This window comes from Pelodiscus sinensis, chromosome 10 (genome assembly GCF_052426305.1).
Source record: "Pelodiscus sinensis isolate ZL-2025 chromosome 10, ASM5242630v1, whole genome shotgun sequence".
Classification (NCBI taxonomy): Eukaryota; Metazoa; Chordata; order Testudines; family Trionychidae; genus Pelodiscus; species Pelodiscus sinensis.
The window spans coordinates 43,512,310-44,616,380 of record NC_143061.1 but is presented as its reverse complement, the minus strand read 5'-3'; the positions used below and the strand labels follow the sequence as shown (position 1 = coordinate 44,616,380).

General features: G+C 44.0%; 1 protein-coding gene, 1 long non-coding RNA gene and 1 other non-coding gene across 4 annotated transcripts; 2 read left to right on the top strand and 1 right to left on the bottom strand.

The window, feature by feature from the left end:
* The first annotated feature begins 233,661 nt into the window (after positions 1-233,661).
* LOC112543821 (U2 spliceosomal RNA) lies at positions 233,662-233,857 on the top strand. The gene has a single exon (XR_003087068.1). It is a non-coding gene; the product is annotated as a U2 spliceosomal RNA (small nuclear RNA).
* A 6,250-nt stretch (positions 233,858-240,107) lies between these two features.
* CLSTN2 (calsyntenin 2) lies at positions 240,108-1,064,547 on the top strand. Its single transcript, XM_075937529.2, has 17 exons — positions 240,108-240,813; positions 595,058-595,180; positions 871,449-871,644; positions 875,395-875,603; positions 889,906-890,055; positions 913,783-913,968; positions 929,887-930,135; positions 930,710-930,831; positions 995,793-995,955; positions 1,029,546-1,029,712; positions 1,042,885-1,043,033; positions 1,045,894-1,046,108; positions 1,051,002-1,051,172; positions 1,051,767-1,051,912; positions 1,058,994-1,059,117; positions 1,059,715-1,059,899; positions 1,060,972-1,064,547. Exons 1-17 carry the CDS (start codon positions 240,747-240,749, stop codon positions 1,061,182-1,061,184), a joined length of 2,835 nt encoding a protein of 944 aa, XP_075793644.2. The 5' UTR covers positions 240,108-240,746; the 3' UTR covers positions 1,061,185-1,064,547.
* Positions 412,212-434,398, bottom strand: LOC142830845 (uncharacterized). Of its 2 annotated transcripts, none has more exons than XR_012906368.2 (3): positions 434,336-434,398; positions 428,456-428,553; positions 412,212-412,423 (listed from the first exon to the last, which is right to left on the bottom strand). It is a non-coding gene; the product is annotated as an uncharacterized LOC142830845 (long non-coding RNA). The 2 variants fall into 2 exon arrangements; XR_012906369.2 differs by lacking the exon at positions 434,336-434,398 and adding an exon at positions 430,464-430,636.
* Positions 1,064,548-1,104,071: the final 39,524 nt, after the last annotated feature.

Sequence of the window (1,104,071 nt, the reverse complement as noted above, 5' to 3'; positions counted from 1 at the left end):
CCAACGTCCTCAGCCGTGAAGACTGAAGCAAAGAAACCATTTAGTTTCTCCGCAATGGCTTTATCATCCTTTATTACTCCTTTTATAGCTCGATCATCTAGGGGACCCACAGGTTTTTTAGCAGGCTTCCTGCTTCTAATGTACTTAAAAAACATTTTGTTATTTCTTTTTGAGTTTTTGGCTAGCTGTTCCTCAAAATCTTTTTTTGCTTTTCTTATTACATTTTTACACTTGATTTGACAGTGTTTATGTTCCTTTCTATTTATCTCACTAGGATTGGACTTCCACTTCTTAAAAGATACCTTTTTGTCCCTCACTGCTTCTTTTACATGGTGGTTAAGCCACGGAGACTCTCTTTTAGGTCTCTCGCTATGTTTTTTAATTTGGGGTATACATTTAAGTTGGGCCTCTATTATGGTGTCTTTAAAAAGTTTCCATGCTGCTTTCAGGGATTTGGCTCTAGTCACTGTGCCTTTTAATTTCTGTTTAACTAACCTCCTCATTTTTGTGTAATTCCCCTTTTTGAAATTAGATGCCAGGGTGCTGGACTGCTGAGGTGTTCTTCCCACCACAGGAATGTTGAATGTTATTATATTATGGTCACTATTCCCAAGCGGTCCTGTAAAGGTTATATCCTGAACCTGATCCTGCACTCCACTCAGGACTAAATCGAGTATTGCCTCTCCCCTTGTGGGTTCCTGCACCAGCTGCTCCAAGAAGCAGTCATTTAAGCCATTGAGAAATTTGATCTCCACTTCTCTTCCTGAGGTGACATGTATCCAGTCAATATAGGGGTAATTAAAATCCCCCATTATTATAGAGTTCTTTATTTTGGTAGCCTCTCTAATCTCCCTCAGCATTTCAATGTCAGTATCGCTGTCCTGGTCAGGTGGTCGGTAATATATCCCTACTGCTAATTTCTTATTATTGGAGCATGGAATTACTATCCATAGCGATTCTATTGAACATGTTGATTCACTTAATATTTTTATTTCGTTTGATTCTACATTATCTTTCACATACAGTGCCACTCCGCCACCCACCCGGCCTGCTCTATCCTTTCTATATATTTTATATCCCGGTATGATTGTCCCCCACAGATTTTCCTCATTCCACCAGGTTTCAGTGATGCCTATTATGTCAATCTCCTCATTTAATATGAGGTACTCTAGTTCACCCATCTTATTAGTCAGACTCCTAGCATTTGTGTACAAGCACTTTAAAAATTTACCACTGCTTATTTGTCTGCCCTTCCCTGATGCATTGGATTCCTTTGTATGCAGTTGTTTGTCTGCTCTGGCATTTCCTTCCCCTTCAGAGGTATCCTCAGTGCGAGAGGATACCGCAACATCCTCTGGGAGTGGGGTCCCAACTACGGGATGGTTTCCCTCTGCTCCCATTGAATGCTCTGTTCCCTTGAGACTCTCATCCTCCTTAAGAGCACTGGGGCTCTCAGACTGGAGGTGGGACAGTACTACAGTGTCCCAGAAAGTCTCATCAACATAGCTCTCTACTTCCCTTAGCTCCTCCAGTTCAGCCACCCTGGCCTCCAAAGCCCGAACTGGGTCTCTGAGGGTCCGGAGCTCCTTGCAATGGGTGCACACATACGCCACCCGCCCACAGGGCAGGTAATCATACATGTTACACTCGATGTAATAAACAGGATAGCCCCCACTCTGCTGCTGGGCTTCTGTCTCCATTTTTCTAATGAATAAGTTTAAGTATAAACTGGGATTCTTTTTAAACCTCTGGAATATAGATTATTCTAAGAGTTATATTTTAAAGAAGGTCAGAAGTCACTAGTGCCCTCTAACCTCCCTCTCCAAACTCCCTGTTAGCTGTTCCTGTTCGCAAGCTTCCTGGTCGCTGAGTCACAGGCTTATATAGCTCTGGTAGCCCCTCCCCCTGACTGAGGCTCAGCCAATTAACAGAGGCTTCTAGATTTCAAACCTTTTAGAAGCTCCTTCAAACAAACAAACCAACCAACCAAACAAACCAAACAGACAAACACAAGCTCAGCACACTGCAAATAACTCCCCCACACACAAACACACACTGCAGACAGCCACTTACCACAAGGGTCCCGTTTTTACTCTTTTACCTGGAGAACTCCCTCTCCAAACTCTCCTGTTAGCTGTTCTGTTCGCGCCTGCCACAGTGTTCTTCTCTATTTTGTGACTGATTCCAAGTTTCCTTGTGAATCTAACCCTTCATTTGTATTGTTTCTATTTCTCTTCAACAGATTATACCTTTGGAGAGCCCTCTGTCACTGGGTGAATTTCACTCCTAAGGAATGCTCTTTTATTTTAGACTTCAGTCACAGTCTATAATTTAAGTATAAGTATTTCATATGAATTTTAAATAAGAGGTTTTTATGTAGCTTTTAATATAATTGCTGTTCATTTATTTTCTTGTCAAAGAAAAGTAATGTATATCTCCACAAAATATTACGGGATACCTATTTTCCTAAAAAGGAAATCACTGGTTATCTTAAAGAGGCAGTGCTCATCTTCCTAAGCACAATGTTAGTAATTCTTGATAGGAATATGTCATTTACAAATAAGTTGTAACCAGCACACAAACATTCTATAATTTTCTGTAGAAGGATTTGGGATTTCTGTTTTCTAAATGCAATTCTCAGACAAGTCCACTCGCAGGTTCAAAAATGCCAAGTCAGAAAAATAAAAGACCAGGTTGGCCTTACAAAGGTGTGCATTCTATAAGAAGCTTCAGGGGATAGCTGAGTTAGTCTGTATGGGATAAACTTTAAAAAAAAAACAATAAATAGTTTGGTAGCACTTTAAAGATTAACAAAACATGTAGATGGTATGAGCTTTCATGGACACAATTTGTTTATCCTATTACATTCCAGCTTGGCTTTCCCCTTTATATTTTTTTTTACCCACTGCCTCTTCTTGTCCCCCCCTCCCATTTTTTCCTCCCCTCCTCCCCCGTCCTGCTCCCTTCTCTCCTATTTATTTTGGTCCTGGACATCCAACACTCTGGTTATCTGAAGAAGTGGGCTGTGCCCACAAAAGCTACCATCTACATGTTTTGTTAGTCTGTGCTGTGCTCATATGCAGTGTGAAGCTTCAGTAAAAGGGCACTGAAAGTCTATTCAAACAGTTTGGGATCCCCTTAATTTGGGGGTAGGGAACCTTTTTTGGGTCAGAGGCCACTGATCCACAGAGAATCAATCAGGGACGACACACAAGTGAGGGAACCCCCCCCCCCCAAACCAAACAACAAAAACAAAAACAAACATCAACAAAACAGAACAACCCCACACCCACCAAAAAAGACTCCAAACAAACAACTAACCCCCCCCCACTGACATGGCCCCCAACTGAGAAGCAGAAAGATACTCCCTACAAACCCCTCCCACATGAGAGCCTAGGTGGTCCCAAGCTAGTAGATTTTGTTTGCTCTAGCCCCATGGTGGGGCAGCAGGGAGAGAGGGGGAAGGAGTGCCAGATCAGGCTCCACAGTGCTGGAGATGCCCTCAGCCTTGGGGGAGGAGGGTGGATCCAGGAAAGCTGGGGCCACATTCAGCCTTTGGCCTGAGATTTCCCACCCCTGCCATAAATGTACTTATTCCAACTCCATCTAAGATGGTCCCACTGTATATTAGCAAGGTTAGTGTTCTTTTTTTACCTACTTGAAATGTTACCTACATCAAACTCTTGGGCTTGTCTAGGCTATCACAAGGTCATTTATTCTTAGCAACTTCCAGCAGTTCACAGACAAATGCTGTCCTGAGCTTATGGAAATTTTCCAGTTTTCACATTGTGAATGGTTTATAAGGAAATGCATTTCCCCATATAGCATAGGACTTGTCTATACCTCTGTGTGAAAAAGTGAGTGTCGTTTTACATTAGTGCAGAATTACGGGGTTTTTTCTTTTAAACCACTTTAGCATAGATCTTGTTCTGCTACTATGGAAGAAAACCAAGGTCACATTTCCAAAACCAAGAGCGCTTTGGAGGAGTTTTGTTTAGCGCTGACTGAAAATGCTTGGGGGGCGGGAGAGGAGAAATAGAAATATGAAAAGTGAATGCTCTTCAAGTTATATTAAATAGGTCTCTGAGAATGTTTCCATCAGGTGAGACAGAAAAGGGATTTGGGGAGTAAAATGCCTTCTCAATAAGTGCACATAGAGGTGAAACAAAATGTTACAAAACAGGTGTCAGTGATTTTAAATCTTTCACACACTTTCTGTAATTCCCATGTCATCAATAAGATGATTCCATGGGGCAAATTTAGGGATGGCGAGTATAAATTGCAGGGCAGTTTTCATGAAAATATGGAGTCTACTTCACCATTGAATTACCCCTTATTTATGCTCCTGTAACTTCATTGATTTCATGGTATTGGAGTACTTAATGTACTAAAGATGAGAGCTATTCAAGGCAGAGTGACAAATTATTGTTCCACAACAGACTGTGAAATTCTCCTGACAAAGATGAAAACTTTATATGTTCTTGTCAAAGTGAGATAATAACTGTAGACAGTTTATCTAGACAGTACCTCTTTGAATACTTTGAGCTCAGTAGTTCACGTTTAAGAGTTGCAATCCCATTTTGTAGAGCCACACTGACATCAGAGAGTGGGCCTTATTTGAGTGCAATGTTCAGAGGCCCAAGTCCACAATCGGGCCCTTGCCTACAAATGCTATAAACATGGCTCCAGCTCTAATGGAATGTCTTGGATAGAAGTAGGAGGATTAGTGTGGTGATAGCATAACTGGATACAGTCCAAATTCCAGTAAGAAAGCCTGCAAGGATGTGGCTTTACCTCTGTTATTATCTACTATGGATAGGAATAATTTGGGAGAGGATCTAAAGGACTTTGTTCTATGGATATAAAATGATAATGCTCTGTGTATGTCAAGCCTGTGCCTTGTGGATACAAATGAGTTGATGCATTGCTTTGGGAAGAAAGTGGGAAGATGAGTGATTTGCCCCATTTGTGTTTAGGCTGCTGTTATTACCTGTCCTAGCTGGATTCAAACATGCTCTGGTAGGCTTTTGGCTGTGTGGAAATACCCTTAGAGGAATCCCACCATAGAGTATTTCATTGTCCATGCTTATTCTTTCCTTGGCCTCTGTGCTGAGACTGCTAGCAAGGGAAACAGTAGAGCCAGGTGTGACAGTGGTTTTGTGGAAACACATCCGTGGGGAATGGAAATCATTAACTCTCCTTTATCTCATTTAATAAAGGGCCTTTAGAACCATCAGACAGTAATAGATTTTGTTCATTCACAACCTAATGTGTTGGGTTGTCTCAGAGGCAACATGCTACAGACATTTAAAGCATATTTGGATTCTAAAGCCTGTGCAGTTAGGAAAATGTCAGTGCCTGTAATACAGTATCTATGTTGTTTGCACCCCAAGCACTCTGTAAATGTCATCCCAGTAAGAAATTGAGATCAGCCACTTATAAATGATGGGAGCAGCAAGAAGGGGATTGTTTATTTACTCTTGTGGTTTTTTTTAAATATGGAATCAATACTAGGCATGAAACTCTTCTCCAGAATATAGTTAATAAGAAAACTTAAGGTAAATGAGAAGTCTCTCTTTTTTTAGAATACACTGCAGCTGGGCAGTAGTGGGTTTACATACCATAGTCCCTGTGGTTATCCCAGCATAATGCTCTACTGTCTGTAGCAGCCTTACCTCATAGGATCATAGAATACTAGGACCGGAAGAAATGTCAGGAGGTAATTGAGTCCAACCCCCTGTCCAAAGCAAGACAAACCCCAACTAAATCATCTCAGCCAGGGCTTTGTCAAGCCGAGATTTAAAAACCTATAGGGATGAAGATTCCACCAGCTCCCTAGGTAACTCATTCCAGTGCTTCTCCACCCTCCTAGTGAAATAGTTTTTCTTAATATCCAATGTAGACTTCTCCCACTATAACTTGAGACCATTGCTCCTTGTTCTGCCATCCGTCACTACTGAGAAGAGTCTCTCTCTATCCTCTTTGGAGCCTCCCTTCAGGAAGTTGAAGGCTGTTATCAAATCCCCCCTCAGTCTTCTCTTCTACAGACTAAATAAGCCCAGTCCCTCAGTCTCTCCTTGTAGGTCATGCCTCCTAATCCTCCGCTGGACCCTCTCCAATGTGTCCTCATCCTTTCTGTAGTTGGGGCCCCAGAGCTGGATACAATACTTCAGATTTGGCCTTATCAATACCAAATAAAGTGAAATAATTACTTCTCTAGATCTGCTGGCAATGCCCCTCCTAATGCATCCTAATATGCAGTTAGCCTTCTTGGCTACAAGGGCACACTGTTGACTCATATCCAGCTTCTCATCCACTATAATCACCAGACCCTTGTCTGCTGAACTGCTGCTTAGCCAGTCAGACCCCAACCTGTATCAGTGCTTGGGATTCTTCTTTCCCAAGTGCAAGACTCTGCACTTGTTCTTGTTGAATCTCATCAGATATTTTTAGGCCCAATCCTCCAATTTGTCTAGGTCACTCTGGACCCTAACCCTACCCTCCAATGTATCTATCTCTCCCCTAGCTTAGTGTAATCTGCAAACTTGCTAAGGGTGCAATCCATCCCCTCATCCAGGTCATAAATAAAAATGTTGAACAAACTGGCCGCAGAACCGGTCCTTTCGGCATCCCACTTGAAATTGACATCAAGCTGTTGATCACTATCCATTGAATCCGACAATCTAGCAAGCTTCCTAACCACTAGAGAGTCCATTTATCCAATCCATACTTCCTTAACTTGCTGGCAGAACTATGTGGGAGACTGTATCAAAAGCTTTCCTAAAGTTAAGACATATCACATCCTCTGACTTCCCCATGTTGACCTCATCATAGAAAGCCAGTTACCTCATCATAGAAAGCAATCAGATTGGTCAGGCATTACTTGCTCTTGGTGAATCCATGTTGACTATTCCTGATCATTTTCCTCTCTTCCAAATTCACATCCTTACACCTTCCAAGATTCAATGAATCTGACCGAATGAAATCCCCATAGTGATGCCATAGGATAGACTTTTCCCATTTTACAGATGGATCAACTGCAGCACACATGAGTGAAATGACTTAGATGAGATCACACACAGGAAATATTTGGTAGGCCCTTTAATGGAAACCAGGAGTTCTGAGTCTCAAGCATGTGCCTCAGTCACAAGATGTCCCTTCCCTCTCTCTTACCACATCTCACTCTGAGTTCATAACACTGACTAATCCAAATAGGGAAGCATTCATTGTTCTGAAGCTAAAATGCTAACTTTAGCTGGATATGTTATTTCTGTGCTGCAACACATCTCTTGTGATTATCAACACCATTTAAAAAACTTGGCTCAGTCACTGAAATTTATCTCTGCCTTTGTGATAAAAAGCTTGAAAACCAAAATGATTGGAGATCATGATTTTTTCTACCAAAATCTAATTCAGGATGTTCACTGAAGCTATAAAAACTATTCATCTGAGGGTGTTAATTTCTTGAACATCATGGATGATGTAGAATGAATGTATGAACTGAACCACATGGTGAATCAATCACAAATTCATTGTTTCTCAGATCTTAACATTCACAATATTCCTTTGAATAGCATAGAAATAACTAATGCCAGGATGACTTGGACTGTTTGTTATATTTGAAAGATATCTGGGAAGCCCATTATCTATAACCTATTAAAAGCTTTCAGCTAATATTCACTGTGAAGCTTTGCATTCTGTTACGGTGTTTATTCTGTGCTTAAAGGAAACTCAATCATATTTGGCTAATTTTGATTCTCCCAGAGACTGACCCAGTCTAAGCTGAATTCTAAGTGACCAATCAGTGTTCTGTTACAAATCTTTGCAGACTTTGTGAATTGTTTCTGTAGGATCAAGGCATGTATTTGGGAACACAATGTCCTTCCATGCTTTCTTTATAAAAATCCTACTGTATTCTACAATGACATCTAAACTGTATTAAAAGAACAAAGTTTGTGAAGTCAAGCATTTCCAATTTCAGAAATGCCATATTTAAGGTTACCAAAAATCTAACAAGTTTCTACTGAGCATGTATGAAGTGAGGGGTTTTATTAAGGCTCATTATGTCACACTTTTAAAATAGAACTAGCAGAATCTTATTTGGGGGATAAGTCAACATGCCATATTTATTGTGACGGCAGAACTCAGTTACTGTCCCTAGCTACTAAAATTATTCACCACACATACACGCACTCATACACACAGTTCTACAGATGGGATGTAATTAACAGCCTCAGTAGAATCGTAGGGTTAGAATAGATCTAGTAGCTTATGCTAGTCCATTGGCCAGGTAGTCTAGATGTCCTGAGGGGAGCAGGGTCATGTCAGTTCACACTGATGCTCCTGGAGGATGATTGTAGAACCAAAAGACTTAATTGTATAGTTTTGCATCCATCTTTTTATGTTTTAGTCCATAGCTCTTGTCCTGTCCCACAGACCCAGGACACTGTGGGTATGTCTACACAGCAGTGTTATTTCAGAATAACTGACATTATTCCAAAATAACATAGCCCACATCTACATTACAAGCAGTTATTTCGACATAATGTCAAAATAATGTCAAGCTGGAAGACTTCTCATTTCCAACTCTCTGTAACCCTCATTTTACGAGGAATAAGAGAAATTGGAGGAAAAGTGCTCTTTCTTGGACTTCCTGCTGTGTAGACAGCACCAAAAAGCTGAATTAAGCTATTTCGACTTAAGCTATGCACTTGACATAGCTCAAGTTGCGTAGTTTACTTTAGGCTTTTGCCCTGCTGGGTCGATGTGCCCTGTATGACCAGGAGTCATCAGTTCATGGCAGTTGGGACTTTGATCTTCTTTTCTTGATGCGGCCTTTTTCTCTCTTTTTATTGGTGGGTTCTTTTGCAGGGCTCACTTGCATTGTTCTTCAGCCATCAAGGTGGTGCTGGCAGACTGGCCAGCTTTGGGGACTGATCCCTTTGCTTACACACACACACACACACACACACACACACACACACACACACACACACTTTTAAATGGGATTACACACCTAACTTTAAAAGGAGTCAAGGCAGTGCAGAGTTTAAAATGGGGCTTCCGTTACAATGTGGAATTATTTTTAGTTAAAATGTATTAATTTAAAATGGGGGTTTAGTTACAATATAAAAATGTTACTAAAGCAGATTCTTACAAGCTAATTTTTAACAGGCTACGAATTCATCCCAAAGTGGTTACAATTCAGGAAGATACATAAAGTCATGTCAATTAAAAGGGTGATTTAATTCTTAATCCCTACAATTACTTGACAGTTGTACAGAATATTTGTAGACTTGAGTTTGAAGGAAGCAGAGTATGAGAATAGCTATTACTGAGGTTGGAAAATGCAATAGTGATGGACTTAAGGATACTAAATCCTTCCATACAGACTCTTACCTAAAGAAACAAAATGACAAAGGACCTTTAAAGATGGAGATCCATTATATGTGCCACTGTGCCTACAAAAAAGCCACGTGAACCTGCTGTTGTATAACTTGAGCAAATTAAGGCAATTTTTCCTGGGAACAGTGGCAGCAGGGTAACCCCATTCCCAAATTTTAAGTCTTTCCTCCAAAGCATGAGGTGTAAGAGCTTCTTGAAACAAGCAAATAACCCTCCCACCTCCAAATCTTGCTAGCCTTTTAAGATGAATAAAACACAGTTTTTCTTATTTATGTTCTCAGAAATGGCTGGACAATTTTTGCTGAAAATTTTCAAGCAGAAAACAACGGTGCACCAGGCAAGCATGACATAATTGGACTCTGACAGTTGTGAAGTAGATTCTGGGTTTGGGTTTTCTATCTGTTTACATAGAAGCACAGATGGGGATTGACCATTCTATTTCACAGTAGCACCCACCAGCTTTTTACTAATGAGAATGCTATTTCCAGCGAAAAGGGATGACCAACCTGACAGTTGTTAAGGAAGCATCAGAAAATCTGCTCTCATATAGCAACTCAAAATGTGCTATATCACAGCCTGATGCTTTGCAGCTAAAGCTGAAAGGGATCCTTTAGTATAAGTCTGCCTGAAATAGTTTGGGATCGGAAAATATTTGTCAGTCCCTAACATAAAAATACTTTGAAGGATTTTCAGCAACAGGGGTAGTTTACTGCCAAGCTCTCTCTTTGTGCAACTGCCAAATCATTACTCTTTCCCACCTAATCTAAGGATAGAGAAGCAGCAACAGCAAATCAGGACTTACAGAGGAAATTCATGACCACTGTTCCAATATTCAGCTAACTATTGAAATCTTAATCATCCCTGGGAGTTACAAAGTGGCACGATGTTAATATGCACACAATACACATCCACTGGATTTTCATTTATATGTGTTTTTGTATACCATAAATGAAGGTCTGAAACATTTGTAGGAGTCAGGATTTACTGGTGGTGTGTCCTGACCGGTCTCCTGCTCTATAGATGATGATAACCATTTGGCTGCATGCATGTGTGCTCAGTCATGTATGTCATGTTGACTTGCTCAAGTAGTCAACACAGCAGACTCAGAGAGAACTCCCAAAGACCACAAAATCAGATAAGGATGGAAGGCACCCAGCCAGGCTTATTATCAAATCAAGTATAGTAATAGTTGTCAGTAAACTACTGAATCACTATGCATATGTACCACTTGATAATGGCCAGCTCAGTCAGTCGGAGGTCCCACTGCTCCCTCAGCCAGACAAAGATTGCCCCTCAGAGACTCCACTTTATATATAGGTACAAATTACACATCACTCCTGATGCTGTCAGGTTACCAACCTCTGACATTGTCTGTTTGCCACCCACTGATGTGATTTAGATACCACCACTTGTCCTGCACCTTGTGGTTCAATTAGACCTTCTCTATCCATCATGCCCTTTCCTAAACCTGAATTGATATCTGTGGGGAATGTGGGTACCAACGTTCTTTTTTAACAAGCTGATGGTACCATCCTTTTGGAATGTGCTTTCAACTTATGACCAGTATCAATTACTGTTTAACAGTTGGTACCTAGTACCAGATACTGTTCTATACCTGGGTCTATTACCAATTAGTGTTCTGTAGTCTCAGTCCTGTTTATGCCAAACTCTGTGAGCAGGAGCCTTAGCTTCGCTTTACATTAGCAAAATCAAATCAGGCCCGTGCAACATGGAATTTTGTTTCAGGTCCTCATCTTACTACATCATTTGCTATTTGTAATTTCTATTCTATAGCCATCACACTCCTGGATTACTACATGGTAAGAGATATCACCACTGAGCATCGAAGTGAGACTGATATTTTGAAGGAGGAAGTAGACAGAGCAGTTAAATGACTAAAGAACAATAAGAGCCCTAGAAATGATAAGATCATGGGAGAGATGATCAAATATGGTGAAGAAAGTATGATTCAGGAAATACACCGACTATGTATTATAGTGTGGAAAGAAGGGAAGGCACCTAAGGATTGGACAAGATCTGTGCTAGTGACAATACACAAGAAAGAAAGTACATTGGAGTGCAAGAACTACAGAACGATTGCCTTAATGAGTCATCTAGGCAAGGTGCTGCTGATGATACTGACAGAGAGATTGAGATCGCAGATAGAAGAACTTCTAGTGGATAAGCAAGAGGGATTCAGGAAAGATAGATATAGCAGATATTGGCACTAAGTTTGATAGTGGAGAAAGCTCGGTGGAAGAACAAGAACATCTGCTTCCTCGATTTTCAGAAGGCATTTGACAGAATAGATAAGAAAGTGACTTGGGCAGTGTTGGAGTCATACGGAATGGATAGCAGTCTGATCCGGTGGTTGAAGGATATCAGTGATAATGCAGAGGCAGCGGTGAGAATGTGCAGAGAGTTGGGAAGTTGGTTTGGAATGAGTAGAGGTACGAGACAAGGCGATCCGATATCACTGAGTATCTTTATCATGCATATATAGAGAGAGAGATGGACAAGATCAAGGAAGAGGTAGAAGGGATATTGGTGCATGGGATGAGAATTAACAACTTGAGGTTCGTGGATGATATAGTTATCATCAAGGAAGATGAAGAGAAGCTAGCGAGAATGGTGCAGGGGCTAAATGAAGAAGGGAAGCAGTATGAACTGATTATGAATATCAATAAAATGAAGACAATGGTGTCTGAAGATAAGGAAATAGGAAGTAAGATCAGTGTAGATAGGATCAAACTAGAGAACATAGAGAAGTTCACGTATTTGGGAAGCAACATGGCGTATGATCTAGACTGTAAGAATGAAATAGCAACTAGAATAGTGAAAGCAAGAGTGAGTTTGAAGGCGATGGATAAGATCTGGAAAAGAAATGCAATTAGTTTAGGAATGAAGCTGCGCATCTTGAAAACGTGTATATTTAGCAGCATGTTGTATGGATGTGAGAAATGGGTGCTAACGAAAGATTCGAAGAGAAGGATATTGGCGTGTGAGAGGAATTGTTATAAAAAGATCCTGAGAATAGGATAGATGCAGAAAGTCACTGTGACAGGGCGTTCGCCCTGCACTGGCCCTTTAAGAGCAAACCCTGGCCCGAAGCAGGGTGCGGGAGTTTGGACCCAGCTGAGGCCATGTTAGCTGATTGGGGCCCAGCTGGGAACCATATATGACGATGGGCTGCTGCTCCTAGGGGGAGAGCAGTGAGAGCCTGGCTGCTGGGGGAGTAGGAGGCTCCCTGGAGCTAGGGCAGGGCAGGGCAGGGCAGGGCTGGGCTGGGAGGCAAGGCAAGGCAAGGCAGGGCTAGGGTAGCTCTGGCCAAGGAAACCCCCAGACTGCAGGGCCTGAAGAGAGGCCCGTTGAAGAAACAGCCCCCAGAAGAGGGGGCTCAGAGACTGACGGGGACACTGCCGGAGGGTAGTGTAGTGTAATGTTAAGGGGCTAGGACTATAAAAGGTCTGGCGGAGAGCTCAGTCAGGGCCCAGCCTCTGAAGGAGACAGAGGCCTGTCCGGAGCTCCCTGACCTGGAAGCTGAGGCCTGGCTGGGGCCGCCCACGCTTGAGGACCTGCCTGAGATGGAGGTCCTGCTTAAGCCCCGAGGCCTCTGGGCACCCGGAGAGCCTAAGGTCCTACCCGAGCTAGAGGACCTACGGAGGGACGGGGACCTCGAGGACAGGCCTGAGCCGGTGGGCCGGCTGGGACCCCAATGGTTGCCAGAACCCCGGAGCCGGCCGAGCCCGCGGGACGCTGCAGAGCACCAACCCTTTAGCCCCTGGATTGGGCCGGCTGGACCCTGCTGGGATGACACCGCCCTCGACTCCCTGAGGACCTGCTGGAGGTACAGGTACCGGAGAAGGGGGAGATGAGAAGTGGCCCAGGGGGTAGCACGGGCTGAGAGCAGCCCTTGGCTGGCAAGTTGCGGGCCGGAGCCCTGCTGAACCAGTCACGGCCGAACTGTTGTATTCAGGGCCCCTGGGCCAGGCACAGGGTGGTGGCTGGGCCTGCACCCCCTCCCCATACTCCCCTGCCACCCTCTAGGCGGGTGGCAGTCTCCCCCTCACCGCTGCTGCCGGTGCCCTACTGGGCCTGCTCCTGATTGAGGACCTTTTACATCCCTGTGTTTGTTGCTCCTGAATGAGGAGCTTTTATAACCGGGTGTTTGTTGGCAGCCAGGCCTTGCCTCAGGGCTTGGCCTCCATTGGCTGTCCCGCCCGGAGTTAGGGTCGGGATTGGGCAGAAGGGGTTTGTTGCCCTGCCCTGCTCGAGGGCCGGGCCTTACAGACAGTATGGGTTGCCCGCCCTGCTCGAGGGCTTGGGCTTCCGTATGGTGTTTTTGGTACCCGGCCAGGATCCGGACCAGACCTTTTAAAGGGACAGGACTAGGACAGTTGTCCTGCTCAGAACTGGGTGAGAATAGACTTGTAAAGGGTGAACTTATTCCTCTGCGGCCCGGTCCTGAAGCAAGGCCAGGCACGCAAACAGTTACCTCTTGGCCCGACCTGAAGCAAGGCCGGGAATAGACTCGCCCGCCTGGACTATTATAAGGCACGGGAGCACAGTGGGGCAGCCGCCTCCCGAAGGCCTATCAGCCTATCACGGACCCCCAGAACGGGGAGGAGCTCAGGCTCTTGTGGGCACTGCCAGAGGGCAGTGTCCTGAAAAGGGATCCCGCCACCTGCCGGCAGATCTAATTCCCCGAGTCAACAGCAGGTGGCGCTGTGGCAGGGTGGGTAGCCCGCTACAGTCACCAATGAGGAATTATATAGGAAGATACAGCCGAAAAAAACCTACTGCAGAAGGTTATACAATGGAAGTTACAGCTATTTGGGCATATCTGCAGAATGAACGATGAGTGAAAAGTTAAGACCCTGGTATTCAGCATAATGAATGGTCCAAATAGGAGAGGCAGACCCCACAAAGAATGGGTAGATGATATAGTAGATTGGTGTGGAGCTAGTCTACAGATACTAAGCCACTATGCACTGGACAAGGAAAGCTGGAAGGAAATAGTGAGGGATGCATCGGACACCAATGGGCACTGAGCCCATGATTGTTGATAATCAGGGCTCGACAAAGAATGCAATCTACTGCACAGATCGCCGGACAGTGTGGCTGGCGAGCAGGGTTTGCCACGGTTCGGTGAGCCGTGTTGATGATGATGATAATGATAAAGTGAGAACATAGATGACCATTCAGAAATAGACTAGTTTATTATTGTCAAGGCTGTTTCCCACACTGTCACTTCAAGTGCAGAAAGTGGGGGCCCACAAGAGACCTTACAAATACCTTGCCTCTAGAGACTTCTGTTTTTCAAAACTGCCCAAGGTCACAGATTTCCTGGCCTTAGGAAGTATGCTGCCAGCACCCAAGTGAAAAAAAAATCTCTTTCTTCTTGATCCCAGAAAGAAATCACTTGGGAACTTCTTCCAGAGGCATACTCTAAGCTCTTTTACCAACAGGGAGCTTGTAAAAGAAAAGAAAAGAAAAGAAAAGAAAAGAAAAGAAAAGAAAAGAAAAGAAAAGAAAAGAAAAACTGTAATCTCTGAGCTGATCTCTCAATCTAAGGCATGCATACACTGACCTTCCATTATCTTCCAGGACACAGAAATAAGATCATAGTCTTAACATGATTTTATTAACAAAACAAAAAATTATACTTGGTAAAGCATATTTGGTTACTAGGTGTTATAGAGCAAGTGACAAAAAATAATTAAAGCATTCCCTGGGATTCAGCTTCAAGTACAGTGTATGGGAGTGGACACATGGATTCAGCATAGATGAATTTAACCAAACAACACAGCAAAGAAAATACCTAATTGCATCTAAATAAACATTCCCTATCGCTTACATATTCATATCTTCAAGGTACAGTCCATTTCTAGGCATCTTGTCCCCCAGCTGCTGGTTTAAAACTCCCACAAGAGAAAAGCAGCAAATCTTTTAGTTCTAATCTCAATATTTTCTTCCCATTGGTTCTCCCGGCTCCCTGCCAATTTTTCCTAGCTACCTGGGTTTAACCCAAGGGTGGGCAAAAGCCTCTCAGTGGGCTGGATGTGGCCCACCTAAGGCTTTGATCTGGCCCATGTGGCAGTTCCAGGCCCTGCCCCCTAGCATGTTGCCTAGGAGCTAGAGATGCACGAGCCCTTTTAACTGTTTCTATTTAAAGGGCTTGCACCTGTCCTGTGCCTGTCAGACAACACGTTGCATGTCCCGGCTCCCTGGCAATGCACCAGCCATGCCAGGAGCTGCAAGCCCTTTTAACTGCTTCTATTTAAAGGGCTCACACCTACTGGGTGGCTGCGTTGCCTGGCAGCCATCTGTCAGGTGCAAGCTTCTTAAATAGAAGCAATTGAAAGGGCTTGCAGCTCCTGGCCCCACACTAGCCTGTTATCCGGGAGCCAGGAACTTGTGAGTTCTCAGGCAATAGCCTCGGAGAAGGCGCAAGCCCTTTAAATAGAAGCAGTGGAAAGGACTCTAGTGTCCCTGGCAGCCAGGCAACATGCTAGCAGCGAGGCCAGGAGCAACAAGCCCTTTAAATAGCAGGAATTGAAAGGGCTCGCAGTTCCCATTCCCTGCTAATGTAATGCCCCTCCCTCCTCTAGCTCCCATTGCCCCTGCCTCTCCCACTCCTTCCCTTATTTTTCCCCCTTCCCTCAACTTCTACCTTCCAGTTTGCGGTGCTGGAGTCTGTGATCGGGCCCCAGAAGTCCCCACAGTCCGGGCCCCAGTTGCTTCCTGGCCTGGAGCTGGGTTGCGCGGTGTAACGCTGGGCTGCGTGGTTTTAAAGTCCCAGGCAGTGACTTCACGCCACACCTGGGCATCTCCCCACTCAGCTGTTGTGCAGTGTTTGAGCACGCCGTGCATGCACTCCCTCAGCCCCACTGTGCCCCGTACATGGCCAGGACCAGGGAATTTAAAGTGAGGAACAGCGGTGCCCCATCACAATCCCCCTCCTCTTCCAGTAGCTGCCAGCTGGTCCTTCAGCCCTTTGGCTGGCCCTTCAGAGGACAGGCTACTGGGAAATTCCCGGTGTCCTGCCAGATAAGACTGCCCCTGGCGTAGAGGGGGATCTGTTGAGAAAGAAAACCTTTTTTGACAGATCCCTTATGCCTCCTGCAAGGAGGTTTACAGGATCTGTTGAAAAAAGCTTTCTTTCTCGATAGATCCCCCTCTAGACTGCCACTTTTTGCCGACAAAGTGCTGAGTCAGCAAAATATGACAGACATTTCTATGCAAATTATGCACAGAATATTTAAATCCCTGCCTCATTTGCAATGTTGACCTGCCTAATCTGCCAACAGAGGGATGCAGTCTAGACATACCCTAGGAGTCATAGTGGACCACAAGCTAAATGTGAGTCAGCAGTTTGCAAAAAAAGCAAACATAATTCAGGGATGAATTAATAGGTTTGTTGTGATAAAGAAGTAATCCTTCCGTTCTACTCTGTGCTCATTAGACATCAGTTGGAGTATCGTGTCCAGTTCTGGGCACCTCATTTGGAGAAATTATAGAGGGTACAGAGAAGAGCAACAGAAATTATTAATGGTCTAGAAAACATGACCTATGAAGGAATGATGAAAGAATAGTTTTTGTTTAGTTTGCAAAAGAAGACATGATAAAAGGGAACATGATAGCAGCTTTTAAGTACCTAAAAGAGTGATACAAGGAGGAAGGAGAAAAATTATTCTCCTTAACCCCTGATGATAAGACAAGAAGAAACAGGCTTCAACTGCAGCAAGGGAGGTTTAGGTTAGACATTAGGAAAAACTTCTTAACTGTCAGGGTGGTTAAACACTGGAATAAATTGCCTCGGAGGTTGTGGAATATACATCATTGGCAATATTTAAGAGCAGGTAAGATAATCCATCTATTAGGAATGATCTAAATGGTTCTTGGTCCTGCCGCGAGGGCAGGGGACTGGACTTGATTACCTCTCAAGGTCTCTTCCAGTTCTAGTGTTCTATGATTATTCAACTTAACCAGTTGTATTTCCTCTTGATTAAGTAAAATAATGTCCACATTTCTACAAACCTGAAGGATCAGCACTTTCAATATGTTTACCTTATGAATGCATGCACCCAACACATCCTGAGTTTGTTAAATTGAAAGCACTATCCATAGGAATAAGACTGTACATCTGGAATATGCAGACAGAGACACATTCTAATCTGGTGATTCTCAGTCAGTTAACTAATTAAAATATTGGGATTAGCAACCTGCTCCCCTGTCTCCATGAAATCTCTCATGCCTCTTCTTCTCTAATCAGTAAGGGTATGTCTACACTACAATGTTAGTTCGAACTAACGGACGTTAGTTCGAACTAACATTCATAGCCGCTACACTAGCGCTCCGCTAGTTCGAATTTGAATCGAACTAGCGGAGCGCTTAGTTCAAACTAGGAAAACCTCATTTTACGAGGATTAAGCCTAGTTCGAACTTACTAGTCCGAATTAAGGGGTGTGTAGCCCCTTAATTCGAACTAGTGGGAGGCTAGCCCTCCCCAGCTTTCCCTGGTGGCCACTCTGGCCAACACCAGGGAAACTCTATGCCCCCCTCCTGGCCCCGGACCCCTTAAAGGGGCACGGGCTGGCTACGGTGCAAGCCTGCCAGCACCCAGCCAGCAGACCCTGCACCTGGCACGGCACAGAGCCACCCACCCGATGTCCCCCAGCCCACCCCCTCTTCCCGGGACCAGGCTGGCGGCTCCCAGGAGCTTGCCCTGGACCGCAAGAGGCGGGCACCTTCCTGGGCTACTGCGGACATCGTGGACCTCGTCCACGATCTGTGCACTAGGCACAGGAAAGTGGCCGTCTAGGGCAGGAGAGCTGCTAGCCTGGCCACCCAGGAGCAGGTTTGCATGAAAATCAAGGGGGTCCACTGAGACCCCCGACCCTGAGCTCTGAGCTTACAATGGCCGTCCTGGGTCAGACCAAAGGTCCATCTAGCCCAGTAGCCTGTCTGCCGACAGCGGCCAAACCTAGGGACCCTGGAGGGGATGGACCAAAGACAGTGACCAAGCCATTTGTCTCGTGCCATCCCTCTCCAGCCTTCCACAAACTTTGGGCAGGGACACCACTCCTACCCCCTGGCTAAGACTACTCCATGGACCCAACCTCCATGACTTGATCTCACTTCCCTTTAAACTCTGTTCTAGTTGTAGCCTTCACAGCCTCCTGCAGCAAGGAGTTCCACCGGTTAACTATTTGCTTTGTGAAGAACAACTTTCTCTTACTAGTTTGAAGCCTGCTACCCATTCCTTTCCTTTGGTGTCCTCTAGTCCTTCTTTATGGGAACTCAGGAAGAACTTTTCTGAATGCACCCTCTCCACCCAACCCCTGCTTTTAGAGACCTCTATCCTGTCCCCACTCCATCTCCTCTTTTCTAAGCTGAACAGTCCCAGTCTCTGTAGCCTCTCTTCATCTGGGACCTGTTCCCAACCCCTGATCATGTTAGTTGCCCTCCCCTCTCCCAGCCTTTCTCTTCCCCTCTCCCACCTCTTTTTCCCAGTCTCCCCCAGTTTTGTTCAATAAAGACAGAGTCAATGTTGGAAGAAACGTTATCTTTATTTTGTACATCAATAAGAAGGGGGGCTAGGGAAGGGTAAGTGGAAGGAGGTGAGGGAGGAATGGGGTACGAGCCCCCGATGGGGAGGACTAGGCTGGCTCTGCGGGCTTCTGGGGGTGGAAGCTCTCCTGCAGCCCCTCGATTGCCCCCTCTCCCCAGATGGCAGCCTGTGGCAAGTGCAGCCGGGCTGATGGCCGAGTGGTGTGATGTGCCCAGTGTGGGTACTCCGGGCAATCCAAGCCAGGACTGCTTTGCAAGTGGGGCACCGCTGAGAACTGTCTGTCCGGGGTGGGGGTCGGGACCCTTTAAGCGCAGCCCTCAGCTAGCCTGAGACAGCATCTCCACGCTCTAAGTCCTCCTCTGATGCCCTGCCGGCACTGCTTCCGGCCATCCTTAAGCCCTGTTCAGGGTCCACTCAATGTGGACTTGCTAGTTCGAATTCGAACTAGTTTTTAGTTCTAGACGCGTTAGTTCGAATTAGCTTAGTTCGAATTAACTAATTCGAACTAAGTTAGTTCGAACTAGCGCTGTAGTGTAGACGTACCCTAATTCTCCTGAGTCCTACTTTAATGATGAATTCAATCCTATCTTGGCTGATCTCTGGTACTGTTTGTTCATTTATTTGTCATGCAACCATCATTGTAGTGTCTACACTGCTTTCTGTTTCAAAGTCAAATGTGTGTGCTCCAGTGTGCAACAGACTTTGTACTGTGTTCTAAGTCCAATTATCTGCCATACTAGTAAGGAGAAGGCTATTGGTTTAATGGAAGAAATGAAGAGGGCAAGGGAATATGCTACTATGATTATATTGAGGTTAAAAGAAACAATGGGTCCAGAAATTGTATATTCTAAAGAACATAACTCTAGGAACAATAATAAGAAGTAACCCAGAAATAGTGTGTATAGTTCCATTTTAACTAATTGGATGAAATTTAAGATAAGAAGCATTAATTGTGTGTGCGCGTGCACGTGCATATACCCCCAGCATATGTAGTAGTCATGTGGCGATAAATTACATTTATCACCTCATTTGCACTGTACTGATAAAGAGCTTAGTCTTGCATGATTCTTAACATTCTCACCATAATCCACCACAGAACTTAAAGATGTGTTTAAGTATGTGAGCAGTCGCATTGACATCACTTGGACTATTCCTATGATACTTGCTTGCCATCTTTCGTAAAAGCACAATGAGATCTATGGATGAAAAGTGCTATATGAAAGCTGGGTATTAATATTTGGCAGAATGAATGCTGGAAGCTGCAACATCAGAATTCCATTTTTTGCAGTCAGTGACAGTGAGGGAAGAGGCTGTTTGGAGGCTGCATGATAAGATCTGAAAAATGCTGATTCTATTGCATCTGATTCCTGGAAATGGCCTTCTAATTGTTTTATTATGCTAAAGAAATAACTTGCCATCTCATGCTGGGTTATTTCTAATCTTTAAGAATAATTTAAAAAGTTTGCAAAATAACATCAAACTTCTATAAAGGTTAGAAAAAAATTACACATTTTGAAAAAGCCAATGTGCGCACTCAATTTATATCTCTGTCCCACACTCAAACCTTGAAATTCATCTGAGGCTTGAGTGCATTGACGCTGCCCATTACCATGAAACGTTTATACCGACTGCTATGGATTATTGAAAATCCTTTTCCATAGGCACAGAGAAAAGAGATGTGATACATCAATCAGTCAAAGGAAAGAAAGACATGTTTTTTGTTGAACAATAAATATGTAATTTCCATATATAGGTAAACTAGAAGACTTACTTGATGTTGTCTGTGTCCTTCAGGGTGGGAAGCTGGTGGGGTGTGTGTGTGCAGGAGTCAGGGCAGGGCCTTGAGGATGTGGGCAGGGGGCTGTGCAGGAGGCTGGCGGTGAGGGAGTATGCAAGAGTGAGGGTTGGGAGTAAGGAGGGCTCAGGGCAGGGAGCCATTCAGCACAGTTCCCCCCCCCCCACACACACACAGCCCCTCCCCAGCTGCCAGAAGCCATTTCTCTACCCCCACCCCCCCAGTACGCCTCATCACCAGGGGCTTTTCTCCCCTACCCCCAGTGCTGCAGCCAAAGGGGCAGGGGACTATTTACCTGGTGTGCTAGCAGACAAGAAGGTGGAGTCCCAGCCCTGCTGGGTACTCCCTTGGTGGTACAGCTGTCCCCAGTGGACACTCTGTAGGATAGCTCTGCCCTACAGGCTCATTGCAACCAGTGGCCACTCTCAGTAACGCATCTCTCCAAACAGCCCCTCCCTTTCCATGTTATGGAAAACAGTCCTCTTCCTGGTGCTTCTAATTATCCTGGCAAAACCAAACCCTGATCTTGCTTTAAGTTAGGATAAGAGGAAGCTGCCTACCAAATGTGGTTGTCCTTGGTCTTACCATTTAAGAGGAGTTCTTGAACAAACAGACTAGCAGACAGACAGACAGCTGCATAAATCTCAGATAGAATCTTCTTGCGTAAGAAACAGAATTTAGATAACAGGTTAGAGCTTCAGCTAGTGTAATTTGGCATAGTTCCAACAAATTCAACACATTTCCTAAGAAGAAATATGAAGGAAATATGTCCCAAAGGATAGATGGGCAATGTTTTACTTTTGAAAAATGTTGGTTTGAAATGGAATGGTGTCCCAAGCAATATTGCTTTTCTGGGGGTCTAAAACCTAGTGCCCATCACACAAATCAGCCTAGCTGTTAACTTCTGATTGAGAGACTGGTGCACCTGCTGAGTATCAGCAAGGAGTTCTAGGTCAAATAGAGTGATGCTTCTATAGCCTCTGTGTGGGCTATGACTTGCTCTCCTTGTTACTGGTCTATGTCTTATCTGGACAAACATTCAAAACACTGTTTAAAAATAGAAATCCTTCTTGTCATTAAAAGGTGGAAAATTGAATCTTTTTTCCATCCCCGCTTCCCCCAAGTGTAGCACATTATAACTATACAGTTACACAAATGAATGGCCTATGAGGACTCTAATTGATGGTATACTAATGATGTAACAGCCCCATTATGTATGGTAGTATTTAAAGTGCTATTGCATGGCTTGTGCTCAGCCATCCACTGTGAATATTCACTGTCATGAGTTCACACCATATACAGGGAAGCTGTAGATCTTGTTTCTAGTCCTAGCTCTGCAACTAATGTCTGGTATAATATCGGTTAAGCCGCTTGAGCCCTTAGTTTCCCCATCATTTGTAACATGTAGAATTAATACTTATCTAGCTTTGTACAGGGCTTTAAGCTGCATGGCTCAGCAGTGCTCTGTAAGCACAAAGAGCAAGCACTGGCATATTAAAGGGGCACTTTCACTGAGAGTAAGGTTTTACTTTTCATTAAAGTAAAAAATACTTCCATGGAGTAAACTCACAGCTCAGTATATGAGAGGCACATGTAAATCACTGCTCAAGTTAAGCGCATACGTTTTAGGCCTATATTTAGTTTTCTAGTTCACAGCTTGTGATAGATGCCAGATTAACAGTGGAGACAGACATTTTATTTATGCTTCAAGCAAGAACAGCCCAAGCAATGGCAATATAACAACCCCATACTGCCAATATGCCTTCATCCTGACTCAGAGGGATGATCTCTAATTCATTTTCCATGCCCAGTTAATGCTTGGCTTCCCTAATGAGACTAACAACACAGGAGCCCTCTGTGGTAATGATTTTTGTAATATGGACACCTGTCTGCTGTGAACTGACCTAGACACCAACTCATTTCACATAGACAATCAAATGGCAAAACATGACTATTAGTCTTTCCTGTGTTGGCCCTCTTTTGCATCAGTCACCTAGATTCATTCTTTTAATGAGGCATAGAACCATGCAAATGCACTGGTCACTCCCTTGGGCATCATATTCCTTCCTGTTCCTGCTGGTGGTGATACCGTAGAACTTATCCCAGCATTTTTTAAAAAAAGTTCTGATTTAAAATGAACAAACTGAGCTTTTTGTTTTTAAAGATTAAGCCTTTAACAGGACATTCTAAGTCAAACTGGGATGCAATATGCAAAATCCAAGCAGTCAGATATTGCATGAAACAAAATCTGTTCAGTAAAAACTAACATTTGCAAACATTTCAAGATCTGAAAGCCTGTAATGTCATATTTTATCCAGTAAGAACTTGAAAGTTTACATATAATGGAAACTTCTTTCAACACTAATAACATAATAACAAATAGGACCTTGATCACATATGAAACAGAATAGGTAATACCCTGGGAATGTGATATCTAAGGGTATGTCTACACTACCCTCCTAGTTCGAACTAGGAGGGTAATGTATGCATACCGCACTTGCTAATGAAGCCCGGGATTTGAATTTCCCGGGCTTCATTAGCATAACGGGGGAGCCGCCATTTTTAAATCCCCGCTGCTTCGAACCCCGTGTAGCGCGGCTACACGGGGCTCGAACTAGGTAGTTCGGACTAGGGTGCCTATTCCGAACTACCGGTACTCCTCGTTTCACGAGGAGTAACGGTAGTTCGGAATAGGACCCTAGTCCGAACTACCTAGTTCGAGCCCCGTGTAGCCGCGCTACACGGGGTTCGAAGCAGCGGGGATTTAAAAATGGCGGCTCCCCGCTTATGCTAATGAAGCCCGGGAAATTCAAATCCCGGGCTTCATTAGCAAGTGCGGTATGCATACATTACCCCGCTAGTTCGAACTAGCGGGGTAGTGTAGACATACCCTAACAGATTGTAAAAGGTGTTACTGATTTCCAAAGAAATCCCATTTTGGAGGTGACAGATGCAGCCTCTGTGGGGAAGCTGCTATCTTCTCAGTCAAATGCCAGCTCTCTGGTTACTAAAGAGGATTAGACTGAAACAGAACAATCCCATGTTTAAGATGAAACACAAAAAACAACAAATGGTCCTGCAGCACCTTAGAGACTAACAAAAAAAGTAGATAGTATCATGAGCACAGCCCACTTCCTTGGATGAATGGAGTTTAAGGGGTCCAAGTTCCAAATAAATAGCAGAGAAAGAGAGGGGATGAGGAGGGAAGAGACAGGGAAGGAGAAAAAATGGGAAAAGAATAGTCAGAGTTTTCATGCTAAATGAAGTTGATAGAGAGGGTTCCAAGTGCTCTTAAGTACCCGGTGTTTGGCCTAAGTGCCCGGGCAAGTTAAAATGTTCAAATATTTGATTTGTGTCCATTAATCCTTTGTCGTAGAGACCGTCCAGTCTGGCCAATATACATGGCAGGGGCATTGCTGGCACTTGTATTATATTGTATCGGCAGAAGTATTTGTTACTTTTTCTATTACATACTATCATGGCTACCCCTCGGAATGTTTAAGGTGCTTAGAAATGTTAGACCTTGGCTAGTATTGGAGATTTAGTTCCTTTTGCAGTATTTGTTAATTCACTTTTAGTTTTACCAAATACGCTCAATCTTTTTTATCATTTAAAATGACATTTGGAATAATGTCTTCCATATTGTTACAGGGAAGTCTGCATGCATTTTATTTCTCATTTATCAAATTTTTATGAAGTAGCAATTAAGTATATGCTTCATGCAGAGGGCACACTCTGAAAAAATTGCTGGGGTGTAAATTTTCCAAATACTATTTCACTTTTTGTAAGAATGACAGACTAGGAAACTGACAATGTAGGCATAGCTAAACTTTGAAAGGAAATTAGAGAACACCTCACTAGAAAGGTGGGTTTTTTCCTCCCCAGAAGATTAAATTTTCATTGAGGTTATTTTCTAGGTGAGGAGAACCTAAAATGTGGAATTCATAAACCCTAAGGCAGGGGTCTCCAAACTTTTCAGCCCGAGGGCCGCATTAACTATCAAACAGCAGTTCGGGGGCCGACTACACACTTGAGGTCCAAATAAAAAACAATCAAAACATGGATGTTGTTTTTAATTATTTATTTAATATTATTTTATTCAGTTATTATTTAATAACACATTGATACACTACACATGAACACCTGTATTAATGTGAATGGTGAAATTGTTTCCTGGATGCCAAAATAGCAGACATTTCTGGCTTTAGATTTGTTGTCCCTAACATCAACAGTTACCTGAGATTATCATCGGACAAGTTTGTTCTCAAATTGTTCTTCACGTATTTCATTCTTGAAAATGTTTGTTCACACAGGTATGTTGTTCCAAAGATTGAAAGGTACCTTGATGCAAAAGTTTTGACATTAGGAAAGTCTTCCTTGGGCAAAAACTGGTAAAAACCCACCAGTCCTATTTTGAACTTGTCCCTAAGGAGGTCATTTGCTTGCAACTCAATGACTTCCAGCTGCAGTTCATCTGGGCAACTGGCCACATCTGCTTCAAATGGGTTTTGAAACAATCTCACTTCTTCTGCCTTTGAATCCAAGTGCCTCTATTTTAATTCGGTAAAAACATAACGTCCACGTAAGCGGCGTCTGATCTTGGCAGGATACACGTAAATTTCCGTAATTTTTTTTCCGTAGACAAAAAGGTCTCCACGGGCCGGATGAGAGGGCCTCGCGGGCCGCATCCGGCCCGCGGGCCGTAGTTTGGAGACCCCTGCCCTAAGGGATGACCTGCTTCATTTGTAGAGCCACTCCATTTAAAATGATTAAATGCCTACCAAAGCACTAGTGGCTTCAGCATTACATTTCCCAGCTTGCTCTTACAGACTTCATTTTTTTTTCTCCATCTTTAATAATTAGCATGAGATTTTATAGGCCTCTTAATAGAAATATATTTGGGTTACGATGATGGGAATGTGACATTCCTGCTGCTGAAGACTACCGAATGTACTATGCCATATCAATAACACATAAATCCTCTTTTCTCCCTGTCTAAGTAGGTGCCTGATTGGAAAAGCATGTTGGACTATAGAAGTTTGCTGAGCCACTTGCAGATAATATGTGAGCTTAACTCTGACATATATTTGGTTTGGATACAGAGAAAGGTAAATTTTCATAAAATTGTTAGAAAGGAACAGGAAGAACCAGAGGCGAATGGAGTAGATGGGCTTTTTTATTGGAGATACTTGTTCCACCATGGACCCCAAAAACCCTGTCCACGTGAGCAACAGATTAACCATAGGTATACCCTTTTATCCGAGTTAGCATGTAAATACACACATCTATTATAACTCCCCGTAAGCCCTTATTTAGTAATGTGAATACCCATATAATGAAAAGTAATAACCTTGTGATGAATATAATTATATCTGCCCTTGTTTACTATTTATAGCACTTTTAGCTGAAGCATGCAGTTCACACACCACAAACTCCCCAAGTCAGCAGTTTACTGAGGAGGGAGGAAGGAGATGTGACCCCGAGTGTATATTTCTGAGCAAACGAGGAAGAACGGGGGGAAGGAAGATAAAATGTTGTTCTACACACAGGACATTTGCTAGAAGTTACATTCTTGGTGCAGCTACACAGTTATCTATCCTAGGCAAGCAGGAAAGGAGGAAAAGGGGCATCAAAACACATCTGTAAACCAATCAGGACAGTGCCTGGCCATGCCATACTCCCACCACCATGGTAGCAATTATCTAGGCCCCTTACTTATTCCTTACATACCCCAACAAAAATTAGCTCCCAAAACAATTGCAACTTGCTACTAATTAATAATTATTAGTACAAGCCAACAAGTTTTAGTCCACTGTTAGAAAAAAATATGCAGTTATATTGTATATTGTCAGGTCATCTCCATTGCCATGTATGATGAAAAGTCTATGATCCACTGGATATATGAGAGGGTGATCACCTGTATATTTTACTGTGTTTGAAAGGGGGGAGAAGGTTCTAGGAAACGAATAGATTATGGGAAAAGAATCAAGATTCAGTAGGCTGATCTGAATGTCAAAGGCGACACAAGATGGGTGAGGTGATACCTTTTATTGACCTAGCTTCTCTTGGTGGAAGAGACAAGCTTGTGAGCTCCACAGAGCTCTTATTCAGATCTGGAAAAGGTAACCAGTGTGTCATAATTAAATACAAGATGGGACAGATTAAGCATAAGAGGCAAACGTAGCAGGAGACTACTTCAAATGAAGTGGGCAATTGCTGCTGTCATAGGACAAAGGAGGATTCATATGTTATAAATTGTTGTAAAGGTCCATATTATTGTCTGAGTGGGTGATTTGAAGTGTCTAGAAAAGTTATGAATTCAACTTTCCAGGCTCATCTCTCAAAAATGTTGTGTGTAGGTTTTCTTTGAGATTGAGGACTGAGAGGTTCAATAAGGAGCAATTGCATGAGGGAAGTGTTCACTCTCAGAGGATAGGCTGTTTTGTGACTTTGTTCAAGAGTAGTGCTTGTCTAGCTTCACCATTTGATGCAGTGGATGCAATACACTGTACGTTGTGATTGGCAGGCCCACTGATGGAAATGGGAGGGACTCACAAGGGCCCAGTGACTCACAAGGGCCTGGGGCTCCCAGCTACCACTACCACAGGAGCAGTGGCAGACAGAGGCCAGAGCCCTTTAAATCACTCCTGGAGCACCAACCAGAGCACTCTGGGTAGCTCTCAGGGTTGCCCAAGGGGTGGGAAGGCAAGTGCAGCATGCTCCAGGCGGTGTGTTCCAGCCTTCTGCCTGAGGCCGCGCCCCTATCAAGAGCAGAGAGTGGCCCTCCAACCTTCCAAAGGCGCCCAGCAATTCTTTTGCCTCCCGGTGATAAGCATATGTAGGGGCAGGGTGCTGGTGGAGTGCTGGGGTAGGGCGCTGATGGTGGCTGAGGCAGAGTGCTGATGGGGTTTGGGGCAGAGTGCTAAGGCAGTGTGCTGGTGGGGGCTGGAGCAGAGTGCTAAGGCAGCATGCTGGTGGGGGCTGGGGCAGGGTACTCTTGGGGGGCTTGGCAGGGGGAGAGGACAGGGACAGTTTGGGCTGGTATCTGGGGATCCTGCAGCTGTGTGCCAGGTTCAGAAAGTGCGTGGGCTGCTCTTCCCCCCTCCCCAAACAGCCGGCACGGTACCTGAAATGCAGGTCCATCACACGCTGGGGACGTCCTTCCCCCTGCTGCCTTCCTATGTGGGGGGATGGGGAAATAGGAGTCCCAGACTGCGCCAGCTTGAACTGCTCAGGCAGCGCACGCTTGGGGACTTCCTTCCTGCTGCTGCCTTCCTGCACAGGGGAGAGGGGGGCAGGAATAGGAGTCCGGGGACTGCGCCAGCTCCAACTGCTCATGCAGCGTACTGTCATAGGGAGTGGAGAAGCAGGGCATGTGCTGCCTGAGCAGTTGGAGCTGGTGCAGTCCCAGGACTCCCACTACCCCTCCTCCTCCATCCCTGCACAGGAAGGCAGCAGGGGGAAGGAAGTCCCTGGCATGCATGAACCCGGTGTTTCGGGTACCACACCAGCTGTTTGGGGAGGAGCCTGTGCACTTGCTGGACCTGGTGTGCAGCTGTAGAACTCCTCCCCACCCCTCAGGAATCCCGCACTATCTCCATTATCACTGGAGGTAGTGTCAGTGCGGGGTTCTTCTTGGGGGTGGGAAGGGAGTGAAGGGGAAGTAAGGAGGGCCCCTGAAAGCCTTGCAATCGATGGATTGGTGATCATGGACCTAGACAATTCACATACAAATAGTAAGACCTGGCCTGAGGAGCTGACTATCTAAAAAGACAATCCAAACAATGGAGGAAACAGTATTTCTATGGGGAACTGAGTGATTAAGGGCCAGATTTGTAAAGGTAGTTAGGCACTGGTTTTAATGAAAGTTAAGCATCTTAATACTTTTAAAAATCTGGTTCTAAATGCCCTGCTGTACACAAAACAGGGTGTTTATGGGAGATGTAGGAATTTAATTTAACCCATCTCTCTTGCTTGCCAGTGTAGTGTTTCAACCACACATCTCTCCAGCCAATTGTAATAATCAGGGAGGCAAGGGAAGGAAGGGGGAGGAGAAGTTCAGGGCTTAGGGTTGGGGGGTCTCGCTGGTCCAACTGTCTCCCAGCACTGTGGGTGAAGGTGCCTCGGCTTCCCCCAGAGGGGTGGGGGGGGGGGTGGAGGGAGAAGCGGGACAGGGAGAAGGAGTGAGAGGAGAAGTGGTAGCTGGGGAGACAGCAGGGGCTGGAGCGGCAGGAGGCAGCAATCTTTGCATCAGGGTCTGCAGGTGCTTGCAGATGGCACGGCTCTGGACAAGCTGCTTCCACCAAATCTGCAGGTCTTTTAGCACCCAGTGCTCCAGGGTGCGGTGCAGGGCTCACAGTGCCCCCAGGAGCTGCCGCTCTTGTGCACGGGTCAGCCTGCAGAGTGCTTCGGTGCAGGAGCATGTCCTGGGCAGGGTGGTGCGTCCTCCACTCGCAGCTGGTGCAGCCGTGGAGAAACAAGAGAAGTGGTCAGTTATCCCTAGGGACACAGTGGGTGAAGCCCAGCCTGCCCTCTGCAAGCGAGGATGACAGTTCTCCGCACCATCAGAGCTGATGTGCTTGCACACAGGCCATGTTCGGAATGTCTTGCTATCCCCAGGAGTAGGAACTACCCCGAGACTGCACCCTTGCCCGTGTGCCGCATCAGTATGGGGGGAGATGTCCCCTGTGTCTGTGTAGAGGGGGCTTGTGTAGGGAGGGTGTCCTGCTGTGTCCCACCCCGGGTTCAGGAGCATGTCATGTCTCTTCACACAGCATGTGGCTAACAGGCCAAAGCCCCTGTGTGACAGCCAGCTGTGGCCACATGCCCAGGGGCGGCATGGCGCATGCTCACACGTGCACAGGTTGCTGCATGATCCGTGATCAGCAAGGTCCACATGCACAGTCCCTGGTCTCCCTCCCCTCCCGCCCCTGCATAAGGGGGCAGTGATGGCACTCACATGTTGTTGCCTCGGACAACATCAGTGACAGGTCCGCTGGGACGGCTTGGGGGTCCTGGCTGCACAGCACGCTCCCTCCGAGCTCCTCAGCTCCTGGCCCTCCTCTTCCTCCTTCTCCGTGCCCTAGTCAGGGCCCTCTGCCCCAGGGTTGATGACCACCTGGGGGGGCACAGACCATCCCACCCCTCAGGATGTGGTCTAGAGCATCCAAATAGGGGCAGCTATCTGGGTCTGCCCCTGTTTGGGAGCTGCCTCCTGTGGCCCTGGCATATGCCTGCCGCAGCTCCTTAATTTTCATCTGAACCTGCTCCAGGGTTCGGATGTGGCCTTTGGTGGCCAGGCTGGCAGCTATCTGCCTGTAGACAGCTGTGTTCCTCCATCTAGTGTGGTGATCATGGATGTTGGTGGCATCCCTTCAAACCTCAGTCAGGTCCATGATCTCCGCACTGGACCAGGCAGGCACCTGCCTTCTCTGGCCCCTGGCAGGCTCCTGGGGGTATGTCTACACCCAGGCATACCGCAGGTAATGTAGGCATACTGCACTTGCAAATGAAGCCTGGGATTTGAATTTCCCGGGCTTCGTTTGCATAAGCGGGGAGCCGCCATTTTTAAAACCCCGCTGGTTCGACCCCGTGCAGCGCGGCTACACGGGGCACGAACTAGGTAGTTCGGACTAGGCTTCCTACTCCGAACTACTGGTACACCTCGTCCGGTACTACCTAGTTCGTGCCCCGTGTAGCCGCGCTGCACGGGGTCGAACCAGCGGGGTTTTAAAAATGGCGGCTCCCCGCTTATGCAAATGAAGCCCGGGAAATTCAAATCCCGGGCTTCATTTGCAAGTGCGGTATGCCTACATTACCCTCCTAGTTCGAACTAGCGGGGTAGTGTAGACATACCCTGGGAGCTGGGGGGCTGGTCCTGGGGCGCGGTGGAGGGCTGGCTGACAGTGGCTTGCTGGCTCATGCTGTGGCCTGGGTCAGGGGCAGCAGCAGAGTGGCTCTGGGCTGGCAGGCCTGGTGCTAGCCACAAAAAACTGTGACCAGACTCTACCCCTTTAAGGGCTCTGGGAGGGGAAGGGTGGAGAGGAGTTTTCCTGTTTGTGCCTGGAGTGGCCACCAGGGCATCCTGGGAAGGGCTGGAGGCCCCCTATTTCAAAATAGCCTCTATTCCCTGTCTACACAGCACCTATTTTGAAATCGATGTTTTGAAATAGGTGCTATTACTCATAGAATGAGGTTTACCAATTTCAAAATAAGCCCTCCACTATTTCAAAATAATTTTGAAATAGCGGTTGGCTTGTGTAGACACTAGGAAATTATTTTGAAATAACTTTGCTGTATAGACATACCGAGTGTTTTGGTTTCATGTTCCTTAAATGAAAGAGGTACAATTCATTATGTAGCTCTTTAAGGGCTTTTATGAAATGTGTCTGTTGTCAAGTCTTCCTGAATCTGAAGAAGTTTTGCAACACTTCAGAAATTTTCATTGATAATTTTAGTGATTTTTTTTTTCATGATCTGCATGTTAGAGGGGTGGGGAGAGTTGAAAACCTACCTTTCACTCAAAATCTCACTTCAGATTTTGCCTATAGCTCCCAAAACAGGGCTTGTTGGTGTCACCTAAAACCCAGTCTAAGGGCAAGGATGAGACAAGAGATCCTTACTTTGATTCTAATTTTAGCCAGAGAGTGACCTTAAAACTGCTTTTCAATTATGTGGTATTAAATATTTAGGAGTCAGGTAGGTAATAATTCCGTAGCTGGGGAAACTGAGGGTCAGGGCTAAATATTTGCCTAAGGTCAAAACACCTACTAAAGCCAAGTTCAGGAGGAACCCATCTGTCCTATTGTTAGGCCTGCACATAATCGACTTCACTGCAATGCCTCCTATGTAAGACACTTAATCTTTGAGCATTAGGGTTGTTATTTATCTATCTTATATCCTCTATATTTGCACATTTTCTTTCAAATAAATTTAATCATTCCAATCTTACAAAAAGACAGAGAAACTGAGACACAGAAAGGTTAATTGACTTGCCTAGAAAGCACTTCATTTCACAATCTATTAAATAGAATAATAATAAACTTCTTAATCATGACCAGATAAGGGCCCTTTGTGAAGGGTTTTCTGTTCCATTAAGGGACATTCTGGACATAATCATCTGGGTGTAACTGAGGATCCCTGCTATGCTCTGTGGCGGGGCTATATAAACAAGAAAAGGAAATTGAGCAATACATATTTCTTGCTTAGGCATCAGGACAAGAGCCACATAACCCAGTTCAAAAGGCTCTTACCTCAGCCTTGAGAACAACCAACCTGATAGCGATATCATTCTATCTGTCATCTGTCTATTTTAAAGTGTGTCTGTCTGTCTGCTTGCGAGTCCATTTGTTTACTAACTTCTCCTAAACAGTAAACACCACCGAATTTGGTATTCAGCTTCCTCTTATCCTAACTTAAAGAAAGGTTAGGGTTTGGTTGTATCAGGAAAATGGGAAGTCCCTGGAATGGGAGTGTTTTCCATAGTATGGAAAGGGAGTGGACAGAGAGGAGGGACAAGATACTCACAGTGGACACTGGGGGCAGCGAGCACGAGGGAGAGCTGTACTGCAGAGTGACCACTAGGACCAGCTACACCAGCAAGAGAGTGGCCAGCTGGGCCTCACCATCTTGCCTGCCACCAGATGTGTAAGAGGCCCTCATGTCCCAAACCCCTCTCACAGGTTCTTGGCTACAGTGCTAGGGGAGAGAAAATGCCCCTGCCAACCGTGCAGCTGAGGGGGAGAGAAGACTCCATTAGATGGGAGTCCCCTGCCTTGAGCTCCTCCTCACTCCTCCCAAACCTCACTCTAGCACAGGGGTGGGCATTAATTTTCACAGGAATGTTGGTGTGTGGTCTTGGGTCAGCACCACCCCTGGAATGGGAGAGGCCTGGGATGGAAGAGGTGGGACTGGAGATTAGCCTCCCCACAGTGTGTGTGGGTCAGAGGCTTTCAATTAAAAACATAGCAAAAGGCTCATGGCTCTGCTGCTACTCTGTTGTCTGGCAGCCGCCCAGGATTGCTGTGGTGTAGTGCCATGACTGGGGGACGTGAGCCATTTAACTAGGATCCTGCTGCCTGAGCTTCTGCCTGGAAATTTGGTGACAAGGCAGATGCAGTCCATAGGTCAGATCAAAGTGTTAACTGAGCTGGATCTGGCGCCTGGGCTGCATCTTGCCTAGCCCTGTTCTAGCAACCCCCATATCCTCAGCTCTCTGCCCAGGGCAGAGGGAGGGGGTATCCTGAACTTGGAGGGGGATCAGGACTGGAAGGGGAGGATCAGGACTGGGAGGAGTAGTGGGGCAGCTCGATGTACCATCTCGGGTGCGGGAACCTCTTTGGGGTTGTGTGGGTCTGGGGGCCACAAAGAGGTGGGTAGGATGAGGGGCTAAAGTGATGTCAGGGTTGGCAGAGGGTCAGTAGGAGGAGCCATAGGCATCACTTGGGGAGGAGGCATGGGCATTGCTATGGGATGGAGCAGAGGCAAGACATGGGGGCTACGTTTAGACTGCATCCCTCTGTTGACACGGGGATGCAAATCAAACACGTTGAAATTGAGGTTTACAGGATCTGTCAAATATGCTGGTTTTTTCAAAAAAGCTCCATTTTGGAAAAAGCAACGGCCAAGTTTATGCTAATGAAGCACGGGATATTTAAATCCCTGCTTCATTAGCAATTTCAACATGCTCTAATCCACATTTCTCTGTCAGCAGAGAGTAGTCTAGACACAGCCGAAGAGGGATCAGAGGCATAGCAGGGTGGGCAGGCGGATGGGCAAGGACCATAGGAGCTGGGGCAGGAGGGTGGAAGGTGGGAGCAGCAGCATCAGGGAGGTGTTCCCCCATGCGAGACATGATGTCACACATCATTTTCTCCCAGGCACCCTCCCGCCATTCCAGGTCCACGTTGACCCTGCACGATAGGGTGTCATGGATGTTGCGGAGGACGCTGATGTGTTGCCACATCAGGTCCTCCTGCACCCTGGCTCGTCTGTGGGTCCCCTGGACTCTGGCAGGTGGCTGCAGTGGTGTGGCTGGGCCCTCTGTCCCAGCTGGTCCGGCTGTAAGAACACAGAAAAGGGAGAGGCCATCAATCCTCCCTGGACACACATTCCCTGAGTCTGTGCCCTCCTTTATGAGTAGCAACCGCAACAGTCCTCTGCCCACATGACGGGGATGTCCCAGGTGTCAGGCACAAAAACTCTGTAGTGTAGGCGTAGCCCCACACCCCAGCCTCCTGCCCTGAAGGACCTGGACAATGCCGGGTAAGTCTTCTAGTATAGATACAAATTCCATACACACAATTAATTAGGTGGGAGGGGAAAGTGTGGAAATCATTAAATCAATTAGTGGAAACATTTAAGTAAATTCTCAGTCTTCTCCCACCAGTTTCACCTAGCTCTGCTCAAATACTATTTTTAAAACTACATTGATATATATATAAACGTTTATTGTGAGCTTTATTGCTTTGACTCAAGGCTGCTGTAAGGGTCTCTTGAACAGTGTTAAATGGCTCTTGGCCTGATGCTTAAGGGAAAGTGAGAAAGTCAGCCAGCCTGCAAACCTGCTTCATAGAATATTAAGGGAACTAGGAGTTTTGATTAGTGCTGCAGTCCTTAAGGGAGGGCATGTGGTGGTTTTGTTTGTTTTTTTGGCACTTGTTCACCTTCGTTCTGGAACTGCAGCTGTACACATACACCTTTATTCTTCCATGGAGTTTCATTGAAGCTAGCTAAGATCAGAGCTAGCATGTGTATAAATGAAAAGTATTTTGAGACAAGAGAAGGGATAGAGTTCAGGACCTTCTCTATCACTGTGTCTTTGCCGAGTATCTCTTTCAGCAGCTTTCATAATTCACAAGAGCAACTTCCCATTTAAAGGAGGCTTTCCTAGATTTTTACTCACTGTTCTGAATCACACTTGAAATTTCCCAAACACATAAATACGGGGTGGAGGAGAAGAGTATGAAAATGCATGAAAACGTTTTAATAATGTCTCACAATCTTTCTCCATGAAGTGTATAGGGCCTTACTCAAAATAACTATTTCATAAATTAAATTGATTTCTATTAATTTGATTGCATTTGCTGCTGGGTTCAACCCCTTTCCCCAAGTTTCTCCCCAATATGAAAATAAAAATATTTTGCTTTTGAATTACTTTAATAAATTGGTCCAGCTTTGCTACAACAGCATGCTCAGGAAGAACAAGCAGGGAAAAAAGAAGGAGGTGTTACCTTATATGTTAAAAACAAATACACTTGGACTGAAGTTGAAATGGACGTAAGAGACAGACTTGTTGCGGGTGTCTGGGTAAGGGTAAAAAACCAAGGGTGATATCATGGTACGGATCTATGGCAGATCATCTAACCATGAGTACAGGACTTCATGGTGATGGAAAACTTTAACTATCTGGACATCTGTTCAGGAAAATAACACCACAGGGAACAAGGAGTTCCAATGAGTGTTTGGAATGTATTAGACACCATTTGTTATTTCAGAAGATGGAGAAAGATACCAGGGAAGAGGCTGTTTTAGATTTAATTTTGATAAATAGGGGAGAACTGGTTGAGAATTTGAAAGTGGAAGGCGGCTTGGGTATAAGTGATCATGAAATGGTAGAGTTTGTGATTCTAAAGCATAGAAGGAGAAAATAAAGCAAAATAGACAATAGATTTAAAGAAGGCAGACTTTAGCAAACCCAGAGGGTTGGTAGATAAAATCCACCCATAGAAAGCAAATGTAAGAAGAAAAACTATTTAACACAGTTGTCATTTTTTCAAAGAGGCATTGTTAAGAGCACAATAGCAAACTAATCCACTGCATAGGAAAGATAGGAAGTATGGCAAGAGAGATCTTCAATTATCTAAAAATCAAAGAATAGTCCTAAAAAAAGTGGAAACAGGGTCAAATGACAGAAAATGTGGAAATGGTATTTAATGACTTCTTTTTTTCAGTTTTCACCAGGAAGGTTGATAGTGATTGGACATCTAACCCAATAAATGCCAGTGAAAATGAGCTAGGATTAGAGGCAAAAATAGGAAAAGAACTAGTTAAAAATTACTTAGACAAATTAGATGCCTTCAGATCACCAGGGCCCAAGAAAATGCATCCTAGAATACTCAAGGAGATGACTGAGGAGATACCTGAGATATAGGGCTAATTTTTTTCTTTTTAAAGGTGGTGGGGGAGAAGATTCGGACAATCCAGAGAATTACAGATCAGTCATCTTAACTCCATTATCCAGAAAAAATAATGGAGCAAATAAGTCAGCAACCAATTTGCAAACATCCAGAAGATAATGAAGTGATAAGCAACAGTCATCATGGATTTGTCAAGAACAAATCATGTCAAACCAATCTTTCTTTGACAGGGTAACACCCCTTGTGGATAAGGAGGAAGCGGTACCTTATACCTAGAGTTAGTAAAGAATTTGGTATAGTCTTGCATGACCCTGTTATGAAGAAATTAAGGAAATGCAACTTAGATGAAACTCCTGTCATGTGGGTGCATAACTGGTGGGATAACCATTCCCAGAAAGTAGTTAACAATGTCTCACATTCATGCTGGAAGAGCATATCAAGTGGGGTCCTGCCAGGATCAGTTATGGGTCTGGTTCTAGAAAGTTTGCAGATGATACCAAGCTGGGAGGGGTTGCAAATGCGTTGAAGGTTAGGGTTAAAATTCAGAATGATATGGATAAGTGGTGTGAAGTAAACAGGATGAAATTCAATAAGAACAAATGCAAAGTATTCCACTTAGGAGGGAACAATCAGTTCACATACAAAATAGGAAAACACCACCTAGGAAGGAGTACTGAGGGAAAGGATCTGGAGGTCACAGTGCATCAGCAGTTACATGAGAGTCATCAGTATGACAGCATTGTAAGCAAGACACAGGAAGTAATTCTGCTCTACTTGGCACTGATTAGGCCTCAACTTGAGCACTGTGTCCAGTTTTGGGTGCTATGTTTCAGGAAAGATGTGGATCAGTTGGAGAAAGTCCAGAGAAAAGCAACAAATATGATTGAAGGTCAGAAAAAAACCCCATGACCTACATGGAAAGATTTGAAACATTTTGGTTTCTTGAGTCTGGAGAAGAGAAGAATGTGAGAGGGGGAAATAACAGTTTTCAAGTACCTAAAAGATTGTTACCAGAAGGAGGAAGAAAAATGTTTGCCTAAACTTGGAGGATAGGACAAGAAGCAATGGTCTTAAATTGCAGCGAGGGTGGTTTAAATTGGACATTAGAAAAAACTTCCTGATGGTGGTTAAGCACGGGAATAAATCGCCTAGAAAGGTTGTGGAATTTCCATAATTGAAGATTTATAAGAGCAAGTTAGACTAGATGACCTCTCAAGGTCCCTTCCAGTCCTATGATTTTACTGTGCTAGGTTGGAAGGGCTAGGGAAGGTAGGGTTAGTATAAGAGCATAAGATCGGCCATACTGGGTCAAACTAAAGGTCCATCTATCCCAGTATTCTGTCTTCTAACAGTGGCCAATATCAGATACCCCAGAGGGAGTGAACAGAACAGGGAATCTTTAAGCAATCTCTCCCCTATCACCCATTCCCAACTTCTGACAATGTCTAGGGTCACTATGCCTACCCATCCTGGCTAATAGCCATTGATGGACCTATCCTCCATGAACTTATTTAGTTCTTTCTTGAACCCTGTTGAAGTCCTGGTCTTCACAGCCTCCTCTGGTAAGGAGTTCCACAGGCCAATCATGTGCTGTGTGGGAAAAAAAACACCCTTTTGTTTGTTTTAAAATGCTACCCATTAATTTCATTTGGTGATCCCTAGTTCTTACGTTATGGGAACAAGTAAATAACTTGTTCTTATTCACTTTTTCCACACCAGTAATGATTTTATAGATCCCTATCATGCCCCCCCTTCATCTCCTCATTTCTAAGATGAAAAGTCCAAGTCTTTTTAATCTCTCTTCATATGGGATACGTTCCAAACCCCTAATAATTTTTATTGCCCTTTTCTGAACCCTTTCCAATGCCAATATGACTTTTTTGAGAAGAGATGACCACATCTGTACACAGTATTCAAGAAGTGGGTGTACCATGGTTTTTATAGAAGCAATAATAATATTTTCTGTCTTATTTCCTATCCGCTTTAAAATGATTCCTAACATTCTATTTGCTTTTTTGACTGCCACTGCACACTGAGTGGATGTTTCCAGAGAACTATCCACAGTGACTCCAAGATCCCTCTCTTGAGTAGTTGTAGCTAAATTAGTCCCCAGTATATTGTATGTAGAGAGTGAGAAAAATATCTTATGGCCACCAGGCTAGAGCTGCTCAGATGGTAGCTATGTGTACACTGAAAATGCTAGCTACTGCCATTAGAGCACTTCGGTGCAATTGCTTACTATAGCAATAGAAGGAGAGGAAATACTTACAGAGAAAACACTTTCAACCCAAAATTGTTTATAAAAACCATTTTTTGACATTTGACTTCATTTGTTAGTGAGAAATCATTTTAAAATGGATTTTCCTCACTTTGTGCTTAATTTTAAAGTCATTTTTGTTAAGTTTTTCAACCCTCTGACTGGAAATACCACAGCCCTTGCTTCCTGCTGTTATGCTCTGGTGGGAGCTCCTTCAGTGTTTGGCCTGTCAGACATGCAAGCTGCCATGCTTTGCATCACAGAGTGTCTGAAAATATGCCCGTAATACATAATAGTAAAATGCTACTCTCAAACACAGGAGGCAATAGATCAGTGTTTCTCAACCTTAGTGGTACTTGAGTGAAGTCTGGCGGTTATGTCAACACAACTGAAATCTGGAGAAAACTGAAGTTTTGTTTTAAGTTTTACAAAGCTTTATTATTTTTGTAATTTTTACACCCAAAAATGTCATCGCCCACTCGGCTAAGATTAAGTTGTTTAAACAAATATGTTGCAGTGGTAGAAAAAAAATGTGTGTCTAAAAACTGTAGGTACTGTTGGTTTTTTTTAAAAGGGGTACTTTCTAAAAAAAAAGGTTGAGAAACTGCAATAGACAACAGTTGGGGTCAATCCTTACTACCAGCTGACTCACTTCCCTATGAATCTTTGCTGAAGTCATCTCCAGTAGCTTTCTGGCCTCCTGGTGATTCTGTTGGTCTTAATTCTTTCAGCCCTTGGGCTGTAGCCACACTGGAAAATCGACAGCAGCACTGCAGCAGTGTACACATGAACGACAGTGACAGAAGTATTACTGTAATAAATCTACTCTCGTAGAAGCAAGAGGTTGGTCGATGGAAGACCTAGTGGTTTCTACATTGGAGCTTGGGTTTATTTTTCAGTATATTTCACAAGTTGTGAAATTTTTAGTTAAGCCACCTTCATGTTGTAGACCAAACTGGTTTCAATTATCAGTAGAATATGTGCTTAACTGGCCACTATCTAGTGATATCTATAGTGCCTTTACCTCTGGGATTCTCTAAGGAAGTTTTTCTCAAACTCAAGCTTGCACTTGAAATTGAGACAAAATTCACACTAAAAGTAAGTAAAACTTCTCAAGTCTTTGGATCAACCTGTGCTGAGTTTCAAGTTCTTAGGAAAAAAATGAATCTAGGCTATTTTTTATGCAACAACAGCTTTTACATCTGAATTAATTTTAAAACTACCCATCTGAAGCATGATTTTCTAGTAGAAAATCTTAGGGATCTTTTAACGCTTGAACCTACCACTCCATCACATAATGGAATAATGTCCTACTTATTTTACTCATAGAAGTAATCTCACAGAATCCTTTGGAATCATTCATGTGAGTAAGATAAGTAATATCTAGCCCATTATGTTTCTTTATGAGCCTGAGCAATTGTAAATTGGACAAGAGCTAGACAAAACTTTTTCCAATTTTGAAATTTTTGTTGTTTCAAGTTTTGGAAATTTGCAAAAAAAAAAATAGATGAAATGTATTTTTTTTTTTAAAAAAAGCTGTTTTTTTCTTTATACTTAGAAAATGGTGAGTGTGATAACAACACATGTAGGTTGGATTTTTGTGCTTTATTCAATTTTATCAGCAACTTTAAGGCTTTAAGTATTGTCTGTTTTGATACAATCTATATAAAAAAGCATTTGTGCTGAAAAAGATGTCTCCTAGGTCAATCTTACTTTGTGTGGTTCTGCGCCAACTGAGACCTGCATATGCTCTGATGTATACTTATAACTCACTGACTGTTTAATTATGCATAGAATACAAGGTCATACTGCATGTAAAGAAAATCAGCAGAAAGGTGACCCAATTTTGAACATTATTCATTCATGAGTAGGGCCCTATAAAGTACACATGAGAAGTTCATTGGATATCAATCGTATTAAAGTAAAGCAACAGTGACAGTGTGGCCTCAACATTACTTCTAAAGCCCTGTTTCAGCCAGGCTTAGACTATTTTCTATGTTATGTTTGAGAGTGACTTACAACACATCTTCATTATTGCTGAGAGTGAATCTTCTGGCCTCCATGAACTGATTTCCATGAGCAAGGATGGAGCTAGTGCATGGATGGCTTGGGTGGCAGATCAGTTTCTTACATCCCTGAAAACATTGGGTCTGATTCTGGATGGCTAACCAGAGTCTTCTGCAGAACCACAGTGTCCACACTGCTAGTTTTAGTGTGCTAGATCCAAGTCTAACTAGCATGTATCTGTCTAGCCAGTCTGGAAGCCTCATTCTTAGCTGCCTGTAGATATACCCTTTAGTATCTCTCTGTCTTCTTCATAGGAGTAAGCAGGTACATTTTGTGTGTGTACTGCAGCATTTGAAACAGGAATTTTTGCACTAAATCTTGTGTCCATAGGATTCAGTTCTAGAATTCTAATGCTAAATCCTGCTCCCATCTCTAGCCTAAGGCAAGATTGCAGGTTTAGGTAGCCTATTTCTTTGCACATGCCTTGGAGTGGAATCTCTCCCTGACACTAAGGGTGTGTCTAGACTACATGCCTCCTTCGACGGAGGCATGTAGATTAGCCAGATCGGAAGAGGGAAATGAAGCCGCGATTAAAATAATCGCGGCTTCATTTAAATTTAAATGGCTGCCCCGATCTGCCGATCAGCTGTTTGTCGGCAGATCGGGGGAGTCTGGACGCGATGCCCCGACAAAGAAGCCTTTCTTCATCGACACAGGTAAACCTGGTTTCACGAGGCTTGCCTGTGTCGATGAAGAAAGGCTTCTTTGTCGGGGCATCGCGTCCAGACTCCCCCGATCTGCCGACAAACAGCTGATCGGCAGATCGGGGCAGCCATTTAAGTTTAAATGAAGCCGCGATTATTTTAATCGCGGCTTCATTTCCCTCTTCCGATCTCGCTAATCTACATGCCTCCGTCGAAGGAGGCATGTAGTCTAGACACACCCTAAAAGAGTGCTAGGACCTGAATCCAATGAATGGGGCAGCCCATAAATTACAGCCCCAGGAAGATTCCTATTGCAGGGCCAGGGAATTGCCCAGTCCTGAAACTGGCTAGTCTATATGTATAGTCAATGCAATACATCTCTACTACCTGCTGAGATCATCAGGAACTCTGTTCCTCATGTTGATCAGGAAAAGACTAGGGACTTCATCCCACAAGGTGTCGAGCACCATGGCCAAAATCCAGCAGAGACAGTCCTAGAAACCAATCTATATCACTGTGAGTGTGGAGGGTCCCTTGCCTAAGAACACCTCTGGGTGCTTAGCCATCTCTGTGACAACATCTACAGACACAAAAGAGTGTTTCCCATGGGTCTGGAAATCTGCAGAGAGGTTGTGGAAAATGGTCAGATCACAGGTGAGGCATTGGGATACAGTGTATTAGTTGTCCATGACATCACTTCTCCACTGTGATCTTTAAACAGGCCCTTGGGGCAGCTACAGTCAGAATGGACTTGGTAGAAAGACTGAAAAGGATAAGTGCCAGAGCTAGAGGGAGTGAATACTGAGGCATAGATACTGAGCATGTAGATGGGAATCCTATCCCAGAATATCCATAGGATTTGGAGGCAAGCCCAGCCATTTCTTCCATGGAGGATTGATGGGGAAGACATGTGACAACTGAATACTTTGAGAACAATCTCTGGGAAAAGACCTGAAACCAATTTTTCCTCCTTTTAAGCCATAGATCTTTAAAGCAATGGGCTGTCATTGTGTCACAGAAATGACTTTCAGTCTCCAAGGAAGTGGGAGTGAGGAATTATGTATCTCTCTTTAGTATCAAGTAATGTCAAGTTCAGTCATGGCACTGCACATTTAGAAATGGTCCTGGCTACACCAGTGAGAAAAAATTCTTACAAACTTGCAAAAATTCCCCAAAATAATTTTTCTACATCATCTGTTTTGCATGCTAGAAGTGGAACATCAGACACCCATAAAGAAAACTGCCACTGAATTGCAGAAAGTTGTTTTTGCTTGGAAAAGGGCAACATTCTCTGTGAAAATTAAAAATTTTAACCTAGAGAAAAACTTTAAGAATGAGTCTTGTTCAAATTCTTGTTCAAATTGAGACTTCACTTTCTGGTGATGACTTGCAATGGAAATGCCATATTCTTTCCTATCTGAATAACAGAAGGGATTTCCTGTGAATGAAGTGCAAATTAATAATTGTGGTACAGGGAAAAATTTTGCATTGAAAGGGCAAGTTGAGACACTACAAAGAGAAAAAAGGGGAGGAGTTCCTAGAGAACAGGTTCAGGAAACACCAGTGCCCCATCTTCAAGGCCGAAGAGGGCTTCCCACAAAGAAATCCTAACAGGAAGTCAGAGAATAGGCTTGGCAGTTTGAAACCACCAAAGGCAAGAGGTCATAGCAGCATTCCATATAGTTGGAAACAAAAGAGGATACGTAGACTTGCTACCAGAGAACAGAAGCAGGAAGAATTCAACAGCCAGAAGTTTCAGGTCCTCAGCATAGAAACTATAGAAGATACAATGAAAGGAAGAAATGTATGGGACATGCATGGATGGCAACTTGGCCCAACATGGCAGAAAATCAAGCTTAACCAAGAGTTCTCCAACTATCTAAGTTACACAAACTATCCTTGTTGAATATTCAATTAGAAGAATTAAAAGAACGTTCTGCAAGAAACATGTGGACAGCAGGACAGAATGCTGCCTCTCCAGAGCCAAGACAAGAGATTGAATAGGCTTTTGAAACTTACAGGCAGGGGTCCATTGGTGATGATTCATATTGGCACTGACACTACATCACGGCATCTCTCACAAAAAGTAGATGACTTCTGGGAACTCAGAAGAAGGCTGAAGAATATCCAGGCAGTCTTCTGAGGTCCTTTCTACCTCATGATCAAAAGAAGGCAGAAAACAGAAGACACTAGAAGTGAATCATTGTCTAGGTTAATGGTGAGGGATTTAGTTTTGTGAAAAATTGGTCCACCTTCTTTGGGGAGAAAGGTTTCTGTAGGTTGGATCACCTTCATCTCAGTGGAAGATGGGAGAAAATCTCCATGGGAATAGGCTGGCTAGAGTAGTCAGGAGCGCGTTAAAGTAATAGGAAAAAAAGGGTGCAAAAAGAGGGAAGATATGAGTACTCAATTAATGCAAAACAGAAATGCTGAGAAGCCAAAGGATATGGAAGAGAAATGTCTTTAATTGCCTATACGCTAATATTAGGAACTTAGATAACAAACAAAAGGAACTGTAGTTATTCAAATCATATGCATAAATTCAATCTCATTGGTATTACCAAAAGTTGGTGGAATGATCTGTACAACTTGAAAGTTTAAAAAAAATCAAACATTGCAAACTATTTATGAAGGATTGAGTGGGCAAAAAGGGAGGGGGAATGCCATTCTGTCAAAAATGGCATTACCTGGTTTTGAGTCACTGGTAACTCAGGGTATGTCTACACAGCAACATTATTTTGACTAGTGTTATTTCAAAATAACTTAGTCCATGTCTACACAGCAGGCAGTTATTTCAACAGAATGTCAAAATACTGTCAAGTTGGAGGACTTCTTACTCAGACACCTGTATGAATAAGGAAAGTCGGAGGAAGAGTGCTCTATTTTAAAATAAGCTATGCAATTGACATAGCTCAATTTGCGTAGCTTATTTCTAGTTAAGTTAAGCCCTGCTGTATAGACACACCATTAGAGAAAAATTATCTTGAACGATTGATTCATAATCTCTTAGCAGATAAAGCACAAGATCGCGTATTAGCTGTTGCCTGCTACAAGTCACCAAAACATACTGGGCAACAGAGCGACTGCTTCCATACACATTTATCTACAATGTATAAGGGAAAAAATGCAATGGTTATGGGGAGGTTTCAGTCTGAGTGACACATGTTTGGCCAGTGACCTAAATGATCTCAAGCTATAGCACTAAAATGTTGTTCTAATTTTTAAACATTACAGTTGACAGGTTTTTTTGGAATTCCCCCAAGTGTAGCTAACATGGGGGAATTCCATATGGGACTTTGTTCTAACTGACAAAGAGGAACCCATTGCACAACTAAAAATTAATTATACCTTAGATTGAAGTGATCACGATTTGATCATATTTATAATGTGTAAACAGCATGAAGTCCTACCCCCTACTATATAAACTTGATGCTTTAACAGGAGCAATTTCACAAAACCGAAAACAGTTGAGGCAAATCAGTTGGGATGAAGAATTTTATCAGAATTTATCATAATATAAGAACATCTTACTAGAGGCCCAAAAATCACATTGAGAATGAAGGCTCTGCTAGTTAAACTGATGTGATGAAGTATCCATTAAATAAAACAAAAATAAACAAAAATGGAAAAAGGGGAAATTGATAGTCATGAATAGAAATAATTAGAAATCAGAGAACCAAAATGACACATGGATAAATCTATGGCCAATAGAGTTAGGCCTATAACAGGGGTGGGAGACCTTTTTTGGGTCACAGTAAAAGCAGTTGGGGGCCATGCACAAGTGAGAAGCAAAATAAATAAATTAAATAAATTAAATCCTCACAAGCCTGGGTCCCAACTGAAAAGCAAAAACCCTTCACCCCCCCAAAGACACTTACCTCCCTCATGTAACTCAGGGGGCCAGGATTTCTCTCATGCTTCAGCCCCACGTGGATAGGGGAGAGCACTGTAGCTCAAGTCTTCCCATCAAGTCTGGATTAACTCTTCTGGGGGCCTGGAGCTAGTAAATTTTGTGGGCCCACAGGCTTTGTGGGACCACAGGCTTCAATGTGCAGGAGGGGGCTGCTGGAGTGTGGGTGAGGGGTGGGGATGAGGGGTGTGGGCGGGAAGTAGGATGCAGCAGGACAGTGGAGGGGTGGGGTCTGAGAGGGAGAAAGGATGTGGGAGAGGGCAGGGGATTGGGACAATACATGGCAAAGCTCCTGGAGGATCACAGATACCTGTGTGTTAGGGATGTAAGTGACTTGTAAGCTTATCAGATAGTAGACTAATTCCTTGACTAGTCACTCCCTCTCACCCCCGTTGCCTCTGTCAGAGGAAGCGAGGAGAAGAGCAGGAATCGATGCTGGAGGAAGCCAGCTTAAAAGCCAGTTCCCCCCAGCATCATCTCCGCAGTGGGCAGGGGAGGCAGGGGGTAGCGGGGACTGGGTGCAAGCTCTTTATATGTTTAAAAGGCAGAGCCACAGCGGGGTCAGCTTTAGAAGCCTGGAACTAACCCTGCTGCAGCTCCCCTGCTTATCAACTAATTAACTAGAATCGATTAGTTGATTAAACTAAATTTAACATCCCTACTCTGTGCCACCCTGCACTTACAACTACTGCCCTCCACTGTGCCTATTGGCTGTGATTCCCAGCCAATGGGAAAAGCAGGTGAAAAGTCAAGCAGGCAAATGTTTCCCTGTGCTGCTATTCCTTGAGCTGGGGGGGGGGGGGGGGGAGAGAATGGCAGTGCACAGAGTCACTTCCTCCCATCACCAGGCACAGCTGGTCATGCAGGGGCTTTAGGGACTGGCTTCTCGCTTGTGGGGTGGTGGGGGGGAACCCTTAAAGCTTCATAGGTCAGAGCAAGGGAAGCCAGAGGCCAGATCCAGTCTACGGTTCATAGGTTCCCCATCTCTGGCTTAGAATCATAGAGCTGGCAGGGACCTCAGGAGGTTGAGTCCAGCCCCCTGCCCAAAGCAGGACTAATCCTAACTAAGAAGGCTTTATAAAAAGGAATTTAAAAAAATATATATTGAGAACAAAAAGAATCCTGATAAGCTAATATGTCACTTTTAAAAAAAAGGAAAATAAGATGATCCTGATAATTATAGACTTGTCAGCTTGACATTAATCCTTGGCAAGATCATGGAGTAGCTGATACAGAATTTCGTTGCATTACATTGCTCTAGTTCATTATTAATTAATACAAATCAGCATGTGTTTACGGAAAATACATCTTGTCAAACCAATTGTGACGGGGCGGACAGGCCCCGCACTGATGAGCAGGGGATAGCCCAGGCCCAGCTGGCAGAGAAGGCCCCGCCCCTCCGACCCTGCTGGGCATGCTCCCAACAGCGGCCGGGTATAAAGGCCGAAGGAGCCCGGCAGTCAAGGAGGCCCCTGGGCGAAGGAAGAGCCGAGGCCGGAGCAGTATTCTTGCAGCCGCTGGGTCCAGAATCGCCGCCCACGCCGGGCCCTGACACGGAGGACGCAGCTGCCGACCCAGGGCGGTAGGAGCGCGCCCACAACCCCGACAGGTCCTGCCTGAGAGGCGAAGGGGCCCGGAGGGAACCAGGGCGCGGTAGGAAGCAGCCCAGACAAGGGAAACAAGATTTGGCTCGGCGTGTATCGGCCGGATCCCCCGCCGAGCCGGCAGGAGCCATAGACCCTGCCTAAAGGGCCCTGGGCTGGGACCCGGTGGAGAGGGAGGGCCCGGGTCCCCCTACCACCCGTTTCCCCTACCCTGGACAAACAAACCCCGGGCCAGGAGAGGCTTCTCAGAGCGGCTAGGCCTCTCCTACCGTATTGGCCCTGATAGGACGGCCTGGACTTTTGCATTGAGACTGTAGTATCGTATATGCCCTGATAGAAGGGCCGGGACTTTTGCATTGAGACCGTAGTACCGTATATGCCCTGATAGAAGGGCCGGGACCTTTGCGTTGGGACTTTAGGGGCTGTACAGGCCCAGTAGGAGGGGGCCGAGCCCCTTGACGGGTGCGTACCCCCTGACAACATGGTGGAGAATGTGGGCAGTGCACCCCTGAACCTAGGGGAACAAGGGGGGCGTGAACGCCCCAACAGAGAGAGAACCATCGGGAGTAGAGAGAGCGAAATGGAGGTGGAGAGATTGTTAGAAGAGGTGGCCAAGAGGCAGAGGGAGCAGCTCCTGCAGCTGAGCCGGAGTCTGCAGCAGTGGACAGCACTACAACTGGAGCAACAAGGGCAGCTGTTCCAGAAGCTGACGGAAGGGTTACTCGCCCAACAAGGGCGGAGACTGCAACCCAAGGCGACCGCAGACAGTGGATATGCCCAGGTACCGAGCATGGGGCACAGGGCTCGGGGGAGTGGGCCAGCAAAGGCCGTGGCGGAGGTACGGGTAGAAGGGACCCTGGTCAGGGCCCTAAGGGTACGTCTACACTACAGCGCTAGTTCGAACTAACTTAGTTCGAATTAGTTAATTCGAACTAAGCTAGTTCGAACTAACGCGTCTAGAACTAAAAACTAGTTCGAACTAGCGTTTTGCTAGTTCGAACTAGTAAGTCCACATTGAGTGGACTCTGAACAGGGCTTAAGGATGGCTGGAAGCAGTGCCGGCAGGGCATAAAAGGAGGACTTAGAGCATGGAGATGCTGTCTCAGGCTAGCCGAGGGCTGCGCTTAAAGGGTCCCGACCCCCACCCCGGACACACAGTTCTAAGGGGTGCCCCGCTTGCAAAGAAGTTCTGGCTTGGAGTGCCCTGAGTGCCCACACTGGGCACATCACACCACTCGGCCATCAGCCCGGCTGCACTTGCCGCAGGCTGCCATCTGGGGAGAGGGAGTAATTGGGGGGCTGCAGGAGAGCTTCCACCCCCAGAAGCCCGCAGAGCCAGCCCAGTCCTCCCCATCGGGGGCTCGTACCCCATTCCTCCCTCACCTCCTTCCACTTACCCTTCCCTAGCCCCTCTTCTTATTGATGTACAAAATAAAGATAACGTTTCTTCCAACATTGACTCTGTCTTTATTGAAAAAAACTGGGGGACACTGGGAAAAGGAGGTGGGAGAGGGGAAGAGAAAGGCTGGGAGAGGGGAGGGCAACTAACATGATCAGGGGTTGGGAACAGGTCCCAGATGAAGAAAGGCTACAGAGACTGGGACTGTTCAGCTTAGAAAAGAGGAGACGGAGGGGGGACAGGATAGAGGTCTCTAAAAGCAGGGGTTGGGTGGAGAGGGTGCATTCAGAAAAGTTCTTCCTGAGTTCCCATAAAGAAGGACTAGAGGACACCAAAGGAAAGGAATGGGTAGCAGGCTTGAAACTAGTAAGAGAAAGTTGTTGTTGTTGTTGACAAAGCAAATAGTTAACCTGTGGAACTCCTTGCTGCAGGAGGCTGTGAAGGCTACAACTAGAACAGAGTTTAAAGGGAAGTGAGATAAAGTGATGGAGGTTGGGTCCATGGAGTCCTATTAGCCAGAGGGTAGGAGTGGTGTCCCTGCCCAAAGTTTGTGGAAGGCTGGAGAGGGATGGCACGAGACAAATGGCTTGGTCATTGTCTTCGGTCCATCCCCTCCAGGGTCCCTAGGGTTGGCCGCTGTTGGCAGACAGGCTACTGGGCTAGATGGACCTTTGGTCTGACCCAGTACGGCCATTGTAAGCTCAGGGCTCAGTGTCGGGGGTCTCAGTGGACCCCCTTGATTTTCATGCACACCTGGTCCTGGGTGGCCAGGCTGGCAGCTCTCCTGCCCTAGACAGCCACTTTCCTGTGCCTAGTGCGGAGATCGTGGACGAGGTCCACGATGTCCGCACTAGCCCAGGAAGGTGCCCGCCTCTTGCGGTCCAGGGCAAGCTCCCGGGAGCCGCCAGCCTGGTCCCGGCAAGAGGGGGTGGGCTGGGGGGCATCGGGTGGGTGGCTCTGTGCCGTGCCAGGTGCAGGGTCTGCTAGCTGGGTGCTGGCAGGCTTGCACCTGGCACGGGCACCGTAGCCAGCCCGTGCCCCGCTAAGGGGTCCGGGGCCGGGAGGGGGGCATAGAGTTTCCCTGGTGTTGGCCAGAGTGGCCACCAGGGAAACCTGGGGAGGGCTAGCCTCCCACTAGTTCGAACTAAAGGGCTACACAGCCCTTAGTTCGAACTAGCTAGTTCGAACTAGGCGTTAGTCCTCGTAAAATGAGGTTTACCTAGTTCGAACTAAGCGCTCCGCTAGTTCGATTCAAATTCGAACTAGCGGAGCGCTAGTGTAGCACCTATTAAAGTTAGTTCGAACTAACGTCCGTTAGTTCGAACTAACTTTGTAGTGTAGACATACCCTAATAGACTCCGGGTGTAGTCAGACCCTGGTACAGGAGAACCTGGTAAAGAACCCCGAACCCGCAGGGGGGCCAGTCATGCTACAATGTGTGCATGGGGACATAAAGGCATACCCGACGGCCTGGGTGTGGGTCGCAGACTCCTGCGAAGAGAGGATTTGTCGGGTAGGGTTAGCCCCCCAACTGGCGTACCCGGTAATACTGGGGCGAGATTGGCCCGGTCTCCGCAGGTTGGTCCAAGAGTGGGCCCAGCAGGAACCTCCCGAAGTAGGAAGACGGCCCCGAGGAGGGACGGTGGCCGCCCAGGGTGACAACCCTGAACCCGGTGACGAATCGAGAGTTGAAGCGGGGACATCGGGCACAGCAGGACCCCCGCCCCTGCCCATAGAGGAGGGAGAGACGGAGTGGCCGGGTGCCGGAGGGGACTTTATGCGGGACCAGAGGGAGGACCCGACGCTAAGCCGAGCCTGGGAGCAAGTCCAGGAGGCGGAGGATAAGTGGCCCGGGGGCGAAAGGGGACCGCAAGGCCCGAGGTTTGAGGTCCGGAACGACAGGCTCTACCGAGTGGTTCAGGACCCGCAGACTGAAGAGGAATTCGCGCAGCTCCTAGTCCCTTCCAGGTACCGAAAGGGGGTACTGCGGTTGGGCCACGCCAGCCCCTGGGCCGGACACTTGGGCCGTGAGAAAACACTACAGCGGGTGGCCCAGAGGTTTTTTTGGCCAGGGATCCATCGGGAGGTACGGGAATTCTGCGAATCCTGCCCCGAATGCCAGCGCACCAACCCAAAGGGGGTACCCAAGGCTCCCCTGGTGGCTCTACCAGTGGTGGGGGTTCCCTTTGAGCGGATCGGGTTGGACTTGGTGGGCCCTCTCGAGAAGGCTAGCTCAGGGTGCCAATATATTCTAGTCATAGTGGATTATGCCACTAGGTACCCTGAGGCTGTGCCTTTACGTAATTCAACCGCAGCTACCATAGCAGCGGAACTCCTTGAGGTATTCTCCAGAGTGGGGATACCGAAAGAGATACTGACCGATCAGGGCACCAATGTATCATCCAAATTAATGGCTGAGCTGTGCCGGTTGTTAAACATTCGAGCCCTGCGAACGATTGTCTACCATCCACAAACAGACGGATTGGTGGAACGATTTAATCGGACATTGAAATCAATGCTCCGCAAATTCGTAGAAGGGGGCCCCCGAGGGTGGGACAAAATGTTGCCGGCCTTGCTTTTTGCAGTACGGGAGGTACCACAAGCGTCCACGGGCTTCTCCCCTTTTGAGCTCCTATACGGGCGGCAGCCCCGGGGGATCCTCGATCTCCTGAGAGAGGACTGGGAGGGGCAGGAGTCCCGTGTGATGGGGACGGTCCCCTATGTGTTACAATTGAGAGAGCGCTTGCAGAAGCTAGGGGAGTTCGCCCGAACCAACCTCTTGCAGGCCCAGGAGACCCAAGCCAGGTACTACGACCGAGGGGCAAAACTACGAACGTTCGAGCCAGGCGACCGGGTGCTCCTACTCTTACCCTTGCAAGAATCAAAGTTACTAGCCAAGTGGCAGGGCCCATTTGAGGTGGTGCGCAGAGTGGGACCTGTCGATTACGAGGTGAGGGTGACGGGGAGGAAAAGAGGAGTACAGATATATCATGTAAACTTGCTAAAAAAATGGAAGGTGCAGGAAGGACTCCTGATCGATCCCCGCCCACCGGACGAAGACTTGGGGCCGTTGGTTGTCGACCCCCCCACGAACCAACCAGCCACTCTGGGGGAAGAACTGAGCCCTGGCCAAAAAGATGAGCTGTTCCGCCTAATCCAGAAATACGCCCACATCTTATCTACCCAGCCAGGCCGGACCAGGGTGACACCCTACCTGGCCACACCTAAACACCCTACCTGGCCACAAGGTTCGGGACCAACACCGTCCACTACCCCGGAAGATGTGGGGGCTGGTGCAAAGAGAAATCCAGGCGATGCTAGAAATGGGTGTGATTGAGGAATCACACAGCGAGTGGCGCAGCCCCATCGTGCTTGTCCCGAAGCCCGACGGAACGATGCGATTTTGTATCGACTTCCGGAAAGTCAACGCTATCTCAAGATTTGACGCCTACCCCATGCCTCGCGTGGACGAGTTACTCGAGAGGCTGGGAAAAGCCCGGTACCTCTCCACGCTAGACTTAACGAAAGGGTACTGGCAAATTCCGCTGACCCCGACCTCCAAGGAAAAGACTGCCTTCCCCACCCCGTTCGGGCTGTACCAATTCGTCACGATGCCCTTCGGCCTCCATGGCGCAGCTGCCACCTTCCAGCACTTAGTAGACCAGCTATTACGCCCTCATCAGCTGTACGCCACCGCATACATAGACGATATAGTCATCTATAGCCACACATGGCCGGAACATCTCCAACACCTTGAAGCAGTACTAAAAGCCCTCGAAGAAGCGAACCTCACGGCAAACCCCGCAAAATGTCACTTGGGACGAAGGGAGGTGACTTATCTGGGGTACACGGTGGGGAGAGGGACGTTGAGACCCTTAGTTGACAAAGTACAAGCCCTGCAGGAGTGGAAGACGCCAACAACGAAGAAGCAGATTCACCAATTCCTGGGACTGGCAGGCAACTACCGTCGATTCATACCCGAGTTTTCAGCACTGGCGGCACCCCTGTCGGACCTGACCCGGAATTCCATGCCGACAAAGGTACGATGGACACAAGAACGTGAAGAGGCTTTCCAAGCATTGAAAAAACGTCTGGTGAAAGAACCAGTGTTGGTCCCCCCAGACTTTGAGAAGGACTTTATCCTCCAGACAGATGCTTCTGAGAGGGGACTAGGAGCCGTACTAGCCCAAGAAGGGGACGGTGGAGAGCACCCGGTGCTCTATATGAGCCGGAAACTCTTTCCCCGGGAGCAGAGGTACTCCACAATTGAAAAAGAGGCCCTAGCTGTAAAGTGGGCTATAGACGCACTCCGATATTACCTGTTAGGTAGCCACTTCCAATTGGTAACCGACCACGCCCCGCTGAGATGGCTACACAGTATGAAAGACACCAACCCTCGGATAATGCGATGGTACTTATCACTGCAACCATATGATTTTGAAGTGGCCCACCGCCCGGGTAAGACTCATATAAATGCTGATTCCTTTTCCCGAGTAGGAGAAGAAGAAACCGGGGCCAAGCAGACTGTAACTACCCATTTAAGGGGGAAGGTGTGTGACGGGGCAGACAGGCCCCGTACTGATGAGCAGGGGATAGCCCAGGCCCAGCTGGCAGAGAAGGCCCCGCCCCTCCGACCCTGCTGGGCATGCTCCCAACAGCGGCCGGGTATAAAGGCCGAAGGAGCCCGGCAGTCAAGGAGGCCCCTGGGCGAAGGAAGAGCCGAGGCCGGAGCAGTATTCTTGCAGCCGCTGGGTCCAGAATCGCCGCCCGCGCCGGGCCCTGACACGGAGGACGCAGCTGCCGACCCAGGGCGGTAGGAGCGCGCCCACAACCCCGACAGGTACTGCCTGAGAGGCGAAGGGGCCCGGAGGGAACCAGGGCGCGGTAGGAAGCAGCCCAGACAAGGGAAACAAGATTTGGCTCGGCGTGTATCGGCCGGATCCCCCGCCGAGCCGGCAGGAGCCATAGACCCTGCCTAAAGGGCCCTGGGCTGGGACCCGGTGGAGAGGGAGGGCCCGGGTCCCCCTACCACCCGTTTCCCCTACCCTGGACAAACAAACCCCGGGCCAGGAGAGGCTTCTCAGAGCGGCTAGGCCTCTCCTACCGTATTGGCCCTGATAGGACGGCCTGGACTTTTGCATTGGGACTGTAGTACCGTATAGGCCCTGATAGAAGGGCCGGGACTTTTGCATTGAGACTGTAGTACCGTATATGCCCTGATAGAAGGGCCGGGACTTTTGCATTGAGACCGTAGTACCGTATATGCCCTGATGGAAGGGCCGGGACCTTTGCGTTGGGACTTTAGGGGCTGTACAGGCCCGGTAGGAGGCGCCCGAGCCCCTTGACAGGGGCGTACCCCCTGACACCAGTTTTTATGAGATTTCAGATTTGGTTGATAAAGATAATAGTGTTGATATAAGTTTCTGTGAGGTATTTAATTGGTGCAGCACTTCATGTTGATTAATTTTATATCAGTCTAGTGCTTTTAATGAGCACACATTAAATAGATTAAAAACAGACAGGCCTCAAAAAGTAATTGTCAATGTGGGATCATGGGTCTAGAAGTATATACACAAGCAACAAATATTTAACAATGGGCTTTTCAGTCTAACAGAGAAAGATACAACAATCCAATGGCTGGAAACTGAAGCTATACAAAATCAGACTGGAAATCAAGTGTAAATGCTTAATCATTGGAACAACATACCACGGAGGTTTTGGATTCTCCTTTAGCTGACAATTTTAAAATCAAGATTAGATTTTTTTTCCTCTGGCAAAGATCTCTGGTACATGTTTAACAGGAGGTCTGTCTGACTAGTCGATCAGGATGCTCCCTTCTGATCTTAAAATAAGAGGTTTTGCTGTAAAAGGATTATTCACTTTCGCTGTGTCAAGTGCTGAAAAGATGACACTTCTTTCTGGATCAGATTTAGAGAGTGGGGGAGTGGCATGTTCTGAATACATATAGACAAAATGAAATGTGGTTTGCAGAGCCCAAAGCATTTATAATTGGAAGAAGAAGGGATTGCAATGAATGATATTGATAATCTTGGCTGCCACAAGAGGTTTGGGAACAGCTAAAAATCTAGTGGCTTTGGCTTGTCAACACTTCTTGGTGTGGTCTTCATAAGGGTCCCAGCTTCTCCTCTTCAGTTCATTTTCAATCAGATCAGTTCATGAACACTCACCCTAAACTGAAGCTGTGTGCCCTTCAACTCCAGGGCTTTCAGCCTCTGTCTGTCTCCAGGTTGCTTTCCCAGAGGCAGCCTGGAGCAGGGCTATTACTCCTTTGCTATCTCAAGCAATTTTGCTTCCCCCCTCTTGGTTGTCTCCCCCTTATAGCAGGACTTGTTTTCTCTATTGATCACAGTTGTGGGTGTCTGTCTCCATGACTGGCAGTTCTGGCAACTGCACAAGGGTGGGATCATGGTGCTTGCTTGCAAAACAAGGAAGATTCTTCTCCTGGGCTCATTATGGAGTTTGTAAACTGTTATGTGGCTAATTAGAGCAACTATTGCTGGGCAGGATTTGGGGAGCAATACAAAGCCAACATTTTCAAACTTGGAGCTAGGCATCTAAATCCAGAATTGGGTAATTTAATATAGGGGTGGTATTACAGGTTTTGATCACCTCCATCTCCTGGTGATGTCAGTTGGAACCCGGACTACTGAGCACTTCTGAAAAAATCACCCCACTTTCTTTATTTAGGTCTCTTGCTTTATTCACCTAACTCTGAAAATGTCGACCTGTGTTTCAATGGATATGGACTTTCATTGTAATCAATGGAAAATAAATGTTAGCAGTGATTATCTACCTGCAAAATTAGAGTAACTGGCTGTTTTCAAATGTGTCTCTTCCACTTTCCTCTTTCCTAAATGCCCTGAGTAGTACTTTGTTCCAAATGAAAAGAAATGTTCCCTCCCCTTAAAACTGCTTTGGACTGATGGTAATTTACATACACTGAATCACTTCATGATGTAACTTAAGACAGAACATCATATGCTGAGAAAATGACAGCTTTTAAGTAGGGCACAAAGAGCATTACTGCCAACGTTTATTTAGTCCTGAACTAGCAAATGCTGCCATTTAGTGCTGCCAAGTCTCTTGCTTCTGGAAGGACAAATCTACATTTTGGAACTGTCTCCTACTGGTAATTAATTTTTGAAACTAGAGACATACTAGCCAATCAGTGGGAGAAATTCAGATGCTTCTGACTATGGAGAATGAAATGCCAAGAAATAGAATCAGCAGGAATTAACTTCCCTGTTCTGTGATTAACTTCAAGAAAGAGTTTGATCCCCCAAAAATGCAAACAGAGGGAATTTAAAATGGAAAATGCACCATGTGCTTGGATAGAATTGAATTGCACATTTTCCTCTCTGCTCTTTTAAAATATATTCTAGTCCTCAGACAATATATTGATTTTCAGAAAAAATATTTTATAATGAGGACAGATGGCAATGCACCTACTGATTTTAGAAAAAGAGATCTGTTCATTTTCATTATTGCCTGCTCCAAGGAGAGGGCGCTGCACACTTCTGTTTCCCTCTTGTAGGCATTACCATGTTCCCCCTCCTACCTAATGATGCTTAGAACTCAAGTCCCAGATGGATACTCACTGGGGCAGGTTTCCTGGGGATGTACAAAATGTTTGCTAGCTGGAGGAAGGCAAGCCAAAGCATCACAAGCAGATGGCAAATAATAGACCATCATTTATCACAGTAGGTTTCCAGCTACTGTTTACTCAAGAACCTGTTGAAGCCCCTGGGAGAACATGGGGCAGCTGCACTTCTCCATCATGCTGAGCCTCCAGTATGACAAAGCTTTAAAGAAAGAGGAGGATTTCAAGGAGAGTGGTGCAATTTTCTGGACTAACAGAAAACTGAAGTCTAGGGTCAGATTCTGATCTCACTTACACTGTACAAACCATCGAACCAGCAGTGTTGCCTGGGGGCAATCCGGGTTGAGCTCTAAGGTAGAATCAGAATTTCCAGACCGTCTGCCTTTGTCAGATACCTTTGTTCAGCCATTGAGGGGAGAGAAACAGGCCCTGCTATTAAGCAGTAATCACAATTACTACTACTTTGCTACAGAGGAGTTAGTTCTCTCAAATGCTGGGCTATTACGCATGGCTGTTTGGCCTTCTCCCTGTACTTGCAGCATTGAAAGCGCAGCATGTAGCCACTGAGCAGTGTAACACCATTAAAGTCAACCAAGGGTGACTATAGCAGGTAGTCTACTACATATTTCAGAGAATTCATGGGTGTGTCTGTCTGTGCGTCGGTTTGTACCTCCTACATGGCAAGAGCTAGGACCACCAAATTTGCTATGCAGCTTCCACTTAAAGCAAGATAAGGGATTGGTTTTGCCAGGACAATGGGATGTGCATGGAAGCAGATTGATGAGAAACAAATGGAAAGGGAGGGCTTTGATAGCAGGGATAGTTATATTCCAGACCAGAGGGTGGCAGCATATGTCCCAGCCCCAAGGCGTACCCTTCGGCTAGCTATCTTGGCTCCTACCACTCTGTGCTGGACACAGGCAGCAGCTGCTGGCTCTGCTGCCCCAGATAGGGTCCAGGGAGCAGCCACCAACTGGACAGCATGGCTCCTGCAACTCCAGGCCACCCTGGGGAGCAGCCATCAGCCTGACAGTGCCACCCTGAGCTAGATCTGGTGAGCAGCCACCAGCAGCCCCCATCTACCTGCCCTGAGCCCCCAATCCTGCCCTGATCCCTGTATCCCTCATGCCCTGCCCTGAGCACTCCCATAACTCCCAAACCTCTGCCCTGATTCCAGCACCCTGACTCCCTGCCCTGAGACCCCACTCCCTTCCCTGAGACACCGCAACACCCAACCTCCAGTCCTGATTCCAACATCCCCTATATTTCTGGCCTGAGTTCCCACCCCTGCCCTGACTGTGCACCCACACACCCAGCCCTGAGCACCCCATAACCCCAAACCCTTGTTCTGACTCCTGCATTTCCCTCATCCCCATTGCCTGCCCCGAGTCCCCCACCCCACCCAATCTCCTTCCCTGACTCTGCACCACTGTGTGGCAGCACAGCCCTGCAGTGGTTTAATTAGCCCCAGCCAGCCAGGGGCTCAGGACTTACGCACAGAACTGCCTGGCTGGTGAGTGGCGCTTCTCCCTCAGCAACAGCAGCAGCTCCCTGCTAAGTACAGAGCAACCAGTCTCTCCCAGCCAGTAGAGACACGTCCTCTCCCTACTGGCTGGGAGAGACTCTCTGTGTGTGAGTCTTGAGCCCATGGCTGGGTGGGGCTCATTAAGCAGCTGTGGGGCTGTGTTGCCATGCAGCTTAGAGGGAACACTGCTCTGCACCTCCACATTTCTGCCATGAACCCTTCCTCACCCCTGAAACCCTGCCTCCTGAACCCCTTTTACACCTCCATGTCCTCCCCGAGCCCTCCCAACCCAGCGTCCTGACTCCTGAGACCCCACCCCACCCCTGCTCTGAGCCCCTGCTCATCCCCAACCCTGATTCCTGCACCTCCCACACCCTGCACCTGAGCCCCCACATCCTGAAGCCCTGGCTCTGAAGGACCCAACTGCACTGTCCTGACTCCTGCACCCCCCCCCCCCACACACACTCCTGGCTGCCTGCCCTGAAGGACCCAAGCAATGCCAGGAAATCTCCAAGGGTAAGTCTACACTACCACATTATTTCAAAATATCTTATTTTGAATTAACTATTTTGAAATAAGTTATTTTGAAATAATGTATCTAAACACAAACTGCATTTTGAAATAACGTTTTGCTATTTCGAAATAGCACGTCCACACTGAGTGGACACTGAATCGCATTTAAGGCCAGCCAGAACCAGGTCCGGCAGGACATCAGGGCTGTGTCTAGACTACATGCCTCTGTCGGCAGAGGCATGTAGATTAGACAGATCAGCAAAGGCAAATGAAGCCGCGATTTAAATGATCGCGGCTTCATTTACGTTTACATGGCTGCCGCGCTGAGCCGACAAACAGCTGATCAGCTGATCATTCCTCGGGGAATGAGGTTTACCGGGGCTGCCGACAAACGGCTTTGATGTTGACAGGGGGAACGTCCAGACTAGCGGCGAGCCGACAAACAGCTGATCAGCTGTTTGTCGGCTCAGCACGGCAGCCATGTAAATGTAAATGAAGCCGCGATCATTTAAATCGCGGCTTCATTTACCTTTGCTGAACAAACAAATCTACATGCCTCTGCCGACAGAGGCATGTAGTTTAGACGTACCCCAGGTCAGGAGTTACTTTGTGTGGCTGCTGCCTGAGGCTATCTGAGGCCTGTGCTTAAAGGAAAAACCCCTGGACATCTGGTTCTCAGCTTTCCCTGCTTGCTTGTCTACCTCGATGAGGGACAGCAAAGCATTTTGTCTCTGTGTGCTCTGGTTGCCCTCACTTGGGACTCCATAGCACTCTGCAACATGGAGCCAGAGCTGCCCCAGGCACTCTGGTGCTTCTCGTGGACGTGTTGCTGCAAGCTTGGCTTCACTTTCTTCAGGCTGCCATCTGGGAGGTCCATCGGGGGGCTGTAAGTATCAGGAAGCCCTGTGGGAAAGCTTCCACCCAGAGGAGCACTAAGAGCCTCCCTGGTCTGCCCCACTAGGGGCTTGTGCCTCACATCCTTTGACTTACCCCTCCCTAAGACACCTTCCTGACGTCAAATAAAATACATGTATTTTCATGAAAACAAACTCTCTTTATTTAACAAAACTTGGGGGTGGGGGAGATGAAACTCTAGTGAGACTGGGGAAAGGAGGTGAGAGATGGGAGAAGAGAGGGTGGGAGAGGGGAGGGGGAAACCTGGGAGGAGGGAGCTGGAAGGGGGAAGCAAGGGGAATAAGTGGGAGGGGAAGCTCAGGGCTCAGGGTTGGGGGGGTCTCGCTGGATCAACTTGATTTTCATGCAAACCTGCTCCTGGGTTCTTACGTGTCCTTTGGTGGCCAGGCTGGCAGCTATCCTCCCATAGACAGCCGTGTTCCTCCATTTAGTGCAGAGATCATGGACATTGGAGGCATTCCCCCCCAAACCTGAATAAGGTCCATGATCTCCACCCTGGACCAGGAAGGCGCCTGCCTTCTCCAGGCCTTGGCAGGCTTCTGGGAGCTGGCAGACTGCTCCTGGGAAGCGATGGAGGGCTGACTGCCAGTGGCTTGCTGGCTCATGTTTTGGGGCCATTGGGTCAGGGGCAGTGACTGCTGGCTCTGGGTGGAAGGCTTGGAGCTGGCACAGGCACTGTGGCCAGAGTCAACCCCTTTAAGTGCTCTGGGAAGGAGGGAGGGAGAGGAGTGTTCTTGGTTGAGGCTGGAGTGGCCACCAGGACACCCTGGGAAGGGCTGGAGGCCCCCTATATCGATATAAGTGTCTACACAGCACTTATTTTAAAATAGCTATTTCGAATTTGGCATTATTCCTCGTAGAATGAGGTTTACCAAATTCAAAATAAGCACTACGCTAATTCGAATTAATTTCAAAATAGTAGTTTGGCTGTGTAGACGCTAGGAAAGTTATTTCAAAATAACGGCTGTTATTTCGAAATAACTTTGCTGTGTAGACATACCCCTAGAGATTAATATTACAGAGCCTGAAAAGGTCTACAGATGGGCAGAGAAAATGGTTTAAGTCACAGGAAGTTACACATATGAAGAGAAACTATGAAAACTGTGTCTTTAAGGCCTAACAAATAAAAAGGTGATAAACAACTCACTGAAATTTCCCATTTCATGGTAAAAAAGACACTCAAAATTGCAAAGCTGTGAATGGTAAAGGGATGAAAGGAACTATCAGTATACATTATACAGTCAGTTTGGGTTATTCATTGCAACAGTGTAAAGGACACGCTGGCTGCATGTATGCAAAAAGAAATATTTCCTTTCATGACAAATAATGAAGCTGGATGTTGGACAGGATTTAAGAATCCCATGGACAGTGAAACATTTGTAGTCACACACGATTAAACAGTAAAAATCAAGCCTCACTGTTCAGGGCAGCAACTGATCTTCTGCTGGGGCCTGGGGAGAGATGCTAAAGAGATGCAGTTTACTAGGTGGATTAAGTAGGAGAGGTTTATCTCTGTCTGAAAAACTTGGTCCTGCCTGCTCTAGAGAAATGACTGGACCAGTGAGAATAATGTCCTGGTTAGGTATAGCTATAGCTCACTAGCAGATAGGCTAGTTTGCTAGTCTGGCTTTGAATGTATGGAGCAATCTTGGCTGGATGCCAGAATTTGAAGCTATTGGTTCTCCTACATCATCTGGAATAGCTTCAGCTAGACGATAATGAAGCAGGATTTCATTTTTAGCGTCTGGAGAGGTGGAAAAATCCCTCCTGCTCAATAAGTGCTAGTTCTTCTCTTTGGTGATGTCTTCTTTCAGGTAGACACTCCTACTGTATAATGCAAATATTTCCACCAGTCACCCTCAAGTAATGACAGTTGCCTCAAGGCCTCTCTGGGGAGAAGGCTTAATATGGCTTTGTGCTCATTTACCCTTTGTGCTTGTTTTAGGGAGCTAGGAAGTAGCTGGTAATTGCTCTGCTGTACCTACTAGTAGAGAGAAAGCAAAAATTGCTCAAGAATACCTATAACTAAAGAATACAACATGTAAACTATTATTTGTTCCCTGTGGAACAATATCAGTTTGAGGTGTCTGAAAATTGAATAGTTCATGCTTCTGCAGCAGCCACTTGGATTTAGTGCTGAGGTTTGACTGGGTGAAATATGGAGTTTTTGGGGCTTGGGGATGAAGAGTCATTGCTGCCTTTCTGGAGGAGCTAAGGGTTTGCACAGACTGTGATGCTGGCGAACATTTTTCACATTTCACAACAGCTTTCATCCGCAAGATTTCTAAGTGCTTTACCAAGGAGATGAGCTTCACTATCTCCACTGTACATCTAGAACACAACCCCTCTTTCCTGAGTCCCTTTCAGAGCTCTCAGGCAATGACTAACCCCATCTTTCACCTTTTGTGAGCTAATCACACCCCAACCCTACTGAAAATAATTCAAAAGTGCAGCTAACTAGAAAAATCCCTTCTGCTCCAGAACAGTTCCATCTTGTCAGCCCACTTCTCTGCTTCTTGTACAGTCACCTCTTTGCATTTTCCCAAGCACCCTACAAGCTGGCTTGAAGCGACCTGAGCTCATCTGAAAGACCACTGCCCTGACCACATGAATCCTTCACTCACGCATTTCTGCCATGTTGCTTACAGTGACTTGTATATACATTGACTATTGTGTTCCCTTCTCTCTAAATCATGTCTATGACCCCCTAGGAACAGCCATGATCTCTTCTGGAACAGCGCGCACCGCACCATGAGTGCTACTATCAACAAACACCAGGGTGACCAGATTTTAAAGGGACACTCCCGTATTTAAGCCCTCCTGCAGATGTTCCAATTTTTTTAAAAAATGGGTAAATTGTCCCATATTTTCTGTCTCTTCTCCTGCCCACATAGAGTACTATTGCGGAGTGCCAGCTGGATTCTTACTTGCCAGCTGCACCCCACACCCCAGCAATGAGTGGGGAGGTGCTCCACTGGCTGACAATGGGGAGTGAGTGTGCAAAGCTCTACACCCTCTCTACCCACCTGCCCACCCCATTTACAGCCAGGACTGGCTGTTTGCTCTGGTGGCTGGTTAGTGCAGGCAGGTGGTAGCTGGTTATATGTCCTCTGTTCTCCTTACATGCTCCCCCTCTCACTGTGCTTTCCCTGTTTTGCCAGTTCATTCCCCTCCAGCTCACTTCCCTCCACTGCTCCAGCATCCCACTCCCAGTGCTGCACAGAGAGCCATCCCCAGTGCATGGGACCATCTCAGCTCACCAACAGCCTGGCCTGCAAATTCATTCCTTCACCCACTGTTTCAGGTTGGGCTGGTGCCCAGGGAAAGCTCAAAAGCCTCTGGCCTGAGGTGCTGGCCAGGAGGAGCCAAGCCCTGCACGTGATAAAGCTCCACATAGCACTGAATGGGGAAGCTTCTCTGTCCCTCAGCTAAGGTCCTGAGTAGCAAAGAGGAAGCTATTTCTAGCCTGTTTGAACCACAACCTACAGGGACATGCTGCCCCCCACCCTGGTCCTGCCACCAGGGAGTGCAGGGCTGTGATGTCCCCTAGGCATCCTTCCCTGCTGAGCCACCGCTCTGGATTGGTTTGCTGAAGCCCCTGCAGTTTGGTTCAGTGAGCCTTGGTGCTCAATGCATCGTTAGGGCTTAAACCCTTCCTGCCTTTACTTTAACCAGGAGAAAGGAGGCGTCTGGGTTATGTTGGTCTAGAAGGCTGATGCTTGCACATTCTGTTGTGAATCTTGACAGAAAGTTGGGGATAAGTAACCCTGTGTGTCACAAATGTTGCCTTGAGAACATGTGGCACCAGGTACCAGGAGAGGTGGATCTGTCCCGGAGCCCAACCAAGCATGGAGGATGAGCGTAGTGGCTGGGGAGGGCTGAGTCATTTCAGCCAGTCATTTGCATCCCCATGGAAAAGAGAGAATGGGAATATGGGTATGTCTACACTACAGAAAAAACAGCCTTTTTTCCTAAAAAACTTCAATTACATTCACACTGCAATTGTGTTTTTTTGAAAGAAAATCGAAAGAACAGAGGGGTTTTTCTGGCATTGATAATCCTCTTTCTATGAGGAAGAAGCCTTTTCTGAAAGAGCTCTTTCAGAAAAAGGCATGTGTGGATGGGGAAGAGGGAGTTCTTTCCAAAGAAGAGGAAAGAGGAAAAAGCACAGGTGCCCTGGTGGCCATTCCATCAATAGTAATCACAGCTTAAATGCGAGATAGCGTCCAGTATGGCTATGTCTAGACTGCAAGCCTCTTTCGAAAGAGGCTCTTTCGAAAGATACTTTCGAAAGAGCCTCTTTCGAAAGAGAGCGTCTAGACTGCACGTTGAACTTTCGAAAAAGCGGCTTGCTTTTTCGAAAGAAAGCATCCAGTGAGTCTGGATGCTCTCTTTCGAAGAAGCCCTATTTACATTGAAGAACGCCTTCTTTCAAAAGAGGAACTTTCGAAAGAAGGCGTTCTTCCTCGTGAAATGAGGTTTACCGCCATCGAAAGAAAAGCCGCGTTCTTTCAATTTAATTTCGAAAGAACGCGGCTTGAGTCTGGACGCAGGTGAGGTTTTTTCGAAAAAAGGCTACTTTTTTCAAAAAACCCCTGGGTCTGGACACAGCCTAAGTGTGGACACTATAATTCGAAAAAGCAGATTGCTTTTTCGATGTGCTTTGGCAGTTGGGACATGCTCTTTTTAAAAAAGTTTTTTTGGAAGATCTCTTCTGGAAAAGTTTCTTCTGAAAAAAGCCTGCAGTCAAGATGTAGCCACTAGGGCTATGTCTAGACTGCAAGCCTCTTTCTAAAGAGGCTCTTTCGAAAGATACTTTCGAAAGAGCCTCTTTCAAAAGAGAGCATCTAGACTGCACGCGGAACTTTCGAAAAAGCAAGCCGCTTTTTCGAAAGAAAGCATCCAGTGAGTCTGGATGCTCTCTTTCGAAGAAGCCCTATTTACATTCAAGAATGCCTTCTTTCGAAAGAGCACTTTCAAAAGAAGGCGTTCTTCCTCGTGAAATGAGGTTTACCGCCGTCGAAAGAAAAGCCGCGTTCTTTCAATTTAATTTCGAAAGAACGCGGCTGCAGTCTAGACGCAGGTGAAGTTTTTTCGGAAAAAGGCTACTTTTTCTGAAAAAACCCCTGAGTCTGGACACAGCCTATGTGTGTATCATCTCTCCCTGTGCAAACCTTAAATATAAGACGGTAAATAAAAAGTCTCCAGCTACGCAGTATTTCTTTTTCATAGGGGCTCCATCAACTTGATATTAATTTGAACATTTGTACTAACTAGTTCTGATTGATTGCCATTGAACTTGCTTGAATACAAGTAATTGTCCCATATTCAGCACAGGGAAATATGGTTACCCTAAAGAAACAAAAAATACCTGACATACAGGTTACTACATAAATCTGAGCTAACAATTATGAAACAGTTTGCTGTGCAAATTTTGCCTTTCTGCCCACACAAAGTCCAAGAGAAGATAGTGTTTATTTAAACTTCTTAGATATTTGAATAATTTAACATTTTGGGAAGGTGTCTTTGAGTTTATTATTTACTATATGAACTGATCACGATCAGTTTTTTATGAGTCTTCAGTACTCAACATTTGAACTACAAATTGTGTTGGCTAATCGTCATTGGTCTCACAAATTGCATGGTAGCTTTTGAGTGAAGGTAATTGTTATAATTAGGAAGCAAGCTTTAAAAATGTTACATAGGCTTTCACTCTTCAGGAGATATACCAGGTAAACAGGCTTTAGAAAGTTTTAGAACATTTTAACCTTTTTAATTTTTCAGTCTCTGAGGCATTGCCAGAAGCCTATTGGCTAAACACAGTTTAAATATTTGCACACAGTAAATACCTATATTCAGGGACCAATTTGGTAAGGATGGAATGGGTGGTGACTGACAGAGCAATAGCTAGAAATATAAGGAATCATTAAACTAAGACGGTTTGCACTTTTGACGAGTTTACTTTTAAGTTGTTGGCTACATTGGATTATCTGTCTTGCCTTAGACTGTGAACTCTTTAGGACAGAGACTGCCTTAGATCTTGTGTCTGTGCAATGCCTAGTACACCAAGGACACAACCTTGTCTGGAACTTTTAGGCACTATCAGAATACAAACAACAATAAAAACCTTCATATAGTTCACATAAGCAGAGGGCAATCATTAAAGGAGGTGCAATAAAATGGCAGCACATAAAGTATGAAGAAAAGTAGGTGTAATAATTCACATAGATAGCATCTATTTATACTCTATTATCAGATTATCCTATGGACAACACATGGCCAATAGCAAAATTACTTAAATAGCAATGGGTATGTCGACACTACAGCACTAATTCAAACTAACATAATTCAAATTAGTTAATTCGAACTAAGCTAATTCAAACTAGTGCATCTAGACCTAAAAACTAGTTCAAATTAGCATTTTGCTAATTTGAACTAGCATGTCCACATTGAGTGGACCCTGAACCGGGGTTAAGGATGGCCGGAAGCAGTGCCGGCAGGGCATCAGATGAGGACTTAGAGTGTGGAGCTGCTGTCTCAGGCTAGCCGAGGGCTGTGCTTAAAGGGACCCGACCCCCACCCCGGACAGACAGTTCTCAGGGGTTCCCCGCTCGCTTGTCTAACTCGATGAGGGACAGCAAAGCAGTCCTGGCTTGGAGTGCCCTGAATGCTCACACTTGGCACATCACAGCACTCGGCCATCGGCCCGGCTGCACTTGCTGCAGGCTGCCATCCGGGGGTGGGTCAATCGGGGGACTGCAGGAGAGCTTCCACCCCGAGGAGCCTGCAGAGCCACCCCAGTCCTCCCCATTGGGGGCTCGTACCCCATTCCTCCCTCACCTCCTTCCACTTACCCCTCCCTAGCCCCCCTTTCTGATGTACAAAATAAAGGACACATGTGTTCAAAATTAGAAACTCTCTTTATTGAACAAAACTCGGGGAAAATGGGAAAAGGAGGTGGGAGAGGGGAAGAGAGAGGGTGGGAGAGGGGAGGAGGAAACCTGGAAGGAGGGAGCTAGAAGGGGGAAGCCAGGGGAAGAAGGAGGAGCGGAAGTATCAAACTATGGTACGCCATATCTTCAGTACTGTGTACAGATGTGATCTCCTCACCCCAGAAAAGATATTTTGGCCTTAGAAAAGGTTCAGAAAAGGGAGACTAAAATGATCAGGGGTTTGGAACAGGTCCCATATGAAGAGAGGCTAAAGAAACTGGGACTTTTCAGCTTACAAAAGAGGAGACTGAGGGAGGATATGATAGAGGTCTATACAATCATGAGTGGTGTGAAGAGGGTGCATAAAGAAAAGTTCTTCATTAGTTCCCATAATAGAAGGACTAGAGGACACCAAATGAAATGAATGGGTAGCAGGCTTCAAACTAATAACAGAAAGTTCTTCGTCACAAAGCAAATAGTCAACCTGTGGAACTCCTTGCTGCAGGAGGATGTGAAGGCTAGAACTAGAACAGAGTTTAAAGAGAAGTTAGATAAATTCATGGAGGTTGGGTTCATGGAGTGGTATTAGCCAGGGGGTAGAAATGGTGTCTCTGGCCTCTGTTTGTGGAAGGCTGGAGAGGGATGGCACGAGACAAATGGCTTGGTCATTGTCTTCAGTCCATCCCCTCCTGGGTACCTAGTGTTGGCCACTGTCAGCAGACAGGCTACTGGGCTAGATGGACCTTTGGTCTGACCCAGTAGGGAGATTCTTATGTTTTTATGTTCTAAGCTCAGGGTCAGGGTCTCACTCGACCACCTTGATTTTCATGCAAATCTGCTCCTGGGTGGCCAGGCTGGCAGCTATCCTGCCCTAGACGGCCACTTTCCTGTGCCTAGTGCGGAGGTCGTGGACGTTGGAGGCTTCTCCCCAAACCTTGATGAGATCCATGATGTCCGCACAAGACCAGGCGGGCGCTCACCTCTTGTGGCCCCTGGTAGCCGCCAGCCTGGTCCCGGGAAGAGGCGGAGGGCTGGGGGGCATCAGGTGGCTGGCTCGTGCCATGCCAGGTGCAGGGTCTGCTGGCTGGGTGCTGGCAGGCTTGCACCTGGCACGGGCACCGTAGCCATGCTGTGCCCCGTTAAGGGCTCCGAATCCGGGAGGGGGGCAGATGAGTTTACCTGGTGGTGCCCAGAGTGACCACCAGGGCAAGCTGGGGAGGGCTAGCCTCCCACTAGTTCGAATTAAGTGGCTACACAGCTCTTAATTCGAACTACTTAATTCCAAGTAGGCGTTAGTCCTCGTAGAATGAGGTTTACCTAGTTCGAATTAAGCGCTCCGCTAATTCGAATTAAGTTCGAACTAGCGGTTTGTATGTGTAGCGCCTATGAAAGTTAATTCAAACTAACGGCTGTTAGTTCGAATTAACTTTGTAGTGTAGACATACCCAATCTATTTAGGGCAGAGATCCTTTTGTTACATAATCAGAGGTCCTTTCGTTTCTGTGTTTGTACAGTGTTTAATACAATGTGGACCTGGTCTGTGACTGAAGTTCCTAGTTGCTATCATAAAACAAATAAATAGATACACAATAAGGACCATTTTAGGGTGGTGTGATTACATGGTAGCCAGCAACTGAGAATTCTATTTTGGAAGTTGTAAAAAGAACGTTAAGGATGGGGAAAGTCAGAAGCCCACTGAATAGGATTAAATTATTTTTATCACATTTTGCTAGTCCTGTCACACTCCAGCAAAGCAATCTCTTCACTTCCCTCTGATGTCCCCTAGTTATGGAGAAGATTAAAATATGGTTACGGTTCAGTGGCAGAGGCAGAGAGAAGGAGGGATGAATGGCTGAAGCAATGAGCCTGTGAAGGGGAAATAGATCACTCATCATTTCAGTGGCCTTTCTTTCTGTCTTTATAAATATCAATAGTTGGGCAATTCTCAACACCATGAATCCAGTTAGGGTATGTCTACACTACAAAGTTAGTTCGAACTAACGGACATTAGTTCGAACTAACTTTCATAGACGCTACACTAGCGCTCCGTTAGTTCGAATTTAATTCGAACTAACGGAGCGCTTAGTTCGAACTAGGTAATCCTCATTCCACGAGGATTAAGCCTAGTTCGAACTGTGTAAACCCTTAATTCGAACTAGTGGGAGGCTAGCCCTTCCCAGCTTGCCCTGATGGCCACTCTGGCCAACACCAGGCAAACTCTAGTGCCCCCCTTAAAGGGCCCCGGAGCCCTTAAAGGGCCATTGGATGGCTACACAGTTTGTGCCAGTTGCGAGGCTGCCAGCACCCGTGCCAGCACACCCAGCAGCTGACACCCATGAGCCAGCCACCCGATGACACCCAGCCCTCCCCCTCTTCCCAGGACCAGCCTGGCGGCTCCCAGGAGCCTGCCCGGGGACGCAAGAGGAGGGCGCCCGCCTAGTCGAGTGCGGAGTTTGTGGACCTCATCGAAGTTTGGGGGGAAGCCTCCAGTGTCCACGATCTCCACACTAGCCACAGGAACGTGGCAGTCTACGGCCGCATGGCTGCCAGCCTGGCCGCCAGAGGCCACCAGTGCAGCTGGGAGCAGGTGCGCTGTAAAATAAAGGACCTGCAGCAGTCCTACTCCTGGGCCTGCCCCCACTTCCAGGCTCTGGACCGCCTCCAGGGGGCTCATGCCGTCCCTGTCCCCCGGGACGTGATAGACCCCGGGGCAGAGGGACTGTTCCAAGAGATGGAGGAGGAGGAGGAGAAGGAGGGCTCCGAGAGCCAGGAGCCTGCCGGCAGCCTGCCCAGGACCCGGGACCCCCGAGGCACCCCACAGAGCCGCTCGCCTGTGTCGTCCGAGGCCGGGGAGGCGTCCACCTGTGAGTACCATCATGCTCCCCTTAGGTGTACGGGGGCTGGGGTGAGAGGGAGCCCCGGGACCGTGCGCCTGGGCCTTGTCCACCACGGAGCAGCAGCTGGGGATCCTGCAGGGGCCCTGGCCTTGCAGAGGGGAGCTGGGTTTCGCACACCTGGGCCCCTGGGGTAATTGGCCGCTGTTCTTGTTGCACCACAGCCGCAGCACCTGGGCCTGCAGGGCGCACCACCCTGCCTGCAGCAGCCGCCCGCACCCGGGCAAGCAGGAGAACCAGGAACCAGGAGGACTACCAGAGGCGGCATCTCCGGTTCCTGGAGCAACAGCTCCATCTCCAGGACCACTGGGTCCAGGAGGACCTGAGTCTGCGCCGGAGGAGCTTGGAGGCACTGGAGGAGCAGGGCCGTGCCCTGCGAGGCCACCTCCAGAGCCTGCTCGACCGCTTCCCAATTCCTCCTGCTCTCCCTGCTCCCCTTTCTGCTCCCACTTCTGCTCCCCCTGCTCCCCCTGCTCCTGCTCCTCCTCCTCCTCCTCCTCCTCTTCCCCCTGCTCCCCCTGCTCCCCCTCCTGCTCCCACTCCTGCTTCCTCCACACCCTCCGTCCCTCCTGCCCCACCCTCCACAACCATTCCCCACCAACGCCCCGGACCCGCAGTGTTGCGAGACAGGAGAGGCAGCCGGACCCCCACCCCTGAGCTTTCCTTTCCCTTCCTCCCTTCCCTCCCCTTCCAGCTCCCTCATCCCAGGTTTCTCTCTCCCCTCTTCCACCCTCCTCCTTCCCTCCCTCCCCCCAGCCCAGTTATGTAAAATAAAAAGACGTTTTTGTTTGAAAAACAGGTGTCTTTATTTTACAGTAGGTAGGGAGGGGAAAGGGGAAGGGGGGTAGGGTGGAAGAAGGCCCCAGTGGGGCATGCAAGGGAGAGGTCAGTCCTCCTCCTCCACCAGGAAGCTCTCCCGCAGGGCTTCCCGGATCCGGACGGCCCCCCGCTGGGCTTCCCGGACGGCGGCGGTGCGGGGCTGACCGTAGTGGCCAGCCATGCGGTCAGCCTCAGCCATCCAGGCTGGCAGGAAAGCCTCCCCCTTTCTCTCACATAAATTGTGGAGCACACAACATGCTGCCACCACGGGAGGGATGTTGTGCTCAGCCAGGTCCAGACGGGTGAGGAGGCATCGAAAGCGGGCTTTCAGTTGCCCGAAGGCCCCCTCCACCATGATGCGGGCCCTGGTCAGCCTGGCATTGAAGGGAGGGATTGAGGTGCCCCGTGTAGGGCTTCATCAGCCACGGCTGCAGTGGGTAGGCGGCATCCCCCACCAGGCACACGGGCATGTCCACGTCCCCGACCCTGATGTGGCAGTCGGGGAAGAAGGTCCCGTCCTGCAGCCGCTGGCACACGGAGGAGTTGCGGTACACCCGGGAGTTGTGTGCTTTGCCGGACCAGCCCACATTAATATCCGTGAACTGTCCCCGGTGGTCACACACGGCCTGCAGGAGGATGGAGAAGTATCCCTTGCGGTTCACGTAATGGGATGCCTGGTGTTCCGGGGCACGGATGGGGATGTGCGTCCCGTCGATGGCCCCCCCGCAGTTGGGGAAGCCAAGGGCGCCGAATCCCCGGATGACGGCGTCTGGGTTGGCGAGGCGGACCACCCTGCGGAGCAGCACCCGGTTGATGGCCTTGACCACCTGCGGAGAGACACAGCAAAGCGCCAATCAGTGGGGCACCCGGGTGGCTGGGAGCATTCATGCCCTGGCAGTGCCCCGCGCCCCACTCCCAGAAGCAACCCCCCTGGCGGCGTGTAGTACGGCCGGGACAGACCGACCCCTCCGGTGCGGGGCGCTTTCGCCTCCTCCCGCCCCCCCTTTGTCCCTGGGGCAGCCCATCCCTTCCTTGCAGCCCTCCTCCCCCCGCCCCCGGCGCAGTGGCCGACGAATGCCATACCTGCATGAGCACCGCTCCGACAGTGGATCTCCCCACGCCGAACTGGTTCCCGATGGATCGGTAGCTGTCCGGCGCAGAGCGCTTCCACAGGGCGATGGCCACCCGCTTCTGGAGGGGGATGGCGGGCCTCATGCGAGTGTCCCTTCTGCGCAGAACAGGGGCGAGCCACTCGCAGAGCTCCAGGAAGGTGTCCCTCCTCATCCTGAAGTTTTGGGTCCACTGTCAGTCTTCCCAGCGCTCCATGACGATGCAGTCCCACCAGTCGCTGCTGGTGTCCAGACGCCGGATGCGGCGGGGCACGCCGGTGCCAGGGCACTGCCACGGCTCCTCCACGGTCCCCAGGGTGACCAGGTGGAGAGGCAGGGGGCTGACATGCACCAGGTGGTGCCAGGCAGCCTCGATCCATTGCTGGCAGGCTTGCAGCAGCAAGTCCAGAAAGTGCACCAGAAGGTGCAGGGCGAGCTCTGGCTCCATGTTGCCACCTGCGGCGGCATCCCCGAAGGGAAGCACCGACACAGACGGGTGCAGAGAAAAACGCTTTGCTGTCCCTCGGTGAGGTTGGGAAGCAAGCAGGAAAAGCTGAGAACCGGCTGTCTAGGGGGTCCCTTTAAGCACGAGCCTCAGATAGCCTCAGACAGCAGCCTCACAACGCAACTACTGACCTGATGCCCTGCCAGAACCAGTTTCAGCCGCCCTTAAATGCGCCCCTGCGTCCAATCATGTGGACGCGCTAGTTCGAATTAGCAAAATGCTAATTCGAACTAGTTTTTAGTTCTAGATGCCTTAGTTCGAATTAGCTTAGTTCGAATTAACTAATTCAAACTAAGTTAGTTCGAATTAGCGCTGTAGTGTAAACGTACCCTCAGTTCTTAACTGCTAAATAAATAAATAAGGGTATGTCTACACTACCCCGCTAGTTCGAAGTAGCGGGGTAATGTAGGCATACCGCACTTGCAAATGAAGCCCGGGATTTGAATTTCCCGGGCTTCATTTGCATAAGCCGGGCTCCGCCATTTTTAAATCCCCGCTCGTTCGAACCCTGTGCCACGCGGCTACACACGGCACGAACTAGGTAGTTCGAACTAGGTTTCCTAGTTCGAACTACCGTTACTCCTCATTCCACAAGGAGTAACGGTAGTTCGAACTAGGAAGCCTAGTTCGAGCTACCTAGTTCATGCCGCATGTAGCCGCGCGGCGCAGGGTTCGTACTAGCGGGGATTTAAAAATGGCGGAGCCCCGCTTATGCAAATGTAGCCCGGGAAATTCAAATCCCGGGCTTCATTTGCAAGTGCGGTATGCCTACATTACCCTCCTAGTTCGAACTAGCGGGGTAGTGTAGATGTACCCTAAGACAGGAAGAGCCAGTTTGGGGCATGCTGGGCATTTCAGTAACATTAAGTGGTGATGCACAAGTGAACTGTTCCCCCCTTTTTTTCAACTGTGAAAGTGGAGGTGATGGGTCTGTCTTGTTATTGCCTAGGTGCCTCATTGCTGGCTGGCATTCCCTCTGCTTGTCAACATGCAGTGGCTGGCTGGAAGCCTAACTGACCTAGAGGGTTTTTTTTCATTATTGATGCCCTATATTTTTCTTGACTTTGAAATCCTCTATTTACTCTAATTATTTGAATCTGTGTTCACAAGTCTGGTGACCTTTTAACTGGCTTGGCAAGCTTCCTGACAGTGTTGCTCTGATGGACTGCAAAGAATAAAACATAGCTCATGTGGAACACAGGTTCTTTGGATAAGCCTTTCTGATCCTGACTGTCTAATGAATAAAACCTTGGGAAAAAGTGTCTGCTGAGTATCCCAACGAGAAATCCAGGGTGGGATTTTCATAAGTGCTCGATGTTGTCCTAATTGAACTCCTATTGACTTAAGTGGGACTAGAGTTATGCCATTGCTAAGAGCTTTTGAAAATCCCTCCAGTGAGGAATTTTACTGTGATCACAAATGTGTGTTAATATTATATGTTTCCTCCACCCTGCTCATTTGCTCCAGGCTTCTGTGCACAGATAGTGTAGTGAACTACCCAATCATCCTGCTCTTTGTGGTGCTTGGTGATCACACGGCTTGGATTTTATATATTCATAGTTCTGTCTCTTCATAACCAGGGCAGAGGAAAAGCGATGTGGGGAAAATCCTGCTCTGCAAAGTGCAGCTAGTACCAAAGATCTGATTTTAGGCCCATCCACCAGAGTCCTATTAATTGCCAGGTGGGGTTTTCCAAGTTTGAACACTTTAAATGACACCGTACATGAAAGGTCTTTTTTTTTTTTTAAACAAAGCAAAACCCCAAACACCCTGTGAGCCTTGAATTTTTGCCTGTAGTGTAGAAAGTCTAGATTAAATTAACACACTGAAATCTCCTAGTACTTTAACACTTACAATCAAGTTTCAAATCTCTTGAGCCATTGTGGAAATATGGGGTCTCAAGCTAGACACAAATAAAAGCTTGTGATCAAAAGCCCAGAGTAATTACTGTTAAATTTAAGATATTAAAGATTTACTTAATGAATATTTACATATATTGAAGCCTTTGGTATAGAAGAAATGGCAAAAGTTATTCCAATGTTGGCATCTGAATTCAGGTCCTAGTCTGACTTGAGACTTGGCTAATTTGTACTCTGGGCATCTGCAACATTTATATCTTGCTTCTGTTCTATTCCCTAGTGACAGCAACACTTCAGAGCCAGCTCCTGAACGACTTGATTCTGTTTGGCTAGCTCAGTTGCTGACTTGTTCAGATATTAATGATATAAAATAGTCATAATGAAAAAGGCAGCTGATTACCAGCAAAAGATCCAGCTGAGTGAGTGTAAGATGCAGAGATTCTCAGCTGAGACCAACTTAACGCAGCGCCTACTGACTAGGCTAGAGGCAGATGCCCTTTTGGTACACTTGGTTGAGAAGTTTCCAATAATGAGTCACCAGTGCATATCAGATCTGATAACGTGGGTAACAGTTTAATATCATAACTAAGGATTCCTAGTATTCTTTGATTCGGCCTGGTTTGGATAAAGTATGACAGTATGTTCCCACACAGTATTCCCTCCAGCCTCTGCTGAACCTCTGCCGAAAGAACCTAACCCTTAGGCTACATTGAGGCTGCCCTAAGAATGGGCAGGCTGTAAATTGAATGTGCTAACTCCAGGTATGTAGAATAAGAAACAGTAGAAATTAAATATCTGGGAGAATTGTAATAGCATGTTTAGTTTAATGATGATAAGTGGCGGCAGTATAATTTTGTATGTGTTTTACTCTGCCAGCCACCCTCCCTCATTAGCAGGAAGGAATGGGTAAGCTGTCAGGTCCTACCCAATGTTGAGTCTGGAAAAGGTTAGAAATGTCTGATTTATTATGGTCTCTGTTATCTTAGATTAATGCTTTACTTTGTAATAACTATCTGATTCATATAAAGAAATGTATTTCTACTCCATTGTGTGTTTGCTGTTCTGTGTGCAAGTAAGGAAGACATGGTATGCTAATTCATAAGTGACAGAGGACACCAGTACTAGATGGTCCAAATGGCCAAAGAGGAGGAAAAGGTCAAGAGGTGTTAGTCAGCCTATCAGGACACAACAATGATGGCTGATGAAGAGCAGACTGATGACCCTAAAGCATAGGCATATACCCCTAAATGCAAGATAACAGACAAAGGCAGGACCAGCTATGGCCACCCCCAGTCACAACCATCAAAATGCTCATAAAGAATTATGATGGAAACAACGTTGGGCTAAATGCCATTTAAGGATTAATGAGCACAGAATGGCATTGCAAAATCAGTAGACTTGAATGAGAACTTGCAAACATAAAAATAAGATGTATAGCCATGGTTTTGTGGGTTCAGCTCTGCAAAGCCTTGGAGTATTAGATTGCAACTGACAGAACCTAGCTCCCCGCTCATGTTCAATTTAACTGGCCATTAGCTTGACTCGAGTCATGATAGACTAGTAACTGTAAGACCATCTGTAGGACCTGTGTTTGTCCATATGTGAATTGATACATAGGCTGACTTTTAAAGCTGTATTTTCTACAAACATGGTGTATTGTCTTTTCCCCTGAAAAGATCCCTTGTGCTTCTTATCAGCATAACATTTTAGCTCGGGTGGTAGAAGCTCATGCACTAAGCTTCAGAAGTTCCAGGTTTGATGCTCCCTGCAGACAATTGCAGTCCATTAGGCTGTGTGTAGACTGGCAAGTTTTTCCGCAAAAGCAGCTGTGGAAAAACTTGCCAGCTGTCTACACTGGCCGCTTGAATTTCCGCAAGAACACTGACGATCTCATGTAAGAAATCAGTGCTTCTTGCGGAAATACTATGCTACTCCTGTTCGGTCAAAAGTCCTGTTGCGCAAAAGCTTTTGCGCATAAGGGCCAGTGTAGACAGCTCAGATTTGTTTTGAGCAAAAAAGCCCTGATTGCGAAAATGGCGATTGGGGCTTTTTTATGCAAAAGTGCATCTAGATTGGCACGGATGCTTTTCCGCAAAAAGTGCTTTTGCGGAAAAGCATCCATGCCAATCTAGATGCTCTTTTCCGCAAATGCTTTTAACGAAAAACAGATCTCATGAGCCTCCACTGTAACAGGGGCAATAAATGGAAAGAATGGCTATTCTTGCGCAAAAACTTTCGGAGTGTCTACACTACACGTGTGTTCTTGCACAAGTAAATTTACAGTAAAGCGTCAGAACAGAGGGCTTCTTGTGCAGGCGTTATTCCTCTTGCAAGAGCTCTTCTGCAAGAAGGCAGTGTGGATGGGCAACAGGGATTTCTTGTTCAATAAACCCCTATGGCTAAAATGGCCATCAGAGCTTTCTTGCACAAGAGAGCGTCCACACTGCCATGGATGCTCTTGCGCAAAAGCACAGCGTGCACATGGCTCTTGCTCAAGACCTTTTGTGCAAGAACTATTGCACAAAACAGCTCTTGCTCAAGAAGCCTGCAGTGTAGACATAACCTAAGGGTTTATTCCATAGAATCCTGAGCCTATGGACCATGTTCTACCTTGACTTACATCTCTGGTAACTTGTTTTTGAAGTTAATGGGTATAAGAAAGAGCAGAATAGTGGGATATGGTCCAATGGGTGCTATGTGTTAAACAGCATTTTCAATTCTCAACTCTTGTCCAGAGCAGAAATTAAAAATGGGATCTAATGCCCTGGTTCTTGCCTGGTAGATGCACTCCATAACTGTTACCATGGCAACCGGTGTCTGACATCTGAAAACAGAGCAAAGGAAAGTTGGGAAAGAATGATTATTTTAAAGCACTTAGTTTTGTAGGTCTGACAACTGATCCTGTATCCAGTGTTTGTAGCCAAGTTAGCCCCAGGATATTACAGTGACAAAGTGGGTGAGGAAATATCTTTTATTGAACTGACTTCTATTGGTGAGATAGACAGGTTTTTGAGTGGGAGGAGTTTGGAGTCTCCTTTTTCATGTTTATTGCTGGCTCCTAAGAGACAGCTGAACCTCCTATTTCCCAAACAGCACCTCCAAGCTTTGGGTATGTCTAGACTACAGGGTTTTGTCGACAGAAGTTTTGTCGAAAGATACTGTCGACAAAGCTTCTGTTGACAAAGAGCGTCTAGACTACAGCCAGTTCTGTCGACAAAGCAAGCCGCTTTGTTGACATAACAGTGTGGACACAAAGGACAGTGTAGATACAATAATGCCTTCTATCGACAGAACTCTGTCGACAAAAGGCGTTATTCCTTGTAGAATGAGGTTTACATACATCGACAAAACTGCTGAGTTTTGTCAATGTTATGTCGACATAACTCAAAGGCAGTGTGGATGCAGGTATAGTTTTGTCAACAAAAGTCCACTTTTGTCGACAAAACCCTGTAGTCTACACATACCCTTTATGGCCTAAAACACTGAAAGTAAATGTTTAAATTTCTTAATAAAGGTGAAGTTAAATTCCCATTTATTTCTGGACGAAATGGGAATATTTGTATAGGTGAATTTTACATTGTCAATTTCAAACTTCCATTTTAACAAATTAAAACACACATTTTCACATTTTTAGAAACCTAAGTCTGAAAGTGAAGTCTTTCTTACTGCACAGTTAAATGCCAAATAGGAGCCAAATATTTTCAATGCTGCAGACTATGGTTTATTTTGGTAATGCACTGAGCAGCAAGAGAGGTAACAAGACTTGGCAGCTTCCTTTGCTTTTAATCAGAGCCTGGTGGATAGTAGTAAAGCATCATGTCACTTTCACTTTTTTGCTGCTGGGCAAAGACTTGAACAGCAGCTAGGGTTTGCATGGAAGCTATGCCTTGGAGAAAAGGCCACAAAAACTAGAATTGGTGTAAGGGTATTAGTGGCCCTGTCATACACATTCATAGCAGCCAAGAGGATACTGGAAGGTATAGCAGTAGCTTTCCCCAGTACTCAGGAAGCTTCTACAATGGTTATAAGGTGAGCTGGGAAAGGGAGAGACCAATAAAGCTACTTCCCCTTTACAGCAACCAGACAACAGGAAGGAAAGGTGGCTTCCCATTTGAGACACCTACTAACTACAGACCAATAAAAAGATGGAAGAGCTGGATCCAAGGACTGTATTCTGCCCCTTGTAAGTTGCTATGGCTGTGAGACAGACCTAGCTGATCTTTTCACACACAGATTTTGAATCAATGTCTGGCACAATTGATTTGATCCTCTTGCTACATTTTGATCCTGTCGGCTACATTTTTTAAATCCGGAAGAAAATGATGGCGGAAGTTTTATACCCTTTTGTTATGATTGATTATATTATGATAAACACTAAATTAATGACAACAACCCACTTAGTTCATGTTTATCTTAATAATCAATTGTCACAAAATACAATATATACAAACTAAAGCATTAATTCTAGAATTTGGAGTTTTATCATTACAACCTTGAATGGTGCAAAAACAGACATTGGTATTTAGAAATTGAAATATGCTTTTAAAAACAGAGGTGTCAGTATTGCTTAAAAATAATACTGGGTAACTTCCCACTAAGCTTACTGTAGTTTGGAAGTTAAATTCCAATGAAAACCCATGAGAATTCAGTTCTGAAGTTATGTAAGTGCTACAAGATCAATGTTTTTTGTTTTGTTTTTTTAAATGACTAGCTCTCACCTGCCAAATCTACTTTCTAATCTTTTCCCTTCAGTCTCTTTTGTCATTTCTTTAGCTTCTTCTCTCATCTTTTCAACCCAAGAGACAAATAATGTTCAGTGACTGCAATCTGTTCTCTCCAAAGATAAGCAGTGATGTTTTTGTGGGCCCCTGCAGGCCTCATAGTATGCCTGCTAATTTCACTCAGGAAGTACCATGCCTTAGTTTTTTTGCTAATCATAGGATTCCTCTCCATTTTAGGATCTTTGTCCATCACACTCCATATGATAAAGTCTATAGAGATGCAAACTGCATGGAAACTTTTCAATGACACCTTAATAGAGGCCCAATTTAAACGTATGCCCCAATTTAAAAAACACAGTAAGAGAACCAAAAAAGTGCCACCGTGGCTTAACAAACAAGTAAAAGAAGCAGTAAAAGATAAAAAGACATCTTTTAAAAAGTGGAAGTCAAATCCTAGTGAGGAAAACAGAAAGGAGCATTAACCCTGTCAAATTAAGTGTAAAAATTCAAAAAAGTAACAGCAAAATGTTTTTAAAATACATCAGAAGTGGGAAGGCTGCTAAACAACCAGAGGAACCCTTGGACAATTGAGATGCTAAAGGAGCACTCAAAGACAATCAAGTCATTGTAGAGAAACTACATGAATTCTTTGTTTCAATCTTCATGACTGAGGATGTTTGGGTATGTCTACACTGCCACCCTAGTTCGAACTAGGGCGGCTAATGTAGGCATTCAAACGAGGTGTACCGGTAGTTCAAATTAGAGAGCCTAATTCGAACTACCTATTCCATGCCGCGTGTAGCTGCAGGCACGGAGTCCACACTAACGGGGATTTAAAAATGGTGGCACCCGGCAAGATGCTCAGAGTTCTGAAAACTCAAATGTGAAATTGTGGAACTATTAACTGTTGTTTGTAACTGACCATTTAAATCAGCTTCTGTACCTAATGACTGAAGATAGCTAACGTGACGCCAATATTTAAAAAGGGGTCTAGACGTGATCCTGGCAATTACAGACTGGAAAGTCTAAGATCAGTTCTGGCAAATTAGTTGAAACTACAGTAAAGAATAAAATTGTCAGACACATAGATGAACATAATTTGTTGGGGGAAAGTCAGCATGGTTTCTGTAAAATTAAATCATGCCTTACTAATCTATTAGGGTATGGCTACACATGAAAGTTATTTCAAAATAACTTCCCTTGAGTCTATACAAGCCAACTGCTATTTTGAAATCAATTCGAAATAGCGGAGGGCTTATTTCAAAATTGGTGAATCTCATTCCATGAGGAATAGCGCTAATTTTGAAATAGCTATTTTGAAATAAGCTCTGTGTAGATACTTATTTTGAAATAGGGGGCCTCCAGCTGCTGGCCGCTCTGGCCACAAGGTAACTTCTGACCTGATGCCCTGCTGGAACCAGTTCCAGCTGGCCTTAAATGCTATTCAGCATCCAATCAGTGTGGACACGCTATTTCGAAATAGCAAAAAAAAAAAAGCTATTTCGAAATGCATTTTGTGTGCAGACGTGTTTTTTCAAAATAAGATATTTCAAAATAACTATTTCAAAATCAGATATTTCGAAATAACACTGTAGTGTAGATATACCCCAAGAGTTCTTTGAGAGGGTCAACAAGCATGTGGATAAGGGGATCCAGTGGATATAGTGTACTTAGATTTCCAGAAAGCCTTTGACAAGGTCCCTCATAAAAGTCTCTTCAGTAAAGTAAGTTATCATGGGATAAGACGGATGGTCCTTTCATGGAGTAGTAACTGATAAAAAGACAGAAAACAAAGGGTAGGAATAAATGGTAAGTTTTCAGAATGGAGAGAGGTAACTAGTGGTGTTCCCAAGGCTCTGTCCTGGTATCAATGTTATTCATTTTATTTATAATCGATCTAGAGCAAGGAGTAAACAGTGAGGTTGCAAAATTTGCATACGATACTAAACTGCTTAAGACCAAAGCAGACTGCAAAGAGCTTCAAAAAGATTTCACCAAACTATGTGACTGGGCAACAAAATGGCAAATTAAATTTAATGTTGACAAATGTAAAGTAATGAACGTTGGAGGAAATAATCCCAACTATATATACAGTATGATGGGGACTAATTTAACTACAACTACTCAAGAGAGAGATCTTGGAGTCATTGTGGATAGTTCTCTTAAAAAATCCACTCAGTGTGCTGCAGCAGTTAAAAAAGCAAACAGAATGTTAGGAATCATTAAAAAAGGGATAGAGAATAAGACCGAGAATATCTTATTGCCTCTATGTAAAATCATGGTACAGCCACATCTTAAATACTGCATACAAATGTGGTCACCTCATCTCAAAAAAAAGATATATTGGCATTGGAAAAGAAGAGGGCAACAAAAATTATTAGGGGCTTAGAACAGGTCCTATATCATAGAATCATAGAACCATAGAGCTGGAAGAGACCTCAGAAGGTCATCAAGTCCAGCCCCCTGCTCTAGACAGGACCAATCCCAACCAATATGAAGAGAGATTAAAAAGACTTGGACTTTTCAGCTTAGAAAAGAGAAGACTAAGGAGGGATATGATAGAGGTCTATAAAATCATGACTGGTGTGGAAAAAGTGAATAAGGAAAAGTAATTTGCTTGTTCCCGTAATATAAAACTAGGAGTCAATCTAGATGTGCTTTTGCGCAAAAAAGTCCCGATCGCCATTTTCGTGATCGGGGCTTTTTTGCGCAAAACAAATCTGAGCTGTCTACACTGACCCTTTTGCACAAAAGCTTTTGTGCAAAAGGACTTTTGCCTGAACGGGAGCAGCATAGTGTTTCTGCAAGAAGCACTGATTTCCTACATGAGATCGTCAGTGTTCTTGCGGAAATTCAAGCGGCCAGTGTAGACAGCTGGCAAGTTTTTCCGCAAAAGCAGCTGCTTGCCAGTCTAGACACAGCCCAAGGCACTCAAGCACTTTATACATTTGTTTAGAAGTTTAAAAATAAATGTTGCTGTAGGCCTAAGTTATAGCTGATATGGATGCTGCTAAGCCATCAAACAAATTTGGATGTGCACACAAAGCATTGCCAAACCTCAAGTCCTTTGTTACAAGAGGCCTGGTTCTTTTCCTCCCCACATAATTACTAGCAGCATTGGCAAATAATACTGCATCTGCAGTCTTGCAATAGAGCAAACTGCTCCATTGCACTTGGAAACACCAGGCTTAATTCAAAGATCTGTTAATGGCACTAATACCCCTTGACTGAATTTTGTGTAAAGTGATAATGAGAAGACAAGAAAAATGGAACCCAAATGCAGAGTGCACACTTCAGAGTTGACTTCTTCCTTTGTCCACTTGCCCTTATTTCAGAACAGGGGGCTTGGCCAATCTGACTTTTGGAAAATAGATTTTGGAAAAGCCACGCAATTTGCTGGTTAAGGTCCATTTTAGATCGTTCTGCAGCATGTAAGTGCTGCTGTTATATTTTGGTATTAACCACCTAGGGTTGGAAATGCCAGACATAGTACTTCATCTTGGGACATGTCTCAATATTAGCCGACTGGTTTGCTCTGATTTTGTGGTCCACAGTTCCTTACTTCCTCCTGGTCACAACAAGAAAGGAGGGAAACTGTTTTAACAGTGAGGAGGGAGAAATACATAGACACAAAATGGTTGGGGGGGGGGAGGGACAAGAATGAAGGGATGAAGAGGTAGAGGAGGGCTCATTGCATAAAACCAATGAAGAATAGAGCTAAGGGACTATAAAACTGGTCTCCATCTCTACGGCTTCTCCTGTTCCCACAATATTACCATATTTCATGGGAACAAGGAAAGATCCCAGCAAGGGTAGCAAGCAGAGCGGCCAGACCCTAGGATGCTCAGGCTACTCGAGCAGTGGCTGTAGGAGAAGAGGGACATCAAGTATGGCACTTGCCAGGAGATCATTTGCAGAGCTGCCCCAATGGTAGGTAGTGGCAGAAGTGGGCGTGAGGCAGCTGGTCCTGGGTCAGAACTGTATGGTGTGATGCTGCCCTCTTTTCTGCCCCCACTCCTCCACTATCCGAGTTCTGGCATTAGGGATGGCCTATCATCCGTCTGTGTTCCATGAAGTCAGTGGACATTAGGCTTTAGATTCATCCATTCTTGTTGTCAGGAGCATGAAGAGCTTGCTTCAGGGCTCCATAGCCTCTTGCACCCATCCATTTGGAAGAAAAATAGAAGGAAGGAAGTGTTTGGTAGTGGAGCAGTAAGGCTGAAGAGAAGAATTTCATGCCTGTAAATTAGAAGGGACACACTCTTATTTACATCTGAACTAGCACTGTATCCTAAGTTAATTTTGGCTGCAGTTTGTTACATGTCCCTTGGGAAGGTGAGGTGAGTTTGCTCTATTTGGATGTAGGTTGCTTGTATCTTTAGGGAAGGAGAAATCATGTAGCCCGACAGAAATTAACATGAGTTAATATTCTAGAATATTGCCGTGAGTCTGAGTTAGCATGCCAGTGATGTGATGTCACTGCTCCCCCAAGAGAGTGACTGCACAAGGATCAGGAATCCAATAATGTTTGAATGTAGGATAGATCTCTATTTTCTTCATTTACACACTGCAGGATATAAAGTACACACAGAGCACCTCTAATCTGCAGCCTGATTAATGGAAAATCCTCATTTTAAATGCTTATTGTAAATTCATCTGTATGGCTGAGCATAACATACCATCCAGAGGCCACAAAATCCAAAGATACGTTAGGACTGCAGGACCAAGCATCTATTGCACTTTCTGTAATTGCACAAGTAACAGGGAACACAATCTGAATACAAGGTGCAGTTGTGTACAAACTCGTGAATCTCTTATACACTGGTGTCCAGTACGGTATATAACCAGACAACTGCATACACAGTTATTGTGACTGTGTATAATCACAGCAAATGAATGCACAAAAATTAGATTTTGTCAAACAATAATCTTTCTACCGCAGTATGGGGAGGGGGAGGAATTGCATCTGTATTTCTTAGTGGTTCAGCAAGGGCACCCACTGCCAGGGTTTTGGCTTTCTAGTTGTTGTCTTTCTTGGATGAAGACCTCATCCCTCTTCTTCCTGGGTGATGTATATCTAGACACCACAAATCCTTGGCTTTTTTGGTGTCATTGCAGCCAAATAATGTCTGCCTAAACAGCCCCGCTTCTCTCTCTCTTCAGAGATGGTAATGTAATTGCTACCGGTACAAATTACATAGTACTTCTTAAGCAAGCATTATATCTATTTGTATAAGGTTACAATTACAAAAAAATTAATAACAACAAATAAATGAGCATGCACACTAATAAGCTTATCAGAGATCTCTATCCTCTGCAGCAGTCTCTAACATGGGTTCCGACAATTTAGTGCTTGAACCCACCCAAAAAGGTCCATTTTGTGTCACAACTTTATAACAGTCTCATCTTAGAACTGGAACATATGAAAAGTTTAGTTCTTATTTTATACAGTTGCAAGATCTTTGAATGGGAATTTTCAAGAGCAGGTAATCAATAGAAATTTGGCTTCTACACCTAGGCTGTGTCTAGACTGCACCCCTTTTGCGGAAAAGGGATGCAGATTAGACACAGCGCAATTGCAAATGAAGCGGGGATTTAAATCTTCCCTGCTTCATTTGCATAAACATGGCTGCCGCTTTTTTCCGGCTCGGGGCTTTTCCGGAGAAAAGCGCCAGTCTAGACGGGGATCTTTCGGAAAATAAAGCCTTTTCTGAAAGATCCCTTATTCCTGATTTTAAGAGGAATAAGTGATCTTTTGGAAAAGGCTTTATTTTCCGAAAGATCCTCGTCTAGACTGGCGCTTTTCTCCGGCAAAGCCCCGAGCCGGAAAAAAGCGGCAGCCATGTTCATGCAAATGAAGCAGGGAAGATTTAAATCCCTGCTTCATTTGCAATTGCGCTGTGGCTAATCTGCATCCCTTTTCCGGAAAAGGGGTGCAGTCTAGACACAGCCTTAGGGTGTGGCTTCAAAATAATGGAATTGAAATGGGTCATTTGCATTCTCCTTACTCCCCAAATATTTCCTAGGAAATTCACTTCATTGTATTTTTTCAAAAAGTCCTTTGAAATGTCTCTCAAAGATTGTATTAATCCTGCTAAAGAAGTTCCATGCAATCCCACATAATACACATCCATTTGCATGTTTAATGCAAAGGGCTTCACAGATGATAGATACACTTAATTGAGTAAGGTTCAGTTTAAGTCAGTGAGGCTTGCCCAGGATATTGTTTATCTGTTACACCTTCATCTAATATTTACTCTTCCAAATTATGTATTTATTCTTTGTTTCAGCAGTAAAATCAAGTGTTAGGTGCCTCAAGTTTTTGATGCCCAACTTGAGACTCCTTACACGGGCTAGCTTTTCTTATAGTTCTGAGCTCCTGCCCTGTAAAAAACAAAAATAAAACAAATAAAAAAACCCAGGGCCCTTTAAGATGTCACATTTGGCCATCAAAATCAATAGCTCTTTCTGCAAACTTAACCATGGGTTCTACAATATGGAAACAACAGTATGATCTATAGGAAAAATCCTACCTTTCCTGTCCAGTCTTTCACTGGGGGTTGAAGGGAAGCTCTTATATCACCATACACAGTGCATACATATAGGAGCAGGCCATGAGCTGGAACAGCAATACTGAACAATTTCAATGTTGTAATCAGCCAGCATCAAGGAATCTATCAACTAGGGCTACTCCCAGAATAGGCAGAATCCAGAACATGAACCATATATCAGTATCAATGGGACAGACACCATATACAGTATCATATTGGAAGCGTAAACACAACAACGGCCACATCAGGTCAGACCAATGGTTCATCTAGCCAGGGATCTGTCATCTGACAATGGCCAATGCCAGGTGCTCCAGGGTGGATAAACAGAACAGAATACTGGCTAATAGCCATTGATGGACCTATCCTCCATGAGCTTATCTAGTTCTTTTTTGAACCCTCTTATAATCTTAACCTTCACAACATCCTCTGGAAAAGAGTTCCACAGGTTGACTAATCACTGTGGATGCATCTACACAGCACCCTTACCTTGAAATAAGCTATGCAATTTGCATAGCGCATATTGCATAGTTTATTTCAACGTTATTTCAAAATAAGGCACTATTCCGAAACATCTCTTATCCCTTGTGCAATGAGATTTACAGGGACATTGGAATAGTGAGCCTGTTATATTTTGATATAATGGGCTTGCTCTTAAGATGTGGAGTAGCTATTTTGGGATACCAGAGGTATCCCGAAATAGCTCCACTGTGTAGACATAGCCTATGTGAAGAAATACTTCCTTAGTTTGTTTTAAACATGCTGCCTATTAATTTCATTTTTTTACCCTTAGTTCTTGTTTTATTAGGATGAGTAAATAACACTTTCATATTTACTTTCTTCACACCAGTTATGACTTTATAGACCTCTAACATATCTCCCCTTAGCCATCTCTTTTCCAAGCTGAAAAGTCTTATTAATCTCTCCTCAGATGGAAGTTGTTTCATTCCCCTAATAATTTTTGTTGCCCTTTTTCGTACATTTTCCAATTCCAATATACCTTTTTTTTAGATGGGGTGACCACATCTGCAAGCAGAATTCAAGATGTGGATGTACTGTGGATTTACATAGAGGAAAATATGTTATTTTTTTGTCTTGCTATTTATTCCTTTCCTAACGATTTCCAATATTCTGTTCACTTTTTGATTGCCACTGCACATTGAGTGAATATTTTCAGAGAATTACCCACAATAACACCAAGACCCTTTTTGAGGGGTCTAATTTTTTTATATGTATAGTTGAGATTATGTTTTCCACTGTGAATTGCTTTGTGTTTATCAATGTTGAATTTCATTGCCATTTTATTGCCCATTCACCCAGTTTTGTGAGATCCGTTTGTAAGTCTTTGCAGTCTGCTTTGGACTTAGCTGTCTTGAGTAGTTTTGTATCATCTGCAGATTTTGCCACCTCACTGTTTACTTCTTTTTCCAACATTAGTATGTTGAACAGTACTGGCCCCAGAACAGACCACTGGTGTCTTCTACTATTTACCGCTCTCCATTCTGAAAACTGATCCTTTATTCCTACCCTTTGTGTCCTATTATTTAACCAGTTATCAGTTCAGGTAACCAGTTCCACTCATCCCATGACATCTGACTTTGCTTAAGAGTCTTTGGTGAAGGACCTTGTTAAAGGCTTTTGGAAAATCTAAGTATACTATGGCGCAATGCCATTACGCTAATTATTTTCAGGAATAACGGCATTGCGCAAGAGGGTTTTTCTTGTGCAAGAAGGGGGAGTGTAGACGCTCCTTCTTGCGCAAGAGCCTCTTCCGCAAAAATAGATATTCATTAGATATTCAAATGAGGCTCGGCGATATTCCACGCTTTGCCTCATTTGCATATTTCTGGCACAAGATCGTGACAGTATAGACATAGCTTAAATGTAATAGATACTTCCTGCCCGCATGCTTGTTGACCCCCCTCAAAAATTCTAGTAGATTTATGAGATATGGTTTCCGTTTACCAAAAGCACGTTGATTCCTTCCCCAACATATCATGTTCATCTGTGTGTCTGATAACTGTGTTCTTTACTATTGTTTCAACCAATTTGACTGGAAATGGAGTTTGGCTTTATAATAGCCTATAATAGCCAAAATTGCCTCCATTGCCTTTTTTAAAAAAAATGGTGTCACAGAAGCTATCATCCATTCATTTGGTACAGACGCTGATTTAAATGATAAGTTACAAGCTGCACTTACTAGTTCTGCAATTTTGCATTCAAGTTCCTGTGGAGGTCTTGGGTAAATATTATCTGACCTTGGTGACTTATTCCTGTTTAGTTTATCAATATGTTCCAAAATCTCCTCTGACACTTCTGTATGAGGTAATTGCTCAGATCAGGTAAATAAAAGGAACAGCTCAAATTTGGGAATCTCCTTCACATCCTAAGCTGTAAAAGCAGATGAAGGGCATTTATTTAGTTTCTCTCCAAGGCCTTGCCTTCCATGAGTACTGCTCTAGCATCTCAATCATCCAGTGGCCCCATTGGTTGTTTAACAGACTTCCTGCTTCTGATATACTGACAATGTTTTTGGTGTCACTTTTTGAGTCTTTTGCTTGCTGTTCTTCAGATACCTTTTTGGCCTTCCTAATTATATTTTTATATTTTACCCTTAACTTGCCAGAGTTTACACTCACTTTTTATTTTTCTCAATAGTATTTAACTTCCACTGTTTAAATGCTACCTTTTGCACCTCTAACTGCTTGTTTTACTTTGTTGTTTAGCCCTGGTGGCACTTTTATGGTCCTTTTATTAGGTTTTTTGTCATAAAGCAGAGGCACAAATCAAAGTCAAAAATTGGCAACTTAAATGGATGAGGCACTGGAAGCAGGCTAGAGCAGAGCTGGGACAAGGGCAAATGTAGCTACAGACATGGTACACATTGAGTGGGACTAGGTTTATAAACAAGGCTTCTGAACCAGTAGGCAATTAAGAGGTGTGGCCACTTTGTCAGTTCCAAGAAAATAGAGCTGGACACATTGGTTGCCTAGCAGCAAAGTTAGTGAGAGAGCAAGCAAGCCAGTAACTGGTCTGGTGTCTGATAGCAGATATGTAATTGCATGCATAAGTTGTCATGGAGAACAAGACTTTGTCCTATTGTAGTTTAGAGTTTAGGTTTGTTCAGGGGTGGGAGGGGGGGGGAGGGCGCGTGGGGGTAAGGGCCAGTTACATCTTATCTTTTAAGTGGCTGTGTTCTGGTTTAATCCAGGCCTTGATCACAGATTAACAGTCAGTGACTTGAACTCGTCTAGTGATCATAACCCACCTCGTGGAGTTGCCTTGTCACTCATATAAAGCAACTTTGTGCCATAAAAAATGTATTTTTGTGCTGAAAGGAGATGAGTCTGGCAGTTTAGATTGCTGAACAGATGGCAGTTTAGAAACCTGGTCTGCAAATTCAGCTGTGCTTTGGGGTTTATTCAGATCAGGAGACCCCTTTGGAATGTTGAAGAGCCAATCAGGGCACTTTTACAATCGCTGGTGTTGCACCCTCATTGAACCATGAAAATAGCAGTTGTTGTTTTAATTTTTACACAATCAGTGCCATATAAACTGCTGGATCTACTTTCTCAATGTGAACCTAAGTAATCAGATGCTACCTAACAGCTGTGCTTCTGTGGGATGTTACTGTAAATATCTCAAATAATTAAGTATTCTTTTGGTCTTTAAAAAGTAGTGTTTATAGGATAATGCTAAAAAAATATTATTGCCTCATGTTAAACTGGGAAAGAGCACTCTCATGCTTTATTCATTAATTAAATGCAAAAAACAACTGTTAATACAGCATTATGCTGGTATTAAATGAATTAATATATTTAGGTTCTGTGCACCTAATGTAGGGCCTCAGCACTTATACAACTTAAAATCATAGAATCATAGTTCTGGAAGAGACCGCAGGAGGTGATCAAGTCCAACCCCCTACTAAAGGCAGGACCAATCCCAACTTAATCAACTCAGCCAGAGTTTTGTCAAGCCAGGACTTAAAAATCTCTAGGGATGGAGATTCCACCACTTCCCTAGATAACCCATTCCAGTGCTTCACCACCCTCCTAGTGAAATAGTTTTTCCTAATATACAATCTAGACCTTCCCCTCTGCAACTTGAGACCATTGCTCCTTGTTCTGCCATCTGTGTCTACTGTGAACAATTCCTCTCCATCCTCTCTGGAATCCTCCCTTCAGGTACTTGAAGGTTGCCACCAAATCCCTCCTCACTCTTCACTTCTGTAGACTAAATGAGCTCAGTTTCCTCAGCCTCTCCTCATAAGTCATGTGCTCCAGTCTCCTAATCATTTTTGTTGCCCTCTGCTGGATTCTCTCCAATCCTTTCTGTAATGGGAGGCCCAGAAATGCAATATTTGAGATGTGGCCTCACCAGTGCCAAATAAAGGGGAATAACCATTTCACTGCTGACAAAGCTCCTCCTAATGCACCCTAATATACAGTTGGTCTTCTTGGCTACAAGGACACACTGATAACTCATATCCAGCTTCTCATTCACTTTAATCCCCTGGTCTTTTTGTGCTGAACTGCTGCTTAGACAGTCGGTCCCCAGCCTGTAACAATGCTTGGGATTCTTCCATCCCACGTGAAGGACTCCGCACTTTCCTTATTGCCCCTCATCAGATTTCTTTTTGGCCCAATCCTCCAATTTGTTTAGGTTACGCTGGACCCTATCTCTACCCTCAAATCTATCTACCTCTCCCCCTAGCTTAGTATCATCTGCAAACTTGCTGAGGGTGCATCCATCCCCCACATCCAGGTCATTAAAAAGGATGTTGAACAAAACTGGACACACAACCAACTCTTGAGGCACTCTGCTTGATATCAACTGTGAACCCCTTGAGCCTAATTATTTAGCCAACTTTCTAGCCACCATACAGTCCATACAATCCATTAAGTATAATAACAAACAGCTACACCTATCCAAGTTGCTCAGAGATTCATGGAGTTTATAGCTAGAAGGAAGCACCAGATCATCCAGTCTGACCACTTATCTATCACAACCATCCAGCAGGCACACATTAAACCCCAAATTTGAACCAAAGTGACACAGCTCACATGAGACCATGGGTTCTCAGACTTCATTGCATCGCAACCCCAATCTGACAACACTACATGATCCTAGGAGGGGGACCAAAGCCTGAGCCTGCCTGACCCACAGTTCGAAAACCAACAGTGTTCAAGCTTTGGTAATCACAGGGAATGGATTGAGACATGCCCAGATAATCCCAGCAAATGACCATGTTCCCCATGTTGCAGAGTAATGTGAAACTCCAAAAGATTATTAAAAACTGAGCTAGGGGAAGATCCCTTCTTCCCCACCCCATGGTAGTGAGACCTTGAGCTTAGGTAAAACAACCATTACATAAGAACATAAGAACGGCCGTACTGGGTCAGACCAAAGGCCCATCTAGCCCAGTAGCCTGTCTGCCGACAGGGGCCAACACCAGGTGCCCCAGAGAGGGTGGACCGAAGACAATGATCAAGCGATTTGTCTCCTGCCATCCCTCTCCAGCCTCTGACAAACAGAGGCCAGGGACACCATTTCTATCATTCAGCCAAGCATCCTTCTGTGCAATGTATCATCTCCAGCCATGATCATCCCTGATGCTTCTGAGGGAACAACCCTCCTCCCTGCATCTATATGGAGCACATTGCAGGATGGAATCTCTTCCTGGCATAGATACTAATTTCCCCATCAGCCAGGGAGTGCTTGACCCCTCCTCTTTGCCCCAGGCTCTGCCTTGATTCTATCCCTTCCCACAAGACCATACCCTGTCTCTTCCTGCCCCAGCTTGGCCCCACCCCCATTCCACACCTTCCCCAAGACCATATCTCGTCTCTTCCCCTGAGTATGCCCTGTCCCTGCTCTTCCTGCAGCTTTTTGAAAGCAGCAAATCAGCTGTTTTTGGCACTCTGGAAGAGCTGGGAGAGTGGGGGAGGAGTAGGGCAGTGGGGTCACAGTTCCATTGCTATTACCCTTATGATTGTCAGACAGGAGGTCGCAGCCTCTTTGTTTTCCCATGCACAGAGTCATCCACAATGCACTGGGTGATAGGAACTGGTTCACTTTCTTCTCACAGAGAGTAAGGTAGTGAGGACACATTACCCAATCCCTCCCTCTGATTAGGTTTTCTACCCCTATATTTATACTCGACTTGGTCATTCTAATATCTACCAATCAACTGCATATTATGTATGTAAGATACCTATTATGCCAATATTTAGGATATATTTTGCTATGCCAAAATATTGCAAAAGCATTTAATTTAATAGTTTTTCAGCTGTCTCTGGATCAAAAATGGGATGTACTAGTACCAGGTTGTTACTGGTCATCTTGGCCTGTCCTCACTGTACTTTACAAGTTATTCATGATTGTGCAAGCATTCCTGACTCTCAAAACTCCCGCCCACACTTTTTGGCCTGCCCTGCATGCGTACGTGCACAAGACTTGAGACAGACCTAGAGACCCGTACTTTGGAAAAAGCCAAGATGAGGCCTAGCAACAACAACATTATTGTTCTGGTCATGGGAGGGCTGTCCAGGCTTCCCTACATATTCCAAATTAGGTCTTACTAGTGCCATTTACAATGACAATAATACTTCTCTACCTCTACTGGAAATACCTAGCCTATAACATTTTAGGAATGTATTTGCTATGCCCCCGTGCCTCCTTGCTTGGGCCAAAACCTTGAAAGTTCTCAATTCTGCCTTCTTCCTGTTCCTGTTCTACTCCTCTCATAGTACTGCTCTGCTTCCTACATATGCACCAGCAGCAGACCCAATTTTCTACACTCTGGGTCCTAGTGGTGCGCCCCCCTCCCACCACACACACAGTCTGGCACCTGAGGCGGCCAGCCCTGCCTGGAAGGTTGGGTTTAAAGTATACAACTCCAGTAAAATGCGTAGCTTGGCACAGTCTTCACAGAGGAATGCCGATGGGAGCAAATCAGCTTCCCTTACTCCTCACAACTGTCAGCAGTACCAGTGCCAGCGGGAGCCACCATCAGCATTCAATTTAGCGGGTCTTAACTAGACCTGCTAAATCAAACACCAGAAGATCGATCTCTAGCGTGGTAATTATAGACATGGCCTTAAATACAGAGCTGGGCCTCAATAAATGAGCTGTTGCATTCCATGCTACCTCCAATTCCTGACTCACCCTGGTGAAATGTATATTGGCAGTTCTAAAAAATGAAGCTGGCAATCTAAAGGTAGGGGTCTCCCAGCACTGGTGTTTCCACCTCCACTTCATGTTTTGAGCAGCACTTTGCTTGCCAGGGCAGGCATTTCCTGGCAATTCCTGACTTCCTGGGGAAGTGGAGGGCCCATGTTTTTGCCTTTAATCTAGTCAGTCATTAAACATGAGGAAATCCCTGATCTGGAAAACACTATTACTATTATAAGCTTTTAAAGTATTTTAAAGGGAAAGAAAGAATATGTGAAATTATTATTTTATTTTAGGTGTTGAAAACTTCAAGGATGAAATGTATGTTGCCATGGATATAGGTTTCTGTTTATATATTGTTCTTTCTCTAGCAGCTAGAGAGCAGCACAGGAACTAATTGGAGTGGGAGTACTTGATCTAGATTATGTTAAGCACATAATACTATATGGCTGTGTCTAGACTGGCCAGTTTTTCCAGAAAATCAGCAGCTTTTCCGGAAAAACTTGCCAGCTGTCAACACTGGCCGCTTGAATTTCCGCAAAAGCACTGACTTCCTACTGTAAGAAATCAGTGCTTTTTGTGGAAATACTATGCTGCTCCTGTTCGGGCAAAAGTCTTTTTCCGAAAGACTTTTGCGCAAAAGGGCCAGTGTAGACAGCAGAGATTTCTTTTCCGCAAAAAAGCCCCGATCGCAAAAATGGCGATCGGGGCTTTTTTGCAGAAAAGCGCGTCTAGATTGGCCACGGACGGTTTTCCGCAAAAAGTGCTTTTGCGGAAAAGCGCCCGTGCCAATCTAGACGTTCTTTTCTGAAAATCATGCCAGTGTAGACATAGCCTAAATGTTAACTTTTTAATGCCCCATGGTTTAGTTATAGTCAGAACATGACTATCTGAAAATAACTGCTTTCTCAATAGACCTCTTTTCTGTGAATATAGTCACCAGAGTTTTATCTTTTAAATATAACAGCCGTACTGGGTCCTATCAATGATTCATCTAGCCCAGTACCCTGTCTTCCAACAATGGCCAAAGCCAGATGGTTCAGAGGGAATGAACAGAACAGAACAATGATTGGGTGATCCATCCCCTGTCATCTGCTCCCAGCTTCTGGCAGTTAGAAGCTTTAGGATCTCTAGAGCCTTCCTGGCCATCTTTGTTAATAGCCATTGATGTACTTATCTTCCATTAATTTATCTAGTCCTTTTTGGAACCCAATTATAGTTTTGGCTTTCATAACATCCCTGGGCAATAAGCTCCACAAGTAGACTGTGATGACAAATATTTCCTTTTGGTACTTTTTTACTCCTTTTGGAACTATAAGACCAAAACTTCTAAGGGAGCATGTAATAAGTTCTGTTGTGATAAGGAATAATTAATAGACGATTCCACAGCTAGAACTCAGTTAATCTTTATTACTAGTGGTGACTTTTGAGCCAAAAAAACCCAACATTGCTTGAGTTTTGAGTTTACTGGGTCAACAGGTAGGAAAAAATCTGAATAACTTGTAAAAAAGGCAAATTTAATTAGGAATCATTACTCCAAAGAATATGGAATACTCCAACAGTATTATTAGTCATTTTTCTAAAGTAGAACTGCACTTTTAATCGTAAGTCTAATATAAAATAATAAAACATCTCAGCCCTTAACACTGCTGAGTTGTGGGACAGGGATCAGGATCCAAGTTTTGCAGTTTGGATTTTTATTTCTAAGTGTTTCCCCTGAATGCTATGGCCTTTAGATCAATGTCTATGTGAGTAATGTAGACAATTTGCAGCTGGAATGTCAAAATCAAATTTCCTGTATTTTGTGGGTTCAGATACTGTGTGTGTGTAGCAGTTAACAAGACTGACTTTATGGGGATTTTATCTGGAGCTAGCTAGCTCAGGTGAGGAAGTAGAACACACATTTTTTCTTAGTAAAGACGAGGCCAAGAATGAAAGGCCAAGAGAGAGCTGTAATTGATCAGACATTCAAATAGATGTCATATATGCTTCCAATAAATATATAAGGGCACATTTCAAAGAGCAGAGACTTATTGTTGCTTGCAAAAACTGTGCATGTTTAAATTGTCTGTAACAGAGCATCCTTTGCAGGGTGTGGGGCCCTGCATCACTTTGGGGAGCGAAGCACTCTTCTGTGTCAATTTCCTTTCCACGACTCCCACTAAGGCAGTGAGTGCAGGGGGGCCTGACCCTTGCTGACAGCCCCAGACTCCCAGGTAATCCTCCAGGTCACCCCCCACTGGCTCACTTAAATATGGAGCTCCATAGGACACTTGGGGTGGATGTCATGGAGTCCGCCAATGTGTGGCACCCAGGGTAGTCATCTCCAAACCATCCTATGGAAGGGATGCCTCTGGTCTGTACTGTAGATGTGTGGCACTGGCAGCCTCACATGACCACCATCACGCTGGAGCTGGTACCCCACAGATTGCATGTGTCCTAGGTATACTCTGAGGGTATGTCTACACTACAAAGTTAATTCGAACTAACGGACGTTAGTTCGAATTAACTTTGATAGGCGCTACACTAGCGCTCCGTTAGTTCGAACTTAATTTGAACTAGCGAAGGGCTTAGTTCGAACTAGGTAAACCTCATTCCACAAGGACTAACGCCTAGTTTGAACTTACTAGTTCGAACTAAGGGCTGTGTAGCCCGTTAGTTCGAACTAGTGGGAGGCCAGCCCTTCCCAGCTTGCCCTGCTAGCCACTCTGGCCAACACCAGGCAAACTCTACTGCCTCCCTCCCGGCCCCGGAGCCCTTAAAGGGGCACGGGCTGGCTACAGTGTTATGTGCCAGTTGAAAGCCTGCTAGCACCGTGCCAGCAGACCCTGCACCTGACACCCCATGAATCAGCCACCCGATGCCCCCCAGCCCTCCCCCTCTTCCTGGGACTAGCCTGGCGGCTCCCAGAAGCCTGCCCGGGGCCGCAAGAGGAGGGTGCCCACGTGGTCTAGTGCGGAGATCGTGGACCTCATCCAGGCTTGGGAGGAAGCCTCCAATGTCCATGATCTCCACACTAGCCAGAGGAACGCGTCCGTCTACGGCCAGGTGGCTGCCAGCCTGACCACCAGAGGCCACCACCGCAGCTGGGAGCAGGTGCTCTGGAAAATAAAGGACCTGCGGCAGTCCTACTCCCGGGCCTGCCTGTCAGGGGCCGACCCGGAGGCCTGCCCCCACTTTCTGGCTCTGGACCGCATCCTGGGGGCTCACGTCATCGACCCCGGGGCGGAGGGACCACTCCATGACACGGAGGAGGAGGAGGAGGATGCTGAGAGCCAGGAGCCTGCCGGCAGCCTGCCCAGGACCCAGGACCTCCAAGGAACCCCACAGAGCCTGTGTCATCAGAGGCCGGGGAGGCCTCCACATGTTAGTACCATCATGCTCCCCTTAGGTGTATGGGGGACTGAGGGGAAAGGGAGCCCAGGGACCATGCGCCTGGCCCTTGCCCACCATGGAGCAGCAGCTGGGTGTCATGCAGGGGCCCTGGCCTTGCAGAGGGGGGCTGTGTTTCACCCACCTGGGCCCCAGGGATAATTGACCGCTGCTCTTGTTTCACCACAGCTGCAGTACCTGGGCCTGCAGGGCGCACCACCCCGCCTGCAACAGCTGCCCGCACCCTGGCCAGCAGGAGACCCAGGAACCAGGAGGAGTACCAGCGGCGGCACCTCCAGTTCATGGACCACCAGATCCACACCCAGGACCACTGGGTCCAGGAGGACCTGCGGCTGCGCCCTGCTACCCCTGCTCCCCATCCCTCCTGCCCCACCCTCCACGCTCAATCCCCCCGAGACCCCCGCACCCGCAGTGCTGCAAGACGGGAGAGGCACGCTAATCCCCACCCCTGAGCTTTCCATTCCCTTCCCTCCCCTTCCAGCTCTCTTGTCCCAGGTTTCCCCCTCCCCTCTCCCACCCTCACACCTCCCTCCCTCCACTCCACTTATGATAAATAAAAAGAGATTTTTGTTGGAAAAACAGGTGTCTTTATTTGACATTAGGAAGAGGGGTTAGGGAGGGGAAAGAGGAAAGGGGAAGGGGGGGAGGGTGGAAGAAGGCCCCATTGAGGCTTGCAGGGAGAGTTCAGTCTTCCTCCTCCTCCACCAGGAAGCTCTCCTGCAGGGCTTCCCGGATCCGGACGGCCCCCTGCTGGGCTTCCCGGACGGCGGCGGTGCGGGGCTGACCGTAGTGGCCAGCCATGCGGTCAGCCTCAGCCATCCAGGCTTGCAGGAAAGCCTCCCCCTTTCTCTCACACAAATTATGAAGCACACAACATGCTGCCACCACAGGAGGGATGTTGTGCTCGGCCAGGTCCAGACGGGTGAGGAGGCATCGAAAGCGGGCTTTCAGTCGCCGGAAGGCCCCCTCCACCACGATGCGGGCCCTGGTCAGCCTGGCATTGAAGGGAGGGATTGAGGTGCCCCGTGTAGGGCTTCATGAGCCAGGGCTGTAGGGGGTAGGCTGCATCCCCCACCAGGCACACGGGCATGTCCACGTCCCTGACCCTGATGTGGCGGTCGGGGAAGAAGGTCTCGGCCTGCAGCCTCTGGCACACGGAGGAGTTCCGGTACACCCGTGCGTTGTGTGCCTTGCCGGACCAGCCCACATTAATGTCCGTGAACTGTCCCCGGAGGTCACACACGGCCTGCAGGATCACGGAGAAGTACCACTTGCGGTTGACATACCGGGAGGCCTGGTATTCCGGGGCACGGATGGGAATGTGCATCCCATCGATGGCCCCCCCACAGTTGGGGAAGCCCAGGGCGCCGAAGCCCCGGATGAGGGCGTCCGGGTCAGCGAGGCGGACCACCCTGCGGAGCAGCACCCGGTTGATGGCCTTGACCACCTGCACAGAGACACAGCAAAGCGCGAATCAGTGGGGCGCCCAAGTGGCTGGGAGTGTTCGTGCCCTGGCAGTGCCCCGTACCCCACTCCCGGAAGGAACCCCCCCGGGGGGCGTGTAGTATGGCCGGGAGGGACCAGCCCCTCCGGTGCGGGGAACTTTTGCCTCCTTCTCCCTCTCCCCCCGTTTTCCCTGGGGCGGCCCATCCCCTCCTTGCAGCCCTCCTACCCCCCGGTCCAGTGGCCGATGAGTTCCGTACCTCCATGAGCACCACTCCGACGGTGGATCTCCCTACGCCGAACTGGTTCCCGATGGATCGGTAGCTGTCCGGCGTGGAGAGCTTCCAGAGGGCGATGTCCACACGCTTCTGGAGGGGGATGGCAGGCCTCATGCGAGTATCCCTTCTGCGCAGGGCAGGGGCGAGCTACTCGCACAGCTCCAGGAAGGTGTCCCTCTTCATCCTGAAATTCTGGGTCCACTGTCGGTCTTCCCAGCGCTCCAGTACGATGCGGTCCCACCAGTCGCTGCTGGTGTCCAGACGCCAGATGCAGCGGGGCACGCCAGCGTCCAGGCACCGCCACGGCTCCTCCATGGCCCCCAGGGCGGCCAGGCGGAGAGACAGGGGGCTGACGTGCACCAGGTGGTGCCAGGCAGCCTCGAGCCATTGCAGGCAGGCTTGCAGCAGCAAGTCCACAAAGTGCACCAGAAGGTGCAGGGCGAGCTCTGGCTCCATGTTGCCACCTGTGGCGGCGTCCCCGAAGGGAAGCACCGACACAGACGGGACAGAGACCAACGCTTTGCTGTCTCTCGACGAGGTAGGCAAGCAAGCAGGAAAAGCTGAGAACCAGCTGTCCAGGGGAGTCCCTTTAAGCATGAGCCTGAGATAGCCTCAGACAGCAGCCACAGAAAGCAACTATTGGCCTGATGCCCTGCCAGAACCAGTTTCAGGTGCCCTTAAATGCGCCCCTGCGTCCAATCAGTGTGGACGCGCTAGTTAGAATTAGCAAAACGCTAATTCGAACTAGTTTTTGTTCTAGATGCGTTAGTTCGAATTAGCTTAGTTCGAATTAACTAAGTTAGTTCGAATTAGCGCTGTAGTGTAGACGTACCCTGAGGCTGGGGAGGGATTATCAGGTGAGTGCTCTTAGTTTTTCACACACACGGGGTGGTGCAGAGGGCACTGAAGGGCTGTGTTGCAATCATTGCTTGGCCTTGTGTTGCAATCATTTGCATCTTGCCGGGCACCACCATTTTTAAATCCCCGTTAGTGCGGATGGAGTGTGGAACGAGGTGTAACGGTAGTTCAAATTAGAAAGCCTAATTCGAACTACCTAGTCCGTGCCGCGTATAGCCGCGGGCACGGAGTCCGAACTACTGCGGATTTAAAAATGGCGGTGCCCGGCAAGATGCAAATTAAGCCCGAGATATTTAAATCCCAGGCATCATTTGCAACTTCGGTTGACTACATTAACCACCCTAGTTCGAACTAGGGTGGTAGTGTAGACATACCCTGAGAGCTGTTGTGCTTATACAGAGGCCATGGTCAGGATGTCTGGCTCTCCCTGGGACTGGGAGCTGCCCCAAGACCGCACCCATGTCCCTGTGCCATGTATAGTGTGGCCGGGGCGGCGGGGGGGGGGGGGGGGGAGATGTCCCCTGCCTTTGTGTAGAGGGGACATGTGAAGGGAATGCATCCTGCTAGGTCCTGCCCTGGGGTCGGGAGCATGTCAGGTCTCTTCACACACGCATGTGCCTATTGAGCCACAGCCCCTGGATGTCACGCAGCTGGAGCCACCTGCCCAAGAGTGGCATGGCATGTGCTCGCACATGCACAGGTGTCTGCATGATCCGTGGGAGGCATGGCCTATGGGCGCGGTCCCTGGTCTCCCTCCCCGCCTCTCCCCCTGAACTACTTAATTCGAACTACTTACCTGGTACGGTCTCCCTGGATGACCCTGCCAACTCCAGTGCTGGAACTCCTTTTGGTGGCCCCTCCAGTCCTGACTCACTGCCTCCCAGACCGCCCCGCCCCCCAAGAGTCGGTCGAGGGTGGGGAAGTAGGGGCAGGTGGCAGCCCCTGCTGCAGCCCTGCCCCTGGTGGCCCTGGTGTACATCTGCCGCAGCTGTTTTACATTCAGGCGCACCTGCTCCTGGGTGCGCCTGTGTCCCTTTCGAGCCATGGCGGCCGCATTGTGGCTGTAGATGGCCGCGTTCCTCCACCTAATGCAGAGATCATGGAGGTTGGGGATCTGACCCCAAACCTCAATGAGGTCCATGTTCTCCACACTAGACCAGGAGGGTGCGCACTGTCTACGGCTCCTAGATGGCCCCTGGGTGCTGGGGGGCTGAGCGGAGGACGGCTCGCTGGCACTGGCTGCCTGGCTCATCCTGCGGCCACTGGTTCGGGGCAGCGACTGCTGGCAGGGCTGGCTGTGGCAAGTGCCGTCTGGCCAGAGTCTGCCCTTTTAAGGGCCCGGGGCTGGGGGAGAGGAGAGGAGTTTTCCTGGTTTGGCCCAGAGTGGCCACCAGGGGGAACCTGGGAAGGACTAGTCGCCAGCTAGTTCGAATTAAGTGGCTACACAGCCCTTAATTAGAACTACTTAATTCGAACTAGGCGTTAGTCCTCGTACAATGAGGTTTACCTAGTTCGAATTAAGCGCTCCGCTAGTTCGAATTAAGTTCGAACTAGCTGTTTGTATGTATAGATGTTATGAAAGTTAATTCGAACTAACGGCTGCTAGTTTGAATTAACTTTGTAGTGTAGACATACCCTTGGAGTGCCCTGAGTGCCCGCACTCAGCACATCACAGCACTCGGCCATCAACTAGTTCGAACTATCTAGCCCGTGCCACGTGTAGCCGCGCGGCACGGGGTTCGAACAAGCCGGCATTTAAAAATGGCGCCGGCCGGCTTATGCAAATGAAGCCCGGGAAATTCAAATCCCGGGCTTCATTTGCAAGTGCGGTATGCCTACATTACCACCCTAGTTCGAACTAGGGTGGTAGTGTAGACATACCCTTTGTCTCATGCCATCCATCTCCAGCCTTCCACAAACAGAGGCCAGGGACACCGTTCCTACCCCCTGGCTATAGCACTCCATGGACCCGACTTCCATGACTTTATCTAACTTCTCTTTAAACTCTGTTATAGTTCTAGCCTTCACAGCCTCCAGTCTCAAGGAGTTCCAGATTGACTATTTGCTTTGTGAAGAAGAACTTTCTGTTATTAGTTTGAAGCCTGCTACCCATTCATTTCATTTGGTGTCCTCTAGTCCTTCTATTATGGAAACTAATGAACTTTTCTTTATGCACCCTCTCCACACCACTCATGATTTTATAGACCTCTATCATATCCCCCTACAGTCTCCTCTTTTCTTGGCTGAGAAGTCCCAGTCTCTTTAGCCTCTCTTCATATGGGACCTGTTCCAAACCCCTAATCATTGTAGTTGCCCTTTTCTGAATCCTTTCCAAGGCCAAAATATCTCTTTTGAGATGAGGAGACCACATCTGTACACAGTACTGAAGATATGGTGTACCATAGTTTTATACTTCCCCTCCTCCTTCTTCCTGGCTTCCCCCTTCCAGCTCCCTCCTCCCAGGTTTCCCCCTCCCCTCTCCCACCCTTTCTCTTCCCCTCTCCCACCTCCTTTTCCCAGTCTCCCCAGAGGTTAATCCCCCCCCCAGTTTTGTTCAATAAAGAGTGTTTCTATTTTTGAACACATGTGTCCTTTATTTTTTACATCAGGAAGGGGGTCTAGAGAGGTGTAAGTGGAAGGAAATGAGGGAGGAATGGGGCACGAGCCCCCAGTGGGGAGGACTGGGGTGGCTCTGCTGGCTTCTCAGGGTGGAAGCTCTCCTGCAGGGTCTCCTGGATCCTGATAGCCCCCCAATTGACCCCTCCTGGATGGCAGCCTGCAGCAAGTGCAGCTGATGGCCGAGTGCTGTGATGTGCTGAGTGCGGGCACTCAGGGCACTCCAAGGGTATGTCTACACTACAAAGTTAATTCAAACTAGCAGCCGTTAGTTCGAATTAACTTTCATAACGTCTATACATACAAACAGCTAGTTCGAACTCACGATCTCCGCACTAGACCAGGTCAGCGCCCACCTCTTGCGGCCCCGGACAGGCTCCTGGGAGCCACCAGCCTGATCCCAGGAAGAGGCGGAGGGTTGGGTGGCAGTGGGTGGCTGGCTCATGCCGTGTCAGGTGCAGGGTCTGCTGGCTGGGTGCTGGCTTGCACCTGACACAAGCACCGTAGCCAGACCGTGCCCTTTTAAGAGCTCCGGGGCCGGGAGGAGGGCAGAAGAGTTTCCCTGGTTTGGCCCAGAGTGGCCACCATAGCAACCTGGGGAGGGCTAGCCTCCAACAAGTTCGAATTAAGTGGCTACACAGCCCTTAATTCGAACTAGTTAATTTGAACTAGGTGTTAGTCCTCGTAGAATGAGGTTTACCTAGTTCGAATTAAGCGCTCCGCTAGTTCGAATTAAGTTCGAACTAGTGGTTTGTATGTGTAGCGCCTATGAACGTTAATTCGAACTAACGGCTGTTAGTTCAAATTAACTTTGTAGTGTAGACATACCCAAACAGACCTTTCAGGGTACAAGAATCAAATCATCACCTTAAAAAAAGTGATTTTTATTACAAAACAAAAGATGAACTTCATAAAGCACACTTGGTTGCTAGATGTTATAGAACAACTAAGGAAAATAAATTATAACACAGAGAAAAGTCTCTGGGCATCATGCAATGTGCACGATGCAATGGGGAGAGGAGGCCAAACCACAAGCAGTTCACACCAAACCACAAGCAGTTCAAACCAAACCACAAAATAAAGAAAAATTACCCTGAAAGCATCTGGATTCACTTTTCCCTCTCCTTACTTCCAATTCTATCTTTATTCAGTCCACTCCTATGTCCCAGATTCCTTGGAGACATAATAGTCCTGCCTGAGTGTAAATTATTTTGTCTCTCAACTCCTAGTTTATCTCTTCCACATAAAGAAAGCAGGCAAGGAATATACATCCAATTCAAATTTCAACCTTCTATCTTGATTGGTTCTCCTGACCCCCGGGCCAACATTTTTGCTAGCTAACTAAGTTTAACCCCTTGGACATCGGGTGCTGGTCAGGACTCTTCCTGTTTATTACAGGCTACGTCTAGACTGCTGCTTTTTTTCGGAAAAAGGTACGGAAATTGTGCTCTGCAATTTGCATACCTTTTCCTAATTGTTTTTTTTGGAAAAACACTGCGTCAAATTTCAGAAAAACCTCCTCTCTCGGAAGAGCCCTTATTCCTCATAAAATGAGGAATATAGGGCTTCTTAAAGAGAGTGTCTGCTCTTCCTCAAAAAATGTTGGAAGAGCAGACATGTTCTCTGGATGTAGCGGAATTTTTCCAGGAAAAACTCCATAGTCTAGACATAGCCACAGTGACTAAGACCCCAGTCCAACAAAATAGCGAGCACCCTTTACTCTCATTAACCCAATGGGAGTTCTGAGTACTTTGCAGGATTACTTTTTGTCCATGGCAGATTTGATATTGTAAGCAATTATCTAGTTACCCCAGTGCAAAAAATAATTAGAGCACTCATGGTTAACGAAAAGTACCATTATTTCATATTGTAGCTTAATAAGTCTTCTGCTGTCATAGCACCATTAAACTATCTGAATTTGTTACTGAAGCATGCTATTTGATCCAGGACAGTGATTCTTGTCAGCACCACGCTGAGGTTTATTGCTTCGCTATGAAAAGAGGAAGTAGAGAAGGGGAACAATATGGACATCACATTTTAATCATGCATTTTTTAATAATACAGATGATCATATATTGAAAACATTTGATAACTTCATATATTTATAGTAAGATAAATGTAGTTTCTGCTGGAACATTATGTCTGATGAAGTTACTGCACACCTGGTGACTGAGCTTTCTGATTTTGTCCTCACCTACAACTATTTCCAATTTGGGGACAATTTAGATCTTCAAGTCAGTGGCACAGTTGTGGGCATCCCCATGACCCCACAATATACCAACATCTTTATGTCTGATCTCAAACAATGTTTCTTCAGATCTCACCCCCTAGTACCCTTACTCTATTTACGCTATATTGATGACATCTTCATCATATGGCACCATGGGAAGGAGACCCTTGGAGACTTTCACAAGGATTTCAACAACTCCCACCCCACCATCAATCTTAACCTGGACCAGTCCACACAAGAGATCCTCTTCCTTGACACTACAGTACAATTAAATGATGGCCACATTTCCACCACCTTATACCAGAAATCTACTGACCATTACACTTACCTACATGCCTCTAGCTTCCATCCTGGACACATCATCTGATCAATTGTCTACAGCCAGGCCCTAAGATACAACTGGATTTGCTCCAATGCCATAGAAACAAACATACAGGATCTTTATCAGGCATTTAAAAAACTTAAATACGAGGAAGCGAAAAAAATGATTGACAGAGCCAGATGAGTATCCAAGCATCGGCTTCTTGAAGATGGGCTCAACAAACAAAATAACAGAACACCAGTAGTCATCATCTGCTGCCCATAACTTAAACTCCTGTAGTGCATCATTAACAATCTACAATCTATCCTGGAAAAGGATCCCTCACTCTCACAGGCCTTGGGAGACAGACCAGTCCTTCCCTACAGACAAACCCCTAACCTTAAACAAATTCTTTCCAGCAACCACACATCATAACTCAAACATACTCACCAAGGAACCTGCCCCTTCAATGAACTCTGTTGCCAACTCTGTCCACACATCTGTACAAGTGACATCATCACAGGACCTAACCACATAACCCCCACATCAGAGGCTCATACAACTGCACATCCCCTAATGTAATATACTCTGTCAAGTGTCAGCAATGCTCCTTTGCTATTATGCTGGCCAAATTAGACAATCTCTATGACAAAGGATTAATGGACACATTTCAAATATCTGATTTGGTTACACACAGAAACTTGTTGGGGAACATTTTAACTTGCCCAGACACTCACTAATGGATCTAAAAGTGGTCATTCTTTTACAGAATAATTTCAGGACCCATCTAGAGAGAGAAACTGGCCTTCCTATGCAAATTTGACACATTTAGCCCAGGACTGAACAAGGTCATTTCTTGGATGGGCCATTATATTCAACACCCAAATGACATCAAAAGTTGAGTATCAGACACTTACAGTCCACTCTATTAGCCTCATTTATCATGGATACTTTAATTGGGAGGTTTTTTTCCTCTCAGTGTTCTGTGCCGTTATTTAGCTCTAATTTACCCCTAAAGGTCTTCTAAGAACCCAGTAAGTGTTGGTAATGCTGCTAGACAATATTGACCTCCCATGGGTCAGCAAATTCTCTGGCTTCTCACTGATTAGGTCCTGAGGGTGCCAGAGAGAGTTCAACCTGCATTATATCCTTGTCAAGAGCCTCATTTGACTCACATACCCTGAAGTTACACCATGCATAAAAACTCCTTGTTTATGAAATCAGACAAAAAATACAAGTGTCACAGCAACTATTACTGAAAATTGCTTACTTTCTCATTTTTATTGTACTTATATTTCAATGTATAGTATTTGGAGCAGTATATACATGTTGTCTATATGAACCTTTAGTTTGTATTGACTTTGCTAGTGATTTGTAAGACTAGGCAAATATCCAGCTGAATTGATGTAACTCCTTGAAGACCTTTGTGTATTGTGGGAGTACAGTGGTTTGAGAACCACTGATACATATGATATAAGAATGCATATAAAATTGAATAGAATCCTAGATGAGTAAAATTACTAAGATCTCAGTAAACTTGTGCAACTTCAAGGGAGATTTGATTATTTACACCAAGTGATGCTCCAATCTTCTATATAGTTTTGAGAGTTTGTTTGATCAAGAACTCCTCCAAAATGCCACCAAATTTGGTATGACCACTACATTTTGTATGCAGTTTCCTCTTATAACTTTAAGCAACATATGAGTTTGGTTATGCCAGGAAAATGGTATGTGCCTGGAATGAGATTGCTTCTCTTAAAACTACACAGTAAAACGACAGATTCACAAATCAAGTACGGTCCTCAAAACTGACATAACTGAGCCAATGTTGGAAGAGACTGAACCAGGATGAGCCAGAAAAATAGGATGAACTTGGAAAAGGACTGTTTCTCAATAAACCTCACAGAAAAGAGATAAAATGGAGAAATTTGGAATAGTGTTCTGTTTTGGCACAGCTAAATCAATGCTTAATTTTTGAAAACTAGAAAACAATGTTATTGGAAACTAAATTGATGATAGCCCTTTTTTGCTAAAACATAGCATATGATAAGAGATAGGGTTGAAGAAACAAAACATACCTTGATGGAATTCCCATTTCAAAAAATTAAATGACAAATTTTAACAATGCTTTTTTTAAAAAATTGTAAATAAAAATAAACTTAAAAAATAGCACTGTATTTTTTTAAAATGCAACCATTTAAATAAAGTATGTATATTTTCCTTTTATTTAAAAAAAAGCCAACAAAAAACACCAACTTCATTGAGTTAAGGAGTCGAGCAACACCAGGTAAATCTGCTTGTATATACATTTAAATTATTAATATTTTTCTATTACTGCAAATGTCTTGGTTTTTTATTTCATGATGATTTTTTTTAAAAGTATAATCATATTTTGTTCAAGTTTTTATACTCTTGGTGACTAGTATTACATCTATTTGTCCCTGCATACTGCATATTTAGAGGAGCATATAATCTGATTTAGAGCCAAACATAGTTGCTTGTCAAATAGTTAAAAAGAAATCTCATATTACACACAGAGATGTAAAATTTGCATATGTGCTGACATTTTTCCCTTCATTTGTTGGCAGTCGATGAAACTTGCAACTGATCTTTTACACAAGCGGATGTTTCTGCTTGCTATTAGCAGAAGTAAAAGGGCTAGCAAACATAACATCATGCTGTTCATTTTTGTAACCCACAGATAGAACTCACTGTTTGAGTGAATTATAGATGGAGAAAATGGAGCCAGTTCTGAAATTGCTTGCCTTAACATAGATAAATTAATCTCAGAAGACTACAGGGAGTTGCATTACATTAAACACAAGAGAGAATGAAAAGGGATGATGAAAACATAGCTTAAATATGCCACATTATTACAGGGGCCCTTCATAATGAGTTATTTGTGTGGCCAGGAGCCAGTGCAAGGCTTTTTATATATGAAGTGACAAGACTAACTCCAGAGTTAGGTGCTTTTATTTTGGGGGTGAGAAGGCTCAGCCTAAGGTAAGTGGGCAAATTCACAATCCTTTCTGTAAACTTAATATTGTTCTCAAGAAGCAGGATTTCACCACTTTTACGTCCCTAGTTACAATGCTAGAAGAGGCTTACTCTTTCTCTCTTACTTTGAGTCTTCCAAATAGAATAGTTTTATTTCATTTAGTATAAATGGAAAGAGCATTGGCCTTCTGCAATGTTCCACAAATAAACCCATCTGACTCTAAACAGAGCCTGTGGTATTCTAGACTTTTTCCAAAGCATTTTATAATAATGAAATTTGACAGGGATTACTTACAAAAGCAAAGCAGTCTAAATAGGAAAGACTAAGAACAATTTTTCTTGTCTTAATTCGTTCACAGAAATATTTTGATGTTATTATTATAACTAAACAGGTGTTGTTGCTTTGACAGCATCACAATCTAAATATGTCAATACCCGACACTGCAAATGTCTAATTATACTGTGGAGTATAAAAATACTTAGAGATGGATCCTGATGCCTCCCAGGATGTACTTAGTGTCCACAACTTTCAATTAATTTGAAGCTGCTCAGCACCTGACAGTTGTTGGCTCCATACTTTGTATTGTAGATTCAAATATAGTACACTGCACAGGGAAGTATTCTACTCAGCACTAACAAGAGCCCTGCTTAAGAAGCATAAATACATGTCTGAATGGGTCTATTTTTAATGTTCTCCCTTTCTCCGATATCATGGTCTAACAAATATTTTAGCTATCCAACATAAATGCTTTATAGACAGAAGGGTCCAAATTAATCCTCGATATAATTCCATTGAAATCCAAAGGTAATTTTAGCTTGGCATCAGTACCAAGTACTAAACATTAAACCTGGCAACAATAACAACAAAAATTACCCAGACTGAATTTTTTGATGAAAAACTGTTTCATTTCTTGAAGTCTAAGGGTATGTCTACACTACAGTGTTATTTCAAAATATCTTATTTCAAATTAGTTATTTCAAAATAGCTTATTTCGAAATAATGCATCTACATACAAAATGCATTTTGAAATACCATTTTGCTATTTTGAAATAGCATGTTCACACTGAATGGACTCTGAAATGCATTTAAGGCTGGCCAGAAACAGTTCCAGCAGGGCACCATGTCAGGACTTACTGTGTGGGGCTGCTGCCTGAGGCTATCTGAGGTCTGTTCTTAAAGGGCCCCCCCGCTCCTCCCCCTCTCCTCTCACCCCCAGACAGTCAGTTCTCAGGTTTCCCTGCTTGCTTGCTTGCCTACCTCGATGAGGGACAGCAAAGCATTTTGTCTCTGCGTGCTCTGGTTGCCCTCACTCAGGACACCACAGCACTCTGCAAAATGGAGCCAGAACTGACCCTGGGTACTCTGGTGCTTCTCTTGGACACGTTGCTGCAAGCCTGGTTGCACTTTCTGCAGGTGCCATCAGGGAGGTTCATCGGGGGGCTGTCAGTATCCAGGAGGTCCTGTGGGAGAGCTTCCACCCTGAGGAACGCTAAGAGACTCCCTGGTCTGCCCCACTGGGGGCTAGTGCCTCATTCCTCCCTCACATCCTTCCAGTTACCCCTCCCTAGCCCCTCTTCCTGATGTCAAATAAAATATATGTATTTTCATGAACACAAACTCTCTTTAACAAAACTGGGGAGGGGGAAATGAAGCTCTGGTGAGACTGGGGAAAGGAGACGGGAGAGGGGAGAAGAAAGGGTGGGAGAGGGGAGGGGGAAACCTGGGAGAAGGGAGCTGGAAGGGGGAAGCAAGGGGAAAAAAGGGGAGGGGAAGCTCAGGGTTCGGGGTCTCACCAGACCAACTTGATTGTCATGCAAACCTGATCCTAGGTTCACATGTGGCCTTTGGTGGCCAGGCTGGCAGCTGTCCTGCCATAGAAGGCCGCGTTCCTCCATCTAGTACATAGATCATGGATGTTGGGGGCATCCCTTTCAAACCTGAATAAGATCTATGATCTCCACCCTAGACCAGGAAGGCGCCTGCCTTCTCCAGGTCCTGGCAGGCTCCTGGGAGCTGGCAGAGTGCTCCTGGGGAGTGGTGGAAGGATGACTACCAGTGGCTTGCTGGCTCATGTTTTGGGGCCACTGGCTCAGGGGCAGTGACTGCTGGTTCTGGGCTGGCAGGCTTGGAGCTGGCACAGGCACTGTGGCCATTGTCTACCCCTTTAAGGCCTCCGGGGAGGAAGAGAGGGAGAGAAATGTTCTTAGTTGAGGCTGAAGTGGTTTCCAGGGCACCCTGGGAAGGCTGGAGGCCCCCTATTTTGAAATAAGTGTCTACACAACACTTATTTCAAAATAGCTATTTCAAATTTGGCATTATTCCTTGTAGAATGAGGTTTACCAAATTTGAAATAAGCACTCCATTTCAAATTTATTTTGAAATAGTGCTTTGCTGTGTAGATACTAGTAAAGTTATTTCGAAATAAGGGCTGTTATTTCAAAATAACTTTGCTTTGTAGACATACTCTAAGGCTAAGTCTACTCCGGCATGATTTTCCGGAAATGCTTTTAACAGAAAAGTTTTCCATTAAAAGCATTTTTGGAAAAGCATGTCTAAATTGGCAGGACCCTTTACCGGAAAAGCACTTTTTCCAGAAAAGCGTCCGTGGCCAATCTAGATGCGCTTTTCCAGCAAAAAAGCCCTGATCGTCATTTTCGCGATCGGGGCTTTTTTGCGGAAAACACTACTATGCTCCCTCCACTGGCCCTTTTCCAGAACAATTTTCAGGAAAAAGACTTTTGCCCAAATGGGAGCAGCATAGTTTTTCCGGAAAAACACTGATGATTTTACATTAGATCGTCAGTGCTTTTCCGGAAATTCAAGTGGCCAGTGTAGACAGCTGGCAAGTTTTTCCAGAAAAGCGGCTGATTTTCCGGAATAACTTGCCAGTGTAGACACAGCCTAAGGGTGCATCTTGACTGGCAGGATTTTGTGCAAAAGAGGCCGCTTTTACACAAAATCTTGCCGCCTGTCTACACTGGCCGCGAGTACTTGCGCAAGAACTCTGACTTTGTACTGTACAGAATCAGTGGTTCTTCCGCAAATTCTCCGACGCTCCCGGTCAGGGATAAGCTCTCTTGCGCAAGTATTCTTGCGCAAGAGGGCCAGAGTAGACAGCCAAGTTAATTTCTTGTGCAAGAAAGCCCGATGGCTAAAATGGCTATCAGAGCTTTCTTGCGCAAGAGAGCATCTACACTGGCACGGATGCTTTTGCGCAAAAGATTTGCATAAAACAGTATAGATGCTCTCTTGCTCAAATACTTTTAATGGAAAAACATTTCCGTTAAAAGTATTTGCGCAAAATCATGCCAGTCTAGACGCAGCCTAATGTTTTGATAGCAAATGCCAATTTTGATTTTGTCTATGGGAAACATGTAAAGTCTTTATTGTCATTTCTGTTCATTTTAACCTTTTATGTTAAAATTAATATAAATATACATGAAAACTCATGGCGATTGGGAGAGATCCCGGGTGACGGGAAAAAGGCAAATGTAGTGCTCATCTTTTTAAAAAGGGAAGAAGGACAATCCAGGGAATTATAGACCAGTGAGCCTTACCTCAGTCCCCAGAAAAATAATAGAGGAGATCCTCAAGGAATCCATTTTGAAGCACTTGGAATAGGGGAAAGTGATCAGGAGTACTCAACATGTATTCACAAAGGGCAAGTCATGCCTGACCAATCTGATTAGCTTCCATGATGAGGTAACTGGCTCTGTGGATACTGGAAAGTCAGTGGAGGTGATATACCTTAACTTAGGAAAGCTTTTGATATGGTCTCCCACAACATTCTTGCTAACAAGTTCAGGGGACATGGATTGGATAAAGGGACTGTAAGATGAATAGAAAAGTGGCTAGACTGTTGGGACCACTGGGTAGTGATCAACGGCTCGATGTCAGGTTGGTTTCTAGCAGAGTGCCCCAAGGATCTGTTCTAGGACCGATTTTGTTCAACATCTTTATTAATGACCTGGAAGAGGGGATGAATTGCACCCTCAACAAGTTCACAGATGACACTAAGCTAGGGGGAAGAGGTAGATACGCTGGAGGGCAGGATAGGGTTCAGAGTGACTGGGACAGATTAGAGGACTGGGCCAAAAGAAATCTGATGAGGTTCAACAAGGACAAGTGTAGAGTCCTACACTTGGGATGGCAGAATCCCAAGCATTGTTACAGACTGGGGACTGAATGGATAAGTAGCAGTTCAGCAGAAAAGAACCTGGGGATTACCGAGGATGAGAAGCTGGATATGAGTCAACAGTGTGTCCTTGTAGCCAAGAAGGCTAATGGCATATTAGGGTGCATTAGGAGGAGCATTGCCAGCAGATCCAGAGAAATGATTATTCCCTTTTATTCGGCTCTGGTGAGGCCACATCTGGAGTATTGTGTCCATTCTGAGCCCCCCCACTATACAAAGGATGTGGACACATTGGAGAGGGTCCAGCCAAAGGTGACCAAAATGATTAGGAGGCTGGAGCACATGACCTATGAGGAGAGACTAAGGGTACATCTACACTATCCCCCTAGTTCGAACTAGGGAGGCTAATGCGGGCGACCAACATTGCAAATGAAGTGTGGGATTTAAATATCCCGCGCTTCATTAGCATGTTCCTGGCCAGTCGCCATTTTGGAAACTGACTAGCCCAGATTAACTGCCTGCATCTACACGCGGCAGAGAAGCGCAATTCCGAGATAAACCTCTTTGTTCGAATTAACAGTTAAACCTCATTCCATGAAGGAATATAGATTGGATAAAGTAACCGAGGTTTAACTATTCCGTGAGGTTTAACTGTTAATTCGAACGAAAGGGTTTATCTCGGAATTGCGCTTCTCTGCCGCATGTAGATGCAGGTAGTTATTCCGGGCTAGTCAGTTTCCAAAATGGCGACTGGCCTGGAACATGCTAATGTAGCATGGGATATTTAAATTTCATGCTTCATTTGCAATTTCTGTCACCCTCATTAGCCTCCCTAGTTCAAACTAGGGGGCTAGTGGAGACATACCCTATCGGATTTGGGTTTGTTTATTACGCAGAAGAGAAGAGTGAGGGGGGATTTGATAGCAGCCTTCAACTTCCTGAAGGGAGGTTCCAAAGAGGATGGAGAGAGGCTGTTCACAGAAGTGATGGATGGCAGAACAAGGAGCAATGGTCTCAAGTTACAGTGAGGGAGGTCTAGGTTAGATATTAGGAAAAACTATTTCACTAAAAGTGTAGTGAAGCACTGGAATGGGTTACCTAGGAAGGTGGTGGAATGTCCATCCCTAGAGGTTTTTAAGTCTCAGCTTGACAAAGCTCTGGCTGGGTTGATTTAATTGGGATTGGTCCTGCCTTGGGCAGGGGGCTGGACTTGATGACCTCCTGAGGTCTCTTCCAGCTCTATGATTCTATGATATATGAATTTTATATATATATATTTCAAAATGTTTTGTTGTAATAGTGTCAAAACATTTCACGTCATATTGACATTTATGTCAATAATATATACAATATACATTTCAATAGGACGTAAAATGTTTTGGAATTTTTGTCATGGGGAAACTGAAATATCAAAATTTTGGCTTTGTTTCAATTCATAACATTATTTTATTTTCAAAATGTTGGAATGCCCCACATATCCCATGAAAAGTCCTTCAGGAGATTTTGATTTTAATGGGAATTGTTCTGCTAAGTCACTGAACCAGGCTCCTAACATCTATGGAAATCAATGCTAATTAGAAACTTAAATACCTTTAGGGAATTGGGTCTGATGTGCTTTTGAAAATCCCATCTTCAATTTCTGTCTGATTGATTTGATCAGGGCTCAGTCCCACCATCCTCATTCATGTTAAGGGGGCTACTCACAAGAGTGAGGGACTCACATGAGTAAAGACTATAGAATCAGCCTCTAAGTCAGGGGTGGGCAAGAATTTTTTGCAGGGAGCAAGTTTAGAAATTTTTGAAGTTGCCCCGGGCTGCACTGGAAGGAGCAGGGCCTTAAGTAGAAGGGGTGGGGCCAGGATACTTCCCTGCTTCCCCACCCAAAGACCATGACTGGTCTGGGAGTGGAGAAGCACCTTTGCCCCCGCCCCTCCTGATGTTCCTCCTAGGAGCCCATGCCCCTGGAGATCGGAAGAGACTTCTGCTTCTGCCCCCAGGCCAATCAGGGCTTGGGGGAGCGGGGATGGGGTGAAGTCTTCTCCTATCCTGCAGGAGTGCATGGCGCTTCTAAGTGCAGTGCAGTCCTTGCAAGGCTGGGCTGGGCAGAGGAAACTTCATGCGCTTCCCCCGCTCCCAGGCCCTGATTGATTTGGGGGTGGGGAGTGGCAGGGCCTCTGTGGGCTTGATCAACCTGCTTGGCAGGCCAGATCTGGCCCACAGAGGCCCTTTTGTCCACTCCTGCTCTAGGTTTATGCCCCTGTCTCAGGGCTAGATGCTGCCTGGCCCTTACACAGTATGGCATAAATGTTCCACTTTCTGTAAGAGCGACATGAGGGCATGCCAGAATTCCAGACCTGCCAGTCTGGAGTCTGCATCATCCCCATTTCTCTGGTGGTTCATTCATTTTATGTGACTGGCGGCTCCAGGAGGCATTTTGCCTTGCTCAGGATTGCTGCTGCTGAGCACTGAACCCCCATTGTACCTCTTTGTCCTTAACACTGAGCACACACCTTTTGCTCTCCTTGTACACCTCTAGCGTGAAGCTGTGGTGGTATCATAACAAAATGGGATAAAAACAGCCATCAATTTAAATTCCTGCATTATTTTCTTGGGGGCCTGAGGAGGGGCAGCTTCCCCAAACTGTCCAGAAGGGGTTAAAGCAGGCTGGAAGGAGCCAACCAGAGGTCAGCTTGCTAGGGCAGCCCTGTGAATAAGCAGCAGAGAGAGGCAATGAGGTCCTCCCTAGGGAGGATGCAGGACCAGTTTCTGGAGAAGCACTTTAGAGCATTTTTGGGCAGGATCAGATCGGGGAGCAAATTTGGTATCCTCTCCCCCTCTGTAAGGGGGTACGCCCCTAACGGGGGTTGCGGCCCCCTTCTCCTGGCCCGGGTCTCGGTCCAGACCCTTCGCTCAGGGCATTTACCGTACCCAAAGTCCCAAAAGTCTCAGCCCCTCTCTCAGGGCAAATATGGTACCTGCAGCCTAGTTCTGGAAAAAGCCTCTCCTGGCCGGCATGTTTGCCCCACTTGCGGCAAGCAGTGGTAGGGGGACCCAGGCCCTCCCTCTCCACCGGGTCCCAGCCCAGGGCCCTGTAGGCAGGGGTTCTTACTCCTGCCTGCTCGGTGGGGAATCCAGCCGATACACACCGAGCAGATTTTGCAAGTCCTTGCCCTTGGCTGCTTCCTATCACTCTGGCTTGGACTTCAGCTGCCACAGGAACACCGGGGCTGCAGCCTGGGCCCTCCTACTCTCAGGCTGCCTCCTCCCTTGCTGTGCTCCCTCAGCCTTTACATACTGGCTCTGCTGGGAGCATGCCCAGCAGGGCCGGAAGGGCAGGGCCCTCTCAGCCAGCTGGGCCTGGGCTACTCCCAGCCCTGCAGTGCGGGGCCTGCTCGCCCCGTCACACCCTCCTTGGCCCTTAATGGGCTCGTGGGTTTAGGAGTAACGACATGCTCCAACCCCGTATTTCAGGATCATTTCCATATCCCCCTGTTCAAGACATGATGGCATCACAAGACACTAACTCAGTACCTCTACACAAACCCTGACTAATGAAGCCCACCATGGCCCATCCTATTGGGCACTCAGGAGACCCTCTTTGTGTCTCTTTAAGAAGACACTCTTTGTGACACCCAAGATCAGTACTGGTGTTTTATGTGTCACGGCTTGGCGTAATGGTCCAGGAACTGCCCATACATGGAATGCAACTTTGGGAAGCTCTGGGCCCTGCAAGCTCAAGCATACCATCAGGGCCCAGCAGAGCTGACCATCACAATGTGGATAAATGGGATAGAAGCAGTTGGGCTAATTGATTCAGGCTGTGCTCAGACTGTAGTATGGCACGCTGTGGGACCTAACCCTGGCCCTTCTCATAGCACCATTATGCTGCAGTGTATCCATGGAGATGTAAAGGCCTACCCCTGCACACAAGTGACTTTAAGGATGGGGAAGCATAACGAGCCCTGATAATTAAGGGTTGGGGCAAGTTTGACTAAGGAATTAATCAGCAAACATCTGGAAGAAAATAAGGTGATAGGTAACAGCCAGCATGGATTTGTAAAGAACAAAGCATGTCAAACCAATCTGGTAGCTTTCTTTGATGGGATAACGAGTCTTGTGAATAAGGGAGAAGCAGTGGACATGGTATACCTAGACTTTAGTAAGGCATTTAATGTGGTTTCACATAAACTTCTCATCAATAAACTAGGCAAATACAACTTAGATAAGGCTACTATAAGGTGGATGCATAACTGGCTGGATAACTGCTCTCATAGAGTAGTTAGTAACGGTTCACAGTCATGCTGGAAGGGCATAACAAGTGGAGTTCCACAGGGGTCTGTTTTGGGACCAGTTCTATTCAATATCTTCATCAGTGATTTACACAATGGCACAGAGAGTATGCTTATTAGGTTTGCAGATGATACCAGGCTGGGAGGGGTTGCAACTGCTTTGGAGGATAGGGTCATCATTCAAAATGATCTGGACAAACTGGAGAAACTGTCTGAGGTAAGCAGGATGAAGCTTTCAGGAAGAACAGCATTGCGCAAGAGGGTTTTTCTTGCACAAGAAGGGGCAGTGTAGATGCTCCTTCTTGCGCAAGAGCCTCTTCTGAAAAAAATGGTGGCTTATTAAGTATGCAAATGAGGCTTGGTGATATGCCATGCTTTGCCTCATTTGCATATTACTCACACAAGAAGCCACGAGTGTAGACACAGCCCTGGAGTCATGGGATTACTTAGGAGTCTTAGCTTTTTCTTTTAAAATAGTAGTTTTTTAGGCTTCCTGGTGGCAGAGAAAAGCCAGAAAACATAAATCTCGTCTAACCCCCTTCCCCTCCATGCATGAAAACCAGTTGTCAAATGAAAAAAACTACCTCTTTTAAAAATGTTATTACTTGGGATAGTGTGAAGGGGGCTGGCTCTTTCTTTCTTTCTTTCTTTCTTTCTTTCTTTCTTTCTTTCTTTCTTTCGTGGGGTTTTTTGAATGCTTGAAGCTGGTAACTGCCATAATTGCTCTTTGATCACTCAAATTGCTCTTGTGCACACCCATTACACACAACATTACCTTGGTCACATTTTGTTTTCTATACAAAACTCTTCATGTTCTACTTTACTATGTCCTTTTATTCTCCAGGAAACAACTCCATTTCTCTCCTGTTGACCCCTTACTAGCCTTTCTCATTGACAGAGACTAGCCCTGCAAAGTGCTGTCACCATTCTAAGCAATGAGTCAGAAAATGGGTCACTTGCTTTTTATGAAGCTGGGGATATTTCCCTGCATATTTTTCCCACTTATTGCTCCTGCATTAAAAAAAAACAAAAACAAAAACCCATGATAGCTTTCTGCCTTTTCTCCCTGAAGCAGGCTGGCATTGCAATTTCACCGGTCAGCTGGGAGAACACAGCAGGCTTTCCCCAGAAGTCTGTCAATGCAAATAATTTAATTAGGCCAGATGGAGATCACTCTAGCAGAAGTGTAAAGCTCTTTCTCCTCTTGGAACTGTAACACTGTCTTCCAAAAGTTCAGTCCTGTAGCTCATGGAGTGATGCATCCTTTTGTAGCTGATGCATCCTTTTGTAGCTCATTGAAAAGATGCATCCTCTCTCCTGGCTGCACATATGTTCTTTTTGTCTTTTTTGTTAAATCTAAAATATTAATCTTCAATTTTTTGTTTCCTCACTTGTTCTCTTTCACTTACTCATTGGTACTAATTGTTCTCCTTGACTTATTCATGATACTAGAATGCTGCTGCAATTCAGCAAATTTCAATATTTATCTCCTATGCTAGATTAATACAGAGTTATGGCTGAATCAGTAAGGGTAAATGTTAGGGTAAATGTTAAAGGGATATTGTAATTATCCCCAAACTAAACCTTATACTTAAAAAAGAACCCACATTTCTTGAGGTAAGGAATAGAAAGTTAGGACACTCTTCACTCTGCCCTGTAGTGACACCAGGCAATAATCAGAGCATGTAATTTGTAATATCTGCGGTCCTAGATTAGATTAAGCTGATTCTTAATGACATCAAGGACATAATTTTTCCTGTTGTCACTTCACGGCAGAGTTAATGTTGTTTGGGTGCCTACTCAGTGCATTTTTACCTTCAGTTAATATGAGACCAAGAAAGGGCTGCCACAGATACTGAATTTCTTAAAGGTAACAGTTTTCTAATAAATTTAAACTCATAAACTAACTGATTTACTTCTAAATTCCTATACATTCATTCTCTATTTAAAGTGTTAGTGCTATAAGTTTCAGGAGGACACACTGTATTTTTCATACAAAGCCAAAGTTGAATCTCTGCTGCAGGTGTAATTGTAACTGAACTCTAACTATGGAGTCCCTGAACTTTTTATTTGTTGTCTTGAGAATTATCTTTCACTCCCAAAACTCGTAGGCCAAACATGGTCAGCACAAGAGTCGGGCTAATGCCTTTCTTCTGGAATCGCTATGCAGGTGTCACCATTAGAATTTAAAATAAAGTGACTTTTAAGTCTTTGTGGAAGCTGCCAGGCTAACAGTGTGATAAACCAAGGACTTTTTCGGCCACCTGTACAATTTCTATGAGAGGAAGGTACTATTAATGTAATCAAGAGTGGTAGAGTCAAGCTCTCAAGTGTTTTCACTGTATCATGGGCAGTAGCAATATATGAGTGCATCTACACAGCAGGGCTTGACTCAAAATAAGCTACTCATATTGAGCTACATCAGTTGCATAGCTACACAGCATTTTTTTCCCAAATAAAACACTTTTCCTCCAACTTCCCTTACTCCTTGCACAATGAGGGTAACAGGAGTTGGAGTAAGAAGTCCTCTAGCTCAACATTATTTCAAAATAACTGCCTGCTATGTAGATGTTATTTTGAATAACGCTAGTTACTTTGAAATAATGTTTCTGTATAGACGTACGCTAAGTCTCTCCACTCTATTGCACTAATGTGCTTAAACCTTGATAAGGAATAGCCACTCCTACTAGCGAGGTTGAATGTCTATATCCAAGCAGTCTCTGTAGATACTGTTAAGCGCATGGTTTAACACAAGTTGTGATGCTGAGGCTGGTCATATGGACACAAATTTTCTAAAGTCAAAGACAAAGGCCACCAGTAAATGTAACCAAGCTGCCAAAAAATCCTGACATGAGCTGGATGCAGTTCAGTGACCCAGAGCTAAAAGGCTATGTACCATATTCCACTACCAGTCCCCTGAGCTAGCCAGTTCTTTGTAGTGGAAACTGATTCAGTTGCTTCCTGGGCAGCATTAACTTTCTTTTTTTAACCTTAGAAGAGGATCAGATGAAATTCAGTCACTGACTGTAAAGCCTTAAACATATCAAAGGAGGACAGCTTCTGCATTTTCCCAGTTGAATACCACCTGTGAGTCCACTAAGGTAAATTAAATAGTTTCTTGATATATACCCATGCAATTTTGTTCTTCCCCTTGTTGCTTTCTGGGTGTAGCAGTGATAGGAAAAAAGGAAAGCTCATGTTTAGGAAGCAGGCTAGTTAGAAGATACTCTCATGGTTACATACCTACCTTGAGATACAAGAGGCCAGCATTCCATCCCAGAGGCTTCTGGTATGAGCATCTAGTCCTTTAATCTGCATCACAGTTTCGCTGGCTATAAAATGGTCTGTGTTTTGTAAAATGGTCATTTCCTTACCTCACAAGGGCATGTGAGGATAAACAAAGATTGTGAAGTACTCTAATACGGCTGTGATTCGGAGGAGATTATCACATATGTAATTTTACATAGACATCTCTGAAAAAGGTGGAACAAAGGTGGAAAAAAGTGTAGATTATAAAATGTATGCTGCTGATTGTACACGACTCTGTGATCTTGAGGCTGAAAGAAAGTCTAGTGTTCTGTTGCATGCCATTAGTGGTTGTTGTTGCTCTTTAGTGTTTTTTGGGCCAAATGATGTCAGAACAAGGTTTGAATGTTTTCTGCCTTCCCAGAATGTGCTATCTTAATACCTCTTTGTCTTAAACTTATTCAACTCAATAGTAAGAATTTCTCATACTTTTCATTGTGGGACAGAGGCACTTTAGTCTGGTCTATGTAGACATCTAGCCAGAGAGGATGTATATTTGCCATCTTATATTTATCATCTGAAGAAGCGGGCTCTGCCCACAAAAACTCATGATACTATCTATATATATTTTTGGTTAGTCTCTAAGGTGCTACAGGACCATTGTTTTTTAAGGGTTTTTTTTTTAATCTGGACTACACACTTCTTTCGAAAGAAGCTTTTTCAGAAGAATCTTTCGAAAAAGTTTCTTTCGAAAGAGATCGTCTAGACAGCCACAACTTTTTTTGAGAAAGTGATCCGCTTTTTCAATGTAGATGTTCTCTTTCAAAAAAGCCCTGTTTGCATTCAAGAATGCCTTTTTTCAAAAAAGAGCTCTTTTGAAAAAAGGCATTCTTCCTCATAAAATGAGGTTTACCACTTTTGAAAAAAACACCACATTCTTTCAATCTAATTTTGAAAGAATGCAGCAGCCGTCTAGATGCAGGTGAAGTTTTTTCTAAAAGAGGCTACTTTTTTTCAAAAAACCCTATAGTCTAGACATAGCCTGAGACAGAGAGGATGTAATGTTCGGAAAAACTGCCAATTCTGTAATTTGGTGTCTACAGACTCCAAAATGTAATGGAACAGGGCTGTTGTGAGCTTAGCTCCCACATCTACAAACAAAAACGGCAAAGACTATCGCTATTTGTTTTTCATCACTCCTGAGTTGAATTCATTGAATTTAGCCTCTTTATCTGCTTGCAAAATGTCTGGGGAACAAGCTACAATTTCTGTTTAAATACTGAATAAATTATGCTTCCCTTACTTCTGGTAGAATTCTAAGACTTTAGATTGGTTTAATCATTCCCTCAAAGTTGTTCAAATGTGGCATTCACCTGTGCTATCTTAATTCCATTTCATCACAAATCACAGGGCAGCATTTCAGTTTCTCGAGGGGTGACAATGACTAAAAGTCAAGGGAAGAGTTTGATTGAAAAACAGTGGAGACTTAGAAGGGTCTCAGGAAAAGAGCAGACAAAGCAGGATTAGAGAATGTTAATACACTTTAATTTTTTTCTTTCTAGGCCATGCAGCCTTGCTGTAGGCATAATTCTTACAAAAGTAGGCCAAGTAAGCTGAATATACTATGTTCTCTCCACAAATTGACATGAATCTTGAAGGATTCACTCAACGGGGCATCTCAAAGGACCTAACTCTCCACAGTGCAGTGTGCTGCTTGCATATATCTATCTCCCTCTGACTGAAATCAGTGGGAATTAAGGGAGTGCTAGCACCTCAAGAGCCTCTGCCAAAATTGTCTTTCAATCAATTGTTTTAATCTGAAGAAGAAGGTCATATCACCACTTTGGCCATTATGAACATAGCAATGAAAAGGTGCAACTTTTGGGGCAAGAAACACTGACAATCATAATGGAAGCTCTGGTACTTTGGAAGGTGCATCTGAGACAAGGGTGAGAAATAATTCTTGATGGGGCGGCCACACCAAGAATTTGGTAAGTGGTCAAGAGCCACAGTCTTCCATTATATTAATGGAGAAAGTGTGGGGTCTGGGTGCAGGTGGGATGCAGAAGGGAGCTTGCAGTAGGCACTGGGGTACAGGAGGTGCTGTGGGATCTGGGAGGAAGTTTGGATGAAGGAGGAAGTGGTAATTGGGGCAAGAGATTGGGGTGCATGTTCTGGGAGGAGGTATAGGTGCAGGAGGGGATTCTGACTTATAGGAGGGGTGCATGGTCTGGAAGAGGGTTGTGACCTGCAGCAAGGGTGCAGGGGTTTGTGCTATGACTTGGGGCAGAGAATTGGGGTACAGGATCTGAGTGAAGGTATGGGTGCAGGAGCAGGGGTGCAATGGGCTTGGGTTATATGGGGTAGGGTTGTAGGCAAGGGCAGAGGTTTTGGGTTGTGACCTGGGGCAGTGGATTGGAGTGCAGGGTCTGGGAGAGGGTAGGGGAGCAGAACTGGGTATATAAAGAGTTAGCAGAAGGTGAGCTAAGGGAGGGGCAGGGGTGCCAAAGATAAGCTCTGGCTGGGAGGTGCTTACCTAGGCTACTCCTTCAGGCAGGCTCTCTGCCTTCCATGCCCCTTCAAAGTTGCCAGCTACTGGGGCCGTGTGCTGCTCTGAGTACATGAAGCCTAGGGCATACTTCGCGTCTTGTTTGCACTGTAAACAGGCAGCTCCTTTTGGCTGGTTTGCAGCCAATGGGAGCTGAGAGATTGTAATGGAGGCAGGACAAAGATTCTCACCCCTTCCCTGGGTTCACAGCAGCACTCAGAAACATAGCCCTCACAGCTGGCCACTCTGAGCAGCGTGTGGGAGTGGGGCAGTTCGGAAGCCTGCCTAAGGCTCCCACTGGACCGCAGGCCAGATCTGTGACTTGGCAGGCCAGTTCTGGCCCTTGGTCCATATTTTCCCCAGGTCTAGATGGTGCTTGGTCCTGCCATGCATGCAGGGGACTGTACCTGAGTACCCCTTGAGGTTCCTTCCAGTTCTATGTATCTATCCTCCTCCTTCTCCCTGCTTGAAGACCTCTAGAAAGGAACAATTGCCCTCCCTCCCCCCAAAAGAGACAAACAACATTTATATGGCCATTTTGCTTTTCCTTCTACCAGCCAAGCCCTATTCCCTACAGTGGCTAAGAGCTAGTCCATTCAAACCTGCCACCAATATGAGCTCTTCTTTTTTTACATGGAAATATGAGGTACAAACCTTTCCTGCAATGGAATTTTATTCAACTCTGCAGTAAAGAGATCATGTGGTGAAAGTGATGGAGTGTCCCACCTTTCAAGGGCCTGGCCAGAGTTTGCAGTCAGAACCTCCGGCATATCATCAGGGAGACTCCCCATTCTACTGAAGGGCTTCCCTATTTAAAACTGCAAAAGAAAGTTGAGTGGGTGGGGCCCAGAACAGTTCTTGTGATCTCTGGCTGAGCTAGCTGAGGATTGGAGTCATGCTTATGTTAATTAACGGGGTGGTTAATAGCTGGCGCTGAGGCAGACCCTATCAGAACCATACTTGGCCAGAAGGTGGTGCAATAAGGCAGGCCACTCTTTTACAGTGAGGGAATATGGATCTATGATTTGAGGACTATTTATTCTGCTATGCATATGGCCACTGCATGTGATCCCTAGATTTTAATGATTAGGGCCCTACCAAATTCACAACTATGAAAAAAGGGTCACAGACCATGAAATTTGGTCTCTCCCCATGAAATCTGATCTTTTTTGTGGTTTTACCCTATTCTAGAGCATGGGGAAAGAGCAGAGTTTCTCATTGGGGGCAACTGCAGGGCAGCGGATCTAAAAGTTATTTCAGAAAGTTGTGGTATTACCAGACTTCCTTCTGTGCTGCCTTCAGAGCTGGGTGGCTGGAGAGAAGCTGTTGACTAGATGTAATGCCATGTCAGCAGCAGCACAGTAGTCTAAGTGGCAATATAAGACTGTGCAAAACTTCTGCATTGCTATTGATGGTAGCTTGTCTTCAGCTGGAGAACAACAGCTTTTGGCTGGGAACCCAGCTCAGCAGGCAGTGCCGTTGCTAGCAGCAGCCCAGAAGTAAGGGTATCACAACCCTTCTTACAATAAACTTGTAATCCCCTCTCCAATTCCTTCTTGATCAGAACCCCCTACAATTACAGCACCATGACATTTCCTATTTAAGTATCTGATAAAATGATATTTTCCATTTTTTAAATCCTATGACTATGAAATTGACCAAAATGGATCATGAATTTGGTAGGGCCCTATTAGGGCAACTAAATTTAGAAAAGGGCAACTAAAATTTAATGTGGATAAGTGTAAAGTAATGCACATTGGAAAAAATAACCCCGACTATACGTATAGTATGATGGGGGCTAATTTGGCTACAACAAATCAGGAAAGAGATCTTGGAGTTATCATGGATAGTTCTCTGAAAACTTCCACACAGTGTGCAGCGGCGGACAAAAAGGCAAATAGGATGCTAGGAATTATTAAGGAAGGGATAGCGAATAAGATACAGAATATCTTACTGCCCCTGTATAAAACTATGGTACGCCCACATCTTGAATACTGTGTACAGATGTGGTCTTCTCACCTTGGAAAGGGTTCAGAAAAGGGCAACTAAAATGATTAGGGGTTTGGAACGGGTCCCATATGAAGAGAGGCTAAAGCGACTGGGACTTCTCAGCTTAGAAAAGAGGAGACTGAGAGGGGATATTATAGAGGTATATAAAAGCATGAGTGGTGTGGAGAGGGTGAATAAAGAAAAGTTATTTATTAGTTCCCATAATAGACAAACTAGAGGACACCAAATGAAATGAATAGGTAGCAGGTTTAAAACTAATAAAAGAAAGTTCTTCTTCACACAGCGCATAGTCAACCTGTGGAACTCCTTGCCAGAGGAGGCTGTGAAGGCTAGGACTATAATAGAGTTTAAAGAGAAGCTAGATAATTTCATGGTGGTTAGGTCCATAAAAGGGTATTAGCCAGGGGATAGAAATGGTGTCTCTGGCCTCTGTTTGTCAGACGCTGGAGATGGATGGCACGAGACAAATCGCTTGATCATTGTCTTCGGTCCACCTCCTCTGGGGCACCTGGTGCTGGCCACTGTTGGCAGACAGGCTACTGGGATAGATGGACCTTTGGTCTGACCCAGTGCAGCCATTCTTATGTAATGATATTTTATATGACACTCAAGTCAGCTATACAGCTCTTACTTAAATTGCTTTATTTTGTTAACATATAAAATACGTACAGTTCTGGCTCTTCGCTGTAATATTGGACTGTGTGCCTAATCTTTCATTCAATGGATTAGTTATTTAAGATGAGAGTTGAATAATATGAGTGCAGTGGAAATGCCAAGAGTTGGATTTGATGTCTCTATTTAAGAAGAATCAGTTATTTCAATTTCCTGAAACATGTGTTCATTCTGTTTTGAATAAATAATTTCCAAGATGACTCTGGCTGCCCTACATAAAAAGTTTTGAATTCCTTGGACAAAATACTTTTTTATAATTGGAGTTTGAGAAGTTGTATTGACTCCAGTATGTACAAAATTTGATTACAAAAGATGGACCAAGCACATATGTACAGAATAGGGAATAACCTTAACTACCACTATTTTAAACAGGTAGATATGGATAATTTGAGACATTTTTCTGACTCTGTCAAAGTGCCATAAGAATAACAAAGCATGTTTAAGATTTGTCTAATGGCTTCCACGATAAAGAGAATTCTGCAGTACAAATATTCAAATTAACATCAAGTTGACTGAGCCCCTGTTAAAAAGAAAACTTGCCTCGCTGAAGTCTTTTTATTTACCTTCTTATCTTTGAGGCTTGCTCAGGGAGAGATAGGACACGCACATTCCCATCCATCTTTCTCATACAGAGGTGTGGGTGACTGACCAACCTGACCCAATCCAATTCATTGCTCTGCCCCCTCCATGCCTGGCTGGGCCCCTGGGACACACCTCCCTCCCCTGGTACTGGATCTGTTCAAGGCAACATTTGGGGGTATGGAGGGTCACAGGCCCTCCTCTCCAGATTTCTGTCAGGGTACGCACCAGAAGGTGGAAAGCAGCAATTTTTCAGCAGTGTGTGAGGGAAAGGATGGGAGCTGCTTCCAACCAAAGGAGGATGGAGGTAGGATGACTTGGCTTGTTATTCCAAAGCTCATCTCTTCCTTCCCACCCACCCCTTGCTCCTCTGACCTACAAGCAACTTGTCCCTTCCTGCCTGCATACTGTAGAAAGGCAGTTAACACCTCCACTTAGCAACCTCCTGGCCTCTAGCTACAGTGTGAGCAGGAAGAGCTTAAACCCCAAAGATGCATTGAATACCAGGGCCCAGGAAACCTGTGTGCAGGGGCTTCAGAAAACCCATCCAGAGAGGTGGTTCAGCAGCGGAGGGGGCCTAGGGGTCACCACAGACCTGCACTCCCTGGGGGCAGGACCTGGGGTGGGAGGGGGCAACATGTGAAGAGGGAGCTAAGTGCCTGTGCCTGCAAGGTTGTGGTGCAAAGAGGCTGGAAACAACTTCCTCCCAGCCACTCCAGAGCTTAGCTGAGAGACAGAGAATCTTCTCCAGGCCAGCACTGTGTGGGGCTTTGGCACATGCAGGGCTCAGCCCCTCTTGGGTGTCAGCCCAGTCTGAGACAGTGGGAGAAGGAAGGAGCCTGCCAGCCAGGCTGTTGGTGAGCTAAATGATCTGACAGGTGGCTGGTCTCCGCACAGTGCCAGGAGGAGAACTCTGAAGCAGGACTGGGGAGGGAGGGGGTGAACTGGCACAGCAGGGGGAGAATGGTAAGAGGGGAAGCAAGGAAATGGACAATGTGTGGGCAGCAGAGAACACATAACCAGCCACCACCTGCCTGCACTAATCAGACACCACAACAAGCAGCCAGTGCCGGCTGGAAATGGGGTGGGCGGGGTGGGTGTGTGGAGCCTTCTGGACAGGAACTGGCACACAGCAGGGACTACACTGACAGAGCAAGATGGGGAGCAGCTGTTCCTGCATGCTGCTGCTTACTCCAGTTACCAGCCTTACACTCTCATCCTCACTGTTAGCAACTGGACCCCCTCACTCTCCACTGGTTGGCTGGCACCTGGTGAGCAAGGATCCGGACAGCAGTAGAACTCACCAGTATTGACAGTAGAGGAGAGACAGAAAATATGGGACAATTTGCCCCTTAAAAAAAAAAAAAAAAGTAGACACCCACAGAAAGGCTTAAATACAGGACTTTAAAAATGGGACATCTGATCATCTTATATAAAGTTGAATTTCTAAATAGGCCTCTAAAACATACTGGCAAATCTTCCTTGTATGCCACTTTGCACGAGCAGGTGCACACTTGCAAATTTCAGATAACTACTCTTGTTTGTGTTTTCATGTGCAAACACACCATTATGTTAACAAATGTGGGGTTTGTCATCACAATTGGGAGCACATGGAAAATGCTTAGAAGTGGTTTTAAAGGGTTATTGAGAGAAAAATACTGGGAAAATGTCAAGGGAGCTGCCTCTGAAAACATGAACTAAAATTATTATAAAAGACTTTGACTATTAACAGTGCCTTACTGTTGCATTTTCTATCTGAATTTTTTCTCCCGGGCTGATTTTTCTGTTGTGTATCTGTAACTCTTCATTCATCTAAGAACAGCATTTCAAAGAGCAAATCATGCTGGTTCTCTTCTGTGTTGCTAACTCTTACTAGCCACAAATAACAGAAGTTGACCATTTTGGCGGTTCTATGAGCAGAAATTCTTATGAAGATGTATAGACAGAACAAAATCTGGTCCCAAAATACTATGATAGATCTTCATTCCAAAAAGGGTCACTTACAAACAGACATATGTAGCCTCTGGGCCAATAGGGTGAAGTTTACTGGTTTTTGGAACTACACCTGTCCAATAAAAAAGGAAGCTGGAATAGCGATGAAGATACAGATTACCTCCTACATCCTAATATATTGCAGGCTATCAGGATGTGCCACAATCCCAGCTCAGCACAATGCTGTGTAATATGCATGTGAGAGAACTCCCAAGTTTGCTTGGATGGTATGCCTGGCATCCAACAGTCTTGTTCCAAAATAGTCATTCAAATTAAATCAGATTCCAGAATACTTTTAACTACTCTGAGCAAAACATTACTGACATGGGCAAAAATAGACTATAACATCCTTCAATCAGTTCCTTACTGGATGTTTTAAATGCTAGGAACAGTTCCAGAAGGGAGGGCTTTAGTTATGTGTGAATAAAATGCCTGAGCTGTAAATAACAGCATAGATCAGAGCCTGAAGTTCATGCTTTCTGAATAACATTTGACAAGACTTTAAAAACCCATTTAAACTAAGTTGTTAAAAATGGGCTTCCTTATCTCCTCTTGCATGAAGGGAAACTGTCAGACAGGATGCTTAATCAAAATCAGTTTGCTAGCTGTGCATCCTATCTTTAATTGTGCACTATAATTTGTAGATCGCTCTGTGATTTACTGACATGGAACTGCCTGTCCCTGGCTTTCTCCATGATTTGCACATGTAGCACCAGGAAACTGAACCTACTCCAAACAGACCTATCTGGCCTCTGATCTATAACCAGCATTTATGGTTATGTTCTTGCCAAGACTGCAAGATGTTAGCAGTAACAATCCAACAATCTGTAAACTAGGCTAGCTATTGTTTGAGATGGGAGGAAACAACTTTATTTTCCAAGTTAAAAAATCACACTGGCCTAAGGAACCAGTGTGGGGGGAAGGACTTTCACATGTCTGTTCAGGTGGCCTTTAGGAGCCCACCTCTTTCCAAAAGGAATATGGTGCCTCTCTACTATTGAAAATCCTTCCCTTCCCCCACCTCCCTAAAGACAGGTTTCTAAGATTTCCTAGAAGAGGATACAGACTGTTCAGAATGTGGACACCGACTGTTATAACTCATCTTAAGAAATCCAATCTTGAACATTTCATTTATTTTCAGGCTCTAAGAACTAGATTTAAGCAAATCAATTAGGATGCCATGTATTTCATGTAAATGACACTATGCACAAACTTGAAGAATTATGGCAGCATTTCATTGACCTGGATTTGAAGGGAACTCAGTAGGTAGAAGAAATAATCTGGGCTGGCGGGTGAGCAGATAAGCACCTGTACCCACTCCATCTGCTATTAGATGTTACAATTATTTTAAAAGCCCTGAATTGTCCGTGCCCCTGCTGAAAGGCTACCTCTTGACCTCTGCCTCGTTCTTCTTGTTGTTGTTCATCTTTCAAGTAGTGATGCTAAGAGAGTTAAAGGAGCAACTGGTTTTTCCATTCACTGCCAATTCCAAACATTAAAAATCTGTTTGGGTCAAACCAAAATCCAAACTTCTGGAAAACGTTGGTAAATCAAAGCATTGACAGATCTATTTAGAAGTGTTTTTCTTGACCTGAAATGTTTAGTTTCCAGGGAATTTTTAAAATAAAAGCAAAGGAAATAAAGGGCTATATTTCCTAATGTCTAGAAAAGAGGTGCTGCCATCTATCTTTTCAATCTATATCCCAGTGTTTAGGATGCTTACTGGGCTTGTGGGAGCCCCAGCTCAACTATTTGCCCAAAAAACTTCCTGGCTCTAGTTGCCAAAGAATATGGCACACTTCAAAATGTAAAATAAGAAATATTTCCTACCCTAAAGAGTTTGCAGTCTAAGTTGAGACTAACTTAGACCCTGGACAACTAGGGACAAGAGAGTATAGGAACATTACTGGTAGGAAACAAAAAAATCGAAGATGCTTGCTGGAAGAATCTGTTTCTAATGTGGGATTCAGAGACTAATAGTTTGGTAGAAAAGAACAGTGAATCTGTTAAGAGTTGAGGACAATATGGAGAATCAAGAGGAAAATGTGGGTGGGACAAGCAGGCAATAATTTACAAAAGAAAAAGGAGTGAGAGGATGTGACTGAGAGCAGAGATATGTTGGGTCTTAAATCTGAGGATAAAGAATCTGAATTTCATCTGGCAATATAGGAAGGGAAGAGATATAGAGAGGATGGACCAAATGCCAGGAAGCAGATGGATTGCAGTAATCAAGGAAAATGGTTGTTTAGGGTATGTCTACACTACAGAGTTTTGTTGGAAAAACGACCATTTTTCGGACGAAACATGAGTTACGGCCATGCTGCAATTGCATTCTTCCAAATGTAAATTGAAAGAGCAGAGGGGTTTTTCCGGCATTGGTAATCCTCTTTCTACAAGGAAAAAGTCTTTTTCTGAAAGAGGAGGAAAGCGAAAGAAGAGGAAAGAGGAAAAAACACAGGTGCCCAGGTGGCCACTCTGTCCATAGTAATCACAGCTTAGATGTGAGATAGTGTCCGTTCAATGAGCTTTTGTGTGTGGACACTCCCTTTCAGAAGAAGTATTTTCGGAAGATCTCTTCTGAAAAAAGATTCTTCCAAAAGAAGATTGCAGTGTAGACATAGCCTTAGGGTGGAAGAAGATCTTTAGTAGTGTGTACAAAAGAGAAAAGGGCAGATCTGGGTCTCTTCTTCATGAAGAAGCAAAACAGTAAGGGTACGTCTAGACTACAGGGTTTTGTCGACGGAAGTTTTGTCGACAGATACTGTCGATAAAACTTCTGTCGACATAGAGCGTCTAGACACATTGGGTACATCTAGACTACAGGCTTTTGTCGACAGAAGTTTTGTCGACAGATAGTCGACAAAGCTTCTGTCGACAAAGAGCGTCTAGACTACATTCAGTTCTGTCAACAAAGCAAGCTGCTTTGTCGACATGGCAGTGTGGACGCAAAGGACAGTTTAGATGCAATAATGTCTTCTGTCGACAGAACTCTGTCGACAAAAGGCGTTATTCCTCGTAAAATGAGGTTTACCAGCATCGACAAAACTGCTGAGTTCTGTCAACGTTATGTCGACTTTTGTCGACAAAACCCTGTAGTCTAGACACACCCATTCAGTTTTGTCGACAAAGCAAACTGCTTTGTCGACAAAACCCTGTAGTCTAGACACAACCCTACAGGCAATAACACCTTCTGTCGACAGAACTCTGTCAACAAAAGGTGTTATGCCTCGTAAAATGAGGTTTACCAGCGTCGACAAAACTGCTGAGTTCTGTCGACATTATGTCGACAGAACTCAGCGGTAGTGTAGACGCAGGTATAGTTTTGTTGACAAAAGTCCACTTTTGTCGACAAAACTCTGTAGTCTAGACACACCCTAGGATTTCATGAAGGTCAGGGGAGTAAGGGGCTGAGTGTGGCACTGAAGCAGAGACTGGAAAGATAGTGGAAGTATCAATGGTTATTTTGGCAGCAGGGGGTACAGAGGAGTTGGGGGAATGAGGAACAGGTCTGGTTTGAGATGGTGACGGCACAGTGTGGAAGATGACAGAGACAGCTGCAGGTGGAAGATTGGACTGAGAAAGATTCCACCCTGAACAAAAGATTGTGGCAGAAATGATAGAATGGCTATTTTTGGATGACATGCTGTACAGATCTGGAAACTCAGGGCAAAATCTTAAGGAATTCCAACAATGAAGCTATAAGTGGAGCTAATTCAGGTAAAATATTGTTGCTGGTTACTGGAACTGAACAAGCAGAACAAGAGAACTGTCTCAATGGAGGGCTTCCACCACTGGTATTTACTTCGCCTCTCAGCCCTGGTCTACACGAGGGAGTTATTTTGGCATAACCCCCCCTTATTTTGAAATAACCAGGAGAGCACCCACACTACCAAGCCTGAAAATAACGATTTCAAAATCAGCGTTATTCCTCATGAAAAGCAGGAGTTTACCTTTTGAAATAAGAAGCCTGTTATTTTGCAACACTAACGCCTGCTTTCCATGAGGAATAACGCTGAGTTTGAAATTGTTATTTTGAAATAGCGGTGGTGTAAATTCTTAGCTGCTGCTATTTTTAATTAATTGGCCTCCAGAGGCCTCTCACAGCTGCACTTGTGGCCATTCAGACCACACCCCTGACAACTCCAATGCTCCCCTTCTCCTGCAGCGCTTAAAGCTGAGGCAGAAGGGAAAGTGCTTGTGGCACAAGAAGAGTTTTGCCAGCCCCATGCCACACAACACTCATGAGCCATAGCCAATCCCAGCGCTCCCTCTGCACCCGCACGGCTGCCAGCACTCCCTCAGCACCCTCTGAAGCCCATGGTCAGGGACAAGAGAAGGCACCAGCCTAGACTGTCCCATGGTCCCATGGTCAGGGACAAGAGAAGGCACCAGCCTGGACTGGCAAGGAGATCCTGGTCTGGGAGAAGGAGATCAACATCTAGGATCTCTGCACCAAGATGAGGAATACAGATGTCCAGTCTGGCCAAGAAGAGACATATGCAGACCTTCGATGAGGTCTGCATGAAAATAAAGGAATTGCAGCAGGTCTACAGTAAGGCCAGGGAGCAAGTTGTGAGGGGCTGTGTGCTCCTCGCTCAGCTTTCTTGGCCTGGGAGTTGCACATGTCTGCACATGGAGCACCAGTGTGGAGCACTCAGACCCACGTCATTCTTACACAGGAACCTCTTGCTCCTTCTCACGAGGTTCCTCAACAGTCTGCCTTACTCCGGCCTCCGTGGTGGGACACTCTCCTATGACAAGCCACCACTAAGGAGGCTGGGGTCATGGAAACACACAGCAGTGCCGCACATGGCATAGGCTCATGCCCACACTCTCAGGCAGCATCTGCTCCTGGTCAAGTGTGTTGATGAGAGGAGACCGATTCCCTGCCCAAAAGGTTTTTTTATTTGGTCTGAAAGGGAGAGGGGAAGGTGGGAAGAGTGGGCAGGGGAATGGAGGGGTGGGGGAGGACAGGCATACAGGGGCAATGGATAGACCCCTTATGGAGAGGCCTGGGAAACAGTTTCACAGGTGGCCTTGGCTGAAACTCTCCCTCAAGGCCTCCTGGATGAACTCAGCTTGCTGATGAGCTCTCCAGATGGCACTGGTGTCCAGCTACTTGTAAGACCTGGGCAGACGATCAGTCTTTGCCCCCCACCCTGGTAGGAAAGTCTTCACTTTCCCTCACATAAGTTGTGGAACACACAGCAGGCCACCATCATGTAGGGGATGTTGCGCCCGGTGAGGTCCAGGCAGGTGAGAAGACACTGGAACCTCCCCTTTGGGCAGCTAAAGGCACCCTCCACCACCATGCAGCACCATCTGAGACTGGCATTGAAGTGCTCCGTGGTGGGGTCCAGGCTGCCAGTGTAGGGCTTCATCAACAAGGGGAGCAAGGGGTAGGCTGTGCTGCCCAGGCTACACATGGGCATGTCTACCTCCCCTGTTGGGGGAAAAAGTGCCATCAAGCATATGTCTCAGCTAACCTCAGCAAGCAGCCACAGGAAGCGCCCACTCTCCTGAGGCCCTCCCCTGAGTGCATCTAGGAGTTTTAAATCTGATGCAGGCTCCAATTAGCTGGTTTTACATAATTCTGCACTATTTCAATGCTGCCTTGTAGTGTGGATGCACTATTTCGATTTTGTTATTTCTGGAGTTATTATTTTGAAATAATTTCCTAGTGTGGACATGCCCTCCGAGTTTAGTGATCTTCCGAGAATGATGCAAGATGTGGTTTTTTGGGTTGGTCTTTGTGTAGATTTCCTTTTCCTCTGATGATTTCTGATATGCTTCTGGTGGCAGCCGGCAGTGACAGTTGTTTGACAGAGCAGTAGGTCTTTAAACTGCACACTGGGTAGCTGTGAATAATTTCTGATGTAACTTTTGCAAACTGTTATGGTATTAAGCACTTTTTGAAAGGACACTAAATAAGCTTGTACAATTCCCTTGTACAGCATATGCCAACCTTTCTGCTTCTGAACACTTGACCTGGGACTAAAAATATCTAATTTATAGATGACAGTGTGGAAAAAGTCTGAATATTGAAATGACTACATATAATACATAGAAACAATTTAAATAAAAATAAAACATGGCAACCTGAAACCTTCTTTATGAGGCAGTAGTCTGGGAGTTGATTCTATACTCCCTGTACTGCAGAGGAAAACTACCAATATTTTAGTCAAGCAACATCATTTTCACTGCCTCCTGAAATGAAACTGGGATGCCCTTTGTTACATAACTAGTTTGGAGGTATATGCTCATTTTGAATAAACCTACTCTCTCACCCAGACTTGTACTAGATATCTTAGTCTTTTGTTACCCTTCTAAAGGTAGCATATAGAGTAATATTAGGAATCATAAAATTACCGGAAAGATAAATCATAGTGATTTTGGCACATGAAGGCTATGTCTAGACTGGCATGATTTTCCGGAAATGCTTTTAAAGGAAAAGTTTTCTGATAAAAGCATTTTCGGAAAAGCGCGTCTAGATTGGCAGGACGCTTTTCCACAAAAGCACTTTTTGTGGAAAAGCGTCAGTGGCCAATCTAGATGCGCTTTTCCTCAAAAAAGCCCCGATCGCCATTTTTGCGATCGGGGCTTTTTTGCGGAAAACAAATCTCTGCTGTCTACACTGGCCCTTTTGCGCAAAAGTTTTTTGGAAAAAGACTTTTGCCCGAATGGGAGCAGCATAGTATTTCCGGAAAAGCACTGACAATCTTACATGAGATCGTCAGTGCTTTTGCGGAAATTCAAGCAGCCAGTGTAGACAGCTGGCAAGTTTTTCCGGAAAAGCGGCTGCTTTTCCGGAAAAAGTGGCCAGTCTAGAAACAGCTGAACTGTTGTGAATTAGAGTAGGGGGCAGGATCTTTATTTATTTTTAAATAATGTAGCAGGAGTCTGCTTGCTGCTAGTTAGTGCCAAACTGTTACCCCGGCCTTAAGGTGGGACTGCATCTTCTTCTCACAATGAACTTTAGAGGTGTGATTTTCAGCTCATATTTGTGCTAACACTTAAAATAGTAACTGCAGTACTATGGGCAGCATCAGCAGCACTTTGCTAAGAGCATTGAGAACAAACCGAGCTGAATCCTCTGGGTACATAGTCAGGGCTAGTAGCATGTGCTGTGCCACTGTTGTCCATGCGGCCATGGCTATGCTACTGTCTTTAGTGTGCTAGCTCAGGTGAGAGCTAGCCCAGGTATGTCTATCCCAGCTGGGAATCACACCCCTCAATTGTAGTGTAGACATAGCCAAAGGAGCAGCCAAACAGTGCTTGTAGTCCCCAACATCACCCCCTCAACCACTGGTCTGGGGTCTCCTTCCCTCTGGATTCTTGCTGCCTCGTACATGAAGTGCAAGTTCTTATTTAGCCATGCATATGGGCTCCTCCTTCACTTCAGACTCCCATTACCTGCCTCTTTAGCAGCTCATGTATTTCTTTTTCAAATGGCCATCCCATCAGAAGAGAGCTAGCAACAGCAAGCAGGGCTGATGAGACTTTCTCCTAGCTTTCTAGTCAACCAGAGCTCAGGGAGAGGGTAAGATGAGAGATCAGCGTATTCTGTTTCACCTGCTGTGGCCAATCTGGGCTCCAGTTTCATGGCCAGCCTTCCACTGCTAATGTGTACACATGCTCCATAATGGTTTGTTCAGCTGAGAGTTTCAAGTTATGTAACCACTACAGCAGCTTACCAGTATAATATCAAGACCACTGGCTCCTGGAGCAATTGTAATTAATATACCTTTCATTCATGATAAAGGAGGTTAATTCTGGGTATTTTGGTATAGACTTGAATAGGAAATGGTGAATGTCCTTTGGCCTTTAAAACATAGATCGTAGCAGATGTAATCCATCAACTTTATTTGTCCTCCCCATCCTCTGAAATACTGAAGCATTAAATAGCAACAGTATTGTAAATAAATGACCAATGGCACACTGACCAATATGTACAGCAAGAGTGGTAAAAGTTTAGCAAGCAGAGGTATCCTAGTGTTGCATGAAATCATGGTTGGGGATGCCAGTCTTTCTAGAGTGGAATAGAACCAACAAGCTTTATTATTTAATTTCTTCCTCCCTGACTGAATTTCTCTCAGATTATGAAACTTGAGCCAATATTTTCACATTTATATTTAGTGCAGAAATAAACTCTTAGGCTGTGTCTAGACTGGCAAGTTTTTCCGCAAAAGCGGCTGCTTTTGGGAAAAACTTGCCAGCTGTCTACACTGGCCGCTTTAAATTTGCGCAAGAACACTGATGATTTAATGTAAGATTGTCAGTGTTCTTCCGCAAATAGACTCATAGACTCATAGGGTATATCTAGACTACAGGCTTTTGTCGACAGAAGTTTTGTCGACAGATACTGTCGACAAAGCTTCTGTCAACAAAGAGCGTCTAGACTATATTCAGTTCTGTTGACAAAGCAAGCCGCTTTGTCGACATAATAGTGTACATCCAAAGGACAGATTAGATGAAATAACACCTTCTATTGACAGAACTCTGTCGACAAAATGTGTTATTCCTCGTTATGTCAACAGAACTCAGCGGCAGTATAGTTTTGTTGACAAAATTCCACTTTTGTTGACAGAACCCTGTAGTCTAGACACACCCATATACAGAATGGGAAGCAACTGTCCAGAAGGAGTACTGAAGGAAGGGATCTAGAGGTCATAGTAGACCACAAGCTAAATATGGCTATGTCTACACTACAGAGTTTTTGTGCAAAAACGCCTCTTTTTGCGCAAAAATCCACGGAGTGTCCATGCCCTAAGCCCATTTTTGTGCAAATAAATTTACAGTAAATCAAAAGAACAGAGGGTTTTTTACGGTGCAGGTATTTCTCTTTCTGTGAAAAATAACTCCTTTTTGCACAAGAGTTCTTGCACAAAAAGTTGTGTGTGGACAGGTTTTTTGCACAAAAAGAGCCAATTGAAAAAAGCACAGGTGCTCTCGTGGCCATTCTGTGAATAGCAATCAGAGCTTTCTTTCAAGAGAGAAAGAGAGCATTCATGCAGTCTGGATGCTCTCTTGCGCAAAAGTGCATCGCTTTTGCAATGTGCTTTTGTAGTGTGGACACACTCTTCCGCAGAAAGCTTCTTGCACAACAAGCCTGCAGTGTAGTCGAAGCCTATGAGTCAACATGTTGCAAAAAAAGCAAACATGATTATGGGATGCATTAACAGGAGTGTTGTGAGGAAGACACAAGAAGTGATTCTTCCACTTTACTCTGCTCTGATTAGGCCTCAATTGGAATATTGTGTCCAGTTCTGGACACCACATTTCAAGAAAGATGTGGAGAAATTTGAGAAGGTCCAGAGAAGCAGCGGGGGATTTGGGGCAGGGCGAGCGGAGCGGCTGTCCCGGGCCCCGCGCTTGCAGAAGCCCCGCGCATGCACCGTGGTGCCACGGCACATGTGCCGTGTCAAAGGGGGGGGGAGCAAAATAGTGTTGCCCGGGGCAAAATTGTGTTGCCCAGGGCCCCGAGGCACTGCCCGGGGCCCCACGGCACTCTCATCTGCCCCTGCAGAGAAGAGTAACAAAAATGGTTAAAAGTCTAGAAAACATGACCTATGAAGGAAGACTGAAAGAATTGTGTTTCTTTAGTTTGGAAAAGAGAAGACCGAGAGGGGACATGATAGTGGTTTTCAGGTATCTAAAAGGGTGTCACAGGGAGGAGGGGGGAAAATTGTTCTCCTTAGCTTTTGAGGATAGGACAAGAAGCAACGGGCTTAAACTGCAGCAAGGGAGGTTTAGGTTGGACATTAGGGAAAACTTCCTAACTGACAGGGTGGTTAAACAGTGGAATAAATTTCCTTGGGAGGTTATGGAATCTCCATCACTGGAGATATTTAAGAGCAGGTTAGACAGACATCTATTAGGGATGATATAAACTGTTCTTGATCCTGCCATGAGGGCAGGGGAATGAACTTGATGATATCTCAATGTCACTTCCAGTTCTAGTATTCTATTATTCCATGAAGTCAGAGGAATCCTTCTACACAAAGAACAGTTAAGAGGGAATGGATTTCTTCACAGAAAGAGATTGGTGTGGTCTGGGACAGGACTAGGACTTCTTTTGCCAGCTCTGATACTGAGATATCCTGTCTTTGATTAAATTGCTTAACCTCTCACTTCAATTTCTCCACTATAGTTCCTGTCTCCTGCCAGCTCTTAAAGCTGCAAGAACTTGCAGCTCCTGCAGGAGAGCTCCAGTGGGAGGGGAAATTGACAGCAGGGAGAGAATTCAGCTCCATATGAGAGCACAAATAAGCACAAGCAGCACACTGATAGAATTGTTAACCTCCCCCCACTAGCACTAGCGAACATTTAAAAATGGCGGCGCCCGGCTTTATGCAAATGAAGCCCGGGAAATTCAAATCCCAGGCTTCATTTGCAACTCCGGTTGCCTACATTACCACCCTAGTTCAAACTAGGGTGGTAGTGTAGACATACCCTGAGGCTCCTGACATGACTGAAATATAAATATTAAATGTGTATTCCCTCTTGTCCTCTGCACATACTCAGCTCCACCCTGGCCTAGTAAGCACCCGGAGCAGGGTATTAACTTTAAACTTTGTCAACTTATGTGTACAGTACAGAATTCAGTGGCCTAAAAATCCTAGGGATACTCTGGCAGTGCTGGAATTTACCAATAGTCCTTGCAAATGCTCTTCAGGGCCAGAGGAGTGAAGGATTCATGGAACTCTAAGGATCTACTGGGGCGGGGAGAGGGGTTAGGGTTAGGGTTAGGGAGGGTGGTTTAAGATGTTGCAGAAAGCCCTGATGTCCAGCAGACAGCTCCTGACAAATTAAAAACCTTGTCATTGGGATGCAGGGAGAGCCTGTTTTGCTGGATAATGGTGATAAAATGAACTAAGCATAATCTCTTGTTTTAGGCTAGGGCTGTCCTACATGTTGATACACCAAGGCTATGTCTACATTACATGCTTCTTCTGCAAGAAGACTTTTGCACAAGAGGTTTTGTGCAAAAACTTCTTGCGCAAGAGCTCGTCCACACCTCAAAGCACATCGCAAAAGCCGTGTGCTTTGGTGCAAAAGAGCGTCCACACTGCATGGATGCTCTTGCACAAGAAAGCTCTGATGGCCATTCACAGAATGGCCATCAGGGCACCTTTGCTTTTTCTGATTGGAGCATCCACACTTGACTTCTTGAGCAATAGCTGTAGCGCTAAAAGCAGTTATGCCTCAGAAAAGGAGGCTTACCTATGGCGGAAAAAGCCCTCTATTTTGCCATTTAACTGCCCATTTAATTGTGCAAGAGTTCATTTGAGGTGTTAATTGTGTAAGAACTCATTTGAGGTGTTCTTTGCACAAGAGCTCAACCAGCTGTTTTTGCACAAAAACCTTGTAGTGTAGACATAGCCCTAGGGATATCCCTGCTCCCTAAAATTCTCTTAATCTTGGCTCCATTTTGCAGCTGGAGACACTGAGCCTAATGCTGCTCCTGTTTGCAATGGGAATTCAGCTGAAGATTTGACATCTGATTGGGCCCACTGTGGCACTTAAAATAGTGAAATGCAGATAGATTATCAGTCCACAAAGCAAGATGAACTGGGAATATGCACATGCAGAATACTGGATGTTAGCGCCTTCTAACAGAATAGAGATGGAAAAGTCGATTTTCTATGGCTGTCTAGGAAGTCAGGCTTGATAGTGGCACCATCACTGAATTTTTACCTGGTGCCTCTTACTGTGAAATGATGGGTAAGTCCATTTGGAGAGCCAGAATTTCACAAGAGCTCAGTGTCAAGCTTTTGCGGTCTCACTACTCGACATGCACCCATTGAGCCAAGCAATTTTGGAAATGTGGTTCCAGTTGTGGATTCTGAGCCCTCTTCAAAATAATTGCCAATGGTTAGAGATGTTCACATGCTACAACAGTGGGAGCCGCAGAAATATATTGATGGAATACAAAATCTATGGAAAACTTTAAACAGTACATGTGTATTCCCCTCAGTGCAGTCAATGCACAAATATATTGGAATGTTTTTACAAACCAGGACACATTCAGCTAGTAGAACCATGGCTCATGTCTGCACCATCAGCTGGAGCTCCTTCTTCTTGGCCCTGATATCACTCAAAAAATACAGTATTTGCTGGAAGAAGACAGCCCAGCTATTTAAAAAACAAATATTTGGCACCTGCAGTCTCAGTATTGCTCATCTACAACCATGCTGGCTTTTAACTCTCTCTTTTTATTAAACTATCAAATGGGAGTTTTTATTGCTCCCAATAGGGCTTTTCTAATAAAAAGTTGATGTTAAAAGCCACTGTGGGTATTGAAAATTGCAGCTGTGCTTGCTCTTGGATTGAATGGGAAAAAACTTCAGCATTCAGAACCCACATCTGCAGTTTCAGATCAGAAGGAGATGAGAGAAGAAGCCGGGAGAAAATTGCAATAGCAAACGAGAATGGTGAGAACAGGAAGAAGTGGGAGAGAAATATTTGTGGAGTGCTAATTACAAAATGAAAACCCTTCCAGATGTACAAGCTGTCACAAAACACATGAGCCTTAACCTTGTGATTATCAATTTTAAAATTACTGCAATAATTAGGAAGGCTGGTTACAAACTCCTTCCCATAGCTGCTACGTCTACACTGGCATTATTTTCTGAAAATGCTTTTAATGGAAAAGTTTTCCGTTAAAAGCATTTTCAGAAAAGCACGTCTAGATTGCCAGGATGCTTTTCCGCAAAAGCACTTTTTGCGGAAAAGCGTCCGTGGCCAATCTAGACGCACTTTTCCGCAAAAAAGCCCCAATCACCATTTTCGCAATCGGGGCTTTTTTGCGGAAAACACTACTGTGTTGTTTACACTGGCCCTTTTGCGCAAAAGTCTTTCGGAAAAAGACTTTTGCCCAGACGGGAGCAGCATAGTATTTCCAGGAAAGCACTGACGATCTTACATGAGATTGTCAGTGCTTTTCCGGAAATTCAAGCGGCCAGTGTAGACAGCTGGCAAGTTTTTCCGTAAAATCATCTGATTTTACGGAAAAACTTGCCAGTCTAGACACAGCCAAGCTGTTTTTTTGTCTATTACTGTAAAACCTGGTACTGTATAATTCTCTGGGCCTCCGTGACTCAAGAAGCTTCAGTTTTCCCATTATTAATCTGGTGGGTAAATTATCTTTTTCCCATTACAATTCCTACAGAAACTTTTTTCAAAAGATTTTAGAAACCTTTCTTTTCAGATTTTTCAAAATGTTTTTCTTTGTTTTTTGCAGAGCCGTGGGAATCTATAGAATCCTTGCTCTTTTACTGCTAGTAGCTTCTGCAGCTTCCTGGGAAATAAAGGCTGCGAGCCTGGGATGGAGGGGGAATCTCTCCCTCTTTCTCTGGCTCAGCCTGGGCTAATAGGGGCCCTCTCCCTCCCTGCTGGCCTGGCTTGGGGCAGGAGGGACTCTTTCCCTCCTTGCTAGCCCCTCCCAGGGTGGGGGACTCTCTCCCTCCTTCCTGGCCCTCCTGGGGCAAGAGAGCTCTCGCTTTCCCTCTCCCCTCCTGGGTCAGGAGGGGCTGGCAGGGGCTCTCTCTCCCTCCTCCAGTCCCTTTTGGGGGCAGGATGAGCTGGCAGGGGCTGTCTGCTGGGCAAGGAGGACCCACTTACCTGGTCTGCTGGTAGGCAGGACAGAAGAGCCATTGTTCTGATCTACACTAGGGAGTTATTTTGAAATAACTGGCCAGCAGACCAGGTAAGTGGGTCCTCCTTGCCCTTCTTTCAAAATAACAAGTGGAGCGTCCACACTAACAAGCCCATTATTTCAAAATACTTTCTAGTGCAGACATGCCCTTAGCAGCCTCCAGTGGACACTCAGTGGGATAGCTCTCCTCTGCAGGCTCACTGGCCCCAGCGGCTACTCTCAGTATCACATCCCTCCAAACAGCACCCCGGCCTCCTGACACAACCAAACCCTGACCTTGCTTTATGTTGGGAGACAAGGACCCTGCCTACCAAATATGGTGGTCCTAGCTCTTTCTGTTTAGGAGGAGTTCTTGAACAGACAGACTTGCAGACAGACAGGCAGACAGATGCACTCTAAAATAGGGTATGTCTACACTAACCACCCTAGTTCAAACTAGGGTGGCTAATGCAGTCATTTGAACTTGCAAATGAAGCCCAGGATTTAAATATCCTGGGCTTTATATGTATGTTCCTGGGCGCCGCCATTTTTAAATGCCACGTAGTTCAAATTACCTGCTACACGCGACATGGGCTAGGTAGTTTGAATTAAAGCTCCTAATTCAAACTACCGTTACTCTTCTTGCAATGAGGAATAATGGTAGTTTGAATTAGGAGCTTTAATTCGAACTACCTAGCCCGTGTCGCATGTAGCCACGGGCAGGTAGTTCGAACTACGGGGCATTTAAAAATGGCGGCGCCCAGGAACATGCAAATAAAACCCGGGATATTTAAATCCCGGGCTTCATTTGCAAGTTTGAATGACTACATTAGCCAACCTAGTTTGAACTAGGGTGGCTAGTGTAGACATACCCTATATATAGACAGACAGACAGATAGATAGATTCAGGTTTCTCCATTTATAGTTAGACTGTGATCTGTTGTGGCAGACTTTCTTTTGAAGTAGGCTAGTTGTGTGAGTGTAGACTTTGTGTGTGTAAACTTCATCAGGTATTATTCAGTGTGAATGGAAATTCCGCACTGTCTATTTGCACAGTGCCTAACAAAATGGGATCTGGCCAATACCATAATAAAAATAAATCTCTCAGGGTATGTCTACACTACCCCGCTAGTTCGAACTAGCGGGGGTAATGTAGTCATCCACAATTGCAAATGAAGCCCGGGATTTGAATTTCCCGGGCTTCATTTGCATGAAGCCGGCCGGCGCCATTTTTAAATGCCGGCTAGTTCGTAGAATGAGTACAGCTAGTTCAGATTAGGAAGCCTAATCTGAACTAGCTACTCCGTGCCGCGTGTAGCCGCGCGGCACGGGGTTCGAACTAGCCGGCATTTAAAAATGGCGCTGGCCGGCTTCATGGAAATGAAGCCCGGGAAATTCAAATTCCGGGCTTCATTTGCAATTGCGGATGACTACATTACCCCCGCTAGTTCGAACTAGCGGGGTAGTGTAGACATACCCTCATATGTGGAAGTTACAGTGATACATTCCAGAGCCATGTAATAAACATAGTATCCACCTAAACTGTTCTCTGTCTACTAATAGGGGTGGCAGGTTTGTATAATTTTTGGTGGTGCCCCATTAGCCACACCCCCTGAACTCTGTTAACCTCTCCCTGACCCCTATTAGCCACACCCTTGTCCCCCATTAACCAGTCCTCTGGAGGTAAAACGCTCGGGGCAAGATGGACACATGACCAGAAGTAAAAGGTGTCATGTCACCCCTCTCAAAGGACTTTTCCCACCATCTTCCTACCAACAGGGATTAGTATGGTTCCCAACAAACCCCCCTCATGCAACTATCCTCCAATTGCATTAACCCAATGTGTGCGACATTAACTCAGGGGCAGAGAGGCTGGGGGAAGTGTTCCCTCTAAGGCTATGTCTACACTTGTGGTTTCTTGCGCAAGTACAGCCATTCTTGCACAAGAACCCACAGAGCAGTCAGACTGCCCGCCTGCTCTTGCGCAAGGAAATTTACAGTACGGCATGGTAAGAGAGGGTGTCTTGCACAAGAGCTATGCTCTTTTCTAACAGGTGTAAGTTCTCTTGCGCAAGAGGGCAGTGTGGATGCTCAGCAGGGATTTCTTGCGCAAGAAACCCCTATGGCTAAAATGGCCATCAGAGCTTTCTTGCACAAGAGAGCGTCCACACTGCCATGGATGCTCTTGTGCAAAAGCACAGCTCGCACATGGCACTGTGGACGTGTTCTTGCACAAGACTTCTTGCACAAGAAACCTTGCACAAGATGTTCTTGTGCAAGAAGCAGCCAGTGTAGACATAGCATAAGAGTTTCCTCCCATGAGCAGAATGAATTTTGTGTTGTGCACCTGTTCTGAGTTCATGTGGCTTGTTTGGATGTGCCACTGTGGCACCCAAGTTATTAATAAATATTTTATAAACCTTTACTTTTTCTCTCTGCTGCCATGTCTCCTCCATTTGCTCCATCAACTCCCCTGCTGCCTACTGCCCCCCAACTCCTCACCCTCCTCTGCTGTCCTGACTCCTGCCCTTCTCATTGCCCTCAGCCCTCCTGAGACCTGCCCCCCTCCACCAGCCCTTCTCTCCTCCCTGTGCTCACTCCTCCAGTAGCCCCATTCTGATCATGAGCTACCCCTCCTCGTCCCCTCTCCTAACACCTCCCTCTACACACATGCCCTGCCTGTCTCCTCCGGTGCTGGTCCCTTCCCTGCAGGAGTCTGCCCTTCTGCTTCACCCCCAGAATCCCCTGGCACCTGCACCTTCCCTTACACCTGCACCCTCCTGGTGCCTCCCCCTTCCCATGCTGCCCCTGCCCCCTTTTCCCTCTTTTTCCCTGATGCCCACCCCCTCACCATTCTCTGTCCCCATTCCCCTCCTGCCCCTCTGTGCCCTCACACACGACTTGCTCCATCCCCACCTTTCTCATGCCCACCCCTTTTTTCCATCCTTCTCCCAGAACTTCCTCCTCCCCCCTCTAGCCCCCAATGCCCTTCCCCTCTCCTCTCCTCTCCCAGCATCACCCTGTCCCCCCTCCCACTGACACTTCCTCTCCTGCCCTTTTCCCCTTGGCATTTGTCTCTCTTCCATGCTGTCCCTTTGTGCCTTCCCCTTTCTTCCCCCTCCCCCTCCGCACAAGCCCCTTCCTCTACCCGTTTCCCCATATTTCCTCCTCCCCCTCCGCACAAGCCCCTTCCTCTCCCACCCCTTCCCCCTAGTTTTCCCCCTCCCCTACCTTCTGCCTTCCATTTTGCAGGGCTGGAGTCTGCGCTCCAAACCTGGAGCTACGTTAAGCAGCACAACGGGGTGCTGAGCAGTTTTAAAGTCCCAGGCCGTGACATCACGTCATGTTCAGGTGTCTCCCTGCTCACCTGGGAATGCTGCACATGGCAGCAGCAGCAGCTGGCAGTGAGGCCAGTGAGGGGGAGCTGCAGTGAAAGCTGTGCATGGCAGGGATGTTTCGGGGCTGGGGGAGGGGACGCTGTGGGGCTGGGGTGGGGAAACATGCAGGGGGGCTGGCAGGTGGGGTCTGGAGACTGCTCCAGGCAGAGCCGGGGGAGAGACCCAGCTCCAAATATTGCTGGAGCAGGGCCCCCGACTCTGAATACTGCTGGAGCATGGGCACCACGAGCCCATATAACTTGCCAACCATGTCTACTAATCCATCTCCCTGGAACTTGTTCAAACCTCTGAGCAATTTGAAAGAGATGACTCTTCTAAGAGGTAATGAATTCTTTTTTGATCACCTGTATTTATTGTTGTTTATACTGAGGTAGTGGCTGGAAAACCCAGTCTGTGATCAGGGTCCATTGTGCTAAAATCTTCAATGTGAAAACTACATTCTTGAGGCCCCACCCTTTCCCTGATGCCCCACCCTCCTCACTCCATCTCCCCCCTCTCTCTCTCTGACCTACTCTTTCCCACCTTCATTCACTTTCACCAGGCTGGGGCAGGTGGTTGGGGGTCAACCGGTGGTTGGGGGCCAGGGCCAAGAGTTTTGCAGTGTGGAAGGGGACCAAGGGGTTGCGGTGTAGGAGGGGGTTCAGATGAAAGCTCTGGGAGGGAATTGGGTGTAGAAGGGGACTCTGGGCTGGGTCAGAGTCTTGGGTGCAGGAGGGGGTAAAGGGAGCTGATTGGGGGGTTATGGCTGGTACAGGAGGTATAAGACGTAGGAAGGGATACAGGAGGGGGCATGGGATCCTGGCTCTGGGAAGGGGTTCAGGGTCAGGGAAGGAGCTTGGGGTGCAGGAGGGGTAAGGGTGCTGACTCCAGGAGGGGGCATAGGGTGCAGAAGTGCGCATCACTTACTTTGGGTGGCCCCAGCTCCCAGAAGGGGCCAACATGCCCCTATGGCTCCTGAGAAGGTACATGGCTCTGTGCACTGCCCCCTGTAACTCCCATTGGCCACAGTTTCCCGTTCTTGGCCAATGGGAGCTACAGGAGGCAGGGCTTGCAGGCAGGGGTGGTATGCAGAGATATCTGCTCCTCCCCTACCTGGGGGGAGGGGGGGGTTGGGGCAGCAGGGAGAACCTAGAGCCTGCCTTAGTGACAGCACCGCTAAATTACTGGAGATCGCAATAACCAGGAGCCGCACTTTGGGCCAAGGGATCCGCCATTGGCTTGCAGGCCTTCCAGGGAAGTACAGTATGCTAGGGGCTGGATGGAGGTTACTGAGTCTCCACAAGTGTCCTCGAGTTTTCAGGAAGTAAAGATGCATCTTTAATTAAAGATTATGTCATGTGATGAAACCTCTGGCAATACATCCAACCAAAATTGGCAGTTGTAGGCTGGACACATTTAATAAAATGACTTTCCTTGCTCCGATCCATACAAGGATCTATAAACCTGTTCACATACATTTAAAGATTTCTGCAACCTCAGTCCTGGCAATGGAACCATTTTTATGTCCAAACTGAAGTCTACTGCCTAAAAAAACCCCAGACAAACCCCCAATCAATCAGAATATTGCTGAGAAGACTGTCAAGGGGGCACAGCATTTCATCCCCTAGTTGCTGTCAAAGACTGCCAGAGGCCCCAAGTAACCAAGGGTATGTCTAGACTACATGGCTCCATCAACGGAGCCATATAGATGAGTTTACTAGACATAGGAAAATGAAGTGGTGATTTAAATAATCGCCACTTCATTTACATCAAAATGGCCGGTGAGCTGTGCCGATCAGCTGTTTGGCAGCACAGCGCGGTAATCTAGATGCTCCGTGGTCGACAATGGAAGCCTTTGTCGACCGCTCCGGTAAACCTCATTCCACAAGGCATAATGGAGCGGTCAACAAAGGCTTCCGTTGTTGACCGTTGGGCATCCATACTAATGCACTGTGCCGCCAAACAGCTGATTGGCATAGCGCGGCAGCAATTTTGATATAAATGAAGCGGTGATTAAGGGTATGTCTACACTACCACCCTAGTTCGAACTAGGGTGGTAATGTAGGCAACCGGAGCTGCAAATGAAGCCTGGTATTTGAATTTCCCGGGCTTCATTTGCATAAAGCCAGGCGCCGCCATATTTAAATGTCCGCTAGTGTGGACTCCGTGCCGCGCCGGTACATGCGGCACAGACTAGGTAGTTCGGACGGCACGGAGTCCACACTAGCGGACATTTAAATATGGCGGCGCCCGGCTTTATGCAAATGAAGCCCGGGAAATTCAAATCCTGGGCTTCATTTGCAACTCCAGTTGCCTACATTACCACTCTAGTTTGAACTAGGGTGGTAGTGTAGACATACTCTATTTAAATCGCCGCTTCATTTTCCTTTGTCTAGTAAACTCATCTACATGGCTCTGTCGACGGAGCCAAGTAGTCTAGACATACCCCAAAAGTCCTATTTTATCAGATAATGGCTGCTCAGTAGCTTTTTTAAAGGGTTGGTCTTGGCTTTGTTCCTAAAGAACTGATATCCACACAAAACGCCCGCCTCCCCACCCTTGCAGTGCAATAATTCAATTCTAATTATTACTGGTGTCCTTCTTGGCAACCTTTCTAAAGGAGTTCCAGTCATGAACGAAGACCAGAGACCAGTTCTTGACAAATACTGTAAGGAAAACACACTATTGCTGCCCATGCTGGTGTTATCTAGTGGGCATATAGGCCTGATTTTCCTCTCATTAAGTGCTGTGTAGACGCTCCCTATTTTGAAATAAGCTCTTTCAAAATAAAGATACGCAACTGACATAGCTCAATTTGCATAGCTTATTTCGAGTTAAGCCCTGCAGTGTAGATGCACCCTTAGTTATTTTGAAATACTGCTAGTTATTTTAAAAATAACGCTGGTATGGAGATGTGCCCTGATTGATTCCCAGTAATACTATACTAAAACTTACATATTGTAAGAGTCATCTGGAGAACTGATCTCAGATCCTTCTCTGGACATAAGTGAAAATGACAATACTTAAATATTTTATTATTAGATTGCTAGTTGTTTTACCAAGATGGTCAGTATCACTACTTCCATTTTACAGATGGGGAAATTGAGGCACAGGGAGGTGAATTGACTTGCCCAAGTTTACTCAGCAGAACAAACTGGAGAAGAGATCCCCAGGTTTCTTGAATCACAGACTAATGCTCTAGCCACTAGACAACACTTCCTTCTAGAGACAGAAAAAAGAGTTTCACAAAAATGAGGTGTGTTCTATCCTAGGCTCCAGCAGATGGCTGTAAAGTTGAAATAATTTGGCACAACTGACAGACTTTACTGAGTACAAGGAATTTGATTTTTTTGTTAGCATTTGGTGACGTTCCTTATTGAACAGATATCACAAATGCATATTTCAATTTCACATTATACATTTTTTCATCCATTTTGAACACACATCCATACCAGTTGAAGATTAGGGAGCATTTACCATACTAGGTACTGTGAATACTCCATTAATTGCTACAACTAACACTACAAAACAATTTTTCAGAAAGAAGCAGACTTTTATATTGATAGGATAGTATTTAGACCCTAAGGGTATGTCTACACTTGCCCCCTAGTTCAAACTAGGGAGGCAAACGAAGCATACCGAAGTTGCTAATGAAGTGCGGGATTTAAGTATCCCATGCTTCATTAGCAAATTCGTGGCCGGTCGCCATTTTAAAATGCCGGTCGCCCAATTTAATTTGCCACGTGTAGACGCGGTAGTTCAATCGGAAACCCTTCCCTCGATTTAACTGTTACTCCTCGTGTAATTTTAAAATGGCGTCCGGCTGCGAATATGCTAATGAAGCGCGAGATATTTAAATCCCGCACTTCATTAGCAACTTTGGTATGCTTCATTTGCCTCCCTAGTTCGAACTAGGGGGCAAGTGTACACATACTCTGACATACGACAGCTTACACAACTCAATGACTACAGAACAATGAATTAAATACTAAAAACATAGCATAATAATGACCAAATATTTTGGTTTGATCCTCTGAACATTTGAAATAATTGTTTGCTGCTCATGGAAATGCATGTATGATTACACTGAATCAACCTTACTGACTATTGTTTTATATTTCCCCAGAGTTAGAGACATGGGGGGAAATTATCCTTGTTTCTATATATTATGGTCAAATCAACTCATGAATTAAGGAAAGTTGCACTGAACAGACGAGGTATTAGACTCTGGAGTGAAGACAAGCATTTAAATTAAGAAAACAGCATGAAAAGGTTGCACAACTTGAGACCAAGAACCCTTGATCTAGAGATTTAATGAATGCAAGAGAAGACAAGGAGGAATACATAAAAAGGCACCATTAGTGCCCTGGGGTTAAATGAAGGAAAGGGACTTTTCAATGTGAAAATTCCATTTGAAAATGTTTATATTCTCTGCAAAGTGTTCATGATGGAACCCTATGGCAAAGTGCTGAAAGAACAGGACACGTAAATCATGGTATAGTCTCTATTTTTTTCTTGAACAGTTCTATCCAGGATTGCATTCTGCTTCTGTGGGGGGGAATCAAAGCCAATGGGAAAGTAAAATCTAATGAGAAGCTTCTGGGCTTTAGGATAAAAGGAGGGAGTGTATGAAAGACTATGACAAGTATGTCACCGTCCCTTCACTTCAAATCTGACATAGAGAAACAAGAATACAGCCTGTGACAATCCACCCATCTTGTGCCATCAAAAAGCGAAAAGCTGTAGGCGTATGTGTATACACACAAATATCATGTTACCCTCACAGGTAAATAAAAATAGTGCTAATGCTGCATTGTTGATAGAAAATGGCCACAAAGTTTAATGCTTAAGCTATTGGAAAAATGACAAGTATTGGAATTTGGCTGCTGAGGAACTGGAACAGAGTCATCCCTACCTATATACAAAGTTCACAGCCATGTAGGGCACTGTTGAGGGGTGCCTTGCCCATCCCCTTGTGGGGACAGTGATGGCCAAAGAGTCAATACATTTCCCCTGAGGTCAGGGTATTTGGCCAAGTAGCCAGGGACAGATAAAACAGGCAAAGCTCCCCAGGGTTAGGAGGGAGTAGGGCGATCCAGGCCCTCCCTCTCCACCAGATCCCAGCCCAGGTCCTGTCAGCAGTGGGGCAGTCCACTGCTAGTTTGGCGGGAAATTCCATGGCAACATGCCAAGCTCCTGGGGAACAATTACCCACTCTGGGCTACTCCCTACTAGTCTCTAGAGGGCAGTCTGCTTCATCCCTTCACTCCATTCTGGGGCTTCCCCTACAGTCCCTCTTGGCCTGGTCACCGTGGCTCCGTCCTGCTTCCTTCCTGGAAGGTCCTGCAGCACCTCCTTCCTCTGCAGTCAGCCCTGACTGAGCAGCTCCACGGGCCTTCATAGCCAGCCTCCAGTTGGAGCATGCCCGGCAGGGCTGGGCAGGGGGGCTCCTCAGCCAGGGGAGCCAGGATAACCCCTTTGGGCCCAGTGCAGGGTTGATACGCCCAATCACAGGCACCATGAAATTCGGGTACCCAATTGCCCCAAGTTCTGTGGTGCCCTAGGCTCTGCGGCTGCGCATGGGATGGCACCAGCTCCAGTGGCCAGCCCCAGCCCCTGGCTGAGTCCCCCCATGGGCTGCACCCTGCAGAGCCATCCCTAAGGGGATGCGGGGCCAAGACGAACCTACCTGCTCTGCCCCTGCCTTGCCTCCATCCCTCCACACCCTGCTCCCATTTTAGCCGCCCCCTCCCCCGAAGAGAGGTGGGAAGTGGGGAAGCTGGGCTGGCTGCAGGGGCTGGGCCCACACTCACAACCTGGCCTCAGCCCGCTCCACTCTCCCAGTTCCCAGCTGAGTTGCTCTGCTTCCCGCTTCTGCCGGTGAGCACAGGAGGAGGGGCAGAGAGTGTTCCTTCCACCCCTTTCCCTGAGCCCGCTCCCCTGAGCAATGCAGCTAGGGACTGGGGAAGCTGAGTAGGCTGAGCAGGGTCACTTAGCTTCCCACCACCACCAGTGAATACAGAGGAGCCTGAGCCCTTCAGCCTCCCAGCCCTGCTCCTGCTCCCCTGGCCCTGAGCACACCTCCTCTGCTCGCAGAGGGGTTGTCCCTAGTGGAGGGAGGGGCTGTCTCCTTCATGGGATGACCCTGAATTGGAAGAAGCTAAACTTTTGTGACTTGTGTAACATAGATTTTGAGGATTAATATGGATTTTCAAGGTTCCCCAATCAGAATTTGTGGGATTGGGCAGAGGCCACAGTTTGCTGATCCGATAATGAAAGGCCATTTTTCTGGGTCATTTCTTCTGTAGTGAGTTTTAATGTAGTCCCACTGATTTTAATGGGAATGGGCCACCAAATGTTGAGACTACAGAAGTCCGGGAACATTAATTTGACTCCACACCAGAAACTCCAGTAGCATGCACTATAGGGGTAACCACTGCAGGTCCGGTCACTGCTCCATCTGGTCCAACATTCTGCCTTTGACTGTGGCCAGCCCTATTTGCTTCAGAAGGGAAAGATTCTGGGAAAGATTCTTCCTTTACATTAGATGAGACAAACTCTTTCTGGCTGTGATTGATCTGGTGAGTCATATAAAAGTCTAAAGCATTTTTTGAAATCATAGTCTCAAAGATATCTTCTGGCAGTGAGTTCCACAGGCTAATTAGGCATCAGAGGAAAACACTTTTTGCATTTCAATGAAACTTCCTAACCCATACTTGACATCCTAATACTAGTGTTAATTTTAATTACTGGTGTACAGTGAGTATATTCTCATTTCATTGTCTGCAGTAGCTGCATTTCCTGAGTGGTTATACTGTAACTTAGAACTCATCAATGAGCAGCTTGAGGTATTCCTTATTTCACCTTTTAATTACTAACATTTCATCTGCCATTGTATTGCCAAGTTTCCTGGCAACTTTGCTAACCAAAACACATTTACATTGTCTGTAAACTTTGCCAACTTACCATTTACCCCCTTTGACAGCTCATTAATAAGTTTTGTAAATATTTAATATGCTGGACGAACGCACTGAGCTTTCAGCCCTTGGCCAGTACAGCCTTAAGAGTTTGCCATTGTTCAAATTGGTTCTCTGTTCTTTGCTTTTTCGTACACTGGCCTTAAACCAACCTAGGATTCCTAGCTGGTGCAGTGATAACACTGGCAGCATCTCAGGCTCTTACACCAGCAGCTCCGGGGAATATGGAGGAGAACCAATGTTAAGTGTGGCTTGGGGGTGTTGATAATGGGAGGGGATGTAACAGAGCTGAGCTTTGCTCTGCTTATTCCTCTGCTAGCTTAAGGGACCTTGAATTGCTTCAGTGTACTCTTGAATCAGCCAATAAATTCACATTGACTGTGTCATGCTCTTTTTATGTTTGCTTTCCACAAATATTCTAGGGAACAAGTTTAGTGGGATGTTTGCTGAGATTTATGACAAAATTTTCAAAAGCAAATATTCTGAATCCATAATCATGAGTATTCATACTGGCAAACTATTACTGAGAAGTAAGCCCAACAGATTTTTAAAAGGAAACTAGATATATTACCTGTTTGTCCAAGCCATTTTCAAATACTGAACACTTGCAATACTGCAAGTTGGGCATCTCTTGTCCAGCACCCTCAGGACCTGACCAGTCCCGGATGAGAGAATTTGCTGGACAAGGGGAGGTCCTCTGATACCAGCCCCTGAGCCCACTGCCTCTCCCCACTGCTGGCTCCTTCAGTGCAGCTGGGCTGTCTGCAGGTCAGCTCCAGCCCCGGCTCCGCTGCTGGCCGGCCGGGCAGCTCCAGCCTCACTGCTGAACATCTGGTTGTCTGACTGGGCTGCTGCAACCTCAGCTCTGCTGTGGTGCGGCATGTAACTCTGGCCACGCTGATTCTACTGGGCTGCTCCGTCCGGCTTCTCCTCTTGGGCTGCTGTGGTGACAACCTTGGCCCTGATGTTGGGCGGCAGGCAGCTCTAATCATGTTTCCACTACTGCTGCTGCCACTGCACAGGCTGCTGCAGCCCTGTCACCTCCCAGGGTGACGCAGCTCAGCCAGACTTCCCCTCTTTGGCTGCTGTGGTCTGGGCCACACTGCCAGGTGGCAGACAGCCCTGATCGTTCTCCTCCCAGGCTGCTGAGGCTTCAGTGCTAGTAGATTGACAGGGTTGCACCAGGCTTCCAAATGCTGCCCTCCTGCCCCAGGGCTCTCTCATCCAGCAACATCCATGGTCATGCTGGACCACAGATGTTGCCAGACGAGAGAATCCTGGATTTAGGAGATGCAACCTGTGGTAAGTGAACTACAGATGAAGAAATTACTTGGCAAATGATGACTAGCAAACACATGTGAGGGAAATTTGTTCACAGACCATTTTCAAACAGAAAGCAATGGCTTTCAGTGAACAATTTTAATGAAATAATTACACAAACATCTCCCTGGGAATCTTGTCTGGGCAAACAGCACAAAGTCTCATGCCCTTCTAATACATGACTAGGCTTGTACGTGAAAGAATTGCAAGACATGACATTAAAGACAACACTTAACTTTTCTTATGGACATATTGCTGTTTTAGGTTTCTGTTCTTGTGCAGCTCTCTCAAGACTAATTAGAGAGGATGGGCCAGTTGGACTTTAAAGACTAGACTGCAAGGTCTTTTGCACTAAAGGCAAGAAATGCCCCTTAGAGATGTGGGGTTGAACAGTGTCTCCATTCATAATGGTGGAGCAGTCAAGTGGATTGCTCCTCTTAGGGCATCGAGCCTGGTAGGCATTCAATGAGATTAGTAGTTAGATTAAAATGTTTAGTTTTGACTAAGTAATTTGAACTCTAGGGTTTGAACTCTACACTGCAGGGCTTAACGCAAAATAAGCTATGCAAATTGAGCTATGTCAATTGCATATCTGATTTAAAAATAGGGAGCATCTACAGAGCACTTATTTCGAAATAGAGAATTCTTCCTCTGACTTCCCTTACTCCTTGTACAATGAGGGTTACAGGAGTCAGAGTAAGAATTCCTTCAGCTTGATGGTATTTTGACACTATTTCGAAAAAACTGCCTGCTGTGTAGATGTAGACTAAGTTATTTCGGAATGGCTCTACTTATTGTGTTACAGTATAGACGATGTTGCAGTGTAGATGTACCCTAAGAAAATATTAATTTGTAAATAATGCTTTAATTGTTTCAGCATTATTGAAACTGTTTTTGAATAAACCTTTATTTCAGAACTTCCTTTCAGTGAAAAATTGTAAAATTTTAACACGTTTTAAATTTTATTTTGTTTTGGATTGGCCTGAAAAGGTGCAGTTTCCCATGGAACAGAAATTCCATCTTCTGACCAACTCTATGCAGGGTAATAGGAAAAAACAGTCGCTGTATTACTCAGAGCACAGGGGGAGTGCGATTGTGAGACGCTCTAGTACACGTAGACAAGCACAGGGAGAATACTCCATCACCCCTCTCTAGCCAGCCAAGGACCTCTTAAAACCTGGCTCTAAAGACCATATGTAGTCTATTCTTAACACTCTGTATGCAGTAGGAATGCACTAGCTCACAGCTTAGCCCATACAGTTTTATTTGGGTAGCATTTGCATAAAAGCATCTGTATTCACCGCAGAATATACTAGAAGCAATACACATGGATTCAGCACTTGAGCATTGTCCAGTTGTTAGAGAAACAATCCCAATGTAACAGAGACACAAAATTCTTTCCTCAGATGTTTTTATCAGAATTATAGAAGAAGACAGAAGATTAGGGTTGGAAAAGACCTCAGGAGGCCATTTAGGTAACCCGCTGCTCATATCCAGCTTCTCTTCTACTGTAATTCCTGGGTCCTTTTCTCTATAACTTCTGCTTAGCCTATAGCAGTGCATGGATTCTTCCACCCTAAGTGCAGGACTGCACGTGTCCTTTTTGAACCTCATCAGATTTCTTTTGACCCAGTCCACCAATTTTTCTAGGTCATGCTAGACCCTATCCCTCCCTATCAGTATATTTACCTCTCTCCCTAGCTTAGTGCCTATACAGATCATGTTTACAAATTTTAAGCATGTGATACTGTTTTTGCCATTGTGGATTAACTCTTGTACAACTCAATCGTTTTACTGTCCATTCACAATAACGAATCTATTACTAAACTATGTCCGTTTTCTGTTGCACATTTATTTTGCTTTCTCATCTCTCCTTCAGTGTAATCTCTGTCTAGCACCTGTTCTCCGGGAATGGAAACCCTTCCTTTTACTGCCTTCACATTTTTCTATTTGTCCTGTACTTCATAACATTGCTTTTCTCATTGTGATTGTAAAAGAGAAGATCTGTTGCTAAGAAGCTGTTTCAAAACCAACTCGGCTATTCTGGTCTGAAAGATAGCTTGGTAAGGCAACAGTGACAAATCTGCTACATAGTTCCTGAGGAAATATTCTATTCTTACATGCACCAGCACAAAGCCTATTCTAAACTGTCTGTGCACAGAAAACTCAGTAGTTAGAGGGATTGCAGGGAATGTATAATTAAATTCAGACCAGGTCCACAGGATCTTTACAGTGGCACAGCATTGGTACTGCAGGTTATACAGCTGAAGTGCTATAAAGTAGATGCTTCCTAAATCCACAGAAGGGTTTTTTTCATTGATGTTAATCCTGCTCTTCAAGTGGTGGCAGCTAGATCAATGGAAGAATTCTTCTGCCAATATAACCATATCTACCTGGCGGGTTAGGCTGACCTAACTGGAATTTTTCAGAACCCTCGCATGGTGACATTTCCAGAGAGCTACTGAACCCACCTGTTCAAGGCTGCTGAAGGCAGCTCTGAATAGAGATTGGCAGGGACAACTTTGCAGAAAGAGAGACAGTGGGCAGTAGAAAAGGTTTGTGCGGTCTATCCTCTGAGGCTATGTCTAGACTGCAAGCCTCTTTTGAAAGAGGCTTTTTCAAAAGATACTTTCAAAAAAGCCTCTTTCGAAAAAGAGCGTCTAGACTGCAAGCGGAACTTTCAAGCCGCTTTTTCGAAAGAAAGCAGCGAGTGAGTCTGGATGCTCTCTTTCTAAAAAGCCCTGTTGGCATTCAAGAATGCCTTTTTTCGAAAGAGCACTTTCGAAAAAAGGCATTCTTCCTCATGAAATAAGGTTTACCGCCATCGAAAGAAAAGCCGCATTCTTTTGATTTAATTTCGAAAGAACGTGGCTGCAGTCTAGACGCAGGTGAAGTTTTTTCGAAAAAAGGATACTTTTTTCGAAAAAACCCCTGAGTCTGGACACAGCCTGAGAGGTTTAGCTGAATTTCCCACTGAAAAATTGTTAACTTCTTTCTAAACAGAAAACTTTCATGGACTGAAAACTTGTTTATTTTTCAAAATTTTCCATGGCTTTTTCTTCAAAAAAAAATTTTACTATAACTTTTTTTCTCCACTTTTCTTCCTTTTGTTACCACTGGATGCAATAGACAAAATAACTACACATCTTGGCTTCGTCTAGACTGTTTTCCGTTAAAAGCATTTTCGGAAAAGAGCGTCTAGATTGGCAGGATGCTTTTCTGCAAAAGCACTTTTTGCGGAAAAGCGTCCATGGCCAATCTAGACGCGCTTTTCCGCAAAAAAGCCCCGATCGTCATTTTCGCGATCACGGCTTTTTTGCGGAAAACAAATCTCAGCTGTCTACACTGGACTTTTGCCTGAATGGGAGCAGCATAGTATTTCTGCAAAAAGCACTGATTTCTTACAGTAGGAAGTCAGTGCTTTTGTGGAAATTCAAACGGCCAGTGTAGACAGCTGGCAAGTTTTTCCGGAAAAGCGGCTGATTTTCCGGAAAAACTGGCCAGTCTAGACACAGCCCTTCAGTTTTCTTCTTTTTCTACATAACTTTTTGAAACATCTTCAACTTTTTAAGAATTAAAGTGGCAAAAGGAAAAGAAGAAAACTGTAAACGTGTGGGTGGATAGGAGATTTGTAAATATCATTAATTTAGTAGAATGCAGTGTAAGGGGTGCCCCATCAAGTTTTGAACTAGGGAAGAAATGCTGCATTTTGTTCCCTCATAATGGAAACAACTTCAGTATTTTGAAATGGTTTTTCTCCGAGTTTATAAACAGCTTTCAGACTGATGAGAACTTGGCCCACTGACATTCTTTTTTCCATCCACCTTATGAGAGATGATCAAGAGTATTAGAAACACCATTGCTAGACTGAGTAAGATTATTTTATTTAAAAAGGAAAATATAAATTATTCCTTCTGACATATATTGGAGCATATTCTCAGCTGGGGTAAATTGTCCCATGAGTTCTGAGAATTCAGTTCAGAAACATGGAACTAGGACAATTTACATCAACCGAAGGTCCGCCTCATACTGTATTGTAAGCACCTGTAGTTTATGTATCCTTGGATGCTGAAATAGGGTACATGCTCATGGGGACATATACTCCCATTGGGTATGTCTACACTACAAAGTTAATTCGAACTAACAGACGTTAGTTCGAATTAACTTTGATAGGCACTACACACGCGAACCGCTAGTTCAAACTTAATTCAAACTAGCGGAGTGCTTAATTCGAACTAGGTAAACCTCATTCCACGAGGACTAACGCCTAGTTCGAATTCACTAGTTCGAATTAAGGGCTGTGTAGCTTGCCCTGGTGGCCACTCTGGGCACCACCAGGGAAACTCTTTTGCCCCCCTCCCGTCCCCGGAGCCCTTAAAGGGGCACGGGCTGGCTACGGTGCCCGTGCCAGGTGCAAGCCTGCCAGCACCCAGCCAGCAGACCCCGCACCTGGCACGGCTCGAGCCAGCCATCTGCTGCCACCCAGCCCTCCGCCTCTTCCCGGGACCAGGCTGGTGGCTCCCGGGAGCTTGCCCAGGTCCGCAAGAGGCGGGAGCCCGCCTGGTCTAGTGCAGACATCGTGGACCTCATCCACGACCTCCGCACTAGGCACAGGAAAGTGGCCGTCTAGGGCAGGATAGCTGCCAGCCTGGCCACCCAGGAGGAGGTTTGCATGAAAACCAAGGTGGTACAGTGAGACCCCCGACCCTGAGCCCTGAGCTTAGAATGGCTGTACTGGGTCAGACCAAAGGTCCATCCAGCCCAGTAGCCTATCTGCCAACAGTGGCCAACACAAGGTACCCCGGAGGGGATGGACCAAGCTATTTGTCTCGTGCCATCCATCTCCAGCCTTCTACAAACAGAGGCCAGGGACACCATTTCTACCCCCTGGCTAATACCACTCCATGGACCCAACATCCATGAATTTATCTCACGTCTCTTTAAACTCTGTTCTAGTTCTAGCCTTCACAGCCTTCTGCAGCAAGGAGTTCCACAGGTTGACTATTTGCTTTGTGAAGAAGAACTTTCTGTTATTAGTTTGAAGCCTGCTACCCATTCATTTCATTTGGTGTCCTCTAGTCCTTCTATTATGGGAACTAATGAAGAACTTTTCTTTATGCACCCTCTCCACATCACTCGTGCTTTTATAGACCTCTATCATATCCCCCTACAGTCTCCTCTTTTCTAAGCTGAAAAGTCCCAGTCTCTTTAACCTCTCTTCATATGGGACCTGTTCCAAACCCCTGATCATTTTAGTTGCCCTCCCCTCTCCCAGCCTCTCTCTTCCCCTCTCCCACCTCCTTTTCCCAGTCTCCCCGAGTTTTGTTCAATAAAAAGAGTTTCTATTTTTGAACACACGTGTCCTTTATTTTGTACATCAGGAAGGGGGGCTAGGGATGGGTAAGTGGATGGAGGTGAGGGAGGAATGGCGCACGAGCCCCCGATGGGAAGGACTGGGGTGGCTCTGCGGGCTCCTCGGGGTGGAAGCTCTCCTGAAGCCCATCGATTGACCCCCCCCTCCGGATGGCAGTCTGCGACAAGTGCAGCCGGGCTGATGGCCGAGTGCTGTGATGTGCCGAGTGTGGGCATTCAGGCCACTCCAAGCCAGGACTGCTTTGCTGTCCCTCATTAAGTTAGACAAGTGAGCGGGGAACCCCTGAGAACTGTCTGTCCGGAGTGGGGGTCGGGTCCCTTTAAGCACAGCCCTCGGCTAGCCTGAGACAGCAGCTCCACGCTCTAAGTCCTAACCTGATGCCCTGCCAGCATCCTTAACCCCGGTTCAGGGTCCACTCAATGTGGACATGCTAGTTCGAATTAGCAAAACGCTAATTCAAACTAGTTTTTAGGTCTAGATGCACTAGTTCGAATTAGCTTAGTTCGAATTAACTAATTCGAATTAAGTTAGTTCGAATTAGCACTGTAGTGCAGACATACCCATTTATACACGAGCAAGTCTATGTAACTTAGTGGTGTTGTATTATTGTTAATTGGAGAAGAATTTGGCCCATAGTCTAGAAAATAACTTTTGTTCTGTGATAATATGTTTATGCCTGCAATGCTAGGAGGGTTTATCTTGCAGGTTAATGTTTCATTAGAGCTTTCATGAATGAGCTTCTAAAGAAAATTTTAATAAGGAAGGTAGAATCTGAAGACCAAACTTTACCTGGATTTATCCCTTGTTTTAATGAGGTGAGTCAACAAGTACATTGAAGTAGAATATGCCTGTGAAAGTTTATAGCTCACAAGTCAAATTTTCACCTCCTTTATCCTGGCATAAAACTGGAAGAATGCAATAGTGGATCAGGGTCTCTGAAAAATACTTTATTAATAAATAACATTTGCCTGGAATCCTCCTGTGCCGGTGTCTCTTGAATCTGGATTCTTTTAGTACGGGGCAGACTGAAGATAACACTCAGTTTCCAAATTGTAGTTTGGCTCTATAACAGCTGCACTGAAATGTCCTGATCAACTGGCTCAGGTGAACATTTTTTTATGTGAGAGAAAAATGGCTGATAGTGATGCATAATGGCAGGGTGCTTCAACTGAAAAGGAAAATAATTTAGCATATTCAACTGACCCACTAACGAGGTTACCAGGGTAACATTTCCACTTTTATGCATGGTAGCAGTCAAGACATGACATTTTATAATAAAATTCAATTTGTTGTTACATAGCATCTTCCAGATGGAAAGAAAGATCTAAAATAAGCCAGATGTTAATAAATCAAATCAAGTATTGCTTTCTACACGTCACATGGGCCCTGCTCCTGTCATACAAAGGAATCTTTTTAATTAGAATGTTGACTCTGGTTTGTAGTGATGTTTGTCACATAGAGGTTATTGGTTAGTCTCAGATGTTGACACTGACCATTATACTCTCCCTGTGCAAAATCTACTCAGACAAATCCAGTTGCCTCCTGGATATAGCATAGTTTCTCTGATTGATGTATGGTCCCACTAGAAACAGGATGTTGCGTAGCTGCCTACTTTGCTATATTACAGTATTGTTAAACTTTGTCTCATACTCCATCAATGGTCCCAAAGACTGATTGCTTTAAGAAGCCAGGGTAGATGGATTAATTTAAGTCACCCATATTAGTTCTGAGTTAAAACTGCAAGCAGGAAACCTTGATTAAAATTGATTATTTAAATCATGTTTTGCATTTGTATTTTTTTGGTATTTTCCTAAAGATAAATTGATTCTAACTGGCTGGTGACCATTAAAACATATCAAATTGGAACTAAATATAGATTTTACACTAGTTTTGTGCTAATTTTTACCACTTAGAAGGAGATACTAAAAAATATACACATTTATTTAAACAATTATATAACTTAACATATCCTAGTTGTCTTAGCTTACGGGCTTGTGGTTATCCTGATGGTTATATTAATTGAGGAGTACATTCCCATCCAATCTCAAAGAGGTTTGTGATCAGTCACCAATACCTCTCAGTGTAGCATAGCTACAGACACAGCCAATGTCTATTTTTATAATATTTCAGTCTGATGTACTATTCTTTCTCTCTCTTTGATTTTTGTTGGTATAAAATTAGGAGCATAATTTAAATTGAAAATTTTGAGGAAAAACAAACTAAAAAAGACAAAAACATAACAAAAGCAGATTGTGATGCAGCAAAGGTTTGATTTTATGCAATACTATTTAGCTAAAGCCCATTCCAGGAGAAACTCCAGCAGATTGCCAGGGGCAATCTCCATAAGATGTGATCGCTGTAAGTGTCTGCTGTAAATGTTCTGCTATTTTGCAACTGGCAATGGTTAAATTTGGCAAACACCTATAAAATACTTATGTGTAAAATAAATATTTTTTTTCTTCCCCTTCAGAGATAACCATATTAGCATGATAAATATCAAGTCGAACAAACAAACATCTAAATGGTTGGAATTTTTTAGTAAATATTATTATCTCATTCATTTCATTCATAAACTGTGCCAACTGAGCTTGATAACTGGTAAGTATACAATTTTGAACAGCAATTCACTTTCCTAAACTGCAGTGGGTCCATTGTTTTGGCACAATTTTGTCTACATCAAATGAAATTAACATGTTTTCCTTGTCACTTTGAGCAGAAGGGTTTGGTTCTAAAGCCCTACTGAGAAGTACACTTGTAATTCTTTGAGTATAGAATTTGCGTAAGGTGAATTTGTAAATAAAATATGTATGCAGCAGACTATCAATGCTGGTGCCAGATTTTTTGAACAATATCTGAAGGATGTTTACATCTTGAAATGTTCAGCAAATATTTGTACATAACCATAAAACTCTCTGCTCTTACAAATATTTATGACTAATGAGTTTATTACTGGAATGAAATATTTTTAATATGTTGCCAAATTATTAAATTAAAATGTTTTTAAAACAATAAATAGGCAGGAATTTGTTTTGGAAGGATCAGATGCTGCTACCTCACTAAATAAGACTAGTCAAGGGATATGGTAGTGTTCAAAGAGATAAAATGGAGTAGAGCCTGGTCCTTGCCTTTTGTCTGTACCCTTTGGCACATGCTTATGCTCATGTAATTCCAGGACAGTAGTAGCAGCCCTGGACTACTTCTTTATTTGTAGTAAAAATGGTATTGGGTCAGTACTGTTGAAAAAGAGTCTTCAAGATCATCCATCCATCCATCTAGTTCTTAAAACTGTGTCTGTGTAACAGCTTTCAGGGGTCGAAACTACAAGTCATTCTGTTCTGTCTGGTACATGAATATCTGAATGTGAGTGTCCTGACATATCACTGTGACTCCTAGCCCCTTGGCCCATTCTCTATCTTTCTCTGCAGTATCTGTTATGCTCCCTGAGCTGCAGGGGTGGGCAATAATTTTTTGCCAGGAGGTCACTTCAGAAATTTTTGAAGTGGCTCCAGGCCGCATAGGAAGGGGCGGGACGTCAAGCAGAAGGGGTGGGGCATGAAGCGGAAAGGGAGAGGGGCAAGCTACTTCCAGGTCCCGCAGCCCCAGCCAATGCTTGGTTTGGGGGTGAGGGAGTGCTTTTGCCCCCACCACGTTCCCCCTAGGTGCCCATGCCCCTGGCGTGGGAGGAGACTTCCTGTGCTCCCCTGCCCCTAGGCCAAATAGGACCTGGGGGTGGGGGAGCACGCAAAGTCTCCTTCGCTCTCCCCCTGCCCTGCAAGTAGCGCCTGGTGCTTGAAAACACCATGTGCATCTGGCAGGGAAAAGGAGGCTTCGCGTGCTCCCCTACCCCCAGGCCCTAATTGGCCCGGGGCGCAGGGGAGCAGCAGGGCCTCTGTGGGCTGGATCCACCCACTTAGCAAGCCAAATCCGGCCCCGGAGGCCCTTTTGCCCACCCCTGCTCTATAGAGCTGTTTACTTTCCCACCGTATTTCTGTCTCTCTTGTCTGTTTAAATCATCCTTGTACCAAATGACTCAGAAGGGGCTATTTGACTGGACTGGCTGTTCCTGGATGAGGCATGGGCTGGATATACAGCCCTAACTGGTCAGGAAGAGGCTGGATTTCAGTGCAGTTATACTGTTTACATCAGTCTTGATTTTTTCTGTGGCTCTGTAACATTACAAAAAGGACCTCCTGGTATTCAGAATCAGTTCAGTACTTTTGGCACTTCTAAGACCTAAGTCAGGTGGCTGCAAAGCAATGTAAAGCAAGAGGGCTTGAACCCTGGATCCCAGCTTGACTCAGGCTAGGACCCTTCCTCTCTGCTGGAGTCTGAAAGATTTGCCTGAAGACATAAGGAGGGCTTGACTTGAGTCTGAGCCTGGGCCTATAAGGCAGCACAGATGTACCCCTTTGGGCTAGAATCCTTTTTTAAAGACTGTGGAAAAGTGCTAAGGTTCTCACATGACTCTAGGATGCTTTAGACTTATCCAATGTATTGAGAGATTAGGTAACACTGCACAGATTAACATAATTGTTCCCTTTGGACTTGTAGAGTGCCAGAGTCCATCCATCACAGCTCCTGGATGGCCCTGTCTGTTTGTCCCACTAGTTGCCTTTCTGTTCTAAGTTGAAGCTACACTTGTGATTCTCTGAAGGCTCATCCTCCAGGGTTGGCAGAATGCTTTCCTCTGCAGAATGGCCAATGCATCCATGTCTGCAAATTTCTTCACTGACTCTTCACACACAGCTCCTTCTTAATTATGTCTATTAGTTTCCTGACTGTCCAGGTCTCTGCTTTGAACCAAAATCACTGCATTCATCAGTCACCAAGCAAAGGTATGCGTCCACATTCTCAGGAATTGGGATTACCTGTAACCTCTGATGATACTTTACCTTAGACTCCAAGCAGTCCAAAAATCACAGCCTGCACTTCCTAGTCTGTTTTACCATTGGTCTCTGCCTCTCCCTAGCATAGACTCATAGGACTGAAGGGACCTCAAGACATATTCAAGCTGCTCCCTGGCACTCAGTCACTATAAATATTATTTAGACTCACCCTGGCAGATGTTTATCTAAATTGCTCTTAAAAATCTCCAATAATAAGGATTCCACAACCTTCCAAGGCAATTTATTCCAGTGCTTAACTACCCTGACAAGAAGGTTTTCCTAATGGCCAACCTAACCCACCCTTGCATCAATTTAAGCCTCTTGTTTTATCTTCAGAGATTAAGAAGAACAATTTTTCTCTCTCTTCTTTGTAACAACCTTTTATGTTGTGTTTGAAAACTAAATTGTCCAGACTAAATACACCCTATTCTTTCAATCTTCCCTTTAATCATTTTTTCTGCTCTTCCCTGGACAATTTCCAATTTGTGCACATGTTTCCTGAAATGTGGGGCACAGAACTGGACAAAATATTCCAGGTGAGGTTTAATCAGCACAGAGTAGAGCAGAAAGATTACTTCTCCTGCCCTGCTTATAATATTTCTGCAGCTACATCTCAAAATGATGTTTGCATGAGGTTGGGTTTTTTGGAGGGGAGGGTGTTGTAACTGTGTCACACTGTTGACTCATATTTAGCTTGTGATCCACTATGACTTGCAGATCTCTTTCCATAGTACTCCTTCCTAGGCTGTCATTTCCCATTTTGTATATGTGCAACTGGTTGATTCTTCCTTAGTGGAGTATTTAGCATTTGTCCTTATTGAATTCTATCCTATTTACCTCAGACTATTGTTCCAGTTTTTCTATATCATTTTGAATTATAATCATATCCTCTAAAACAGTTGCAACATCTCCCAGCTTGGTATCATCCACAAACTTTATAAGTGTACTACTTTCTATGTCATTATATAAATCACTGATGAAGATATTGAACAAAACTGAAACCAAAACAGATCCCTGTGGAAACCCACTTGATATACCCTTCCAGCTTGATTGTGAAACACTGATTCCTGTTTTCTGGGAATGGTTTTCCAACCAGTTATGCACACACCTTATAGTAGCTCCCTCTATGTTGTACTTCCCTTGTTTGTTTATGAGATGATCATGTGAGACAGTATCAAAAGTCTTACAAAATTCAAGCTATGCCACTTCTACTGCTATCCCTCTATTCACAAAGCTTGTTACTTGTCAAACAAATCTATGCTAACTGTTACTTATCACCTTTATTATCTTCTAGATATTTGAAAATTGATTGCTTAACTATTTGCTGTATTATCATTCTATGCATGGAAGTTAAGTTGGCTGGTCTGTAATTCCCCAGATTGTTCTTCTTCCCCTTTTTATAGATGGGCACTATGTTTGTTCTTTCTCAGTCCTCTGGAATCTCTCCATCTTCCATGATTTTTAGAAGATAATCACTAATGGCTCAGGTATCACCTTAGTCAGCTCCTAGAGTATTCTAGGATGTATTTAATCAGATGCTAGTGACTTGAATTCATGTAACTTTAAAGTGTGACCAGATAAGTAGCCCAGGGTTGCATTTCCCACTGAGGCTTTGTCTAGACTACAATGATCTATTGGAAAAAGACTTTTTCTGAAGACACTTTTCCAAAATTTGTCCAGTCTACACTGCGCCAAATTTCAGAAAAGCTTCCTCTTTCGGAAGAGCCCTTCTTCCTCATGGAAGGAGGAAGACAGGGCTTCCAAAAGAGAATGTCTGCTCTTCCACAAAGAAAAGTGGAAGAGCAGATGCATTCCCTGGACGCGGCAGAGTTATCCTAGAAAAACCCAATTGTTTAGATGTAGCATGAGCTGCAGTCCTGGGATAACTACTCAATAGTGAACAATTAAGATTGGGGCATTTTCTAGTCTTATTTTCTGGCTCTTACTGTGACGACGCGTCAGGATTTTCCCATCTCCTGCACCCCGAAATGGCATGAACAGACTTCACCAGCCAGTAGAATGGAGGTTGTTTATTGTTCCTCCAGCACAGTGCAGCACAGATGTAATCTGGTTACAGGAACTGGGGCTAAGAGGCCTCAGTGCCCCCCTTGAGATAGGGGAGTCCCAGCCCCCCTCCCCAGCTCCTTCTTCCCTGCCTTCCAGCCAGGAACTAACTTCCCCTCTTCCAGCCCTGCCCACAGCCAGGGCAGCATTCCACCTCCCTTTGTTTCTCCCCATGGGGGGCCGCAGGTCAGACATGTTTTTTGAGTCACCTTTGCATAATGAGATTTTCCCTGCTGGGTCTTGCTCCAGACAGCAGAGGTCACCACAGCCCAGCAAGTACCCCCTCTACGTCACACTTACCAGTAGCTTGGTGAACAAAGCATGTAGCTGTTGTGCTGTGCAGTCTCTTCCATCATCCATTTAAAGGATTCTTCCATTTTTCCTATTTTTGGAGCGGGTGTTCAGTCCACATACTTAGTTTCCAGGAGTTTCCAGAAGTTTCCACCTGGCTCCAAATAGAATATATACACATATCAAACCCAAACATTCTTCTTCTCAGGAGCCTGTCTTCCTTGCCACTCATATGATTCTGTATCTACCTGCCAGTAACAGTTATTCTGCTTCATTAGAATTGTTTTAACCTATAAGCTTTGGATGTCTCATCAGAATTGCTTTTATTTCCATGTACAATCATATAATAGCCACTTTCTTACTGAAACAAAACAATCCCTATGTTTGCTAATTAAACCTGGTTAAAAAATTTCTGGTCACACTGTTTTCCTCACAGTATATTGGGTGTTTGATGAAAATTTTATTTTAGTTAGATAATCAAAAATGAAAAATATTGTATCTGAAAAAGTTGTTAGACATAGTGCACAATTGATCCCAGACTCCCATAGCAACTGATAGGAATTTTGAATCAGGGAGATTTTGCAAGATCAGGCTCTACTGTAGAGGCTTTCTCTATATTGTGTTTTCATCCTCCAAGGATGTTTGCCATGGCATGCACGCAGTCTCTCCTCCTACATCCCTAGCCCTCATAACTCCTTTTGTCACGCATTTATGGTTTATCTGAGATATTTGTGCATTTTACCTAGTTTCTACTGAAGAAATGCTGTAAAATTGCCATTTTTCTGTTATTCTTAATTAATATTTCCAAGCTTTGTGCCATGGAACATTTGATTGAAAACTTTATGAAGCAACATAAAATGGAATTTACAGAGATTGCTGACACTACACATGGCCATTATGACCCCCCTCCACAGTTGTAAGTAGGTATGTATATGATGATATAGTCATTTCATACAGAAATAAACTTTCCATTTTCAAGCTCTATGATTTTTCATTCAATATCTCAAAACCATTCATAAGAAACATGCTTGTAAGCATCATTACTATAAACATTGTTGAACTGGGTGTAAGCCTTTTAAAAGCCACATGTTTAGATTTTTTTTAACTGAAACATTATTTCACACCTGTCTGCATACTGGGTCATCAGTTAATAATGTCTCTGCTTAGGAATAAAATTGTACTGTTATTAGCAGTTAGTACTGTGGATTTTCCATCTCGTATGATTGCATCTATAAATGCTGTATTATCATTATGATTATTTCTCTGCACCTTATCTTGCATCATCCAGTATATTCAAAACACTGTCTGTCTCCGTTTTCTTAGGGAGACTGAAGATATCTCATTTACAAATCTTGATAAAATACACAGTAAATCTTATAACAGTCTGAAACTTTCATGAAAAATGATAGAATTCATAAGTATCAATTAAATATCATAGTGTGTCTTGAAAGGGAGATATCTTTCAAAAAGAAGGAGCAAAATTCTTAAGCTAATTTCTGGCCTGACTAGCACTTCCTGGAATCCCACTGGAATCAATCGGAAACATAACAACATATGGTCTTGATAATGTTTTAAAGAAAATTGCAATGGGATCATCACACTATTCTGCAGACTCAGGCTGTGTCTACAATACAGGGTTTTTGCTCAAAACCAGCAATTTTTGTGCAAAAACCCGTGGACCGTCTACAACTCAACCGTATATTTGTGCAAGAAAATCTACAGCCAATCAACAGAACAGAGGGCCTTTTTCAGTGTAGGTATACCTCCTTCTACGAGGCATAACTCCTTTTTGTGCAAGAGTTCTTGCATAAAAAGGCATGTATGAAGCTCCGCAGGGGCTTCTTGTGCAAAAAGAGCCTATCAAAAAAAGCACAGGTGCTCCGATGGCCATTCTGTTAATGGCAATCAGAGCTTTCTTGTGCAAGATCATCCATGCAGTGTAGACGCTCTCTTGAGCAAAACCACATAGCTTTTGCAATGTGCTCTGGAGGTGTGGACACACTTTTGCACAAGAAGATTTTGTGGAAGATCTCTTCTGCAAAAAGCTTCTTGTGCAAAAACCCTGCAGTGTAGACAAAGCCTCAATGTTTTCAGAGACTTAAGGACCCCAATTAGGGTATGTCTACACTACAAAGTTAGTTCGAACTAACGGACGTTAGTTCGAACTAACTTTCATAGGCGCTTCACTAGAGCTCCGTTAGTTCAAATTTAATTCGAACTAACGGAGCGCTTAGTTCGAACTAGGTAATCCTCATTCCACGAGGATTAAGCCTAGTTCGAATTTACTAGTTCGAATTAAGGGCTGTGTAGACCCTTAATTCGAACTAGTGGGAGGCTAGCCCTCCCCAGGTTTCCCTGGTGGCCACTCTGGCCAACACCAGGGAAACTCGTCTGCCCCCCTCCCGGCCCCGGACCCCTTAAAGGGGCATGGGCTGGCTATGGTGCCCGTGCCAGGTGCAAGCCTGCCAGCACACAGCCAGCAGACCCTGCACCTGGCATGGATTGAGCCAGCCACCCGCTGTCACCCAACCCTCCGTCTCTTCCCGGGACCAGGCTGGCGGCTCCCAGGAGCCTGCCCAGGTCCGCAAGAGGCGGACACCTGCCTGGGCTAGTGTGGAGATCGTGGACCTTGTCCACGATCTCCGCACTAGGCACAGGAAAGTGGCCATCTAGGGCAGGATAGCTGCCAGCCTGGCCACCCAGGAGCAGGTTTGCATGAAAATCAAGGGGGTCCACTGAGACCCCCGACCCTGAGCCCTGAGCTTACAATGGCTGTCCTGGGTCAGACCAAAGGTCCATCTAACCCAGTAGCCTGTCTGCTGACAGCGGCCAACCCTAGGGACCCTGGAGGGGATGGACCGAAGACAGTGACCAAGCCATTTGTCTCGTGCCATCCCTCTCCACCCTTCCACAAACCTTGGGCAGGGACACCACTCCTACCCCCTGGCTAATAGCACTCCATGGACCCAACCTCCATCACTTAATCTCACTTCTCTTTAAACTCTGTTCTAGTTCTAGCCTTCACAGCCTCCTGCAGCAAGGAGTTCCACAGGTTGACTCTGCTTTGTGAAGAACAACTTTCTGTTACTACTTTGAAGCCTGCTACCCTTTCCTTTCCTTTGGTGTCCTCTAGTCCTTCTTTATGGGAACTAATGAAGAACTTTTCTGTATGTACCCTCTCCACCCAACTCCTGCTTTTGGAGACCTCTATCCTGTTCCCCCTCCATCTCCTCTTTTCTAAGCTGAGAAGTTCCAGTCTCTTTAGCCTCTCTTCATATGGGACCTGTTCCCAACCCCTGATCATTGTAGTTGCCCTCCCCTCTCCCAGCCTCTCTCTTCACCTCTCCCACCTCCTTTTCCCAGTCTCCCCCAGTTTTGTTCAATTCAGGGCATGAATGCTCCCAGCCACCCGGGCGCCCCACTGATTGGCGCTTTGCTGTGTCTCTCCACAGGTGGTCAAGGCCATCAACCAGGTTCTGCTCCTCAGGGTGGTCCGCCTCGCCGACCCGGACGCCATCATCCGGGGATTCGGCACCCTCGGCTTCCCCAACTGCGGGGGGGCCATCGACGGGACGCACATCCCCATCCGTTCCCAGGAACACCAGGCGTCCCGTTACGTGAACCGCAAGGGGTACTTCTCCATCCTCCTGCAGGCCGTGTGTGCCCACCGGGGACAGTTCACGGACATTAATGTGGGCTGGTCCGGCAAAGCACACGATGCCCGGGTGTACCGCAACTCCTCCGTGTGCCAGCGGCTGCAGGACGGGAACTTCTTCCCCGACCGCCACATCAGGGTTGGGGACGTGGACATGCCTGTGTGCCTGGTGGGGGATGCTGCCTACCCACTGCAGCCGTGGCTGATGAAGCCCTACATGGGGCACCTCAATCCCTCCCGCCAGGCCTTCAATGCCAGGCTGACCAGGGCCTGCCTTGTGGTGGAGGGGGCCTTTGGGCGACTGAAAGCCCGCTTTCGATGCCTCCTCACCTGTCTGGACCTGGCCGAGCACAACATCCCTCCTGTGGTGGCAGCATGTTGTGTGCTCCACAATTTATGTGCGAGAAAGGGGGAGGCTTTCCTGCCAGCCTGGATGGCTGAGGCTGACCGCATGGCTGGCCACTACGGTCATCCCCGCACCGCCGCCGTCTGGGAAGCCCAGCAGGGGGCCGTCCGGATCTGGGAAGCCCTGCGGGAGAGCTTCCTGGTGGAGGAGGAGGACTGACCTCTCCCTTACATGCCCCACTGGGGCCTTCTTTCACCCTACTCCCCTTCCCCTTTCCCCTCCCTACCTACTGTCAAATAAAGACACCTGTTTTTCAAACAAAAACGTCTTTTTATTTAACTGGGGTGGGGGGAGGGAGGGAAGAAGGAGGGTGGGAGAGGGGAGGGGGAAACCTGGGACGAGGGAGCTGGAAGGGGAGGGAAGGGAGGAAGGGAAAGGAAAGCTCAGGGGTGGGGGTCCGGCTGCCTCTCCTGTCTCGCAATACTGCGGGTCCGGGGGCGTCGGTGGGGAATGGTTGTGAAGGGTGGGGCAGGAGGGACGGGGGGTGTGGAGGAAGCAGGAGCGGGAGCAGGAGGAGCAGGAGCAGGAGCAAGGGGAGCAGGAGCCGGAGCAGGAGGAATTGGGAAGCGGTCGAGCAGGCTCTGGAGGTGATCTTGCAGGGCACAGCCCTGCTCCTCCAGAGCCTCCAAACTCCTCCGGCGCAGCCTCAGGTCCTCCTGGACCCAGTGCTCCTAGATGCGGAGCTGGTGCTCCAGGAACCGGAGATGCCACCTCTGGTAGTCCTCTGGGTTCCTGGCTCTCCTACTGGCCCGGGTGCGGGCGGCTGCTGTAGGCGGGGTGGTGCGCCCTGCAGGCCTAGGTGCTGCGGCTGTGGTGAAACAAGAACAGCGGTCAATTACCCCAGGGGCCCAGGTGTGTGAAACCCAGCCCCCCTCTGCAAGGCCAGGGCCCCTGCAGGATCCCCAGCTGCTGCTCTGTGGTGGGCAAGGCCCAGGCGCACGGTCCCTGGGCTCCCTCTCGCCCCAGCCCCCCGTACACATAAGGGGAGCATGATGGTACTCACATGTGGACGCCTCCCCGGCCTCGGACGACACAGGCGAGCGGCTCTGTGGGGTGCCTCGGGGGTCCTGGGTCCTGGGCAGGATGCCTGCAGGCTCCTGGCTCTCGGAGCCCTCCTCCTCCTCCTCGGTGTCTGGGAGCGGTCCCTCTGCCCCGGGGCCTATCACCTCCCGGGGGGCAGGGACGGCATGAGCCCCCAGGAGGCGGTCTAGAGCCTGGAAGTGGGGGCAGGCCTCCGGGTCGGCCCCTGGCAGGCAGGCCCGGGAGTAGGACTGCCGCAGGTCCTTAATTTTACAGCGCACCTGCTCCCGGCTGCGCTGGTAGCCTCTGGCGGTCAGGCTGGCAGCCATGCGGCCATACACTGCCACGTTCCTGTGGCTAGTGCGGAGATCGTGGACATTGGAGGCTTCCCCCCAAACCTCGATGAGGTCCACGATCTCCGCACTAGACCACGCAGGTGCCCGCCTCTTGTGGCCCCGGGCAGGCTCCTGGGAGCCGCCAGCCTGGTCCCGGGAAGAGGGGGAGGGGTGGGTGTCATCGGGTGGCTGGCTCATGGGGTGTCAGCTGCTGGGTGTGCTGGAACGGATGCTGGCAGCCTTGCAACTGGCACAAACCCCGTAGCCAGCCCGTGCCCCTTTAAGGGCTTCGGGGCCGGGAGGGGGGCAGTAGAGTTTCCCTGGTGGTGCCCAGAGTGGCCACCAGGGAAAGCTGGGGAGGGCTAGCCTCCCACTAGTTCGAATTAAGGGGTGTGTAGTTCGAACTAGGCTTAATCCTCATGGAATGAGGTTTACCCATTTCGAACTAAGCGGAGCACTAGTTTAGCGCCTATGAAAGTTAGTTCGAACTAACGTCTGTTAGTTCGAACTAACTTTGTAGTGTAGACATACCCTAGGAGAGCAGAGTGAATTTTTTTCAGTGAATAGTTTTAGAAGATCCAAAGCTATTCATGAACGGTGTCAAGTCCGCAAAATAATTTTAACTGAACCAAAAATGGTTTGGAAATTAATGTTTTGCTTTGACCTTTGTGATAGGGTTCTCACTCCATGCTTGCCCAGAAAGGATTAGTTCAGAGCGAGAAGGGAATAATTAATCTGACAGGCCACAGCTGAGGGGAATCAGGTAGCTAAGTAATTCCTTGATTGAATGAGGGAGGCCAGCTGAGGAGGAACCAGCTGGACTAGACTCATAAAGGCAGGAAATTGGCAGTGGAGAGGTTTGCTGGGAAAATCTGCAGTCATTCCCCAGTACAAAGAAAGGGAGTTTGGACCTGACCAAGACAAGTACCTTACAGTTACTTCCTGAAGAGGAGCAAGGCAAACGCAGATGAAGAGGAATTGGTAAGAAAAGGGCATAGGGAAAGGCAATAAAGTCTAAAAGGTAACCGACTTTGGCTTCTGACTAAAGGTTCTTGAACTGGAACCCAGAGAAGAGGGTTTCCCTACCAGCTGCTGAGGGAGTGGCAATGAGACAATGAATCAACAGATTCACATAAGATGCTGCTTAAGATTCCTCCAGAAAGTCTTTGATACCAGGGACAGGGAAAAGGTACCTAGCAACCTGGCTGGAAGGCTAAGTTGCAAAATGACAGTCAGCACTTTTGGAGTGGGTGGATGTGGAGGAGGAGGGGATGCAGACCCAAAGAGAGGCAGACAGATGGCATGCAACCATGTGAATGAGTGGCATTCTCCTGAGGCTAGTCCTTAGAACAGCCAAGAGAAAACTGTCTGAGAGGTCAGTAGAGCACCTTGTCAAAACCTTGCTTGAAATATTTTAAGCTTCTTGATTCTCTGATACTATTTTTTAAAAGCAGCTTTAAATTCTAACTAAAATGAAACCTATTTGGTTATTTTAAAGCTTATGTATTTTTGAGTTGTCAGTGAACCAAAGAATATATTAATCACTCTACTCAACTCGATGGCTTTGGTCCTCCTGTAGCAGCTCTCTGCATGGACTCCTAGCTATGTGATACCAGACTCCTATTGCTGTACACAGTGTCTATCAGATCTGCCCTCTTGCTATGACACAGGCTGTCTATACACTACAAAGAAAAGTAGGAAAAAGATACGCAAATTGTGAATCGCAATTTGCGTATCTTTTTCAGCTTTTCTTCTGAAAAAGGCTTTTCCAACAAAAACCCTCTTTTGGAACATCCCTTCTTCCTTGTAAAATGAGGTTTACAGAGATGCCAAAAAATGTGCCTGCTTTTCTGAAATTTTTTTCCTCGGACGCAACAGAGCTTTTCTGGGATACCTGCAGTATCCTGAAAAAACTCTGTACTCTAGACGTACCCACAGACAGTAAACTATATCTGGAAATAGCAATGGCTGATGGGTTGTTTTAGTGCTAATAGTACTTGGCATTAATAGGGTGTTTCCCATTGTGACTCCCTCAGGGCAGTTTACAAACAATAATTTGAGCCTCACAATGTCCCTATGGAGCCGGTGAATAATATTATTCCCATTGTATAGACAGAGAAACTGAAATTTTTAGTTCACCTCGGGGATTAAAGATTTGACTGCCATACACTGACTAAATTTGTCACCCTGTTGGAGTGAAATGCTAGTGTGATGCTTATTGCTTGAGCTCCACTAACATGAGAGTACGAAGTATAAGATGCTCTTTGCTGACTAGATGTTCCACAGTGGGCCAGAGGATTGAGACCTTTCCCCTTTTGTCTCGTCTCTGGATGAGGCAGGCTGCAGGATTTCCCATCCTCCTTTTTTAACAAAACACCTCAGTTTACTGTTCCCTTAACATCTCTCAAAATGCACAGCAATTTGGATCCTTTTTCCATAACCATTCTGGAGCTGAAATCCTTGAACCAAACTGGCCTGGCGTACGAGGATGGAGAAGACTGAAATTTGTTTTTTCCAGCAATGGGGAAATGGGTGGGTGGGTTACCTGTATTTGAACTAATCCTGAGGTGAGGCACATAAATGTTATATTATCTGTCTGAACATAGCAAACAAGCATACGGGACAATGCATAAAACTGCACAGAATTTTGAGGAAGAAACATATGATAGGATGTTCACCTCAAAAGGATTAATGGAGGTAAAATGGGTTAATTAACCTATTCAGCTGCACACTGGGAAAATTAAAGCTGAGAGGGAAATCCTAATTAGGGGACGTTCACCTGTGCAGGAACAGGCAGGATTTCTTTAAAAGCAGGGTTGGTTTTTCCTGGAAATTGGTTGAGGAAGTGAAGGAACTGCTCTATTCGGTTGTGTTGAAGGAGCCCCTTTCCCATAGAGAAACAAGGTGGGGTAAGGAATCGCAGATTGTAAAAAAGGAAACCAGAGGGGAGTGAAAATAATTTGTTGATACAGAGAGGTTTTGTGATCCTGGATGGGGAGAGAGGAATATATAGTAACCTGGACAAAGGGCCAAGTCGTGAAGAAGGAGCACAAGAACAGGGCATGTAGAGAGCAGCAGAAGAGGCTTCAGACTTGGAAAGAGTTATTCCCCAGTGTAGTCATGAGTGGTGTCCCCTGTGGTGAGTGGATCTCATGATGGGATTCTTGTAAATATATTCCTTTGTGTCACTCACACTTGAGGTATCCAGCCACTCAAAGTTCTGTTAAATACCTGCCGAGTTAATTTTGATGGAGCTCTACTGATTTACACCTGGATCTGGCACAATAGCTGGATCAGATCCAGCAATTCTTTTCTAAATTTTGACTTAGGAAAACTTCCGCTGACATTAGTCGGCTTTCGGACCATGTTCTTTTTCTTATTGTAAACTTCAGATTACAGAACATTACTAGTTGGCATGTTCCATTTCTGAGTGTTTTTACTAGACAATTTGAGGGCATTGTAAATATCACAGAGAAGCAATTACCCTTGAACTCAATGTTCTTTTTGCTTAGCTGCCCCCTGCCTTACTATATCACAGCTTTAGATCCAAACTATTTAAACAGCTAGTGTTGGTGGGAAGATAAATACGGTTGTTAGGCCTGTAAGCCATGCATTTAATACTGATTGGCAAAAGAAGGTATATCCATAATTTGATAGTTATTCAAAAATAATCAGTGGACTTCTAATGGAAGAAATGGTCTATTCTGTTTGAAGAAAAAGCTAAAGGCTAACTTTTGTTTAATTGAAAAAAGGTCCTAATAATGAGGCTGACATTTGCCAGTTGTTAGCCTTTATTTTATATGCAGAAAGAATTCAACTAGCCTGATGGCTATACTTATGGTAAGGTCACTCTAATTTTTCTCTTTTGGTTAATTGCTACCTGCTGGCACTGACATGCAGTCTTTGTTTTAACAATTGCTACTTGCTCTAGATAGAGATGGATTTATCTGCCTAGGAAACAGAAGGGTTATTTTAATCAAAGCAAACGAAACTGTTTTTGGAAGGAAATGTGGGAAGGTGGAAAAAACTGAGTTTATATGGGATGAGCTATGTTTTGATAGGGCCAAATTGGGATACCATTACCCATAGCAAATAGTGACTTACTCCACCAAAAGTCATATACTTTTCAGATTGAGTATGGGTGTCCCAATCTGGCCATAATTTGGTTCCCAATGTATATAAACCAATACATCATCTGACACTGCGGGAAGGTGAGCCTGAAGTTGATGGGGTAAGAGGTTGCTTAGCACTTCAAGGAAGAGACCTCAAGATCCTACAGTATTTTGAATGCAGAACTATCATTTACCATACTGGAGTGTGTGTGCAACTTAATCTGTGGCACTGTGAGTGATAACTACTAAGTGGGATCAACACCTATGCATCAGGGCTGATACTGAACACTCGGCATTCTCCTGTCTCTGGCCTGGACACTTGCAGGATACCTCTGCTCAGCACCAATAGCAGCCATCTCACCTTCCTGAGGATCTTATCCCCCTCTGTTGGCTAGGTCTTCAAAGGGAATGAGAGCTAATTGTCTGAGAGAATTACAAGGAAGATTGATGAAGCAACGCTCATGGTTGCTCTGGGCAGTGAACATAGGGGCAGGCATCAGGGAGGCTGAGAGAGTGTTGTTTAAAAGTAATGAGAAAATAGAACAAGGAGAGAGAACATTGGGTGAGAACATATTAGCTGAAAACTGGGGACAGCTGTAGATGGCACAGTTCAAGGGACATTTTAATCCCATGCCTGATTCCGGGGGAAGCAGAAATAAGCCCCACTTACGTGTTTTTAATTTGCACAAAATAACCCAAATCACATGGCATGTTTGTATTTTGCCACCCCAAACAGGAAGCCAACACAACCAACACCATTTTCTAAGGATTAGTTTATGCTCCTTGTGGTTAATTTAGCTAAGCAGCTGAATAAGTATTCTTTATTGGTTCATTCTTCTGAGTACAATGGAAAAGATATTTGTATAGTCAGAGATTTTCCTCTAGTTCTTCCACTTTCCAAAGTTTAATGTACTATGCACTGCACTAAGCAACAGTGGGTTTAGTAATCTGTTGTGTGTGAATAAAATATGATTGGAAGTGTTTAATTATATATGTGATCATGTGTATGAAAGAACAGTAGACATCCAAAGGAAGTATGACACACACAGGGGATATGAAATAAAAAGAAGTTGCTTAGCGAGAAAAGCCATAAACTGTTGGGCATTTTGTGATTTGTCACCTCTGCATTAACCACTAACTCAATGTATTAATGATGATAGCAGATAATGGCATTCTCTAACAAAGGAGCCATTATAGTTGGGTAAATAATAGACCCTCTAACATTTTTTAAAATTTGTGTTTGCACAACAGATAGAATTTGATCTCATGTGCTCTCTGTATGTCTGTGAATGGGGAATTTTTTCCATCTGTTTGTATTTTTTTCCATCTGTTTGTATTTTATGCTATCATAACACAGAAAGAAAGGAAACCAAACTCAAGAGCAGCTATATTTTAAAGGGTCTCATGTAGCCTCAAGAAAAGCAAAAGCTAACTCATGGGATTGATGCAAACCTCTTCCATCCCAGATCACTAATTCAGATCCAGACTAGCTGAGCCAAAAGCAAAGCTGCAGGGGAGCTGACAGCCTCACCTGGCTCCTGAGCAAGGTTGGGGGGGCAGCTCTGCATTGCTGGAAGGGTTGGGGCCTCAGGCAGAAGGGGCAAGGCCCGAGCAGCTGGCCCTCAGCACCACCCAGACCATGGTGTGTTACCCACCGTGCTGCCTGGAGTGTACCCTGCTTCCCAGGCAGCCCTAAGCCAACCAGAGCCCGTAGCACTGTGCTCTGGCAGCAATTCAAAGGGCCCAGGGCTCAAAGGCTGTAGCAGCAACAGCGGGTCTTTAGAACCACTGGACCTTGGGCAGTTGCCTCCTTTGTCCTCCACCCCACCCGGGTGGGCTTGCAAAGATATGATGCTTGCGGCTTGTATCATAGTCTTAATGTGTTCATTGTGATTGCTGAACAATGTACTGATCTCTACTCAATGTACAAAGACAAGTCCTACTATAAGAGACCTTCCCTGAGGATAAGCATCTGTGTCATAAGACCATCACTCTAGTCTGTCTTGTCAGTGAGCCCAAGAGACAAATAGCTATGAAGACTCGCTGACTTCTCCCTATAAAATTGTCCCAATCGGAGAGGATTGGGGCCTACTGGTGAGGGAACTTATGCTGTTGCTGTCTTTCTGCATTCCTGAATCCAGGACTTAGGGTTGAAGGCTCCTGAGTATTTTCCAGTAGTATGATATTATTAAAACAAAACCACAGATACCTAGACTCTATGCAGAACCCTGAGCACAGGGTGCTGTGGGCACTGACCAGTCCAAAATTAACCGGTGCATCAGAGACACTTCTACAATTCTTTCATTAAAGAGAAAATAACTTGCTGCTGTCTTAGGATATGTCTACACTACAGAATTTTGTCGGAAAAACGACTGGTTTTCCAACAAAATCTGAGTTACGTCCATGCTGCAATTGCGTTCTTTCAAAAGTAAATTGAAAGAACAGAGGGGTTTTTCCGGCATTGGTACTCGTCTTTCTATGAGGAAGAAGCCTTTTTCCCTTGCCTGCTTGTCTGTGGGCTGGGCAGGAGGGGAGGCACGAAGAGGGAAGCGGACAGCATGGTTCCCTGGGCACATCAGGGCCCCGTGAGGGGCCTTGCTCCCGGAACATCCCCCTGCCCTGCCCTAAGGGCTGTCGGACGCTGCTCACAGAGGTGGACACTGCTTCAGGGACAGTGTCTGCAGGGATGACTGATCGCCTCTCCCTCTTTGTGTTCTCCACAACTGGGACTGAGGGGCGAGCCACAGCACCTGAGCCAACCTCCAGAGTCCGGCGGACCTGAAAGCATGCCATGGTCAAGGAAGACCTTATGCGCCAGTGTGACGTAGTGGGGGGGTAATCTGCTAACTCTCTGGCTGCTGTCTGTAGTTTCACGGAGCAGACAAGATGAGTCACTATGCAAAGAGGGTATCCCAACTGGTTTGGCCAGCTGACCCCCATGGAGAGGAACAAAGGAAGGTGGAATGCTGCCCTGGCTGGGGGGCAGGTCTGGAGGAGAGTGAGTTAGTTCCTGTCTGGAAAGCAGGGAAGAAGGAACTGGGGAGGGGGCTGGGATCCCCCCATCTCAAGGGGGCACTGAGGCCTCTTAGCCCCCAGTTCCTGTAACCAGATTACATCTGTGCTATACTGTATCGTGGAGAAGCAATAAACCACCCTCAATTCCACTGGCTGGTGGAGTCTGTTTGTGCCATTTCGGGGTGCAGGAGACGGGGGACCCCCAACGCGCCGTCACTGCCAGCATGTCAGAGTCCTGCATGACATACAGCAGTCCCTGGCACAGAACATCTGTGCGGATGCTGAGTGGCGGAACCATGCCTGCGACCAGCTCATGCAGCAGTGTGATGGCATGTTGCTCCTCCTGCCTACCACCCTCCTGTCCCCGCTCCTATGCCCATTCCTCCTCCACCTGCCCCCCATGCAATACCTCTGCTCCTTCCCCAAGCAATGCTCGTGCTCCCTCCCTATGTGATGCCTATGTCCCCTCCTCCTTCCCCCCTGCCATCCCTGACCCTGCTCCAGCCCCCCCGTCCTGCCCATGCTCCTGTGGTCCCCGGACCCACCCAACCCTACTCCGACAAGGTCCCCACACCTGAGGTGGCACATTTAGCCACCCCCTCCTCCTCCAGGTTATGAGCCCTGCTCGTGCGCCCACCTTTTTAAATGGAAGATAAATACAGACTTCATTTTGTTGGAAAGCAAACAGGTGTGTTTATTGAGAGGTCAGAGAAGGGGTGAAGGGAGGGGTTGTGGTGGGAAAGGAATAGAGCCGCAAGCCAGAGGCCCCTGCTGGAGAGGCCCTGGGGAGACTTACTGGGGTCCCTGAGAGAACATCTCCTTCAGGACCTCCCAGATGCGCACCCTGGCCTGATAGGCCTGCTGGATGGCAGCTGTCCTCCACCCTGGTAGGAAGGCCTTCCTCTTCCTCTCCACAATGTTGTGGAGGATACAACATGACGTGACCACCTAGGGGATGTTGTGCTCCCCCACATCCATGCGAGTCAGTAGGCACCTGAACTGTGCCTTGAAGGTGCACTCCACCTGGATCCTGGCCCGGTTCAGGTGGGCATTAAATTGGTCCCTGCTGGGATCCGGGTGTACGGTGGACAGCTTAATAAGCCATGGCATCGGGGGGTAAGCCGCATTCCCCCATGATGCGCAATGGCACCTGCATGTCCTCAACTGCTAGTTCACAGTGCAGGAAGAATGTGCCCATCTCCAGCTTTCTGTACAGGCTAGAGTTCTGAAATACGTGGGCATCGAGTACCCTACCTGACCACCTGACAAAAATGTGCGTGAACTGTCCATGGTGATTGACCCGGGCCTACTGAACCATAGAAAAGTAGCCTTTCTTATTAATGTACTGGACCGCTCTATGTTTTGGTGCTCGCATTGGGATGTGGGTGCATCTATGGTTCCAGCGCAGTTCGGGAACCCCAGGGCAGCAAATCCAGCCATGATTGGGTCCAGGTCTCCCAGGTGGGTGACCCTCCACAACAGTATCAAGTTGTTGGTCTTCACAACCTGAAGAAGGAGACAAACACACAAAACAGAGAGGGTATGTCTACACTACCCCCCTAGTTCGAACTAGGGGGGTAATGTATGCATACCGAACTTGCTAATGAAGCCCGGGATTTGAATTTCCCGGGCTTCATTAGCATAAAGCCGGCGCCGCCATTTTTAAAAGCCGGCTAGTGCGAACCCCGTGCCGCGCGGCTACACGCGGCACGGACTAGATAGTTCGGATTAGGAAGCCTAATCTAGTCCGTGCCGCGTGTAGCCGCGCGGCACGGGGTTCGCACTAGCTGGCTTTTAAAAATGGCGGCGCTGGCTTTATGCTAATGAAGCCCGGGAAATTCAAATCCCGGGCTTCATTTGCAAGTTCGGTATGCATACATTACCCCCCTCGTTCGAACTAGGGGGGTAGTGTAGACATACCCAGAATGAGAGAGGGAGTGCCTGAGCCCTTGGCAGGTGTTCACCTCCCTCTCCTCCCCCTTCTCTCGCCTGCTCTTCCCCAAACACTCCAAGAGCCACCATCAGTAAGGCCATCCTCCCACCAGCAGGACTGTGTGAGCATGGGATGACACAACCCCACAGGGATGGGGCTTCATTCCCACTATTCCAGCCCCCACAGCCCCCTTTCCCTAGGGTACCCCTTTTCCAGGACTTCCTCCCCCCACCCCTGCAGGGACTGCAGCCCCAGAGTGCCTTACCTCCAAGACAAGGGCCCTGATGGTGGACTTCCCCATGCCAAACTGGTTGCCCACCAACCAGTAGCTGTGTGGGGTGGTAAGCTTCCAGGGGGCAATGGCGACCTGCTTCTCCGGGGAGATGGCAGGCCGCAGGTGGGTGTCGCGTCTCCAGAGGGTAGGGGCCAGCCAGGCACACAGCTCCAAAAAGGTGGCCTTCTGCAAGTGGAAGTTTTGGAGCCACTGCTGGTCATCTCATCACTCCTTGACCAGCCAGTCCCACCACTCTGAACTGGTGTGAAGCCTTCAAAAATACCTTTTCACTGTAGGGTGCGGTTGCCAAAGTGGAGCTCTTGCACCCAGGGAGAGGGTTCCCAGAATGAGCTCGGGGTCTAACTCGATCAGGACCAGGAAGGCAGCTGGCACAAAGTGCTGCAAAAACTGCAACATGGCCGTGTGGGGCCATCACATGCTCAGCAGCAGCTCGGGCTCCATGGCACCAAGAGAAAAGCTGTGGCATCCAAAAAAGGTGGCAACCACAGCAGGCACTGCAAGAGCTTTGCTGTCCCTCGAAGAGGCAGCAAGCACACAGCAGAAGCAGAGGAACGGCTGTCCAAGGGATCCTTTTAAGCGTGTGTCTCAGCAAGGCTCCGGCACCAGCACTTGAAAGCAACTGGAGACCGAAAGCCCTTGCTGAAGTGGTTCCAGGTGGCCTTTTATGCAAGAGAGCATCCAATCAGTCTGGACTCTCTCTTTCAAAAAAGCAGATCGCTTTTTCGATCTGGACTCGCTCTTTCTGAATAAGTTTTTTTGGAAGATCTCTTCTGAAAAAAGCGTCTTCCGAAAGAAGCCTGCAGTCTAGACATAGCCTCGTACCAATAATATGACACCCGTCTGCCAGCACTCCTCTTTTCTCACCAGAAAAAAGGGTGGTGTCAGAGGTCCCTACACCTTTCACCCATCTGCTCTGCTTGTGTATGTTCTACCCAGAACCTGTAGTGCTCGGGACTCTTACGTACATGAGCAGGGCCAGGCATAATTTTGACCTCAGAGTTCTTGTAGAGGAAATTCTGGGCTTTGCTCACCTTGAAAGTAGGAATAAGGGATCTCCCGGAAAAGGGCTTATTTTCCGGAAAATCGCATCTACGCTGGCGCTTTTCTCCGGCAAAAACCCCGAGCCGGAAAAAAGCGGCAGCCATGTAAATGCAAATGCCATGGGGGATATTTAAATCCCCCGCAGATTTGCAATTCCAAAGTGTCTCATTAGCATCCCTTTTCCAGAAAGGGATGCCAATGTAGACAGAGCCGTAGAGTAGCATAAGGGACAGTCAGGCTGCATACATTTATGCTAAAGACAATATAAGATTTTAGTGTACACACCATGTGTCTCAGTTGACATGTGACTAGAATTCATCACTGATTTTGGTCTGTTTCCAAATCATGAGCTTCCTTGGCTGCAGCCAGGAACTGATGGGGAGTACAACATGAACTCAGATCCATGCCACCCAACACAAAATAAAGACCTCACTCTTATATTGTTCTTTTCAAGCCTTTACTTAACCTATGTTTAACGTTATATAAATGTAATATTTTAATTGCCTTCTGGAGATGAGTTCCAGAAACATATTTTTTTTCTCTTGTCATTTTAGTTTGAATAATTGATCCTTTCTTCTCTGCTCATCTTATTTCTGACCTTCCATTGTCCACACTACTTATCCTTCCCTATGCTGCCAATATGGGCAGCAGGGAGGCAAAGAGGGACCATCAATTCAAAAGGACCCAGGGCTCCTGGCCATTACAGCTGCTACTGCAGCAGCAGCTGGAGTCCCAGGCCCCTAGAAAGAGCTGCTGGAGCTTCACGTGGTGCACTCCAGACAACACTGAGGGCTGCCTGGGTAGGTGCAGCATGCTCTGGGAAGCACTGAGGGCTGCCTGTGGGAGGCTAGCAGCCTCCCTGCCTCTTCTGCCCAAGCCCCCACGCCTTCCAGAGGTACAGAGATGCTCTCAGCCTTGCCCAGGGGCATGGTGAGTCTGTCAGCCATACTGCCCTTCCCTTCTTTGCTACCATTTCTTCAATCCTCTCTACTTTCTCCTGGTGATATTACTGTGTATCTCTTTTTCTGCTGTGCTGATTCCATTTCCTTTCCTTGTGCTCACTGGCCTTTCCTGCATTAACCGCAACACATGTAATTTCTTTGACATATGTGGGATGAGATATGGCAATACATTATTTCACTGAAAACTTACCTCGGGAATGTATCCCTCCTGGGTGAAATGATTGCATTTTCCCCGTTTCAGATTAACCACCACAGGAAGGAAATATTTCATGTTTCATTATTACCATTAATCCTCCAAGGTGCTGCTTTGAATGAAAATCCATTGTTTAGCTTAACAGAACAGGACGCCAATACATATGTCTAATCGAAATATTCTCATAACAAATGCATATATCATGTTTAGTGTTACTTTGCTAGCAGAACATCACTGAATGTTGCATTACACTAAAGAATACACTTTCAACATATTACATGGACATGCACCTTTCCTACTAATCTGACAAAACATAACAATACTTACTCAGGCTGTTGTGCCCAAGAAGGCATATTTATCCTTGCAAATCTGAGACGACATCACATTGCAGCAAAATTTAACGTGGACAAGGAATGACAAAAAGTGCAATCCTGTACACATTGAACTCAAATGTGAAATTCCCACTTGACATCAGTGTACATAGAATCAGGCTCATATATTAGTTCCAGTTTTGATGTTTTATCTCCCCTTACATATTGTAGGTACTGTTGATCTGAATACATCAAAACACCGAGGTGCCTTTCCATGTGAGGGTAGCCTAGAAGACAATTTTCTGCATGTTCTGTATGTTGCGCTGTCATTCCTGAAAGGCAGCACTTTTGGTTACACAGGAGAGCAAAGAAAATATTAATTTTCAGAGGCTGCAAGTTCATTTCTTTGGGTATCACCTTTTGGAAGTAGTTCCCTAAGAGCTGTATGTGAATTAACATAAAATGTCATATATCTCCATCTATGACTTGGAGCCTCAGCTTTATTTTTCTTTAATCTAACACTGGTGGAAAGGAGGATATGCAAAATTAGGGTATGTCTACACTACAGAGGTTTTTTTTTAAACGTCCGTTTTTCTGAAAAACTTCACTTAAATCCACACTGAAAATCATGTTCTTTCAAAAAAAATTGAAAGAACAACATTTTTCTAACATTAGTAAACCTATTTCTATAAGGAAGAAGGCTTTTTCCAAAAGCGGAACATCACAGCACTCGGCCATCACCCCGCCTGCACTTCCCACAGGCTGCCATCTGGGGGGAGGTGGCAATCGGGGGACTGCAGGAGAGCTTCAACCCCGAGAAGCCCGCAGAGCCAGCCCAGTCCTCCCCATCGGGGGCTCGTGCCCCATTCCTCCCTCACCTCCTTCCACTTACCCTTCCCTAGCCCCCCTTCCTGATGTACAAAATAAAGAAAACGTGTGTTCAAAAATAGAATCTTTCTTTATTGAACAAAACTGGGGGAGACTGGGTAAAAGAGGTGGGAGAGGGGAAGAGAGAGGCTGGGAGAGGGGAGAGCAACTAAAATGATCAGGGGTTTGGAACAGGTCCCATATGAAGAGAGGCTAAAGAGACTGGGACTTTTCAGCTTAGAGAAGAGGAGACAGAGGGGGGATATGATAGAGGTCTATAAAAGGAAGAGTGGTGTGGAGAGGATGCATAAAGAAAAGTTCTTCATTAGTTCCCATAATAGAAGGACTAGAGGACACCAAAGGAAAGGAATGGGTAGCAGGCTTCAAACTAGTAACAGAAAGTTGTTCTTCACAAAGCAAAGAGTCAACCTGTGGAACTTCTTGCTGCAGGAGGCTGTGAAGGCTAGAACTAGAACAGAGTTTAAAGAGAAGTTAGATCAAGTCATGGAGATTGGGTCCATGGAGTGGTATTAGCCAGGGGGTAGAAATGGTGTCCCTGCCCAAAGTTTGAGGAAGCCCGGAGAGGGATGGCACGAGACAAATGGCTTGGTCACTGTCTTTGGTCCATCCCCTCCAGGGTACCTAGGATTGGCCGCTGTCGGCAGACAGGCTACTGGACTAGATGGACCTTTGGTCTGACCCAGTACGGCCATTCTAAGCTCAGGACTCAGGGTCGGGGGATCTCAGTGGACCACCCTGATTTTCATGCAGACCTGCTCCTGGGTGGCCAGGCTGGCAGCTCTCCTGCCCTAGACAGCCACTTTCTTGTGCCTAATGCGGAGTTCGTGGACTAGGTCCACGATGTCTGCACTGGACCAGGCGGGTGCTCGCCTCTTGCGGTCCTGGTTAGGTTCCCGAAGGCCACCAGCCTGGTCCTGGGAAGAGGCGGAGGGCTGGGGGGCATCAGGTGGCTGGCTCATGGCGTGCCAGGTGCAGGGTCTGCTGGCTGGATGCTGGCAGGCTTGCACCTGGCACAGGCACCGTAGCCAGCCCGTGCCCCTTTAAGGGCTCCGGGGCCAGAGGGGGGCATACGAGTTTCCCTGGTGGCCCTTTTCCGGAGGATCTCTTATTACTTCAAAGTAGGAATAAGAGATCCTCCGGAAAAGGGCTTTTTTCCGGAGGATCGGGGCCAGTGTAGACGCTCTTTTCCGGCTTTTCTAAAAGCCGGAAAAAGCGGCGGACATTTTTATTTAAATGCCGCGGGGGATATTTAAATCCCCCACAGATTTCCCTATTACGACCTGTAAAATTAGCATGCCCCTTTCGGAAAAGGAGCCAGTGTAGATGTCGCCTAAGTGTTTGTGAACAGGTTTGTGTAGTGCTTAGTACCATGGAGCTACAATAATTGTTCAGCAAAGTTACAAGCAACTGAAACCAGTATCTTGTAGCAGATAATTAAGGTTGCCTGACACTGAGGTTGCCTGAGAATGTACTGCCTATAATTAGAACAAAGGAATGTTTGGGTTCATATTCTGTTATACTAAATATGTACAAAAAATCTTCAGTTTTACTCTTTCAAGAATCCATCATTTATTTCTTTGCCATTTAATCTAAATGTCTGCGCTCAGCTATGATATGAATCATGAGAGGAAAAACCTCTAACATTGGTCTTATGGTAGTTGTGACAGGGTGTGGCAACCCTGCACTGAACCACAGGGAGTTGCCACTGGGCCCCAGCTGGGCATGTTTGCAAGGGTGGCCAGGTATAAAAGCCCAGGGAGTCAGTCTGGCCTGACTGCCATAGGAGAAGGAGCTCAGGTCGGATCTCCTGATCAGCCCCTGCAGCAGTAGCAGTAGCAGTAGCAGTAGTTGCTGCCACCGCTGCCGCCACCACCGCCAGTGCCGCCGCCCCAGGAGTAGCGACCCCAGCAGCCATAGCCACAGCCTCAGTGACAGCCCCGGCCAGGGATGCCGTCCAGGAGGGTCCAACCTGCCGAGCGATGCCCCGAGAGCGGAGCAGCGCGCTGGGATGGCAGGAAGTGGCCTAGGGCAGAGGATTGTCCTCTGGGAGCTCGGCGTGTTTCTGCCTGAGCAGGCAGCGGAATCCTCCCCAGCCGACAGGGCCCTGGGCTGGGACCTGGTGGAGTGGGAGGACCCGGGTCCCCCTACCCCTCACCCCACAACAATCCAGCTCCCTAGCAGGCTGGGAGGCTTCCCTTTGGATTAGGCCTCTAGGCCATAGTGACCCTGAGAGAGGGGAGTATGTCTCTGACTAGGCCTTTGGGGCTGTATTTACCCTGTTAGAGGGAACTGTACTTCGGGACTGTGTTTGGAATGAGGCCAGAAGGCCATAGGTACCCTGGTAGAGGGACATTTGAGGGGAACTGGGTCTCCGGGCTGTATTTGCCATGCGGAAAGCTGGCACAGACCCTGACTTTGAGGCTTCCCGACTGTAGAGGGGTCCTGCCCCTCGACATTTGTGAAATTGACTGGACTACTGCTTCATATGTGTTCTACACCCAGAATAATCAGTGCTGGTATTCAGGAATGCTTGCTTTTATAAACTTCTCTAATAGAGGGTTAATGAATCCCTAGATTCTTAGGGAAGCATAACAACTGCACTTTAATATTAAATCTCCATGGGAATCTGTAAAGCATATTAGTCATTTCCACGACCTCAGGAGTTGAAGACTCATTAAAAAGATCTTTATTATCATAGACAGGTCTGTTTCCTTTCCCTTATTTTAAAATCTATTCCTATTTCCAAATCTTCCCAGACAATGCCCAAAGTGATAGGGTGTCCAGGATTTCCAGGTTTATGAAACTTGGGTAGCGGATGGAATACTCTTGATTGGGGCTCTAGGGATATGTCTGTGTAGATTCGATCTCATGCTATAGCAGAGAGCGTTCTGAGCAGTTTCTTTTGGTATTCCTCAGTGGGATCAGTGGAAAGTGGCCTGTAAATGTGGTGTTAGAGAGTTGCCTGGTAGCCCTCTATTCATAACTTGACTTATTAATGATGACAATAGTACCTCCTTTGTCAACCTCTTTGACTCTAATGACTGTTTTTGGAGGCTGTGTTGTGTTCTGTACAGCTGAGGTTGTGACATGTGATATCATTTGTTCACGTCTGTGGAAGCACTCAAAGTAGATGTCTCCAGTGCATCATTGACAATCTACAACCTGGAAAATGATCTCTCACTCTCACAGACCTTGGGAAACAGGCGTACAGGCAACCCCCTATCTCCCCCAAACCTGAAGCAAATACTTACCAGCAGCCACACAATGCACCACAGAAATACTTAATTCAATAACCTATCCCTGCAACAAATCCAGTTGCCTACTCTGTCCACACAGCTATATAAGCAACTGTCACATTACCGAATTGGAGAGAAGCAGCCAGATCGCTGCTGCACCCCTAGGTGGGGGTGTTGGCCCCAGAAATTGGTATAAAAGGGATCCATGTGGGGATTGAATGGAAGCTTATTGTTTGCTGATCTTATGTACGCTATATATGTGTGTGTATAATGTCTGTGTGTGTAGGTAGGAATCTGTAATCTGTGTGGAAGCTGAATATTTCTCTGTGGTTAAGCATTGCTATGGACAGGCTGATTAGCCAGGCCCTGTGGGACAATGGCACTTGATGGGCCAAAGACACACCCAAAGAATGGGGGCTGTCACCTGAGAGCAGCCAGCAGGAAACACAGGGATTGGCCTCTGACCAAGTGACCTGCTGCATACAAGAAGAGGCCAGGAAGGAGGTATAAAGAGGCCATGTGGTCGATGCCATTTTGTTCTCAGCTCAGCACTTCATCCCAGAGGCAGAACTGCAGGGATCGAAGAGCCTGGAAGACCTGTGAACCCATCCTGATGATAGGATGTGCAACAAGAACTCTTAAACCAGCAGCTGTAACATCTCTGCTAGAGCCTGCATCGAGGACTGGGAAATTCCGTGCATGTAACGTACTATTCTTTAACAACCTGACTCTCAGGCTTTTCTTTCTTGTGATAATAAACCTTTAGATATAGATTCTAAAGGATTGGCCCAGCGTGATTTGTGGGTAAGGTCCAGAGGGTAAATTGACCAGGGATCTGTGGCTGGTTTCTTGGAACTGGACAGAACTTGTTCAGGGTAGGTGGGATTGGGTGCTGTTTATGAGGCCCATGGCCATCTGGGGCACGGATATTGCTGGGGTGCCGGAGGGGTTTTGCTCGTGAGGCTTCAGGCAGGCTGCTGAAGCGCTCTGTGGGACTGGTTTGTGGCCTGTTTGGAGAGGTCACCAGTCTGGGGGTTGTAAGGAGCCCCGGATTTGAGCAATTCGCCCTGAGCGGGCGCCCTCAACTGTGCCCAGACACGGCCCGGTCCATCACAGCAACACCCTCACAGGACCTAACCACATGAACCACACCATCAGGAGCCCTTCCACCTGTATGTCCACTAATTGAAGTGCCAACAATGCCCCTGTGCCATGTACATTGTCCAAACTAGAAAGTCTCTGCACCAAAGGATAAATGGACACAAATCAGACACCAGGAATGGTAGCACATAAATGTGTGCGGGAACATTTTAACCTCCCTGGACATTCAGCAATGAATTTGAAAGTAGCCATCTTTCTACAAAAGAATTTTAAAAACCAGTTACAAAGAAAGACAGCTGAACTGGAATTCATTTGCAAATTCAACATCATCAACTTTGGATTGAATAAGGATCTCAAATGGTTAATACATTACAATCGTAATTTCCCCCTCTCTAGATATTTAAATCTCCATACCAAATGCTGTGAATGAGCCACATCCACCCTGATGTAATTAGCTTAATTAACACAAGTAACTCTTCCTTATATATACTCCTGCTTCTGTAACGTCCACACCAATTCATCTGAAGTGGGCTTTATTCACAAAAGCTTAGGCGCTAATAAACCTATTAGCCTCCAAGGTGTGTCAGGACTCCTGGGCTGTGTCTACATTGGCATCCCTTTCCGGAAAAGGGATGCTAATGAGACACTTCGGAATTGCAAATTCCGCGGGGGATTTAAATATCCCCCACAGCATTTGCATGAACATGGCTGACGCTTTTTTCTGGCTCGGGGTTTTGCTGGAGAAAAGCGCCAGTCTAGACGGGATCTTGCGGAAAATAAGCCCTTTTCCGGAAGATCCCTTATTCCTACTTTCAAGTAGGAATAAGGGATCTTCCAGAAAAGGGCTTATTTTCTGAAGAATCGTGTCTACACTGGCGCTTTTCTCCGGCAAAAACCCTGAGCCGGAAAAAAGCGGCAGCCATGTAAATGTAAATGCCATAGGGGATATTTAAATCCCCCATGGATTTGCAATTCCGAAGTGTCTCATTAGCATCCCTTTTCCGGAAAGGGATGCCAATGTAGACACAGCCCTGTTGTTTTGTTAGATACATACTAACATGGCTACCCTTCTGAATCCGGCATTAGTTAGTGTGAGAAGGAAAAAGTCTGACAACTTAGTTTTATTTTTCAGTATGTATAACTATTACTCCCAACAGGGTTTCATATTGGTAATGCAGAAGATGATTTCTAATAATCACCACCAGAGTGAAGGTGTCAGTTGGGGGTTTTAATAGGGGCCAATGAAATTACAAGACAGGTTGCAAATGAAGGTGGGATAGGAAGTAAATCTGTATGTTTATAGAATGACTTTTGGGGAAAGGGTGAATTCTGTAATATCAGTTCAACAGACAGCATTGACATGCCCACATAAGGTTATATCATCTTAATATCTTTGGGGACAGGTCTCTTGCCCCTTACGGTAAGAAAAGAATGGAATGATGGACTATTACACATGAGATTTTTTGGATGCTTAGTGTTTAGGTGTGGAGCTCCCAAGATGTAGTGGAAATGGGTCCAACATTCAGAGCAAAGGAGAGGAGTGTGGGTACAGCTCATTGTCAACCTCTCCAGGGCTCAGTGAAAACTACAAGGCAGAGCACTTCACTGGGTGAACTGGACTGCCACACTGCACTGGGGATAGCACTGGGAGACATTTTGCCTGTTGGAGGCAGGTACTGGATCACCTGGGAGGTATAGAAATAGTTCACTAGCTGCTACAACCTAATTCTATTCCATGCAGCCAATGAGCTCTGCAGAGATGTGCATGGGTTGGTGGAGCAATGGCCTTGCCTCCTTGCCAAGTGCTCCCAAGGGAGTGGGTAGAAAAAGGTCCTTGCACTCCCATGAGCAAAGGAATTCTAATTGTGACTGACCTTTGTACATGCTGTTTGTTTGTTTTCCCTCCTGACTAAAGACTGGGTCCAGGATGGTCCAGGATGATCAGCTCATTTGTGCAAGATCTATGTGTTCTGCGACTGTGCTTAAAAGATAATAAATGATGGTCATTGACATGCTCTATGATGAGGCTAATTTCAGTCTCATTTAGTGTCTCCTAATATTATTTTCCGAACAGATGCACTATAGTGGTGTTTAAAAATAGGTGGGTGCAACATTGTACCTACAGTGTGCTAGACACTCACAGAGCTTATACAGACAGACATGTTCTATACCATGTCAAGCTTCCAGTCCACTGGAACCTGAGTTGCTCCTGCATTGACCATCCAAACTGAACCGCACTTTGATGTTTGAAAGAGCTATGGAAGGGAATAAGTAAGGAAGTAAAAATTAAACTCAGCTTTACAAAAAAGAGAAGTCTTTGGGTCATCTTGTTCCAATTCTAGAAAACTTTGCCTGAGGGTGTCTATAAAGAGGAAAGTCCCAGTACCCTTGCAAAGCCTAATATGATAAGTCATCACTTTTGGTGTAGCACACTGTTGTGTATTGCAGAAATACTTCAAACATAACACTTTTTGTTTTAATTTATTTATTTGAGATGAATGTGCTTCTAAATTAAAAGTTAATTTGAACTATGACTATAAGAAAATAAAGGCCTTAGGGTACGCCTACACAGCAGCATTATTTTGGAATACCTGATGTTTTTCTCAAATAACATAGTGCACATCTACACTACAACCCTTTATTTCAAAATAATGTTGAGCTGGAGGATTTCTTACTCTGATTCATGTAACCCTTAGTTCATGAGGAGTAAGAGAAGTGGAAGGAAAAGTGTTCTTCCTTTGACTTCCTGCTGTGTAGACAGTGCCAAAAGCCGAGGTAAGGCACTTAAACTTAAGATACACAACTAACGAAGATGAAGTTGTGTAGCTTAACTTGACTTCAGCTGGCAGTGTAAACATACCCTTAAGTTTCTAGACTTAGTTTGATTGGCATTTTCTGTAGAGGGTCTCTTTTGCTATCAAAATGCAGGACAATGTAGCACTTTAAAGACTAACAAGATGGTTTATTAGATGATGAGCTTTCGTGAGCCAGACCCACTTCCTCAGATCAAATAGTGGAAGAAAGTAGTCACAACCCAGACTAACACGGCTACATTTCTATCACTATTCTTTTGCTATCCTTCTCTTCCCCATCATTTGACCAAAACACTGAGGGTATGTCTACACTACCACCCTAGTTTGAACTAAGGTGGTTAATGTAGGCAACCGGAGTTGCAAATGAAGCCCGGGATTTGAATTTCCTGGGCTTCATTTGCATGTTGCCGGGCGCCGCCATTTTTAAATGTCCGCTAGTTCGGACTCCGTGCCTGCGCTACACGTGGCACGAAGTAGGTAGTTCAGATTGGGCTTCCTATTCCGAACTACCGTTTCTCCTCGTGGAACGAGGTGTACCGGTAGTTCGGAATAGGAAGCCTAATCCGAACTACCTAGTTCATGCCGCGTGGAGCCGCAAGCACGGAGTCCGAACTAGTGGACATTTAAAAATGGCGGCACCCGGCAACATGCAAATGAAGCCCGGGACATTCAAATCCCGGGCTTCATTTGCAACTCCGGTTGCCTACATTAACCACCCTAGTTCGAACTAGGGTGGTAGTGCAGACATACCCTGAGTGCTAAGCAGTGGGTGCTGACACATGATAACACACATGTGGTGGACACTGAGGCCATAAGTCATTTGGGATGAAATTCTTCCCTGCACAGAGGGGCAACCTAAACTTGTGCACCACCTAAACCCCGTGTTGAATGTTTATGTGGTGCACATAGGCTTTGTTCTGGCCTCCTGAGCATTGGTGAATTTCACCCATAGGGAACCACTCACCTTACAAAAACTGAAGTATTTTGGCATTTTTCTTCACCAACAAATGCAGCATACCATTTATATATAAAGGCTTCCTATATGACATCTGTATTGATTACAGTTCATACGATGGCCTTATGGCAATACATCACTTCAACTTGGCTGCTTTGTTTTTCCTTTTTAAGTACTGAAAAATGGGTGAATGAACTTTTCCTGCCTCTCTTACACTTTGCCTACATGGGGGAAGAGAGCTGCCAAGAGATGGTGGCAGTGACCGAAGGTGACAGAGACTGGCCTTGTTTCTGCCTCATCCCACTGATACCTGTCCCTCTTGCTGCCTCCCAATGAAGGAGCTTGCTCTTCTTTCTTATGTTCAAAACACTTATGCAGAGCAGATGAACTCAGTTCTGAGGGCTTTACTGAGGAATGATATATAGGGCAAGAGTAACTTAAGCTGTGGTACTGTTGTGTTGCCCTCTCCCTCTGGGCTTCAGAATAAGTAGGAGCTCAGGGCACAGGGTGTAGGAATCAGGGTCAAGGAATGTGGAGGGTTCAGGAGCCCAGTGCAGGAGGCAGGGAGAAAGGCACCATTTTGGAATGGTGAGGGGGGGCTCTACAGCCTCACATACCAGGTTGCTGCTGGTCTTCTATGGCTGCTCTTGCAGACTCCACAGCACTCCTGCCGTGGAGCCAAACCTGACTCCAAGCAGCCAACAGCTCTTGTGTATCATGCTGCATCTCCTGGTGACGTTTCTGCAGGCTGCCCTTAAGGCTCTGCAGGAGGATGACTCCGTTTATTGCAGGACACATCCTTTCTTCTCTCCAGGCACTGCCCACGCAGCTCACCCCATCCCCATCCCCTGCACACTGTGCACCGCTGCTTCTTGCATCTGGACACCAGTTCCGACTGGTGGGACCGGATCATCATGAAGCAGTGGGATGACCAGCTGTGATTCCAGAATTTCTGCATACAGAAGGACACCTTTCTGGAGCTGTGTGAGTGGACTGTCACTGCTCTCAGTGACTGAACACCCGTATGCAACCCACCATCCCCCTCCTAAAGCAGGTAGCCATCACCCTCTGGAAGCTTGCCATGTTGGACAGCTACCAATCCACTGGGAACCAGTTCGGTGTGGGGAGATTGACCATCAGAGCTGTGCTCATGGAGGTATGGCGCACTCATACTATGTTATTGGGAGGACAGTGAACTGCTGGAATAGGGTTCCCCAAGAAAGAGGGGGTTGTGGTAGTGGTGGTGGAAGCCCCCTCCCCAGGAGGTTTTTCAGTCCCACCTTCACAAAGCCCTGATGGGGGATGGGATAAGTAGGGGTTGCTCCTGGTATGGGGGGAGGTGAAGGGGTTTGGGCTTGGGGAATTTCTAAGGGCTCTAGCAACCCTGTGATTCTGTGTGTGTCTTCTACAGGTGATGAGGGCCATCAACACCGTCCGGCTGCACAGGGTCATTAACCTGGGTGATGTGGACCCCATCATCACCAGATTTGCTGCCATGGGCTTCCCCAACTGCAAGGGGGTAATGACAGCACCCATATCCCCACCTGGGCCCCCGACCACCAGGCATCCAAATCCACCAACCACAAGGGTTGCTTTCTATGGTCCTGCAGGCTCTCGTGGACCATTGTGGCTAGTTCATGGACATCTATGTCAGGTGGTTGGGGAAGGTACACGACACCTACATCTTCAGAAACTCCTGCCTGTTCCAGAAGCTGCCCAGTATTTTCCTCGACTGCACCATCAGGGCTGGGCAAGGCCACCCTCTCCTCTCCTGGCTAATGAAGCTCTACACCAGATACCTTGACCCCACCAAGGAACATTTTAATGCCTGGCTCAGCAGGGCCCACATTGTTGTGGAAGGTGCCTTTGGTCATCTGAAAGGGAGATTCCATTGCTACCGCACCCGGCTGGACCTCGGCAACCAGAAAATCCCCCAAGTGGGGGCTGCATGCGGTGTCCTCCACAACCTTTGTGAACATAAGGGGGACATGTTCCTGCTGCGGGGGGAGGGGGGAAAGAGGAAGGAGGCAGAGGCCGAGGGGATCATCAGGACCTATGAGCTGTCACACACAGCTACCATCTGGCAGGCCCATTGGGGCCTGTGCACATCTGGGAAGCCCTGAGGGAGAGTTTCAGCCAGTGCCAGCCATGAGACTCTCCGCTGGGCCTCCTCACAAGGGGCCTTTGCAGTGCCCTAGTGTGCTTTTCCTCCCCCACACCACCTTTCCCCTTCTCCTCCTCCCACCTCCTTCCCTGCAGAGACAATAAACCACACTTCTTGTTTTGAAAGAATAAACTGGTTGGCTACATCTAGACTGGCATGATTGTCCGCAAATGCTTTTAACGGAATTTTTTTTCCATTAAAAGCATTTGCGGAAAAGAGCTAAAGCTTTTTGTGGAAAAGCGTCCATGCCAATCTAGACATGGTTTTTCACAAGAAACCCCCAATCGTCATTTTCGCCATCGGGGTTTTTTGCGCAAAACACTTTTTAGCTGTCTACACTGGCCCTCTTGCGCAAATACATTTGTGCAAGAGGGCTTTTTCCTGAACGGGAGCAGCATAGTATTTACGGAAGAACACTGACAATATTACATGAGATCGTCAGTATTCTTGCGCAAATTCAAGTGGCCTGTGTAGACAGCTGGCAAGTTTTTCCGCAAAAGCACTTGCTTTTGCGGAAAAACTTGCCAGTCTAGATGCAGCCATTGTGTTTAATTGGGATAAATGTAATCAGGGAGGGACTGGAGAAAGAACCTGGGAGGGGGAAGGTGGAGGTGGTGGAGAGGAGAGGCTCAGGTACGGGGCTGGGACTGGTGCCTGCCTTGGGTGATCCCACCACCCTCAGCGGCCAGGGGGTGCTAGGAGGAGAAGGTGAGGGGGCAGGAGCAGCTACTAGGCAGTCGAGGTTGGTGGTGAAAGCTGTGCAATGGTCTGGCCCTGCTGCAGCAGCTCCTGTCAGGTGTTTCAGGGCAGCTCCACATGTCTGCCTCCAGTCTGTGATCCTGCTGGTCCTGGGAGTTCTGCAGGGCACACAGGCAGGTGAGGTGTTCCCGCTGCAGATCTTCCTGGGCTCTCCTTTGCCTGTGGCTCACATGGGGTCAGGAGGATGGCACAGGAGATGTGGCTTGCTCCCCTCTCACAGCTGGTCCATCTGTGGAGAACAAAGAGAAGGTCAGTCATCCCTGGAGACACTGTACATGAAGCCCAGCCCTCATCTCTGAGCCGACCCCAGAAAGTCTTAGGTGAGACAAAGGGGATGGTGCTTCCAGCAAGGCCACCAGAGTCCTGGACAGTGAGCCCTTTCCTGCAGGGACACAGACGTCCCGGAGGGAGCCTCGCTACCCTCACACCCTGGGGACAAGCAGGCATGGGAATGCGCTGGCCAGGCCAGGAGCCTGCAGACAGGTGGAAGGGGGTGGCAGCATGGCTTAGCTTCCCTCTGGGCCATGCACACACGTGGTCTGGCAGTGGTGGTGTCCCGCACAGAGAGAGGACTTGTATCCCTGCCCACTGGAGGAGAGGGGTGCTCAGTGTTGAGGGCAGGTGTGTGTGAGTGGTAGACACTGCTTGATGGGGAGGGTCCTCCTATAGTCCCCTCCACTTCCTTCTCCTCTCAGCAGGCTCCTCGGCAGGGATTTGGTTCCTCTGCCTTGCCACACTGTCTCCAAGAGTGTGGGCATGCCTGTGTACTGTGTGTGGCAGTGCTGTGTGTGTGTGTGTCCATGTCCTCAGCATCTTTCTAGTGGTGAAAGGGTGTCAGAGGGTGTCCCACCCCAGTGTCAGGAGTGAGGCAGGCCTCTGCATACACCCTGTGAGCCAGCGCACAAGGGTCTTCTGTTGTAGCCTCCTGGGGCTGTGTGCCCCAGATTGGTGCTCCACGTGCACCAGGGCCGGCCTGAGCCATTTGTGCGCCCCGGGCTCCGGGAGCGTGCCGCCGCCCATGGGAGTGCGACGTATATGTGGCTCTGCCCCCCAGTGAGCAGCGCCTCCTGCCCCTGGGCGCCTAGCGCATGTGTGGCCTTGCCCCTGAGCACACGGCACATGTGTGGCCCCACCCCCAGGTGCTCGGCGCATGCGTGGCACCATCCCGGTGCTGCTCCCGCCTAGCCTGGCAGCCCTGCGCAGCATCCCCTAAAATGGGGCGCCCTGAGTGGTAGCCCAGTCAGTCCATACCTTGGGCTGGCTCTGACGTGCACCCACATGCACAGGTTGCTGCATGATCTCCAGGCTGAGCGAGGAACACACAGCAGCCCCTAACCACCCGCCGCCTCCACCTGTGTGTGTCTAGGGAAGGTAATGGCACTCACCTGGTGGGCCTTCCCTGGCTTTGGACAAAGCCTGGGAGAAATCCTGGGAGATGGGTACTGACTCCAGTGCAAGCATGACCTCCTGGCTTGGGGCATCAAGATGGTGCTGGCTTTTTCTGGCTTCTCCTCTGCACAGGCTCTGCTTCCCGGGATAGTGATGATGGACATCTCCCACCCAGAGTCCACAACAAGGTGGGGGAAGGGGCTGACGCCCTCCTTCCAGGATGCGGTGGAGCTGATCATAATATGGGCAGGAGTGGGGTGCAATCCCAGAGCGGGAGCTGCCCTCCCTAGCCTTGGCATAGGCCCGCCTAAGCTCCTTGATCTTCATGCATACCTGCTCCTGTGTGTGCATGTGGCCTTTCTGGCCCAGGATGTCAGCCATCTAGCCATAGATGTTGGTGTTCCTGTGTCTGGTGCAGAGACCCTGGAGGTTTAACTCCTCTTCCCAGACCTCAGTGAGGTCCAGGATCTCCTCACTTAGACCAGGAAGGCACATACCTCTTTTGCCCCTTGGCAGGGTCTTGTAAGCTGGCTGCCTGCTCGGCTGCAGTCATGGGGGGCTTGGACAGAGCATGGGGGTTGGTCACAGTGGCAGCAAAAGCTGTGAAGTCTGATACAATGTGGCACAGGGCTGGCAGGGCCTGCATTATGCCACAAGCCCTTTACCCAGTGGCTGCAGCTTTAAGGGCTTCCAGGGAAGGGGAACTATAGAGTTCCAATGAGTGTGGCCAGAGTGGCCAGAAGGGCACCTGTGGGATTTCCTGGAGGCCTGTTGTTTTGACATAAGTCCAGCTACCCTGTCTATACAGGACCTATTTCGATACAGATGTTATTCTTCATAAAATAAGGGTTACAGATTTCAGAATAAGGTGCCTGTTATTTCAAAATTACAATAACAATTACATGTGCGCCATGTATAGTTATTTTGCAAGTTATTATTTCAAAATAAGTTATTTCATAATAACCTGGTAGTGTAGACATAGCCTAAGGTGCTACAGTACTACTCATTGTTTGTTTGTTTTTTAAGTTACAGACTAACATGTCTACCCCTCTGAGACCAATAATGAGCTTAACTCTTGAATCCACCTAGAATCCATTTTTGCATTTTGCAGCTTTGTTTGCCTCTGCCTTATCCTGAATAAAGCTTATACCACTTTTTTAAGTTCAGAAAAACAAAACAACCCTTCTAATTGTGCTCTTAAGGACAATGGTATTTGTATCATAAGCAAAAGTCCATAAAGATTCAAGGTGAAATCTTCAATTATGGTTGGAAACAGAAAAGTCCTCAACACTTCATTATCTGGCAGTGCCACCTGTACACTGTGTATTTGTCCTAAATACAAAAGAATTGGAATAACAACTGTTCCTGTTTCCCAAAAATATTTCTAAATAGATTAGTTCAACAATTGGAAACAGAAAAAGAACTGTTGATTATTTTACATAGCAGTGATTTGGGATTTCATCCAGTAATCATATTAACTTTGTAATATCAATATTTTATTATAAAGAAAATTGACTTGTGGATTATGTTAACTAAAATTAAAGAACAGCAAGTAAAAATGAGTGAATTACTAATGCGTATTCATGACAGCCCTGAAGTATGAAAGTCAGATATTGTCACATGAACAAGATGATGTGAAATAGCATATGAAGAGAGATTAAGCAGACTGGGACTTTTCATCTTACACAACAGGAGACTAAGTGGAGATATGATAGAGGTCTATAAAATCATGACAGATGTGGAGAAAGTGAATAAGGAAAAGTTATTTACTTTTTCCCATAACATAAGAACTAGGGGTCACCAAATGAAATTAATAGGTAGCAGGTTTTAAACAAATAAAAGGAAGTATTTCTTCATGCAATGCAAAGTCAGTCTGTGGAACTCCTTTCCAGAGGAATTTCTGAAGCCTACTACTTTAACAGGGTTCAAAAAAGAACTAGATACATTTATGGAGGATAGATCCATCAATGCTTATTTGCTAGGATGAGTAGGAATGATGTCCCTAGCCTCTGTTTGTCAGAGGCTGGGAATGGATGACAGTGGAAGAATCATATGATGATTACCTGTTCTGTTCACCTGGCATTGGTCACTGTCAGAAGACAAGATACTGGGCTAAATGGACCTTTGATCTGACCCAGTATTGCCATTCTCATGTTCTTAAACACTTCCTTCATAGCAGATGTAGAGATTTCAAAATAGAGCAAATTTAAAACCAGTTTTGTTAAATAATCTTTGTGCTATTTTTTATCATTTTTCCATGGTCAGATCTTTTAGTGAGGAAGTCTGTGATGTCACAAATACTAGAAAGTGTTACTCTCCCAGTGTCTTCAATCTGTCCCCCTCTTTATTTTCAACTCTCAATTACATTTCTTGATTAATACAGTCTTTGTGGGGACCACTCAGTACTTCACCAGGTACTCAGGAGAGTTCTTAGTACACACATAAGTTTCACTTGCTATAGACTTTGGAGACTACTAGGAATATAGTGTTTAGACGTTTAGGAGAAATTTTACTAGAAATGAACATAAATATAGAGACGTGTTGTTAGGTATCATTTCTGTTTTGTCATCTTCCACTGAAATCAATGGCAAGATGTTGGCATTAGCAGGAGCTGGATCAGTCTCCACAGAATGAAAACTGATCAAACTTTGCAGTAAATTAAAGAAAGAGGCAATAATAATAATAAATAATAATAAATAAAAACTCAGAATCCTTTGAGGCCATCTTTTCTACTTCTCAGTGAAACACTCTTTAGTGTTCATATTTGATGCAGTTCTATAACAGCAACCTCGATCCCCACAACAAATCCCAAAACACATGAGTTAGAATGTGGACCCCTTGCTTGGTAAATAGTTACACACCCAAGCAGTTCTGCTCAGGGGAAGTTCTCATGTGATAATGACTCACAGTGGGATTAAAAGGGTCTCAATCTCACCCTCAGGCTACATCTACTTTCTGTTAAAAGCATTTGCGGAAAAGAGCGTCTAGATTGGCACAGATGCTTTTCTGCAAAAGCACTTTTTGCAGAAAAGCATCCGTACCAATCTAGACGTAGTTTTGCGCAAGAAAGCCGCTATCGCCATTTTTACCATTGGGGCTTTTTTGCGCAAAACAGTTTTTAGCTGTCTACACTGGCCTTCTTGCACAAAAACATTTCCGGAAAAGGGCTTTTGCATGAACGGGAACATCAAAGCATTTGCACAAGAAGCACTGATTTTGGACAGTAGAACGTCAATGCTTTTGCGCAAAATCAAGTGGCCAGTGTAGAGAGCTGGCAAGTTTTTGCGCAAAAGCATTTGCTTTTGTGAAAAAACTTGCCAGTCTAGATACAGCCTACGAGTTTTGTCGGAAGAGGCAATGAAAATGAAGTGCAGATTAGCATATTCTCATGCTTCATTTGCATAATATCTTCCGATCCGTTTTTGCGCAAGGGGTTTTTGCACAAAATTAAGCAGTGTGGACGTTTCCTTTTTGTGCAGAAACTTCTTTTTGTACAAGATCCTTATGCCTCAAAAAAAGGGGGTATAAGGATTTTGCGCAAAAAGAAAACATCCACACTGCTTGGTTTTGTGCAAAGACCCCTTGCGCAAAAACGGATCAGAAGAGATTATGCAAATGAAGTGCGAGAAAATACTAATCTGTGCTTCGTTTGCATTGCCTCTTCCGGCAAAACTCGTAGTGCAGATGTAGCCTTAGTGTGCAAGGATTCTGGAATGCTATGAGGAAAGAAACAAGACGAGAAACTGCATTTGGTCCCTGCTAATGAAATTTGAGTGGAGATGGATTAGGTTTTGAAAAAGCAGGATATTTTGTCTCAGGTAATCAGGGTCCAAAGAGATCTGCATGGGCTTGAGTCACCTACACAGATGTTTTGTGCTCCATCCTGCATCGCAGATTTTTTTTTAAAGCCCAGAGGGATTACTGTGATCATCCTAATCCATCCTCTTGTGTAGCATAGGCCATAGAATTTCATCCCGGAATTTCTGGCTAGCGGCTTGCGGTTGAACTAGAGTACATCTCTTTGAAACAGCCAGTCTTGATGTAAAAACTTTAAGTAAGGAATTTGTCACTTTCCTTGGAAATCTGTTCCACTGGCTAATTAACCTCACTTAAAAAACGTCTTGTTTCCAATTCAAATATTTCTAGCTTAAGTTTCTAGCTCTTAGGTCTTAATGATTAAAGGGCTTCGGAAATCTTTTTCCTGCTTATGTGCTTTCAGACCTACCACTTAACCTTCTGACTGATAAATAAATAGAATCCGTTCTTTAAGTCTCTTAGTTTAAGGCATATTTTTAAGACCTCTAATTCTTATAGCTCTTCTCTGAATCCTTCTACTTTGAACTCCAGGAGTGGTCTCACTAATGCCATGCACAGAGGTAATATTTCCTTTACCCCTATTTGACCATCATATGTTTATACAGCCACTGATCATGTTAGCCCTTTTGGCCACACCATCACGTGAGGTGCTGATGTTCAGATGCTTACAGTACATTTCTTGTAAGCTGTCATCCCCCCACTTTCTTTTCTCCTACATGTACAGTGTATGGGCTAAATTGTGCTCTAACCTTTTATTGCCTGAAGAATAGCTTATATAATGGGGCTAATCATACGTCAGGTTGTTCTGAGACTTAATCTTTACAAAGTGCTTCAAGATCCTCCAATGAAAGATGCTATAGAAAAGCAACGAATTATTGAACAGTGAGGTCCCCTGACAACCGACTTCTGTAAATTTTCAACTGAGGGAAAATTGGTGAGGGTCTCTTCATAAAATTCCTTTTACTTACTGGAAGGGGGATGTCCCAACATTACTTGGCACTCTGTAGTAATTCTACATCAAAATTCTGTGGCTGGGTCCTTGCAATACTGTTCCATCAGGCCTCCCCTCCATGCAGCTGCCATGAGTGCCCTCTTTAAGGAGGCTCCATGGACATTTTTGGGCTGTGCTAATGTGTGTAAGCTCTGCAGGACACAGGAAGGATGATGCATGTCTCCCCTAAGTCCCAATTTGACTTACAGTAAAACCTGTAATCTGGCATGCTTGGGCTATGTCTACACTGTAGTCTTCTTGCAGAAAAGCATATGCAAGTGAAGCACAGTGTGGAATATTGCTTCACTTCATTTGCATAAGTAATGAGCAGCTGCTTTTGTGCAAGAGGCTTTTGTGCAAAAACAAGCAGTGTATACTGAATCTGAGGGAAACCATTTGTCCCAAAATTAATTCTTCACAGAGGTTATGGGCATGAAAGAAAGAGAAGTTAATCCTAGAAATTGCTATCTCCATACATTTCCCTATTTATGTAAAAAAAATCACTCTTACTCCATAACATCTCTGCAGGATTTCAACAATTATTAGGAGAAAGAGAAAATCAGATAAAAAATATATATATATGATCAACTTATCACCATGAAAACTTTAAAAATAATTTTCCTTACCCCACACCCACCCTTTCTAGTTTTCTTTTCATGCTTGCTTTCTTTGGGAAGCCACCTAGGATACCACATCAAAGGGGGTACCCAGCAGGAGCTAGCTGCAGGAAGAAACTAGCAGCCAAGTCATCACCATATCCTGTGGCACAGAACGTGTATAAAGATGGAAACAGACTAGCTAGGAGCCCAGACAGTTCCAAATCCCTCCTCTCACTGTCACTGCTGCTGAAACTACACAGGGAAAGATTAGAAGGAACAGAAAAGTGGGGGGGAGGGGAAGGGGAAAGGCACAAAACACTCTTTCCTGGGAGCTGCAAAGCACTTTTTCTGAAGCCCAATGCTACAAGATACTGATTACCTCCTGGGAAGTGCTGAGTATCTTCCTTTCCTCTCCACCCTGGTCTTTGGAGGCACACAGGATGCACAATGCTGCACTTTGTAGCAAAATGGGGCAAGTAACCTATTCTTCAAGTACCTTTAATCCCCCAAATGTGTATGTTCTATTTGTGTTCTTTCTTGTATGTGAAGTTAGAAATATTAACTGGAGACCTGTTTTACTAATCTAGGCCTTTAATGAAAGCCATTAGTGGTACTCAAGGAACTTACTGGCCCAGTGTTCAGGACAATAATCTGTAAATGATTTTGTTTCTCCTGTAAACCTAAACTGTGGTTGCTCCTACAAAGACAGGTGGCCATGCTGGATTCCATCTTTAATTTAGTATTTTTCCATTGGGATAGGGAGAATTTTACAAAGGATTCCTGGCCTGGGGAAATTATATTTAAGGGATGGATAGCAAAGAATAAGCTGGTCTTCAGGTGGTGTTATAGAGTGCTTCCCTTTACAGGATGAGATGAAGAGATCTGAAAACAAAGAAAACTGATGAGGAGAGAAGCTGTTAGACATGGGCCAGAGAAAAAAATTGGCTCTAACGTGAAGAATTTTATCTGAAACAAAGACTAAGGTGAGAAGTTATGTTTAATAATATTTTCTCTTAGGCTATGTCTACACTGCGTTCTTTTTCTGGAAAAGGATACACAAATTGCGCACTGCAATTTGCATACCTTTTTCCGCTTTTTTTTCGGAAGAGGCTTTTCTGACATTTGGCCTATCTACACAGGGCCAAATGTGGGGAAAAACTGCTCTTTAGGAAGATCCCTTATTCCTCATAAAATGAGGAATACAGGGCATCTGAAAGAATGCACCTGCTTTTTCAGAAACTGTTCCAAAAAAGCGGACGTGTTCCTTGGACACAGCAGAGTTTTTCTGACATACCTTCAGTATTCCAGAAAAACTCTGTAGTGTAGACATAGCCTGAGCATAGCTGTCATGTTTTGTTTATTTTAGCTTAGTAACTTTGATCTGTCTGTTACCACTTGCAACCACTTAAACCCCACCTTTTTTACTCTTGTTTCTTTTCAAACTCTGTGTAAACAATTGGGAAGCGCCTAATTTGCATAATAATGCTCGCCACGTTTTGCTGACTCAGAACTTTGTCAGCAAAAAGTGGCAGTCTAGAAGGGGATCTGTCGAGAAAGAAAGCCTTTTTTGACAGATCCCTTACACCTCCTGCAAGGAGGTTTACAGGATTTGTTGAAAAAGGCTTTCTTTCTTGACAGATCCCCCTCTACACTGCCACTTTTTGCCGACAAAGTGCTGAGTTGGCAAAACGCAGTGGCCATTTTAATGCAAATTAGGCACGGGATATTTAAATCCCTGCCGCATTTGCAATGTCGACCTGCCTAATCTGCATCCCTCTGCCGACAGTGGGATGCAGTCTAGGCATACCCCAACTGTAGTATTTTGTACAGTTCTGGGTACCACATTTCAGAAAAGATGTGAACAAATTGGAGAAGGTCCAGAGAAGAGCAACAAATATGATTAAAGCTCTAGAAAACATGACCTGAGAGGGAATAATGAAAGAAATGGATTACTTAAGTCTGGAAAACACTGATGTTATGTCTAGACTACAAAGTTTTTTTCAGAAAAACGTCTGTTTTTCCCAAAAAACGTGCGCAGCATCCATACCTCAAGTGCACTTTTGCACAAAAAAATCAAAAGAGCAGAGGGTTTTTTCCGGCATAGGTATGCTTCATTCCATGAGGAAGAACAATGTTTTGCAAAAGAGCTCTTTTGCAAAAGGTGTGTATGGATGGGGAAGAGGGGTTTTTTGTGCAAAAAGAGAAAAGGAGAAAAAGCACAGGTGCCCTGGTGGCCATTCTGTGCATAGCAATCAGAGCTCACTTTTGAGAAAGCATCCATGCAGTTTGGATGCTCTCTTTCACAAAAGTGCATTGCTTTTTCAATGCGCTTTTGCTCCTGTGCAAGAAGTTTTTGCGGAAGATCTTTTCCAATAAAAACTTCTTGTGCAAGAAGCCTGCAGTCTAGACATTGCCTGAGAAGGAACGTGATCAGTGTTCCCTCTAAGCTGCAGGGAAGCACATCTTCACAGGTGATTAATCAGGCCTGCCCAGTCAGTCAGCTCTGTGCAAAGAGCCCTGAGCCTCTGATTGGATGGGGCTGATTTATGACCTGTAAATCTGTGCTGCTGCACAGCTTAGAGGGAGCACTGGACATGCTAACCATTTACAAGTACCTGAAAGGTTGTTTCAGGGAGGAGTGTGAAAAATTATTCTTCTAAACCTTAGATGATAGGACAAAAAAGCAATGGGTTCAAATTTCAACAAGGGAGGCTTAGGATGGACACGAGGAAAAACTTCCCTAACTTTTCGGGGCAATTAAGCACTGGAATAAATTGCCTAGGAATGTTATGAAATCTCCTTCATTGGAAATGTTTAAGAGCAAACGCCTGTCAGGGATGGCCTAGATGGTGCTTGATCCTGCCTTGAGTGCGGGGGCTGGACTCAATGACCTCTAGAAGTCCCTTCCAGTTCTGTGATTCTATGACACAGCTACTTTTGCACCAGAAAAAGCCAATGTCACTTCTTGCACCAACTGTGCTGCCAGTGGAGACAACCCCAAGTGGTGATTGGGAAGTACTCCAAATTTTTTGTCTGCACCTTTGTCTGATGCTTTGAGCTTCACTTTAATCTAATTTTACCTTAAAATACATTATTTACGGTCTCCAGCTGCCAAACTTACTTATTTGTCCTATGGCTGATTTCTAACCTTTCTCTCCTCATACCCCAGCCCAGCTACCTCATATTATAATTAATTCCTAGTGGAGTTTGAAATCTTATCTTTTATTCAACTTATTGGCCTTAAAAATTAGTCTTTTATAGAAGTAATAAAATATGGGCCAAATTCTCCTCTGCTGTCACTGGGAATTGCTTCTTGAATGTAGGTGTAGACAGTGTGGCACCACAAACTGTTCGGTAAACCATCACCACCCTAAATTTTCCCAGTTTGGCTTTTCCTCTATACTTTTCTTTTCCCTCTCATTCCTCTTTTTTTTCTATTTTTCTATGAACTGAGGATCAGATTTTGGTTTTATTTACAGCAGTGTAAATCAGGAGTAACTCAACTGAATCAATGCAGTTACTCACTGATTATGATGATAAGCACAGCCATCGGTTCAGACCATGGTCCATCTAGGCCGGTATGCTGTCTCAGAGAATGGCCAGTACCAGGGCTTCAAGAGGAGTATATAGAACAGGATAGTTGGAGTGATCTATTCCTATGTTTCTCTCCTGGCTTCTGGTTGCATCAGTATAACAAGCAGAATCTGGCCTAAATAAACCTGCACATCTGCAAGATTTGGCCTGATTTTCCTCTCGCCTTGGAGTAAAGTAGCAGTCACTTCACTGACACAGCTGGGTGTAGATGACAGGGGTGTTTGTAACCCCCAGGTCCTAAATCCAGCTAGAGGTTGATTCAGCCCTGGTATACTGCAACTTAGCCCTGGGATTTCTCTGTATTATGCATGGCCGACTGTAACCCCCAAGTGATGTCTGCTATCTACAACTTGCTGGAGCACCAAACACTCCTGATTTCCCCTTGACTAACTATTTCCCTACGCTCACAATGCCCCCAGATGTACGTATTGAAGTAGGAATTAGTTACCCTTGTTCTACACCTGCTGGAAAATGTTTCGTGTAAGGGGAATTCCCGAAGGGGGAGATTTGGCTGCCACAGGATTCCTTTGCATCAAGGGATTGATGTGGGGCTCAGGATTTAGCTCAAAGGATTTAAATCAGTGTAAAAAATGATGCAAATGAGGAGAAAGCATTTGATTCTAATATGATGTTCCATTTTTAGCACATGCTATTACTATATTTTATTAGTTAGCAGTCTACATGCTGGTACACCACCTGTTTTGCCTCAAAAGAATGAAATAGCACAACGAAGTTTTCCTATATTTTCTTTCTTTCTTTCTATCTTTCTTTCTGCATCCCTCATTATGTAGTGTAAAATAATTAACTTATTCCACATAGCATAATTAATCTTCTAAACATGGATATTTAGTGATTGCTCATTGGTGAATTGCATTTTTTTAAAAAAGAAAATATAATCTTCCATACAAGGAAAAAAGAGGATTATGAAAAACTGGTGAAAGGAAAACAGACATGGTTTTATTTTAGTTGCAACAGAAGTAGCAGCCAGGAAGTATTCTAGGTGAGGTTTATTTCTTCAAATTCAGAGGCGCTCATAGCTAAGATAGAACTTAGATGAGGCCCCAAACCTGATATATGCAGCCATGGGAAGAGATGTGAATAATACTATCTCTCGTTATATAAAAGCATCCAACCAAGAAATCCAGTGATGGGAGAAGATATAATTATTACTGAAATCTCTACTCAGCTTCCTTAGTGAGTTTTATTTTTGATAGCACAGAGCATACATTCAGACATATTTTAAATCATCAAATTTTATGAGAAATGGGCCAATAGCATTTGCCATGATAAACTACACATATTGTAGAATTCACTAGATGTAATATGATTAATATTGATACATATTCGGACATGCAACCTTACTATATATTTTAGAAATGTGCATCTGTCTGTCTGTCCATCCATCCATGAGTATGTTTGTTCAAGAACTCCTCCTAAACTCTAAGGCTATGTCTACACTGGCCCCTTTTCCGGAAGGGGCATGTAAATTTCACCAGTCGTCGTAGGGAAATCCGCGGGGGATTTAAATATCCCCCGCGGCATTTAAATAAAAATGTCCGCCGCTTTTTTCCGGCTTTTAAAAAAGCCGGAAAAGAGCGTCTACACTGGCCCCGATCCTCCGGAAAAAGTGCCCTTTTCCGGAGGGTCTTATTCCTACTTTAAAGGGCACTTTTTCCGGAGGATCGGGGCCAGTGTAGACGCTCTTTTCCGGCTTTTTTAAAAGCCGGAAAAAAGCGGCGGACATTTTTATTTAAATGCCGCGGGGGATATTTAAATCCCCCGCGGATTTCCCTACGACGACTGGTGAAATTTACATGCCCCTTCCGGAAAAGGGGCCAGTGTAGACGAGCCCTAAGAGCTAGGACCACCATATTTGGTGCTTCTAAGAGCTAGGATCACTTCCTCTTATCAAAACTTAAAGCAAAGTAAGTGTTTGGTTGTGCCAGGACGATGGGATGTGCATGAAATTAGATTGTTTCTCATAAAATGGAAAGGGAGAGTTCTGGCAGGAGGGAGTTCTACTGCAGAATGACCACAGGGAAGCAGCCAGGGGCCAGAGATAGACAGCTATAACTCTATTGGGCCAGCAGGGGACAGGGGTGGAGAAAGAGACAGCTATCTACAATATATTTCAAAGAGTTTGTGAATCTGTCTGTCCCCTAGTCAGAGAACATGCAGTCCCTCCCCTGGCTGTGCCTGCTGGAGCTGCAGTGGCCATGGACAGGTGCTTCTCACTTGGCCTCAAGCTGCTGTGGAGAGAGAGGGCCAGGTAGTCCTCTCTCCATTGGGCAGCTTGCATTCTGAACCTCTTAACTCAATCCCCACCTCATAGCAATGATTTAACTGAAGAAAAATAAAAATATTCGGTTAGGCTATGTTTAGGCTGACATTATTCTGAAATAACAAAGGGCATGTCTATACAGCAAGCCATTATTTCGAAATAGTATTGAGCTGGAAAACTTCTTACTACAACTCCTGCAACCCTCATTTCACAAGGAGCAAGAGAAATTGAAGGAAGAGTCTTCTTCATTTGACTTCCTGATGTGTAGACAGCACCAAAAGCTGAATTAAGCTATTTCGACTTTCAGCTACACAGTTGACATAGCTGAAGTCACGTAACTTAATTCAACTTTTGCCCTACTGTATAGACATGCCTTTAAGGACCTGAGGAACATTGGTGGAATTTTGATTTATACCTCTATTCTTATGGTACATATTTCCTCAAAAGTGACTCCCTGAAAGCTGTCATGTAATTATTAGTCAAACCAATCAATTGTGTAATTGCTTGACCTACTCAAAGCTAGCTTTCCATCTAACATCTGTTCTTACCTCTTTTGAGATCTCCCCAATCAACTTTTGAAACTCAAAATGTGCTTGATTTTTTTAGCTATGGGTATGTCTACACTTGCAGCCTAATTCAAACTAAGGCTGCAAATGTAGGCATTTGGAATTGCAAATCAAGCCCAGGATTTAAATATCCCGTGCTTGATTTGCATGTTCCCGGCCAGTCGCCATTTTTGAAACTTACAAGCCCGAACTAACTGCCTGCATCTACACGCGGCAGAGAAATGGGCATTCAAACTACCCGTTGAAACTCATTGCAGGAGGAATAACAGGTAATTCGGAATAAGGCTTTATTTCCAACGCCCGTTTCCCTGCCACGTGTAAACACGGACAGTTAGTTCGGGCTTGTAAGTTTCAAAAATGGCGACCGGCTGGGAACATGCAAATCAAGCGCGGGATATTTAAATATCGGGCTTGATTTGCAATTCCGAATGCCTACATTTGCAGCCTTAGTTTGAATTAGGCTGCAAGTATAGACATACCCTTAGATTTGTATAGATATTTCTTTGAAATTACATTATAATTTTATATCTTTAGCCAACTAGACAGCAATATTATTTCCAAACAAAAAATGTATTAAGAGAGCTAAGAGGGGAAGTGAAATTTAAAGGAGTCTAGCTAACCACGTGCAGCACACTCTCCATACTCCCTCTTTCACACCCTCTTTAAAAAATTTGCAAAGAGCCAAATACTAAAAGGCTTGCAAATGAACAATTAAGAGATACAGGTAGTTCTCTCTGTCATGTAATCCTTCCTCCCACACATTAAATTCCCACACATGCCCTTGCTTTAGATATTACCACTAGGGAAAAAAACATATTGCAAGATTTACTGGATGGATTCAGAGTTTACATTTATTTTTCTGCCATCAGATATGCACAAAATAGTTGTGTTTATTCACGGCGATGGCTGTAACTCGTACAGTCCAATCTTCACTTGATTTGATTAATTACTGTTGTTCCAGAGCTTTCCCTTGCAAAAAGGGTTAGTGGTCTTGTCTCCTTGCTCTGTCAAGCATTATCCCATCCATTCCATAGCATATAAACTGTTCAGGAAGAACAGTCAGGGTATGTCTACACTGCCACCCTAGTTCGAACTAGGGTGGCTAATGTAGGCATTCGAACTTGCAAATGAAGCCCGGGATTTAAATATCTTGGGCTTCATTTGCATGTTCCCGGGTGGGCGTCATTTTTAAATCCCCCGTAGTTCAAACTACCTGCCCATGGCTACATGTGGCATGGTCTAGGTAGTTCGAATTAAAGCTCCTAATTTACACTTCCGTTATTCCTCCTGCCCTACTTGGACAATACTGCTGACACAGAGTCCTAGAAGTGTACCTTACAGGACAGAGTACACCTAAAAAGCTTTGGTGAACTGGCACAGAAACTGAATTGGTTTATCAGTTTGGGAAGGACAAAATGGATAAAGGTTCAGGAATATAAGAGAGAAAATTAAAAAGCTAAATGAGGAAATATCAAAGGTCAAGAGTTTGCAGATGTTCAGTGTTTCACTGAGATCACGGGGAGTTTTGCATAAGGGATATCTGCTCTTCAGAAAGTAAATTATACAATATGTTAGAAAAGAAAAGACTAAGATGTAATGTTGAACGTGGCTAAGTTGTCAAATTGCATTTCATCTTTTTAGGCCAAAGCAGTTGTCTTTCTTTTGTTCAACTGAGCTCTAATGCAAGTAGCTCTTTTATGACAACCCTGAGAACTAGTCACCAGGAAAACTACTTGAAAAAACTTAGATTCTGATGCAAAATTATCAATTATAGATTCAGATATTCTCAGTAGACCATAATAATAGTTTTATGGGGAACCTAACACTAAGGAGATCTTGGCTGATCTCAGAATGATGAGGATTTATTGCTGAAAAGGCATGCAAATTTCAGCCACCATGAAATCCTGCATTTGTCCATGGCATTGCTGGAAAGCACAATTTCACAAAGCATTACAGCATCTGCAATAATTAAACTCAGAGATGGCTGAGAATAGGGAGGGCTTTAGCACTAAGTAAGATCAAAGCAAAGCTAGACAGATATGTATAATAGGTTTTGTGTTTATGTAAGATATAGTGTGTATAATTAAATACCAATTATTTAAGGTTTCTGAGAGGAAACTATTACCCAGGTTGTTTTTATTGAGAGAATGGCATCAACATTTTAGATTTCGCTTTCCCATGACACCTTATAATAGCAGGAACAAAAGAAAAGTTAAATAGTGCCATCCCACAGAAAAGACCTGTTCCAGTTAAAATTCTGCTTTGTCATCCAGCAGTTACTATACTTGTGAACGTCAACATTTAATCCTAGATTGTTGGCTAATTTGCAGTCCCGATCAAATACATTTTTTGCCACAATTCTTATTTAATCTGAAGAAAAAATTACTGTGGGCTGTGAAGAAAGCAACAAGAGAGAGCTGATTCAAAAGACAGTAGGAAAAGACCTATTATTGACCTAATTGGAGTTTGCTTTAGGTCCTTTAGGGTATATCTATACTACAGCATTATTTTGAAATAACAATAATAAATAATAATAAGAGCGTTATTTCAAAATTATTTTGAAATAATGGTCTTCTTTTCTTATTCTGAAATAATAAACCCTCATTTCACAAGGAATAGCACCTATTTCGAAATTGCTATTTTGAAATAGGGTGAATGTGGATGGTGCAGCTGTGCTTATTTCAAAATAATTGGCCTCTAGGGCTTCTCACAGCTGCCCTGGTGACCACTCTGTCCACACCCCTCAACAGTCTATAGATTCCCTTCACCTACAGCCTTTAAATGTGCAGCCAGAGGGGAAACAGCTTGTGGCAGAATGCAGGCCCTGACAGCTCTGTGTCAAACGGCAGAACTGGTTTGTACAGCAATGGATGACCTCAGCACTCCCATTTAGTCCCCTAGGGCTGCTAGCGAGCCAGCAGCCAGCTTCCAAGCCCCTGGCCAGGGGCAGAAGAAGAGTCTTTCTGGTCTGGTGCAGAGATTCCTGGATTTCATTGAGGTCTGGGGAGAGGAGGATAACTTCCAGGATCTTGGCACCAGGTACAGGAACAGCCTGTGCCAGAAGGGCCACATGTGCACCCAGGAGCAGGTGCACATGAAAATCAAAGAACTCAGGCAGGTTTACATAAAGCCAGGAAACAGAGTTCCCAATCAGAGTGGCACCCCAGTCATTCCGCTACTTTGACCAGCTGCACCATACCCAGGGTGGGGGGAAGGAGGTTGGGTCAGTCCCTTCCCCGTCACTAGTTGTTGACTCCAGCCTGAAGGTGACCATTGTAAGCCTCCTGGATGGTGGGAGGACAAGGCTGAGGAGGAGGTGGAGGAGGATGAGGAGGCCAGCCAGGAAACAATGCCCGTCAGCCAGTAGGTCATTATCTCCTTGGACCTGGTACCTCCCTCCCAGGATGTCTCCCAGGGTTCGGACAAAGCCGAGGAAGGCCCATCAGGTGAGTTCCATTACTTTTTTTACACATGTGCGGGGGAGGCAGTGGGGGACAAAGGATCTTCTCAGAACTGGGGATCACACAGTAGCCTGTGCACATGGGTACACATGGAGCGCCAGTCCAGAGCAGACGCCACATCAGGAACCTTTCGCTCCTTTTCACAAGGTTGCTGGAGAGGCCTGCCTGACTCTCTGTGGTGAGACACCTTTTCGTGACAAGTCACCAAAGGAGGCCGGGGTCATGGACATGCACAGCAGTGCCACACACAGTCATGTACACACTCTCAGGACAGTATCCACTCCCGGGCAAGTGCAGAGAGGTGGAGGTCACCAAGCCACTTCAGTAGAACCTACTGGAGGAAGGAAGTGGAGGGGACCCCAGTAGTACCCTCGCCAGCAAATGGTGTCTGCTGCTCACACACATCTCTCCCAACACCCCCCCCCTCTCGGGATAAAAGTTCTCTCTCTGCAGGACACTGCCACCATCAGACATGGCATGTGCATGGCATGGAGGGAAGTCAAGTTGTCCCATTGACTCCCTCATGCCTGTAGGCCCCTGGCTTGGCTGGCACCTTCCCATGCCTCCTTGTCCCCAGGATGTGGGAGTAGCAAGGCTCCCCTGGTACATCTATGCCCGTGAAGGACAGTGCCTGCTATCTAGGCCACAGATGGCCTTGCTCAAAGCACATTACCATTTATAACTTGAGACCTTTTGGTGTCGGCTCAGAGATGAGGGCTAGGCTTCAGGCACAGTGTCTCCGGGGATGACTCCTCTTGTCACTTTTCTTTGCAGCTGGACCAGCTGTGTTTACTGTGCATCTCCCACCTTGGCTGAAACTCTCCCTCAGGGGCTCCCAGATGTGCACATCCCCTTGATGGACTTTCCAGATGGCAGCTGTGTGTGTCTGCTCAAAGGACTGGCCAACCACTCGGACTCTGCCCCTCATACTGGCAGGAATGTCTCCCCCTTGTTCTCACACAGGCTGTGCAGGACACAGCAGGCCACGACCACCTGGGGGATGCTCCCCTCGCAGGTGGTTCATGAGGGCCTGCAGCACCACTGAAAAGTACCCATTCCTGTTGATATAATCAGAAGCCATTATATCCACTGAACATTGAGAAGAATAACAATGTACGTATTACAAAAGAATTTTGAAAATCAATCATTTTCAGAGATTAACTAGCAACTTTGACCCAGTCAAGGTACAGGATTCTTGCTCATTGATTTATGAACACCTGAAATATCTTCAAACTGCTTCATCACTTTAGCCTTTTAATTTTGTCTTTTGCTTTATCACGGTTGGACTGAAATCTAGAAGCATATGCATGGCAAGAATTTCTTCTGAATTATCAAAGCAAAATAGCTGCCTTTTAAAACTTTAAATTGAGGAAACACACAAGCAGCATGATGATTGACAGTGTGGCTAAGGCTACACTACGGAGCTATTTCGGGATACTGAAAGTATCCCAAAATAGCTATTCCACATCTTTAAAGCAGTCTGGTATTTCGAAATAACAGGCATGCTATTCTGGCATCCCTGTAATCCTCATTCCACGGGGGTTAAGGAATGTTTCGGAATAGCGCGCTATTTTGAAATTTGGTGCTGTGTAGACAAATTGCATGGCTTATTTCAAGGTAAGGGTGCAGTGTAGGCTCACCCTGAGAGCTGAAATAAATGAAACAGCCATGATGGTGGACTATAGAGCTATGCAGTGCTTACCCACTATTTACTAGAGGTGAGAAACCACAAAGAAAAATTAGCAGCCCCCAAATCAAGAAATCTTAAAAAGGGAGATAGCAGATAGAGCTCTCTGAACAATGCTGTACTTCTTTGACTTTTTTTTTCTGGTCTGTTGACTCTAATCCTTCAATCACTGACAGGTTAATATGCTCATTCTGAATTCAGCATACACCAGGGCTACGTCTACACTGGCCCCTTTTTTGGAAGGGGCATGCTAATTTTGAAAGTGGGAATAGGGAAATCCGCGGGGGATTTCCCTATTCCCACTTTCAAAATTAGCATGCCCCTTCCAAAAAAGGGGCCAGTGTAGACGTAGCCCCGAGTTCAGTAGAAGTTTAAAATCCTCAAAACAGGAAATGTTCAATAATCCACAAAACCAACCAATGCTGAAAAAAACTTCAGCAAAATTTCATTTTCCAATCCAGAGCGCTTTTAGTAGTTGATGCTGTATAGGGAAAATAAAAAGTATAAAGTCCAATACCCTACCTTGTGATGCCAAGGTGTGTGAAGGAGAAAAGGACATAAGGTACGTCTACACATCAGTGTTATTTTGGAATAACTCATGTTATTCTGAAATAACATAGTGCACATCTACACAGAAAGCCATTATTTTGAAATAATTTCAAGCTGGAGGACTTCTTATTCCAACTCATGGTAACCCTAATTCCACGAGGAAAAAGGGAAGTGAAAGGAAGAGTGTTCTTCCATCAACTTTCTTCTGTGTAGACAGCGCCAAACCCCGAGTTAAGATATTTCAACTTCAGCTGCACAATTGACATAGCTCAGGGGTTCCCAAACTTTTTGACACGGGGACTAGTAAATCCATTCCCGAGCTTTAGGAGGACCAGTAACATTCGTTTGCATATTTGCATATTCATTAAGCAAATGATGAATATTAAAATAAGTTGTTTCTGGTCCTCCCAAAGCCTCCAGTGCCAGCATTAGAAAAGCTTTTGAAACAGTCACCCACAATATTCTTGCCAGCAAGTTAAGGGAATATGGATTGGATAAATAGACTGCAAGATGGATAGAAAGCTGGTTAGATCAGGGGTTCCCAAACTTTTTACTTTAGCTGGAACCCGGTTTTTTTAGTACAGTTTTTTGCAGCCCAAAAATATAAACACATATAAAAAAAAGAATGAAAATTAATACATTTTCAGTTTTCACCCAGTTGCATCCTACACCCAGCCTGGGCCAGGGCTTGGGGGACCTGGCGCTGCATAGGCACTCCAAGAGGTGGGAGCAGGAGCAGACTGGGTGTAGGGTAGCTGTCTAGGAGGGAGGATGCAAGGTAGGGTAGGGTTGACAGGTGTCCGGTTTTGTATCGGACAATCTGGTATTAGAGGGTTTTGTCTGAGAAACAAGTTGAGAAAATTACCAGACATATACATTGTCTGGTATTTTCTAATTAAGTAAGTTTTATTATAATTAGATATATCAGTCCTTAGCTGCGAACTGCCTGGCTGGTAGATGTGCTCACGCTGCCTGAGTGTGTCTACCTGCCAGGCAGTTCACAACTACTCAAGGGAGGGTATGTGGAGGGGGGGCAAAATGGAACCCCCAGGCAGACTCACTCCTCTGCCAGGGTCTGTAGGGTCTGCATGTGCCCAGGTCAGTCCCACTCCCCCTGCCCCCTTCTCCTACCGATCTCCCAGTCAAACCCTGCTGCCCCCGTCCAGCTCTGCTTCCAGCGGCCAGTTCCCCCCACCTCCCACCAATCTCCCCCATCAGCCCTGCTCCCCCAATGACCCCTTCCCCCAACCAGCCCAGCTGCCCCCGTCCAGCCCTGCTTCCTGCAGCTGGTTCTCCCGTCCTCTTCCTCCTGTTCTCCCCTGGCTAGTCCCCCCACCCCCTGTCCAGCCCTGGTTCCTCTGCCTGCCCTCCCCGATTTCTGCTGGACAGCCCCACTGCCTCCAACCCTGCTTCCATCACCTGCATGCCTGCACCCCCCATCTCTGCGGGACAGCCCCACTCCCCCAACCTTGCTTCCATCCCTGCCAACCCTCCCCCCCATCTCTGCAGGACAGCCCCGTTGCCTCCAACCCTGCTTCTACCACCTGCTCGCCCCCTATTCCCCAATCTCTGCGGGACAGTCCCGTTGCCACCAACCCTGCTTCTGCTGCCCACTTGCCTGGATCTCCGCGGGACAGCGCCACTGCCTCCAACCCTGCTTCTACCACCTGCTCGCCCCCTATTCCCCAATCTCTGCGGGACAGTCCCGTTGCCACCAACCCTGCTTCTGCTGCCCACCCACTTGGATCTCCACGGGACAGCCCTGCTACCCCTAACCCTGCTTCCACCGGCCTGCCCTGATCTTCGCGGGGCAGCCCTGCTGCCCCCAACCCTTCTTCCCAGCGGCCGGTTCTCCCTTTCCCCTGCTGCCACCTCCTCCCAGCCTGCCCCGCTCTGCTCCCCTACTGGCAGCCATGCTGAGGTCCAGTATTTTTTTCCCATGGCCCAGTACCGGGCCGCGGCCCATAGTTTGGGAAACGCTGACATAGCTGAAGTGGCGTGGCTTAATTCAACTTTTGCCCTGCTGTGTAGACGTTCCCGTAGTGAGCTATTTAACCTCATTCAAGCAACAAGACACATTCTTAGAACAGTAGGAAATGGAACTGATGAGCTTTCAAAAACACTACATCCCAGAATTGCATGATCCACATTAAAGAACTGTTATGAGCCTCTTGTCAACAGTATAAAGTGGCTTGAGATGAGTTCTACCAATACACCTTAGGGTATGTCTACACTTGCACCCTAGTCCGAACTAGGGATGCAAATGTAGCATACCGAAGTTGCTAATGAAGCGCAGGATTTAAATATCCCACGTTTGATTAGCATATTTGCTTCCAGTTGCCATTTTAAAAATCCACTAGTCTGAATTAACTCGCCACATGTAGACATGGTATTCCAAAAGAAACCCCTTCCCTCAGATTAACTGTTACTCCTCGTGCAAGACAAGACTTTAGAACAACGTTAGGATATTTTTCAAACACTACAATTTCTATATTAGTACTATAACTTGGGGAATGTTACAGTAATTACAGTAATTGTGACTTGAAATTATTAGTACCTGGGCAGCTTTGGTCACAGTCCAGAGATGATGCCAGGAAGTGTAATATGACAACAGTATTCATGCTAAAGCAAAAATATAAGCAATGTGTGTGAAAGATTACCCTTTGACCCTTGCAGCACGATTACCCTTTGACCCTTGAGCAAGTTTGTCTTTGTGTTGTCTCATTTGAAAGTGTCCTAGGTTACTACTTTAGCTAAACCGATGAGTATAATATCATACTGAAATTTCCACTGTTTAGTGTTTTTATTTTCTTTAGTGCAGAAAACCGGATGAAGAATATTTTATTGAGGCCACATCTTGCCACCCTAAGTGTAAAATCCACCACCTTTGCCATATTTGTGATCCCTCTCTAATGTGTGTTCCTCTGAGCCTACCAAACATTTCTTCTAGGAACCTGATTTGTTCAGTTTATTTTGATTGTTATTAAAGTTGACAATTCACAGATGCATCCACATAGCTGAGCACTTGCAGAACCAAAGTCCATTTATCTGTGATGTAATTTTTCCAGTATTTCTAATCTTTCAATATGCAAATGTTTTAGTATGAGCTTTCCTAGCTATGTTTTGTTATTGGTCCTCTTGCTAGTTCACTCAATGGAGTTGCAGTGTCTACAGCTACCAAAATCACTCTAATTTTCAATATATGCACAAGGCTGCAACTACCACTAAAGCAACCAATGCAATTAGAACAGTGGAACACATAAAGTACACAATTCTAGTTACTGTTGGAAAACAAAACTGCACAAAAATTAATTATTTTGTTCCTCAGCAACAGACACACACTCAGGGTACGTCTACACTTGCTCCCTATCCTGAGATAGGGATGCAAATGTAGTGTACTGAAATTGTTAATGAAGTGTGGGATTTAAATAACCCACGCTTAATTAGCATAATTGTATCTGGCAGCCATTTTGAAATCACATTAGTGCGAAATAAAATGTCCCGTGTAGCAGCGTTATTTCATGAGAAAACCCTTTTCTCAAAATAACTGTTAAACCGCATTGTATGAGGAGTAACGGTTATTTCAAGAGAAGAGTTTTCTCACAAAATAACGCTGCAACATACGGCATTTTATTTCACAATAATGAGGTTTCAGAATGGTGGCTGGACGCGATTATGCTAATAAAGAGTGGTATATTTAAATCCCGTGCTTCATTAGCTATTTCGGTACACTATATTTGCATCCCTATCTCAAGATAGGGAGCAAGTGTAGACGTACCCTTAGTTACCTTTTTAAAATACACACATCTTCCAAGCTGTTCCACTCCCATCCTTAAAGGTTTTCCATGTTGCAGAAAAAAATCCACAATTGCTAGTAATCATAACACCAATGATCTTCTCCATTTTGACTATGCTTAGAAGTCCTTATAACTCTGATGGAATTCTTTATCCAAATACTTACTAAACCGATTATCAGCTTCTGCAACTTTCAGGAGTTGCTACCTTATCAACCAAAGTAAAATCTCAGAATCTTAACATCAAGAAACTTGCTCAAGGAAAAAACAACTAAATAACAAAAATATAAGATAAAATATTCAGGAGGAATTCAGCACAGAGAAAAAAAGAGGCTTATTAAAAATGAAATTAAAAAGAGGAATTATGGGAAACCAGTTGGTTTAGAAGATTTCTAATATGATATAATTTGCAATCTGTCATATTCAGGTTTCTGGTTCAAATTTGCATCAGATACTATAGTTATGTTGCTAGTGAGCAAAAGTCATTTTCCTGTGATAGTTATTTGATTGCCCAATGGCCTCACTACATTTCCAATGGAACAGATATCTGTTATAGAAATGTGGCAATTACAACTCTTATTGGGTGTCTGTACAGATTCAAAAATTTGACTAAACTTGTGGATTAAACTCTTCCACAAAACTATTCCCTTCCTTCTTGTCAGAGTAGAATTGCATTCGTGAAGTGGTGAACAGAAGCTGTCACTGCTATGTTCAGGTTTGATGAAAAAGTGGATGACTTATGTTTGCACAGATGTGAGTCTAACAATTTTTATAAATGCTATAAATTCAGTGCCAGATTCTCAGGTGGTATAAATCTGTATAGCTCCATTTACTTCAATGGTACCAGATGAAAATCTGGTACTCTTGTTCTAAAACTGCAGTAGGTTATTGTGACTGGGTGTGCATACCCTGCACTGAACCAGGAGGGGCACAGCAGAAGTCCCACCCCTCTACCCAGACTGGGCATCCTCCAAATGCTGGAGCAGCATAAAAGGGAGTAGCTCAGCTCAATCTGGGCTGGCCAACAGAGGAGAAGGACCTCTAGCAGGAGCTCCAAAGATGCTCGAGCCAGAGGCCTGGGGGATCACCTTGAGCTACCAGCGCTGGAGGAGTCCCAGGGAGAGGCAGCTGCAGTGGAACTGGAAGACCCAGAGACCACATGGAATGTCCCCACACCAACTCTGGTACGAAATGACCCAGGGAGGGTGTGGGAGTGGTATCTCCACCTCAGTAAGTTCGGCCTGTTGCAGTTGTATTTCCCACTGAGCAAGTGGTGGAGCACTCTGCCACTCACTGGGCCCCCCTACTGGGGCTGTTGCCCCAAGTCCTCATGAACTCTAGCCACTAGGCTGTGTTGCCCTGAACTGAGGGCTATCATCAATGACTCTAGCTATTAGGCTGTGCTACCCTGAACTGATGACTATGGCCATTGACTTCTTTTGCTCTTGACTTTAGCCTACTTCCCTGGACTAAGGGCCCTCTGTACTGACTGACAGAGGTTGCCAACAACCTGGCAGCTAACTAGGCAGCATCCACACCCCTCAGTACCCACACCTCAAGGGGCGGGGTATGCATACGCCTCAACAGTTATAATTAGGAAAAGACTGAAATGAGAAAAGAAGAGGATAAATATAATGAGTATTGAAGATGGAAAGTTTTGAGATTCAAAGAAAGATAAAATAGAAAAATAAATCTTAAACAGAGCATTTAAAAGTTAAGAAAGTGTTTTTAAATAGGTTTTTAAATAGGCTCACTGGAAGAAGTAAAAGAAATGGTGAACCAGGTTTACAGTTCAGATAAGAGTAAAAGAGTGGCACAGTGCACAATTTGATGTTCATAAGAGTGTAATACACTGGGACTCTATACTCTGCATTGGCTGTCAATTCCCTGACTGATCCAATTAGAGGGTTTAGTGCTGACATACACCCTTTTAAAGAGGTAGGACCACAATATATCAAGGACTGACTCATGCCGGAGTCTCCGCTATCACAGTTCTACAGGCACCCACCACTCTACAACTAAGCTAAGTGTAAAGAGGCATACCACTACTGAGGCCCAGCTGTAAACACAAGGTAGCTGGAAAAAGAGCCTTCTTCTAGAGTCATACTTTCTGTGAACATACTCCCACATGAAGTCAGGAAGAATCTCACTCTTGCCTTGTTTGTATTAAACTCATGTTTTCAGTGAAGCATTCCCTAAAGGGGAAAAAATAAAACCAGAAGAAAATCCAGCAACATGCTCCAAATCAGAAGCCAACTGTTAAACCAAAGAGCAAGGAGAATTGCTTGTTCCTTCCAAACATCTGTCATTGTTTTTGTTTTGTTTTGTCAACCTATGTACAGTGCCTAGATGTCATAACAAGCATTGTAGAAATGCTGATGGATTTTATAACCTGGAAAATAGTTATTATTCTTGGTTCAAATTTTTGAAAACTTAGAGGCTGCGTCTAGACTGGCAAGTTTTTCCGCAAAAGTGGCCGCTTTTACACAAAAACTTGCCAGCTGTCTATACAGGCCGCTTGATTTTGTGCAAAAGCACTGACGTTCTACTGTCCAAAATCATGCTTTGATATTCCCGTTCGGGCAAAAGCCCTTTTCCGGAAATGTTTTTGTGCAAAAGGGCCGGTGTAGACAGGCAGCTAAGACGTTTTGCGCAAAAGCAGGCTAAATGGAAAAAAGCCCTATGGGCGCTCTGAGGCTCCGTAGCCAGGATCAGCTCTCGGACGTCCTGGTAACCCGAGCATCCTTAAAGCAGATGCAGGCTGCTGAGGTCACCAGGCAGGACCCTTCCTCGGACCTCTGGGCTGAGGTCTGCCACGTGGCCCCTGCTGTCCTCAGCAGCCACCCGGCAGCAGGATGGCAGCTCCAGGGGGGGATCAGCCACCCGCACCCCCAGCGCAGGAGGCCCCCAGGGGCCGCAAATGAAGGGCCCCATCCTGGTTGCGGGGGAGCTGGACAGCCTGCTCGACCTCTGGCAGGAGGAGGATGCCCTCCACAAGACCCGCTCCCGGTGCCAGAATGCGGACATCTTCGCCCGCATGGCCCAGGCGCTCGCCTAGCAGGGCCATCCAGCCTGGACCCTCGAGCAAGTCCGGGCTAAAGTCAAGGAGCTGCACCTGGGCTATGTGTGGGCCAGTGAGAGCCAGGGGGCAGGGGGCAAGCCCCGGAGGTTCCTGTCAGCAGCATGAGCCATCCCAGTCACCAGGAGCACCGAGGCGGGGGAAGGAGACAGCAGTGTGTCGGAGGATGAGGCCAGCACTGCCACCCAGCAGGCCCCCTCCGGCAGCCCTGACATCTCCCGTGCATCCTCGGAGGCCGTGGAAGGATCCACCGTTGAGTGTTGCATTTTGCACTCACAAGGTTGGGGGGGGAGGGGAGCCAGGCGCCCGGAGCGGGGAGGGGGACAGCATGTCATTCAGGCCACGTGAGCTGCACGCTGTGTAGCATTAGGCAGGAAGCAGCACGTGCAACCACGTGCAGTCTGGTGACTGAGCGGGATGTCGCTGCGGCAGGCATCTCCAGTGCACGCCTGGGACCGTGCCGCTCACACACATGTGGCAGGACCAGGGGGAAGGATGGATGCCGGCTGGAACCAGCCAGGGCCCCAGGGACTCAGCCCAGAGCCCGCACCCCGCAAGGGTGCAGCACACAGAACGGCACACTGTCCCATGCCTGGCTGTGAGGCACGGCCAGCTGCTCCTGGGTAAACCACAGCGTCACAGCCCTGTGAGCGTGGCCCCCACTGAGCCCCTCGCCTGCTCCCAGTGCCTTGGCTGGCCCCCCGAGGGAAGTCCCCACTGCGGCCACACATGCCTCTGGGCTACGTGTGTGAGGGATAGTGGGAGGGAGAAGGGGGGGGAAGTGCTTGGGCCACCCCTAGGGCCGCCTGAGTTTTGCTGCAAGGATGGGACACTCCCCAGTCACTTTCCTGGTTCTGTCCAGGAGCTATCCCACGTGATGGGGATCTGAGAGCCCAGACCATGTCTGCCAGATGTGCTCCCAGGCACTGTGTGGGGAGTCATCTCGCTCCCTGTCAAACACCAGTGATTAGCCTAAAGCCTCACAGCCTCCACTGGCAGGGAGTTCCACAGGTTAACGCAACACCAGCACCCTCCCGCCCTCCACGGGGCCAGGACACAGACCGGTGGTTACAAGACATGGAGGAGGACCCTACTCCAGGGGCGGTCCTCCTTGCAAACATACGACATGGGGGACGGGGGGAACCGAGTGGGCCCAAGCCACACTACTGTGGAGTCACCTGCACTCAGGGATGGAGGGCATGAAGTGTGGGGACAGTGGCCAGCCTGCCTGACCGACCCATCCTTTCTTCTCTTCCCTGCAGCGGGACCAAGCACAAGCCGGGGACCCTGCAGTCTGGCAGCAGCAGCACCCCCAGCCACCCAACCACCAGAGTGGCTCTGCCACTGGGACCAGCTCCTTCGGCGCCACGTGCAGGCCGTCGAGCGTGTCGAGGCTGCCATCACTCGGTGCGTGGAGGCGGACCTGCAGTGGCTCCAGGAGGCCTGGGCCGCCTTCCAGGCCCAGTGCGTGAGGATGGCCGACTCCATCGCCACCCTCACCACCCACATTGGCCATGCCATACATTACTGCATGGACTTGCCCCACATCCCTGCCATCCCTCCACCAACACTGCCCCTGCCCCCTCCAGCAATGGCCCCTCCTGCAATGGCCCCTCCTGCCCCTCCCGCTCCTGCCCCTCTTGCTCCTGCCCCTCCTGCTCCTGCCCCTAATGCAATGGTCCCTACTGCCCCTCCTGCTCCTACCCCTCCTGCCCACCTCCCCGTGCAGCCTTCCCCAATGTGGCCTGACCCCCCATGTCCAGGTCTGCCCCCACAGGAGCGGTCGCAGGGGCCACCCCTCCCAGGAGTAGCCCCTCCCCCTCCTAGTTGAAGGTCTCCTCCCCCTCCCAATTGAAGGTCTCTTCCCCCTTCCCCTCCCAATTTAAGGTCTCCTCCCTCTTCCCCTCCCAGTTCAAGGTCTCCTCCCCCTCTCCCCCTTGTAAATAAAAACATACAAGTTTTTCTGTTGAAAACAAAACTGTGTTGTTTATTGTGTTACTCGAGGTAACTTAAATAATTTTGATGCCAGTTAGCCAACTAAATTTAAGAAGATTACAAAATCTTCAACCTCAATCCTTTGGTCCTTCCGGGCCTCAGGAGAGGAACAGCCAGAAAATCCCTTGAAGATGACTGGAATCAGGTACACTGACTCGAGCCTTCCGCATGAACCACGAATCCTCTTCTTGTTCTTCGGGACAGCTCGGACAGGTGATGGTGGCCTAAAACCTAGCCTAAACTAAAAGAAAAACCCTAGGTATGTCCAACACACCCAACGAACATGCACAATGACGACCGATGTGCTTGGAACTGACACTGCCTGACGAACAGTCACGACGACGATAGCTAATTTAACTAAACCTAACTCTGGACCCAATTTAAATTGGTAGGTGCAAGCCTTCCACTTGACCTGACCTGACAGACAAGACTACCAGGAGTCTTCATACCCAAACAAGCATAACCAAGGTTGGTTTGTTCAATGCAGTAAATTTACAATTGTGAGGTGAGGTAAGGGGAGGGGAGGGCGAAGGGTAGGGGATGGGAGAGAGTTGTATGGGGAGACCGAGGAGACCCTACTATGGGGCCTGTGTGAACATGCCCGTCAGGGCCTCTCGGATGCGCACCCCATTCTGGTGCGCCTGGCGGATGGCAGCTGTGTGGGGCTGTTCATAAGTCTGTGCCTTGGCTGCCATCCATGCGGGGAGGAAGGCCTCCCCACTCCGCTCCACAACATTGTGGAGCACGCAGCATGCGGCCACTACCTCCGTTGCATTCCGCTCACCCATCTCGAGACGGGTGAGCAAACAAAGCGCTGAAAGCGCACTCCACTTGATTCCGGGCCCTGTTGAGCTGGTTGTTGAACCAGGCCCACTTCTGGTCCGGCCACCCCGTGTAGTGCCGCATTAGCCAGAGCAGCAGGGGATAGGCCGCATCCCCGATGATGCAGAGGGGCCTAGGCACATCCCCGACAGTCAACTCTCGCTGGGGGAAGTAGGTGCCTGCCTCCAGCCTGAGAAACAGTCCGGAGTTGTGGAGGATGCGGGCGTCGTGTGCCCTTCCGGACCAGCCCGCATAGATGTTCAGAAAGCAGCCCTGGTGGTCCACAAGGGCCTGGAGAACAATTGAGCAGTATCCCTTCCTGTTTGTGAAATGGGCTGCTCGATGCTTGGGGGCCCGGATGGGGATGTGGGTTGCATGCAGGGCTCCCCTGCAGTTGGGGAACCCGAGGGCAGCAAAGCTGGCCAGCGTAGCATCCATGTTGCGCAGGCGGATCACTCTCGGGAGCAGGACATCATTGATGGCGTGGACGACCTGCAGAAGGGTGCAGAGAAACACAGGGGAACACATCACATAAGGCACTCCCTTGCCTCCCCCCCCCATGATTCCCTTTGTCCTCATGCACACACACACACACACACACACACCAGAGCCCCCTCGCCCCACGCCCCCCCCCCCAACCAGCAGGCCTGTGCAAGGGAGGGACGGCCCAAACTCCTGGGTGACCCAGCCTGGAGTCTTGGCTTCCCCTGGGCATGGAGTGCAGCACCCTACCCTCACCCCACTCCCCCTGGGACTTACTTCCATAATGATGACACCGACGGTGGATCTTCCCACCCCAAACTGGTGTGCCACCGATCGGTAGCTGTCCGGGGTGGCCAGCTTCCAAAGTGCGATGGCGACCCTCTTCTCGATGGGGATGGGTGCCCGTAGCCGTGTGGTGACTCTCTGGAGCTCAGGGGCAAGCCAGGCACACAGCTCCAGGAATGTCCGCTTTCGCATGCAGAAGTTCTGGAGCCATTGCTGGTCGCCCCATTGCCCCAGGACCAGCGGGTCCCACCAGTCAGTGCTGGTGTCCAGTCTCCACAGTGGCCTCTCCACCCTGGTGAGGGAGTCCAAAGTGATCTGCGCCTCCTGGTCCTGGAACAGGAGGGCACCAGCCTGGAGCAGCAGCTGCAGGCTCTCCAAAATGGCCGGCAGTGGCCAGAGCAGGCACATGGCCACCCCGGCTCCCTGGCAGACAAAACAAGGCAAAAGAAAAAAATACCAGGCAAAAGCGATAGGTGGCAAAAGGCAGTGGTGTCCAAAAGGCAGAGGGCAACCACCAAAACTGCTACGGCTGACAGTCCCTACAAGAGGTCCTAAAGCACAGAGCAGGAGAGAAACGGCTGTCCAGGGAGATCCCTTTAAACATGTGTCAGAAAGGAGCTCCAGCCCCCGCCCCCAGAAAGGGCTGGTGCCCTTTTGCCCTCTGCAAAATGGTTCCGGGCTTCTGCTTTTGCGCAAAAGCGCGCCGCCAATGTATAACAATAACTCTGTGCCAGTCTAGACGCACTTTTGCGCAAATACTTTTAACGGAAAAACTTTTCCGTTAAAAGCATTTGCGGAAAATCATGCCAGTCTAGACGTAGCCAGACATTGGGACACAGTCAAAAAAAGATTAGTAAGTGTTCCGTATGTTTATCCCTATTCTTTTATACTGAGCCCATCAACTTTAGATCCATCATCAAAGTGAAAATACTATACTTTGTTCATTAAAAATTAGAGGACTATTTGCCAGATTTCTTGGGTTAGATTGACAAACTTATCAATGTAATAAAAATATAAACTGCACCTCCATTTTCTAATTAAATTATGTGAAAATTATAATGAAAGACCCAGTACAGATGACAGCTTACAAAGCTCTTTGTCATTTTCAAGACATCTCTCTCTCTCTCTCTCTCTCTCTCTCTCTCTCTCTCACACACACACACACACACACACACACACAATGATAGGGCCAATAATGTAACAGGTGATATTTCATTGATAAACACTGAAATCCATTTTTTTTATTTGTTAATCTAATATATAAAGGAGAATGTTTGTAAATGTGTGTGCTAATAACTTGGACACTATAAGAGCTACAGCAACCAAACTTTGCATGGGACAACCTTTTATCCAGGCTAAGGTTTTAAGGGACTGTGGGAGGGAAGAGATGAGAGACGGATGCCTCTCCCCAGGGCTGCACGGAGTTTGGCAGTGCGGGGAGAAGTGGCTTCCTGGGGGAAGCGGCGGGGACACTAAGGCCAGTGGAGGGACAAGGAAGCAGAGGGCAGGCTCAAGTGCCAGCAGCAGGCACGTGGCTCCCTTCCCCCTCCCTCTTCTCAGGCTCCTCACCTCAGTTATGTCAACTTTCAACTTATATTTCAACAGTGTACACTGACTCTATTTTACGGTAACTCACTTTAATTATTGAATGGATTGTATTCTTTTTTCTAAAAAACTTTATCAATATACAACAAATTGCATTTTTAGCCCATTTTATAAAAATATTATGGGTATGTCTACACTACAGCGCTAATTCGAACTAACTTAGTTCAAATTAGTTAATTCGAACTAAGCTAATTCGAACTAACGCATCCAGACTAAAAAACTAGTTTGAATTAGCGTTTTGCTAATTCGAACTAGCATGTCCACACAGAGTGGACCCTGAACCGGGGTTAAGGATGGCCGGAAGCAGTGCCGGCAGGGCATCAGATGAGGACTTAGAGCGTGGAGCTGCTGTCTCAGGCCCCTCCTTTGTTCGGGAAGTTTTCTCTCCAGCTATTGAAGGGGACAGGATGTCTCCCTCTAAAAAAATACTCTTCACAGTCTGTAAGTGGGATAAAGTTTAGATAAATCCATTAGGTTTTATTGTTTTATGGTTTGGGAAATGGGATCTGATGTCTGCGCATTTAAAAATGGGGTTTGCTCTCCTTTGTTACTAAGTTCCTGGCCCATGGTAAATTTCTCCTCCACGAGTATATTATTTTGTTACTTTTCCTTCTAGTCATTATGCTTGCAACAGGAATATTGTGGTGATAATAAAAGTTCTTTCTCTTTCCTTTTTATTAACCTGGTATTGGTTAATGGTTGTGTCTTGGTTTGTACTTTAGGGGTGAGATTTCCCAAGTGATCTTTCCCCTGATTTTTGCATCAATACTTGGGTGGTGGCAGCGGAGATTTTATTCCCAAAATCTAGGTTGTTAAGATTTTGGGGAGAGGTTTTATACCAAAGCCTGGTAGATAAGGTTTTGGGGTACTTTTACTGGCCCCCACTTCTGCATTTATTGTGCCAGAATAGGGAAGGAGCCATGACAGTGGCGATAAGGACAAGCATCCAAGCTCCACTCTCAAGACATGACCCAACCTGGAAGTTGATAGAAATAGAAACAAGTACCTGTATCCTCTGGAAATCCCTGCAACAACTTAAACTAGAAGTATGTATTAGGGAAAAGTCCCTTCATCTACCTTCTCCCTCTCTCTCTATTCCCCTAAAACATACCCAGTCTGGTGTATAGAGGAGAAATAACTCTGTTTGTGCACTCACATTCATCACAGCTTGATGAACAGGTTACTTTCTAAAAAGATACACTGAGGAGGAATGGTGGGGGGAAGGAGAATCACAGAAAAAAATCACTGCTCAATCATCATTAAGAGGTCTGGAAATGGGAGTTAGCTTCAAGAAGGGATAAGCAGCAGATAACAGTTTAAAAGTTCCTGAAAAAGTTCTCTTTCCTATTAGATCCCCCTGATGCTATGGGAGTACAGAGCAGTGTTTATTAAGGGTATGTCTACACTACAGCATTATTTCAAATTAACTTATTTTGAATTAGTTAATTCAAAATCAGCTAATTCGAAATAACGCATCTACATCCAAAAACTAATTCGAAATAGCATTTTTCTAATTCGAAATAGCCCATCCACATTGAGTAGACCCTGAATCGAAGGTAAGGCTGGCCAGAACCAGTGCCAAAAGGGCATCAGGGTCGGACTTAGTGTGTGGGTCTGCTGCCTCAGGCTAGCCGAGGTCTGTGCTTAAAGAGACCCAACCCTCCATCCCGGACAGACAGTTCTCAGGTTTCTCTGCTTTCTGGTCCACCTTGCTGAGGGACAGCAAAGCATTTGTGTCTCAGAGTGCTCTGCTTGCCCTCACTCGGGGCACCACGGCACTCTGCAACATGGAACCAGACCTCGGGGACTCTGCTGCGTCTCATGGACACGTTGTCATCAGCCTGGCTGCACTGTCTGCTGGCTGCCATCCAGGAGGACCATCGAGGGGCTGTCAGGATCCAGGAGGCCCTGCAGGAGAGCGTCCACTCCCCAGAGCCCTCAGAGCCACACTGGTCCTCCCCACCAGGGGCTCGTGCACCATTCCTCCCTCTCCTCCTTCCACCTACCCTTCCTTAGCCCCCCCTTCCTGATGTCGAATAAAAGACACGTATTTTCAAAAATAACAACTCTCTTTATTCAGCACAACTGGGGAGGGGAAATGAAACTCTGGGGAGATGGGGGAAAGGAGGTGGGAGAGGGCAGGAGAGAGAGTGGGAGAGGGGAGGGGGAAAACTGGGAGAAGGGAGCTCGAAGGGGGAAGCAAGCGGAAGGAGGGAGAGGGGAAGCTCAGGGCTCAGGGATGGAGTCTCGCCGGGACAACCGCCTCCCATCATGGCGGGGGAGGGGGCCTCGGTGTCCCCAGGGGGATGGCGAGGAGGGTGCGGAGGATGAGGTGGGGGGTGTGGAGATTCAGGAGGAGGGTGTGGAGGTTGAGGAGGAAGCAGTGGGAGGGGGGGCAGGAGTGGGAGGAGGGACAGTAGTTGGGGGGGCAGCAGGCGCAGGACCGGCACGGGGCACCATGCTCTGCAGCAGGGCCTGCAGGTTCGAGTTCAGTGTCAGTGCTCGGTCCTGAGCAAGCTGCTCCCGGCAAAGCTGCAGGTCCTCCAGCATCCAGGCCTGGATGGTGCGGTGCAGGGCTCGCATGGCCTCCAGGTGCTGGTCCCAGTACCCCTGCCGCGTGGTGGTGGTCTGGAGCAGGCCATGGGTGTGGGAGCATGTCCCGGGCGGGGTGGTGCACCCTGCACAAGCAGCTGGTGTAGCTGTAGAGAAAGAAGAGAAGTGGTCAGTTCTCCCTGGGGATGCAGTGGATGATGCCCAGCTCCCCCCCACCCTGCGATGTGAGGGCGACCGTACCCTGCACCGTCAGAGCTGCTGTGCTTGCACAGAGGCCATGGTCAAGATGTCTGGCTCTCCCCGGGACTGGGAGCTGCCCCAAGACCACACCCATGTCCCTGTACCGTGTATAGTGTGGCCAGGGCGGGGGGAAGATGTCCCCGCCTCTGTAAAGAGGGGGCGTGTGAAGGGAGAGCATCCTGCTGGGTCCCGCCCCGGGGTCAGGAGCATGTCAGGTCTCTTCACACACACATGTGCCTATTGGGCCACGACCCCTGGGTGTCACACAGCTGGAGCCACCTGCCTAAGGGTTGCATTGCACATGCTCGCACGTGCACAGGTGGCTGCGTGATCCGTGGGAGGCATGGCACACACACACGGTCCCTAGTCTCCCTCCCTGCCATCCCCCAGGGCAGGGGACATGTTGGCACTTACCTGGTATGGCCTCCTGGACGACCTTGTCGACTCCAGTGCCAGAACAGCTGGTGGTGGCCCCTCTGGTGCACCTGGGTCAGGGCCCTCCGGTCCCAGTTCGCTGCCTCCTGGGCTGGCATGGACCGCCCCACCCCCCAGGAATTGGTCAAGGGTGGAGAAGTAGGGGCAGGTGGCAGCCTCTGCTGCGGGGCCACCCCTGGTGGCCCTGGTGTACGTCTGCCGCAGCTCTTTGACTTTCAGGTGCACCTGCTCCTGGGTGTGCCTGTGTATCTTTCTAGCAATGGTGGCCGCTATACAGCCGTAGATGGCCATGTTCCTCCGCATAGTGTGGAGATCATGGACGTTGGGGAACTCCCCCAAAACCTCAATGAGGTCCACGATCTCTGCAATAGTCCACGAAGGTGTGCGCTGTCTACGGCCCCTGGCTGGCCCCTGGGTACTGGGGGACTGTGCGGGGGAGAGCTGGCTGGCACTGGCTGCCTGACTCATTCTGGGGCCACTGAGTCAGGAGCAGAGACTGCTGGCAGGGCTGGCTGTGGCAAGTGCCATCTGGCCAGAGTCTGCCCCTTTAAGGGCCCTGGGGCTGGAGGAGAGCAGAGGAGTTTTCCTGGTTGACCAAGAGTGGCCACCAAGGGGAACTGGGAAGGGCTGGAGGCCCCCTAATTTGAAATAAGTGTCTACACAGCACTTATTTCAAATTAGCTATTTCGAATTAGGGGTTATTCCTTGCAGAATGAGGTTTACCTAATTCGAAATAAGGGCTCCGCTATTTCGAATTTATTTCAAAATAGCAGTTTGTATGTGTAGACAGCTATTACAGTTGATTCAAAATAACGCCTGTTATTTCGAATTAACTCTGTAGTGTAGACATACCCAAACTGTGTTCCATGGCACACCGGTGTGCTGCGAGGCAGTCGGAAGTGTTCCGCAGAGAACAACAGAATTCAAAATGGCCACCGTTAAAGGGGCAGGCAACTTTTTTTTCCTCAATAACTTTCCCCTGACCCTTCCTCCTCTCCTCTCCCCCCCGACCTTTCTTTTTTTTCCCTTTTTTCCCTTTTTTCTTTTTTTTCCCTGTTTTGCTCTCAACAAAAGTCCTTGATGTTCCTCATAAAAAAATATTGTTTGGTGTTCCTCAGTCTTAAAAAGTTTAAGAAACACTGTATAGAGGAAACAGTGCTAGATTTGACACTCAGGAACTGGGATCTCTTTCTGAGCAGTGTACCTTTTTCAGCAAATAGGAAGTTTGGAGGGGTATAACGTGCCTGTCCCTTGATCTCCCAAGTGCCTAGCCCAAGAGTTTGAGCAGCTGGATGCCAGTGCCATAAGGAGAGCACAGAAAGGGGTGATGCAAATCAGAGATGCCTTAAAGGACAGTTTTCTGCAAGGCCTCTTTTGAGACTCTTCCCTACGGCTCTCCACAAGGTGCCTCTGCATTCCCTTTTATCCCCCGCCTCACCTCTGCAGTCCAACTAATGAAGAGTCCCCTTTTCAATGAACATGAGTGTTTATTAGGGAAAGGACAGGACTCTGGGGGTAGAAGCCACAGGTCAGGAGAGACCAGGGGTGTCATCAAGGAGGCAGGGTTCTAGGTGGTGGCCCATTCAAGGCATGTTGCCACGCATTCCATGACACTGATCAGGGTGGAAAACATTGTCTTATGCTGTCTCACAAGCTGCTCCTGGTGGTTTTCCTCTCCTGCCGCTTGGTGAGCCGGTCCTGCCACTCTGCTTGGATCTCCTCCTGGCTGGTGTCTGAATTCAATAACCATGCTGGGGCAACATCCATCTGGTTCTAGTAGTGGTATGTGTGAGGTGCTGCTCCAGAGCATTCGCTCTCCTCCTTCACCTTGTGGTATGACTGCCCGTGCTCTTTGATTTTTACCCTTCACTGTTGTGAGTTCCTGGAATATCCTTTAGACACCAGGTACCTTGCAATCCTGCTGTAGATGTCAGCGTTCCTCCTGCTGGTTCTAAGCTCATGCAGGATGGCTTCATCTCCCCATACCTCGATGAGGTCCAAGATTTCCTAGACACTGCAGGTTGGTGCTCTTCTGTGCCTCTGGGAACTGGAACTTGTAGGAGCAGTTATTGCAGAGCATGGAGGATTGTTGGCAGAACACATTTCCTTGTGTACCATGGTGTGCTGCTCACTTGCAATGCTGACCACGAGACAGGCCATTCTACTCTTCCCGGGGCTTTTTAAGCTCCCCAGGAGAACAGTAGAGGCAGAAGTCCTGGCCAGAGCAGTAAGAGCGGACAGCTGCAGGAAGCCTCCCACTGGCAAATGGCGTAAAATTTCTGGTCAACTCTGCGTCTACACTGGTGTAACTTCAACTGTGCGAGGTCAGGAATAGTGTTACTCTTGGTGAAAAGCAGGAGTACAGAAATTGATTTCAGTGGCCTCTAAGGGTGACACAACAAACTTGGTAGTGACGGCATATTACTTAGAAAATTAACCATAGAGGGTCAATGTAAAGTCCTAGTGAAGACCAGGCCCCAGAGTCTAAAGTAGCTGCAGCCTGTTAGAATAATTGAAAAAGTGCTTTTTGTTTGGAGGAGGGCCTTCTTTCTACAGCCAGGAAGAAAAAAAGAAATGGATTGGGGAGGATACAAAATGAGGGCACAAAAATAAAATTAATAACCTAAATAATGGCTGTTCTTCATCACCAAGATTAATCGTGAAGTGGGTCACAAGGTGTGATCAACAATACCTGTTAAAATCAATGAGACCATTAAAAGCAAATAAACTCAAAGATAAGGCTGTGTTTGAAAATTTCAAAGTCTTAGCCATCTTTCATTAATTTTAACGAAGAGGTGCAGTGTGATTAAGTCTATTGGTACACCTTCAGAAATTTCAGTGTGTCCTTAACTCACCATAAAATAAAGAGCAAGTTCATGAAATATTGGCAGCCTTTGCTTAAACTGTTTTAGCTATTTTGGTGTAAATTAGAGGCTTGTAACTCTTTAAGCAGATACAGATTCTCCCTACCTTCCCACTGGAGCTTCATCTTTTGTTTTAAAAATGTGTCTGGAAGATTATAAAATGTACATTTATTCAGTTAGTTCATTAATAATTGATCCAAAATAAAACATACGTTTTTTGTTATATTTAATAACAGAATATATAGGAAGAAATGTTTATATTTATACTCATTGCGCCAAGCCAGTATCTGTCAGATCTTATTCAAAAAGCATGTTATTTATTTATTAAAAGCTATTGACCCACATAAATCTCTTGAGTCTTTTATGCTCTACTACATGTGGTCGTGTCCCTGGTGGTAGCATTGGCAGAGCACTACATCATTCTGTTCAGTTCCTATAACATTCAGGGCATATTTAGAAGTATGGAGCATAAAAGAAAAAAATTTGGAAGATATTGGGCCTAAAACAGACTGGTTAGAAGTAAGCGTAACCAAAGTCAGTGCCATTGTATCCGCTTATAGCAGAGGCGAATTGGGCTCACAGATACAAAACAAATGATTACATATGGCTAGCAGTTGCACTTTCTACTGTATTACTTAGGAGCGTGGAGAAAGAGAGAAAATGACATTTTATTGTCTTCTAGAGATGAATGATTGTTGCTATAATACAATTATTATATTAGATGTCAAATATTAAAATGAATATATTATAATGCTATATTTTAAGTCTGTTTTCTTCCTTCTAGGAATACCTACACTACTCTACTTACATACATACCTACAATAGTCTACTTTTTGTAGGCTCTTATACTGCCCTCATCAATCTGAGCACCTTCCCATAGTGCATTAAGCAGTGCAGACTAACATCTCTGTGTGTGGATCAGTCTTTCTTGTCTTCTACTGAAGGGAAAACATTTTGCCATATATGCTTCGATAATAAATGAACAATAAACATGAGATACAAACTTCCCATGAAGATAGTTACATTTAGCTTGTGACATTGCTTTTTTATTTTAAAATATGTGTTATTTGGTATGTACCGTAAATTAGCATATATAATCCGCGGGCAGGAGCGGCATGAGGCCGGCTGCGGCAGCTGGCGCCCCAGGCAGGCGGTGCAATTGGCACCCCTCCCCCCACATGGCCGTCAATGGCCATGACTTCATCATCAGGCGTCCAGGCCAGCGGCACTCTAGGCAACTGCTTAGTTCGCCTAGGCTCATGGGCCACCTCTGCCCGCGGGTTATAGACGTTTTTACAAACCCTGCCCCCCCCCCCCCCGTCCCACGGGGTATACATGTCTGAGGGGTATATAAGTTTATTTTTATCTATTAGAATTGGATCGGGTCAGCTCCGCTGCGCTGCAGGGAGGTACGAGCTTCCAGCACACCTGCTCTGTGCTCTCCGTTGCCCCGCCCAGAGGTGGGTGGGTTGCACCTGGCTGTGGCTGCATAGGGCCTGAGCGCGAGTGCAGCTCCCCTCCTGTAGGCCAGCCAGCTTGCCTGCACTGCACTCTCCGTTCCCCTCTGGTATGTACAATTACCGTGAATTAGCCTATAGAACCCGCAGGTTATACATGTCCACGGGTAATCTAAGGTTTTTTTTACACAGCAAAGAAAAACCGCAGGTTATATATGAGTGCGGGTTACACTAGAGTGCGGGTTATATACACTAAAACATGGTATTTGCATTGTGCCTACACGCACCAGTCAGATTATGGTCCCCTTGAGCTATGTCCTGTATAAACACACATCAATAGTCAGTCCCCACAAAAAAAAAAGCAAGCAAAGTACCAGATTCTGCCATGAGCACTACTTGTATGCATCTCCATGGAGCTCATTGCAGGATCAGGGTCTCACCTGAGAAAGAGGCATACAATATTTTTACTGAAATATTATATATTGAGGATGAAGTGTTATTGACTGTTGAGTTAAGGTTCTTTCTCGTTGTTCCTTGTATTTTTAATGTTTGCCTTTTTTATTAACAGAGTTCAGCATACCTAGGTCTGTGCTAACATTTTGTGATAGAATATATATGAATATATAAAGCCTGTTTCAATTATCACTTATGGATCTCTATTATTGACTTTATGTAGGAGAAATTATAATCATGACATCACAAACCTATAAGTATATAAGAGGATGTAATAAAGTAGAGTTGACCTTGGAGTCACCTAAATCTATACAGCAGATTCTCTATCTCTAAAGGCATATCCCTTCCTCCAACATCTATCCTGAATCCACTACACGGGAAATTATGATAAAAATGAGTTTTAGATCTTCTGACACAAATAGAGCTTTCTGGCTGCTTGTCACTGGTGCCAGACCCATGTAAATAATTCCCAATAAATACAAGACTACGACCTTCCCCCCTCCCTTATTATAATTTCCATTTCACCAGATAAATAATACGTTAGGCCAAAAATTATTCCTTTGTACTTCTCTGTTTGGGGATTATTTCTTTTTTCAAGTGGTAGAAGGTATGTTGACTGCAAGAGCCTGAAATGGAAAATAATTCCTCAGAAATGATCTGAGAGCAAACCTTACACTTACGTATGGTGATTGTGACACAAACCAAGATAAGGAAATAATTCATTTCTAGCAGATATCCCTTAAATCGTGCCATGATTACATATAAGAGTGCAAGTGAGAGTAAAAGACTTGTGGCACAATTCTTTGCTGACTTACACCTTTGGAAAAGCTGTGGAAATTAGTCAGGATGCCATGCTGCTGATCAGCACAAAATCTTATTCCTAATGACAGTTTTAACTTTCAATTTCCATATTGGTGACACCTCATTAACATTATTTAGATTCATTTTTTCCAACAGGGAATATCCTTGGCTAGCTATGCATGGAAGTAATGTCTATGGGCACGTATACACTACATGTATACGTACATACATTAGTTCGAACTAACTTTGATAGGCACTACACTAACGCTCCGTTAGTTCGAATTTAATTAGAACTAACGGAGCGCTTAGTTCGAACTAGGAAAACCTCATTTTACGAGGATTAAGCCTAGTTCGAACTAGCTAGTTCGAATTAAGGGGTGCTAGCCCTCCCCAGGTTTCCCTGGTGGCCACTCTGGCCAACAGCAGGGAAACTCTTCTGACCCCCTCCCGGCCCCGGACCCATTAAAGGGGCACGAGCTGGCTAAGGTGCCTGTGCCAGGTGCAAGCCTGCCAGCACCCAGCCAGCAGACCCTGCACCTGGCACGGATTGAGCCAGCCACACGATGCCCCCCAGCCCTCCCCCTCTTCTCGGGACCAGGCTGGCAGCTCCCGGGAGCTTGCCCGGGACCGCAAGAGGCAGGCACCCGCCTGGGCTAGTGCAGACATCGTGGACCTCGTCCACGATCTCCGCACTAGGCACAGGAAAGTGGCCAGCTAGGGCAGGAGAGCTGCCAGCCTGGCCACCCAGGAGCAGGTGTGCAAGAGAATCAAGGGGGTCCAGTGAGACCCCCGACCCTGAGCCCTGAGCTTACAATGGCCGTCCTGGGTCAGACCAAAGGTCCATCTAGCCCAGTAGCCTGTCTGCCGACAGCGGCCAACCCTAGCAACCCTGGAGGGGATGGACTGAAGACAGTGACCAAGCCATTTGTCTCGTGCCATCCCTCTCCAGCCTTCCACAAACCTTGGGCAGGGACACCACTCCTACCCCCTGGCTAATACCACTCCATGGACCCAGCCTCCATGACTTGATCTCACTTCCCTTTAAACTCTGTTCTAGTTGTAGCCTTCACAGCCTCCTGCAGCAAGGAGTTCCACAGGTTGACTATTTGCTTTGTGAAGAACAACTTTCTGTTACTAGTTTGAAGCCTGATACCCATTCCTTTCCTTTGGTGTCCTCTAATCCTTCTTTATGGGAACTAATGAAGAACTTTTCTGTATGCACCCTCTCCACCCAACTCATGCTTTTAGAGACCTCTATCCTGTCCCCCCTCCGTCTCCTCTTTTCTAAGCTGAAAAGTCCCAGTCTGTTTAGCCTCTCTTCATATGGGACCTGTTCCCAACCCCTGATCATTTTAGTTGCCTTCCCCTCTCCCAGCCTCTCTCTTCCCCTCTCCCACCTCCTTTTCCCAGTCTCCCCCAGTTTTATTCAATAAAGACAGATTCCGTTTTGGAAGACACGTTATCTTTATTTTGTACATCAAGAAGAGGGGCTAGGGAAGGGTAAGTGGAAGGAGGTGAGGGAGGAATGGGGCACGAGCCCCCGATGGGGAGGACTGGGCTGGCTCTGCGGGCTTCTGGGGGTGGAAGCTCTCCTGCAGCCCCCCAATTGCCCCCTCTCCCCAGATGGCAGCCTGCGGCAAGTGCAGCCGGGCTGATGGCCGAGAGCTGTGATGTGCCCAGTGTGGGTACTCTGGGCAATCCAAGCCAGGACTGCTTTGCCAGCGGGGAACCCCTGAGAACTGTCTGTCCGGGGTGGGGGTCGGGACTCTTTAAGCACAGCCCTCGGCTAGCCTGAGACAGCATCTCCACGCTCTAAGTCCTCCTCTGATGCCCTGCCAGCACTGCTTTCGGCCATCCTTAAGCCCGGTTCAGGGTCCACTTAATGTGGACATGCTAGTTTGAATTAGCAAAACGCTAATTCGAACTAGTTTTTTAGTCTGGATCCGTTAGTTCGAATTAGTTTAGTTCGAATTAGCTTAGTTCGAATTAACTAATTCGAACTAAGTTAGTTCGAATTAACGTTGTAGTGTAGACATACCCCCCGAGAGCTGTTGCAAGAGATCATCGTCTTTCATGTAAGTAGATCATTAACATCAAGTAAATGGGAAAAATAGTTTTGGGGCTAAGGCACCAGTAGCCTTGAGCAAGTCACTTAATCTGTACTTCTGATCCCCATTAAGGATGTTAAATATTAGTTAATTGACTAGTTGAGTAGTCGATGGAATGTTCATCCCTTCTCAGCCTCTTGAAGGCCAAGTTCAAGTGTAGTGTATGTTCTTATCAGTTTAACCACTGGTAGGTTCTCTATGTGAGAACTGAGTGTAAAATGGATTTTTTTGCGACAGGGGCTGGGAAAGGGAGCTTGCTCCCTCCACTCTGCACATTGGCCTGGTATCGCAGTACCTCCAGGGGCAGTGCAAAAAATTTGGGGGGAAGTGAAGGAGGGAGATCTAGGTTGGATATCAGGAAAAACTATTTCACTAGGAGGGTGGTGATGCACTGGAGTGGTTTACCTAGGGAGGTGGTGGAATCTCCATCTCTAAAGTTTTTTAAATCTTGGCTTAAAATCTTGGGTTGATTTAGTTGGGATTGGTCCTGCTTTCAAAGGATAAGGTAGATTAATCTTGATGATGAAGAACAGCCATTATTTTGGTTAGTTTTATTAAAAAAGGAGGAATGCAGAACTCCATGTGCAGCCCGGGGCCAGAGGGAAGTCCCGCTGATTCTGGGCTGCACAGTGGGGACTCTTGTGCATTTCAAAGCCACAGCTCAGCATGGAGCCCAGGGTCAGTAGGGGACCCAGATTTGAAATGCTGCGCGGAGCCAGTATCAGCTGGGGACTCCCCAACTGACCCTGGGTTCCGCAGAAATGCTGCAGAGCCCAGGATCAGCTGGAGAGTCCTCTGCTGAGCTCAGGCTCCACAGTGCCACTTTGAAATGATGCCTCGGAGCTTCAAAGGAGCAGCACCACACAGCTGAGCTGCCGCGTATCAGTTGTGTGGTGCTGCCCTTTGAACGCCGCCTTTGCAGCGGGATTGACTAGCTGACTGACTATCCAATAAGCTTTTGCTTATCGGATAGTTCCCCAGTCGACTAGTTCTTAACATCCTTAATCCCCATAAAAAAGAGATAGTAGTATTTCCTTTTTCCTATCTTTTGTCTGTCTTGCCTATTTTGATATTAAGATCATTTGAGTAGGGGCTGTGTCTTACCATGTATTTGTGCAATGCTTAGTACAATGGGGCATTCCAGGACATTCCAGGATTTGCCGGTGAGCTGGTGAGGTTCAGGATCAACCCCACCAGCCGGACAGAACACTGCGAGAGCCTATCCTTAGGGCTCTGGGCTGGGACCCATGAGAGAGGGTGGGCCCAGGCCCCCCTGCCCTGCATCCCCTGGCTGAGGAAAGGAGGAGAATTGTTGTTTGGAACTCTTCCCGCATGCAGGACAAGGGGGCGTGGTGGGCATTGGACCTGTGTGCGCAGCCCGCGCCGCTGAACTAAGAAGCAGACTCGGGGGGTGAATGGGCACATTTCTACAATAACAAACAAAGGTAAATAAATACACATTAAGGCTCTTTTTTTTTTCAAAACATGATTTTTTCAATTATAATTTCCTCACTTCTCTGATTCATCACGTGAAACAAAACAAAGAGTATTCTGATATATATTCATTTTGTGTCATACTTATCAAAAATCATAATCATATTTTTGGAAGAAAGTGGAATGTTTATTACATTGCCGACTCTTTTGATGCTCCTGGAGGTATAAATGTTTTTTTAAGTTTGTAGATTACTGACACTGTAAATTTTAACTGTTCCTTCTGTGCCTTTGTAGTCTGAGTCAGTTTGACTATTGAAAATGAACTTATGGGGCACATTTTGAGGAAGGTACACTGGGATGTGCATTGTGGTTCCCATTAATGTTAATAGGCATTACACAAGTAAACCTCCTTGCATTACATTTATATTTACTTCTAAGGCAGGGAGGGATGAGTTGTAAGCACTACAGTGTACCTTTTAAAAATCAGTGGCAGTGTATATGGCTGATTTTACAAGTCATGGATTGATGCGCTCCCAGTTGGATATCAGAAAGCATGACCAAGTCACATAGCATATACTAAAAGCCCTTATGACGTGTTTGTAGGAAAACCTTACTGAATAAAGAACAGTCTATTTTGATAAAGTTAACACTTTAGGTACATCTACACAGCAATATTATTTTGAAATAACTAGCATTATTTCAAAATAACGTAGTCTGCGTCTACACAGCAGGCAGTTATTTTGAAATACTGACAAAATACTGTCAAGCTGGAGGACTTCTTACTCCAACTCCTGTAACCTTCATTGTACGAGGAGTAAGGGAGGTTGGAGGAAGAGTGCTCTATTTCAAAATAAGTAATATGCAGTGTAACGGACCGGGCCGTCTCTGGGCACAACTGAGGGCGTCCGCTCAGGGCGAATTGCTCAACTTCGGGGCTCCTTACAGTCCCCAGACTGGTGACCTCTCCAAACAGGCCACAAACCAGTCCCACAGAGAGCTTCAGCTGCCTGCCTGAAGCCTCACGAGCAAAACCCCTCCGACACCCCAGCAATATCCGTGCCCCAGATGGCCCCGGGCCTATACACAGGTGGGGGGGGGGTCCTAGCACCCAATCCCACCTACCCCGAACAAGTTCTGTCCGGTTCCAAGAAACCAGCCACAGATCCCTGGTCAATTTACCCTCTGGATCTTACCCACAAATCACGCTGGGCCAATCTTTTAGAATCTATATCTAAAGGTTTATTATCACAAGAAAGAAAAGCCTGAGAGTAAGGTTGTTAAAGAATAGTACGTTACATGCACTGAATCTCCCAGTCTTCAATGCAGCTCTAGCAGAGATGTTACAGCTGCTGGTTTAAAAGTTCTTGTTGCACATCCTAGCATCAGGATGGGTTCACAGGTCTTCCGGGCTCTTCGATCCCTGCAATGCTGCCTCTGGGATGAAGTGCTGAGCTGAGAACCAAAATGGCATCGACCACATGGCCTCTTTCTACCTCCTTCCTGGCCTCTTCTAGTATGTAGCAAGTCACCTGGTCAGAAGCCAATCTCTGTGTTCCCTGCTGGCTGCTCTCAGGTGTCAGCCCCCATTCTTTAGGTGTGTCCTTGGCCCATTGAGAGCCATTGTCCCACAGGGCCTCGGTAATTAGCATGTCCACGGGCCCGGCCCTGCCCAATGCTTAACCACATGCAGGGAAATCTTCAGTGTCCATACAAGTACATGCTAATAATTCCACACACAGACATTATACAAACACATGAACAGCTTACATAGGATTATCAGATAATAAGCTTCTATTCAATACCTCACATGGCCCCCTTGTATACCATTTTTGGGGCCAACACCTCCACCTATGGGTGCATCAGTGATCTGGCTGCTCCCCTCAAGATCTAGCAACGTGACATGCAGATGCTCCCAATTTTGAAATAGGCTATTTTGAAATAAGCTATGCAATTGATGTAGCTCAACATGTGTATCTTATTTCCAATTAAACCCTGCTGTGTAGCTGCACCTTCAGGGACTAAGGGGTTTCCTCTAACCTAATAGTAGCAGAGTGGCTTAACCCTAACCCTAACCCTATCATATTTCATGTTTTTCAATAAAAGATGAGAGACAAATAAATATGGATAAAAACAAATGTTCCCTGGATTCAGGTCTTTCCTGCCAAATGACTTTACTGATGAGTTTTTTTCTTTACTCATCTCTCTCCTTTTTCTACCCCCACAATGAAGATTACAAAGGAACAGCTGCTCTAACTCTCACAAGATATAGTACCAAGGGGAGCCATAGAATATCAATTTATCCCAAATCTGTATAAATAGTTTAGGAATGGTTTGTGTGTGATGGAATGGAATGCTAAAGTATGTGGTTCTATCTTCCTCTGACAAGCAGTATGTTCTGTAGTGCAAGGTTTCAACCAAGGATGTAGAACCCTACTATACTCCATGTTCCATGTCCCTCCTTGGATGTGCAGAAATAGGAAGGGGAAAGGGTTTGGATGGAATCCTGTATTCTAGCTAGTGAAGGAATCAATCAATTAGAGGGTTCATGATTTTTTTTTGAGAGGGAAAAGGGAGGGGCAGAAGAAGGGACAACAAACACAATAGTACGAGCTTCCACTCTCCTGTGATCTCTTCTATGCAAAGTGATCAGAGGGCCCAGCACAATGGAGCACAGTCTTGATTGGTTGCTGGGTACCAAATGCAACAATACTATTAAAATGAGGCTGCCAGCAGTATGGATGTGCTTACCTGTGTTTCCCCTAATCTAAGAACATAAGAATGGCCATAATGAATCAGACTAATGGTCCATCTGACTCAGCATCTTGTTTTTCAGCATAAGCCAGTGCCAGATGCTTCAGAGGGAATGAACAGAACATGATGATTATCAAGTGATCAGTATCTTGTCATCTAGTCCCAACTTCTGGTAATCAGAGTTTTAGGGACACCCAGAGCATGGAGTTGCATCCATGACCATTTTGGCTAATAGCAATTGATGAACCTATCCTCCATGAATGTATCTAGCTCTTCTTTAATCCAGTTATCCCTTTGGCATTCACAACAACCCCTAGTCTTCAGTCGAGCTCTCCATGCTGCTCCTGTCTTTGGCTGGTGCTTTTAGTACCTAAGTTTTCTCCATTTCCTCCTTTCATGTAAATTTCCCTTTCTACCAAAATCTTGTCACACTGCACTTCCTTCTCCCCCAAATCACCTTACTCTCCTTCATCTCAAGACATTCTCCTGCCTCCTTTTCTCCTCAAACATCTCCTCTTCTTCCTCTGTACTCACTATCTATTCCTCTGCCTCACATCTCCTCACCCTCCCCAGTCTTTTCTTCCTGACCCAAAGTCCCATTACTTTTTTGTGCCTAATCTTTATTCTCTTTTGTGTTTTCCCCAACTCCTCTTAAGCTATCCTCTCTCTTTCCAAATCTCCTTCTCCCAGTCCCTTTTTTCTCCCTATCAACATTCCTAGCCCTTCCCTCCAACACAGCTGTTCTACTCTGTTGTCATCTCACCTAGTTCTTCACAAACAACTCTCAAGCATGTTACAGTCTCTTCCATTTTCTAAGCTCCCATCCCTTCCATATTTCCAGTCTTTCCACCTCCAGCAAGCCCTCCCCATTCTCCTGTCTTTCACCATTCTTTCCTCTTGTTCTCCCCAAATCCTTTGTATTGCCCCCCAGACCGTCCTCTTTTGGCCCCATATTTTTCCCATCTTCTTCCTATAAATCACCCTCTTCTCCCAATCCCCAGCTTCTTCCCACCTCTAAGCCATCTCTCCCTACTTTCCAGTCCCTGACTCTCCTTTCCCTCAATTTCCTCCCACACACGCCTCTTTTTGACCAGGTCCATTTCCATATCATCTCATTCTTTCCTCCTTGGTATCTCCATTCTCCCTCCCTTTTCTGAAAGCAACCCAGGCTGATGCTACAACCAACGGGTTATGATGCTCAGCTTCTATGCTACTCTCCCCCATTCCAGCAGTGTGCCTTGGCTATCCTGCAGCATGTCTCATTCTCTGAAAGCAGTCCAGTTATCTCACCCCCAAATCTAAGTTCCCTCTAAGCTGCATGGCCAGGTGGCCAACACAGCTGCCTACCAAGCCCCATGCATGGGATCAGGCTGGGTGTGCAGAGCGCCACCTCTGTCCACCTATCTCCATACAGAGCTGGGGCAATTCTGTTCTAGGTCAACATGGAGGGGGCACCTCTCCTCAGCCACAACTGCTCCAGGCTGAGGGTGGGGTGTCCCCCCCCCTCACTGCAGTTGTTCTGGGCTGGGCTGGTTTGGAGGGCATATCTCCTCCTTCACAAACATGGCAGCTCCATGCTTGGACCTGGAGCACTGCTGCCCCCTAGCTATAGCAAGTCCTAGGAATGACAGAGGTCTGAGGGTAGTCCTTTCTTCGCAGGAAAGCCTGCATTTTGAACCTCTTGTTTGCAGTTCCATCCCAGATCTTGCATCCCAGCCTGAGCCCTGGCACTACAACCCTCTGTCCCAGCTCTGAACTCCTTATCTATGCCTTCACCCCAGAGCCCACATCCCAGCCTGAGTCCTCACACTACTCCACTGCAACCTTCTGTCCCAGGCCTGAGCCCCCTCCCTTACTCAGAACCCCTTTTCCTCACACCTGCCACATGAATTTTGTTAGATGCACCCATATGAAGGTGATGTATTGCGCATCATCTCTGTGTCACACATCACCTCCATATGGGTGCACATAACAAATTTCATTCCACTCAGAGGTGGGAAAAGTTAGAGGGAACACTCTCATTTCCATACCCATCTCTAGTTACTTACTTCTCCGGGATCCCCTGCCTCTCTTATACTGCAGTAGCCTCAAGGTCGCCCTGAATTCTTCATCCAGGATGGTGCGTTCCTCCTCTGTGCCATGAAATCCCACTTTTCCCCTCAGTCCCCCTTTGGTCCCCATTCCTTTCTCTTACCCCTGCCTGACAGAGCTCCTTGTCTCCACTCCTCTCGTCCTTGTTTCTGCAGCTCCCTTTCCACAAGGTCCCCAAGGCTCTGCCTCCCCCATTCTTCCCCCGTAGGTGAGTGGGGTAGTAAGGGAGGGGCTGGAAATGCTTCGACAGTCTGCCGGCGGGGTGGGGGTAAAGCAGGGTCTCCCGCTCTCTGTTCGATCCTCTCTCCCATCCCCGTGTGGGTGGGGAGAGGTCTGGCCCAGTGTCCTGATCTCTCCGTTTTACCTCCCGTGCGTGCGGGAAGGGGTCTGGCGCGCAGGGCTGGCTGCACCGGGCGTGTCTGCCTTTGGGACCCTGCCGCTCTCCGCTGCCGCAAGGGGCTGAGGGGGAAGTAGCAGGGGGAGTCTGGGACTCTAACCCCTCTCACCCTGCCCCAGGCCGCTGCTCGAGGGAGGGGGGAAGAGCTTGGGGCTCTGCTGCGCGCTGCGGGCTGACCCCCGGCCGGCTCCCCGCTCCTCCTGGCTGCGCGCGTGCAGGGCTCCGGGCTGGAACGCGGCCCCCTCACCCAGTGCCGCTCTCGCTGGCTCGCTCCCTCTCTGCTCATGAATATTCATGACTCTCCACCCTGTGACGTTGCAGCAGTCCCGGGGTGAAAGCGGGAGCTGCTCGGGTCCTTCCAGCGACGCGGTGAATGACTGAGCCGCAGCGAGCGAGCAGCCGCCGCCGCCGCCCAGCGCTCCCTGCTCCAGCCCCGCTCCCTGCCCCTGCAGGCGGCCCGCGGGAGAGGCGGGCGGACCGAGCCCAGCGCTTGGCAGCCGCCGAGAGTCCGCACCTGCCCGAGCCGCCCGGAGATGCTGAGGCTGCGCTGGGAGGCGGCGCTGCTCCTGCTGGGGGTCGGGAGCCTCCTGGCAGCTAAAGGTGGGTAGGCGGGGAAGTTTCCCGGCAGCTGCCGGGGCTGGGCTGGGGGAGCCCGCTCGGCCGCGCGGGGGCCGGTGACACTTGGCGGAGCCGGGCAGGAGCAGGAGCAAGTTGGGGGCTGGCGGTGCGCCGGGAGGGGAGCTGCCTGGAGGAGCTCGCAGGGCCGGGCTGGTGGTGCCGCGCACATGACTTCGCTTCCCCTCGCCCGGCCAAGCCCGCGCGTGGCTCCCGCAGGGGCCGGAGTCCGGGCGGCGCGGGGAGCGGGCGGCGGAGAGTTGGAGGCGCCGTGGGGCGCTTGGTTTGGCTCTCCAGCGCTGGGCGGCGGCGGGAGGCTAGCCTAGGGTCGGGGGAGCAAGGTGCACCGCGCCCAGCATCTGGGGTTGAGCCTGGAGCTCTGAGCTCCAGGAAGAGCTGGCGGCCTCGGGCCCTTTGCTCCAAGGGGAGCGCTGGGAGACCAAGCCCCCAGCCCGGGAGCCGAAGCGGAGCAAAATGCTTACTCATGGGACCGACACACCTCGCAGCCTGCCTTGCAACGCAGCCCAAGGGCGCGGGTGGGCAGCGCCCGGCTCCTAGGGCTGTTGCGCAGCCCCGGGGAGAGCAGATTGCTGGTACCCGGGCGGCAGAGCCGAGACGATGCGTGGAGAACTTGGAGACTCCAACTTTGTTTTAAACACAAGATCAACATTCAGTAGTGGGGGTGGGGAGGAAGGAGGTGGCAAAGGAGAGGGTGTCAGGCTGAGGTCTACTGAGACATGCCGTGACTTTCCCATTACAGTCCTGGTTTGGAGATCGCCTTTGAGTGTTGTAGCTAAAGCGACAAAGTCGTATTTAGGCATTTCAGTACGTTGTGGCGTCTCCTGCTTCAAAGTAAACAAATTGTCAAGGCTGTCTGGGACCCGGCAAGAAAAGTGTGTGCTGGGTGGGGGAGGGAGGCCTGGAGATGGTAGTAACAATTACTTTTTCTAGGAGGCTGTTTAGCATCAAATGGCTGGAATCATCCTAAATTATCTGGATTTACTTCCTTCTTTATTGTACTGTTATAATTAAATATAGATTGTTGGAGGCTTGTTTAGAAATATCTTTCATTCGGGAACCTCAGCTTTTATGTAGGTCTTGCTATTGTTTGCTGCTGCTCATTTTGGCACTTATGGCTCGTTTTGGCCCATAAGAATAATCTGATTTTTTCTTTTCTGACATGGTTCTTTTGCAGTGCTGTTCTGAATCTCTTTTGGAACATGAAAATAAGCCCAAGTTTTGAGCTCTTGCGCTTTAGTTTTCTTTCAGATACCTTAAAAGTGATTTAATTTCATGTAAGAACTCCTGTTGTTTCTATTATTTTTGTAGGGGGACTTCCAGAGACTAAGTTACATCTGGACTCATGTATTTTCCAAGAATATTATATTCAATATGAAATCAATTCTTTCTGGAAAAAGATCCAGATAGTTTACATGTTTTTTTTCAAGAAATTTCTTCAATACAGTACTCAGAAATAGAGGAGCCTGGGGGGACTTAGTATATATAAAGGGACTTACTACTTCTGTTTTATATTCAATATATGTCTTTTGGTCACTATAATGTGCAATATTTTCAGGACAAATATACTATGAAGTATGATAACCAACAAGGGGATGTATTTTAATGCAAGGATGCCCATTCTTTTCTTTGCTTACTTAGCATAAACACTGATAGTTGTCTTTTGTTGTAGATCTTTTCTTCTGGCAAATATGCCAAATTTTATTTCTTATTTAACATCTTTTACAATGTTGTAGTTACTTCAATATACTGGCAAATCTGAATCCTATATTTCTGTCAAGATTTCTACTTTCCATTTAACCACTGGAGGGCTGCAAAGAGCACTTTTCAACTGCAGTGATTCAAAAAATAAATGTTTAATACTTGATTAAACATACTTTTGATGACATTTTGCTGGTTTACGTGGCCTGCATTGTCCTATATTACTTTGCATCCATATTTATATTTGAAATCTGATATAATCTGTGGGAAAAATATCAAATAGTGAAGTGCCATAAAATAACATGTAATACATCTAGTTTCTGATATATTTGTCTCTTTGGACTATGGGTTTCATTTCCATCAATAAAGAGGGGGGAATAAAGGTTGCATAGATAAGAAATTTATGGTGCTTTTTTCTCAATATATTTCTATACATGAGGAGGATTTGGAGTCCAAAAGCAATTATATGCACATAGTTAAAAGCTGTTAGTGCTTCAAACTTAAAACTATTTGTTAGCTTGAAACTGAATGCTTTCTTGTTTGAGGCACTAGTAAGATGTCATGTACTTTGTATGCCTTTTGTGGTCTGTGAATCTTGCTGTAGGGGGGTAGCACAGATAATCTATGACAATTATTCAGTGTCTCCATAGCTCAATTATTCTAGTGGCACAGTACCCATGTTCTTAGATTAAAATGTAGAAGATTTTGGGTAAGAGATTAAATCATTGATACTAGCAGTCTCTCGTCTGTTCGTTCAGTAGGACTAAGGGTATGTTTACACTACAGTGTTAATTCGAATTAACTATTTTGAATTAAGCTAATTCGAATTAATGCATATACACACAAAACCTACTTCAAAATAACACGCCCACACTGAGTGGACCCTGAACCAAAGTTAAGGCTGGCCGGAACCAGTGCCGGCAGGGCATCAGGTTAGGACTTAGTGTGTGGGGCTGCTGCCTGAGGCTAACTGAGCTCTGTGCTTAAAGGGACCTTATCTCCACCCCGGACAGACAGTCCTTAGGGTTCCCTGCTTGCTTGTCTACCTCAATGAGGGACAGCAAAGCAGTCCTGTCTTGGAGTGCCCTGAGTGCCCGCACTTGGGACACCACAGCACTCGGCCACATGGCGCCAGAGCTGCCCCTGGGCATGCCAGTACGTCTCGTGGGGTCGTTGCCATCATCCCAGCTGCACCTGCTGCAGGCTGCCATCTGGGGGGTCCATGCGGGGAGCTGTCAGGATCCAGGAGGCCCTACGGGAGAGCGTCCACCCCAAGGAGCCCTAAGAGCCATCCCGGTCCTCCCCACCCGGGGCTCATGCCCCATTCCTCCCTCACATCCTTCCACTTACCCCTCCCTAGCCCCCTTTCCTGATGTCAAACAAAAGACACGTATGTTCAAAAATAGAAACTGGGTTTATTGAACAAAACTGGGGGGATGAACATCTTAGGAGACTGGGAAAAGGAGGTGGGAGAGGGGAAGAGAGAGGGTGGGAGAGGGGAGGGGGAAACCTGGGAGGAGGGAGCTGGAAGGGGGAAGCAAGGGGAAGAAGGGGGAGGGGAAGCTCAGGGCCCAGGGTTGGGGAGTCTTGCTGGACCAACTTGATTTTCATGCAAACCTGCTCCTGGGTTCGCATGTGGCCTTTGGGTGGCCAGGCTGGCAGCTATCCTGCCATAGATGGCTGCGTTCCTCCATCTAGTGCGGAGATCATGGACATTGGGGGCATCCCCCCCAAACCTGTCAGGCTCCTGGGAGCTGGCAGACTGCTCCTAGGGAGCAGTGGAGGGCTGGCTGCCAGTGGCTTGCTGGCTCATGTTTTTGGGCTACTGAGTCAGGGGCAGTGACTGCTGGCTCTGGGCTGGCAGGCTTGGAGCTGGAACAGACACTGCAGCCAGGGTCTACCCCTATAATTGCTCTGCGGCGGGGGAGAGGAGAGTAAGTTTTTCTGGTTGTGCCCAGAGTGGCCACCAGGGCTCTCTGGGAAGGGCTGGAGGCTCCCTATTTTGAATTAAGTGTCTACACAGCACTTAATTTGAAATAGCTATTTCGAACGTGGCGTTACTCCTCGTAGAATGAGGTTTACGAAATTTGAAATAAGCGCAACGCTATTTTGAATTAATCTTGAAATAGCGGTTTGCATGTATATTTGCTATTAAAGTTAATTCAAAATAACGGCTGTTATTTCGAATTAACTTTGCAATGTAGACACACCCTAATAGATGCTACTTTTTGGATTACATGGAGTTGCATGTCTAAGTGAGTTGTTGCTAACTTCTCCACAATGCATGAATGATGCGTGAACTGTTCATTTTGCACTTAAGAAGGGATTTTCAGTACATGTTAATATACAGGCACACATGGCCACAAGTAGGAACAGAAAAAAAATCTAATGCCATTGATTTCCTCCCTCTGGTTCCCACAAATCTGTGCATAAGGCAGATCATTAAAATTATTTATCTCATTTTAATATTTGGTTATTTAAATGCTCAATCAAGCTCAATTAAAGATCCAAAATGTCTTGTGGGACCTCACTAGTTGCTCTACTGGATTCTTATTTGGAATCTGTCAGCAACATAAACAAAACTTCAATCCTATTTTTAAGTACAGCAGCAAGCATCTCATTAACCTGAATAACTAGGGGAACATTTGATATAAAATTAATATGTGCAAAACTTGTAGCCTTAGTCATATTTCCAAATCAATGGATCATCAAGTCCCATTTGGCAAATATATTATCTGGGTGCAACTGATATAATTACCATCAACATGAAAACAACAAACCCAATGGGACAGAGGTTTCATATTTTGCTTATAAAAAAGACTGCCTCCCCATCTCCCTCAGCAAAAATCCTTGGAAATTTCATAGGAAAATAGATAAATGAACTTGTGTTCCTGGTATTAGATAAGGATATTCATGTAATAGGCACCACAGAAACTTGATGGAATGATGATGATAATAAATGTCACATGGTACAAAATGCCAGAGTATGCTCATGCTGGATTGGGGAGTAGCACAAAATGTGAAAGAAAGCATAAAGTCAAGTATTGTAAAAATCTTAAATGCATCAGTCTGTACACTATGGATAGATTACCCATGCTTGAGTATAACACCAGGAATATATTACGTACGACCTTATCAATCACCACCTGTGTAATGTTTTGGGATATTAGCGAGGTTACAAAACAGACAGCCCAATAATGGAGATTTCAACTGGGAACATATCACCTCAGGACAGGATGCAGAGTTAAAATATCTAGACATTATAAATGACATCATCATGGATTAGTTAGTCCTTAAACTCACCAGGGAAGAGGCAGATCTTGACTTAATCCTGTCAGTCCCTGTAATACACGAGGTTCGAAGGGATGCCGGAAAGGATGAGACCACAACTGGGGGTTTTAAAAAGCACAAACTGATTTTATTTTGATGGCGCCAGACAATCATCAGAACAAAAATTAAACAAATTGCCAGACAACACAAAAAAATTCCCTGAGGCTTTTCTAAATCACAATAATTCCCAATAACTGCCCAGGAGTTAGGAACAGTTGAATTAACACTGGTATTCATAGTGCTGATTATTTACACAACTTTATACAAGGAAACAGTAAAAAACCTATAGTTCCCAGGGGCAGGGCTGGTAGCCAGTGCAATCCAGCTCCACTCCTGAGGAGCCCCTGCCACTCCATGCTGCTGCCTCTGTATCAGAACTCAGACATCCCCATGAGGGGAACCAGTTTAAATACCAACTCCCCTCATGGTCTGGCTGCCTGTCATCCCATGCTGCTGTCTCTGACACAGGGGTGGCAGCAGCCCCTATCCCAGGGAGGCGGGAGGGGGTTCTGAGCTCCTGGACCCAGCATGAGCTGGAACTGAGCCGGGCTGCCTGCCTGCCTATCTCCTAATAACACTTCAAATACAGAGCTGCAGTGGGGGCAGGTACCAGACCTGTGGCAAGCCAGAACTGAGCTGGGCTGCTGGCCAGCCTGCTAAAAAATGTACTGGCCGGGGGCGGAGGGGAGCAGGGTGGGGGGAGGAGGAGAAATGGGTGTAGTCTATAGCATTAACGTGTAAGCTTTTGCTTATCAGTTAATCTACTACATTCTTACATCGCTAATCCTAAATAGAGCACAGGATCTGGTCCAAGGGATGAATATAGTTGAACTGCTCAATAATAGTGACAATAACATAATTAAATTTAAACATCCTTTTGGGGAATAAAATGCCAAAGAAACCCATCACAATAGCATTAACTTAAAAAAAAAAGAGTACTACACTAAAGTGAGGAAGCTAGTTATCTGAAATGTAAAAAGAAGAGTGAAATGCTTGCAAGCTGTATGGAAACTAAACTCCATAATACAGGCTCAAACTTAAATGTATACTCCAATTATAAAAGAAAACAAAATAGTAAAGGAACCAGAAACCACCACCTGAGCCATTCTTTTTACATGACAAGTGTTCCAGGTTGAGATGTCAGTGGAGGAGGTTTTGGAACAAATTTATAAATTTTAACAGTAATGTGTTACCAGGACCAGAAAAGTCACCCAAAAATTCTGAATGAACTCCTCAATATGAAATTGCAGAACTACTAATTATGTGTATAACTATTGCTTAAGTCAGCCGCTGTACCTGATGACAGGACGATAGCTAATGTGACATCACCTTTTTTAGATAGCTCCATAGGCGATCTTGGCAATTACAGGCCAGAAAGCCTAACTTCAATACCAGATAAATTGGTTGAAATGACAGGAAAGAGCAGAATTATCAGATATATAGATGAACAAAGAAGTGGATTTTGCCCACGAAAGCTCATGATATTATATATGTGTTAGTCTGTAAGGGTATGTCTAGACTACATGGTTCCGTTGACAGAGCCATGTAAACTAGTTTACCTGGAATAGGCAAAGAAGCGGGGATTTAAATTATCCCCGCTTCATTAAAATAAACATGGCCGCCGTGCTGTGCCAACGATCTAATCAAGTAGTTGACAGAATATTTATAGACTAGTCAATAGGCAGCCTGGCTCAGCTTTAGCTTGTGCTGGTCCGGGACCAGACCCTGCTGTGGCGCTGCAATTTAAAAGGCAGTAGAAGCTCGGGGGAGAGGTCAGGGACCCCTCCCCCTTCTCCCATGGACAGGTGCTGGTGCCACGAATCATAGAATCATAGAACCATAGAGCTGGAAGAGACATCAGAAGGTCATCAAGTCCAGCCCCCTGCTCTAGAAAGGACCAATCCCAACTAAATCAACCCAGCCAGGGCTTTGTCAAGCCAAGACTTAAACACCTCTAGGGATGGAGACTTCTAGGTAACCCATTCCAGTGCTTCACTATCCTCTGAGTGAAATAGTTTTTCCTAATATCCAACTGGACCTCTCCCACCACAACTTGAGTCCATTGCTCCTTGTTCTGCCATGTGTCACTACTGAGAACAGCCTTTCTCCATCCTCTTTGGAACCTCCCTTCAGGAAGCTGAAGGCTGCTATCAAATCCCCCCTCACTCTTCGCTTCTGCAGACTAACAGTCCCAACTCCCTCAGCCTCTCCTCATAAGTCATATGCTCCAGCCCCCTAATCATTTTGGTTGCCCTCCGCTGGACCCTCTCCAATGCGTCCACATCCTTTTTTTAGTGGTGGGCCCAGAAATAAGTGGTGGGCCCAGAACTGGACACAATACTCCAGATGTGGCCTCACTAAAGGGAATAATGACATCTCTGGATCTGCTGGCAATGCTCCTCTTAATGAAACTAATATGCCATTAGCCTTCTTGGCAACAAGGGCACACTGTTGACTCATATCCAGCTTCTCATCCACTGTAACCCCCAGGTCCTTTTCTGCAGAACTACTACCTAACTGGTTGGTCCCCAGCTTGTAACTATGCTTGGGATTCTTCCGTCCCAAGTGCAGGACTCTGTACTTGTCCTTGTTGAACCTCATCAGATTTCTTGTGGCCCAATCCTCCAATTTGTCTAAGTCACTCTGCACTCTATCTCTGCCCTCAAGCATATCTATCTCTCCCCCTAGTTTAGTGTCATCCGCTAACTTGCTGAGGGTGCAATCCATCCCCTCATCCACGTCATTAATAAAGATGTTGAACAAAACCAGTCCCAGAATCAAACCTTGGGGCACTCCGCTAGAAACCGACCGCCATCCTGACATCGAGCTGTTGATCACTACCTGCTGGGCCTGGCCTTCTAGCCATCTTTCTATCTATCTTACTGTCCATTTATCCAATCCATATTCCCTTAACTTGCTGGCAAGAATATTGTAGGAGACCGTATCAGAAGCAGCCCTTGTCCACAGCCAGGCTGCTGCATTGTTGGAAGCATCTAGCACTGGCCACTGCTGGTAGATAAGATCGGAACCAGTATGGCTATCCTTTGTTCTTATCCCAATTTCTGAATTAGTCATTAATTTTACAGTGCTTTGTTGAAGCGATTATTCAAAATCTGTGGGTTTTAAACAATGGTATGTATTGTTGTCCTAGGTAATGGTGAAACTTTCTCTTACCATACAAGTCAAATGTATATGCAAAACAAAAACATCTGTTCTTTTCCTCCATCCAAAAGCATTAGAAACAGCATTGATACAGCAATTAACTCAGAGGTCTAGGAATCAACCAGGCTTAGTCTTATACCTGATGCTGCCATTTACTGACTGCTGCATGACCTAGGGCAAGTCACATAATTGCTTCATGCCTCAGTTTTCCCATCAGTAAAATGGGGATAAGAATATTTCATAAAGCACATTGATATCTCAGGAGGAAAAGTGGGTATTAAAGCAAATTTGTATGCCACATGTTAAAAGATGTAATATAATTACAGAGGAGTAGTTGTGTTAGTCTGTAACTGAAAAAATGTAATGTCCTGTAGCACATTAGAGGCTAACAAAAATGCAGATCTTATCTTTTATGGGCACAACCTACTTCTTCAGATGAAACTTATACTATACTATAAGCCAACTCCCGGTGTGCACTAGCTCCTAGCTGCTGGCCCTGCTCCCAAGGAGCCAGCTGCTCTGCAGGCTCTGCAGGATAAGCTTTATACTGCAGAGTCTGCAGCGCGTGTAACTGCTAGCATTTTAACAGTTACACAGTTACTTTCTAAAGCATTTTTCACATGCTTAATTTCTGTATATTCATCATTATGTATGTTGGAAGATAATCCAACCAGCCAGGAACTAGCACTTCATTCTTTTGTTCAAGCCTTTCAAAGCACTTTACAAATACATACTAGGAATTCACTGTGTCCATCTGCTATGTACATTGGACAAACATTTCAGACACTTCCCCAAAGGATCAATGCCCACAAAACAGATATTAGACAGGATCACAAAGAAAAAACAGTTTCTTGCCATTTCAACCAGAAAGGACATTGTCTCAACGACTTAATTACCTGCATCCTGTTTCAAAAGCCTTTTAAGACTGCACTTGAAAGAGAATCCTCTGAACTGTTATTCATGCTGAAATTTGACTCGTTACACCTGAGTCTGAATAAACAATCTAATTATCTTACCCATTACAAAGATAGCTTCCCCAGTTATCACCTCTAATATTATTAGCTCACAGACATTTACCTTCCCCCCCCATCCCTCTTCTGTTCTGAAATTTGATTTGTCCTTTTCATATGTGTTCATTTGTTTAATTGTATCCTTTGGTATATATGGTTGTGACAATTTTCTTCCACTATTTGATCTGAGGAAGTGGGTCTGGCCCACGAAAGTTCATCACCTAATAAACCATCTTGTTAGTCTTTAAAGTGCTACATAGTCCTGTATTTTGTTTTAGCTACACCAGACTAACACGGCTACATTTCTATCACTATACTACTGCTTTACGCAGTCATAGGTGTTTTGCCTCCGGTCACATTTTGTTGGTTGGTGTTAGGTGCAGTGTGGGATCACAGCCTGGCTTCTCTTGTAATGGTGTCCCTCATGGGAGTAGAAGGAAAATATAGCCTAGAGGACAGCTCCTTGTCTTCTCTCTCTAAATTATATGCTTGGACATTAGTAGACTGATTTCAGTCTTACTTTCATCACTTTTTAAAGATCAGCTACTTGACCCTCTGAAGAAAAGTATGGAAGTAGTTTAGCAGTTGTGAGAGACAATGTCACCTTGTTTTGGTTGGTTACTATCAGAGAAATACTTATCTGGGAAAAAGTATCAATGGTTCAATCCTCCCTCATAACCATTAGACAGTAGAATCAAAGCAGAGCAAGGTAATTAGTTCTGTGCACTTATATCTGGTAAAGAGTAAAAACACTTTGCTCTAGGTGGGGAATATATTTAATTGCCTGCTTCATAGCTCTGCAAAAGATTCATAGTTGGTGTTACTGAACACCAGAGAAAATATCCAATAAGAAATATTAGAGAAATATGTCTTTAAGGCAGCTGACAAATTTATCTCATAGGTTTTTTTCCCCATGTCCCAATGGTGAAGACATTTTTGGAATGATGCTTTAAAAAATTCTGGTTCTAGCTTTCAAAAGCCGTTCCTTTGCCCATTTCATTATTCTGTGTATTCTTTGTCTCCTGGATTCTAACCTCCGTCTCACCTTATTTGTCTCAAAGTGGTTCTGTACTGCTTTAACTATATCCAAGAGGGTTATGCTGAGAATGGTGAAGTATAGCTTGCCCAGTTCATGCAAAGTGGCTCTGTGGAACAGCTAACACTTCATTAAATGGAAACATTTCCTACTGTGGTACAAAGACAGAAAAATAGAGATTAAAATGTTTTGTTTCTACAGTAAACTATCATCTCACCCCAGCATGTATAGCTAATAACTGATGGCAAAATATTGTAATGCAATTTTAAAACTGAACAATTACAACTTAAAAAGACTAATCCTAAAGTCTAAAGCAGGGGTGGGCAAAAGGGCCTCTGTGGGCCAGATTTGTTTTACTTTTTTATTTGAAAAATAGTTTAAATCTGATTTGAGAACATTCAATCGAGTGTTGGCCTAGGTAGCTTCACTATAGTATAAAGTGTAGTCATCATTAGAAGCATGTTTACAAGTTAACACAGCTTTCCTGCTGTAGCTAGTTTTGCAGCTGTTATTTCTGTTGCTAATTGAATGTTCTAAGAATGGTTATAAAAAAAGCAAGTGTCATTTAATGAGATTTCATTTGTAAGTATATTGTCCAACTGACATTTTTTAACAGACTACTGACCTGATGTCATTAATTGTTAGAATACACTTGTTTATACAACACAGTGTTTTTTGATTTTTTGAATAATCAGTGTGAATGACATTTCATATGTGTAAATGTTGCCATTGTAGAGTTAACATTATACATCTTTGTATAGTTTGGGGATAATTCAAATAAAGCAGAATGCCTCTATTTCATTTTAAATAAATTGCTTTCTTTTATCAGCATCCCACCTCTCATCCCTGACAAGTCAATAACTTAATTTATAAAATTAAGTTCTCCTCAGTTTAGGCTTGATTTGGTGCCTTTCTATAGTCAATGATAATCTTTCCACTGACTTGGGCTTTAGATCTGACCTATATGTGCAAATATACTCTCCAATGACCAAATCTGTAATTGCTGCAAATGCCTGTGCAAGGGACATAATAAACTTAAAAGGGATTGCAAGATCGTTAATAGAAAAAAAGTGCTGTCTTCTGTTGAACTGTATTTGTTGCAGGATATTGCCAGAGCTAAATGTAGGACAGAATGCACTAGAGCCATGGGCAGTGATATTTATGAGGCAGCTGTATGGCAATCTTATTTAGAATAGGTTTTTAAAGGACAAAGTTAAAATATCCCAGCAACTGAAGTTGAATAGCAACATACCTTCTACTGTTTCCAATATCAGGAAGAAAAAATCAATTTTTAAGATCATGGTTAATACAGCCTAGGTCTCTTATGTTGTGAACTGAAGTCTAGAGTCTCTAAAACTAACATGATTTATCCTGAGCTGGTTTAGGAAGTCTGCATTACCCAAGTATAACATAAATCCTGGCTAGGATAGAAGACCCTCATGTTGGTCAGGAATAGAAAAGACACATGGTAATGTAGTTAGGCTTTTTCAGTGTTTTTCTTCTTTAAAACCAATTTAAACAGAACAGCTGTGAATAAAAAAAATACAAAGGTCACAGTGTATCTGTTCCATTGTTGTACTACTTTTAAAGACATAGGCAGTTGTAGGCAGACAAATTTGTTTCTAGGACTGTAAATAGTCAGGAGGGTAACAGTTCAAGGCTTATTCTGGACAACATCACAGTTGTGAAAAATTTTCTTCTTAAGTTTAATAGACTTTAATAGACCTTTTGGGGTTAGTCTATTTCTGCAGGAAGATTTCAGATGCTGACTTTTTACCAACTGAATATACTGCTTCAAATATTGAAAAGTTATATCCTGGTGCAGAGAACATATATTTTGTCACAATTAAAAAATAAACTTTAGCTTTGGATATAAAGAGTTCTTAGGGTGTGCAACAGGACAGTCTGTGTATACAATATACAGTTATACCAATAGGCTACGTCTACACTGGCATGATTTTCCGAAAATGCTTTTAACGGAAAAGTTTTTTGTTAAAAGTATTTTCAGAAAAGCACGTCTAGATTCGCAGGACGCTTTTCCGGAAAAGCACTTTTTTTCGGAAAAGCGTCCGTGGCCAATCGAGACGCGCTTTTCCGCAAAAAAGCCCCGATCGTGAAAATGGCGATCGGGGCTTTTTTGCGGAAAACACTACCATGCTGTCTACACTGGCCCTTTCAGGCAAATGTCTTTTGGAAAAAGACTTTTGCCCAAACGGAAGCAGCATAGTTTTTCTGGAAGAGCACTGATGATTTTACATTAGATCGTCAGTGCTTTTCCGGAAATTCAAGCGGCCAGTGTAGACAGCTGGCAAATTTTCCCGGAAAATCAGATGATTTTCTGGAAAAACCTTGCCAGTGTAGACACAGCCATAGTGTTTACTAGTTTTGAATTCCCACATTAGTTGTGGCCCTTCTGCAGAGGTTTGTAAATGCTTCTATTTGGTTCTGCTTCTGAGAAGTTGTTGGGTTTTTTTTAATAAAAAAACAGATATGAAATGTGTATTTTAAACAATGGGTTAGATCATCAATTGCATAAATTGGCTTCACTCCATGGATTTCACTGGAGCTATGCCAGTTCATACCAGCTGAAACTCTGGCCTTGTATTCAGGGCACTGCTGATCAGAGAGATAAAGCAGACTTGTCAGAAGCTTTCAAGAATGGTTCCTCATGCTTTCACCCACAATATAACTGCCTCACAGATCTGGTTCCTAGGTAACTCTGTGGTTTGATTTGTGTGTGTTTGTTTGTCTGCTAACCTTACGGCAGGGGAGACTGATTAAAATATCAGTCTTTATTCCTTTCTTTAGAAGTCTGACCTTGATTCAAAAAATGTAAGTCACCTTAAACTCCAATTGTGAGTTGAATGAGTGGTGACAAGTCCCTTTAAGCAATAGGCACAGGAAGCACCACTGCCGTTTTCCGAGTTATAAACACACTTTAACACACATGGTGGATGCACACGCTTGGCTGTTTACATTTGTGCTTGCTCAGAAGGCAGCATGCAAAATTCATTAGGACACAAGTGATTACTAAATATGGCTTGACGTAGGGTTGCCAGGTGTCCGGTATTCACCTGGAAAGTCTGGTATTTTCATCTCCTGTCCAGTAAAACAATTCAATGAATACCGGACACTGAGATGTCCGGTATTTTCTGAATTTTTCTCCAGCCAGGAGGTGAAAATACAGGGCACCTGGCAACCCTAAAACACTCAGCACCCAGCCTCCGCCCCCTTCCCCTGAGCCTTCCCCTGGCCCCCAATACCTCCAGCCCCCATGTTTACCTCTTTCCCCTTGGCTGCTGGCACAAAATGGCTGCTGGCCAAAAGCAATGCTTCCCCTGGGTCTTAGTGCTCAACCTTTCCCCTATTCCCATTCCTGATTCTTAAGAGGACATGCTGTTTTAATGGTGTTTTATTTTATTCTATTTTATTTGGCTTAATGAGTCCTTGGAGGCCCCCCTTTTTTTCTCAACTTTGGTCTCCCCTCCCTTTTTTTCCCCCCTTCAACAGAATTTTTTTTCTGGTGGGGTTTTTTTTTTGAGGGGAGGGAGGGAGAGAAGTGGGGTGTTTGATATATTTTTTTAACCATCTGGCAACCCTAGGCTTGAGATGGTCATTCTTCATTAGATTGCAATGCCAAGGACAACTTCCCTTTTTTCCCAGTGCAGCTTTTTTTTCCCCTGGCAATAGTGTCATATTGATGCCACTTTCCCTTTCATTGTGGAGCATATCTGATAACCCCAAAATATAGTGTTTGAATAGGAAAGCAGCAATACTTGGAGACCCCTTTGTGTCTGGAGAACTTTTTAACAATCAATGAAGTGTCAGAAACATATAATACGCCCACAAGCACTCTGTGAGAATGCATTTGTGTGGCAGACATAATTGGGGACAAAGTGAGTCAGAGAAAGCCCAAAGCACAAATTGTGCATGATCCTGATACATAAACTAACAGCTAAAAACACCCAGCAAGGATCAGCCCTTTTGCATGGGATGAAAACCCTATGGACACCACTGTTACCTTTTTAATGCCAAGGTTGTCTACTGTACAAAATGGAAGATTGGGAGTAGTTATTAGTATTTCAGAAAATGCATAATCAAAGAGTATCTGTGTTATGGAGATAAAATGATTAGGCACTTCATTCACAATCCCATATTTCTATAATATCTCAAAATAGCAGGATAATTCTGCTATACTGATCATGAGGGAAGTAGTTATCAATATTTATATTTAAATTGTCATCACTGGACTTCATAGTCAGTACTCCTTTGCTTAAAAAAAAAGGGTAAGTTCTCGGCTTTTTCAGAGCTAATAACCTGACTCTGATGTCATTTGCAAATATCGAGTAGGACTGTCAAAACCAGTGCAGTTACCACAATGTGAAACTGGTGAGAATGAGATCAGAATCAGATCTTATTTGTACTTGGTGATTCAGAGCTGTCTGTCACTAGATTGCTTCACATTCAGAATCTCCCTTAATGTGGACATGTTACCTTGACTTGGAACCCTAGGAAGCACTGGGGAGTAATTACTTTGAATGTAAACTACTCTGGGGAGTAGTTATTTCAGAATAGCAGCAGTGGCACGTCCATACACTACCACTAATTTGAAATAAATTTTTTGAAATAATTGTTATTCCTTGTGGAAAGCAAGAGTTATTATTTAGAAATAACCATCCCTTTGTTTCAAAATAATGGGCTTGGTAGTGTGAATGCTCCACTTATTTTAAAATAAAATGTAGACCAGGGCCTAAAGACAGAGGGTATGTCTACACTAGCCCCCTAGTTCGAACGAGGGAGGCTAATGTAGGCATATGAAGTTGCAAATGAAGCCCGGGATATTTAAATATCCCGGGCTTTATTTGCATCTTCCCATCCGGGCACCATTTTTAAATCCCCTTAGTCCAAACTAACTGCCCGCGGCTACACACAGCAGACAAATGTTAACTTGAACTAAGTCCTTAGTTTGAATTAACTGTTACATCTCATGGGATACTAGCTGTAGCATCATTGTGAATGGCTTCTGAGACTCATTATATAAATTCCTTTTCAGAAGTTTCTAAGAATGTCTTTTCAAGATCTGATTCTTATAGCCTTCCTCCAGATTAATCAATTTTTCACATGTTCCCATACAAAGATTAACCTTACTGCAAATACCAGCCTTCATAGAATATATTTTCTGAATTTCTATTTTCATGTGTTAGAGAACAAAATGTTTATACTCAGCAAAGGAGGAGGCCAATGCCCAAATGTTGTATGGTACCAAGGGAAGCTAAATTTAGGGGGATTAACAGAAAATAGGTTAGGAGCTAAATGTCGAAGAGTGGGAGCTGTGTGGTAGCTTTTCTTCCTCCTAATGTATAGCTGTGTTTATTCCATCAACAGCTACTCATGTAATAGAGAGATGTGCCCATATGGAAGGAGGATGTTTCAAGGAAACACCTACTGAGTTTGCATGTCCTCTCAGGACAATGCACTAGGCATTATATGTTATTGTGCACTGGTCTGATAAGCAATAACTACAGTTACTTCTCAGATAATTTACCTACAATAGAATTCAGTAAGTGAAGGCCTACCCACTGGCAGCAAGGCACCACCTGTACTTGCTGTGTTGCTATATCTAGGATGCAGCTCAGGACTAACATAAAGAAAACAGAGGATTCCACTTGAGTATGTATACTGTACAAATATTTCCAGTAGTCTCCAGCCAACAAGCTAAATTGTTGGCTCTACTGTTTTCTCTCCTGGTCTTAAGACTGATATCAAGTCACCTAAGTAGTCTTTTCTCAAAACTAAACCTACCCAGTTTTAGACTTTTCCTCATAGGTCAGGTTTTCTAAACCTTTTTACATAGAACACTCCTTTTGATAAATTCCAGAATGATATTGGGCATTTTTTGCAATAGTATCATGTTTTTTACTTTAGTTACGTTGGAAGAATTACCACATAGTCCTTGTAAAATGAGTTGGCATAATTCCATTAGAGCGCTACGATGAGATATTGCAAGTAGAATTTTCTCCTAAAAATGTGTGTGAAGTAGAGTGAAAATGATTGCTGAGTTATAGAAAGGCAGAAGAGATGTCAGTGTCGGCCTACATATCCAAATGATACCTATGAAAGGTGACTCTGAAAATTTGCTCCTCTGTTGATTGCTGTTATTTAACATAAGACACGTTCCTTTCAGTGAAATTTCAAGGCAGTATTTATTTTCAACATTAATGAAAAAATAGGTTTTTGTTTTTTTTGTAGAAGAGTAAAATATTACATGAATGATACATTGACTCTGATCCAACTCCCATTGAAGTCAACTGGAGTCTCTACATTGACTTTAATAAAGCTAGATCAGTCCTAAATACAAAAATCTATTAATCTCATATCCACATAGCTAAAACCATAATTTCAATTAAAATGAAAAGTGAATTTCTAGCAGTGGACTTAATTTTGCTTTGTTAGCATTAACAATTGGCCTATTTTCTTACAACACAAAACAGTGATATGGTAAACTATGCATTTAGCCAGAAAAACAGAAATGGAGAATACTGCATATGTTCAATATGGTTACATTGATGAACACTGTTTTACATTCATGACCTGATCAGGTACTAACCTCAGGGCCTCTTTAATACCCAATTAGGCAAAAATGCTTCCCCCTGTACAAACACTTTCCTTAGAACATTGAGAACGTGAAGAATTTCTTTGAAGTCTTTAACTGTATGTGGGGGACAACAGATGAATGGGGACTTTGCTTTCAGTAGAAAAGACAGCATGTCTCTGGGTTTTCTGGGTTCTACTAGCCAGGGGCTCTTTACTGCTTCCCAACTATTCTGGGTTCCCCTTGCCTCTGTGTACCCAGCTCTTGGCAGCTTCTTCTGTGGAAAACCCTGAAGCTGGCACTCCTCCAGTCAGGGTCTGCAGGCTCAGAGTTCCCTGTCTCTTCAGAAGCAGAGGGAAGCATTTGGACCAACGGTACCATACTTGCAATGTACTGTACTTCTAGTTGTGTATGTAACTTTACACAACCATTAAAACAGCTGACCTGTATTATCACTTCTCCTTTACCACTGAATCTGAATGACATTTAACACCATTACCTTCACTCCAGCAGCAACAGCAACAGCAACAGCAACAACAAAATTGTGTAGGCATTACATTAGTTTAAAATGGAGATATATTTATATATGATGCTAAAATTAAGCTGTTACTGAGATTTTGTTGTCAGTGTAGTCTATGAACTGCCACTTGTACTGTATTTAGTAAATCTATATATAACTTGAGTTCTGTCTTCATGAGCTAGTAAGAGTTGCAGACACATATTCAAAGGCACAAGTTGGCCTTTTACCATGTATCTGCTTATATGGGATTTAAAGCAATGCTGGGCAGTCCTGCTGTGAATCCTACATTACGTGATCATGTAAGGTGCAGGCTGAAAATGAATATTCTCTATGCATAGAACAAGTTGGCTATGGCTATAAGTTCACATTTCGCACATTGTTTTACCATAGATATTGGCAGGAGTAGAGGAGAACTGCTCATTCTGTCTTTGACTTCTGCATTCTGATTGGTCTCCAACAAATGTCATTTATACAGGGGATTTTAAAATGTTGACACCTGTCTTCTTGGAAGTGTATTGAGACAACCAACTCGTTCCACATAGTCTGCCAAATAGATTTGTGTTTGTGATTCTGAGACACATTCATACCAGTATCCTATAGGTTAAGGATTCTATAGAAGATTGGCATATCCCTGTGATACCCTAGTCCTCAATTGGCATTTTTAAGAGCTATGAAACATGCTTGCATTTTATGAACTAAGTAATAAGATTGGATAAGAGACGTATTTTGTATTTGGTATATTTCTGTTCCTTGTACCTGTTCTTCCTTTGGTAATGATAAACTGATGTTTTTCAAACCTCTGAAAAATATTAAGTTTGCTTGGAGAGGATAAAATTGTTGAAGAAATGCTTTATTTGCATAACAAATAACCTGAGCACAATATTCATTGTTATTCATGAGTGATAATATTCACTGAAAAGATAGGAATGCTATTTCTTTAAAAAATACATAATTGATTTTCCCTTGTTAATTTTTCCCCTTTCTCTGCCAAATTGCAGAATAAGATCTTGTTTTGAGGTTTTAAAATAACAAATCTTCTGTGCTTCCAACAAAATTCTACAAGCTGTACTTGCTTATCTGGAGACTCAGTATAGGTGAACTAGGAAACCCAAAGGGCTTTTGTTCATGTGCTCTTTGTAATTAAGGTAAGCAGAGAAACCTCTCAAGATTACAGAATAAAATTTGGTTTGATAGTATAAAAGAATTAAATTGGATTTAAATACTGAAAATGCAGGATGGCATAACCCAACAAAGTCTCAGTTCTAGAAGAACTCGTAAAGGCCCCATGAAACTCTGTAATTTGTAGCTTGTATCTAGGCTGTAGATCACATTGTAGCAAGTAAGAAAACTGGATGGGAGAAATGATGGTTATAATTGCCTCCCCAAACAAGCTACAGGAATGGTGTGGAGACCCTGAACAGCACCTTGCCCCCCTTCCTAGTCAGCTTACTATCATTCTTAATTCTTCATGTATTATGGTAAATTAAATCAGGCGTTATGGCATTTTGCACAGCTCCATAGGCCACTACTCCCACTTCTTGAAATACCTGGTGGGCAAGGTAAATTTTCGGTACACATAAAAAGCCCACACAAATATTATTTTAAAGTAATATGTTGCAACACATTATGTATATATTCAACCCTCCGCAGATGGAGCTTCATGAAATATTACAAATTTGTGCAAATAGACTATGTATGATGAATGACATGCAGTAGCATGAAATCAAATTATTTAAGAATTGGAGCGCCTGCTTTTATAAGGCTCTATTTGCACATGTGTTTATCTGTTTTCATCTGATAATATGAAAGAACATGAGTACTAATATAGACCTGGGTGGCCAAACTGCAGTTAAAGTGTAGCTTGTGGAGCCTCCCATGTCAGCTCCACCTACCAGACTGGTGAGGATATCTCAGCTTCAGCTCTACAAAACTGGTGCCTATTCACAGAGTGCTTGCTACAGTTTAAAGCAGAGCCTGAGACAGCCCTGGGACTTATAAGGAACAGACTGTGAACTGTCCTTACACTCTGCAAACTGCTGTTTGTGATGTCCCCATGCGACAGAGCAGGACTATGTGTTCTCATTTAACCTTTCTCATTTTTTCCTTATTCTTTTCTTTTTAATCAGTTGCTGTTTAATAAATTGTATTTGCTTTGAATAGTATGAAATGATCAATGGGTCAAGAAAGCATCCAGTGTGAAGAGAGCATCCCGGAGTGGGGACACCCTAGCCCCTGCCCCATGTGACTACAAGGTCGGGGATTAAGCCCCAGGGATTTCGAGGATTTCCTGCTACTCAGGAGAGTGGAAGGGGAGCCGTCAGGATCAGGGAGGCTTTTGGGTGAAAGAAGTGGGAGCGGGGACTCAGATCCTTTCACTGGTCAATTTCACCGGGGTAGTATAGAAGCCAGGAAAGTTTCCCACAATACCAGGACCATTCCCCTGCTTACACAAGCATCATTCTATAGTATGTGTGGATTATTTACTTTCTGTATTTTTGGGAAGATGCAAGACAATAGATTTTAATTTAGTGACCCTAAACACAGAGTAATCAGTGTTTCAAACAGTCAGACTTAGTATATGTGTGTAGCACCAGATTGATATGCCTGACTGGCATATCTCCCAGATCTCACTAGTTAAACAGAATTGTGTGGACTTTCACAGTCTGTATTAATTTTGAATGTGAAAATCTTGTAGGCAAAACGTGTGATTATGCACACATTTAAAATAGTGAATATTCCAAATATGGCAGGCATGAAATTTTACAATTTAGTCAGAAAGTAGGATCTTCAAGCACACATAATATGCATCTATTTTATTTTTTTAAGTTTGTTTTTTAATCAACTGGGCTTTATAATTTAATATGTGCTAGATTTTATGACCTTGATCATTTTTTGCAGTAAAGTGCTACTAAAGTGGAGTGAAGGCATTTATATTTAGCCTTAGAGTTGTTAAGTAACAACACTGTGTGTGTATTGGGCCTAAGATTCTAGAAGACAGTATGTTTCAGTTTGGGACAAATTTTGTCTAGGAGGAAATAAGGCATATATAAGCCTCACGCTACCATGGAAACTAACTGCACTGGGGTCAACTGATCCTCAGCATGTCAGATCTGGTGAAGATAGGGACTTGACACAGCTTTATCATTCCCTGGATGAGAGCTTAGGAAATGATCATAAAGGAGAGAGGTCACCCTCTCACCCCCACATCCAAGTGGTCTCAGCACATCGTGCTCTTCAGTCTTGCCAACATACAGTAACTGCTGCAAATTGCCATAGGTAAAAGAGAGGAGCATGAGACAAGACCCAGTATTGATTCTAGCCAGATTCAATCTCAGACATTTATGTTTCAGTGACCTGGTTTAAATTTGTTACACTTATTTTATACTTCCACTCCTGATAGTCCTGCACCCGGTGGTTCTGATCCCTTTGTTCCACCTATTGCTCACACTTTCTCTTCCCACATTTCATGCATTCTGGGATGTTCCACTCTAGCAGGATAACCAATCAAACTCTTCTGTAGTTTTGTTTGCTCCCAGGTTTTCTTTCTGAAAGATATGCCACTGTTTTTCTTTGCACAGAAATTCCTTCACTTCATAAAGAGGAGAAACCACATTCTCTGAATATTTACTTATGAGATGTTATATGCCATTTCTGTGGATGCTTTTACTTTGTGTGTCCTATTGAAAATCAACTAGTTAAGACACACACTTGCTGATATTGAGCTACATCATGTAATAAGTCTAACTCCCTTAGCTCTTGTGAATGGCCAGAGTAATGTTTTAAAATCTCCTGCACCACTATGTGACTGGAACTATTCAAGTGAATATATTTATATTTACAATAACTGTTCTTGATCCCAGGGCTTTATTGTTTATCAAACATGATGGACATGACTTAATGTACAGACTAGTGTGAGGCACATTTGTTTATCCTGAACTATCTTCTGTAAGGGAAGTAGCATCCCCAACCTAACTGCTTGTCCCAAAGGGTTTAGTTATGGTTTTCAGGGACTCCATCTGGTAGATAATTCTCTGTTTTGTTTTTATTTCTCCCCTTACGCTCTCTTATTGGCTGGAGGATTCTTCCTTAAAGTAATTCCTTGGAGTGTTTCACTGTAACAGAAACAAAGTAGCATTTTCTGAACAGTGATATGGATAAGTGGGTCTGGCCCACGAAAGCTCATCATCTAATAAACCATCTTGTTAGTCTTTAAAGTGCTACATTGTCCTGCATTTTGCTCCATGGATAGTGTAATGCAACTTCTGGCAGATGTACTGGTGCTGTGGTTTTATTATCATTTACCTGCAGTTTGTAGACTTCTACATAAGATTTTTTTTCTTTTTCCCCCCCAGACTTTTTTTTCATTTAAGTTATTTTAATTGAAATTGTGTGCTTGACTACAACTCTTGGATATCTTGGAAGTGCTCATTTTCTGGGAATGTAACAAAACCATAAATGCTTTCTTTCTATGCCACTTAAGAAATATGATAGTAGAAGACCCTGTTAGACAAAACTTGCTTTCTGACTGGCATGTGGGTTCATATGCTAGCATATAGATTACGACCAGATTCTGTACAATTACTGCAAGAAAAGACAAATGTATAAAAAGCTTTTTCCCAGCACTTGACCCCTAGGCAGGATACAGACACAAAATATGCTTGAGTCTATTAACTTTAATTCTAGCTGGTCGAAAAGGATCTTCATCTTGTCCCCTCCACTGCAGCATCTAGCAAAACTGGGTCATTTCAGTGTGTGGACATGCATGTGCTGCACCTGTAACAGGATTTAACACAGAGGTGAGCAGTACTTTTTGTAGGGCGGGGGGGCACTCAATGAGTCTTGCTATGTGGTCATGGGTGGGCTGCAGCTGCTAGAATGGACGGGTCCTGGGGAGGAAAGGGGCAGAGCTGGAAACTAGCCTCTCCCCAGAGTTCGAAATGATATTTTGAAATAGCAGAGTGTGTGTCGACACAGCAAGCCTGTTATTTCTAAATAACCGGTTTCTTATTCCGACAATCTGTAACCCTCATTTTATGAGAAGTAAGGGAAGTCAAAGGAAGAGTGTTCTTCCTTCAACTTCCTACTGTGCAGACCACACCAAAAGTCGAGTTAAGCTATTTCAACTTCAGTTACACAATTAACATAGCTGAAGTTTTGTGTCTTAACTCGGCTTTGTCCAAGAAATACTTACTTTTGTTTGTTGTAAACCTTCTGTCCTAGGTCACATATGATATGACAGGGATAACTAATACCCCATTAAAAAGTATTCTTTTTCTAAGTAAAATGTATATGATATAGAAGGCATATTTTCAAAGAAAAAACAGGGTAACAAGTGCATTATTAAAATTAACTAAGATTGACTTAATTTTGTGGCTATAAAAATTTAAAAAATAAAATAAAAGCTCTCTCCTATGCTGCATGACAGCACTTATAACAGGAAACCTATCCTTTGACTCATGACTATATTTCTCTTTTTATGATTTTCTTAAATTCAAATAAATTATTTTTAAACAGCTCACATACCAGCTGTATACCTTTCTTTCTTGCTGTTATATTACCTACAATGCTTCCTTTCACAGAGGGGCATATTCATAGGGTTAAAAAGGATAGAGAGATCATTTCGGCATGTACTGTATTAAATTATGTTTATGTTTTCCCCCACCAATGTACCCCTGAGAAAGCAGTGTCTTCTGCTTACTTATTGCTTTTTCTGCATTATCATTTTATTATGTTTAAAAAAATCAAAGACAAGAACAAAGTCAGCAATATTTTTTGTGTTAAAAAAAAAAAAAAAAAAAAAAAGTCCAAAAGAATCATTTTATGCCTTATTCTCTATTCATGGTGTGTATTTTAACAAATAACCTGTATGTTTGATTTGATTTGATTAAATTACTCATGTGGAATCTCAAGGGAACAGCTAAGAAGAGAAAGAGAGGAATATCCATTCCATTAGTGAGAAAAATCAATAATAATAGATAAAAGCTGAGATTTATAGAACAGCATGTCTGTTAATTTAGTCATACTCCAAAATTAATGGAGTAGACCAAACTCAAACAAAAAAATCTTGCTAAAAATTTCAAAAACATAAAATCTCTCTTAATGTCAGTTCTTATGTTCCATTTGCAATCAGGCCCAAATTCCACATGAATTACTTGATATGCTCAGTATGCATGAGCACATGACCTATACATAGAAATGCCATGTGGTTCAATTTTATTTTTAAATTTTTATGACTAAGCCTATGGCTATTAGACATAATATGCTTTACCTTATCTATACTAATCAGAAAGTCTAAGTTAAGAAAAAACAAGCAAAAAAAGAAAGAGGGGACATGAGCCAATCAGTCTATTCTGATTTTTTTTTAAATGTCCTGTTTCCTTTTCCTTTCCATTTTCTTTTACCCATTTGCTTCTGTTGTACGAGTGGCTGCCTCTGGGCCTTTTGTATAGCACTCAAATGGTTTAATGAGTGTGATGGGGAAAATTCATGAATGGTTTCAATAATCACACACAGAACCTTACTGCAGAGTTATATGCTGCACTTCTGCTAGGCAAGGGAAAAGTCATGCAGGGGAAATAATTTATTATTGAACATTTTTATTGCAGTAGCATCTAAAGGACATAAGTATGTTGAGGCCAGCTGTGAAAGGCATTGTACACACCTGTGATGCCCCAAGAGCTTATGACATAAACTGTCCCCTTTACATGGAGCATTGCAAGAGGGGGAGAGAAAAACGTGAGTGGGCCATCTCTGGCTAGCAAATATCTCCATAAAATGGATCCCATGGGAGAAGCAGCATTCATCCACTACACATCCCTTACACTGCTAAGCCAATAATCTCAGCCACACACTGGAAGTGGCAGGACAGTGGACCAAAAACCCCACTGTAGCTAAGTTCTTTGCAAAGCTCCCCATCCCATTTTCCAACTGAAAGGTGTAACTGAATAGTTCATCCCCCAGCTCCACGATGTTTCTGAACTTTGTCATGAGCATAAAGTCTGTTTACTCACACTATGTGCTCTTTCTTATAGCCTATTCTATGTAAATAAAAACATTTATTAAAAGATTTTGGATGGCAGTGCTTGACTTGTTGCCATGGCTCCTTCTTGAGACATCTAAAATTCTCCTTAACTCCAAGCACTAATCCACTTGACGTTTCCCCCTTGCGTTGGCTCTTGTTGCTTTCCACCTCCAAGCAGGGGAGGTCATGGGTGACAACCTTTCCAAATTCAATAAAAATTACAGCTAGTCTCCCACTTTGGTACTTTGAACACCATCTGATAGGGCCTAGGGAAGAGTCTGTATGCAAACACCTCTCAGAGCAGCCTACTTTGCAATATAATCATGCTAGTATATGAGACAGGAAGTGGAAGTGTCAGTTAACCAGCTAGTTTAACTAGATATAGACAAATAGTTATTGAATATACACAATAAACCTGGAAAAACAGAGTAAAAAATCCTCATTCTTTTCTCTCAACTATTGTAACTTTTGGTACTACTTGTAAAAATACAAGGTGAAAAAAATGTCATACAAATGTGATTTTTTTTTTTTTTAGTTGACAGTGTCCCTTTAAGAAAATGCCCTGGAAAGCTGAAGTTCTCCAAGAGAATTAATGTAACTGTAAAGCTTTCAGCCTTAAGAAATATGATCCATTAAGCTTAACATACAATATAAAATGGGCTTATTTTGTTCTATTATTCTTTACGAATGGAACAACAATTCAATTAGCTAGATCTGATATAAAGTGTCAGTGCTCAATGGAGAGAAATTCAAGGTTTTTAAGCTGAATTCAAGAATACTAATAAAAATCATAGTTGCAATTTTATATATTTGAATTACAGTAGTGACTAATGGCCTCAATCACTGATTAGTGCCAAGTTGACTCTGTAGCCTATTGTACTATGCCAAATTGTAAAGCCATAATATAAAACAGAAATGAAAGAAACTGTACCTATGTACGTGAACAAGAAAAAGACACAAGTGCTTAACAGCAGTTTGTATCATAGCATTTGTTTTAAAGTTCACTTGCAATGTGCACTAATAATGCAATTTAGTCAAATATTACATCAGAAGAGCCTTGTATGGATACAGAATTTGTATTGGCATCTTCATGTGCAAAAATGAGCTGCAGATATCCGCACTGACATCTGTAGATGTAGACACCTGTGAATATAAAGTGGATATCCACAAATTTGCTGGGTTCTAGATACAAAATTTGAATTCACATCCACATCCATATCTGTAAAAATGAGCTGAGGATAACCACATCCTCCTCCACAGATGCAAATACCCATGGATATAAAGTGAATTTGCATGTATAAAGTGAGTTTGAAAAAAGTGTGCAGTGTAGACATAGCTTCTAGATGATCTGTCTCTTATCCTTTTTTTGTCTGCCCTATCCTCCTTTACTCTCTTTCCATTCAATGTCTCTTTTCTTCTTTACCCCCTCCTCGTCCCTACACCCCCAGACTTGGAACCAACCATTATGTTTGTTGACATCATATGGTTTGAGTTGCTTGTAAGTTTTATTTCTTCCCCTCATGCTGTGTTTGTCTGGTCTATTTAGACTATAAACTCGTCAAGACAGGGACAGTCTCTATTCTCTTTGTATAACACGTGGCACAATGAAGCCCAGTCTTCATTGGTTCCTACGAACTATTTTAATAAAATTATTAATAATATTCCCTTTTTGTTCTCTTCACAATTCATTTTATAGTTGTGTACAGAAGCAGTGTGGTAAGTTATGTGCAGCATGGAAACATAGGATACAATCAATAAATAATATCCTTTTACTGCAAAGACTTAAGGCCTTATCTATCTTGGAAAGGTGTTTTTCTCCCCTTGCCACCTCCTGAGGAATCTCTTAAGTCCAGGTTTACACCAGCTGAGCATAGTTATTGTGCTCAGGCATGTGAAAAATTCATACCACTGACCATGTAGCTATGAAAACCTAACATCTGGTCTAGAAATGGCTAGGCTGTTGGAAGAAGCTACTAGGGGAATATGGATGAATTACAGTGCTGGAAGAGAGACTTTTCAGAAAATCAAAAGTGTCTGTGATACGATGTTACAGTGGTGTAACTATGGCATCTTATAAAAAAAATGTGGAAATAGCAAAACATTAAAGTAGTGGTCCTCAAAGTTTTTTATGGTCTTTCCTCTCTTGTCCGTGTCTGTGCCCCATCCCGGGTCCAGAGTGAGGCTGTGGCTCTGTGGGTAAGGATGCAGACTGGAGCCCAGATCATAGCCATGCCCCCCAAACTATTGCTTCATGCTCCTTGGGGAGTGCACCCCACAGTTTGGGGACCTCTGCACTAAAATAATCAAAATTGAACATGGAAATGAATAGAAATAGAAATTAGCATCTCTACTTATAATAACCTTCCCACTGGCCTCTCTTATCAAAAGGCCAGATAGATAAAACTTTTTTTGAATAATTGTTTCATTCTGGTGTTTAAAGACATTTTTACCATTGCCTGGTTCACACTGTTCATTGCATGTGACTGAAAACAGAACATTCAGTCAGTGAAGATCTTTAGATTGAACATTTGACTGGAATTGATTCATTCTGTGATCTTGTCTACACTACAACTTCAGTAAAATGTATATCACCTGTGAATAATCCACACCTTTGAGCGATGTAAGTTTATACCAACCTAACTCCCTGTGTAGACAGGACTAGATAGATGGAAGAATTGTTCCATTGACCTAGCTACTGCCTCTGTGAGAGTTAGGTGAGTTGTGCCAGTAGGAGAACTGTGTCTGTTGACCTAAGTCATATCTACACTGAAGTGCAATAACTGCAGCTTTTCAAGTGTAGAAGAGTCCTTATTTTAAGTGTCTAATGTTGTGTTGTGTATTAAGTATGTATGCCAGCAATAATTTTGCAAAAAGTCATATAATGAGATATACAAATATGTCTCTGTACTGTGTAGGATTTGAAGCTAGGAATAAAATCATATGGGGTGTTATCTCTTAAAACACATTATCAGTCTATGTTTAGACTTTAAAAATAAAAATAAAAAATCCTGCTACTCATTGTAAAATCCCAGCGTAATACTTCAGATCCTTTTTCAAAGAAGCTGTGCATTTTCAGTGTTTCCTTCCTGTCCTACACATGCAGTTTTGACACTGTCAAAAGCCTTGTTCAGTATCACGGTGCTTCACAGCCATTTTAAAAAACTTGGATAAGTGCAGTCTAAAATACAGGCAGTCCCCGGGTTACGTACAAGATAGGGACTGTAGGTTTGTTCTTAAGTTGAATCTGTATGTAAGTCGGAACTGGCGTCCAGATTCAGCCGCTGCTGAAACTGATCAGTTTCAACAGTGGCTGAATCTGGACGCCAGTTCTGACTTACATACAGATTCAACTTAAGAACCCCAGGCATCCCCAAGTCAGCTGCTGCTGAAACTGATCAGCGGCTGATTCCAGGAAGCCCGGGGCAGGGGCTTCCTGTAGTCAGCCACTGGTCATTTTCAGCAGCTGCTGACTAGGGGACACCTGGGGCAGAGCAGCTGGGGTGCTGCTGGGTTGGTCCAGTGGCACCCAGAGCGGCGCTACGGGACCAACCGGCAGCGCCCCAGCTGCTGTACCACAGGCGTCCGGAGCAAAGCCGCGGAGCACGGGGGCAGCGGGACAGCCCAGACGCGCCGTGGCTATCCTGCTGCCCTCGGGCTCCGTGGCTTTGCTCTGCTTTGCTTGCCGTCCCCCAGGTCTGCAGACCAGGGGGAGGGGGAGCAGAGTAGAGCAGAGCGGCAGAACGCGCGGCCAGCTGACAGCCCAGACGCATCTGGGCTGTCAGCTGGCCGCGTGCTCCGCTCTGCTCCCCCCCCCTGCAGATCAGGGGGAGGGAGAGCAGAGCGGAGCACAGCAGAGCGGCGGAACGCGCGGCCAGCTGACAGCCCAGAAGCGTCTGGGCTGTCAGCTGGCCGCGCGTTCCGCCGCCGCTTTGCTTCCTCTCCCTGGTCTCGAGCAGACCAGGGAGAGGAAGTGCCCCGTCCGTAACTGCGGATCCGACGTAAGTCGGATCCGCGTAACTCGGGGACTGCCTGTACCACGGGTTACAGACATAACAGAAGCTAGTAAAAGCTAAGGCTCCAGTTTGGATTTTTCAGGATTTCTCATTCTAATTCATTTTTCTCCTCTTCTTTTCAGTGATCTGATGGAGCTCACTCTCCTCCCATCTCCCAGCCCTTTCCTCCCTCCCCCTAATTTGCAAATCTGGCTATTAGCATTTCTCCCTGAAATGAGATCATGAAGCAATCAAGAAGGACTTTAAATTTTATCACTGCCAAATGAAATGTTCATAAAAATAAATAGTATTTCTAATCATGTGAAATAGAGTAGACCATCAGTGGTCAACCGGGGTACGAGAAAAATAACTGGTAGGCAGCATAAAGGAACTGTATTAAGGACAAACTGATATATTTTTAAATTTTGAACTGGATAATGCAGTATTCTCTCTGCTGTGATATCCAGTAGCACAGCAAGCTTCTTTTATTGCTCCCAAAGGATTATTAATACAATCTGTGTGCCCAAATAACCCTGTGCTTTGAATTCTTTTGACCTCTTGGATGAGGTATTGATCAAAGAATGACTTTTCATGACATGATCAAAGGAAGCGGAAGAGCACAACACAAGAAGTGAAAATTTTACCAGCATATCTCTATTGCTTGTAAAGACAGCAAAACTTCAATCACTTTTTAAGACACACACAAAGAAACATATTTTTCCTGTCAGGGTAGTAAGGACTGCCAAGTTTAGACTGACACGAAGATGTTAGATAATATTCATGCACAAGCGGTTCACTTTAATAACACCATGACAACTACAGAAGAGCAAGGGAAGACATACCTTCAGCAAAACATAATAAAGCAAGCTTTTAAAGTGGAGATTTCTTATGGCCAGAGTTTGATTGGGTTTCTGGTTTGTTCATGCATCTACACTATTATGTGTATTGAACTTGAGTAACTGCTCAAATACAAACAATGAAGAGCTAGGGCTAGCTGCCATCCTCCCAGGATTCTAACTAGTCTTGCACTTTAATTATACCTATCCTGAAGTGGGTGCAGTGAATTAGAGATGGGATGGAGTGCTCTGTGCTCTTCCCTTTCTCAGCCTTGCTGTGTTGTCATAAGCTGGCCCTACTGTCAATTTCTCAGTCAAGTCCTGTAAAATATCAAAAGCAGTCCAAAATATAGACAAACCTACTAACAAGTGTGTGTGGGTGGGTGGGTGCGATTTAAAGAAATATTTATTTTCATTTTTGTGGAGAACTGAGGGGAAAATATCTGAACATACTAAATGCTTTAATTCTCTCATCTCAGAATGTAGACATTTGTCATGAAGGGCACGTCTACACTAGAAAATTATTCTGAAATAACGAAATTTGAAATAACTCCCAAAATAACAAAATTGAAATAGCATGTCCCCGTTACACAGGAGCTTCGAAATTAGCCCAAGGCAGGCTCTGGTATTGTGGACCTGCTACTCAACTTAGAGCCCCAAAAATCTTCAAATTACTCTGGGGAGTAGTTATTTCAAAATAGCAGCAGCAGAGCATGCACATTAATGCTGTTTCGAAATAACTATTTCAAAATAGGCATTATTTCCAGAGGAAAGCAGGAATACAAATTTAGAAATAACCAGACCATTATTTTGAAATAACCGTCTTGGTGGTTGTGGCAAGATTCGGGCCCCCCGGCCCCTTTTGCCTCTACCCCCCCCCCGCAGTCTCGGCACCCCGAGTCTGGTGCCCTTTGCTCGGGCCCTGGGTCGTTGGCTGCCCCGCCCGGGCTTCCGCTCAGCCTGGGACTGCGGGCTGACCCTCGGCTCCCGACCCCGCTCACGGCTCTGTGACGGGGACGGGGACGGGTCCTCCGTCGGGCTCGGCCGTCCCTTCGCTGGGCGTGCGGCCGCCCGCTGGCCGCTCCGGTCCTCAGTGCCCCCGGCCGGGGGGTCCCGATGCCCCGGGCAAGGGCTGCGCGGGTCCCGCTCCCCGCCTCCGTCCCGCTGGCTCCTCCGGCGTCTCTCTCCTGGCTGCCTGCCAAGAGAAGGTAAGTGCCGGCCGCCTCTGGCCCTTCCGGCCCCTCCCCCTTTTGAGCCGGCACGCACGGGGCGTGCCGCCCCCCCTGGCGTCTCGGCCCCTCCTCCTCCTGGGTCCTGCTGCCTGCCTCGCCCGCCGCGCCTGCGTCTGTGCGCCCCCTCTCCCCTCCCTGGGGGCTTTCCCCTGGGCTCCGCTCCCCCGCGCCGCTCGGCGCTTCTCCAGGGGAGGGGCTGTCAGCGTGGGGGGTTTCTTCCCCGACGCTGCTCTGCTCCGCTGCGCCGCTCAGCGCTCCTCCGGGGGGGGGGAGCTGCCAGTGCGGGGAGTTTCCTCCCCGTCACAGTGGTGTTAACACTCCCTTATTTTGAAATAATAAACGGGGGTACAGGCAGTCCCCGGGTTACGTACAAGATAGGGACTGTAGGTTTGTTCTTAAGTTGAATTTGTATGTAAGTCGGAACTGGTACATATTGTAGGGGAAACTCTAGACAAACATTTCTCCAGAGCTCAGTTTTATTCTCCCACACCTCACTTCCCTCAGTCCTTTATTCTCAAGCTGAAGTGTCTGCTGAGAAAAGCCGCTCCGCGTCTCCCTGGTCTGCTGGGGGAGGGGGCGCTAGCTTCGCGTCTGCCTGGTCTGCTGGGGGGAAGCAACTAGTGCGGGGTTGCCTCACCCTGTTTGTAAGTAGGGATCCGATGTAAGTCGGATCCATGTAACCCGGGGACTGCCTGTATTTTGAAAGAACTCCCTAGTGCAGACAGGGATGAAAGAATCTAAATCTATTGAGGTTCACAGAGACTTAGAATCCTCAGATACTTACATGTTTTTGAAACTGCTATCCAGTATCTTTAATCAGTGTTGACACAAAAGCCCTATCCGTGCTGAAACATTTCAACCTGGAACAGTTCTCTTTCCAGAGGTAAAAACATCTGAATGTATTTTATATAATAGATGCACTGGGACAATTTACCATATAACATCATAAACACAATGTGGTAATCAAAGTTGTGAAGTTCAATCTCCTTAAACACAAATTGATCTTATTTATCTGGCCTGTTTTGAGATTACTTAATCACACATAGATGGGCACAGCAGAAGTATCAGATAAATGTCTCCAATCAAAAAAGTTTTTTTTCCCTGCAGAAGCTAAATATAAATTATTGCTAACAGTTTGATAGTGTGTATAACATTAAGTAAATTGAAATTGGACAGAAAGCTTTTTAACCACTTCATCAGTGGAAGTAACTTATTTTTAAGAGCTAGAAATGAAGTTTTTGCAGTGATAATAGCTGTAGTAGGAGAAAAAGTGCAATCATTTGCTTCCAAATTATATATAAAATTAGATACTGGCTTTCTTCTATTGAATCTAATGTATTCTGCTGTAATTTACACTACATGGTCAAGTCAGTGTTATTGGCAATCTTTTTCCCTTCAACGCAATTTATTATGTATGGGTCCCAGGAAAGCGGGTTTGATTTTTAAAGTATGTAGTGTCTTGCTTACAAAATTAGAGTCTACGTTGTCTGGCCCTGACCTTCATAAGCAGAGCCCTGAGCCTGTGTGGAGCTACACACAGTTCAGTGGATTTCTGAAAAGGGATAAGGTCCTGTCTCTGCTGATCTGATTGTAGAATCTGGTGTGTCTACATAGCAGACTTGAATCTACATTTTCTTCAGAAACAGCTTTTAGTATATATTCCCTTGAATTCAGAACTAGGGAGACCATGTTGTGAATAGCAAGGATCATTTATTTCCAGTGCTTGTTCATTTTAAAAGTTCTTAAATGTATGGTCTATTAAGTGTGTCAAATGCTGGAAGTTTGTAATAGAGTGGAACCCAGTCAACATCAACAAATCCAGGTTATTTTACAGCTTGTAAAGTAATTCAGCTTGAATTTGAAACATAAGAATAACAGCTGAATGACTAACTGACTGATATCCCAAGCCCTTAAACCAAATCTGTAGTCCTCTCTTCCAAAAGGTTGTGGTGGTTATTGCTTGTTCCGCTGGTGTTATGGTAATTCCTTGTTTTCCTTATGTAATGTGCTTATACAGTTTGTGGAATGCATAAGTTTGCATTGTCGAATACTATAGTGCTTCATCATGGTGTTATCTACAGCCTTTGTTAGCTAACTTGAACTAAGCATGTATTTCAGCTGTGGACCTGTAGATCAATTTTCCTCTTCTCTTTCTTGGTTTTCCTTTTGGGTGTAAATTTCAAGCTTATTTTATGTAAGCAATGAAACACAATATGGTTTGTTGTAATTAAATTTAGAATATCCTGTGTCTCATAGAATTAAGTTTGAGATAGAGATGTGAATGGTTAACCCATAAACCTCACCCTTTCTGGGTGAGGCTTACCAGTTCCAGTTAACCGGTCAGGACTGGAGCAGCTTCAGCCCACTGCAAGAAGGGACTACACCAACCAGCTGGACTAGCTCCTGCCTGCTGAGGAAGGAGGGCGCTCCAGCCTAATGCGCTTTGGATGCTCTTTCGGAAGAAGTTTTTTTGGAAGATCTCTTCCGGAAAAGCTTCTTCTGAAAAAAGCCTGCAGTCTAGACGTAGCCTGGCCAGATAACCCATTCTGAAACATTGCACTGATGTTTGCTTATTGTTTCAAGGACTAGTTACTGAATAATGTTGTGTAATTAAGCATGCTCAGCATTGTTTAGCTTAGTAAGTATCTTAGATTGTGTTGTCAATCTGTTTGCAGCCTTGGTAGCAAAACAGTCAGTCATTGGTCAGGTTATGACACTCCCCCAGCAGAGTCTGCCAAATTGAATGACTTCCAGTGCTATCATAAAAACAGTATCTTTCTGAATGAATAAAATCTTACTATGATTAAATCACTATCCGCTGGAATGAACTGGGTGCGGGAAAAGCCCAACTCTTTATCTTGTACTGTATATCTCATATACATACTGTCTGATCAAATAAAATACCAAAAGCTTTTTAGACTTCATTACTTAGGTAGAAAACAAATAATGAATTTGAGCTCCTGACTTTTAAAAAAAAAATTAGCTAGATATGGTTGACATTTGGACAACGAAGGAGAGCATTACTTTTTTTCCTCCTGTGGTTTAGCAACTTCATGGATGACTGTTGAATTGGTCATAAAAACTACTTTGCCAGCAGAAATACTGTAGTAAGACTCAATGTACAGAGCTCCTAATTCTGGTATTCATCATTATACTGTAGCTAATTGTGTCCTTATATATGGAGAATATGCATGGCTATGTTTACAGAGTTTTTTCGGAAACACGGCTGTTTTTCTGAAAAGCTTCAATCATGTCCACACTGCAATCGCATTCTTTTGAAAAAAAAATCGAAAGAACAGAGGGGTTCTTCCGACAGCAGTAATCCTCTTTCTATGAGGAAGAATGACTTTTCCAAAAGAGCTCTTTCAGAAAAAGGCATGTGTGGATGGGGAAAAGGGTTTTCTTTCAAAAGAAGAGGCCTCCAGGAAAAAGCACACGTGCCCTGGTGGCCACTCCATCCATAGTAATCACAACTTAAATGCGAGATAGCATCCATTCAGTGTAGGTGCTATCTTTCGAAAAAGGAGATCACTTTTTCGGTGCACTTTGGCAGTGTGGACATTCTCTTTTGGAAGTAGTTTTTTCAGAAGATCTCTTCCAGAAAAGCTTCTTCTGAAAGAGGCCTGCAGTCTAGATGTAGCCCCTGTCTCTGTTAACTTACTAATGACATAAAAGCAAGACCTAAATTAGCTTCTTTAATACCATTAACTAAGTGCTCCTACTTTGTCTCTTATAGTTAGTTATCACTAAAATCCTATAGGGCATGTTTACATTACAAAATAATTTTGAAATAAATAAAATCAAAATAATAACTCCCAAAATAACAAAATTGAAATAGCACACCCACACTACAAGGCAGCATCAAAATAACTCAGAATTATTTCAAAATAGCGAGTCCACATTGCGCTATTGGATTTAAATCCCGCATTGGCTTTAAAGTCTCTGGAAGCACTCCGGGGAGGGCACCGGAAGGGAGGACACTTCCTGCCGCTGCTTGCTGAGGCCAGCTGAAAAACATGCTTATAGGGACTCCTCTCTGCAGCCGTATCTCACCCGCCTTTCTCCATTGCATACCCCCCCATGGGATGTCAAATCCATGCTGTGTGCTCTGGGTGACCTTGTGGATGCCACAGCACTGACATCATGGAGCTGGAGCTGCTACAAAGCCTGGCTCACAGACTTTGTGCTATACCACATGGTGTATTTCATCCAAACTTCCCACGTGTTGCTTCAGCGTGATGAAGACCAGCCCAAACTGGAGGACCTCTTTGCCCAGGACCTGGTGCTCCTACTGCAGCAAATGACCTGCAATCCTCTGGACATCATGGAACACTGCTTCTGACAGAGGAAGACCAGTTTGAACTGGTGGGACTGCATTGTTCTGCAGCAATGGGACAACCAGCAGTGGCTCCAGAACTTCTGCATGTGGAAGGCCACCTTCCTGGAGCTCTGCAGTTGGCTTGCCCCTTCCCTTAGGCAACAGGACATCTGACTGTGGCCTGCCTTCCACCTTCAGAAGTGTGTCACCATCACCCTCTGAAAGCTCACCATGCCAAACAGTTCCTGTTCTGTCGGGAGCCAACTTGGGGAAATCCACAGTCGGGGCCGTGCTCATGCAGGTAGAGGGTCATCTTGCTGTAGAGGGTCATCATTCTGGGGGAACATCAACCCGATCATGGATGACTTTGCCACCATGGGCTTCCCCAAGTGCAGGGGGACCATTGATGGCACTCTTATCCCCATCCTGACACCCAACCACCATGCTTCAGACAATATAAACACAAAGGGGTACTTCTCTATGGTGCTGTAGGCCTTGGTAGACCACAAGGGATGGTTAAAGGATACTAATGTCGGCTTGTCAGGGAAGGCGCACAGTGCCCTCAATTCACGGAACTCCTGCCTGTTCCAGAAGGTACATGCCAGCACTTTTTCCCCTGATTGCATCATCAGGGTTAGAGACATGGACATGTCTATCTGCATCCAGCCTACCCTTTGCTGCTCTGACTCATGAAGCCCTACACGGGTAGCCGGCAGCCCACCAAGGAGAACTTTAGGTGTGGTCAAGTGTGTGTTTGGCCACCTAAAAGGGAGATTTAAGAGTCTCCTAACCCACCTGGACATGAGCGAGACATCTCCTACATGGTGTTGGCCTGTTTTGTGCTCCACAACATATGTGAGAGAAGTGGGAGACATTCCTGCCAGGGTTGGGGGCAGAGACTGATCAGCTGCCCAGGGCTTACAAGCAGGCTGGTCACCAGTGCCATAAAGAGAGTACCTCAGGGGGCCGTGCTCATCTGGAAGGCCTTGAGGGAGTGTTTCAGCCAAGGCCATCTGTGAAACTCTCCCCAGGGAAGATGGCATGGGAGATGGTGGACGCAGCATGCTCACAGCTGACCCAGCTGTGACGAAAAGTTACAAAGGCAGTCATCTCAGGACACACTGTGTATGAAGCGTAGCCCTAATCTCTGTGCCGACACTGAAAGTCTCGGTTCAGACAATGGTGATGTGCTTCAAGCAAGGCCATCTGTTGCCTAGACAGCAGGCACTTTCCTACACCCACAGCCCAGGGAGAAGCAGGCATGGGAAGGTGTCAGTCAGATCAGCAGCTTGCATGTGGGAAGGAGCAACAGGGTGGCTCAGCTGCCTTCTGTGTTCCACATATGCTGGGTCTGGCATTGGTGGTGTCCTGCAGAAAGAGAACTTCTATCCCTGCCCACTGGAGGACGGGGTGCACATTTCTTTGAGTTGTGTGTGAGCAGCAGAGGCCACTTGCTGGAGAGTGCTACTGGGGTCCCCTCTTCTTCCTTCCCCTGGCAGGTTCATGGATGACACCAGTCTCCTTTGCATCACTGCACTTGACTGGGAGCGGATGCTGCCCAATTGTGGGCATGACCCTGTACTGTGTGCAGTACTGCTGTGTATTTCCATGACCCCAGCCTCCTTAGTGGTGGGTTGTTGTGGGAAGGTGTCCCACCACGAAGTCTGGAGTAAGGCAGGCCTCTCCAAGAACCTTGTGAGAAGGAGTGAGGGGTTCCTTTGTGAGTTTCATGGAGCTAAATGCTCTGGACTGGTGATCCACATGCACAAGCTGTTGTGCAACTCCCCTCCCCCCAGGCTGAGAAGGCTGAGTGTGGAGTACACAGCCCCTTGCTACCTGCTGCCTGCCCCCGTGTGTATAGGGAAAGTTATAGAACTCACCTGATTTGTCCGAGGCCTGGGAGACATCCTGGGAAGGGAGATCTGGCTTCAAGGGTGAGGAACAGCTCCTGGCTGGCATGGTGGCATGACTGGCTGCCTTCTCTTCCTCCTGCTCCTCATTGTCCTCTGTAACTCTGCCCTCATGGAGGCTGACACCAGGAGTGTCCTGGCCAGACTTAATGATGGGGAGCTGACCAGCTCCTCTCTCAGGATGGAATCGAACCTCTCGTAAAAGCAGCAGGTCTGAGGAACCAACCCCAGAGCATTCACTCTGCTTCCTGGCCTTGTTCTAGGCCTGCCAGAGATCTTTTCTTTTCATGAGGACCTAGTCAAGGATTCGCGTTTGTCCTTTTTCTGCCAGGCTGGCAGCCATCCAGCCTTAGACATTGGCATTTCTCCTCCCACTGAGGAGATACTGGAGTTTGGTTTCCTTGTCTCAGACCTAGATGAGGTCCAGGATTTCCACCACAGTTCAGGCCGGTGCCCTCTCTTGTCCCTAGCCAAAGGCAGATGAGGGTGCTGCGGGAGTGCTGGCTCCTGTGGGGGGTTCAGAGGAAGTGCAGGGGTCCAACATGGCTCCCGGGATGGGTGCTGTGCGGCACTGGAGTATGAAAGGTCCACACGTCATAATCCCTTTTCCTTCCGCCTGCTGCTTTAATCTCTGCAGGAGAAGGGGTGCGTTGCAGATGTCAGGTGTGGCCAGAGCAGCCATAAGGGCAGCTGTGAGAGGCCTCTGGAGGCCAAATATTTTGAAATGGCAGCAGCTGAGAATCCATGCTCATGCTATTTTGTAATAGCAGTTTTGAAATAAGCGTTATTCCTCATAGAAAGCAGGAGTTATTATTTCAAAATAACCAGCTCGTTATTCTGAAACAACGGGCTTGGTAGTGTGGAAGCTCTGCATATTATTTCAAAATAAAGAGAGTTGTTTTGAAATAACTCCCTAGTGTAGACCATGGCTTAGTTTAAAAGATAGTTTTTACGAACTATTAAAGTGAAACCTACTTGATTATAATTCAGTGGCAATGGTAATGCCAAAAATAATTGAATTCCTATCTCACTATAGAACAATAGATGTCCTAAAAGAGGACAAGTTGGTAATTCATTTTAGTGGCTTTTCTGTGTTCTTATATTTCATATACAGCAGCACAGCCTAGCCAGGGAAATCATCCTTGTATTTACTTAAGGGACCATATATTTTTACAGGACATATTTTTAACTTGAACCTTTCCACTTTTTAAATTGAAAACTGTTACTATGGAAGGGGAACTTTAAAACTGTTACTTTTAAACTAATGGTAATTTAACTTTCTTTTCTTTCAAATATGTCAAGATAAGGATATGTTGCTCCTCAGATTGACGTCAGTGAAAGAACACCACCAGTTCATTGTCTGCAGCAGTAACATAAAGAGAAATAAAACCAAAAGCAATTTTTTTTTCATGGTGAATTCAATTCTCAGGAAAGGTGGTAGATTAATGGTGCTAGATATTGAACTCTGTTTAGCCATATAAAAAAATGCAGTGGCAGCAGTGCAAACTACCTCATTTCCTTGTCATTGTGTTTCATATTTCTTCTGTAGAGTCCATCTTCAGATGCTGATTCAGTTCTTAGCCTCTCTGCCAAAACTGCTAACTAGGTAACAAAAGAACAAATGGCCACCTGTCATTGGCAAGATTATTAACTCATTTCACAGAGGTTGCTGAACAGCCCTCAGCTGATAATGAGTTTCTGCCACCATTGAGTGGTTCCAGACTTGAACCATTTACCTAGAGGTGAAGGTCATTTGTCCTATTACCTGCATCTTGAGCGTCTCTTAAAAACTGGTCAGTACTATTTTTATGTACAACTACCATGTTATTATAATAGTTCACCTTGATTGTAACTATGCTACTGTTGAATGTTTATATTTCTAATACAAGAAATCTAATACGTTTGTGGTACATATTGCAGTGCTGAATAGGAAACATGCAGTCATTAGACATCCAAAAGAAAGAGGTTAGGATTCTTGTTGTCTCAGGAAAGGATTAGAAAACACGCCTTCTAGTGACAGACTCGAAAAGCTCAATCCATTTAGTTTAACAAAGAGAAGCCTAAAGGCAGGGGTGCCAGAACATTTTGCATAGTGGGGATTCTGAGAGCCATTGAACGGGTTGGCAACCTTTTCAAACCAAAGAGCCAAAGTATTTCAAAATTCAGAACAAGTGGTCAACAAAGAGCCGTATAGGAATGCTCATTTGTATGACTGAAAATATACAACATAATATTATTGATAATTGACATAATGATTCATAATAGCATAAATGAAACGTACTCACAGGGTATGTCTACACTACAGCGCTAATTCGAACTAACTTAGTTCGAATTAGCTAATTCGAACTAAGCTAATTCGAACTAACGCATCCAGACTAAAAATTAGCATTTTGGTGATTCGAACTAGCATGTCCACACAGAGTGGACCCTGAACCGGGGTTAAGGATGGCTGGAAGCAGTGCCAGCAGGGCATCAGATGAGGACTTAGAGCGTGGAGCTGCTGTCTCAGGCTAGCGGAGGGTTGTGCTTAAAGAGACCGGACCCCCACCCCTGACAGACAATTCTCAGGGGTGCCCTGCTTGAAAGCAGTCCTGGCTTGGATTGCCCGGAGTACCCACACTGGGCACATCACAGCACTCGGCCATCGGCCCGGCTGCACTTGCCGCAGGCTGCCTTCTGGGGAGAGGGGGCAATTGGGAGGCTGCAGGAGAGCTTCCACCCCCAGAAGCCTGCAGAGCCAGCCCAGTCCTCCCCATCGGGGGCTCGTACCCCATTCCTCCCTCACCTCCTTCCACTTACCCTTCCCTAGCCCCCCTTCCTGATGTACAAAATAAAGGACAATTGTGTTCAAAAATAGAATCTCTCTTTATTGAACAAAACTGGGGGAGACTGGGAAAAGGAGGTGGGAGAGGGGAGGGCAACTACAATGATGAGGGGTTTGGAACAGGTCCCATATGAAGAGAGGTTAAACAGACTGGGACTTTTCAGCTTAGAAAAAAGGAGATGGAGGGGGGATATAAACGCATGAGTGGGGTGGAGAGGGTGCATACAGAAAAGTTCTTTATTAGTTCCCATAATAGAAGGACTAGAGGACACCAAAGGAAAGGAATGGGTAGCAGGCTTCAAACTAGTAACAGAAAGTTGTTCTTCACAAAGCAAAGAGTCAACCTGTGGAACTCCTTGCTGCAGGAGGCTGTGAAGGCTACAACTAGAACAGAGTTTAAAGAGAAGTGAGATAAAGTGATGGAGGTTGGGTCCATGGAGTGGTATTAGCTAGGGGGTAGGAGAGGTGTCCCTGCCCAAAGTTTGTGGAAGGCTGGAGAGGGATGGCACGAGACAAATGGCTTGGTCACTGTCTTTGGTCCATCTCCTCCAGGGTCCCTAGGGTTGGCCGCTGTCGGCAGAGAGGCTACTGGGCTAGATGGACCTTTGGTCTGACCCAGGCTGTGTCCAGACTCCATGCCTCCGTCGACGGAGGCATGTAGATTAGCCAGCTCGGAAGAGGGAAATGAAGCCGCGATTAAAATAATCGCGGCTTCATTTAAATTTAAATGGCTGCCCCGATCTGCCGATCAGCTGTTTGTCGGCAGATCGGGAGAGTCTGGACGCGATGCCCCGACAAAGAAGCCTTTCTTCATCGACACAGGTAAGCCTCGTGAAACCAGGCTTACCTGTTTCGATGAAGAAAGGCTTCTTTGTCGGGGCATCGCGTCCAGACTCTCCCGATCTGCCGACAAACAGCTGATCGGCAGATCGGGGCAGCCATTTAAATTTAAATGAAGCCGCGATTATTTTAATCGCGGCTTCATTTCCCTCTTCCGAGCTGGCTAATCTACATGCCTCCGTCGACGGAGGCATGGAGTCTGGACACAGCCCCAGTATGGCCATTGTAAGCTCAGGGCTCAGGGTCGGGGGTCTCAGTGGACCACCTTGATTTTCATGCACACCTGCTCCTGGGTGGCCAGGCTGGCAGCTCTCCTGCCGTAGACGGCCACTTTCCTGTGCCTAGTGCGGAGATCGTGGACGAGATCCACGATGTCCGCACTAGACCAGGCGGGTGCCCGCCTCTTGCGGTCCCGGGCAAGCTCCCGGGAGCCGCCAGCTTGGTCCCGGGAAGAGGGGGAGGGCTGGGGGGCATTGGGTGGCTGGCTCGAGCTGTGCCAGGTGCAGGGTCTGCTGGCTGGGTGCTGGCAGGCTTGCACTGGCACGGGCATCGTAGCTAGTCCGTGCCCCTTTAAGAAGTCCGGGGCCGGCAGAGGGGCATATGAGTTTCCCTGGTGTTGGCCAGAGTGGCCACCAGGGAAAGCTGGGGAGGGCTAGCCTCCCACTAGTTCGAATTAAGGGGCTACGCACCCCTTAATTCGAACTAGTAAATTCGAACTAGGCTTAGTCCTCGTAGAATGAGGTTTACCTAGTTCGAACTAAGCGCTCTGCTAGTTCGAATTAAGTTCGAACTAGCAGAGCGCTTGTGTAGCACCTATCAAAGTTCATTCGAACTAACGTCCATTAATACCCACAGACTGTATTTAATGGGACTTCTGCTACTGCATCTTTTTGCATATTCCTTTGAAGTTTACCTCATAACTGGTCAAATCCAGCTTCATACACAAATTCAGTCTGTCTTCTGCCAATCTTATGTCAGGGGGCTGGTGATGTGGGGGGGGGGGAGTGCAGGAGACTGATTTGGAGTGTACAAGGAGGTCAGGGCAGGGGATTTGTGTGTATGATGGACTCAGGGCACAAGGTTGGGGAGTGTGGGGGTGCATGAGTTTGGGGATGTGAGATATGAGGGGCTCAGGGAAGAAGGTTCAGGTGTATGATGGGCTCAGGGTTGGTGTGTGTGGGGGGGTGCAGGAGTGTTATGACAGTGCAGCCAGATGGGGGCTGGTCCCTAATTGGGGGGTTATTGGCCAGGCTTCATTTTTAAATAAAATAAAATATTATGTCCAGCACAAAAAGATTTCAACATTGTCTTTATTTATAGCAGGCATGGAGCAGTGCATGTTACTCTGCTTGTTCCCTGCATGCCGGACCTGGCAGGGAGGCTTGAGGCTTTCTCTCTCTGCTGCGGGCACAGCTGGGGGATTGAGTTGGGGCTCCAGAAGAGCCATATCTGGCTCCTTAGTGAGCCATATTTGGCTCACAAACTATAGGTTGCCGACCACTGCTGCATAAGATGTAAACCACTTCCAGCCAGGAGGGGCAACAGCACCCCTAATTCCAGCACCTGTGAGTAAGAGTCTGCAGTATCGACACGGGGAAATATTTGTTAATGGGTTCTTCAGGCTAGCCAAAAAAGGTGTAATACAATCCAATGGCTGAAATTTGAAGCTAGACAATTCAGACTGGAAATAAGACAGAAATGTTTAATGGTGAGGATCATTCACCATTGGAACAAATTACCAAGGGATGTGGTGGATTCTCCATCACTGGGAATTTTTAAATCAAAATTGGATGTTTTTCTCCAAAAGATCTGATCTAAGAGTTTCTTTAGGGAAGTTTCATGGCCTGAGTTATACAGGAAGTCAGACCAGATGATCACTGTAGTCCATTCTGCCCATGGAAGCGAGGAGCATCTCCTGCCTCATGATCCATTAAATAGTAGAGGAAGTAACAGCTGGTCTTGATATACTTCCTTCTTGGTCTTCATCTGATTCTGCATGTGCAGCTCTTATCAAACTCCTTGGGAGATTCTCATGTGGATCAAGAACAGTCTATGGCTCTTAAGATACCACATGCTACTAGTGCTCTAGGGGAAGGATACAGAATATTGGGTATATGAAAGGAATGCTCTTGGCATGGCTGCCAGATCAATATTGCAAGATCAGCACATACTGCAAAGAATCACTTGTAGAACAAAAGAAAATAGTTAGTTCAAAAGGAGGAACATGGTTTGGGTTTTTTAAGAGCATTTTTTGTGTTTGTATTAGTTCTGCTACTGGGATTTCAGATTTACAACAGAATCCATCTTGAGAAAATTTTTACTTAAGTTTATAATGTTTTGTAGTCCTATAGCACTTTGCATCTGAACATCTTAAAGCTCTTTTCAAATATCTGTGGGAAGAAATATTGCTATTAACTTTTTTACATCCAGGAAAGCAGAGTCAGAAGGAATTCAGTTAGGGGTTGGTTTTTACAAGTATTCAGCACCCAGACTGAATTCATGCCAGGCTTTAACCTGACTGATTTAGTACATATTAAAGGCAGTGAACCTTGTCTATACTATTCTATTAAAATGTCTTAGCCAAGATGTGATGACATTACATCTTTAAATCTTAAGATAGACAAGGTCCAACTGAAGTAAGTGGCAGCTTTGGGTGCTCAGTCGTGTGTTGTTGTATTTTAATTAGTCCCATAGTAACATGCTCAAGGCTCCACAGAGGGTTTGTTTAGATTAGGGAGAATTGATTAACCCTACATAAGCCAGTATCTGTTTTCCTAATTTAGACAGGTTAATACCTTTTTTGCTTTGATTTAGCTAATTGGTAGAACCAATTGGAGACTAAGGTCAAGCTTGAATAGCTAAATTGAAATACTAAGTGTTCAGCTGCATCTACATTAGGAAAAAGCTTCTGATGTGGTTTGAACTCTTTTCTTGATATAGACAAACCTAGAAAATGCTCTCTTCGCCTCCTTTGCAACAGACAGAGCAAACTATACTCTCTTGCACCACCGGGATAAAAATAACACACTCCTAGGTGTTGGAGTAAAGAGGAGGGTTTTATACTGCTGCCCTTGCTAGGGGTTTTACTGTACATTGCCATATAGATGAGTTTACTAGACATAGGAAAATGAAGTGGCGATTTAAATAATCGCTGCTTCATTTACATCAAAATGACTGCCGCTCTGTGCCGATCAGCTGTTTGGCGGCACAGCGGGGCAGTCTGGATGTGCCGCGGTCAACAAGGGAAGCCTTTGTCGATCGCTCTGGTATGCCTTGTGAAATGAGATTTACCGGAGCAGTCAACAACGGCTTCCCTTGTCGACTGCAGCATGTCCAGACTGCCCCACTGTGCCGCCAAACAGCTGATTGGCACAGCACAGCAGCCATTTTGATGCAAATGAAGCAGCGATTATTTAAATCGCCGCTTCATTTTCCTATGTCTAGTAAACTCATCAACATGGCTCCGTCAACGGAGCTATGTAGACTAGACATACCCCCAATGTGGGAATACCAGTCATAGGATCTATATTTATAGATAAAAAATTGCTTTTTTTAAAACATTTCAGATGAGTGGTATTTAACACTGTTATCAGAGTGTAGAGAGTCTCTGTTAATTTTAAAATTAAAGAAAAGATAATCTCTTAAATGTTACTGGTGATTGTGATGCTTCATTAATCAGTTCTGCCTACCTAAAATGATTTTTTAAAAGAAAATTCTATGCATTTTGCTTTAGCACATGAAGGTTTTCAATGTCTAGGACTTATCACTTATATAAGACTTAACAGAGGTGAAAAGATTAATGTTCCCTGAAAATTTGTTTTATTAACAATCGTATGATGGAAAAAATGTCTTTTCATAATGTTATCTATTCCTAAGGAGTTTAGTTAATGTTGAGTGTCTATTCATTATGCATTATTTTAAAATTTGTTATGAAAGTGGGTATTAAATATAATCAGTTGATATTCCTGTGAATGTACTGTGTAGAACCATAATGCTTCTATCATAATTTACAGTTGAACATGCATTGGACACTGAGAGCCCTATTCATGAAGGACTTACTACATGCTCTTTGTGCTCTGAAGATGATCATATTTCTTGCATTCAAATAATTCATTAGTCCTCCTGTAAAACTCTTTCTAGCCTGGGATTCTTTTCCATCAGAATGAAAATGGATGTAAGATAAGAGAAATATAAAAACTAGAAAGTAGGGTGAATAACAGGTCATAGTACAACAATAAAAATCTTAGCACCAAATCCAGATGCCTAAGAAGCCTTCTTACTCTGTCCTTCACACCAGCCTATTGAATACTGAGCCTTGTGGCATCACTACTGCAAGGCTCTCAATGGTTCTTCAGTTGACCTATAGCCTGGGGTTTGTATCCTAGACCTCAAGGAAGATGCCTTATCCACTGGGCCACTGGAGGAGCTCCCAAGCTGACCTACATTCTGGACTCTCCCTTATCTGTCCTATGGAGGATAACTCATTTCTTTTCCCTGCTGAAGAGTTGCAGGGTCTCATGCCTGAACAAACCTCCCATGGGACAGAGAAATGGGATGTTGTGATATAGGGAACTTATTAAGAGTGTAACAATCTGTTGCAAATTCAGATTCTACATTGACATTTCCCAACATGACTTCTGTGTGCCACCGATTATTTGGATCACTTATCCATGATCACCTTCTACTTAGATGTTAAAACTGTTTTTGGTGTGTGCGCGCGTGCATGCATGCAGACCATCTAGAGTGTACCCTTTATTACTTTCCAAATTCCAGTAGCCTTACCCCCATTGGATAGCTCCTTGTACAGGGAGTAGCCTAACTGTAATCATTGGGGTAAATTAAGGAATAAAGGAACTTCACATTGTAAGCAAGAATATCAGAATCAAGCCCTAAATAATCAGTGTGTGCAGTGTTATCAATAGCAATGGTTAAGAGGAAAACAACAATGGGGAGTCAGTGCCAAATGTATATAATATTCAGATCTCATGGCCAATGAGCCAATCCTATTTCCATGGAATTCAATGGGAATCTTTCCACTGACTTCAGTAGGAGATTAGGCCTTGCAAGCTGATGGATAGTATATCTGTACTGATGTGCTATCTCCACTCTTTCTAGTCTTTGTTTTAGGTGTGTTCTGTTGTTAAAAAAACTCAGAAGATAGGGGAACGATTGTGGACCCAAAATCTTTCAAATCTTTACAAAAGCAAATTAAACAATGACATTGGCGATATAATGCTATATATTTGGGATGAGTTAATTGTTTATAAAGCAGCCAATACAGTTTTGCCATGTGGATAAATGCAAGCTGCTAAATGGAGTACTTGTGAATAGAGCTGATTCGCGTTTTTTGAAATTTTATCTACAGATTTGCCATACTTTGAAAAGTCTTTTAAACATTTTATAGTTAGTTTTAAATGCATAAAGGAATGTATAGCCTATGTTCCCATTACTTTGTCTTCCTTCTTCTGCTAATGGAATACCAGACATTAATGAAATGTCAATGACCGTTCTTGCCAGTTCAGTTCTCTGGTTCAATCTAATTAGAATTAAATGGTTAGAGTGGTTAGAGACACTAAACAAAAGGGACAAAAAGAGTTCATTCTTCCAAACTATGTTCTTGCATTTGTCAAATCAATTTTAATTAGCTTCATAAAGATGTCCTGGGTCTTCTCTGAAGTACAGTTTTGAGTCTTTTGCAGCACAGCAAGGAGCTATGCAATTCTGCTAGGCTTTATTTCAGCAATACACAGGAATAGCTAAATGATACCTACTTCTGTAATTAACTGCCTTAGACTTTTTCAAATACAAAAATAACCTCTCTATGGATAATTCTATGGGCAGAAATATGCAGATTTGTTGTGCTGTAAAATGTTTAGATTTTTTGATAGTCCCATAGATTATAATTAACTGGTTACTTTCAGATTGTTCACCTTTTCTCTAGGTCTGGCTGACCTAGAATTAACTAATTCTAAAACATTAACGTTTAAAATGTTTGAAAGTTACTAAAGGTAACTGCTATCTTAATTAAAAACCCTGCCATTAAAAAGCTATTTCTTGTTGTCAGTGAATTGGACCAGTTAAATGATTAATAGAAAAAGTAAGGAAGATATAAATGGGTAGGTTTGTAACAAGCCTGTGATGGAGTTTGCATGCAACCATAGAATCTTCTAATCAATATGTTATTCCTAAAAGCTGGAGTGGCCAAGGGGATAGGGCATTTGCCTTAGGAGTGCAGGGTTGGGGGTTCAAATCCCTTCTCCCCCTCTCCATCTCCCCCCCCCCCCCATCCGGAGCAGCTGCACAGCCACCATAGGTTGCACCAGGGATGGAGCTGGCTCCTGTATTAGGAAAGCAGGACACGGGAACTGCTGGAGATAGAGAGGTGGGGTGGGTTGTAGAGTAAACTAGGGAATAGAGCACTTGCCCGGGAAGCACAAGATGGTGGGTGCCAGTCCCATCCTTCCTAGGAGCAGCCAGACAGGCTGCCCTAGGTATGGACCTGGCTCCTGCATTAGGAAAGCAGGAAAAGGGACCCCCTGGAAGTGGGCTGTGTTCTGGAGTGGACTCAAGCACAGGGCATTCACTCTCCCATCAGCAGCTCAAGTCCCCACCCCTCCTCCTCCATCCACCCTGGGAGCAATCAGATAGCCAACAAAGGCTGCCCCAGAGATGGAGCTGGCTCCCATATTAGGAAGGCAGCAAAGGGACCCTCTAAAAGTAGGGAGGTGGGGTGGGTCCAAGAGTGGTCTAGGGCAGCGGTCCCCAACCTTTTGGGGCTGCAGAGCACCCGGGGGCGGGGCCACGCACGCACCGCGCACCCAGGGGCAGCACCGCGCATGCGCCGCACGCCTGAGGTGGGGGCTGCGCATGCGCTGGGCACCTAGGGCCCAGGGTGCAAGAATGGCTCGGGCCGGCCCTGGTCACTAGGTGGGCACACATAAATGCCCCGGCGGGTGCCATGGCGCCAGTGGGCACCGTGTTGGGGACCACTGGTATAAGGGATAGACCCCTCATTAGAGGAGTGCAGGGAGGTGAATTCAAGTCCTGCCTCCCCCGACCCATCCTGCAAGCAGCAGCAAGACAGCTGCCCCAGGGATGGAGCAGCAGAGTTAATGCAGGCTTACTCCAGCCCTGGCCCTGCAGCACTCCTGAAAGCAGCTGACTTGTACAACACTGGCTTCATGTTCTGCCCCTTATTCACAGACACTGGCCATGGTTCTCCATTATCCATCAATGGGAGCTGCAGGAGTGGTGTCAGCAGGCAAAGACAGAATGTGGGAGAGCTCACGCTCTGACTTTCTCAGGGGCTGCAGGGACATGCCGGCCACCTCCAGGAGCACAATTACCAGAGAGATAATTACTCCAGACATAACAGGTTAGGCCTTTTAGAATTCACTACTCAAAGGATTAAATTTAAGCATAAGAGAGAAATGAAAGTTATGAAATGCACAGACAAGTCAAAAACCAAAAATAACCCACTTTGTAAGCAGTAAGGCCATGTCTATACTGCGCTCTCTTGTGCAAGAAACTATGCAAATGAGGCAAAGAAGTGAATATCACCACGCCTTATTTGCATATTTAATGAGCCGCCATTTTTGCACATGGCATTTTTGCACAAAAAGGAGCTGTCTACACAGCTCCTTTTTGCGCAAAAACCCCTTCTTGCACAAAAGCCGTTCTGTCACTTTTTTTCAGGCAGAATGGCTCTTGCACCAGAGGGGGGGAGAGGTTGCGCAAAAAGGAGCTGTGTAGACTGCTTCTTTTTGCGCAAAAGCCCCTTTTGAAAAATGGCGGCTCATTAAGTATGCAAATGAGGCACAGCAATATCCACCGCTTCGCCTCATTTACATATTTTCTTGCACGAGAGAGCGCAGTATAGACGTAGCCTAAAAGTAGTAACAACCCCCCCTTTTACGTGTTGAGTCAGGAGATGAGAGGGAAGGACAGTGTGTGTTTGCAAGTATGACAGACACACACAGTGTGTGAGAGTGACAGAGAAGTTCCCTCCATCCCCTTCTCTCTATGTGGAGATGGAGTGCAGGAGTGGGAGAGGAGGAACACCCTGACATCAGTGCTCCCCTCTTCTCCTTCCCATATCCTACATAGCAAGCAGGAGGCTCCCAAGGCAGAGGGCAGGAGCAGCATGACAGTGGGTAGAGGGGACACTGAAGTGCCAGCACGTGATAGCTTCTGGCCAAACCAGTCAGGATCACCTGTCAGAGGCTCCAAGATCTACTGGTAGATTCTGTTCTACTGGTTGGTGACCACTGGTCTAGATCATCCCTGATAGATGTTTGTCTAACCTCTTCTTAAATATCTCCAATGATGGAAATTCCACAACTTCCCTAGGCAATTTATTCCAATGTTTAACCACCTCGACAGGAAGTTTTTCCTAATGTCCAACCTAAACCTCCCTTGCTGCAATTTAAGCCATTGCTTCTTGTCCTATCCTCAGAAGCTAAGGAGAAAATTTCCCCCCTTCTCTCTGTGACACCCTTTTAGATACCTGAAAACCGCTATCATGTCCCCATTCAGTCTAATCTTTTCCAAACTAAAGAAGCACAGTTCCTTCAGACTTCCCTCATAGCTTTAGAGAGGGAGTTCTCCAGGTAGAGGAGAAGCAGATACAGGAGTCTTGGGGGAAGTGGGTGTTGTGTTTGGGGCTTTCTTGCTGTGTGCTGAACTTGTGTTTGTGAGTGAGGGTTGGTGTGTGTTCTTTTTTGTTTTTTTGGTTTATTTATTTATTTATTTATTTATTTAATTTCCCCTGTGTTTGAGAGTGAGACTTTTTTTTTCCCACCTCCCCTCTGTCCTCCCCCTCCCCTTGATGGAGTTTGTGCTGTGATTGGCTGTGATTGGCAGGTGGAAACTGTTGGCTTCTAATTAAAGTTTGAATTCTAGAAGCCTCTGCTGATTGGCTGAGCCTTGGTAGGGGGAGGGGCTTTATAAGGCAGTGGGCAAGCGACCAAGGAGTTTGTGAACAGGTGAGTGCTAACAGGGAGTTTTGAGAGGGAGTTTGGAAGGGGAGAGGGAAGGGTGGGCGGTTCTCTTGCCTTTCTTTTTAAATCCCTTTTCCAGGACAGCAGCGATGGTTGGTGATGGGTCTGCTGTTGTTACCTGCACAGCGTGTGCCATGTTTGTCTTCCTCCCGGAAGAAAGAACAGATTTCATCTGCACCAAGTGCAAGTTGGTCGACATTTTGGAAGAAAAAATTAGAGGACTGGAGGTCCAAGTGTTGACCCTACGCTTGATCAGAGAGGATGAAGACTTCCTCGATAGAAGTCAGCATTTAATCCTTCAAGCACGGCAGGCAGAAGAGCCAGAGAGGGCAGTACGTGACCAAGAAGAGAACTGGCAGCATGTAACTTCTAGAAGGGGAAAAAGGCCAGCACGGGAATCCCCCAATGCTATAGAGGTAAGCAATTGCTTTCAAGCTCTCTCCACAGGCTCTGCAGTGCTGAAAGCTCTGGAAGGGACCTCACAAGGAAGAAACCAGAAGGGAACACCATCTACTGGAAGGCATGGGATGCATAGTCCTACGGATGGGGGTTCCACGGCTACCACCCCCAAAAGGAAACTATGGGTGGTGGTGGTCGGGGACTCCCTCCTAAGAGGGACTGAGCCATCCCTCTGCCGTCCAGACCTGGAATCTTGAGAGGTGTGCTGCTTACCGGGAGCTCGCATTCAGGATGTCATTGAGAGGCTTACCAAGCTGATCAAACCTTCGGATCGCTACCCCTTCCTGCTTCTCCACATGGGAACTAACGATACAGCCAAGAATGATCTTGAGCGTGTTACTGCAGATTATGTAGCGCTAGGAAGAAGGATCCAAGAATTTGGAGCGCAAGTGGTATTCTCCTCCATCCTCCCTGTTGAAGGGAAAGGACTGGGCAGGAATCGTCGAATTGAGGACGTAAATGCGTGGTTGCGCAGATGGTGTCGCAGAGAGGGCTTTGGTTTCTTCAACCATGGGACTCTGTTCCGGGCGCAAGGATTGTTAGGAAGAGATGGGATCCACCTAATGAAGAGAGGAAGGATCATCTTCGCGGGCAGGCTTGCAAACCTAGTGAGGAGGGCTTTAAACTAGGTTCGTCGGGGGACGGGGTCCAAAACCCTGAGGGGAGTGGGAAAGTCGGATACCGGGAAGAAATGCAGAGAGGAAGGGGCAAGAAAGGAGGACCCATGTTTCGAATGGAGAAGATAGGACGATCAACTGGTTACCTGAAGTGTTTGTACACTAATGCGAGAAGCCTGGGCAACAAACAGGAAGAACTGGAGGCCCTGGCCCAGACCAAGAAATATGATTTAATTGGGATAACAGAGACTTGGTGGGATGACTCGCATGACTGGAGCGCTGTCATGGAAGGGTATAGACTGTTCAGGAACAACAGGCAGGGGAGAAAAGGAGGAGGAGTTGCACTATATGTAAGAGAGCACTACGATTGCTCTGAACTCCAGTATAAAGAGGGAGAAAAACCTGTTGAGAGTCTATGGGTTAAGTTTAAAGGAGCAAACAACAGCAGTGATGTTGTGGTTGGTGTTTGCTACAGGCCACCGAATCAGGTGGATGAGGTAGATGAGGCTTTCTTCGGACAACTGAGCGAAGCTTCCAGATCGCAGGCCCTGGTTCTCGTGGGGGACTTCAATCACCCTGACATCTGCTGGGAAACCTATACGGCAGTAAACAGACAATCCAGGAAATTTTTGGAGAATGTTGGGGATAACTTCTTGACACAGGTGCTGAAGGATCCGACCAGGGGCCGTGTGCAGCTTGACCTTCTGCTCACAAACAGGGAGGAACTAATAGGGGAAGTGGAGGTGGGTGACAACCTAGGAAGCAGTGATCATGAGATGGTAGATTTCAGGATCCTGACCAAAGGAAGAAAAGAGAGTAGTAAAAGACACACCTTGGACTTCAAAAAAGCAGATTTTGACTCCCTCCGAGATCTAATGGGCAGAATCCCCTGGGATGTTAACATGAAGGGGAAAGGAGTCCAAGACAGCTGGCAGTATTTTAAAGAAGCCTTATTGAAGGCACGGAAAAAACCTTCCTGACACGTAGCAAGAGAGGCAAACATGGTAGGAGACCGGGCTGGCTTACAGGGGAAATCCTTGGTGAACTTAAGCACAAAAAGGAAGCTTACAAAGAGTGGAAACTTGGACAAATGACCAGGGAGGAGTTTAAAGGTATAGCTCGAGAATGCCGGGGGGTTATCAGGAAGGCGAAAGCGCAAATGGAATTGCGACTGGCTAAGGATGTGAAGGATAACAAGAAAGGTTTCTACAGGCATGTTAACAAGAAGAAGGTGATCAGAGAGGGTGTGCGGCCCCTAATGGATGAAGGAGGTAACCTAGTGACAGATGATGTGGGGAAAGCTGAAGTACTCAATGCTTTCTTTGCCTCTGTATTCACGGACAAGGTCGGCTCCTGGACTTCTGTGCCAAGTGACACAAGATGGGATGAAGATGGACAGCCCGTGGTAGGTAACACAAATCCATGGGTCCGGACTTAGTGCATCCGAGGGTACTGAGGGAGTTGGCAAATGTCATTGTGGAGCCTTTGGCTATTATCTTTGAAAAGTCGTGGAGATCGGGAGAAATCCCGGATGACTGGAAAAAGGCAAATGTAGTGCCCATCTTCAAAAAAGGGAAGAAGGATGATCCAGGAAACTATAGGCCGGTCAGTCTTACCTCGGTTCCTGGAAAAATCATGGAAGGGATCCTTGAGGAATCCATGTTGAGGCACTTGGATGAGAGGAAAGTGATTAGGAATAGTCAGGATGGATTCACAAAGGGCAAGTCGTGCCTGACCAATCTTATTAGCTTCTATGATGAGGTAACTGGTTTGGTGGATATGGGGAAGTCAGTGGATGTGATATACCTTGACTTTAGCAAGGCTTTTGATATGGTCTCCCACAATATTCTTGCCAGGAAGTTAAGGGATTGTGGATTGGATAAATGGACGGTAAGATGAATAGAAAGATGGCTAGAAGGCCAGGCCCAGCAGGTAGTGATCAATGGCTCGATGTCAGGATGGCAGTCGGTTTCTAGCGGAGTGCCCCAAGGTTCGGTTCTAGGACCGGTTTTGTTCAATATCTTTATTAATGAGCTGGATGAGGGGATGGATTGCACCCTCAGCAAGTTTGCAGATGACACTAAGCTGGGGGGAGAGGTAGATACGCTTATGGGCAGAGATAGGGTACAGAATGACTTAGACAAATTGGAGGATTGGGCCACAAGAAATCTGATGAGGTTCAACAAGGACAAGTGTAGAGTCCTGCACTTGGGACGGAAGAATCCCAAGCATAGTTACAAGCTGGGGACCAACCGGTTAAGTAGTAGTTCTGCAGAAAAGGACCTGGGGGTTACAGTGGATGAGAAGCTGGATATGAGTCAAGAGTGTGCCCTTGTAGCCAAGAAGGCTAATGGCATATTAGGTTGCATTAAGAGGAGCATTGCCAGCAGATCCAGAGATGTCATCATTCCCCTTTATTCGGCTTTGGTGAGGTCGCATCTGGAGTATTGTGTCCAGTTCTGGGCCCCCCACTACAAAAAGGATGTGGACGCACTGGACAGGGTCCAGCGGAGGGCAACCAAAATGATTATGGGGCTAGAGCATAGACTTATGAGTAGAGGCTGAGGGACTTGGCTCTGTTTAGTCTGCAGAAGTGAAGATTGAGGGGGGATTTGATAGCAGCCTTCAACTTCCTGAAGGGAGGTTCCAAAGAGGATAGAGAGAGGCTGTTCTCAGTAGTGACAGATGGCAGAACAAGGAGCAATGGTCTCAAGTTGTGGTGGAAGAGGTCCAGGTTGGATATTAGGAAAAAACTATTTCACTAGGAGGGTGGTGAAGCACTGGAATGGGTTATCTAGGGAAGTAGTGAAGTCTCCATCCCTAGAGGTGTTTAAGTCTCGGCTTGACAAAGCCCTGGCCAGGTTGATTTAGTTGGAATTGGTCCTGTCTAGAGCAGGGGGCTGGACTTGATGACCTTCTGAGGTCTTTTCCAGTTCTATTATTCTATGATTCTATGATTCATGTTTTCTAGACCTTTAATCATTTTTGTTTTTCTTCTCTGGACCTTCTTCAATTTCTCCTAATCTTTCTTTAAATATGGGGCCCAGAACTGGACACAAACCTCTATTCAAGGCTTAATCAGTGCAGAGTAGAAAGGAATTACTTCTCATGTCTTGCTCACAACACTCCTGTTAATGCATCCCTGAATCGTGTGATACTGTTGACTAATATTTAGCTTGTGGTCCACTATGACCCCTAGATCACTTTCTACAGTAATGCTTCCTAGACAATCGCTTCCTATTCTGTATGTGTGAAATGGATTGTTCCTTCCTTATTATCAGAGGGGTAGCTGTGTTAATCTGAATCTGCAAGAACAATGAGAAGTCCTGTGGCACCTTAGGGTATGTCTACACTAGCTCATTAATTTGAGCTAGGTAGGCAAATCAGGCAACCAGAGTTGCAAATTAAGTCTGGGATTTAAATATCCCAGGCTTTAGTTGCATGTTCCCATCCAGCCACCATTTTTAAATCCCCCTTAGTTCAAACGAACTGCCCACGGATACACATGGCAGTTTAAAGTTAATCCAAACTAAGGACTTAAGGCAATTAACTTTAAACTGCCATGTGTAGCCGTTCCTGCAATGAGGTTTACACTCTAATTTGATTTAGGAGCTTTACATCAGAATCCTGTTTCATTGCTGCGTGTAGATGCGGGCAGTTACTTCGGGCTAGTCAATTTCTAAAATGGCGACCGGCTGGGAACATGCAAATCAAGCGCAGGATATTTAAATCCCGGGCTTGATTTGCAATTTCAGTCACCCTCATTAGCCTCCCTAGATTGATCTAGGGGGCTAGTGTAGATGTACACTAACAGATTTATTGGAGTATAAGCTTTCCTGGTCAAAGACCCACTTTGTCAGATGCATGCATCTGTCAGTCTATAAGGTGCCACAGGGCTTCTCATTGTTCCTTCCTAAGTAGAGTACTTTGCATTTGTCTGTATTAAACTTCATCCTGTTTGCCTGAGACCATTTCTCCAGTTTGTTCAGATCATTTTGAATTATGACCCTAACTTCCAAAGCAGTTACAACCCCTCCCAGCTTGGTACTACAGGCAGTCCCCGGGTTACGTACAAGATAGGGACTGTAGGTTTGTTCTTAAGTTGAATCTGTATGTAAGTCGGAACTGGCATCAGCTGCTGCTGAAACTGATCAGTTTTAACAGCCGCTGAATCTGGACACCAGTTCCACTTACATACAGATTCAAGGTAAGAACACCAGGCGTCCCCAAGTCAGCTGCTGCTGAAACTGATCAGCAGCTGATTCCAGGAAGCCCAGGGCAGAGCAACTCTGCCTCAGGCTTCCTGTAGTCAGCCGCTGGTCAGTTTCAGCAGCGGCTGACTTTGGGATGCCTGGGGCAGAGCAGCTCGGGTGCTGCTGGCTTGGTCCAGTAGCATGGCTGCTCCTCGGAGCTACTGGACCAACCCAGCAGCACCCCAGCTGCTCTGCCCCAGGCATCCTGATTCAGCCACTGCTGAAACTGATCAGCAGCTGAATCAGGACGCCTGGGGCAGAGCAGCTGGGGTGCTGCCGGGTTGGTCCAGTAGCGCCAAGGAGCGGTGCTGCGGGACCAACCGGCAGTGCCCCACCTGCTCTACCACAGGCCCCCTGCTTTGCTCCACGTCTCCCTGGTCTGCTGGGGGGGCACTAGCTGCATCCCCCCCCACCAGCAGACCAGGGAGACGCTGAGCAAAGCCACGAAGGACCCAGGCGGACCCGCGGCTTCCAGATCAGCTGAAAGTGCTGCGGGTCCGGCCCGGGTCCTCCGCCGCTCTGCTCAGCGTCTCCCTGGTCTCCCTGGTCCCAGCATCTCCCTGGGGCCGGACCCGCGCTGCTTCCAGCTGATCTGGAAGCGGCGCGAGTCCAGCCGGGTGCTCCGCCGCTTTGTTCAGCGTCTCCCTGGACGGCAGATCAGCTTCCAGCATGACTGTGAACCATTAATAACTACTCTCTGAGAATGGTTATGCAGCCAGTTATGCACTCACCTTATAGTGTAGCTTCATCTAAGTTGTATTTGCCTAGTTTATTGATAAGGTTATGCAAGACCATATCAAATGCTTTACTAAAGTCTAGGTATACCACGTCCACCTCTTCTCTCTTATCCACAAGACTTGTTATCCTATCAAAGAAAGCTATCAGATTGGTTTGACATGATTTGACATGATTACAAATCCATACCAGCTGTTACCTATCACCTTATTTTCTTCCAAATGTTTTAAGATTAATTCATTAGTTACCCATTCCATTATCTTTCCTGGCACAGAAGTTAAACTGACTGGCTGTAGGGGTACATCTACCCAGTACCCTTTGCTTGAAATAAGCTACACAATTTGTAGAATGCTTATTTTGAATGTATTTCAAAATAGCTAATTTTGTAAATTTTGAAATAACTAGCTATTCCAAAATGCCCTTTAACCCTCGTAGAACAAGGGTTACCAGGATGTCAGAATAAGCTATCCGTTGTTTCAAAATCTATTTCGAAATAACGGGCTGCTTCAATAGTTGTGCAATAACTCTTACAGTGTGGACATACTCTAGTTTTCTGGGTTGTTCTTATTTCCCATTTTATTGATGAGCACTATATTTGCCCTTTTCGAGTATTCTGGAATCTCTCCTGACTTCCATGATTTTTTCAAAGATGATAGCGAAAGGCTCAAATACCACCTCTACCCTCTCCTTGAGTATTCTAGGATTAATTTCATCAGGTTCTGGTGACTTGAAGACATCTAACTTTTCTAGGTAATTTTTAACTTGTTCATTTTTATTTTATCTTCTAAAACTACCCCATTTCACTAGCATTCTCTATGTTAGGCATTCCTTCATCGTCAAATTTCTTGGTGAAGAACAAAATAAAGAAGTCATTAAGCCATTTCCAAGTTTCCTGTTATTGTTTCTCCCTCTTCACTGAGCAATGGGCTTACCCTGTCCTTGGTCTTCCTCTTTCTTCTAATATATGTATAGAATATTTTCTTGTTACCCTTTATGTCCCTAGTTAGATTGAGCTAGTTTTGTGTCTTTGCCTTTCTGATCTTGCCCGTGCATACTTGTGTTGTTTGTTCATATTCATCCTTTGTAATTTGACCTAGTTTCCACTTTTTATGATTCCATTTTTATTTTTGGATCATGCAAGATCTCCAGGTTAAGTCAAAGCAGTCTTTTGCCATACTTTCTATCTTTCCTATGTACTGGAATAGTTTTCTTTTGGGCCCTTGTCACGCACCGACCCGTCTAACCACGTTCTCTAACCCACGTTCTCTAACCCGTCTAACCCTTAGTTCTCTGTTGCAGTAGCCCAACTGGCCCTTACGGGGGCCTTCCAAGACGGAGGGGGACATGGGCCCTCCCCTTCTCCAGATCTCAGCCCAGGACCCTAAGGGTAGGCGTCGTAGATGCGCTGCCCGACCGGGGGGGCGGGCTACGGTCGCAACTCCCCAGTCCCCGGGGTATCCTGACCCCGTCTTGAGCTACTTCCTCCGTCTCGTCTGGTCCCCATTGGTCCTGCTCCGTCCGGCGCGCGGGGGGGGGGGGGGGTGTCACCTCTTCCTGCTGGGCTTGTCCTCCGTCGGTGCCTTCGGTATCCTGTCGGGTCTAGCACGGTCCCAGCGGGTCCCCCCCCCCAGCGCTCTCTGGATCCCCTGTGCCCTCCTCCTCCTCCTCGCTCCCAGTTGGGAGCCATCTTTTGAAGCCGGCGCCCCTTGCCGGGGACTCCGGTGCCTGCGCGCTTGGCCATTGGCTCCACCATCCGGCACTCTGGCGCGGGGCGCGGGATTAGCCTCAGCGGTCCCTGCAGCCCCGTCACAGCCCTTTCATAATGTCCCTTTGAAAAACTGCCAACTCTCTTCAGTTGTTTTCCCTTGTAGTCTTGCTTCCCATGGGATCTCACCTACCAGCTCTCTGAGTTTACTAAAATATGTTTTCCTGAAATCCATTGTCTCTATTTTGCTGCTCTCCCTTCTACCATTCCTTAGAATCATGCACTCTATGATTTCATGTTCGCTTTCACCCAAGCTGCCTTCCACTTTCAAATTCTCAACCAGTTCCTCCCTATTTGTTAACATCAAATCTAGAACAGCTTCCCCTTAGTATCTTTCTCAACCTTCTGAAATAAAAAAAATATCTCCAATGCAGTCCAAGAACTTATTGGACCATTTGCCCTTCTGTGTTAGTTTCTCAGCATATGGCTAAATAGTTGAAGTCTCCCATCACCACCAAATCCTGCGCTTTGGATGATTTTGTGAGTTGTTTAAAAAAAAGCCTCATCCACTTCTTCTGCCAGGGTAGGTGGTCTGTAGTGCACCCCTAGCGTGACATCACCCTTGTTTTTTACTCTTTTAACCTAACCCAGAGACACTCAACAAGTCTGTCTCCTACATCCATCCCCCCTCAGTCCAGTGTAAACATTTTTTATATATAAGGCAACATCTCCTCCCTTTTTTCATGATTCTCCTGCAGAAGTTCTTTGTTTTTCACTTTCTTTTAATATCTTTCCTTTTTCTCAGCTAACTGTTAGTTTTGTGTGTTTATACTGTAAATACTCATCTGTGCAGTAGACATTATTACAATTACCCTAATAAATTTGCCTGTTTTATGGATAAATTCAGTTACTGAGCGAAATGCACTCATGCACAATGCCAAACACTTACCCTTGATCATTTCAAAATATAGCATTAAATTCGCCCCTGTTGTAAGATACTTCTCCTTCCTCCTTTTTTCCCTTTGAATGGACCCAAACAGTACTAGCCAAAAATAAGCCTCAAGTCAGGGTATGTCTACACTACAAAGTTAGTTCGAACTAACGGACGTTAGTTCGAACTAACTTTAATAGGTTCTACACTAGCGCTCCGCTAGTTCGAATTTGAATCGAACTAGCGGAGCGCTTAGTTCGAACTAGGAAAACCTCATTTTACGAGGACTAACGCCTAGTTCGAACTAGCTAGTTCGAACTAAGGGCTGTGTAGCCCTTTAGTTCGAACTAGTGGGAGGCTAGCCCTCCCCAGGTTTCCCTGGTGGCCACTCTGGCCAACACCAGGGAAACTCTATGCCCCCCTCCCGGCCCCGGACCCCTTAAAGGGGCACGGGCTGGCTACGGTGCCCGTGCCAGGTGCAAGCCTGCCAGCACCCAGCTAGCAGACCCTGCACCTGGCACGGCACAGAGCCACCCACCCGATGCCCCCCAGCCCACCCCCTCTTGCCGGGACCAGGCTGGCGGCTCCCGGGAGCTTGCCCTGGACCGCAAGAGGCGGGCACCTTCCTGGGCTAGTGCGGACATCGTGGACCTCGTCCACGATCTCTGCACTAGACACAGGAAAGTGGCCGTCTAGGGCAGGAGAGCTGCCAGCCTGGACACCCAGGACCAGGTGTGCATGAAAATCAAGGGGGTCCACTGAGACCCCCGACACTGAGCCCTGAGCTTAGAATGGCCGTCCTGGGTCAGACCAAAGGTCCATCTAGCCCAGTAGCCTGTCTGCCGACAGCGGCCAACCCTAGGAACCCTGGAGGGGATGGACCGAAGACAGTGACCAAGCCATTTGTCTCGTGCCATCCCTCTCCAGCCTTCCACAAACTTTGGGCAGGGACACCACTCCTACCCTCTGGCTAATAGGACTCCATGGACCCAACCTCCATGACTTGATCTCACTTCCCTTTAAACTCTGTTCTAGTTGTAGCCTTCACAGCCTCCTGCAGCAAGGAGTTCCACAGGTTAACTATTTGCTTTGTCAAGAACAACAACTTTCTCTTACTAGTTTCAAGCCTGCTACCCATTCCTTTCCTTTGGTGTCCTCTAGTCCTTCTTTATGGGAACTCATGAACAACTTTTCTGAATGCACCCTCTCCACCCAACCCCTGCTTTTAGAGACCTCTATCCTGTCCCCCCTCTGTCTCCTCTTTTCTAAGCTGAACAGTCCCAGTCTCTGTAGCCTCTCTTCATCTGGGACCTGTTCCCAACCCCTGATCATTGTAGTTGCCCTCCCCTCTCCCAGCCTTTCTCTTCTCCTCTCCCACCTCCTTTTCCCAGTCTCCCCCAGTTTTGTTCAATAAAGACAGAGTCAATGTTGGAAGAAACGTTATCTTTATTTTGTACATCAGGAAGGGGGGCTAGGGAAGGGTAAGTGGAAGGAGGTGAGGGAGGAATGGGGCACGAGCCCCCGATGGGGAGGACTGGGCTGGCTCTGCGGGCTCCTCACGGTGGAAGCTCTCCTGCAGCCCCCCAATTGCCTCCTCTCCCCAGATGGCAGCCTGCGGCAAGTGCAGCCGGGCTGATGGCCGAGTGGTGTGATGTGCCCAGTGTGGGCACTCAGGGCACTCCAAGCCAGAACTTCTTTGCAAGCGGGGCACCCCTTAGAACTGTGTGTCCGGGGTGGGGGTCGGGACCCTTTAAGCGCAGCCCTCGGCTAGCCTGAGACAGCATCTCCATGCTCTAAGTCCTCCTTTTATGCCCTGCCGGCACTGCTTCCGGCCATCCTTAAGCCCTGTTCAGAGTCCACTCAATGTGGACTTACTAGTTCGAACTAGCAAAACGCTAGTTCGAACTAGTTTTTAGTTCTAGATGCGTTAGTTCGAACTAGCTTAGTTCGAATTAACTAATTCGAACTAAGTTAGTTCGAACTAGCGCTGTAGTGTAGACGTACCCTCATATATTTCCTGCCAGTTGTTTCTATAGCTGCCATGTTTTCATGTCCTCTAAGATTTACTGTTTCCAACTGTAGGACATAAAACTTCATGAACTGAAATCAAGACATCATCATTAGGGTTTCCTTAAGATATATTTTACCTGAACACCAGGGTTACCATAGTAATACTTCATTTGGATTTAGCAGACTGCTTGTTGGCTCCCATGCTATTTTTTCACATGAACAGATAAAGGTATTTCTTTATTTTTTCATAGATTTAAAGGCCAGAAGGACCATTATGATCATCTTGTTTGACTTCCGATATAACACAAGCCATAGAACTCCTCTTCATCCCCAAAATTCCTAATGTACATTTGATAGTAAAACCTCCCATCTTAATTTTAAAAGAGTAAGTGCTGGAGAATGCACTATGACCCTGGATAAATTGCTTCAATAGATAATTATTCTCATCATTAAATCATATGCCGCCTTCATCAAGCCTATCTTTTAATGTAGTCCAGTGGTGCCATCATCCAGGGAAAATCTCCATTTGCTTTGTCCTTAACCCATCCTGCCTGGAACCCCAGTAAAAGGCTGTGTTTGGCAGACTCCTTTGAAAACACACTTCTTTGCTCAAATTCCCTGCTATTTTAGAAACTAGCTGAGAACTGGGCATATAAGTGCTTCATTGGAAATCCATTAATATGATCGAAGAGGCCTCTCAAATCCAGTTGCATTTCACTTGTGACCATAACATAATAATGTGGTTATTTTATTTTAGCTGTGGTTCTTGCCAATCTCTTACTGAATATGCTCTCTTGGGACACTCAGAAAACCAAATTTGATTATTTCTATGGTGGCTTCAGCTTCTGTATTATTTGTCCTGGTAGTTTAACTCCCCTGCAAGTAAATTAAAGGTAACCCAATACAATAGCTATTTTCTGTCCTCTCTCTCAATATTTCAACAAATATCTTTAAAATAAACAATACTTTTCTTATCCTATCACACTCACAGTTTTCCCCCATCTGATCAATAAATTGAGGGAAGGACTCCCAAATTCCTTTGTATTTCCTATTGAGTCAAATTGCAAAAAACTTCCAACTAGCATTCCTGTCAGAGAGCAATCTACACTTTAAATGGTCAGCCCTCGTGTCCTGAATACAAATGAGGTGCTGGTCTATTGATTTATAAATCACTGGAGTGAAAGAATGAAAAATGAACATCTTGCCCTCATGAACTCACCTAGTTGTGGACGGATAAAGAACGCATGCCAGCCATGCTGATTATTTTGTACTCACTGAATGAGGCTGTTACACATTTTTATGCTGTCTTCATAAAATTGCTCCCCAAACCAAGATTAAGTGTATCAGTAACGTGTGTTGCTCTATCCATGGAATAAATGCTTATTAGCAACCCAAATAAGAACCCTTTCAGGCCCTCCTCTTCCTTCCCTTTCTTGGCTAGGAAACTATTGTTACAACACAGAAAAAGGCAATGCAAATACCACAGAGAGATCATGGCCCAGAGAAAACAAGGTAATGAAAGTTAATGGAACTCTACCTATCCTTTCCAAATCTGATGAATGGTAAAACTGCCATTCATTTCAGCAAGGGCTGAATCAGGCTTATCTAGCTTGCTAACAGAAGCCTGGTGCATATACCAAGTTAATGTGGAAAATTTCCCTTGGAAATAATACCTTGGTACTGTGAGAATCAAAGTAAAAGGGGTCTGTTAAAAATGCAGTTATTGAGAAAGAATAAATTAGTGCTAGTAGTAAAACAAATCAAAGCATTCCTAAAGGCTGTGACATCTTAAAAATCTTTTTTATGATCTGGTCTCTATTAACTCTGTTATGCACAAAGCAGATATATTATGAATTAAGCAACTTGTCAGATTGCTAATTCAGTGAGGACTTGAATGCCAATTGCCTGTGTATCAAGTATCACAATGGAATTTGCTTACAAAAGAAAGGCAGGCACCGGAAAGAATGAGAAATCAAGTGTTTTTGGTAAGACATATGGGATTCATGCTTTACTGAGCCACCCCTGTTAAACTGTGTGTCCATCTAGCCATCTGTGAGTCTGTTTTGTTTGTTCAAGAAATCCTCCTAAATGGTAAGAGGTAGGACCACCAAATTTGGTACGCAGCTTTCTTTTATCATAACTTAAAGCAAGGGCGGGGATCCTCAGGCCCAGGGACTAGATGCAGCCCTCAGCTTGTCTGGATCTGGCCCCCGAGTCTCAAGGCTCCCTTGCAGCATTGGGGAGCCCCTACTGGTGGATCAGCCCCCCCTCTCCCCACTGCTCCATCATAGTGCTCCCCCAGGCTCTGGTGTGTGAGGAGAATGTGGGGAGTGTCTTTCTCCTTCTCAGTCAGGGGTCACATCAGTGAGGGTTTTTTGGTTTGTTTTATTCTCGCTTATGTGTGGCCCCCGGCTGATTGTTCTGTGGGTCAGCAGCCCCTGACCAAAAAAAGGTTCCCCACTCTTGACTTAAATCAAGGTAAGGTTTTGGTTGTGCCAGGAAAATGGGATATGCTTGGAATTTGATTGTTTCTGGGGTCTGGTAGGAGGGAAATTTATACTGTAGAATGACCACATGGGGGCAGCAAGGGGTCAGAGATAGGGACCAGAACAATCTATAACCCCATTGGGACAGCAGGGGGTAGCAATGAAGAAAGGAACAGCTATCTCCTGTATATTTCAGAGAGATTGTTTGTGTGTCTGTTCTCTGTGTGTCTATCTACCCCTCAGCTGGGAGATATATACCCCTACCTTGTCTGTGCCCTCAGCAGTGGCCATGGACAGGTGCTTCTCCCCTGGCCCAAGCTACTGCAATGAGAGACGACTAGAAAAGTCCTTTCTCCCAGGGGCACTCTCCATACTGAACCACTCATTCCCCAGTCCCAACCCAGAACAACCTAAGAACACAAAACTTATTTGATTAAAAGACCTAGCAATGCTGTGTAAATCTTCTAGTTATTTATATTGCAACCCCCACTAACAGGATTAGTCATATATAAAGACCCACAGGAAATTTATTTTAAAAACTGTTTAACTTAACCAGTACACCATAAACATTTATAATAATAATCTGTGCCAAATGAATTCCCTTTCACAAAGTGGGAACTTTATTTTTCTACAGTTCCATTACTTTATGGCATTAAACCACATATATGTGAAGGACATCATGTCTTGAAAGCCATACCATTATGGAATATGTATAGTCTATCCTGATTGGGATTTAGATTGAAGATTCTTAAGGAATATGTTAGATGCCCGTGACAGACCCAGACAAGCTGGCTGCAACACTAATGGGGGAAAGACATGCTGGGGCTTGGGTAAACAGCTTTCTCTTCCCTGAGTAATAAAAAGGCCTAACCTAAGTGCAGCATAATCAGGCAGGCACCTGGGATTGATTAGAGCTTGCTAGATGCTATAGGCTAATTAGACACCTGCAGCCAATTATGCCTGTGGAGCTGCTTTAAAAGGTCCCTCCTCCAAGGCAAGGAAGGTGGTAAGCCAAAAGAGAGGACTGGAAGGAGGAAGTGCAGTGCAGAAGAGCTGTGTGGATGTGAGCTGAGGACTAACGAACAGGTACCAAAGAAAAAGTGCTGGGAGGGATCATTTGGAGAAGTAGCCCAAGGAAAAGTTGCCAGATTGAGAGTGGCAGTAACCATGTCTGTTGCTGCTGCTTTAGCGTCCCTGGGCTGGAATCTAGAGTAGTAGGCAGGCCCTGGTTTCCCCCGAACCTCCCCACGATATCACAAAAATCTGTCTCCGAGAAGGGAGATCAGGACTCCAGAGGGGATTTTACCCCAAAGTTATGAACTAGCCTGTGATGAGTATGGCTCTGTAGTCTGTGGCTCCTGCCTCCAGTAAAGAGAAAGAGGCCATGTGCAGGGCCACAGTGAGCCTCTGAGGATAACACTATTTGCCATTAGCTTGAGACTTGCAGGAAACAGCTGGAGCTTTGCCACATGCCACAGGAAGTCGTATTGGAAATTCAGTGGATGTACCCTTATGTCTGGGTCTGTACAGTGCTGCTAAAAATAGTATCCTTTACATGAGACCAGCAATTATTATCTGATTACAAAATTCACAGCCACTTGCACAAGAGTAGAGGAGTTAAACTGACCGTTATGAACAAATTCAAGTGCGGTTTATTGAATTTTGCCTACCTGGAAAATCCTCCTCTAGGCTTCAGTAGCGAAGTTGTTCTTCATTCTCAAAACCTGTTAAATACTGTAATTAATGTGGACTATTATAATCACCTGTAAGGTTGAACCAAGCATGAGAATGACAGGTGAGAGACTGCTGTACTAGTGATGAGATTTGTGTATTCTTTTTAAAGCATTTACTGCCACAGTTGAGATCAGCATTGGCTTTCAAACTAGAGACCTGTCGATTCAAATAAGAGGGGCTCCCGACTGAATACTGTTTGTGACGGAGCCCTGATCTATGCTAGAGAGTTATTTTGAAATATCTCCCCTTATTTCAAAATAACAAGGCAAGCGTCTACACTACCAAGCCCGTTATTTCAAAATAATGGGCTTGTTATTTCACAATACTAACTCCTGCTTGTAAAGAGGAATAGTGCTTATTTCAGGATTGTTATTTTGATATAGCATTAGTGTAGACGCTCAGCTGCTGTTATTTTGAAATAATTGGCCTTCAGAGGCCTCTCACAGCTACCCTTGTGGTCACTCTTGTCACACACCTGACAATTCCTGTGTTCCCCTTCTCCTGCTGATTAAAGCGGAGAAGGGGACAGGGACAGATGTTTTCTCTGTGTGGGATGCTGCCAGTTCTGGACCCAGTGTATGCGGGACATGGAAGAAAACCAAACCGCCCTGTCCCCCTGTCTCATCTGCAGGCTCCTGGCCTGGCTGGCACCTTCCCATGCCTGCTTGTCCCCAGGACATACAGATAGCAAGGCTCCCCAAGAATGTCTTCAGAAAAGTTCCCACTGTCTAGGCAACAGATGGCTTACTCAAAGTGCATCACCATCATCTAAACTGAAACCCTGTTGTCAGCTCAGAGATTCGGAGTAGGCTTCATGAATAGTGTCTCCTAGGACGACTGCCATTCTCATTTTTTATTTAAAGCTGGGCTAGCTGTGAGTGTGACGTGTCCATCACCTCCCGTGCCATCTTCCCAACCCTGCAAGATGCACAGGCGGAGGAGAACCTGTGAGGACCTGATTTGGGAACACATGGACTGCCTCTGTTCTCTCAGACAGAGCTTCAGCAAGGAGCACCAGGCTGACCGCAAGCTGAGGAGGACCATGTGGTTAGGTCTAAACTACACCACTCTGTCAGCAGAGGGATGTAAATTAGACATATCAGAAGTGCAAATGAAGCCGGGATTTAAATATCCCATGCTTCATTTGCATAATGGCAGCTGCCGCTTTTTTTTTAAACGGGGATTTTCAAAAAAATCCGGCAGTTTAGATGGGGCATTTTCGACAGAAATGTCCTGTTTTGAAAGATCTTGTACTCCTGAGTACACCGGAATATTCAGGAGTACAGGATCTTTTGAAACAGGGCATTTCTGTCGAAAATGCCCCATCTAAACTGCCGTTTTTTTCGAAAAGTCCCATTTAAAAAAAAAGCAGCGGCCGCCATTATTCAAACGAAGCACAGGATATTTAAGTCCCGGCTACATTTTCACTTCCGATATGTCTAATTTACATCCCTCTGCTGACAGAGGGGTGTAGTTTAGACGTAGCCTGTGGGAGCAGCAGCCATGCCAGCATGAGGTCATGTGCTCCTCAGTAACATCAGTCATGGAGTGCATGGTTGCGAGTATGGAGCAGTCCACCTCCCCACACCTGTCACCCCTCCAATTCCCTGCACTTGCCCCTGCACCTTCTCTCGCCCCCCTCCCCCGGTTTCTCCTCCTAGCCACCCTCCAGGGGCTGCCAGGGACCATAAACATGTAGAAGTGGGATGTCCTGGGCAGCTGAAGCCTCCTGAAGTACCTGAGCCAGGCACCAGTCCCAGCCCCATCCCTGAGCCCTTTTACCACTTCCTCCCCCCTTTTCTCTCCTCCCCCATTCTAGGTTCTTTCCCTGTCCCTCCCCTGTTGTATATTCCCTGAATAAAACATGGGTACGTCTACACTACAACGTTAATTCGAACTAACTTAGTTCGAATTAGTTAATTTGAACTAAGCTAATTCGAACTAACGCGTCTAGAACTAAAAACTAGTTCGAATTAGTGTTTTGCTAATTCGAACTAGCAAGTCCACATTGAGTGGACCCTGAACAGGGCTTAAGGATGGCCGGAAGCAGTGCCGGCAGGGCATCAGAGGAGGACTTAGAGCATGGAGATGCTGTCTCAGGCTAGCCGAGGGCTGCGCTTAAAGGTTCCCGACCCCCACCCCGGACAGACAGTTCTCAGGGGTGCCCCGCTTGCAAAGCAGTCCTGGCTTGGATTGCCCGGAGTACCCACACTGGGCACATCACACCACTCGGCCATCAGCCTGGCTGCACTTGCCGCAGGCTGCCATCTGGGGAGAGAGGGCAATCGGGGGGCTGCAGGAGAGCTTCCACCCCCAGAAGCCCGCAGAGCCAGCCCAGTCCTCCCCATCGGGGGCTCGTACCCCATTCCTCCCTCACCTCCTTCCACTTACCCGTCCCTAGCCCCCCTTCTTATTGATGTACAAAATAAAGATAACGTTTCTTCCAACATTGACTCTGTCTTTATTGAACAAAACTGGGGGAGACTGGGAAAAGGAGGTGGGAGAGGGGAAGAGAAAGGCTGGGAGAGGGGAGGGCAACTAACATGATCAGGGGTTGGGAACAGATCCCAGATGAAGAGAGGTTACAGAGACTGGGACTGTTCAGCTTAGAAAAGAGGAGATGGAGCGGGGACAGGATAGAGGTCTCTAAAAGCAGGGGTTGGGTAGAGAGGGTGCATTCAGAAAAGTTCTTCATGAGTTCCCATAAAGAAGGACTAGAGGACACCAAAGGAAAGGAATGGGTAGCAGGCTTCAAACTAGTAACAGAAAGTTGTTCTTCACAAAGCAAATAGTTAACCTGTGGAACTTCTTGCTGCAGGAGGCTGTGAAGGCTACAACTAGAACAGAGTTTAAAGGGAAGTGAGATCAAGTCATGGAGGTTGGGTCCATGGAGTAGTCTTAGCCAGGGGGTAGGAGTGGTGTCCCTGCCCAAAGTTTGTGGAAGGCTGGAGTGGGATGGCATGAGACAAATGGCTTGGTCACTGTCTTCGGTCCATCCCCTCCAGGGTCCCTAGGGTTGGCCGCTGTCAGCAGACAGGCTACTGGGCTAGATGGACCATTGGTCTGACCCAGGACGGCCATTGTAAGCTCAGGGCTCAGGGTCGGGGGTCTCAGTGGACCCCCTTGATTTTCATGCACACCTGCTCCTGGGTGGCCAGGCTGGCAGCTCTCCTGCCGTAGACGGCCACTTTCCTGTGCCTAGTGCGGAGATCGTGGACGAGGTTCAAATTCGAACTAGCGGAGTGCTAGTGTAGCGGCTATGAATGTTAGTTCGAACTAACGTCCGTTAGTTCGAACTAACATTGTAGTGTAGACATACCCCATGAGAGTTGCTTTTTCCAAACAAAAAAGGCTTTTGTATTTGTACTGCGGGGGAATGAGAAGGGAGCAGGGAACAGGAGGGCAATGCAGGGATCCCTCGTGAGGAAGCTCGGGAGAGAGTCTCTCACAGCTGGTGTTGGCTGAAACTCTCCCTCAAGGCCTCCAGGATGAGCACAGCTCCTGATGTGCTCACAGAATGGCACATTCTCCAGCTGCTCAGCATCTGTCCCGCATCCTGGCAGTAAAGTCTCCTGCTTGCTCTCGCATATGTTGCAGAGCACACAGCAGGCTGCCAGCACCTGGGGGGATGTTTCATTTGCAGAGGTGCAGGCTGATGAAGAGACTCTGGAACCTCCCGTTGAGGAGGCCAATGCATACTTGACCACCATGCAGCACCTGCTGAGCTTGGCATTGAAGGTTTCTTTGGTGGGGTCCAGTTTGTCTATGTAGAGCTTCATCAGCCAGGAAATCAAGGGATATGCTGCATCACCCACAATGCACATGGATGTGTTGACAATCCTGTGTGCATTGTGCATCCTGTGGAAGAGACTTCAGTGCTGATGTACATCTATGGGAGAGGCTTGAGTTCCAGGATACACGGAACTCTGACTCCCTGATGTAAATGTTTGTGAACCAGCCCTTGTGCTTCACAAAAGACTGCAACACCATCAAAAAGTACCCCTTTCTATTGATGTGTTTGGATGTACAGTGGCTGCAGGCCAAGATGGGCATGTAGATGCTGTCAATGGCCCTCCCACAGTTGGGGAAGCCCATGGTGGCAAAGGCAGCGATGATGGGGTCTACGTTGCCCAGGGTGATGAGCCTCTGCAACAGGATGGTGTTGATGACCTCAACCACCTATAGAGTCATAGAAATTTAGAATCATAGGGTTGGAAGAGACCTCGGGAGGACACCAAGTTCAACCCCCTACCCAAAGCAGGACCAACTCTAGCTAAACTATCCCAGCCAGGGCTTTGTCAAGCTGGGACTGAAAAACCTCTAGGGATGGAGTTTCCACCACCTCCCTAGGGAACCCACTCTAGTGCTTCACCACCCTCCTAGGGAAATAGTCAAATCTGCATGAGCACAGCCCAACCATGGATTTCCCCATGCCAAACTGGTTCCCAACAGAGTAGTATCTGTCCGGTGTGGTGAGCTTCCAGAGTATAATGGCAACATGCTTCTGCAGGGGGATGGCGGGTCTCAGGTGGGTGTCCCATTGCCTGAGGGCAGGGATGAGCCACTTACAGAGCTCCAGGAAGATGGCCTTCCACATGCAAAAGTGCTGGTCATCCCACCAGTGCAGGACAATGCAGTCCCACAGTCAGAACTAGTATCCCTCCACCAAAAGTAGCATTCCACGGTGTGCAGAGGATGGAAGGGAATTCGGTGCATCAGGAGTGCCAGGGCCTGGGTAAAGAGGTTCTCTGGTCCATCCTGGTCATTGTGGTCCTGAAGCGCCATATGGGCAGTCTGCATTAACTGAGCCATGAGTCTCAGCACAAGGCCCAAGAACCTGGCACTGCTTTTCAGCAGCTCTGGCTCCATGATGAGAGTTTTGTGGTGTTCCCAAGGGCAACCAGAGCACATGGCATAAGTTTGGTGTTCCACAAGAGGGTAGTCAGTGGAGAAGTGGTGTGTGAGATGCAGCTGTAGAGAGCATGGGTCTTAGCTAACTTGAGGAAGCAGCCACAGGAAGTGACTGTGCTCTTGATGCTCTCCCTGGAGTGCTTCTAGGGGCTTGAAATGTGATTCAGCCTCCAATCAGCATGGACACACTATTTCGATATAATTCTGCCCTATTTTGATGGTGCCTCATAGCGTGGATGCACTATTTTGAAGTAGTTATTTCAGGAGGTATTAGTTTGAAATAAATAGTTTCCCAGTATAGACATGTCCTGAGAGACCTATGGCTCAAGTCGAATGATCATCAGATTCCCTGCCATCCATGTTATTTCCAAATTTTGGAAAGAGCTAAGTGTGGTAAATTATTCAAGTGAAAGGGGGATTTGGGACAGAAAATTTGAAATTGTTGCACTTGTTTAGTTACTTCATTTGGGACTTCCATGGGTAACCATCAGTACGAGAAACTGAATTGCAGTCCTTGATAGCAATAGGTTGCATTTTCTATTCTCTAGAAAGTTCAATCACTGAGCTGGCTTTAGCTGAAATAATGCAAATTTGGCTGCTTTTGATTTGTCCCTGTAAAGTTATCATCATCTTTACTACATTTGCAAAATATTTCCAGTAAAGTGTTCCAGCTATACATAAGGGCTGTGTCTACATTGGCAAGATTTTGCGCAAAACCGGCTGCTTTTGCACAAAATCTTGCCGCCTGTCTACACTGGCCATGAGTATTTGCGCAAGAACACTGATGTTCTACTGTATGAAATCAGTGCTTCTTGCACAAATACTCGGACGCTCCCGCTCAGGGATAAGTCCTCTTGTGCAAGTGTTCTTGCACAAGTGGCCAGTGTAGACAGGTAACGTCAATTTCTTGTTCAAGAAAACCTGATGGCTAAAATGGCCATCGGAGTTTTCTTGCGCAAGAGAGCGTCTACACTGGCACGGATGCTTTTGCGCAAAAGCAAATCTTTTGCGCAAAGGCACATGCCAGTATAGACGCTCTCTTGCGCAAATACTTTTAACGGAAAAACTTTTCCGTTAAAAGTATTTGCGCAAAATCATGCCAGTGTAGATGCAGCCAAGAAGAAGATTGTTGCAGAGGATAAGAAATGTTCATTTGGATTTCTAAAGACAATGTACCTTTATTTAATGTGTGCTAATGCAGTATTTTTCTGCTTAATTAACTTTGTTAATAATATTAAAGAGAAGCTACAAAACTGGCACTTCCTTAATTCAGGGGATCTGAACTCCAGCATCTTCTCTTGAGGGCCACAGGAAATGTGCATTATCGTGAGTGTTCTGGCCTAAGTGAGGCAAGGGAGCTGATGTACTGTATTTTTCTCCTCCACAGTGACTCTTAAGAAAAATGAAACAATCTGATCGAAACCACAAACCAGACACAAAAGGAAAATATGACCTTAGATCTGTTTCTTGTACAAAGGAAATGACTAGACAAGAGGGGGAAAAGCTGCATTTAGCTCTGTCTACTTTTTCCTTTGGTCCTGTGTGTCATTCCTCCTGAGGACGCTGATGGCTAAGCAAGGCAGCTGCACTCTTTCCCAAAGGCTCTACTGACCCTCTTTCTGATCTCAAAGGCTCAAGGGGAAGTTGATGCCATTTTACTAACTCATAGAAGATATTCTTCTTTAAAGTAGCATCTGGCTCACTCCATTGGCAGCTGTGTTGCCTCTGGGATTACTTACTGGTTAGACTTGCAGTCTTGTGCAGCAGAATACTGTTTGTATAAATACCTCTTTTAAATTAGTTAGAATTCACATACTGAGCAGCGCCTTGTCCCAGGCATTTCAGAGGACCCAGGGTTTCATTGCTATCAATATCCTGGCTAACAAGACTAAAACTAGATTACATGTGCCTGCATCTTCTACAATCACATCCTGTGACTGTGGTGTAGACAGAAGATGAAATAAAGATCCAATAGAGAGATATGTTACTTTATATCTGTCTTACATGGCATCTCGTAGAATTTTTGACCATATAGAACCCAAATCCATTGTGTACCCATTGTTTTTCTGACTCTGAAAGATTTGTACCCAATAGTTCACACTGATTAACTTTGCACTCTAATGCAATGCCAAAACTGTTAAGTTACTTCCTTACAGGAATTTTGGAATTTAGATAAGATCAAAATAATAGAGAATAGAGTCTGGATTCACTTGGCTATCTGCTGCACTAATTCCTTTAGCATTCTTAGTGCAGTGGATTCTTTGGGTGAATGGTTCCATATCCAAAAAGCTCCAAGGACAGAGGGCATCCTTGCCATATGCCTTTTGACTGAATGAAAACAGAGTGTATCCATGAAGCCTCATTTCCTGTTATGAAAATGATTGTATCTATCTACGACTGCTGCACACCACTTCTCTATATTCTTAGACTGCCATTACATAATTCTACTCTACTTGAACAAAGGGTTTCTCCATTTCTAATGGTAATAACATACATGGGTCTTTGTCTGATCAGGCAGAATGGATAATCCCCCAACATTCATTGTGTTTTCACTGTCACACAAAAAACCCTGTCTCATCTTAAGAGGGCAGTATTTTTTTAACCTGTTTGCCAAAACTTTTTGCTAATATTTATATCCTGGGATTTAATAGGCAAAATGGGTTAGTAGGAGGGGCATATTATCTTTCTCTGATTTAGAAAGCCCATCAATGTAACACTGAAAATCTCTCTCAATGGGAACATTCTTGAGATGACTGATGAAATTTTGCAGGATGCTTATGTAAGCCGTGGCTTTCACTTGTATGTTTAAGTCTGAAATAGTGGCCCCTACCTTTTATGCCATTATGATTTCTTTAAAGACTTTCTAATTGAAGTTTCCAAAGTGCTCTGTGGTTATCAAACTGTGTTCCTATTGCAGCCAATTGCCATTGACGCCAATGGGAGCAGAATCCTGTCAATGTTAACACTTGAAAATTCCACCTTTTGGCTACTTATGGATGGCCAGACTTATACACATTATCATAGTACTACAAATATATAGTACTTGCTGCTTTGAAGTGTATGATATCTGAATCTGGTCATTTGCTATGTGGGAGGAGTATTTTTTCCCTCGGGAAACATTTAATTTCTGAGCCAGATGTTTGTCTTGTTTATTTCTTTTCTCATAATATTCCTGCTCCCTTTCCAGTTTGATTTTTTTGAGCTATTTCATTTTCCTCTTGCATTTTGCAATTGTTGAAAAATATTATTTGATTCTATTTATAGAATGTTTTAGCCTATTTGTTGCCTTTTTAAGAGCTATTCAGTTTTTCTTTCTTTCTGTTTCTATCTTCTTTTTTTTTAATTTGGGAAGCTCTGCAAACCAGCCTCATTTAATGTTGGCTTAATAATTACGTTAAAGTATGTAAGGTTGTTACTTTTTTGACTAGCATCTTCTCTTTAAAGATTCTGCAAAAGGGTATGAAGTATGATTAAAATAGATCAATGATGGGTGATAGAAGCTAGTTTGTTAGGAAACATGGGAATGGGATGAGATACTACAATTTGGTATTTCCAGAGATGTTGTTATTCCCAACAAATGGAAAGAGAAAGTAGCTGATGAAAACATGTCATTGAACATTTATTTATTTGCAAGCAGGAGAAAAGTGTATTTTTTATCATTAAGACTCTAGCCATCTTTCTCAGACTGTTGATTAAGACTTTTGACTGAAATAACACTTACTGCATTGCCCTCAGAAATGTTATCAAACCTATGACATTTTTGTTTCAGTGTAGAAGTATAACAAGTTCATCTCATCTAGAAGAACCTGTAGGAGAATTTTTTCTATCATGGGTTGCGAGCATGTATGAATAATATGGCAAACATTTTTGCCACTAACGTTCCTTTTAAAAACATACAGGGGCCTTCCTCATCTTTTCATTGCTCTTTTATTTAAACTCTCATATGTGAGGGGTGAAAGTGTTCAACACCTCTTTTCTCTACATTTCTTACAAGAGGATAATATGTCACTGTATTTTCTTAATTGCATGTAAGGCCTTCTGTCATTTTATATTATTAACTGTAATTGAATGAATCATTAATATTTTATATTTTGCTATTATTTTGTATAAACAATCAATACATTTGCCATATAATATCTGGGAATGGGAGATGTTGTCTTATTTTCGTGAGTCACTGAACATAAGAAATTTTACAGGCTATGATTTGTTTTCTTGACATAACTATTTTTTATATTGCTTTTTTAAATTCTGGTGTACTGCTCAATATCAAGCTTGTTTTAAATTTTGATTCATCTTTTAAGCCAATACAACAACATGAAAAAAATAAACACCCTTTCTTTTTCCTCCCATCTTCCCAGCCTGTGTTTTTATCAGGGGGTATACTTACTCAAATCCAGTCAATCAGTCTCAGTGCATGGAAGGCATTAACCACTGCTAGGGACACTGCACCCACAGCCATTAAAGACAAGTCTGTTATCTTTCTGTGGAGTGGTGGTGAAGGATTTTACTGTTTCCCATAGGTACCCTATCCTACTAGATTGGTTAACGGCACCTCCTGCTTCCCTTTTCAGGAGAGTTCTCTCCTATATTTTTTTCTATCCTCCCTTTGCCCAACAACACTTTATTAGCTAATATTTAGTTTACAATAGATAATCTATTGTCCTTTGTATTAATATTTTTATTGTCCCTTGATTTGAGCAACTGAGGTTCATGTGATTTATGTTCCCATTCCTGAATTTTACAACTTATTACAGCCAAGCCATTCGAATCCTCATTTGTTTGAGTGTTCTAAAGTGACACTAAAGACCTTTGTGCTTCTTTTTCTTGGCAGCCTTCCATGCATTTTTCTTTTGCTTCTCCTTGGTATTGTCCCACTGACACTCAATTTGTCTTTCCAGAAGCAGCCCCAAGCATTTTATTTTAAGAACTTTTTCTTTTTCTTTCTTTCTTTCTTTCTTTCTTTCTTTCTTTCTTTCTTTCTTTCTTTCTTTCTTTCTTTCTTTCTTTCTTTCTTTCTCACAAAAGTTTGAGGTAGAAATATATACATTTAAATGGAGAAGTCAAATCTGCATCATTTTGCTTTTTCTTAGTCCTTAGGTTACCTCTCCTATTTTTCTGCACAACCTCAGGGTTGTAGTTTTTAAATTGAGAAATATCTGCATGTTGTGTCCTTTACAGCAGATCTTTTGCTCCCTAGCATTTTTTAAATCAGGTGATAATAATGTGATTTAATTATATCCCTGGAGTGATTCTTTTACACCTGTGTGAGTGTAGTGAGAGGTGGGGAAAGGGAAATTAGGGCTCTGAGATTTCTATCTATAATTACCTTATCTGCTCTTCTCATATATAAAACTGCCTTAATGATATTCTGCACTAATAGATTATTTTTCACCAAGTTCTCAGAGTATCATGTTATTCTCACTTTTGTTCCTGCTTTCACTGTTCTCCATTTTATCAACTTTAGAAATCCTGACTTGGTTCTGTTTCTTCAGAAGAGATTCTGGCCTGCAGATTCAATACCTCATCTGCATTCTGTCCTACTCCAGTTTCAATTATGCTGACCCTCTCATCTAGGTTAGCCATGTTCATTTGTTATAATTAGCAGCTGGGAACAGAGATCTATTCTGAGTGCCTTAGGGCTCTTGTGTGTCAGCTTTGGATCAGGAAGAAGGAAACCTAGTCCTTTTCTTGGCTTTATGTGCCTGGCTACCATCTTGTCCACTTCAAGGAGGTGGCACAAATCCCTAAGAGCAGTCAGAATGCCATTTTTCTGTATTTCCTTTTGGAAATAGGTCCTGATTATGACTCTTTTAAAAACATTGTTTTTCTATTGCAGTAATATATCAATTCATACATATTCAAATAAAATAACAAAACAAAGCAGGAATATGGCTTAACGATTACTTTGTATAATAAATTCATCTTTATATACTCCTATGTCTTATAAGATAAATAATTCCTTAACAACCCACTTGGATTCAGTTTGCAATGCCCACAGGAAAGACCCACTAACTTCATAATTGGAACTTGTGGACAGATTAACATCAGTTTTTCCATGAAGGCAGCATGAGTTAATTCAGTTAAAGCTTTGTCCAGACTGCAGGATTCTTTTGGAAGAAGCTTTTCCGGAAGAGATCTTCTGAAAAAACTTCTTCCGAAAGAGAGCGGCCACACTGCCAAAGCACATTGAAAAAGCGATCTGCTTTTTTGAAAGATAGCGTCCACACATCTCATATTTTAGCTGTGATTACTATGGACAGAGCGGCCACCAGGACATCTGTGCTTTTTCCTCTTTCCTCTTCTTTTGAAGAGCTCACTCTTCCCCATCCACAAATGCCTTTTTCCGAAAGAGCTCTTTGAGAAAAAGGCTTCTTCCTTGTAGAAAGAGGGTTACCAATGTTGGAAAACCCCTCTGCTCTTTCAATTTTTTTCCAATAGAATGTGATTGCAGTATGGACATGAGTGCAGTTTTTTCGGAAAAATGTTAATTTTTCTGAAAAAAACTCTGCAGTATAGACATACCCTTAGCTACTCAAAGATGTTTGGGGGAATAGTAGATTTCATTCTTATAAAATTACTATTTTGGTGTCCATTTCTTGGCATCAGGAGTGACAAGTGACAGAATGAGGAGCAATGGTCTCAGTTTACAGCAGGAGAAGTGTAGGTTGGCTAATAGGAAGAATTATTTCACTATACGGGTTGTGAAGCACTGGAATGGGCTACCTAGGGAGGTGGCAGAATCTCCATCCCTAGATGTTTGTAAATCTCGGCTTGACAAAGTCCTGGCTGGGATGATTTAGTTGGGATTGATCCTGCTTTGAGAAGGGGGTTGGACTCGATGACCTCATGAAATCTCTTCCAACCCTATGATCACTCAAACAGAATAGATCTTCTAAAATGCACAACACAGAGAGACTTAACGTAGGGGTAACTACTATCCATGACAGACATCATCTTTCTATCCAAGAGCAAAAAGATGGACATCATACCCAAAGGACTGAAAGTGAACAACCCATTAAGATCAACATACTGTACTGACTACCGTGAGAGACTCTGCTTCACACTATCCCAAAAATTAAGGAACCACCTGATTACCATTTTATACAAGAAACAGAAAAACATCAAGAATGACATCTCTAACCTAGATAATCTCATCTCAAGACAAACCTCCACACCGACTAACACAAGACTTTTGTTCCACCAGACGAGAAATCTACTATACACATTTCTATTCCCTACTAAAAAGAAAAGACAACAAACTTTCTAAACTGTTCCACAGCACAGGCTACAACAGCAACTACTTCAACCCACCGGATAATATCGTTAACCTCTCTAGCTACAAACTCAACCCAGCAGAAGAGTCTGTCTTATCCCGAGGGCTTTCTTTCTGCCCCACCTCCCCCACTAACTGGATTCAATTTTGTGGTGACCTTGAGGCTTTCTTTCGCTGCCTCCACCTACGAGAATATTTCCAAACTACTACTGAACATCAAGCTGACCAACCAGATCCCCCCTATCAACACCAAAAGAAAAACAATTCTATATGGACTCCCCCTGATGGTCGGAATTACAATCTGGATTTCTATATACAATGCTTCCGCAACAATGCACAGACTGACATTATTCACAAACAACAAGCGACATCTAATCTCAGCTGCGCTGAACACAATGCCATCCAGAGTCTCAAAAACAACCTGGACATTATAATCAAACCAGCTGACAAAGGGGGTGCTGTGGTCATTATGAATAAATCCGACTATGACCAGGAGGCAACTAGACAACCCCCCTACACCACATTTTACAAACCTCTCTCCTCTAATCCCACTTCAGAATACCAAAAGAAACTACACTGTCTCCTTAAAAAAACTCCCCACCTCTACTCAGGACCAAATCCACACAGACACACCTTCCGAACCTTGACCAGGATTGTTCTATCTGCTTCCCAAAATCCATAAACCTGGACACCCCGGACGCCCCATCATCTCAGGTATCGGCACGCTCACTACTGGATTATCCAGCTATGTAGACTCTCTTCTTAAACCCTACGCAACCAACAATCCCACCTATTTCCGAGATACTACTGACTTCCTGAGAAAACTACAAAACATCGATAACCTCCCTGATAATGCCATCCTTGCTACCATGTATGTAGAAACTCTCTACACCAATATTCCACATGAAGACGGATTACAAGCAATTAGAAACACTATCCCAGAGGATACCACTGCCAATCTGGTAGCAGACCTGTGTAACTTTGTTCTCACCCACAATTATTTCCAATTTGGTGACAATTTATACCTCCAGATCAGCGGCTCAGCCATGAGTACACGCATGGCCCCACAGTACGCTAACATCTTTGTGGCTGATTTAGAACAACATTTCCTCGGATCCCGTCCCCTTTTAGCCCTTCTCTACTTACGCTACATCGATGACATCTTTATGATCTGGACCCATGGCGAAGTAACACTGGATAAATTCCACAGAGACTTTAACAACCTACACTCCACCATCAATCTCAGCCTGAACCGTTCTACATGAGAGATCCATTTCCTGGACACCACAGTACAAATCACCAATGGCAAATTAGACACCACTCTCTACAGAAAACCCACTGACTCCTACAGTTACCTCCATGCCTCCAGCTCCCATCCATAACACATCATATGATCCATCCTCTATAGCCAAGCCCTTAGTTACAATTGCATCTGCTCTAATCCCACTGACAGAGACCAGAAACTTCACGATCTCTACCAAGCATTTATAAACCTCAATTACCCACACGGAGAAATAAAAAAAACAAATTGAAAGAGCCAAACAAATACCCAGAAACCATCTACTTCAAGACAGACCCAGGAAAACCAACAATAGAACACCACTTGTCATCACCTATAGCCCCCAACTTAAACTCGTCCAATGCATTATCAATAAACTACATCCTATACTGGAACAGGATACTACACTCCGAGAGGCTCTGGGAGACAGACCCATAGTCTCCTATAGACAACCGCCTAATCTCAGGATGATTCTTACCAACAACCACAGGACATAACACACTAATACCAACCCTAGAACTTTCCCTTGCAACAAACCCCGGTGCCAGCTCAGTAGGAATAAGAAATCCTCCGGAAAAGGCTTTATTTTCCGGAGAATCACGTCTAGACTGGCGCTTTTCTCTGGCTTATCCCCAATCCGGAAAAAAGCGGCAGCCATGTAAATGCAAATGCCGTGGGAGATATTTAAATCCCCCGTGGATTTGCAATTGCGATGTGTCTCATTAGCATCCCTTTTCCGGAAAGGGATGCCAATGTAGACACAGCCATCTTGTGCTCATTATTCCAGACAATAATTTCTTCAGTGCAAGATTTCTGTCTGAAATATGATGCTAGCCGTTCCATGTATATAACAAATAGTAGATGGGATATGAGATACCCCGATGAATTCCACAATTTTATCTGAAAAATAGGGAGAGATAATACCAGTGGTCAGAATAGAAGCAAGAGGTAATTTGAAAATAGTATACAGACTAGAAATATAGGTCCAAATTATAATTTTCCCAGGATTACATGAAGCCATTCCATTCAACTGAAAGCTTTTTTAGCATCTAATGATAGGCCAACAGCTAGAACATCAGTTATTTGTGCCTCATGGATAAGTAGGAACCTTCAAAATTCACAATTCATTTTGGCTGATTTCATGGTCGTAGAATTTTTTAAATTGTAAATTTCATGATTTCATCTATTTAAATCTGAAATGTCAGAGCTATGTATCCATCCACCAGCCACCACTCTCCAGCTACCCAGCTTTCAAGGCAGCAAAGTAGTGAGCGTAGCAATACTGTGTCTGCCCTCAAATTGGGACACCCTTACTTCCCTCCTAAAATAACATTTCAAATTCCTGCAACTTTTTTTGGTCAGGACTCCAAATTTGAGAAATGCTGCTCTTCCCCCATGAAAGAGTGTATAGTATACGGTAAAGTACACAAAAGAGCAGATTTCACAGAAACCAGATGTCACTGTCCATGGCACATTTTTCATGGTGAAGAATTTGGAAGGACTCTATAAACTAGGAAGAATATTTTCTGAGTATTGTCCACTGCTATGGATAATCACTTCAAATTAAACTTACCTGGCTTATGACTGGTGGAGCAATATTGTTTAACCATGAAGTGAGAAGCTTTGTCTGTAATATGTATTGTAAAGACATGCAGACAGTAATCCTGCAGTGAAGATCATACTTGCCTTTTTCAAGAATAAGGTTAATCATCATTTTCCTCAAGTACCATGAATTATTTCTCTTGTAAATATTTCATAGACTTCAGACAGTATCAGTGTTAATGGACTGATCAATGTCTTATAACATTCTGCTGGGATGTTATATCACATCCAAGTGATTCACCAGACCTGAGCAAGTCATTCCCCTGCTTAATATCTAGTAGAAATAAGTCTTCCTGCATATAATCTCTTTGAAGTATCAACAATGTATTTAGAGTAGCCCTCCAGGAATTGGTCAAATAGATTGGAATTGAACTCATCCTCTGATGTGCAAAGGGATTCATAAAAGTCTTTAAATTGCCTGTTAATGTTATCATGTTAGTGTACAAAATGACCATTGTCCCGCAGTAAAAAGATTAATGTTATTGGATGAAGCCATTTTAATTTTCTTCACTATGTGTTTGCCCACTTGATCCCTCTATTCATGGTGCCTTTGTTAAATTGTGTAAGCTGCAACAGCTCATTATTTTGAGGGTCTTTATGTTTGCCCCCAAATTTAGCAGAGTCCCCTGCCAAAAAGTTATGTACTTTGTTCTTTTCTTTCTGCAAATTGTATACATTCTCTGCTTAGGGTAGCCTTCACTAAGTCCCATATAGTTGTATTAGAGGAGACAGTATTTCCATTTTTCTTCAAGAACTTGGATGTTTCAGTCATCTGAAGAAATTCAGAATCTTTAAGTAGAAGTATATTTAGCTTTGATCTTGCAGTACTATGGCAAATATATATGTGAAGAGAAATTGGAGCATAAACAGAGATGATAATATTACTCTGAGTGCCTCTTCATACAAAATCAAGCAATTCCCTGCCTGTTAAGCAAACAACTCCCCATACATCACCCAGTTTATATCACCAGTTTGGGTATGTTCTGATCCCGGATGATATGTGCCTTCATCCTATTCCTTCCCCCTTCCCATATGAATTAATGAGGAATCTGCCAGAAATATACCTTATGTACCAAAATACTTACATGTGCTTCAGGGATATGAATACATAAATATATAACCTATCTATATATTGTGACAGGGTCAGGTCAGATGGCTATGGAAGAGCCTGTCCTGATGACCTATTCTGCTTGAATCAGATGCCTTTTATCCGCAAGGAAATTTTCAGCTCTGGTGGCCCCACTTCATCTCACTTTAAATTACATATTCAAATTTTCCAAAATAATTTTTAAAACTTTGTGGAATAAAATGACATTTTAGAGTGACAGAATGCTTGCAGTTACCACTGAGAGAATAAAAGCATCAGCAGATTTAAAGTGCAATATCACTCTTGAAATGACTCTAAAACAGGGTATATGTGGTTCTGAAGTCTTATGTTGTTCTATTGTGTCCATGAAAGATTGGCAAGACACTGTCTCATACAAAGTCCATAAAATCTTGATGTATGCTTAACAAGTAGTAACATTCTCACTAACAAATAGTGTGTCTATGCCCCAATTAATATAAGCAAATTTTATGATCTGCTAGGGTATATCTATACATCAAAGGTTTTTTTGGATACCAGAGGTATCCTGAAATACCTACCCTGTGTCTTTTGAATATGTCCACTATTCCGAAATATACAGACGTGCTATTTCACCATTCTTGTAAACCTCATTGTACGAGGAGTAAGGGATAGCTCAAAATTGCACTTTATTTCGAAATTTAGTGCTGTGTAGACAGCACCAAATTTTGAAATAGCCTATTGTGTATCTTATTTTGAGTTTATGGTGCTGTGTAGATACCCAGTTTTTTCTATCCACTACGTTATGGCTACTTGGTTTTTCTGATATGCTGTAACTGCTTTTTCATCCACAATATTTTTTTTCTGAATATCATTAACATTTATGCAAAGAGAAATAAGTGATCAGCATAGATTCTAGTTTTCCATGATGAACTAAAATTCTCAGATAAAAATCTTCAGTTTTTCTGAAATTAAAATACTGAACTTTAGTTTCTCTAGCCACAATGTGTATAGGTATTACTTGAACACAGTGTTTTATAGGCATGCAGCCTGTGAGCCTCCATTATCTGATGCTTCATATTAACTGAATATACAGCTGCCTGGGGGATTGACTGCCTGAACTCCAGCCTGTCAGCCACAGGTGCCTGGTGAGTCTGTGTGTGTTTTTATTTTTTTCACACCTAAAGCAGTTTAGATTTCTGCAAGGTCTTTGGAGCAGGGAACTATCTTCTGTTCTGCATTTGAACATTGCTTTCCACAATGGGGTCCATGACCAGGCATTACAGTATTTTTACTTTAAACTTAAGTCATATTACTGTAAAGCCTGGTAAAACTTAAAAAAACAACAAATAGTCTAGTAGCATCTTAAAGACTAACAAAACTTGTAGATGGTATCATGATCTTTTGTAGGCAAAACCCATTTCTTCAAACGTCCATAGTATAATAAGTCCAGATACAAGAATAAATAAGGGAAGGTGGGAGGGTGGGGGGAAAGAAGGAAAAGGGGGAGGAGAGGAAGGAAAAGAGATACGATATGTCTACACTTGCAGCCTAATTCGAACTAGGGCTGCAAATGTAGGCATTTGGAATTGCAAATCAAGCCCGGGATTTAAATATCCCACGCTTGATTTGCATCTTCCTGACCAGGCACCATTTTTGAAATTTACAAGCCCGAAGTAACTGCCCGCGTCTACACGCGGCAGTGAAACGGGCGTTCGAAATAAAGGCCTAGTTCGAACTACCTGTTATTCCTCCTGCAATGAGGCATTTGATGGCATAGATCACATGAGTGGATGTGCAGTAAAATGAGCCTTTGATTTGGTGGCTGATGTCATTGGGTCCAGTGATGAAATCGCTGGTATAGATGTGTGGGCAGAGTTGGCACTGGGGCAGATTGAAGGGATGAGTACCTGGATGATTATGATGGAGGTGTGTTGTGTAGTTATTGGAAAGAATTTGTTTGAGGTTATGGGGTTATCTGTAAGTGAGAATTGGCCTTTCCCCAAAGGCCTCTGAGAGTGAGGGGTCATTTTCCAAGCTAGGTTGTAGACTGTTGATAATGTGTTGGAGAGGGTTAAGTTGTGGGCTGTAGGTGATGACAAGTGGAATTCTCCTCTGGGCCTGACTTGAAGTAGTTCATGTCTGGGTACTTTTTTGGCTCTGTCGATAATGTTTTTTCACTTCTCCGGGTGGGTATTTCAATTTAAAAAATGTTCTATATAGATCCTGTAGGTTTTTGTCTCTGTCTGTGGGATTGGAGCAAATATGGTTGTATCTTAGGGCTTGGCCATATACAATAGATTGGGAAATGTGTCTGGGATGGAACCTAGAGGCATGAAGGTAAATGTAGTGGTCGGTAGGTTTCCGTTATAGGGTGGTGGAAATTTGGCCATCATTTAATAGTACTATAGTGTCAAGGAAGTGGATTTCTCATGTGGACTGATCCAGGCTGAGGTTGATGGTGGAGTGAAAGTTGTTGAAATCCCTGTGAAGTTCTTCAAGGGTTTCTTTCCTGAGGGTCCATATGATGAAGATGTCATTGATGTAGCATAAGTAGAGTAAAGGTGTTAGGGGGCAAAGGTTAGGAAACGTTATTCAAGATCAGCCATAAAGATGTTGGTATATTGTAGTGCCACACGGGTGCCCATGTCTGTGCTGCTGACTTGAAGATACAAATCATCTCCAAATTGGAAGTAGTTGTGGGTGAGAACAAAGTTACAGAGCTCTGTAACCAGGTGTGCAGTGCTGTCATTGGGGATGGTATTCCTGATAGCTTGTAATCGGTCTTCATGTGGAATGTTGGTATAAAGAGCTTCTACATTCATGGTGTCCAGGATGGTATTTTCAGGTAGATTACTGATGTTTTGTAGTTTCCTCAGGAAGTTGGTGGTGTCTCAAAGGTAGCTAAGAGTGCTGGTAGCATAGGGTCTGAGGAGAGAGTCAATATAGCCAGATAATCCTGTTGTAAATGTGCCAGTCTTGAGATGATGGGTCATCCGGGATTTCAGGGTTGTGTATCTTTAGTACCAGATAGAAAACTCCTGATTGGGGATTAGAGGTGCGTGTTAGTGTAAATTTAGTCCTAGGCAGCATCAGGGAGCCTCATATGCAGCTGTTTCAGGTTTTTTTGGTATTCTTTAGCAGAAACACAGGAGAGAGGCTTGTAGAATTTGGTGTTGGTGAGTTGTGTGGTCGCCTCCTGTTCATAATCTGTTCTGTTCCTGATTACTACAGTGCCCCCTTCGTTAGCCTCTTTTATTATGATATTGGAATTGTTTTTGAGGTTGTGTGTATTATTGCATTCTGCATGACTGAGGTTATATGTTATATGCTGTTGTTTGCTCACTATGTCAACTCAAGGATGTTTACGGAATAAGTTGATGTAGAAGTGAAGACTCTTCTTACGACCGTTAATACGGGTCCACATAGAAGCCTTCCTCTTGTGGGATTTGTGGGAGGGAAGAGGGGGAACAACAAGGTCAGTATGTAGTACATCGGTTTGTTGGAAATATTCCTTTAAGTGGAGGTGGAGAAAATAGGTTTCCAGATCTTTACAGAACTGAATCACATTTGTGGTGGTGGTGGGGCAGAAGGAAAGTCCTCACAATAGGAAAAGCAAAATGCAGGACAATGTAGCACTTTAAAGACTAACAAGATGGTTTATTAGATGATGAGCTTTCGTGGGCCAGACCCACCTCCTCAGATCAAATAATGGAAGAAAACAGTCACAACCATATATACCAAAGGATACAATTTAAAAAAAATGAACACACATGAAAAGGACAAATCACATTACAGAACAGAAGGGGGATGGGGGGGGGGAAGGAAGGTGAATGCCAGTGAGTTAATGATATTAGAGGTGGGGAAGGGGAAATGTCTGTGAGTTAATAGTATTAGAGGTGATAATTGGGGAAGCTATCTTTGTAATGTGTAAGATAGTTGGGGTCTTTATTAAGACCGGTGCGGAGGGTGTCGAATTTTAGCATGAATCCCACTGACAGAGACCAGAAGCTTCAGGATCTCTACCAAGCATTTATAAACCTCAACTACCCACCCAGAGAAATAAAAAAGCAAATTGAAAGAGCCAGACGAATACCTAGAAACCATCTACTTCAAGACAGACCCAAGAAAACCAACAACAGAACACCACTTGTCATCACCTACAACCCCCAACTTAAACCTGTCCAACACATTATCAATAAACTACAGCCTATATTGGAACAGGATACCATACTCAAAGAGGCTCTGGGAGACAGACCCATAATCTCCTATAGACAACCACCTAACCTCAAGATGATTCTTACCAACCACCACAGGACATACCACACTAATACCAAGCCTGGTACCTTCCCTTGCAACAAACCCCGTTGCCAGCTTTGTCCACATATTCATTCTGCTGATACCATTATTGGGCCTAACCAAGTGAGTTATAAGATCAAGAACACATATTCCTGCGCATCCAGAAATATAATCTATGCTATCATGTGCCGAAAGTGTCCGTCTGCTATGTACATTGGACAAACATCTCAGACACTTCGCCAAAGGATTAATGCCCACAAAACAGATATCAGACAAGATCACAAAGAGAAAACAGTTTCTTGTCATTTCAACCAGAAAGGACACAGTCTTAATGACCTGCTAACCTGCATCCTACTTCAGAAGACATTCAAATCTGCACTTGAAAGGGAATCCTCTGAACTGGCATTCATGCTAAAATTCGACACCCTCCGCACCGGACTTAATAAAGACCCCAACTATCTTACACATTACAAAGATAGCTTCCCCAATTATCACCTCTAATACTATTAACTCACAGACATTTCCCCTTCCCCACCTCTAATATCATTAACTCACTGGCATTCACCTTCCTTCCCCCCCCCCCCCCACATCCCCCTTCTGTTCTGTAATGTGATTTGTCCTTTTCATATTTGTTCATTTTTTTAATTGTATCCTTTGGTATATATGGTTGTGACTACTTTCTTCCATTATTTGATCTGAGGAAGTGGGTCTGGCCCACGAAAGCTCATCATCTAATAAACCATCTTGTTAGTCTTTAAAGTGCTACATTGTCCTGCATTTTGCTTCAGCTACCCCAGACTAACACGGCTACATCTCTACCACTACTCACAATAGGACAGATTCCTCTGCTGGAATAAGATTGTGGTTGGATAGGTTGACAATGTTGCTAGGTGAGTTGAAAGTATTGGGAATGAGAGATCCTGAGGCATGTAGGAGTTTGGATAGTTTATTGTCCTTTTTCTTCTGAAGGGAGATGAAGTGATCCGTGTAGGTGGTTTGCTGAATTTTAGTAAAGTCTGGACAAGGGTATATAGGCATCTGGATAAGTGTCTGCATTTCCAGAACTGCTCATCACCACCTGGATCTTCCATTTACCTGCTAATGATGTATAGACCTATTTACCTGTGGATTAATTTTGTCTGATTTAATATATGCCTCATTGTATCTAGTGCAGTTGTTGGGGCTTTTCTGATACTTTTCTTATTTTCTCCTTTGCTCATATGTTTAATTTATTATACTCAAAGTATACTGAAAAGACCACTTATGTTATAGGAATGATGGAAACGTGTGATGTTTTGTTTTTTTTCTTTTACTGAAGTAAATGCCAATAAGATTTTCAAGGATTTCAGCAGATATTTTTGAATTGTGCTTTTCAAGTAAGAAAAAAAAATTCTAACATTGGCAGATATTGTTTAATGAACTATTTATTCAGCTCACATATGAAATGAAAAAGGATTTATTAGCCCAAACGGAGTTAGAAAGCAATAATACTCTTTAAAGATTATGTTCTTTTTTGTGTGGGTGCTCCTGTGACCACAACATTCAACCTCCATCCAGATGGAGATTTTACAACTGAGTATTGCAACCTGAGGAGTGCAAAAGCTTAAATGAACAGGCGACCATATAATTTAGTATAAAATATGAATTTATTGCGGAAAAGCCTAATTTTGAGTTGTGCATTAAAGGTATGTGCTTTTACTACTAATAAAAATAGCGCTGGCAGACATATGCAGAATATGTATATTTCTGGTTTTACTTCAATTCACGATATGCTGAGATGTTGTAAAATAGTATTTATAATCTTTACTACTTTTTGAAAAACAAAGAGGTACTTCACAAATAGCAGGCCACACACTCAAGACATTGGATTTCTTCATATGCAAAACAAACAAAAATATGGAAAGAGTAATATAATCTACTAATTGTTTTATTTCTTAGCATAGTTAGATCTTGAAAAAAGGTGGCTGGCTGACTGCTTTAGAGAAAGCATCTTCTATTTCTCCATGTGTAGCATGATTAGGGGCTATGCAATCTTCCCCAAATTCTCCAATGAAAGGAGTTTCTGAGAACTCAAGGAAACATATCCTCCTTGGGTAGAACACAGGGGAGGGAAGCATGTTTATGACTTGTATGAAGAGAAAGGAAAGGAAGAAATTGGGGGGAGAAATTAGCTAGATGTCTAGTGTGGGGGAAGCACACTGGAGAGGTTCATGCAGGACGATGGGCAAGGAGCTGTGTATAAGAGGATTTTGGCAGTTGTTGGAGAACAGCAAAAAGGGTACCCATGCCTCTCTTTCATTCTGCTCCCTATATATTCAGTCCTTCTCCATAGTATCTGCTATCAGTTCCTGGTCTGAATTTATATACTGCACTCAGAATATGACATCTAAGTACCTTTACTCTCTTTTGTTTACACCAATCCAGCAGGGCTGACAGACATCGCAGGTCCCAGGACAAAGTGTGTGTGTGTGTGGGGGGGGCAACTGTCTGCCCCTAGAAGGGGCAGGGACTTTGGGTGGAATGGGCATAGCCGAGGGCAGTCAGTTCTTAGCACAGTCTAGGCTGTGTCGTGGGTCCCCTCCCCACCTCTTGGAACTTTGTGAGGCGACACTCTGGCAGCAATTCAAAGAGGCCTGGAGCTCCCAGACAATGTTGCCACTGCTTTGTCCCCTCTCCCTCTATTGGCAGGCCTGCCCCAATGCCAGGCCTTGCTAGAATCCAGTGCCTGCCTGTGGTGCAGGAAAGACTAAGCAGAGATAAAGGCACCTGCTGGGTTAAGGCAGTAGCTGCTTGCATATGGCAGTAGTGTAGCGAAGCAGTGCTATATTTGAGGCAAGGCTGCTCTGTTTCCAGGTCCATAAAAGGCTGATAGCAAATATCTCTGTGACGTCCAGGGATGGGATGGGATGGGCTACAGAGAATCCTTTCCCTGGTGTCTGGCTACTAGGTTTTGTTCACATGCTCAGGGGCTAACTGATTTGGGGTGGGGAAAGAATTTTCCCTTGGGTCACATTAGCAGAGACATTGGCAGTTTTTTACCTTTGTCTGCAACATGGGGCATGGGTCACTTGCAGATTTAAACTAGCATAAAGGTGGATTCTGTAACCTGAAGTCTTTAAACCATGATTTGAGGACCCCAGTATCCCAGTCTTTGGTTAGGGGTCTGTTCCAGGAGTGGGTGGATCAGGTTCTGTGGACTTCAATGTGCAGGAGGTCAGACTAGATGACCACAATGGCTCCTTCTGATTTTGAAGTCTGAGAGGAGAAAAAAGGGAAAATATTGGATGACTTAGATGTTGGATGACTTAACAGAGGAAAGTGAAAGGAAGGCAATGGTATTAATGGCAGAAACAAGTGCCTGACATGGGAGTAAAAAACGAAGCTGGGCTGAACCTAATTCATAATGAAGGGGCTAGAAACTGAGATGCACTGAACACCTTAGGGTGCTTTTGACTTCAGTGGGGGCTAAATGAGCTCAGAGCCTTTCTGGGTTGTACCCTAAGGCTATGTCTACACAGCTGTATTATTTCGGAATAACTTACGTTATTCAGAAATAACATAGTCCGCATCTATGTAGCAAGCAGTTATTTCCGCATAATGTTGAAACAATGTTGAGCTGGAGGACTTCTTACTCTGACTCCTTTACCCCTTATTTTACGAGGAGTACAGGAAGTTGAAGGAAGAGTGCTCTAACTCAGACTTCCTGCTGTGTAGACAGCTCCAAAAGATGAAATAAGGTATTTCAATTTAAGCTACACACTTGACATAGCTGAAATTACGTAGCTTATTTCGGCTTTAGCCCTGCTGTGTAGACATGCACCAAGGTAACTCTGATATGTTCATATCATCAACTAGATTTGACATGTTTTGTAATGGTTTCAGGTATAATATAGATGTCTGCACATACACTGAAACTATAGCCCTGTAAAGGGCCTGACTTTTCAGAAGTTTTTAAGCCCCCACAAATCCCACTGAGGTGCATGGAAGCTATACATACTCAGCAGCACTAAAGAGAATGACTATATGCAAATATTTCTGAAAGCATGAATGTAACAAGATGCTGTTAAAGTGGTTAATTTTTAAAGATTATCTTAAATATAGCTAGGTTTTGAAATAGTTTTATTTAAATATAGTAATTATAAATTCTTTTCTGCTAATTAAATTCAATAAAGTAGTATTGTTTAATCTTTTAAGAACAAAATAATATTTTCTGGTTTGCATTAACACAATGCAAAACTCACTATGCAAAATTGTAGCAGACAATTATATGATGTCTTTGTCTCTTGTTTGCTGTGGAGAAAATATCATGAATAAATGCAACTTCATAACTTTATCGTAATGTGAACAAAAGATACAGGGAAGTAATTAAAAGACATCTGTAAGGCCCAGAATCACAGTGTTTTTCCAACATATAATTATTTTTTGAGCCACAACAAGAAACCAAAAGAATCTTACCACAACATTTATTTTCTAGAGTTCTAAATTTCAGTACAAAAATAATATATATAAAAGGGGGAATGTTACTTATCTTTTATTCTGTTTGCCTGAAGATATCATCTTGCAGGATTCTTACTGTTGGCTGCAAGCTATTTAGTTTAAAACTGTTATAAAGTATTTTGACCTTTGAGGCCAGTGGCAATGGTCTTGTGGGTGAGTATGGCTGCTGGCTGACTACCAAGAGGTTTCTTTGTCTGTATCGATGTGAATAGTTAAGGTGCCAGTAGATGGCACTCAAGCATATCGAGCATAATCCTTGGGGTTTGTCAGATCAACATAATGTGGTGTTGCACACTGCAGATGACTTCTGTGGGCACTTCTTTACATGGGTTTTCTACTGTTGTCCACTGTCTCCTGTTGCATTCCAGCATTCTAGTCAGTAACTGTGTGAAATGCAAAGCTCCCAGAAACAAAAGCCAATTTAAGATGATAAAGGTATGATTTTTTTAAGTGCCTCAGAGGGGAAAAAATGAAAAACTACATGCAGGAGAGACAGCTAAGAAAAGGTAGCCTGTAGACTCAGTGGCTATGTCTATACTACAAGCCTCTTGCGGAAGAGCAAATGCAAATGAAGCACTCATTTGCATAGGTCATGCTCTCATTTGCATTTCCTCTTCCTTTCCCTTTTGCACAAGAGCCGTTCTTCCTCATTTTTCCTCTTCCAAAAATGAGAATCAACAAATTCAATGCCAAGTGTGCATAGGGACTGTCAAGATCAAACAAAAATTCTGAGATTAAAAGGCATCTAGCTACCTAACAAATGTTAGTGCCAGATCATCTAGATTGTCCTTAGCACAGCAGTACCCAAATGTTGAAAGAACGCTGAAGTGCTAGCCAAAAGACAAAGGGGGTGGAGTACCTGCGCACAGAACTGCATATGAAAACACCAAGAAGAAACAAGTGCAAAGACACTGTAACAGTGTGCTAAAGTGACTGAGACAGAGGGCTCAATTATTTAAAACAATTAGACTGGAAGACAGTGTGTAGAAACAGATTCCCATAGTGCAGGCATCAAGGGAAACTCCAAGGCTGTGTCTATATTGGCAAGATTTTGCGCAAAAGCAACAGCTTTTGCACAAAATCTTGCCACCTGTCTATATTGGCCGCGAGTGTTTGCGCAAGAACACAGACTTTGTAATGTACAAGATCAGTGGTTCTTGTGCAAATACTCTGACACTCCCGCTCAGGGATAAGCCCTCTTACGCAAGTATTCTTGCGCAAGAGGGCCAGTGTAGACAGCAATGTTAATTTCTTGCGCAAGAAAGCCTGATGGCTAAAATGGCCTTCGGAGCTTTCTTGCGCAAGAGAGCATCTACACTGGCATGGATGCTTTTGCATAAAAGCAACTCTTTTGCGCAAAGGCAGATGCCAGTATAGACGCTCTCTTGCGCAAATACTTTTAACGGAAAAACTTTTCCATTAAAAGTATTTGCGCAAAATCATGCCAGTGTAGACGCAGCCCAAGTGTGCAGCAATAGTCAGTGTGTGTGTGATCTAGAGGCAAGAAGAAACTGACAGATTGGAATGTTCAGTCAGTGGCATTTATGTTTGGTGGGGAGTAGCACAGAGTGGTACAATGGGAGTCCTGGCTCATGCACTTCCCCTGGTCTGGAAACCTAGAGCAAAGGGAATGTGCAAATGTTAAGCCCCAGAGATACTTTTCTGCACAGGCAATACTTTTAGAGGAAAAAAAATACTTTAAAATACGAGAATAAATGCAATGCAACACAATACAAGATGTGATGCATTATAAAATATTTATTAATATGCTTTAAGGCAAACTAAATGGAGTCTGTCACTGATGGAAACATATAACATTAAAAAACATGTAGTTACCTCTAACTTTAAGTTCAATCACTGGATTTTTATGTGCCATTTTTTCATGCAAGTTTTTTCACACTTTTCTTTTCTCATCCTCCCATATTTGGTACTAGTTCCATTGATGGCAGGGTCAGAGCAGTAACATTCTGTGCTTCACATTAGTATCAGGCTTATGCTTATGATGACTTGCAAGTCCAGACTCAGTCTGATGTTACGGAGAGGATGTAGAGTGAACTTTTATTAAACTTGCACACTAGTTTTATAAACTGTCACATGAGCGCTCATAATTCTAAACTTCATTTAGCAGACTGACTTCCCTGTTCTGACATTCATGGCTCTCCTCGCTATCAACAAATACATCAACTTCCACTGCTGAGTTTAAGTCTTGCCCAAAATTGTAGACCTGCTTTACAAGTTGCTTCTATTTCACTCAGAGAACATTGACATAACCTGCTAGGGTTGCATATTACAGTTGTGATGTGTCCAATAAATACTTCTGGAAATGCAGTTCTTGACCAGATCATCAAATGACAAATGCAGCTTTCTGAAAGCTGTATTGTATATTTGATAATAATCAAATAGAAGATTCCTGAAAAACAAATGCTTTAAATTTTAGTCCTCACTTAATTTTTGTTCAGAATAATACTGAGGATAAACATGAGCAAACAGCAAATCTTTCATTCTTCATTGTATACATAGAATAGATAGAGAATAATGAAGAATAATTTGGGGTGTATGAAATTTAAATCACCTATCTGGAACTGGTGGAGATGGAAATTTAGAGCAAGGTAGCAGAGTTCAAACCCAGTCAGAGTAACAGGCAGTAGATATTTGACCCCAGAAGCAGCATTTGCAGCTGGTTGATTTATATATGGTAGGCAGATTCTTGCCACATGCTCAATCTGACATGTAAAGTATTAGAGAAAATCAGTCATGGAAAGCTCCAGCATTTATGCTATTCAGAGTGCTTCAGACCCTGCACCTCCATAGATGGTGGTGGAAAGTTTTCATACTTAGAGGTCAATAGATCAAGGTCACTTTATTTTTCTCAGCTTCTATATGTAGAAATTCCTTGAAAATTTTAACTAGGAAGCTACATAATATTTTATTTCTAGTTGACATTTTGTACGTGGAAATACATAGTGTCCAGTAGAGTGCTAAAACTGTAGGCCAAATTCATCTTTAGCGAAATCTTTGGAGCTACACCAGGATGAATGTGGTTCAGTTTGTCCACCACTTAGCTTTGTGTTTTGCAAGGAAGTAAACCTTATAGTGTTACCCCAAAGGTTATTAATGGGTTGACAGAACTGTAGCCTGTTTGTACATGTAGCATTGTACATGTCCAAAAGCAGATGAGTAGTTCTCCTTGTATCTGATGTGAAATAGTACACCTGACGCCAATTAAAGTAATTGAACATGTACCTTAATTAACTCATGGTCCTCCTGTTTATTCACAGAAAAAGGTAATTAATCAGCAGGAATTTGGATCTCTTAATTTAAACAGATGTCTGGTAAGGCCCTTGGTGTCAATGCATGACAGTTGCCATCCAAGAAACGTACTGCTGTTAGCAGTACAGACAGTGATTGTAGTGGGCTGTGCTTATTGAGAATGTCACTGAATCATAACAAATTGGTCCCTCTAACCATCTGGACCCTTACAGAAAAATGGGAAGAAATCATATGCAGAAATCAAGAATATCAGATAAAGCTAGCTTGACAGAACAGTTGCTGCAAAGAAGTTCTGAATATCCTTCATTAATGATAACTTTGTTGTACAAGACTAATTATTAAGCAGTGATAGAAGAAAATTATAGGTAATTATTTCTTGACAGACTCTTTTAACTGTTGTTTATGTTCTATTTTTTTCCAGAACAGAATTAGAATGATATTGTTCTATGCAGGTCTCTTTAGCTCCACATTAAAATGACTTTTCTAAAGGTGCTAATAAAAGAAGTCTTGTGAAACTATTTTAAAAATTGAATGTGCAGAAGTACAGTATAGGTTTGTGATCCTAGCAGAATCCTTATCAAAATGGTACCCACATGTCATTTTACTTCTTTCGTATTATCCTGTTTTTTTTCCCTCTCCAGATAAATTGCAACTTCATTTTTCCTTTCTCTGAGTGTGTGAGAGAGGAGGAGAAAATCATGTTGAAGGTGCTATGCTGTAATTATTATTCAACATAATTTACCGAGTCACAACAATTAGGTTTTCTTCTGATTGCTTCTCCATCTGTGGCACACACACACACCTCTTAATTATGGGCAGATTTGATCATTTTGTTCATGTCCTCTAGAAGTACTAATAGGTGAAACAGATGCTTTCTTCAGAATTCTATTTGGAATAAGGAATTTGGACCTGTTGGTTGTCTTGATACTGCTGTATTCACTGTCGGCTACATTGTGATTCTGTTTAGTTTAGTCTCAAAGGGTATGTCTAGACTACATGGCTCCGTTGACAGAGCCATGTAGATGAGTTTACTAGACATAGCAAAATGAAGCGGCAATTTAAATAATCGCCGCTTCATTTACATCAAAATGGCCGCCGCGCTGTGCCGACGACCAGCTGATCAGCAAAGCTTTTGGCGTTGTCTACACAGAAGGAAGTCCAGGGAAGAGCACTCTTCCTCTGACTTCCCTTAATCCTCGTAAAATGAGGGTTATAGGAGTCTGAGTAAGAAGTCCTCCAGTTCATTATTTTGATATTATGTCAAAAAAACTGCTTGTAGTGTAGACGCAGACTAGCCTGCACAGAACAATTAATGGCCAGTATGTTATTGCACTTTAGAAATCACACTTCTGTACAGGTCAATAGACTGGTGCTAAGTCTTATGGAGGCTTAGGCTCCATCATTTTGAAAATAGGGACTTAAGTTCCTAAGGGTATGTCTACACTACCCCGCTAGTTCGAACTAGTGGGGTAATGTAGGCATACCGCACTTGCAAATGAAGCCCGGGATTTGAATTTCCCGGGCTTCATTTGCATAAGCGGGGAGCCGCCATTTTTAAAACCCCACTGGTTCGAACCCCGTGCTGCGCGGCTACACGGGGCTCGAACTAGGTAGTTCGGACTAGGATTCCACGAGGTGTACCGGTAGTTCGGAATAGGAACCTAGTCCGAACTACCTAGTTCGAGCCCCGTGTAGCCGCGGTACACGGGGTTCGAACAAGCGGGGATTTAAAAATGGCGGCTCCCCGCTTATGCAAATGAAGCCCGGGAAATTCAAATCCCGGGCTTCATTTGCACGTGCGGTATGCCTACATTACCCCGCTAGTTCAAACTAGCGGGGTAGTGTAGACATACTCTAAGATACTTTGGTAAATTTCACTCAAACTTAAAAAAAAACAGAGCTCTTTTAGGCTCTGTGGGAAAATAAGGAATCTAGGATGCTTATGTAAGAGTGGGAGTTGCCCAGATGACCTTAGCAAAAATTACTCCTTGCTTCCAAATATTGTGCTATGTACCTTTATATAATTGATTGTTGTCCTTCAAAGAACTGTATTTCAGTAGTGTTGTGTGTGTATATTTTTTCTAAACCACCTTAGGGTCCTTTTAGGATGAAAAGATGTTATCTATTAACAGGTGTGTTGTGAGCAAAACACGAGAAGTCATTCTTCTGCTCTACTCTGTACTAGTTGGAGGCCTCCGTTGGAGTATTGTGTCCAGTTCGGGGTACCACATTTCAAGAAGGATGTAGAGAAATTGGAGAGGGTCCAGAGAAGAGCAACAAGAATGATTAAAGGTCTAGAGAACATGACCTATGAAGAAAGGCTGAAGAATTGGGTTTGTTTAGTTTAGAAAAGAGAAGATTGAGGGGGGACATGATAGTTTTCAGGTATATAAAAGGGTGTCATAAGGAGGAGGGAGAAAACTTGTTCATCTTGGCCTCTGAGGAGAGAACAAGAAGCAATGGGCTTAAACTGCAGTAAGGGAAGTTTAGGTTGGACATTAGGAAAAAGTCCCTAGCTTCAGGGTAGTCAAACACTGGAATAAATTGCCCAGGGAGGTTGTGGAATCTCCATCTCTAGAGATATTTAAGAGTAGGTTAGATAAATGTCTATCAGGGATGGTCTATACAGTATTTGGTCCTGCCATGAGGGCAGGGGACTGGACTCGATGACCTCTCCAGGTCCCTTCCAGTCCTAGTATTCTATGATTCTATGATTCTATATGTTAATATACTTCTCATATATATATATTTAGTTTTATTCTCTGTATATTGTACTATTTCATTGTACTTGTACTTTTAGGATATTCATTTCTAGTAAACAGTGTATGTGAAACTAGAGGTATAAATAAAGAATTCTTGCAAAAATGTATAGTTTCTTATCAGAAACTTGGCTGCTGAAAAATACTTGCTATAAATCTGTTCCAACTTTGTTAGGCCCTCTTCAGAATCTTCAATAATAAGAACAAAGATTTTTGCTATATACTGGAATGATATCAGTTGGAAGTGACAGTGGAGGAGAAAAACCTGGCTGTACTTGTCAATCACAAGATGACGGAATCATCATTGTGTGGCAGTTGAGAAGAACGCTAATTGCAGTCCTAGGATGTAACAGAGGAGATGTTTTCAGTAGAGATAGGGAAGTGTAATTGTCATCATACCAGGCACTGATGAGACCCAGTTCAGAATGCTGTGTGTGATTTTAGTCTCCCATGTTTTTATCGAGGATGAATTCAGACTGGAACAGGTATAAAAGAGGGCTACTTGGATGATCAGAAGAATGGAGTCCCTACCTTATGAGAGGAACATATTTGATTTAATCTAACAAAATGAAGGCAGAGGGAGAGATATATTTGCTCTTTATAACTACATCACTGAGGTAAACACCAGGGAAGGAAAGGAGTTAATTATGGTAGCAGCGCAATATTGGTACAAGAACAAATAGATGTAAACTAAATTAATAATTTTAGGCTTAAAGTTAGACAAAAGTTTCTAACAATCAGAGGAGAGACGTTCTGGGCTAACTTTCCAAGACAAGTACAGGTTGAACCTATGTGGTTCAGGACTCTCTGGTCCAGCATAGTTGGGCTAGGAAGAAATTTTTACAGAGGGCCAAGTGGCAGCCTCCTCCCCCCTCTTTTTTATAGTCTTCTATAATGTGGGGTATTGATTGCTTGCTGTAAATTGTGGGTTTTTGGATCTTGAAGTCTTTTAAAATCAAGATTTCAGGGTTTCCATAATTCAATAGTGGTTAGGATCTATTTCAGAAGTGAGTGGATGAAATTCTGTGACCTGCAATGTGCAGGAGGTTGGGCTAGGTAATCATGATGGTCCTTTTTGGCCTTACGGCCAAAGTTAAAATCCTGAGATGTAAGGTGCATGGTATCTGATAATATCATGCCTGCAGTGAAAAGACTGGAAAAATGTCCCGAGTCAAGTGGGCTGATGGAGAAAATATTTCTGGAAACATAAGGTAAGAAACTGCTTCTTTTCATGATTCTGTCAGTTATTAAAAACATTTTTCAATCAATTGCCTTTATTTATTCTCTCTCACTTTCTCTGCCATTCAAGCTAACATTTCCCTAGATCCTAAAATGGCACTTCAGAGAGTTGTCAGCCTCTTGACTGAGAACTATTATTCAGCTGGATCATTATTTGAAAGCAGTTTTGCAGTAGAATGGGCTATCGGGATGATTCCTCCTATATGACTGCAGGATCATTAGTGTGAAACCAGAGAAAATCCAGATGTACATCAGGCATGAAGATTTAAAACTTGGCCAAAAGTGCTGATTTGAGTTTTAAAAAGTGGTAAGCGGCCAGGAAATGGCATATAAATATGACTTGAGTTTTAAAACTTGGGGATGAACCAAATCCAAAACTGAGATCCAGAAAAATTACATTTGCAGTAGCATTGTAAATATATGTGAGTGGGGAAATATGTGTTTATCAAGGCCATAGGAAAGGATTTTGCAGTATTAATTGAGATTTGTGAAAATGGGAGCCTGGAGTAGAGTTTTTGCTGTGTGGATAGGTGGGAAAGGGTGTGTCTTAGCCCTGGTCTACACTACAGAGTTATTTCAAAACAACGTCCCTTATTTTGAAATAACAAGCAAAACGTCCACACTACCAAGCCTGTTATATTGAGATAAGAGACTGGTTATTTCGAAAAAATAACTCCTGCTTGTCATGAGGAATAACGCTTATTTTGAAATTGTTAATTCAAAATAGCTTTAGTGTGGAGTCTCAGTTGCTATTATTTTGAAATAATTGACCTGCAGAGGCCTCTCACAGCTGCTCTGGCCACACAGCTGAAAAATCCTATGCTCTCCTTCTCCTGCAGAGTTTAAACCTGCCGGCAGAAGGGAAAGGGCATGTGGCACCAGGACAGCCTTGCAAGCCCCACGCTACACAGCACCTTTCATTGGAGCCATGGCTGACCCTAGAACTCCCTCTGCACCCCTCATGGCTGCCAGCAGTCCCTCAGCACTCTCTGATGCCCCTGGCCAGAGAAAAAAAGAGGACACTGGACTGGACTGGCAAGGAGATCCCGGACCTCATTAAGGTCTGGGGAAGAAGATCAACCTCCAGGATCTCTGCATCAGAAGGAGGAATGCATGTGTGTACAGCCAGAGGGCTGCCAGCCTGGCGGATACGGTTGCCAGGTATCCGGTTTTCTACTGGACAGTCCGGTATTTGCTCCCTCTCTCCAGTAGAAAAATTCTGAAAATACCGGACATATACAATGTCCGGTATTTTCTGAATTTCCAGCTGGGCGCCGGACGGAAGCCTGGCGGGGGCGGGGGAGCGACTGGGAGGTGGGGCCACGATTGGCACTGGGAGCCCTGTGGTCGCATGCAAAAGCCGGGCAGGGTGAGGTGGGGAGGGAGGGGGCAGTGGCTGGGACTCCCAGCCACTTCTCCCACCGGCTTCTGCACACAACCAGAGCCTCCCAGCGCCAATCGCAGCCCTGCCTCCCAGCTGGGAGCCTCTGGTTGTGTGCAGAAGCCAGGTGGGGGGAGTGGCTCTGAGCCACTCCCCCTGTTCCCCCCCCCCGGCTTCTACTAGAAGCTAGAGGGAGTACCTGCCGGGGGCATGGTCTGTTGGACTCTGGCTGCAGCCTTCCCCCCGCCAGCTCTGCTTCCCACTCCCTCTTCCTCCCGTCCAGCCCCGCGGCTCCTGCCCCCCACCAACCCTGCCTCCCTCCCCTTCTACCCACTATCAAATGTGTCCGGTATTTTGGGGGGATCTACCACAGTGAAGGGACAAAAGCTGCAAGCAGTGGACCAATTTACATATCTTGGCAGCACCCTCTCCCGCTCAGTGACAATTGACATCGAGATCAACTGCAGAGTCGCCAAGGCAAGCTCTGCATTCGGCAGACTGTTGACCAAAGTGTGGGACCACCGTGGAATAAGTCTTGCTACAAAGCTTAAAGTCTATCGAGCAGTAGTGTTAACTACCCTGATGTACGCCAGTGAGACTTGGACTGTATACAGGAGGCACGCTAGGCAACTGAACCACTTCCACACGATTTGCCTCCGCAGACTTCTGAGGATCCGGTGGCAGGATAAGGTGCCAGACACAGAAGTCCTTTCTAGAGCAGGTTTGCCGTCAGTTTACCCCCTGCTGATGAAAGCTCAGACACGCTGGGCAGGCCATGTTGCAAGGATGCCAGATCATCGCATCCCTAAACAGCTCTTCTATGGTGAGCTGTTTCAAGGGAAGCGATCGCACAGGGGACAAAAGAAGCGATACAAAGATACGCTTAAAGCCTCTCTCAAGTCCCTGGATATTGACACGACCTCCTGGGAGACCCTGGCACAAGACCGATCAACATGGCACACGCTGATCTACCAAGGCTGTCAAACATCTGAAGCCAGAAGGACAACCATAGCACAAGAGAAGTGAGCACTCCGTAAAGCCAGAGTTGCAAAAGCTGCAACAGTGGTGCCCACACATGTCTGCCCGACATGTGGTAGAACATTCCGTGCCCGTATCGGCCTTATCAGCCATTTGCGGACACACCATGAACAGTCCATAACCTGTTAGATGTCAAGGTCCTCTTCGAATACGATGGACGAACAACAACAACCTTGTAACTCTACTGGCAGAGAAAGGACATATGCAGACCCTCAACCAGGTCCTCATAAAAATCAAAGAACTCTGGCAGGTCTACACTAAGGCCAGGATGCAAAGTTCCTCCTCTAAATTCTCAGCTGATATAAATCAGTGTGTTTATATAGCAGTTGAACCTTGATAGATGATCTGGCTGATAATTGTTAGATAGATAAACATGTTCATGATATCACTGGGGACTTCCTCAGCTACTCACGGAGCAGCACAGCCTAGCCTGGTTTTCTGGTGTCTCAGGGTATGTCTACACTACCCCCCTAGTTTGAACTAGGGGGGGTAATGTAGTCATACAGAGTTGCAAATAAAGCCCAGGATTTGAATTTCCCGGGCTTCATTTGCATGAAGCCAGCCGGCGCCATTTTTAAATGCCGGCTAGTTCGGACTGCGTGCCGCGCGGCTACACGCGGCATGAACTAGCTAGTTCGGATTAGGCTTCCTAATCCAAACTAGCTGTACACCTCGTTCCATGAGGCATACAGCTAGTTCGGATAGGAAGCCTAATCTGAACTAGCTAGTTCGTGCCACGTGTAGCCGCGCGGCATGCAGTCCGAACTAGCCTGCATTTAAAAATGGCGCCAGCCGGCTTCATGCAAATGAAGCCCGGGAAATTCAAATCCCGGGCTTCATTTGCAACTCCGTATGACTACATTACCCCCCCTAGTTCGAACTAGGGGTAGTGTAGACATACCCTCGCACCACTGTAGACACAGCCTCCAGGATGTACTTTTAATCCTCAGTTTCCAAACAGGACAGGGCAGAGTGCAGGCACACAGCTTCTTTTCCATACTCAGCTCATGTTCTGAACTTTTCCCTGCTTCCTGTTCCTTCAAAATATGTGTCTTCCCAGTGTGGCAGGGTGTTGCTCTGCACTGGCCTTTAAGGGGCTGGGAGCTGGAGTGAGGGAAGCCCAGCTGAGGCAGATAAGGACGGCCCAGCTGGGGACTATAAGAGCAGCTCCTGGGAGGAAGAGAGAGACCTGCCTGCCTGCAGTGAGAGAGGCGTTGGCCTAGCAAACCCAAGCTACCAGGCCTGAGGCCCTAGAGGCTGCAAGGAGGCAGTCATGGAGGGCGAGGCTCGCATGGAGGCAGCCCTAAAAGGCCGGGCTGCAAGGAGGCAGCCATGGCTTGCAAGGAGGCAGCTACAGTAGGCTGGAGGAGTTTGAGCCAGGGAAGCCCCAGGCCATAAGTCCACAAGACAGGGTTGCAGGAGGCAACCGGGCAGGCAGAGTGGGAGAAGAACAGGGGGTTCTAGGGAGTAGGAAGGACCCTGGAGGAGAAGTGGAGGAAGAACAATGACCTCCCCTCTCCTCCCACCCCCCGGAAGGGGGTGCGGACCAAGAACGGAGTGGTCACTGCTAGAGGGCAGTGACCCGAAGAGAACACCTCACCCAAAAGGGGCGCGTCGGCATTTCCACAAGCCACCCTGAGGGAAGAGATGTGCGAAAAGTGAGTCCAACCTGCTACACCAGATACTGAGCCAGTAACCTCATTAGCCCAGTAATTGACATCATGTGTCAGCAATCCCCACTACAAACAGGCTAACTGGCTCCAATTAAGTCTGCAGCCTTCTATGGACTTCAGTGACTTCAGTGACCCAGGTGCTGCAGCTAATACTCAGTCACATGCTTCCATCCCCACCCCCTTACTTCATTTGAGGCCTTCTTTGGCCTCCTGGGGAAGTCTTCTTCCCAGTCTGAGCTCTGCCTTCTTTATGGGTGTGACGGACCGGGCCGTGTCTGGGCACAACTAAGGGCGTCCGCTCAGGGCGAGTTGCTCAAATCCGGGGCTCCTTACAGTCCCCCTGACTGGCGACCTCTCCAAACAGGCCACAAACCAGTCCCACAGAGCGCTTCAGCTGCCTGCCTGAAGCCTCCCGAGCAAAACCCCTCCGACACCCCAGCAATATCCGTGCCCCAGATGGCCCCAGGCCTCATACACAGGTGGGGGTCCTAGCACCCAATCCCACCTACCCCGAACAAGTTCTGTCCGGTTCCAAGAAACCAGCCACAGATCCCTGGTCAATTTACCCTCTGGATCTTACCCACAAATCACGCTGGGCCAATCCTTTAGAATCTAAAACTAAAGGTTTATTAACACAAGAAAGAAAAGCATGAGAGTAAGGTTATTAAAGTACAGTACGTTACATGCACCGAATCTCCCAGTTCTCGATGCAGGCTCTAGCAGAGGTGTTGCAGCTGCTGGTTTTAAAGTTCTTATTGCACATCCTACGATCAGGAAGGGTTCACAGGTCTTCCGGGCTCTTCAATCCCTGCAGTGCTGCCTCTGGGATGAAGTGCTGAGCTGAGAACAAAATGGCCTCGACCACATGGCCCCTTTTATTCCCTTCCTGGCCTCTTCTTGTATGCAGCAAGTCACCTGGTCAGAGGCCAAACTCTATGTTTCCTGCTGGCTGCCCTCAGGTGACAAATCCCATTCTTTGGGTGTGTCCATAGCCTATTGAGAGTCATTGTTCCACAGGGCTTTGCTACTCAGCCTGTCCATAGCCATGCTTAACCACATTCAGAGAAATATTCAGCTTCCACACAGATTACAGATTCCTACCTACACACACAGACATTATATACTCACATAAATAGTGTACATAAGATTAACAAACAACAATCTCCCATTCAATACCCCACATGGCTCCCCCCATACCAATTTCTGGGGCCAACACCCCCCCCTAGGGGTGCAGCAGCGATCTGGCTGCTTCCCTCCAATTCAGCAACGTGACACCCCCAACGCAAAATTGATGCAGGAAGTGATGCCAGTAACATCACTGAGGGCATCACAGGCCTCCCCCAACAAAATGGTGGTGTGCCTCAGTTTCCCTTCTTACACAGGACCTTCTGGCTGGAACCCTTTTTGTACTGTAAGAAGTTCCAAGACCAGTTACAAGTGTTAACCACGAAATATCAATATCACAAGGTCCCCTTACATACCGTCTGTCATTTGGTACATCTCCAGACAGATTACATGGTATTTTCATAGGATCATGCACATTGTATACCGTTACAATTCTCTGCAACAATAGTACATTGGTTACAAGAATTAACATCAGTAACAAGAACAATCCTATCTCAGGTGTATACTGAAATTCTCCGTCAGGCCCCTTCTCTGGCCCCACACCATTGCAGTTTTGGCCCTTCAGGTTTAAACTGCAAACCTTCTTGGCCAAAACAAGTCCTGTCCCTCCCCCTTGTCCTCTGGGCTCCAGGCCTGAAACCTCTGGCCTGACCAAGACAATGGGCTGGCTGGGTGTGACTCCCTGGCTCACAATGGCCCTGGAATTTTCCCCCTTCCCCCACTCAGTGGGGTAACAGCAGTAAGCTGTAGACTCCCAAGTCTCTCCTCTGTCCCTCTCTAACCTCTGTTTCCACATGGAACCAGATATCAACCTCCCTGATTGAGTATGAGTGTCCACAGTGTCCAGAGATGGGAGCATAACTGCCATCTCCTGCATCCTAGAGAGAGTGACCACACAGCTGTTCTGCTCTGCATACTTAGCTACCCAGCCCTTCTCCTGAATCTGAGACACTAACTTCCCACTCTCCTCCTTCACCTGGGAACAATCCTGTCCCACACACACTGACTTCCCAGCAAGCTGGTCACCCACAGTCACTGGGTTAGCAGCCTGCTCCAGTTCTCTGGCTGTTCCTGCCTCATCTGGAACAACCCTCAGTCCCTCTGAGACTTCTCCACCACCATCCACACTGGGTTTCCCTAAACCCAAGTCAGTGGAGTCACTGCCAACAGACAAGTTCTGTCTGCCAGGCACTGCAACAAGTGCCTCACACAACAAGCTGCTGCCTTTTACAGGCAGAGCTTTCTCCTGAATGCCTTCTCCAAGCCAGGCATCGTCACCTCTCTCAGTTACTGCAAACTGCTTGCTACAAGCACTGCCAGGACTCTCCTCCCTATGAGCCTCCTTAAGCAGCAGTTCACCCTTCCCTGGCTCTGCAGTAGCATTGCCCTGCTGAGCCCCAACCAATTCCTCCTGCACTTCCCTTACTCCCTGAGTTATCTCTGGCCCCTCAGGTGGATTCACAGATAATCCCCTCTCAGGCACATAGACAGACCCACAAGAGACAGGGTCAGAGGCATCTTCACTCCCTGTGCAGCTCTCTAGATGGCTGTAAACGTCCGCACCATCATTAGGCACCAGAGTTAACACACCCTCATTCTCTCCTTGTGCCTGGGCTAAGGGGTCTCCCTGCTCCCACAGAGTAGCTCCCCCCTCTGCCAGCAACACAGCAGCATCAGGCACAATATCAGGGTCACCACTGTCTGGTCTCTGGGGTTCTGGTAAAACACTGACTGACTCTACCTGAGTCACCTCATCCCTCTCCCCAGCAGACACAAACCTTGGGCCACCCCCTTCCTGGGCCTTAGCCATATCCAGACCCAACTCTGGGACAACAACACTGCTCTCAGCCTTCACAGGCTGTGGGGCATCTTCCTCAGACAAAGGAAGAAACTCTTCCCCACACACAGACAGACAACCAGAGACAGTTTCTCCCTTGTCCCCACACTCCTGGCTAATTTCAGGCATACAGCTAGCCACTGGGACAGATTCCTTTACTGCCCCACTGCTACTTCCACCAGCCAAATTGCCAGCTTGCACACACTGTGCTTCACATGACTCAATTTCAGCTTGTGCAGGTTCAATTCCACAAACCTCACCAGCCACCAACACCTCAACTAAAACTTCACTCTGGCCAGCCACTCCAGGCTGCCCCAGAGAAACATTTCCCTGACTTCTGGGCTCTTCCTGCCCTGGTTCTGATTCCAGCCTCACCTCTGAGGCATCAGACGGGCCCTCACCCACAGGCTCACTGCCCCCCTGCACAGACACACAGCCGTCTGCCACAGGCACCCATGTAGAGACACTTTCCCCTTGGTTACAGGGAGACTGACCAGCTCCAGGAAACTTTCCATACCCACATGCACCCCCTTCCCAAACCTCCCTGTTAGCTACAGGTAACACAAAAGGTTTGCATTCACACATGCTTTGGGGTTGGGTTCTCACATCAGCTGGGTAAAATACGTCTGCCATATCATAAGCATACCCCATACCCACAGAGTTATACATTGAACCTTCAGGAGAATACAGTCTCTCTTGTTCTTTTAGTCTCTTAAGCTGGAGGTCAAGTCTAGCGTTTTCCTCCTTGGCTAGGGCCATCTTCTTTGCATGCTCTGCCATTTCCTTAAGCTGACGTCTGGCCCTTTCTGCCCTTCTCTCTGCATACTCTGCCATTCTCTCTGCATGTTCTGCTTTTCTCATCTCAAGTTCCCGATCCATCTCCTTCTGTCTCTTCGCAATTTCTTCATCTGCCTTCTGCCTTCTTTCAGCAGCTTCCCTGGCTCGCTTCTGATCCCTTTCATTCACATCTCTGGTTAGTAACAACACTACCAGATCTAGTTTAGAGGCCCTTTTCCTAAAGGCAATGCCTCTCCCCAAGCACAAATCCTTCAGAGCACTTTTGCTCAGACTCTCATATAGTTCCGGGATCATCGCAGCGGCTCTTTAATCAACCAAACTCTCAACACCAAAAATCAAATTTAGACAGCGTGGGGTCTTGATCCCAAAGCTCAATTGACCAAGATCTGTGGATCCTGCCGACTACGCCACTGTGACGGACCGGGCCGTGTCTGGGCACAACTAAGGGCGTCCGCTCAGGGCGAGTTGCTCAAATCCGGGGCTCCTTACAGTCCCCCTGACTGGCGACCTCTCCAAACAGGCCACAAACCAGTCCCACAGAGCGCTTCAGCTGCCTGCCTGAAGCCTCCCGAGCAAAACCCCTCCGACACCCCAGCAATATCCGTGCCCCAGATGGCCCCAGGCCTCATACACAGGTGGGGGTCCTAGCACCCAATCCCACCTACCCCGAACAAGTTCTGTCCGGTTCCAAGAAACCAGCCACAGATCCCTGGTCAATTTACCCTCTGGATCTTACCCACAAATCACGCTGGGCCAATCCTTTAGAATCTAAAACTAAAGGTTTATTAACACAAGAAAGAAAAGCATGAGAGTAAGGTTATTAAAGTACAGTACGTTACATGCACCGAATCTCCCAGTTCTCGATGCAGGCTCTAGCAGAGGTGTTGCAGCTGCTGGTTTTAAAGTTCTTATTGCACATCCTACGATCAGGAAGGGTTCACAGGTCTTCCGGGCTCTTCAATCCCTGCAGTGCTGCCTCTGGGATGAAGTGCTGAGCTGAGAACAAAATGGCCTCGACCACATGGCCCCTTTTATTCCCTTCCTGGCCTCTTCTTGTATGCAGCAAGTCACCTGGTCAGAGGCCAAACTCTATGTTTCCTGCTGGCTGCCCTCAGGTGACAAATCCCATTCTTTGGGTGTGTCCATAGCCTATTGAGAGTCATTGTTCCACAGGGCTTTGCTACTCAGCCTGTCCATAGCCATGCTTAACCACATTCAGAGAAATATTCAGCTTCCACACAGATTACAGATTCCTACCTACACACACAGACATTATATACTCACATAAATAGTGTACATAAGATTAACAAACAACAATCTCCCATTCAATACCCCACATGGCTCCCCCCATACCAATTTCTGGGGCCAACACCCCCCCCTAGGGGTGCAGCAGCGATCTGGCTGCTTCCCTCCAATTCAGCAACGTGACAATGGGGTTGGAGTCCTATTGGGATTTCCTGGGCCCTTTCAGGCTTGCCTTGCATAGGCCACTGATGAGGGTATCCTGCCTCCAATGACAAAAAGTCACTCAGGATGTGGAGGTTTCCCCACAGTTCTTTGTCATGACATCACTCTTATCCCCTGGATCATTCCTCCGTGTAGCTGCGGGCACGGAGTCCGAACTAGCGGACATTTAAAAATGGCGGCGCCCGGCAAGATGCAAATGAAGCCCGGGAAATTCAAATCCTGGGCTTCATTTGCAACTTCGGTTGCCTACATTAACCACCCTCGTTCGAACTAGGGTGGTAGTGTAGATAAACCTGTCCAGATAACTTCACCAACCTCAGCCTCCTTATTGGGACCATTCTCTTCTCTCTCCTCAGTATATCTTTCATCCCAGGCTTTGCTCAGAGTTTGCTTCTCCTGGGAGTTGATGGAGCTTCTGCCTCTCTTCTCTTATAGGTGTCTCTGATCTATCATTCCCACAACCATTACTCCCTTCTTGAATTTTACTTTCCCTCCCAATTCCTTTAGCATGCCAGTTCTTTCCAAACCTGTTATGGCATTTCTAGAGTTATTATACCCTGCCCCAGACAGCTACCTGGAGCACATACCCCTGAGATATCATTACGTGGATCTCACCATTGTGGACTCTATCCTTTACACTTTTAAGCATAAAGGGAATGGAATCCAGTCAGCTCCTGTCGTCACTACATAGGGCAGAGACTTTACCACACCCACCCTTTGCCACTTAATTCCTCCTACTTCCGATAGGACAATGACCACATGGTACATATTCTTTTCCCCATGTAAACAGTTGTTTGTTATCACCCTCCCCCCCCCCCTTTTTTTGGCCACTGTGGTGTAAGCATGGTGCTCCATACAGGGGAATATAAGGCTGCTGAATCTACCATGTCCCTTGTCTCCTAGGGTATGTCTACACTACCACCCTAGTTCGAACTAGGGTGGTAATGTAGGCAACCGGAGTTGCAAATGAAGCCCGGGATTTGAATTTCCCGGGCTTCATTTGCATAAAGCCGGGCGCCGCCATTTTTAAATGTCCGCTACATTTGAGGAGTAACGGTAGTTCGGAATAGGAAGCCTAATCTGAACTACCTAGTCCATGCCGCGTGTAGCCGCGCGGCACGGAGTCCGCACTAGCGGACATTTAAAAATGGTGGCGCCCGGCTTTATGCAAATGAAGCCCAGGAAATTCAAATCCTGGGCTTCATTTGCAACTCCAGTTGCCTACATTACCTACCACTCTAGTTCGAACTAGGGCGGTACTGTAGACATACCTCAACTTACTTTGACAGGAACTGTCTTTATCCCATTTCCTCTTTTCATGCCTGCCCAATCACAGAACTCTGTGAGCCTGCAGGCTGTGCATGGTTAGTCTTTTATTATATGTCCTTTGCTACTGCACTGACAACAAACCACTGAACTGGTGCTGGGAACCCTTCTGGGCCTCTTGCATCCCTTCCAATAGCCTAAGAATTCTGGTGGCCCTTTCTTTGCCTTCCAGGTTAACTCTTGTTGTAACCCAGACCCTGAGCTCTTGTGAAGTGTCCCTCTGTGGCATGTAAAACAAAAGGTATAACATGTTTCTTGCAATTTAAACTTAATTATAGTAGGTTATAATCCTTGTGTAAAGTAGCATCTTCCCTACAGCTTTTTTTTTGGTGTCTCCTACCAACATGGCTGGGATCCAATGTCCGGAGATGCAAGAATACTATCCTGTTTTCCCTCTTCGTGATGGACACTGGGGTACTGTCTCTGTCTCCTAGTATGGGTTGAATAACCCTTTCCAATACATTCCCAGACAAGGCTCTTTCCTCCATCTTGTTCTTCTCTGTCTCTTCAGTCTTGCATTCTCCATCTATGTTTAGCTGAGACTGCTGATTTGCAAAATTGACAATACTCAACTTACATTTCAACAGATAAATATCTTTGATCTGGCAGAAAGCTGGTTTTTCACATCTGCTCATGAACAACACCTTGCTACAAACTACACAAACAGATTTTCAGTATAAAGACATTACTTAAAATAACATCAGTACATACGCTTCACAGCAATATTAATGACCAGCATGATCCTGGCTTTCATGTAGGATCTCACAAAATGTTCTTTATAGATAAATACTATGACAGCAATGTGCTAGGTGTAATGCATTTGTCAGGCCCAGTAGGAGTTGCTGATGCAAAGGAGTGAACCTTTGCCAGCTGGCACCAATGGGCTCCTGTGTCACATTAACATAAAAAGTGAAAGCATCTGTCATATTAGTAACAAGCGCTTCCACAGTAGCTTAAGAAAGGAAAGAAAAATTGGTTTTCCACTATTTCCTTTGTGCGAGACGGTCTTCTAGGGATATCTTTCAAGTCAGCTGCTGGAGCAAAGTGTAAAAATGTGGGGTATGATACAAAGCCTATTAAGTCAATGGATGTGTCTGGTTTACAAATGCCAGATATATAAAGGTATTTAAGTACCCACAGATGCAGATGGCACCTACTGGGATTTTCAAATCTGCCTAACTCCCATTGAAAGTCAGTGGCAATAGGCACTTAACTCACGTCAATTTTTGAAACTCCCAATAGGCATGTATGTACATCTTTGTAAGTCTTGCTCTCAAAACTTGAGCATAGGTCAATTTCTGACACCTTTTGGTCGGAAAGCTTTTCTGTATAGAAAATGGATTCAAATGTTAGGCAGAATATTAATACTCACTCTCACCAATTGTCCATCATCATCATCTAACATTTATATTGCAATGTACATGAAGACCTTAGTCAGATTGGAGGATATTGTTCTAGGCACTATACAAAAAAATTATAATTGGTGCATCAAAGAACTTATGGAATGTGCTTAAGTCAGAAAATTCCCTGTCCCTCTCCCCCCTTTTTTTGTAGAGTTCTCTGCACTTGAAGTGGCTAAAGGTTAGTTTAGGACTGGACTGGAGCCCAAGCTCTGGGACTCCACAAAGCTCCAGCCCAAGCCCAAATGTCAAAACAGCAATTTTAGGGTAAGTCTATATAGCAACATTATTTCAAAATAATGTCAAAATACTGTCAAGCTGGAGGATTTCTTACTCTGACTCCTGTAACCCTCATTGTATGAGGAATAAGGGAAGTCAGAGGAAAAGTGCTCTATTTCAAAATAAGTGTTGTATACTTCCCAATTTCGAAATAAGCTATTTTGAAATAAACTACACAATCGACATAGCTCAATGTGCATAGCTTATTTTGAGTTAAGCCCTGCTTACAGACCTGCAATCCAAGTCCCATGTACCGAAGTCTGCTGATATGGGCCTGTTGTGGGTGTTGAATTCCTGCGGAGATATACCCTTGGAGTCAGAGAGGTATTGGTTTGTTTAATACCACGCAAACACCATTAGAATTAAAAAAAAAAAATTAAAGATGCAGAAAAAAGGGGGGGGACAAATAATCTGAAATGGAAAGTATTAAATAAGACTTTCATTGTAACAGCATCCCTTGTTTCTTTTCCTCTCAGCTGGAAAGAGGCCTTAAAGTTTAGGAGAAGCCCCTGGTCTGACAGTCTCTTGGATAGTATCAAAGATGGTAATAACTGTGTTTTTTGTAGAAAAGAGAATAAATTAGTAGAGCTGGGCTGAAGCTGTCATTGTTGCTATTGTTAGAAGTCCAATACTGTAAGAAGATCGGAAAAGATAAATACACCCAGTAGTGGAGCAAAAAGGATTAGAAAGACAGAAAATGCAGCCTGTCTCTGGTATTGACTCTCACTTGCACCTCACCATTGCTGACAAAGGCACAACATAGTGTCATTATAGCCACTTCAACACCTAGCAAACTCACGCCATCATCAGGCTGTTTAGGGCATTGCTTTTATGTGTTCTCTGTGGTCCCTGGCTTACAGCAGGATTGCAAAATGTGCAGCCTTGACTGTCTAAGCCTAACTCCTTTATTAAAAACAAGGCAAAAGGAAAGAAACAAGGTGGGGGACAGAGAGGGAAGGAGATTAAGTATTACATCCCAGGTGTTATTTAGGATTTAGCTGGAGGTGGAGATGACATCTGAGTTCCTCTCTGTGGCCCAGTCTGTTCAGGACATTATTCAGGATTGATACAAAAAAGGACCAGAACCCCTGGAGAAGACATAGGTGTCAGCCATGATGGTGACGCTTGTTCCAGTGGCCAATTCTTCTCTCAAAGTCTCTTTCTTTCAGAACCCCCAAATAAACTAATAAGTGGAATAGTGTATCTGTTCATTATTTTGTTCAACAGTTAGGCCTAGTATCTGATATATCCATTTTGATTCATATATTTCTGGTGCCACATTTTTTTGTTTACCAAATATGATCTTAAACAGTCTTGGGGGCACACCAGTAGGCCTTTTTGTTTCAGCTAATTCAGTCTATCTTGCTTGCTTTTTCCTCATAAACATGTATTCTGATAGATTATTGTGACACTTTGTAATTTTTTATCCACTTTCACACACTTTGCTCACAATTATGGTAAATTTGTAGGCCCATTTATTATAGCAGAGCTTTAACTACACTCCTGCCTCCTCTTAAATCCCTGCTAGTAGAGCTGAGCCTGTGTGATGGGAGAAGAAAACTGCACGGCTACGTCTACACTGGCACCCTTTTCTGGAAATGCTTAAAACGGAACAGTTTTCTGTTATAAGTATTTCCAGAAAAAGCGTGTCTACATTGGCAGGATGCTTTTCCGGAAAAGCACTTTTTCCGGAAAAGCGTCCGTGGCCAATGTAGACGCGCTTTTCCGGAAAAAAGCCCCTATCATCATTTTCGCGATCGGGGCTTTTTTGCGGAAAAGACTACTGTGCTGTCTACACTGGCCCTTTTCCGGAATAGTTTTTCCGGAAAAGGACTTTTGCCCAAACGGGAGCAGCATAGTTTCCAGAAAAACACTGACAATTTTACAGTAGATCGTCATTGCTTTTCCGGAAAAGCAAGCGGCCAGTGTAGACAGCTGGCAAGTTATTCCGGAAAAGCGGCTGCTTTTCCGGAATAAGTGGCCCAGTTTAGACACAGCCCACTTGTAAGGGCTGCAGTTACTTTGCCCTTTACTCTTCCACCCTAACTCTCGAGCAGGAATGTCGTAGGGAAGGAACTGTGGCAATATCTGATCATCTAAATCAGTGGTCTCCAACCTTTTTATGCTTGTGATCACTTTTTTAATTTAAATGCAATCCAAGGTCTTCCTGAATCTCAGATACCTTTGCCCCGCCTCCTCTGTGCCCCTTCTCTGAGGCTCCGCCCCTGCCCACTCCATCCTCCCTCCCTCTAGGTTGGGGCAGCGGGTTGGGGGGTAGGCTCTGGTCTTAGATTAAGGGATTTGGAATGTAAGAGGGGCTCTGAGCTGCAGACAATTCAGGTGCAAGAGAGGGGTTCTAGGTGCAGGCTCTGGGAGGGCATTTGGATGCAGAGATGCTCCGGGCTAGGGATGCAGGACTAGGGGTAGGGTTTTGGGATGTGGGCTCCAGCTGGTTTACCTCAGGTGCCTCCTGTGTGGTGGTGCAGTGGGGCTAAGGCAGGCTCACCCCTGCCCTGGCCCTGCACCACTCCCAAAAGCAGCCAGCAAACTCCCTCCCAAGTCCTGTTGTGCCCCCTCTCTGCTCTGTGGAGATAGGATACAGAGTGGGAGAGGAGGTACCTTGACATCAGCACCCCCCCCCCCTTTTCTCCTGTGCCCTGTACAGCAAGCAGGCATCTCCTGAGGGGCAGCTCCAAGGCAGAGAATAGAAGATGCACAGCAGTGGGGTGAGTAGCAGCTGAAGTGCCTGCACTTGATAGCTCCTTGGCTAAATCTCTCAGGATCACCTGTCAGAGGCTCCAGGATCTACCAGTAGATCTCAATCTACTGGTTGGTGACCACTGATCTAAATGATTGTGCCTCAATCATTTGTTTGATCACACATTTTATTAAGGTTCAACTTATAAATAGCTTATAAAGAGCTAGCAGGTGTTAACTGAATAATTAATTATTATAGAATCCAGCAGGTAAATAGATTAATTACACCTATTATTGTCTAGGAAGGAGTACTACAGAAAGAGCTCTTGGGGTCATAGTGAACCACAAGCTAAATGCGAGTGAGCAGTGCACCACTATTGGAGGGGGAAGCAGATTCCACTCTGGGATGTAACAACAGCACTGATGTACCTATAATCACTCACAATATGTAGTACTTATAACTGTAAAATGTTTATAACATCTATTAATCATAAACATAACAAAGTGTGTCCATATTTTAGAGTGGAAATCCGCATTTTAAAAGTGTGGCATTCCAAATATGAATATGTGAAGCCTTTTTCTCCACCCACCGAGAAACAACCACCAGGGGTGCAATAATGAATAACATGAGTCACAGACTCTTCAATATTACAGTCCTTTTCTGCTGTCCCTAAGTTGGAGAGATCCCTTATATTAATAAAAGCGACAAGGAGTCCTGGAGTACCTTAGGGTATGTCTACACTACCCTCCTAGTTCGAACTAGGAGGGTAATGTATGCATACCGCACTTGCTAATGAAGCCCGGGATTTGAATTTCCCAGGCTTCATTAGCATAAGCGGGGAGCCGCCATTTTTAAATCCCCGCTGCTTCGAACCCCGTGCAGCGCGGCTACACGGGGCTCGAACTAGGTAGTTCGGACTAGGTTCCTATTCCGAACTACCGTTACTCCTCGTGAAACGAGGTGTACCGGTAGTTCGGAATAGGCACCCTAGTCCGAACTACCTAGTTCGAGCCCCGTGTAGCCGCGCTGCATGGGGTTCGAAGCAGCGGGGATTTAAAAATGGCGGCTCCCCGCTTATGCTAATGAAGCCCGGGAAATTCAAATCCCGGGCTTCATTAGCAAGTGCGGTATGCATACATTACCCCGCTAGTTCGAACTAGGAGGGTAGTGTAGACATACCCTTATAGACTAACAGACGTATTGGAGCATAAGCTTTCGTGGGCAAAGACCCACTTCGTCAGATGCATCACCTTAATTTGGTGTTTATAGGTCAAAGCTACCAAACTACAATGTATTAAACAGTGTTCATTGTTTTTGCCTGGGCAATCTTTTTTTCCAGAAATGATTAAGTTGTTTAGTGTTGCAAAAAAGGTGAATATCAATCTTTTGCAACTGACAAACATGAAATGTTTTCACATTATATATTCTTAATTATCAAAGCATCTTGCAAGTAATTAAAATAGTTTTCTGTATTTTCAGTTGAAATTAGCTTGTCAGATCTGTTTCCCAGGGAAGACTGAGCACCCGTAGCAGTAGATTGTGTGTCCATGATTCATACTGCCTATAGGGTAGCAATAACTCAGCCCCATCATAATTGCCCTGTATCCCACCCGGAGCTCCCCCACTTCCAGAACTCCAACCATCACAGATCAACCCCACCCCCACTGCCCAGGGCCCTGCCCTGTAGCCCCACCACAACTACAACTGAACAGATCCCCCTCCCCCCATACCAAATAAACACACCTTCCCCATTGCCAACCACCTCTTCCTACCCCAGCATCCTCCCCAGACCATCCCCAGCCCAGCCCTGGGGAGCCAGCATAGAGAAGGATCCTTCCTCCCAGCACAGTATGAGGGGGCAGGACAGCAGAAGCTCGGGAGCACAGAGCATCCCTGTCCCCCAAGGCTGCATCCATCCCTACCTGTTTGGTGCTGGGGGCGCTTGTGGCAGACAGGCGGCACATTGAATGAAGCTTCCAACTTCATTAGCCTGCTGCTTCTGAAGAGCAGCTGGGAGAGGGGGGCATGACCCCAAGAGTCCGAAATGGATGGTCACCAGCTTGGAGCAGCATCATCTAAGGGCTCATCTGTGCCCCTCAGCTCTGCCAGTGGCAGAGAGGGGCTCTCAGCAAGCAGTGGGGAGTGGTCAGGGGATGGGGAAGACCTGTCAGGGCCCAAGGTAGAAGCCCTGGCCATCTGTCTGGGAGGAGTGAATGGGGGCAAGGGCAGGGAAGAAGCTGGGGGGAAAGGAGCCTGCTGCTCTGGACTAGGTTCTTTTTGCACATGGCCTAGTGCCATGGCACCAGTGTAAACCCACTACTGGTATGTGGGAGCTGACCCACTCAACTGCCGCCCCAGTAGTGCCCCGAATTTCCTAGGGCCATACACAGCCGAGTGTGCAGCATATGCCTAAGAATGGCCCTGTTTGTATTATGAATATGCAAAAGATATGCGAGAACAAAGTGTGTGCCAAGCAGTAGTGAAGAAGTCCACAAACAAATCTTTGCAGCTAACTCTGGACCCCAGATGGATTGATCTACAGATGATAAATATTGAACGCTGCTCACAGTATCGCTAGGCACACACTGAGCAACAGACAAATCAAACAGCAGGCTTGAAATGCAAATCACTTGTTTCCATATTCCATGAAGCCAGTATAAGGACATGGGGAGACGCGCCTCATTTAAATACGCAGATACCTAGACTTGCCAGCCTGAATAAGCCCCTTGACTTTGACGCTACAAATGATGATATAATCTGGATGCTTAGCTGAACCGTTATCATTATTTTTGACAATAGTGTGCCTGTTTTGTCTTAGTAATATTTATAAACCTCCGTAAGTACTGCCTAACGGGTTATCACTCTGTCCCAACCATAGCTAAAGCAAACGTCAATTGTGGCCTGATTACCATTGTGGATGAGTCCGAAAGGAAAGCTAACCTGCATGTGGGAAAGGAGTGGGGCAGGCAGACAAGGCCAATTTTCTTCAGCTCAAATCAGCGGTTCTCAAAGTGTGGCCCCTGCAAGTGAGCTGCAGCTTGAGGCTCAGCCCCACCCTCCCTTCACCTGTTTGGAGTGTCAGCTTCTCCCTGCGGAGGGGGGAGCCCCGAGCCTTGCCAGGACGCTTTCCCTGCTGCTCCAATTGGCCGGAATCGGAGCAGCAAGAGGTAGTACCTGGGATGTGGTACCTGGGAGCAGCAGGGGTGCAAAGCTGGGTAAATGCTCCCCTAACACCTTCATGGCCAGACCTCGCTCCCTTATACCTTTCACGATTCCCTTACCTCCACCCTGCTCCTGCACCGTCTCTTGCTCCTGCATTCTCCCTCCTGACCAGACACCCCACCCCCAGCCCGCTCCCGTGACCTACCTCCTAGCCAGATCCCCCATCCTCAGTCCCCTTCTGTGCTTTACTTCCCATGCATACCCCCACTCTCAGCCCACTCCTGTACTTTACTTCCCATGCATACCCCCACCCGCAGCCCACTCCTGTACTTTACTTCCCATGCATACCCCCACCCGCAGCCCACTCCTGTACTTTACTTCCCATGCATACCCGCACCCTCAGCCCACTCCTGCACTTTTCTTCCCATCCATGCTCCCACCCTCAGCCCACTCCTGCACTTTACTTCCCATCCATGCTCCCACCCTGAGCCCACTCCTGTACTTTACTTCCCATCCATGCTCCCACCCTGAGCCCACTCCTGCACTTTACTTCCCATCCATGCCTCCACCCTCACCCCACTCCTGTACTTTACTTCCCATCCATGCCCCCACCCTCAGCCCACTCCTGTACTTTACATCAGGAAGGGAGGCTAGGGAGGGGTAAGTGAAAGGGGGTGAGGGAGGAATGGGGTACGAGCCCCCGATGGGGAGGACTGGGCTGGCTCTGCAGGCTCCTCGGGTTGGAAGCTCTCCTGCAGCCCCCGGATTGCCCCCCCCCCCGGATGGCAGCCTGCAGCAAGTGTAGCCGGGCTGATGGCCGAGTGCTGTGATGTGCCGAGTGTGGGCACTCAGGGCACTCCAAGCCAGGACTGCTTTGCAAGTGGGAAACCCCTGAGAACTGTCTGTCTGGGGATGGGGGTCAGGTCCCTTTAAGCACAGCCCTCGGCTAGCCTGAGGCAGCAGCTCCATGCTCTAAGTCCTACTCTGATGCCCTGCCGGCACTGCTTCCGGCCATCCTTAAGCCCTCTTCAGGGTCCACTCAGTGTGGACATGCTAGTTCGAATTAGCAAAATGCTAATTCAAACTAGTTTTTAAGTCTGGATGTGTTAATTCGAATTAGCTTAGTTCGAATTAACTAATTCGAACTAAGTTAGTTCGAATTAGTGCTGTAGTGTAGACATACCCCTGGTTATTTCGAAATAACTCGCCAGTGTTCACATGCCCTAACAGACTGTGTAGTAGATGTGACATTCCAAAGCAGTGTGGGACTGTGTCCCGTTCCTCCCGCCCCAGCATGACGCATGTACTGTGGGAATTCTCATCGTGGCAGTTTTGGCTGAAATCTTTCTCCTTTACACTGTTCAGGAAACATAAAGGAATTGATGCTGCTGCACCCCTGGTTGGAAGTGACTTCCATTATGTACAGACATTACAGTTTGGTGCAATGGCTCCCACCATCTCCACTATAAAAATTGTTCCTGCTCCTCTGTATAAAGGGGCTGGAACATGTGAGGATATGGCTTGCTCTGTGGGCCACTGTGGTTTTAAAGTAGGGCCCGCTTTAGAAATAGGTGGAAAAGGTGCAGAGGGGCTGCCTAGTGAAAGGAATTCCTTACCATGCTCTAGGGCAGCATCTTTGAGAGTGTCCAATGTGCTGACTGTGTGGCACTGCCATTTTAGTTGAAAAAAGCTCTATTTAAAATTTTTGAAAGGAGACGGAAATTATATTGCAACTCAAAGCATTTCTTTTGGATCCTGCTTTCAGCTACAGTACACTTTGAGGCTACGTTTACACTGTCTTTTTTTGTGGCTGAAGATATGAAAATCACAATCTAATTTGCATATCTTCTGCCAATCCTTTTTGTGGAAGAGGTTTTGCCACTAAAAAGACCCATGTAGACGGGACTATTTGTTGGGGGGGAGGGGAAAGCCCTTTTGCGCAAGATCCTTTATTCCTCAAAAAATGAGGTTTACAGGATCTTGTGGAAAAGGATTTTTTTCCAACAAATGGGACTTTTTAGCAGCAAAACTTCTTCCACAAAAAGGATCAGCAGAAGATATGCAAATGAGAGCATGATTTGCATATCATCTGCCACAAAAAATGGCAGTGTAGATGTAGCTATAGTCTAGAAAGTTGGTTGCAACCAAAACAACCATTGCGGCATTGACAATAGTCAGAATTAGTTCAGTTCTAACTAGTAGTTATGTAAGTGGGAGACCTGGACTTGAGAGTACAAACAACAAAAATCTATAAACAGTAATAGGCAAAATCATGAGTATTTTTGCTGCTGAAACATAGAGAGAGGAACAGCCATGTATTTATACTTTATGGGTCTAAATTTTTATCCCAGTTTTCACCAGTTGGCAAAAAGTTAAGTGCATAGTAGTGACATAATGAAGGTGACACTGACCACATATTTTTAAATTAATAGAAAAGACTTAAAAACTATCTTACATGGCTTTAAAAAAAGATTGTGGCATTAAAAGTATGAATTCTCAGCCCTCTAATGAAAAATTCTGAGGCTGAATTAGAGCTAATGGAAGCTTCATTAAAACAGGTAAGGAAAAACAAAGTCCCTTTTAATAAATTAAACTACAGTACAACTTATGAAAGAAACATACAGTACAGTTTTCTTCTTTGTACAAGCAATGAATAAAAATCCTCTTTCTGACCAGAGCTTTTAATAAAGTTTTTAGACTAGGAACCAATATCTTCCACTAATTTGTTCAGTGGCTTCGACAAATATCACTGGAATATTGAAAATGCAAAATATGTCCTGGTGAAAAACTGGTAAATAAAACTACTGCCTAATTTACATGTTTTGATGTTGAAAGTTCTGTCTTACAGCTACAGCAGAACCTTCAAAAGTACATGGAAAACATTAGGGACTTTGTTTTTCCTTTTAATGTAATTTATTTATAAATATCTATCAGTGTTCACAATGTCCATGTAAATCCTCCACGCAGCAAGAGAAAAATGGGCCACCACCACTTAACATTTCATTTTTAAGATACATTAAAAATCATACCTCCATGATGAGGGCTGCAATTCATAATCTGAGCTGCAATGATTAAGAAAGAATCCTCAACCCACGCATTATTCCTGCAGCTACCTTGTGTTGTGAGTAGCAGGAATTTTAAAGAGTTTACTTGCTTGCTAGAAAAAGTACACATAATAGGTAACCATTATTAGAGTCTGGCAAATCTGTACCTATCTGCTTTATAGCCATGGCTCATTTTGGCAGATATGGATGCAGATACAAATTTTATATCTAAAACATAGTTCCCTGTAAAGTGTGCAGCTGAGTGGGGCATGGGAAGAAATTAAAACCTGCCCACTTCATTAGTGGAGCCGTGCAGTGCCTGCACTAACTAGCTGTCTCCTCCTGAGACCTGACCCTGTTGTAGAGGGAGAAGGTGAGAACAGACACACTAGTGGGCTTGGTGGGAGGAATAGTGTGTGTGTCTGTGTGTGGGGGAGGAATCCCAGCGGGGGGGTCGGAAGGCACAGCTGCCATCACTGTGCCTGTAGAAGTGGCATCTCCTCCTCAGCCAGCCCAGCAGATGGTTCATCTATACAGCAGCATTATCTTCGAATAACAAAATGTGTGTCTACACAGAAAGCCATGATTTCAAAAGAATGTTGAGCTGGAGGACTTCTTATTCCGACTCCTGTAACACTCATTTCATGAGGAGTAAGGGAAGTCAAAGTGTAGATGCGCCAAAAGCCAAATTTATTTAGACTTCAGCTACGCTATTGATGTAGCTCAAGTTACTGTAACTTAATTCGACTTTTACCCTGCATTGTAGACGTGCCATGATTGTCCTGCAAATAGAAGCAGAATCCCTCCTCCACTCCCACTCCCAGGCAGCCCCATGTGCTGGGCTGCTTGTGAATAAAAGCCAGCAACAGCTCCCGGACCCTCTGCCCTCTCTCCCTCCCCAGCAACCCCATGGGCTGGGCTGCTTTGGGTCCCCTCCACCTGCTCCCCAGTTCCTGGCAACATTATGTAAAAGCAGCAGCAGCTCCTTGTGCCCCTCTGCTCTCCTCCTCCCAGGCAGCTCCACGCTGGGCTGTTTTCAATAAAAGCAGGAGAAGCTCCCTGTTCCCTTCATCACCCCCTCAGGCAGCCCTCCCAGGTGCTAGGCTGCTTTGGGTAATGCCACACCTCCCTGTCCCCTTCTTTCCTTCACCTTCCCCCCAGTTAACACAAGCTGCTTGGCTGCTGTTCAGAATATAAGGCAGGAAGCACCCAAAAAATAGAGCAATTCAGATCTGAGAATAAGGGTGCATCTACACCAGTGGTCCCCAACACGGTGCCTGTGGGCGCCATGGCACCCGCGGGGGAATTTGTGTGTGCCCACCAAGTGCTCGGGGCTGGCCTGGCCCTGGGCACGTGGTGCACAGTGAGCGCCGGCCCCGGGAGTGCCGCGGATTGGCCGCCTGCGCTCTGGGCGCGCGGTGCTTGGGGGGGGAGAGCACCGGCCCCGGGCGCGTGGCGCTTGGGGGGGGGAACGCTGACCCCGGGCGCGCAGCATTTGGGGGGCCCCACCCCTGGGCACGTGGCTATGGGGGGGCCCCGCCCTCTGGCGCCCGGTGGGTGAACGGCCACGCCCCCTGGCGCCCGGCAACCTTAAATGGTTGGGAACCACTGATCTACACTGTGGGGCTTAACTTGGAATAAGCTACGTAAATTGAGCTACATCAATTACATAGTTTATTTCGAAATTGGGAGCATCTACAAATCACTTATTTCAATATAGATCACTCTTCCTGTGACTTCCCTTATTCCTAGTACAATGAGGTTTACAGGAGTTGGAGTAAGAAGTCCTCCAGCTTGACAGAATTTTGACACTATTTCAAAATAACTGTATTTCAAAATTGTGTAGACAGGGACTAAGTTATTTTGGAATAGTACTAGTTATTTCAAAATAGTGTTGCAGTGTAGACGTACCCTAAGATTGCACTAACTTGGTGCTAAAATGCTGGAGTTTGCTGTCCAACAATGTTATTCAGACATTGCTTAGGTGCAGAAATAAAAATAATTGAATAAAATATGCAGAAGGATTTCAATCCTAAATCTTTCCCGAGAGCTGAATCAAACCAGCTTTGATGAATGGCAAAGCAAATTGTCTGAAAATGTAAACAGAACTGAAATATTAAAAAATCCTTTTCCTGGGTAATAGGGAGCAATATGTGCATAAACAGTGTTCAGAAGTGAGCCCATTAAATAACATTTAGGCAGTAGCTATAAACAATGTATTGCCTTCACTTCTACTTTCCTGGCAAAGTCAACAAGAGCAGACACCTTTTTAATAAGATACTAAATGGCTACTGAAAATTTTGCACTATTAATTTCTTTTTAGTTGATTTCCTATTAAATAAACATTATCCCTTTTTCAGAGTTCTTTCTTCTTTTATAACATTTTAAAAAATATATCTAGGATTTTTTTAGTAACTGGCAGGAGCTGTGGTGATACAAATCCACACAAGGACACATGACCTCGATATTGGTGCATATGACAAAACTTACTCTGCTCATAGATAGAAAAACTTAGAGAGAACACTGATCTAGAACCCTGCAAATTTGTGGATATCCACTGTATATCCATGGGTATCCGCATCTGTGGATGTAGATGAGGATATCCATGGGCTGTTTTTGCAGCTGTGGATGTGAATACCAGTTTTGTATCCATGCAGGGCTCTAGGCATTATGATGTATATGGATCTTCTTGGTTTTTTTGCAAATGGGTTGTACAAGTGAGGAATTGGGATTTTTTTAAGCTGTGGCCCTTGTTTCTGTGGGCTAAAAGCTTGGCTTGGCCATATACAAACTGTCCTTTCATGGCTGCGTAAATTGAAGAATAAATATGGATTATTTTTAAATTGCCACTTGATTATGCTTCAGAAATTCAGAGTTCATTACAGGCCTGCCAACAGCAATTTTGGACCCCAGGACACAACAGTCAATGGGCTTCCACAGATGCATGAGCTGCACCCACACAGATGCATGTCCAAAGCTTTTATATGTCTGCCCACTACGGTTGCCAACTACTGTAACTGCACACACCCAAAGATCCTTGTTCTGCCCCTTGTCCTGTCCCCTCCTTTTGGCCATGACTCTCACTCCATCCCCTCTCCCTCTGTTGCCTACTCTCTCCCACCCTCACTCACTTTCACCAGACTGGGACAGGAGGCTTGGACTGTGGGAGGAGGTGTGGGGTGCAGAGTCTGGTAGGGAGTTTGGGCATGGAGACCAGCATACCCTTCAGGCAGCAGCTTCTAGGTGGGAAGGGGAAGGGAGACTCCATGTGCTGTTTGTCCACAGACACCAACTCCACAGCTCCCATTGGCCACAGCTGCAGAGATGGTGCTTGGGGCAAGGGCAGCAGCAGCATGTGGAGACCCCCTCTTCCCTTCCCCCAGGTCACAGGGAGGTGCTGGGTATTTCTGAGAGGATGGGCAGGAAGCCTGCCTTAGCCCCACTGCATTGCCATGGCAGCCAAGAGCCCCCAGGCCCTTTTAAATTGCAGGCTACAGCACATTTACTGTGGCAAACTGTAGTTGAAGCTGTCTTTGAAAGATACTCTGGAACTTCATCTAGTGCAGAATGTGCTGACCCACGTACTCTACAGTGGCCTTTATATGGAGCATGTAACACCAGTGTTCCAGCGGTTGTGCCAGCCAACTGTTTTGGGGTGCAATTTAATTAGTTGTTTTTAATCTATGAACCCCTATATGTTTTAGACCAGTGTTTCTCAACCTTTTTTTTATAAAGTACCCCCTTTTAAAAAAATTATAAGTACCCCCAGTACGTACAGTTTTCAGACACACACATTTTTTTCTACCATTGCAACACATTTGTTTAAACAACTTAATTGTAGCCGGGTAGACGATGACATTTTTGGGTGTAAAAAGTACAAAAATAATAAAGCGCTGTAAAATTTAAAACAAAAATTCAGTTCATGTATCCCTCGGGGTACTCATACTACTGGTTGGGAAACACTGTTTTAGACTGTGGTTACTACACAGATTTCCTGTCTGTGCACCCTGGCATATGAGCTCAGTAGGGACATTCATTATCATTCACCACACTTGAAACTTAAAGGATGGGAGAGGGAAGTAGTGTGTGTCAGTGTGAGTAAGAGATAGGCTTTGGCTCAAAATCACTTTCCCCTTAATACTACAAAGTTAGATAGTATTGAGTGTCAGCACATGTTTATTTACTTTGGTATTTCCTGAGTAAATAATGAGGGGAGTGAATTTATTGTATGCTGCGGGAGATTTGCTTTAGAGGTCAACATTTCTTAGCTTTTATTATTTATTTTTATGCTTTCAAATGACTGCATATGCCCCAGAGAGTATTGATTGACATATATTTTGTACCTGGTTAAAACCAAGCAAGCATTTTAATAGATCTGCTTAATTTAATAACATAACTTTTTCAACACTGATAGCTTTATGAGGCTCTAGGACACCAGTCATTTCCTTACACTTTCCTTTCATGAGATAGAAGGGAAGGTAACATAAAGACCTAGTAATAATCCTACTACTATTAATGGGGGAAAACAGTTCAGTATCTCTCAATAGTGATTTCCAGCAGTAGACATAAAATATGTCTATTTCCAGATGAGGTGAATTGCCATTTAAAAAAGTGAATTGGCATTTTTTCAGTTGTCACCTAGAATCCATCAAATGAAGGTCTATAGTGAAAGTGCAGTTAGGAACAAAAGAGATACAAACATTGTTATACAAAATTACTAGTTAACAAAAGATGACTATTTGAAACCCATTGAAATGACAAAATGATACTGCAAATATCTTTTCTGCAAGCTCAACTTCTATGTAATTAGGAAGTAATTTAAACTGAAGAGCATGGCATTTACAGCCAGGGATATCTTTGAAAAAAAGTTCATGTTTTGGTTTCTCAAAACAAAAACAGATTAATCTTTACAGATTTGGGACCCCTGTGTCATTATGTAACAAAAGGACCTTGATACAGCTATGAATGACACTTGTCTCAAGGGAGGTATTATGGAACACTTTCAAAATTATAACTCTCTCAAATCTTGTACTTTGCCAGTGGAAACTGCATTGACTGGGTTCTCAGCAAGCATCAGCATATGTGCTTTTATCTCTGGGTAATTCAGTTCCATGCTACTCTCAGTGTCTGGCAAATGTGTTCTAGATACTGCATTTGCTACAGTTAAGGTCTCACCTGACACATGCCTGAGGCTACTCTGGTGCCTTTGTGATATCTTCAGCTATCTCTGGGCCCAATTGTGCCATCTTCAGTCATGTTGACTGGTATCTTACTACACAATTAGCCCCAGTGTCAGTAAAGATGACAGAATGTGACCTGTTGTATTCTCTGACCAGTTTAACAAAATACTGTTTAACAATAGCTTCTAAAGATATTCTGTTTACTGGAAACATGCTGGTAGAGGTTGTTATGCCCAATGACTACAGCAAGGATCTTTTTCTGGTTTGGGCTTAGTATTGTCCATTGTGGCTGATATCTCTTATAACAAAACAGCACAGAATCCCCTTGTGAGGTATTAATATTTAGCTTAACAATCATGTTACAACTTTCTTCAGTTGCAGAATTGTAGTGGATATGATGTATAGGATTTTTTTTAAAAGCATTTTACAATGTCATGTCTGGGGATCTCTATAATTCCTGTTTATTATGAGGTGCTAGTATTTTCAGAATACAATTATTTTAATACTACAGGATCTATTGGCTTTTTCAAACAATGTTTTCTGAAACTATTAGCACTGATGGTATTCAGCATTTGCAATTGTCAGATTTCAGGCCCTCTTGCCAAACAACTCTCACAACTGTTCTCATGCTGTTTTGACAATGGAAAGATTTGGTGATGAAAGTACTGTCAACATTAATAAGTCACCAAAAAGAAAGTTGCCAAATCATGTTCACACTGCCACATTCTGTCGATATATCATGGCCATATTGTTAGCTTCCCCCTATCAAGATAAACAGGAAAATAATGTGGGAATGCACAAAGTAGCACTAGGCATTTTGGGAATGTGAAAAACATCCCATCAGCTACCTCTTTGCTTCCCAGCCCTCCTGGGACTTCTGGCTTAGTTTCACACCACTTGAATGACAGTCCTTGCTGTGAATGCAAAAATCTGCTGTGAGAAATCCTGGATCCTAGAATTCTCTCCCATGGTGTGTTCAATGTGCTTAGGACATCACAAATTGCAGCAGAGCTACTTATGCACTTAATAGCAAAGGAAGAAGACTCGGATGTGGATGACAATGTAAATGACAGGGACAGCAGCAAAGTGGCATTGTATTTGGGATGTCACAGAGCAGCTGTGCACAGAAGACAATTACTTTGGGCTAAGGAAACCAGCACTGAGTGGTGTGCAGATGTGGGATGAATATCAGTGGCTACAGAACTTTGAAATGTACAAAGCAACCTTCCTGGAACTGTGTGCTGAGGGATGCCCTGAAGAGATAAGGGACACCCTGAAGGTGTAGAGGTGGGGTCAGTTCCACTGTATAAGGAGACCCAAGTGAGAGCTGTTCTCTTGGTAGGGAAGCATGTTGCCATTGCTTTGTGGAAGCTGGCACCTTCTGATTACTACCATTCAGTTGCAAATCAGTTTGGAGCAGGGATGTCTACCATTGGTGCTGTACCGTTGCAAGTGTGCAGGGCACATTTTGCTGCATATGTCTGTGACGCTGGGAAATGTGGATGACATAGTGGCTGGCTTTGCAGAAATGGGCTTTCCAAATTGTGGTGGAGTAATTGATGGCACACATACTCCTATTATAGCGCCACCCCACCTTGCCACAGAGTGCATCAGTCAGAAGGGGTACTTCCTCCTGGTGCTTCAGGTGCTTGTGGATCTCTGTTGGTGTTTCACAGATGTAAATACAGGCTGGTCTGAAAGGTGTGTGATGCACACATCTTCAGGAACACTGGCCTGTACAGAAAGCTGCAGGCAGGAACTTTCTTTCCAGATCAGAAAATAACAGAGGGAGATATGGAAATGCCCATAGTGATTCTGGGTGATGCGGCTTACCTCTTACATGTTCATGAAGCCTTAAACAGGGCGCCTGGACAGTACTAAACAGCAGTTCAACATCAAGATAAGCCGATGCTGCATTGTTGTTGAATATGCCTTTGGCAGATTGAAAGGGAGCCGGAGGTGTCTCCACGGCAGGGGGGACATTCTGGAGAATCATATCCGCAAGGTGGTGGCCATGTGCTATTGTTCACATAATTTGTGTGAAAGTAAGAGTTTGGCAATGGGTGGAACAATGAAACTCAGAACCTGGGGACACAGTTTGAACAGCCAGCCAGCCAGTCCTGTTGTGAGTGGAGCCCATAGGGTGTACATCAGTATCAGGGAATATCTGGCTCTTTGACAATGAGGGGCACTGACAACTCTTTGTCTTGTGATTGCATCCCTGCCTCATCCCACTCAGTGAGACTTCCCATGAAACCAAGGGACATTACAGGCTTTCACAGGGGACACAGTAATTGGTGTGGGTTGTGTGACACAAAATAAACTCAAGGAAGCCTGCATCACCTTTATCTTTATTGATACCTTTCAATCACAGTCACACATGAAGAGTGGTTGGTTGGTGGTAAAAGATGGTAAAGAAAACCTTATTGGAAAACTTCACAGTGCTGTTAACATCCAGTTGTCAGTCACAGCTGCTTTCATGGGGATTGGTGTGTGCTAGAAAAAACAACATTACCTGACTGTGAAAATGAGTGTGTGGCCACAGTGGTTTCTGGATAAAGGTTTTTTGCTTGTGTGGCCATGGAGGCTGCTGTGTGGGAGTACAAGGATGGTTGCTGTGGAAAGAGTTCTGCATGTGCTGAGAGGGAGGCCTTTGGTTCTGTTTGCTCTGCATCTCGATCAGCACCTCATTTTGTTCTTCCATGAGTTTTAGCATGCGCTCAGAGGTTTCTGTTTTGACTTCCATCTCCCTAGCCCTCCTTTGTTCTCTTTCTCTGTCTGAAGCATTGAATCCTGCAACGCATTCTTGAGCAGATCCTCTCTTTTCCCCTAAGGTTTTTTCCTTAGTTGACGGAGACTATCTGCTTGTGAAAGTGCCTGACTTCTCAAGGGCAGGTCTGGAAAAGTAACCATTAATAATAGAGTGACTGCACTGTTCCTGATAAAGATGTAACATTTTACTAACATGCGCATCTCTGAACAAAACTGGCCACTTCTCGTTACGCTAAAGGCAAACACAGATCTTGCCAGACACTGATCACAGTGAGTTTTAAAGGTGAAAGAGGGGGAAGGGAGATCTGCTAATCGGAAAGAGGAAGAAAAGAGAGCTCCACCTGCCTAGCTAGTACACATACTGCTTCTCCAGTCTTCATGTTAACCCCCTGGTATCTCTCTTCAGAGACACCAGCAAAGATTCTCTGGACAGCTAACCCCCCTGAGTGGCAAAGTTGATGTACAGTATGCCTATGTGGCAAAGATGGTTTGGGGCTGGACTAAACTGAGTGTACTGTTCCTTGCATAGAAGAGAAGCTACCTTTCCCTTCTTCTGCACCAGTGAATGTGTCATCATGGGGGGTATGTCTACACTAGAAAGTTAGTTCGAACTAACGGACGTTAGTTCGAACTAACTTTAATAGGTGCTACACTAGCGCTCCGCTAGTTCGAATTTGAATCGAACTAGCGGAGCGCTTAGTTCGAACTAGGTAAACCTCATTTTACGAGGACTAACGCCTAGTTCGAACTAGCTAGTTCGAACTAAGGGCTGTGTAGCCCTTTAGTTCGAACTAGTGGGAGGCTAGCCCTCCCCAGGTTTCCCTGGTGGCCACTCTGGCCAACACCAGGGAAACTCTATGCCCCCCTCCCGGCCCCGGACCCCTTAAAGGGGCACGGGCTGGCTACGGTGCCTGTGCCAGGTGCAAGCCTGCCAGCACCCAGCTAGCAGACCCTGCACCTGGCACGGCACAGAGCCACCCACCCGATGCCCCCCAGCCCACCCCCTCTTGCCGGGACCAGGCTGGCGGCTCCCGGGAGCTTGCCCTGGACCGCAAGAGGCGGGCACCTTCCTGGGCTAGTGCGGACATCGTGGACCTCGTCCACGATCTCCGCACTAGGCACAGGAAAGTGGCCGTCTAGGGCAGGAGAGCTGCCAGCCTGGCCACCCAGGAGCAGGTGTGCATGAAAATCAAGGGGGTCCACTGAGACCCCCGACACTGAGCCCTGAGCTTACAATGGCCGTCCTGGGTCAGACCAAAGGTCCATCTAGCCCAGTAGCCTGTCTGCCAACAGCGGCCAACCCTAGGGACCCTGGAGGGGATGGACCGAAGACAATGACCAAGCCATTTGTCTCGTGCCATCCCTCTTCAGCCTTCCACAAACTTTGGGCAGGGACACCACTCCTACCCTCTGGCTAATAGGACTCCATGGACCCAACCTCCATCACTTTATCTCACTTCCCTTTAAACTCTGTTCTAGTTGTAGCCTTCACAGCCTCCTGCAGCAAGGAGTTCCACAGGTTAACTATTTGCTTTGTCAAGAACAACAACTTTCTCTTACTAGTTTCAAGCCTGCTACCCATTCCTTTCCTTTGGTGTCCTCTAGTCCTTCTTTATGGGAACTCAGGAAGAACTTTTCTGAATGCACCCTCTCCACCCAACCCCTGCTTTTAGAGACCTCTATCCTGTCCCCCCTCCGTCTCCTCTTTTCTAAGCTGAACAGTCCCAGTCTCTGTAGCCTCTCTTCATCTGGGACCTGTTCCCAACCCCTGATCATGTTAGTTGCCCTCCCCTCTCCCAGCCTTTCTCTTCCCCTCTCCCACCTCCTTTTCCCAGTCTCCCCCAGTTTTTTTTCAATAAAGACAGAGTCAATGTTGGAAGAAACGTTATCTTTATTTTGTACATCAATAAGAAGGGGGGCTAAGGAAGGGTAAGCGGAAGGAGGTGAGGGAGGAATGGGGTACGAGCCCCCGATGGGGAGGACTGGGCTGGCTCTGCGGGCTTCTGGGGGTGGAAGCTCTCCTGCAGCCCCCCAATTACTCCCTCTCCCCAGATGGCAGCCTGCGGCAAGTGCAACTGGGCTGATGGCCGAGTGGTGTGATGTGCCCAGTGTGGGCACTCAGGGCACTCCAAGCCAGAACTTCTTTGCAAGCGGGGCACCCCTTAGAACTGTGTGTCCGGGGTGGTGGTCGGGACCCTTTAAGCGCAGCCCTCGGCTAGCCTGAGACAGCATCTCCATGCTCTAAGTCCTCCTTTTATGCCCTGCCGGCACTGCTTCCGGCCATCCTTAAGCCCTGTTCAGAGTCCACTCAATGTGGACTTGCTAGTTCGAACTAGCAAAACGCTAGTTCGAACTAGTTTTTAGTTCTAGACGCGTTAGTTCGAACTAGCTTAGTTCGAATTAACTAATTCGAACTAAGTTAGTTCGAACTAGCGCTGTAGTGTAGACGTACCCGGGGAGATTACAAATGGATAAACCAACACTTTTGGTTTAAAGGCCCTATTTTTAAAAGTCCCCTAAAGATTCAAGCAGATGCATAAAGGGATTTTCTAAAGTTCCTGGACACATAATTCCCGGTGGTATGGCACAGGCACCTGTTTGCATCATTTATGCACCTAAATTCTTGTGAACATCTAGACCTGACTTATTTTCTTTAGAACGTGTAGGTTCACTGTGTTTATTCTCTTTGGGTATGTCTACACTTGCCCCAGTTTGGACTAGGGATGCAAATGTTCAGTACCACATCTCTTGTTGCCTACTTTCCCAGTTAGCTCAATTGGTTCAACTAATATTTAATAAATATTTGTGCCTTTTTGGGAGCTGCCCTCCCCATCTTCCACAACTGCTGCTCAGTTTTGTTTCTGTGTTGTCAGGGATTTTATTTATTTATTTATTTATTTATTTCAATGGATGACTATAGATAGAGTAGAGAAATCTGGCAATCTAAACTATTGCTGAATCGTCAAACTAAAAACTTTTAATTGAACAAAGTTTCTGTCCTTTGTTATGCAAACTGCTATTTTACATTTTTTTTATAAACTCTGTCACTTCTGATTTATTAGTTGCTGGACACAACTGAGGGCTTGATGCTTTTGATCTGATGGTTATTTTAATGTCAGTACTGTCTAGGGGGACCCATCAGGGTCCTTTGTGTTAGGTGCTGTATATAAAGCTAGTAAGAGATAGTTGCTAACATGAAGCATGTACCTTAAGCATGTACCCTGAAGCATGGACAGGATAGACAAAGCAAGTGTATTAAATTACATTTTTCAGATGGAGATCTGAGGCAGATCTGACTAGACCTAGGTCACACAAATCAGTTGTGACACGGCTTGGACCTGAATCTAGGCTCTCATGCTAACTGGTCTTAAATTTGAAACTGTGACCTAACGCTTGGATGGTTTGATTCCTACCTACTTCAAAGACAGCTTTTTTCTTCTCTTTACTGCAATTCTTGTGATCACCAGAGGTGCTCATAGGAGCAGCCTCCTAAATGAATTGGAAAGAGACTGGATGTTTTCAGAAATGGTTTGCAACTCTGCAACTCACGTGAGCCACCAGAACCCAAATTTGTTGAATTTCATATCATGCTACAGAGCTCACCTTTTCTGTAGTTTTTGCTGGGAAAGTAGCCTGAGTGGGTTATAGTGGGTGGCAGGAGAATCTTAGCTGCGCATATAGGGTATGTCTACACTACCACGAGGTGTACCGGTAGTTCGGAATAGGAAGCCTAGTCCGAACTACCTAGTTCGAGCCCCGTGTAGCCGCGCTGCACGGGGTTCGAACCAGCGGGGTTTTAAAAATGGCGGCTCCCTGCTTATGCAAATGAAGCCCGGGAAATTCAAATCCCGGGTTTCATTTGCAAGTGCGGTATGCCTACATTACCCTCCTAGTTCGAACTAGGAGGGTAGTGTAGACATACCTATATAGAGTTGCCAGATAGTTTCAACAAAAATACCAGACACACTTGATATTACCTCACAATCTACATTACATCTTATTTAGAACATACCAAACATTTATATTTTCTTATTTATATTTTCTCAATTTATTTCCCGAACAGAAAGCTCAAATACTGGACAGTCCGGTTCAAAACCAGACACCTGGCAATCCTACGCTTATATGTGTTATTTGTGCTCATGAGGGGTAGGGACAACTGACAAGCAGTGTAGGCCCAGCCTTTGCATGAGGGCATTTATTAAAATTATCTGCACTAGTAAATGCTCAGATCTCTGTATTAGTACAAACTGTGGAGTTAACTATGGGGTTAACATGGATACGAAAGCAATATGTTCAGATTGCACCATTACACAGTTTTCATGAAAAATGAAAGTAAAAATACAAAATGTATTAAACTACAACAAATAATGCCCTGCTTCTGCAACCATGGGCCACTTAAGCTTACACACTAGTCAAGCTATGGGGCATAACATTATCTTGCATTGAACACTACAGAAATTGACAATTTACAAACAACAGAGAGTATTCCATGTACATGAATTAGGGGCAAGTTAAAAAAAAGCTTCTCAAAAAAGTGAGGCACTGAGATACAGATCCTGTTAAACAGAAAATTCTGAAATAACTGCAACTATGGTCAGACTAGCCTGAGGAAATACTGCATTGATAAGGTGTCATGATGCCAAGTCTGGTTTGTCATACTAATAGTCCATGTTAGCAGTGTTGTGCATTCAATTCCTGGGAACCCACAAGCAGTTACAGATAGAGATACAACTAGATAATTTAGAAGGATGAGTTGGTTTAAGGGTAGGGAAAGAGGAACCCCATTTTCAGTGAAAAAGACAAACACATTTGGTGCTAGGTAAATTTTGTGTGTTTATGTACCTTTAGGGAGAGACCACATCTAAATATTCTCCATACACCCCTTTTTATCAGTTCACATGTATAGCTTTACAACCAGCCTTTTATTTTTCTCCATATCAATTTCTCACTTAATTTTTTTCTATATGTAAGGCTAGCTATTGAAAACTGATTAATTAATGTGTAACCCCCTTTTTCCTCCCTGGCTTACTTGGGAGCAGGCCACGCTCACCTGTGTGCCTGGGCACCTGACATTTTTAACATTAAAGGAGATCCTGAGCACCCCAGTAATGATGTTGGATTGTTGGGGATTCTCTACCCACTCTGTTGCTGCAGGCCCTTGGTCCTAAAGTAATGTTCAATGGTGGTGCCTCTACCTGGCTGGCCTTGGGAGCCTCAAGGAATAAAATTATTCCAGTAATAATCTGGATCTAACTTCAAAACAGCAATTATAAATAATATACATTGAATTGATTAAATTAGAAATAACACAGCTTTACTTAACTCAAAGAAACAGTGTGTAACCGATTAAAAGGAAGGTGAAAAACTTTTGGGCTACATTGGCCCCTGTTCTGTAATAGGGATGCAAATGTAGCACTTTGGAATAGGCAAATCCGCGGGGGATTTAAATATCCCCCGCGGCATTTGCATTAACATGGCTGCCGCTTTTTTCCGGCTTGTAGATAAGCCGGAGAAAAGCGCCAGTCTGGACGCGATCCTCCGGAAAATAAGCTCTTTTCCGGAGGATCTCTTATTTCAAATAGGAATAAGAGATCCTCCAGAAAAGAGCTTATTTTCCGGAGGATCGCGTCCAGACTGGCGCTTTTCTCTGGCTTATCTACAAGCCGGAAAAAAGCGGCAGCCATGTTAATGCAAATGCCGCGGGGGATATTTAAATCCCCCGTGGATTTGCCTATTCCAAAGTGCTACATTTGCATCCCTATTACGGAATAGGGGCCAATGTAGACACAGCCTTGCTCTCTTCCAGGCAGACAGACCAACTCTCTCTCTCTCTCTTGCTCTGTCTGCCTGGAAGAGAGCAAGAGTTTTTCACCTTCCTTTTTCCCCCAAGGGCTCATGGCAGCACAAAGGATCCTCTCAATAAAAGTCAGAGGTTCCTAAAGGGAGCCTACAAATGGCACCTGCCAAATTTTCATGGGCAATTCTTGCATACACATATTTTCTTAACCTGCATGGTGGCACTTCTCACCAAGTCATTAAATACTTCAGAGGGGTAGCTGAGTTAGTCTGTAACTAGAAAAACTTTAAAAAAAACAATGACTAGCCTAGTAGCACCTTAAAGACTAACAAAACATGAAGATGGTATCATGAGCTTTGTGGGCACAACCCATTTCCAGTCATCTGAAGAAGTGGGTTTTGCCCATGAAAGTTCATGATACTATCTGCATGTTTTGTTAATTTTTAAGGTGCTACTAGACTATTTGTTGTTTTTTAAGTTTTTCAAGCCATTAAAGTGAAGGGAAAGGTATATATTTATCTAAGGTACATATATGGCCCTATTGCCATAATATCTGAGCACCTCACAGTGTTTAACACATTTATACTCACTTGGGGCTGCGCCCCCTGCTCTCTATGCCTGGCAACCCCCTGTTGCTGGCCACTTTTGCAGCCAGTGAGCCTGGTAATCTTGCACTGAGACCAGCTGCACTCTCTGTGAACCCAAGTCACTCGTACCCTTCTCCATTCCTGCCCCACCACACCCCTGGACAGACCCCTCTATCCAAACGCTCTTAGCCCATTCCACCTGCTTGTGCTCTTCAATCGCCAGCCATTCTCCTCCCACCCCCACTGAACCCTTCCTGCTCCTGCCCCACCTGCCAATAAAATCGTTTGCGTGCAGAGTTCAGAGCCTCTTCTGGCAGCTAGGATGAGTCTCTAGAGAAGTGACCTGTTAGGCAGGGTTGTGCTCTGCAGGCTTGTGGGCCTCACGGGTAAACAAAAACCAAATGCAATCAGTAAAACGGGGCCCAACTTCTAACAAATCTCCTTCATTCTGGCTGGAGGGGCTGAGTTACATGCGAGCAGCCAAGTAGGGAGAGAATTCCCTGCTCTCCATGCCCAGTTACTGCCCATTTTCACAGGGTGGCAGTGCTCCAGATGTGCCCTTCCAGCTGGCAAGCGAACTCCAGCTGTGGGCTGAGACATGCTCCATGCAGACAGGGTGCAATGGAGAGACATAGAATCATGGGGAGCTCCGAACTTTATGTGCCTGCACTCCACTGAAAACTAGATTTGGGTCACAAGGGAAGAGAGCCTGGTGGAGTAATCTGGGTCACCAGTCCTTATCCCAGAGGTCTGTGGACTACAGTCCACCCCCCTTCTTCCATCCCTACCCCCACCTCCATCCTCTATTCCTACACCCACCACTCTCCCTAGCTTCTCCCTCCCCCAATCCCTCACTGCCCATTCCCCTCCTTCCATCCCTACATAAGAATGGCCATACTGGGTCAGAAGAAAGGTCCATCTAGCACACTATTCTGCCTGCTGACAGTGGCCAATACCAGATGCCACAGAGGGAGGGAACACAACAATTAATCTCACGTGATCCCTCTCTTGTTATCCATTTCCAGACAAACAGGCTAGGGACACTATTCCCATCCATCCTGACTAATAGCCATTGATGGACCTAACCTCCGTGAATCTATCTAGCTCTTCTTTGAGCCCCGCTAAAGTCCTAATTTTTAGGACAACATCCTCTGGCAAGGAGTTCCACAGGTTGCCTGTGCACTGAGTGAAGAAAAACTTCCTTTTGTTTGTTTTAAACCTGACTATTAATTTCATTTGGTGGCCCCTAGTCCTTATATTGTGGGAATAAGTAAATAACTTTTCCTTATTCACTTTTTCCACACTAGTCGTGATTTTATAGAGCTCTATGATATCCCTCCTTAGTCTCCTCTTGTCTAAGCTGAAAAGTTCAAGTCTTTTTTCTCTCTCTTCATATTGGACCTGTTCCAAACACCTAATCATTTTTGTTGCCCTATTCTAAACCTTTTCCAATGCCAATATATCTTTTATGAGACGAAGTGACCACATCTGTACACAGTATTCTAGATGTGGGCATACCATGGTTTTATATAGAGACATTAAGATATTCTCCATCCCTTTTTTAATGATTGCTAATATTCTATTTGCTTTTTTGACTGCCGCTGCACACTGGGTGGATGTTTTCAGAGAACTATGACTCCAAGATCTCTCTCTTGAGTAGTTGTAGCTAAATTAGTCCCCATCATATTGTAAGTAAAGTTGGGATTATTTTTTTCCGGTGTGTATTACTTTGCATGTATCAACATTAAATTTCATTTGCCATTTTATTGCCCAGTCACTTTGTTTGGTGAGATCTTTTTGAAGCTCTTCAGTCTGCATCTCCATCCCCCATTTCTACATCCATCATCCTTCCTAATCCCTCCCTTTCCCTACCCCACACTGCCTGTCCCTAACCCCACCTCCTTCCTCTATTCCTACATCCCCATCCTTGTGTAACCTCTCCCCCTTCACAGCCCCACGCTGCCTATCCCCATATACACACTAACCCCCCTCCTCTCTCCCTCCCTACATACACCCTGCCTCTCCCACGAATTCATCAAGCTGTGTACTCCACTTCCCTAAGAGCACCACCGGGCCGGACAGCACAGTCCCAGCCACTGCAGCAGGAGCCAGCGCCCGTCCCCCAGCCCAGCCTTTATGAATGGGCCTGTTGGGGCAGCTTTGCTCCATGGCGAGCCCAGGGAACCTGGAGCACAGAGCTACTGCTCCAGAGAGCCAGGGAAGCAGCTGGGGTGCAGGGTAACCACACCATCCCCAAAGGGCTGGGTGTACGGTGTTGCCAAGACCTGCACCACTTAGATCAGACCCGGGAGCACACGCCTGAGCGAAGGGCCTGGCTCTGGCTCACTAACACACACTGGAGTTGCTTGCTCGGGGGGAGACCTTCAGCACTGCCCCCAAGTGCTGTGGCCGGACTCAGGCTTCACAGAGCAAAGCCGCGCAGCAGATGCATAGGCCAGACAGGCCGGGGGGCAGGGCCCAGAGGCAGGTGGACACTGCCCTAGGGGGAATGTGGGGATGGAGTCACCGCCCTCCCAATACATTTTACAGAGCAGTCACATGGTCAGGGCTCCTGGGATGGGGCCACCGGGGAGGGGAGAGGCTGTGTGGCTGAAGGCGGAGGCAGGCGGCAGGACGTAGAATGATGTGATGTTGTCAATCTGTCGCCCTACAAGAAAAAAATTCTTATATACATAGAGAAATAATACCCTGGGAGCAGTATTCCCTGTAAGCTGGGCACTTCTGTGGCTGCTCCAGAGAGATTCCAATGCTGCCCAGCTGATTAGCAGAGCACCCACAGCTAGATTTTTTATTTCTATTGGAGGGGCACATTTGCACATAGAAAAATTTTTATACATGGATCGAAAAAATCTGCACACGAATGGAAAAGATTAGAGGGAAATAAAGAAGAGCTATTATACCTGGGCTGTGTCTACACTGGCACCCTTTTCCGTAAAAGGGATGCTAATGAGACACTTCGGAATTGCAAATGCCGCGGGGGATTTAAATATCCCCTGCGGCATTTGCATGAACATGGCTGCCGCTTTTTTCCGGCTCGGGGTTTTGCCTACTTTCAAGTAGGAATAAGGGATCTTCCAGAAAAGGGCTTATTTTCTGCAAGATCCCGTCTTGACTGGCGCTTTTCTCCGGCAAAACCCCGAGCCGGAAAAAAGTGGCAGCCATGTTCATGCAAATGCCGCGGGGGATATTTAAATCCCCCGCGGCATTTGCAATTCTGAAGTGTCTCATTAGCATCCCTTTTACGGAAAAGGGTGCCAGTGTAGACACAGCCTTCGTGAGTGGCAGTAGCTATGCTGACAGGAGAAGCTCTCCCACCTATGCTGTGTTGTCCACACAGGACATAATTTATGTTGACTTAAATCTATTATAATTGACAGGAGGAGTCATGACCAGCATCCGGTGACTAAGGGGTTAAACTCAGGTAGCTAGCAAAGGTGTTGGGAGGACCAATATAGATAGAGTGTTGAAATTTGAATTGGTATAGGTCCCCTGACTGCTTTCTTTGTGTGGGAGAAAAAAAACAGGAGTTGAGAGACACCGAATGATTTAAACCTAGACAGGACTACCATGTCTCCAAGGAATTTCGGGTATGGGAGTGGACTGAACAAAGATAAAATTGGAAGTAAGTATAGGGAAAAGTGAATCTAGTCACATTCAGGGTAATTTTTCTGGATTTTTTCTTTTGCTTTGAATTGCTCTATGTCAATCTATGCCTTTCTTCCCACCTTACTATCTAAGCATTGGTTCTGGAGATTTTTCTCTGTTTTAATTTGTTTTCCTTAGTTGCTCTGTAACATCTAGCAACCAAGTATGCTTTATCAAGTATATCTTTTGTTTTGCAATACACCTCTGAATTACTAGATCTTTAATGCAGTCATAGAGGCTGGCTCAGCAAAACTTAAACCCTTAAGCCTCTGTAGTATGTTGAAATATCATTTAGCCAGGATCCATTCGTCACACAGCATTTCAAAATTTCCTGGAAACAAAGCTGTGAATTTAGAAGAGCAAGGCAAAATAAATCTGATCATGCCATTGGTGTCTAGTGTATTTCTTTGGGAAATCCTTTGACTTTTTAAAAACCATGTGCCAAAGAAATTTGAGCTTTTAAAAATATCTTTATTTTGCCTTTTTTAAAATGAATTGTTAGCAATGTTAGGAATGTAGCTGTATATTGAGAAGGAGTACATTGATCACAAGGTATCCAGGTGTCTTGTTTACAACCAGAAACTCTGGTTGAAAAGGGGACCTGAGATGTAATGACCAGACACCCAAAGTCTGGTTACTGCATGCAAGAAAGACAGAGAGACACGAGTTACCACATTTATACGCCCCTACTCAGCCAGGACCACCTCCTACTTGCATCAGGCAGCTGCAGCTCCCAGCTCTGACTCTGCAGATGAGTTTCTCTTGAGAGAGGGGAAAAGCAGTGAATGATGGATGGAGGGAGAAAGAGGAACAACTGTGCGGGTGGGAGCTCAGGTGAAAGGGGTAGGGTAGAAGTAGGACCTCAGGGGAAGAGGCAGGGCAGGGCAGAAGTGAGGCCCGGGAGAAAGGGGAGGTTCTAGCATTCCTGCTGGAGTGTCCCATTTTAAAACATTCCAAAGCTGGCAGTCCTAAGCGTATAAAGTTAGCTCTCAAAGTGCTACATCCAGTTGGCATGACTAGATTACCCATTTCAAGACTATGCAGAAATAATCTGAAACAAGAAGTTCATTTCCTTGTACAGGTACTCTGATATTAGTGGCCATTGTTTTCTAAGATTTTTTCAGTTACAGACTAACACAGCTACCCCTCTAAGGCTATCGTTAAGTTACCTCAGCAAGGCTGACTGGGGAGATAACACAAATGGAATCATTATTGGTACTGTTCCGTATGTGTGACTGGTAGTTCCCCTGAAAGGCAAAATATCCCAAATTTATGGCATTTGTTGCAGCTTCTAGCAAATGACTCATTAAAAGCCAAATCCCGTCAGATTCTGAGTGCCATCAACTGCCATTGAAGTAATTGTGCTCATGCTGGCTCTCAGCTGAGATGGGGGATGGGAGAGAATTCCAGAGGTCCTTTGCTCAAACCTCATTACACAGGCTATGTATAAGAGATGTGATTTTTCACCCTAATGGAACTGCTGAAAAATGTAACTGGGAAAACTCTTTTGCTGTAGTTGATTAAAAAATTATTTGCGCCGCATGAGACTAGAAAACATAGTTTTAAATAGAGAAGAATAATCGACAAAATGTGGTAGGCAATATTTGATGATGGCATATTAACTAGAAAATTAGAAACTGCTTCATTAGAAAATGCGAATTATTTATCATGATGTTAATTCTGCTCTTTTTAATGCGGGGCAAGAGAGTGGTGATTTTTAGTGCTTAACTGTTTAAAATACCAGGGAACCAAAGCTCAGAATTAATACAAATGCTGCTAATGCTGTGGATACCACACAAATTAGGTCTAGCAGCTGTGGTAATGAGCAGGAATTTTTCTAAACTCCAGTACAAGTAGCAGCAGGTGGGTTTGAGAAGGTATTTTGAGGAAAATGGAAAAATCAGAAAGCACAGTGTTTAAACTCTCCTGTTTTACTGAGCCCAGCAAGTTGAGTCATATACATTGAAAGATACTTGCTAAGGAGTAGGGTTGCCAGATGGTTTAACAAAAAATACTGAACATCCCCACCCACCAAAACAAACACCGGGAAAAAATTCTGTTGAGAAAAAAAAAGGGGGAGACCAAAGTTGTTAAGTACTCCCCAACCTCCACCATTTGTGGCAGGGGAAAATTGTCCCCAGCGGGCTTCCCGTGCTCCTCATTTCCCTGCTTCTGCCAGACGTGGCAGGGGAAAATTGTCCCCACCAGGCTTCCCTCACTCCTCACTCTCCTGCCCCTGCCAGACACGGCAGGGGAAAATTGTCCTGCTGGGCTTCTGTCTGAGGGAAACAGGAAATACTGGACATTTTACATGTCCGGTATTTTCTGTTTTTTTGTTAACAGACGGAAGACCCAAATAATGGTTAGTCTGGGTGAAAACCGGACACCTGGCAACCCTACTAGGGAGAGAAAATAAATAAAAATAATTAAAAAAAACAACCCTCTGTGGGTATCAGAGATCATGATACCGCTAAACACAGCTACTGACTAGCTGACAAAAGAAAGGAAGTTTGAGGAAATTAGATGATGGAGAAAAGGGAATAGATTTTAAGCAACAAAAATGCAAAAATCACATTTCATCTTTAATGGGTAATACGTTTCTGAATAAATTTTGCTTCCACAATATATTACATTTGACTTGCTTAACATTTCTGCAAAGACTGACTGATAAAGTAACCATGATAAGTTTTCCCTTTAGTCCAATATCAAGCTTTGATTTTATTTTGTTATCCCTGAGAGATTGTATTTTTAGCTATGAAAAATTTCTACCAGCAGTTATAGTCTTGCTTGATAGGTACGTTTTTACATTACTACATTAGAAAGCAATGGTAAATTAGTCACTACAGACAATTAAAACTATAAAATTGGTTCTTACGGTGATTTGCCATTTAGAAAGGAAGACAGATTACAGTAATTTTCTGTGCGACCTGGATACAGAGCAAGCAGGGGATTCCAAGACAAGTTTAAGATATATGATATAAAACATGGTTCCCAAATGAAAACTTCCTTTCTGAATCTTTGGTCTTCACTTTGCATTTTAAGATTTATTTAATATAAAATGTTACTGATGGGAATATAAAATTGACAAATGGGGAAAATTATGAGAGCCAGAATGTTCATTCAGGGTTTAAGTGTAAATTCTTTGGGACTTCATAATGCTATGAGCCAACATCTGCTTACCAAGACTGATTTTATCAAAATAACTATTGGAGAACAAAATTATGAGAATTACGTCCACCTTTGTTTGATTTAAATGTTGTGATCACCTTTATTGCTGTGTCTCAAACCCAATGTGGCTCCAACATATGATACATTTTTGTTGTTATAAAAAATTCCTGTTGTGTGTGTTTTGCATGTTTTGTCCTGGGACATACAAGAGAAAAATAACTATTAATTCAATTGTTCTATGTTAGAGTGCCACTTAACTAAATCAAGTAGAAATAGATGAGCACTCCTCTACCTGCAAACTTGTCCCCAGGTGAGCCTGATTAACAAGCTTAGTCACATTTACTCAGGTTTGAAAGATTGCTTCAAATGACAGATCCGCTTTAGTGTTCCCCAAATGATTTGGTCTAACTTATGGTTTACCTCATGCTGTGTCTCTCCATAAATAGCATTTTTTAAACAATACTTAATTGTTTAAAAAATTATCTAATGTGATTGTGACAGTCCCCCTTCATGCTTTATGAAAATTGGCTTATGAGATAAGTCTCGTTAAGCCATGGCGCCCCCCGCTCGCCAGCCATGTGGTTCAGCACACTGCGCATGTGCAGACCACGCTGCGCATGTGCTGATCGCACTGTGGTGCCATGCCGGGCTATAATCTACTCACCCGTGGCGAGTAGATTACCTAAATTGTCAAGCACTGAATATAAATATGCACAACTTAGAGATGCTTTGGACAAAACACCTCATGTAATCTATCAATTTTAATGTTACAATCTGCTGGATCACAATATCCTATTTTGGTGCATGGATCATGTTCATGTAAGAAGTTAGGAATACAAAGTATGAGACTGTTTATAGTTTTGGCTATGCTAATGAGAGCCATTACTGGTGCCACTCCCTCCTGGAAGCCTTAACAACTTGATGATCAACTTAATGCCTTATTTGTTCTGTATGCTACCAGGTACTGGGGTTCCATTTTGACCCTGGTATTTTTCCATGGAAGGGGTGGGATGTAAAATAAAAGTTCCCACCATGGGGAAAATCTATTTTAAGCAATGGGAAGCTATCAGCCCTTTGTCTTCAGCTGGCCTTGAAAGGATACAAAGGGCTGGAGACCCAGGGGTGGGTAAAAGAGCTTGTGTCTGATCTGAAGTTTATGTCCAAAATAAGAACAGCTCTTTAGGGTAAGACTCTGCTTGCAATAGGTTTTATTAGTGAATTAGAACTCACTTTGCATTTTTTTTTCTCATTGTAATTTAGTAATTTGCTTTGATCTGTCTGTTTTAACTTGCAACCACTTAAATCCTATTGTTTGTATTTAGAAAATAAAAGTGTTTTTATTATCAGGCCCAATGTAAATTGGGGAGGGAGAACACGACCAGTGTGCATATCTCTCTTTCATTGATAAAGAGGGCGAACATCCTCATGAGTTTTTCCTGTGCAAAATTTTTACATAGAGAAAGATGGATTTATTTGGGAGTTTGATCTTTTTGGGGGGTTAGTTCCTTGGTTACTGTGCCCCAGAACTGCATCCTTCCACAGCTGAAGTGGTTCATTGTCTGCTCTGCTCTTCAGGGGAATGTTAACCCCAACTCTGTGCCTTGTATGGGGGAGACCAGAGGGTGTAGCCCATCAGGACAGGATGGTGGGGAGCCCCGGAGAGCAAGAAATTAGGTGTTAGTGGCATGAGCAGTGCACTGGGGAATAATCCCAAGGGGTCTTCTGTGACTGCACCTGTCACAGTGATTGTGGGCATCTTTTCACCACATTATAATGGCCTTTATCAGACGGGTAGCCATGTTAGTCTGAATCTGCAAAAACAACAAGAAGTCCTGTGGCACCTTATAGACTAACAGAATTATTGGAGCATAAGCTTTCGTGGGCAAAGACCCACATCACATGCATCTGACGAAGTGGGTCTTTGCCTATGAAAGCTTATGCTCCAATAAATCTGTTAATCTGTAAGGTACCACAGGACTTCTCATTATTATAATGGCCTTTGTTTCTCTCCATCTAACTCTATACTGTTTCCTTCTTTCTATAATAGACTTCTGAGCCATGGAACACAGTCATCAAATATAGATCTTAATCTTTAGCAAGTGTGAATGGGTATAGTTCTGTCGTCATTAATTGAGGATCTGACCCATAAGCTCTAGTTTTCCTGCTTGAAATTAGCAAATGGAGTGGGGTAGAGGAGCTATATAAAATACTCACAAAAAAAGTTTTTCTGGAATGAAGTTAAAGAAGTTGTTATATATCAGAGGTTTGAGTGTTTATTACCTTTCAAGAATAATACAAAGTTAAAAAAAACAGAAACCAAGGAAATTCAGACTTCAGGCTTGATTTACAAACAATCTAAACATTTGAAAATATGGAAATAAGCAGCTAAGTGATCCAAACTATCCTAGCAGGAGGAGAGGAGTACTGGGGAAAGGAGAGAGGGAGAAGGAGCCAGTCTCCAGGAAGTATTTTACAAACTTATTGGTTCATAGGAGCAGAAAGAAACTGGTGCACAGTAAATCATCCAAAATTCCTTATTGCTCCACTGTGATGCTAGAGCTCGTTAGGCCATATGCTATGGAATAGCCGTCATAATGTAAAATTTTAGTCCCCTTCTCTTGAAAGGAAAATAATTGTCACTGGCTGAAATAAGATTTATGTAAGTATATGGAACAGATTTTAACAAGGAATGAGCACATCTGGTGGATTAACTACAATATAGCTACAATATATTTTGATCAGAAAAAGTCATCGGGGAAGAGGAGAATAATGGAGGGACTGCACTGTCCTCATGAATGGAGACAAAATATTTATTTAGAACCTAAACAGAGGAATGCACAATTATAGTCAGAATTAGAAGTATTACTCTAATTTCTTACATACCAGAAAATAAAGGCCCTTTTAGACACATGAACCATTTTCTTCTGTTAGTATTTGGCTGATGCCTGAAATAAATTAGACTCTATATGGATGAGATGAAGGCTTACATCTTTGGTATATTTGATGTTAGAATATGGTGTTGTAGGGTTGCCATATGGTTTCAACAAAAATACCGGACACACCTGACATTACATCACAATCTACATTACATTTTATTTAAAAAATATCGGACATTTATATTTTCTCAGTTATAGTTTCTCAATTTGTTTCCCGAATAGAAAGCTCAAATACTGGATTGTCCGGTTCAAAATTGGACACCTGGCAACCGTATGCTGTTGATATTATGAAATATGATAATACAAAGTTTTCAAAAGTTAGGCAGTGGGATTCAGAGTTATAGTAAAGGGTATTGTTGGGCAAAAGCACTGGAAGTGTAAAACCAAACTGTATCCAATGTCTTTCTGCTACCAACCCCAGGCCCCTGTCCTCCATCCCTAGGCCAGGTCCAGGGAGTGCCTGTGGGAGGCCCTTCCACTCTCCCCGCCCCCATGCATGCTCCAGGACAGCACTGTATCATATATTTTGGCAAATGAACTAATTTGCCAAGTGGTGTCTATCCTGAGAAGGTTTGCCAACACAGTTATTTTGGCAAACCCTCCTAATGTAATCAAGGCCTAAGCTATGCCCCAATCCTTCAATAAAATCCTACTACATATAATAACTGCAAGTGGAAGAAAGTGGGAATAGAATTGTGAGAGTAAGCAATATTGCACTCAGCAGTGAGGCCAAATTCAGGAAAGTACTTAAGCAAATAACTAAGTAAGTGTCATATCTCAAAAACAATGGGCCTATGCTCTTGGTTAAAGGTTGGCATGTGCTTTCATATGCGAATTGGGGCCCTAGTGTGTCCTTAAGCATACCAGCGAGCTTTATAACAGATTGAATCTATTTTTTTTTACTAATGTACATTATTTCAACAATTGTAAATATTTTTATAATGATCAAAACATGTGCTTTCAATCTTCTGGAAAGCATTTATCTTTATACGCACCCCCCAAAGACTTGGGTTCAGATTCCACCACCAGATTCATGTTAAATGTTCAAGCAGAAAAATGCAACATTCAGGCTTCTAAATATGTTGTTCCCTCTCTCTTTAAGCACTTAAAATAGATATAATGTCCTTTCCCCCGACACACACACACACACACACACACCCTTTAAGCTTTTTATCATGACACATTTTCTTGACAACAAAATCTGAGTTAAATCTGCTTGCAGATTTCCTGTTTACTTTAATGGAGGGTCTTTATGCAAATCTGAGGGAAGAATTTGGCCTTTTTAAAAAAATGATTTTGAATAGCAAATGGGAATTTCCCTTTTTTTTTTAATATTGTAATACAGGCAGTCCCCGGGTTACGTACAAGATAGGGACTGTAGGTTTGTACTTAAGTTGAATTTGTACTTAAGTTGGAACTAGTGTCCAGATTCAGCCGCTGCTGAAACTGACCAGCGGCTGACTACAGGAAGCCCGAGGCAGCACCCCAGCTGCTCTACCCCAGGTGTCCCCAAGTCAGCTGCTGCTGAAACTGATCAGCGGCTGATTCCAGGAAGCCCAGAGCAGAGCAACTCTGCCTCGGGCTTCCTGTAGTCAGCCACTGGTCAGTTTCAGCAGCGGCTGACTTGGGGACACCTGGGGCAGAGCAGCTGGGGTGCTGCTGGGTTGGTCCAGTAGCGCCGAGGAGCAGCGCTGTGGGACCAACCGGCAGCGCCCCAGCTGCTCTACCACAGGCGTCAGCGAGAAAAGCCTGGTCTGCTGGGTGGGGGAGGGGGTGCACTAGCTGTGCCCCCCCCCCAGCAGACCATGGAGACGTGGGCGGCAGGACCGAGACGCGCCGTGGTGCCGCCTCCCGAGTCCTCTGCAGCTTTGCTCCGCGTCTCCCTGGTCAGCAGACCAGGGAGACGTGGAGCAGCTTTTCTCGCCCTGGAGGACACGGGCGGCGGGACCGCGGCGCATCTGGGCAGTCCCGCCGGCCGCATCCTCAGGGGCGAGAAAAGTCCCGTTCGTAGGTACGGACCCGACATAAGTCGGATCTGCGTAACTCGGGGACTGCCTGTAATATTATATAAGACAAGACACACACAAACAAGAAAAAAGAAAGAAAAAGAATAAGTACCTGATCATTGCTATACTTATCTGGTAAGATACCAGCAGTGTTTGTCTTAAATTTAAAATTTTGACTTGAATACAGCATATATTTATTTAACCCATCTTTCAGAAGAATAAGAGAGAGATTGGGAAAATAGAAGAAGTCATGTGCAGAAGTTCAGAAATATGATCCCATTTAGGAGATCTTCATTCGAATACCCAGTCTACTGCAGATCTTCTGTGTGATCCTAGGCAGATCCCGCAGTGTCTCTGTGCTGCAAATCCCTGCTGGGAAGGGGTATTGTGAAGATAAATACATTAAAGATGGTGAGGTGCTCAGAGACTATGATCGCAAAGGCTGGAAGTACTTTAGATGTATAAAAACATATTTAGGGGGCAGATGGAGTCTTGCTGTGCTTATGTCTACATCTTGGTTATTCATTTTTTTTAATAGAGGAAAATATATGCAAGTACATAGCATGATATTTATAGCCAAACACCATGTATAGGAAAGAAGAATGCTCTGCGCTAGGGGCCGAGATGGGGTCAGTATTCTATACAGAGCTTTCTTCCCCTTCCCTGTTCACACAGAGGATAGACACCAGGGCTGTCCTTGAAGACTGGGTCTTCTCTAAAGTAGCGCCCTTTCCAGTGCTAGTCTCCTCAGATCATGTGGGGAATGGCTCATCAAAATTCATAGTGGTATTGTGCCTCAGGCAAACAATAGCTCCTCACTGACACTTTCCTCCCTACAGTGGGATGTGGCACAACCAAGTCTTTCCTGTCTCTCTGTAAAAGAGGAATAATACACAGTAAGTCCATCCCAGTGGGTTAGTGAGGTTTAGTTCATTAATGCCTGAAAAATGCATTGAGAGTTTCTGATGAGAAGGACTATAGAAGAATAAAGTACACCATTATTATTCTGAATAAAGGCAGTTATGATCAAATCTACCAAACAGTACAATAATAGTGAGAGAGAGAGTTATTTTTTGGATGAACAGGTAAGTTCTACTGATAGAGAGGAAATCAGAAAAATATGATAGGCCACAAGCTTTGTTATAGAAAATCCAGTGTATTTCAAATGGTTTAATGCAACTCCTCTGTGAGGCTTTTTGAACCACATTAAAAAAGCCATTGATTTTGAATGATGGACAGATCATTTGAGAGCTACAGGGTTAAATATTAGATGATAGCTAGAGATTCCCCTGTTAGACTGTGTTGATGCTTTCAATTCAAGTATACATCGAAAAATAATAGCTATTGCCCTTTTGATGCAAAAAGATCACAAGGAGCCGCTTATTTGAATGTACAGCATGTCTGGATGGAAGGAAACAATATTGGTCACTAAGAAACCCTTGTTGAGAGATGTCAAGAATTATTAAAACAAGTGGGATCTTGCATGTCACTCCTAGGATATTGTGGATGCTATTAGTCCTAGTGGTTTGTCAGCCAGGGTATTGTTGACAGCTTTCCGTCAACAGGTTGCAAAGGATACTTGTTGAGCTGAAAGCAATTGTTGAGCTGAGAGCTTCTGTTGTATGAAGATTTTTTTTTCTAGAAAGCTTCAAAAATAAAAGACACTAAGGCTGTGTCTACACTGGCACCTTTTTCCGGAAATGCTTAAAACGGAACAGTTTTCCGTTATAAGTATTTCCGGAAAAAGAGCGTCTACATTGGCAGGATGCTTTTCCGGAAAAACACTTTTTCCGGAAAAGCATCCGTGGCCAATGTAGATGCGCTTTTCCGGAAAAAAGCCCTGATCGTCATTTTCACGATTGGGGCTTTTTTTGCGGAAAAGACTACTGTGCTGTCTACACTGGCCCTTTTCCGGAACAGTTTTCCGGAAAAAGGACTTTTGCCCGAGTGGGAGCAGCATAGTTTTTCCGGAAAAGCAGCTGATTTCTTACAGTAAATCATCAGTGCTTTTCTGGAAATTCAAGGGGCCAGTGTAGACAGCTCGCAGCTTATGCCGAAAAAGCGTCTGCTTTTCCGGAATAAGTGGCCCAGTGTAGACACAGCCTAAATGGATTCAAGAGACTGAGGAAGGTGTTTATCCTGGGTTGTGTTTTTCTAGAACCTGAGACCTCAGCCATACTGGAACACAAACCAATGCCTGTTCAGAAAACGATTAGTTATTTTCAGAAACTGGATTTTATCTGCCACTGTTAAACTACTGCTTGGAAGCAACATATGTGAGCCCTGCAAATTGGATAATAAATCTCTTGGATTGCATTTCAAAATGCTCCATTGATTTATGTGGTTTAAAGTGTAAGACCTTGGTTCCCTATCCAGGCAGAATGTTAGAATTGAACCTATGTGCATTGCTGCATAATTCCAGAATGCCTTTCCTTCAGGCCAGTGAGTGACCTCTTGGGGGTTGTGACAGGCAGTGGTGACCAAAATCATCTGAAGAATTAAATTATAATGAGTGGCACCACTATCTAAGGTTGTGTGACTGTGAAAAAATCAAGGCCTGAAATCAGGGGAGGGGCAGACAGAATTGCTGGGCCCCTGGGCAACGGACGGGGCCTCAGTACAAGGAGCGGGGCTGGGCTAGTCAGCCCTCAGCACTGCCCACTGCATGCCACCACCCACAGCTTGACCTTAGTACCGCCTGGGGCTCCAGTGGCAATTTAAAAGGGCTCGGAGCTTCGACTGCCAGTGCTGCTGCAATAGCAGCAGCTGGGAGCCCCAAGCACTTTTGAATCACCAGAGCCCAGGGCAGTTGCCCTCCCATCCTCCGCCACCATCAGCTCACCTGCCTGAAATAAATTGGAAGACTTCTAATATTTAGAAATGCAATTACATAATTCACTAAACAGCTGAGCTCCATTCCAAATGCTAGTATCCAAGACATTTGTGTCTTGGCAGATATAAGTGTGATTATTGTGGTTTAGAGTCCAGCAAGTTGACATAAGACAATAATAACGTGGGGTGCAAAAAATTGAGCAAAATCATGTCTTCCTTAGGTGATGGAGGTCAGGGAAGAGGTGATGAGGTGTTTTATGTTGTGAGGGCAAGTTTAGAAGTATGGGATGATTGATGTAGCTCCTGAAACGTACGTCAGTTGCTCATGTAAAGCCAGACAATGGTTTATCTTAAAGCCCTGCCAAATCAGACAGTGGTTTATCGCTGATGCTCATTGAATTATTTGGGACAACTGCTTGGGTGCAGGAATCCCCAAGTGCTAGTTATTGTTTTGATACTGTATTCCTGTCACATCAAAGGAGAACACCTTATGTACCTCATATACCTCTGTGTATGTCTACACTAGAGAGCTTTGTCAGAAAAACGGCTGTTTCTCCAACAAAACTTGTGGAATGTCCACACTGCAATTGCATTCTTCCGCAAGAAAAACGAAAGAACAGAGGGTTTTTTCCAGCACTGGTAATCCTCATTCTATGAGGAAGAAGCCTTTTTGCAAAAGAGCTCTTTCACAAAAAGGCATATGTGGACAGGGAAGAGGGAGTTCTTTCAGAAGAAGAGGAAAAAGAAAAAGCACAGGTGCCCTGGTGGCCATTCCATCCATAGCAATCACAGCTTACATGTGAAAGAGCATTCATTTAGTCTGGACGCTCTCTTTTGAAAAAGCAGATCGCTTTTTTGATGCACTTTTGCAGTGTGGATGCTCTCTTTTGGAAGATCTCTTCTGAAAAAAGCTTCTTTTGAAAGAAGCCTGCAGTCTAGATGTAGCCTCTAGTTTTGCTTCTGTGTTAAGGGGAAAATGGAGCTACGCTGTTGTATCTTATCTGAATGGTATGAGGCTTTGCACATTTCAGAATTCAAATGGATGAGATTTATTTTTTAAAAACCTGAACATTATAATGAGGAAGCTTTAATTATTTTATTGAATCAGCAAAATCTGTCATTAGAGAGAGAAATGTTGCAAATACTGCAAGATTTAGTGTGCATATATTTTGAAAATGTAGAACCTGCAGGTGTGTCCACAGGTGTTAGAAATGAAACATGAGATTCTGGTTCTTTGGAAGGCTGCAAACTCTTATCTAAAATAAGCACCAGGGGTTGGGGCTTAAGAGTACTGTTCGAATCACTGCAGCAATTTATAAAATCCTGCTCCAGTGCAGCCCCTAATCAAAGCCCTGTCAAACCAGATGTTGAGACAATGCCATAGTGATTTGGGATTAAATCCCAGATGTGGTCTGAACTGGGATTTTAGCATTACATATGTGAGTGTCTCTTGTAGCTCTCAGTAACAAGGGAAAACTTGCCAGTCTAGATGCAGCCTCGTTGTCTAGTCACTTCCCCACCCTTGCTGCCTCTATCAGAAATAGACAGCAAGATGGGGAGGAAGAGGAGAAGATGCTTGGAAGAGCCGGCTCAAAAGCCAATTCCCCCCATCTCCATGGGAGGGGGCAAGGGCGCAGTGGCAGCATTCAACCTTTGAAATGTACAAGAGTCCCCCCTGGAGCTCAGAATTTAAGCATCTGGTGACTCGCCCAGGGCTATTTACTTGTGTGGCTACAGATGCAGCCACTTGCAGCTCCCATTGGCCATCGTTTGCCATTCCTTATCAATGGAAGCTGTGAGAAGCAATGGCCTGGTCTGCACCACTACCTACAGCTCCCATTGACTGGGAACAGTGAACTGTGGCCACTGGGGGCATGTCTACACTATAACAAGATGAGCGTCCATACCAGCAAGCCTGCAATTTTGAAATAATGGACTTGTTATTTTGAAATAATAACTCCTGCTTGTGAAGAGGAATAAGCTCATTTCTAAATAGTTGTTTGGGGAGTTATTATTTCAAAATAACTTATTTTGAAATAACCTGGGAGTGTAGACATATCCTGGGAGATGCGAGTGGCCATAGCTGCAGATGTCCAGGAGTAACCCTGGTGAACTGAGTGTAGCCTGCAGGTTGGTTATTGCCCACCCTGGTCTAAATTGAAGTGCTACAGTGGCACTCAGCTGTAATGTTTCAAGTGTAAACAAGCCTTAAGTTTGCTCTTAGAGCACACTGAGGCTACGTCCATACTGTAGCCTTCTTGCAGAAAAGGATATGCAAATGAGCACGGCATGGAATATCGCCGTGCTTCATTTGCATAAGTAATGAGGAAGAATGTCTCTTGTGCAAGAGGGTTTTTTTTGCGCAAAAAGGAGCTGTCTACATGGCTCATTTTCGCGCAAAAGCCTCTTGTGTGAAAACAGCTGCTCATTACTTATGCAAATGAAGTGCAGCGATATTCCACGCTGTGCGTCATTTGCATATGCTTTTCCACAAGAAGGCTACAGTATAGATGTAGCCTGAGAGACTGTGTGTGTATGAGAGAGAGACACACACACACATACACACCTCGTTGCATGGGGGCCAACAGACTTGCTGGGTCCTTGGGCATGGCGGGAGGACCAGACTCTGCACTCCCCAAAAGGGTTGGGTTTCAGATAGAAAGGGTGGGGAAGGAGCAGCAGCCCTCAAAGCTGCCAGGAGTGTACCACACGGCACTCTGGCAGCAATTTACAGGACCCAGAGTTCTGGCTGCCACCATTGCGGCAGTAGTGGCAGTAGCAGCTAGGCACCCTGAGCCATTTTGAATCTCCATGCCCTGGGGCAGTTTTCCCCTTTGTCTTCCCACTCCATCCCTGCCTAGCTGGATCAGGCTGAATAGGCCATTCAAAAGGACTGCTCGAGGCCAATGTTCTATTAATGGAAAATCTGAGGAGATCATGAAAAACCCAGTCAACAGGACACTGACATCTAGCAACCAGTCACCCAGAGGGAGATATGTGCTGGGAAATTTGAGCACAGAAGGTAAGCAGAGACACCAGCTTGAGGTTAAAGGACTAGCATTGTGGGGCGGAAAAGTGTTGGCTTGTGGAGAAAGCCATGGGGTCTTTTACCTGGGAACTAACTAAGGAGGTGAGGCTGAGGGAGACAGGGCCTGTTAACCTAAGGACTATAAGATTCTGTGTGCCAGGTGACTAATAAATGGTTACCTTGTTTTGAAAAGGCTGCTTGTGTCACTGTAAATACTCTCTGAGAGCATAGTGCCCAGAAGTGGCACAATATAAGCATCCCCCTGGAGTCTGCCTTGATTGCATTTGCTGCATACAGAATTATTGTTGCCGAAGGCCCGCTCATGGAGGCCATAAGCCTGCCTCTGTGGTACAGTGAGTCCTTGGAGTCCCAGAACAGTAAAGGGATCCCTCCAAAAAGACTGGTTACAGGCTGTTTATATAGTACCAGCCCCTGTAAATCCATGCAGGTAAATTGCATCTTGCAATGTGAAAACTAGGCTACTAAACTCTTTCTCAACTTCTGATGCCATTGGAAACTTCTCCTCTTCTTACACTTCTTATAATGATCACCCATGAACAGAGATGAGCATGAATGAAAGGCATCTCAGAAGCAGCACAGAGTAATGCTTGCTATGAGGAATTTCACTTTGAGAAGATGCTGTTGCTGGCTGTGGGTTCACGCCTTTGTATTCTGTTTTAAAAGTGGGATTGTTTAGACATGAAGGGAAGCACATTTCATCACACAAACTTTCCAAATGATGTGCTGAGCTACAGAGAGGCCACTTTCTCTTAAACAAATGAATTCTGGCATGTAATATGGCAGAAGAGCAATGTAATCAAAACACACTTTCCATGGTTACAATTGGATTTATCAACCATGGAGATCTAATGCCTCAAACCACAATAAAAACTTTCCCCCTTTTTAATATATTGTGTCTTGAAGCACACAAAATAAACAAACTGACGGATGCATTCAATTTTCCTGTTTAATTATCTTTTACTGCAAAGGCTTTTTTTATTCACATTGACTGTCTTACTAAAATAAAAATTTTTTCCTTAGCCTCCCGTTTCCAAATTCCACTATCTGCATAGGAAGCTTAAAATCAATCATCTCTCCAGTTCCAGTGTTGCTTGTCCTGTCTCTTTTGACTCTAGCATCCACTGAACAGTTTTTCTTGAGACAGGGTTCAGGCCACAGAAACTTCTTAATAGCAGCTGCCCATATTGCTGTTTAGCCAGAGGGCAGGTGAAGCTCATGAAGTAGCAAGCTCCTTCTACTCCATACATTTCTTGACACATTCAGACCATTTTACCATATAGCTTGAAACCTCAGTTGTATATTCTCATCCAGTATAGGAGTTAAGAAACCTTTTAAACCAAGCTTTTGAGGTTCAAGATCTCACTCTCATCCATAGCATCCAATAAATCACAGCAAACTAAGATCACAACTGACAACATATGTGGTCTGAATTTTGTCTTCTGAAAGCAAGCCGGCTGTAAAATGTTGTGTGTATTGTCTGGTGGAACTTCTCAACACCTTTTAAATTACTTTTTAAATGTTTACAGATTCAAATGCAATGGGTAAATCTATCTGTGGGGTTACTGCCTGGAGGAAATTGGCCTGATTTGTTTAACTAGCACTGAAAGTACAGCATACACTTGTGAAATTCCAAATTGGCAGCTGTAAATACCTTCTTTGAATTTAGTCTTTGTTCCTTTTTCCTGCTATGTATCAGGCTCTTACTCTCATTATTTTAAAACTAGACAATTAACCCGTCGTAAAATGGGATTTTCAGGTCTTCTCTCCTGAGCGCTCTCACTCTGTCTCTCTCTCTTCCTACTGCCTCCCCCCTCTCTCTCAGCTCTCTTCCACCTCCTGCCTCTCTCTCCCCCTCTTCTCCCCCTCTCCCTGCCCCCCTTCCTCTTCCCTTTCCCCTTCCCTCCCCCCCCCCCCCCCCCCCGCCGTGGCGCTTGGCTGAGTGCTCCCTGCTCAGCCGGGCTGCTGCGAGGGAGAGGGGCGGGGCAGTGATGTACACGGCTGGGGCCGGGGACATGTACATCACCGCCCTCCCTTCCCCTTCCACCCCGGGGGAGCCCAAACAGCCCCTTGAGCTGCTGGCTCCCCCGGAGGCCTGGCTGAGGGGCGCAGCACTCAGCTGAGTGCCATAGCGGGAGGGGAAGGGGGATGGTGACGTACACGGCCCCACCCCCTGACTGTAAACATCACTGCCCTGCCCCGCCCCCTTCCCTTCCCTCCGAGTGTTGCACGCTCAGCCGGGCTGCCGCGTGGGAGGAGAGGTGGGGCAGTGACGTACACGGCCAGGAGGCGGGGCTGTCTATGTCACCGCCCCCCTCCCGCAGTGGACCGGCTGAGGGGCGCACCACTCAGCACCACGGCGGGAGGAGGAAGGGGGGGGCGGTGACGTACACGGCTCCGTCCCCTGGCTGTGTACATCACCGCCACACCCCCCTTCCTGTCCCACCGGGCCCACCTGAGTGGTGCTCAGCTGGGCCCTGGAGGGGGAGCAAGCAGTGGCAAGCAGTCCGTGGCTGCACCCCCCCCCCCCACCAGATCTGTTTCCTGCCCCCTCCTCCCATCCAGCCCCACAGCCCCCGATCCTCCCCCAGCTCTGCTTCCCACCCCCCTTCTGGCCAGCCCTGCCCCCTTCCCCTCCCTGTGTGGCGCCTAGCCCCACCCCGCCCCCTTCCTATCCCACCCCCTCTGTGGTGCACTGCGCTGCTCCCAGCTGAGCGGTGCTCCTGCCGGGCCCCAGCGGGGGAGCAAGTGGTGGCAAGCGGCCCCAGCCCACTGAGCAGCGCTCCCGCTGGGGGCCAGCTGAGCGGTGCTGGCGCTTGCCGTCTCTTGCTCCCCCGTCGGGACCCAGCTGAGCGTCGCTCAGAGGGCTGGGGCCGTAAGCGGCCATTTGGGGTCTGTGCTCCCCAAAGGGCTGCTTAGCACCGCTTGCTCCCCCGCAGGGACACAGCTGAGCAGCGCAGCGCTTGGCTGAACCGCCAGGGAGGGAGGGGAAGAGGGGTGGGGTGCTGACGTACACGGCCAGGAGGCGAAGCCATTTACGTCAGCATCAGCATCAGTGTTACAGACGCACAGACACTGGGATACTATATATATGATACTTTGTGGAATGAGGAGTAACGGTAGTTCGAACTAGGAAGCCTAGTTCAAACTACCTAGTTCGTGCCGCGTGTAGCCGCGCAGCACGGGGTTCGAACGAGCGGGGATTTAAAAATGGCGGCGCCCCGCTTATGCAAATGAAGCCTGGGAAATTCAAATCCCGGGCTTCATTTGCAATTGCGGTATGCCTACATTACCCCGCTAGTTCGAACTAGTGGGGTAGTATAGACATACCCAGGTAGAGTTGGACCTTGCAAAGGGAATTAAAACCAATAGTAAAAGGTTTTATAGCTATATGAATAGGAAAAAAACAAAAAAAAGAAGAAGTAGGACCGCTAATTACTAAGGATGGAATGGAGGTTAAGGATAATCTAGGAATGGCCCAATATCTAAACAAATACTTTGCTTCAGTCTTTAATGAGGCTAATGAAGAACTTAGGGATAATGATAACATAAGAAATGGGACTAAGGATATGGAGGTAGATATTACCATATCCGAGGTAAAAGCCAAATTTGAACAGCTTAATGGGAGTAAATTGGGGGGCCCAGATAATCTTCATCCAAGAAGATTAAAGGAACTGGCACATGAAATTGCAAGTCCATTAGCAAACATTTTTAATAAATCTCTAAACTCAGGGGTTGTACCATTTGACTGGAGAATTGCTAATATAGTTCCTATTTTTAAGAAAGGGAAAAAAAGTGACCCGGGTAACTATAGGCCTGTTAGTTTGACATCTGTAGCATGCAAGATCTTAGAAAAATTTTTGAAGGAGAAAGTAGTTAGAGACATTGAGGCTAATGACAATTGGGACAAATTACAACATGGTTTTACAAAAGATAGATCGAGCCAAACCAACCTGACCTCCTTTTTTGAGAAAGTAACAGATTTTTTAGATAAAGGAAATGCAGTGGATCTAATCTACCTCGACTTTAGTAAGGCAGTTGATATAGTACCACATGGAGAATTATTGGTTAAACTGGAAAAGATAGGGATTAATATGAAAGTTGAGAGGTGGATAAGCAACTGGTTAAAGGGGAGACTACAGCGGGTCATACTGAAAGGTGAACTGTCAGGTTGGAGGGAGGTTACTAACTGAGTTCCTCAGGGATCAGTTTTGGGGCCACTTTTATTTAATCTTTTTATCGCTGACCTTGGCACCAAAAGTGGAAGTGTCTTGATAAAATTTGCGGATGACACAAAGTTGGGAGGTATTGACAATTCAGAAAAGGATCGGGATATCATACAGGAAGATGACCTTGTAAATTGGAGTGATAGCAATAGGATGAAATTTAATAGTGAGAAGTGTAAGGTTATGCATTTAGGGATTAATAACAAGAATTTTAGTTATAAGCTGGGGACACATCAGTTGGAAGTAACGGAGGAGGAGAAGGACCTTGGAGTCCTGGTTGATTATAGGATGTCTATGTCTATGTTCATTGTGACATGGCCATGAAAAAGGTTAATATGGTCTTGGGATGTATTAGGCGAGGCATTTCCAGTAGGGATAAAGAGGTGTTAGTGCCATTATACAAGGCATTGGTGAGACCCCAGTTGGAATACTGTGTGCAGTTCTGGTCTCCCATGTTTAAGAAGGATGAATTCAAACTGGAACAGGTACAAAGAAGGGCCACTAGGATGATCTGAGGAATGGAAAACCTGTCTTATGAAAGGAGACTCAAGGAACTTGGCTTGTCTACCTTAACCAAAAGAAGGCTGAGGTGGGACATGATTGCACTCTTTAAATATATTAGAGGGATAAATACCAGGGAGGGAGAGGAATTATTTAAGCTTAATATCAATGTGGACACAACAACAAATGGATATAAGCTGGCTAGTAGGAAGTTTAGACCTGAGATTAGATGAAGGTTTCTAACCATTAGAGGAGTGAGGTTCTGGAACGGCCTTCCAAGAGAAGTAGTGGGGGCAAAAGATCTATCTGGCTTCAAGATTAAACTAGATGGGTTCATGAAGGGGATGGTTTGATGAGATAACATGATCTTGGTAACTAATTGACCATTCACTAGCAGTGGAAAATAGGTCAATAGAGGGATGATAGGAGTTACTATAGAGAACTTTCTGGGTGTCTGGCTGGTGAGTCTTGCCCACATGCTCAGGGTTTAGCTGATCGCCATATTTGGGGTCGGGAAGGAATTTTCCTCCAGGGTAGATTGGCAGAGGCCCTGGAGGTTTTTCGCCTTCCTTTGTAGCATGGGGCATCGATCACAGCTGGAGGATTCTCTGCATCGTGGGGTCTTCAAACTATTTGAAGGCTTCACTATCTGAGATATAGGTGAGAGGATTATTCTGGGAGCAAGTGGGTGAGATTCTGAGGCCTGCATTGTGCAGAGGGTCAGACTAGATGATCATAATGGTCCGTTCTGACCTTAAAGTGTATGAGTCTATGCTTTCAACTCTTTGCAGATAATTTCAGAACTACTTTGGGAAATTGTTCATTTAGATGGCCTGTCTCCCATGTGCTAAAGTTTTCTATATTCAGAGTAAACATTTGGGACCCTGTTCTTGAATGCTACATATGCACCATTGTGTGATCTTGCATGTAGCCCATCTAAGTTATTGGAAGAGAGTTCTTCTGTCAATATAATTAAACCACCTTCAACGAGCAGTGGTGCTATCCTGCCGACACTGAACTGTCCACATTGGCACTTCTGCCAATGTAGCTTTCATCAGTCAGGGATGGGGTTTTTTCACACTACTGAGCAAGAAGTTTTACCAACAAAAGTGCTAGTGTAGATATCACCTTAGTTATAGTATGAAACAACACTGAAGCAGTGTTCCACAGCTACTTTATTACTAATGCTAGCCTCCTCCAAATTAAAAAAGTTGTCTATGCCCTTGGAAGAGGTGTGTTCCTTTGCAGCTATAAGTACCAGCTGACCCACAGAAACTGGAATACCTCTTTGAGTCAACTGGCAATGTTAAGCAATGTCTACACTAGAAAATCCATGTTGTTCATATGTGTTGGCGGAGGAATTGAAATCTTAGTGTTCACAAAGCAAGGGGAAGTAAGTTAGCAGGTCAAGGAAAACCTTTTTTCCTAGAGAAGAAAAGGTCATAGTGCTCTCATTATACCCTTTTCTGACTCTATGGAAAGTTCTTGAGAAGCAGATAGGTGGCTTTCCATGATGCATTATAAAAGGAAGCCCCAATAAGAGTGTTAGGTATTCAGAGGAAAGGGGTGCAGTATGTGTAGAATACTGTATGGATAAAAATTCTGCACTGCAAAAATGAGCCGTGGATATCTGCATGGATATCGACAGCTATGAAGTAGATACCTGCAGATTTGCTCTAAGTGTGGCTTTAAGGGCTCTAAGTGTGGGGGTTAAAAGTATAAGGTTAACTGGGGTGCAGTAGAGGAAAGGAAGACTCCAGGATTTAAATGAGAGGCAAACTGAGATTAGGCAGAAAAATGAGCTGTTTGGACAAAAGAAAGGGGGTAGAATAGCAAAGGGCAAAGTCAAAATAAAATCACAGAAAGAAAAAATGGAGAGTGAAACAATGACAAGGGACAGTAAGACAGTAAGAGTGGGGAAGAGAATCTAAAAAGTGGGAAGGCTGGAGTAAAAAATAACAAATTTTAGAAATTCTCAAGAGAAAATGATAGAAAACAGTTTTTTAAATTAAAAATAATTGATAAAGATGGGTAGTGAGTGTAACTATAAAAGAATGATTAAATATAGGCACTTGTGCCTGTTGTTTAAAGGGACTAAAAATCTGTCAAATACAGGAAACTTAACCTGCCAACCCAAGGGAAGAAGCCTCTAGCCCATGCCTTCCTACACACCCAACTTTTCTTTTTAATAGTTGTCCGTATGCACCAGTTACATTCTTGGGTAACAGCCTATGTATATTTTGCAGAATTCTATCTATGCTGGGTTCTTCTATTACTTCAAAAAATTGTCTTCTTCTAATTACTTATTCATGGGGTGATGCTGCACCCCCATATTTTTCATGGAAATATTTTTTAATCTGAATACACATAACTTTAATATGTTTTATGCAAAACAGGACAAACCAATTAGTCCGCAGCTTGTAATCCCCTTAATGAGTATTTTGTGCATGTATCATTCTTGTATGTGAAGTTAGAAATGTGAAAAGTAAACCTGCTTATTAATCCAAATCTTGCAGTGAAAGCCCTTTGTGGCACTTAGAGGCCTGGTGCTCAAGACAATGATCTGTAAATTTATTTTTGTTTTCCTTTAATCCCAAGGTTGGTCCTACACAGACATCTGACTGGGCCACATGGTGCTAGAATACATCCTGGATTCTGTACTTTTCTAGGTGTGTTTGTATGTGGTGGGGGGGGGGAGGAGACGGGAACTGAACAAACAATTCATGTCCTGTGGAAATTCTATTTAAGGGATGGGATGCAAACAATGATAGTCATCAGCTAGCTTTTGAAACTGCGTCCCCACCCTAAGAGGATATACAAGTACACCTGGGGAAAAAATTAGAAGCTGTTCAACCCAGGTCAAAGAAAAGATCATCTCTGACATGAAGATTTTTACCTGAAATAAGGACTTGAGTGAAGAGAAATGTTTTGTAACAATTTCTTTTAGTGTATTAGTTTTATTGGTGTGTTTTGTTTATTTTTACATAGTACCTTTCCTTGATTAGTCTGTCACCATTTGCACTCACTTAATTCCTACTTCTTTATATTGGTAAAATTACTTTTATTTATTAATAAACCCAGTGTAAATAATTGTTGCCTGGGAGGAACAACAGTTTCACTGATAAAGAGAGAGAACTCCATGAGGTTTGTCTGTGTAAAAATGTCTAATGTAGTAAGATGTATTTATTTGGGGATTTGGTCCCTTTTGAGGGCTGTACTACTCCTGGTTGCTATCAAGTCCCTGTAGCTGAGACGTCCCAGAACTGTTATCACCATCTGTAACACTCTTCTGGTTGCTGTTATCCTAATTTTGTGCCTTTGCTGTGGGAGACTAGAGCTTCTGGCTCCACAGGACCAGGTGGTGGGGTGCCCCAGAAGGCAGGTAGGCAGGCTAAGTGGTATGATCAGTATAGCAGGTGACTATCTTGAGGGGATGTCTATGCTCCAACCCATCACACATGGCATTATTTCATCTTTTAACTTTGGTATTAAATTGTTCAAACCCAGAACTATGCTTTAAAGCATACAGTATCTAAAAGAGCATGACAGAGAATTTTTCTTATGTGGTTTGAACAAATCTGTAAAATACATACATATTTTATTTAATGGAATGGCTGTGTATAAAAACCTAATTGTTATTAAATACATTGGGAGAGTGCACTCTTCTGTATTTCATCTTTTATTCATGTTTGTTCTACTTTGCCAAAAGAGACTCTAGATTATTGAACTAAAAAAACATATATTGTCAGATTTCAGTTTTATTGTAAGCTCTGAATTTAAATCTTGAGGCATTTTCTAGGTCAGATTTCTACATATCTATCCTAGCCTGCAAGGGCTGAGGTGCCTGGTCTGGGAAACCTGAATTCTGTTATGTACTGGTACATACTTCTCAACAGCAGTGTTTTGGTGCCACTGCTGATACTATGCAGTGAGGGGGAAATCTCGCTCCCCTGGGGTACAGAGACCCCAGAAGGGTCCGAGGCCGGAGGTCAAATCAGTGAGGCAGGAGAGAAACTTAGAAGAGAAAACTTTATGATGCATGCATGCAGGCTGTCACTTCCAAGAGTGAAGCAGCAGCCCTGACAGACAGATTCAGGTATCCTTTATACAGAATGCTTAGACAGCTCAGTTGTGGATTGTTCTTCTTTAACATATCAAAGTCTCAGCAGAAGTACTTTGAGACTTCTGTTCACCCCAGGAGTGCTAGAAGTAAGTTTTTACAGTACACAAAGCCACATGAGAACTTGAGTGGAGGAGTCTACAAGGCAAACTGTGACAAAGATAAGGGTTTACATGACAAATTGTGACAGACTAGGAGTATCCATGAATTTGAGATAGTCATTTGTAAGGGTCTTTGATTAGAGCTAATTTGATTTCTCTCTGTTACAGGGAGAGAGGCCTGGAAAACTTTTTAACCCTTACAGCAGTTTTCTTTTAGAAAGTTATGATTTCTGCACAGTCCCCCTTAGACACAATTGGAGTTATTTGATTTTTCTCCCACAATTCCCCCCTTTAATACTCCTATTGGAGTATTACTCAAAGTTATTTTAGACATTCTTAGGTATTCTTCTTTTGCTAGGATGAATTCTTATCTTAGAGGGAGGTTTTCTTTATCAGTTGGGTAAATGATCCACTGCCCATTCACCCCCAGATCTTTACCAGTGCCAATATTGCTTTTAAAACATAAGGGAAACATAAGGGAAGCATTCCCTGATGGATGTTATGCTTGAGTAAGGGGAATCTCTGAGGCAATCAGATTTTTATGCCAAATCTGCCTGTTCCCCCCCATGACTATGTACTTCTGGCACAGTGTTATCATTCTGGGCATCTACCCACTCCCGCTCTCCTGTAGAGTACTGACTACCAGTAGATCTGAATTTTAGGGGTCTGGTCCATAGGGAGGCAGGAGTTGGGATAAACTGTAATGGTAAAAGACCTTCAGAGCCTTTTATAAGCTGTTCACATATCCAACAGTCACTTGTATTGGTGAGGGACATAACCTTTTGCAGGGCTTCCCAAAAAGGGTGGGGAATGTTATATACTAAGGCTATTCTGACTACTAAAAGAAGGAAAACAATCCTCATCCTAGTATAGTATCTTAAATTTCTAAAGTAGAAAGGATAATAATAATATAGTAATTATCTAGCAACTAGCAAAGCAGTCTTTTAACTAAACTTAATCAGTTAGTATTGTTTGGCTTGCCTCTGCAGGCACTCTTCGAGATTTCGTAGTCTCTTAGTTCACTCAATACTGGAATGGATTTCCCTTTGTGAGAGCTACAGGGCTCCAGGCTCACCTGTAGGTCTTTGCTGGTACAGTCCTACCTCTCAGGTTGTACCTCGAAGCTCCTGGTGGAGGCCGGTTTGGTAACAGTCTGGTTTGAGAGTCTGCCGCCTCGGTCCGCTGAACCTCGTCCTCAGGTGATTCCTCCAGGGAGGGGTCCTGGGTGACGGGGTCAATCAGCTCTGTTGGATCTGCAGTTTGGCGTATATGACTTGCGTGGATCCACGAGCGGCGCTCCTTCACCTTTACTGCTGTGTGGGTGATGAGCAGCAATTGGAACGGTCCTTCCCACCGGGCTGTCAGGGAATTCTTTTTGCGATGTTCCTTCACGAACACGTAGTCGCCTGGTTGGATGTTGTGGCACGGCACATCAGTAGGTACTGGGAGGGCTTCCTTTACCTGCAGGTGCAAGCTCTCCTAACTGCATTTTGTGTCTAGGTTTCTTCTTTCTGTGTGGCTGCTAGCCTGTGGGCCTCCTGCAACATTAAACTGCTTACAAATCAAACATGAATTAGATATTCTTGAGACAGCTTCTAGGTGCACGCCTGGGGCGTACCATTGTTTTGGGATTTGTGAGGCCACCCCCCTTTTGCTCATGTGTGTCATTTGATGAGACACCTGAGCAAGCTGCCGTGTGAGAGATTTTTGGGGCAACTGGGCAGCCATCAGGTGCACCCATTATCCCAGCTGGGGATAAGGAGCAGCCTGCTTTCTCCCAAAGGTTTTTCTCTGCAGGTTGAGTAGCTTGCTGTAGTTCTATCAGGGCCTGCAAAGAAACAGGGAGAGAAAGAGAGACCAGAATCTGAAAGGGAGTCAGAGGTCCATGTGCTGCTGCATGTCTGGCCGCTGCATCAGCATTCCCATTACCCAGAGAAACAGGATCAGTGGCACCTGTGTGGGCCGGGCAATGGGTAATAGAAAGGGATGTGGGTAGCTGAATAGCATCAAGGAGTTGGGAGATAAGGGGACCATGAGAGATAGCAGAGCCAGAAGAGGTAAGGAAACCTCGTTGTTTCCAAATTTGTCCTGTGGCATGACAGACAGAGAAAGCATACTTTGAATCAGTATAAATGGCAGCAGACTGTCCGGACGCTAAAAGGCAAGCACGAATTAAAGCGATGAGCTCAGCAGCCTGAGCTGATTTTGATTCCTGGAAGAGAAAAGAACCTCTAAAACATTATTATCTGAGACCACTGCATATCCAGCCTTTAGTTTACCAACTGAATTTCTTTTACATGAGCCATCAGTATACAATACAAGATCTGCATTTTCCAGCAGTTGATCAGACAAATTTTTGGGGAGGCTTTACACAGTGCTCAAGCAATTCTTCACAGTTATGGGTATGTGCTTTACCAGTAGAGGGTAAAGGAGAAAAAGTAGCTGGGTTAAGTACATTACATCTTTGAATTACCACATTTGGGGAAGAGAGGATAACATTCTCATACAGGGTTTGTCTCTGAACAGATATGTGCTGGGTGCGGTGTCGCTGTAAGAGAGCAGAGACAGCATGAGGGACCTGTAAGATAATGCTGTGGCCTAATGTGACAGGTTGGGCCTTTTTAAAGTAATTCAGCAGTAGCTGCAACTGCCCTCAGACAAAGTGGGAACCCACGGGCTACTGAGTCCAGTGTTGCAGAAAAATAAGCTACTGGACGAGGTGTGTGTCCAAGGGGTTGACAGAGAGCTCCAGCTGCAATTCCATCCTGTTCATGACAAAACAGAGTAAAAGGCTAGCTATATTTAGGTAAGCCTAGAACAGGTGGCTGTGAGAGAAGAGTTTTAAGGGAAAGGAAAGCAGATTCACATTCTGGGGACCAGGTCACTGGGTCAGGAGCTAAGATTAAGAGTAGAATAGTAAGGGGCCTGGTGAGTCCAGAAAAGTTAGGAATCCATTGTCTGCAATATCCTGCAGTACCCAGAAATTTGTGTACCTGACTTTGGTGAAAGGGTGAGGAATGAAAAAACTTGTGAGATTAGCTCAGGTGTTAACTGGCGGCCATCTCCTGAAAGTAAATGTTCTAAGTACTGAACTCTTTGTTTTACAAATTGCAATTTGGCTTTGGAAGCCTTGTGACCCTTATTAGCAAGACACTTTAACACATAGGAGGTATCAGTTTTACATCTTTCCTCAGTTTCACTAGCAATTAACACATCATCAACATACTGAACTGCAGGGAAGAGAGAGAGAGTTAAGGTCAGCTTTTTAAAAACTGAGAAAACAGAGTAGGGCTTTTACAATAACTTTACAAAAACATGTCCAGGTTAATTGATGACCCTGAAAGGAAAAGGCAAAGAGAAATTGGGAATTCTTATGCACTGGAATAGAAAAGAAGGCAGAACATAAATCTATTACAGAAAACCAGGTGAGGTACTACTGGAAATCTAGGGATTACAAATTTATTAATAGCTCTTAGGTTTTCTTCAAATCTATAGATTTGCTTTTTCACAGGTAGTATAGGTGTATTACATGGTGAAGTTGTATAAACAAGTATCCCTTGTTTAAGGAGGGAAGAGATTACAGGCTTAATGCCCTCTTGTGCCTCCTAGCCAATAGATACAGGGCTACCCTTGGGAAAGGCTTGTTGTGTCTGTATGTTATTTGCACGGGTGTTGCAGAGGCTAGCAACCCCACTTCATTCACATGGGCTGCCCACAATGTCTCTGGGACATCTGAGAGGTCCAGGAGGGGTGTATGTCCTGAGGTCTCATCAGATTCCTCAGAGTAGTAATGCCATCAAATTTGGAGCCTGATAGGGGGAAAGGTCAACAAATATCCCTTCCTCACTACAGAGAAGGTTTGCACCCAATTTACACAACAAGTCACGTCCCATAAGGTTTACAAGAGAACAGGGAGATAACAGGAAAGAATGTTCAGCTGACAAGGGTCCAAAGCGGGTTGGGGGTGCAGATGGCACATCTGGGGAATCAAGCTGTTTCTTTAGAGTAGCCAATTCTTGCTGCAGCTTTTCAATAGAATCTTTTTTTCTAGCCATAATGCTCTGATTTTTTTTTTACTGCCACATCCTCCCAGAGGCACCAATATTCCATCTGGTTAGGATGTTTTTCCTCGAGGAAAACTCTAAGATAAGCAAGCTTTTGTAAGTCAAAGCTCTAGTTGCCATTTATTCTGGGAATTCCCCTGAGTATAGCCATTCCAAATGCTCAATAATTCCTTAAGTCTCCTTAGTTTCAAACCTGCAGGCAATTCCTAGCTGACTGATCATCTGAGACAAGGGAGTCCCAGGCTGTGAGAAACCTTTTCTCTCAGTAGGAGACAGACTTGAGGGAGCAATCTTATCCATGTTAGCACTGTCTTGTCCAAGGACAGCGCAGGAGCCCAACAGTACTACCCTCTCCAAGGATAGCACAGGCGTCCAGCAACACTACCCTCTCCAAGGATAGTGTGGGAGTCCACACAAACTGTCAGCTTCACTTACACTCCTTATGTGCCGGGGGAAACCGCCCTTGCTTTCAGTAGCTGTGCAGTGACACTGACAGCACTGGTGCGGCTGCAGTCCCACTCCGGACTTCACTCACTCAAAACCATGCGCTTGGACTCGCCACCAATCAGTCAGCAACAACAACAACAACAACAAAATCCAACCCCTATTTGGCTATACCCAGTGTTTTCGTTTTAAATTTCCCTCAAGCCTCTTAACCAAAAAAAATTTTAAGTAAAAGATGACTCTTACCGCCAGCCGGTCCAGCTGGTGACGAGAACAGGGAGGCGGACCGGGGGATTTTAAATGGATCCCTTACCCTCCAGATGCGCGCTGTAGTCCGTTCCCATTCCCCGTCATCAGCCTTTCCAACTGGAGTTCCAAGCCATCCCACTTCTGACACCAAATTGAGGGGGAAATCTCGCTCCCCTGGGGTACAGAGACCCCAGAAGGGTCCGAGGCCGGAGGTCAAATCAGTGAGGCAGGAGAGAAACTTAGAAGAGAAAACTTTATGATGCATGCATGCAGGCTGTCACTTCCAAGAGTGAAGCAGCAGCCCTGACAGACAGATTCAGGTATCCTTTATACAGAATGCTTAGACAGCTCAGTTGTGGATTGTTCTTCTTTAACATATCAAAGTCTCAGCAGAAGTACTTTGAGACTTCTGTTCACCCCAGGAGTGCTAGAAGTAAGTTTTTACAGTACACAAAGCCACATGAGAACTTGAGTGGAGGAGTCTACAAGGCAAACTGTGACAAAGATAAGGGTTTACATGACAAATTGTGACAGACTAGGAGTATCCATGAATTTGAGATAGTCATTTGTAAGGGTCTTTGATTAGAGCTAATTTGATTTCTCTCTGTTACAGGGAGAGAGGCCTGGAAAACTTTTTAACCCTTACAGCAGTTTTCTTTTAGAAAGTTATGATTTCTGCACAGTCCCCCTTAGACACAATTGGAGTTATTTGATTTTTCTCCCACAATTGCAGCTTCCCAGTTTGAGCCTACAAGTACAAAGTTACATACTTCACTCACCTTGATTCATTCTCTGTGGGTCCTGGGAATGATGATGAAGAGTCTTAGTATGCCTCAAATTCTATCACACTGAAATAGTTCCATCTTGTTGGAGAATAATTTTTCAGCAAAAAAATATTAAGGGGCCCATTTGGTTAAAATTTTCACTTAGGCTTCAATCTGATGGATCCTTTCTTCTCCCAGTCTGAATTTCATTCTCTGGGATGCTGCTTCCTCTACAGACTATCCGAAGGAAAGATTTGCTTTTTCTATAGGTCCCGGTGTGGTGAGAGGTGTTCCAAAAACAGGAAACTTTTTTTTTCAGTTAACATTACCGGTCCCTCTCTCCGGCTACATCTATACTACAGGGTTTTTGTGCAAAAACCTGCAGAGTGGCCACAGCTCAAGCGCATTTTTGCACAAGAAAATTGACAGTAGAATGACAGAACAGAGGGCATTTTGCAGTGTAGGTATACCTCTTTCTACAAGGAATAACTCCTTTTTGAGCAAGAACTCTTGCACAAAAAGGTGCGTGTGGATGCTCAACAGGGGTTTCTTGCACAGAAAAAACACAGGTGCTCTGATGACCATTCTGTTAATGGCAATCAGAGCTTTTTTGTGCAAGAGTATCCATGCAGTGTGGACACTCTCTTGTGCAAAAGTGCATTGCTTTTGCGATGTGCTTTTGCAGTGTGGACGCGCTTTTGCACAAGATCTCTTCCACAAAAAATTTCTTGCACAAAAAGCCTGCAGTATAGACGTAGCCTCCATGGAAAGGCTTAGAACAGGCCTGAGGAAGTAGTAGCTTCAGTAGCCTCCATGGTCCAAGCAAAGGAATATGGGAATTGCCAGACTGGATCAGACCGGTGATTCATGTTGTCCAGTATCCTGACCATAGTCTCTGAATGTACTAGGTGTAAAAAGACAATGAAAAGTTGGCTGTCAAGCAGAAATGAAAGGCCAAAACAGTATAGCTGGTGTACAAAATCAATTGGTTGCTGGGAGCATGTATAATAGGACAAGGAAATATGTGAGCTGAAAAACAAGTTTATTAATGCAGTGAAAGTAACCAACTAATGATCATTTTCATTCTGCAAGGTAAATGGCACATTTCAAAAGATTTGTACCTCTTCAATGATTATTACCAGGCATATTTATTATTTCTAAGAAGCAGTTTTCACATTGTAATTCATGGCTACAAAACGTAGAATGAATCTAGTGTACTATGTGGTCTTTGAATGATGACTCTTTTCTTTACTAGAATGCAATTTCAATTGTGTAATTAATTTTCTATACTTCATACATTTTATTATGCAGAATGTATCTTTATACTTCTTTTGGTAGCTGTTTTTGAGCATTATAAATCAAGGAAAGTAGCTTTTGAGGATGCAATCACTTGGTTAGGGTTCATTCCCTCTTCCCCTGCTTGCCAGATTTTCAGTGAGTGCTATAAAATACATAGTGCATGCACATGCTATTTTTCCTTTGCGATAACTCCTTTTGAGCTAGACCATGGTCTGGAAAGCAAGGCAGAGCAATGCACTACTCACTAATGAGGGAAAATGCCAGAGCCAGAATGTAACACTCTTAAGTGCATAGTTCAGTATGTATCAGATTTGTTTTTCACTCTTAGGGTGTGTCTAAACTGCATGGCTCCATCGATGGAGCCATGTAGATTAGGCTGATCAGCAAAGGGAAATGAAGCCGCGATTTAAATAATCACGGCTTCATTTAAATTTAAATGGCTGCCGCACTGAGCCAACAACCAGCTGATCAGAGACGGGGGCTGAAGTCCATCTTTTTAATAATAATAATTTACTAAAATTGGGGCATAAGAGAAATCATTTACAGAGTGCCTACAGATTCCATGTCATGGTTCATACTGATTGGTATTTCCCAAATAGCCTAGGGCAATGCGTTATAACATAAAAGATTGCTAAAGGAGGAAATTCTAATACTACATATGCATGTGTGTTAAAAATAAAGAATATTAAGTACACATTAATAGGAAAGATTCTGGACATAAGAAAATGCAGAATCCATAGAGCCTGTTTTGAATCTAGGCCTTAATTTTGTAAATTGGGCAGAGTAATACTTTATATGTACAAATAATCCTATTTTCATCAATGATGGGTGATTAGGATCAGATTTATATAACTTGCAGTTGGATTTATACTCCAGATGTGTGTTGGGCTAGCTGCCATGGTTGGACAGACCAGTAAATGGTGAATGACAGCCTCTTTTATTTTACTTAGGCTTGGTCTGGAATTAAAAATTTAGATCAAACTAGCTACAGTGAAAAACTCTCACCCCTGAGTGCCATAGTTAAGCCGACCTATCAACTGGTTTGGATGGGGCTTGATTGGCAGAAGAATTCTTCCTTTGCTCTAGCTATTGCTGGTTGGAGAAATGGATAATTCTGTAAGAACCTGTCTCTGTAACTCCCATTTCAGTTTCCCTGAAGCCCAAACGATTGGTCACTGCCACCACCAAGTGTAAATAAAAATATAAAATAAGTCCTTTTCCAGGGAAGAGATCACTTGTAATCCCTCCCTGAGGCAAAGCTCTTCTCCCTGCACCAACCTCCATTTTGCTTGGAGTTGGGAAAACAAACAGAGATAATCAGCAGAGAATAATGAGGCTCTGCTCCTTCCGGGTAACTTAGGCATGTAGGTTTAAGGACACAAAAATCAACCAATACTGGTTGGCCAAAACAAAAAGAAAACACTTTTATAATTAAAACAAGACTACTGTTGCAAGCTTAGTAAATGACTGGGTGTGAAAAGCCATGGAGTGAAATAGACTCAAGGAGAATCCTTAGTTACAAAAGAGAAAAACAATTAACCAGCTCAGACATGATTTCCAAACCCCCAAACAAGGAAAACAATAAAACCTAATGGACTGTCTAAATTTTCCCTACTTAACACATTTCAATTAATTCACGGAGTCTATTCTCGGGAGAGTGTGGAGATGCTGCCTCAGGCTAGCCGAGGGCTGTGCTTAAAGGGACCCGACCCCCACTCCAGACAAACAGTTCTCAGGGGTTCCCCGCTTGCAAATCAGTCCTGGCTTGGAGTGCCCTGAGTGCCCACACTCGGCACATCACAGCACTCAGCCATCAGCCCGGCTGCACTTGCCGCAGGCTGCAATCCAGAGGGGGGGTCAATCAAGGGACTTCAGGAGAGTTTCCATCCCGAGGAGCCCGCAGAGCCAGCCCAGTCCTCCCCATTGGGGGATTGTACCCCATTCCTCGCTCACCTCCTTCCACTTATCCCTCCCTAGCCCCCCTTCCTGATGTACAAAATAAAGAACAATTGTGTTCAAAAATAGAATCTCTCTTTATTGAACAAAACTCGGGGAGACTGGGAAAAGAAGGTGGAAGAGGGGAAGAGAGAAGGTGGAAGAGGGGAGGGCAACTAAAATGATCAGGGGTTTGGAACAGGTCCCATATGAAGAGAGGCTAAAGAGATTGGGACTTCTCAGCTTAGAAAAGAGGAGACTAAGGGGGGATATAATAGAGGTCTATAAAAGCATGAGTGGTATGGAGAGGGTGCATAAAGAATAGTTCTTCATTAGTTCCCATAATAGAAGGACTAAAGGACACCAAATGAAATGAATGGGTAGCAGGCTTCAAACTAACAACAGAAAGTTCTTCTTCACAAAGCAAATAGTCAACCTGTGGAACTCCTTGCTGCAGGAGGCTGTGAAGGCTAGAACTAGAACAGAGTTTAAAGAGAATTGAGATAAAGTCATAGAGGTTGGATCCATGGAGTGGTATTAGCCAGGGGGTAGGAATGGTGTTCCTGGCCTCTGTTTGTAGAAGGCTGGCGATGGATGGCACGAGACAAATGGCTTGGTAATTGTCTTCAGTCCATCCCCTCCAGGGTACCTAGTGTTGGCCGCTGTCAGCAGACAGGCTACTGGGCTAGATGGACCTTTGGTCTGACCCAGCACAGCCATTCTAAGCTCAGGGCTCAGGGTCGGGGGTCTCAGTGGACCACCTTGATTTTCATGCCAACCTGCTCCTAGGTGGCCACGCTGGCAGCTATCCTTCCCTAGACAGCCACTTTCCTGTGCCTAGTGCGTAGGTCGTGGATGAAGTCCACGATGTCTGCACTAGACCAGGCGGGCACCCGCCTCTTGTGGACCTAGGCAGGCTCCTGGGAGCCGCCAGCCTGGGCCTGGGAAGAGGCGTAGGGCTGGGTGGCAGCGGGTGGCTGGCTCGAGCCGTGCCAGGTACAGGGTCTACTAGCTGGGTGGATTATACAGAAGTGGATTATACAGGCACCGTAGCCAGCCCGTGCCCCTTTAAGGGCTCTGGGGCCGGGAGGGGGACAGAAGAGTTTCCCTGGTGGTGCCCAGAGTGGCCACCAGGGAAAGCTGGGGAGCGCTAGCCTCCCACTAGTTCGAATTAAGTGCCTACACAGCCCTTAATTTGAACTAGTTAATTCGAACTAGGTGTTAGTCCTCGTAGAATGAGGTTTACCTAGTTCGAATGAAGCGCTCTGCTAGTTCAAATTAAGTTCGAACTAGCGGGTTGCCTGTGTAGCGTCTATCAAAGTTAATTTGAACTAACGTCCGTTAGTTCGAATTAACTTTGTAGTGTAGACATACCCTGTGTTATTTATCTAACCATGCCATAGCACCAAGCAATAACAGTTATAGCCTTATTTAAAATGTGTTGCCACATTCATAGTCAAACCAAAAAGGCAAAAACTCAATAAAGAGGGCCATTAAAGTGGCTATCAATAATACCGTAGTAGGACCCACTTGGTTTAGGGAAATAAAGTAATTGTATGACACGACACCGACTGCTAAAATAGTAAAAATAATTATAACTGTGAAGAACTTAAAATGCTGAAATTAGGGTAAAATAAGCAAGGTATAGGTATTAATATAAATATATCGGTAGGTCAATACTTACTTATGTTATTATTTTATATATTGTGTACTTATTTCTTCTATGTAGTAATTGTTTATGTCTGTATTTTCTTATAATACTTATACGTATATTGCGTACCTGGTATTATAATAAAAACATTAGTATTAATGTAGTTATATGGTTATGTATACTTACTTAGTATAATGACCAAAGCCTTTGTTCACAGACACTAGACCTTGTTTCACAAGGCTTACAGGAGCAGTCGACAAAGGCTTCCCTTGTCGACCGATCCACGTCTAGACTGCCGTGCTGTGCCGGATCGGCTGATTGTCGACACAACGCAGCGGCCATTTTTATTTTAATGAAGTGGGGATTATTTAAATCCCCACTTCATTGACTATGTCAGGTAAACTACTTTACATGGCTCCGTCGACAGAGCCATGTAGTCTAGACACACCCCTAGTGTGGTTACCATGCAGTGGCACTTAGACCACAGCAGCAGCTAAGACCTCTACAGCATAGGCTGGGAGTCGGGTGGCTTTTAGCTCAGATGGTAGAAGCTCCTATATTTTACTTCAGAGGTTCTAGGTTCAAATCTGCGCAGTGGTGGTTGCACCAGCACTGATAAAAGCACATGAAGTATGTAAATATATTCCAGGACAGTACAGGAACACCCAGCTGAGTACATAATACAATAGTTGGAAACAACAAGGCTGTGTCTAGACTGCACCCCTTTTGCGGAAAAGGGATGCAGATTAGACAGCGCAATTGCAAATGAAGCGGGGATTTAAATCTTCCCCGCTTCATTTGCATAAACATGGTTGCCGCTTTTTTCCGGCTCGGGGCTTTGCCGGCAAAAAGCGCCAGTCTAGACGGGGATCTTTCGGAAAATAAAGCCTTTTCCGAAAGATCCCTTATTCCTGATTTTAAGAGGAATAAGGGATCTTTCGGAAAAGGCTTTATTTTCCAAAAGATCCCCGTCTAGACTGGCGCTTTTTGCCGGCAAAGCCCCGAGCCGGAAAAAAGCGGCAGCCATGTTTATGCAAATGAAGCGGGGAAGATTAAATCCCCGCTTCATTTGCAATTGCACTGTGTCTAATCTGCATCCCTTTTCCGCAAAAGGGGTGCAGTCTAGACACAGCCCAAGAGTAAAAGCATAACAATGGGTAGTGAATGCTTTGGAAGAAAGTACAAGGAAAGGTACCAAATGTGTCATTAGAGCATAAACTGATATGTACGGTGTATATCATAGATTGTTCATTTATGTCTATAAATATTGGGGTACCTCGACTTAATTCTTTGGCCAGTCTAGGGGGCAATAGGGGGCAAGATATACTGAAGGGGTGTACAAAAATGCACTCGGCCAAATGTTTATCATCACTGATGGAGCAGGAGACCTGTCAGGATGTCACACCAATGAATCCTGAATTTACCATATAGCTGTCCTGAACTACTACAGCGGTCAAGTTAAAATGTGCCCCAACGGGTTTTTATGTGTTGCCATTTCAAATATCTGATTTGAGTCCTTTAATCCTTTGTTGTGGAGACTGTCCAGTTTGACCAGTATACGTGGCAGAGGGGCATTGCTGGCACCTGATGACACAGATCACATTAGTGGATGTGCCATTGTATGAGCCTCAGATGTGGTGACTGATGTGGTTAGGTCCTGTGGTGATGTCTCTGGAAGGACACCACTGGTCAGAACCTAAAGCCCCTGATGTAGATCCCTCCAGTGCATTATTAACAATATACACCCAATCCTGGAAAATGACCCCTCACTCTCACAGGACTTGGGGGACAATCTAATCCTCATTTACAGATAACCCCCTAATCGCAAACAATTTTTTTCCAGCAACCATGCAGCAAACATCCATCATGCTCATCCAGAAACCCACTCCTGCAATAAACTCTGGTACTAACTCTGTCCACACATATATGTTTTCCCTGTTTTTTTCCTTCTCTTTCCCTCCTCATCCTCCCTACTCTATTTTCTGCTATTTGTACCCTGGATGCCTTTAACTCCATTCATCTGAAGAAGTGGATTATACCCATGAAAACTCATGATACCATCTACATTTTTGTTAGTCTCTAAGGAGCTGCAGGACTATTCATTTTTTACAGTTTTTTCAATTAGTTTAGTTTCTCACTGAACAATTATAGGAAAAAAATCTCCATTATCTCTGTTTCTCTTTATTGGATAGTCTCTTATTGTGACACCTACCCAGTCCACTCTGATGATGGTGACAAATGCTTCATTTTGTCCATTTCTTCCATAACCATCTTCATGCCCTATTCTATGCCTAGAGCATCCTTCCTAAACTGTTCTGCTCTTAAAATCCACTTCTGTCACAGAGCCAAGACTTGTTCATTCTATTCCACATGTTTTCTGAACTTGTTTGTGTAGTACTCTAGCCTTAAACATATTGGCGATGCCTCTCGTTCCTTCTTTTCTTCCCTCTGCTGGCTTGCTACCATCTGTGATGCTGGCAGATTAGTTGCCAGCTCGTGCCAGGGCCCAAGGCTTCTGTGAGCACTGACAAATGCATAGCTGGAAACCTGCCTGGCTTACCTGTGGGAAAGTACAGTTAAAATGTACATTAGTGTTTATAAAAATATTTTCCATGTTTAGGCTTTGTGGAATGCTTATAAGATGCTGCCTGAATAATCCTATTAATATTATTTGTATCTCATGATATAAAGTTATATTGAGTGAGGGCACTCTAACCCTCTGTAATTGTGTAACTTCTCCAAAGAGAAGGGAAAAAAGCCATAATTAAGGTGAAGAGCTTGACCTGAGCCCCTCAACAGTCCAAACATATTAAGGAGACCTCAGGGTATGTCTACACTACCCTCCTAATTTGAACTAGGAGGGTAATGTAGGCATACCGCACTTGCAAATGAAGCCCGGGATTTGAATTTCCCGGGCTTCATTTGCAGAAAGCCGGCCGGTGCCATTTTTAAATGCCGGCAGTTCGAACCCCGTGCCGCGCGGCTACACGTGGAATGAGGAGTAACGGTAGTTTGAACTAGGAAGCCTAGTTCGAACTACCTAGTTCGTGCCGCGTGTAGCCGCGCGGCACAGGGTTTGAACAAGCGGGGATTTAAAAATGGCGGAGCCCCGCTTATGCAAATGAAGCCCGGGAAATTCAAATCCCGGGTTTCATTTGCAAGTGCGGTATGCCTACATTACCCCGCTAGTTCGAACTAGCGGGGTAGTGTAGACATACCCCTACTTACATAAATATTCAATGTTATATTAATTCCAACACTCCTTTGGGATTCTAATGGCAGAGTGGTGTTTGTCTGTTCCCCACATTTTTGTCAGTATACATTAAACCTACAACACACAACAACATTTCCATCTGCTCTCAAGATACCATCCTCTACCCTAACCTATTGCAGTTGACCAGATACCAACACAGTGTATACAATAATAATACAAAGATTAGGGGGTCCCACAACTCTATTCCAAGGTATTGGAAGACACTTCAAAATCATCTCAACTCTGATCTGAATCACGTGGACTGTTCCTCCCACTCCCAAGTCATGTAATAACCCTGTCATGTGGGCATGATTTACTGTGCAAAAGTCTCTGTGGATATAAACTGGCACACCTTGACTTTAGTAGATTCTAGGGATATGCATGGTCAGCCAGTTAACTGATAGAAGCTGGAGCAGCTCCCCATCCACCACGGGCAGAGAGCTGCTCCAGCCCCATGGGGCCCACCACAAACAAGGGCTGCTCCAGTTGGCTAGAGCAGCCCTAGTCTGTGGCAAGGGGGCTGGCTGCTTCAGCCCATCCATGGCAGGCAGGGGACTGCTCCACCTCAGTGGGGTAGCTTCCTACCTGCTCTCCTTTTATCAGTTTAACTAACCAATTAAATAGGAGGTTAACCATAATGTTTAACTAGTTAACTAATTAAATGGGATTTTACATCCCTAGTAAATCTCTAAGCCAGCTAGAGATCTGCTATTTCACGCTAGGTCATATAGCAGTGAGGGTTCAGATTATTATATTGTATAGTGCTTTCAAGAGTTTGCTTTGCCTTGTAAACCCCAAAGTTTCTCCTCACTTAAAAACCTGCAATATCAGATATAAAAGTACAATTGTCACAGCACACTATTACTGAAAAATTGCTCATTTCCCATTTTACCATACAATAAAATACATCAATAGAAATATAAATATTGTACTTGTATTCAGTGTATATAAAGAGCAGCATGATCAAGTCATCATCTCTGGCAGTGTTTCTTAAACTATGTTCCGTGGAACACTGATGTTCCATGAACAACTCGCAGGTGTACCATAACTGCTTTTTTGTTTTTGTCATAGGTGTTCCACGTAAAAAATATTATTGTTTGGTGTTCCGTGGTCTCAAAAAGTTTAAGGAACATTGATCTATGGGATTTTAGTTTGTACTGACTTCACAAGAGCTTTTTCTATAGCCTGTTGTAAAACTAGTCAAATATCTAGATGAGTTGAAGTGCCTCGGAAGACCTCTGGATACCCACAAGGTACACATGCCCATGGCTGAGGACCCCTAGTATAGTATGTCTGTGACACTGTGTGCCTCTTTGATTTAATTTCTGAATGTCCTGCCTGTGTGAATGAAGGATGGCGCACTAGTGCTCTGAGCTGCTGTGAGCTGTGCATGGGGAACAAGCAAATTTAATGATGGCTTTCTTCTTTAAATAAGTCAGTGTGTGGTTCTTTGTATGGAAAATCATAAAACTTGAAATATAAAGAAGGCAGTCTTGCTTGCTGGCTAGGGCACCAGGCTGAGAGCCAAGAGACCAGAGCTATAGTTCTAGCTCTGCTGCTGATCTGCTATGTGAAGTTGGATAAGTCACTTTGTACCATTACTTCCCCTCTATCACTCATCTGTTTCAAGTGTGGGCTATGGTGCTTAATGAAGTAGGGAAAAATGATGTGTTATTGCAGTGAAAATAATAATTAAAAATACAAAAAGCTGGACTAAAATTAGTAACACTTCATGGCATTTCTGTTAATTTTTCATATTTTCTGTGTTGATTTAGAAAATAAATTGAGGCCTTGAAAAATGTTAGTCAGCTCTGTATACAGAAAGAGGAAAGTGTGAGTGTTAAATGATTTTTTTGCTAAATGTATTACTTAAATTAAGAAACTATTTTGTAGATAAGATGCTAATTGACATCCAATGCTTTATAATAATTATGCAGTGTAATCTAATATAATGATGTTTTATTCCCTCAGCACTTACACAGAATACAACTGTTTGCCCTGCAGCATTTGTTTTAATTATTCTGCTATTATGTACAACTTGCCAATTAGCCCGTCATAAGACGGGATTTTCGGGTCTTCTCTCCTGAGCTCTCTCGCTCTGTCTCTCTCTCTTCCTACTGCCTCACCCACACGCTCAGCAATCCTCCGCCTCCTGCCTCTCTTTCAATCTCTTTCTCTTCTCCCCCTCTCTCTTCTCCTCCTCCTCCTGCCCCCTTCCCCTTCCCCCCCACAATGGCACTTGGCTGAATGTTGCCTGCTCAGCCGGGCTGCTGTGAGGGAGGGGGCGGGGCGGTGATGTACTCGGCTGGGGCCAGGGCCGTGTACATCACTGCCCTCCCTTCTCCTTACACCTCGGGGGAGCCCAAACAGCCCCTTGCGCTGCTGGCTCCCCCGACGGCCTGGCTGAGGGGCGCAGCACTCAGCTGAGTGCCAGAGCGGGAGGGGAAGGGGGGCGGTGACATACATCGCCCCGTCCCCTGGCCGTGTATGTAACTACCCCCCTTCCCCTCATTCCATGGTGGCTCGGCTGAGTGTTGCGTGCTCAGCCAGGCCGCCATGGGGAAGGAGAGGAGGGGCGGGGCAGTGACGTACATGGCCAGGGGGAGAGGCTGTCTATGTCACTGCCCCCCCACCCCTCTCCCGCGGCGGCCTGGCTGAGGGGCGCATCACTCAGTGCCACGGCAGGAGGAAAAAGAGGGGGCCGTGTACATCACTGCCCCGCCTCCCTTCCTGTCCCAGTGGGGGTGCAAGCTGCAGCAAGCAGCCTGTGGCTGCACCCGCCCCCCCCCACCAGGTCTGTTTCCCGCCTCCCTCTTCCCGTCCAGCCCTGCGGCCCCCGATCCCCCCCCAGCTCTGCTTCCCACCCCCTCTTCCTGCTGGCCAGCCCCACGGCCCCCTGGACATCCCCCTGCCAGCGCTGCTTCCCTCCCTCTTCCTCCGTGCCCCCCCATCCTCCCCTACATCCCCCGATTCCCCTCCCAGCTCTGCTTCCCACCCCCCTTCCGGCCAGCCCCGCTCCCTTCCCCTCCCTGCCTGGTGCCCCACCCCTTCCCCCCCTCCGTGGCACGCTGCGCTGCTCCCAGCTGAGCGGCGCTCCCGCCGGACTCCGGCGGGGGAGCAAGCGACAGCAAGCGGCCCTTTGGCTTGCCGCCCCAGGCCCAGCTGACCGCTGCTCCTGCCGAGCCCACCTGAGTGGCGCAGCGCGCCATGGAGGGAGGGGAAGGGGGCGGGGCGGGGCTGGCCAGAAGGGGGGTGGTAAGCAGAGCTGGGGGGGGGTTGGGAGCTGTGGGGCTGGAGGGGAGGATGGGAGAGGCCCGGAGGAAGGGGAGAGGGAAGCAGAGCTGGTGGGTGGGGGATATCCGGCGGGGCCGTGGGGCCCGAACCGCCAGGGAGCGAGGTGAAGGGGGGCGGGGCACTGACGTACACGGCCGGGGGCGTGGCCGTGTACATCAGCGTTACAGACGCACAGACACTGGGCTATTATATATATGATGCCACAATATGGTGCTAATAAAATAATGAGGTTTTCAAGGGTAACTGGCTGTGCTCCACATGACAGAGATCACTTAAGAAAATATTAATTATAGTGATATGGAGGCTTTTCCTTACTAGAGGACCTATTGCCTTCCATTTAGACTAAACAGGTTACCAAATGATGCCTTTTACTTAAATTTCTTTTGTATCCAAAGCCCATGGTACAAACTTCCCTATAATAAAAATTATACGTTTTAATGTTATATTTCACACATAATATTTTTATAAATCCTAATGGTCATATTAATCATATTTACACATCTTTTTATCCTTTTTCATTCCTCCTATTATAGTGCTCACTCTTACAAGAAGCATGCTCTTGATCAGAACCTGTTGATGGTAACCTGTTTTCTTAAAAATGTGCTGTCCTGCAATAATGAAGTGTTAATTACCACTGAAGTTACAAGTTAATTATTAAATACAAAATATAGATTACATTAGTATTGGTATCAAACTGTATTGGTTTAAATCATGAATCTCCTTGAATTAAAATATCTTGTAACTATTTGAGCAATGAAAGACGTAAATCCACATTTTTCTTGGCTTCAATACAAATTGTTACTCCTTTCGTAAATTGGCTAAAGTTATTGACCAGCCTGAAAACCTAGCTTCTGGAGGTCTGTCTTTGTAGTGAAGTGTTAGAGATGTTCCTACTCTCGCCCCCACAACCAATAGGAATATGTTAAGTGGAAGAAAAAAACCACAAAGACCTCTTCTCAATGTTTTTTCCTTATCTGTCTTTGGGTGAATTATTTAACTTTGTCTCCCTCCCACTGTAGAAAGAGTCAAGGCCCTACCTCTAAACTTGGCTAGGCAGCTGAACACTAGGAATTATGTCTAGTTATAATATTTTTTAAAATTATAATGAAAATGTGGGCTTAAACCTGTTACTTATATTGATTTCAAACATGATGGGGCCAGAAGGGATATTGGGCTCTTACGGTGTATCTTAAATATATTTGTGGCACCCATCATCATATTGTGAGTAAGGATGTAATAGTGTAGTTGATTAACTGATTAATAGATAAGCAAAAGCTTACAGGTTAATGCTGTAGACACATGCATTTGTTCCCACCTCCCCCGCCAGTAAATTTTTAGCAGGCTGGCCAGCAGCCCGGTTTAGTCCTGGCTTGCAAATGGTCCGGGACCTACCCCCGCTTGGCTCTGAATTTATAGAGTTATTATGAGGTAGGCGAGGAGGCAGCCTGACTAAGTTACAGCCCATACTGGGTTCAGGAGCTCAGACCCTCCCATACAGGGGCTGATGCCACCCCTGTATCAGAGGCAGCAGCACGGTACGACAGGCAGCTGGTCTGCGAGGGGAGCTGGTTTTTAAACTGGCTCCCCTCACAGACCATCTCTTGCCTGGCAACTCATGCTGCTGCCTCTGATACAGAGGCAGCAGCACGAAGTGGAAGGAAGGATGGTCCTCTGGAGTGGGGCCAGATTGCACTGGCTACCAGCCCCGCCCATGGGAACTATAGAATAGTCAAGTAACCAATAAGAATTCATGAAGTTATGCAACTATTCAATTAACTGATATTTAACATCTCTAACTGTGAGCACTTCACAGTCTCATATATTTATCATCACACTATGTCTGGGAGTTTAGAGACAGGCAGCTATCCCATCCATATAATGGAGCTCTGAGGTACGAAGATTAAGGGGTAGATTTTAGAATGCTATTTAGGCACTGAAAGATGCAGATTGGGAAAAATATAATAGATTTCTAAATTCCTTAAAAAAATCTGGCCCTAAATGACTTTCCCGGAGTTACTCTGAGCACCTCTGCTGGAGAAGAAATTGAACCTTTGTGTCTAAAGCTCCATCCTAGAGCACTAATCACTAGTGAGTTTGTTTTCTTTGCTGCTAGTCATATACATTGCCTTATGGTGGCCTAAGAAACCACTGATCTGTGGGTTTGTAGTATATTGACTTTCCTTCATGTATTCAGATATAATAGGAAAAACTTGTAGCACCTTAAAGACTAAAACAACATGTAGATAGTATCATGATGGTATCATGAGCTTTTGTGGGTACCACCCACAAAAGAAGATCTGCAGAAGTGGGTTGTGCCCATGAAAGCTCCTGATACCATCTATATGTTTTGTTAGTCTTTAAGATGCTACTAGACTATTTGTTGTTTTTTAAGTTTTTCTTGTTGCAGACTAACTCAGCTATCTCTCTGAAGCAACAGATATAATAGTCAGTTCATAAGTAGTTCCAGAACCTCCTTGCTGTTTAGAGTATATTTCCCCTAAGGATTATAATGGTGTCATCCTTAAGGGGAAAACATCTCTGCCTGTTTGTTCTCTGTCAAAATAACCATTATTAAAAATATGCAAAAGTCATATTAAATTGCAGATATAAATTCTAGAGAGCTATGATTGTACTCCCAGCTTTATTTTTATGAAGTTTGCAATAATAATGTTTTAATAGAAAATATTTTATGAAATATGCATTATGTGCCAAGCAAGAAGAAAGCAAATTGTTCTCAAATATAAAAATACTCTTATTAATCTACAGAGAATCCAGTTAATTTTTCATTAAAGCAAAATTTCAACTACCTCAATAACTTTAAAATGCAGACAATCAAAGATTGGCATGTGGGAGGAAGGTGGATGAAGTTCATTATCTATCTATAGTAGTATTTTCATGGAAATAATTGAATTAATAAGACAGCAAAGTTCTGTGGCATTTTAAAAAGACACTGTTTGGAAGTTAGCTAATGTTTAAAAAGTGTAGTGCAATATCTCTTAGTTGCTATACCAACTCGTGTGCTGTTTTTACAAATTGGCTGCGTCTAGACTGGCATGATTTTCCGCAAATGCTTTTAATGAAAAAATTTTTCTGTTAAAAGCATTTGCGGAAAAGGGCGTCTAGATTGGCACGGATGCTTTTGTGCAAAACTTGCCAGTCTAGACGCAGCCATTGAGTTTAAACTCATTTGCTTGAGTATCTGAGCTGTTTACCTCAAACATCTGGGGTAACTTTCAGTCTATTCCTCCTTCAGGAAGCCACCAGCATGATCATCTCTCTTCAGGTCTGCCAACAGGGGAGGAAGGGCACCCAGGTTCCGGCTGCCCCGGAGCTCAGGGGTTGAAATGGGCCTGGAGCTCCTGGCCACCACTGACTGTCAAGAGGAGGGAAGGTACAGTGTGCTAGCCCCTAGCACCCCCCCCCCCCTTTTGCCAGAAGCCCCACCCATTCCAGGAGACCAGAGCCAGCCTCCCCCTCCTTGCGTAGAGGCTGGAAATTCTGTTGCCCCCTGCCTCACTGATACCTATATCAGCCTCATTTAAAGTGGACAGCCAATATGAAATCAGATGTGGCTCAAAGGGAAATGGTTGAACCATGAGGAATAGTCAGGAGATCACAACATCTGCCTGAGAATGCTGACAGGATTTGGCTGTCCACCATTATGTCTGTCAGATTGTGCAGCAAATCACAAGTATAAGGACATTGTTCAGAAAGTCCTAGCTCAGGAGCTAACCAAATGAGAGCTTCCCAGGGTTGTGCATGCAGGGTGGGGGAGCAAGCAGGGGCACAAGACTGCAATCATCCTTGGGGACACAGAATTCCTCCAGCCCCATGGCTGCAGTGGCGAGTAGTGGAGAGAGAACAAGGTCCTGCTGGGCCACAGTGGGGGGAGGGAACAGTAAGTTCTGCGGGTTGGGGAGGAGAGGAAGGAAGAGCAATCTCAGGCTGGGGCTGTGGAGGGAAAAAGTGAGCTCCTCCTGGGGCCACAGACGGAGGGTACAAAATGTGTCTGTCCCCCCCCCCCCCCAGTCAAATTTTTATACACAGCCCTGGTCAAATTGCCAAGCTGCCTTCTGAATAACAACAGGTCAAGTCTTTGTGTATCTATCAATATCGGGAACGATAGCACAGCTGGACATATGGACTTCTCCATTTAACTTGACTGAAAAGCGTATATGTTTTAAATAGCTAGCTTAAATAATCAGAACTCAATTCTAAAACCCTTGCGTCTGATTTGTTTGGAGGAAGGGGGAGTGAGGAAATGAGGGTGATTTTAACTGTAACTGTAAACCAGTCCTTACTCCACCCACCTTGTCTTTCCTTAGAAGTAATTTCCAGCTCAGCTGACTTAAGCCCACTTATAATGTATTTTCTGTCACTTTTCTCTCATTTTAGAAAGTGTTCTATCCTAATTTATCTGAAATCTGACATCCAGTGACTAATTCCTTCAACTAGGGGAAAGTGTTCTTTGCTTTCAGTGAAAAAACCTCTCTTTCAAGCTGTTCCCCTGTTACAATTATAGTAATTTATTGTTCTGGTGCCTAAAGGCCCCAGACTTGTTGTGATGGGCTCTGTCAAACACATAAGCAAATTCTTTGGAGCAGGCACTGGCTCTTACAAGTGTAATAGCAATGTAGCCGTGTTAGTCTGGTCTAGCTGAAACAAAAAACAGAACTATGTAGCACTTTAAAGACTAACCAGATGATTTATTAGGTGATGAGCTTTCGTGGGCCAGACCCACTTCCTCAGGTCAAATAGTGAAAGAAAATTGGCATGACCATATATACCAAAGGATATAATAAAAAAATGAACACATATGAAAAGGACAAATCAAATTTCAGAACAGAGGGGGGATGAGGGGCAAAAAGGGGGGATGCGACAGACAGGGTGATGGGAGAACAAGGTAACAAAGTGATGCCAGCTGCCTAACCATGCTCAAACTATCCTGCCAGACGGGGATGCTTGAATGGTCTTCTATAGGAAGTCTTTGAGCTCAATATTATCTAAGATCATTTTTTAACTTTTAAAGTGAAAGACTACTCACTGTTATTACTATCCCTATACAAGTCTTTAAGATTAATTTTAAAGCTGAGGTATGAAGTTACTACTGCATCAATTAAAAGTAAGTTACACAAACAGCTCAGTTTTAAATGGAATTTTTAAATAAAAATCTTCAGTTAATGTAGTACTTATGAGAGGTGCTAGATTAATAGTACTGAGTCCTTTATTTAGTTCCAGGAAATGTAGTACAGCGCATATGGCAGAAGTCTAAACTTCCCTGTGCTGCCCCATCAACATATTTCTACCTTCATAGTTTTGTCTTTATTCTTTACACCCTGTCAAGTCTTTCTTTTTTTTAAAGTATTGCTGAATGCAGCTCTTGCACATTACAGGCTGCCCTGTAATTTTTATGAACACTTGTATCTTGGACTGATTATTGGTACGGTGTTCACTATGGCTTCATCTAGACTTCATCCCTCTGTTGACAGAGGGATGCAAATCAAGCACATCGAAATTGCTAATGAAGCAGGGATTTAAATATCCCACACTTCATTAGCATAAACATGGCCACCGCTTTTTTTGAAACAGTGTTTTCGAAAAAACCCAGCAATCTAGACATGGATCTGTTGACAATAAAGCCTTTTTTGACAGATCCTGTGTTCCTCACAAAATGAGGTTTACAGGATGTGTCGAAAAAGGCTTTATTTTCGACAGATTCGTGTCTAGACTTCTGGGTTTTTTCAAAAAAACTCTCTTTAAAAAAAAGTGGTGGCCATGTTTATGCTAATGAAGCATGAGATATTTAAATCCCTGCTTCATTAGCAATTTCAATGTCCCTAATCTACATCTCTCTGTTGACAGAGAGGTGTAGTCTAGACACTGATTTAGCTTGATGTGGGCCTTCCTGAAATACAGGTGGAAAGAAGACTGGTCCCAGAAAGATGACCATTAACGGGTATCAAAGATGAGCTAAGGCAGCGGTTTTCAAACTTGGGTCGTGACCCAGTACTGGGTTGTGGAATGTAAGGCACCGGATCACCTTGCTCACCCTCCCAGGGTCCCTGGTGGCTCTGGTCAGCACTGCAGACAGGTCATTAAAAGTCCGATCAGCATTGCTGCCTGGCTAAGGCTGGGTTGTGACCCGCCCTTTGGAAAGCACTGGTCTAGTCCCAGTATGTTCTCACACCGCACTGCACCCTGGAAGTGACCAGAAGCAGGTCCAGCTCCTCGGCAAGGGGGCCACAAGGTTCTGCACACTGCTCCTGCCCCGTCACCAACTCCACACTTGCATTGAGCAGTGCCTGTGGGCGAGAGCCACATGGAGCTGCCTGTGCGCCTCCACCCATGAGTTAGACCTGCTGCTGGCCACTTCTGGGGAGCAAAGTGGTCCATGTTGCCAGGAGAGGAAGCCTGCATTAGCTCTCCTGATGTGCCACTGACTGGGAGCTGCTAGTGGTAAGCCCACACCCTAGCCTCCAGTCTTGAACCCCCCCCAACCCAGAGCCCCCCTTCTGCACCCCAAGCCCCTCATCCCTGACCCCGCCACAGAATCTGAATGCCCATCCTAGAGTCCTGACGCCTCCCACACCTCAACACACCCGCTCTAGCCCAGAGACCCCTTCCAAACCTTGAGCCCCTCATTCCAGCCCTCAGCCCTGCAACGCCAGCCCTCTGCTTTCTCCCCTCCCCAGCTCCCACACCCCAAACCCCTCATCCCCAGCTCCACTGGGTCACAGGAATCAACAATTTCTTCAACGGGTTCTCCAGAAAAAAACGTTTGAAAACCACAGAGCTAAGGCACAATGTGAGAACTATTAGCTTTGCTGCCACACGCTGGCTGGAAACCAGAGCCAGAACTCTTGAGAATGAGAATGGAGAAATGATCAAAGCACAGTAAACACAAGGACTGTGTCTAGACTGCATCCCTTTAACGTAAAAGGGATGCAAATTAGACACATCGCAATTGCAAATGAAGCGGGGATTTAAATCCCCCCGCTTCATTTGCATAAACATGGCTGCCGCTTTTTTCCGGCTCGGAGCTTTGCCAGGAAAAAGCACCAATCTAGATGGGGATCTTTCGGAAAATAAAGCCTTTTCCGAAAGAACCCTTATTCCTGATTTTAAGAGGAATAAAGGATCTTTCGGAAAAGGCTTTATTTTCCGAAAGATCCCCATCTAGACTGGCGCTTTTTTCCGGCAAAGCTCCGAGCCGGAAAAAAGCGGCAGCCATGTTTATGCAAATGAAGCGGGGGGGATTTAAATCCCCGCTTCATTTGCAATTGCAATGTGTCTAATTTTATCCCTTTTACGGAAAAGGGATGCAGTCTAGACACAGACAAGAGGAAAAGGGGTCTGGATGCGATTTAAAGGCCATGGTCACTAAAGTGGAGGAATAATATACAGAAGCCCATTGGGGACATCAGGAGAAACTGGGCCTGCATGGGATGCATCACCAGTGTGATGCCTGAAGGGAAGAACTGCAGGTGTCTGATTTTGGTCAGACAGGAACAGGTATGGATATACAAGATACTACAGACCTGGTTTAAAAGTGGTAGAGTTGCATGGTTCTATCCTAAGACAAGTAAGGTATGAAGTGTAAGATCTGAACTGGGTACACGTGAGAGACAGAGAAGTACAGCTTCCCTTGTATCCACTGAACAGTGAGGGCTAAAATAATTTCATATAAGCCACAGAAGAACAATCTGATAGTGATTTTCAGCTACAATTCATCTGAACTGTACTAATCAGTGACATAGATCAAAGGCTGTGTTCCAATACCAGTCCAAAATCATTTCTCTCCAAAGGAAAAGGTTATCTATATTCTACCTCATTTTACTTACAATGTAGTTCTGGTTATATAAATCAGGCTGCTTCCATATGCATGTGAAAACAGAATTAGCTCTCCAAACTGTGCTTTTTTGATTATATGTCTTTCATGCTATTTATACCAATTTGTACAAGGGATGATTTAGACGACCTTCTCTTGCTTCATATAGAACTGTGGTACCAACCAGTCAATCGTGATCAACTGGTTAATCGGGGTGACACTGCTAGTCAATTGTGAGGCAGTGTTCCCAGCCCCCCATTGCTGGTGCTACAGCCTTCTGCAAATATAGAGTTAGCTCCGGCTTCCTGCAGCATGGGGGGAAGTCCCGCACCTCTGCACCAGATCCAGAGTTGGATCTGGCGCGGAGCCTCCAGACTTCCCCCCACGCCACAGGAAGGAAGGCAGGCAGCACAGGGAAGAAAAGGAAGACAAGAAAGTGCACACTCCTCCCCTGCCCACAACAGCACACCCACTTTCTTGTCTTCCGTTCCTTCCCTCTGCTCTGTGGAGGCGGAGAAGGGGATAGTTAAGATGGCAGCACAGGATCTGGAATAGTTGGATTTTTTAAAGGAGCTGCATGTGTGCTTCTTCCAGTGCCACCTGAAGCAGGGCCGGCCTTAGGCCGATTCAGCCGATTCCCCAGCGTAGAGCCCCGTGCCTAGGGAAATGACACGATGCTTGTATGGGGCCCCCAGGCACACGGCGCATGCACCGTGCGTCCAGGGGGCAACGCTTGCGTTATACTCCCGGGACACTGCGCATGTGTCATGACATTCGGGACGCATGGCACATGCATCCTCACCTCCACAAGCCTGCAGCTTGCTCCAGCTCCCCAATTCTTCACCTGACCCCAACACTCTCCAGCCTGGAGTCCCTTCACTGAGCCAGAATCCCCCTTCTCCACCTCCTGAAACCAGATTCCTTCCCAGAGCTTGTACCTCTCACCCCTTCCCACACCCAAATCCCTCCTTCCCACCCCAGAGCCCGCACCTCCTGTCTCAACCTAGTGAGAATGAGTAAGAGCTAAGGACAGCAAATAGTGGAGAGGAGGGTAATGGAGAGCACGGGGCCTCAAGGAAGGGGTAGGGACTTAGGAAAGGGATGGGGTAGATCTTCGCTTGTCCTGACATTTAAAAATTGATCTTGAGTGTAAAAAGTTTGGAGACCGCTGATATAGAAAATTGCTATTTTCCAAACTTCACTGTAAACAGACTGACTCAGCTGCCCCTCTGAAGCTTTTGTAAAATGTAAGTAGAGGCAGTCCCCGGGTTACGCGGATCCGACTTATGTCGGATCTGTACTTACGAACGGGGCTTTTCTCGCCCCGGAGGATGAGGGCGGCAGGACCGTCCAGGTCCTCCAGGGTGAGAAAAGCTGCTCTGCGTCTCCCTGGTCTGCTGGGGGGGGACCCCCAGCAGACCAGGGAGACGTGGAGCAAAGCCGCGGAGGACACGGGTGGCGGGACCGCGGCGTGTTTCGGTCCCGCCGCCCACGTCTCCCTGGTCTGCTGGGGGGGGGCAGGGCGCAGCTAGTGTGCCCCCCCCCCAGCAGACCAGGCTTTTCTCGCGGACGCCTGGGACAGAGCAGCTGGGGCGCTGCCGGTTGGTCCCGCAGCGCCGCTCCTCGGCGCTACTGGACCAACCCGGCAGCACCCCAGCTGCTCTGCCCCAGGCGTCCTGATTCAGTCACTGCTGGTCAGTTTCAGCAGCGGCTGAATCAGGACGCCTGGGGCAGAACACCCCAGCTGCTCTGCCCCAGGCGTCCCCAAGTCAGCTGCTGCTGAAACTGACCAGCGGCTGACTACAGGAAGCCCGAGGCAGAGTTGCTCTTCCCCGGGCTTCCTGGAATCAGCCGCTGGTCAGTTTCAGCAGCAGCTGACTTGGGGACACCTGGGGTAGAGCAGTTGGGGTGCTGCTGGGTTGGTCCCTGCAGTGCCAAGGTGCAGCGCTGTGGGGACCCACCCTGCAGCGCCCCAGCTGCTCTGTCCCAGGCGTCCAGATTCAGCTGCTGTTGAAACTGATCAGCAGCTGATTCCAGGAAGCCCGGGGCAGAGAAACTCTGCCTCGGGCTTCCTGTAGTCAGCCGCTGGTCAGTTTCAGCAGCGGCTGAATCTGGACGCCAGTTCCGACTTACGTACAAATTCAACTTAAGAACAAACCTACAGTCCCTATCTTGTATGTAACCCGGGGACTGCCTGTACATCTTCTCTTTGTTGAACCTTAACCAAGCAAGAGATGAGGAAGAAAGATTGCCTAGTAATTGTTTACCTTTTGACCTTAGTTCAGGACAGAAGAAAACATTTTGGAAAACTGTCACTGTGGAAGTAACTGATTCCCGAGACTGCAACAGAGGAGCTTTTTAGACCTTCCTGTTGCATGAGTGGATGGAATTATAAGCTTCTTTCATGAGTTTATTTAATTCTCCTCCTGCTAACAGTACTTAACTCCCACATACTATTTACAACCTATTCGTATTTGAATGTAACAATGTTGTGACTTGGAAACTAAGCTGTTTAGCCTTTCAAGAGGCTTTCAGAAATCCTGCATGTCAACAAAGTTCAGATTTTAAAAAAGTAATCTTTTTATAATTTAGATTACTGTAAGCTGTGAAAATCTCCCCCATGTTATTAGTATGAGGATTTAACAAAATATTATACACAAGAGCTGTGAGAGCAATCTTTCAGATACTGCTCTGATAAAGACTAGTCTAAGCATGTTGACATTTCATAATTAAAACCATATCCAATTTCTACATCTATAACAGAAAAAAATGTTGAAGAAAAAGGCCATTGAAGCAAAATGGTATAATCCAATGTTTCCCATAGTGGAGACTGCTCCCCTACAGGGAATGAAGGACCTGAACTGTTAACTAGAGATTGACTTCTTACTTCATTATTTTTAATTGAAAGTGGTGACTCTGGAAGTTATAGTTGAGAAGGAATATGGGAGAGGAGGGGGAGTGACCAAAGTGGTGGTGTCATCTGAGTTTGCAGTGAACTTGAAAAAATAGCTCTGAAGTGATCTTTCGCTTCATTTCACCTGCTAATTCAGGTGTCAGTTATTCTTCAAATATTAGCATCGTTAATTATTTCATTGCTCACCGAAGAGTATTTTTTTAAAGAGAGAAAGTATCATATTATGGATATCAACCCAATATACTCTGAGTGATAGCTGATTTTACACCTGGCAGAATCAATAGGGCTTTGAGCTGTTTCGTTTTCCTAAGGAGGGATTCAGTTTCCAAAAGATGGAGAAATGGTGGCAGACTCCTTCCAGAAACTTCAGATCCTACCACAAGGGAATAAAATACACTTACAATGCACTGACTTAGAAGTCACACACAGTGGACTCACTGATACCACAAACCAGTCTACATAGGGTGCTGCTACACTAGAAAACTTACTGGCTATTTTTAATGCCAACAGTGAAAGCACTAGCCTAGATTAAGCTAAAGCATATTTTACTACTCTCATGGAAATGTTTGTGGCCAGTGGACATCTGTTCTCCGCGTCTATGTATATATGAAAACTTCCTCAGGTTGGTAAGTAAGATAGGAACTTAGTCAGCTTTAAGGAAATCTGAGGTGCTGTCACATCTGGCACTAAAGACACCAGCACCAACAAAAGACACAGAAGCACCACTGCAACCATCAGAATCTCGGCACGCAGTGGCACCCAATCACATCTCGGCACTGCAAGTGCCAAAGGTGAGACCACATGAACCAGAGCCCTGGCATCGAGCATCACAATCGCTAGTGCCAATGGTCAGAATGCCTCTGCATTCACCTCAGATTCAGGTACCTAATCCACACCAGCATTCCTCTGAAAATATTTCATTCTTCCCTACGTTATCATCTCCAGGTACTGGTCCTGGCACTGGACATGAGAGCAGTTTTTCCTCCTAGCAGTCGTCACCAACTGGTTCAGTGAGTTCCTGGTGCTCAAACATACACAAATCACCATACCACCAAACTCAATATCCTTGGTTCAGTCACCCAGGGCCATAGCTCAACAATACCAACATCAGTGACCACCCTCGGAATCATGGGGTCAATATCACTCTCAACCACCACATCAGCACTGATCTCATCAGTCAACTGTGGCTACCCCAATATGCATGTCGGCGAGGTCTCCTCCGCAGACTGCTCAATTGTCTTCAACCCATCCTCCTCCCTCTCCATGACTCAGACAGGTTCTGTTGAGGAAAATGTTGATTTACCTCTGTCAGATTTGGATAGCTCGTCTTCACTACAGCAGTCCTCATTGTCCCCTGATGAAGCAGTGTTTCCGTTCTCCTCTTCTCCTCCAGCTGACAACCTGAAACAAATTCAGGAATTATTCGAAAGGGTAGCACAGTCACAAGACATAGCCCTACAGGAGGTGCAAGAAAAGCAGCACAACTGCTAAAAATTCTTCAAGATACCACTACCCATAAATGAAGCCATCATGGAGCCATCAAAAACCATATGGTAAATACCAGCCTCTCTGCCACTCACCAACCATAGGGTCGGTACAAAATACTTTGTCCCGGCTAAAGGGATGGATTTTCTTTTCTCTCACCCCCAGCCAAACTCATTGGTTGGAGATTCCATTCACCACCTCTTGAGACAACTACAGTTCTAATCAATGCCCCAGAATAAGAATCACAAAAGGCTCAACATTTTTGGGAGAAAAGTCTATTCACCAGCTACACTCCAGTTTAAAATGTCTAATTATACAGCCCTCCTGGCTAATTTATGATTACTTTAATAATACCAGGCTACAAGAGCTGCTAAATGACATTCCAGAACAAAAGAGGCCTCAACTGCAGTCCATCATGAAAGAGGGACAATCCATTGCCCACATGGCACTTCAAGCATCAATGAACATAGCAGATATGGCAGCCCAATCAACCACAACTGCGATCGTTATTCACCACACTTCTTGGTTGTGGTCATCTGGTGTTTCCAAGGTTCTGAAAACTAAAGTGGAGGACTTAGAATCATAGAACTGGAAGAGACTTCAGAAGGTCATCAAGTCCAGCCCCCTGCTCTAGGCAGGACCAATTCCAACTAAATCAACCCGGCCAGGGCTTTGTCAAGCCGAGACTTAAACACCTCTAGGGATGGAGACTCCACTACTTCCCTAGGTAACCCATTCCAGTGCTTCACCACCCTCCTAGTGAAATAGTTTTTCCTAATATCCAACCTGGACCTCTCCCACCACAACTTGAGACCATTGCTCCTTGTTCTGCCATGTGTCACTACTGAGAACAGCCTCTCTCAATCCTCTTTGGAACCTCCCTTCAGGAAGTTGAAGGCTGCTATCAAATCCCCCATCACTCTTCGCTTCTGCAGACTAAACAGACCCAAGTCCCTCAGCCTCTACTCATAAGTCTATGCTCCAGCCCCATAATCATTTTGGTTGCCCTCCGCTGGACCCTGTCCAGTGCGTCCACATCCTTTTTGTAGTGGGGGGCCCAGAACTGGACACAATACTCCAGATGCGGCCTCACCAAAGCCGAATAAAGGGGAATGATGACATCTCTGGATCTGCTGGCAATGCTCCTCTTAATGCAACCTAATATGCCATTAGCCTTCTTGGCTACAAGGGCACACTGTTGACTCTAGCTTCTCATCCACTGTAACCCCAAGGTCTTTTTCTGCAGAACTACTACTTAACCGGTTGGTCCCCAGCTTGTAACTATGCTTGGGATTCTTCCATCCCAAGTGCAGGACTCTACACTTGTCCTTGTTGAACCTCATCAGATTTCTTGTGGCCCAATCCTCCAATTTGTCTAAGTCATTCTGTACCCTATCTCTGCCCTTAAGCGTATCTACCTCTCCCCCCAGCTTAGTGTCATCTGCAAACTTGCTGAGGGTGCAATCCATCCCCTCATCCAGCTCATTAATAAAGATATTGAACAAAACCGGTCCTAGAACCGAACCTTGGGGCACACCGCTAGAAACCGACCGCCATCCTGACATAGAGCCATTGATCACTACCCGCTGGGCCCGGCCTTCTAGCCATCTTTCTATTCATCTTACCGTCCATTTATCCAATCCACAATCCCTTAACTTGCTGGCAAGAATATTGTGGGAGACTGTCAGGGGTTCTGTCAGGGGTCCGCACCCCAGTGTGCCTCAGTGCCCCCTGACTGTCCTCATCTAGCCCCTCACAGGGCAAGTTACAGTCTGTATGGGATGCTCATCATAGGCATTTGGGATTATCTCCGCGGCCCCGCTTACCTAAGCCAGGCTGTGATCTGCCTCCAAGCCCGGTCCTTGCCTCCGGCCCCTCGTCAGGGTAGCCTTAGCTGGCCTTCTTCCAGCCCTTGCTGGCTATCCCCAGCGGAGTTCCCTCCTGGGAGCTCCTGCTTCCTCCACAGTCAGCCCCTCCCTGGCCTCTCTCTCTCCCTGAGCAACCTGGGCTTCTCTATATATACGTGCCAGCTGTGCTCATACTCGCCCTAATGGGTTCAGCTGGCTTCTACCAGCCACTCGTGCAGTCCTGGATCTTTGCCAGCTGGGCTCTCTCTAGTCCTAACTAGCTCCCGCTGGTCTCCTTTCTGCTAGCCCCGGCTCCGGGCCGGAGTCCTGGTGTTAAAGGGCCAGTGCAGGGCAGGCGCCCTGTCACACAGACCATATCAAAAGCCTTGCTAAAGTCAAGGTATATCACATCCACTGACTTCCCCATGTCCACCGAACCAGTTACCTCATCATAGAAGCTAGTAAGATTGGTCAGGCACGACTTGCCCTTTGTGAATCCATGCTGACTATTCCTAATCACTTTCCTCTCATCCAAGTGCCTCAATATGGATTCCTTAAGGATCCCTTCCATGATTTTTCCAGGAACCGAGGTAAGACTGACCGGCCTATAGTTTCCTGGATCATCCTTCTTCCCTTTTTTGAAGATGGGCACTACATTTGCCTTTTTCCAGTCATCCGGGATTTCTCCCGATCTCCACGACTTTTCAAAGATAATAGCCAAAGGCTCCACAATGACATTTGCCAACTCCCTCAGTACCCTCGGATGCACTAAGTCCGGACCCATGGATTTATGTACATTTAGCTTTTCTAAATAGTTCCTAACCTGTTCTTTACCCACCACGGGCTGTCCATCTTCATCCCATCTTGTGTCACTCGGTGCAGAAGTCCAGGAGCCGACCTTGTCCGTGAATACAGAGGCAAAGAAAGCATTGAGTACTTCAGCTTTCCCCACATCATCTGTCACTAGGTTACCTCCTTCATCCATTAGGGGCCGCACACCCTCTCTGATCACCTTCTTCTTGTTAACATGCCTGTAGAAACCTTTCTTGTTATCCTTCACATCCTTAGCCAGTCGCAATTCCATTCGCGCTTTCGCCTTCCTGATAACCCCCCGGCATTCTCGAGCTATACCTTTAAACTCCTCCCTGGTCATTTGTCCAAGTTTCCACTCTTTGTAAGCTTCCTTTTTCTGCTTAAGTTCACCAAGGATTTCCCCTGTGCCCTTTGACAAAGCTCAGTTTTTGGCAGCAAAGACCGATGAAGTACTCCACTCAATGAAAGATTTGCACACAACCCTCCAGACATGTGGAATGTATATACCATGCAATAAGAGGAGCAGATACACCCCATGCCAAAGATCAAGGGACAACTCCTACCAGAGACAACATTAGAGGCCATTTGACCACAGGTAGAAACAACTGACCAATGGTAGAAAGGCACAACATACCCAAACATCCGTGCCCCAATCTGCTGCACCCAAGTAGCAAATTAGAAGTTGTGGTTGAGGGCATGAGCAATCACCCTCTAGTTCTGGTTCATACCATCTGCATGTTCCACCATAGGTTGAGACCCTTTTACCACCAATGGGCTTTTATAACTATGGACCTCAAAATTATAAGAACTGGGTACATCATCTCCTTTACATCTATACCCCCTACCCACCTTCCTTTCCTGTCCCTCTTCAGGGACCCTTCTCATGAGCCCCATTCTACAAGCAGAAGCTCAAAAACTACTCAGCCTAGGGGACATAGGGCAAGTTTCCCCAGAGTTCCATCGAAGACAGTTCTATTCTAACTATTTCTTCACTTCCAAAAAGTCGGGGGGATGGAGATCAATCTTAGATATCGGGAAACTCAATAAGTTTGTATGCAACAAGAAGTTCAGGCTGGTAACTTTGGGAATCATCATTCTGGCACTGGACGAGTGGGGCTGATTCTCATCCCTCAACCTCCAAGATGTGTATTTTCATATAACAATACACCTGGCTTTCAGGAGGCTCTTCCAGTTTGTGGTGGGTAAAGAACATTACCAATATTGTGTCCTCTTGTTCAAACTATTGACAGCACCACATGTGTTTTCCAAGACCTTGGCAGCAGTCACAGTCTTCTCCAGAAAATGAGGAGTTATTATATTCCCATACCTCAATGATTGCTTGATCCAGGGGTCCTCTTGACAACACACACAATGATCGTAACAGATCTTACCCAAGACATTTTTATTTAATAAATGGATAGAAATCTATTCTGGATTCCACCCAGAGAATAGCAGTCATTGAAGCACTACTGGATTCTATGGTGGCCAGAGCGTTTCTCCTGTTGAGCTGTTTCCAGACCCTGTGCATTCTACAGGAGCCGATGACAATCATCCGCACATGTTTATAGGCCCTAGGGCACATGGCAGCCATGACCTTCATGGTATCCCTTGCGAGACTGCACATGAGATGCCTACAGACCTGGCTGACATCCGTGTACATTCCCAAACAACACAGCCTTGCCAAGTGGGTTACCCCCACAGTGTTAGTGCTGACATCGCTGCAATGGTGGACCTGCCCACACAATCTTCTCTCCATAGTTTCCTTCCATAGTGCCCAGACCCCTCACAGACAATCACCACAGATGCTTCCCTTCTAGACTGGGGTGCTCACTACGGATACCACATGGTACAGTACAGATGTCACACCTAGAGACAAGACTGCACATAAATATTTTGGAATTCCGGGTGGTTTGCAACATTTGTCTCCATTTCCTACCAGTCCTCCAGGGCCATAGCATATGTGTCATCATGCACAACACTTCATGTATGTATGTATTACATCAGTAGAGGGTGGGGGGGTGTGCCCAATCACACTCACCATGTGCTGAGGCAAAGAGGTTCTGGAACTGGTGAGTGAAGAACAACATTACACTGACCACTATGTACATATCAGGTCAAAAGAATACTAGGGTATGTCTACACTACCCTCCTAGTTCGAACTAGGAGGGTAATGTAGGCATACCGCACTTGCAAATGAAGCCCGGGATTTGAATTTCCCAGGTTTCATTTGCATAAGCGGGGAGCTGCCATTTTTAAAACCCCGCTGGTTCGAACCCCGTGCAGCGCAGCTACACGGGGCTCGAACTAGGTAGTTCGGACTAGGCTCGTTCCACGAGGTGTACTGGTAGTTCGGAGTAGGAAGCCTAGTCCGAACTACCTAGTTCGAGCCCCGTGTAGCCGTGCTGCACGGGGTTCGAACCAGCGGGGTTTTAAAAATGGCGGCTCCCCGCTTATGCAAATGAAGCCCGGGAAATTCAAATCCCGGGCTTCATTTGCAAGTGCGGTATGCCTACATTACCCCGCTAGTTCGAACTAGCGGGGTAGTGTAGACATACCCCTAGAGTACACAAACTGAGCAGAAAATTTTCCCAACAGCACAATTGGGAGCTCAGCCTCAAAATCATCCTACCTATTTCTCGATAGTGGGGGTTTCCAGTCATAGACCTCATCACCACAACAATCAACAGCAAATGTCACCACTTCTGCTCCCAAGGAGGCCAAGGCAAACATTTAGCAGGAGATACTTTCACCATACCATGGATGTCTCCTCTCTTATATGTATTCTCCCCCAATTCCCCTGATCTCCAGGGTAATCCTCAAGATCCAAACAGACGGAGTGAAGGTCACCTTAATAGTGTCATATCGGCCAAGACAGCATTGGTTTCCTTGTCTCCATTACCTGTCAGTCACCAAGCCCATTCCACTTCCTATCACTTCGCAATTGCTAACTCAACCCAGTGGACAAACCTACCGTCTGAACCGTCAGACTCTGAAACTCTCAGCCTCGCTTCTCCATGGTTCCAGAATGATGAACTTACTTGCTCCCAGAGAGTGAAACAGATCCTCCTCAGCAGTTGTCACCCTTCTGCAAGGTATACCTATCAAAACACATGGAAAACATTTCAGGAATGGTATAGTTCACACCATCTACGAGCACACTTCTCCTCAATACCTACCATACTCAAATTTTTAATGGATCTCAGTGATGCAGGGCTCTCCATCAGCTCCATAAGAGTCCATCTCTCTGCCATCATGGTCTTCCATGAGCCAGTAAACAATGTCTCGGTGTTTGCTCACCAGATCACCAAGCAGTTCCTAGCTGGCCTATCAAAAGCACGCCTACGCTTACACCCACTTATTCCACAATAAGATCTAAAACTGTGTTGGACTCCATTAACAAGACCACCTTTTGAATCATTAGTGACAGCCTCACTGCAACATATGTCCATGAAGGCGTCCTTCCTTATTTCTGTCACATCCGTATGATGGGTAGGTGAGATTGCAGCCCTTGTGATGGGTCCACTTATTCACTCTTCACCAATAACAAGATTATCCTCAGACCCCATCCTAAGTTTTTACCAAAGGCCATTTCTGTTTTCCATATCAACAAGCCCATTTACTTACCCACTTACCATCCAAAGACCTATAACTCCCCGATGGAGGCCCCATTACACATCCTCAATACAAGAAGGGCACTCGTTTCTTACATAGATAGGACTAAGCCTTTCAGAAAATCTAAGAGGCTTTTTATATCCATGTCCAGTCCTACCAAAGGAACAGCTGTCTCCGCACAAAGCATATCCAGATAGATATAAACTTGCATAAATACCTGCTACAGACTCTGAAACAAAGAGCCACTGCAGCCGGTCACTGCACATTCCACCAGAGTGATGGCTGTATCAATTGCCTTTTTACTACTAACTGATCTCTGCAGGGCAGCTACGAAGTCTTCATCACATACTTTTGCACAACATTATCAAGGACCAGAACCTACCCTGTCCATGGGTGACACTGGCTTTGTTTCTCCTAGCAGATGACTCCAAAGACCCACTGCCACAACTGTGGCTACTGTTTTTTAGTCACCTGAGTGGAACACCCACAGTGATACCAGTCGAAGAAGGAGAAAAAGAAGTTACTCACCTTGTTCAGTAATGATAGTTCTTCGAGATGTGTGTCCCTTTGGGTGCTCCACCACCCTGCCTTCCTTTGCTTTACTTTGGAGTCCATTATAGGATTTCCAGTAGAAAAAGAACTCACGCCGTGCACGTATCTAACAGACTAAAACAGTGAGAGACAGCTGCTGTGCATGTGTGGCATGAGAAGGCATTGCTGAGCTAAAAATCTCTGATCACCAGCACGAGGATGGAATGACACCTGAGTAGAGCACCCACAGAGACACACATCTCAAAGAACCATTGTTTATTGCACAAGGTGAGTAACTTCTTCCTTTATATGAGAAGATGTATACTAAAATAGCTATACAAACTACCCAATGCTCTTCTTGCTCGTGCTGAACCCAATACTTGTCTGTAGAAAGCTTGGGTGAGAAGTGCAGCCAAATTATGCAGACACATATCGGTAATGAAAGGAACATCTATATTGCTCCTCTTCCTTAATAATAGTCAGTATATTTTTGGTTTGGTAATGGGATGAAATGAATTGACATAGATCCATCTTGCATTATGTATTTAAATAGGAAAACAGTTTATTACATTAACCAGGGGTTCAATCTGCACTCCACTTGTGGTGTCCACTGATTTGGAGGTTTATCACCAAAAATAAATTTCAGAGCATTTTAACATTTTAGTATGTTTCAGCAAAAACAATGAGGAATCTTGTGGCACCTTAAAGACTAACAAATTTATGCAGTCTGACCACAAAAGCTTATGCTGAAATAAATTTGTTAGTCTTTGAGCTGCAGGACTCCTCATTCTTTTCACCAAATGTAGTTGTCCTTTTTACAGAGGACAAGAGTGGCAAGTATTGTGAGACAACTTAGATTGCTGCTACAAGTTCCTCCTCCTCCTGCTTCCTTGTAACCAATTGTTGTGTTGTAACTCATTCTGTTTGGTTTTGGTTACCACATGCTGCTGAGACTAAATCCAAACCAAGTTTTCATATAATCCGTCAATGTGTATTAAAAATGAGTAGTTCTGTGGCACCCTAGAAGTTGGAGTGGAAACTCATCCGATGAAGTGGGTTTTCCCATGAAAGCTCATGCTCTAACGTATTTGTTAGTCACTAAGGTGTCACAGGGCTATATGTTGTTTTTAAAGATACAGACTAACTCAGATTCCCCTCTGAGACATTTTATCATGTGTATTAAAAATGGCATTTCTAAAATCAAAGGGAGAATGTGTGTGGTCCTTGTTCAAATCCAGATGAGGAACAAGTAAGATGCAAGTAAGAAGTGAGTGCTTTTTGAAGCATGTAATTTCAAGTTTTCAGTAGATCCAAAATGTTTTTTATACTGTGCTCTGTATGGTAATCAATGGCTTATAAATTATTCCCTGATTCAAACAGCAGGAGAGATTTATCAAAAATGTTTTGGCCTTAGTGTACACAGCTGGAAATGATCAGAGAGGAAATGAGTAAGAGGGTGCTGCTTAAGTCATTCATTCTTTGCATGGTCTCACAGGAGTGTTTGACAAAGATCACTGTGGGTTGTTTAGCAATCAGCAGCAGCAGATATTTTATCTTTGTACATTATAGAACACTACTACAAGTCTTACCTGGTGTTGCCCGGGTCCAGCCCAGGGGGAACAGATGGGGGTCATGTAGGCCTCCTGCTGGCTCTTCCTGGGCCCAGCCCAGGGCTGGAGGGGGCAACCAGGGACAGGGGGAAGAGGGAGTGGGCAGTGGGATGGCTATGCAGGCAGCCTGGCAGTACAGATGGGCTGGGCTATGGCTTCTGCAGCAGGGAAAAGGGCTGCACTGCCCAGCCTCAGCAGTGCTCCTGGGGGGGGGGGGAGGGAGGATAGCATGGCCGTGGGGCTCCCAGGATACAGCTGGCTGCTCCCTTGGTGGTGTGGCTGCCCCAAGTGGTCACTCTGCTGTATAGCTTTTCCCTTTGCTTGCAGCCCGTCAAGCAAAAGTATAGTGTCCCTCTGCTCAGCCCTCTTCCTTTCTATGTTATGGAAAACAATCAAGTTCCAGGCACAACCCATTTTCCTTGCACAACCAAACCCTGACCTTGCTTTAAATTAGGAGAAAAGGTAGTTGCATACCAAATGTGGTGATCCTGGCTCTTACCATTTAGGACAGGGGTGGGCAATAATTTTAAATGGGGGGTCACTCCAAGATTTTGGCAAGTGGTCAGGGGCTACATTTCTACCAAGGGGGCTTGGGGTCTGGGACAGAGGTTGGGTGCAAAAGGGAGCTTGGGGTAGGAAACTGAGTTGCAGGAGGGGATGTGGAGTCTGAGAGGGAGTTTGTGTGAAGGAGGGGGTTGTGATCTGGGGCAGAGGCTTGGGGGGCAAAGTCCAGGAGAGAGTATGGGTGCAGGAGAGGATTCTGGCCTGGGGGAAGGCGGAAGGTGCAGGGTCTGGGAGGGATTTGTGACCTAGGGAAAGGGGTACAGCGAGTTTGGGTGGTGGCCTGGGGCAGGTAGTTGGGAGAAAGGGTGGGGGTGCCAGAGGCAGGCTCTGGCTGGGAGACACTTACCTAGGCAGCTTCCAGTCAGCAGCCCTGCAGGAACCCAAAGGCTTCAGTTGCAAGCTGCTGCCCCCTGCCACCAGCAAAATATCTCAGCTGTTATTGGTCTGAAACTGCCCAATGGGAGCTGAGATATTTTGCTGGGAGGGACAGAGCACAAAGCCTCCCTCCTCACTCCTAGAATAGAGCAGCCACATTTAAACCAGCTGCCTCTGTTTTTGCTTAAGAGTCCCAGCGAGGCAACTGCAGGCTGGATCCTGCTGGCAGCCTCTTGTCCACCCTTGATTTAGGAGGAGTTCTTGAATAAATGGATTTGCAGACAGACAGACTGATCAACTCGCAGACAAACAAGCACACAAATCTCTAAAACCTCTTAACAATTTTTCCCCATTTTTTTTTTCAGAATTCTGGTTTGTATATATATATATATAGAGAGAGAGGAGGATAAAATGAGGAAGGGATTAGTTTTTAAGAAGTTGTGTTGGCAGATCTTTAACTTTTCATTTCTTTTTTTTTTTTTTGGACCATGGGCTTCCATTTTGGATACTTAAAATGTGGTCCCCGCTGCATCAGATATTGATTATTATAGAAGTTGTAACTTTACCACCCACATAATGATCTTATCTAAATAATCCTCCTTTGAGGAAAAGCCACCTCAGAGTGGGACATTTGGAAAAATGTATTTTACAAAAAGTTACACTTGAGAGTAGACACTTTGTGTGGCATATGCAGAATGCTGGAAGCAGAAATAGTAAAATATGATTGACTGGACATTTTCTGTTTCAATATGCAATTTCACCTCAAAGTGTTTTGTGGGGACGAATCAATTTTGATGAAAAAAAGTTAAAACAAATTGTTTCTTCTTTTATATAAGTATTTTTTAAATATGTAACTTATGTGAACCTGGTTTAAAAAAAAAGTGCAAGCAGTGGCCAAGGCTGCAGGCATTAGATAAGAACTTACAAACTCATAGCTGGAAATGAAACCAGTTCATCGGTATGTTTTTTTTTTTGTTCAAAATAGGCATTTGTTTTATAAGATTGTATTTAGCGATTAGACTTCGTGCAATCCTTTTAAATTGCTTCATGCATTAATCTCATGTGTACTGGCTGTATTCTACAACTATAAGGAAACTAGCCAATTAGCCAGTCATAAGACGAGAGAGGCGAAGGGGGGAGGGGTTAGTGACATTCACGGCCAGGGGGCAGGGCCCGGAGCCACTGTCATGCCGCATGTCACCGCCCCGCCCCTCTTCGCCTTCTTCTGTGGTGCTCAGCTGACTTCTGTGCTTCTCAGCCGGGCCACCGCGAGGGAGCAAGCGGCACAAGCGGCCGTTTGGGCCCCGCACTCTCCGTGCAGCACGGGCCACCCAGAGAGAACAGCCAGCATTTCAGCGTTACAGACTCAGACACTGAGCTACTATATCCGTGGGCCCCAACACGGTGCCCGCGGGCACCATGGCGCCCGCGGGGGCATTTCCATGCGCCCGCCAGGTGCTCGGGGCTGGCCTGGCACCGGGCGCATGGCGGGGGGAGCGCCGGCCCCGGGCGCGTGGCGCTTGGCAGGGGGAGCGCCGGCCCCAGGTATGCAGCTATGGGGGGGGCGCCCCCTGGCGCCCGACAACCTTGAAAGGTTGGGGACCACTGTACTATATATATGATAAGTATGTTCTTTACTTGAAAAAAGTTTGCTCTAACCTTGTGAATGCAGACACTGGAGAGCTTGAGCTTTCGTATTTCACAGTAAACTGTTTTAGTGATCGAGGGCAGTAGTTCTTAAAGAACTGCGGTTTGAGGCTCAGTTCTCCTCCCCCACCCCCACCTCCCTCACAGCTGCAGCAGGGAGCTTGCGCTGGCACTCCAGCCCTGCAGCCTCACCCCCCACACTGTCCACAATGTTGGAGCATCCAGCATTGGCTTCCTGCTGTGTAAGGAGGGAGCCCCAAGCCTTGAGGGCTGGATCCATCATGCATGGGGAGCAAGCGCCTCTGGGCACTGCTGCTCCCTCTCCTTCTGACTATGCTCCAGTAGTCTCATATGAGTGAAGGCATTTTGTCATCATGGGTGGTTGACCAATGATCCACGGAAAGTTTGTGTTGAGCAAGGTGGGCCACAGGCCAAAAAATTTGAGAGCCACTGAGCTAAACCTTCCTTGACAGGTGTTTGTCTAACCTGCTCTTTAAAAATATCCAATAATGAAGATTCCACAACCTCCTTAGGCAATTTATTCCATTGGTCAACCACCCTGACAATCAGGAAGTTATTCCTAATGTCCAACCTAAACCTCCCTTGCTACAATTTAAACCCATTGTTTTGTGTCCTGTTCTCAGAAGTTAATGAGAAAAAGTTAACTCCCTCCTCCTTATAGCAACCGTTTTATGTACTTCAAAACTACTATCACATCCCACCTTAATCCTCTCTTCTCTGGAATAAGCAAACCCATTTTTTTTCAATCTTCCCTTATAAGTCATGTTTGTAGACCTTTAATCATTGTTGTTGCTCTCCTGTGACTTTCTCCAATTTGTCCACATCTTTCCTAAAATGTCATACCCAGAATTGGAGACAATACTCCAGCTGAGGCCTAATCAGCATGTACTAGAGCAAAAAAATTACTTCTTGTGTCATTCTTACAGAACTCCTGCTAATATATCTCAGAATGATATTTTGCTTTTTTGCAACAGCATTACTCTGTTGACTGTCATTTAACTTGTGATGCCTGATGATGATGATGATTTTATCCTTTGTAGCGAAGAAAACTAAACTTTGCACGTCAGAATTCAAACACTTTACATATCACTTACACTAATAATTACAAATGTGCTTTTGTTGACTTCAATTAGTCATAGGTAAGAAGGGCTAACTAACCTGAATAAGGGCTATATGATCAAATCCTCAGTTTCATTCAGAGTCAGCAGTCAAAAGCTTGGATAAATATCTACTAAAGCGGTTGGCCTGGAAGTTTCATTTAATGGGTTTGGTGCACAATTGATAATGCTTCCACTTGACTCAGAAATATTTCAATAGTTTTCTGTGATCCCTGTCATGATCAGGTCACAACCAGAACCTAAAAGTGCCATAGCGTGTCAGGATAGAAACACAAGAGGTGCAAACTCTTCTTAGATTAAGATGCCAGGTGAGTTCCATTTGAGTTTTAGGTGAAAATTCAGGGACAAGATTGACCCTTCATTTCTGCCACAAGAGGTTTGCCATCCGTAAGCTATTGTATCTTGGGTAAAGTAGTGTTTTGAAAAATTATATACATCTAATATATTGGATGTAGTTACAAAATAAAAATATAAACAGTTAAAACTAATATATGCCATGTGTGAAAATAATGGTTTATCAACATAATTGTACAGCTCCAGTTTGCTGAAATATTTGCTAAAAGGAACAATTACACTGGAAAACATAATTATGTAATGCAGCGCTGATTGTGCAGATTGCTCTGAAACCATTGTAAATTCTATAGTGCCATATGTGCACATTTGGCATACTACAGTCAGGCTACGTCTACACTGGCCCCTTTTTCGGAAGGGGCATGCTAATTTTGAAAGTGGGAATAGGGAAATCCGTGGGGATTTAAATATCCCCCGCGGATTTAAATAAACATGTCCGCCGCTTTTTTTCCGGCTTGGGGAAAAGCCGGAAAAAAAGCGTCTAGACTGGCCCGATCCTCCGGAATAAAGCCCTATTCTGGAGGATCTCGAAGTAGGAATAAGAGATCCTCCGGAATAGGGCTTTATTCCGGAGGATCGGGCCAGTCTAGATGCTTTTTTTCCAGCTTTTCCCCAAGCCGGAAAAAAAGCAGCGGTGACTGTACTGCACTCTACTGAGCTTTGTTGCCATAAAGGCTACATCTACACAGCTTCCCTCTTCCGCATAAGCCTATGCAAATGAAGCATAGATTAGCATATTGCCATGCTTCATTTGCATAATTAATTAGGAGCCGTTTTTGCACAAGATGTTTTTGCTCAAAAAGGTGCCGTCTACACAGCACCTTTTTGTGCAAAAAACCCCTCTTGCACAAGAGCTGTTCTTCCTCATTTTGTGCAAGAGGGGGTTTTTGCTCAAAAAGATGTTGTGTAGATGGTGCCTTTTTGTGCAAAAACCTCCTGTGCAAAAACAGCTCCTAATTAATTATGAAAATGAAGTGCGGCAATATGCTAATCCACACTTCATTTTCATAGGCTTTTGCAGAAGAGGGAAGCTGTGTAGACGTAGCCAAAGTGTTCCAACTCTTAGTCTACCACCTATATTTTTTAAAACGTGGATTTATCCTACCCATTCTTTTTTCTTATCTCTTCACTCAGTTAGACTTTCTAAAGGAATACTATCCAATAGAATTTTATTACTGCATTGCACTGACTGTGGACCAGCAGCTAGTGGCCTTAGATGCCTGCAGGAACTGTGGTTTTAAAAAGTTAAAAAGGGGATAAACACAAACTTAGTTGGTGTTAGCCTTATGTGACAGGGTCAGGCCAGGGAGCTGTTGCAGAGAGGCGAAAAGGCAGCCCAAAAGGGAAAAACTCCTGTTAGAAAAGCAGAGAACTGCAGCACAATTAGGTGCAGCTGGGAGGGAGCTGGCTCAGGCAAATTGGGGCCAGCTGACTTCTCTGCTGACTCTCTGAGGGCCTTTAAAAGCCTCATCAGTTGGAGGCTAGGGAGAGGAGTGAGAGGACGAAAGGAAGGTGGTGGAGAGGCAGAGAGGAAGAAAAGGAGAGAACAAGTTGGACCAGCATTAGGTAAAGGCAGCAGGGGAGGGAGCCTGTGGGCCCCTGGCTTGGGCTCCCTACCACTGAGACCCGCTGCAAAACCCCAGTAGTGGCTTGGAGAAGAGGGGCCCTTGCCACACGTGGTGCCAGGAGTGGGATCTTTGGCTGTGAGGTCTCACAGCAACCCAAATCTAGCTAAGTTGGCCCCTCGCAAAGCAAAGTACCCATGGAGGACCTGGTAAAAGCACTGGTGCAGGCCACGGCGGCTCAACAAGAGGCTACTCGGGTGCAAGCAGCTGCCCAGCAGGAGTCGGTGCGGCTCCAACAAGAAACCAACCAGTTGTTGATGAGTCAAGTAGCCCAGGACAGGGCCACCCTGCAGGAGGTGGTGACCCAGCTGAAAGCCCTGACAGTCCAGGTACGTGATCAAGATGGGGTTCGACCCTTGCGGGCCAATTTCTACTTACAGAAAATGACAAAAGACGATGAGGTTGAGGCCTACCTCTTGGCCTTCGAAAGGACAGCTTTGCGGGAGGCCTGGCCTCAAGCTCAGTGGGCCAGCATTCTAGCCCCTTTTCTGAGCGGGGAAGCCCAGAAGGCATACCTTGACATGGCAGAGGAAGCTGCATCCGACTACCCCCAGCTGAAAGCAGAGATCCTGGCACGGGCTGGGGTCACGGTCGCAGTGAGAGCCCAGAGATTTCACAATTGGCGATATCGAGATGACCAGGGCCCCAGAACTCAGTTGTTTGATCTGGTTCATCTGGCCCGGAAGTGGCTGCGGCCCGACATCCACAACCCCGACAAGATTATCGAGGTGATCGTTCTTGATCGGTACATGAGGGGTTTACCCCCAGACCTTCGGGAATGGGTGGGCCAGAATGACCCCACGACATTTGATGAACTGGTGGCTCTCGTTGAGAGGCGATTGACAGCTAAGGGACTTTCCCGCAGCCCCAGAGTCGAGGTGCAGCAGAGCAGAAGGTCCACCTTCCTCCCAAGGACCCGTGCCCCTGAAGTTTCCGACCGAGTCCAGACAGGAAGAAAAGAGGCGGAAGAGAGGCCGGGACGGGCAAGAGACCTTGGGGTCTGGACAGGAGAGGGCCAGGGATCAAGACCCAACAGCCCAAAACGAAAGGGGCTGTCCCGCCCAGGTTATAGGTGTTATGCCTGTGGGGAGATAGGGCATATTGCGGTTCAGTGCCCTAACATAGACGAACCTATGCAATGTGACCTGGGGAACCTACAAAGTGTTCTAGTTAACCTCGTAGGGGTAGCAGTGGGCCCCCATCAGTATACCCAGCCCGTGAAAATGAATGGGGTAGAAACCACTGCCTTAGTAGATTCCGGGAGTGCGGTTACATTGGTCTCAGGGAAGCTAGTGGGGCAAAATCAGCTGACTCGAGCCAAGTACACTGGAGTATCTTGTGTACATGGGGATACTAGTTATTACCCCACCATCCCTGTGGAAATAGAAGTACAAGGGCGGGTTACAGAGGTAACCGTGGGGGTGGTCCCAAGGCTCCCCTACCCGGTGGTCATTGGGCGAGACTTCCCCAGGTTTAGTGACCTACTACCACGGGACTGGGAGGAGGAGGATAGCTCCCTCCCAGCCTTCCATGAGTTCTCCCAGGACCTGTTCTCGGTGCCTGGGGAGCCCCGGAAAACCCGACGGGAGAGGAGGGCCTCAAAGAAATTGGGGACCATGATCTTGACCCAAGGTCGGAAACAGACACGGGTAGAAGGGGAGGCCTACCCAACTACTAGAGCCGAAGCCCCAGGACAGGATGAGCCTGAAGCAGGGCCCAGCTCATCAAGGGAGGAAAGGGGGCTAGGTTCCCTGGAGCCTGAGCAGGTGAAATCCCCAAGGGAGACCTTTGGGCAGGACCAAGCCAATGATCCACTGTATCAGAATATCCGTAAGGAGGTGGTTGAAGTTAATGGGGTCCCAGTGGAGGGGAGGAACAAGGGCACGGGGCCCTTCTATATAATCAAGGGGGATCTTCTTTATAGGGTAGTTCATATACAGGGCCAAGAGGTGGAGCAACTCTTGGTACCCCGGAAGCACCAGAGGGCAATACTGGAATTGGCACACAGTCATCTATTTGGAGGACATCTAGGGGTGGATAAGACCCTGGACCGCATTCTTCGGAGGTTCTTTTGGCCTGGGATCTATGTAGAAGTCCAGAGGTATTGTGCTTCCTGCCCGGAGTGCCAACTACATGGGCCCCGACCACACCTGAGGGCCCCATTAGTACCCCTACCAATAATTGAAATCCCCTTTGAACGGATCGCTATGGACATAGTTGGCCCACTAGAGAAGTCTGCCCGGGGCCATCAGAGCATACTAGTTGTAGTGGACTATGCTACTCGATACCCAGAGGCAGTGCCCCTACGCAACACCCTATCCAAGACCATCGCTAAGGAACTAATTCAAATATTTTCTAGGGTAGGGATTCCTAAAGAAATCCTAACGGACCAAGGGACCCCCTTTGTGTCCAAGCTTATGAAAGACTTGTGTACCTTGCTCCGCATACGGGCCCTGCGGACCTCGGTATACCATCCTCAAACCGATGGTCTAGTTGAACGGTTTAACAGGACACTAAAAAGTATGCTCAAGAAAGTGGTAAGCCGGGATGGCAAAGATTGGGATATGCTACTACCCTACCTCATGTTTGCAGTAAGGGAGGTTCCCCAAGCGTCGACTGGCTTCTCCCCGTTTGAACTTTTGTATGGGCGTAACCCACGGGGCATACTAGACCTTGCTAAGGAAGCCTGGGAGGAACAGCCTAACCTGGGGAGAAATATAGTTGATCATGTGCTCCAAATGAGGGACAGGATAGCCAGAGTCACCCCCATAGTGCGGGAGCACCTAGAAAAGGCACAGGAAGCCCAACAGGTCTATTACAACCGGCGAGCAACCGCCCGGAAGTTCCAGGTGGGAGACCGGGTGATGGTGCTAGTGCCGACAGCGGAGAGTAAGCTCCTAGCCCAATGGCAGGGGCCATATGAAATAATAGAAGCAGTGGGAGAGGTAAACTATAAGGTTCGCCAGCCTGGCCGGCGAAAGCCTGAGCAGGTATATCATGTCAACCTGCTAAAACCCTGGCGAGACAGAGAAGTGGCCTTGGTTGTGCTGGGGCCACCACCCCAAGGGGAAAACCCACCAAGGCAGGTGGGAATATCTCCCGAACTGACCCCAGACCAACAGGCTGAAGCAGCCGACATGATTGAGAGGAATCAGGATGTGTTTTCGACAGAACCGGGTAGAACTACGGAGGTTTACCATGACATCATCACAGACCCCGGGGTGAAGGTGCACGTTAAGCCATACCGGATACCTGAGGCAAAACGAAAAGAGGTCCAAGCTGAAGTGGAGAAAATGCTGAAGCTCGGAGTCATTGAAGAGTCCCATAGCCAGTGGTCTAGCCCTATTGTTATGGTGCCCAAGCCAGATGGAAGCCGGCGCTTTTGCAATGACTTTCGAAAATTAAACGAAGTATCCAAATTTGATGCCTATCCCATGCCAAGGGTGGATGAACTCATTGACCAACTGGGCAAGGCCCGATTTCTATCCACCCTCGATTTGACTAAGGGTTACTGGCAGATCCCCTTAGCACCAGGGGCCAAAGAAAAGACAGCCTTTTCAACTCCGGAGGGTCTCTTTCAGTACACGGTCCTCCCTTTTGGTTTGCATGGGGCTCCTGCAACGTTTCAAAGGCTCATGGACAAGCTGTTGCGGCCTCATGCCAAGTACGCAGCTGCCTATTTGGACGATGTTGTGGTCCACAGTCCTAACTGGGACACACACATTGAAAAAGTAGAGGCAGTATTGGAGACATTAAGAAGAGCAGGACTTACGGCGAATCCCGCAAAGTGTACAATTGGACTGGCCGAGGCCAAATATCTTGGGTATATTGTGGGAAGGGGGGTAGTGAGGCCCCAGCTCAACAAAGTGGATGCAATACAGAATTGGCCCCGACCAACCCGGAAAAAGCAGGTCAGGGCGTTCTTAGGGTTGGTGGGGTATTACCGCAGGTTCATCCCCAACTTTGCCTCCAGGGCCTGCCCTCTGACCAACCTGACTAGAGCACGTGGTCCCGACATTGTAAAGTGGACCATGGAAACGGAAGAAGCTTTTAAAGATCTCAAGAATGCCCTCTGTGGCAATCCAGTTCTCATAGCCCCTGATTTTAAGAAGGAGTTTATCTTGCAGACGGATGCCTCCGAAGTAGGACTGGGAGCTGTATTGTCTCAAATGGTGGGAGAAGAGGAGCACCCAATCCTGTACCTCAGCAGGAAGCTTCTGCCGAGGGAACAAAATTATGCCGTGGTAGAAAGAGAATGTCTTGCAGTAAAGTGGGCCATGGAAAGCCTTCGCTACTACCTTCTCGGGCGGAAGTTTACCCTGGTCACCGATCATGCGCCTCTGCAGTGGATGCACCGAAACAAGGACAGAAATGCGAGGGTTACCCGATGGTTCCTGTCCCTGCAGCCCTTCCACTTCCGTGTGCAACACAGATCAGGGACCCAGCATGGGAATGCAGACGGGTTGTCAAGGGTGCATTGTTGTCCGACCCAAGTAACCCAACCCCATGGGGTTGAGCAGAGGGGGGGGATGTGTGACAGGGTCAGGCCAGGGAGCTGTTGCAGAGAGGCGAAAAGGCAGCCCAAAAGGGAAAAACTCCTGTTAGAAAAGCAGAGAACTGCAGCACAATTAGGTGCAGCTGGGAGGGAGCTGGCTCAGGCAAATTGGGGCCAGCTGACTTCTCTGCTGACTCTCTGAGGGCCTTTAAAAGCCTCATCAGTTGGAGGCTAGGGAGAGGAGTGAGAGGACGAAAGGAAGGTGGTGGAGAGGCAGAGAGGAAGAAAAGGAGAGAACAAGTTGGACCAGCATTAGGTAAAGGCAGCAGGGGAGGGAGCCTGTGGGCCCCTGGCTTGGGCTCCCTACCACTGAGACCCGCTGCAAAACCCCAGTAGTGGCTTGGAGAAGAGGGGCCCTTGCCACACGTACTTCCTTTTGCTTGTCAGCTACAATTTTCATCATCAGCAACAAATTACACCATGGTTCACAAAACACAAATATGAGCCAGATTTTATTGACGCTAACAGTTTGAAAGGATCCACACACATTTATATGTGGCAAGAGCATGTCTGAGACATTCAAAGAAATTCCTTTAGGCTTTGAACTTAAGGTTAGTTTGCTATGTCCTGCTGTCATCCTGTACTTAGAGTCAGTAATAAACATTGAGTATTGAATGTTTGGCTATGTTAAGTGTGCTACTGTAGCACCTAACTTTACAGTCAGACTTGGCACATTGATTTGATTTGATCAGGAGCAATATGGAGGCGTGAGAGGGCATGTGCTCCCTCAAACACCAAGGATGAGAGAGGTAAGGGGCTGGCCAGGAGCTGGGGGCACTAATGGTGGTCGTCCTCCTCCCGCCTCCCTCATGCATTCACCATCTGTGGTGTGGAAAGCAGAGCAACATGATCTGCTCCTCTGGCCGCATCTCTTGGGGGAAGGGCAAGACCACCCCTGCACCCAGTGGAGGGAAGCAGAATGATGCGTGTGAGGAAGCAGAGAGCTACGGCCTCATTTCTCCACTTTTCCCACCATGGCCGGTGAATGTGGGGAGGAGGCAGAGCCCTGCTGCTGACACTGGAACCCTGGCCTCACTAGTTCCCTGGTCTGTACCACTTGGGGGAGCGTGGTGGGGAAAAAAGTGGGATGGAGCAAGGGTGTGGAAGAGGGGAGGAAGCAGGGCAGGGGAGGGGTGGGACTTGAGGCAGAGGGGGGTTGTCCCTGGTCTACCAGGACAGGGTCATGTGGCCAGTGGCCTCCCATGTGCCAGTCACCCCTTGATTTGGTGCTAGCTAAGAGGGAAGGTTGATACCAATTCATCCACTGACATCATTCTGTGGCAGATTGTTGCAATATTAAGACCTCACATCTATAGGCATGATCTGGCAAATTTGTCCAACTGTGTGGACCTTTACATCCCCCACAGAGTCTTCCTGAAGCAGAACTGAGGGAACACAGCAGAGGGCTGCACTTACAAGGGATGATAGAGTTCTTGGTTCAGATGACTTAACTGTTTATTATACCTTATTATAATGACAGGAGAGATATCAATCCTAGGTAAATTCTACATTTCCTCCCAGTGAAAAGGATACCAAAGGATAGTTGTTTTCATGACTATTTTAGATACAGGCAATGATGAAATAATCATAGCAAGGCAAACTTATATTGTCAATGTGACTTCTAATAGTGTGCGTGGCCTGTAGCTGGAATATGGAATTTTCTAGCCCCGAGACAGATAAGTTAGGGAATACAGAGCAGAGCAAATGATATTTCCTCAATTAATCATCCATTTAATCATCTAAACTGGAAAATTTGTATAACTTTACAAACCATTGACTAACAGTGGATGGGGTGTGTCAGAGGAATATAGCCGTCTACAAATATGTAAAGAGGTAAGTATGAGGAAGAAAAGGAGGTTATTTAGACTGGCTTGTCAGAATATAACTAGAAATAACTGAATGAATTAAGACAGGGGTTAGTCTGAATCTGCAAAAGCAATGATGAATCCTGTGGTACCTTATAGACTAATAGATTTATTGGAGCATAAGCTTTTGTGAGCAAGACCCACTTCGTCAGATGCATGTAGTGGAAATTCCAGAGGCAGGTATAAATATACAGGCATAAGAAAAGAGTACCAATCAAGAGTAAGGCTAGAGATAACAAGGTAAATTTATTCAGGGAGCATGAGGCCCACTTCTAGCAGCTGATGTGGAGGTGTGAACACCAAGGGAGGAGAAACTGCTTTTGTAGTTGGCTAGCCATTCACAGTCTTTGTTTAATCCTAAACTGATGGTGTCAAATCTGCAGATGAACTGGAGCTCAGCTGTTTCTCTTTGAAGTCTGTTCTTGAAGGTTTTTTTGGTTGCAGGATGGCTACCTTTAAATCTGCTACTGTGTGTCCAGGGAGATTGAAGTGTTCTCCTACAGGTTTCTGTATATTACCATTCCTGATATCTGATTTGTATCCGTTTATTCTTTTACGTAGGGACTGTCCAGCAGAGGGGCATTGCTGGCACATGATGGCATATCGGTAGATGTGCAGGTGATGGTGTGGTTGATCTGATTAGGTCCTGTGATGGTGTTGCTGGTGTAGACATGAGGGCAGAGTTGGCACAGGGATTGTTGCAGGGATTGGTTCCTGAGTTAGAGTTACTTTGATGCGGTGTATAGTTGCTGGTGAGAATTTGCTTCAGATTGGCGGGTTGTCTGTGGGTGAGGATATTCAGATTATATCCCTCTCTTGCTCCCAGTATAGTAAAAGCTTTATCTGGAATGTTGGGTGAATGGGAGATGGCGGTTAGTCAAACATTCCACTTAACTAGAGCTATATTTACCAGTGGAGGGAGGAAGTTTGGGAGCAAAGGGGAGCTCAGGCTTGAGGTTGGGACATGGAAGGGGGTGCAGAGCATGGGATGTGAGAGGGGATACAGGGCAGGTGGTTGGACTAGAGCTTGAGAACTGTAACTGTAGGATAAACTTTTATCTTTTCCGTAAGTACATTCCATGTAACATTTTATTCTTTTCTAACATTTCTCTTTGCTGATACTTTGCAATGTGTAAATTATACTATGGCTAGTTCAGAATAACTCCTGAAATGACTATTTTGAGATATAGTGTCCACATTACAAATCCCCATTGAAATAGCATAGATTTATATCAAAATAGTGCATCCACACTGATTGGAGCCTGAATCGCATTTAAAGCCCCTGGAAGCATCAAGACAGCAGTCACTTCCTGTAGCTTCCTGTGGCATCCTGAGGCTATCTGAGGCTTGTGCTTAAAGGGGCTTCCCTCTACAGCCTTCTGTTTCAGACTCTTGAGGGACAGCAAACTCCTTGAGGGACAGCAAACTCATTCCACATGCTCTGGTTGCCCTAGCAGGTGCCACAACACTTCCACCCTGGAGATGAACCTGCTGCAAAGCAGTGCCAGGCTCTTAGACCTCCTGCTGCAACTCCTGGTGCTGCAGGAGCATGATAACCAGCCTGGAATGGGGGACCTCCTTAGTCAGGCCTGGGTGCTCCTCATGCACCACATACCCATCATAGAATCATAGAGCTGGAAGAAACCTCAGGAGGTCATCAAATCCAGCCCCATCCATCCTCCCCTGCACACTGTGCACTGCCACTTCTGGCACCGCGAGACCAATTCCAGTTGGTGGGCCCCCATTGTCATGGAGCTGTGGGACGACAAGCACTGGCTTCAGAACTACCATATGCGGAAAGACACCTTCTTGGAGCTCTGTGAATGGCTCGCTCCTGCTCATCGGCAATGGGACATCTGTATTCGACCCGCCACCCCCCTCCAGAAGCAGGTCGCCACAGCACTATAGAAGCTTGCCACACTGGACAGTGACCACTCTGTGGGGAACCAGTTCAACCTGGAGGGGCTATGCACATGGAGGTTTGACTCTCTTACTATTGTCCTGAGAGAGTGGTAAAAAACTGCAATAGGGTTCTCTAGGGAAGGGGGTGGAATCTCTGTCCCTAGAGATTTTTCACAAAGTCTTGCTGGGGATGGAGACTTAGGGATGATCCTGGTTTGAGAAGGGAGTTGGACTCAGGGAACTCTTGAGGATCCCGTCAACCCTGTGATTTTATGTTTCTATACGTGGTAAAGGCGATCAGTGCCATCCTGCTGTGTAGGGTCATGACCCTGGGCGATGTGGACCCCATCACCATTGGCTTTGCTGCCATCGGCTTCCCCAACAGGGGGTGGGGCTGACATTGATTGCACTCACATCCCCATCCTGGCTCCCGACCACTGTGCCTTGGACTTCATCAATAGGAAGAGATAGTTTTTCCATGTTCCTGCAGGCCCTCGTGGATCACCAGGGCTGGTTTATGGATGTGTAGGTCAGGTGATTGGGGAAGGCTTACACTGCCTGTGTGTTCAGGAACTCTAGCCTCTTCCAGAGGTTATGTAACTGCCACTGGGCGGATATGAACCTGGAACCTCTGAAGCTTAGTATAGGAGCCTCTACCCTTTGAGCTAAAAGCCAGCTGATGCTCAGACTTGTAGAGGTCTCTTATTCTTATCTGTTGCTGTGGTTTAGGTGGCACTGCATGGGACAGTGAACCACATTAGATGTGTGGGTTACAGTTTCACACTGGCACATTTTTTCCCTGACCACACCATCAGGATCAGGTAGGTGGATATGTCTATGGGCATCGTGGGTGCCTTGCTCCCATGGCTGATGAAGCCCTGCACAGTACACTTGGACCCAATGAAGAAGACCTTCAACACCAGACTCAGCAGGTGCTGCATAATTGTAGAGGGTGCCTTCGGCCACTTGAAAGGGAGATTCCAGAGCCTCCTCATCCACCTGGACCTCAGTGACTGGAATATCCCCCAGGGGGTGGCGGCCTACTGTGTGCTCCACAGCCTTTGTGAGAAAAAGGGGGAGACTTTCCTGCCAGGGTGGGGGACAGAGGCTGAGCAGCTCACTAGGGCTTTTGAGTAGTCGCATACCGCTGCCATCTGGCAACCCATCATAGGGCTGTGCTCGACTGGGAGGCCTTGAGAGAGAGTTTCAGTCAAGGCCAGCTGTGAGACTCTTCCCTAGGCCTCCCCACAAGGGGACTTTGCATTATCCCATGTACCTTTTCTACCCACCCTTCTTTTCCCTTCCTCTCTCTCCCACCTTCCCTTGCACCTCCACCTACAGATACAATAAACCTGACTTATTGTTTTGAAACAATAAACACAGTCACTTTTATTTGTGGATTATATAACTGGGGAGGGACTGGTGAAAGAACCTGGGAAGGTGGAGGAGGGGCACAGGGATGGGATTATATAACTCAGGCTGGGACTGGCACCTGATTCACGTGCATCAAATGCCTCCGCTGCCCGAGAGGTGCCACAGCCTCATGTGCATGGCCGTCGGCTGCACTAGTGGGAGATCCTGGGGAAGGGGCAGAGGTGGGAAGGTGATGGAGGGACTTGGTGGGGAGCGGGTTCTGGAGGGACTTGTGGGGGAGTGGGTGCTGGGGGTTGGGAGATGGACAGTGGACTAACTGATAGCTATGACCAGGCTCGCCACGGTGGTGGTGATTGAGAAGCACATGTCCTTGTGCTGGCGGGGCAGCTGCTCCCAGATTGTCTGGCTCAGCTCCCAGTCAGCCTGATGCTCCTCCTTGAAGTTCCTGTTCAAGGAACGAAGGCACTCGAGGTGTTCTCACACCAGGTCGTCACAGGATTTCCAGTGCCTGCAGGTCTTGCAGGGTTGGGAGGATGGTGTAGGAAGTGTTGCAAGTTCCTCAATTGTAGCTGGGCCAGCTGTGAAGAAAAGTGAGAAGGGCAGTCATCCCAGGAGACAGTGTGAATGAAGCCCATCCCTCATCTCTGAGCTGACACCAACGGTCTCGGTTCAAATGATGGCGACATGCTGCAAACAAGGCCATCTGTTGCCTAGATAGTCCGCACTGTCCTGCAGGAGCATAGACATTCCAGGGGAACCCTGCTACGCCCACGTCCCAGGGACAAGCAGGCATGGGAAGGTGCCGGCCAGGCCAGGAGGCTGCGAGTGGGAGAGGGAGGTGGGGAGGCTTGGCTTCCTTCCATGTCCTGCACACACCGGGTCCAGCAGTGGTGGCATCCCACAGAGGGAGAACTTCTATCCCTGCCTGCCAGAGGAGGGGGGGAGGATGGTGGGGGCGGTATGTGTGAGTGGCAGATGCCACTTCCTGGAGAGAGTGCTACTGGGGTCCCCTCTTCTTCCTTCCCCCGTCAGGTTTCTATGCAGAGGATTGGTGTCCTCCGCCTTGCCATGCTTGACTGGAAGCTGATCCTGCCCCATAGTGCAGGCATGACCGCGTGCCGTGTGTGGCACTACTGTGTGTCTCCGTGATACCAACCTCCTGGGTGGTGGCTTGTCATGGGAAGGTGTCCCACCCTGGAGAGTGGAGTAAGGCAGGCAAATTTGAAATAGGCGTTATTCCTCGTACAGGGAGGGGTTATTTATTTCGCTATTGCAAGCCTGTTATTTAGAAATAATTTTGAAATAACACGATTGCTACATGGACGCTCGTCTTATTATTTCAGAATAACTCTATAGTGTAGACATGCCCTATATGTTTGCTTTCATAGTCGGAGTCCTCCCTGGACAATGACAGTTTTATCAATTACAAATTATGTAACCTTCATTTGGTGATAGGACTGGGGGTAAGGACAGGACGAGGTGATGGCAGGTGCAATTATTTCATGCATGTGACTGGAATGGTAATACACTGCTGGGTTAGCTTGTAATTGGAGGTGACTTTTTATTCAGAGAGGGTATGTCTATACTACAGCACTAATTCGAACTAACTTAATTCGAATTAGTTAATTTGAAATAAGCTAATTCGAATTAGTGCATCTAGACCTAAAAACTAATTCGAATTAGCATTTTGCTAATTTGAAATAGCATGTCCACTCTGAGTGGACCCTGAACCAAAGTTAAGGCTGGCCGGAACCAGTGCCGGCAGAGAATCAGGTTAAGACTTAGAGTGTGGAGCTGCTACCGAGGGCTAGCCGAGGGCTGTGTTTAAAGGGATCCAACCCCCACCCCGGACAGACAGTTCTCAGGGTTCCCCGCTTGCTTGTCTAACTCGATGAGGGACAGCAAAGCAGTCCTGTCTTGGAGTGCCCTGAGTGCCCTCACTCGGCACATCACAGAACTCAGCCATCAGTCCAGCTGCACTTGCCGCAGGCTGCCATCCGGGGGGGTCAATCGGGGGGCTGTCAGGATCCAGGAGGCCCTGCAGGAGAGCTTCCACCCCAAGGAGCCCACAGAGCCACCCCAGTACTCCCCATTGGGGCCTCGTGCCCCATTCCTCCCTCACATCCTTCCACTTACCCTTCCCTAGCCCTCCTTCCTGAAGGAAAAAATAGAGGACACGTGTGTTCAAAAATAGAAACTCTCTTTATTTAACAAAACTGGGGAGGGGAGGAAGTTAACCTTTGCGGAGACTGGGTAAAGGAGGTGGTAGAGGAGAAGACAGAGGGTGGGAGAGAGGAGGGGGAAACCTGGGAGGAAGGAGCTGGAAGGGGGAAGCCAGGAGAAGAAGGAGGAGGGGAAGTATCAAACTATGGTACGCCATATCTTCAGTACTGGGTACAGATATGGTCTCCTCACCTCAAAAAAGATATTTTGGCCTTGGAAAGGGTTCAGAAAAGGGCAACTAAGATGATTAGGGGATTGGAACAGGTCCCATATGAAGAGAGGCTAAAGAGACTGGGACTTTTCAGTTTAGAAAAGAGGAGACTGAGGGGGGATATGATAGAAAATCATGAGTGGTGTGGAGAGGGTGAATAAAGAAAAGTTCTTCATTAGTTCCCATAATAGAAGGACTAGAGGACACCAAATGAAATTAATGGGCAGCAGGTTTAAAACTAACAAGCGAAAGTTCTTCTTCACACAGGACATAGTCAACCTGTGGAACTCCTTGCCACAGGAGGCTGTGAAGGCTAGAACTATAACAGAGTTTAAAAAGAAGTTAGATAAATTCATGGAGATTGGGTCCATGGAGTGCTATTAGCCAGGGGGTAGAAATGGTGTCCCTGGCCTCTGTTTGTGGAAGGCTGGAGATGGATGGCACAAGACAAATGGCTTGGTCATTGTCTTCGGTCCATCCCCTCCAGGGTACCTAGTGTTGGCCGCTGTCGGCAGACAGGCTACTGGGCTAGATGGACCTTTGGTCTGACCCAGTATGGCCATTCTTATGTTCTAAGCTCAGGGCTCAGGGTCGGGGATCTCACTGGACCAACTTGATTTTCATGCAAACTTGCTCCTGGGTTATCATGTGGCGTTTGGTGGCCAGGCTGGCAGCTATCCTGCTCTAGACAGCCACATTCCTGTGTCGTTATTCCTCATAGAATTAAGTTTACCTAGTTCGAATTAAGCGCTCCGCTAGTTCGATTTAAATTCAAACTAGCGGTTTGTATGTGTAGCGCCTATTAAAGTTAATTCGAACTAACGGCTGTTAGTTCGAATTAACTTTGTAGTGTTGACATACCCAGAGTGCATTACCACACTAATATGTACCAAAAACAACAACAACAAATGGTCTGGTAGCACTTTATAGGCTTAGAAAACATGTAGATGGTATCATGAGCTTTCATGGGCACAGCCCACTTCTTCAGACGACCAGAGTTTTGAGTTTAGGATGTGCAGACACAGAATAAATAGGAGAGAAGGGAGGGAGGGGGGAGGAAAAAAAACCAGGGGGTGGGAGACAGGGAGCAGTGGGTATAGAAAATTCAGGAAGGTAGAGGGAATCAGTATGTATCTGAACATTGGGTAGTTAAAATGAAGCAGATAAAAATCAAAGTAAATTGATAGTATCCTTCCTGACATAGGAATCTACACAAAGAGCTGTTTGCACCTAATATGAACCAATAAGTCAGTTGAATGAGTGTCTTCTCAGTTAGGCGGTCTAGTGACTGATGGAGAATCTCAGTCTCTTGCCTGACTCCTCTATCACGCCCAGAAAAAAAATTAAAGGCATATGGGTGACAATGGTGATCTTTTATTAGTGGTGTCAGTCATGGTTGACTGATTAGGTTTTAGGCAGCTGCTGTACTGAGAGTTTACTTTTTTTTTGTAAGTGAGAGAAATCAATGTTATAAATCAAGTCACCATAAGGAGGCACTCAGAAGATGTTTGTCACCTGAGGCCACTGTATGAGCTAATTATAACATTTGCCTTTTAGCATTCAAAATGTTGAACATGGGCTTTGTCCAGTATAAACACTTTTTTAGGTATGTTGCTTGCTACTGTGAATTGATCTAATGCCCTACAAAGATGTATAAATCTCCTTTGAAATAGCAGCCCCAGCGAGCTTCTGTGCCTAAAGTTGGGCACCAAATTCATTGTCTGAATTGCAATGCTCTCATAGCTCCCATTAAAAAAAATACTGGCATGAACACATACACATTATATGGTCTCCAGTGTCACCCATGAGAGGGGACAAACTAGGTAAGGTCATATCTTTTATAGACCAACTTCCATTGGTAACAGAGACAAGCTTTTCAGCTACACAAAACTCTTCTCCAACTCTGTAGCTCAAAAGCTTGTGCCTTTCACCAACTGAAGTTAATATATTTTATTAGACTATCTCATTCACCTTGTTTTTCTCATATCCTGTGTTCAACACGGCTACAGCAATATTGCAAATAGCTTACAAGAGCAACCATCCTAATCTTTTTAGGGTTTCAATTTTCCATATTATGATAGAGAGCATTGGCATTTAAATATTGGCTTTCCATTCCCCTCCCATGTATCAGTTATATGGAATGCCAACTGGGTCATCTTTTCTGTCTTATGTCCCCAATTGCTTTTCTATATTAACATTGAATTGATGTGGTCAAAACAACTTATAATGTCAATTAGTCTCTTAAACCTTTTCTCAGGTTTAGCTGTTTAATTTAACTGAATATATGATCAGTTTCCTGCCAATACAAGAATTGTTAATGCTAGATACCTTGATTTGCTCTCTGTGGAAGATGGCCTGTGTGCTAGGTGGTATTATTCTAATTAGCACTTATTACTCAAGGTTGTCCCTAATGGTTTGGATACTTCTGTCGCCTATTATTCTTTTCCCCTGAAGAAAACCAGACACAAATACAATTGCTTTGTTAAAACAAGAATGAAAAGAGTTTTATCTCTGAAGAAATGGTGTTATCATAAAAGAGTGTATCCCAGAGGCAACATTTTCCATTAAGAGTAGAAGATTTAACAGATGTCCATTACAAAAGAATGGGATTTGTTCTGATAATAGCTAGACAATGAGTTCCAGACACTTTTTTATATTTGAAAGTCTTTTGTAGCACAAATATATCAAGGTTGACTTTTATGTGACACCTGTATAAGGTCTGACATGTCCTCTATGGTATTTCTCTAAAAATATTGTACTTCTAATTTAGAAATCTGCTTGAATCAATCCCATATTTCTTTATACTGCATGAGAGTTTTTTAGCATAACATCTCTCAGGAGATCATATTTCATGGTTGTTCATAACTGCCCCAAACCAAGCATACTTTCAGAAATAAATGGTAAATGTCAAAGTGCTGTTGTGGTCTGTAGTATTGTTGGAGAAGTATGTTGTGATATACGTTTGTTTTGTAAATAGAAACCATTTGAGCAATGAAGTGGGAAAATGTTTCAGGTTGATGGACTTGAACTTCAATCTCTACTTTCTGATTTTATAACTATTGCTCTACCACTTCCTCCAAAATGAATTTAGCTGTTTCTTACATGTACAGGTTGTACCTCCCTCGTCCGTCACCCTGGGGACCTGACTGGTCCCAAACAAGGGGATTTCCTGAACAAGGGGAGGCCCCTCCCAACATGGCCTGTGCTGCCCCCGGCTAGGACTCTAGCCAAGCCCCGGTACTGCCTGCATGGCTGTGGCTCCCCAGGTTGGAGCTCCATGGCATCTGGGGCTCTGTAGCTTCTGGGGCTGCTTGGTCTCCAAGGCTGCTGTATCTGCCAGGACCAAGGCTCTGCGGATGCTGGGACTCTGTGGCTGCTGCCACCCTCCCTCTACTTCCCAGCAGCAGGGGCCACAACTCCCTGCTGTGTCCCCCTCTCTCAGCATGGGGCACCTGGCTGAGACAAGCCCCTCCTCTCCTGCTCTTGCCCTGTGGCCCACCTTCTTATACCTGGACTCATTAGTCCAGGAACATCCGTGGTCCTGCTGGACAATGGATATTGTCGTACCACAGAGCCCCGGTTAAGGGAGTACAACCTGTATATTAGAATCATTGCCTGAGGCATTTGTTCCATTATTTACAATATTTTGTTTAATTCATTTAATTTAAATTACTATATTGAAAAGTGCCAAATTGTTGATTTAAAAAAAAGTCAAATTCCTCCTTCACCACTTTTTTCTTTTTAATCACAATCTTCCCCACACTACCCAGCCAGTATGAATCACTATCTCTGGGAAGGAGAGAATAATTCATTTTTTCCTTGGCAATTTAGTCACTAAAATCTCTGCGATTACTATCTGGTACCACTTAAGGCACCAGTCATAGTTGTTTATATGTTAGTACCCAATTAAGGAACTGAAACTGTCAGGCTCACATCGCATAGGCCACTTACAGAATCAACTATGTCCATTAGTTGTAGGGAGAAGGCTGTGGCAGCACTCTCTAAATTATGGTCACCTGACACTTTTTCTGTTGCTTATAAACTTTTTTTTGCCAAAGTTTATCTGTTTTGAATTAAAAAATTCCATGCTGAATGTTTAGCTCAGGATGAAGTTTTAACATATATATGTATAAATAGATTCAGCTGAAATGGTTCAGCCATTTTTGAGAATAAAAATAGGGGAAATGCATTGTCCTCCACATAATCATCACTGATGCCCTTTTCTTTGAGAAACTCTAGTGCATTTGTGCTTTGGAGCAAGAGATTTGAAATTTGGCAGCAGGTCCCTTTGTGACACGCCTTTTGTTGTCCCTGTGAACGTTCCAAGTGTCAGTACAGTATAAGCCTTGGAAAACAGCTTAGTTCACACAAGCTCTCTAGAGTCCTCTGAGAGATTTGCAGGCTAAATCCTCCAAGGATTGTCTGCATTAAGCATGCTTCAGCTGGGGGCTGCAGGCAGGTGACTAAGCAAGATTTCCTCTGCATTTGCAGTTCCTGGTTCTTTCGTGCCATGTTGGGTCTAGACTTAGGCCCTGGAATGGCAGCAGGAATCTTGCCTCTCTTGTGATTTCAGTGCCATCCCAGGCCATTTGCCAAATCTGTGTTTTGTGAAGGAAGATGGGACTTGAATGCATGAGGATAAAAGCTGGACCTCAGGCAAGGGATGGGGGAGAGAAGGAAACTGGGAGAAGGAACTTAAAGGCTAAGGCCGGTGTTATAGGAAGCACACTGGGTCTTTTTCAGGGGATAAGGTAATTTTGTTTACTGAATATACAATATATGTTTTCATTCATGCAACACACATATACCCCAGCACTGCCAACACTGACATTGGGTACGTCTAGACTACATGCCTCTGTCATCAGAGGCATGTAGATTAGGCTACCAGACATAAGAAAATGAAGCGGCGATTTAAATAATCGCCGCTTCATTTAAATTTACATGGCTGCCGCGCTGAGCCGACAAACAGCTGATTAGCTGTTTGTCGGCTCAGCGCGATAGTCTGGACGCGCGGGTGTCGACATCAAAGATATTTGTCTACCACCCAGGTAAACCTCATCCCAGGAGGCATACCTGATCAGCTGTTTGTCGGCTCAGCGTGGCAGCCATGTAAATTTAAATGAAGCGGCGATTATTTAAATCGCCGCTTCATTTTCCTATGTCTGGTAGCCTAATCTACATGCCTCTGGTGACAGAGGCATGTAGTCTAGATGTACCCATAGTTATCAGTCTGTAGCTCAGACCAATCCAATAGCCATTTTGATTGGGCCTGAGAGCAAGAGTCGGGTTCTGTCAGTTGTAGTCTGATGTTCTGATGCTATCTGGGATGGAACCCAAAGTTCCATAGTAAAATATCCCATCCTTTATAGCAATTATTCCTCATTCAAGTGGATGAATTTTGCACCATCATGTTGCAATCAGTTACTCCTTAACATGTGTTTATCTTGAGAGTGTTTTCATTGTCGTTCATCAGTGGAGTTGCCACATTCTGGTTTCGGTAGGATCTGTTATCCTTTCCTTGAGGGATGCTTGCCTTAGCATCAGGGTTGTCAGTCTGCCCTGCAGCAGGTATAAAGGGAATGTTTGACAGTCTTGTGGTGCCTTTACATTATCCTAAAAGTAAAGGCTGATCATACTAAGTCAAAAAGAGTCTTCTAGTCTTTTCCTGCCTCAACATCAGAACAGGCACTGACAACTTACCCAATGCATATCTACCAGTGGAACTAGGCTGTTCCTTCCTGTTAATCTGGAAGGATGGCTGACAGGGTATAGCATGTAAAACTAAACAGCATATTATTCTCAACATTCTATTACTTTCTTAAACAGGTATTATAATAAACGACCTCACCAATACCTATCAAACTATTCTAGTATAAGTGTTACTACACAGGTCGGGAGGCTGGCAAGGGCCCTATCTAATGCATCCAAGGGTGCTGAGGTAGTTGGCTGATATGATTGCAGAGCCATTGGCCATTATCTTTGAAAACTCATGGCGATCGGGAGAGGTCCTGGATTATTGGAAAAAAGCATGTGCAGTGCCCATCTTTTAAAAAGGGAAGAAGGACAAGCCAAGGAACTACAGACTGGTCAGCCTTGCCTCAGTCCCCAGAAAAATCATGAAGAGGATTCTTAAGAAATTCATTCTGAAGCACTTGGAAGAGAGGAAAGTGATCAGGAATAGTCAAAATGAATTCACTAAGGGCAAGTCATGCCTGAACAATCTGATTGCCCTTCTATGACAAGGTAACTGGCTCTGTGGACATGGGGAAGGTGATGGACATGATATACTTTGACTTTAGCAAAGCTTTTGATATGATCTCCCACAGTATTCTTGCCAGCAAGTTAAGGAAGTATGGATTGGATAAAAGGACTGTAAGGTGGATAGAAAGCTGAATAGATTGTTGGATTCAATGGATAGTTATCAACAGCTTGATGTCTGGATGGCAGTTGGTTTCTAGTGGAGTGCCCCAAGGATCGGTTCTAGGGCTGATTTTGTTCAAGATGTTATTAAGGACCTGGATGGGGTGATTGCACCCACAACAAGTCTGTGGATGATACTGAACTAAGGGGAGAGGTAGATATGTTGGAGGGTAGGGAAAGGCTCCAGAGTGACCTCAACAAATTGGAGGATTGGGCCAAAAGAAATTTGATGAGGTTCAACAAGAACATGTGTAGAGTACTGTACCTGCATTGGAAGAATCTCAAGCACTGTTACAAGCTGGGGACTAAGCAGCAGTGCGGCAGCAGTGCCGCAGAAAAGGGCTTGGGGATTACAGTAGGTGAGAAGCTGGATATGAGTCAACAGTGTGCCCTTGTAGTCAAGAAGGCCAATGGTATATTGGGCTGCATTAGGAGGAGCTTTGCCAGCAGATCTAGAGAAGAGATTATTCCCCTTTCTTTGGCACTAGTGAGGCCACATCAGGGCTATGTCTAGACTGGCCAGTTTTTCCGGAAAATCAGCCGCTTTTCCAGAAAAACTTGCCAGCTGTCTACACTGGCCGCTTGAATTTCCGCAAAAGCACTGACTTCCTACTGTAAGAAATCAGTGCTTTTTGCAGAAATACTATGCTGCTCCCGTTCGGGCAAAAGTCCCTTTTGCGCAAAACTTTTGTGCAAAAGGGCCAGTGTATACAGCGGAGATTTGTTTTCCGCAAAAAAAGCCCCGATCGCGAAAATGGCGATCGGGGCTTTTTTGCGGAAAAGCGCCAGTGCCAATCTAGACGCTCTGTTCTGAAAATGCTTTTAACAGAAAACTCTTCCGTTAAAAGCATTTCCGGAAAATCATGCCAGTCTAGAAGTAGCCCTGGAGTATTGTGTCCAATTCTGGATCTCCTTTACAGAAAGGATGTGGATGCATTGGAGAAAGTCCAGCGGAAATCAACCAAAATGATTAAGGGGATGGAGCACATGACTTATGAGGTAAGGTTGAGGGATTTGGGCTGATTTAGTCAGTAGAAGAGAAGAGTGAGGGGGGATTTGATAGCAGCCTTCAACTTCCTGAAGGGAGATTCCGAAGAGGATGGAGAGAGGCTGTTCTCAGTAGTGACAGATGGCAGAACAAGGAGCAATGGTCTCAAGTTGTGGTGGGGAAGGTCTAGGAAAAGGTATTTCACTGGGAGGGTGGTGAAGCACTGGAATGGGTTACCTAGGGAGGTGGTGGAATCTCCATCCCTAGAGGTTTTTAAGTCCTGACTTGACAAAGACCTGCCTGGAATGATTTAGTTGGGGTTTATCCTGCTTTGGGCAGAGGGTTTGCCTTGATGTCCTCCTGAGGTCTCTTTCAACCCTATTCTATGATTCTAGGAGTTGCCCTGTTAACCTGCTTCCTTGCTTAGTCAGCTGTCCGTGGTGCAGGTACACCTCTGCAAACCCTCCACAGCAGCAACTCTAATCTCTCAAGAAAGGTTAAAGGAATCTGCTGCCTCTCCTCTGTCCAATTCCACTTCGCTGTGGGAATGAGGGGCACTGTTCTTGTCTGTGACCATTTCCATGACCCTCAAGATTGTTGAGAAGAACTGGGGCACAGAACTTCTTTCATGGCTCATAGATCCCAGACATCAGCCAGTTCTCCTGTGAGATGGGTCAAATGCACCACAAAAACTGCACTTTGCTCTGAGAAGCCCATCTGCACTGTGTGAGGACTCATTGCTTCCTGTTTGTATGCACATTGTTGTGGTCATGATCCATATGACAAGGAGAACCTGCTGAAGCTGAAGCCTGGTGCTTAAAGTGAGTAGGCATGGAGGAAAAAGAGAAGGCAGAGTGAAATTAGGGTTAGTAATGCTAGTGTCCAGGTCATCCCCTTGGTCAACTGATGAAAGAAAAGCCAATCCAGATGGGCATGTATCCTAAAGAAGGCAATCTCAAAGTCCAGTCACAAGCATGTAAGCAAAACTTGCTATATGCTTTTTCCCAAACTCAACATAACTCAAAGGCAGTGTGGACGCAGGTATAGTTTTGTCGACAAAAGTCCACTTTTGTCGACAAAACCCTGTAGTCTAGACACACCCTGAATGTGTGTGATTCTAGTGTAGTAACTATCTCAAGCATTTCAATTAGCACCAACACCATAAGCACAAGTAAATGACCTGCCATATAACATAAGGGGAAATCCCCATTCTGAAGGCAGGAGCTAAATGTTACATGGAAAATGGGGATTGCGGCACACAGTCCTGATAGGAATTAGCAATGTCAAACTATAGCATCCAGTAACAAGCCCCTTAATGGAGGCAGCATTGAAATGTTAATAACTGACTGTACTGTAGGAACTTCTAGAGTGTCCTAAAGATGTAGTCACTTCTGAAACAACAAATCAATTTTTAGTTGTGGGTTGAATCACAGGACTGAAAGTCTGATTCTCGTTTTTGGGGTTTGATGTGGAATTTTGATCTCAGTCACTTCTTAAGGTTTTTCTCTTGCCCATCTTACTAGGTGACAAACTCAATGTAGATTTGACATTTCAGTCAAAAGGCAATCATACTGATAAAGCAAGTAGATAGATCCACTTTGTGTTTTAGAGATTGTGTTGTTTTCTCTAGTGGACTATGGTGAATGTGAGCGAGCATGTCTTCAGAATGCTAAATGCTGTTTCATTAAAAACTGATTTGTTAGGATTTAGTGTACATGGACACAAATGCATGGGATGCTTGGGATTTGGCAGCAATCTGTAACAAATGTCCATGCATCTTTAAAGGTACTTCAGAGTAAACAAAAACATTTCAGACATTATAAATTAGCTTTAGAAACGGAGATTAATATGTTTTCAGATTGGCAGCTAAAATATCTTTTAATATTTCAGTTCTTATTGTAGCTGACTGTGTTCCATGATACAGTGTGTCAAGATGTTCTTTTAATAGACTGAATATAACAGATGTCCATTGGTTTCAAATAATGGAACAAAATAGGTTAGGGTCAGTTTCTCAAAAACATGTTTCTATTTCTTTTCTGAAAAGCTGTTCAGGCCACAATTAAATGAAATATTTTATTTTAAGTTGTTTCACCTGATACAGATTTCCCTATCCCATTAATCCATGTCACCCTTCTGCATTAACAGGAGCAGAGCAGGAGAGTGGGACAGGGAGAGAGAGAGGGAGAGAGAGAGAGAGAGTGTGTGTGTATGGGACATCAGCATGCTGTCTTGTAAGTTCAGATAGCAGCAGTAAACAATCCATCCTGAGGCAGGGGAATAGGGAAACCCCAATCTCACCTCTCCCATCTCTCTGCCCAGTTCTTTTCATGGCAATTTCTCTCTTAGTCATACACACAGACATCTACGTCTGTGTTCAACAGCCCAGGCATTCCACATGACTAGTTTTCCCCTGTCCTGGAGATGACCAGCACAGCATGCAGTCTGTCAGAAATGGAGCTCTGAAAGGAGATATGTGCAGGGCATTCAGTGGAGTTCAAAACAATGACCAGAGTGGCCACTAAAGGGTTAGCTGGCCATTTCCAGAGACCAGGCACAATGCAGCAAACATCTGAAGTATCCACACTGGTACCCCAGTACTATAGCCACCGAGTCTTGTCGAGGCAACAACTGCAAAGTGCAAAAACAGGTGTCTTGCCAGTGTGGATACCTCAGGAGTTCCAGTGTGGATACCTCTGGGAACTGATTCAGTGACCTGTAACTTGGTCTTAGTTTGTCATTAAAATACTTTTTTGTGTGTCTATTAGATGACATCCAAATAAATGGTTTTGTCTATGACCAATCAGCCACTGTAGATATGGAGAAAGAATAAGTCTTTACATATTGAGATTTTGACTTTTCAAGAAGTTATTTGGATATCTTTGCTTGGAATAATTGAATAATTGCAGTAAGAAGAATCAGCAAAAAAAGGTGACACGAGTATAAGTAACTTCAAAAAAACACTGGAAATTGTTTACTTATTACTTATTGAAGTATTATAGAAAAAAAACATGAGAGAAGAATTATGGTTGGATCATGGACAAAGCTGCTGTTTTGAAGATCAAATGTCAGGAATTCTATGGCGGGGTTATTTATTTATTTATTTATTTGCTGAATTATGTATTGCACACTTACCACAAAGTTCTTTTCCGAATGTTTGCCCTTTTATCATTTGCATGTTAGAGTACTGTCCTCCTTGTGGCCCTGGCAGTCTTACAGACTATTTTCAGCTTCCTGTTGCTGATACATCTCAGAAAGCTGTTACTTCTGTACTCCCTAAGACAAACTGTGCCCTAAAACACTAACATTGACTTCAGTGGGAACTGAATGAGCACTGCTGAGGAGACCATTTGGCTTACTGTGATTGAAAGGAGCAAATTCTTCTAGGATATGCTACTGCTGCTTCAAGTGGGTAGAGACAGAAAATAAATAGATCTGAACAACAGGAAAAATATACCTAATATTGGTGTAAACTCCGTTCTGGCACAAACTGGCCTTTCTTGAGTCCATGTGCAATGATAATGCACAGTATTGACAATATGGCTCACTCTTCCTACAGCTAGGAGAGGCAAAAGTTGACCTGCATGTACTTATAAATACTGCTAGCTCTTTCCAAATAATAAGTAGGAAGGAAGAGCAGGAATGTTATATGTTGTGAGTATTTGTAGATTGTAATAATGCAAAACGATACTTTAAAACTCCTAAATTAAGAAGGGGATATTGTCTTGGGCTTTGCACAGGTGTGTGTGTAAAGTTGGTTAGGATACTCACTGTGCTTTCCTTTTACACTCTTTAGCTTTTGGGCTCAGGGATGTGCAAAAAGATATTTCTAGCCAAAGGCTGTGGGAGGAAGCCAGGCTTTCCAGAGAGATCAGATGTATCAGCAGGACATATCTAGGGCTGCCAGGTGTCCAGTATTCAACCAGACAGTCTGTTTTTTGAGCCCTCTGTCCAGTAAAAAAATTCAGAAAATACTGGACATGTACAATTTTTTGCTTTTGCGGCTGGGCGCCCAATGGAAGCCTTGCGGGGGGGGGGGAGAGTGGCTGGGGAGGCGGGGCCATGGTCAGCACTGGAAGGTTCATATAGTCAAAATATATGATGTAGACTGTTGATTGTTTATAATAAAGTTCCCATTCAGTGTTAAGCATAGTTGTGGTGGGGTTTTTTGTTGTTGTTTTACTTGACAGGTTTTTAGCACGTGTGTTTGGTATTTATGGTTTTTTGGTTTTTTTACTCGACAAATTTTTAGCACGTGTTCGGTATTTTTTGGGAAACCATCTGGGAACCCTAGATGTATCATCCCTCATATAGTGGAATCTGCATGTCCCTTGTGTGTATTGGTGATATCAGGAAGACATGATCCCCTTTCTGCCCCCTCTCCCATTTGTGTGCATGGTGAAATTGACATTTACTGCCACTTACTGATAATGTATTCCGTTGAAGCTTAATTATGACTCAAAATTCTAAAAAGAGATAGCAGGAATTTAAAAGAACTGGGAAAGAGACAAATACTATTTTATAATGGGAAGGCCAATTTTTATATAACTTCAAAGCTGCCTAGTAAACACCTTAAATCACTCTGCCTGACTTTTTTTCCCCCTCATTAACACTTTTTAACTACTCGAACTACTGCCCAATTCAAAAACTTTGGCAAGGATGTTAAAATTTGCAAAGTTAGAATAAGTCTTTTCCACATCATTAAATTTTAACATTTCACATTTTCAAGTCTTTGGCTACTAACACAGCATTACTTTTAATGAGAAAACTCAAAGCTGATTTCTTGCCAGCTGTCACAGTTAAATAGCTTGACATTAAAAGCTATCAGAGGAAGAGGAAAACTGTGAAGTGACAGTAATGGCTAAATAAAATACGTTTGTTTGAAAATATATAGATATTACATGTTTATGATTTCAAAGGCAATATACTAGTTCTAATGACTGTTTCTTTTTAATGTTAAATATTTCAAAATACTTGATGTAATCACAGTAAAGGGATGATATTTCTATATTTGTAATTTTTTAAATAACTATTCCTGGTTCTTTTTCCTCTTGCTGAAAGCCTCCAAAATATACTGTGCTTTAGTTATTAACCTCCTAAGATTTTAGGAAGGTTAGAAATTAAAAATAATAGAATTTCAAGATGAGCATGACATGCTATTTTATCAGTATAACTCAGTGCTAAAAATGCTGTTTCTACTCTGACAGTTTAACGAAACATCCAGCCAAATACATTTTAAAAAGAATCCAAAAGAACTTTCTTTCCTTCCTGTGTTGAGAAATTGAAAACACTGCACTGCCTTTCTCTCTAGTTTTCTAGTGAGATCACGTTGCAGGCATGCACAGTCTAATCTTCCATCCAGGTGTCTTCAGAGCTGCCTCCACTATACACCTAACCTTCTAGAGTGGGCAGTGTTGCTTCCAAGTCTTTGAGTTTTATTATGATAAAAACACTTTTGGCTTTGACTCAGCAGTATAATTATGCATGTGCTTAAATCCCATTAAAATCAATGTGACTTAAATATGTACTTAAATGTTCTGGGGATCAATGCCTTGTTGAACATAAAAAATACCAATTAGACCTTTTATGCGACACTTATATTTCAGATTGCATAAGGAACTTTTTGTTGAATGTTAACATCTAGTGTAATCTGCCATCTATTTTATCAGAGAAAAAATGTTAATACTGCAAAGCAGATAAGCATCCTAAGGCATTACCTTGTTATATCTGGCATATACATTTTAGTTATAATTCATCATTCAACATTAATAAAAAGACAGATTTCTAAAACTGTTTCTCGATAGACTGATGTTACAATGTAGCTGTTGTCTGTGTGGTTTAGCTTGGAGCATGATTTGCCCTCTATTATGACTTCTATAGAAATTTTTATTTATCTTGGTATTTAAGTTGCCATGCTATGCTGCACAGTATTTCAACCCTGTACTTCTAGTTACAGCTGATGATAAACATCCTTTGTTCATCTTTATGTGAAAATGTACATTGCTCTGAAGTAGAAATCTTAGTAAAATCTTTGTAATCTCTCCCTCGTCTTCCCTTTGTGCTTTTTAGAATAGTGTATCTGGGCACATGGACAACTGCTAGCTCATTCTCATTGCTGTAGCAATGTTCCCTTTTATTCATTATATGTCTAAAGAGTGATGATCAAGCACTACCAACCTACCCTCTTCAGGCCCTTTGTGTCCCTGTCTGTCCAATGAGCATCATTTGCCATTAAATCTTTTAATCAGCTGTGCTTAAGGAATTTAACTACTAGGGCAACGATTCCAATGGAGCAAGTCTGCTCAGGGTTTCCTTTTGGAGCCACAAATGTAAAAACCTTCTCTATCCTGTCATCATGATCTACATTTGAAAGAAAACATGATTTCAGAGTGTAAGTTTTTTGGGATTGGGGATGTGTTTGTACAGTGGCCAGCACAATGGATTCTGACAATTATTTATGAGCAGATCAAATATTAAAAATACTCTTCGTGATACATTCTGAAACATGTACTGGGACTTTGTTTTCTATCCATTGATCCAGCCTGCTCTAACTGCATTGATGGGGGAGTGCCCATCCCTTTCCCTCATCGCCACCTCTTGTCAGACCAGAGAGGTACTTAAACTGGTCTATCTTGAAGCATGGAGCTTTTATTGACCATTAATTCTTACTTCAGTCGAAGGTCTGCATTTAAGTAGACTATGAGCACAGCACTCTGATCTATTTCAGGAGATTTTGAAGCTGTGTGCCGACATGGCGCTTCAATGGAGGAAGGAACACATTTTTTAATGAAGTACTAAAATTAATGCAGATGGGGAGTGACATTTTCGTTAACAAAGCTATTGCCAATGTCTTTCCCCCCTCCCAAAAGAAAAAGAAAAAAAGAAACTTCCAGGATGTATACTTTGTTGTTGTATTTTAATTGAAAGATATAACAGAGTTAAATCTAATTATGAACTAGATAGCACTCTTAGGCTCAGCACTGAGAATCCAGCAGTATCTGCTTAGTAGCTCCCTTTTTTCCAGTGGAATGCTGTGCTGTGTCACTGAATTAGGGCAAGCTTGCAGGGTGGCACATAACAGAATGGAACCATGGCTCAACCTATTCTCCTTTCCTTCCTCCCCACTTACGGCTGGACTACACTATTGAGGAAGATCGATCTAATAGTCCTATAGTCTCCCCTTGAGGTGGAGCACCAGAGTCAAAGTGAGAGCAATCATCAGCCAATTTTTCATATTGACCCTTACTGGATCAATCTGCCTCTCTGACTGCCTCCCCCAGTGTGTATCAGAAGCATATCCCATTCTTTCCTTCTTGGCCATGGCCCAAGTTCTATAAAGGTTCTGAGCCTTCATATAAGAGGAAAGTTGAGAATTTCTCTCCCTCACTAGACATGAGCAGGAAAAGGTTTCCTGTCACAGGAAAGTTTTCAAGATTTCAAACTATGGCTTGTTCTGCATCAGTATAAAATCAAGAATTTTTTGGCGGGGGTGGGGAGGCAGTCAGAGAGGCAGAAATACACATTCCAGAGTACCTACTAGCCTTGTGGATATGGGGCATACCTAGGATATGAGATGCCTAGATTCAGTTCTTAGCCACCTTTACGTCTTACAAGTCTGCGCAGCTGCTTACGACCAGGGCACTACCTAACCCATCAATAACACACCATTTTTAATGGTCTCATTCAATCTCAGCTCACTTAGATATTCTTTCTAAGTTATTGCCACAAAATGCTTTAAAGCATCTTTCTCAATCCTTTTCTTTGTTATTTTTCAAGTACCTTTATCCTGTCACTTCTGTGACTAAAAACCTCTCTTTCCCACTCATTTCAGAAAATGTAGAATCGCAATAGGAGCTCTTCAGTGGCTACCAAGGAGTTACTTTTTTAGCAGAAATATTTTCCCATGCAATTGCTGAGTAGCTTTGAATTATGGTCCAAGAGGTTTACAAAGAAAGGCTTGGAGTTTGGAATGCTGAACAGTCACACTAGAATCAATTCCACTGACATCAGTGGAATTATTCTGTATTTAATCCAGTGTAACTAAAAGCAGAATTGAGCTGCTTGCATTCTGAAAGCTTTCATGTTTGTAGTGTCAGTTTGAGAAATAAAAATTTGCCCAGAAAAATATTGGCCAGTTGGGAATTCCCAGCTACAAATGATGAAGCAAATGTTCTGTGTGAAAAATGAATGTCTTAAATAATTCTTCTCCAACTGAAAACAGAGCACTTCTTTATGTTCCATTTGTGCTTTGATATTTTATATGCCTCTACACCACTAGACTGCAGCATTTCTTTGAAACCTTCTAGTTATGTTTCTTATTGATCAGTGTGCGGAAGACAGGTCTAGGTACAATCAATGATCTATGAACCTCCAAAGGTCTCTAGTGTGCTAATTCAAAGCTCTTGGATAGTTCAAGAACAATAGTGAAAGCTTGGGTAGGTTTAGAATGTTTGCAATAGAATTAATGAACTTGACAGTTGAAATAAAAGGCTTTGAAAACCTAATGTCAGCTTAATTTTGTGTAATTTTTTCTTTAGTATGCCACCAGAAAGCTGCAATATTACAATTTGGCTAATTTTAAAATAAAAACTTGTAGTTATCTAATACTATAGACAAAGCCATGGAGCAGAGCTGTTTTCATACTCAAAATCAGGAAATTGTAAACATCCCCAGTTTCTTTAGATGTTTTTGTTTTGATTTCTAGCCTATTCTAAATGAAATCCTAGATTCCTTAAAGTTGCAGACCCACTATTGCTCCTGGATCCCATTCTGAGTAGACTCCCATTTACCGCTGTGCTATTTATCACTATGTAGCATGTTTGAAATCAATTTGAAGAGTGGTGTATCATATCCTGTAAGTCAGTATTATACCTCTTTGCTTCCTCAAAGAAAGTTTCTGAAGGATGGCTACAAGCAGTATTCAGTTTTGGAGTCCTGGCTTTCTCAAATCCCTCGACTGTGATACCTACAATACTGGTACAGGTTTTTTATTCTAAGAGACATGTTTGGGTTCACTTCTAAAGTCAGGCCATGTTTACACTTCCACTTACGTCAGCAAAATGTATGTTGCTCAGGGGTATGATTTTTTTTCACATCCCTAATACACACCCCTGAGTGACATAAATTTTGCTGGCACAAGTACTCACATGCACCGTGCTATATTGTCAAGAGATGCTCTTCTCCCAATGTAGCTACCCAACATGGGGATAGGTGGCTTTATTATTTTAATGTTGTCGCTGATTGGCATAGAGCACCCACACGTGCAATTGTACAGAAGCACAGCTGTAAACTTGCTAGTGTAGACATGGTCTCAATGATATCCTTAGTTACCACACCACAGCACTTGTGAGATTGCAGTGCTCCACTTTACTGTAATGCACAACAGTTATGGTTAGTGAGATGCAATGGAATCGGTATCAATCTCTAAATGTTGATGCTGAATTCCTATCTGTACTTTTTGAAGTATAGATGTGTTTGGAATAGCTAAAAACACTAGACTTTCTACTACTGGTGCCTATGAATTCATATGGTAGCTGGCTACCATCTTTTAGGCATTTTTCTAAACTGATTCTATTGAATCTCTCTCTTCAGATAACTATAATCTGTCAGACCAAGAGTGAACGAAGTAGGAAATTTATGAAGAGCAGAAACAGTTTCCACCCAATGACATGTTCCTGGGTCAAGCGAAACACTGTCCAATACACACCCTTCCCTTCTAGCAAAACCTGACAACAGTTACAAAGACAAACAGGGCAATTGCCCTGGGGCGTGGTGATTCAAAGGGGACTGGGGCCTCTGGTCACTGTTTCTGTTACTGTGGCAGTGAGGGCAGCCTGAGCCTGAGCCCTTTGAATTGCCACCTGAGCGTACCATGCTCTGGGCAGCTCTTAGGGCTGGGAGGCCACTACCCTCCAGGCAGCACAGAGGGCTGGCTGCCCCCAGCCCACCTCTGCTGCCTGATGATTGCAGTTGAATGAAGTGTCCTTGGTTAAAGATTCTACAAACTGAATGATGTATATCTAGCTGTTTGAAGTACTACGTGGTACATCCTCTTCAACTTAAAAGTGTATGGGATGGAGAAAGAGAAGATGCTTGACAAGAGAGAATTATTTACTGATGATTAGGTTTAGTCAAGGTCTCCTTTTCTGTTCTTGCCTTTCCACCTTCCTCCCCTTTGTGGTTGAGTTGATTTGTTGCTTAATTAGTTAGCTAGGAAATTTTATGAGGACAGAGGAAGTGGAAAGGCTGAAATATTTAACTATCCTAGTTCTTCTTTATCCTTGGTGGCTGGAGTTTCTACATCCTGAATGGAACAAGAGGGTGAGGATACTATCTTGTCATTTAGGCAATGTTTTTGTAAAAGTAATTTTTAAATGATATTGCCCTCCATTTACTAGGCCTTTTAATGCCCCTGTAACTCATTGTGTTGTATACAACTTTTTCCTCTCTGAACACTTTTGAGGTCTCCTCATAGTATTCATACATGACCTGTGTATTTCCAAGTAATAAACGTAATTTTTTATCAAACTATTTAGTTGATTCTACTTTGGAGGATCCTGGCTAATAAGGAAAGCTCTCGATAGCTGCAAAGTGTAATTGCTGGAAAAATGTACTTTTTTATACAAACTCATTAATCCCAAATCATCAGTAAAATTGATGGGTGTGTCTAGACTTCAGGGTTTTTTTCGAAAAAAAGTAGCCTTTTTTCAGAAAAACTTCCCCTGCATCTAGACTGCTGCTGCATTCTTTCAAAATTAAATCGAAAGAATGGAGCAGTTTTTTCAACCATGGTAAACCTCATTTTAAGAGGAAGAATGCCTTTTTTTGAAAGTGTTATTTTGAAAAAAGGCATTCTTGAATGCAAACAGGACTTTTTTGAACAAGAGCATCGCATCCAGACTGCTCTCTTTTATATGCTCTTTTTTGAAAAAGCAAATCGCTTTTTTGAAAGAAATGGTTGCAGTCTAGACGCTCTCTTTTGAAAGAGGCTTTTTCTTTCGAAAAAAGCCTAGAAAGTGGCCTGTAGTCTAGACATACCTTATGACTGATAAACCTGTCAGGTCCCCTACATTATGTACTAGATTTTTTTCTACAGAAACCTCCTTTTCTGTATTCACTTGTATTTTTCAGTTTTTGCCATTTTTATTTCCCTTTGTCCCTTGTCCCACAAAATTGGGACTTCCCCAATTTAAATGCAAAGCAGTATTACTTCTGTATTTCTGATACATCAGAAACTATCCAAGTAGTCAGTCCCTATGCTTCAGAATGTAGTATTATATCTAGGGTATTGTATAATAGCTAGTGTATTATTCTTAGTGCTATATTGTATCACTGATATATGAACTATTTCCCTGATAGAATGTTTGCTTGAATCTTCTGTAAATTCTGGTGCCTCTGCTGTTGACACTTCACTCCTCAAAAGATGTTCTGACACTTGAATGGTAATCTCTTAATTCTGATCTAGCAATGTGCAATTATTTAAAATGTTAGTTTCATTCTTCAGTTCAAAATACTGGGAATATGAATTTAACACTCCCACCCTGCCAAACACCTCTGAGATTTAAATCCTTAAATATCTTTTAAAAAATCACTTGTGAATTTCAAAAGCTGCCAGACAAAAGAAAGATTCAGCAGGGGATTGCTCAGAAATATGATCTTGTGACTATAATGGTAATATGTATCTATAGTATGTAATTCCCTCCTTTCCTCCCTCCCACTGCTTATCAAGTATCTTTCATGTCTATTACTGATAGCCTGCTAGATTATCCTGGATTGTGTGCTTAATAATGAGCTGTACAGTGACCTTTTACAAGTTCACATGGGCAGGTAAAGTCTAATTTCACACACTGCAAGCCCACCACTATTTAGCAAAAACAGAAACCCGCTTCCTATCCCTCCAGAAAGAATGTATGCCCAGCAGTGAAAAACTCACATCCACTACAAAGGCTTTTACGATAATTTTCTGAAACAAAATCTAAAAATATCACTATTGTTATGGAATACATACTTATAGGAATCCTGCTTGCCACAAAACTCAAGTTTTGGTAAATAGCTTTGTGGAGCCAATAAACCAAAGATGGATAAAGGGAAAATATATAATACAGAAATCCTTTCTCTACATTTTGTAATAGAGTAAATAGTTCTCCTATTAACAGGCTAGCTGTTCTGGTTTTATCAGCTAAGTTTCTGCAAAAATGACTTGCAAGAATGCATTTATTTCCAAGATGTATGATAGGAGTTACAGTGCATAAAATAGTTTTCACTTTTGTACCTTTATTTGCCTCTAGGTACCTTTCCAGACCCTCAGCTGGTATAAATTAGCATAGCTTCATTGCATTTAATAGAGCCATGTAGATTTTAAACCAGCTGTGGTTCTGGCCCATAAATATTATGCATTATAGAGATAGAGTAGAGACATATGGTGGCTACTAGATCTTGAAGTTAAGATCAGTATCGACATGAGAATTGCATTTTGATTAAAACATCATATCATTAATCTTAACTATCTTGATTTGGACCCAAACATGAAGTCAGTGGATGTTTCTTGCTGCTTTGTATCCGTACATTGCTTTGTTGGCTAGAAATCACACAGCAAATGGCAGTTGCAGAATAATGGCATGATACATGAGAAATGTTTGATGCTTAGAGTTGAATCAGTGAAGTTAATTTAACTGCCAATTTTTCTAAAATTACTTTTCTGGGTTTTTATTTCATATTTGGTGATATTTGGTGATTTAACATATTCTTTATGCTACATGATGCACGTATATTTTAGATATTTTAAGACCTTTTTAGGTTATTTATGTTGACAAAAAAATCCTAAAATTTTATACTGTGGTATTGTATAGCCCAGCACTTGTTAGAGGTGGAAAAATATAGTTGAGCAAAGTTGGCTGTAGGCTAACAGGTAACTTAAGTACCTCTCTTCGCATCCTCTGTCTACTGTTATCACTGGAAGGTTGAGTAGATTGAACTTCTAGTCCAACTTGGCCATGAAAACTTTCTTACTGATTACAATCACCAGTCAAAATAAATCTCTTACAGATGAGCAGCATCAATTCCATTGCATTCATGATGCCCTTTATGCAGCCTGACCCTGGGGTGGTGCAGGGCAGGGGACCTGAGACTCGAACCTGCCACTCCACCCTCCCCAGCAAAACATCCTACCCTAGGCCACACCGGAACCCATGATTTTTTTATTTGAAAAAAATCAAACAAGCTTATAGGTAAGAAAGTTTGCTCGTTATTAATTTAAGTGACGTGGAAAACTAGATAAAATATTTTTTATTAAAAATGAATAGTAGGTACAGGTTGAACCTCTCTCGTTTGGCACCTTCCTGACCTGACCAGTGATGAACCAGAGAGTTTGCTAGACAATGGTAGGTCAATATTGTCTAGCAGCATCACCAACAATTCCTCTGCTTACTAGGCTATTAGACGATGTTTAAGGGTAAATTAGAGCTAAATAACAGCACAGAACATTGTGCTGAGCTGGTGGTTGTAAACCCATTTTATGGGACCGAGATAAAGTTGGCCACACCCATGGTAAGTGGACATCTGGCCAACTAAATGCCAAACCATGTATTTTGCAGGACCAGACAGTGCCAAACTAGAGAGGTTCAACCTGTAGTGTTGTTTGGTTGGAAGAAGTGGAAGTTTGCACAATTGAGTTCTAGCTATGGAGTTTTTATAGAAAAGTGGTACATAGATCTAAATATTATAATTTATTAAGGAAAGTATGTAAAGTGTGTGTATTTATAGTAAGAGACACAAATCAATCTATTGAGTTTATCCAAGAGAAGGCTGAGAGGTGACTTGACTGTTGTCTACAGCTATCAACATTGATTTATGGTGATAGCACTTGAATCTAGCTGAAAAGGTTAGATGGGATCCAGTAGTTAGAAGCTGAAGATAGACAAAATCAGATTAGAAGGCAGGCATGTTTTTAACAAAGAGGGCAGTTAATAGAAAATGTGATAATATTTTGTGTTGGTGAATGTTCATTCTGTTAAAATTGCAAGTTCCATGCAGATGTATTGATTTAGGCTAATTTTGACCCCATCATGGCTACTTCTTCATTAATCCATCTAGTGGACTACTTAGCTTCCAGCCTCTTAGCTCCTAATGGGCTTGGGAGTATGGGGGAGAGGGCGCATGAGAATGCTGTCTCCCAAGCTCTGATGTTCTGGCTGAGTTGGTGCTCCCTGGTTCCTTGTCAGCCTAACACACAGAATTTCCCTTTGAAACTTATCTACTCATTGACTCTTTTTATCCTCCCCCCCTCCAATTTTTTTTCTTCTCCACCCGACTCCCTCCTTCTCCCATTTATTCTTGGTTCAGGACATCCAACCCTCTGGTCATTTGAAGAAGTGGGCTGTGCCCACAAAAGCTCATGATACCATCTACATGTTAGTCTTTAAAGTGCTAGCAGACTATTTGTTGTTTTTTAAGTTTTTACATTTGTGGATGTTAGAGGACCTTATGCTTAGAACACTTATGTGTGAGAGGAACTTTACTTCTGTGTATAGTTCTGCAGGAATTAAGATGTTAGTAAAATTATTCATATACATAATTATATATAGGATTGGGTTCTTTAATTTGCTTTAAGTGCTGGTATTAAATACATTCATATTTGCAAAGGTAAATTTTTCTGTTGGTTTCCACAATGTGGATTATTGGCTGTCTGTATGGTAGAACAAAGCCCTATCTGTAATCTCTTCCTGAGAGACTTGACTGTATATCAGTGCTTTTTTCCATGCAAAGTAATACATATAGAAGCTAAAAATCTAAACTATTTATACATTAATGGTCTTTTAAATTCGGTGATTTTGAAAGCTTTATCATTATTATGGTGAGCGCATCTGGAATCTGGTATCCAGTTTTTATTTTGATTTTAAAAATAAATATGAGATTTACCTGACCCAGGCAAGAGCAACAAAGATAGTGAGAAAGTTGTGGTATGTCATCAACATGAGAATTACAAAGACTTGGATTCTCTGTTCTGGAAGGAAGAGTAAAAAATGCACAGTGAAATCTGACCAGTCTTCTGCTCCTTCTCCTCCTCCTTTTTTACTTGGTTCCATATTATAATTTGGGAATCATAAGTCAAGAGGGTAGCAAGCTTAATACTAACAAAAGTAAATATTTATTCATCAAAGTGTGTATTGAAATGTTGTCTCTAAAGAGCATTGATTCAAACCTTGTAACTGGACTTTACAAAAGGCTGAAAAAATGTTCATCCGTTAATTCACATCTGTAGTGGTGCAAACTGAGAATGTGTAAGTGGTGAAAAATCTCATGTTTCCACCTTTGATATGGCTTCCTTCAGGAAACACTTCCCCTCCCCTGCCACCTTTGGTGTGGCATATCAGTACATAAATGACTACAGGTATTATGAGTTTTTTGTATACAGTTGTTATTAGCGTTCTTATGTTCATTTTATTCCATTATACTATTATGTCAGGATTTGCTAATGATTTTCAAGCCAAAGAAGGAGAGCCTTGTGCTTGCGAATCATTTCAACATTCTTTAATGACTTTGTTCTTTATCACTGAAGTGAATTTGAGTGTTGCCATGAGAATAGGATTGAGTTTCAGGTGAGTAGGGTGGTTGATCCTGAAGAACTGGAATGACACTTGTTCCAAAGTTATAACTCCATAGGCAGAACTGTAAGATTCTGGTTTTAAACATAAAAATCCCCGCAGCTATTTCGAAGTGTGCTCTTCCTATGAGACATTATGGTAGACTGTTTTATGCTCATATAAATTAATGTAAAAACCCCTGGTTTTAATAGTTTTGTGTGTACAAGTTTACAATTCACAAAGCTCAGCACAGGGTATAGTTGGTATAAATATACTGATACATTAATAAATGTTTAATATTAATATTGTAATATCTTTTATTATTAGTCACTTTGTAAAAGATCTTTATTCTAAATATCAAAACATCCTGGTCTCAGGGAAGCATTTTCTTCTCCTTCTTGAGCTGCAGTAACAGAAAGGAAAATAGCTAATGCTAATAGTGCTTTTTCTGTATTTGGTATTGGTGAATTGTCTGCTGCAACCAAGGTTTATCTGTACATGACACTAATGTTAAAAGGTCTGCACATCTCTTGTTGCCATTAAGGTAACATAATGTAGAACAAATAACTCTCCAGATTCCTTGCTTCCAAGTTTCTAGGCTGATTTTTTAATTTGATTTTTAACATCGTCTTTTTTTGTTGGTGTTAATGGAAGCCTGCCATTAGTGTAACAAGAAGAACAGAAGGCCATACTTTTGTGTTTGAAGAAGAAAAAAATGTTCAATTCAGACAAAGTTAAAAAAATCTCCTATTGGATGTAAGAAGACAGCCTCTTCTGAGCACTGTCCTATGAACTAATAATAAATGGGAATCTGGCACATGACGGACACATTTTCACCACCTTATACCAGAAACCTACCAAATGCTTCTAGCTTCCATCCAGACACATTTCTCAATCTATTGTTTACAGTCAAGCCCTAAGATACAATCGAATTTGCTCCAATCCCACAGACAGACACAAATACCTACCGGATCTATATAGAGCATTCTTAAAACTGAAACTCACCTGGAAAAGTAAAAAAACAGATTGACAGAGCCAAAAGAGTACCAGATATGGATTACTTGAAGACATGTAATGAAGAAAATTAGAAGGAGCCAGGCAGATGTATAGGCCCCTGTCGATATTATTTTGCACCCCATGAAGATTAGTGTCAGTCCAGACTCCGAGTGTGCTTGCTGTGCTGAAAGCATGCCTCTTAATTGGCCTCCTTCATAGACCTAAACTGACCTCCATCTTCCCACAAACCGTGTGTTATCTTGCTAGAATTGTTGGAAATCACTTATCAGAATGCCAAATTATGAAACTGAAGTTCATAGAATTTGTTGATAGCTCCATCCTTGTAGCTTCCTTTTATGGATTCTTTGCAGTGGTGAAACATATTGATGTCCTTTGAAGAGTGCCAACACATAAAGGCTTTACCAGCAGTATTCATTCTAATTTTTTGTGTCCATGTGTGGAATAAAACAACATATGGTCTGGTAGCACTTAAACCTAAGCAGATAAAAATAGGGAAGGACTAGAATCACAGTTCATCCACAAATTCAATTCACATACTAATGGACTCAGTCGTGATATGGGCTGGCTAGGACACTACCAAATTAATAACCACTGAAGGTGCTAACAGCTCTCTGAGTGGTATCCTTCCTGTCTTAGCAATCTATCTATTGACTTTGATTTTTATCTGCTTAGGTTTAAGTACCCATTCTCCAGATATTTAATGATGCTCTGTCTCACACCCCTCTTCCTTGTTTCTTTTTCTCCCCCTTTCCTTCCCCTCTCCTATTTATTTCAAGTTTTCATATCCCCTACTCATAACTCCGGTCATCTGAAGAAGTGGGCTGTGCCCACGAAAGCTCATGATACCATCTGCACATTTTGATAGTCTATAAAGTGCTACCAGACCATTTATTGTTTTTTTCTGTAACAGACTAACTTAGCTACCCCCTGAAGCTCGTGTGTGCAATGAATTGTGTTATGTGTATCAATATGGAGATTATGTGAAATACATGCCCTACATATTGGTGCACATAACAAAATTCATTCTGTACATGGACAATCTCTGATGGAAGTGGGACCAAGAGGTTTGGAGTATGGAAGGGGTTCATGATCGGGGGGGATGAGAGCTCTGGCTGGGAATGCAGCCTCTGGGGTGGGGCTGGGGATGAGGAGTTTGGGGTACACAAGGGGGTTCCAGGCTGGGACCAATGGGTTTAGAGCATAGAGGGTGTGCAGGTGGGGTCTGGATGGAGTTAGGTTGCAGGAGGGCAGCTCAGGGTTGGGGTGTGAGGTTTGGGAGGGAGCTAGGGTCATGGAGGGGACTTGGGGCTGAGGCAGGGGATTGGGGTTCAAGGTGCTTACCTGGGGCAACTCCCATTTGGTATGTGGGGGAGGAGGACAGGTGGCTTTATGCCTCCCTGTGCTCACCTGCAAGTACTGCCCTCCACAACTCCCATTAGCTGTGATTCTTGGCCAATGGGAGCTGTGAGGACAGAGCTTCCCGGAGATCACAGCAAAGTGGTTCCAGCCAGGAGGAAGGAACAGCTGGCTGCTTGAGGAGCCATTTCTCCCCAACCCTTGCAAGGAAGGGCTAGCCCAGAGCACCTAATGCTCCTTTCTTAATCTGACCTGGAGCCTGGGCCACAGCCATCCCACTTTCCCCATCGCAGCAGCTCCAACTAGGGTTGTAGAAGCATGCCTCTTCCCCCAGCCATGGCAACTCCCTAATAACTGGGGATTATGAGGCAGCTGCACAGCTGCACACCTTAGAGGGAACCTTGTTTACCATCTGTATTTTGCCTCCAATATTTTCTACTCACTGTTGGGGTGGGGAGAGAAATTCAAAACTGCATGAGGTTACGTTTTCTGCAGTGCGAGTTTTCCTGACATTCCTAATTTGAGATATTTGTCTCATATTCTGCATATGACAGGTTTAGAGAGAGATACTCTGGCAAAAGTATCTTCCTGGGGAATTTTTCTCTGCAACTTCAATCTATGAAATTTGTGGACACCTACTGCTCAGATAAATGAACATGTCACCTGGTTTCAGGAGTCCATATGTTTTGATACTGCTTTCTCCTTTCAACCCGAATGCCTAGTGGACCGCATTCTCCCAGCCTGAATCCATGTGCAAAACAGAAATTGCATTGCTTGTGGTTTGAATTCATGGCTGAACGTGGCCCCTTGTTTTATAGCAGAAGTAGGCTTTCCATTTGAAAGGCTTGAATAAGACATAGGTACTTACTAACTGTTTTGGCATATCTGTTGTACGAGGGCGTAAAGAAGGGGAAGCTGGAAGACATGTATTTAATGCACACCATGATTGTGGCCAACTTTCTGCTTCTTTGTACCTTTCCCTGCTTTTATCAGTGCTTATGGCTGTGTATGCTGAACCTTGAAGGGTTCATCACCCTGTGCAAGATATAGTCTCAATCCATTTTAGGGAAATCCAAAACCTCTTCACACATCCGCTGTCTCAGCTTTAGGGTGCATGGTCTTCTTTTTGATGACTTGAAATAGACTGGCATTGTGTCCAAGGTAGATCAGGAGACTGTCTCTGGAGAATAGCCCAGGGTGTTTGGGGATTTTTGTTCCCACCCTCCTCCATGCCGAGGATTTCATTGAATTTTTAGGACTCCCTTCAGAAAGGGGAAATGTTCCTAAACTGTCTGAAGAGAAGAGAGCTACAACAGAGTGCTTCCCTTCCTCATGTGTTCATGCATGCCTTCCCATAAGAACAATGTTTGTTGGGGCTCTGCATCAGGGATGGAGCAATCCAGAGATTTCCAACTAAAAATATGTATGCAAGGTTAATATTTCTAAATGTGACATTGCCTCCACCACCTGAAATGTTAACAGTTCTGAGAGGTCAGTGGTATGGAACCACCAGTGAGGAAGCCAATCCTAGCATACCAGGCCAATGGCAGGAAAGTTATGCTGGCAAGAAGCAAAAGGCAGCTGATCTGCACAGAAGTTTCATGGCTGAAGAGAATGGTTTCTGGTCTTTAAGCCCACTTCTCCTGACACATCCATGCACATTTTCAATTTCCTGGGTTGTCAGACTTCCCCCACCCCACAGAATAACCTGTAGGAAAGAAATTATAGGCCTAACTCAAGTAGTCCCCTGAAAAGTGGGCAAATCCTCTTCGAAGGGTAAAGTTAAACAAGGTTTGAGTTAATTACAAACTCCATTGCTTTGTGAATATTGCTTCTCCATGGTTTGCCCCATATATATTCTACAAAGCCCTAATAAAAGTAAGCATACGTTAGAAAAGATATGAGTACGCATATCACTGTGACTAAATATTTTGCTGTATAGAGAATCAAGTAATAAAAAGGTATGTCTACACTACAGAGTTTTGTCATAAAACCTGCCATTTTTCTGGCAAAACTTGAGGAACGTCCAGACTGCAATTACATTCTTCTGCAAGAAAATCAAAAGAACGGAGGTTTTTTTTCTGGCGGTGATAATCCTCATTCTGCGAGGAAGAAGCCTTTTTCCAAAAGAGCTCTTTTGCAAAAAGGCATGTGTGGACGGGGAGGAAGGAGTTCTTTCAGAAGAACAGGAAAGAGGAAAAAGCACAAGTGCCCTGATGGCCATTCCATCCATAGCAATCACAGCTTACATGTGAGAGAGTGTCCATTCAGTCTGGATGCTCTCTTTCGAAAAAGCAGATCGCTTTTTCGATGCAATTTTACAATGTGGATGCTCTCTTTCGGAAGACATTTTTGGAAGATCTCTTACAAAAAAAGCTTCTTCTGAAAGAAGCTTGTAGTCTAGACGTAGCCAAAGACACATATTCTGAGATTAGATACCACATTCATTGTGATATCTGTAGTTTTCCATTTGAACAGCTAGATGGGAACAAAGACCCAACTGCTGAAGTCTATTAGGAAAAAAATCTTTCCTTATATCTCTAGCAACAAATTCAAAAGAGGAATATCTGATTGTACATTAAAGAACAAGCAATAAACATCTTGTAAATCATGGAAGAACAGCTTCATGGGCAAATCTAAATTATTATGTGGTAGAGATGAAAATTGCTGTGTTTTACTGTATATTTAAAAAAGCTGCAATCATTTTATTTGCCAACTCAGCAAATATATAAACATTGTTTATACCACCGTCATATTTGGACTGAACAACAATATGGCTATCTTGGATACTCCACTTTTTATCCATATGGTTGGCTTTCACAAGATGTATTGTTAATATCTCTACAACATAGCTATGTGTAAATTCTCTCCTGTTATTGTTTGCCTAGTATTATCCAGAGGGCTTTATTCTGAGTTTTGCATGTATTCATAAAAGGGTGAGAAACTGTGGAAAGAATATTAAAAGCTTCCTAATTAGTGTGTTATCAAAAGACATTTGCTTGACACTATACAAAGATGAATTAAGCATCTTACTTTGTTCTCAGAAAACACTCTGCTGAACAAAGACAAAATTGATGATGAACAAAATTGGCTTCCATTTGTGGCTGATTTTTTCTTCCAGCTGATCCTAAAAGAAAACAGCCCCATCATATCTTCCCAACAGCCTCTTCATCTCCTTGAGGTTCTGGGAGCAACTACATTAAAATAGTCTGTAAGGGTATGTCTACACTACCCTCCTAATTCGAATTAGGAGGGTAATGTAGGCATACCGCACTTGCAAATGAAGCCCGGGATTTGAATTACCCGGGCTTCATTTGCATAAGCCGGGCGCCGCAATTTTTAAATCCCCGCTCGTTCGAACCCCGTGCAGCGCGGCTACACGGGGCATGAACTAGGTAGTTTGAACTAGGCTTCCTAGTTCGAACTACCGTTACTCCTCGTGGAATGAGGAGTAACGGTAGTTCGAACTAGGAAGCCTAGTTCAAACTACCTAGTTCGTACCCCGTGTAGCCGCGCTGCACGGGGTTCGAACGAGCGGGGATTTAAAAATTGCGGCGCCCGGCTTATGCAAATGAAGCCCGGGAAATTCAAATCCCAGGTTTCATTTGCAAGTGCGGTATGCCTACATTACCCTCCTAATTCGAATTAGGAGGGTAGTGTAGACATACCCTAAGTGATGGGGCTTTCATCTTCACACCCTAAAGGTACATTACATGTGGTTCCCTTAAAGAAATGAGTTTTTAAGTATATATTTCCCTTATATAAACCTTAGAACACAGCGTAAACCTCAATCTTAATTGCCCACCTGCCAGCATCACTTACAGTATATTGTTTAAATATAGTATCAGAGGGGTAGCCGTGTTAGTCTGAATCTGCAAAAGCGACGAGGAGTCCTGTGGCACCTTATAGACTAACTGAAGTGTAGGAGCATAAGCTTTCGTGGGCAAAGACCCACTTCGTCAGATGCATGTAGTGGAAATTTCCAGAGGCAGGAATAAATATGCAGGCCAGGATCAGGCTGGAGATGATGAGGTGATCCAATCAAGGAGGATGAGGCCCACTTCTAGCAGCTGATCTGGAGGTGTGAATTCCAAGGGAACAGAAGCTGCTTTTGTAGTTAGCAAGCCATTCACAGTCTTTGTTTAATCCAGAGTTGATTGTGTCAAACTTGTGTTTAAATATACTGACAATAGCAAATAACAAATACTTGTAAAGTAGACTGCCAGCTTGTAATTAAAAATTGAAGTTTTGACTAATCTATACTAATAGTGAGCATAATCAGATTAGCTCATACATTGGATTTTCCATAAGGAAAACAGACAAGATTTTCAGAAATGGCTAGTAATTTAGGGGCTCTGGTTTTGCAGGCCCTGACTTGCTGAATACGTCCCCTTGTGGAAGTGGGGCTCCTTTTAAAAAGGTGTCTCAAGTTGGGCTCTCAGCAATGTATGTATGCAGCCAAAATCACTGGTCACTCTTAATTCTTGTCCCATGCATCTGAACGTGATGATGTAGTTTGAGAAAAATCTATGACATTCTAAGTCTATGATGCACCCTGAACCCAGAGTGCTGGATGAAAGCCTGATTGCAGCACATTGAGGAGTTCTCGTAAGTGATTTCTCTACTTAAGAAGGTGGTGCTCTTAACATTAGTTCAGTGGCTGGCTAGACTTGTTTGTGCATTTATCATACGGCGTTGCAGATGTGCCTTTCCTAAGCCAAGAAAGATGGAGTCTCTTCCTTGACACTTCTGCAGTCTAAGTTAGACAAACACAACCAGAAGCGACAAATGTAGAGGAAGGGTCTAGGGAGGACAAGGGTGTGTTGGGACAGAGAACAATGGTCATGTCTGCATATGGTCCTGATATGGCACAGCTATACTGATGTAGCTGTGCTACTGTACAGTCTTCTGTGTAACTCTCCTGCCAGCACAATTAAACCACTATGAATGAGCAGAGGCAACTATGTTGGCAGGCAATGCTTTAGCATTTCACTGTCTACATCGATGTTTTTGTCAGTGAAGCATCCCTCAGTCAGGGAGGTGTTTTTTCACACCCCTGATCAACAAAAGCTTTGCTGACAAAAGTGCTAGTGTGTGTGTGTGTGTGTGTGTGTGTGTGTGTGTGTGTGTGTGTTGGAAAGCACAGGGAGAAATTGGGAGAGAGGCCAATGTTTCCTCCTTGCAGCAATTAGAGTTGGGGTGGGTTAGTGGGAGAGTATTCTATAGTGGTTGTATTAACTGGTCAGTAATAGCAGCAACCTTCCCAACTTACCCGTTTACTACTCCATGAATCTGCTGTCCCAGATCGACTTTCTCTGTTGAACGATTATAGAACTACTATAAATAAGTCATTGGTAGTGGTGTTAATGTAATTGCAAACAGCATTCCAGAGAAAAAGGTGAATATTAAAAATAGTTTTAAAAAGAATCTATTATTCATTTTTATTAAAATGCTCACAGCACAAATGTTTTATTGCTGATTACTTTACAACACTTTCCTCAAAAAACATTATAATGCCAGACAATTTTATATTTTATGCTTCAGTAACTGAATTCAGTTACTCCAATTATGTAGCTTTGCCAGAAGAAAAGGAAATACTAGAAATCTAAAACAAAGCAAAACAGAAACATTGTTACATTTTGTTATTTTACATTAATCAATTTAAACTAGTTATTTAGACTAAATTACTGAAAATAAACAACTACTGTATCTAACTATCTACTGTGTCCATCTGTCCTGTGTAACAAAATGCTGAAAATTGCACTATATATGATTCATCCATAGGAATGGGTGAAAATTAATTCCACATACCACTGAATGTAGAAAAAAAGTCTAAGTTTGCAATTCTGCAAACACATAAGTGTATTTTTAACTGTAAACATGTGAGTAGTCTCATAAGTTAATGAGACGGGCTGTATGAGGAAGTTAAACACATATAAATGTTTATTGAATTGGGACCTTAGACTATTTCAAAAGCAAGAACACTAGCCTGCAGATCAGCAACCTAAAATCTTGTTTTGTCCTTACAAAGCACATGGTCTAGAAGATGATATGCTTTCATCCCACAGTTTTAAGGTAGATAACACCAAAATCTCAATAGCAATGATGCTTGCGGTTTTATTGCAGCTTCATAGCAGAAGTGCTCTGAAATTTCACTTAAACATTTTCAGCAGTTCTCAGCTGGGCCACTGAGTATTTGAAGAAAATAATGGATCTACTTGTTGGTTTACTGCTTCCTTTGGCGACTGGTCCTTCAATAGAGAGCAGGCTAGGAACTCAGATGTGTCCTTATCTTAGCTGCATAATGTTGTCTGGGTTTCTACTCCACTACTTAAGTTATATCTATGCTACAGCCCTTACAATGGCACTGCTGTAAGGTCTTCTATGTAGCTGCTCCATGCTGAGCAGTGGTAGCTATGTTTGCAGGAAAGCATCTCCCTTCACTGTTGTGAGTGAAACTTAAGTTGCTCAGGGTGTGGGTTTTCCCAGATAACGGACTAACAAAAGTTTCACTGACAGAATTGCTAGGGTACACAAAGCCTAAAATATATCTGGAGGCAAGGACAATGAACACTTTGAAATTGTATAATTCTAACATGCATCAAGTGATGTGTCAATATCACTGTCCACAGCATCAGGGCCTATATGCATGGAATAGATTGGATGGGGATTAACATCAGCTCCCAAAACATTGTTATGTAACAAAGTTTCTGTTATTAACATATCTTTTCTGGCCATGAAGAATGAATTATTTAAATGAGCCAAAACATTCTACTAAAGGGGTAGGGCTAAGAACTTTGGATCAAATTTGAAAGCATGACAGCTGGGGTTTTTGTCACATTATGTTCTTGTTTCATATTAGTCAGGTGTGGGGAGCAGCCTTGCTTCACTGGCTGTGATGGTGCTTTAATTCTTATAATTGTGGAAAAGATAAAGATTATCTATCAATAAGTTCCACTTTTCCACCATGGTCACTTGCAGGCTCTTTTCCATTTGAATGTATTTAACAGAGGTTGTACCTTTACAGTCTTTCTAGTGAAATCCCTTAGCCTTTAGTGGGTGCAAATTGTTTTTAATTATTTTAATTTCTGGGTTAATTGAGGCTAAGACTCCTACTCTAATAGCTTCAAACACTGAGTATATATGGAGGCTTACCAAACTATTGTAGTAAACAATCATGCAATGTTATAGAATAAGATGAAATAATAAAGTCATTTGTTTTTCCTTATTTAAAAAATCATAATATGTGTCTATGAATGGTTAACTTTACTGTGACTGAAAAAAACAACAAATGGTCTGGTAGCACTTTATAGACTAAGAAAACATGTAGATGGTATCATGAGCTTTCATGGGCACAGACCACTTCTTCAGTGCCCATGAAAGCTCATGATACCATCTACATATTTTGTTAGTCTATAAACTGCTACTAGAACATTTGTTGTTTTTCTCAGTAACAGACTAACTCGGCTACCTCCTGAAGCTCCTTTACTGTGACGGGTTCAGTAACAGAGTTCCTTTTGGGTCTGTCACTTGATTATACCGCTGAGTCCTCCTTCCAGCCCTCTGGGGCTGAGCCAGGACCTGTGATCTCTCCCAATCGAAGCACAGAGTTGGGTCACAGCTCACAGCAGAGCAACACAGATTCTGAGTTCTACTCAGCTCTGGGAAGACTCAGTCAAATGGACTTCATACAGCACCACTCCCCCAATGAGACCAGAACTCCAGTTAAATCTGTTTTATGCTGCAGAGAAATTGTATATAGAGCAAGCTCATAAGCTGTTTGCTTCCTTTATCAATGAAAGAGAAAGATGTGCACATCTCTTGTCCCCTCCCCCCAGCTAACAGTTATTTACAGTTTAATAATAAACAAAAATGATTTTATTAAATATAAAAAGTACTATTTAAGTGGTTGCAAGAGATAACAAACAGAATAAAGCAAGTTACTAACCAAAATAAAACAAAATACACCAACTTAGCTTAATACTTTAAGAAACTTGTTACATCAATTTTGTAGACTAATAGTAGTTTTAATTCTTTTCTCACAAGCTAGGCAGCCTCCTAGTTTTGGCTTGATCCTTCCCCCTGTTCACTCTTAGATATTTCCAGCAGCCATCTTGGTGGTAAGCAGGGAGTGTATGGTATCTACCCATTCCTCTATTGTTTGGTTTCCTTCCTATAAATAGATTTTGCCCAACATGTCAATCCTTTGTGTTCAGCTTTTCCGTCCTCCATGGAAAGTACCACATACAAAATGTGTTCCAGCATCAAGTGATCTGGCTGATGGCTTGGCACAACCAATCATCGTCTATGCTTACAGGAAAGAAAAGGACTATTCACAGATCATTATGTTGAGTACTAGACCATTAAGTTCCTTGAATACTGCTAACGGCCTTCACGGGCATATTTAGATTTATAAACAGATTTTTACTTCAGATTTCTAACTCCAAATACTGGAATGATATGTGCACACAAATAGAGTAGACACATTCAGAGGATTACAAGCTCTCCAATTATAGATTATATGCCACATTTTGCGTAAAGCATATTTGAGGTAGGCATAGTCACATTCAAATCATATTTCCATAAACATATGTGGATGTAATACCACATTTACAAATTAAAGTGAATAATTCTAGTTTAAAACTGTTTATAGTTATATAAAACTCCTTTGTGTATGAAATTGGAAACCACAGTAAATAAAATACAGGTTGGACCTCGCTGGTCCGGCATCCTCAGGACCTGAGTGGTCCTGAATGAGGGGATTTGCTGGACCTGGGAAGGTCCCTCCTCTCATGGCCTGTGTTGACACTGGACTAGGGCTTCAACCTACCCTCACTGCTGCCCCATCCCCGGGGCTCTCTGGATGCTGCCGGTTCCACTGCTACTGTGCACCATGTGCACCATGGCCAGAACTGCACAATCGAGGCTGAGCTCTGCTGCTGCCTAGCTCCGTGTCTGGAGCCAGAGCTCTGAAGCTGGGACTGCGGCCAGAGCTGCCTGGCAGCTGCTGGGCTAAGACTCCCTGGCCACTGGAACCAGAATGGGGCCAGAGCTCTGCAGCTGAGGCCAGGGCCAGAGATCCCTGGAGGACACTGGGGTTGGAGTTTCCTGGCAGCAGTTTAAGTTCCATGGCCACTGCCAGGCTAGAGCTCCTCAGCCACTGGGGCCAGGAAGATCTGCTGGGGCCAGGCCTCCTCACCACCCTGTCCATCCTCCCCTCTCTCGCCTCCACACACTGGGCTCCCAGCTAAATGGCCAGTGCCCTTTACAGTGCTCCTGCCCCACCACCAGACCTCCCTGTTCCTGGGCTTTGTGGTGCAGAAACATTCCTGGTCCATGATGGACCACAAATAGATTGCCGGACCAGGAAGTCCCAGAGGTACAACTTGTATTACATATAATCCAATAGATAGTTTTCCTGAAAAATACATTATTAGAGTGACTATAACTTTCCTTATAGAGAACAAGGAGAAAATGGGGCCATAACTGTAACAGGAGAAAAGGTAAGTCTAAATTGATAGAAGCCACTCTTCATTTATCTGGTAGTAAAGCATATTTTTCCAGCAATTCATAAACATTCAAAATAATCTTTGAAAGGAAGAATAGCAATTTTAAACAGAAGTTGCCCATTAAAGCCTAGTCTCCATCATTTTCAGGACTTAAAAGAGAAAGAATTCACATCTGATGCAACAAATTTAGGAATGCAGGTCGAACCTCTCTAGTTTGGCACTCTCTGGTCTGGCAACATCTATGGTCCAGTATGATTTTAGTTAGCCAGATGTCCACTTATCATGGGTTTGGCCAAGTTTCCCATGGTTGCATAAAGTTTATTTACTGCCACCAGTCCTGGCTCTCGGTGTTCTGGGCTGTTATTTAGTTCTAATTTACCACTAAATGTCTTCTAAGAGCCAAGTAAGCAGTGGAAGTCTTGGTAATACTGCTACTCAATATTGACCTCCCATGGTTTGGCAAATCCTCTTCTTCCACACTGGTCTGGTCCCAAGGGTGTTAGACCAGAGAGGTTCAACCTTTAATAACTATATGTTCATATTTAGTTCTTTTTTCTTTCTTCTCCATCAATTTTCTTCTAAATTTATTTAATTTCTATGCAGAGATTCTATCTAAAGTACTAAATTAGAGATACCAATCCATACTGATGGACTGCTACCAGTTTGTCCTAAGATAACTAATGGTCAGCCGGTAGTCACAAATAATGAGAAATTTCAGATGCATTTGAAATCCTTAGAATGGCTCCCAGCATTCTTCCTTCACTGATCAATTTCTGTTCAATTACCAGAGGCTTCCGTTCTCTAAAAGCTAGCTTCAAGAGCACAAATAAAGAGCAAGATTTGTTTACACTTCATAACTTTATCACCAAAAAACTGCCTTTTGGCGACAAAATAGTGAGAGCGTACACTTTGCAATATGACTTTTATTGGTAAATATACCTATTTTTGGCAACAAATTTCATGGTCCTACAAAAGATTTTTTATCCCCTTCACGCTTTTATTGTTGACAAAAAAAAAGTAGTGTAGTAGACATTGCTGTTTGTTTTGTTGAAAGAACTGGCTTCCACCAGTATTCCACGACGCCTGCCCTGATGTCTTGGCTCAGTATTTCGATCTCTGCTGCCCTCCTTTGGGAAGTATCTGAAATTTGAGTGCACTGCCCCATTTGGGGAACTAACAAAGAACAATCATTGGACTGCTCCTGTTCTGCCCTGCACTAGGAACACAGTGGCAGGCAGGCTGCTGCTGCAGGAGGAAGGGGACAGGCTGCCGTGCTGCTTTGACTTCCTGCTCTATTCCTGCTTCCTCCTGTCCTGGCTGCATTAAAAGAACTTTTTACCCCATGCTGCCATGGTCTCTCTTCCCCCTCGCAACTTTCCACCCCACATGGGCACCGCCACTTCTCTCACCCGCCCTTATCTGCACAGCAACTTACGCTGCATCTCTTCCCTTACTTCAGTGTTTCCCAATTGTATTTGGCCATGGAACCCTTTTAAACTTGAAAGTATTTTGCAGAACTCCTAATAACTGTCTAATATATGGAGCTGAAAGAGTAGACCACAAATAAGTAAGGATAATAATAAACAAATGCTAAACAAGGTCATGAGATCAACATTTAGTTTAATTGCACATATTTAAAAACAAAAATCACATATTATTTTTTTAATCATAAAATATTATTGTAATGGAACCCTTATTTTCACTTCACAGAACCCCGGGGCTCTGCGGAACACCATTTGGGAAACATTGCCTTACTTCATGCTCCACGTACAGTTGCTGAGAGTCCTCACAATCTTAGGCACCTGAGAACAGTTCCTTGCTGCCTGGTGTATGGGTGGTCACTAGATTGAGCCTAACCTCCTTGGATATGTTTCCCAGACCTCAAGAAGAGCCTGTATAAGTTTGAAAGCTGGTCTCTTGTTCTTAGGCAGTTGAGAATCAGAGCCCGCAGTACCACTCGCATTTCCCTGCTTTTGCTCCTATTGGGAGGGCACACACTTTTACCTTCCATCAGTGCTGCTGCCAGCGAGGGAATGATCTGATGCCAGAATGGTTACTTAGGTGGATCTGGAAAGGCTACTCAGACTGGAGAGAGATTACCTCAGGAACTTTTGGTAGTAGGATCAGATTTCCTAGCAAAATACTTTTCAGAGCAATGCCAGAAGGACCAATTGAGTGGAACTGGCCAGAATTAGTGATTTCCAGATCAGGGAAGTTTGTGCTATATTGACATTTGGTTTTGTTCTGATTGTAAATGAAACCAAATTTGTGTTAATTTCTCATGAACTGGAAATCTTAAAACCAATGCTTCCCTCCCCCAAACCCAGCACAAGAAACCACCACACACATCCCTTTGTTTCACAAACACCATTAAATGGGGTTTCTGAAACATAACAGGCATCTCGGGGCCCCAGCCATTTCAGACTGAAATTGACATTCTTGACAGGTTCCCTAACACTGTTTGGAGACATCCGCTTCCATCAGAGCTGCCAAGACTTCCAGGATTTGCCACTTGGGGACAGCCCTACAACATGCACTGCCCTGGGGCCAGAGACCCCAGCAATTCCAGACTCTGAGCCAGCTGGCATCCAGAGCTGTCCACAAGTTAGCCATCACGGGGAGACAGCTGGCCAGAGAGCCTGGCAGCATTGAGGTCCCCAGTCCTGGAGCAATCCACACAAACCTGGAATCCTGGGCTGCCCACAGCTTGCCAAGGAACCCATCAAATTCCTGATGGAATCCTGTCTAGCAGACAAGAATCTATCAAATCCTGCTTGCAATTCACTCAGCACTGATCAAACCCAAACTATCTGCAAAACATCTTGGGATTGATTCTATGCATTGTCTGACCCTCTGTTTTGTTGGAAAATTTCTGGCCAGCTCTAATCGTGGCATCTGCTTATGGCACCTTCTAACAGAGCCATATGGCTGAGAATTGGTAGGTTCTCTGTTGCTGTCTTTTGCAATGTTTCAAACAATTCCAGAGCATTAAAAAAACTGAACACTTTTTGTATCTTTCTGATAGATGCAGTCTTTGTTTGAAGTTGTGTGTTGATCATGGTAAGAATGGCAATTGGATGAGTTGGAAATGGCTATGTTGCTGGATTACTTGAAAGTTTTGATTAGCATTTCATGTAGGAGATGGGAGGTTATGTATATAAATAGTAAATTCTTGACAAATTTAAATGCTTGTCTTTTTTATGTGTAGGATCAAAACCCAGTGAACATTACATAGAACAGCTTACACGCTTGAGAAAAGCTTGTTAGGAAATTGTGTAAGCACCACTGAGTTGATGTAATTAGTGGAACAGTGAAATATTCCTGGTAGATATCTTAAAGAATATTTGAAATTCAAGCAGAAACAGTGTGTCTCGTTAAGCATATTGAAATAACAGCATTTTGGTGCAGGTAGCACATAATAGAAATAATTGTAAATTCCATGGAACCAGAATTTTCCCCTAAATTTGGAAGTGATGAGTTTCATATTGGATATTTCATTGGGCAGCAAAACTGTCATGTAAACAGCCATGTCTGTCTATTATAGTGCCAATAGTGAAACTAAAGCATCCTGAACAGAAACAAACCTGCTCCTTATGAACAACTTCTAAACAAAAGTAAGTAAAAAAGCTATTGAGTTATCACTACTATTGAGTCATCATTAGAAACCACATGAACAGCTGAATCTTAGTAAAAATAACACGCAAAAAATAAAGGGGAGGGCTTCTGTCTTTTTTTCCTCAAGAATACTTTGAAAGGGCAGTGGGAAAAATTGGAATACAACACCAAACAAAGCTGATGAAGTAATATGATGGGTAAGCAGCTTGAAGGGACTGGAGGTAAAGGCTGCAGCAGTTTCAGCACTGGTGATACTCTTAGGGTGTGTCTAGACTACAGAGTTTTGTCGACAAATATGGACTTTTGTCAACAAAACTATAGCTGCATCAACACTACCACTGAGTTCTGTCGACATAACGTCGACAGAACTCAGCAGTTTTGTCAACGCTGATAAACCTCATTTTACGAGGCATAATGCCTTCTGTCGACAGAGTTCTGTCGACAGAAGGTGTTATTGCATGTAAACTGTCCTTGCGTCTACACTGCCATGTCGACAAAGCAGCTTGCTTTGTCGACAGAACTGAATGTAGTGTAGACGCTCATTGTCGACAGAAGTTTTGTCGACAGTATCTGTCGACAAAACTTCTGTCGACAAAACTCTGTAGTCTAGACGTACCCTTAGACAGGAGGACAGATCATTTGTCTACAGGGATAACACTGCAGTGATTGTTAAAGCCATATACACTGAAATGAGACATTAGAGAAGCTGGCTTTGGTAACACTATTAATTTGTTAGGACTGCTAGAGTAGGCAGTTGTAGGAATATTCAAGCCTTCTTGGAGACATGAATCCCATGGGCTGTCAATCTGGATGCAGCTAAAGTGCCATTATAGTCAAAAGAGGGTCTATCATACCATAAGAATGTCTGCGTCAAAACTAATGATCCTGGACCTTTCAGAACCATTATTTTAACTATTATAGACTTTTAAGTTAAGGAGCTCATACAGATTAATAGCAACCAGGTCACTGAAGCCATTCTGTATGAGAAAGTGCTAGTTTTTCTTCCTTTCCTGGGCACCCTGGTGAAGTATCATTCATTAGTATTAATAAAAAAAAAGGCTTTATCAAGGAAGGAGTTGAGGCCACCATCCTTCTTCCAGCCAAGCTCAGGCTGTAATTTGAAAGTATTTGGATTTCATTGAAGCCAGGCTCCTAGGAGAACTTGAAGCTGTATCAGATCTGGAGGCTGACTCTGAGCACTAGGAAACATCATGCTCTCCTATTTGCTATGATTTCCCTGGTTATGAATACATTTATGCTCTCAAATGGAAGCTCAGACAGTTGTACGTCCTTTGTTTTTTCACCTCCCTGTTTGGCAAATGATTCATTTTAACCCACTGCCTCCAAACTCTCTTGAAGCCTGCTTCCAAGCTTTGCAATATCTAGAGCTGAGATATTTTAAGACTTCAGTACATTGCTAATGTAAATTCAATTCAATTAAATATGTTAATACAATGCTAAGTCTGCACAGTTAACATCACAAAAATCCCAGGAAATAAAAAAAATGTTCCAACTGTAAAAATAATTTGACTTGCATTAACAAATCCTCTATACCTTGATGCACATTTGAAGATCTAACCATGATCCCAATATTTTTCCTGCATGTTTCACTGGTAAAACATTTACACCTTATTATGGGAATTTTTTTTCAAAAGGACATAGTCCATTCAGGGGGTGCAAAGTACTCCTGTAAAACTTGTGCCCACAAAATGCATTAAAAGTGCTAATCTGTTGGGAGAACTCACTCCTGAAATTTAACTCACAATCAACTCCTGAAGGCAAAAGTCCTCGATTACATCATTAGTGGAAAATGGCTCCAAAGAGAAGGATGGTTTGAGTGCTAGTCTGAAATTGCAGACGTGTCTTCAATTTCTGCTCCTTCAGACTTTGTGTGTGATCATGAGCAAGTCACTTAGGCCATATCTACACTAGGAAATTATTTTGAAATAATAATAACTCGCAAAATAATAATTTTGAAATAGTGTGTTTTACACTTGAAATTAGTCCAAGGCAGGCTCTGTTAGGGTACGTCTAGACTACAGGCTTTTGTTGACAGAAGTTTTGTCGACAGATACTGTCGACAAAGCTTCTGTCGACAATGAGCGTCTACACTACATTCAGTTCTGTCGACAAAGCAAGCTGCTTTGTCGACATGGTAGTGTAGACACAAAGGACAGTTTACATGCACTAACACCTTCTGTCGACAGTGCTCTGTCGACAGAAGGCGTTATGCCTCGTAAAATGAGGTTTACCAGTGTCGACAAAACTTCTGAGGTCTGTCGACGTTATGTCAACAGAAATCAGCGGTAGTGTAGACGCAGGTATAGTTTTGTCGACAAAAGTGGACTTTTGTTGACAAAACCCTGTAGTCTAGACACACCCTTAATGTGGATGCACTACCTCAAATTAGAGCCTCAGGAAATAATGGGGAGTAATTAGTTTGAATTACCCTGGGGAGTAGTTATTTCAAAATAGCATCCATGGAGCATCCACACTATCGCTATTTCAAAATAGCTATTTTGGAATTAGCATTACTCCTCATGGAAAACAGGAGATATTATTTTAAAATTACCAGACTGTTTTTTCAAAATAACAGGCTTGGTAGTGTAGATGCTCCAATTGTGATTTCAAAATAAGGGGAATTATTTCAAAACAACTCTCTAATGTAGACAAGGGCTAAGTATGACAAAGTGGAATTTTCTGTAATTTTTATAATGCCTTTGCAAAACATGATGGCTGCGTCTAGACTGGCAAGTTTTTCTGCAAAATCAACTGCTTTTGCAGAAAAACTTGCCAGCTGTCTACATTGGCCGCTTGAATTTGGACAAGAACACTGGCGATCTAATGGAAGATTGTCAGTGTTCTTCCACAAATACCGTGCTGCTCCCATTCAGGAAAAAGCCCTCCTGTGCAAATGTTTTTGCGCAAGAGGGCCAGTGTACACAGCTAAAAAGTGTTTTGCGCAAAAAAGCCCCGATGGCAAAAATGGCGATCGGGGCTTTCTTTCACAAAACCGCGTCTAGATTGGCATGGATGCTTTTCCACAAAAAGTGCTTTTGCGCAAAACATCTGTGCCAATCTAGACACTCTTTTCCGCAAATGCTTTTAACGGAAAAACTTTTCCATTAAAAGCATTTGCGGAAAATCATGCCAGTCTACATGTAGCCGATGTGTTGTGTCATGTTACTATATGGGTTTGGATGAATGGATTATTAAATGGACTAGCTGAAACCAACCCAACAACTGGCATTTCTCCAGGGGATTCTATGGCACACAGAACACATGAACCCAGCATGGATTTGAATACCTAAAGGTGGCTAGGGTAGGCATTAGCTTTGGGGAGAGATGCAGCAGCTCTCACCCAGGATTGACAGAAAGTCTAGAAGAAATCCAGAAATGGCAACTTGGCGGGATGGAATGATGGCTAGGCCAGGATGGATTATGCCCCAATTTCTGTGTCTCTGTGCTAACCCCATGACTTCCTGACGAATAGTTGCAGGTGACTAATAAACCCTCCTCTGTTTTGAAAAATGCATCTGGTGTCACTGAAAAATACTTGGTGTGGTGCTCATGTCCCTGAACCAAGTAGAAAATCTCTGCCCAGGAGATTTGGATTCACTGAGCAGAACTCATAGTGTTAACTAGGAGTGCTAGAGCCGAGAGACTTGGACTTGTGGCTTACCCTTGAGGAAGAGTGGGATTCCCTGGGGTTCTGGCCTGTTGGAGAGGTTACCCAAAGGGATTGTAAATGGGGGGCATAGCCGCAGTGCTTTGGTGTAGACTACTGTTTTTCAAAGAGGTCTGCAGACCCAATTTGAGAAAGCTGCTAACTGGCTGTTCCTGTTTGTTTATTTACCAGCTCAGCAGCCATGGCACCTTGAGGCTCCTATTGGCTGTGGTTCACCTTTTGCAGCCAAGGGGAGCCACAAGAAGTGGCGTGGACCAGGCAACTGCTCCTCATCACTCCTCTTGGCTGCAAACCAATGGGAGCTGCGAGGCTCTGTGGATGCGGAGCCGATAAACAAACAAATGGGAGTGGCCAGTTAGCAGCTCTTTCAGAGTGGTTCTGTAGACCACTTTGAGAAACACTGCTGTAGACTAGGATTGTTAAATATTGGTTAATTGAATAGTCAAGTAACCTCATGACATTATATCAGTTAGTTGACTAGTCTATAGTCCCTGAGGGTATGTCTATACTACAACACTAATTCGAACTAACTTATTTCAAATTAGTTAATTCAAAATAAACTAATTCGAAATACCACATTTAGACCCAAAAACTCATTTGAATTAGCATTTTGCTAATTTGAAATCGTGCGTCCACACTGATTGGATGCTGGATCGCATTTAAGGGCAGCTGAAACCGGTTCCAGCAGGGCATCAACTCAGTAGTTGCTTTGTGTGGCTGCTGTCTGAGGCTATCTGAGGTTCGTGCTTAAAGGGACCCCCCTTGACAGCTTGTTCTCAGCTTTTCCGCTTGCTTGCCTACCTCACCGAGGGACAGCAAAGCATTTTCCTCTCTGCCTGTCTGTGTCGGTCATTCTCATTGGGGACACCGCCACAGTTGGCACCATGGAGCCAGAGCTCGCCCTGGGCATTCTAGTCCAGTTTTTGAACATGCTGTTGCAAGCCTGCCAGCAATGGCTGGAGGCTGCCTGGCACCATCTGGTGCACGTCAGCCCCCTCCCCCTCCTCCTGGCCTCCCTGGGGGCCATGGAAGGGCCACAGCAGTGCCCGGATGCAAGTGTGCCCCGCTGCATCTGGCGTCTGGGTACCAGCAGCGACTGGTGGGACTGCATCATCCTGGAGCGCTGTGGAGACCAACAGTAGACCCAGAACTTCAGGATGAAGAAGGACACCTTCCTGGAGCTTTGTGAGTGGCTCGCTCCTGCTCTGCGGCAATGGGACACTCGCATGAGGCCCGCTATCCCCCTCCAGAAGTGTGTGTCCATCGCCCTCTGGAAGCTCTCCATGCCAGACAGCTACCGATCCATCGGGAACCAGTTGGTGTTGAGGGTGGGGCAGGAGGGACGGGGGGCGCGGAGGAAGCAGGAAGTGGACTAGGGGTGGGAGGAGGAGCGAGAGCTGGGACGGCCGCAGGGGCTGGAGCAGGAGGAAGCAGGAACCTGTCCACCAAGGTCTGGAGGTGGCCGTGGGGGGCCACGGTCCTGCTCCTCCAGTGCCTCCAAGCTCCGCTGCCACAGCCGCAGGTCCTTCCAGACAGAGGCGTAGCGAGGATGTTTCGCACCGGGGGCAAAGGTCAAATTTGTGCGCCCCCCAATCATTTGTTACTGAGCAAATAATTTTACACATCAAATTATTAGATTATATTAAAACAAGACCTGAAACATATGATAAAATATACTTAAAACATAATGTATAATAATAAATAATTACAACTGTCCTATAGAAGTACATTCTCTTTGGTGTCCCTGAAAGCTATCTGTTTTCATTTGTGTGGCCCTCCGAGGGCTTCAAGTTGGACATGCCTGATCTACATGTTTGTTAGTCTGTAAAGTGCTGCCTGATCATTGTTTAATTTTTTCCTTTTGTTATAAAGTATCTTTTATATAAAAAAATAAGTAACCCCAATACACTCACCCATGCCCCAAAGCCAGGCACCCCCCATTCCAATACAACATCCCTTCCCCTGAGCAGGCACTTCAGCCCCCTCCATACCAATGCAACTCTAGGTAAATCTCATTAATCTCTGTATTAATCATTTTCTCAATAATGTTTTTATTTTAACTTTGTATCAAGTCCTTTTAGTTTTGTAGTAAGACTCTAGTTTGTCCTTTTATAGAAACGTATACTTTTACAGAACAGAGAAACTTTGTAGTAAGCCTTTTTACATAGAAACCTTGTATCTTGTAGACTTTTTAGCCCTCCTCTCCCCTTTGCTAAACTGATTATCTTGTTGAGTGAATGAGGTGTGAATGGATAAGGCATGAAAGAAAAGCATCTCTTGCAATGGTTGGAGAAAGGTGGAAGCCAGATTCAAGAACAATAAGAACAATGGGACCTGTGAGTGAAGTCGGTTCATTCAAAGAAGTCTGGACCTATGGATGCCCTAGGCCAGGGGTTCCCAAACTTTTTTGGCACAGGGACCAGTAAAGCCATTCACAAGCTTTTGGAGGACCGGTAACATTCATTTGCATATGTGCATATTCATTAAGCAAATGATGAATATTGAAATAAGTTGTTTCTGGTCCTCCCAAAGCCCCCAGTGCCAGCTTTAGCAAAGCTTTTGATATAGTCACCCACAATATTCTTGCCAGCAAGTTAAGGGAATATGGATTGGATAAATGGGCTGTAAGATGGACAGAAAGCTGGCTAGAACAGGGTTTCTCAAACGTTTTACTTTAGTTGGAACCCATTTTTTTCCAGTACTGTTTTTTGCAGCCCAAAAATATAAATGAATATTAAAAAAAAGAATTAAAAATGAATAATTGTTCAGTGTTTCACCCAGCTTCATCCTCCTCCCAGCCTGGGCCAGAGCTTGGGGGACCCTCTAGGAGGCGTGAGCAGGAGCAGATTGGGGGTATGGTATCTGGCTAGGAGGGAGGGTGCAAGGAGGGGTAGGGTTGCCAGGTGTCCAGTTTTGTACCGGACAGTCAGGTGATTGAGGGTTCTGTCCAGGAAACAAATTGAGAAAATACTGGACATATAAAATGTCCGGTATTTTCTAATTAGGTAAGTTTTATTATTATTAGGTGTATCAGCCCATAACTGCGAACTGCCTAGCTGGTGTATGTGCTCATGCCCACCCCACTTTTCCTGATCTCCTCCATCCAGCCCTGCTTCCAGCAGCCAGTTTACCCTCCCCTGTCCCCCACCGATCTTCCCCGGTTAGCCCTGCTCCCCTCGACAACCTCCCTGACCAGCCCCGCTCCCCCCACTCCCCTCCCAGCCGGCCAGTTCTGCCCCGCTTCTCCTCCTGATCTCCCTTGGCCAGCCCTGCTGTCCCCATGCAGCCCTGCTTCTGGCGGCTGGTTCTCCAGTCCTCCTCCTCCTGATCTCCCCCGGCCAGCCCTGCTTCCGCTGCCCACGCACCTCAATCTCTGTCGGACAGCCCCACTGCCCCCCAACCCTGCTTCCCAGTGGCTGGTTTCCCCCTCCCACACACCTCCTCCCAGCCCGACCTGCCCTCCTCCCGCCAGCCACACTGAGGCCCGGTATTTTTTTCCTGCGGCCCGGTACTGGCCTATAGTTTGGGAAACGCTGCCCTAGGCCCTATGGAGTAAGCACCAAGCACCTACTTTTGGAAGGTCCCTCTTTGAAGGTGAATGGGGGAGCATCAAAAAAACCACCCAGAAGTAGGTGCCATAGATGAATAACTGCATATGCACATGATGACTCTGCATGAGAGGGAAGATACTATACATCTCTAAGGCATCTTGCAGTCAAAACATGGGAGCATTGATCTGGCTCCAACCCTCCCCCACCTAACTAATCTGGCCAGCAGTTAGGTGGAACAGCTATTGGTAAAAACAAGACAGACTGTCTGTCTGTTGTATTATATGCATATAACTATTGACTATGTGTATTACCAATAAATGTCGCATTTTTCCTTTTCCCCAAAAAAGATCCCATGCAGTACTTTTAAGCACAACACAACCATCACTGCCCCAGAGACAGCCCCCCAATACCTCCCATCCCAAAGGCACTCACCCCCTTCCTCTGAGCCAGCCACCCCACAGCATTCCCCATGCCATTCCAATACACTCACCTCACCCCTGCCCCAAAGCCAGCCCCCCCATGCACTTCTCCCTCCCCCCCCAGAGCAAGGCACCCCCAGTGCAGGAGGGAGCACTCCCCCAAATCCACCCTCCCCCCCAGCCAGGCAGGGAGGAAGGTACTCTTCTTCAGAGCACTGCTCCTCCCACTCATCAGCTGGCTGCTTTGGAGAGAGCCGCCGGTAGCAGCCCTTAGCCGGCAGCTTGCAAGAAGAGCAGACTCAGAGTGGCTTGGTCGATCCCACCCCACCCAGCCCAGCACCCACTGGGGAGGGGGCAGAAGGGGAGTACTCCCACAATCAAATTCACACCCCCTCCCAGCCAGACATGGAGGAACTTACCCAGTCTTACTCTTCAGAGCACTTCTCCCAGGGTACGTCTAAACTACATGGCTCCGTCGACGGAGCCATGTAGATCTGTTGTTTTGGCAAAGGCAAATGAAGCCGCGATTTAAATGATCGCGGCTTCATTTAAATTTACATGGCTGCCGCGCTGAGCCGACAAACATCTGATCAGCTGTTTGTCCGCTCAGCGCGCTAGTCTGGACGCTCCCCTGCCGACATCAAAGCCCTTTGTCGGCAGCCCCGGTAAACCTCATCCCACGAGGAATAACGGGGCTGCCGACAAAAGGCTTTGATTTCGGCAGGGGAGCGTCCAGACTAGCAGTGAGCCGACAAACAGCTGATCAGCTGTTTGTCGGCTCAGCGCGGCAGCCATGTAAATTTAAATGAAGCCGCGATCATTTAAATCGCGGCTTCATTTGCCTTTGCCTATGTGTCTAATCTACATGCCTCTGATGACAGAGGCATGTAGTCTAGACACAGCCCCACTCAGCTGGCTGCTTTAGCTTTCACTTTGCAGAGAGCTAGTGCCAGCAACCAGAGCAGCACTAAGCTGGCAGCTTGAAAGAGCAGCGTGCGTGACGCTTGGTCCCACACCAATTTGATGCCCCCGTTAGCGTGGTGCCTGGGGGCAATTGCCCTCACTGCCCCCCCTTCCCTACGCCTCTGCTCCCGGATCCAGTGGTCCTGGGTGCGGTGCTGCTGCTCCAGTAGCCGCAGGTGCTGCCACTGGTACTCCTCCCGGTTGCTGGCCCGGGTGCGGGTGGCTGTTGCAGGTGAGGTGGTGCGCCTTGCAGTCCCAGGTGCTGTGGCTGTGGTGAAACAAGAGCAGTGGTCAGTTCTCTGTGGAACACAGTGGGGGAAACCCAGCCTCCTTCTGCAAGGCGAGGTTGGCGTGTGGGGAACGGGCCAGGACCCCTGCAAGACACCCAGCTGCTGCTCCATGGTGGGCAAGGCCGAGGCGCACGGTCCCTGGGCTCCCTCTCCACCCCTTTCCCCCATACACATAAAGGGAGCATGATGGTACTCACATGTGGAGCCCTCCCCAGCCTCAGACGATACTGCCTTTGTGGGATGCCTTGGGGGTCCTGGGTCCTGGGCAGGCTCCCTGCAGGCTCCTGGCTCTCAGTGTCTTCCTCCTCCTCCATGTCAGGGATGGGGCCCTCTGCCCCGGGGTCGATCACAACCCGGGGGGCATAGACTGTGTGAGCCCCCAGGATGCGGTCCAGGGCCTCATAATGAGGGCATGCCTCCAGGTTGGCCCCTGGCTGGGAGGCTCTGGAGTAGGCCTTTATTTTGCAGCGGACCTACTCCTGGGTCCGCATGTGGCGTCTGGTGGCTGTAGACGGCCACGTTCCTGTGCCTAGTGTGGAGATCATGGACATTGGAGGCCTCCCCACAAACCTCGATGAGGTCCACGATCCCTGCACTAGACCAAGTGGGCGCCCGTCTCTTGCGGCCCTGGGCAGGCCCCTGTGAGCCGCCAGCCTGGTCCTGGGAAGAGGTGGAGGGCTGGGTGGTAGCGGTTGGCTGGTTCATGCCGTGCCAGGTGCAGGGTCTGCTAGCTGGGTGCTGGCAGGCTTGCAACTGGCACGAGCACTGTAGCCAGACCGTGGCCCTTTAAGGGTTCCGGGGCCGGGAGGGGGGCAGAAGAGTTTCCCTGGTTTGGCCCAGTGTTGGAAAGAAACCTGGGAAGGGCTAGCCTCCAGCTAGTTCGAATTAAGTGGCTACACAGCCCTTAATTCGAACTAGTTAATTCGAACTAGGGATTAGTCCTCATAGAATGAGGTTTACCTAGTTCAAATTAAGTGCTCCGCTTTCTAATTAAATTCAAAATAGCAGTTTGCATGTATAGCCGCTATCAAAGTTAATTCGAACTAACGGCTGTTTGTTCGAATTAACTTTGTAGTGTAGACGTACCCTGAGAGTGGGGCCAACAGCCAGTGTAGTAGAAGCAGAAGCATGGGGTGCTGGTCACAAGGGGAACCAGCTCTCCTCGTGGACCGGCTGCTTGTTGCCCTGTGCTGCTGCTTCTGAGAAGGTGTCTAGGATGCAATCTGAGCTCCTGGACCTAGCATGAGCCAGAACTGAGCTGAGCTGCCTGCCCGCCTGGCTCCTAATACACTTTAAATACAGAGCTGTAGGAAGGGTAGGTCCTGAATCCATTGCAAGCCAGGATTGAGCCAGGCTGCTGGCCACCCTGCTAAAAAAAGTACTGGAATGAAGAGAGGGAGAAAGGAGTGCATGTAGTCTATAGCATTAACCTATAAGCTTTTGCTTATTACTTAAGCGGTTAATTTATTATACTATTACATCTCTAGGGTAGACAGTAGCAGGCCAATCATTTTTGCTAGGGAGGGGGACACTCCATCAATTTTGCTAAGTCGTCACGGGTCACACATTTCTACTGAATTAATGGAGGGGATGCAGGGGTCTGGGAGTAATACAGAGGGGATTCTGACTTGGGACAGAAGGTTGGAGTGTGTGAGGGGTGCCAGGTGCGGGTTCTGGCTGGGAGAAACTTACCATCGGTGGCTAGGACTTCCTAGAGGTAAGTTTCCTGCTTACTGCCATCTTCCCACAAGCATCTTACTACTGCAGGAATGTCTCTGTGCACCTCTTGGAATGAGCGGGGAGAGCGTGTTTCAGTGCGCTGTCTGTGCCTGAAAGCACTGCCCCCACAGCTCCTATTGGATTGAAGTTTAAGGACAGTGCTGGAGGACTTTTAGCAGCCTGGCAAGTCATGGAGGGTCAGACAGAAATGTTAGTGGGGGTGGATCTAGACTATGGGCCATATTTTTCCCACCCCTAGAGTAGACACTAACTACACCAATAGGGGAGTTCTCCAGTCAGTGTGCGTAATCCACTTCACTGAGTGATGGTGGCTAAGTCAATGGAAGAATTATTCTGTGGACTTAGGGGTAGTTCAATTTAATTCTGCTGCTCAGGTGTGTGGATTTTTCACGTCCCTGAACAACATAGTTAAGCTGACCTAATTTTCCTAATGTAGACCAGGCCTTAGTCTCTTTGGGTATGTCTACACTACCACCCTAGTTCGAACTAGGGTGGTTAATGTAGGCAACCGAAGTTCCATGAGGAGTATCGGTAGTTCGGAATACGAAGCCTAATCCGAACTACCTAGTCCGTGTAGCCGTGGGCACGGAGTCCGAACTAGCGGACATTTAAAAATGGCGGTGCCCGGCAAGATGCAAATGAAGCCCGGGAAATTCAAATCCCAGGCTTCATTTGCAACTTCGGTTGCCTACATTAACCACCCTAGTTTCCCATCTGTATAATGGGAAATACTATTATCCTACCTCAGTGGGGTGTATTTTGTGGATACATTTATTAGAATTTCAGTGCTCCAATACAGTGGAACATCAGAGTTATGAACTGACCACTAAACCACATGCCTGAATTGGAATCAGAAGTATTAGGCAGCAGCAGAGACTAAAAATAAAACAAATAAAACAAATACAGTACTGTGTTAAACATAAACCTCTCTCTCTCTCTCACAAACACACACACAAAGAACATTTAACAAAAATGATTTGACAAGGTAAGTAAACTGCTTCTGTGCTTGTTTCATTTAAATTAAGATGGCTGAAACTAGCATTTTACTTCATATAAACTTTCAAAGTTATAATACTGTAGCGGCTTCCCACTCGCCACAGAGCCACCTGCCGCCGAGTTGGGGAATTAGTACTGCTGGCAGGTGGCTGGATCCCTTTCAGGACACTGCCCTCCGGCAATGTCCACAACAGCCTGAGCTTTTCCCCCCCCTTCCTCCTTCCGGGGGAGATTGGGTTTATTGGCTCCTCTGCCTCCTGCACAGTGGTAGACGTGCCTGCCTCCCTGTGTTACCACGCCTTACAGATAGTCCAGGCGGGCGAGTCTCTTCCAGGCCTTCCTTCACATCTGGGCGCAGAGGTAATAGTTCGCGCGCCCGGCCTTGCTTCAGGTCCGGGCCGTAGAGGAATAAGTCCACCCCTTTCTCAGTCTCTTATTCTACAGTTCTGGGCAGGGCAACGGTTCTAGTCCCGCCCCTTTAAGAGTCCCTGCCCGATGCACGGACAGTCCCAAACGCCCCTAGGGAAGCCCCGCGCTCGTGAGCAGGGCAGGCAACAAATACAGTCTACAAGGCCCGGCTCCCGAGCCGGGCAGGCCCACCGATATCCAGCTAAACCCAGGCCCTAGCTCCGGGTGGGCAGCAAGCGGTGGCCAGGCCCTAAGGCAAGGTGAGGTTTCAGACAAACACCAGTCTGTAGACGCTCCTCACCCAGGAATGAGGCTGGTATGGCACCTGCAGCAGCAGTGAGGGGGAGACTGCCACCCGGTAAGGGGGTGGCGGGGGGGGCGCAGGCCCTCCCGCCTCACTGCGCCCCAGACCAGGGGCCCTGAATGCAGCCGTGCAGCTGCGACTGGCTCAGCAGGGCTCCGGCCCGTAACTTGCTGGCCGCGGGCCGCTCTCGGCCCGGGCTACTCCTGGGCCACTTCTCGTCTCCCCCTTCCCAGGTACCTGTAGCTCCAGCAGGTCCGTCAGGGAGTCGAGGCGCTGTTGTCCCCGCAGTGTCTGGCCAGCCCGATCCAGGGTCAAGGGGTTGGCACTCGGCAGAGTCCCACACGCTCGTCCGGCCCGGCGTTCCAGTACCCATCGGGGGTCCAGCTGGTCCACCAGGTCGTGCCCGTCCTCCAGGTCCACGGGAGGTTCTGCTGGCAGGCTTGGCCAGGCCTCAGTAGCCCAGGCCGGGAAGCCCTGGCCGGCCTCCGGGGAAGCTGCTGAGGGCGGCCTAGCCCAGGTCTTAGCCTCCCCAGGCAGGAGCTCCAGACAAGCCTCCAGCTCCTTCAGAGGCTGGGCCCTGACTGAGCTCTCTGGCAGCCTTCTTATAGTCCTAGCCCCGCCCTTTGACTTCTGGTCAGGTGAGGGGGCGGGGCTAGGCTGGGGCCAAAATGGCTCCCGGAGGGGTTCCTCCAGCTCAGTGGGGGACCACTCTACCCCCCTACACCCCCTACAAATACGTTCAGTTGTAAACTTTTTCAAATAACAACCATATCATTTCATTCAGAGTTACGAAAAACCTCCATTCTAGTGAGTTCATAATTCTGAGGTTATATTTTTCTACAATTATAGGAGCCACATAAATAGCATGGATAAATAACTGAATGGCAAGTGTGCTTAAGGAGTAAGGGTTATTTCAAAAGAAGTGGTTTCTTTTAAAATAATTGCATCTACATGGCATTTTTTATTTCCAAATAGGGTATTTCGAAATAGCAGCCGAACATGATTATGCAAATGAAGCGCAGGAAATTCAAATCCGCATTTCATTTGCAATTTCGCTTGGCTGCATTTGCATTCTTCTCTCGAAAGAGGAATGCAGTGTAGACATACCCATAAAGACTAGATCTAAGCCCAGATGAATATATATACCTCTTTAAGTGCAATGCATCAACTTAAATAATTATTTTAAATTAAGGTAATAACAAATTGGCAATGTCCTTTGAAATTCAGTGGAATCTATAGTTTGTGTTGCAGCTTGTTGGATCTCAGATTGCTAGTATTAGAAAAATCAGTTACAAAATGTACTTATAAAAGGGTCTGGAAAAACTATCCCTTTGACCTTGCTTTTAATTAACGGGAGCTGACTTTGACATGCTGTCTGATGCCCTGGGATACTTATATAAAGGACATTATGGGAGAGCTGCTTATGCTTTATTGCATTGCGTAGCAGATTTTGCAGCTGATCAGATATTTTTCCGTAAGGCAACATTGATCTGATCTGTACAAATGTTATTCAGTGTAGCTTAGCTTGCCTATGTCATGAAGGTATATGTAAAAGACAGTTAAAGACAGAGCAATATGTTTTCCAAGGCATACATTTTCTATGCCTTGCCTTAATAATTTATGTCCTGAGAAACATTTCAGAAATGTAATAAAGAAAACAAAAAGCTCTAACCGTTTCCAAAACCAAGTCCCTACACTGACACTTTGTCTGCACTGGCAATTGAGCTTCAAAGCTTTTGTCCTTCACAGGTGCTTAACCCTTTCCTCCCAGCCCCAAATAATAAATCTTTGCCAGGGCAAGAAAACATTAGTCATAAGGGCTACGTCTACACTGGCCCCTTTTCCGGAAGGGGCATGTAAATTTCACGAGTCGTCGTAGGGAAATGCGCGGGGGATTTAAATATCCCCCGCGGCATTTAAATAAAAATGTCCGCCGCTTTTTTCCGGCTTTTAAAAAAGCCGGAAAAGAGCGTCTAGACTGGCCCCGATCCTCTGGAAAAAGTGCCCTTTGAAGTAGGAATAAGACCCTCCGGAAAAGGGCACTTTTTCCGGAGGATCGGGGCCAGTCTAGACGCTCTTTTCCGGCTTTTTTAAAAGCCGGAAAAAAGCGGCGGACATTTTTATTTAAATGCCGTGGGGGATATTTAAATCCCCCGCGCATTTCCCTACGACGACTCGTGAAATTTACATGCCCCTTCCGGAAAAGGGGCCAGTGTAGACGAGCCCAAGGAGTGGAAGTTGTTTGTCAGCAAAAGTGCCAGCTTGTTTACAAGCTGCCTGACCAACCCTGTCACCAAAGGCTGATTAGTGTAGACTAGGGATAGGCAAAATACAGGCCAGGGTTCAAACCCAGCCTGCCAAACTACCGGATCCAGCCTGCGGATCACCCTGCCAGGACCCTCAGGCACACAGCTGCTGCAGTCCATGCAGTCCATGTGGCTTTCTGCTCTGCAGGGTAGGCGAGGCTTTGTGTGATAAGCTCCAACTGGCTGGAAACAACTGGGCAATAGGAACTGACTCAAGACAAACTCTCAGCATCTATTGGCTGGAAACAACCAGTCAATAGTAGCAGAGAGATTGTCCTGGGGGTGGGGGCAGTACAAGCTTCTTCCCCTTCCCAGAGCTGAGAGCCACATGGAGGGAACAGTGTGCAGTTTGAAATGGTCTGGGTTTGCAGGCAAGGAGCCCAGCCTACCTTGGGGGTGCTGCAGGGCTGCTGGCTGGAAGATGTTTAGGTAATCCCTCTGGCACCTGACCCTCCTGCATCCCAACTCCCTCCGCCAGGTCACCATCCAAACCCTCTGCACCCCTCTGCCCCAGGCCACAACTCCCTCCCCCCAGAACCTATATCCCCTGCTATACCTCTCCCCCAGACCAGAATCCTCTCCTGCACCCATACCGCCTCCCAGACACTGCACCCCATTCCCCTGCCCCAGGTCACCAGCCAATTCTTCTGCATTCTGCAACTTCTTTTCCTCTTCTCCCAGGTCACAATTCACTCCCACACTTTGCACCCCCTACTAAAATCCCCCCCCCCAAGCCAGAATCATCTCCTGCACCCATACTCCCTTCCTGGCCATACACTCCAGTCCATTGATCTAGGTCACAACCCCCTTCTTCACCCAAACTCCCTTCAGACCTCACACCATCTCCTGCACACCAGTCCCTTTACCCCTTGTGCCCTTCTGCACCCAATCTCCCTGCCAGACCTTACAGCCCCTCCACAGAAAAGTACAGCCCTTGTCCACTTTCCAAAATCTTGGAGTGCCCTGCTCCAAAAAAATTATTGCCCACCCAGAGAGGGGACTTGTTTCTGACTTTAGGAACCCTTAGACTTAGAGTCTGTCCCTTAAATAATGATTCGTTATGGAATCAATATGGTGGGAGTGAGTGCTTGTATGGTTTGGGAGGGGGGCAATCAACAAAATCATTTTTCTGCTCTTCTTCCACAATGGCTTGTCTTGTGTCTATGGGCCTACTTTTGTTGGAGAGAAGATGGCATCTCTTGTGGTAACTAGCATTTCACATGGTCATGTTTCTCTTCTGACTGACTACGTCTAGACTGGCATGATTTTCCGCAAATGCTTTAAAAGGAAAAGTTTTTCCGTTAAAAGCATTTGTGGAACAGAGCATCTAGATTGGCACGGACGCTTTTGCGCAAAAGCACCTTTTGTGGAAAAGCGTCCGTGCCAATCTAGATGCGGTTTTGCGCAAGAAAGCCCCAATCGCCATTTTCGCCATCAGGGCTTTTTTGCACAAAACAGTTCTCAGCTGTCTACACTGGCTCTCTTGCGCAAAAGCATTTGCGCAAGAGGGCTTTTTCCCGAATGGGAGAGTCATTGTATTTGCGGAAGAACACTGACAATCTTACATTAGTTCGTCAGAGTTCTTGCACAAATTCAAAGCGGCCAGTGTAGACAGCTGGCAAGTTTTTCCGCAAAAGCAATTGCTTTTGCGGAAAAACTTGTCAGTCTAGACACAGCCACTGGGTTTTACATGATACACTGATACCATAAATGAAATTAAAGGTACATCTGCACTACCAAGTTTAGTCAAGGAAACTAATGTCAACATGCAGAAGTTGCCAAAAATAGTTACCAAAGCATGTTCACATTTGCTCTCTCTGTGGACAGATTACGTTCACATATTTAGTACCCCCCACTGAGAGCAGAGCTATGGGTAGAGATTCCACAGTGCCTGGCAACGCCATCTGCAACCTGTGATCCCTGAAGCCAGGTCCTCAGGAGATGGAGTGCCATGAATGAAAGAGGGTGGGGAAGTGGCAGGAAGAGACAATGCAAGGGGATGATAACAGGCAGCCAGGACTCCTGGGGTGGATTGTGCAATTTGTCTGGATGGGGATGGTTTGAAGGCTGAAAGTTTGGGAGACTCCTATTCTACAGGCTTGTGGCTTCACCTTGCTTCATATGCAGCCCACCTGTGTTCCACTTTGGTTTCTGCAAAAGTGATTGATGAATGGTGTGGGCCAGTGTCCTGCAAAGTGGGAGGGCAGTATCATGGAATATGTGGCAGAAAATTATTTGCAAAAGCTTTACTAATCTCTTTCTCTAGGGTTCCACTGATAACCAGGGCAAACATCAGCACCCTGCTACGTCATATCGATTAGCTATACAGAGCTACATGCAGCTTCCAGGAACACAGCCAGCCTCCCACTTTTCCATGCCCTCAGCCCTGCACTCCACAAGCCCCAGCCACTAAGGATGCTAAGAGGTGGGCAATTCATTAATCATGTAGTCGATAGAATTTTATTCAACTACACAATTAGGCGATAAGGAAAGAAGTGCTCAGTTCCAGCTTGGGACAGGTCCAGGAGCTACCCCCACTGTGGCTCTGCAGTTTAAATGTAGTAAGAGCCAGGCAGGCAGGCTCCTTCTACATTTAAACTAGAGCACGAGCCACGACCAAGCCAGGCTGCCTGCCCAGCCAGAGCCACCCCTGTCTGCAGTGGCCTGGGCTGGCCACAGGCAGAGACTGCTCCAACAGCAGCCCCTGTCCTCAGGAGGTCCCAGCAGGTGCGGTGACCAGGCATGGGCACCTGGGAAGATGCTGTGAAACCACTGAGCCAGTTCACAGGGGGGTGGGGACCAGATGATCAGGTAGCAGGAAATGGGATTTAAATTTCATGGGTCTTGCAGTTAGCTGGTTGGCTGGCTACAGAGCAGCAGAGTTCAAAGTACTAATCCAACCTGCTGATTGGGAATTGTGGGCCACTTCCTGGAGGCAGAATCAAGGACAAAATGCCTCACGTTGTCTACAGTGCACGTTTGTCAACAACACAGGGAGGGGGAAAGTCAAAGTCAAAAGTGGAGCTTGAAGATTTTGTCAATGAAAATGAGTTTTTCACAACAATTCATGTTGCACTGTGAATACTCAAGTAGTTTTGTCAACAAAAGGCACTTTTCTTCTACAAAACTTGCCAGCGTAGGCAAACCCTACACATGGAGAAATTTACAAGCATTTTATAAAGTCTAAGCACATTTTTATAAGGCTGGTACCTATTTTAACAGTATTACCATGCAGTTGAACCAGACGTGTTTCTCTCTCTGTGTTTGTCAGAATACAGTGAGACATGGCTGGGGTCTTGGCCTTGAACTGGCACCAAGTCTGTCAGCATCACACTTTTAAATTTATATTTGAGAGAGACTGTATTGTCTCCTGGTTAAACTGCAAGGAGTCAGAAAACACCACATTGATTTAAGAGCATAAATCACATTTTTGAATGACTCATTGACTTTCAACTGGAAGTTAGTGCCTGCCAGACATTTTTGTGCTTTGAAAAATCTACATAAATCACCTCAGAAAGGAGGTGTATTCTCTTAAATCAGTTTGGTACTTTTGAACATTTTACCCATTGCATCATTGCATCATTTAGTTTAAAATACATGTCTCAGTTTCTATAATTGTCACTTCTCTCCCCTTTCACATTTTGTAAGTGCTGAGTATCTTAATACATTCTTTTGATACTTTTCACACAATAAACTAGATTTCAAGAGACATAATGTATCAGGGTATGTCTACACTACAAAGTTAATTCGAACTAACAGCCGTTAATTCGAATTAACTTTCATAGCGTCTATACAGGCAAACCGCTAGTTCGAACTTAATTCGAACTAGCTGAGCGCTTAATTCGAACTAGGTAAACCTAATTCTACAAAGACTAACGCCTAGTTCAAATTAAGTGGTTCAAATTAAGGGCTGTGTAGCCACTTAATTCAAACTAGTTGGAGGCTAGCCCTTCCCAGCTTGCCCTGGTGGCCACTCTGAGCACAACCAGGGACACTCTTCTGCCCCCCTCCCAGCCCTGGAGCCCTTAAAGGGCCATGGTCTGGCTCCGGTGCTTGTGCCAGTTGCAAGCCTGCCAGCACCCAGCCAGCAGACCCTGCACCTAGCACAGGATGAGCCAGCCACCTGCTGCCACCCAGCCCTCCACCTTTTCCCAGGACCAGGGTGGCGGCTCATAGGAGCCTGCCTGGGGCTGCCTGGGGCTGCTCATAGGAGCCTGCCTGCGGGCACCTGCCTGGTTTAGTGCGGAGATTGTGGACCTCATCGAGGTTTGGGGGGAGTCCTACAACGTCCACGATCTCTGCACTAGCCACAGGAAGGTGGCCGACTAGAGCCGTATGGCTGACGGCTTGGCCACCAGAGGCCACATGCGGACCCAGGAGCAGGTCTTCTGCAAGATCAAGGACCTGCGGCAGGCCTACTCCAGGGCCTCCCAGCCAGGGGGCGACCCGGAGGCGTGCCCTCACTTCGAGTCCCTGGACTGCATCTTGGGGGCTCACGCAGTGCATGCCCCCTGGTTGGTGATCGACCCCGGGACAGAGGGACTTGTCCTGGACATGGAGGAGGAGGACGCCGAGAGCCAGGAGGCTGCAGGGAGCCTGCCCAGGACCCAGGACTCCCGAGGCACCCCACAGAGCACATCGGCTGTGTCGTCCGAGGCCGGGGAGGGCTCCACATGTGAGTGCCATCATGCTCCCCTTATGTGTATGGAGAGTGTGGGGGGAGAGGGAGCCCAGAGACCATGCGCCTGGGTCTTGCCCAGCATGGAGCAGCAGCTGGGTGTCCTGCAGGGGCTCTGGCCCATTCCCCACACACCAACCTCGCCTTGCAGAGGGGGGCTGGGTTTCACCCACTGTGTCCCCAGGGAAAACTGACCAATGCTCTTGTTTCACCACAGCGGCAGCACCTGAGACTGCAGGGTGCACCACCCGCCCTCAGCCACCCGCACATGGGCCAGCAGGTGCACCAGGAACCTGGAGGACTACTACCGGTGACACCTGTGGCTACTGGAGCACCAGATCCTCATCCAGGAGCACTGGGTCTGGGAGGACCTGTGGCTATGGCAGCGGAGCTTGGAGGTGCTGGAGGAGCAGAGCCGTGCCCTCAGAGGCCACCTCCAGACCCTGGTGGACAGGTTCCTGCCTCCTCCTGCTCTAGCCCCTGAAGCTGCCCCAGCTCTCGCTCCTCCTCCCACCCCTGTTCCCCCTCCCACTTTCTCTGCAACCCCCGTCCCTCCTGCCCCACCCTCCACACCCACTCCCCTCTGATGCCCCCGCACATGCAGTGCTGCGAGATGAGAGAGCCAGCAGGACCCCCAACCCTGAGCTTTCCCTTTCCTTCCTCCCATTCCACCCTCTTCCAGCTCCCTCCTCCCAGGTTTCCCCCTCCCCTCTTCCACTCTCACTCCTCCCTCCCCCCACTCCAGTTATGTAAAATAAAAAGAGATTTTTGTTGGAAAAACAGGTGTGTTTACTTGACATTAGGAAGGGGGGTTAGGGAGGAGAAAGGGGAAGGAGGTGAGGGTGGAAGAAGGCCCCAGTGGGGCATGCAGGGAGAGTTCAGTCCTCCTCCTCCACCTGGTCACCATGCGGTCAGCCTCAGCCATCCAGGCTGACAGGAAAGCTTCCCCCTTCCGTTCGCATAAATTGTGCAGCACACAACATGCTGCCACCACAGGAGGGATATTGTGCTCGGCGAGTTCAAGGCGGGTGAGGAGGCACCTAAATCATGCTTTAAGTCAGCCAAAGGCCCCCTTGACCACGATGCGGACCCAGGTGAGCCTGGCATTGAAGGCTTGCCGGGAGGGGTTGAGGTGCCCCATGTAGAGTTGTAGGGGGCAGGGTGCAGGCCGCATCCCCTACCAGGCAGATGGGCATGTCCACATCCCCGACCCTGATGTGGCGGTCAGGGAAGAAGGTGCCGGCCTGCAGCCTCTGGCACACAGAGGAGTGCGGAACACCTTGGCATCGTGTGCCTTGCCGGACCAGCCCACATTAATGTCTGTGAACTGGCCCTGGTGGTCACACATGGCCTGCAGGAGGACGGAGAAGTACCTCTTGCGGTTAATATACTGGGAGGTCTGGTGTTCTGGGGCACGGATGGGGATGTGCATCCCGTTGATGCCCCCCCCCCCCGAAGTTGGGGAAGCCGAGGGCGCCAAACCCCCGGATAACTGCGTCCAGGTCGGCGAGGTGGACCACCCTGTGGAGCAGCACCCGGTTGATGGCCTTGACCACCTACAGAGAGACACAGCAAACCGTGAATCACTGGGGCACCCGGGTGGTGGGGAGTGTTCATTTCCTGGCACTGCCCTGTGCCCCACTCCCGGAAGCAACCCCCGCGGGCGGCACTTAGTACGGCTGGGACAGACCGAACCCTCCCATGTGGGGCACTTTCGCCTTCCCCCCCACCTTTTTCCTGGGGCAGCCCATCCCCTCCTTGCAGTCCCCCTCCCCCCAGCCCAGTGGCCGGTGGGTGCGGTACCTGCATAAACACAGCTCCGATGGTGGCTCTCCCCATGCCAAACTTGTTTCCGACAGATCGGTAGCTGTCCGGCATTGACAGCTTCCACAGGGCGATGGCCACACACTTCTGGAGGGAGATGGCAGGCCTCATGCGAGTGTCCTGTCGCCGCAGAGCAGGGGCGAGCCACTTGCAGAGCTCCAGGAAGGTGTCCCTCTTCATTCTGAAGTTCTGGGTCCACTGTTGGTCTCCCCAGTGCTCCAGGATGATGCGATCCCACCTGTCTCTACTGGTGTCCAGATGCCAGATGCGGCGGGGCATGCTGGCATCCGGGTGCAGCTGCTGCTCCTCCACGACCCCCGGGGAGGCCAGGGGGAGAGGCAGGGGGCTGACTTGCACCAGATGGTGCAAGGCAGCCTCCACCCATTGCTGGCAGGCTTGCAGCAGCAAGTCCAAAAACTGGAGCAGCATGCCCAGGGTGAGAGAAAAACGCTTTGCTGTCCCTCGGCGAGGTAGGCAAGCAAGCGGAAAGCTGAGAACCGGCTGTCTAGGGGGGTCCCTTTAAGCACGAGCCTCAGATAGCCTCAGACAGCAGCGACACAAAGCAACTAATGACCTGATGCCCTGCCAGAACTGGTTTCAGCTGCCCTTAAATGCGATCCACCGTCCAATCAGTGTGAACGTCCTAGTTTGAATTAGCAAAACGCTAATTCAAATTAGTTTTTTGGTCTAGATGCACTAATTCGAAATACCGTAGTTCGAATTAACTAATTCGAAGTAAGTTAGTTCGAATTAGTGCTGTAGTGTAGACATACTCCCTATACATACTTTTTGAATGAGAACTGACTTGCAAAGAAGTTTTGGCTAAAAAACCAGTTATGTTGTGCTCCTATTGAGCCTTCCATCTGAAGCTTTCACAATGCTTAGCAAATGCCAGTGAATTTATCTGCACAATCCTTTCTTCCCTATCCTCTCTGCTGGTGGAACAAGGGAAACTAGTCTGCATAGCAGGGCTAATGTTGGAATAAGCTATGCAACGTCAGCTATGTCAATAGCATAGCTGAAGTAGAAATAGCTTAATCTGGCTTTTGGCGCTGTCTACACAGCAGGAAGTCAAAGGAAGAACATTCTTCCTTTGATTTCCCTTACTCCTCCTCATAAACTGAGGGTTATCATGAGTCAGAAACAAAAAACAGGACTATGTAGCACTTTAAAGACTAACAAGATGGTTTATTAGGTGACAAGCTTTTGTGGGCCAGACCCACTTCCTCAGATCAAATACAGGCAGTCCCCGACTTACGTCGGATCCGCACTTACGAACGGGGCTTTTCTCGCTCATGGGTAGAGCTCATGGGCGGCGGGTCGCCACCTGTGTCCTCCGGGGCGAGAAAAGCTTCTCCCCGTCTCCCTGGTCTGCTGGGGGCATCCAGCAAAGCCGCTGGACCCCCCCAGCAGACCAGAGACACCCGAGCAAAGCCGCCGCCTGGGCGGCTTTGCTCATTTGCCCGGGAGCAAAGCCGCCCAGGCGGTGTGACCCCCGCCACCTGGGCGGCTTTGCTTCTGTCCCCCTGGTCTGCTGGGGGGGGGGGTCCAGCAAAGCCGCTGGACCCCCCAGCACACCAGGGACACCAGAGCAAAGCCGCCGCCTGGGAGGCTTTGCTTGTTTGCCTGGGAGCAAAGCCGCCCAGGTGGCGGCTTTGCTCCCGGGAAAACGAGCAAAGCCACCCAGGCAGTGGCTTTGCTCCCGGGCAAACGAGCAAAGCCGCCCAGGCAGCGGCTTTGCTCTGGTGTCCCTGGTGTGCTGGGGGGGGGGGGGTCCAGCGGCTTTGCTGGACCCCCCCCCAGCAGACCAGGGGGACAGGAGCAAAGCTGCGGAGCACGCCCGCAGCGGGACAGCCCGGGCGCGCCTGGGCTGTCCCGCTGCGGGCGTGCTCCGCGGCTTTGCTGCCCGTCTCCCTGGTCTGACCAGCATACCAGGGAAATGGGGAGCAAAGCCTCGGAGCACGCCAGCAGTGGGACAGCCACGGCGCGCCTGGACTGTCCCGCTGCCCGCGTGCTCTGGGGCTTTGCTCCGCGTCTCCCAGTTCAGCAGACCAGGGAGACAGAGCAAAGCTATGGAGGACTTGGGCAGTCCCGCCACTCCCGTCTCCCTGGTCTGCTGAGGGGGTACAGGTAGTGCCCCCCCCCCCCAGCAGACCAGGCTTTTCTTGCCTACCCCCGGGGTAGAGCAGCGAGGGGCTGCCGGGTTGGTCCTGATCCAGCAGTGCCTGGTCAGTTTCAGCAGTGGCTGAATCAGGACGCCTGGGGCAGAGCAGCTGGGGTGCTGCTGGGTTGCTCCAGTAGCGCCGAGGAGCCGCACTACTGGAGCAACCCAGCAGCACCCTTGCTGCTCTGCCCCAGGCGTCCCCAAGTCAGCCGCTGCTGAAACTGACCAGCGGCTGACTACAGGAAGCCCGAGGCAGAGTTGCTCTGCCCCAGGCTTCCTGGAATCAGCCGCTGATCAGTTTCAGCAGCAGCTGACTTGGGGACGCCTGGGTTTCTTTCGTGGGCTTCCCATAAAAGCTCATGATACCATCTACATGTTTTGTTAGTCTATAAAGTGCTACCAGACCATTTGTTGTTTTTTAAATTTATCTTAAATAGATATTATTCATCCTACTTTCACAGAGAGATCAAATAAGGCACAAAAGAGGACTTGCTCAAGGCTAAGTAGCCACTCAAATGCAGGGCAGGGAGCAGAATTCAGATTTGCCTCACTGCAGTTTAACCAGGAGACCACCCCTTCTCTTCAACACAGATTTCTAACTGGAGAAAACTTTCAAGTTAAATGTAAACGAGATGGAGAAATGGCCTCCATCAAATGTAAAGAGTCCGTGAGAGCGGTACATACCAGCTACAATGATAGTTGTCATCTGAAGAAGTGGGTTGTGCCCATGACAGCTCATGATACTATTTATATATATTTTGTAAGTCTTTAAGATGCTACAGGACCATTGTTGTTTTTTAAGTACATACAAAATGTAATTTTAAAGAGGTTCACAAAACCCGCCACACACATGTATTCGCATGCTTACAGTTGTGGAAATGTCTGCAAATGTGGTGGTGAGTAAGGATGTTTAAATACCCAATTGCACATACAGTTGTATGAATTGCACTGAAAGTGCAACTGTGTGATTTTTCTTTTTATGAACAAATGGGCCATTGCCTATTCAAACATGCATATAATGTCACCATCGGAGCAGTGTTCCCTCTATGTTTCCCCATCCCTGAATGGAATGAATCATGTCATGTGCACTAATTTGGAGGTGCTGTGGCACATATTAGTGCACATAACACAATTCATGTGGCAGGGTTGGTGCCAAAGAGTTCTGGGTGTGGGATCAGGCCTGGGGCAGAAGGTAGGGCTGCATGGGTTTGATGGCTCTGTCTGCCGGTGTTGATTCTGGGGTGGGGCTTGGGATGAAGGGCTCAGGGCTGAGACATAGGGTTAGGGAGCAAGGCTCTGTCAGGTTGTGCTGGGTCTGGGGTGGGGCTCTGGCTGAGGGTGGAGTACAGGGGTGTGAGTGAGGGAAGGCATGGGGCCAAACTGAAGCAGGGGGTTCCCGGGCCACGCCACTCTGGTCATGATGGAGGTGGTATGCAGGGTTGCCCCAGATGCAGGAAGGTCTGGAACTGGCCACTGTGGCCGCAGTGAGGGAGAGAGGGAAGAGGACCTGGACCACAGTTACCTTTTGGCTCCGGAGAGGTGCCAGCTTCAGGCCGTCCTTTCCCTGGCATCAGGCCGGAGGCTAGTTTAGGCGCGAGGTAGCTCTTCTGGTATGTGTGCCAACAAGGCAGCTGCACGGTTGCACAGTTTGCAGGAACTTAGCATCTGAGCTTATTCTTTCTTCTACTTACTTGTTGCCTTGTGGCTTATGTACAGATAGAATTGAAGTTTGATAGTTTATGGCAGACTTTCAAGGGTTTCATTATTTTGTGAATGTTTTAAAGAACAGAGAAGTTGTTCCTTTTGTTTGTCTTCAGTATGATGATGTGTGGATGAGGTTATTGAAAGAAACTTCAAAAATACATGTCCAAAGAATGAGAGGTTGCTGGTTAAGTGAGTACTAAGAATCAGAATAGACAGTACTTCTTACTTGCTTCAAAGATCACAGCATGAAATAGCTTTTTATAATAAAAAACATTTGGTAAAGAGAAGAAGCTAAATGGCGAACAGTGGGGATAACAACAAATGGAACTGTGGGCTGAATCATTGGCTTCCCATTTCCTACCTACCTATTTTATTACCTGGTGAAGAATGTTTTACTCCAAGCAAGTGGATTTCTTTTTTTGGAAAGTGCCATTGTAGAACCAACCCACAGCAATCAGTTGGACACTGCTATTCCTGCTTCACCAGGCTTCAGTTAAAAATGTAGGTTTTTTTCTAGACTTATCCATTGTAGGACAGGAATACCCAAATTGCTCTGAGTGCTTACAATAATAGTTATGTACTAAATTATGTTTTTCTATGCAGTGGTCACACTTAATGTGTCTGCAGACTGAAAGCTTTTCCCGGTCTGAAAGAATGTTCCTGATCATAAAGTTTTGATCTGATACCACTCTGTGAAGTCAGTGACAAAGCTCTCATTGCCTTCAGTGGGGCTGGGGCTGGCCCTCAGAGGAGAATATTGGTAGCATTGGTAAACTAGAAGGAACTTCTTAAGTGTGACCATTGTGTCTAGCTCAATGGTTCTCACATTCTGGGGCAGAATACCACTTAATGGAGTCACCAGAGCTGGCTTAGATTTATTGGGGTCTGGGACCAAGCCTGAGCCCCAATGACCAGGGCCAAAGCTGAAGCTTCATCCCTGGGGGGGAGGGACAAAACTCAGGTTACAGGCCCCTTGCCTGGAGCTGAAGCCCACCTGGTTCAGAAGGGTGTGGGCAAGCTCAGTCCCCCCTCTGGTGTCCTGTAGTAATTTTTGTTGTTAGAAGGGGGTTGAGGTGCAATGAAGTATGATAAATCTTGGTCTAGCTTTATCCCAGCATGTCCCCAGAACTGCTGGCTTGGGATGTCTTATATGTGCAGTCACTTATTGGACACTGCTAAATAAGTGTCCAATAAGTACTAAATAGTGGGGGTTGGGGATGGGAAGGAGCTGTAAGAAGCAAAGGGTCTTTAGATGCCCAATTCCTATTAAAAACCAATAGGAGTTGGGCTCCTAACGTACATCTCTGCCCTTGACACTCTTGGCGGGATCTCTTACAGACACAGAGAGATATGAAATATTCCTTAGATTGGCTTTTCCACTTCCATTGTATTTCTTTATGCCAGTGGTCCTTAACCAGTAGATCGGGATCTATGGTAGATCCTGGAGCCTCTGGCAGGTGATCCTGACTGGTTTGGCTGGGAGGCTATCAAGTGCTGGCACTTCAGCTGCCCCTCCCTCCACTATTGTGCATCTCCTGACTTATGCCTTGGAGCTGCCCCTCCCTGTGAGCCTCTTGCTTTCTGTGCAGGGTGGGGGAGGCAAAGAAGGGGACACTGATGTTAGGGTGTCTGCCTGCTCCCATCCTGTACCCCATCTCCACAGAGAGGGGGTATATGACAGGGCACAAGATGGACTGAGCTTGCTGACAGCTGTTCCTATGTCTAATCATTCTCAGCACACTTAAAGGGGCATTGAACATCTGTCACTCTCACACACTTTGTGTCTGTCACGTACACAGACACACTTTCTCAGGCTTTCACACTTATCTCTTGACTCAACACATTCATGGGGTGTTGGGACATTTGCTCCTTTCAAAATGTGTTATTTTAGGCTTTGATTGGACTGTGTGTCTCATAATTTTTATTGCTCTCTCATGCTTAAATTTAATTATTTTGACTAGTGAGTTTGAAAACAGCTGGCCTGTCATAGCTGGACTAATTATTCCTGTGGCAATTAAAAAAAAAAGTATATCTAGGTTTTTGGTTTCTCTTGGTGGTGCACATCTGCACACTACCTTGATATTGGTGCACAAGGCAAAATTAATTCCCTCTAATTTTTCCATCCATGTGCAGAACACTGGCTGGGAGTCCCCTGGAATTGGGCTTGATCACCTGGAGGCTCCTGCAGACAAATCAGGAGACCAACTACTAACAATCAAGTAGCCCCCCTACCCTGGCCTTGCATAGCTCCTGGAAGCAGCTGGCATGTCCCTTCAGCCCCTGGGGGAAGCAGGACAGGGGATCTCCACATGCTACCCTTGCCTGCAGGCACCACCCCCACATCTTCCATTGGCTGGGAATGGGGAAACATGGCTAATGGGAGATGTGAAGGCAGTGCCTGCTGATGGGCCGCAGCACAGAGATACACCTGCCCCTCACCTCAGGAGTCGCTGATGGATGTGCTGGCTGCTTTCAGGAGTGGCACCGTTCCAGAGCTGGGGTGAACGGGCCTTAGCCCCAGTGTACCACCTCCTGGGACTGCCTAAGGTAACTGGTGCCGTGCCAGAGCCTGCATCCTGAAACCCTACCCCAGCCCCAATCCCCCACTAGCACCCCAACCCCCCGTCCCAGGCTCAGCCCGGAGCCCCTCCAACACTCCAAATCCTTTGGCCCAAGAACAGAGCCTGCACCCCACCCCTGTGCTGCAGCTCCCTGGTGAAAGTGAGTGAGGATGGTGGAAGGGAGGGGAGGTGGAGTGAGCAGGGTAGGGCCCTGGAAAATGGATGAGGCAGGAAGCAGGGCAAGTGTATTTGGGATTGCCATAGATCCTGGATTGTACTTACATTCAAAAAGGGATCTTGGGCTTAAAAAGGTTGGCGACCATTGCTTTAGGCTGAGCTAGGATGACATTTGTATCATAAGACAACCAATACAGTCTGCCTTAAATGAGATAGATCCATGTCAATCAAATAACCTCGCCTTTTAAAGATTTTCCTGCTGTTTGTTTAATTCAGTTTAAGTAGCTGAATCTAGACCCATATCTTGTGGAGACATAAGCATATTATTAAATGCATGAAAAGTCCGACTATAATTGTGTGCTTTAAAGTTAAGCATGTGCATAACCCTTTGCAGGATTGTATTAATAGCTTTATCTTCAGTGAGAATGAATGTAAAGGATAGGGACCATCTGTTCTGTGTTAGTACAATGCCTAGCTTAGTGTGATCTTGATCCATGACTGGAACGCCAATGAATTACCATAATACAAATAAGTCATAGAAAGCCAAAGTTCATGTGGAAGTTATGTGTGTATGGGGTCAAGTGCATATATCTATAAATGACAATTGTACATAATAGAATATAACTGGTAAATTAAAATGTGTTGTTATATGACTCGCATGAGCTGCTGAATTTTAAACAGATGTTTTATCGTCTTGAAAATATCTCTTTGCTCTAAGTAAATGGATCTTTTTCAAAAAGATTATTTTTTCAAAACCTGCTGAATTTAGGATTAAAAAGAATGCTGGCAAATAGTTCTGTCTATAGTTTGTTTTGTAAAATCTCAAGGATGCATAAGTTGATTTTTAAATTTCAATGGCAATCTATTTTGTTTGTACTGCAGGCCAGAAATTCCAAATGTTAATACAATTCACACTGTCAATAAAAAGAGCAACTGACTGGGAACATCCTATAGATGCGATTTTGGGTGTTCAATTTTGAGGCATCTAGGTCCTGACTTGCAGAGCATCCATCCATGGCTCTCCTTGACTTCTACTGGAATTATAAGCACACATGCTACCTCTGAAAATCAAATCCTACTTATTTCAGCTGGGACAGACAAAAACAAGGAACCTAGAATTAGTGGCTATTTTTCAAAATGTGGCCAACATTTTAAACAATTTTGATTATATTTTTAAATTTTTAAACTAATTTTGTTACAAAGTGTGAAATTCTTCTGAGCACTGATACCATGTCAGAGATTTTATTATCTATTTTATCTATCCAAATCTTTTTTTAAGTTAGAATAATAATTGAGGAGGAAGAACAAATTCAATAGGAAGAACACAGAGTACAACAATTTCCTCTTTCAATTGATCAGATAAATAATTATCCATTCTAATGTTTCTAGGATAATATAAAGGCCACATTTTGAAAAGTGCTCAGCCAATTTTTCAGCATTCACATATGGAGTGAGATTTTTTCAGAAGTGCTTAACTTCCAGAAGCTTTCATGGGGAAAAATAGGAACTATTGAGTGATAGATGCACAAGAAAATCAGGCTGTTGGTTAGGTGCATAAATAGGAACTGAGATCTTTTAAAAGCCTGATCCTAGTTGTGAGTGTTAAGCTTTTCTGAAAACTCTGACCAAGTCATCTCAGACTTATAAATTCAAGTAGTCAATAAAAATGGTCCTCACTAGATTATCACTGCTGTTTAGAGTTACCAGGTAGCTTCAGGAAAAATACTGGACACACTTGATGGGGAAGGGACCAGCCGGCAGGGGAGCAGGGCTAGACGGGAGGAGGGGGGGGACGGGACGCAGGGCTGGCGGGGGGAGGGGTGTTGGGGGCAGCGGGGTTGGCCAGGAGATCAGGTCGGGTTGTCGGGAGGAGATCGGGAGGAGAAGAACTAGACAGCAGGAAGCAGGGCTGGCCAGGAGGGGATCAGGGGGAGAAGGGCTGCCTGAGAAGGGGGAGTTGTGGGGAAGAGAATTGGCCGGCGGGGAGCGAGACTGACCCGGGCACATGCACATCCCAGGGTGTTGCCTGTCCCGTGCACGGTCCCGGCGAAGCACGAGGAGTCCAGCTACAGCTCCACAACGTGCTTGAACAGTGTTCAGGAGCGCAGACAAGGCTTCTCCTCCTCCCCAAAGCGTCACTCCTACGTCAGACGCAACTAGAGGCTCCTAGTGCCAATCGCGCCCCGCCTCCCAGCCATTCCCTCCGCCACTGCCAGGCTTCCGTAGGGTGCTCAGCCAGAAAACCAGAAAATACCGGACACTGCAAAAGTCCAGTATTTTCTGAATTTTTTTACCGGACAGAGGGCCCAAAAACCAAACTGTGCGGTTGAATACCGAACACCTGTTAGAATTAAAGGGAAAAAAAAGAAAACTCTTCAAGTTGGGTGTATTGTCATTAATTTCCCCTGAACCATCAAAAAAAGTTCCTTATGTGTACTAGATACATATGGGGACATATCACTGCCCCCCAGCTCTTCTCACTTTTCTCCCTTCTCCTGCCTCCCCCACTTTGTGTGAGAAAATCTGGCCTTCTCTCAGCACACACCAGAAAACTTGAATAAATAAGACATGAGCGGCACAAAAGGACTTGTTCCATCCCCATGGATGGCTTTAAACCAGTGGTTCTCAAACTGTGAGCTACAGGATTGGTGCTCCCACCCCCAAGCACTGAGCCCACATTGGCACTCCTGCAGCCCCTTCCCAGCAAGGTTGGAGCACCAGTGCCGGCAACTCTCTGGGTACGTCTAGACTACATGCCCCTGGCGACAGAGGCATGTAGATTAGGCTACTGGACATAGTAAAATGAAGCGGCGATTTAAATAATCGCTGCTTCATTTAAATTTACATGGCTGCCGCACTGAGCCGATCAGCTGTTTGTCGGCTCAGCACGGAAGCCATGTAAATTTAAATGAAGCAGCGATTATTTAAATTGCCGCTTCATTTTACTATGTCCGGTAGCCTAATCTACATGCCTCTGTCGCCAGAGGCATGTAGTCTAGACGTACCCTCTGTGGGGAGTGTGGGGGTGGGAGGTGAAGGAGGCAAGCCTTGTGGGCTGGATCTGGTTTGCAGCAGAAGGAAGCGTCTCTGTACATTGCCACTCTCCCTCCTCCTGGGCAGGGGAATGGAAGTGCAGGAAATCACTTGTCTGGAGGCTTTCCCCACTGCTCCCATTGGTCAGAATCACTGCCAATGGGAGCAGTGTGTGTGTGTGTGAGGAGCAATGCCTGGGAATGGCAGGAGGCATGGAGCGCCTCCCCATCCCCCTCATACCCGGGTCTTGTACTCCCATCCCTCTCATACAACTGCCTCCTCCTGAGATCCTGCACTCCCCCATACTCCTCCTACACCCTCTTTTCCTCCCAGCCCCTCCACCCCCAGCTCTGCACCCAACTTTCTGGGCAGACCCTCCAACCCCAGCCCTGCACCCAAACTCTTGGCCAGACCACCCCTAGCCTGCTCCTACACCCAACCTCCTGGCTAGATCCTGCACCTCTACCCCCTCCTGGACACTTTTTATAACCATAGGTGGTTGGCTGGTGGTCCATAGAAAGGTCTAAATTGAGCAGGTTGGGCCATGAGCCAAAAAGTTGGAGAACCACTGTTTTAAACCTATGTGCTTCATGATTTCCTCATCAGAATTGTATGCATTTGGATTTTTCTAAGGGGAACTCCAAATAAACCATATTGTGCCATCCAGCTCTGAGGGTATGCAAGAACACCATGTTCCCATGTGTCAGTGTCCGGGTCCCAATGAAAAGAAAGACAATGGCAGTGTAAGTGAGGAAAAGAGAGAATGGGAAAGATTAGATTTGGGGCAGGTTCCCTAATTCCTTTTCCTTTCCCTATTTCAGGCACTAAGGGCTTGATTCTCTCTGGGATGGACAATCACTATATAAAATGGTGTAGCGGCCAAGAGCCCTAAACCCTCCTATCATCCTCATCTTGTTTCAGACTAGGAGGGGAGACAAACCTAACTGGTTCTGCTGGCAGATGCTACCTTCTTCTATTGTATGGAGAGACAGGGGTTTACATATGTCTTCCTTCTGCCCTTGATACCAACTGTCATCTAGACAGAGTGGATTGAGTAGAGGTGTGAATAAGTAATTTTGCTTCCCACCCTATATCACTACAACCCTACAGTTCTAATCTGTATTCTTTGGGGGGTTTACTAATTCAAGTGTTTGGATTGATAGGAGAGGGTGAAGAAGGTCTTCTCTGAAACAGGGATATTTGATGGGCTTAACATTTTGCTCCCTAGTATGCTGACACCCATAACATGATAAAATGGATGACACAAACAGGACTGCTAGTGAGTAACTACTGGGAGCTTGTGTTGACTTTTGTGCATTTTCACTTAAAAAAATTCCGATTTTACCCTAAATTGATTTTAATTCTGTGCCTGACCATTATGTTGCAATATGACACTGTAAGTGGACTAGACACTTTGGAAATATTCTGGAAAGTTACCACCTGGCTGCTTGCCTGATGGGTACCTTGATTGCTGATCTTTTGATTAATATGATGTTCCTATACTGATTAGTGGAGTGACAGCTCATGCATCTTATGTGCTGTGTAAATGTTGCTCACTCGGCCCCTGCCTGTGAGCAGTAGGATGTGATCTGTGCAATTTATTGCCTGGTATAGCCTGTGCTGACTCTGGAGAAAACTATAATGAAGCAGCTCACCAAGTGTCAGGTTATCTGTTGCAGTAGTTGATGCCAACTGGTAACTGTCTGAACCAGAAAGCTGATTAAAAACTCTGACTTTCGCTGTTTTTGTGCAGGTCATGTTTCTATGGAAACTCTCTGATTTTAAGGAAAATGTTTAACTCAGATGTTTGGACCATTCAATATTTTTGGGTTATTTTAAATCAGGCAAAGGTTTCTAAGCATCAGAAGAGTGAAGTTCTGGAACAGCCTTCCAACTGGAGCAGTGAGGGCAAAACCCTAACTGGCTTCAAGACTGAGCTTGCTATGTTTATGGAGGGAATGGTATGAGACTCTCTACAGTGGTATGTAGCTGGTCTCCAACTGCTAGCAGCCAATATCCTCAACAGGTGGCGAGGGGACAGCAAGACGGGAAGGGCTCTCAGTTACCTCCAGAAAAATCTTTACTAGATAACTGCCGGGCAGGTCTTGCCCACATACTCGGGGTCAGACTGACTGCCATATTTTGGGTTGGGAAGGATTTTTCCCCCAGGTTGGATTGTCAGAGACTTTAGAGGAGGGTTTACCTTCTTCTGAAGCACAGGTCACTTGAAAGTTTAAATTAGTGTAAATGGTGGAAACTTTATATAGCAAGGTAATAGGATTTTTATTAAATACAGATGGCTGCAAGAAAAGTGACTTTTTATGGAACTTCTTAGTTACAGTGTAAAAAGGTATTACTATAGTCAGACCTCTTTCAAGTTTTACCTTCTCTTTGAATTTGCTCCCTCTGTCGACAATACAGAAAATCACAAAAAAGTGAAGCAAAATATTAAGTTATTTTTAATCTTGATTCTTCTCCTTCCAACAAGATTTTGAAGTTTTGCGGGAGTCTTGAATTTAGACACATGTTTTTATATTGTGTAACTTGCAAAGAGAAAAATGAGGTATACTGATATGAAATTAATTTTTCTTTAGAGCAATCCACTTTATGAAAAGTGAAGCAATATAAGGTGTCATCTTTACTGCACTGGAAATAGAAGAAATATTCCTTTTCTGTTTGTTGCAGCATACCACTTTACTTTACAATCTCTTTTCCAGATAGTCTCTTAAAGAAACAAAGGAAATTTCGATATTAAGTGATGAGAGTCAAAATAACAACACTGTATATCATCTGTGTAATTTGGCATTGCATAAGTTGGAATGAAGATCTATCTTGCTAAATCTTTAATGTTCTTGTACACTCCCTCTCTTTAATTTTCCAGGGGAGAGGTGCACAGGCAGGAGAAGAGATGGGATTGTTCCTTTCCTTTCCTTTCCTTTCCTTTCCTTTCCTTTCCTGGTCCTTTCCTTTCCTTTCCTTTCCTTTCCTTTCCTTTCCTTTCCTTTCCTTTCCTTTCCTTTCCTTTCCTTTCCTTTCCTTTCCTTTCCTTTCTTTTTTTTTTGTCCACCTCCCTGCTAGGTGGAAGACCATATAATAAAGTGGCCACTGATCTCTCAGAAGCTATCAGGCTATTTTTTCAAACCACTGGAAAATATGTTGCTTAAAGAATAAAAAAATGGAAAAGAGACTTGAAACAAGTAGTAAAGAACAAAAGAGAAATATAAATAAATAAATAAAAATTTTGCATATTTTGGGTTTTGTTTCACATCTGTCCTCCTACATTGCAGTTAAAGAAATTTTAGACTTAATATTTTGTATTCTCTATTATTTCGTTTGTTCCAATCTATAATAGAATATTCTTTAGAGATGTGATTTAACACGGTAAATAATACCTGCATTTCTTTAAAAGTGACAAGATTGTCCTTGGCTTTTGGTCATCTGTAGTCCTGTGTAGATTTTGTTATAGTTAGATACAGGACAAAAGAGAGCGCCTGGGTTATTAATAAGTCATTCAGTCCCCTGTAGTTGTGCATGGTAATTTATATCACCATGGTGCTAAAAGGCTGCTAGGCAGACTTTCCATTAGTAAAAGTTTTTTAAGATCCAACAGTCTCTTTGATCAGTGTGTTGGATTTCAGCTTTGAATATCTAGAAGATGAAGATTAAAGTCAATGTTTTGATATGTTTTGTTTTCAGAGATAAAAAAGCAAAATCCAAAGTTCTCACAGGCAACCCTTCAAAGGATTTTTTGCACTTGTTGGGGATAACAAGAGTATGAATCAGCTAACACATTGTATCATTACCAATCTCCTAGGGAAATGAAGGCTGTTCTAATCAATGGAAAACATTACTCTTGGAACCCCTGAAAAATACTTCTGTATGTTTCATATCAACTTGGCAAAAGGCTACATTTAATTTTCGGTATAGATGGTATACACACTGTTAATATAGATCTACAGTGGAAAGTTTAAAAAAAAAACTTGTATCAACATTAGAAAGCATAAAGAAAATTATGAAAGCATTATGTCTTCTATGGCAGCTTTATTTATATAGCTGGCACTGAGTTGCTTGCTCATTGAATTTTCTATTGAAAGGGTTTTCCCGCAAAATATTGTGTCTTTCACTAAACAGGAGTTCTCCCAAAGTATCTGATTTCCATGGAAAGCTACTTTTTCTTGATGCACTGCCTCTCCTTACCGAGAAATAGACTGTGGTTTTCCATGGGAGATATAGTGTGATCAGATAGCTTGCCCTTTAGAGAATAGGACCATAAGGCACCTGAACTAAAATTTCTATGAGGTAGTATTCAAAAATCAAAATTCCTTACTGGGGTGGTGGTGAGTTGTGGATGGGTGGATGGACACCTTTTTAAAATCAGCCCTATTAAACAAGCATCAGTTAGTAGACATTTTCAAAAAGATATTTCATCAGCTTAAGGCCAGGTATTGAAAATCAGTGGGCGTTAGGCACCTGGGCACTCTTGTAAATCCCACTTGGCACGAATCAGCATTTTTAGGTGCCTAAAGAAGTGCTTTTAAAAATTCTAACCTGTATATGATTGCCAATGTTTGTTGAATGTATTCCTGGGACTTTCATCACATGACATAATCTTTATTCCTGGACTTCAGAACAACTCTGTGCCCATAGGAGCCGAAGTCTCACTGAAAGTCACTGATTTGGAAATGGGACTTGGACTGGTACATTCATTTGGTACTTTATGAAAAGAAAGCCACATGTGTGCCTCATTAACTGTAGCCTGGCACATGTGGAGGCACACACTCGTGTAAAGCGGGTATAAACACCAAATACCAGAGCAGTAGCATCTAATATTCACCTTACATCTTGCTTTATATCTCTGCCAGACAGTGGACAATCAACCTTCTAGTTTTTTATGCCCTCTCCAAAATACCATTATTGATCTTGATGCATGGAACGTACATTGGAAATATTAGTTTTAGTCCCAGTGCTGAAAAGTAGGTCACAAACAAACTGTGAAATGTGAGTAGAAGCATTTTAATACAATCTTGTTTTGTTCCAGGGAAGTAAAAACATATCCTAAGTGACTCCAAAAAAGCAAATACTGAATATAGAATAGATATGTACACAGACAAAATGCACTTACATCACTTTAATATGGTGCCATTCAAATATAATGTTATTTTTTCCTTGAATATTACCCTATTTGCTTCAAAAAGGCCTTACCTTGTAGCTTGGAATCCTGTTCTACAAACTTTGAAATTAGATTTGATATTCTTGAAAGTAGAAAATGATTATTTCAGTACTATATCATTTTTGTTCACATTCATCTTTTGATCTATATCTCATCCATAAAAATGTACAGAAAAAGTGATGTAAAATTATCAGGTTGATAATGGCATTGTAATGTAAAATGTCTATATTTGCATAGTGTCAGAAGTAAACATTTTATCCATTGGAGGATCACATCTTTTGGAAAGTGCTCTCTTAATGTTGTTCAGTATTCTGTGGAGAACACTGATATTTGTTGTGCCTTAGGCTGTTTAGTTTAGCAGAAGAGGACAGTGTTGCTTCTTGATAAATGAGGCTCAGGATACATTTACATGAGGGACTGAAATCGTGTATTTCAAAGTATGATAAAGGAAATATCTATATATCACTCTGTATACTCTAGTCGTGAGTGTTCTGTTGACATGGTCTGCAGACCCTTCTACTGTATGTGAACTGGGGGCTCCACTTATCTACAATTTCATTACTGGCATAAAGCAGGTGCCAAATAAAATAATAGAAAATCAGCGTGAACCCCACTTACAGAAATTCCTGAACAATTAAGTGTCTTTTCTCTTTCTCTGCTCACCTACAGATGTGCAGATGTTGTTTTCTTTAAAGGCTAGTGCTCTTGTTAGGTAACAAGGTATAGGATTGGAATCAAAAGGCTTAGAACTTGACCTTCAACTTATGTAGGTTTTCCATCAAAGTCAATGGAGCAATGACAGTATATGCCTCTTGAGAATATGGCCTTCAGCTTAGGTGGATGTAGATTCTATTCTTGGTTATTCTGTTGACAATCTGTGGGACATTGGGCAAGTTACTTTTCCTCTCTGTGCACCATTTGCAAAATGGGGTAATAATGCTTACTCCCCTTTGCAAAGTGTTTTGAGATCTGCAGGTAGAAAACACCAGACTTTATGGATATTATTGTAATTACACATGATACTAGCATTTTCCACAGAGAAGTACCAAGAATGTGAGACTGTATTGAATTTCTATGCTTTATCCTGCCTCTATTTCAGCAGTGACCTGATTACTGGGCAACCTTCTTGCTGCTGCAGGGTATGGACAATGAATCATGAAATCTAACTGTGTTTCACAGCTTTGCAGAAAAAGATGTATTGTACTTCATTATATGGTTCCTTCAGTTTAAACACATGAATTTACAAAATGCTATTTGGAAATTGCAAGGAATTTATTTGCTGCATATCTCACTCAATTCACTTTTCTGTGCAAGAAATGGTGTCTGATCTGTAAATTACCTTTTGTTGTGATGATTTTAAATATCAGAGTAGTTTTTCCACATCTGAATAGTTTTGGGGAGCATGTATTTAAGCATAAGGATCAAAAAGCTTACGGGAGATTTTCAGACACGACAAGAGGTTAGGAGCACATTGACTTTCTTGCATTCTTGTACATTTTCCCTTTGAAGGTTTGGGATGAAACTGGTATTCTGCTGCAGTCTAGCAGAAACACAAGCATAGGGGCGCAGAATGGAAAGTCTACCAGTATGAAACTTCAGTGATGCAATAATCACTTCTGGTGCAAAGCCCTTCAGAAAGCTAGAAAAGTCTGCGCCTGTAGCAGGGGGACTGGGTAATGCACAGATTGTGGCTGTGTCTAGACTACACAGTTATTCTGGAAAAAGTAGTTTCTTCCACTTCTTTTTCGGAACAGGCTTTTCTGACCTTTGGCCCATCTACACTGGGCCAAATGTTGGGAAAAAACCTTTTTCAGAACATCCCTTCTTCCTCATAAAAGGAGGTTTACAGGGATGCCAAAAAAACGTGTCTGCTCTTTCAAAAAAAATTTCCTTGGATGCAGTAGAGTTTTTCCAAGATACAGTCTAGAGACGTACCCTGTGAGTGTCCCACATGGGGAAATCACCTGCTTTCCCTCAGTTTCCTTTGTGGTGAGTCCCCTCACAGTGCAAGGTAATCAGATGATGTATCAAAGTATATCACTGTGTTCGATGTAGGGAATGTGTCCTAGGGAATTTAAGAAGTTACAATCTTAAAAAAATGACTTTGTTGAGCAAAAGTTCTTTGTTGAGGGCTACTTAGTTCTACTCAGAAAAGGAAACGGAGAATTAGCCAAGGAAACTGAATGGGAGTTACAGTGCTTTTGGCTGATGAAAACCTTGTTGCAAACCTAACAATCCTGGCTCTGATAGCTGCTTAGTTTCTCTTGTAACAGGAATAAATGTCTTCTCAGGTCCAAGGCCACCAAATGCCATTTTAAATACCATGACCTGCAATAGAGATGTAAAATCCCAGCTAATAAGTTACCCAGTTAAACTTTAGGCTTAACAGGTTGGTTAACCGATTAACGGTGGGATCGTACTCCCTTCCCACGAGCATGCTTGGTCCCCTGTGCTTTGGACTCCTAGCAGCCTCTGCTGTTAGCTGCCTTGTGCTTCGGGCTGCCGGCAACCACTGCCACCCCACCCTGCAGCAGAACCCCGCAGCCGCAAGCATGGGGGGACTGATTTCTGCTCATATCCTTCCCCCCCCCCCCCAATATGTGGGAGCTGGCTCCTGACCCCTGCATTCATGTGGGCCAGTGGCAGGGGGATTAATCATTCATATCCTTAGCCTGCGGTGTGTCATTTCATATACATTAAAAAAGTAAGAAGAGATTTTCAAAAGCACAGAGAACAGTTAAGCACTTTATTTCCAGTGAAAGTTAACAAAAGTTTGGTGCCTTGGTGCTACATGTGACTTTTAAAATCTCTCTTAAAATAAATAACTGCTGAGCACCATGTCTATGGCCTTCAGCACAGGTGGGCAAGACAGCCTCTGTGGGCCGAATGCAGCCTGCCAAGACGGTGAATCCAGCCCATGGCTGCCCTGCTACTCCCCCACGCCCAGGCCAATCAAGACCTAGGGATAGGGGAGCATGCAAAGTCTCCTCCCTAACTGGCAGTTCTCTCTAGCTACCGTGCACCCCTGGCAGGCTGGGGGTAGGGGGCGAGGGACTTTGTGCACTCCATCCACTCCCAGGCCTGATTGGGCTGGGCGCGGGGGAGTGCATGAAGTCTTCTCCCACTGCGGTGCCTAGAGGGAACCACCAGCTGTTTTAAAACAGCTGGAAATTCTCTCTAGGTGCTGGGAGTGAGGGGCAAAGACTTAATGTGTTCCTCCACCACCAGGCCAATCAGAGTCTGTGGGCAGGGTAGCCTGAGAAGTCTCCTGGCCTTGCCCCTTTTACCTAATGCCCCACCCCTTCTGGGACGGACCAGGGTCACTTCAGAAATTTGTGAAGTGGCCCCCTTTTAAAAATTAGTGCCCACCCCTGGCCTTCAGGCTACATAATACTATACAGGTGGTGACACTTTTAAAAGTACCTTTGGTTCCCTGTCCTTACTCACCCCAACATGCTCTGCCACTAGGATTGCCAGATGGTTTAACCAAAAATACGAAACATCTCCCCCCCCCCAAAAAAAAACACTGGGGAAAAGTTTAGTTGAGAAAAAAAGGAGGAGACCAAAGTTGTTGAGCAAAAAACAGGTGGCGGAAATATTGGATTGTCTGGATCAATACCAATACTGGACACCTAGCAACCCTATCTGCCACAGTTATTAAAAATAACTGTAAAAAGACCCTGCCTGTGTCTATGCTTCAGGTCTTGTCCTGTAGCACTGCTGTGCAGACACTTCCATCAGCGGAAGAGTTTTTTCCCTCTGTTTTGTTAATCTGTCTCTCCAAGAATCCTTCCACCAGCCTACCTGTGTCTACACGAGGGACTAGGTTGACTTACCTTCACTGCTCAGGGCACACAATTTTTCACAGCTCTGAGATATATAGATAGGTTGAGCTAAGATTTGTAGGTGTACATCAGGCCTCAGTTAAGGTTTTCATGCAGGAGGGCTTTAGATCAGTCTCTAAGAGGATGAAATAATTACACGGTAACCTGGTTCCTACTTACTTTTCAGAGCTGGAGAATTTAGCAATCTTGCTGCACTCAGGATTAGCTGTATGTTTTCACACCCGAGAGCCAGGAAGCTACAATGCTGCAAAAGTGGGTGTAGACTTGGCCAAAGACTTGTTCTTAAATTATTAAATTCTTGCTACTTTAATGGCCGGTGTGAATTTCAGCAGTAGCACATTACTTATTCTGCCTCAAATACACAGTACTTGGAAGCCTGCAGAATGGTTTGCAAATCTACTACTGTTTCAGCATTACCTTATTTCTGTAGGATGACTTTGAGAACTACTTAGAATTCTAAGCTGTTCCATTTTTCCTATTAATTCCTTGAGAAGGTACTGTATATCTGAAATTGATATGACACAAAGCGATTTTTGTCCTTAGGGTCTGCAGTAGTTAGTAACATTTACTAGATCCTGGACTGCAGCTAGAATTGATTTGACAGCGAAGAGGATGAGGACATGGAAACAATCTTTGAGTAGTTTTAGTTAAGTACTATAGCATGTATAACAAATAACATCCTGGGGGAGCTCTCTGTCTTGTGAGCAATAATTGAGAGTGAGAGGCATATATGTATGTAAAACTACATTCCCTAAATGGTTAACAATCCTCAATAATGTATATTTGTTACTACAGGCAGTCCCCGGGTTACGTGCAAGATCAGTTTCAAGAGCGGCTGAATCTGGATGCCAGTTCTGACTTACATACAGATTCAACTTAAGAACCCCAGGCGTCCCCAAGTCAGCTGCTGCTGAAACTGATCAGCAGCTGATTCCAGGAAGCCCGGGCAGAGCAGCTCTGCCTCGGGCTTCCTGTAGTCAGCCGCTGGTCAGTTTCAGCAGCGGCTGACTTGGGGACGCCTGGGGCAGAGCAGCTGGGGTGCTGCTGGGTTGGTCCAGTAGCGCAGCCACTCCTCGGTGCTACTGGACCAACCCAGCAGCACCCCAGCTGCTCTGCCCCAGGCGTCCTGATTCAGCCACTCCCGCCAAGGAGCAGTGCTGCGGGACCAACCGGCAGCGCCCCACCTGCTCTACCACAGTCCCCGGGCTTTGCTCCACGTCTCCCTGGTCTGCTGGGGAGGCACTAGCTGCGTCCCCCCCTCAGCAGACCAGGGAGACGCTGAGCAAAGCGGCAGAGGACCCAGGCCGGAGCCGCGGCTCTTCCAGATCAGCTGGAAGCGCCGCGGGTCCGGCCCGGGTCCTCCACCGCTTTGCTCCGCGTCTCCCTGGTCTGCTGGCTCCCCCAGCAGATCAGGGAGACGGGGAGCAGCTTTTCTCGCCCCGGAGGAGGCGGGCTGCAGGACCAGGCGTCCCGCCGCTCCAGTCCTCCGGGGTGAGAAAATCCCCGTTCGTAACTGCAGATCCGACATAAGTCGGATCCGCGTAACTCGGGGACTGCCTGTAATATAAATATCTAAATCCATACATGGTGGAGCGAGCAGAAAATTAGCTATCACTATGTAATCTCTAGTACTCTAATAACCCTGTTTTGTAAAGTGATTCATTTTACTCTGTGTTCTAATATTCATTTATCACTGCTCATCCCTGACTGTATAATCATCAGTGGTCATCATACATATCTTGATTGAAAGGTGAATTATTTTAATGTATCACTGTGTTTTTGGCTTTAAAAATAACATTAGCAAGAGCCATTCCTACTGCAGATGGATGCAATGCAAGATTTTCCACATAGTTGCTTCCGTACTCTTTGATCCTAACCTGAAACTTCCTTGGTTTACCAGTCATGAGCTGACTCGTCTATTTAACATTTATAAAGGGAGTGTCGCAGGGCCAGGGGAAGGAAGCTGCCCATCAAAAGCAGTTTTGTGTTAGGGGCAAATGAAGAAAGAGGGTAGATTGCTAAACTATCCAGCTCTGACAAGTGAGTAGGGACCAGTTGTGCCACTCTCACCTTTGAAATTGATCCATCCTGTCAAAATGGTACAATAAACTAATTCACTATCAAATATAATTTGAAACCCGAAATTAAAAGAAGGTTGCAGAGTGAAGTAACTGGAAGTCAGGAAATGACTTAATTAAGTATGCCTGCATGAATTATGATGCAGTTTTGTATTACACAGTCAACTTTTTTTAATAGGACCTTACCTCATTAGGGGTCTGAGTGTGGCAGTGTTCACCAGATGAGGCAGCTATTGAGTATTTCATTTGAACAATGTCATGCAGTGTATCGCCCATGATTCGTTTACTGTTCCCTCCGCAAACCCTGCAATGAACACAAAATGTTTCTGTGTAAACCTTTCAGTGACCTTAGTATCTGAGCACCTCACAAACTTTCGGTCGAGTCAGACTTGATTCTCTTGAACAGCTTTGTGATAGTAGCGAGTATTAATAGCCCAATCTGCAGATGGGCACAGAGTTGATTAGGTGAGTTGATCAAGGTGATATAGGAAAGCTGTAGTAGAGACAAAACCTAGATCTCTTGCATCCGATAACAATTTATATCTTCTAGACCATTATTCCTTTTCCAAAGGCCCGCCACAACATTCACTATAGACTATAAAACCTCTGAATCATAGAGTCATAGGGCTGGTAGAGATGTCAGGAGTCATTGAGTTTAGACCACTGCCCAGGTAAGACCAACCTCAATTAAATCATCCCAGCCAGGGTTTCGACAATCCAAGATCTAAAAACCTCTAGGGATTCTATCACCTCCCTAGGTAACCCATTTCAGTGCTTCACGCCCCCTCCTAGTAAAATAGTTTTTCCTAATATCCAACCAAGACCTCCCCACTGTAACTTGAAATCATTGCTTCTTGTTCTGCCATCCGTCTCCAAGTGCTTCAAAATGGATTCCTTGAGGATCCCCTCCATGATTTTTCCGGGGACTGAGGTAAGGCTGACCAGTCTATACTTCCCTGGATTGTCCTTCTTCTCTTTTTTAAAGATGGGCACTACATTTGCCTTTTTCCAATCCTCTGGGACCTTCCCTGATCCCCATGAGTTTTCAAAGATTATGGCCAAAGTCTCTGCAATGACATCTGCCAGCTCCCTCAGTACCCTTGAATGCATTAAATCCAGACCCTTGGATTTGTGTATGTCTAGCTTTTCCAAATAGTTCTTAATATGTTTTTTCTCCACCGAGGGCTGCCTACCTCCTTCCCATATTGTGTTGCCTAGTGTAGTAGTCTGGGAGCTGACCTTGTCTGTGAAGACAGAGGCAAAGAAATCATTGAGTACTTCAGCTTTTCCCACATCATCTGTCACTATGTCACCTCCCTCATCCAGTAAGGGCCTCAAGTCTTCCCTGATCACCCCCCTATTGCTAACATGCTTGTAGAAACCTTTCTTGTTACCCTTCACATCCCTTGCTAGCTGCAATTCCAGTTGTGCTTTTGCCTTCCTGATTACTCCCCTGCATTCCCGAGCAATATAGTCAGGGCTGCATTATGACTTTCGTGGCCCTAGGAACTTTTGTCTTCGTGGGCCCTTCCCACCATAATAATATCCAGGGCTCGACAAATAATGCAATCTACTTGCCTGTGGCGAGTAGATTGCAACCCGGAAGAGTTGGGTTCGGGCGATCTGCGCATGTGCAGAATGATCTGCGCATGCGCAGATCGCCGGACAGTGTGGCTGGCAAGCGGAGCTCACCGCGGTTCGGCGAGCCCTGATAATATCAATATTAAAAATTATTTTTGATATAACTTTAAATACTTCAACATTTTTTTTCTGTTTTAGGCAAAATGTAATAGATTTTCATGGGCCCTAAAAGTTTCATATTTTTTCTGATGTGAGAAAAAAATTAAAACATTTTCTTCGACCCTAAAAGTTCCTTTTTTTTCTTCTGATTTTAAAAGAAATTAAAACATTTTCGTGGGCCCCTAAAAGTATTGTGGGCCCTAGGCACTGTGCCTAATGGATAAGTCGGCCCTGAATATAGTTATACTCCTCCCTGGTCATCTGTCTTGTAATCTTCCCTTTTGGGTTTAAGCTCACCAAGGATTTCACTGCTAAGCCAAGCTAGTAGCCTACCACATTTGCATTTGCTACTGCGCATAGGGATGGCTTGCTCCTGTGCCTTCAATAAGGCTACTTTAAAATACTGCTAGCTGTCCTGGATTCCTTCTCCCTTCATATTAACATCCCAGGAGATCCTGCCCTCTGAGGATGTCAAAATCTGCTTTTCTGAAGTCCAGGGTGTGTATTTTGCTGTTCTCCTTTCTTCCTTTTGTCAGAATCCTGAAATCAAACATCTCATGATCACTGCTGCTCAGGTTGCCACCTACATTTACTTCCCCTACTTGTTCCTCCCTGTGTGTGAGCAGCAGGTCAAGCTGAGCATGGTCCCTGATTGGTTCCCTGAGGAATAGTACCAGGAAGTTGTCCCCAGCAGTCTCCAAAAACTTCCTGGGTTGTCTGTGTACTGCTGTATTGGTTTCCCAGTAAGACAGCAGTAAGAAAGTCAGAGTGTTTTGAATCCTTAGACTACACAATCTTCTATGCAATCCTGCTCAGCTCTCTGCCAATACTCAATGAGGCACTCTCAATGAGGCACAGTTACTCTGATTGCTTCCCTTTGGAGGCTTACTATTCTTTTAGGGGGATTTGTCTGGACTGATTTTCTATGATTTTTTTTAAAATGCGGAAACAGATAAATTAAAAATGTCCAACTATTCACTATGCAGAAGCAGAGTGATCTCTACTGTGCTATATGTGTAATCAGAATGCAGGTTGCCTCATTCCATGTGTACTTTTCTGTATCCTGCATAAGAAACCAGGGCTCCCTAAGGGCTGTTCACTCCCTATAAACAATTACAGCAAAATTCCACCCCACCTAATACATTGATGCATTGAGCAGAATGTTGAGACGTTGCCTATTCCATCCACTCGGTTTATGCAGAAATATGTATTGGCAGTTAATTTCATTGTTTAATATATTTTTGTGCACATACATGAAGCACTTTTAAAAAAACCTTTTATAGTTCAGTAAAATCTAATTTTCATCACAACATCTCACTGATCATCTGATCAGTGAAAGATGCCTCTATGAGCTAGGGACTTTGTCTCTGGATAATACATTACTCTTACCTTAGAAGAAAGTTGCATCCCTCTGCCCCTTCACACACATCTCCAACTATACTTGAAAAATGTCTCAATTGATCTCAATGAAGCGTTCAGAAAAAATACGCTTCCTGACTCAAAGCTAGCATATGAAATTGCGGACAAAAATGTAGAATGTGTTAGTTAGATATAAACAACAAATGACCCTTGATAAAGATATAGGGGCCTATACTCTAATTATCACTTTGCTTGTCACCTGTAGTATTAACCTGTCGGTATTGGACATTCAACTGGAAATTTAGTGTGTGACTCTAATCAGATATATCTAAAAGTATTGTTAATTTTAACAACTTCAGATACTTTGCAAATAGTTTATTTCTGTTCCTGATACGCAGTAATTATGGATGCTTTGGCTGACTATCAATCAATCAAAACTAACCAGATCTCTTTCAACCTTTCCCCCCAATGACTGCATGCCAGCAAAAGCTTTCAGAGTCTGTTGTAGCCTCGGCTGCAAGAGAGCACTTGTGAGAACCACTGTGTTCCTTAGGGTCTTCTGTCCCATTCTGTGGGGACTAATGGTGGACAGATGGCCAAATACTGGAAAGAAAATCACAGAATATAAAGAACTTGCTCCCTCTGTCAAATACATCTGCAGTCAGGGGAAAGTCATGTTATCCTTATCCCTCATATTGGAAAGGAACTGGGCCAGATTGTGTGTTTTAGGATACATTCTTTAACTAGTAAAAGATTAGGGTATTCTTCCCTGTCAGGGCTGTTCACCACTTTGGCACTCTGAGTGCCAAAGATGGGGGCCTGTAAGAGACCTTAAATACCTCACCTCTATTAGCTCTGCTCACAAAAACTCCCCAAAGTTAAAGATGTACTGACTCTGAGAAAAAACAAAAGCTGCCACCATCAAGTGATTTAACCTTGAAAAAAAAACAGGAGGGAACACCTAAATTTCTCCCCATGAGGTACCCCCAAGCTCCTTTGCCCCAAGAGAGCTTGAAAAAAGAAAAGAGAAAAAACAAGCTTCAGTCTTTGGTACCACTCAGTCTTAGGCAGGCAAACACAAACACAGATCCCCTGTTACTTTCCAGGACACAAGAATCAAATCATTGCCTTAAAAAGGTTATTTTTATTAACAAAACAGAACATATACTTAATAAAGCATACTTGGTTGCTAGGTGTGGTTGAGCAACTGAGTAAAACAAATTAAAACACAGAGAATATCTCTGGGAACAACTATGAGAAAGTGAATGTGGGAAAGAAGGCAAAGATTCACACAGAGAAGTTTAACCCAAACAACCAAAGTAAAGAACAATATCCCAATCGTGACTAGATACGCTTTTCCCTCTACTCATGATCCATGCTGATCCGTACTTCAAGGCCCAGTTCACTCTCATGTCCAGTATTTCTTATAGGCATGGTAATTCTGAGTACTGCATGTGCTCCCTCCAGCCCCTAACTTGGAATCACACAAAGAGAGAACAGGCAAGGTATCTAAATACAATGCAAATGTCAGCACTGTATCCCCATTGGTTCTCTGGCCCTCTGCCAACACCCTTGTTAGTTACCTGAGTTTAATCCCTTCATTTAAATCCCGGGCTTCATTTGCATGTTCCCGGGCGGGCGTCATTTTTAAATCCCCTTAGTTCGAACTGACTGCCTGTGGCTACATGCAGCAGTCAGAAGTTAATCCGAACTAAGTCCTTAGTTCGGATTAACTGTTACTCCTCCTGCAATGAGGTGTAACAGTTAATCCGAACTAAAGACTTAGTTTGGATTAACTTCTGACTGCCGTGTGTAGCCGCGTGCAGTCAGTTCGAACTAAGGGGATTTAAAAATAGTGCGCGCCCGGGAACATGCAAATGAAGCCCGGGATATTTAAATCCCGGGCTTCATTTGCAAGTTCGAATGCCTACATTAGCCACCCTAGTTCGAACTAGGGGGCTAGTGAAGACATACCCTTAGTCCTGCCAGCACTCCTCCTTTCCATTACATTGCGTTTCACTCTTTGTTTTTAATGGTTTAACAAGGAGTTTGAATAAAGGGTTGACCTGGACATCCTTTGGGTCCATGTTATAGTTATGCGATGAAAAGTAGTAACGCATGGATGAGGTCCATTTGCCTGTGATGACATTCCTAAAAGCAATGTTCATAGACATACTGGGTGAGATTTCAGAAGCACCCATGGGATGTAGTTCCACAGTGACTTGTGCTGCTAAATAGAGTGTGTGAATAACTTGGGTTTTGTTGGTTGGATTGTTTAATGACAGCTTTCATTTAAAAAAAATCAGCAAAACAAAAAGGGGAAAAATTATTTTGGGTCAATCCAAATGTTTGTATTTCTTTTTTGATTTAAAGTGTCTTTTAGGGTTTGTTTGTTTCTTAAATAAAATTGAAGGCGGCTAATTAGAAACAGTCATTTCAAATGGAAAAATCAAAGTGCTTCATTTTGAAATTATCAAGGCAAAACGTACATTTTCACATACACAAAATGCCTACCCATTCACCCCCCCCCCCCACACCTACAAATTTGGTGAAATCAACATGGATTTGTTAAGTATTTCAGTGTTGCTGAATCTTTTTATGCCCTTCCCACTCATGCCTCCCAAAAAATTTCAGATGGAAATGTTTACCTATCTCTACTTTTACATCTAACTCAATTAGAAGCCTCTGAAAATCTCTCTCAATATTTCTTGTAGATGCTGAATTTCTTTTTTCTCCCTTCTCATTTCTATTTCTGAAAGCAACTTCATTGGTGACAGGTCCTTTAGATAGGACAATGAAGAAGCTGTTGATGAATTATATACACCACCCTTTGGTTCAGTATGAAATATATTCAAGAGACCAAATACAGGCAGTCCCCGAGTTACGCGGATCCGACTTATGTCGGATCCGCAGTTACGAACGGGGCACTTCCTCTCCCTGGTCTCGAGCAGACCAGGGAGAGGAAGCAAAGCGGCGGCGGAACGCGCGGCCAGCTGACAGCCCAGACGCGTCTGGGCTGTCAGCTGGCCGCGCGCTCCGCTCTGCTCCCCCACCCCTCTGCAGACCAGGGGGAGGGGGAGCAGAGCGGAGCAGAGCAGAGCGGCGGAACGCGCAGCCAGCTGACAGCCCAGAAGCTTCTGGGCTGTCAGCTGGCCGCGCGTTCTGCCGCTCTGCTCTGCTCCGCTCCGCTCTGCTCTGCTCCCCCTCCCCCTGGTCTGCAGACCAGGGGGAGGGGGAGCAGAGCGGAGCACGCGGCCAGCTGACAGCCCAGACGCGTCTGGGCTGTCAGCTGGCCGCGCGTTCCGCCGCTCTGCTGTGCTCCGCTCTGCTCCCCCTCCCCCTGATCTGCAGAGTGGGGGGGGAGCAGAGCGGAGCACGCGACCAGCTGACAGCCCAGACGCGTCTGGGCTGTCAGCTGGCCGCGCATTCCGCCGCTCTGCTCTACTCCGCTCCCCCTCCCCCTGGTCTGCAGACCTGGGGGGGGGGGGAAGCAAAGCCGCGGAGCCCGCGGGCAGCTGACAGCCCAGGCGCGTCTGGGCTGTCCCGCTGGCCGCGGGTTCCGCCGCTTTGCTCCCCCTCCCCCTGGTCTGCAGACCAGGGGGACGGGGAGCAAAGCAGAGCAAAGCCACGGAGCCCGAGGGCAGCAGGATAGCCACGGCGCGTCTGGGCTGTCCCGCTGCCCCCGTGCTCCGCGGCTTTGCTCCGGATGCCTGTGGTACAGCAGCTGGGGCGCTGCCGGTTGGTCCCGTAGCGCCGCTCTGGGTGCCACTGGACCAACCCAGCAGCACCCCAGCTGCTCTGCCCCAGGTGTCCCCTAGTCAGCAGCTGCTGAAAATGACCAGTGGCTGACTACAGGAAGCCCCTGCCCCGGGCTTCCTGGAATCAGCCGCTGATCAGTTTCAGCAGCAGCTGACTTGGGGATGCCTGGGGTTCTTAAGTTGAATCTGTATGTAAGTCAGAACTGGCGTCCAGATTCAGCCACTGTTGAAACTGATCAGTTTCAGCAGCGGCTGAATCTGGACGCCAGTTCCGACTTACATACAGATTCAACTTAAGAACAAACCTACAGTCCCTATCTTGTACGTTACCCGGGGACTGCCTGTAACCAAAGTCAGTCAGATGTATTGTTAGGAGTCAACTACGAGACTGCGCCCCCTTGCTATGCTTGCCAACCTTCCTCTCAGCTGGGGAGATCCTGGTTCCGAGGCTGCCCCAGCTCTCCCCACACTGGCCCTTGGGTCCCCACCCTCCTGGCCACTTACCACACTCCCAACCCTGGCTCTTTGCTCCCTGGCTGCCAGAGGGGGAAAGGGGCAAATGGGCTGAGGGTGCACTGGGCCCGGCTCTGCACCCAGACACTTAGAGGGGCCAGGCCAAAGCCACATGGGCCCTGGTTCCTCCCCCGCCTCACCACCTGGCCCCAAGGATGCCCTGACTCTTGCCCCCCCACCAAACAGCCCCCGCTCTTGGGCCCCCCTGGCACTGGCTCTTCGCCTCCTCCCCCGACCATTGGGAGGGGCTGGGACGAGGATCTTCCCTACCTTCCCCACTACTGGGGAAGGTCTGAGGCTGCCCTGGCCCCGGCTTCTCACCCTGGTTACCAAGGAGGGTTCAGCCCGAAGGACACCCCGAAAATCCCCCCAGATTCGAGGCCGCCCTGGCTCTTGGCCCTCCTCCTTGGCCCCAGCCCCAGCCCCAGCTCTCCCCACCAACTGCTGGTGAGGGGACCAGGGTGAGGTCATGCCTGGTGCTCCCCCTGGCTTCCAGGAGGCACAGACTGAAGCCAGGCCGGGCCCAGCTTTCTCCTGGCCACTGAAGGGCGAGGCTGAAGCTGTGCTGGGCTCAGCTTTCTCCCCAGCTGCTGAGGAAGGATGGACCAAGGCCACCACGGTCTCTGGCCACTGGGAAGGAAAGGGGAGGGCCAGGGCCAGGGCCAGGGCCAGGTCCGCAGGCATCCTTAGCTCTCTATGTGGGCCCCGGGGAGGGCCAGGCTGGGAGTGGGTGGGACGTGGAACCACTTTGTGGATGCAGAGTGACATGATGACATCATTGCATTGTTAATTTCACCTTTCCCAAAAGGTCGGCTCTCAAAGCTACACCTCTAAAACTATTGTTTTTATACTCAGCCTCTTTATAAGCAAAAAGTTATGATACATGTCATCTGAATTTAGATCTAATCAATCATCTTTCTGTCTTGGTTTTTCTGGTACTATGATGTAGTCCTTATCTCTGTGCAGAAATGAGATACTTGACTTGAGTGAACAGAATTGTGAGGAGAGTATAATACATGCAGTATAACACATAATTTCCAAAAGCTTAGCCAGTACACACATTATTTACTATTAATACCAACGTAACTGACATCCTTCCTGTAGGGTGGCATGTCCCCTGTGTAGTCTGTTGCCAGGAAAAAATGATGATGAAGAGAGTGACAGAGAATTTCTAAGGGACTATATTTTGCAACAAGGAGCTTTCCATATGGTTTTCCTACCCTAATTTTCAAAGCACAGGCTTTCACTGAGGGTGGTGTGAATCTGCACTACCCCAGGGAAGAACATCTGAGGAGACTTTTGCTTCCTGATTTCCTTCTGGGCCATGGTACTGCTGCTTCTTCTCCCTTGCAGACAGTGGGGTAGGGAAGAAAGCTGAAGCCTGCATGCTAGCCAATGAGCAAGAAAGCAAGAAACGAGGAAAACATTTAGTTCACATGCACAGTGATCTGTCCTTGCATACTTGTGCCAGAAACAGGAATCATTTACCCCTTAGTCTGACAAGAGACACAATGGCATCCTTCTATGTTTATTGACCAAAACTAAGTATATATCATGATCAATTCTTGATTTCAAGTCCACAATAGATGCTGAAGGGTTTTCTAAAGGTGCAGTTCAGAATAGATAATGAATTCAAGAAGTCAGTTTATCAAGGGCCTGATGCCCTTTAACCATGCTTATTGAGAGATGATGCTTCATTTGATGGCATGTCTTATGCAGGTACCTGAAAAAGATCTCAGAAAACAAGAATCTGCAAGGAAGCCAGCTGGCGGGAGAGTGGGGGGTGGGGGGAAAGGGGGAGGTCTGGATACTCTGCTGAGAGCTCTGAAAAGTTCATTGTGCAGTTAGCACTTCACTGTAGCTTGAGAGGAGTTGTTTTCTGAGGTCACATGGAATGGAGAGGCTTGACCTGAAACCCTGCAACACCTAAAGCTTTCTGGGTCAAACAAAGCTACATCCTGACAGATCACAGGACAGAAGTGCGAAGAGCCAAACCTTCCACAGTGGTTCTCTGGGCTGTCCGCTTTCTAACTTCCTAACTCCCTTAGCAGAAATGGTGTCATTGATTCCAAACACATGTGCCTTATTGTAGACTGGCTGTAGCAGCAGTAACTTCTGTATGGATTTCCTATTGGAAATCTGTCAGGCTTGCTGGAAGACCTGCTGCAGAAGAAACTGCTCATGTGAGCAGCTTTCATCCAGTCAAAGTGGCTCTGGAGAAACATGTAGTAATGTTGCTCCTCCATTGACCTTGTCCCTTGCCTGGTTTTACTTCTATCTCCATGTATAATCTCCAGACTTTAATAATTAGTAACCTGATGTGCTATTTTTTCATATTCTTTGGAATAAGATTTAAATGATTTTGCATCCTGTGGCTTATAATATTACTAGCTTGATCTCAGCTGGAGGAGACCTAAGAACAGAAGGCCTCATTTCTCACCTGGCAACTCCATTTCTCTGACTCGCATGAACTTTCCTAGGATCCCTGTTGTGCCACTTAGTTTTAAATTTTGTCATTTATCTTTGTAGATGAAATTAACAGAAGATGAATCACTTGTGACTTGGTAAAGGGCCACATGAACCAGTTGTAAGCATAAAACTGAGAAAATATATTCAAGCTTGAGTCATAGCTATGTAGGGTACTGGAGGACAGTCAAAGAAACCCTAATTTCCGGGAAGAAATCCTCCTTGAAGTCTTCATTTTTCAATTTAATACTAAATATGATGTCTGTTGGCATCATGCTACTCTGTAATTAGTCACAGCTCCGTATACATATATATATATATATCAGTTGTTGTTTTTTAAGACATAGCTTATATTTTAATATATTCCTTCAGGAGGATTAGAGAGTTACTTAATATATAATTTTCATATAATAAAATCTCTACCTTCTTCTTTGCTCCTCCAACATTTACTGAAGTGTATTTTGAGTAATCAGCCTCCCAGTGGACTGTAGTATAAAAGCAAACCTCACTTTAATACACTTAGGTTTACAAAGCAGTGTGAGGAAATTCAATTACCTGTTCGCAAACACAGCCTTCTCCTCCAGTAACATTTTTAATATCATTCTCAATTTTAATATAACTCTATTGTCAGTTTTTAACCATCGTGGTTGGGCCATTAATCAAGAGCACAGGCAGGTGGGCAACGATAGGATTTACTGCTTAGGATTTTGAGCAAATAGTGTTCTTGCGGGGGCTCCTCTAGGCTGGGAGGTCAGTGGGGTTTGATGCTGAACTGTAGCTCACTCAACCATGAGGCAAATCTAATTGAGTGCAGTAGTTAGAGTGAGGGAAATATCAAGCTTCATTTATTTTTTCAGCTGCGGGGCTGAAAAACCAAGCTATCTATATATCTGGCTTTGACGCGACCCAGGACGACTTCTGCAACCCATGAGCCATGTGCCCTTCTGTGTTTTGTTTGGTTTAGGTCTGTGCTAAAATTGGGTTCCTGGCAGTCCCCATAGAAAACCAGCTTTCTAGTGAATTACACATGTTCTCATAGCAGACTCTTCTCTGTAATCCTAGTTAGTACGCTTCTTAGGAGACGGCAATGATATAGGCTGCTGGGTGTAGAGCCGCCCTTTTTATTGCTTCTATAGACATGATGGCTGTGTCTACACTGGGCCACTTATTCCGGAAACTCAGCCGCTTTTCCGGAATAAGCTGCGAGCTGTCTACACGGGCCCTTGAATTTCTGGAAAAGTAACGATGCTCTACTGTACAAAATCAGCTGCTATTCCGGAAAAACTATTCTGCTCCCGCTCGGGCATAAGTCCTTATTCCGGAACACAGTTCCGGAAAAGGGCCAGTGTAGACAGCCCAGTAGTCTTTTCCGGAAAAAAGCCCCGATCGCGAAAATGACACTCGGGGCTCTTTTCCAGAAAAGCACGTCTACATTGGCCATGGATGCTTTTCTGGAAAAAGGGCTTTTCCAGAAAAACAGCCTGCCAATGTAGACGCTCTTTTTCTGGAAATACTTATAACGAAAACTATTCCGTTTTAAGCATTTCCGGAAATTCATGCCAGTGTAGACACAGCCAGCCTGATTGTCCTTGGCCCTCATGCAGCTGTGCAGGGGATTAAAGGCTTCTCTTGCTTCTCTGCCTGGCATAGTAAAGATGGCTCAGATTGAAGTTCTGGTGCAGGGGAGGAAGGAGTTGCTCATTTGGGACTCCACACTCTATGCTATGGGAGAAGAAGGTCAGAACCAAAGTAGTTGTCCAGACACATAAGCTACGTCTAGACTACAAGTCTCTTTCGAAAAAGAGCGTCTAGACTGCAACCAGTACTTTCGAAAAAACAAGCCATATTTTCGAAAGAGTGCACCCAGGCAGTCTGGATGTTCCCTTTCGAAAAAGCACAGTTTGCATTACATAGCACTTTTTTTTTGAAAGAACACTTTCGAAAAAAGGCGTTCTTCCTCGTAAAACGAGGTTTTCCGCGGTTGAAAAAACTGCTGCATTCTTTCTATTTACTTTCGAAAGAATGCGGCAGCAGTCTAGATGCAGGGGAAGTTTTTTCAAAAAAACCCTGTCATCTAGACACACCCATATAGTTAAAGCACTGGTTAAAATAGGGATGTGGGCAAATATTGAGGCTCCACGGCTATATTTAACTGTGCCTCTTCAGGTATCTAATACTGCAACTCCCGTTGGCTGTGGATAGCCATTCCCAGCCAATGCGAACTGCAGGAGGTGGTGTCCCAGTCTGTGCTGCTTCCCACAGCTCCGATTGGCCAGGAACAACAATGCATAGCCACTGGCAGCTGTAGTCATTATTACCTGCAGAGGCACAGGTAAATATAGAGGCAGTGGCCCACCAGGGCTAACCCCGGTGAACTGCCACTGTTTTATTGCCCACCCCCAGGTTAAAGTCACTATTTATAGTTAGACTTCACACCGATAGTAAAGATTTGCATCAGTGGTGCAAATAAGAGATGTAACTAACACTTGGACTGGAGTGACATACATGCAATAATTAACTGCTGGCATTCAGATGTTTGCAACTGGGCAGCTAGCAAATACAAAATCAGATGTGCTATGTTTATTTACCCTAGAAAACCAGATGAAGAATAACAGTTGCTAATCCTTCTTCCAGAGGAAACCTCTTTCAGTGTGATATATCTGCTCACCCTGTACTTTCTTTCTTTCCTTATGTCACCTTTATTCCCTTCAACAAGTTACCCCATGATCTGTGTGAATGAAGTTTTTGATTCCTAAAAGAAGCTAGATAAAGAGATAATGGTGAGAAAAGAATTATTTGGTACAAATGGTACTTTTGTATTTGACAGAGAAAAAGTCAGGTGAGGTAATATCTTTCATTGGACTAACTTCTGTTGGTGGAAGATACAAGCTTTATGGACACAGAGAATTCTTCTTCATGTGTATTATTTATGCAGCTAGTGCTGCCTATGGCAACTTTATCTCTCGCACTTGGTGGTTTAGATTTACATAGCAGATAATCCAGATGGACACTGATCCAACAAATTCATCTGTTTTAATGAGTGTGCATGATCTGTGTGAAAAATAAATCAGTTAGCTTACATGGAAGCATTAAGATTGGCAGACTCAGAAAAACTGAACCTATTCTTTTTCCTCCTCCTCTTCCTCTTCCTTACTAAGTATGTCTAGACTCGGGTACATCCAAGGAACACATCTGCTCTTTGTAAATTTTTTTTTGAAAAGCGGATGCATTTTTTCTGAATCTCTGTAAACGTCATTCTATAAGGAAGAAGGGATGGTCCAAAAGAGGGTTTTTTTCTGAAATTTGGACCCACGTAGATGGCTGAAATGTCGGAAAAGCCTCTTTTGGAAGAAAAACTGTAAAAGATACACAGTGCAGACATAGCCTCTGAGTAGCTCTGTGAGCTCTCTGTGCTGAGGAATATCAACGCCTGTCCCCCCTTCCATTGAAGCAGCAGTCTGCCTGCCACTATAATTCTTGTGCAGGGCAGAACAGGAGCACTCCAATGATTTGCTCTTTGTTTGTTTCACAAACAGAGCAGCCCACTCAGCTGCCAGATAGTTCCTGGAACTTTGAAAGGGGAGGGGCATATGCCCGCAGGGCAGTAAATATGGAAACACTGATCAGAGCCATCAAGGCAGGTATTGTAGGATGATGATGGAAACCAGCCACTGTCTGGAAGCAGTTAAAAGGGCTTGTGCCACCCTGGCTCTCAGGCAATGTGTTAGAAGCGAGGCCAAGAGCCCTTTAAATAGCAGGGTTGAAAGGGCTCACAGCTCCTGCCCCCTGTTAATGTGATGCCTGGGACTGCAGAGGAGGCATGAGCCCTTTCAATTCCTGCTATTTAAAGGCCCTGCCCTTTCTGCCCAAAGCCCCACCCTTCTAGGGCAGCCCACGACCATTTAAAACAAACAAAAGGAAGTTTTTCTTCAGTCAGCAGACAGTTAACATCTGGAGCTCCTTGAGAGATGATGTGGTAAAGGCTAGGACTTTAATAGGGTTCAAAAAACAGCTAGATAAATTCATGGAGGTTAGGTCCATCAGTGGCTATTAGCCAGGATGGGTAGGAATTGTGTCCCTACTACTGTTTGTCTGGAAATGAGTGACGGGGGGGGGGGGGGGGGGGGGGCTCACATGAGGATTACCGGTTGTGTTCCTTCCCTCTGGGGCATCTGGTATTGGCCACTGTCGGCAGACAGAATACTGGGCTAGATGGATTGTTGGTCTGACCTACTACGGCTGTTCTTATGTCCATTTAAAATTTTTTTGAAGTGGCCTCCTCTTCAAAAATTATTGCCCACCCCTGCTTTAAGGGCAGGGTCCTAGTTCCACAGATACTCACTTACATGTATAGCCTCTCTCTCCTTATTTCAGTGTCTCATCAGATTCCTTCATACCATGCTAATTAATGTTCTGTTTTTCGCTTTTTTAAATGCTTCAGTGTTGTCTGTTAGTTTTGAGATAGCAGTTACTACACACTGTTAGGCAAATTATATCATGACTGACAACTTAATAGATGTTTTCCTCAGAAATGACATAGCTCTTCCACATCCAGATTGATAAAATTAAAAAAAGTGGACTTGACTGTTCTTCTAATTTTTAATCTTATACAGCTGAAAAAAGTCATCACTTCTGTATCAAATAAGAACAAAAGCTGCTTATCTACAAATAGCTGCCTGCATGTAAGCTTTGTATCTAACAAGTAGACATCTCTTGAAGAGACCTATTGGAGGGGATTAGGAGTGAGTTGTGTATGGGTTATTGTTGCTAGACAGAGTTAGCATATGGAATGGGGTGTGGTCTGCTCCAGTGGGTTCTGTCTCTGTTGCTGGGGTCAGACTCCATGATCAAGCAGGCAGGGAAGCTGCTCTTCTAAGGCCATGTGTCCCACGTGAGCTGGGAGAAGTTGAGCAGAGGAGCAGCTGGCAGGCTGTTGTCCCTCACTCTGTAGCACTTTGCAGCAGGTAGTGATGATGTTAACCCTTTAACAGGGAACATGGTCAATGTTAATTATAGAAAAGGGAAACTAGGAGGGAAAATAATGTCTTCTGTTTTGATTTTGGCCAAACTGTTCTAGTTAACTTTCCCATATAGTGTGATTCATCATCTGTTCATTAAATGCAGCAATGGGGAAAGAGTCATTTCTATTTTTGTTATTCTCAGTTTTGGTGTTTTCTTGTAACAGGGTTTCCTTTAAATCTATATACCTGTGACTTATCTGAGTGACTGATTAATCAGTTAGTTGGCTGGTTAGAAGAAAGCTGCATAGATTCCAACAGAGGTTAGGCCCTGCAAGCAAGTTAAGGGAATCCTCATATTTTCAGGAAGAATGGCTCTTGTGCATGAGGGGTTTTTTTGCACAGAAAAGAGTCATCTACACAGCTCCTTTTTGCGCAAAAGCATCTTGTGCAAAAACGGCCCCTAATTAATTATGCAAATGAAGCACAGTGATATGCTAATCAATGCTTCATTTGCATAGGCTTTTGTGCAAGAGAGATGCAGTGTTGAAGTAGCTTCAGTTTCTTCTTACTGTGTTTTGTGTGGACTGAAGTGTTCAGATTTTACCTTTGATTTTCTTTTTAATGTGGTTTACTGTAATTGTGAAGATAATTTCTGGGTTATAAGAAAACTACATTATGTTGTAAAAATTAGATTATTATTTGTTTCTTCATAAGATTTGTGTAAAGTTTATTTAATTTGTGTAAAGTTTATAAAAGTTTCTTTAGTTCTTTGTGGGATTTGAATGTGGGGAGGTTGGCCTTGCTGAAAATCCTTAGGGTACATCATTTACACAACAGAGCTGAAATCAAATTAAGGTATGCAACTTCAGATATGTCATTTGCATAGCTTAAGTCAAAATAGCTTAACTCGGCTTTAGACGCTGTCTACACAGCAGGCAGTCAAAGGAAGAACATTTTACCTTTGACTTCCCTTATTCTTCATAAAATGAGGGTTTGAGAAAAAAGTCTTCCAGATCGAAATTATTTCAAAATAAAGGCTTGTAGTATAGGTGCACCCTTTGAGACTGAACTCTGGGTCTTCAGCTACTTTTCTATGGAAGTTGGGTTTTTTTAAGGCACTAGAGAAGGGCACTGAAGTCTATCACTCGCGAGGTTACATTTACATTAGAGCTCAAGCTACTATAACTATTATAGCAACATTAACCACCCACTTTAATCAATGACTTGCTCCTTTAAAAATTATTTTTCTCTGTGCTCTCATTTTTCTTCCTCCGAGGCTAATTTTACAGAAGCTTGTAACTAAAGCTGGACAAATATTTCGTGTGGAAACGTTTCTTGCTGTAAAAAGGAAAATTTAGGTAGACTTTAGATTGTTTCAGTTGGGGGAAAAAAGAAAAAAGTTGGAAATGTCAGAGGAGCTAATTTTGGGATTTCCAAATAAATATTTTTGACTTTGTGTTTTGGATAATTTTGCTTCAGAATTTTCCTCAGTTTTATTTTGGAAACAATTTAAAAACTTTCACAACCAAGATTTTTTTTTCCTTCAGTGACTTGGGGGAGAGGAAGAAGGTTGTCACTGCTAGTAACAGTAGTGGATGACCACTCTGGAATAGTCTACATGACTGAGGTCATTCTAAACTAGGAGTGGGCAAGACTGTCTCTTTGGGCCAGATCTGGCCTGTCAAGTCAGTTGATCCAGCCTGTGGCTGCCCTGATTCTCCCCTGCCCCCAGGCCAATCAAGACCTGGTGACAGAAGCATATATGAAGTCTCCTTCCCCCACCAGGGGCACCCACCCACACACACACTCTCAGCCCACTCCTGCACTCTCTTTCTCTCCCAACCTTTCCTATTCCCACCCTGCTCCTGCACCCTTTTTGTCATCATGGGTGGTTGCCAGGTGGTCCACAGAATGGTGTGTGTTGAATGGGGTGGGCTGTTGGCCAAAAAGTTTGAGAACCACGGCACGTAACCATTTCCCCAGCATTGTGGGTTCTTGAGTATGTCACATCTCAGTTCCCCCATTCTCTGCCTGTGACATACAATAGTTTAGTCTTCTGAAGGCTGCAATAATATGGTCTAATTTAAGTTGGTTGGAAGAGTAGGTGGTGAACAGGGCTGGTGACCTTTGGTGTATGGGAAATCAGACTAGATGTTCTAGTCTGATTTCATATGTTATGATCTTCTGACCTGGGGTCAGAGTCAATGAGGCTGTGTCCAGACTCAGGGTTTTTTTCGAAAAAAGTAGCCTTTTTTCGAAAAAACTTCACCTGCGTCTAGACTGCAGCCGCGTTCTTTCGAAATTAAATCGAAAGAATGCGGCTTTTCTTTCGACGGCGGTAAACCTCATTCCACGAGGAAGAACGCCTTTTTCGACGGAGATCCGTCGAAAATAAGTGAGTGTGGACGGGGGGAGGCCATTTTTTCGAAAATATTGGCCTCCAGGAAGAAGCCCTGGTGGACAATCTAGGGCATGAGTTGCATGTCTGTGGTTCCTGTCTGCAGCCATTTCTTAAAGGGACAGGCACCCTCACAGCCACTTGTTGCAGCAAAGGAGCCAGAGCACACGGCTACTTTGGTGCAGCATGTCCCAGCCCCAAGACCCTCCTGGCCCTTCCAGAGAGCCTTCTGGGGACCCAGCCAGGGGCTCCAAACGCCGGGCACCATCCTGGTCTGGGCCAGAGCTCAAGACCCTTCTGGAGCTCTGGGGAGAGGAGGAGGCCTTACAAGCCCTCAAAAGCCGGCGGCGAAATGCCGACATTTATGGCTGCATGGCAGAGGCCCTGGCCCAGAAGGGACACTACCCCCGCACCCAGGACCAGGTGCGCTCCAAAGTGAAGGAGCTGCGGCAAGGGTACGTCAAGACCAGGGAGGAGAGCTCCCGTTCTGGTGCAGCCCCCTACTACTGCCCTTATTACAGCGAGCTGGACCAGATCCTGGGTGGCAGTGGTGAAGCACGCACACCACGGCGTTTTGTCCAGTCAGGATTGGCAGACCCTGTGGTGGACGCTCCCGAGCAGGACCCAGAGCAGTCTGGAGACGGGGACATGGTGCCAGAGGAGGAGGACAGTGAGGAGACGGTGACCCTCACCCTGGAGCCAGTCACCCAGATCCCAGAGGCCTCCCAGGTGTCATCTGGCGCAGGAGAGGAAGCAGCAGGTGAGTGCAGTGAGGTTGTGTAACACCCGGGGGGGGGGGAGGAGGTAGGTGGGTGCACAGTGGGTGATGCACAAGGGAAACCTGTCATGCTCAGGCTGATGCCCAGGTCACACACAGTGTTACCTTCAGAATGTCTGATTCCCCTGTCTCAAGGAGAGGGCATGCCCTTTTGGACAGCTGTTGCACACATGACTGATAGTGATAGAAATGTAGCCGTGTTACTCTGATCTGAGGAAGTGGGTCTGGCCCACGAAAGCTCATCCCCTAATAAACCATCCTGTTAGTATTTTAAGTGCTACAGAGTCCAGTTTTTTAGGACTGATTGTGTCTTCTTCTTTTCCTCCACAGCCGGACCAGCCGTGCAAGAGGGCCGCAGCACCCCAGCCCCACCTTCATCTCCATCTCAGGGACATGGGAGCCGCAGACACAGGCGTGTCTATGCGGACATCCTGAGGCAGCACGTGGAGGCTGTGCAGGAGCTCAACTCCATCCTGAGAGAGAAGGCGGAGGCAGAGGATCGGTGGCGTGACCGGCTGATGGAGGAGCTGGTCCAGCAGCGCACGTCCCTGACTGCCACTCTCAGGGAGGTCTGCGGCTTGCCTGCTCCTGTGCCTGGTCCTGCTCCTCCAGCACCCCATGACCCCGCCCCACCAAACCCCCCTTCCACAACAGCAGCCTTTTCCCCCCTTGGACCTCCCTCCCCCCCAGCCCCCCCAGTTCCCCAGCCCCTCTCTCCCCCTGGCCCTCCTCTCCCCCAGGCCTCCACGTCCCAAGAGCACCCCAGCCAGCCAACCGACAGGTGCACCACCCGATCCCGTGGCCATGGTGCACCCCGAACACGAGGCCCAGGCAGGAGAGGGAAATCAGGCAAGCACCGTGCAACCTGATCCCCTTCCCCCCTCCAGGTTTCAAGTCCCATTCCCCCCTCCAGGTTTCAAGCAACCCCATCACCCCAGTTAAATCACAAAGAAAGTGTTCAAAAAATGTTTATTGTACATAGTTTTGTCAACATCAAAAATGAACAAAAGCTTTTTTATGTTTGCAACAGTTATACTATTTTTTGAGAGATATTTAAAAAAATTAAACAGAACATATTATTTTGAGACAAACCCTGGTGTTAATGATTTGTCCAAACAGAGTCAGGAGATGGGTTGTGGAGAGAAGCTTCTATTGGGCCAGGGCCCAGTCCCCAGGCAGAAGCCCCTCAGTAGAGTCAGTGGCCTCCACTTGAGAATTGCTCCCGTAGGGCCTCCCATATGCCAACAGCAGACCAGTGAGCCTGGCGGATGGCAGCTGTCCGGGGCTGGGCAAAGTGCCTCTCCTGGCCATCAGCACCTCTACCCCACCCTGGTAGGAAGGCTTCCCCTTTCCTCTCCACCAGGTTATGGAGAACGCAACACGCAGCCACCACCTCAGGGATGTTGCTCTCCCCCATGTCTAGGCGTGTGAGCAAGCACCGGAATCTGCCTTTTAAACGTCCGAACGCACATTCCACCTGGTTGCGAGCCTGGTTAAGGTGAGCATTAAACTGCTCCTTGCTCGCATCCAGGTAGGGCTTCATCAGCCACGGCATCAGGGGGTAGGCAGCATCAGCCACTATGCACACCAGCATGTGCACATCCCCAACCGCAAAGTCATGATGCGGGAAAAATGTTCCTGCCTGAAGCCTCCGGTAGAGGTACGAGTTCCTGAAGATGCGGGCATCATGTGCCCGCCCTGACCACCCAACACAAATGTCAGAAAACTGGCCACGATGGTTGACCAGGGCCTGGAGGACCATAGAAAAGTAGCCCTTTCTGTAAATGAATTGGGCTGCTCGATGGGGCGGTGCACGGATTGGAATGTGTGTCCCATCGAGCGCTCCTCCACAATTCGGGAAGCCAAGGGCAGCAAAGCCGGCCATGACATTGTCCAGATCTTGTAGACAGATGAGCCTGTTGAGCAGCTCCGAATTGATGGCCCTCACCACCTGCAGAACGAGACAGACAACAAAATGTTAGAAGGGGTGCCTTATCTCTTAGGAGGAGAACCCACCGCCCACCTTCCCTCTCAAACACCCCGGGAATCCCCTCCTCAGAACCCCCCCCCCCACAATTCAGGGTGAGTGGAGGAGCTCCCTCCCACTCCCACTTCACTTGGCCCTTCCTGACAGTCTCCCTTCCCCTCACCCCAAACTGTGACTGTCCCCAGACAATGACTTACCTCCATCAGGATGTATCCAACAGTAGACCTGCCCACTCCAAATTGGTGTCCCACGGAGCGGTAGCTGTCGGGGGTTGCCAGCTTCCAGAGGGCAATAGCGATCCTCTTTTCCAGGGGGATGGCGGGCCGCAGGTGGGTGTCTTGCCGTTGCAGAGCAGGGGCGAGCCAGGTACACAGCTCCTGGAAAGTGGTCTTTCGCATCCGGAAGTTGCGTAGCCAGTCTTGGTCATCCCAGATCTCCATCACGAGCCGGTCCCACCAGTCAGAGCTGGTGTCAGGCCTCCAAACACGCCTGTCCACAAAGAAGTTTGGAGGCAAGGGCAGTGCGGCTGCTTGACGGAGGAGCCCTTCGTACCTCTGGTCTGGGTCCAGATGGGGAAGTAGCATCATGACTGTGTCATGCAGATGCAGCAACAGTTGCAGTATGATGGTGTGGGGCCATCACCTGCCCAGGGGCAGCTCTGGCTCCATGCCAAAAAAATGGGTCTCAAACAGAAAAACCTCCACAGAAAAAAGCTGCTGGGGTGTCCCAGGAAGCTGAGCACTCCAAACAAGCACTGCAATGCCTTGCTTACCTCCTAGAGGGACAGCAAAGGCAGCTGCAGGAGCAGAGCAACGGGTGTTCAGGAGTGTCCCTTTAACCACGCCGCGTCTCTGCAAAGGGCAGGCAGGCAGCAGCACCCGGAAGGAAATGCTGCCCCCATGCCCTGGCAGAAGCGGTTCCGGGTGGCTTTGAATTTCGAAAGAGCATCCAGCAGTCAGGACGCTCTTTTTCGAAAAAGCGGATCGATTTTCCGATCCGCGTATTGTAGTCTAGACGCGCTCTTTCGAAAGAGGCTTGCAGTCTCGACATAGCCTGAGAGATTGTGACTCCAGGACACAGAACATTGCTGATTTTTCATCCAGTGTGGTCTATCTAAGAGACTCTGTTATCTGCGTGAGATCTTTCACCTCATACTGCTCCTTTTTTCTGTCTCCTTTGGTTTGCTAGCAGTGTAACTCCAAATCAGCTCACTACCACACTGCCTTTTTCCCGCAGCTGCTCGCTTAATAGGTATCCTCTGCTGGGGGGAAGCCCTGCAAAATTGTCCACGACTGAATTGCCTTTCTGAGTACAGGCTGGTTGCAGAACATTTGCCCACTTTACTCTGCTCCCTCCTGTCTCAGACACACTCATTCTCCAAATTTCTGTGTAAATCCTGAAACCGAGTATGCCACAGAGAGTGGGGGGATAATACAGTACCATTGAGGCAGCTGACTGCAACTCATTCCCACTTTTTTAAGCAAGAGATCTCATGTGTAGATCCTGTGGGCACTTTTTGTGTCACTGTTTGTATCATGTAAAACAAACTCTTTTCCTCAATGTTGTGCTTATTTGTAAATATTCCATGGTGTAGCACTGTTGTTTGTGTAATATCTGATAACCTGGCTATTGTCAGCATCTAGCATCTTGAAAACTAGAAATTAATGTCTGGGGGCATTTCAAACAAGGTTGGTTGTTATCAGATAAAAATGTCTAAGGATGTCATGAGAATTGCAATGGGGGTTTTAAAATCCTATTTCCTCTAACTTGTCATTTGCCCAGGAAAGTGAGACAGTTCAGATACCAATTATCAAGAGCTTATACAAGTGTCATTTGGGAACCTGGCTATAGTCTTGCAGTGCTGTCATTTCATAAACATGTAACTGCAGGTTGTTTCTTGGAGGACACAGTTTTGAATGTGTCACAAAACAAAGCTGGAAACTTGGAAGTGAAGACTTTCTGCTGCTGTTTAAATATGCAAGTGGAAGAAAAGAAAATTAAATATGAGGAAATATAACTTTGGCATCACTAGAACCAACACTCAGTGCTATGTAGCGGTATGTCATATAGTAATTTTTTTGTTTTTAAAGAACTGGACAGATTTTTTTAAGAAGTTTGTGATAGGAACATAAGCTTTGGAGAAGCTGAAAGAAATTACATTGGTATAAAATAGGGATATAAGCAACTAGTCAACTATCCAATAAGTATATGGGGGAGTAGGAGCTAGTGCTGGTGGGAGCTGACTTAAAAACCGGTCCCCCTCCCAGCACCATTTCATGGGGGGAATCATTCGCACCCGATCCCCCCCACTGCACTTCAGCCTTTTACATGTATTAAGAGCTTGGTAAGCTAATGGTTCTTAATACTTTTAAAAGGCAGATCCTCAGCGGGCCTCTGAAATTTCCCCTCCTTATCAAATAATTGACCAGATGGAAATTCCATTAACTCGTCGATTAGCTGATTAAATGCCATTTAACATCCCTAGTATAAAACCTATCCAAGAACAGAACTGTATGCACCATATTTACTATCACAAATGTTGCTAAATATATTGTATATGGGAAATTATTTTACCATAGTACATAGAAATCCTGATGCCACATTTCTGGCTGTATTAATCTAAAAAAAAAGTTGCAAAAGGCAATAAAAATGATACTGGGAGATGATCCAAAAGTGTTAAAATTCGTGTGAGAAGTATGAGTAGGGGTGTCTAGGGCAGCCCTTTACTGGAAATTCCAAGGTAGAGGACAGGCTGCAAAAGAGAGAGCAGATACTCCCAACACTGGTAGGTAACACCAAAGCTAATATTCCCAACCAGCCACAAAGTGTGCTTCTGATCCATAGTGATTATCAAAAGCAAATCACACAGTCCCTTTATAGCATTCCAGTTCTGGTTCCCGATCAGCATCTAGGTCCAATACAGTGAGAAGTTTTCTCAACAAAGATTCTGCTCAGATGTGTTAAAAGTTCTTCTGACCCCAAAGGGCCAGCTACATTACCAGCCAATCTTTTAATGTGTAAAACTAAAAATGTATTATAAAGAAAGAAGATGAAGAGAAATATTAAATGGTCAGTCACCTACATTAAAAAGCTTCAAAGTCCATCAGGTTCCTAGCATTACTGGTGAGGTGTCTGGCTTGAAATTCCCTCTGGAATACATCCACACCTTGATGGATCATTCAGTCCTTTGTTCAGAGCTTCTTTTGTAGAATGTTTCAGAGGGGTAGCCATGCTAGTCTGTATCTGCACAAAAAATGAGGAGTCCTGTGGCACCTTAGGGTATGTCTACACTGCAGAGTTTTTTCAGAAAAACGGCTGTTTTTCCGAAAAAAACTTGACTTACGTCCACACTGCAATTGCGTTCTTTCAAAAAAAATTTGAAAGAACTGAGGGGTTTTTCCAACACTAGTAAACCTCTTTCTATGAGGAAGAAGCCTTTTTCTGAAAGAGCTCTTTTGGAAAAAAGGTGTGTGGGGACGGGGAAGAGGGAGTTATTTCGAAAGAAGAGGAAAGAGGAAAAAGCACAGATGCCCTGGTGACCATGCCGTCCATAGTAATCACAGCTTACATGAAAGATTGCATCCATTCAGAGTGGATGCTATCTTTTGAAAAAGCAGATAGCTTTTTCAATGCACTTTCGCTGTGTAAATGCTCTCTTTTGGAAGAAGTTTTTTTGGAAGATCTCTTCCAGAAAAGCTTCTTACAAAAGAAGACTGTTGTCTAGACATAGCCTTAAAGACTAACAGATGTATTAGGGCATAAACGTTCATGGGTGCATCTAGACTGGCAAGATTTTGCGCAAAAGCATTTGCTTTTGTGAAAAAACTTGCCAGCTGTGTACACTGGCCGATTGAATTTGTGCAAGAGTACTGACTTTGTAATGTACAATATGGCTACGTCTACACTGGCCCCTTTTCCGGAAGGGGCATGTAAATTTCACCAGTCGTCGTAGGGAAATCCGCGGGGGATTTAAATATCCCCCGCGGCATTTACATAAAAATGTCCGCCGCTTTTTTCCGGCTTTTAAAAAAGCCGGAAAAGAGTGTCTACACTGGCCCCGATCCTCCGGAAAAAGCGCCCTTTTCCGGAGGCTCTTATTCCTACTTCAAAGCGCCCTTTTTCCGGAGGATCGGGGCCAGTGTAGACGCTCTTTTCCGGCTTTTTTAAAAGCCGGAAAAAAGCAGCGGACATTTTTATTTAAATGCCGCGGGGGATATTTAAATCCCCCGCGGATTTCCCTACTACGATAGGTGAAATTAACATGCCCCTTCCGGAAAAGGGGCCAGTGTAGACGTAGCCAATCAGTGCTTCTTGAGCAAATACTTTCACGCTCCTGCTTGGGAAAAAGCCCTGTTGCACAAGAATACTTGCAGAAGAGGGCCAGTGTAGAAAGGGAAGAACTGTTTTGCGCAAAAAAGCCCTGATGGCTAAAATGGTGATCGGGGCTTTCTTGTGCAAAATCGCGTCTAGACTGGCCATGGATACTTTTGCGCAAAAGCACTTTTTGCACAAAAGGATCCATGCCAATCTAGACGCGCTTTTGCGGAAATACTTTTAACTGAAAAACTTTTCCGTTAAAAGTATTTCCACAAAATCATGCCAGTCTAGACGCAGCCTCATGGGTAAAACCCACTTCAGATGAATCGGAGTGAAAATTATAGAAGCAGGGGTATATATAGGGAAGAAGTTGCTTGTGTAAATGAAACTAGTCAAGTCAGGGTGGAAATGGGTCATTCATAGCAATTGGTGTAGAGATGGGAATATCTGGAGAGGGGAAATTGCCTTCGTAATGCGTTAACCATTAGAGATCCTTATTTAATCCTAAAATGATAGTGTTGAATTTGCAAATTAATTCCTGTTCAGCTGTCTGTCTCCCTTTGTAAGCAGGCTTTGAAATTCCTTTGTATTCAATAAAAGCTGGTTCCTGTTAGCACTGGCTCTGCAGTGAGGCCTGCCCCACTCCCTGCACTGATAGAGGCAGCAGTGCGGGGAGGAAGCAGAGGAGGCTGCACGAAGGAGCCTATGCCCGCAGTGGGCCCTAGCTCTCTGTGAACAGAGGCTGGTACGTGGCAGCAGCCCCTGTCCATGGGGGGGTCTCAGCTCCCCAGAGACAGAAGCTGGAGCAGTCTCCGTCCACTGGGAGCTTGGAACTCCTGCGGAGAGAGGCTGCTGCCAGAACAGCATCTGTCCACAGCCCATCTGAGCTGTCATGGATAAAGGCTGCTTTGTGGCAGCTTCCCCCGCCTCCTTCACCTCCCCCAGCAGCCTCTATCTTTGGGGAGCTCAGACACCCACAGACGGGTTGCTGCCACCTTGTGCTGCTGCCTCTGTATCAGAGGCATCAGCATGGGGCTGCACACAGCCCCGTCCGCAAGGGGAGCTATTTTTTAAACTGGTTCCCCTCATGGACCGGCTCAAGCCTAGCACCCGAGGTAGCAGGGAGCTCTCTGGGAGTGCGGCCTGATTACACTGGATGCTAGCCCTACCCCTGGGGACTACAGACTAACCACTAAGAATTCATGTAGTTAGTTGACTATTCGGTTACCCGCTATCTAACATCCCTTGTTGCATGTGAGGTTATCTTAAAAATATAGCTTTGAGTGTATCATATTAATTATCAGAAAATCTAATATTTTTGGGTATGTCTACACTACCCCGCTAATTCGAACTAGCGGGGTAATGTAGGCATACCGCACTTGCAAATGAAGCCCGGGATTTGAATTTCCCGGGCTTCATTTGCATAAACCGGGCACCGCCATTTTTAAATCCCGGCTGGTTTGAACCCCGTGCCGCGCGGCTACGCGCGGCACGAACTAGGTAGTTCGAACTAGGCTTCCTAGTTCGAACTACCGTTACTCCTCATTCCACGAGGAGTAACGGTAGTTCGAACTAGGAAGCCTAGTCCGAACTACCTAGTTCTTGCCGCCCGTAGCCGCGCGGCACGGGGTTCGAACCAGATGGGATTTAAAAATGGCGGCGCCCGGCTTATGCAAATGAAGCCCGGTAAATGCAAATCCCGGGCTTCATTTACAATTGTGGTATGCCTACATTACCCTCCTATTTCGAAATAGGAGGGTAGTGTAGACATACCCTATGAGGAGTTTGTGGGTTGTACTTGGCAATGCATGGAGCCAACATAGAACTAGGTGCTTTGCTGCTTGCTACTTGAATGTGAAACACTGAAAGTGTTGCTTTTTAGTAAAAACAGGATCATGGACTAGAAGGCAGTTAGGGAAAAAATTGTAATAGTTTTTAAGAACCTACATCTTTACCTTTTTCTAAATACCTTTAAAAATCTGGTCCTTGGTAACTAATGCACGCTGCAGTAGCAACTGCACACAGCAAAGGACTTCTAGGTCTCTAGGGCTATTTCTTCTGGCTGTTGGACTACTGGATGTATGGTTCCAATTACTGTACTAGGTACAGAACAACTGTAGTCTGAAAAATGGCTTGGCCCTGATTTAGGAGGATATGACATGAAAAAAGCATAGTATTCTATCTCCATTCACTTTTTAGAGCTAGGTATGGCTGCAAGCGCCCAGACTGATATAGTTGCGTTAAAAGAACCTAAAATTACAATGAATGATGCCATCCCCTATAATACTATTTTTATTATGTCTCTTGAGACATTTCTAGCCAAGTTCCTCTGAATGTGAAACATCCACTGTGGATGAGAAACTCTGGGTTATGGTGGCTGTTATGTGATATTAATCTAATATTGTGCCATCCCTGATATAAATATTAATGGAAATATTGATCTAAAAAGAGCAACAAAAGAAGTAAGTACACAGTTTCACAATGATAGATCAATGTTATATAAAGATTGGTCCAAAATAATTACGTGTATGCATAATACATAAAACCGCCATATTCAGAAGTTACACAGCTTCACCATAAAGTTATATTCAAACAAAAAATGCCAAACTACTGCTGAATTACTGCTGCTGAATTACTACATCATATAAATGTTGACTTATGGTTAATGCATTGTAGGCACATGCCATGTTCTGTGAGAAATATCTCAGGAAAATGATATTTCAGATGCAGTAACATCTTGAGTTGTTGGGAGGGTTATTCCATTTGGAGTGGGAGATAAAATTTCTGTTGAGTGCACCTCTTCTTAACTTGTCTCTGTACAATCCAAATGCTACACTTATTGACAATGATGCTTCTTTTGAGGTCCCTGGATACTGCCCCATTCATGTGCCATCATCCAGTATCTTGGTTCTTTTAATGAATCTTTATTTTAACCTTGTTTGAGTCAAAATCTCTTATTCATTCTGATTAGTCTTAGTGTTTTGGATATTCTAATGGTTCCATACCACTGTACTTTGTAAATGTTCGTGCTTATTAGAACTTTTATTTTTCATAATGATACAGTAATGTAATGATAATGCAATTAATAGCCCATACCTAATGATTTCTTGTCCAAGGACTGAAAGAATTAGTGCAATATATTTAGTGTGATGCTCTGAGAGAATTGTTAAGCTACTTGTGCTTTTTTATTACCTATGTGGTAATACAAGTGAACAGTTTCTGTCTACTTGTCAAAGAAAAGCTCTGTTTAAAAAAAAAAGTAGGGAGAGGAAGTAAGAGACCTGATTTTTAGATTAGTTGTTTGGCATGTTGTGCTGTAGCTTCTGATGTAATAATGTCATTAGATTCAGGAAATGTATTGGGAGTGAGGGAACAAAAAACCTGCAACATATGTCTAAATGCGTAGCAAAGCTCAGCCTATAGATGAAGAATCTTCTCTATTGTCTTTTCCAGAGATGTGACCTACAGACAGGAATGGAAGAAAAAACTAGAGAGAGAAAAATGTAGGAACCAAATGGGCTCCTGAAATGAGAAATACCACACTGTATTCTTACAAGGGATGATGCAACAAAGACATAACACTGCTAGTTCTCTCTCCACAAAACTATATGAACCAAATTTATGAATATGAAAAATATAATGTTTTATATTCTATAATTATATGTAATATTGTATATTCTAGTGTCTTGATGTTACCCAGATTTAATGTTTCATTTAAGTCATATCATTATTTCCAATCTGAAATATTTCAGATATTACATTCCACAAAATACTTTTTGGACTGATGGTGAAGTTTTTTTCTCCAAAATATCATATTTTCATACAGTACTGAAACTGAATTTTCCAGCCAACTTTACTTAGCTTTTTATCAAAAATAGGGGTGTAAGCGACTAATCGCTTTCTCCCCCTTTCTGCCGCTATCACAAAGAAACAGCAAGGGAATGAAAGAGGAGGAGGTGCTGGAGGGAGCTCAGGTTTCGTGGGAGTGAGCAGGGGCACAGTGGCGGCTAACTTTGAAATGTACTTGGGCTCTTGTACGGCATTGAAGATGCACTAGTTTACGCTTTTCATAGATGGTTGTTAAATCACTGAATCAGTCTGGTTATATCCCTGTGTACATGATGTAATGTAATTTCTGCCTTTGGATAGCTGAAAACAGATTCCTGGATTCTCAGCTTGAGAGAAACATTCTGTTAGCCCTGCAATTTCTAGCTTTATCTTTACAGGTAGCAATCTTCTTGTTTTAGATGTGGCGTTGTCAGATTAATGTGATTAAATGGTTTCTAGTAATCAAAAACATGGAGATTGGCTTCACCAGGCAGTGTGTTTCAGATTCAAAGGTTTAATATGCAGCTCTTGTACTTTTTAGGCTTTAGAAACTCTGTTAGATTATTTTCAGCAGGTATTGTCTTTTATGTTTGCACAGCAATTTGTGCCATTAGGATTGGGGCCTTTGGGTGGTATGTAATATAAATATTTAATAACTAGCACACTTATTTGGCATTGCTTGCGTCCTTAAAGAGGGGTTCAGAGCAGGAGCCTGGGGATGTGAGAGGTGCAGACTCCATGGTCTGTGAGTGAGGAGGGGCTCTGGGCATTGGACTGTGTGTGTTTGCGTGGAGGAGAGAAAGGGAGGGAGGCAGCAAAGAGTTTTCTACACAAGCTGCTTGCTCTTCCTTCTCCTGTCCCTGTCAGGGAGTGAGAGCAAAGTGCACAGCTTATCTGCCCTGTGCTGCCCCAGGGAGAGAGGACTACCCCAGCCCTCTCTTACTGCCGCAGTTTGGAGCCAGGTGAGAAGCGCCCCTCCATAGCTGCTGCAGCTCCAGTGGGTACAGCCAGGGGAGGGATACATGACTCTTGGCTGGGGCAGGTCCAGGTTTTCCCTTGTACTCCCCAGCCAAAGTGAGGAATTTAGCAAACTGTGCACTTTCACCTTTTCTCCCTGATGCACATTGCCGGTTGTTCCCCATCCACCCTCCCTAAAGGGCATATGGGGATGGCAGGCTCAGGGCTGGAGCAATCCCAGATTAGAGGGAAGAGGTGCATCCAGCCAGCCCCTTTCACCTTCCTGGTGATTCTGTTTCTTTTCTGTATGGTTTTGTGAGAAGCGATCCCATTCCAGGCACATCCCACTGTCCTGGCACAACCAAACCCTGACCTCACTTTAAGATATGAAAAAGGAAGCTCTATACTGAATTTAGTGGTCCTAATTCTTACTGTTTAGGAGGAGTTTTTGAACAAACAGGCATATATGCAGACAAATTCTCTCTCATAAATGTAACATGGAGTGATTGCATCCTGAGCCCCATATCTTTATAAGGAAACTGGCCTGTGGATATTGTAGAAAAAGGAATTGGTAATGTTAGAGACATGGCGCAAAAATATTCGAACCACTTCTTTTATGAATACTTGGAACCATCGTGGCTTCAGCAATGTTGCTCATAGTTCATTAAGGAAGGGGAATGCATGCCCTTTTCATATACCAACAGAATTAATAATAGGAGTTGCAATGGTGATCTATGGGCTAAATTCCATTTTATTCTTACCATAGACATACCAAGTGAATAAGCAGAGGTGCTTTTCTGAGGAACTCACATATTAACAGGTTTTTTTTAATCATTCCCCTTTTTAAATTTTGCGGTAATGTGATCCCTTTTGCACAGTGTTAAGTGGTTGATACTGTTCATCCCTGACTTGGCTCAGTTGTATCTTTGACACTAATGACTACCTTTTCCTGCCATTATCTTGCCCTTGAATAGTGGACTTATGGATTGTGTGCTCTTATACTACATATTCTTTAGTATTGTAAATGGTCCTATTTTATCCAAATTGGGCAAGTTCTTTGCCTTATCTTGTTCTTTTTGGGAAAAGTGCCATTGACTTCAAAGGGAATGGGATCAAGCTTTCTTTTTTATGAGAGCAAAGTGTCCTCTTGAATACATTAACAAGAGTTCTAGCTAGTGACAGTGATCATCAGATATTATTACTGTGAGCAACAGACCCAGAATAGAATAGCCAAGAAGCTCTTCTTTGAACTTAGCCAATCTGTGGTTAGAGATGCTTTCTTAGACGACCAGATATACCCTTAATTCCCTTAATGCTTACCTATCTTTTAGAGTACTTATCAGATATGCAATAGGGTGACCTCTTGAAATACCAGAAATTATTTTTGTGTTGTGATAGCTACCAGATCAGAAATATTGTGAAGAAAAAGGAGTCAAAGTTGATTTATATAAAATACATCAAGATGGTTTTAACCTCTCCTGACTTTTCTAGGAGTGATTTATATAGTGTATCTCTGTTATGACTGCATTTCTGAACCATGTTACAAGAGAGATGAGAAGTTTGATAATAGTCAATTATTCTTCTGACAGTAGTCACTAAAATTAATAGAACAGAATATACTAGCATCTTCATCTTCTTTGCTTTTACTAAAGGAAACTTAGTAAAAATCAGAATAAATAATAAAGTACATAAGTGAGAAGATAGTTTGTGTTTTTACTGAGTAATGAAAACCAAATGATTAATTTGCAGTGAATGAACTATAAATTGGTATAATTACCATTCATTGCTGAAAACATTTTGTAACAAAAAAAGCATGAAAAGAAATTTTCAATAAAATGTATCCACTTACAACACTCAAGGACAAAAGCTGATATGCTGTGGGTCAAAATGAATCTTATTTATTAGCTGTTAGAGCAATAGTCAATAATTGAGAGAGAATTTAGTGATATAGTCTGAAAAAATACTATCTAATTGTCAGACATCAAATCTAACAAATTAGCTGAAATAATTAGACATGTATTACTACTAGATCCAATTTAATTCTTCCTTAATCACTTTGTCACACATTGGGCATGAGCAAGTTCTTGGCCTTATATTGACCAAAAACCTCAATTCTTAGCCCTTACTGCTGTGGCTAATTAAAAAGAAATGACTGTGCTTGGGGAGGAATCTTAGGCCCCGTCTACACTAGGAGTTTACATCAAATTTAGCCTCATAATGTTGATTTTCTAAATGATCTGTCCGCATAACCAAGCTTGTCTTGTCGACTTTAAAGGCCACTGAAGTTGATGTCAGGTACCCTGATTTCACAAGGAGTATTGCAATTACAGACTTTGCCTGGTCAAGTTTATGGTAGTGTAGGCGCAGCATTGGTGAAAGTCAAGGTCCATGGCCTCCAGGAGGTATCCTGTTCTGGCCAGAATGTGCATCTCTACTGCTCTGCAGGTGAACAAAAAAAGCCCTGGAAAAATTTGAATTTAATTTCCCTTGTGGCAAGCAATGTGAACACACCTCAGTGAGAGCAGCACACCTGAGCAGCACACGTGGCTATGATTTCCAACACTTCCATGACTTCAGGTCCTATGAGTTCCTGTTCTGAAGGTACAGAAGAGAGCCAGTTTGGAGTGTCCAGTAGATCTTGAACCTCACCAAGGCATAGGGAAAGGAATCCGTTCTATCTGAGCTCTGAACAAGCAAAAAATACGACATTTATGTGAAGATTTCACACTGCTAAGTGGCCAAAGGATACCCCAGTGACAACCAGCAATGCAGAATCAAAATAAAGGAGCTGAAGCAGTCATACCACAAGACATGGGAGGCGAATGGATGGTCTGATGTATCACCCAAACATGCCGGTTCTACAATCAGCTGCATGTGATTTTACGGAGGGACCTGACCAGATTCCCAAGTCTGTCTGTGAGTCTAGCCAAGACTCTCTTGGCATCAGTGTGGAAGACAGTGAGGTGGCAGAGGGGGAGGAGGAGGAGGAGGAGAATGGCCAGCTGGCAATCGGTGAGAGCCAAGAACTTTTTATCATGTTAGAGCCAGTCCCCTCTTCGCAGCACATCTCCCAGACAAACACTGATTGCCGAGAGGGCATTTCTGATGAATTCACAATTTTTTTAAACTACAAATAGGGTGATAAGTTTCTTACCACAAACAGCATTTGGGTGTGATGTGTGGTGGGTGGTGTGTGCTGTGCCTACACAGAGCCAGGGGCCTGGAATCACTTGTTAACATGTACAGAGATGGAGATGGAGTCCTCCTTGTACATCTCCATGAAGCTCTCAGATAGGAACTCTTTCATCCTTCTCACAAGGTTTCTGGGGAGGTCGCCTTATTCCATTTTCCATGGTGGGACACCTTCTCATGCCAAGCCATCAGTAAGTGTTCTGGTGTTATTGAACCACAAAACATTGCAGCATAAGGCCGGTTATTCTGGTGGGGCAAGGTAGTATCTGGGAGAATCTGCTTTCCCAGCCGGCAGGAGCCTTCATGCAGAAGAAGGGGGACAGAGTGCAAGGTTCTGTGCAAGGCCAAAATTTTGCTTTAACATGGCCAGTGTACAGCAGGTAAACAGCAGAGTTCTCAAGGGAAGATCTGGAATCACATGGAGACAGGCAAGGTAAGGGGCCTGCTACAGCATGATCTTGTGGGCGGGAGGGAGACATTCATGTAGGAGGAACACAGAAGTGTCTGGCACACATGGCTTCCAAGGACAATATACTTTCCCAGCCCACAGGAGCCTGATTTTCTGGTCTGGGGAAAAAAGTTCCAGCATGCATCTTTCTGAAGAGGCAGGAGTTCCTAAAGATATGCATGTTATGAATCTTTCCCGACCACCCCACACTGATGTCAGTGAAAAGGCCCTTGTGATCCACCAATGCCTTCAACACCATGAAGAAATATCCCTTGTGGTTTACGTATTCCTTGGCAAGGTGGGCGGGGGCAGGTGGGGTTGTGTGTTCTGTCTATTACTTCACCGCAGGTAGGGAACCCCATTGCAGTAAAGCCATCCACTATGGTATCCACTTTTCCCAGAGTCACAACCTTCCATGGCAGAATGGTATTTATCACCTTGGCTACTCTTATAACAACAGCCACCACTGTAGATTTCCCCACTCCAAACAGATAGTGACAGGTAGCTGTCTGATGTTGCTTCCTCAGGGCTATTGCCATGTGCTTCTCCACAGTCAGAGTGGGTCTCATCCTGGTAGACTTGTGCTTCAGGGTGAGGGAAAAGTTCCAAGAAAGTGGCCCTGAATATTCAGAAGTTTTGTAGCTGCTGCTGAACGTCCCACAGCTGCATCACAATGAGGTCCCACCAGTCTGTGCTTGTCTCATAGCACAGACATTCCACTGTGTCCAGGTTTGACTGACAGCTGCGTTTGCATCAGTGCAAAGGCTTGCATGAACAGTGAGTCTGTGTGATCCCAAGATTTGTCCTCTTCCTCTTCCTGGCTGAGTGACATGCATACACTCTCAAAATACTGTGCCATTAGGCGTACCAAAGCAGACAACAACATCACAATGGTTTGAGGTGAAATGGGATCCCTGATCAAGCTACTACGGCATCTGTGCAGGCAACTGGGGCCAAAAAGGCATGAAAAGATTATTTCCCATGGATCTCAAGCAAGGGAGGAATGCATTGGGGATACTGACATCATAAACCTATAAACCACTCGCAGCACAGTTTTAGTCCTGGCATGCACTGAGAGCATAACCCAGAATGCAAAGCCGTGCATGCACTGTGGGATAGTTATCACCAAAATAGGGTGATCAGACAGCAACCATAATAGATCTGGCCTTATCTTGTAGTGTAGACGTAGTCATAGCAAAGAGAATTGAGAAGCACTGAAATTCCAGATTCACAAAGACTGGAGTAAAAGAAACGTGGCAAAAAGGAAATGCACTCCAAAATATAAAAACTATTAACATTTCTGTGGAAATACTGATATCAACCAACTCTGATCCCATTCGTTTAGCTGTTACAGAATGTGCTCTTTTTCCGAGAAAAATATTATTTCCCAAGAATGAATGGAGGTTCAGCCTGTGTTCCAGTCTCTTTGAAGCAGAGATGTTAAAAAGCATTTTGGGGGGTAAACATCTAACTGCTGAGATTTTCAGTGGTTACACATTTACAGGTGGGGCAGAGGCAGCTTTGTGGGAGCTGGTGCATGTGGCAAGCCATGCCATGGAACTGCCTGTCTCTCCCCCTGGTACTGCTGTCACAGAAGCAGCAATGCAGGAATGGGGGAAGGTGGCTTCGTAGGAGCCAGTGCTTTAGGGAAGCTGGATTAACAGCTGGCTGCTCATGAGCACCGTCTCCTGTCTGCTGCACTATACAGAGGTAACAGAAAGGGAGAGGGTGCTTGCATGTAACCAGGCTCATCCGTTAATTGTTTAAACAAACGCTATCACATCCCTACTTTGTAGCAGAAAAAAGAGGCTGACTTACGATTGTCTCTAGCAGTCTGTTGTCTGTTTGCACTACAGGCAGTCCCCGGGTTACGTACAAGATAGGAACTGTAGGTTTGTTCTTAAGTTGAATCTGTATGTAAGTCAGAACTGGCATCCAGATTCAGCCGCTGCTGAAACTGACCAGCGGCTGACTACAGGAAGCCCGAGGCATAGTTGATCAGTTTCAACAGGCTGATTCTGGACGCCAGTTCCGACTTACATACAGATTCAACTTAAGAACCCCAGGCGTCCCCAAGTCAGCTGCTGCTGAAACTGATCAGCGGCTGATTCCAGGAAGCCCTGGGCAGAGCAACTCTGCCTCGGGCTTCCTGTAGTTAGCGCTGGTCAGTTTCAGCAGCGGCTGACTTGGGGACGCCAGGGGCAGAGCAGCTGGGGTGCTGCTGGCTTGCTCCAATAGCGCCGCTCCTCAGCACTACTGGACCAACGCACCAGCACCCAAGCAGCTCTGCCCCAGGCGTCCTTATTCAGCCGCTGCTGAAACTGACCAGCAGAGGCTGAATCAGGACACCTGGGGCAGAGCAGCTGGGGTGCTGCCGGGTTGGTCCAGTAGCGCCCAGAGCGGCGCTGCGGGACCAACCGGAAGTGCCCCAGCTGCTCTACCACAGGCATCCGGAGAAAAGCCTGATCTGCTGGGGGGGGGGGGGGCGCACTACTTCGAAGTAGGAATAAGAGATCCTCCGGAAAAGGGCTTTATTCCAGAGGATCGCGCCAGTCTAGATGCTTTTTCTCTGGCTTTTCCCCAAGCCAGAAAAAAAGCGGCGGACATGTTTATTTAAATCCACGGGGGATATTTAAATCCCACGCGGATTTCCCTATCCTGACTTACCTGATTTGCATCCCTTTTCCGGAAATTGTGGCCAGTGTAGACGTAGCCAAAGTGTCCAGTGTGGGGTCTGATTCCTGCCAAAACTTTCCTTCAAGGCATCTGCTGTCTTTGAAAACAATCTTATATCATTTTAATATTGTCACTGTTGTGCAATTGTCACCCTTTGTGTCTTGCACTGCAGTTAGAAAATTTTAATGTTGCACTCTGATTAAATCTATGTATTTCCCAAGAGGACCATCATAGAATCATAGAATCATAGGGCTGGACCCAACCTCGGGCCTGATTGTACCCACCCTTGCTCTTGGTGGTGCAGCTGCTCCCATTGGCCGCTCTGCATATAGCTCTCCTCTGTGGGTGCGCTGCCCCCAGTGGTTATGCTCAGTATCACCTCCCTCTTCTCTGTGCCCCCTCCCTTTTTCATTATTTTCATTGCACATCTACAGTATTCCAGTTACATTATGGATTAAATAGGGGTTTGTGAGCTTCTCTGGGAACCTAGCTACCAGATAGATATGTCTTTATAAGAGCTCCTGTGTGAACTTATGAATGCACATGACTTCTGTCTTTGCCATTCAGGCACTTTCTAAGTAACAAACATCTGCACATACAAACCAAAGCTCACCTGCAGCTTTAGAGGAGGAGGCAAGAGGTGCAAGAGATGACAAGCAGTGCAAGTGCTGACTGGAGGACCCCGGAGGAGTCCTTTTTGCAGAGTAGTCCTTTTGTTACAGCAAACTCTTCTTCAGGGACTGTATTTCTGAATCTAGAAGCATGTATCTTTACTGCATGGTCTGATATTAGCTTGCAGGCTACAACCAGAACCTGTTGATGTGATCCAACACCTAAAGGTGACAAATATCCACACTGTGCTGTGTGAATTACAAATGCAAATAATTGTTCTTTCAAAAATATATGTGCTACTTTAAAGTTGACTTTCTGCAAGTACAGGTGCCACTGAAACATATTCACATTAATATCCTGGAATCTGAACGTAAGAGGAATGTGATTATGGCCAAGGCGAATTTACTTATAAACGGTGAATGAGTGGAATGCTCTTGGATTTCTTGTTTCAGTAGTTAATTGGCAGATGCAATCTATAGAAACTTTTCCCATTGGCAGCTCCAAAATTTAGCTACCAACCAAAGAGAGGACAATATTTAACTGAGATGAAGAAGTAAACGTCTCATCTGAGTAATTAGGAGGGGGAAAAGAAACAGCCATCAACACTGAAACCTCAAAAGGTATCCATCCTACTGACATAAAAAACCAAACAATGGGTACTTAAGAAAAATATGCACCTTCTCTATCAGCTTCATGTAGCATTGACATTCTAATTCATTATTTCTTTTTCCTTTTTTTTCCTTCTCTCCTTCCCCCATTTCCTGTTTATTTAAAAATTGGACCTTTAATAACTCCATTCATCTGAAGAAGTGGGTTGTGCCCACAAAAGCTCATGATACCAGCTACATGTTTTGTTAGTTGTTAAGGTTATGTCTAGACTATGTAGAATTTTCCAAAGAGGATATGCAAATTCCAATCTCACTTTCGAAAGAGGATCTTTCGAAAGTGAAAGTAGTCTGGACACGATTTTTTCTGGGAAAAAAAAACCTTTTTTGAAAAAATCGCTCTTCCTTAATAAAAGGAGGTTTACGTGGTTTTTTCGAAAAAGGGTTTTTTCCACGAAAAAACCTGCATCCAGAATACTTTCACTTTCAGAAGATCCTCTTTCAAAAGTGAGATCAGAAGAAGATATGCAAATTCCCGCAGAAGGTGCATATCCTCTTTAGAAAAAAACCTTAGTTTAAACGTGCCCGAAGACTGCAAGACTATTTGTTATTTTTTAAATTTTTACAGAAAAGATTGTGGGCTGTCTGGTTAAGGAAACATGAGAATTTAATATAGAACATCTCAGATGGGTAGCCATGTTAATCTGTAACTTTAAAAACAACAAGTAGTCCTGTAACACCCTAGGGCATATCTACCTAGAGCATATCTATCCTTATTTCAAAATAGCAAGGTGCACATCCACACTACCAGGCCTGTTATATCAAAATAATGGGCTTGTTATTTTGAAATAATAATTCCTGCTTATGAAAATGAATGAGATTATTTTGAAATAGTTATTTTGGGAATTATTATTTTAAAATAATAATAGAAATGTAGCCATGTTAGTCTGGTGTAGCTGAAGCAAAATGCAGGACTATGTAGCACTTTAAAGACTAACAAGATGGTTTATTAGATGATGAGCTTTCGTGGGCCAGACCCACTTCCTCAGATCAAATAACTTATTTCAAAATTACCTGGTAGTGTAGACATAGCGTTGGAGACTAACACAAATATATAGAAAGCTCATGATACCATATATATTTTTGTTCGTCTTTAAGAGTGCATCTCCACAGTGCCTTAAACTCGAAATAAGATAAGATGCAAGTTGTATATCTTATTTCAAATCTGTTTCGACATAGCTTATTTTGAAATTTGGTGCATCTACACAACATCACATTTCGAAATAACATGCTGTTTCGAGCCATCCTTATCCCTCGGGCAATGACGTTTACCAGGATGGTGAAATAACATGCCCGTTATTTCGAAAAATATTTCAAAATAATGGGAGGCTTGTGTAGATGTGGGGAGCTATTTTAGGATACCAAAGGTATCCCGAAATAGCGATGTAGTGTAGATGTCCTCTAAGGTGCTGCAGGACTACTAGTTTTTAATATACATTGATTAATAAGAGTTTAATATTTACTAACAGTAATATATGGAAAAGGTTCACACCTCTCTGAGTATCATTTAGATGAAAGAAAAGAATAGTGCAACTTACGGGAGCGCTGGATAATATAACATGATGCAGTACTAAAGTTTAACTTAAAGAATAGTCTTCAGTCTTTGCAAGGTTGAAATGTTACTTCTATATCATTGTCTGATTAGGAAAACTCACTGTTTCATGTATCTGGTAAACCTTTGAATATTCTGTAAAGATTAAAATGTAAGTTGTCCAAGATATTCTTATAGTAAGGTTCTACTCCTTTTTCGCAGCCACAATCCACTTAACTGTATCAATGTGAAAGTTTGCATGAAACTTCATTATAGCTCAGTGAACTGTATAACACATGATAGCTAGCATGCTGTGAGAGTCTGTGACCAGCAGAATGAAATTGTTTCTGTTCACTTTGCCACTGTATATAAAAAACATGTGTGTGTGATAAGCCTTTTCTAGAATTCAGGAAATTGCACCGCTCTGTCTTGACGATGTTAATTTAGTCACAGATTATTGTTTTCCTCATATTGAAAGAGGCATATGTTTTTGAAACACCAATAATGTAATCTAATTTTCTCTCAATCTAAAATCCATAAACGGTTAGTGAAGTAATATGACAACAGACAAAATACCGAGTTATGCTGAATTTGTCAAATTGCCATTTTTTCAGATGGTTTTCTTCTCCTTTTTTTGCATTTGGTTTTATTTGCCTTGTATCTAATTTAAATGTAATTTTAATGTATTTGAAAAATACTAACAGGAAAGTTTTTGCAGGCTATTATAGGTACCCCATTATATTTCCATTATGTATTGGACTCCTTTCCTTTCTCTGTCACAGATATATTTATATTACTTTGTTTGAAGCTCTTCCTTGTTCCCCCAAAGAGATCTCTCTTCCAGAAAACTTCAAGAAAGAGTTAAAGGCTCTGTCAGAGGAGAGTTCCTCATGTCCATGGCACCACTGCAAGCCACTTCAGATGCAGCAGAATTGGTGGCTTGCTCCATGGTATTAGCCATCTTGATGCAGCAAGTGGCTTGGCTCCTTTCCGGCCTCTCACCAGAAACACAGAACTCCATCCAGGATCTCCTCTTTGACATTGGTGCCCTGTTTGCAGATCAAACAGACACAAAGCTGCACAGGCTTAAGGACTCTTGAAGTACTCTAAAGACCCTGGGTCTATATATCCCTGAGATAGACAGGAAGAAGTTTAAGTCTCAGTCCTCTCAGACAAAGGGACCTTATTCTTGGCTGGATACTACTCTAATATGCCCTAAGCCCTTCAAAAAGAAGCAGGGTCGTCATTCTCAATCTGGCTAGCTGTCAATCTAGCCAGTCTAAGCCCCAAGCCAAGCATACCCTTTGAGGATGCACCCAAGGACAGCATACTGGAGCCATACTCATTGGATTTTCCCCGTTTGTTTTCTTCCCTTTCCTCCCAGCCTGGAAGGGTATTACCTCGAACCGCTGGGTCCTAGCCACAATCCAGCATGGCTATACCTTCCAGCATTGCTCCACATTCCCTCTCTCCTTTCAGGGACCCTTCTCATGAGGGACCCTCCTAGAATAGGAAGTAACTCTGGGTATGTCTACACTGCAACACCATTTCAAAATAATTAGTGCTATTCTGAAATAGCTTGGTCCACATCTACACAGCAGGCAGTTATTTTGAAATAGTGTCAAAATGCCATCAAGCTGGAGGACTTCTTAATATGACTCCTGTAACCTTCATTGTATGAGGAAGAAGGAAAGTCAGAAGAAGAGTGCTCTACTTTGAAATAAGTGGTGTCTAGATGCTCCCTATTTTGAAATAAGATATGCAATTGATGTAGCTCAATTTGTGTAGCTTATTTTGAGTTAAGCCCTGCAGTGTAGACACACCCTCAGTTGCTCCGGGTGGAAGCGATGGAATGGGGGCTTCTAATTCTCAAGGCAAAAGGGGGCCTATGGCCCATACTGAATTTTTGTAGTCTAAACAAGTACCTGGTCTGCCTAGGCTCCATCTTCTCTGGAGACTCATATGCCACCCTTGACCTCAAGAACATATAAGAATGTAAGAATGGCCATGCTGAGTCAGATAAAAGGTCCATTTAGCCCACTATCCTGTCTTCTGATAGTGTCCAATGTCAGATGTCCCAGCGGGAGTGAACAGAAACAGATACTCAAGTGATCCCTCTCCTGTTGTTCATTTCTAGCCCCTGACAAACAGAGGCTAGGGACACCATTCCTACCCATTCTGTTTAATAAGTATTGATCGACCTAACCTCCATGAATTTATCTAGGTTTTTTTTTAACCCTGTTAAAGTCCCGGTCTTCACAACATCCTCTGGCAAGGAGTTCCACAGGTTGACTGTGAGCTTCATGGAGAAAAAAACTTCCTTTTGTTTGTTTTAAACCTCCTGCCTATTAATTTAGTTTAGTGACTCCTAGTTCTTCTGTTATGGGAACAAGTAAATAACTTTTCCTTATTTACTTTGTCCATACCTGTCATGATTGTATAGACCTCTATCATAGCTCCCCGTAGTCTCCTCTTTTTCAATCTGAAAAGTCCCAGTCTTTTTAATCTCTCTTCATATGGGACCCATTCCAAACCCCTAATCATTTTTCTTGCTCTTTTCTGAACCTTTTCCAATGCCAATATATCTTTTTTGAGACTAGGCATCTGTTGTATGCAGTACTCAAGTTGTAGCCATAGCATGAATTTATATAGGGGCAATAAGATATTCTCTGTCTTATTCGCTATTCCTTTTTTAATGACTTCTAACATTCTGTTTGCTTTTTTGACTGCCACTGCACATTGAGTAGATGTTTTCAGAAAACTATCCACAATGACTCTAAGATATCTCTCTGAAGTAGTTGTAGCCTAATTAGTCCCCATCATTTTATATGTGTAGCTGGGATTTTTTCCCAGTGTACATTACTTTACATGTATCAACATTAAAATTCATTTGCTATTTTGTTGCCTAATCACCTAGTTTTGTGAGATCCTTTTGAAGCTTATCACAGTCTGCTTTGATTTTTACTATCTTGAACAGTTTAGTATCATCTGCAAAATTTGCCACCTTACTGTTTACCCCTTTTTCCAGATCATTTATAAATAGGTTACATAGAATTGATCCAAGTATGGTTCCTTGGGGGACACCTCTCTCCATTTTGAAAACTAACCATTTATTCCTACCATTTATTTCCTGTCTTTTAACCAGTTATCAATCCATACGAGGACTTTCCCTTTTACCCCATGACAACTAACTTTACTTAAGAGCCTTTGGTGAGGGACCTTGTCAAAGTTTTCTGGAAACCTAAGTATACTATATCCACTGGATCCCCTTTGTTCACATGCTTGTTGACCCTCTCAAAGAACTCTAGTATATTAATAAGGCATGACTTCCCTTTATAGAAACCATGTTACTTTTTCCCCAACAAATTATGTTCATCTATGTGTCTGACAATTCTGTTCTTAAATTTAGTTTCAACTAATTTGCCCAGTACTGATGTTAGACTTATTGGTCTGTAATTGCCAGGATCATCTCTAGAGCCCTTTTTAAATATTGGCATCACATTAGCTATCTCCAGTCATTAAGTACAGAAGCTGATTTAAATGATAGGTTACAAACAACAGTTAATAGTTCTGCAATTTCACATTTGAGTTCTTTCAGAACTCTTGGGTGAATGCCATCTGGTTTTGGTGACTTATTGCTGTTAAATTTATTAATTTGTTCCAAACCCTCTTCTAATGACACCTCAGTCTGGAACAGTTCCTTGAATTTGTCACCTATAAAGAATGGCTCAGGTTTGGGAATCTCCCTAACATCCTCAGCTGTGAGGACCGAAGCAAATAATTAATTTAGTTTCTCCTCAATGCCCTTATCATCTTTGAGTGCTCCTGTAGCATCTTGATTGTCCAGTGGCCCCACTGGTTGTTTAGCAGGCTTCCTGATTCTGATGTACTTAAAAACATTTTGCTATTACTTTTTGAGTTTTTGTCTAGCTTTTCTTCAAACTCCTTTTTGGCTTTCTTTAATATATTTTGACACTTAATTTGACAGATTTTATACTCATTACTATTTTCCTCACTAGTATTTAACTTCCACTTTTAAACAATGTTTTTCTATGTCTCATTGGGTTTTTTACATGATTGTTAAGCAATAGTGGCACTTTTTTGGATCTCTTACTGTGTTTTTAAATTTGGGGCATACATTTAAGTTGGGCCTCTATAATGTGTCTTTGAAAAGTCTCCATGCAGCTTGCAGGGATTTTACTTTTGGCACTGTACCTTTTAATTTCTGTTTAACTAACCACCCCATTTTTGTGTAGTTAACCTTTCTGAAATTTAATGCCACACTTTTGGGCTGCTAAGGTGTTTTTCCCACAACCAGGATGTTAAATTTCATTACATTATGATCACTATTTCCAAGCAATCCAGTTACATTTACCTCTTGCACGAAATCCTGTGCTCCACTTAGGACTAAATCAAGAAGTGCCTCTCCCCTTGTGGATTCCAGAATCATCTGCTCCAAGCAGTGGTCATTTTTAAGGTGTCAAGAAACTTTATCTCTGAATCCTGTCCTGAGGTGACATGTATCTAGTAAACATGAGGATAGTGCTATATTCTTTTTATTAGAGCATGAAATTCATATTCATAGAGATTCTATAGTACATTTTGGTTCATTTAAGATTTTTACTTCATTTGATTCTACATTTTCTTTCATGTGTAGTGCCACTCCCCCACTAGCACAATCTGTTCTGTCCTTCCAATATATTTTGTACCCTGGTGTGTCATTGGTATCTTCATGTTCCACAACCACTGGCTCCTCCACTGCACTACACATAAGTCTATCTAGATGTCACGAGAGATCCACAACCTTTGCACCAAGCAGAAAAGTCACCATAACTGTTCTCTCAGTCATTGACAACCCAGCTATCTGCTTCTAATGTTTGAATCACCCATTAATAACACCTGCATTTTCCCAATGATTGGAATTCCTTTCCCTGAAAAGGTATCCTCAGTGCAAGAGGATACCACAACACCGTCTGGAAGGAGGATCCTAACTATGGGATCATTTCCCTCTGTTCCAGTTGAATGTTCTCCTTCCCTGAGTTTTCACCCTCCTCAACAGCACAGGGGCTGTCTGACCAAAAGCCTCATCTATATACCTCTTTTCTTCCCTTAGCTCTTCCAATTCAGCCACTCTCGCCTCCAAAGTCCGTTCGTGGTTTCTGAGGGCCAGAAGTTCTTTGCACCAAATGCACAAATATGCCACCTGTTCATAGAGAAAGTAATCATATATGCTACATTGGGTGCAATAAACAGGATAACCCCTACTCTGCTGCTGGGCTTTTGCCTGCATTCTCTCCTACAAATAATTAGGTTTCTGAATGGGGTTTTTATTTAAATCAGGCAGTTTGGATTTAGTTCATTTTAAATGAAGTTTTAAAGAATGCTAAGTGTATCTTGCTCCCTCTAAACTCCATCACAAAACTTCCTGTTAGCTGCTCCTGTTCTCTACACTCTGTGGCCACTTTCTAGCAGAATTTATACTGCTCTGGCCTTCCTGATAGCCCCAAATCTTGGTTAAGGCTTGACCAATGAACAAAGGGTTATAGATTTCAAATCCTCATTAAGAAACTCACATCTCCCAACTGCCAACCTCAGCACATGGTCCTTCAAACAAACAGGCAAACACAAGATGAGTACACATTATCAGAGAACAGCTAAGCAGAGAATTCTCCTCTCACCATGCGTGGACTCGTCACCCTGATTTAGCCTCCTCTCTTTTCTGAGAGTGGGGCTGACTCCTAGTAGACTTCTTCATGATGAAGGAGAGCATGAGAAGCAGCAAATTCTGCTCCTGGTTCAGTCTTGAGTGGGGCTCCATGCCCGATTCCTTCCTGTTCCGGGGGTCAGAGGGCCTTCTCTCCTCCTTCCCGCCATTTCCCCTCCTCAGCAGAGTACTGAAGAAAATCAAATGGGACAAGGTGAATGTGATTTTCATCTCACTAGTGTGGCCCCATCAACACTGGTTCGACACGCTTATGAGCCTAGTGTCCCATCTGTCCTGGCCAATGCCCTCCAGCTGAACCTCCTGTGCCAGGACTACAGGTGCCTGCTGCACCCAGATCTCTGGCTGCTTCATCTTACCACGTGGTTCCCCCATGGCTGAAGCTCTAGGAGCATGCCTGTTCAGATCAAGTTTACAGGGTGTTCCTTGAAAGCCAAAAACCCTCGCATTTTCCATTTACATGACAAAGTGGATGCGTTTCTCAGCATGGGCACAACAGAAGCAGATCTTCACATCTAAAGCTTCCCTTCAGGAAATTCTTAACTACCTGCTTCACCTAAAGCAGCAAAGCCTGATCCTAGCATCAGTCAAGGGTTACCTAGCTGCCATTTTCGCCTTTCATCCACCCATTCAAGGCCGTTAAGTTTTTTTCACACATCGGATCCCGGTTTCTGAAGGGTCTAGAAAGACTCTTCCCACAAACCCAAAATCCTCTTCTGCTGTGGAACCTAAATCTCGTCTTGGCACGAGTCATGGAACTGCCATTTGAGCCACTCACCATGTGTCCCCTTTCATTGCTCTCCTTTATGCCGGCCTTCCTGGTGGCGAATACATTGACTACAAGAGTGGCCGAACTCCTTGCATTAATCTCTGAGCCTCCATAAACCTGTTTCTTCAAGGATAAGGTTCAACTTCAGCCTCATCCAGCCTTCCTTCCTAAGGTAGTCTCCACCTTCCATCTAGATCAAGACCTATTCCTACCCTTCCTTTAGCCCAAGCCTCACACAAACAACAAAGAAAGGAGAACACTGGTGTTCTGCTTAGGAAGAACAAGGCTCTTCCACAAGTCCATGCAGCTCTTTGTGGCTTATGCAGGGTTCCCCAATATCTTCCCAGAGGCTCTCCAAATGGATCACCTTTTGTATTTGCATGTGCTACGAATTGACAGGGGCCCAGCTGCCCGCATTAATCAGAACTCATCCCAGTAGGGCTAACGCTTCTTTGTAAGCTTTTCTCATTTATGTCCCAATCTAAGACATCTGCAAAACAGTGACATGGTTGCCAGTCCACATTTTCATATCCCATCATGCAGCAGGCATGGGAGGATGCTGCATTCAGCAGAGCTGTGCTGCAGTCTGCATGATCTTAACTCCTACCTGCCTCTGCAGACACTGCTTGCAGTCATCTATGTTGAATGGACATGAGCAAGCACTTGAAGAAGAAAAGACAGTTAGTTACCTGTTCCGTAACTGGTGTTCTTCGAGATGTGTTGCTCGTGTCCATTCAACTTCCCACCCTCCCTTCCTCTGTCAGAGTTCTGGCAAGAAAGGACTGAGGAAGGAGGGGTCTGAGAGCACCCTATATAGTGTGGCATGTGTGCGCCATTCCAGGGAGATGGATCTGACCAAGTGGGTCTTTGCCATGAAAGCTTATGCTCCAATAAATCTGTTAGTCTACAAGGTGCCACAGGACTCCTTGTCGCTTTTGCATATTCTTTAAGGCATTGTATCTGTTGGTATTAAATAGATGAGTAAATCTGTCTCCGAATTTTGTGCTTAAGGTCAGAGTTAAATTGGTTAGTGTTTCATTTTCTTTTAATAGTTCAAAATATTTTTATTTTTAAGTTTTTAATGTCTACTCTTAATTTCCCAGGATTTTATAGCTTTTGCTCCTTTTCTCTTTTAGGGGGATATTCTTTTTAAATTTTTAAAAAATTCTTAGTGGATATATAATTAAATCCATTTTAAGAAAGAGATTTTGCCTGAGAATTTCCCACTTTCTGACATGTATTAGGAGGATACCACGTGAAGCTGCCAAGCACCATATGACACACAGACTGTAGGAAATATGGGACAGGCAGCTCTGCAGAAATCCCTTTGTAGCATGTAGGAGCCTGACGTGATTTCTGTCTTTCAAGGCATCTCTCAAACCCACCTCCCATTCTTCCTGTGCTTTCCTGATTACACACATTAATTCTCCAAACTGACCTTAAAGTCCATGGATCCTTTTGTGGACCTCTGAAGGAAAGTGGAAAGTATAAGACTGCTGCATAATCTATTGGTGCTCACAACTGTTTTTCCAGATTTTTGAAGAGTGAATGCTCTTGCTTTTACTCTGATGTTTGGCATGTTGAATACACTTTCCATGGACAACAAAGGGTGAAATATTTTTGGAGGAGGGTTTAATGGAATTCAAAGGCTTGTAATTATGAACATTGCAGGTAGAGAGTATGAGAATGCAGTGTTAATGGCGCATACAATTTTTAATGAATCAGCCCCTAAGTATAATTAACGGAAAAGATTAATGGTCTTATACTATGTGCTGCAAACTATTTGCATTACGTTTTTATGTTGATTGCTAATAAAGTAATAGAAGGGAGGGCAAGAAAAACATTGTGTGTGGCTATAATTCTTCTGTGGCTTATAATTGAATACAGGTATGAATTCAGAAATTCTAGTATGGATTTCATTGCTGCCCAGTTATTCATTTAATAGGAAAATCTAATCTTCATGGCTGTGAATGCAATTGTATTATAAATGTTTTCATAAGAGGCCTTCTATAAAGAAAGGACTGAAAATACAAACTGCTTTGTTTAGATTTTTAAAGTTATTATAATCAATGCATGGTAGAACCTAGCATATTTAATGTTGAAAAATGGTATTTTCCCCTCTTACCCTTTGTTTTTACCTGTTGATACATTTTCATCTAGCGTCACACCATTTTTACTGAAATTCTCCATGCAATGAATATTTTTGAAAGTTTGAACAAAATTCTATCAGCTGTTTTTGGACACTCTCCCCATCTTATAGACTCATAGACTCATAGACTTTAAGGTCAGAAGGGACCATTATGATCATCTAGTCTGACCCCCTGCACAGTGCAGGCCACAAAATCTCACCCACCCCTCCTAGAATAATCCTCTCACCTATATCTCAGATAATGAAGCCTTCAAATACTTTGAAGACCCCAAGATGCAGAGAATCCTCTAGCTGTGATCTGTACCCAATGCTACAGAGGAAGGCGAAAAACCTCCAGGGCCTCTGCCAATCTACCCTGGGGTGTGTCTAGACTACATGCCTCCTTCGACGGAGGCATGTAGATTAGCCAGATCGGAAGAGGGAAATGAAGCCGCGATTAAAATAATCGCGGCTTCATTTAAATTTAAATGGCTGCCCCGATCTGCCGATCAGCTGTTTGTCGGCAGATCGGGGCAGTCTGGACGCGATGCGCCGACAAAGAAGCCTTTCTTCATCGGCACAGGTAAACCTGGTTTCACGAGGCTTACCTGTGCTGATGAAGAAAGGCTTCTTTATCGGCGCATCGCGTCCAGACTGCCCCGATCTGCCGACAAACAGCTGATCGGCAGATCGGGGCAGCCATTTAAATTTAAATGAAGCCGCGATTATTTTAATCGCGGCTTCATTTCCCTCTTCCGATCTGGCTAATCTACATGCCTCCGTCGAAGGAGGCATGTAGTCTAGACACACCCTTGGAGGAAAATTCCTTCCCGACCCCAAATATGGCGATCAGCTAAACCCTGAGCATGTGGGCAAGACTCATCAGGCAGACACCCAGAAAGTTCTCTATAGTAACTCCTATCATCCCTCCATTGACCTATTACCCACTGATAATGAATGGTCAATTAGTTACCAAGATCATGTTATCTCATCAAACCATCCCCTTCATAAACCCATCTAGTTTAACCTTGAAACCAGATAGATCTTTTTCCCCCACTACTTCCCTTGGAAGGCCATTCCAAAACTTCACTCCTCTAATGGTTAGAAACCTTCGTCTAATCTCAAGTCTAAACTTCTTACTAGCCAGCTTATATCCATTTGTTCTTGTGTCCACATTGGTATTAAATTTAAATAATTCCTCTCCCTCCCTGGTGTTTATCCCTCTAATATATTTTAAAAGGGCTTTAAACTAGGTTTGTCGGGGGCAGGTGAGCAAAGCCCACAGGTAAGTGCTGAATGTGCGGGACTGGGAGATGGGTTGGAAATGGGGGGGACTACGGCCTATAATGGCAAGGAGAAAGGAGGGTCAGGGCACAACAGGGAGGCAAGATCAAATCAGTATCTTAGATGCCTATATACAAATGCGAGAAGTATGGGTAATAAGCAGGAAGAACTGGAATTGCTAACCAATAAATACAACTATGATATCATTGGTATTACAGAAACCTGGTGGGATGGGACGCATGATTGGAATATTGGTATGGAAGGGTACGGCTTGCTCAGGAAGGACAGACAGGGAAAAAAGGGAGGAGGGGTTGCCTTGTATATTAAAAATGTACACACTTGGACTGAAGTGGAGATGAACGTAGGAGATAGCTGTGTAGAGAGTCTCTGGGTTAAGCTAAAAGGGGTAAAAAACGAGGGTGATATCATGCTAGGAGTCTACTACAGGCCACCTAGCCAGGTGGAAGAGGTGGATGAGGCCTTTTTTAAACAATTAACAAAACTATCCAAAGCCCAAGATTTGGTGGTGATGGGGGACTTCAACTATCCAGACATATGTTGGGAAACTAACACAGCGAGGCACAGGCTATCCAATAAGTTTCTGGACTTCATTGGAGACAACTTTCTGTTTCAGAAGGTTGAAAAAGCTACAAGAGGAGAAGCTGTTCTGGATTTGGTTTTAACAAATAGGGAGGAACTAGTTGAGAACTTGAAAGTGGAAGACAGTTTAGGGGACAGTGACCACGAAATAATAGAGTTCATGATCTTAAGGAAAGGTAGAAGGGAGACCAGCACAATTGAGGTAATGGATTTCAGGAAGGCAGATTTTGATAAGCTCAGAGAACTTGTAGGTAAGGTCCCATGGGAAGCAAGACTGAAGGGAAAAACAACTGAGGAGAGTTGGAAGTATTTCAAAGGGACGTTGTTAAGGGCCCAAAAGCAAACAATTCCGCTGTGTAGGAAAGATAGAAAATATGGCAAAAGACCAGCTTGGCTTAACAAGGAGATCTTGCATAATCTCAAAATAAAAAAGGAGTCATATAAAAAATGGAAACTAGGACAACTAACAAAGGATGAATATAGGCAAGCAACACGGGAATGCAGGGGCAAGATTAGAAAGGCAAAGGCACAAAATGAGATCAAACTAGCTACAGGCATAACGGGAAACAAGAAGACCTTTTATAAATACATTAAAAGCAAGAGGAAGACCAAGGACAGGGTAGGCCCACTGCTTAGTGAGGAGGGAGAAGCAGTAACAGGGAACTTGGAAATGGCGGAGATGCTCAATGACTTCTTTGTTTCGGTCTTCACCGAGAAGTCTGGAGGTGTGCCTAACGTAGTGAATACAAGCAGAGAGAGGGTAAGTTTAGAAGATAGGATACACAAAGAACAAGTTAAAAATCACTTAGGAAAGTTAGATGTTAGCAAGTCACCAGGTCCTGATGAAATGCATCCCAGGATACTCAAGGAGCTGATAGAGGAGGTATCTGAGCCTTTAGCTATGATCTTTGAAAAATCATGGCAGACAGGGGAGATTCCAGAAGACTGGAAAAGGGCAAATATTGTGCCCATCTATAAAAAGGGGAATAAGAACAACCCAGGAAACTACAGACCGGTCAGTTTAACGTCTGTCCCAGGGAAGATAATGGAGCAGGTAATTAAGGAAATCATATGCAAACACTTGGAAGGTAATAAAGTGATAGGGAATAGCCAGCATAGGTTTGTGAAGAACAAGTAATGCCAAACTAATCTGATAGCTTTCTTTGATAGGATAACGAGCCTTGTGGATAAGGGAGAAGCGGTGGATGTCATATACCTAGACTTTAGTAAGGCATTTGATACGGTCTCGCATGATATTCTTATTGATAAACTAGGCAAATATAACTTAGATAGGGCCACGATAAGGTGGGTGCATAATTGGCTGGATAACCGTAGTCAGAGAGTTGTTGTTAACGGTTCTAAATCCTGCTGGAAAGGGATAACAAGTGGAGTTCCTCAAGGGTCTGTTTTGGGACCCGTACTGTTCAATATCTTCATCAATGATGTAGATATTGGGATAGAGAGTACGCTTATTAAGTTTGCAGATGATACCAAACTGGGTGGGGTTGCAACTTCTTTGGAGGATAGGGACATAATTCAAAATGACCTTAGCAAGTTAGAGAAATGGTCAGAGGTAAACAGGATGAGGTTTAATAAAGAGAAATGCAAAGTGCTCCACTTAGGAAGGAACAATCAGTTCCATACATGCAAGATGGGAAGCGACTGTCTAGGAAGGAGCATGGCGGAAAGGTATCTAGGGGTCATAGTGGACCACAAGTTGAATATGAGTCAACAGTGTGATGCTGTTGCAAAAAAAGCAAATATGATTCTAGGTTGTATCAACAGGTGTGTTGTAAGCAAAACTCGTGAAGTCATTCTGCCGCTCTACTCTGCACTAGTTAGGCCTCAGCTGGAGTACTGTGTCCAGTTCTGGGCGCCACATTTCAAGAAAGATGTGAAGAAATTGGAAAGGGTACAGAGAAGAGCGACAAGAATGATTAAAGGTTTAGAGAACATGACCTATGAAGCCAGGCTTCATGAACTGGGCTTGTTTAGTTTGGAAAAAAGAAGATTAAGGGGGGACATGATAGCGGTTTTCAAATATCTAAAAGGGTGTCACAAGGAGGAAGGAGAAAATTTGTTCCTCTTGGTTTCTGAGGACAGGACAAGGAGTAATGGGCTTAAAGTGCAGCAGGGGAGGTTTAGATTGGACATTAGGAAAAAAATTCCTAACTGTCAGGGTGGTCAAATATTGGAATAAATTGCCAAGGGAGGTGGTGGAATCTCCCTCTCTGGAGATATTTAAGAACAGGTTAGATAGACATCTGTCAGGGATGGTGTAGACGGAGCTTGATCCTGCCTTGAGGGCGGGGGGCTGGACTCGATGACCTCTCGAGGTCCCTTCCAGTCCTATTATTCTATGATTCTACGATTCTATGAAAGTGCAATCATGTCCCCCCTCAGCCTTCTTTTGGATAAAGTAAACAAGCCAAGCTCCTTGAATCTCCTTTCATGAGACAGGTTTTCCATTCCTCGGATCATCCTAGTGGCCCTTCTTTGTACCTGTTCCAGTTTGAATTCATCCTTCTTAAACATGGGAGACCAGAACTGCACCCAGTATTCCAAATGGGATCTCACCAATGCCTTGTATAATGGCACTAACACCTCTTTATCCCTACTGGAAATATCTCGCCTAATACATCCCAAGATCGTATTAGCCTTTTTCACGGCCATGTCACAATGGCGGCTCATAGTCATCCTATAATCAACCAGGACTCCGAGGTCCTTCTCCTCCTCTGTTACTTCCAACTGATGTGTCCCCAGCTTATAACTAAAATTCATGTTATTAATCCCTAAATGCATAACCTTACACTTCTCACTATTAAATTTCATCCTATTGCTATCACTCCAATTTACAAGATCATCCAGATCTTCCTGTATGATATCCCGATCCTTTTCTGAATTGGCAATAGCTCCCAACTTTGTGTCATCTGCAAATTTTATTAGGACACTTCCACTTTTGGTGCCAAGATCAGCAATAAAAAGATTAGATAAAATTGGCCCAAAACTGAATCCTGAGGAACTTCGCTAGTAACCTTCCTCCAACCTGACAGTTCACCTTTCAGTATGACCCGCTGTAGTCTCCCCTTTAACCAGTTGCTTATCTACCTCTCAACTTTCATATTAATCCCTGTCTTTTCCAATTTAACCAATAATTCCCCATGTGATACTGTATCAAACGCCTTACTAAAGTCGAGGTAGATTAGATCCACTGCATTTCCTTTATCTAAAAAATCTGTTACTTTCTCAAAAAAGGAAATCAGGTTGGTTTGGCACGATCTACCTTTTGTAAAACCATGTTGTAATTTGTCCCAATTGCCATTAGCCTCAATGTCTCTAACTACTTTCTCCTTCAAAATTTTTTCCAGGATCTTACATACTACAGATATCAAACTAACAGGCGTATAGTTACCCGGGTCGCTTTTTTTCCCTTTCTTAAAAATCGGAACTGTATTAGCAATTCTCCAGTCAAATGGTACAACCCCTGAGTTTAGAGATTTATTAAAAAACTTTGCTAATGGACTTGCAAGTTCATGTGCCAGTTCCTTTAACATTCTTGGATGAAGACCATCTGGGCCCCCCGATTTACTCCCATTAAGCTGTTCAAGTTTGGCTTTCACCTCGGATATGGTAATTTCTACCTCCTTATCCTCAGTCCCATTTCTTAACTTACCATTATCCTTAAGGTCTTCATTAGCCTCATTAAAGACTGAAGCAAAGTATTTGTTCAAATATTGGGCCATTCCTAGATTATCCTTAACCTCCACTCCATCCTTAGTAATTAGTGGTCCTACTTCTTTTTTTTGTTTTTTTCCTATTTATATGGCTATAAAACCTTTTACTATTGGTTTTAATTCCCTTTGCAAGGTCCAACTCTACCTGACTTTTAGCCTTTCTCACTTTATCTCTACATGCTCTATCCTCAATAAGGTAGCTTTCTTTACTGATCCCTCCCATTTTCCACTCCTTATATGCTTTCTGCTTTTTCTTAATCACCTCTCTGATGCTTGCTCATCCAGCTTGGTCTAACACACCTGCCTATAATTTTTTTCCCTTTTCTAGGGAGACAGGCTTCTGACAGCTTCTGCAACTTTAACTTAAAATAATTCCAGGCCTCCTCCACTTTAAGATCCATAATTTCTTTAGTCCAATCAACGTCCCTAACGAATTTCCTTAATTTACTAAAGTTAGCCCTTTTGAAATCAAAAACCCTAGTCTCAGATTTATTTTTGTTTATCCTTCCATTTAATTTAAACTGAATTAGCTCATGATTACTCGAGCCAAGGTTGTCTCCTACAACCATTTCATCTATGAGGTCCTCGCTACTCACCAAAACCAAATCTAAAATAGCATCCCCCCTTGTTGGTTCAGCAACTACTTGATGAAGGGATTCATCAGCTATCACATCACATCTAGGAAAATCTGAGCCCTATTACTATTACTAGCACTTGTTCTCCAGTCTATATCTGGAAAGTTGAAATCTCTCATGATTACACAGTTTCCATGAGTATTTACTTCATTAAAAACATTAAAGAGGTCTCTATCCATATCCAAATTGGATCCTGGTGGTCTATAACACACCCCAAGCACTATCCCAGGGGAGGATCTGATAGTTTTCTTCCCCAATGTGATTTTTGCCCAAACGGACTCTGTCTTCTCCATTCCATCACTTTTTATTTCTTTACAATCTACCTCATCTTTGATATACAATGCGACTCCACCACCTTTACCCTTATTTCTGTCTTTCCTAAACAGCACATACCCTTCAATACCTGTACTCCAGTCGTGCCTAGTATTCCACCATGTTTCTGTTATTCCTATAATATCTGGTTTCACTTCCTGGTTTCACCAATAGCTCTAGTTCCTCCTTTTTGTTACCTAGGCTCCTCTCATTGGTGTAAAAACATCTTAATTTTTGCTGTTTGGCCTCATTCACATTCTTTACCCAATTTGGCACAGATGTTATACCTCCAATATGACCTATTAGACTAATATCCACCCCACCCTTCCTCATGTTCATTCTCCTACCCCCAGCTATATCCTTTCTTACTTTGTTTTCCTCCCTCTCAGTGTTAAAATCTGGCGTAGAGATTACCTGGACATCTCCCAACCGTCTCCCCCAAATTCCTAGTTTAATAATCTTCTTCACTGCAGTATTACTTTTTAGTGCTAAGTGAGACCATGGAAACATGAATGTTTCTAAACACAGGCACTTGCTCCTTTTCTCTCTTTAATTAAAAACAGACAATATCAATGTTAAATTCTCAAGTATGCTGAAAATTCAAATGTTAAGATTCTATTGGCAACAGCTCAGACTGCAGATCTCTATTATTAATTTCCAGTGTTTCCCTGTTTAAATGTGTATGTCAGTATATTGCTGTAAGTCAGAAAGTATATAGCACACAGTATAAAAGGTATGCAATTAAGCTACATTAAAACTGCTTTTGAACACATTTTTAGTTTGAATTTGTGATTTCAACTCCGCAGTCCTAATCACAGCAATGCAACCATAAGGGGTGGTGGATGGAATTTGGCTGACTTCCTGAATGAAGAAAATAGTGAAAGAGTCAAACTGCCGCAAAAAGGGAAAACGTCCAACACTGACTGCTTCCCTGGAATTTACATGGGCAGGAAGTTTTAAAAGGATCAGCCCTGGGCATGATGTCCTCTTTCACACAGAGCAGGCTGAGGCAGCACCTCTCCTCCCTCCCCTCAGAATGGTCCTTAACTATATGCAGAATACACAGTTGTGTAGGGCACCTGACAATTTGGGGCACTACTGGCTTTTAATATCCAGTCACCTGCCTCTTCCTATCCCTGTTCTGTGGTTCAGCTTCCTTTTTCTTAAAAGTAAAAAAGCCTGACAAACCTATTAGCAGAACATCAAACCTGTGAAAGAGCCATTCACGTGTTTATGAAGCCACGTAAAGGCATTTGCCAAGCCCAGGTATATGCTGTCAGTTTACTATGCTACTTGACAGAACCTTAGTTAAAATTTGTTTTAAAATATTTCATTAATGTGATGCTGAAGAATATAAAATCATATCTCTAAAAAATTGTTGTCTCTCCCGGCTGCCATTGGGAATAGAGGCTCCAGTTTAATAGTACTGCATTGGGCCCCAACCATCCTAAGGGTGGCCCTGCCTCCCATTTAAGTGTTGACATACCAGGTTTGGTTAAGACCACTGTTCCCTCTAAGCTGTACCTCTGACTGAGCGGTGCTGATTAATCACATGTGAAGCTGTGCTGCCGCTCAGCTTAGAGGGAACACTGGTCAAGCCCTGCTGTGGACATAGCTCTGGCCACCTCTTTTTCAGGGGGCTAGGAAGGAATTTTTCCCTTCCCACCAGAGTGGCTTAAGTAGAGATGGGGTTTTTACACCTTCTTCAAGGCAGGTTCAGGGAGGGCTTTGTTAATGCATGGAATGAAGGGAGGTAGGCGGTATGTCACAACTCATTATATAAGTGGGGCAGATGTCCATAGGAACACTATCCTGTGATTGGATAAATGACTTGTTAAAGAACCTAAAAAAGAGATGTTGATTAAAGGAAAGGAACAGAGGGGTAGGAGGATTGGGGACTCCTATGATTGGTAGGTAAGAGAGCCAACCTCTTTTTATAGCCCACTTTAATCCTCCTACAAGGGAAGTGGATGGTAATGTTCCAGCAGTGGGTTGGCTGCAATACCTGGATGGAAAAAGATGGGGGGCTCGTGTAAGAGTCCCCCCCCCCCGAAGATATTGAATGAGCATGCGATTACCATCATTATATACTTTATCTGCTGAGTAGCCCCAGATATCTAATAATAAAGTTATGGCCTGACTAAAACAAGATCTGTCCTACTTTTGGTATAGCTGGACAATATTACATCGAGATAATGCATTCATAACCAGACATAGGCGAATATCAGAGTTTCTGGTCTGAGAGCTTATATTCAAACTCCAGTTCTGAATTCTCCTGTAGAACGTAGGATCTGGATTGGATTAAAGACACCGAAGGGGCATGCTTTTAGCATGGGTTTTGCATGTGTGCCAGAATGTTAGTATTCACATACCATCAACTTGTAGGAAGATCAACTGGATCCACAGGATCCACAAGATCAACCCACAGGATTTCTGTCACTTTCTGCCCAAATCTCCTGGGACCAGCTCAAGAAACTTCAATGAAATCAAACCTGCTTCATCTCAAACACAAATTCTGCACTCAAAGCCTAAAGATAATCTGGTTCTGAAATGCCTTATGATCTGACTATCTCCGGTTTAAACAATGAATTGTAGTATCTACAGCTATAAATAAATATTTTAATAAATACAGTAAGGATGTAATAGTATAGTTGATTAACCAAAAAGCTTACAGGTTAATGCTATAGGTTACACACATTTCCCACCTTCCCGACAGTAAAATTTGTAGCAGGCTTCCCAGCAACGTGGCTCAGTCCTGGCTTGCACTGGTTCCACTACCTATCCTGCTGCAGCTTTGCATTTAAAGTGTATTGAGAGCCAGACAGGCAGGCATCTCGGCTCAGTTCTGGCTTGCACCAGGTCCAGAAGCTCAGCCTCTCCACCCCGACCCCAACAGGGGCAGCTTCAGCAACAAGCATCCAGTCTGCGAGGGGAGCTGGTTTTTAAACTGGACCTCGTAGACCAGCTCTACCTAGCACCCCACACTTCTGCCTCTGATACAGGAGTTTGCAGGGGGATCTTCTGGAGTTTGCTCTCTATTTGTAGCTCCTCCTGACTTGCATTATTCTTTACAGCTCCTTCTAGTATTTCCTATGATAATAGGTACATAACCACGGTGCCAGTAGGTGATTTGTGCTCTTTTGTTATGTAGAGAATTTCCTTCTTCTCAAACATCTGAAGTCCTGGATGGAGTACAACAAGAAAATGGCTTTTCTTCAAATTTTACTGCTGTCTTTGGAATAATGCACTGCTGGAGTTTTGACTCCTTATTGTAGTTATTTGAAAAATGATAGTCAGTGACCTCAAATGTGTGCTTTGGGTAGCCTCTATTAAAAACCCTCTTTCTAAATCTTATTAGGAGTATAATTTCATTTTAGAGGAAGTACCTTCCATGTGTGTTTCACAAAGATACCAGTCACAGGCACATAACCTCAAAACTGTGTCTCAAATGTTCTTCAGTACGGCTCTACCAAGAGAATACTTAATACCACCAAGATATTATCTACTTGACCAATCACCCATTCATATTCCTGTATAGTTTATAATATCCTTGATTAATAGGGTTAGCTACACAGTGCAAGGCTGGAGGAAAATGTAACTTAATTTCTTGTTAGAGTAGATACATAAAAATAGACTGTGCATGCAGTATTATAATGTACACTAAGCTTTAAATTTGCAGATTCCAACTTGAAAACACACTATAAAGTTAACTCAAAGGGAGATAAGACATGGCAGCTGTGTTTTTGAAAGTGTTTCTTGCTTGTTTACTTTCCATTTCCCCCCATGATGCTGTAATTAACTTGATCAGTAAATATTTCAGAATGAGTACAAAAACACATTACAGATATGACATGAATGAACTAGAAAAGTTGGTTCAAGCTATTTTATAAATAAAGGTTCCCAATCTCATAACACATGAACACTTACTAAAATTAGCTGTTGAATAGTATATCATGCTAATTTTTTATTTGGTGGATTGATTTTTTATCTTGTAATACTAGCAGACTCTTTCAGGCATATGTTTTTCTTGGAAATTAACTAGTAGCATTAATTAAGATTACATATTATTCCTGCACCATATTGGATTCTTCCGCTGTTTCAGCTTGTAAGACTTTTTAATAGAATTTAATTTAATAATAAAAAAATCACACAAATAGGAAGACTTTGAAAGCCCTGTGCTTTTTGCTGTTGCAGAACTGTATATATTGTAGTAAATCTGCAAATTGGGTCAGACATATATTGGAAAAAAATCTTCGTTTGTTTGTAATCTAAACTAACATTATGTATCAAACATTGGTCAGAAGAATCCAGTCTAGAAAATGAGAGACAGGGAAACTAGAGGATAAAAAGAATTGTTGTTTAAAGTACATGTAATAAATCATGATTTAGAACACATGCTGTAATCCCTGAGAGGGAATTGTAGGCGGATGACTTATTTTAGAGAGTTTTGTTTAAAATATACAAATATTATTAAAGTAAAAGAAAACGTAGCATGGAATGAAGATGGGGAAATGTGTGCTTGGAAGATAAAGGCAACGGGAAGAGAAGAAAATGTTATAATTAAATATATACATTTCTCAAGGCTTGAAATGAAAATCTGTTCATTGTTCCACCTCCCCCCTCCCCCCAAACACCTATTTATCTTAAAATGTTATATATGAATGACACACTCCCAGAGGTGTCTGAAATGTGTACATTACTTTTGGGCTAATATTATTCCGGTATCCTGAAACTGATTTTTCCATACTGGAGAATAAATCTATTCACTGATCACAAATTTAGAAAAATGACATTCTTTAAATGCCACGTATTATGAAGGTGTATTGGAGTATATATTCACTTTTCTAGGCAAAGATGATGAGACATCTTTGCCTAGAAAAGAGAAAAAGCTAGTAGCTAGAATAATAAAAGGCATATTATCGGAAGCTCTTAGAGCTCTTTTTAAAAGCTGTACCCTTTTAAACTGCCTTGAGATAATTTTGAAGTACTGTACTGTTTTTATTTTGTCTCTTGGCTTCTCCTCTCTCTCCACCTACTCAATACCGGCTCTTGGGTTAAGTTGTACTAATTGTTCCTGATGGAAGTCAGGATGATAGAGAAGTTATATGAAGTACAAAACACTTTGTTTTGGGAGAGGTGGGCAAAAAGACCAAAGTCATCCATTGACCATTGTCAATACTGGCAGATACAAGAGGAAAAGTAGAATGCCATAGATTACCAATCACCTCAGTAATGCAACTGATTCTGGGGCAGTTTGTTAAATACTCCCATCAAGAATATGTGCCAGAGATTATGGCTACAGGAGCTGAAAGAGATTTATTTTATGGAAATTCAGACACACTTTAACAAAGATATTATGGCTTCAGTACACACCTTTAGGGATGTGAACGACTATGCTTATCAGATATCCAAATGCTTATCAGATAGCCAACACACTAGTCAATTAGTTGCTCCCGTCCCCTTGCTGCCTCTATCAGAAAGACTCAGCAACAGGGGGCAGAAGGGAAAGAAGAGGGTGCTTTTAAGTGGCAGTGCTGCGTGGAGCCCGGGCTCAGCTGGGAACTCCCAGCTTTCCTGGGCTGTATGCTCCATTTCAAAGTGGCAGCATCACATGGAACTGGCCTGGGCTGCACAAGACATTTCAAAGTGGCAGCACCATGTGTAGCCTGGGATCAGCTCGGGATTCTTCACTGACCCCAGGCTCCATGCAGCGACCACTTTGAAACACTGTAGGGAGCACAGGGCCAATGGAGGACTGCTTCGGTGTGTCTAAGCTACATGGCTCCGTCGATGGAGCCATGTAGATTAGGCTGATCGGCAGAGGGAAATGAAGCCGTGATTTAAATAATCGCGGCTTCATTTAAATTTAAATGGCTGCCATGCTCTGCCGACCAGCTGATGATCAGCTGTTTGTCGGCAGATCGGGGCAGTCTGGACGCGCCACTGTCGACAAGGAAGCCTTTGTCGACCAGCGCAGGTAAACCTCATTTCACCAGGGATCATCAGCTGGTCGGCAGAGCGCAGCAACCATTTAAATTTAAATGAAGCCGCAATTATTTAAATCATGGCTTCATTTCCCTCTGCCAATCAGCCTAATCTACGTGGCTCCATCAATGGTGCCATGTAGTTTAGACACACCCCTTGAGTCCCCCGCTGGCCCTGTGCTCCCCACAGTGCTTTCACCTTTGAAGTGTAGCAACAACCCTGGGTCTGTTGCTACACTTCAAAGGCAGAGGTAGCTTTATCAACTAATCAACTAGTTGATGCAAATTGCATTGACTATTTGATTAGCCAATTCATCTAAATTAACAGTAATAATATTATAATGTGTGACGTATTACAGTACTGTTTCCTTTTGAAAAAATGAGTAGGTTGTTGGCATAAAATTGCATAAAATAAATATGGCATTTATTTTGTTTTATAGTGAACAAACACAAGCCATGGATAGAAACTTCCTATCATGGAGTCGTTACTGAAAACAACGATACTGTTATTTTGGATCCTCCTCTTGTTGCTTTGGATAAGGATGCTCCTGTACCCTTTGCAGGTAGGAAAATACACTAACAATGTAATTTGTGTTTACTGAATTAACGATAACCTACTAGAGAACAGCTGTAAGCAATTTGTGTGCAACTAGTATCATCTAAGAAGTGATACTAGAACCATTAAAGTTTCTATTGTTGGTGTATCGTATTTGGATATTGGCCCCACAGACCTTAAAATGCAATATGTTCCAGAATTATTATGTCTGATTTGTTGTGGAGGCAGGAGAGATTGATTATACATGGTGCACTATAGCAAGCTTATGCTGGCTACATTTATTTTAAAAAAATGAAAACATGGAGAATATGCAAGGAAACACAATATTAATTGTCATTCTGTTTGCCTAAACTAATCCTCTATAACCTAAGCTATTTTACTAGTGGGTAGTTAAAAGCTAGCTGTAAAGAAACTATGTAAGTAGTCTTCAGAGATACTTGCATACTATGCACTGATGCTAGTATTTCATAAAAGTCAGCACCAAGAGAGGAAATGTAATGGAGATTTCTGATAAGATTGCTTTATGATAGATGTCTGTGATATTGAGGGTTTTCCCATATAAAGTCTTTTTCCCTGTACACTTAGTCTGCCACATTATGAGCTACTTGAGCAGAAAAATAACAGATAAGCTCTTTGAAGTGTAAAAGAGCTAAAGTGGTGGTTGCATTTAAACAATAAAAAACTTGCAGAAAAGATGGAAGAATAATAAGAAATAATGATGGTATAGAGGCCATGAAATGATGTGCTCATTGAAAATGCATGCACTAAATATGAGATTGAGCTCTTTTCCAGTGTTTCAGCCTCGGTGCACTTGAGCAAGCTTTATCCTGAAGTAACCGGTCCATCTTTACTTATACAGTAACTCTGAATCCTTGATCTCTGATATGACAGACGTAGTCATAATAAACTATCTCCCCCTCCCCCGAGATTGTTCTATTATGTCACTTTCTGCTCTGCTTCTGCAAAATGAGAATTCTCAAATACTTTCATAGTGTGAACCCCATTTTAATGGAAGGAGTGTATTATGGACTAGCACCCCTCTCATCCACAATTGCACATATTACCTCTTGTCCCCTTATACAGCCAAATAGCAGTTGGCAATGACAGGAACAGAAGTATAAAAATGTAATCCATCTCAGCTGTTATCATTTTCAGTTGATACATCATATTAGAACCAGTACCACCTGTCCAGCCAGACCTCCACAGACTGCCAACATGCGATCCTTGGGCCACTGATTGAGAACCAGTGCTTGCAAAGTGATTTGTGTGATGGACTCTTATACTAACATGGATCGCTTTGCAGAATTAGGAAACTGGCTAGGTTCTTTACATGTTCTTTTTGAGGCTGCCTCTCCTTGAGAGGGAGATACTATAATAAGACTCAGGCAATTGGTCTCATAAAGATGCTTTTAGGACTAATTGCCTATGATTGAAGTACCAATTTTTTGATCACAAGAATGTTTTGTTCTAAACAGGCATCTCATATTTTTAAGTATTTATCAATGACCCCTTAAAATCCAGAAAAATATACTCTAGGGCTGTGTCTAGACTGGCAAGTTTTTCCACAAAATCATCTGCTTTTGCAGAAAAACTTGCCAGTTGTCTACACTGGCCACTTGAATTTCTGGAAAAGCACTGACGATCTCATGTAAGATCGTCAGTGCTTTTCCGGAAATACTATGCTGCTCCCGTTTGGGCAAAAGTCTTTTTCCAAAAGACTTTTGTGCAAAAGGGCCAGTGTAGACAGCACAGTTCTGTTTTCCACAAAAAAGCTCCGATTGCGAAAATGGCGATCGGGGCTTTTTTGCGGAAAAGCGCGTCTAGATTGGCCACAGACGCTTTTCTGCAAAAAGTGCTTTTGCAGAAAAGCATCCTGCCAATCTAGATGTGCTTTTCCGAAAATGCTTTTAACGGAAAACTTTTCCGTTAAAAGCATTTTCGGAAAATCATGCCAGTGTAGACGTAGCCTAGATGATTAACAGTTACTTCTGTGTGATGTATTTGAGCATCACTCATTTTGCTTGGCTGTACCTTCCTATGCAAAATTAGATATCTTTTCACAGGTGAATGCAATTAATTCTTCCAGGCATATATTAAAAGTGACAGTACACTCCAATATGCAGTTGCATTCATTGATAAAACATATCTTTCACGATCTACTTGTACAGTTGTTTAGGGATAAAAGATGTTTTAGAATGGAAAGAACCCAAGATATTCCTTAAGTTGGTTCTGATTTTTTCTCTTGGCATTTCACCCAGCTTTATGTTTTTTCACTTGCTAATTCCTCTTTGAAACAAAGTAGAAATATTAGTTACTGTTCCCATTTATTATTAACTCCTTACTGACTGATCTTTAGTTTAATTCCTTAATGCTTATGTTTCATGTGGTTTTTAAAGGGAGGTTGTAATATTTTTCCCTTGTCCTTTATGATAGTTTTCTCAAAGATTGGATTTAAAATCTTTCTCCATCACATAGATTTATTTGTTTTGATAGTTTCTCATGAATCCTGGTTTAGAAATATTTAATGTATTAATTAATTTAATTTATGTCTTGTTTCATTTTTTATCTCTTGCATAAAGTATATTTGATTTGAGGTGAACATGAGCAAAACAATATGCAGGTTTTGGGGCATTACCTTGCTGGTTTCACTTTAAAGTTCATGCCCAGTTAATATTTATAATATTTGGCACTAATTCAAATAGCCTTGTGACAGGTATACTTTCTAGTTTATCCAAATCTCTACATTCATTATTGAGCTGTACACTTAAATTTTATTTTATTTTAAAAGAATAAAATCCTTAATTCCCTAGAAGATTGACTAAGATTGGTTGCTTAGCACTCACTTTGTCATCAATGCCAAAGTATTAACAAAACAACAAGCGAAAATCGAACCCAAATAAGTAATTTTATGTATTTTTTGAATTCAGTTTCACTGGTTCTGTGTGTAATGGTCTGTGACTGTGATGAGAGAAAGATGAATGGGGAATGTGACATTGTGTGATCTTGAATTTTATTTTATAATTTGCATTTTGTACAAAAATCTAGTGCGTTTTTAAAAGTTGCAACTTGAAAGTAGACTGTAATGAAACACTACTGATCATTGTACCAAAGTTTGTAGAGTATTATCCACAATTATCTCTGTTCTCTTCTAGCCAATATTTTGAAATGTACACATGTTAATACTAAATTCTTATTTTGTATAATTGTTTTTGCACCTGCCTTTTTCAACAGTTCTTTGCAGAAGTTACTTACCTACAATTGCCATGCCTCATATTTATTTTCAGTTGCATCACCTTCCTCCTTTTTTATTGATTTAGTGGTATGCCATGATTTGAGTGCAATATATGTCTAATTCTTCCAATGATATAAATAAATGAGTCAAATCTATCCTGTTATTGATCCTTGTGGCAGTCCACTGCTCATTTACCAGCAAACTGTTGCCATTCACAAATCAGTCCTTGTATCCACCTAAATAGCTGATCTCATTTCTCCCAATTACCTTTATAGATTTATTGTATTTATGTGGGTTTATCAAAAGATTTTCCAAAGTCCAGTTAAATTATATGTATAGCTTTTTAAAAAGATGTTAGGTATGGAATTTCCCATTTGTAAATATACCTTCTGTTTTCTCTTTTTGAGATCCTATATTCCATTCCTGTATCTTTATTGCTACAGTTCAGTTGTAGAGTTTGTTGTTTTTCTGGAGTCTTTTCTTCAAAAATTCTTAGGTAATATAGTTAGGTTCAAGGAAGCATCTATATTCAGAATATTGGCTCTCTGTTGCTCTTAGGTATACTTGAAGCAGTGCCATAGCTGGGGCCATAGCTGTTATACTTACTAGAATGAACTATGAGAAAGATTGTATTCAAATAGCTTGTAAGAGCTAAGCATTTATTCTTTGAAAAGATTGTGTGCAGCTATGTATTTATATATTAATATATGTGTATATATAATGTACATGTATGGATCTTAGTTACTAGTACATCTTTTTTGCTTTTCAGAATTACGGCATACATCTCTAGTTACTTTTATACTTACCAATCAAACCACCTCCTCTCTCAAACATTTTGTTTTAACAAACTAGTAAATGTATCTAAGAGACAATAGTTTAGCTGCCTGTTAGTAAGTGTTATGGTATCCCTCACTATTCACTTTTTTGCTTTTAAGTATATGCAGTTTCCTAAGAGAGTTTCATACTTATCCCATCAAAATGGTTTAGGAAGCAAAGTCCTTTTAACTTTGGAATTTTCCCACTTTCGATTTCTACAATTTTCAGTTTTGTCCCTGTGTATAAATAGACCCTATTCTCACTCTTTTCTTGAATCTTTGCATTCCCCACCTGAGATTTTTCGGGAGTTGGGAGGGAGGAGCTCTGAGTTTACATCCGGTTTGTGAAGCCAGCTCCTATGCCAGTCCCTTAGTTCTGATGCCCCCCAACAGTGGGGAGACATGGTAAGATGGGGTGAGCACAGATTTGCTCTGTCGGTTTTCAGTAAAGAGTGCTCCTTTGGGAAACCAACACTATCAGTGTATGTTAGAGCAACTTTTATGATCTCATGTTATGGCCTCGGTGAGAGCAGCTTTGGAGGCTAAAGTGAGTCCAGTCATGGTTAGTGGATGTAATTATGTCACGCTCAGCTGAGACAGAAGTTTTCAGTGCAAGTGCAGTGTCAGGCTATGGCACAGCCCCTAGTGTGTGTGTGTGTGTGTGTGTGTGTGTGTTTGTGTGGGGGGGATGGGGTAGGGTGGGCATGGCTTTTGGCTGGTGTATGAAATACTACAGTAACCACACGTTAGTGTATGAAATACCACAGTTTACTACTATAGCTGTCTGCTGAGAAGTGTTGACATTTAAATGGTGGCCTGTAAGGACCTGTCTCTATATATGAATAGCTAGATAGCTAGAGCAAACTCTTAACATACCTATGCCTGCAAGCCTCTAGAACAACTGTGTGTGTCTGAGACACATTCAAGCTCTTGAAAATTAACTTCTGCAGTAACCAGTCATGTTGTGGATCTTTGGTTACCACCTGGTGTGATTTCTTTCCCTCCACACCATGCATTGTGGTAATGTTGTCACACCATCTTTGTATCTATATGAGGGCTTGAACTGCCATAGGATATTGTCTCCCTTATCCTCCCACTTGGTTATTTTTTCTTTGTTTACAATTTTACGTTAAAAAAAAGATTATAATGACATGTTTCTGACTGATTTTACCATGTTACCTGGACCACTACTAAGAAAAGCTAGACAGTGAAATAAAAATATGTGGCAGTTAGATAATCCACCTACGCTTTCATCCTCAATGATTTTTGCCAGTCATTAACATTTTCACAGTTAATAGGAGAATTGTTATTCCCAAGTGTTCCCTTACCAACTCAGCTATCTTCAGTCCTCTTGAGCCAGATATCGAACATAAAAACCCATTTTTCTGTTGGATACTCCAAAACTATCTTCAAAAAAGTGTAGTGTTCCCAGTGGCAGTGGTCCGTTTTCAAGTGATTGGCTTCTGTTTAAAGGGCTTGCATCTGCCAGGTGCCTGCCAGGCAATGCAACTGCCCAGCAAGCATGAACCCTTTAAATAGAAGCAGCTCAAAGGGCTCTCACAGCTCCCAGGGAATGCGCTAGGGCAAGGGTCAGCAACCTTTCAGAGGTGCAGTGCGAAGATATGACTTATTCACCTCCGTGTATGGGTCCGAGTGCTGGTGATACTTTTTAAAGTCCTACTTATAGTAGTTTCATCAATAAATAAATTAAGATGCAGATCTTACCTTTTAGTGCAGCAGTCAGCAACCTTTCAGAAGTGGCATATTGAGATTTAACTTATTCACAGAATGAGGAGGGAGGGGAGGCAAGAGCAGCTGGGTACAGTGACCTTATTTTCTGAACCAGCTGCAGCTAGGGAGAATGGTATTATTTAACTTATGAAACAGATTAAGCGTTTTAACTTTGGTCACCAACCAGTAGATTGGGATCTACTGGTACATCTTGGAGCTCTGACAGGTGATCCTGACTGGTTTGGCCAGGAAGCTATCAAGGGCTGGCACTTTAGTTGCCCCTCCATCCACTGTCATGCTGCTCCTGCCCTCTGCCTCAGAGTTGCCCATTGGGAGCCTCCTGCTTGCTGTGCAGAGTAGGGAAGGAAGAAGAGGGGGCACTGATGTCAGGGTGTTCCCCATCCTCCCACTTCTATACCCTATCTCCACACAAAGAGAATGGGATGGAGGGAACTCACACATTGTGTGTGTCTCTGTCATTCTCACAAACACACTGTCCTTCCCTCTCATCTCCTGACCAAACACATATATGGGGAATTGTTACTACTTTTAGTGTTTGCAAAGTGGGTTGTTTTGGGTTTTTGACTTTTCTGTGCATTTCAAAACTTTCATTTCTCTCCTATGCTTAAATTTCATTCTTTGAGTAGTGAGTTCTAAAATGCTGAACCTGAACCTGTCATGTCTGAAGTCATTATCCCTGTGGTAATTGTGCTCCTGGAAGTGGTTGGCCCCTGAGAAAGTCTTGCCTGCAGACATCACTCCTGCAGCTCCCATTATCAATAATGGAGAACTGTGGCCACTAGAAGCTGTGGGGTCAGGGTCTGTAGATGAGGGACTGTGGCCACTAGAAGCTGTGGGGTCAGGGTCTGTAGATGAGGGACTGTGGCCACTAGAAGCTGTGGGGTCAGGGTCTGTAGATGAGGGGCAGCACATGGAGCCACTGCTGTACATGCCAGCTGTGGTGAAGTGCCAGGGCAAGAGTAAGGCTGCTATGACTCTGCTGCTCCATCCCAGAGGCAGCTGTCTGGCTGCTCCCAGGGTGGGTGGGGTGGACTCAAGCCCCCAATCCTGTGCTCCTCAGGCAAATGCTGAATCCCCTAGGCCACTCCAGAACCCACTCCACCTTCATAGGGTCCTTCATCCTGCTTTCCTAGTGCAGAAGCCAGGTCCCCAGGTGAATCCCTGAGTTCACTGGAGATCCCACTCTACCTCCCTATCTTCAGTGGGGCCCTTATCCTACCTTCATAATGTGGGAGCCAGCTCCATCCCTTGGGGGTCTGTTACCTATCTGGTTACTCCCAGGGTGGGTGGGGGGACTTGAGCCCACCCTCCTTTACTCCCCAGGTGAATACCCTATCCCCTAAGGGTATGTCTACACTACCCTCCTAGTTCGAACCAGCGGGGTAATGTAGGCATACCGCACTTGCAAATGAAGCCCGGGATTTGAATTTCCCGGGCTTCATTTGCATAAGCGGGGAGCCGCCATTTTTAAAACCTCGCAGGTTCGAACCCCGTGCAGCGCGGCTTCCTATTAGGGGCTTCCTATTCCGAACTATCGGTACACCTCGTTCCACGAGGCTTCATTTGCAAGTGCGGTATGCCTACATTACCCCGCTAGTTCGAACTAGCGGGGTAGTGTAGACATACCCTATGCCACTCTGGATCCCACTGCACTGCCCTACTTTCAGCAAGTCCATTATCCTGCTTTCCTAATGCAAAACAAAAGGTGTCAGTGTTTTCTATATTTATGGCAGGGTGGGGAACCCTTTTTTGGTTGGGGGTCACTGACCCACAGAAAAATCAATTGGGAACCACACAAGTAAAAAGAAAAAAAACTCCTCTGAAAACTGCCACTGTGGCCCCAACTGAGACACCTCACTCCTCTGGTGCCCCCTCCTCACGAGATGAAGGGAATTGGGGGAATGAGGTTCAAGGATTCCCGTAGACCAGATTTATTTTTCTGGGGTTCCAGAGTGAATGGATTTTATGGACCTCCTTAGGTTCTGGCGTAGCTGCAAAAATGAGGGGTATAGTGTATGAGACAGGGCTGCCAGCAAGTAGAGTAGGTATAGGGTGCAGGATCTGGGAGGGAGGAAGGGTTCAGGAGCAGGCTGGGAATAGGGTGTCTGGCCAGATGGAGGGAGCAGGACCATGGTGCAGTCCATGGCCAGGAGAGAGGGTGCGGAATAACATGGATTAAGGAGCAGGGTGGGGTGTCTGGCCAGAAAGTAGGGTGCAGGAACAAGGGGGGGTGTCAGAGCAAGCTGGGGATGCTGGATCTTGGGGGGGAAGTGAGAAGATAGAGGTGTGCGAGGTCTGGGCATGAAGGGAGCCCTTACCTAGCTTCGTGCCTCCTTGCAACAATGGCCACAGCCATGCTGTTCTGGATGCCCTGGAAGGAGGTCCGGAGGGAGGCCCCCCTACTAGGGTCCATGTGGTTTGGGCCTGCCACCACTGTTGACACAGTCTGGGGCTGCCCCAGAGGCCCCAATGCCACTCTGGTCTGGGGTTGGCCTGTGCATCCGGGACGCCATGTGCACCTCCCCCACACTCGATCCCCCTCCTTTCCCCTTCCCTCCCCTTCTCCGGAGTCAGGCATCTCCCCCTGCTCTAGCCCATTTCCCCACCCCCACTAACCTTATGCCCAGGTCCCAGAGCCACCGCTGGTGCCGCTGCTACACCCGGAGCCCTCGCCGTTGCCGCTACCTGCACTCAGCAGCCAGCTGCTTGCACATACAGGCTGGGATACTGTGTGAGACCCGGCTTGCACATGAAGGATATGATGCAGTGCGCTGGGGGCCTTGATCAGAACGGTGCGGGCCATGAGCATGCATGCAGCTCACAGCAGCCCGGCTGTGAAAGCGGCTGATCTGAGCAGTTCCAGGTTCTGTCCCAGTTCCATCAGGAGCAGCAATTTTTTTTCATGGGAGGGTCTGTGGGGGAGGAGTTTGGGGGGGCATGCCACTGACCTAGTGGCTTTCTTCACTTTCCACCTGCTCTCATGGGGCAAGACACTTTTTGTGGACCCCATGGTACACAGGTTTTCAAAGGAGCTGGGCAGGCTTTATCTGCATGTCCATCAGCCTGTCCCTCCATGGGACCTCAGCCTGGTCTTGTCCAAGCTCACAGGTCCTCCCTGTGCACTTCTGGTGACATGTTTGCTGCTGCACCTTTCCTGGAAGGTGTCTTGGTGGCTATCACATTGGCCAGACACATGTCCAAAGTGAGGGCTCTCACCTTGGACCCCCCCCTTATACAGTTTTCTTCAAGGATAAGGTTAGATTATGACCCCATCCCGCCTTCCTTCTGAAGGTGTTGTCTCATTTCCATGTTTCTCAGGACATTTTCCTCCCAGTTTTTTACCCCAGGTCCCACGCTTCTGCTAAGGATCAGGCTCTACACAACCTGGATGCTAAAAGAGCTTTAGCCTTTTATTTGGAAAGAACAAAGCCCTTCCGTAAGTCCTCACAGGTGTTTGTGGCAATCGTGGAATGGCTGAAGGGACAGCCAATCTCCGAGCAGAAGATCACCTCATGGATGATGTGCTGTATCAAGGAGTGCTATGGTCTGGCCAGGGAGCCAGCCCCTTCCATTAAAGACCACTCTAGTAGGAAACAGGCCTCCTCTGCAGCCTTCATGGCCTATACTGCCTATACTGCCTATACTGGACTTCTGTCAGGCCACAACTTTGCCATCCATTACAGACTGACTCACCGGGCTAGGGAGGATGCAGCTCTGGATAGGGCTATCCTCCTCTCTGAGGAAGGTTAGAACTCCAACCCCGCTACCTACGATTTCTGCTTTGGAGTCACCTACATAGAATGAACATGAGCAATCGCTCGAAGAAGAAAAAATGGTTACTTACCTTCATAACTGTTGTTCTTCAAGATATGTTGCTCATTCCATTCTAATTCACACCCTCCTCCCCTTCTTCAGAATAGTCCTGTAAGAAGGAACCAAGGGGGTAGAGGGCTAGCAGGGGTATATATTAGCCCAATGGGTACTGCCAAGGGAAAAAACTTCTAATGATGTGTGCATGAGGTACGCGCACACCTACATGGAATGGTCATGAGCAACACATCTCGAACCACAACAATTACAAAGGTAAGTAACCGTTTTTTTCTCAAATGGCAAACAGAGCTCACTAGCAACAGGACCTTTTTTTTATGTAACAGAATATTATTCTTCAAATAGAGACTCTGAATAATCTCTTTTTACCTTTCTCTGGCAGTAAAGCAGAAAGAATTCACTCAGGTTTATGGTGCTCAGAATATATTAGTTTTAAAATATTTTACCTTTATAGTAAAGCATGACCAAAAGTTTGAACTTCAAATTAAGTCATGAAGTCTTGAAGGTGTTTGTAAAAAATCACTTGAATAGCTTTTATTTTACAAGTTTTTCATTCAGCATAATTGGTTTAGTATAGCCCTTAAAAACCCCAAACGATGTTCTGGACAGAGAATATAGCCCACAGAGAAAAGAAGTGCCCTGAAGATTTGGCAGTAATGCAATCAGCTACAGAAAATACAGGATTAGAAATGACCTTAAGGCTGCTGTTTTCTATGCACTAAGAGGTTAGGCATGACAGGAGATGCTTAGGCTTGAGCTAGAAAGCAATCCAGCAATATTTCTCTTATAGTGACCTCTGTTGGCTAGTTCATGAAACTCAGACAAGTCTCTCCTTTCCTGCTGAGTATAACTATCTTTTAGTTGCTATGGCAGTAGTCAAAAATAGGTTTTTAAATGACTTTGCTTTAAGTTTGAAAGGCTCAACCACTCAGATTGTTCTCATAAACATTTACGTTGTTGCCCAGTGGACTGTGTCTAGTGTAGGACTTGAGTGGTCATGAACGAGTTTAGGTCCTGTGCTGTGAAATTAAGTGCGCTATGCTTCTTGTATCTAAAAGGTAACACTAAGCAATGACAATGGTTGAATACCGTTTATTTTAGCTAAAAATGCCATATTATTTGAAGAAAAAAGGACATTAGTAGGCTGATGATTGATTTAAAGGCTCTAGTCTGCCATATAAAGGAACTTTTTGGATGTTATACAATCAGCCTTGTCCATTAACTTTCACTCAAAGGAAAAATAGCATGTTAGAAATTGTATTTATGAAGACACAAATGGCTTGATGTTGTTGGTAATAGCGCAGATGATTTGAAAGTACTAATATGTATTTTTTTACATCCAAGTTAGTCACTTTCTGGTTGTTGTGCACTAACCTAATGCTTCAGTTTTAGATTTGCAAAAAATGATGGAATTAAACATGACCCCCAAAAACCTTTTACATTTAAAATATAACGTACCATATCATGTTTTAATATTATGTTTCATAAAAACTTGTTTTAGCAGAACCCAAATGTTGGGTCTAAACTGTGTGACAGTGTGTCCCTTTAATTTAATCTGTAATAATCATGCCCATATAGAAAATTCTACTAAAATTGCTTATATAATTCAGTGCAACGAATAGGATTATAATGTGCATGCGCTTTCAGTATCTAAGAAAAAAGAAATCAGTAAATTAATGTGTGAGGCTCTGCTGTGTGCATAATTAGTTAAAATACTCGGTGAGTTGTACAAGAATTACCTTAAAAATAAGTCTTGTAAAATATTGTTTCAGGTATCTACTGCATCTATATTATTCTTTTACAGTTTTAAAAACAGTGTTACTATGTGACAGAACTGTAGCTGAAATGGTTCTATTTCATTTAGTGTTTTTTTAAAAAATGTTTTTTTAATGGGAAACTAATCTAGAATAGTGCTTGCAAGTAGTAAGCCACAAACTAAGACAGAAACAGGATTTGGGAGTCTAATTTACAATGTGTTTTCTCCTGTGACCTATGGAAATGGTGGTCTTGTCAACATAGATTCTCTGGGCAAACTTTGAGAGTTTTTCGGAAGCCATGGGACAATAAGATGGGAATTGACCCAGACATGGACAATAGCCATACATTTCTGTTGGCAACACACTTAGGAATTGCTATGATGCCTCATTTGTGGCTCAGGATTCTGCATTATGTTGAAAATGGGAAGTCCTTGCCATATGGAAGTTACCGAATTTGCTCAAAAATCTAAATTTCTTCAACAAAGGTAAATGGAATGCTAGGAATCAGCAATGGAGTATTATAGTAATTAAAACAGAAGAATCCTGTAACAATCATGCATTTGTACAACCAATATTGACAGGAGATGGGGATATGAACCTAAAAGAATTAGGAGTCATTTACCTGTTGATTTTTTTTTCTTTAAGGTTCTATGCTTCTTCATTCAGAATAAGGTTTACATTATTAATTTCACTGTGTTTTCATTTTTGTAGAGATTTGATATTACCTTTGTTATTCACGTTCCCTTTAGTGCTTATTGAGAGTGAAGGTGAATTTGATTTTGACTAGCTGGGAATCAGTCCAGTAATATGCTATTTCTGCTAAATGAGTGAACACTTAAGCTGCAGACTTTTGAAGGTCAGTTTTGGATCATAACTATTTGTTCTGAGTACATAAGTATTTATAGAATTTTTTAAAGAAAATAAAGATAAAACCATCAACAAATGGATATTTTCAGATAACACAAACCTTGTGCAGTAACACACAAAACATATTTAGGGGCAGTTTGCAATTAGGCAATTTTAAAAGATTTTAAATCCTGAATCAAGTATGTTAAACTCTGGGATAATGGAATTGAAGTAATTTCCACACATTGTGCATGTTATGTCCTTTTGAAAGGAGATAGGTTAAAAAATGACACAACAGGACTAGCCAATTAGGATATCATGTTTGAAAAATAATGTTCTCATTATGAGTAGAATCTGAATTTTTACTTGAAAATAACATACCTAATTGAGGTGTACTTGACCAACAAAATTACTCTGGACAGCAAGGAGGCATTTTAAAGTGATTAAGAGAGGGTGTGGCCTATTGGAAGGTACTCTTTGTACAAAGTTTCTGATACTGATTCTATAAGCAGAGAGAGCCAAAAATAAAAATGATAATTAGTAGGAATACTTGGCTCATTTTATTCCAGCGCTGCAAAATTTGAGTGGGTTGTAGTTTGAATAAATAAGAGATATTCCCATTGATTATGAAAGGGGCCTGCATCTCACTCATCATTCTGATTATATTGTATTGTTAAGATTATCTAAATACTGAGGGTTTGGCAGAGGGATGTCAGAAGCTTCCTTAATCTTTCAATTATGCTGATTTTTGTTTTACAATTCAAGAAATAACTGTGACTGGGATCTTGGCGTTCAGTCACAAATACAAGGAAACAGACATGCTGTGGCTTTCTTGTTAGAAATATACCACAGAGGCATAGGTAACATCACCATTGATTTAAGGCTGTGATGGTTCATGGTCATTGTGGATTTACTCTGAGAAGGCAAATTTATTGATTTTAGGGAAAACAGCATAACTCTTTGGGGAAAAAAGTTCAGAATTTCCACCAGTTTTTTTTGTTCATTGCACAATTTGCAAGGAAAGATGTTGTACTGATGTGCATGTTATTTATGTCATTAAGGTACGGGGAAGAAAAGAGGTTACAAGGGTATATCTGGGAGTGGAGTATTACAGCAGTAGGTCTGACTCTGAAGCTCATACCATTGAGAAAAGTAGAGGTAAAAGAGAAGAGAAAACAGGAATTTACAACACTGAATTGCTGTTTGCTGTGTGTGTATGTTCTTTTCCTTTTTCGTTTGATGAAGCTTGATTTTAGTCTTCATGGCAGGTTCCTTGTTTTCACTGTTTGAGGGGGAACCCAATCTTTCAGATACAGTGAAGGACACAAACCCGCTCAATATCTTGGAAGAAAGGGGAAGTTCAGATTCCTTTCTCCCCCTAATATATTGGGTTCCGATTTTCTGTTACCTGGCATCTTTGCATTTCACTGCCTAGTGAATGCACAAGTGGGTATACAGTGTTCCCTCACAGCTTCACAGGTGATTAATCAGCCCCACCCAGTCAGTGAGCTCCCTGCACAGAGCCTTGAGCTTCTGACAAGGTGGAGCTGATTAATCAGCTGTGAATCTGTGCTGCAGCACAACTTGGAGGGAACACTGGCTACCATTTGATATACTGGTATCATATACTGGTTATACTCACTGTGTGCTCATTTTATGGATTTTATAGGTACGAGGTACAGAGCCATGGAAAATTAGGCTGTTGGGTTATATTCACCTCTCCCTTTTTGAATGACCTTATCCCCACAGTGCAGGCAGTTCTGGTTACTTCGCTTGTCCCAGACTGAAGGTGCTTTTGTGATCAAACCTGACATAATTATTTACTACTTTGTGGAATATCTCAGCTCAGGCAGAAGCAGAATCTCTGTGTCAAAACGGGAATTTAACACAATGCAGCTATTTGGATAAGTAAGGATGATTACAGATTGTCCTTATATTGGATATTATCTTCCCCACATGTTGGAGGGTTTCCCCCATAGAAATTAATAGCACTACTTCGGTATAAAACAATGCCTTTAGATGGTTGTTACATCAGTGAATTTTGGAATTTGCTAATTAGGCTACTGAGGAAAACTGAGCTGTGTGGGTGATTTAGTTGATTCACCAGAAAAGGCAAATAGCTTGATATACAAGGACCTGGAAAGGAAACTGTAAAAATAAGTTGGTCACATGGAAATACCAGAAAACAACTGGGAACAGTACAGGAATATTTGGGAATGATCATGGGATGGACGATTAGTAAATAGAACAACTTCTATTTTTTTTAAATAGTCTAAATTCTATTTATTTATTTATTACACAACAAAGAAACGGGAGGGGGGAAGGATAGAATAGGTCCAATATTGAGTTAGTATATTGCTTTTTGAATTGGCTTAGAGAAACCATATTCTTTCACGATTAATGCTGTTTAAAATAACTTACAATTTTTATGCAAACTATTCTTTTCTGTTTTCCTGCAGTACCCATATTGAATATACATGGAAATAAAGATTTTACCACAAGTATTAATTATGAATATCAGTTCCGAAGGTCAATTACTTTACTTTATGTGGCTGCAGAGACTTCAAATGAGGGTCTTGTGCTCATTTGAAATTCAGAGAAAAGTGCAATCTGGACAGTTAAGAGCAACTAGCTCTTTTAGTTGGCAAGATGTCCAAATTTGTGTTGAATGAATACCTTGGCAATAGTTCAGAGGCAGATTTTTATTATCTTGTATTGCTACTCTGTGGTGACTGTAATCACAAAATAGTCATCAAAAGCCAGATGTCCCTGGTGAACCTTGACAATGCGTGCGCGCGCGCGCGCACACACACACACACACACACACACACACACACACTTGCAGGTCTTTCAGTAATTTTGCAAGAATGTACAGGCAGTCCCCGAGTTAGGCTTTTCTCGCCCCGGAGAATGGGAGCGGCAGGACGCCCAGATGTGCCGCGGTCCGCCGCCCCCGTCCTCCGGGGCGAGAAAAGCTGCTCCCCGTCTCCCTGATCTGCAGGGAGACGGGGAGCAAAGCCTTGGAGCACGCCCCCAGCGGGACAGCCCGGGTGCGCTTGAGCTGTCCCCCTGCAGGCGTGCTCCAAGGCTTTGCTCCCCATCTCCCTGGTCTGACCAGCAGACCAGGGAGATGGGGAGCAAAGCCTCGGAGCACGCCAGCAGTAGGACAGCCGCGGCGCGCCTGGACTGTCCCGCTGCCCGTGTGCTCTGCGGCTTTGCTCCGCGTCTCCAAGGTCAGCAGACCAGGGAGACGGAGCAAAGCCGTGGAGGATTTGGGCGGTCCTGCCACCCCTGTCTCCCTGGTCTGCTGGGGGAGGGGGGAGTGCAGCTAGTGCCCCCCCCACCAGGCCAGGCTTTTCTTGCCTACCCCTGGGGTAGAGCAGCTGGGGGCTGCCGGGTTGGTCCTGCCGCGCTGCTCCGGACCAACCCGGCAGCACCCCAGCTGCTCTGACCCAGGCATCCTGATTCAGCCGCTGCTGGTCAGTTTCAGCAGCGGCTGAATCAGGACGCCTGGGGCAGAGCAGCTGGGGTGCTGCTGGGTTGCTCCAGTAGCGCCGAGGAGCCGGAAACTGAAACTGACCGGCGGCTGACTACAGGAAGCCCCTGCCCCGGGCTTCCTGGAATCAGCCACTGATCAGTTTCAGCAGCAGCTGACTTGGGGACGCCTGGGTTTCTTAAGTTGAATCTGTATGTAAGTCAGAACTGGCGTCCAGATTCAGCCGCGGTTGAAACTGATCAGTTTCAGCAGCGGCTGACGCCAGTTCCGACTTACATACAGATTCAACTTAAGAACAAACCTACAGTCCCTATCTTGTACGTAACCCGGGGACTGCCTGTATTGAACAATTGTATGACATTAGTTTAGTTTTGTTTACAAAACTCCAGTTCTGTGTCTTCAAAGAATATCTACAGTTTTTGCACTGCTAGCCATTACATTAATTCAAGTGCAATATTTCTAAATGAACAGTTTAATTCTGCTGTATCAAAAAGCTTTTTATTCTTTGTAACTTATTTTCCTTTTTAATTTTGCTGCTTTGGAAAAAAAGTCTTTGAAGGAAATTGATTTGGATTTCAATCTTGCTATATTGTTTGGAAGTATGCATGTGTGTATTTCAGGTTAATTGCTATTTGTCCACATTTACCGTTAGTTCTTAGTGATCTCTTTAAAACGTAAAATATTCACTGGAAAATAAAATGAGATTGGTGCTTTGATCTCTGTACTACAATATGCTGTTTCTAGCTTTTTGTTTTCATTCATTTGATCTGCAGACATGACAGGGAAATAGAGACAAATGTAAAAAATACCTTGGCAATCTCCTTTCTAGAGATCTGACTATGGATTTGCTGCCTTTTCTCTCTTATAATTAAATAAACATGCTCTTTAATTTAAATAATAGGAACTCAACATTATTTATATCAGCAGTATTACTGCTCTTTTTTAAAGAAAAATTAATGAGTTATTTGATCCTTATTTTATCAGCTTTTAAAAAAAATCTTAATCTCATTTTATATAATTTACCTAAAAGGAAAATAACAATAACAATTCTGATTTGGAAAACTGAAAGACCATAAATTAAAATATAGTGCTACAGGTAGTACAACTTGCATTCAGCAGTGTTAAAGCCTGAAATCGTTTGCCAAGGTTAGAATGAAAATTAACAGAAACAGAAACTGGACCATCGCTCTCTCCAGTTCTCCATATTTTTTTATTCATGGTTTAGGTATTTCTTTTAAAGATTTGCTAAACTTTGCTCATTCCCATTAGCCTCTGTCATGAAGCCAATACATTGGCATATCACACTGTGTGACCTATAAGAAAAAATATCTTTTTTTATCACTTTGTATATAAATAAAATGAAGAATTTCATATTGTTATACATTACTTGCTTGAGTACTGCCATAAATACTCTAACAACAAAAATTAGGTTTTACTGTTCATTTGCCATAACTTGTAATATATGAAGACCTAATTTTCTGAATTAGTTCTAATAATAGATGTGGTTGGATTAGCTGAGATACAGGAGATGAAATATAATAACTGAATGTTACTGTACTGTTATATAGTGCCTGTATATAAAACCATACTGGCAATTATAACGAAAATTATAAACTTTGTTTTCCCAAATAGTAATTACAACTTCACTGCATTTTAAGACTGTTGAAAGATTCCCCTTTTTCTTGCTTTCACGACAAAATAGTACTGTGTACACTTTTAGAAAAGAATTATATTCATTATCATTTTAATGATAACAATTACATTGCAATATCACCCAAACACCTCAGTCAGGACAAGGACCTTATTGGCTACTTTATCCATTCAGAAATGCCTTCTAAAATTTCACTTGCAATGTTATACTAATGTTCATTTAGCGCACTCAGTAATTTCTGTGGGTGTACCAACATGATTAGGGGGTGGGAGCACATGACCTATGATGAGGTTCCAAAGAGGATAGAGAAAGGCTGTTCACAGTAGTGAGGGATGGCAGAACAAGGAGCAATGGTCTCAAGTTACAGTGGGGGAGGTCTAGGTTGGATATTAGGAAAAACTATTTCACTAGGAGGGTGGTGAAACACTGGAATGGGTTACCTAGGGAGGTGGTGGAATCTCCATCCCTAGAGGTTTTTAAGTTTCGGCTTGGCAAAGCCCTGGCTGGGTTGATGTAGTTGGTATTGTTCCTGCATTGAGTAGGGAGCTGGACTTGATTCTATGATCAGGTATATAAGCTTTGCAAGCAGATATTGAGAATGAAACCTTGCAAGTGGATATGCAAAACAGAAGGCCTGAGTTGTACATCTTTAATGATTGCAAAGTCTAGTATTTTTCCATATCGATACGTCATATTAGCAGGTGTGTGGGCCCTGCCAAGAGCTAACTCACTGAATTTCCTTAGACTCCATCCTGTGTATATGGAAAATTTAAAGATAGAGCTCGAGCAGATGGAGCTTGAGTCTGCAAATTCCAAGGCCTGAAGAAAAAAACCCAAGGACTAACCAAGCCTTGGCAGAAGGTTACACTGGGTTTGACTGAATCTAGCTTTTAAATGGTAGTTTATCTGGTTAAAACCAGACTGCAGAAGTAGCCATTTTTTTGATATTGCAATATATGGTTTGGAGCTAAGTAGGGATTCCACCAGCTATAGGTATTTGTATCACCTCTTATCCTGAAATAGCCCAAGACTTTTACATATAAAGAACAAATCAGAAAAGTATTGTAATTATCTACCATTAAACTGCAGTCACTTCCAGTCCACAACTGCATTTGTCCATATACTTGTCACTCACTGTCTCATAGTCTGATCCAAAGTTCGACCGTTGTGGAATGCTCTTGTGAACTCCCGGTAAGTATACAGATGCTCTAAGAGTGCACAGAATCCTAATACCAGCAATGGGCTTTCTGAGACATGTAACTTACCTGTGTCTTTTAGTAGCAATCCTGAAAATTTACAGTATAGGAACTATTATTCAGTTAGTATTTGTGATATTTAGAAATAAATATAAGGCAGTAGGCTGTATCAATTATCTGTTTATGCCATCAGAAAGATCTGTATCATTCCAGACTCTTTGAAAATGAACTCGATCATTCTTAATAATAATACTTCATCATCAAATAGACCTTCTAAAGTTAGCATTCATGGGACATTTAATTAGACTTCAGTGAGATTTTTATAAAAGTCAAATGGAGTTTTAGAAATTGCACTGGTCTTCGTAAGTGGTGATAGACACAAATATTAAACAGAAATAGGGCTCTGTTTCTACCCATATTGCAAAATTTAGGACTTGATTTGAGCCACTATTTATGTTCAAAAACATTTTTTTTGTTTAGTTGAAGGTTCTTGATTCAAAAAAGAGGTAGTAATTGTGTTACTCATTCTGGTAGACATGTTTTTCAGATAATACATTGCCACAAAGGTGTACACTAATGGCAAGCTTTTCAAAAATACTCAGTGTATGCCTGACTCTCCTCCTGCTGTAGGTAGTGAGAGTATTATCACTGATGAAACTGGGGGCAGACGTAGGGCAGTTATGAGGACTTCAAAATCTCTTCTAGTGTTCCCCCACTCCCTTCATCCAGTGATGGGAGGTTGGTTAATTAGGAGAAAATTAGCTGACTCATTATTTGGGAACAAAAATCATTAGCTCATCCACAGGTGTCCTGTTTTGAGTAACCAAGAAATGTGATTGAAGGGGTTTGTGTGGCAAAACTGAAACCCCTGACAGTAGTAAGGCCACTGCAGGTTCCTCCACACAGCTACCACCCTTTGGAGCACTCTGGTGGCTAAGATTGAGGTATTCCTATATTCTCATCCTCGTTTGGATTCTGACATAGGGGGTAAGGGAGAAATCACATTTTTCAGACGATGTCTCTGATTTTGGGTGCTTCAGTCTTTGAGTGCTCATCTGCAGCCTATTCAAGATTCTGTTTACAGAGGTACTTAGCACAACTGCAATTAAAATAAATGAACACATTTATTTTGTTGGTTTATTTTCACTACTCTTCTCTGTGTAAAATTAGAGATGATTATATTTATTTCACAAGGTATTGTGACAGATATTAAATGTTAGTAATCTCAGTTTAAATGCTGCTGTGCACCAGGCTGGACACCTGACTGTACCAGCTGACCTCCATCTTATTTGGGCTTTTGTTAATTGCAAAACTTTTTCAGTAGTGTTGGCTTCTGTACTTGTGCTCCATCTCATGCTGCTTAGTTCCATTTCTCTTGCTAAGGCTTCAGGGATGTGCCAAAGAATCCTTTCCCCCCTTTCTCCTCAGATTACAAGGGCAGCCTTCTTTTTTCATAGCCATGAGTTGGTTATTAATTAGAGTGGGAAATGCCCAAGTTAACTTTCAAGTAATGTTCACTTTCAAGATCTTTCCCACGTCTCCCATCCTATACTGGAATCACTTGCAGTAGTGTGCGAGGCGCCACTCAGCTCTACCATTTCAAAAAGATTTTTCAAACCCTCCTCAACATCCACTTCTCCTGTGATGTTAACTAGAAAGCATCCAACTAAAGATGACTAGATGAAGCTTTGGCTGGAGAGAGCAGAGACCTATGCATTTATAAGTGACAAGATTTTTTGGAATGATCTGAAACTTTCAGATTGGAAGAGAGGAAGGTGATCAGAAACTGTCAACATGGATTCACCATGGGCAAGTTGTGCCTCACCAATCTGATTAGCTTCTATGATGAGGTAACTGGCTCTGTGGACATGGGGAAGTTGGTGGATGTGATATACCTTGACTTTAGCAAAGCTTTTGTTAAGGTCTCCCACAGTATTCTTGCCAGCAAGTTAAGGAAGTATGGATTGGATAAATGGACTATAAGGTGGATAGAAAGCCGGCTAGATTGTCGGGCTCAGTGGGTAGTGATCAACAGCTCGATGTCTGGTTGGTGGTCAGTTTCTAGCAGAGTGCCCCAAGGATCAGTTCTAGGCCTGGTTTTTTCAAACATCTTTCTTAATGGCCTGGATGAGGGGATGGACTGCATCCTCAGCAAGTTTGCGGATGACACTAAACTAGGAGGAGAAGTAGATATTTTAGAGGGTAGGAATAGGGTCCGGATTGACCTAGACAGATTAGAGGATTAGGCCAAAAGAAATCTGATGTGGTTCGACAAGGATAAGTGCAGAGTCCACAGTCTAAATTGTGACAGAAGAAGCCCAAGCATTGTTACAGTCTGGGGACCAACTAGCTAAACAACAGTTCAGCAAAAAAACACCTGGGGATTACAGTGGATGAGAAGCTGGATATGAGTCAACAGTGTGCCCTGGTAGCCAGGACGGTGCATTAGAAGAGGGGTTGTCAGCAAATATAGAGAAGTGATTATTCCCCTTTATTCTGCACTTTATTGAGGCCTAAGGATGTATTTGAGTAGTCAAGTCCGGGATTGCTCAGTCCCGGCTCATGCCCAGTCCAGGACCTGCCCCAGCTGTGCCTCTATAGTTTCAGTGTAGTACTAATCAGGCTGCCTGCATGCCTGGCTCTTACTACATTTAAACTACAGCGCCACAGTGAGGATAGTTCCTGGACATGGGCATGAGCCAGGACTGAGGAAGTCTTTCCTTACTGACTAATCGTGCTGTCAATAAAAATTTATCAGCTACACAATTAGTGGATTATCTTCCTCTTAACATCCTTAGTAAGGCCACATCTGGAGTATTGCATCCAGTTCTGGGCCTTGCATTTCAGAAAGGATGTGGACGCATTGGAAAAAGTCCAGCATAGGGAAAAAAAGATTAGGGACCTGGAGCAAATGACTTACGAAAAGAGACTGAGGGATTTGGGTTTATTTAGTCTGCAGACGAGAAGAATGAGGGGGAATTTGACTACCTGAAGGGGGAGTTCCAAAGACGATGGAGAGAAGCTGTTGTCAGTGGTGAAAGATGACAGAACGAGGAGCAATAGTCTCAAGTTGCAGTGGGGGAGGTTTAGGTTGGGTATTAGGAAAAACTATTTTCGAGGAGGTTGGTGAAGCACTGGACTGGATTACCTAGGAAGGTGGTGGAATCTCCATACGTAGAGGTTTTTAAGTGCTGGCTTGCCAAAGCCCTGTCTGGGATGATTTAGTTGGGGTTGGTCCTGCTTTGGGCATGGGGTTAGACTCAATGATCTCCTGAGGTCTCTTCCAGCCCTCTGACTCTCTGATTCTCTGAATCCATGTAAATATGATCATGTTATTGCCACCTTCATCCTCCATGTCCCATTCCTTATTGTTTTAGAGTGTTTGTTTCAAACTAAATTGCAAGCTCTTTAAAGCAGGGATTTGTGGCTTTCCATGCATTTGGACAAAACCCAGAATGATGGGGTCTGTGTCTGTCCATTGTGACTTTTGAGGGCAATCACAATATAATTTTCCCTGCAAGTTGTTTGTAGTTATAAATTGATGTATGGTTGTTTGTGTGCTGTGCATGGTATAAACAACTGAAAGAAATACAAAAAAATATTTGCTACAAGCTGAAGATAATAAATATCATTGACACTAAAAACTATTTTGTATGGTGAAATACAAGGTGAAATAGAGATTATGAATTAGTGCTAATACCGAGGAAAATTATTTCCTATTTTAAGTATTATAAAGTAATGCATATTGCTAGCTAGCATTACTTTAGTCGTATACTGAGTAATGAATATTTTAATGTCAACTGCTGTAGCCTTCCAAATTGAACCTCACTGTAGTAATTTTGTTGGCATCCAGATAGCCTGGTCATATTAAAGGGATTTAATATTAGCCACAAAAAGCAGAGTAAGCTAAATACTCAATTTCAATTTTAACTCATTGATTTTTGTCAATTTAAAACAGTTGTTTTTTAATTTACTTCATTTTTAATATCAGATTTTAAAACAAGATAAAAGTCTTGAGAAAATAAATGAGTGATTATCAGTGTATTATGGAATAGCCATAAAATTAATGTGTGTAGTGTATACCTACCAGATTAAAATAAACTCGACTGATTGATGACTCTGCTATAATGTTTATAGGTAAATAGACTTAATATTTCAACCCTATATGTTTTTGTAGCAAATTCGCAATGGATTATTTTTTATCCAAGCGCTAATAAAATGTTTGAAAGGCCCCCTGGTACATGATTGATTTGTTAGTATGCTTGACAGACCTAATGGACTTTTCTGACAAGATTTCAGGTCCTTACTAAGATTCTTGCCCCGGAGAGGTTCCAGGTGTGCTAATGAAGAAAGCTATAAGCAAAACCTGAAAAGGCTAACATTTTATTTGATGTGGATCTGGGGTATAGAAATTAAATGAAGTATTACATGGTGGTTAATTGTCAAACTACAATAGAAAATATGACAGTAAATTAACACGGCACTACTGGGGGCTCTGGGAACTGAGGAGACTGAGGGCATGTCTACTCTAAAGAGTTACTTTGAAATAACTCCCTTTCTTTTGAAATAACAAGGCAAACGTCAACGCAACAAAAATATTATTTCGGAATTATTTTGAAATAATGGGCTTGTTATTTTGAAACAATAATTCCTGCTTGTGAAGAGGAATAAAGCTTATTTCAAAATTGTTATTGGAAATAACGATAGCGTGGATGCTCAGCTGTTGTTATTTAAAAATAATTGGCCTCCAGATGCCTCTCACAGCTTCTCTTGTGGCCACTCTGGCAACACCCCTGACAACTCCACTGCTGCCCTTCTCCTGCAGACTTTAAAGTTGCAGGCAGAAGGGAAAGGGCTTGTGGCACCAAGGCGGGCCTGCCATCCCTGTGCCACACAGCAATCTTCAGAGGAACCATGGCAGTCCCAGCCTTCCCTCTGTACCCCCCCCCACCTCCCTCCCATGGCTGCCAGCACTCCTGCTGCCATCTTGGAAGCCCCTGGCCAGGGTTGAAAGAGGGCACTGGCCTGTTCTGGTGTGGATATCCTGGATCTTGTTGAGGTCTGGGGTGAGGAGACAAACATCCAGGATCTTAGCACTAGGAAGCAAAATGCCGAGGTCTGTGGCCAAATGGCCACCAGCTTGGTCCAGAAGAGGCAAAGTGCACCTCTGAAAATGAAGGAGCTCCAACAGTCCGACACAAAGGCCAGGGAGCAAAGCTCTTGCTCTGAGACATCACCACAGACCTGCTGCTACTACATGCCTGCTGGTCACCTTCCCCTCTACCCCCCGTCATCAACTCTGGCCAGGACACACCTGTTATCAGCCTCCATGAGGGTGGGGTTGTGGAGGAGGAAGATGATGATGAAGAGAAGTAGGAGGAGGAGCAGGCCAGCCTGGAGGTCATCATCTGCCTGGAGCCAGTTGTCCCTTCCCAGGATGTCTCCTATGCCTCGGACAAGGTTGAGGAAAGCATTTCAGGTGTGTTCCATAATCTACACATGGGGGCAGGCAGAGGACAGCCAGGGGTTGCACGCTCCTTGCTTGTCCTTTTCAGCCTGGGACTTGCACAACAGCTTGTGCGTGTGGATGTACTTGGAGCACCAGTCTGGACCACTCAGATGCATGACGCTCTCACAAAGGAACCCCTCACTCCTTCTCACAAGGTTCTTGAACAGCCCTGCCTTACTTTGAACTCCATAGTGGGACACCTTCCCACGACAAGCTACCACTAATGGGGCTGGGGTCATGGAAATGCACAGCAGCATTGCTCCAGGTTAAGTATGGTGATGAAGAGGACACCGATCCCTTGCATGGGAACCTGCTGGGGGGAGGAAAAGAGGGGGACCCCAGGTGCACTCTTTCCAGAAAGCAATGTCTGCTACTCACACACACCTCCCCCAATACCTTCCCTCCCCCCACTCCAGTGAGCAGGGACAGAAGTTCTTTCTCTCCGGGACACCACTGGTGCCAGACCTGGTATGTGTGGGACACAAAAGGAAGCCAAGCCACCCCGTCCCCACCTCCCGCCTGCAGGCTCCTGGCCTGGCCAGAACAATCCCATGCCTGCTTGACCTTGGGACATAGAGGTAGCGAGGCTCCCTTGGGATGTCTGTGCCCTTTCAGGAAAGTGCCTGCTGTCTAGGCCACAGATAGTCTTGCTTGAAGCACATTGCCATTTTCTAAACCGAGACCTTCGATGTCAGCTCAGAAATTAGGGCTAGGCTTCATACACAGTGTCTCCTGGAATGATGGCCCTTGTCACTTATCTTCACTGCTGAGCCAGTCTTGGGCCTGACATATGTGTGACAGGGTGCGCAACCAGAAGGGGTCGTCTATGACCACACCCCGTCACAGGGGTAGAGTGAGCAGGATGCTAACAGGGCCTCAGCCACTCTCCTTCCCACTCCCTGGGGCTCCTCACTGCCCGGTCCGGCTGGGCCAGCTCTGCTGGTCTCCCCCAGCCAAGGCCCCAAGCTGAGGTCCCTGCCCCCACCGAGAAGCAGTACAGACACTGAACCACTCCAGGTCCAAGGAGAGTGCAGTTTAGGGCCCAGCCTCCTGAGAGAGTACTCCCCAGATGGGATCAAACCCCACACAAGCCTACTTTATCAATGAAAGGAGGAATATGCACACTGGTTGCCCTCCCCCCTCCCCCCCCAGGTAACAATCACTATGATAGAAGATAGAAATGGTTTTATTAAGTTGAAGCAGTAGGATTTAAGTAGTAATAAGAGAAAGTAGACAGAGCAAAGTAGGTTACAAAGAATCAAAAGAAACAAAACTGGTTGGCTAATTCTCCACTGAAACCTCAGTGTAAACTTAAACTCACCCTAAAATCTCTTTTCCAGCTGCCACTCTAAACCAGGGCTGTCTTCCACACCCTGGGGTCTCAGGCTTCTTCCTTCAGGTGCAGCCCAGCCAAAGGACCCAGGCCTCTGCTTTCCTATTCCTTTTGTGAAGGAGTTGAGGCCACTCCTACCAGCCACTGCTCAGACTTATAAGGACAAAAGATTGTTTAACAGTGGATCATCTAGAAGTTGCAGGTAACACCCTCCATGTCTCCCATTCACATATTTGAAACTCACCAAGTATTCCCCACTCCATGTGTCTAATTTTCTAGATACAAATGATACATACAACAGAGTAAGATAAACAGAACCAGCAGATCATGACATGAAGCTCGATGGGTTACATGAAATAATTCGCTCAAACTACCTTTCAGTTATGTATATGCATGTCCATGAGTCCACTTCATAAAGCATGGGAGAGGGGGGCGGTCCGTCACAATGTGTACCACCTCTCACACCATCTTCATGACCCTGTGAGAGCCACGGACAAAGGGGACCCCACAAGGACCTGGTACAAGAACACCTTGACTGTCTCTGTTCCCTTAGCTGAAACTTCAAGGAGGAGTGCCAGGAGCGCTGGGCTGACTGGGAGCTTACACCTCGTTCCACTAGGAAGCCTAATCTGAACTAGCTAGTCCGTGCTGTGTGTAGCTGCGCGGCACGGGGTCCGAACTAGCCGGCATTTAAAAATGGCGCCGGACAGCTTTATGCAAATGAAGCCCGGGAAATTCAAATCCTGGGCTTCATTTGCAACTCTGTATGACTACATTACCCCCTCTAGTTCGAACTAGGGGGGTAGTGTAGACATACCCGGGGAGAGTCTCACAGCTGACCTTGGATGAAACTCTCCCTCAAGGTCTCCTGGATGGGCACAACCCCCTGATGTGTTCTCTGAATGGCAGAGGTGTCCGGCTGCTCAAAAGCCTGGGCTAACCACTCAGCCACTGCCGCCCCCTCCACCCGGCAGGAAAGCCTCCCCTTTGCTTTCACATATGTTGTGGAGCACACAGCAGCCCGCCACCACCTGGGGGATGTTCTGGTCACTGAGGACCTGGCAAGTGAGGAGACCCTGGAGACCCCTTGAGCACCTGCTGAGCATGGTGTTGAAGTGTTCTTTAGCGGGATTCAGGCTGCCTGTGTTGGGCTTCATCAGTTAGGATACAGATGGGCAGGATACAGATGGGCATGTTGATGTCTTCATCCCTGATGGTGTGGTCGGGGATAAAAGTGACAGCATGTATCCTGTGGAAGAGGCTAGAGTTCTAGAAGACATGGGCATCATGTGCATTCCCCAACCATTTGATGCAAATGTCTATGAACCAGCCCTTGTGATACTTGAGGGCCTGCAGCACCATTGGAAAGTACCCCTTCCTATTGATATAGTCAGAGACCTGGTGGTCAGGGGCCAGGATGGGGGTGTGGGTGCCATCAATGCCTCCTCCTCCCCTCAGCTGAGAGAGCCTATGGCATCAAAGCCAGTGATGATGAGGTCAGCATTGCCCAAGGTGATGACCCTCCATAGTTGGATGGTGTTGATGACCTTGACTCGTAGAAATGTAGAATCATAGGGTTGCAAGAGACCTCAGTGGGTCACCAAGTCCAACCCTCTGCCCAAAGTATATATGCCTCTATTTAAAACCATGTGAATACTGTGTCAAAACATTAGCATTGGAAAAGGTTCAGAAAAGGGCAACAAAATGATTAGAGGTTTGGCAACAAAATGATTTAGAGGTCCTATATGAAGAGTGATTTAAAAAAAGTGTACTTTTCAGCTTAGAAAAGAGGAGACTAAGGGGGGATATGATAGTGGTCTATAAAATCATGACAGGTGTGGAAAAAGTAAATATGAAAAAGATATTTACTTATTCCCACAATATAAGGACTAGAGGTCACCAAATGAAATTAATGGTCAGAGGGTTTAAAACAAAAAAAGGAAGTTTTTCTTTCACTCAGCCTGTGGAACTCCTTGTCAGAGGATGTTGTGAAGACTAGGACTTGAACAGGGTTCAAAAAAGATCTAGATAGATTCATGGAGGTTAGGTCCATCAATGGCTATTGGCCAGGATGGGTAGGAATGCTGTCCCTACCACCCCCAAGCCTCTGTTTGTCTAGAAATAGAGGATAAGAGAGGGCTCTTGTGATCTTACCTGTTGTATTCCCTCCCTTTGGGGCATCTGGTATTAGGCACTGTTGGCAGACAGGATACTGGGCTAGTGTATGGACCTTTGGTCTGACCCAGGATGGCCATTCTTAGGTTCTTTTGTAAAGCAGGACCAACTCCAACTAAATCATCCTAGCCAGGGCTTTATCAAGCCAGAATTTAAAAACCTCTGGAGATGGAGATTTCACCACCTCCCTAGGTAACCCATTCCAGAGCTTCACCACCCACCTAGTAAAATAGTAAAAGCGTAAAGCCTGCATGAGCATGGCCCCAACCATGGATTTCCCCATGCTGAACTGTTTCCCAATAGAGCAGTAGCTGTCCAGCATGCTGAGCTTTTATAGTGCTATGGTGATGCACTTCTGGAGTGAGATGCTAGTTTTCATCACTAGATAGCAGGAGCAAGCCACCCACACAGCTCCAGGAAGGTGGCTTTCCGCATGCAGAAGTTCTGGAGCCTCTGCTGGTTTTCCCACTGCTGCATAATGATGTGTTCCCAAGAGTCGGAACTGTGTCCTTCTGCCAGAAATGGCATTGCATGGTATGCAGGGGAGGATGGAAGGGAATTTGGTGCACCCAGGCTTGGGTCAGGAGGTCACCCACTCTGGGCTGACCCATGAGGCTCAGCAAGAGGCCTAAGAGCCGGTCACTGATTTACAGCAGCTCCGGCTCCATAATGAGAGTGCTATGGCATCTGCAAGGGCAACCAGAGTACACAGCATGAGTTTGCTGTCCCTTGAAGGGGTAGGCCATGGAGAAGAGGCGTGTGAGAGGTGGCTGTAGAGAGGAGCCCTTTTAAGCACAAGTCTCAGCTAGCCTCAGGAAGCAGCTACAGGAAGTGTCCTGATGCCCTGCCCAAAGTCCATCCAGGGGCTTTAAATTCTATACAGGCTCCAATGAGTGTGGAAGCACTATATCAAAACAATTCTGTGCTGTTTTGACGGTGCCTTGTGGTGTGGATGCGCTATTGTAGACATAGCCTGAAGGACCTACTGTGCACCTCTCAACTCCTTTGGATCTGCTCTTGCAGCTTCTTTAATTGATGATCTGGTCCTATGTGTTGTATAGAGGCCAAAAAGTCAAATTCATTGTTCCTTCATTGACTAAAGAATTGATCTTAGTGGCACTTTGCCCACTTATGTCAGTGCAGAATTGGCTGAATGTATTTAAAGCTGAACATTTTATAGAAATTCTTTTAAGTGTCATGAACCTCATTTTCTTCTCTCGCTTTTGCTGATGTAAATCAAGAGTAACTTCACTAATGTTAATGCAAATTCAGTGCAAGAGAGAGCAAACCAGATCTCACAGCTTTTGTATAAAACCTTGGATTAGCAAGGAGTGTTTTTCAAATCTTGTCAGCTGTTCTGTGGCCATTGAGAAATGAGTTGGTGCCCTTGATCCAATTCCTTTAGGACGTATAGCCAGACCACATGCCATAGTAACTGTAACTTCAGGCAAAGATTGAATGGACATGGAGACTGAACTATAACGTCATCTCTGCAGATGATCACTTCCACATGGCGGTTGAGGTACTTTGCTGGCACATAACATGGTTATTGGCACTTTTTGCAATCTGTGCTCGGGTTCCTTGGGGACAAAGAGAGAGTCCAAAGATGACAAAATTGAATGTCAGTGGCTTGTATTTTAAAAGGGCATAAGGGAGCTAAGGCAGTAAGCCCCATAAGCCCCTATAAAAATCTTACCCTGAATCCACTTAGCATGGTGGTTCAGAAATCTCTTTTCAGGCTTTACTCAAGCAAAAGAATAATGATGAAATTGTCAAATATACTTACACCTATTTTCAAAAGCGACAGCACATGAAGGGAGCATGGGGGACCCTTTGAATCTAAGCATGGCTACTTCATTTGGCATCACTGGACCAAAGGCAAAAGAAACATGGAATTGATGTTAAAACACCATGGAGCTGAAGACAACCTTTCAGCTACTCTACTGAAGTCCACCAGGACTTCTTGCTAGTGAAGCATTATTTCTGTGACACTCTGTGAAGTATCATTCTAAAAGGCTTGATTTGTTTAAACACTAGTATCTCATTAGATTGTACATGCTGCCATTCTATGTGAAGTTATGATATCTTTGCAATATATGCATTACTGAGGCCAAGTCTATACTGGCACTTCACAACACTGTAACTTTTTGGCTAAGGGGTGTGAAAAAAACTCCTCTCTGAGCACAGCAAGTTATAGCACTGTAAAGCATCAGTGTGTGAACCAGGCTATGACACTGAGAGTCATGCTCCCAGCTCTGTTGTCTTCACTCCCACACAACTCAGCACTTGAAAGAACCTCTGGAAGACAAAAGGCTTGGAATGGGGGAGGGGGACCCAAGCTGCAAGGCCTGTCCCTCAAGAATCTGCAAGCCTACTTGTATCATAAGTCAGGATGATTCAAATCCTATCTAGTCTGTGTAAGTTTTCCATTGAAGTTTTAATTGCCTAGATAACCTTCTTTGATCTGTTTGCTATCACTTATCACTTAAAATCTATCTTTCTATAGTTAATAAAGAAATTTTATATTATTTAGCTAAAACAAAGTGGTTTGGGTGAATTGATTGAGAAAAATCTCAGCTCAGTTAAGAAAGCATTTTGTGCATATTCTTCTCTACTTCAAGGAATGAGTGGACTGTGTAATAAATTCCTTCTGGTTGGGAAAAATCTCTGGAATCCTAGGCTGAGCAGCTGGGGTTACTTTCGAGCCTTTTTCCTGTTGGTTCATGCAGTGGCTGACAGAGCATTTATGAACAGGATCTGGAAGGCTTTGGATGCTGGAAGGCTTTGCCGCTCTTCACAATGTTACAGTGCAAGAGGTAAACGAGATTGGTAAAACAGCGCTGCACCCCAGTTCTAGGTGGCACCTGTCACAATTCTCTAAAGTTTATTTTGCAGTTCTTTGTCCCTCCATGTGAAATATCTCAGTCCTTGAGACTTCCTTCGTTGACTTACACAGCCTAAAGCAGGGGTGGGGAACCTCAGGTCCATGCAGCCCTTGTCTCACCTGTATCCAGCCCCTGAGGCTTACCATGGGGCTAGAGCACACATTAGGCTGAGCTACCCTAGGCTCCCGTGTATGAGGGGAATGTGAGGAGTACCTTTCTGCTTCTCAGTGAGGGTTTTTTGTTTGTGGACCCGACTGATTTTTCTGTGGGTCAGTAGCCCCTGACCCCTCAAAAGTTCCCCTCCTTTCCTAAAGGATCACATACCAAATGTGACAGTTGCTTTGATGAGTGTTGCTTGTAGTAATCCACGAGGAGTAACGGTAGTTACTAGGAAGCCTAGTTCGAACTACCTAGTTCATGCCCCATGTAGCCGCGCTGCACGGGGTTCGAACGAGCGGGGTTTTAAAAATGGCGGCGCCCCGCTTATGCAAATGAAGCCCAGGAAATTCAAATCCCGGGCTTCATTTGCAAGTGCGGTATGCCTACATTACCCTCCTAGTTCGAACTAACAGGGTAGTGTAGACATACCCTAAGTGATTAGTTGACTAGTTGACTATCTGATAAGCAAAAGCCGTATTACAGTGAAAGAGGTATGGACTGCCTTTCTTTCTTGGGGTTCGTCTAGACTACATGCCTCTGGCGACAGAGGCATGTAGATTAGGCTACCCGACAGAGTAAAATGAAGCGGCGATTTAAATAATCGCCGCTTCATTTAAATTTACATGGCTGCCGCGCTGAGCCGACAAACAGCTGATCAGCTGTTTGTCGGCTCAGCGCGATAGTCTGGACGCTCCCCTGCCGACATCAAAGGGAGCTGTCGACAACCCAGGTATGCCTCATCCCAGGAGGCATACCTGGGTTGTCGACAGCTCCCTTTGATGTCGGCAGGGGAGCGTCCAGACTATCGCGCTGAGCCGACAAACAGCTGATCAGCTGTTTGTCGGCTCAGCGCGGCAGCCATGTAAATTTAAATGAAGCGGCGATTATTTAAATCGCCGCTTCATTTTACTCTGTCGGGTAGCCTAATCTACATGCCTCTGTCGCCAGAGGCATGTAGTCTAGACGTACCCTTGGTGAAAGCAAGCTTGCAGTGATATGCAAAAGCTTATCAGATAGTCAACTAATCCCTTAACTAGTTGCTTCAGCCCCCCTTGCTGCCACTATCAGAGGCAGCAAAGGGGGGTGAGCAGGAGCCAGAACTGGGGAAAGCTGGCTTGAAAGCTCGTTCCCCCCAGCACCATCTCTGCAGGAGACAGGGGAGGTGGGGGGTAGCAGGGACTGGGCTTGAGCTAGGAACCAGCTGAGTCCCAGCTTGTATCCAGTCCCAGACGCTGCGCCTCTGCTTTTTAAATGTATTAAGAGTCTGCCAAATCTTAATACATTTAAAAGTCAGATGTACAGTGATGGGGGAATCTGGTGCGAGCCGGGTCAGCTGATTCCTGGCTCGAGCCCGGACCATCCCCCTGCTGTACTCCAGTCTTTTTACATTTAAGGCTTGTGTGCTGTGGGGGAGGACCTGGCGCGAGCTAGGAGTCAGCTGACCTTGCTTGCGCAGCATCCCCTTGCTGCGATTCAACCTTTAAAATGTAATAAGAGCCTTCCAGCTCTTAATACATTTAAAAGGCCGGTCTGCAGCAGGGCGGGACTGGCATGAACCAGGAATCAGCTGTCCCAGCTCGTATCGGGTTCTACCCGCTGTGCTTCTGACTTTTTAATGTATTAAGAGGCTCTGTATATGTATTAAGGGGCCAGCCTAGTCAATTAGTTGATTAAATTAAATTTAATATCCCTAGTTAAAAGATTACTGGGCTATTAGATGATGTCTCAACATTTTATATTACAGATTGCAGACAGCAAACATGAAATGGTTAATGATGTGTTTTGCTAAGCCACTTTAATTCTTTAAACAAACATACAAACAAATAAACTGCTATAGCTTGTACAACAGCAAGACAGGAAATTAGTCAATTTGTGGGTCTGTTAATTCGATAAGAATTCTGAATAAGGCTATGTCTAGACTACAAAGAAAAGTCGGAAAAAGATATGCAAATTGCGAACTGGAATTTGCGTATCTTTTTCCACTTTTTATTTGAAAGAGGCTTTTCTGAAATTTGGCATGTCTTCATGGTGCCAAATTCAGAAAAAAACTTCTCTTTCAAGCCATCCCTGCTTCCTCATAAAATGAGGTTTACAGGAATGGTGAAAAATGCATCTGCTTTTTTGAAAATGTTTCAAAAATGTTTGGAATTTTTTCCAAAAAAAATGTTCCTTTGATCCGGCATTGCTTTTCCAGGATACCTTCATTATCCTGGAAAAGTGCTTCAGTTTATATGAAGTCTAAGAGAAGTTTCACTATTGCTGTTTTTCTACTTTGATTAAGTATGCATAAGCTTATAAGTTCTGTCTGGGATCAGAAATCTGTGTAAACTGACCCCCTAAATCTACCATTTTGGAACTTCCTGGTTTAAATAGTCATTAGATAAATAGTGTCTAGTATATTTGATGCAAAAAAGGCAGAAATACCCCAGGTATGAGATGATGTCAGCCTGCAGCTGCAGCCACAGGTAGTATCTGGAGGTGGAAGGGGTGGCTGGTGAGATGAGTGAAGACTTAGCAAAACACCCTGCTGAGCTGTCTGGGGGGAATGCTGATTCTGACTCGCAGAATCTAGTCCCTACCTTGAGGGTATCTTTTATCCTGCCTTCCTAGTGCCTGACCCATCCCTGGTGTGGCTGGTGCTGGGGGGAGGTTGTGGGATTCAGGCTTACTATCTTATACCTCCTAGGCAGTTGCCTTATTCCCTAGGCCACTCCAGACCCCACTTTCTTATCATTGGGATGTCCCTTATCCTGCCTTCCTAGTGCCTGAGCCAGGTCCATTCAGGGGCCAACCAGTGCTGGCGAGGGATGCAGCATTCCAACCCAACAGGCTGATTTCCCCAGCCAGGTGCCCTAGTCCCTAGGCCACAGCAGACCCCACCCCACCTCCCTATCTTGAGGATATCCCTACTTCCTGTGGTGTCTCAGTGATACAGCATTTAACGCACACTTGATGTGTCCAGTAATAAATCGATACCAACTAAAAATTGAGGTTAACTGCACACAACCCATTTTCAAATTAGTAGTTTTTGCCATTTTGAATGTTGGTAGTTTTGGACATTCTCCCTTTTTCTCCAGGTAGTTTATCCTGTTCCAGTGTGAGTCAATGTATGCTACTTCTCTTTGGCTACGTCTACACTGGCCCCTTTTCCGAAAGGGACATGCTAATTTTAAACTTCTTAATAGGGAAATCCGCGGGGGATTTAAATATCCCCCGCGGGATTTAAATAAAGATGTCCGCCGCTTTCTTCCGGCTTGTAGAAAAGCTGGAAAAGAGCGTCTAGACTGGCCCGATCCTCCGGAATAAAGCCCTATTCCGGAGGATCTCTTATTCCTACTTTGAAGTAGGATCGGGCCAGTCTAGACGCTCTTTTCCGGCTTTTCTACAAGCCGGAAGAAAGCGGAGGACATCTTTATTTAAATCCCGCGGGGGATATTTAAATCCCCCACGGATTTCCCTATTACAAAGTTTAAAATTAGCATGCCCCTTTCAGAAAAGGGGCCAGTGTAGACGTAGCCTTTGGGTACATCTAGACTACACCTCTCCGTCGACAGAGAGATGTAGATTAGGCACGTCAAAATTGCTAATGAAGCGGGGATTTAAATATCCCGCACTTCATTAGCATAAACTTGACTACCACTTTTTTTGAAAAGGAGCTTTTTCAAAAAAAACCAGCAATCTAGATGCAGATCTTTTGAAAAATAAAGCCTTTTTTGAAAGATCCTGTAAACCTCATTTTGTTGACAGAGAGGTGTTGTTATGGCTCCTTCCCCACTCTGGCATGATAAATACAGAAGTGGGGCCAGCAAAAGTACCCCAAAACCTTATCTTCCAGGTTTTGGTATAAAACTTCCCCCCAAAATCTTAACAACCTTAGATTTTGGGGATCAAACGCCACTGCCACCACCCAAATATTAATAAAGACATCAGGGGAAAGATCATTTGGGAAATCTCACCCCTAAAGTAAAAATCAGGACACACCTGGTATTAACCAATACCAGGTTAATAAAAAGAAAAGAAAAATAACTTTTATTATCACAACACTACTCCTGTTGCAAGCATAATGACCATGTAAAAAAGTGACAAGGTAATACTCATGGAGAAATTCTACCATGGGTTCAGAACTTAGTTACAAAGAAAAGTCAAAACATTGTTTAAAAGTGCACTGACATCAGATCCCATTTCCCAAACTATAAAACAATAAAACCTAACAGATTTATCTAAACTTTACCCTACTTACAGAAAGTGAAGTATTGTTTCTTGGACAGGGAGACATGTCTGTCTGTCTCCCTCCATAGCTACAGAGCAACTCTCAGAGACAAAAGGAGGGAAAAACCAAACATTCCTTTGTCCTAAGCTGAAATTCCTACCTACATTCCTCTTGGCTACTCCTCCTGGCTAGATGTAGTCCCCAGGCTGCTGGCTAACCCTTATAATCATAACAGGTGTAGTCTAGACACAGCCTTTGAGATCCCTAACTCTACGCTTGAGTAAGCTTTTGCTTCTCTTGCCCCTCTGAAGTTGGATGGGAAGTTTTCTCAAAATGTCTTCATTTGGGGATTTTCATTTGTGCAGCTCAGTAAAGCTGTTTAACGCATGCTAATTTTTATTTCTTTGAGTCTGCTAATTTTGCGTGTGCCTTTGTTAATAGGAAAGTAAGTAATACTTTCACAGAGCAACCGATCATGGCTATTGCAGAGCCTGATTTTTTAATGTCTACACAGGATGCTGCAAAAGCTGAGGTTTCTGAGGAGCAAGGTTATTTACAAGAAATTCATTAATCAAATATATTGCTTTATTATGCTGTGTGGGGAGATGGCTGTGTGTATGTATATCCTCCCCCACTGGCTCATCTCTCCCTGAGTGCCTGTCTCAGGGCTGAAGTAAATTAGGAGCATATGTGGGAGGTCACATTGCTATCAGGAAAATGAGCTGGGGTAAGGAGGCAGCTCTTGTCTATAGCCCCAGGCTAGGACTGGAGAGGAAGCTGCCCAGCCATCTATTGGCTGCCTCTCACAGGTTTTGTTCACTCCTTTTTGTCCTTACACACTGCTGCTTGCTTTTCCTTGTGTCCCACAACCCTCCACTCTCCTTCTGCTCCTTCTTCACTATACCTTAACAGAAGCAAGCAACAAGCTGCTGCAGATTGGTGGACACTCCCCCTCTCTCTTATAAGTGTTCTCTCCTAACCTAGCCTGGACATTGTCTAGGCTACATACCTCGTTCGAAAGAGAGATGTAAATTAGACATATTGAAATTGCAAATGAAGCCAGGATTTGAATTTCCCGTGCTTCATCTGCATAATCGTGTTTCGGCATTCTTTTGAAAAATGCTATTTTGAAAGTGAAACTGTGGTCTAGATGCAGTTCTTTTGAAAAGAAAAGCCTTTTTCGAAAGATCCTGTAAATCTCATTTTTTGAGCCAATGTTTAAGAGAAAAGAGAGTAACGTGGAATGCGTTGGGTGGGGTAATTGATAACTGTAGGTCAGATTCTGCTACCCTTTCTCACACAAAGGTATTACTTTGCTCACTCAAGCAGTCATATTAAAAATGCATAGATCTACTCAAAGGCTGTGTCTAGACTTGCAAGTTTTTCCGCAAAAGCAACTGCTTTTGTGGAAGAACTTGTCAGCTGTCTACACTGTCCGCTTGAATTTCCGCAAGAACATTGATGATCTCATGTAAGAAATCAGTGCTTCTTGCGGAAATACTATGCTGCTCCCATTCGGGCAAAAGTCCTTTTGCGTAAAAGGGCCAGTGTAGACAGCTCAGATTTGTTTTGTGCAAAAAAGCCCTGATCGCGAAAATGGCGATCGGGGCTTTTTTGAGCAAATGCGCGTCTAGATCGGCACAGACGCTTTTCTGCAAAAAGTGCTTTTGCGGAAAAGCGTCCGTGCCAATATAGATGCTCTTTTCTGCAAATGCTTTTAACAGAAAACTTTTCCGTTAAAAGCATTTGCGGAAAATCATGCCAGTCTAAACGTAGCCAAGGAGTAAGCCAGTACTCCACATGAGAAATAGTGAGACAATCTGGTTCTGTATATTCAAAATTAAATATTAAGAATTAAATAGGACATTATTTGTTGATTATAGAAAACTGTGTTTTTATGTTTTGTGTAAAAATAAATAAATTAAAAAGGGCAAAACAAAAATAAATAAAACTGTCATTTTGTCAGTTATTATGGGCATGTCTGGACTGCCCACGGCTTTTGAAAGAAGATATGCAAATTCGTATCTTCCGATCCCATTTTCAGAAGAGATTTTTGAAAATAAAATAAAATAAAAGCAGCCTAGGCATGAGGTTTTTTTTGAAAAAAACAACAACCTTTTTTCAAAAAAACCCTTCTTCCTAAAAAATTGAGGTATACTGGCTTCTTTTGAAAAAGGGTCCTTCCTGGAAAAATCCCACAGTGTAGATGTACCCTAAGTTGCCACAGGACTACTTGTTATTTTTAAAGTTATAGACTAACATTGCTACTCCTCTGAGACTTATGTGATCTCTGGTGATTTTCTGTGACCTGGTCTACAGTTAAAACTATTACCAGCATAATTTCTTGACTGGAGTAGTGTTGAGGGAGGTAAATGAAATGATTGTACTAATAAAATCCTAATACTCAGGTGAAAAGATGACCTGATTTTGTAGGGAGAGGCTCAATATTTGAGGATTTTCTTATATATGAGCTTGTTATCCCCTCCAAATGCACACGGTCCTGATTTTCCATACTTGCTATCTCATCACTCTTCCTAGCGCGGAAGCAGTTATATTATTATAAAGGTCACTTATATTGGTATATCTGTTTTTTGATGGATGGCAATTAGTTGTACAGATGTAAACACTTCTATACTACCATACTCCGTCTATATTATGGGGTTGTAGCATTTTAACTCTGTTGGTATTGTTAAAATGGTACAACTTTTATGTTTACACAAGCCCTTTGAACTTTTAAGCAAAACTACCCAGATTTCCCAAAAAATCTAAAAGTCATTTTGTAACAACAAAATTAAGCAATAACTTTGAATCCTCTTTTCCTGAATATTTGGAGAAAATTCTTAAAAGCACATCATGCCTCTGGGTAAAACCAAGTCCTCCCTGCCCCCTTCCAAAAAACCCCCAAACCAAACAAAATAAAAAACAGCAACAATGCCTGCAATGCCTTTTAAAATGAATGTGATGTATTGCTTCTTTTTATATGTTTTAAACAGACTCACACTGTGCAAGTTCCCTAGACTGTGAAATAATGCTAAGTGAACCTGGAATCAAGTAACTAACTTAAAGATGTAAAATATTTTAAGTCACAGAGTAGTTACATTTTAGAGTTTTTAACAATAGCCTTAACTGATAGCAATGACAGTGATGGGCACGGGTAAAGGGGGAAATTTTTCCTTAATATTTTATCCATGTTGCCATTACTGCAAGAGTTAAGAGGGATCCATATTAAATAACTGTATTTTGCCTCTGTTATTTTGCTTAACGAGCATTTAACATTTCCACACCCATTCCTTGAATTCATTGCACTCAAGAAAAGGCTGAGCATAAAAATCAACTTTGAAAATGACTCTTCCTCATAGAGTATCTAGTTGCCCACACTTTCTCTGAGGGTAAGTCTATACTACGGAGTTTTGTCGGAAAAACAGCCGTTTTTCTGACAAAACTTGAGGAACGTCCACACTGCAATTGCATTCTTCTCCGAGAAAATCAAAAGAACAGAGGGATTTTTCTGACGTTGGTAATCTTAATTCTACAAGGAAGAAGCCTTTTTGCTAAAGAGCTCTTTTGGAAAAAGGCGTGTGGACAGAGAAGAGGGAATTATTTCGGAAGAAGAGGAAAGAGGAAAAAGGATAGGTGCCCTGGTGGCCATTCCATCCATAGGAATCACAGCTTACATGCGAGATAGTGTCCATTCAGCCTGGACACTCTTTCGAAAAATTGCTTTTTCGATTTGTTTTGGCAGTGTGAACGCTTTCTTTCGGAAAAAGATATTTTTGGAAGATCTCTTCCGCATAAACCTTCTTCCGAAAGAAGCCTGCAGTCTAGACATAGCCTGAGTGATAAGCAAAGCTGAATGAGAGTGAAATAAAATAGAAAATACAATAAAAGTCTTATCAAACTCTTGTTAGGATCATTTCTGTTTAAGATAAAAACGTGACATGCGTTTTGAGGTCTGTCTGGTCTATTATGAATAAAGGAATAGGAAAAATCCAAACATCACAAGTGAAAACATATTTTAAGGAACAGGTTAAACTATGAATGTGACATCAAGGCCAAATAAAATACTGGGAAGTAATTTAAAATTCAGGATTAAGCTTTATTGATTTTAACTTTGTAATTAATTTTTTGAAGTTCATAATTCAGTAGGCAAACTTAATGAAACAGAAGCTTAAGCAGACAAAAGGAAATGTTACATATTTCAGATAATATCTTAGAACAGAAAATTCACTGACTAGCTATAATATTCCCAGTCCTCAATTGGCATGCCATTATCAAAATTGTTAATACTTTTTATTTTAAAAAATGAACCGGCACGGGTATATTTTAATGAATATTTTATTTCTTTTCCGCAATTGCACTTAATAGCGCTATTGTGCTTTTTGAACATGGAAGTCTGCTTTGTTGTGGGTTTTTTTACACTTTAGTAAAAATAGACCTTAAAATTTAGCAGCTGATCAGAACTGATCAATTTTTTATCAAGCAACCATGAGAAGAAACTACTCTCAGTTATGGGTATTGCACAAGAATGTGAAACTAGGGCACAGGAATTAATATTTTAGTATTCTGCACTTAAGCAATTAAACATTGCTTTGCCGGTGACAGTGAAACACAACTTTGAAGAGAAAAGAGGGGAGAGATTTTTGTTTCTTCCAATACTCAAACTTTCAACAATTTAATCTGTCTAAAGTAGATGTTCTGATAACTGTTCTCTCAACTTCCCATTAGCCAGTTGTATGGAACACTCATTTTATTTTATGTAGTAGACTCATCTTAGAGTGGTTTGCATTAACATTCACTTTTGTCACAGAAGAATGTCCTTTATGTATATGTGTCCAGTTTTCTAAATGTACTTGAAAGGAAGAATATTCCACTGGCTAAGGCAAGAGTTTGGGGCGCAGGGAAACTGAGGTACAATTCCCTGCTCTAACACTGGGTTCCAAGGTGAATTCAAGCAGTCACTTGAGGATAGTAGCATTTATCTACCTCACAGGGGTGTTGTGACGATCAACATACTACAGATTGTGAGGTTCTGAGATGCAGAAATAATGTTTCTGTTGGGAGCACACCAACATTATTATTCCTATACCTGTCTTCTCTCACTTCCAGGTGGGCGAACAGACTTGCTCGTCCCCTGCTGAAGGTTGGAAGAGCAACTCCGTGCTTCTGGAAGGGAAGGGGCAGGCTGGGGTCAGCCAGCTCTAACTGTTGCTGGGAGCATGCCTCTTCAGCCGGCCCTCACAGCTGGCCGAAGTGCTCAGACCAATCTGATGGTGATTTAAAGGACCTGCAGCTCCTGCCCAGCTGCTCCTGTGGTATTGGTGGATCGGAGCCCATAGCCCCTTTGAATTACCAGGCCCCGGGGCAGCTGCCCCCTTTGCCTCCCCTGTCGGCGGGCCTGCTCACACTGCCTGCCTATGGCAATTTATTTTAGAATAAGATACCTCATCTTCATAATCCCTTCCTCTATTTGCAATTTGTTACCTCTCCCCAATGTGCTCATCATCTCTGGAAGGTGGTTCCACCTCTTTCTCAGGAAATGCATCATCACCACTTTACTCTTGGAGCATTCCTGAAATGGTCAGCTGGGAGCCAGGCCAGAACAGCTGTGAGCTCTTGCCTAGGAAGCCACAAGTGATTGTCTAGGATGCCACACTACATTAAACAGTGAATTGAAGAGATGGGTGATCTTTGACACCTTGACACTAGCCAGGAAGCCTTGTTCAGTTATTTGGAAAGCCTCTTGCAGAATGGGAGTTGTGGCCTATGAAAGCAAAAGCAGATCATTTGCTGAATGCAAACTGGAGTGTCCTTAGCAAAGATTTTAATTCCACTCTGCGTTTAAAGAAATCCAGGTTATCTGAGAGCTTGCATGCATGCTTCCTTTCCACACACATGACTTGCATGGTGTGTTGGCAAGACTAATAAGTAGCACACATCTCTATTGACACATGTTATGATAAATGTGATCATGAAGAAGACTACAATCTGTCTAGTTACTTTGATTAAGCAACTGTGAATTATGAATTAGCTCTTCAGGAAAACTGTGATCCAGAGGATGTGGAAAGTGCAAGTCAAAAATACAACAAAAATAATAAATATAAAAAGATGGACCCCCTTCCCAAACCTAAGACCAAGACTAACATCAAATAGGAAAAAGCTACGCCTGCTTAAAAAAAAAAAAAGACAAGGGGACTTACTGTTTTGTTGTAGGTATTTCTTCAGAGTAGTCTCTTATTGAATGTATGACATTCTATGCATTTTTTTTTCAGTATTGCTTAGTTAAAAAAAAGACTTATGAGGGAAGATTGAAAGAACTGGGTTTGTTTAAGACTGAGAAGTGTTGTTACAAGTGGCGGGGGGGAACGAGGGAGAAAAATTATTCTCCTTAACTCCTGATATCAGGACAAGAAGCAGTGAGCTTACATTGCAGCAAGGTAGGTTTAGGTTGGACATTAGGAGGAACTTCCTAAATATTAGGGTGGTAAAGCACTGGAATAAATTGCCTAGGGAGGTTGTAGAATTTCCTTTACTGCAGATTTTTAAGAGTAAGTTACACAAACACGGTCAGATAGTCTAGATTGAAGGATGGTGCTTGGTCCTTTCTTGAGTGAGGGGAACTGGACTTGACCTCTCAAGATTCCTTCCAGTTCTATGATTCTGTGAAAACACACACACATACACAACCTGCTAAAACTATTTAAATAATTGAAAACTATTATGCCTCCAGTGACAGATTACAGGCTGGGTAGGAGTAGGGCTGTCGAGTTTCTAATGGAAGATATTTCTTGAATCAGAAGGACAAATTCTTAGCTGCTATAACTCCATTAATGTGACCTTGCCTATTTATACTCTTGAGGCCTTTGTCTATGACTTAATGCTCATAGATAATCATTGTCTCCACCCACTCCCATTTCTTCAGTGGAACTGCAGTTGCTATAATATCTTTTCTTTCACTGCTTACTTGATTTTCAGAGACCTAAGTGGGTGTTAAACAGTCATTAAAATCTTGCCCTGTCTGTTGACCTTCACAGTGAAAAATATCCAGATAAACAGAACTTGTAAAATTCCATTGGGCCCTCATTATTGAATCACAATGAAAAGAAAATGAAATGCTCTCAACATTATAGCACTATGGCAGAGACACTAATGTTATAGTCTGAAATCCAGAAAAACAAACGGACATTTTACGAGTTAGCCTTAAGGAGAGTGTGAAACCTGAAGTCAGCTCTCCAGACCCTACTACTTTTCACTTCCTTTTTTGACCTTTTTCTTCTTCAGAGCACTCTGCTGTGGCTTTAGTCTCAATCCCTTTCACCATCAGTATATCTTTTCTTCATGGCTACGTCTACACTGGCATGATTTTCCGGAAATGCTTTTAGAAATGGACGTCCGTGGCCAATTTAGACGCGCTTTTCCGCAAAAAAGCCCCGATCGCCATTTTCACGTTCGGGGCTTTTTTGCGGAAAAGAAATCTCTGTTGTCTACACTGGCCCTTTTGTGCATGCGCAAAAGTCTTTCGGAAAAAGACTTTTGCCCAAACGGGAGCAGCATAGTATTTCCGCAAAAGCACTGACAATCTTACATGAGATCGTCAGTGCTTTTGCGCAAATTCAAGTGGCCAGTGTAGACAGCTGGCAAGTTTTTCCGCAAAAGCAGATGATTTTGCGGAAAAACTTGCCAATCAAGTCACAGCCCATTTGTTGATGCACGTGCTTTGTTCTGACCTCTCAGTTAATATGATGAAAGTTTTTACTTGCTTCTGTTTGACTGGAAATTCATTGATTTTGCATGAATATCAAATCAACCCTTATCAAGCAACCTCCAGCCTTGAGGGATGACCTCAAATGTACTGAATATAATTTCTAATAAAGTATCTTTAATCAAACGTTAAATATTTAGTGGTCATATCAAATAGGTTTTGGGGTCAGCGCTACAGATTAAATCTTCCTTTTGGGTTGTGCATCATCATCCAATTATAACTTTATTTTTGTTTTGTTTTCAAGATTCAGTATTGGAAAGCTAGAAGTTCTTGATTTTGTCCAAATAGGGGAAAACTTAGCAATAAAATGAAGATGAGAGCAGGGATGTTAATGGTTAACTAGTTAACTGTTGGCCTGGCTGGGCTAGAGCAGCTCCCCAACTGTCCTGTTTAAATGGTTAACCAGTTAAACATAATATTTAACCAGTTAACTGACTAAACAGGATTTTATATCCCTAGGTAAGCGTTAGGGTTGCCAGATGGTTTTAATAAAAATACCGGACTCACTTGACATTACATCACAATCTACATTACATCCTATCTAGAAAATACCGGACATTTATATTTTCTCATTTATATTTTCTCTATTTGTTTCTCAAATTGAAAGCTCAAATACTGGACTGTCTGGTTCAAAACTGGACATCTGGCAACCCTAATGAGAATCTCTAAAACAGAGGAGGAGACTGTGCCTTTCTACCTTCCCCACCCCTCCTTAAACTCAATAGCCTAATGGTAAGAGCATTCACAAGGATGTGTTGACTTAGTTTCACATACCAGCTCTGGAGTAAATGCTTGAACCCAGGTTGTCTTCCACTGGGCTACTGGATGCGAGTAGAATACCACTTCCTCCTCCTCCTCCTCCTCCTCTGTGAATGGCGTATAAACCCTCTTAGGAATCTATGCAGAAAAATCAGAATGTTTCATAAAGTCCATTTTGATACTTCTTGTTTTCTTTTTACGTTAAAGCTGAATTTGACAGTTTGTGAAATGTTTCAGTCAACTGAAATTTGCATTTTTTGTTTTAAAAAGTATTGATTTCTTTAGAAACAAACTGCACCCTATTCTGTTTCCCAACATTTCTTTTTAAGGCTCTTCAACACCTACCCTCTGTCCCCTGAATATTAACTTCTGAGAAAGATGAGGAAGGTTTTTTTAAATAAACTTTCCTTCTTAACATACAAGTAATCCCTAGAACATAGACTCTGCTAACAGAGTCAGCATGTTCAATTAAAGCACCAAAATAGTTTTGTGCTCAGTGTCAATAAAATACAAATAGAACAGCCAAGTAAAAAAAGCCCTTTTGTATCAACTCACTCCTCCAAGCTTTTCCGGTTAGTTTTTACATTTTAGAAGGCATATAAGCTTCGAAAGTACTCAGAAACTTAGGTACACCAGAGATAGCTTACATCGACCTAACTCTGTTAGGGTATGTCTACACTACAGAGTTAGTTCGAACTAACTTAGTTCGAATTAGTTAATTCGAACTAAGCTAATTCAAACTAACGGATCTAGACTAAAAAACTAGTTCGAATTAGCGTTTTGCTAATTCGAACTAGCATGTCCACACAGAGTGGACCCTGAACCGAGGTTAAGGATGGCTGGAAGCAGTGCCGGCAGGGCATCAGAGGAGGACTTAGAGCGTGGAGATGCTGTCTCAGGCTAGCCCAGGGCTGCGCTTAAAGGGACCCGACTCCCACCCCGGACAGACAGTTCTCAGGGGTGCCCCGCTTGCAAAGCAGTCCTGGCTTGGAGTGCCCGGACTACCCACACTGGGCACATCACACCACTCGGCCATCAGCCCGGCTGCACTTGCCGCAGGCTGCCATCTGGGGAGAGGGGGCAATTGGGGGGCTGCAGGAGAGCTTCCACCCCCAGAAGCCCGCAGAGCCAGCCCAGTCCGCCCCATCGGGGGCTCGTGCCCCAGTCCTCCCTCACCTCCTTCCACTTACCCTTCCCTAGCCCCTCTTCTTGATGTTCAAAATAAAGGACACGTGTTCAAAAATAGAAACTCTGTTTATTTAACAAAACTCGGGGAAACTGGGAAAAGGAGGTGGGAGAGGGGAAGAGAGAGGCTGGGAGAGGGGAGGGGGAAAACTGGGAGGAGGGAGCTGAAAGGGGGAAGCACGGGAAAGGAGGGGGTGGGGAAACTGAAGGATCAGGGGTGGGGGTCTCGCCGGGCCAACCGCCTCCCAATACGGCGAGGGAGGGGGCCTCGGCGTCCCCGGGGGGATGGGGTGGAGGGTGCGGAGGTTGAGGTGGGGGGTGTGGACATTGAGGAAGAGGTTGTGGGGGTTGAGGAGGGAGAAGTGGGAGGGGGGCAGGAGTGGGAGGAGGGACAGCAGTTGGGGGGGCAGCAGGTGCAGGACCAGCACGGGGCACCATGCTCTGCAGGAGGAACTGCAGGTTGGTGCTCAGCCCTCGGAGCTCAGCCAACAGCTCGTGGCGGACCTCCAGGTCTTCCCTCATCCACGCCTGTAGTGTGCGGTGCACGGCTCGCAGGGCCCCAAGGTGCTGGTCCCTGTACTCCTGCTCCGTGCTGGCGGTCTGGAGCAGGCCGCGGGTGCGGGAGCATGTCCCGGGTGGGGTGGTGCGCCCTGCACGAGCAGCTGGTGCAGCTGTAGAGAAAGAAGAGAAGGGGTCAGTTCTCCCTGGGGACGCAGAGGATGATGCCCAGCCCCCTCCCCAACTCCGCAACGTGAGGGTGACCATGTCCTGCACCGTCACAGCCGCTGTGCTTGTACAGAGGCCATGGTCAGGATGTCTGGCTCTCCCCGGGACTGGGAGCTGCCCCAAGACCGCACCCATGTCCCTGTGCCATGTATAGTGTGGCCGGGGCGGTGGGGGGGAAGGGGAGATGTCCCCTGCCTCTGTGTAGAGGGGACATGTGAAGGGAAATCATCCTGCTGGGTCCTGCCCCGGGGTCGGGAGCATGTCACGTCTCTTTGCACAAGCATGTGCCTATTGGGCAATGGCCCCTGGGTGTCACGCAGCTGGAGCCACCTGCCCAAGGGTGGCATGGCACGTGCTCGCACGTGCAGAGATGTCTGCGTGATCCGTGGAAGGCATGGCCCATGCGCGCGGTCTCTGGTCTCCCTCCCACCTCCCCCCCCCCGAACTACTTAATTCAAACTACTTACCCGGTACGGTCTCCCTGGACGACACTGCTGGCGGTGACCCTTCTGGTGCGCCCAGGTCAGGGCCCTCTGGTCCCGGCTCGATGTCCCCCGGGCTGGCACGGACCGCCCTGCCCCCCAATAGTTGGTGGAGGGCAGTGAAGTAGGGGCAGGTGGCAGCCCCTGCAGCGGCGCCGCCCCTTGTGGCCCTGGCATACGCCTGCCGCAGCTGTTTAATTTTAATGCGCACCTGCTCCTGGGTGCGCCTGTGTCCCTTGCTGGCCATGGCGGCCGCTATGCGCCCATAGACGGCCGCATTCCTCCTCCTAGTGCGGAGATCATGGACGTTGGGGGCCTGCCCCCAAACCTCAATGAGGTCCATGACCTCCGCACTAGACCAGGAGGCCGCGCGCCGTCTACGGCCCCTGGCTGGCCCCTGGGTGCTGGGGGACTGGGCAGGGGACGTCTCACTGGCACTGGCTGCCTGGCTCATCCTGCAGCCACTGGTTCGGGGCAGAGACTCCTGGCAGGGCTGGCTGACTCTAGTGCCGTCTGGCCAGAGTCTACCCCTTCAAGGGCCCGGGGCTGGGGGAGAGGAGAAGAGTTTTCCTGGTTGTGCCCAGAGAGGCCACCAGGGGGAACCTGGGAAGGGCTAGCCTCCCACTAGTTCGAACTAAAGGGCTACACAGCCCTTAATTCGAACTAGCTAGTTCGAACTAGGCTTAATCCTCGTAAAATGAGGTTTACCTAGTTCGAACTAAGCGCTCCGTTAGTTCGAATTAAGTTCGAACTAACGGAGCGCTAGTGTAGCGCCTAGGAAAGTTAGTTCGAACTAACTTTGTAGTGTAGACATACCCCAAGTGTCTTCAACAATGGTGCTCTCGCCAATGTAAATTGCCCACTTTATTGACTTAGGGTTTAGGGCAATATAATTAGGGCAACACAGTGTCAGTGTATACACTGCTTTACTTACATGGCCTGTTGACCGTCAGTCCTGTATGGGACAGGCAGCTCCCACTCTGCTCCCATCATGTCAGCCTGGCTGTCAGTTTGGTGTGGGACTCAGTGGAAGTCTCCCTTCCCTACTCAATCCCTGCCCAAGGGTACAGGGATCACTCTCACAGTAAGGAACCTACCAGCTTTGAAAGGGATGTTTTTGTCATTTTGTAGCTGCTATTTTTCACATTTCATCTTGGGCTGGGACTGTCAGCTGTGTGCCCCTCGTGGTTGTCAGTGTTCACATCCATCAGTGCAAGCACCACTGGTGAGAACATGCCCTATGATACCGACAGCTGATTTTAATTGATGAAATACCTGTAGGTCAACCTAACGTAAATCAACTTAATTTAGTAGTGTAAAGAAGCCCTTAGACTGAGCAATTTTTCCCACTTTTGATTCTCCATGCTAAGAAATGTATTAAGAGCTTGTTAAAAGCCTTGAGTTTTTAGTTTTCCAGCAAAGGAGGGTCAGATCTTGCAAAGTACTGAGTACTCCCTGGGTTCTCAGCTTCCATTCTCAGCTTCTCTAGGCAAGGTGAAGTGTAGCTCCACACTATCAGAAAGGGTGGGGCCTCAGGCAGACGGGTGTGCCTGGGGTCAGCCGGCCCTCAGTGCCACTCAGACTGCAGCGTGTCCTCCCACCCAGCCCTCAGTGTTACCTTGACCATGCCCTGCCATGCCCCTGCCTCTTCAGGCAGCCCCAAGAGCCACCCGGAGCATGCTGCATGGCCCGGAAGTTCCATGTGCTCCAGGCATTAGCCTGTTTTTTAATTTTCTCTTCTCATCTGCTTTTGGCAGAAATGCTTGACTTTTTGAAAGGTTGGATGTTTCTTAGTGGTTTCAAAAAGTCAAGCATTTCTGCCAAAAGCATCTGAGAAGAGAAAAAAAACACAAGCTAATGACTGTACCTAATGGAGCTTCAGTGCCGCTGACAAAGGGAGGGCAAACTCAAGAAATTCAAAAGGGCCCGGGGGCTCCTGGCTGCTACCACCAGAGTGCCATGCAGCAGGCTCTGGGTGGTTTTATTTGTTGTGTTAAATATTCCTATTGTTCCCTAATGTAGCAATGGCTGGATACTGGATTTGCCAAGACTTTATTGCTCTCTAAACAGAATCTGGGGTGAGACATCCAGATGGTACCTCATATGGGTCTGATGACATAGCTGTGTGCATAAATGGACATAACGTCTGGTGTAATTTCTTTTTGTGCATGACACCAGGGGTTTTGATGGGCACTAGTCAGAATTTGGTGAAATAACCAGATGGTGCCTCATATGGGTCTGATGATGTAGCTGTGTGCATAAATGGACATAACATTTGTGCGTAATTTCTGTTTTGTGCATGAAAATTGAGGTTTGGACATGAACTAGTCAGAATTTGGACTTCAGAAATGGATATCAGTGCCTATATATTACATCAACATGAAGTTCCATAATAAACAGAAACTTTAACTTCACAAGATTACTTATATGTGTAACACTGCTCTACAGCCAAAATGCTTCTGAAATAAATGTAAGTCAAACTTTACTAATTCTGGGTCACTGAGAATTAAAATGATGCTTAAAATTGTTGATTGGCTCTAGTTTTTAAGATATGCTATTGGGTCAGTATATACGACCCTTGACTTGCAAATGGCAGAGGATAAGTGAGTTATAAAGGGAAGGGATCCCAATTTAAACTAGAAATGACTAAAATACATCTTTGACTGGATCTATGAATAAATCTGTGACTGGGTTTGGACAGTACTTGCTTTTTAGGCAAAACAATGAATGATGCAATCTGAAGCTGGTATTGTGTCATACATGATATGCATTGCATCATGTTATTCCTAGAAGTCATGGATGATGCAATAATAACAAAGCTTACATCACTCTGCTGAACAAATTGCCCTATATCAGCTCTAGAAATCATACAGTATCATGCTCTCATATATGTCAGTGTCTGATTTTGCAAAGGGACACATTTCTGTTTAGCCAAAGTGAGCAGAGATGCCTCGTACTTGTGTGAACAGTGCAGATAACTTCTGCTATGTTTGTGGTGGAGTGACTTTTGCATCACAAAAGCACAGTATAACCACTATGGTTAAGAAAGCCTATCACCTTTATTTTGGCTGCAAAATTGGAGATCAGGACAAGAGGTGGGCCCCACACATATGCTGCAACACTTTGTGCAACAAATCTTCACCAGTGGTTGAACAGGAAAAGGAAATCTATGCCTTTTGCAGTGCCAATGATTTGGAGAGAGCCAACAGATCATACCAGCAATTGTTACTTCTGTATGGTGCCTCCAGTTGGGAAAGGTGTGTCAAAGAAGAAAAAGTGGACTGTGCATTATCCAAATATTCCATCAGCTATACGCCCTGTACCCCACGGAGAAGGACTGCCAGTTCCTGATGTACCAGAATCATTTTCACTTGAGTCAGACGAGGAAGAGGATGAAACTTCTGGTCCTGAACCATCAATGTCACAGGACCCATATTTTCTCCCATCCTCTTCCTCTGAACCACACCTCATAACACAAGGTGAACTGAATGACCTTGTTAGGGATTTGGAACTACCCAAGAGTAAGGCAGAGCTGTTGGGCTCCAGACTACAGCAGTGGAATCTCCTGGCAGGTGATGTTAGGGTTTCCATGTTCCGTGACCGTCAAAAGGATCTCGTCCCATTGTTCTTCATGGAAGGTGATCTTGTAGCCTGCAACAACATAGATGGTGTGATGGCAGCCCTCAACATCGTTCACGATACAGATGAGTGGAGACTGTTCATTGATTCATCAAAGACAAGTCTTAAAGCTGTTTTGCTGCATAATGGCAATGTTTTGCCATCAATTCCAGTTGGTCATGCAGTCCATATGAAGGAAAGCTATGACAACATGGAACAACTTTTGAGGTGCATAAACTATGACCAACATCAGTGGCAGCTTGGTGGTGATTTGAAGGTTGTTGCTCTCTTGCTTGGTCTGCAGACTGGATAGACAAAGTACTGCTGTTTTCTCTGCAAATGGGATAGTCGTGCAAGAGATTTCCACTACATCAAGATAGATTGGCCACTCTGACAGTCATTGGAGCCTGGGAGGAAAAGTGTTCAGCATCCGCCACTTGTTGAATCAAGGAAGAGTTTGTTACCACCCTTACACATCAAGCTGGGTCTGATGAAGAACTTTGTCAAGGCCATAAACAAAACACAAGCAGCTTTCAAGTACCTCCTTGGAAAATTTCCAAGGTTAAGTGAAGCTAAGATAAAGAAAGGTGTCTTTGTTGGTCCTCAGATTCGTGAACTTCTTTGAGATGATGCATTTGACCATGCACTGCGTGGCAAGGAAAAGACGACATGGAAAGCCTTCTAGTTAGTGGCAATAAATTTTCTTGGCAACAACAAGGCAGACAACTACAGGTTGTTGGTGGAAAACCTCCTCAAGGCATACAAAAGCCTTGGTTGCAACATGTCACTAAAGATACATTTTTTGCACTCTCATCTAGATTTTTTTCCACAGAACTGCGGAGCAGTGAGCGACGAGCACGGCAAGCGATTTCACCAGGACAATGCAACAATGGAGAAACGCTATCAGGGCAAATGGAGCCCATCAATGCTTGCAGACTATTGCTGGACAGTGACGAGAGATACTCCATTTAATGAATACAGGAGACAAGCCAAGAAGCGCAGAGTAGACACTGCATAGGACTAAACTATGTACATAATAGTTTTTTGCCTTTTGTTTCATAATACATTTTATTTATATAACCCTTTTGCTGATTTTTAAAGTGTTACATAAACAGGACAGGTGAAATATTATCATGTAAAGCAACCATAAACACATGAAAAGACCTAGGTTTACAATTTATGATTAAAACTCTACTATCTACACAATATACATAGACCTAAAATGTAAAAACTTAAATATCTTGGAAACAGTAGCCAATCAGTTGTTTTAATTGTCATATTTGAATTCAGCACATCAAAATACATAATAAATAGCACATTTTATCTCTGAAGCAGACGACTTTTAAAAAATTGTAGACCAGTATAATAGGGAAATAAGTGACTAGTTGATTATCGGATAGACTAGACTTTCAGAGGCAGCAAGGGAGGGGGAGTAGGAGCCGGTGCTAGAGGGAGCTGGATTAAAAGCCAGTTCCCCCCAACACCATCTTCTTAGAGGGCAGTGGAAGCGGGGGAGGGGAAGGCGGGTCAGAGCCCGAATGTAAGCCAGGAATCAGCTGTCCCTTCTCACGTTGGGTATTCCCCCCGCAGCATTTCAGCCTGTAGGCTTTTAATACAGTAGAGAGGCAGAGCCTCTCTATGGTTAGCTCTTAGGTCTGGGAGCTATTGCCACTGCGGGTCCCCCGCTTATCGACTAGTCAATGGAAAATTCATGATGAAATGTAACCTCCCTAATGTGTAATGTACTATTTTCTTTCATAACGGGCTATCTCAAACTTAATGGGACTGTATTGTATACAGCATATCTAAATACCATTGTAATTGAATACTCATTTGCATCTATTGACATTGCATTACAAGATTTCTTTTTTAGTTTGTTCATAACTACTATCACTAAAATCATAATGCTATCTCCTCTACATATGTAATGTATACCAACAGCATTTTCATTATCTGGGCTCACCGAGCTGCGGTGAGCCCCGCTCGCCAGCTGTGCTGTTCGGCGTTCTGTGCATGCACAGATTGCCCGAACCCGGCTCTTCCGGGATGTACTCTACGCGCCATGGGCGAGTAGAGTACATATATTGTCAAGTCCTGTTCATTACACATTGCTGTTTTAGCCAACCAGCTTCTACTTCCTCAGTTAACCATTGTAAATTAACTTGTTTTTATGATATGCCATTATTGGTGTCCTTTCTTACAAATACAATAACACAGTATTCATAGAATTTCTGTCCCTTCTTTTATAATAGAGTGAAACTTATGATGTTATTGCAAGACCCATTCACTTCTACTGACATACCTGAAGCATGCTCACTCATATCAAAGCAGTGACTATTGATTGCTGCTGATATCCCAATACACTGTACAGTAATAGCTGGTGCTATGAGAAAAGTGGAAGTAAACAGAAATAGTCTGAAGACAGAGAAGTCTCAGCACAGTTGCATTGCAGCACAGGTAGGCAGGAAAACAGTCCAGAGTTAGCCCTAAAATTTCTCTTCTATGAAAGCTAGAAGCTCCCTTTTATATAAAGTGTTGCTTCCCGAAAGAGGCATAAATGGTGAGTAGAAAAAAATGGACCAGATCTTCAGCTGGTGTAAATTATCACATCTCCATGGAGGTAGTGGAGGCTGCCTTACACCAGCTAAGGATCTGGCACAGTAATTTTTTTATATTCATTTTCCCTTTTCATCTGGAAAACAGATAGATTTGAGAAAGCCCCATAGAAGATATTACTAATTACAAAAATTGTATTTTATTTCACAACGCTACATTTGCCATATAATTTGCTGGAGAAGAATAACCTGGTCACTTTGGATTTCAGTGAACCTCTGCTTCAGACAAAACTGTCAAGGAGTTTATGTGGATTTTCTTTTTAATCCATTTGGTTGTTTAAAATGCCAGACCGCTTCTCTCACCTGTTTAAATGATCTACCTCCAGCTTTCCTGAGAGAATTAATTGTCTCAGTGGTACATAAAGCAGACTCGAATGTTTTATAGTAAAAATAAATATGAATGTTTACTGCAGGCATTTCTAGAAAGTATGACGTGAAGTAAAATGATGTACAGTTTGCTGAAGTGTGTAGCTTCCTGAGAAGAGACCCTAAATGTTCAGAGACCTTGGTCTTACTCTAAGAGCAGTGTGGCTCTCAATGTGTGGTCAGGGTAATATTTGGCAGCACATAAATAACCAGAGCCGGCCCAAGGTACGCCCAGGGCTGCCGGGCTAGGCGGAGCTGGCACCGCACATACTCCATGTGCCTGGGGCGGTGCTACACATGCACCGGGCACCCGGGGTGGAGCTGCGCTTGCGGTGGGGCCGCGCATGCGTTGCACTCCCTGGGGCGGTGCCGCACTCCCAGGGCCCGGAGCGCACGAATGGCTTGGGCCGGCCCTGTAAATAACTGTTAGTTTTGTAGATAGAGAAAATTTAATTTCTATAAAAATACACATGCAATTAGAAGTTACATCTCTCTTATTTTATCTAATCTATCTGGAGAAAGAGACATCCTCAATACCTACATTTATGTATTGCTAGTAAGCTATAGAGCAGGTAGTACCAGATTGCCCATTGCCCTTATTCCATCCCCAAATATAGATTGGTCCTAATGGACACTCCTGTCTGTATACTCATAGGAAGGAGATCCATCCTTCCACTCCTTCTGCTGACCCAGGAGGAAGGATACTATCCTAACTGATCTCGTTGACACACAGCACTCAGAGAGTCTAGTAGGACTGGACAGGATAAGAGAGAGAGAATGTGTGTACACAATGGCCTACAGAGAACATTGAACTAATCTGCTGCTGTAGAAAGGCTAATCTTTATCTCCAGTAGCACAGCAGTGTCTGCCTACTGATGCAAATAAGAACAACCCAATGGAGAGATCAAGGGGGAGCAATGCAGCTCTTGGCCTGCTACTCTGATACCAACTTCTGTGTTAATATCATAGCATCTGTTTCTGGTGTGCAGGGTTCCACTGAAACCAGCGATCAGCCCTACTGTAACACGAACTCCTGCAGAAGAATTTCTCCTGAACAAACATTCTACCGTGTACTTGAGTTCTGGAGAGAGACATTGTATTTATTATACACGTGGAAACAGTCTGTAATTGGCCACCTCTCCTTTGCGCTAAGACATGTGAAACAAGTGCTACTTTGTCCCTTCTTAGGCTAAGGAATTCCCTTCCTTAGGCAGGCAATGGAAACACTGACATTGTCTTTTCGCCTCAGGGACCTATGTGAATATCCAGGTTAATTCAAATGAATGAGTGTGCTTAAAGCAACAGAAGTGAGTAGAGCTCTGCAAACTGCTGTTCCAGGTGGGGTAGGGACTGTGTTCATTATATGTACATATAGAAGTTAGATTAACAAACCATAACATTTTCTGGCTGAAAAGTTCCATTATAACACTACTTTTTCTTAAAAGTCAAAACAATAACATTCAAGAATCCACAAAAAAGACAAATCAGACTACTCCCTAAATTGAGAGACACGCTACTTGCCCATGCATTGTTGTGAGCTGCCTTTTCCCAGACTGACTTCTCCCTGATGGCACTCTTCCCTAAAGAGTTCCCTGGCTAGAAAGCTAGACCAGGCAATGTTCCCACTCAAAAAGTAATTGCTTGCAGATCCAACGAATTTGTGACACCTAGGCTACGTATCCCAGAAAAGCTATGCCATGTCTAAGGAATGCGTCTGCTTTTTCGGAACAGTTTCCAATAAAGCGGACGCATTCTTTTGGCATCCCTGTATTCCTCATTGTATGAGGAAGATGGGAGGTCCTGAAAGAGGAGGTTTTTCTGAAATTTTGCCCCATGTAGATAGGCCAAATTTTGGAAAAGCCTCTTTTTTAAAAAAAGCAGAAAAAGATACGCAAATTGTGGTTTGCAGTTTGCGTATCTTTTTCCGACTTTTCTTTGCAGTCTAGACATAGCCTTTTTGAATCAGAGGGATGACATTCACCTAACAGGAAAACCCAGCAAGCTTCATATCTTAAATAAATCGTCCATCTTCCTGGACTTCAGGAAGGCAGTCTTTGAGTTTGCTACAAAGTTGGTAGATAAAGTTCCATGGAAAACAAGACTAAGGGCATGTCTAAACTACACCCCTCTTTTGAAAGAGTGATGTAAATTAGGCAGATTGAAATTGCAAATGAAGCCGGGATTTGAATTTCCCGTGCTTCATTTTCATAATGGCGGCAGCATGTTCTTTCAAAAATGGGTAATTCAAAAGTGAAACCACTGTCTAGACTCCCTTTTTTTTGAAAGGTCCGTAATACCTGAAAAAATGAAGTTTACCAGTTATTTTGAGAGAGGTTTTTTTTAAAAGAACTGCGTCTAGACGGCAGTTTTACTTTCAAAATACCATTTTTCAAAAGAACATGCAGCCATCATTATGCAAATGAATAATAGGAAATTCAAATCCTGGCTTCATTTGCAATTTTGATCTGCCTAATTTACATACCTCTTTCAAAAGAGGGATGTAGTCTAGACATAGCCTAAGAGGAAAAACAATTGAAGACAGTTGGCAGTTTGTCAAAGGGATATTATTAAGGGCCCAAGAGCAAACTATTCTACTGTGTAGGAAAAATAAGAGGTATGGCAACAGATCACGTTGGCTTAACCAGGAGATCTTAAATGATCAAAAAATAAAAACGGAGTTGTATAAAAAGTGGAAACTTAAGTCAAATTACAAAGGATGAATATAAGCAAATAACACAAGTATGTAGGGGTAAGAAAGGGGAAGGCACAAAACAAGCTCAATATAGCTGGAGACATAAAAGGTAACAAGAAAACATTCTACAAATATAGTAAAAGCAAGAGGAAGACCAAGGACTGGGTAGGCCCATTGCTCAATAAAGAGGGAAAAACAATAACAGAAAACTTGGAAATGACAGAGGGGTTTAACTACTTCTTTTTTTAGCTTTCACCAAGAGGGTTGGTGGTGACTTGATGCCTAACAGTGAATAATAGCTTTAGCAGTTAAAATGGGAAAAGAACAAGTTAAAATTAATTAGAGAAGTTAGATGTCTTCAAGTCACCACGGCCTGGTGAAATGCATCATAGAATACTCAAGGAGCTGATAGAGGAAGTATCTGAGCCAGTAGCTATCATCTTTGAAAACTCATGAAAGTTGGGAGAGATTCCAGAAAATTGGAAAAGAGCAAACATAGTGCCCATCTATAAAAAAGGAAATATGGACAATCCAAGAAACTACAGACTAGTCAGCTTAACCTCTGTTTCAGGAAAGATAATGGAGCAAATAATTAAGGAATTCATCTGCAAATATCTGGAAGAAAATAAGATGATAGGTAACAGCCAGCATAGATTTGTAAAGAACAAATCATGTCAAACCAATATGATAGCTTTCTTTGATAAAGATAGCAATCCTTGTGAATGAGGGGGGAAGTGGTAGACATGGTATGCCTAGACTTTAGTAAAGCATTTGATTTGGTTGCAACTGCTTTGGAGACTCAGGTAATAAATCAGAGTGATCTGGAGAAATGATCTTAGCAAAATAAGATCTAGGGATCATAGTGGACCACTGTCATGGCTCCTTCCCCACTCTGGCATAATAAATGCAGAAGTGGGGGTCAGCAAGTGTACCCCAAAGCCTTATCTACCAGACTTTGGTATAAAACTTCCCCCAAAATCTTAAAAACCTAGATCTTGGGAATAAAACTTCCGCTGCCACCACCCAAATGTTGATAAAGAAATCAGGGGAAAGATCATTTGGGAAATCTCCCCCCTAAAATAAAAATCAAGGCACACAATTAACCACTGCCAGGTTAATAAAAAGAAAAGAAAGAACTTTTATTATTACTACAATATTCCTGTTGCAGGTATAATGACTAGATAGGAAGGTAACAAAATATACTCATGGAGAAACTCCATGGGCCTAGAACTTAGTTACAAAGAAAAGCCAAAACATCTTTTAAACAGTGCCAGATCTCAGATCCCATACCCCATCCTTAAAACAATAAAACCTAACGAAACTACCTAAACTTTACCCTACTTACAGAAAATGAAGAATGGTGTCTTGGAGAGAGAGAAACATGCTTGTCCCTCTCTGTAGCCGCAGAGAACTCCTGCAGAGAAACAAAAGGAGAAAGGAAAAAACCCAAATTCCTTGGTCCCAGGTTGAAAGTCCCACCTACATTCCTACTGGTCACTCCACCTGGCTAGGTGTAGTTAACCCCTTAATCCCCAGGCTGCTAGCTAACCCTCATAATCATGACAACCACAAGCTAAATATTCTACAACAGTGTGACACTTTGGCAAAAAACCAACCAAACAAAAACCAACCAAACAAAAAAAACCACAGATGTGATTCTGGGATGCATTAACAGGAATGTGAGCAAGACACAAGAAGTAACTCTTCTGCTCTACTCTACATTAATTAGGCTTCAGTTGGAGTATTGTGTGCAGTTCTAAGCAACACATTTCAAGAAAGATATGGAGAAATTGGAGTAGATCCAGAGAAGAGCAACAAAAATTATTAAAGGTCTAGAAAACATGAGAATTGGTTTGCTTAGTTTGGAAAAGAGAAGACTGAAAGGGGACGTAATAGCAGTTTTCAAGTACTTAAATGGGTGTTACAAGGAGTGGGGAGAAAATCCTTGATCTCTGATGATAGGACAAGAAGCAATGGGCTTAAATTGCAGAAAGGGAGGTTTAGGCTGGACATTATGAAAAGCTTCATAATTGTCAGGGTGGTTAAACAAGTCTGGACATTATGAAAACTTCCTAATTGTCAGGGTGGTTAAACACTGGAATAAATTGCTTAGGGAGGTTGTGGAATTTCCATCATAGGAGATATTTAAGAGCAGATTAGATAGATACCTATCTAGATGGTGTGTGGTCCTGCCATGAGGGGCAGGAGACTGGACTTGATGTCCTCTCAAGGTCCCTTCCAGTTCTAGTATTCTATGATTGCTCTGTAGCTGCCTACTCTTCATCCTCACCAACAGCTACCAGCCCAGAACCCTCCTCCTTAGCACTGTTGTCTTCAGGCTAGGAATTGGTTGAAGTTGTGGCTCGTGCTATCAGCTCGCCCTCCAAAGAGAGAATGTGAAGGAATAGTCAGGTGGCACAACACAGAATCCATAGAGCGTAGCACCATACTGCCCCAAGGAAGGGAAGAGGAATGGATGCTAAGCCCATTGAAGATTCCAGTGGTACTCAGAGGGTATCATAGCATGCTGGGAGCATTCACACAGGTGTTACAGGTTTAAGTTAGCGCCTTTGGATCAGAAGGGTCCAGACTTTATACAATCTAGGGAAGCCTAGGAAAAAGACAGTTGCTTTTCAATAGAAACATTACATGACACAGTTGTTAAAAGCATGGTAGATAGCCATCTTGTTTGTAAGCACAATAATGTGTTGCATATACCAACATCCTGTTTCAGTTACGTAGCCCTTTGTAAGGCATGGGCTTTTAAGGAAGCTGAGCTTGAGATTTCTTCTAAGCAATACAGTCTGATGTTAGGATTTCCAGTTTATCTAACCAGCTCATTTGTTCTATGGTGAGTCTGAGTTTGTGTGATGGAGAGAGAAGAGTCTCTCTGTTTTTGACATGTAAAAGTGCTCCTCTGGGTACTGAGATACTTGTGCCTAACCTTCCTCACAAGGGAACTGATGATAAAAATCATCAGACAAATATGTACACTTGGCATAGACCTTTGAGAAATTGCTGCATCACTATCTAATAGGAAGGCTTCTCAAAGTATAATAGACTCAACATCCTTTTTGGCTTAAAAGATGTTTATTCTCCTCCATCCTTGCCACATAGTTTCATACACCAGTACAGGAATAAAAAAGTCTGCCAGACATGAACCATATTGTAATACAATTAATTGCACTGAGCAGTATCTTAGTCCAGAAGATGTATCATGGATCACGGAGCCATTCATGTATGAATAAGAGTATCCTAAATTGCATTGCTTTTAATCAATGTTATACAGGCAGTCCCCGAGTTACGCGGATCCGACTTATGTTGGATCCGCACTTACGAATGGGGCTTTCTCTCCCCGGAGCTCGCAGGCAGCGGGACCGCCCAGAGCGCAGCGATCCTGCCACCTCGACCTCCGGGGCGAGAAAAGCTGCTCGGAGTGCCCCTGGCCTGCTGGGGACTGTCTCCAGAAGACCAGGGACACCTGGAGCAAAGCTGGGGAGGCGGAGGGGTCCCGCGCCTCTGAGGCTTTGCCAGAGCAAAGCCGGGGAGGCGCGGCACCCTGCCGCCACTGCGGCTTTGCTCCCCGTGTCCCTGGTCTGCTGGGGGGGCGGGGGCGCAGCTAGTGCGCCCCCTCCTCCCCCAGCAGACCAGGCTTTTTTTGTGGACCCTGGGGTAGAGCAGCTGGGGTGCTGCTGGGTTGGTCCTGCAGGGACCTACCTGGCAGCCCAGCTGTTCTGTCCCAGGCTCGAGATTCAGCTGCTGTTGAAACTGATCAGTGGCTGATTCCAGGAAGCTGGGGGCAGAGCAATTCTGCCTCCAGCTTCCTGTAGTCAGCCCCTGGTCAGTTTCAGCAGCAGTGGCTGAATCTGGAGCCAGTTCCGACTTACATACAAATTCAACTTAAGAACAAACCTATAGTCCCTATCTTGTACGTAACCCGGGGACTGCCTGTAGTACTTTAGAATAAAAAAGAAAAAAGTGTGTGGAAAGGAAACTCTTATAACATCTCTAAGGAAATGCCCACTCATGCCATTGTACATGTGGGCTGTCAATACAGTAGACTTCTGATAATCCGGCACCCTTGGGACCCAGGTGGTACCGGATTATCAGAAATGCCGGACTATCAGGAGGTACTCTGGCAGGGGCAGGTCTCATCGGAGGGGAAGCGGGGGAGGGGGCGGGGGTGTGCCAAACCCTCCCTCCTGCTGCAGGGAGGCAGAGCTTGTGAGCGGTGGAAGAGGAGAGGCGGTGACAGGCAGGCAGCCGCATTCAGGACATTCTGGTCAGTTACAGTTACTCCAGCTGGATCCACAGCCAACATGCAGTTAATGTAACTTTCCTCTCTACTGCCGGGAAGAGGAGGGGCAGGGGAAGGTAGGGGTCGGTGGGGTGGGGGTGTGCGGATATATACACTGCTGATATATATACAGCCTGTTAATTATTCACTTAAACACTAAAAAATGCAAACTTTAACAAACCCCTGAAACTTAAATCTGTAACTTTATTTTGCCATGCTGCACAATTACTCATCATCCGATGAAACCAGTTCTGCTTCATCCCTGTTATCATCCCCCTCTTCAATATCCTCCTCTGCTTCTATGGGAGTGTCAACAACAGTAGGCTCTGGTGGTGGTGGTGAAGAAAAAGGCTGAACTATCTTCTGTGCCCTTGCAAACATATCCCTGAGACAGCTTGCTTAGAGGACTGTGACTTCTTAGCATAAAAGTTATTCAGAATAATATGAAGGTTCATCACTTCAGCTGCATTATATTGGCTGCAAGACTCTGCAAATTCTACGAATTTGGAAATAAATTTAGTTGCCTCTCGCCAGGTATATTTTGCTCTCTCCATCACTTCCTTTTCTTCTTCTTGAGGTTTTTGTGGATTCAAAACACTTTCAATGATCGTATCATAGTGATAGAAATGTAGCCGTGTTAGTCTGGGGTAGTTGAAGCAAAATGCAGGACATGTAGCACTTTAAAGACTAACAAGATGGTTTATTAGATGATGAGCTTTCGTGGGCCAAACCCACTTCCTCAGATCAAAATTTTGATCTGAGGAAGTGGGTCTGGCCCACGAAAGCTCATCATCTAATAAACCATCTTGTTAGTCTTTAAAGTGCTACATTGTCCTGCATTTTGCTTCAATGATCGTAGCATCACTCAACATTTCTACAACTAGTTCATCTTTGTCCATGGCAAGCCATTGTTCAATGTCATTTTCTGAGAGCTTTGCAACAGCATTCTTCTCAGAGACATTTTCAATTATTTCTTGTATGTTACTAATGTGCTTAGGCCTAACATTAAATCCACAAAATTCCTCTTCATCAGAAGAATCATCACAAAACATGATGCTAGGCCAAAGTTTCCTCCAACATTTTCATACAGTAACCTTCCTTACGTCTTTCCAAGCCAATGCAGCCGCATACACAGCGTCCTTAAGGTTGAAATCAGATTGAAATTCAGAAACACTGCAGTCTGAGTTTACCAACTTTTGGACAAAAGTCCCCCTGTAGAAACACTTAAAGTTCTGTATCACACCTTGATCCATCGGTTGGATCAAAGACGTCACGTTTGGTGGCAAATATGTAGCGAAGATATTTCCACTTACAAGCTCTGAAGCGGGCGGATGTGCTCGACAGTTATTGAGCAAAAGAACAGCTTTACTATCCTCCGGTAGACCCTCCTTTCTAAAATTCTCCTTAACTGCAAGCACAAAATGATTAAAAAACCAGTCCTTAAAGATTTCTGATGTCATCCAAGCATTCCCCTGTGCCTCATAAATCACTGGCAAACTCGTAAGAGTTTTAAATGCCCTTGGTTTTTTGTACTTCCCTATGAGAAGAAGCTTAAGTTTATGCGTGCCAGATACATTTGCGCATACCAGAACTGTAATGCAGTCTTTGTTCATTTTGAAGCCATGAGCAGCCTTTTCACCACCGCCAACTAGAGTAGAGTTTGGCAAACAACGCCGTAAGAGCCTAGTTTCATCAGCATTGTACATTTGACAAGGTGACAACCTGTGTTCCTCCACCAACTGCTCAAAAACAGCATTATACTCCTCAGCAGACTTTTGCTCACCACTGATATCTAATTTACGGATCCCATGCCGATCCTTAAAATTACGCAACCAACCTTCTGAAAACACACATGATTCGCTAATGTTCATTTGACTGTGAAACTGTTTTGCTTTTTCTATGAGCACTAGCCCAGTAATGGGCTTACCTTCAGAACGCTTTGCATTAAACCACTTAAACAAAGCTACATCCAACTGTGCCATCTTAGGCATTTTCAGAGTTTGCCATAGCTCAGTACGTTTAGTAGGTGCTTCACTTTCAGCAACAAATGCTCGCAATTTATCCTTCTGTTTCTTTATGTCATAGATTGTCGAGATCCAACGTTAAATTTACTCATGATAACCTTCCGATTTATGCCTCTTTCTAGCATCTTTATAATTTCTAATTTCTGGTTCAGTGTCAGGGTTATATGCTTCCTTTTTAAAGTTTTCTTACCACTACTACTAGCACCTTCATTCACTTTTGACTCCATCACTATGTACACTCTGATGGGCAAAAATATTCAAAAGTCAAAACAGCACTCTCCAGTGGGTCACAATGCTAATGGCAGACTGACTCAATGCCTTCCGGTTCACTGGGTTCAACTGCTGCCTCTGGTTTTTTGCGCAAGCTCACTCACTTGATCTTTTGATCCTGGACTATCGGTCTACTAGTAAAAGCAGCAGGGACAGGGAGGGGAGATGATCTCTTGTGAGTTTCAGCAGCAGCCTGTCACCTGCGGATCTACCTGTTCCCACCGCCCCCCCCCCCCCCCTCCCGGCAGTAGAGAGGAAAGTTACATTAACTGCGTGTCGGCTGTGGATCCAGCCACAGTTAATCAATAACTCTAACAACTTGAAGCAGCTGCCGGAGCACTTCCGGGTTGCAGTTGGTGCCAGACCATCAGGCGTACCGGACCACTGGATGCCAGACCACCGGAGTTTTACTGTAATTACTTTGGTTGATTGGTTTCTTTTCCTGGTTTTTCACATTGACTGTAATGATGGTTTTTATCATTATTATTTTTTTTATTTTATGATCTTTGACCCTTCTATATGTGTAGCAGACAACATATTTAATTTATTCTTCTTTGTGGCTTTCAAATTCCAGCTATCTTTGTTATCGGGAAAAAACTGAGGGGAAAAAGGTTGTTTCAGTACAAAATGTAGGTCACATCAGTCACTGGCAACAATTGAAAATGAGGTGGGGAAATTGGCCTCTTAAAGGAGCATTCAAAGGCAACTTGCAACAACAAAAATATATAATGTGTTTGATTCTAAGAACAAGGTAGGAAGAACTTGGAAGCCTTTACTGATGGGTCTGTTACCTAACAGCTCTTCCTCCTCGGAAATTCTAAAAGGTCTTCCAATCCTTTTTATGATGAGACAAATCTCATGGGTACTCACCACAAATATTTCCACAAAGGCTTTTTCTGTCCATCCTTAAATATGATGTCTTCCTTTCACTCTGCAACAGTGATGACCAACCACATATAGTGAGTGAACCAGAGTAGTGTGCCTCCTTCATCTCAATGGGCCACAGCAGCCCACAGTCCACTGGGGTTCCTCCTATGGCCCACTGAACCTCTCTTTGCCCCTTACCCCATGCATCTCTCGTGCACTGGGACACTGGAGCCCTATACTTACCTGTTCCATCTCCGCCCTCCCAGCACTTTTGGAACACTGCGAATCCACTGATTTGCATTCTGTCCCTTCCTCTCCCTCTCTCTTCCAGAGCTTGAACAGCTGTGGATAGCTGATGCATGGCACCCTAAAAGTGCTGACAGTGAGGAGAGGCATAGGAAGTGTCGGGCTCTAATTCCCCAGTGCCCAAGAGGAGTGTAGGAGACGGGGGAAGACAGGCAGTCTGCAGACTGCAGGTGGAGCCCCAGAGGGCCACATGTAGTGTGTGGGCTGCAGATTGCTTACTACTGCTCTGCAATATTTGATATCTACTTGCCAACTTCTATCAAGTGCAGATTCACCTATAATACTGTACCTGTCTGAGAATCAAAGTAATACATCTGTTTCTTAATACTCCATGAAAAGTCCCTTAGCTTTTACAAACATGAAACATTTTCCGAAACAGTTTAAAATGAGGAAAATTCAATATGAATCCCAAATTCTATATACGTTTCCCTTTCATAATTCTCTATTTTCTTCTCTCTGAAACTTTTTATCACAAGGAGAAAATATCTATATCCTCAAAGAAATTCTGCATAGATATTTCCTTTTATTAGATAAAACAGTTTACAGCCAGTCTGTTTTACTAAGGTATCATAATATTTTATTTACTATTCCTACTTTCTGATTTTTTCTATAGCTAAGACTTTCAGGTGAAAACATAAACATAATTACTTGAGAAAATGAGTAAAATGGATGTAATTTTGTTTAAAAATATAAATCATTAGGCTATGCAAAGCACCAAAATATAAAAATAATAATCAGATCCCAGGTTCAAAAACGTTAATCAGATTTCAAGGTGATTAAGAACTCTCCCTTTACAATAAATTACAATTTGAGTGCAGTTTAGCTATTTGGTGTTGATGAAAATGTGACCCCAAATTTCACTGGAGACCACCCCAGAGTTACACTTATATGGATTTATTAAATGAGGAATTAACAATCCAGGGTTAAACTCAAGGGGATTGAGCTGTCATTTAATGCCATTATAGAGTTAAAAAGAAGGGGCTTGAGCTATCTCTCTCACCCATCCAAACACACACATTCATTAGTCCAGTCACACACATTCATTCATGCCCTCAGGCATTCACACACTTACAAAGGTAAAGGGTTGCCAAGCAAGCAACTCCAGAGGTTTGCCTCTAGGGATGGATCCGGTCCAGTGAGCTGTTCAGAAAGTGGGCTTCTGCCATGTGCTCTCTCCTTTTATTGGAATTGGGTGGGTCCTGTCACTCACTCAGGGGTCCTTCCTCCAAGTTCCTCACTGAGGAGCATACCCAGACCTCCCTCAGTCCAGGTCCTTTGTTTGCTTAGGACAGGGCTGTGTCTTTAATTAGTCACCTCCTGGCTCCATGTGGTTAGCCTTGCTGTAGCTTAGAACAAGTTACAATCAAAGTGGCTGAGAGTTACAATGATTACAAAGTTGCAAGGCTCAACCATCACCAGGTTTACAGTAGGTTTTTGAGCTTATAAAGCAAAGTGGCTGAGAGTTTATAAGTTTATAAGCTTACAACAAGGTGCAGAATGTAGCTGAAAGTTACAATGAAACAAGTACAAAGCTTCAAAGCTCAATAGTTACAAAGATACCTTCCAGAGCAGGGTATCTTACTGAGACTGAGAAGACAACTCCCCCCCTTAAACAGTGGTCACAGCAATGCAGTCAAGCATCAGGTTTTGTCATTCTCTAAATCGTATGTTGGCAGGACCATACAGTTTAATGCATTTCCAGAAAATGTGTGCGTAAATCAAGTAATAGCTCAGGTTGAGGCTTTATGCAACAAAAATAAGTTGAGATGTTCTGAAATAGCTGAAAGTACAACTTCTCTCTCTAAAATTAATTGTGAAGAATAGAATCCATATATGGGCCAACAGCATTATCAATTCCAAATACATATATAAGCATGGTGCAGTAAAGCATGTCTCCTGTGGGAATTTCATACATCTATATTTTTGGAAAATAGTTGCAATGTGTTATTGCTTAAATGTATATATTCATTTTATTATAAATTTGACATTGTAGTATCAATAGCCTGATTAATCCATCTTTTTTGTGTTCTTTGTTGAGAAAATACTCTTGAGCCTCCGTTCTTCATCTGGTTTAGATAGCTAGTGAAAATTCTCAGAAAGTCTTCATTAAATAATCAAGTTCAGTTGCCTATTTGTTGAAAATGTCTATGGCTTTATTAGAACAGAAACACAAATGCTAAAGACTCGATTCTTACTCACACTGAGTAGTGGGAATAAGAATTGTGAGCAATCTCATTGCTAATCAGAAGAGTAAATACAACTCAATATGAATTAATGTCCAATTCAGCAGCCTTAAACCAAGACCACTTACAATAACACGGAATAAACCAGAAGTAACTTTGCAATGGCCACATGTAAACTCTCCATGAAAAATTCTGTTCTCAATAATAATTCATGAATAATTCAGTGGAATTAAAATTGGACTAGTGCTGCTGAAAGTAGAATTATTCCTGAAGTATGCAGATTTGACTGAAAACAGAATTTGGAGTCATTACTCTGTGGATCCCCACTGATGTTTTTGAGTCAGTACAAAATGTGGCCAGTAAAATTTTTGACTTTGCATTGAATTATCTACCTTCTTTCTCCAAACAGTTCCTCCTTTCCTGAAATAACGTGCCTGGGGAAATACTGTTAAAAACTTAAGTGATGATTGCTTTAGATAATGAAACCTTTACTCACATTCATAGGTATTCCTCTCTTTGATTTTAGCAGATATGTGTAAATGCTCACTAGGATCAATGAAAGCTCACTTATAATAGTGCATCTCATCATAACTATATGCCCAAAGCACCAGGATGCAGCCCAAAATCAATAAGATTTCACTGCCCAGCTCCAATTAATTCAGATGAATAGTTGTGTGTGTGCTTTAAAAAATACCTACCATTTAAATGCAGCCAACCACAGTATTTCCTCGTTTTTACCAATCCTACTTTCATTACATACCAATACTTTAATTAGGTGAAAAAAATATAGGCCCTGCATCCTGTTCTCCATGTAAAATGCCTTTCAAATTAAAGAACAAAACAAAACAAAAAAATCCATTGTTTTATATCACAATCTATTGAAATCTGCTTTTGAAGCAGATCATGAAGATATTGCTTCTGCTATCTGTCATACCAATATTATCCAACCCAACTGAACAATCAAATCCAATTCCAAGATGATAAATTACCTAACCTCTGTTTTCTATCTCATGTAAGCCTACAATTCTTCCAGTATTAGGTCTTCTTGATTGCTTGAACTTTAGTTGCACCCAGCCATACCCATTGTTAGATGATCTTTGGCAAAAATCAATTTGCTACCTTTCAAAGGGTCTTTAAAAGTATTAAATGTCATTTGGCTTGTATAATCAAATGATCACAGTTTTGACCTTCACCCATTAATTTTTCCAAGGAAGGTAAAGTATAAAAAGGTCAAATCTGGCTTATAGAGCTATTGTAAGATACCTTGTGTGTAAATATGTGAGTACCTGGCATAGTATAAACAAAAGGCTGTTGAATTATTTGACATGCACTTCATCATATAATTGCAGATAAAACATGCTCATGACTCAAAAGGCATGTTGTATCAATTTTAGTTATTTAGGAGTGTATTATAAAGAGTATAAGAGATTAGAAACCAATTTTAAAAGAAGCATATTTGAGGATTTAAAAGCCTACGTTTTAAAAAACACTTAATAATAGGAGGTTGAAATTATAGTTAAAAAAAAGGCTATGCAATGTTTTTTTCTCCTCCCCAGGGGAAAGTTGTCTGTGTTTCCTTTTTTTTAAACTGCTTTTAAAATATTTTGTTTTTAAAAGGCGGTTTTCCTATTAGATTATTAGATTATTATGCAGGATGGAAAAAATAATCCCATAAAATAATCATAGACCTTTGAGTAGGTTCCAATTATTAGAACAGACCAGGAATGAGGAACAAAGCTTTTTCAATAAGGATCTCGGGGACCTAATTTTAGGTGCACAGATTTGAAAATTTGGGCCCTATATAAATTAGGAAAATACAAAAAAGATTATATATAGCAGTAGGAGATAATGCAAGAGAAATTGTGAAAATTGCTTTCCTGTTGTGACTCTTTTTCATCTTCCTTTTCAGAATATGATCTGAGTGGTAGAAAGGCCTGTCAACCTCATGTCACATCCATGAATCTTTTAAAATTCAGGCCTTAGCCCAGATTAGAATCCTAGTTCTGCTGAAGTCAGTAGAGACCCCAAACCAAAGTATTTGGTTTGTACTAGCAGATACTGTTTGTTGCAGGATTAGGATGGGATATTAGTTTATTTTTCTTCCTACTGTGATGTAGGATTTTATGTTTCTTTCCATGAAAATCCTAATAAGAGATGTAGGTGTATAATTCAATAAATGCAAAATTGATAAATGTATTTTATCAGTGCATTTGAATATTTTATCAGTGCATTTGAATATTAATAATTTAAGATTATATCCATTAATCGATATTTGTAACTTTCACTATCTAGACAGATAATGTAGATTAGTTTGCTTTACTAAAATAAAGCAATTTATTTGTTCACTCAGCAAGATGACCAAATAATTTAAACCTTTGTGCAACATACTAAGATTACACATTATGGGTATGTCTAGACTGCATCCCTCTGTCGGCAGTGTGGGAATCAGCCAAGGGCCCGGGCTTCACGTGGCACTGCCACCTTGAAACGCCACCTTGGCATTTCAAAGGGGCAGCTCCACACAGCTGATCCTGGGTTCAGCTGTGCGGCACTGCCACTTTGAAGTAGCCCTTGTACCCCACCCCCCCCCACACACACACTTTGGTGCCTCTATCTGATAGAGGCAGCAAGGGAGGGGTGATCGACTCATCAACTAGTGGACTGACTACCTTATAAGCATTTGCTTATCAGATAGTCGACTAGTCTTTAACACCCTTAATTTAAATGTGTGCCTGCATCAGGAATAGTGGAAGAAAAATATTTTAAATGATTCACTTTCAGGGTATATATTTCCTTCTTGTACAAAGGTGAAGACTGCCACCTACCAATAAAATTATTGTGTTCTTTGTATATTATGTGAATACAGGATTTCATGAATCTGTAGAAAAAATGTGAACCACTGGTAATATAGGAACATCTGCTTTTCTGGAGATGTTGGGCCCAAGATATTAGAAAAGCAAGATGGGTGAGGTAATGTCTTTTATTGGACCAATTTTGGTTGGTCAGAGAGACAAGCTTTTGAGCTATATGGAGCTGTTCTTTAGGTGTAGGAATCATGAAATCACAGACTACTAGAACTGGAAGGAACCTTGAGTGGTCATCAAGTCCAGTCCCCTGCACTCACAGCAGGATCAGACACCATCTAGACCATCCATGACAAGTATTTGTTTAGCCTACTCTTAAAAATCTGAAGTGACGGGTATTCCACCAGTCCTTTCATCACACTGATAGGCAAGAAGTTTTTCCTAATGTCCAACCTAAACCTCTCTTGCTGCAAATTAAACCTATTGCTTCTTGTCTTATCATCAGAGCTTAAGGAGAAAAATTGTTCTCCCTTCTCCTTTTCAACAGCATTTCAGATACAGGTTGGATGTCCCTGGTCCAGCACCCTCAGGACCTGACTAGTCCCGGATGAGGGATTTTGCCCACCCAGAGGAGGTCATTTCTGGTCCCTCTGCCATCAGCTCCCTCTAGCTCTGGCCTGACTGCCGGCCTCCTAGCTGGCTCCCTGCTCCTGCTGCCTCTGTTCACCAGGCTCCAGCTGCTGCTCCCAGATCCTGCTGTCTCTGCTCACGGGGCTCCCCCTGCTGCATCAGGCTAGCCCACAGATGTTGCCAGCCTAGAGAGTCCTGGTTAAGAGAGTGTCAACCTGTACTTGAAAGCTGTTATGTCCCCGCTCAGTCTTTGCTTTTCTGGATTAAACTAGCCCAGTTCTTTCAATCTTCCCTCATAGGTCGTATTTTCTAGATGTTTCATCATTTTTGTTACTCTTCTCTGGACTTTTTCCAATTTGCCCACATCTTTCCTGATACGTGGTGCCCAAAACAGCACACAATATTCCACTTGAGGTCTAATCAAAGTGGAGTAGAATGGAAGACTTAAACACTCCTACTAATACTCTTCCTTTTTTTTCCTCAACAGTGCCACAATGTTGAACCATATTTAGCTTGTGGTTTACTATGACTCCTAGATTCCTTTCTGCAATACTCCTTCTGTATGTGTGTAATCTCTGTTGTTCCTTCCTAAGTGGAATATTTTTCATTTGTTCTTGTTCAATTTAATTTTATTTACCAAAGATAATTTATTCAATTTGTCCAGATAATTTTGAATTATAATTCTATCCCCCAAAGCACATGCAATCCCTCCCATCTTGGAATCATCTGCATACTTTACAAGCGTACTCTTTATGCCATCATCTAAATAGTTGATGAAGATATTGAACAGAGCTGGACCCAAACCTAAACCCTGCAGAAGCCCACTAGTTATGCCCTTCCAGCATAACTGCGATCTATTGATATCTACTCTCTGGAAAGGTTATCCAGCCAGTTATGCACCCACTTTATTGTGTTGTATTTCTGCAGCGTTTAATAAGAAGGTCATGTGAGACTGTATGAAATGCTTTACTAAAATCTAGGTATACCATATCTACCACTTCCCTCTTATCCACAAGACTTGTTATCCTGCATGGGAAGAGATCAGGTTAGTTTGACATGATTTGTTATTTGCAAATCCATGCTGACTGTTACTTATCACCTTATTATCTTCTAGATGTTTGCAAATGGATTCCTTGATTATTTGATCCATTATTTTTTCTGGTACAGAGGTTAAGCTAACTGGTCTGTAGTTTCCTGGATTGTTCCTATTTCACTTCTTACAACTGGGCACCATATTTGCCCTTTTCTGTTAGCAGACCTGCTGGTACTCCTTTGTATGGCTCCTGTTTAGTATGGGAATGACTTTTTCCTGAGAAGTAGTCTGGTAATTCTTTAAAGTAGAAGATGTCAGGTTCTGGAACAGAGTAGTGGCATTGCAGATTACTAAGAAAATTCATAGTCAGGAATAGTTCCATGAGGTATGACTGAGCTTCTGCTTCCTGCACAACCACAGCATAAGCCAAAAATAATTCTTTGTGCTTGACCCTGTCTTTTCCAGGCCCTTTTGCACCATTGACAGTCATATTATCTTCCTTCCTGCTATCTCTTTTAGAGATATGGAGAAATAGAAAGGAGAAAGTACAGTTTCATGTTAGTGTCAATAGTTGGAGTATTCATAGTGACTTATTCCACTGTGGTCTGGTGGAATTGCTTGCAAGCACATTTTGAAATTTGACTAGGTCCTTTGTCTTCTGGGAGTGTCCCAGTATGTTTTCTGCTTGTCTCTGGGAGACTGGACTGATTCTGATTTTGGGACTGTAGTTAGTCCAGCACTGGATAGTATTTGTGAGCCCTAAATTCATGACCAGTTGACAATCTGGAAATTAATATTTCAGAAAATAAGGGTGGAAAGCGTGGAGAAGATGTCGGTAATCAGCATCTCAGCCACCTCCTTTAGGAAAACTTTAGTTTTGGGAAAACTACAGTTTCGTAAGATGCACATGTTGTGATTCTTGGAAGATTTCCAGAGAAACTGGATGTCCTTGAGGATTTTGCCTCAGAGTGGTCCCTGCTGTTTGAAATTGGACTGAAATGAGGTGGCTGTTTCTGTTACATCCTTGCCTTCTATGAGTCTAGGTTTTTGGTGAAATGTGGGGGACAAGATGTACAAGCACTGCTGTATTACCTCTCAGGTTTTTATGATATAGGCTAGAGTAAGGACCATTTTTGAGATGGGGATGTAGATGATGATGTTTTGTGATCACTCACCTTAAATTGGTCTGTGGGAGCCTAAGTTACTGGTGTTTGTCTTCATCTTTTGTATGATTGTGGGTAGTAGCTGTTGCGTGATTGCATTTGATTGTCCATAACAAACAGATTGCTAGACTTCCATTATGGTTTACATTTTATTTAATGTAGGTATATCTTGGATCAGGGAGGTGAAGAGTCTGAGAGTTGGATGGTGGCTGAGGGAGTTCTGGGGATGCATCTGATTTTCAGGGCAACCTAGCTAGGCTCAACATTGTGCTGTGCAATTTCAAGGGCAAAACAGATGAAGCACCACTCCAGTGTGGTGGTAGGCTTGCCTGCATTTCAAAAATGCCATGCAACTGTCTGGAAGCCATTCTGTAATGCAGAATCTTTTTCGTTACTTTCTCTGGGATGATGTTGCTCTCCACCATCTTTTGTTATTGAAACCACAGTCTAGCCCTTTCCTGCACAGGCTTATTTTGTTTACATGTAACATTTCCTTTTCATTGCAACTGCCTGACTGAATTTCCTATGAATTAACTGTTAAGTTTTATACAGCATCCTATCACTGTTAGTGTTCTTATGAACTTCTATAACATACTTTTAGCAACCAGTTCAGAGATTTTAGCTCTTCCATTTCTGCTATTAACTGATGTAAGTTGGAGAGTTGATTAGAATTTGATTGCTGTGATGGCACTCTCCAACTACTGGTACGTGCCAGCTGGCACAATTGCTCACAGATGATAAAACATTAGAAACACCTGACTCACAAGCCACTTACTATTTAGAGGAAAAAAGAGACCATTTCTTCATGATAGCATAAATGGTGTGGGTTTGTTTCCCGGGAGGCTTGCACTTATGTGATTGTGGTTCACTAAATGTTTGTATCTGATTTAGTAAATTGTGGGATAATAGTAATCAGGAGTCTGATGGGTTGAATAATGAGATTCTGATAACTACTTGCCTCCTGATCAGTGCTTCCAAGGCATTAAATGCTGGAAGATTCACAACATGTTAAGAAAAAGCTTGAATGAAGAGCCCCTTGGCTTAAAAATTGCAGTAATTGTGGTTTATAGCTATTCATATGATGAGGTGAGGTTCTGAGTTTGTCTTTTAGACGGTAAGCTCCTGAGAACAGAGATTGTGTTTTTATTTGTGTCCTTATTGCTGATGATTAACAAATAAATAATGGCAGGAGTGGAGTCTAAGGTATAATGATGTTCTGTCCTGTCAAGACATTGTAGCAAAGGAAAATACATCCCTTAGTTACACAACCAACCTAGATACTGTTATTGGGACAGTCTCTCGCATATTGGTTGCTCTAAGATTTTACTGATGTCCTGCCAGTCCTATATAGCCAATTGATGCTTTAATACAAACATTTCATTTTTGGCATGTACTTATTAGAGTATCAGAATATTTATTTGATTAGAATGACATTTGAACTACATTTAAAATACCTTATTTTAAATTATTTTAACATTATATATAAACCCCTCAGCTTTAGTTGAGCCACTATCCTTTCTCCGAACTGAATGAATCACTAATACATTATACAAATTATACTCTTTATTTTATTCCTCAGACTACAATATCCATTCTGATTTTATATCCTGAGTTTCCATAATTTGCCTTGTCACTAAACTTCCAGATTGTGAGGAGGCTATTAAGAGCTAATTTCCTGTTCAGTAATCTTTTTTAAGGACAACTGCCTTTATATGATTTTTAATGTTTCTATCTTCATTCGTTTCAAAGCTGCACATCTTCATATTGCACATTTCATGTAAGCACCACACAGCACTGTGATTAAACAAACAGGCAATGGGAAGTGAGACACAAACTAGACTAGAGAGAATTACTGATGGAAAAGCTGGTGTTATAATTGAGCTCAAACTTTAACCTTTGTCATTAAAGTGATTTCAGGCTTCCTAATTCAGTGGGAGGGAGTGCTTAATGCAGTCCAATTATGAACCACCATTGTTTACAAGGAATTCTATGTCAGCTGTTTTATGAACTCTGGAAGCCTTGCTGATACGGCAGCAGATGAGTTTAGTAGAGCTTAATTAACTTGAAAAAATTACATTCTGTTTTATGAGATTATTAAATTAATATAATTATTATTTAGCTCACTTTAAATTCACAAACTAAGAATAGTAAAAGCAAGCAGACTGATTATTACTGCTTTACTCATTGAATTGATGTTATTTTAAGTAAATTGGTGAATATTGAATGAAGGGGTATTAGCACTAGGAATTATTGTTGCAAAAAAGGATATATGCTATAAGCTAATGGACAATGAAGTATATAAATTTATTTGTTCAATAGAGGCATTTTAAAATTTGATAAATATATTGAATAACTTTTTTGGAGGTATATATTTTTCAACTTTGTACTGTCAGATTTTTATTACTGTTGTTGTTTAGAATCATGGAAAATCAAATAAACTATGAAATAAGTTTTCCCTCTCTATTCTGACTTCCCATCTCCATTTATCACAATATTCTTATTTAAAAACAAAACCAAATGTAGGGATAACATTAATTTTTGTAAGCAACATAAGCACATAGACCAGATTTTTAAGGCTATTCAGGCATTTTTGCATTCACTGTTGCAACTCCTAACCAATTCCAGCCTAAATCTCACTTCTAGAAGCAATTTAGGAACCTAACTCTCATTTCCAAAAGTGATCTAGACACTTAGGAATATAAATCCATTGATAATTGAGGCGACTAAGGCTTTTACTCCATACCTTAATTTTTTTTATAGAAAATGAGCTTGTAAATCAGGTACGTGTTACAGCACTAAAACTACAATGGGTGGAAACCTTTGACAACCTGGAATGTACAAGCCTAAGTTTTAATAAAAGTCAGCAAGACCTAGGCCTCTAGGTGTCACTTTTCAAAATGGAACCTAGATACTTATATTTTACTTGTGTATTGAAAGGAGGAGAGAGAGTTAACCCCTAATATACAAACAGACAATACTCAAAACCAAGGAGACAGGCTACTTTTTTACGATATGACATATGGATTCTTGTTTGGTCAGAAAGGATTGTTTTACAATGGTTACTCACAGCTAAATCTGAGCATCTTTCTATTGTTTGTGAATGTGAAGCTCATCCTAGACCAGGGCAAAGCCTGTTATCTGTTAACTGATATCTGTTCCTCTACTGAATATAAACTATAAGGGCCTAAATCTTTTTCTTCAGCCATAGCACTCTTCATTTTATCATGCTAACAAAAGATGGGTTTTGGACACGTTTCATGAACAGGTTCCTCCAATATATGGAAACATGAATGATTCTCCAGATGTGTTTCTAGATGGTATCTATGGATATGAAGGACACAGCTTTCAAAAGTTCTCAGCAATGGCTTAATTCAGTTCCTACTGAAGTCAAAGTATGTTTTATCATAGACGTGACTTGGAGCGTTTAGGCAAATGAGATCACTTCTGAAAATCCCACCTTTAAAATGTAAATGTACTAATGCAAATACACTGAAAATTAGTTGTTTCTCTCCTCTGCAGCCTGCTTCTGCTCTGTTTTCCCCAAAGAATTTTTTAAATACTTACTTTACAGGATTTCAGTAATTTGGTTCATTAAATTATGCCTTAGTGCTGGCATTATCTTACATGATTGTTCTGATACTACATCAGGAGCTCCCCAAAAGCATTACACACCCATCACATTTAATAGTTTGTTACTGATGTTGACTTGGACTATCAGTCTATCATTTTCATGCTGTATCATATTCCTACCACCGTAATTATATTTCTACCCTTTTTACTGTGACTATTAATACTGCACCTGCCAAAAGAGAACAGAGAGATATAAAATTACTGCTACTGGAATCAAAGAATGTAAATTATAGATTTATAGAGAGATAAAACAGATAAAAGAAACTTAAGCAGAGAAAAATCAAATGGAAAATAGAAAGACACAAGACAATAACAAAGTGAAAATTATAGAGGAAAAAGATAAAACATTGTTACCATTTCAATTAAAGTTGTGAAAAGCATCAAGATATATTTATTTCATGGCACAAAACCTGGATATATCCTCTTTTAAATTCAGCCAGATAGATCTGCGGCACTGTGTTCATGCAGATCAAATTGGCATATTCAGAAAAGGAAATTATTCAAAGGAAAGAGGAATAAAGAAAATGTTCTCTAAACTGTGGTACTGAGGTCTCTTCACAGGTATTCATGCCCTTCCTCTGTGTGTGTGTAGGACTGTAGAATTTCTTCAAGTAGGGCTATAAATTAGAAAATGTGGTTAGTCTAATCTTCTCTTTGTTTTTATGTATTGTCAGGTTTCACATTGACAATAATTGCTGGAGAAGTTAGTTCATTTTGAGTTCACCAAACAACCATTCTTGAAGCTGTGTCATTTAATCACCTATTTGAAACAGATGGAGTTGCATTTGGTGTCTACAACTGGTTTTGAGACTTTTGTAAAAAATATGGCACTGCAGAAGCACTAGAAAGCTTTAAAATGCTTAATTGTTAAACTGCATAAGGAGGATGTAATGGTAATTTGAGGTAGGAGAAGAAACAATATCATGTTATCCTTATTTAGCCAACACAGCCTGAACAGAATAATGGGAAGATGCTGCGATCAGTAGGCTTGCAAGGTTTGATAAATACTGTGGCCCTCCATGTATATGCATACAGAACATAATAATTCTTCTTTGAGTGATGTCCCTGTGGGTTCTCCACTGTTGGTGTCCGTTCATCCTGGAGCTGCAGACCTGAGTTTTTCACAGAAGTAGCTGGTTGGGCTGTGCATGCGTGATAGGCACCTTGTGGCATTTGCACCTTTTCTCTTCGTGTACATGGCCTGACTCTCCTCAGTTCCTTTGTTACCACCCACATTTGCAGATGGAGCTCAGTCTTTCTCTTCAGCATTACCTAGATAGAGGTGTAGTTAGTTGGTGTTAGTGTTTTTTGCTCATTCATATTACCATTGTTAAAAAAATTACTATAAAATATATATATATTGTGACAAAGCTCCCGCAAAAACTTAGTGAGTCCTGCACTTCCTGGTGGATTTGCTTGCCTTAGAGGGTCACAGCAGTCCACAGTTTTTAGGCACGACGTCCAGGGCTTTAATTTGCTTTTTCTTGAGGTCTTTTCAACATTGGCTAACATATGGTAAAATGGAGAATAAATTCCACAGCCCTTTTCCCCAAGTGGAAATGGGAAGGTGGGGGTTGTGGGGAACCCAGGCCAACCCTCTACTCTGGGCTCCAGCCCAGAGTCCTATGAAAGTAGCTGCTTGTGTGATTCTCTGACACCTGCTATAATACAGCTCCAAGACCCCTGGGCTCCTCCCCTGCACCTTCCTCAGCACCTTCCTTCTCTCCAGCTGTTCTCCTAGTTGTGATCTCCTTTCTTCCTCCTCCCAGTGGCATTCTCTTCCTTCCCCCCAGCTGCACCCACCCTACAACTGCAGACAAGCTTCTTTTTATAGCCAGTCTGAACTGGTTTTCTTAATTACCCCCAGGTGTCCTAATTGGCCTTGAGGAATAAGGGCTCCTGCGAAAGAGGAGGCTTTTCCTCCATTTGGCCTCCATCTAGACGTCATGCAGGTCATTTGGCACCCCTGTACACAGTATTCACAATTAACAAAGTGATACTGAGTCCACATCCTTCCTTCTTGCTTAGATCTGCACAGATTTCCACATCAATTAACCCATCATCCTCCCTCACCCTAAGCCTCATGCCTAGTGAGAGGAGGCTACCTAGCACACCCTTCATGTCTGCAGAGCCCTCTCTTTTTACATAGGTAGGACTCAGACCTTCCACAACTTGCAACGCTTTTTTGTTTCCATCTCTAAGCATTCCAGAAGCACACCAGTATCTTCCCAACACATAATGAAACTGATAGCGTCTTGCATCAATCACTGTTACTTACTATAGAACAGAACACTTCCTGCTCTGCCCAGGGCACATTCCACCTGAGCTTTCTCCACATCTACAGCTTTTTTCAGGAGTGTACCACTTCAGGCTCTGTGCCGCACAGCCACATGGTTGTCGAACCACACTTTCATGAGACAATATGCAATTGCTCCCCAAACATCTGCGAGCTGTTCATTAGCCACCAAGATTCTCTTGACCGCTGATAAATGGTGATGAAAAGCCCATCTACCATCTTTCTTGATTACCACTTTACAGATATCAACCATGGAGCATCCGCAAGGACATCACTCAAAGAAGAAAAGGAAGTTACTCACCTGGTGCAGTAACAACGGTTTTTCAAGACATATGTCCCTGTGGGTGCTGTGTGACCCACTCTCCTTCCCTCTCCTTTGGAGTATTTATCTTTAGGTACTCGCATGTAGATGAGGAACTGAGGAGGATCGGGCCATGCACAGATACAAAATGTATATCCACGAATATAAAGCAGATATCCATGGAGCTGCATGGCTCTGTTGGGAACTTCAGTGGTGAAAGCAGCATGGCTAGCTCTTCTGGTGTAGCTATGCTGCCCTGAGCCCTGCCAAATAGGGATGGGTACCAGACTTTCAGGCATCTGTCCCCAGTCAGGCTCGACTATGCAAGTAGCTTGCACATTCCCAGACAGGATTCCCTTCCACACTGCAGCCTGCAACTCATGTATAGCAGTATTTCTTGCAGTAGGGGTAACAGAGATGGAAATAATCTAATGGCAAAGCTGCTAATATGTCTGACCAAGATCTATAGGTCTGGCCAATTCTTACCTGCAAATTCCTAGTCTATAAAAGCATTCCAAGTCATGTCCCTGTCTAACTCTTCAGTAAGCAGAATGAAATTCAAAAAGAACAAATGTGAAGTACTACACTTTGAAAGGAATAGTCAGTTATTGAAATGGCTGTATAGGAAGGATCAGAAGGTTAAAGTGGATTACAAACTAATATGAGTCAACAATATTATACTGTTGAAAAAAATTAGAGTGAACATAATTCAGGGATGGATTAGTAGGAGTGTTATGAGCAAGACACAGGAAGTACTATTTCCAATCCATTCAGCACTGACAAGGCTTCAGTTGCAGTATTGTGTCCAGTTCTGGGCATCGCATTTTGGGCAAGTTGAAGTCCAGAGGCGAGAAAAAAAATAAAGTCAAGAAAATATAATCTCTGAGGAAAAATTGGAAAAAAAAAACCGGATAAGGAAAGATTGAGTGAGGACATAGCAGTTTTCAAGTATACAAAAGCTTATTACAAGGAGAAGGGAGAAAAATTGTTTTCCTCTTCCACTGAGGATAGATCAAGAAGTAATGGATCTACATTACAGCAAGATGGGCCTAAAATTACAGCAAGTACTCTTTGGTTGTCTAAAGAAGTGGGCTGTGCCCACAGAAGCTCATGATACCATCTACATGTTTTGTTAGTCTTTAAAGTACTACTAAACTATTTGTTGTTTTTTAAATTTTTCCTGTTACAGACTAACTTGGCTACTCCTCTGAAACAGCAAGATTTAGGTTAGATATCAGAGGAAACTTTCAACTGTAAAGAGAGTTAAGCATGGGGAAGAGAATATGTTGGGAGGCTTGTGATTTCTGAGGGTAAGTCTACACTGCACCCATAGCTCGAAATAAGCTATGCATTTTGAGCTACGCAAATTTCGTAGCTTATTTCTAGTTAATTTTGAAAAGCTTATTTCAAAATTTGGTGCTGTCTATACAGCACTTATTTTGAGATAAATCACTGTTCTGAAATGTCCCTTATGACGTAGAATGAGGTTTACTGGGATGTCGGAATAGTGAGCTTGTTATATTTGAAAATAATGGTGCACTCAAAACATGCAGAATACCTATTTTGGGATACCTCAGTATAGATGTAGCCTAAGACTGGAGGTTTTTAAGAAATGTTTAGACAAACACCTGACAGGGATGGTATAGAAAATACTATGTCTTGCCTCAGAACAGGGGACTAGTTTAGATGACCTGAGTCCTTTCCACTCCTACATTTCTGTGATTTAGATTTGTTTAATGCAGGTCAGCTTGAGAGACTAAAAACATGGTTCACAGATATTTCCAAGTTTTTTATACTACAGAGGAACATTTTGTCCTGCAACTGCAAAGTACCTAACACTTGCTGGATGATGAAAGGAAAATAGAAAGAATAAAATCAATTATTTAGTTCTCTAAAGAATTGGAGCATATTAAATTTTGTGACTCCTAAAATGTGTTGAAATAATGGCTTAGACAAAGGACTATATCATTCTAAATAGTGGAGTGCTGGGAGCTCGCTGGTGACTCAGCATTCTGACCACATAGGCATCAGTCACCTCCTTTGGAGAAGGCTGACTGGGCATGTGTAAGTTAATTGGCTGATCAGGCTGGAGGATGAATGTACCAGTTAGTCCTTCAGCTGAGGGGTATAAGAAAGACACAGGAAGGAAGTACTGGGGAGAGGGAGTGGGAGTAAGAATATCCAGGGCTAGCTGAGCCTAGAGCATGCAGAGTTCACAAGGAACTGAGTTCACATCTATCCCAGTGGCCAAAGGGTTAAAGGTAGAAAAGCACTCTAAATAATATTGCTTCATGGAACTGTATTGATGTAGTTGATTGAAGTGTAAATACATCCCATGAAATTGCCACTCAATGGACAGAGTATGAGAGGATACTGTGGCATCTAAGGCTGGGGATGGACTAGGCCTGTTACAGGTAGCAAGGTGAAATAGCAAAAGATAATTTAATTTTATGAGTTAGTTTTGAATGTGCATCTTATAGAAAGGATAGGATAGCCGTTAAAACTTGAAATAGCGTTAACTTTGCAAAAATCTATACAAAATCGTAGAGATCCATCCGGTTTCGGCACTAATACGATAGGGCTTCTCCATTTGCTATGGGATTCCCTGATTACCCCCCACTCTAGCATTGACTGAAGCTCTCCTTTCACCGTATCCCATAACTTCCTGGGGAGGAGGCGTACATTGTCTTTTACCGTCTTCCCCGGTTCGGTCTTTATCTCATGATGGATCAGGTTGGTCTGGCCAGGCCAGCTTGTCAGCACCTGTTGAAACTGCTTAAGAGCCCGGTATAATTGTTCTTGCTGTATGCCTGAGAGTCCTCCCCAACTCGTATCTCCTCGAATCTCACCTCGGGTTCCCCCCATGGTCTGAATTCTATGTCGGCGGCCTGGGGTTCAATTAAAAGGGCTTCCCACTGGTTCCACTTTTTTAATAGATTTACGTGGTAAATTTGGGTTTCTCGCTGGTTCCCATTTACCCGCACCTCATAATCTACCGGTCCTACTTTCCTCACTATTCGAAAGGGTCCCTGCCAATGAGCTAATAATTTGGAATCACCCACTGGGAGCAATAGGAATACCTGGTCACCCAGTTCAAATTCCCTTGCCTGGGCCTTCCTATCATAATACATTTTCTGGTCTCCCTGGGCTTTCCGTAAATTTCCCTGGGCCCAGTCCCCCAGGGCGTGCAGATTCTTTCGCAATTTTTCATTGTAAAAACAAAATCGGCCACTTGTACACCTGTCTTCGTCTCGGGCTCCAGCCACCTCATCCCTGCTTCCTACACGCGTTGGGCCACTGCGCGTGGTCGTTCTTATAGGTTGTACCGGGCTTCCCGGAATCTGCGGCAATGTGTCTCTGGGGTGACCCCTAGCTGGTCTAGGATAGCTTCCTTGACTTTGTAATAACACAATGCATCGCGGGTGGACATGCCCCGATATGCGAGCTGAGCCGGTCCAAACAGGTAGGGGGGACAGGAGCATCGCCCAGTGTTCTTGTGGCCACTTGGCTGCGATCACCACTCTTTCGAAAGTAACCAGGAACGCCTCTGGGTCATACTCCGGTCCTAACTTCGTCAGGCGTATAGGCAACTGCGACCCCACACCGCCGGCTCCTTCTCCTCCCAGCGAATTTCCTATTCCCTCGGTCGCTAAACCGGTAGGAGTCCCTCTCAGTTCCCGCAACATCTGGTCCTGTCAGTCTTGGAACTGAGTGAGGAGTTGTTGTAGCTCCTGCGTCTGTTGTTGCTGCTGCTGCTTTTGGTTCTCCATTAGCCATTCCAGAATCTTATTCACTTCCATTTTTTTCCTCTTTTTTTTCCCCTACCAATAAGGATATTGTTAATTCCACCCTCCTCCCTCTAGACCCCTGTTCCGGGGTCAGAATCTGCCCACATTCTCCACCAGGTGTAAGAGAGTTTCCTCGTACCCGAGTACTCCCCTCCTGTTTCCCTCAACAAACCCACTTAGTCTGGTTAGTGTCTATAAGTTTATTACCATACGGTCCCACTATAGATACGCCAAGGCTAACTATTCCCCGGCCGATTTAACATCGACTGGTATGACGACCTGCTGGGGGAAGGGGGTTCGGGCCCACCCTCGCTCCGAACCCCGACCCAGAGCCCTAAGGTCCGGATCTACGTCCGACCTAGCGGAGGTCGAAAAACCCCTTAACTCCCCCGCTTTCAGGGTCCACTCCCCCGCCCTGGGCTGCTTCTTCCCCCGCGTTGGTTACCGCGTGGTCCGAGGACCCCTGGGTTATGCCTCACCCCAAGGCCTCCAAAATCCGACGAACTCCGCTGGCTGCTCGCCCCGTGCCCCGCACCCCAGGGAATTCCCCCCATCTGCCGATCTGGCCTCTTCTTTTAAACTTCCCTCCCTGATAGCATCCCCCCTGACATTATTTCCCTGCGCCACTTCCGGGTCATGGGGGGGGGTGACATCACTAGTGACGCCACGCCGGCCGTCTCCCGACCGGCCCGTCATTGTCTCTCCGCCCGGCCATCTGTTGCGGGCCCTGTCGCTGTCCGCCCGGGGCTTTTCGTGGCGTTCCGCCCCCATGCTGCTATGTCGCCATCCTCCAGGCTCAGCTTCTGGAGGGGGCGGGTCCGACCCACCACAGTCATAAAAGAAAGGAGAGGTCGACGGCCTGGCACATGCATGCAGTATGGAAGATGGGAAGATGTACTAAGCACATACTGAGCTTAGCACATCTGAGAAGGTACCTGCCAGAAGAAGGAGAAAAATAGGAAGGTCAAGAAAGAATTGGCAGAAGACAGTAAAGAAGGATGGTACAATGGGGAAGTAGCACAACTAGAGCATAAGCACAGTCAATAGAACAAGTGCGCTACCTGGTTTGTCAGCGGCACAGGAACAGCTATGATGGAGGATAAGCAGCAAAAAGATGTTAAGCCTTTGCATTGATGTTGTTCTTTAGGAGGAAAGGTGTGTCCTAAACTATTAGGTATCATTTCTTAGGAATATTTTTAGAAAATACATGTCGTTATGTGCATCCCAAAAACTCTTATTCCTAACTTTCAGTCTTTTGAGCAAGGATATGGTCTCTCACATCATCTTATAAGCTATACTTATTCTGTGAGCAATTGACAGAACATGTCTCCTGTATTGTTTGCCCCATATCTGAAGGAGGAGGAGATTCTGCATTTGAGAAGTCTATTCTTTACTCTTTTCTCAGGCCCAATTTCTATTACATTTAACAGAAGTACAAAGTATCTCTAATTTCCCAGAAAAGGTGACGGATGGCATGCGGTAATGAGGAGCAGACATCTTCAGGGCTGATTGTTGTATGTGAAACCTCACTGTGCATTAGTAACAAAAGTGGATAAAGACGTGAGTCATAAAAAAGACAAAAGGAACAGGAAACAAACAAAGGTGTTTTCAAGACTTGCTGATTTTTATCCTGAGTTAAACTGGAAATATCCCCAAAGGGAAAAAAATCCTAGAAAGTGAAAGAATTGTTTCTGACCAATGCAAAGATCAAACAGTTCCTTTATGGAGGGTCCATAGTGGGAAAAAAAAAAGCTGGCCGAGTTTGGTAGGATAATATGTTCAGCCTTCTCTTAGAGACATGTTAGCAACCTTGTCCCAAATAGCGTGAGCTGGCTAACGGTCTAAGATATATTTTTTGTGGAAATCAGTTATTTCAGAATGAATACTGTGCCATAACCATAGGTAACAAAACAGGACTTTGAGTGTGCTAAAAGGACAGTGGCGTTCTATTCAAATCAAATAATGAGCCACTTTGCTACATGTATGATCATGTAGCAAGCTAGTCAACCTCCAACCCACGTTACAAGACCCAGATTATACACCTGCTTCAATTAGATACAGCAAAATATTGCATTCTGGCTGGGATTCTGCTGCTTGCCTGTGCAAGTGCCACTGGTTAGAGTGAATAAAACATATGCCCAGAATTCTAAGGCTGAGATTATTCAAGAAGATTAAGGGAGTTAGAAGCCTCCCTGCCAAGAACTGAGAATTGAGTGCCCAAAGCCCTTCATCTCAGGCTAAATCATTTAGTGGAAGCTGTTAAATATCCTTGGCTCTTTCCAGACTATGGCTGCATAGGATGTTGTTCAGCACAGGTACATCAGCAGTAAAAGTTGGAGCTATGTAATGTTAGGCTTGAAACTTTCAGATGGTGAGCATCTTTTCCAGATTGCAGGTGAGACTAAACTCCTAGGCTGTGTCTAGACTGGCAAGTTTTTCCGCAAAATCAGATGATTTTGCGGAAAAACTTGCCAGCTATCTACACTGGCCATTTGAATTTCTGCAAAAGCACTGGCGATCTCATGTAAGATGGTCAGTGCTTTTCCGGAAATACTATGCTGCTCCTGTTTGGGCAAAAGTCTTTTTCCGAAAGTCTTTTGCGCAAAAGGGCCAGTGTAAACAGCATAGTAGTGTTTTCTGCAAAAAAGCCCCGATCGCAAAAATGGCAATCGGGGCTTTTTTTGCAGAAAACCGCGTCTAGATTGGCCATTGACGCTTTTCCGCAAAAAGTGCTTTTGCAGAAAAGCATCCTGCCAATCTAGACGTGCTTTTCCGAAAATGCTTTTAACAGAAATCTTTTCCGTTAAAAGCATTTTCGGAAAATCATGCTAGTGTAGAAGTAGCCCTATAGATTTAGACGAAAAGTCAAGGAAAGTGAGTGCTTGCAAGAGGTGCTGGTCCAGGAAGTGCAGCTCAAGAGCTAGAAAGAGGTTATGGTTCTTGAAAATACTTTTCTTGAAAAAAATATTTTGTCTTCTCCCAAAGAACTCTAGGGTTCTCTAGGAGCTGCAGCGCATCCCTCACCCCGATCACAGCATAGAGAAGAGCAGGCTCAGGGGAACTCTAGCTTATGGCAACTTCCCAAAGTCTGAATACGAGCTGCTCTAAGTTCAGTGCAAGTCAAAAGCTCCCTATTCTGTAGGGACTCCCCTCATGCCCCAATGTGCTGCGTGAAAGGGGGCACATTGGGTCACTTAGGGTGGCCTCATGCTGATCAAGTTCTCACTCCAGCCCCATATGACAGCAGAATGGCACATGGGATCAGAATAAAAAAAACGAGGAATGTAGCCCACTGTATCCTGTATCATGAATTCTAGATTACACATTTACAAAATGATACCTGAATCGGGAACCTGGGGATGTTTCCAAGTGGGAGAAGGGCTGATAATTGCTGTTCTTCATTTTCCTCTCCCTTAGTTTACTAGTGGTATGACACCCAAATCCCAAAGAAGGGGATGCCAAAGTCCTAGGTGAACAAACTGCATTAAGTTCAACCACCTTACATCAGCACTCAAAAGCATGTTGCTTTATTGTCTCTGGTCTCCTCCCTGCTTCCTCCTCTCCCAGCAAACAATAAAGAAATATTTGTCACTGGCAACTTTATTGCAAACTATTATCGTACCAAATGAACCAAGCAAAGCATTTATGTTAATTAGATTCACAATAAACTAGGGGCTTCTCTAATGTTTCATTTCACCTTTCCTCTGGGACTGACTAAAATCAAGTATTTGGCACAGAGACATACTTAAGCTGAAATGAGTAGGTACCATAGAAAATTAATGTTTGTTGTTGAGAGAGAATTTAGAACTCTATTAATTAGAGGCCATTAAGATAAAAAATACATATGGGAAAATGTTTGCTCTTGTTTTATTTCAGAGGAGATGAAGTGGGCAGTATAAGTAGTTCAGTCACATTTGGCGGTAGCATACACATTTTCTATGTCTTTTGATTCATGGGCCTTTGGGACCATAATGTCCTGTCATTACTTTTAACAGGAAAGACATTCCAATGTCACACTTTTTACATACAAAGGGATATAATAGATGTCAATCATGTTGCTATTAGCTTCAGTGGGAGCAGAATCAAGTCCCATAGTGGTCACTTTTATTCAAGACCAAGATGAGAAGAGGTGGACGAGATGAGAGCCAAGGACAGTGCTAATCAACAATGGTGTTGTTTCACCAGTAGAACCTTGTTCTTCCTCTTCCAGTTATGGGTATCCAATGTCAGTCAGAAATGTGATGGTTTACAGGAAGAATGGAGACATGGAAGAATTCTGGACTCCCTTATTCATCCTGTTAACAGTTACTCAGCTGTCACACAGGTGCCATGGAACTGACCCACCTTGGAGAATACCTCAGGAATAAGAATTCCATAATTCCAGTGTGGACAGCCATGCACTTTACTTCTTTTAGCTCAGTTACCCACAGTAGGGTAGGTGAAGAGTGGGGCAAATTGTATGGCAGAGCAGCCCTGGCATTTCTTTAACTTTGCAGACTGCCTTCTTCCCAATTGTGCCATCCAGGCCACTCTTTCTACAAGTTGCAGCACAGTATCAGACTCACTAATAATGAATGGAGAAGTGGTCCCTTCATTCAGGAGCACTGAAACAATTTGTACAGTGGGGGGTGCTGAGAGTCATTGAAACAAACTGCAAATCCTGTATGCAATGGAAACCACTGCAAGCCATGGGGTGCTGTCGTTCTATCACGTATGCCTGCCTTTCAGAGTTGGCTTTTTGTTTTATGATTGGCTGGGTTTTTTAAAATAGATTTGAGAACATGAGCAGGTCAATCTCTTCACTGTGGGAGAAGGAAGGGGATAAGTAATATGCTAAACAGAAATCAAATGAAAGAGTAGAGCAGAAATATAGAGGAATTCATGGGATTACGCATTAATTTCATGTATGTGTCAGTTTTGAAAAATAATCCCCATAGTTTGATTATTCAAACTAGTGAGAAATGGCAGCTATTGTGGCAGAATTTTTAAGTTATAAAGAAGTTTAATTTAAATGTCTTTCTTATTTGTGAGTCACTTTCCCTCCAATTTCCTAAAAGCTGTTACTAAAGTGCATGAAATGTTGTATCTGGAACTTTGAATTGCTTTAAAGATAAATGTGGCATTGCTTTGCACTTTCTGTAAGTCTCTCTACATGTTGAAAACCTTAGGTTACAGTGAAACACACTTTAAGGAGAAGAGTTGGTGTGTTTAAATGTTTTTATGTCTAATTGTAGGAGAAGGGAAAATAGCTTAAAATGGTCATACATTTTTTAAAATTTAATTTTAGTGGATTTAGCTCCTTTGTAAATTCAGGTATGTATGGCACTCAGTAACTAAACTTTGCATATTGACAATCTGAGCAGAAATCAGTTACTGAGGCTGTAATATTTGACTTCAGGTAAGAACACTCCCTTTATGTTTGTACAGGCTCCCAATCCTGAATGGGACTTCAGAGTGCTCCTGTAATACTACTGCTAATAATAGAAGTAAAATAATTACCTTTCAATAGATCAAAAGATACTGTAGAACATCATTGAATATAATGGGATGTCTCTGTATGCTATTCCTGTATGGTGCAATGAATTTAATTCACAATGTAATTTGAATACCGTATATTGTATATTCTCCATCCAGGAGATGCCACCTCCCAAAATTATACTAGTGGTATGTTACTTTCTTATCACTGCAGTTAAAGATGGGTGAATTGTTCTCAGTAAAAGAAGAAACCTCCCCAAAACCTTGCCCAAATCTCAACCAAATCCATGGAATATATTTGTCTGAAGGTCTGGTGCACAATTTTCCGAACCCCCAGGCTGTGTCTAGACAGACCAGTTTTTCCGGAAAATAGGCCGCTTTTCTGGAAAAACTTGCCAGCTGTCTACACTGGCTGCTTGAATTTCCGCAAAAGCACTGACTTCTTACTGTAAGAAATCAGTGCTTCTTGCGGAAATACTATTCTGCTCCTGTTCAGGCAAAAGTCCCTTTTGCACAAAGCATTTGCGCAAAAGGGCCAGTGTAGACAGCTCAGATTTGTTTTCCGCAAAAATCCCCGATCGCAAAAATGGTGATCGGGGCTTTTTTGTGGAAAAGCACGTCTAGATTGGCATGGACGCTTTTCCGCAAAAAGTACTTTTGCGGAATACTGTCTGTGCCAATCTAGACGCTCTGTTCCGAAAATGCTTTTAACGGAAAACTTTTCAGTTGAAATCATTTACGGAAAATCATGCCAATCTAGATGCAGCCCCACAGTTTTCCTTTGTTTGCACCTGTTCCTGGCCAAGACAAGCATTAGAAACCCCCAAATCACAGGGAGGATGCTTTGTTTGCAGTATTTTATGCTTGGTATTTCATAAGAGGTATAGAAAGACAGGGCTGTGTCTAAACTGCATCCCTTTTCCGTAAAAGGGATGCAAATTAGACACATCACAATTGCAAATGAAGCGGGGATTTAAATCCCTCCCGCTTCATTTGCATAAACATGGCTGCCGCTTTTTTCCGGCTCGGAGCTTTGCCGGAAAAAAGCGCCAGTCTAGACGCAGATCTTTTGGAAAATAAAGCCTTTTCCGAAAGATCCCTTATTCCTTATTTTAAGAGGAATAAGGGATCTTTTGGAAAAGGCTTTATTTTCCGAAAGATCCGCGTCTAGACTGGCGCTTTTTTCCGGCAAAGCTCCGAGCTGGAAAAAAGCGGCAGCCATGTTTATGCAAATGAAGCGGGAGGGATTTACATGCCCGCTTCATATGCAATTGCTATGTGTCTAATTTCAATCCCTTTTACGGAAAAGGGAAGCAGTTTAGACATAGCCCTACATTTTTTGGAGTGTTTATCCCAAAGTAACTGAACTGCTTCGTCCAAACTTATTTGAACTGACAAAATTTTTGAGGTTTTCCAGTTGTTAACTAATAAATACATTCTAAAAATTACCACTTGTTGTGCTCTGCATTCTTATTTTGGCTTTCATGACTGTAGCTGGTGCTTTCTGATTAGACACCTCAGTACTGCACTGTGATAATGGCAACATTGGAAGACCATCATTGATATTATGCAGCTTTCCTTTCCTTCTAAAACATTAGTTTCAGCCTACTTAATAATGGAATATTTTTTCTGACATATGTAAGCAGGTTTATACTAAGAATGTAATAGTATAGTCGATTAACTGATTAACCAATAAGCAAAAGCCTATAGGTTAAAGCTATAGACTACATGCATTTCCCCCTCCTCCCCGCCAGTAAATTTTTTTAGCAGGCTGGTCAGTAACCCAGCTCTGTCCCCGCTTGTGCCGGGTCCAGGACCTATGTCTTCTGAGGCTTTGCATTTAAAGTGTATTAGGAGCCAGACTGGCAGGCAAACCGGTTCAGTTTCGGCTCATATCATGTCCAGGAGCTCAGATCACTCCTCCCCTTGGACAGGGCTGCTTCCACCCCATGCTGCTGCCTCTGTATCAGAGGGACCTGTGTGAGGTGGCAGGTAGCCAGACCATGAGGGGAGCTGGTTTTTAAACTGGTTTCTCTTGAGGAACAAGTCCGACCTGACACCACGCGCTGCTGCCTCTGATAGAGAGGAGCAGCAGGACATGGCAGGGGACTCCCCAGGAGTGGGGTCGGAATGTACTGGCTGTCAGTTCCACTCCCAGTTGACTAACCAATAAGAATTCATGAGGTTAATCGACTATTCAATTAACTGATATTTAACATCCCTAGTTTATACATTGGGATTTGTGGAAGGTAAGTAGAAAACTTTTGAGGAGAGTATAAATCATGTATACAGAATCCAAGGATCACAATCTTTGCTGATGTAAATTCACATAATCTAGTATTAAGATATAATCTTGTTTAGATTAAATTACTAGCCTTTTATTCTTGAGCAGATAAACTTCATACTGTGAACTGAGTATCATCAGCAGTATCTTCTTGAGCACCTGTGGATAGTCAGCCCCCTGACATCTGTCGCTGCTCATAGCTTTCCCACAGCGCAGAAAAATTAAAAAATCCTTGTAGTTTTGTCGGTTTTCATTACTGCTCTCTAGAAGCTTGTGAACAGAAGTGAATCTGACAAGAATTAGGTGAGTTTCATTCTGCAATTGCTTGAAAAATCCAGGAACAGAAACTATGCTGGACACTAGGGCTGTGTCTACACTGGGCCACTTATTCTGGAAAATCAGCCGCTTTTCCGGAATAAGCTGAGAGCTATCTACACTGGCCCTTGAATTTCCGGAAAAGCAACGACGCTCTACTGTACAAAATCAGCCGCTATTCCGGAAAAACTATTCTGCTCCCGCTCGGGCATAATTCCTTATTCCGGAACACTGTTCCGGAAAAGGGCCAGTGTAGACAGCCCAGTAGTCTTTTCCGGAAAAACGCATCTACATTGGCCACGGATGCTTTTCCAGAAAAAGGCCTTTTCTTGAAAAGCAGCCTGCCAATGTAGATGCTCCTTTTCCGGAAAAACTGAAAACGGAATAGTATTCCGTTTTAAGCAGTTCCGGAAATTCATGCCAGTGTAGACACAGCCTAGTGGTATTTATTGGGAAAAAGGATGCAAACACAGATCCTGAAAGACAGTGGTGGAGACTCCCCTCATAACAGCTGGGAGGTTCTGGGGATGGACAGGGAAAGAACATGTTTTCTAGTTCCTTACTGCAACCAAAGGGAGTTGAGCAGCAGATTTATCAGTCATCTTCAATACTAGGAAGGACTGGTATGAAAGCTGGGACTGGAACAAGGTTCCTGAGAAAAATATCCATGAGGACTGTCTCTACATTGGTGCGATCTTGCTCAAAAGCATCCGTTTTTGCACTAAATTAGCTGCCTGTCTACACTGGCTGTGAGTTCTAGTGCAAGAAAACTGACGTTGAAATGTATGAAATCAGTGATTTTTGTGCAAGAACTATGACGCTCCTGCTCAGGAATAAGCCCTCTTGCGCAACTGTTCTTGCGCAAGAGGCCAGTGTAGACAGGCAACATCAATTTCTTGCGCAAGAAAGCCCTATGGCTAAAATGGCCATCAGAGCTTTCTTGCACAAGAGAGAGTCGACACTAGCATGGATGCTCTTGTGCAAAAGCACATCTCTTGCACAAAGGCACTTGCCAGTGTGGTCGCTCTCTTGTGAAAGACTTTTTGCACAAGACCTCTTCCGCAAAAGAGTTCTTGAGCAAAATCATGCCAGTGTAGACGTAGCCATATAGGGTGCATCTAGACTGGCAAGTTTTAGTGCAAAAGCAGGCGCTTTTGTGCAAAAACTTGCCAGCTGTCTACACTGGCCACTTGAATTTGCGCAAGAGCACTGACTTTGTAATGTACAAAATCAGTGCTTCTTGCGCAAATACTTTCACGCTCCCACTCGGGAAAAAGCCCTCTTGCACAAGAATACTTGCACAAGAGGCCAGTGTAGATAGGGAAGAACTGTTTTGCGCAAAAAAGCCCCGATGGCTAAAATGGTGATCGGGGCTTTCTTGTGCAAAATTGCATCTAGACTGGCCATGGATGCTTTTGCGCAAAAGCACTTTTTGCGCAAAAGCATCCGTGCCAATCTAGATGCGCTTTTGCGGAAATACTTTTAATGGAAAAACTTTTCTGTTAAAAGTATTTCCGCAAAATCATGCCAGTCTAGACGTAGCCATAGTGTTGGTGGAGAAGCTGAGAGCCACACTCCTATTTGGCTAGTGGTTAAGTTGTTTGACTATATCCGGTTTAAACACCAATCTCTACTTGTGAATGGATACATTTGGGTGGGCAAGAGAGATGAATGAGATAAGTTAGAAGAGAAAGAGAAATGTTCAGAAGTGGGAGAAGAAAGAGAAGGTGAAAATATAGAGGAAGAGCACAATGTAACGAAAACGACAGGCAGACTGGGTAAGTACAGGCAGTCCCCGGGTTACGTACAAGATAGGAACTGTAGGTTTGTTCTTAAGTTGAATCTGTATGTAAGTCGGAACTGGCGTCCAGATTCAGCCGCTGCTGAAACTGACCGCCAGTTCTGACTTACATACAGAATCAACTTAAGAACCCCAGGCATCCCCAAGTCAGCTGCTGCTGAAACTGATCAGCAGCTGATATTCCAGGAAGCCCGGGGCAGAGCAACTCTGCCTGGGGCTTCCTGTAGTCAGCGCTGGTCAGTTTCAGCAGAAGCTGACTTGGGGACGCCTGGGGCAGAGCAGCTGGGGTGCTGCTGGGTTGGTCCAGTAGTGCCCAGAGCGGGCGCTGCAGGACCAATCGGCAGCGCCCCAGCTGCTCTGCCCCAGAGTCCAAAACAAAAGCCTGGTCTGCTGGGGGGTGGGGAGTACACTAGCTGCGCCTCCCCCCCAGCAGACCAGGGACACGGGGAGCAGAGCCGCAGCGGCAGCGGGGTGCTGCGCCTCTGAGGCTTTGCTCTGGCAAAGCCTCAGAGGCGAGGGACCCCGCCGCGGCTGCGGCTTCAGTCTGGGTGCCTGTGGTCTGCTATGGCTGGGTGCCTGCCCCTGCTATGGCTGACCAGGGGCACCGGAGCAGCTTACGAACGGGGCTTTCTCGCCCCGACCTCCGGGGCGAGAAAGCCCCGTTTGTAAGTGCGGATCCGACATAAGTCAGATCCGCGTAAGTCGGGGACTGCCTGTATGTGGGTAAGAGTGAAAAAAAAGAGATGACATGAGCATTGAAGACAGTACAATAAAATACACACCAGAGTGTATGATTATAGGGCAGAGAACACAGAAAGTGGAGTGAAGCCAGGCAGGTAGAATAAAATAAAAAGAAGGTAGAACAAAAGCAAGTGGAGTTTTATAGAGGTTACAAAAAGCTTCTAAAACCATTTTCTGTTCAATATTATGTATCCCTTCCGAGTTACAAGAGCTGGGGTTCAATATCTAGGGATAGTCAAATAGGTTTGAGTTTCTACCCAATAATCTGGGGGGGATTGAACACTATCAATCGATGCCTCTAAGGGTCAATACTCCCCCACTAGCAAGCACTGAGTCTGTGCATAATAAAAAAACCTTTTATTAAAGGGAACCAACCATTAATTTGGGAAAACCCCTTATCCCAAAGCTTGTGACCAAAATCAAAGCATACTGTGTCCTTTTTTTCAGTTATATAGCAAACAAATGTCCATTTAAAACATCACTTCCCTCTCCCTCCTCTGCACCCCACCCAGTATTGACTGCCTTTGGTTAGTGAAGACCTAGGCTGTGTCTACATTGGCGTGATCTTGTACAAAAGCGGCCGCTCTTGTGCAAAAACTTGCTGCTTGTCTACACTAGCCGCTTGTTCTTGCGCAAGGAAACTGACATTCTAATGCATTAAATCAGTGCTTCTTGCGCCAGAACTCTGCTCCCACTCAGGAATGTGCAAGAGGCCAGTGTAGACAGGAAACATGAATTTCTTGCACAAGATAGCCCTATGGTTAAAATGGCCATCAGAGCTTTCTTGTGCTAGAGAGCATCTACACTGGCATGGATGCTCTTGCACAAAAGCACATCTCTTGTGCAAAAGCACATGCCAGTGTAGACGCTCTCTTGTGGAAGAGTTTTTGCAGAAGAACTCTTCCGCAAAAGAGTTTTTGCGTGAGAATGCGCCAATGTAGACGTAGCCCCAGGCTGTGTCTACACTGGCAAGTTTTTCCGCAAAATCATCTGTTTTTGCGGAAAAACTTGCCAGCTGTCTACATTGGCTGCTTGAATTTCCGCAAAAGCACTGGTGATCTCATGTAAGATTGTTAGTGTTTTTGCGGAAATACTATGCAGCTCCCGTTCGGGCAAAAGTCTTTTTCCGAAAAACATTTGCGCAAAAGGACCAGTGTAGACAGCAGAGATTTGTTTTCCGCAAAAAAGCCCCGAACGCGAAAATGGCCATCAGAGCTTTTTTGCGGAAAAGTGCATCTAGATTGGCCACGGACGCTTTTCCACAAAAAGTGCTTTTGCGGAAAAGCGTCCTGCCAATTTAGACGCTCTCTTGCCCAAATACTTTTAATGGAAAAACTTTTCAGTTAAAAGCATTTGCGGAAAATCATGCCAGTCTAGACGTAGCCACAGAGTTCAGAGGTGTTTCTCAGGGACATTTACCTCCCACCTGGCTCTGCAGCTGGCTCACGGCTGTCACTTGTTTTCCGCTGGTGCTGGCAAGTGCTCCATTCTGTTTGCTGTCCCTCTTCTGCCACAAGCCATCATGGTTTGTTGCTCCGATGTCATCACATTCTGAAATTCCTCCACTTAACCAATCCCTTACTGAGTTCAGCAGGCAGTGGGGAACTTCACAGCCAGGGCTGTTTCTGTGTTGCTTTTCACTATCCCCACAACCAGATGTAAGGTTTTTCCCATCTAATGAGTTGATGTCAAAGACTCACCAGCCATAAACACAGACTCTCAATTAAATCTAATCAGCTCTGTCATTACACATAGGAGAGAAAGAGATCAAATAGTATACAAGACTCTTTGGGTAAAGTCCAATTCATCAGGTAGGAACACCTATCCATATCCACTCCTATCTTCCCTAGGCCTTCGAGTCCCTAGCCCTTGCTTAGCAAGTGAGTTTCAGTTTAGGGTGACACATCACCCCCCAATCAGGGCATGCTAAGCACTGTCCTATAGTCTTATACATAAAGGTAACCTTTTATTAACCCTGCATTCGTAGAATGATTTGTAACCCCAAATCAGCCAGAATTGGTTATTTTGGTAAAGCAGCTCTGACTGCTAAGCTCTTATGCAAAATAGGGGTCTCTATTCAAAACTGGTCTGCTCCTGAAATCTTTTTTCCCCTGGTTATCACTAGATGTCAAGGCAGAACTCATTCAGCCCATGATTACAAACATAATCAGAGCATATAATAAACCTGAATCATTGTTTTACTCCTGAAACTGTGAGGAGGGGAGTACATATTGTATTCACTTAGGCATCTTATTGTGAGGTAAATTTTCCAAACCCTGCTATAAGTATCTGAAGTACCCTGGAACTTATTTAACTATAGCTCACCTTGACGAACAGGAAGGTTAACACATGAGTGGGTGTTTTTTAGTTCCTTTGCAATTAGCCAAATTTTGCAAAGTCCTAATGGACTATATAATTGAATTACATTGATGATTAATTTTAATTTAATTTTGCTTGCAACACATTGTTTTTTTAATAATACATTTCTCTACTTAATAAAGTGGAATGGAAATAGTGGGAGATTGTGTAAAAATATTATTTATCTAGAGGGGCTTCATCATTGATATTGATTTTAATGACTCATTATTCATCTCACAGACATTGTAAATAATGGAAGTTAAAATTATGCGCTTCTACAGAACGTTGGGAAATGTTTCATTAAATGAGAAATAAATGTATGTGGACAAGTTATAATTCTTAGTCAGACATTCCCAAAGAATGATTAATCTGCATTTTCAATGCAGACTATCCATGCTTAATTTTCCATTGTGAGCACCATTAATGTAGAAACTACATAACATAATATGTAAAAAATATTGCAATGACATCATTTGCCAATTGTATATTTAAATTCAGCTCAAAAAGCACATTCTTAACAATCAAAACAGGCCTCCCTGAAGTCTCTTTATATATACTTATTATTCAAGTCGTATTGATCTGAATTGTTATACATACAAACTGTATATACCGTATATACTCGAGTATAAGCCGACCCGAATATAAGCCGAGGCACCTAATTTTACCACAAAGAACTGGGAAAAAATATTGACTCGAGTATAAGCCTAGGGTAGGAAATGAGGCAGCTACTGGTAAATGTAAAAAATGAAGATAGATACCAATAAAATTACATGAATATTGATTTCAAAGAAAAACAATAACCTAGCTCTGTAAGTGGAAAAGGGGGTCAACAAAAACAATATGGTATCAAAAATACCGTAACTTTAAAAGTACAACAACCTTAGCTCAATCAGCAACGAAGCTAACACACAAGAGCTAAAATCCACCCACTCCATCCCCGTATTCCACCCACTCCATCCCCTGTATTCCACATATTGTGTAAGGAGTATACAGCTCAGCATCATAAGTTGAGAGAGATTGTATATTAATTAATGATCATCTAATAGATCTCACTGGACAATAAACTTTACATGCAGGGTTTTACCTTTTAGGACGAATTCAGTGCAAGTGCTTAAGATTTCTTGGTAGGAGAAATAAATAAATAAATAATGTTAAATATTAGAAGATCACAACACAGTCCTCAAAGTCCTCCTGCCAATCCAATGAGACCCTGAAGGGACCTTTCCCAGGCCAGAGCCCCTCTCGGCTGCTCCCCGAGCCTCCCTGCCGGCGGCCCCGGGGCGAGGCCGCTGGCTCCGAGCAGCACCTGCGGGCGCACCTGCAACCCAAGCGGCCAGCAGAGGCTCTGAGCGCCCCGCGCAGCGACGGCCCCCGACACACGGAGCCCAGCCCGCTCCCGGCAGCGCCCCCCGCCCCGAGCGCCTCGGTTACCGGGGCCGGAGCTCCGGGCTCACGCGGCTAGACCCGGCCGGCGGCAGAGATGCGCTGAGCCCGCCTGCCTCAGTTCTCGAGACGCTGACTCGAGTATAAGCCGAGGGGGGCATTTTTCAGCACAAAAAATGTGCTGAAAAACTCGGCTTATACTCGAGTATATATGGTACTCCTGGAGGTATAGTACAGAATTACAAGTGTAATTCATAGTTCTGTTACCCAGTGTTTTACAATTAGAAGAAAATAATTTACAATCTGTCATAGGAACAATTTGCATTTCTAGACTTCCACCTTAATTTTTATGACATATGAATTTCTGATATCACATGATACTGGTGAGTTTTTACACAGATTGGATGTTTTCTGGAATAGCTGAAAAATCAGTCATCCAAAGTCTAGTCCAAAGCTCACTGATGTCACTGGAAGGAACATAGAATGGGAAGGACTAGGCATTAGACATTTCCTGCACTGGGCCATTCTTCAGAAGTCACAAATATGCAAGATAATTCCATATTAATTGATGTTGGATGCACATTTTGTGGAGATAATCGTCCTGCTAAATTTCATGGAGCCTCTGTGTAGTTTTCACAATGCTGAGTCTATCGACTGCATGAAGTAGCACTGGCCATGTCCAGCTGTTTACTTTAAGCCATGGTCCACTGAAGCTACATAATTTGTGTAATACCCCTACTACTCCAACAGTAAATCCTCTCCTTTCTCACATACCCTCTTTGCATTTGCAAAATGAGTTTCTGTCAGCTCTGCTATCTCATGCGCAAAAGTATGTGTGTGTGTGGGGAGGAGGCGGGACCCTTGGCCTTGATAATTCCTAGACCCCTTGCACGGGGCAAACATGTTTCCACTGTACTTTGAGCTTTTCACGGTAATGAAAATGCAGAGAACCACAATTCTTATACCTCAGGTGTTATTAAAATAATTATTTCTTTTTGACACCAGCATAGCAGGCATACATTCTGAGACCCTTCCTGACTCTCAGTAGTTGGCTTTTCAGTCTTCTAAAATTATCTGCACACTTTGAATGGGAAGGAGCAGGATTCTGTCCCTGATTACAATAAGTGATGACCCATACATGAATTTGAATTCCCGAAAGCCTAAAACTCATAAGAAAATTCTTAATGTAAGAACATAATAATGGTCACACCAGGTCAGATCAAATATCCATCTAGCAACGGCCAATGCTAGGTGCTCTCAGAGGGAATGAACAGAACAGATAATCATAAAGTAATCCCAGCCCTGTTGCTCATTCCCAGCTTCTGATAAACAGACGCTAGTGGTACCATTCCTACCCATCCTGGCCAATTGTCATTGATGGAACTATCTGCCATCAATGTATCTAGGTTTTTTTTAAATCTTGTTAAAGCCCTGGTCTTCACAACATGTTCCGGCAAGGAGTTCCACAGATTGATTGTGCACTGTGTGAAGAAATACTTGCTTGCTTTTTCTTTTGGCACTGTACCTTATAATTTCTGTTTAGCTAACCTCCTCATTTCTGTGTAGTTCCCCTTCCTGAAATTAAATGCCACCGTGACAATATGTAAATGACACAGATAACAGTCATTGTAATGGTGTTCAATCTGTCTGGACTGGGAGCCTTGGCAACTCTGACAGAGCGCCAGGAGGGAGGCTTGCCTGCAGCCTCAGGGTAGCAGGCAAGAGGCATGGGTGGGGGTGGGCGATGTGAGAATGGGCCAGAGGAGCAGAGAGCAGCTGTGTTGCTGGCTGGAGAGAAGTGTTGCTCTGAAGAACACTACTTCTCTCCAACTGCTCCCTGCTCTTACAGAACCCTCCAGCCCTCAGTCATCCTGCTCACCATTGCCAGATGAGTAGGGGCTAGGCACAGCCCACAGAGAAGGGAAAGGGGCATTTAGGGGTGGGGGCTGCTAGAGCCCATGGGGTGGTTGCAGCCAGGGGACACCAGAGCTATACTGCCCACGGCAGCTTAATGTCCCTGTGACCAGTTGAATCACAGAGATTTCCTTGGGACTGTCACCCGCTGTGCTAATCATTCTGCTGACACTGGTGATACCACATCACCAGTGTCAGCAGAGTAATTCACACAGTGGGTGTGTCCAATGCTGGGTCACCCAGCACAGCGGATGTATCCAACGCTGGGTCCAATGCATCTCCCCATTACAGAAATAATTTGGACAGATTAGAGAGGGTCCAGTGGAAGGCAACCAAAATGATTAGGGGACTAGAGCACATGACCTATGAGGAGAGGCTGAGGGATTTGGGTTTGTTTAGTCTGCAGAAGGGAAGAGTGAGGGGGGATTTGATAGCAGCCTTCAACTTCCTGAAGGGAGGTTCCTAAGAGGATGGAGAAAGGCTGTTCACAGTAGTGATGGATGGCAGAACAAGGCACAATGGTCTCAAGTTACAGTGAGAGAGATCTAGGTTGGATATTAGGAAAAACTATTTCACTAGGAGGGTGGTGAAGCACTGGGATGGGTTCTCTAGGAAGGTGGTGGGATCCCTATCCCTAGAGGTTTTTAAGTCTCAGCTTGACAAAGCCCTGGCTGGGATGATTTAGTTGAGATTGGTCCTGCCTTGGGTGAGGGACTGGACTCGGTGACCTCCTGAGGTCTCTTCTCTCCCTATGATTTTATGATTTAAGTCAGGGCTACTCAACTTTGGAAGCCCCGGGGGCCACAATGATACCCCCAGTACATGCCGAGGGCTGCAACTTACGCGGGGGTTGGGAGGGGTAGCAAATATATGCAAATATATGCAGATAGCTTCTTTCACACTGATGGGCATGAATACAAAGATTAAGGCAACACTACACATCATGCAGGCCCCATTTAAGTCAGTTCTGCTGATATTAATAAAACGCAATAGTTACCCGATTTCCACTCATATGACAGCGCTTTTAATGAGCAATGATTTTTAATCAGCAATTTAACTACTAAAACAAATAACAGAAGAACATTATATTGATTACTACCCAAACTCCAGCCCCAGCACAGACCTTTCTCACCTTGGCCTCGCTGCCTGGCTCTACCGCTGCCTCGCTGCCCAGCTCTGCTGCTGCCTTGCCAAGTGTCTCTTGCTGTCCCCAGCGGATCCTGAGCACATGCTAATATGGCGTGGCTCAGGGAGGCACTGACACAGTGGCAGATGTGGCAGAAGTGGCAGGCACGCTTTGCTGCCATCTTTTGCCACTCCCCCGGCTGGCCACACATGCGCAGACGTGGCTTGTGTTGGTGCCATGCAGCGCGGCTTTGCTTGCGGAGAGGCGCTGCTGCTGTGGTAGGTGCAACTGACGTAGTCTGCCACCGCCACTTGCTGCCCCCTTACTGGCCGGCAGCTCTGATGCTCTCAAAGCCGCGTGGCTCGGTGTTGCTGCTGGAGCCCAGCAATGAGGCAGGCAGGCAGCCCAGGAAGCAGCTCAAGGCGCTGAGGGCCGCATACAAAGGGGCCACAGGCCACATGCGGCCCATGGTCCACGTGTTGAGTAGCCCTGATTTAAGTGGTTGCAAGTGGTGATAGATCAAAGTGAGTTACTAAGCTAAAGTAAACAAAACATGACTGCTAAGCCCAATTCTTAAAGGCCAGTCTATATTAGGAAATGTTTTCAAAATAACTACCAAAGTAATAATTTTGAAATAATGTGTCCATGCTACAAGGGAGCCTGAAATTAGTGTGAGACAGACTCCCTTCATGTGGACATGCTACCTAGAAGCACTGGGGAGTAATTACTTTGAATGACTCTGGGAAGCAGTTATTTTGAAATAGTATCAGTGGCGTGTCCACACTAATGCCATTTCAAAATAAGCATTATTCCTTGTGGAAAGCAGAAGTTATTATTTCAAAATAACCAGCCCATTATTTCAAAATAATGAACTTGGTAGTGTGTAGGTCCTGGACCTATCCTGCTGCAGCTCTGCCTTTTAAATGTAGTAAAAGTCTCCTGGTTCTTACTACAGTTAAAAGGCAGACCACAGCAATCCTGGAGCTCATGCCAGGGAGCTACCCTCACGATGGCTTTGCAGAGCACCTCCCCTTATCAACTAATCGTGCAGTTGATACAGGTTGCATCAACTACACTATTAGCCAAATATCTGCTCTTTAACATACTAAGTAGTGTGGACACTATGCTTGTTATTTCAAAATAAGGTTTGTTGTTTCAAAATGACTCTATAGTGTAGACAAGGGCTTAGAGAAATTGTTCCAAACAATTCCTTATCCTAGTATTTATTTCAGTGACATTCTTCAAGTCAGAGCTAACGTTTTCTCTGACTTGGGTCTAACAGCTTCTCCTCTTGCTAGTGTTCTTTGTTTTCAGGCATCAACATGTGTATCCTTTTAGGGTGGGAAGGCAGATTCAAAAGCCAGGTGAAGACCCACATTATTTGTTATCCATCCCTTAAATAAAATTTCCCCAGGGTGGGATGTCTTTATTTCATATTCCCCATTCCAATGGAAATATATCAAATTCAAAACAGATTCAAGCTCCAAGTGGCATGGTCACCTGCCTTTGTAGGACAAACCACAGTTTAGGCTTACAGAAAAAACAAAACCATTTACAGATCATTGTCTTAAGCACTAGGTCATTAAGGTTCTTGAGTACCACTTGTGGCATTCACTAGGGCTATGTCAAGATTGCATACCTCTGTCAACAGAGGGATGCAAATCAAGCACATCGAAATTGCTAATGAAGCAGGGATTTAAATATCCCACACCTCATTAGCATAAACATGTCTGCCACTTTTTTTCGAAATGGAATTTTTTTTTTTTAAAAAAAAGGCAGTCTAGACATGGGTTTCTTGAAAATAAAGCCTTTTTCGACAGATCCTGTATTCCTCAAAAAATGAGGTTTACAGGATCTGTCAAAAGGCCTTATTTTCGACAGATCCGCGTCTAGACTGCCGTTTTTTTTAAACTCCTTTAAAAAAAAAGTGGCGGCCATGTTTATGCTAATGAGGCATGGGATATTTAAACCCCTGCTTCATTAGCAATTTTGATGTGCCTAATCTACATCTCTCTGTCGACAGAGAAGTGTGGTCTAGACACAGTCTTGAAGAACCAAATTAATCGCAAGATTAACACTTCATATTTCTAACTTCACATACAAGAAGGATGAATGCACAAAATAGAATACCTACAACTCTTGAATAACTGGTTACTTGCCCCGTTTTGCATAAATCATATTCAAGTTATACATATTCATATTAAAAAAACCTATTTCCATAAGAATAGGGGGGCGTAATGTCACAATCCTGTCCATCCCTAAACTTGGAGCACCGCTATGCTTCTGCGTATGCTGCATGAAGATGAGCCTGATTGCATTCAGTTGTGATTTCCATTCCCACATCTGCATACCCAAGGTAGCTTTGATCAAAGTAAATCACTAAAAATAGCAGTGTACTTTCAATGGCAGTGTGGGTTAGCTTTGTAATCATAGGAACCCTCAAAATGTTCTTGCCCATGTCACTGTACTATATTTAGCAAGGTAGCTTTATTAATGTTCTCTTGGGTACATATGCTGCAGCCACAGTTGCAATTTAGGCATATTTATGGAGTAGGAGAACCTACTGTTGAGGCGATAGAATATTAGTCTGAGAGAAGGCAATTAGGCAAAAAGTTGTATGAATCACATCAAAATATAGAAGGAAATGTGAAGTATAGAAAGATAAGGGAAAGCATGAAATAAAAACATGTCACCACTATTTAACAGTGGCCAGGTTGTTCCTTATAGGAAATAAAACTAGAAATTTTCTTTGTTTCACAACCAAAGCCAAATTCTGTTCTCAAATATGAGTATTAAATCTGAAACAACTGCATTATCTTCAGCAAAGCTACATTTAGATCTGCATAACTGAGAGCAGAATTTGGTCACTCTTTTCTCTGGATTTTATCCACTTCTCTGTTTTCTTTCTGAAAACCTGGAAGGTATGAAAACATCCATCTCTTTTGAGACATGAGAGTTTGGTGCATGATTAGTTTCTCTATTACAGTAACAGGACACAGTTCAAAGAGAATATTACTCTAATATGTAATTTTAAAGTAAATTTTTCTTATTGTTCCACTGATTATGTAAGGATCATGTATATGCTCATTCAGCACTCCTTGCCTGAGGTAACTTGAGTCTTAAGCATTGTAACAATGGCTCTATCGTTGTTAAGCACTAGATACAGGCAAGCCTATTATGTGCTTTCAGAGGTGAATGAAAATTTTGCTGGATGTATCTCAGTCTTAGAACTGACAGTGATGGAGAAATAGACCCTTCTTTACATACCAGTTTAGACTGACAAATATGTGCAGGAATCTTTCCCACAAAGGCAAATAGAAATTATACTTTTGCATCATAAACCAGTGCCTTATCTTCAAGACCATGCTTTCCCAAATTCAGGTCAGTTTGCCTAACCCATTTCCCTCAAGCATTTGAAATATTAACTGTTGTGCCGTGTGCATATGTTCTGTTAAATAGCTGCCACTTTCTACTGCTGAGGTGACTGCATTTCAGTGGTATAAAATGATCCTTATTCAGTCCTTAACTGTATCTCAGAAATGTTGTCAGACTTACGCACATGTTTAAGGCTCTTTGAGAACTTATGATTAAAGATATCTTGAAAGTACAAAGTATTATTAATATTTATTGCTATTGCCCATATCTTTCTTGCATCTAAAATTTTAAATTCTAAATGTTGAGGGTACAATTAAAACTGGACAGCCCCTAACAATAGTGTTGTTGAACCATAGTTTGCCTGGTTCAAGCTTAGAACTTAGACTATTATAACTTGATAAATAGACGTTAACCAATGTACTAGGCAAACCAAGTGGAAAAAAAGAAAAGAAAAGAAAACATCCTTAAAGATAGGATGCTGGAATGTTTGCACCATGACAACTGGTTCATCTGAGGACTTTCAACATATCTGTGATGCCCATAAAAATGCCACGATCAATGATGCGCTAAAACAACTCAATGTGGATATTATATTCCTCCAAGAAACAAGGGTAGCATCAAGTGGGTCTTTCAGAGAAAATGAGCACATATTTTTCTTTTGGGGAAAAAGTACATGTTAGGGGTTCATCCCTGTTAAGGGTTCTCCCCCTTTTGGGGGTTGACCCCCCTTCCCAGTCGTTGCAACCCCCTCTTCACCCCAGTGTCCTTTTAGTCTGGTGATAACACTCCTTATTGCCCGAGGAGCCCTCGTATCCGCCGAGAGAGAAGGGGGACCTGGACCCTCCCTCTCTTCAGGTCCCAGCCCAGGACCCTAAGAACAGGCGTGACTTACGTCCTGTTCAGCCAGGGGGTAGGGGGAAGGAAGCAATGCTGCAATTCACCAGCCCACGGGCCTTCCCTGGCCCTGTCCTGGGCTTCTTACTTCCCTCTGGCCATTGTCCATCTTGGCCGCTCTCATCACCTTTCTTCCTCTAGTCGCCTGTTGCCTCTTTGGCCTCGGCTTCTCAGGGTCTTGCTGCTCCTCAGGACCTCCCCCTGCTTGCCCGCCGCACGGGCTCTTGCAGCCTCAATGACTCCTGCCCTCCCTCTCCACCAAGAGCGAGTGCCCTCCTTTTTAAAGCTGGCGCCCTCTTCCCAGGACGCCAGTACATGAGCTCCTTGGCCCTCCAGCATGTCTGCCGGGGGAATCCCTGCATCTGTGCAAGCAGCTGCAGCTGAACAGGCTCTGCAGAGCTGCTTGCGCACCGCGGCACCGGGGCCAAACGCTGCTCTGGTAAGGGGTGTGGGGCTTACCCCTTCAGCCCCTGCCACCCCGTCACAGTGCATAAGGAATGCAAGAACATGGAGTATTTTTGGCATCAAGAACTCACTTCTGGGGATGATAGAGCCACCTTCAAATGGATCAGAGAGAATTTTGGTACTATACTTATTCACACCTGAAGACCCAGTAAACTTGTGTGTGTATACCCAACACTCTCCTCATCTTCTGATATCCAATCACCAGTTCTACAACTAGCTGAATATCACTGTCAGCAAGATTCTGAAACATAAATATATTTTTCTGATAGGAGACTTTAGTGCAAGGATAGGAGCTGGAAGTAAAGTCTGGCTAAACTGTCTTGGTCAATATATAATTGGTAAGATGAATGGAAATGGTCAGAAACTGCTAGAAATGTGGTTCTGTTATGACCTCTGTGTAATAGACTCATTTTTTTCCAGACAAAGCTGCAACACAAAGTGTCTTGGAAAGATCCTAGATGTGGTCACTGACACCACAGTTATCGGAGTGCTCAATGCAACACAGATCATTCAGTGGTCTGCAGCAAGGATGACTTAAACCACAGATAATACACAGATCTAAAGTAAGAGAATGCCCTCATATTAATATCAGTGCTGTAGCAGGCCAGGAAATGTTATAGAAGTACAATAACATACTACTAAAAGCACTTGACATGAGTGATTGTGCCACAATTACCCAGCTGAAGTGGTAGCAATTGAAAAACACAATCTATGATGCAGCTCTTTGGGTATGTCTACGGGGGTATGGATGCAGGGCTGTCTTTGGGTATGTCTACATTACAGTGCTATTTTGAATTAACTTAATTCAAAATAGTTAATTTGAATTAAGCTAATTCAAAATAATGCATCTATACACAAAAAACTATTTCGAAATAGCATTTTGCTCTTTCGAAATAGCACGTTCACACTGAGTGGACCCTGAACCGAAGTTAAGGCTGGCCAGAACCTGTGCTTGCAGGGCATCAGGTTAGGACTTAGTGTGTGGGGCTGCTGCTTGAGGCTAACTGAGCTCCGTGCTTAAAGGGACCCGACCTCCACCCCGGACAGACAGTTCTCAGGATTCCCTGCTTGCTTGTCTACCTTGATGAGGGACAGCAAAGCAGTCCTGTCCTGGAGTGCCCTGAGTGCCCGCACTCGGGACACCACAGAACTCGGTCACATGGAGCCAAAGCTGCCCCTGGGCACGCCGGGTGCATCTCGTGGGGTTGTTGCAATCTGCCCGGCTAGACTTGCTGCAGGCTGCCATATAGGGGGTCTATTGGGGGACTGTCAGGATCCTGGAGGCCCTGCAGGAGAGCATCCACCCCGAGGAGCCCTCAGAGCCACCCTGGTCCTTCCCACTGAGGGGCTTGTGCCCCATTCCTCCCTCATGTCCTTCCACTTACCCCTCCCTAGCCCCCCTTCCTGATGTCAAATAAAAGACACGTATGTTCAAAAACAGAAACTGTGTTTATTGAACAAAACGGGGGGGGAGGGGGATGAACCTCTGGGGAGACTGGGAAAAGGAGGCGGGAGAGGGGAACAGAGAGGGTGGAAGAAGGGAGGGGGAAAGCTAGGAGGAGGGAGCTGGAAGGGGGAAGCAAGGGGAAGAAGGGGGAGGGGAAGCTCAGGGCTCAGGTTTGGGGGTCTCGCCGGACCAACCTGACTTTCATGCTAACCTGCTCCTGGGTTCTCATGTGGCCTTTGGTGGCCAAGCTGGCAGCTATCCTGCCATAGACGGCCACATTCCTTGGTCTAGTGTGGAGATCATGGACATTGGAGGCATCCCCCCCAAACCTGAATAAGGTCCATCATCTCCACCCTGGACCAGGAAGGTGCCTGCCTTCTCCAACCCCTGTCGGGCTCCTGGGAGCTGGCAGACTGATCCTGGGGAGTGGTGGAGGGCTGGCTGCCAGTGGCTTGCTGACTCATGTTTTGGGGCCACTGGATCAGGGGCCTCAGTGGCCAGTACTGGCTCTGGGCTGGCAGGCTTGGAGCTGGCACAGGCACTGCGGCCAGAGTCTACCCCTTTAATGGCTCCGGGGCTGGGGGAGAGGAGAGTAAGTTTTCCTGGTCGTGCCCAGAGTGGCCACCAGGGCTCCCTGGGAAGGGCTGGAGGCCCCCTATTTTGAATTAAGTGTCTACACAGCACTTAATTCGAAATAGCTATTTCAAATTTAGTGTTACTCCTCATAGAATGAGGTTTACCAAATTCAAAATAAGGGCTTCACTATTTCGAATTTATTTCAAAATAGCAGTTTGCCTGTGTAGACTCTATTAAAGTTAATTCGAAATAACTAGTGTTATTTCGAATTAACTTTGTAGTGTAGATAGACATACCCTTTGGGAAAAAGGAAAACAAGACTGATAACTGGTATGATGCATATTCCAGTATGTTTACAAAAGTCATAGAAGCCAAATGCAGAGCCCAGAACTATAAAAGGGAATCAAATGGAAACACCTTACAAGCATTAAGAGTTGTAAGAATCAAGGTACAACAGAATGCTCGATGCTGTGCTAATGACTTTTGCCAGTGCTTATGCAAAAACCTCCAACTAACAGCTGATGAAGGCAATATCAGGAAATATGTGATGAGATCAAGAAAACTTTGGTCTCAGCTTAAAAAAAAAAAAAAAAAAAAAAACAGTCCCACTGAAATCAACAGGGGAAATTATCAATGACTGCACCAAACAGATGCATTGCTTGGTAGAACACTACACTCAGGAGTACTCTCATGAAAATACTATTATGGATGCAACCATCAATGCTATCGAAAGCCTGCCTGTTATGAATCAACTTAACAATGAACCAGCTGCTGAGGAGATTAGGCTTACCCTAGATAGCCTCCCAAATACAAAGGCTCCAGGAAACAACTGAATACCATCAGAGGACATAAAATGTGGGAAACCATTTTTACTACATCTTCCTGAGTTGCTCTGCCTGTGCTGGAAAGAAACACCATGAGGCATGAGAGATGCCAGCATCATCATTCTCTAGAAAATCAAGAGTGACAGGAGCAACTGTAACACTTATCATGGCATTTCCCTTCTTACTGTGGGAAAAGCCTTTGCCTGAGTTGTCTGGAATAAACTTCAAACCCTTAGACAGAATCTATCCTGAATCACAGTGTGTCTTCAGAGCAGAAAGGTTTACTATCAACATGATCTTTTTTCTGAGATCACCGCAAGATATATGCAGAGAACAAGAAAAGGCCCAGTATGTAGTTTATATCAATCTCATAAAGACTTTTGACTCTGTCAGTAGAAGTGGACTATTTAGAAAATATCACGTCTCCTCAAGCTCTTAAGCATGATTTGATCCTTCCATGAAAACATGTATGGCACAATCTAATACTCTGAGGTTTTCCTGATTCATAGTGGAGTTAAGCAAAGTTGTGTGCTTGCCCCAACTATTTGGGTTTCAATCTTTACCCTGAAAAAACAACAACACTTTTTGTTCCTCAAATGAGAGAATCTACTTGCACACCATATCTGATGGAAAGCTGTTCAATTTTGCAAGACTCCAATCTAAACCAAGGCATGGGAGGATCTTATCCTATACATCCTCTTTCCTGTAATTTCAATAGTGACAACCCACAGAGAAGCTCATCTTCAAAGAATAATGGACACTTTTTCCAAAGTCTGCCAAGACTTTAGGATTACAATAAGCCGAAAAAGAATAACATACTGTGCCAAGGAGTTAATGAAGCAACTTCCATCAAAATCATCGACTACAAACTTGAAGTGGGTGGTGAACAAGTCCATTAACATACCTGGGGTCCATTAACATAGTCAAACTTTCACTTGAAAAAGAACTCAACATTCACATTGGAAAAGCTATCAGAACAATGTATAGACTGAACAGAAGGGTATGGCAAAACAACAAAATGACAGATCACACAAAAATCTGTGTGCATCATGCATGTGTTATCAGCTCACTTTTGTATGGGAGAAAAGCATAGGCTTCATACTCTTATCAGGAGAGGAGGCTTAACAGCCTTCATCAATTTTTTGGAATCTCCTGCAGCGACAGCTTCATCAACAGTGAGGCGTTCAAATGGGCCAGCATACCCAGCATGCAAACAACTTCATCGGCTTGGACATGTGTGCCAAATGAGAGATGGTTGCATTTCAAAGAACATCCTCTATGGCAAACTGGCATCTGGAAAAAGACCTAAGGGATGTCCAAATTGTTTTTCAAGGATGTGTGCAAGTCAGACCTCAAAGTAATGGACATGACTGCAGATAAATGGGAAGATCACACACAACTGCAGCCTTTGGAAACAAGAGCTTCACAAAGATCTCCAGAGTTATGTGAGGAAGCAGTTCAGCCTAACAGAGGAGAAAGATCTTGCAGAAAGTGAAGGTGTAAAAATATCACCTTTAAGTATGAAAGAGATTCTTTCTCAAATGGTCTCTTCAGTCATGCTCACACATGTTGTAAGACCAACTGAGTAAATTCTTTATCTCTCAAGAGTTCCTCCTGAGACTGACGGATGCCTACTACTACTACAGGTTGAACCTCTGAAATCCGGGACGCTCTGGTCTGGCAACATCCATGGTCTGGCAGATCCTGAGCATGCATAAAAACCTGTATAAAAAAGATGATTTATGTTCCTTCTGTAAGTATTGCATTACTGCTATATAGTACAGTTGTAGTGCTCTTTGTGTTCTTTCTGTGATATTAAACTACTACTATAGACAAGAGGGATTTTTTTCCTCTGTAGTTATTCTGTAAAGAATATAGAATCATAGAGCTAGAAGAGACCTCAGAAGGTCATCAAGTCCAGCCCCTTGCCCAAGGAAGGACCAATCCCAACTAAATCAACCCAGCCAGGGCTTTGTCAAGCCGAGACTTAAAAACCTCTAGGGACATAGATTCCACCATCTCTCTAGATAACCCATTCCAGTGCTTCACCACCCTTCTAGTGAAATAGTTTTTCCTAATATCCAACCTAGATTTCTCCCACTGTAGCTTGAGACCATTGCTCCTTGTTCTGCCATCCATCACTACTGTGAACATCTTTTCTCCATCCTCTTTGGAACCTCCCTTAAGGAAGTTGAAGGCTGCTATCAATCCCCCCTCTCTTTTCTCTCTGCAGAATAAACAAACCCAAATCCCTCAGTCATTCCTCATAGGTCATGCACTCCAGCCCCTAAACATGTCTGTGTTCCTTCTGTATGTATTATAGTGCACTGTTTGAATGTGCATTACTAATGTGTATATTTTGCACTATGGAACCATAATACTTTTAACTGTGTTTTGTGTAATATATTTAACATTTGTATGTTGAAATAGCTATAGAGATGTGCTCTGTGAATAAGTCTGAATAGGATAAAACTGGTTTATAAATGGTATGCTTTAGTTCTCACTCTTAAAGGTGCACTGATGAGACTTAGCACTTTGTTTTACAGCACTACTTGTAGAACTTGCTGTATAACCATACCTAACTATCAAGTCCTAGTATGCTATGCTGAATAATTGAATATTAGTACTGTAAAATGTTGCTTGCAGTCTATACATAAGACTTAATACAACATTCAGAAAATATTCAGTATATGATTACAAGCCTTGTAAAACTTTCCATGCTGTTCTAATTAATAATCTCTTATGAAAGTGATGGCTCTTTATTGACGACAAGGGATTGGTTCATTTCAGTGGAAAGATGTTATCCTCAGCCATGGCACAGTGATCCATTGCAATGTGGTAGAGAAAAGTTCCGTATATTCACTTTCCAAACCTAATTCCTATAGAAGGGTATGTCTACACTACCCTCCTAGTTCGAACTAGGAGGGTAATGTAGGCATACCGCACTTGCAAATGAAGCCTGGGATTTGAATTTCCCGGGCTTCATTTGCATAAGCGGGGAGCCGCCATTTTTAAAACCCCGCTGGTTCGAACCCCGTGCAGCGCGGGTACACGGGGCATGAACTAGGTAGTTCGAACTAGGCTTCCTAGTTCAAACTACCGTTACTCCTCATTTCACGAGGAGTAACGATAGTTTGAACTAGGAAGCCTAGTTCGAACTACCTAGTTCGAGCCCCGTGTAGCCGCGCTGCACGGGGTTCGAACCAGCGGGGTTTTAAAAATGGTGGCTCCCCGCTTATGCAAATGAAGCCCGGGAAATTCAAATCCCGGGCTTCATTTGCAAGTGCGGTATGCCTACATTACCCCGCTAGTTCGAACTAGCTGGGTAGTGTAGACATACCCGAAATGAGTAGTTTCTTTAATAAAATGGAAGACATACATTTCAGATCTGTGGACACATGCATAGGACTTGATCTTGAACCACAGTAGTTAACTGGGATTTTGCCATTGACTGGAATAATAGCAGGATAGGGCTCTTAGTCCAACCCTATACTAGGGTAGGGATGAAAAAGAGTAGTCGATTATTTGACTATCCAATGAGCCTAGACTTATTGGGTTAGACTTAACAGGTAGTTGAGTCAACTATATAGATATGGATGTAACGAGGGGGAGGAGCAGGGGGGAGCAGGATCCAGTTTCCATGGTGCCACTTGCCTCCCACCACAGGTGGGAGGGGGTAGGAGAAGGTGCTCCAGCAGCTGCCCCTATCCATAGTGGCCAGGGCTGGCTGTGAACAGAGGCTGCTGTGCAGCAGCCCCTGTCCATGGAAGGTCCCAGAGCCACACTGGGACCCACTGTGGACAGGGGCTACTGGACCTGGTGCAATCCAGGACTGAGCAAGCCCAGCTCAGTCCCGGCTTATGCTGGGTACAGGAGCTACTCTGGCTGCGGCTCTGCAATTTAAATGTAGTAGGAGCTGGATTGCCTGCATGCCCGGCTTCTACTACATTTCAACTGTAGAGCCACAGCAAGGGTAGCTCCTTCTGAGAGCCTTCCCTTATCAACTAATTGTGTAGTTGATACAAATTGCATCTACTACACAATTGCCAAATTGCCCACCTCTTAATATCCTTACACTAGGAAGTTATTTTGAAATATCCCCCTTATTTTGAAATAATATGCAGAGCGTTCCCACTACCAAGCCCATTATTTTGAAATAGTTATTTCAGGAGTTATTATTTTGAATTTAGTTATTCCAAAATAATTTCCTATTGTAGACATACCCTTAGTGTGTTATTTGGGTTGACTCTGGAATTTTCATTTTTTGTTTTGTTTTTAAATGACAGTAAAAATAAATCCCAGGCTGATTTTTTTTCTTGACAAGTTTTATCTCAGAGTAAAAGTTTATGACCGAGTTTTAACTTCAGTTTTATATACAACTCTGGTGAATACTAATTCAGCCTTCATTTGAGCAGTACTCATGGAGGCATAGCGCACAGCACTTTGATGCCATGATTTTGCCCCAAACCAAAGTTTGAGTGGTAAATGAGGAGTATTAATCAAAGCATGAACAGATGGGAGAATGTCACCCATTGCAAGTATTCAGTATGTCAGTCCTGCAAAGGTGAGACGTGTGTGAATGTAATAATAATGATGATGATGATTATAGATTCATAGAAATGAGAGATGGAGAATGCTTCTGGCATCTATCTTATCCTCCTACTCCTTGATGTTTTAAACCCTTCATCTGAACAGTTATATCTTCTCCTATCTCTGCCCAACACAATGTATTTTTCCCATTTTTAATATATTGACCCTAATGATAGATCTATATATCTATATCTATCTATAAATTATGGTGTCATGGAAGCTCTACTATAAGTCATAGCATGACACATGATAGGGCCCCATTTGGAGTCTTTTGAGCATGGAGTTCTGTAGATATAAGCTCTCCCAAAAAACGGTCATTAAAAAATGGAGGTCTCCTTGTCTGCCATCCCACCACCTCACCCTTCCTGAGCTAGAGGCCAAACTGTTAATGCGATGCATATCAAATTTAGTTCAGTTCTATTAAATGTTATCCTAGGTAAATAAATAAAGGGAGATTGCCTATCTTTCTGAACTAGAAGGGACCTTGAAGGTCATCAACTCCAGTCCCTTACTTTCACAGCAGGACCAAGTACCATCCCTGACAAATTTTTGCCCCAAATGGTTTCTGCAAGGATTGAACTCACAACCCTGGATTTAAGCAGGCAAATGCTCAAACCACTAAGCTATCCCTAACCCCATACATTGCTTATGGTACTCACTGTATTTAAGAAAATGTACATTTTTTTCATTGCACATGCACTATTATGGACAAATGGCTATTTTATATGTTTTAAAGTTCAACTCTTTAAGTGGTTGAAAATCTGAATGGTTAATTGGATTACTCTGAAATGTACTGTATCAAATGGAGTTGAAGGATAGAGGATTTTTCTTTTCCAAATTAGTGATCATTTGACTAAGCGACTCCAAACTTATAGCCCCCACTTCCAGTGGTTGGTTACCTTATTCTACCCAGAACTGTTAAACTGAGGAGTAATCATAGAATCATAGAATAATAGGACTGGAAGGGACCTCGAGAGGTCATCGAGTCCAGCCCCCCGCCCTCAAGGCAGGATCAAGCTCCGTCTACACCATCCCTGACAGATGTCTATCTAACCTGTTCTTAAATATCTCCAGAGAGGGAGATTCCACCACCTCCCTTGGCAATTTATTCCAATATTTGACCACCCTGACAGTTAGGAATTTTTTCCTAATGTCCAATCTAAACCTCCCCTGCTGCACTTTAAGCCCATTACTCCTTGTCCTGTCCTCAGAAACCAAGAGGAACAAATTTTCTCCTTCCTCCTTGTGACACCCTTTTAGATATTTGAAAACTGCTATCATGTCCCCCCTTAATCTTCTTTTTTCCAAACTAAACAAGCCCAGTTCATGAAGCCTGGCTTCATAGGTCATGTTCTCTAGACCTTTAATCATTCTTGTCGCTCTTCTCTGTACCCTTTCCAATTTCTCCACATCTTTCTTGAAATGTGGCGCCCAGAACTGGACACAGTACTCCAGCTGAGGCCTAACTAGTGCAGAATAGAGCGGCAGAATGACTTCACGAGTTTTGCTTACAACACACCTGTTGATACAACCTAGAATCATATTTGCTTTTTTTGCAACAGCATCACACTGTTGACTCATATTCAACTTGTGGTCCACTATGACCCCTAGATCCCTTTCCGCCATGCTCCTTCCTAGACAGTCGCTTCCCATCTTGTATGTATGGAACTGATTGTTCCTTCCTAAGTGGAGCACTTTGCATTTCTCTTTATTAAACCTCATCCTGTTTACCTCTGACCATTTCTCTAACTTGCTAAGGTCATTTTGAATTATGTCCCTATCCTCCAAAGAAGTCGCAACCCCACCCAGTTTGGTATCATCTGCAAACTTAATAAGAGTACTCTCTATCCCAATATCTACATCATTGATGAAGATATTGAACAGTACGGGTCCCAAAACAGACCCTTGAGGAACTCCACTTGTTATCCCTTTCCAGCAGGATTTAGAACCGTTAACAACAACTCTCTGACTACGGTTATCCAGCCAATTATGCACCCACCTTATCGTGGCCCTATCTAAGTTATATTTGCCTAGTTTATCAATAAGAATATCATGCGAGACCGTATCAAATGCCTTACTAAAGTCTAGGTATATGACATCCACCGCTTCTCCCTTATCCACAAGGCTCGTTATCTTATCAAAGAAAGCTATCAGATTAGTTTGGCATGACTTGTTCTTCACAAACCCATGCTGGCTATTCCCTATCACTTTATTACCTTCCAAGTGTTTGCATATGATTTCCTTAATTACCTGCTCCATTATCTTCCCTGGGACAGATGTTAAACTGACCGGTCTATAATTTCCTGGGTTGTTCTTATTCCCCTTTTTATAGATGGGCACAATATTTGCCCTTCTCCAGTCTTCTGGAATCTCCCCTGTCTGCCATGATTTTTCAAAGATCATAGCTAAAGGCTCAGATACCTCCTCTATCAGCTCCTTGAGTATCCTGGGATGCATTTCATCAGGACCTGGTGACTTGCTGACATCTAACTTTCCTAAGTGATTTTTAACTTGTTCTTTGTGTATCCTATCTTCTAAACTTACCCTCTCTCTGCTTGTATTCACTACGTTAGGCACACCTTCAGACTTCTCGGTGAAGACCGAAACAAAGAAGTCATTGAGCATCTCCGCCATTTCCAAGTTCCCTGTTACTGCTTCTCCCTCCTCGCTAAGCAGTGGGCCTACCCTGTCCTTGGTCTTCCTCTTGCTTTTAATGTATTTATAAAAGGTCTTCTTGTTTCCCTTTATGCCTGTAGCTAGTTTGATCTCATTTTGTGCCTTTGCCTTTCTAATCTTGCCCCTGCATTCCCGTGTTGCTTGCCTATATTCATCCTTTGTTAGTTGTCCTAGTTTCCATTTTTTATATGACTCCTTTTTTATTTTGAGATCATGCAAGATCTCCTTGTTAAGCCAAGCTGGTCTTTTGCCATATTTTCTATCTTTCCTACACAGCGGAATTGTTTGCTTTTGGGCCCTTAACAACGTCCCTTTGAAATACTTCCAACTCTCCTCAGTTGTTTTTCCCTTCAGTCTTGCTTCCCATGGGACCTTACCTACAAGTTCTCTGAGCTTATCAAAATCTGCCTTCCTGAAATCCATAACCTCAATTGTGCTGGTCTCCCTTCTATCTTTCCTTAAGATCATGAACTCTATTATTTCGTGATCACTGTCCCCTATACTGTCTTCCACTTTCAAGTTCTCAACTAGTTCCTCCCTATTTGTTAAAACCAAATCCAGAACAGCTTCTCCTCTGGTAGCTTTTTCAACCTTCTGAAACAGAAATGATTGGATCAGTCAAAGATGACTATAAGTAGCTAAAATGTGTGCATTATGGCTGATAATTTTAGCTTTGGGGGAGGAATGAAATTAGAAATCTGATTGTTTCTTGGGAAGGGCAGGGTATTAGAGGGCAAAAGATTGGAGTAATATGGGTGAGGGTTGGGGACTGCACTGTGTGGAGGTGTGTTATGGATTGGAAAACAAGTGGGTATGGATGACAAGAATGGAGAGAGAGTCTGAGTGCTCATACAAAAGACACACGACACTGGTCAGCTCCTCCAGTGTACTTCAATAGCCTTTTGCCTTTTGTCCTTTAATAGTGTCCTATGGGTGAGAGTGAATGGGATGTAAAAGGAGGGGAAGAGCTTGTACATTACTGCAATCATGGGGCTGGAATATAGATATGTGTGTTAATGGGGCATATTAGGAAATTGCAGAAAGAGGGCAGAGTGAAGGTGTTGCATGGGCAATCTTAAATGTGCATTTCACAGTTTTAAGAATTATTGTGTTGCTCAACTCAGCATTATTCAAGAGGATGCCATAACAGCAAGAAACCTTAATTCTGCATTAAAGCCACTGGAAAAAATATAAAGTATCTCCCAAGGCTATGATGTGTATCATGGAAATCCTTATATGGTCCTCAGCTCCTTAGTATCGGACAGATGTCTTTTATTCTTAACTATGTATTTGTAATTATCATTTGGTATTAAATCCCAAAACACAGACCTGCCACACTTTCTGTTATAGACAGAATAAGGAATGGAATAGAAAAGAAGCAAAAATATACCGTGTTTTCAATAAGCATTCCATGTGACCAAACAGAGACTTAGTGTAATGACTGACCCTACGTGTGGCAGGGGGTGAGGGATCAGAGAGAAGACTGATTAAATAGAAGAGAAACCTCAGTGAGGGAGGAGATCTGGACAGAGGACCTAGTGCGTTCCCTCCCTAGGAAGGGCCTAAAGAAGTCAGGCTGGAAGAAACCTACTAGGAACAGGTTTGGCTCTAGTGGCGGGTAGAGGGTGCTGACTCTGTAACGAGTAGGGAGCTCTCTGAGGAAAGTTGTCAGAGTTCTCAGAGAGGGGTCTCAGTGAGAACCTGCTAGAAGGAAGCAGCCTAGGAGAAATTCTGCAGAGCCCAGGAACAGGGGCCAAATATAGTGAGCTTAAGGCTGTGCTAGTTAGGCAGAAGAATTACTAGTCTGGATGTTTATTTGGACTCCCAACTGGACACTCCCTTAGAAGTGACCTAGCAAGAGGGAAGGCTCAGGTAGACATCAGGGGACCACCAAGGACAATTAAAAATAAGGCCTTCTGCTGTGCCATGACCAGAAGCCAGGAGGCTTGGCTGCAGCAGAGCAGCAGCTTGCATATTCCCTTTGCAGCACAAGGCTGCTATCCTGTTCGGGGTTTTTTTTTTTTCCTACAGGCAGTCCCCAGGTTACATACAAGATAGGGACTGTAGGTTTGTTCTTAAGTTGAATCTGTATGTAAGTCGGAACTGGCGTCCAGATTCAGCCGCTGCTGAAACTGACCAGCGGCTGACTACTGGAAGCCCGAGGCAGAGTTGCTCTGCCCTGGGCTTCCTGGAATCAGCCTCTGATCAGTTTCAACAGGCTGAATCTGGACGCCAGTTCTGACTTCCATACAGATTCAACTTAAGAACCCCAGGCGTCCCCAAGTCAGCTGCTGCTGAAACTGATCAGCGGCTGATTCCAGGAAGCCAGGGGCAAAGCAACTCTGCCTCAGGCTTCCTGTAGTCAGCGCTGGTCAGTTTCAGCAGCGGCTGACTTGGGGACGCCTGGGACAGAGCAGCGGGGGTGCTGCCGGGTTGGTCCAGTAGCGCCCAGAGTGGCGCTGCGGGACCAACTGGCTGCATCTCAGCTGCTCTACCACAGGCGTCCAGAGAAAAGCCTGGTCTGCTGGGGGGGGAGAGGCATACTAGCTGCGCCCCCCCCAGCAGACCAGGGAGACGCGGGCAGCGGACCGAGACGCACTGCGGTCCCACCGCCCGGGTCGTCTGCGGCTTTGCTCCGCATCTCCCTGGTCTGCTGGAGACCAGCAGACCAGGGAGATGGGGAGCAAAGCCTCTGAGGACGCCGGCAGTGGCACAGCAGACCAGGGAGACGTGGAGCAAAGCCGCGGAGCACGCGGGCAGCGGACAGCCCAGACGCGCCGCGGCTGTCCCGCTGCCGGCGTCCTCAGAGGCTTTGCTCCCCGTCTCCCTGGTCTGCTGGTCTCCAGCAGACCAGGGAGACGCGGAGCAAACCCCGCTCGTAATTGCGGATGCGACATAAGTCGGATCTGCGTAACTCGGGGACTGCCTGTATTTTTGTGTGTGAGTTTTCTGCCTGATCTTGGAGATTTCATCTGTACCAATCAGGGACAGGCTATGTTCTCAATAGCTGGCTGTTTTGAAAGGAAATTCACTGACTTTTTCCCACATGAAAATGGATTGAGGATGTTACTTTAAATGTTGAGGATATTTTTAACATTCTTCCAGGTTTACATTTACATACACTAGGACAGAACTAAACTAAATGCTGGCTCCTGGCTGAAACATGCTAGTCATAAAATGGCTTTCTGAGATGCAGTAAGAATATGGATCAATGCAACACTGAAATAAATATTAAATTGGAGCTTAAAAACTGAATAGGTTTGGCAGTATTCAAAATTCAATTTTACTAAGTAGCCTAACACCCTGATTATTCAGTAAGGCCTTGATCCAAAGTCCACTGAAGTCTTTGGGAATCTTTCTATTGATATCAGTGGTCTTCAGGTCAGGCCCCAAGGCCCTAAGAAGGCATCTTTATTTAAGATAAAGTTTTCCTGATTCAGCACTTAGGGAGACCGTGAGCTGCTGAGCTCCTTCTGGGGAGTCACTCAGCATCTTCCATTTCCAGGAGTTTGAGTGCAAATGGTAATAAACCATCTTGTTAGTCTTTAAAGTGCTACATAGTCCTGTATTTTGCAGGATGAGGCCCTCTGTTTTCTCATGTGTCTCATTCCTAGTGTAGTATTACATTTCTGATCTCATCACGAACTCTTTCCCCCTACTATTTGGAAGTTTCGTTAACTGACAATGTTATATCAGTGGAAGGGCCTTTTTAAGCTGTGGGTGCAAGAAGGCAATAAATTACATCAGGAGATGTTGATAATAGGCTTTGGGTGATTTAAGAGATAATGTCAGTGGAATAGAATGTTGCAACAAGATAATGGCCTCCCTTGACTAGATAAATGCCAAGGAGATGCTCAGACATTTATTGGAAATAAACGTTGAGATGAAGCTAAGACATTTATTTTCGAAATGGGAGCCATTTATCCTGCAACAGTGCTGTATTCAACTGACTTCATTTCCATTATACCATATGATTCATGAGGGAAGATACTGTCATTTGATTTGATGGATACTGGTGCACTGGAGTGACTATTGCTTTTCATATAGTCCGTGCAAAATATGTGTGTATACATGGTTAGAGTAATAGCAAACTTGTGTCTTGATTGTCTTAGATAGCATATTTATTCTGTTATTTAGCCAATCAATGATGAGTTAATCTGAACTAGCACTTCACCTTTGACTTAATGTTCAATTGACTGAAGTGATTTTTTAAAATTTAAATTCTTCTTATACAACAAAGCTAACAAAACATTTAAAATTGTATTTGGCATAAGGAAAATGTTTGCACTTGTAAGTTCTGTAGTCAAACTGGCAATAAACCACTGTTGCCTGTTGCCCATAACTTGCCAAAAATTGTTCCGGGTGAAATCCTGGCCCTACTGAAGTCGATGGGAATTTAAACACTGACTTCACTTGGGCTTGTATTTCAGCCTTGTGATTAGTTGCCATTGAAAATTGACTTTTTTTAAAGTTTAAACTCTATTTCGTAGCAGTTTTCCTCCAGGGTAGATTGGCAGAGGCCCTGGAGGTTTTTCGCCTTCCTCTGTAGCATTGGGCACAGATCACAGCTGGAGGACTCTCTGCACGTTGGGGCCTTCAAAGTATTTGAAGGCTTCAATATCTGAGACATAGGTGAGAGGATTATTCTAAGAGGGGTGGGTGAGATTCTGTGGCCTGCACTGTGCAGGGGGTCAGACTAGATGATCATAATGGTCCCTTCTGACCTTAAAGTCTATGAGTCTATGAGTTCTTGATTTACTTGTGGTGGGGATATAATTTTTATTTATATTGAATAATGAGAAAACTTTCCTTGCCATTAAGCAAATATAGCTGAAAGAATAGTTTTAGGACTTTCTGTGTGGCTAATACTCAGTCAACACTAGTTACTGGTCATGCGTGGGGGCAAAATATTTAATGTGGGTATGCTATTGAAATCACCTTTGATCACATGCATTAATAAATCCTACTGAGTTTTCTATGTGGGCAGTGGCTGGCCATGGCATGGCCTCTTAGGATTCTAATGGAACAGAAGGAACCTGAACCATCATGCAGTTATTTCGTGGCTTCTGAAGGCTTTTCTCTAGTAATAAGTGCCTTGTTATCAGATTACACAGATTAATACTTCAATCTTAAATCATAGGATAAGTACTGTTTTATTGCTTTATCACTAGTGGGAAATTAAAACGTGGGTTTTTTTTTAAAATGTACATTTTATTCAGATGTCACGTGGAACAGGGTTCTACAATTGTAAACCAACTTCTGCAAAGAGTTGTCCTTTATCAGTGATACAAGAATGTTATTGCAATGTTTGAAACCACTGGAAATTGGTTCCAATCCTGCATATGGGCATATGGATATTTCTGTGTACAGACAACTGCAAGATCAGGGCCATAGTTAATAACTTCTTTCAAGGGCTTCTACTTTCAGTCAAATTGTTTTAATCTGTCTAATTCCATTTGAGACTTCTGTTTTCTAGAATTTTTCAACTCCCATAACTTTCCTGGTGAGGCAGCATCTTTGTGAGAGAAGCTCTAAGAGGCCATTCAGGTCCCACTCCTCATTCAATCTTCCAGCCCTTCGTTGTCCTTTTATGTTAAAGCATATTTGATATTGAGTATACTGGTCACGTTTACATCAGCATTTCCACACTATAGAGTTTAGTCATTGGTAGGAAAGTTTAATAAGTTCTGTTTTCCTTGTAATGGTGATTTTTAAATATTCTGAATTGTCTAGATTTGACAGTCTTACTCCAAATTTATCTCTAAATTTAGCATTTCAGATATCTCTTTTTATCGGGCCTGCATGTCAGTGATTGGATGCTACTTTCCACATTAATTGTCCCTGCCTAAAAGTCTTACACTGAATCACATTTGGCTTGTCCTTAAAGCTACAGTATTTGCATATTTGTAGAGCTGTCTCTTATAAACAGCTTTACTCCAAGCACAAATTACTCGCTGATTAAAATCCATCTGCAGCAATAACAAAACCCTTGGCGCCGCGAGACCAACCTGTCAGCACCCCAGCTGCTCTGCCCCAGGCGTCCCCAAGTCAGCCGCTGCAGAAACTGATCAGCGGCTGACTCCAGAAAGCCAGAGGCAGAGCTGCTCTGCCCCCGGCTTCCTGGAGTCAGCCCTGGTCAGTTTCAGCAGCGGCTGAATCGGGATGCCTGGGACAGAGCAGCTGGGGCACTGCTGGGTTGGTCTGGTAGCGCCAAACCTCGGCGCTGCGGGGACCAACCCAGCAGCACCCCAGCTGCTCTGTCCCAGGTGTACCCAAGTCAGCTGCTGCTGAAACTGACCAGTGACTGATTCCAGGAAGCTGGGGCAGAGCAACCCTGGAACTAAATAATAGGAAATGAGACCACGGACAAGGACTAGCCCAAAATGTCTGAGATTCTGAAAGCATTCTTACCTGTATGGTACATGAACTGTAATTTGCTTAACTGCACACACAGAATTATGCTCAACCAGGGAAAAATACAAGCCATGTACCAGACTGGTTTCTTAAGATTCGTGAAAGAGAATATGTACCTATTACAGATTCAAAGAAACTAAGTGATTTACTTGCAATTGAGAGGTTAGGTACAGCCAGGTAATTTTTTTCAGCAAATAGGAAAGTTGCTTAAAAATGCATTTTGGATTATGCCAAAACAATTCAGCAAATTTGAGTCAAATTTGGCAAATAGTTCCAGCTGAAAAAAATATTATAATGGTTAAAATGGAAATCAATGAGGGTGGGGGGGGTCTGCCTGAACTAGTGAGGTGAATAGTTAAACAATAAATGTGGAATTTTCACTAAAAACCAGGAAAATTGGTTACATGTATCAGAGGGGTGGCCATGTTAGTTTGTATCTGAAAAAAACAATGAGTCCTGTGGTACTCTTAAAGAATAACAAATAAATTTGGGCATACACTTTCATGGGCAAAACCGCACTTTGGCAGATGTATCTGATGAAATAGATTTTTTTGCCTATGAAAGCTTATGCCCAAATAAATCTGTTAGTCTTTAAGGATCCACAGGATTTATTGTTTTTTTTTTTAAAGAAAATTCGACATGCTTAGCTTAGAAAAAAATCATGTGGAAGCAGGTATGCTCACTACAGCGTTTGCTTGTATCACTGCATCTCAGCCAGTTCGACCTCTTCACATTTGCATGGTTGCATGTAGATTTAGTTGTGGATGATCTCTTTAAAACATGCCAAATTTCACATGCATTTCTGCTCTGTACTTGAAAGCGATGGGGGTACAGAATACAAAAATTGCCTTTTAATACAGTGGCAAATTTGCACAATTTTCTTTTTCAGTGAAGGACTGTGTAGTGAAGTCTTAAACTGTGAATACAGGCCTATTGTGTCCCTTAATGATTCAGCAAACAAGTCAGTTTGTAGAAATCGTTATGATATCCTGTGTTAAAACATCTGCTTTTTTTTAATTGCACTAGAGAGTGTTGTACTCAACATCTCATGGTGAAGTCTTTGCAGTTTGTAACTGGGTTGATAGGCAATTTTTTTTGAAGAAGCAATTACTCTACATTCCATGTAACGTACTGAAAGCAAGACATCTTTATTGATTAAAGTGATTGTTCAGTGAAGGCATATGGTCTTCTAACTTTCTTTTCCTTCTAATTAATGTATCGGTAAAAGGAAGACAATATTGGAATCTTAGCTAGTAACCATAATTGTTAAAATCCTAATTAGAACAGTGTTAACAACTGAAGTGAGGATAATGCTCTTTTATTATTAGTTCCACATTTTAGGATCAATTCATCAACTTTCAAGGCATTTACACAGTAATTTCCAAGCAACATGTTTAGAAGTAGATGGATATAATGACTGATGAGCCAACTGTAAGCAGTTACAACAAATCATTATGCATTCATATCCATTTCTGTGGATATAAATGTGGATACAGAGTTCCTTTTTGTAAAAATGAGGCTACAGAATAAAAGGAGTTTGAGGAAATTCAATCAAATGAGCTAATTTTCCAATTCATACACTCCAGACTTGTGGGGAAAAGTCATACTGTGCACAAGGGAGTTCTATATTCTGGAATAATATGATTTTGAAGGAAAACCTAAGGTTTGGGGGTTGTTTTTATTTTGGTCTCATGAGGAAGGTGGGTTTGATGAATGTAATGATGAATTTTTCTGTTTTCTTCCCTTTCAATTCAAAGTTTATTTGGTCAAATTCTGCTCATACTTAAATGCCATTGAAGTCAATGGAGTGGTGCCTGCCCACTCAAGGAATAAATTATGTGTGGAGAATCTTGTTGTCTGTTAATATTTGCGAACTTTCCTCTACTACTTCTGTGATAGCCCCAATATGTCAGTAGAGAACATAGGATTCATCTCCCCTCCCCAGCTGTCATTTTGTAAGATCCATTATTGTAGACTCCAGAGCCACGGAGCAGCACACAGTATTTTAACAACCTTCTGCATCAGCAGTTTCATCTCTTGGGTGAATAAAATTGATTTGTTTTCTCTTTGATATTGAAAAACCAGAATGCACTTTCCTTCCTGAGTTGTGCATTGGTGGCACCTGCAGTTACAGGAAATGTCAAGGATGCCACTCTTAAGGGCAGACATATGACAGCATCAGAGATAATTAAACTGACCGGGTTTTGTGGAGTCAATTGTCTCAGGTAGCAAGATGAAGCCAGGCTGTTTTACCTAACATATCAACAGAAGCTACTTGACAAGTTGTAGAGAATAAAGTCTGCATTTGAGTTAAAGCTGTCACATAACGTAGTCAGAAATGTCTCCTTAAGGCTCATTTTGATACTCATTAACAAACACATCATTACAAAATGGCTCCTGGGAGATGTTTTCCCCATCCTGTGTTATAAGGGCAGGAAGCTCAAGAGGGGGTTTGGGTGAGAAATCAGATAAATTGATCCCTGCAGCTCATTTCTGTGGATATCAATGCGGATACAGATTTTGTATCTAGAACCCTGCAATTTGCAGATACCCACTTTATATCCACGGTAGGGATGGAAAATCCCATTTAATTGGTTAACCATAATAAATGTTATATTTAACCAGTTAACCAATTAAAGGAGGGAAGACATGTGTGTATTTGTCTGGATTGGGCTTGTATGGATTATCAAGAAACTTTGTTTGGAAATCCAAATATTATTTAGTTTTCATGTAGTGTTTTTAGTTTCATACTGCCCTTGGAATTTGTTGATACCACAGACACCTTATACCTGAATGACTCATCCTTCAGTATTATTCAGTTTTGTTGCTTTTGAGTGATGTTTTGCTCAACTCACTCTTGCAAAAACAATTTCACCAGAAAGGTGCTCAGTGTTGATAAAGGCAATAACATAGTAGCATTTTACTGAGTAAAACAGAAGAGAATGTGTTGAATAAGATTGCCCCGTTTCCTGCTTTAATGGGTAAATTCTTTAGTTTATTCTATTTGTTAATATATCTTTTTATATCAAATCCTGTTTCCTTTGCATTCATCCTTTCTTTGAAAACTGTGACATTAGCCTATAGGTGTAAGAGCGATTAAGATCACCTCTAGGCAATGAATATTTAACCTCAACCACCTGGCTGTTTTCTGTAATAGACTGCTACTTTCACTTTATTATTTTAACAGATCAATAGGTGCATTAATTCTCACAGAAAACCCACACTTTCTGCCTGAAGTTAAATGTGCCAGCTTTTTTTTTAATTAGTTTGTTGTCCCATAGGGTTGGAATTTCTATAGGAGAATCAAAGACAGGAAAGTAATTCACTAGAGAAAAAGCAAATCATGCAGAAAATGCCAATATCAATTTCCTAAACAAGTCATAATTTGAATCCCAAGAATGCTGTTTCTGTCACTAAACTTTAACATTATAAACGATGCAAAGCATTGATAAGAACAGGGCTTTTACATATTGATGATTTAACTTAAAAAGATGAGAGAGATAAATTAAATATTGTTGAGGTAACTTGGCCGTTGATTAGTTGAAAGAAATGTTAACTTTGGTTGATATGAACTTTTTGTTTTTAATATTTCATGAGAAATATGTACTGCAACATACTTTAAGTGCTAACAAGACTTTATGAAGGCTTGCTCTTTTTGGATCAAATAAGGGCCAGAGAAATTGTCCCCTCTTCTATGAGTATGGAATGCAACAATCGGCCTTGTCTTTTACAGTGCAGCTGTTTGGACCCTTGTGAGCAATTATGGGAGATTTCATTCCTAACTATATGATCTGCCTGTGACCAACTTGGGACTGGTTTCTCCATAGAAAAATGATCACATCCTTTTTTGGAGGTCAGCCTTGTAGTGCATGATGTGAGCCGCATGACCTGAACATTTTTGTGTTAAAAGAAATGGCTTTCAGGGAAGTTGTCAGTGAGAAAAGTGAGGAAGACACTAGTATAATTTATGAGGAAAAGGAGACCCCACCACTCTCTCAAAAAGCAGTGACAGTTAAGGAGAGGAGGTCCTTTTATTCCAGGATCAAATTAACAACATTATTTAAAAGGTTACACATTGAACCCATCAATTTCTCCACCAATACCCATGCAAAAAAAATTGCTTCAGCCATATAAAGCATGTATTTTTATTTGGTTCCAGCCATAAACAAAGATCTCAAAATCCCAAGAGAACTAAAGGGAGTACGAGACTTACTCTTGTTGAGGTTAGTTACTTTGAGCCAGCTATTTAAAGTTATTTAGGCATCAAATTCCTATTGATTTCAATGGGAGTTCATACTTCAATATTTTTTTAAAAATCTGTCCCTTCACCATCTTCCACATAACTAATTTTTTTCTTCCCTATGGCCATATCGCTTTTTTGTGTCTCACAAGCTAAGGAAGACAAAACCAGTTTGGGGACGCGGATCAGAGGCTTGCAAGGAAAGAAGAGGTGCTGCAAGGAATGATGATGACTCAGCCAGTGGTCCTGACCCAATGCCCAGAATGATGGTAGTGCCTCAAGAAGTGGAGAACGTCCTGACTTTCACGTGACACACAAAACCTGACCACTTTAGGCTACGTCTACATTGGCCGACGTAAGCTCCAGCAGTTACTGCACTCCTCACAGAGCGCAGCTGTGAAAATGATATTGGGTGTCCATACTGTCCTCTGCCAGCACATTAGCGTGGCCATACTTGCAGCACCTATGGGAGCAGTGCATTCTGCACAGGTATCTCACAGGCTCCTCTTCCTCTTCTGTCACACAGGTTTGTGGGAAGGCCCAGAGCTTCCTGCGTCCTGTCCCAATGCACTGTGGTCAGTGTTCTCTCCAAGCTGGGAGGGCAGCACAGCTTCACAGGTGATTAATCAGTCCCACCCAGTCAGTCAGCTCCATACAGGGAGCCCTGAGCCTCTGGCTGGGTGGGGCTGATTAATCACCTGTGAAGTTGTGCTGTCACACAGCTTAGAGGGAATGCTGCCTATGGTGCATTACTTTACTTCCCAGAAACCCCGGCACTTCTCTCGGCATTTGATGGCATCTTTCAACAGTTTCTGTGCTACGGGTTCAGCCTCTCCAGGGTGTGGAATGGATCCCCAGCTGTTGACAAAATGTTGATAGGTCTCACTAACACGTCAAGTATGGTAGTTGAGCTATTCCTGAAGCTGCAAAATGATGAGTAGTTCAAGCAGCGTTCACACAACATAAGATTTCTTGTGGCATTCATGGAGCAGCTGACCATGGTGCAATTTGAGCATTCCAAGGCCGACTCTATCAAGGACAGAACTGCAACAAGTCACAGAAGGTTTATTGTTAATGCTACACACAACACTGCCATAACCCCTTTGAAAACACTTGTACTGTTCACATACCTACCACTGCCTGTCCTGGATCTAGTACCTAACATACAGGAACCCCACAATGGTGAATTTGCCACCAAGGGGAGCCTAGGTGCAGTAGAGCAGGGGAAAGGGCTGGGAAAACCTTTGCTGTGAGGTGTGGGTGGGCGGGTATCTCTTCATGCAACTTGTCAGGGGAAAGGGCAGGAGAACCCCTTCCTGCAGGATCCCTTGGTACAGCCAGGCAGGGTGCCAGGGACTAGGGGTTATCATTTGTGCATGACCGCACTGCATTCTGTTCAGCAATGAATTAGGGAGAGCACTGCTGGGAGAAGCGAAAGTTTTAATAACAGCCACTCATTGCCACAGACAGTGTTCACCCTGGAAGACATTTTGTTGTTTAGGATGAGCAGGGAAGCAAAAGAGGGTCTTTGACTCGACTGTGAGTTCCAGCCAGGGCCATATGTGACTTGTCTTTGCACAGCAATGGTTCCCCGCACTGTGACAGCACAGTGACGAGGGAATGTCAGCCTTCAGAGGCCAAATACCACATTTGCTCTGCCAGCAAATCTGAGGAGAAGTGCGGCACAGCATCTGCATGACACTTTTGATGAGGTCTCTGAGGCAGATTACAAAGACGCAAGAGATTGCATCAACGGTCTGTTCACCATCTGACCGAATGTCTGCTAGTAGCAGCATCACACTGAACCCAGCATCCCTTCTGTAACCCTCCTGGCAAATTGCTTGAGTGCTTTCAAAAACATTCACCAGTCACATCACCTGCAGCATCCAAGGGCTGTGAGCAGCTTGCTTCTTCAGTGGTACAAATCAGCCCCGGGCTGCAAGCCTCGAAGGATGAGTCCCTCTCCCCCTCAGCACACTCAGCCACTACTTCCTCCTCCAGGCATGGTCCATTGCCATATGTCCCCTGAAACCCTGAAATATCTATGGGGGTCATCGGAGTGGAGGTGGGGACATCCCCAAATATATCATCCAGCTCTTTCTAGTATCTGCAGGTTAAGAACGCAGCACCCGAGCTTTTTTTGCAGTTCCTTCATTTTGACCCTGCACCACTGTGCATCCCGGTCACGGCACCTTTCAGTCAGGCACCTAAGGATCTGCCCATAAATATTGTAATCCCTGCATCTGGAGCACAGCTGTGACTGGACTACCTCCAGTGACAACAGTGATTGAAGTGTGACACTGTGCCAGTTACCACCTGCAGCTTTCAAAAGGCCCTTGCTGTTAGTAAGCGCTTCGTTTGTTATATAGAAGTTGCCTAGAACTCCGGTCAGGGTTCAGGACTCCTTGGGTACGTCTAAACTACATGCCTCCGTCGACGGAGGCATGTAGATTTGTGTATTCGAAAAAGGGAAATGAAGCCGCGATTAAAATAATCGCGGCTTCATTTAAATTTACATGGCTGCCGTGCTGAGCCGACAAACAGCTGATCAGCTGTTTGTCCGCTCAGCTCGCTAGTCTGGACGCTCCCCTGCCGACATCAAAGCCCTTTGTCGGCAGCCCCAGTAAACCTCATCCCACGAGGAATAACGGGGCTGCCAACAAAGGGCTTTGATGTCAACAGGGGAGCGTCCAGACTAGCATGCTGAGCGGACAAACAGCTGATCAGCTGTTTGTCGGCTCAGCGCGGCAGCCATGTAAATTTAAATGAAGCCGCGATTATTTAAATTGCCGCTTCATTTCCCTTTGCCTACAACCCTCATCTACATGGCTCCGTCGATGGAGCCATGTAGTCTAGACACAGCCCTTGACTCTCCCGATCCCAGAGAGATTACAGTCTTGGACCTTGTCTACACAGGAAGCTACTGCATGGGAAGCCAAATGAACCTTGGCAGGCCTTTGAATCTAATGCACATCAGCTTGCCAAGTAGTAACATGCCATGAGGACAATGCTGCAATAAACTGAAACTTTTCAGTGTATTGTAGCCATGTCTACATGGGAGGTTAATGGCCTGCACAGAAATGTGGTGTGCTGTAGAGTCAGATTGGGATCTTTTGTTCTGTATTCTTAATGGCCTCTCCTCTGCTTTTCCTCCTGCACGTGAGTATAAGGTATACTGATTTTAGAAGAAAATTTTCATATTTGAATTTAGAGGGCTTTTGACCCTCCGATGCAGAGTTGTATTCTCTTATTCATGTTAATATTAACAGCCCTATACCAAACACACAGCATTCTCCCTTTTTCTCTCTCTCTTTCTCTCTCATTTTATAAGGTTCCATTGACTCTTCATCTAGACTCCATTTCCTCATTACTCTTTATGTCCAATACTTGGAGTTCCCTTCCTGTGAAAATTATTGCCCTCCCTCAATCTTAGGTGTTTCATTCTTACTGAAGTACCCAAGACCCTCATAATCATTATTACCCCCATTTAATGCATGGGGGTAGGAGACTTAGGGGCTATAGCTACACTGCTGCTTTTTGGGGGGAAGATATGCAAATCACACTTGCATTTGCACATAGAATCATAGAATCATAAAGCTGGAAGAGACCTCAGGAGGTCATCAAGTCCAGTCCACTGCCGAAAGCAGGACCAATCCCAACTAAATCAACCCAGCCAGGGCTTTGTCAAGCCGAGACTTAAAAACCTCTAGGAATCGAGATTCCACCACCTCCCTAGGTAACCCATTCTAGTGCTTCACCTCCCTCCTAGTGAAATAGTTTTTCCTAATATCCAACCTGGATCTCCCCCACTGCAACTTGAGACCATTGCTCCTTGTTCTGCCATCCATCACTACTGTAAACAGCATTGCTCCATCCTCTTTGGAACCTCCCTTCAGGAACTTGAAGGCTGCTATTAAATCCCCCCTCACTCTTCTCTTCTGCAGACTACACAAACCCAAAACCCTCAGTCACTCCTCATAGGTCATGCGCTCCAGCCCCCTAATCATCCTCCTCTGGACCCTCTCCAAAGCATCTACATCCTTTTTATAGTGGGGGCCCCAGAACTGGAGACAATACTCCAGATGTGGCCTCACCAGAGCTGAATAAAGGAGAATAATCACTTCTCTGGATCTGCTCACAATGCTCCTCCTAATGCACCCTAATATGCCATTAGCTCTCTTGGCTACAAGGACACACTGTTGACTCATATCCAGCTTCTCATCCATTGTAATCCCCAGGTTATTTTCTGCAGAACTGCTACTTAGTCATTCGGTTCCCAGCCTATAACAATGCTTGGGATTCTTCCATCCTGAGTGCAGAACTCTACACTTGTACTTGTTGAACTTCATCAGATTTCTTGTGGCCCAATCTTCTAATCTGTCCTGTCACTCTGGATCCTATCACTGCCCTCCAGCATATCTACCTCTCTCCCTAGCTTAGTGTCATCTGCGAACTTGCTGAGGGTGCAATTCATCCCTTCATCCAGGTCATTAATGAAGATGTTGAACAAAACCAGTCCTAGAACAGATCCTTGGGGCACTCCGCTAGAAATGGACTGCCAACCTGACATCGAGCCATTCATCACTATCCATTGGGCCCGACAGTCTAGCCAGCTTTCTATCCATCTTACAGTCCATTTATCCAATCCATATTCCCTTAACTTGCTGGCAAGATTATTGTGGGAGTCTGTATCAAAAGCTTTACTAGAGTCAAGGTATATCACATCCACTGACTTTCCCTTATTCACAGAGTCAGTTACCTCATCATAGAAGCTAATCAGATTGGTCAGGCATGACTTGCCCTTCGTGAATCCATTTGACTATTCCTGATCACTTTCCCCTCTTCCAAGTTCTTCAAAATGGATTCCTCTCTATGATTTTTCCGGGTACTGAGGTGAGGTTGACTGATCTGTAGGGTCCTGGATCATCCTTCTTCCCTTTTTTAAAGATGGGCACTACATTTGCCTTTTCCAATCATCCGGGATCTCTCCCAGTCTCCACAAGTTTTCAAAGATAATGGCCAAAGGCTCCACATCTTCTGATTCTTTTTGCGGAAGAGGTTTTGCCATTATTTGGCTCCATGTAGATGGGGCCAAATGTTGGAAAAAAACCCTCTTTCACAAGACCCCTTATTTCTCATATATCAAGGTTTACAGGGTCTTGTGAAAGAGGGATTTTTCCCGATATTTGTCCCCATCTACACAGGGCCAAAGTGACTTTCCTGAGGGTGGTATGTGGGGAGGAAATTGAACCCAGGCCTGCTGAATCTCAAGATAAAATGTTAACTGCTGGCCCATATTTCCTGTCTGCAATCTGGCATATCGTATTTTATTTTGACCATCTTCGGTTTAAATGCTACAATTTTTCTTCCGTGTTTCATGAGAGACTTTTCCATAGCGCATATATATCATGACAGGGATATGCATCCTTACTTTTCTTCCTACAATATTCTGACAATTGGAGACAGACTGCCCCATTTTAGACCATGTGGTACTTTTAAAATATCTTCTTATACCTCACACACTCAAACCATGTGTGTGCATGGGTGTGTGGGTGTAGGTGTCCGCGTATCACTTCTCTGACCTTTCCGTTTGTCACGTTCAATACAATTCATTTTTAGCAACACAGTAGATTCAGATATTAACCACTTATTAGCAACTTTCTTTTTTAAAAAAATAGGCCCTTTCTGTGTTGTCTCTTTGCAGGGAGATTTCCTGGGCTAGTGCACCAGCCTCAGGCAGATTTGAAGAGGTCAACCTAGTAAATCATCTCTCAGTACTTTCTTCCCAGGCTGCTGCCTTGCAAACTTTCTTTCCACTTCTTAGCAACTGCTAAACAATAGCAACTTTTTGCTGGTGATCAAGCAATGGGTAATTGGTGGAATCTGTGTACTTTTGAAATTGGAAATCTAAACCAATAATCATTTTTTTTATTTTTTTGCCTGAGTCTGGTCTCTCTGCCCTCTTTACCTAGCCACTTAAGGATACTGTTGTAATCTCAAATATGTGGACATGTTTTTCAGTGTCCACATAGTAGAAGATTTTTTTAAAATAAAAGGTAGATGCTTTCTTCATATCTGAGAGTACGGTAGAGTCACTCTTGGTCCATCTCTAAAAGGATAATGCTCAGCAAGACAATCTGGAAACTCTTCTCCACTCTCATGTTAAGTTTTGTACCATCATTTCATAAAAATAATAAGTTGTAGGCCTTCAGTTTAGTATCCTCCACAAGCATGCAGAACTTCCCTGAATAATATACTCTCTGTCTGCCCTGAGGGCATGAATATGATCTTCTCTGAATTATTTGGTTCATAGTAATTTTTCCGTGAGCAGTAAATCATAATCTTTTGCAGTAATTGCTTCACCAAGCAATGGTAACCCTTCTACCTTATCTTCATATGAAGACGCAAAACTAAGGACAATAAAGACTGTATTCACAAGATGAATGTTGCAATACAAAGGCAGTAAGAGTTGAAAATGCATTAAGAGATACAATATGTTTCCATATGTGTCAGTTTGATATATTATTTTAGGCTTGTCAGCTTGCAAAATAAAATCAGAAATGGTAATCTGCTAATTTTCCATATGAATACATTAAACTAGAATATTAGCATAATGAGAAAAATCTGAATCTTAAATATTTTAAAACTGCAGATTGTTTTTATTTCATTCAGAATGCCAGGTGTCTTATTTATCAATTCAACACCTACCCACTATCCTTGACATGCTTGTCATAACCTGATGCATATTTCTTAATCTGATTTCATTTTTGCCTCCATCATTTTGGAATGTGACTCTATCAGCCTGAGTATGATCTTGCTACGATAAGACTGTAGGTTTAAAATATATTCCGCTCACATGTTATTCATGAGGAGGCAACATACTTGACCCTGTCTTCTTGTGAAGATAAAGTAGCTGGTAAACAAAACATCAGGAATGTTAAAGAAACTATGATGCAAAATGTCTTTTTATTCTTAATTATATTATAATAGCATTTAAAGTTTAGTTTCTAATTAGTGCAAATTAAGAGATGACACTATAAAGCTCAGAATTAATTCTAAAATGGAAATTATTTTACATCACAGGGGCAACCATACTGATCAAAACCTATTAAATTAATTATTTCATGGTATATGAAAGGAAAGTAACATATGCTTGCTGGTGACAAGAGAAAACCTAGTTCATTTCCAGCAGCTAGAATGATCCCCACTAACAGCATAGACCCTCTTGCATCCCCTCTTCTCCAGTTTGTTTTCTGCCTTGGGATGAATGTGCAAAGAAAAGCCTGAGTGTAGGGGCAGTTGCTTTTTTTCCTGTAGCCTTTAGATACACTAGGATCTAGTGTTTTTATTTTGACTGTAACTTAGCTTCTTAAAAGCTGGCTCTCCATGCATATTGGCTCTTGCCCTCTCCCTCTCTCCTCCCCCGTGCACTGCTGCCTCTGCAGAGGCAACAGTGTGAAGGGGAGTCAGGCGGCTCCATGAGAGCCAGTACACACAGGGAGCTGGCTTGAAAGCTGGCTTCCCACATGTGCCAGCTCACACCTACCTCCTATACTCCCTGCGTTGCTACCTCTCTATCAGAAGCAGCAATGTGGGTTAATCATGTAAACGACTACACGCTGACATCCCTAGTCTTTGAGCCTGATCCTAAAAACATGGGATAAGAATAATGTTTGTAGCCCCATTCAACTCAGTGGAACTATTCTTTTGTATATATGGCCTGATGTGAAGCCAACTCAAGTCCACTGACCAGAAGTCCCAGATCAGTCAGATCAGTCCTAGACTTACTAGATAGATCAAGATGTGTTTGCAAAGGCAGACTATTCTGTACATGATATGTGAGTACATAACAGCATTCTACAAAGGCCTATGGGATGACAAATTTTACTACTAATTTAATGAGGTGACACATCAGACTTTCACCTAAAAGTTCTACAACGAATAAAGGTGGGGCTCTTGAACATGGGTTTGCAGCTCTGCAGTATTGCAATGGATGGCTTTCTGGCTCACAAATAAGGATGTGTGTGATAGGTCACTAGGAACCTGGTGGTTAGTGTACCTAACTTCTGGCCCCTTGCCTCTCTCATGGTGGTAAAGGATACTATTTGTGACCCTAAACTGTGAATCTTAGGCTCTCCATCCACTTCTGGGGTGTGGTCCTTAAAGTGGTGTTGTAAAGAGACTGGGACTCTCCCTCTCCATCCTTTCCCAGCCTAGGTCTCTCTGGGAAGGCCCTCCCTTCAATGGGTCAGTCTGCTCTCTGCACTACTGCATACCCTTTAATTTGGGACATGGCCCCTATAACCAATCATTTAACAAAAAGAGTCCAAAGGAGAAGGGCATTGCGGTTACTCAAAAGGATTGGGGATTGTATAGGACTCTGCTTGTGAGCCCTGCTCAATCTGTTTCCCACTCCTGAAGCTCAACCTTCAGTCTGTATCCCTGAAGAAGGATTCCTTTCTCCTGTCTGTACACCACCCTTTAGTGGGACTTCTGAGCTACTTTTAACCTGCTCCTCCCATTGAAGGATGTTTACCAGGCCCAGAGGGGCAGGGCTACCTGGACCCAACATTGTCTATTAATGCCTTTGTGCTCAGTGTAGGGTTTGTGTACAATGCCCAACACTTGATTTTCTGTGTCTATATTTTTTTCTGATTTGATCAAAGCAGAGGATATGTAGGAGTTGTGCTTTTTGTGCAGTTCTACCTTGGACTTATTGATCTATCTAGTATGTGCAGTCTCCCCTGTGGTTCATATAACTTGGGAGATATTGAGTAAAAAGTAGTCTTGTATTCTCTTCTGTGTTGGGCTGCACCATACTGACTGTGGACCCCTAATGATTTAAGTTTCTGGCTTGATTATATAGAGGTTCAAGCTATCTGTAGCCTTTACTTTGTTAGTGGACCACAAGACAGCCAGTACAACATCCAGATCACTCAAGAGACAATTTTCTCTGGACAATCTCCTTCCATTATTACTTCTTAATGAATATTGACAAATGTAAATGTGTCCTTGTCTGGTGGAATCCCCAGAGTGGCCAACAGAAGTACCCCGTGATGAATTTCGGGTGCATTTGCTTTCATGGGCACTAGACCATGCAAACTACATTTCCTTGCACTGTGGGGGTGGAGGGTGGAGGTGTCTATGAATAGCAGAATGTCTGTTACAAGTTACACATAAAATACATGACTTATGTAAATGGTGTGAAATGCAGTGCACAAATGAGAACGTTGCCTTTAAAAGGTAAGCTGAGCATGAATCAAAATCTGGTCAAATCAATAATAAAGCACTCTGTTACACAAGCTACATTGTTAAAGTGTATTGCACTAACAAGTATGTCATCTACATCCCATATGGCAACAGAGAAAAAAATTGCATAAACCATAAATGAGATTTATTTTTCTTTAATATCTGTTCAGTGAAACTCCTCCATTTTTAAAAAAAGCGCTTATAAATAAAAACAGTAGTGTGGCATATAAAGGTTTGACAGGTCATAAAATTGCTTTTAACTGCATGTAACAGAGTGGTTTACTGTGAGGTGCTGGAAAGCCTGGGGCAAATCAAGTCACCTTGATTATAGGCTGCTCCCTGCCTTGAAGGGAAGTGGGGATTTCCCCCTATATTGAGCTGCAATAAGGGCAATTGTGGGAGGGTTGCCAGGCGTCCAGTTTTGAACCGAACAGTCCAGTATCTGAGCTTTCTGTTCGGGAAAAAATCGAGAAAATATAAATGAGAAAATATAAAGGTCCGGTATTATCTAAATAAGATGTAATGTAGATTGTGATGTAATAGCAAGTGTGTCCGGTATTTTTTTGAAACCATCTGGCAACCCTAGCAACAGACAGCGTTCAAAACTCCCCAGTCAAGGGTATGGGCATTTTGTAACTTTTTATAAAGTGCAAGAGAAAAAGGAATAACTATACTACCTATACTAACTCTCATGTATGATTAAACTGATTGTCAGATTGGAGTTCTTCCAAGAAAGAGTTCTTTTCCTTTTGAGTACTATAGTCAGGGCATTCTTATTTTTAGTTTTCCATTCTTTGAGCATTGATCAGTGAACAACTGTTAGGATCAGGTGGGAGTGTCCCACACAATTGGTTTCATGTCACTTTTGGATCTCATATCTTCTACTTTGTCTATATTTCTATTCATGTTCTTAAGTGAAGTTCTGCTCTTATATCCAGTAGATTTCTCCATAGCTTTTCTTAAAAAATAATGGACTACTACAGTGTGCATGGCAAACTGACTACAAGCTGTGCAATCAGGATCAAGAGGTCAGTGGTAACATAGATAATTGAACTTCCAAATAGCTCAATTAAAAGCCAAAAAACTAAATTTGTGGCTATTGAATCCACTGCTATTATCATAATCATAACAGAAATGCATTTGTTTCTTAATTTTATAGATGGCCAAGTGAATCAAGTTGAGATTTGCAATAGGATTTTATTCATGCTGTAGAGTGAAGGTGGCATAACTTAACATTTGTCAGTGGGATGCTGATATGGACAGTGGCCTGATATTAATTTATGTTCATTTAAAAATTTTCAAAAAAATTCTGCTATGGGCAAAATTATAGCAGCACCAGCAGAACAGTGATAATGCAAGAATCTGAACTAAGACACAAGTATAGAACCCTGGAAGCAAGATGAAAATATACTTCATTATAGTCTTTGTACTTTCAATTCCTGCAGCTGACACTGCAAGTAAAAATGTTTGTATAGAGACAGAACTCATTTCCTTAATGCACATTCCTGTAAAATATCCTCACAGTAGCAATTTTCTTCTGCAGCAAAATTGAAAATACATTGCAAAGACAAATCATTCTGGCCTTGAGATGCATAGAAAGTTTGTAAATACTGTACATTGAAAACTAGGTCAACAAGACACCAATAGACTGATATAATGAAACAATAATTTAGAAATTGCTGTATTTCCGCTAATATTAGGCCACATGCAACCCTCTACTGCAGTGCAGACTACAGAGAAAATGAAAATGTCTCAGAAAAGCTCCCAAAGAGGTGGTTGTAATGATAGTAGAATTTTGACAATTCTCTCTGAATCCACAAAACATATAGGCTCCAAAAATCCACAGTTATCTGAATCTTACCTAATATATTATAAATAACTACTTATATGTGCAAAACTTGTTTGAGAGGTTCCTAAGCAGAGATTATTCAAAAATCAATTTCTCATTAAGCAGGAAATTGTGATTTTTTTTAAAGTATATATTTGTTTTCCCTCACGATTAGGATCAGAAATTCAAAATAGCAGCAAATTTGATTCAGAAAGATTGAAACATTTAATTTTAACATTTTTAGATAAAACCAAATGTTATGGCATTCCCCTTTTTATGAACAGCTTGTTTGTTGTCCAACAATGAAACATTTAATTTTATGGAATGAGGTTTAACTGTTAATTCGAACTAAGGGGTTTATCTCCGAATTGTGCTTCTCTGCCGCGTGTAGACATGGGCAGTTATTCCGAGCTAGTCAGTTTCCAAAATGGCGACCCGCCGGGACCATGCTAATGAAGCGTGGGATATTTAAATCCCGCGCTTCATTTGCAATTTCGGTCACCCTCATTAGCCTCCCTAGTTCGAAGTAGGGGGCTAGTGTAGACATACCCCTAGTTGCTACAGTTCCTCAAAGGAGTTGTAATTCTGAGTCTCTCATGCTCCTCCTTTCCCCATGGGCCCTGCTCATGAGGCACAATGGGAAACTCATCCTCAGGGAGAGATCACATGCCTGAGTGGCAATGGAACCAGACAGGGAGCTTTGCACTTAGGGGAGAATGGCGTCATGAAACCAAAATATTAAGTTTTTATTTTTACTTTGGAAAATTTTGCCAAAATGTCTCTCTTTCAATTTTGACATAACTCCATTATCTGAAAATGTTTTGGTAGAAATTTATCAACCAGCCCTGCTCATAATTTTTTTGATTATCCATCTTGATTATGACAATAATTTTGAACGGAATAGAAATGTCAAAAGCTCAGACTTCCTCCCAGTGTTTTACATCTCTTGCTTCTGTACCTGTCTGGAACCAAGGTGAGTTGGCAGAAGTGAGCAAAAATGAAAAAGATAAGAAAAGTGGGAATGTCATCTGAATTACCTGGAAAAAAAAGATTTGATTTGAGTTCTTGAGGAGGTTATCAGTTCTCACCGTATCCAAACTTACATTCTATTTTCTAATAAAATGGAGGGCTTCTCTTTACTGACTGTAATATGGCACAAAACTACCATTGCCTGGTTCTTCACTGCTTTGCATAATTACTTACACCAGTGCAGAATTCTGCCAAGTCAGAATTTTGATCTACAAGTGGTAGAACTTACTTTGTAAAGGGATAAGTGACTATATAGGACTTAAAGCCATGGAGAACCAAGCCTTTTGACATACAACTGTTTTGGATGGCAGAGAGAAAGAAGAATTTTGACCCACACCATGTCCATTATTTCCTAATGTGTGTTGTCATTCTTGTCAGTTGTGTAATTCAAAAGCATATTTGGCCGAATGTGCTTTTCTTTCCTTCTCTTTCCCAGCATGGACTCTGTCTCATAATTCTAAATTACCAGGACTAATTCTCTGTCTGTTTACAGATTTATATTAATGGGTATCATTTTAATATCTGAGCACTTAAGAGTTACTTCCCAACTCTATTGTACACTGAAATGCCCAAATGTATCTGAACCGGAAACATCAGGGTAAGCTCATTATCAGAGACTTTTTCTTTCTCCAACTGATGTGTATCAACTGGGGATGAGTTGTTATTTGACAGGAGACAGGGAACAACCTCTCATTATAGGCTCTCATGCCAACACCGCATTTTTGGGAGCGTGAGTCTTCTTTTCACAGATATCCAGTGACATTTATTCAGCTTCTTAATGCTCCTGGTTGTTTAGAGGACCCTGCCGTTCCTTACAAAATCACTAGAATGATCTGCTGGTGGATTTCAGGTTCAATGTAAAGCAGTGGTAGGCAACCTGCAGCCCAAGGGCAACGTGAAGCCCATTTGGGTTCTATACGTGGCCTGTGAAACATTTTGTTTACTATTGCCCATGCTCAGGATTACCAGATTGTGTGGGTACCCTATTGCAGGCAGCCATCTTGATTATGACAATCTTGCAGCCCACTGAGATGAAGGAGAGCCACTCATGGAGCTTGCTCATTAACTTAGGTAGCCCGTTGCTGATGTAAAGTGTTAATGTGCCAAAAGAGTCCCATAAGGTACAGCACAGATAAGTTTTCCCCAGGCAAGAAATAGCTTTTCCTTATTCTTATTGGCTGTGTCTAGACTGCAGGCTTCTTTCGAAAGAGCCTCTTTCGAAAGCATCTTTCGAAAGAGGCTCTTTCGAAAGAGCGCGTCTAGACTACAATGCGCGGCTCGAAAGATCGATCCGCTATTTCGAAAAAGAGCGTCCAGACTGCCGGACGCTCTTTCGAAATTGAAAGCCACCCGGAACTGCTTCTGCCAGGGCATGGGGGCAGCATTTCCTTCCGGGTGCTGCCTGCCTGCCCTTTGCAGAGACGCGTGGTGAGAGGGACACTCCTGAACACCCGTTGCTCTGCTCCTGCAGCTGCCTTTGCTGTCCCTTGAGGAATTTTGCAAGGCATTGCAGTGCTGCTTTGGAGTGCTCAGCTTCCTGGGACACCCCAGCAGCTTTTTTCTTTTGAGGTTTTTCTGCTTGCAGACCCTTATTTGTGGCATGGAGCCAGAGCTGCCCCTGGGCAGGCGAGGGCCCCACACCACCATACTGCAGCTGTTGCTGCATCTTCGTGAGACAATCATGAGGCTCCTTCCTGAGCTGGACCCAGACCAGAGGGACGAGGGTTTCCCCCGTCCGGCAGCCACACTGCCCTTGCCTCCGAACTTTTTCATGGACAGGCGTGTTTGGAGGTTTGACACCAGCTCTGACTGGTGGGACCGGCTCGTGATGGAGATCTGGGATGACCAAGACTGGCTACGCAACTTCCGCATGAGAAAGACCACTTTCCAGGAGCTGTGTAACTGGCTCGCCCCTGCTCTGCAATGGCAAGACACCCACCTGCGGCCCGCCATCCCCCTGGAAAAGAGGGTCGCCATTGCCCTCTGGAAGCTGGCAACCCCCGACAGCTACCGCTCCGTGGGACACCAATTTGGCGTGGGGAGATCTACTGTCGGGGCCGTCTTGATGGAGGTAAGTCATTGTCTGGGGACAGTCACAGTTTGGGGTGGGGGGAAGGGTTAGGGTTAGGGCCAAGTGGAGTGGGAGTGGGAGTGGGAGTGGGAGTGGGAGGGAGCTCCTCCACTCACCCTGAATTGTGGGGGGGGGTTCTGAGGAGGGGATTCCCGGGCTGTTTGTTTGAGAGGGAAAGTGGGCGATGGGTTCTCCTCCTAAGACATAAGGCACCCCTTCTAACACTTTGTTGTCTGTCTCGTTCTGCAGGTGGTGAGGGCCATCAATTCGGAGCTGCTCAACAGGCTCATCTGTCTACCGGATCTGGACAGCGTCATGGCCGGCTTTGCTGCCCTCGGCTTCCCCAATTGCGGAGGAGCGCTCGATGGGACACACATTGCCATCCGTGCACCGTCCCATCGAGCAGCCCAATTCATCAATCGAAAGGGCTACTTTTCTATGGTCCTCCAGGCCCTGGTCGACCATCGTGGACAGTTTTCGGACATTTGTGTTGGGTGGTCAGGGCGGGCACACGATGCCCGCATCTTCAGAAACTCATACCTGTACCGGAGGCTTCAGGCAGGAACATTTTTCCCCCATCGCCAGTTTGCGGTTGGGGATGTGCACATGCCGGTGTGCATAGTGGCAGATGCCGCCTATCCCCTGATGCCGTGGCTGATGAAGCCCTACACCGGACAGCTGGATGCGAGCAAGGAGCAGTTTAATGCTCGCCTTAACCGGGCTCGCAACCAGGTGGAATGTGCGTTTGGCCGTTTAAAGGGCAGATTCCGGTGCTTGCTCACACGCCTCGACATGGGGGAGACCAACATCCCCGAGGTGGTGGCCGCGTGTTGCGTCCTCCATAACCTCGTGGAGAGGAAAGGGGAGGCCTTCCTACCAGGGTGGGGGAGAGCTGCTGATGCCCAGGAGAGGCTCTTTGCCCAGCCCCAGACAGCTGCCATCCGCCAGGCTCACCGGTCTGCAGTTGGCATCCGGGAGGCCCTCCGGGAGCAATTCTCCAGTGGAGGCCACTGAGTGCACTGAGGGGCTTCTGCCTGGGGACTGGGCCCTCGCCCCCAATAGAAGCTTCCCTCCACAACCCATCTCCTGACCCAGTTTGGACACATCACTTACACCAGGGTGTGTTTCAAAATAAAATGTTCTCTTTACTTATTTATAATTTTGTACATATTATCAAACAATGTGGCAAAATAACAAAAAAAATTTTCATTTTTGTTGTTGCCAAACTATATACAATAAACAAACAGTTCCTTTAACCCTTTGTTTGTGCTTAATAAGTGGGGTGATGGGGGTGATTGAAACCTGGAGGGGGGAAGGGGCCTGGAAACCTGGAGGGGGGAAGGGGATCAGGTTGAACGGGCTTGGCAGATTTCCTTTTCCTGGCTGGGCCTCGTGTTTGGGGTGCTCCCCGGCTACGGGATCGGGTGATGCACCTGTCGGTTGGCTGGCTGGGGTGCTCTAGGGACGTGGAGGCCTGGGGGAGAGGAGGGCCAGGGGGAGAGAGGGGCTGGGGAGCTGGGGGGGCTGGGGGAGAGGGAGGTCCAAGGGGGGAAAGGGCTGCTGTTGTGGAAGGGGGGTTTGGTGGGGTGGGGTCATGGGGTGCTGGAGGAGCAGGACCAGGCACAGCAGCAGGCAAGCCGCTGACCTCCCTCAGGGTGGCGTACAGCACCGTGCGCTGCAGGACCAGCTCATTCATGAGCCGATCACGCCACCGCTCCTCTGCCTCCGCCCTCTGTAGCAGGATGGCGTTCTGCTCCTGCACAGCCTCGATGTGCTGCCGGAGGATGTCGGCGTAGACACGCCTGTGTCTGCGGCTCCCATGTCTCCGAGGTGGAGATGGAGATGGAGGTGGGGCTGGGGTGCTGCGGCCCTCTTCCACGGCTGGTCCGGCTGTGGAGGAAAAGAAGAAGACACAATCAGTCCTATAAACTGGACTCTGTAGCACTTACAATACTAACAGGATGGTTTATTAGGGGATGAGCTTTCCAGGGCCAGACCCACTTCCTCAGATCAGAGTAACACGGCTACATTTCTATCACAATCAGTCCTGTGTGCAACAGCTGTCCAAAAGGGCATGCCCTCTCCCTTGAGACAGGGGAAGCAGACATTCTGAAGGTCACACTGTGTGTGTGTGTGTGTGTGTGTGTGTGTGTGTGTGTGTGTGTGTGTGTGTGTGACCTGGGCATCAGCCTGAGCATGACAGGTTTCCCTTGTGCATCACCCACTGTGCACCCACCCACCTACCTCCCCCCCCCCGGGTGTGACACAAACTCACTGTACTCACCTGCTGCTTCCTCTCCCGTGCCAGATGACGCCTGGGAGGCCTCAGAGGTCTGGGTGACTGGCTCCAGGGTGAGGGTCGCCATCTCCTCGGTGTCCTCCTCCTCTGGGCCCATGTCCCCGTCTCCAGACTGCTGTAGCTCCCGCTCTGGAGCGTCCACCACCGGGTCTGCCAGTCCGGACTGCACGAACCTCCGTGGTGTGCGTGCTTCTGCACTGCCACCCAGGATCTGGTCCAGCTCTGGATAGTAGGGGCAGTAGTGGGGGGCTGCCCCAGACCGGGAGCACTCCTCCCTGGCTTTGGCATAGCCCTGCCGCAGCTCCTTCACATTGGAGCGCACCTGGTCCTGGGTGCGGGGGTAGTGGCCCTTCTGGGCCAGGGCTTCAGCCATGCGGCCATAAATGTTGGCATTTCGCCGCCGGCTTTTGAGGGCCTGTAAGGCCTCCTCCTCTCCCCACAGCTCCAGCAGGCTCTTGATCTCAGTGCCGGACCAGGATGGAGCCCGGCGCTGGGAGCCCTTGGCTGGGTCCCCAGAAGGCTCGGAGGAAGGGCCAGGACGCTCTTGGGGCTGTGACATGCTGCAGCAAGGTCGCCGTGTGCTCTGGCTCCTTGTCTGCAACAAGTGTCTGTGAGGGTGCGCCTGTCCCTTTAAGGAATGGCTGCAGCCAGGAACCACAGACGTGCAACCCATGGCCCAGATTGTCCACCAGGGCTTGTTCCTGGAGGCCAATAATTTCGAAAGAAAGGGCTCCCCCCGTCCAGACTCACGTTCTTTCGACGGATCTCCCTCGAAAAAGGCGTTCTTCCTCGTGAAACGAGGTTTACCGCCGTCGAAAGAAAAGCCGCGTTCTTTCGATTTAATTTCGAAAGAACGCGGCTTGAGTCTGGACGCAGGGGAAGTTCTTTCGAAAAAAGGGTTGCCAGGTGTCCGGTATTCACCCAGACAATCCGGTATTTTCGGCTCCTGTCCAGTAAAAAAAATCAGAGAATACCGGACACCTAAAATGTCTGGTATTTTCTGAATTTTTCCCCAGCCAGGAGGCAAAAATGCCGGGCACCTGGCAACCCTACAAACACTCAGTGCCAGGCCTCCCCCCCCCCAGAATCCCTACCTGACTCCCAACACCCCCAGACCCCTGACTCCAGCCCCCATACTTACCTGGTTCCCCAAGACTGCTGGCACAAAATGGCTGCCAGCCAAAATACATAAGAACATAAAAACATAAGAACGGCCGTACTGGGTCAGACCAAAGGTCCTTCTAGCCCAGTATCCTGTCTACCGACAGTGGCCAGCACCAGGTGCCCCAGAGAGGGTGGACCGAAGACAATGATCAAGCGATTTGTCTCCTGCCATCTCTCTCCAGCCTCTGAAAAACAGAGTCCAAGGACACCATTTTATCCCCTGGCTAATAGCCTTTTATGGACCTAACCTCCATGAGATTATCTAGCTTCTCTTAAAACTCTATTATAGTCCTAGCCTTCACAGCCTCCTCTGGCAAGGTGTTCCACAGGTTGACTACACGCTATGTGAAGAACTTTCTTTTATTCGTTTTAAACCTGCTACCCATTAATTTAATTTGGTGTCCTCTAGTTCTTCTATTTAGGGAACTAATAAATAACTTTTCTTTATCGGCCCTCTGCACACCACTCATGATTTTATATACCTCTATCATATCCCCCCTCAGTCTCCTCTTTTCTAAACTGAAAAGTCCAAGTTGCTTTAACCTCTCCTCATATGGGACCCGTTCCAAACCCCTAATCACTTTAGTTGCCCTTTTCTGAACCCTTTCCAAGGCCAAAATATCTTTTTTAAGGTGAGGAGACCACATCTGTACACAGTATTCAAGATGTGGGCATACCATAGTTTTATACAGGGGCAGTAAGATATTCTGTTTCTTATTTTCTATCTCTTTCCTAATAATTCCTAGCAACCTATTTGCCTTTTTGACCGCCGCTGCACACTGCGTGGAAGTTTTCAGAGAACTGTCCACGATAACTCCAAGATCCCTTTCCTGATTTGTCATAGCCAAATTAGCCCCCAGCATACTGTACATATAGTTGGGGTTATTTTTCCCAATGTGCATTACTTTACATTTATCCACATTAAATTTCATTTGCCATTTTGCTGCCCAATCACTGAGTTTGGTGAGATCTTCTTGGAGTCCCTCACAGTCTGCTTCTGTCTTGACTATCCTAAATAGTTTGGTATCATCCGCAAACTTTACTACCTCACTGCTTACTCCTTTCTCCAGATCATTTATGAATAAGTTGAAAAGGTTTGGTCCTAGGACTGACCCTTGGGGTACACCACTAGTTACCCCTCTCCAATCTGAAAATTGACCATTTATTCCTACCCTTTGTTTCCTGTCTTTTAACCAGTTCTCAGTCCAAGAAAGGACCTTCCCTCTTATCCCATGGCCATGTAATTTACACAAGAGCCTTTGGTGAGGGACCTTGTCAAAGGCTTTCTGAAAATCCAAGTATACTATATCTACTGGATCCCCCTTATCCGCATGCTTGTTAACCCCTTCAAAGAACTCTAATAGATTAGTAAGATTTCCCTTTACAGAAACCATGTTGACTTTTGTCCAACAAATTATGTTCTTCTACATGCTTCACAATTTTATTCTTTACTATTGTTTCGACTAATTTGCCCGGTACTGAAGTTAGATTTACCGGTCTGTAATTGCCAGGATCACCTCTAGAGCCCTTTTTAAATATTGGTGTCACGTTGGCTACCTTCCAGTCATTAGGTACGGAAGCTGATTTAAAGGATAGGTTACAAACCACAGATAATAGCTCAGCAATTTCCCATTTGAGTTCTTTTAGAACCTTTGGATGAATGCCATCCGGTCCCGGAGATTTGTTAACATTAAGTTTTTCTATTTGCAATGCTTCTCCTGGGTTTTAGTGCTCAACCACTCCCCTATTCCTACCCTGCACTCACTCTTAAAGGGGACAAGCTGTTTTAATGTTGTTTTATTTTAATATTTTTTTTGGCTTAACAACTTTGGTCTCCCTACCCCCTTTTTTCCCTTCAACAGAATTTTTTCCCATTTTTTGGGGGGTGGGGAGGTTCGGTATTTTTGTTTCAACCATCTGGCAACCCTATTCCCCCATCACCATCTCTGTGGTGCTGTCTGCCCTCCCCCGTGTGCTGCTCCTTTCAGCAGCGCTGGGGGAGAGCAGGCAGGGGAATCTAAGGGTGTGTCTAGACTACAGGGTTTTGTCGATAAAAGTGGACTTTTATCGACAAAACTATACCTGCGTCCACACTACCGCTGAGTTCTGTCGACATAACGTCGACAGAACTCAGCAGTTTTGTCGACGCTGGTAAACAGCATTTCACGAGGCATAACGCCTTCTGTCGACAGAGTTCTGTCGACAGAAAGCGTTATTGCATTTAAACTGTCCTTGCGTCTACACTGCCATGTCGACAAAGCAGCTTGCTTTGTCAACAGAATTGAATGTAGTGTAGACGCTCTTTGTCGACAGAAGCTTTGTCGACAGTATTTGTCGACAAAACTTCTGTCGATAAAACCCTGTAGTCTAGACGTACCCTAAATGTAGTAGGAGCCAGACTACCTGCACTCCCAGCTCCTACTCCATTTAAACTGGAGAAGCACAGTGGGGGGTAGCTCCTGGACACAGTGTGAGCTGGGACTGAGCACCTTCCCTTATCGACTAATCGTTTAGTTGATACCAAATGTATCAACTGCTTGATTAGCTAGTTACCCATGGGGATCAGAAAAGGGTTTGGGGCAGGGGAGCAAGTTACTGGTGTGCTGGCATGTAAGATGGAAGAATCCCAGTGGCGCAGGCCACTCCCTTGGTAGTGCAGCTGCCCCCAGTGGATACTCTGAGGGCTCGCTGCCCTCAGTGACTACTCCCATATTGTGTCCCTCTGAACAGCACAGCCGCTTCCTTTGCATGTCATGGAAAACTGTCCTTTTCAGGGTTGTCCTGGCACAGTCAAACACTGACTTTGCTATATTAGGAGCAAAGGAAGCTACATAGTAAATTTGGTGGTCCTACTACTTACTCTTTAGGAGGAGTCCTTGAACAAATGGTCTTGCACACAGACAGACAGACAGACCGACAGACACAGTCCTAAATATATAGATATAACCAGGAACTATCTATCACTTGAACCAGCTAAAGGCTGTGTTTAATGTGTGTCAGGACTGAGCCGTACACTCTGGGCTTGGCAGATCATTGCCCTAGCACCTCTGGGCTTGCTACATCAGTTAAGAATATAAAAAATTCTGGAACAAGGCAATACTCGGTCCTGTTGTCTCTATTAGTGGCCAACTGTCATCTGCCCCATAGGCAATGCTCCTCTCCTTCTAATATGCTCAAGGCAAATCAAAGAGGGTATGTCTACACTACCCCCTAGTTCGAACTAGGGGGGGTAATGTAGTCATATGGAGTTGCAAATGAAGCCCGGGATTTGAATTTCTCAGGCTTCATTTGCATAAAGCCGGCCAGTGCCATTTTTAAATGCCGGCTAGTTCGGACCCCGTGCTGCGCGGCTACATGCGGCACGGACTAGCTAATTCGGATTTACTACTTGACCCAAACCCCACCCCCCAAAAAACCCCACTGACAATCTTTCCCCACAATAGGGAAATATGTCCATTCTCTATGGATAAATTCAGCTGTTTAGTTTTTACTCTCACCCCTTTCTCTAAACTCCTATTTTTTACTCTTACTTTTCCAACTTTCATCTAGAATTGGTAACCTAACTACATCATTTAATATATGTTTATGCTAGACTGTGAGTCACCATTTGGAATGAACTATGCTTTCTTTTGAGACTTAAAAATTAGGAAAAAAATAAAATTACAGAACAGACTTTACATTTATGTGGTTATTTTATCTTTGAATCAGTCTATTTTCTAGTTTATTCATCTAACTTAATTCTCTCTTTCTATGGTGGTTTAATTTGGAAAACATACACGATTAATCACCTTAGAAGAAATTATTTATTTTATGAAACATTATCTTTTGTTATCAAATATATTTAAATACTCTGGAAATTGAGTCAAGAGCTTCATGGTGTTCCATGATTGTGTCTGTCAAGGCTCTCCAGAATCTAGCTAGCTAGCTAGCTTGGGATGTGAGATGAGCTGTATTGATTCTGATTCATGCATCCTGACCTCTAAACGTGATTCTGCAAGTGGAACTTAACTGATAATTCTGTTGCTTATTCATGAATGTAATCCAACTCACTGAACCATAGTGGAATTGGCTCTTCAGAGCTTTCAGAGTAAACAGTAGTACAGAGATGTATTTCTGTAGCTGATGCAAACAGATATAGCTTTAAGGCATGGAGGGGACCACACCCTGGTGTCCTCCATCATGTTCCCAATGAAGTCAGTGGAAATTGTGAGGGTTCTCCAGATATCCTCTAGCTGTCTACTCAAGGAGTAGATTTGTTTAGTAAGAACACTCTCTAATATATCCCTTGCCTATATCTACTCGTTAGTATATCCTGTAGTACTTTGATGTGGTAACTTGTATTCAGATTTTATTTCAATAGTTTGCCCTATTATGACTAGAATATTTAGGAGACTGATCAGGGTTTGTGTTTTAAAATTTCTTTAAGGGCCTGATCAAATGCTCAGATGATAATCCATGAAAAGACGGTCATTGACTTAAGTGAATTTTTGATCCTGTCGTGATGTATCTGTAATCAGCCTATATATTATTAATGTAACCATGGATCATTCTAACTTAAAATAACAAGCTAGCTTTTAGTCTTGTTGGACTTGTGCCAGGGTTACAATCAGCATGGTATGTATTTTAGGGTTTTAAGTGTTTTTTTCTTTTTATGTGACATTGGACTTCCACTGTTTGAAATGTCTCATAACCATACACCTTTGGATGGGATATAAATACAGAATTAATTTTTAAGCAACCTCTTACATCTACACGGAGAAAACAAGGTTTGTGTAAGCTGACATTGTAATAGTGAATTAATTCTGTACTCCTTTTTTTTTCTCTTGCATGCACCAAAATTTTCTAGTATCTAATTTTCCTCCAGTAGTAATGCAGAAGTTGCTTTGTTGTGTAAAATTAAAATTCAGTTCATTCTTATTCCATCTTGCTGACTACATTTTTATTGTATGCTGCTATAAATCGACATCAACATACTATATAGCAACATGTAGATTGAACCATAGTTAGCTGGGGAGCAGTTAATCAAACATAATATGTGGTGGGTGGTTAGAAATGTTTAGGTGAAAACATGACGTTAACTACAAGGATTTTGTTCCTTGATTTTTATCTTTTTTCAAAACAAAGATCAAAGTCAGTGACTGAAATCTTTAAATAATGTCATGATATTTACTAAGCCAATTTCTGCTATTTGTTACTCAGGCTCTGTCTGATCCTGCAAAAGATTATGCATCTGCATAAAAACCAGCACTTAAGCTGAGGTGTGTGAATATGCCCCTCCCCTTTTTCTTTTAGTTTGATGGCAGAATGAAAAATAACATATATTTGTTTTTAATAAGGAGCAAGATGCAGGGGGAAACCCAGGTTCATTTTCCTTATCTGCAAGGAAGAGATCTGAACATAGATCTCTTCTCAGGAGAGTGCTCTAAGTGCTCGCTCTTTCTCTGGGCCAGTGCATATTTAATCTTTTAGGTTTACAAAGAGGTTCATCTTCAGCAAGGGTATGTCTACACTACCCCGCTAGTTCGAACTAGGAGGGTAGTGTAGACATACCCCAAAAGAATTTGAGATCTACTCCAATAAGAATATTCCACTGCCCAATGGTGAGAGCAGTATGGGAGATCTGAGTTCAAATCACATCAGGGAGAGGGAGAACTTGAATCGGTGTCTCCCATATCCCAGGTGAGTTCCCTAATGGTACATCTACACAGCAGGGCTTAACTTGAAATAAGCAACACAAACTGAGCTATCAAAATAGTTTATTTTGAAATTGTGAGCATCTACACAGAACTTATTTTGAAATAGAGCACTCTTCCTCCGACTTCCCTTACTCTTTGTACAATGAGGGCTATAGGAGGCAGAATAAGAAGCTTGACAGTATTTTGACATTATTTCAAAATAACTGCCTGCTGTGTAGACACAGTACCCTAAATCCTGAGCTAAAGGTTATATGGGAGGAGCCCTCCTGCTTCTCTCCTTCCACTCAACCATTTGGCAGATAAGTAGGGGAACATTTGCCTTCACTTACTTTAAAGTTCCTATTGAGTCTGAGGCATAAAATAGAACCTGGGTGCCTATGGGACTTTATATAGCAGAAATTTAGGTACCAATGAATTTTCAGGTACCTCCAGAATTAGATGGCAGCTGAGCAAGGGTTTTCAGGATGCCATTGGCTCCTAACTTTTGATCTTAGGTTCCTAAAATGGCAGCTAAGCAGCTAAATTGCTTTCTCGATCTAGCCTTAAAACCTGATGCATAACTTATTGAATTCAACTGGAGTCTTTCTGTTGACTTCAGTGTGAGGTTTGACTCAAGTCTTTAAAGTCTTAAAGTCTTGGACTGATGGTCTTTGAGAATGATGTTCCTTTTTTTGCCTATAGAACTGGACCTAAGAAGGGTAATGGCTCTGCAGGTTTTCAACAATCTTTGCCTTGGTATGCCTTATTCCTAACCTGGAGGGTCAGAATAGCAGTATCAAGTGACGCAGAAGACCATTCTTTCTGGCAAGTCAATCCTTAGCCTCTTCCTGTAGCCTGCATATGTCAGTGCCAGTGGTGATGGTGATTTTTTTGATTTGGCCATCTTCCGGGAATGGAACAGAGCTGAAATAAGGGCATTAACTGGAATCACTATTAAAATATTTCTAAACACATCATTTTTAATGTAGAGTTAAGGCTTACTCCCCATGATTAATTTAAGACTAAAAACATGATAGGGAAGTTGTAACCTTCCCCAAGTATCATAAACCCAGAAATTCCCACTTCCCACTCCATTTTAGAGCAATACAAACCTGTTAAAGTAAGAAATGCACTGTTGACGCTCAAAAACCTTTACTCTGCCTGGCCGTGAAGCTGTACAATAAACAGATGATTGTGATTAAGGCATATTAGTGTTTGTGTCCCAGATTAGAACTAAACTGATTTTCAAGGTATGTTAGGTTTTGTCACACTTTTCCCTTTCATTGGAAGTGCATGTTTTCATCTTTATACCCTGTCCTCTTTCATATAAACATGCACTTTATTTCTGCATTGACATGTAGTTTAGAAAGAAATTACAAACATTCTAGAGAAATAGAGGTTGAATAATGATTCACTGCTCATAAATAAATTCAGTGTTCATCTGCTCTTTATATTCTGGGGAATTTACTTTTCAGCCTACTAATTTATTCCTACCTGGGAAACATAGCCTTACCCATGAGGGAGGGAGGGAGATGTGAGTATATGGGTGTTTTTAAGATTTCTGTAAAAGAACAGTGCTTGACTCATCCTACCTACACTAGTGGTTATAAGGACTCCTGATATCACCCCCAGTGCACAATAAATTGAATGCTTTTAGGTGATCCTCAAAGTAGAAAAATATACCTATGGTGGATGAAGATAATTACAAAATAAAATGAATTCTTAATTTAAGAAATCATTAAATAATAATCTGACAAATATAAATTCCTTCATAATACTCATTTAGCATGAGTTACTGAATACATTCTGACTCATTACTTTTACTTTTAAAGGCTCCTTAACTCACTGACCCTATTTCATGAGCTACTGAAATACAGTGTTGGAATGTAGTTCTTCATCAGGACTTGGTTTAACATCTAAACGTGACATCTAAAGTCACGTTTATTTCCACTTATCCTTACAATAGGTTTCTATCCTCTGTTTCTGGTCTCCAGTCTCCATGTGGAGTTAAGGTAGAGCCCACTCCCAAGGCAAGTACTAAGAATATTCTGCCTTCAAAGCAGTTCTGGAACATTTCCAGACATCTTGTTTCTACAGAAGTTTTGTGTAAGACTATCCAATATGTATCAGCTGTCCTATAGCCTGTGCTGGTCCTTGGGCAAGGGTGAGGAGGGAAGGGGCAGGGCCATAGGTGGAATGGGAGGGCCAGAGACTGCCTATCCTCTGTGCCTGCAGCCCTCAGAGCCGCATGGAGCAAATTGGAAGGCCCATGGCACCAGCCATCATGACTGCCACAGTAGTAGCAGTAGCATTCAGGAATTCCAGGCCCTTTTGAATTATCGGACCGTGGGTCAACCTACCTGCCCTTTCTGCCCTCCTTCCCCTCTTGAAAGGTCTGTCCAGAACATCCTCCAATTAAAGCAAAATTGTTCCCTACATTATATTGTCCAATCCAGTATTAGATGGTCTTGCAGCCATTCTTTGCCTTGGTTCATATTCCATTGTCTAGAAAACTTACCTGATTAGAAACCAGAAAGCTCTAAGTGATGTCTAATAAAAGGAGACAGATGGCTGGAAACTCAATATATCTAGTCCAGTCTTTTTAGGAGTCAAGACCTGCTAAGATGATAGAGCTGGTAACTATCCACATGTAAGTCATTTTGCACAGATATATTGGTTGCATAGAGCAGAAACCTAGCAAGTAATAAAGACATCATTTATTCCCACCAAAACATTTTCTTTCTGTTTAGATGTCTGTTTAAAAGGCAGAAAAGAAATAGATCATGGCTGCAATAATAGGGTTTACAGCGGGAAATACTCAGAAAAAAAAGGAATACAAATTACCAAAGGAAAAAATACTGTCCATCTTAGTGATCTAGAAACAGCAGTCAGATCTTAAAATGTTTTGCCATTCCTTTTAGTTGTAATGTGACTTTGTTCAGGCAATTCAGTTCCTCTGCTGAAGATATTCAAAAAACTATTCATGAGGATTTCTCAGGCCTTTATGTTTTTTAAAGCACTGAACACAAAGTTCCTTGGGTCAACAGCAATCTCCTTGATTAGAAACACAGTCTCTTCTTGTTATGCCCTCCTCCCCCCCCCCTTTAGTACAGTGCCACAGCAACATGCAAAAGATTTGCATTCACACATTTCCAACAAATATTACCATTACAGATTTCTTATGCAGTGTGCATGGCCTAGTCTTCAGAGAATTTGTTGAAAGATATTGAATTAATATTAATAGTGATGTGTGTTTTCCCAGTTCTTGGAATCTAATTAAAACCTTAACTTCTTACTCCAAGATAAATATCATTTTTCCCATGGGTTTTTGGACCATTTCAAATCATAATTATATGTTTTGGAAACACTGATAATTTATATACAAAAATAAGGGAACCCCCAAATCAAACACACAACTTATTTGGGGTCTTGTTGTTTTAAGTTTGGCATTTGTTTTATCAAATTTTAAATCTCCAGATATTATGAACTCCAGAGTTTATAGCTGGAATGTTCTGTAGTGTATATTGTTAATAGAGGAAGGTTTAAGCAATGTTTTAATCAAACGTTCATTCAGTTTCAGTGAAGGACAACTTTCATTGTAATTTTGACAAGCTAAGAGTTGCCAAAAAGAGGAGGGAAACACTCTTCCTTCCGTAATACCCATCCTGGCATTCAGTGGTTTTGTCTTTCATATAGTTTAATTTCTTAATAGCTGCAAGATGATAATAAAATAAGGAAATGTACATATAATGTTTTCTGAATTTCTGATGATAGGACCAGCCCTTTCTGAAGATGAATGGGCTCATTACTGAACCTTGACAATGAAGGCCATTTCTACGAAACCACATTAGAAAGTTTGCATGCTGTTTTATACGCAATTTGTTTGATCATTAAGGTGAACCCTCCATAAACATTGCATTTCAAATGACTGTTTTGTGGCTTTCAGTTCAATTGAAATCTACTCCAACCAGCTCCCTATGTGCAACATGACCATCTGTAAAATACAAAGTTCCTTATGTCAGTCATTATGCAGGCATAAGAGCTGCTTCCTTAGTCATCACTTATAAAATTATTTTTTATCAAACCACCCCCCGTAGTTTGACCTCAGATTTCTTCTCTGATTCCTCCTATTTTTGTAGACATTGTACTAAGCAACTACATTATTAATGGTCCATCCCTCTTGATAATTTCGAAAAACTCCTGACAGCTAGAAACAATTATTTTCCATGCATATTGCTAAAATTTAATCTGATTTGATATAGAGATTAATGTAGAATTTAAGGCACTGATCTGGGCCTCATGAGAAATGGGCTCAATTCTTAGTTTGCTCCAAACTTCCAGTGTGATCTTGCATAATTTATAATTTTTGCCTTAGTTCCCTCAGTAAAATAGGAGTAATATTTGCTTTCTCTCACAGTTTGCCTTAACTGTGAGACTATAAACTCTGTCTACGTCTATGCTTTAGTACTATTTTGGATACCAGAGGTATCCCAAAATAGTTATTCTGTGTCTTTTGAGCACACTTATTATTTCAAAATACAACAGGCACACTATTCTGACGTCCTGTAAACCTCATTGCATGACAAATAAGGTACGTTTCGGAATAGTGCTTTTTTTCAAAATAAGTGCTATGTAGATAGTGCCAAATTTTGAAATAAGCTTTTTTGAAATAACATCAAAATAAGATACGCAATATACGTAGCTCAAATTGCGCATCTTATTTTGATCTAAGGTGAAGTATAGACGCACTCTTAAAGGCCAAGACTAAGTTGTCTCAGTATGAATGTCCTGACCCTAGCACAATGGGGCACAACCATGACAGAAAAATAGTATTATTGATGCACCAAAATGAGATTTTTATTCCTTAATCTGTAAGGAATAGTCCAAACAGTTCTCAGGAACTTCTTGTGCAAAGAGTGAATTAAAATACCTTGATGGAATTGGCAAATCCAAAATATATCATCTAGATCTGCTTGCAAATAAACAGTTATAAATGATGAGCTGCAGAGAAATCACTGGCTGTGATGATATTTCTAAAACTACAGTTTTCTTCATTGATACAAAATAATATTCACTTACTCCTAGAAACAATATATATGGGCTAAGCCACAAATTGAAAATAAAAATAAAACATCGACCAGCTTGCTGTTTTTATTTTCTTTATTTAATGGTCTCAGCCATTCTTCAGTATTTTGTGTGATGTTATTACAACCATAAATAATAGTAATGGTTTTCTCAATATATTGTATTTTTAAAAGAAGCCTCAGCACAGGGAGTTTTTTGGATGGAGGGGGAAAACAATATGGGAATCAGTGAAAAAGACAAATAAAAAAAGCAGGAATTGACTCAAGTTGTTTTCAGTCAGTGCAGTTGTCTGACGGATGGTCTTAATAAAAATAAACCTATCACCCTACCACTTTGAAGTTCTTCTATATTTATCCTTGATCATTCCAACCTCACCTGTTTTATTCCACACTCTTCACTGACTAAATAACTGCCAGATTTTTTCCACATAACTGTTCGCCAACAATGAATAGTTTAAAGAGTGTAACTTTTCATATTTTTCAAAAGGATTTTCCTTTGACAGTTTTTCCCACCTTAGATTTAGGTGATTTATGTCCCTAGGGTATTTTATCAGATCTTCATCACCAAATGATACCAAGCTTGTAAAATAGGCTGTTCCCTAGCACTTGTGCTTACTCTTGCCTTCTTTTCCTCTAATAATTTAAAACAAGCAATCCAGTTAGGATGTGTAAATCAATATTTATACTGATATATTTGTTTTACAATGAACTAATACGCTTATGGTATGTCTACACTCTGGAACAAGGTTGAATTAAGATACATAACTTCAGTTACGTTAATTACTTAGCTGAAGTCAAAGTACCCTAATTTGGCTTTTGGCACTGTCCACACTCCAGGAATTTGAAAAGAGAACACTTTTCCTTCAACTTCCCTTATTCTTTGTGGAAGCAGGACTACTGGCATTATCCAAAGTGCCCCTCTCAGTTCAAATTAGCATGTCTTCACTAGATCCGCTAATTCAAATCTGGAAGATCGACAGCGGTAGCTTTGATCTTCTCTGTAGTGTAGGCATTCCCATACACTATATTCTGGACTATTACACACAGCAAAACTAAGAAAAGGCCAGAAAAACCCCAAAACATACCAATGCAAATTAAATGCTATGATTTACAGTAATTGAAAATAACATTATTCAGATACTGTAAACATGAACATGATGGACCAGATGATTAGCTGGTGCAAATCAATATAACTTCATTTAAATCAACCTCCATTTTCCAAGCTCTAGTATTTTCTCTGGGAAGAATGCAATCTAGCTCCTTTTGCAAAATGTGCTGATTCATGTTGGGATGGATGATGAGTATCACACAGAAAACTACCTCTTGAAAATATGGTAGATTATTATTTTGCTTGTAACAAATGTAGACATTGGTTAAGTGAAATCTGGAGCCCAGTTTTGAAATACTTGGGCCCAGATAACTTCTGAAATTCACAGAGGGGATCAGAGTTAGTCTGTAACTGGAAAAACTTAAAAAACCAACAAATAGTCTTGCAGCACCTTGCGACTAACAAAACATGTAGGCTACGTCTACACTGGCATGATTTTGCGCAAATACTTTTAACACAAAAGTTTTTGCATTAAAGTATTTGCACAAGAGAGCATCTACACTGGCACGTGCTTTTGTGCAAGAGATATGCTTTTGCGCAAAAGCATCCGTGCCAGTGTAGTCACTCTCTGGCGCAAGAAAGCTCCGATGGCCATTTTAGCCATAGGGCTTTCTTGCGCAAGAAATTAACGTTGCCTGTCTACACTGGCCCCTTGCGCAAGAATACTTGCACAAGAGGGCTTATCCCTGAGCTGGCGCGTCAGAGTATTTGCACAAGAAGCACTGATTTCCTACGTTAGAATGTCAGTGCTCTTGCGCAAATACTCATGGCCAGTGTAGACAGGTGGCAAGATTTTGCCCAAAAGCTAGCGCTTTTGTGCAAAATCTTGCCAATGTAGACACAGCCGTAGTTTGTATCATGACCTTTTGTGGGCACAGCCCATTTCTTCAGATGAAAGTCAGATACTTATGAGAATTGAGGACTCCCTTTTGTTCTCCTCTGTTTCAGATTTTGGTTACATTTTTACTTATCACCCTCTCATGCTCTTCTTCATATGAAGCTATTTCAGAGTGAAGGAAACTAAAGTTTGGACCTCCCTGGTCTGGCACTTTTGGGACTTGAGGGGTTCCGGATCAGGTAGTTTGCCAGACTAGGGGAGATCAGTGCTCCCCTGCTGACTGCCCCACTTCCAGCTCCTACTGCCAGCTCTTCAGAGTTCTCTAGCCAGGATTCCCCTCAGCTGCCACCTGGCCGCACTGACACCAGGAGTTCCTGGGCTGGGGGATCCCTGGCCACTGCCTGGCCCTTTTGTGATCAGGGATTTTCCAGCTACCACCTGGCCCTGACGTTGCCGGGACTGCCTGGCCACTGGAGTTCCCTGGTCCAGCTGGGATTCCCCAGTCCCAAGGTTTTCTGGGCTGGCTCCTGCTCCCAGTTTCTGGGGCTCTTTGGTCAAGCAACATCCATGGCCCTGCCAGACTATGGATATTGCCAGACCAGAGAATCCTGGATTTGGGAGGTTCAATCTGTAGCATACAGGAGGAACCAAAAACTCTTCTACCATTGTATTGGAGCATAAGCTTTCATGGGCAAAGACCCACTACGTCAGATTCACCTGTCAAAGTGGATCTTTGCCCACGAAAGCTTATGCTTCAATACATCTGTTAGTCTATAAGGTGCTACAGAACTCCTTGTTGCTTTTGCAGATTCAGACTAACACGGCTACCCCTCTGATACTCTTCTACCATTGTCTATCTCCTCTAAATCAAACAACTTTCTTGATTCACATAGCAAACATGAATTCCCAATTATTTTACATGAAATTCCTTCTTGAGATTTGCTGATTTATCTTCAGATTTCAGGGCTAATGAATATACTAACGTCCACATGATGCAGCTCTTCATTTCCAATGACTCTATATTGCTTGCAAATGTTACCCTGGAAAGAAAAAAAAGTTCTTATTTTAAATTGAATGAATATTGGCTTTTCATACCTTTAGGTCCAGTTTAGTTCACACTTCAAGATGTTTCAGGAACAGATAGAGACAGAGGGTTTCAAGGAAGGGGTTGGGATTAAGCCTGATCTTCACATCCCTTTGTGGGGAGTTAGCAGAGCATTGGATAACCACTAAGTCACTGTGCAATCATAATAAGATTCGCTTTCCTTGCTGGTGTCAAGTATCAGAGGGGTAGCCGTGTTAGTCTGAATCTGCAAAAGCGGCGAGGAGTCCTGTGGCACCTTATAGACTAATTGAAGTGTTGGAGCATAAGGTTTCGTGGACATTCATCTAATGAAGTGGGTCTTTGCCCACGAAAGCTTATGCTCCAACACTTCGGTTAGTCTATAAGGTGCCACAGGACTCCTCGCCGCTTTTCCTTGCTGGGTCACTTAAGAAGAGTGGAAAATGCTGTTGATTTTTTTCACCACTTTTATACCAATTCTTAAAATGGCTTATCTCCTGGATACAGAAATGCTAATTGTAAAAATGGAAATAAAGCAATAGAACTGCTAACTTGTTGGAACTGAGGTATGACTGCTGGTAGTATTAACCTTGACGCATTAAATATCAGAAATTTCTCACTTATGCAGGAACTTGCTAAAGAAATCTTCACCAATGTACTGAAAGAGGTTTTGCAATGTATCTATACATAATGAATATAATGCTCATGCCTTCACTATGCTATTGAAAAAATTAAAATTAAATTGGAAGTAGTTCTTTAAAACAAGTTGAAAAAATCCATATTCTTACAAATATAATAAAGTTCATAAGTTCTCTTTATGCAGCCTTTGTTGTTTATTCTAATCTCCATTTTTCCCTAGTGTGTTAGGACTAGTTATCTTTTGATAAATTACCATACCATTATTAGCAGTTGTTCATAGGCAATGGGGTCATGTTCTCAATGGGTGTAGATCAGTATGGCACCACTGAACTTAACAGAGTTACATTAATTTACTCCAGCTGAGAATTTAGCCCCGAGATTTTAAAGTTTTAATAAACTGTACAAGCTTCTACTAAATGCTAAATTCATTTTTTTTGCTTCATCTAATGCATATGTTCTTCCTTAAATTGCAGTGTACACACCATTACTACTTTTTAATTTAATCCTTGTGTCATCCATCCTCATTCTTCCCTGTCTGGGATTATATTGCTGCCGGTGTTTGTTAAATTGTTAGCATGTTCTGTCCCATAAGATCATATGGGAAATGCTACAATTGTAGGCTTAATTCTGAACATACAAAGACCATTGTTTGGGCTGAAGGGGCTATGTGCTTTAGAGCAGTGGTTCCCAATCTTTTTTATACTGTGGACCGGTGAACCCATTCACAAACTTTTGGTGGGCTGGTAACATTTTATTTGAATATTTGCATATTCATTATGGTAATTAATTTTAAGTGGTCACATGTTGTTTTACATCACATCCGTACACACACAATACATGTTGTTGTAATGGATCAGAGTTTGCAGATATCTACAACATTAAAAAAATCACAAAGGGTACATCTACACAGTGTTATTTCAGAATAACTGATGTTACTCTGAAATAACATAGTCCATATCTACACTACAAGCAGTTATTTTGACATAATGTCAAAATAATTGTGATCTGGAGGACTTCTTATTCTGACTCCTCTGACCCTCATTTCATGAGGAGTAAGGGAAGTCGGAGGAAGAGTTCTCTAACTTGGACTTCCTGCTGTGTAGACAGAGCCAAAAGCCGAAATAAGCTTTTTTAACTTAAGCTATGCAGTTGCGGTAGCTGAAGTGGTGTAGCTTATTTCGGCTTTAGCCCTGCTGTGCAGATGTACTGAGAAAGAATTCCACTCAGGCTGCTGGGTGAGGAAGCCCCTTCCCCAGGGGTGACTGGTGCCTGCAGAGGGAGGGGAACAGAGAGGGACGCCCACAGAAGCTGGGGGCATGTGGGACACCCTAGTTAGCAACTGAAATTTTGTCAGGGGCATAGGAGCTGGTGCCCCCAAGTGCTGCCACCAGTCACCTCTGCCCCATGGGGTGGAGGAGCTGCCCTCCCCCATCTCCTTCTGTACAACCCTTGCCCTTTGTCTCTGCCTTCCTCAGCCAGGCTGCTCTTGCTCCCACATTCTCATCCCAGCCTCACCTATCCACATCCCCCCTTTCCCTCCCTGTGACCCCTCCTCAAAATCATAGACTCACAAGGCTGGAAGAGACCTCAGGAGGTCATCAAGTCAAGTCCCCTGCCCAAAGCAGGACCAGTCCTAACTAAATCAACCCAGCCAGGGCTGTGTCAAGCCAGAACTTAAAAATCTCTAACGATGGAAATTCCACCACTTCCCTAGGTAACCCACTTCTGCACCAGGCCTGGCCTTAGGCACTGCTCGCTCGCTGCCCTCTCTGGGAGCTGCCGGGCCATGTGCTGCAGCCAACCTCAACATGCCAACTTGGCCCCTGCAAACTCTTTGGTTGGGTCTGTTCAACACTGAGTTCCAGCTATTAACAAGTAAAAGAACCGAATAAGTAAAACAATCATAAGGCAGTGAGCTGTCTTCTATTCTCCTGGATGTATTTTCATCAGAGCCAATTGTTAGTTTTCAGTTGCAGAATTCTTTGCACTAGAGATCATGTAAGAAGCAGAAAAGAACACAGATTGATTTTCAGGTCACAGGTTGAATTCTTGGTATTGTCAGTTTCAAAATTATTTTTGACTTTTAAATGAAGTTGGTATAACATTGTTGTAGCTCTGGTGCCCCCAGGATATTAGAAAGACCAGGTCAGTGAAATAATATATTTTATTAAACCAACTTCTGCTGGTAAAAGACAAGGGTTTTTTGCTCACACAGGGCTCTTCCTCAGGTCTGGGCTCATCCACTTTGTGTCTCTTTTAACATGTAAGTTAATGCTGGAAAGTCAGAATAATAGGAACAGCGGAAGCTATGACAGTTAGGTTACATATATTGGTTTAAATTAGAACACCCCATTTTCCATTGCTTATAACTTTTCAGTACCTTTGTTAGTTTCAGCTATTTGTTAATTGAGCATGATCATTGTGAAGAACAGTATTCTTGTAAGAATATTGTTCTTCATAATGTTCATGCTCAAGTAACATTGTTCACATTGTTTCATGCATGTACTCAAGGTAAAGTAGGCTGTGTTGTAATTTAGCAGTAGAGCCCTGAAAGGGCTCCTCTCCCTTGCCTGAAAAGGCTCCTATCCTTGCCAGTACTGTTAGCCATAAGTAGGTTCTCTTTGTTTTCTGTAGGCTAATCAGTTCCTCAATCAGAAATAGTTCTTTTAAAAATCATATTCCTATACCTCAGGTAAGCACTGAAGAGGAGTTGGTCAAGTTAGAGAAAAATCTTTCTCTTTGTAGTGTGTGCTTAGTCTAGCACTGAGTTTTTACTAAACTTGACCACTAACCTCAGAGAAAAAGACCTGTTTGTATAGTAAAAGGAATCAGCATTACATGGAGTTCACTCTTAGGCTGTGTCCAGACTCAGGGTTTTTTTTGAAAAAAGTAACCTTTTTTCGAAAAAACTTCACCTGCGTCTAGACTGCAGCCGCGTTTTGAAATTAAATCGAAAGAACGCGGCTTTTCTTTCGACGGTGGTAAACCTAATTCCACAAGGAAGAACGTCTTTTTTCGAAAGTGCTCTTTCGAAAAAAGGTGTTCTTGAAAGCAAACAGGTCTTTTTAGAAAGAGAGCATCCAGACTCACTTGCTGCTTTCTTTCGAAAAAGCGGCTTGCTTTTTCGAAAGTTCCGCGTGCAGTCTAGACGCTCTCTTTCGAAAGATGCTTGCAGTCTAGACATATCCTTACAGTTTCAGTACATGATGATTATTTTTTTACCCAATATGGACTTTCTTTGGTAGAAGTCTGGCAGTCTTTCCTCAGGCAAATTCCCATTGATTTCAATTGGTTACAATCTATTTGGCACCAAAAGTAGTTAAAATGAAAAACAACACCCATCCCCAAAACAAGCAACAGACATCTGAACAAAAACTGTCCCTCCTGCATGAGGCTAAATGACAGGAAATCTATCCCTGCCTACCATTGAAGAGTTTTCTTCCCAGTTGTTACGTTGAATGGAGGGGTGATTGAAATATGCGTGATAGCCTTCAATCTGTGCCATGATTGCTTATTCCAGGCAACATGGACCAAAATCTGTGATTCTTGGTCAGTAAGCCAGTGATATGTGCTCAGCCTCCCTAACAAAGTATCCTCTTATTGCACATGTGTTGCCAAACCCACTCAATCAAACTTCATGAGTCAGATGACCAATTATGAATACGGCTTTATATATCATATTGTTTGTTTGTTCGCAAGAGGGCTGGTTTGATTTTCGAACTTTCAGGGGGAAGCACACATACATTTGAGAGAACTGCATAATATATTAAACACACACATGCACATATGGGGAGCACTCTTGAACTTCTGCACAGAAGGACCGACAGCCTGGCTGGACCCCTGGACAGGTCATGGGAAGGCCCTGCTCCAAACCCCCAGAAAGGGGACAGGGCCTTGGGTGGAAGGGATGGGACTGGGTCTAGACAGCTCAGAGAGCACCATGCCTCCCCCAGAGTGGACTTAGTGCCACCCTTAGGGTACATCTAGACTACATGGCTCCATCGATGGAGCCGTGTAAACTAGTTCACCCGTCATTAAACTTCATTAAAATAAAAATGGCCACCACGCTGTGCCAACAATCAGCTGATCTGGCACATTGCGGCAGTCTAGACGCGGATCGGTTGACAAGGGAAGCCTTTGTCAACTGCTCCGATATGCCTTGTGAAACGAGGTTTACAGGAGCGGTCGACAAAGGCTTCCCTTGTCGATCAATCCACATCTAGACTGCCGCGCTGTGCCAGATCAGCTGATTGTTGGCACAGCGTGGTGGCCATTTTTATTTTAATTAAGTGAGGGTTATTTAAATCCCCGCTTCATTGACTATGTTGGATAAACTAGTTTACATGGCTCTGTCAACGGAGCCATGTAGTCTAGACATACCCTCAGTGCTGCTGCCTTTTGTATCACTGGGCCCCAGAGCAGTTGTCCCCTTTGCACACACACATACCCCAATTGCCTAGATCCGTCCCAACACATTTCCTCATCCTGGTGATGTGGCTTGGCCTGTGGGATGAAGAGGCTCAGTCATCCCAATTACAGAATGAGTAGTACCCGACAGGGAATCAGGCAGCTTCCCAGAGAGCCCAGGCTGAAGTGGTGACAAAGTCTTACTGGAGAGAGAGCAAAACAGATGCTCAGAGAAGTCAGGGAAGCTGTGAGGTAGCTCCAAGCAGGAATAAAGCACAAAAAGCTCGCCAGGGTGGAAGAAAAGCCCAGGAGACTCAGAGGGAACTTGAGAAGAGAGATAGAAAGTGTCCCAGGGAAAGCCATAGTAAGGGAGCAGACCTGACTGTTTGGCACAGGGCCCCCTGGGCTTAACCCAGAATCAAGGGGGAGACTGGGTTTCCCCCTCGTGCGTGCACGACGAGGTGTACACACCTGTAAAAAGAGATATTGAGAACAGTAAGGAGACTGCAGGCTGAGCTGGAAGCTGCTTGAGGAAGTGCCCCAGAGAGGGTAGAAGGGTTTTCATTTCTGTTAAAAGCATTTTGAGTCTTAAATTTGGATTTTATTGGCAAAAGAATTTTCCTATTGATATTGATTGTGCATACATTTCTTTCCCATTTAGGGGTGTGTCTTTCCTGATTTACATCCCATGAAAGGTACAGCATGCATGGAAGGAAAATCTACAATGTATAACCTACTACTGTGCTAGTAAACTCATTGTAATTAACCTATTTTAGAATTAGTGACAGAGTCATCTGCCATTCAGTTGAAACAATCTTTTCTTTGCACTAGTCTTATTCAAGAAATGGCATGAATTAGTAGCAGGACCAGAGGTGTTTTGTAAGGATGTTCCTACTCCACTTCCTTTTATTGAAAATAAAGACAGCTACAAAAAGTGGGGTGTAAAGGAAATAAGCAATGGCTTCAATTAGATGATCCTTCTTGGACTGACAGTTTAGTCTCTTACCTTTTGATATTGCAGAGTATAAAGTGGGCCAGCTGAGCTGTTACTGTTCTATAACTTGGTTGGAAATATAAGTAGTTCAGGACCTTCTGCAACAAAGCAGAGAAGATGGAATAATTATTGGGTCTGTTCTTAGAAAAAGGATTGCCCTATTTAGTATGGGGTTTCATGCTAACTGGGAGTGAAGCAGAACAATTTGAGAATCAGAATTGAACAAGGGCAAAGGGAGAGCACTGAGTAATTTATGATGGACCATATTGGATTGCATAGAATTTGTTTTTTATATAGTTCTTTGCATCTTGAAGGCCTCATGACACAATTTACAATAGTGGGTTACATTGTGTGTACTCCCGCATCTGTCTTTAGTGGTTCAGCAATACACACATGCCTTATTCACAGACTTAGACATTTTAAACTATTGAGAAAAGGCCTAATCCTCTTCACTGTATAAAAGGGTTAGACAGATGGTCAACTTCTTCTGCCCATCCCTGATGGATTGTCTGGCCTAAGTTTGGCTTCACATCTAGTTGAATGGCCTCTTCTACCTGGAGCAGCTGGGATGGCAGCAGTAGTCACTTCAGGAATCTTGTCTTTGAAGAGCAGGATGGCCTACCCACCTATTCCTCTGGTGGGGTAATTTTGACAGGACCCCCAAGTAGTGGTTCCTATGATAAGGTGAGGGAGACAATCCATATCTCTCAATCATTTTTCTTGGGCTGACTGCACAGTCAGGCTCACATGCTACTGGGTCAATAAGATTTCAACCATATTTTCAATTTTTTTTGTAGCTATGAAGGATACACTTTAACTGTAAATGACAGCTGAGATTCTGAAACAATCACATGACTCTTGGGCACGTGTTTTTGATATGTATATCTTATAGAAATGGAAGGGACCTTGTGAGGTCATTGAGTTCACTCCTCTGCCCTCACAGCAACATTAAGTACCATTGCTAATAGATTTGCCCCAGATCCCTAAATAGCTCCCTCAAGGATTGAACTTACAACCCCGGGTTTAGCAAGCCAATGCACAAACCACTGAGCTACCCCTCCCTCTATGCTGTTGCTGTCTCAGCCTTTTTTTACAGTCCTGACTAAAGAATTACATTAGTTAGAAATAGTTATGCATATTTATTAAGATGAGCTATTAGAAACAATTGAAAGATCAACAAAATACTTAAACTATATAAACCATCTGTAGCAAGAAAGTCTATTGAACATATGAGATAAATAGAAAACATTTTCCATATGGCAAGTCAATGAAAAGAAGTATACAGTTACAGTATTACAAGACATGGGAGCAGAAAGCACAACAATTGAGTTGCTCTAGCATGTATGAGAACAATAGTAATATAACTTGCATCAGTATTTAGGGGGAATGTCCAAATGTCAGTGATGTTGTATGTTGCATGCAGTGGTGTTGTAGCCAGATAGATCTCAGGATATTAGGGAGACATGTTGGGTAAAGTAATATCTTTCCTTGGATCAACTTTGGTTAATGGGATAGACAACCCTGGATGCTTAAAATCATAACTTTGCTGGATAGCAAAAAACATGGAGTTAATGACCATACTGGATTTATGGTTTATTACAATAATATGTGACACTAACTCTCCTTTTTGTCTGATAACGGTAGAAGTGTTAATGGGCCACTTCATTTGAATAGTCTCTTTACAATATGTATTAACTACTTATGTTGAGCAATCTGTTCCATCTTGTATGTAGCTGTAACACTGTGGAGGGCAGAACAGACTCGCCAAGCTTCTGGACAAGGGGGTTCCCCAGAAAGGGTGGGGCCCCAGGCAGCCCGCAGCAATGCTCAAAGCTCCAGCAATAATTTAAGCATCAGTGTGGCCAGGAACCCCTGGCCCTTTAGAATTGCCAAGCCCCAGGGCAGTTGCTCCTTGTTGGTGGGCCTGAACTCTGGTTATATTTCCCACGCCCAAGCAAGAACTCTGTACGCTTGTCTCTTTCACCAACAGAAGTTGGTCCAGTAGAAGGCTATAAAAAATATCAAATGTTCCACACTTTTCCTTAAAGGATATTAGCACCAAATAACCCCAGGGGTCAGCATTCTCAGCACATGGGATGCTCAAACCCTTAGACATTTAGGTAAAGATTTTGAAAATAGCCTAGAAGATTGAGACATGTATCCCTTCAGTTGAAACAAATGGAATATTGGTGTCTGAATTTCCTTGATTACTTTGAAAATGCCATCCTAAGTACAGGCAGTCCCTGGGTTACGTACAAGATAGGGACTGTAGGTTTGTTCTTAAGTTGAATTGGTACGTAAGCCGCTGATCAGTTTCAACAGCAGCTGAATCTGGATGCCTGGGACAGAGCAGCTGGGGCGCTGCCGGGTAGGTCCCTGCAGCACCGCACATCGGCGCTGTGGGGACCAACCTGGCAGCACCACAGCTGCTCTACCCCAGATGTCCCCAAGTCAGCTGCTGCTGAAACTGATCAGCGGCTGATTCCAGGAAGCCCGGGGCAGAGCAACTCTGCCTCGGGTTTCCTGTAGTCAGCCGCTAGTCAGTTTCAGCAGCGGCTAACTTGGGGATGCCTGGGGCAGAGCAGCTGGGGTGCTGCTGGGTTGCTCCAGTAGCGCCACTCCTCGGTGCTGCTGGACCAACCCAGAAGCACCCCAGCTGCTATGCCCCAGGTGTCCTGATTCAGCCACTGCTGAAACTGACCAGCAGCGGCTAAATTAGGACGCCTGGGGCAGAGCAGCTGGGGTGCTGCCGGATTGGTCCAGTAGAACTGAGGAGCAGCGCTGCAGGACCAACCGGCAACGCCCCAGCTGCTCTGCCCCCGGCGTCCACGAGAAAAGCCTGGTCTGCTGGGCGGGGAGAGGGGGTGCAGCTAGTGCAGACAAGGGAGACGCAGGCGGCGGGACCGAGACGCGCCACGGTCCCGCCACCCGCATCCTTCGCGGCTTTGCTCCGCGTCTCCCTGGTCTGCTGGGGGCACCCCCAGCAGACCAGGGAGACGCGGAGCAAAGCCGCGGAGGACCGGGCAGTGGGACCGGAGCGCATCTGGGCGGTCCCGCCCCCCGGGTCCTCCACGTCTTTGCTCCGCATATCCCTGGTCTGCTGGGGGTTCCCCCCCCAGCAGACCAGAGAGACGTGGAGCAGCTTTTCTCACCCCGGAGTAAACAGGCGGCGGGACCACAGCGCGTCTGGGCGGTCCCGCCGCCCACGTCTTCCGGGGCGAGAAAAGCCCCGTTCGTAAGTACGGATCCGACATAAGTCGGATACGCGTAACCCGGGGACTGCCTGTATATGGATGTTTTTTTAGATACAGAAAAAATGGTAACATTACCAAGCATGTGTAGAGTGCAAATGAACGTTAATGGTTCTTACTCCAGCAATCACCAGTCAGAATGTATTGAAGCAGGAAATTGCAATTTGTGAAACCTCTCACAACAAATGAAAGTGCTCTTTCATGAGAGAGGAAGTGTGGCAAACCACAACACTTGGAAGAAACAGTTGGACTTGTTTCATTTTGCAGAAGTTTCATGCCAGATTTTTTAAAAAATCTTTCTTCTCAAATGGCACAGAAATGCCAAGTCCTGAAGGCAGATAATGTTACATTTTTAAGTTCAAATCCTCCTTTTGAAATATTAAATACCATTGTAACTAGCACATAATGGATGGGAAGGATTAACAACTGTTAAATATAATACTTTGCTAACATCAGAGTTCCATGAATCATTCCTTTTCCACAGTAAACTGATATTTTATTATTTGTAATGTTATTTCTCATACTTCAATGCTAACCAATAGGACTGCAAGTTTCTTTAATTTGTTCTAGCTTTACTGTGCCATTTTATATCATGGCATAGATTGTGATTAATCCTGCCCTAGTGAAAAAGGAGGGAGTAGAAGGAGAAAAGGAACATTCCCCAGCCCTGCTCAAGATTCAAATGTAATCTGTCCTTTTATTTTCATGCTGAAAGAAAGACAAGATGCAAAGAATGCAGTTTAATTAGGCTGTGATTTCATTCGCTTATCAGATCTGGGGAATACCTTGCAATAAATCACACAGTGCAGGTTATAATTCTTTGCTCAATAGTTTCCTCCAACATGGGTGGGAACCCTGATCAGGTTTCAATCTGCTAGGACCTTACCTCTCTCCCTTTGTATGAGGGTTAAGAGGGAATGGAAAAAAAGGGAAGTTGTTTACCTGCTGTGTCAGCTCTTGGGAGCCTCAACTACCCTTCTTCCTTGGGGCCCTGGAAATGAGCTTCCAACTCCTGTTTCCCAGGGATCCATATCCTTTTGCTATCCTTCTGAACCATATCTTTGCTAACCCTGATATTTATTAAATGCAATGGTCACATTTTGGGGTACAGTCCAGTCCAGTCCAGTCCAGTCCAGTGGGAGGTTATGTCATTGCCTGATTTGTAACCTTTAAAGGCACTGCTCCCTCTCATCCAGCTTGCAAGCATGCACTGAGTGCTGGGTTAAGCAGTCAGGAAATGTGGCCCCAACAGCTAGCTTGTGACACTACAGCCACACTCTGATCTCCATCTTGGTTACGTTTGCCCAAGTAACCCCAACATACCCCCAATCTGGAATTTCCTCAAAACTTTCTGAACCATTCAGAGGATTCAGTTTCTTTGATTCTTTTAAGAGAGAAAAGCACAATAGAGATTATTAGTTTAACTGGGGTAAATGCAGCCTTTCTTTCAAACACCACACTAAGTTGTATATTGTAAAAAACAGGTTTATTAACAAAGGGAGATGGATCAAGTGGTACTAAGTAGAAGAAACACAGTTAGGGTTACTAATAAATAGAGTAGAAGTATGGTTTCTGATCTGCCTTCTGTAACTTACAGTCTCTGTTCAGTTTTCTCACCAATCTGTTTCTAGATTTTTCATCTATTTTGGTTGAAAAAACATCGTTCTCAGCTTGCAAGAGTTCTAGCTCTTTCTGTCTCTCCCCTAATGGATTCCAAGATAGCTTCTTCTCTTTCCTTCCCTCCCCAAGCGTATTCGTTATCTGATAACTATGTGTTACTCTTCTGACAAAGCCTACTTGGAATCAACATCTTTGGATTGCACTGTTAACCTTCTGTAGGGTTGCAGCAAGGTCTGTATCAGTCAGTGCCTCTACCTGGTCCAGTCACTTTGGCTATGGCTAGACTACGGAGGGGCGGGGAAGGGGCGGGATTGGGATACCAGAGGTATCCTAAAAAAATTCTGCCGCATTCAGGGAACGCGTTTGCTCTTCCGCTTTTTTTGTGTGTTCTACGAGGAAGAAGGGGGCTTTGAAAGAGGGTTTTTCCCGACATTTGGCCCAGTGTAGATGGGCCAAATATTGGAAAAGCCTCTTCCAACAAAAGAATCGGAAAAAGGTACACAAAACGCGAAACGCATTTTGCGTACTTTTTCCGACAAAAACTTGTAGTCTAGCCGTACACTTTGAGTCCCCCTTCTCTCCCTCTGCATTGACTCCGCTTAGGTAATCCACCTTTTCTCTGCTACCTAATCCAAATGCTGTAGGGGCCCTTAAAAGAGTCAATCCTTTTTTCCCCTATTGTCCAGACCATATTTGGTTGTGCTGAGCACACTCCTGGTATGTAATGTGTGAAGGACTCAAGCACTAGAATCAATGGAAAAACCTTCCAGGAACAGGGGGATTGTGTTTGTCAGTGCTGGACTGTTGCAGGAATGAACTAATGATGGTGAGAGACTTAAGGCTGTTAAATTAGATTGATCAACTAATCCAGCGTTTCCCAAACTATGGGCCAGGACCTGGTACTGGGCCGAAGGAAAAAAATACCGGGCCTCAGCATGGTTGCTGGGCTGTTCCGGGCTCCTGGAGTGCCCATGTGGCACCAGGTCCCCCAAGCCCTCGGCAAGCCTGGGTGGAGTCTGCAGCTGGATGTTCCAGCTCCCAGCAAAGATGTAGCTAGGGGAGATCGGGGGGGTGCGTAGGGGAGGAGAAGGAGGGGAGAGACGGCGACTGGAAGCAGCACTGAACAGGGGAATCGGAGCGGGCCGGGCAGACTGGGGGGGAGGCAGCTGGCGGAAGCAGAGCTGGCAGGGGGCAGGGGGCTGGCTGGGGGAGATCGGAAGGAGGAGTAGGGGAGAAGAGGCTTCCAGAAGCAGGGCTTGCCTGGGGCATCGGGGCTGGCCGGGAGAGATTGGGGGGCTGGCAGAAGCAGGGCTGCTGGGGGGCGTGAGATTGGGGTCAGGGAGCTGGCTGGGGAAGATGGGGGGCGGGAAGAAGCGTCTGCCGGAAGCAGGGCTGGACGTGGGCAGCGGGGCTGGCCAAGGGAGATTGGGAAGAGAAGCGGGGGAGAACTGGCTGTTTGGGATGGGGTTGGGGGAAGTGGAGCTGACCGGAGGCACAGCGGTGGGAACAGGGGAGGGGAGCGAATCAGCTGGCAGGGAGTGGGACTGACCCGGCCACATGCAGCTCTTGGGGCACTGCCCCCCTCCCCCCCCCGCAAAGCATGAGTGAGTCCGGCCCAGGGATTCTATTGTGCCCCCCCATGTCCCCTTGTGTAGTTGCGAACTGTCTGGCTGGTAGACACATTCATGCAGCCTGAGCACATTTAGCAGCCAGGCAGTTTAAAACTACAAACTGATACATCTAGTAATGATAATACTTATCTAATGAGAAAATACCAGACATGTTATATGTCTGGTATTTTCTCAGTTTGTTTTTTATGTGTTTATATTTTTGGGCTGCAAAAAACAGAACTGAAAAAAAAAGGGTTCCAACTAAAGTAAAAAGTTTGGGAAATCCTGGTCTAACCAGCTTTCTGTCTCTTACACTCCATTTATCCAATCCATATTCCCTTAATTTGCTGGCAAGAATATTGTGGGTGACCATATCAAAAGCTTTGCTAACCTGGCACTGGGGGCTTTGGGAGGACCCGAAACAATGTATTTGAATATTCATATTTTGATTAATGAATATGCAAATATGTAAATGAATGTTACCGGTCCTCTAAAAGTTCATGAATGGATTTACTGGTCCCCGTGTCAAAAAGTTTAGGAACCCCTGAACTAATCGAATAGTCAATGTCGATAAGGGAGCCTCCGCCTTTGAAATGCCAGCTCTTCTTACATTTCAAAGGCAGAAGTGCTGCCTGGAGCATGGCCAGCGGGGGACTCAAACACTCCCTCCCAGAGCTCTTGTACATTTCAAAAGTGCCGGGCCAGCGGGGGACTGTTTGTGCAGAAGCACTACCAGTTCCCCACTACACCCCTGCCCCCTTCTCCCTATGGAGACAGTGCTGGGGACAATGGACTTTTAAGCAGGCTCCCTCTAGCATTGAATCCTCCTCCCCACTTGCTGCCTGTCTCCAACAGAGGCAGCAAGGTGGGGGAAAAGTGACTAGTCGATTCACTAGTCGACTATTCAATAAGCATTTGTTTATTGGATAGTTGACTTGTCTAGTCGCTTACATGCCTAGAGAAAATATGTTGTAAAAGTGTGACCAATTGTATCTCTCTTCTCTTCCAGACCCAGGGTCTTCTGAATGTTGTAAAGGTAAAAGCAATCAGCATTATAGTAAAAACAGATAAATGTGCCTGGGCAGGCACTATTCTTCTGGGAGTTGCTGGTGGGGGATGGGGGCAGCCCTTCTTGCAGCCACAGTTCAATTATTATTTTGTAACTAGAAGCTTTACCTGGAATTGCTCAGGTCCTTAACTCAAATAAGTTTTGTTTTTCTTACTTTAAATCTTTGTTCTGGGGTGGGGCTGAGTTAAGGGGTTTTTAGGGAGGCGTCCTGGGGAGAGAAGACTGCAGCAGCTTGGGTCAAGTGAGAAGCACCTTTCCATGGCTGTGGCAGTGGCCACATCTGGGGGAGAGGTGCATGTTCCCCAGCTGGGGGACAGAGATACACAGATAAACTGTCTGAAATATATAGTAGGTAGCTGTCTCTTTCTCTGCCCCTAGCCCTTGCAGACCCAATGGGGTTATAGCTGACCTGTTCCCCATCTCTGACCCCTTGCTGCCTTCCTGTGATCATTCTGTAGTGTAACTCCCTCCTACCAGACCCCTCCCTTTCCATTTTATGTAAAACAATCAAATTCTATGCACACCCCATTATTCTGGCACAACCAAACCTTGACCTTGCTTTAAGTTATGGTAAGGAGAAGCTGCTTACCATATCTGGTGGTCTTTGCTCTTACCATTTAGGAGGAGTTCTTGAACAGGCAGTCTCAGACATAAAGGCAGGCAGACAGATGCACGTTTCTAAAATAAATCGTAAGATCTATTACCAAGTAATGGTATTTAAACATTATGCAGGATAGCAATTTAAGCACATAAATATAATTCGTAAAAGCACTTGTAGAGTACTGCTTAGAAGAGTCACATAATAAAGCCTACCAAAGCTACACAAATAAGCTGAGCAACAGCACTTCTGTGTATCTTGCAGATAGTTATGCTGTTTCATATTTGCTGATCCTACACTGAGAAAAGCATGCTCTTTGTATGTGATGTCAAATGATCACCAAAACCAACAAACAATCAAACAAAAAACCATACAGCCTCACTGTCTCTCTCTATGTTGTTGGATTTCTGTATTGCGCAAATGTCAAATTAGAAAAACAGATGAACATCTATTTAATTGATTACTTTCTGGAATTTAGTATTTAAGAACTTTTTTGCAGTTTGTAATTAATTAATTAAGAGTTGGGAACGGGTAGTACACCATTGGTAAGAAAATAAGTCATGAAGTTTTTTTGCACTGTAACTGGGTGTTTTTTAAGAAAGTTCTAAATATTTGCTCCTCTGATTTTTGTCTGGGCTCTTTCATGCCTGTCAATGTCCCTGGCCGGATATTGTAACATGAATGGTGTCAGACTGAATCTTACTCATGGAATTAATCACTGCTGCATGAAGTCCTAGAGAAAGAAGCAATTGGACTCTCTCTTTCATGGGAGTCAGTTAGGTACATAGCTCCCTTTTGTAAATATTCCAGAAAAGTTGTCATATTTTGCAGAGTAATATCTCAATTTTTTTTATCACATTGTCTGTAATTTAACAGTATGAGCCATGGCAAATTAGCCACTGGGCAAACAGATCCTGTGCCTGGGAGTCCCAGCCAATTGGGGCCGGCTGGATAAATGGGCATGCCCCAACCTCAATCCCTAGTAGGAGTGCCAGTGGGACTGGGAACAGTAGGCAGAAGAAGAGGGAGGAAACCCACTTGCTGGGGCCCTAATCCACCTTTAAGTATGAGCTCTTTGATATTGTTAATCTATTTGGTATATAATGAGAATTCTTTGTTAATCTCTTTTAGGTCCCAAATAAATATTGCAGCAAGGCAAGTGGGGAGGGGGGAAGAGACTGTGCATTGGCCTAATATCCCCAGTACCAAGTCAATAATTCCATTGTCTATTGTATCAGATCCTAGGTGTGCTCTGTAGATACTTGCAGATGTAACAATGTGATTACATATATGACTGAGTTCCACAACTGTGTGAGTCTTTCTCCTGTCAGCACTAAGGACACTTTTGGAGGAATTAAGTATCTGCCTATTATAAGTATTTCATTGAATGGGCAGACATTGATTACATTGGACTTCATAAATAGCCTCATTGATTTCAGTAAATCAACTCACCCAGGAGTAAAGATTCAGTTTGTGAAAGACATTGATGAGCTCTACTGTAAGGGTTTTGTTTGCCTGGGTTTTATTTATATGTATCTTTGAGAAATACTGGCCAAATTTCACATCAACTGAAATGTACAAAACATCAATTATGTTTAGATGCAGGCTGAATCTAATCCTCACTGGTGGAAACAGGCACTGAAGCTAAAATACTAATCAGGCATAGCTTATTGGATCTGCAAATGACAGTTATAGTCAGTCATTAGAGGTTTCCAGCGAGAAGTGTACCGCCTCTGGATTTGATAAAGATACCAGTTCTGTTCATGACTACTGGTAACGGGAGACATAAAACCAAATTTTGTACAGCTTGCACCTCCCAACTCCGGGACTTTCATGTCCAGCAACACCTGTAGTTCAGCATGACCACAGATGGCCAGCAGCTAGGAGCCCGGTGCAGCCCAGCGAGTCTGGTAGCAGCCAGGCCTCAGCAGCACGAGCAACAGCGGAGTGCAGTCAGGGCTGCTTGCTGCCCAGCCGTGGGACCGGGGCCAGGACCAGGAGGGGAAGCTTGGCATGGGCCGTGTCAGCGTGGGCGCAGCACAGCCATAATACCCTGGGCAGCAGCAGCGTGATTAGGGCTGCCTGCCCCCCGGCAGTGGGGCCAGAGCTGTGGCCATAGCAGTCTGGGAGGGGAAGATGGGCTGGGGCTGCAACAGCCTGATCAGGCAGCGTGCTTTGTGGCTGGCAGCAGAGCCAGTGCTAGGGCCGGCCAGCAGGCAGTCTGGCCTGGCTGAAGGAGCCGGCAGTGGGCTCTGGGACTGGTGTCAGGGAATTTCCTATTGTCCATCAAATTCCCTCATCTGGGATCAGTCAGGTCCCAAGGGTGCTGGACCAGAGAGATCCAACCTGTATAATAGTGAGTGCCCCCTTCAAGAGATTGCACCCTTAAGTCTATGAAACTAAAGGGAGCTGAAATACTCAATCAGTGGTTATAATCTAATTAGAGATATAAGCGACTAGTCGCCTGTCCAGTAAGCAAATGCTTATCAGATAGTCGAGTAGCGACTTGACTTGTTGCTTCCTCCCACCTTGTGCTGCCTCTATCAGGCTACGTCTAGACTGCAGGCTTCTTTCGGAAGAAGCTTTTTGGGAAGAGATCTTCCAAAAAAACTTCATCTGAAAGAGAGCATCCATACTACCAAAGCACATCGAAAAAGCAATTTGGACACTGTCTTTAAACTGTGAATACTATGGATGTCCCTGCTCACCCCTTGCTTCCTGCGGCACTCCCCCCCATCCTGCTGCCTCTGTGAGAGGCAGCAAAGGAGGGGACAGGAGCCGTTGCTGGGGGGAGCCAGCTTAAAAGCCAGTTCCCCCCAACACCAACTCTGAGGTGTCTCCTGCTCCCCCTCCTGCTGCCTCTACCAGCGGTAATAGGGGGAGGATAGGGAATAGCAGGGAGCTGGGCCCCCCCATGGACAAGGTCTGTTGCCACCAAACAACTCCTGTTTGCTGTGGCCAGGACCAGTCGCCGGCAGGGGCACTCAGGCGTTTTCGGCATCAGCCCCTGTTCATGGTAGACAAGGCTGTCTGCCACAAACAAGTGCTGCTGAACTCAGTTCCGGCTCAAGTTGGCTCCTGGAGCTACCCCCACTGTGGCACTGCAGAGCGGTGCTTATCGACTAATCATACAGTCGATAAAAAATGTATAAACTATTTGATTAGCCAGGCAAGCACATTTTAACATCCTTACATCAAATATTAGTTAATTGCTTTCTTGCTAATATTTTTGAGAAAGTTACATGTGGTACAGCTCTAGTCACCTCATCTAAAAAATGCTACACTAACAGAAGCCATTCCAAAGATGGGCAACAAATGTGATTTTCCTTTTGTGTGTGTATGTTCTTATGTTCTGCCTTATCTTCTATGAGTCATACCAATGCTCTTCTTTCCCCACCCACACATACCAGTTTGCAGATGAGAAATAAGTGTTTATGTTGTATGCTTAGTAAAAACGCCCACTTTCCTATTTATACAAAACTGTTCAAAGCCAGGCTTTGTTGCAGTTTCTTTCAAAAAAATAAGTAAGATGTTTAATATTCATGTGGAAGTGTGTGGAGAATGTTGATTCATGTTATAGCTCTTTTTAGTTAAGGATGCTGGACTCTAACCAGATGCATGAACAGAGATAATGGATGCCTGGTATCTCTCAAATTTGTTTTTAACCATGACATGTCCCAAACCCTTGCCTTAGTTTTCATTGATTTAGTGCCACACTGAAAAAATGGAAAGTAAAATTAGTTTCAATTTTCTTTTCACAACCACAAGCTTTAATCACATTGTAGCAAGTTGTCATGTGCAGAATGTGTAAATACCAGGTGCAGATCACCAGGTAGGGATAACATTTTCAGTCTGCTTGCTACTGTAAAAAATGACAGCTTCTCCTTATGTTTTCACTTTGTCCCTTTATAGCTGCTATTCCATCAACTTCATGAATGGAAACAGTGGTGCAGCCTATTTCCTTCAACAGCAGATATGTTGTGTGTTATGGGCTTCATTGAGAATTGGGGACCCATTGGTATTCCTGAGAGGACTTCTCTCCCTGCATGGTATACTTGTCTCTTCCCTGAGTTATGAAAGGCTCTTAGGCTTGATCCTAGGCTCTTTGCTCAGCCATTGATTCCAGCTTCCCCCATAAAGCTTCTACTTAACTGCTAGACCCCACAACTCTGTAAACAGAGTAGTCATACCCATAGGTTGTGTCTACACTGCACCCCTTTTCTGGAAAAGGGATGCAGATTAGACACATCGGAATAGCAAAATCCATGGGGGATTTAAATATCCCCCGTGGTATTTGCATTAACATGGCTGCCGCTTTTTTCCAGTTTGGGGATAAGCCGGAGAAAAGCGCCAGTCTAGACGTGATTCTCCGGAAAATAAACCCTTTTCCAGAGGATCTCTTATTCCTACTTGAAAGGAATTATGAACGGGGCTTTTCTCGCCCCAGGGGACGGGAGCGGTGGGACGCCCAGATGCGCCACGGTCTGCCGTCCGCATCCTCCGGGGAGATAAAAGCTACTCCCCGGCTCCCTGGTCTGCAGGGAGATGGGGAGCAAAGCCTTGGAGCACGCCCGCAGTGGGACAGCCCGGGCGCGCTTGGTCTGTCCCACTGCGGGTGTGCTCCGCAGCTTTGCTCCCCGTCTCCCTGGTCTGACCAGCAGACCAGGGAGATGGGGAGCAAAGCCTCGGAGCACACCCGCAGTGGGACAGCCGCAGTGCTCCTGGACTGTCCCGCTGCCCGCGTGCTCTCTGGCTTTGCTCCGCGTCTCCCAGGTCAGCAGACCAGGGAGACGGAGCAAAGCCATGGAGGACTTGGGCAGTCCCGCCACCCCCGTCTCCCTGGTCTGCTGGGGGGGGGGGGGGTGCAGCTAGTGCCCCCCCCAGCAGACCAGGCTTTTCTTGCCTACCCCTGGGGTAGAGCAGCTGGGGGCTGCTGAGTTGGTCCCGCAGCGCCGCTCCAGACCAACCCGGCAGCACCCCAGCTGCTCTGCCCCAGGCGTCCTGATTCAGCCGCTGCTGGTCAGTTTCAGCAGTGGCTAAATCAGGACGCCTGGGGCAGAGCAGCGGGGGTGCTGCTGGGTTGCTCCAGTAGCGCCGAGGTGCCGCGCTACTGGAGCAACCCAGCAGCACCCCAGCTGCTCTGCCCCAGGAGTCCCCAAGTCAGCCGTTGCTGAAACTGACCAGCGGCTGACTACAGGAAGCCGGAGGCAGAGTTGCTCTGCCCCCGGCTTCCTGGAATCAGCCGCTGATCAGTTTCAGCAGCAGCTGACTTGGGGAAGCCCAGGTTTCTTAAGTTGAATCTGTATGTAAGTCAGAACTGGCATCCAGATTCAGCCGCGGTTGAAACTGATCAGTTTCAGCAGCGGCTGATGCCAGTTCCGACTTACATACAGATTCAACTTAAGAACAAACCTACAGTCCCTATCTTGTACGTAACCCGGGGACTGCCTGTAGTTATTTTGAAATGGCAGCACTGGAGCATCCACACTAATGCTATTTCAAAATAACTATTTTGAAATTTTCATTATTCCCCAATAAAAACAGGAGTACAGATTTCGAAATACATTGCTCCTTATTTTGAAATAAATGTCTTGGTAGGGTGGATGCTCTGCATGTAAATTCAACCTAAGGGGGGTTATTTCTAAATAAAGCTCTACTGTAGATTTGGGCTTAGAGACAAAGGGTATGTCTAAACTATGTTCTAATTTCGAAAGAGAATTTCAAAATTCTGTGGGAATTTGCATATCTTCTTCCTATCTCACTTTTGAAAACGGATCTTTTGAAAGTGAAAATAGTCTGGGCGTGGTTTTTGGGGGGAAAAACTGCAGAATTTGCATATCCTCTTTCGAAAATAGAACGTAATCTAGACATAGCCTAACATATTTATTAGGGCATAAGCTTACATGGGTGAAACCCACTTAATCAAATGTATTGGAGTGGAAGTTACAGAAGCAGGAGTATATATAAGAAAGAATTTGCTTGTGTTAATGAAGCTAATCGAGTCAGGGTAGAAGTGGGTCATTCACAATATTTAGTCTGGGGATGTGAATATTGAGAAGGGGAAATTGCTTTTGTAATGCATTTACCAGTAGAAATCTTTATTCAGTCCTAAATTGATGGTGTTGAATTTGCAAATTAAGTCCAGTTCAGTTGTCTCCCTTTGTGTCCAGTTTTCAAAATTCTTCCATAAAAAGATGGCTACTTTCAAATCCATTACTGAGTATCCAGGGAGGTTAAAATGTCCCCTTGCAGATGTATATATGTTACTATTCTTTATATCTGATTTGTGTCCATTTAGAAAAGAAATAAAGATGTTGGGTTTTTTCCATGTGAAATACAGATTATAGCATCTCCTTTTAAAAATTCCTTTGGATACTGACTTTCTCTACCTATCCCCATTGTCTTTCTCCCATGCTGCTCTGAAAAAGATCTGGTTTCTGGCAATGCTGAATAAGTAGCTGATTGATGGGAGTTACATTCCTTCTGCTTCCCCATGATCATTCAGGGGCAGAGGGAGCTCCTGCATCTTTGATTCAAAACCCTCCTACTTCAAAGTAGCTGAATCTAATTGATTGCAAGCTTTGATCAGGACTAATGTCATTTTGCTTTTTTTCATGATGTGATGTACAGGCACCGTAGATGTTAATTATTGGTTTAACAAATAAAACATACTACAGTATCTATTTCCCCTACATAGCAAAGTATAAAAAAATTAAGTTCTCATTTGCACTTTTTTTTCTCCATAGTACAATTATTTAATTAGTCAGGTGCTCTAAGACCGAGGAGAATAATGTGAACATACTTGAGTTCAGGTTGGATTGAGTTAAGATTGAATCTGAATTTCCAAACCCAAGTAAAGGTTATTTTCTTGTGATTTTTCCTGCATTTAAGTAATGGTCTTTTCAGAGTTTGACTGTGACAGTATAATTGATATTGATTGAGGAGTGAGTCTGTATAACTCTATGTGGGTATGTCTACACTACCCTCCTAGTTCGAACTAGGAGGGTAATGTAGGCATACCGCACTTGCAAATGAAGCCCGGGATTTGAATTTCCCGGGCTTCATTTGCATAAGCGGGGCGCCGCCATTTTTAAATCCCCGCTTGTTCGAACCCCGTGCAGCGCGGCTACACGCAGCATGAACTAGGTAGTTCGAACTAGGCTTCCTAGTTCGAACTACCGTTACTCGTCATTCCACGAGGAGTAACGGTAGTTCGAACTAGGAAGCCTAGTTCGAACTACCTAGTTCATGCCCCGTGTAGCCGCGCTGCATGGGGTTCGAATGAGCGGGGATTTAAAAATGGCGGTGCCCCACTTATGCAAATGAAGCCCGGGAAATTCAAATCCCGGACTTCATTTGCAAGTGCGGTATGCCTACATTACCCCGCTAGTTCGAACTAGCGGGGTAGTGTAGACATACCCTGAGTGTGTGGGTGTGTGCATGAGTGTGTATGTGTTTATATAATGCATTTTTTATTCTTCTCTGGATCATCTTGAGCACTTTTTGGTTATGCAAATTTTGACAAATAAAAGCGTCTGATAAATAAGAGTTTTCAAAACTGGGCAATTCCCGGTAAAAGCAGGTTTGTTTGGTAATAACATTTGAAAGAAAGGGACAGCATCTGTACATATTTTTTGTTAATTTGGACACAAGGCAGGCTAAAGATGTGAAAGGCAGATAATGTTCAAATATGCTCATGGGCATATTGCCTTTAAATGGAGCTTTTGGGATTCTTGTCCTTGAACATAAATTCATGCCACAAGAAAACAAAGGAAAACATGACAGTCTTTCAGCAGCATCAGAACACCCCAGGAAACAGGTTTGTCTAATGAAACTTTAGGATTATAATAATAAGTACTGTTTTGTTGAAGCTGACAGTTTCTGAATCAGACTCTCTCAAAGACAAAGTACTTATGATTGTTTATGAGATATGGCCAATGGAGGAAAGAATGCCACAATTTGGCTCAGATGCTATAATGATTCTGTTTATGGAGGCTGCCATTAAAAGTCAACATTTGCCAATGACTGTCATACACCACAGTTATTTCTTAGGCTATGTCTAGACTGCAGGCTTCTTTCAGAAGAAGCTTTTCTGGAAGAGATCTTCTGGAAAAACTTCTTCCGAAAGAGAGCATCCACACTGCCAAAGCACATTGAAAAAGCAATCTGCTTTTTCGAAACATAGTGTCCACATTAAATGGAGGCTATCTCTCATTTCAGCTGGGATTACTATGGGTGGAGTGGCCACCAGTGCACCTGTGCTGTTTCCTCTTTTCTCTTCTATAGAAATAACTACCTTTTCCGCGTCCACAAACGCCTTTTTACAGAATAGCTTTCGGAAAAAGGCTTCTTCATAGAAAGAGGTTTACCAATGTCAGAAAAACCCCTCTGTTCTTTCTATTTTTTTTCCAAAAGAACATGATTGCAGTGTGGACATAAGTGAGGATTTTTTTTAAAATGGCCATTTTCCCGAAAATATTCTGTAGTATAGACATGGCCTAAGAATCAGGTCCAGTGTTTTCATACAGCGGCTAAATTTGGACCATTGACCAAAACTAGCAGTCAACATGATGATGTACCTAAAAATAATTTATTGTGACTATGTTGTTTATTTTCTTGAACACTTTGTTAAAATTAAATTCCAGCAAAACACAGAGGCTGTGTCTAGACTGCATCCCTTTTCCGTAAAGGGATGCAAATTAGACACATCGCAATTGCAAATGAAGCGGGGATTTAAATCCCCCCTGCTTCATTTGCATAAATATGGCTGCCGCTTTTTTCTGGCTCGGAGCTTTGCTGGAAAAAAGCACCAGTCTAGACGGGGAATCTTTCGGAAAATAAAGCCTTTTCCGAAAGATCCCTTATTCCTCTTAAAATAAGGAATAAGGGATCTTTTGAAAAAGGCTTTATTTTCCTAAAGATCCGCGTCCAGACTGGCACTTTTTTCCAGCAAAGCTCCGAGCTGGAAAAAAGCGGCAGCCATGTTTATGCAAATGAAGCGGGGGGGGGGGGTTAAATACCCACTTCATTTGCAATTATGACTTTCTTCTTAGTACCTAAAGTACTCTGCCTTTTATGAGCGGTTGGTGAAATAAAATAGCCTGGTCCTTTTTGAATTATCACTCAAGGATGAACCCTTTATAGACATTCTATGGTGTATTTCAGTGTAATATAGAAGTACTTTAATATGCAGTGGTACTCTTAGATGAAAAAAACTTCATAAACAACATGGCACAGCACAATGAAAAAGATATTTTTTTCTGGAGTAGTTTCAGTTTTTTCAGCAGTTTTGAGTATTTCATATAATATCCATCAATGCACTTTTAAATTAGACTTTAATTATCTTTTTGTTATTTATGATGCATTATATTTTTTCTGAGCCTCTGACTTGCTCTAGTGCAAAAGCCATTAATTTCTGTTCTACCACTTATTTCATATTGTTCACATTAGCTGGAAGCTTTTCCTTTCTGTCCTCACACACTGTAAACCTATTGGATAATATGTCAGTTTTCCTCTACAGAGACTCTATGGGCTCTCTTAACTCCCTTAAGCTGTCTCATCTCAAACTATCAAGAGGACTCACCACTTCAGGATCATGACTGAGTAATGTTTGTAAGTTATTCTATACACCTGAGCCAGACAGCATAATGGAGGCTTTTTATTTTTTTTCAAATCTATTTTTGCTCTTGGGCATATGCGGAGTAAAAATCTATTCTCACATTTTCTTTGCATGTCAGATAGAGTCCCAGTTGAAGTCTCTGGCACAGAAGTAAGTGAATAAAATGGAAAACATCAGTGGCCAAATAGAAAGCTCTTGCAGCTTTCAGGGGCTATCACTGGAAATGGATGGTTCTGCCCAATTAGTTTATCTAAATGGCTACCTGGTTGCTAGGTATTATTTGAAATTCAGCCAGCCTACTTTAGAACCATGCAAAGCAGCTGCAGATTTTCATAGCTTTGTGTGTTTAAACATTTTACATTAGGACACCCTTTGTTGAAGCATCAGGCTTTCTGGGGAGACATTTCAGTCTCTATCCTTCTGTCTCTCTCTCACATACACGCTTCATTAACGTTAGATCTGGTTGCAGGAAAAGAGCCCCTGTTAGAGTTTCCAATTTTATAATCACACAAAACTGAACACCCTTGACCCATCAGTTGCTCTTTTTAATCAGGCGGGGGCATCAGGTTTGGGTATGGGGGGGGGGGGTGAGGGCTCACATTGGAGGTGCAGGCTGCAGGGTGGGTCCAGAAAGGAGGGATTCAGGGAGCGGGAAGTGGCTCTGGGCTAGAGCAGGCGGTTCTGGTGAAGGCTCTAGGGTGGTTACAGGAGGGGAGGGTGGTGGTGAGGTGTTTTGAGTTTGGGAGGACGCTCTGAGCTGGAATAGACTGTGGGAGAGGGTACAGGCTCTGGGCTCGGGGTGTAGGCTCCAGCATGGGGCCACAATTGAGTGGCTCAGGATTAAGGATTTAAGCGGATGTAAGTCAACAACCCAATAAAGAAATGCTTATCAGGTAGTTGAGTAGGAACTCGACTAGTCACTCCCCCCCCCCCTTGCTGTCTCTATCAGAGAGAGGCAGTAAGGGGGTGTGCTGGGGTGAGCTGCATAAAAGCCATACCCCCCCCCACCCCTAGCACTGTCTCTGTGTGGGGCAGGAGAGCCAGGGGACAGCGGGGAAATAGTGTGAGCGAGGATTGAAACAGTCCCACTCGTGCCTGTCCCACTGCTGCTCCTCTCCCTTTGGAATGTTCCAGAGCCACCTGCGGCTCCTCGCTGGTGCGGGTTCCCGCTGCCCCTCTCCCTTTGAAGTACAGCTGCTCTCCGAGTTACAAACAAGTTATGGACCAACACTTGGTCCGTAACTCCAAGTGTTCATAACTCGGATCCCATAGAGTTACATGGCGACCGCGCTGTTCGTAAGCGCGGATCGCCATTCGTAACTCAGATCTGCATTTACAATCGCTTTGGTCGTAAGTGTGGATGGTCGTAAGTGGAGGTGGTCGTAACTCAGGGAGCGGCTGTATACAAAAGCCATGGGCAGCTCTTGTACATTTCAAAGGGAGAAGCACAGTGGGATAGCGAGTGCCCCCCTTATTGACTAGTTGACGGAAATTGCATAAACTACTTGATTAGCTGATTAATCAGAATTTAACAACCCTACTCAGGCTGTGGGAGGGGGCAGCAGACTGGGGTGCTTGATGTGGGCTCCATGATGGAGCTTGTGTGTGGGAGGGGGCTCGGGAGTGAGTGTGGAGTGCAGGCTCTTGGAGGGTTTTCATTGTGGGAAGGGGTTCAATGCTGGGGCAGGGGTTGGGATCTGGGAAAGGACGAGGTGTATGGACTCCAGGAGATAGAGATGCAAATGATTTGTCAGAGTGTCAAGTCCAAGTTACCTCTAGGTACAGGAAACATATTTATTTTCCAGAATATTGAAATGAAGATTTTAGTTTGTTTGCATCCAGCTAAGGGGCATGTCAGAAATTGACTTAATATTACATTTGAAACCTTGGAGTGTTGGTAGTTTGTGAACCTGTTTTTGCCATCTCTTGTAGAAAAACAGAGGTTGCAAGTAGCTTATGTGATTGCAAATCCATTTCACTCATCTATCCTACCACCACCAGAAATTTCTGCAATAATGCCTAACAATTCAGTAGTCTAATGCTACGCTATTTTGTCCGGGTTTTGAGATGCTTATGAGTTGATTCCTTTCTGCACCCTTATAATGTGTTGCCAACTCTCAAGGTTTTACAAAGTCTCACAACATTCAATAATTGTGTCAAATTCCCAGCTTCTGTAGGCAAGTGATGACATGACTGTCTCAGCTTTCATTTAAAAAAATAATGTTTTCATCCTATGGTTGCAGTGAAAAGCTTGAAAACATGATGTAAGCATACCCACACACCCAAAGGCAATAAGATCCTCCTAATTTTTAGGCCTGTCTTGTGATTGTTGAGCAATTCAAATTGGATGCTTTATGATTAAGGATAACAGGGGGTATGTCTACACTACAGCGCTAATTCGAACTAACTTAGTTCTAATTAGTTAATTCGAACTAATCTAATTCGAACTAACACATCTAGAACTAAAAACTAGTTCGAATTAGCGTTTTGCTAATTCGAACTAGCGCATCCACATTAAGTGGACCCTGAAGCGGGGTTAAGGATGGCCGGAAGCAGTGCCGGCAGGGCATCAGAGGAGGACTTAGAGCGTGGAGCTGCTGCCTCAGGCTAGTCGAGGCCTGTGCTTAAAGGGACCCGAACCCCACCCCGGACAGACAGTTCTCAGGACTGCAAAGCAGTCCTGGCTTGAAGTGCCCTGAGTGCCCACACTGGACACATCACAGCACTCGGCCATTAGAACGGCTGCACTTGCCGCAGGCTGCCATCTGGGGAGAGGGGGCAATTGAGGGGCTGCAGGAGAGCTTCCACCCCCAGAAGCCCACAGAGCCACCCAGTCCTCCCCATCGGGGGCTCATGCCCCATTCCTCCCTCACTTCCTTCCACTTACCCTTCCCTAGCCCCCTTCCTGATGTACAAAATAAAGATAACGTGTCTTACAAAACGGAATCTGTCTTTATTGAACAAAACTGGGGGAGACTGGGAAAAGGAGGTGGGAGAGGGGAAGAGAGAGGCTGGGAGAGGGGAGGGCAACTAAAATGATCAGGGGTTGGGAACAGGTCCCATATGAAGAGAGGCTAAAGAGACTGGGACTTTTCAGTTTAGAAAAGAGGAGACGGAGGGGGGACAGGATAGAGCTCTCCAAGGGTATGTCTAGACTACAGGCTTACGTCAACATAAGTTTTGTCGACAGAATCTGTTGACAAAACTTATGTCGACGTAGAGCGTCTAGACTACATCCAGTTCTGTCGACAAAGCGGCTTGCTTTGTTGACATAACAATGTGGACGCAAAGGACAGTGTAGATGCAATAATGCCTTCTATTGACAAAACTCTGACGACAAAAGGCATTATTCCTCGTAGAATGAGGTTTACATACGTCGACATAACTGCTGAGTTTTGTCGACGTTATGTCGACATAACTCAAAGGCAGTGTGGACGCAAGTATAGTTTTGTCGACAAAAGTCCACTTTTGTTGACAAAACCCTGTAGTCTAGACACACCCTAAAAGCAGGAGTTGGGTGGAGACGGTGAATACAGAAAAGTTCTTCATTAGTTCCCATAAAGAAGGACTAGAGGACACCAAAGGATATGAATGGGTAGCAGGCTTCAAACTAGTAACAGAAAGTTCTTCTTCACAAAGCAAAGAGTCAACCTGTGGAACTCCTTTCTGCAGGAGGCTGTGAAGGCTAGAACTGGAACAGAGTTTAAAGGGAAGTGAGATCAAGTCATGGAGGTTGGGTCCATGGAGTGGTATTAGCCAGGGGGTAGGAGTGATGTCCCTGCCCAAGGTTTGTGGAAGGCTGGAGAGGGATGGCACGAGACAAATGGCTTGGTCACTGTCTTCGGTCCATCCCCTCCAAGGTCCCTAGGGTTGGCCACTGTCGGCAGACAGGCTACTGGACTTGATGGACCTTTGGTCTGACCCAGGACGCCACTGTAAGCTCAGGGCTCAGGGTCGGGGGTCTCAGTGGACCAACCTGATTCTCTTGCACACCTGCTCCTGGGTGGCCAGGTTGGCAGCTCTCCTGCCCTAGCCGGCCACTTTCCTGTGCCTAGTGCAGAGATCGTGGATGAGGGCCACGATGTCCACACTAGCCCAGGCAGGTGCCAGCCTCTTGCGGTCCTGGGCCAGCTCCCGGGAGCTGCCAGCCTGGTCCCGGGAAGAGGGGGAAGACTGGGGGGCATCAGGTGGGTGGCTCGATCCGTGCCAGGTGCAGGGTCTGCTGGCTGGGTGCTGGCAGGCTTGCACCTAGCACGGGCACCGTAGCCAGCCCATGCCCCTTTAAGGGGTCCGGGGCCGGGAGGGGGGCAGTAGAGTTTCCCTGGTGTTGGCCAGAGTGGCCACCAGGGAAAGCTGGGGAGGGCTAGCCTCCCACTAGTTCGAATAAGGGGCTACACACCCCTTAATTCGAACTAGCTAATTCGAACTAGGCTTAATCCTCGTGGAATGAGGATTACCTAGTTCGAACTAAGTGCTCCATTAGTTTGAATTAAATTACCCAGGTAGAGTATGCAATGAGTACACCGGAGAGGCCCGCCATTACTTTTATGGAGCTACCAATGTCCTTATGAGCCTCTAAGTGCACATCCACATGACACTCTTATTTTGAAATAAGCTATTTTGGAATAATAACTCGCAAAATAGCTATTTCGAAATAGTGTGTCCACTCTACAAATGCCTATCGAAATAGCGCAGATCTCTAGTGAAATAGCACATCCACACTGATTGGAGCCTGAATTGCATTTAAAGCCCCCCACAAGCAGTTTGGGCAGGGCATCAGAACAGCAGTCACTTCCTGAAGCTATTTTGTCCAGGCTATCTGAGGCTATCTCAGGCTTATGCTTAAAGGGACTCCCCTGTTCAGCCATGTCTCAGGCTCTTCACCTTTACCTACCTTATCAACGGACAGCACATTTTTCTCACTTCCTGCTTTGGTTGCCCTTGCAGACACCACAGCACTCTAGCCATTGAGCTGAACATGCTGCAAAGCACTTGCCGGCTCTTAGACCTGCTGCTGCACCTCGTAGTGAAGTTTCTGCACATTACCAATGGAACAGGACCTGCATCTCCCTGCGGGTCACCTCCTCACCTCTCTCCGGGTGCTGCTCAGGCAGCACAGCCCTTCTCACACTCCCTGGTTTTAACCCCTTAGGTTATGTCTACACTGCAAAGTTAATTCGAACTAACAGTCGTTAGTTCGAATTAACTTTGATAGGTGCTACACATGCAAATTGCTAGTTCGAACTTAATTCGAACTAGCGGTGCGCTTAATCCGAACTAGGTAAACCTCATTCTATGAGGACTTACGCCTAGTTCCAATTAACTAGTTCGAATTAAGGGCTGTGTAGCCACTTAATTCAAACTAGTGGGAGGCTAGCCCTTCCCAGCTTTCTCTGGTGGCCACTCTGGACACCACCAGGGAAACGCTTCTGCCCCCCTCCCAGCCCCGGAGCCCTTAAAGGGGCACGGGCTGGCTACTGTGCCCGTGCCAGGTGCAAGCCTGCCAGCACCCAGCCAGCAGACCCTGCACCTGGCACGGCTCGAGCCAGTCACCCGCTGCCACCCAGCCCTCCGCCTCTTCCTGGGACCAGGCTGGCGGCTCCCGGGAGCCTGCCTGGGGCTGCAAGAGGCGGGCGCCCACCTGGTCTAGTGCAGACATCATGGTCCTCATCCACGACCTCCGTACTAGGCACAGGAAAGTGGCCATCTAGGGCAGGATAGCTGCCAGTCTGGCCATCCAGGAGCAGGTGTGCATGAAAATCAAGGTGGTCCACTGAGACCCCCGACCCTGAGCTTAGAACGGCCATACTGGGTCAGACCAAAGGTCCATCTAGCCCAGTAGCCTGTCTGCCGACAGCGGCCAACACTAGGTACCCCGGAGGGGATGGACGAAAGACAATGACCAAGCCATTTGTCTCGTGCCATCCATCTCCAGCCTTCCAAAACAGAGGCCAGAGACACCATTTCTATCCCCTGGCTAATACCACTCCATGGACCCAGCCTCCATGAATTTATCTAACTTCTCTTTAAACTCTGTTCTAGTTCTAGCCTTCACAGCCTCCTGCAGCAAGGAGTTCCACAGGTTGAGTCTTTGCTTTGTGAAGAAGAACTTTCTGTTATTAGTTTGAAGCCTGCTACCCATTCATTTCATTTGGTGTCCTCTAGTCCTTCTATTATGGGAACTAATGAAGAACTTTTCTTTATGCACCCTCTTCACACCACTCATGCTTTTATAGACCTCTATCATATGCCCCCTCAGTCTCCTCTTTTCTAAGATGAAAAGTCCTAGTTTCTTTAGCCTCTCTTCATATGGGACCTGTTCCAAACCTCTGATCATTTTAGTTGCCCTCCCCTCTCCCATCCTCTCTCTTCCCCTCTCCCACCTCCTTTTCCCAGTCTCCCCGAGTTTTGTTCAATAAAGAGAGTTTCTATTTTTGAACACGTGTCCTTTATTTTGTACATCAGGAAGGGGGGCTAGGGAGGGGTAAGAGGAAGGAAGTGAGGGAGGAATGGGGTACGAGCCCCCGATGGGGAGGACTGGGTGGCTCTGCAGGCTCCTCGGGGTGGAAGCTCTACTGCAGCCCCCTGATTGACCCCCCCCAGCCCGGATGGCAGCCTACGGCAAGTGCAGCCTGGCTGCTGGCTGAGTGCTGTGATGTGCCAAGTGTGGGCACTCAGGGCACTCCAAGCCAGGACTGCTTTCCAAGCAGGGAACCCCTGAGAACTGTCTGTCCGGGATGGGGGTCAGGTCCCTTTAAGCACAGCCCTCGACTAGCCTGAGACAGCAGCTCCACGCTCTAAGTCCTAATCTGATGCCCTGCCGGCACTGCTTCCGGCCATCCTTAACCACGGTTCAGGGTCCACTCAATGTGGACATGCTAGTTCAAATTAGGAAAACGCTAATTTGAACTAGTTTTTATGTCTAGATGCACTAGTTCGAATTAGCTTAGTTCGAATTAACTAATTCGAATTAAGTTAGTTCGAATTAGTGCTGTAATGTAGACATACCCTTACAGATCAGTGCAGGACAACCACCCTGTCACAGTGACCTAGACAAATTGGAGAAATTGAGCCAAAATAAATCTGATGAGGTTCAATAGTGACAAGTACAAAGTCCTACACTTAAAATGGAAGAATCCCATGCAATGCTACAGGGTAGGGACTGACTGGCTATGTGGCAGTTGTGCAGAAAAGGGCCTACCGATTACAATAGACAAGAAGCTGGATATGAGTCAACAGTGTGCCGTTGCTGCCAAGAAGGCTAATGGCATATTCAGCTGTGTTAGTAGGAGCATTGCCAACATATCAGAGGAAGTGATTATCCCCGTCTATTCAGCACTGGTGGTGAGGCCACATCTGTAGTGTTGTGTCCAGTTTTGGGGCCTCCATCATAGAAACGAGGCTGACAAATTGGAGAGAGTCCAGGAGAGGGCAATGAAAATAGTCAGGGGGCTGTCACTGGCATGTGATTTATGAGGAGATACTGAGGGAACTGGGCTTATTTAGTTTGCAGAAGAGAAGAATTCAGTGGTGGGGGTTGATAGCAGTCTTCAGTTATTGAAGGGGAGTTCCAGAGAGGATGGACTTAGGCTGTTCTTGGTGATGTCCGATGACAGAATGAGAAGCAGTGGTATCAAGTAGCAGTGGGGGAGGTATAGGTTGGATATTAGGAAAAAAAATATTTCACAAGGAGGGTGGTGAGTCACTGGCATGGATTTCCTAGGGCGGTGGTGGAATCTCCATCCTTAGTAGTTTTTAAGGCCAGGCTTGACAAAGCCCTGGTTGGGATGATTTAATTGGGGATTCTGTTTTGAGCAGAGGGTTGGACTTGAAGGGTATTGTATAATCTGCCTATTTTTAGGAATATATGTATTTTATGCAAAGGATAATTTACTAGGTACGTAGGTGCAGAGAAACCTACTCCCCCTTCAGTAGTTAATCAGTTTCTGGAACATCTCTTTGTTTTTGGAAAGTGCCTGAGGGGAGGGTGAGCTCAGCAGATGGAGAGTCAAAGTACTGGTGTGTGGCAAGTAGGTTTATCTATAGGGTCACAGGTATGTGGTAAACAGGTTTATCTGTGGGAATGTTAAACATGATCGGTTATGCTGACTGTAAAGAATGTGACGAGATTGGAGAAAGGTTCGTGTGGAGCAACCACTCTAAGCTATTAAATACTGAGGAGGGGACTTGCCCCTCCGAGAGAGTCTGGCTGGTTTTGTACCTGCATGCTCTCCCTTTGTGCATATCGAATAAAGCTTTAAATTGAATGGCACATTGAAGACCCTTGGTTCTGCCAAACACCTGACTCCCATAGTTGTCATTGGGTACCACAAAAAATTGCAATAGACTATATGACCTCCCATGGTCTCTCCCAACCCTAATCTTCTATGATTCTATGATTCTAAAGCACAACTTGGCTGTATTTGAACCAGCTTTAAAAAAAGCTTCATTAAAGAGGATCGTGCAAGAAATTCAAAAGAAGACACATAGCTAAGGAGAGAATACATAGCAGCTATAAATCAATAGCAATCAGATTGTATTTATGGAGTTGTCATTTGATCTGCAGTTGTTCAAGGTCTGCCAGTATTTCCTTTGTAAGCACCTATTTTCAAAGTTTAAAACTGAATGGTGTATATCTATTTTAGACCCTTAATTTGAATTTTAAGAGTTTAACACAGAATTGTAAATAAATATAACTGGTTTGGAGAAATGTACACACATTCAGAGAAGCATTCATATATTGGATATTGGTATATTCATATATACCTAACTTCCATGAATTTATCTAGCTCTTTTTTAAACTTTGTTATAGTCTTAGCCTTCACAGCTTCCTCTGGCAAGGAGTTCCACAAGTTGACTGTGTGCTGTGTGAAGAAGAATTTTCTTTTATTAGTTTTAAACCTACTACCCATTAATTTCATTTGGTGTCCTATAATTCTTATATTATGGGTACAAGTAAATAACTTTTCTTTATTAACACTTTCCACACCACTCATGATTTTATATAACTCTATCATCTCCACCCTAAGTCTCCTCTTTTTTAAATTGAGAAGTCCCAGTCTCTTTAGTCTCTCCTTCTATGGAACCGGTTCCAAACCCCTAATCATTCCAACACAACTGTAGTTATCTCTGATTTTGAGTTGTCACTCCAGTGTAAATACTTAGCCTCAAAGTGATAGTTTTGAGAGTCATCTTAGTCCCAGAATTAGATATTGCTGATTTGCCACCAAATCATTCGAGGCAGCTGAGCTTACTCCATTGGTATTACTTGAAGTTTGATTTCAGCAGGTCAAATGGATTGGTGACTTTCATGGTCAATGATCCCTATCTAAATGAGAATATATATTTAATTGTCATTTTAGTTATATAATAAGAAGTGGCAATGAGAGTGACACAAATAACAAGATGGTTTATTATATATTTCTGTAGCTTTCAAATGATTTTGAGTTTCAGGTTTTACAAGAACATTTGCAGGCTATTTAACAATAAGGACATGCATCTTAGCTTTTAGAGCTGGATGAAAAAATGCTGTTCCCTGTGAAATTTCAAATACAATTAAAATTTTACTTTATTCAAAGTTTTTCAGCGATGCCTTTTGGTTTTTCATGAAGAAAAAAATCCACAAACTAAAATTCCCACTCCTGCTTTGCATCTTTCCCAACGCTTTTCTCATTCACAAATGTGGAGAAGAAAGTGAGGGACCTCACTCCAAAATTCCCCTCCTTTTAATTTTTCATAAAAAATAAAACAGAAAATGTTGACTAAAGTGAAAATATTCTCTACAAATGGTGTTGAAAGCCACTGTGCAAATATATATATATATATATATATAATATTCATGGAATATAGTAAAACATTAGGCCAAAGTAAACTATGGATTGACCTACAAACACAATCAGAAAACTCTGTATGGGTGTGTGCATATATAAGGCCAAAATGCAGACTATTGATCCAAAAAAAAAAAAAAAAAGATAATTCATCTTCCAAGTGTAATATTTCCAAGTAGAATGTGTCTCTTCTTCCACTAACTGCGAAGACAGGTTCTTTTGGTAGAACAACTGATATGCCACTTCTCATTAGAAAAGTTCCCATTGACTTCATTGGTCTTGGAATAATCCATGTAATGGGGATGCTGAAGTGAACTGCTGCTTGGAATTCAAACACCGTTTTTGCAGTATTTGGCCGGCTCTGCTAATGGTGATAGAAAGACAGATTTAAAAACTAGCCTATGGGTCTATCTAGATTTTTTCTCTTACCCTCTCTCTACCCCAGAAATAAAACCGGCAGATTTACAATTCATGTGTACTACTTTATTTATATTATATACCTCTTTCACTATGAAAACGTTTATGTATTTCAGCTATAAAATATATATGGTAAACTACACTTGTTCTAAAAATACTATTGTGTACAGAATTAGAACTACTAGCTGAACCTCTCTACTCCAGCACTCTCTGGTCCAGCAACATCTGTGGTCTGACATGACTTGAGTTAGCTAGATGTCCACGTAGCATGGGTGTGGCCAAGTTTCCCACAATCCCAGAAAGTTTGTTTATAGCCACCAGTCCTGATTCTCAGTGCTGTTATTTAGCTCTAATTTACCCCTAAATGTCCTCTGAGAGCCCAGTAAGCAATGGAAGTGCTGGTAATGCTACTAGACGATACTGACCTCCCGTGGTCTGGCAAATTCTCTGGTTCAGCACTGGTCAGGTCCTGACAGTGACAGACTAGAGAGGTTCAACCTGTAGTGCATTAAGACTACTACAAATATATGTTAAGATAATACTTTGTAATGGTTTAGTAGACCATCCCTACATGCGGATCACAGTGCATTATCAGTGATACATAGGTCAACTGTTCCTATGAAACTGTTTTAACTTTCACCTTCATATTGGAGATCCAAAGATGAGTAGAGTGGAACCTCAAAGTTACAGACACCTCAGGAAAGGAGTTTGAAACTCTGAAATGTTCATAACACTGAAGAAAGTGAAGATTGGGCTCCAGGTCCAGCATCTGAAACTCCAGGCCATGGTTCAGCAGCAGCTGAGCTCCTTAGCCAGTGCTGGCTTGCGTTTGAAAGCTAGTCCCCCTTCCAGCAGAGGGAGGTAGGGTATGTGTGTGTTATTAAGAAGCATTTTTTTGGTAAATTTGTAACCGCTGAAATTTTCAACAACTACACCTTTACATGGGTGGGGGGGGGAGGCAGCTCCATGGGAACTGGTGCTCACGGGGGAGCCTGCTTAAAAGCCCCTCACCACCGCTGCTGCAAAGGCAGCAGGGGTAGGGGCCCTTGCGTGTAATTATAAGGGTAAACAGTGAGCTCAGGCTCATTGGTTAACCGTTTAAATGAATATATTGCCACATCCCTGGTGTGTGTGTCTGTCTGTCTGTCCCCTGTATCTTGCTGTAAATGGCTGTTCCACATATAGGGATGAGGACAGGCAGCTCAGGTGTGCTTACTTTTAAGATATAATGCAGGCACAATATAGTATTTGCTGCCTTTTTTTTTTTTGCCTCTGCTGTTTCATGAGTCATTACTTCTGTTTTCACTTTAGAGTCCAGTTGACTGGTCAGTCAATTACCAAGTTTTTCATATTTTGATGTTCTACCATAAGTAAATATTATGAAGGTCTAAAATGATTTAATTTGGGGTTTGACTTGCTCCTATGAACATCAGTGTCATCACCTCTGAAGGCACAATATCCTATGTTGAGCTTCCTCTGAGATGTGGCTTAAGCTTCTTCCCTGGTGCTTGCTACGTGGAGTAATTTCCCCTCTTTTTTGTATAGGTTGATTCCTGGGTTCTGTGGTGCCATGCCTACTGCTTCCATGCATGGTGACTCCTCTCTGTGGCTGTGGCGCTGACCCATGGCAAAATAACTACTAGTATGCCTCTAAACAAGGAATATGACTCAGAATACAAGAAACAGACTAATAGTAACCCTAAAAAATGAAATGGCATACCCCCAAATTACAGTATAATAAATAGACTTGAAAAGATTAGTTTTTCCCCCTCAATTAAGGTCTATTTCACCCTATACGTACACATTACTGACAAAACATTTCCTTTGATGATAATCAGTTAATAAATAGACAAAATGCGAAAAATGATTGAGAAGTATTTGGAGTTTGATTCAAACATTAATGCAACAAATTCCCAATACTCTCAGCTGTACAACAACCCCCAAGTCTCTGTGTGATGCAGTCCCAGACAAGTGAAATGTATAGGATGAGTCCAAAGATAGATATAATAGAGATGCAAATATTGGCAGGATGGGACTGGATCTTCTCCTGGCTTACTGGTTCATGAGCTAGCCCCAGTCTACACTAGGGAGTTACTTCGAAATAACTCCCCTTATTTCAAAATAACAGGCTGATTATATCAAAATAATAACTCTTGCTTAACACAAGGAATAACATTTATTTTGAAATAAATGGCAGTAGTGTGGACACTCCACTGCTGCTATTTTGAAATAACTACTCCCCAGAGTCATTCAAAGCAATTACTCCTCAGTGCTTCCTGGGGTTCTAAGTTGAGGTAGCACATCCACATTAAGGGAGCCTAATTTTGAGGCTCCCTGTAGTGTGGACATGCTACTCTGAAATAGTTATTTTGGGAGTTATTATTTCAAAATAAGTTATTTTGAAATAATTTCATAGTGTAGTCATGCCCCTATTGAGGTTTTAGCAGGCTTTTCATAGCTAGCTCCAGATTGATTATCTCTCTGGACATTGGTCCCTTCCAGGGATGTTAAATCCCATTTATTTAGTTAACCATTTAAACCTTACGTTTTATCAGTTAACCAATTAAACAGGGGTGAGCAGCCAGGCTTAGCTCCTGTTCCCCACAAACTAGGGATGTGGTTAAAAGTAACTGGTAAGCACAATCCAGTAAGGGAATGCTTATTGGTTTACTGGCTAACTGATTATCCATTCATATCCCTAGTCCCTTCAGGGCTGAAACTGCCCAACTACACATAGGATCCTGTAACAATTCAGAGCCCCCCTTTGTGGGGAACAGGAGCTAAGCAGAGACTCTGTAGGTGTTGTGTTCTCAGTTCCAAACTAGTCTCTTTTTCTCTGAATCAGGCCGCACCAGCCTCAGGGGCAGAGCTGTCCTGACTGCTTATTGGCCCAGCCAACTCCATATAAATCACCCCATCAAAAGTTTCCCTGTTGGCTTTTGAAGACATTTTCAGTCCATTTTGTCCCTGCCCCAAATTCTAAGCATGTTAGGAAATAGTATCCAGAGACTCTGAAGTCGTGTTTTTAGTCCATAGTATAGGTCCCCTAGAGGCTCAGTCCAGCACTTCAGGAAATGATAACCTGCAAAAGGGGTTGCATCTGTTTTTCTTTTTCTTACATAGATACTGGGAGCATGGTAAAAGATATACTGGCATCGAGGCCCCCTTTCTTCCCAAGCCAATAGGAGGAAATACCGATTAAATACCATTAGGCACTCATAACCCACAGTGATAAGCAGAGTATAAGAAGTGAAATGGAACCCAATAAAATATTTTAGCCTATGTCTACACTAGCCTGCTAGTTCGAACTAGGGAGGCTAATGTAGGCATTTGAAGTTGCAAATGAAGCCCAGGATTTAAATATCCCGGGCTTTATTTGCATGTTCCCGTCCGGTCTCCATTTTTAAATGCCACTAGTCCGAAGTAACTGCCCGCGGATACACGCGGCTGTGAAATGGTAATTCGAACTAAGTCCTTAGTTCGAATTAACTGTTACACCTAACAGTTAATTCGAATTAAGGACTTAGTTCGAATTACCGGTTTACTGCCACGTGTAGGCATGGGCAGTTACTAGGAGGCTAATGTAGACATACCCTTACAAACTCCCAAGTCACTGAGTATAATTTTTGTTGTTGTCAATCCATGGTGTAACAGAAAGAGAACTAGGGAAAAAACCTTCCTTCTCAGCTCTTGATTTCCTGTGGTTTCTAGAAATATCCACACAAAGGCCTTGTTCCTGTGAATCTCTGTGTGACGTAACATAAATCACATTTCACAGGTTGTTGCTTTTGGAAGTAAGCAGGAATAGACTCTATGCTTGGAAATGGACAATTCTGTAGTTCTCTGTACTGAAAGGAAAGAAGTGTTCTACCATCTGTGGGTGTGTCTAGACTACAGGGTTTATTCGAAAAAAACTTCCTCTGCATCTACACTGCCGCCGCGTTCTTTCGAAAGTAAATCGAAAGAACGCGGCAGTTTTTTCAACCGTGCAAAATCTTGTTTCACGAGGAAGAACGCCTTTTTTCAAAAGCATGCTTTCAAAAAAAGGCGCTATGTAATGCAAATAGGGCTTTTTCGAAAGAGAGCATCCAGACTGCCTGGATGCTCTCTTTCTAAAAAGCAGCTTGCTTTTTCAAAAGTACTGGTTGTAGTCTAGAAGCTCTTTTTCAAAAGAGGCTTTTTCGAAAGATACTTTAGAAAGATACTTTCAAAAAAGCCTCTTTTGAAAGAGGCTTGCAGTCTAAACGTAGTCTGTATGTTCCCCATCTTTGGACTCATTTCCTGTGGTAGATAGGGGTATCAGGATTCCTGGGTTGTTCATATCTTTTTACCTTGAGGCTGTGTCTAGACTGGCAAGTTTTTCTGGAAAATCAGCAGCTTTTCCGGAAAAACTTGCCAGCTGTCTACACTGGCCGCTTGAATTTCCGGAAAGCACTGACGATCTCATGTAAAATCATCAGTGCTTTTCTGGAAATACTGTGCTGCTCCCGTTCAGGCAAAAGTCTTTTTTTGAAAGACTTTTGCGCAAAAGGACCAGTGTAGACAGCATAGTACTGTCTAAATGGCAAAATTGAGAAAATGGCTATCGGGGCTTTTTTGCGGAAAAGCGCGTCTAGATTGGCCACGGACGCTTTTCTGCAAAAAGTGCTTTTGCGGAAAAGCATCCTGCCAATCTAGACGCGCTTTTCCGAAAATGCTTTTAACGGAAAAGTTTTCCGTTAAAAGCATTTTCGGAAAATCATGCCACTGTAGACGTAGCCTGAGTGCTTATGTGTAACACTCCACACCTGTGCAGTGAGAAGCAAACCTACAGTGTTTGTTTGCTGGCTGCTTGTTTACACTTAGGCTGTGTCTACTTTGGCCCCTATTCCGTAATAGGTATGCTAATGTAGCACTTTGGAATAGGCAAATCCGCGGGGGATTTAAATATCCCCCGCGGCATTTGCATTAACATGGCTGCCGCTTTTTTCCGGCTCGTAGATAAGCTGGAGAAAAGCGCCAGTCTGGACGCGATCCTCCGGAAAATAAGCTCTTTCAAGTAGGAATAAGAGATCCTGAGGAAAATAGCTTATTTTCCGGAGGATCGCATCCAGACTGGTGCTTTTCTCCGGCTTATCTACAAGCCGGAAAAAAGCGGCAGCCATGTTAATGCAAATGCCGCGGGGGATATTTAAATCCCCCGCGGATTTGCCTATTCCAAAGTGCTAAATTAGCATCCCTATTACGGAATAGGGGCCAATGTAGACACAGCCTTAATGTTAGGTTGCTCCTAAAATACTGTTAACTTTCACAAATCATGAAGAACATAATATTTGTGTGATCTGGGCAACTTTTCTCACATTGTTAGCCTGTGCATTAGACTTTCTGCTGACCCTTCTTGCTTTCTCTATGAATCAGTCATAAAACTCTTTTTGAATGGCATTTTCTTAAACACTCCAGGTTTAATATATAAATTTTGACAGCATACTATCAAAAGGAATTTGTAATTTTAGCCTTCCAATAGGGTATCACATGCTGCTACTTTAATTTGCAGTTCAGTGTGATTTTTGTGTTTTGTAAAAAGAGAATTTCATTACCATATTTTTTTCATGATCTGCCTAGTCTTTGGCTAGGAAGTATGTGCTGATTTAGAAATGTAATAAAATTCCAGTAAGGAAGAACAACTATATTATGAAAGAACTGCTTAAATAATGTAAAACATAAAATAGTATAACTGAATAAAACTGAATATAACTGAGGATTTAACGGAGTAAATCTTCTTCATGTTTAGATTTGGATATGAAATTAATAAGCCAAATTCACATTTGGCATAAAAAAGGACAAATACAGTTAAGTTTCATTTTGGCCCAATGAATTGTATGCTCTGCCTGCTTCAATTAGTTTACATGGACAGATGGAGTCTTTGGTTCCATTCAGAAGGCAGTGTGAATAGCAATATAATATATTTTTTGCTCATCAGTTGCACTTTCCAAGTGGTTGGTTTTCCTGTTGAAAACTCTTTTGTTCAACTGTCATGTCTATTCTATTCAATTCTATTCATTAGCTTTTAGAAGCTGAACAGCCTCCACTCTTTGGCATGCAGTGGCAAAATGACTTCACTCATATATGGTTGATCTCATATCCTTTGGGCTATTGGAGATTGTGTGTCCTTCCTTCATAGGGATCAATAGAAATGATGCAAGCTGCTCAGTCTCTTTAGCTGAAGGAGTTTTCCTAGTGTCCAACATTTAAGTTCTGGAAAGAATAGTGGGAGACGGAGAAAGAAAGAGGGATGGTTTTGTGGTACTTCAAATAATTGAATATGATACATAACAGTTTTATTGCTCTTGTCATATTGAGACCTACTTGGAATTGAGACCTACTTGTGACAAAGCCCCTTTCCAATTTGTTAGTCCAGGACTTGGGAAATGAATTTATGTCAATATTGCACTTTTTCATGTTGGCTTTGATGATCTTTGAATCACATTTTTTTCCCCATCCCCTCTCCACCGACCATGCCTCAGTTTTGAGAATATGACCTGTTTTGGAAGTCAATATTCTGGCATTCAAAGAACATGGCCAGCCCAATGGAGTGGGTCATGTATTATCATTGCTTCAATGCTGGAGGTTTTGGCTTCAGACAGAACACTAAAGTTGGTGTGTTAGTCACCTTGATTCAACTATTCAGATCCATCCCTTCCATTGAGAAATGAATGCTCCAGTTATGACATGATCTGTAGATCCTGTATCAGTCTCATTAGCCACCTGCAGATTCACCAGCAATAACTGACTATCATTTTATGGAAGACAATCATCATTAAACATCAAGGAACTGCCGACAACAAATATAACATACATATCAAAAGGATTTCTCCATCTATCATAAATAAAAGTGGGTTGGTTACAAACTGCCAAGTGTTAAGTTCGGTGAAACTCACAAGTCAGGCTTCTTGCTTTCCAGGCCAGTTCAAAATTAGCTAATTAATATTAGATTTCTACAGGCATGTAAGCAATAAGAGAGTGATCAGAGCGGGTGTGGGGTCCTTACTTGATGAGGAGGGAACCTAATGACATATGATGTGGGAAAAGCTGAAATACTCAATGCTTTGTTTGGTTCTGTCTTCAGACAAGGTCAGTTCCTAGACTACTGCACTAGGAAATGCAGTATGGGAATGAGGTGGACAGCCCTTGGCGGGGAAAAAACAAGTTAGGAACTATTTAGAAAAGCTAAACATACACAAATCCATGGGTCCAGATTTAATGCATCCGAGGGTACTGAGGGAGTTGGCAAATGTCATTGTGGAGCCTTTGGCCATTATCTTTGAAAACTCATGGAAATCAGAAAAGGTGATTGGAAAAAGGCAAATGTAGTGCCCATCTTTAAAAAAGGGAAGAAGGACAATGCAGGGAACTACAGATCAGTTAGCCTTACCTTAGTCCCTGGAAAAATCATGGAGGGGATCCTCAAGGAATACATTTTGAAGCACTTGGAAGAGGGGAAAGTGATCAGGAATAGTCAACATGGATTCACCAAGGGCAAGTCATGTCTGACCAATCTGATTAGCTTCTATGATGAGGTAACTGACTCTGTGGACATGGGGAAGTCAGTGGATGTGATATACCTTGACTTTAGCAAAGCTTTTGATACAGTCTCCCACAAAATTCTTGCCAGCAAGTTAAGGAAGAATGGATTGGATAAACGGACTGTAAGATGGCTGGAAAGCTGATTAGATTGTCAGATTCAATGGTTTGATGTCAGGTTGGCAGTCGGTTTCAAGTGCAGTGCCTCTGGGACCGGTTCTAAGGCTAGTTTTGTTCAACATCTTTCTTAATGACCTGGCTGAGGGGGTGGATTGCACCCTCATCAAGTTTGTGGATGATACTAAGCTAGGAGGAGAGGTAGATATGTTGGAGGATAGGGATAGGGTCCAAAGTGACTTAGACAGATTAGAGGACTGTGCCAAAAGAAATCTGATGAGGTTCAACAAGGATAAGTGTAGAGTCCTGCACTTGGGACAGAAGAATCCCAAGCATTGTTAAAGGCTGGGGACCAACTGGCTAGATAGCAGTTCAGCCGAAAACCACCTGGAGATTACAGTGGATGAGAAGCTGGATATGAGTCAACAGTGTGCCCTGGTAGCCAAGAAAACAAATGGCATATTAGGGTGCATTAGGAGGAAGAAGTTATTATTCCCCTTTATTCGGCACTGGCGAGGCTACATCTGGAGTATTGTGTCCAGTTCTGGGCCCCCCACTACAGAAAGGATGTGAACGCATTGGAGAAGCTCCAGCAGAGAGCAACCAAAATGATTAGGGGGCTGCAGCACATGCCCTACGAGGAGAGACTGAGGGATTTGGGCTTATTTAGTCTGCAGAAGAGATGAGTGAGGGGGGATTTGATAGTAGTCTTCAACTTCCTGAAGGGAGGTTCCAAAGAGGATGGAGAGAGGCTGTTCTCAGTAGTGATGGATGGCAGAACAAGGAGCAATGGTCTCAAGTTACAGTGAGAGAGGTCTAGGTTGGATATTAGGAAAAACTATTTCACTAGAAGGGTGGTGAAGCACTGCAATGGGTTACCTAGGGAGGTAGTGGAATCTCCATCCCTAGAGGTGTTTAAGTCTCGGCTTGAAAAAGCCCTGCCCAGGTTGATTTAGTTGGGATTTGCCCTGCCTTAGGCAGGGGATTGGACTTGATGACTTCCTGAGGTCTCTTCCACCAATATGATTCTATGATTAAAGTTACCTTTGTTCCTCTAGGCCTGTGCAGCACATCAATCTGGGTGACAATCCCCAGCGAGATCTTGGAGAGTTTAGTTGCTATAATAAAGACAATTTTTTCCAGAGTATTTCCAAAGATCTATGGTCTGCCCTTCTACAGAGACAAGGTCTGGGAATAACATAGGAAACACATACAGAAGGCCCTAAGGAAGTGAGGGGTTCTTCTAAAAATGTAAGAAGAAGACTGTCTCAGTTCTTTAGGAAAAAGGATACATTGTCACTTTGCCTCTGCGATTGGTTTGTATGATTTAAAGTTTAGCCTCTTCTCTATATCAAACATCAAGACACTGAGCTAAAGCCAATTACTCTGGCATCCCACCAAGAAAAACTGCATTATCTCACTCTTGCTACTTCAGATCTAGTGTGCTATTTTTATGTTTTCCATGTAGGGCACAGTTCTGCCACCTTTAACCTTTCTGAGTAGGACTTTACTCCTGGAACAGTCTGCATTTCAGTCAGAGGGCTCTCTGCAAACTAAGCTACAACCCAACCTGACAATGGATAATAGAACCTGGCCTTTAATGTTAGAGTTGTACTCTCCTTTAGCTGTCCATAAGTCTTTAGCTCTATCAGTAGCTGAAGTACAGTCATATGAGCCCCTGTCATCCACTTTTCCTCATTTCTCTGAATGTAATATTTAGTTGAAAAAAATAACATGACAAATCAATTGTCTTTATTACAAATAAGGTTTTGTGGAGCAAGGTAGATAAGTATATGCATGTGCAATCCCTCATTTGACTTTAATTTTTCTGGGTCCCAAGTTTCTGTGTAAAGACCTCAGACAACTTCAGACTGAAGGGATCTTTTTTAAATAGAAAAAAAAAAACCCTCATCATTGGCCAGCTCTGGTCCTATGAAGTCAATTTAAATTTTACCTTTTGATACTGAACGTTTAAGAAAGTCCCATTGAAAAGAGTTTTATAACTGATTCATAGATAAGGCCATAAAGAACCATTGTGATCATGTAGTCTGATGCCTTTATAACACAGGATTCCCTGTTTGAACTAGAGGTGACAATGAAATACAGGTTTAACCACTCTAGTTCGGCAACATCCATGGTCTGGAATGATTTTAGTTATCCAGCAGTCTACTTACCATGGGTGCGATCAAGCTTCCCGCAGTTCCATAGTTTGTTTAAAGTCACCAGTCCTGGCTTTCAGTATTCTGTGCTGTTATTTAGTTCTAATTGACCCCTAAATGATTTCTAAGAGCTGAATAAGCAGTGGGAGTGTTAGTAATGCTGCTAGACAATATTGACCTCCCATGGTTCAGCAAATTCTCTGGTTCGGCACTGGTCAGGTCCCAAAAATGCTGGCCTAAGAGGTTCAGCCGGGATCATCTGTGTTTTAGCAGGCATTATGCAGAGAGAGACATCTTGTCTGAGGAGTTTATAATGCACCTAAGACTTTATTTCTCTGCAAAATTTACCCTACATCTAAATCATAGCATCAAGGATAACACTCAACTAAAAATGTTTTTCTTCTTAATGTAACACTGACATGTTTTATGAGGAATTACATTATATATTCAATGGGTAACAGTGTTAAGCTATGTATAATGATCTATAAGCATTCAATCATAACATTTTTCAAGATATTAAATTTTATATTAAAGCCAGGTTTTAAGATAAGATTCAACAAAAATAAAGTATTATTTAGGTTAAATTCTGTGAAATTTCGCAGTATGCATTTTTCAGTCTGGGTTTTTGTGTGAAATAGTTTTTGTGTGAAGAAAAGTCAGAAAAAATTTGAATTGAGCCTAGACTTCACAAAAAAAGCCATACAGCACAATATGGAAACCTGGGTGTAAAATGTAGATCACAGGCAATAGGATGGTTAAGTAGAACCAACCTGTATTTATAACACAGTTTAATTAAGGCTCCCTCTGACGCCTCACCTCTGTGGCATCTGATCAGTCAGCAGAGGTTACTTTTCTGTGAAACAAGGGTCATTTACACACTATGAGCTCATTGCACTGCCTATATAGAATCTTAGAATCCTAGGGCTGAAAGAGACCTCAGGAGGTCATCAAATCCAGCCCCCTGCCCAAAGCAGGACCAATCCAAACTAAATCACCCCAGGCAGGGCTTTGTCAAACCGGGACTTATAAATATGCCTTTTTCCAATCATCCGGGATCCCTCCAGAGCTCCACGAATTTTCAAAGATAATGACCAAAGGCTCCACGATGACATTTGTCAACTCCCTCAGTACCCTCGGATGCATTAAATCAGGGCCCCTGAATTTGTATCCACATCTAATTTCTAAGATATGGATTGTGTCCTTGAAATTGCTGCTAGCGTGCTGTAAAGAGACAGTTAATTCTTTGTTTTTTTTCTAAATTTAGACTCAGGTCTAATTATAACATTCTTTATATTCATATAAACTTGAAAGACTGCTGAAAGTTCTGCTTTTTCTCTTGAGTTGATTGGTAACTGTGTTGATAGTTGTGTGGTATTTATGACATAATTCATCTGTGCTTTGTTTCCAATGCCACTTGCTGGAACTGTCTCTGTAACCACTTGGGTTTGAAATAAATGTGAGCTGAAGTTTCTGTTAAAGTTACATGGAGCATGAAGGGTTTTATTTAGGCAAATGATTTAAGGACTGGTTCTGCTGAAGTGACAGTGATTGACAAGACTTCCATTGCAATAAGATCAGATTTTATTGGATTATGGGATCACAGGCTATGGAGAATACAGGCTCGCTGTACATTCTGATGGAGTGCTCCATGTTTAATGAGCTACTACCATAGTGGATAAAATCTACAGGCAGATGTAAGGATCTGTTTAGTTTTTAGTAATAGATTTAGTTATAAACATATTTAACTATAGTTAACTATGGGAACAAATTACCTTTGTAGACCTGAATTTATGGACTAGGGGTTCTGGCTCACCTCGGGCTGCATCTGACCAGAAGATATTTAGATTCTTATCCCAATTCGGGATACAGGAAATGAGTGAACATTGAGAATTCTATCTGGGGAACGGAATTTAGGGGCATATGGCAAGGGTACTCAAACTCAGGCCAATACCAATTCATTAAAAACTTTATTAAAATAAATGAAAGACCAACAAACATTAGGAAGCATAAGTTACAAGAACATAATACAATTCCAGGACTCTCTCTGGTAACATTTCTAAAATAATTATTGAGTCCCGCATACTCACACTAGGGAAGTAAGTGACTAATTTACTAGTTGACTACCAGATAAGCCAAGGCTTATCAGGTAATTGACTCATTACTCAACAAGTCACTCTCCCCACTCTTTCTGCTTCTGTCTCAGAGGTCAGAGGGGGCAGAGGCGCAGCAGGGGAAACAGTGCAATATTTCCTTACTAGTTTGGAATTTTAAATCAGCATCTCATTGATATAATATGTAGGAGTCACAACATATCCAATATTCTTTCCTAATAGACAAAGGCCCATATGCACATACCACATAGCAAAAGGTAAGTAATCTGTAGTAACTTATTGCAAACAAAATACTTCTGCCTGAGGAAAATCCAGTGACATGGCAGTGAAGCATCAGTATTCAAATTCCACTATAATACACAGAGTAGATATTCTGAGGTGCCTTGCAGAAAGGGAGAGAAGTGTTGAAGCCAGCAGCAAATACACCAATTATACACTTCCAGATCAGTGTAAATCTTAGAAACAAAATGAATACTTTTGCAAGCACCATTAACTCCCATTCAGAAAGACACAAACTTCTTGAGTACAAATCTTCTATTTCATAGAGGAACTGCTGTTCTGCTGCACATATAAGATTTAGGTATTGGGTATTGTTTCCCATATTTACACTGCTTTTCTCATGTAAGTCCTCCTTTCACTGCTTTTAAAAAAAGGCACACCCTTTCTTCCCACTAACATTTTATGAAAGAGACACTTCAGATGGAATGATGCAACATGTTTTCCCGTGTGTGAATCTTATGTTGCACCTCATCAAAGTGTATAATATCACAAATCCTCCTCCTCTTCTCCCTTCCTCCAAAATCTTAATTTTGACCCCTTACATTTAAAACATGAAGACAAGGAAATAATAAAGGCATCGATGTAAATGTAATAATATGTAAAAGGTTACAGATGTTATATTACATCATGTAATAACCCACGTGCAAAAGCGGTAATTGTTAATGTCTAGAAATCAGTGAGAAGCAGGCAAACAACATATGCTCTTGTGTTAATTTCCAGTATACCTCATCATTATAGAAATAGTACATTGTTATTTATTATTCTATAATTTAGCATGGATAAGACTGTGATTTCATAGGAACAGGTATCTGATGTCTGTTTCTCAAACCAGGAAACAAAATAATACATTTATTTTAATATCAGCAAATTCTCCTTGACTCGACTACACTCCTGTTTCAAATAGAATCTCTGCATCTGATTTTTTGTTAAAAGAAGAGGGGTGGGGAAGGAAGAGGAAAAGTAAGGTCTTTTTGTGAGCTGTGGTAAATGTTGCCAGAGCTATTCTGAAATCACAGTCACCTGATATGTTTAAATACTTGTCAAGTATTTAAACAGTCAAATAACAAAGTAACTCCGTCAATGTTGAAGTTTTGATGCGTTTTCTCTCCTTTCCCTCCTCAAATTAGTGTGATGGGTTGGGGTGCCTACCACTGAATACTGCTGGGTGCGCTTCACCTTTTGGCCCTTCTGGGAAAAACCCGTATGGGAGAACTGAGATTTCTGCCAGCTGTTATTTCTTTTACTGAAATCAAATCCCACCACTGTTTATCATAATAAATATCACCATTAAATGCTGGTGAATCCCAGTTTGACTCCCCAGGAAAATTGTTATTTTAGCTTGCCCTTTTCTTTACACGAAGGAATCTCATAGCTGTAGTTTGAAGGGCAAACATTTCAGAAATCAATGGCAATTACCTTTGCCTATAGAAAAAGAGTGGCAGCAGATAACATAACATGGTGGAGAAGGAATTTCAGGTCTGACTGTATGTTCAGTCATCAAATGTTACACAGAGGCTGGATTAACTTTTGTAGGCCTGGCGCCAGACATATCCGTGGCCCCCCATGTAATTGTTATGGGCCCTTTCTAAGTGTTGGCCTGGCATAACAGAGCCATTGGTTCATAGTAAGTGGCCATTTAGTATTAAGTTAAAAAAGTGAGATGGAACATGAGGGTGGAAAGTGAGTGGCGATGCCAGCCCTGCACAAGGGCAAGCTAGGGCTCAGATGGCGAGCAGACAGGGCTTGAACCAGTGATAATGCTTATGCCACGCCTTGGCCTCATGGGGGAGCAGAATTGGCCTCAGGCAAACAGTAACACCAGCCCCAAGAGGCAAGGAAAGAGCAGGGCTGCAGGAAATAGTGTCCATCATGAAGGAGCGGATGAGAATTTTTCAGGGCCCAGAGCAGCAAAATTTTGTGGGGCCTCTCTCACCTCTCACCTGGCGTCTCCTCTCTCACCTGTGTTGCACGGTGTTTCAGCACGCCGCGCATGTGCTCCTCCACTGTGCAGCATGCAGCTCTGGGGAATTTAAAGTGCGGTATCCCACCGGCCAGTCCGCCCCTGAGTGCAGGGCCCGGGGCAGCCACCCCGTTCGCCTTGCCCTATATCCACTGCTGCCATCATGTCCCTGCAGACAGCGCTGCTTCCCGCAGCTCCCATTGGCTGGGAACAGCAGACTGCAACCACTGGGAGCTGCGGGGGACTGTGCCTGTAGACGGTCAACATCAGCAAAATGTCTTGCAGCCAGCCAGCAGATTACCCTGACGGACTGAGCGCCAAAGTTTGCCAGCTCTTGCCCTCGCATCAGCATATCTTCAATACTCTTCAATTTGTTGTATTTCTGTGGGAGGGAGTTGTTTCTTACTTTTTTCCTTTTTGTTAAAACATTCCAGGCTTGCTTGGGGCCCTAAACACAAATACTTAATGAAAACATTTATAAATCATATTAATCCTGGATATTTACAAAAGCGAAATGTAAATGGCAGACTGAAAAATGGGCTTGACTGACACCAAGTAGAAAATATTTGTTCTAGAAGTCAGAGCATATCTAACTAATTGTTCTTCATATCCTGTCGAAACACAATCGTTAACTAATTTTATTGGACCGTTAGGGTCTGTCTCCATACTACTGAGAGTGAACCTCCCAGAACAAGTAGACCCATTCACACTAGCAGGTCTTGGGCTAGCTCATTAAATCAGAGTGGATGTTATGGCTGTGGCGGAGACATGGGCAAGTCACCCCAGCTCAGACCTGAGGTGTCAGGTGGAATTTCTTCCTGAGCTACGACATTCACACTTCTATTTTAGTGAGCTAGCTTGAGCTTCACTTGCATGAGTTTATCTGCCCAGCCCAGGAGTCTTTCTGAAATGCTAGTTTCTCTCTAGAAGGAAATGTTGGTTCTGTCAATCCAAAATACAGCCTGTGAGTACATCACACACTGAGGGTATGTCTACACTACAGCACTAATTCGAACTAACTTAATTCGAAATGGTTAATTCAAAATAAGCTAATTCCAACTAGTGCATCTAGACCTAAAAACTAATTCGAATTAGCATTTTGCTAATTCAAAATAGCATGTCCACATTGAGTGGACCCTGAACCGAAGTTAAGGCTGGCCAGAAACAGTGCCGGCAGGGCATTAGGTTAGTGTGGAGCTGTTGCCTCGGGCTGTGCTTAAAGGAACCTAACACCCACCCCAGACAGACAGTTCTCAAGGTTCCCCGCTTGATTGTCTAACTCGATGAGGGACAGCAAAGCAGTTCTGGCTTGGAATGCCCTGAGTGCCCTCAGTCGGCACATCAAAGCACTCGGCCATCCGCCCGGCTGCACTTGCTGCAGGCTGCCATCCGGGGGGTCAATCGGAGGGCTGTCAGGATCCAGGAGGCCCTGCAGGAGACCTTCCATCCCGAGGAGCCCGCAGAGCCACCTCAGTCCTCCCTATCGGGGTCTCGTGCCCCATTCCTCCCTCACCTCCTTTCACTTACCCCTCCCTAGCCCCCCTTCCTGATGTAAAAAATAAAGGACACGTGTGTTCAAAAATAGAAACTCTCTTTATTTAACAAAACTGGGGGGGGGGGGGATTAACCACTGGGGAGACTGGGAAAAGGAGGTGGGAGAGGGAAAGAGAGAGGATGGGAGAGGGGAGGGGGAAACCTGGGAGGAGGGACCTGGAAGGGGGAAGCCAGGGGAAGAAGGAGGAGGGGAAGTATAAAGCTATGGTACGCCATATCTTCAGTACTGTGTAGAGATGTGGTCGCCTCACCTCAAAAAAGATATTTTGGACTTGGAAAGGGTTCAGAAAAGGGCAACTAAAATGATTAGGGGATTGGAACAGGTCCCATATGAAGAGAGGCTAAAGAGACTGAGACTTGCTGCTCCAGTAGCTGCAGGTGCCACCACTGGTAGTCCTCCAGGTTCCTGGTGCGCCTGTTGGCCTGGGTGCAGGTGGCTGTTGCAGGTGGGGTGGTGCACCCGGCAGTCCCAAGTGCTGCGGCTGTCGTGAAACAAGAGTAGCGGTCAGTTCTCCCTGGAGACACAGTGTGTGAAACCCAGCCCCCCTCTGCAATGCGAGGTCAGCATGTGGGAATGGGCCAGGGTCCCTGCATGACACCCAGCTTTTGCTCCATGGTGGGCAAGGTCCAGGCGCATGATCCCTGGACTCTCTCTCCACCCACCCCATACACATAAGGGGAGCATGATGGCACTCACATGTGGAACCCTCCCCGGCCTTAGACGACACAGTTGATGGGCTTTGTGGGATGCCTCGGGGGTCCTGGGTCCTGGGCAGGCTCCCTGCAGGGTCCTGGCTCTCGGCGTCCTCCTCCTCCTCCGTGTCAGGGACGGGGCCCTCTGCTCCGGGGTCGATCACCACCCTGAGGTCATGGACTGTGTAAGTCCCCAGGGCCTTGTAATGAGGGCAAGCCTCCAGGTCAGCCCCTGGCTTGGAGGCCCTGGAGTAGGCTTGTCGCAGGTCCTTTATTTTGCAGTAACCTGCTCCTGGGTCCTCATGTGGCCTCTGGAGGCCAGGCTGGCAGCTATGCGGCTGTAGAGGGCTGCGTTACTGTGGCTAGTGCAGAGATCGTGGATGTTGGAGGCCTTCCCCCCAAACCTGGATGAGATCCATGGTCTCTGCACTAGACCAGGCGGGCTCCCGCCTCTTGCAGCCCTGGGCAGGGTCCTGTGAGCCGCAAGCCTGGTCCTGGGAAGAGGCGGAGGGCTGGGAGGCAGCGGGTGGCTGGCTCATGCTGTGCCTGGTGCAGGGTCTGCTGTCTGGGTTGCAACTGGCACAGGCACTGTAGCCAGACCGTGGCCCTTTAAGGGCTCTGGGGCCAGGAGGGAGGCAGAAGAGATTCCCTGGTTTGGCCCAGAGTGACCACCAGGGCAGCCTGGGAAGGGCTAGCCTCCAGCTAGTTCGAATTAAGTGGCTACACAGCCCTTAATTCGAACTACTTAATTCAAACTAGGCATTACTCCTCGTAGAATGAGGTTTACCTAGTTTGAATTAAGCTCTCTGCTAGTTCGATTTAAATTCGAACTAACGGTTTGTATGTGTAGCCCCTATTAAAGTTAATTTGAACTAACGGCTGTTAGTTCGAATTAACTTTGTAGTGTAGACATACACTAGAGTTCTTATGTCTGGAAGTTAAGAAGTCTTAGCTTGATATTTGGAAAGTTATTGCTACATTTCTTGGAATTTCTCTTTTGGGTCTTGTAGTTATATTTTGGCATTCTTGGCCTAGTGAAGAATAATTTTCATACCATCCCTTCTGTCTCTGACTTGAGCTTTGGCCAAAGGGATTTAAGGGAAAAAAAGGTTGTGCTCTGCATGTCCTACCTATAAATCTGAACTAGATAATATGAGTTTGATGGAGAAACTCTCCTTATTAGGAGAATTAAAAGGATTGTACAATAAAATCTTGTGTCATTTATGGTAAGTTAGCCAAGGATATTACATAACCCTTTCCTTGCTATTTCCGTGTTGCCTTAAAGCTGTTTTTATTGTCTTTTTTTCAGTTTAATAAAATATTAACATAGATGTATAATTCTCATTTCCATACATTTGGATTCTTCTGCCTGATTCATGCATCTACTTTGTTTTTTCCTCTGGTCATTGTTGTGTAAATAAAAAATTACTTCAATAAAAATTAGTGAAAAGATAGAAGAAGAAACACAATCAAACAAAATTCACTAAGTAGTTCAGGCTTCAGGGCTCCTATAAGTTTCATCCAACTACAACTTACTGTCAAAGGTACATTCCGGCAGATGAAGATAAATGGAGGAACACAGCGGCATCTAGCCATACCTCTGCTTACTTAGATACACCTCCCCACCCTCAATATATCCTCTATGATCTATCCCACATGCTGGGGCATGACAGCACAACCTTCCACTAGCTGAATCTCTAAGTATCTAGTTATGTCAGATATGTGGCTGCTTTGCCTCCATTGGAGAGGCTCCGAAGAATTCATCTATAGACTCCTGTGATGAACACTTGAATTTTATCAACTGGATGTGTACATGCACAGTGTCACCAAGCTCCACATTTTGAGTATTTGGCTTTTAAAGTTGGATCCTGTAGAAGGAGCACTAGCCAAAAATATGTGGCAGGTTGAGGATTGAATCCTTAGCCCAACTAGACAAGTTGTCTATGCTGCCAGGCTTGAAAATGCCCAAAAAAGCAATGAATGGGGATTGTTTTTTCTACCTATGCATCTTTTGACCCAATCAGTCTGTGTAATGGAGAGCACTATTGGTCATGTGATGGCCTGCCCATATTACCCATTTGTAAGGACGCTATGAAGGTTAACCTTCAGGATCATCTTTGTGGCACATGGGAAGGTGTGCAGTCTTATTTTAGGGGATCTCGGCTCCTGCTATCCTTCAGCACAACCAATACATATCTATTATGTGACTTTGGGCTCTGCTAGGTCATTTAGTGGATCCAGGAATTAGTTTATACCAAAGAGTCTGACTAGGATAAAAATGACTTAAAACAAATTCATAATCCTAACTGCTGAAAATCTTCCTTCTTGTTGAACACTGCAAGCAAAAGATTCTAGAGAGAGAGAGCTCCGTTACAAGGCTCCATAAAATTTATAATCTTCAATATATATGTGCAATAAGTTCAAAGAGCATTGCTAGCTGTATAGTACACTGTGCTAAATATTTTTATGGAGATTTTTATAGGATTTTATGAAAACTTCTGACCCTGTAGTTGATTTATTAGAGCAGTTAAAACTGAAAGGAATTGCTCAGATTAGCTTTTCAGGCCATCTAAAAAGTTTATGCATTCTATGCTGCCCAAGAAGCTAACCCTTTGGTAACTTGTGGAAGAAGCTAGAAATTGCCTTATATTACCTCATCACAAGTGTCATAACCCCAAATCTCACTTCAAGTCCCAAAAGGCAAAGAAACCCTAGATCTGAAATTCTAGGCTGATACCACCAATGTTTTATCTTACCAGTGCTCCCCATTCAATCCCCTCCCAAAAGAAGAGAGAGAGAGAGAAATCTGAAAGTCAATGTTGTGTCTTAATACTATAGTGCTAACTCGAGTTTTCAGCCATTTCAGTGAATTTCTTGCACTTAGGGATTTCAGTCAGAGCCTTAACGTTACTAAAATAGAACACATTGGTTGGTTGATGGACTTTTTTGGTACCTGACTTCCCTGAATTGTTAAGCATGCACTGACTTTCACACATCATGGAGCTTAAAATGCCAAAGTATTTCACAGTGGGAACACAATTTAAGGTCATTCCTTTGACATTGTAAATAATTTAACAGTTTCGGGGTGTCTGTGAATTGGTCTGTAAAACCTACTGTCTCTTAAGAATAATTATGTTGAAATATAGTGTAACAGTAATATGGAGAAGGTAGAGAAGTAGAAAATACACAGGGTGTATTTTTTATCTAACTCTGCAGATATAAATATGTAATGAAAAAAGACAGAATGTTCAGAGAGGATTTACCAAATGACATAACAAACCTGTAATGCTATATTAAGTGCTTGCACCTATCCTGTTCATTTCAATGATCATCTGTTTGTCCTGAGATGTGCATGTTATTCTAGATAAACTTGGTTATTCTTCATCTAGCATGCATAAACATATGTAGCTGTTGTTTTCACATAATGTGTAATTTGTGTGTGTCCAAAAGAGAGATAGGGTATGTCTACACTACCCCCCTAGTTCGAACTAGGGGGGGTAATGTAGTCATACGGAGTTGCAAATGAAGCCCGGGATTTGAATTTCCCAGGCTTCATTTGCATAAAGCCGCCGGCACCATTTTTAAATGCCGGCTAGTTCAGATTAGGCTTCCTAGTTCGGATTAGGTTTCCTAATCCGAACTAGCTAGTTCATGCCGCGTGTAGCCGCGCAGCACACAGTCCGAACTAGCTGGCATTTAAAAATGGCGCCGGCCGGCTTTATGCAAATGAAGCCCGGGAAATTAAAATCCTGGGCTTCATTTGCAACTCCGTATGACTGCATTACCCCCCCAGTTCGAACTAGTGTAGACATACCCATAATTACTTATCTGTAAATGTTCTTCTTTTAAAATATATAGTTGTGGTAGAGCTCTAGTACAAGAACCCTTTCCAAAGCAAAACTCCCATAGTTCTAAATTCATGTGTAGTGCCTTACCAAATTCATGTGAAAAATGCATCCCAGACAGTAACATTTGGTCTACTTTTACCCTATATTATACAGATTTAACAGGGGGAGACCAGTGTTTCTCAAATTGGGGATCCTGATCCAAAAGAAAATGCAGGGGAGTCATTGTACTGCCACCCTTACTTCTATGTTGCCTTTAGAGCAGTGTAGCCAGAAGTGGTGGCTGTTAGCTCTGAAGGCAATGGCCTTCCAACAAAGCACAGAAGCAAGGGTGGCTCCTGGCCAGTGCTGAAAACATTGCCATCACCAGCAGCAGTGCAGAAGTAAGGATAGCAGTTGTGCAACCTCCCCTACAATAACTTTGTGAACTCCCTTCTTTACTCCCTTCCCTCTTACACACATAACTCCTTCTTGGGCAAGAACCTCTACAATTACAATACCATGAATTTTTCAGATTGAAATAGCTGAAATCATTACATGTATTATTTTTAAAGTTCTGTGGCCATGAAAATGCCCAAAATGGACCATGAAATTGTTAGGACCCTATTCATGAGTATTAACGATACTGTTAGTTTTGCAATGCACAAGCAAAACAGACATTTTGTGCAGTTACATAACCAGAGATGTAATTTCCATGAGTCAGGAGCAGAGGGGGAGGCATAACACACACCAACCCATGGATTCCATTTGGACGTGTTTCCACTCAATTTTGTCACTCAGTTATAGTCCCCTCCCAACCCCCCCACCAAGGTTGATATGCCATCTTAGCACATTCCTGGAACTATTGCCTATCACAGTGGACATTGCTACATAATTGAAATTTGCTACTATTCCCTAACCACACACAGTTAACTGATAGCTGTATACAAGAGTAATTTCTTCACTGTCATGCCTATGGCAAGTTACTTATGCAGAATAGAATGTTTTTATGTGATCCCAGAGATTGACAGAAGAAACTGAGGTGTACAATTACTGACAAACTACAGCCGAAAACATTTCTAACTTCTATCTTTACAAGAACCAAACCTCTCTTTACGCATGTTGAACTGCTGTAAACATTTTACTTGCTCAGCTTCTTTTTGTTCTGAAAGCAAGAAAAGTGGAAGACATAGTTGGCACAATTCAACTCTTGTTTTTTCTAGTGCACAAATATACATTATATATCTATGTAAATTATCTGCTGTTAGCAACGAAAGAGGATGAAATATTTGTGCAGAGTTTTAGATATCTCACCTACTTTTGATACTGTGGAGCCAGAGGTTTTATTGTAGGCCTGGGCAGAATATGGCCTGCAAACTGGATCCTCCCTGCCAAGCCACCAGATCCAGCCCATGGATGCTGTAAGAAGCCCCAGGCAGGCTCCCCTGCTCATCCCACAGCCCTGCACATGGCTCAGAAAAGTGGCTTCTGGGCCATTTCTCTTTAAAAACTATGAGAGGGAAAGGGTTCAGGCATAATGCCCTCCCCCAGCACAATCCCATTGGCCAGCTTCTCGCTAGAAACTGGCCAATGGGAACTGCCTGTTTGAATAACAGGCAGCCATGAAGCACTAGCTCCCTCCCCTCCAGTTCTGTTATTCACACAAACACATGACTGGGCAGCCTGTGCAGGCGTGGGGCAGACAGGCTGGCTGAGAATCTTTTTAAGCTCTTCAAGCATATAGCTCTGCAGGCAGGCTGATTGGGCTGCTGGCTGGTAAATCTCCTGGCCAGAGCCTGCCTCTGGCACCTCAACCCCTCTCTTCCCCAGCCCTCTGCCACCCCACTCAACATACACAAACCCTCTGCCCCTCTCCTGCACCCAGACCCCCTCCCACATCTGGCACCTCATATCCCCTGCTTCAGATCACAAACTCCTTTTACTCCAGGTTACAAACCAAACTCCTGCACCCTTGTTCCTTCCCCTAGGTCACAAACCAAACCTCTGCTTCCCTGCCCCCTGCTATAGGTCACAACCCCCTCCTGTCCTAGGTCACATTTCAAGACCTAGGTCTTGTACCCCAGACTTCCATCCCAGGTCACAACTACCTCCTTCACCCAAACTCCTTCCCAGACTCCACTCTCTCTCCTGTACCTCAGTCCCTTACCCCAAGCTCCCTTCTGCACCCAACCTCCATCCCAGACCCAGCACCTCCTCCACTGATATCATGGAAGAGTGTGACCATTTTCTAAAATCTTGGAGTGGCTCCCCTGTCAAAAATTAGTGCCCACCCCTGGATGCATGAAGAAGGTCACTAGTAGCAGAGAACAGATGTACTAATTTGATTTAGGGGCTTTATTCCGGAATCCCGTTTCAGTGCCGCATGTAGACATGGGCAGTTACTTCAGGCTAGTCAATTTCTAAAATGGCGACCGGCCGGGAACATGCAAATCAAGCATGGGATATTTAAATCCCGGACTTGATTTGCAATTCTGGTCACCCTCATTAGCCTCCCTAGGTCAATCTAGGGGGCTAGTGTAGACGTACCCTTAGGAGTTTATTAGATCTAACGTCACTTTCATAATATCATATAGCAGACATAGGCAAAAGAAACCTTTCTTTCCAGATGTGGCTCTTGCTTCCATCATTCATGCCATTAGAACATAAGAATGGTCATAGTGGGTCAGATCACAGGTCCATCTAACCTAGTATCCTGTCTTCTGACAGTGGCCAATGCCAGATTCCTCAGAGACAATGAACAAAATAGATAATCATCAATTCTCCCCTGTCATCCATTCCCAGATTTTGACAGAGACTAGGCCAGGCCTGGACAAAATATGGCTCACAGGCCAGATCCACCAGATATGAAACTACAGAACTACAGGATACAAAATATGGTCTAAATTGTCTTAAGTTTGTTTCCTCAGCAGTCAGTATTCACACAATCCCCCCCCCCCCCAAAAAAAAACCCAAAACCAAAACCAAACTTACTTTACAGGTAATGTAATCATTTCAGGCTTTCTGGCCTCAAATGTATTGAGTGCTGCCACTCCAACATGAAAAATTACTTTTATATTTCTAACCTTAATTTATTACCAGCAGGCCCATTCTGAGTACAACTTACTTGTTCAGATTCAGAAAATAAATGCTATGCTGAAATTGTATACAGCAAGCTACATTTTTACTTTGCTAGCCCTTTCAGTGTCGTGGAAACTCTTAAAGCGTGAAAATAATGATTTCTTCTTTTTTTGTGTGTGTGTCAAAATAGCTTTTGATGTGCTTTTTGTCTGTATAATTTGTCTTGCTTGGGCTATATTTTATGTATGTTGCCTGTCTTCTCTATTTTAACCTTCAAAGTATTAATCGTAAAAGCTTTCCTCTCTATTAGACTGTTTTTTTCCGAAGACAAATGCCGCTCCCACTCAAATTCATGGTTATTAATTGGGTCTGTCTGCCTGTTTGTCATGTCCATCATAACCCTGATGATAGTAATCAAGTTCCACGTAATATTATCTATCTGGGACTACATAATGACGTCTGCATTTAGCTTTCCTAGGTTCTTTCAAGATTTCCCTCCCTTTGGGCTTAATCCTGCTTCAATTTAGTTCCTGGAAGCGTGTTTGGGCTCAGTAGTTATTCTATTCTGATCTGGCATTTTAAAATGTCAGTTAAGTGGGTATAGACTAGGAAAAGCGAAAAGTTTAGAATGGTGTATTATTATCTATGGATCTCTTATCCTCACATCAGGTGGACCTCCCGTGCCACCATGGAGCCTTATTTACGTCAAAAGCCCTACATGTTGATGATATTCTAGTTCAACAGCAGTAAAATACTATATAAAATTGGGAAAAGCCATTAAAATTGTGGTATAATGCCCTGAGTCAAGGCTGATGTTAAAAGAAATGCTATTACTTAAGACCACTGTTTTTAACCTGCTACTGATCTCATAATTAATTTTTGATTGGAGGAGAGTTCAAAGTAGGGACTGCCTTGCCATTCTGTTACATCAGTTTTATGTAATTTCATTGTTACAGATGCATTGTTCCAGTAGCATATAGAATGAGAATACATGGAGTGGTATAAAGAGGTGATTGGCTTGTGTTAGGAATACTGTATTACTCTCACAAAGCAAGCATTATTATCTAGCCAAAATAAACCAGAATCTTTTCTATTTCTTTGAAGACAATTGGAAGCTCTTGTGCTCTGTTGCTCTCTGATTTGTTCAGAAGGTAACATACGCCAGTCGTGGTCAAAATGGTGAAGTCTCCAAACTTTGTTCATTATTTGTTAGTTCCATAATGACCATCCTTCATAGCATTTACTGATTTGTTGATAGAATTTATCTTATTTCTTCTTGTTAAATTTTTGATTCCTAACAAGGTCAATGTTATTTTAATTTAAAATTCTTCACATGAACAAGTTCCATAAATCCTAACTTTACCATGATTAAGCAAATAGATTCAGAGAAAATTCTTAGAAACATGGGTCTTTTTAGCAAAAGATTAGAGCTGCAAGATAAATCTTGCTTTCATAATGTTCCATTTTGGTGTTTAAAATATATTAAGATGGAGTATTTTAGTAAGTGAAAAGAAATCTGATTCCTGGAACATTTAAGACATATTTTCATGAAGTGATAGTAAGAAAGTTGGCACCCAAGTTTGTGAGAGCTGCCTCTATAACATTTTCTGGGGTTAGTAAAAATCTAACAATATTTTCCCCATGCCATTATTATTCTGAAGAGAAGATGGGATTCAGTGACATTAATCTTTATGGTCAAGGGACCTAAAAACATGAAACTGCCTTATATTGCTGAAAGGAATCCTAGGAGTAAGAAAATACATTCTGCTTGTTGATTATTGCTTCATATCTGGAATGTATGGTTTATGCTAGATATTTTTTCTAAATTAAATCAGGGATTTTTTGTTTTATTTACTCACTGGTAAACCAACTTATTGTCATTACCCTTGCACTTTTAATTGATGTATTTTATTGTGGTAATATTCTAATACTAAATGAAATCAAGATGTAATAGGTCTTCACAAAACTTGGTTTCTTTATGTAGAAAGAGGGTTTTAGGTTTTAGTTTTCCGTTTTAACGCAGTGTACTTCCCTGCCCTCAAACAAAAGAGCTGTAGATGAAAAAAAGAAATTCAAATTAAACTATGCATGTAGATACAGAATACTGAACAGTTGACTCTCAGCAAACAGGCAGTCTAATACACTCTAGAAGATATATTTTGCAGGGCATGACCAAAAACTTCCTGTTCCTGTTGTCTTGGATGGGCCATCATATTCAACACCCAAATGACATCAAAAGCTTAGTATCCAGCACTTACAGCCCACTTTATTAGCCTCATTTAGCACGGACACTTCAACAGGTTTTTTTCCTCCTCCTCTTCCCTCTTTTTGGGCTGTATATTTGTACCCCTGAACCCTTTGCCCCATATTTGGCATCTGAAGAAGTGGGTTGTGCCCATGAAAGCTCATGATACTATTTATATTTTTGGGTTATTCTCTAAGGGTATGTCTACACTACAGCATTATTTTGAAATATCTAATTTCAAAATAGTTATTTCAAAATATCTTATTTTGAAATAACGCGTCTACACGCAAAATGCATTTTGAAATAGTTTTTTGCTCTTTCAAAATAGCGCATCCATACTGATTGGATGCTTAATTGCATTTAAGGCCAGCCGGAACTGGTTCCGGCAGGGCTTCAGGTCAGAAGTCACCTTGTGGCCAGGGCGGCCAGCAGGGCACCCTGGGAAGGGCTGGAGGCCCCCTATTTCAAAGGAAGCGTCTACACAGTGCTTATTTCAAAATAGCAGTTTCAAAATTGGTGCTATTCCTCGTGGACTGAGGTTTACCAATTTCAAAATAAGTCCTCTGCTTTTTTTAATTAATTTTGAAATAGCAGTTGGCTTGTGTAGTCGCTAGGGGTATGTCTACACTAGCTCCCTAGTTCTAAGTAGAGTGGCTAATGTAGGCATTTGAACATGCAAATGAAGCCCGGGATTTAAACATCCCGGGCTTCATTTGCATGTTCCCGAGCGGGTGCCATTTTTAAATCCCCTTAGTTCAAACTGACTGACCGCAGCTACACACGGCAGTCAGAAGTTAATCCAAACTAAGTCCTGCAATGAGGTATAACAGTTAATCCGAACTAAGGATTTATTTCGGATTAACTTCTGACTGCCGCATGTAGCCGCGGGCAGTCAGTTCGAACTAAGAGGATTTAAAAATGGCACCTGCCAGGGAACATGCAAATGAAGCCCGGGATATTTAAATCCCGGACTTCATTTGCAAGTTTGAATGCCTACATTAGCCACCCTACTTCGAACTAGGGGGCAAGTGTAGACATACCCTAGGAGAGTTATTTCAAAATAATGGCTGTTATTTCAAAATAATGTTGCTGTGTAGACATACCCTAAGGTGTTACAGGACCTTTCTTTTTTTTTTTTTTTTAGTTACAGACTAACACGGCTCCCCCTCTGAGACTTCCTGTTCTTGTGTAAGGGCATATATAAATGGTACATCAACGTGCATTACTGGGATGTGATTCCTAAAGTCCACTAGTGTGTTGCCCATTAATTGGTTCATGTAGACCCTGCTGCTAAGCACTAAAAGTTCCTTAATGCACTTTAATGGTATAAATCCATAGGAAAAGTTAAAGTGCCAGCTTGTGAAACCTTAGAGTGGTAAGCAGTTAATCTCAAGTCCAACTAACTGGAAAAGATTCTGCTCTGCACACAAAGATGAATAAGCGGTTTGCAATCTGGTGCAATATTTTTACCTGCAATTCCAATATGGTGCTCAGAATCTGCAAAGCAGAACAGTGCTCAGTTGCCTTCTGGTACTCTGCTGGATGTTCCTTTCTCAATAGTCACAACTTGAAGCATCACTTCTTCAAGAGACAGTCTCTATCTATATTTCATTGAGGGTTCACACCAGGTGCTCAGAGCTGGAGATTTTTCACACATGCTCACTCTGTGATTCAATGTCAACTGTCTGGCTTGTGGTCCCAGTGAGACCATAGTCAGACCGTGGCCAGGCAACCTTCTATGTACATTGATTTGAGACTGCCAGGAGTATGCCTCCAATTATGGTGTTTGAGGCTGGCTCCAGTGGTATTACCACTGTGGACTCCATGCCAGGCCTTAGTTGGGAGGAAGTAAGCATGCACATTAGCATCACCTGTAAGCCTAAGAAGGGAGAGACTTCTTCCATGTGCTCCAGTCATGGGCACGGAATGTGCCCTAAAGTGCATGGACATGAAAAGAAGCAGTTTGGCATAAACTGACCACATTTAAGTCTATCCCAAAGTGAGAATAAAGGAGAGCCTATGTACCAGCCAAGGGGTCCACCCCATTCTTTATCACCTCAGGTGAAAACATAGGAAAGCTAAGGGCACATTCATGGACTAAGGAGTGCTCCTACTTGAAACATCTCTTGCTGTAGATTCATGGTCTGCGTGAATGAACTTGCAGTGGAATACAGATAGGAAAGACACACCTTGCAGAACTCCTGTTATAACCAAGTAACCTTCTCCTTCTGGGAGAGACTGGTAAAATAACTTTCTCTATGTATGTGGGGGGAGGGAGGGAAGCTGATGGGCAATTGCAGAAATGCAATGTGTGAGCAGCCTCACAGCACAACAGATTGATAGGTATGTAGATTAAAGAGGAATACATTACAATAGAATGCTGGGTCTTGTTCCATGAAAATCTCAGCTAACAAACAGATTGTTGCCATAAACAGACCTGAAGTACACCCATCAAATCCAGGTGCTGGGTTGAAAATCAAAAGCTTACAGATGGCAAGTGAAGCAACCAACTGACATTCTAAGGGCTCCAGCTATGTACAGTATGCCTGGCAGACTGATATTTAGCATTGTGACTCCCCAGGGGTCCATATATATAAAAACATGGCAAGAAGGAATGTTTATTTATGTAAATATGAATCTGCTCACTACAGGGTGCCCTGCTTCTGTAAGATGTAGGCATGAAGCACAAAAGTACAGCATGTACCAGGGATTGGAAATGACTATCATCTTTTTCCTGTGGGGGAAAAGCATTTTCCCTTATTATTTTCCTTTAGAACTAATCTTACAAGCAAGTAAATCCTTTTCACAAAATAGCTTCAGTCCACTCTTTGAAATTACATACTGTGTGTTTTCAGCATCTGGAAAAGAGAACAGTGATGCTGGGTTTTTCCCATCATTCAAGCTGGATACAACACTCAGGTCTCAAAGACACCAAACGGGTTTCTCCAACAACTAGGAGCCAATCTATTGAAGTCTTTATTGTGCTTCTTAAAAGATGGTGATGTCACCCACCAATGTTACAAGAAAGGATGAGCAGTGTTTTATGATGTAAGAGGGCAGAAGCTTTATCTGTTCCTTTGTCATACAAGTTCTCATTTCCACTGATCCTGGTGGCTTATCTCTTTGTGCATCTCTGTTTCATGAGACTCTCCACTAACACCCCTAAAATAAGAAATGATTTGAAGATTAATGCAACAAAATGAGTCATTATCATGGGAGACAAAAGGCCAATTTGAGCTGTGACCTTGATCTTTTTTTTCTGAAGTTTCAGTGCATGCAGAAAAACTGCCTTTCTTCAACAGATTTATTGATTCCTTAAAGTACAATAAACTGTAAGATTACACCATAAAAGTGTTTAATATCCTCTGGATTCTGATAGCCCATTAACAAAGAAGTGCAAATGTCTAGCTTGCTCTTTGTATTCATGTCGAAATTCAGATATGGACCTTTTACTAAATACGCATACAAACAAATACTGGGGTTAACTTTGAATTCAGTTTGAAATGTATGGCCGGAAAGGCATTTGTGCTGACAATCTTTTGGAATGTTGGGTAATCCAGACTAAATTATTCCTCCCCCGCCCCAATCATGGATTTGGAAAATTTTGAATGGATTTTATTACTGTCAGGTCATTCAGGAAGGTCTCTTAATGATTTGCCTGATGTATGGTTTTAGCATATAAAGAGTCGAAGGAATCTGTTTTGTGGTTCTTTGATCACAGGGCAGTTTAACTAGGCACAATCTTCCTCTTTGGGCACATTGGCTGAGCATGCTGTAACAAGACAGTTCTGACTATCTGACTACCTTTAGCTTTCATTGGTTTCACATCTGAATAGAGGGCATGCTACATGATCCATGGTCACTTTCAATCCATGATTGAAGAGAAAATAGAAGTGCTGATTTTATTAGATGATACATAACAAAGCTTTATGTGCTGGTAAGGATGTCAACATGTAGTTGACTACATGATTAACTCATAAGCCTGAGTTTAGCGGTTAATCCTATTGACTACATGCTCTCTCCACCCACCTCCTACTGTCTCAGAGGCAGTTGGGGTGGAGGCAGAAGCCTCCCCACAAGCACCGGACCCCACAGAGCTGCCTATCCCTCCCCATACTGCTGCCTCTGATTGAGAGCAGTGTGGAAAGTGAGGGGGAAGCAGGCAGGAGCCAATACGCATGGGGAGCCATTTTTTAAGCTGGCTCCCCCCAAGCACTGGTTCCTGCCTGCCTCCCCCTCCCTTGCGGCTGCTTTTATCAGAGGCAGCAGCAGGGAAGAGAGGCAGGGGAGGCTGCCGCAGAGCCGCTTCTATCCACAGGAAGCTTGGGTCCCCCGTGGATAGGATCTGCTACCACGGAGCAGCCCCTGTCCGTGACAGGCCCAGACACGCTATGGATAAAAGCTGCTTCATGGGATGCTGGCACAGCCTCTGTCTGCAGGGAGCTCAGGCCCCCCACAGACAGGAGCTGCTTCCACTCGCGTAGTTGCCTCTGTATCAGAGACAACAGCACAGGGTGGCAGACAGAGCCAGTCTGTGTGGGGAGCAGGTTTTTAAATCAGCTCCCCATATGGACCAGCTCCTGCCTGCCACGCAACGCTGCTGCCCTGGCAGAGAGGCAGCATCACAGGGTGTAGGGGGCTCCTGGGAGTGGGGCCAGGAGACTATCGAATAGTTGTGTAACTGCTAAAATTTCATGCTGTTATATAATTATTCGGTTACGGTATGTCTACACTGCACCCTAAACTCAAAATAAGTTACGCAATTTGCACTATGCAAATTGCATTTCTTGTTTCAGCTCTATTTCAAAATAGCTTATTTTGATATTAAGTGCATCTACACAGCCCCAAATGTCAAAATAACGCGCTATTTTGAGCCATCGCTTATCCCTTATGCAACAAGGTTAACTGAGATGGCAAAATAAGCGCCCCATTATTTTGAAAAATATTTCAAAATAACAGGTGGCTTGTGTAAACCAAAGGTATCCCAAAATAGCTGTGCAGTGTAGACATACCCTTACACAGTTACACTATATCTAATATCTCTACTTGCTGGTGAAAAGATAATTTATAATAAGAACCTATCTTTATTTGGGCCCCAGTCCCCCAAAACATTTAAACATACCCTTCATTCCATCACTTCAGAGTGGTAGCCGAGTTAGTCTATAACTGAAAAAACTTAAAAAAACAATGAATAGTCTAGCAGCATCTTAGAGACTAACAAAACATGTAGATGGTATCATGAGCTTTTGTGGGCACAACCCACTCATTCCACCTTTATTCAGCCAGTCACTTAAGTGTCTATAACCAATAGCACTTAAACACATGGCCTATTAAGCTCCTTTGGTTATTAGGACTTTAACTAATTCTGAAAGTTGAATATATGCCCAAGTGTTTTGCTTCATGGGAATGGACCCATGAATCAGGACTTTTGAGTTCTGTGGTGGGGTCAAGGGCCCACAAAAACAGGGAACAGAAATATCTATAGATCTCCCAAAAATATGCTGAATCATTCAGCAGGTTGAAGAAAAATATGTACCGTAAAAGCAAAAGAAACTTTCCAGATCTCTTATAAACTTCCTTCATTTTGTATCCCTTGCATGCTGCTAACTCAATTTGATACGTCATATCTCGTCAATAACACAATTGTCAGCTCTCCCTTTGTGGTAGGAGGGTGAAAGGCTGAGCAGAATAAGTAAAAGGAGAGCTAACAACAGAATACCAACAGAAAACTGGCTTCTTGGTCAACTGATACAATTTGGGCCTCCTACTGAAACCAGGAAGATAATACACTATGAACAGGTTCAGATAAGAGGAGGAGGGCAAAAGAATATGAAGTAGTTTGCAGAGCATAAAGCAAAAGTTGTTATTCGATCAATGTTGACTCTATGCCTATGGCAAATAAGAATAAAACCACTCCGGGTTCTTTGTTGTACTGTGGATCACAAATATAGAATAAGGAAACAGCATTTTCCAGGTTCCAATTGATTTCTTTATATCCTGCGGTTTCAGATATTGTGAACACAAAATGTAAGAGATATGCAACTAGCCAATCAGGTCAGGAGAATTATTAAATTACACCTAATATGGTGCAAGTATGGTTTGTGTGTTCCTTATGTAGTGGCATGAGTTTACGTTAAACAAATGAACTTAAAATTTTTAAATTATATATAAAATGACATAATGCTACATATGCAGGCAGGAATAAGTGTTTGATATAATATTATGACAGTTGCTTGATTTTTTCCCAAGACTTATTAAACATAAAACCAAACGCTTTTTAAACAATAACACATTCTCGACTGTATAGTTCAGAATACTTTAATGTTAACCAGCCATTTCTCCAAGAAGATATTGTCAAAGAATGTCTCTCAAGCCTAAGAGACATAGGCTATGTCTAGACTGCAAGCCTCTTTCGAAAGAGGCTCTTTCGAAAGATACTTTCGGAAGAGCCTCTTTCGAAAGAGAGCGTCTAGACTGCACGCGGAATTTCGAAAAAGCAAGCCGCTTTTTCGAAAGAAAGCACCCAGTGAGTCTGGATGCTCTCTTTCTAAAAAGCCTGTTTGCTTTCAAGAACGCCTTCTTTCGAAAGAGCACTTTCGAAAGAAGGCGTTCTTCCTCGTGGAATTAGGTTTACCACCGTTGAAAGAAAAGCCGCATTCTTTTGATTTAATTTCGAAAGAACGCGGCTGCAGTCTAGACGCAGGTGAAGTTTTTTTGAAAAAAGGCTACTTTTTTCGAAAAAACCCCTGAGTCTGGACACAGCCATAGGGTATGTCTACACTACAAAGTTAATTCGAACTAACAGACGTTAGTTCGAATTAACTTTGATAGGCGCTACACAGGCAAACCGCTAGTTCGAACTAGCAGAACTAGAGCGCTTAATTCGAACTAGGTAAACCTCATTCTACGAGGCCTAACGCCTAGTTCAAATTAAGTAGTTTGAATTAAGGGCTGTGTAGCCACTTAATTCGAATTAGTGGGAGGCTAGCCCTCCCCAGCTTTCCCTGGTGGCCACTCTGGGCACCACCAGGGAAACTCGTCTGCCCCCCTCCCGGCCCCGGAGCCCTTAAAGGGGCACGGTCTGGCTACGGTGCCTGTGCCAGGTGCAAGTCTGCCAGCACCCAGCCAGCAGACCCTGCACCTGGCACAGCACAAACCAGCCACCCACTGCCACCCAGCCCTCCGCCTCTTCCCGGGACCAGGTTGGCGGCTCCCGGGAGCCTGCCCAGGTCCACAAGAGGTGGGCGCCCCCAGGTCTAGTGGGGAGATCGTGGACCTCATCCACGACCTCCGCACTAGGCACAGGAAAGTGGCCGTCTAGGGCAGGATAGCTGCCAGTCTGGCCACCCAGGAGTAGGTTTGCATGAAAATCAGGGTGGTCCAGTGAGACCCCCGACCCTGAGCCCTGAGCTTAGAATGGCCGTACTGGGTCAGACCAAAGGTCCATCTAGCCCAGTAGCCTGTCTGCCGACAGCGGCCAACACTAGGGACCCTGGAGGGGATGGACCGAAACAATGACCAAGCATTTGTCTCATGCCATCCATCACCAGCTTTCCACAAACAGAGGCCAGGGACACCATTTCTACCCCCTGGCTAATACCACTCCATGGACCCAACCTCCATGACTTTATCTAACTTCTCTTTAAACTCTGTTCTAGTTCTAGCCTTCACAGCCTCCTGCAGCAAGGAGTTCCACAGGTTGACTCTTTGCTTTGTGAAGAAGAACTTTCTCTTATTAGTTTGAAGCCTGCTACCCATTCATTTCATTTGGTGTCCTCTAGTCCTTCTATTATGGGAACTAATGAAGAACTCTTCTTTATGCACCCTCTCCACATCATTCATGCTTTTATAGACTTCTATCATATCCCCCCTCTGTCTCCTCTTTTCTAAGCTGAGAAGTCCCAGTCTCTTTAGCCTCTCTTCATATGGGACCTGTTCCAAACCCCTGATCATTTTAGTTGCCCTCCCCTGTCCCACCCTCTCTCTTTTCTTCTCCCACCTCCTAAATCAATGCTTTGTAGTTCTTCATGCACTGTGTCTTGATTTGATCTCATTCCTGGATGTTATATGCTCTGTCTGCAATGGACCAGGTCTAAAGCTGCTTGTGATTTTTTTTAACAAAACATGTTTCCATTTGTAAATGCCAGTGTGTCAATACCAAGACTTTTTGCCACAAAGGTCTAGTTTCAGCAAAATTTTCACAGGGAAATTTTCTCAGCTCCAGGACGGAATTTCTGCTCAGAGACACCCACCCCATAATATCCTAATAGCTAAGCATTCACACGGGATCTAGGTTTAGATCCCTAAATCAAGCAGAGAAGGAGCTTGAATCTGCAGTCCCATATCTCAAGTGAAAACCCTAGCCACAAGGCTATAGAATGAGTCTCTCTCAATTTATCCTATGTCTCTCAATTTATCCTGTTTGAGTGTTTCCCGATCTTAAAATATTGAATATTCATTGAGCCAGAGTGAGAGGTCTCCATGATTTTGAGCAGAAATTTAAACCCGGATCTCCGATATACCCAGTGAATGCCTAACCACTGGATTGTGTTAGGCAATATACCAACATGCTTTTAAAAAAAAATCCCCCAAAAATTGCAGGATGGGAAAACCACTTCCCACACATCTCTAACTGGATTTTCTTCTGACTCCGAATGTAGGATCTTGGTATTCATATTCAGTAAGAGAACTTCCTTTATGAGTAAAAAGATCTTTAAAAGAGATGTGTACTTTTCCTTGTTCTTTGATCAGTTGACTCTGAACTGCAGAGCTTCATTAGCCTTCATTATGCTATTCAGAAGAGCTGTGTAAAACAGCTGAAAATGTTTTTTTTCTGAATTTTTTCACAAAAAGTGTCATGCAATTTTGCACCTCTGATTCAATTTTTCTGTGTAAATCTAAAATTGTGTTTTACATCAAAAATATTAACATTGCAAAATTCTTGCAAAATTTGTCTTGAACAGGCTTTTTTCCACTGAAATAAGAAACAGTCATGAAAACACCTTTGTCATGTGTTGCAGTACAATACCATATAACTGAAACATTTTGTTTAAAATCTCCCAGGAGTTTTCTAGCATTTAATTAAAAAAAACCCTAAAACACTTGTTTCCTTTCCACTAAACTTTTTTGTTTTTTGAATGGGTTCATTCAGCTTGAATTTCTGTCTCTTCTCTTCTTTTCCTCATTCTATATTTTTTGTCCATCAAAATGGCTTGGTGAGTAGTGAAAGATCTCTGATAATATTTGATAATATTGCTCATTTAGTAATTCTCATAAACTGTCCTACGATAAATGAGATGTCTTGCACTTTTTTCCCCAATATGGAGATGCTTGTCTCTTTAATATAGTAAATCGATCATAAATATATGTGGAAAATGAATCTCAGATCTAGAATAATCACCTTAATTACTTTATTACAGACTAAAACCTAAGCAGAACAGGGAGATGGGAGATGGGATAAGTTTCATGGGAACAGATTGATCAATTATGCTATCTAATTTTATTACAGTGTTATACAAACAGACCCCAAACATTAAATCTAAATTTGCAAATAACCTTTCCTCTGGGGATTAAAAAAAGTTGTATTCCAGATATATAAAGGAAGGGGTGAACATTGTCAATACATTCATCCATACACAGCCTCTTTTCTTGTGCATAGACAGTAGTTCTTGATTTTGTGGCATCAGTGTTTTCTATTACATACTGACTTTAAGATTTTGCCTTTTTCATTAAGCTTTTCTTTTATTAGCTGAATAGGTAGGGGGTATCTGTCTGCTTTTAGCATGTTAACCACTATAAAGTTGAGTAATATCAAATACTGAGAGAGAATGGACAAAACATTTACATTTCAGTGGCTGAAACATCAGTTATGTTCCAAAACTGATGGGCATCTGAAATGTCAATTGACTTAATGGCCACAGGACCTCACTCACTTAGGCTGTGTCCAGACTCCATGCCTCCGTCGACGGAGGCATGTAGATTAGCCAGATCGGAAGAGGGAAATGAAGCCGCGATTAAAATAATCGCGGCTTCATTTAAATTTAAATGGCTGCCCCGATCTGCCGATCAGCTGTTTGTCGGCAGATCGGGAGAGTCTGGACGCGATGCCCCGACAAAGAAGCCTTTCTTCATCGACACAGGTAAACCTGGTTTCACGAGGCTTACCTGTGTCGATGAAGAAAGGCTTCTTTGTCGGGGCATCGCGTCCAGACTCTCCCGATCTGCCGACAAACAGCTGATCGGCAGATCGGGGCAGCCATTTAAATTTAAATGAAGCCGCGATTATTTTAATCGCGGCTTCATTTCCCTCTTCCGATCTGGCTAATCTACATGCCTCCGTCGACGGAGGCATGGAGTCTGGACACAGCCTTATAAACACACTGTAGGAATGAGTGAAGCTTCTCAAGTTTGAATTTTTTGAAGAAGAAAAAAAATAGTTAAAATTAACTTGACTTCTTAACTGTACTATACATCTGCAAATTTATAAAATAGTGAATGGTGTGGAGAAAATGAATAAGGAAATATTATTGGGTTAGATGGACCATTAGTCTGACCCAGTATGGCTAGTTTTTTGTTCTTATGTTCTAACCCCTTAAATAGAAGCTTATGTTTTCTATTACGGGTAGAAAAACACTAGCAAGGCAGTACAGCACAAGTGGGTGTCCTCTGTGCCAGTGGCTCTCAACCTTTCCACACTACTGTACCCTTTTGGGAGTCTGATTTGTCTTGCATACCCCTAAGTTACTCCTAACTTAAAAGCTGCTTGTTTACAAAATCAAATATAAAAATACAAAAGTGTCACACACATTATTACTGAAAAAATTAGTAACTTTCTCATTTTAACCATGTAATTATAAAATAAATCAACCAGAATATAATTTTTGTACTTACCTTTTAGTGTATAGAATATATATATAGCAGATAAATGAGGGTTGTTAGCGTGTACTCATTTATACAATTCACCGATAAGCACAGGCTCATTGGTTAAACTGAACGACAACACATATCCTCCCCTTGCTGCCTCTTCTAAACCAGCTTCCCATGTATGTCAGCTCCTGCAGAGCTGCCTGTTCCCCGCTCCTTCCCCACCCACATTTCTGCCTCTGATAGAGAGGCAGCAGCACAGACGGTGAGGGGGGCATGCAGGAATGCACAGGGAGAGACAGCAGGGGGATATGGGGAGCAGGCAGTTGCCAGTGCTTGTGGGGAGCCAACTTATAAGCCGGCTCCTCACAAGCACCGGCTCCCACCTGCCCTCCCTATGTGCAAACCTGTAATCACTGAAAAATTCAGCGGTTACATGTTTACAAAAATAAGCAGTTGCTAACATCCCTAGTATAAACAAGTCATTATATGAAATTTTATCTTGCATTGACATTGCTGTGTAGCCTGTTGTAAAACCAGGCAAATTTCTAAATGAGTTGATTTACCCCTCAAGATTTCTGCATACCACCAGGATGTGTAATCCTAGTAGAGAATGACTGCTTTATGCAGTGTAATATCATAATGTGCTGCATTGGCTTTTACATTCACATTTTTCTTTCTTCCCTTTTTTCTCCCTAATTGCTTTTCACTCTGCTCCATTTTAACCATTTCTCCAGTGCAGAATATGAACACAACAACATACATTTTGGTTAAAGTTTTGAACTCCAGTTGTTCGTGACTGAAAAAGTTCCTTCTCCCTCTTTTACAAGGTACTGTAATTTGAAATGTTGACACTTTCTGGGAGTGTCATTCAGGTGGGAGTGCCATTCAGGTGATAGTGTTACACATTCCTGTAGATATAAAGGCTGAGTTTTCCAGATAACCTAAGGATTCATCTGTCCCATTGAACTAGGCACCGATCTTACTTAGATTCATTTTTAAAAATCCAAGCCAAATTTATCAACACCCCATTTTAGGTTTATAATTTAAATATTTTATCATATTTGCTTCCACAAACCACAGTGGACATGTTTGGTGATGTTAGGGTTTTCAGCACTGGCTGAAACCGAGCATAATGTGGGGTGGAATTTCTGAAAGCATTTCTCTGTTCCAACACTTGTATATCAAATGATACCATCTACATGTTTTATTAGTCTATAAAGTACTACCAGGCCATTTTTTATTTTTTAAATTTAACTTGTAACAAAGCTCACCAAACCTTGAATATGGCGCTCTTGCCGTTTTACTGTGGGTGTGGCCTCAAGAGAGACTGACATGCTATGATGAAATGTCCGCCATGAATTGTGCTGGGGACAACAAACTCATTTTCCCTTTTGTCTTATGTTTGATAAGAATTAGGCCTGCCCCTGAAAAGGTAATGTATTGAGCTACTTAGCTCCCTTTGTGGCATTCTATGTGTGATGGCTAACATTGCTGACTATGTTAAAAATGGTTAATAAAAAGCAGTTACATTAGAAGTTGGCACACAGGTTTCAAATGCTGTATTGGTCCAAATGTGCTGTCAAAATGAAACATGAAATAGAACATTGAGCTGTATGTCTCCCAATTTATTTTTAAATAAGAGTATCTTCCTGTTCGTATAAACTTTACCTGAGCAGTTAAATCCCAACCACCACAATGCCAGATTATTTCTTCCTCACTCTGTACATCAAAATTGGGAATTAAGAAGTAATCTCATGCATGTATACATTCCAAACTGAAATATGCTAAATCAGACCTATTATAAATCTGACGATATTTTAGCTAAAATTAAAATATTATACTCAAATGTAAACCATATCCGATGGGACAGCAGAAGCCATCTTTTTTCTCTGGATACATTTATGATATTATATTCCTGTGTCTGAAGGTGCCTCATGAAGTCTGAGTCCCATTGTGCTTTATAAAGCTTCTTAATATCACACTTACAAGAAATGATCCTAACTTCTTTTGTGCATCAAATACATGTATAGCCCTTATAAAAGATCTGATCACTTTTTATTACAGGATCACTATTAAATATTGTATCTTTAAGTATCACACTTTACATTCATAGGTTTGCATCCACTTATATGGCTTCTCTGATGAATCTCTCACTGGTTAAATTATGCAACAGACTGGCTCTATCAGTATAACCTGAAAAAGCTTACAAGTGAAGAGGAGAAAGACCTGAAACAGTGTTTCACGTTGATTTGCTGTTTATATTGCTGAAGGAAATTATTGTGTAGCTAACATAAGTAGCCTAAATAAGAGGTTCTCTGGAGCTGAATAGCTGAAGATGAACATAAACCAAACTGATTTGACTTTACCATTCTTTTTAGTGCTGTGGACAGGCTGTCTTGTAGCAATATTCCATTACTATTTACATGTGGCTTGTTTCCATTATTCCTGCTCAAATATTTCTTGAATTAGAATTTAAAGCTGTTTTATCAATCTCTGAGAGAAGAATCAAGAAGAAACCTTGCGTTATTAGGGCAGTTACTTTTGTGTGCTATTAAAGCCAAATGTATATTTTTTTAAATACACTACACAGCATGCACGCAAACAAGCGTATCTAGTTGATGATAACCCTGTGTAAGTGAAAGGTTTCCACTTACAACAACAGAGTTTCACCTCATGTAATTTGTTGTAGCTTCATTGATTTATTGGAAGTGGTCCCTGATTTTTTTATTTTTTTTTTTTTAAGTTCTGGGTTTTTTTGTTTTTTGTTTTTAACCTTGGGGAGAACAAAATAGGCAAACAATTCTGGTAACTGTTTTCGTTCTGTTTCTGTATTTCATATGCCTGAACTCTCTCCCCCCCTTTTTTTGTTCTCACCCTGTTTTCTGCCTTGCTTTTTCAATATTTGACTTTTAATTTAAAGCAACTTTGTCAAATCTTTCTAAGTACCAGAAAATTAAAGATCAATCTACCCATATTTCTTTTTACTGTTTCCACAGTATTTCTTTAGTGATTCAGAACCTTTCCAAATAAAAAGAATTGGAAAAAAGTTTTTTCTTAGATACTCACTCATTATGCTAGTGGTCTCCAAACTCTAGAACAAGCTCTCATTGGGGGGCATGGAGGAAGTTTTGGGGGCGTGAGTTAAGGCTCAGGCCAGTCCTTGTGGGGATGTGGAGGGAGCACCACCAGCTCCACCCTGCCCTGAAGCCCAGCTCCATCCCCAAACCAGCTGTGACCCCAGCCACAGCTGCACTCCACTCCACCCCGGGGCCAGCTCTGCCTCTATCCCCAGCTTCTCCCCATCCCCAGTTCTGGCCCCAGCTCTACCTTCAGCCCAAGCTCCTCTGCTGAGCCAATTGTGCAGTAATGGAGTAATGGTGAAGGCAGAATCGATCACTGGGAAGGGTAGAGCTTGCCCCTTGCCCCCTATTCTAAATATCACTTAAGGCATTATTCGAGGTGGACAGATTCAACGTGACCCCAGAAAATGATGACTTATACAGGTGGCGAGGATGCAAGGCAGCAGCTGCACTTAGCTATCCAAGTTGAAGGAAGTCACTGAGGCTATGTCTACACTACACTTTTTTTTCAGAAAAAGGTATGTAACTTGCGCTCTGCAATTTGCATACTTTTTTTTGATTGTTTTTTTGGAAGAGGCATTTCCAAAATTTGGCCTGTGTACACTGGGCCAAATTTTGGAAAAACCTCCTATTTCGGAAGAGCCCTTCTGCCTCATGAAACAAGGTTTGCAGGGCTTCTGAAAGCGTGTGTCTGCTCTTCTGCAAAAAGTGTCGGAAAAGCAGACGCGTTCCCTGGACGTGGCAGTTTTTCTGGGATACCACTGGTATCCCAGAAAAATTCTGTAGTGTAGACATAGCCTGAGAGAGACTCAATGGCTTTGGTTCCACAGTCAGGAAGAGTTCCATTATTGCATCTCCATCTTATCCCACTGGGATGAAGAATTACCCGGGCTAATCATTTGCTCTTGTTTTGTCATTCGTGCTCGCACAGAAGTCGACCAAATGACAAATGATCATTATGGCCAACTGCCTGGTTATGCATTGAAGAAGAGAAGTTGGGCTTGACAGGAAAAATTTGGACACCTCTTTTTACAATAGAACTGGTATGACTTCCTAGGTTAGGCTGGTATGCAAGCTTGTAGGTTTCTGCCTGCAACATTAAGGTGTGTCATGTAGTCACAAGTGTAATTTTCTTTAGTAAATAATATTATGGCCTTCGTGAGAGGATGCTCTTATGTAAGCATGCCCCTTTTCTGACCCTGTGAAAATTCACCCAAATTGCACCTTGTTTTAAGCTTATTAAAACCCTCAATTTGCACACGCTCAAGGGACTTGATAGAGTTTGGCAGCTGCATTTTTCAGAATACTCTATTCATAATGGGTGGGAAACCAATTTTAGGTCAGTTGGGCCACACACAAGTGAGAAGTAAAAAAAACAAAAACAAAAAACAAAGCCTCACTGGTCCCTGGCTGAGAAGGAAAAGACACCCTCGGTATTCAGAGCATAAGGGTACCACAGCTAGTAGATTTTGTGTGCTCCAGCCCTATTGGAGGATGGAAAGAGGAGGACAGGCCTGGAGCACCAGCACAGGCTTCCCAGTGCTGGGAGGGTGAGCCATGCACCTTAGGGGCCAGATCCCGGCAAGCTGGGGGCTACATCTGGCCTTCAGCCCTTAGGTTCCCTACCCCTGATGTATAATGACCTTGCTCTGTCTGTCTGGTTGCAAGGACAAAGCAGGACTTTGTGTACAATTGCTGTTCCTGGCTGCCAGGAGCCAGAATTGAGAGCAGAGGAACTTCCTCCCCTGTGTTCTCAATGCTCTCTGCTATGAACAACAAAAATATTGGCATCTCCTACCTTTTGCATGCTTGACTTGTAACATTAATGTTCAAGACTGAATTTTGCAGCACACATGCTCAGTCCAATCTTAATTAAAGGAAAGAAAGAGAGGTTTTGTCATCGTTTGTGTCACTATGGCATGGTGGCTATCAAATCATTCCCTAGGATCTGAGATTAAAACACAAGGGCTACGTCTAGACTGGCATGATTTTCCGCAAATGCTTTTAACTGAAAAGTTTTTCTGTTAAAAGCATTTGCGAAAAAAGCATCTAGATAGGCATGGACGCTTTTGCGCAAAAGCACTTTTTGTGGAAAAGCATCCGTGCCAATCTAGACGCGGTTTTGCGCAAGGAAGCCCCGATTGCCATTTTTGCGATCGGGGCTTTTTTGTGTAAAACAATACCGCGTTGTCTACACTGGCCCTCTTGCGCAAAAGCATTTGTGCAGGAGGGCTTTTGACCGAATGGGAGCAGCATAGCATTTCCGTAGGAACACTAACAATCTTACATGAGATCGTCAGTGTTCTTGCAGAAATTCAAGCGGCCAGTGTAGACACCTGGCAAGTTTTTCCACAAAAGCAGCTGCTTTTGTGGAAAAACTTGCCAGTCTAGATGCAGCCACTAACTAATCCTAAAATCTGTATGCACAAGTGCTTGTTTGATGCTCTACTAAAGCATAAGCAGTTATATGGCAAATGGAAACTATGAGGCTGTGTCTAGACTGGCAAGTTTTTCCTCAAAAGAACTTGCTTTTGCGGAAAAACTTGCCAGCTGTCTACACTGGCCGCTTGAATTTGCGCAAGAACATTGACAATCTAATGTAAGATTGTCAGTGTTCTTGCACAAATACTATGCTGCTCCCGCTCGGGAAAAAGCCCTCCTGTGCAAATGCTTTTGTGCAAGAGGGCCAGTGTAGACAGGTAAAAACTGTTTTGCGCAAAAAAGTCCCGATGGCGAAAATGGCAATTGGGGCTTTCTTGCGCAAAACCGCATCTAGATTGACATGGATGCTTTTCCGCAAAAAGTGCTTTTGCGCAAAAGCGTTCGTGCCAATCTAGATGCTCTTTTCCGCAAATGCTTTTCACAGAAAAACTTTTCCGTTAAAAGTGTTTGTGAGAAATCATGGCAGTCTAGACACAGCCTGAGTGTTTAAGCAACTGTCTCTCCTTCCCACTGAGAAGGAGCGTTTCAAAAGTAGTAAACAAGCACTCTCTGACAATCACACTGCCCCACCCTGTTGGTAACGGTGTATGTCTCTTTCAAAACTGCGGCACGTCTTTTAAAATCCTGGTTCAAATAGAGAAAAAAAAGACAAAAATATGTTAGAAACTGGAAAAAGAAGGTAGCAAAAAGAACACTAAATTAGCTGATGCAGATATTTTTTTTAAAGATTGCACAATCACACCTGTATGCTGTGTTGGTTTTGTTTTGTTTTCCACATGGTGTCTGACTTGGCAACACATTCTTCTCTCCTGCCAATACAGTCTTCTCTCTAGATTTGCACTTCTTTGTCTGGAGTCAGACAAAGGATCAACATAATGACTGTGAGGGAAAGAATGGAATTGAAGTGGCTGATCTTAAGCAATGCATGAAATAGCTGGATGAAATACACACGTTATTTAGGCCCCTCTCGTACTTTTTATAGCCTTTATTATCCTAAAACAATTTTAGGGTAGCAAATTTCAAAATAGTAAATACAAATAAAGGGCTGGATAGATGAAGTGAAGATTTGGTTCTTTTTTCTAGAAGCTTCATTTCAGAGTATTTCATATTTAGGCCACTGTGTTCTTATTTGTGCTGAATAGAAACAATGAGTCTCTTTCCAAGAGTATTGAATCCGATTACAGAGAAATGTATTTGACTACTCTAAAATGATTTTGTTCACTGCCAGCATTAATTTAGTAGTTGGACCTCACCATTAGTTTTCAATCTGCTCTAGCTGACAGAAATGAGAAGTTCTAATAAAGAAGCATTTTTAAAGCACATGAACTCATGCACCTATTTATAGCAGTCCCAGCTGAATGACATGGATTATTCATTTTCTCTTTATTGAAGTCTACGCATACCAGAATGAGAACTTGTGCATTAAAGTTCTGATTTAAAAAAAAAAAAAGGTATTCCCCCAGTTAATAATCCTGTGAGTGCAGCAGGGTCAGAGAAAATGTTGTGAAACATCAGCAAAATACATCTCACTTGTAAGTAAACATGTTTCCCTGGGTGGTGATGGAAACTATTTAATGTGTGAGCTGCCTGGTGTTTTTTGTGTGGAGGGCAGAGGAGACACACCTGCCTGAGACTGGCTATGACACTGTTGACATTGTGAGCAGTTTTGCACCTTTTGCCCAATATCCCATATTGGGATTCACAAAATGTGCCCAAACACAGCTGCTGCATTTTGTTTCTCAATCTCTTTTATTTATTAAAAAAATAACATTAAATATGGTTGGAAGAACATTATTCATCTTCCCCATCCTCTTTATTTTCCAGACCATATTTACAATGGTGCTTTTTCAGCACTCCAATAAATTGTGTTTGGGGAATTAATGTTAGCCTAGCAGTGTATTTCACACATCTTAAAAATAAAAAGGCTCTAAAACAGGGCCTAACAAAGTAAATGAAATTGTGTGTGCACCTTTTTTCTGCTTCTGTGCTTCAGTCACCTTGTGACTCACATCACATCACCATAAACTTTTCTCAAGAAATTTGTAGTCCTCTTGCACTGTGGATTTAATGTCCCTTCATTAGAATCTGAAGGGGGATCCAATACATTTTCCCAGCTCCGAGATAAGATTCTTAATATATACTTCAATGTCTTGATAATTTTCTCTGTATATGGAAAACACAGAAGTAAGCCTCTCTCCTCTATTCTTGAAGGGCACGTCTACACCGCAAGGCTAAAGCCAAAATAAGCTACGGAATTTGAGCTATGTCAACTGCGTAGCTTAAATTGAAATAGCTTATTTTGGCTTTTGGCACTGTCTACACAGCAGGAAGTCCAAGAAAGAGCACTCTTCCTTCGACTTCCCCTACTCCTCATAAAATGAGTGTTACAAGAGTCGGACAAAGAAGTCCTCCAGCTTGCCATTATTTCAACATTATATTGAAATAACTGATTGTAGTGTAGATGTGGACTATGTTATTTTGGCATAACATCAGTTATTTTGAAATAACACTGCTATGTAGACATACCCCAAGAGCTAGACAGCCCCTCTTGAATAGATCCCTTTTTATCTAAGGTATTTATAAGACCCCATCACCATTGTAACTAAACACATCACATGCAGGGATAGCCAATAGGCAGTTCATAGTCTAAATCTTTTGAACGGATCCTGAAATCTATCTATTTCATTATTATTACTTTATCTGGAGTCTTTACCTTGACTACACTTTGACCAAGAAATTTGGACCTTTGCAAAAATAATTGACTTCCCCCACTTTAATATATTCATTCTCCTCATGAACCTGTCAGATAGAGATGTGCTGTTATCCACATTTTACAGATGGGGAACTGAAACACTGACTCTTTTACACTAGACCACATTTGAAGTTTGTGTGGCACAGGCAAGTGCCCTTGAGACTCCCAAAACCCAGAGTAGTGCCTGCCATTCTGAAAGTCCTGCCATAGTAGAAAGTGTCAGAGGCATTAGACACTACCAGTGGTGTTTATTTTTTTAATAGAAAAATAAACTGAAATCATGCTGGGGTACTTTGTACAATTTACTCACTATTATGGTACTAGAAGCAGGTTGTAAGTACAGTTTCTTGGACAAGTCTAAAAACTTTTATTTTGGGAAAATTCAATGTCAACTTGATGGAGTATAAGGGTCTCTCTTGGAATGGACAAGAAAGTTGTCAAGATCCTGGACCCAAAGCCATGCTAACATTAACTGAAAATGTCTTCACATCATCATCAGAAGAGAAGAAGAGGATTTGAGAGCAGGGCTGTCCAGGCGGGTGTGGGGCTGAGACAATGCTCCTCCACCCCCCATCTTCCTGCCCTTGCTCCACTCCCTCCTGCTCCCATTGCACCCCTTTCCCAAAGCCCTTCCAATGAGTGATGCAACCCAGGAGATTATGAGGAGGCCTAGCACCAGCAGTAGGGATCAGCCTCCTCCTTCCCCCCACCCACACATTCACCATAGTGGCAGGAAGTGGAGCAACCCATTCTCAGCCCACTCCACTCCCCTAAGCCCAGCTCCCAGCTCTGTTGCTTGTGGGAATGGCATGAGCAAGATCCAGGTCACTCCGTTTCTTGCCATTGTAGTGAAGCAGAGCAACCTAGCTGGGGAATGACTGAGCAGAGTAGACTGGGGCTGGGTCGTTCCACGTCCCATGGCTCCTGCTGCTGCTGGTGAATACAAGATGGTCCTGACTCCTCTGTTGATGCCAGCTCCCTCCTTCCTTCCCTCCCGTAATCCTCCAGGCAGCATGTGGCCTGGGGCAGGTGCCACGAGCTGTCCTATGGATGGGAAGGCTCTGTCTGCACTCTGTCTGCATAGAGACATCTGGCAATGAATTAGTGGTAGATATAAAACTTTAATGTCAGCAGACTAGGAGTGACCTGTATATTTCTTATGGAATGTTAATCACCATTCTTCAAACATATCATTTTGTATCCAAACATGCAAACTTGTTTAGTCAAGATTCTGACCATATTCTTTTTGGGCTATTGATTGAGGAGATGACCATGAAGTAATTTGTCATAAGAAAGCACTTAGTCACAAATTGCCTATGATCTATTAGCAACTTTCATTTTCACATGTGGTCTTTTAGGAGTGCAGAAAGCTGAGGGAAGAATTAGTCCAAGGAAAGAAGTATGACTCAATGAGGAGAGAACCTCTAACTCACGACAAAACAAATAAAGCAATCAGCTATGAACAACTGGTATAAACAGTATAGAAAACTGTAAATCAAGCCTAACAGACTTATTATTGAAAGAACTTTGACACTTTTGGGTTCACTAGCACTGTACTTCTTCAAATAAATAATTTATTCTTGAAAAGTGAGCCTGAAACTTGATTCATAGGCCAAGTAAATATGAAAAGACTGCTGAACTTGTCTGTAAATCACAATGGATTCATATATTTTCATCTTAGATTATAAAGTGAAGAAAAAGAGAAGGTGTTTTTACTTTCCTAACAGGGCTTATAAGCAGAGAATTCAATTTTGAACTCTTTGGATGGGCAAACATCCCATGAGAACATACGACAAACAGTGACTAAAATCTATGAGAGATGAAAGAAGAGTTGGAGAAATTTATATGTTGAATTAATTTGGTCTTAGCTAATATGTTTTCAACTGCTTCTAATTTTTTCTTGATTTATAAAAGCTGGGGATTTTTGTCTGAACAAAATAGCTCTTAGAATATGGTCCAAAGAGCAAGATATGAAAATGCTTAATATGGGAAATGGAGTGTATTTCACAATTAATATGATCCCATTTTAATTAAAAATTCAATTACCTACTTCATAAAGATGAAATATGCAGTGCAATAAAAACACACTATCAAAAGTTCAAAAACATGATTTTTAAAATACTTGTTTTTTCCATTTCTGAACATTGCAGTCTGCACAATGACATGTATTTTAGTGTGCATTGTTAATTTTAAATGATTCTGTTTTAAAACAAACTATCTGGCTACTTGGAAACAGATCAGCAGTGAATGGAATGGAAATATATTTGGAAGTGCAGCCATCATCCATTTATATCTCCATCTATTTATCTCGACTGTGTGTACTAATTGAACAAGTGCATGCACGCGTGCACGCACACACAGTTAGCACACATGGGTGAGATCTCAAGTGAAATTAATGAATCACATTGTCCAACATGCCTTTAAAGTAATATTTAATCAATGTTGTTATTAATGGAATAATTAATTTTCACAGTAATTGGCAGGCCCTGCTTTAGCTGTCATTAATTTGTTCATTTACATGATAGACTGTTCTTTAAGGTGTGGAGAATGACTTTGATGTATGCTTTCCAATAAGGTGGGCAAAGTTAAACTACAGACCTTCAAGAATATTTCAAACTAAGTTATGTGGCATGAAGTTTAGTCAATATATGTTTACTGCTGCTTTTGTCAATACTATACCATTCCACCTACTAGAGTTACGCTTTGGTGGTGGATATGCAGAAAGGATGGTAACAATGACAAGAAATAATATTACAGATTCTGACTTATAATGTATATATTGTAAGAGGCTCCAAACATTAATCGGATTGTAAAGTACTTTTTGTGGCTGTAGTCCACTACTGGCTTGTGCTGTGCCTTTAAGGCTCAGCTGCGGGCTGGGGTAATACAGAAAAGTACCACCAAAGTGCTACCTTCTCCAGGAGCACAGATGGAGATGGTCAACTCACAGAAAGTTACAAAGTGAGCATCAGGTGAAATTCACTGGCCAAAATGAGGTTTGCAGAGTAGGGGAAGAGCAAGAAATACAAGGCTTCCTAATCCGAACTAGCTAGTCCGTGCCGCGTGTAGCCACGCGGCACGGGGTCCGAACTAGCCGGCATTTAAAAATGGCGCCGGCCGGCTTAATGCAAATTCAAATCCCGGGCTTCATTTGCAACTCCGTATGACTACATTACCACCCCTAGTTCGAACTAGGGGGGTAGTGTAGACATACCCTTAGTCTGGTGGGCTGTGTATGAGATATCCATGTTGCCTTAAGGTGACACACCTAGCGTATATCTAGACTACATGCCTCTGCCGATAGAGACATGTAAATTAGACATACTGACATAGTCAATGAAGCGGGGATTTAAATATCCTCCGCTTCATTTAAATAAAAATGGCCGCCGCGTTGTGCTGGCTCAGCTGTTTGTCAGCACAAATGGGCAGTCAAGACGGGGATCAGTTGGCAAGGAAAGCCTTTGCCGACCAATCGCTTATTCCTTGTGCATAAGATGGCTGAATTTGGAAAGGCTTTTGGTGGCTGTTACTCAGTAGTCTGAACTAATTTCAGACATACAGTGTCACTGAGGGGAAAGAGTCCAAATCTGTTTCTATTTAAATTGAAGGGAGCTTTACCAGTAAGTTAATTGGGGACTGAGGTTAAGGCAGGGCCCTACATGTTTAACCTTCTTGCATGGTATAAGCATACTTAACTCTGTGGGGAATTTCAGGTCTAAAGCCCATATCACACACAGAACATCTATCCCTAGGTATGGAAATGCTATATCCCTTCTAGCAGGTTTGCATCATGAATCATATTGAAATATAATTTACATCTAATGCATGAAATATCGGAAGTATTTACTGTTTGCTGAAATGCATCATTCACAGAATAATTTATCTTGCATAATTCTGTGTGGGAAATGAGGCTTTATCCTAATACTGCTATGCTTTTTAATAACAATGGGCAAATTACAGATTATTCAGTACCCTGATAATAAAAATGTATATGATAGTTGAAACAGAAATGTCAATGTACAGTTGTGTGTGGGTGGAAATATTTTAGCATTTAAAATTTATTAGCTCTTGATATGAAATGCCATAGTAATCATTTACATCTCTCCCAAGTTATTTACAGTAACCTTGGCAGAATTAAACCATGTATATTTTCATTGCTTTTGTGTTGCCAGATGAAATTGAACATGAAAAGTAAATTGAAAAGTTATTTAGTGCCAATTGGTTGCCTATTTTGACACAACAGAGTGCATGTGTCAGCAAAAGCCTTTTTAAGTAGCTGGAACAGAACACAAAATAATTCTTTGAAATGTATGGTTCATAGATTGCACAATAATCTGCTGAAGTCCTAATCTGTTTTTGGTACAAAAAAAATGATAGCACAGTGGCTGCGTCTGTAAATTACTACCCTTAATGATCTTTTGTTTTTCTTCTGTTGCTAGAAAATGATACTGAGATTTTGGTTCTGAGTTTGAGTTCATATTAAAATTCATATTTTGTGTTTGAGAGTTGTTGTTGTTTTTTTTGAGAGTCTCATAAAGAAGGAAATAAAACACGTAGGGTATGTCTACACTACAGCACTAATTCGAACTAACTTAATTCGAATTAGTTAATTCGAACTAAGAAAATTCGAATTAGTGCATCTAGACCTAAAAACTAGTTCGAATTAGCATTTTGCTAATTTGAACTAGCATGTCCACATTCAGTGGACCCTGAACCGAGGTTAAGGATGGCCGGAAGCAGTGCTGGCAGGGCATCAGAGTAGGACTTAGAGCGTGGAACTGCTATCTCAGGCTAGCCGAGGGCTGTGCTTAAAAGGACCCGACCCCTACCCCGGACACACAGTTCTCAGGGGTTCCCCGCTTGCAAATCAGTCCTGGTTTAGAGTGCCCTGAGTGCCCACACTCTGCACATCACAGCACTCGGCCATCAGCCCGGCTGCACTTGCCGCAGGCTGCCAACCGGGGAGGGGGGTGTCAGTCGGGGGGCTGCAGGAGAGCTTCCACCCCGAGGAGCCCGCAGAGCTACCCCAGTCCTCCCCATCGGGGGCTCGTACCCCATTCCTCCCTCACCTCCTTCCACTTATCCCTCCCTAGCCCCCCTTCCTAATGTACAAAATAAAGGACACGTGTGTTCAAAAATAGAAACTCTCTTTATTGAACAAAACTTGGGGAGACTGGGAAAAGGAGGTGGGAGAGGGGAAGAGAGAAGGTGGGAGAGGGGAGGGCAACTAAAATGATCAGAGGTTTGGAACAGGTACCATATGAAGAAAGGCTAAAGAGACTGGGACTTTTCAGCTTAGAAAAGAGGAGACAGAGGGGGGATATGATAGAGGTCTATAAAAGCATGAGTGGTGTAGAGAGGGTGCATAAAGAAAAGTTCTTCATTAGTTCCCATAATAGAAGGACTAGAGGTCACCAAATGAAATGAATGGGTAGCAGGCTTCAAACTAATAAGAGAAAGTTCTTCTTCACAAAGCAAAGAGTCAACCTGTGGAACTCCTTGCTGCAGGAGGCTGTGAAGGCTAGAACTAGAACAGAGTTTAAAGAGAAGTTAGATAAAGTCATGGAGGTTGGGTCCATGGAGTGGTATTAGCCAGGGGGTAGAAATGGTGTCCCTGGCCTCTGTTTGTGGAAGGCTGGAGATGGATGGCATGAGACAAATGGCTTGGTCATTGTTTCGGTCCATCCCCTCTATGGTCCCTAGTGTTGGCCACTGTCGGCAGACAGGCTACTGGGTTAGCTGGACCTTTGATCTGACCCAGTACGGCCATTCAAAGCTCAGGGCTCAGGGTCGGGGGTCTCACTGGACCACCCTGATTTTCATGCACACCTGCTCCTGGGTGGCCAGGCTGGCAGCTATCCTGCCCTAGACAGCCACTTTCCTGTGCCTAGTGCGGAGGTCGTGGATGAGGTCCATGATCTCCACACTAGACCAGGTGGGCGCCCACCTCTTGCAGGCCCGGGCAGGCTCCCGGGAGCTGCCAGCCTGGTCCCGGGAAGAGGCGGAGGTCTGGGTGGCAACGGGTAGCTGGTTTGTGCCGTGCCAAGTGCAGGGTCTGCTGGCTGGATGCTGGCAGGCTTGCACCTGGCACGGGCACCGTAGCCAGACCGTGACAAGTTTCCCTGGTGGTGCCCAGAGTGACCACCACGGAAAGCTGGGGAGGGCTAGCCTCCCACTACTTCGAATTAAGTAGCTATACTGCCCTTAATTCGAACCAGGCGTTAGTCCTTGTAGAATGAAGTTTACCTAGTTCGAATTAAGCGCTCCGCTAGTTCGAATTAAGTTCGAACTAGCAGTTTGTATGTGTAGCGCCTATCAAAGTTAATTCAAACTAACGTCTGTTAGTTCGAATTAACTTTGTAGTTTAGACATACCCATACTTATTTTCTCACCAATAATATGTGCTTTCTCCTTTTAATCTATGAAGCCAATTGTGTATGAAGGCAAAGCCCTGCAATCGGAATGGTTTGGAGCTCCCCTCTCAGGGAAGTACTCGAAGAAGAAATGCATGCCAGATTTTCCTGGTTTCCACAGACATATGGCTGCTTCTTTATAGAGAGATTCTTACTGTCCTTTATGGGCTGCTGCAATGCAGTGGGTCCCACTTCCTCCCTTTCTTTCATTCTGGGGCTGCATGAGAGTGTAAGAATCCTTTTTGCCCTTCCCTTCCACAACACATCCAAACTGTGCACTGAGGGGTACCTTTGTGCCATTTGGGAACAGGTTGGAAATGCAGTAAATGCTAATGGTGGATTAAATGGAATTTTTCTACTGTTTCAGCACAGCAGAAAACTTGTCAGGATTTCTTTCTTCTTCATCCTCTTAACCACTATATGACAGCTGTAAAGTGATTCCACGAAATAGAAAATTACTGTATAAGAACAATAAAAGGATCCCAATGCAATTGTATTGATTGAATTAACTTTACTTCCTAGGAAGAGTGCCCCCCCCCAAAAAGGAACAAAGATTGCTCAGCAGTGAAAAAGAGGCAGATGAGAGCATTTCACAGGCAGGTAGAAATACAGTTCCGATAGGCTGGTAAAAGTGGCTGCATGTTCACTCCATTTATTCCACAAAAAAGCAGGGTAACGCCTCAAGGCTTGTGTGCTGATTGTCTAGCTTCACCCTTCCTCTCTGTCAGGGGAGCTCATTGTATCTTCTGCACATTATCTTGTGTTAATGATTATATGAGTGTAAGCAGAGTCTGAATCAATGCTTCCATTATAGCCAGCTGCAATGGGAAAGAAGTCTTGGGTATGTTTATATAAATACAGTTTGCCCTTGCTTTGCTTAGGCCTGCTAGATATTCAACTGTTACAATGGTGTTTTGTCCCTTGTAACCAATTTGGCTGCAGTGGGGTCACAAATTGTGTTAGAACTAAATTCAGGAATTGCGAGATACAATCACCAATGCTTGGGTAAGTGGGAGAATGGTCCCACTATTATGGGGAACTTTCCTGGTTTCTATACTATCCCGGTGAAATGGACCAGTGAAAGGATCCGAGTCCTCGCTCCCACTTCTTTTACCCAAAGGGCTCCCTGACCCAGAGGGCTCCCCTTCCACTCTCCTGAGTAGCAGAGTCCTTGGAATCCCAACAAGGATGGGCCTAGGTTTTCTGGGGCTGAATCCCTAACCATGCAGTCACTTGGGGCAGGAGTTAGGGTATCCCCACTCTGGGGTGCTGTCTTCACACTGGATGCTTTCCTGACCCATGGATCATTACATACAATTCAAAGCGAATACAGTTTACTAATCAGCAATTCATTAAAAAGAAAATAATAAAGAAAAAATGAGAAAGGTTGAAAGAGAACACATAGTCCAGCTCTGTGGCATGGGGACATCACAAACAGCAGTCTGCGGAGTGTAAGGACAGTTCATAGTCTGTTCTTCATAAATTCCAGGGCTCTTTCTCAGGCCCTGCCTGTTCTGCGGGTGGGGCGGGTGGCTTCAGGTTGGACACTCTTGCTCTGGCCTTGACCACACGACTTCAGGCTCTAGGTGGCAGGACCCTTCTCCCAGTTGGAGTTACAATCCCTCTCCAGGTTTGGCCTGCAAGGTCTCTTGGCTGGTGGCATCTTCCTGTCCAGAGCTTTCTTCCTCCACCCCTCCTGCCTTTTTGCTGGTCCCAGATGCTCCCCACACCCAGCTGCAGATTATGTTGCTTTGCTAGCCTCCAGCTCCTTGTGTTGCTTCTCTGACCCCTTTGGCTCTGGTCATTGCAGGTCTGCTTCTTAGCACAGGATCCGCACTGTTTGGGCTGTGTGGGTTTCTGGCTCTATCACTGCAGGTCTGCTTCTTAGCACAGCGTGAACCCCTTGCTGCTCTTCTGAGCTCTCTCCCCTTTTTCTCAGAGACCCAAAAAATCCCAGCTCACATGGAGGATGGGACCCGGCCTCCTAATTCCCTCATTGGCCTGTCAGACCTGTCAATTAGGCTGACCTGGAGTGTTGGCCTCTTCTCATTGTCCCTGGAGACCAGGGGCAGATGACAGTTTTGCAGGGCCCCGGGCAGCATAATTCCGCGGGGCCCCCCCCTTTGCCACAGCGCATGCGCGGGGCTTTCTGAAGCGCGGGGCCCGGGGCGGCTGCCCCGTTTGCCCTGCCCTATATCCGCCCCTGCTGGGGACTGTCAGTCTCAGGGCCCTGATTTCTCATTGACCCGTCTCCATTTGATACTGGGAGCTAGTCAACCAAAAACCCCCACTGAGTTTTAGTAAGGGGCTAACAGTCCCCTTACACTTGCAGTGATTGTGTGAATGCAGAAAAGTCAGACTGTGTTTAACTCAGTTCAAAAGGAGAGACATTGTCAGGGTAAAGAAACTTGGATGGACAAGGGCTTAACTGCCAAAAGTCTGTGAAGTTAACTGGAGAGGGCAGGACTCTGAATCAACAGGCTGCATGCCCTCCAGATGTGAGCTGTAAGACTGGTTCAACCTGTCTCTCCCTCCCTCCCACCCATTCTAATGATAGAACTAGAGCAAACTCCATAAGAAGTCTCTTTTATTATTTTAATTATACTCCTGTGCGTGCTGGCACTTCTTGCGGCTGGACTGTGCTTTGGGCCAAGAGCTGAAATCACTAGGTTTGGCCCCGAACCAAATCCGTCACAAGCCAGTGGAAGATGGGACGAGTGGCCAGCAGAGTGGCGGCAGCACGATGAGCGGCCAGCAGGGCAGAGACTGGGAGGTGTAATGAATGGTCAGCAGACTGGCGGCAGTGAGGTGTGATGAATGGCCAGCAAGGCAGTGGTAGAGAGCAGCAAGCAGGAGGACAGTGAGTGACCAGCAGAGTAAGATGCCTTCTTACCTTTCCACACTCAGGGGCTGTGTCTAGACTGCATCCCTTTTCTGTAAAAGGGATGCAAATTAGACACATCGCAATTGCAAATGAAGCGGGGATTTAAACCCCCCCCCCCGCTTCATTTGCATAAACATGGCTGCCACTTTTTTCCGGCGTGGAGCTTTGCCGGAAAAAAGCGCCAGTCTAGACGGGGATCTTTCAGAAAATAAAGCCTTTTCGGAAAGATCCCTTATTCCTTTTTTTAAGAGGAAAAGGACACTGCTCAACCTACTAGGGGTGTGACTGTTACTCATGGTTTTGGTTATGAACTCTGTGGTGCTGTCCCAAATTAAAGCCACGTTACTGCCCTACCATTTGTATCAAAGGTTTCCTCTCTACCCTCAGGCTCTGTGCTTCTGAGTGGGGAAGCATTGCTTCTCAAAAGCACCCAGGGGTGCAGTGTAGATTTCCCAGGTTACTGGATGGGAGCTCGAGCCTGTTCTGTGTTGGATGGATGGAGAGGAACCCCTACATCAGGGGTGGGCAAATTCCAGCCCACAGGCTGTATCCAGTCCACAGGGTTAGTCCCTGGCAGGCCCCCACCTCCATGTTTACCTGCGCCTCAGCAGGTATCAAAGGATCTTAGCTCTCATTGGCCACAAATCACCATTCATAGCCAATATGAGTGATGGGAAGTGTCATTCCAGTCCATGACACTTACAGCCACTCACAATGGCCATGGACAGCGATTCATGGCCAATCAGAGCTGCAATCCTCCGATACCTGTGGAGGCACAGGTAAACACAGCGACAGCCTGCAAGGGACTAACCCTGTGGGCTACCATTTTTTTATTGCCCACCCCTGTCCTAGATACTGAATCCATCTCTGGCTGCTTCTGGAGCTACCTGGCTCCATTATTATTTTATTACATAAGCATTTCCATATGAATTAAATCAGTAGAAAAACTAAATGGTGAGACCCAGAGCCTAGCTTTTAATAGGTACTGCTGGGGACATTGGAACCTTCCTCTTCTATTTGTTCCTATGACTGTGTCTTTCTGAGTAGTCTCAGTCCTGCCTTGTGTAATATACAATGTTTCTTTCTTTAGTGGATAATCATTGCTATGATTTGAGATTTTACAGCACATGGATTCTAATGTTCTTTGACGAACAGCATGCTATTGATAGTGTACATCTGCAACATGCAGGAATGGCATCTTCGTAAAGTTTTTCTGCCTAACACTGAAGCTTTCCCCTGAAGATGCTAATATGATTGGCACATCTCTAGATTTGTACATTGTACTTTGTAGTGTCTTAACCTTCGAAACTGTCATTATTCTTTTATTATTCTTTTGTTGCCAAATATAGCTCTGTGTTTCCAAGTAACTTGACAGTACAACTGGCATTCAGTGAAGTGGGTAGCCATTCTTCCACTGTATAGTGTCTAGCTTTGTGACTCAGAGATTTGAGATTTGTATTTATTTTATAAAATGAAGCTGTCCAGTGCTCTAAGTCAGGGGTGCATAATAATTTTAAAGGGGGGCATTCCAAGAATCTGGTCAAGTGGTCAAGGGCAGCACTCTCCCATTATATTAATGGAGGAGCTACAGGATCTGGGATAGAGATTGGATGCAGAAGGAGCATGAGGTAAGGGTGTGACATCTGGGAGGGAGTTTGGGTGAAGGAGGGGATTGTGACCTAGGGCAAGGGATTGGGGTGCAGGAGGAAGTACAGGTTCTGGGAAGGGATTATAATCTGTGGTAGGGGTGCAAGGATTTGGGCTATGACCTAGACAGGGGACTGGGGTGCAGAGTCTGGGAGGGGCTATGGGTATAGGACAGGATTCTGGTCTGGGGGAGGAATGTAGGAGAAGGAAGTTCAGGGTCTGGGAGGGGGTTGTAACCTGGGCCAGGAGTGCAGGAGGAGGTGCAGGGTCTGGGAAGTGTATGGGGGCTGGAGTGGGGGTGTAGAAGGTTTGGGTCCAGGAGGGGTGCAGAGTGTTAGGCCAGGGAGGGGCTGGGCAGCTTCCAGCTAGCAGCCCAGTAGGTTCCTTAGCTAGGATCCCTGCCTTCCATGCCCCTGTACATGATTAGAGCAGCCTCAGGGACAATGCTTACTGCTCTGGACTGGACTTAACGCTGTGAGCCCCAGGGTATGAGGCAGGAAGGGTTCATCACATGCAGCTTGTCATGCAAATAGGCGGCTGATATTGGTCAGAAATTGGCCACTGGGAGCTATTGGGGTTGGGTGCAGCATGAGAAGCTTCTCCCCCTTCCCCTGAGCTCTCAGAATTTAGAAATGCACGCATTGCTCTGCTGCTAGCCTGTCTGAGTGCAGAGTGGGGGTGGAGCAGGCAGGGAGCAACTGAAGCTCCCGCGGGATGGATCCAGTAGCTTGGTGGTCTGTATCTGGCCCACGGGACATATTTTGCCCAGCTCTGCTCTAAGTGCATTTACACAAAAGCAAAAAACTCTCAGCCCAAATCAGCAACATTTAGAAGACAGGCTTCCTTCTTACCCAATCAGCTATTCAGAAAATTAACCAAATAAAAAAAATTACCCATCATCCCTTCATTGAAGACCTAGGCAAGGGAAGGGAAGGGGTAAAGGCATTGCTGTTCCTGGAAAGCCAAAATGCTGTTTTAAGAAATATTTAAATGTTTAAATATTTCTTAAAACACCATTGATTATCTTTTAATGCCTACTAACGTAGCAAAGATTTAATGATATTTAAAAGACTTTGCAAAGAATAGTATTTAAATATTTAGTTAATATTATTTGCAAAATCTTTAAAGTGCCATTAATTGTTCAAATGCAGTTGGATGATTTAATTTAGAATTATTTTAAGATCAGGCCTGATTTTCTAAGGTGCTGATTGTTCCCTCACTGTTCCCTCACCCAAGTGCAGGAAGATTTGTACAGTGATGAGTACTAATGTATCATCTTGGAGCTTACAGGTGCTGAAAAGGACAATAAACTGATTGTTGGACTGACTTACCCTTCCATATGTTCATGCAGCCATCTCCCCAGGTTCTTACATCTTCTCCTTCCCAACTTCTCTTACCAATTTTCACCATTTGCCAGCGTACTGTGACACTAGGGGTATGTCTAGACCAGTGTTTCCCAATTTTATTTGGCCATGGAACCCCTAGAGTTGCCTTAAAAAAAAAACCCTTGCCATGGCTCTGTCTCTTTAACAGGGTGGGGAGGGGAATGGTTCTTCACGGAACCCTTGCTTTCGCGGATCCCCAGGGTTCCCCGGAGCACCAATTGGGAAACACTAGTCTAGACTACATGCCTCTGGTGACAGAGGCATGTACATTAGGCTACCCAGCATAGGAAAATGAAGCAGTGATTTAAATAATTGATGCTTCATTTAAATTACAATGGCTGCCGCGCTGAGCCGATCAGCTGTTTGTCAGCTCAGCACGCTAGTCTGGATGCTCCGCAGTCGACATCAAAGGCAGTTGTCGACCGCCCTGTTATGCCTCATGGGATGAGGTTTACTGGGGCGGTCGACAAATGCCTTTGATGTCGATCGTGGAGCGTCCAGACTAGCGTGCTGAGCTGACAAACAGCTGATCGGCTCAACGCGACAGCCATTTTAATTTAAATAATCGCCACTTCATTTTCCTATGTTGGGTAGCCTAATCTACATGCCTCTGTTGCCAGAGGCATGTAGTCTAGACATACCCTAGATATTTACTGGCTGTTTCTGTCTGTTGATTACCAAAGAGGGAAACAAGACACATCCCTTTCACTTCTGTAGCTGTGTAAGAGCTGCTCACAGTTGCTAGCCCTGTTCTTCCCTTACTAAGAAAAGTGCAAGGGCTGATTCCTTCAGCACATCAATGAGGGAGAGTGGTGTGTTAGAGGAAGCATTCTGTGCTACCCTAATGGATGATGCAAAATGCATAGCTATTTCTTGTCCTCTGTGAGGGTTAGGGCAGACCCACCCCCTATGCAGGATTTGTGCTTAAGTGCCACAGTAAATTCCAACAGCTATGTCATATAACTGTCACTCTTATGGTGGTTGAATATAGGATGAAGTAGCTATGTTTGATCAACTTCATGGTATCAGATCATTTTTCCCTAACTTCAAACCTTGAAAGATTTCCAAGTGTCCTCTGTAAAGTTATCTCACAACTGCCTAGACTCCTTAAACATTAGCAAAACAGTATTGCATTGCATATGCTCTTTGTCCAGCCTTGAAATGCAAATATCACCCAATATTGTTTTTCTGTTAACTATAGAAATGGCTTTGAATTAATTGTACATCTTAATACAATTCTTTGTATTTCCTATCAGAAATATTCAAATTACAGTTGTAATTTACTTTAGGAGCTGTCAGTATAGTTCTTTTTCTTTATAGTATTAAGGAGTCGTTAATTACATGTATACAGATATTTATTTTCTCTTTCTAAATTGCCTCAAATGATTTATTATTATGGTATGTTTTTACAGCTTTCCATTTTTATTGCTTTATACTTCACATGTTGAGTTTTAATAGTTGCGTCCTCCATTCCATTAATTTCAAATTAAATATTAAATTGCAATGAAAGTTCAATCATAGCTTCTAAAAGCATAAAAAAATAAACCTTGATCTTCACTTTCTAAAATGAAGGTGATGATGGAATACAGACTATAGGGTGGATGGTGGGGGAAGTCTGTCTTTAAAATCCTTGATATTATGCATAAGTTTATTGGATAACTGTGAGCTGTATGCTAAAGGGGTTAGTTTTAATATGGTTCACTTATTAAGTTTAATATAGCCACTAGTGATCTGTATTGCTGCATCTTAAGTGAGTTGTAATGATGTATGGTCTCAACAAAGACCTGATCCCTTTGCCAATGAATTCAGTGGGAGTTTTGCTCTTAACTTCAGTAGAAATAGGAGAAGCCTTAATTTATTAATTATTTTAGTTAGAAATCCCCTTTTTAAGCAGCTATTATTTTTAAATTTCTGCATCAGCTCATCTCTGAAGTTTTGAATATAGGAACCTTACAATATGTAAATACAATCAGGAGTCTTGTGGCACTTTAAGAGACTGAGGACTCCTTGTTGCTTTGCAAATACAGACTAACATGGCTACCCTTTGAGACTTCTTACAATATGTTTCCCTGTTAACTTTAAAGGGCTTGATCATCCAAACACTTGTGCACCTGATTACATTTATTTATCGGAGCCCTTTGAAGAGCTAAATTTTGGAATTATAAAACACAAAGAGCAGCAACAAATCAAAGGCAGTAAAAATTATAAAGGAAGAGATGATATATATGGGAGTACTGCAACATGAAGACAAAAATTGAAGGCCTGATTCTTAGCTCATTTAAGTCAATTCAAGTTCAATAAGGTTTGGATCACACCCTTAATCTCTACACAAGTCACTGAAGCTTTATACACACAGAGGCTGTGTCTACATTGGCACCCCTTTCCGGAAAAGGGATGCTAATGTAGCACGTTGGAATAGGCAAATCTGCGGGGATTTAAATATCCCCCATGGCACTTGCATTAACATGGCTGCCGCTTTTTTCTGGCTTGGGGAAAAGCCGGAGAAAAGCGCCAGTCTAGACGTGATTCTCCGGAAAATAAAGCCTTTTCCGGAGGATCTCTTATTCCTACTTTCAAGAGATCTCTTATTCCTACTTTGAAAGTAGGAATAAGAGATCCTCTGGAAAAAGCTTTATTTTCTGGAGAATCACGTCTATACTGGAGCTTTTCTCTGGCTTTTCCCCAAGCCGGAAAAAAGCGGCAGCCATGTTAATGCAAATGCCGCGGGGGATATTTAAATCCCCCGTGGATTTACCTATTCCAACGTGCTACATTAGCATCCCTTTTCCGGAAAGGGGTGCCGGTGTAGACACAGCCAGAAAGCAAATGGCTTATTCTCATGTTGAAAGTCAACATGTGGGAATAAAAGTCAAAGCACATCACAGATATTTATACCATTCAACCTGATTCTTATATGTGAGTTGATACCTTAAAAAGCCTAGTGAGTAAGGTGAAATGAGAGGAAGTATTAAAATCAAAGGGTGAAATTCTGGTTCCATTGAAACCAGTGGCAACACTCCTATTGACTTTAATAGGGCCAGGATTTCATCCAGTATGTAGAAGGCAGCTAAGAAATGTGCAGAAAACAGGCACAACAGTGAACAATTCTTCTAAAAGATAGAAAGTGAGGAACTAGAAGTAGCTAATGTACCATAGCACTGAAAGGGATTGATTACATAAAGATTTCAGGCACAATATGTGACCCAAACTGAACTAGCACTAAAGAAGAGAGGGAACCGAGGAAGAGATCACAAGATCATTAACAACTTGCAGTAGAGCTGGTCGAATATACAAATATATCAGTTGATAAAAACACTGTAGTAGTGATGTCAGATAACTCATTTTATATTTGTCTTCACTGCTTAAAATAAGTGTTTTTAACACAGGTTTACTAATATGTTACGTATCCTGCTATAACCTCCTAGTAGAGGCAAGGCATCTGCAATTTTACCACATGAAAATAGTTGAGGTTGACTATGACCAGGATGCTGAACTTGCCTACCTACCTCAGTGTATAAACTACAAGTGTTTTGTCTCTACGAGGATTGTACAGTGAGATAATGGTGATATTTATATTACTCTGACTTTTCCCATCTTTTTTTTTTCTAGTGAAAACATATCCTTTGTGGTGAGACCTGAATTCTGGTTTTAATCATGGTCCATGGACTGAGGAATATGTTTTAGGTTCTGTGCTTTCCTGATATATAACAGGTTTCCCACTGCAGATTTTAAATGAAGGTCTCCCAATGAAGGTTTTAATTAAGATCGAATATGGCCTTTATCTAGTAATTAATCATTTAGTTGTTTATTTATTTGATACCCTAGGCCTAGGATTAATTATTTCAGTTAGGGGTATAATTTTTTTAAACAGCATAATAATATACAAATAACCTCTGGTGTAGGTGCATTTGTATTGCAAAAAAAGGAGCTAACCTGATATAAACATATTCCCCTTCCTAAAAGGGTATAGTGCTATAAAACACTTATATTCTGGTATAGCTGTGTTTATCCTCAGAGATTATATTGCTTTAACCATTCTACTATAGTTATATTGGTATAACTTTTCAATGTATTTTTGTTACTTATATTCAACATCTCTTAATAAAATATGTTTTTCTCTAGTTCTAGCATTATTTCTGCCTTGTGCTTCTATTCCTTCCCTCCCTCTCTTCTTTCTTCTTATTTCTGTCTTCCTTCTGCATTTCCTATTCTGCAGCAAATTTCAATTCCCACAATCCAGGAGAGAGTTAGTCAGATTCCTTCCCTAAACAATTCTATCAAAAGCATCAGCCGTAAAATAGATTTGGGTCATCGTTGACTTTAAAATTAGTATCCCAGTGAAATTAATTGGAGGAGTGGGATTTCACATCTTTCAGAGTCATTTTTTTCAGGCTTTCTGCAGACTCAGGAAGGACACTGTATCAGTTATTTTTGTCTATGTTAGAAATTTTTCATAACTATGAGTGCTATACATTTGGATTTTCGTTTGTTTTTAATGGAAGCTTAGATTCTTAGATTCTATATTGGAATTTCGGTCAATAGTATAGCCTATTTTCAATATTGTCTATGTCACTACACATAATTTTGCAACCATGCTAAGTAACACTGGTGCAAGTTATTTCATGCCAGTGCAGATAGTATCTATAGTGAAGGTTATATTTGTGTAGTTATTGGATTGCAGACAAACCCTGCATATGCTATCCAAATGATATAAACCCATCACGTGGCCCTGGTATTTGACATTTCTACACTAGGGGAAAATAGTCTCACTAATTAAATGACAAGGAGAATTAAATAAGTTATTATTCAAATGGTTAAGATACTGAATTCATTAAAAAAATTGTGACAAAGATGAACATACAAACAAAAAATCTAACAATACAGACAAAACTAGGAAGTAAGGAAGACATAGAAAACATTGTTCTTGGTTAAAAATATGCATGGAAATACAGAAATTGGTCCAGTCTGGCTACAGTTCTCACATTAATAATGAATGAAGTACTAAGTATGGTTTAGTTGCAAAGACAGCTTTCAGTGAAAATATGGAAGGCAGCTCTTAAATCACTGTTCTGGAAAAAAAAAGTGTAATCTAATGAATTATGGTTGCATGGACATTGACACCACAGTCATGAGTAAGATTTATAGATGGGGTATTCAACATAAAAAATGCATGCTTTTACCACTTGATCTAAAGAAGAAAGAGACATATTATATATTTGGTGCGTGGGGCCAGCAATTAGAGAATGTTTTAATGTTGCTTTAATTGGTCTTTTCCAGAGGCTTTGTAGAAAAAAGTAGCCAGGAAATAAAAATAAATGTATAATTAACTAATAAGAGGAATGAAAGGCTTAGAAGCATAAATTAATCTGAATTTATAAAAAAACTAGCAATAGTGCAAACATGAATTAGAGTGCAGACAATACTTTAGTGTCAGGGGGTATGTCTACACTACAAAGTTAATTCGAACTAACAGCCATTAGTTTGAATTAACTTTAATAGTGGCTATACATGCAAAATGCTTAATTCGAACTAGGTAAACCTCATTTTACGAGGAGTAATGCCTAGTTTGAATTAAAGTCGTTCAAATTAAGGGCTGTGTAGCCACTTAATTCGAACTAGCTGGAGGCTAGCCCTTCCCAGGTTGCCCTGGTGGCCACTCTGGGCCAAACCAGGGAATCTCTTCTGCTTCCCTCCTGGCCCCAGAGCCCTTAAAGGGCCACGGTCTGGCTACAGTGCTTGTGCCAGTCGCAAGCCTGCCAACACCCAGACAGCAGACCCTGCACCAGGCACAGCATGAGCCAGCCACCCACTGCCACCCAGCCCTCCGCCTCTTTCCAGGACCAGGCTTGCGGCTCACAGGACCCTGCCCAGGGCTGCAAGAGGCAGGAGCCCACCTGATCTAGTGCGGAGACCATGGATCTCATCCAGGTTTGGGGGGAAGGCCTCCAACATCCACGATCTCTGCACTAGCCACAGGAACGCAGCCCTCTACAGCCGCATAGCTGCCAATCTGGCCTCCAGAGGCCACATGAGGACCCAGGAGCAGGTTAGTGCAAAATAAAGGACCTGCGACAGGCCTACTCCAGGGCCTCCAAGCCAGGGGCTGACCTGGAAGCTTGCCCTCGTTACAAGGCCCTGGGGACTTACACAGTCCATGACCTCAGGGTGGTGATCGACCCCGGAGCAGAGGGCCCCGTCCCTGACATGGAGGAGGAGGAGGACGCCGAGAGCCAGGACCCTGCAGGGAGCCTGCCCAGGACCCAGGACCCCCGAGGCATCCCACAAAGCACATCAACTGTGTCGTCTAAGGCCGGGGAGGACTCCACATGTGAGTGCCATCATGCTCCCCTTATGTGTATGGGGTGGGTGGAGAGAGAGTCCAGGGATCATGCACCTGGACCTTGCCCACCATGGAGCAGAAGCTGGGTGTCATGCAGGGACCCTGGCCCATTCCCACATGCTGACCTCGCATTGCAGAGGGGGGCTGGGTTTCACATACTGTGTCCTCAGGGAGAACTGACCACTACTCTTGTTTCACCACAGTCGCAGCCCTTGGGACTGCAGGGCGCACCACCCCACCTGCAACAGCCACCTGCACCCAGGCCAACAGGCGCACCAGGAACCTGGAGGACTACCAGTGGTGGCACCTGCAGCTACTGGAGCAGCAACTCTTCACCCAGGACCACTGGATCTGGGAGAACCTGTGGCTGCGGCAGTGGAGCTTGGAGGCGCTGGAGAAGCAGGGCCATGCCCTCAGAGGCCACCTCCAGACCCTGGTGGATACGTTCCTGCCTTGTCCTGCTCCAGCCCCTGTGGCCACCCCAGCTCTCACTCCTCCTCCCCCCCCTGCTCCCCTCCTGCTTCTTCTACACCCCCCATACCTCCTGCCCCACCCTCCACTCCTATTCCCCCCGACGCCCCCGCACCCGCAGTGCTGCGAGACGAGAGAACCAGCAGGCCCCCGAATCCTGAGCTTTCCCTTCCCTTCCTCCCCTTCCTCCCCCTTCCAGCTCCCTCCTCCCAGGTTTCCCCCTCCCCTCTCCTGCCCTCATTCCTCCCTCACCCCACCCCAGTTATGTAAATTAAAAAGAGATTTTTTTTGCCAAAACAGGCATCTTTATTTGACATTAGGAAGGGGGGGGGGCGGTTAGGGAGGGGAAAGGGGAAGGAGGGGAGGGTGGAAGCAGACCCCAGTGGGGCATGTAGGGAGAGTTCAGTCCTCCTCCATCAGGAAGCTTTCCTGCAGGGTTTCCTGGATCTGGAAGGCTCCCCGCTGGGCCTCCCGGACAGCGTCGGTGCGGGGCTGCGCGTACTGGCCAGTCATGCGGTCAGTCTCAGCCATCCAGGCTGACAGGAAAGCCTTCTCCTTCCACTCACATAAATTGTGCAGCACACAACATGCTGCCACCATGGGAGGGATATTGTGCTCGGCGAGGTCGAGGCGGGTGAGGAGGCACCTAAAGCATCCTTTCAGTTGGCCGAAGGCCCCCTCGACCACGATGCGGGCCCTGGTGATCATGACATTGAAGGCCTGCTGGGAGGGGTTGAGGTGTCCCATGTAGGGCTTCATGAGCCAGGGCTGTAGGGGGTAGGCTGCATCCCCCACAAGGCAGATGAGCATGTCCATGTCCTCAACCCTGATGTGGCAGTCGGGGAAGAAGGTCCCGGTGTGCAGCCTCTGGCACACGGAGTTGCAAAACACCCTGGCATTGTATGCCTTGCCGGACCAGCCCACACTAATGTCTGTGAACTGGCCCCGGTGGTCAGACATGGCCTGCAGGATCACGTAGAAGTAACCCTTGCGGTTAATGTAGAGGGAGGCCTGGTGTTCCGGGGCACGGATGGGGATGTGCATCCCGTCGATGGCCCTCTGCAGTTGGGGATGCCGAGGGCGCCGAACCCTTGGATGACCGCATCTGGATCAGTGAGGCGGACCACTCTGCGGAGCAACACCCTTTTGATGGCTTTGACCACCTGCAGAGAGACACAGCAAACTGTGAATCACGGGGGTGTCCGGGTGGCTGGGAGTGTTCGTTCCTTTAAGCACGAGCCTCAGACAGCAGCCACACAAAGCAACTACTGACCTGATGTCCTGCTGGAACCAGTTTCAGCTGCCCTTAAATGCGACCCCACGTCCAATCAGTGTGGATGCGCTATTTCAAATTAGCAAAATGCTAATTCGAATTAGTTTTTGAGTCTAGATGTGTTATTTCGAATTAGCTTATTTTGAATTAACTAATTCGAAATAAGTTAGTTTGAATTAGTGCTGTAGTGTAGACATACCCTGTGTTAGGAGGTCCACATTTTCTTTCCATTTGATATATGCATTTATTATCTTGACTATATGATTTTCTTTTTCATGTAGAGCAAGCTGCTGTCATTTTAGCATAGTTATTTTTAAATTGCTTGTGATGCTTCAGACTCAAACAGTCTCTAGTGCAAAGTAACTCATCATATCTTAACAATCCAGTCTGAAATGTGAATCTGTACCTGAAAATGAACATTTACAAATTCTCTGAAAACCCAAACAAGTTAAAGCAAATTAGGGGAAGGAGAAAGCATGATCAAAAGGGTCCATATGGTGCAGTTAAAATGAATGTTCTACTTTGCTGTACTATATGTCTGATAGGTACAAGGATTAAGTTCATAGGCTCAGAGTCCATGCCAAATTCAAATGAATGTTCCTAAGCTTTTTATTTTAAGCTGCTTCTCTTGGAAATGACACACAAGAGTAAACCAGTTGATTAAAATCGTGGTGAGCCATTTGTATCTGTATTTGTATATTCCCTTTTGTTTGTTTGCCTATCTTAAATTTTTATGAAAGTAAGTTGAGAAATCCCCTTATAAAGCTACTGAAAGAACTTCCAATAAATCACTATACAGTATGTGTTCAGAGTTCTGGATACCTAAGAAATGGAAGTTGTGCACAATTCTGAAATATTCATAACTCTGAGCAAAACGTTATGATCTTTCAAAATTTTACAGATGAAAATTATAAAATTCAGAAGAAAAAACTATGCTTTCCCTTAATTGCTTTCGTACAGGGTATCCCCACTATAAGCATCCCTGGTATACATCCATTCTGTAGGAACACTGGCCACTTGTGTTCAACACTTGTAGGAACTAATGTGTTATAAGTCCTCCTATTCCTTGCTCTTAAGTCACAAAAATTTGCACAAATGGAAGTCAGCTGCGGGGAAACAAATTCCCTGCTTTAAGTTATTTCGCTATAAGTCCACATTTTTTTTAATCTATCTTGGGCTTATAGCAAGGATGGCCTATAGTTTACTCTATTTAATTTTTTTTTGTCTCTAGTGCTGCCCAATTCTGTATTTCCAGTTCCAAATGGGGTGAGTGGTTGACTGGTCATTTTATAACACTGGTATTCATAATTGTGCTGTATTGTACTTTATAGCTGTTTAATATATCTTCCTATGCATATATAACAAGGAATTCAGATAGAATATTTGGTGGAGAGGTTCATAGTTTCAAATGTTTACATGCAGATTTTTCTGAAAGGATAGTTACTCATCATAGCAGTACTGGTTAGGAGGTGATTGAAATGTAGACTCCTAGGCTACGTCTAGACTACACCCCTCTTATGGCAGAGGGATGTAAATTAGATATTTCGAAAGTACAAATGAAGCAGGGATTTAAATATCCCATGTTTCATTTGCATAATTGTGTCATGGCGCTCTTTTGAACAAGCACCATTTTGAAAATAAACCCGTGGTCTAGACATGGTTCTCCCAAAAACGGGACACTTTTTTGAAAGATACTGAACTTAATAAGAAGGAGCCCAAGGAAACAGCTGTGGGTACTGATCTGTGCAGAATTGCTGGTTATAGGGACCTGAGCTGGAACTTAGTGTAGCAAGTTGGTCTGGGTTCCCCCATCAGGCACTGGTTGTTAGATAGAGCACCTTCTGTAGCTTGACATCATGTAGAGATGGTGTTTGGACAGTGGTCCTTTGGGCTTTGTGACTCCAGAAGGGGTAGATAAAATGGTGACATGGTTAGAGGAGCAAGTTACCAGAAAAAAACTGTCACAGTGAACAGCCAAGTGGCACCTGATGAAGTGAAAGGTGAATTCCCTTTCAGATCTAGACATAAGGAGGAACGCTAGTGGTGAATGGGAACCTCATTATTCCTGTCTATAACTAGACATATTGTTTAGTTTGTTATCTCACTTTTTCTCTTGAGTTATAACAATATTTGTAATCCAAGGACTTCAAAGCTATTTACAAAAGTAGTGGTATTATCGTCTTGATTTCTCAGACTAAAGCACAGTAAGTGGCCTGCCAAAACTGTAACAGAGCTAGAAATAGAACATACATTTCTTCATACATGTTCTTCTTCGAGAGCTTGCATAGGTAGAATGGACATAAGCAACACATCTCGAAGAACAACAGTTATGAGATAAGTAACCATTTTTCTAAGCCTGCATCTTGTGTTATCTTTTTACCTTTCTCCAACAATTGATTTTTGTCAGCAGCTTTTGAATTACTCTTACAAAACATCGCTTTAGACTACTGAGAATCCCTTTTCTGTCAACATCATTATCTCTCCATCCCTATCTCGTATACCCAAAACTTTTAGAGTTGTTAAAAGGAATGTAAGGGTAATCGGCTTCAAAAGTGAACCTTAGTGGTTGTCTCTATTTGTTCAGTTTGTACATTACATGTTGTCTAGAGGTGAGTATTTTGTTAGCATTTCCATTCTTCGTTATTTTTCCACATATTTGTAAGAGCTGAGTGGTTTTCTCACCTGTTAAGAATGAAAGCTCCTCATTAGCATATCTGTACTCTGGGAATTTGCTGTTTGTCCCAGAAGTGTTTTCCCACTATTTCAGTCATCCAGCCCAAGACCATTTGATTTCTCTGCTGATTCAGATTCCGTATGCTCTCATCAGAAGGTTGCACCTCTCAGAAAATGGAAACATTCTGTTTTCTAAATGAGCCCATGTACCCTCACAATGTTCCCTCTCAAGCAACTCCCATGCACCAGGCCCATATATCTGTACACACCTCATGAGTTTGTTTAGGGCTAACAATAAATCTGTTCTTATCTAACTTCTGTAGTGAATCAGGTCAACAGAGCTTAGAATGGGAAGCAAATCCATTCTATTCAAGATCATCACTTTGAATGTTCTTATTTTTCCACTTTAACAGTATCAACTCCTAATTGTGGAGAGGAAATGTGAGCTATATTTTCCAAATTAATCATCCAAAAAATGAAGCATTCATTCAGAATTTTTAAAGATAAAATAAGAAAGACTATATATTATCCAGAATATTCCTTTGTTTGCACGGCAATATTAGACAACTAAATTGTTTGTCTATAGCAAACACAATCTGATAAGTACAGTGTAGGTGAATTCCCACAGAATGAGTCATGATAAAATGCTTTAATTCTGTGCTGGTCTGTTTTGTGTAGACCACATGCTACTTTCCTAGCTAGAAAATTAATATCCTCTGGAGATTGGAAAACAGGTGATATGGGGATTCACATATTAGTGAATCTACTTGCACAGATATTTTTGACAAGGAATTATGGTCACTTTCCACAGGATTTTATGGGAGAGAGTCTGAGAGGTCGTGTCAGTATAGAAGAAGTTTATACACATTGTACTAACCCTTTGTGCTACGACAGAAAAAGCCTCAAGAAATCACAGCCTTATGGTATGCAAGTAGTTCTCTATAACAATCCTGCTGCATCTGCTAAATCACGGCCTTCTGGGACTACCAGGAGTGATGAGGAGAGGAAAAGACAGGAGAAGTTTGGTGAAATTTAGCACCCTCTGTTAGTTTCCGGGCTGGCCTTAGCATGAGGTGAACTGAGGCGGCCGCCTCCGGTGCCAGATTGTGGGGGGACGCCACTAAGACCCAGAGCATAGAAAATTGTGTCTGCTGCTGGTGCATATGTATTTTCTCTGCTCTAGATGCACAGAGATGATGGAGTGCTATGCTGGAGGAAGGAGGGAACAAGCGACATAACAGGCAGGCAGGAGAAAAGGTGGCATTTGAGCTCCCTGCCTCAGATGTCAAAATGTTGTGGGCCGGCCCTGGTTAGTTTCAGTGTTTGTCATGCAGTTCAGTCAGCAGTGACCGGGGGGGGGGGGGGGATGGAAGACGAGGGGGAAGGGAAGAGATCCTTTTTAATGTATGCATGAAAGTTGCCACCACTTTAAGGTGCCAAGAGACCTATTGGGATACCACTGACCCCACCAGTTTTGCCAGACCGGGCATCTTTTCACCTTGCTGAGCGATGCTCCTAAGCCTCTAATAACATGCACAGAGGCAGGGCTGATGCAGAAAGACACTGAAAGTAAAATCAGCTCTGGGAAGACTCAGTGCCTAAGGGTCTTGCCCCAGGACTCAGGTGCCCATCTCCCATGGATAGTGCCATACTGAGTGGGGGACTAAACCTATAGCCACCCCCTTGTGTCTCAGACACAGGACTCAGGGCAACCTCCCCTGCAACAAACCCTGCCCCTGCTATGTCCACCTCCTCCCACAAGGAACACGGCCCAGGCACAGGTTATGAGGGACTAACATGGTGGCAACAAGGTTTGCCTCCCTCCCACTCAACACGTGAGTAGCAGAAGCTGAAGTGGCCCGGCAGCCTGGTCCACCCCTTTGCACTGTCCTCTCAGCCCACTAACCCTCACTTCTCCTGGGGCAGGGCTCTATGTTTCTCACTGCTGCTGAGAGCCAAGTGAAATGGACCAGAAGAGCAGCGCAATGGGAAGTGGGGGCGAGGGGGAGGAGTGAATGCTGCTGCCACCATGATAAGGCCTCCATAAGCACCTGGGTCCCATTCATTCACAGGATGGCTGTAGTGGCCATTGTGGGGGGCCCAAAAGCACAGGGCCTATGGTGGCTTCCTCGATTTGTTCTATGGACAGGATGGTTGTACCCATGGGGTGTGTCTAGACTACATGCCTCCGTCGATGGAGGCATGTAGATTAGACAGATAGGCAAAGGGAAATGAAGCCGCGATTTAAATGATCAGCTGTTTGCTGGCTCAGCGCGCTAGTCTGGACGCTCCGCGCCGACCTGAAAGCCCTTTATCGACATCCCCCTTATGCCTCGTAGGATGAGATTTACGGTGGATATTGATAAAAGGCTTTCATGTCGGCAGGGAAGCGTCCAGACTAGCGCGCTGAGCCAACAAACAGCTGATCAGCTGTTTGTCGGCTCAGTGCAGCAGCCATGTAAATTTAAATGAAGCCGTGATTATTTAAATGGCGGCTTCATTTCCCTTTGCCAAATAAACAAATCTACATGGCTCTGTCGATGGAGCCATGTAGTTTAGACGTACCCATGGAGAACAGACCCAAAGATATATTGTGAAATTTGCCCCATCCCTCAATGTGGAGAAAGGTATGCACATCCTCTTCCCTTCCTCTCTCATTATGAATTGCACAAATCGGGTTTCAGAATAAACAAGTTTGTTAACTAGAACGTGATAGATTTTAAGTGATTAAAAGAGATGCCAAAAAAAGCAGCTTACTAAATAAAGAAAACCCACAAACAGAGCTAAGCACACTAAATGAAAAGGGTATACATTAGCAGGCTGACATGCTTAAGGCATAAGTTGCCTTGGCTTTCCCAGGTTTTCATACATAAGCTAAAAATCTTTCCAGGCTGGGATCATCACTTCCCACAGTTCAGTCCTTGTTCCCCAGTTGTTTCCAGGTGAGTTTCTACAGGGAAAGTGGTGTCCCCCATGATGTCATTGTACCCTTTTATATCTTCTTCCCACTTGCTGGAAAGCTTTTGTGCTTTGACCTGGGTGAGGTTTCTGTTATACACAGTTCCAGGGCTAGCCCTGGTGCTTATGTGCATTCCCAGTAACATTGTTCGTCCTTTTTACTGTTATACATTAAAGGATGCTTGTGGGAGTTTTCAACTTCTCAGCATGTTTCACATCTATGACCAAAGTTCATAACTTCACATACATCAATAACACACATAATCCAATGAGATATTAAAATCTAGCAGATCTAGACTTTTAGAATGATACCTCACAAGGCATACTTTGTGTAGAGCATACCCTAATTACACGACAGTGTTGAATATTTGGGATGTCAAGGTATCCAAATATGCTTAAACAAGATACATACCTTTTACAATATTTTGGTCCAGAGGCAAGGGGTACATGGAGTGACATAATCTGGTTTCAGAAGAAACCCTATGTACTGTAACACTTGCCACGCAAGAGAGCTCTGTGGAAGAAGGTAGCTGTTACAAGGGTATAGGCAGTATGCTGCCCAGTTATCCTTTCTTGGTCAAGAAAATGTAAAACAAGTCTGAATCTTATAAACAGCAATAGGTATGTATAGTCTTCACTTTCATATTCTTCACTTTTACCCTGAACCAGCAGAGCATTCAGATACTTGCTTACCTTGAAGCCAGTGAGTAGTTATGCTCAGGTGAAAGAAGAGCTGTTGAGGACAATGAGAGTATTCACATGTTGAAAGTGAAACTCAGACAAAAGTGCTTTGCTGGATTGGAGCCAGAGCGCTCAGCATCTTGAGGGATTGAGCCTTCCAATACTCAGCACATTTGGAATGAAATTGATTGATTTTAATTTAAATCATGGTTTAATAAAAGAGAGACCTCACTGGTTCTGGAGAGAACTCTCTAATAAAATAAAGGAAAACAATAATCCCTGATCTTGGAATTGGCTCCTCTACCCTCCATTGCTGTGCCCAAGCAGATGCCTAAAAAACCTTTCCAAAGGTTTACAAGTCCATTCCTGGGCCATAGTGACATCTCACAAATAGAAGGCCATATAGTCTTGCTGCAAGCAGGTGCCCCTCCATTGACTGAAATGAAGCAGTCACCAGTTTATATCAGGTCCAAATCTGGTCCAGAATGGCATCCATGGAATTGTGGTATTGAAGTCATATGGCTCCTCTGAGCTCTTAAGTGGAAAACAAAACGTGGTTACCTGCCATGTCTGCCTCACTGAATAAGCAAATTTTACCTTAATATAATTCATGTAAAAATACTCGGAAGAATAATGTAAGTAAAAGCCCAGTGTCACAAGCTTCTTGCTCTAGGAAATTTATCTATCTTGGAACTGGGCCCCAGAGAAAGTGGTTTAATTAAAAAGTAATTTTTTCTGTCAGTCTGATGAGTCCTCAAAAGATAAACAGCTGCTAGTTTTCTATTCCAAACATGATATGTTACTGTTAGTTTTCTTATTTGTTTCTGTGCCCTACAGGAGTGATTTGTACATCTCACAAGAAATCTGAGTAGAACAGATCTGCTGGTGCAAGCCTGCTGCTTTGTAGTTTTCCTTGAGTTTAATTGACTATCATGGAGTAACGATTCAGAAAGCACTATGTCCATAATCCTTGATCTTCATTCAATTTGAAATTCCAGTCACATTATACATCATTAGCTTCTTAATATGATAAGCTACATTTATATATTTTATTAGCATTTGTCCTTTAACAGCTCAGCAATACTTAAAGCGACTACAAATTACCACAGCCATTGTAATACCCCTTTTAATCTTACACATAAAGTCCTCTAGGTCTCTATTATAATAGTTTCACCCTTTTCAAAGGATATACACTCTAAAATGGGTCAGTGCCTTGTAGAGCAAATTATTGCCTATTTTCATCAATGCGGAACTCGCTAATCTAGAGGAGAAATGGTTGCATGATCCATCTTTCAGACAGACATGGAATTACGGCATTTGCAGCATCTGGGTTCCAGTGTTTGCTAGAAGATGTCTGGTTGAAATGAACTGATGTTTCATTTACTACAGACTCCTGATATGTAAATAAAAATATGTAATCATTGATTGTGAGTATAGAGGCTGCAATACGTGCTTAGACTAAACAATAGGCATATGGTGAAGACAGGCTGTGTGCAAAAGCCAAAAGGATTTGTACATCCAATTATGACTTTTACTGACACTCATTATAAAATGGATCAGAAAGAAATGCAATTGGAACCAGAATAATTATGTCTGAGTTAGTCCAAGGAGGATAGGAGTTTCTTGTTAATGTTACTGTCTGCACATTTTAACTATACAGTTTTCAATATTTTTGGAGTCTTTCATTATATCTCTGAAGCTTTCAGAAACTTTTTCATCTTCCTTAAACATCATAACTTAATTAAGACATTGTGTGAATGTCCTTTATATATTCACAATGCAAGCTATAGCCATTCTATTAATGTAATGTTAAGGTTACACAGTTCAAATCAGAGAATGCAAAAGTGCAACCACTAGGGGTAGAAACTCCACTTCTGAAATGAAAGCTTAGATTTACACATAATCATGTTCTTAAGAGGTTGCGGTTTAAGGCAGGCCACAAATATCTTGAGATTAAATGATAAAATCGCAAAAGCTAGAAATGCTGTAACAGTGAGAGCAGAGGTTATTAGTCCATGGTCTCCACTTGCCACCTCACCAATGTGCCTCATCTCTGCTTTAGTGGCACAACTTGTGCTCATCTGTCTCTGTGTTGCTACAATGCTCAGATGCTCTGTTACCACTACCACTGAGAATTCAATAGACAAGCAAGCTTAATGTGTTTAGGAATACATTTTCAGCACCTATAGGTTGTTCTGGCACTCTTTTTATTGATTGCACTCTCAAACTCCTTGGCATTGTTCTCAAAATTTACACTCTTCGGCTGTGTCTACACTGGCCCCTTCTTTGGAAGAGGCATGCTAATTTCTAACTTTGGAATAGGGAAATCCGCGGGGGATTTAAATATCCCCCGCGGGATTTAAATAAACATGGCCGCCGCTTTTTTTCCGGCTTGGGGAAAAGCTGGAAAAGAGCATCCAGACTGGCGCGATCCTCCGGAATAAAGCCCTTTTCCGGAGGATCTCTTATTCCTACTTCAGGCTGCCATGTTTATTTAAAGCGGTGGCCATGTTTATTTAAATCCCACGGGGGACATTTAAATCCCCCGCAGATTTCCCTATTCCAAAGTTAGAAATTAGCATGCCTCTTCCGAAGATGGGGCCAGTGTAGACATAGCCTTCTTGTTTATTGTGCTGAATCTTGAAGATCTGAGGATCGGGGAAAGGTTGTTGGTTAAGAAACAATTAAGGCTACTTAATGTTTATCGATAATAAACTAGTAGAAAGTTGAAGTAACTAAGAATTAATTGCTGCTATATTTTTCTATTTCTACACGCAGGATCTTGTTGTGCCATTACCCAGATTAACTTTGCACTGATGTATCCCTTCAGTTCTGCAATCTGGGGTGCCTTTTACATTTTTTTGCCATCACTCCTGGTCTGCTGTCATACAACTTCCAGCATGTAAATAAGGCCATGTTTACACTATAGAATTACGTCAACTTATGTCAATGATCAGAACACCCCCCACCACGCTGCTGCCTCTTTATCAGAGCATGTATCTGCTCCCACCTGTCCTCCTCATCCTCCACGTTGCTGCCTCTTTATCAGAGCATGTATCTGCTCCCACCTGTCCTCCTCACCCTCCACACTGCTGCCTCTTTATCAGAGGCAGCAGCATGGAGGTGGAGGAAGGTGGCTCCACAGGATCCAGTGCTTGCGGGGAGCTGGCTTTTAAACAGGCTCCCCCGAACACCAGCTCCTGCCTACTCCCACCCTGTGCTGCTGCCACAGTGGGAGCTAGCAGGAGGAGGAAGCTGGTGGCTCTACAGGAAGAAGCACACATGGGGAGCTGGCTTAAAAGTCAGCTTCTCATGGGCACTGATTCCTGCCTTCTCCTTCCCCCTTGCTGCTCTGATACAGAGGCAGCAATAGGAGTGTATGTGTGCATGTAGTCGTTAGGATTAACCAATAAGTCATCTGTCTATAAAAGCATAGATCTGGCACTGCTCACCAGTCTTATCATGAGCTTTAATGCAGCAGAATCTGTGGTATTTAGTGAGCTGTGATTCTGAACAGAAATCTGTGCTGCCTGCCCTGTGTGTGCCATGACATGGATGTTAGCATTCCTGGGGGAGTTGCACACCATGGTCTATTCTTATTGGGCCCAGTAAACAAGCATGGAGTCCTGGGATCAAAGTGTGATGCAAGTATGGAGTGAGCAGTAGCTGCAGAACTTTCATATGCACAAGGCCACTTTCCTTGACGTGTGTGCAGAGCTCACCTCCACCGTGTGGCACAAGGACTCCAAAATGAGAGCTGCTTTAATGGTGGAAAAGCAAATGACAGTTACTTGCAGTCATGCTACTGATGACAGCTACTGATCAGTTGGAAAATCCACTCGGGGGGGTTATAGTGATGCAAGTGTGCAGGGCCATTAATTGTCTCCTGTTACAAAGGATTGTGACTCTGGACAGTTTGTGGAAAATAGTGGATGTCTTTGTGGCAACAGGATTCCCTAACTGCTGTGGTTGAGAGATGGCACACAGATCCCACTTTTGGCACTAGGACTAGACCATCTTGCATTGGCATACATCAACAGAAAGGGCTACTTCTCTGTGATATTGCGGGTGCATGACTGTCTCCATTCTTCACCGTTTCAAAAGTAAGGGTATGTCTATACTTGCTCCCTATCTCGAGATAGGGATGCAAATATAGAGTACGGAATTACTAATGAAGCTTGGGATTTACATATCCCGCGCCTAATTGACATAATCATGTCCAGCCACCATTTTGACATTGCATTATTGCAAAATAAAAAACCCTGTATAGTAGTGTTATTTCAAGAGAAAACTCTTCTCTCGAAATAAGTATTATTTCTCATACAATGAAGTTTAACAGTAATTTCGAGAGAAGAATTGTCTCTCGAAATAATGCTGCTACACGGTGCTTTTTAATTCACAATAATGCAATTTCAAAATGGCGGCCAGACACGATTCTGCTAATTAGGCATGGGATATTTAAATCCTGAGCTTCATTAGCAATTTTGGTACACTACATTTGCATCTCTATCTCGAGATAGGGAGCAAGTGTAGACATACCCTTTGTGAATACAGAAGGAAGGCATGGAGGTTGTTTTGAGCACGTTAGCTGATCTCTTGTTCATAAAATTAAACATAGCCAACATAATTACTATCTTTTATTAAGCTATCAGTTTTTTCCTTTATGCTTTCAGTATAGCTTTTTAAGTTGCAGCAGTTTGCCAAACTTCAATAACGTTAAGTTCACCGGGCTAGAAAGGCATACACAGTAAAAGTATTGCTGCTACCAACAGCATTTTCTTCAGGTCTTAATATTATCCAACACCTTTCACCTCAGTAATACAAATTATTACTTTTTTATAGGCTTGTTGTAATTGTTTAAGTGACAGTAACTGCACAACAGAGACACACATCAATAAGCCTTTCCAGTAGGAAACTCCCTAAAACACAGAACTCTGCACTGCGGGAGTTGTTTGCAGAATCTAAGTTTTCATACTTCCCTGCAGTTATTACACTGGAAGGCTTCAATTTTAAAAACTTTTAAAACCAGCATAATCTATTTACAGTGGCTCCATGCTGAATTATTGAGAAAGCGGGTACTGAGTTAATCACAATTCTGTGTTGTCTGCTTACATACTTCTTGTGTGTGTGTGTGTGTATATGGGTGTGCTCTCACATGCGTAAAATATCTACATACATACAGTGTGGGCAACCGGCTACAAAGGGGTACAGAACCTAATTCTGATTCATTTCCCTTTTATACTGGTAGGCTACGTCTACACTGGCCCCTTTTCCGGAAGGGGCATGTAAATTTCACCAGTCGTCGTAGGGAAATCCGCGGGGGATTTAAATGTCCCCCGCGGCATTTAAATAAAAATGTCCGCCGCTTTTTTCCGGCTTTTAAAAAAGCCGGAAAAGAGCATCTAGACTGGCCCCGATCCTCCGGAAAAAGCGCCCTTTTCCGGAGGCTCTTATTCCTACTTTGAAGTTCCCCTTAGGTGCTCATGCCTCTGGCAGTGGGAGGAGACTTTGCACACTCTCCCTTCTGCCCCCACGCCAATCTGCCCTGCCAGGAGCACCTGACTCTTCTAAGCAGCATGCACTCCTGTCAGGGTGGAGGAAACTTTGTGCACTTCCTCCCTCCTCCCCCAGGCCCTAACTAGCCTGGGGGCGGGGGAACAGCAGGGCCTCCACAAGGCAAATCAATCCGCTTGGCAGGCTGATTCAGCTCGCGGAAGCCCTTTTGCCCATCCTTGCCACAAAAGGAAATATGATTGATTTCCCTACACTGGTTATCAACAGATCTCTAGCAAAGTTCACACTTTAACTAATGTAGGTCTCAACATTAGAAAGTGTATATTGCTGAAGCAAACCTGGGTGATGTGAAGAGAGAGCAAAACACTCATAAATAGATTGATGGCAAAGGTCGCAACTGTTATTGAATTACATTCATGCAGACTGAGATGTAATCATGGAGCCAATAGCTAATGCTGAAGCAAGTACTCATAAACCCAAGAGGATACCCAAGAGAGAATTCTCAAGCCATATCAGTGCTCTGGAAGAATGGTTGTTTTTTCCCACGGTGATCTCTGTTCATCAGTATAATAGTAAGACCCTTCTCCATGCTCTATTTCCACTACCATTCCCTCCACACAGCATCCATGGGATACCTGTTCTCATGCCCATATTATGGGAAAGGAAGTCATTGCAACCAACTTCTATGGCAAGAAACTTCCACCTATCTAACAATGCACAAGCTTTGGAACGCAAATGCAGCATGAAAAAGAAATTATTCTAAATAGGAAAAATGCCCAAATATCATTTTTTTGCTGTGGCCACCTTCATCCTCTTTAAAGACTGCAGAAACCAGCACTTCGACCTGGTCCCTTCAGATCATATTGCAGGATGTTCTAAGGAATGGTAACAAGTCCCTATCCAAACTAAAGTTCATTGCCTTGGCTAATATTTCTTAGAGGGGCAGAGTGGGGGAATCATATCCTTAGCCCCTTTTCTTGGGTATGTCTAGACTCTAGACTACATGGCTCTATCGCCAGAGCAATGTAGATTAGTTTACTAGACTTACCCAAATGAAGCGGAGATTTAAATAATCGCCACTTGATTTAAATTAAAATGGCTGCCACGCTGAGCCGATCAGCTGTTTGTCAGCTCACTGCGCTAGTCTGGGCGCTCTGTGGTCGACATCAAACGCATTTGTTGACCACCCCGGTAAACCTCATCCTATGAGGTTTATGGCTCTGGTGACAGAGCCATGTAGTCTAGACATACCCCTTGTGATCAGTTTCATCTTAAACCTATGGGTGAGGATAAGCCTAAATGGTGCCAGAGTTGTGAAACCAGTTGTCTGACAGAATTTAAAGCATATCTTTACTTACTAAAGTCCATTTCAGGAAAGGATGGGGAGGGAGAACTTCAAATTGCTAGCATGGGAGAAAAAGTAATGTCTGTTCCCATTAGCAGCTCTTCTTAAACCTACACTAGCATGTGCCAGTTGGATGCCCTATGTGAATTTGTGCACAAAGATTTATTCCTTGCTTTCCAACCTTTCCATGGATCACGGAAAGGCAAACCCAAGTGCCAAATTCAACCTCTCCCTTGTAGAGAATTGCTTGTAGAATGCAATGAGGAAATGAAAGGGAAACAGGATAATCAACAAATGGGGCAAATTAACCCATCTCTGGACACTCGGTAAACCTCTCAGGGAAGAAATCAGAAGGGAACACCATCTACCGGAAGGCATGGGATGTGTAGTCTTAGGGATAGGGGTTCCACGACCACCACCCCCAAAAGAAGTCAGGTGGTGATGGCTAGGGACTCCCTCCTAAGAGGGACTGAGTCATCCATCTGTTGTCCAGACCTGCAATCTCAAGAAGTGTGCTGCTTACCGGGAGCTCACATTCAGGATGTGACCGAGAGTCTCCCGAAAGTGATAAAAGCTTTGGATCGCTACCCCTTCCTGCTTCTCCATGTAGGAACTCATGATACAGCCAAGAATGACCTTGACCGGGTCACAGCAGATTATGTAGCACTGGGAAGAAGGATCAAAGAATTTGAAGTGCAAGTGGTGTTCTCGTCCATCTTTCCGGGTGAAGGAAAAGGTCCAGGTAGGAATAGTCGAATTGTGGATGTAAATGCGTGGTTGTGCAGGTGGTGTTAGAGAGAGGGCTTTGGTTTCTTAGACCATGGGACTCTGTTCTGGGGACAAGCATTGTTAGGAAGAGATGGGATCCACCTAAACGAGAGGAAAGAGCATGTTCACAGACAGGCTTGTAAACCTAGTGAGGAGGGCTTTAAACTAGGTTCACTGGGGGATGGTGACCAAAGCCCTGAGGTAAGTGAGGAAGTCGGACACCAGGAAGAATCACAAGGAGGAACGAGAAACAAAGGAGGACCCCCGATTCACATGGAGAAGGCGGGGCGATCAACTGGTTATCTAAGGTGTTTATACATCAATGCGAGAAGCCTGGGAAACACACAGGAAGAATTAGAAGCCCTTGCCCAAGCAAAGAACTATGATTTGATTGGAATAAGAGAGACTTGGTGGGATAACTCGCATGACTGGAGCACTGTCATGGAAGGGTATAAACTGTTCAGGAAGAACAGGCAGGGGAGAAAAGTAAGAGGATTTGCATTGTATGTAAGAGAGCTGTATGATCGCTCGGAGCTCCAGTACTTAGAGGAAGAAAAGACTGTTGAGTCTATGGGTTAAATTTAGAGGTGGAAGCAACAGGGGTGATGTTGTGGTTGGTGTCTGCTATAGATCGCTGGATCAGGTGGATGAGGTAGACAAAGCTTTCTTTGGACAACTGAGTAAAGCTTCCAGATCGCAGGCCCTGGTTCTCATGGGAAACTTTACTCACCCTGACATCTGTTGGGAGACCAATACAGCACTACTCAGACAATTCAGGAAGTTTTTGGAGAATGTTGGGGATAATTTCTTTGTACAAGTGCTGAAGGAACTGACCAGGGGCCATGCACAGCTTGACCTGATGCTCACAAACAGGGAGGAACTAGTAGGGGAAGTAGAGGTGGGTAACAACCTCGGAAGCAATGATCATGAGATGGTATATTTCAGGATCCTGACCAAAAGGAGAAAGGAGAGTAGCAAAATATACACCCTAGACTGCAGAAGAGCAGATTTTGACTCCCTCAGGGTATGTCTACACTACAAAGTTAGTTCGAACTAACATCCGTTAGTTCGAACTAACTTTCATAGGCGCTACACTAGCGCTCCGTTAGTTCAAACTTAATTCGAACTAACGGAGCGCTTAGTTCGAACTAGGTAATCCTCATTCCACGAGGATTAAGCCTAGTTCGAACTTATTAGCTCGAATTAAGGGCTGTGTAGACCCTTAATTCGAACTAGTGGGAGGCTAGCCCTCCCCAGCTTTCCCTGGTGGCCACTCTGGCCAACACCAGGGAAACTCGCCTGCCCCCCTTCCGGCCCCGGACCCTTTAAAGGGGCAAGGCTGGCTACGGTGCCCGTGCCAGGTGCAAGCCTGCCAGCACCCAGCCAGCAGACCCTGCACCTGGCACGGATCGAGCCACCCACCTGATGCCCCCCAGCCCTCCCCCTCTTCCCGGGACCAGGCTGGCGGCTCCCGGGAGCTTGCCCGGGACTGCAAGAGGCGGGCACCCGCCTATGCTAGTGCGGACATCATGGACCTCGTCCACGATCTCCGCACTAGGCACGGGAAAGTGGCCAGCTAGGGCAGGAGAGCTGCCAGCCTGGCCACCCAGGAGCAGGTGTGCATGAAAATCAAGGGGGTCCACTGAGACCCCCAACCCTGAGCCCTGAGCTTACAATGGCCGTCCTGGGACAGACCAAAGGTCCATCTAGCCCAATAGCCTGTCTGCTGACAGCGGCCAACCCTAGGGACCCTGGAGGGGATGGACCGAAGACAGTGACCAAGCCATTTGTCTCATGCCATCCCTCTCCAGCCTTCCACAAACGTTGGGCAGGGACACCACTCCTACCCCCTGGCTAATAGCACTCCATGGACCCAACCTCCATGACTTGATCTCACGTCCCTTTAAACTCTGTTCTAGTTCTAGCCTTCACAGCCTCCTGCAGCAAGGAGTTCCACATGTTGACTCTTTGCTTTGTGAAGAACAACTTTCTGTTACTAGTTTGAAGCCTGCTACCCATTCCTTTCCTTTGGTGTCCTCTAGTCCTTCTTTATGGGAACGAATGAAGAACTTTTCTGTATGCACCCTCTCCACCCAACTCCTGCTTTTAGAGACCTCTATCCTGTCCCCCCTCCGTCTCCTCTTTTCTAAGCTGAAAAGTCCCAGTCTCTTTAGCCTCTCTTCATATGGGACCTGTTCCCAACCCCTGATCATTGTAGTTGCCCTCCCCTCTCCCACCCTCTCTCTTCCCCTCTCCCACCTCCTTTTCCCAGTCTCCCCCAGTTTTGTTCAATAAAGACAGATTCCATTTTTGAACACAATTGTCCTTTATTTTGTACATCAAGAAAAGGGGCTAGGGAAGGGTAAGTGGAAGGAGGTGAGGGAGGAATGGGGTATGAGCCCCCGATGGGGAGGACTGGGCTGGCTCTGCGGGCTTCTGGGGGTGGAAGCTCTCCTGCAGCCCCCCAATTGTCCCTTCTCCCCAGATGGCAGCCTGCGGCAAGTGCAGCCAGGCTGATGGCCGAGTGGTGTGATGTGCCCAGTGTGGGTAGTCCGGGCACTCCAAGCCAGGACTACTTTGCAAGCGGGGCACCCCTGAGAACTGTCTGTCCGGGGTGGGGGTTGGGACCCTTTAAGCGCAGCCCTTGGCTAGCCTGAGACAGCATCTCCATGCTCTAAGTCCTCCTCTGATGCCCTGCCAGCACTGCTTCCGTCCATCCTTAAGCCTGGTTCAGGGTCCACTTAATGTGGACATGCTAGTTCGAATTAGCAAAACGCTAATTCGAACTAGTTTTTAGTTCTAGACGCGTTAATTCGAATTAGCTAAGTTAGTTCGAATTAGCGCTGTAGTGTAGACGTACCCTCTGAGAACTGATGGCCGGATTCCCTGAGATTCCTAAATGAATGGGAAAGGAGTACAAGAGAGCTGACAGTATTTTAAAGAACGCTTATTAAAGGCACAGGAAGAAACCATCCCAATGCTCAGCAAGAGAAGCAAATATGTTAGGCGACCAGATTGGTTTACTGGGGACATCCTTGGTGAGCTTAAACACAAAAAGGAAGCTTACAAGAAGTGGAAACTTGGACAGATGACTAGGGAGGAGTATAAATATATTGCTCGAGAATGCCGGGGAGTTATCAGGAAGGCGAAAGCGCAATTGGAATTGCAGCTGGCAAGAGATGTGAAGGGTAACAAGAAAAGTTTCTACAGGCATGTTAGCAATAAGAGGGTGATCAGAGAGGGTGTGGGACCCTTACTCGATGAGGGAAATAACCTAGTGACAGATGATGTGGGAAAAGCTAAAGTACTCAATGATTTCTTTGCCTCTGTCTTCATGGACAAGGTCAGCTCCCAGACAAATGCACTAGGCAACATAGTATGGGAAAGAGGTAGACAGCCCTTGGTGGGGAAAGAACAAGTTAGGAACTATTTAGAAAAGCTAAACATACACATATCCATGGGCCTGGATTTAATGCATTTGAGCGTACTAAGGGAGTTGGCAAATGTAATTGCGGAGCCTTTGGCCATTATCTTTGAAAATTTGTGGCAATCGGGAGAGATCCCGGATGATTGGGAAAAGGCAAATGTTAAAAAAGGGAAGAAGGACAATCCAGGGAATGACAGACCAGTCAGCCTTACCTCAGTCCCTGGAAAAATCATGGAGGGGATCCTTAAGGAATCCATTTTGAAGCATTTGGAAGAGGGGGAAGTGATCAGGAATAGTCAACATGGATTCACCAAGGGCAAGGTATGCCTCACCAATCTGATTTGCTTCTATGAAGAGGTAACTGGCTCTGTGGATATGGGAAAGTCAGTGGATGTGATATACCTTGACTTTACCAAAGCTTTTGATATGGTTTCCCACAATATTCTTGTCAGCAAATTAAGGGAGTATGGATTGGATAAATGGACTTTAAGATGGATAGAAAGCTGACTAGACTGTCAGGCCCAACGGGTAGTGATCAATGGCTTGATGTCAGGATGGCGGTCGGTTTCTAGTGGAGTGCCCCGAAGATCGGTTCTTGGACCACTTTTGTTCAACATCTTTATTAAAGACCTAGATGAGGGGATGGATTGCACCCTCAGCAAGTTTGCAGATGACACTAAGGCCATGTCCAGACTCAGGGGTTTTTTCGGGAAAAGTAGCCTTTTCCCGAAAAAACTTCCCCTGCGTCCAGACTCAAGCCGCGTTCTTTCGAAATTATTTCGAAAGAACGCGGCTTTTCTTTCGATGGCGGTAAACCTCATTTCACGAGGAAGAACGCCTTCTTTCGAAAGCTCCTCTTTCGAAAGAAGGCGTTCTTCAATGTAAAGAGGCCATCTTCGAAAGAGAGCATCCAGACTCGCTGGGTGCTCTCTTTCGAAAAAGCGGATTTCTCTTTCGAAAGACCCGCCTGCAGTCTAGACGCGATCTTTCAAAAGAGCCTCTTTCGAAAGAAGCCTGCAGTCTAGACATAGCCTAAGCTAGGGGGAGAGGTAGATGCGCTGGAGGGCAGGGATAGGGTCCAGAATGACCGGGACAGATTAGAGGATTGAGCCAAAAGAAATCTGATGAGGTTCAGCAAGGATAAGTGCAGAGTCCTGCACTTGGGATGGAAGAATCCCAAGCATTGTTACAGGATGGTGACTGAATGGCTAAGTAGCAGTTCTGCAGCAAAGATCCTGGGGACTGCAGTGGATGAGATGCCAACAGTATGCCCTTGTAGCCAAGAAGGCTAATGGCATATTGAAGTCCATTAGGAGGAGCATTGCCAACATATCCAGAGAAGTGATTATTCCCCTTTATTCGGCTCTGGTGAGGCCACATCTGGAGTATTGTGTCCAGTTCTGGGCCCCCCGCTATAGAAAGGATGTGGATGCATTGGAGAGGGTCCAGCGGAGGGCAACCAAAATGATTAGGGGGCTGGAGCACATGACCTATGAGGAGAGGCTGAGGGATTTGGGTTTCTTTAGTCTGCAGAAAAGAAGAGTGAGGGGGGATTTGATAGCAGCCTTCAACTTCCTGAAGGGAGATTCCAAAGAGGATGGAGAAAGGCTGTTCACAGTAGTGATGGGTGGCAGAACAGGGAGCAATGGTCTCAAGTTACAGTGGAGGAGGTCTAGGTTGGATATTAGGAAAAACTATTTCACTAGGAGGGTGGTGAAGCACTGGAATGGGTTATCTAGGAAGGTGGTGGAATCCCTATCCCTAGAGGTTTTTAAGTCTCAGCTTGAGAAAGCTCTGGCTGGGTTGATTTAATTGGGATTGGTCCTGCCTTGGGCAGGGGGCTGGACTTGATGACCACCTGAGGTCTCTTCCAGCTCTATGATTCTATGATATGTTCTGGTACATGTGGTTGAAGTGCTGCTCAGGTTTGGTCTACCCACCCTTTCCATCATGGTGAAGGGGCAGCTAAGCCAAATTAGGGCAAGTTGTATTGCACCCTGATGCACGTGATCACAGCCACAGCACCACTCAGGTTAGCCCTGGTGTATGTGTATGTTTTTGTGTCCTGGCAGTGCATGCGCTCTCTTATTTTATTTTCATCTATATACTATTTTTTTGTAAAGAGTCCTGTACAATTAGTTCCTTGTGAAAAGGATCCTTATCCAAGAGCCAAAGCTATGTTTTGTGTGTAATTGAGTTGCCTTAGCCAAATCCAGAAATGTATACATTTTCTCTGTTTTATGCTTGCACATCCTTCTACTTTCATACTGTCTGTATAACTCTCTTATCTTTGACGTATGGGATAGAAAACTCACAATAAATAGTCTTCATAGGACAGGAGGCTATGTGTTCTTTGGTAGAATTCTAAAATATATGCTCAGGAATGAGAATGTGCATTATTTCTACACGAGTTTTGCTTCACATCCTTCAATATAGAGGGGGAAGTTTATGCAAGAGGTATGCTTGAAACTAACTTTTAGACTAAGATTCAGCTACACTTCTTCTTTACTGCAATAAACTATTTTATTTTATTTAAAATGCCAGAATTGGATGATTAAAAATATTGTATTGTTCATAATCAAACTAGATCAATAAAGTAATAACAGCAAACACCAAAAGTTATGATTTGTATTGATGGACTGTACATTTATGGTGAAACTTTATTACTAGGAACTGTAGGAAAGCCATTGTTACAGAATGCAGTGAATAATATTTCTTTATTGAAGTTTCAGTTGTTATGTAATGATATTACTGAAATGTATAAGAAAAGGAATTACATTCAAATCAAACTCCATTGTATAATTACAGATTTTGTTGTTGTTTCAAGGAAATAAGGAGAATACTGTGCTTAGAGCAGAACATGGCATCCAGTTGATGTCTAGCATATATGTTGACAGTGAATAACAGGCATGATCAGCACTCAGCAAACATGCACCATCCTAGGCATCTTATTCTTTTCATCTCTTTGTTTATACCATTGCAATTCCTACCCAGCAGTGGGCCTGATTCTGGGCATTGAACCCACAATTCCCCCAGTAAGAGAGTGAAATGCAGATAACATAGCCCCTTTTGGGACTGGACTCTGATTAAATCCACTTGCATAAAGCCTCTAGTGTCTAGGTTTTTAACAGGCAGAGTGTGAGATGGTGAAATCCTCTGTTCAGCCCAGGACCAGAGAGCTATGCAGCCTAATGTCATAGGAGTGGTATCCCTTTCATGCTAAATGTAGGCCAAATGACTCCAACTAAACATTTATTTGTATCTATTTTCTGCTATGGCATAGTTACAGATACACCTATGCTAAATTACTGGTACTGGTCTTGCAGAGAAGTTCACATAAAATAGTGTGTGCTCCTCACTAGCCTCCACATTTTATTTCCTGCCTGTAGAAGTGATTTTTAAAGCTGTGTGTGTTTATCAAGACAGAGGTTGAAGCTATAGACCACCCATGAAATGGCTGAAGAATGGTTACATAGCATTCATGCCATTAATTTAAAATGTGTTTTAAAATGTATAGGAAAAATCACCAGATAGTGCTCTTACATATATTCTTGCTGGCTTTTGTTAGCAACAAAGCACATTTGTAGTCTTTTCTGTTTTTTTTAGTTTTGTTATATGGTATTCCTTTGCGAGGAGGTGTAGCGAATAGCAGAGAGTTGGTTCCCTTCTTATTCACTATATTGGGATATAATACTCGGGACAGAGTAGCTTCCTGGGAATAAGGTGTGGGGGTGAGTGCTAAGATTTCTGAAAGAGATGACTGCTTCTGTTCTGGACCTGGCATAGATGTGTCAACAGAATACATTCCACTGAAAATTTGCCAGGACTAGAGCAGTGCAAATTTTCTAGTTTACTGCCCATTTTAAAAAATCACTTTGGCTCAAGCAACACATTTTGTTTTACCTGAAATAAAAAATTTCAGGTCAATTTTAAATTTTTTTAAACATTTTGGCTGCGTCAAGACTGGCATGATTTTCTGCAAATGCTTTTAATGGAAAAGTTTTTCTGTTAAAAGCATTTGCGGAAAAGAGTGTCTAGATTGGCACGGCCGTTTTTCCGCAAAAGCACTTTTTGCGGAAAAGCGTCCATGCCAATCTAAACGTGGTTTTGCGCAAGAAAGCCCTGATCGCCATTTTCGCCATCGGGGCTTTTTTGTGTGAAACAGTGTTTACCTGTCTACACTGGCCCTCTTGCGCAAAAGCATTTGCGCAAACGGGCTTATCCCTGAGCGGGAGCATCATAGTATTTGTGGAAGAACACTGACAATCTTACATTAGATTGTCAGTGTTCTTGCACAAATTCAAGCAGCCAGAGTAGACAGCTGACAAGGTTTTCTGCTTTTGCGCAAAAACTTGCCAATCTAGACGCAGCTTTCACGTTTTAAAATAAAATTAGAGAAAACTTAAAAACAAAATCTTTGGTTTTTATTTTCCCTGTTTGTTTCCCCAATCAAAGCAATTTGGTGAAATTGACATGCTACCACCTGACGCAGAGCCAATGCTGGTGTCAGAAGAAAGAATAACAATATAAAGAAAATGAGACCTAGTATAAGGACTTTCTCCATTTTTCCTTCTATTTGTCCATCTACCTCTCACTCCTTTACATAATTTCTACTACTTATTTCAGGCAGTAGTTTGTGTTGGTCTTCAGAGAATAGCCCACGTCACTCATCTGTCACAAGTTGTGAAATATAAGCAGTTGCCAGTATATCAGGTGTCATTCAAATCTGTATGAATCACTTCTACCCAACTATAATTTTTCTTGTGTTTTATTCTTTACAGGTGAAATCTGTGCTTTTAAAATCCATGGACAGGAAATGCCTTTTGAAGCTGTTGTGCTAAACAAGACATCTGGAGAAGGTCGTCTCCGAGCAAAAAGTCCAATTGACTGTGAACTACAAAAGGAGTACACATTCATCATCCAGGCATACGACTGCGGAGCGGGACCTAGTGGAACAAACTGGAAGAAATCTCACAAGTGAGTGACAATAAGGGGGAAAATGCATTGGCTGTGGCATGTATTTACTCTAAAATGCAGTTCAGGTGGAAGAGCTTCTTTTAATGTTGTAGTCTGCAGGAAACAAATGGAAACCATATGCTTTATCTCTGGAATTGATTGTACACTGTTGGTGTCTTTGTTTGTTTGTTTGTTTGTTTGTTTTGTAAAAACATTTCACTCAATTTGCCCTGATTTTCAGTAGTTTCAGTAGAACTGTTTTAATAAAACTACTAATCAGGTGGACGATAGTAAAATGATAGCTTTTAATTACTTTTCAATACTGAATATTTTCCCACAATAAATAGATCAGCTAAATCAGATAGTCAGAGAACTGGAAATTAAAATTTATTGGTATTTATATAACCAAACTGTGCTTAATTTATTTTTCTCTGATTTTATTCAGCTCATTTCAAATAGTTGAGAAGAGCTATGGGTAGATATAGCCCATTTTTATTTTCATTTATATGCTGCAGCTTTCTTGCCTTTGCACTAGGATTTTATTAGCCCCTAGAAGCTCAGCAGGCATGGCTGGCTCAGCATTTGGGTGGGAATCTTCCAGAGCCAGAGGCTGCGAGAAGTGTTGTTGATGGGTCAGTAGGTGGCACTCTTCACTGAGACAATATAGATCCCAGTTATGGTGCTGCCTTTGTAGGCTAAATGAAACCACTTAACACTAAAAATGAAATTTGCCCTGGTATAGAAAATAAAACTGTCATAGAAACTGCCCAATTTACTGAATAATCCATTTAAACAAATCAACAATAGACACAGTGCACTCTTTTGTTATTGTCAGATGCACAGGAATCGAATAATTTATTTTACTTTATAATGTGAGCTGTATCATGATCTGTTTTGGAAGTGTTTTTATAATCATTTTTTTTCTCAAGGCCAAACCTGTAAAATGGAACATGCCTCAAGTCACAGTTGATTTTGTCACAATAACAAATATGAAATGCCATTGTCTTTATCTCAAACTTCAATAGCAGTCTAGTAGTCATTAGACTTGTGGGCCAGCTGTGGCCAAAACCATTACGAGTTAGTTATGACTGGAAGTTGCTATAATTTGATGCAGGGCAGTGTGATATACTGGACTGGGCAACCGAACTGAAGCTGGGGATCTGTTCTTGCCTCTGCCACTGACCTACAGTATAAATTTGTGCAAGTCACACCACCTCTCTGGACCTCTTTTACCCTTCCATCTCTTGTCTAGTCAGATTGTGTGCTCTTTCTGCAGCAACAGTCTCCTATTTGTCAATGCTTGTCACAAAGGGGGCATTGACAAATAAACTGCTTAAGATAGTTAAGACCAAAGCAGACTGTGAAGAGCTTCAAAAAGATCTCATCAAACTATGTGATTGGGCAACAAAATGGTAAATGAAATTTAATGTCAATAAATGTAAAGTAATGCACATTGGAAAAAATCATCCCAACTATACATACAATATGATGGGGACTAATTTAGCCATAACTTACTTAAGAGAGAGATCTTGGAGTCATTGTGGATAGTTCTCTGAAAACATCCCCTCAATGTGCAGTGGCAGTCAAAAAGGAAACAGAATATTAGGAATCATTAAAAAAAGGGATAGAGAATAAGAGAGAATATCTTATTGCCTCTATGTAAAACCATGGTACACCCACATCTTGAATACTATGTAGAATATATCTTTAAAAAAATATACAGCCTCTTCGCGACTTATGAACTGGTTACGGACCAAGCAATTGGTCATAACTCAGTTCGTTCGTAAGTCAGATCCCATAGAGTTACACGCGACCGCGCTGTTTGTAAGCGCGGATGGCGTTTGTAACTCGGGGTCCGACATTTATGACAGCTTTGCTCGTAAGTTGACCATTCGCAACTCCGGGACCGGCTGTATTGGCATCGGAAAAGGTTCAGAAAAGGGCAACAAAAATGATTAGGGATTTGGAACAGGTCCCATATGAAGAGAGATTTCAAAGACTTGGACTTTTCAGCTTAGAAAAGAGGAGACTAAGGGATATGATACAGGTCTATAAAATCATGACTAGTATGGAAAAAGTGAATAAAGAAAAGTTATTTACTTCTTTCCATAAGAACTAAGGGTCACCAAATGCAATTAATAGATATCAGGTTTAAAGCAAACAAAAGGAAGGTTTTCTTCAAGCATCACACAGTCAACCTGTGGAACTCCTTGCCAGAGGATGTTGTGAAGACCAGGACTTTAACAGGGTTCAAAAAAGAACTAGACAAATTCATGGAGGGTAGGCCCATCAATCGCTATTAGCCAGGTCGATAGGAATGGCATCCCAAACCTCTGTTTGTCAGAGGTTGGAAATGGATGACAAGAGAGGGATAACTTATGATTTCCTGTTCTGTTCACTCCCTCTGGGGCATCTGGCATTGGCCACTCAGAAGACAGGATACTAGTCTAGATCAACTTTTGGTCTTACCCAGTATGGCCTTTTGTTATGTTCTTATATTCTTATGCTTTTGGCTGAGCTTGCTAGGGCCTACTCTAGTTTAAGTACTAATCATAAAGATGATTGATTAGTGGTTAGCTATATGTGAAATGAGTTGGTGCTGTCATTTCAGGTCCATGTCATATCACAATCCAGCACCACACTTATTGACAATGGACTGTGTAATTGTCAGTTGCCAAAGTGGCTAAGAATTGAATCAACATGGAGCTGGAACTACATTCCCAATCTCTAGAATTGAGTCCTTCTGAGCAGGGTTGAGGCATGCTGCCTTCTAGAACAAAGCTTGGCTACAGTCATGTACTATTAAGAGGAAGATGCCTGTGCCAGTGTGCATATCTGACTTATTTTTAAGTACTGTAAATAAATTCACCCCTTCCTGATCTCGGTGCAGCACCTTTCACAAGCTCTAAGAAACTGGTAAATGAACCAAGGAACCTGCAGTATTTTAAGGACTGGGTAATAATTAACTTCTGCCATGGAAAGGAGCAAGGTGATTACTTAGTTATGGGAATTATTCAAAATATCTATATTTTCAGATGGTCAGCTTCTAATAGAGTTCTGAAGGCCTGATATTCTTCTTAATGCCTTTTTTCTTTATTTTTTAGAAAGGATTCACACCATTGACTGACTCTTGGGCTGTGTCCAGACTCAGGGTTTTTTTCAGGAAAAGTAGCCTTTTTCTGAAAAAACTTCACCTGCGTCTAGACTGCAGCCGCGTTCTTTCGAAATTAAATCGAAAGAATGCGGCTTTTCTTTCGACGGCGGTAAACCTTATTTCACGAGGAAGAACGCCTTCTTTCGAAAGTGCTTCTTTCGAAAGAAGGCGTTCTTGAATGTAAATAGGGCTTCTTCGAAAGAGAGCATCCAGACTCACTGGGTGCTTTCTTTCGAAAAAGTGGCTTGCTCTTTCGAAAGTTCCGCATGCAGTCCAGACGCTCTCTTTCGAAAGTATCTTTCGAAAGAGCCTCTTTCGAAAGAGGCTTGCAGTCTAGACATAGCCTTGGTTTGCAGTACTGGCCAGCAATAGGAGAATTAGGCTTTTTCCATGATAACATTGTTGCACACTTTAAAAAAAGATAAATGTTTATATTAAGGTATTAAGTAGTGCAGATCAAAAATAGAAATGATACAAGAATGCTTATATGTTTTTATTTTCCAAGTAATGTTTGGTGTTAATCAATCATGTGTTTGAATAATGAACAGAAGTTGACATCTCAGATGGAGTCAAGATGAATGGATTTCACTCTTCAAATTTTGTTTATCTATTTTTAGGGCAGTGGTCCATATCCAGGTGAAGGATTCTAATGAGTTTGCACCTACCTTCAAGGAGACCTCATATAAGGCTACAGTGACAGAGGGAAAGATCTATGACAGTATATTGCAGGTGGAAGCCATGGATGAGGACTGTTCTCCACAGTTCAGCCAGATATGCAATTATGAAATTGTCACAACGGATGTTCCTTTTGCCATTGACAGAAACGGTTAGTACTGAGCAAGATACAATTAGGAATTTTGGGCCATGCTTTCAGCTGGTCTATATTAGTTTAGCACCAGTAATTTCTGCTGACTGTGGGTCCTGTGGGCAATGGATTTCTAAAATCCTAGTTAGAATGTTCCAAGAAGGATGAGCAATTTATCGCACAAGCCATCAATCCTCTTACAATTGGAATTTAATCCAAGGTGTTTATGAAGGCTAAAATGGTTTTAATGTGCCTTAATACTTTAGGCTCATAAATCCCATTTTCAAATACACTTAAAGGTTCCTTTGAAAATATTGCCCACAGTGCCTATTTCCTTGGCATGTAAGGCTCTGCTTCAGTAAATTACTTAACTATATGCCAAACTTTAAGCATGGCAACAATATCACCAAGGACAAGGGGAGCAGTCATTTGCTTAAAAATTGTCCCACACTCAAGAACTCTGCTAAATGCTGCCTAGAGCATCTCCTCCCAATGTTTCTGATAGCCCAGATTTTCCTGGAGTGGATCAGCAGGAAGAATAACGAATATACCTCGCTACTGGTGGGCCTCGTGTTTGGACTTGCATAGTAACCAGGAACAAAGACTGTGCTGGGCAAGTACTCACTCATCCTCTAGTCTCAGGTTCAGCATGGCTTCTTCGTACATGTTTGCTGATATAGAAACAGGACTTTGAAAACATTTCTTAGCGTTTTCTAAAAAACAAAGTGAATGGAAGTCGGTGCAGTAATCTTTAATCAGAGTGCTAGAATAGGGGATTTTATGCAGTAGGGTAGGCATGTACAGTAGGGGATTTTATACAGTTCCCTCCAACTCTGCAGAAATATCAGATTTCTATTTTCCTAGTTTGGGATATTATTAAATAATTTAGTAATAATAATATATGAAATAATATCGATTTTAGCTGTTATCTTTCAAGAGTGGCTGTGTGGTGCTTGGATGGCTGGGTGAAAAAGGCAAAATGTCGGCATTGTTGGGTCATGTGACGGGGGTGCAGGCCAGACAGTGAGCTCGAATGGACAGTAGAGCAGTACTGAGCTGGGGATCCCTCCTGTCCACAGGCACATGGCATGTTACAGTGGAAGAGCTGTTTAAAAGGTCTTGGGAGGCAAGAGGAGGGGGGAATGTGGCACTATGAAGCAAAGCTGAGGGCTTTGCCGAGGCTGGCAATGGCTTTGTGAACACTGCTCTAGTAGCAGAGACTGGAATCTACCCTTCCACTCTTTTTGGCAGTTGAAAGCCCCAAGAGAGTTGACTAGCTGAGCAGGGCACTAAGGGTGTGTCTAAACCATGCTCGTGGGGCTTGGGCTGCAGGGCTAAAAATGTCTGTGTAGGGATTTGGGCTTAGGGTAGAGCCCACATCCTCAGATTCTGGAGCCATTTGTACAGTGGGATATTGAGAGCCTTTGACCCAAAATGACCCTGTAGACGATGGAAATCATTTCTAGACAGGGGATACAGCAGCCATCCCCCACCCCCTTGCACCACTAGTTCTAGCACCGATTGCCCACTCTTTATTTAGCTTTAAATAAGATCCATGTGGTATCTGCAGCTGTGCTCATTAGGCTGTGCTCTGCTGATTAAGATTTTACACACAGTTTTGTTTAATGTACAAACTGTGTCCAGATAGTTTAGCTCTAATGGATGAACCTGTTGTCATGCTTTATGAAAGGGAAGAGTATTTCACATTTTTAGTGTAAGCAGGGAGGGGACATTTTGTTTAGAAGCTATTATTTTTGGACCAGATCCAAAGCTCATTGTAACCAGTGGAAATGTTTTCCTTGAATACAATGAACTTTGGCTTAGACCCAAAGAATCAAAATCTATATATTGTACTTAGCTCAAAAATATAGGCATTGTGCAAGAAAGACATATTGCAATCAAGGAAGTGCAATCTCCCCTCCCCTCAAAAGTATAAAAAAAATCCCATAGCTCTTGGGTGGGTTACAATGTTAAGGTTGCCAGGCAATATATAGCAGCTTGAACATTTATTGCAAAGGATTCACTTTTAAACAGGCTTAGTATCATGTACCTGGACTAATTCAATAAATGTTTTAATATTTGGTTTCCATAAAAAAATCATTGTTTTGCTTTTATAATGGAGAAAATGTGTGTTCTGTGCACTAATAAGGAGAAATTGGGGCAAGAAACCACCACCCGCCACAAAATCAAGTGTCAGCTTTGTCTGATCAGCAGCACCAATTCTAATACGTCTCAGAGGGATAGGTAGGAGTCCTGTGGCACCTTAAAGACTTACACATTTATTTGGGTATCAGCTTCCATAGGCAAAGACCCACTTCATCAGAAATTTGCATCTGACAAAGTGGGTCTTTGCCCACAAAAACTCATGATCAAATTAATCTGTTAATCTTTAAGGTACCACAATGTTAAGAAAATGGACTTTTTTGTTCATACGGAATTTAATTTCATCAGGAATGAACTACTAAAATCGTTTAACAGTAAGGAGCAAATTTATGCATTTCTTTTCAAAGCTCTGGCACTGAAGGCTCTGACACTGTTTAAAAACCAGATTGTGGCGTACAGTTAAGTAGAGTTTTCCTTGTAGTACGGAACTTCAATGACCAGTTCAATAGTTACTACTTTACGATAAAATTAGACAATACAGGCAGTCCCCGGGTTACGTACAAGATAGGGACTGCAGGTTTGTTCTTAAGTTGAATCTGTATGTAAGTCGGAACTGGCATCCAGATTTAGCCGCTGCTGAAACTGACCAGCGGCTGACTACAGGAAGCCCGAGACAGAGTTGCTCTGCCCCGGGCTTCCTGGAATCAGCTGCTGATCAGTTTCAACAGGCTGAATCTGGACGCCAGTTCTTACATACAGATTCAACTTAAGAACCCCAGGCGTCCCCAAGTCAGCTGCTGCTAAAACTGATCAGTGGCTGATTCCAGGAAGCCCGGGGCAGAGCAACCCTGCCTCGGGCTTCCTGTAGTCAGCGCTGGTCAGTTTCAGCAGCGGCTGACTTGGGGACGCCTGGGGCAGAGCAGCTTGGGTGCTGCTGGGTTGGACCAACCCAGCAGCACCCAAGCTGCTCTGCCCTAGGCGTCCTGATTCAGCTGCTGCTGAAACTGACCAGCAGTGGCTGAATCAGGACGCCTGGGGCAGAGCAGCTGGTGTGTTGCTGGGTTGGTCCAGTAGCGCCCAGAGCGGCGCTACGGGACCAACCGGCAGCGCCCCAGCTGCTGTACCACAGGCGTCCGGAGCAAAGCCGTAGAGCACGGGGGCAACGGGACAGCCCAGACGCACCACGGCTGTCCTGCTGCCCGCGTGCTCTGCGGCTTTGCTCCCCGTCTCCCTGGTCTGCTGGTCTGCTGGAGACCAGCAGACCAGGGAGACGTGGAGAAAGCCACGGAGCACGCGGGCAGCGGACAGCCCAGACGCGCCACGGCTGTCCCGCTGCCGGCGTCCTCAGAGGCTTTGCTCCCCGTCTCTTCAGCAGACGAGGGAGACGCGGAGCAAACCCCGTTCGTAACTGCGGATCTGACGTAAGTCGGATCCACATGACTCGGGGACTGCCTGTATTTCTAACACTGAAGTTCTAAGGCAAAGATCTGTCACAATATAAGTTTTTAACAGACCCGCTTGGGCAAGTTACTTCACTTCTTTGGCTTTATCTGCGTTAGAGCTAGGGGTGTGATTCCCAGCTCGTGCAGACATACTTGTGCCAGTTCTCATCAAGCCAGCACACTAAAAAGAGTAATAGAGCTGCAGCAGCATGCAGAGTGGCAGTAGGAAACTGAGCCAGTTGCCCTGAGTACAAACCTGCCTGAACCCTGGGGTGCATATTTGAGGTAGTTAGTCTATGCCACCACCCCTGTGCTACCACAGCTACACTACTGCTATTCATGCACTAGCTCGATGACGGCTAATACAAGTATTTCTGCAGCAGCTGGGAATCCCACCCTGAAGCTTGTACCATAGAAATAGCCTCTGATTTTGTGAGGCATTTTCAGATCTTTAGATGAAAATTGCTATAAAAGATGATGATTTAGAAAGCTCTGTGGCTTGTGGCTGCCTGCTGACTTGTTTGTTATTTTGGTCCTCCTCTCCTCTGGTCTTGAGGAGAATTTAGAATATGGGCTGTCAATAGAAGATGAGAACTTAGTGTTAAATCATCATGAATTCTGTGTGTGTTTTAAATCATACACTATGGTCACTGCCATTAAAGAGTCCTGCTTCCTCACCAGGCATTATTTTAATACTTAGAGTGACCAGATAGAAAGTGTGAAAATTCTGGACAGTGGTTCCGGAGGAGGGGGGGTAGGCACTATATAAATAAAAGTCACAAATATCAGTACAGGCAGTCCCCGACTTACGCAGATCCGACTTGTGTCGGATCCGCACTTACGAACGGGGCTTTTCTCGCCCCGGAGATCGCGGGCGGCAGGACCGCCCAGAGTGCAGCGGTCCCACCACCGCATCCTGCGGGGCGAAAAAAGCTGCTCCGGGTCTCCCTGGTGTGCTGGGGGGGACTCCCCAGCACAACAGGGAGACAGGAGCAAAGCCGCAGAGGCGGCGGGACCTCTGCGCCTCCGCCGCTTTGCTCGGGTCTCCCTGGTCTGCTGGGGGAGGAGGGAGCGCAGCTAGTGCGCCCCCCCTCAGCAGACCAGGCTTTTGTTGTGGGACGCCTGGGGTAGAGCAGCTGGGGTGCTGCCGGGTTGGTCCTGGGGACCTACTGGGCAGCGCCCCAGCTGTTCTGTCCCAGGAGTCCAGATTCAGCCGCTGTTGAAACTGATCAGCATCTGATTCCAGGAAGCCGGGGGCAGAGCCTAGGGCTTCCTGTAGTCAGTCGCTGATCAGTTTCAGCAGTGGCTGAATCTGGAGCCAGTTCCGACTTACATACAAATTCAACTTAAGAACAAACCTATAGTCCTTATCTTGTACGTAACCCATGGACTGCCTGTACTGTTCCCAACAAATCAGGACATCAAGTAACTCTGCTAAATAATCCAGGGGGCAGCCAGATGCAGCCTCCCAGAGCCCTTTACTGTAGAGAGGCTGGAAAGAGACTTAAAACGTGAAGCTTAGCCCCTACTCCGCAGGACAGATGGTAGAGGTGAGAAGCACCTTTTGCCCTCCATAGGAGTAATGAACTGCTGTTGTACAGCTCACTCACTCCCTGCCAACACAGCAGCATGAATAAAACTCAAGAGGCAATTCTGGTGCATCAGGTATGAAAACACAGAAATTGCCCTAGTTGATTAGATCAGTCATAGGTGCCAACTCCAGGGGTTGAAGTACCCACAGGAAACAACAGTGGGTGCTCAGCACACACTGGCAGCCCTGCTGAGCAGTGTCTCTCCGTCTTTCCCATCGCCTGCTGAGATCAGCTGTTCAGAGGCTGAAAGAGGCTCTGGAGGGAGATGTGGAGGGAAGGCAGGGTGTTCTCAAAGAAGGGGAGATGTGGTGGATCAGGCAGAATCATGGTGGGTATGGGGTCTTGAAGGAAGGAGGGGGGGCAGAGCCAGAGGCAGAGGAGGGATTGAGCACCATCAGGGAAAGTGGAAAATCAGTGCTTCTGAGATCAGTGGTCTGGTTCATTCAGTGTCCTGTCATCAACAGTGGCTTGCACCAGTTATTTCAAAAAAGGTGCAATAGCGCCCCTAACGTGCAGTTATGGGTTAACCTGTCCACAAGGAAAATTTCCAAAAATAGTTTTCAGTACTTGACCCTTAATAGTTGGAGGCTGGATTATGACCTGAAGCAAGAGGGTTTAAATCCTTATTTATTTTTAATATGTATTATTATAGCTCTGGGTATTCTTATTGCCTACATAAATGTTTAATTCCTTCTCTGAATCTTCCTTGGGGCTGGGCCTCAATGGTTTATTGTGTCAATGAGTTCCATGAGCTCTCTGCAGGACATGTGAGAAAAGTATTTACTTCTATCAGGTTTCAGTTTCCTTCCCTTTAGATTCATTGACTATCCCTGTGTTTGTATAGGATGAGACAGAAATAACAGAAATTCCCATTGTGTCATCTGGAAACTGTTTATTGTTTTGTCTGTTTATAATGTTTCCCCTTTGTTTATAAAAAAAATCATTGATTAAATTTTAAAATGGCAATGGAACATTAAGCTACAAATAGCCTATGTAACAGAAACACAGAGAATAATTACATCAGTAAACTATCCAGTAATATGTAGAAGACATTCAAATGACCTCTAAAACAAAAACAAAAAAAATCAGAATCTTAAAAGTACAAATCTTAGAAGACTGCAGTGAAATACAATTTTTAGATGATAACAGTGTTCTGTGATTTATAAATCATTATAATGTATTTGTACTTCATTATAGCTATCATCCCAAGCAAATTCCTGTAGGCTGCTAATGCTGATTTAACCTACCTCACTGTCTTGAGAATTATCTCCACATATCATGGAGTAAAACAATGGTATTGTGAATAGAAGAAGCATACACAAAGCAATATGCAGGAATGCCTATCTTGTAGAGCTGGAAGGGACCTTGAGAGATCATTGAGTCCCAGTCCCTTGCACCCACAGTAGGACAAAGTACCATCCACAATAGATTTGCCCCAGATCCCTAAATGGCCCCCTCAAGGACTGAACTCAGAACCCTAAATTTAGCAGGCCACTGCTCAAAACACTGAGATATCCTTGCCCCCTGTCTGTCTGCTGGAAGATGGTGTTACATATGGCAGAGAGCAGGGGAGGCCAATGGACTTCACTTTAGATGAGGTTTGTAAAGCTGTGTTTACAATGAAGAGTAGCTAGAGCGTACCCTTCCTGAGTAGTATTGGATGGTTGATTTGGAAGAAACCAGATATTTTATTTATGGACAGAACCTGTAAGAAAAAATGGATTAGTGCTAATAAGATAGTTGAGGTATAATTTGAGATGAGGGTGCGAAAGTAAGTTACCAAGCTATTTTTTGAATCAGAGAGTGGTCAGAAAAAGCTCAGTTTGACTTTTTACACAGGTTACTGACCAAGTGAGGAACAATTAACCAGAGAGGGCTGTTGGCTGGATAATGAGCTTGCCTACTTTGTAGGAGTTTTTTGAAGGCTTAATTAAGATGCATCATTTGGAAAATATATACTCTTAGGCTACATCTACACTGGCATGATCTTGCACAAGAACTCTTTTGTGGAAGAATTCTTGTGCAAAAACTCTTCCAGAAGAGAGCGTCTATACTGGCATGTGCATTTGCGCAAGAGCTGTGCTTTTGCACAAGAGCATCCTTGCCAGTGTTGACGCTCTCCAGCGCAAGAAAGCTCTGATGGCCATTTTAACCATAGGGCTTTCTTGCGCAAGAAATTCATGTTGCCTGTCTACACTGGCCTCTTGAGCAAGAACAGTTGCGCAAGAGGGCTTATTCCTGAGTGGGAGCATCAGAGGTTTTGCGCAAGAAGCCCTGATTTCATACGTTAGAACGTCAGTGTACTTGCACAAGAACACGTGGCCAGCAGCCACTTTTGCACAAGATCGCACCAATGTAGACACAACCTTAGAGAAACATTAAAGAACCAGTGTAGCGCATTGCCCCAGGAGCAGATCAGGAATCAGAATGTGACTTGGTCACAAACATCTTTCCTGTTTTCCCCTGCTATGAAGGCAATGAAGAGAAAGCACCACACACCGGGGCTATGTCTACAATGCCCACTCTTGTGTAGAAAAATATGCAAATGAGGTGAAGCGTGGAATATCACTGTGCCTCATTTGCATAATTAATGAGGCTCCATTTTTGCACAATAGGCTTTTGCACAAAGAGGAGCTGTCACCATGGCACCACCTCTTGTGCATGAGCCATTCTTCCTGAAAAAATGTGGAAAAACGGCTCTTGCGCAAGAGAGGTTTTTTGCTTAAAAGCCTCTTGCACAAAAACGGAGCATCATTAATTATGCAAATAAAGCACGGCATTATTCCATGCTTTGCCTCATTTGCATATTTTTTGTGCAAAGTGGGCGCAGTATAGACATAGCTCAGATGCAGGAATTAGAGCTCTAATCCTACACTTGCCATGCTACAATACATGCTGTTGTTTGTGCTTGGAAATGATTGAATGTCTGGGCCAAAACAGCACTTCCATATAGGTCTCTTGAAAACCCTGTTTGTGTGTTCTGCCCGGTTATGAATGAAAAACTAAAGTCTAGGTTTGGAAATTGGCCATGTATGAATAGTAATTTGGGGGTTGGTTTTTCTCCTCAAATTTAAGCTAATGGAAAGAGCTAGCAAAGGCCAGCTCACACGAGGGAACCCTGCCTTCTCTGCAACTTTGAAAATCAAATCCCTTTGTTAGGTGCATAAACACCATGGCTATGTCTAGACTGGCATGATTTTCCACAAATCATAGAATCATAGAATCATAGAATCATAGGACTGGAAGGGACCTCGAGAGGTCATCGAGTCCAGCCCCCCGCCCTCAAGGCAGGACCAAGCTCCACCTACACCATCCCTGACAGATGTCTATCTAACCTGTTCTTAAATATCTCCAGAGAGGGAGATTCCACCACCTCCCTTGGCAATTTATTCCAATATTTGACCACCCTGACAGTTAGGAATTTTTTCCTAATGTCCAATCTAAACCTCCCCTGCTGCACTTTAAGCCCATTACTCCTTGTCCTGTCCTCAGAAACCAAGAGGAACAAATTTTCGCCTTCCTCCTTGTGACACCCTTTTAGATATTTGAAAACCGCTATCATGTCCCCCCTTAATCTTCTTTTTTCCAAACTAAACAAGCCCAGTTCATGAAGCCTGGCTTCATAGGTCATGTTCTCTAGACCTTTAATCATTCTTGTCGCTCTTCTCTGTACCCTTTCCAATTTCTCCACATCTTTCTTGAAATGTGGCGCCCAGAACTGGACACAGTACTCCAGCTGAGGCCTAACTAGTGCAGAGTAGAGCGGCAGAATGACTTCACGAGTTTTGCTTACAACACACCTGTTGATACAACCTAGAATCATATTTGCTTTTTTTGCAACAGCATCACACTGTTGACTCATATTCAACTTGTGGTCCACTATGACCCCTAGATCCCTTTCCGCCATGCTCCTTCCTAGACAGTCGCTTCCCATCTTGTATGTATGGAACTGATTGTTCCTTCCTAAGTGGAGCACTTTGCATTTCTCTTTATTAAACCTCATCCTGTTTACCTCTGACCATTTCTCTAACTTGCTAAGGTCATTTTGAATTATGTCCCTATCCTCCAAAGAAGTCGCAACCCCACCCAGTTTGGTATCATCTGCAAACTTAATAAGAGTACTCTCTATCCCAATATCTACATCATTGATGAAGATATTGAACAGTACGGGTCCCAAAACAGACCCTTGAGGAACTCCACTTGTTATCCCTTTCCAGCAGGATTTAGAACCGTTAACAACAACTCTCTGACTACGGTTATCCAGCCAATTATGCACCCACCTTATCGTGGCCCTATCTAAGTTATATTTGCCTAGTTTATCAATAAGAATATCATGCGAGACCGTATCAAATGCCTTACTAAAGTCTAGGTATATGACATCCACCGCTTCTCCCTTATCCACAAGGCTCGTTATCTTATCAAAGAAAGCTATCAGATTAGTTTGGCATGACTTGTTCTTCACAAACCCATGCTGGCTATTCCCTATCACTTTATTACTTTCCAAGTGTTTGCATACGATTTCCTTAATTACCTGCTCCATTATCTTCCCTGGGACAGACGTTAAACTGACCGGTCTATAATTTCCTGGGTTGTTCTTATTCCCCTTTTTATAGATGGGCACAATATTTGCCCTTTTCCAGTCTTCTGGAATCTCCCCTGTCTGCCATGATTTTTCAAAGATCATAGCTAAAGGCTCAGATACCTCCTCTATCAGCTCCTTGAGTATCCTGGGATGCATTTCATCAGGACCTGGTGACTTGCTGACATCTAACTTTCCTAAGTGATTTTTAACTTGTTCTTTGTGTATCCTATCTTCTAAACTTACCCTCTCTCTGCTTGTATTCACTACGTTAGGCACACCTCCAGACTTCTCGGTGAAGACCGAAACAAAGAAGTCATTGAGCATCTCCGCCATTTCCAAGTTCCCTGTTACTGCTTCTCCCTCCTCACTAAGCAGTGGGCCTACCCTGTCCTTGGTCTTCCTCTTGCTTTTAATGTATTTATAAAAGGTCTTCTTGTTTCCCTTTATGCCTGTAGCTAGTTTGATCTCATTTTGTGCCTTTGCCTTTCTAATCTTGCCCCTGCATTCCCGTGTTGCTTGCCTATATTCATCCTTTGTTAGTTGTCCTAGTTTCCATTTTTTATATGACTCCTTTTTTATTTTGAGATCATGCAAGATCTCCTTGTTAAGCCAAGCTGGTCTTTTGCCATATTTTCTATCTTTCCTACACAGCGGAATTGTTTGCTTTTGGGCCCTTAACAACGTCCCTTTGAAATACTTCCAACTCTCCTCAGTTGTTTTTCCCTTCAGTCTTGCTTCCCATGGGACCTTACCTACAAGTTCTCTGAGCTTATCAAAATCTGCCTTCCTGAAATCCATAACCTCAATTGTGCTGGTCTCCCTTCTACCTTTCCTTAAGATCATGAACTCTATTATTTCGTGATCACTGTCCCCTATACTGTCTTCCACTTTCAAGTTCTCAACTAGTTCCTCCCTATTTGTTAAAACCAAATCCAGAACAGCTTCTCCTCTGGTAGCTTTTTCAACCTTCTGAAACAGAAAGTTGTCTCCAATGCAGTCCAGAAACTTATTGGATAGCCTGTGCCTCGCTGTGTTAGTTTCCCAACATATGTCTGGATAGTTGAAGTCTCCCATCACCACCAAATCTTGGGCTTTGGATAGTTTTGTTAATTGTTTAAAAAAGGCCTCATCCACCTCTTCCACCTGGCTAGGTGGCCTGTAGTAGACTCCTAGCATGATATCACCTTCGTTTTTTACCCCTTTTAGCTTAACCCAGAGACTCTCTACACAGCTATCTCCTACGTTCATCTCCACTTCAGTCCAAGTGTGTACATTTTTAATATACAAGGCAACCCCTCCTCCCTTTTTTCCCTGTCTGTCCTTCCTGAGCAAGCCGTACCCTTCCATACCAATATTCCAATCATGCGTCCCATCCCACCAGGTTTCTGTAATACCAATGATATCATAGTTGTATTTATTGGTTAGCAATTCCAGTTCTTCCTGCTTATTACCCATACTTCTCGCATTTGTATATAGGCATCTAAGATACTGATTTGATCTTGCCTCCCCGTTGTGCCCTGACCCTCCTTTCTCCTTGCCATTATAGGCCGTAGTCCCCCCCATTTCCAACCCATCTCCCAGTCCCGCACATTCAGCACTTACCTGTGGGCTTTGCTCACCTGCCCCCGACAAACCTAGTTTAAAGCCCTCCTCACAAGGTTAGCCAGTCTGTGTCCAAACAAGGCCTTCCCGCTCCTGGAAAGGTGAACTCCATCTCCGCCAAGCAGTCCTTCCTGGAAGAGCACCCCGTGATCAAGGAAGCCGAATCCCTCCTGGCGACACCATCGTCGCAGCCAGGCATTCACCTCCAGGATGCACCTCTCTCTGCCCGGGCCCCTACCTTTGACAGGAAGGATAGAAGAGAATACCACCTGCGCTCCAAACTCCTTCACCCGTACTCCCAAAGCCCTGTAGTCACACTTGATCCGCTCAGTGTCACACCTGGCAGTATCATTTGTGCCCACGTGGATGAGTAGCATGGGGTAGTAGTCAGAGGGCCGGATAATCCTCGACAATGCCTCCGTAACATCTCGGATACGGGCCCCTGGCAGACAGCATACCTCTCGAGATGAGCTGTCAGGGCGACAGATGGGTGCCTCCGTTCCCCTCAGAAGAGAGTCTCCAACCACCACTACTCTACGTTTCCTCCTCGCAGTGGTGGCAGGAGACTGCTCAACCTTGGTGGTGCAAGGCCTGGTCTCCTCCACTGTGGGGGGTGACTCCTTGTCTCCTGCTGAAAGTAAAGTGTAACGGTTATGTAACAACACAGTGGGAGGGTTAGGAGCAGGGGTGGAACACTGCCTGCTGCCGGAAGTAACCAGCTGCCAGTGCTCACCCTGCACCACCGCCTCCTCCATAAGTGGCTGGTCAACAGTCCCACATCCTAGGACAGTGACCTCCGTGGACTCCACAGGAATACTGTCCAGGAATTCCTCATGGCTTCGAATGCTCCTCAGCCTGGCCACCTCCTCCTGTAGCTCTCCCACCTGCTGCCTGAGAGATTCCACTAGCAGGCACCTTTCACAACGGTTGTCTCCCCCAGCCTGGAGATCACTCAGTGGGAATTGCAAGCCACAAATACAGCAAGACCACACCAGGACCTGGGTAGAGGCATCCATGCTCAGGTTCTCTGTCTGGATACAGGCACAGGTGGAGGAGACAGGAGAAGTACTGGCACAAGCGCTACAGGTCTTCATCACCATCAGTCACTCCCTCTTCAACTCCCCTGTCTGCAGTCCCCTGTCCGCTTCGCTCCCCTGGTCGCACTGCTCTGGCTTTTTAAAGCCTGCTTGCCTAGGTCAGGCCTGCCCCCTTCTGAGTCACACAGGGGAAGGCTGAGCCTGAGGCTAATCAGAGGCAATCAAGGGAACAATGGCAGGCTCTCAGTCCCAACTGCCACAGAAGCTGAAACTGAAACTGCTAGCACTCACCTGGAATCAGACTCAATTCACACCACTTCAAACTGTAAAATTCAAACAGTCAGGCACACACACACACTCACACCACAGCTTGTACTCTCACCGGGTAGCCTCTTCGGAGGTGGGGTCGCTTTGCTCTCCCTCTTCAACTCCCCTGTCCCCTGGAAAAGTTTTCCATTAAAAGCATTTGCGGAAAAGAGTGTCTAGATTGGCACGGACGCTTTTCTGCAAAAGCACTTTTTGCGGAAAAGCATCCGTGCCAATCTAGATGTGCTTTTCCGCAAAAAAAGCCCCGTTCGCCATTTTCACGATCGGGGCTTTTTTGCGCAAAACAAATCTGAGTTGTCTACACTGGCCCTTTTGTGCAAAAGCTTTGCGCAAAAGGACTTTTGCCTGAACAGGAGCAGCATAGTATTTCCGCAAGAAGCACTGATTTCAGACAGTATGAAGTCAGTGTTCTTGCGGAAATTCAAGCGGCCAGTGTAGACAGCTGGCAAGTTTTTCCGCAAAAGCAACTGCTTTTGCAGAAAAACTTGCCAGTCTAGACACAGCCCATGTGTGTTCTTGGTGCGTAAGTGTGTATATTTTGGTCAAACTACTTGATTGTGTCAGATCCACATGTCCTGTCGGATCCACAGTTGATATGATGAATTGATATAGTGATTCACATTTAAAATTAATACAGTTTTAGGGTATGAGCAAGGTTATATAAATTCCTATGGCTCAAGAACATTTTGGTATGTTGGTGCAAAAAGTACATCAACATTTCTGAAGTGCAGGTTGAGTGCACAAATGAACTGAATGAAAATGTGGAACTCATTAATTACTACAGCAATCCTATACCACCACAGAAAGTGGTGACTGAGAGCGATCTTTCCATTTTCTTGTGAAAGGTACACTTTCTTTGATACTAGAAGAGGTAATTTGTCACCTTTATGTATCTGTCGGGTTTGGCAGATGAATTTTGTTGTTGAATTTTATTTTCCATCTGGTAGCACAGCAGTGTCATATAAAATGCAGGTGAGCTTTGTTATGTAGATGATGATGATCCTGCTTCATTTGTCCCTTCCTGTGGTTAAAGCCCATTAGAGGGGACTAAAATGAAGAGAGCATTCTCCATTTAGATAGGAGCTAACTGCAAAGGGAGGAAGTGACAAGGTAATTAACTTAGGCTGTGCTATCTTCTCTCCCTGATCTCCACAGGACTAGAGCAAAAACCGTGTGAATTCTTTCCTAGCCCAGACCCTTAGTTACCCTCTTCCTGATTCTTTCCTAAACATGCACCAGTTGTTGTCAATCTGCAAGATCTAAGGGAAAGGAGTAATGATATGGATGTTCTATGTAATGAGTATATTCAGTTGAGGGTAATGTTGTCTGCAATTACATGTTCAATCTTACTTGTATCTTATACCTTTACATGTAATCAGGTGTCTGCAAATACAAAATCCTGAAATGAAATCTCACATGACACGAATGGGGTCCTTTTATTTGGACCCCGTCCCCCAATTTTCTGCATCTAGAACTCCTGAATAAGAAGTTTGCCCACTGAGGGTTTGCTTTATCTGGCCTTTGCTGTTGTGGGCTGATAACTTGGATGCAATGAGACATGGATGAAATACATAATTTTTAAAGAAATTAGATTGATCAAAAATAATTGCTGGATGTTGTTTCATATTATATCTGCAGGTAATATCAGAAACACCGAGAAGCTGAACTACGATAAACAGCACCAGTATGAGATAATGGTAACTGCTTTTGACTGTGGGCAGAAACGTGCAACAGAAGATGTCTTAGTACGAGTTGATGTCAAACCAGTGTGCAAACCAGGCTGGCAAGGTAGGGTTTATATTTGAAATCATTTGGGTTTTTTCTTTTTTCACCATAAATGTCTAGTATTCCTTGAAGCATTATGTATAAAATTATTACTATTTTGTATTTAATTCTGTATTCAATATAGCATCACTTTAAATTATGGATAATCACTCTAGGCTGATTCATATCAAGATATGTCCCTATAGGATAAGTGATTCTTCACAAGCTGGGATGAAGGACTGATCAGATCATCTCAGAAATCATTTAAAAACATGCCCAAAACTTAGTCCATGAAGTTCAAAAGTGTTAAAGATTCTGGGGTTTTTTTGTTTTTATTTTTTGTTTTGTTTTGTTTTTTTACCTTTTTAAATAAACTGTTCAGAGTCAATAGAGCTAAGAAAAAGGCGTGGTTCTGAAACTTAATTGCACTGTGACCCCATTCTAATAACAAATATTACAACATGAACCCATGCAGGGGGCAGGAAAAAAGTGGAGCCATACCTCCGCTGTCCCAAGCTGAAGCCCTGGGCCCTAACAAGTATACTACTGGCTCTGGCAATCCCATTTAAATGGGATCAGAACCCACTTTGGTGTCCCGACCCACAGTTTGAGAACTGCTAGGATACAGCAGGCAGGATTCCTCGTCATGAATCATCAGCGAAATTGTTCACTGAGGGTATGTCTACACTACCCCGCTAGTTCGAACTAGCGGGGTAATGTATGCATACCGCACTTGCAAATGAAGCCCGGGATTTGAATTTCCCAGGCTTCATTTGCATAAGCGGGGAGCCGCCATTTTTAAATCCCCGCTGGTTCGAACCCCGTGCAGCGCGGCTACCGGTCAGATTGTGAGATGCTCAGATACTCTGATAATGGGAGCCTAAAATACCTAAATTACTCAAATGTAGCTCAGGACTCAATTTAATCTTCAAAATATTTTACGGAGGAAAAATCTTGGCTTCGTTATCATTGTGGGGCTGGCTGACAGAAGAAACTACAGGCAGTCCCCGACTTACACGGATCCGACTTATGTCGGATCCGCACTTACGAACGGGGCTTTTCTCGCCCCGGAGCTCACGGACGGCGGGTCGCCACCCATGTCCTCCAGGGCGAGAAAAGCTTCTCCCGGTCTCCCTGGTCTGCTGGGGGGGTCCAGCAAAGCCGCTGGACTCCCCAGCAGACAAGGGACACCCGAGCAAAGCCGCCGCCTGGGTGGCTTAGCTCCTGTCCCCCTGGTCTGCTGGGGAGGGGTCCAGAAAAGCCGCTGGACCCCCCCAGCAGACCAGGGACACCCGGGGCAAAGGAGCAAAGTCACACGGGCGACGGGGTCCCTCCACCTGTGCGGCTTTGCTCGGGTCTCCCTGGAGTGCTGGGGGGGACTCCCCCCAGCACCCCAGGGAGACAGGAGCAAAGCCGCACGGGCAGCGGGGTCCCTCCGCCTGTGCGGCTTTGCTCAGGTCTCCCTGGTCTGCTGGGGGGGGGGAGCAGCTAGTGTGCCCCCCCCCCCCCAGCAGACCAGGCTTTTGTTGCGGGACGCCTTAGGTAGAGCAGCTGGGGTGCTGCCGGGTTGGTCCTGTGGGAACCTACTGGGCAGTGCCCCAGCTGTTCTGACCCAGGCTCCAGATTCAGCAGCTTTTGAAACTGATCAGGCTGATTCTAGGAAGCTGGGGGCAGAGCAACTCTGCCTCCGGCTTCCTGTAGTCAGCCCCTGGTCAGTTTCATTGGCAGCAGCTAAATCTGGAGCCAGTTCCGACTTACATACAAATTCAACTTAAGAACAAACCTATAGTCCCTATCTTGTACGTAACCCGGGGACTGCCTGTACTTGTAAACTGAGGACAATGACATTGGAAGTCCCTGAAGCAATAAATGTACAGCACCAGGTTTTTGTGTTTTTGCTCACTCTTCAGAGCAGAAAGCCACATTTCCCTTACCTAAGTTTCATTATACATGGGTCCAAAAAATTGGAAGGACACATTTTATAAAAATAAGCTTGTAAAAGAAATAAATTTGATGTATTTCTACATATTCTTAGCTGTGTTTGTTGGTCTAAAAACTTAATATTATTTTTATAAGGTAAAAGAGAATTCTCTAGAGTGATTTTACTTGCGTAAATGCTCTTTATTTTGTGAGATTGTTTGCTGGAGAATAAAATGTTCAAAAATGTAAGCTCAGAAACTAGCATTAAAATGATGCAATCCCTGATTGTTAACTATTATTTCCATAAAAGTATTTTATTGACTGAGTAATCTTTGTGAAGAAATCATGCTAATGGCACAGTTATGTTGCCCAATAACATCATATTTACAGCAATTTTATTTGACAGTTTAGACATCAATTACAATATAGTTGCTCATTGTAACATTTTTCAGGTAATTAAAAAAAATGATAACCATAAACAAAATGCACACTACCCTTACTTAGATTACCCTCCTTTAGTATTACATAAAATGAATATAATCTCTTTGTGATCTTAGCAAAAGGCTGAACATGAGTTCTGATTCTTCCCACATGCAGAACTGATAGTCCTCCAGGAAATCAGAGTTGTGTGTAGCTAATGGATTGTTAACCTTCATTGTATAGTAAGGATCAGTCCTTGGCTTGTTATTTTAATGTGGTGACATCGAGGCTACCTCCAGACTGCCTCCCTCTGTCCGCAGAGGGATGTAAATCAAACACTTTGAAAGTGCAAATGAGCCCGATCATGCGCCATTTCGAAAGTGAAAGTGAAGTCTAGCCGTGTCTGCTGACAGCGGGGAGCTTTTTCGGCAGATCCTATATGCCTCATTTTTGGAGGAGTACAGGATCTTTCAAAAAAGCTCCCCGCTGTTGGCAGAACCACGGCTAGACTTTACTTTCACTTTCGAAAGGGCGCTTGATCGGCACAGTGCCCGAACGTGAGTATGCAAATGAAGCCTGAGATATTTAAATCCCAGGATCATTTGCACTTTCAAAGTGCTTGATTTGCATCCCTCTGACGACAGAGGAATGCAGTCTGGAGGTAGCCTGAAAGAATGGAGTGGCCCATATGTGTGAATGAAAACAAAATGAGGAGGATGGGAACTGCATTAAACTGAGAAGGAACCTATTGAAAGTAGGTAGACAACAACAGGCTTTTAAAAAATGTGTATAGAATATGGTATATGAAGAGACTAGCTCATCTAAGACATCTATGAGAATTTGGAAAGTATGTGGCCTGACAGCATTTATTAGGTCTATAGGTAATATTTATTTTAATTCTGAATTTTGCTTTGGTAAGATATTCTGCACAATTGTGTTCTTTGTTGTTTATGATCTTATGTTCCTCAAGATTCTATGATTCATGAGTCTTTGGTATAGGCAATGGAGAAAAATTGTATTAGTAAATTACATTCTGTTCTCAGTTATACTACGGTACATCCAAATTAGTTGATTTGATGGCAATGGAGTTATTCTGGTTTTTATATCACAGACATGGATAAGAGAAGCTCTTTCATTGTATCTACATTTCTTTGTGTCTCTTGAAATGTGTTTGCAGTGTATATTGTAAGATCCTTGGCATTTTGTATTACATGAATGTACTGAATCTTTGGCACTTACCAGATAATCAATAATAATATGGTGATAAGATTATAAAAGATATATATACCATGTCCTGTATTTCTATTAAAAGAAGGAATACTTTTTTGCCTGTTTATTTTTAGGAAGGATGGCCACATATTTCAATTATGTTGTTTTCACCATTGCAGCTAAACTTAAGCTGATTGTAAATCTGTTTGCCTGTTACTGGAAATAATTGTTGTAAAATAATCAGTAAGGCAAAACTCAGAGACCTAAAGCCCACTATTTAGTTGTGTAAAATGCAGGTGGGTAGAATGACAATTAGTCTTAATCCCTTCCCTTAAAAGTAAGTTTCAGTTCTTTGAAAACAATAATAAATTTGTGTAATCTTGCCTATCTAAAAGAATTACAAAATATTTTTGTATCTTTTCCAGGAACTCAGTATTTATTGGAGCTCTTGATTATACCACAGAAGCTGGAAAAATAAGTTAAAGCATAAGATGTGCAAAATTCTGCAGTATTAACCTTAATAAACTGTGGGTATGTCTAGATTACAGGGGGTTTTTTCAAAAAAACTTCCCCCGCATCTAGACTGCTGCCGCATTCTTTCAAAGTTAAATCAAAAGAAAGTGGCAGTTTTTTCAACTGCGGAAAACCTCATTTTTACGAGGAATAGCACCTTTTTTCGAAAGTGGCATTATTGAATGCAAACAGTGCTTTTTCGAAAGAGAGCATCCAGACTGCCTGGGTGTTCTCTTTCAAAGAAGCGGCTGTCTTTTTAAAAAATATTGGCTACTGTCTAGACGATCTCTTTCAAAAGATACTTTTTTGAAAGTATCTTTTGAAAAAACATCTTTCGAAAGAGGCTTGTAGTCTAGATGTAGCCTGTGTGTTTTTAAAATCTACTAAGTTTGAATTTATTCCATTCTTGGATATTTCCTAAAAATTGCTATTGGTCAGTGATCTAAACTACTGTGCAGCTCTTTGTGTGATTGTCAGTAACTAAAACAATAGTTGTCCTATTGTGAACCCAATTGCAAAGAACCCAAACATTTTAGTAAAGGTCACAGTCATCCTTCAAATAACCCAAATTGCTCTGGGGTAAGTCAGCAAAGAATTGTCATATACAGAGTGTAATTCAAATACAAATTGATTCCTGTTTCCAGAGGTTAACGCCAGATGACTAATATGTGTAGCAGAGCAAATAAGATTCAGCACACATTGGTCTCACTCTTAAAACAATTTCCCCTTAGGCAGAAAATAGTGCTAGTATTTTTAAAGGGCTGCATCAGTTATCAGCTGCTTCCCCTGCCTCTAAGGATAGACACTGCTGAATGGTCACAAACAACATAGGACCTGTTCAGGAGAGATGAACCTGATACTTACAGGGAAGCTTCCTTAGAAACCCAAACTTTAACCTACAGTTCTTACCCATGCTGGTGGTACCCTCAGCAAACCAAAAATAGAAATCAATAGGCTAGATTCATTCCTATTAGCTCTTTTGGCTTTATTAAAGTCCGAGGCATCAATTTGGCCCAGTAACTTTGAAATATATATATATACCTCCTCACGTTGCTTTTGTTCTCATCTCCATTTGTTTCAGAGAATGTAGATGTCAGCAATTACTTTTTCCCAGGAAATAAGAGTGCTTATATAATGAGTCAAAGTTATTATAAGTATGGAAATTTATGTTAGCTAAAAAAAAGGAACAAAGACAGTATCACGACTCTACTTTTTTGTAGCTGTGTCACAAATATAACCATCTCATCTATGGTTTCATCTGAAAAGTGGGTTGTGTCCACGAAAGCTCATGATACCATCTAATTTTTTTTGTTAGTCTCTAAGGTGCTGCAGGACTATTCACTGTTTTTTAAGTTTTTTCAGTTAGGGTACATCTAAACAGCAGGCCAAAAGTCAAATTAAGTGATGCAACTTGAGCTACCTCAATTGCATAGCTGAAGTCGAAATAGCTTAATTCGGCTTTTGGCCTCGAAATAGCTTAATTCGGCTTTACAGGAGCGGTTGACAAAGGCTTCTCCCTGTCGACCGATCCGTGTCTTGACTTGCGCGTTGTGCAAATGATCAGCTGAGCCGGCACAGCGCAGCGGCCATTTTTATATTAATGAAGCTGGGAATATTTAAATCATTGACTATGATGGGTAGCCTATTTTACATGCTTCAGTCAGCAGAGACATGTAGTCTAGACATACCCTAAGATTCAACAGATAAGATATGAACAGTCAAACTAAGTGCAACTCAGTTTTACCCACAAAAGTAAAAAATATATTAATATGTCAGACATTAACTTCAATGGAGCGGTCCCAGATTCCTGTCCTAACTAATCAGGAACCTATAGTAAAGATTATTTTAAGAATGGAGATGATGGCAGATAGTTAGATGTGTTCAGAACATTAATGCTAAAAAGGAATGGACAAAAACAAAAGAGAAACTGTGAATCTTCTCATCATAAATGATTAGGGTTGGAAGAAACCTCAGGAGGTCATCTAGTCTAACCCTCTGTTCAAAGCAGGACCAACCCCAACTAAATCATCCCATCCAGGGCTTTATCAAGCCCAGCCTTAAAAACCTCTTAATGATATATTTTTTCCTAATATCCAACCTAGACCTCATCCATTGCAAAATGTTCCTTGTTCTGTCTTCTACCACTACCGAGAACAGCCTAAGTATATCCTGTTCAGAATCCCCCATCAGGTAGGGGAAGGTAGCTATCAAATCCCCCTCTCACTCTTCTCTTCTGCAGACTAAATAAGCCCAGTTCCCGCAGCTTCGCCTCATAAATTATGTGCCCCACCCCCAATCATTTTATTGCTCTCCACTGGACTCTCTCCGATTTGTCCACATCCTTTCGCTAGTGGGGGCCCAAATTTGCATACAGTAGTCTGTGTATGGCCTCACAAGTGTTGAATAAAGGGGAATAATCACTTCTTTCAGTCTGCTGGCAATGCTTGTACTAATGCAGCCCAATATGCCATTAGCCTTCTTGGTAAAAGAGGGCACACTGTTGACTTATATCTAGCTTCACATCCACTGTAATCCCCAGGTTCATTTCTGGAGAACTGCTGCATGGTCAGTCGATCCCCAGCCTGTAGTTGTGCTTAGTATTCTTCCTTTCTAAGTGCAGATCATTGCTCTCTTGTCCATATCGAGCCTCATCAGATTTCTTTCATCCTGCAGATCAGAGAGCATCTTACAACTCATGAAAGCAAAAGTCTTTTTCCATCCAGGGAAAACATCTGCCATGAAACTCATTCCTCCAGGTCAAATTAGAAAGACAGCTTGTTTGTCACTTGAACACCTTCTCTTCTGTTTGTCATGCCCCTGACTAACTAGCTATAGCTGAAATGGAAACGTTAAACCCAATATGAGCCCCACATCAATTTTATTCTAAAACAATTTTTAAAAATCTTTTCTAATCAAGAGATAAAATAATTGCTTATGTTTCTCTGAAGAAGGTACTAGCCTCGTTTCAAAGAAACAGAACATTTTTCCAATCAAGTTGAATTTATCTTGTATATAGTCTGATAATCCACTCACCTCTGATACCATAGCTTTTTTAATGTAACATGATACAATTATATATAGAATTTTCTATATTTGCTTCAGATTGTTGGTTCTCAGAATCATCACAGTTAATGAGATTACTTTGGCCATGTGCTTAATTTCCCATATCCTTTTTACACATAGCTGAGCATATCATTATAGATGTCTCAGAAAGTATTGGCTGTTATTACAAATTGCTATATTCCCTTTGACACTGAACAGATTATTCCTGACCCAAGTTTCACACTGGACTTGTGTTAAGGTTGGAATTGCTGCCTTTATGAAAGAAACTGAGGAGCCAGAACTTCACTCCTTACTCAGGCAAAACTCCCTCAAGCTCCTAGTCTTTGTGATACTAAAGCATGAGGATTACCTAAGGAGGTGGTGGAATCTCCATCCCTGGAGGTTTTTAAGTCCCAGTTTGACAAAGCCCTGGCTAGGTTGATTTAGTTGGGATTGATCCTGCTTTGGGCAGGGGGCTGGACTTGATGACCTCCTGAGGTCTCTTCCAGCCCTATGATTCTATGATTCTGTGACCACCACAGTCCCCTCTAAACTGCGTGTCAGCACTGTCACACAGATACTTAATCAGCCCCACCCAGTCAGGCAGCTCAGTGAGTAAAGCCTCAAGCCCCTAACTGGGTGGGGTTAATTAAGCAGCAGTAGGGCTGTTCTGCTGCACAGCTTAGAGGGGACCTTTGTGATCACCTTTTTAAATTAATGTGGAAAAATCTAAATATCAGAGTGCATCTCTGTTCCCCTCTTTGTGTTTTCTGTTCAAGTGTATTGAATCCCTATCTCATTTTTTTGCTGTAAATTTCTCTTTGAAATGAACTGTCATTTAAAGTTTCCAAATTATAAATTTTTACAGGTAAATGATTAGAAACTTGTTTGATTTTATATGGTATATTAAATACATCTGATAAGTAGCTCATGCTAATTTTCAAGGGTCACATTTTTAAAAAAGAACTATAGGAGCATGCATTTGATTGTTAATCAACCTTCTTGCATTGAGGACATGAAAGGTATTATTTTCAAAAAATTGATAAAATCACTAGTTCTGCTCATCAGACACAGTGGTATGAGAAATATGCAATATAGGCATCAGTGAGGGGAAAATATTACCAGCATATTGAGGCTTCTGGTGAATTAAAATGGAATGGGAATTTAGTATTCTTGAATAGACATCCTGCCAAAAAAGGAAAAAAACCACAAGTCCAAAGACCTTCTGAATCTGATCTTAGGGCTGCAAAAGACCTGATCAACAGTTGTTGGAGATCCAGTCTTGCTTGCTACCAAGTGTGCTGCTGTAGTAGTTTAGGACAGCGATAAAGTAAATTCAGGATTTACTGGTGTGGTGTTTTGACAGATTTTCTGCTTTGTCAGTGATGATAAATGTTTTGCTGCGTGCATTTTTATATGCTTCCTCAGTATTTCATGCCAGTTCTGCACAGATAGCTAGCATAATAGACTTTACAAGAGACCCCAAAGACCACAGACTCAGATAAGATATGAAGAACCTCCCTATATGGTCTTTTTCAAGGACGAGGTCAGGCTTTTTCCCCACACTGCATTCTTGCCCAAGGTGGTGTCTCATTTTGACATAATCAGAACATATTTCTACTGGTCTTTTACTCAAAACCCCATGGTTCTGGGAAAGAGCAGGCTTTTCACACCTTACATTTTAGGAGAGCTTTGGCCTTTTAATTGGATAGGGAAAAACCTTTTTGTAAGTTCCCCAGTTAAGTGTATCCATAGCTGACAGAATGAAGGGCTCGCCAATGTCAGCGCAGCATATTTGTCTTGGATCACTTCCTGTATCAGGGCGTGTTATGAGCTGGCGCATGTTCCAGCTCCGCCTATCCACTGTATCCACATCAGGAGAAAATATGGTTAAATATCTTTCCTTGGCAGCTCTTCTTAAAAAAAAATTAAACTTTTTCTTTAATCTGCTAAAATGAGGAAACTTTTACTATAATCATTACATGGCCTGTTACTATAAACTTAAATGGAACTATTTTAATATTAGCCTTTGCTCTTTTAAGAAAATTCAATAGTTCTGTACACACTGAACAAAAGTTAAATTGTAAATATATGAAGTGATGAACATCTACTGAATGCATTTCTGAAACTCAACCTAATGGCTTAGGTAGTAACATAATATTGTTGTTCCTTTTGTCATGAGTGCAAAAAGAGCATTTTAAGGGTTATTTATTTTCTACATCAAGGGAGATCCATATTCACATCACACAAAAGCTAACAAATGATTGTTCATGATCAGATGTTTGGAAGTGGATTTCCTGTGGAGCCCCAGCTACAACTTACATTTTGCTTCATTTTGGGATAATTTCTACTCTCCATTAGCTGCCAGAAGTTGAAGTTGCTGGAGGCATCTCAACACTTTACCAGGGATCAACACTGCTGTGATCAATGCAATGGAGAGGGTGGGGTGTCAATTTAGTGAATCTAGTGAAGACTCTCTAAATCAACCATAGAGCACTCTATGGTTGACTTCAGTACTCCACAGGAAGAACAGGAATGAGGTAAGTCGATGAGGGAACATCTGTCAGCACAGTGTGATGTAGACACCACAGTAAGTCAACCTAAACTATGTTCACTCAGCTATGCTATTCACATAGTTGGAGTAGCATAAATTAGGCTGACTTATCTCTGCAGTGTAGACAAGGCCTGGGAGTCTTGGCTGGCAGCAAACTCAGATCCTGGGAAAAGGAGGCAGTTCTTTAAATCACTCTCAAGGGTTTACATCTGTTTAATGGATGGTCTCACAAAGTGAAACTCTGGCAAGGCACAGTGGTGCTATTGATAGATCCGGTAAGAAGCTCTGTCCATTGTAATACAAGAGCTCTTTTAGCCTTTGAAAGTGCTAAAGGAGAGATACCCTCCTCTTCACAATGTTTTTTGTGTTTACGTCAAGGGAAGAGGAACAGATGAGATGATTAGGTGGGATGGCTCATGCTTTCATATGTAAGTTTCCAAAATGGAGCCCAAAATGCTTTGGAAATAACTCTCTGCGAATTTTCTCTGTATAGACATTTGTTTGCAACTCTATACATATGCAAAGAATGCTAGCCAAGGGATAATGGGTATTGGCCATCACACTGTATTGTGCCATTAGAATAACTGCTGAGACATTTTAATGGGCTAGACACCAAATCATTCCAATTGGTCCTGTATGTGCTTTTGAGATGAGGAACGGGCCAAAAAAAAAAAAAATTGCTGGAAAGAGCAAACCCATAAAAATGGAAATGGCTATAAACAAATCTATGTCTATAAATACACAGTTCTAGAGTGAACTCTACAGTATTTCTGTGGAAGTAAACAAGATGCTGGAACAGCTGGCTAAATGACACATACATAGGCAAAAAAGGGGGTGAAAATGATTATCTGATGTGTATGCTGTATCTAATGTACAAAACCACTTTGAAAATACCATGTCACGTAAAGGCAAACAAGTGCGTATTCATTGGAATGATTTGGTGTCTAGCCCATTAAAATGTCTCAGCAGTTTGGCATCTTGACTGTCGAAGTTCTGAGTAGCTGTTGTGAACATTCTTAACTTGTTTGTATCTGATGCAGCCTGCTGCTCAGGGCTGTCATAAGTGATTGAGCAGATGGATGCAGATTTTCAGGCAGTGGCCAGGTGCAAGCACGCTGTGTGGCTGCACTTTGTGTTAGGTGTTGTCCTAGCACCATGATGCTTTCTATAAGAATTCTGAGCATTGTTTATAGGGAATGTGAAGATTTAAAAACCCCGGTTGCAGCCATGGCCAACATCCAAACTGTAAGTACTCGTGTGACTTAAAAGATATCTAATAGGGGATAAAAACTAAGCAGTGTGTTTTTACTTTCCCGAATTGCGCAACCAATGCTGAATGAGATAGGTCATTGAATGGGTGGATAACATGCTATGGAGGAAGGTGTAGTGGTTTCATTGCTATGTTAGGCTGTCCTTTCTTTCACAGATTATAAGGAACTGACTTTGCCAAAGTTTGACAATACACTGGGATCAATGAAAGTGTGAGATAAGAGCATCTGAATCAACGTGTTTAGATTGCCAGGTATTATGTCTCCTGCCAGTGCTTTTGTGCTCTTAGTAAGGGTTTTGAAGCCTGCAGAATGCATTGGCATTTGCCTCACTTGGTCTCTACGGGGAATACTGTAAATCTAAAAAGCATCATTTTTTACCTTTTCACACTGATTCCACCTCTTCAACATGTGTGACCAAAATCTCCATCCTTAGGTAGATTAACAGGTTCTAAGAAGTCTCTACAGATTCAAAAATATACCATAGATATAGTAGCGTTAGTACCACAGAGTCAAAAATACTAAGCCAGGTGTCGACATTCTATGGAAGGAAAGCCCTTCGAGACACTGTAAAATTGGATTGGCATTTTGGAAAAAGTGTGCTCCTATATTTCCATGGATGTGTTTGTAAGGCTACATGTACTCTATGGATGTGAACAACTAGTCGACTAGTTGACTATCCAATAAGCAAATGCTTATCAGATAGTCGACATACTAGTCGACTAGTGCTCCCCGTGCCTGCATGCAGCAAGGGGGGGAGAGGAGAGGCTTCAAAGTGGTAGTGCTGCATGGAGCCCGGGGCCAGGACCCAGGTTTCCACAGGACACTACCCCTTTGAAACACCATGTGCAGCCCAGGTCCCCAGCTGGCATTTCAAAGCAGCAGCGCCGTGTAAAGCCGGGGATAGGCTCCGCATGGTGCTGCCACTTTGAAACACTATGGGGAGCATGCTGTCCCCATGCTCCCTTCCGTGTTTTCACCTTTGAAGTGTAGCAACAGCTCAGCAAAGGTGGAGGTGCCCTTATCAACTAATTGCATCAACTATTCGATTAGCCAATTAATCTAAATTTAACATCCCTAATGTACACAACAGGCATTATGGTGGCACAGCTGCAGCACTGCCCATATTCCACTGTAGTATAGATACTTGCTACAGTGACGGAAGAGTTTTTTCTTTGCTGTAATAAATTAACCCCCAACAGAGGCATTAGCAAGGTTGACAGAAGAATTTTGCTGGTGACCTAGAGCTATTTACACCAGGGATTATGTTGATTTCACTAAATCCTTGAAGGGTATCACATTTTTCATGTGCCTGGCTACGTATCTAGATCAACCCAAGTTTTAGGTGTAGACAAAGCCTAAACTGTAGCTAACCAGCCTCCAGTGATGTCCAAAGACTTACCCAGGAAGCCTAAAATACAGATGAGAGAAGCCCTTTTTTAAAAGTTAAACTAATTTTGTGAGTATAAAACAGAGAGGAAACTAAATAATTTGTAATGGGGGGCAGAGGGGAAAGGGTGACGAGACAAAGAAAACATGAAAGGGGAGAAGGGAACAGGGAGATCACTAACCACTCTGGGTATGTCTACACTACAATGTTAATTCGAACTAACTTAGTTCGAATTAGTTAATTCGAACTAAGCAAATTCGAAGTAACGGATCCAGATTAAAAAACTAGTTCGAATTAGTGTTTTGCTAATTAAGTGGACCCTGAACCGGGGTTAAGGATGGCCGGAAGCAGTGCCGGCAGGGCATCAGAGGAGGACTTAGAGCGTGGAGATGCTGTCTCAGGCTAGCCGAGGGCTGTGCTTAAAGGATCCCGACCCCCACACCGGACAGACAGTTCTCAGGGGTGCCCTGCTTGCAAAGCAGTCCTGGCTTGGATTGCCCGGACTACCCACACTGGGCACATCACACCACTCAGCCATCAGCCCGGCTGCACTTGCCGCAGGCTGCCATCTGGGGAGAGGGGGCAATTGGGGGGCTACAGGAGAGCTTCCACCCCCAGAAGCCCGCAGAGCCAGCCCAGTCCTCCCCATTGGCTCGTGCCCCATTACTCCCTCACCTCCTTCCACTTACCCTTCCCTAGCCCCTCTTCATGATGTACAAAATAAAGATAACGTGTCTTCCAAAATGGAATCTGTCTTTATTGAACAAAACTGGGGGAGACTGGGAAAAGGAGGTGGGAGAGGGGAAGAGAGAGGGTGGGAGAGGGGAGGGCAACTAAAATGATCAGGGGTTGGGAACAGGTCCCATATGAAGAGAGGCTAAAGAGACTGGGACTTCTCAGCTTAGAAAAGAGGAGACGGAGGGGGGACAGGATAGAGGTCTCTAAAAGCAGGAGTTGTGTGGAGAGGGTGCATACAGAAAAGTTCTTCATTAGTTCCCATAAAGAAGGACTAGAGGACACCAAAGAAAAGGAATGGGCAGCAGGCTTCAAACTAGTAACAGAAAGTTGTTCTTCAAAAAGCAAAGAGTCAACCTGTGGAACTCCTTGCTGCAGGAGGCTGTGAAGGCTACAACTAGAACAGAGTTTAAAGGGAAGTGAGATCAAGTCATGGAGGTTGGGGCCATGGTGTGGTATTAGCCGGGGGTAGAAATGGTGTCCCTGGCCTCTGTTTGTGGAAGGCTGGAGAGGGATGGCACGAGACAAATGGCTTGGTCACTGTCTTTGGTCCATCCCCTCCAGGTTCCCTAGGGTTGGCCGCTGTCGGCAGACAGGCTACTGGGCTAGATGGACCTTTGGCCTGACCCAGGACGGCCATTGTAAGCTCAGGGCTCAGGGTCGGGGGTCTCAGTGGACCGCCTTGATTCTCTTGCACACCTGCTCCTGGGTGGCCAGGCCAGCAGCTCTCCTGCCCTAGACGGCCACTTTCCTGAGCCTATTGCGGAGATCGTGGACAAGTTCCACGATGTCTGCACTAGTCCAGGCGGGTGCCCACCTCTTGCGGTCCCAGGCAAGCTCCTGGGAGCCGCCAGCCTGGTCCCGGGAAGACGGGGAGGGCTGGGGGGCATCGGGTGGGTGGCTCGATCCGTGCCAGGTGCAGGGTCTGCTGGCTGGGTGCTGGCAGGCTTACACCTGGCAAGGGCACCGTAGCCAGCCCGTGTCCCTTTAAGGGATCCGGGGCCGGGAGGGGGGCAGACGAGTTTCCCTGGTGTTGGCCAGAGTGGCCACGAGGGAAACCTGGGGAGGGCTAGCCTCCCACTAGTTCGAATTAAGGGGCTACACACCCCTTAATTCGAACTAGCTAGTTCGAACTAGGCTTAATCCTCGTAAAATGAGGTTTTCCTAGTTCGAACCAAGCGCTCCGCTAGTTTGAATTAAGTTCGAACTAGCAGAGCGCTAGTGTAGTGCCTATGAAAGTTAATTCGAACTAACATCTGTTAGTTCGTATTAACTTTGTAGTGTAGACACACCCTCTTTCTTGCTGGTGAGTCAGTTAGGAATGTGGATGTGTACCCATGTATATGGTTAACCAGTGAGCCTCAGCTCATCAGTTAACAAACACAGTACACACAGACATCTCCTCTCCCCCCCCTCCACTGCTGCCTCTGTATCCCCCCGGTGTGGTCAGTTGGGGGACAGGCAGGAGCTGGTACACACAGGGAGCTGGCTTAAAAGCAGGCTCCTTATGCATAATGGCTCCCATAGAGCTGCCTCCCTTCCCCCCCGCTACTGCTGATACAGGGGCAGTAGAGTGGGTGCACACGGTGCTTGAAAGTGGCAGCCCCGCATGGATCCCAGGGTCAGTGAGGTGGGACACTTCCCTGCTGGCCCCAGGCTCCATGCGGAACTGCTGCTTCCAAACACTACAGGGAGCACGGGGCCAGTGGGGGACTCAAGCAGTCCCCCGCTGGCCTCCTGTCCCTGCAGCGCTTTCGCCTTTGAATTTTAGCTACAACTCTGGGGCTATTTCTACACTTCAAAGGCAGAGGCGCCCTTATTGACTAATCAAATAGTTGATGCAAATTGCATTGAAAATTTGATTAGCCAATTAATCTAAATTTAACATCCCTAGTGCTTTAACAAAATTGAAGTTTACTCATTCCTCTTGGTACAATGTGGAAGTTCAAGATCCCTCCTAACATTAACTTTCAGACCATAAAGAACAACTGAATTACATTATCAAATGATTATAAAAGGAACAGAAACTGTGAAAGAGGAAGGGAATGTGTTTGTGTGTGTATATGTACAACATATATAATACAGCATTATGGTCATGCAAATGCATGTGCAACATGAAGACAGAATATTCAGTGAATAAAATGGTTGACTAGTAGAAATAGAAAAAACTTTGAATGCTAATAAATTATGAGTGAGGCTTTCTAGCTTTCAGAGATTATTTTAAAGATATGAGTGAGGGTTTCTAGCTTTCAGAGATTATTTTGAGAATTCAGAGCATGTAACAAAACAAATTACTGCAGAGAAAAGAAATCACCATTTTTCTCTTAAACCTTTGCTTTGCTTGGTGCACGCACTTCATCATTTGAAAAACAAAGGAAGGGACCTTGTATTTTATTTCATGTGAACTAGGATGTTATAATTTTGACAATACATGTTATGCCTTTAAAACACGTTATAGCACAGATCATTGTATTCAAAGGCGAAGGGCAGCACAGGTATCAAAAATATACCCATCTCAGAAATGTTGCATCTGCATTGAACTTTAACTTTTTAAGCCTTCTCTCTGTGTATAAATTAAGATCAGCAGTATCAGCTGGTGACATAGTAGTATGTCTCTGGATTCCATTGAAATAAACAGTCTTGTAACAAAACAATGCCTTGACTGATTGTACTGCACTGTATGTCCCACTTTCCATATGGTAAGTATCCAGCCCTCCGGCTTCTTTTCATCTAAGTATCATGCAGTACATCAATCTTGAGATTTCTAGGGCACTTAGTGAGGATGTTCAAAGTTGTTCTAATTGTAACTCCATTTGGATGGATTGGCTTTATTAATTTGTTCTAAGATTATATTGGTTATAAGTGCATAAAATAGTGAAATATTTAACTATAGATCATACTTTTCAAATAAGTTAGAGATGAGCAGCTGAAAATGGTGCTGGGATGATGCACAGAGAGAATCAAACATTCTCTTCTGCAATGCTCTGCCACATGCAACTCCAAACTCTTGAATCATAGAATCATAGAACACTAGAACTGGAAGGAACCTGGAGAGGTCATTAAATCTAATCCCTGCCCTTACAGCAGGACCAACCACCATCTGGATCATCTGACAGATATTTATCTAACCTGCTCTTAAATATCTCAAATGATGAAGATTCCACAAGCTCCCTAGTCACCCTGACAGGAAGTTTTTTCTAATGTGTAACCCAGTGGTCCCCAACCTTTCCTGGCTGCCGGGCACCCAGGAGCAGGGCCGCTCACATGCCAGGCATCTGGGGGTGGGGCCGCTCATGCGCCCTGAGCCCAGGGCCGGCACCGCGCATCTGCCGTGCGCCCGGGGCAGAGGCCGCCCATGCGCCCTGTGCCTGGGACCGGCACTGTGCATGTGCCATGTGCCAGGGGTAGGGGCCACCCACACGCCCTGAGCCTGGGGCTGGCACCACACATGTGCCACGCGCCGGGGCCAGGGCCAGCCCAGATGTTTCGGCGAGTGCATATAAATGCCCTGGCGGGCGCCATGGCACTCACAGGCACTGCATTGGGGACCACTGGTCTTACCTAAACCTTCCTTGCTGCAATTTAAGCCCATTGCTTCTTGTCCTATCCTCAGAGGTCAAGGAGAACAACTTTTTGCCCTCCTGCTTGTAACACCCTTTTAGGTACTTGAAAGCTGCTGTTGTGTCCCTTCTCAGTCTTCTCTTTTCCAAACTAAACAAACCCAGTATCTGCAGTGTTCCCTCTTAGGTCATGTCTTCTAGACCAGGGATGGGAACCTTTTATGGGTTGGCGGCTGCTGACCCACAGAAAAATCATTTGGGGGCCGCGCACAAGTGAGAAACAAAATTAAAATACATGAATAAAGAAAACCCAAACCCTCACTGACGTGGCCCCTGACTGAGAAGGAGAAAGACACTCCAGGGATGTCTACACTAGCCCCCTAGTTCGAACTAGGGAGGCTAATGTATTCATTCGAAATTGCAAATGCTTTATTTGCATTTTTCCATCCAGGCACCATTTTTAAATCCCCTTAGTCCGAACTAACTGCCTGCGGCTACACGCGGCAGTCAATCATTAACTCGCACTAAGTCCTTAGTTCGAGTTAACTGTTACACCTCGTGTAATTACACCTCATAAAATTAGTTTAACTTTTAAAAAAGGACTTCCACGAGGTGTAACCTCATTCCACAATGTGTAACAGTTAGCTCGAACTAAGGACTTAGTTCGAGTTAATGTTTGACTGACGCGTGTACCCTCAAACATTCCCATCACGCAGCAGAGCTTAGGGGGGCTCAAGCTAGTAGATTTTGTGTGTTCCAGCCTACAGTGAGGTAGCAGGGGCGGGGTTGGAGCACTAGCATGGGCTCCACAATGCTGGGGATGCCTGAGATTTGGGGGCCAGATCCATCCCCCAGGTAGGTTCCCCACCCCTGTTCTAGACCTTTAATCATTTTTGTTGCTCTTCTCTGGACCTCTCCAATTTCTCCACATCCTGAGGCTGCAATAGATCCCATTTGTCTGCAGAAACAACCCTTCCACTAGAGAGATTCACCAGGTAGCTCTACTCCACCATACCTCATCCTTACACAGTTGCCACTGCCCTCTTCTACATGAGCAGAGAAGCTGTGTCAGAGGGAGCTGAGTTCTGTGCTTCTCTGGCACAGTTGGAATGGGTACTGGTTAGAATGCAAGGGCGCCCTCTCTAGCCCCAGATGTGGAGGCAGAACTTGCCTTTTTTAGAAGATACAGTAAATGGAAATTAGAAATATATTGTATTGTAATATAGACCAAAGGGAAGAAAAACTAGATACTATCACTATACCGGTCAAGACAAGCACCCCATATTTTCTTTAAAACATTTACATTGCCTGTCATTTAAAAGGATAATCCTTCCATCATTGTGCATGAAGATCATTTTTATTCATTTTTAAAAGTAACTCTGCCTGGGAAACGTCATGGAGAAGATCTAAAGCATCTTCAGGGGATGCTTTCCAGCAAAGCTACTGCAGCAGTGACCAAGGCCCCTGGGCCCTTTCAAATTGCAGAACCCCGGGGTAATTGCCTCCTTCCCCTCCCCAATTAGCAGGTCTGTTCACAGTCACTTCATGCAGTCATCACTTCTATGCACTTTTCAGGTTGCCCCTAATTGGGGATGGGATAAGAATTTTAGCTTCAATTTTAACACCTCGGGGGGAGGGGGGTGGAAATACTATACAGATGAGGACGATATAAGCAACCTGATCTGTTTTTAACACAGCCGTCACCCTAGAGACTGGATGCTCAGGATTATATTGCACTCTACAGCCACCCCTTTTCTGCCCCAGAATGCCACCCACACGGATGGAGAATGCTATGCTGAGTTTAATAATTTGGCATTAAATCCCTTTTGTGTTGGTGGAGGTAGTGAAGCTGAAGTCACGCATACTGATGAAAAAAACTAGCAGCAACACATTCTGTGAGGCAGATGTTAGACAACATGAACAACAATGGCTCAGTTCTAGCTGAGATATATGAGATATGTTTCTAAATTCCATTTACTGTATCTTGAAAAAAAGCAAGTGCTGCCTCCACATCTGGGGCTATATAGGGAGCCCTAGCACTCTAACCGGTACCATTCCTACTGTGCCAGAGAAGAAGCACAGAACTCAGCTTCCCTTGAAATAGAAGGTTTTTATAGCTCTGGTCATAACTGATCTAGTTTTCCTAATGGGAACTAGAAGAAATGAAGCTGCAGCTCTTTAAATCCTAGGGGACGTCAAGGAGACAATTAAAAAAAATAACACAACAGAAGGACTGAAGCCTTCCGTTATTCTTCTAGTATTGACATTTTTATGGCCTATTGAATAAGCAACACCGCAAAGAAGTTTAAAATGTGGATTTGCAGACGGATGTGTCAGCCTCAATTTTCAGGTGGCCAAGATTCCCCGGCTCTGCATTTCCATGGGTTGCCAGGGTTCTCTGTCCTGGCCCCAGCACTGCTGTGGGGCTCCGGCCCTGCTCTTCCTGGTTCCTGCTGGGCTGCTGGTCCTCTTGACATTAGGCTCCCAGGTTCTCTGGTCCAGAAGCATCAATGGTCCTGCTGGACCATGGATGTTGCCAGATGAGAGAGTGCCAGTTTTCAGATGTGCAACCTGTAGTAGGAAACTCTCTCTGTTTGATGATTGGTGGGTAGGGAATAGTCTGTAAATAACTAGTGAATATGAGAATAGAAAGAGCTATAATTCATCTGTCCTCTGGCACATACATAACAGCAAATGCTCATGTTTTGAAGTGAAATGTTAGAAAGTAAATGTACATTTTTTCTATGCAGTCTGAGTATGTAAACTTGAAGCATTTTAGAAAGGGTAGAAAATGCAAATTTGGTGATGTATTGATATACCATTGACCATGCCTAAAGGCATTCTAGTGAAATAGTTATTTGTTAGAGGGAGGAGTGTCAGGCAAACAGTTATTTCAAACATCCTATAGAGTAGCTATAGTGAGGAAATCGTGCTTGCCTTCTAAGGATTTTGAATAGTGACCAATATCATGAAAGATTTTTGTTACAGTAGTTATGGAAACTTTCATTTCTTTTTCAGATGATTACTTGTGTGCATTCCAATAGGAATGTGTGGGAGTGCCACATGCACCGTTGTCAAAAGGTTTTTCCTTTAGTGGTACCCATCGGGTTGGCTACAAAGCCCCTTGGAGTGGCACCTGCCTGGTACAGTACATAGGGCTCTGCCAACCCTCCACCACCTCAGTTCCTTCTTACCCCCAGTGATGGTCGTTGGAACACATGTTCTCTTACTTTGTAAGACTGACCTAGCTGTTTTTCCCCATTTTTTTCTGCGTGTAGTTAATTAGTTGTTTATTGCTAAGTAGTAGTTACTTGATAGTTCTCATTGGGTGGTTCATTTTTTTGTTTCCCAGTAGAGTTTCCCCAGGAGCATGCAGTGAGAGTTTAAGCTTTGCAACTCCTGTGGCAAGCCTATGTCCAGAGGGGACCCACATATGACTTGCCCCAAGTGCTGAGCTGAAGGACATTTAACAGATAAGTGCAGTGTTGTGGGAGTTTCAAGCCGATAACTAAGCGAGAGAGAGTTTAGTGCTTGAAATTTCTGCTTCTGGAGTTGGCACTTAGGGTACGTCTAGACTACAGGCTTCTGTCGACAGAAGTTTTGTCGACAGATACTGTCGACAAAACTTCTGTCGACAAAGCGCGTCCAGACTACATTGAGTTCTGTCGACAAAGCAAGCTGCTTTTGTCGACATGGTAGTCTGGACGCAAAGGACAGTTTCCATTCAATAACACCTTCTGTCGACTGAAACTCTGTCGACAGAAGGTGTTATTCCTCGTAAAATTAGGTTTACATACGTCGACAAAACTGCTGAGTTCTGTCGACGTTATGTCGACAGAACTCAGCGGTAGTGTGGATGCAGGTATAGTTTTGTCGACAAAAGTCCACTTTTGTCGACAAAACTCTGTAGTCTAGACACACCCTTAGAGTTTCAGTGCTGGACTCAGATGCAGCCTCTTCGTGCAGGTCTCAGTATGCAGCACAACAGCCTTGGTGCATGACTCATCTTCTATGCAGAAAGAGGGACGTAAGAAACACTGGCACTGGTCCCCAGCCCATAAGGCCAGTTCCTCAGTGCAGCACCGCTCTCATTTCCCGGTGCAATACAAGAAGTGCAGGTCAGACAGAGGCCTCTCTCTGGCCAAGAAGACTAGCAGTCACCATACTTTGCTGCATTCCTTGGCAGGACACCATCAAGATAGTGGGTAACCCCAGCACTATCAACTCCGGAACCATAACCCAGGCTCCATAGCAGATTTTTTTTTTCACATTTCAAGGTCAGACTGCCTGCTGGTTCACAATGCTGCTTGGTGGATGCAGCAATAGCCCTGCCACTCTATCCTGACCTTCTCACCCAGAACCACAACCGATTGCAGCACCCCAATCTTCTGTCCCTCCAGTTCATGGTCTGGAAAATCCTTGTCTGAACCTTTTTGAGCTTCAGTGATCTGACTCATTTAGGGAGGTCCAGTTGGGTAGCAGAAAACCCACCATTAGGACAATGTACTTTGTCAACACTTCTCACTTGGTCCTTTCAGAGGGGTACTCGCCCTTGGAGGCGACCATGCCCTTGGTGCTAATTATCTTTTGTACCTGAAGTACCAGGGACTGGCTCATCAGGGTCCACTTGTCTGCCACTTCAGCCTTCTACCATGGGGTGGGTGACAGATCCCTCTTCACTAACCCCTCAGCAGGGGTTTTCACAAGGGTCTGGAAGAGTTATACCCCCAAATTAAACACCTGGTCCTGTCCCGGCTCATGAGCCCTCCCTTGATTCCTGGGCTACTTGTTCTTTGTCCTACCTTTCTTAGAAAGTAGCATTCATAGTGACTGTAACCTCAACCAGACTGGTTTCAGAGTTCTGAGCTCTCGCTTCTGAACCTCTGTACATGTTTGGGTTTTTTAAAAAAAGAAAAGGTGCAAATCCATCCCCACCCAGCCTTTCTGCTTAAGGTGCTCTCCCATTTCCGTGGTAACCAGGACATTTTCTTACCCGTGTTCTTCCCAAAGCCCTATGCCAGTCTTATGCTCATTCCACGAGGAGTAACAGTTAATCCGAACTAAGGACTTAGTTTGGATTAACTTTAAACTGCCTCATGTAGCCGCAGGCAGTTCATTCGGCCTAAGGGGGATTTAAAAATGGCGGCCAGACAGGAACATGCAAATAAAGCCCAGGATATTTAAATCCCGGGCTTCATTTGCAACCCCGGTTCCCTGATTTGCCAACCTAGCTCGAATTAATGAGCTAGTGTAGACATACCCTATGCTCTTTCTCTGGCAAGAAACCAAGTATTTATCAGAAAATCTGATAGATTAAGTCAATTTTTAGAAATGGCTAGTGGTTTTTTGGTGCTGATCATGAGGCTCCTTAAAAAGATTAACTTTTCAGAGACCGGATGCTTAGAATTTTTGGAAAACCAGTCTCTTTTAAGGTGTCTCAAATTCAGCATCCCAAATCAGCAATAGCAAGAGGCTTTCTGGAGAGTATGTTCTGGAAAGCAGTTCTAGGCTTATTTCTTTATTCATCCCATGGAATAAATTGCTTGGTCCAAGGAGTTGTCCTATTTAGAGTGGAGTAAAGCATGACTAGAGTTAAGATTCACTATAAACTAAGTGAAAGTCCATTTCATTACTGAACTGGATACTTTTGTCTGTACCACCTAATCAAGAGACCTTTCTTGGATGGTACATTCCCTTTAATCAGGTTTGATTGAATGTTATTCTACTAGCAAAGACTCACTTTTGCTGAGGCTAAAAATACTCCTGAGCAGCTAGAGAGCTATGCACATTACAAGATTTCTCTGTCTGTAAAATCTTCCAAATACCCAGATGTTCAGATTAGGCGAACATTGATTAAGCAAGGCCTATGACTTTAAAAGAATTAACTGTTTAATCTCAACATTAATGTGACACCTTTACTTTGATTTGTTTTAAATTATGTACCTAAAAAAGTATATTTGTCTGAAAAGTAATTTGGAAATATATCTGAAACACACTCATTTTTCTTACTTTTAATACATCTGTGCTTGGGTGGATCAGTAAATCAGAACACACTAATCCCTAAAACAGTTTGAAAACACCATATTTACTCAGATTTTAAAACTAAACATTTCAGTTGAAAAGGTCAGTGGCACATACAGCATGTGCTGTAAGATTGGTAACTGCTTAAATCTTCTCAGTCGTGAGACAGCTGGGTAAACAAAGAATGGATTAGCCAGGTCTGCCGATAAGCCTGCAGAGCCCCTTTATCTGTAGCTTTCCCTTCTTAGTACTTCAGGGAACAAAGACAGCATTTGGCAGGGAAGAAAGGGGGAATTGTGGATGGGCACATTGGCCTTTCACATCTGCAGACTAGAGTAGAAAAGCTTTTAATCATGAGTCAAAAAAGGCTGGTGGTCTTCATAACGTAGTCCTTCGCAGACATTTGCTCAGTGCACAGAACATCCAGTTCTGTCATAATTTGGCATGATTGACAATCTCATTCCTGAGAATATGATTAAGCAATGCCATTGCAAATCTGAACTGGGATATATTAGTGTTGCTTATCAGAAGACTTACAGAATGCATTTTTACCAACTGGGTAACATCTTTTAAAATAAAAGGGCAATTAATTCGTTGATGCCTGGGTTCAACTTTGTGGTCTCTGTCCGAGGAATGAATGTATTGAGCTGGCAGGGCAAAGCAGTGACATTTTACAAATCAACAAGAATTCAGTCTTCAAAGCCCATCAAGCTTATTTCATCATTGTTAGACAACGTGGTTTATTTAAAATGTACATGTCACATTGTTGTCCGTTCAGGTCTCCTGTTATGTGCCTGTGATATGTGGTTCAGTGTAACTCAACTAAAACCCCACTCTGTGTTAAGCAAATAAATCTGAGCTAAAAGCCCTGCCATAAAACAGTTCTTCATGAATCCCCACTGCATATCCTGCTGCATTATTTTTTGCCAAAATAAAATTGTCTCCATAACATCAGCTCTGTGTTTGGTCTAATCACTGTCTCCAGCACTGTTCTCCAATGGCCTCTTCTGACTATTCTCTTTGCTCTTATCTAATACAATTCAGGGAATTCTTCCAATATAAATCAGTAAGTCCTCTTTTTTAATGTCTCTGTACTGAGCATTTATTTTTATTTTTCAGACTGGAACAAGCGTATTGAGTATAAGCCTGGCTCTGGCAGCATACCTTTGTTTCCCAGCATTCGTCTGGAAACCTGCGATGGACCTGTTTCCTCTATCCAAACCACCATTGAACTTCAAACCAATTACATTGGAAAAGGCTGTGACCGAGAAACATACTCAGAGAAATCACTACAAAAATTATGTGGTATGTGCTTGGTGTTCAATTTATTTCTTAGTTTCTTCTGTCCATAAACACAGAGACCAAAGAGCTACTGTATATGTGGTTTTACTTATGACCAGGCTCATTGTAGCTAACTGGCAGGAACCCAAGGGAATTAAAAAGATGGTATAGCTGTGACATCAGAGGTAGCTCCTGCTTCTTTCTTTTCCATTCTTTCTCTGTTTCTTATTCCTATCTTACTTTCAGTTCTCCTCTCCTCTCTCTCTTCCCCTCTTTATTTTCTCTCCTTCGTTTTTTCTTCTCATCCCTTCCCTTCATTCCTTTCAAGTGCAGAGTCCTGTACTTTGGACAAAAGAATTCTAAGCACAGCTACAGGCTAGGGACCGACTGGCTAAACAGCAGTTTGGCAGAAAAGGACCTGGGGATTACAATGGATGAGAAGCTGGATATGAATCAACCGTGTGCCCTTTTAGCCAAGAAGGCTAATAGCAAATTGGACTGGATTAATAGGAGCATTGCCAGCAGATCTAGGGAAGTGATTATTCCCCTTTATTCAGCGCTGGTGAAGCCACATCTGGAGTACTGTATCCAGTTTTGGGCCCCCCTTTACAGAAAGGATGTGGATGCATTAAAAAGAGTCCAGCAGAGGGCAACAAAAATGATAAGGGGGGCTGGAGCACATGACTTATGAGGAGAGGGTGAGGTCTTTGGGCTTATTTACTCTTCAGGAGAGAAGAGTGAGGATGTGTTTGATAGTAGCTTTCAATTTCCTAAAGGGAGGTTCCAAAGAGGATGGAAACTGTTCTCAGTGGTGACAGATGGCAGAAGGAGAAGCAATGGTCTCAGTTGTCTCAAGTTGTGGTGGGAGCGGTCTAGATTGGATATTAGGAAAACTATTTCACTGGGAGGGTCGTGAAGCACTGAAATGGGTTACCTAGGGAAGTGGTGGGATCTCCTTCCCTAGAGGTTTTTAAGTCCCAGCCTGACAAAGTCCTATCTGGGATGATTTAGTTGGGACTGGTCCTGCTTTAGGCAGGGGGTTAGATTCAATGATCTCCTGAGGTCTCTTCCAACCCTATGATTCTTTGATTCTATGAATAATCTAAGCATTTAACATTAAAAAAGGAGTCCTATGAAAATTGGAAACAAGGTCATTGTGCAAAGATTGGCTATAAATAAATAACACAAATATGTGGGAGCAAAATTAGAAAGGCAGAGGTACAAAATTAGCTCAAATTTAGCTAGAGACATAATGAGTAACAAGAACACATTCTACAAATTTATTAGAAGCAAGAGGAAGGCCAAGGACTGGGTAGGCCCATTGCTCAATGAGGAGGGAAAAACAATAACAGAAAATGTGGAAATGACAGAGAAGCTTAATAACTTTTTTGTTTCTGGTTTCTCTACAAAGTTTGGTGGTGATTGGATGCCCACAATAGTGAATGCTGGAGAAAAGGAGCTAGGTTCAGATGAAGAAGACTGAATTAAAAATTACTTTAAAAAGTTAGATGTCTTCAAGTCACCAGGGCCTGATAAAAATGCATCAGAATACAGGCAGTCCCCAGGTTACATGGATCTGACTTACATCGGATCCCTACTTACAAACGGGGTGAGGCAACCCCGCACTAGCTGCTTCCCCCCAGCAGACCAGGGAGACGTGGAGCGGCTTTTCTCAGCAGACACCTTAGCTTGAGAATAAAGGACTGAGGGAAGTGAGGTGTGGGAGAATAAAACTGAGCTCTGGAGAAATGTTTGGCTAGAGTTTCCCCTACAATATGTACCAGTTCCGACTTACATACAAATTCAACTTAAGAACAAACCTACAGTCCCTATCTTGTACGTAACCCGGGGACTGCCTGTATTCAAGGAGCTGATAAGAGGAGATATCTGAGCCATTAGCTCTCATTTTTTTAAAAGTCATGGAAGTCAGGAGAGATTTCAGACGACTGGAAAAGGGCAAATATAGTGCCCCTCTATAAAAAGGGAAATAAGGACAACCCAGGAAACTACAGACCAGTTAGCTTAATTTCTATGCCAGAATGATAATGGAGCAAATAATTAAGGAATCCATCAGCAAATATCTAGAAGATAGTAAGGTGATAAATAACAGTCAGTAGGGACTTGTAAATAAGAAGTCATGTCAAACCAACCTGATAGCTTTCTTTGTTAGGATAACAATCCTTGTGGGTAAGGGCGAATAAGTAGACACGGTATTCCTTGACTAGGGGTTGGCAACCTACAACATACATGCAATAAGTGGCACGCAAGCCAATTTTGAGTGGCATATGTGTCAGGAGCTCCTCCCACTCCACCCCGGTAGCAGCTGGAGCCTTGTGGTTGCTGTGCAGCTGCAGGCTGGAGAACCAGCTCCACCTTCTGCTGGAACAGCAAGCAGGGGAGGGGATGGGGGGAATAGGTGTAGGCATGTTGGGGCCTGGGTGGCCCAGCAAACGGAGTGGGCACTAGGCTCCATGTGACTCTGCACTGGGCTCCACATCCCTGGGGCTGCCCTTGCCCAGTCTAGGTGTGCAGCTCCCAGGAGCTAAGGGGTTAACACTCCCCCTGGCTCTGCTCACTGCTCTGGGAGGGGGCAGGGCTATAGCTGCTCTGCAGATCCCAGGCTGGGTAGCCTGTCACCTATGTGGGGAGCCGAGGTCCAACCTGAACTGCCTTGCTCCCCATGGGGTGTGCACTGGGGCAGGGATCCCCTTCCCCAGTGCCTAGCCAGGCTGAAACCAGGACTGTGCCCGCCCCAACCCCAGAGCAGCAGCCTACGGGTGAGAGTGAGCCCTGGCAAAGGGCTGGGCCAGGCAGGGAAGTGATTCTGTCTCCCCGCTCCGGGCTCCTTCTCATCCCAGCAATGCTCCTGGGGGGCTATGAGGCCCAGGGTGGCTGCCCTGCCAGTATGCATTCTGAGGGCACAGAGACATGGAGATACAAGGGGGTGGAGGAGGCTGCGGGGGCAGGATGGGAAGGGCAAGGGTTGCACTAAAGGTGATGGGATGATGCTAGGGATCAGGCTGAGGGGGTGGATCATGGGGCTGAGAGGAGTGGGACTGGAGCAGAGGGAAGATATGAAGGGGGTACAATTTTACTTTGCAGAAGCTGCACTTTCCTTCATTCCCCACTTCTTTGCCTCCCTCCCCAACTAGCTATTTGGCTGCATTCTCACCCTCTCACCTTTTCTGTGGTACTCCCGCAACCTCCTCCTGCCCAGAACTCCCTCTCGTATCCCCACCCCCCCACCCTCTCCTGCGGTCAAACTCCCATCCACACTCTGCTCTCCTCACCCACTCCTGTACCCCACCTCATGCGCAGATCCTGCATCCCTAGCCCTGTCCTACCCTCATTTTTGTCCCTACCCCAGCGCCTAAGAAGATCCACAAAATCCACTAACTCTGGAACCCCAGTAACTCTGGGCTATGAGAAGCCCTGAACCTCGGGAGGAGGTGGGGGTTGGGGGGGTTAGTTTGTTTTGCTCCTCACTGATGTGGTTCCCACCTGATTTTTCTGTGGGTCAGTGGCCTCTGACTCAAAAAAGATTCCCCACTCCTGCCATAAATAAAGAAAACATTGAAACCTTTTGGGTTGGACATAAATTAATATTTTACTTTATTTAAAATGAACTTTGATAAACTAACATGAAAAAGTTAAAATGCTTAATCTTAAATCTTAAATTAAATCATTCTCCCTAGCTGCAGTTGGTTCAGAAAATATGGTCACTGTACCCAGCCTGCCCCTACCCTCTCCTGTCCCCAGCATACAGATCCATAAATAGAAGAGAATAAGTTAAATCTTGGTGTGATGGCTTCTTATGGGTGCGAGCGCCCCCTACCGGCCGGGCAGAGGGGTTGAGCGGACCCGCCGTCTGGGGTTTCCCATTACTGTCCCGGGTACGAGTGCGATCACCCAGCTGGAGACCCGGACCGGGGTTCGGCGAACTCGCTGTCCTGGCCCTCCCGGGGTGGGAGGGGGTCCCTGGGTCCAGTCGGCCAGTACAACCAAAGGGGGGAAGGGAGGAGGCTCCTGGCGGCCTGTCCGGAGGCGAGGTCCGAGCCGGGAGGGGGATACGGTGTATTGAGCGTCTCACTGCGCAGTTTCAATTGCCCGTCGTTGGCCAAGCCATGGGTGGCTCTGACATGACTTGCGGGGCGGGTCGAAACTATGCATGGGGGGACGGGGTGTGGGGAACCTGGGCCCACCCTCTCCACTGGGTCCCAGCCCGGGGCCCTAAGTGGAGGAACAACGGAGGCGTTCCTCCCATGACAGGTGGGGACTATCCCCGTAACGCACCTGTCCACAGTCTCCAGAAGGGCCCTGCCCCGGGCTCCTTCCACTCCCCGCTCCCGTCTGCCCTGTCGGCGTGCCTGCCAGAGGCGCTTACCCCACCCGAAGCGTCGGCCCCGTCCAGCTGCCGTCCTGGGGGTTCTGGGGCTGACCCTCTGGTCCTCCAACGGGGGGGGGGGTTCCGCCTGGCAGCGGGATCGTTGGCGGCTCCTCCGGGTGCCGCCTCTAGCTGCTCTGCCCGGCCGCTTTTCAAGCAGCCTGGGAAAAGATGCCGGGGACGTTGGCTCCACCCCCCGGGTCTCCTCACGCTCCCTCACGTGGGGGCCTGGGCTTGCCACACTGCCTCCAGCCCTGCGCGACCCCGCCCGGCCGGCGCGACGCTCGGGCACCCGGCCCGCCTGCCGCAGATGCTCCCGGCCCCGCCTCCCCCAGTGGGGGGCAGGGCGCGTCTCCCCGCGTCGGGTTTCTGCCCGAGCGGGGTTGCCCCCATCTCCCGGGCCGCCTGCCCACCCGCCTGGTGCCGGGGGGCAGCACTTCCCACCCTGGGGTGAGTGCAGACCCTGCCGGGTCCGTCACACTTGGCACACCACTTCTGAAAGATTGCTGACTCCTGACCTAGACTTTAGTAAAACATTTAATACACTCTCACATGACTTTCATATCAATAAACGAGTGAAATACAACCTAGATAAAGCTAGTATAAGGTTGGATAATTGTTCTCTGAGGCTACGCTTAGACTGCAAGCCTTTTTTGACAGAAGCTTTGTCAACAAATACTGTCAACAAAGCCTCTGTCAAAAAAGAGCGTCTAGACTATGATCGGTATTGTCAAAAAAGCAAGCTGCTTTTTTGAAAGAAAGTCTAGATGCTCTCTTTTGAAAAAGCACAGTTTCCATGCAATACCACATTTTTTCAAAAGAGTACTTTCGAAAAAAAGGCATTATTCCTGGTAAAATGAGGTTTACCGCTGTCGATAAAACTGCCGTATTCTGCCGACAAAACCCTGTAGTCTAGACACACCCAGAGAGTAGTTATCAATGGTTCCCAGTCATGCTAGATAGTCATAACAAGCGGAGTCGAGACAGGTTCTGTTCAATAACTTCATCAGTGATTTATATAATGACATAGAGTATGCTTATGATGTTTGCATATGATACAAAACTGGGAGGGATTGCAAGTGCTTTGAAGGATAGGGATATAATTCAAAATGATCTGGACAAACTGGAGAAACGGTCTGACATGAGCAGGGTGAAGTTCAATAGAATCCATTTAGGGAGGAACAATCAATTTCACACATACAGAATGGGAAATGACTGTCTAGGAGGGTATGTCTACACTACAAAGTTAATTCGAACTAACAGTCGTTAGTTCAAATTAACTTTCATAAGTGCTACATGGGCAAACTGCTAGTTCAAAATTAATTCGAACTAGTGGAGCGCTTAATTCGAACTAGGTAAACCTCATTCGACGAGGACTAACGCCTAATTCGAATTAAGTAGTTCGAATTAAGGGCTGTGTAGCCACTTAATTCGAACTTGTGGGAGGCTAGCCCTCCCCAGCTTGCCCTGGTGGCCACTCTGGTCACAACCAGAGAAACTCGTCTGCCCCCCTCCCGGCCCCGGAGCCCTTAAAGAGGCACGGGCTGGCTACGGTGCCCGTGCCAGGTGCAAGCCTGCCAGCACCCAGCCAGCAGACCCTGTACCTGCCAGGGCACGAGCCAGCCACCCGCTGCCACCCAGCCCTCCGCCTCTTCCCGGGACCAGGCTGGCAGCTCCCAGGAGCCTGTCCGGGCCGCAAGAGACGGGCACCCGCCTGGTCTAGTGAGGAGATCATGGACCTCATCCAGGTTTGGAGGGAGGCGTCCAACGTCCACAACCTCCTCACTAGGCACAGGAAAGTAGCCGTCTAGGGCAGGAGAGCTGCCAGCCTGGCCACCCAGGAGCAGGTTTGCATGAAAATCAAGGTGGTCCAGTGAGACCCCTGAGCCCTGAGCCCTGAGCCCTGAGCTTAGAACATAAGAACATAAGAATGGCCGTACTGGGTCAGAACAAAGGTCCATCTAACCCAGTAGCCTGTCTGCCGACAGCGGCCAACCCTAGGGACCCTGGAGGGGATGGACCGAAGACAATGACCAAGCCATTTGTCTCGTGCCATCCATCTCCAGCCTTCCACAAACAGAGGCCAGGGACACCATTTCTACCCCATGGCTAATACCACTCCATGGACCCAACCTCCATGACTTTATCTAACTTCTCTTTAAACTCTGTTCTAGTTCTAGCCTTCACAGCCTCCAGTCTCAAGGAGTTCCACAGGTTGACTATTTGCTTTGTGAAGAACTGTCTGTTATTAGATTGAAGCCTACTACCCATTAATTTCATTTGGTGTCCTCTAGTCCTTCTATAGTAGGAACTAATGAAGCACTTTTCTTTATGCACCCTCTCCACACCACTCATGCTTTTAGAGACCTCTATCACATCCCCCCTCAGTCTCCTCTTTTCTAAGCTGAGAAGTCCCAGTCTCTTTAGCCTCTCTTTATATGGGACCTGTTCCAAACCCCTGATCATTTTAGTTGCCCTTTTCAAAACCCTTTCCAAGGCCAAAATATCTTTTCTGTGGTGAGGAGATCACATCTGTACACAGTACTGAAGATATGGCGTACCATAGTTTGATACTTCCCCTCCTCCTTGTTCTCCTGGCTTCCCCCTTCCAGCTCCCTCCTCCCAGGTTTCCCTCTCCCCTCTCCCACCCTCTCTCTTCCCCTCTCCCACCTCCTTTTCCCAGTCTCCCCCAGTTTTGTTAAATAAAGAGTTTCTATTTTTGACCAAACGTGTCCTTTATTTTGTACATCAGGAAGGGGGGCTAGGAAGGGGTAAGTGGAAGGAGGTGAGGGAGGAATGGGGTTCGAGCCCCCGATGAGGAGGACTGGGGTGGCTCTGCGGGCTCCTTGGGGTGGAAACTCTCCTGCAGCCCCCCAATTGACCACCCCGGATGGCAGCCTGCGGCAAGTGCAGCCGGGCTGATGGCTGAGTGCTGTGATGTGCCGAGTGAGGGCACTCAGGGCACTCCAAGCCAGGACTGCTTTGCTGTCCCTCTTCGAGGTAGACAAGCAAGCGGGGAACCCTGAGAACTGTCTGTCCGGGGTGGGGGTCAGGTCCCTTTAAGCACAGCCCTCAGCTAGCCTGAGACAGCAGCTCCATGCTCTAAGTCCTAACCTGATGCCCTGCCGGCACTGCTTCCGGCCATCCTTAACTTTGGTACAGGGTCCACTCAATGTGCCAAACTACATTAGCAAAATGCTAATTCGAACTAGTTTTTAGGTCTAGATGCACTAGTTCGAATTAGCTTAGTTCGAATTAACTAATTCGAAATAAGTTAGTTCGAATTAGTGCTGTAGTGTATACATACCCGGAAGAAGTACTGCAGAAAGGGATCTAGGGGTCATAGTGGACCACAAGCTAAATATGAATCAACAGTGTGGCACTCTTGTGAAATAAATGAAACCTTATTCTGTGATGCATTAACAGGAGTGTTGTAAGCAAGACAAAATAAATCATTCTTCCGAGGATAAGGCCTCAACTGGAGTATTGTGTCCAGTTCTTGGTGCTATATTTTAGGAAAGATGTAGAGAAATTGGAGATGGTCCAGAGAGGAGCAACAAAAATGTTAACAGTTTTCAAACTGTTACAGGGTGTTTACAAGGAGAAAGAAGAAAAAATTATTCTCCTTAACCTCTGATGATAGGACAAGAAGCAATGGGCTTAAATTAAAGCATGGGAAGTTTAGGTTGGATAGTAGAAGACTTGAAGACCTCCTGAGGTTCATTCCACTTCTAGTATTCTATGATTCTGTGGAAAGCCTGAGAAACCCATCTTCATCATATTAGTAATATTAAAACTGAGATGTTGATCTAATTAGGAAACTTTACTCTTGTTGATAGATCAGTAGTTTTCATCTCATAGTCTGTAGACATCTACAGCAGGGATGCAAGGTGGAAGATTGGCAGGAAGAAGGGGCAGAGTTAAGGTTAGATGTGAATTTCGATACTTTTTAGTTCAGATAACCTCCTGAAAAATATTTCCAATCTTTCTAATGTTTGCTTTTTGAGTTAACTACATTTTAAAGGACTATTTTTCCTTGTGTAACTGATAAGTATTTAATGTTTTAATTCCAGCTTAACTACTAGGAAGAATATCTGCAAGCTAAAACTGATAGAGAAAGGCATAATCATAAACAAAAGAGTAAAGTGTCTGGGAAGATAGACTCAATGACTAACAATATTTTATTATCTTAGGTGAGACTTGTTCCTGGCCCATATATAAAGCAATAGAATCTTTAAATTCAGAATAGAAAATAGGTAGAATGCAAAATCTCATTGTAAAATGGGGGTGGGGGAATCAAATGGACTCAGGGATATTCTCATATGTCTGGATTTCCTATGTTCATAAAGAGTAGGTGTGAGAAACAGAAGAGGGTATGTCTACACTACAGCGCTAATTCGAACTAACTTATTCGAACTAACTTAGTTCGAATTAGTTAATTTGAACTAAGCTAATTCGAACTAACGCATCCAGACTAAAAAACTAGTTCGAATTAGCATTTTGCTAATTCGAACTAGCATGTCCACATTAAGTGGACCCTGAACCGGGGTTAAGGATGGCCGGAAGCTGTGCCGGCAGGGCATCAGATGAGGACTTAGAGCGTGGAGCTGCTGCCTCAGGCTAGCCGAGGGCTGTGCTTAAAGGGACCCGACCCCCACCCTGGACAGACAGTTCTCAGAGGTGCCCCACTTGAAAAGCAGTCCTGGCTCGGAGTGCCCTGAGTGCCCACACTGGGCACATCACAGCACTCGGCCATCAGACCGGCTGCACTTGCCGCAGGCTGCCATCTGGGGAGAGGGGGCAATTGGGGGGCTGCAGGAGAGCTTCCACCCCCAGAAGCCCGCAGAGCCAGACCAGTCCTCCCCATCGGGGGCTCGTACCCCATTCCTCCCTCACCTCCTTCCACTTACCCTTCCCTAGCCCCCCTTCCTGATGTACAAAATAAAGAAAACGTGTGGTCAAAAATAGAATCTCTCTTTATTGAACAAAACTCAGGGAGACTGGGAAAAGGAGGTGGGAGAGGGGAAGAGAGAGGCTGGGAGAGGGGAGGGCAACTAAAATGATCAGAGGTTTGGAACAGGTCCCATATGAACAGAGGCTAAAGAGACTGGGACTTTTCTGTTTAGAAAAGAGGAGACTGAGGGGGGATAGGATAGAGGTCTATAACAGCATGAGTGGGTTGGAGAGTGTGCATAAAGAAAAGTTCTTCATTAGTTCCCATAATAGAAGGACTAGAGGACACCAAAGTAAAGGAATGGGTAGCAGGCTTCAAACTAGTAACAGAAAGTTGTTCTTTACAAAGCAAAGAGTCAACCTGTGGAACTCCTTGCTGCAGGAGGCTGTGAAGGCTAGAACTAGAACAGAGTTTAAAGGGAAGTGAGATCAAGTGATGGAGGTTGGGTCCATGGAGTGGTATTAGCCAGGGGGTAGGAGAGGTGTCCCTGCCCAAAGTTTGTGGAAGGCTGGAGAGGGATGGCACGAGACAAATGGCTTGGTCACTGTCTTCGGTCCATCCCCTCCAGGGTCCCTAGGGTTGGCCGCTGTCAGCAGACAGGCTACTGGGCTAGATGGACCTTTGGTCTGACCCAGGACGGCCATTGTAAGCTCAGGGATCAGGGTCGGGGGTCTCAGTAGACCACCTTGATTTTCATGCACACCTGCTCCTGGGTGGCCAGGCTGGCAGCTCTCCTGCCCTAGATGGTCACTTTCCTGCGCCTAATGCGGAGATCGTGGACGAGGTCCACGATGTCCGAACTAGACCAGGCGGGTGCCCGCCTCTTGCGGTCCCGGGCAAGTTCCCGGGAGCCGGAAGCCTGGTCCCGGGAAGAGGGGGACGGCTGGGGGGCATTGGGTGGCTGGCTCGAGCCGTGCCAGGTGCAGGGTCTGCTAGCTGGATGCTGGTTGGCTTGCACCTTGCACGGGCACCGTAACCAGCCCGTGCCCCTTTAAGGGGTCCGGGGCCGGGAGGGGGGCAATAGAGTTTCCCTGGTGTTGGCCAGAGTGGCCACCAGGGAAACCTGGGGAGGGCTAGCCTCCCACTAGTTCGAATTAAGGGGCTACACACCCCTTAATTCGAACTAGTAAGTTCGAACTAGGCTTAGTCCTCGTAGAATGAGGTTTACCTTGTTCGAACTAAGCGCTCCGCTAGTTTGAATTAAGTTCGAACTAGCGGAGCGCTAGTGTAGCGCCTATCAAAGTTAATTCGAACTAACATCCGTTAGTTCGAATTAACTTTGTAGTGTAGACATACCCAGACAGACACTGATGACAGGAGTTTGATTGAAAGAGTTATAAAAGAAAAGGAGTATTGCAGCAAAATTGCATCTGAAATAGTTCAGATGCCTATATTTAGTATTTACTACCAGTCTCTACTTCAGGCGAGATCATATGAAACCAGCTTAATTTTGTTTAGAAAACCATTTTCTCTCACAATTGACCTGGCTACTTGCAATAGTTTGAGAAATAAATTCTTTGAAAGGAACAACCTGCTTATCTTGATGTCAGTGAAGCATCGTGTGATTGCAGGGTGAGTGCAGAGTTGAGTGATTACAGAGAAATAATCACTTGTGCCATATAAAGCACCGCTCTCCCTCAAACCTTTGTAATTAAGGCCCCAATTGACAAATCATGTGTTCACTGCTTACCTTATCTGGTGGACATCTAGTGAATTCCACTGCTGAAGAAGGACAAGACATTCAACTGCAGTCGTTTATGTTTCTGTTCATTTATACCTGCCATTCAGCATGCCAGTGATTCACTCCCACTTTGAAAATCAAGGTGTGGAATGTAATTTCTAGAAAAGACTAGCATGACAGGAGCTTTAAAAAAACAAATCCTCAGCTCAGCCTCTTGATCCATTTTAAAATATAGGGAATTTGAACAAAAATCATCTATTGTCTTCTGCAAAAGTAAAGACCCCCTTCCAATTTTTATTCTCCACTAAAATAACATTTAGATTAAGCAATTCAGTTAATGTTGGACAAAAAGGGATTGACCATGATCATCCCACTGTTTCCTTCCTCCCAAATGTAGTTGTATAAAATAATACGGAAATGCTAATATCACCATTTGACAGAAGCACAGAAGAATTAAGTGATTTATGTAAGACCATCCAGGAAGTCTGTGGTAGAGCAAAAAGTTGTACCCAGGTCTCTCCAGTCCCAGTTAGTGCTCCAATCATGTGGACATGCTTATATGCTAAACATCAATATTAGCTCAAGAAGAAATTGATAGAAGTTGGATGTGTACAAATTCAGGCTAGAGATAAGAAGAAGGTGTCTAACTACCATACGGTGAGGTGCTAGAACAATCCCCCTCCCAGAAGTCCTGGTGGCAAACAACTTAATTAGTTTTAAGGAAGAGTTGGACAAATTTGAGTATGATGGGGTTAATTGTAATGGTGAGAACCAAGGCTCAACAGCAATGATGCTCATTTCTGGTTTATTTCCTATGTTGCTAAAAGCTCATGCTTTACTGTTTCAGAAAGGGACTCCTCACTGCCACACAAATTCCCCACATGTATTGTGTTTGTGATTGTTTTAACCTCCACCCTCTGAAGCATACAGGGTGGCTCCAGCTAGAGACAGGACATTGGTTAGAGTGGGCACCAAGTGTTCTCTGTCTCAAGTGTGTGGCTGATTTTTGTGCATGTGCTCAGGGGTGTAACTGATCGCTATGTGTGGAGTCAGGAAGGAGTTTTCCCCTGGGTCAGGCTGGCAGTAGCCTTGGGGAGGGGGGGGGGGTTTGTTGTTGTTTCCACCATTCCATGCTATACGTGAGTGTGGGTCACCTACTTGGGTTATCTGGATGTTTCTCACTTAATCATTTCCCTGCCATTGCAACTGACCTTAGGCACTGACACACTCTGGGCCCTCCCATTCTCTGCCTGTGGTGCATGGCAGTCTAATTTCCTGTGGGCTGTAATATTGTGGTTTAATTGCAGTTGTTGGGCTTAGTGTGCTGATGCTGTTGGTGGCCTATGACTTGCAGGAAGTCAGACTAGATGATCCTTTCAGGTCTTAAAACGCTGTGGCTCTTGTGTAGCACCCAAGTCTATAAGACCTGTGTACATCAGAGGGTGGAATTAGGCCTTTGAGTCAGCATTAGTAAAGGGAGGAGTGACATACTGTGTTGTTTGCTGAGTGTGAAACCACCTACATCTAAAATATCCCTCCTTCCGTCCAGAAAAATAGCAAAAAGTTTTTAAAAGGTTGACAGTAAATCTTGCCAGAGCCTGGGCAGCAATGAAGTGTGGGCTCTTTGTGAGACAAGTCTGATACTCTGAGCAGAATGTTGGGGCCCTTCAGTGAGGAGGTGTCTGCCACTGTTGCTGTGGAAGCTGCTGGCTCCTGCAGTAGATAACATACTTGTTGCTATTTTGGGGCAGCCACACCTCTTTCATTATTGCACCACATACTCTGCAGTTATGGTGAGCACTGTGTTGCTGTAGCAGAGAGCAGTTGCTAGCGCTCACAAAAGCAATGGCACAGGATTACATCTATGCCTCTTCTGAACATGTATTCTTGCCTGCATGTTGACTTTGAGCTCGTTATTTGACTCAGTACCCCTGACGGTTGCATAAGCACAGACAAGATTCCCTTTCAAATGGTAAAAATTTTATTACTTTAGAGATTGTTTTCTCCAATACAGAATAAAAAATTAATTGCAAAAGGAGAGAGCTTCAAATGACAATTACATCTGAATTCACATATAAAGTCATCTTACCACTCATTTTTTATATTCTCTAGGATTACATTAAATTCAGGTGATTCCAAAGTAATTGTTGAGAATTAAATATCTTGTACTAAAGAAGGAAACATCTCAGTAAATGATTCAACAATCACTTAGCAGGACTGAATGCAGTCCTGTGTAAACTGTCAAAACTCAATAAAGCTTCATGAGATGCCACTTAGGGTATGTCTAGACTACATCCCTCTGTCGGCAGAGGGATGCAGATTAGGCAGGTCGACATTGCAAATGAAGCGGGGATTTAAATATCCCGTGTCTAATTTGCATAAAAATGGCCACCGTTTTTGACGAATCAGCACTTTGTTGGCAAAAAGCAGCAGTCTAGAGGGGGATATGTCGAAAAAGAAAGCCTTTTTTGACATATGCCTTTATGACTCCTGCAAGGAGGTTTACAGGATCTTTCGAAAAAGTCTTCCTTTCATGACAAATCCCCCTCTAAACTGCCGCTTTTTTCCGACAAAGAGCTGAGTTGTCAAAAATGGCGGCCTTTTTTATGCAAATTAGGCATGGGATATTTAAATCCCCACTTCATTTGCAATGTCGACTTGCCTAATCTGCATCCCTCTGCCAACAGAGGGATGCAGTCTAGACATACTCATACTGAACATGCAAATCAAACATTATTTTTGGAATAAATCTGCAAACAAGTATGGGGGGATTGACTGGAACCCGTCAGTTTGGGGCCTGATTCAGCAAGGTACTTTAAGCATTGGAGATGCCTCAATGCTTTCAGACACATTAAGTTAGGCTCCTGCTTAAGTGCTTTGCTGAACTAGAGCTTTACTAAGGTATTTAGGAAGCTTATTTTTTCATTTGGGAACTTTTTCACGGTTTCACTTTAACTAAAAAATTAGATCTTATCATGATTATCCTACTAAATGTTTATTGCTACCTCTGACCATGGTGCAGGATTAATAAAGAGGAAGAAACGTTTTCTTTAATCCCATAAGTTATTTAGTACAAATCTCTTTTAGTTTAAACATATAGTTTTCTTTAGTACATAGTTCTTACAAATTACTTCTAAGCCCTTTTTTAAGTTTAAAAAGAATCCATAAAACAAAGATTGATTCCTTTAGAAAAAGATAGTGTTACTTGTGCTATGTGCAAGTAAAATATTTTTAAGTGTCTTGAGTAATAAAAAAACAAATTTGCAAAGTTTATTATAGATTGTGCCATCTGGATAGACAGAGTTTGATGTTTTCCAATAGATAACATCTGTGTATTGGGCAATGCAACCTGGTGTGCTATCCACAGTTAGTGCTTATAAAACAAACACAGTTTGTCCTTGTGCACAGCTTCCAAATATATATTTTTAGCTTTGATGATGCTGTCACTTGAAAATGACTTTGAAATGAGATTTTTTTTTAAATAAGAAAGTCTGTTAGAAATAACGTAAGGGTGGGGAAAATATCCAAGAAATTCAGAGTTGTTAAGTGTGACAAATGCCATCCAAAAGCTCCATGTTGATTATTGCAGTGTGGTAATAAGATAAATAGAAAATTGGCTAGCAAACGGTCCCACATAGAGCTAAATGCAGAATGCAACTCTAGAGATGAGAGTGTTTCTCCTTTAGGGGTGGCATCTCGTCAATTTCAGTCGTTTTGATTCATTTGGTGATTTTTTTCCTTGACGCTTTTTCTTGACAAAGGCATTCAGGAATGTTCACATTCTTCTGGGATAACCACATCATGTTTCCACAACCACATACCTCTAAATCATTTTGCTAGCATCTTAATGTCCACTGCACTGTAGCATTTTCCATTTTTCTTTTTCAGATTGCCTCTCAAAGAAATACTGGGTAGTGTGTAGCCACTTCATTAATCATTCACTTTTTAGAAGGCAACTGATTGACCTCAGTCATAAGCATCTCTTCACTCCCTCTGCAGGCATTGGGATACTCATGGTAACAGCTATCAAGGATATATTATAGGATACAGAGAGTATGTTTCTGTTCCAAGTGCTAAGCATGCAGCACTGCAGCTCTGCCACTTAATACAGCAATGAAAGGCCGTTTTATGTTGGTACATTACATCTACCTTGGGAGCTATGTCAGTGGGAAAATTCTTCCATCAGCTTAGTTGCAGCTACTGTGGGGGCCAGCTCCACTTAATTACATCACAACAGGCACCACATTTATCTTATTTACTTTAGGTGTAGATGGGGCCTGAGGGTTTTACCATGGGAGTACAAGCAAATTTTACAGTGCTATGAATCTTTACAGTGCTATTTTATAAAGATAGCACGACTAACATCTATCAACTTTGTCTGTGATGTGTCCATGGAGGAAATTAATGCAGTCCTCCCAAACACATGCCTATAAAACCTTGTATCACAACACGTTACCCTGAGCTATATACAAAGGCCAGCAGGAAGGGTTGATTTTGAGCTTTCTTTTGGGACACAGAATACTTTCTTCTTGCCTTGGTAGTATTGTATCTGAAATACCAGATGTGAAACATAAGATAATGTTAAACTGTTTAAGATAATAATAGAACTTTCTAAATCATTCCGCTCACTACAGTGCCTATACAGTTGTACTCAGTGTGGCTGACATATCTGGGGGATATAATACCACCAATTTAATAAAACACAACATCAAAACCAAAACCTCTAAAACATTTTCTAATACACATTTCTGTGCATTGTGGGTTGCGTTACAGGCCTGAACCATACAAAGGTTTTCTGATTCTGGAGTCACTAGGAACATTAGTGGATATGATGCTGCTGAACAGGAGTGAGGGTGTCAGAATCCAGCTTATAAAAAGAATAGCTTTCCTCATTACTATCTCATCATTATATGTCATCTGCAGGAGCATCCTCGGGTGCCATTGACTTATTACCCACTCCTAGTGAAACAACTAACTGGACAGCAGGACTTCTAATAGACAACAATGACCTGATTTTTAAATTTGATGGAAAACAAGGAGCTAAAATTCCTGATGGAATAGTACCAAAAAATTTAACTGATCAATTCACTATCACTATGTGGATGAAACATGGACCTAGTCCAGGACTGAGAGCTGAAAAAGAAACCATTCTCTGCAACTCTGACAAGACAGGTAAGTCTGTTTATATTCACATTTTTTGACAGAGATCACATAGGAGGCATAGGAGGCATAGGAGGAGTTTTCCTTCCCTTCAGTTAATATATTTTGAAAGGAAGCCATAAATCCTGAATTTTGTGTCTGAAACTTTTACACATGCCTTAGTTGGATGGTCATGAGTTCAGTGTAAGTTTCTGTAATACTTATGCAATCCTCATCTGACGATTTTGTTAAAAGCACTTGACAACATGGGGAAAATTCGTTTCAATTTTCCATTATTTAGAATTGGGAAATTAATGCTAAGTTTTAATTGAAATTAGTTAGATTAAATATTAATTGGAAAACTATGCTGACCTAATTAATCCATAAACTGAATGGATAGGACCTAATCCAGGAAGGTGCTAAGCCCCTTCAATTTTCAGTAGACCCAAAATGAGGTATGAATCTGAAATTAAACTGGAATATTATTTGTTTGTTTGAAGTGTATATTATTAATACAGGCAGAATTTTTAATTGAGGCAAATTGAGTTAGACAAAGTAATTATGACCCTTCGCGGTTTTAAGCCTATTTATTGTTATATATTTTTAGAAATGAATCGACATCACTATGCTCTTTATGTGCACAACTGTCGTCTGGTGTTTCTGTTGCGTAAAGACTTTGACCAGGCTGATACATTTCGCCCGGCAGAGTTCCACTGGAAGTTGGATCAGGTATTTTGGCTCCTTTTATTATCTGTATATAACCTGCAGCTATGTGGTATGGCTTTCCATTGCCCTCTAAAGAAAGAACCCCGCAGAGGTTGGAGGAGTTTTATGATTGTAGATCCAGATGTCTTGTGTTGATTCCTATTCCTGACAACCTCTGGGAGCGAGGGGGAGACCAATGTGGTAAATGTAATTTCCAAAAAAGTCCTCCATTCACCCCCAGAAGCCTGTTTTAGCAGCACAAGATAACAGATTTAGATCTTACCTATAAGCACTTTGCTGATATGGAGACAGTATTGACGGTCTGTGTTGACTTATGCATTCAGTTTCTCTTATATTTAATTTTGCTTGATTATGAAGAACACTTTGTGGAGAAAATATTCAGAAATTTAAATTTGCTTTCCAGAAAATTATTAATTCTAGTCAAGATAAGGATGATGCAAAGACGTACTTTCCCTGACTAGTATTTGCTTAAATCAAGCGTTTGAACTTTTGAACACAAAATGTAAAATTCACACTGTATGTATAACATTATGCTAATTGTTTGATCCCTTACTTTTCTGCTAAAATGGATTTAGAAGGTTGCCCTGAGTTCTCATTGTCAAATATATGTAACAGGAACCTGTTTAATGGACATAGCATTCGTTTTTCACTTCTGGTGTCTTGGTGAGGGTTAGTTCTGGTCTACTTGAAATGAAGAAGCATTAACATGTCTCTAAGGATGAATTTACACTAATTAATGGTCAACCTTAAAGGTCTTGTACAATGATTTAATTTTATACTATGTGATGAGTGTTACATAAATATTTATAAATCAAACCATGAAATTGAATTGCTACAGCAACAGATATTTTTATGAACATCTCCACAATCTTGAATGCTTAGTCATAGCTTATGTGTTCCATTTGTTTGTTTGGTCGTCTGAAGAGAATGACTTAGAATCCTCCATGGATAAGGAGTCATTTAATAGTCTGTCAGAACTTTTTCAGCTGTACTGCAGTGATTTTTTTTTTTTTGCTTCACACGCGTTTGGTCATTTCCACACTTTTCCAGATAGGGGGCTAAAAATTAGACAGAATTAGAAATAGAGAAATGGCAACAGCTTTCCAATTACATTTTCCCTCTTATATTCAATAGTAATGTACATCTTTAACTGGACTCTGGATTTGTTTATATCAGACCATTGAATAAATCCTTATGGACAGTTTGAGATTCATATTGTCATTATCTGAGTTGTGTTTTTGGAGAAAGCTGAAGAGTTTCACTCAGGTAAAGGAATCTCTGCAGGAGCAGATACCATTGGAAGGGAATCCAAACCAGTAATTAGCATATTATTTCTTTCCCTTTTTAGTGCTCGGTGGAAAACTCTATGCCTGATTCTGAAGAGAGAACCATTTTTATACTTAAAATTTGGCCTCCATATTATGCTATAGTATCAGACACTGACCCATAGAGACAATGGCCTGCACATTTTTATGTAGGGGGCGGGGGGAAACCATGTAACTATAGCAAGAAGCCAATAATACTCAGTCCCAAACTCCAGTCTCGTGTCAAGGCAGAGCACTGAAAAGATTTTACACTATTGCTCTTGTTGTAGTGTTTCCTTTTTTTGGAATATGATGTAGCCTCCACAGTTATAATACACAGAGAGCTTTTGAAGCCTCTGCACAGTAGCATCTGCAACATTAGCCATAGGCAGATTAAGCTGCTCAATCTATTCTTAGATTGATGGGATTCTTTTCTGTATGGAATATATTTACCCTATGCCTTCCATTAAAGTTAATGAAAGACTCACAAAGCTAATGTTTTGCATAGAGAGATGAACTTTCACTTTTTACCCTTCCACTGACCTTAAAGTGTCATAACCTTCTGTCTGTGACTGCCAAGCACTTTTAACTTCTTAGCAGTGGATGTGCCAAAACACTAACAGTCAAGACTATAGGACTTGAAACTGAAGAGGCCCTTGTTATTTGAAAGGAACATTAAAAATGAACACAGACTACTACTGATTATTTCTAATCCTCACTTTAATTATCTCCGAAATTGATTACACTGTCAGTTCCATTTAAAGTGAACCCATTAGGAATAGCCCAGAAGATAAGGTGCAGATAACTTTTAAAAAATCGGTGTTTATGTGCACACTATAATCATAGCTGAAACATTTCCTAAACAACTGAGTGATTGATGCCCAGCAGGTAGCAGCTTCTGTATCTTATCACAACTATAGCTTATTATGAAACATAAGTGGTTCCTTCATTTCAATATGAAAAATCATACCCTGTTTAATTTTGGTTTTTATAAATTTCCTGTATAAAAGTTTAAAACCATGGGCTGTGTCTACATTGGCACCCTTTTCCGGAAAAGGGATGCTAATGAGACCAGTCGGAATTGCAAATGCCGCGGGGGATTTAAATACCCCCCATGGCATTTGCATGAACATGGCTGCCGCTTTTTTCCGGCTCGGGGTTTTACCGGAGAAAAGCGCCAGTCTAGACGGGATCTTGCGGAAAATAAGGCCTTTTCCGGAAGATCCCTTATTCCTACTTTCAAGCAAAACCCCGAGCCGGAAAAAAGCGGCAGCCATTGTTCATGCAAATGCCGCGGGTGATATTTAAATCCCCCGCGGAATTTGCAATTCCGAAGTGTCTCATTAGCATCCCTTTTCCAGAAAAAGGTGCCAATGTAGACACAGCCATGGTGTCCAACACACTGCCCGCTAGCCACATGTGTCTATTTGGCTGGTTGAGTGTGGCTAGTTCACTATAGTTATAGCCACCATAGTGATTACTGCTTCAGAACTGGTTGGACACCACAGGTTTAAAATGCCACTTAGAAGGCATTTGATGTAGCTTTATAAATCACTTCTTTTCTCATAGTTGTTGAAAAGTCTTAGAATTTCTGCTTCCTTATGGCTGTGTCATTGAATATATTTCCATTAGCTGAACTACTGCCATTATAGGTTGTCAAAATGATTCATGTTCAAGCAAGTTACAAATTCTGTCAGTGCAGCCTATGTTAGTGGCTGGATTACATCCCCACAGTCGGGCTTTAGGGACATAGAAGTCAGTTCTACTACCCAGTCATTGAAGTGCCCAAAATGTAGCTACATCCCTTGAACTCAGTAGGTGAATAGATTTCTATCAAATGTGGATACAGCACATGAGAGAGAACACCAAGAGACTCTAAAGCCCAAGAGTCTGCAGACACTTATATTGCTTAGATTGTCTCAGAAACGAGCACAGGAAACTATCTGAGGATGAAATCAACATTGGAAGTCCTAAGGGAAATAAATTATATTGAACATTTCTGACATAGCTGAGGAGGACATTATGGGGCCTTCTCTACCATACAAGTACCTACATTTATGTCAAGGTATACGTTTCACAAATGTTTAACCAATATTCCTTTCAACATTATTTTCATAACAAATCCTCTCTCTGCAGTTCAGATTAATTAACCTGTCAGAAAATGTGTTGTAAGTGGCTATTGCAGGTGTTAGGTGTTGATGGTGAAGGAATGTAGAAAGCAAGAGACTGGGGCTGCGAGGGCTAAATCTCTCTTTTATTCACACACTCATCCTTCTTCTTATGTTAAATAATTTATCTAAGCTTCAGATACATCCCCAGAAGATCATCTTTATAGACCTCCTCAGAAATCTTGATATAGCCTTACATATAGTGGTGAGAGCATGGTGAAAAAGAGTCAGTTAATCTAAAGAAAGGCTGGCAAAAATTGTTTGCCAGAACTGCTAATATCAATTCCATCTCCATAATTTCAGTTGTCCATGTAGATATGCATAGAGTTAAATGCTCTTCTCAATCACATAGTACCTCCCCTGTGGTTGGGGCATGGGCGTCGAGGGGAACCAAAGTTACCGCTCCCCCTTCTCTGCTACATGAAGAGGTAGGGATCCCCATCCTTTGTGGCTAATGAGGGAAGAGCCCCCTTGCTAGTTCAATCTACTTCAGACTAGTGCTCCTGCCTGACTTCCCCTGACCCATATAGGATTGTGGCCAAATAACGATTTGCATAATGAGCCATAGTTTTAAAGTATGTTGGTAATAGTGAAAGACACAGCATTAAATAGGTCAATGCTCAATATATTTCAAGCTCTATGCACCACAGATATTAAATTTTTCATACTAATATGCGAGACTTAATCAAAGCTAAGACATTTCCTCTAAATCAACAAAATAAGATTACTGCTTTAAATGACCTTTCAGACAGGGATACAAGAATTCTTAATTCAAAGTCTAATTATTTTCTGTCTCTTTCTATTTTTCTCATATTGAACCAGGTCCTGTTGCTCACTGACAAAATCTTTTTTCAGTCCCCACAAAAATGGCTGCATTGTAGGAACATGATAGGAGTCATTCTAAGTGGGCAAAAAGGATAAAGATGCAGCAAATTGTTTCTTTTCCAAGACAAAATAATCTGCTCTGAATAATCCAAAATTAGTCTAAAACACAAACTTTATTAAAACCATCTCAAGTTTAGTTTTATCATACAGAAAACAGTAATTGTTCATAGTAAGAAAATAGATTATTCAAATAAATCAGAATAGAATATGTTCTAGCTTTCTGCCTTTACACACACGCACATGGTATTAAGTAGGCCTCAATTTGCATGTAACTGATTTATTTCCTATGGAGAATAGGCTCTTACAGTTGATATTATGCACCCCATCCTTTGATACACTGCATTTCTATTGATTTTGGAAAGCAAGCAACTCTCCACGTGTGTGTGATAGTGCTTTAGCTGACTTTCCAAGATATGCAACTATGTATGTTGCATTATTACAGGGCAAAACTGAAGAGATTAGAATTGGATATATAGATTTTCATCTCCAAGGTGATCATTTGAATTAGTTTTGTCAGAAATAACTGAAACTTGTTGCTAGATGATGGTTATTTAGCTTATTTGAAATTAGGAAACAGATTGGGACTCCTTCCTAGAGAACAAGTGTCCAAATCATGAAAATCATATAAGGCATCTTTATCAACAGACTCAGAAAGGAAAATCATAGAATCATAGGGCTGGAAGAGACCGCAGGAGGTCATCAAGTCCAGCGCTCTGCTCAAAGCAGGACCAATCCGAAAAAAATCAATTTAAAAACCTGTAGGGATGGAGATTCCACCACCTCCCTAGGTAACCCATTTCAGTGCTTCACCACCCTCCTAGTGAAATAGTTTTTCCTAATATCCAATCTAGACCTCCCCCACTGTAACTTGAGACCATTGCTCCTCGTTCTGCCATCTGTCACTACTGTGAACAGCCTCTCTCCATCCTCTTTGGAACCTCCCTTCAGGAAGTTGAAGGCTGCTATCAAACCCCCCCTCACTCACTCAGTTCTAGGGGATAGAACTATCCTCTATCCCAGTGCGACATAAAAATTGACTGTGTGTGTGTGTGTGTGTGTGTGTGTGTGTGTGTGTGTGTGTTTACCCAAGCATGCAGGAGGACCAAAAGAATTGATGGGCCCCTGGGAGAGATGAAACAGCTTCATGCTCCCAAAAGGGGTTGGGCCTTGGGTGGAAGGGGCAGGGTTGGAGCAGCTAGCCCTCAGTGCTGCTCAGACTATGCTGCCCAGGGCTTGAGTGGTGATTAAAAGGCCCCAGAGCTCTAGACACCACTTCTGCTGTGGTAGCAGTGACAAGGAGCCTCGGACTTTTTGAAGTGACAGGCCTCAGGGCAGTTGCCCTTCTTCCCCACTCTTCCCCCCCCCCCCCTCCGCAGCTGGCAGACCTCTATGCGTCTGTGTTTAATTATAAGGTTTCAGGACTGCCAATTTGGCACCTCTCTTTTTTTTCAAAGTTGATTACTTTAATTATTCATTTTGTTTGAGGCTCAAAAGAGTTTAAGCAGATAACTATTTCTTCCCAAATTGGTATGCAGGCCTGTAGTGCACTGTGCATACATCCTTAATAAGCCTCCTACAGACAGAAAATTAGAAAACACCTAACTTGCGTCCTACACAGCCAGTAGGAGAGAAATGATAGATGAAACATGCTAATCCTGTGACTAAGAAGAAATCATTTCAGGCCTCAAACAGCTTCTGCAGAATCCAAAGCACCCCAAGTCTATTACATTCTAACCCTCTAATGTCTTATCTGACACAGTTTATTCACCATTTTTCTTTCTCACTATAAATGCTATTGTATGTAGCATCTTGCTTCAAAGCAGCCTTTGCTAGCACAAAAATGTGCCAATGGTGCTGATAAGTGCTGCAAATGTTCTTTGAAATCCCAAATTAAGGCATTTTAAAGTAATTGGTGTAATTGTACTATCCCAGTTAACAACGAATCTTGACAAATGGGTTAAATTTTATGCTGTGCAAGACCAGTTGCACTGCATGTGCCTAAAAATTATTTTTATGCCAACTGATTTCTATTATATTTCCTTCGTAAACCTGCTATGACCCTTAAGGAGGCACTGAGCTGCATTCAGAAATACCCTTCTTGCATTCAATTTCAGTTATCAGGCGATATTTCTAGAGTTGCCAGTTGCCTGGTTTCTGACCAGAAAACCTAGGGAAAAAGGGGACCTGACCATGTTTGGTCAGATCTACTGACTGATTACCCAAAGTTTGGTTCCTGTGAGCAGGGATGGTGGGGTGGTGCAGGTAAAGAGCAGGGAGGAGAGAGAGGACAAGGAGTGAGCAGAGGGGAGAAGGAAAATGAATGGGGGCTGGCACTTGGGGGAAAAGATGGGGAAAGATCAGGAAAGTGGGAGGGCCCTGTGTGAAGGAGTTGGGCCTCATGGGCAGTGGTGGGGATCTCTGGGTGAAGAGATGGAGCAGGAGAGGTTCTGGTGCTCTGACTAGCTTGTCAAGTTTTCAGATATTATATCATTATAATATTATAGCAACCCTAGATATTTCTATGGATGTGTGTCTGCTGCCTTTTGTAATAGACACCCCCACCCAGTGTTCCTTCTATTTTTTCCATTCATGTGCAGAATACATTTTATGTTGTGTATTGAGGTATGTGTGAATGTGCACCACCAATAGAAACACATGCTGCTGGCTGTGGGTGCTCTGCTCATCAGCTGGACGGCATTTGAATCTCTCCTGGGTGGCTGCCCAAGAATACAGCTTACAGGAAATGCTGCCCCTGCTCCTTTTTTTGTTTTTTTGTTTTTTCAGTGATATAAAAATTATTGTAATTTTATTACATGGTGGGATTTTCAAAAGCAATCAATGCTGACTTAACTTTGGTCCCACTCAAGATGTTAAATTGCGGTTAATTGACTAGTCAAGTAGTCGATGGAATTTCCATTAACTACTCGACTAATCGATAGGCACTTCCGCATTCCTCCTACTGGGGCTCTTGTACATTTCAAAGGAGGAATGCGGTAGAACACCGTGTGCAGCCCAGGGCCAGTGGAAAGTCCTGCTGATTCCAGGCTGCATGTGGGCGTGCTACCTTTGAAATGTACAAGAGTCCCCAGAGGGGTCTCTTGTGCATTTCAAAGCAGAAGTGCCCTCATGGAGCCCTGGGTCAGCGGGGGGATTCAGAATCCCCCGCTGATCCCGGGTTCCATGTTGTGCTGCCAATTTGAAATGCTACATGGAGCCCAGGGACAGCTGGGGACTCCCCAGCTGACCACAGTTTCCGCACAGCATTTCCCCAGAACCCGGGGGTCCGTTTCGAAGGAGCAGCGCCAATGCCCTTTGAAGTAATGCCTCTTCTCCTCCCCCCCCCTTTGCTGCCTCTATCTGTAGAGGTAGCAAGTGGGGGGGGGGGGGAAGGATCAACTAATCGACTACTTGACTAGTCTTTAACATGCTTAGGTCCCACTGAAGTCAGTGGTAAAATTTTCTTGGAAATTAAATATAGTGTAAAATCAGGTATAAGCAAGGTATGAATCAGCTTCTGCAATCTCTCCAAACACATGTATGGAAGTCAGTGAGATTCCCATACATAAAAGATATGTACAAGCAAGTTCTATATGTTGGGACCTGTACTCACTGCAGCAAACTGGACCTAATACATTAAGCTACCCTTTTTTCTGAAGTCTTCATGTAGAAATTTTCTGGGGGCTTCAGGAGTTTTTTAAAGATTTTTGTTTAATTAAAAATGAAGGTGAATATTAGAGTCAGTCCATTCTTCTTATTTGTTTTGCATTTATGTTATGCTGTCTCTTGATTTCCACTTACACCACTGAAGTTTTTATAGAATATGTTTGTATTGTGGTAGCAGTCAGACAAAGTTAGAAATTTGGCCCACTGGGTTAGGAGGTATCTATGACTTTTGCTCATAGAAAGTCACTTTAGCTTTTGTATATCCAAGAAACATTTTAATTTTCTGTAGGTTCTTGTGCAAATTTTGTAGTAAGGGTGTATTTCTTTGTTATCTTTGTAGCTGCAGAATTGCAAAATATGCAGGGCATACCTATATTAATTAATCAAATGATAATGGCCTTTTTGCAATTTAGTGACAATAAACATGGATTATAACATTATTTCATCATGTGTGAACTGTGAACCTAATTTAACAGGACTTATTGAAGCTACAGTGTGACAGCATATAGACATGCTGCAGTTATAGTACATAATAATCAAGGCTTTCAGGTGCTTTGACTGTCAATATGATAAAGCAGTTTAATTAATTAAAGCTGTAATTAAACCATCCATATTTTTGAAAGGGAACATGAACAGCTTTTATTGTGCACCTGCATATTATAAATTTTAGATCTTACAATAACTCACAATTCATCTGCAAAACAAGTTTGCAAACTCTTATATTTGGCAGACGCTCTAGCATAAAACACCTAAGAGAGAGAGCTCTACTTCACAGCAATATATATGATAAGTTTTACATTTATTTCCTTGCCACCATTGACCTTTTGTCTCGTGTCAATGCTTCTTCATTGTGCTGAGGGAATGCTAGATAAGAGCCATAGCTCTGAATATCATGAAATTTGTCCAGCTATTGAAATCAGTTCAGCCTCAGAACATGGTGGGTTACATTGTCATTTAGGTGCCTGCAGTCAAGACGGCATTATGCTCAAGTTAGGAAACTATCAGCTTATGGGAGAGAGACTGATGATTTATTACTCTGTGGCTAATTTCTAAAGCATAATTAATGGTGTCAGGAGGCCAGTTTGGGTGCAACAATCTACACTGGAGTTAGGTTCCTGACTCTGGCTCGCAGCACTTTTCTGTGAGGCTGTTTAATTGTGGTGCAGATGTTCTTGCTTATGTTAACATAAGAACAGCCATACTGAGTCAGACCAAAGGTCCATCTAGCTCAAGATCCTGTCTTCAGAGAGTGGCCAATGCCAGGTGCCCCAGAAGGAATGAATGGAACAGAGAATTATCAAGTGATTCATCCCTTCTTGCCCATTTGCAGCCTCTGACAGATGAAGTGATTCATCCCTTCTTGCCCATTTGCAGCCTCTGACAGATGCTAGGGACACCATCCCTGCCCATCCTAGCTAATGGCCATTGATGGACCTATCCTTCATGAGTTTATCTAGTTCATTTTTGAAACTTTTAGGTGATAGCCCAAGTTCTGGGATCCTACCATCTCACAAAGTCCTAAAGCCCAGGCTCCAGTCTGAGTTTGGATGTCTACACTATAATTTCATAGCCCTACAGCAGTGGTCTCCAACCTTTTTAACCACGAGATCGCTTTCTCAATTTAAGTGTACTGTAAGATCTACCTCAAACAAAATACCCTTGCCCAGTTTCCTTTCTCTGAGGCCTGTTGGTGCTCCACCCCTTCTCTAAGGCTTCACCCTGCTCATTCCATCTCTCATCCTCCCTGAATCTCATTCACTTTCACCAAGGTGGGGTAGGTAGTTGGGGTGAAGGCTCTGATCTTGGGCTAAAGAGTTCGGAATGTAGGAGGGGACATCCTGAAGGTAAAGGGCCAAAGTGCATCTCCTGTGAACTTGGGGCTAGAGCATCAGCTTCTGGAGACCAGGGTGGTGGGTTCAAATCTTGCCTCACTCTCTACAGGTATGTCTACACTACAAAGTTAATTCAAACTAACAGATGTTAGTTTGAATTAACTTTGATAGGCGCTACACTAGTGCTCCACTAGTTTGAACTTAATTCAAACTAGCAGAGCGCTTAGTTTGAACTAGGAAAACCTCATTTTACCAGGATTAAGCCTAGTTCAAACTAGCTAGTTCAAATTAAGGGGTGTGTAGCCACTTAACTCGAACTAGTGGGAGGCTAGCCCTCCCAAGGTTTCCCTGGTGGCCACTCTGGCCAACACCAGGGAAACTCTATTTCCCCCCTCCCAGCCCCGGAGCCCTTAAAGGGGCAAAGGCTGGCTACGGTGCCCGTGCAAGGTGCAAGCCTGCCAGGACCCAGCCAGCAGACCCTGCACCTGGCACGGATCGAGCCAGCCACCTGATGCCCCCCAGCCCTCCACCTCTTCCTGGGACCAGGCTGGCGGCTCCCGGGAACTTGCCCGGGACCACAAGAGGCGGGCACCCTCCTGGGCTAGTGCAGACATCGTGGACCTCGTCCACGATCTCCACACTAGGCACAGGAAAGTGGCCGTCTAGGGCAGGAGAGCTGCCAGCCTGGCCACCCAGGAGCAGGTGTGCAAGAGAATCAAGGGGGTCCACTGAGACCCCCGACCCTGAGCCCTGAGCTTACAATGGCCGTCCTGGGACAGACCAAAGGTCCATCTAGCCCAGTAGCCTGTCTGCCGACAGCGGCCAGCCCTAGGGACCCTGGAGGGGATGGACCAAAGACAGTGACCAAGCCATTTGTCTCGTGCCATCCCTCTCAAGCCTTCCACAAACCTTGGGCAGAGACACCACTCCTACCCCCTGGCTAATACCACTCCATGGACCCAACCTCCAAGACTTGATCTCACTTCCCTTAAAACTCTGTTCTAGTTCTAGCCTTCACAGCCTCCTGCAGCAAGGAGTTCCACAGGTTGACTCTTTGCTTTGTGAAGAACAACTTTCTGTTACTAGTTTGAATCCTGCTACCCATTCCTTTCCTTTGGTGTCCTCTAGTTCTTCTTTATGGGAACTAATGAAGAACTTTTCTGTATGCACCGTCTCCACCCAACTCCTGCTTTTAGAGACCTCTATCCTATCCCCCCTCCGTCTCCTCTTTTCTAAGCTGAGAAGTCCCAGTCTCTTTAGCCTCTCTTCATATGGGACCTGTTCCAAACCCCTGATCATTTTAGTTGCCCTCCCCTCTCCCGGCCTCTCTCTTCCCCTCTCCCACCTCCTTTTCCCAGTCTCCCCCAGTTTTGTTCAATAAAGACAGATTCCATTTTGGAAGACACATTATCTTTATTTTGTACATCAAGAAGAGGGGCTAGGGAAGAGTAAGTGGAAGGAGGTGAGGGAGGAATGGGGCACGAGCCCCTGATGGGGAGGACTGGGCTGGCTCTGCGAGCTTCTGGGGGTGGAAGCTCTCCTGCAGCCCCCCAATTGCCCCCTCTCCCCAGATGGCAGCCTGTAGCATGTGCAGCCGGGCTGATGGCTGAATGGTGTGATGTGCCCAGTGTGGGTAGTCCGGGCAATCCAAGCCAGGACTGCTTTTCAAGCGGGGAACCCCTGAGAACTGTCTGTCCGGGTTGGGGGTCGGGACCCTTTAAGCACAGCCCTCAGCTAGCCTGAGACAGCATCTCCACGCTCTAAGTCCTCCTCTGATGCCCTGCCGGCACTGCTTCCGGCCATCCTTAACCCCGGTTCAGGGTCCACTCTGTGTGGACATGCTAGTTCGAATTAGCAAAATGCTAATTTGAACTAGTTTTTTAGTCTGGATCCGTTAGTTCGAATTAGCTTAGTTCGAATTAACGTTGTAGTGTAGACATACCCAGAGTGACCAGACAGCCAACTACAAACAAGGGATCCAACTGAAGGTAGGGAGGTGCTGTGGGTTCTTGAGTGGACTGAGGAATGTGGCATTTGTCTGGGGAGCATAGGGTTGGGGACTTCAGTCCTCCTCCCATGCTCACCTTGGTAGCAGTCAGATGGCCAACATGTGATAAGGGATCTGCTGAATGTGAGGAGGTGGGCTGGAGTGGATAGGGGCTAGGGATTTTGCCTGGGGAGTGCAATGTGGTGTGTTCAAGTCTCCCCCCCCCCCTTAGGAGCAGCTGCACAGCCAACACAGACTGGCCCAGAGATGGAGCCGGCTCCAGCATTAGGAAGGGAGCATAAGGGACCCACTGAAGTTATGGAGGCAGAGTGGGATCTCCAGTGAACTCAGGGTTTGGATCCCTGCCCATTCATTCAGTGGCTGGCAGAGAACACCCAGCTGCCCAAGGATGGGCCTGGTTCCCACATGGAATTTTTGCATTTGTCAGCAGAGTGCAGGGTTGGGGGGCTTGAGTCCTGCCTGCCCACCCTGGGAACAGCTGGGAACAGGTAGGTAGCTGCCCCAGGGATGGAGAAGCAGAGTTAAGGAAGAACTACTCCTACCCTACTTCAAAGTAGGAATACGGGTATGTCTACACTACCCTCCTAGTTCGAACTAGCAGGGTAATATAGGCATACCGCACTTGCAAATGAAGCCCGGGATTTGAATTTCCCGGGCTTCATTTGCATAAGTGGGGAGCCGCCATTTTTAAAACCCCGCTGGTTCGAACCCCGTGCAGCGCGGCTACACGGGGCTCGAACTAGGTAGTTCGGACTAGGATTCCTATTCCGAACTACCGATACACCTCAAGGTAGCCGCGCTGCATGGGGTTCGAACCAGCGGGGTTTTAAAAATGGCAGCTCCCCGCTTATGCAAATGAAGCCCGGGAAATTCAAATCCCGGGCTTCATTTGCAAGTGCGGTATGCCTACATTACCCTCCTAGTGCAAACTAGGAGGGTAGTGTAGACATACCCTAAGAGATCCTCCAGAATAGGGCTTTATTCCGGAGGATTGGGCCAGTCTAGACCCTCTTTTCCGGCTTATCTACAAGCTGGAAAAAAGCGGCAGACATCTTTATTTAAATCCCGCAGGGGATATTTAAATCCCCTGTGGATTTCCCTATTCTGAAGTTTAAAATTAGCATGCCCCTTTCGGAAAAGGGGCCAGTGTAGACGTAGCCTGTGTGTTTGTGAGAATGGCAGAGACACACAGGTTGTGAGAGTGACAGAGATTTGCATTGCTTAACTCCCTCCATCCCCTTCTCTCTGTGTGGATATGGGCTACAGGAATGGGAGGAAGAGGGACACCTGGACATCAATGTCCCCCCTCTTCTCCCTCCCACATCCTACACAGCAAGTAAGAGGCTCCCAAGGGGCAGCTCCAAGGCAGAGGGCAGGAGCAGCATGACAGTGGGGGGAAGGGCAACTGAAGTGCCAGCACTTGATGGCTTCCCAGCCAAACCAGTCAGGTTCACCTGTCAGAGGCTCCAAGATCTACCAGTAGATCCTGATCTACTGGTTGGTGACTACTGCCCTACAGCCAGTGGTCCACAAGCCTGAGCCAACTGACACTGGCCAGCCATGGGGTTTTAATTGCACTGTATCGACAGACCCATTTAGAGCAATAGGACAGATGTGATAGTACTGGGTTTTATGTGAAGAGAGAGCACAGTACTACTAATAATGGAATTCTTGTAAATGAAGAGGCGGGAGATAGACTATATTAAGGACCTGGTCCAAATTCCAATGAACTCAGTGGAATAGATCAGTTGGAATGGCTTGTTCAAGGGATATGTAACATAGAATGCTTGCAAGTCTGCTTGAAATTTTCTGTCTGTCATATTATGATTCATAACCACTATACCCATGCCACAGATTGAGAAATTGAAGTACCTGTATACATATATTCTGCACTGGTGAGTAGAGCCCTGTGCAGATACAAAATTTGTATTCACATCCACCTCTGTAGCTGCAAAAATGAGCCGTGGATATCTGTATCCATAGCCGCTGCTGCAGATACCCATGAATATAAAGTGGATATCTACAAATTTTCAGGGTTACACATAAAAAATGTGTATCTTGTATCCACAAAAATGAGCTGTGCATGTTCTCATCCATATCGGCAGATACAGATTCTGCGGATATAAATCGGATATTCAGGGATTTGCAGGACTCTACTGGAGAGGCCACATTTGGAGTATTGCACCAAGTTTGCCCCTCCTCCCCCACTACAAAGGATGTGATTGAATTGGAAAGAGTCCAGCAGAGGGCAGCAGAAAATGATTATGGGTCTGGGGCACCTGACTTATTAAAAGGAGAGACCATGGGAACTAGGCTTATTTATCCTTCAAAAGAGAAGAATAAGAGGAGAATTGATAGCAGCCTTCAACTACCAGGAGTTTCAAAGAGGAGGGAGCCAGGCTATTCTCTGTGGTGGTGATGACAGAACGAGAAGCACTTGTCTCAAGCTGCAGTGGGGGGAATTTAGGTTGGATAGCAGGAAATGCCATTTCACTAATAGTGCTTCTACACAGCACAATTATTTTGAAATAACTGACGTTATTTCGAAATGTCAGTGGGAGCATCTACACAGCATTTCCCATTATTTCAAAATAACGGATGGCTTATTTTGAAATCTGTAAACCGTATTCCACAAGGAATAACACTTATTCTAAAATAGCTATTTCAGAATAGCGGTAGTACGGACACTCCACTGCTACTATATTGAAAAAGCTCCTCCCCAGGGCCATTCAGGGTAATTACTCCCCAGTGCCTCCTGGGGCTCTAAATGGAGGTAGCATGTCCACATTAGGATAGCCTGCCTCAGACTAATTTTGAGGCTTCCCGGTACAGTAAACATACTATTTTGAAACTAGCCAATAACCCGTCATACAACGGGATTTTTCGGGACTCTCCTCCATGTCCGTCTCTCTCTCCTCCTCCTCCTCCTTCTGCCTCCCCCATCTCTCTCTCAGCTCTCCTCTACCTCCTGCCTTTCTCTCCATCTCTCTTTCTCTTCTCCCCCTCCTGCCTCTCATTCAGGGGATCGAGGAGCCCAAATAGCTGTTTGGGCTCCACACTCCCCATGCGGTGGCAAGCAGTGCAAGCGGCTGTTTGGGCTCCACGCAGAACTCAGCCGAGCACCATGGCGGGTGGCAAAGGGGGTCAGGGTGGTGATGTACACAGCTGGGCTCTGCCCCCTGGCTGTGTACGTCACCGCCCTACCCACTTCCCCTCCCGCTGTGGTGCTCGGCTGAGTTCTGTGCCACTCAGCCAGGCCACCGTGGGGGAGCAAGCGGCCATTTTCACTCCCCCGCAGCAGCCTGGCTGAGTGGAGCAGAACTCAGCCAAGTGTCATGGCGGGAGGGGAAGGGGGCGGAGCGGTGACGTACATGGCAATGTGGAGTACGGGGCCCAAATGGCCACTTGCACCGCTTGCTCCCCTGCGGCGGCCCGGCTGAGCAGTGCAGAACTCAGCCGAGCGCCACGGCAGGAGGCAACAGTGCCCCCCAGAGGTGACTTTGTAACGCTACAGCATTGGGCTACTTACAGACGTTGGGATACTTACTATTTTGAAATAAGCTATTACAGAAAAAATTCTGAAATAGCTTATTTTGAAATAAGCATGTTATGTAGACGTACCCTACGAGGGTGGTGAAGCACTGGAATAGGTTGCCTAGGGAGGTGTTAGAATCACCATTCTGAGGGGCTTTTAAGTCAATGATTGACAAAGCCCTGGCTGGAATCATTTAATTGGGGTTATTCATCAGCAGTGGGTAAACCTAGGGCTGGGGGGAGACAAGCCTCCATCCCCAGTCTGCCACCCAGGTCCTCATAGGAGCCAACTTCCCTCCCCCCACTGTAGAGTTAGGCCACCCTTCCCCTCATGGATGGTGCTTGGCTCCAGCTTTCTCCCTTACCCACCCAAACTGAGAGTATGGGGAGCGTGAATGGAATGCAACCCCAGCCTAAGAACAGGTTGGGGGAGAGTGGTCAACAAATGGCCCCAGCCTTCTCTGGCTCCCGACAGAGCATGAGAAGGGCAGAGTGGACAGTGCATAACCCCAGCCTTACCTGATTCCAGCCAGGACATGGGGGGAAGGAAGGAGGAAGGGGCCCAGTTCCAGCCTCCCCAGCTCCCAGAGCACTAGCAGTATGGCCCCAGCCTTGGGAAGGCTGAATCTGACAGCTCTGAGGTAGACTCACTGAAGGGAGGTGGAAGCTGGGGGCGGAGTATGGCTGGGGCCAGACCGGCAATTTGGGATGACATTGATTTCCTCTCCATCTCATATCCACCGCCTCTGCGGTTAGTAATGCTTTGAGCAGGATGTTGTACTAGATGAGCTCTGAGGTCTCTTTCAACCCTAATCTTCTATGATTCTATGATCACTGTATGAACTGTGCAAACTGGAAAAATCTTGACGAGGAGGAGAGAAATATGTCTCCAGTGGGGCCACTGCCATCCCTGGGGCAAAATGTTGGGGGGAGCCAGCTCCATGCCCCTGGAAGGGGCGGGGCCAAGGGCAAAGGGGTAAGGCCTAGGGTAGTCAGCTTTCAGCACTGCCCGAACCATGACACTGGATCCTCTCCCATCCCTCAGACCCATGCAGAGTTCCAGCATTTCAAAGGAGCCCTGGGGCAGTTGCTATGAACTTTGAATAGAGACTATATATATGAATGTATATTCATCCTGAAGCTTGTAGAATATTTTCCACAGTCTAATTCTGTAAAAATGTAACAGATCAGTTATTATATGAAGAATTTTTACTTTCTTGCCCATCATTTGCTGTTACAATATATCTGATTATCTTAATGATCAATTTAGAAAACTTAATGTAAGCTTTATTATGCTGCATTACCCAAGGTTTTTTTAATGTATGAAAAGGATTTATACATGCTGAAATATGCAGATTATCTTTAGAGGAGCCTAGCATTTCAAATCTGCTCACTTAATAACATATTAGGGCTATCTTAAATCCTTGCCAATTATATGAAATTCCTAATTCACTAAATTTTTTATCAGCAAGATAACACAAGTGATTTTTATTGAAAAAGTTAGTGTGTGTAGTGTAGACTAAATTCAAAATAAATTGTTAATTCACTTGGCCAATTTTGGCATGCTCTTAATGCAAACTACATGAAGATGGAAATGTTACATGAAAGTGAACAATTCCTATGTGCTAATGAATGGGTTTAGGGCTGCTGTGCACTTGAGGGAATAGAAGAGTCCCACTCTATTTGATGTTATTGTAGATTCACTTTGATAGTTGTCTGCCCTAGAGAATTGCCTTTTCTCAGATAATAAATTAGCTATGTCCTCAACTGTAATTTTTGGTATGAGAGATATTGTGTAAATGTGATTTTTCACACTGTGTGCATCCTGTCTTCACACCCTACAGATACTTTTTAGTTGCCATTGTGTAAAGTGTATGAGAACTTGATATGCTAACCCATTCAGGGATTTCAGAGTCTTTTCCATAAAGCCAAAATGTCTCTACTTTTTATGTAAGAGGAAAAAAGTATAAAATTAAAATATTAATATAAGTTTCAGAGTATACTTTGTCATGTTTCAAGATTAATTATTTGGAAAAATAAAAAAAATAATTATTTGGAAAAATATGAGATCCATCAACAAAAATTCAGTTACATAATTGTAATTTGGTGGCAGAAAAGTATACAATATGTGTATCTTTCAAGTATATGTTGTATAGACCATACCTGTCCAAATATGATCTGGACCCATGGCCAAGAAACAAGGGATGCATTCCACAGGGACTTTAACAACCTTTAACACCCCACCATCAATCTCAGCCTGGATCATTCTACATGAGAGATCCATTTCCTGGACACCACAGTAGAAATCAGGAATGGTAAATTAGACACCACTCTCTACAGAAAATCCACTGACTCCTACAGTTACCTACATGCTTCCAGCTCCCATCCAGGACACACCATATGATCCATTGTCTATAGCCAAGCCTTTAGATACAATTGCATCTGCTTTAATCCCACTGACAGAGACCAGAAACTTCAGGATCTCTACCAAGCATTTATAAACCTCAATAACCCACCCAGAGAAATAAAAAAAACAAATTGAAAGAGCCAGACGAATACCCAGAAACCATCTACTTCAAGACAGACCCAAGAAAATCAACAATAGAACACCACTTGTCATCACTAGCCCCCAACTTAAACCTGGCCAATGCATTATCAATAAACTACAACCTATACTGGACCAGGATACTACCCTCCAAGAGGCTCTGGGAGACAGACCCATAGTCTCCTATAGACAACCAACTAACCTCAGGATGATTCTTACCTACAATTACAGGACATATCACACTAATACCAACCCTGGAACTTTCCCTTGTAACAAACCCCGGTGCCGGCTTTGTCCATATATTTACTCTGCTGACATCATTATTGGACCTAACCATGCCTATTACAAGATCAAGAACACATATTCCTGTTCATCCAGAAATATAATTTATGCCATCATGTGCCTAAAGTGTCCATCTGCTATGTACATTGGACAAACTTCTCAGACACTTCGCCAAAGAATCAATGCACATAAAACAGACATCAAGCTCTCTCACAGAGAAAAAGCTGTTGCTTGCCATTTCAGCCAGACTGACCATTCTTTCAATGACCTTAAAACATGCATATTGCTTCAGAGAGATTTTAACTCCAGACTTCAAAGATAAACTTCAGAATTGTCATTCATGCTTAAATTTGACACTTTATGTATGGGTCTCAACAAAGATGCTAATTATCTCACCCATTACAAAGATAGCTTCCCCAATTATCACCCCTAAAGTCATTACCTCACAGACACTAACCTTCCCCTCTCATCCCCACTCTGTCCTAAAATTTGATTTGTCAATTTTATATGTGTTCACTTTTTTTCATTGTATTCCTTTGGTATGTATGGTCATGCCAATTTTCTTCCACAAATTGATCTGAGGAAGTGGGTCTGGCCCACGAAAGCTCATCACTTAATAAACCATCTTGTTAGTCTTTAAAGTGTTACATAGTTCTGTCTTTTGTTTTAAATTACTGAATTTTTTTTTCGTGTTACTTAAGTGGCAGAACTATGAAAACTTCAAGAAGAAGAGAGCAAAGTTCTATTTCTTATTTAGGAAGTTTTGTTTTTTACCATTATGCATTGTATCTGTAATAGCTCAGCTGCATTTTGTGTGCATGCTGACATATGTACACGTAGGCTGTGTCTTCACTTCCCGGAACATCAGTGCTGCAGCAGTTCATCTACCAGAGTGGCTGCAGTGTGGACCTGCCCATAGGGATTACATGTTTTTATATATGGACATAATTTAAGTATAATATTTCCAAAATAATTGGTTGCAAACTTCAGCATTGTGTACATTATATTATTTATTTTTAAAAACCTTTATCAAAGGTTTTATGAAACCTCATTATCAAAGACCTCAGTGAGAGCACACGACTTTCTATTTATTAAACGAATGCTAGGGGTGACTAAAGTGTGTGAGGTCCATGCTATATTTAAGAAATATGTATTTCCTGTAAGATTATTCAAAATATTGAGGCCATTGATCAGAACTACTCCTTGGAATGTTTGTCTTCAGCTTGGGACTTCCACTGTAGACATTAATAATAAACCTGCAGAGCACTGATAACAGTTACAGAGATTCCAAGACACTCTTTAAACACAAGTATTTTAAGTATTCTACAGTTGTAGAGTGCGGACTCTCTTTACATGATGTTGTAAATACTTAAATATAATTCTAATGTCAGTTGTTTAGAGGAAGAAGGTCATCTAACTAAAAGCTTTATCTCATGCAGGCACAGCAACTGATTTATGAGGTAGAATATATGTTGTATGCTTACAAATCCTGTATCTAAGATTAGAATTGGATCCCGAGGACCCATAATTATCCTTTGGAGTAGTACACATCATGCTTTATGGGATGTCTGTTCTTGATGACTAGAAATGGGTTCATATGGCATGGCATGTCATGTGGCCCCTTTGATACATAAAATACACACATGCTTAATGGTGTGTGTGGGGGGGGAGAGGTTACTTGTCAGGGTTAATTTTACTACCAATGTGATCTATAAACATATGATCATACTTACTTTTTATTACCTAATAGGATGAATGCTCAGTTGTGTAGTACACATGCAGTTTCATAACCTCTTATTCTTTTTATCCACATGTGCACTTGTGGATTTTGATATATGTGTTATCCAGCTCAGCTGGCTGTTTTTTAATAGGACATAAACACTATTCCATTCAAAGAACGAAAGATTATAGCAATAGCTTAAATATTATTGGACAATGTAGCACTTTAAAGACTAACAAGATGGTTTATTAGATGATGAGCTTTCGTGGGCCAGACCCACTTCCTCAGATCAAAGGATCCTTTGATCTGAGGAAGTGGGTCTGGCCCACGAAAGCTCATCATCTAATAAACCATCTTGTTAGTCTTTAAAGTGCTACATTGTCCTGCATTTTGCTTCAGCTACCCCAGACTAACACGGCTACATTTCTATCACTATTAAATATTATCAAAGCTGTTGAACCAGCAGTGCTCTTTCATTAGGATCTTGTCCTACAGAAAAGGAGATGGTGTTGGGTCAGGAGTCCTCATCTCTGGTACTGCCTCAATTCTTGTCATGAAAAACAGGAACTTTGTAAAAGTGCACAACTGACTCGAGGGCCTGACTGTGTTGAGGGAGGTGGGATAGAGTGGGCAAGGAACAGGCAGGGAAAGAGTAGAGGCCTCTCAGGGAAAGGGGCTGAACATATGGTAGGTAAAGGGAGCATTTTATATTCCTTGTATGTGGCAGCTAGCGAGGGAGAGGAGCTGTTGGAGGTTGCAGGGGGTGGGGGGCTTGAAGGACAGGGCTGAGGGTATAGAAGAAAGGAGTGGTAGGGACTGGGGACTGCTAAAGAAATAGACATGAGGGGCGATGTTTACCATCAGAAAGTGGGGATAGAAAAGAGAGGAGAAGCTAGATGTTGCAAGGTGAGGTTGCCAGTGAGCAGAGCTGGAAGCTGCCAATGTCAGGTTATCAACTAAATCGATCAGGGAAACATTGCTATAATGTGGAGGAAAGCATTGTCCTGAGCTACTGCAGAGCAGGAGCTGAGTCGGAGGGTGTTAAAGAGCAAACTCATCCGGCCTCATTTTAGCAATAAGGTTACTATCACTGCATACCCTCCCAGGGAGCATGGCTGAAAACTGTTGTTAGAGATGGGCATCAGCTTCTGATGGGATTCTGTTGAGACAAAGTTGTATTTGGGAAAAGCGGGGAGTGATTCTTTAGGCCAAAGGGCACATTGCCATTCCAGCTTGCTTTCGGTTTGAAACCGAGCAACAAGCACAAAGCAAGTTCTTCACACATTACACACTCATTTCAACCAAGAGACGTGCAACAAGCAAATGTAACTTTAGGGGCCTGGTGATACTTGATTGATTACTTCTAATGTAACAGCAACACTGCTCAAGGCTAACCTGAGTTGTAGAACTGTCCTTGACTGTGAGTATAACAATTATAGACAACAACAATTACTAAGTCTCATTACAATGTCTTCAAATGTATCCATTTCTAGAGTTTTCAATGAGATGTTATTTATTTGAGAAATTTAAAGTGTCATTAATGAACCCTTTGTTTGCTAGAGGGACTATAAACATGTGTCGCTGAAAGGGATTTCTTTAAGATGTCTTAAGGCCAAATTTAATTAACATCTTTAAAAGTAAATAGCTAAAAATCCTCAAAATGTAAGTCTTTACTCACAAATTGGCACTTCAATTTGGGGTGATACAGTACATTTAGTACAGGCAGTCCCCGGTTACGTACAAGATAGGGACTATAGGTTTGTTCTTAAGTTAAATGTGTATGTAAGTCGGAACTGGCTCCAGATTCAGCCGCTGCTGCTGAAACTGACCAGGGGCTGACTACAGGAAGCTGGAGGCAGAATTGCTCTGCCCCCAGCTTCCTGGAATCAGCCACTGATTAGTTTCAACAGCGGCTGAATCTAGAGCCTGGGACAGAACAGCTGGGCTGCCAGGTAGGTCCCTGCAGGACCAACCCAGCAGCACCCCAGCTGCTCTACCCCAGGGTCCACAACAAAAGCCTGGTCTGCTGTGGGGGGGGAATAGCTGTGCCCCCCCCCCCCCCCCAGCAGACCAGGGACACCGGGAACAAAGCCGCAGTGGCGGCGGGGTGCCGCGCCTCTGAGGCTTTGCTCTGGCAAAGTCTCAGAGGCGCGGTACCCCTCCGCCTCCCCGGCTTTGCTCCAGGTGTCCCTGGTCTGCTGGAGACAGTCCCCAGCAGACCAGAGGCACCGGGAGCAAACTGGCAGCGGCGGCGGGGTGCCGCACCTCCCCGGTTTTGCCAGAGCAAAGCCTCAGAGGCGCGGGACCCCTCCGCATCCCCGGCTTTGCTCCAGATGTCCCTGGTCTGCTGGAGACGATCCCCAGCAGACCAGGGGCACCCGGAGCAGCTTTTCTCGCCCCGGAGGTCGAGGTGGTGGCACCGCTGCGCTTTGGGTGGTCCCGCTGCCTGCGAGCTCCAGGGCGAGAAAGCCCCGTTCGTAAGTACGGATCCGACATAAGTCGGATCCGCGTAACTCGGGGACTGCCTGTACTCATGCAGAACAAAGTGGTTGAATCACTCAATGGAAAAAAGAGAGCTTGACCATAATTAGGCAGCTGTGAGTATAATAAATTTAGAATTAAAAAAACCAAACAAACAAACAAGCCTTTTATTTATGCTGGAGAAATTAAGGTTTGGAAGGGTAGTTTTAGTGTTTGTACTTTATCTCTGCACTTCTACTACTACAAAAAAGAAGAAAGAGCAAGAGAAAGATTGCTTTCATACCAATGTACCGTCTGACTAAACCATGGGTTCTAGAAATCTTGAGAGAATTTTCACCTTGAAAGATTTCCAGACCAAAAGATTTGAAATAAATGTGTCTACTCTTTAGTAGAGTTGTTTGGGAAGTGTTATTTTTCTTATGAAAATGTGGATGAATGTTGTCTTTCAGTCTCATTATATTTATTTATGCATATTTTTAAAATGGTTAAAAGCCTGAGACCCCTTTGGGTGTGTCTAGACTCCATGCCTCCGTCGACGGAGGCATGTAGATTAGCCAGATCGGAAGAGGGAAATGAAGCCGCGATTAAAATAATCGCGGCTTCATTTAAATTTAAATGGCTGCCCCGATCTGCCGATCAGCTGTTTGTCGGCAGATCGGGAGAGTCTGGACGCGATGCCCCGACAAAGAAGCCTTTCTTCATCGACACAGGTAAGCCTCGTGAAACCAGGTTTACCTGTGTCGATGAAGAAAGGCTTCTTTGTCGGGGCATCGCGTCCAGACTCTCCCGATCTGCCGACAAACAGCTGATCGGCAGATCGGGGCAGCCATTTAAATTTAAATGAAGCCGCGATTATTTTAATCGCGGCTTCATTTCCCTCTTCCGATCTGGCTAATCTACATGCCTCCGTCGACGGAGGCATGGAGTCTAGACACACCCTTTGTTTTGTTTTATTGGGAATTTTTTCAGAAGACCCAAAGATGTTTGACAGAAAATTGAATTATTTTTTCAGAAAAATGTTTGTTTGAAAAAGACAGTATCTGTTGAATAACATTTCAGTGATAAAACTACAACTAGAACGATCTTTTTATAAGTGTTGGAAGTTTTGGTTGTATTTAGTCTAACCAAATGTGCAAACCTAAAGTTTGCCTATAAGTAAACTTATCTAGACACTCATGACAAATTCTTAGGGCTCATCTAGACTACGCAGTAGATTTGAAAGAAGATATGTAAATTCTGCGGGAATTTACATATCTACATCCTACATCCCTCTTCTGTTCTGTAATGTGATTTGTCCTTTTCATGTGTGTTCATTTTTTTAAAATTGTATCCTTTGGTATATATGGTTGTCACTATTTTCTTCCATTATTTGATCTGAGGAAGTGGGTCTGGCCCACGAAAGCTCATCATCTAATAAACCATCTTGTTAGTCTTTAAAGTGCTACATATCCTGTATTTTGTTTCAGCTACACCAGACTAACATGGTTACATCTCTATCACTATTCTAGATAGGTTTACTGATAGGCAAACTTTAGGTTTGCACATTTGGTTAGACTAAATACAACCAAAACTTCCAACACTTATAAAAAGATCTTGCTGTATCGTGCTTCACTTTCGAAAGTGAGATCAGAAGAAGATATGGAAATTCCCACTGAATTTGCGTATCGTCTTTCAAATCTTCCACATAGTCTAGATGAGCCCTTAATGACCACAATACAAATTCAGAGTAGTTCCATTGAGAACAGAATCTAAAAAGCAAAACTAGTCTGGTTGTAGCATGGATATAATGCCATTTTCTGACTAAATGACACTATTCGATGAAGTCCTGTGGCACCTTATAGACTAACAGATTTATTGGAGCATAAGCTTTCGTGGGCAAAGACCTATTTCATCAGATGTGGCTCTTTGCCCATGAAAGCTTATGCTCCAATAAATCTGTTAGTCTATAAGGTGCCACAGGACTTCTTGTTGTTTATGCAGATTCAGTCTGACATGGTTACCCCTCTGATACTATTCTCTGACTATATCTCAGGCAAAACAGGTACTTAATTAACTTGTCTCTGTATGGTACCTAACATATAATCTATTTTTCTCTATGTAATGCCAGCGGTGTAATTAAACAGCCGGCAGTTACCATTTAAGTCAAGACACAATGCATAATATTTGGGTTGTATAACTTACAATTATCTTTTATCATAAGTACAGAAGGATGAAAATATAAATATTTTTCAGTTTACAGAAACAAAGAAGGTGGCAAAATATGAATCTTCTGCCATTTCCCATTATTAAAGTTCAAAGTCTCATCAAAACTTAACATTCACTGTCTCTTTGCAATTATGGGACTCTGGGACCTCATCTGCAGAATGTTTGGGAGAGTAAGTGTATATATAATGTACATGTTTGTCGTGTATCTCCCTCTCATCCAACGTGAATATCTATTGTATTTTTCTGGGGACATTCTCTTCATTTAACAAGAAAGTTTTGAAGGAACGGGGAAGCCTTTGATATGCATTCTGTACCTTCAGTGGAACAAAAATCTTTCAAGTACATCATTTTCCAATAATGTGAAAATTGAAAAGGGTGTGTATACATTGTGGCTGTGTCTACATTGGCACCCCTTTCCGGAAAAGGGATGCTAATGTAGACTTCGGAATTGCAAATTCCACGGGGGATTTAAATATCCGGCTTGGGGATAAGCCGGAGAAAAGCGCCAGTCTAGATGTGATTCTCCGGAAAATAAGCCCTTTTCTGGAGGATTTCTTATTCCTACTTGAAAGTAGGGACTTATCCCCAAGCCGGAAAAAAGCGGCAGCCATGTAAATGCAAATGCCGCGGGGGATATTTAAATCCCCCGCGGAATTTGTAATTCCGAAGTCTACATTAGTATCCCTTTTCCGGAAAGAGGTGCCAATGTAGACACAGCCTGTCTGTCTGAAAACCAAATGCCTTCAGTGAGGTATTCAAAGGAACCCTCTCAGGTAACGTGAGTGTTACCTTAAGAGATAGTGCCTTTGAAGACAGACGCACCAAATGATGTAAAGCCTTCAAAGAAGTGGCAAATATCATTGATAGTGAAAGGTCATTATCTTGGTGGAATATTACTGGAGTTCTTTTTGTGTGTGTGTGTGTGTGTGTGTGTGTGTGTGTGTGTGTGTGTGTACCTATTGCCAAAGTGGGAATCTAAATATTTTCAGGCCACCAGGTGAGAACTGAGACAAAAAGACTAGATATTTATCAAAGGGATGAAAGGGAGCATGTTTTCATCCCAATAGGTTTTCAACAAATTTAAGGTAAGTCTTAGACAAACACAGCACCACTCTTAAGTGGGGGAGGGGAAAATCAAACCCTACTGCACAGCCATAATTAGTGATGCCTGGATTGCAGCTTGAGGGTTGTTGGAAGAACAGGAGATATGTCCCAGGTCTTCTCCTTTACAAACAAGCCATAGATTTCCTCTCTTTCTCTCAGGTTCCACCAATCAGGGGCAGAACTCACACCACAGTTATAGCAATTTACTTCCCTCAGGGCATGTCTACATTAGAGAGAAGATTGACTCTCTGGAGGTCGATATTTTAGCATTTGATTTAGTAGGTTTAATCTGTAACTCGAATGCTGAGGGCAGCCCCCACCAGCATCTGGTACTTTTTATTCTCCCGCTGTGTGGACAGTATGTGGACACTAGCTTGGCTTAAGGTAAGGCGACTCCAGCTACACAGTTTGCGTATCTGGAGATGTGTACCTTAAACCAACCTGCCTGGTCTAGAGTAGACCAGGTCTGACAGTGTGGCTTACTTCTTTTCATTACTGGTGTGCTCAAGGAGGAAAGTATTTGCATAAGTGCTTTTGCAGGTTTTGGGTCAAAGATCCCAGCAATTTAAGGATTAAGGCCTTAAACTACCAGAGGTCAAGCATTCTGGTTTTAACTTAATCCTGTACTGATAGCCAGCATTGCATTCAGAGGTTTTTTTTTTGGCAATTATCTGTTCCCTCTGCACCAGTTAATGCAAAAGGGGAGATTATAATGCATAACTTTCCCACTGCTATATCCAGTCCTTTATTTAAAGATTTTGTTCTTAAACCCCTCAAAATGGGAAGCTCCACATACATTGTGTTTTAGGAGCTGCTTAATCTCAGGACAAAATTCTAATTTTGTCCCCCAGAATATTCACCAGAAAGTGGGCAAATAAACACATGCATTAGCCAAGTATGTGAAATATCTCTGCTAACCGTGCTTGTGAGGATTTGCATAACTAATACCTGAAGAAATAATAGCAAGGTTTCAAATGTATAGCATTATTTCCAAACACATATTCCTGGGACTTAAAACATCTAACAAAAATTCAGTGGAATTAATTCTATTTGCCAAAAGGGCAGAATTTGTTATTTATATTATCCATGGGAGGCGTATACTTAAATACAAAGATCTGGAATATGCCAACTAATTTAGTATTATATTACCCAGCAGATCTTTAATTGGAACACTTTGTTTATGTAAGGAGGAGTGAGTCAATTAATGTAATATTGTCTCTAAAATATATTTATGTATAAGGAGGCTCTATAACGTGGGAAGTTAAATAGAAAATTTCTTAGAATATGTCTGCAAAATATATAATGTTATTTGAGAAATCATTTTGTTTAATACATGTCTGATAACCTACACAGATTCCTTAAATAGTACTCTTTGTTTAAGTTCACACTATATAGACAAGACTTTGGCTATCTTTTCTTTATCTTGCCTGAAAACACTTAACAACTTAAAAGATGTGTTACCAATAAAAAGATAATGGGAACTTATTTAACAAACAAATGAAACATCTCCCGAGAATAAAGTACTGATCACTATGGTTACTTATGGTCTGGCATCAGGAGTTAAAGTTGCCTCACCATCCCGTAGACAAAATCCACCCCTTATAGGTAAACGAAAAGGAAGTTGGATTGCAGGTCCATATGTCTCCATGTCAACCGCACCTTCTTCCTAGATCCTTGTAGAAAGCTCTGTCCATTGATCCATATACATGTGTGCACACATACACACAAACACACCTCAGAGAGAGCCTTCAGAAAAGCTAATTCAGCATGTAGCCTTCACTCAACTTGGAGAATATTCACTTAAATGAGCATCCTGAAAGAAGTCATTAGACCCACATTGCTAGGGTGTAACTAGGAGGGCTCTAATGTCCACTGGGCTGATGTGCAGCCCCATGTCTCCACATGAATAGTATTTGTTATCTGCAAATCCTGAGGAACGATAGGTTTGTAGGCGGAAAATAAGGATGTGGATGAGGACGGGATTCACCTTCCCTCCATCCATTACATTAAATCATTTAGGGAAATGTAAGTGAGGAACTAGATAGATATTTGTTTGCCTAATCCCTCTCTCCCCCTTATTTTTGTGGCTTTTTCTTTTATTGGTATCTATTTTCAGAGATTGTTTAAAAGAGCAATACACACTCCATATGCCCTGTGCTGAAACCTAGACTAAAATAGCCTTAACTTGGCATGGGTTTACTTTACCACAGAGGACTGGGGGGAAGCATCCATTTAAAAAAATTGTTTATTTAGGTTTGTATAGTTAAATAATGTTTTTTGGGCAACGAGTCTTCTAGTGCTTCTAGTGACTGTTTTGGAGGCACCTTTAAAAGCACCTACACATGATATGAGTGCCCTTTTTCAACCTGAGAAGCTAGTCAAATGTGGGGGCACATCCCAGTCCAAAATCTCCACCCTGGCTTTTCCCGGGTTAGTCGCTATGCTTTCAGATGATCCTGCACACTGACTCTGACTTTTTTCCATTCTCCTACCCCCCCCCATTATAAAAAAAAATACCCAGAAAGAATCCTAGGTGTGTTCACATACTCCTGTAGTCTTAGGTGGTAGCACAGTCTCATACAGGTGGAACCTCCCTGGTCCGGAACACTCGAGACAAGATTTTCCTGAACCATGAGAGGTCCCCTTCTGCTGGCCTCCCAGCCTGCTGCCCCTTTCTGCTGCCAGCCCATCCAGGAGCCCAGGCCCCGGGGACCAATGATTGCTTCTGGCCCTGCTGCAGCCAACACATACGAGAATCTCTAGTGGTGGAGCTCCCCAGCTGTTGCTAGTCCAGCTGGTGCCACTGTGGCTGGGGATCTCTAGATTGGAGCAGCCAGGCCTCTCCAGCCCTGGAAATCCCTGGTTGCTGCTGGCCCCGCTGCTTCCAGCTTGGTTGGGGAGCCCCAGTGCTCGGGCTGTCCAGCTACGGTTGGCCACACTGCTGCCAGCCTGGCTGAGGAACCCCAGACTAGGCTCCCCAGCGGTCACTAACCACGTGCCGGGGTTCTTTGGTACAGCAACATCCGTGGATGTTGCCAGAGCAGAGTGCCCTGGATTTGAGAGGTTGAACCTCTCCGCCTATGGGTGGGAGGGATAGCTCAGCGGATTGAGCATTAGCTTGCTAAACCCAGGGCTGTGAGCGCAATCCTTGCGGAGGCCATTTGGGGCAGAAAACTGTCAGGGATGGTACTTGGTCCTGCTGTGAAAGCAGCGGACTGGACTCAATGATCTTTCAAGGTCCCTTTCAGTTCTAGGAGATAGGCAATCTCCATTCATTTATATAACCTGGAGTGACATTAACTGAAGGTAAAATAACACCCAACAGTCTCAGCATAGAGGCTATGTCTACACTCGCAGCTTCTTGCACAAGGGTTCTTGTGCAAGAAGTCTTGTGCAAGAAAACGTCCACACTGCCATGTGCGTGCTGTGCTTTTGCGCAAGAGCTCCCATGGCAGTGTTGATGCTCTCTTGCGCAAGAAAGCTCCGATGGCCATTTTAGCCATAGGGCTTTCATGCACACGAAATCCCTGTTGAGCGTCCACACTGCCCTCTTTCCTCTGTTAAAAAAGAGCATAGCTCTTGCACAAGAAGCCCTCTCTTACCATGCTGTACTGTAAATTTCCTTGCGCAAGAGCGGGCTGGCAGTGTAGACGCTCTGCGGATTCTTGAGCAAGAATGGCCTTACTATACTCTATATGTCTATATGTGAGTATAGACATAGCCAGAATGTTTCACTCAACTCATAACTGCCCACATTTCAACTTTGCTCATTGTTCCAAGGAGGCCTGAATTGATGACACCTACTAGCCCATCCCAAACAAAAAGAAAAGCAATAGTTTAATTAATTAAAATGGTACAAAGCTAACTATTTACATATGTAAGCCCTCTCTGTCAGCATTTTCACATCACTAACTCAAAAGATTTTTATTCCCACACAAATCTCTTTGGAGCTTTTCTTTCCCTGGGTTTCCTTTCAATCAGCCTATTGTTTCTGTAGGCTTAACTAACTGTGGAAAGATCCTTCCCACTCTGTTCAAATGGGAGATATACTTCTGCAACAGTTGTTCCTACCTGAGATTCCACAATTACGTTCACAGATGAGGGGGCTGAGGGCAGTCTGTCTGAAGTTCTATCCTCCAAACTGTGGCTCATGGCTATCTGCTTCCATGGTCCTTTTCTGATTCACAGCACCTCAAAAGTGACTTTGTCAAAGAACTTGTACTTGCACAGATCAGCAAGTTTACATCAAGTTAAACATATAAACTGGTCCATTGACAACCTGTCTTGGAAGCCTCAGAGGCATCTGTATTTTCCAAGAATACAAGTCTCCACAGGTTCTTTGCCAGTTCAAGTGATATTTCTTTCCCTTTTCTTCACACTCTTAGCTATGCCCTGGCTAACTCAGATTGGTGGCTGGTTCCAGATCACATGTCAAGGACCTGAATCAGCTCTTTTCTATGAGTAAATTCTGCATCATCTGAGCAGGATGAACCAAGCTGCTAGAATGTTGAATCAAGATAATAACCTTTCCTGAGTGTTTTTTGTTATCTGAGCTATACCAACCTGACCTTTCCCCTCTGGGCATCGATGTGTTACAAACAAGATATAAAACTATAATAAATATCTGGTCTCATCCAAATCCTCTAGCTGGCTCAATTCCTTATCTAGGTGGCTGTTTTCCACTGTGGCCTGTGACCTTTTGATTTCCTTCTTGGTTCCTTGAGTCATTGCTGCAGCTCATCTCTGTTTAGCACATTCCAAATTGGCTAAACTTGCCTCATCTCCATTTGTTTGTGGAAAAATGGTCAGTGGCAGTCAGATTGGTGGTCATGCCATCCATGCATTGTACAAATTCTAGTCCTGGTATATTATGTCTGGGTTTCACAATCTGTCTGGACACTTCTGTTGTTGCTGTTTCAATAGGGATTTAATCTAAGCATGCAAATCCTCTCTGAGCCCATTCCGGTGAAACTCCAGCTCTGGTTTTAGACCTTTTCTTAATTCCTTTTGCAAAGTCTCTTGCACTTGTTTGAGGCCTTCTATTAATTCCAGCTGGCCATCTCTGATTTCTGCAACCATCTCTGTTGTATGTTTCATCTTGGTTCCTCAAGATTACCAGGATCACAGTGTCGGTCCTTAAAAAATGGATCCCACTCTCGTATTAATCGCTGTTTTCGAGCCGAGTGGTTAGTCAAATGTAAAGGCCCTATGGAGCTTTTTGCAGAAGTACAAACTGATGATAGGCAGGTATTTAGTTCATGCAGGGTTTTGTTGTTGTTTTGTATTTTTTTAGTTACAAATAAATGCGTCTCAGAATGCAGAAACTTTCAGCAGCTTCTTCAGGTTGTCTCAGACTTTCTCAGGATTTTTCAGTTTTGATTTGTTTTGGTCTATTTGTCTTCTCTTCCCCTCTCCCAAACCTGTGAAAAAAACAATACTCAGCAAAAGCTTCTGGGTCAGTTCACATATTTTATTGTGTTAGGTGGGGCCTGATCTCTACAGTCATGTTAACTGAAGGGCGAGTGTGCATCTATAATCTCAATGAAGTTCTCAATCTGAAACTTAATCTGTAACAAGATTTCAGCCTACTCATAGCATTATAGCAAGGGGGTGCTTTCCAGAAGGGTAGTCTACAATTTTTATACTCACAATATATATTCTAAATAAGTACTACATAATAGACCTGAAAGAGTCTCTCCCACCTATTGAGTGAATAATGCATGTTTTAGAAAGCTACTTAAATATGTAGGTATTTATTTAGTTTACCACAACCAACCAATTTGTAGACTATACATATTACTGAAGCCTCTAAAGAGTGAAAAATAGTTCTATCATAAATCCCTTAATAATAGCGGCTACAGGAAGAATCCCTAGAGACATCAGTTGAGGAGAAGACAGATCTCATGTGTCATGAAATGTATTTTAAATGCCAGATAGTTTCAAAGATGACTTATATAGCCTATGGATGAAGTAAAGTGGAATTCCATATATGCTCACGATTAAATGAGAATGAATGTGTAGATAAAGGCTCATTCCAGTTATCTTCAGAGATGTTTTACTCAAAGCCCAAACTGCTATTCCATTTTGCTTGTACATCAAGTTTAGTATATGCATGAATAATAAGAGAGTATAAGTGCCACTGCCTAGTACATTTTCCATACAGTTTGCATGAATAAATTATTACAGTGTCTCAGCATTACTTGCCAACATATTTCTGACCATAAAATGTATTTCTAAGACACAATGAAATAAAATATCCAGGGGAAAATGGCATGTTTCAGTAATATTGGTGAAATGGCTCTTTGTGTGATCTAAGCCAAATACTTGTAGATTAGAATGAGACAGTTGGAATTGGGACTATTTAGAGGTTCTAATTATGAAGTTGTTTTCTTTATTCTATATTATTTATTTATTTTTATTTAAGATCTCGTGTGTCAGTCAGATAACACATAAAGCAATAGAATAATGCCATCTACTATCGTGTTCTCTAGAATTTAGACCTTAAGGCATTTGACAAGATAGTTGTTTAACACATAAATCATTATGTAGTCCATCATCTGGAATATGCATTTTTAAATGCCAAAAGGCTAAACAGTCTTCTAGAAAAGAGACAGAAAATCAAAACTTGCAGCATTTACTAAGAATCATTTTCCCCTCTCAAATGCACTGGTTCAATTGGATAAAACATATAATGTTATCAAGATTAATTAATAACCAGAACACACCTTCATTTCACAACATTAGCTGATCTCTCATTCAGAGAGCAACAGAGTAACATCAAGGCAGGACTATGGAGATATTCTGTTGTGCTTAGCAGATTGCGCAAGCATGTATGCATGGCAGCTGAAATTATTCTTTCTTCCAGCTCCTAAATAAATAGATTTTAAAAGGTGAATCCACGTTAAAGACATCAATGCTACATTTCAAAGGGGGACTGACTGAATTATCTCTATTAGTTTTGCATTGAGAAATAACTTTGCCATATACTAAATAATTCATTTGCATACTGTTGAAATGGTCTGCAGTTCAGAGAGACTGTTTGATAGGATACCAATTTTAGTGTATCTCTTGATAATGTGTGAATAAATAGTGTCACTACTTTTTTTTTACTGTATAACTGTCAAGGTTATAATTTAACTTCCCAGATCAATGAAACTAAATTATCTGTGATTATTTTAGCCCATAAATACTGTTTGAGAAATGAAATGGCCACTCTGACAAATACTACTGTTTGTCAGCACCACAGAAGAGAAATACAAATTGGTATTTCAGAGCAAGTACTAGCATTAGTGACAGTAATAATTAGTAGTGGTCATAATTTTTTGGCACGTGATAAATCCTTCCCAGGCCAGTAGCCATGTTCCTTGAATGTATTCCATATTAGAAAATATTCCCAGAATAGTAAAATCATATGAGGAAAAATAATGGGTTATTTGAAAAGCATGTGGACTTGGCCCTCATTTGTTATTTGAAATTAATCATCCAAGTTCAATGGACCAAGATCATCCTCCCACCCCCACAGAAAAAATCCAATGTAGAGATTCAAAGGAAAAACATCTTGTTTTAGGATTCCCACTTGCAGTAGTGTAAATAATTGCATAGGTTTCAAAGAAATGTGGTAAACCAGGCTCAGGGTCAGAATATAAAATATAGAATGCCTGATTACAGGAAAGAATTTAAATACCTGCGATTCAGAACACAAGCATGTGTTTATTTTAAGCTTAAAGTTAAAAACATACTAAATTGTGTCCTCAATAGTGTTTTTAAACCATGGCTATATAAATTAAGAAGAGAGAGATCGAGAGAGAGAGAGACTGAAAAGAATTGATGTATTCCAAAATGTATATCCATTTTGAATTATACTCTTACTTTTCTTAGCTCCACAAACAAATCAATAACAAATTATTTGAATTTAATCAGAAACTTGGTATTCATTAACCTTAAGAAATGGGGGGAGGGGTTCCTTTTTCAGATTTTACCAGTTCTGTATTTTGCAGCATCAATTGTTTTTTTCTTAAACATCATAAATTTATTGTAGTCATAACTTGGCTTTTTCACCTTTCCTGAAATATACTGATATTGATTGTTTCTGGAACATTTTAGCCAGAATTGCCTTTAACTGATGGGTTAAGATTACATTTCACAGCATCTCAAGTCATTATAATTTCTGTTAAAGTGTGACACAGTTCAGTGCATCTGTATTCCCTTCCATAGCCCTCCAAGAGCTCCCTCATTTAGAATCCCAGTTATCACTTCTCTTGGGTGGACCTGTATCTCTCCCTCCTTACTTAGGTCTTTCCAGATAGCACAGTTCCCCACCTACATCGTGATATTCCAACAGGCCAATATTGAAAACAATGAAGTAACATATACACATGCTAATTAGCTTTTCTCCACCAAGGGGATTTTCTGTGGTTATAAATTCATTCTAGCTCAAAATAAGCACCCCCATTAATAAAATTTGTGTCTTTGATCTTCATTGTCCAGAAAGACGTTAATCAGCAGACAATGGTCCCCTTCTCAGGGCAAAGCTTTCATGGACAGGTCTTGCACAACTGGAGGTGGGAATTTGCATTCATCTGCTACTGGAGATTCCTCAGGCAAATGTCCCAAATTCTCTTTTTGTTTGACCCGCTGTTTGATATGTTCATAAGAACTTCATAGGAAGTTCACAACACTTCTTGGGGCTTTCAATATTACACAACCCACAGCCTTTCTATTTAATAAATGGACTCCAAAGTATTTATCCTTGAAAATCTCATTACATTAAATATATTGCAGAAAATTGTGTCTGTTACTGAGTATTAAATCAGTTTTAAAGACATAATTTATAAGGTAGGGAGACTTAATGGAGCAGACCTCAGTAAAATCAAGACAATGCTAAGGGCAGAAAAGGACCATGCGTTACTAGGATTTTGTTGTCTGGTGAAGACTTTGAGATGGTACAGTATATGTTAAATTCCCATGTGGAATTTGAAGCTCGATATCTTTTCCTAATCTAAAAATGCCATTCAGTTGGCATTTAACAGAAAAGAATCTAATTTGAAAACTTGACCTATATATTTTACTAGTGAAAGAAATGTAGCCGTGTGAGTCTGGTATAGCTGAAACAAAATACAGGACTATGTAGCACTTTAAAGACTAACAAGATGGTTTATTAGATGATGAGCTTTCGTGGGCCAGACCCACTTCCTCAGATCAAATAGTGGAAGAAAATAGTCACAACCATATATACCAAAGGATACAATTAAAAAAAAAAATGAACACATATGAAAAGGACAAATCACATTTCAGAACAGAAGGAGGATGCAGGGGGGGAGGGGAGGAAGGTAAATGTCTGTGAGTTAATGATATTAGAGGTGGAGAAGGGTAGATGTCTGTGAGTTAATGGTATTAGAGGTGGACAAACTTCAGACACTTCACCAAAGAATCAATACCCACAAAACAGACATTAGACAGGATAACAAAGAAAAAACAGTTTCTTGCCATTTCAGCCAGAAAGGACACTGTCTCAATGACCTAATCACATGCATCCTACTTCAGAAGACTTTCAAATCTGCACTTGAAAGGGAATCCTCTGAACTGGCATTCATGCTAAAATTCGACACTCTCTGCGGGGGGCTGAACAAAGACCCCAACTATCTTACCCATTACAAAGATAGCTTCCCCAATTATCACCTCTAATACCATTAACTCACAGACATCTACCCTTCCCCACCTCTATTATCATTAACTCACAGACATTTACCTTCCTTCCCCCCCCCCCCGCATCCCCCTTCTGTTCTGAAATATGATTTGTCCTTTTCATATGTGTTCATTTTTTTAATTGTATCCTTTGGTATATGGTTGTGACTATTTTCTTCCACTATTTGATCTGAGGAAGTGGGTCTGGCCCACGAAAGCTCATCATCTAATAAACCATCTTGTTAGTCTTTGAAGTGCTACATAGTCCTGTATTTTGTTTCATATTTTACTAGCACATTTACCCAGCATTGCTCGGCTACTTAAGGAGGAGCTTAGGGCAGGGGGCTGTGGTTGGGGAAGGTGAAGGAGTCAGGGTTGCGGGGGGAAGAGGTGCTCTGGATAGGGGACTGTGTGGCTATGTCTAGACTACAGAGTTTTTTTGAAAACTTTTTTGGAAAAATTTCACCTGGGTCTAGACTGCTGTCACGTTCTTTCAAAATTAAATCAAAAGAATGGAGTGGTTTTTTCGACAGTGGTAAACCTCATTTTACGAGGAAGAACGCCTTTTTTTGAAAGAGCACTTTTGAAAAAAGGCATTCTTGAACGCAAACAGGGCTTTTTTGAAAGAGAGCATCCAGATTGCCTGGGTGATCTCTTTCAAAAAAGTAGATTGCTTTTTCTAAAGTCTTGTGGCTGTCTAGATGATCTCTTTTGAAAGAGGCTTTAGCGAAAGAGCTCTTTTAAAAAAGCCTCTTTTGAAAGAGGCTTGTTGGCTAGACGTATCCTGTGTGTGCCGCCTTTTCTGTCTTTGTCAGTGCGCAAGAGCAAAGTATACAGCTTATTTTCCCCCTGTGCTCCCCAGCCAGACTGAAGAATGAAGCAAACCGTGTCCTTTCCCCTCCCTCTCTGATGAAGAGGATCAGCCAGCAATGACCATGTATGCATCTGTGGGGAGGGCTTCAACCTTCCCCAGTGGTCACCTGGAGGTGGGAGGCTTGGGAGTGGGAGGTAGTCCCAGATCTGGGGGGGGAGGGAGGAGCAAACTCCCCAGCTAGCCCCTTACCTCTCTTTTTTGTATGGTTCTCCCTTGCCAGGCATATCCCATTTTTCTGGCACAAACACTTACGTTACCATAAGTTATGATAAGAGGAATCTATATACCACATTTGTTGGGCCTACCTCTTTCCATTTAGAAGGAGTTCTTGAACAAACAGACAGACAGACACTCTCAAATATATAAAAGATTTCTATGATCTGTTGAGACCATGTTGTTGTTAGGACTATGTTTAAACAGGATAATAATTTATTTTTTCATTCTATTCAAATATGCTGATATGAAAGTGAAAATGGCTCCTTCTGTTTGTTTTACAGATAGTGGCATATTCAAAATTCACAGGCATGTCTTAATTCTAAACCTGAATAGTGAGAAGCTTCATTATTATGTAATGAATGTAAACAGATAATTTAATTTCTGCATTTTACAGTCTACTTCTTTTTAAAGTGGAAAGGGAAATAATTTGTGATTTATGATTCATTTCTGTACTCCTCCAGGAGAAGGAGGAAGCATGCGGTATACACATTGTGCTATAAACATGTTTATTTTTATCCTTAACAGAAAAAAATAAACAGTGTAAAAGACTGCATCTACTGCTATTCAAGGACATCATTGTGAATAATCCAAGACTGAAAAATTCTGACTTATCAAGGACAAATGGGACAGTATTGTAGAAAGTGTAGGTTTTTATTCAATGCTCAATTGGCTAATTTCATCTCTCATTTTTTATTGTTTTATTTATCTAAAAATCTAACAAGTCATAAACTCCAGTGTTTGCCATAGGCGTTAGGATGTTTGGTAGATATGAAATGTGTTGAGGGGCATAACATTGATTTCTGAGCATTCGTAGTTATATTGGAACACAAACTTGAATTGCTTTCTGCCTGACAGACTGGGAAAGCTGCACATGGAAAAGTTGAATTTGAATTTCTGCATGGGTTTAGTGTATTTATGAAATACTAAAAGGAATATTATATAATATCATGAAAAGACAGTCCAATGTAGAAATGCTCCATGGGATAGCAGATTTTTTTAATATTCAGTGGGCATTTCTTGCTCCCGATGAAAAGTTATCCCATAAATCTCAGAGGTCATCAGCACTATCAGACTTTTTGAGATTGCTTGACAATACTGCCAGCTAGTTTCAGGATGCTATATTAATGTGAGAGTTTCTGTCACTATCTACGCTCTAGCTCTGGATCCCTTAAATTAATATCATATTCAGACAGCAAAATCCAGAAGATAAACATGCAGCTCCTTAGTGTCTGTGTGCTGTGCAACCCTGACTCAGCACTCTGACCCCAGCAGCATGCCTGTAATACAGCAACCGCATCCTGGGCTCCGCCAGCCTGGATTGCTCCTTGCAGCTGGACCTCAACACAATGAAATAATGGGTGTGTTTAAAGATGCGGAATTGCTGTTTTGGGATACTTCTGGTATCCCAAAATGACACCACTGTTTAGACGTAGCCTCTCAGGCTTGAATTTCCTCAAAACTATTTAGCCTGAAACAGGGGCAGATGACAGTTTTGTGGGGCCCCGGGCAGTGTAATTCCTCGGGGCCCCCCCTTTGCCACGGCGCATGTGCAGTGACGCCATGCGCAGCGGCTCCACCGCACATGCGCAGGGCTTTCTGAAGCGCGGGGCCCAGGGTGGCTGCCCCATTCGCCCTGCCCTATATCTGCCCCTGGCCTGAAATGTCAAACCTTTTCCCAAAATACTCAGAGAAATAACGAGGTTTGTTGATCTTTTAAAGAGACAAAAGCAGTTTATTCCATTAATTGGAGAAAACAATCACTCCAGTTCAAACACAGCACATGGAAGCAAACAAACAAAGGTAGAATACACTTTCTGGTGGCTAAGACTTAACTGAACAAACTACAGGGTAGATTTCTTAACATTTTTTCTTCTTTCACTTATTCAGGACCTGCCACCAAACTTTGAAGAGCTGTTTTTTCCCCTAGTCTTTCCAGCTGAAAGATGCCAAAATGTCTTATATCCTTGCCTAGACACTCATTAGTGGATCTCAAAGTTTCCATATTATTACAAGCTAATTAAAAAAAACAGCTTGAAAGGGAAGCTGCAGAGCTTAATTTCATTTACAAGTTTGATATCTACAATAGAGGTTTAAACAAAAACCTTAACTAGATTACCCACTACATTCCACATCCTAATGACATAAAAGGCCAAACATTAGGAACTCAAGGGTACTTAGAACCCTCTCTATCAGCTTCATTTAGCATGGAAACCCTAATTGACTATTCTTTGCCTATTTTTTCTCTTTTCCTTTCCCTATCGATCCCCTCTTTCTCTGCTATTTATTTTGAACTTGGACCGCCTAAACTCCATTCATGTGAAGAAGTGGGTTGTGCCCACAAAAGCTCATGATGCCATCTACTTTTTTTGTTAGTCTTTAAGGTACTGTAGGACTTTTCATTAGTTTTTACGTTTTTTTATATCATATTTCTTAAAACATTGAGCCTGTTTTAAGAAGCAAGATGATGTCAAGCTGTTCTCCCTTTCATGTGGACATCTTATTCCCCTGATGATTTGTATGTAAATGGGGGGCCATTGTTGACATTCCCCAATGCTACCTTCCCTCCTACCTGAGGGGAAAAATATCTGTTTCTCCCTGTTTGGTCCCAGACTTTAAATAATATCACCAATTATTCATAATTTTTCATATAGTGTTAATGAATACATTTCACAATATCATCACCAGTATTTCCGTAAAAGACCTTATTTGATACACTTTTATAATAAAGTAACATTTTCTACAATTGGTTGATTCAGTTACCTATCTTTTGAGGGTCTGTCTCTCTCAAGATGCTATTCACTAGGTTGATGGCTTTGTTTACTTTTTAGGTAAATGCACATTTATTGTCTTTGACAATAAGGGTGTGTCTAGACTATAGGTTTTTTTCAACTAAAATGGACTTTTGTTGACAAAACTATACCTGCGTCTACACTACCTCCGAGTTCTGTCGACATAATGTCAACAGAACTCGGCAGTTTTGTCAATGGCGGTAAACCTCATTCTACGAGGAATAACGCCTTTTGTAGACAGAGTTCTGTCGACAGAAGTCGTTATTGCATCTACACTGTCCTTTGTGTCTATACTCTCATGTTGACAAAGTGGCTTGCTTTGTCGACAGAACTGGATGTAGTCTAGATGCTCTTTGTCGACAGAAGCTTTGTCGATAGTATCTGTCGACAAAGCCTCTGTTGACAAAAGCCTGTAGTCTAGATATACCCTAAGGCTGTGTCTAGACTGGCCAGTTTTTCCAGAAAATCAGCCGCTTGAATTTCCGCAAAAGCACTGACTTCCTACTGTAAGAAATCAGTGCTTCTTGCGGAAATACTATTCTGCTCCCGTTCAGGCAAAAGACCCTTTTGCGCAAAGCTTTTGTGCAAAAGGGCCAGTGTAGACAGCTCAGATTTGTTTTCCGCAAAAAAGCACCAATCATGAAAATGGCGATCGGGGCTTTTTTGCGGAAAAGCGCGTCTAGATTGGCAGAGACGCTTTTCTGCAAAAAGTGCTTTTGCGGAAAAGCGTCCGTGCCAATCTAGACGCTCTGTTCTGAAAATGCTTTTAACGGAAAACTTTTCCGTTAAAAGCATTTCCGGAAAATCATGCCAATCTAGACACAGCCTAAGATTGGTCAGACAAAGAAATGCACATTTCTTTGTCTAAAATAATTGGTATATAATAATTGGGCTTATGCATTTTTTGCCAGACAGATTTTTGGAAGATAATGAATATCCATAACTCCTTGTACACATTCAATACATATACCACACAAGAATATTCATGATCAGTGAATTAAAATGTTACATCCTATCTTTGGAGTCCAGTACGCTAGCCACTAGCTACATGTGGATATTTGGCCAGTGGAATGTGGCTAGTTGGCTTGAACAATGTGGCTATTTGGCTGGTTGAGTGTGGCTAGTTTGCTATAGCAGAACTGGTTCGACACCATAGTCCGAGATGACATCTTTTACATACAGGTTGATAATAGTGTGTGAGGTGTATGTCAGGCCTGATAAGAGCTGTTGACATAGAGCAGTAACCTCTCATGGGCTTCCTGAGTTATTTTTGCATACAACCACAATCTAAGTCAACATCTGCTAGTGCTCCTAAAGATAAATATAGTGTTATGCTCTGGATAAAACCAACCCAGATTTCAGCCAAAATCTCAATCTTTTTCATTTGTTTAAAAACCTGTTGCTGCATATAGACTTTATCTTCACACCTTCCACCCTGTCTTGGGTTCTTGGTAGACCTGACAATTTCAGTCTTTTGAGCAAAGAATATTGCTTCTGAACCAATGTCTCAGGGTATGTCTACACTAGCCCCCTAGTTGGAACTAGGAAGGCTAATGAGGGTGACCGAAATTGCAAATGAAGCACGGACTTAAATATCCCGTACTTCATAAGCATGTTCCCGGGCAGTCACCATTTTGGAAATTGACTAGCCCAGAATAACTGCCCACGTCTACATGCAGCAGTGAAATGGGAGTTCAAAGTAAAGCCCTTAATTCAAATTAGCTGTTAAACTTCATTTCAGGAGGAATAACAGCTATTTCGAGTTAGGGTTTTATTTCGAACTCCCATTTCACTGCCGTGTGTAGACACGGGCAGTTATTCTGGGCTAGTCAATTTCCAAAATGGCAACCACCTGGGAACATGCTAATGAAGCAAGGGATATTTAAATCCTGTGCTTCATTTGCAATTTTGGTCGCCCTCATTAGCCTCCCTAGTTCGAATTAGGGGGCTAGTGTAGACATACCCTCAGTGTGAAATCGTTGGTGATGTACCATTGATTCAAAAGCATAGCATGCAGTTAGGAGTCTCTTGCTTTAGAGATAATTTGTATCAAAAGCACCAGAGTACTTCAGTTCTCTATCCACATGAAGTTCAAAAATACCAAATAGACATTATAGATTAGGTTTATTATTTTTCACTTGAGAGAGTGAAAAGGCCAAACAAATTATCAGCAGGAACCAGTTGACCAACGTATTACTTTGTAATTCCAGAGTCATTTTTCTACATTAATTATCAATTTATTAGAATTATTTAACCTTATAATAATTACTCTAGTCTGTGTTATTCATCAACAAAAGGAAATCCAATAACTACTTTTAACAACCAGTAAACACTACTGTTTGTCCATTATATTTCAATTTAATATTTCAGTTTCAGTATTAACCTCTTCAGTTTTTTAATGTTTAGTCTATATGTACTGGCATATCACATTCTCCAGCCTGAAGCTTTGTAACATGAGATTTTAGTCACTTATGCTTGGTGTAATGGTTCAATGTTTTTCCTGAATGGTACCTAAAAAAGAATGTTAACAAATGGCTAAAGAAGGACATTATCAAATATCCAAGGACTTAAACTACTGTCGTATCTCTTTTTGGAAATGGCATTTGTTGGAAAGAAGGGACCATTTAAAGGTTCAGATTCTTATTTGATCCAAACCCTGAACACTTTGAGATTCTTCTATCATTATTGTTACTCTTCCTCTATCTGGATCACCTACCATGGTAAGGAAATTGTCTGACAAAGGCAGCATTTTGAAAGTAATTTTAATTCATTTTACCAAAAAAAATATTTTTGCCTGAATAGGCTGTGAGAAGAAATAGCAAAGTCAGGAATGTACTGCTAGTTCAAAACTTCTGTACAAATCTGGCTTTACATCCAGGTACTATATGTTGCAATAAAAAAGTATCAGAAAAATATATTTAAACAATTAGGCATAGTTTTCTCTTATATGTAGATACTATTCAAAACAGCCAATTGTGTATTGTGGTTTGGAGGGTGTGATAGTCTATTCCCTTAAGAACAGGGTAGTCTGGGAATCCTCCCCAGAATAAGAAAGAGTCTTTCACAGTATCTTAAACATACCTTTAACAATTGTGTTACTCTCAACTCAGGAGCAATTTTAAAAGCACTATATGTATATATGTATATTTAGTACTAAGCAATTAAAACAATATTGAAAGACATTAAAAGGCATCAAAAGCATTTAGATATTGGCATAGAAAGTACACTTATTAAGTTTGCAGATGATACCAAGCTGGGAGGCGTTGCGACTGCTCTGGAGAATAGGGTCTGCTGTGTCTGCAGAGGAAGGAGGGGAGTAGGCATATGGCATTCCTCTCTATCCCCAAGCAACTCCAAGTGGAGTCCTTCCTGCCTGAGGTTTGGATGAGGGAGGAGAAGGGAAGGAAAGGAGAGGAGAGTGAGTATGTGTGTGGGGAGGAGGTTGGAGACCCTAGCCCCTCCCACACCGTAACCCCCTAATTCACACCCTAGAGTACTGATGGACAATGTAGGCTTGTTAGTGGGCTGTATGAGGGGCCCTCCTTTATCTCAGTGGGCTGCAACACTGTCTCCCAGGTTAGGGTAATCTTGCTCACTGCTCGTGTGTACTTAGAATTTGCAGGATATGCTGATTGAACCATAATAGCGTATTGACTGGATGCAGAAGGAGCGCAAAGCACTTACAGTCAATCTTGTGTGCAGTCAGTATGTACCTCACTTCATGTGCCCTTGTAAGAAAAAAGCTACATGATGGAAACCAGCAGAATCTGGCAACCCTGCATGTGATCAATGATAACAAAATGTTTTGCAGGCCACACATAGAACCCCAATGGGCCGCATGTGGCCCTCATGCCACAGGTTGCCCACCACTGCCTCAGAGCCTGCACTCCAACCTTCTACCCCAGCCCTGAGCCCCTTCCCCACACCAAATCCCTCATCAACATCCAAAAGCTTGCATCCCAACCCTCTGCCCGAACCCTGAGCCTCTCCCACACCCCAAACCCCTCATCCCCAGCCCCACCTCAGAGCCAGAATCCTCACCCCATGCTCTTACAAGGCAGGTGTGGCAGGAGGTGGGACTTGGACCCCCTCTGGACACCACCAAAAATTATAAAAACCTACCAGCTCTGTCCAGATGATTCAGGGTTGGAGTAAAATGTTTTTTATTAAATGGCAGAGTAAGAGTAAAACATATATTCCTACTGAGGAGTACAGTGATTAACCAAGGGGGGCACAGAGACCCGTGTTGGAAGATAGTTATCAAATCAGTCTGGTTGAATGTCATCAGGAGTATGGAGATTAAGAGAATCTATCCAGCAAATAGGTCAATACTACAATTAACCTCCCCTACTATAGCATGTAAGGCAGGTTGTTTAGATAAAGCAAGACAATAAATCTTAGAAAACTCCGATTGAATCTAGTTTTGGTGATTGTAAATTGAGAATAGGGCACAAATAAGATTAAAGCCTAATCACAGTAATAAAATATTTGCCACAATTGCCAGAGGTTAGTTAGTTAATGCCTGTTAGGCCCGCTGGTGTGTAGGGCAGCAACAAAGGTTCTCCATTAATTTGCTAGAAAGCATTTACTATGTCACCCAGCCTTCAAAATATATTAGCGAGGAGGTTCTAAAGGATTCAAATATGTCTTTATTGCAGAAAAATCAAAGAGCATAGAATGTCTTTCTTGTACATATCTGATATCAAAGTTAGAGCCAACTTACTTGGATAGTTATTAGAACTGGTAAAAAAAATATACTTTCTTCCTTCCATCAGTAAATGCCATTTCATGAAACTCAAATGATTAGTAAAAATATGCTAATTTTAATCAAATTTTTGTTGGGAAGTTGTTTATGCCCTGGATATATGTGGCAGGGAGGGAACAGCAGAGAGAAAATTACCCCTTTGATAGATCACTAAATGATTTTTTTTAAATAACCATTAATTGCCTATAGAAACATCAAGTAGATATAAGGAGAAATATCTTATGAAGTCAACAAATGTATATTTAGATTAAGTACAATTAAAATGACCAAGTACGGACCAATGAAAGATCCTGTAAGTATCTCAGGGTATGTCTACACTACCCCGCTAGTTCGAACTAGCGTTCTACGAGGTGTACCGGTAGTTCGGAATAGGAAGCCTAGTCCGAACTACCTAGTTCGAGCCCCGTGTAGCCGCGCTGCACGGGGTTCGAACCAGCGGGGTTTTAAAAATGGCGGCTCCCCGCTTATGCAAATGAAGCCCGGGAAATTCAAATCCCGGGCTTCATTTGCAAGTGCAGTATGCCTACATTACCCTCCTAGTTTGAACTAGGAGGGTAGTGTAGACATACCCTCAGTGCTATATTATCATATAATCATCACTTATTTAACCAGCAGAATTTCCATTGATGTTAAAACATCAGAGCATTTTCAAAATATGCAACAGAAATCCATGCTGTGGATAAGAAAGATGTAATGGTGGGAGGATAGGAGAATTCAGTTTTTGAAAGAAGCAGTTTGTAGGTTGATGAGGTAAATCTTAATACACAATACATTGAACATCAGCTAAAGACATCTCAATATCAATACTCATTTCTTCCTAAATGATACTGAAAAGCCTTAAAGTTCTCTTCTAAACAGCCCACAACCCTTTAGATGGGTGTTCCAGATAACACTATGGAATGTAATTTAAAAATATAGTAGCCCAGTGTCTGTGAGTCTGTAACGCTGAAATGCTGGCTGTTCCCTCTGAGCGGTGCTGTTGCCCGAAATGCTGGCTGTTCCCTCTGGGTGACGCTGTTGCCTGAAATGCTGGCTGTTCCCTCTGGGCGGCCCGTGCTGCATGGGGAGTGCGGGGCCCAAACAGCTGCGTGCACCGCTTGCTCCCCTGAGGCGGCCCGGCTGAGCGGCACAGAAATATCTTATGAAGTCAACAAATGTATATTTAGATTAAGTACAATTAAAATGACCAAGTACGGACCAATGAAAGATCCTGTAAGTATCTCAGGGTATGTCTACACTACCCCGCTAGTTCGAACTAGCGTTCTACGAGGTGTACCGGTAGAGGGGAGGGGAAGGGGGCGGGGCGGTGATGTACATGGCAAGGGGGCAGGGCCTGGATGAGCGTGCATCCCTGAAGGAGACAGAGGAGAGCGGAGGAAACAGAGAGGAGGCGGAGGAAAGCAAAGAAAGAGTGAGAGGCAGGAGAGGGAGAAGAGAAAGAGAGAGATGGGGAGAGAGTCAGGAGGTGGACGAGAGCTGAGAGAAAGAGTGGGGGAGGCAGTAGGAGAGCAAAAGAGAGAGAGAGAAAGACAACAAGAGACTGGAGGCTCAGGAGAGAAGAACAAGATAGAAAGGGAATAAGACGTGGAGGAGAGACATGGAAATCCTGTCTTATGACGGGCTATTGGCTAGTTTAAAAATGATAGACCAACGATTCAGATTAGTTTTAAATTAAACTAAATGCCTAAGTAGTAAAACATCAAGGCTACGTCTAGACTGGCATGATTTTCCGCAAATGCTTTTAACGGAAAAGTTTTTCCGTTAAAAGCATTTGCGGAAAAGAGCATCTAGATTGGCACAGATGCTTTTCCGCAAAAGCACTTTTTGCGGAAAAGCATCCATGCCAATCTAGACGCGGTTTTGTGCAAGAAAACCCTGATCGCCATTTTCTCCATTGGGGCTTTTTTGCGCAAAACAGTTTTTAGCTGTCTACACTGGCCCTCTTGCACAAAAACATTTCCGGAAAAGGGCTTTTGCCCGAACAGGAGCGTCAAAGCATTTGCGCAAGAAGCACTGATTTCGGACAATAGAACATCAGTGCTTTTGCGCAAAATCAAGCGGCCAGTGTAGACAGCTGGCAAAATTTTACGCAAAAGCACTTGCTTTTGCGCAAAAACTTGCCAGTCTAGATGCAGCAGAACAGTAAGGAAAGAGCATACTCTCATCTTGTATTGAGTAGTGGACAAATGATAACCTCAGGAGGACAGTTATTCCCTGAGATAAAGTGTAAATACAATTCTGCATACAAACTTTACCTGAGCAGTATATACAATACAATGTACATTTGTATAATGTATATGGAATAATTTTAATAATGATTCAAATTCCTGTTCAGAAATGTCAGTGTAAAGCTGTGCTCCCTTTTCAATTTGGGAGATCAAGAGGATGACACAGAACTCTCCCGCACACATCTTCAGTTTCCTCTTTAGAGCTCATAGAAGCTGTTCTGGAGGCTGTTTGACTTACATAACTTCCGAATCAATTAGCTTATTTCTGTACTGAGGCAGGTAATTGTAATATTGTATAAAGAGAGGAACTTAACTTGGAAAGCAGAGGTGGGCAATTACTGGTGGGCTGGATCCGGTCTGCAGGGTTAGTCACTGGTGGACCCCCAACTCCATGCTTACTTGTGGCATTGGAGGATCGCAGCTCTCATTGGCCACAAATCAGCATTCATGGCCAACGTAAGTCCACAAAGTTTCCCACTGCTCGCATTGGCCACGAACAGCAATTTGTTGCCAACCAGAGCTGCGATCCTCTGATACTTGGGGAGGTGTAGCTAAACCAAGTGGTGGCAGCCCGCCAAGGACTAACCCAGCGGGCTGCCTTTTTTCATTGCCCATCCCCAATGCAGAGACATTCTGTAGTATTAATTCAGTTATACAAAGTACTGTGTCACTGTCCTTAGAGATCAGTAGAAAGAGTGAATCTGAACCACCTTCTGCAGCCTCTCCCCAAAGTAGATCCACACACTCCTGCAATTGTGAACCTTCATCAATTGTTGATGGAATGAATCCCTTTCTCCTTCCTCTCCTGCAATAACAGGAGTGGAATACCTTCAGTCGCCTGAGTGGAATGGCTTACATTCATGTCCGTACACCTTTCACAGCGGCAAATCTGCAGAAACAACCTCTGACACAGTAGCCCGATTAATTGTACCAGCTATTGGCTGGCTGTACTACTGGGAAATGCAGCCTGCTCACTTGCCTGCACAAATGCTTCATCGTTCACCTGCCGTTGTCCATATCTGGTAGGCTATCTTTGATAATTAAAGGTACTATGCCAGGCTCCCCACCCCTCACCCGCGTAGCAAGAATCCAACCCTTGGCTCCTCTCCAACTGAAATGACTATGGTCTATCTACCCTGTTGAGGGTTTGATTCCTCCCCAAGTCTTTGTCCTTGCAACTGTAACTAGGAGGGAGAAGCAAAAATAAATCCCCTTCCTCCCAACTATCTCTTTCCCAGTAGAAGCTGTGTTCCTTAAACTTCTCTGAACCTCACAGCTTCGATGAAGTGGGGCCTCACTTTCTCTCTCCCTCCTCCTTGTTTGCATATCTGAAGACAGAATCTGGTCCCTTTCCCTTTGTGAATTCCCTGTGCTATGCCTGCCTTGTCCTACCTAAACCAAGGAAAGTGAGAATTAACCCCCCTTTTCTCCTGGCTGCTTTTTCTGCTCCATGCCTCTTAGGAGCCATGCTGGCAGAGACTAAGTGGGTGAAGGGCTTTCTCCCCCGACCTCCAACTATGCTTCTATGTGCACCCTCCTGCCCATATTCTGAGACTGTGGTGATAGGGGGCTTCCCCCATCCCCCGCTCTGTAACTAACTTGCTTATACCTGGAGCAGAGTTAAGCTGTATAATGAATCAGCCTTGGTCTAAGTAAAATGAAGGACCCCCACCCTGACTAGTGATCTTTGCAGCAACCCACTGCCCCTCCTTTGCAGCAGTTTTCATCTTTTCCAATCCCCCCAGCCATAAAGCACTGCTACCTTCATTTGGCCAGCCATCCCCCCCTCCGCACACACGCACTTAAATGTGCAGGGCAATCATTGACTGAGAGTCCTAAAAAGAATGATTGCCCTGCATGCCCTTTGATTGCCTCTGTTCCAGGACTGAAGAGGATACTGCAGAGAAGCGACACTGGTATCACAGTATAACACAGTTTGTTAGAAAAAAGGGCAACAATAATCATGCTACCTGCGATTTTGAAGAGCTGGATTTGGAAATATTTTTTTAAAGTCCGTGAACATGGGAAGAAGTTCATTTCCCACTTTAACTACCTCTATGTGACACTTGTACAGCATCAGCATATAGTGCTCCTGCAGTATTAGTGAAATCTAAGTTGTGACATGGTCCCAAGATACTAGTTACAGGCAAAGCAAAAGTGAATTATGTTTTTTATAGGAAATTCATTCTCCAAAGTGAGGGGTACAAACTACACCATTTAATAACCCCCTCTGCTGCTAACATTTGGAACAGAATTGGTATTACAGTCTCATAAGCCCCGAAGCACTGGTCCAGAGCAAAGCAATCTGGCTTTTCCTTTCACTGCCTGCCACCAGCTGTCAGGATTCAGAAACTTACTCAAAGAGCTTGTATGAACCCAAGCAGTGCTATAAAAGCAAGGATTCAAACTGAAGGTTTGATGTGGAAGATAAGTACATGTAGTATCCTTTATTATGGAAAACCATTGAACTTGCAGAATATGATGCTACTTTTCAGTCCACAGTCCATTAATTTAACTGGTTTGGGTATATTGATTCTTTCTTTTCCCATATACAGTATATTTTTCTTCCATCCTCCCTTAACAATTGCCTTCATACTTCATCTATTGTCATTTGAGGGGTAGATATATTCATTTAACAGTTCTAGAGGCAAAGTAGTATGTTGGGGGTAGGTGCTAAAAGATAAATGTAGTGTGGGGAAAACCAAAGGGAATTTTTTTAAAAGCCACAAAAATCAATATTTTACAGTTTTATTATAAATTTTATGAAGAATCTTTAGATTTGATTTTTGCAAACTAAACGGTTCTACATAATCGTGAATGGTGTGCTGACACTTTGTCTGAAAAGTCAGTTAAAATTCTTTTTACAGCTGTAATTAAATTAAATTAAATTAAAATTAAATAGAGCTGGCATATGCAGCAATAACTGGGTGTTAAATGTGAAGGCAAAGAGGAAATAGACACAGAACAGTTACTGAAACAAAGAAAAATAACAATTTTGTGATTATTAATGTTACTAGATGGATTTGATTAGACTGTTTGCACCCTCCTTGTGTTTCCTTTCAATGACTCCTCCTGAAAATAAATATGCTTGTCAGACCATTGTGTGTATTGAGTAATACTCAGAAAAATGAATTTGGCATTTACAAACCTGTCTTTTCATGCTTAGAACCTGAATCTAGTGGCTATGCTCAGCCTATTAGAGAACAGAAATATACCATATGACCCATCTCCAGTACAAACTCAGCTGCTTGTCAGTTTGAATGTGGAATACATGCAGTGAAGTACTCACAGAAATCTACAGAAATAAAAGTGTTTGCTAAAAAGATTCAGAAAATATTTCTGAACAGAAATTAGAGGAAATCATAAGTTGCTTACTGACCATATGGGGAAGGAAATAGAGGTGAAATTCTTCAAATAGCTAATTTGCTCACATTAATCAGTCATCATTGCCCTTGAACCTCTCTGCTAAGGAGATTTAACAGTGCAGAGTTTTATATGAAAAAAGAGTAGCACAAGTATAGCAATAAACCAAAGACCTGTAAATATTTTTATAATTAACCCCTTGTGATTAACAGCTAGGGACACTTGGATAGTCATCAGCTTTTTGCATCAACATACTTTATCAGTAATAGTTTTCTGATAGACAACACTGGACAAGAAAAGACAACAATTGAGAAAATAAATTGTTTTCTAAAATAAAATCTAAAAGCTCATTTGATTTCTTCTATAATGTTTTGTCTTCATAAGGAACAATATATTTAATCCACAGCAGAATGGATGTTCACCTTCGTATACTCACCTTTTGGGTCACCTTCATGCAAAACTCATCAATCTTATGCACAGTACATTATTTCCCAACTAGAATAACTTACAGTTCTTCTCACATGTGTCTTAGGTGGCATATGTAGAAAAAATATTTTCAGGTTGGAAAATACAATTGAAACCCAGAGTCAAAGGAATTTCTGAATTAATAACAAGTATTTCCACCTTTGGATTTCTTTTCAAATACTTGCCCTGCGCTTAAACTACCCCTAGAAGATATGTCTTTTAGAACCTTCAGAATCTATTACCTTATGGATCATAGTTTCTATGCAATACACTGTTGACACAGGGTCTATGCTTTGTGCTGAGTGTTCTACCAATAAGATCTTTTTTTCATTAAAATATATTGGATTCATTTAACTATCCATCTTCTGTCATTTGCATATAAGGATGGTGTCAACATATGTACATTTTAACAAAACTCTGTCAAAAAGGATTATTTTGTAAATTGAAAAAAGTGGCATTTCTTTTTAAACCCAGATTAGTATCTCTTCTCTCCTCGCCCCACCAAAATCTATAGTCTATAGAATGGTGGTGGGTGACAAACTGTGAATTAGATCTACAAAGCATAGCAGAACAAAATGTTTGATCTGGGTGCTGTGGCTGAGTGGATAATTCTAATGCCCATAAGCAAAGGATCAAAGAGAAATTCTCATAGCTGCATTTGTTAGCCTCTCAAGTAAAAGTCAAATAAAAATGCAGAGCCTGAATCATCCATGTATGTTTACCAACTTTTCACACTGATGACCACTATAAGCTCCATAGAGACATGTTTATAAATTGGAGAACTGTATAGCAGTGAAAATATATGTATAAGCAGTGTACATGTTCTGTGTATTGAAATCTAAGGGGATTCTAGGTAAACATGTTATTCAGTATATGACCTGCTAAATAATAAATACAGTAAACATACCCAGTTAAGAAACCATGTTAATGTTATTACATTCAATATTTATCCTATTCACAAAGAAAAGATTTGATATCCCCGTGACTCATTAGTAGAAAAGACTCCTCCCTTTTGATACAGTTTACAAGCTCTTTTAGAGTTGTGTAAAAATATTGAAAAGACCAATGTTACTAATGGAGGGAGAGCAACATTTTCAGGGTTATAAGGTAACATAACTCCCAGAAATACTGCTTTTCTAATGTGTTACTGTCTGAGATGATGTAATTCACAATTGTGGCTTAAAAAAGCCTCCGCCTGAGTTCACTAGATTTATATACATGGATTTTCTAAAGCTACACCAAACTATAAGGTCTAAGGTTTTAAACTGCAACTTATTGTGATCCTTGTCAATCTTTGTAATCTGTGTAACTCTCAAACTTACTGTAAACTGCAACTTTGTAATCTTTGTAACATGCAGCCACCTTGCTTGTAACTTTCCCTAAAATGCTTCCTCCCCTGAGTGAATGGAGAGAGAGTGTGAGTGTGAGTGTGTTTGAAGAAGGCTTGGGACAATGAACCACATGGCAATGAGTCAGCACAATCTGGGCATGCTCTCTGATGGATAAAGGGAAGTCTGGGCATGCTCCCTGATGATAAGGTGAATGAGTCACAGGAGCCATTCAGACACTATATAAAGAGAAGGAACACATAGAATCATAGAATCATAGAATAATAGGACTGGAAGGGACCTTGAGAGGTCATCGAGTCCAGCCCCCCACCCTCAAGGCAGGATCAAGCTCCGTCTACACCATCCCTGACAGATGTCTATCTAACCTGTTCTTAAATATCTCCAGAGAGGGAGATTCCACCACCTCCCTTGGCAATTTATTCCAATATTTGACCACCCTGACAGTTAGGAATTTTTTCCTAATGTCCAATCTAAACCTCCCCTGCTGCACTTTAAGCCCATTACTCCTTGTCCTGTCCTCAGAAACCAAGAGGAACAAATTTTCGCCTTCCTCCTTGTGACACCCTTTTAGATATTTGAAAACCGCTATCATGTCCCCCCTTAATCTTCTTTTTTCCAAACTAAACAAGCCCAGTTCATGAAGCCTGGCTTCACAGGTCATGTTCTCTAAACCTTTAATCATTCTTGTCGCTCTTCTCTGTACCCTTTCCAATTTCTCCACATCTTTCTTGAAATGTGGCGCCCAGAACTGGACACAGTACTCCAGCTGAGGCCTAACTAGTGCAGAGTAGAGCGGCAGAATGACTTCACGAGTTTTGCTTACAACACACCTGTTGATACAACCTAGAATCATATTTGCTTTTTTTGCAACAGCATCACACTGTTGACTCATATTCAACTTGTGGTCCACTATGACCCCTAGATCCCTTTCCGCCATGCTCCTTCCTAGACAGTCGCTTCCCATCTTGTATGTATGGAACTGATTGTTCCTTCCTAAGTGGAGCACTTTGCATTTCTATTTATTAAACTTCATCCTGTTTACCTCTGACCATTTCTCTAACTTGCTAAGGTCATTTTGAATTATGTCCCTATCCTCCAAAGAAGTTGCAACCCCACCCAGTTTGGTGAGACGCTCTCTTTTTCCTTCCACTGATCCTGAGAAGCTTCCCTCCAGTGTCTTTCCTCCTGACCAGCTTCCCCAGCCATGATGAGCAGACAGACCCTCCAGGATCCTCATGCCTTGGCTACTTCTGCAACCCATATGTCTGTGTAAGTGTGTGATTGTCTGAGGGCAGGAATGAATGGGTGTGAATGAGTGAATGAATGGAGGGGTGTGTGTGTGCGTGTGTATGTGTGTGTGTGTGTGTGAGAGAGAAAGAATTCTATCTTCTTTAGCTTAAACCTTTGGTGGCTGCTTTCTCCTCTTTAGTTTTACCTAGTGGAAATAAACCCATAATAGTGTAAACCTGGAGGGTCTCCAGTGAGAATATTTTTGGGGTAACATTAATCACTGGCCCAAGAGTGCCTGAATTACTCAGAAGTGGAGATATATATCAGTGTTCATGAACTTTAGGCATCACAATGCCTATCTGTTTTGTGGTTGCTCCTTTATTAATTATCTCCGTTATATTCTTTATTAACCTTCTCCATTATATTCTTGATAGTAAACAGTGGTCTAAAACACAAAAGTTTGCAATATTGCTGATCAGTAGAAAATCAGCAGCATGAAAAGTTTTCAGGAAGAATGTGACAATCGTGGAAGAAAGTGCTAGTGAGGTACTGCATGATTTTGTAAACAAATATGCTACTGTAAGACTAATATAGCTGGAGTCACATTCCAGGTATACATCACTTGGAAGACATGACTCACATTCCATAGAGTTAAGTGGGACTATTTTATCAAAAGTACACATACTTTCCTGAACTAGACAGGCCCATCTGTGTTGATGTCAATGGAGTTGGCAACAGAACCCAACCTCACACACCAACTGCTGTAACAGAGCTATAGATTTAGGTACTACTGCAATCCACAAATCTCCTGTTCAACTGCCTAGTCCTGTAGGTGCTTAAAATCCCTATGCACCTAACTTTTACTGTAAATATTCCTTATGCCTCTAAATTTCTGATGTTGGGGCATGTGCACTCTTAGGTGCTAGGTCCTGCCCAACAGAGAAGGCCCATAGACACCAGGGCTACATCTTGACTGGTCCCTATTCTGAAATAGCCATGCTAATTTCCAACTTTGGAATAGGGAAATCCGCGGGGGATTTAAATATCCCCCGCGGGATTTAAATAAACATGTCCGCCGCTTTTTTTCCGGCTTGGGGAAAAGCCGGAAAAAAGCGTCTAGACTGGCGTGATCCTCCGGAATAAAGCCCTTAGGAATAAGAGATCCTCCGGAAAAGGGCTTTATTCCGGAGGATCGTGCCAGTCTAGACGCTTTTTTCCGGCTTTTCCCCAAGCCGGAAAAAAAGCGGCGGACATGTTTATTTAAATCCCGCGGGGGATATTTAAATCCCCCGCGGATTTCCCTATTCCAAAGTTTGAAATTAGCATGGCTATTTCGGAATAGGGGCCAGTCTAGACGTAGCCCAGATGAACTGCGGTAGAGCATCAGAGGACAAATGACTTGTTGAACACTCTCCTCCTGCCCTCATCCCCATGATTTCACATGCAAGTGGATTTCTCCCATCAACTAAAATTGCAATTTGAAGCAGGAAGAGAATAGGAATAAAAAGCCATAATAAGGAGGAACTATAGCTCTGTGCTACTTGGATTCGTGAGAATAAGGTTTTTTAGCCATCAGCAAAAGTAGGAATAAGAGATCCTCTGGAAAAGGGCTTATTTTCCGGAGAATCATGTCTAGACAGGCGCTTTTCTCTGGATTATCCCCAAGCCAGAAAAAAGCGGCAGCCAGATAAATACAAATGCCGCGGGGGATATTTAAATCCCCTGCGGATTTTGCTATTCCGAAGTCTACATTAGCATCCCTTTTCCGGAAAGGGGTGCCAATGTAGACACAGACGAGGAGTTTATGCTTGGCACTTGCTTGGTGAAAACTTAATGTATAACTACTAGTCAATTTGTAGTTTGTGCCCAGTTTCTTAACAGCCTGCCCTGAAGCTAGCACTCACATCCTTGAGCTGCAGTACACCTTGACACAGCAAGTGACCTCCTTTATTACATTTATTCCAGTGGTTAAGGTGCCAACTGAGGGAGATCCCAGTCCAGTTCCCCGCCTGATGTGTAGAAGAGATTTGAACAGGGATTTCCCACCTCTCAGATGAATGCCTTAGCCACTGAACTAAGGGATATTCTGGTGTGGCTCTTTTGCATCCTGTTGAAGCTAGTGCAGTTGGTATGTGTCTGCATTGGGCCTGACAGAGTGAAAATGACTCTGTATTCCAGTGGCTGAGCATTGCAGTGCATAAATCCCTTTGTTGGGAGTTAAAAGTATAACTCAGCTCAGTATTTGTGCCACATGGGTGGATGATAATTGAACAGTATTTTTGGATGAAGTAGGTTTGGATGAAGTAGGTTAAGACTTTGTCACAGTTATTTTTAGTGAAAGTCACTGCTAGGTCATAGGCAATAAGAAAGACCATGATCTGCCCCCGGCTTTTACTAAAAATAACTGTGATAAAATGGGTATGGGGGAGATCCAACACTCACTGCTGCTGCAGCTCTGGGGTCCTCCAGGCACCCATGGTGGCTCAGCGACCCTGGATCCCCCCACCATCTGTGGTGGCTGAGTGCGCTGGGGTTTCCCTAGCGTTGCCAGATGGTTTCAACAAAAATACCGGAAACACTTGACATTACATCACAATCTACATTAAATCTTATTTAGAAAATACCAGACATTTATATTTTCTCAGTTATAGTTTCTCAATTTGTTTCCCAAACAGAAAGCTCAAATACTGGATTGTCCGGTTCAAAACCGGACACTTGGCAACACTAGGTTTTTCCTAGTGGCTAGGTGTTACATGCCATGGCTCAGAACTCTGGGGCTGAGAGCTGGGAGTTGCAGGCACCTGTCAGCCATTGAAGCTGAGACCTCTGGGGCTGGCTGACAGCTCCAGCCCCACTGCTGCAGTGCTAAAGCGGAAAATGTCACAGAAGTCTCTGGAAGGCTCAGGTTCCATAACTTCCATGACATCCAGGACATAATTTTAGCATTAGTTATAAGTGATAATTCAGAGCAAAGCCATTGGCAGATTATATTCTAATGTGTAAAATCCACACATGACTCAGGCAGTAGATTTAGAGCCAGATTTAATCCTTCATTCAAGCCCTTTTGTGCCATCGGTTGGTCTAGAGCAGTACCCCTTTAAAAAATTATAAGTACCCCCTTAAAAAAAGTATAAGTACCCCCAGTACCTACAGTTTTCAGACACACCATTTTTTTTTCTACCATTGCAACACATTTGTTTAAAGAACTTAATCATAGCGGGGCGGGCAATGACATTTTTGGGTGTAAAAAGTACAAAAATAAAAAAGCGCTGTAAAACTTAAAACCAAAAATCACTTTTCTCTTAATTTCAGTTGTGTTGATGTACCCCCCAGACTTCCCTCGAGTACCCCAAGGGTACTCATGCTGGTCTAGAGAAAGTGTAGTTGGTCTCGATGGTGCTGACTTGTTGGAGCAGGGGCATGCCCAGAGCACAGTTGGTTGAGAATCTTTTTTCTCAGTTGCCTTAACCTCTATTTCTCTCTTCCTTTCATTCTTGCTTTTTATGGGTATGTCTACACTACAGCAATAATTTGAACTAACTTAATTCGAATAAGTTAATTCGAACTAAGCTAATTCGAACTAGTGCATCTAGACCTAAAAACTAGTTCGAATTAGCAGTTTGCTAATTCGAACTAGCATGTTCACATTGAGTGGACCCTGAACCAAGGTTAAGGCTGGCTGGAAGCAGTTCCAGCAGGGCATCAGATTAGGACTTAGAGCGTGGAGCTGCTGTCTCAGGCTAGCCGAGGGCTTTGCTTAAAGGGACCCGACCCCCACCCCGGACAGACACTTCTCAGGGCTTCCCTGCTCGCTTGTCTAACTCGATGAGGGACAGCAAAGCAGTCCTGGCTTGGAGTGCCCTGAGTGCCCACACTCGGCACATCACAGCACTCGGCCATCAGCCCGGCTGCACTTGCCGCAGGCTGCCATCCGGGGAGAGGGGTCAATCGGAGGGCTGCAGGAGAGCTTCCACCCCAAGGAGCCCCCAGAGCCAGCCCAGTCCTCCCCATCGTGGGCTCGTACCCCATTCCTCCCTCACCTCCTTCCTCTTACCCCTCCCTAGACCCCCTTCCTGATGTACAAAATAAAGGACATGTGTGTTCAAAAATAGAAACTCTCTTTATTGAACAAAACTCGGGGAGGCTGGGAAAAGGAGGTGGGAGAGGAGAAGAGAGAGGGTGGGAGAGGGGAGGGCAACTAAAATGATCAGGGGTTTGGAACAGGTCCCATATGAAGAGAGGCTAAAGAGACTGGGACTTCTCAGCTTAGAAAAGAGGAGACTGAGGGGGGATATGATAGAGGGTTATAAAAGCATGAGTGGTGTGGAGAGGGTGCATAAAGAAAAGTTCTTCATTAGTTCCCATAATAGAAGGACTAGAGGACACCAGATGAAATGAATGGGTAGCAGGCTTCAAACTAATAACAGAAAGTTCTTCTTCACAAAGCAAATAGTCAACCTGTGAAACTCCTTCACGGCTAGAACTATAACAGAGTTTAAAGAGAAGTGAGATAAAGTCATGGAGGTTGGGTCCATGGAGTGCTATTAGCCAGGGGGTAGAAATGGTGTCCCTGGCCTCTGTTTGTGGCAGGCTGGAGATGAATGGCACGAGACAAATGGCTTGGTCATTGTCTTTGGTCCATCCCCTCCAGGGTATCTAGTGTTGGCCGCTGTCGGCAGACAGGCTACTGGGCTAGATGGACCTTTGGTCTGACCCAGTACTGCCATTCTAAGCTCAGGGCTCAGGGTCGGAGGGCTCACTGGACCACCTTGAATTTCATGCAAACCTGCTCCTGTGTGGCCAGGCTGGCAGCTATCCTGCCCTAGTCGGCCACTTTCCTGTGCCTAGTGTGGAGGTCGTGGATGAGGTCCACAATGTCTGCACTAGACCAAGCGGGCGCCCGCCTCTTGCGGACCTGGGCAGGCTTCCGGGAGCTGCCAGCCTGGTCCCAGGAAGAGGTGGAGGGCTGGATGGCAGCGGGTGGCTGGCTCGAGCCATGCCAGGTGCAGGGTCTGCTGGCTGGGTGCTGGCAGGCTTGCACCTGGCATGGGCACCATAGCCAGCCCGTGCCCCTTTAAGGGCTCCGGGGCCGGGAGGGGGGCAGAAGAGTTTCCCTGGTTGTGCCCAGAGTGGCCACCAGGGAAAGCTGGGGAGGGCTGGCCTCCCACTAGTTTGAATTAAGTGGCTACACGGCCCTTAATTCGAACTAGTTAATTCGAACTAGGCGTTAGTCCTCATGGAATGAGGTTTACCTAGTTTGAATTAAGCGCTCTGCTAGTTCGAATTAAGTTCGAACTAGCGGTTTGTATGTGTAGCGCCTATCAAAGTTAATTCGAACTAACGTCTGTTAGTTCGAATTAACTTTGTAGTGTAGACATACCCTATTTTAATTTTCATCTAAAGTATTTAATACTGTAAAGCATTCTGAGGTATAACCAGTGAAAAATGCTATCAAAATAAAAATATATTACAGGGTGATGTATTTACAATGTTTCTACAATGGAATGGAGAAGGCTATGGGAGGGAGGATAGTCTATATGGAAAGTCAGTGGCTTTCAGTCTCCTTTTACTTGTACTAGTTCACAAGTGTGCAGATCATAGAACTCTTAGGAATAAATCCTAATTTGAACTAGTGTAAGTGAGAGACTAATTTGGCCTACTCAGTCCATCATTTTGTGTATTAGTGAACAATTTACATAATAGTTTTATCAAAATGCACCACAATATATATATATTATTATTTTTGTTAGCATTTTTACTGGTTATACCTCACAGCACTTTACAATATTAAATATTTTAAATGAATATTAAAATAAAAAGTGAGAACAAAAGGAAGAGAGAAATAGAGGACCAGACACCTGAGAAAAAATATTCTGAAAAACAATTGTAAAGGTCTATGAAGCAGAGGTGCAGAAAGGCAGGAGTTGCAGAAGAATATAGTATTTTATTGGAGCTGGTCAGAAAAGCTTTGAGAGAGCCATTTTCTATCATTGGCACTCTGCAGTTCTTGAACAAATAGACACTCACACAGACAAACTCACTCAAATATATGGTAGATTATTTTCAGCTATTGCATAAAATGCATCTTGATAGCTATGAATACCAAAGAGACTCTAAGATGATTATTTACTTGTGATTTGATTAATGCACTGAAGATGGAGACTGACATGATAATGTGATTGCTTGGCTACCCACTGTTCTTTAAAGAATAAGCTTTCTCTTCTGTCGAATTTCCTTAGGATAGGGATTTTTAAAAAACTGACCATATCTAATTAACTCTTCAGTTGTAAAACCAGTATATTTTTTTCCACTTAACTTTAACAGCTTCACTACACTGGTTTTATGATGTTCTGTGGCCACAATGAATGCATGTGAGAAATTGTATTGGCTTCCTGTGATCAACAGGTTCAAAAAAAGTGTCTGAAATGGTTACACGATGAATTACATGCTGCAATTATTTTATTTCTTGAGACATGGCCAGGCATGAAATACCCACTGCAGCTGCTGTCTAAGGGTACATCTAGACTACATGCCTCTGAGATGAGGCATACCTGGGAGGTCGACAAATGCCTTTGATGACGACCGCGGAACGTTCAGACTACCGCGCTGAGCCGACAAACAGCTGATCGGCTCAGCGCGGCAGCCATGTGAATTTAAATGAACCAGCGATTATTTAAATCGCCGCTTCATTTTCCTATGCCGGGTAGTCTAATCTACATGCCTCTGTCACCAGAGGCATGTAGTCTAGACGTACCATAAGTGATTGGAATTATGCCCTGTTGTCTTGGATAATTCCATTAGTCTCTTCTAGCATATTCACTTCTGTAAAGGAGTCAGAGCAAGTTTTTAAAAGTTATTAGGTGGCTAAAGCATCAACTAGGGTATGTCTACACCGCAACTCTATTATGAAATAACTAGCGTTATTCTGAAATAACTTAGTCCGGTTCTACACAGTAGGCAGCTATTTTGAAATAATGTCAAAATACTGTCAAGCTGGAGGACTTTTTACTCCAACTCCCTAACCCTCATTGTATGAGGAATAAGGAAGTCAGAGGAAGAGTGCTCTATTTTGACATAAGTGCTTTGTAGACGCTTCCTATTTCAAAATAAGTTATTTCGAAATAAGATGCACAATAGATGTAGCTCAATTTGCATAGCTTATTTTGAGTTAAGACCTGCAGTGTACATGCACTAATAGATGCCTGATGGGATTTTCATAATTACCTAAGCACCTAATTCCCATTGAAATAATACAGGGAGTTAGGCCCAGATGCTTTTGAAAATTCCGCTAACCTACATTTTAGATGTCTAAATATCCATGAAAATCTGGTCCTAGTCCCTTTAATTTCTCAGTGTAATGAAATGACTGTATTAGATGATGTTGGGATTTGTACAGACTATATAAAATCTGCCATCTAATGTAGTGAAGTGTAGGTGGGTGGCTATGACATTCTCCATTCTCCACAGTCTGTCCCATAGAACAGCAATGCTCCCTTAACTCTATAGCGTAGGGTGCCTTTTGCACTGCTTTGCTGTCAAAACACCTAATGTGGGTCTGTTCACACAGCCTTCAGTATGCAAATTCACTCCTAGCTAAACCCAGGAACACTCCAACTTGTCATTCTTGAACTACATACCTGTAAATTTTTAGTCCCAGGCTTGTTCCCCAGAAATATGTGTTGTATTCTCCAGCACACTACTGACCAATGCAAGCTGTTGTTCACCATTTTATCATGTGCTCCAGCCTTGTTATCACAAATAGTTTCCCACACATTGTAATCCAAACAGACTGGATAAGATAAAACAGTAAGATAGGTTTATTGACTATGGAAAGTGATAATACATAAAAGTCAGAATTGGTTTTTAAAAAGAGTTATGTGCAAACTAATTCCTAACTTAACAAGCTAAGGAAATGTAAAAACTTGAGAGATAAGAACATAAGAATGGCTGTACTGGGTCAGACCTATGGTCCATCTAGCCCACTATCCTGTCTGCCAACAGTGGCCAGTACTAGATGCCCCAGAGGAAGGGAACACAACAGGTAATTCTCATGTGATCCCTCCCCTGTCACCCATTTCCAGACAAACAGAGGCTAGGGACACCATTCCTACCCATGCTGGCTAATATCCATTGATGGACCTAACCTCCAAGAATCTATCTGGCTCTTTTTTGAACACTGTTAAAGTCCTACACTTCACCACATCCTCTGGCAAGGAGTTCCAGAGATTGATATCATAACCAGAGAGATGAGAGGAGAGATGAAATGGAGGGTACTGTCTCTTTCTATCCCACTTATACCATCCTCATCTCTTTTGAGAATTTACCTCCATCTGAGAACAGGCAACAAGCAATCTCTTGCAACTGTGAGGGTTGAACTGTCTGTGTGCTGAATTGTAAATATAGTCTGTACACCTTGATCCTGAAGAATGGCTGCTTAGAGCAATGGTAGCTGTTTTACACTTGCTGGGGTAATAGTGTATCTTTCTCTGAAAAACCAGTTTGTGCCTGTTTGTCTTGACTAATATAACAATGATACATAGCAGAATGTAGTAACTCCTCGTATAATATTGATACACATATTTTAATAAGATAATAACATTCAGCAGATTATGATTTTTCAAATGATATCTCATAAGGCATACTTTTACAAAATGTATCATAGTTTTGTAAAAATGGTGACCAATTAGTGTATACAATGACTGTGATGCTTGCCCAAGGAGTAGCATGTATGTAGTCCTCAATGAGGGTATGTCTACACTACCACCCTAGTTCGAATTAGGGTGGTTAATGTAGTCAATTGAAGTTGCAAATGAAGCCCGGGATTTAAATATCCCGGGCTTCATTTCCATCTTGCCGGGCACCACCATTTTAAAATCCCCGGTAGTTCGGACTCCGTGGCTACACGCGGCACGGAGTAGGTAGTTTGAATTAGGCTTTCTAATTCGAACTACCTACTCCGTGCCACGTATAGCCGCGGGCACGGAGTCCGAACTATCGGGGATTTAAAAATGGCTGCGCCCGGCAAGATGCAAATGAAGCCCGGGATATTTAAATCCCGGGCTTCATTTGCAACTCCGGTTGCCTACATTAATCCCCTAGTTCGAACTAGGGTGGTAGTGTAGACATACCCTGAGAGAGAGTAGGTGTTACCTGAGTTCTGCACAGAGTGTCACTTGTCATAACAGAACACATTAAAAATAACATTAGCAATAATTATTAGTTACTGATAGAGTCCAGAGTCTAAAAAGCGCTAATATGAAAAAACAAAGAAAAATGTGGTGTCTTTAGTTTTTTTGGAAATGTAAGAAACATTCACATTTTTCTATAATTTATAATTTATATTTTTGCTATAAAATTCTTTTGACCAAATTCTCTTCAAGCCCATTAACTTGTGAGCCCATTTGACCTTTCTACTTTGTTCACCTTTGTCTAGCACAATATCAAGTCTGTAGTTCTAGGAGGCCTCCTCCGCTGTGACACAATTTTAAGTTGAGAGCATGAGTGTGAGACATGCTGGGCACCATTTTGATTTTGTGGTTGTTTTATACTGGTATAACTTCATTGTTCTCAGTGGAGTTACTCTGACTTTGTACTGGTATGAGAGCGGAACCAGGAACGCAAAATATACAGACTGTTAACATGTATACTTTGACTTCCAGTTCAAATTTAGGATCAGAGCTGCTTCTATTATTGTTAGTGAAAAAGCAGACAATTATTTAAGGCCGTGGCTTCTTTAAACTGTGATTTTTAATACCTTAAGGCTACGTCTACACTGTGCATTGTTGGGTAAGAAAACTATCGCCATGAATATCGATATGCCTCATTTGCATACCTAATGAGCCGCCATTTTTGCGGAAGGGGCTTATGCTCAAGAAGGAGCTATCTACACTGTTCCTTCTTGCACAAAAAAACCTCTCTTGCGCAGGAGCCATTCTTCCTGAAAATAAGTGGCAAAACGCCTCCTGCACAGGAGGGTTTTTTTTGCACAAGAAGGAGCAGTGTAGACAGCTCCTTCTTGCACAAAAACCCCTTCTGCAAAATGACAGCTCATTAGGTATTCAAATGAGCTGCAGCGATATTCATCGCTGAGCCTCATTTGATATCTTCTTGCACAACGATGCGTAGTGTAGACGTAGCCTAATAGTAAACAAATAAAACATTGAATGGTCTATACATTTCACTATAGACATGTGATGTTGTCCTGAAGTGCCCAATACTGATCATTGTCAGACACAGGGTAGTAGACTAAGTAGAATCTTCTACTGATTCAGAACAGTGATTTAATCTTGTGTTCCTGTATAATTGTCTGATTGTTCAATCAGTTGAGCAGCATGTTCACAGGTTGTTATAATATACATATTCAAGAGTTCCCCCAGTGTGTTTGTCTTTATCATTTTAAAAGGTCCTTGTCCTTTGTTTGGATATAGAAAGGTATTTCAACAGTCCCAAATAACAGCAAAAGGGACCTGTGGGGAGCCCTCAAAAGCTCTGAGGTTGGTGTTATGTGTTGACAGTGTCTCATATCCAGATACATCAATCATTTTCTTTTATGTAATGCGACAGACACATGTAGGCATGATGCCTCCCAATCAGTTCAGGAACCTTGAAATGCTGCTTTTCCTTGAAGGGGCAGACTGAATAATCCTATTTGTTGTTGCTGTTTGTTCAATAGAGTTTTCAGTTTTCCAATTTATTTACTTTCAATTTTAGTTTTAGTTCATTTAACCTTCAGAAAACATTTATGCTCTATAACGCTCAGGAAAAGAAGGCTTGGTGGCATGCTGCTTTGTTTAGTTCTTGTACTTTGGCGGTGATGTCTGCAATAATAAATGGATCCATTTGAAATGGAAGTGATTAAGCTCTTGTTGAAATGTCTTCTGGAACAAAATATTAGCTTTTCTCTCAAAGGGCAGATATTGCTACATTTAACCCAACCAGAGACAAAGTTGTTACCATTTAAACATCACTTGGTTCCTGCTTGCCTCAGGGAAATGGGGACAACATCTGCATTCAGGTGTTTCACTTTCTTAAAATACGAAAACACTGATCTGTACAGGCTTTAGAATGGTAAATTATGGCTGAACGAGTTTCATTTGTAAAAACACATTGTTACTCTCCTCAATTATTGTGAGTTATGCCTTTGAACTTGACAATCTGAAAGATATCATGAAGGAATCAGGGTGTTAGGAATGCAGTGGGGTTTCCAGCATAGACTTTCTTAGCTGGAGACCCATTTCACACATGTATTTGTGATAAAAGTGCAAATGAGTGTGGTGGTCTCATTTTTATCCCTGGTCCTCTCACAAATGATCACACGAAATTTGGCATGACTGGCAGTCACTTCTCAAAAGGAGTGGAAGTATGCAACAAGAACAGGATTTCGGGTGCGTAAGGGGTGCAGCAGTGAAGGGGCTGCCTTCACCAGCCAGGTGTGAGAGGAATGCATGGAGTGCAAGCACTTTCCCCTCACTCCCTTAGCATCCAAGGTATGGGATGAAAAGCTAGTCCTGTCCCAGAGCACATGGCTGCTGCCTCCCCTACACACCCTAAATGGTGCCCTTGATATGCAAAAGCTGAAGGCACTGCTGTTCAGGGAAGAGATAGATTGGCATACAGAACAGGTTCTCGTTTGAAATAGCAATAGTCCCTAGGCACTGAGGAAATACAATTTATAATAATATATAATAAAGTTTGGGTTAGTCTGGTGCTAATAATTCATCAACACTCTGAGCAATGAATTCTTTCCTAGTTTAAAGAAAAAGGGATATCTAGAATAATCATGAGAGACCACAACCACTCTTTAGCACTTCTATAAAACTTTATATTTGAAAGGCTATACTAACATTAATAAGCTACTGTATTCTGATGTATGACTTAACTAATATAAATATGCACAACCCATTGAATTTTCAGTTTGTTCCATCCCTTTAAAGTATGTATTTAAGAAGAATTTGTTTCAAATGTGTTACACATGTATACCATTTGATACTCGTCAGCATTGTTTCGACTTTTGTTCATTTCAGTAAGAGGCCTCCTCTTTGGCGACTGTGTGTTGTGATATAACCACAGAGTTCCAGGCTAAATCTCATAGTATGGTGTAAAAAAATGTACCCATGAAAATGTTAACATTGCTCTTTTCTAGCCTACAGTGCAGTACTATCAGTAGAATTCCAGGTATTGGAAATAACATGGATAACAAAATAATTTATTCTGCACAAAAATAGCTGCAGGACAAAGGGTTCTAAAGATCTTCTTTCTTTTATCATTCAGATTTGTGATAAAGAATGGCACTACTACGTCGTCAATGTTGAGTTTCCTGTGGTTACTTTATATATGGACGGCACGACATATGAGCCTTACCTTGTGACAAATGATTGGCCTATTCATCCATCACATATAGACATGCAGCTAACGGTTGGTGCTTGTTGGCAAGGTAACACAATCAAGGGTGCATAAACTGAAATTATTTAAATCCCCATTTAAAGAGTGTTTTTCTTCCATCTGCCTCATGTAAAGTGCACTGGAAATAAATATATTTTTACAGAACTGAGGGGTGATGGTGGCTGATTGTGCTTCCACTCACACTGGTATAAAACAGAACTAACCCCACTGAAATCAATGAAGTTCTACGATGGTAAAACTAGTGAAACTGAGAGCAGAAGCAGGTCTTATATACCTGCCATCCATGTACCTGGTTTGCATTATGTATGAGCTGAGATGAGACTGATCTTCATTATCTTTTGTCTTGAGTAGGCTAACCTCTTTGGTTTTGGTCTCCAGCCTCAAGCCATACAAATAATGTTTGTATCCTCAAAATCCTACACATCTTCTCCTATTTATATATTGGCCTTACTTGCCTCCTGCTCCCCTTCTTAAGCCGTGTGTTCATTCCAGTATTCCTTTCTGTCCTTATGCCGCTAGTACTTCTATCTCTTATTTCACATGTTTCATGCACTGGGGATTTTCTCCATCTGCTCTCCTCCAAAGTTCCCTCCTTCATCTAGATTTCCATCTGATGCAATCTACTGATGCACAGGAACCTAACTATAAAAAAAAGAAAAAAAAAACCCAGCCTCCTAATATGAAATACTGTACAAGAATATGTACACTTTGCTCGACATGGGGAAAAATTTGTTCCCAAGGGATGTATTCCCTTACTGTTGTTTAATGTTTTCTCTCTCAGTTACTCAAGGTTGAACCTAAAGCAATGGTAAAGTAACTGGTGGAGTTTTGTTCTCTTTTTTTAGCTGATGTAAGAAGTAAATCAGCAGGGACACAGTTAATAAATAATACAACTTAGAGTGCTTTTTACCTAAAACTACATTTTTTATTATCCTTTAAGTGTATGTGTGTTTAATGTGTGTGTGAATGTATGCATGTATGCTATAGCAATAGATTACCTCTTTTCCTGAATAAAAGCTATTTTTGGACTCCTCAATGTGTATTTTTTGGCTTAATCTTTATAGTTGATTTTTTTATAAAACACATATTTTATGATAGTTTTTATGGGTTATTATAGTAACTCTTAATGGGTTGCTGTTTTTTAATTATAGACACTTACATGTTATTTTTTTTATTAAAACATTTTTAGTATTTTCAACAATAAAATGTGTATATCAAGAGCATTTAAAACTAAGATCAGCTTTTTAAACTTTTTTTATGGTGTATTAACTTTTTATTTTTTTATTTCAGTTAGTAAAACTGCAATCATGTAGCTCTTTGGTTTTACCTTATAGAGCCCTAAAATTATTTCTAGCTATTTGGTATTTAGTTTTTAGCTAGCAATGCTAACACACATGGGCTACGTCTACACTGGCCCCTTCTCCGGAAGAGGCATGCTAATTTCAAACTTTGGAATAGGGAAATCCGCGGGGGATTTAAATATTCCCCGCGGGATTTAAATAAACATGTCCGCCGCTTTTTTTCCAGCTTGGAAAAACTAAAAAAAACTAAACTTTCAGGTAGGAATAAGAGATCCTCCGGAAAAGGGCTTTATTCCGGAGGATCGCGCCAGTCTAAACGCTTTTTTCCGGCTTTTCCCCAAGCCGGAAAAAAAGCGGCGGACATGTTTATTTAAATCCCGCAGGGGATATTTAAATCCCCCGCGGATTTCCCTATTCCAGAGTTTGAAATTAGCATGCCTCTTCCGGAGAAGGGGCCAGTGTAGATGTAGCCAAAATGACTGACTGTAGTAATGTGAAATTATGAGTCAATGTTCCCGCATCTTTTTATATCCACCTTACCAGTTTGGTCTGTTGTTATTTACTATGTGTTTTTAGTAAAATCTGGAGCCACTCAGATGTCTCACAGTGATTCAGTTTTTTTCTAAGATCCAGAGAGTATGACGAATATTGGGGTTGGCATGAGAGGGAGGGAGAGGGCTCTGGCTGAGCGTATGGGCTCTGGGGTGGGGCAGGAGATAAGGGGTTTGAGGCAGGGCTGGCCTTAGGCTGATTTGTCCGATTATCCCAAATCTGGCCCCTCGCCTAAAGGGGCCCTGCGCCCTGAATCCAGAAGCATGGGCGACGAGTTATATGGGCTCGTGGTGCCCATGATCTAATATTCAGAGCCGGGAGCCCTTCTCCACCAATATGTGGAGCTGGGTCTCTCCCGTGGCCCTGCCTGGCCCCAGCCTGTCCCTGCCGTGTGCATTTTTAAGTCTGGCTCCCCCTTGCCGGCGTGCGCTGCTGGCTGCTGCTACCATGCATGGCGTTCCCAAGTGAGCAGGGATTCACCCGGGCTTGACATGATGTCACAGCCCTGGACTTTTAAAGTTTTAAAAGTTTTAAACTGCTCAGCGCCATGTTGCGCCACTTGGCCTAGCTCCGGGTTCAGAGTCCAGGGACTTCTGGGGCCGGAGCGCAGACTCCAGCCCCACAAAGTGGAAAGCAGAAGGGAAGGTACTTGTGCGGAGGAGGAGGGAGAAATAGGGGAAGGGGTTGGAGAGGAAGGGGCTTGTGCAGAGCGGGAGAGGAAGGGGGAAGAAAGGGGAAAGCACCAAGGGACAGCATGGAGGCGAGACAAATGTCAGGGAGCCAAGTGCAGACAATGAGGAAAAGGGCAGGAGGGGAGGTGTCAGTGAGAGGGGGGACATGGTGATGCTGTGAGTGGAGAGGGTAAGGGCATTGGAGACTAGAGGGTGAAGGGGTAGGTACTGGGAGAAGGCTTGAAAGAAGGGGTGGGCATGAGGAAGGTGGGGATGGAGCTAGTCATGTGTGAGGGCATAGAAGGCCATGAGGGGAATGGAGGCAGAAGGTGGTGAGGGGGAGGGCATCAGGGAAAAAGAGGGCAAAGGGGGCAGGGGGCAGTGAGGGAAGGGGGAGGCACCAGGAAGGTGCAGGGCTAAGGGAAGGTGCAGGTGCCAGGGGATTCTGGGGGTGAAGCAGAAGGGCAGATGCCTGCAGGGGAGGGATCAGCACCAGAGGAGAGAGGCAGGTCAGGTGTGTAGAGGGAGGTGTTAGAAGAGGGGATGAGGAGAGGTAGCTCACATGATCAGAGGGGGGCTACTGGAGGAGTGGGCACAAGGGGCCGAGAGGGCTGAGGGCAGTGAGAAGGGCAGGAGTCAGGACAGCAGAGGAGGGTGAGAAGTTGGGGGGCAGCAGGCACCAGGGGAGCTGATGGAGCAAGGGGAGGAGACATGGCAGCAGAGAGAAAAGGTAAAGGTTTATAAAATATTTATTAATAACTAGGGTGCCACAGTGGCACATCCAGAAAAGCCACATGAACTCAGTACTGGTGCACAACACAATTCATTCTGCTCATGGGAGGAAACTCTTAGGCTATGTCTACACTGGCAGCTTCTTGCACAAGAACACGTCCACAGTGCCATGTGCGAGCTGTGCTTTTGCGCAAGAGCATCCATGGCAGTGTGGACACTCTGTTGCGCAAGAAAGCTCTGATGGCCTTTTTAGCCATCGGGGTTTCTTGCGCAAGAAATCCCTGCCAAGCATCCACACTGCCCTCTTGCACAAGAGAGCTTACACCTGTTAGAAAAAGCGCAGTTCGTGAGCAAGACGCCTTCTCTTACCACACTGTATTGTAAATGCTCTTGCACAAGAGCAAGTGGGCAGTGTGGATACTCTGTGGGTTCTTGTGCAAGAAGCCACGAGCATAGACATAGTCTTAGAGGGAACACTTCCCCCAGCCTCTCTGCCCCTGAGATAATGTCACACACATTGGGTTAATGCAATTGTAGGATAGTTGCATGAGGGGAGTTTGGTGGGGGCCAAACTAATCCTTGTTGGTAGGAGGATGATGGGAAGATGATACCTTTTACTTCTGGTCATGTGTCCCTCTTTCCCCGAGCATGTTACCTCCAGAGGCCTGGTTAATGGGGGTTAGGGGGTGTGGCTAATGGGGAACCACCAAAAATTATACAAAGCTGCCAACCTTTGCCCGGAAGTGTGCTGGGCACGCTGTGGGAGGGGGCATCGGCCCCGGAGGAGGAGTGCGGTGGCTGCCTGAGCCACAGGAGATGTGAGTTGAGCACAGGGTTTCCCTGCGCTGGGGCAGGGGGCGGGAGGGTGTTAGCTACCTCTGGAGATTTGCGGGGAAGGTAGCTGGGGATTTTTTGTGTGCAGATTTTTTTTTTGGCTCAACCAAAATTGCTGTGGGGCCTCGTCAAAATTGTTTGAATTGGGCCCCGCACTTCATAAAGCCGGCCATGGTTTGGGGTGCAGGAGGTGTAAGAGAGATCAAGGAGTTTGGAGGGTGGGAATGGAAGTAGGGCAGTGGCAGGGAGCTGGGTTGCGGGGCAGGAAGGCAGGACTGTGGCGAGCAGGCTCCATGCGGAGCTTTCATCAAGCAGCTCCCAGCAACAGCAGCACGGCAGGTGGCTCTGCGCAGTACCCCAGCCACATGTACCACTATCACAGCTCCAGTTGGCTGTGGTACCCAGTCAGTGAGAGCTCTGGGGTGGTATGTGGGGTGCGGGAAGTGTGTGGAGCTCCCTGGCTGCCCCTGTGCATAGGAGCTAGAAGGGTGAATGTCACTGCTTCTGGGAGTCTCCTGTGAAGAACTAGGTAAGCCCCGTCCCTGCTCCTCAGCAGGAGTTTGAGGACCAAATTAAAATGGCTAATGGACTGATGCAGCCCAAGGACCTTAGTTTGCCCACCCCTGCATCCCATTGGGGCAATATCCTATCTATGTTTATACTTATAGTTCCATGCACAAGATCATAATTATAGTCAAGAATTTATGTGTTGCATATTGATCAGATAAATATTGTGATAATCAATTAATGATTACAAGGCCCAATCCTGTATACCTGATCCTGGACAGAGGTCCTTTAGAACTGGGGTCAGGATTATAGTACTGTACTCAGTTTTATACCTCCTGGTAATTGAGAATGCAGTTCTTTCTTTCCCCTCACACTCATGTAGCTCATGTATTTGTTTATTTGTATTAACATTAACTAACACATAATTGATTTTTTACACATTTATTCTTATTCTTATTTTTTCTAGATAGGAAAATGTGGTGACAAATCTATCAAGGTTTTCAGAAATGAGAGCCTCTATTCAGCTGATGATCTGGTAGGATAATTGCTCAGCTTAAATGAGGTTTATTTTAGTTCAAACTGATTTCTATTTCTTCTGTAGTCATTATACAATATTTCTGAAGCAAAATGTAACTGTTAACAAACACAGCTAATTTTATTTTAAATTAACTCAATTTCCTTCCATTCTTTACTAGGGTGTGTGGAATCAGCAAAGATCCAGTAAATGTAGGGTTTTTGAAATAAGTATCAGCAATAAAGAATGATGTTGCATTTCCAAATACTTCCAGTATCCTTGATGAAGAAATTTTTTTTGGATGTTTGCTGTCATCAGCAAGAAATCGTAGATCCTTCTTGCCAACACTATTTAATATGTTCTTCTGCATCCAATTAAATACTTCCATCCTTTTTCAGTTATCTTTTCTCATTTAGTTTCTACAACTATTTTGTTCTTTCACTAAAATTCCATCCTTTGTGCTCAACAGTATACACATTTGAACAGCTCTTGAAAAGGAAATCCTGTTTTACCCTCAGAAGAGATATTGCATGAGCAGCAAGCATGAAGGAATCTTTGCATACCTACAGCCATGTGCTGCAACCTAGTTCCCATCTGGTCATCTGTGACAATGATTGGTCAATGTCCTGCCCTTGACACCTTATCGGAGCCCTGGTCTACACTAGGGAATTATTTCAAAATAACAAGCAGAACATCCACACTATCAAGTCCATTATTTCAAAACAACGGGCTGGTTATTTCAAAATAGTAACTCAGGCTTTTCATGAGGAATGATGCTTATTTCTAAATAGCTATTTCGGGAATTATTATTTCAAAATAAATTATTGTCTACTTGTGTAGACATGCCCTGAGATTGCTTTTAAGGGTGAGAATTAAATTGTACTGTAGTTGTGGATTTGTGATGGAGACATTTGTCCAACCCTTCAACAGCTCTGTTGAGACCATGTACATTAAACCACCACACAGACAGCAAGGGGTTACAATTTTCAGTCATTTCTGTCTTGGACTGGATTTTATCCAGTGACTTGTGGAGCTTGTTGGCTCAGTGAATTGTAAGTGGAATAAAGAACCACTCCATTTCCCATTGACAGTGTTCATCCTTTTGTTCAGTGAAGCACCTGTTAATATTATAAAGTCAACTGCTGCTTCTACCACATTTGCTAGTGTTCACCAATTCTGTGAATGGGCTAAGAATAATCCATATATACAAGTAACAAAAATGCTTGACGTCTAAATGGTGCTTTTCATTTTCAAAGCATTTGCAAAACATAGTCTTATAGTCATGGGTGATGTGCTTAAGATCAGATGGAAAAAGGCAGAGAGGTTCACACAAGAGAATCTTTTGCAAGGCAAAAATTCCTGACTCCCTAGTCCAGGGTTCAGACCACAAGACAGTACTTCTTCATTTGGCAGTATAGCAGAATATTCTGTGGACTAAATTGCACTCAGTTTTCCCCTTCCCTTCCTTCCCCCCCCCCCTTTCTGTTGTTATAGTACTTAGCAGTGTCAGAAGTCAAATCTTAATCTCTTGCCTCAAAAAGTATCAATTACTCATCCTTGTTTGCTTTGCCTTTTGTAATGGCTGTTGTCTTAAAGTTCTGTATGCATAGTGTGTATTCATCAAAGTCAAATTATTTATAAAAGGTCCAACACAGAATAATATGAAGAAAATAAATTTAGTCCTTTCTCTTACAATACAGGCTGCTGTTTGCTAAGCACCATAACTGAAATGTAGCCATACTTTTATGAAAGGACAGCAATTTAAAACTTGAGGATAAGGAAAAGAAAAATTACAGTTGATGAGCATAATGAAAATCAAGGGCAAAAGTTTTTAATTTAACATGTTAGCATAAATTGGAACATCTGTTCCTTAAATGGATTATTTGACCTTTTCTATGTGATAGATTTCCCAAATAACAGCAAAACCAGGCAGTTTCTTTTAATAATCTATTTTGGAAATACGATCCATGTTGAGCTTGCTTAAAATTGAACCCCGAACTTAGTTGCTAATCTTGTCCTTCCTCAAGGTGCATCTTATGGGACAGTGATAGGTGTACCCCTAGGAATCCATAGAGGTCTCCCAGGAAGCAGATATTTGTCTAGTATTACAACAGGTCACAGAAAAAAGCACTAGCGAAGTGAGGACAAACTAAATTTTCATACACATAATGACTTGTAAATAGTGCTTTGTATACATACAGGTACGTCTACACTACATGGCTCCGTCGACGGAGCCATGTAGATTTGTTTATTGGGCAAAGGGAAATGAAGCAGCGATTTAAATAATCGCGGCTTCGTTTAAATTTACATGGCTGCCGTGCTGAGCCGACAAACAGCTGATCAGCTGTTTGTCGGCTCAGCGCGCTAGTCTGGACGCTCCCCTGCCGACATCAAAGCCCTTTGTCGGCAGCCCCGGTAAACCTCATCCCACGAGAAATAACAGGGCTGCCGACAAAGGGCTTTGATGTCGGCAGGGGAGCGTCCAGACTAAGCGCTGAGCCGACAAACAGCTGATCAGCTGTTTGTCGGCTCAGCGCAGCAGCCATGTAAATTTAAATGAAGCGGCGATTATTTAAATCGCCACTTCATTTCCCTTTGCCTACAACCCTCATCTATATGGCTCCGCCGATGGAGCCATGTAGTCTAGACACAGCCACACTGAAATGTAAGTGAAGTATTTATATTGTAATTGATTTATTTAAAATTATACAATAAAAATGAGAAATATGGCATTTTTTGCAGTAATACTCTGGGTGTGACACTTTTCTATTTTTTATGTCTGATTTTGTTAGCAAGTCGTTTTGAAATAAGGTAAAACTTGTGACACACAAGACAAATCAGACACCTGAAAGTGGTACAGCAGTCTGAAAAGGTTGAGAGCCATTGAGGTAGGAGATTCAGACAGTGAGAATTTTGCTCTTTGTTATAAATATTTCCTACTGATAACATTTCAGTTTCATAGTAATTCTTTCCTCCTGTTTTTATAGCATTATGTATCACCTCCGTCCTAAGGCGTTAGGGGAGTTATTTGTCTTTAAGAACAGTCACAGAATCTTTCTTTAGATGAAATGCCAGTGTTCCATTCTGGATTTCTCCTGAGTATTGTATCAAAAGCAGTTGTAGATCTTCTAAGTGTATGCTCTCTTTGACTTACCATATGATAAAGTTAAGCTTGAGATTTTGACATGTCAGCTGGCCTATCTGCACCAACTAGGTTGTTCTAGATTAAATTTACAGAATTTATATTCCTTTAGACATGCTTGGGGATGGAAGATACGGATAGCCATCCATCATGGGCCTAATTGTGAGTCTCATTTTATACCAGGTTCACAGTAACAAAACTCCACTGACATCAGATAAATTATTCCTGATTTACTAGAGCAGTGGTGGGCACCACATGTAGCCCACTGTGGAACCACCTATGGCCCACAGCCCCCCTGGCTGTCTCCCTAAGCCACGTGCTTCTTGCGTACTGTGGGACCAGAGCTCCGCACTTCCTATGCCTCCCGCAATCCTCCCAGCACTTTCAGAGGAGCAGTGTATTCACGCTCCATCTCCGTTCTTCCTTCTCCCTCCCAGAGCTGAAATGCCATGAAACAGTTGGGAGGGAAGGGGAGGAGTCGAGTCAGAGCATGAATCAGATGAAGGAGAGAGAATATCATTTGATTTTGCCTTCCAGTAGGGAAATGATAGTAGAATTGTAATTTTAATAATGCTTTAAAGAGTTAGCACTTACGTAGGGTTCTTTTTCCTCAGTAGTCCACTTTCTTGTTTGCTTTTCACTTTCTTCATCAGATTCACAAATCTTTTGCAATGTACATCATCCAAATTTCATTTTTATTGTTGCTAAAGTGGTGGAAACCTGAAGCAATCTGTTTGAGGTCCTGACGAATGTAGTTGGGTTTCTAAGGATTTGATCCAGTTTCTACTGAAAATTTTACCTGAATCCTTCTGAGCATTTGCATAAGAACGGCCATAAGAGGGTCAGACCAAAGCCTCATCTATCCCAGTGTCCTGTCTGTCAGCAGTGGCTAACACTTGATGCCCCAGAGGAAGGGGTCAAAACAGATAATGCTCATGTGATCCCTTCCTTGTCACCCACCTCCAGAAAAAGAGAGGTAGGGACACCATTCTGACCAATCCTGGCTAATAGCCATAGATGGACCTAACCTCTACGAATCTATCTAGCTTTTTTTTGAACCCTGTTAAAGTTCTAGCCTTCAAAGAATCCTCTGGCAAGGAGTTCCAAACATTGACTGTGCACTGAGTGAAGAAAAACTCTCTTTTATTTGTTTTAAATCTGCTGCCTATTAGTTTCATTTGTTGACCCCTAGTTCTAATATTGTAGGAATAAGTAAATAATAGAGCTGTCAAGCAATTAAAAAAATTAATCACATTTAATCGTGTGATTAATTGCGTGCACTGCCCCTTTGAAATGCTGTGGTGGTGTTTCAAAGAGGCAGCGCTGTGGAAGCTTGGGATCAGCTGGAGTCCTCAGATGGCCCCAGGCTCAGTATAGCTGCCCCTTTGAAATGCAGCAGGGGCACTTCAAAGGGGCAATGCAAGGCAGAGCCCAGGATCAGCTAGGCACTACAGCTGACCCCGGGCTCCCCAGCTGACCCCGGGCTCCATGTAGTACTGCCTGTACCCCTTTGAAGCACTGAGCTAGCATTTCAAAGGGGCAGCGTAATGCGGAACCAGGAATCAGCTGGGCACTCCAGCTGTTCCCTGGCTCTGCATTGCACTGCCCCTGCCCCTCTGAAGTGTCAAAATGGAGTCCCCAGCTGATCTGGGGCTCTGCATTGCACTGCCCCTTTGAAGTGCCACTCCGGCGCATCAAAGAGGGCAGTGCTGCATGGAGCTTGGGGTCAGCTGGGGACTCCAGCTGATCCCAGGCTCCTAATGTGCTGCCTCTTTGAAGCTCCGGAGCAGTGCTTCAAAGGGGCAATGCAGCATTAAAGCCTGTGATTAATGTGTTAAAAAATTAACACTTTAATCCTGCCCTAAATTAATTGCAGACATTAACACACATCAATTGTCAGCCCTAATAAATAACTTTTCCTTATTCACTGTTTGCATACCAGTCATGATTTTATAGACTTCTGTCATATCCCCTCTTAGTCTCCTCTTTTCTAAACTGAAAAGTCCAAGTCTTTTTAATCTCTCTTCATAAGGGACCTGTTCCAAACCCCTAATAATTTTTGTTGCCCTTTTCTGAACCTTGCAAAATGATGAAGTCACTACATTTTTCAAATGATGATGCTGTAGACTATGTTTACACTACAGAATTTTTTCAGAAAAAGGGCCATTTTTCTGAAAAAACTTCACTTATGTCTACACTGCAATCGCGTTCTTTCAAAAAAAAATGGAAAGAACAGGGTTTTTTTCCCAACATTGGTAAACCTCTTCCTACAAGGAAGAAGCCTTTTTTCCAAAAGAGCTCTTTTGGAAAAATGTATGTGTGGACGGGGAAGAGAGAGTTCTTTCAAAAGAAGAGGAAAGAGGAAAAAGCACAGGTGCTCTGGTGGCCATTCCATCCATAGTAATCCAGCTTAAATGCAAGATAGTGTCCATTCAGTGTGGACGCTGTCTTTCGAAAAGCAGATCGCTTTTTCGATGCGCTTTGGAGGCATAGACACTCTCTTTCAGAAGAAGTTTTTTTGGAAGATCTCTTCTGGAAAAGCTTCTTCCGAAAGAAGCCTGCAGTCTAGACATAGCCTTAGTGAAATTGTAAATAATGTTCGCCATATCCAAAGTGAAAACCTAACCAAAGAAATAAACAAACAAAAAATATTGTTTTGTTCTTTCTGTCTCTCATGCTGCTGTATGATGTGTTGTCAGATACTATGGCAGTGAAGACATTTTAAGAACAGATAGAGAGTAGAGCATATAAATATTCCCTTTATACTTTTATTTTCTCCTTTTCCAAAATACAGTCAGAAATATCTACAAATAAGTAATTTTAGCAGCTATTTTCATTGTTTCACAATTGAAAAGGGGCCACTTCTGACACCCTTTTTTGTGTTGAGTAGCACCTTCCTTCCTAAGTAAGCTTCCTGATTTCAATAAGGATATTTATTAAGCAAGGTACTAATTAATATTATAATAATAATAAAACTAGAATGATGAGTTGTGAATTTGAGGGTGACTATGTTTCAATAATAGTATACTTGTTCCTTAAATGATATAGTTGTGTGCTTGTCATATCTTTCTTTGTGAACATTTAGAGAAGGGAGTCTGACTCATTTGCAACTCTTCAAAAGTCCATCCTGGAGGAAGCTGTGGTCTGATGAACATTTGTCAAAGTTGTGTCTTTGATGGAAGGGTGGAGGTGTTGTTACATCGTTAGTGTTAAAGGAAGTTCTTTTCACTTTTCTCACTAAGGGTGAGACTTTGAAGGCACAAGAGAGACTCCAGTGAGGACCACTGCTTCATCCAGGAAGGAAATGTGGGACCATAAAGCCACACTAGAGCCCTATGAGAATTATACCATGGAATTTATGGGGCACGGTGCTGTTGTTATTGTTTTTTAATTTAGTCACATTTAAACCAGACTGGATTAAAAATATCTTTGAAGTAACAGAAATTAAAAAATGACATTTTACATCCCCTTTAAATGACATTTTACATCATATTTAAAAAATGTTTTATTGTGTAACAGGAACCCTGGGGTGCAGCTTGGGATGGTGGGAACATTGCACCCCCTAACTATCTCCAGCCTGGGCTCTCTCTCACAGTGCCTTGCTAATGACCAGAAACAAACCCCTCCCAGTGCTGCTGTCACTCAGCATAGTCACATGGGGAGCCCCCACCCCCACCCTGCTAGATTGAATGAATGATCTCAGAGGTACCCATAAATCAAACAGAAAGAGGCACCAGCTAAATCCCCCCAACACGGTACCCCAGACCTTGCACTGGTCAATAAGACCAGTGCAGATTTATTAATCGGTTCACCAATTCATCAGTGAAAAGTGGGCATGTACCAGTTTTGGTAAAAACAGAGCATATTTGCCTCATACAAACTCACTGGTAAAGATAAAAAGTAAAAGAAATGTATTGACTACAAAGATCGAATTTCAGGTCAGAATAGTTACCAAAAGAAAAGAAAATATAAACAGTCAGTCTAACCCTCACCCTTATTAGACTGGGCAACAGACAGGTCAAGCAGTTTTTCTCTCCGCCCTGGATATTGCAAGTCCATAGTACACAGATTTCACCTCTGACATCATCTCAGTTGGAATCTTCAGTCTTCTCACAGTCTGGTGGTTTGCAGCATGGGTGGGGGAAGGAGAAAGGCCCAGCAAGTGGTCACTGTGTACTATTTTATACCCTCAGGCGCATGTGGGCTATTTGAGGTCTTTTAGCCAGGATGACTAGGAATGGTGTCCCTAGCCTCTGTTTGTCAGAGGCTGGAGATGGCTGACAGGGGAGGGATCACATGAGGATTACCTGTTCTGTTCACTCCCTATGGGGCATTTGGCATCAGCCACTGTTGGAAAACAGGATACTGGGCTGGATAGACCTTTGGTCTGACCCAGTATGGCCGTTCCTATGTTCTTACGTGCTTGGAGAATGCAAGTCCAGGCACCTCTGGTGGTCATTGTTGTCCCACATAATGTTCAGCAATCCCCTGTGATGGGGCTCATGCAGACGATTCATTGAGTTGAAGCTCCCATACTGGAAAATGGCCATGGATGGCTGCTTGCTGTCTCTGGGCAGCTAATATCTGGCTGATTTGCAATTTACAGCATGCTGTAGTGACAACCATAAATACAATTCTCATAATCTCCTCATCATTAATGATATACATATGTGCATAGAGAAATGAATTTTTGATGACCTTTCCCCCGATATCTCACAAGGGCATGCTTTATATGTCACAGTTAGATACAGATGAGGAATAAGGGGGTTACAAGGTGTTCCCCCAGGGCATAGAGTGTCACAAATTGTAATAATTATTAGGATAAAATATGCAAGCTAAACTTAACTGAATGTAAGTAAAAATGATGTCCTCTAAAATTCAAAATAAATCACAGAAGCAATAGAGGGTGTAGTGTCTGGAGAAAGATTCATTTTTTCAAGTTAGTGATATTAATGTGGCTTTATTTCTGAAGACTGGGGATGCAATATTTTGTGCGGTGCAAGTTCTTGAGGATGTGTCATATTTGGGGTTTTCTAAATTGGAAATTTAGTCCTACTTCTATTGATGCGTTAGCAAAGAATGTGGGGTTTATGGCTGATGAGTCATCCCACCAATCATTTTCTACTCATGAGCTTGCAGTGGTAGTGCTCCTATGAAAATAATAAATACTTTGTACTAATACAGTCTCCTCCATGCAAGGCTCTCCAAACACTTTACAAACATCAGTGAATTAAGCCTCATGATACCCTTCCATAGCAGACAATTATAATTTGCCCAACTTTATATATGGTAGAGTTGTGGCACTGAGAGAATAAGTTATTTGTCCAAGGTCACAAAGCAAATCTGCATCACAGCAGGTAACAGAACCAGACTGCCTGATTCCCATCCCTGGTCTTTAACAACAAGGTCATTCTTCTTCTCTCCCTCCTTTCAGGTTCTGCAATTGCTGCTTCTTGTTCCAAAGCAGTCCAAACAAATGAGGGTAGATTGTCCTGTAGTTACATTTTCTAGCATTCTGCCCTGATAGGAAGTTTCTTGTGAGTGAGCCCATTATATTGTGATTCAGTTTATCTGTGGATGTTGTCAATGAACCCTTTTGCAGAGTGAGAAATTGCTTCCATTAAGCAAAGGTTTATAGGTTCTCACTTTGATCCCCTCATTGCTAGCAATCATTCTGTGGAAAAGCCAGTTAGAAAACCGAGTAAGTTATAAAACTTAGTAATCTAATCAGCCATTGTAGGAAAGACCAAACTTCAGTCAAGTTTCTTTGAAAAGATAAGGTCCCAATTTCATGCTCTTCTCAGGAATTGATTGTTTCTTTATTAATCATTCCACACCTCTTGTCAGTAAAGTGGTGACACAAGTTAATTACTGTCACAAGGTTATACTGTAGTTTATCATAGCTGAAAGTCATTATTTCCAATACAGCAACCTATTCTGGTATCTTGGAATCCAGGGTGAGAAATGAGGTAATTAACTTGCGTTGACTGCACTGTACATTTTAAGGACTGCAAATTTTTTAGGACAAGCCTGTCACCGAGCAAATTATGTACGCATAAATACAATAGAAAGCCCTGACAGAAGTAATTCTGGTTCTTTTGTTTTGTGTTGTGTTATATCTTCCTTTCCCTTGAGTCCACATGAACACTTGAACTGTTATAGAATCATTTTGTGGAATAATTTCACCTTCCATGAAGTCCAATTGACATAACAATCACCAAAATGTATACCGAGTATGAGAACTGATTTCTAATTACACAAGTTGGTGACAGTGTGTTAGAAGCACAGAAATATAAGGCAGACTTAAAAACCCTGGGAGAAGGGAGTAGAAGCTGCCTGCATTTCTCAGGATTGCCTAGTATTTTTGAGATGCCAATGGCTTGTGGAGCCATCTTCTTGTCCCCTACTCTGCAGCCCCAGCATACAACGCATTCCTTCTTTCCCCATCCTGATGGATAATGTCTTCCATGGTTGTGACAGCTGATGCAAGTTAGAAGTGGTGTCAGGGTGGAGCTGAAGAACAATCAGTGCCATTAATTCTTATTTTTCCCTTTTGTACCAAGAAGATTTCAGCTGTAGCAGAGAGTCCTGCCATGAATATAAGTGCACAGGTGCATTTGCTACTGTCATAGGGAAGTCTCAACATTTTTCTTTTGTGTTGCTCAACTTCCATCACATTAGCACTGAACAAGATGCAGAAAAATGCAGTACATTAAGCCTCTCTTCATAAATCTTTGTTATCATCACATATGCAGCCAAAATCAAATCAGCACAGGCAGTTTATTTAAGTGTGGGTATTTTCTCTCAAAGCTGAATTCATGTTTAATGGTTCATTGTGGCCTCTTGCCTCTTATGTAATTGTATTTTCTCTACTGGGCATGTGCACGAGGCTCTGGGATATTACTCCAGGTGTAGGCTTAAAAAACAGTGGTTCGGTGCATAGTATTTAATGTGAATTTAGATTTACATTGAGAAACCGAATACAAACATTAAAAATTGTGCCAGTTTTATTAGTTGCATCATTTCCCCTGTCCCCAGTAATTTAAAAAGGTAAGCTGCAACGTGAGCAGGTTGCAGAGTATCTTATTTGGAAGAACGTTGTCTTCCTGAAAGGGCAATGGTTGCAACAGACCTTTATTCAGTGTATCTCATATATGGCAGATAGACATGTTGGAATTTGTTTAGCTTACAGTAGGTAGCTTGTAGGTGTTCTGTGGACCTTGTTCAATAATGCTATAAGACTAGAAGCTGACCTCACACCAAGGATGGGTTGAAATGGTAGCGTGTTGTTCATTAAATTAGCTCCTGTGCTGCGTGGCATGGCACAGTCTGCTTTGTGATGACTGAGAGATCAGGGTGATAAATTGAACTGCTCAGGAACCAGGTTCCCTCATTGGGCCTGGGCACGTTATACGTTCCTCTTTTTCCTGTTTAGTATGAGACTCTGTTTATTAGCCCCCTAAATGCCTTCACAAATACACCCACTGTTGACACAATAGTCAACAGTCAGTTCTCTCACCCTCACGTTAAACCTCAAAACCCCAATCCATAATCTGAAAGCTTTACAGCGGATTTGCTAGAATCATCCCTGTCAGGGCCACCAGTTGCCATTCCTTAGTTCTGATCTCTTTGTAGACAGAATTGGATGCTTCTCAAAGCTGCTGCTGTTCTGTTTCCCCAACAGGTGTTCCACTATCAGCTAGCTGCTGAGTTGTCTTATTTCTGTTTTCTTAACTTCCCTAGGCTGTGTCCAGACTCCATGCCTCCGTCGACGGAGGCATGTAGATTAGCCAGCTCGGAAGAGGGAAATGAAGCCGCGATTAAAATAATCGCGGCTTCATTTAAATTTAAATGGCTGCCCCGATCTGCCGATCAGCTGTTTGTCGGCAGATCGGGAGAGTCTGGACGCGATGCCCCGACAAAGAAGCCTTTCTTCATCGACACAGGTAAGCCTCGTGAAACCAGGTTTACCTGTGTCGATGAAGAAAGGCTTCTTTGTCGGGGCATCGCGTCCAGACTCTCCCGATCTGCCGACAAACAGCTGATCGGCAGATCGGGGCAGCCATTTAAATTTAAATGAAGCCGCGATTATTTTAATCGCGGCTTCATTTCCCTCTTCCGAGCTGGCTAATCTACATGCCTCCGTCGACGGAGGCATGGAGTCTGGACACAGCCCTATTGTTTAAAAGCCCCCTAACAATATTACAAAGTTTGTTTGGGCTCTGCTGGTGCATCAGTGCTTTAACTCACAATTATATTTTTTATGAGGCAAGTTGTTTTGTCTTGTCTCTTGACCTATAAATAAGTTTCAATTCCAGTCTCTTTTTTATTTCCTTGTGCTGTCTGTTGTAATTCCCCCATCAACCTGGAAGATGCCTGACACTGACAGCATAGACAGTAGTTACAATACCTCAGAAGAATCACAACCCAGCTGGAAGTTGTCTTAAGCCATCAACTCAAGCAGAACCTTATCATTGTGTTTGTCTTTTGTGACACTTTCAGCATATCTGTTGCTGAGTTAGCAAGGCAGCCACAAAGAGAAGGTCCTTGAGATTAGCTGAATCAAATATTTTGGCTGAGGACTGAAACTGTGCATTGAAACTGGCACTTTTGTTCAAAATTGGCCTTTTATAGAGAAAGCATCACATTGGCAGGCTTGAAGCAACTGCACAGATTGCTGCTGAAAGGACACATCAATGCTCGTTCCTCCAGAGGGTGTCACTTAATTCTAATTCACAAGGAAGAGCTAATTCACAAGGTAAACCTTCCTCAAAATATGTCCAACGAGCTTGTATTGATGATGAACCACATTTTAACCACTCATATAACTTGATGCCTTCAGCTCTCTTTATACCCTCTGTTTTCATTTACTGTACAACCTGTTGATTCTTGTACAAAGGTTCTCCACCACATTGTGTTGTCCTGTTGAAGTATTAAACATAATTTGCCTCTGTGGCTTTGGCCATATTCCAGAAACACATTGGTACTGTACCAACAGTTTTCATTACAGAGATTCTTGCAATGCACAGATCTAGCTTGAGGCAAAGGCATGAATGACTGTGGCAGGAGCTGCACCAGAGCATAGAAAGTAAGATTTTTTTTCACGTCTCAATATAGAAAAAAACATGTTTCTGGCTATCTGCAAAATCCAGAAGTTGGCAGGCATCTGACATAATTGAGATTGCAACCCACTGTGACAGTGAGCAAGCTGAAATGCTCAATACAGAGAGCAATAATAGACTTCACTAGCTTCTCCAGATACCTACCTCAGTCAGTTGTCCTCTCCTCCATTTTATATGAATTGAACTCATGGCAGATAGTCTTCATCTAGCTATCTTTCTCTGCCAGGCATTGGGAAAGCAAATGATTGCCTCCATCTGGGTATAAGAGAAAGTGAAGCTCAGTTGTATTGTCAACATTTTAAAAATGCTGTGATCCCAGATGCCTCACTGAACTGAACAGACATGTTAAAGAAGAGGAGTAACACTGCAGCTAAAATCACTTGGGCGATGTCTACACAACAGCATTATTTCGGAATAAATAACATTATTCCAAAATAACATCATCTGCATCTACACTACAAACTGTTATTTCAACATAATGTTATACCTGTAACCCTCGTTGTACAAGTAGTAAGAGAGGTTAGAGGAAGAGTGCTTCTTCTTGGACTTCCTACTGTGTAGACAGCGCTAAAAGCCTAAATAAGCTATTTTGACTTAAGCTCTGCAATTGAGGTAGCTCAAGGTGCGTAGCTTATTTCAGCTTTAGCCCTGCTATGAAGATGTGCCCTTGGAGAGTTGTCCTTCCCCATTCTCTGGGGAATGGGCAGAGCCATTCTCGGGTTATTCTATTCCTCCACGCAGAGCAGATTTATCAACAGCACTCTATGGCTGACAGGATGGACGATAACTAGCCTTTGTCATTCACTGCCACAGAACCCAGAGTACAGCACCCACTTTTAACCAGTTCCCTACTTGAATTAGTGCATGGAGGCATGAAGCTAATTAATTGTCTCCCTCTGTAGAGTTTCCAGCTGGTAAACTGAATGAAACTGTCAGAGAAGATGGTGTCTTTATTCTCTAAGTCCTTGCTACTACTACAGACTTTCAGAATAAAATATAACTATCTGAGGGTATGTCTACACTCCGCTAGTTCAAACTAGGGGGTTAATGTAGGCAACCCGAGTTGCAAATGAAGCCCGAGATTTGAATGTCCCGGGCTTCATTTGCATATTGCCAGGCACCGCCATTTTTAAATGTCCGCTAGTTCGGACTCCGTGCCCGCGGCTCCACGCGGCACGAAGTAGGTAGTTCGGATTAGGCTTCCTATTCCGAACTACCGGTACACCTCGTTCCACGAGGAGTAACGGTAGTTCGGAATAGGAAGCCTAATCCGAACTACCTAGTTCGTGCCGCGTGTAGCCGCGGGCACGGAGTCCGAACTAGCGGACATTTAAAAATGGCGACACCCGGCAATATGCAAATGAAACCCGGGAAATTCAAATCTCGGGCTTCATTTGCAACTCTGGTTGCCTACATTAACCACCCTAGTTTGAACTAGAGTGGTAGTGTAGACATACCCTGATTGAGCTTAACTGTGAAGTAGCTGGGAGAACATAGAATACTGGAACTGGAGGAGACCTCAAAGGTCATCCAGTCCAGTCCTCTGCCCTCGAGGCAGGACCAAGCACATGTAAGTCAGTGGTCCCAACATGGTGCCCGCGAGGGAATTTGTGTGTGCCCACCAAGTGCTCAGGGCTGGTCTCACCCCGGGTGCGTGGTGCATGCATGGTGCTGGCCCCAGGCACGCTGCGCATACGCGGCGCCAGCCCTGGATGCATGCTGCATGGGGAACGCTGGCCCCGGGTGCACGGCGAATTGGCCGCCCACGTTCCAGGTGCACAGCGCATGGGGAGCACCGGTCCTGGGTGCGTGGTGAATTGGCCACCGTGGCCCCAGGCACGTGGCAAATTGGCTGCTCTGCCCCCAGGCGCACAGCTATGGGGGGTGCCAGCCCCGGGCGTGCGGCTATGGTGGGCGCTGGCCCAGGGTGCAGAGCGAATTGGCCTCCCCACCCCCAGGCATGCAGCTATGTGGGGTGCCGGCTCTGGGCACGTGGCTATGTGGGGGTTCCGGCCCTGGGCACGCAGCTCTGGAGGGCGCCGGCCCCAGGCTTGCGGTGAATGGGTGGCCCCGCCCGTGGCCATGCGGCACATGGGGTTGCTGGCCCAGGGCACGTGGCTCATGGGGGTGTGGCGTATGCACGGTCCTGCCCCTGGGCGCGCGAGTGTCCCCGTCCTCTGGCGCCCAGCAGGTGAACGGCCTTGCCCCCTGGCGCCCAGCAGCTCCAAATGGGTGGGGACCACTGATGTAAGTCAACCCTAATAGATGTCTTAAATATCTCCAATGATGTAGATTCAACAGCCTCCCTAGGCAATTTATTCCAGTGTTTTACCACCGTAACAAGTTTTTCTTAATGTCCAACCTAAACCTCCTTGCTTCAGTTTAAGCCCATTGCTTCTCTTCCTATCATCAGAGATCAAGGAAAACAACTTTTCTCCCATCTCCTTGTAATTCCCTTTTAGGTGCTTGAAAACTGCTATCATGTCCCTTCTCAGTCTTCTCTTTTCCAAACTAAACAAACCCAACATTTTCAGTCTTCCCTCATAGGTCGTGTCTTCTAGACTTTTAATCATTTGTGTTGCTCTTCTTTGAACCCTCTTCAGCTTTTTCACATCTTTCTTGAAATGTGCCCAGAACTGGACATAATACTCCAATTGAGGCCTAATCAGTGCAGAGTGGAGTGGAAGAATGACTTCTAGTGTCTTGCTCGCAACACTCCTATTAATGCATCCCAGAATCAAGTTTGCTTTTTTTGCAACAGTGTCACACTGTTGACTCACATTGAGCTTGTGGTCCACTATGATCCCTAGATCCCTTTCTGCAGCACTCCTTCCTAGACAGGGCCAGCCCACAACATTTTGGCACCTGAGGCAGGGAGCTCAAATGATGCCCCCATACCTCTTTTTCTCCTGACTGCTTGTTATGTCTCTTGTGCTCTCCTTCCTCCAGCACAGCACTCCACCATCTCTGTGCATCTAGAGCAGAGAGAAGACCTATGCACCAGCAGCAGACACAATTTTCTACACTCTGGGTCCTAGTGGCACCCTCCTCCCCCTCCTACAGTCTGGCACCTGAGGTGGCCGGCTCAGTTCACCTCATGGTAAGGCCAGCCCTGTTCCTAGACAGTCACTTCCCTTTCTGTATGTGTAAAACTGATTGTTCCTCCCTAAGTAGAGTACTTTGCATTTGTGCTTATTAAATTTAATCCTATTTACTTTACACCATTTCTCCAGTTTGTCAGGATCATTTTGTATTTTGACCCTCTCCTCCAAAGCACTTTCTACCCCTCCCAGTTTGGTATCTAAATCATTGATGAAGATATTGAACAGAATCAGTCCCAAAACTGACCTCTACGGAACCCTTGGTATTCCCTTCCAGCATGAGTGTAAACTATTAATAACTAATCTCTGAAAAATGGTTATCTAGCCAATTATGCTCTTACCTTATAGTAGTTCAATCTAGGTTGCATTTCCCTAGTTTATTGATAAGAAAGTCATACACGATCATATCAAATGCTTTACTAAAGTCTAGGTTAACCACATCCACCATTTCTCCCTTATCCAAAAGATTTATTATCCTATCAAAGAAAGCTATGAAATTGGTTTGGGAACTACAGACCAGTCACCAGGGAACTACAGACCAGTCAACCTTACCTCAGTCCCAGAAAAATCATGGAGGGGATCTTCAAGGAATCCATTTTGAAGCACTTGGAAAAGGGTAAAGTGATCAGGAATAATCAACATGGGTTCACCAAGGGCAAGTAATGTCTGACCAATCTAATTAGCTTCTATGATAAGGTAAATGGCTCTGTGGATATGGGAAAGTCAGTGGATGCGATATACCTTGACTTTAGCAAAGCTTTTGATATGGTGTCCCACAATATTCTTGCCAGCAAGTTAAGGGAATATGGATTGGATAAATGGACTGTAAGATGAATAGAAAGCTGGCTAGACTGTCAGGCCAACTATCCAAGAAATTAAGGAATCACCTGATAAGTATTTTATACAAGAAACAGAAAAACATCAAGAATGACATTTCTGACTTGTTTGGGCCAAACAGGTAGTGATCAACAGCTCGATGTCAGGTTGGCGGTCGGTTTCTAATGGAGTGTCCCAAGGAATTGTTCTTCGACCGGTTTTGTTCAACATCTTTCTTAATGACCTGGATGAGGGGATGGATTGTACCCTCAGCAAGTTCGCAGATGACACTAAGCTAGGGGGAGAGGTAGATATGCTGGAGAGCAGGGATAGGGTCCAGAGTGACCTGGACAGATTAGAGAATTGGGCCAAAAGAAATCTGATGAGGTTCAACAAGGACAAGTGTAGAGTCCTGCACTTGGGATGGAAGAATCCCAAGCATTGTTACAGGCAGGGGGCCGAATGGCTAAGCAGCAGTTCTGCAGAAAAGGACCTGGGGGTTACAGTAGATGAGAAGCTAGATATGAGTCAACAGTATGCCCTTTTAGCCAAGAGGGCTAATGGCATATTAGGGTGCATTAGGAGGAGCATTGCTAGCAGATCCAGAGAAGTGATTATTCTCCTTTATTTGGCTCTGGTGAGGCCACTCCTGGTGTATTGTGTCCAGTTCTGGGCCCCCCACTATAGAAAGGATATGGACACATTGGAGAGGGTCTAGTGGAAGGTGACCAAAATGATTAGGGGGCTGGAGTGCATGACCTATGAGGAGAGACTGAGGGATTTGGGTTTGTTTAGTCTGCAGAAGAGAAGAGTGAGGGGGGCTTTGATTGCAGCCTTCAACCTCCTGAAGATAGAGAAAGGCTGTTCGCAATAGTGAGGGATGGCAGAACAAGGAGCAATGGTCTCAAGTTACAGTGGGAGAGGTCTAGGTTGGATATTAGGAAAAACTATTTCACTAGGAGGGTGGTGAAGCACTGGAATGGTTTACCTAGAGAGGTGGTGGAATCTCCATCCCTAGAGGTTTTTAAGTCTCGTCTTGGCAAAGCCCTGGCTGTGTTGATTTAGTTGGTATTGGTCCTTCCTTGGGCAGGGGACTGGACTTGATGACCACTGAGGTTTCTTCCAGGTCTATGCTTGTATGAATCTATGGCTGTGTCTAGACTACATGCCTCTGTCGGCAGAGGCATGTAGATTAGACAGATCAGCAAAGGCAAATGAAGCCGCGATTTAAATGATCGCAGCTTCATTTACATTTACATGGCTGCCGCGCTGAGCCGACAAACAGCTGATCAGCTGTTTGTCGGCTCGCCGCTAGTCTGGACGTTCCCCCTGTCGACATCAAAGCCCTTTGTCGGCAGCCCCGGTATTCCTCGTGGAATGAGGTTTACCGGGGCTGCCAACAAAGGGCTTTGATGTCCACAGGGGGAACGTCCAGACTAGCGGCGAGCCGACAAACAGCTGATCAGCTGTTTGTCGGCTCAGTGTGGCAGCCTTGTAAATGTAAATGAAGCCGCGATCATTTAAATTGCGGCTTCATTTACCTTTGCTGAACAAACAAATCTACATGCCTCTGCCGACAGAGGCATGTAGTTTAGACGTACCCTATGATTTGTTCTTTACAAATCCATGCTGGTTGTTACCTATCACATCATTATTTTCCAGATGTTTGCAGATGAAATCCTTAATTATTTGCTCCATTATCTTTCCTGGCACAGAAGTTAAGCTGACTGGTCTGTAGTTTCCTGGCTTGTTATTATTTTCCCTTTTATACATAGGCACTATATTTACCCATTTCCAGTCTTCTGGAATCTCTCCTGGCTTCCATGACTTTTCAATGATGATAGCTAATGTCTCAGATACCCTCCTCTAGTAGCTTCTTGAGTATTCTAGGATGCATTTCATCAGGCGTTGGTGACTTAAAGACATCTAACTTCTTCTAAGTATTTTCAACTTCTTCTTCTTATATTTTAACTTCTAAACTTGCCCCATTTCCATTAGCATTCACTCAGTTAGGCATCCAGTCACCGCCATTGTTCTTGGTGAAAGCATGACTATGAAAACAGCTAGCTCTGAATTTGGTTGAGGTAATCAGTTAGATAGCCTGAATCCAGAACCTCTCTGAAGAATTGGAATTTGTATAAGCTATGCCAGAGAGTTTTAGGTTTTGCCACACAATGGCATATGAGTTTTTTTATATTGAAGATAATCCAGTTCATCATCAGATATCTATCACCAAAGCTTTTGCCTTTCTTCATGGTAATTATCATTCAGTTGGCTTCCAGGATAGTGCATTTGGGTACTCTACCTAGAAATGCAAAAGATTACTTACTGCTTGAACTCAGGACTGTGACAGAAATTCAAGTTTTGGTTAAAAATTTCATAGATAGAAAACTTTCTTGGAAACAGCTCTCCAACCACTCCCTATATTTTATTTTGACAGTATGTTTCTTAGCGAGTGTTTATTTTAGGTATTATGCATCCTATTCAGTCATAAGATAACTGTATATAAACCTTGAAGTCATATGTCTGATTCTGATCTAAGTTGTGCCTGCATAATCAAGAGCAAAAGCACTGAAGTTAAATGGAGTTATACAAATATAAAACTAGATCAGAATGAGCTCGAGAGGTGTCTTTGGAAGTATATTATCCTGCTCCCAAATAAAAATACTTGTTTTTATTACCATTACCATCCGTAATCACATACTGTTTCTATGCTACTATTGGACATTCCGTTTCCAACAAGTTTTTTGTGTTACTAGTTAGCAATATTTCATAGGCACGTGGGACATTTTTATTTTCACATATTTTATTTCACATATTTTATTTTGTGCCTTTGGAAAGTAGAAAATTACAGATTGTAATTTATGGTTCATTGAAGGTACAATAGGGTATGTCTACACTAGAAAGTTAGTTCGAACTAACGGACGTTAGTTCGAACTAACTTTCCTATGCGCTACACTAGCGCTCCGCTAGTTCGAATTTGAATCGAACTAGCGGAGCGCTTAGTTCGAACTAGGTAAACCTCATTTTACGAGGACTAACGCCTAGTTCGAACTAGCTAGTTCGAACTAAGGGCTGTGTAGCCCTTTAGTTCGAACTAGTGGGAGGCTAGCCCTCCCCAGGTTTCCCTGGTGGCCACTCTGGCCAACACCAGGGAAACTCTATGCCCCCTCCCGGCCCCGGACCCCTTAAAGGGGCACGGGCTGGCTACGGTGCCCGTGCCAGGTGCAAGCCTGCCAGCACCCAGCTAGCAGACCCTGAACCTGGCACGGCACAAAGCCACCCACCCGATGCCCCCCAGCCCACCCCCTCTTCCCGGGACCAGGCTGGCGGCTCCCGGGAGCTTGCCCTGGACCGCAAGAGGCGGGCACCTTCCTGGGCTAGTGCGGACATCGTGGACCTCGTCCACGATCTCCGCACTAGGCACAGGAAAGTGGCCGTCTAGGGCAGGAGAGCTGCCAGCCTGGCCACCCAGGACCAGGTGTGCATGAAAATCAAGGGGGTCCACTGAGACCCCCGACCCTGAGCCCTGAGCTTACAATGGCCGTCCTGGGTCAGACCAAAGGTCCATCTAGCCCAGTAGCCTGTCTGCCAACAGCGGCCAACCCTAGGGACCCTGGAGGGGATGGACCGAAGACAATGACCAAGCCATTTGTCTCATGCCATCCCTCTCCAGCCTTCCACAAACTTTGGGCAGGGACACCACTCCTACCCTCTGGCTAATAGGACTCCATGGACCCAACCTCCATCACTTTATCTCACTTCCCTTTAAACTCTGTTCTAGTTCTAGCCTTCACAGCCTCCTGCAGCAAGGAGTTCCACAGGTTAACTATTTGCTTTGTCAAGAACAACTTTCTCTTACTAGTTTCAAGCCTGCTACCCATTCCTTTCCTTTGGTGTCCTCTAGTCCTTCTTTATGGGAACTCAGGAAGAACTTTTCTGAATGCACCCTCTCCACCCAACCCCTGCTTTTAGAGACCTCTATCCTGTCCCCCCTCCGTCTCCTCTTTTCTAAGCTGAACAGTCCCAGTCTCTGTAGCCTCTCTTCATCTGGGACCTGTTCCCAACCCCTGATCATGTTAGTTGCCCTCCCCTCTCCCAGCCTTTCTCTTCCCCTCTCCCACCTCCTTTTCCCAGTCTCCCCCAGTTTTTTTCAATAAAGACAGAGTCAATGTTGGAAGAAACGTTATCTTTATTTTGTACATCAATAAGAAGGGGGGCTAGGGAAGGGCAAGTGGAAGGAGGTGAGGGAGGAATGGGGCACGAGCCCCCGATGGGGAGGACTGGGCTGGCTCTGCGGGCTTCTGGGGGTGGAAGCTCTCCTGCAGCCCCCCAATTACTCCCTCTCCCCAGATGGCAGCCTGCGGCAAGTGCAGCCGGGCTGATGGCCGAGTGGTGTGATGTGCCCAGTGTGGGCACTCAGGGCACTCCAAGCCAGAACTTCTTTGCAAGCGGGGCACCCCTTAGAACTGTGTGTCCGGGGTGGGGGTCGGGACCCTTTAAGCGCAGCCCTCGGCTAGCCTGAGACAGTATCTCCATGCTCTAAGTCCTCCTTTTATGCCCTGCCGGCACTGCTTCCGGCCATCATTAAGCCCTGTTCAGAGTCCACTCAATGTGGACTTACTAGTTCGAACTAGCAAAACGCTAGTTCGAACTAGTTTTTAGTTCTAGATGCGTTAGTTCGAACTAGCTTAGTTCGAATTAACTAATTCGAACTAAGTTAGTTCGAACTAGCGCTGTAGTGTAGACGTACCCATATAGAGTTATAACAGATCGGCACTCACCCATTGCATGAATTTTGCCTTCAGAATTAGGGAAAGCTTTTGTTACTTTGTTTTGTTTTACTGTACATTTTGTACATTTTGTATGGCTGTGGAAGTTATTGGTTGTTGAAGTGCACATTCTCTTCACATATGCTCATTGATCTGCAAAGATATCTGAGTTGTTGAGAGATTGAGCTACAAACATTACAAAATCTCCATGTGCTATGAGACCCATGCCGGTGATCACAATTATTGGTAAAATTACTCATGTTTACCATGAGAGGACAAGAGTGACAGGTGCATCATTTTCTCTTGATCTGTGCTTTAATAATACTTAATAATATATGGAATTCTTATACATTGGTCTATTTCAACAAACTGTAAGGTATACTCTTCTTTCTAAGCATGCAGGTACAATCATTCCTGTGTGTGTTCTAGTGGATGTTACCTCACCATATGATGAAAACAACATACCTCTGCAATTGAAAACAACCAGCAAGAACACAGTTCTTCTCCTCTGCAGTACTATCAGACTTAGGGGCTTATGAGCATAATGTGCTGATTTATGCTGTCATGAGACAAAGTGGACCTCTAGAAGTAATATTTTTTTATTGGACCAACTTCTGGGGATGAGACACAAGCTTTTGAGCTTACACACAGCTCTTCTTCAGTTCTGGGAAATGTATGCCAAATGTATGTGACACCAATGTATGTTGGTGTCATCTGCATAGAATCATCATAGAATTATAGGGTTAGAAGAGATCTCAGGAAGCCATCAAGTGCAACTTTCTGCTAAAAGCAGGATCAATCCAAACTAAATCAACAGAAGGTGTAGTCTGAACTTCTATTTCTAGCTCATTTTTGGGTCTCATTATCCTTAACTTTTAAAGTTCCTGGTTTTCCGTAGTAAACCTGATATTATCATTATAGCTGACGGTGAATCATTTTATTGTATTCTAGAAATGATCTCTCTGAAATAGTTATGTACTAATATAGACATCAGCATCATTGTGTGTAAGCACCAGAGTAGTATCTGAGCATGTTGCTTAATTCTGCATCCAAGTTTTTAAATAAGCTGTTTCCAAGAAAACATTATGGCTTCTTACCTGATAACCAGCTTTCTGGTTTGATTCCTTTATAAATGGTGGGGGTAGGTGCAGACTAGTAATCCATTCTGAAGCTCCCCAACATTCAGGGCTGAGCACAGCCATCGCTACACACCACAAGAAATCATGAGCTTCCTTTCACAGTTGGCCAGTTCTAGTAGCCAGTTCATAGAGGGGAGGCAAGACCCCCTCTTTTGCTGGGCCTTCCCTGTCCTCCCTTTTGAGTGGCTGGCTCCACTAATAATCATAGTCTCATACAGTTAAGTGAATGCATCACTGACATTGTGAGCAGCCCCTGCAGAGAGGAAAAGGAGAGGTTTTAGAGGAAAATACTCCTCTCACCCTTCCTCTCACTCCTTTTGAACCTCTAGAAGTGAATCATTGGTTGACTGTATGATTCCTGTACATGCTGAACGTAGAGTTGCAGTTCAATAATTATTTTAATAGCGACGGGCAAATCACAAAGGTTTGTGGAAGTTCATTGGTTCCCAGAATGTGAGGTGATTTTTAACACGAGAATTCTATCCCTCAGAGATTGTAACAGCTCCACATGGTCATTCTGCTCTTTCTTATAAGCCAGTTTAAGAGCACCTTAACAAGCAGTTTTTTGGTACTTTATATGTATTCAGAATGGTCAATTATGTCATTGTAAATGACACAGTAAAGACTTCTTCAAATGATATGTTGTAATCAGCTACAATATGTAGCCTTAGTTGTATTGTAGATGTTATTACTGTACTTTCTTGTGGAGTATCAGAGGGTATGTCTACACTACCCTCCTAGTTCGAACTAGGAGGGTAATGTATGCATACCGCACTTGCTAATGAAGCCCGGGATTTGATTTCCCGGGCTTCATTAGCATAAGCGGGGAGCCGCCATTTTTAAATCCCCGCTGCTTCGAACCCCGTGTAGCGCGGCTACACGGGGCTCGAACTAGGTAGTTCGGACTAGGGTGCCTATTCCGAACTACCGGTACACCTCGTTTCACGAGGAGTAACGGTAGTTCGGAATAGGACCCTAGTCCGAACTACCTAGTTCGAGCCCCGTGTAGCCGCGCTACACGGGGTTCGAAGCAGCGGGGATTTAAAAATGGCGGCTCCCCGCTTATGCTAATGAAGCCCGGGAAATTCAAATCCCGGGCTTCATTAGCAAGTGCGGTATGCATACATTACCCCGCTAGTTCGAACTAGCGGGGTAGTGTAGACATACCCAGACAGAGGATATCAAGGAAGGACCCCAGTGAGAGCTTCCAGTTAATCTAATGAAGATGATTGGAAATATTATTCTATTATATCATCTTCACTCTCCTCTATCCCCCCACTTAGTCCTGAAGGTTCATAGTTCTTACCCTCCAATACCCACATTGCAATATTGGCCAGGATAATAAATCTGCATGATTGACCCCTGTAAAGCTGGCAAACCAATAAGGTGACAAACTGCATTTCCTGATATAATTTAAAGAGTTGGTTAGGAGCTTCAGGGGGTAGGTGAGTTAATCTGTTACAGAAAAAAACAATAAATGGTCTGGTAGCACTTTATAGACTAACAAAACATGTAGATGGTATCATGAGCTTTTGTGGGCACAGCCCACTTCTTCAAATGACTGGAGTTATGAGTAAGGGATATGAAAACTCGAAATAAATAGGAGAGGAGAAGGAGAGAAGGGAGAAAAAGAAAAAAGGAAGGGGTGTATGAGACAGAGCATCATTAAGTATAAGGAGAATGGGTACTTAAACCTAAGCAGATAAAAATCAAAGTCAATAGATAGATAGATTGCTAAAACAGGAAGGATACCACTCAGAGAGCTATTAGCACTGTCAGAGGTTATTAAGTAGGAAGTGTGCTAGCCAGCCCATATCACAATTGAGTCCATTAGCATGTGAACTGAATTTGTGGATGAACTTCTGATTCCAGTCCTTCCCTATGTATCTGACTTGTGGAGCTGTCCTGCGACAAGACAGCCACCTTCAGCTCTGTCAAACTGTGATTAGGCAAGCAGAAATGTTCACCAACAGACTTCTGTGTGTTCCCTTTACGTATATCTGATTTGTATCCATTGATTCTTTCCCGCTGAGATAGTCCAGTTTGTCCAATATAAATAGTAGTGGGGCACTGCTGGCATTTGATGACATAGATCAAATTACTAGATGTGCAGTCAAATGACCCTTTGATTTTGTGGCTTATGTTGTTTGCTCCAGAGATGAATTTGTTAGTGTAGTTATGTGGGCAGAGTTGGCATCTTCTTTGGTTGCAGGGCTGGGTTCCTGGAGGCTTATGATGTGGTTGTGTGGCATGGTTATCAGAAAGAATGCATTTCAGGTTAGGTGGTTATCTGTAAGCAAGAATAGGTTTTTCTCCTAAGGCCTCTGAGAGTGAGGGATCATTTTCCAAGATGGGTTGTAGATTGTGTATAATGCATTGGAGGGGTCTGAGTTGTGGACTCTAGGTAACAACAAGAGGAGTTCTGTTATTTTCTCTTTTGGGTCTGTCTTGAAGTAGTTCATGTCTGGATACTTTTTTGGCTCTGTCAATTTGATTTTTCACTTCCCCAGGTGGGTATTTCAGTTTTAGGAATGTTCAGTAAAGATCCTGTAGGTGATTGTCCCTCTCTGTGGGGTTGGAGCAAATCTGGTTGTATCGTAGGGCTTGGCTGTATACAATCGACTGAAAAATGTGTCTGGGATGGAAGCTGGAAGCATGAAGGTAAGTGTAGTGGTCGGTGGGTTTCTGATAAAGGGTGGTGTAAATTTGTCCATTATTTAACTGTACTGTGTTGTCCAGGAAGTGGATTTCTCTTGTAGGCTGGTCCAAGCTGAGGTTGATAGTAGGGTAGAAGTTGTTGAAATCCTTGTGGAATTCTTCATGAGTGTCTTTTCCGTGGATCCATATGATGAAGATGAAATTGATGTAGAATAAGTAAAGTAGAAGTATTGGGGGTGAGAGCTGAGGACATGCTGTTGAAGGTCAGTTTTAGGGGGTGAGTCCGGGTCCTAGAACAGATGTGCCCCCCATCGTGGAAAAAGAGCCCCCCCCAACCTAGTCCCAACATTCGATGCCCCTTGCTCTGGGGAAATATGGCCCTCTGGCCTAGTCCAAAAGTGAATACCCCTTGCTCAGGGGAGATACGGCGCTCGGGCCTAGTCCAAGAGTTCTCAGCCCTCTCCAAGGGTGGAGACAGCCTTCTGGCCTACTTCTGGGGTGAGCCCCTCTCAAAGTCCTGGAGGCTGATTTGCGGTGGGATGGAGAGGTAGGGGGACCCGGGCCCTCCCACTCCACCAGGTACCAGCCCTGGGCCCTGATGGCAGTGAACGTTTTCACTGCCTCGTCATCGGGGATGCCTGCCAGAACACGCCGATCTTCCAGAGGTCAGTCCTCCACCCTGCACTCCTTCCTACCTCTTCCCCCACTGTGCAGGATCCTCTGTCGCTGCAGCTGAGGCTGGGGCTATTCCTGAGACGTCTGGGACTATGGGTGCTGCTCCTGGGCGGCTGCGGTGGTGAGTGCGGCTCCTGGGGCGGTAGCAGCCCACGTATGGCTCCTGCAGTGTCTGGGGCAGCTCAGGAGCTCCTCCCTGAGCTCCAGCCCCTCTGTCTTTTTCCCCTAACTGCTAGCCTGCCTGGACTTTTATCTGCACCCTAACTCTCGAGCATGCCCAGCAGAACAACGGGGGTGGAGCCCCTTCAGCCAGCTGGGCCAAGGGAACTCCTTGGGCTTCAGAGTGGGGCAGCACCACCCCGTCATGGTCAGCCTTAAAGATGTTGGCATATTGTGGTGCCATAAGAGTGCCCATGGCTGTGTCACTGATTTGGAGATAGAAATTGTTTCTGAATTGGAAGTAGTTGTGGCTGAGGACAAAGTCTCAGAACTCTGTAATCAGGTGTTCAGTGTTGTTATCGGGGATACTGTTCCTCATAGCCTGTAATGTCTTTGGAGGTAGCTAGGAGTGTGGGTAGCATAGGGTCTGAGGAGGCAGTTGATTGTAATCTTTAAATCTTTGAATGTATATGTTTCATCCTCCATCACATTACAGCAATTCACATCAGTTAGTAAACTCTTGCCATTGGTTTCTAAACTTTAAGTCTTCAGGATCAGTGTCAGGGTTTTAGACAGAGGCCCTTTTCTGTGGAGCTTGGTCTCTTAGGGTATGTCTACACTACCCTCCTAGTTCGAACTAGCGGGGTAATGTATGCATACCGCACTTGCAAATGAAGCCCGGGATTTGAATTTCCCGGGCTTCATTTGCATAAGCGGGGCGCCGCCATTTTTAAAACCCCGCTCGTTCGAACCCCGTGCAGCGCGGCTACACGGGTCACGAACTAGGTAGTTCGAACTAGGCTTCCTAGTTCGAACTACCGTTACTCCTCATTCCACGAGGAGTAACGGTAGTTCGAACTAGGCAGCCTAGTTCGAACTACCTAGTTCGTGCCCCGTGTAGCCGCGCTGCACGGGGTTCGAACGAGCGGGGTTTTAAAAATGGCGGCACCCAGCTTATGCAAATGAAGCCCGGGAAATTCAAATCCCGGGCTTCATTTGCAAGTGCGGTATGCATACATTACCCCGCTAGTTCGAACTAGGAGGGTAGTGTAGACATACCCCTAGGGAGTCTGGTATGAACTTGGTGTATACTGGAAGGAGCTTAATGTACCATAAAAACTGATCCTGAAGTAGAAAGGTTGAAAAAGTGAAGATTTTCATAGACTCTGCAGAAATCCATCCAGAGGAAATTTTCTGCATGATGGACAGATTGGCACATGAGAAAACAGAGCTGATCTTTTTCTCACTGTGGGGAGTCTGAGATAAATAACGATTCTCTATGTGATGCCACCAGAGAAGAAAAAGGGTGATTGATGTTCTTTGGCTGAAGAAAGAATCCAAGAGTATGTTGTGAGATGTCTGCTCCAATCACTGGGCAATGAAGGAATTCCAAACCTCTGCCTACAAAACCGCCCCACAACACCATTCAATGTCTATAGTCCTTCTTATCTATCTATCTATCTATCTATCTATCTATCTATCTATCTATCTATCTATCTATCTATCTATCTATCTATCTATCTATCTATGAAATAACTGTTTTTTATAGCAAATAGAGCATTGAGAGTCGGGGAAGAGGATCTCAGGGCTTTAGTAATCAATATTTAGAAGTGTACTCAGAAGATTATATGGAGATTTATACAAAGTGTAGGACAGTAGCTCAGTAACTTCAATTACTTGCAAGTGGTGAATATTAAAATCTATTTTTGACCACTAAACGTGAATATGATAATAAAGATGAAGATCTCAGATGCTATATTTCACATATGGCACAGGTGGACCATGGGCCAAATCTGGATTGCCAGTTGCTTTAGAACACACCCCAAAACCTTTTTTTATTTGATTATCATTATTGTTATATTTTATTATTTTCTCTGTAGTATGGATCTTGACTATGTCTTAAACAAGAAATTTGGACCTTGACAAAAAGTAATTCGCTGCCCCGGTGTAGAGTGAAGTGTCTTATTTGCCTAATTAGTTGGCTATAATATGCCAATGCAGCTATGATTTCTTGATCACTTCAGGTTGGAATTCATAATGTTTGAAGTCCTCTAAGATTTGAATTCAGAGAAACTGTCTTTTTTTCTGCATGTTCATGTCTGCATGTTCATGGCACTTGGTTAGCAAACTCAGTCAAACTGAGTGATGATTAGCATGTTAGGAGTCTAGTGGCTGGGTGTACACAGAGAAGGAACTCAGTTCTGGAATTCACTTCTCATGTTAGTTCCACAGAGGCCAAGACTTGTTGACTTCCAGGATACAGTGCTAACCCTATTTTTTCTTTCAGGATTTGCCTGAGGGGATAAGGTCAGGCAATGTTTATGCAAATTTATAGCTGAGCAAAGTTCTGGAGTCTACTTTTGATGATAATGCCTCATTAAAAAAAAAAAAGCACATGCTGCCAGAAAAGTGGACGAGTGTTTATCAAAAAAGAAAGATAAATATATGCACACCCAAATAAATGGAAAACTATGTTTAGTCTGCACAAGCATAAAATGGAGTATAAAATCTCATTTCAATGTTATATTTAATTCTGTTTGTTTGCATCCTGTTTATATTTTAAAATTGTCAAATACCTTTTTATTTTCAAATTCTGAAATAACTACATTCCTGGGTGGGAATTTTATGTTTCAACAAGTGCATTGTTGGAGCATCCATGAAAATAGCAGTTTACAGTAATGGAAATGCTGACTGAACCTTAAATATAGTGGTGTTCCTGGATGCCATGACAGCAACGCATAAAGCATATTCTAGTCAAGACTCCGTTCACTCAATTTTAGTAACCGGGATTGCAGAAGATTAACAGCATTTGACTGAAATGGATATTGAACCTATATTTACATGCTACAATATTGTAAGCTGACACATTGGAATATCTACATTTACGTATTATCAACTGAAAAATTTTGCATTCTGTTTCTTCTAGGAGGGGAAGTTGCAAAACCCAGATTTGCTCAGTATTTCCATGGCAGCCTTGCCAGCCTCACTATCCGGCCAGGCAAAATTGAGAGTCAGAAAGTGATTTCCTGTTTGCAGGCCTGCAAGGAGGGTCTGGATATTAATTCTCTTGAAAGTCTTGGCCAAGGAATAAAGGTGAGAGATGAACTGATATCTTTGATAAAATGTAGAGCTGATATATGAAGTGGAGAGCCCAACGTAGTGTACACACAGTACAAATGTACTCCTCGAAGCAATATAATTTCCCATAAAGTCATGCAAAGAAAAAAGGATAACATGAGAGGAGCTATGATTCCAGAAAGAAAAATATTACCATTGTGTCAATGATACACACTGAGGCTACGTTTACACTGGCCCCAAATTCCAGAAAAGGGATGCAAAGCAGGTAAGTCAGAATAGGGAAATCCGTGGGGGATTTAAATATCCCCCGCGGATTTAAATAAACACATCCGCCACTTTTTTTCCGGCTTGGGGAAAAGCCGGAAAAAAGCGTCTAGACTGGCGTGATCCTCCGGAATAAAGCCCTTTTCCGGAGGATCTCTTATTCCTATGTTCAGGTAGGAATAAGAGTTCCTCCGGAAAAGGGCTTTATTCCGGAGGATCGCGCCAGTCTAGACGCTTTTTTCCGGCTTTTTCCCAAGCCGGAAAAAAAGCGGCGGACGTGTTTATTTAAATCCGCGGGGGATATTTAAATCCCCCGCGGATTTCCCTATTCTGACTTACCTGCTTTGCATCCCTTTTCCGGAATTTGGGGCCAGTGTAGACGTAGCCTGAGGGTATGTCTACACTACAGCACTAATTCGAACTAACTTAATTCGAATTAGTTAATTCGAACTAAGCTAATTCGAATTAGTGCATCTAGACTTAAACACTAATTTGAATTAGCATTTTGCTAATTCGAACTAGCGCGTCCACATTGAGTGGACCCTGAACCGAAGTAAAGGCTGACCGGAACCAGTGCCAGCAGGGCATCAGGTTAGGGCTTAAATGTGGAGCTCCTGCCTCTGGCTAGCCGAGGGCTGTGCTTAAAGGGACCCGACCCCCACCCTGGACAAACAGTTCACGAGGAGTACCGGTAGTTCGGAATAGGACCCTAGTCCGAACTACCTAGTTCGAGCCCCGTGTAGCCGCGCTACACGGGGTTCGAAGCAGCGGGGATTTAAAAATGGCGGCTCCCCGCTTATGCTAATGAAGCCCGGGAAATTCAGATCCCGTGCTTCATTAGCAAGTGCGGTATGCATACATTACTCCGCTAGTTCGAACTACGGGGTAGTGTAGACATACCCTCAGCCATCAGCCCGGCTGCACTTGCCGCAGGCTGCCATCCAGGGGGGCCAATCGGGGGGCTGTCAGGATCCAGGAGACCCTGCAGGAGAGCTTCCACCCCAAGGAGCCCGCAGAGCCAGCCCAGTCCTCCCCATCGGGGGCTCCTGTCACATTCCTCCTTCACCTCCTTCCACTTACCCCTCCCTAGCCCCCCTTCCTGATGTAAAAATAAAGGACACGTGTGTTCAAAAATACAAACTCTATTAATTTAACAAAACTGAGGAGGAGGAATAAAACTGTGGGGAGACGGGGGAAAGGAGGTGGGAGAGGGGAAGAGAGAGGGTGGGTGAGGGGAGGGGGAAAACTGGGAGGAGGGAGCTGGAAGGGGGAAGCAAGGGGAAGGAGGGTGAAGGGAAACTGAGGGATCAGGGTGGGGGTCTCGCCAGGCCAACCACCTCCCAGCACGGCGAGGGAGGGGGCCTCTGCGTCCCCAGAGGGATGGGATGGAGGGTGCAGAGGTTGAGGTGGGGGGGATAGACATTGAGGAGGAGGGTGTGGGGGTTGAGGAGGAAGAGGTGGGAGGGGGGGCAGGAGTGGAAGGAGGGACAGTTGTTGGGGGTGCAGAAGGCGCAGGACCAGCACAGGGCACCATGCTCTGCAGCAGGGCCTGTAGGTTTGCATTTCTGGCTCGGTCCTCAGCTAGCTGCTCCTGGCGGAGCTGAAGGTCTGCCTGCATCCAGGCCTCCACTGCGGTGCAGGGCTCGCAAGGACCCCAGGTGCTGGTCCCAGTACTCCTGCTCCGTGGTGGTGGTCCAGAGCAGGCCATGGGTGCGGGAGCATGTCCCGGGCGGGGTGGTGCGCCCTGCATGAGCAGCTGGTGCAGCTGTAGAGAAAGAAGAGAAGTGGTCAGTTCTCCCTGGGGACACAGTAGATGATTCTCAGTCCCCCCGCTTTCTCCCCCTCCCCCGCGACATGAGGGTGACTGTGCCCTGCACCGTCAGAGCCGTTGTGCTTGTACAGAGGCTATGGTCAGGATGTCTGGCTCTCCCCGGGACTGGGAACTGCCCCAAGACCGCACCCATGTCCCTGTGCCGAGTATAGTGTGGCTGGGACGGGGGGGAGGGGGAGGAGATGTCCCCTGCTTCCATGTAGAGGGGACGTGTGAAGGGAAAGCATCCTGCTGGGTCCTGCCCCGGGGTCAGGAGCATGTCAGGTCTCTTCACACACGCATGTGCCTATTGGGCCACGGCCCCTGGGTGTCACGCAGCTGGAGCCACCTGCCCAAGGGTGGCATGGCATGTGCTCGCACATGCACAGGTGTCTGCATGATCCGTGGGAGGCATGGCCCACGCGCGCGGTCCCTGGTCTCCCTCCCCGCCTCCCCCCCCCCCCAACTACTTAATTTGAACTACTTACCCGGTATGCTCTCCCTGGACGACCCTGCTGACTCCGGTGCTGGAACTCCTTGCACTGGCCCCTCTGTTGCACTCGGGTCAGGGCCCTATGGTCCTGGCTCTCTTCCTCCTGGGCTGGTGCGGACTGCCCCGCCCCACCCAAGAGTCAGTCGAGGGCGGGGAAGTAGGGGCAGATGGCAGCCCCTGCTGTGGCACCGCCCCTGGTGGCCCTGGCGTAGGCCTGCTGCAGCTATTTTATTTTCAGGCACACCTGCTCTTGCATGTGCCTGTGTGCCTTTTGGGCCATGGCGGCCACTATGCGGCCGTAGACGGCCGCGTTCCTCCACCTAGTGCGGAGATCATGGAGGTTGGGGGCCTGCCCCCAAACCTCAATGAGGTCCATGTCCTCCGCACTAGACCATGAGGGCATGCACTGTCTACGGCCCCTTGATGGCCCCTGGGTGCTGGGGGACAGGGCGGGGGACGGCTCGCTGGCACTGGCTGCCTGGCTCATCCTGTGGCCACTGGGTTGGGGCAGAGACTGCTGGCAGGGCTAGCTCTGGCAAGTGCTGTCTGGCCAGAGTCTACCCTTTTAAGGGCCCGCAGTTGGGGGAGAGGAGAGTTTTCCTGGTTTGGCCCAGAGTGGCCACCAGGGAAAACCTGGGAAGGACTAGCCTCCAGCTAGTTCTAATTAAGTGGCTACACAGCCCTTAATTTGAGCTACTTAATTCGAACTAGGCGTTAGTCCTCGTAGAATGAGGTTTACCTAATTCAAATTAAGCGCTCCGCTAGTGTAGCGCCTATCAAAGTTAATTCGAACTAACGTCTGTTAGTTCGAATTAACTTTGTAGTGTAGACATACCCTTAGAAAGTTCCTAAGACTTTCATAGTTCCTAAGACTTTCCAGGTCTTGCTGTCAAGGACCTATTCTACAGACTGCTCTATTTTATTGAATTTTGATCAAAAATAGCTTTAAAGCAACAGAAAACATAAATAAAACTTTATTTCATCTGGTGGCAACTAAGCCCAACTGGGTTGAGTGTGTTAGCAACATGAGAGTCAACATATGTTTCACAAGAAATCTACATTAAAAGGACATTAAGAGGGGGAGATTAAGCATGCAAGAATCAGGAAATGCAAAGATTAAAGTTGCATGCGCAGCTCTAACTGTGTTTGCACATAAGCCTTCCCTCATGGTCTTTAATGACATAATCACGTTATTAAACTAATAGGGTGCGTCTAGACTGGCAAGATTTTGTGCAAAAACTTGCCAGCTGCCTACACTGGCTGCTTGAATTTGCGCAAGAGCACTGACTTTGTAATGTACAAAATCAGTGCTTCTTGCGCAAATACTTTCCCACTCGTGCTCGGGAAAAAGCCCTCTTGCGCAAGAGTACTTGCGCAAGAGGGCCAGTGTAGACAGGGAAGAACTGTTTTGTGCAAAAAAGCCCCCGATGGCAAAAATGGCGATTAGGGCTTTCTTGTGCAAAATCGCATCTAGACTGGCCACGGATGCTTTTGAAAAACATTTCTGTTAAAAGTATTTCCACAAAATCATGCCAGTCTAGACGCAGCCACACGGATTAGGGCAAAATCCTGGCTCATTGAAATCCAGGTAAAAGTCCTTGGACTTCAGTGGGGCCAAATTTAACACATAGTTTTCCCTACTCTCTTGGATATGCATATGTAGCATTTTGAATGTAATTTTCATGCTTTTATGCTTATACAAACTTGTCAGAACAAGTTTCAGTTCCAGGACTGTTCTAGTTACTGAGACTTTTTAGAGAGCAAATACTCTTCTCTAAGCTGCATATTTTAACAAATGTGTCACTCCCAAGTACTATACATTTTCTTTTTAACCAGCACCACAATCATGCTTTGGCATATTTTGGGGAGTTAGCCAGTTCACTAATATTGAGTTATTTTAACAGCTTAGATAATCACAATACAACTTTCCCTTGAAGCAGAACAGAGAATTAGACAATTAACTAGGAAGATTTTAATCAAGAAACTATTGTGAAGATGGTATTTATTGTGTATGTTGTGTGAGCTCTGGCATATACCAAATCTGGCATATTAAAAGTGATATAGAGACCCTCAAGAAGCTACATATGTGAATCTAGGCATGACATTATGTTATTGCATCTACAGACAAAGGGGCAACATTTAAGTTGCATGCACAAACTTAGGAACAGATTTCAACATTTACTTGTGAGAGCAGGTAATACTCAACATAAATAACAGCTTTAGGTTTATGTGGTAAAGGTAAGACTGTTTCACTGTTTTTAAATGAGTTTGATGAACATTTTCGGACAAACAATTTATTTGCTGACTAATGAAGTTTCAGGTTGGCTGAAGCTACTCACAAATGTGATACAAATTCACAGAATAGTTTCCAACAAAACAAATTTATTTGGAGAGGACCCCTAGATTCACTAGAGAATTTAGGTGACAATCACAAAGCCACTAAAGGAGGAAGTTGTAGCCCCCTTGAAAGCTTGTCTTCTACCTCCTAGCTGAGTGCCCCCTAAATAGTAGGCTATTGGCTATTCTGGGATGGGACCCCGTCTCGCCTGTTGTTTACATAAGTATGGATCAGGGACAAATTTGGGTCGCCCACATTCCAGATGAGTGATCTCTCACTCTCTTTGGAACAATAACTAATCAAGCATTTATAAGAAGTGGAACGCCCTTAACTCCATCACCACCACTACTTCCCCCAGTAGTTTTTTTTAAATCTACCCCTTCATTTTCCTTCACTTTTATTAAAAATACCCCAAAATGAAATGTTTTGTTTTGTGTTAAATTAACCCCAAATGAAATTTGTCAACTTTTTGATTTAACATTTTGATAAAACTTCTGAAAAAATATAGTTTGGTCTAGGTCATATCAATTTTTTTCTGGATATTCTAGATACCCGGAAAAAACAATTATTTATTTTGTTCTATTTTAAACCTGATAAATGTCAGTATTGGATAGCTATATTTCACTGCCTTATTCTTACCTGGGTAAAATATATTGCAGGGAAACATTTTTTGTAGTATTAACCTTTCAATACCGCACAAAAGGCCCACCAAAGTACTTTGTTTTCATGTTTTATTTATTATAGTGAAAACATTAATGATTTCATAGGAGTTCCATCCCAGTGAGTCAGTAAAGTATAATGACATGCTTTTTGGCAGTGTCCTTTAAAAATTAAGCTCGTGCGTGTCACATAAAGCTGTTTACTAGAAAATCCTGTTTCCTTGCAAATATATACCAGTAAATGTACAGTATATTGAAATTCATATGTCATAAATCAGCTTATACATGACTTATTAAAAACACACTTAGTCATTGTACTCATGTTGTCATTTTGAAATTGACATTATTCTAGTAGCCTGTGGTTTCAGGCATGGGTGGAAAAAAACCTCTCTTCAATTTTGCTTCCCACTGCTGCTCTAGCATCTATGAACCAGCCACTGGGGGGGGAAGGGGAGTGGAGCCAAGGGATTTTTTTTTCCCGTCTCACATTGAACTTCAGAACATTTTCAATTTCATGAAAATTTTTTAAAGTGATTGTTTTGTTTTTTTCTCCCAGCCAGACTGACATAGTTGACAACAGGAGGCAAAAATGGCAGGGTAACAGGGAGCAGTTGGAGGTTCACCAGGCAGGGTTTCCTTGTTGGGCCGAAAGGGGGAAGTACAGATGAAAGAGGCACAGTTGGCATCTGACCTGGGGTGGAAAATTAGTAAAAAAAGACAGTGCCCAGTGTCCCAAAATAAACACACTTGATATCAAACATCAGATATTTTATGTGACTATACATGGATATATACAGTATGGATATTTGTACCACCTTCTGAAGGAAAATGACATTAGCTAATGCTAAAAGTCAATAGTATTGTCAATATGTACTTATCTAGGGGAACATCTAAACCAGTGGTCCCCAACCTTTCGTGGCTGCCAGGCGCCCAGGGGCGGGGCCGCTCACGTGCCGGGCGTCTGGGGGCGGGGCTGCTCACGGGCTGCACTTCCAGGGGTGGGGCCATGCATGCGCCGCGCGCCTGGGGGTGGGGACCACCCACACACCCTGAGCCCAGGGCTGGCACCGCGCATGTGCCGCGCACTCGGGGCAGGTACTGCCCACACGCCCTGCACCTGGGGCCGGCACTGCACATGTGCCACGTGCCGGGGGTAGGGGCCACCCATGTGCTCTGAGCCCAGGGCCGGCATCGCACATGTGCCGCGCACCGGGGGCGGGACCAGCCCAGATGTTTCGGTGGGCACACACAAATACCCTGATGGGCGCCATGGCATCCGCAGGCACCATGTTGGAGACCACTGGTCTAGACTGTAGCACTATTTTGGGGTTCCAGAGGTATCCCAAAATAGCTATTTAATGTCTTTTGAACCAGACCATTATTTCAAAATAGATTTCAAAATAATGACCCAATGGTCCAACATCCCTGCAACCCTCGTTCCACAAGGGTTAAGGGAAGTTTTGAAATAGCAGTTTATTTCAGAATTTGGCACTGTGTAGACTGTGCACAGATCAAAATAAGATACACATAGCTCAAATTGTGTAGCTGCACTCCAGGAAAGGACAGTTTAATACTATAACAAGATTTCTTATGTTTCAATTTTTATCTTCTTGCTCCTTCCTAACTTGCAACAAATGTTGCAGACTCTCTCTACGGTATTTTTAACTTGTCTCCCCTCTCCACACCCTCCAAGAATGAAATATAAGCAGCCCAGACAAAGGGTTTGTTTACACTGCAAAGTTAAGTCAGCTTAAGTTATGCCAGCGTATATCTGCCACTATAATTAAACTGTGGCATGTCCACACTATCCACCTTGTGTTGGTGGAGCATATCCATGGTATCAGGTTTTATATTGACACAAGAGCAGTGCACGGTGGGTAAATATCCCTCTGTGCAACTTGCCACAGTTTTAAGACAGGCTGTTTCATGCAGGGTTTGTAATGCCTTCTGGGGGCACGTTCAGCATCCCATGATTAGGTTTTTTTCCATCTCGTCCTTCCATGGCCATTCTAATCATTTTGTGTTGCTTACATACTAACCTGCATGTCTGCCATCTCTGTCAGAAAGCAAAGGCCTTGCACTGCTCTTCAATATTGAACTGAACATACCATGCCTGATCCAGCAGTGTCTCTGGAGCTATAAGAGATGACAATGCTGCAATGTCTGCCTTGCTGTGTGCCATGGAAAGAAACAATTCAAGAGCGTACCTGCTATTCATGGAGCAGCTGCACACAGTTGACCATTGGTCTTGGGCCTTATTTCTGGGCCTGAGAAATAAGCAGTGTGTGGCGGGATTGCATCATTATGCAAATATGGGCTCATGAGCCCATAGAACTTCCTAAAACTGTATGCAGAGCTCACCCCAGCCTCCCGGTGCAGCGACACCAAAATGGGAACTGCACACATAGTGGGGAAGAGAATGGCAATCCCGTGGAAGTTTACAATGCCAGACTGCTACTGGTCAGGGCGAGTCCATTTGGAGTTGGGAAATCCATCATGGGAGTTAAGTATGATGCAAGTATGCAGGGCCATTAATTGTGACCTGCTATGAAGGGCTGCAATGAAGGAACATACAGGAAATAGTGGATGGTTTGGCAGCAATGAGGTTGCAGACGTTTAGTGGGATAATAGACGGCAAACACATCCCTAATTTGGCACCAGACCACCTTGGAATGGAGTATATTTGCAGAAAGGGCTACTTTTCCATGGAATTGCAAGCACTGAAGGATCACTGGAGTTGTTTCACTGGCATCAATGTGGGTCATCAGGGAAGGTGCATGGTGCCACACATCTTTAGGAACACAGATCCGTACAGAAAGCTTCAAGTAAGTACTTTCTTTCGAGAACAAAGCATTACCATTGTGGATATGGATATGCCAGTAGTCATCCTGAGAGATCCCAACGGCCCCTTACTCCTGAGGCTCATGAAGCTGTACATCAGCCACATTGACAGCAGCAAAGGTTCACCAAGTGCAGAATGACTTTTGTGCCCTTAGCAATTTGAAAGGCCATCATGCTGTCTGTTCAGGAGGTTAGAGCTCAGCAAGGAAAATATTCCCCATGGTCATAGAGAGTTGCTATGTGGTTCATAATATCTGAAGCAAAGGGGGAGAAATTTCTGCCACGGTGGAGCATGAAGGTAGATAATATGTCAGCTAATTTTAAGCAGCCAGATACTAGGGCTATAAGAAGAATTCTTTGTTGCTGTAATGTGCTGATCCTGACATTGTCCTCTCTCTCCCCATCTCACCCCGCTATGAAACTTGCAGTCATTTTTCTATAAGTGCTATTATAACAATTCAAATGCACCTCTTGTTATTGTGAGCAGCATCCATTGTATGTTGAAATTCACTTCCCACAGCCATGCAAGCATACCTATGGAGTGATGAGGAAAATTTCCATATGTACAGGAAAAAGTATCTGTAAAGGGAAAGGAACAGGGAATTCACCAGCACATACACCAGTGAGACTCTCTCAGCTGGGTGCATGTGTAGCTGTTATGTAATCTCTCCTGGGGAATGGGGAGTATAGGGAGGTCCTGAGCATGGATGTGTTCAACCTGAAGGTTAATCAATGACTTCAGCATGTCTGTTTGCTCTCTGAGCAGCATTATCATTTCTTGCTGCCCATGTCTCCTGTGCCCACTGTCTCTCTGCACTGAGTCTCTGATCGCTGCCCGACAAGCTCTCTGCTTACACTCCAAAGCACCAGAGGCTTGCAGGACCTCCCGGAATATGGTGGAAACCTGGGAGGAGGGAGCTGGAAGGAGGAAGCCAGGGAGAGAAGGAAGAGGGGAAGTTTAAAACTATGGTACGCCATATCTTCAGTACTGTGTACAGATGTGGTCTCCTCACCTCAAAAAGATATTTTGGCCTTGGAAAGGGTTCAGAAAAGGGCAACTAAAGTGATTAGGGGTTTGGAACAGGTCCCATATGAAAAGAGGCTAAAGCGACTGGGACTTCTCAGCCAAGAAAAGAGGAGACTGAGGGGGGATATGAGAGAGGTCTATAAAATCATGAGTGGTGTGGAGAGGGTTAATAAAGAAAAGTTCTTCATTAGTTCCTATAATAGAAGGACTAGAGGACACCAAATGAAATGAATGGGTAGCAGGTTTAAAACTAAGCAAAAGTTCTTCTTCACACAGCACATAGTCAACCTGTGGAACTGGTTGGATCCATGGAGTGGTATTAGCCAGGGGGTAGGAACGGTGTCCCTGGCCTCTGTTTGTGGAAGGCTGGAGATGGATGGCATGAGACAAATCACTTGGTCATTGTCTTCAGTCCATCCCCTCCGGGGTAGCTGGTGTTGGCCGCTGTCGGCAGACAGGCTACTGGGCTAGATGGACCTTTGGTCTGACCCAATACAGCCATTCTTATGTTCTTATGTTCTAAGCTCAGGGCTCAGGGTCGGGGGTCTCACTGGACCAACTTGATTTTCATGCAAACCTGCTCCTGGGTTTGCATGTGGCCTTTGGTGGCCAGGCTGGCAGCTATCCTGCCCTAGATGGCCGCATTCCTGTACCTAGTGCGGAGGTCATGGACGTTGGAGGCCTCCCCCCAAACCTCGATGAGGTCAACACTCTCCGCACTAGACCAGGCGGGCGCCTGCCTCTTGCAGCCCCGGGCAGGCCTGGTCCTGGGAAGAGGCGGAGGGCTGGGTGGCAGCGGGTGGCTGGCTCATGCCGTGCCAGGTGCAGAGTCTGCGGGCTGGGTGCTGGCAGGCTTGCAACTGGCATGAGCACTATAGCCAGACCGTGGCCCTTTAAGAGCTCCGGGGCCGGGAGGGGGGCAGAAAAGTCTCCCTGGTTTGGCCCAGAGTGGCCACCAGGGCAACCTGGGAAGGGCTAGCCTCTAACTAGTTTGAATTAAGTGGCTACACAGCCCTTAATTTGAACTACTTAATTTGAACTAGGCGTTACTCCTCGTAGAATGAAGTTTATCTATTTCGACTTAAGCGCTCTGCTAGTTCGATTTAAGTTCGAACTAGCAGTTTGTATGTATAGACGCTATGAAAGTTAATTTGAACTAACAACTGTTAGTTCGAATTAACTTTGTAGTGTAGACATACTCTTATTTCAGAATAAGTTATTCTGGAATAGCTTATTTCAAAATAGCACATCTACACTGCAGGGAAACCTCAAAATAAGTCCGAAGCAAGTTTCCCTAATGTGGATGTGCTATCTCGATTTAGAGCCCCAGGAGGCACTGGGGAGGAATAACTTAGAATTGCCCTGGTGAGGGGCTATTTCAAAATAGCAGCAGGGGAGTGTCTACACAGGCCTTATTTCGAAAGAGCTGTTTCGAAATAGGGGTTATTCTTCATGGAATGAGGTTCACAGATTGCAGAATAAGCTGCCCGTTATTTTGAAATAATTTTGAAATAACAGAATGGCTGTGTAGACACAGAGGGTGTGCCTAGACAACATGGCTCTGTCGCCATAGCCATGTAGATTAGTTTACTAGAAATACCCAAATGAAGCTATGATTTAAGTAATCGCCGCTTCATTTAAATTACAATGGCTGCCGCGCTGAGCTGATCAGCTGTTTGTCAGCTCAGTGCGCTAGTCTGGATGCTCCGCGGTCGACATCAAAGGCATTTGTCGACTGCCCCGGTAAACCTCATCCCACGAAGCATAACGGGGCGGTCGACAAATGCCTTTGATGTCGACCGCGGAGCATCCAGACTAGCGCGCTGAGCCGACAAACAGCTGATCAGCTCAGCGCGGCAGCCATTGTAATTTAAATGAAGCGGCGATTATTTAAATCACTGCTTCATTTGCGTATGTCTAGTAAACTAATCTACATGGCTCTGGCGACAGAGCCATGTAGTCTAGACATACCCTCAGGGTATGGCTACACTAGCCACCCTAGTTTGAACTAGGGTGGCTAATGTAGTCATTCGAACTTGCAAATGAAGCCCGGGATTTAAATATCCTGGGTTTCATTTGCAAGTTCCCAGGCGCCGCCATTTTAAAATGCCCGGTAGCTCGAACTACCTGCCCGCGGTTACACGCGGCACAGATGGCTCACTTGACTGATTAATAGGTGTCTTTCAAAAGGAAATTAACAACAAACTCTCTCTCATATACACACACACACACACATACACACACACACACACACACGGTCGAACATAAACTTATTTCCCTCTCAAGGAACCTTAGAATTAGGGTCTGTCTACAAAGTGAGGTAGTGCACACTCCAAGGGTATGATTTCCACAGTGTACTGATATGTTACACATTAATTGGTCTGTGTAGACCTTGCTGCTGCATGTCACAGGTTACCCAGTATGCTTTAACATCATAGTGTTTCACGCACCGTTATATTAATGCACAGTCAGGATGATTTAGTGTGCATAAGTGGGAACTACATGAACCAATTAATGTGTAACACATTAGTGTGCTTTAGAAATCACATCTCTGGGGTATGCATTATCCTGGGCTGTGTCTACACTGGCCTCCCTTTTGGAAAAGGGATGCTAATGTAGCACTTTGGAATAAGCAAATCCACGGGGGATTTAAATATCCCCCGCAGTATTTGCATTAACATGGCTGCCGCTTTTTTCCGGCTTGGAGATAAGCCGGAGAAAAGTGCCAGTCTAGACGTGATTCTCCAGAAAATAAAGCCTTTTCTGGAGGATCTCTTATTCGAAACTTTCAAATAGGAATAAGAGATCCTTCGGAAAAGGCTTTATTTTCCGGAGAATCACGTCTAGACTGGCGCTTTTCTCCGGCTTATCTCCAAGCCGGAAAAAAGCGGCAGCCATGTTAATGCAAATACCACGGGGGATATTTAAATCCCCCGCGGATTTGCCTATTCCAAAGTGCTACATTAGCATCCCTTTTCCGAAAGGGAGGCCAGTGTAGACACAGCGCTGTTGTGTAGACAAGCCTCACAGTCTTCATGATGGCAAAACCAGACAGCATTTGCAATTCATATATTTAAGCGGTGCATATGTCAGCAGGCTACTGGGATTTTGTTTTCAGTCTCATGAGCTTGGGAAAGATTCGTAGCGCTACAAGGATGACCATTGATTCTCTAATAAGACCTGTTGGTTCAAAGGAGCAGCTGGTTTTAGGCAGGAGGAAGCCCTAGTTTACATCCAGTGATCTTGAGACAGAGGGAAGAAAATCCCCTTGTTTGTGACTTTCATTGGTGGGGCTGTGGAAAGGGAAATGTAATTGCTTTCTTTACTCGTGGAAAAAGCATAACTCAAAGATGGACCCACACAGAGGAAGTAAAAACAAAGCAGGACAAATTAGCTTCTTGAATAACTCTTATTAAAGTCTGTGATTGTCTACCAGCAATAATTTTTCCTATCATATTCTGTAATAAAAATAAGATGCACTTAAAAACATTTCAAAAATATGAGCAGGTGGGTAAATAGTCTAGATTCACAGTAGTTTGACTAGCTTCTAATTTACTATGCAGTTAACTGTAGCAATAACAGTTACTAAGATTTGTGATAGATGAACATCTTGTAGGTAATTGTTCCTAAAAACTAAATATGTACATAATATTTGTTTCTTAAATTGTTAGGTTTTAGCCAGTCTCTCTAAATAATTCCTTGGAAGTATGTTGTTCACTTGTTGCCTAAATACTAATTATATACATTCTCCCCAGTATCACTTCAACCCTTCCCAGTCAGTCCTTGTCGTAGAAGGAGATGATATTGAGAATATAAATCAAGCTCTCCAAAAGGTCTCGTATATCAACTCTAGACAGTTCCCTACCGCAGGCATACGGCGTCTTAAAGTCTCATCTAAAGTCCAGTAAGTTACATTCAGTTAAACTGATTAGATCAGTTATATTGTCTTAATAAATTATTTTTAAATATTGAAATATAAAAATAGAATTCAAATTAAAATATGTTGATAAACTACATCTTTAAATTACCAAGCAGAAGTCATGAGTTGCATTTGCTTTTATTTGTGGGTTTCTTATGGTTTTTTTTAATAATGTAATTCTTGTAAATGTAATTTAGTTTTGTACCTTTTGGAGCATGAAGCATTCAGTCTATTTTGAAGAGTGTGTGTATGCTGTATGTCAGTGGAATGTCAATAGAGTACTTATTCTCATTTGCCCAATTGATTAAGGTTTCTTCTGACATACTTAGAGCCAAGCCTTCTGAATCAGTCCTGTTGTGATGAATACAGGGTATATCTACAAGGGCCGTGCCTCTCTGCTAGAAATAGCCTTTGTCCACAAGAGGGGTGGGCAATAAGCGGCTCACGGGTAGAATGCTGTTCACCAGGGTTATCCCCAGTGGGTCATCAAACATTTATATACCTGTGTGGCTGTAGGTACAACCTCTTGCAGTTCCTGTTGGCCATGGATTGCTGTTCGCAGCCAATGGGAGCTGTAGGAAGCAGTGTCCTGGTCCATGCCACTTCCTGCAGCTTGCATTGGCCAGGAACACCTCTGGCCTATGCTGTAGCAGGGCCACAATCACTGTAGCATTTGGACATCTTGGGCAAAGTAGAAATTACTAAGTCCTACATCAGTGGTGGGCAAATACCAGCCTGCGAGCCAGATCCAGTCTGCGAGGGTTAGCATCTGCAGGCCCCCACACCACTATATTTACCTGTGCTTGTGGATCTCCATTCAAGGCCAATGGGAGCTGAAATCACCCTTACCTGCAGAGATGTAGGTAAATATACAGTTGCCCACCAGGGGCTACATACAACTGTGTAGTTGTACTAGAAGATTTACCTGGCATTGCTCAGGTCCTTCAGAGTAGGGGGCTGAGAGTGGGCAATGCAGGGCTCAGGGCAGTGGCTTGGGGATATGAGGGATTGAGGCAGGAGGCTTGGAGTGTGGGAGCTTCAGGAGTCAGGATTGGATGGTGAGGAGGGGCTCTGGGCAGGGGTTGGGAGACATGGAGGCACTCGGGGAGGAAGTAGTGGGTCAGGGCAGGGGACGGTGGTTACCCGCCAACTTCTCCCTGGGGCTGGGAGAGGGGGCACAGTCTCCCGCCAGCCTCTCCCTGGGGCCAGCCCAAGGCAGTGAGGGCCATGAGTCATGGTCACCCAGGGGCAACCTAGGGGCAGCCCAGGGTGGCAGGGCCTGCACAGCGGCTGGCAGCTGCTCCCAGGGCAGTCCAGGGCAGCAGGGGCTGGGGCGTTTGCTACGCACCTGTGGCTGGTTGTTCTTGCTGTCACACTCACTCCCTTTCCATTTGATGTGAAAAAATCACATTCCAGGCTAGGCATGTAATATTATAGTCGTTTAACCGAATAACTGATAAGCAAAAGCTTATACGTTGATGCTATAGACTACACGCATTGCTCACCCCCCCTGCCAGTACATTTTTTAGCTGGCTGGCCAGCAGCCCAGCTCAGGGCTGGCTTGTGCCACATCTGAGACCTACTCCTTCTGTGGCTCTGCATTTAAAGTGCATTAGGTGCCAAGCAGGCAGGCAGCCCAACTCAGTTCTGGTTCGTGCCAGGTCTGGGAGCACAGACCATCCCTACCCTCCAAGACAGGGTCGGCTGCCACCCTGTGCTTCTTTTTCTGTATCAGAGGCAACCATGACAATGACAGGCAGCCGGTCTATGAGGGGAGCTGTTTTTTAAACTGGCTCCCCTCGCAGACCAGCTCCCGCCTGGTACCCCACACTGCTGCCTCTGTTACAGAGACAGCAGTGCGGAGTGGCAGGGAGCTCTTCAGGAGTGGGGCCAGATCACACTGGCTGCCAGCCCCGCCCCCGGGACTATAGAATAGTCGACTAACCGATAAAAATTCATGAGGTTAATTGACTATTCAATTAACCGATATTGAACATCTTTAAAAGCTATGATAAGAGGAAGCTCCATTCCAAATTTGGTGGTCCTATTTCTACTGTTTAGGAGGAATTCTTGAACAGGCAGACTCATGAACATACAGATGGACAGATGCATATTTCTAAAATATATAGTAAAAATGATATCATACAACTGTCACAGTAAAGTGTAAGCAACAATGGTAACATTCCTCCATGGTAAAGGACTAGTACACACTGACTGCAGGTAAGTTTATTCGTGTTCAGGATGTGCAACACTGAGTCCACGATGCTTTCAGTTTAACTGGATGGTTAGGTTCTTGATTCATAGTCAACAAGAAAACTGTGTTATATGCATTAGATGATAATGTGGGTGCCTAATGTTGAGCTTACAACACTTAGCTGCTATTTCATTAACTTTAATTTTAACCATTGACTGTTTTGTTAAATGCTAATTATGTATCTAAACGTTCCTTTCATACTGACCTTACTAACGATTACGCTTACCATTGAAGTGTTAAACTATGTAAAGGTACTTCCAGTAGTTGTGAACATTTGTAAATAGGTGTACATGAACTGTGCAACCCAGAACTGTTAGTACCACTGCTTTTACACATGACAGTAAGAACATAGAAATATGTGCTGCTGGATCATGGAATGAAATGAAGCGATTGGGTGCCAAAGGCAGTTTAAATAACAAGGGCAATAAGCACAAAAATTAGGTGGGCACTGGGCATAAGACAACAAAGACAGACAAATGCACAGAAAGAATGGGTGAGGTAGCTTGCTTTGTACTGTATGCCTCTAGCAACGGAGGAATTTTTACCTGACAACTACTATTCCATTCAATTAATGAATAATATATTTTTCAGGTGTTTTGGTGAAGATGTCTGCATTAGCATCCCGGATATCGATGCGTATGTGATGGTGTTTCAGGCCAATGAGCCCAAGATCACAATAAGTGGAATGGACCACTTTGCTAGACCGGCGACACAATTTGAAAGTGAAAGAGGAGTGACTCTCTTACCAGACATCAGAATTGTCAGTACAGTCACCAAAGTGGAACATCAGGAAGAAAACAGTACAGGTTTGTTTTTTTGTTTTCCTTGTTTGTCCCAAGCAGGAGGTAAGGCTTTATGGTATGATATAGAAATATACAGAAATAATGCAGGCAATTTCTGTCCCAGGGAGCTCACAACCAAGAATTTAGTCAATTTTAATATGTATTTCAAATAATTATCGAAACAAATGGACATATCCTCAGGTACAAGTTTGCAGGCCTAGTATGTATATGTTCATTAAGTACATTTTCTCTAATACAGTGGGGAAATTTTTACATTGTGCTTTTGAGCAACCAACTTCTTATTAGAGGTCCTCAACAGGATTAACAAGAAATATTTTGACTTTTTCATTTATTGCCAATTGACTGCTGTTGTGAAGTAATGAAATCCATTAATCAGCTATTTTAGAATCACAGAATCAATCATAGACTCATAGAATCATAGGATTGGAAGAGACCTCAGGAGGTCATCGAGTCCAACTCCCTACCCAAAGTAGGACTAATCTCAACTAAACCATCCCAGTCATGGCTTTGCGAAGCTTGGCATTAAAAACCTCAAAAGACAGAGATTCCATCACCTCTGCATCCTTAGGCAACTCATTCCAGTGCTTCACCCCCCTCCTAGTGAAATAGTTTTTCCTAATATCCAGCCTAGATCTTCTCTCCTCAACCTGAGACCATTGTTTCTTGTTCTGTCATCTGCCACCACTGAGAAGAGCCTGGCTCTGTCCTCTTTGGAATCCTTCTTCAGATAGTTGAAGAAAGACATTACATCCCTCCATATTCTTGTTTTCAGAAGACTAAATAGGTCCAGTTCCCTCAGCCTCTCCTCATAAGTCATGTGCTCCAGCTCCCTGATAATTTTTTTTTTGCCCTCCACTGGATTGTCTCCAAATTGTTCACATCCTTTCTGGAGTCGGGGGGCTCAGATTTGGTCATAATATTCTAGATGTGGGCTCACCAATGCTGAATAGAGGGGAATAATCACTTCCCTCATTCTGCTGGCAACGCTCCTACTAATGCAGCTCAATATGCCATTAGCCTTCTTGGCAACACTGTTGCCTCTTGTTCAGCTTGTCTATTGTAATCCCCAGGTCCTTTTCTGTACAACTGCTGCCTACTCAGTTGGTCCCCAGTCTGTAGCAATGCATGGGACTCAAAACAAACTTCAAAGTAGGAATAAGATCCTCCGGAAAAGGGCGCTTTTTCCGGAGGATCGGGGCCAGTGTAGACGCTCTTTTCCGGCTTTTCTAAAAGCCGGAAAAAAGCGGAGGACATTTTTATTTAAATGCCGCGGGGGATATTTAAATCCCCCGCGCATTTCCCTATTGCGATTTCAAAAATTACCATGCTCCTTCCGGAAAAGGGGCCAATGTAGACGAGCCCTTAGTGTTTCAAAACTGATTCCTTGAGGACGTGATCCATGATTTTTCCAGGGAATGAGGTGAGACTGACCAGTCTGTAGTTTCTCTAATCCTCCTCCTTCCCCTGTTTGAAGAGGGACACTACATTTGCCTTTTTCGCAATCATCTGGCAACTCCCCTGATTGTCAAGAGTTTTCATAGAGTATATCCAGTGGCACTGTGATCACATCAGCTTGGCTTTATTAGATCTGACCTCTTGCACTTGTGCATATCCAACTTTTCTAAATAGCAGTTTTAGTAATTTTTCTCAACTACATTCCTCAGACCAGAAAAATAGGCAACTCTTTGTACATCTCTCAGAAAAACTGAACTTGCTAATGATATATAAATTTAAGGACACTGGCTCTTTAGGCACCCAAATACCTTTGAAAATTTAGTCTTAGGCAGGCCAGATTGATTTTAAAACAAGGTAATTTAAATCACCAAGCAGGACAACTTATTTTAAGTAATTGATTTTAATTGTGATTTGTACTTGTACTTTTTAGTTATTTTGCTAAGGGAAAATTGATTCTTACTGTTGGGTTAACCATTACAACATTTGTTTTGCAACTAAATTGTCTGTTAATAACCTGTACTTCTTGATAATCAGGAGGATATACTGTATTGATACACAGTTATTTGAATACTAATTCATTTTAACTTGTGATTCTGGTCATTGTCTATATGGATGAAAATTCAAATCCAATTAAATTGTACAAAACCAATATTTTTTAATTTTGTTTTTACTAAAACTATCTTGAATGTGAACCATAGATTAGGAAAAATTGTTTATCAAAATACATGTTGCATTTAAAACTGATGTATTCAACAAATGAAATAGTATGTACAGTTAATAAATGGATTATTTCTGGTCACCATCATGTCCTTTGGTATTTGAGAGCTAGTAGATCCCATTTTCTCACACCAAGTTGTTATTCATAGATTAGAAGAGGAAAACAAGCTTCTCTGTTTTTTCAACATCTAGTGGGTTTCTTAACTTTGAATGCACTAGTCATTGAACTGAGGTACATGTTGAAACTCTCTTAACCAGGACTCTCTGGCCTGGCATGGATGTTGCAGAACCAGAGAGTCCCAGTAGTCAGCCAACAGTAGGGAGCCCTTCAGGGCTAGCAGGGGAGCATGCTGCCCACTGCGGGTTGCCAGGGGGGCCACTCAGCACATGGCAGCGGGGTCACCAAGTGTGGCTTGGAGACCAGGCATGCAGCTTCCCAGGGGCCTCCAGAGTAGTGGTGTCTGGTTTCCTGGGGGACCCAGAGCCCTGGTGCATGGCTGTGTGTGGGGGGGGGGGATTGCTGGGTGGCGCAGGAGGGGGGTCAGCTGGGAAGACAATGGGCCGAGCCAAGGCTGGAGAGAGGTGGGGGATCCAGTTACAGGGAACCAGAAATGACCTCCCCTGGTGGAGCAAAATCCCTCATCCTGGACCAGTCAGGTCCTGGGGGTGCCAGACATAGGAAGTCCATCTGTAGCTGAATAAACTAAAATGAAAAAAAAACCCTCTGCTTATGCAAAAGAAGCTTCTGCCGTCAAAAGCTGGCTTAATATTTCAATGAATTCTAGTTTCTGGTTTTCAGCCAGTGGCTTTGACTAGTTCAGTGGTTTGACTTTCTTTGAGACCTGTCTGCAAGCTTGTAATTCTTATTATTTTATTTCTTTGATTTATTTACTACATTATTGAAAATGGAGGGATTAACATACCTTGTCAACTTCAAATCTAAATGATTTTTAAAACAATCTCATTTTTAATTTAAATGTATTTTTTAATGCATAGATTTTTATGCAGTGTGCACAAGTGACTTAAGAATCTAACTCCAATTGATTTAGGTCCCTAAATCATTTAGTCGTTTTTTAAAATCTTACCTTATTACCATTAACAGTAGTAAAAAACAATGGCTGGATTAAAAAAAATCTGTCACTTTAATTGTTGCAATACTTGGAAAAGATTCCATTGTTGCAAACAATATTAAATTATGATTCATTATAATTACCATGTTATTCAGCTTGAATCCTTCTTGCACTCCAAAACTTTTATCTACAGATGGAGGTGTAAAGCTAACCGTGAATTTTTGCTTACCGCAAGCTAGATCCTTATGTGTAGCAGAGATTCACTTGGCATAGCTAAGGGAGTTGGGGCAAAGATGATTCTTCCATTTTTGTGCCTCCCGCCAGCCCCCTTCTTCGCCCCTCTTTTGAGGCTGACTGGTGGCTGGATGCATCTCTGGCACAATTTAGAGTCACAGCAATGTTGTATCCTACAATCCACAGCCCTGATGCGCTATTCCAGCAAATGGAGATAGCCAGAGAATAGTATGGTGCTTACTTGAATCCTTTTCTCCTCGGAGCACCCCCTAAGTTGAGAGCCAGTGGATGGGTGACAGCTGGTGTGAAATCCCAGTGATTTATATTATGCAAAAGGTATCTGCAGGGAGCCAGTTAAGCCAGTGTTCCAGCCACTTTGTGCCAAGTGGACCAGAGGATTAAAATATTAAATATGCATCTGATTCTCTCTTCTGTGACAGGATAGATTTTATCCTACTCACTGAAGCACAGTCAGTTTACAACTCAATTACTTTGAACCTGGAAAATGCATGGTCATTCACAGTTTATGACCATGCCAGGTCTTGGACAGATTAGCATAGCATCCTTGGCAATGCAAAATTCTTTATGAGACATAGAATAATTGAGAGAATCGTGAAATCACAAAAAGAAGATTTATGTTCACAGCTCCTAGGCACATGTAGTAATGTACTGTGAATGTAGTGTTGAAAATCAAAATTGTTCATGTGTGAATTTATTTCCAAACTCATGTTTCAAAGTAATATTTCTGACATATTCTTGAGTGCTTTTTATTATGATTTTCCTATATTGTTGATCCATCAAAGTACTTAAACGTGATGGTCAGAGGTCATATGAGTATTGCAGATTTCTTGCTTTTCACTTGCATGCTGTTGTAGTCAATGTTTAATACATGCTGTGGCAGGGTCAGTCCCACTCCTGGGCCCCTGACTCCTCCTGTTCAACCCACAGTCCCAAAGGCTAGAAGTCACAGTATATGGCTCACTCGCCTTGGTTTGAGATTTGCTGTCTCCCTGTAGTCTTTAACAAGGTTGATGCTGTTATCTTGGCTCCTCCGATGTCTTTCTCTCTCCAGACTCCTCCTCCACTCTCCAAACTCCTTCTCAGTTCTCTCCACACTCTTTCACAGCTCTCCAAACTCCTTCTCAGCTCTCTTCCCCCTCACTCATAGGGAAAGTTCTTAAATAGGCCTCCAGGCAACCCCTAATTAGCCAGGATTGCTGACTCTCTCTGCCTCTTTCCCCTTCCATCAAGCTCTTTCACCTGCTGTATCACCCCTGCTCTGTCACAATGCTTAGAACCATTCAGCCATTCCCTTTGAAAGCGGACAGCTGTATGCAAACCATATTACAATATGAAACTGGTTTTGTGACCATTTTTTCTCTAATTTTGTTTCTGTTTTGTCCATTCCATGCGTTTACAGTCCATAAGCCAGTTGTGTTAGAGGAAATGCTTCACAACTTGGATTTCTGTGACATTTTGGTAATTGGTGTGGATCTGGATCCTAGACAGGAATGTTTAGAATTGGATCATAAAGAACTTCAAGGAAAACATCTGGATGCCACAAACTCCACAACAGGGTATTCTATCTATGGTATGCTATTGCGCCATTTACATTTTTTCATTACATTCTTAGAATGTTACTTTTAAGATATTGCTTTGTGTGTACAAACAGTACAGATCAGAGCCACACTGTTCAGAAGGAGCTCAATAATGGAGTGTGCCTCAACAAAGAACAATTCCATCTCACCTCTCAGGTATACATGGGGATTATCTGATGCAGCCTTCTCTGCCAGATAATTCACCCTGTACGAGTCAGCATGGCCATAGCCCCACCTTTTATATCCCATGTGGTGATGTGAGTCCCCAGGAAAGTAGGGGAGGGGCACAGAACATGGCATATGTCCATACGGTAATTTCTGATATTACTAAATTATTGGTTGTATGTCTATATGTTTGTTTGTTTGTTTGTTTGTTTGTTTTCACAGTTCCTGAAGTCTTAACATTGCTCACTTAATTTGATATGAACTGGAATCTTTGACAAACTGAGCTTGTTCTATCCACTTCATTTTCTTATTTAGATCATGAGATTTCCCTGTACAATAGTCTTATTGTAAACACAAAGTTTTGACAGTGCTTGCCCCTCTAGCATCTCTTGGCATTTATTCATGTTGTGTTATTGATTCAGGTGTAGACACAATGAGAAACTATGAACTGGTGCTCCGACAGGTTCGTTATCGGAATTGGCACACTTCCAACATCTTTGACAGAAAGTTCAGGATCAAGTGCTCAGAGCTGAATGGGCGATACACCAGTAATGATTTCAACTTGGAGGTAAGTAATGCAAAGATGTATTTTTACCAAAACTTTCCTTCTACTATTGACAAGCTACACCTCTTCCTTTATCCTTCAGGGCAGGGGCAGAGTGCTCCTGTGTGTGTTAAATACCTAGCATATTGTGTGGTCTAGGCAGCTCACAGGAGAGCCAACAGCTTCATGGGGCTCCTGGGGAAGGTGGGAGGGGTCAGCTCTATGCTCCTGAAAGGGGCAGGGCAGAAGGGGTGGGGCTGGGGGCAGCCAGCCCCCTGCATCACCTAGACCATGGTGAACCTTCCCCCCAAGTCTTCAGAACTCCCCGGTGCTCCGGCAGTGATTTAATAGGTCTGGGGCCTCCAGGTGCTGCCATGTTGAAGTCGCAGTAGCAGTGACTGAGAGCCATGGACCCTTTTGAATTACCAGGACCTGGGGCAGTTGCCCTCCTTGCCTCCCACATCGGTGGGCCTGGCTGCTTAGCAATATATAACAACAAGATGAACTTTCACTTGACACTAATATTCAGAGCCACATTCCTGCCCATGCATAATAGGCATCATTATTTTTTCCATGAGTTGTCTCCCACATCCAAGCTCCAAACTGCATCCCAGTTATTGTCCTCCTGCTTGACAGTGCCATGTTGTCAGCTCATTGCCCTTCGACTTTTTCTCAACACAGTTTTTTTCCTTAGTAGAATTAAGTGTTACCCTCTTGCGGTAAGTGAAACGATGTATTGTTCCTCACCAGGAAGTCATTCCAGATTAGTTTGCACTTCCTTATTGAATACGAGGATAGGATTCTGTTCATTTTTTATAGAGGATCTTCACTTTTGTAGTATAACACATCAGACATACTGCATCTTTCAACCTTAGGATCAACTCTCTGTTCTACAGGATTTGCTGCTTGAGCATGGTCAGTTACAACTAGATAATTGTATATAAAGCAGAGACTCCACATATTTTTGCTTTGAGCAAGTGAGGCAGAACACTGTTGCTTCCTTAGATAGTACAGGTGGCTCCAGCAATCACAGGCCAATGAGCTGTGCCTAGTGACAAGCAAGCGGTTCCTGCATGAAAAAGAACCCCCTTTTCATTCTGGTACACAGCGTTACTTCAAAGGTCTCAGTCAGCACCACCAGCCTTTTTTCTACTTTACAGGTTTTTTCCTTAAAGTGAACTCCATGCTGGTATAATATGCCAGATTGATATCCCAGGTCTAAAGTGGTCTAGAGAGGCAAAAAATAAGCACAGCATGAACAAAGGCAGTGCAAGCCTCCCTACCCTACTCCAGTAATGGGGCTTAAGCCAGACCTTCAAAAGTGAGAGGGGCAATTTTCTAATTTTCTGTGCTGATTTAATTCTCCTTTGTCTGAACCCAGGTGACAATTGGGGAAGTGATTTTTTTAAATAATATGATCAGGTATTAGAGATATCTAGAGACAGAATATAAGACCAAATGAACTTCAGATTTAATCTAATATGGCATTTTGTAAAGTATATGGCTGCCTGTTCATTAAGAACTGGAATTGGGTTGTAGAATAGAGTCTGCTTACCTGGACATTCTAGGGATGTTAAGGACTACTCAGCTAGTCACTCCCCTGCACCCCCTTCCTGTCTCTATGGGTATGTCTACACTACCCCACTAGTTCGAACTAGCGGGGTAATGTAGGGATACCGCACTTGCAAATGAAGCCCGGGATTTGAATTTCCCAGGCTTCATTTGCATAAGTGGGGAGCCGCCATTTTTAAAACCCCGCTGGTTCAAACCCCGTGCAGCGCGGCTACACGGGGCTCGAACTAGGTAGTTTGGACTAGGCTTCCTATTCCGAACTACCGGTACACCTCGTGGAACGTGGAACGAGGTGTACCGGTAGTTCGGAATAGGAAGCCTAGTCCGAACTACCTAGTTCGAGCCCCATGTAGCCGCGCAGCACGGGGTTCGAACCAGCGGGGTTTTAAAAATGGCGGCTCCCCACTTATGCAAATGAAGCCCTGGAAATTCAAATCCTGGGCTTCATTTGCAAGTGCGGTATGCCTACATTACCCCGCTAGTTCGAACTAGGAGGGTAGTGTAGACATACCCTATGAGATAGAGGCAGCAAGAGGGGGGGAATAAAGAGGTACGTCAAAGCAGCAGCACTGCACGGAGTCTGAAGCTAGGTGTGCGGTGCTGCTCCGTTGAAACGCCACCGCAGCATTTCAAAGTCGCAGTGCCACATGGAGCCCAGGATCAGCTGGGGAGTCTACAGCTGATCCCAGACTCCAAGCCACTTTGAAATGCCATGCAGAGCCCAGGACTCTTCACGGCATTTCAAAGCAGCAGCGCTGCACTGAGCCCAGGATCAGCTGCTAACCCTGGACCCAGTGAGGTGCTGTCACTTTGAAATGTGGGGTGGAGCCCAGGATCAGCTTGGGACTTTACAGATCACCCCGTCTCTGTGCAGCATTTCAAAGTGACAGTGCCTCTTGGAGTCCGGGATCAGCTAGGGACTCCCCAGTTGACCCCCGGCTCGATGTGGCGAGCTAGATTTGAAATGTGCAAGAGTCCCCAGTGGGGGCTCTTGTGCATTTCAAAGAGGAAGCACAGCATGGAGTCTGGGACGAGTGCAGAACTCTTGTACATTTCAAAGCTGGCCTGCCGCACTGAGCCCAGAGTCAGCTGGGGAGTCTTTTACATTTCAAAGACGGAACGTGGAAGGGCCTATCGACTAGTCAACAGCAGCAGTAGCATAGGGATGAGGGGAGAAAGGAGCCGCAGAGACGCCTCCCCCATATGAAAACATAACCACCAAAAAATGCAAGTGGTTACACATTTACCAAAGGAACTGCATTTTGACATCCCTAGTTTTAATGCCACACAGAACAATTAGCATAGTTTCTTTTTAATTTTTAAGTTCTGATGAAATCCTGCATTTAGAAAATATTTCAAATTCAGGCTGCTGCTGTGCCTATAGTCTGTCTTTCTCCTTTTATCAAGTCTGGTTGACTCTACAGCTTCATCTCTTCTCAAAAGTTCCTCAAGTGCTTTGCTCACAGACACCAAACTGCTTCAGCACTTCTCTTTAAGTGTTTCTATGCCTCTCCCTCGACTATTTCACACTCTATGCCTCCAATTTCTCAGTTATGAACAACAGAAACTTTTGACAGTAGCATCCTCTGGCAGAGGAGCTACCAACTGATTTGCTGTTGGTAGGTTGGAAGAAACAATTGGAAGTTAGAGCAAGGATTTTATCTGCCCTTCTTATTCACATTGTACAACTCCTTTTTTAATAGAATTTGGAAGTTGAGGCACTTCTTGGATCCTCAGCTACTGCTAAACAGCCAGGGAAAAATAAAAGTGTCTTGGAAGGCTGTTTTTCAACTTGGTCAGAAGAATGTGGCTTTATTGGTGAGAGGCAGTATTTGTGGTTGCCAGCCACTGCCACATCACCTCAAGATTAGATTACTGCAATACATTCAGCATTGGAGCTACACCTTCAAGTAATCTGGAAACAAAGCTAGTGCACAGGATAAAATTGTGGGAGGAATTCAAAATATTGGCATTGATTTTGAATGGCATGAGGACTGCCTACATGACAGACTGCCTCTCTTCCTGCACAATAGAGCTACAGTTAGTCAGAGGAGATTCAAGAGCTAGAGCTAGATGCTATAAATGAAAGGGAAATATTTGCATATTTTTCACAAGGTGCTTTAAATTGCAGTTCCCACCCTTCATCTAAAAGACGGGCAAATTCCAACCTGCGGGTTGGATCCAGTCCACAGGGTAAGTCCCTGGTGGGCACCCACCTCCATGTTTACCTGCACCTCCTCAGGTATCGGAGAATCACAGCTATCGTTGGCCACGAGTCACTATTTGCAGCCAATGTGAGTGACAGGAAGTGGCATCCTGGTCTGCGATGCTTCCCACCAGTCACATTGGCCGTGAAAAGTGATTCATGGACAACCAAAGCTGTGATCCTATATACCGGCAGAGGCGCAGGTAAACATAGTGGTGGTGGCCCACCAGGGCCGGTTTTTTATTCCTCCTTCTCCCTCCCCAAGACCTAAAACAACCTATATTTGTTTTCTTTTAAGTCACTCCACAAGGCATGTTTATTCAAATAGACTTTTTTTTGGTGGAAGAGGAAGGAAGGAAAACAATATGGACTGTTTTTTGTGGTCAGATGTGTCCCATTATTAAGTGGTTACTGCATAAGTTTTCCTTTTCCAACTATACTTCAATCTAATTCTGAGCTGGCACAGTGAGTAATCTAATCCAGCTAGCTCAGAAAGATTCCATATTTTCTGGGGTAACTGAAGTCCCAAACTAGAGTCCAAATGAAAAACCCACTCAAAAGTTCCATGTAGTCCCATTATTGGATCACTAGATTTTCTGTCTATCTTTCCTGTCTCTGAAATGCAATACACTTCATCTAGACTCTCTTTTTGAGCCACAGACCTTCTTTGAAGATCTACCATTCTTCCCTTTCCATATTGCAGGGAATTGACACCAGGATGGCTCTCACTGTTTGGAAGCCTGGTGATGAGCCCCAAATTTGTCAGTTATTAATCAGTTAGTGACCTGTTCTTCTTTCACCCTGGTGATCCCTTGATTTTCCAGCTGGGACATGGCTATTTCTAGTACCCTTCCATGGGTACTCCACATCCCTTGGCTACCTTCCTCAGTTCTGTCCTTCCCCAGGCTTTTTGCAAAAGTCTCAGAACTCTCATCTCCCTTGGGTTCTTTATACTATTATACATCCACCTTTTCTAGACTAGCCCTTCCACAGTTCCTTCTAACTTACTAGCTTCAACGTCTCCCCAGCCTGCCACCTTCCCCTTCACACTCCCCATCTCTCTTTCTCATGCTGAAGAAAGATTGTGTCTTATATCCTGTCCAACTGTCAATTCCCAGAATTCTTTTGTTGAGCCTGGAGTTTTCCTGAAAGGGTGAACACACTCTATTGCAGAGGGACATTTTTTGGAACTTGATAGCATTTTTTATCCAACTTTCACAAGAGTATATGACTGGATACACTACAGAGTAGTAGAGGAAGAGGCCCAGAGATCCTATAATTAGGCCATTAAAAATAAATTATAACTGACATTTAAAAAAATGCATGAGCTTTAACTATATTGCTGTCACCTCTACTCTGCCTTTTGCTTTCCTTTCTGAGTGCTCCTCCTCGTGTCATTGTTAGTATTTAAATGGACTATGAGAAAAGAAAGGGTTAGCAGATTTTCTTTGGGCTAAGTTTTACATTCCTCCTTTCCTTCTTTAAAGAAACCTTTAGAGAAGTACATTTCATGAGAGAAAACAAATAGAATACAACAGGTGCTGTCGTGAGAAAAATCTTTGATCTTTGTAAAATCTGGGGACTGATTACAAAAGATGCTATTTTCCATTGGCAAGTGGAACATATAATTAATATTTGGATGTATTGCTCATCTTTCTCAGTGTTTGAAAATTATCTGGGGCCCATGTTTCATTTTAAGCAAGAACAAGCATCAAGCACACCAGTTATATTGCATAGTCAGAACTGCCATAAATTCTTACATTTGTGAAACATTTTCCTTAGCACCATATTGATGATTCTTTGGGCTTCCATCAGGACAATTTTCAAATGTAGTTGCACTGTGACAACTGACTTTTAATGTGTCATTGGAGAGTTCCATTTTGGGATCTCAATGATTTTCAGAATGTGTCAGGGTTTGCAAGAAATAACGCTGAGTCTAGTTGTAGCCCTGTAAATGTAAACTGGGTTCTGCAAATCAAGCTGTGCTCTTACCACTTACCAAGTTTCAGAGGGGTAGCCGTGTTTGTCTGTAATAGAAAAAAAAACCTTAAAAAACAACTAATAGACTTTTTTGTTAGTTTCCAAGGGGCTGCAGGACTATTCATTTCATTTTAATTTGTTACCAGTTACTCAGTCTGCTCCTTGTGTAACCCTGTCAATTGCTACTTACAGCAATTTCAGATCACACTGCAAGACTCCCCACTTACTATAGCATTGCCCAGAGAAGCAGGGTAGAAGAAAGCTCAGTGAGCCAAAGACACATTCTGCATTTGTTACTTACTTAACCTGGAGTAAAACAGGGAGCTTGCATTGTGTTCAAACAGGGGGCTCTGCTTGCACTGAAACATGGGATTTAAGTGAGTAATCGAGCCTAAGCTTACCAGGTAGTCAAGTCAACTACTCAGCTACTCACTTCCCCCACTTGCCTCTTTATCAGAGGTAATGGTGGCAGAAAGAAACAGGAGCCGGTGCTGGACGGAGCCGGCTTAAAAGCCAATTCCCCCAGCACTATCTCCACAGTGCCGCCTGACCCCTGCCCTGTAGGGGAGGCTTCTGCAAAGCAGCCTCTGCCCGTGACCAGCCCGGGCTGCTGCAAACAGGGGTTGCTGCCAGAACAGCTTCTGTTCACAGCAGCTGGTGCTGGCCACGGACAGGAGCTGCTGGACCCAGTGCTAACTGGGACAGAGAGCCTGGCTCAGTCCCAGCTCGCACCAGCCTGGGACTGCTGCAGCTCAGCATTTTAAATGTACATTTAAACTGCAGAGCCACAGTGGTCCCAGCTCTGCCTCAGCTCATGCCTGCACACCCAGCTGATACTACATTTAAACTGCAGAGCAGCAGTGGGGGTAGCACTGGCATGAGCCAGAACTAATCACTACTTCCCTTATAGAGTAATCGTGTAGTCGATACAAAGTGTATCGACTAAACGATTACTCAATTACCCGCCTCTTAATGTCCTTAACTGAGAGGAGTTCAGAGAATTCTCTAGAGTTCTTTAGGATATTCCACCCAAAACTGATGAGGGCTTTACAAATGCCCAAGTCTGTCCCTGTTAAAGATGATGATGATGTTGATAATAATCAATCAATCAATCAATCATCATCAACAACAACAACAAAGAAGTCCTGCTGAACCACAAATAACTAGGATATGTTGCCTGGTGTGGGAGACAATTAATCTTGTCTCCAATAGCAATCTTCTAGTGAGATCCGTTTCATATTTTTGGCTGATGATAAACTTCAAATCACAGTTTCAGGCACCAGAAGGCATGATATTGGAGTTTTCAGTATTTTGTAGTGTCAGAGTTTTGTTCTTTTGTTATTCCAGGTTAATATTCTACACAACTCCAACTCTAATTTTATGGACCATGTAAGTCACTTGGTAATACAGCCACAGTTTCTCCAGTCTATTCATCACCCAGAGGAAAGCGTAAACAGCATTCATAGCTCAGGTATTAACTATATGGAAAGTGCTTATTATGTTTAAGGGGCTGTCAATGTTTCTGTTGTGACTCAGTTCAGTGAAGACATTAACCTAAATTATGAAGTTACGACAGAGTCCCCACCCTGGGCAAGCCAAAATAAGTCATTGCATAGATGCAACATTTGTTCCTTTCAGTCTTCCTGAGGAGCTGCACCTCAGTTAAAGAATACGCTATTGGCATTTGTGTGGTCAGCTCTTTTTTAGCATAGAGACTAGAAAGTTTAAAAATAAAACTGGCAAATGAAAGAATTTCAGACATCAGTTATTTTCACAAATGAAGTTACTTCTCTAACTATTTTCCTGGGAACATTTCTCCCTTAGCAGAAAGGGACAATATAGATGATGGACAATTAAAACTTCTTGCATCAACAGACATCATGTCTCACACTGAGTTGTTCTACATTGTTCTTGCCACATGTCATCACTGAACGTAATTATGGGAAATATCACTAGTGATGTGCAATTTGTAGGATCTCAGTATAAAGAAAGAAAGAATAGAGAAGAAAGAATGTACTTAGTGGCATGGAGGCAAATCTGTAGAGAAATTATTCCATTTTTTTTTCAGTTGTTCCAAGCGTGGCCACCATTGTTATAATAATGTGTGTCAGCATACTAGTCTTCATCATAGCCTTGGGCATCTACAGAATTCGAACTTCTCATCACCACAGCTCTACTGAAAATGAAGGAAGTAAAGAAAATGAAATGGATTGGGATGATTCTGCTCTAACCATTACTGTCAATCCCATGGAGGTATGCAGAAAAGCTGAATTGCCATGGCACTTCCAGGAGTTAGTATTTCAGATGGTAGTTTACTTAGGCCAGGTCTATGTTGGTGGAGAAAATGTATGTAAGATACACAATTCCACCTACAACAATTGCATAGCTGGAACTGATGTACCTTACATCAATTTTTTGGGGCAGCCCCACAGTGGGAGGTCAACGGGAGACTTTCCTCACGACTGTGAGGAATATCAGAGTCAATGGGGACCATCAGTGTTCAATTTAGCAGGTCTTCACTAGACCCACTTATTCTAACACTGGAAGATCAATCACTGCAGCGTTGCTCTTTGAGGTAGTGAAGACAAGTCCTTAGTTACTGCTTTTTAAAAAAAAAAAACCACTTATTTAGATTGCTACTTTGTGTGATCTCTCTTCAGGGCAGGATTTGTATGTGTGTACAACCTCTAGCACAATCACTCACAGTCTCAGCTAAGATCTCTAGGCACAACTATAATACAAAAAATGATGACAATTACTATTTTTAGACTTCTGCTTATTATTTTATTAATCAATGTACATAACTATTATTTAATGGAATGGTGAAAAATTTGCTTAAGGGGGAGAGGAACATTGTCCTATGATTTCCTGCCCAGCTAAGACACTTGCGATTTAAAACACCACAAAAATGCAATTTGACCATTTTAAAATGTGGTGGTACTAAATATTGACAACCTGAAGGCAAGAGGTGGTCATGGCAGAGGTTCCAGAAAGATCAGAACCTGTTTAGAGAAACAGACAAATGAGCAAAAGTTAAAAGAGCTAACCACGAGTAGCTTTGCTAAGCAATGATAGTCATTTACCCATACTCCATTTTTGTTACAATCATTCCAATGTTTAGAATTTACCTTGTACTTTATTCTGTTTAACCCCCTAATAACCAGGTAGCTATGAAAATCAGACTTTGGCAGGATATTAACAATTAGTTTGTGGCATCACCCATTACACAAGTATTTTCAATGGTGTTACAAGAGGTATTAAAGGATTGGTTCAATTACTTTGTTTCCCTAAGTCCTTTCCTTCTCTGTGTTTTCTAACAATCTAGAAATACGAAGAGCCTCAACATGTAGAAGAAGAGAGTGAGGAGGAGGTGGAAGAGGAAGAGGAAGAGGAAGATACAACCAGTGATGATTCAGGGGAAAGTGAAGAGGAGGAAGAGGAAGAAGAGGAGGAAGAAGAAATTGGAAATGAGGGGAAGAAACAGAATGCCACCAGGCAAGAGCAGCTGGAGTGGGATGATTCAACACTCCATTACTAGAGCCTGCCAGTTCCATTGCTCCTTTTGTAAACACCAATATAATGTATTTACGAGTTAAGTTAATCTGAGTCTATGCATTAACTGACAGGATTTGAATTTATTGACTGAAATATAGTTCTGTTGCCCAAACTGATATACAGTAAAACTCCAATAGTCCGGCATCCAATAGTCCGGCACTCCTGATAGTCCGGCATCAAAATGGCAAGAGCCTAGTGAGTGAGCTTCAGCAAAAAATGAGTCACAAGGTAACAGCGGCAGCAGCTGAACTTAGCAAAAAGGGTAAAAAAGGCTTAAAAAACCGAAAACATTACAGTATACTGTATACAGTATGTACAATAAAAAGGGTTAAAAGCACTTTATATACAGTATATAATGTATACAGTATATATATAACCATCTTATAGTACCTCCTGAAAATTAAATATCTGATAATCCGTCTCCACCTAGGACCCATAGGTTCTGGATTATTGGAAGTCTTCTGTAATTTCTATTAATAGCCTTGTGAAATACAGGCTACCAACTTTAATGTCCTCCATGGTAATAATACTATTTTGGAGCTTGGTCCATCAATTTATTACCTCTATTTCCATTTTTGGTTCCGAATAATCCACTGGAAATCCTGTCACTCAATCCATAGAGGTTTTGCCTTTGCTATTTTTTCATACAGGAGAGATTTCAGCTTAGGACAATTATTTCTGTGAATCCAAATAATGCTGTTGCCATTTGGCTGCACTTTATTGTGTGTCTAAAAAATATCCACCAAGACAGGTTAGTGCTCCAGGTATCAAAAGCTGAATGCCACTTATCAGCTTTTCTTTTTGCCTTTTGGATGTTAATTGCATTCTAGAGAGGCAGATTTAGAACTTCACATGTAAAGTGTGCGTAAGACTAGGAAGGGGTAATATATTTCTCTGCTGATGTTGTCAAACCTTGAAACAGTCCACCTATTGAAATTTTACAACTATCATGTAAAACCCTCAGAAGATGAAACTCTTTCCTTTTGTTAACTTTCAAAGATCTCCTTCCTACAAATTAAGCAATGTTATCTTATGTGAAATGAAAATACAAATTGAACTTGATTTTAGCTGAAACCTGTGGGACTGATCATTAGCCACAGATTCAGTAATTTGCTGCAGATCAATGTTTTGTAATCTTCATTGTAAATCATTACCTTGCTGCAGTAACAGAAAATTAATGAACCCCAATATAATCTAGCTATGTTTGGTTAGGACTTACCCAAGTACATACATATATGCATGAAAATTAAATATAATCTTGGGGAAATGTTTCCTTTTTGCCTTTAGAAAGACCGATTAAATCAGGGGTTCTCAAACTTGTGATACTGCACCCCCCCCCTCAGTTGCTGCAACCCCACTCTCAGTTGCTCGCGACCCCCTGGGGGATCGGGACCCACAGTTTGAGAAATGCTGGATTAAATTATGCCAGGTGGAATTTATGTCTGGCTTTATTTTATAAAATATCAGCCCCAAATTTTGCTATACTTTCACCAACCAGTCACTGGTACAGGAGAAAATGGACCTAACCTAGATCTCCACCACTCCTTTGCACCTACAATTATCCTTTTCCTCCTCTTCCTGAACCCTTTATTTTTTGACAAAGAGGTTCTATAAAATAAAAAAGGAATAAAGAAAAATAAAATCCACCTAGAAGTAGTAAAAGAACAATTAGAGTTTGAAAAAGAATTAGTTTAATCTGGCATATTTTTTCCTATACACCATTCAACAAAAAGGACACTATGCTTCTAAGTCTATTTTGGGTTTTTTACTCCTCTTTTTAATAGCTTTTGCATCTTCAAAATGACATGAATAACAAATGAGGCAGCACTTACTACGGTAACTATTTTAATGTATCATAGACAAAACAACTGGCATCAAAGTGAATGCTACCCTGTGGCATTTCACCTATGTTTCCAGCCCTCTTCTTTCCTTTAGATTTTGTGTATTGAATTTTGCTTTTGTAATTAGCTATTCGGAGTGAACCCTTTCTCCTACCTTTCCTGAATCCCCCAGGAAGCTCCATATCAGTGCAGAATGGAGTGTAACAAAACATAAGCTATGTGTGCAAATCTTTTCTTTGTTAGGGAGCCATGGCTCTATGTGCAGTCATGGTGCTTAATCCTGCAGGGGATGGCCTTTACTTAGGGTTGCCAGCATTCTTGCTACTTCATATATTCCTTAAAGCCCCAGCTCTTACAGTAATGTGAATATAAAAAAAAGTCCCAGCTTTCATTATTTTAAACAATCAAATTATTTCCTCTTATGGCTGAAAAAAAAATGATTGTGGGATCCAACTGGGCCCTAAAAATTTAAGACACATGACAAATTTATTCCTTTTTTATATCATTTTTTAGACTGACCTCATGATTTTGAAGAGCCTAACTCTGATTTTTGAATGCTTGGTGTTGGCAATACAGAACTTTTCTCATGTGTACAGCCCCACTTGCAATAGGGAGTAAGACAGTCAGGATTGTTCCCATAATTTATTTTTATAGTCTCTCTGATTGTTTTGAATAATTATTTGGGCCACTTACTGTTTTGCATTATAGATGGTGTATATGCACAGGTAACTCATTATTTTATATAAATATAATATATATACACACACACACATTATATATTTTATTCCTTCTAGACTATGATATAAGGAAATCTAGTGAAAAGGTATAGTTCTTTTTTTTTTCAATAATAGTATGATGCAGGTCTTTTATTTGTGGTTATTTTCAGCGCACAACTAAGCAAAGCTTGCTGGCCAAACAGAAAGTAAAAGTTACAGATTAAAAATCAATTTCAAAATTAAAATTGGTTTTGAAATATTGAAAATCAATTTTTGTCAATGATTTTCATCACTTTTATTTTGTTTGAAAACAGCAAATTATAATGGTATCAATAGTCTTTAATTACTTTATAATTTATTCATGGCTTGAAAAATATATTTGAGTGTTCATTAAATATTTATAATTTTGGTTATTGGATGAAAATATGTTCAGCTCATGCTGGTACATTACAGAAGGAGCAATCATGAATCATTATATATTCTATATTGTAAATATGTCTAATTTATAGAAGTAAGAAGAGTAAAATCAGAGCCGGTGTTATCTTTGTATTGGTTTTATAAGATTGTAGTCTACACACTAAGATGTACTTATTTTAGGTTAATCATCTGAGCAGTTTATGAAGCATTTTTCACTCAAACGGTTAAGATGATTATTTTTACAAAATGCACTACAAAAAAAAAATCACTACAGTTTTCTGTAGCAATGTTCCAAAACACTGGAATGAATTGTAAAATCCCAATGTATTTTTGCAGGAATTCTTTTACAATATATCAGTTTTTCCAAAGATATCCATAATTTCAGTGATTTTTTTCACCAAATAAATTCAAAAAGTGTTTTGGTTTTCAAAAACATTTTCAATAAAAAATGTTTCACTTCTGCTGAAACTGACACTAGATTTTTTTCCAAAAGGCAGAAAGTCTATATGGGCATGTCTATACTTGCCCCCTACTTCGAAGTAGGGAAGCAAATGAAGCATACTGAAGTTGCAAATCAAGCCCAGGATTTAAATGTCCTGCGCTTGATTTGCATGTTCCTGGCCGGTCGCCATTTAGAAATTCACTTGCCCGGAGTAACTACACGCGGCAGTGAAACGGGAGTCCAATTTAAAGCCCCTAATTCGAATTAGCTGGTAAGCCTCATTGCAGGAAGAATACCAGCTAATTCGAATTTGGGCTTTAAATCGAACTCCCGTTTCACTGCTGCGTGTAGACGTGGGCAGTTACTTTGGTCTAGTGAATTTCTAAAATGGCGACCGGCTGGGAACATGCAAATCGAGCGTGGAGTATTTAAATCCAGGGCTTGATTTGCAACTTCGGTATGCTTCATTTGCCTCCCTACTTTGAAGTAGGGGGCAAGTGTCGACATACCCTAAGAAAGCCAGAACATTTTTACTGACTTTTTGGTTTTGTTTTCAGTTGCCATTTTTTTCTACCCAAAAACATGGACAATTTCTTTGGCTGAAAAAATTTTTTTTGTCAAAAATATACTTAAATGAAAAAACAACAACAAATTGTACAACACACTACAATTTTTGTAAGCTTACTGGTTAATTAATGAAAAATACTATATAACAGTTCTTAGTAGGGGCTTTCTCCATTTCACTTCCTTACTGATCTCTAAATATTATTTCCTATGACCTTCAAGCTCATTATTTTGATCATATGGCTGGACACAAGAGACTCTCAGTCATTCAAGATCAGATTGTACCCAACCATGAACAGGTTACAACAATGGGGGGAGAGTGTATGTAAGGAGTATCTATGTACCTCCTGTTAAAAGATGGGTTAAATGGTAGTCTTTGCACTCAAGAAGCTGTGTTGTGCCCACTCCCCACCTCCTCCTAAAGAAAGTGTTCTGTACAACCTCTTAAAAGGGCAGTATAATATCCTCGTCTCTACTTCCCTGAATAATCTGGATCCCTAAGGCATAATTCTTCCCCTTACTCCTAATGCAGATTATGGTCATCAAGCTGCACAATAGTCCTCATTATCCAGTAGCAGGTTTCAAAATGGACCCAGTCTTGTGATCCTTACCCAGCCAAAGTCACATGGATATCATTACTAAGACAGGAATTGTACTTGATTAAAATCAGAAGGACCGGGCCCAACAGTGTCCCTTAAAAATGGCAAAAGTGAGACCTACTCATATGGCATCTGGCTGTTGTGGGGATTGGGCATTCAAAATACTTACATTTTTCCTTCTAACATTTTGAGGGTAGCAGCCCGTTGCAAAATGTACTAATGCAAATTCTATCCAGTTCTACAATGTGTTCTCTCAACTAATAGTGCTGCTTACATTGCTTTTCATGGTCAATAGCTCTGGTTGGTTTGTTTTTTTCACTTCCACCACTACCACAGGTATTAGATATCTACAAGTGATTCTAAAGACATGTGCTGTTGAGACCAAAATCAAGCTGTACTGCACCAGATGACACTAGTTCAAATAAGGGTTCATTAAATCTTAGAGTTAACTTACATAAATGTTAGTGTTATGAATATTCAATTATTCTGTCAGATAATTATATCTGGGAGATATACAATATGTCACAGAAACTAAGAAAATGAAAATGTGATTATAGAGAGGAGAAATACAGGACTTAAGGTCTTGCTAATCTACAAGTCTGTAGAAATCCCATCCTCCATAGTACAATATATATTTGCTGATCAGATGAAGTATATCTTGCCAGTTTGTTTATTGAAAATGACAATATTTTCATGTACCCAATTTGTAGGAATCTAGACTGAGGAAAACGAAGTGAGTGCTGTTAATTTTGATGACTAACTCAATATCAACATCTTACTTTCTCCAAATGTAATTGTTTCATCTTTGTATTGTTTTTCCTTTGATGTTCTTTCTATAGTGTTTCTACACGCCCCTTTCAGAATGAGTAGTAACAGCAAGAGAACTATCTTATATGGAAAAAAAAGATGTCATAGTGTGTACTGTGTCACATTCAATGTAGTTAGGTATTTGTCCTCTCACAGTTATATAGCAGATGAAATCTTGATGTTTTCTAATTTTAGCTTTCTCTGCTAAGATATTTTATAATTGGATATTTTCAACTGATGAGTACACCACCACGACACAATTTTTATTATGAGAGATTTAGGAAATAAGTTATTCTCTCTGTCTGTTACTAATAATGGCAGATACATGTGCATTTCAAACCCTACTAAGAGATCTCTCTGATGGTTCATTTGTTACTGCTTTGCACTTCAAGGTAGACAATTCAGGCAGATGACAAATTTGGGGATTGCATTTTTGGACAGTCAGTATCTCTTGACTGTTCTCTTGTATATGTTTGAAGGAGGCTACTAACCCTCTGTAAACTGTAGGTCAGATTGAGGGGGGAAGGAGAAATGATGAATGTTGCCAGAGGGTGAGCCTTTTAAAATATTACAAAATTTAATGTATTTATTAAATTTAAAGCTATCTGTGGTAAGTGTACGGGCCCTTTGTAACTGCCTGCTAGTGGTCCTGTGGTCCTACTACACTATAAAAAGAGCTGTGGAGGTGTGTCCTCGAGGTCTTCCATAAGAGGCCTCGGCGAAGCTGCCAATCAGATCCCAAGGAGCTCAGATAAAAGGAGCTGCAAGGGTTAGCAGCTCAGTTCCAGGCTGCAGCCAGAGGGAGTGAAGAAGAGTGTTCCCCTCTGACCAAAGGTGCTTGAAGGAGAGCATTTACTGGCACTAAGAGAGAGAGGACCTGAGAACTTTAATTCCTAGGTAAAGGGACCAGGCCCAAGGAATTCAGCAGCAACCAATTAAAGGGTTGGAACCCAGATTAGTGGATGAGTCTGGTTCCCCTCAACAGTTGTCTGGTGACCTAAAACAGGAGAATGGAACAAGGCCCTTTTAGAAGACTGAGTAAAGGGCTGGATTTAAAGGGCTCAGAAATGAGACTGAAGACCCTGATGAAGGTAGATAGTTTGACGAATTCTTTATACCCTGCAAAGGGTCCATTTTGACTACATGACTTGGCCAGAGGTTTAGCTATGACTGATGTCCCATCATACCAACCCATAGTCTTTTACTGTGTTATGCTCTTTAAAGATAGACCTCATGTTTTGACCTCTTTCAATATTTCCACGAATCTTTAGACTATGTAAGACCCTCACAATCATGCTGCCTTCATAGGGCAAGGCCAAAGGAGGGATTTGAACCTTACCTCAAAGCCTGAGAGTTCACCAGAGACTCTGGCTCTATTCTGTAGACATCATAAAAGTTTGAGCCAGCTGCTTTCCACTGAGGGCCCCTTCAACAACTAGCCCTCAAAAATCCATTCCAAAGGACTCACAGCAAAAGAAAGCCAGTTGCCCTTAACTTCTATGCCCATGCCCAAACTGAATAGCACTCTGCAAATCAGCCTCAATACCTTGAATTGTACCCAAAAGCAAATAGGGAGCTAATGTGCTCTTTAAGAATTTATATGCTTTCTGTAGCTAAGTGTATAAACACAACAGGAACACTGTTACTAGCCAGAGGGGATTAGGACATTGATGTAGAATATTATAGGATTTTTAATAAAGGAAATGGCATCCTGGAATGAAGAAATGACTATGAGTCTGGAATGGTTTAACTCTTCTTTTAAACCATGCCAGATGGAGGCAAGATCCTTCTATATTAGAGAGTGGTGGGAAGACTTCCTGTTGGACAGAGTTGTCTCAGAGACAGCTGCTATTGTTACTGTAAATTCCATTAAACCTGAGAAATATTTTTGCTAAAACATTGATGAAGCACCAGGACATAACCAATGATGACTAGTAAGCCAACTAAGCTTCCTTGTTCATGTTTTGTTATTCTGGAAAAGAGCCATGATTATTAAATTCACAGAGTCTGAATTGCATAAAAACATTGCATGTTCATTTCATAAACATTATTGACTGTAATTAATAATTAAAGATACCACAGAAAATATTTTAAAAGTCCACTATCATCTTATATATAGGTTCTATTGTATAACATGTAGAAAAATTATATGGGGATTTCTTAGCCTTCTCACACACAGAGATTACAAGAGTTTGCTAGAGTTTTGTGAGTTCATATCAGTCCTGGTGACTAAAAAAGTGAGTTGTGCGTGGACCTGCTATGTAGTGTCTATTAGGAGTCTTTCTGTTGACTTCTATAGGAGTTGAAACAGGACTCATAGAAACTTAATTATAATAATGATGTAATATTTGTGTCCCAGAAGTACCTAGAAGGCTTAGTCAAAGTATGGCATCTGAATTGTGCTAGATACAGCTGTGTGCACAACCAACAAAAGTAAGTCTCTGCCTCCAGAGAATAGACAAGCACTGTTGCTTCCTTAATTATTACTTAGGGGAAATAATAATTGTTTTGAAATTATTTTATCCTTCTGAAAAGAAATCAGAACCCAGACAAACATGGACTATTAAAACCTTAGTAGCAAATGCACATTTGCAACAAACTTAACAAAAAGCCTTTTTTTACTTTCCTAATATCTTTAGTGATTTTATATACACCAGTTGCAGATAGAAGGACTCTATTGCACGCTTGTTGTACTATGTGTGCCTAAAAAGTGGAGGAGGAGTGACAGAGGAACTAATTTTTAATTACATATGTTGTGTGATGAAAACACTTTTCTGGGCACAGTAGGAACAAATCCTTCCTAAAACAGGGTGGGGGTGTCAGAGAGAATCAGAGAGAGAGAGAGAGAGAGAGAGAGAATTTAAACAAATCAAGTCCTTGGGCTGTTCTCTTGTCCATTTTAATTGGATTTTCTCCAGAGGATATTTAATAAAATGAAATACTCTTCAAAATACTAATAAAATAGAGAAAAAAAGTAGAAAATCCCAAAGCTAAAAGCTTATATTGATAAGCTAAACGTTTATTTTGTTTTAAAAAATGGGTAACCACTGAAGGGGATTTTTTTTTGTTTTAAAAGGAACTTATGAGTTTTCCCCCTTTTTTGGAAAATAAGGATTTGTGGGTAATGGTAAAAATCTAGCTAGCTATGAAGCTCTGAATACAGGGTGCTGCTCTCTGGGGAGTCTCAGAAGGTTCTATATCTTGTCTGGCTTGATTTTCTCTTAGCCCTAAGCCTCCTGCTGTCATTTTCATGGTTACAAATTGAATGCTAAACAGTACAGTTCTAACTTAGTAGTGCATTATACCCAAGATTTGGGTAGTCTAATGGAAAAGGACAGGGAGCCTGGCACCTGTCAAATCCTTTGTGCAGCTCCCTGAAGGTTCTAGGGACAATCTGGCCAACAAACTTCTGGGCCCGATCTAGAAAATATTAGCCCATGGGCCCAATCCTATAGTCCTAACTCAAAGAAAACTCCCCATCAAAGCCAAGAGGTGCAGCTGTGTTTGTATGATAAGCATTTTTTGGGAAGAAGCATAAGGAGTTTTTCATGTTTCTTTCACATAACTATGATTTTAATTTTGTCAACTAAATAGCTAATCTTATTTTAGGTGGCAAATTCTTTGACATTTTCCATGCAGTAGAACTTGACAAGTGGTGCAGTGTGTTATATGGCTGTAAAATGAGATGGGGGCACTTTTCGGAATTCAGAGCAAATTTCTGACCCATTGATTTTTGATGGGATTTTCAAAAGAACCTTTTGATGGGAGTTGGGCATCTAATTTCTTTAAGCTCCTTCAGCTCTCTCAGCCTTTATCAGGCCTTTTGCTAAATTTTCCAGGTTTTAATTATTTTTAAGATGTTTTCATTTCAACATCTTTCCCTTTCCATTCCTCCAAAGTATTAAACACCATTTTGATTGAACAAAAGGCTTACACTGATGACTTTAACCATGTTAGTCACTAGAGTGAAGTTTCACATTGGAAAAAAACTAGTGATACATCATTTTCAATAGGCTGTAAAAGGCGAGACTGTAGTACTAGGAAAGGTGTATATGGATGTTTTAGCTGTACAGTCTTCTTTTGGAATGTGGAAAGAATACAGGTTAGCATTAGGTGAGCAATGTTGGAAACAATTAAAATTTAAGAAATACTGGTGAGTGGTGACAACAGAGATGAAGGTAAATAGTGGACATCGCTCGGGCTAGAGAGGGTAATCAGGCTGCTGTGAGAGGGACGAGAATTGGAGGCTCAAGGCCTCAGAGTATCCAATGGTCAGAGAATAGGAACACATCCTAAAATCTGTTCTGGATTGACGGGTATCTGATTAATATTTAATCAATCACTGCATGGAGGCTATTGTCGTGGTAATGTACTAAATTGTGCGTGGTTTTGGTTGGTTGCTGCTGCCTGTGGCTTGCTGGGTATATTAGTTACAACAGCTCCAGCAGAGACAGGAAAGTAAAAGAACCAGATGTCACTCTGCTATTCCTGCATTATATGGGGATTGCTTTATGGTCAAAGTAGGTCTGCACTGATTTGTGAGAATGCATATTCTGTAGGTATTCACAGGTAATTTTAATAGCACATTCACTGGAATTTTTAATTAAGGCAAAATTCAGACACACAGATTTTGTTAAGATGTTTCAGAGAGTGATGAAAAAAACAAATTCATGTTATTAAATAAAGAATAGGGAGACACTGTATAAAGATTGCTTTCAATAGTACAAAGGACTTAAAGAGCTGTAGAGTTGCTACAATGGTGCAAAGTTCTACAATTTTTAAAGCCTTAGGAATAGTCTCTCTCTCCTTCCTTTCCCCCTCCCCCCGTTCCCTCCAGTTATTGATTGCCCACAGTTCCAGAGGAAGCTAAAGATAATATTCGCTGTGTCTACACTGGCGCAATCTTGCGCAAAAACTCTTTAGTGCGAGAGTTCTTACATTAAAGTAGTTGTGCAACAGAGCATCTACACTGGCATGTGCTTTTGTGCAAGAGATCCTTGCAAAAGAACAGTTGCACAAAAGGGCTTATTCCTGAGCGGGAGTGTCAGAGTTCTGGCGCAAGAAGCCCTGATTTCATACATTAGAACATTAGTTTACTTGCTCAAGAACACACAGCCAATGTAGACAGGCAGCAAGTTTTTGTACAAGTGCGTCCGCTTTTGCTCGAGATCACGCCAGTGTAGACACAGCCAGTTTGTATCTCACAAAATCAGGTCCCAAATGTCTTAAGTTAGGCACCCAAAAACTGAGGCAGAAAAAATAATTGGTCACCTCTGAAAATGTTTGAAATAGCCATACTACAATGTGGATACTGCACCATTTGTATCTGAATAATATAAGTTAGTACCTAAATGGCAGCTGGGTCGTTCAGAAATAGATGTGGACAAAAGAGTGTGGATTTTCAGTGGATCATTGTTTTGGAGAATACCAGGCATTCAAGTGATCCCTATGGATATTTGTGGCCCTGTACGAAGATTCCAAACTGTGGAAAAGAAGGGAAAATACCAAAATGTTTAAAGATGACTTTTTAAATATATATTAGTTCATCAAATTTTCATCATAGAAATTAGAAGATGAAAAAATAGTCCAGCTAGTCTAGCATCCTAGCACTGCAGGATTATTCCTTTTAATATATTTTCTAATGTTTTTTTCTTTTCCTAGTCTAGTTTCTGAAATGATTTTAAGGCTGGGGCATCCACTGCTTCCCATGGGAAACTATTTCAGAGTCTAAGAGAATTCATCATTAGGGAGCTTTTCCTGGTATTCAGTTCAAATTCTCCTTTTCTAATTTCTCCCCCATAGACCCTCTTATGCTAAGCTAAATCAATCTTCACCTTAACTAGGATTTATACCTTCCAAGTATATGTAGATTGTTTCTTCCATTGATCATTTGTTAGACAAGTCATTCACTGTTCTTTTTATTATGTCTCTTAATGCTTAGACTTCAATCCCTAGATCATTTTTGTTGCCTTTCTCATGAAGTTCTGTTTACAGGCTATTCTCATTATAAGTTCAAGATACGTTCCAAAAAACTTGGACTTATAGTGAAACTTAAAGCAGGGAATTTTTTTCCCACAGCTGACTTCCATTTGCACAAATTGTGTTGTTGTTTTTTTCAATGACCTAAGAGTGGGGAATGGGAGGACTTATAACGCATCAGTTCCTACAAGTGTCAACAACTGTAGTATGGAATGGATGTATACCAGGGCAACTTATAGCGGGGATTCCCTATTCCACAAAACCTAAAAAAAAACAAAAAAAACCCAGTATTTCCTTTTATTACTTATGGTAAGTTCACTCTCTAACTGATGTATTACTATGTAGTATTTCAGAGATTAAACAAATACAAAATCTATAACAAAACTCTTTTAACAAGACAGTTCTTGTTAAACTGATCATCTCTGATACTACCACATGTAATATGAACTTGACAGAATTTCTCTTCATATTAATGTGTATTTGGTGCCAGACTTAGAGCCAGGAGGCAAGGCTAAGAAGTTGTAGCCTGTTCAAATTAGTCTGTGAAATACAAAGAGAGGTGTCAGTGCATGTTACTATGTTAAAAAGCACTTTAATTTGCAAAAGCGATTAAAGAAATACCCTGCCCTCTGAACAATAATACTCAAGAGTTGTCATTATTAATACATGGTTTTTATTTCTTTGAGACACTAGAACTTTCATCCATTCATATGATTTGGTTGGCTGCATTTGCTTAGTTATTTAGGCGAGTACTTGAGTTGCTCCCTTCATGATAAATACTGTAGCAAAATGGAAGTATGACAACCTTTCAGAGCTCTAGGACATGACAACAGGCACAAATCGGTACATATGTCATAATAATAGTTATTTTTCAACCATGGAACATGCAACCCCCTGTTCTCTGGTTTGGAGTTATTAGCCAATTAGATTCAAATGCTGTGTATCAACACTGGGCCAAAATGTTCCTGGCCCTTATTTGGCTGTATGTCTAGAGGGGAGAAGGCAGGGCACAAGGAGCATTTTCTCCCACCCCAAGTGGGTGACCCACTTCAAGAAAAGCTGCTAGTTACTGCAGTCTGTGTTCAGGGGAGCAGATTGCTGTACCCCCTTCTCTAGGGGATACTGGGGCTCCCGAAGGGGCTAAAAGGCGAACGGGGAACCATGCCTCTCTCTCTGTGATCTATGTAGCAGGACTGGTGTGAAGTAGAGAAGACGAGAGCACCTCATAAAACTGAAATGGTAGATACACACCATGTTGGATGTTTGAGGGAGTTCAGTGCCCCAGTGAAGCAGAAGGCTTTCTAGTGCTCATCTGGGTGTAAAGTAGCTCCATTCTTCCCCCTTCTAAGCCAATCAGTGTGCAGGATTCTGCACAACCAAGAAATAATCACACAGTCTTCAGTTCAATATCCCTTTTATCTAATTGGCTGACTGGGTCAGTTCATTTCACCACATTTAATATTCTTTATAGTCACTATATTTCATAATAACTGGACAGTGAAAAGACCCCTTTCCTTGCTGGAAAATGCACTCTTTTCACATTACACTTCTAATTTGCTAGATTTGCTTCCATATTGGTGAATTAGTTCTTGCTTATAAGCAATAATTGTAGCTAGTAGCAATTTTTTCCTATTTCAGATAGTTTCCTAGCAGTTAGACAATTTAATGTCTGTGAAACTATGACCATATTTTTAGGCAACATGGAATATCCTAGAAGGGATCCAAATGAATCAGACATATTTAGTATGATTGTCCTACACCCTTTTTTGTGTCTTAAACTCTACAGCATAGGAGAGATACTTATTATATTAAAAATATTATTGTACACAGGAAGTGATCAAAACCACATCTAGAAATGTCTTATTGCAAATGCTGTATGGAAGAGAGGAGTTAAATTTTTGCAGGATGTTGAGTTAAATGACTATATGCAATTAAAATGAGGAATATGAAGTGATGTTAATTTTTTGGACATTAACTACCAATCTGCTTACTGATTTTTTTCATTTTTTATTTATTAAATTGTTCATTAAAATTTACATATGGAAAAGTGCATTGAAAATGAACTTTATATCTATTGGGACTAGGTTGTGTTTTCTCCCCGTATTGGCGTTGTGGTATAATCCATGGAAACTATGTCACTTGAACATTCATATCTCATTTTGAGAGTGTTAAAATCCTGGCACTTTCCACATTATTTGTTAAAAGCATTTTGAAAATAGACATGTTATTTTAAAACCTGGCCTGTACATGTATTAAAAACAGATTCATTTTTGTGGTCACTATGGCACTTTCTGTGAATTGGCCAATAAATATGATTTTAGAATTTCACATAAAAGATAATGTTCTGTAGTCTTTATTTCACCAAATAATTATTTGGATTGTCTCCCAAGTGAGCAATAATCCCCATTCAAGAAGAACATGGAGGATTTTTATGGCAAGAAAAAAGAACAGGCTTGTATCTCTACAGTCCATAGGTGATCCCCATGGTTAGCCAATACATATATATTACATAGAGTAAACAGCACATTGATAGGTGTTATGTGCATGGTAACATAATGATAGATAGATAGATAGATAGATAGATAGATAGATAGATAGATAGATAGATAGATAGATAGATAGATAGATAGATAGATAGATATAAAATAAATGTTGGGAAGTTATGTTAACTGACTGTATTATGCCCTTCCTACAATTCAAGCCACCCATATCAAGCGTCTCATTATACTTTGCAAAGCTATAATCTGTTTTGCTTTTAAAAAACAGGAAACTTATTGAAACAAAGATGAACAGGTTAGGGACTGGACTAGATGATTTCTTGAGGTTCCTTCCAGTCCTACAATCTATGAATGTATATCAAGGAAACATAGGGAATATTTTCATGATTCATCAATACTTTGATCAAAATGAGATAATGGAAAGTAGAAGGAGAGATATCAAGGATAAAACTGGCACAATTAATTAGTTAAACTTTCAGGCTATGTTTACGCTGGCAGCTTCTTGCACAAGAACAGCCGTTCTTGCACAAAAACTTGCCTGCTGTCTACACTGCACGAGCGTTCTTGCGCAAGTAAATTTACAGTATAGCGTTGTAAAACAGGGCTTCTTCCAGAAGAGTTATTCCTCTCCCTACAAGGAATAATCCCTCTTGCGCAAGCATTCTTCCACAAGAGGGCAGTGTAGACAGGCAACATGAATTTCTTGCGCAAGAAGCCCCGATAGTTAAAATGGCCATCAGAGCTTTCTTGAGCAAGAGAGCATCCACACTGCCATGGATGCTCTTGTGCAAAAGCAAATGGCAGTGTGGACGCGCTCTTGTGGAAGATTTTTTGCACAAGAATTCTTTGGGTATGTCTACACTACAGTCTTATTTTGAAATCTTATTAATATAATTATTTCGAAACGGCTTATTTCGAAATAACGCGTCTTGATTTTTAGTAATAAAGAGAAAATAAGGATATTTAGACATCAAACATCAGCTATTCAAGATTTTGTTTAACTCAGGTAATATTTTCAAAAGTGTTTAGGTATTATTTTGGAATCGTTACTTATTATCTTTATTGGTTTCCTTCACCAGCAATGACAAAACAATTTTATTCCAACTTTTCACAATCACAGTAGCAGTACAATCCATACAAACTGTTTTCAACAGGATCCTGTTATATGCCATGTTTTATCTGAATGATGAAATGTAAAGGATTAAAGATTGATAACAGTTTTGATGGAGGTTTTGGATCCATTATTTTTGTTTTATGAAAGATAGGACACTACATAAGAGATATCTGACTGACAAAGGGGCCAAGACTATAAAAAGATGGACTAATAATCTGTGGGTAGAAATCGCATGTAGCTGATTTTTTTAAGTATCAGAGGGTACATCTACACTGCATCTCTAGTTCGGACTAGGGATGCAATGTATAGGACCGAAGTAGTTAATGAAGCGGTGATTTAAATATCCCGAGCTTCATTAACATGATTTCGCCGGTGTGCTAGTTCGAATCACAGCTGATTCGAACCAGGCAGTGCACGCCGGGATGCGTTAGTTCAGACTAAGGGCTTTAGTCCAAACTTTAGTCCTGGCGTGCACTTCCTGGTTTGAACTAGCGTGCCGGCGAGATCATGTTAATGAAGTGCGGGATATTTAAATCCCGCTTCATTAATTACTTCGGTCCTCTCCATTTTCATCCCTAGTCCGAACTAGGGATGCGGTGTAGCTGTACCCTCTGATACTTAAAAAAATTAGCTACATGCGATTCCTGTGCTCAACTGATTGACTAAAATATAAAACTGTTTTGACTGTTTGACTAAAAGATAAAATTTAATTTGCTCACGCAATTATGGTACACAAAGAAGATTAAAAGTACCAAGTATAGTTACACTTGTGCAACTCATATAAACCACAACAGTTAAGAATAAACAAAAATCCAAGAACACACCACTCTCCCTTTAACTGCCCCTTTCCAACACTTCAAGCTCCCAGCGCAAACAATGAAAATAGTTAATGGTTCATTTGGAAGCAAACACACTCGTATAATCAATTCAAGGATACTAGCTTCATTGTTATATTGATTTGTTGTTACATAGGCTGCATAATAAAGCCTATTTTGTAGGTAAAAGAAGGAGAAAAATATATCTGAGCAATTGCTTCCAATTTTGAAGAGGCCTTAAAGGACCTGGAAAACTCCAATTGTTTTACTTTTTAAAGCTTTCAGTTTTCACAATATCTACATTTTTCATGTTTTAAATAAAATGATACTATTAGCAGCATATACTATGTACCGTGTTATTTGTGGGCTGACCCAGATTCCCGTTTTTTCTATGGTTTTAAGCATTAACTCTTGGTTTGTCGGCCATAATGTCTGCAATTATATTGCAGCCTTTTTCTCTAGATTGTTCTCTCAACTGATTCTTTTCTAATTCTGTTTTCTAAATCTACATTGATATTCCAGTTCTTATCTTCAATCACCAGCGTCTCTTGCAAAGGTTATCAAGTCTCACACAGAAGTGAGTACAGGGAAGAAAGCTACCACATCTTAGGGCTTGTGATAGCCAGTCAATAGATGAATGAAAGCTGCTATCCCACACACCCCTCTCAGGATGCCACTGTGTCTTTTCTAATGCTGCCTGGACCACACAGAGGTCAACAGTCCACTCATTGCTAATTAGTTCATTAGCCCTCACTACATGATCAGCTAAATAGCTGCATACCTACCCGTGGCTGTTACTCTCCAGAGGAACTGATTGGTGGCTAAGGCCTGACCTGAACTGCAGTACTATCTCAGTATAACTACATCATGCAAGGGTGTGAAAAAATCCACCCCACTGAGCGAAGGAGTTACACCAACCCAATCACCCTGTGGAGACAGCACAAAGTTGGCTACTGACACAGCTACCACCTGTCTAGGAGGTGGATTAACTATGCTGATGGGAGCACTCTGGCCCCACAGCTTCACTAAAACACTCATGCTTTTGATGAGGACACAGCTTACCTAGAACCAATCCTGTGGTGAGTTCGGGGGAGGGGGAAGGGATGTGCTTAGCCACCTATATAGTGAGTTTGATGAAATGTTAGCAGCAGAACTCATTCTAAAAGTCACATTTTTTTTGTCCACTAGCCAAATGTATTTCTAGCATAGGGGACAGTAATAACCTCATGGCTTCTGGGAGAATTATAGATAGTGAAGTGCTGTGAAGATGAGAAGTGTTATAGAAATGCTTTATTGTTATTAGGAGAAGTCATCTGATGTTGGAGGATGTATCCCAGAGATTGCTCCTGCTTAATAGTATCTGTGTGGGTTTGGGTTCCTTTCAACAATGAATAAAAGTCAGTCATTCTCAAGCTCCCTGATTAGCTGGTCTCAGTTCCATTTAAAATAATAATTAAGAGAGTTACTCATTGAAACAGAACAGTGACACAGAATATCACTCCTCTGCTGCTTCAGTAAAATGCCAAGGCGAAGCTGAGGCATTTTGCCGAAACAAATGTTGAAGCAAAACCTTTTCAAGTGAGCAACATCCCCTTCATTGCTGTTCTATCAAAAGACTAGTGTTATGGGGTTGGTTGGGCTTTAGTGACAAGTCAGATATTCATTGTACAATTTAGTGAAGACCTCTGCTGAGAATGATATTTTGTATTGAGGAGAATCCATTCTAAGCACAGATATTCTGCAAAGGTATCTAATAATGATATGGAAGGGTGGCTAAGATTTTCAGAACTGATTTAGGGTAGGATGATTTTTTGATGCCCAAAGCAAGACACCTTAAATGGACTAATCAGAAAATGCTGAGCACACCCACTGAAAATCTGGTCCTTCTTTATATCTCAAGTTGAGTGACCAAGATCATTAGTCCTTTACTAAAATCTTAATCTTACAGCAATGAAATATGAGGTCTAGTAACTGTCTTTGCAGCTCTAGAGCTGAGCAGATGTAGGCAAAGGCATCTGTACGTTCAGCGTGCTTACTATCGCGGGATGAGCTCACAGGCTAGATAGGCACTGAGACCAACTATCATCCTAACCACCTCCTCTCTTCACCTCTCACCAGTGTCCAGAGATGGTCATGGACAGGACTTAGGAAGAAATAAAAGTGAATCCCTGGCTTTACTGAAGAGCTGGATGATTGGGTTTTAAAGGAGGGAAAAATGTGTCTTTTTAGAATTTGCACTAGGAGACAAATTGGAGATCTGGGGAGGGGTAAGGGAACAGATTTACTGGCATAACATGCTGGCCCATGTGGGCAGGCCAATCTACTTCTGTGTTATGAAAGTACCTTCTTAAGCATCTTTAGCAGCATGGTTAGCACAGCTTGGCTTTAAATAAATGCATTGATAGTTACAGCTTATATTCATTGTTATTAGAGTAGGGCTTATACAGTAAAGATTTTTCCATCACTGCAATCTGATTAAAAAGTGAATTTTGCTCAGACCTTATTCACGTCCCTTTTTTGCAACATTCAAGCAAATGAGTTTTGCTTACATGAAAATAATGTTAAACTTGCATTGGAAACATTTGCACTTGCAGTGCTCTCCTCTCTTTGGAGTTTGATGCTGCTTGACAAAGAAGGGGAAAAGGTTACCAGAACACTGAAAAGAGACAATTAGGACCAACAAAGAAACACAATAACTTGTGTTTGATCAATCCACAGAGCAAAAAGCTTTAGTGAAGAATGCAAATGATGTAAAATTCACTATGAAAAAATGTTAAGCAGAAAAAAATGTCTAAATTTGTTAAGTGAATTAGTCATTGTGAATTTTTCATATCGCTTTAATTATTTTGTTAATATTGATTTGTTATGGGATACAATCTCACAGCTATCCAAGGAAGATCCTCATAGCTGTAATGTAATCTGAAATAGAGACAAATGTTTGATCAAACTCACCGGAGGACTCAGAGGACAGTATAAAGGTTTTAAAAATATCTTGCTACAGGGCATATCTAGTTTTGGTCAAAAAAGAATACCCACTGAACAGCTGATCAGGTGCACAGTGTTAATCCTATCATCATTCATTATACTTAGAATTTAACAGCATATGCAATGTTCATGCAATTCCCAGTTATTTTCAGTGTGCTCCTCTGAAGTAAGTAAGATTTATTAAAGATGAGGAAATTATGCTGATATAGGTATTCACAATCTCAGAACAGGGATTAGAATTAGGGATGAAATTCTGGCTTCAATGAAGTCAATCGCAAAACTCCAACCAGTGAAACAGGGCTGGAATTTCACCTAGAATATTCCTTGTTCCCAGGCCTGTGCTCAGAGCATTATATTATTTTCTTCCTCTGAAGCAGCAGTCATCTGCAATTTTGAGAGACAGGATATTGGGCTCTATGGATTTAGGAGATATTAACCTTAGCAATGTGGACAACCCATCACTTGGGATAATGTAAGTCTGCCTACTTAAAGTACCCTGATAGGTTTGACAGTTATATGTGCTGCTCTTCTTGCTGTCCAGTCAAGTTTAAGCAGTTGGTTTCATGCAGGTTTCATACTCGTGTTGGAGGACTTGACTGTTGCATATAGAGCTATAATTCAGGTTATATATTAATTTGTTGATACTGTACAACATTTTTAAATCCTGGGAGTAGAATGTGAATGTAAGTTATTGTGGTAGTTTGTTCTGCCATGGCTATTATGTTCATTGATAGTAAAAAGTATTCTACCTTTTCTTAGCTTGTGAGATCATTTTATAGTATTTGTTCGGGTTTTTCTTTCCTATTTTCCATCCCGTTTTTCGAGCACCTGTGTGCTTCATAGTCCACTGATACTGTTGTTAAGAGCATCCTTTCTTCCACATAAAGGGGATTCTTTCTACAGAATGAGGCTTCTGTGATTGGCCAGTGACATTAGGAACTTAACTGAAATCTCTAGCGTGCATCTTAAACTGGACGTTGCCACTCTTAGCATTGTCTGACTCAGCATGTTAAGTCCAAACTCCTATTAAGATGGGTTTAATAGCTGCTATTAATACAACTTATGCTTCATTAAGCATGAATTCAAAGTGAGCCATACTCTGAAGGCCTGGTTCAATAAAGAGCTGAAGGACAAATAGAATGGCTATTTTTATTCCTAGAGATGTAAGCAGTCTGGGGAGGGACATTGGTTTCCAAAGTGCTTCCACCTGACCCTGAAAAGGCCTTTTTTGAATGATGATATCCTCACAGATTGATTTTTTTAAAATAAATCTCTCTTCTTTAAGGCTCAATCAAAAGGGCAATGAAAATGACATTGAGACACAAACCTATTTTCTCACTTATGATTCCTTGCCAGTGACAGTTGTACAAAGACCTTCCTGGCAATCTTGTTTTGCACTTCACTATCACTTGCTCCCAAAGAAAGGTCATAACCCTCCTTATGTGAAATCACACGGTAGCTATTTTTGCAGTAGCATATTAAGGTATTTGTGAGTGCACACATGTTCTGTGATACCCTTGAAGGCACCAGAATAATCATAGAATCATAGAATCATAGAATAATAGGACTGGAAGGGACCTCGAGAGGTCATCGAGTCCAGCCCCCTGCCCTCAAGGCAGGACCAAGCTCCGTCTACACCATCCCTGACAGATGTCTGTCTAACCTGTTCTTACATATCTCCAGAGAGGGAGATTCCACCACCTCCCTTGGCAATTTATTCCAATATTTGACCACCCTGACAGTTAGGAATTTTTTCCTAATGTCCAATCTAAACCTCCCTTGCTGCACTTTAAGCCCATTACTCCTTGTCCTGTCCTCAGTAACCAAGAGGAACAAATTTTCTCCTTCCTCCTTGTGACACCCTTTTAGATATTTGAAAACCGCTATCATATCCCCCCTTATTCTTCTTTTTTCCAAACTAAACAAGCCCAGCTCACGAAGCCTGGCTTCATAGGTCATGTTCTCTAAACCTTTAATCATTCTTGTCACTCTTCTCTGTACCCTTTCCAATTTCTCCACATCTTTCTTGAAATGTGGCGCCCAGAACTGGACACAGTACTCCAGCTGAGGCCTAACTAGTGCAGAGTAGAGCGGCAGAATGACTTCACAAGTTTTGCTTACAACACACCTGTTGATACAACCTAGAATCATATTTGCTTTTTTTGCAACAGCATCACACTGTTGACTCATATTCAACTTTTGGTCCACTATGACCCCTAGATCCCTTTCCGCCGTGCTCCTTCCTAGACAGTCGCTTCCCATCTTGTATGTATGGAACTGATTGTTCCTTCCTAAGTGGAGCACTTTGCATTTCTCTTTATTAAACCTCATCCTGTTTACCTCTGACCATTTCTCTAACTTGCTAAGGTCATTTTGAATTATGTCCCTATCCTCCAAAGAAGTTGCAACCCCACCCAATTTGGTATTATCTGCAAACTTAATAAGCGTACTCTCTATCCCAATATCTACATCATTAATGAAAATATTGAACAGTATGGGTCCCAAAACAGACCCTTGCGGAACTCCACTTGTTATCCCTTTCCAGCAGGATTTAGCACCATTAACAACAACTCTCTGACTATGGTTATCCAGCCAATTATGCACCCACCTTATCGTGGCCCTATCTAAGTTATATTTGCCTAGTTTATCAATAAGAATATCATGCGAGACCGTATCAATTGCCTTACTAAAGTCTAGGTATATGACATCCACCGCTTCTCCCTTATCCACAAGGCTCCCCAGCAAGAGTAAGTCCTTGCTCACCATCCTGACTAACAGCATGTTGCAATGTATTGAAAGTGGTGTGTAAATTACAAGTGATCACTTTAATTGTAAGCAGTGTCCTAGTCCTGCTTGTAGGCTTGTGTGCTCTGAGGGACGCTGTGCACTCTGGAGGCATTGGGGCTGAGTATGTGTTAAGGTTCTGGGTTCTAAGACACAAAGCTATGTGACTTTGCAGTATTCCAGAAAGAGAACGTTTGTTCATGTTTTCTAACTCGTCTGTCTGCATGCGATGAAAATAACACATATGCATAGGGTGCTTTGATCCTTCTGAGTGGGTTCATAGGGTTTTCCTCACCGTGAGCTTCATATCAGGGCCCATGTCATTCGAGACAAGTTGTTATTTCTCCTCCATGCTGCTAAATGACAAAGGGTGAGATTTTTCCAAAGCACCTAAAAAGGAGAGACACCCAATGCCCTTCAAAAGCCAGTGAGAGTTGGATGCCTAAATCCCTTAAGCACCTTTGAAAATCCCACTCAGAAGGGAAGTAAATAGAAATGTTCTAGAACTGCCTAGCTACTCCATATAGATAAACTGTTAGGGTATGTCTACACTTCCACCCTAGTTCAGACTTGCAAATGAATCCCGGGATTTAAATATCCCGGGCTTTATTTGCATATTCCCAGGCGCTGCCATTTTTAAATGCCCCGTAGTTCGAACTCTCTGCCCGTGGCTACACATGGCATGGACTAGGTAGTTCAAATTAAAGCTCCTAATTCGAACTACCGTTACTCCTCATTGCAGGGAGGTTTAACAGGTAGTTCGATTTAGGGGCTTTAATTTGAAATACTGGGTCACTGCCGCGTATAGACGCAAGCAGTTAGCCCGTCTTGTAAATTTCAAAAAAATGGTGACCATCTGGGAAGATGCAAATCAAACACGGGATATTTAAATCCCGGGCTTGGTTTGCAACTTCGAATGCCTATATTAGCGTTCCTAGTTCAAACTAGGCAGCCAGTGTAGACATACCCTTAGATAATAAAAGTCCCAACAGGCCTTTCTTCATGAAAGATGGTTTCCATAGTGATTTGTGAAATCTGCATAGGGAATACATGCTACAAGAGACATCACAAAGCCTCAATCCCTTACATTAGTAACCCATAGCCCTGTTCTGTCCTGTGCATGCGTGTATTTGTGGAAACCTACAGTCAAAGACTGACCTCGTCATAATGCTATAACTTCTGATGGCCTGTGAACCAGATAAACTGAAGACAATCTTTGTCTCAGCTATTTTCTTTGCATTCCATTACATACATACAGAGCAAGAATGGTGAAACCCTTCACAACAGGTTTTGCTGTTATGATAAGTGAGGGTACATCTACACAGCAGCGTTATTTCTGAATAACGGACATTATCCTGAAATAACTATGCAAGCGTCCACACAGCAAGCCCAGTGTGGTGGGGTACGGTCACAGACAACCTCTCGGGGATGCCTCCTGGGGTGCTGACATGGTCACTGCCACTCACCTTCCCGCTCTCTGGGGCTCCTCACCCCCCAGTCCTTCTGGACCAGCAGGTCTCCCCCTGTCAAGGCCCCAAGCTGAGATCCCTACCCTCACTGAGAAGCAGTACAGACACTGAACCTCTTCAGGTCCAAGGAGAGTGCAATTTAGGGCCCAGCTTCCTGGGATACCACTCCCCAAATGGGATCAAACCCCAAAGAAGTAGGTAAGCCACCTTTAACAATGAAAGGGGGAATGTACACACTCGTAATAATTGTTTACATTGGGTTTAATAGAAAATAAAAATGATTTTATTAAGTACAAGCAGTAGGATTTAAATGGTAATAAGTGAGAAGAGGCAGAGCAAAGTAGGTTACAAATCAAAAGAAACAAAATGAATTGACTAATTCTACACTGAAACCTCAGTACAAACTCACACTAAAACCTCTTTTCCAGCTGTCCTTCCAAACCAGCGCTGTCTCCCCACTCTGGGTGCAGCCCAGCCAAAAGCCCAAGGCCTCTGCTTTCCTATTCTTTTTGATAAGGAATTGAGGCCACTCCCTACCAACCACTTAAGACTTAAGGACAAAAGAGATTGTTTAACATGGAGTACCACCTTCTACATCCCTCATTCACACATTTGAAGCCCACATAGTATTCACTATTCCATATGGCTAGCTTTACATACAAAAATGACAGTTAGATTAAACAGAACCAGTGGATCATGACATAAAGATTGATGGGTTACATGAAATAATTTGCTCAAAGCACATCTGAGTTATGTACATTCATGTCCATAATTCCATTTCATAAAGCGGGTGTGGGAGGGTAGCAGGACACTCTGCTGCTCCCACCCAGCCCTCCACTGCTCCTATGGAGCAGTCTCCCAGCTCCTGTGATGCTACCCGGGGATGGAAAAGACGTACACCTTCCTGGTCTGGTGTGGAGATCCTGGACCTTATTGAGGTTTTAGGTGACAAGACCAACCTCCAGGATCTCTGCAGCAGACATGGGAACACCAAAGTCTATGGGCGCATGGCTGTCAGTCTGGCCACCAAGAGGCACATCCATACCCAGGAGCAGGTGCAAATGAAGATTAAAGAGCTCCACCAGGTGAATGCCAAGGCCCGGGAAATGCAGCTCCTGCTCTGGGACAGAACTTCACATATGCCCCTACTATGAGAAACTGCACCACCCATCATCGCCCTCCCGGAGGATAGAGATATAGAGGAGGAGGAGGAAGAGGAGGAGTTGGACGAGGCCAGCACAACAACCCTCTTGACCCTGGATTTGGTACCCCATGCTCTGGACATGTCCCAGGCATTGTTCTAGGCCAGGGAAGCCACATTAGGTGAGTGCCATCATGTTCCCTGCACACACAAGGTGGAGGAGGTGGGTGGTTAGAGGCAGCTGCATGATCCTCGCTTGGCCTTTGGGCCTTCGTAGCCTGAGAGTACTTAGCAGCTTGTGCAAGTGGGAGCATATGGAGCACCACTCCGGAGCACACAGTCCCAGCAGGCTGCACCAGAGGACCCTTGTGCTATTGGTTACCATACTCCTGACACCCGGGTGGGACATCCTCCCACTGCAAGCCACCACTAGAAGGAAGCTGGGGACATGGAGACACATGCATGCTAACATTTAGCAGTGATGTGCATGGCACATGGGGCAGCATCCACTTCCAGGGACAGCGTGGCGAGGCGCAGGAACGTCGGCCACTCACACACGCCTCCCTCGAAACCCCTGCTCCCCTCTCCTTCAGCAGACAGCGATACAAGGGTATGTCTACACTACCCTCCTAGTTCGAACTACCTAGTTCGTGCCCCATGTAGCCGCGCTGCACGGGGTTTGAACCAGCGGGGTTTTAAAAATGGCGGCTCCCCGCTTATGCAAATGAAGCCCGGGAAATTCAAATCCCGGGCTTCATTTGCAAGTGCGATATGCCTACATTACCCCGCTAGTTCGAACTAGTGGGGTAGTGTAGACATACCTCAAGTCCTCTTCCTGTGGGATGCCGCCACAGCTGGACTCGGTGTGTGAGCGGCATGGCGGGAAGCCCAGCTGCCCTGTAGCCCCCCCACCCCACCTGCTGGATCCCAGTTTGGCTGGCACCTTCACATGCTGCTTGTCCCCAGGACATGGGGGTAGTGAGGCTCCCCCCTCAGCCATCTGGGTCCCTGCAGGAAAGGGCCCAGTGGCTAGGCCATACATGGCCTTGCTCCAAGCACATCGCCTTCATCCCAACCTACACCTTTTGGTCTTGCCTCAGAGATGAGAGCTGGGCTTCAGGCACAGTGTCTCCAGAGATGACTGACCAGACGATCCACTGTGAGTGGGGAGAAAGTCAACACCACCACCAGTCAATGCCTTCCAACCCCAAGAGGTCCGCTAGTGCAGGAGACCCATGGATGAGTTCCAGCAGGCACACCTTGTGGCACTCCAATCACTGGAGCAGACACTGGATCGGAGACTGCAGGAAGACATCCAGCTGTGGCAATATACCTGGCGGGAGATGCTGGAGCAGGGCCACTCCATGGTCACCAGCATGCTGCCTGCTCCTGCTCCTATTCCTGCCCCTGCTCCTGCTACTCCTACTTCTCTCCCAACCCCCCACCCCATGGCCGATGGGGCCCCTATACCTGTGGTGGTGGAATCACTGGAGACAGGTACCACTCCTGGTGACACTTGGGCCTCTCCACTAGGGGCCTGTGCATCACTCCTCTGTGCCTTTCCTCCCATACCCTCACCTCTCCACCCTCCCCTTCTCCCCCATCCTTGCTTCTTTCCCCAGTCCCTCCCCAGTTATTTGACCCCAAATAAAAAAAATCCAAGCACTTCATTTTTTCAAAAACAAGAATTGTGGTTTATTGTCTCTGCAGGAGAGGGAAGATTAGGGGGATGGGAGGGTGTGGGAGGAAAAGCACAGAGGGGTGATGCACAGGCCCCTACTGGAGAGGCCCAGGTGTCACCAGGGTCCTTGTGAGAAACTCTCCTTCAAGGTCTCCTGGATGCATATGTCCCCTTGATGGGCATGCCATATGGCAGCCGTGTGCAGCTGCTCGAAGGTCCTGCTGATCCGGTCAGCCTCTGCTCCACACTCAGGGAGGAACACCTCCCCCTTCCTTTCACAAATATTGTGAAGGACACAGCATGTGGCCACCACGTAGGGGAAGTTCCATTCTCCAATGTCCAGGTGGATGAGAAGACAACAGAACCTCACCTTCCGATGCCTGAAAGCGCCCTCCACCATCATGTGGGCACTGCTGAGCCTGGTGTTGAAGCATTCCTTGGAGTGGTCAAGGTGGCCAATGTAGAGCTTCATTAGCCAGGGCAACAGAGGATAGGCCACGTCCCCCACCATGCACATCGGCATGTCCATGTCTCCAACCCTGATGGTGCAGTCTGGGGAAAAAAGTGCCAGCATGCAGCTTCTGAAACACGCTGGAGATGTGGAATATGCGGTCATCATGCGCCTTCCCTGATCTCCTGACGTAGGTATTGGTGAACTGGCCCCAGTGGTCCATGATGGGCTGCAGGAACATTGAGAAGTACCCCTTTCAGTTAATTAAACAGATGCCTGGTGGTCAGGGGCCCAGATGGGGAAGTGGGTGCTGTCAACAGCCTCCCTGCTGTTGGTGAAGCCCATGTTGCCATAGCTGGCAATGATGACATCCACATCACCCAGAGTTGATGAACCTGCACAGCAGGACAGTGTTGATGCCTGTACCACCTGTAGAAGGAGACAAACAAAGAACCTGAGAATCATATAGTTACCATAGCCCTCAGGAGGTCTGCAAACCCCATCTCCCTTGCCCCCACAGCAGAAGCAACCCCAACTTACCCCCCTCCCCAAATAGGGCTTTGTGAGGGCGGGACTAAAAATCTCCCAGGGAGGGGGCTTCTGCGAGCCTGCCCTTGCCCTAGGGAAACCCATTCCACCCAGGACAATAGACCAAGAGTGTCATACCTGCATGAGCACAGCCCCAATAGTCGATCTCCCCACACCAAACTGGTTCCCAACGGACCGGTAGCTGTCCAGCATGGCGAGCTTCCCCTGGGCTATGACGACCTGCTTCTGGAGGGGGATGGTGGGTCACATGTGAGTATCCCATTGCCTAAGGGCAGCGGTGAACCACTGACACAGCTCCAGAAAGGTGTCCTTCCTCATCTGGAAATTCGGAAGCCACAGCTGGTCGTCCCACCGCTCCGTGACAAGCTGGTCCCACCAGTCAGAACTGCTGTCCAGATGCCAGAAGCAGCAGTGCACAGTGCTCAGGGAGGGCAGGTGGGATCCAGCAGCATGAGCTGTGTTCCCAGAGACCAATGAGAAGGTATAAGAAAGGTGAATTTGTTTCTAAAATTCTCACTGTATAAACAGATCTCTAGCGGTGTCACAGGAAAAGGTTATGAAAGTTAGGAATAAATTGTATTTCTTAAAACTGTATTTTTATTAGGTTGGAGTTCATGAATCTAAGTCTGATTAATGATATCATGAAGGTTTCTCTTTAAGACTTAGTGTATTCTTGTTCTGAGTTTGTATAAATATGGAGTGCCCCTCAGTTTTCAAGGAGTCATGTGACCAACCTTAGGCATAGAGAGGTTAAGTACTATGGCCAAGGACACACAAGAAATCTTTTCCAGAACTGGCAACACAGACTAACTCTCTGGATTCCCAGTATTGTGCCATAAGCAAAAGCAAGTCCCTTCTTCCCATACACATCTCTATTTATCTGGTTTGTCAAGATGTGTTTGTCAGGATAAGCTATCGCTTTATTATATGAAGGCTGGAAACAAGAGGAGATGTCAGTAGGTTCTGCTTTGCTTATTTACAGAGCACTTTTTGCAGAAAGGTTTTATAAGTATCAGAATATTTTTTACCTAGTTCCTCTGCTGTCTAGTCATTGAAGTGCCAAATCCACATCAAGTTTGTCGGCTCCCAATTATGTGGGATGACACTCCTTTAGCTTTGTCTAACTTTTCTCTCGTGAGCTGCAGAAGATTTACGATCTATTTTAATGGAACACTTGACTCAAATCACTCATTTTATTATAGCTGTAAAAGAATTTTTTACCCTTAATGGGCCAAATCCCAATATCTTCTGATAGCATCTTTTCAGGTACTGCATCTTACTGTTTCATTGCACTAATAACTACCTACAAGCTTTCCCATAACATTGCTGTCTCTCTTTTTTGCAGTTTAACACCACCTTATAATATAAAGTAACCTATAAAGTAACATTGCACTCTGAATACAAGCACTTTAGACCAATTCAGATTTTCTTATAGCATATATTTGTCATAATGCCTGGTCTCTCATTCTAATACCTCATCTACAGTTTTATACAATTTTCACCTTGCATCTCCTGGTCATGCTCCCTTGCCTATGGAAATGCAGTAATAGTACTCAGTTCTCCACATCACCCATCATACCTTAGCCAGGCAAGTAGTTCAATATGATTAATTTTTTATTACTCTGAAGGCCCTCACTTTATTGAAAGCCTCATACAACACATCCTTTATAAAAATGCTATGGCATTAACTCCACAGTTATCACAGCTTTGCTTCAGCTCAAGTTGATTAAGCTACTTGCCCAGGTCCTATAGTAAGCCAAGTGCAGAATTAGATAAATCAAGTTCTGAGAACCTAAGGGTCTCTGAATAGGGTGCCTTTCCCACAAGCTCCCAAGTTCTGTTGATGACAAGCTATGTTGTTAGGCTGTGAAATTATCCATAATAGCATCATTAGTCAGTAGAGAGGATCATGAATAACAAATAGAATTAACTAATGGAAAAAGAATTGTCCATTGGAGTTTTCTAGCATTAAAAAAAGCCTGAAACTAGGTTATTAAAGAAAAATATATCAAGGAAGGCCCCCCCCCAAAAAAAGGATACTTAAGAGTGTATCTGCACTGCAGGTGATATCAAATTACATCATAAGTAGCTGTAATCTACACTGTGGTAATAGTAGAGTAGGCATACCCGGATGCATGCTTCCATGTAGTGAATTAGCAGTAAAGAAACATTCACCAGCAATAAATCCAGTTCAGCTGCAGAATTACTTTGCATGCTGAAACTTTGACATGTGTATTTGTATTTGAGGTACATAGTATACAAACAAGGCTGGGAACCAGGAACTGCCGTGAGGCTGCAAATGGATTTAGACACTGCATAAAGCAATAGCGAATGACTGTCCCTATCCCAAAGCATCTTGCAATTTTTGGTTCTGAATCCGCAATTGATAAAATGCGGACTACCTGCTGCCCCTACATGTAGCTCCTCTGATTTCAACAGAGGATAAGGGCTTAAGACCGGACTGAAAAAGTGTGCGAGAAACAGGATTTTGGGGTAACAAAAATAGTAGTGTATTTTAGCACAGACTACTTTTGTTAGGCAATCAGAAACCCTGATCACAGTTCACAATCTGCTTTATCACTATCAAATGGCAGTTTCCTGTATGCATTGTGGCAAAGGGACTTCAATCAATATTATAACCCAAACTATGTGACTCCTAAAAACCAGGTAATGGCTAAAGAGAGTAAAAACTTGTAATTTCCAAAATGTCATGGAAAAACAAAACATTGGCCTAAATAACATGGTAATATGACAGTCTTATAAGAAATAGTAGCCAATGGCAATATTTCTATAGATTTTTAAAATCATCTTGTGGCATGCTATAGCAGGGATATAAAATTATATCTGAAGTCTTATAGGCTAGATTTAAAATATTCTACAGCAATATTTTTCTTTATTAAATGCTAAAGATGTTTAGATTAAATTGTATAGAACCTTACTGGATTTCATCAAAGTCACCAAACAACTTTTCCATCTCGGAAATATTTTTGAGCAAAATTCTACTGAAATGTTTTCATAGCTCCCATCATTCATCAGTCACTTACAGTGCTAGTCTCAAATCTAATATGAAGTATTTTTTCTTCTGACTATTCTACAAAGGAAAGAGACCATAACAAGGTTGCAAGAACAGCGAGTAATATACTTTATAAGCTACTTGAGCTGGAAGGGGAGATGGAGCAAACATCCCAAGATTTTTAAGTGGGAAAGAGTGAAATCATGAGTGAAGAGTGAAATCGCTAATGCTCTCACCACTTTTACAACTCAAGTGCTCATATTTATTATGTGTTACTTGCAACTACTTAGAGAGACTGCAGATGACTCCACTCCATTACTAACAACCAGGATAATTGTTTTCCCCCTGCTACTTACCTCTGTCTCTTCTAAAAATTAAATAGTAATCCTAGCTCCTTTCCATTTTGTCACCATGGCCAAATATTAATTTTAATCTGTATTTATAGTGTAGCTAAGGTACTTTGTTTAATTTTTCTGGCAGCCTTTCCCATATAGGTTGGGCCTCTGAAAATACCTGCAAAATCCTCTTCCCTGCCTTAGCCTCTTTGCAGTAGAAAGGGCTGAAGTGGTATAAAGGCACTCCAAATGCATGTCTACACTGGACAGTTATTTTGAAATGACTCCCCTTACTTCGAAATAACAAGGTGAGTGTCCAAACTACCAAGCTTGTAATTTTGAAATAATGGGTTTGTTATTTTGAAATAATAACTCCTGCTTGTGAAAAGGAATAAGCTTATTTCAAAATAATTATTTGGGGAGTTACTATTGCAAAATAACTTATTTTGAAATAACTTTGCAGTGTAGACATAGCCTTAAAAACATAGTTCCACCTGGGACAGGAGTCACCTCGTTCAGTAGCTGAGAAATTGCTAGCCCTCTTAACATTTTTTTGCACGTCAAATATTCCCATTTTTTGTGAAGTCCTTTTTAAGATCTTTGTTCTGGACACAACTTGTGACTCAATTCTAACCTCAATTAGTGTGAATGCCACTGATGTCCTAGGTTCTAAAATGGACGTGGAGATCAAAATCAATCTTTTATGAGGGAAGTGCTAAGCATTTTTTAACTCCCTACCTTTTATACATGAAGAAAATTCTTATTTGTGAAGTTGTGTCAAGTCAGAGACTGTTTTGCGCACAATAGGCAACAGCATAGTAATATACTGCACTTCACAACTATTTGGGTCAGCACTGCACATCACAGATCTTTGAGTCAGTTGTATTTACAGCCCCGTCTGCCAAAAATGCTGTGTCATTTGTGTCTCTCATATTACAAGGAACATTCTAATTAATCCCTGTCCTGTCAACTCCTGTGCATTTCTGCAGTGCATTGATTTTGTTTTTCAATTTAAAACAACTTTACAAGAGCAGCTGGTGGTTCAGGACAGATTTGTAAAGGTATTTCAAGTTCCTAAAGATACAGATGCATAGCCAGGCATGTCTGAAAATCCCCAAAAAGCAACTATGTGCATCTTTCTGCATCTTTCTGCACCTATATAGGTTTACAAATCAGGCCCATGGTGCCTAACAACAGAGGTGAATGCTATGATATGTTTCTATATGTTGGACCTCTGAAAATATTGTTTCTAAAGAATAGTAAGTATGCTGCTTAATTCTTGTGCATAAATTGCATTCACTGTGTACACAAACTGATGAATAATGAAAATACAGTAGCTTAGTACCAATACTCAGCATTGGTATGTAAGATCGAATGGAAAGAATTAATTGGGTGATTCAAGTGGCACTTTTTCCAGGCAAATGTAAAAGTCATCATTGCCTCTGAGGAATGCTCTTAATCACTTGCCATCTTTGTGTCATCAAGCAAACCAAAGAATTTTTTGGATGATGTAAGCCAAAAATGATACCTTGATAAGGTTGTGTGAATCTAATCCATATATTTTAAAGTGGCATTGCTAAAATTTAAAGCGGGACCCTTGCTAGTTTCATCCTGGTTTGTGAATCAGGCCCAGTGCATTCAAACAGTGTCTGATTATAGTAACCTCTAACTCAGAATAAATCTGTCTTAGGGAGAGAGGAAAGAGAGGTGAGATGTTTGGATATGTAACATTGACAGCTGTTTAGACAAAGCAAACACATGGGGCCAGCATATTCACTGCAGCCATATGTGATTATATGGAGCAGTGGTCCCCAACCTTTTAGAGCTGGCGGATGCCCAGGGTTGGGGCCGCTCATGCACTGCATGCCCGGGGGCGACAACCCTATGTGCCGCACATCCGGCAGGCGGGGCCACCAATTTGCCGCGCGCCCGGGGCCGGCGCCCCCCATGCACCGCGCATCCGGGCATGGGGCCGCACATTCACCACGCGCCTTGGGGCGGGGCCGCCCATTCACCGCACGCCCAGAGGCAGCGCTCCCCATACGCCTGGGGCTGACGCCGCACATGCGCTGCGTGCCTGGGATGCATCGCGCATGTGCCGAGCGCCCAGGGCAGGGCCAGCACCGGGCACTTGGCGGGCACACGTAAATGCCCCGGCAGGCGCCATGTGGCATGGAGTAGATAGTTCGAATTAGAGATCCTAGTGTTGGGGGTAGTTCTAATTTGAACTACCTACTCCATGCCACATGTAGCCACGGGCACAGAGTTCAGACTAAGGGGGATTTAAAAATGGCGGCGCCCAGGAACATGCAAATGAAGCCCGGGATATTTAAATCGCGGGCTTCATTTGCAACTCCGTTTGCCCTAATTACCCCACCTAGCTCAAACTAACGATCTAGTGTAGACATACCCTAAGGTACTCCATCTCTGTGTGTACAGTAAGAACCCTGTAGCACTCAATTCCCAATAGACCAGTCAGAGACTTTTCCATTAAGACAAAAAGATCTGCAGGCTGAATTCAAGGTGTGCTACTTTGACCTTGCTTTCACTAATACTGTAACTTACATCAGCACACTCCAGACAAAATTTTAAAATGCAACTTGAGAAAATCCACATGAAGTTTTCCCTCATGGGTAGGAAGAGAGTAAGAAGGAAAGAACTGCATGTAACCAGATGCTAGTTATCTCAATGCCTGACTGAAAGGAGCTCAGATACCACAATGCCATGTATGGGATAAGAATGAGAACGGAGTAGAGGAGCACAAGAACTTTCATTCCATCACTGGAGTTTATTTTCTATCCTTTTAGACACCTATCCAATGGGGGAGTTTTATTCTTTTGGGTACAGACTTTTCCTTTGAGATTATTTTTCCCACTTGTGTTTGGATAATTACTTTCCCTACAACACCTTCCACTTGTTGTGCCACAGAGGTTACTCGTCTCCTTCTAGGAAGCTTTAAATTTAATCTTGACAAACAGATCAGCACCAGCATTTCTTTTACAAAGTGGCTCTTTTCATCAGCTGAATGCGCTGTGCTGGCTGTATTTACTGCTACCTTACAAGCTCTGGTATGAATTCTGGCAGGTGGATCAAGTCTCTAGGGGTATGTTTACACTAACGCGCTAATTCGAACTAACTTAGGAGGTGTACAGATAGTTCGGATCAGGAAGCCTAATCCGAACTAGCTAGTCCGTGCTGCGTGTAGCCGCGCGGCACGGAGTCCAAACTAGCCGGCATTTAAAAATGGCGCCGGCCGGCTTCATCCAAATGAAGCCCGGGAAATTCAAATCCTGGGCTTCATTTGCAAGTGCGGATGACTACATTACCCCCGCTAGTTCAAACTAGCGGGGTAGTGTAGACATACCCCCCATTCGAATTAGTTAATTCAAACTAAGCTAATTCGAACTAACGCATCCAGACTAAAAAACTAGTTCGAATTAGCGTTTTGCTAATTCGAACTAGCATGTCAACATTAAGTGGACCCTGAACCGGGGTTAAGGATGGCCGGAAGCTGTGCCGGCAGGGTATCAGATGAGTAATTAGAGCGTGGAGCTGCTGTCTCAGGCTAGCCGAAGGCTGTGCTTAAAGGGACCCGACCCCCACCCCGGACAGACAGTTCTCAGGGGTGCCCCGCTTGCAAAGCAGTCCTGCCTTGGAGTGCCCTGAGTGCCCACACGGGGCACATCACAGCACTTGGCCATCAGACCGGCTGCACTTGCCGCAAGCTGCCATCTGGGGAGAGGGAGCTATTGGGGAGCTGCAGGAGAGCTTCCACCCCCAGAAGCCCGCAGAGCCAGCCCAGTCCTCCCCATCGGGGGTTCGTACTCCATTCCTCCCTCACCTCCTTCCACTTACCCTTCCCTAGCCCCCCTTCCTGATGTACAAAATAAAGAAAACGTGTGGTCAAAAATAGAATCTCTCTTTATTAAACAAAACTCGGGGAGACTGGGAAAAGGAGGTGTGAGAGGGGAAGAGAGAGGGTGGGAGAGGGGAGGGCAACTAAAATGATCAGAGGTTTGGAACAGGTCCCATCTGAAGAGAGGCTAAAGAGACTGGGACTTTTCAGTTTAGAAAAGAGGAGACTGAGGGGGGATAGGATAGAGGTCTATAAAAGCATGAGTGGGGTGGAGAGGGTACATCAAGAAAAGTTCTTCATTAGTTCCCATAATAGAAGGACTAGAGGACACCAAAGGAAAGGAATGTGTAGCAGGCTTCAAACTAGTAACAGAAAGTTGTTCTTCACAAAGCAAAGAGACAACCTGTGGAACTCCTTGCTGCAGGAGGCTGTGAAGGCTAGAACTAAAACAGAGTTTAAAGAGAAGTTAGATCAATTCATGGAGGTTGGGTCCATGGAGTGCTATTAGCCAGGGGGTAGGAGTGGTGTTCCTGCCCAAAGTTTGTGGAAGGCTGGAGAGGGATGGCATGAGACAAATGGCTTGGTCACTGTCTTCGGTCCATCCCCTCCAGGGTCCCTAGGGTTGGCCGCTGTCAGCAGACAGGCTACTGGGCTAGGTGGACCCAATACGGCCATTGTAAGCTCGGGGCTCAGGGTCGGGGGTCTCAGTGGACCACCTTGATTTTCATGCAAACCTGCTTCTGGGTGGCCAGGCTGGCAGCTCTCCTGCCCTAGATGGCCCTAGATGGCCACTTTCCTGTGCCTAGTGCAGAGGTCATGGACGAGGTCCACGATGTCCGTACTAGACCAAGCGGGTGCCCGCCTCTTGCGGTCCCTGGCAAGCTCCCAGGAGCCGCCAGCCTGGTCCCAGGAAGAGGGGGAGGGCTGGGGGGCATCAGGTGGCTGGCTCGAACTGTGCCAGGTGCAGGGTCTGCTAGCTGGGTGCTGGCAGGCTTGCACCTGGCACGGTCATCGTAGCCAGCCCGTGCCCCTTTAACGGGTCCGGGGCCGGGAGGGGGGCATATGAGTTTCCCTGGTGGTGCCCAGAGTGGCCACCAGGGAAAGCTGGGGAGGGCTAGCCTCCCACTAGTTCGAATTAAGGGGCTACACACCCCTTAATTCCAACTAGTAAGTTCAAACTAGGCTTAGTCCTCGTAGAATGAGGTTTTCCTAGTTCGAACTAAGCGCTCTGCTAGTTTGAATTAAGTTCGAACTAGCGGAGCGCTAGTGTAGCGCCTATGAAAGTTAATCTGAACTAACGTCCGTTAGTTCGAATTAACTTTGTAGTGTAGATATACCCTAGGTTAGGGACGTGGAGAAGTGTAACCATCGCAAGAATTCCTCTGGAAAGCAATGGACCTGCAGCAGGCATAATGTTTCCCCACCCTTCTATTGGAAGGTGCCTGCTTCCAACGTTATCCAGCCACTTCTGCTAACAAGAGTGGGACCATTTCAATTCTCCCTACCCTCCTTGGAGAGGCTAGTGCCAGCAGTGATACAAGCCCTGTCTTTACATTTCAAAGATGAGATTTTTAAAGCAAGTAATGGGATTCGAACATCCAATTCCCGTTAATTTGAAAGGAAAATGGGTATATAAGTTCTCCAGCCAATCTCAGGATCTCTGCCAAAGAATGCAAGGACTGACACTGATGCAGCAGACAATAGAGAAGGATCCTTGCATCCTGACCCTACTTTTCACACATGTAGAGATTGGACATAGTCTTGTCCTAATGCCACCATTACATGCGGTATAGGCCAAAGTTTGAAGAAGCCTGTGTTACCAATTTCATCTTTGTCCACAAGCATCGAGTGTTTCAGATTTCAGAGTCTCAGAGAGGTAGCCATATTAGGCTAAGTCTACATTACACCTTTTTTTCAGAAAAAGGTACACCAAATGTGCTCCGTCAACACTGGGCCAAATTTCGTAAAAATCCCCCTCTTTCAGAAGATCCCTTCTTCCTCGTAGAATGAGAAAGACAAGGCTTCCAAAAGAGCATGTTTGCTCTTCCGCAAAAATAAGTGAAAGAGCAAATGTGTTCCCTGGATCTCTGGTATCCTGGAAAAACCCCACAATCTAGACAAACCCTTAGTCTGTAACTTTAAATACAAGTAGTCCTGTGGCAACTTAGAGACTGACAAATTATATATAGAATCATGACCTTTCGTGGGCAAAACCAACTTCATCTGATGAGCTGGAAAGGGATAACAGGAACCCAGAATTTATAACAGAAAAAGAAGGGGAGTTAAAAAAATGGTACCTGTCAATTGAGGCTAATTGAGTGGGCTGGAAGTGTCCCATACTTAGCTTTTGATGTAAAAATGAGGTGTTAAATGCAGGGAATGCTGACTTTATAATGAAACATCCATTTTTACAGGATCACATCGTTAGAGAGAATTTCTGAAAACATTTCTGTTCATTTGAGCTCAGATTTCAGAACAAACTTCTTGACAATCCATGTCCATTTTTACCCATTCACATCTTTCCGTTCCCTTTATTTTGCTCCATTCTCCCCAGTTGTTTCTGAATCATTCACGTAAGTGTTGGGCTGTGACTGACAGGATCTTTTATCCTTTCTTTTGGTTCAATGAAAGGTTGACTTAATTGTCAGTTTTCATTTTGGTATTGCAAACGTCAAACCCTTAGGCAGTTAGGCAGTCTCTGCAGGGGACTCTCTTCAGAGGCAGAGTTGATCATCTTTTCATGACATGCACTGTAATTAGCAGACCAGATAAGGGTACGTTAGACAGCAGGGGCAGAATCCATTAGGACCAGCCACAACTTGATTAATTTCTTCTGAAAAGAAAATATAATTTCATTTTACAATTATTTTCTCCACAGAGGCTTTACCTTGACTATAGTGTGCTGAACTGAATCAAAGTGAAGCAAGTATTATGAAAAGTCCTGAACCATTAATCAGTCTGTGGTTTTAATCAAATTTCAAGTCAAGAAGAAGCTCTGGGGAGCTGCATGAGGTCTGCTAAAGGCCAATCATTTTGAATTAGTGGAATCACTGGATCCACACTAACATTATTTTGAAATTACAATTTTGGAATTAGTGTTACTTCTCGAGAAAAGCAGGGGTACAGAGTTCGAATTTGGCATCCCATTATTTCAAAATAATGGGCTTGGTAGAGTGGACGCACCACTTATAAATTCACACTTCGGGGGGAAGGGGAGCGTTATACTGAAATAAGTTCCTAGTGTAGACCAGGGAGTCTCATTTTTAATACCCCTGATTTTAAGGGGTGTTTAGGTCTGGAGGGCCAGATTTGGGGGCAGAATAAGTGTTTTGTGCTCCTACAGTGGTGGTTAAAGTGGCCAAACTAAAGGTTTCTTCGGCACAGTGGAAGTGGAATCTTCTTGGAGCATGACCAGTACATACCATAGCATGTTCTTTAATGATTCTCAGGCTGCGTCTAGACTGGCATGATTTTGCGCAAATACTTTTAAAGGAAAAGTTTTTCCGTTAAAAGTATTTGTGCAAGAGAGCGTCTATACTGGCATGTGCCTTTGCGCAAAAGATTTGCTTTTGTGCAAAAGCATCAGTGCCAGTGTAGACGTGCTCTTGCGCAAGAAAGCTCTGATGGCCATTTTAGCCATCGGGCTTTCTTGCGCATGAAATTAACTTGGCTGTCTACACTGGCCCTCTTCTGCAAGAATACTTGTGCAAGAGAGCTTATCTCTGAGCGGGAGCATCAGAGTATTTGTGCAAGAACCACTGATTTTGTACAGTACTAAGTCAGTGTTCTTGCGCAAATACTCATGGCCAGTGTAGACAGGTGGCAAGATTTTGCGCAAAAGCACTTGCTTTTGCACAAAATCTTGCCAGTCTAGACGCACCCTCAGGGTGTATCTACACTGCACCATTATTCCAGAATAACAGCCATTATTCCAGAATAATAATGCAAGTGTCTACACAGAAATTACGTTATTTTGAAAGAAAATCAAAATAATGGATGGCTTTTCCCGATGTTTGTAAACCTCATTCCACAAGGAATAACACCTCTTCCGAAATAGCCATTTCAGAAGAGAGAGAGTGTGTGGACGCAGCCCAGGGAGTTTTTTTTAAATAAGTGGCCTCCAGGAAATGTTACAGGTTCCCTGCTGGTTACTCCATCCACACTCCTCAGGACTATATATTGTCCGTTCCCCTGCAGCTCTTAAAGCTGCAGACACAAGGGAAAGGGCTTGTGGCAGGAAGCTGTACCTCACAACCTTGACCCACACTGCAGCTGCCACTGCACGTTGACTGTCCAGCATGGCAGACCCCCAAACTCCCCAAGCACTCTGATGGCTCCCAGGAGTCTGCCAGGCACCACAAGAGGCATGCACTGTCCTGGTCTGGGGTGAAGATCCTGGCCCCCATCAAGGTGTGGAGTGAGGAGGAAAACCTCCTGGGTCTCTGCTCCAGATGCCACAACACCAACATCTACAGTCGGATGGTCGATGATATGGCCCTTGGTGGCCAGACTCAGACCCAGGAGTAGGTCTGCAGTAAGGTCAAGAAGCTCTGCCAGGCCTATGCCAGGGTGAGGGAGTGCAGAACCCCACTCCTGCCCCTATTTTGAAGACCTGCACCACATTATTGGGGGTGGCGCAGCCCCTTCCCCACCCCTGCTGGTGAACTCGGGACTGGAGATGCCCATCGTCGCCCACCTGGGGGTCACAGCTGGGAATGAGGAGGAGGAGGATCCCAATATGGCCATCTCTGTGATCATGATTACCCTGAAGCCAGTACCCCACAGCCTTGTTGTGTCCCAGGCATCCTTTGAGGCCGGGAAAGGTGAGTGGTATTCGTTTTTCCACACAGACAGACAGGGTAGGGGTGGCAGGCACTGCTCGGCCTTTCTCAGCCTGGAGATCACACTGCAGTCTGTGCATGTGGATGCACATGCAACACCAGTCCATACCATGCAGCACCAGGAGGCAGCACTCCAGGACTTTTGCTCACAGGCTCTAGGGTGGCCAGCCGTACTTCTGACACCCAGGGCGGAGGACGCCCTTCCACCATGAGCCATCACTAGTAGGAGGCTGGAGATAAGGGGACACACACACACACACACACACACACACACACACACTCACTCACTCTGGAGTGCCACACCGCACATGGGCATGCCTGCATGCTCGAGTCAGCACTCACTCCCAGGGACAGCTCTACCAGGTGTAGGGGTGTGTGCTGCTCACACCCCCACCACACACCCACATCCCTTTCCCCCCAACAGCCAGGGATACAAGGTCTCTCCCCCTGGGATGCCACCACTTCCAGGCACAAGTGTGTGTGCAGCACAACGGAATCCCTGGCAGCTCGAAGCCCCCCTCCCACCCATTGGATCCCAGTGTTGCTGGCAATTTCTCATGCCATCTTGTCTCCGGGAATTGAGGGGGCAGGAAGCATGGCCCTCTGGGGACATCTGTGCCTCCATAAGAAAGGGCACACTGTTCAGGCCACACACGGCCTTGCTCTCAGGACATCACTTTAATATGACCCAGAAACTGTAGGTCTCGGCTTAAAGATGAGGGCAAGGCTTCAGGGACAGCGTCTCCAGGGATGAGTGACCATCTCTCTTTATTGTCCCCAACCGAACCTGCTGAGACAGTGGGGTGGTCTACAGCACCCAAGTTAGCCGGCCAATCCCGGGGGAGCCCCAGGCGTCACAGGACCCAGGAAGACCTGATGCAGCAGCACATCTCCATCCTCTGGGACCTGCATGAGAAGCTGGCTCAGAAGGTCCAGGAGGAAACGCATTGGTGGAGAAACATATGGATGGAGTTGCTGCAGCAGGAATGCAACATGTCCATGGCTGTGCAGTCTCTCTTTGCACACCCAGAGCTAGCTCTTGCTCCTGCTTCTGCTCCTGCTCCTGCCCCAGTCCCAGTCTCCGGTCCTGCCCCTTCTCCCATGCCAGTCCCTGCCCCCCACCCATGCCTAACACTGCTCCCCCCCCTTCCTTATTCTCCTACCCTCTCCAGACCTCCACACCCCCAAGTTCGCCGAGGTCCCCACACACAAGGTGGAGGAAACACCCAAGCCAAGCATCACTTGCAGCCCCAGCCCTGAGCCTCCCTCCTGCTTCTTCCCTCTTTCAACTCCCTCCCCCATCCAAAGTTCTCATCCCTCCCTTCTCCTCCCTCCCCGTTTCCAGGTTCTCTCCCCACTCCTTCCCCAGTTACTTATACCCCAAATAAACCAGAACACAGTTCTGTTTTTAAAAACCAAACAGTTTTTTATTGTTTCTGCAAGAGAGAGGCATGGAGGGGGGAAGGGAGGAGTTGCTGTGGGAAAGGCAGATAGGCGCAAGACAAAGCCATACAGAATGGGGAAGTGACTGTCTAGGAAGGAGTACGGCAAAAAGTGATTTGGGGTTATAGTGGACCACAAGCTAACTATGAGTCAACAGTGACGCTGTTGTAAAAAAAGCAAACATAATTCTAGGATGCATTAACAGATGTGTTGTGAGTAAGACATGAGAAGTCGTTCTTCCACTCTACTCTGTGCTGATTAGCCCTCAGTTGGAGTATTGTGTCCGGTTCTGGGACCACATTTCAAGAAAGATGTGGAGAAATTGGAGAAGGTCCAGAGAAGAGCAACAAGAATGATTCAAGAATGACCTATGAAGGAAGACTGAAAGAATTGGGCTTGTTTAGTTTGGAAAAGAGAAGATTTAGAGGGGACATGATAGCGATTTTCACGTATCTAAAAGGGTGTTGCAAGGAGGAGGGAGAGAAATTGTTCTTCCTGGCCTCTGAGGATAGAACAAGAAGCAATGGGCTTAAACTGCAGCAAGGGAGGCTTAGATTGGACATTAGGAAAAACTAACTGTCAGGATGGTTAAACACTGGAATAATTGGCTTAGGGAGGTTGTGGAATCTCCATCTCTGGAGATATTTAAGAGAGGGTTAGATAAATGTCTATCAAGGATGGTCTAGACAGTACAGGGTCCTGCCATGAGGGCAGGGGACTGGACTCAATGACCTCTCAAGGTCCCTTCCAGTTCTAGTATTCTTTGATTCTATGAATATCCCTCGCCCCACCCCCCATAGTTGGGGAAGCCCATGGCGGCAAAGCCGGTGACAATGGGTTTCACATCACCAAGATGGATGACCCTTCACAGAAGGACAGTGTTAATGGCCCTCACCTGGCAGGGCTGTGTGAGGGTGGGACTGGAGAACCAATCGGGGCTGGGGGCTTCCCTGCCATCTCCCCCACCCCCACACCTCCAACCTTCATTTTTTCTAGAATCCCCCTTTCCAGTTCTTCCCCTCTACGTCCTCCCGGGGACTGCAGCCCAAGAGTGCCATACCTGCTTGAGGGCCCCAAGGGTCGACTTCCCCATGCCGAACTGATTCCTGCCAGATTGGTAACTGTCCGGCGTGGTGAGCTTCCAAGTTGCGATGGTGACCCATTGCTCCAGGGGGATGGTAGGTCTCATCTGCATGTCCCGTCATGTGAGGGTAGGGGAGAGCCAGGCACACAGCTCCAGGAACATCTCCTTCCTCATACAGAAGCTCTAGAGCCACTGCTGGTTGTTCCACTGCTCCATGACAAGCCGGTCCCACCAGTCGGAACTGGTGTCCAGCAACCAGAAGTGGCACTCCCAAGTGGGGTGCCTCTGAAAGAGCTGCACTCCTAGACACAGGCTGAGGGTTTCCTCAAGCAGCTCAGGGTCAGGTTTCTGCGTGGTCTGGAAAGCAGCCTGCAGAAACTGCAGTGCAACAGTCTGGGTCTGTTGTGTGCCCAGAGTCAGCTCCTGCTCCATAGCTGGGAGTGCTGTGGTGTCCAAACACAGGGCAACCAAAGCACACAGTGGAAATGCTTTGCTGTCCCTCAGAGAGATAGGCGAGCAGGAAAAGAAGAAGCTGAGAAACGGCAGTAAACAGGGTCCCTTTAAGCACACATCTCAGTTAGCCTCACGCAACAGCTCCAGGATGTCACTGCTAATCTAATGCTCTGTCTGAACTGGCCTTAAATGTGAGATAGCATTCAATCAGTGTAGATGCTCTATTTTGAAATAGCAAATTGCTATTTCGATGCGCTCTTTGTGTATAGACACGCTATTCCAAAATAAGCTTGCAGTGTAGACGTACCCTCAGTTTCCAGAATGACTCCTTAGAAACTGTTGCAACCAGGTGTAAATTAAAATAGCCGTGAAAAGTACTTGGGGTGCTTCCCTCAGAATCAGGGTACATAAAGGTGACAAAAGCCATGTTTGTCCTTCCTTCACAGGGGATCCCTACTAAGGACTTAGCCCATATTTTTCCTGCATTTAAATGATCTAAAATTGATAATATTAGTATTCTAGGCATAGACCTATACAGTGAAAAACAAACAAACAAGCACCTAGATTCTATTAAGAATCTGTTCATCAGAAATGAAATTGCCAGTTGTTCCTCTAACAGATAAAAGGTTTTAAAAAATCATTATATTTTGTCAGTGCTGCACAATCATTATTACAAGTGGGTGAAAGTGGGTGAAAATTGCAAGGTTTTGCTTATGAATATTCATTCCAGCTTTTTAAGTGAATTCCCTTTGGTGGGGACTTACTCCTCTTTTGTATTATCACAATGAGTTTCTATGAATATTTGAAGAAAATGAGAGATTATTGATATGAATGGTCATGGAAATCAAAGTTTAAATTAAATGTGTAGATATAAATGATATAAATCAACATCATATAAAATCTTTCTGGGGTTAAATTGTTGTAGAAATTGAAAGTATGTTGATTTGTACCAGCCTGAAGATCTGACTCTATTTCCAAACCTGCTTCCATTAA

Excerpts from the sequence above, each read along its gene's own strand:
- CLSTN2 (XM_075937529.2), top strand. The coding sequence starts at position 240,747 with ATGCTGAGGCTGCGCTGGGAGGCGGCGCTGCTCCTGCTGGGGGTCGGG. Across the intron at positions 913,969-929,886 it reads ATCACTACAAAAATTATGTG|GAGCATCCTCGGGTGCCATT; the intron begins GTATGTGCTTGG and ends TGTCATCTGCAG. Across the intron at positions 1,051,173-1,051,766 it reads AACAGGGTATTCTATCTATG|GTGTAGACACAATGAGAAAC; the intron begins GTATGCTATTGC and ends TTATTGATTCAG.